A 913,530-nucleotide genomic window follows, 5' to 3' on the forward strand; every position below is an offset into this window, starting at 1 on the left:
AGCTCATTGAGTTTGGTCGAATGCCCTCTTTTCCCATGTAAAATGGTAGGCAATGGAGGATGTATGTGACTGGAGTAAGTTGAGAAGCTGTTTGTCTAGCAGTTGGCTGATAAAACTGCCCAAAGGCAGAGAAGTGGATGTAGGAGCCTTAAAAGAAGGCATAAACTTTTGAGGTAAAAGCCGATTTACTAACTAACTTGCTGCTTCTTCCTGTACCTGAGGCATACATAACTAGAGAAACAGGAGAAAGTAACGCCATTGTTGCAAGTAGGGTTAAAAAAAAAAAAAAGGTTGTCTATAGTTCCAACTATTTCTTAAATTCCATTTTTCTCTCATTAATTTTTTGTTATTTCTTTAATGACATTTTTGTAGAGGGTAGTATTTGAGAGTGGGTATATCCTCAACAAGGAGTCAGAAGCTTCTGCATATATTATTTGATATAATAGGCAAATTTAAAACTCTGAGGAATTAAAAATCTTTACAAGGATCATCCTCTTAAAAGGTGAATATAGGTATTTCACCATGTTAGTTAACCATGTTCCTTGTTGGAAACAATGAGGTGGGTGATGATTGTTTCGTTAGTGAATACTGCAAGTAGAATTTTGTTTGACAAGTTAAAGGATGGCAAAGTTGGGTTCTTCTAAATCTTGAAAGTTAGGGTTAGGATTGAGCCCTAACAACAGCTGTGTTAACGTCACCATCATCACTAATTTTCAAGAGGAAATGGAAACTAAAAGTATGAACATGATTTAAGTTACTACACCAAATCTTATTCAGTCATTTTAGTCTTTTTTTCTCCAACGCACAAATTTAGTATGCTATGCCAAATGATGTCAAGTAATTTGGATAATGGAAAATTTATTAACAGATAGTGTCATTACTATTGGATATGCGTATTCTCCTGAGGGGTAGAAGACAAAGGCTGGGGATTTTCTATTTTTCCAAAGTAATAATGAGCATTTTATATTCTAGTAAAAATATTTCATTTTTTTTTCACTTGAGAGATATTAGAATAATGCTTTTTTCCTTTAGTTTTATACACCCAAACCAAATTTAAAAAAAAAGTATTTTTTTTTATATATATACTATAGCTAATGTTAAGGTTTTCAAAATCATTTTGATTACTCAGTGGGACAGTTCAGTCATGTTCTAAAATGTACAAATGAAATTTTCCTGTTTTCAGGCAAACTACTTATTTTCAAGAGTTGTTATAAATTGCAGTCTTATAATTATCATGTGTAATGCATTAATTAATAGTATGGATTTATTTTGTATGATGTCAGATATGTCAGTAAGTTTGCATAGCATGAATATTTAGTAGTGTCCTATGGCTCTTGCTCCTGCAAAAATGGCAAGTTAGGAACACTGTGGGAACAACCAACCCCTTACTGCCTCCTGACACTGGCTGCCGTTAAAGTGAGGTAGGTAGTCGCTACAGAAAATCAAAGCCTCCTTACAAAACTGTATTTAAAAACTGTAGCTTTTGTTGCAGGTGTAACTTACCTAACCAGACCCCAATCTTAGAAGTTGTACAGGACAATTTGGTAAAACTGACATAATTGTGATTTATTAACATGAATTAAAATGCCCAACCAGTGCTTCAGTGTGACAGTATATTTAAAATAAAAAAGAAACTAAAGGTCATATACTGTACTACTTTCACAAAGATCACACAGTTTTGCAAAAGACTTGTCATATGTACAATGCTATATATCAAATGAGAAAAGCTGTAAGCAGTTATATACGCAAAAGAAGTGCAGTATTTACAGTTTATCGGGAGGCATTAGAAATCATCTATACATTAAATTACATTTTGCTTGCAAATAACCGATAAAACGAGCCATGTCCACACCAAACTATAAAAATCTGTATTGCATTTTTAATCTAAGATGCACCCACAGAACTGCTGACAGGGAAAAAAAAAAATCCTCATAGTGCCATTACTTAGTTGTGTACTTACTGCATATGTATAAAATATAGAAAACATTCACTAAATGAATTTAACGGCAACAATAAGATTTAAAGATCATGTAGCATCAAATCTGCTGCCGGAAAAACAGCTGGAATGTTCACTTACAAAATAAAGATACCTAAACACTGGCTTAACAGCACATTTTCAAAGGAATTTTAAAAAGCAAAAATGGGAAAAATACAATGAAAGAGCACTGGTGTTTTTTTTGTTTTTTTTATACAAAGTTTCATGTACAAGCTTTAAAAAGTACCTTAATAGGTACATATGAAATATACAGTTTATCTTACAGAACATTTAAAAAAATGTTTTTGGAGTCCATTAATGCCACCCTGAACCATGGTAATTGTTCTGAAATGTTGGTGGCACCTGTGCTCTGTGAATTGGAATCTGTCCAGGCACTGGAGATGCCTGCTGAGGTCCTTGAACCCCATGTGGCAGAGCCACAGAGCCCGGATGTGGACAGAACCCTGAAGCAGTAGGTGTTGGAATACTGTTTGGTCCTTGGGGCTGGAGGTGAGGACCTGCGACTGGTAATGGACAATGTGGCCCTGTTCCAGAAGGCTGGTGTTGGGGTCCCGGTCCCAAAGTGGTGTGATGGGTAGCTTGTGAGGGATAGGGTGGTACAGCTGGATGAGCACTTGAAGGAAACAGTGGAGGTCCTTGATGAGGTGGGTGGTGTAAGGCTTGAGCTGATGCAGTATGATGCCCAGAAGCCAGAACACTGGAAGGTGGAGGAGGGGGTGGGGGTGGGGGTACTGAATTGACAACATGCTGGTGTTGTGCTTGTAGACCTGGGAGTCCTGCGGAGGGATGCGGGGGTGGGTGGTGGTGAGGGGCAGGACCAGGAGGTGGAGGAGGTGGCGGTAAATGATGTCCAGCAGTTTGAGAATGAATGTGTGACCCAGGGGCCACAGCATGAACGGGCCCCACTACATGTGCTACAGAGTGCTGCTGATGGGCGTTTGGCTGTTGTACAAGGTGTGGTCCTGGAGCAGGTGGTGGTGGAGGAGGGGGCGGGACAACAGCAGCAGCAGTTTGGTGGTGAAGAGTAGGGTTCTGAGAGGGCAAAAAATGCCCTGGAGTAACGTGGTGTCCTGGAACTGTTTGCTGGCTTGTGGTGCCAGGAAGTGCTTGATTTGGTCCTGATGTAAACACAGTTGGTTGGGAAAGACTACCTTTGAGCTGACTATAATTCTGGAAGTTTGCAGAGGGCTGCTGGTTTTGATAGTAAGATGAAGAAGAAGGAGGTGGAGGGGGTGGAGGGGGTGGTGCCGTGCTGTTCAGACTTTGTTGGTTAAACTGACTGTATGTTGCTGAAGATTGTCCTGAGGGTGTCTGTGTAAATAATGCTCCAGAAGTTGCCTGCTGAGTATTGGCTTGAAGGTTCTGTGCTGCTGGATAAAAATTTCTCTGAGGCTCTCGCTGAGGTGTTCCAACTTGAGGTGACTGTGAGTGATGAGGCCTGTAGGGAGATCCTAACTGTTGAGAAGGAGGCTTTGGTGAAAGATAACCATGCTGTACAGATGTGTGAGGCGTAGAGGACTTTGGAGGATTCTCTGTGTGAGGTGATGGAGGACAGTGCAGCTTCACTGGTGCAGAAGGCAGCTTTTGGGACAGCTGCTCAGATGAACTGCGAAGGTGTGGCTGAGGAGGATGATTCTTTGAAAGTGCTTGGGTGTTATTTGATAGCTGTTTTTGTTGGAGCTCTGTTTTTAGGTGGACACCATTCTCAGCTTCTGGTACAGCAACTGTTGTCTCCCAATGGGAATCTGCCTTTGTGAGTATTTTCCCATGTGGCTGAGCAGGAACTATAGGTCCAGGTGAACCCGGCTATAAAAAGAAAGAAAATCATATTAACCTTATATACTTACACAAATTTAACATTTTGTATACCTTAAGGTTTATCCTGATGGGTATTTAATGTTATTTAAATATTGATTTTAAAATGGGACAGAGAATAGGACAGGTATTTTTTTCCAGTAGTTCAAAAAGTTCTTGTAGTGAGCTTAAACTGAATTCCCTGAATTATTTTTTACTGAAGACAAGGAAATAATGGTCTTTGAAACTGAATCTGCCTTTTTCCTTAAGAAACCCTATTTTTTGAGCTTAAAGAACCCTAAAAACCATAAACAGCAAGTTTCAATGCCATAAATGAATTTCTACACCAAACCTAACTATGAATTTGCTTAGTTAACTAAACTTGCTCCCCCCAAACATTCAGTTTTTAATAGCTTTTTACTTTCCTTATACCCTATTCAAATATACATAATCCAGTATAGACCACTGAAATAAATGTATATGATGCTCTTTTTCTTTAAAAAAAAAAAACCAGGTTCTCATCCGTAGTTGCCAAAGCTACATCTGTCACATTAGGTTGTCAGATCTTCATGGCCCAGGATGGAGCTATCATTATTCCTTATAAATGAGTGTCACTCGACCTTAATTGGCTGGTCAAATGTGTCATGAACATGAAAAAGCCACTAGATTAGAGGTGGAACTTTTAGAGGAAATGTAAGCCATTAATGACACATAGTAAGTAGTTAACACAACTGAGTATGTTTCACAGAGAAAAAGCATCTAGAAATCACAAACTGGTACTGGGGTATGGTAAAAAAAGAAAAAAAAAACTGCATTTCAACATCAATTTTTCTAAATCGCCACTTTCAAAGGTGCAGTGTTATTACCTTGCTCATTTTTGAAGGACTTTTACAAGTTTTTTGAGAAGTATCTGGGGATGGACATTCATTAGTAATTGTGGGTTCTGGGTTTTCTGGATCTGGGTCTGTAAAACAGAAGAAACCTAAGTAAATGGAAAATTACACGATACATTTTGTCTTTATTAACACCACAAAGCAATTTACATTGTACTATTCAAATCAACTTTTATAAAGGCTTTCTTCTTTCAAATTTAAAAAGGTGTTTAAAATTATAACCATGATAGGTCATCTGCTTACTGACCTTCCATAAGTTCACTGAAACAAGGGACTGGGCCCTTAGGTTGCAACTGGGGAATGTGATTTGAATGAGATGAAGGTGAAGACTGAACATGACTCGGTGAACATGACATACATGGTGATTCTCCCCCTAGAGATGAAGCAGAAGCAGACCCAAAGAGAACATTAGAACTGCAAAAAACAAGGATATACATTGATTAGCTGACTCCACTGTTTGGTAAAGGAACAAACTCACTTACCACTATCTTTATCTTTTCGGTGGTCACTGAGAAGTAAAGCTCTCTGATAACTCCTTTCTCTCACTTGTTCCACTGAAGTTGAGGCAGTCCTTTAAAATAAAATTGTTACTGTTAACTGCAAGAAGCTCTTGCTTGGTGGTCAGCATGTCCTCTCGGAGCAAGACTTTTGCTCAACTGGGAAAATATTTTGGTGTTAAGCTTTTAAACTAGGTAATTTTTTTTTTTTTGCTAACAGCTCTCAACTCTGAGGTTCTTATCCCCATTTATTTGAAGAACTCAAACTCAATTCCTTTGTCTTCAGCAATTTCTTCATGAAAAGACGGGGAAGTTGAAGGATAGTGTATTAATATTCAGAATATCACTTCAGTTTACCAAAGGTACCAAAAAAATATACCCCTAACAAATTACTTGTGTTGGGGCTGTAAGGCTACTGGGAAACTCTAAGGGGGGACAAGGTGAAAGTGGCCTCCTGCCCTCTGCCAAGACCCTTCCTATATCTAGCTTTTTTTATTCCTACTGAAGAAACACTAAAATTGGTTGTTCTTTGAAGGTAACTGGAAGGGGCTGTAAAAAAAGGCAAGATACTGTGATAACAGTTTTCTGGAGAGGAATACATATGTGTGTGAATAAAATGAATAAATTACCAAGGAGTGAACACAGTGGACCTTAACAACACTGACAAAATTTAGCTGGTTTGAAATACTACCAGCAAGGAGGATCTTTCAAAATTATGACCACAAAGCGCTATCTGCTTAGTCTTGGAAGAACAACAACAAAAGCAGTTCATTAACAGAAGCTTGGTTCCTTCCAGGGTAGCATACAACTCCATTCAAAATCAGCTATATAAAAGTTAATTTAAGATCCTGACTAGATGATAAAGAAAATACAGTCCACTTTAATTATAAGCTATAGCTCTTGTAGCTCTAAAGCCACCAATGAGGTTTTAATAACAGCCTTACCATTGAACTTCTGGTTCATTCTTCTCACTGGCAGAAGCTTCCTTAGCAGGACAGTTATTGCTGATTTCTTCAGAAGTAGTTGTATAAGCAGCAGCTGGTGTTGGTAAAGGTAGGCTAGCAGTGTTTTCTCCCTGCTCCCCATTTTCACTACTGTTGGCACACCCATCACCATTGCTGTTCAAGTTTCCACTTGCATGAGGCGATACGCTAACCAGTGGAAAGTTTTCTGCCTTAGAGCCACTTTTCCTAGCTTCACGTTGTCTCTTACGGTATTCTAATAGAGAAACCTTAAGCAAGAAAAAGAAGGAAAAGCAAATCTTTTATTCTTGTTATATATGTCAGAGTTGATCACTTTTATATATATTAAAAAAAACTATTTACGTTAGGAAAATTATGTAAAATAGCTGGATTCTGAACAAATAATTAACAATTATCAAATGTCTACTATATGCCAGGTATTGTACCAAATGATTTACATACATTATCTCATTTAATCCTCACAACAACCCTATGAAATAGGTATCATCCCCATTTTACAGATGAGGAAATTGAGTAACTCACTCACTCAAGGTCACACAGCTGGTGAGTGTTGGAGCCGGGATTCGAACCTAGGTCTTACTTGAAAGCCCGTGCTCTTTCCACTATACTACATTGCTTCCCACAAAGTTGCCAACTGGACTCTGTTATAAAAATTAAAAGCACACATCACTAAAATTCTTTGACTTGCAAAGCAATAAGCGTATTAGCAAAATAAGTATTGTAGTTTTTCTCCTTCCTCTGAAATAAGGCATCTGCCAACCAAATACTGGTGCTAAATCAAGGGACTTAAAAGTACCACTTATTTATTTTTTAAATAATACCTATCTATTTTTTTTATTAGTACAACAGATTTCAAAATACTCTGCCATCCATGCTCTACGTACTATAGATATTATGAATGAGGAAAGAGGCATTTCTTCTATACAAGGCTGCCTGTTCTATGTCAAGTAAAGGTGAAAAGAGCACAAATCATATTCAACTCTATTTAGTTGGCAGCAGTTATTTTTTAAAGTTACTCATTTGGTGAAATAAATCATTACATCTTGGAATTTTGGTCTCTGAAACCATGCTCCTTTCAAGGATTTTCTAAATCACTAGAATTTTTTACTTTTTCTGTAAACATTTTCTAATTGAGCATTTACAAAAGGCTTTAAAATGACATATCAAAAATTTAAATGAAGAATGCCTTACATAATACACATTATAGCTACTCATTACCCTCAGAAGTATTTAAAAAACATTATTAAAAAGAGTATAAATTGTTAGATTTGTAACCTTTTTCTTTTGTGGTGGGTTCTGGGGTGTGCAACTTCCGTCGATCAAATTGTCATTAACAGTCCGTCCAAAACCAGATACAAGCCCCTCTTCTGAAGTGCAAAACACAGTGGTTTCCATAAACATGCCTCTAGTATCATCCTGCATCAGGCACTTGGACTCACTTATTCGGAAGCCTCCTCCAACCTCCAACTGATGTGAGGGTGTCAGATCCCTCAAGTTAGAGTTTACTGAGAAATTAACCCCTGTTCTGTCAGGACTCTTTACCCAGGAGGAATATATCGTGGCCCGTCCAGAATGAGTAGATTCCAGTTGGCTGGCAGACTCAGTCCTGTCATGTGTAGGCGTTTCCATGGTTTTATGTAAGGCAGTTTGCTCGACCACATCGAGTCCCAGTTGGAGGTCTGATACTGGTTCCTTTTCTCCAGGGCACTGCCTACTGACCTCGGTCCTACTCCTTGGGCTGGTATAACCGATAGTCTTTATTTCTTGCAGACCCGTTTCAGTTAAGTTAGAATTCCTAAAAGGCCCCAACGTTAACAGGGTTGAAGATCTGTCATATCCCTGTTTATAGAGTTAAAAAAAAAAAAAAAAATACAGAAATCATCACACCTTGACATTGCTTGTTTAAAGTCTACCAATAATGTAAGCAAAATAATGATACTAGGAGAAATTCCCCCCTTTTTTTAATAACTCCTTACCTCTTGACTGTAAGTGCGTCTCTTAATTTCAGGAGAACTTTCTGGGGAAGAAATATTCTATATAAAAAAATATTAGAAGTGAAAATTAAAATATATTGCCAAATCCATGATTATTTATAGAAATGAAAACTTAAAATGAGAAAGTACTGCAGACTTTGGTTTTAGACTTTATTTCCATTCCCCAAATAATGCTTTAAGGTATATTTGATACATGTAGTCACTTAGTCTGACTATGTATCAATAACAAGGAAGTTAGGCTCATTTTAATGAAAAACTTCCAATTAAGTGTCTGTTCCCAGTTTTCTCTTTCACTTCCTGAAAACCTTTTTTCTACTCAATGTACTAGTTCATTTACATTTCTTACCTCAAAGTGCATGGTATTTCCTGGTGTACCAGGAGTTACTGGGGTAACTGGTGAATATATAGGTTTATAACCATTTCTACACATTTCATCATCTGATTTCATCCGTGGAGGAGTGGCAAATGATGGGTCTAGAGGAGTAATATCGGTGTGAGTTGGTGTAGCATACGGTGAAGGAGTAGGTGTGGAGGTTTCGGAGTAAGCGGGATCTAGTAACTGATAAAGTCTTCGTTTTTTTAGTGGTGTAGTTAAATCTGTTGGTGAAAATAATTTATAAGACATTATATACTGTTGGTATCTGCTACAATCTATATGTGTACTACATTCTAAAAAATAACAAAACATCGACGATACTAATTATGATGACTTTCCCCCAAGTCTAATTTCATGGTTTTTAAAGATAGTATTAACATGAAGCAATCTCTTCCAAATTAGTTAACTTCACTATTAGCAAGCATTATCTTTGCTGAAGGCTTTCAGGCCTAGGGGTTTCAGAGAAATCTTGCAAGTATTGATGTTAACTTCTTAGAGTCCATAAATCCCAGCAAACATGGTATTGCAAATTAACGTTTTTATGTCTATATTCATCAGAAAGTCTGAAGGACAGAAAAGAAAGTAATATGTGACAATGTGAATCATTTCTGAAATAGCACAGCAGTAACTAGAATATGCCTGTTAAGAAGCTATATATAACCTTGCCACATTGCTCACACTAAAACAATACTCAAAAAAAATTCTACCTGACAGGGAACAGCTATCATTTAATAGTAGTGGACTTTTACTTTCACCATTGACTGTAGGACTTCTGGATCTTTCTTGACAGGGTGAATTAAATCTATGTAAAATTGCAGAATTTTCTTCCTCCAAAGCTTGTTTCAACCATCGCTGGAATACATAAAATAATAAATGGATAGAAATCAATTTTTAGCTGTTTACATACCCTATAAATGTACAACAGATTCCAAAAGCATTTCACTACTAGGGAATGAGACTGGCATTTGGCTTATCCTAGTTTTTTATATCCCAAGAAAAGTTTACCTTCTTGCATGAGCCAGAAATGTTTTCAGGAGGTTCTTTTCTTCTCCTTTTTTCTGAAAGGAATGGTGAAGTAAATCGAATGTAATGCTTAGGAGTAGAGTATACATGGGGACTGTAAGTGAGACCTGGTAAAGAATTGAGCTGTGTAGCCAGCACTTCAGGATCCGTAGTTATGCGCAGAGGCCTTTCTGAAAGACTGTCTGAAGGTTTTCCTGGCTTTTCATTCTTCTCACTTAACCATTCATTGACCAAGTGCTGAAGAAAAGAAAAATTTGGATCACTATACATGTAATTACAGAGATCCTCCAATATAGAATATTCCAATTTGAAATTTGTATTTTAAATAATAATTATATATTATTTATATATATTATTCATATATATGATGTCCAAATAAATGACTCAACATTTCCTTGATTATCTATTATTCCTAAAATTGTTTATACAATACTATTTTGTAGGAACAAAACACATGATGACTATTGGAAATTTATATACATAAAAACACTCATGCTTTTTAATATAGTAAAATCTTAGGAGACTTCAGTGCCAATTAATAAAAACAAACACTAAATTTAGGTTTGTAACTGCTTCTATTATAGGTAAAAAATGTCCAGTTTAAACTGATTTTAAGCAGTGCTTTTCAGATGAGGGCAGTGCACATACTTTTTAAAGAAAGCTTTGAGCACTGAGAATCAATGATTGAGAAAGTTTGACTATCTCTTATATTTCTCTTTTGAAAATTCACTTAACCATTTTCTTAATTCTGCTGATTCTTTGATAGACAGTATACATAATTCAGTCTTTAGTGGCTATCCTCTAAATTACTACTGATTAATGATTACTCAACTTTAAGATTACATTTGTCAGCACAAGCACTTTGTTTTTTTGCTGTCTGTGCATTCGTATCTTTTCTATCTAGATATCAAATAATATTCCTTTTATTATAAATTTATAGATACTTAGGAAAGTATTATGTATGTGTGTATATATACACATTTACACATACAGAAACACACATTAGAAAAATAGCCTACTCATTTTATCTTCCAGAAGTAACCACTATGAATATTTTGGCCTCTTTCTAGCCTTTTTTTCTACACGTACAGAACTACCTTTCTAAGACAAGCAATATGATGAAATGGAGAAGCACATGGGAGTCTGGAACCAGAATGCCTGGTGTGATACTTTCACACCTTGAGCAAATTATGTAACCTTTCTATACCTCAGTAACCTTATCTGTAAAATAAGTCTTAACAGAATTTAGCACTACAAATGGGATTGTGAGGATTAAAACAGTTAACATATGTAAGGCTCTTAGAAAAAGGCTGTCTTAGGAAAAAAAGCTGTCAGCATTGAGAGTCAGTGATTAAGGGATTTAGTCTCTCTTATGTTCCTATGCTTTAAAATTCACTCAAGAACCGTTTTAACTTACCCTGCAATTCTTTGATATACAATATACACAGTTCAGTTTTTGCCAGCTATACGCCAGCAACGTACACCAGAGCAATATCTGGCAGAGAATAAATTTTATGTATTATTAAAGTGAATGTAGCCTTTATTTTAGAGGAAATCATGACAATTTTGATTCCCCTACACTGTCAAACAGTATGTGGTTTAAATTAACAGTAGAATACCATACGCAGAACCTTTGGACAAAAGAGGCTTTTTTTTTTTTTTTTTTTGAGAGACTCAATATAGATAGCAGCCCACATCTCAGACCAGGGAGATGCAGGAGCTCATATCAAACTAGGAATTTAAATCAACTTTAGTACCACAGTAATAGTCATTTAATTGAACAGGGATCATGTCGATAGATATTTGCTGTTGAGAAAGCAGCTTCCTACATTCTTTTAACCTGAGTTTTTTCCTTTTTACTGATTCAAATTACAGAGAAAAGCTGGAATTGTTTCATTTCCTTCCAAGTGGCCAAAAATAATGGTTTGTTTTTAAAGTACTGGCTTGCTTGCTTAAGCTATGTGGTGCAGTAGAAAGAGCATGTGTTGGAGAACAGGGACAGAGCTGTGTTTAGATCCTAGCTCTCAGTAGCCCAGTTGTGACATTATAGCAGGTAAGTTACTGAGTGTGTTACTTCTCATGGTTTAGCGAAGCACCTACAGACTATGCTGATTATGTAAGAACAAACACAAAATAAATGACATTTCAAAGTATTTTGTCACAGAAGTGTGTAAAAGGAATGCTTATGATCCACCTCCCTCCCCAAATCGCCTAAGGGTGACTGCTTTGGTGTTTTTGCTCCTATCTGCTGCACTCTACTCCAGTCAGGGTAGACGAAAAATAAAAGCTTCATAAGGCTCTTCTGTTATTCCTGAGCTGTGAAGCTCAGGCTGGTTTCACTCTATGGATCGTTTCCCATGATGAGTTCATTAAATCTGACAGTAGTTTTTGTGAGAGACTTTTATTAATGAATTCATCTATAACTACTCTTCCTTATAAGTTTTCACATTCTTAGTACATTCTGTTGAAATTTACATTTTTTTTCACATTTAATTCTTATAATCTACCTCTACAATTTATAAAAAATACTAAGAAGGATAACACATCTAAAACCACTTGTTTCAGAGAAATATAAATTTTCTATATAACAGGCAAAATTATTCGAAGAATGATTAGCTGTAATATTAAAAGGAAATCTTGACATACTGAATATTACTTCATAACAACGGAAACATTTATGTAGATAAAATGCAACTGATTTCAGTCTCAGTAAAACAGGAAGTCTCATTCTAAGTTTAAAATTCTGCAAGTATAAAAATCATGTCTATCTTCATACATAAGGAGATGTTATAAACTGAATTTCTGAGTTCTTACTACATTAAGAATCATACCTTCTTTGTTTTGGGGTACTTTGTAGGACATTTATTAAGCGCTGGAACTTCAGTTTCCGTCATTATTTCGGCTAGTGCAGTTTCCGTTTCAGGTTCTATTGCAAGTACAGCATTTTCAATGTCATTTTGTTGTGCAGCAACTTCTATGTCAGGAGAAGATGGCTGGATATCTGAACACATGCTGACAGTTCTGTGTCTCCGACGCTGTTGTCCAATGTGAGTCCTACTCCGAGAAAAACTTTTTCTCTGTTTAGTTCTATTCACTTTCGCAGGGGTTGGCTTGCTGGCAGTTTCTTCTTTTGCTTGTTCCTAATTAAAAAACAAGAGAATAGAAATTTAGATACTATGTTTATATAAGAAAAAAAGCTGAAATCTAAAACATTAATTTCCTTCAGAAACTACTTCTCAAATTTCTTTATGATTTCTGGCACATACTGAGTTCACATAATTAAAAATTTTCTTACTCTTAAAAATATACTCTTACATCTCAGCCCTAGATTCTCACAGGATTTGAAAATGCTATTGAAAGGGTAATATGTGACTTTAATAAAAATTCCTTGTAGATATAATTAAATCCTGTGCAGAAATTTCACTGGAAGGTGCTTCGTGAGAACAGACTAGAGCTGAATAGTAGTACCTGAATAACCTCAGCATCGCTGACGATCTGTGCGTCTTTACATTCAGTTTTAACTTCAGTTTTGGCTGTGCTGATTCTTTCCAAAGCTTGTTCTCTTCTTTTCTCTCTTTTTTCAAGTCTAGCGAAAGCTTGCAGAATTGCTTCCATTTTCCTTTCTTCTCTTGTCTGGGAAATTTAAAGTGACATAATAAATAATGTTTGGAAATTAAAAAATCCAAATGTTCATGGTAAATTTTTAAAAAATAACATTGTTAGTAACAATACTTCTGTGATATGAAGAAAAAGATATTCATTAAACAACTTTTAGAATTTGAAACAGTATTTCAGTAAGCATTGCAGTTACAGATACATTTCATGAAAAGAGTTCTCGGATGACTAAGTGTTAATGATGAGTAAAACAGAAGCCTCAAAAACTACGGTGCTTTACCAAACTGAAAATCATTTTTCTTAAAAATAGAGAAGCCAGCCTTTTGTAAAGTTAATATGTTGAAAAGCTAATTCATACACACTTAGGGAGCAAATATAGAAATGTAGCAGCATATAGTGGAGTTGAACCCATGACTCTTGTCATTTACTATCTCCGTCACTCTAGGTAACCTTTCTGACACTACAAAATGTGGGTAATAATACTTATACTTCGCTGGATGGTTACTGAGCTCAAATAGAAAGTGTCTTTAGTTTTCAAACAGTACTTGGAAAAATGGTAGGCATTCCGTAAGTGTTAATTATTATTTCTACTTTAGCCCATTTGCCCTCCATTATAATTCTTATAAGGCATTCCTCTACCTTCTGCTCTTCCTGTCTTATACTGACAGTTCAAGGCAGGGACTGAGGAACAGCAAGAGTTCCTTTGAACATCAGTTCTCCTTGGATGGAGAACATTAAAAGCAAGACCCAGAGCCTTGACCAGTGGGCCTGGCAAATGCTTCAGCTCTCAACCAGAAACAGGAAGCACGTCCATCAACTGTCCAGTTCTCCAAATGAAAAGAACCAGGTCCTGAGGCTCAGATCCATTTGTCTTTCCTCCTTTATTGTCATCGATGTGGGGAAGAAAGAAAGAAAGATCAGAAACTCAAGGTCTGGCTGCCACGGTCTTGTCAACATTGGAGCTTTAGTTCCAGTAATTATCAGCAGAGATTCAAGCATCAAGACACCTACACTCTGGAAACTGCTTACTCTTTCTTGTATTTTTTCTTTGTTACACCTTAAGGGAGCAAAGCAGTATGCCAACAAAACTCTGAGAATACTTACAAATTTCTAAACTGTTACACAGTAAATTCCCACACTACAAATGTGCTACTCTTTTAAAAATGTGTTATCCTCACCCAGGGAACTAAGGTCCAAAGAGGGAAGATACTTGTTCGTACATACACATCTGCATTTTAGCTCTCTCCTAGTCTGGCGTGGGTAATCAGACACTAAATTAAGTAGCATCTGCAAAATACGCTCTTAACTGCAAACTGGAGGTTTTAAAGCTGAATTCTTTAGACCATTCTATGTCTCAAGTCTTTCAAATTTCTTATTACTCTCCCTTGACCCGTTTTGCCTTATGCCTCTCTCTCTCTCTCTCTCAAAAAACTCGTTTCTGTATATTAAAAAAAAAAAACCAGTTGCTGTGGAATTGATTCTGACTCATGGCAACCACGTGTTTCAGCGTAGAACTGCACTCCATAGGATTTTCAGTGGCTGTGGAAACTACCCTTTTGGAAGTAGATCATCAGGCCTTTCTTCTGAGGTGCCTGTAGGTAGACTTGAACCACCAACCTTTCAGTTAGTAGCTGAGCACTTAACCGTCTGCACCATCCAGGGACTCCTGTTCCTGTATATTAGGGCTTTTCTAAAACCCTAAATTTGGAAATCTGGAGTAACAAAGATCATTTTTTAAATTGCTTTGCCTGATGAACCACGTTGGGGGGGATACTTACCTCTTAAAAAAAAAGCAAAGTAGATGTGGGAAAAGTATATTGTTCTGGAAAAAAACTTGTCTAAAAGGAGGAGGTATCATTTTATATACAGAAGAAAAAAAAATTACCCATAAGCCAGGCATCTAGAAAGAAACTTTCTATAATTATCCAGGGTGTTTCTAAGATAAATATGAGTTTATGCCAAAAGATGTTTCTTTAACATAGTTTAGTATTCACTTACTTTGGATGGTGGGAGTGAGAGAATAAAATTCTATGATGTAAACACTCAAAATCATTCAATTAAAAATTGAACTCCCTTGTAAATAGAAGTAATGGGTAGTCAAAGCAAAACCTTAGGGATGATCTGAAATGTTTTAGAGCTGGTCAGGATCTTAAAAAATAATCTCATTTTATTCTAATAAAGTCCATGTACATTAAATGACCCACCAAAAGCAGAGAAATAATTGTCCAAGTTTCCTTGCTCCCAATTTACTCTTCTTTCTAATAACCACTGACATACTACACATAAGGCAATTACCAGAGCTGTTAACTGAGTAAGAATACAGCTGAAAGCACTGAACAGATTTCCTAATAGTTGTAACCTAGCTTCACCTTAAAGCACACAAACCTTGTATGGGCATGTAAACACATCTTGCTGCATCTACCTACTTTAAATTCCTTAAAGTTTGTGTCATTCAGCTCTATACTCACTGCTGCATCTGATACATTCTTTGACATATACCTAAATATACAGTATCTAATAACTGAAAGCTTACCATTCATTTTATAAATCTAACTGAAAAACAACAGCTGTATAGGTAGCTTGAAGGAGTTGCAGCTGACTGTAGGTGATCAATTTGGAGACCTTTTTAATCTCCCAGCAGATTGTCCATAGAACCTAACACCTGTGCCTGATGTAATTTAGGTCACATTTCTTACATAGAGCGACTACTGTGACCTGTGTATTCCATGAGCTGGACAATAGAACGAACCTGATACACAATGAGAATCAGATATGGCTGCGTTTCAGGAAGACTGCATTCGTTTTTGACACACCATTAATGCTTTAGTGTTGATTGAGATCTATCTGCAGGTTGCTTTTATGACATAGTTTAAGGCTTTACAACAGCAAATATAGAGTATTGTAATTTCCTATAAGAAAAAATCTGCTTAATAATAGCCCTTTATAGGATTTTATCACTTGAGGGGTAGGTATTTTGAGAATTTTTATTCTAACATGGTGCTTCAAAGTAGAAATATACTTACACAGAAATTCAACTTGAAATCATAACTTTATAGTTGGAAAAAATTATAGAGCTCTTGTCTAAGCCTCCTGTTCAACAGATACAGAAAACTCAGGTCTATATAGTCCGAGGGTTACATAACAGAGAATGATATTTCCACTTAGGCTCAATGTGATTTGGAAACTGCATTTATATATACACTTGTATATTTATGTAACATTGCAACTGACGAACTTTAATGAGTAAATTGTTAATATTTATCCCAATTAGAGAAACATAGCTGATAACTTGAAAATGAGTAAAAGTTTATGAATTTATGGATGCTGTAATAGCTTTAGAGGGAAATTTGCTAGTAGTGGGGTCTATGAATTGAGAAGGAAACAAAATGAATGAGGGCATCGATGGACTCCTGATTTACTCTTCTGCCTTGCTGCTGACTAGGAGTAATTTGCTAGTAGTGGGGTCTATGAATTGAGAAGGAAACAAAATGAATGAGGGCATCGATGGACTCCTGATTTACTTTTCTGCCTTGCTGCTGACTAGGAGTAGCTTTTCTTAAATGTGAAAAAGATACTGCCCAAAATATTAAAGGGAAGGGAAATGCCAGAGCCCACCTGCCCAACTGGTCTACACTAAAGTCTTGAAATTGTACAGAAGCTAAAACGTTCCTTGTGCAAAAGTACCTCCCTTACCCTTTTTATCAATTAGAGATTAATTTACCAGTCTTTAAAAAATAAGATAATCGGTTACCAATGAAAATCATTCCTGTGTAGCTTGTGTGGTATCCCTAGTTCCTCTTCATCATACGATGATTTATTTTATCTTCATAGATGTTCATTATTCCCTGCATCTCGTCCTCTATGAAAGATTGTCCAGGGCGAGGACCTTGCCTTGCTTGCTCACCAGTGTATCGATGCCCAGTACCTCAAATGGTGTTCAGCATGTAGCGAACAAACTTTTGTTCAGTGAGTAAGAGTTGAACACATACAAAACATGCATCACTGTTACTTGAAGTCATATAAACTGGAAGCATTTAAAACAAGATTTTGGAAATCTTGAATTTATTACAAGGCAGCTAAAGCTTAATATCCTAATTTTATTTGAACCAGAATACCTATAAAAACAAGCGGGTCCCTTTTGCTATTCAATACCATAATGTTGTTACTCATCTTTAAAAATTCAATTCCTAAACAATGATGAGAGAAAGCCAGCCCTTAGAAAAATAAATGATTATTAGTCAACATCATGATCTCTCAAGGGTTTTTAAACACACCATGTGTCCTGAGAATCTCAAATGTGGGGAATATGGTATATAGTGTTTACTAAACTGAAATGGCCACAGCACTGTCTTTTTCATAGAACATCTCAGAGTTTTGTGGAATACTTTGATATGAATGACGAGGACTGGGTATATTGTGGCAAGAAAATTCCGCATCCTGGCAAGGCCTCCAGCACACTACATGGACTATGATGTTTTCGTGAACTGTCCAGCTGATTCCTGAAGTACAGTGGAATTGCCCCATAGGGTTTGTAATCTTTATGGGAGTAGATCGTCGGGGTTTTTTCTTTCATGTATTGGCTGGCGGATTTTTGAACTGCTAACCTCCTGATTACTAGCCGAGTGCTTTAACCATTGTGCCACGAGGGCTCCTTACCTGGGCTATAGGAAGCTTCATTTAGTTCGCACTTAAGGGTGTATCTTTTTTCTCAAATGGCTGCCATGAATATTTATTGAGCATCTACTTTTATAAAAGCCAACCATTTTTCTCCCCTAGGAACTGGGGCTGTGACCCAAAAAAAAAAAAAAAAACCTAACAAATTTTTGCTCTCATGGAACTTATATTCTAGTGAGATTTTATACAGACTATCTTAGCTGCCTGCTAATTTTAGGAATCTCATATATAGGTAACTACTACTTAATCTCCTTCTTGTTGTTTCTCATGTTTCTACCCTTCTAAATGTGAATACCTACTAAACAACCTTCATGGACTTCAGTTAAGCGATCTGACTATAATAGGCCATCAAATACTACACCAAGAGTGTATTCCCAGGGCAGTTACTTTAATGAGGTTATAGAAAACTTTTGAAAACACAGTATTTTAAAAATACTATATAGGTTTTTTTCATGCCATTATAAATGGGGGAGGAGGAGAAAGGAAGCCACCTTCTTATCTTTCAAAAGTATTATATTTTTAAACAATCACTTGTTCAGTAACTAAGGTGCTCTTCACAGTATCTAACCCCCTTCCCCTGTGGCAAGGCTACAACCACCTAATGAATCCCACCTTAACTAACGTGTACGTGGGGGATAAGTGGCGCCCTGGTTTGGAATTAGGTGAGTGTGTACAGCCTACAGTATTTGTAATGCCATAGCTTAACTGCGCTTACTGTAAGATTCTCTCAACCCAGTTTTAACCTACTGCTTAAGAATTAACTCTTACTCGCTGAAGTAGAAATATACCGTAGCTTTCCATTCAGTCCCATGCAGTTCAGCTACAAGTTGGCTTCTGTAAGCAGATTAAGAACTTCCTAAACCCACTGCCATTGAGTTCGTTCCAAGTCACAGCGACCCCTCAGGGTTTCCAAGGCTGTAACTCTAAGGAAGCAGACTGCCGCATCCTTCTCCCACCGAGTCACTGGTGGTTTCAAATCACCGACCTTTTGGTTAGCAGTCAATTGCTTTAACGTCCTAAGAACTAAGGGGCGGGGGGTAGGGGGAAGGAACCAAAAAACAGAAAACGTAGGGAAAAGGAAATGTTAATAAAACAAATCCAAGAAACTTCACCAAAGACAACATTCAGGCAGCTCACACATGAGGAAATGCTATCGATCACTAGCCATTACAGAAATGCAAATCAAAACTAAAATGAGATACTATCACACCCCAACATTACTGGCATGAATCAAAAAAAAAACAATTGTTGGAGAGGCTGTGGGGAGACTGGAACCCTTATACACTGCTGGTCAGAATGCAAAATGGTAGAACCATTTTGGAAAACGATATGGTGCTTCCTTAAAAAGCTGGAAACAGAAATACCATGTGATCCAGCAATCCTACTCCTAGGAATATATCCTAGAGAAATAAGAGCCATCATACAAAAACATATGCACACCCATGTTCACTGCAACATTTACAATAGCAAAAAGATGGAAACAACCTAGATACCCACCAACAGATGAATGGGTAAACTATGGTACATACAAACAATGAAATACTATGCAACAATGAGGAATCTGAACTATCTCAACATGCATTAATCTGGAGGGCATTATGCTGAGTGAAATATGTCACAAAAGGACAAATACTGTATGAGACCACTACTATAAAAACTCATGAAAAGGTTTACACACAATCTTTGATGATTACAAAGGAGGAGAGGGGTGGGGTGGGGTGAGGAGAGAAAAACACTAACTAGACAATAGGTAAGTGGGTAATACACAATACTGGGGAAGCCAGCACAACTTTTCCAAGGCAAGGTGACGGTAGCTCCACAGACACATCCCAAAAACTGGAAGGACTGAATTACTAGGCTGAAGGCTGTGGGGACCAGGGTCTCGAAGAACATCTAGCTCAACTGGCATAACATGGTTTACAAAGAAAATGTTCTACATTCTACTTTGGTAAGTAGCATATGGGGTCTTAAAAGCTTGTGAGTGGCCATCTAAGATTCTCCACTGGTCTCACCCCATCTGGAGCAAGGGAGAATGAAGAAAACCAAAGACACAAGGGAAAGATTAGTCCAAAAGACTAATGGACCACAACTACCACAGCCTCCACCAGACTGAGTCCAGCACAACTAGGTGCTGCCCAGCTACCACCACCCACTGTTCTCTGACAGGGATCACAACAGGATCATGGACAGAGCAGGAGAAAAATGTAGAACAAAACAAATCCAAAAAAGACCAGAAACTGGAGAAACCCCAAGAGTATGGCCCCTGTACACCCTTTTTCACTCAGTACTGAAGTCACTCCTGAGGTTCACCCTTCAGCCAAAAATTAGACAAGCCCATAAATGGAGACTAAATGGGCACACCAGCCCAGGGGGGCAAGCATGAGAAGGCAGGAGGGGACAGGAAAGCTGGTAGGGGGGAACCCAAGACCAAGAAGGGGGGAGTGTTGACATGTTGTGGGGCTGGCACCAGTGTTACAAAACACGTTAAATTTAATGATAAACTGATTTGCTCTGTAAACCATCTAAAGCACGCACGCACACACAAATGATTTGATGTTTTTTCATAAAATCATTTCACATTTTTGTGGTCTGTAACCAACCTTATCTCCCTATACCCTCCCCGCACCCAACCAGCTATAATCCTAGCCAAAAAGGATTAATCACACTTCTCTTACCTCTAGCCTATCTCCCCTGCAGAAATAAGCAACCATTCAATTCCATACGAGGTAGCCACCAGTTTGCTTCTATATACAGGTTAAATCTTTACTTCTTAAAAGCCTGCTCATAAGGTGTATCACAAATACTACCCTCGTTCATGAAACAGTCTCAGATCCTCCCAGCAATAAGTGATCCACCATATTTATATCTCCTTTACTAATGGACCACAACTACCACAGCCTCCACCTTGGCTGATAACCAAAAGGTTGGCAGTCTGAATCCACCAGCTGCTCCCTGGAAACCCTACGGGGTAGTTCTACTACGTCCTATAGGGTCGCTATGACTCAGAACTGACTCAACAGCAATGGGTGTCGTTTTTGATTTTTTACCACTTCTAGGAGTGCTGGTGAAGCACTTGGCAGCCAACTGAAAGGTAGGTAGGTCTACCAGCTGCTGCGTGGGAGAAAAATGTGGCAGTCTGCTTCTGTAGAAATTTACAGCCTTGAAAACCCTATGTGGCAGTTCTACTCTGTCCTATAGGGTAATCCAAGGGACAGCAATGGGTTTGGTTACCTCCTCCTGCTACAATGTAGTTGTTTTTGTAAATGCCCCTGAAGGCAGAGGCATTGTCTAGCCTTCCAGTCTCATCAAAAAGAAGCAAAGTCAGCAACCAAAATACATAAATCCACTGGTACAATTTTTAGAGACTGAGCAAGATGCTAAATATTAGGTTTTGTGTGAAACTGCCATTTGTGTAGGTAAAATTAGTCAAGTATCCACAAATTCATATAGTTCAAGCTACACTACAAAAAAATGACTTGAAGTACTTTTAAGTTTGTAGACTACATGGTGGTTTTTTCACACTTTCTTTAACGGGAATTTATTTACCAGGAGGGTATGACTAACTCCTTTTATCACAATCTGGTAAGTATATATGCTAGCTACCATCTCCATTATGGATCAAAAGTCAGTTCTGTCACAGGAGAAAATTTAAATCAGTCTAACAAATTTCTCTGGAGTAGTATTAATACTGTTTTCACTTTGTCCTGTTTTTTGTTTGTTTTTAGTTGAGTTGCCACTTTTTGATTTGACCTTATCTTCCCAACTACTGATGTTTATCTAACCAATACCGCAAACACGAGAAAAATAGTGATTTATTTTTCAGCTTTTCAAAACCAAGTATTTTGGCCCTCAAAGTTAGGGGGAAAAAAACGCTAATTGCTCAGGCATCCCAGGATGTGTGTTCTCGTGTTCTGCTGACTGACTGTGTATATCTAAAAATTCAGTAATTCAAACATCAACACAAATGTACCAATTAAAAATAATAGAACTGCAATGACTTTGAGGGGTTACTGGTCAAGGAGCCAAAAGAAGATTTTTAAATTTTTATTTCACATCCTTTCACAATACCAGACATAACACACTTTTCAAGTTTTCCACATTTTAGTCCCATAAAAATATCCAGGCTTCACAGCCACATTAGTAGCAGATCTTAGAATGAATATGCTAAGATGGATATAAACACTTTGAAGTGTTCTTCTACATTAATCTAGCATATTTATAAGCAAAATCAACAGGACCAAAAATGGATTCCCAAGTAAGCCATTCCATATATATCTTTTTAAGTTCCACCAAGTTCAGCATCAAAAAGGGCATCCATTTTCTTCTGGGAACTGGAAATCAGAATGTTCTAAGTTTCTCAGCACTGACAGGAGGATATAGTGTAAAAGTAGCTCCGTACCCGTATGAACTTTTAAACAGAAAGCAATCTAAATAAAATATTTTGCAGGTATAGAACCTCCAGATTTTTTGTTTTGTTTTTTTGCATTTCATACATTTTTTTCAAGTGGTTCTTAATAGCCTCCTCCTCCAACCAGACACATGCCTCATACAGTAACCAATGATACTCTTAAAGTTATTTTCCCAAAAGTTTCTGCAGGATTAATACAAATACAAGACTGTGGGCAACTGCAAGGAACGGGACGTTACTACTAAAAATCTACAGTCAAGAGAAAGAGGCAGCGGAATCTGGATAGGTATAGTAATTCACATGTAGCTGAATCTTGAAAAAGGTTTAAGTTAATTAGGTATAGGAACTCCTTTATAACCAACGTCCTCCAGTATATTCTCCGTAATTTGCCTGTCTCCTATCTCTAACCCTACCCTCTCCCAAAAGAACAGTTTCTAAAATCCTGAGGCTGTGAGACAGTTCTGCATTGTTTTTCACAACTGTGAATAGCATCAATAAATCGATAATTATAGTAGGCCTACAATGACCGCTTTTAGAGATCACACCCCTAAGTGTATGACGCTTGGGATTCCATGGAATATAGCATGCGAACCACTAAAGCACGGAAGAAGGGAATGGTGAAACTTAACACGAAGATCATTAGTTTGTGAGCTCATTTTCAAATCCTGGGGCACTCGAAGTATGATTAATAATTTCTTAACTATAGTACTTTCTTAACATTATATTGAACACTAAATTACCATCAATTTGTGAGAAAGTATCTTATCCTAGTTTTTATATTGGTATTTGCAAATAAATAGTACAAGGAATATGAACCCAAAACTTTATTTTAATAAAAACCTTATTTTATGATAGTATGAGAATACAGAAGGACGTAGCTACCGAACTGAGGGGGGGGGGGTGTTTTTGTTTTTTTCATAAGCCACTTATTTGGTGCTGTTATGAGCTTTAAAGTTCAGTTCTTGGTTTATACTAAATCCTGGAGAGAGAAAATAAAATTTAGCTAATGAAAGACATTTTAAACAGTAATGTGGCATTAAAATTTATTAATAGTTCTCAGCTTCAAAAATGTTTAAAATATTTAAATGTCATACATTCTTAAATGTCTAACACAAAGTAAAAATATACAAGATTAGTGGAAATTACTTGAATGATAATGATAAAGCCAATTAGAATTTCTAATGGCACATCAAGGATTCAAAGTTGCTAACTTCAGACAAAGGACAGTCAAAGTCCAGGTAACGGCAGCAACAATTCCTACGGGAAGAGCAGCTGTCACTACGCAGAAGCAACAGCATTAGGCAGCTACTGACTTCCCAACTTACCATCTTCCTTTTCCTTTCTGCAATCTGCTCCTCTGATTCCATTTCAACTTCATTGCTAATAGTTTTTTCTTCTATATCATCAATAAAATCTGGTTCCTGAAAGATGGAAATGACTGCTTTATAGAAAGTGCTATTTCATCAATAAACTAAATAAAAATGTCTTTCAACCACTACTTTACAAGCAAACAACATATGAAAATTACAAGCCTACCTATTAAGAAATTTAAAACTGGTCTCCTAATTCAAGAAACATTTCAAAATCGAGCAATCAAATATTTTTGGTTTTTAAAGTTCTAATCAATAGAGTTCTTATCAATAAAGAACCCAGAAGGTCATACATAGTAGCATGGCCTTATGTTTATATTCTTCCCAAAACATAAATGTAATTATTTCACAAAACCCAGTGCCTACAGAGTCCTCAATAAATGTTCACTTTAAAACATATTCTTAGTAAAAATAATGTAGTGGAAGCGAACAAGCCTTTACTTTATTTTCACATGCTTCTATTTATTTAGGGGGCATATAATATGTATCCTTACTGATTTTCTTCTCAAAAATCTTACTTGCTATTTTGTAGCACCCTTATAAGATTGATATGCAGTATTTTTATGCAAATAACTCACGCCTTCTACCTTTGTTTACCAAACATGCCCTCCCCTTCCTAGGTATTTTCCTAAGTGCCACTATGCCAATTTTTCACAATTAGCGTGCTTACAAAAATACCTCGTGGGGGGAGGGTGCAGTTGGCAAACAAACATAGAAGGAGCATGTTATTTATGTAGAAATATGGTAATTACTGTGTTTCAAATTTTTAAGGAAGAAAATTTTATGGCTTAAGATTTTAAGTAAAAACACTGATTATGAACATAAAATGGCCACCCAGAAGATTTTTTAAAATCACCAGTCTTAGAAAAATCTTATATTCAATTCCTTAAGGATTTAATGGCTAAATTATTTCTTAGTAATAAATATACAAATTCTAGCAGAACTTGTATTTTACACCTACAAATACTTCATAAAATAACAGAATAGACTTAAAAATATTTTAAACAAGCAATTTTACATGAAACAAAAAGGTTTAAAAATGACAAAATTGTTTTCCCTTGTTAACTCGATTTCTTTCATCAAGAATCACTAAAGCATGTATATCAGTACCTGATTATTTGATACTGATAATCTCAGTGGAGAAAGCTTTCTCTGTTTACTTTCTGGGCTCTTCATTTTGTTGGTTCCTTCACAGTCCAAAGCATTATTCTGATTTTGTGTATCTCTTTCTTTTGCAATATCCTTGTCTTTTTTTCCTTTTTTCCTTCTGGTCTCATAACCACTATTGATGTTTTCCGTGGATTCCGAACTACGTTTTATAACAGGGCACTCTGGATTTTCTTTGAGGCATGCGCAATCCACCTTGTACTTACTAGAAAGATAATCAGTGAAATATTCAAGATACAAAGCAAAGCTGTAAGATCTTCCAATCTATTTTCAGCTCCGATTCCACAAAATTGTATACTAATTATACGCAATCCTTACTTTTTACTACTTTGCATTCCTGGTTACTATTTCAAATGAAATTTTATTTTCTCATAAAAACAATGTTATTATTGGAAGTTAGTTTCTGACCAGAGATTGAATCTTCAACCAAAAAACTCAAAGCTTTAAGTTTTTTAGGTAAAATGATAATGTAGCTAACACAAAATAACACTAAGGCAAAAAGTATAATTATTTCAGTGGTCCCAGATATGATAAAGTATATGTTCTGAAAACAAAAAACTACTGACCTGAAGTTTGACATACATAAAAAATGTTAGGTGTAATAAATACCAAACCTTAACTAGGTTTATCTTATAATTTAAGGAATGATTTGAATAACCAGACTTCTTTAAAAAGCTACTTTAAAAAATTTAAAGTTACATTTCCTTTGCCCCTCTTAAGTATTCCTCTTTTAAGAGGAAGCTTGAAAAATAATTGCACTGTCTCACATTTTCACAGTGATGATAAATATTACACTCCCATTTTACAGATGAAATAACAGTTCAGAGAGGGTCGTATCTCATCCAAAGTCACAGTTAATAACTGGTAGGGATGGCATTCAGATATAGCTCTGTATGACTCCAATGCCCACACACGTTTCATCTCTTCAGTATTTCTCAACTCTCTGCCCTCTTTATGTCTACAGTAGTACTACCAACATTTAGTTCATCTCTAGGATACAAGCTAAATGCCGAAATCTCAGTTAACAGAAGTCTCCAACTTTGCATGTTTTAAGTAGTTTGTTTACAATAAAAACAATTTACTTTTCCAATTTTCTAATATTCCTACTCATTCACTTTCAACACTGCTAGACAGGTGTTAAGTCAAACTGCTTAATCCTGTGAACCAGGGGTAGAACTCAAACATTTTATGGTCCTACTCCCCACCCTGCAAAATCAGGTATTGACAAACTAGCTTGAATCTCTTCCTAGGTATTTTCCTTAATTTTAGGATAACAGACTGCAAATAATGATGATGACAACAGGTAATGTTTATGAAGCATGTACTCTGAGACTGGAACTGTTTTAAACGCCACTTTCTATGGGTTAACTCACTGAATCTTCAGCATGTCCCTGTTAGCTGAATATTGTTGTTATTCTCATCCTATACTTGAGGTAATGAGACACAAAGTGAAGAAGATGGTCCAAGGTTACACAGCTAGTACAAAACCAAGCTAGGACTTGAAACCAGGCAGATAATAAAAAGCTTTTATTCTTGACCACCAAGGGATACACAGTCTCTCAAATCAATGAGTAAAGAGGCATTATGCTAAACTGCCTACTTTCTAAGGGAGAAATGGCTCAAAAAGAATAGCTGAAGTTATCAGTGATAAATTAGGCTCCAAAAATCAGGCAGAGGTGCAAGCTGAAGAGAAATTTAGTTTAGAGAAAATGTGGACATTAAAGACTTCTGTATTTAAAAAGGATAACAAACAAAGTTTAAAAAATAAAATACACAATAGGATAGCTCAAAAGACTACAGAATATATATATTCTGGATATAAAGAACTCCAAAAAATTTTCAGGAAGAAAAAGACTACCCAGCAGGAAAAGGGACAGATAACATAATTAGGCAATTCACAAGAGAGGAACTCCAAATGACAAATGAATATATAACGAGATCATTGGTAAAAACAATCAAATTTTGGGTGGAAGATATCAGGCCATGAGATTGTGTCCTATATTCATTTATGAATAGCCTTACAGATTTTATTATGTATGATCTTCAAAGGGAGGCAAAACTGCATACATGTGTTTTATTTACAAAACTATAGTATGAAAAAACAGATTCAGGAAAATTGTTTTACTGCCTTAAGATTTTTGTGAGAAATGTCTCTTTAGTTTTATCTGTGAACTGTTTCTTCATGGGCAAAATAAAATGGAGATTGGAAATAGATACACATTTAGTTGTTTAAAAAATACTGGCTTTGATTCTGTTTAAATTATATTTATTTTGTTGTAGTAGCTGTTTACTCTCTCAACTTTAGACACTTTGTCCAAGGAAATAAGTATCTGCATGGTACTTGATTTAAATAAATAGATCCTTGGATTCATTAATAATCAAGGAAAATGACAATTTCTAAAATATAAAAAGACACCATTTCACGGAGATTAGGATCAATTTTAAGTCTTAAAGAAATGGAGCAGGGAACTAAATTACTGTGGGAAAGTGAATTGGTACAAGATTCTTTGGAGAGTAATTTACCAGTGTCTAGTAAATCTAAGACTGTATACATTCTGTAACTCAGCAATTCCACTCCTAGGTAACTAACATGGAAAGAACATGTATACAGCAGATATGTGCAGAAGGTCAAAGGAACACTTTTTGTTAAAGAGTCATCAATAATGAAACGGACAGATAAATGTCATCAGCAGGGAAAACAAATGAACCAGAGCTACATACATATAATAATACGGTTAAATGTCACAAAAGTAATGAATGAGAAAAGCTGAATACAGAGGAATACAATATGTAACAATTTATATAAAGTTTAAAAATACACAAAATACTAGGTATTATACGAAAACAGTAAAACGTTAAAGAAATGTACCAAAGTAAGGCCAGTGGTTGGTCATCTCTGGAGAAGGAGGGAAAAGGGAAGATGAGATGCAATCTGGCTGTTAAACATAAGGGGTTGTCAATGGACAATGTTTTGTTTCTTGATTTGAGAATTCCATACACACGTTTGTATTACTGTTTATACCTTTTGTGTATTAACTTTTTAAAAACAAATGGACATTTCTAGACTCAGAATTAACATTTTCCCCCCTAGTGTTTGAAAATCCTTTCAATTCACACTGCAAAGAAAATTTGGTACAACTTGTTTTGAAGGGCAAAAAAATTTACTCGTTCATACTGATTAACCAAACTAACTGTATAACTAAGAACCGTATCCCCTAAAATACAAGAATAAAAGGAAATACAAAATCTCATATAAACCAGGTCAGTGTTGTATGGCTGAATTAGGATTATTAATTATAGTTACTAGGAACATTTAAATCACAGTAACAGGGGAAGTTAAGAAAACTAAAAAACCAAACCTGCTGCCGTCAAGTTGATTCCAACTCATAGAGACCCTATAGGACAGAGGAGAACTGCCCCATAGGGTTTCCAAGGAATGGCTGGTGGATTCAAACTGCCGACCTTTTGGTCAGCAGCCGAGCTCGTAATAACTGCGCCACCAGAGCTCCACTAAACAATGATGTAATGGAAGATGATACAAAAATGCTTATTTTCAAGTACTTTTAACTTTCTCATGGTGAATAAATATAAAAAGCTAAGAAAGTAATGACAATGTCTAGGTAATAATAAGGACATTAAGAAACTATTTTGAAGCAACAGGTACAATATTTATAGACTTGAACTTACCAATTCCCATAGTCAAAATCAAAGGCAATAGTAATTTCAGTTCCCTTTGGAATATTCTGTATTGAATAAATGTAAAGATGTATGGTTCCATCTTCAATTTCATGTCTCACCTGTTACAAAAATAATTTTATATATCTGTAAATTATTTTCTACCTTAGAAACATCCTACCATTTTGAAAACTATTCGAAGTATTTTACAAATACAACTTGGAAAATAAACCATTAATTAAAAAACTTGTAATGACCAATCTGCAGTTACCAACAGGGAAGGAGATAAATCAGTTTTTGTAACCGAACATCCCTGCCGACTGCCAACCCCTACTCCTACTCCTACAGCATACCACGTGGCATAAAAAAAATAGTGTATTTCATCAATTCTAAGATTCACCTGCTCCCATATTTTAGCATCTCTGAAATTAATGAGTCTTAAGTTATTATTGCAACTTAGTTTTGATGAAATGCAGTAATGTTACAGCAAACAGCTGAGTACTTCTCTAAGCCAGACATTGTTCTAGGTGGTTTACATGTATTAACTCCTTCAGTTCTCATACCACTGTTTTACAGATAAAACTGAGGCATAGATAGGTTAAGTAATTTTCCTAAAGTTACAAAGCTAGTAAGTCAGAAGAGACATAGGAATCTACTAAGTCTGGCTCCGAATTCCACACTCTTAACTGCAACATTGTATTATTATATAATTAAGAATGCTTATTTTGGCATGTAGAAAAACAAAGCCAAAAACATTACTTTATACTCCACACTAAAATACAATTTTATAAAAAAATTTTTATAGTGGCACATACAAAATCTGCTTTAGTTTTCAGCTTTGTCATCTAACTTGATCAAATCATAGCATACACTTAACCCCTGTGCTGGTGGTGTTATGTACTGCCGAACTGGTTCCAACTCATAGCGACCCTATAGGACAGAGTAGAACTGCCTCATGGGGTTTCCAAGGAGCAGCTGGTGGATTTGAACTGCCGAATTTTGGTTAGCAGCCAAGTTCTAGGATAAACAGAAAGGAGTCCAGTATTTTCTCTTACAAGGAACATCACAATTTCTTTAATGTGCAGAGTAACTTTTAATGCCTCACAGTTAGTATCAACTAAAATTTTCTAAGATGCTGGATGACATAAAAAGTATCAGTAGTTACAGTGTCTCAGGCTACCAGATTTTATACTTACTGCTCAGATATCTGCCCCGGCCCCACGAAAGACTTCTGTAAGCTTACCTCTGCATTGGGTGTACAAGAACGCCTGATGAACCGAGCCTCATTCCCAAAAGTCCTTGCATCAACACACATCTCTAGCCCGTGAAACTTAGAATAGAATAAAACAAAAGGGTATGGTCTACAAAGAAAGAAACACATTTTAAGCTATTAACATTTTAAAATAGCAATCTCCTGTTATTGTTATTCTTAACAGGTAAACTGACGAGAAAACTTAGGCACAGAGAGTTTAACTTGTAAAAGGCTCACAATTAGTAAAGCCAAGATTTGAATACAAGCAGTCTGACTCTAAAACCCACTCTTAGTCACTATGCTAATAAGATTTTTACCTGTGCCTATAAAAAAAAAAAAATTTTTTTTTATATAGCCTTACATTAATCAAAGATAACTCACTGAAGGTGGAAATCCAAGTTTACCAAAAAAAGAGATAAAAAGGGAGTGACTACTACATTTACAGAATGGTTCATAATCGGATGCCTTTTAAAGTACATATTTCCTGGTGCATTTAAAAGTGTTTGATTTATATCCATTTCAGATCAAATCTGGTATATAAAAGAATTCTTGTGTATCTTTCATATCTTTAGTAAAAAGTTCAAGTTACAAACAACAAGAAATGTATTTAATAATTGGAGGACACAGACTGGGAATATTACCCCCTAGAGACAGAAGCATACTGCTAGACCTTAAGGAAGCAATGGCTACCAGGATCCTATTGCCCACAAAAGTCCCATGCCATGGAAGAGGCCTCCAATGTCATTCCAATACCAAGAAAGTAGAAGCTCAAAGTAGTGGCAATAATGCAGAAGAAACCCAGTACTGTCTAATAAAGGCGAAGTAGTTCTGCCTGCAGTCACTCACCACAGGTCTTTCTGGGTTCTAGCAATTATGGTAGGAGGAGTTAACACAGGTCCTAGTGAGACAAGGTTCCTTGTAATCTCAGGTAGTAATCAGAGTTCATGATTAACATTCACTTATATTGGTCTCAGAAACCCTGGTTGCATAGTGGTTAAGTGCCGCGCTGCTAACCAAAAGGTCTGCAGCTGGAAACCACCATGCGCTCCTTGGCACTCCTATGGGGCCGTTCTACTCTATCTTATAGGGCTGCTATAAGTTGGCATCGACTCAAAGGCAACGGATTTGGTTTTATGGTATATCGGCGTCAGGTCCCTAGGTGGTAGAAATGCTTTGTGCACAACTCTAACCTAAACGTTGGCGGTTCTAACCCACCTAAGGGTGCCACAAAAGAAAGGCCTCGCTATCTGCTTCTGCAAAGATTATAGCCAAGAAAATGCTATCGAGTACAGTTCTACTCTGTTAACACACGGGGTCGTCATGAGTCACAATCGACTCAAAAGCAAAGGGTTTGGTTTATTTGTTTTTTTACATTGCTGTCAGTTTATATTAGAAGTAGACTGATTTGAGGATTTTTAGCTAAACATGATAGGCAAGAGACAGAGAACACGTCTCTGCCAATTTCTCTAGTCATTTTTATGTTATATTTTATTATAGTTCAAAAGTTATCATTAGTGACTGTTCAACCACCCTACAGTTTAAAATACAGAAATCATCACATAGGAAAAAAATACATATAATCACAATAGTTTGGTGAAATAGCCAAAAATTTAATACTTAACTACAGAAAACTAGAAGAAAAATGAAGGAATGTACCTCTTGAAGAAATATCCATTTGCTTCGAACTGTTCTCTCAGCATAAACTTCCCTCTGTACTCAATAATAAGTGCATCAGGAGGCAAATCTTTTGCAGATTTCAGAATTTTCTTATTCTTTTGTATATGGCTCTAAAATCAGAATAATATTGAGATGAATTAAACCTGGCTGCTTTTAAGGCTAGCTACTTAAGATATACAGTACAAAAAGATATTCATTTTTAACTTTTTGACAAACTATATTTACCTCTACAGGAGGTTTGAAAAGTAAATTATTGGTATTCAAATCTGATTTATTCATCTCTTTTTTGTCGTTTCCATTGCCTAATCTCAGGGCTATTCTCTGTGCCTCCCTCTGAACACCCTCACTATACTGGTTATTATTTGCCTCTTCGTATCGGTCCATCCATGCTTTGATTTTTGTCTCCCATCCAAAATTTGAACCATCAGATGAAGGATCAATCTCTGGAGCTGAACCCTAAAATAATAGCAAGCAAAGCATTAATCTATGAAGTACTTATGCAAAATCACATAAAACATAAATGACCTATATAAAAGAATATAAAGTAGAAATAAAATTTGGCTTTCTACGTTGTTCCTGGTGGAAAAAAAGACCTCCCACAGTTTTATATTCCATGCCAGGCAAATCAGTTGGAAAACTGCAAGAAGCTGAGTTAAGTCAGAAGAGCAGAAATTCAAGCTTCACTATCACTACTGTAGCCAAGTGGAACATTCAGTGTACTTGGAAATACCTGAAACTTTGGTGAACTAGACAATAATTATTATGTGAGCAACATATGCTTCATATTAAGAATAAATCTCCTGACATGTTTTATAACAAAAATATACTTTGATATCTTAATTTAGTGCTATTATATGCATGATAAATTTGACACGACTCACACAATGTGAAGTGAGCTAAAATGATCCATGACCTAAATTCATGGGCTATTATAATGAGGGCAAGAACCTTCTAGCTTAAAGTACTTGCTCCTCCTCGATCCAGAAAACCAAACCCATTGCCATCCATTCAATTCCAACTCACAGTGGCCCTAAAACTTGGAGGATATGAATGCTAAGGTTACTACCACTTCTTAATATGCTACAAAATAAAAAGAACCCTCTAATTGGAAAACAATTTACTGAAAGGCACAATTACCAACCATTTTAAAATGCATTAAACCCTGGACTACCACAATTATATTCAGGTAATTCTTATTTGCAATCTTAAGATGAGAACCAACTACTGCAGATAACAAGACACATTGTATCTTATGGTTAACTTCATTCAAAATTACAATGGATAGGATGCGTAAAATTTCAATTTAGTTATAAATGCTGTTTGTCAATTTCTTTTTATAATACTGAAAACCTTGATGAAAAAAACAGATTAATTGTATAATATGCACAACATAACTGTGAAATTAAAAAATCTGATTTCATGAGATCCTTACATATCCTTTTAGACATGCATAGTAACACATTCCTAAAATTTTCCATCAGCCCACTCTTCATATGACTGACCAATTTTTATTTAAAAAGTATCATTCTTTTCTACAATGAAATATAAACTATATTAAGCTGCTCAACTATTTGATGGGGGTAGGCTTAGTTTACCAACTGATATTTTATGTATACACCTAGTCTACATTACAGTGATCATTTGATAAAGAAGAGATTTTTTTTAAATATGAGATACTACTTATATTTAGGCTTTCCTCTGCTTTATTAAAGAAATCTATTCAGTTTTGTTCCCACCTCAGCAATTTTAGCATCTATAAAATTGAGGATGCATTCTAATTAAAAAACGAGGTACAAATGACTAATACACCTTATGCTTCTAAGGTGGCTCTACAGTGATTTTACTATATATTATGACAACTCATTTAACTAAATCACTAGAATCCCAATTATGGTAAAGAATAAACTATCAAATTCCAAATGTGGTTTTGTATTCTTATTCCTAATGTAGTGGTTTAGAGACATGGAATGTAGTGATAACTGAAATTCAGATGAACCAAAGTTTTAATACTAGAAATTGTTTATATACCTCCTCTTTTGATTAACGTTTTAACAGTGCTAAACAAACTACAAGACTGGTTTAATAACCCGATTAGAATTTTCTATGATCCCACTTCTGATAAAGATACTAACAAGCAGTGAAATGACACACAATGAAGAGAGCATAAAGTAAAGATTATAGATAAGCAACCACTTAATAAGCTCCTGAAAAACTCACAACTGATAATAACGGCCTGAAATTTACTGCATTTACCTTAACTCTTGATGATTTCCTAGATCCTTCACGAAAGGCCTAAAATAAATATGGAATTCTGGGTCAGTATTTTTAAAACTGAATATAATTAACACTTATGAATCAATCTAATCACTGAAGCCATTTAATAAAGTTTCATAGCAACAAAAAAATGTGGTAATAACCATTGAATTCAGAATGAGCAGAATAATGAAGATGCTTACTGGAATATATTCTACTACTGAAAATGCACACTATGTAAAAACATGAAAACATGTACATGATATGATGCTAAGACAAAAGCATACAAATTTTCTGTGTGCACCGATATTACAACTATAGGAAAGTCATTATGATAGAAATTTAAAAGTCAAATTTAATAGTAATTTTGCTGAGGTGGTAAGTCTGGGGGGCATAAAATAATGTCATTTTCATTCTGTATGTCAAATGGCAAATAATATTCGAGCACTTAATGGAGCTTCAATAATAAACACTGCAGTAAACAGGGCTGCATTTTTTTATTCAATAAATATTTACTGAGAGCCCACTTATCTGCCAGGATACAAAAGAGATAATTAGACTTAATTCCTATCTTTCTCAGCCCCTTCCCCCAACAAAAAGCATAAACTATTTAGAGAAACTAACAAACACAAACTTACAGCAAGCAACATAGATCCAAATACATTTAAGTATTCAGTTACTGCACAGACTATCTGTCAGAAAAGTGTGAGATTTTAAAAAATTTAAAAAGCACAAAAATCCTTCACATTAAAGGTAGAACAAGAGCTAGGTAGACCATAGAGAATGGATATATTTAGACAGATGGACAAGTGAAAGGAATATGATCCTGGTATTAGGAAAAACCATGATAAAAGGCATGGATTAGGCAGAAATATGTCACATTCAAGGAAAAACAAATATACCATACTTTTATCTACTTAGAAGTAGTGACACATAAGACTGGCTAGAAAATGTAAAATTAGAGAATGGAAACCTCATCTAAAAGTCAAATTTTATGATTCCAACTTAAATGCTGTATATTATTTACTATGAAAGAGAAATCTGAGCAGAAGAGGGATATAAAAATGGTATTTACAGAAACTTTGATAATCAAATGCAAAATGGGCTGAATACGAAAGAGGATGAAGCTAGAGAAATCAGATAAGAAGGTATTACGGCACTACCATGTGGTATGAGGGCTTAGACTGGATTTGTAGCAACAAGAAGAACTGTGTATCTGAGAGACATTTCAAAGAAAAAATTGATAGAGCTTTTGAAAATAAATCTGGATGTCAAAGACTAAAGATAACGATTTTTAAGCCCTGGCAATAACTGTGCTGCTGGGGAGGGGGGAAAAAAAAACAGAATTTAAAGGATGGTCAAGGAAGATACAAGTTTGGTTTAGAAAGAAAATACTGCAAGAAAAACAGTAATAGAACATTTATAAAATATTTGCTGATAATGATTTTATGAACTAAAATAATCAAGTTAAAAAAATTCTTTTCATGTTAAAATTAGAAAACATGACTTAAAAAAATCCTAATTCATATATGGGCCGTGCCACACAATCCATGCCTTTTAATATTTTATTCTGTATTATTAATAATGTTAATACTTTGTCAAAATCCTGAATTGCTAAAATGGCAACAATTCCAAAATGGGGTTTTATGAATATTTTTAGACTACCATCTGCTTATTTATTGCTAACTCCATTCACATTTTTAATTACCGACCATAACATAACAGTAGGCTGAAAAGAGAAAACTATATATCCTTTTGCTAATTTATTTTTATTATGTGTTGCTCCCAATGATAAAAACTTAAGAGCAAACTAGGTATCTTTTATACCTAGTTTCCTGAATTCCTTTTTTTAAAATCACTGTATTATAACACCAGAAAACTTTTTCTTTTAAATACACAGCAATATTCTAAAATAAATATGACACAATCCAAGACCAAGTTATTTTAAATACTCGGAAGTCATTCCAATCAGAGAAAATGCAAAATCTATGTTTTACTCAAAAAAATAGATTTCAATTAAATAAAACGACCTCAAAACAAAAATACACAAGTATAAAATTTCCAAGTAATTTTATGTAACAGACAAACAGGGAAACATAATTTGAAAGCAGTAGACAAAAAGGTGAGTCAATACCTATATGTGAGTTCCTAAATTGTAAAAAGAACCTAACAATCTCTGTTTAAGTTACAATCTATCAAAGACAAAGAAAATAACAATGAAACACGACAAAATGGTTTTAAGTGTTATAATAAAAGGTTCAAATGCCATGGCATGATACAAAAAAAGATAATTGGTAGAAGAAAAGCAAATTTCAAGGAGGAAGTAGCACCTAAGATGGTGAATTCCGGTCAAAGTGTGGTAAAAGCTAAAAAGACAGAGATGAGAACATTCCAACTGGTGAAGGGAACAGCATAAGCAAATACAACATGACCAGAAAGTGAAAGAAGAATCTGGTAACAGTAAATTGTCTGGATTGGATAAAACACAGGCAGAAGAGCAGCAGAAAAGGAGAGAGACATATACATGAAGACTGCTTGGAAATCAAGGCATATTTCAAGCAGGGAGGTAAAATTAGAACACAAAGATGTATATACTACCTATTAAGTAACCAAACATATCATGAAGAATACTTAGGAAAATATACTTCTATGGGTTGGAATCAACTCCACCATAAAGGGCTTGGGTTTTTTTTATTTTTTATTTTTAATACCAATCTGCTGTTAGGTGCTGTCATGTCGTTTCCGACTCATGGTGATCTTATGTACAACAGAATAAAACTCTGCCCAGTCCTGTGCCACCCTCACAATCATTGTGAAAAGGATTTTTTATCTGGTATGACAAAAATCTGCTTTATAGATTAAAAAAAAAAAAAAAGCTTTATAGATTACAACACATTTAATGAAACAGTGGTCTGTAAATAGTTTTCTGCCACTGGGGATACAGGGATAATTTATCACATAAAATTTATGTGAAAAAAAAAAATTACACAGTAAAAAATTCAACAAGGAGGAGCCTTGATTAGATATTCAAATAAACCAAACCAAACTCATTGCCGTAATGTCAATTCCAACTCATAGCAACCCTATAGGACAGAGTACAACTGCCCCACAGGGTTTCCCAGGCTGTAAATCTTTACGGAAGCAGACTGCCTCATCTTTCTCCCATGGAGCTTCTGGTAGGTTTGAACCGCCGACCTTTTGGTTAGCAGTCGAGCACTTAACCACTGTACCACCAGGACTCTAAGATATTCACATAGTTAGAAAAAAATCATTTGTAATCATTGTATGTAAATATGTTTCTTTACCTGTTCATAAGTTACTAAAAATTTAGGACTGTTACTTGTTTTCTAAAACAGCAGTTTTTTTCTATTTTCTTTTGCATTTCTGTAACTAGCCTCATTACAGTGATGATTTCAAAGCAGTTTTCAAAAGTTTCTTCTCTATTCCACTTTCATCTTTAAAACACATTAAAATTTTAAATAATTGTTTAAAATTAAAAACAAAAAAGCTTTTACTAGGCCCTACCACCAACCTTTTCTAGTTACTCTCCTGCTTCTATTATTCATTCTTTCCCGTAAAACATCTGCCTTTACTGTAAAACTGCTGCCTTTACTTCCTACTTGTTTTTTAAAAAGCAAAAACTTACTTTTTTACATTTTGAAATATTTTGTTCTTTCTCCCCACTTTTTTTCCTTCTTTTATCATTAACCTTGGAAACTCTTGCGGCAGTTAAAGTGATCGATGTTGGAGTATGCTGAAATGCAGTATATAGTTCCACGGGAACCTCATCACCACTCTCAGTTGCACTGGTATCACCATCTTCAAAGGCAAAAGAAAAATTACTACATATGCAGTATTCTATTTCAAACAGTATAATAAAATAGCATTCCACATGATTGGACTGGATCTCAATCTTTCTGAATAAACAACACACCTTTTCCCTTCTTTACTCACCTCACTCACAATATTAAGACAAATTTAAATGAGAACTACAAATACTACCCATCACCCATTAAGCCAGAAAGGATTCAAGGGTCTGACAACATACTCTGGTAGTGAGGCTGTGGAAATTCAACATTCTCTAGGAAGGGACGAAACCCTGGTGGTGTAGTGGTCAAGTGCTACGGCCGCTAACCAAAGGGTCAGCAGTTCAAATCCGTCAGGCGCTCCTTGGAAACTCTATGGGGCAGTTCTTCTCTGCTCTATAGGGTCGCTATGAGTCAGAATCAACTCGACGGCACTGGGTTTGGTTTGGTTTGCTATGAAGGGAAATTTAGCAGTATCAAGCAAAATTATATACGCACTTACTGTTTGACCCAGCAAGCCATTTCTAGGCATTCACCCAAAGATAAATAGGCAAAAGTACACTAAGGTTTTGTTGAAGGTACTGTTTATAATAGCAAAAACAACAAAAATACCAGAAATAACCCAAATGTCCATCAAGGAGGAATGGTTGATTAAACTATGATTGTTCAAAATCAGCTGTATTAGTGAAGTTTTAAGCCAAAATGAAAATTATGGCATATGTTATACTTCTAAATTCTGTTTCTAAAAAATGAAAGAAACCCTATTCCCCATTATGAACTAATAGAGCACTATCATTCTGAAGAACAAATATATCTTATATTTTTTTTAACCCATGGGTAATTATTGATGATTTTAAATGTTTATTTTCCACTTTCCCTATTTCCTAAGATAAGTATGCACTGATTATATAATCTGAAAAAGAATAATATTTAAATGCTATACCTGAAACTGTAAATTATATATACTATCAACATTAATCAGTAAAGAATCTGCCATCTAAAAATCCATAGACCACTTATTCTCTCAATCTCGGTAATTTTAATTGAGCATAGATTCTTTTAACCCACCTGACATATTTTCCCTTTTCCGACGTTGTAGTAGCACCGCCCTCTCTTTATCCAAACTCCTACAATAAAATATTAACATAATTATTTATTAAGCTTACATTAATTTAGATATGAAGATCTGTTTTAAATGTGATAAACTTCACAATTTATTTTTTAGTGAAAAACCAAGAGTATAATATAGATGAAATATCCTTTGCCCTACAGTTTAGATATGATCTAGTATCATTAACAGTGGACTCCTTTGTACTGTTAAGTATTTTTTTTTTTTTTAACTAAGGAACCTAGCATAAAAGTCTAAAAACAAATCATAATAATTTTAATAATTAAATGAAATTTCTTAAAGTAAATGTATATTGAATTAGAATCTATGACATTATTACCATTAGCCTCAAATTATTTCCACTTTTGAAATAATACAAAATATTCAGCAATTAAGTAAAATGTTCCATTAATCTCCCCCAACACCCTCATGAACGATATCAGCCGTAATAATTGTTTTACTTTCTTTTTCCAACTTTTCATTGTATAAACTTATTAGTCTAGAGGCCAAATAACAGTAAATATTATTCTCAGAAGAATTAAAAAAGAGCTCTAGACTAAAATGTATAAAACTGAATAAAAGACTTGCCTTAATGTCTACTAGGACACCTAACTATCTTAGCAACATAGATAACTATCCCAGTTACCATGGAATGAACACAGTATTTCTCGACTGAATGTCCTACTAATGGTCAGTAATGAATTAATCAACAGATATTTATCCCATCAAAAACTATCTGGCAAGAAGCTAATCACTATCATAAAGTGAAACAAAACTACACGGAAAAACATCATAATAAAAGAAATGCGAAGTATAACTACACTGAGATTACCAATTTTCGCCTAATTAGACTGGCAAAAATCCCAGTGTGTCACACATTCTATTGTGAAGCTTGAGAAAATAGGCAGGCTCATTCATTACTGGTGTGAATTCATAATTGCATAGCTCCTACTGGAGGTGAATTTGGCAATATCTGGCAAAATTATATATACATTTACTCTTTTATAGAACAATCCCACTTCCATATGCAAGAACAAAAGACCAGAAACTCAAATGTCCACCCAAAGTGGAATGGTTCAATAAACTATAGTATATCATAAACATACAGAGTACCCTGAAGCTATAAAATGAAATGTTATGTCTCTATATAATACTATGAAGTGATCTTTAGCATATATTTTTAAGAAAAAAAATACGGTTAAAAACTATTATAGTTACAGAAAGGAAGGAAATACAAATATATAGGTACATAACTTCTCATAATGGAAAACTAGCAATGGAAGGAAAAATCAATTTTTAAGATAGTTACTTCTAGGGAGATATGATCGAAGGGAAAGGGAAAGAAGTTAGACCTATTTGAATATACCTTGTTTTACATATTTGACTTCTGAATGATGGGAAACCCTGGTGGTGTAGTGGTTAAGAGCTATGGCTACTAAGCAAAATGTCAGCAGTTCAAATCTACCAGGCATTCCTTGGAAACCCTATGCAGCAGTTCTACTGTCCTATAGGGTCTCTATGAGTCGGAATCGACACGAGAGCAACAGGTTTGGTTTGAATGATGAAAGTACTTCTTACATAGTTATAAAAGTAAAATTTAAAAAGCGATCCTTAAAAAATAGTCATACATTGTTGGTGGGAATGTAAAATGGTGTAGCCATTTGAATGATGAAAGTACTTCTTACATAGTTATAAAAGTAAAATTTAAAAAGCAATCCTTAAAAAATCAGTCATTCATTGTTGATGGGAATGTAAAATGGTGTAGCCACTCTGAAAAAGTTTGGCAATTTCTCATAAAACTAAATATGGATACAACCAAGCAATTGCACTCTTGAGTATTTATTCCCAGAGAAATGAACACTTAATATTCACACAAACCTGTACATGAATGTTTATAGCAGTTTTATTTGTAACGGATAAAAAATAAAAACAACTCAAATGTCCCTCAAAGGTGAATGATTAAACAAACTGTAGTACATATATACCATGGGTTGTTGATAACTGTTGAACCAGAGAAATGTGTGGATTCATTATACTATTTTACTTTTACATAGATTTGAAATGTTCATAATCAAAAGAGAAATGAGGAGAAAAACATATAGCAAGATACTGCAAAAAGGAGAGAACTTCTGCAGCTAACAGAGCATGGTTCTAATAAACTCTTTAACACAGTGTATTCCAGTGGGGGAAAATGCTATAAATAAATAAATTCCCTACCAAGTAAACCATGACACACTATCAATGAGAGTCTTCCTGATTTTAGAGATGTCAGAATACAAAAATGATAATGCAAAATGAAAAGGTGTATCTTAGAATATTGAATCGATGAAATACAGCACTTCAATTATTTAATCTCCAGAACTCATGAGTAAATCTCTGCTAACTAAAGGTTACCTCAGTAAAATCTGCAATATCAGCTGTGTGCAACTCACCTAGGCTGACAACGTTCACAGAGATAGGCATCAGGAATATGTGCAACTCACCTAGGCTGACAACGTTCACAGAGATAGGTATCAGGAATATGCTGCCTGTCGATCCCCATGCAGTCAATATGTTGCCAAACACTTAAAAGAAAAAAAGAAGCAGAACATATAAAATAGTTTTTATCCTCAAATTAAGATTTAGTATTTCAACTAGTACTTAGTAAGTGCCAACTCTGCACTTAGCACTCTAAAAGGTACTGTGAGGAATTCATACAAATATGACCTTGGGATAAAACTCTGAGATACAAAAACATGAGAACAAATACAGGATATATACACACATATATGTATGTCCATGTTTATATAGATAAATGTCTAAAGCAAATATAATTTTAAAACATAAAAGATAAAGGTTACAAATATTAGAAATCACAAAGTTTAAGAGATGTTTACCCTATCAAAAACTCTCTGGCAAGAGGCTAATAACTATCAAAAAGTGAAATTATATAACCCCAATCGATGCTTGCAGTTAATGAAAAAAGCACCCTGGAGAACACTGGACTTGAACAGAATCTCGTATGGGAAATTAAAAGGAAAAGACATCACTGTCGCAATGTTTTCTCAATTAGACAGATAAGATTAGCAACAGCCAGAAGAACAACAACATATAGGAAGTGAAACGTTCATTTTGAGAGATCAAGAGGAGGAAGACAGGATTAGTAAACTACACTATGATTATGTAAGATTTTGAATGTCAGGATGTGTCTAGATTTCCTCCAACCTGCAACACGTAACAACTAGATGTGCTCTGGTGGCACACATATTACTTCAAAGGAGTTAAGAAACTAGAGGCAGTCAGACCAACTAGAGGCTTTTCCAACATGCTACTGTTGTCAGGTGCCATCACAGTAGAGCTGCCCCCATAGAGTTTTCCAGAGTATAATCTTTACAAGAGCAGATTGCCAGATCTTTCTCCCATGCAGCCCCTTGGTGAGTTTGAACTGCCAACTTTCGGTTAGTAGCTGAGTGCTTTAACTGTTGCACCACCAGGGCTCCTTCTCCAACATTCTAGACTTGAGTTAATGAAGGACAGAACTAGAATAATGGCAGACAAAATGAAGTTAAAGAATACAAGAGGCATTCCATGAGGACAGAGATTAAACCTCTTCTGTCCTCTAACTTTTTTAAATGTAATATATGGACCAGGTCAAGGCAGACTTCTTTATTTACTGTTGTTATTATTTACTGCCAAGACTTGCCTTTGTCTAAAGTTGATATATATGCCTGTTTCCAAAAATAGTCTTAGCTATTTTCTACATTACTTAGTCTCTTTTAATATATAACTATTTTTTTTTTTTTTTTATTAAGCTAACTGCTATTGTGTTGCTCTTCATTTCTTAACTAAAAACTTTGCAGCTAAGAATCTACTGGAGTAATCCAGGCAATTCACCATAGAAAATAAAATGATAACATTAAGGCAGCTAAAAAAGTGGAGAGGAAGAGGTAAATGGGAGAATGGTGGGGCAAGAACTAGTAGGATGTGGAGGGTAACAGAATATATATTAAAGAAGTGAAAATGAAAACCAGGGCAGCTGACAGAGTGTTAGAGTAACAAATTAAGTTAAATTTGTGGGGTAATGATGTCATACAGACATTGGAAGAAACAAAGCTGGAAAATGAATAAATAATCAGAGATGTAGATGTGAGACTTGAGACAGATGAGAATGGGCAGCAGGAACATGAAACTATGTAAAAAGACAATGTAAAATAAGAATAGAGAAAAAAAAGATTAAGACTTGCAGTATGCTACAGGTTAAGCAACAGAAAAATAGAGAGTTAAGATTCATACCAAAGACAGCAGTTGCTGAAGAGCAAACACCTTGAATAATCCACAAACTGAACCAGTCCTTTAAAAATCCGTAGTGGTTATAAAATCCTATGGACTATTTCATTATTCTTTAATAGAAATAATTCTATATTATGTACAGATCGTAACTAAATAAAAAAACACCGTTTAGGTTATTAAAACAAAAACATTGCCAAATTTATCAGATTCTCAAGATCAACTAAGAGAAAGTTATTTTATACAAAATTGGCTATAATATGAATTCATATTTTGTAGTAAGTAGCTAATTAAAAAATAGTGAGGGAAGCAGGGTATAACTAAAGTGTTTTTTTTTTTTTTTTTTTTTTTAGTTTTAAATTTACCTTCTGAGTAAATTTATTCAGGTCATGGTAATTTACAGGTAATGAGAATTTAATTCTAAATGTGAAAATGTGCCACAGTATATTTTTATTATTAAAATAAACTCAAAGGATTAATATTACAACTTTCTATAAAGATAACATTCTACTTAACACTTAAATTTTCTTTTTGGCAAAGGTAAATCAACTTTTTAAAATATAACTCTAACTATGTTTGTATCAATAATATCCAACTCCTAATAGCCTAATTGAATAGACAGGAACAATACTACAAATAATATAAAATAATTTATATTTGGCTTTGGGATGCACTTTTATACTCACATTCAAACATGGGTACACACCATGCTACTTCAAATCAAATAATGAAGTTATGCCATAAGGACCAAACCCGGGAAATTCTGTACAGCTTTCACACTTTCTTCCCCTCTATAATGCACTGGTTAAATGCTCTCTGCTCCTCACCCTATGCAGGGAATGGACTCAATATTTCAGGCTGAAATCCTACTATTCCCTCTCCATCCTCCCCAACACCCTCCCACCAAACTAAAAAAAAAAAGGAAAGAAAGAAAACAAAGCAAAGCCCACTCTCTGTCCCAATCACACCTTCTCTAGGGGAAGAAGCCTTTCTTGGCGGTTGAACCAGGGTTGGGGGAGGGGAGACTGGTTCTGGTTCAAGGAGACTCCAGAGTGCTGCAAGGTTCAAGTCAAAAGGAGGTGAGAGAGTCAGGTCAAACAAACATCAATCAAAGTGTATAATTCCCCCAAACTGGAAAATCATACTTCACTACACAGCACAATTTCTCAAGAAAATACACAGGGCTCAATTCTTCTCTCATTTCTTTCTTGTCTACTACTACATACACTAGTATTACTACTGAACTGAGTGAAAAGAGAGACGTGGTTGTACATAAATCAAGTTCAGAACTGATTTCCTATTACTCAATTAACAATGGGGATTTCTAATAAGCTTTAAGATTGCTTTTTTCCCATAGGGGCTTTTTCTAGGCGCAAAATAGATTGCATCAACGGTAGTAGATGTCCCACTTTAAAAAATGCATTTTCTTCAAAAGCGATTTTAATTATCTTTTCCAACATTAACAATCAAAGGTTAGCAGCATCCAAGAAAAATAAACTAATGATGTGAAATATTTTACCTGCATTTGTCACAACAAATCATGTATCCATCATCATGTGTAAAACCACATATGCACCTGGTTACATCAGTACCATAGCTTCCATCCTCAGATGTGCTGATAGTAGTAGCACTAGAAGTTTCATCAAAATTAGGAGTGGTAAATATGCCTACTTCGTTTTTGCTAATAAGAACTGATGGAGGAGGGGAAGCTGGAGGTGTTGGAGGAGGACGAGCACCATAATTATGGTCCTGGATAATTGAACACAAATACAGAATAATATTATTTAATTTGAATGATATGAACTCAGCAACTTAAATAAAATTCGATCCATGTTGAATACTCAAAGACATGAAATTGATCCATTTCTTCCTTAACTCCTTTAAAATAACGATTGGTGAAGCCAGATATTAAACCATAGTATTAACTGAATACGTCTACCTACAACCTTGGTCACCTTCACACCCAAACTCCATTCCCAAAAAACAAAAGACATCTTCACAGTCCTATGGTCAGATAGCTCCACCTTCAAGATGAAAGCAGGCACAACATGACTTAACCTTGAAAACATTATGCTGAGTGAAGTCAGTCAGTCACAAAACAACAAATGTTGTTATGACCTCACTTAAATGAAAATATGCAAATATAGAGAAACCAAAGCTTATTAGCGGTTATCAAGGGGTGAGTGGAAGGGAGGAAGCGGGAATTTTTGCTTGGGGAGCACTGAGTTTATGTTAATGATGGCAGAACAATTAGGAAAACAATAGGGGATAAAGGTTGCTCAACATGAACAGTGTCATCAATGTCACTGAATTGTGCATGTAGAAACTGTTAAATAGGAGGATGTATTGTTGAGGATATTTGCACAAAAAAAAAAAAAAGATGAAAGCAGGTGCAAGATGAGAGAATTGAGATAAAAAAACCTTAAGGAATGTGGAAGCTAAAGAATAACAGAAACAACAGTTAAAGGCATACTACTATTATAAAGTAAAACACTATCTTATGTATAAAATGAAAACTTTATTAATTTTTATCCTGGTCCAAGTAGTAAAAATCTCTTGTAATTGTACCTCTGTAATATCAATTGAAAAGACTTTTTTTTTGTTTGAAGATCTGTTTGAGTCTAAGTTCTGCTTCTTACTAGCTATGCAACATTAAGTTAATCAAGATAAGCCTTCCCTTTTCTCAGTTAAAAATGGAGATAACTACATCTATCTCATGAGGTTGTTTTTTGAGGAACACATGAGATAACATACATAAAAAGGCTTACAGAGTCTGGCACATAAGGGCTCAATAAATAGTAACAATATAATTCAGAGTTAATGATAGATAATACAGTACAACTCTACGATAACACCACACATATCTATTTTCAATCTCTAGATTTAAAAAACAAAACCCTTCCAGGGAAACGTTTTACACTTACCGCATAGGGCAAACCAATGTAACTGTGTGAATGATGCGAGCTGCTGGTATATAACTGGTGGGGATAACTGTTGGATTTCTCAACTACCACAGGGCTAGCTTCTACGGATTCGGGTCTGGAGAAAAAAAAAGTTGCATCAAAGAATTCCATTCATTTTTTTCTCTTAATTTACTTAAAATCTTAAGTACTAAAATACGTGACTATACAAATACAATGTCTTTTTATAGGAGGTGGACCCCTCATGGATAGGATATATTCTATCTAGAGTGCATTATCATAACAAAACTTTCATTTAATTAAGTAAAATAAATGCCCTACCCCAGCTTTAAATATATAGCGGTTCCTTAGTGAACTAGTGGAGGCCAGTTCACATGGAAATGAATCTCTCCCTTGCACATATACGATGTGATTTGTTTCTGTGCCTTTATTCTTACCATACCCACTACTTGAAATGATTTTTTCATGAAAGCCCTAATCCTACCTCTTACTCAAAAAATTTCCCTTAAATTTAGCATGATTTGCACTATTGATAGTTTAAGACTTAACGCACTTTTACACTCTATAGTTACCTTTCCATAGTCAACTGCTTCTTGATATTCCATGCCCCCCCCCGCCCACCCTCTCTTCACACCTGCACAAAGTCTCAATTTAGCTCTCGTGGCTGCTGCGGCACCCACTGTGCCAAAATCAGCAGAGAAATGAAGCACAAAGTGAGGTTATTAAATGGTTCTAGAGGAGATTACAAAAGAAGGGTCTCCAAAATGTTCTGAATACTCTGAAAACCAACATTCACCTAATGTCTGTGCTGTTACAGTAATAACTCACTCCTTAAAAGGCATCTATCTGTTTCTTAATTTGAAAATTAATGCATGTTCATTGTATAAAATTTAAGTACAGAAGAAAGTGAAAGATTATGTTTCCATCCAAGCCCCAAACTTACTCGTTGTATACCAATTCATACTAAGGCTTGTGTAGATTAACATGAAATTTGACACAATGCATTAGACTCACTCACTGTTCATGAAATCTCATATCCAATATCTTGAACCAAGAAGCAATATGTGAGCTCCTCGGAGAGAAGTGACTGTCTTATTCAAAACCTTTGCAAAGGAATACCTGTCTTTTATAATCCTCTTTAAAACTCTAAAGGTACTCACTAGTTTTCATGTTTCAATGTGAAATTAATATCTAAGAACCTACCCATATACAGATGGGTTCACTCATACCTCCACTGAATTATCACATTTCCAAATCTTACCAGACCATCTTAATAGGACAGCCCCTTAAGCCATCATAAGAATTTATTTTTCTTCAGATTTATTTATTTCTTCACTAAGATGTGGCAGAAAGGCAGGGTACTCCAGCATGAATATATCATACTTCTGTACAAAGTGATGGTTATCTCATGATGATCATCATTTTGGTAGATTCTCTTGACACAGCAGATTACTATACCACAGTCAAAAAATAAACTTAGTATTTCTGACTCTGCCCATAGTGAAAGATTTGCCATTTTCTGACTCATAATCTGTATTTTATCACCACTAAAATAAGTTTTCAGTGCATGAAGAATGAACCTGGAGATGTCATTACACAATCCCCATTCCAAAGAAGTCACACAGGCATTAAAACAAGAGCAATCCTTGTTAGATCCCAGACAGGATATAAAAAGATACAAAAAAATACACTCATATCCCTCCAAGAGTTTCTGATCTTTGGTGAAGGGGCAACAAGAACAAAAGGGTACATAAAAACTGGCAAACAAGGCAATAATAAGAGTAAATGCCGTAGAAAGGTATGGGTAAATGCTTAACAAAACCTCTTCCCCTTTGGCAAGAGAAAGTGATCTTTAGTTAACTTTTTAACTCTGTTCCCTTAAAAACCTGATAAGCTAATCTGTCAACTATACTGCTAGGTACATTAACAAATATGGTGATTGACTGGCACATCCCTTAAAGCTCTGACTATACAACTGTAACAAGAAATACTGGCTTCTGATGGGCTTCTAAATTAGGGAGACTGTCACATCCACCCAATGTGGATCTTGTCACCCTTAAACATGAGCTCTCATCTGAGAAGTGAAAGAAATAGTTCCCGGATTGCTGACTATACTCCTGCATGGTCTCTCACAGAAGAGGAACACCTGATGCTAACCTATGGCAAGCCACACACTATGGCTCCTCTCCTATATACCATGAAGACTAATGCTGACTAGTAGCTCCTGTCCTACATACCATGTAGGCTGGAGCCAACTACGGTAGTCTTTTGTGTCTAAATATTTAGTTAAATCCAGAAATCTCCTTACAACAGTTGTAAAAGGTCAAATTTCTAGGCTCTAGACTGTAGGGGGTTCAAAGGAACATATCTACTTGAGTGACAGGAAGCATAAGAATAGACATCGTAAGGTTTCACTGAAGATGAGAAGGACTCTGAAAGATATGAAGGACTTCTAAACATCTGAATTTTTTATCACGTGTATCTTCTATTCGAAAAAATGTAATTAAAAAAGAAGCAGTAATGATAAAGGCAATACTCTATGCATATGCAAAGAGATAGGACAACGCAGCATGGGAAGTCTTCAGGAAGTACAAAGGTCAGTTAGACTTCCAGAAAGTATTTATTAATTTTAATAATGTCTCAAAATCAAATAATAAACAAACTCCCTTTAAAAGAGGGAGGGGGGGTTTTCTTACAGATTTAGAGAAACATTAAACTATGTCTTTAGGTCCCCCACAGATCTGTGTTTGTTGTACTGTGGGGGCTTGCGTGTTGCTGTGACACTGGAAGCTATGCCACCAGTATTCGAATACCAGCAGGGCCACCAATGGCAGACAGGCTTCAGCTGAGCTTCCAGGCTGAGAGACTAGGTAGAAGGACCTGGCAGTCTACTTCTGAAAAGATTTAGCCAGTGAAAAACTTATGAATAGCAGCAGAACATTGGTTGATACAATGCCAGAAGATGAGCCCCTCAGGTTGGAAGGCACTCAAAGAACAATTGGGGAAGAGATGCCTTCTCAAAGTAGAGTCAACCTTAATGATGTGGATGGAGTCAAGCTTTCAGGACCTAAATTTGCTGATATAGCACGACTCAAAATGAGAAGAAACAGCTGCAAACATCCATTACTAATGGGAACATGGAACGTATGAAGTATGAATCTAGGAAAATTAGAAGTCGTCAAAAATGAAAGGAGCACATAGACATTGATATCCTAGGCATTAGTGAGCTGAAAAGGACTGGTATTGGCCATTTTGAATCGGACAATCGTATGGTCTACTATGTCACGAATGACAACCTGAAGAGGAATGTCGTTGCGCTCATAGTTAAAAAGAACATATCAAGATCCATCCTGAAGTACAATGCTGTCAGTGATAGGATAACGTCCATACGCCTACAAGGAAGACCAGTTAATACGACTATTACTCAAATTTACACACCAATCAATCACTAAGGCCAAAGATGACAAAACTGAAGAGTTTTACCAACTTTTGCAGTCTGAAATTGACTGAACATGCAATCAGGATGCACTGATTATTACTGGAGATTGGAATGCAAACGTTGAAAACAAAGAAGGATCGGTAGTTGGAAAATATGGCCTTGGTGACAGAAATAATGCCGGAGATCGAATAACAGAATTTCGCAAGACCGATGACTTCTTCAATGAAAATACCTTTTTTCATCAACATGAACAGCGACTACACACGTGGACCTCGTGAGATGAAATACACAGGAATCAAACTGACTACCTCTGTGGGAAGAGACGATGGAAAAGCTTAATATCATCAGTCAGAACAAGGCCAGGGGCCGACTGCAGAAGAGACCATCAACTGCTCGTATGCAAGTTCAAGTTGAAACAAGAAAATTAGAACAAGTCCCAGAGAGCCAAAGTACAACCCTGAGTATATCTCACCTGAATTTAGACACCATCTCAGGAATAATTTCATGCCTTGAACACTTTTGACCAAAGACCAGATGAGATGTGGAAGGACATCATACATGAAGAAAGCAAGAGGTCATTAAAAAGACAGGAAAGAAAGAAAAGACCAAAATGGATGTGAGAAGACACTCTGAAACTTGCTTTTGAATGTCGAGTAGCTAAAGCGAAAGAAAGAAATGATGAAGTAAAAGAACCGAACAGAAGATTTCGAAGGGTGGCGTAAGAACACAAAGTATTATAGTGTCACGTGCAAAGACCTGGAGATGGAAAACACGTTCTGCATTTCTCAAGCTGAAAGAACTGAAGAAAAAATTCAAGCCTTGAGTTGCAATACTGAAGGACTCTATGGGGAAAATATTAAACGACTCAGGAAGCATCAAAAGAAGATGGAAGGAATACATAGAGTCACTATACCTAGAACAATTGGTCGACGTTCAACCATTTCAGGAGGTACCATATGAGTTGGAACCAATGGTGCTGAAGCAGGAAGTCCAAGCTGCACTGAAGGAACTGGAGAAAAGCAAGGCTCCAGGAATTGACGGGATACCAATTAGGATGTTTTGACAAACAGATGCAGTGCTGGAAGCACCCACTCGTCTATGCCAAGAAATTTGGAAGACAGATACCCGGCCAACCAACTGTAAGAGATCTATACTTACGCCTATTCCCAAGAAAGATGATGCCGCTGAATGTAGAAATTATCACACAATATCATTAATACCACATGCAAATAAAATTTTGCTGAAGGCCATTCAAAAGCGGCTATAGCAGTATACTGACGGAACTGCCAGAAATTCAAGCAGGATTCAGAAGAGGATGTGGAACCAGGGATATCATGGCTGATGTCAGATGGATCCTGGCTGAAAGCAGAGAATACCAGAAGGATGTTTACCTGTGTTTTATTGACTATGCTAAGGCATTTGACTGTGTGGATCATAACAAATTACGGATCACGTTGGGAAGAATGGGAATTCCAGAACACTTAATTGTGCTTCTGAGGAAACTGTTCATAGATCAAGAGGCAGTTGTTTGAACCGAACAGGGACATACTGTGTGATTTAAAGTCAGGAAAGGTGTGTCAGGGTCATATCCTTTCACTGTACCTATTCAAGCTGTATGCTGAAAAAGAATCCAAGAAGCTGGACTATATGAAGAACAGGGCAAAGGGATTGAAGGAAGACTCGTTAACAACTTGTATTACGCAATGACACAACCTTGCTTGCTGAAAGGGAAGAGGACTTGAAGCACTTACTGATGAAGATCAAAGACCACAGCCTCCAGTATGGATTACACCTCAACGTAAAGAAAGCAAAAATCTTCACAAGTGGACCAATAAGCGACATCATGATAAATGGGGAAAAGACTGAAGTTGTGAAGGATTTCATATTACTTGGACCCACAATCAACACCCATGGAAGAAGCAGTCAAGAAATCAAAAGATGCATTACACTGGACAAATCTGCTACAAAAAGACTTCTTTAAAGTGTTGAAAAGCAAAGATGTCACCTTGAAGATTAAGGTGCACCTGACCCAAACCATGGTGTTTTCAGTCGCTTCCTATGCATGTGAAAGCTGGACGATGAATAAAGAAGACTGAAGAAGAACTGGCACCTTTGAATTGTGATGTTGGAGAATACTGAATATACTATGCTGCCAAAAGAATGAACAAATCCATCCTGTAAGAAGTACAATCAGAATGCTCCTTAGAAGCAAGGATGGCGAGAGTACGTCTCACATACTTTGGACCTCTTGTCAGAAGGAATCAGTCCCTGGAGAAGGACATCATACTTGGTAAATTAGAGGGTCAGAGAAAAAGAGGAAGACCCTCAATGAGATGGACTGACACAGTGGCTGCAACAATGGGCTTAAGCATAACAATGATTGTGAGGATGGTGCAGGACCGAGCAGTGTTTCTTTCTGTTGTACACAGCATCTCCATGTGTCAGAACTGACTCAGTGGTGCCTAACAACAACAACAACATATGTTTAGGTGATCTATGCAGCAATACCATCAAACTTAAATTCATGAAATTTCATGGCATTATTAGATATATAATGGCAGTTATCCAGGATGATTCCAAATATGCTCAGTTTATTTTTCTAGCTCAAAATAAAAATTGCAAACCTCAAAATCTTCAGAATCCTCACAAAGCCTCCTAGGGGCTACATCCGTAGATCCCAGTTCGACTAACATTAATTAAACAAGTATTGAGAGCCTAATGGTTGCCAAGGTCTGTGAGAGAAACAAAGATAAGATACTATCTGTCTTCAAGGAATTCATAATAATATAGTTTCCACTCATTCAATAAACTTTTAAGCATACATTAATTTCAAGACATTGAGACACTGTACCAGATGCTGGAAATAAAAGTGGCCCTTCTCAAGAAACTGAGTATAGCAGTGTCATCAGAGATATGCACAGAAGGCTTCATAAAAGTAGCCGCATTAAACAAGTTTTAAAGAATGGTAAAATTAAGAAGACCAAGAAACACAGCAATGGAAGAGGTGAGAGAAGGTATTCCAGGCAGAAGGCACATAACACATCAGAGATATCAACAGGATGACACATTTAAACATGAGTCCCTAAGGGTGACCTACAGCCCACCAGTACCATAATCACCTGTAGTGTACAATTTTTTTACAGTGCCACTTAACGAATCTAAAGATCAGGCTCCAAATATACAGTTTAACAAGCACCTTCAATCTTATATTCACTGACGGTTAAGAAGCACACAATTATAAAGAATTGCTAAATTTCAGAGCAGGCGGAGTTAAAGGTATGGAGAGGCCAGAAATGAGGGCAGATAGGTAAGAACGAATTCTAGAAGCATCTTGAGTACCTATCTATTGTCAGGCGCTGTCAAGTTGACTTTCAACTCATAGCAACCCAATGTGACAGAGCAGAACTGCCCCATAGGGTTTTCTACGGTGTAATCATTATGGGAGCAGATTGCTAGGTTTTTCTCCTGAGGAACCACTGGATGGGTTCAAACCACTAACCTTTCAGTTAGCAGCCAAGTGCTTAACCTTTGTGCCACTAGGGCTCCTGGGTACCTATCCTGGAAAAAAAAAAACAATCAGAGCCACTAAAGGTTTGTTTTTCCTCCCAAAAAAAGTAATGATGTGATCATAATAGTAGCATGGTGCAATAAAGCTAAGGGCTTCAAACGTCAGTCTGAGAAAATCTGCAAATAATTCTAGATTCAGCAGGTTCAGTAGAAGCCCTGACCCGATTAGAGCTATGTAAAAATTTCTACCTCTCCAAGACTCCTTCCCCCGCCCGCCACTTACAAGGAAGTTTCCTCAATCCAACCCTTCACTGAAAAGCACTTAATACCCTGTATAGTTTCAGAGTGATCCTAAGGAGTACGTGGTTCCCAGAGTCCAATATAAGTACCTTTTTTTATTTAAGGGAGGGATATTAAAACATAGCTTGCTAATTTTGTTGTTGTTAGCTGCCACTGAGTCACCCTGACTCATGGCCACCTCAGGCACTACTGAAGGAAGCCCTGCCCGGTTCTGTATCGTCCCCATAATCCTTTGCAGATGGACACCTGTGATCCATAGGGTTTTCACTGATTTTCAGGACTAGATCACCAGGCCTTTCTTCCTAGTCTGTCCTAGAGTGGACACTCCACTGAAACTTGTTGAGCAACAAACTAACAGGCAACCCTCCACTGACAGATGGGTGGTGGCCGTGCATGAGGTGTACTGGGTGGGAATTGAACCCATATCTTCCATACGGAAGGCAAGAATTCTACCACTGAACCACAACTTTCTGTTACAACTCATAATTCTAGAATTTTACCCACGAAATCCTTCAACTCTCAAGTGCAGGATCAACCAGCCTTGGTGGTCACCTACATTAATTGTTATTAGGAATAAAACATAAGGAACATTAATCACTATTCTTTTCATCTGATACTTAACTGCTTTCGGTGACAATGTGGAAATAAAAGCCTCTCAAATGTTGTTACTAAAAAGGAGATTAAACTCTTGGTAATCTCTGGGTCTACCGATTACACTGCCAATAAGAAGTTCCTGTAAATTCTCTTGCAGCCTTCTTCTATTTTTAAAACTGTACAACACTTGGTATCTTTTGCAGATAAACTTCAAACTGTCCTTTCACCCACTTAATTTCTAGTTATTGCCTGACATGCCAAACTTGAGTCTCCTTTCCCCCTTAATAGGCTGTTCTGAATTCTGAAAGAAATCTTCTCTAAGAGAGTACCACTTATTTTGCTGTTTAGCCACACAAAACTTGAATCACCTTCAAAGGCTTATTTTTTATCTATAGCACACTGCTGTAGAGCTCCCAAAAAGGGATTGTTACATATTCTAAGTCACTGGGTTGTGCAATGGTTAAATGCTCAACTACTAGCCAAAAGTTAGGTGGTTCAAACCCACCCAAGAGGCTCCTCAGAAGACAGGCCTGGCAATTAGCTTCCAAAAGGGCACCGCCTTGAAAACCCTATGGAGCAGTTCTACTCTGCACACATGGGGTTGCCATGAATCAGAAATGACTTGAGGGTAACTGGTTTGATTTACAGTTGAGAAAAGAAAATTATATTTTTTCAAGCTCTTAGTTTTAACTACATGATCTGAGAAATTTCATCATTTAATCTTTCATCAGTTAAAAAGAAATGATTAAAAATTTTCTAGTCAAAATACCATTATTTGTTAAAATTCTTATACTGGAGAGCTTTAAACCCCTCATGCTTTTGCATTCAGTCTTAATGTATTCTGTGACGGTCAGTCTACAGTCACTCAGATAAAGTATGTGAATAAATTTCAATTTATCTCTAGTAGTTATTTTAATCCTTCTGCTTTCCTAATGCCTTTTAATATTTCCTAGCATCCTGAAATAGGTACTAACTAGAACTGCAACTTCAAAAAACTGCAGCATTTAACTCACTGAAATCACACCAATTTGGTTAAGATTTTTTTATATACAAGGAAAGTTTTGTTTAATTCTATAGCCTCTTAATTTCTAGAAGAGACTGTAAAATATTTCTAGCTTTAGTTCTGTGCGTTCTTAACAGCTGAAATAGAGTTAGCTAGGATATGAGCATTTAACAATCAATCCTATATAGTAGTAACCTTCAGGATCAACCCTAAGACCTTCAAGCAATACAATTCATAATTCAATACTTGCTATATGCCAGGCCCTGTGTTAGGTGCTATAGATAATGATATATAATAAAACTGACAAGGTGTCTGCTGTCATGAAGCTTTATTTTAGTAAAAAGATAAACAGAAAGCAATTAAATAAAACAAGATAATTGTAGAGTTATTTTTGATAGAATAGAGAGGGAAGGCCTCAGGGGAAGGTGATATTTGAGTTAAGATTATGCTGAGAACAAAAGAATGCTCCAGTTGGAAGGATCAGCAAGTACAAAGTCCCCAAGGCAGCAAAGTGGTTAAAATGCTCAAATAAACGGGGGGGAGGGGAGGGGGGAGGCGGGGGACCACTATGGGAGTAATCATAAGTCAAGTGGAGAACACCAAAAAATCAGAGAAGTAAGGCCTCATAGGCCATAAGAAATTAGGATTTTATTTTAAGCAAAACAGGAAGGTTTTGAGTGGGGAATTATATGATCTGGTTTATGCTTCAGAAGCATCACTTTAGCTTCTATAAGAAGAATGAATTGTAGAAAGCAAAAGAGAAACACAGAGACTACTTTATTGCAGTGGCCCAGTCAAGAGATGACAAGGGCTTGGACTAGGACAGCAGTAAAGATGGAAAGAAGTCTACTAAAATTCAAAATATAGTTTGGAAGGGGCACACACAGACCAATGAATTAGATGTGAGGGATGAGGGAAAGGGGGCAATCGAGAACGACAGTTTTGGCTGAATCAACTGGATAGAGATGGTGTTACTGAGCCTGGAAGAAAAAGAGATTTAAGGACAGAAGATCAGGAATTCTAAAAGAAGATGTTAATTTGGGTATACAAAGTCTGGAGCTTAGGAAAATTATGACTAAAGATAGAAATTTAGGAGTATTCAGCAGAGATGGTGTTTAAAGCCAGGTAGAACCTAAAAAACAAGTATTTAAAAAAAGGAGGAAGGGCCTGAAATTGAGCCCTGTCTTTCTCCCATTTATGGCGGGGGCGGGGGGGGAGGTAACTCTAAAGGACCTCTAGCCCTCAAATCCATTCGACTAGGAAAGTGTGATATATTATGTTCTTTCTACATAACATTAGTGCTACCTATAAAAGATGGGACTACATTTTAGGCAGTGCCCAAGAACTGTAGGAGTGAGTGGCACAGATAAAACTGATAGAGGGTTCAAGATTTAATCAAGCCACTTCCACACCCTACCTCTGACTCCTTGAGGTGATATTGGGGGCATGGGGAAAGCAAAATGTTGCTGCTGAGTGTTGATGAAACAGAGTGAAGTAGGGCTGGTTGCGTCTAGGCCCAAGGGAGTGTCGCGGTGTGATTTCCTGAACCTCAGGGGTACTGGAGACTAAAAGTAGTATAGTCCTAGCCTACAACTATGTAGTAGTAGATCTGCTCCTGCTGAATCCAGGTAAGTATAGTGTAGAGGGGTGATCCTAGACCCTCAGAATCCTGCTTCGTGTTGGATCGAGTACAGTAGGACAGGAACTATTCCTGGATATAGGGTCTCTATTGCTCCAAAGTGATGTTCAGGTACTTTCACAGGCGGTATTTTTAAGATCACATAGTCCAGCCTCCAGTTTTATAGACTAGTAGATGACTGGTCAAAGCGTCACAAACTCTAGACTGAAGCCCCAACTCTTACTAAGTCACTGTGTATCCCTGAGGCATGCCACATAATCATTCTGGGTCTCAGTCTTCATATTGTAAAATAAGCTCTTAATTTTAAGTCACACGATGTTATGACAGCAAAGTAAATACTAAAAACCAGATTTCTTAAGTTAGTCTAGCAGTTTTTTTCACCAAACTGCATTGTACCACCATGCCAGTGAAATTTACTAGAGGGAGTGCTACTTGTGCCTATGAATTAGTGACTTAATGAGGTAAGTGGCTTGAATTACAAAAGGGTATACTATGTGTCTCACTTTAGAGTTACATACAGTCTGAGTTCAGATAACCTTGAATCTGTACAACTTTAATGTTAATTATTTTACTAATTTTATATATATGGAGAATATTTTTGGTTATGAAAATTAGATTTCTTTATGTGATTTTTCTATTCTTAAAAACAGGCTATTTTCAAATGTCTTACAGTTCAAATTATTGTCAAAAACTTAGAAGGCAGATTGTTTGCAGTAATCTGCCTGATCTTGTCACATTTTTCTAAAATCACTTTAGAAATTTAAAATACTGAATATACCAAAATGTCCTTATTCTTTAAAAAGTCATCATAAAGCTTCCAAGCTGTATCATGTATTCTCAATGCAGATACTTAAATAAGTGAGGTCAACTAAACTTAAGATTTAAGATCTAAAATGAGAACACCATTAAACTAAGTTAAAAAGGCATTTAGAGAAAAAGAAAACAATTTAGAATGATCAAATAAATTAGTTTTGATTTCTCAGAAACTGAACTTTTATGATTTACTGGACTATTATGATTTCCTTCTTCCTCATCAAGAATTTAATCTCACTGTATACAAACCCTTAAAATATAGGTGGGTTTTAATGAGTTCATACCTGTGTTTTAGATGAAACCTCTTTCATTTCAATTTTAAAAACATTCAGTAATATACTCTGGACAAGAGTAACATGACACGAATGGGTTGCCTCGCTATTTTTGTACTAATAGATATAAAAGATCTCCATGAGTTCTCAAAACTTCTCCATTTGTTTCATCCCTCTTACAGCCTGCTATTATCTTAAAAAGACATATATAAAATTACATACTTCAACACAAGAAATTAAAAACTGAGAGCAGATTGCGTGTGACAAATAAGGTCCTCAGTTTATCACATGTGGCATTTAACTTCATTTAACAAAACCCAGCTCTGTGACCTATGTGGCATCATGGATCTAGGGCCAAGAAACCCTAGGTTCAAATCCAACTCCACTTTTTACTAATTATGTGGTTCTAACTAAATCTGTGAATCTCCTTCAGCTGCATTTCTTTTTAAAATAGGATAATAATATTTGAGTTTTTGCTGGGGTGATTAAGAGGTACTTTTTTTTTTTTCCTACACAAAATGGAAACCCTGGTGGTATAGTGGTTAAGAGCTACGGCTGCTAACCAAAAGGTTGGCAGTTTGAATTCATCGGTGCTCCTTGGAAACCTTATGGGACACTTCTTCTCTAAAAAGTTACAAAAAAATTTCATTATATACAAAACATTTAGCATCTTCAATTACACAAATTGAAATTCAACTAATTTAATTAATCCTGTCAGCAGGAGGCTCTAGTGACGCTGAAATAACAGCAAATACTATAGCAAAATATAGATGGTAAAATTTTATTGAATCTCAGATATTTGGAGTCAATATTTCAATCTAAGTCTCCCTTTTCAAATGAAGATACTGAAGTCTAGAAAAATTAAGTGACTTGCTTAATGGCTCATTAGAGCGTTAGTCCACCATCTGTCTGTCAGTTTGTCATGCTGTAGCAGCTTGCATGTTGCTATGAAGCTGGAAGCTATGCCACTGGTATGTCAAATACCAGCAGGGTCGCCCATGCTTAACAGGTTTCAGCAGAGCTTCCAGACTAAGGAAGAGAAGGAAGAAAAGCCTGGCAATCTACTTTTAAAAATTAGCCAATAAGTTTTATGGACCACAACAGAATATCGTCCAACATAGTTCTGAAAGATGAGCCTCTTAGATTGAGGTTGGAAGGCACTCAAAATATACACTGGCCACAACAGACTCAAGCAAACCAACGACTGTGAAGATGGCACAGAATCAGGCAACGTTCTGTCCTGTTGTGCATGGGGTGGCCATAAGTCAGAGCTGACTCAATGGCAATTAAAACACAGTGTCAGTGGGAGACAAAATGAAAGAACCCAAATATCTATCTTTGGTACTCTTGGTCAACAAGCATTTATTCAGCATTTACCATGTGCCAGGCACAGGAGCCCCTCTGCACAATGATTCACCTCTCACAGATGTCACCTCATCCAAAAACACACGTAACTATATAAAAGCTCATTATAATGATTTCTAATGGTACTGAGGAGTATTTGGTGATAATGATTAACATGAAAAGAAATATTTTCTTAGGAATCATATTCCTAGTCTTTACTAAAGAAAAGTAGCTTGGCTTTTCTTAAAAAGAAAAGCTAAGGAAAGAAGATACTGAACACTCCCCATTTATATATCTTCCCAATTACTAGGTCTGGACGGATTTCCTTTTTTTTTTTTTTGCTCATGGGGCCAGTTTAGGAATTCAGATGGTTAAGTGTCAGAAGTACAAAAAACAAGGAATAGAAGAGGTAAGAGTTATTAGGATAAAAACATATAATCCTAAACACAAACTCTGGCTCAACTTTTCTGTTGACTGAAAACAGAGTTTTTCTCATCCTTCAGCAAGGGCCTAAGAATGCCTTTGTTACATACTTTTTTTTCCTAGATGCCACGGAGTCAATTCCAACTCATGGCAACCCCATGTGTTGGAGAGTAGAAATGTGTTCCATAGAGCTTCCTGAAGCAGATCGCCACACCCTTTTTCTGAGGTGCCTCTGGGTTGGTTCCAACGGTCAACCCTTTGGTTGGTAGCCAGGAGCGTAACCATTTACTACACCCAAGGATTTTGTTGTATCATTATTTATTATACGGGATTTACTACTGCTAGAACTGAATCTAGGAAACCCTGGTGGCTGCTAACCAAAAGGTTGGCAGTTCAAAGCCACCAGGCGCTCCTTGGAAACTCTACGGAGCAGTTCTACTCTGTCCTATAGGGTTGCTATGAGTCAGAACCAACTCGATGGCAATGGGTTTGGTTTTCTGGTTTTTAGAACTGAAGTTACTAGTTACACGAACCATATATCAAAACGAAGTAGTTATGTTATTTAAGTCATCTCTGTAATGACATTATAAAGGTGCTGTGATTGAAAAGGCCTAAGATCAACATGTCATTACATTCTGCCTCTGTTACTTATCCACTCTGTGACTTTAGTTTTCTCACCTATAAATTAAATATGACAATATCTACCTCATACCTATAACCTTATCTTTCTTCCTCAGAAAGTGATAGCTTTTTATGATTTCACTTTTACACCTTTCATAACTGTTCTTTTCTTCTCTCAGATCCAACCACCTTGTTATCCAGTCTAGAGGAGCCCCGTCCAATACAACAGCCAAGAGCCACATGTGGTACTCAGCACTTAAAGTATGGCTAGTCTGTGCGGAAATATGCTGGAAATGCAAAATACATACCAGCTTTCAAACTTATTAGTATTAAAAAAGGAACATAAAATATCTCATTAATAATTTTTAATTTTTAAATTATCCGTTAAAATAATATTTTAGGTATTCAGTTAAGTAAATTATGTAACAAAAACTAATTTCACCTTTTTTAACCTTTTTAATGTGGCTACTAAAAAATTTAAAATTATATACATGGCTCACATTTTATTTCTATTGGACAGTGCTGATTTAGAGTTTTGACTTTCCAATGGATTATAATTTCCTTAAGAGTAGGGATAAAAAAAATTTTTTTTTTTTACGTTTTATTGTGCTTTAAGGGAAAGCTTACAAATCAAGTCAGTCTCTCATACAAAAATTTATATACACCTTGCTATATACTCCCGGGTTTTTGGGTATATACTCCAGTTGCTCTCCCCCTAATGAGACAGCACACTCCTCTCCACCATCTATTTCCATGTCCACTCAGCCAGCTTTTGTCCCCCTCTGCCTCGTCATCTCCCCTCCAGACAGGAGCTGCCCACATAGTCTCATGTGTCTAAGAGTAGGGATAAAATTTTATACTTCACTTTTGTAACCCTAACCTCTGGCAAAACATTCTCCTCACAGTCAGTGCTTAGAAATGATGATCCAAAAGGTGCTTCATCTCAAAAGCTAAGAATTTTCCTGGACACATCCAAACACTTTGAGGGATAGAGTAACTGGGGCTGGGGCCCATAGTTTCCGGGGACATCTAGGTCAACTGGCATAACAAAGTTTATTAAAGAAAACGTCCTGCATCCCACTTTGGTGAGTGGTGTCTGAGATCATAAAAGCTTGCGAGCGGCCATCTAAGATGCATCAATCGGTCCCATCCTACCTGGAGCAAAGGAGAATGAAGAAAACCAAAGACACAAGGGAAATATTTGCCCAAGAGACTAAAGATCACATGAACCAGAGACTCCACCAGCCTGAGACCCGAAGAACTAGATGGTGCCCAGCTACCACCAACGACCACCCTGATAGGGAACACAACAGATAGTCCTGGACGGAGCGGGAGAAAAGCGTGGAACAGAATTCAAATTCACACAAAAAGACCAGACTTAATGGTCTGAGACTGGAGGAACCTCCGAAACTACGGCCCCCGGACACTCTGTTAAACGAGAACCGAAACCATTCCCAAAGCCCACTCTTCAGACAAAGATTAGACAGGACTATAAAACAAAAAATAATACACGTGAGGAATGTGCTCCTTTTAGTTCAATCAGACACACAAGACCAAATGGGCGGCTCCTGTCCAGAGGCAGGATGAGAGGGCAGGAAGGGACAGGAACTGGTCAAATGGACACAGGGAACCCAAGGTGGAAAAGGGGAGTGTGCTGTCACATTGTGGGGACTGCAATTAATGTCACAAAACAATATGTGTATAAATTTTTGTATGAGAAATTAGCCTGAGCTGTAAACTTTCAGCTAAAACGCAATTTAAAAAAAAAAAAAAAAAAGGTACTTCATCTTGGATTGTCAGTCTTGTCATAAAAAATTAAGCTAAGCAAGAGGTCTACTAGTAGCACCCAACATTTATGGACATGCGGTTAATCAAAAAACTACGGATACAGCATCCTGGTAAAAATTTGTTGTCTCCCAATTACTTCCAAAACCCATTGCCGTGGAGTCGATTCCAACCGTTAGTGACCCTACAGGGTAGAGTAGACCTGCCCCATAGGGTTTCCAAGGCTCATGGATTCAAAGTGCTGACTTTTTGGTTAGCAGCCCAGCTCTTAACCACTGCACCACCAGGGCTCCTCTGATTATTATGGTGATGGTCATTTTGCTAATCAGGTTTAAAAAAATCGTTATTTATATCTAGCTCAATTTTCCCTTAAAATATATTTTTACTTTTCCACATTTTTTTATTGTACCAAGGATTATGCCAGGTGCTTGTGAGAAAATCGGTCAGTCACTATGTTAACCTGTGTATTGTGATCAATATTTTTCAGATCTAGGGACAAACACTATGCAAATAAATTCTTACTGCTAAGATTCAGGAGTGGCTAATACACAATTCTTAGAGTACCCTGGAGAGTCCCCACTATAGCAGTTGGCTCCAACAGTTTCTATTTATCAACGCCTACATTTTTACATATAGTTTAAAAGTTATTTTTAAATAAGACATCTTTCATTAAATCTGACTGTAGAATGCACACAACTGCTTTAAGAAACTGAGGCTAATGAAACAAAATTTTATTCTTCTTACTAAATCAGGTATCTCTAACTTATAGTTATTTCTGAAGTACTTTAAAACTATTCTTTTTAGTTCAAACATTTAGGGAGTGTCAACTCTAGGCAAGGTAATGGGAGAAAGGGAAGAAATGAAACACAAGATGACCCCTACCCTGAAGGAAAGGCAAATCAAATCCAAGATGAGCAAAAGTTAGTGATAAAAAGAAAAAAAAAAAAAAGGTAACAAAAATGAGCTGGACTTGGTGGGAATGAGTTTTATTTTAGAAATACAGTAATCTAAAAGCAAATGTTGCTGGGAATGGAAATACTGGACTAGAGTTTATCAAATCGTTTCCTCATAGATCCTGAACTAGATCTTCAATTTCTTATCTATAAAATGCTATGGTTAGACTAGATAAACTCTAAATGATCTAAAAAGTTGTCTTTTATAGCTTTTTTTTAAATAGCTAAACTAATGCATAACTAACAACATTATATATTCACATAAAAAACCAAACCAAACCTACTGCCATCGAGTTGATTCCAACTCACAGCAACCTTATGGGACACAGTAGAACTGTCCCACAGGGTTTCCAAGGCTGTAAATCTTTACAGAAGCAGACCACAGAGCAGCTGGTGGGTTCCAACCCGCAAACCTTTCGGTTAGCAGTCAAGTGGTTCAGCCACTGCTCCACCAGGGCTTCTTCATATTAGCCACATAAGTACAATAAAATGCAATTCTCTTTTTTTTTTTAACTTTGCATACTGAAATAATTATAGATTTACAGGAGGGTAAAACCTGCATCTTATACAACTATGCATTTAAAAAAAAAAAAAGCAACATGTTAATCATAAATACTAAAGTTTTTAATTCCAAAAGCTTTATGTTTCTGTGGGGAGCAGAAAAAGTGTGACTTAAGGGTCTTTCTAAGCTTTTAGGTTTTATATTAAAAAAGATCATTTAAAAGTTTGAAAATTAAACCACAGAAATTCTGACTGTCATACCATAATAAAATCAACACCAGCTATATTTTCTGCATCCACTTAATGGGAGAAAACTATGCCTAAGGGACATACACCTGTATGTGGAAAAGAAAAAAATCATATCCTGAACCAGGAGTGTTTTCCTAAAAGATAATTATTCTGTTAACTGCCTAAAACCGAATCATTTTCCCCTAATAAAAATGACGGTATTTGTACCAGAAAAAGATTTGGCTTCATAATATAAATCAGACATACTCTATAAATGCATTTAATAAAAAAAATAGGCAGGTATGCTACCCCTCTACTGCCCTTTTTCAATATATTATTTGTTCCCTTTAACTGTATAATTAATATGTGGTTTCAGTTCTGTTTGTGAATTGCCTTAGGGTACACGTACTATACATACAAACAAGGCACAGGTGTAACTTACTGTGTATACCAGAAAAATTCCTATCTAGTATACAAATAACATTTTCATAAATTACATTCTGTATTAATTACTTAAAAAAGCTACTGAAATTAAAAAAAAAAGACTCAACGCTTAAGAGAATACTGAGCTGCTTTTAAGGGTGACAGAAAAATATGAGAACAGAGAAAAGTGAGTTGAACAACATGACAAACAACGTTAGTGTCACTGAACTGTACATGTGAAGAATGTCAAAATGATAAATGTTCTGTTACATATTTACCACACACACACACACACAAAAAAGACTGCTAGGGTAAATATTTTTAGCAAGCAAAGAACCTTTGATTACTACCAACAAATGCCTAGCACTATTGTCAGATTTGAATTTTCATCTATCAGATGCTTCATATTAAGAACAGTGGGCTAGGAAGAAGGGGAATGTAATCAGGACAGAAATGGGGAACTAATGCTTAACTGCTACAGAGTTTCTGTTTGGGGTAATAGAAAGTTTTGGAAACCAACGGTGATGGCTGTACAATATTACGAATATAATTAATGCCACTGAATTGTACACTTACGAACAGTTAACATTGCAAATTTTATGTTAAATATATTTTAACACAATAGAAAAAATGTTCAACAGATGAATAATTAAAAAAAAAAAAGTGGTATACACATGCCAAAAACCAAACTCACTGCCACTGAGTCCATTCCTACTCATAGTGACCCTATAGGACAGGGTAGAACTGCCCCACAGGACTTCCAAGGCAGAAATCTTTATGGAAGCAGGTTGCCACATCTTTCTCCTACAGAAAAACTGGTGTATCTGAACCACCACCTTTTGGTTAGCAGCTGAGTGCTTTAACCACTGCATCATAGCCACAAAAAGAAATGAAGTTCTGATACATGCCATCACATGGATGAACCCTGAAACATGCTGAGTGAAATGAGTCAGACATAAAAATACAAATATTGTATTGTCTCACTTATAAGATATGTCTAGAATAGGTGAATTCATCCAGATAAGATATTAGTGGTTATCCAGGGCTGAGGGGGAGTGGGAAACGTGGAGTTAGAAAAAAGCAAATAACACTGTGAAGAGCACGTTTATTGTTCATTTGCTTACCCTTGTAGCCATTTTTTTCTCTTTGACTTTCATGAAGCTAAAAATAAACAGAGGCTAGAACTTTAGACTTGGAACCCCTCTGCCTCTCAAATCCTGCTTCCAGGCTTCTTTCTTTCCTTAGCAGTACCCCTACTTGATCCTTTCACCATACCTATTCAATCTGTATGCTGAGCAAATAATCCAAGAAGCTGGGCTATATAAGAAGAAAGGGACATCAGGATTGGAGGAGGATCCATTAACAACCTGAGTTATGCAGATGACACAACCTTGCTTGCTGAGTGAAGAGGACTTGAAGCACTTACTAATGAAGATCAAAGACCACTGCCTTCTGTATGGATTACACCTCAACATAAAACAAAAATCCTCACAAATGGACCAATAAGTAACATCATGATAAAGAGAAAAAAGACTGAAGTTGCCAAGGATTTCATTTTACCTGGATCCATAATCAACACCCACACAAGCAGCAGTCAGGAAATCAAGACACATTGCATTGGGGAAATCTGCTGCAAAGGACCTCTTTAAAGTGCTGAAAAGCAAAGATGTCACCTTGAGGACTAAGGTGCACCTGACCTAAGCCATGGTATTTTCAATCGCATCATATGCATGCGAAAGCTGGACAATCAATAAGGAAGACCGAAGAAGAGCTGATGCCTTTGCATTGTGGTGTTGGCAAAGAATACTGAATATACCATGGACTGCCAAAAGAAGGAACAAATCTGTCTTGGACAAAATACAACCAGAATGCTCCTTAGAAGCAAGGATGGCGAGACTGAGTTTTACATACTTTGGACATGTCAGGAGGGAACAGTCCCTGGAGAAGGACATCATGCTTGGTAAAGTACAGCGTTAGTGGAAAAGAGGAAGACCCTCAGCGAAATGGACTGACACAGTGGCTGCAAAAATGGGCTCAAGCATAACAACGATGGTGAGCGTGGCACAGGACCGGGCGGAGTTTTGTTCTGTGATACACAGGGTCGCTATGAGTCCGAACCAGCTCGAGGGCACCTAACAACAACCTCTATTTGATAAGGGCAAGATGAATGGCAGTCAACTGTCAGAAGAGTACCTTGGGAATCTATTATTTCACAACAAAAATTACTTATACATACTGCAAAAAAAGTACTAGTTTTTTAAAATGATATTACAATACTCATACAGTTAAACAGGCTGTAGGATATTAGTATATAGAGTATTACAGAGCATCTCTGGGTCTTGGCTGATGGCAGAAGCAGGACTGGTGAAAGCACTTCCAGACCCCTCGAAATAGCAACAGGAGGAGGAACAATAATAGCATTTTACTGCTTTCTACCTAGCAGAGAGTCAGGAATCCTTAAATGAATCAATTAAAAAAAAATAGATTCCATTAAGCTCTGCTTTCTGGCTGATACAGAATCCCATTAAGCACAATACACCAATATACTGAACCAGAGAACATGCGAATCTTTCCATCCTCATCTGCCAGCACTGTCAACTCAACCTCTTGCAATTTCCAAAAACAAACAAGCAAACTATCTCCACAGCAATAACTTAGTGTTAAGTGCCTGGTTATACAAAAACAAAGAATAATGAAATCTATCCAGATAATTAGAAACCCTGGTGGCATAGTGGTTAAGTGCTATGGCTGCCAACCAAAAGGTTGGCAGTTCGAATCCACCAGGCACTCCTTGGAAACTCTATGGGGCAGTTCTACTCTGTCCTATAGAGTCACTATGAGTCGGAATCGACTCAATGGCAACGGGTTTGGTTTTGGTTATCCAAATAATCATTTGGACCAAATAGTCTGGACCAAAGGAAAGAACCTTTCACGAAGTCCATCAGAAATAAGTCCCATAAAAGCAAGTTATCACAACAGTCACCCCCAAGAGGAAATACTCCTTTTCTCTCATTTAAAAATGGCTTGAATTGTTTTCAACTCAACTCTATTTTAAAAAAATCAAACCCCATGTTTAAATCAGTTTTACAATTTTTTCAAAAGTTAGTCAAGATTTAAATTTAAAACCAAATTACTTTTCCAACATAAACATGACATTATCTTAAGAAAAAAAAAAAAAAAAGGCAAACGAGACCTACTATCTTGATTTGTGATGCCAACAACTAGCAAACGGCAAAAACAAAATGAATTTTTAAAACATAAGGCATTTTGGCTCAAAACAGTTATTTATAAAAGTAGTTTTAGTTAAAGAAATTCTAAATCTCTGACATTTCAGCCAGAGTTTAAAATGAGGAAAAATATAAACATAAATTAAGCACTACTTGGTTATGCTAAAATAATTGTTTAAAATACTCTGACTTTCCCTATCCAAAATACTTTTAAATACTTACTCTGAGCCTGCAGCCATTTCCAAGTATGACGTTTCTGCTGTATCAACTCCCAATGGGATGACTATGCTCATGACGTTCGCCTCTGGTAAATTCGATTACTATGGAGTCCTATGCATTGGTATCCAAAACACTGGGGCATGCCAGCCACAGTGCTCATTGCAAACATCTAAGTGCATCCACAAACCCTGTTTAAAAGAAAAAGGGAACAAAACAGTTAAGAAACACCTTCATATTTCTTGCAACAGCCACACTATAAGAATAAAAAATAAAATACATAAGAAAGCTTTCTTTATTAAAATCTCAATATAAGTCAGAATTGTCTCAGGTGGCTTCTCTTTTTTCTAGAATTAAGTTATGTGACTATGATCAGAAGAAAAGTTTCTGAAGTTCCTGAATCATAATCTTAAGGAATGAATTTAGTATGCCACATGAAGGACTATTAAGAGATACTGCTTAGTGAAGAACCAACAATTACTATTTTGAAAGATAAATAGAATGTCACTACAGTAGTATCCAAAAACAAGCCTTCTTGGTTCAGTGATCTACCAACATAACCATTGCCAACAACTTGATTCCAACTCGTAGCGACCCTATAGGACAGAGCAAAGCTGCCCCACAGTTTCCAAGGAGCGCCTGGTAGATTCAAACTACTGACCTTTTGGTTAGCAGCTGTAGCACTTAACCAACCACTACACCCCCAGGGTTTCCAATATACCATCTAATAAATGTTGAATACTTACTGTAGACTAAGCATCATACAAAGCTTTTTACATTGATGATCTACTTACTGTATTTTTATGCAAATAACATGGCACCTTCTATGGTGGTTTGCCAATGGTGCCCCCCACAACGAGGTATTTCCATAAATGCCACCATGCCATTCATCTTCTACATGTTGCTGTAAAAAAAAAAAATCAGCATAGCATGCTTATGAAAATACCTCACAGGGTGAGGGTGCAGTTGGCAAACAAACATAGAAGGTGCGCTTTATATGCATAAAAATACTGTTGTAAGCAACTCTGTGGTAGGTATCTCCATTTTACCTTGAGGAATACAAAACCAAGAAAGGATAAATAACAAAGTTTCCTCAGCTTAAGATATGAAATCAAGATTTGAACCAAAGTCCACTCTACTGCTTATACATGTAATGAAAAAAATAAACTATTTGTAATAAGTCAATTATTTTACAGTGGTTGTCATTTTTCATACTACATAAATAAATTATATTGGAGGGGTTTTTTATTTCTTCAGTTAGTATTAACTCACTAAGGCTAACACTCCCTAATACAGACAATTAGTTAGTAGGGAAAACTAGTAAGCCTAAAGAGTTTTTTAGATAAACTTACTATAGAAACTAAAATATATTCAGCTCCAGCATCAATTTTTCTAATTTAAACTCACTGTATTCTTGTTGTTTTTAGTTGTCATCAAGCCAATTTTGATTCACGGCAACCCCATGTGTGCAGAATGGAACCGCTCAGTCCGGTTTTCAAGACTGCGGACTTTCAGCAGCATATCACCAGGCCTGTCTTCTGAGGCACCTCTGGATGGGTTTCAGCTAGTAGTTGAGCGCTTAACCATTTGCGCCACCCAGGGATTCCAAACTCACTAAATAACACTTGCTATATGTATTGGTTGTGAAATAATCAACTTGAAGCCTTTTCAACAACGATAAAGAATCAATCAGGAAGAAAACAGATACAGATAATCTTATAAAATGGGCTAGAGTCAACAGTCAAAATTGTCCCCTGTCCCTATAATGTTTTACTCAAAATACTTCAATAGCAGTATTTCTTCAAATAGTAGCTCTTGTATTTATCTTTAATTTTTTAAAGTAAGCTTGAAATTACCTACTCAGGTTAATTTTTATCTATTTCACAAATGACACAGATTATGAAATCATACCTTATAAGGGAAAAAATACTAAATGGGGGCAATAATGGCTTAAGCACTCAAAAAACACTAGCCTTTACTTTTAAAACATGTGTAACTGAAGAGAGCTATTAAATTACAAGTTACCGTTATTGTATTCTTACTGTATTAAATTACAACAGTAGGCAACTGCACCTAAAGGTTAAAGCATAAGCTTTGGATCTTGCCTCCACCACTTACTAGATCTGGGAGGTAGGCAAGTTATTTTAACCTCTCTAAGCATTTTTAAGCATTAGTCTCATTGTTTATAAAAAAGGGATTTTCATAGGACTCCTGAGGAAAAAAATGAAATCATGAACATAAAGCATTTCATACACTGCTATACACAATTAGCAATCAATAAGTGGTAGCTACATATCAAAAGTTGCTCTTATTTCATCACAGAAAATACACGGACAGAAAAAAAACTCTAGCTCTCAAAGAGAGTCCTCTAATAGCTTTTAAAAAGAAAGCAATTATGGTTCTTTACTTGCCATGTTTTTACACTGCTCCACTAAATTAAAATACTCCCCCAAAGACAACTAGAGCAAGGCGAAAAACAGGAAAAGTTGCCCTACCTTTTCTATCTATACCTGTAACCACATTAGAGTTACTTCATAAAAGCCTTATTAAGCCTGCAAAGCACTATAAAATTTCCAAATGGCAAAATGCAAGCAACGTACAAAAACTGCAAGTCTGTTCTATTCAAATGTTATATCATTCCGTATTTCCTTAAAATGCTGAAGACCTGGACCTAACAACAAGTTAACGATTGCAGTATTTTTAAAAAGATTCTCTTCCTTTTGGTAGCATCTAAACAGAAGTTTTCTTCAGCTCAGTTTATCTTTAGGGAAAGCTTATTTGAAGTTTTATACGTAGGGAAGGCTCATTTGAAGTTTTATATGTTAGGTATGTGTTCTTAGATATTTAATTGTACACTTGTTTACTTGAGGCAGAAACTGGAAAACAAAGTTATCCTGTATTCTTTTAGGTAAATGCAGTAATATTTCCAATCTAAGAGAATCTGTGTGGGTATACATTTAATAATGTGTCCTTTTCATAAAATTTACAATTATCAGTAAACACTGAGCTGTTTCTAAATAGCTGTGAAGTGCTTGCCCATCTTGGACAATGGTTGAATTTGGGCAATTACTGTCCAAACCATGTAGTGTCTGGAATGTAACAAGCACTCTACAAATGACTAGGGAATGTATTGGAGCACCTGGGATGAAACTGTAGCCCTGGCCTCATCAACCAAATGAGTTGCCAACCTATACAATTAAGTGCCTTAAAAACAACTAATGGCATTTTCTCCAGAAAGGCATTGCTCTAAAAACACAAAATCTTAATCACCAGGATGAAGATACATCATGACATCTAAAACAGAGCTAAACTCCAAATTTGATTCAATAGGGAAGATCCCAGAATTTACTCACAAGAGGTCAGATGATAAGAGATTGTATCTATTTAGACTATAAGATGGCAAATATTTCACTATATTCATTAATACCAAAAAGCTCTATGGCCAGAAAGCTCACCCTGCTTAAAAATCCAGTCAGGACTTAATAAAACCATAAATTCATTAGGGTCAAATCATTGTCTTAAAAAAGCCAGGGCAGGGGAAGCCAACATAGTAAGCAGAAAAGATGTGAGCTTATAATCCAGGTATATATAAAGGGGGAAAAATAAATTCAACACAATCCAAACAATTACTACAAAGCTTTCACATCTTATATGTGAATCACAAAACTGGTCATCCAACTAGCAAGTAAAATAATACACAAAATACATTGAGAATGTCAGCCATTAAAGAAATAATATAAAAGGAAATACCATGAGATGTCTGGTAAATCTGAGGTCCAAGAAAGAAAAAATGTCTTCACAAAACCTGCTATCCACAACAGACCTAGAAACCAAGTGAACATAGGAGTATTGAGCTATTTTTCAAGTGACATAAAGTTACAGGTATTTCTGACTAATACAGTACCTAAAACCAAAGGAATTCCCACAAAGACAACAGCTAATTCTTACAAGGAGAAAATTATTCCTCGCTTTTTACACAAATGAATGTAGGCACATGTAAAGGCAACAATCAAGGGTAAATACCAAATCAAACTGAAAAGAAACTGGGAAACCATGATATTAAAAGCAAATTTGGTAAAGCAAAGACAACAGTATCAGATACACACAAAAGTCCAAAAATCAAACCAAAGAACCCTAAAGAAGGAAAAATGAGATAAAAGACAAGGAAAAGCAGCTAAAGTAGAAACGTCTATCAGAAAAAGTGGTAGAGGCTGCTTTTAAAACCATGTTAAAAAGTAAACAAAAATACCACTGAAAAGACGAATATGACATACAAAAGGATGAAAATATGAAAAAAATTTTTCTGAAACTACAAATAAAAGGCGCTGATCACATATAACCTCTGAGGAAAGAGCCATTTATTGTTATCCATCTGTCATTTATAAGCACCTTACATAGTGCTCAATAAACATTTAAAATTAAATTAATGGTTGTATTTTGTATGATATATCACTTAAAGAATAAGCAAGTGAATTTTTGGCTGAATTCCTAATGGAAATGAAATAAACTTGAAATTGTGAAAGACCACGCACCCAAGATTCCCTTATAAAGTAGAAATTAAACTACCCTCATTATAATTTAAGATTTCCAATTTACAGCAGTTGACTAAGCTGTAACAAAAAGAATACTGCTTGATCAAGATCCACTCTTAAGCTGTTGTTGTTGGGTGCCACTGAGTCGATCTGGACTCACAGCGACCTCGTTTTACTGAGAACTGCCTCATAGGGTTTCTGAGGCTGTAATCTTTACAGAAGCAGAATGCCAGATTTTTCTCCCGCTGAGCGTCCATTTCATTGCTCCAGGCTCAACTGTAAATGGAGGTTGGTCTGACTGATGATCTTACAGTTTACATCTTATAATCACAAGTCTATTAACAGATTTTTCCTGATAATGAAAACAACAGAATATCTGACTCTTAAAACCTAAAAAAAAAAAATCTGACAACAGAATAAGTTATATAGTTCTCCAATAAGGTTAGTATTAATATCAGACAGTGTTCCATGAACACTTACCTGACTGATACGCAAACCTCTCCAACCAGTGGCTATAATAAGAATGACAGCATATATTACTGAGTGCTTCCAATGTTTAATCCTCACAACGAGACTATAAGCTAGGTACAATTATCATCTTCATTTTACAGATGGTTTAAACTTGCCAAAGTTCCATAGCTATAAATAGCAGTCAGGATTTCAACTCTAACAGCGTTGATTCCAGAGCCAACATATTTATTTGTCTGAAATTAAATTTGCCAGGTGACTGGTAAAGTAATTAATCTAGAATTTACAGTTAAGGATAAATAACTGACAACCATCCCTCTCAAAAGGGGACATTTTATGGTTCTGTTAGAGGGTTTTAATAGCTTCACTGTAACATTTTTAGTACAATACCAACCAATTGTTACTATTAAATTCGGTATCAAAATAGCAATGCTTCAGCAGTCACACACTACCACTTACTACAAGCAGCTATTAATAATAGCTACTTATTCTTTTTTTTTATTCTCTAGGAGGCTTAGTTTCCTCATCTGTAAATAGGAGTAATCATTCAGAATATATTTCTGAATTGTTTCAAAGATTGTGTGTAGCACTTAGTTAAGTGTTAGCTATGATTACCAGGTAAAATTCTTAGGAATTAAATACTTGGGAAAAGTTCTTAAAAGATGGATATTGGGGAACAATTCCCACCAATTATATTTGTCAAAGTCTAACAATTAAAAGTTTCTGCTTTACTCCCAAGTCCACTCTTGTCAGTAAAGAAAGGATGCATCTGTGCTGTACTGCAAGTTCAGAGAATATGTTAAGTGCAATTTCATTTAAAAATTCAATGGCCAAATCAATTTATTACAAACTCCAAACACACTGATTATTCAATTATTTTCTTCAGATGAAATTCTGTGTACAGAGTAATGGTAAAATAAATACGCAACCTGGACCCTGTAAGATCCCTGAGTGACATAAACAATTTGCACTCGACTACTAACATGAAGGTTGGCAGTTCGAACACAGGAAGAATGAATGGCCTGACAGTCTGTTTCTGTAAAGATTACAGCCAAGAAACCCTATGACGCAGTTTCCTATAACACATGGAGTCACCGTGAGTTGGAATCAACTCGATGGCAATGCATTTGGTTTCTGACCCTGAAATCAATTTTATGGAATTTTGGTCAAAACAGGATTTGCTCTGATAAGATTAGACTATTTAAAGAATAAACTAATGGCAAGGTTCATGATCTGATCACCCAGTAAACATCAAACCATCCTTATCTAATGAAGGATAAGGCACTTTCCCAAATAAGTCAGTATTTTTTGGAACGCCATACTGGCTTAACTTCCACTCCAGTTTACCTTATCTTTAGCTTATTAGAGATTTGATATTGGAATCAAAGTACCAAGAAGAGCAACCTTGTAAAAGTTTTAAAACCTATGTTTTAAAAAAATGCATGTATAAATCTGATACAGCAAACAAGAACTGTTATCCTATACCTTGACTGTAGTGATGGATACAGGAACCTACACGTGATAAAACTGCATAGAACTACACATAAACACACACTGACACACATAAATGAGTACAAGTAAAGCAGTAAATGTGAATAAGATGGGTAGACTTTATCAGTGTCAATATCCTGGTCGTAATATTGTACTACAATTTTGCAAGATGTTACCATTGAGGGACATAAAAATACACAGACACTCTGTATTATTTCTAAAACTGCATGTGAACTTAAAATTGTGTCAAAATAAAAAGAATTAACTTTAAAAAATGACATTAAAATTATGGCCTTCAAGCTTTTGTTTTTTAAGCCTTGGCAGTACATTTCCTATGTGAAATCTTACACAGAAATCGAAGCGTCTATCCTGGCTCTATGAAAATAAGTAGTTTAAATCTCCTATACTTTTTCAATGATTGCTATTGTCAACTTGAAGTGCTCTGTTAAGGAGGCCACACCCAGATATAATAGGAAAATGCCACAACTGATTAGTGATGTCTGCCAAGGGGTGCAGTAGGTTATTTGTACCTTGTATTTGCTGTCTGTGGTTAAAGAGGATGGTGGGGGAATGTACCTGCCTACACATTCTCCCACCTAACAGTTATTATTACATGGAAAGTCTAAGGCTTCCTGAAGAATATTTTGAAATTCAATGGCTAAAATAAAATCTTACCCACTCAAAATGTGACATGAAAAACTTGTTTCATTGATAAATCCTATTTGTTCAAAGGGCAGAAAAGAATGCCCTTTTCCAAAAAGTAGCATTAGAGTGTGTTTTAATTAAAAAAAAAAAAAAAAACCTGTAAGTATTAACCACTGCACCAGGGCTCCTTTAAATATCCCACCAAAAACCAAACCCACTGCTGTCGAGTCTGTTCCAACTCATAGTGACCCTACAGAACAAAGTAGAACTGCCCAATAGGGTCAGCGAGGCCGTTAATCTTTATGGAAGCAGACTGCCACATCTTTTTCCCCGCAGCTGGTGGGTTCCAACTGTGACCTTCTCATTAGCAGCCAAGTGCTTTAACCACTGTGCCACCAGGGCTCCTTTGCAATAAATATAGTTATCTTTCATTCACTCAACCTAGACACTATTAGGCTCGTTCATTATTACCTTCTTAGGCTTTAAATAACTATGCCACCAGTTAAGGGCAGTAGGAAACATTTTATTCTCTCATTCTTTAACCTCAAATAAAATAATATCCTCCCTCTCCAGGATTAACTAAGCATTCATCTACCACTAGTTTGAATTTCTTTCACAATAGAGAAATTGAGTCCTTCCCTTCTTTCCTTCTCTAAAAACAATGTGCATCCACATCTATAGGATTGAAATTTTTTTTTCCTAATCCTATGGTCTACATCTCAGACCTCAGTAACCAGAATTTTTTAAGTAGTTTCCCTCCCTATTTTAACTTGACCTTTCAAACCAGTGGTTCCCAAACACAGATCCACAAATTGCTATTATTTTTTTTTACAACCAGGATAGAGGTGGGTGTTAAATGACAGAACCCTAGGCCACACCTCAGAGATTCTGATTCAGTAGGTCTAGGATGTAGCCTGGATATCTTATTTAAAAAGGTATTCTCTCCCTTGCTCTATTTTAGAACTACTGTTTACAACGTTACAGAATATATTTCAAGAGTCACTAGTTTCATCAGGACTTTGTTCTATTCAAAAAAAGCATAGGAGTTCACAGTAATCCTAATTGTGACATTATCTCAGGTTACTATGTTCCATACTAATTATTTCAATATATAAATTATTTTAATATTCCTTTTACTATTGTTGGCATACTCTTGCTCATTCCCCTTCAACTTTTCTTTCCCTTTTATATACATCTCACTTAATAAAAATACTGTCTTAACTGTGCTTCAGATGAAGGTTTACAGAGCAAATTAGTTTCTCATTACACAATTAATATATTGTTTAGCGCAAACTAGTTTCTCATTAAACAATTAATATACATAGTGTTTAGTGACACTGGCTGCCAAACCCTCAGTAAAAATCTTATTAAAACTGCAAGGATCATTTAAGTACCATCGCTTCCTTGAAGCCTTCCCAACTCTCTGCCACAAAACTAGCTTTGAAATCTCTAGTAGATCAACCACCAGAAGACTATTTCATCTGTTTAAAAAAAAAACTGACTAGATTATCTCAAAAGGCTGTTCCAGCTATAAACGTGTTCCACACTAATCTCTTCCCTTCCTAACTTTCCAAAGAATGCATTTCATATATGTGTATCTCACTGTTTCTATTTTGACAAATGCTATTTTGGGACAGCTGGTAGTTATTTATCTTCCACAACTAGATCATCCACTTCACCCTATAGCAAGAACTGAGATCTTTATACATTATCTCTCAATGCCTGGCTCTGTGGTGGCTCCTAAGATATGACCTATATTATTCTTGATTAAACCACATTTTCCCTCTCTCTCAACACATTCATGATCTCCCACCTTCAGATGAATATTAATCTTAAAAAAAAAAAAAAAACCACCACTGAAAAATGTTAGTGATTGATCTCCTTCTGCAACTTGTTTTTTCTAATTGTTTCTCTTTCATTTATTATCCAAAAATGCAGTTGTTCCCCAAGACTCAGTCTTCCCCATTATGTCTCCCATCAATCTCAGATTTAACCGTTCTTTCCTGTCTGATTTTCTATTCCCAGGTATCTACACGATATATATCTGTCATGGATTGAACTGTGTTCCCCCAAAATATCTGGCAACTTAGCTAGGTCACGATTCCCTTATATGATTGCATGATTGTCTACCATCTTATCTTCTGATGTGATTTCCCTATGTGTTGAACATCCTATCGCTATGATGTAACAAGATGGGTTAGTGGCAGTTATACTGATGAGGTCTACTAGATAGTGTCTTAAGCCAATCTCTTTAGAGATATAGTAAGAAAGAAGCGAGCAGAGAGACGGGGGACCTGATACCACCAAGAATGCAGCACTGGGAGCAGAGAGTGTCCTTTGGACCTGAGGTTCCTGTGCTGAAATGCTCCCAGACCAAGGAAGACTGACGCATCACAAGGACCTTCCTCCAGAGCCAACTGAGAGAGAGATCCTTCCCCTGGAGCTGGCACCCTGAATTCGAACTTCTAGCCTACTGGACTGTGAGAGAAGAAACTTCTCTTTGTTAAAGCCATCCACTCACTTGGGGTATTTGTTATAGCAGCACTGGATGACCAATACAATATCTATTCAAATATCTGCCATCACTTCAAAAATCAAACAAACCTTCAAAATGATTCATTACCACCCAACCTCTTCCATTCCATTTCCTATTTAGTACTTTTATTTTTCCAGCTCGCCTTTTAATCATTCTTTCCTTCATACTCCTATCATATTCAGTCTCTTGTACCTCCCCAGTGTTTCAGAGTCATTCTTCCTCAGTCTCCATGACTTCCACCCAAATCCTGATGAGCATCATCATCTGAAAAATTTCCAACAATCAACAACCCTTCTAGCTTGTCACCAAAGGAAATAAAATTTCTGAGTAACTTATCTCTGAATGGAAACCCTGGTGGCATAGTGGTTAAGTGCTACAGCTGCTAACCAAGAGGTCAGCAGTTCAAATCCACCAGGCGCTCCTTGGAAACTCTATGGGGCAGTTCTACTCTGTCCTATAGGGTCGCTATGAGTCGGAATTGACTCGACAGCAGTGGGTTTGGTTTTTTTTTTTGTTTTATCTCTGAATAAAGGAAGAAATCTCTGGTGTTGTTTAAGCATTTTCCTCCAGATTATGCCAACTATTCTATTACTTCAAAAGATAACAAAATCAACTCAAATTCATTCAGCGTATTTGCTGAGCATATACTATGTTCTCAATAACAGGAGTTGGGGAATCAGCAGTGGACAAAATTAAGCTGCTCTTAAGGCACTTGAAATGAGCTAGGGCAATCCAATATATTCAAGGATACCTTAGAATAGTTTTCTTAAGTAACTGTCTTTGATTAATGATTTGTGTGTTCTCATTACCGTGCCCAAGGATCAATGGAAAGCTATGTATATTTTTTTAAATGGCTTACTTTACAAGGTATACTTAAAAAAAAAAAAACAGTATTTTGGAGCCAAAAACTGGAATTCAAATTCTTGCTCAGCTACTCTTCAGCTATATGACCCTAACAAATACCCGTCTCTCTAGACCTCTCCTGAAAAATGGGTAAAGTATCTACCTTGCAGAGTTGCTGTGCAAAGTAAATAAACAGGTAAATACACTTACATATTCATTTATTAACGTTTACTCTCTTGCCTCTTAGAAGTAATGATATGAAGATTATTCAATCCAACTATAACCAATTCCAATCCCTATACTATTGACCACTGAGCACACTCAAATAAAGAACAGCAGCTCTATCATTTTATCTGATAAGTATTCTTAATATCTCACACGCTTTTAAAATATTTGCTACAAAATCCTAAATCTAAAGGGTAACCAGTATGTTAGAGCAGCTTAACTTCTATGTATTTAACAACCTATAACATTTTTTTTTTTAACATCAGCAAGGGGCCAAAATGAATAAAAAAAGAAAAAACTACATGTAAAGACGTTCCATGTTCAAACCATTTACTTTTACAGCATTTCTCATGTCCTTTAACTCCAAGACTTAGGGTATTCAAAGGCCGATTTTTTCCTCTTATTAATATAAATGGAAAAACAAAACCTGGAAAAGGACTAGTGTATTGCAACTAGAGAGGTGAAGCTTGGAAAAAAAGGTCTATGCACCTTACCTTCAAAAATGAATCATGGCTACCACTTTACACACAGTTGGAAGGTTTTTATCAGAAAAACGGAAAATGGCAAGCGTTGGTGAGGACATGGAGAAACTGGAAACCTCATCCATTGTTGGTGGGAATGTAAAATGGTACCGCTGCCGTTGAAAACATTTTGGCAGTTCCTCAAAAAGTTAAACGTAGAATTCCCATACAGTCCAGCAACTGTACTCCTAGGTATATATATACCCAAAAGAATGGAAAGCAGGGACTCAAACAGATAACTTGCACACCCATGTTTACGCAGTATTTTTCACAATAGCCAAAAGGTGGAGACAACATGTATCCATCAACAGATAAATGGATAAACAAAACGTGGTATATCCATACCCACCAAACCCATTGCCTTCCAGTCTATTCTGACTTATAGCAACCCTACAGGACAGAATAGAACTACCCCCATGGGGTTTTCAAGGGTATAAATCTTTAAAGGAAGCAAAACACCACACCTTTCTCCCGTACAGCAGCTGGTGAATTCGAACCGCTGACCTTTCCATTAGGAGCCAAGCATTTAACTGCTGTGCAACCAGGGCTCAACGGAGTATTATTTCACCATAAAGAGAAATAAAGCTGAGACGTCTACAGCATAGACGAACCATGAAAACATTATGCTGAGTGAAATTAGTCAGAAACAAAAGGACAAACATTGTATGGTTGCACTTTTACGAAATACCAAGAATAGGTAAAGTCATAGAATAAAAATTTATTAGTGGTGGATGACCAAGGGCTGGAGGGAAGGGAAATGGAGAATTATTTCTTACTTCAAGGGTGCCTTGTTTGAGGTGATAAAAAACATTTGGAAATGGATAGTGGTGACGGTTGCTCAACATGGTGAATATGATTAATGCCACTGAACTGTACACTTAAAAATGGTGAAAACGGCAAATGTTATATATTTTACCACAATAAAAATAAATGAATTATGGAATTAATAGATCTAAGTATTAAGAAAAATACTCATATATGCAAACTTCATTAACTTATTTTATTTCTTGTTCAACATGAATTTTTAAAGTAGCCTGTCTTGAACAAAGCATATAATCACTAAGAAACTTTATAATAAAGGGAAAAAGGATAAGAAAAATAAAATGATGTCAGGAATGAGGTTTGGAGATACAATGAGTGCTATAAGGGACCAGTACCTTTGCTAAGAGATAGGCTACACTCATTTTCACTTTCAAACTTTAAAGACTTTTCCATTAAAGAGATTATATTAATGAAAAAGAACCCATATGTGCTGAGCTAATCAACCACTCTTTAAAAAAAAAAAAAAAAATTTAGACCTGCAAGAAAAAAATGATTCATGAAGTTGGAGATTAAGCTAGAAATACTCTTCCCAGAATCCTTAATGAACCATTTACTTTTGGAGGTAAGAGGCATAAATTGTACACTCCATAGGGTTGCTATGAGTCAAAATCAAGTCAACAGCACCTAACAACAACAAGTGATATTTTAGACTACATCAGCAGAATCTCTTTTTAGGTACAACTTTCACCATCACTTTGGGTCAAAATTAAATGATTAAGTATTATACTTTCCCATTTATTCTTAAAGTAATATCACAATAAAAGAGATTTTGTCTTTTGGTTACAACCATACCATTTTCATAAGATTTTGGAATGCAAAGATCAAGTAGTTATTAATGTATCATTAATACACAGCAACTAATATAGCTAATAGCTAATGTATTAACAGCTAGATTATAACAAGCCAAACAATTACAAGCTAAAATCTGAAATACCACACAAACTGATCCCAATGATATTAGTCAATACAATAACTAGTATTTTCATATAGGAAGGATGTGAAAGATGCCTTCACACAGAGAGCACTCAACTGCTTGATATTCAATGAGTCTAGATTAGAATATTATCACAGTTAAAAAAGTCCTTATAAGAGTACAATTTAAACCTCACAAGGTAATCTTTTTTCATGGTTACTGGCTCTTGAAATCATTCTACCTGTTAAATTCCTGAAGCATTAGAAATCTGTTGTCTTATTAGGTAGGGTCCTGTAAACCCCACTGAACTAACCAGAGTCAGGCTATGAAACAATTTTTGGACATCCAAGATACTGAACGAAAAAAGAAAGTTACAGAATACAGCAGGATCCACCAACTTTTAGACAAAAAAAGAAATCTGGATTTACATATACACATTAGGAACCAGAAGTTTATGGGTTCATCACAGTCAGTTAACATGAAAAATCAGAAAAAATAGTATCTTAAACATTGTATTTTTAATTTAAAATATCAACCAGCAATCTTTTGATGTTGAGCCAGCGTTTTGAGTACATTCCCCTGACTGAAATTCTGGGTTCTCTTCCTTGCATAAACCATATCCATAATGGGGGTTTTAGTTTCTTTCAAGGTAAATTACTTGAAGCTTGTAGAGCAAGCTGAATGTAATTTTCTTCTAGATTTTTATTATTTTTCCCATAATTTTTTAGTTATCTTACCCATACCTAACTTGACAACAGTGTCCTTTAGTAACTAACTTCTTTTTATCAAAATTTCCAAAGCATTTAAGTTAGTTTTCATTTAATCAATTCTCTCTTCACATTCATATTTATCAATTGTTTATATAATATTTAAGTAATATAAGCATGCACAATTTGGGAACAAACATATGGCTCTATAGCGTATTCAACTAAACTGGTGGAAACGACAAAAAGTAGGTATCATTCAACATGCAGTAGACATCAGTATTTTCTTTAAAGAAGGAATGGACGGCTTCTGTTAACCCTACAGATTGGTTAAATGAAGGTTAAAGAAATGGTTATAGTATCTACATAAAACACTTTAGGAAAAATACATAAACTTCATTATAAACAGCGATCACCTCGGCATCTCAGAGACCCTAAGGACAACAGTCAGACTCACTTTTTTCCAGAAACAATTACAGCAGAAAACAGCTATAAAACTTACTAAGAATTTTACACGTTAACTCAATGAATTCTCAAAACAATCGTTTGAGATAGGCACTATTATCCCTATTTCGCAGATCAAGAAAACAAGGTACAAAAAGGTTACGTAACTTACCCAAGCTACTATGACCAGGCTTGAATGCGGTCAAACCAAAGCTATCTGGTTCGTGTCTCTATTCTTAACCTATGCAATACTGCCTCAAAGAAGTACTGTTTTGAGTTCTTCTAAACTTTTAATAAACATGTATCGCCTTCATAATCTTAAGAATTGAAGGGGAAAAAAATCAGCACGTTCCATTATGTCACTACCCAAGCAAACTTTTCAGTAGCTCTCCCATAAAGTCCATACTCTTTAATCCTGGCATTCAAGGCTCGCCACAAATTGATCCATTCTAGTACTGCTATAATTCTAATCCAAAACCCTTTGCAAATAACACATGGGTTTTGGAAACCAACAGATCATCTTCAATTGGGATGTAGAGATGCAGTGAATATGAAGAATGACTCACTGCTCAAAGATTAGTTTTCCCTCATCCAGAGACTCCAAAAATAGTGGCCTCGTTTCTCAAGAGAAGAATCAGCAACGTATCTTAGAAAAGTATCAAGAACCAAGCACCTAACTTTTAGTCCCTGATCAATCATTATCCAACTGTATGACTTTGGGAAAGGTATTTAACCTCTCTGGGTGCTGTCTCCTTGTAAAATAAAAGGAAATGGCTAGAACAGTGTAAAAACTGGTACTAAAGTGCAGATTCAAGGCCCTACCCAAAAGATGTGATTCCACAGGTCTGGGATAGGGCTCAGGAATGCTCTTTTTAGTAAGTACTCCATACAACTGATATAGGTGGTCCCCGAGCCACGATATGAAATATGTAACTAAAATATCTCATCAGTCAATTCTAACTCTAGTGTCTTGATTCTCTTCAATCGACAGTGTCCTACTTTACATGCCCACACTCGAATGGGGGCTCTGGTCTGAGAGAAAATCCTCTAGCTAATTGTGAGGCTTTATTTTGTACCTTTGGCCTATAATTTTTTTTAAACAATAGGATCAGATTTGGTAGTGCTACAAACTGAACCTTCATTCACCTCTTAAAGCACAGCTGGATACAATACAAAGGAATCAATACAAAGGAGTTTTTTTTTCTCCATCCAATCAATTAAGAGTTTACAAAATGCTTAGTAAGACAATCCGCAGATTACTAAGGTGCCAATTACATACAACCAACCCCTCCTCCCCCCGTAAAGCCTATTATGTTAAAAATTTGAGATAAATACAGTGGTTCATAATAACAGGCACTACTTTGCAACACCCATCAATACATTATTATTACTGTATTATTATGTTAAAGATGTTTTAGTGTATCTGGAAACGTTTCTTTAATGTTTTTCATGCATAGAAAGGTATACTATATACTAAAACAAACATGTGACTAACTGATGTTAGATATGAACCATACTCCAACATAAGTACAAATTCCATTTAAAGACAAATTTAGGAACTGAACTCATTTGTAATCCGGAGATTGCCTATATCCACTTTTTTCCAATATCCATTAATCCTCACTGTTTCAAAGTATGATTATGCTCATGTTTTTCAGAAGGAAATGTTGAGTTTTAGACAACACAATCTGTACTGTATATTCACAAGTCTCAAAATTTCCTTCTCCCACTCCTGAAAATTTCCAAAGAAATTAGTCATTTTTATTCAGTAAGTTACCCATCCTCAGTGTAACATTCAAACTGTCACTGAAATTCGCTATCAACATCTTGCTTTCACTGAAAGGAAATATACCAAAATTATATGAGTGGTACCTGTGTAGTGAAAGCCTGAGTAGGTATTTCCCCCTCTTTGTTGTCCTTTCTAAACCTCTCTACATGCATCTGTTCTTTTTATTACAAGGTTTCAAAAACATACATTGCTTTGTTCTAAAAGTTACAGCTATGTGATGCTCTGCTGTATTATACGTACCACCTCACCAATCCCTTTTTAAAAAATATTAACTTAAACATATGTAAAAAAAAATTGCCTCAGTGATTTCACAAAAAATTTTTTTACTTCAAAAAACATGGCTTGAAGGGATTTTTTTTAATGCAGGGAGGAGATTCTCACCACAACTGAAACAGATATTTTTAGCCTTGTCTTAGAAAACAAACTGCTAGCGTTAGTAGGAAATCATAAACGTAAACACAAATGTAATCAAGACTCACTTAGCAATAATTCTAAAAACTAAATGAGGATTTGGAACCACACTTAATTTCTGTGTTCTGGATTTCAAATTAGACTGATATCCGAGAAACTATTCCAAATCCCATTTGTGTGGAAAACTGTGCAGGAATACCAATAAAACTTATCTACACTTTTTTTCCCTTAAAACTTGCTTCATTTGAGGTTGTGGAGTAACTTGAACCCTCATGCACTGCTGGTAGGAGTATGAAATGTTACAGCCGCTACTGAAAACTGCGTGGCAGTTCATCAAAATATTGAACACAGAACTACCGTAAGACCCAGTAATCCCAATCCTAGGTATATATTCATAAAAAGTGAAGGCAGACCAAAAGGGCAGCATTTGCCAAAAATCAGAAGGCTGGAAGGGGCAGGAAAGCTGGGCTAATGCAAACGGGAAACCCAGGGAGGAAGGGGAGAGAGTGCTGACACACTGAGGGGATTGCAACCAATGTCACAAAACAAGTTGTTATAACTGTTGAATGGGAAACTAATTTGCTCCGTAACCTTTCACCTAAACCACAATAAAATTTAAAAAAAAAAAAAAGGGAAGGAAGAACACAAACAGAAACCTTACACCGATGTTTACTGCAGCACTGTTCACAATAGCCAAAAGATGCAAACAAACAAAATGTCCATCAACATATGAATGGATAAACAAAATGTCCTATACACACACAATGGAATACTATTCAGCCATAAAGAGAAACAAGGTTCTGATACAGGCCACTACATGGATGAGCCTTGAAAATATCATGCTGAATGGAGTAAGTCTGTCGCCAAATGACAAATATTGTAATAATCTTACTTATGATGAAATAAGCAAATATATAGAAACCACAGACTCTTAGTGGTTTCCAGGGGTGGGGGAGAGGGAAAGAAGGAGTTTTTGCTTAGGGGGCACTGAGTTTATGTTAATGGTGGTAGAATGACTTGGAAAGGATACCAAGAATGTTGCACAACTAGAATATAATTAAAGTCACTAATTCTTACATGTAGAAACTGTTGAGATGTCGTGTTTTATGCATATTTTCACCACTACAAAAAAAATTGCTTTAATATGTTTTGATTACAAAAGCGATTCATATACATTAAGGAAAAATCAGAAGAGAAAACCAAGAAAACCAAACTCCCAAAATTCCAAGTACCTAGAAACAAACACTGTTAAAAACTTTGTTGTATTTGCAATCGTTATAGAAAAACTTATTCAGGCAAGAATCAAGCTAAATCTAGAAGAAAGTTTAATGGTAAACAGAATATTTGCACAATCCCAAAGTATCTCCACACAATTTAATAACCACAAAAGTAAAGATAGTAACAATATAGTAGAGAAACCATTCAGTACTTTAACCAAGTATTACATCCAAATTGCATAATCTGAATCTAATATGATGAAGAAATCTTGTGCAAACCCAAATTGAGGGGCATTGTATAAATAATTGGCCTACCATTTATAAAAGATAAAGATTAAGCAACCGTTCTTGATTAAGGAACACTAAAGAGACATGAGAACTAAATGCATTATGCGATGCTGGTTGGTTGCTGTACCAGACAAAAAAAGTTATAAAGGACATACTGAGACAAGTGATAAAATTGGAATATGAATTATACACTAGCTAAAATTAACACATCAATGCTAAATTTTCTGTACTTGATAACTACTGTGGTTATGTAAGAAAATGTCCCTGTTCTTAGGAAATGCATACTTAAATATTAAGGGTTGTAAAGGGTCATGACGTATGCAATCTTCTCTGAGATGGTTTAGGAAAAAATTCATTTGTATGGAAAACAGCAAATGTGACAAAAATGTTAAAAACTAGGTAATCTGGGTGAACGGTATAAAAGAATCCTTTGTACTACTCATGTAACTGTCCTGTAAGTTTGAAATTATTTCAAAATAAAAAGTTAAAACAAAAAACCTTGGTACGTATATATAGTATTCAACTCATGCACATGTATTTGTATTTTTTAAATAAAAAGTAGGATCATCTGTTTGATAACCAAGTAATTCTGGAAGCCCTCCAAAGTACAGCTGAACATCTATGGATTCCCTGAAAAAGGCTATTGCTTCGAGGCAGCAAATCAAAGGTGTCCTTCTTCTCTTGTTCTCCATCCCAGGAAACCCCCCCTACACATCATAAATACCCATCCCACTACCATGTCCTTAACCAAAAAACAATCAAACCCATTGCAGTGGAGTCAATTCCAACTCAAAGCTACCCTATAGGACAGAGTAGAACTGCCCCACAAGGTTTCCAAGGAGTGGCTGATGGAGTCCAACCGCTGACCGGATCTATTAATCACTGCTGAATAGAGAGATCAAGATGGAGAAAATTGGCTATCTGACAAATCTCCAATTCCTGTGAGGGCCATCTATACTTTCTTTTAAAAAGTTCTGAAATATCCCTATAGCCTTATAATATATTCTTAAGCAAGCTGGAGCTGGTTTCTGCTTTTTGCAATCAAACAAATGCTAAAACAAAACAGAAGGCTTTTGAGAGGTAGAACTAAACTATGAACTCCCTGAAGACAGGGACATTTCTTTCTCTACAGGTACCCTTGGAACCAGGGAAATAGTAGCTACTCAAGTTTATCTTTTGTCTGTGCTTCAAAAATATTGTTTTGGTGGGGGCTTTAAGATTTAAGGCATAATAAGCTGTCAATTCAACCAATTAAGCAACCCTTTTTTAAAGAAAGGAAACCCTGGTGGTGTAGTGGTTAAAGACTTGGGCTGCTAGCTAAAGGGTCAGCAGTTCAAATCCGCCAGGCGCTCCTTGGAAATTCTGTGTGGCAGTTCTGCTCTATCCTATAGGGTCACTATGAGTCAGAATCAACTCCATGGCACTGGGTTTTTCGGCTTATTTAAATAAAAGCAGCAGACAAGCAAACAATTCCAAAAGGAACAATCTTATTTTCTGGAGAAGAGCTACTATGTATCAGATCAATCTCAACATTTTATTTATGGCTATTAGAACCCAAATCTAACCATTCAAATCAGTCACATCAACAATCTCCATCTTCTACCACATCATTAGAGAGGAAATGGGTTTTCAAAATCCTGAAACTTGTATTTCTTTCAATGATAAAGCAAGATGATAAAAAGAATTCAAGAGGTCTCCCTGTAAACTCAAAAACAGAAACTATTACATCTCACTACTAGTTTATGAAATAAGAAAATAAAAGTATTAGAAGAGTGCATCTTTTTCAAATATATTTTCCTGATATGTGAACCTCTGAAAACCAAAACTGTGTTTTCCTGACAATATCTTCAGTGGTGATGGTTAATTCTTTTCACTGTCTTCCTCAGTCTCTGCTAAAAACAATTGGCACTAGGCTTGACCTTATTATTACATCAAAAAGTGAGCAAAACTGGAAAACATGTAACCTTTAAATTTATTTAACTCAAATAAGGTTAAAATAACTTACAGGGTAAATTTTGGTTAAATCTTTAAATAGAACCTGTATTTCTAATACCCTTTGAAAACAATTAACATAAATTTAAAAAATGTTAATTTTTCAGGTCTCAGATAAAATGTTAGGTAACATGAGCATGTGAACTTTGAAATCATTTTACAAATATGGCAAACCAAAATTAATTCAATCCCACTACTAAATCTTGGCTTTCTGCTACAGGCTGAGACTTTCAATGCTACAACTAAATTGGCTTTAACACAGGTGTGGTTACTCAATATTATCTTTCTCAATAATAAACTTCAGGACCAAGAATGTTTCTTCCTTTGGATTAACACTAAACTAAACAATCATCTAAGAGCTGTTAGGAAATTCTTCTTCAATTGCTGTATAAATAGAATAAAGAAAGCTGAACAAATTATTTTTTTCTCATACTGACTTGAATACAAGGCCTTTCTTAAACCTAGATTTCACATTTGAGATAGTTTTAAAACGCAAAAATTAATATTTTTATTTAAAATGTTGAGGGATAAGTAGTAGAACATTCATTCATTAAAAGACATGTCTGTTTTGATGGTGTATTAACACATCAAAAAAGAATTCTCTGGTTAATCTGTTGCATTGAAATGCCCAACATTCCAAAAAGTTAGCTAATAGTTTTGGTAAATAACCAAATCAGATTTCCGACAAAGCTCTAAAATTCACCTAACAATACAAAATGACTTTCTTAAACTTTCTTCAAATAGAATTTATGAGATCTCTGTGAGGAAAAAAAATGGATTAATTTCATATCTAAGTAAAAATGTATATTAAGAGAAATATAAGACCAACTGTTTTCTTGACTATGATTAAAATAAAAGGTATCCTCGATAGCTAATGAAAATTTCTCACACTTTAAAAGATACAAATAAGGTCTGATCAACTTAGCCTGGGTCACCACCATCTGATTTTTGTATAGCACTTAGCACAGGTGCTCACAATAACAAAAATCAATTTACTTGCATCATGATTAATTCTCACCTCTTTATAAAATACTCGTTGTTTAATCAGACTAGCAAGATTGTTACAGTTAAAACATTGTCCACAAATTTAGTGTAGTAAACCATTTTGAACCAAAAACACTGCTTTTCCATGTTAATTAAATTTTAGGCAATAAAAAAAATTATCCTTCCAATACTAGGAAAAAATAAGGCTCCCCCCAACATTTATACATTAACCCCCCCAAAAAAGCAAATTTGAGCCACTCCAATTCAAAACCCTGCCTAAAATCTAGCTAACATTCATATAGCAATATTTCAAATAGTATTCCTATTTTTGTCGGTCAAGACAAAAAATATTTTAATATAGAAATACAATAAATATATCTCTACACTCAATATTAAAAAATAAGTCTCACAGATACAAGTATTTTAAGATTTAGTCTAATAAATGACAAAGAACTTGTCACTGTGATCACCCTGAATATTTGAGATGTCAATGTGTACTCTTAAATGAAGGCATTAAATTAAAAAACTGAGCCCCTACCATCTGCTACGAATAAAATCTTCAGAGATAAAAGCTATTACACATTATGAAAATATTTTTTAAAAATAATAAACACCATGCTAATATTTTCTAAGCCTTTTTTGATAGCTTTTCAAAATTCTATTTGTTTTATGCATTTTAAACACAGTGTAGTACACATTTAAGTCCCAGCAGTAACTTACAGAAAAGTAGAGCTGTTAGGATTTACATAACACATCTTTAAAAATAAAACCACAGGCTTCTTTAAGACACTGATACATGAAAATGTGTATATTCATCTTCGAAATTAGGAAGTCAACTTAAGAAGTTTATAATTTCTCTACGACCACCACAGTCTCACTAAGATATGTATTGAGGCAAGAATTTCTCCTAATTTATTAACTGACTTTTCTCCCTACTTCCTCATTTTTAGATCAAAAAAGTCCTAGCTTACTGTGAAATATATGGCAAAGGTTCTCTGGCTAAAAGCTGTGAAAAAAGACAAACTGAAATCGTAGGAGTTATCAAAATGCTATAGGTTTGAAGGGAAATGGAGAAGAACATGTAAAGGTTCTAAACTTAAAATAGGATCAAAGGAGTTCAATTTACACTGACAACAAAAGGGGAGTTTGATCAAAATGTAGTCTCTAAAAATAAAATTTGCTCTCCAATTACACTACAGCTTTCTAAAAACCCATTTAAGCAAGTAAACAATTTATCCACCCCCACCTTCAAACTCAGCTATCCTAAGAACAAAGACCATTTGACCAGTTTTTCCCCAAGGGATCAAATGTTTCAAAACTCTCTGGGAACAAAAATTATGCCTAACCTATTCATAAATTTGCCTCCAGAATCCTAATTTAAAACATACATAGTCAATTCGGGTATACACTGATGAAAAACAAGTATTTACAATGACGTTATTTATAAAGTATCATTTTAAATAAGGTACAATATAGTAACATGGGCAATTTCATTTTACAGAAAACCAAAACACATTGAAACAAACAGCAAACAAAGGAACTAAAAAACCCAAAGCCAGCCAGTATGAAGAAGGCAAGTAGACTGAAGGAAGCTTTGCTAACTCCTTGTAATTTCTAACTTGGTATTTTTTTGTACAAAGTCAAATAAGGCCACTAGCTTTATGTGTCTAGATCTGACCAACGTCACTATCAAGAAAAACATGGGCATAGAGTATATTCACTCTTGTGGATACACAAATTTCCATTAGATTATACTGATTTCATACCTTAGATAGTAAATTTAAAGTACCACACAAATTTTAACCACTTACCCTATAAAATAAGTGTACACCTGTACGCAGCAGTGAAGGATTTGTATTTACATGCTCACTAAGAACCTAAAAATAAGTATTGACCCAAATCCTTACACACTCTGCTACTACCCACCTTCAATTTATAATCAAATATTTCAAAGCTTCTAAGCAAGGCTGTGTGCACAGCCTGAGTACTTCCATGATGAAACTAACTCATATATACAAAATCCCTAAACCACTTATCTGTATAATTATTTTTGTAGAGTGGAACCTTACCATCTAACTACCTCATATATTCACCATATTAAGTAAATTATGCTCTAAAATATTTACAACAAAATAAGAGAATATACTCTCAAACCTTTTTAAGTACTACTGTACTGAAAGGTACTCATCCTTAGTTGCTCCATAATCAAAATGGTCATTAAATGCCATTAATGGCCCACTCATATCTCACTTCTTAGTTCATGCCAAAAAGACTCAACCTCCCACTACAGAAATAAATTCTAATCATTCACACTTTTAAAAATAGTTAAATGACACCATTTAATTTTCTGCCTGAACCTATAAGATTCTGAAATGAGCATAAAATGGATTCAAGACCCTATATGGCATGGCTTTTATGGAAGGCCTATTAAAACAGACTAAATTCCACAACTCCGTAATAAACGAATGGGCATGTGGCGGGTGGGAGATCATGAACTAAAAAGTCTTACTTTTTTACTTACATAATTGTTGTAGTATTCTGTAAGAATTAAAAAAGGGAGCAAAGCATGGAACTTCACTTTATGAAATACACAGTTAATAACACGGGAAAAATGGGTGCAAAAATAATAGTTGGAAAAATAGCATCTCTACACCTGACGAAGTAACAGGTTTAGGCTTGTTTGTACAGCTCCCTAAAAATATATCTGAAAGTACAAAAGCCAAATTCACAAAACTGCCCAAGAGTTGGATAGGAAACGTTTTTCTCGAGATTAAAATGTCTAATGATATACAACAGGCCACACTTACACACTGACTAAACATTTTACTTTTGCATGGCGAATAAAACATACTTGGATTAAACGGAACAAAAACTATTATTTGTCCTCAGATCAATGTTTAAGAGCACCTATCCCTGCCACTGAAATTTCCAAAGATACCTAAGTGCTGTTTTTTTTTTTTTTTTTTTGCCTCCAAGGGAAAAAAAAAAAAAAATTAATCAGCTAAAGCACAGCATTGCAATTTGCAGTAAAATCAACACATTTCTATAAACGGCTTGGGAAAGAAAAAAAGCCCAGTCTTTTCATGTAAACATAATAAGCCTGTAATATGCTGCAGACAAACGCACTGCATGGGGTGTGGAGGACCCGAGCTGATTAGATTACCACAACATCAGCCTGGGGCCGCCATTTTTAGAATCTGTAAAGGACAAAAGAGGGAAATTTCAGTTTTTACTCCCCATCTCGGAAATTCAAGAAATAAGCCGGAATGTTCTCTAATTAGGTATTGATATCTTCAACCTAGAGTTGAACGCACCTCACTTAATTCTCTCCAAGGTCTCCAAAACTCCAAACACCTTACATTATTCACATCTCTAAAAAAGGGATAGGCAAAATGGGGTTTCTTCTAGAGCTAACTCTGAAGATTTCTCTTTGACTTTAAATTGTATCAGAGTCCAGCAGGAACGGCCCTATACGGAACTAAGGCCAGTGGAAGAGAGCACCCGGATTGTTTTTTCTCTCCCCCTCCCCCATTTAGCACAGTGAACCGTTTGTTTCTCATCTGTGTCTGCTGCCACAGTGTTTGTGCCAACCCCTTGGTCAAAATAAGCTTTTCTGAAATGTGCCATACTGTGGATTAAGAGCCTCCGGTACGGTAAAGGACGGCGATAATGCTAGGGGAGTGGGGAGGAGACTGAGAAGGCTGGGTAGGGGGGTGACCACCTCAGGGGCGGGTTTACCCTCTCCAAGAGAGGATGAGGAGCTGTCTCCTTCTCCCACAAAGAGAGATACCCCGGCGTTCTTTTTCCTCCTTCGTATTTACGAGGAAATTATATCAGAGACTGCCAGTCAAGTAATGGAAGGAGAAAATGGGGCCTACACGGGTTTCCAGCACCTGAACAAGATGCGGCTGAGAAAAGAGCTGGCAGCTCCTGGGACCATTCCGACAATCCAAACCCTACCAACAGTCACAAGCCTTCCTTCTCACCCAAGCGGCCTTAAACTGCTGCCGACGAGGAATATGCCCCTTCCCCAACTCCCACTCTCAAGGGGGTTTAACTGCCAGTTTCCCCTTCCCCAACCCTAAAACCCGCCATAATGTTCCCTTTCTAGGAGCACGGAAGAGAGGATAAATTCAACTGAACAAGCAACGTCTTGTTCCAGTAAAAACACCTGAGAGTCAACGTCGACTCCCTCCCGGAAGGATAAAGATGAGAAATCCCCCTCCCGCTTGAAACCCAAGTCCCCCCACCCCGCAAACCCATGAACTCCCACGGAGGCGACAGGAACTGACCTGTGATGTTCACACACCAGACACCCGAACCCCGTTATTTGCTCGACCCCCCAAGGAGTCTCTCCACACCTCCACGATCAGGCGACCCCCCGATAACAGTCACTGCAGACTCAGGACCCGGGTCCACACACCCCCTCCCCAAACAGCAGCGCGTAGCCTCTTCACCAGCAACTGAAGAGCAGGGGAGGGGGCACCCGGACAGTCAGCAGGAACGCAGAGGCGACGGCGAGGCTGCTCAAAGTGTCTATGCCGCTCCCGAACTCACGCACGGTCTCCGACTCGGCCCCTTGCGCCCGCTCAGTGTCACTGCCTCTCGCTCTGGGAAAATGGCGGCTACGGCGGCGGCGGCGGCGGCCGCGGCGGCGGCGGCGGCGGCGGCCGCGGCGGCAAGTGCACGGGGCCCGCCCGCCCCGCTCCGCAGGGGCAGAGGGGGAGGGGACGAAGCTGCCCGCCGCCATTTTGCTTGTGGGCGGCCTCTCGCCTTTGCCTCTCCACAGAGACTTGAAGATAATGAGGCTGGAGGCAGTGAGGTGGGGAGAACCTCCGTCTTCTTACAACCGATGCGTTCAACAATTGACAGAAGGTTTGGGTAAATTTCGGTATCAGGTGGGATTGGTTCTTTACTCCTTTTCCCTGAGTAGCCCTCAAGTTTGGATATAGGTGAGCTTGGGCATGCCACGACTGGGAGGAAGGATAACTGTGGGCCCAGCGAGTGCTCCCCTCCCATCACCTTTCTAAAGCGGTGCACTTTTTCCCACTCTCTGAACAACCTCAGTCCTGTCTCCCCTCCTCCCAGAGTCCGGCCTCAAGCTCAGGGTGAACCCGCCTGGGGTGTCATTCGACGCCCACTAGGGGCTGAGGAGGCTCCAGTGCGCAGGCTCCGGGCACCGGATAAAAGGGGACCTGGCGAGCCCAGCGCTGTCTCCATGGAGGAGCAAGAAACGGAGGAGGTCGGGGGGAGAAACTGGAAAAATACAGCCAGCGTCAACGCCGCCTCCCTGCCACCCTGTATCGCGGTAAAAAGCTGCCGTTGCTGTCGGTGCAGTTGCAGTCGCTGCCTCCTACTTATCTTGGCCCTGGGGGAAAATTTCCCCGCCGGCAGGACAATGCAGGAAGTGGGAATTCCTTTATTTGGCGGTGATTAAACTGGGGAGGGAGAGAGAGGGTTATCTCGAAGAAAAATGGGGAGGCCAAAGAATAAAACGGGTTTCCCCACTCAAATGACATGGTGATTGCGGTTCTTCTTTTCGGGGTCTTTCCCCGAAATGGCGGTTTCCGTCTTGTCCTAGCCTCACACCGACCCGGAGCGCTTGGTAAGCCGAGTGGGGAGAGGGAGAGGCAGTCTATGCAGCCAATCAAGGCTGGATGGTTTTTGTCCGGCGCGTCGCGATTGGCTAGCGATGACCTCATGCTGCAGCAGCGGGTGGGGCCACGGCGGTCGGGGGAGTCTGTTGGAAAGGCAGAGAGGGAGAAGTGGCGTTGGTGATCGTTGCTGCAGCGGCCGATATGGAACCCAAGCAGTGCCGAAGGGAATCTCAAGGCTCTTCCCTGGCCATTTTCTCCTGTCCCTGCGCGAGGTGAGGGCCCTGGCTCGGCCTCTGCGAAACTTTGGGGAGCTGGCGCGGACGAGGAGACACAATTTCTCCCTTGACTTTTGTTAACTGCGTCAGGGCAAGATGGCGCTGGGTCTCCGTGGGGCGCGGGGGGAGAGGCACGTCCACCGCCGCCGCAGCGCATGTGACCGGGCTGCATTCCTGTGGGGTTTGGCTCAGACCCAGGCAGGGGCGGGGGAGGGGAAAGGGCTGGGCGTAGGAGACTGTGGTGCAGTCGGCGTTGGCGGCCTGAAGAGGAAGAGTTGACTGTTCGAAAGACCTTCCCCTCCCCCAGACAGCATAACAGCTGCGGTTCCTGGGGGAAAACCCCCGGAGGGACACTCCTTATGGGGTGTGACCGCTGTTGGAGGAGGAGGAGGAGGAGGTTTAACGCCCTGATTTCTTATCTGCCTTTCTCCTTGCAAAGTATACTTACGTAAGGTAGCAGCAGATCCTTGGAGTGAGAATCGGAATCAACGTTGGGTCCCTAAGGACCACTGGCATACTCAGCAAGGAGAGAGTAGCTCTTTAAGCCACAGAGTCGGGGAATATCAGTTATTTTCTGAGGAGGTTTCTCAGATGAGATTAGAAAAATATTCCCTAAGTTTGGAGGCAAGTGTAAATAACACCCAGGAACTCTTTAACTTTTTGAAAGTTCCAGGAATCCGAGGACAATACAACTGGGTTTAAGGGCCGTTTTCAAACTTTCTGTGCCTTTTTTTCTGTACTTTATATTTCTTCCTGTGTCTTCTCAATGTGTATGTCCTACAAGAACATGTAATTCTACCAGTGGGATTTGCTTTTCTTTTTGAATAAAGGCATAATTACCAAACCAGTTGCCGTCGAGTCGATTCCGACTCATCGTGACCCTATAGTACAGAGTAGAACTGTCCCAGATTCCAAGGAGCACCTGGTGGATTCGAACTGCAGACCCTTTGGTTAACAGCCATCGCACTTATCCACTATGCCACCAGGATTTCCATAGGCATAAACAGTATTAATAAAATCTGCTAGTGCTTTAACTCATACGAAGTTGTAAGGCTTCTTATTTTTAATACTTCAGGTGGTCTTTTGCCCTCTTTTTTAAAATAAACTTGATAGAATTGTAATCACTGCTGGTAAATGTTATTAAGATTCCTGCACCCTTATGAAATGTTAAAATCTACCTTTTAAAATAACAGTAGTATGAATGATAATTTTAGTTTTTTGAAGCCTTAATAGGTGGAGATCTCCAGCAGTTCAAAAGGCTATTTTGACACATTCAGTAAGGTACACAAATTTGGGGTTTGGTTATTCCCAATTGGTCAAACTAGTTACAGTGGTCAGCAAGTAAATCGCGTTAATATAACGCTAGTTAGCATTTATTACTGTTAAAGAGGATATTAAAAACGTGTTTATTGTTATACAATTAAGAAAGCTTAATTAGTATTGTTCTGTACTAACACTCCTTATAGTTTTCAATACTTGTCTAATACCTAGCTGTGCTAATACTTCCCTCTTTCAAATTAAGTGCTTGAGTTTATAGCAAATGACTGCTCATCTAGTGAAGATTTAAAAGGTCTATCCTTGGGTGGTGTTGAATGTGAGAGGGGAGTTAGTGAACAGAGATAGTGGCAGCTAAAATCTGGATTATTTTTTGATGACACGTATATTTGGTGCTAGGAGAAAATGCTTGCTTGACCTGAAAAGATGATGAGTTTAACTTGGGGCCAAGGTTGTGGTGGTTTGCTGACTCTTAGTTGTAGATTCTTGGTAGTTTGAAAACAAGATTGGGTTTTTAGTTTATTTTTGTGTATTCTTAAATTCTTTAGTATTGAGAATTTAAAGTTCAAAGTTTGTTGTTTTGTCCACTGCGAAAATAAAATGGGCCTTTTATCTGTATGAGGACTCCAGTAACTTCAAGAGTTACTTTGTTGTACAAAAGTTCAGTGATGCCTTTCTTTCTCTCATAGCAACAGTTATTCCTGTTGGAAAAGAGGGACAAAAAATGAAGTCAGTAGTTTTTAAGGTAATTTTCAAAATGGCCCTGTGCCTTAATAAGGAAACCAGGCCATCTTCCAAACTAGTAAAAACAATCTCCCCCCACTCCCCACCCCCATCTGGTACCTCTTGAGTTCCAAGTTTTCTTGACTTCACTATGGTATTTTAAATATTACTTGAAATTATTTCTTCACCTCCTTGCATGTTTTCCCTGAGTAATTTCATTCGTGCCTACTATTTGGCCACAGGCTTCCTGAACTCAGAGTTCCTAAGAACTTACTTCACTTAGCCTCTCAAAAAAAAAATTTGCTACTCATCCTACATTTTATGAGTTGGATAAGTTATACCCTAAACTTCCTTTTTGTTTTTGTTGAAGTCATCGCTTATTTACACCCTTTCACTAGTCTAACTAGCTTTGCATAGCCTTTTGTGTCTACACGCATATTGAATCATATTAGTCCAGTACTTAAAACTAGTGTCCTTCCTCCCACATTTACTATGAAAGAGTCCAAATTTATTGCTATAGTCTTGCCTTGATCTGGCTCTTGTCTGCCTCATCTACCTTTATTTTTATAACACCCAGTGATGTGCTTAAAATGCACTTCATCCCAAGAGTGTTGTGCTATTTCGTATCTTTGTCCACACTAATTGAAGTGCCCCCCTTTCCCTCTTGAGTAACAACTTGAGCTCCCCTTTTTTTTTGCCTCTGAAATTTTTCCAGATTCTGACTATCCCTAAGTAATACGAACCATTGTTTATATTGATGACCAGGCCCAGTGCTTGATACTTGATAGGCATTCAGAATGCACATGCTTCTTTAGAGATTGGTAAGAGGAAACATTTTACTAATAGATGTCACAGTCTGAAGTGTAAAATATAGGCTTTGAACTTTTTCAGGAGTTCTTTTGACCACCAGAGTTTGGAGATGAGATGGAGGGTTAGGAAGACCCAGAGGCAGGATTTCCTCCTCCCTTTTTTTTTTCACATAGTGGTTCTCATTAAATTCATTATGTAAGATGGGGGGCAGGAAAGGGGGTGCAGCCAGTGGGATAGAGATTAGTCTGCCCCACAAAAAAGGTGGGAAGCGAAAATAACTAGGCTGAATATTTTTGAACATACATATTTCTCAAATCTAGAGGACATTTTCACCTACAAATTTAAACAGTATATAAAAACCAGTGATTATAGAAGTTTATAATTCCTTGATGTATTTGGGGCCCATCAATATATGCAGCACTGCTTGCTCAGATATTAGAGGACACAATTTGCAGCACCCTTGAGTTTAATTAGTTTTTGTCCCTTTTCTTGACTGTCATTTACAGATGTCAGTGTTCCAGCCTCTAGTAGCTATGTATTTTTTACGTGCCATGAAATTTAACATTCCAGTAACAGAACTTAGAATTGTATATAATACGAAGCTTATGAAATAAGGCTCTTGCAAGTCAAGTCTGAGCTTAATGTGTAAATATTGATGACCCTTTCAGCTGCTTTTAAGCTTTTTGGTGTATTTCCAGATAGTCATTGTCTAAGACTATGTCATTTGCCGTATTTGATAAAATTCAAGCTCAGAGTCAGAAAATATTCTGAATTACATGTGATGTTCACCAGATTGTTTTTATATGACTTTTTTTTTTCGCTCTCTACTCCAACTCCTTGACATTTAGTGTCCTCATTGAAGCCTTTAGGAATATATATACAGCCTGATTCGTTTAGTTTCTTGTAAAATAAATGTTATCTCTATTTATTCCTGGGTAAGATGTTATTTATGGTAACACTAATCCTGAAATGCATATTTGCAGATACCAGCCAACAAAATAAGTAAACTTTTATGGGTTGTAAATACCTTGAGTCAACTTTATAATTTTTTGTTAATGCAAGGAGAGTGGTCATAAGTTTATTCCCAAGTGTCTGGAGAAACATTCTATGAAACCTAACTGCATTTTGCTATCCAAAAAGATGAGGCCCATAATCTGCTTCCTCCTAGCTGTTAAGTTCAAGTCTGAAGCTTCTTTACAGTATGAAATTTCATCTAGAAACCAGAGAAACTATGTGCCAGTACAGTGTTGCCACCTAAATGAAGCATATAGGAAGGTACCAAAAACTTACAGGGCCCCACAGTTTTCTGGAGTGATGTTAGGGAGCTGAACTAATGCCTTGCTATTCTGGTTCTAAAATTTAATGTCTCTAAGTGACATTAATTTAACAGTACATCTATTAAAAAGGATTCTTTAATGTGCAGTGTTAACCGAAGAACTATAAAATCTTTAAGAGGCTCTTTATGTAAAGAAATGAGTCAGGCAGTTTAAACAGAAAAAATTTTCTGAAGGTACCTAGTTTGTCAACTCTGCTTTTCCTGTTTAGAGCTTCTGATGGTGTTAATTCGTTGCTTCATAAGGAAAAGTACTGTATGGTGTTTTTCTTGCAGTGCTTATGTTTCCCATAATTCAGTATGCAGAATTTGTCTTGCATTTCTGTCTCTTAGAAAATTGAGCTTGGGGTTGTTGGCGTCTTTGTTTTAAGCACACCACAAACAAATCAGCCTTGTCAGCATTGTCTTTTTCAGATACAGAATATATCTTCAGTCAACAACTATTTTGTTTATATAGTACCAGTCCTAATAAACTAAACTGGTTATTTACCTAGGATAAATGGTATTTCATTTAACAACTGAAATCGGGTTAGGTTATATACAAATTTATTCCTAGAAATTATCTTTAATATTCCTTGTCCTCAAAAAGTGCACTATTTTTAAAAGTGCCCATCCCAAGTATATTGATGTTTGTGTCTCAAATTTAAAACTGTATCCCAATTTATGCCCTCTGGTTGCTTTGTTCCTGGGCCAGGTCATAACTCTAGCTCTAATTTCAATGAACAAATAAATTGCATTCCTACCATATTTTGGCTTTGGGGGAAAAAAAAAAAACCTAACTCATTGCCACGAAGTCGGTTCTGACTCATAAAATAGAACTCTGCCCCATAGGGTTTCTAAGACTGTGGTCTGTAAGGAAACAGACTGCCACATCTTTCTCCCATTGAGTGGCTTGGTAAGTTCAGACTGCCAACCTTCTGGTTAGCCACTGAGCACTTAAACCGCTGTGCCACAAGGGCTCCTGTATTTTAGGCATATAAGACTGAATTTCTGGCCCCGATGAACTAACTTGGTAATTAGACCTTTAGAAGCATTTATATCTAAATGTTTACTTGCTGTTTTCTCCCAACCTGTATTTCTGCCTGTTTAAATGTAGCTGAATTTTAATGTCACTTCTTCTTTGGGAGTGCTGGTGGCACAGTGGTGAAGCGCTAGGCTGCTAACCAAAATGTCAGTGGTTGGAATCCACCAGCCGCGTCACAGGAGAAAGATGTGACAGTCAGCTTCCATAAAAATTTACAGCCTTGTAAACCCTATAGGACAGTCCTACTCTGTCCTGTAGGGTCACTATGAGTTGGAATCGACTCAGCAGCAGTGAGTTTTTCTTTTTTTTTTTTTCACTTCTTTGTGTATACCTTGGTGTGTTGCTGACATGTAACGTTAAAGAAAGGAAAGATCACTGGTTTGCAAGTGAGGGTAAACAGTTGGAAGGATGGACTTAGGAACAACAAGATTACAAGACCAAAAAAAAAAAAAGGCAAGGTGTACCACCCCCACGTAATTGATGTTTAGTGAGGGTGGAATGGTCTTAAATTTAATGCTAGACCAGAAATCCTTAACTGCTAGTGTGACTCTTACCCCCACCCCCAAAATGAATGTTTTCTGATGTCCAGGACCATGTTTGATGCTTCTGTATATACTTTGTCAGTTAAATGATAATCTTACCCAAGGTGACAGAGCAGAGATTTTAACACGTTTCTCTGACCTGGCCAAAGTTCATATTTTTTGCCCTGTTGACATTGTCTGAATGAAGACTTCCTTTTGAGCTCAGCCATGAGACAATGAAATTTTATCTACCTTCAACCCAGGGGAAGGGCTGGCTTAATAATGTAATATTTTTAAAATAATAATGTAGATGTAAGAAGGGCCTGGACGAGGGTGGGAGTAATAGAATAAAGAAGGTACATAAGACATTTCAGAAACATCCGTGCTGTTGTTTGGGTAATAAGAGAAGAAAGAACTTGCTTTTCAAAAAAATCATTGGAATTCAGTAGTCTTCAGATATAAAAGTCAAAGCTGGATAGATTTGATGTTAGTAAGAGACAAATATAGCAAGAAAGCTGACATCTTAGATCCACATTACAGACCTAGGAGAAGGAACCAATTTTTTTTTTTTTTTCAAGATAGCTAAATTATTTGCTAGTATGTAAACCAAACCCATTGCTGTCGAGTCAATTCAAACTCATAATGACCGTATACAACAGAGTAGAACTGCCCTAGGGTTTCCAAGGAGCAGCTGGTGAATTAGCAGCCTGAGCCCTTAACCACTGCGCCACCAGGGCTTTTTGCTACTACATACTTACCTTAATCTATAGCTAAAGTAATAATAAAATACGATTTTATTCATAACTATCCTAAACAGTGCTGTTTACTTTTAAATCATGATGCACAAAAATGATGCATAGCATTTTCTTTCCCTTTTTTGGTCAGGGGTTCCACTCTTCTAACCCCCTTTATATAATCATACATCTTTCTAAAGCAATTTTTTTTGCTTTAAAACAATTAGTTCACCAGAGATTGCAGGATCAAGTCCAAACTCTTTATGACATGTAAGGTGCTTCATCCGCCCCTGCTTCACCCCTCAAAGTTTTATGAGCATGTGGACATCACTGAAGTTAGAATGACTTGAATTTGAATACCTGCTCTTCTATTTCCAGTGCCCCTTTAGTTACTTTACTTTCTGGGCCTCCGTTTCATAATCCATAGAATAGGTACTTACTACTTTATGTTAGTGGTATTGGAGATTAAATGAGATATAGGAGCTTCAGGAGCAATTGTTGATTTGTAGTAAATGCAAATTTTACTTCTTTTTTTCCAGAAGTTGCTGTCATAGTCATGTTCCTCTTTTCTATTAGTTTGTGAGCCCATGATATTCACAGTGTCTTGCCTTTTGTAGCTAAAGTGCACAGTTCCTGGCATATAATAGGCATTCAGCCTTGTTGCAGAATTACAGTTAATAGATAAACTGCTTTGGTGCCAAGTGTCTGAAAATTCTGCCTTAATGTATGTTTTAGAGAACGGCAAGTCCATTGAATATAGGATACAGTACCAAAATTCACTAGTTGGTTCTGTATTATAGTGTGATAAAATTTTATTTAAATTTGTTTATTTTGGCCCCTACTTTTTTTCTTAACATGTATTTTACCAGTGTTACCATCTCTCAAACCTTGTTTCTGTCCATTGTGTTCCTCTTCACTCAAATAGTTAAACCTGCCAATGTGTAAACTAGAAGGACTAATCTATTTGTTTACAGTCTGGTTTGGGGTTAAACCATGTGGGGATGTAATCAAGGTACTGTAAGCATTCAGCCAGGAACCCCGGTTCATGGATAACATGTTACAGACTAAATAAAATTATTGTGCTAGGAGGCAAAGTGTTTGGATTTTAATAGGGAAAGGGTGAGAGGGGAGCACAGCTGATTGACAGTCAACATGGCTTTATGTGCAAAAGCGTAGAACAGAAATAGAGAAAATGTGTTTTATGGCTAAGAAACTAATTTGCCTAAGCTTGTGTGAACTATATTGAGAGATGAGACTGGAAAAGAGGGTGAATTGGGACCGGATCATTTTTTGTTTTTGTTTTTAATTTAACGTCGTTTGAGGCGTAGCTCAGGCCATTTCTCCACCACCACTCCCTGTTGTATTTGAGGAAGCATCCCCAAAAAGGGAAATGACTGATTATGATCTCATAGTAATGAGTAACAGAGCTCAGACTAGAAAACTAAGCATTGATGTCCTAACTCTAAATTGAAAATTGGTCATGGTACTAGGTTATAAATCTCATTCGCAATCTTCTTATCTCGGTTTTAGATGGAATTAGGCCAACAACTGTATTTTCTGTTTGTTTGTTTGTTTTTTTTTTCTTGTTGTACACAGAGAGGGGGAGTGATAAAGTGAGCCTGAGCTTCAGTATCAGGCTCTTCCTTTCCCAGTTATGCTTGCCATTTATAGGCTATGTGATCTTGATTGATTTACTTTGCTTCTGTTTCCTGATCTGTAAGTTGTTTTGTTGTGTGACGTCGAGTCAATTCTGACCTGTAGTGACCCATCGGAACAGAATAGAACTGCCCACAGGGTTTCTTAGGCTGTAATCTTTACAGGAGCAAATTGCCAGGTCTTTTCTCCTGAGGAGCAGTTGGTGGATTTGAACTGCCAACCTTTCGGTTAGTGCGGAGCACTTAACCATTGCACCATCAGGGGTCCTTGTAAATTGTTTTAACACCTGCAAATGTGTGGCTTAGTGTCTTATTGCATTAGATGTTGGATGATTGATAGCTGTTGTTATTAATAAACATGTACTTAGACTTCTGGTAACTTGTTTTATGCTGAGAATCTGTGTAGTACAATCTACATCTATACCTATGTCTGTGGCAAAAGCTAGAAATTGTTTTAAAAAAAAATCGCTGCTACATCAGGAAGTATATCTTAACAACTGATTTCCTTTTTAAAATTGTAGGCCCCAAAAGAGATCTTATTCAAATGCTTCCATTTTCAGGCTAGTGTTTTTGTTCATGTTTGAGCATCTTAAATTCGATGTGCTCATGCAAAATACTTATGTCTTTAAGGCAACGTATGCATATTTGGCAACCAGCAGAAATCATAGCAATCAAATTTTTGTAATAAGTGTATACTTTTCTACCATTCTGTGACCAAGACTTTAGTGTCAGACTGAATACTGTTTGGCCACAGGTATAACTACTGCTGTTGTTAACTGTGATTTGTAAACAGTCATTATAGAGACAGTTCTGATAATTCCCAGGTAGCTTTCTTTTTTTTAGTGTTTTGGCAGAAATTAACTGTGTAAAAAGTATCCCTTTAGTTATAACAAAAAAATTTTTTCATAAGCCCAGATTACATGTATCAATATACCTTCAAGGCAAAAAATCTGTGCTAATTTACTTTTGAACCTTCTTATGCACCCTGGTCAGAGCTGTCATTATTACCCAGTTACAGTGACGTTTCAGCCAGGTAGCTTTCATATTCTCACCATTTCACAGTGTGCGTTTTAGAATTATTTTTCTGGTTATTCGTGTCCCATCCATTTATAAGTCATAAAGCATGCGTATTACAAAGCTTGAAGAAACTTAGTCTTATGTAACCTCCAAATAAGCTGTGACATTGAATTTTAAGCATGTGTTAACATAGGTATTTTTCCTTTTTTTTTTTTTTTTTTGTGGGTTTTTGTTTGTGTAGTTGGTTTTTATGTAGAATTCTGTGTATGATTAGTTTGGGGGGGAGTTTTTGAGGATTAACATTTCTTGCCTGGGCAAATTTTAGACTATATGTTCTGATCACTTTATGTCTGTAACTTTGTTGTTATGTACTGTCAGCTCATAGCGACACTATAAGACAGGGTAGAGCTGCCTATAGGATTTCCTAGGGTGAAATCTTTATGGGAGCAGGTCACCAGTTCTTCCCCACAGAGCCACTGGTAGGTTCAAACTGCCGACCTTTCTGTTAGCAGCCAAACCTGTAACCATTTACTCCCAGGGCTCCTTTTGTCAACTTTAAGGAATAACAAAAATAAATGTTTAGTGTATTTAAATTACAAAATCTTTATCCCTATCTCTTACCTATGAGCCTATGAACTTTGTTGGTACTTCATATGGTAGTTTCTCTAGTTTACAAAAGAACCCTCTGTCACTGAATTATAACTCCTGTATGCAACTAAATTACAGATTTCAGGGTTTTGTTTGTTTGAAGATCTATACTTTTAAAAATAAAAGGTGTCTAACTTGTTTGATAGGATCACTGTGAGGTGGAATTGACTGGATGGCAACAGGTATAAACCGTTTCAGCATGTAAAAAAAAAAAATTTAGAAAACAAAGCTTGAATATAACAAGTGTTTAGTTTGGTGTATGCTTTATATTTGTACTGTTTTTATGCTTAAAACTGGTTTGTATAATATTTTGGTGGCATAGTGGTTAAGTGCTGTGGCTGCTAACTGAAAGATTGGCAGTTCAAATCTACCAGGTGCTCTTTGGAAACTCTGTGGAGCAGTCCTGCTCTGTTCTATAGGGTCGCTATGAGTTGAAATCAACTTGATGGCAGTGGGGTTGGTTTTTTACAATATTTTAGATATCTGAATTCGTAACACTTAAGTATTTATGTATAGCTGAAGGGGAGAACAAGGAGCCCCAGTGGTGCAGTTGTTAAGTGCTTGGCCGCTAACCAAAAGGTCAGCGGTTCAAACCCACCAGCTGCTCTGCGGAAGAAAGGTGTGGCAGTCTGTTTCCGTAAAGATTTACAGCCTTGGAAACCCAGTGGGGCAGTTTTACTGTTCTGTAGGGTCGCTGTTAGTCAGAATCTACTCAGTGGCAGTGGGTATGTCAGTTGGACACTTGCATTGTATTTGCCTTTATACTCTTATAGAAGCTTAGTTTTATGTGATAGAAAGGCCTTCTGATTTAGTCCTTCATTTACAAATGAGGGAGTTGAAGTTTAAGAAGATAACTCAGATTTAAATGAAGTACCTACTATATTTTCCTAAGTGTGATCAAATTTCATCTTTTTTCGTTCATTTTTGTATGAATCCAGTCACTCAGGCAATGCTTGTATTAAATGTTCTATATTTTTGTTTTCAGTACTTTATGTATCCCGTGTATTGCTTTCCTGAGCAACCCTTAACACTGTCCATACCTGACTTAGAGTAGGTACCTAATTTTTAGTTCCCATTCTTACCCCTTGCCTTCTTTCCACCCCATTAATCTTTTTACGAATTTTTTTCCTGATCAGCAACTTCGGATCTTCTATACATAACTGTGTAACAGCACTTTTGCAAATACGTGTTCTAAGTAGATTTGTGATCCCTATCCCTGGACACAAGAAAAAGTTTGTTTATAACTAATAAATTAAACTTTAGTACTGAAGCCCTCAGCCTCTGTAAAGAGGAAGTAAACAGGCCTCAATTTGCACTTGGGTAGTAGACTACTTTCAAATTCATAGCTTTAAGTCCATATAACCTTATCTGAAATTAAAAACAAAATAGAAAATATATCGAAGAAAGTCGGGTTTTTGCCATGAAAATCATAATGGTCGTGAGATCTTACAGCTGTTTCTGTGTATCTTTCTTCCTTTTTTCTTTGATAACCAAATGCCAAATAGAAATATTTTTCATCAGTTAAGTGGGAATTATCAAATTATATTCAAGGATAAGGATTAAACTCTGAATGTAGTTTAATTAGAGGCCTAGATCAAAGTGTAACAGTTCTGTGTTGTTTTTAAAAGGTTAAACTCTTTAAATGCGTGATGAAATTGTCTGCACAAGTGCTTATTAAAATCTGTTATTTGTAGAAGAAAAGCAGATCCTTGGTTTTTTATGCATAAACTTAAGATGAAAGTCTTCCGTTTTTCTTCCCGTCAACCCATGTCATAAGGTATTCCAAAAAAAAAAAAAATAGAATTTAGGTTATATAGTCCATTTCTAAAACAATGAAACAAGTCGAGTATTCCCTGGATACATTTTACCTGCATAAAAAAATGGAAAGCTTTTCCTTGCCATGCCTTTTTATGAGATGTCTTTTAAATGCCTTCCCATCAGTTCCTACTCATGGCAACCCCATGGTCTGGCAGGGTAATGGTTTGATTTGTGTGAAAATTAAAATATTTCCAATAAATGTAATCATTCTAAAATACTTTCAAAGTAAAATGAAGGGACAAGATTACAAAATCAGCTCATGAGATGGAGTTTGGTGATGGAAAAGTAAGTTAAGCATTCAGACGTGGTGTTTTTAATTTAGTTCTTCAGAAAAGGGTTTTTTTGTGTGTGTGGTTTAGGTAAAAGTTTACAGCTTATGTTAATTTCTCATTCAAAAATTTATACACGTTTTGTGACATTGGTTACAATCCCCATGTTGTGACACCACACTCCTCCTGTCCTCCCTGTGTCCATTCCTCTTGTTAGAAAAGAAATTCTTAATGAAAAGGATAAGCTATCTTCATAACATTTGGTATTTTAGAACTCGATTATAGCCAGACCAGCTGACTTTTTTAAAAATTTGGTGCTCTAGAATGTTCAGATGAAAGTAAATGTAGGGTGTCAGTCTCGGCCCTCATTAAATTGAGAGAGTAGGACTTTTTAACATCACAGACTATTTGGACTTGCGACTTTCAAAGTAGTTGAATTATTCAGAGCTTGATTATCATACCCTCTTTGCAGTCCCTCCCTCTCAAGTGGTAGAACTTACTCAGGTGTTCACTCCATTGTGGTTATTACTATCAAGGAGACATTGTGTACCAGATGGCTTCGAGTTGCTTGGAAGAAAGGTGCTTATAAGAACAGGATAATTAATATTCATAATACACAGTCTTTCTCAAGGCACATGGGTAACTTCCTTAAATATTAATAGCAGGCAGTGCCTACATGGGTCTCAGCAAGCAGGTTAGATTTGTTTGTTCTAAATCAAGGACCTTTGTTTTTCGCAGGAACCTTTAGAATAAATGGTTACAATGAGAAAGGCTTACGTTCTGCGCTCTTGTAATACAGGCACATTGCTTGAAGATAACTTCCTCAAGGATTTAGGACAAATCAAGCAATTTGTGTCCATATGGATCTAAGATACGAATCATCAAAGCACAGTAACTGGAAACTCTCCTCCCTTTTTTGGTAGACTTGTGTAGATATTCAATGCATATGAGAGGCAGGCTGCTTTTAAGAACTGAAAAGACGGAGTTGGCAGGACTTTAGAGCTGATCAGACTCATTGGTTCCCAGACTTTGAGATTTCTTGAATGAATCAAATAACAAAAAATATGGAAATCAATATAGTTGCCAATTTTATTTCCCTAAATGGGAACACACTAGTTCCAACTCTTTGTTTTAAAACATGCATTTTAGCAGTAAATAAGGACATAGTCTCATGATTTTAAAAGTTAGTCTTTTTTAAAAATTTTTTCCAAGATATAAAAATGAGATTTAATAGTGATCAGCATTTCATTAAATTGTTTTTAGTTGTGACAAGTTAGTCTTAGACAAACACTGTAAAAGGCTTATGAATTTCTAACAGTATTTAAATTAGGGTATGTGCATAAGTAGAGCCCTTAAAATTAAGTAGTAACCTCCTAGCTTCCAAAAAACAAAAACCAAACCTGTTGGCGTTGATTCGATTCTGACTCATAGCCACCCTATAGGACACAGTAAAACTGCCCCATTGGGTTCCAAGTAACAGCTGGTGGATTTGAACTGCCAACCTTTTGGTCAGCAGCCAGTCTCTTAACTACTTCACCACCAGGGCTCTGCCTTTAATCTTGCCCTTCACTAATCTATCTGTCACTTCAAAGAGATTTTACTCAAATGTGAATCTGATGGTATTACTTGAAATTCTTTAATGATACAGGTTGCCTGTTGAGTTATGATTCTTAGAACGGCATGCAAGGCCCTCTGTGATCTGGTGCCTACCTTTTTTATCCAATCAAAGATTAAGCTGCTCCTCCTCTTAATTCCACCCATATTATTACTGCTTTCTGTTCCCCAAACTCACCTATTCTCTCGTACCTCCTTTCCTTTCTTTTGCATATACTATTTTTTCTTCATGGAATAACCCTTCTTTCCCTTGTCACCTTGGTGAATGCATCCTTCAGTTCAGCCACTTCTCTATGAAGCTTTCTCTGATCCCTTCCCCAAGAAGGGTTTATTGTTCTTTATAATACTATGTAGCTTTTGCCCGGCTCTTATTGCAGTTTGTTATAATCTACTTAGAATCTACTTACCCTGATAGAATGTGAGCCTCTGAAGGACCAAGAATGTCTAATTGCCATCCTCAGATAAAAGGTTTCAATTATGTTGGATGCCTAGTACCTGAGTTACTACCTAGGACCAAGTAAATACGCAAATATTTGAATTAGGCCTCTTCTGTCCTTGGTGTAAGTATGTATCAGCAAAATAGCTCCTAAACTTAGCTTGTAAAGAGAGGGAAAGAGGGTTAGAGATGTTTTGATAGTTAAAGGTGGTGGTGGTGGTGGTTATCTGCCACTGAGTTGGCCCCCAACTCAGTTCATCTCATGGCCACCTTTTGCACAGTCGAACTAAATGCAGGCCCATCCTGCACCATCACCGTAATCAGTTGTAGATCAGACCATCGTGGTCCATAGGGTTTTCCTTGGCTGATTTTTAGAGGCAGATCACCAGGCCTTTCCCCCACTTCAAAGTTAAAAAACAAAACCAAACCCATTGCCATCAAGTCAGTTCTGATTCATAGTGACACCATGTGACAGAATAGAACCACCCTGTAGGTTTCTAAGGCTGTAAATCTGTACAGAAACAAGCTCCCACATCTTTCTCCCCCGGAGTGGCTGGTGGGTTCCAACCACTGGCCTTTTCAGTTAGCAGCTGGACACTTAACCACTGTACCACCAGGGCTCCTACTTAAAGGTTAGAAAACTTGGTGTATTGTTCATGATTTGTGCCCAAGAACATAGCCATCCTTACTCTAGGAAAAAATAAGACCAAGAAAAAAATTGGATATCTCTTTCTCTTAGGTTACATCAGGCACAATTATCTTGAAAGACTGAAGCAATCCTGGGTGAAGCACTCTTCTCTGTCCATTGCAGATAAAAGCCTCCTCTCCCCAAAAAAGTGTTAAATTGTGTTAGGCAACTTGAAGAAGTCTATCCGCCCTCCATTGTTCAGTTATAAATTCTTATTTTTCAGATCGAACCTGCACGTCCAGTGCATCGTTTTAAAAAGAAGTGTAAATGTACGTAATTCCCACACATTCCTACATTTAACTTTTCTGACTACTTCAACAACCATAGTAACACAACAAGATTGGGGTTAGATTCTGCCGTCTTTCAAAAGAATAGATAAGGTCCCATAAGTATGGATGGAGAGCCAAAAGTGCTTACCAATATGCAGCAACAATCTTAGGGGCTAAACAAGTGTGCATCCCAAATGGCATATGGCATTGGTAAAAATAGGTGATTTTTGGCATGGAGTAAAGAAAGTTGGGAATGGGGGCAGGGGTGATTGTCTGCACAGAAATATATTTAGCTTCAGTTCTGAATGATTTACAATCAACAGTACCCATTTTTTAAAAGTTGAGTCTATTAATGTGCTGTTCGCTCCCACACCAGTAGTTTTATATCCTTTGGGGAAGTCTGACACTTAAGTTCAAAATCACCTCCAGGGTTTGCAACAGTTAATAAGTTGATTTATTCTGTTGTACAGACAAGAACAAGTTTCTTTTCCAAAGTGTTAGGTGCAGGTATTACATAAAAAACTGGTAGGATAGCATAATGCATTTAATTCTCAAGGCATAATTTGGTTGGTCATCCATTTGTAACAGCTCAGTCTGTCATTAAAAGCAAAATTCTTATACCCAGATTTGTAAATCATAGCTACCAAGCTTTCAAACACCAAACAAATTTTAAAATTATTTTCCCTACTAGGGCATATTAAAATGATCCAAATTAGTGGTTACCGAGCCAGTCTGATCACTGTGATCATCTGGAAAGCTTATTAAAATACAGATTCCTGGGCCCCACCTGCAGAGGTTCTAAAAACAAGATGTAAGGTATCATCATTCACTGTTTTCTTAGAATGTAGCAATTCCCGAAGAGCCATATACTGAACTACTTAGTGTGGCCCAGGAAGCTACATTTTTAACAAGCCCTCTCATCTCTGGGTGCTTTTTGTGCAAATGCCACTTTGGGAAAAACATTGAGATAAGGAATGAAGGGCTTCACTAAAACTGTGTAAAGCTACAGCGCAAGGGCTTTTTTCATTTCTTTTTTAGGAGTGTTACTGTGCTATTAGTCTTATTCATTCTGACATATTGAAGGGCACTGTTGCAATGAACTATTTCCTACATAATTCAGTTGTCAATTTGGTCACTTTAAAAGCTGCCTGATAATATCTGGGAATGAGAAACCTCATTTCTGAGACAGAGGCTTAGGGCAAATGAATATATGTGCTCCAGGTTGCCATGAGAATGTTAAATTCCACTTAACTTGCCCCTCAGTCTTTAGGACTCCTAACATGTATAATGTGAAATTTAAGATTAGCTTTAGGAATCTGTGGAAATTTTTCTCAGTGAAACTTATTTAAAGCTTTAATACTTAAGTTTCCAATCTTGTATCATGATTTCATTTCACAGCTTTTAAAAACAAGTGTCCTGGATCTGTTGCCTTGTGTGGAAATTCCAAGCATAAATTTAAAATCTCTTATTCTAGTATGATAAGGTGGTGTTTACATAATTCTGGGAATATTGTATGGTGGAAACGTTGACCTAGAAGGATCACCAAAAGATTTAAAAATCCAGCTCCTTTGCTCCTTTATTTTATAAATAAGGACCAGGCATGCAATGTAACTTGCCAAGTCACTCACCTAAAAGTCAGGCAGTTGGTAAGCTATCTGCAAGTAAACTTAGTTATGCTAATATCCATTTAGCTTTTTGGTTTCCTGCATAACCTTTTAGGACATTTTTTGGTCTTCTAAGAAGTCAAAAACAAAACCTGTCCAGCAGGCTCAAGGAATTTCTCTTTAAGGGCTAAGTTAAACCCTGAACCAACAAAATAGTAACTAAATCATAGACCTAGAGATTCATCCTGGTTGCATAACCACCTGAACAACAAGGATCTTTTGCCTGTTGGAGATTTCATCAGAATAGGATCATAAGTTGTTCCCCCCTCCGCCGCCCCCAAGAAATTTTGAATATCGTGTTGGACTGATTTTTTTTTTTTTTAGTGATAGGTAAGGGTAGGTCTTGTTAGTCGGGGAACCAGTCTGTCTTTTTGCCAGGCTGTTGAGGTTTGTTGTTTCGTCTTGTGAAGGAGATTTCATCCTGCTACTTTTACAGCTACTCATTATATTTAGAAAATATGATATTTTAATTAAGATTGCTGTTTTCCCTTAAAGATCAAATATTAACTTTAAATTCAATTCAGAGCAGAAGCACCATTTCGTGTAATATTAGTAATTAAAAGTAGTCAATCTTAGAAATTTAGATGTTACGATCTGGGACTTTTAAGGATCCACTTCTTAATGTTGACATTAAAAGTTAAGTCCTAATGCTATTAAAATATTCTGGTCATTATGAATCTACAGTTTTGGCATCATGTTCAACAAGCAACGTTTTATAAGTAGACTTCCTGTATAGTTCATCTCCTTGGAGAAAACGTGCTGGCCAAAGAGATAGACATCTTTTCTTCATAAATTGATAAATTGAATGATTTTTTCTTATACACCTGTCTTTTTGCTTGGCTAATGTGCCTCCAGCCTGAGCGATAATCTGCTTGCTTATTACAAAGTCAAGTTTCTTAATCCTCTGTGTTTGAAGTCTCCACCTTATATTGATAAACAGTTAATTTTTAAGAATTACAAATTATTTCAGAAAGTAATACAGCCAAGGCAAATGGATATTTATGAACCAATATAGTAAATACTTTGTGCCAAAAAAACTCATTGTTCCATCAAGCTGGTGATAAACATTGATTTTTATGATCATTTCTGAGAATAGTGACAGGTGTCTTTTAGTCTTGAATGACTCTTGCCATGGTTACTACATTACCTAGGAGTTTAACCAGGAACAGAAAATACACAATTTTATTTCTCCTAGATCAGCATTAAGCTTAACAGGGTCTTTACTCCATTGATTTTGTCAAGCCCATTGCCCTGACAGTGGTTTCACTGGATAGTAGGTAGGGACAGTGAGAATCTTTCATCCGTTCATGGGCATCACTAATAAGAAGATAAGGTATTTGGCTACCTAAAGAGAGTCTTAGATATTCCCATCAGTTACCTGCACTTCTTTCAGTGTCTTTACTTTGACGATCAGAGTACTAGACAGAAATCAAACACTAGTTTTGGGGACTTCCAGTGAAAGTACAGAGACAGTTACCCCAAGTTGAAAACCAAAGTAACATATATCATTACCTCTGTGATCCTTTAACCTGAAAGGCAAAAGAACATGCAGTTACATTTAAGTGTATATGGATTAAATAAAGCGTTGTGTGGGGTAAGAGGTGGAGGAAACTTTTTAAAGGTGACTGTATTTTTAAAACTCTTTCCTAATAAATTCATGACTGACGGGACAAATGAGGTGTGGACTTTAGTCCTTCCAGCATTCCGTTGTGGTAATAATTCTTCGTGTTTAAAGAGGAAATAAGGGGGATAATTTATGGGTGACTGGAGTTATAAATAATGTACATACTACATAAGCACTGAAGGGAGGAGATAAATGTGGAGTCAAGGGTGTTGAAGAGAACATGACCTTCATTATTGTTTACCATTTGATGATTTTTATTGCCCCTAGAGACGCATTCAAAGCGTCAACTATTCCTGGGACCAGAGTTTACACCAGTGCCAAATACATGAACAAGAACACCCTGTTGAAATTATTTTCAAACATTATCGCATATCTTAAGAGAACAAGTGTTGCCTGTGGGCTGTCAAAATGGTCGGGCTTTCTACATCAGCGTAAGTTTAACAAATAACTAGGGTAGACAAATAATACTTCGGATAATAGTCCTAAGGCCCTCTGAGGTATGCATTGTTAGCTAACTCCTCTCTGTGATTATTCATGCATGAGTTTACCCTACAGTGATTGATCTCCATTTAAATAACCACAGTGATATTGAGGCAGTTTATATTGCATCTGTGGACAGTTCTTAGGAAGCTGCTTTTCCTTCAGGCCCCTAGAACTGAATATGATATCCTAACTTAATTGTGTCCCACAAAAGAGTGAGTAAAAAGAGGACTGGGTAGGCAAGTGGCCGACAGCATAGATGATTTGGGTTGTGACAGCAGTAGCTTGCACCATCAATGAACTCTAACCCAGTAAAGAAGAAGCTGTTGCTGAAACTTAAGTTTTTTTCAAATGTTATTTTTGATTGTATGGAAGAATTTTAATAAAATAACAGTAATTTTCATTATGTTTAACTACTAGAATTACATTGACAAGTTTTAGGAGCTATTTGAAATGTAAGATGTGACTGTGTAAAACTATAAATACTTAAGTATATAGTTGTGTCCATGTAGCACTTTAAATTGTTCATAACCATTAAATTTCTCTTTCCCCAGGATATAGTATGAGTATATTTTAATACTTGCTATACCAATTGGCCAGACGAAAGCAGTCTTTGATAATTTGAGATCCCACAGAGCATGTTGGTGAAGCATGTATGTGTGCATAAAGTTGCACTTAACCTGATTCCACTTCAGGTCTATTGTTTTGTTTTTTAACTCTCTTTGCAGTTATCCTTATACGATAAAAGTTGCGAAGGCCGGAACCTGTGTAAGGCAGAAACCTGTCAGAGAAGGAAAACTAAAATATATTCCCCTAAAACAATTACTTCAGCCTAATATTCTTTGAAAGCTGGGGCCTGGGGGATGCGGAGTCAGATAATCATTAGTATTGCAACCCAAATAGAAAGAAGTGCAGATGCAAAAGCCGGAGATAGTTCTAAGGAGTACAGGAGTCAGCGATGAAGGTTCAGTCTTGCAGTTCCTTTTGCATTGTTACTGTGTGTGAGTGCATACTGTGCATCGCTACTGTTCTCTGAATACACCTATTCTTTACATTTTACCTATAAATTTTTTCCAGCAAAGAACAACATCGATAAGCTTGGAAGAAGGTAAGATAAAAAAAAGATAGTAATAAATTCCTTTATTTTCATTAAAATCTAGCAAAGCACACTTTTTTCCTTTGTCTTGAAGTTTTACTCTCTTTAATTTTTAGTTTCACTTTAGCTATTTATAATTTTGATACACATTATTACAAACTTTAAAATCTCCTTTATTTCCTTGAAGTTTTTTCCTTCAAAATTTCTTGTTTTGCCCAAAAAAAGAGAAACATGTCCTCACTTAACACACTCAATGTGTGTACCAAAGTAAAAACATTCTTTTAGTTTTTCTCTTATTTTACTGAAATGTGCTAATAACTTTATCATGTAACGGTGTTGATAGTTTTCATTTTGAGATAATTCACGTTTTCGAGAAGATCATAAATTCCTTATTTCTATAAGAATTTATTTCCCTTTTTTAAAAAAAGCTTACTCCTTTACATCCATGAATAAGTGGGTAAGAAATTTATCTCTGAAAGAAAAATTTGATGTCGTCAAAATGATAACTGAAGAGAAAAACACTGTCAAGGAAGCTGTAATTAAGTTCAAGTGTGGCAAAACACAAATTTACTCAATTATGAAAGAAAGGGATAAAATAATAGAAAAATAGATGAACAGTACCAACGTAAACGTCAGGAAAGGAAGGGATGGAAATTATGCAGAAATCAACAAATCTGTTTCTGAGTGGTTTCTTCAAGCCTCTGCCAATAACATTCCCATTTCAGGACCTATCTATCCTGCAAGCAAAGGCAAAAGAAACTGCAAAACTTTTAAAAGTTAGTGAATTCTCAGCATCTAATGGATGGCTTCAGAGCTTCAAAAAAAAAAAAAAAAACATGGCATCGCAGTGTAGCTTGTGGGGAATCAAACAAGGTGGGCATGCAGGTTTAGGCCGCAATAAATGACATTTATAGTGGTGTTTCAGAAAATAGGGTCACCACTGCATCTTGATACTGACAAAGAAGTTGCCAGAGAAACGGATGATATAAACCTGCAAAAATTGTGGACTCACAATCTAAAAATAGTGACAATGAATTTGATGAAGATCTTCCATTAGAAGAGCCTGAGCCCTTAAGTCAAACACAAGTTTTCAGCTATATAAAGGCTTTAAAGGAATTTGGAAAAATTAAAGGAGACCAGGAGTTTTTTGATAAGGCTATGGACTTAGAAATTTGTTGCAATAATTTCATCAAAAACCCAAAATAAACAGTTAACATTAGATGTTTTTATAAAAAAGTGAATTTTACCCATGTCTTTGGTATATGCACATACCTGTACAAAATTTGAATAAACATGCACATCTAAAAGAGAGGGTTTAGTTTTTTTCCAACCCCCCAAAAACCAAACCCCCAGTGCTGTCGAGTCGATTCTGACTCATAGTGACCCTATAGGACAGAGTAGAACTGCCCCATCAAGTTTCCAAGGAGCTCCTGACAGATTCAAACTGCCGACCCTTTGGTTAGCAGCTGTAGCACTTAACCACTACACCACTAGGGTGTCCAGCTTTTTGTTTTTTGTTTTTCCCAGTCCTATAAAATCGAAAAGAAATGCTTCCTGGTGCTTATGAGGTGTGATTGTTAGTGGAGAGTGATAGACCCCACCCTATCAAAGGCAGAAAACTTGCAAGACTGGGAGAACAAGGCAGTTTGTCAGGTTATGCGCTCACAGGTTTCACTGTACCATTTGCTGCAACACTTACAGCCTTTAAGAATGAATTGTAATTAACAAAATGAACCATCTTTCTCATTAAGAACTAGAACAAGAGTAGGCAAAATACAGCACCCACGGCTTGTTTTTGTGTAGTGTGGGCATTTAAAATATTTTTTTAAAGGTCGGTAAAAAAGGGGGGAGATGAGAGGCATATGTGAGACTGTATATGGCCTACAAAGGCTAAAATACTTCCTGTGTGGCCAATCTACAGGATCTGTGGAACAGAGCAACTGAAGAAAAAACATAATACTGAAAGGGCAACCAGTAAGCCAGAGATCCTGCTGGCCATTAAAGGAACTAGTAAAACCAAACAATAGCTTAACTGGTAAAAAGTCTGCCTTGAGCATTATTATGCTTTTTTAAGGACTATATGGGATCCTAGTGACAACAGCTACTCAAAAGATTAGATAGAAACTTGAGGGGAGCAACAACTCAGAAAGGGAGGGTGAGAATGATTACACAACTCAAAGAATGGTAATCTGTCACTGAATTGTACATGTAGAAATAGTTGATTGGTGTATGTTTTGCTGTATATATTCTCAACAAAATAAAAAAATGAAGATGCTGAGACCCCAGGAAATACAGATGGGGCACTCACCACATCAGCCACAGCAGATTAGTGGTGGTGGTATTAGTTATTCTTTTAAAAACAAACCCCGTGTAATAATAGGAAAAAATACATATAACCAGTGTCACTTAACAGCATATGTAAACATTGAATGGAAACATCTTTGCCTGTGTACACTTTCACTAAAAATGTAATTTAAAAAAAAATTTTTAAGGAACCTTATCAGGTACACAGGAAACACAGGAAAGAGGCAAGACAGTTTAGCTTGGAGTCAGAATACAAATATTAAGAACAGGAAACACAGGAAAGAGGCAAGACAGTTTAGCTTGGAGTCAGAATACAAATATTAAGAACTGGTTAATGAATAGACAATTATATATACCATGTGAAAGCCAATAATGGCATAATATGCCATCTTTTAAGTTTCTAATACCAGGTAAAAAGGTTTTTTTTTATATTCAGTTAAAACTATTAGTATAGGTAGTTATACCCATATCTTAGTGAAATATAAGACTAAAATGTAAATAAAGACAGGAAATACAGATATATTAACTCTGATTTAGTATATCCACTGGATGTTTTAAATCTCTTAACCTTCTGAGTGCTAGATACTTGGTTGTGTAATAATTTTCTGTAGTATCACGTTGACAATATTCTTAAAAATGGAGCTAATAGGTTAAGTAAGTTAAATCCTGGCCCATATCATGCTCACTATTCAAAGAAAAACTAATGGAAAGAGATTATTTGCTTCTTCATAATTTGGCAGACTGCTAATGGAGTTAATCCAATAATAAACATAGTAGAAATTTTCTTCTAAAATGGACTCTCCAGTGAGATATAAGCATTTTATAAAGTAATAATTATCAAAGCTATATTGGATTTAAAATGTCATGAAACAGGAAAGAACTGTGAATATATGTATTTCCTCTGTGTAGCTTCCCTTCCTGGGCCGCCTTTGACTATATAAACAGCACTAGTACTTAAATATATTCCCCAAAGGGAGAATTTGCTTCATGAGGCATTAATGAGGAATGTATATTTTACTGCCAGTCTCACAGGAGAGACTGAGGAAGGTTTAATTTCAGAAATGCCCCATTTTGTTCTCAAAATCACTTGTAGTTATCTCCTAAGGTTTTTTCAGTTGCTCAGTCTTCCTAAAATTTTCCTCCTTTAAGTCTTTCTTAGGCAGATCCATTTAGCAGTGTGGGGCAGTATACAAGCTTAGCAAGTATTAGGAAGTAGCAAATAGGAACACATTCTGTGTTGATCAGCTTTTACCACGTGGCCGTGATCTTGGAGCATGGGCCCACTGGGTATAGCACTGATAGTAACAAGAGCCCTGTAGCTTCATGGCACAGAGGGGTGCAGCTATAGATGAAACAGCACCTGTCTTAACATCTTTCAGGGGAGCATCTCACTCAATGTAGACAATTTTAATAGGTTATTTGGCAGGATGTGACTACAAATAGAGTCTTTGACCTGAAAAGGTTTCGTTTGCTAACCTTTTTCCCCCAAACTAAGCCCTTAAAAAAAAAAAAAAAAAAAAAAACTATTGCCATCAAGTCGACTCTGACTCATAGTGACCCTACAGGACAGACTAGAACTGCCCCATAGGGTTTCCTAAGGAGCACCTGATGGATTTGAACTGCCAACCTTTTGGTTAGCAGCTGTAGCTCTTAACCACTACACCACCAGAGTTTCCATCTAAAGCCGTTAGTCAACATTAACAAAAGTAATGAGGAATTTTAAGTTTTAATCATAAATATGTAGAGAACTTGTTCAGTAAATTTGGAATACATTATCTCAGAGACTGAACATGAATTAACAGATTTTGTGAAAGAGGTTTGTTTATAGAAAGGCCAGCTTCCACCCAACACATTTAATTTGGCTATTTTTTTAATAATAGAACTTCAGAATTCCAAAGAAAATTTGTATGGAATTATGTCTACTTTGGCGGCTATCATGCCTCTTATATCTTCCATCTATCCAACTCATTCTACAAAACCTACAGATTGCTGAGAACCTGGACCAGCCAAAGAAACTTAAAAAAGCTGGATGTGATTACCTCTAAACCAGTGGTTCTTAAAATGGATCCTGATTAACTGCATTTGAATTACCTGCAGTGCTTGTTTAACCTGCAGATTTCTGACAAACTTACCAAGTCAAATCAGTCATACATGCTGAAAAGGTAACTGATAAATTCTTTTGAGATATTGAAACTGCAATGAAGAGATTGTCTTCACTTTTAAAATAAGATTAGGAGAAATGGTATGTCACAGATTGTGTTCTGTCCCCCCTCCCTCTTATAAATTTTAAGTCCTGCCTCTATGATGTTAATGAGGGAGGGTGGGTGGCAGTTGTGCTACTGAGGCCAGGACTCAACCTATAAGATTGGACTGTGTCTTGAGGCACTCTCAATATATAAAAGAAGGAAGCAGAGAGACAAGTTCCTCATACCACCAAGCAAGCAATGCCAGGAGCAAAATGTGTCCTTTGGACCAGGGGTTCCTGTGCAAGAAGCTCCTCGTCCTGGGGAAGATTAATGAGAAAGCCAACAAAGAGAGCCTTTCCCCTGCAGCTGACACCCTGAATTTGGACTTTAGCCTACTTTACCGTGAGGAAATAAATTTCTCTTTTTAAAAGCTGTTCACTTGTGGTTATTTCTGTTACAGCAGCACTGGATAACGTGGTACCATACCATAATGGGTCCTAACTTAAGGGATGTGTTATGAAACTAGATCAGTATTTTAACAGCCCTTTTAGGAATTACAGATATTACAGGGCATAGCATGAATAATTGTAAAGAGCATACCTGAGCAGTCATTACTTTTAGAAAGCTATGAATTTATGGTGCAATTCTACAGGGAAAGAAGGGGGAAGAAAAGAACAGTGCTGTTTTGAGCTATACACGGAAGAACTGCATCATAGCTGGGATTTGATAATCCTGCCCTATTTTGCTGAACAGGAAGACTAAAGGAAACTTGATATTAAAAAAGAATAATACCACTTGCAAAGATGTAAATTAGGGAGAAAAATTTACCTGGTCGAATGAGTTAAGATATAACCTGGGTTAACAATCACCAAAATTTCTGTCTAAAGAAGTTGCTGTGTAAATTGTCACTAAAAAACAAAAATCTGATAATCCTACACAAATGGACCATTCTGTTCGTTTCATGGAACCAAATTATTTGCAGTGAAGAATAAAAATAGGACATAATGTCAGCATGATTTCAGGAGTAGTCACTGGTTTGGGTACAGCTGCTGGTGACATGAGTTGTACCTTCTTCCAAAATACTCTTTGCTGACCAGAAAATAAGCTTAAATGACCTGGACATCATTTAAAGAGATAGTTCACTCGTCCCCAAACGAGGTATTCTTAACCACTTCTGCCATGTCCGTTTTGACAGCTTGGCAAACCCCTTCTCGGTGTTTTAAATGTGTCGCACACGGTGCACACATCCTAAATTCTACCCAGGGACTCCTGATTTAGGAATCTCTGCAAGGAAGGTTCAGAAGACTGGTATTTCAGCACCCAGTTCAGGAACGAGGCCGGATGTACATTATTCTAGCTCCTTGGAAACTATGGGGCAGTTATACTCTGTCCTGTAGGGTCGCTATGAGTTGGAATCGATGGGATGGCACTGGGTTTGGTTTTTGTTTTGTTGTATTCTAGCTTCCAGCTAGAATGATTCCCTTCAAATGACTTTGGAGAAAATAGCTCACAAACTGAGGGATCCTAGGGATGCAGCAGTTAAAGCGCTCCACTGCTAAAAGGTCGACGGTTTGAATCCAAGCACCAGCTCCTCCACAGGAAAAAGATGTGGTCAGTAGCTTTGGTAAATATACCAAACCCATTGCAGTCGAGTCAATTTTGATTCATAGCGACCCTGTAGGGCAGAACAGAACTGCCCCGTAGGGTTTCCAAGAAGCGCCTGGTGGATTCGAACTGGTGACCTTTTGATTAGCAGCCGCAGTACTTAACCACTACACCACCATTACAGCCCTGGAAACTTTATGGGATGGTTCTATTTTGTCATATAGGGATGCTGTGAGTTGTTTACTCCATGGCAGCGGGTTTGGTTTTTAACGTGAGACACCACAGTACAGAAGTTTTTTTTTTTTTTAAGTAAACACTAAAGAACAGTACTTTTTCAGCCCTTTTGAAACCAGTCTGACCAAGAGGGGGAGAGGTTTCTTCTCCCAGTTTTGATCTTACGTGGTTATAACTTCTTACCATGTATGATATATAATTGGTGTATCATAACTGGACACACCTGAGATCCCCTTTAGGGTCTGCCAACCACCTTACACCTCAGGAGAAGCCTCTTCATTGAGACAGCTCTGTCTCTGATGGGGTGGTATTTTGCCCTCGTGAACTTTATGGAGCAGTCCAGACTTCCGCTTCCCCTCTAGAAGAGCAAGCTGTGGGTGGCTGCGCAGCAGATACAAACCCCTGGCTTGGCCGCTGGCCCTAGCGAGTTGAGGCCCGACTTTCGAGTCGGGGCAGCCGGGCCGGCCTGCACGATGACGGGCGTGGCCCCGACCGCTTCCTGCGTCACAAGGGGCGCCGCCCTTCACGCTTGTCTAGGCCGCGGCGGGGAGGGCGAGGTGGGTGAAGTCCCCAGGGACCCAAATCTTGTGGGCGTCGCCCGACAGCGGGGCCACGGGAGAGTACTGTTAGCCCCAGAGCCGCAGCTCTCTCGGCTCCAGACTCCGGAAGCCTCCGGAGCCGGACATGTCGGCGGCCAAAAATGTAATCCGATCCCGTCCTCGGGGTCAGATGGGGATATAGACCGGCAGAGACGGGAGGCTCCACTCCCGGCCGACACAGGCAGCTTTGCCTCAGAGGCTGGCGCTCTTCACCCCACCTCCTGCGTCATCTTCGAGGAGCCTTAGAAACGCACTTCCTCCGCGCGGGCCTCGCTCCGCAGCCTAGCGGCGCAGGACGCGCCCCCTGTCCGGTCCACTTCCGCCCCGGTCTTCTGACGCCCCAGAGGCCCAGGGCTTTGGCTTTTTCGGTGTCCAAGTTCCTGTTCTCCATTTTATCGTTTAATCTTTCCCGCTTCTCGGCCTCTCGAAAGAAGCCGTGAAATGCCACTTCCAACTACTCGGCCGTGACGCAGCCCGTTTTAGACCCCTAGCCCGGCACGGACGCCATCTCCCGGAAATGCTGGTAGCGATCAGTTAGTCCATTTTCCTGGGCGGAGAGGAAATGACCGTTTATTATTCTTGATGCTCAGCCAGGGAGGCGAGAGCAATAACGGTGCTGCTGTGGGACAAATTCTGACTTCACCTCTCGTCCCCCAACCAGTCTGCGTCCGGGTGACAGTTACTAACCTTTCTCAGCCTCTTCTCATTTGTGGATTGTTAATGGATCAAGAGCTAAAGCCCTTAGAACAGTATCTAGCATGAACGTTAAGTAAAAGGAAAAACTAGGGAATTACGCAGCGCTCGTTCAATGCCGTATTAAGTATCTGTTAGTTTGGGGAAGTGTTTTTGAGTCTCCAGGTCCCTGGGAAAAGGCATGGCAATGGCCTTTGTCCCCTCACCTGAGGTGAAAGAGCAGGTGTTTGACAGTTCTTCGGCATGTGTGCCATCTCCCAGGAAGCCTTTCAGTCTCCTAATTCTTACGAAAGTTTCAGCTTTTATTCAACTTGACTCGCCCCTTCGTAAGTAATTTCTAGGGGTGGTGGACAAACCAAGGTTTGGTGTGATTGTAGCATCATCATGCTTTTAATTTAACAGGGAATATAGAGATGAAGATGGAGACAAGCCTCTTTCTGGACACACCTGTGAGCTACTGTCTGACCGCAGATCTTAATACTTCCCAACTGTTGCCCCTGTACCTCCAACACGATTTTTTGTCATTGCCTCATAGACAGCTGGGTTCGATAACCAGGCTCAAATCGGGAGGGTCTAAAAAAGAGAGCGAGAGAGATGCTTGATTTCTTTTTTCTTTTTCTTTTAGTTGTGCTAATTAACTGTAGTAGCTGTCTTGCTTCTTGTGATAATTTATAAGGGAATGGTAAAGAATTAAACATACAAAAGAAGGGATTATTATCTTCCGGAGAAAATGGACAAACTCCAAACTTGTGACTCATGATCCACCCAGACTTGAGATGTTGAGGGATAATTATAACTTTTCCTGTCCAAGCTGAGTTGTCAAGTTTCACTTGCTTTCTGTAGTCCCTGAAGGGGTCTAAACTCTTGGCCCTTCAAGCACTTCAATGGCCCATACCTGAGACTGAATGATAAAGTCAGTCCACAGTGAAATTACCTGATCCCAACATCAGCTGAAGAGAGAGAGGTTCTGTATGCTTTGGGACACTTAACTCTCATTTTTCAACATTGAATTGGAAAATTTTATATGAAGTTTAAAAATTAATCTATGGTGATAAAGATTAGAAGAGCAGTTAGCTTTGAGGCAGCATTGACTGGGAGGTAGCACGGTGACCTTCTGGGATTTGGTTCTACATTTCCATATAATGCAAAAATTCATCCAGTATAGACTGAAGGTTTATACACTTTATGTCAGGTATACCACAATAAAACAGTAAAAAGTGAAATCTAAAAAATGTTAATGACATGGAAAGATGTTTGTTATAGTTTAATGAAATAACATGTGCAAGGTAATCCCATTAAAAAAAATTATGTGAGAAAAAGAATATGCCCCAAAATGTTAACAATAATTGTTCCGCAATGATGATGTATTGCTTTTTTAATAATGAAAACCTAAAGTTATTTTGTAAATCCTCTTGTGACTTATAAGAGATGGGTGTTAACTACACAATTTTCATAGAGGAAAATTCATGTCAGTTTCATGAATTAAGAAATAGAGACATCAGGATATTATTTAGAGATTTAGAGTTACTTCTAAAAGATGTTGCCGCTGGAGGCAGATGGGGTCTTGCTACTTTTCATTTTAAGCTCTTGGGTATAGGTTCTTTCTCTTTTATAATATGTGTGTCTTACTATGCTAAATAAAAAGTAGAAAATCTATCTCAGTGCAATTTTTAAAAATTTGTTTTCATCCCGGTTACCCCACCCTTTGCCTTCCCCACTTAGCAGGCAGAAAAAGCAAAGAAAAATATTAACTTTGTAGCTGAAAGGCACTTGGAACAGCATTCAGTATCAAGAAGAAAGAATTTATGAATTGCTCAATGTAAACCGTTTTTTTTTTTGTTGTTTGTTTTTTGTTTTTTTGAGGCACTAGAAACACAGCTCTTCAACTATCATAAACCTCGTCAAACTCTGTTTCTGGGAGGGCCCTTTTTGGCTTGAATCCAGTACTGATTATATGTCTTGCAGCACTGTGGGAACTGCATTAGCAAAAGTTTTAAAGTCACAACTTGTGTTTAGCGCCCTCTAGTGCATAATGTAAAAATTTTTTTTTTTTATTTTTTAGTGCATAATGTTTAAATGACAAAGCGTAGTTTATCCTTGCTGGACTGTTTAAAAAAAAAAAGGTAAATTTCAGCCCATCTTCCCAGTGTGATCCTTCTTTTCCTGACATCCAAAGAGACTTACCCTTCTCTGCACCTATACGTTCTTATTTTCTAGCTCTTACAGTCACCAGGCTGTGACTTTGCACTTAATCTCTCTAGGGTTCAACTTACTCAACTCTATGAGGATGATAACCATAAATACTGTAGGGTTCTTGTGAGGACTAAATGAGCTAATTAAAACATGTGACATGGATGGCCAGCACACAGTAGGAGCTCAAAAACTGATAGCTATTTTTTACATTGGGACAGTGGTGGTTCAGTGGTAGAATTCTCACCTTCCATGCAGGAAACCCAGATTTGGTTCCTGTCCAATGCACCTCATGCGCAGTCACCATCCATCAGTAGAGGCGTGTTGTTACGATGCAGATAGGTTTCAGACTAAGACAGACTAGGAAAAAAAGCCTGATGATCTACTTGAAAATCAGCCAGTGAAAACCCTAAGGTCACAATGGTCTGATCCACAGGACCGGGTGGCATTTTGTTCTTTTGTGCATTGGGTCACATTAAGTCAGGGGCCAACTTGACAGCAGCTAACAATAGTTTTTATATATAACTACATCCAGCTAATGCTAAACATGGCTGAAGACAGTAATCAGTCTTGACTTATTCTGATAGTTGGAGATGTGAAGACTATTAAGAGTAACAAAAAAGTAAAAGCGTAGGTAGGATCCTAATCTTTTATGCCATCTTACTGAGTCAATCCATGCCAATTCTGAAGTCTGGGAGCATGTTAAATTTCTTTGCACTTTTCATAGTGCTTATAATTGCACACTCTCAAGAAATACTACTTTTGTTTTAATGTTGCAACTAAATGGTTATATGGTACATCTTAGAAAACATAGAAGAAGATGTAGAATGATTGAAAGATAATAATTAGCATAAAAAGTTGGAGATTTGGATTCAACCTTCAGCTCTTTAAGCCAGAGGCTCCAAATGCCATTTTCTGGATTAGTGTATTTTCTGAAAGGGTTCTTGGGCAGTGGACAGGGTTTGTACTGTTATCAATAAACACATGGAAAAGCAGTATGGTTGACTCTATAGAACCCACATGAATTTTGATTTACAAATTAATGAGAATAGTTGTGTGGTACAGTGAATTACTTAATATGGCCCCTCTAACCATTTTAACCATGCATGGTCTTGTGACTTTTACAAAATGGTTGGGTGAGACTATGCAAATGAGGTTCTTGTGGCCCACCAAGGGGACTGGGCAGCCTGCTAATAATACAAATAAGGTGTATGGAACCCTAGCAGGGGTAGAACCATGCAAATAAGGTATATGGAACCCTAATGAGGGGATTGGTCAGTTTTGCCAACCTGCTAGGCTTAAAATAAACCATCACAGAGGTGGGAAGGGGAGACCTTACTGCCATCAAGAAAGAAGAGACAAGTGGAGTGCATCCTTTTGGACCTGAGGTCCCTGCACCAAGAACTTCCTAGACCCAGGAGACAGGGAGAGCTATAACACCAAAGATGGCATGAGACAGCAAGAAGTGGTGGCAGAGAAACAGTGGCAGCAGAACCAGGAGACCAGCACAAAACTCTGCAGTAAGCTTCCCAGCCCACGGAATGAGATGGCTACAGTGGATGTGCTGACCCACAGAGCAAGAGAGCTGGGAGCCTTCAAGCAGGAGGTTTGCTGGCAGAGTGGGATGCCTCTGGGCACTTATAGCTAGGCTCACTAACCCATGGACAGAGAGAGCTGAGTGCCTTTGGGCCGAGGCTTATTGGCAGAGCTGAAGAGCTTGATAACACTTGACTGAGCAGGGTAGAGGTCAGATGGAGGGCTGAGAGAGGAAGCCTGTCCTCAGGGGGCCAAGAGAGAATGAGGCTTGTCCTGGGGCGGGGGCGGGGAGTGGCAGAGAGGAGCTCAGAGAGCTATCCTGCCCTGAAGAAGGGGGTCTTTGCCTACATGCTTCCTGATCCTGATCCTGAGTTATAGTCTGTTGATCCTGATCCAGAATTGTAACCTGTTACTTCCTAATAAACCCTGTAACTGTGAGTATGGTCTGTGAGTTCTGTGGCCATTGCAACAAGTTATCAAACCCAGCAGATAAGCAGAGAGTGCCATGGGAGGGATGGCTGGTGTCAGAATTGGTAAAATGGTTGGAGGGTGGAGGTATGTTTGAACTCCACCTCATAGGGATCAGCCTTAGGCTGATGTTGATTCTCTCTCCTCCCCCTTGTGAAGTTAGATTAGGAAGTCTGATGCTTCCGCCATGCCATTTTTTTACAAGTAGTTTCCAGAATCCTGCATTCATCCATTCTCACTCATTTCCAGTATCACTCAGGCTATACAGCTAAAATTTATTTCCTCTGTCTCAATTTAGGAGTTACCTTCTCTCTCCACATATTCCAGATCATCCTTCAGTGACAGACAAGGACTTTAGTGACTATCACCACTACCTCATGGGCTCCCAAAGAACCCAGTTACCTGAAGAAAGCATTGGGTGCTTCTGACCCCTGAGTCGGTGGAGCCTTTGGTTGGTCCTGTATATAATAAATGCCCCATGCTTATTTTTCCTCTGTGCCATTGAAAACCCCAATCAACACTCCTTCTCCCTCCCCATTTTTTTTGTCTTGCTAACCACAGGCTTGTTTTGAGAACATTTTTCAGGAAATCGCAGCAGGTAGTGGCTCCATCCACTGAACTAGCCCAAGCTACACCTCGAAGCATGTGCAGATTGAAGAGATCATGTCCTTCAACCCACTCCGGACCCGATTGTCACCAGAAAGAATGATATTTCCCAGCCCATGATTTCACCCGATTCCATTTTAGAAGCGAAGGGTCACACTACATGCACATCCAACAGAAGATGATTTAATATCCGGACCTCCACGTATGGGCATGGGAGGGCTAAAGGTGGAGAGTTCTGGCACCAAACCCAACCCCTGATGCCACTGCAAACAAAAAGCTCCCCAGCCCCCTTAGACGGGGAGCACGTGGCCATATGGTCACTAGACCCCACATTGTTCCTTGTCTGCGCAGACAATAAATTTGCAGTTTCTGTTTCCCTTGCAACTGGTGGTGTGGCGTCTGTCTTATTTTGATCTGCTAATAGGACAGGACAAGACCCTTGTTCGGTTACACCTTATATTGAACATTTCACAGTGTTGTCTCTCCTTTTCTCTCCATTACCTCAGTGCTAACCCAGATTAGTTTTCTGATGAACAACTACCAGTTAAGCATTTATTGAGCCCCTATTGCATGCTTGGACAGTATGCTAAGCATTTTACATACCTTATTTCTAACTTTTACAACCACACTCCAGTAAGATAAAAAAAAAAAAAAGAGTATTATTTCCATTTTCCACTGGAGGAAATTCTACTGGGTAACACCAATAATAAGTGGCAAAGCCAGACTTCCAAACTGAGCCTGCTTCCAGAGCCTATGGCCTCAAGGCTGCGCCAGGCAGACTTTCCAAAGAGAGAATTTTGAATTATGCAGTCTTCAGAACTGCAAGAATCTGGCAGCTTGTTTCAGACACTAAGCCATCACTTCTGAGGGTTCCTCCTATTCAATAAAGCCCACCTATCTCTCTATCTAGCCCTGCCCTGCCTTAATGATAGTCATTAGAACTGTGATGGCTCACATCGTCTCGGCACCTCGCAGTTTTCCAGAGCTTGGCCCATGGAATATCTCATTTTCTCTTCCCAAAAACCTTTTACATTCGTCATCAACCAAGCTTCCAAGCTGGGGAAGCGAGTTCTTTTCTGGCAGAAGGTTTCAGCTGCTTTTATTTACCCCTCAGGGGATAAGCTACAAATCCCAAGACTTACTGCTGAGAACACAGAGACCTGGCTGTACAAGCACAAAAAAGAAATCTTGACAGGGTGGGGGGAGGGGACTCACACACTGGGCATCCTGGTCACAATACATGGGGCCATGAGCACGCCCCCCAAAGCTGTGCCTTCGGCAAAACCACTTTAGCAGTCCTTCCTTTAGTCAGCCCAGCTTTCCCAACCCATGTGCTCCATTCACTTATGCCAAGCACGTGGTGTTTTTTCATTGCCTTGCCTCTCTTTAACTCTTCCTTCCTCTCCCCACACCCACTCCAACTTGCTCCTGTCCTTAAAACCTTCCTCCTGGTTTATACCTTAAACTTTTTGTAGAATCCCAGTGAATGCCAAGGTTTGTGTGAGTAGAAGATTATAAATCAAAGCCTCAGGCACAAGGGTGAGGTGCCACCTTCAGGGTAGAATGCCCACAGCTTGAAAACAAATGAGCCTCTTTCGTTCCAGTGGGATTTTTGTTGTTTTTAAAGGGCTGCTGTTCCAGCAGGGAACTTCACCTGGAGCTAAGATTTCTAAGACTTTTAGAAAGAACAAGCACTAACAAGAGAGTTGCCTGTGTGTGCGTCCTCCGCAAAAGATTTACCAAAACTTGGAAGCCTGGAGAAATTCTATTATTTGAACAAGCTTCAGTTTCTCCTTTAGCAAAATAGGTGTCATATTTGAAAAGCAGCTTAAAGCACAACATCCACCATTGTTATTTTCTCCATAATTGAGAAATTTTACAAAATGACAGAAGGGGTGAGATTTGAGAGCTCTAAATATCATTTAAGAAAAATTAAATCTTGTCAGTTCTCAATTATCTGTTCTAATGGAGGGGGTTCAGAGACAGAATTCCATTGGGACTTCAATTCACTGTCCATTTACATTTGACTTTATGAGGCGTTTTAGTAATTAACAGGGAGCCCTATACGGTTGCTACGAGTCGGAATCGACTCAATGGCACTGGGTTTGGTTTTTTGGTCTGGTGGTACAGTGATTAAGCCACTCACTGCTAATCAAAAGGTTAGCAGTTCAAACCCACTAGGTGCTCTGAGGGAGCAAGATGTGGCAGTCTGCTTCCATAAAGATTACAGCCTTAGAAACCCTATGAGGTAGTTCTACTCTGTCCTGTAGGGTCACTATAGGGACTGGAAGGCAGTGGGTTTGCTTTTTTTGTTTGTTTTTTTAGTAATTAACATTTTAATGTGAGTGTGTCTGTGGTTCTGAGAATTTACAACCCTTTATAGCAAATACCAAAGCTGCTCATTGAGGATGCTGACAGGGCTGGAACACTGTCAAATTACTTTTCCAGGCTCTTGGACCAACTTGCAAACCCTGGTGGCATAGTAGTTAAGTGCTACAGCTGCTAACCAAGAGGTCGGCAGTTCAAATCCACCAGGCACTCCTTGGAAACTCTATGGGGCAGTTCTACTCTGTCCTTTAGGGTCGCTATGAGTCAGAATTGACTCGAGGGCAGTGGGAGTGGACCAACTTTGCTTAGGGAGGGCTGGAAACGAAATGGGCTTTCAGACAGAGGAAGGTTTAAATTCTGATGCTGCTGTGTGACTCTTTAGATTCCTCATTTGGAAAATGGAGAAAATGAAATAATGTAAAGTAACTTGACCATGGCATCAGAGAATGACCTTGGAAGTTGTGAGGGAACTGACAGACAAAACCATGAAATACCTTCAGAATTCAATCAGGTATTATCTTACTCTTTTAAGTAGCCTGGGTGGGTTGCAAACTTCCTAGACCAGAGCTGCTGATTACTTGGATTAGAAGGGCTTCTAACTGTTTAAATTGTGACTTTCTGGTTATAGGTTATGAAGGGGGATTAGCGTGACCCAGGAAGGTTACAGACTACAAACCCTGGCTGAATTTCTGGCCAGTCAGCAGCCCATAAGTGTATTTTGCTTTCCTAAGAGCCATCCAGAAACCCTGGTGGTGTAGTGGTTAAGTGCTAGGGCTGCTAACCAAAAGGTCAGCAGTTCAAATCTACCAGGTGCTCCCTTGGAAACTCTATGGGACAGTTCTATTCTGACCTATAGGGTTGCTATGAGCCAGAATTGACTCGATGCCAACGCGTTTTAAGAGCCATTCAGAAAGTTCAAAATTACTGCTCTACGGTTTATCCTAAGCCATCTTAAGTTACCCTGTGCATTAATACATAAACAATTTTAATTAGTAATTCATTAGAACCTGTACTAAGTGTGAATAGGAGTGGCAAACGTGGCCTAGAGGCAAGATGGCAAGAAGTTTCATTTAGGCAGCCCTACTACGCACAACCCTTAGCACTACAAGGACAAATTCTGAATTGTGTCTGTAGGAGAAGGAGGATGGTCTGAATCAGGCAGCCGCCTCTCTGAAAGTAAGAGAGGATAAGAGAGCTGGAAACCAAGCATACATGACCTGCCGAAAATACCAAATGAATTTCTGCAATTTTCTTACCATCCCTAATATATAACACATCCTGGATGACATACTCACTCTTGATCACACTGAAATAGAATTTGGTCCTTGTGCCCATAAACAAAAGAAAGCTTGACTAACTAAATTGTATGTTCTTTCCAAAGAACACATTTATTTTCAGGGTCAGGAAGTTGGAGCCCTGTTCTGTTAAATGTTTATATCTGGCACTACTTAGGATAGAGGTTCAACAACTGTAACAGAAACCTCACAATACAATGGCAGTTCAGCAGTGTCAGGGACCCAATTTCCTTCTGTCCTTGTACTGACACCCTCAATATATGGCTTCCATTTCATAGTTCAAGGCAGCTGCTGCAGCTCCCACATTCCCACCTAAATTCCAGCAGAAAGGGGGACAGTGAAGACACTCCTCCACTTTAAGGCAATAATCTGGTTGTCGCATGCATCACTTGTACTCCCGTTCTATGACCACACTGCTGCAAGGGAGGCTGGGAAGCTGGGTGACCATGTGTCCAGCTAAAAATTTTATTACTATACAAGAAGAGTTTGGAGGATAACTAGCAGTTTCTGCCACAATTCCCTCCCTGGTTCACCAACCCAAACCTAACCAATTAGTAATTCAAAGTGCTAGAAGCCCATTGAATTTCTCTATTATATAAAAGAAATGTTGAAAATTAGAGGCAGTTTTACCCCCTTTATTATCCTTGGATAGCTTAAGTAATATATATTCATTTTGGGGGGAGAAGGCATAGAAAATACAAATCAGTACAAACTCTAGAATTTTTTGTTGTTGTTAGGCATTGTCAAGTTGGTTCCAACTCGTAGCAACCTTATGTACAATAGAACAAAACGTTGCCCGGTCCTGCATCATCCTCACAATCCTTGCTATGTTAGAGCCCATTGCAACCACTGTGTCAATCCATCTCATTGAGGGTCTGCCTCTCTTTCACTGACCCTCTACTTTACCATGCATGATTTCCTTCTCCAGAGGCTGATCCCTCCCAATAACAAAGTCTTGCCATCCTCACTTCAAAGGAGGGAGCATTCTGGCTGTACGTCTTCCAAGACAGATTTGTTTGTTGTTCTTCTGGCAGTCCATGGTATATTCAATATTCTTTGCCATGGCTCAGGTCAGGAGCCACTTAGCCCTCAAAGTGACATCTTTGCTTTTTAACACTTTGAAGAGGTCTTTTCCAGCAGATTTGCCCAATGCAATACATCGTTTCATTTCTTGACTGCTGTTTCCATGAGCGTTAATTGTGGATCCAAGTAAAAACGAAATCCTTGACATCAATATTTTCTCTATTTATCATGATGTTGCTTATTGGTCCAGTTGTGAGGATTTTTGTTTTATCTTGAAGAGTAATCCAAACTGATCTTCATCAATAAGTGCTCTGAAGTCCTCTTCACTTTCAGCAAGGAAGGTTGTGTCATCTGCATATTGCAGATTGTTAATGAGTCTTCCTCCAATCCTGATATCCCATTCTTCTTCATATAACCCCTCTAGACCTCCAAGTCCAGCCAGCCCTAACACTAACCAAAACCAAAAATCAAACCAGTTGCTGTCAAGTCAATTCCAACTCATATCAACCCTATAGGACAGAGTTGAACCGCTCCATAGGGTTTCAAAGGAGGGCCTGGTGGATTCAAACAGAGGCATTTTGGTTAACAGCTTGGCTTTGTCTAGTCTCTTCTATTTGCCGCACCCTCTGACAGGGAAGTAAGGAAATAGAGATTTGCAGAAGTTGGTAAAAACTAATATCAGAAAACAGAGTTCCATTTCTAGATCCAAGAAAAACTTCCTGTTTTGTTAAGGCCCTTCTTAGGAGCGGAAACTAGCTCACTCAAATGAAAACCACAATGAATAATTTCACTGATTTGTACCTTATGTTTAGCAAGCCTGAAATCCCTAGAGGAGGTTGGTGAATAAGAAGAGAAACCATCAGAAGGGAACTGTTGGATATCAACCCCTAACTGACCAGGGGCCTTCCTCTCTTCCTCCTTCACCACTCCCTGAAGGAACAGTGACAACTGGTGGAGGAGAATAACATGGAGGGCAAAGTCTCAGTAGCTCATTCAAGGACTAGGTAACTTGGATTGCTCACCCTTTCTCCAGATGGTTTTTTTCTCTAAACAAAAAAGACCTAGAAAACCAGCTGTATTAGTGAGACTATGCTAAATTAAATTAAACGCAGAATCTCAGCTTAATATAACAAAAGCTTATTTCTTGCTTTCATTACATGACCAGTCCAGGTGGGTGGGAGGGTGGGACAAGGGAATTTTGCTCAAGAACCCTGGTTAAAAGAGACACTGACATTTTGGCCTGTCTCAATGAAGCACCGGAAACCCTAGTGGCATAGTGGTTAAGTGCTATGGCTGCTAACTAAAAGGTTGGCCATATGAACCCACCAGCCACTGCTTGGAAACTCTATGGGGCAGTTCTACTCTGTCATATTAGGGTCTCTATGAGTCTGACTTGACGGCAACGGGTTTCGTTGTTTTTGGTCACTGAAGCACTAGGTCTTCACCATCCTGGCAGTAGAAGAGAGTGAGTGGAGAATTTACACCTGCTCTTCTATGCTTTTATGCTTCAGCCTGGATGTGGCATGTGTCACTCCATCTCAGTGATTGGACAGGACATGGTCTCACGTAACTACTATATGGGGAAACATGAATATTTGGTCAGCAATAAATGCCATTGCCATAGCAGCACTTTGATGCTACCTGCCTGCTACAGCACATAGCGGCAGCTCAGAATTCCAGACAGGCCATGAAAGATCATTTGAATGTGAATCTGCTGAGATGTCTCATTCTCATCTAAGCTTCTTTCTTTTATGTATGTTGTTGTCAGTTGCCACTGAGTTGATTCTGACTCATGGCAACCCCATGTATAAAGGGCAGAACAGCTCCACAGGATTTTCAAGGCTATGACCTTTTGGAAGCAGATCTCTAGGTGCCTCGAGGAGGTTTGAACCACCAACCTTCTGCTAGTAGTTGAGGGCTTAACCATTTGCATCCCCAGGTATTCCTTATTTATTTCCTTAGTGTCTAACAGGTGGCCCTCAGGTCAAAAGAGGCCCACCCCCACCTTAGAGTTTTTAATTCATTCATTTATTCAATTAGCTAATCCACAGGAACTAGCAGCTCAGCATGGCCTCAAATTATGCTGTTGGGGGACTAACATAGCTTAGTGTCCCTGGAAGTGTGGATCAATCATTCTTTGGAGTCAAAGCTGAGTTTTTAAAAATCATGTCATTTTTAAGCTGTCCACATTTAATTCCACTAAAATGACACCATAAAACTAAAGGATTGTTCTCTGAAGGATTGTTGACCAAAATTGTTCAAAATGTATTATGATTCAAGCCTCCTCTTGCACTTGACTCATGTTTGACTCTTGCCCAATGTTTTAATGCCAAGGGAGGGTACTGTATATTCATCAACATTGTCAATTAAAACACATGCTGCCCATACATGTATGATGGAGTCCTCTTGAATGAACTTGTACACCCTTGCCAGGGGGTGAAGGGGTTACTTCCTAAGTGATACTTTATCCAGGCCTGTGCTTCCATGCCTTCCTGTCTTGCTCCTAGCTTTGGGGACATTTTGCCAGCCACCAAAAAGGCAGGAGAGAGCAAGGGAAATACAAATCAGTTACCAGCAGACTCATTCACAGGGTGGTTCTCAGTCATTTGTTTTACTTGGCTTGCTTTAGAACTGTTTTGGGACATACGAGGTTCTCCAACCAGGAGGCCTTTACAGACCTGATTTCCCCTCGGAATGACACATTATCCACCCTTCAAATGCGGCAATTCTAAATTCCGGCCTGGGGAGCAGCAATTGCTTTGAATTACACACTATTTGAATAAACCAGTATGGGATTAACAAAGCCTTATTGTTCTGCAATCCTTTACTGAAACTTACTGTAGTAATTTCTGGTGACATTATATTCCCCTGCCTACCGTTTGACTATGCAAACGAACACTTTTCCCACATTTTAATTGGTCCTTTTTAGTTGTATGTAATAAAAACCTCTTTTTACCATTTTACCCACACTGAACAGGAAGAAATACCATGCTCTCTTTTTTTTTTAGTTTATTTTTTTCTCTCCCCTTCCCCCTCTTCAGCATCTTTACTATGATTGCACATCTTAAAACTTTCTTAGATTTTTGATGAACAAAATATCACTTTGTGACTGCTATACACAAATACAAATGCACACACTATACACACAACTTGGGATTTTCTCCCTTACAATGCATGTATATGCTTTTTAAAAAATAGATCTTGGCACACAGAGTTCAATCCCTGGTTCCTGACACACCTTCCTTGGTCTGGATGTGCTCTCTTAAACATATTTTTATGACAACTCAAAGCAATTTACATTTACTCTTCAGTTTTTTTCTTTCTCTTTTAGTCTTTCTTAATATCTAGAATAGGCAAATGCATAGATACAAAAGTTTATTGGTGGTTGCCAGGGGCGGGAGAGGGGAGGGAATGGAAGTTATTGCTGAAGGGGTACTTAGTTTCTGTTTGAGGTGATGTAAAACATTTGGAAATGGATAGTGGTGACGGTTGCACAGCATGGTGAATGTAATTAATGTCACTGAACTGTACACTTAAAAATAGCACAAGTCCATAAATCTTTACAGAAGCAGACTGCCACATCTTTCTCCGTCAGAATGGCTGGCGAGTTCGAACCACCGACCTTTCAGTTAGCAGCTGAGCACTTAACCACTGCACCACCAGGGTTCCTCACTTATAGAGTGAGCCTTTATAAAAGCTTCCGATTCAGAGAATGTGAAACTCATAAATGGGAGCTACAATGGAGTTTTTTTTTCCAGCTGGTTTTCGGCCAGTTAAATCTAATCAAGATCAGGAAGACAGAAAGTAAAGGCAACTTGAAGCCAAAATAACTACCAAGAACATACTGTATTTCATTAGTAGGTAATGAAATTAAATCTATGCACTGCTGAATGGAAATATAAATTCTAATTACTTATTTATATAAAACTGTAGGCCCGTGTAACTATCACTCCTCCAAAAATAACAGCCTAATAGCATGTTTTTAAAACAGGCTTTGACAAAATCTTTACCCATTTGTCCCCAAACCTTCTTCTCAGATCTTGTGCCTAAATTGCAATTTTTGTGCCAGAAGGGAGTTAGAAGATATTTCAGATATAGTTATACTATAAGAAGTATGAGAAATTCTTTTTTTTAATTCATTGTGTGATGCTCACAAACTCTAAAAAAAAAAAGCCAGTTTTACAATCTATACTGAAATAATTTTGATCTATAAAGATGTGAGCCAGCTCCCCTCTTTTTCAAACTGGAGACTTCTTTGAAGCATTTCTAATTACAGATAATAAAAAGAAAAGGTCATTGCTGCTGTTAACAGTAATTTCACTAGCAAGAAGATAGAGGTGGAACATTTAGGGAACATGTTTCAAAGATGAGGTATGGGCAAAATCCCTTTGGCACATACTTGAAGTTGAATGAGCCTTATACAGACAATTGGCTCATAGGCATCGTAAACAAGAAAGCTCAAAAAGATCAAAGTTGAGGCCTAAATTGTGTAGTGATTTATAGGGAAGCAATAAATATTTTGAACTATACTGTGAGCAGATATTAAAGTAAATCAAAATTTTATGAGCAGGTAAAAAAACATGAGATTTAGAAAAACTGCCATCTATCTCAGATATCTATTGTTATATGGGTAGTGCATGACTATAAACAAATGAGTAGAAAAAAACCAGGAAATTTAATATATAAACTTCCAGACTTCTGGTAACACAATTTACAAGAGGATCCAAGTAGTCAGGGTTGCTTCTAAATTAAAAGGAAAAAGAATAAAAAAATTGAGCCCCAAACATTTCATATTTGGTAAACTATCTGGGGAAATTCCACAAAATGTGCAGGCCAAGAAATTTATTTACTCTTACACTCCAACCTTTCCATTTGGTTTTGCTTCAGCAGTTGTTATAAAACTGAGTCAACAGCTGGGATAAACTCAGGAGCTCTCTTTTCCAAGAACAAAGTACATGTCCATCCTAGGCAGATAAGAAAAGCCATTTTCTTCCAAGTACAGGCCCTTGTCACTGTTGAGGAATGTTCTCCACACTGCTGTCTCCCTCAGGTTCTACTTCCCTGGATACAAGATTATCATACTGCTAGAAGCTGTGCTCTAACGCTGGAAGGCTTGTACCCTCAGTGCTGGAGTCACTGGTGGCAGCGACTGCTCAAGAACTTCAGGACACTCAGCCCTACCAGGTGGTCAGGCTGGTAATTACCTCCTGGGCTACAGCAGAGCTCTGAGAGCCTATGATGCTTCCCACATCACAGCATTTCCTCCCCTTCCTTCCTCTAATCAACATTCCACATTGCAGTGACCTACTTCATAGAACTGCTCTCGTGCCTTAGTTTCCCTACTTAGGACTGGAGCACTGCCTGTATCTGGGGTTCTGTTACCCTTTCCAGTTCTTTGCCAGCTATACACTTTCCCCCCTTCCTATCCACCCTTCCACAGCCCACCACTGACTGGGGGTATACTGGAAACAAGTCAATTGCCAAGAGCCATGACTCCTTCCTGACTTTGGTCCACCACCTAGACTGTCCCACAGTCATTCTCCTGCTTAATCTGCCCCTGAAGATACTAATAATCTCCCTGAACCAGATCCTAGTTTGACTTATCTATGCAGCACACCTGGCCAGCCTAGCAGGCCAGGTTACCGCTGTGTCTACTGACTACCTGATCCTAGGTTCCTCCCTCTTCCCATCAGCTGCTGCTATAAATTATTGATGAGGACCATAGTAATTAGTGGTTGTTAAGCGCTTATTCTGTCTCAGGTACTATCTTAGGTGTTTAATGTACTTAAATTCACTTAATTATGAAAACAACACTTGGACAAGTTGAGGCTATTAAGTGACTTACTTGAGGTCACCCAGAGAGTAACTGGCACAGCTAGAATTTGAACTCAGATCTTTCTGATGCCAGGTAAATACTCTAAATCACTGGGTCAAAGGTTCTCAACATTCATTTTGCTTCCACATCATTCTCACGCACAGCATGTTTGCCGAAGGGCTATCCCTCTAGGGCAATACAGAACCTCAGCTATGCTGCCTCCCCTGGATCTGAGCATAAGGCCTCCACACCATCCGTTAGAAAACTGCTCGTTGTCTCTGCCTCTCCTGTTTATGCTCCTCCTGCTTCAACTGGCTTCACTGCTGGCAGAAATGCTTGTTAGCAACGATTAAGTCTTTACACCTTAGTGTGGTCACCAGTCATCTCGCTGAGAGGAAGCCCAAAATGCAGGGTTCTGGCCTACATCTTTTATTTTACTATTGAGAACAGAAGCTCAGAGTAGTGCAATGACTTGTCCCATATCACACGGTGCTAGTTAATGGCAGGGCCAGAACTGCGGTTTTGTGGCCTCTGGATCAACTTGAGTAGACTAGAAACATAGAAGGCCACATTTTGTATCTAGGGCTTTTGATGGCAAACTAGGTTGCTTTGACCTCTGACTTTTTTCCTCTGTGTTTTAATCTCTGAAATGCAGCAGCAAAGAGCCTGACTAAAAGGGATGACAAATCCTGATTATTAGGAGCAAATTGTTCTAGAGGAGTTACTGCCACCACCCATCTTTGGCAAGAACTGGGACTTTCCGAGTTCATTACCAATCTGAGGGTAAGAAACACGTTTACAGATTTATTCGTGTTGTTGTGATCTGATTTACACCACAAGACAAAAGCAATTTCATTATAAGAATAGCAACTTCTACTGAGCATTTACTGCACACTAGGGAGTGCTCTAAGTAAGCACTTTATATTTTTTAATTTATTCGATCCACTTGACAACCCTTTGAAGTAGGTGTTTTATCACCCCCATTTTACAGATAAAGAAACTGAGCCCTACTCAGGTTAAGTAACTTGCCCAAGGTCACACAGCTAGGAAAAGGAAGAACCAGGATCTGGACAAAACTGTTCACCTCTAGGGTCCATACCCCTAACTTCTGTACTAGACTGCCTTTCATGAAAAATGGGGAACAGGAGTTTTTGAATAAACCCAGGAAGATGAGGATCTGAGACTTTTTGTTCAGGAAGAGGAGCAAAGTACCAGTCATTATGGGCACCCACACTTCTAGGTTCAAGGTTTTCCAAACTGCTGACAGGAGGCCATGTATGGCTGTGATGGTCTGCAATTAGCTTGTCAGAGCTTTTCACTTTGCCCTAGGAAACAGTTATCCGGCCCCATGTGGTACCTGGGCCACTCTTGGAGTCTTTATAGGCACTTCAACTCCTGAGTTTAAAGTTTAAAGCAGATAAGCTGCACAGAAACATAGCAAATGAACCAAATAAAACTACCAGTAAGATAAAAGTTTGGTGATTTTCAATTCATGTTACATAACTCCTTACTTGGGAAGAAATGCTCAAAAATCAACAAAAGAAGGAAAAAACAGGATGTTAAATAGCACTTCCGTTATTATGTTTTTAGAAATTTACTGCCAGATTTTTTCTGCCAAAAATAACATTCCTCTTCCTACATCCTACATAATTTGGGTTTGCTGGGAATTTGGCAGGGGTTTTTGGGTGAAACCATCGTTCCACCAAGTTCACTTTCACAAAGGTCTCAGACATGAACATACACATAGATGGGAGCCCCTGAGTGGAAACAACAGTTTTGCAGCTCCTGTTGTGAATAATGCACCCACAAAGCTTTGGCCAGAGACTGGCTTCTGGTCTGGAGCCTCTTTAGCACTCCGACATTTATCGTGTGTCTCCATTGGAAGGCCTCTGTCCCAGGCGCTAGGCAGGCAAAATGGCACAAGATCACTAACGTGTGGGAAGGGTCTGGATTCAGGCACAAACCAAACCAGGTTCAAATCCTAGATTCATCAGTCCCTAGCCATGTGATCTCTCTGAGCTTCTGGTTCTTCACCTGTGAAATAAGAAAATACTGTCCTGCAGGACTCTCCCGAGGATTAAATGAGGTATCATATGTAAACTGCTCAAAACTGTGTCTGGAAGTAGTAGCTCAACCTCCTGCACCTGGGAGAAGACTGGCTAGAACCAGGAGCAGAGAGCAGGAAGAAGCACGACTGAGGGGTAAACAAACTGAAAAGAAGCAACTGAGGGTTAGCTGAGAGACCAAAGGTCCACGTGGGAGAAGGAGAGGAGAGAGGTAAAGCAGGGAGGAGGAACTAACCCCCTTTTGTCCTCCAGGATGGACTTGGTAAGAATAGACAGAAGATTCAAGGAGAAATATTTTCCAAGTACATAATCTCCCGTCTTCTGAACATTAAAGGCATAGTAATGGGTTCCATTATTATTAGTGAGTGGGAGTCAATTCTACGGTGTTCGGGTAGTCATGCCAGGAGGACCAGCCCAGGTGCCTCTTCCTTCGGTGCTTGCACTATTTCATAAGCATCAAGTTCCCAGTATTAATTCCTTTTGTGCTTAAAAACCTAGTCTGGTTCCTGTTTCTGTCACTTGTTGTACTTATTGTGTACCGTCGAGTCTATTTTGTCTCATACTGTGCCATAGGGTTTCCTATGGGAGCAGATTGCCAAGTCTTTTCTCCCAAGGAGTGGCTGGTGAGTTAGAACAACCAACCTTTCAGTTAGCTGCCTAGTGCTTAACCATTGTGCCAGGGCTCCCTGTTTCCTGCATGGAAGATATGCTATTGCTAAAATTGAAGCACATTAAACTGGAGAGTCAGGACAGGTGCACAGAAATATTTATGATACTAAAACCATACCATGAGCTAAAGGAGCAGTATGGACAGTGATGCTCCAAGGCTTTGGTTAGGATTTGGGGCAAGGTGGGATTTGAAGGAAATGTCTTGAGGGACAAATAATGTGCTTCCTGGCTGGCTTTCCCATTCCAGCTGGCCTTGGCCTTCACCTTGCTCCCTTCTTCCTCATCTCCACTTCTATACATTCTGTTGTGTAGCTTCATTCACAGGGTGCTACCATCCCTTGTTAAGTGCACCGAGTACTGAGCCCCTTTCTCCTTTCATCTGTTATGAGCACTGAGTCTTCTTTCAAGGCATACATGTCTCCATGTTTCAAAGTAGGTTATAGTTTGCAGTAAGTAGGACCGTGTGAATGCTATTTATTTCAGAATGAGAGCGTTATCCCATGTGCATGAGGACTTGTAAGAGCTGCCATTTGTTATCTCTTAGGGGAGCTTCAGGAGTCCCTGAGTGGCACAAATGGTTGAGCACTCAACTACTAGCTGAAAGGTTAGCAGTTGGCACACACCTAGAAGCACTTTGGAAGACAGGCCTGGAGATCTGCTTCCAAAAAGGTCACAGCCTTAAAAACCCTATGGAGCAGATTTACTCTGCATACATGGGGAGTAAATCTGCTCCATAGGGTTTTTTTTCTTTTTTTAATTAATTTTTATTAAGCTTCAAGTGAACATTTACCATTCCAGTCTGTCACATGTAGGTTTACATACATCTTACTCCCTTCTCCCACTTGCTCTCCCCCTATTGAGTCAGCCCTTTCAGTCTCTCGTTTCGTGCCAATTTTGCCATCTTCCCTCTCTATCTTCCCATCCCCCCTCCAGTCAAGAGTTGCCAACACTGTCTCCAGTGTCCACCTAATTTAATTGGCTCACTCTTCATCAGCATCTCTCTCCCCCCCGCTGACCAGTCCTTTTCATGCCTGATGAGTTGTCTTCGGGGATGGTTCCTGTCCTGTGCCATCAGAAGTTCTGGGGAGCATTGTCTTGCTCCTTAGGGTTTTTAAGTAGGAAATGGCTTGAGGGCAACTAACAATGAAAACAGCAGAGGTTCAAGGGCCAGCTTCCTCCTCTGAAGGTGGCTATAGAAGCTGGATGTGGAGATACCTGGGGCTGCCACTGCCTACAAAAGTGTTTCATTAGGTTTGTCCACAAGGAGCAGAAATTTGAAATGACTTCTTCGGAGTGTGGAGAGCCATCCCGGGACTGACTGACTCTGTAAGAAGCACTTTCTACATCAAACCTCGGACTTGACAGGCAGGACATACTTTGGGATTTTTAGTGAGCCCACATTTCTCCAGGCTACACCAGCTGTGGGTGTAACTTACAATTGTGGGTCCTTCAGTGCCTGCCCTCTAGTTCAAGGCATTGTAGGTGTTTCTTATGTGACTCTGCCACTGGCTGTACTTACTTAGTTGCTGCACTGGGGCCTCAGCTCCTGCCCAGGAAGGTCCTGTCCATGGATTGCTGCCTTCTGCTCTTCTGATGGTGAGGTCAGAGCTGCACTTCCCTTCTGCTCCAACAGTCACCTCTGAAGAGGGAGAGATACCAGCCCTTACTGTTAAGTGAAAGCCCAGGAGTACCTCATGGACTTGTGCTCTTGGCTTCAACCTGCCTTCGGTACAGCTGCTTCATTACGCCTCCCCCTGCCCACCCCCCACCAATTTAGGGACCTGGTATGGGTTCTCTATGACTTCACAGCAATGGATCGGGGTTTTAAATGGGCTCTCTTGGGGAGTAGGCCTGGGAGAGCGAGGGTGAAAGAAATATGCTGGGCTAGAAGTTAATTAGAGGAATGTTGTTGTTTGGCGCCATTGAGTTGATTCCTACTCATACCAACCCAATAGGGCAGAGTAGAACTGTCCCATAGAGTTTCCAAGGCTGTCGTCTTTATGGAAGTGGATTGCCACATCTTTCTCCTGCAAAGCAGGTTAGAACTGCCAATGTTTCTGTTAGCAGCTGACCTCTTAACCATTGTGCCACACACACAAAAAAAAAAACCATCATTGCCCTGGAGTCAATTCCAACTCATGGCAACCCTATAGGACAAAGTAGAACTGCCACATAGGGTTTCCAAGGAGAAGCTGGTGGATTCAAACTGCTGACCTCTTGGTTAGCAGCCATGGCTCTTAACCACTGTGCCAGCAGGGCTCCCTGATAAGAGGAATGCTGAGCTCAAAATTGGCTCTTCGCCTGAATTCCTAGTCTGTGCATCCAGGCTAAACCCAGGGAACTCTTTTCCCTCGAGGTTACTTTCGCAGCCATCAGGTGGGTCTGCAGCCTCCTCCCCCAGGTCAGAAGACATTATTCCAGCCTCTGTCAACATCTGAGCCCTGGAGCCCAAATTTAGACAACCACCCTCTGTCCAAGGAGCCCAATTCCCAGCTGGTCAGCCCCACTGGCCACCAGCACATGTCCAGAACTTCCTGAATCCACATGCCTGGCTGACTTGAGCCATGGTGACATTAGTTATGTTCATTGTTGACTGGAAACAAAGGTAAGCTATAACCAAGGCCTCACTGTGGTTTAGACTTAACCTCTGCTCATATAGCCTATAACAAGTCTATAAAAAGGCCCCAAATAGAAACTGTATATAAGGAGGGTAGATAGGAGGCCAGACTTCTCCCTTAGTGATAGAGGGAGTTGGTCTCCTTCACTGGAATGAAGCCACATATACACCCTCCACAATGTCACTGGTATATTTCCTACCTTTTTTTTTTTTATAACAGCTTTATTGAGATAAAATTCACATATTATACAATTCACTCATTTAAAGTACAATTCAATGGTTTTTAGTATACTCATGGAGTTGAATCACCATAGCCACAAACAATTTTAGAACATTTTCATCACCCCAAAAAGAAATGACATAAAAGTTACTCCCCATTTCCTCTCATACCCCCAGCCCAGGCAACCACGAATCTACTCTCTGTCCCCACAGCCTGGCCTATTCTGGGCATTTCATATAAATGAATCATACAATATGTGTTGCTGACAATTTTTTATAAAGGCAAAATAAATTTGGGTCTTGTCATGACAGCAAGGTAATCAGACCTAGCATGACCTGGTCTTGTTGCTCATCTTAATGGAACAGGCAAAAGGGCATCTTTTCAGTAAGCAGTTAGAAATTCTGGATTCTTTACAAATTTGACTTACAATCAAAAGAAGCCCCAAGAGGAGTTTATTAGCCTAGAAATTTGAAATCACATGGCAAGCATGTTGAATAGTCCAGTCGTGGCAAGTCCTGTGGCAAATTTCCTGGAGTCTACCTGCATCCTTTAAGAAGTGTTTCTTGGGAAATTAACTCCCATACCACTTGCAATTCTCTTCCCAAGGGGGATTCGGTAAGTATAAAATAAAACGGGCATTTTATTTTATTTCCATGTCTTGATCAAATAAGAAAAGAGCACAGGGGTTATAAAATAAAATTCATGCCCCTTTTGTGCCTACCAGGGGAATCAGAGCATCAGAGCCTGACCCCAATACCCAGAATCCAGATCTTGCTATCCTATAATGTTGTGTATTTGGTAGGGAATGAGGAAAAAAAATACTGAGAATTAAAGTGAGTGTTTTCAAATGGTGAGACAAGCTAACTATTTAAAATGAACAAAAAAATTAAGTAGCCAGCTTTCAAATTGCCTCTCTCTGGGCCCTGGGGTATGTTTTTGCTTTCTCAGGGTGTGAGTATTATAAAAATGTTACTAAGAAATGTTAACATAAGACTTTCAGAATACCTTTGTGACAAAGCTTACTGTAGATTCTCTGGTGTAGAGGTCACAGGAGAGTGGCCCACTGGAAAAAGTACTGACCAGATAAACAAAAGGAAAGAGTGGAGAATTTTCCTTAACAGCAATTGACTTAGAGAGAAAGGGCAGGAGGGTTGTTTCTGCTGTCCTAAAAAGAAGTGGAGAATGTCCCTGAGGATGGCTTGTTCTAAACACTACTTGGAAGCAAAATTCTCTTTCAACAAAGTATTCAAACAATGAAGTTTCAGTGATAGAAGACCATGGCTACTGCCTTCTTTTTCCTGGAAATGTATACAACGTTCAGGTTGCTTCATAGCCCCCAAGAAAATGCCAGATTGCCTTCTCCAATAATCCAATGCTTCGTAAAAGGAATGAAGACGACAATTCACTCAGTTTATCTACTCAGTTAAGCTAGTAGACGAATATTAAAAAACAAAAACCATTCCCATTGAGTCAATTTCGACTCATAGAGACCCTATATGACTTAGTAGAACTGCTCCATAGGGTTTCCAAGGAGTGGCTGGTGGATTTGAACTGCTGACCTTTTGGTTAGCAGCCAAGCTCTTAATTACTGTAGACTAATATAGATGCTAATAAACGAAAAATTGGAATATGGTAATGACTGTATGTATTGTCTTATATCATTTTACAATCTCTCACATGAGATTGTCTTATTCACATAAATTTTAATCTCTTGAAGGTAGGGAATGTGTATTTTCCTTTTCTGCTGCCATTCGTTGCACCTGGCACACCTGGGACAGAGGAAACTCAGTTATTGCTGGCTGGTGGCTTGAAGCAGGAAAGCCACACACAGACAGGCAAAGGACAGACAAGGGGAAAGAGCCACATTTTCCAACACATTGAAAAATCAGCTTGCGACTGATGAGTAGTTCATTGTAGCACCTTAAAACTTGATTTAAGACCTGAAAGTGTTCGAGAAATTAATCCCATGAAATTTGTCTCACATCTTAGTGAGATAAAGCAAAGTCACTCTTTTATAAGGAATTTATATTCTAATACGATGTCTATAATTCCTTGAAACAGTCTAGAATTTTTTTCCCCTTTGGATGGGTACAAATGTGCTGAATGAGGTTAAATATACTGACCAGGAAAAAAAACACTAAAGTCCTATGTTGAAGAGTTTTCCCACACGGAGGAGAAAAAAGTCCCAAAACCTCATGCTGCTTTCTAAATAAAGTGCACCAGCCAAAGGTCATGATGCAGTTATCAAGTGGGATTAACTCAGACGACTAGAAAACAGTGCATATGTTCAGATGTGGGAGATTCTGATAACTGGAGGAATTAGTATCTGCCCAGAAGAGGAGGTTGGGTGCCAGGAACCAGACTGAGGAGGTTTGCTGGTAGTCAGACCTTAAACTACAAAAACAAAAGAAAGACAAGATACATCCAAAATTAAAAAAAAGTGAAAATTGGGAAAGGAAATATTGACCCTATGAAACTCTTCTATATTTAATTTGCCACCTCAGGCATGCTATCCCTATGTACTGGCCACTTCTCACTCACTGGTTCTCACCTGGGAATGCCCAAAGGAATTACCAGGAAGCCATGGAAAAAAGTCAGATGCCAGAATCTAGCTCAGGACTACTGAATCTGGGGCAAGGTTTCTAGCATAAGTATTTTTCTTCTTTAATACATTTCATTATTATTTTTAGGGCAGCTTTAGGCTTACAGAAAAATTGCATAGAAAGCTCAGAGAGTTCTCATATATCCTTCTCTTCCCTGCACACACATGAGGAATTTTCAAAAGCTCAACAGGAGATTCGGATGCAGTTGGGTTGGTGGACTATGAAGATACACTGAGTAGATCATAAAGTCATGTAGACCCCTCTTTTTAATATTGGGAAGGTTTCAGCCAACACAACACAGAGTTTTTCAAAGTAGTCAGTGGTCATATTTTCTACACACATTCAAATCTACATCATGTTAGCCTCTGGGATGCGTGGATGTGGATTCTAAGTAAAGTTTCTAAGTTATTTTTGGGTGAGAATGGATTCTGGGAAGATAAACTCACACTGAAACTTTGTACTAGACAGCCTATTCCTTTTTGTGGCACTTAGCATTTTTTAATTTTTCTTATAATTCAGCTGCGTACATGCTTTCTTCACCACTAGACCATGAGCTTCAAGGAGGAAAGTACCATGACTGATTCACTTTTTTTTTTTTTTTTTTTTTTTTTTTTTATAATAACTTTTATTAAGCTTCAAGTGAACGTTTACAAATCCAATCAGTCTGTCACATATAAGTTTACATACATCTCACTCCCTACTCCCACTTACTCTCCCCGTCTTGAGTCAGCCCTTTCAGTCTCTCCTTTCTTGACAATTTTGCCGGCTTCCCTCTCTCTCTATCCTCCCATCCCCCCTCCAGACAAGAGTTGCCAACACAATCTCAAGTGTACACCTGATATAATTAGCTCACTCTTCATCAGCGTCTCTCTCCCACCCGCTGACCAGTCCCTTTCATGTCTGATGAGTTGTCTTCAGGGATGGTTCCTGTCCTGTGTCAACAGGAGGTCTGGAGAGCATGACCGCCGGGATTCCTCCAGTCTCAGTCAGACCATTAAGTTTGGTCTTCTTATGAGAATTTGGGGTCTGCATCCCACTGCTCTCCTGCTCCCTCAGGGGTCCTCTGCTGAGCTCCCTGTCAGGGCAGTCATCGATTGTGGCCGGGCACCAACTAGTTCTTCTGGTCTCAGGATGATGTAGGTCTCTGGTTCATGTGGCCCTTTCTGTCTCTTGGGCTCTTAGTTGTCATGTGGACTTGGTGTTCTTCATTTTCCTTTGCTCCAGGTGGGTTGAGACCAATTGCTGCATCTTAGATGGCTGCTTGTTAGCATTTAAGACCCCAGACGCCACATTTCAAAGTGGGATGCAGAATGATTTCATAATAGAATTATTTTGCCAATTGACTTAGAAGTCCCCGCAAACCATGTTCCCCAGACCCCCGCGCTTGCTCCGCTGAGCTTTGAAGCATTCATTTTATCCCGGAAACTTCTTTGCTTTTGGTCCAGTCCAATTGAGCTGACCTTCCATGTATTGAGTGTTGTCTTTCCCTTCACCTAAAGCAGTTCTTATCTACTGATTAATCAATAAAAAACCCTCTCCCACCCTCCCTCCCTCCCCCCCTCGTAACCACAAAAGTATGTGTTCTTCTCAGGTTTACTATTTCTCAAGATCTTATAATAGTGGTCTTATACAGTATTTGTCCTTTTGCCTCTGACTCATTTCACTCAGCATAATGCCTTCCAGGTTCCTCCATGTTATGAAATGTTTCAGAGATTCGTCACTGTTCTTTATCGATGCGTAGTATTCCATTGTGTGAATATACCACAATTTATTTACCCATTCATCCGTTGATGGACACCTTGGTTGCTTCCAACTTTTTGCTATTGTAAACAGAGCTGCAATAAACATGGGTGTGCATATATCTGTTTGTATGAAGGCTCTTGTATCTCTAGGGTATATTCCGAGGAGTGGGATTTCTGGGTTGTATGGTAGTTCTATTTCTAACTGTTTAAGATAACGCCAGATAGATTTCCAAAGTGGTTGTACCATTTTACATTCCCACCAGCAGTGTATGAGAGTTCCAATCTCTCCGCAGCCTCTCCAACATTTATTATTTTGTGTTTTTTGGATTAATGCCAGCCTTGCTGGTGTGAGATGGAATCTCATCGTAGTTTTAATTTGCATTTCTCTAATGGCTAATGATCGAGAGCATTTTCTCATGTATCTGTTGGCTGCCTGAATATCTTCTTTAGAGAAATGTGTGTTCATATCCTTTGCCCACTTCTTGATTGGGTTGTTTGTCTTTTTGTGGTTGAGTTTTGACAGAATCATGTAGATTTTAGAGATCAGGCGCTGGTCGGAGATGTCATAGCTGAAAATTCTTTCCCAATCTGTAGGTGGTCTTTTTACTCTTTTGGTGAAGTCTTTAGATGAGCATAGGTGTTTGATTTTTAGGAGCTCCCAGTTATCGGGTTTCTCTTCATCATTTTTGGTAATGTTTTGTATTCTGTTTATACCTTGTATTAGGGCTCCTAGGGTTGTCCCAATTTTTTCTTCCATGATCTTTATCGTTTTAGTCTTTATGTTTAGGTCTTTGATCCACTTGGAGTTAGTTTTTGTGCATGGTGTGAGGTATGGGTCCTGTTTCATTTTTTTGCAAATGGATATCCAGTTATGCCAGCACCATTTGTTAAAAAGGCTGTCTTTTCCCCAGTTAATTGACACTGGTCCTTTGTCAAATATCAGCTGCTCATACGTGGATGGATCTATGTCTGGGTTCTCAATTCTGTTCCATTGGTCTATGTGTCTGTTGTTGTACCAATACCAGGCTGTTTTGACTACTGTGGCTGTATAATAGGTTCTGAAGTCAGGTAAGGTGAGGCCTCCCACTTTCTTCTTCTTTTTCAGTAGTGCTTTGCTTATCCGGGGCTTTTTTCCCTTCCATATGAAATTGGTGATTTGTTTCTCTATCCCCTTAAAATATGACATTGGAATTTGGATCGGAAGTGCGTTAAATGTATAGATGGCTTTTGGTAGTATAGACATTTTTACTATGTTAAGTCTTCCTATCCATGAGCAAGGTATGTTTTTCCACTTAAGTATGTCCTTTTGAATTTCTTGTAGTAGAGCTTTGTAGTTTTCTTTGTATAGGTCTTTTACATCCTTGGTAAGATTTATTCCTAAGTATCTTATCTTCTTGGGGGCTACCGTGAATGGTATTGATTTGGTTATTTCCTCTTCGGTGTTCTTTTTGTTGATGTAGAGGAATCCAAGTGATTTTTGTATGTTTATTTTATAACCTGAGACTCTGCCAAACTCTTCTATTAGTTTCAGTAGTTTTCTGGAGGATTCCTTAGGGTTTTCTGTGTATATAATCATGTCATCTGCAAATAGTGATAACTTTACTTCTTCCTTGCCAATCCGGATACCTTTTATTTCTTTGTCTAGCCTGATTGCCCTGGCTAAGACTTCCAACACGATGTTGAATAAGAGCGGTGATAAAGGGCATCCTTGTCTGGTTCCGGTTCTCAAGGGAAATGCTTTCAGGTTCTCTCCATTTAGAGTGATATTGGCTGTTGGCTTTGCATAGATGCCCTTTATTATGTTGAGGAATTTTCCTTCAATTCCTATTTTGGTAAGAGTTTTTATCATAAATGGGTGTTGGACTTTGTCAAATGCCTTTTCTGCATCAATTGATAAGATCATGTGGTTTTTGTCTTTTGTTTTATTTATGTGATGGATTACATTAATGGTTTTTCTGATATTAAACCAGCCTTGCATACCTGGTATAAATCCCACTTGATCAGGGTGAATTATTTTTTTGATGTGTTGTTGGATTCTATTGGCTAGAATTTTGTTGAGGATTTTTGCATCAATGTTCATGAGGGATATAGGTCTATAATTTTCTTTTTTTGTAATGTCTTTACCTGGTTTTGGTATCAGGGAGATGGTGGCTTCATAGAATGAGTTGGGTAGTATTCCGTCATTTTCTATGCTTTGGAATACCTTTAGTAGTAGTGGTGTTAACTCTTCTCTGAAAATTTGGTAGAACTCTGCAGTGAAGCCGTCCGGGCCAGGACTTTTTTTTGTTGGGAGTTTTTTGATTACCGTTTCAATCTCTTTTTTTGTTATGGGTCTATTTAGTTGTTCTGCTTCTGAATGTGTTAGTTTAGGTAGGTAGTGTTTTTCAAGGAATTCATCCATTTCTTCTAGGTTTTCAAATTTGTTAGAGTACAATTTTTCATAATAATCTGAAATGATTCTTTTAATTTCATTTGGTTCTGTTGTGATGTGGTCCTTCTCATTTCTTATTCGGGTTATTTGTTTCCTTTCCTGTATTTCTTTAGTCAGTCTAGCCAATGGTTTATCAATTTTGTTAATTTTTTCAAAGAACCAGCTTTTGGCTTTGTTAATTCTTTCAATTGTTTTTCTGTTCTCTAATTCATTTAGTTCAGCTCTAATTTTTATTATTTGTTTTCTTCTGGTGCCTGATGGATTCTTTTGTTGCTCACTTTCTATTTGTTCAAGTTGTAGGGACAGTTCTCTGATTTTGGCTCTTTCTTCTTTTTGTATGTGTGCATTTATTGATATAAATTGACCTCTGAGCACTGCTTTTGCTGTGTCCCAGAGGTTTTGATAGGAAGTATTTTCATTCTCGTTGCTGTCTATGAATTTCCTTATTCCCTCCTTGATGTCTTCTATAACCCAGTCTTTTTTCAGGAGGGTATTGTTCATTTTCCAAGTATTTGATTTCTTTTCCCTCGTTCTTCTGTTATTGATCTCTAGTTTTATTGCCTTGTGGTCTGAGAAGATGCTTTGTAATATTTCGATGTTTTGGACTCTGCAAAGGTTTGTTTTATGACCTAATATGTGGTCTATTCTAGAGAATGTTCCATGTGCGCTAGAAAAAAAAGTATATTTTGCAGCAGTTGGGTGGAGAGTTCTGTATAAGTCAATGAGGTCAAGTTGGTTGATTGTTGTAATTAGATCTTCCGTGTCTCTGTTGAGCTTCTTACTGGATGTCCTGTCCTTCTCCGAAAGGGGTGTGTTGAAGTCTCCTACTATAATTGTGGAGGTATCTATCTCGCTTTTCAGTTCTGTTAAAATTTGATTTATATATCTTGCAGCCCTGTCATTGGGTGCGTAAATATTTAATATGGTTATGTCTTCCTGATCAATTGTCCCTTTTATCATTATATAGTGTCCTTCTTTATCCTTTGTGGTGGATTTAAGTCTAAAGTCTATTTTGTCAGAAATTAATATTGCTACTCCTCTTCTTTTTTGCTTATTGTTTGCTTGATATACTTTTTTCCATCCTTTGAGTTTTAGTTTGTTTGTGTCTCTAAGTCTAAGGTGTGTCTCTTGTAGGCAGCATATAGATGGATCGTGTTTCTTTATCCAGTCTGTGACTCTCTGTCTCTTTATTGGTGCATTTAGTCCATTTACATTCAGGGTAATTATAGATAAATAAGTTTTTAGTGCTGTCATTTTGATGCCTTTTTATGTGTGTTGTTGACAATTTCATTTTTCCACATACTTTTTTGTGCTGAGGCGTTTTTCTTAGTAAATTGTGAGATCCTCACTTTCATAGTGTTTGACTTTATGTTAGTTGAGTCGTTACGTTTTTCTTGTTTTTTGTCTTGAGTTATAGAGTTGTTATACCTTTTTGTGGTTACCTCATTATATACCCCTATTTTTCTAAGTAAAAACCTAACTTGTATTGTTCTATATCGCCTTGTATCACTCTCCATATGGCAGTTCAATGCCTCCTGTATTTAGTCCCTCTTTTTGATTATTGTGATCTTTTACCTATTGACTTCCATGATTCCCTGTTATGTGTATTTTTTTTTAATTAATCTTAATTTGTTTGTTTTTGTGATTTCCCTATTTGAGTTGATATCAGGACGTTCTGTTTTGTGACCTTGTGTTGTGCTGATATCTGATATTATTGGTTCCCTGACCAAACAATATCCTTTAGTATTTCTTGTAGCTTTGGTTTGGTTTTTGCAAATTCTCTAAACTTGTGTTTGTCTGTAAATATCTTAATTTCGCCTTCATATTTCAGAGAGAGTTTTGCTGGATATATGATCCTTGGTTGGCAGTTCTTCTCCTTCAGTGTTCTGTATATGTCGTCCCATTCCCTTCTTGCCTGCATGGTTTCTGCTGAGTAGTCAGAACATATTCTTATTGATTCTCCCTTGAAGGAAACCTTTCTTTTCTCCCTGGCTGCTTTTAAAATTTTCTGTTTATCTTTGGTTTTGGTGAGTTTGATGATAATATGTCTTGGTGTTTTTCTTTTTGGATCAATCTTAAATGGGGTTCGATGAGCATCTTGGATAGATATCCTTTCGTCTTTCATGATGTCAGGGAAGTTTTCTGTCAGGAGTTCTTCAACTATTTTCTCTGTGTTTTCTGTCCCCCCTCCCTGTTCTGGGACTCCAATCACCCGCAGGTTATCCTTCTTGATAGAGTCCCACATAATTCTTAGGGTTTCTTCATTTTTTTTAATTCTTTTATCTGATTTTTTTTCAGCTATGTTGGTGTTGATTCCCTGGTCCTCCAGATGTCCCAGTCTGCATTCTAATTGCTCGAGTCTGCTCCTCTGACTTCCTAGTGTGTTGTCTAATTCTGTTATTTTATTGTTAATCTTTTGGATTTCTACATGTTGTCTCTCTATGGATTCTTGCAACTTATTAATTTTTCCAGTATGTTCTTGAATAATCTTTTTGAGTTCTTCAACAGTTTTATCAGTGTGTTCCTTGGCTTTTTCTGCAGATATCCTAATTTCATTTGTGATATCATTAAGCATTCTGTAAATTAGTTTTTTATATTCTGTATCTGATAATTCCAAAATTGTATCTTCATTTGGGAAAGATTTTGATTCTTTTGTTTGGGGAGTTGGAGAAGCTGTCACGGTCTGCTTCTTTAAGTGGTTTGATATGGATTGTTGTCTCCGAGCCATCACTGGGAAACTAGTTTTTCCAGAAAATCCGCTAAAAAAAAAACTGCAGTCAGATCCCTATCAGAGTTCTCCCTCTGGCTCAGGCTATTCAGATGTTAATGAAGCCGCCTGGGGAGGGTGGGGGAGGGAACAGAGAGATAGGAGAGTAGCACTTCAGAATATAGCCAGAGTTGCTTGTCTTGCTTGGAAAGACTATTATATCTGAGATTCCCGCGGGCGTGTCGCCTATGTGTGCTGTCTGTGTGGAGATTGCCCCCGGGGGGTCTGGCCCGCTGGAGTCACGGTCAGATCCTCCGCTTCCAGCCCCACGCCCAGCGTCAAGGCTCCCCTACTGGGACGGTGCACTCTCGACTCCAAAATCAGTCGCTGCCTCCCGGGGACTTCTCGTCCCTCCAGCCGCGTGGCCGTGCCGTCCCCGTGAACCAGGTGGGCCCCCTCCCGGGGTTAGTTCAGATGGGTGGAGTAGCTCCCCGTGCTTGTGCCGCGACCGAGTGTCCCGGCTGGAACGCTGTTCTCCCCGCTCCAATACCAGTCGCTGCCTCCCGGGGACTTCTCCTACCGGCTGCGTCCCACGCCGCCCGCGCGACCCGGATGGTCACCTTCCCGGGGTTAGTTCAGGGGGTGGAGCAACTCTCCGTGTTTATGGCGTACCTGCGTGCAGTCCAAATCCCTGTGGGACGGTTCCCCGGCTCGGGTGCTGCTCTTTCTGCTCCAAGATCAGTCACTGCCTCCCGGGGACTTCTCCTAACGGCTGCGTCCCACGCCGCCCGTGGAACCGGCTAGTCCCCCTCCCGGGGTTAGTTCAGGGGGGTGGAGCAGGTCTCTGTGCTTGTGCCGTACCTGACTGGTATGCTGGCTCCAGGCTCTGGAAACAATCGCTGCTTCCCCGTATTAGTTCGTTCTCCGTCTCTAAATCTGTGTTTGTTGTTCAGGGTTCGTAGATTGTTATGTATGTGATCGATTCACTTGTTTTTCCGTGTCTTTGTTGTAAGAGGGATCCGAGGTAGCGTCTGCCTAGTCCGCCATCTTGGCTCCGCCTCCCTGATTCACTTTTGTAGCCTTGGAGTTTACCTTAGTGTCTAGAAGATAATAAGTGCTCCGTAAGTGTTAAATGGAAATGCTAGTGGCATAGCGGTGAAGAGCTACAGCTGTTAACCAAAAGGCTGGCTGTTCGAAGCCACCAGGCGCTCCTTGGAAACCCCATGGGGCAGTCCTACTCTGTCCTAGAGGGTCACTATGAGTCAGAATTGACTCGACGGCAATGGGTTTAAGTGTTGAATGAAATGCTTATTAATTATACTTCAAATCTATCTTGAAGTTTGCAGCTAAAAAAAATCCAAAGCACACCTGTATATGGATATTTTCAAACACAGAAAATTAGAGAGAATAGTAAAATAAATTCCCAAGTACCCTTCACCCTGCTTAAAAAATTATCAACATTGGCCAATCTAGTTTCACCTATATCCCTCCACTCCCGCCCTCCACAAACCCCTGTAACACACATGGATTAAAATTCAGGCGTCACATCATTCCATCCATATTCTTTAGCATGTATATCTTTAAGGATTCTTTCTTTTTAACATGACCACAAGAACATTATCAAACCTAAACAGATTAACCATAATTTTAATAACAAATGTCCAGTCATGCACAAATGTCTGTATGCAAATTTTCCCGATTGTATCATAATATTTTTATAGTTGGTTTGTTTGAATTAGGATCCAAACAAAACCCACATGTGCTTGCATTTGGTTGCTACCTCTCTCAAATCTCTTCTAATCCACAGGTTTCCATTTTTTTTTTTTTTTCCCCTGCAACCTTTTAGTTGAACAAACCAGATCATTTGTCCTGAAGAGATTTCCACATTCTGGACTTTTCTGATTGTATTCCTGTGGTGGCATATTTCCCAAACATGTTCCCCTAATCCTGCAAACTGGTAGTTAGAATATATTCACAGGCTTGATAAGATTCAGGTCCATTTTTTGGGGGGGGGTTGGGGGGGGACAAAGACACTTCTGTTCTGGTTACTGTTGTTGCATAACAAATTATTCCCAAACTCAGCTGCTTAAAACAAGCTTTTTATTTTGTTCATGATTTTATGGGTCAGAAATTTGGAAAGGGAAAAGGAGGGATGTCTTATCTCTGCTTCATGATGTCTGAGGCCTCAGGGTAACTCAGATACACACACACACCCCCAATACCGATATCACTACCACAATATAAAATATAATTTTACATTTCTTCACAGTTCCTTTTTATCTTTAGAATCAATTTACTGTATTTTAAAGTTACTTGAACTAATTCTTCTCTGTAGTTACGTCACTAATTCAAGGCATAATTAGATTCGTTTTATTTCCTTCTAATTTACAGGAATTGATTTTGTTTACCCATTTTTATTTAATTTTGATTTATAGTTATGTAGAACATGTACCTGGTTCCAAAGCATTTGGAAGCAGTTGCTCTAATTCTGGTGGATAAGTAGCCAGCCTTTACTCTACATGCCTTTTCTAAATCAATCATGTCTTAATCTTCATTTTGTATTTAGTTTGCTGTGGATTCTAAATTTTCTTTTCTTTTTTTCTACATTTCTTTTAAAATAACAATAGTCACCACTCATTAAATATTCCTATGTTCTGGGCATAGCGCTTAAATCATGCAAAACCAAAAACCAAACCTGTTGCTGTTGAGTCAATTCTGGACTCTGACTCATAGTGACCCTACAGTCTTCCCAATTATAGGACATGTGTTATTATTATCCCCATTTTACAGATGAGGACGCTTGAGGCTTAGACAGATTAAGAACATGCTTGCAGCCTGACATGTAAATAAGGGCAAGCCCAATTAGAATAGCCACAGCGATGAAGGTGAATAGTCTCTGGTATGCTTAACAGGCTATAGCCAGAATAATGAGAGTAACAGCTAACACTGAGCATTTACTATCGTGCCCTGGGTTGTGCAAATGGTTTGCACTTGACTACTAACCTAAAGCCTGGCAATTAGAACCCACTCAGTGGTGCCACAGAAGAAAGGCCTGGTGATCTGCTTCCTAAAAAAATACCAAGAAAACCCTATGGAGCAGTTCTACTCTGTAGGGCATAGGGTCACCCTGAGTAGGAATCGACTTGACAGAAACTTTTTTTTTTTTAATCTATTGTGCTAAGTACTAAATACATGTATTTATTAGGGTGAGAAAAGATTCTTCCTTACTCCTGATGTCTCCTGTATAAAGTTTCTGATCTCTTCCCTACTCTTCCATCCATTTCCCTCCAGGAGGAGGAGGAGGGACTTCTCAGTGGGGAGCACTGATGAGGAACTGGGAATGGAGAGCTCAGCCCCTCTCTGCTTCCCCTTGGCAGCCAGCCTCTGTGGAGAACACATTCAGACTCTATTCCACTCCGTGTAGTCTGTAGGGACCATTCCCAATTGGGAGGCCTCCGCATGCCCGGGTGGGTATCCTGACTAATTTTGGGGTTCACTTACCCACAGATATAAACCACCGACTCCAATATCAAATTTATCAGTATGAAAGTTAATATTTTGATCTCACTTGTTTTATTTTTCCTTGTCCATCTCTTAATCAATCACTCAGCACTTGGGAAGGAAAAGCAGTGCCCTTCATTATATGTCCTCTTGAATCCCAAAAATATTAACTCATTTAATCCTAACAACCCCTCATTTAAAATGCTTTCTTATCCTCTCATATGGGGAAGCTGAGCAGTCCTCAATTTGAAATTTACATGGAAGGAAGGATAAATATTTGCTCCTACTCCAGGGTCCCGTTATCATTGAGTAGGGCTCATGGTAACCCTATGAGACCGAGTAGAGCTGCCCCACAGAGCTTTCAAAGGGCCCCTAGTAGATTCAAACTGCTGACCTTCCTGTACAGCAACTGTAGCTCTGTAACCATTAGGCCACCAGGGTTTCCTATTCCGGGGTCGGATGAATTAAAGTACAAGAGTGTTTGCAGACTGTTAACCCTGTACAAAGTAGGTCTGGCTTTGACGTGCCAGGCGGTAGGACCCTGACCAAGCAGTTTCCTGACTTCCACTTCCTTTGTCAGTAAACCGGAGGATTGGACTGGATGATCTTTGCAGATATTTCCTGCTAACGTCTGTTACTGCGAGTCAGTGATGACTAGCCATTGACTGCTTCCTCTGCGTCATTGAAGAGTTTTGGATGGTGATGTTCCCCCTGACTGAGCTAAGCCCAGTCCCTGGGGGACACAGGCCGCTTGGAAAGCCCTCTTGTTTAATCCGTTCTGCCTTTTGTGGTTTGCTCGCTCCTCTGCTGCCTTGGTTGCCACAGCAACATAACACACACCCACACTTCCGTCTCTGACAGTGTGATGAAGCTGACCTGCCTTCAGTCTGCGGTGGATGCAGAGGCTCTCCCAGGCCTACCAGCTCTGCAGCACGTCCTGGCTTCCTTGCAGCTGCTAGCCCTAGGAAAGGAAACCCACAGTGATTCTTAGGGAGTTTGGGGGCTAAAGTGCAAATCATGCAAATACTTACTAGAAAAAAATGCAAATCTCCATCAGGTCAGCATCGGGGGACAGTATTTCAAGAGATTCAAGCTCAGTGTTAAGAGTCTGATTTAGAACAGTGAGCTCAGAGTCTTTGTGAGTAGGAATTTTTGCTTGTTAATGCCATTGAGAAAGCCTGTTGGCATCATGAAATCTAGTTTTCAGGATATGGGGTTGATGAAGACCTTGTGGCAGGCCTTTTATGGGCGTAACTGACTGTTATAAGCTTCATTCGATTCTGTAACTCGGTGGTTTGACACCGGAAGACGCCAAAATAGCAAAGAACAGGAAGTGGAAAAAACATTTTGTCCAGTGGAAACTACCTTTTGCTCACCTGCATTCCTTCAAAACAGCAGTCAAATTACTTACCCATCTAGGGAGTATCCCCCAGGTGGTGTATCTCCCAAAAGGACTTTGTCAATGAACTTGATACCCCAGTTACTCAGAAGTCTGAAGGCATTAGGGGAACTTGGGTTGTGTCTCCTCTGCCTCCATAACAAAATAGCTTGCTCCCTTTTGCATGCTTGAAAAAAAAGAAACTGCATTGGGGTCAAGAAATAGGGCAGAGCCAGGCCCAGGGCAAAGTTCTGAACCAGTGCGGGGGAAACCTTGAAGTGCAATTGCTAGGATGGCTCCACTGTAGGGAGGGACAGAGATCTGTTTGCTTTGGCCAAGGGGAACAAGAGGGATAAGACAATTGCAGGTTTGGACAATACCAAAGAGTGAGGTCCTCAGTGTGTACCAAAGAGAATGGGCAAGCAGCCAGAATAAGGACTCCTTTGTCCTGACCCTTGCCCCTGCAGGCCCTGTCCCCACCCCCAGCCAGCAGTCACTTCCTCACTTACATGGGGGGAGGGTAACTGTGGTTTTTGATGGCTTTGTTCCCAGAACGGAAAATGTAGGTGTTGGCAACCATATCAAAGGCTTCTGATTGTTCAGAAACCTTTACACCTCTGATCACCAGACCACGGAGCCCAAGAGCCTTTCAAGGCTGTGGAAACTGGAATAATAGACTTGGCCCCCTGCCTATCTGTTTGCATGGCTCTCAGAAAGAACGCTCTAGCAATGGCCCAAGACCAATTACCAACTTAACATGCTCCTTCAAGTTGATTCTCACAGGTAAATGTCGTTGCTAAAGCCAGCACCAGTTAGATCCAGAGCTGAGATCCTTACACTGAATTCCTTGGAGACTGAGTCTAAAATGAGGTAAATGAAGCACTCGCCTCTGGTGCAAAATTTAAGGGGGAGCCAACAAACACAGTAATCAAGATAAAAAATGTTTTCATAAGTAATTTTACAAATCAAAATTAATGCAAAATAATCCATGATGAACAAAATATTCAAACATTTTTAAAGATTGTATTAAGATATTACTTATCTTGATAACAGAGTTTTGGGGTGCCCCCTTAAATTCTGCAAGTGCTTCACTCGCCTCACCCTAGTCCAGGCCCTCCCATGGGATGGTACTGTTCTCAGACACTCAGAAATATGAAACGGAAAAGGCCTGTGATGATGAATCAGAAAGTGAAGGTTCTCCAAAAGGTGTGGAAATTAGAGCCCAGATAAGTCAGGCCATGTTTCTTAAGGCCTAGCTGTTGAAGCTTGGGTGGAGATGTGAGAAAAGTCAGCCTTGTCACAGGCTCCAGATAGCTAACAATTCTGCCAGCAGATACAACTGGAAAACCATCTCCAAGTACCTCAGTCCCAGAAATCTTTCACAGGGAGGCCGGGACAAGTGTTAGAAGTAGGTGGTTGCCTACTTGGCATTATCTTATAAGGACTTGAAGGGCTCCCTCCTTTTCCTTAAGGCTCATGGCCTTATACAACCAGTGGAGCATTAATCCTTTGGCTCCTGAAGTCTACTTGGTTTCAAGAACCTTTGATTAAAATACAGCCATCTCTGGGGTAAACCACTGTCAGCAGAAGTCTTAGTAAAAACCAAAACCAAACCCAGTGCCGTCGAGTCGATTCCGATTCACAGCAACCCTATAGGACAGAGTGGAACTGCCCCATAGAGTTTCCAAGGAGTGCCTGGCGGATTCGAACTGCCAACCCTTTGGTTAGCAGCCATAGCACTTAACCACTACACCACCAGGGTTTCCAAAGTCTTAGTAGAGATGTGTTTATTCATTCCTTTAACAAACATTTACTGAGCACTTCTTTGAACCAGGCTCTAAGAATACAGAGAAAGTAATATCTACCTGCCTAGTCTGATGGGAATGACAGAAATGTCAATTTACTATACTAAAGTCAAGATAGAGGCCAGGGCAGATTCCCCTTGCAAATTGGACTGGAAGTGAGGGAAGAAAGGATTCAGATTTGCCTGGGGCTAGGGCTGTGAGTCAGCATCCACTCAACAGCAAAGGGTTTGGTTTTTGATTTCAGGGCTAGAGGAAGGAGCCCCAGGGGGGCAGTGGTTAAGCACTCAGCTGTTAACTGAAAGGTCAGTGGTTCAAATTCACCAGTTTCTTTGTGGTAGAAAGATGTGATAGTAGAAGATTATAGCCTTGGAAACCCTATGGGACAGTTCTACCCTATCCTATAGGGTTGCTGTGAGTTGGAATTGACTTGACAGCAACAGTTTGGCTTAGGGCTAGAGGTCGCTATGAACTGACTCCATGACAACCAACAACAGCAACAGGGCAAAAGGGGAGTTTCTGTGTGGTACAAACTGCTAACCAGCTTGTCTGCTAACCAAAAGATTGGATGTTTGGGTCCACCTAAAGGCACCTCAGAAGAAAGGCCTGGCAATCTACCTCTGAAAAATTAGCTACTGAAAACCCTAAGGAGCACAGTTTTATTTTGACACACATGGGGTGGCCAGGAGTTGACTTGACGGCAACTAGTTAACTGGTTATACTAGTAAAGCAACTGTAGGAATAGAGGAGGCAGCTAGCAATTGGCTTTGATTCAGGGAGGCCTTGTTGCACACCTCCACAGGCACTGTTCTCATAGAATACAACGTGCAGCTCAGCACATTTGACAGGACTGGGTGGGTTCTGTCCTGGCACAGTGAAGACAGTCTCTGAGAGGGTAGAAGGTAAGTCAGCCTCTGAGGGCATGCAGTTCTGCATGTGCAGCCCTGTAGCCGGGGTCCTAACCACCTGTTGGATCTCTGTCCAGGACAGAATTGACATTATGGGAGTTTGTTCCGCTTTGTGGCCCTAACCTAGCTCCACACTTTCCAGTGAGAAAGGGACTGTGAACCTAGTCAGGCAGCCTCCCTGGGAGAGAGAAGCCATTCCACTCCTCTCTTTGATGTGCTTCCCAGGGCCGGGGGCCTGAGAGCTAATCATTGATTTATAAGCCTGGGAACTAATGAGAGAGGGGAGGACAGGAATCTTTCTTGATCCTGAAATCTCTTTCTCCTTTTAAACAGTTAACAAGCAAACAAACATTTGTCACATTTTTATGTATTAAACACAGAACAAAACAATTGCCGTCCAGTCAATTCTGACTCATGGCAACCCCTGTGTGTCAGAGTAGAACTGTGCTCCATAGGGTTTTCAATGGTTGATTTTTTGGAAGTATGTCACGAGGCCTTTCTTCCGAGACACCGCTTGGTGGACTAGACCCTCCAACGTTTCCGTTAGCAGCTGACTACATTAACCATTTGTACCACCCAGGGACTCCCTTTTATATATACATTTTCCTTATTTCTTTTTCACTACAAGGGAGATTCTATTACTCCCATTTTCTAGATGAGGAAATTCCGTCCAGAGAGGTGGCATGACTTCCTGGATAAGACAGGCAGTAAACCGGAAAAGTTAGCATTTGAATATTACATCTTTGCCTTTTCCCCTGTGCTGTTCAGGTCCTGTGACCCCAAATCCTTCTGTGCCTCAAGCCAGGTGCCTGGAGTCATCTTTTCTTCCTCCTTCTCACTCCTCCTCACATACAACCTACTAGCTGGTACTCCTACCTACAAAATGTATCTCGAATCTGCTCATTTGCCCCTATCCCACTGCCACCATCCAAGTCCAAACCATCCTTGCTCACCTCCTTATGATCTCTCCACTGCCACTTTTGCATCCCCCTTTGGTCTTTCTCTTTTTTACCAGCTGTGTGACTTTGGGGAAGTTTCTTAACCTCTCAGAACCTGAATGATAGCTCTGTAAGAAGGAAATGACACTAGTGCCACCCCATTGAGGATCAGGCATGATGGTGTGTTTAGAGCAGTGCCGTCCATTAAAGGTATTATGAGAGACACTTGCATAATGTTTAATTTCCTAGTGGCCACATTAAAAAAGGTTTGAGAGAAATAGGTGAAATTAACTTTAATGATACAGTATATTTAATCCAATATGTAAAAAACTAGTCATTTCTATTTAACATGAAATCAATATTTTAAAAATACTGAGATAGTCAACTTTTTTTCCTGTACTAAGTCTTTGATGCCTGGTGTGTATTTTACTACACATCTCAGTTTGGACTAGCCACATCCCAAGTGTCTAATAGGCACATGTGGCCAGTGGCTACCTATTGGACAGCACAGCTTTAGAGCACTGGTAGCAAGGGCCAGGTTCCTAAGTGTTAGTGATTACAGCTGTGGTGGTGGTTGTCACACAAACTCTCTGCCCCAGGCAGGTGGTTCCTCTGGAGCCCATTTCTAATTCACAACCCCCATGCTTTTTTCTCTTGCTTTTCCTCTGCCTACTGCCTTCATCACAGGAGGTCATGGGACTGACATAACCTCTGCCTTCTGTTTCCTGCTAGCAGCCTGTCTTAACGGGGAACCCTGTCTCCTAATGGGGAACTCTTACACTTAGCTAACCTAATTATATTAAATCAGCCTCAATATAATTAACATGTCTGTTGGGGCTCCCCACTGGTAGGAGGATATATTTTGGCTAAGGAGGGCTTAGAAAATGCCCCTTTGAAGCAGGAGGAGAAGCATTTTCCACATCACTGGGTTCCCTGCTGAGGAGGTGGGAGGCACCAGAAGTAGCAGTGGAGGGTGGTAATTAGGGGCTTCCACAGCGGTTTTTTTTTTTTTTTTTAGGGCGGTGTGTTCCAGGGTTCTGCAAGTGGTTAATACACTAGGCTGCTAGCTGAAAGGTTGGAAGTTTAAGTCCACTCAAAGGCATCTTGGCCATCTATTTCTGAAAAATCAGCCATTGAATACCCTATGGAAGGTGCATTAAGGTAATGTTAATGATGATGGAATGATCTGGAGAAGGATAGCGAGAATGGTTGCACAACTTGAAGAATGTAATCAATGTCACTGAATTGTACATGTAGAACTTGCTGAGATGGTGTATATTTTGTTATATGTATGTTCATAACCACAATAAAATAAAAAGAAAGAAATCCCTGTGGAGCACTGTTGTATTCTGACACATGGGGTCATCATGAGTTGCCATGAATTGCAGTGGACTTGACAGTAATTGGGCAGAGCCTGGAGTCTCTGCAGAGCCTGATGACCTGTCCTTCCATTTCTTTCATTTTAAGATTATGACTGAAAGCACCTAGGCCCTGGAAGGAGGGTCTGTCCTTCAGTGGAGTTTCCTACCCTGGCTCCACTGCCACCCTCCCCTGCCCAAATGCAGAAAATTCTTCAGGCAGCTGTGTCACACCAGCCAACTGATGGGCCCACTCCCTTGGAGGCCAACCAGCCAATTCCGCCCAGCTGCTGTCAAGGGCTATTTGGGGCCTGGGGTATGGCTGCTCTCCTCCTGCCCAGGGGTCTCAGAGCCTTTGCCCTTGCCCTGAGACAGGCCCCACTTTGTAAACCTTCATGTTTCTCGGGACTCATCCAGACTCAGCTGTTTCAGCAAATGTAGGACTGAGAACCCAGGAAGTGGGCAAGCCGCTGAGCCTTCCAGGGCCACTGACCACCTCTTCAGTGTGTATCAGATAGAGCTGCTTGGGTAATTACCGGGTAATTACCGAGCCAGTTCACAAGCATAAACTCAGAAGTTCCTGAAGCTGTGGGCAGTACTGTGACCAAAAAAGCCAGCCTCTGCCCTTGAGGAACTATAATCCAATAGGAGAAATAAAACATGAACCAGGTAATAAAATACAGGGCAGTGAAAGGTACAAGTAATAAAGCCATAGAAGAGGGAGATAAGAATCATGGAGATTTGCTTTGAACAATCATTTTGATTTTCAAAGGTAAAATGACATAAAGGCTGGGCGCCCCGGGGGGCAAAGACTGCATTGTGTGGCATGCTTGGAAGAGGAATGGAAGCAGCTAGGGTGAGAAAAGGGAGGTAGAATAGGCTAAAGCTTAGTTGTGATGGGCTTTTCCTTTCAGGGCAAAAAATTTGGACTTTATTCTCTTGGCAGTGGGGATCCATTGAGAGTTTTCTAGCAGGAAAGCAACAGAATGCCCATCATCCATTAGGGACATTAATCTGATAGTTGGAAGGGGCTTGGTGAAATAAAGGAGGAGGTAGGGGCAGGGAAAGCGAGGCCAAATAGGAGGCTGGCGCAATGGTCTAAAAATGAGGAGGAAAGGCCCAAATTAGGGTAGTTGCTATGGAAATGAAAAGGAAGGGATAGGAGTGGAAAAGAGTTTAGGGAAGAAAGAGGCTACAGAACAACTGTGGTGACCCTATGCATAAGGTGATCTGACCACTGTGATTTTCATGGCTGATTTTCAGAAGTAGATTGTCAGGCCTTCCTTCCTAGTCTGTCTTAGTCTGGAAGCTCCACTGCTACCTGTTTAGCATCATAGCGACGCAAAAGCCTCCCCTGACAGACAGGTGTTGCCTGCACATGAGGTGCACTGGCTGGGAATCGAACCTGGTTTTCCACATGGAAGACAAGGATTCCATCACTGAACCACCACTGCCCTCAGTGGATGGTTAGGAGTGAAAACAAAAGGAGAAAAGGAAGTCAAAGATGACTTCAGGTTTTCAAGTGTGGGCGATTTGGAAGGGAAAAAAAAAAATTTTTTTTTTTTTTTTGAAGGGAGGTACCCTTAAAAGACTGAAACAGGGAAGTCAGAGGTGTGGCTGTTTGGGGTACTCCCTGCTGGATCCTTCCCTTCCTGCTGCCTTCCTTTAAGTGCTAAAATCAGGCTGGCCTTCCCCACTCCCTACCTCATTTCCTTTTTTTGCTCAGAAGTTGTATCTTAATCATTTGATTAGAGGCATACTGTCTCAAGGGGGTTCTTGAAGTTCTGGTGAGGAAATGAGAAAGGGGGAGGACTCTAAAGCAGTATCACTGAGACTAGGAAAACAAGGAGAGCGGAAAGGTGCAAAAATATGTATCAGACATCTTAATTTTTTCAGCTGAAAGCTGGCTGAACACCCACAGGATGCCTCTGACGCTGGCATCATTCCGTGGGGCAAAACAGATCATTGTACTTGTCCTTAACCAACGTGTTGCCATGGAGTCATTCCAAATCATGGCAGCTCCATGGGTGCCAGAGTAGAACTGTGCTCCACAGGGGTTTCTTTTTTCCCTATAACACTTTAAAAATCTTTTTATTTATTTTGTTGTTGTTTTTGAGAATATACACAGCAAAAACATATGCCAATTCAACAGTTTCTACAGGTACAATTCGGTTACATTGATTACATTTTTCGAGTTGTGTAATTTGAGTTCTGTATATTTTTGGTGAAAGTATGCACAACAAAACAGGTTCCCGTTCAGCAATTTCTATACATATTGTTCAGCGATGTTGGTTACATTCTTTTTTTCTTCTTCTATTATTGCACAGGGTTGATTTGTTTGTTTTTGCAAAAATAGAATAACTATAACAACAGAACACTAACCTACCGTGGCTGATATCCTGATGTCGTCAGTGTCCTATCGTATTTCCTAGGATCTCGTTATCACTTTTTAAAAAAATTTTATTTTGTTTTCAAGTTATTGAGAATATATACAGCAAAACATACACCAATCAACTGTTTCTACATGTACAATTCAGTGACGTTAATTACATTCTTCAAGTCGTGTAACCATTCTCACCCTCCTTTTCTGAGTTGTTTCACCACTAAGGTTCCTATCTAATCTTTCGAGTTGCTGTTGTCACTTTGATCCTATAAAGCTCAAGGCAAACATTTTTTTACTATCTAAGCTAAACTACTGTTTGGTTGGAAGAAGACTTCAGGGAATATTTTTGGTTTAAGATTCAAAGATAGTTTCAGGGTTCATCCAAACTTATGGCTCCGGGAAGTCTAGCGTCCACGAGAATTTGAAATTCTGTTCTGCATTTTCCCCCTGTTTCCAGAATTCTTCTATAGAAACTTTGGTCAAAATGTTCAGTAATGGTAGTCAGGCTCCATCCTGTTCTTGTGGACTTACAGCAAAGGAGACAGTTGTTTATGGAGGTGATTAGCCACGCATTTCATCCTAACTCTTCTTTTTCCTCTGTTGGTCCAGGTGAGTAGAGATCAATTGTTATGCCTTGAATGGCTGCTTGCAAGTTTTTAAGACCCCAGGCACTATATAAAAAACTAGGAGGTAGAACAAAAGCATTAACATGTTTTAGGCCAATTAACTGGGACAGCCCATGAAACCATGACCCTAAACTTCCAAATCAAGGAATTAAATCCTGTGAGGTTTTTTGTTGTACATAAGCAGCAATTTTTTTTTTTTTTTGGTAAATATGTCTATCACACAACTCTTGCCAATTCAACTTTTTACAGTTATACAACTTCTTGATAGCAATTACAACAATCAGCTGTGCAACCCTACCCTTAATCAATGAGATATGATATTTCCATCACCATTAAATCCCCCTTTCCTCTCCCTCCCACCTCCGGTGACCACTAATAAACTTTGTCCTCTATACATGTGTCTTTTCTTGTTTTTTTAATATAAGTGACACCATACAATATTTGACTTTTTGGGATTGACTTACTTCACTCAGCATAAAGTCTTCCAACTCCATCTGTATTGTAGCATGTATCAAGACTTCACTCCTCCTACTGGCTGAGTAGTATTCTATTGTATGTATGTACCACGTTTTGTTTATCCATTCACAGGATTTTCAGTGGCTGATTTTTCAGAAGCAGATTGCCAAGCCTTTCTTCTGTGGTGCCTCTGAGTGGACTCCAACCTTTCCAAATGCACAATAGTAGGAGACTGGCTCTTCTCCGTATGGTGAAATACACTGCAACCATTAAAAAGGCTGTGGTAGAAGTGGATTTATTGACATGGGAAGATGTTCATGAGAATATGTACCGTATCATCTTTTTTTGTGTGTACGTGAAAAGCATGTTTACTAAATGTTGGATGTGGTTATGTCTTAGTTGTATTATGAATGACAGTTCTATTTTTCTTTTGTTCCTTTCTTCAATGAAAATATATTACTTGTGAAATTTAAAAATAAATAAAATTATTTTACAATAACAGATGCTCTCAGAAATATTTTGTTGGTGTCTGATTGGAGAGCGGAGTTACAGGAAGAACTTCTCTTGACTGCCTGTGGGCCTTGGCCCTCCCTACCCCCTCTCCTTCCTGCTTTCCATCTCAAAGCTCCTGTCAGCGGGATTGCTCTTCTGAGCCCTGCTGGGAAGGATGTGGGCATATGATAAGCATGGCTGCCTTCATTAGGAGAGGGGCAGAGGGGTCTTAGGCATGTTGAGTGACTCGCTCTGAAATCCCCAGCTAATCGGGCCCTTTAGGAGGTAGAGATTGGCCTTCCTTTCTCACTCCTTCTGTTTTCCAGCTGCCACCTGCTCCTCTCATGAATAGGTTTTCTTCTGGTTTCTGTCCCATGACTTTGCTTCCTATGTGCTATTGTACCCAGGCCAGCTGGTTAGCAGGACTGATTTTTAGGGTTATAGAATCTTCAGGTCACGAGGGGCCTAAGTGCCATGGGAAAGGCAAAAGCAAAGTTAGAAGGTGACCAGGAAATCAGGGGGAAGGGCAAGGGTGAAAGGAGGTAGGCCGCCCTTCATTGCAGGGTCTGAAGGAGGGGCCAGGAAGCCTCAGGGGATTCTTAGAGACCTGTGTTTCAGGTTCCTGCAGCCAAACTCTCAGAGCCTGGGTAGTAGACAGGGAAGTGTCCAGTTACTCAGAGAGCTCTGCCAAATTTTTCTTCTGCTTTGAAAGGTTAAAGAGGATCATAGCCACCTGCTCAGCCCTGCTGTGCCCTCCACAGGTAGTGCAGGTAGTGCAAGTACAGCAGATAGTGCAGGTACTGCAGGTGAACCGTTCCCTTGAGCAGGGGCAGTTTAACCAGTAAGCAAGGTGCACACAGGCTTAGTCGCGCTTACTTACTAATCTGTAGTGCACAATGTGAAATTTCACTACAGATTAGTAAGTAAACACAAGTATGCCCGTGCATGCCTTGCTTATTGGGTGATCTGTCTCTGCACTTGAGTTTCCATAGTGAGAGCCCAGAGCCATTGTGGAGCTTTAGAACGCTCTTTGGTGGAGAGGCTGCTTGTTCCTTGTGGGTTTTTACTATGATCTAGGACCTCCATCCATATCTTTATATGAGGAGATGTAACCTGGAGAAAGAGGAGCCCGGAGAAACTCCCCTGAACCCTAGAGTTGCAACCTCTGAACTTTTGTTGGCTGTTTCTTTTCCCTCTTTTTAAGATAAAGGAATTCTGACAGATCAATTCCAGGCATAAATGTAGAAAATAGAGAGCAGTGATTTGGAGCTCTGCCCTTTCTAGCTATGTGGCTTTGGACTAATTACTAAATTTCTCTGAGTCTCAGTTTCTTCAGACATAAAAGGAAACACTAATAGAATATGCTTTGGGGTTGTTGTGAGATAATGTATCCCAAAGAATTTACAGTGCAGTACTGGGCGCATACTAAGCAAGGATGAACTGGAAAAACATGTAAGGACTAGTAAGGGCAGAAACAGTGTCCCTCCTATCAGAGCAGAGGTCAAAATTGTGCTGGAGCAGCAGTTATATACTCCTAGGAATATATCCTAGAGAAACAAGAGCTGTCACACCAATAGACATATGCACATCCATGTTCATTGCAGCATTATTGACAATAGCAAAAAGATGGAAACAACCCAAGGGCTCATCAACAATGAATGGGTAAACAAACTATGATACATACTAACAATGGAGTACTATGCAACTATAAACAATGATGATGACTCTGTGAAACATCACACAACATGGATGAATCTGGAGAGCATTATGCAGAGTGAAATAAGTCAATCACAAAAGGACAAATACTGTATGAGACGATTATTATAAAAACTCATGAAAAGGTTTACTGGGGGGAGGTGTGGGATGGGAAAAACACTAACTAGACAATAGATAAGTGGTAACTTTGGTGACGGGTAAGACAGTACACAATACTGGGGAATTCAGCACAACTTGACCAAGGCAAGGTCATGGAAGCTTCATAGACAAATCCAAACTCCCTGAGGGAGTGGATTACTGGGCTGAAGCCTGGGTACCATGGTCCCGGGGGACTTCTAGCTCAATTGGTATAACATATTTTCTAAAGAAAATATTCTAATCCTGCTTTGGTGAGTAGTGTCTGGAGTATTAAAAGTTTGTGAGTGACCATCTATTTCACTGGTCTCATCCCATCTGGAGCAAGGGAGAATGAAGAACACTAAAGAGACACGAGGGAAAGATTAGTCCAAGGGACTAATGGACCACAACTACCACAGCCGCCACCAGACTGAGTCCAGCACAACTAGGGGGTGCCCAGCTATCACCACTTACTGCTCTGACAGGGATCAGAGTAGAGGGTCCCAGACAGAGCTGGAAAAAAATATAGAACAAAATTCTAACTCACACAAAAGAGACCAGACCTACTGGTCTGACAGAGGCTGGAGAAACCCCGAGAGTATGGCTCCCGGACACCCTTTTAACTCAGTGTTGAAGTCACTCCTGAGGTTCACCTTTCAGCCAAAGATTAGACAGCCCCATTAGGAAAAAAAAAAAAAAAAAACAAGGCTAAATGAGCACACCAGCCCAGGGGCAAGGACTAGAAGGCAGGAGGGAACTGAAGAGCTGGTAATGGGGAACCCAAGGTCGAGAAGGGGAGAGTGTTGATATGTTATGGGGTTGGCAACCAATATCACAAAACAATATGTGTATTAATTGTTTAATAAGAAGCTAATATGCTCTGTAAACCTTCATCTGAAGTACAATTAAAAAAAAAAAGATTGTGCTGGAGGACCCTTTAGAGCTAGGCACTCACCCTTTAGATGCTGGATTTTGGGAAAGTTCCAGGGAGGAGCTGCAATGATGATGAGAGGGAATGCTATTTATCAACAAGTATTTAAATATGTAAACAATTGGGTATAGTTGATTATCAATAATAATTCTAAGTATTACCAAAAAACCAAACCTGTTACTGTTGAGTTGATCCCAACTCATAGCGACCCTATAGGACAGAGTAGAACTGCCCTATAGGGTTTCCAAGGAGTGACTGGTGGATTCGAACTGCCAACCTTTGGTTAGCAGCTGAGTTCTTAACTACTGCACCACCAGGACTTCATTCTGAATATTAATAAATATTATCCTTGAAATAGTATTAATAAATACTAGGGCCCTGGGTAGTGCAAATGGTTAACATGCTTGATTGCTAACCTAAAGGTTGGAGGTTTGAGTCCACCCAGAGGCACCTCAGAAGAAAGGTCTGTGACCTTCCAAAAAACCAGCCACTGAAAACCCTGTGGAGATCAGTTCTACTCTGGCACACGCGGGATCACCATGAGTCAGAGATGACTTGATGGCAACTGTTTTTTTAAAATAAATATCAGTTACATGGGTTTTATAGCCAGATTCCCTCCTCTTCTATCACACATACACAAGTGTACACACACACACTTCTTAACTTTTAAGACCAAAAAACCAGAAACCACATAGGAGAGGAAAAGGACCAGCATGTGTCAGACTTGGTTTCCAGCAGTTCAAGTGTGCAGAGCTGTAGAACTGGGGGGCATCTGTGTACCACCAGCCGGCTCAGGACAACTGCTTTCTAATGAGCCAAACCTCTGTTTTCCTTGTGCTGAGTGGGCCTAGCTGTCCTGCTCTGCACAGTGTGGGTTCTGCCGTTAACAGACTGCAGTTTCGGGGGGAGGTGGTAGGGATAGAGGACAGGAAAGGGCACCTGGGCTTTGGTGGCAAATCAAAAATCTCCTTCCCCCCGACCTGGTGTGGCTAGGGCAGTTTCCAGGTGTTCTTTTCTCTCCGGCAAATTCATGTTCCTCTGTGTTTTTTCCCAGTGTTCTCTTTTTCTAATTTCTTGTTGTGAAAACATATACTGGAATATATATCCACCCACATGCCCCTCACCTAAAGTTGATACTGATAAACAGTTTGTCAAATATTATTATATGTGTATGTATTTTTGGAAACATTTCAAAGTTTCATCTAAATAGTTAAGGGCGCATCTCCAAAAATAAATAAGGAAATAAAAGGACATTCTTTCATGCAGCCACAATATCATTATCACACCTAACAATAACTTCCTAAACTGTCTAATAAGTATTCAGTCCACATTCAGATTTTTTAGATTATCATCAAAATATCTTGTAAAGGAAAATCAAACAAATGTCTTATAATGTTTTTTTTCATACCAGGAGCCAATCAACAGTATGCATTGCAGTCCATCTAGGATACTCCATTGGTCTCACTCCTTCGGGAGCAAGGGAGAATGAAGAAAACTAAATATACAAGAGAAAGATTAGTCCAAAGAACTAACGGACCACATCTACCACGGCCTCCACCAGACTGAGTTCAGTACTACTAGATGGTGCCTGGCTACCAGCACCGACTGCTCTGACAGGGATCTCAATAGAGGGTCCCAACAGAGCTAGAGAAAAATGTGGAACAAAATTCTAACTCAAAAAGAAAGACCAGACTTGCTGGCCTGACAGAGACTGGAGAAACCCTCAGAGTATGGCCCCAGGGTACCCTTTCAGCTCAGTACTGAAAGTACTGAAGTCACTCTTGATGTTCACCCTTCAGCCAAAGATTGGACAGGCCCATAAAACAAAGCAAGACTAGAGGGGCACACCAGTCCAGGGGCAAGGACTAGAAGGCAGGAGGGAATAGGAAAGCTGGTAATAGGGGACCCAAGTTTGAGAAGGGAGAGTGTTGACATGTTGTGGGGGTGGTTAACCAATGTTATAAAACAATATGTGTACTAACTGTTTAATGAGAAACTAGTTTGTTCAGTAAACCTTCATCTAAAGTACAATTCAAAAAAAAAAAAAGTATGCCTTGCAAATGGTTATGCTCCTTCAGTATCTTAATATCTTTTTGGTGATGCAGACACTGTGCTCAGATAAAGTTTGGCAATTCAAACCCACCCAGCAGTGCTGCAGAAGAAAGACCTGGCAATCTGCTTCTGTAAAGATTATACCCAAGAAAACCCTATGAAGCAGTTCTACTCTGTAACACATGGGGTCACCGTGAGTCAGAATTGATTCCATGGCAACTCACAACAACAATCTCAGATACTTTCCCCCCACCTTTTATTTTCATAATATTGACTTTTGGAAGACACAAGCCACATTAGCATGTCCTACAGTTCGGTGTTGTCTGATTGTTTCCCTTGGTGTTTTATTTCATGTCATTATAACAAATAACCACATGAAAACAATTTATTTGCTATAATGAATTCGTTAAGGACAGTACCCGGCCTGACTCCAGTTCTTTACATACATTCCATGTGAGAAATTTTCACCAGAATTTAATGCCAAGAAAGAATTTTCTTCCCTTACAAATTGGTGTTTTTTTTTTTTTTCTGATGAAAGTATGAAACGTATTGTACAGCCAAGAAGCACAGAACAAAATTTATATACAACTGTGGTACACTTTAGGGTTATCATATCTGCTTCTCTATTTTTTTCAATCTTGAGTTCTGTTTTGTTAAATCTATTGCACGTCTTTTATTGAAAGCCTCTTCAAATCCTTTTTGTTTATTTTAAAGATACAGAGTATAAATAAATCCAGGTGAATTCCTCAAGGTTTTCCTTACCTCCAAGCTAAGAGATGAAGAGCCTTCCCAAAGTGCTTTAGAGACAACTCCTTTCAGGGAACCAATGTATTGCAGAAAACTTTGAAGACCAAGCCTCTTACCCTACCGAGTATCCCTCAAGATAGTCATGATTTAACACCAACTCTGTGCTTTGGCAGTGAACAGGAATCGTGCTCCACTTGTTCATTTCTTAAGGCAATTCTTACTCTCCCAGAGTCCTTTGGGTTTTTAAAAATTTTTTATTTTAAATAATTTTGTTGTTGAGAATAAACACAGCAAAACAAACACCAATTCAACAGCTTCTACATGTACAATTCAGTGACATTGATTACATTCTTTGAGTTGTGCAACCATTCTTACCCTCCTTTTCTGAGTTGTTCCTCCCCTATTAACATAAACTCACTGCCCCCAAGGTTCCTGTCTAATCTGTCCAGTTGCTGTTGTCGCTTTGTTTGATCTTATATAGACAGTTCTTTAAGGAGCATAATGCTCAAGGCATTTTTTTGCTAGTTAAGCTAAACTATTGTTTGGGTTTAAGAAGATGTCAGTGGATATTTTTGGCTTAAGGTTTGAAGACAGTAGTTTCAACCTTTGGGTTTTTGACTATCTGCCAACATTCACCAATCATTCACCAATGAAGCAGTTATGGCTTCTAACCCATAGGGTTTAGGATTTATGGATTTCTGGTGGCATAATGATTAAGAGCTTGGCTGCCATCCAAATGGCCAGCAGTTCAATCTACCAGCCACTCCTCAGAAACTGTATATAGCAATTCTACCCTGTCCTATAGGGTCACTATGAGTCAGAAGCCTTGAAGGCAATGGGTTTGGTTTGGTTTCTGAAGTCTCAATAGCTCTTGATATTCAAGGACTTAAACACATCCCTCTAAATGAGTTATTAATCTCAGTAGAAATTTGATAGTGAGCCAGAAACACTATGAGGTATGGTTTTAGCAATTGTTTATTGAGTACTTATTATGGTCCAGGAACATACATGTATTATCTTAGTTAATCCTCATAACAATTCTGCAATAGAAGCATTAGAGTCCAAATTTTCTAGAATAGCAAACAAAGGTTCAGTGATGTTAAGTAACTTGCCCAAGTGGTAGAGCTAGGATTTGAACGGACGTCTATCTGTCCCCTCAGTTGGAATCTAATTGACAGCAGTGAGTTTGGTTTTTTTGGTTTGTCTCCTAAACTCATTCCTTCCCTATTATGCCACACTGTCTGTGTGTTTTGAGCCTTTCGTAGAAGAAAATTAGAGAGGAGAGAACACTGACATTAAACTCAGAATGGGGGGATGTGGGTAACCATTAATTATGTTTTTGACTTCCTCCAGTACATATGGTGCAGGACTGTTCCGGGATGGGACCTGGGCTGGGTTAATTGTGGTTTCTTGGCCTCTAGGCTGGAAGCAGCTTCTCATTGCCCACAGCCGGTGAAACCAGGCAGTATGTGGCGCAGCAGCAACACCATCTGGTCAAAGGGGCTTCCTCTAGAAGGCTCCCCGCTCAGACCTGTTCCTACTCCGTGCTGGCAGAATGGACACTTCAGCATTTCCAGACCCCGGAGCTCACCAAGAACTCAATTGCTTCTTAAAAAAATGTACTCTGTTGACTAGAAAGTTTGTGATCTGAATATGCATGTAGGCAGAGCAGCTTCCTGCCCAAGCATTGGTGATTATCTGTGCTCTTGGGAGGACATTGAGACCCAGCAGTGATCCCCAGACCATTTGTACTTGGAGGGGATTTATCTGGTTCTGAAAGTTGTAGGGTGGGAGGGTGATAACTTACAGTTTCCTCCCTGACTTTCAGGGGATCCCTGAAATTCTGTGCACACTCTTACGTTTATGTGTATATGTATGAAGCTGACAGCCTCCGGGCACCACTACTAACCCTGGACTTCCTTGTAAGTAGAGTAGCATGGACTTCCTTTTAAGTAGAGTAGCATGAGCCACCTCCCCTTTAGCTGGTTTTTAGGCAATCAGCCAACTTCCTGCACAAGATAAGAAAAACAAGAGGCTGGGGTCGCTGACCACAGAACAATTTAAGACCAAATCTGGCCCACTTGACATGCACAGAACCACCAACCCACTGTCCTCTGGGTGACCCTGAACTGTTGTCCAGCTGGACAGAACCGAAGTTTAGTGGCCCAAGATTGGGGAAGACTAAGAAGTGAAGGGTCAGAGCCTAAGATCCTGTTCGAGCCCCCCACCCCCTCTTTGGATTGGGCAAGCACAAACAATGCAATCACCCTGAGAACACCTTTTTGGGCCAGACCAATCAACAGCCTTGCTCCTTTCCGCCAAGACCTTTCCTCAGTTTTTGACCCTAATAAAAGCTGTTTCAGCTATTGTTCATGGAGCCATCTTGGTGACACAAGTCCCTGTGTGCTCCTTTGCTTGGTCAACCAAATAAGTCTTCTTTTGCTTTCATCCGTTTCATGTCTCAATAGTAGTGAGACCTGAGACCCCTGGTAACATGTACATCTTTCTGGGGAAAAAAAAAAAAAGAAGTCTTAATTGTTGTCGGATTTTCAGAGGAGACTCTAAAGCCCTAAAAATTAAGAATCACTGCTTTGGGGGCTAATTCAGATAATGTTCGGTAGATTTAGTATTAACTTCAGCTAATATTAAAATTAGTTTACCTTTCCTAAGAGATTCTTAGTCAGCTTGGGATTTGGCTAGGTGGAGGAAAAAATCTTAAACAGAGTGAAAAACATGTCAATGATTAACCACTGAGGGTTTAATACAGCAGTTAAGAGCCCAGCCAGATTGCTAGGGTTCAAGGTCCAGCTTTAGTCTTCACTAACTGCATGATTTTGGGTTAGGTATTTAAGTTCTCCGAGCTTCAGTTTCCTCCTTTGTAGAATGGGAATGATAACTATAGTACTACCTCATATGGTTGTTGAGAGGATTCAACGAGCTAATAAATACAAAGCCTTCAGCCCTACGTAAAAAAGTGTTGTCCTCGGGTCGATTCCGACACATGGCAACCCTATAGAACAGAGTAGAACTGCCCCAGAGGGTTTCTAAGGTTGTGATCTTTTCAGAAGCAGACTGCCACATCTTTCTCCTGCAGAGTGGCTGGTGGGTTCAAACCTCCGACCTTTCGATTAGCAGCCAAGCGCTTAACCACTGCATCACCAGGGCTTCTCGTACTATGTAAAATTTGCCATTATTATTTGTTCTATTATTTCTTATGTAACAAGGTGAAATTGTTATTGGCGGCTGTGCTTTTGTGGCAGGAAGATGTCAAAACTGTCTTTCCAATTCTTCCACATGCTCAGAGTAGTCTGGGTCCTCGTATCTCAGCCCCTGACAGACCATCTAAGGCCAGCTTGGTCTTAAGTCCAACTCAAGAACCACTTTCTCAGTATCTCCCACATTCCATATTTCATCTTGGTTTATCTCCTTCTTCTCAATAGCCTGTAACCCCAACATAAACACGTGCACATGCTATGTATATTAGAAATGGAGTGCTCTTCCTAAGTTAGGCTATTTATATCTTTGGTATGTTTCCTCATTTGGTTCTTTCAAATGAGGTGTATCTTATCAGTCCAATTTCACAGATGAGGAAATGGAGGCATAGCCTAAATCTACACAGCTAGTAAATAGCATATCTGAAATTAAGATCCAGATATGTGCACCTTCAAAGTCAATCTCGCTTCCTATGTTACTTAGTCATTTAATTCCTTGCAATTCCACTTACAGTGTTATAGTATTTAGATTTTCGCATTATTTTAACTTATCACTAACAAGTCTGTAAGTTCCCTGAAGAAAGAGATGATTCCTCAGACTATTTTTCACACCTGATAGAACCTAGAACAACATCTGAGGCATAGTGGGTGACCAGTATTTGTCTATGGATTATTGACTGAATTATTTGTATATATGAAGCAGTTGAAATATGCTCAGTGTGTTTTACTTAAAGATACCTGGTGGCACAGCACTTGACTGCTAACCAAAAGGTTGGCAGTTCGAACTCGGCAGCCACTTCAAGGGAGAAAGATGTGGCAGCCTGCTTCCATAAAGATTACAGCTTGAAAACTCTCTAGGGCAGCTCTACTCTGTCCTGTTGGGTTGCTGTGAGTCAGAATCAACTCGACAGCAATGGGTTTCATCCCTAGTTTTACACAGAGAAATGTATATAATATTTCAACACAACCTGCCCCTGAGGTTCTAGTTCTGAGTATTGAATACAAGTAGAAGCAAATCACAGGGAACAATGCCCCTGTAACAGGAATTATGTTTTTTCACTAAGAATTTGTACATCATCAGAAACAGAGCTGAAAAGTGAACTTCCAGCATTTACTTATAGGTGGGGCGATATAACCTGTAGCAGGAAGGGCAGTTTGGGGTGTAAGGATTTGGACATTGGAGCCAGAGTCCCTACTAGGTCAGTTCCTTGGGGACTTTGTAAAATTACTTAACTGCTCTGAGCCATAGTTTCCTGTACTGTAAAATAAAAAACCTGTTGCTGTCGAGTTGATTCTGACTCATAGTGACCCTATAGGACAGAGGAGAACTGCTCCATAGGGTTTCTAAGGAGCGGCTGGTAGATTTGAACTGCCCACGTTTTGGTTAGCAGCCAAGCTCTTAGCCACTGTGCCACCAAGGCTCCAGTGGCCAATCGTATCTACTTGATAAGGGTTTTTTGGAGGGTGAAGATTAAGAGAGCTAAAACACAAAGCAGTAAATTGTATTTTTTAAAAGTGGCTGTACCGATATATATCACATCATAGATGCTTTTCTTACCATGTGCCATGGGAGTGGGGTCTATGTTCCCTCCCTTTGAAAGGAATCTAGGCAGATCTTTGTAATAGTGTCAACCCATGGAATGTGGCTGACGTGATGACGCTGCATGATTTCCAGGGCAAGGACATAAAGGGCAATAAGGTTTTCACTGGATCTCTGTCCTGGGTTGCTTGCCCTTTGATCCTAGACACCACGTTGTGAGGAAGCCCAGGCCACATAGTGAGGCCATGTGTGGGTGTTTCAGGGGCCCTCGGTCAACAGCCAGCATCAATCATCAGACGTGAGTGAGTAGGCTTTCAGTTGATTTAAGCCTCCAGCCTTCAAGTTGAGGTCCCAGATATCCTGGAACAGAAAAAAAGCTGTCCCCACTGTGCCCTGTCTGAATTCCTGGCCCATGGAAACCATGAAATAAGAAATTATTGTTGTTAAGCCACAAAGTTTGGGAATAATTTGTTACGCAGTAATAGATAACTAACCAGTAAAAAAACCCCATTGTTGTCGAGTTTATTCCAACCCACAGCTACCTACAGGACAGGGTTGAACTGCCCCATAGGGTTTCCAAGGACTGCCCGGTGGATTCAAACTGCCAACCTTTTGGTTAGCAGCTGTAGCTCTTAACCACTATGCCACCAGGGTTTCTAATAGATAACTAATACACATATTAATTCCCCATGTACTGTATCTGAAAACAGGTGATCAATATGTTCTGGGTTATAAATTAAAAAAAAAAAAATGTGTGTCTCATTATAAAATATCTTCAAAAAACTGGGCCAAAACTTTGGTTCTTTCCAAGCTGACCTCTGATTGAGTTTTGGGAAAGGGACTTTTTGATTTTCCCTGTCTCCTTTCACAGAAGATTACTTACTCAGAGTATAAAACATGTAAGAGCTGACTTTTAGTTCTCTATTTACTGAGCTGTCTCATGGACTTCTAGTTAATCCGTGGGCGTTAGAGTCACAATTGTTTCTGGATCCGACTTCTCTTTTGGCTTATTGGTTCATTTAAGCCATTTCTCAGCATTAATCAAGCGTAACAACAACTGTGAACATGGCGCAGGACCGGGCAGTGTTTTGTTCTGTGGTACTATGAACTGATTCAACAGCATCTAACGACAACCATCAGTAGGCATTGAGGCTGTTCCTGTTCACTCCTACACACAAGTGTAAATGAGAATCATGTGCCCATTTCTAATACTTTCCTCCCTTTAAAAGCATAACCTTGATTTACTAGGCCAAGACAGCCATAGGAAAAAAGAAGGGCCCAAGTTGCAGTCAGAGGAATTGCTGCACAAGCTCTGAGAGTTTTACAGGATTTTAAGGTGTGACTTCTCTCTTTCCCTCTAAACAAGTCAGAAAGAAGATAATACAAAAAGCTGTGCGTTGCTCAGAAGACTTTTGAGTGCCTGATGCACTCTGGTTATATCCCTGAGCCTATAAGGATAATGTGAGGTTTTAAACTACATTGCTGAGCCTCAGGTGCCCCCTGCAGGTGCCCCAAGGTTGCTCAACCTGTACATGTGTATGGGTGAAGGTAAAGGGAGTGGGGAAGAAGAATGTATAGACAGGGCTCTGGCCCTGCTTGTTTTTATCTTTTCAAAACTCCAGGCTTCCACGTGACACTTTTTTTTTTAATAATATTGTCCGGTACTTTAAAAAATGTGTAAATCACTCTTTTAGGAAAATTTGATTTCTGAGTGCTTTCAGGCTTCCCAAGCTACCTTGAGCTCCTTTAGGGTTACAGCTCTCCCCATGGCGTTGGTGTAGGATGGCAAGTAGGGTATTGACCCAGATCTCTGGTCTGGACCCCAAGGTATTTTGTGGAGCTCTGCTCTCTGTGGCCTATTTGACATCACTCACCAACTTTGGTACAGCATCTGAAAGCCAATTTTTGTGGAAGAATTCTCACTCTAGTATCCAGAGACCTAATCTGGGGGCCCCATTGTGGCTAAGGATCCATTTGTCAATGGAATGGTGAAGGGAGCAGCCCTGCTAGCCCAGCTCCCTGGGAGTCTATGCAGAGTAGCCTCACTATGATCTGCCAATGTAACCAATGGTTCCTTGTGTTTCTATTGAGCATTTACTTAGTGCGAGTCTCTGTGCTGGAGTCCCTGGGTGGTGTAAATGGTTAATGTGCTCTGCTGCTAACTGAAAGGTTGGAGATTCAAGTCCACCCAGAAGCACCTTGGAAGAAAGGCCTGGAAATCTACTTCTGAAAAATCAGCCATGGAAAGCCCTGTGGAGCACAGTTCTACTGTAATACAAGTAGGGTTGCCATGGGTGGGAGTCAACTCATGACAACTGGCTTAGTCTCTGTGCTAAATACAGTTTCTTTTAAACTATGGTATGAGGTAGGTTTGATTATTATTCCTGTTTTACAGATGAGGAAACTGAGGCATGGAGATGCCTAAGGGTACACAGATGGCTAGTTCTGAGTTAGTATTTGAACCCAAGCAGCATCTTCCTTTTGGGTTTAAACTTTGCACAATTGTGTGTTTAAACTTTACACAATTCTTCCATTCCAAACAAAATGTCCATTAGATTACTTGGCAAGGATTGGATTTATCTATCTAGGAGAAATAAACTATTTATGTGGGGGTAATGATGGTGAAAACCAATGATCTAGGTAAAAGGGCTAATATAAGAAGCTCAACAATTTGTGTGGCTTTAGAGGAGCTCAGCCTTCCATATTTATGCTTTAAAAAATCTCATATGTATGGTTAATTTTTCTTCTTTATCTGTATGAGGCATATGAGGGTACCTTGTACATTGTGTAGAAGAACTAGTTCTCTCTATATATTTGCAGATATAAATCCTCAATTCAAAATACGGGACTACATTGCTCTTGAGGGCAAATAACTCAGTAAAATCAAACTAAACCAAACTCCTTGCAGTCCAGTCTATTCCAACTCATAGTGACCTTATAGGACAGAATAGAACTGCCCAATAGGGTTTCCAAGGAGTGGCTGGTGGATTCAAACTGCCTCCCTTTTAGTTAGCAACAGAGCTCTTAACCACTACACCAAAAGTCCAAACCAAAACTCATTGCCATCAAGTCAATTCTGACTCATAGCGACCCTATAGGACAGAGTAGAACTGCCCCATAGACTTTCCAAGGAGCACCTGGTAGATCTGAACCAACTGATCTTTTGGTTAGCAGCCATAACTTTTAACCATTACGCCACCGGGATCTCCTACCAGAAGTAGACCTACAGAAATGTACTCAGGGGTTTTGAAATTTGCAACGAATTTACCACTAGATGGCAGTACAAATCAATTTTAAAAAATTCAGCTATTGAGTCTGTCTAGTAAGGAAAGCACCTTCATCATTTTTGACATGATCAGGGCGACTGTGTTTAATTCCGAGTGGATTTTAATAACCTGAAAGAGGATTCACAAGCTTTGTTAAAGCAGAGGAACTGGAAAATGTAAAAGCTTTTGTTCAATAAAGGAAAAACGCTTCCAAAATTTTAGAAATTCCTGTTTTGTTGGAAAATTTGTATCAGCAAGATAACTTTGCATCCACATACTACCAGTATTCTTTCAGTTCTCCAACTTGGTTTGGTTAAGAATTAGTCTTTAGTTCATAATTGCAAATCTAGCTGCCAATTTAGTCTTTGGGAATGTTCTCTTCAGCTAATGCTTAAATAATTCGGGAAGCTAGGTCTGACCCACAGGTTGGTTTGACATCTGAGCCCCTGGGCCTACTGACCTGTGGTTCAGATAGTGGAATAGATCTCATCCATTAGGAGGGAATTGCCAGCCTTTTGTTTGAGAGCATGGGCATCAGGCAGCCTGAGGTGAGGCAAATGCATTTATTTATCTCAGTTCTCCAAAGTTTGGCTCTCATTGTATGAATTTTAGTGATCTACCTGGCATCTTGCCTAGATGACAGAGTTAGTGTTTTTTTTCAGAGAAGGCTGTATACTTGCCCCTGGATCCTAGATGTTCTCAAAACAGCAAGTGGACTTAGAAATTGATTCTTTTTTTCTCTAGCTGTCATATGTTATTATTAATCTCTTCTTGAAGGATCACAGGGAACCAGCATCAAAGAAATGGAATCCAGCTAATCTCTCCAAAAACCAAAGTTTGAGAACATGACTTTTGAAAAGCAAACATAAGCTGAATTCTTTGTATAGATTTGAGGCTACTTTTCCACACTGAACACCTGGTGAACATAGCGCCATCAAGAGCCAAAATGTATCTGAAAGCCATTGTCAAAGCAAGGAGTCAGACATCTGGGATCAAGACCTTACCCTGTCACCTTACGGGCAAATCAATTAGTCTCGCTGAGCCTCAGAGTCCTCATTTGTAAAATGGGCATATTAATATTTCATAGCAGTATTGTGAGATTCAAATGAGATAATGGACATGAAAGTACTTGTAAGCTATATGGTACTGTAAGTACTTGTAAGTTATATAGCCAATAGCTATATTGGCTATTATTACTTTTATGGTGTCAGTCTATTCAACCCCATTGTCCACACATGCACACCAATAAATGATTGCCATCCCTCCCAGCCCAAATCTTCTAGTAATGAAGACTGGAAACTCAAGCATCATTTTTCTTCTCTCCCTGTCCCTCATCCCCCATATCCAGTCAGTATTCACCTCTTAGTCTCCATTCCCACTACTGGAAAAATTTCCTAATTGTACTTTCTACTTCTAATCTAGTCTTTCTTGGCTCTATCCTGCTCACTGTTGAAGCATTAATCCTCTTAAAAATCACACTTTGATTATACCTTTCCCTTACTAAAAAGAACTTTTCATAGTTTCCCATTGCTTGAAGAATAAAAACCAAACTTCAAATAGTTGGAATTAAAGCTCCTCTACCTAAATAATAATACCCACTGACACAAAAGTCACACATATGGAAATCAAAACAGGTTATGTAGCCAAAGGACTTACTAACAATTTACATTTCCCACTCTCCCAGTCTAGACTTTGGGACAGTACATCTGAGACTTGCCTTTCTCTCTGTGGTCATTTAAGTTGACCCTACCCATCTGTCTACCCCTCCCAGCCTCCATGATGGCTCTTGCAGCACTTAGTATCCGTCTCCCCCATTCCTTAGCATCTTCTGCCGTGAATATTTAATTCACTTTTTGAGACTACATCCTTTCAATAGAAGTCAGAAACTTACAACCCACTGGCTGAACCTGACCCCTAGATTTTTTTGTGGACCTCACAATGTTGTCTTGCACTGTGTTTAAAAAATTCTTACCTGACAATCAATATATAAAGAAATTTTGTACTGTCCTGAGAAACTGGAAAAGTTGGCAGCACTGGGTTCTTGGGTTCACATAGTAACAACTGAGTTCTTGAAAAAAGTTGTTTATATTGCTATCTCCACCTCCTTACTTCCAATTTCCCCCCCTACCCACTGCTTGTATTTCTATTATTTCATGAAGACTGCTTTTGTCAACATTGCCAAAAACTCCATAATTGCCAAATCCAGTGGTCTCTGCTCTCAAGAAGACCAGGAGGGACTGGGGTAGGGGGAAAAAAATGAAACATGGTGTTATGGGAGCCAAGGAGGAGAAATGTACCATGTGACCCTTGATCATCCCCTATTTCTTGAATTTTTTTTTCCTCCTTGGCTTCCATGACACCATATTTCATTCCCTCCCCAACCCCCCAGTCCCTTTTGGTCTTCTTTACTGGCTCCTGCCCTCTGCTCTACTTCTCAGGTCAGAGTGCCCAAGGCTTCGGGTGCTCCTTTCTATTTGTATAGTCTTCCTAAATGATCATATCCAGTCCCAAAGCTTTAAACGTCATCTATTTGCCATGACCACTAAATCTGGGTTTTTAGCCTAGACTCCTAGAACTCCACACTTCTACATGTGACTGTCTACTTGACATCTCCACTTGAATTTCTAATAAGCATTTTGAACTTAAACTACACAAAAAAGGATTTTTGGATTTCCATCACCCAAACCTGCCCCTACTCCTCTTCTTCCTATCTCAGTAAATGGCACCACCATCCACCTTCAGAGCATAAAATAGGAGCCATTTTTTTATTCCTTTCTTTCCCTCATCTTCCACATTCAATCCATCCACGAGTCTCATATTCCAACAGAACACATCTATAATAGATGCTATGATGTGCCACCTACACCCGCTTAAGGACTAGAGGACTGATTCCTGCAGCTGCTGGAAGTGCTGCCACCTGACAGTCCTCTGCCACTGCTGGAAATTGCCCTTGGCTGAAGAAAGCCACCTCACCCAAGGTCACACTCCCTTACTGTGGGCAAGCATCCACATACAGTGACTGAGTGGTGTTTGACAAAAAGGCCCAACCCCCTCATGTAACACAGAACAACTTCGAAAGGTCATCCAGCATCAGCCCTGCCTGTTGGGTCAGCTGAGACCTTTACTGAGATGGTGTCACAGCTCATCTTCTCCTTCTGCCCAAACCTGCTTCCTCCCCTTCCCTTTCACCTATGTAATAAACTTTCTGCATACTGATTTTTCTCAGAGTCTGCTTTCCAGGAAACCTGATGTGCAACACTATTCAAATCTATCCATTCCTATCCATCTTCACTATTACTCTTCTAGTACAAGCCACCATCTTCTCTCTCCTTGACTATTGCAAAGCCTTCCCATTTTGAGATTTATAAAAATGGCATCATAGTGTATTTTATGCAGGTTTTTAAAAAATGAAACAATATAGTCCTAATATAATTATTGATTTGATGCTTTTAACACAGGTTTGTTTATTTATCCATTACTGTTGAGTAGATTCTGGCTCATAGTGACCCTATAGAACTGAGTAGAACCGCCCTATAGGGTTTCCAAGGCCGTAATCTTTAAGGAAGCAGACAGCCACATCTTTCTCGAGTGGAGCGGCTAGTGGGTTTCAAAATGGTTAGTTTCTGTTGGAACCTTTGTTGAGAATTTGCTTTTCTAACAAGTTCCCAAGAAGTTATACATAAGAATCACCTGGGGGATTTTTTTAAACTATAGATTCTGATTTAGCACATCTGGGGTAGAAATTGGAATCGACTGGACGGCACTGGGTGGGTTTGTTGGGGGGGCGGAATACAACTTCTCAGCAGGGGTTTGAACCACTGACCTTTTGGTTAGCAGCCGAGTGCTTAACCACCGTGCCAACAAGGCTCCTTTCGTGAGGTCTGGTAGTATTAACAAATAAATTAATTAAAACATAAATTATGAGTAACTTACAATTTGTTTTCTATTCCCCACTGATGAACATTTGGGTTTTACACATAAGTTCTTATTTTTTGGTGCTTATGTGCAAGAATTTCTCTAGTTTAAATACTTAGGAATAGAAATTGTTGGAGTTTGGTGTATGCAAATGTTCAATTTTACAAGATAACGCCAAATTGTTTTTTAAAGTGTTTGTACCAATTTTTACTTGAATTCCATTGCTCTACAACCTAACCAATGCTTAGTATCACCAGACTTTTAATTTATGCCAACCAAATGGGTAATATTATCATTGTGCACTTAATTTGCATTTCCTTGATTACTAATCAAGTTGAGTATCTTTTCATATGTTTGTCATTTGTGTTTCCTCTTCTATTGAATTCCTGTACATATTTTTTCTCCTTTTTCTATTGTATGGTTTTTTCAGTTTGGCTTTTAAAAGTTTTGACTTTAAGAATCATACACACACACACACACACAAAGAGAGTTAAGTCGCTAATTCATCTGGAGTAGACTTTTATGTATGATGGGAGTCGGAGAACTAACTTCTTTTTTTTCCATATGGCTAACTATGAAAAAGTATGAAGGATCTGAGATTTTACTCTACCTGTAAACTAACAAATTAGCCTGCCACAGTTTCATGGATGCTGGTTCAGGACAAAGGACTTTATTACACATGACACAGCAAGTAGCATGACCATCATGCTGGCACGGGTTCATCTCATCCTAATTCCCAGAGGCCTATTTGAAGAGGGCCAGATGATTCCTGCCCTGAAGCAGGTGGCAGTACAAGAGAGGAACCCTGAACTTAGGAAACCTAAATCTTTATAATGGGCAATAAGCCTGATTTACCTTTGTCCCAGAGGGAGATATAAAGATTATACTGATCAGTAAACAAACCTGGAAAAATTTCAGCCATTTTCTATTTAAATATTGCTTCACTCTTGTGATGGTTAAAGTTGTGTGTCAGCTTGGCTGGGCCATGATCCTCAGTGGTTTGGCAGTTATGGTGTGTAGTTTGGCAGTTGCCTTTGTTATCTAGTGCTGCTATAACAGAAATACCACAAGTGGATGACTTTAACAAAGAGAAATTTATTGTCTCATAGTTTGGGAGGATAGAAGTCCAAATTCAGGGTGCTAGCTCCAGGAGAATGCTTTCTGTCTATGTCAGTTCTGGTGGAAGGTTGTTATCGGTCTTCCCCTGGTCTAGGAGGTTCTCAGCACAGGGACCTTGGGTCCAAAGGACGTGCTCTCTGCCAGCTCTTGTTTCTTGGTGATATGAGGTCCTTCTGTCTCTCTGCTCACTTCTTTCTTTTATATCTCAAAAGAGATTGATTTAAGATACAACCTAATCTTGCAGATTGAGTCCTCCTTCATTAACATAACTGCCTCTAATTCTGCCTCATTCATATCACAGAGGTAGGATTTACAACACATAGGAAAATCGCATCAGATGACAACATGGTGGACAATGACACAATACTGGCAATCATGGCCTAGCCAATTTGATACACATTTTTGGGGGATACAATTCATTCTGTAACAGCAGCTTTTTAATGACGTAATTACCTCCATAATGAGATCTGATATAATGTCATCACCTCCATGATAAGATCTGTTGTGAGCAGCCAATCAGTTGAAAGGGAATTTCCTTAAGGGTGTGGCCTGCATCCAGTGTAGGTGGACTTTCTGACAAGGCTTGCTGGCTTTTGCTCCCTCTGGATCCTGCAGCTGGCTCCTGTTCATGTGATTCCCAGTTCTTGGGACTTGAGCTAGCAGTGCCATCTTACCTGTCAATCTTGGGATTTGTTGGGCTCTACAGCCTGTGACCCAGAGGCCTCCTATCTGACCCTTGGATCTTGGATTCACCAGCACCTGTGGCTACGTGAGTTAGGAGAAGCCTCTAGCCTGACCCACAAACTTAGGACTTTTCCAGAATCTATAGCTGAGTGAGCCATTTCTTTTATATAAATCTTGATGTATAGTTATATGCTGTACTGGTTTTGCTTCTCTAGAGAACCCAACTCCTATTCTCTTTATTTCTTTTACTGGCACTCTGAGTAGACATATATATCTTCTTTGTTGCTTAATCTCTGTCATTTTTCAGTCCCTTGGCTTTCTGTGTTTCATTCTAGGTAGCTTCTTTAGACCTGTCTTCCAGTTCATAAATTCTCTTTTCAGCTATACCTAACTTATATTTAATTTGTACATTGTATTTTAAATTTCGATGATCATATTTTTCATTTCTAAGAATATTTTTGTTTTTCTTCAAATCTCTTTAGTTATATCTGATGGATTCTTTATCCTGTTCATTATTTTAGATACCATATTTTATCTCCTTTCCACATAAAACATGATTATTTTATATTTTGCAACCAATTCCTATGGTTTACTTGTGTTTAGTAGTTTTTTATTGTGAGTGCATACTTTGTTGAACTTTATTGGTGCGGTCTATGTTAGGGATGCTTTCCTCCAGAGAAGAAGTGTGTTTGAACATGCCAGGTATCAGAGGTCCTATTGAACTCTAATTTCTTGGTTTGGAGTTTCCTTGACCTTATGCACAGTGTAAATTTGATTTCCTGACTTGAGGGGCCAGGCCTGTGGCTACAAACTTTAGGAGGTGGCTATTATTATTCTAATTTTTCTCTACCTAAACCAGTGTGGAGATAATTTTCTTGATAGGCTTCCTTTGTTAGCATTTTTTCTGGGCCACCCTTGCCTAAAATTCCAACTATTTTCATATGTTCTGGCTTAAGGTGGGAATATCAAATTTAAGGTCACCCAAATCCAATGGCCTAAGGCTTAGTTTCCTATTCCCTATAGGTAACCCCAGTTTTTACAATTGCTTACACTTAATACTCAGTTTTCAATTCACTCTTCTTTTTTAAATGCCTTTAGGATTTTACTTTCTTGCAAGTTAAACTGTGTATTAAAAAGTTTATTGTAATTTGTCCAGAATGTAGTAGTATTGTATAAGGAGAGCTTTTTAGAGTATCCAGTTCATGCTGCTAGAATCAGAAGCCAAGATCTTTTAAGAATGTAAAATAGATTATGCCACTTCCTGATTAAAACCCTGTAATGGCTTTTTCTCGCACTTAATAAATGTACAAACCATCTTGGCCTACAAAGCCAGAGCTCATTCCTGGCTCAGCTCACACCACGCCCCCTGTAGCCTTATTGTTCCTCATACCAAGCTTATTCCTGCCTCAGAGACTTTACATTAGTGACTCCCCTGTCTGGCACATTCTTCCCTCTCCCCATGGGAGACTTCTTCTTATCATTCAGTCTTACTGTAAATGCTACTTCTTCAGAGACTTTTCCCGACTAGCTACCCCATTTCTCTATCATATCAGTCTGTTTTAATTCTCTCTGGCAAATGGCACCTATTAAGACCCTGGGAGGCACAAATGCTTAAACTCTTGGCTGCTGACTGAAAGGTTGGCAGTACAAGTCCACCCAGAGGTGCTTCAGAAGGAAGGCCTGGCAATCTACTTCTGAAAAACTGTCATCAAAACCCTATGAAGCACAGTTCTCCTCTGACACACATGGGTCACTATGAGTCCGAATTCACTCTATGGCAACTGGTATGGCACCTATTATTTATTATCTAATATTTTTCTGTTTATCATCTATATTCCCCTGCTGGAACATAAGACCTACAAGATCAGGAACCTTATCTGTCTGGTTTACGACCACCTTCTCAGGGTTTGGAACAGTTCCTGGCACATAGTAGAGACTCAATACATATTCGTTGAATGGCTAGGGCTGAGTATTGGCTTTTTATTCTCTGTAGGCAGGACCTAGGCTCTCTAGCTCTCCATAGTTGCCATTACTTTCTATTATCCCTCCAACTCAACTTGGTTTGTTAATTTACTCATCTACCTGGCCTTTGTAGGCGTTTGAGTTTTCAATCCCTGATCACAAATGTCACTCTAATTATAGCTTCGGCATTTGAGAGCAGAAGCTATGCTTTATATTTCTTTTTTTCCTTCAATGCCTTTCATACAATATGAGGAAACTATTATTCATTAAATATCTTCTACCTGTCAAGCACAACACTATAATTTATATCCTCATGACAATGCTGTGAGGTGGGTATTACATGTCCATTTTACAGAAGACACACTGAGGATTAGAGTTGCTCAGGGCCATACAGTAAGCAAACTTTCTGGGATTGGAAACTACCTAGGCCTACATTGCCCAGTCTACCGAACCATTGCGAAAGGGTTGATCATGTCTGAGGGAGAGGTGGTTGTTTTCAATCTGCAAAGTGGAGATTGAGCAATTCATTGGATATTTCAGGTCAAATTTACTTGGCCTGGCTATATACTTCCCACACACCCAGTGCCGTTGAGTCGATTCTGACTCATAGCGACCCTATAGGACAGAGTATAACCGCCCCACAGAGTCTCCAAGGAGCGCCTGGTGGATTCAAACTGCCGACCTTTTGGTTAGCAGCCGTAGCGCTTGACTTAGTTATCAATTTTGCTCCACTGAGCATATGAAGATTTATCTAAATTTGGCTATAAGAGGCTTTGGCGCTTTTAATCATGTCTTCTATATGAGGGTCCTGCGTCTCTAATGTATGTTTGCTGTTGGCAAATATTATGGAATCCAGCAGAAGAAGATTTTCTGAAGATAGTTGTTTCAGTCACACCATCCACCTATCCCTGAATTACAGGACAAAGAGACACTGAATGTGCTGAATGCATGCCACACCACCAGCATTCTTTTCAGTAACAAAATCTTATTTTTATTATTATTTTTTTTACAGAAATTCTGATATTCCAACAAATTTCTTTACATTTCCTGGACCTTAAAAAAATTACACACAACTTTTGGACACAATACAACAGAACAGAATGAGAAGGGGAGTCACTTGTTTCTTAAAAAAGATAAAAACATACTTCTTATACTGAACGTTCAGTGATTTACATGTGTATTACCTACGTACAAACGGTACATCGTCAATGATCCATCTTCAGAGCATGGTGGTTGCTAAATTACACTTAGGTTGTATGGCAAAAAATTTGGGGGACATTTGCATGTGGAGAGGAAGTACTTTTTCATTTTTTCTAACACTGCTATTAGTGATGTATGACTCCCTATTGAACCTGTAATTTACTTGGATTAGAGAAAGACAATACCTTCTGTTTTTATTGTAGATAAAGTAGAGAAGTACCTGTCTTTAAACAAAAGGTGAATTCTTGAAAAGTTGTGTGTAATTAAATTTAGTTAAGTAGGTTGTTTTGACTGCTATAGGAGAGCTAATACTTAAAGCAACAAATAACCCCCAGAATGGCTAATACTTTAGTTACAGATGATAACTAATTTCTTCCTTTGAGTCTTTAGAAAATCCATACTTTGTGTATTGGGTTTTACTCATTTGGGCCACATGTGTAATATACTTTTAGCCACCTGAAACATAATCCAGTTTATATTGAAATGGTGGCTAGTACCAGACACATTTGACTGAAATAGGAGCAAGGGTAAAAGAAATCAACCATGATCTGTATCACCTCCTGTGGTAGCCTCTGTCTTATGTTTTAGTGATAGATGCTAATTTGATCTTCATCTTGAGTCTATGAATGAAGCCGTTCTATGTGTTCATGTCTTCTGCTCAGGTATAGAACATGGTTGGTTTTACACTGATTAATTCTGCTTGTACATTTTTAGCTTGTGTTCTGTGGGGTTTTTTTGGTTCTGCTTTAGGCTATTGGCTATTGCAATATTAAATATCTTTCTGTTGTTGGATTTTGGCAGGATATGTGCTGAGGGTGATGGTGGGGGAAGCCTGGGAGCAAAACATTGTTGAAGGCAGCTGGTTAGTTGTAAGTACTTCCAAATGCCAAAAAACCAAAAAAAAAATTTGAGTGTTTTTGAAGCCAACATTAGTAGACAAAAAGGCAACTCACTCCTACCAAGTTTCTTTGACCTGTGTAAGTATATATTTCATTTATTTCTAAGGCTATTAAATTATCATTTATTTTTAGTACCACTTACTATCATTTAGAAATAGATTTGATGGCATGATTTTTTTTTTTTTTTTTTAACAAAAATGAGTGCATGTCAGTAAGGAAAATAAAGGATATGGATTTCTGATGACACGTATGGCAAAGACATAGAAAAAATCAGATATTTTAGATGCCTATTTATAAAGTATATTAAATTCCTATGCATATACTAGGGAGTATTAGAAAAAACCGTTTATTTGATAGCAGCCTATATATTACATGTGAGCATCCAAGGTGAAAATGAGCTTTCTATACTTTTCAGAGTTCCTTGTTGCTGTTTCCTGAAACACAGGGAAATCTATATTGCTTGGGAACCTATGATGTAAAGATGTCCTTCCTGTAATATACAGCTTGATGGAATAATACTATATGTCAGAAACACTTTCTTAGTAATAACTTGCACAAACAGATTAAACCAAACACAGACTCAGTGAAAAGTTAGAAGCTTTCCATCTCCTAGTAACTGAGACGTTTTAACTAATGACGCAGTGAAATAAATGAACGGCAGAGATGGAGAATCAAAAGTCATGTCCCTTATAAAAACATTCAAAGGCATTTCCTAAGACGCTTCCTTAATAAACAATATTTGATCAGCCTCTTGGCTATTGAGATAGGAATAATTTAGAACTGACTGCCTTTTTTAAGTGTTGAAAGGTTAAAGCTTTTTGTTTCAGTTTAATTAAAAAAGGACAGTTTACAAACTTCAGTACATATGTATTTTACATGTTAATTCTAGCACATTTGTATTTCTCTTCCTTAAAATATTTCCTGAATGTGATTTCTCATGAATGTTATCTGATCTCATTCAATGACAGTTTCCAATGAGCTGGTGTTTAAGTCACAATTGCGTCTCTTTCCAGAAAAATCACTCTCATCTCTGCCAATCTAGATTTAGGAGGTTCTTTGACAAGTGGATGTTCACTCTTGTCCATTTTCATCTCTGTATTCTGACTTCTTCCAAGTGTCTTCCTTCTTGATGTTGATGTACGAAAGCTATTATTCGATTCGTTTAGCTGTTGTTCGATTCGTTTTGTGCTCATTCTAGAGAATATTGGCTTAGCAGAACTGCAGAAAGGGTGGGGCAGGGGTATGGTAGGAGAAAGAGAGAGAGAGAGATGAAATGCGTCACTTTCTGTTAGCAAGATTTTGGGGCACAATATTTATCACAGAAAAAACCACACCAACAAATGGTTAAAATGTATTTGAGATTTGTTACCGAAGTAGATCAAAAAGTCTGAGGTTTCTGTTCCATTAAAACATACATTACAGTCTATCCCAGGAAGGGGGCCACCCTATAATCCAAATATGTGCATTCGCTCCATCAGGGTCAAGATTATAGGCTGCTCTGAAGAATGAAAAAATGATCCCAAGCATTGCTGATTTTTCTGCTTGGCATGGAATTTTCTCACTTGAGAATTTTCCTTTTCTTTCAAATTTTTATTCAGTTATTATATAATCATCCTTGCAGCAGCTACAAAAGAAATGATTATAAAGATGAAGCACCTGCAATCCATTCATCTCGACATACCATTTTCTTCCCGTCTTTCCAGTCTTTGTCTAAAGGCACTTATGTAGTTGTATCATAGCATAGATAACATTACAAAATTTTAACATTATATTAAAAACAAATTGTCACATAATCAGCAGCAATTTCTAATGGCTGCATAATATTCCATTTTATTCTTATTCCATTCTCAAACATTTCAATATTGTCAGATACGTAGGTAGGTTTCTGATCTTTTTAAATCATAAATAATGAACATCTTTGCATATAAAGTTCTATTTGTTCTTTTTAATCCTTTCTTTAGGACCAATTCTCAGGGGATGGCTGCTTTTCCTTTCCTCCAGCAGACCAGTGACTATGCCTGTATCAACATAACTAGATCACAAAGAGTAGGGTCAACTCTATTCTTTGGATTTTCATAGACTTCAGTACTGTTAACCAGGGCTTAAACCCAAACCCATTGCCGTTGAGTAGACGCCAACTCATAGTGACCCCGTAGGACAATAGAACAGCCCCATAGGGTTTTCAAGGCTGTAATTTTTTTTTAATCTTTATGGAACCAGACTGCCACATCTTTCTCCCATGGAGCGTCTGGTGGGCTTGAACCACTGATCTTCAGGTTAGCAGCCCACTGTGCCATTGTGAGGTTGGGTAAGTGCACCTTGCTGGCCACGGTGTGGCAGATTTGGGCTGAAAGGAGCCCATCTATTTGGTTTTGCATCACAGAGCACTTTGAAACATAAACTGTAATAGAACAAATGGTCCATTATTCAGCTATAATCCTCCTTCCACTTCACAAAATGAGATTAGGATTTTTGAATGTGTGCTGGAGAAGCCTCTGAAAAATGCTGCTGTTTCTAATAATTGTCCCCTTGTTGTTCCAATACACTTGAAAAAATCTTATGCACATTATGATTTTAACAAACTTCTCTCAGCAAGAGAACTCACAGTTACTTTAATGTACCCAGACTGCACAGGGGATAATTGAAATATTATCATGTCATAATGATGATTAGGCTATAATGATTCTCTGAGATTGAACCACACTGGCAGGAACTCTATGGAAGGGAATGCTTTCTTAAGATGTTTTTAAAAGGAACATAAACAATGGGATGTTACCCAGCGCTATAGGTGGTTCTGAACCCTGGGTGCTCTCTGCTCTGCTGTGGAGGAGGTGCTCCTGCTAGCTGGAATCCAAAGTTGAGTTTGTAGGTTCACGATTCCACTATTCTAGCATTCTTCACTCTGAAATTTTTCTGTTTAAAACCCACAAGGCTGAATGTCTGTGTTTTCCAGTAAGACGGTGAAAAGTGCTAGCTGGAAGTGGAGGGAGAGGGGAGTGGGTGGAGTTGTAAACATATGAACCAAACCCATTGCCATTGGGTCGACTCTGACTCATAGCGACCCTATAGGACACAGTAGCACTGCCCCATAGAGTGTCCAAGGAGCATCTGGTGGATTTGAACTGCCAACCATTTGGTTAGCTGCCATAGCACTTAACCATTATGCCACCAGGGTTTCCAAACATGTGAAAGAAGAACGGCAAAATGGGTGTTGACAAGTAACTAGGCATGTGGAGGAGTGGGGAGCACCTGAAAGTGCCCAGAACTATATGCCTGTGATGGAGGGGAAGGGAGAGGGAAGAGGCTAGTACCTGTTCTCCTGATGTTCTGAAATAATAAAAAAATCTAGTTGCCACTGAGTTGATTCTGAGTCACAGGAACCCCATGTGTGTCAGAGTAGAACTGTGCTCCATAGGGTTTTCAATGACTGATTTTTCTGGAAGTAGATCACCAGGCCTTTCTTCCAGGGCACCTATGGGTGGACTCGAACCACCAATCTTTCAGTTAACAGCCATGTACATTAACTGTTGCACCACCCCCGGACTCCAAGACACTGCTACCACCCCATAGTTTTTCCTTCCAGAGCATAGTTCCACCTTGTAACAGGAACCCTCGGGCATGCCAGAGTTCTGCAGACAGTGCTATGCTGAAAATAACCGCGATATTTGTTCCAGTGATGATCAGAACACAAACGCTCCCCACACAATATCAGGAAATACTTTGCTAGGACAGTAAAATTAGAATGCTGTTATAATTACTTAGAAGGCATGCACAGTGAAGAGTTTTCCATTCGAAGGCTTGGCAAGGGTTGACCTTTCAAAAAGATTTGTAAAGCCGTATGTGGAAGGGTTAAAAGGTAGGATTTTCCTCTCTGGATATCTCCATCACTCATTCAGTCTTTATGACTGTGAGACATACAAGGATGGTTTGCAGGATTCTGTGGATGCATCAGTGTGGCTATGCTGTGATCATCGCTTTTATGAAACATTCTGCTTTTTTCAAAACTTTTGCTAACATTCCTATGCACCATGGATGTTGCATAGCTCAGGGGAAGCAATTTAGAAGGTGTCACATTCTTCCAAGTTTGTACGGAGCAGGATGTGAATAAATAAGTCATTCAATGTTGCCTTAGATCTTTATTCAGTTGAGCTTGTCGTAACACTTCATGGTTCCAAGTTGCCCATGTTCTATTTCCAAGGGGCTCTTTGCAAATCTTTTTCAAAGCTGTCAGCTGAATCACTGTCATGAAAGCAGTATTTATAATGGGTGCAATTGCTCAGACTACCTGAATACTGAGTTGTTGAATTTTCTATGTGTTAGGGACTTTGAAAAGTCTCCTGCAGTAGGATTCTGCTGATTGTTCCTATTGACCTATTCAGTTACGGCCTGGAGTTCCCTGGGTCTGGGTACCTGGGGCCAGGGATGTCTGCAGGAGTAAAGTGCTCAGTGAGAGTGGTCAGGCTCTTAGTAGAATCACTTGCTGAACTTTTGTTGTGAAAATGAATAAGGGAGGGCTTCCCTGGCCACTTTTTCTCAGAGGTGTATACAAGGTTTGTCATTTTCTCCTATTCTGTCGTTTCACGGATGAAGACAAATGAGTTTTACCACCTCCAACATGGCCTTCAACACCCTTCACCTCTGGGAGGGTGAATATACTGCCCTGGAAATAAGGCCTCAACTATCTATGTCTTGGGTGCTCGAGACATTATGTACCCCACAGTGGGTGAAGCAGATTAAAGATGGCTGCAGATTCTTTGACACTTCTCCCACTGAGAGGTGGGCTCTCTGACCCCTTCCCTTTTCAATCTGGCCTTTAAGAGTTCTGGCACTTCTGGTTCCCCTGCTGGAGTGGTCACATGGAGAGGCTTTGGTATGACATGAAGAGAGAGAGGGCCCAGCTGAGCTTGGCCTTCCAGCCACCCCTGCCAAGGTACCTGCATGGGGAGAAGCCATCTTGGACCTTCCAGATCACCCAGCCACCTGCTGAATGCCACCAAATGACCTCAGCTGGTGATACTTGGAGCCGAAGGATTACCCAGCTGAATTCTCCCCAAATTCCTGACCCTCACAGATGTGAGATATAATAAAAATGGTTGTTTTAAACCACTAAGTTTTAGGATAGTTTGGTATGTAGCAACAGATAACTGGAACAGTGAGCCAATGCCCTTTTCTTTGACTGTGGCTTAGATATGCTGCATTAAATATACTATAATGACAGGTGTCAGCTGGTGCAAGGCTCACAGGTCAGAAAGGGTACCATCATCTTGGACCCATTTTTTCTCCCTGACACACAACTTTTAGAGTAGCAATATCTGAACCCCAACCTTTACTTACTGCCTTATCCATATTCTTTCTTTGGGGGATCATTGGTTTGTCTTTCAAGTCGGTCTAATTGCAGGGGCTTTGGATCCGTGTTGAATATAAGTGCATGCTTAAAACATTCTTTTAGGCTGAATTAAGGTCTAATCCTGGTTTTGATTGTAGGTTGATTACCATTAGCTTTATTGATCATTAGAGGGCTTAAGTTTGTTATAGTTGTTCCTTTGTTGTGTCATTGGCCAGTGGGTTGGTGAAGAAAGTGACTTGGGTATATTCCCATTGTCAAGTCTTTATTTGTATGCCACCCTTCCACTCATTCAACCCCATCATACTCCCTCTTGCCCCTGACTGTAATGATATGATGTAAGAGGACAGACAGCTGGATAGGAAGTTACACCTGACTTACCAGCACTTCTATATTCTCTAATGCCTTCTTCCCACCATCAAGAAGGGAAGCACCAGTGCTTCTTTCTGGGAGTTATAATTTATTTCCATCCAAATACTTAGCTGCGGGAGCAGACTAACCAGTAAGCAAGGTACCCACGGGTTTATAGTAAGCAAAATGAGCATGGGCTTAATTGAGTTTACTTAATCATCTGTAGTGCCTGATTTCATATGGAGCCCTGGTGGTGCAGTGGTTAAGAGCTCAGCTGCTAACCAAAAGGTCAGCAGTTCGAATCCACCAGCTGTTCCTTGGAAACACTTTGGGGCAGTTATACTCTGTCTTTTAGGGTCGCTATGAGTTTTTATGAGTTGGAATAGACTCGACGGTAGTGGGCTTAATGGGTTTTTCACCAGATTAACCTGTGAAATTGTGTACTACAGGTTAGTAAGTAAGTACAAGTAAGCCTGTGTGCACCTTGCTTATTGGCTAATCAGTCCCTGCTTGGTTGCTCATGGCCCAAGTTTCTCAATGGGTTTGGGCTAGTGCATGTGATTATGTCTGCTTGGTGGCATCTGTAGTTTCATTGCCTAGGTGCTGAGCAGAGGGATTAGGAAAGGGGGGAGAAAAGAAACAAGTATGGGATATTGTAGTCTTTGGCTCTGCTCAGGTAGAACCAGTGACTACTTTCACTTTTAGAGTAGAAAGCAAGATAAAAAAAAAAAAAACGGTGCTAGAAAGCAAGATATGAAATAGAAATAACTTACTCCCAAAGAGTGAGACCAACCACTCTTCTGTCATAGGCTCATCTGGTTTCTATTAAATTATCATTCACTTGCTTCATAGCACTACTTGCATAATGATCTCATGTATGTTCTTGTTTTCTGTTCCTCTTCCCCAGCAGAATATGAGCTCTAGGGGATCAGGACCTCCTCAGTCTCTTATCCTTGTAACCTCAGCTCCTCATTCTGTGCCTGACACACTATCCAAAAACCAAACCCACTGCCATCGAGTGGATTCTGACTCATAGCAACCCTATAGGACAGAGTAAAACTGCCCCATAGAGTTTCCAAGGAGCGCCTGGAGGATTCAAACTGCAGACCCCTTGGTTAGCAGAGGTAGCACTTAACCATTATGCCACCAGGGTTTCCTGATACACTATAAGAAAAAAACACTATAGGGGATCATTAAATACTTGTCACAAACGAAGGTGTTAATAGGAAAGTATTCCCCTTGCCTCCCAATAACCCACTCAGTCAGTGCTTCTCAAACTGCAATATACATAAGAATCAATTCAGGATCTTGTTCAAATGTAGATTCTAATTCAGTAGGTCTGGGGTGAGGCCAAAGATTTTGCATTTCTAACAATCTCCCAAGGAGTCCCTGGGTGGCACAAAGGGTTAAGCTCTCAGCTACTAGTCCTGGAAAGACTGGCTGTCTGAATCTACCCAGATGCACCTGGGAAGACAGGCCTGGTGATCTGCTTCTGAAAGGTCACACAGCCTTAAAAACCCTAATGGAGCAGTTCTACTTTGCACACATTGGGGTTGCCATGAATCAAAATCAACTCGACTGCAACCAACAACAGCCATCTCCCAGTTGATGCTGAACTGCTGGGCCACACTTTGAGAAGCAAGGCATGGTACTGAGAGCTGCATGAGGCAATGACTGCATCCTCTTCATCTCTGTATTCCCAGCTTAACCAAGGTGCTTGGTATGCAGCCAAAACCAAACCAAACCGATTGCTGTGTGTCAGAGGCAAATCTTATGGAAGCAGACTGCCATGTCTTTCTTCTGGAGCCGCTGGTGGGTTCAAACCATCCACCTTTTGGTTAGAAGCGGGTGCTAAAAAACTGTCGAATGAATGAATGAAATCAAAACCAGGCACCCTCAATTGGCTGGTAGAGATACCCTGATCTGCATCCACACCATGGAGCTTTTGGGGCTTTCAATTCTTTTGTCTCTGTTATTGAGTTGGGCAGAGGGAGCAGGGGGCTTATCATCCTGAGCCCACAGATGGAGATTTATCACTTGGTTCCAGGGTGTGTTTTTAGTGTGAATATTCGTTCTTGTGAAACCATCTAGGAAATGGGTGAAAAAGTCACCACCTAAGAGTTCCATACCTTTTCTTTCTTCTATTCTTCACCCAGATATTTTTTTAAACCTTCATATTCTCTGCCTTTCTCCCCATCTCTTTTTTTCCCCTCTCTCTCTGTCTCCTCCTACCTCCCTTTGGATTTGACATACTGATTTTAACACACAATGGATGGAGGAAAATTGCTAAAACTGTTTTCCTGGCCACTCATTTGGATCTTCTTTGCTTAAAATGGGCAGAAAATGGCTTAAGAATCAGACCTGATGATTTTGCTCTGTTCCCGCTTGCATGAACAGGCACAACACTTTCTCATGTGACCTCTTCTCAGAAAGTAATTCATGAGAAGGAATTTTGATTGTTAATTCATGAACATGTATTTTTCCCTCCCTCCTCCCTCCCCCCAGTTAAGGAGTACTTCAGAATTCATTAAAAGCAACAACACAGGCAGAATTACTTGGTAGGCCTTAACCAGGTGTATTGAGAATAGAATGTTGAAGGCTGATTTTTAACAAGTTAATTTTTAACATGAAGCCCTTCCATGTTTCATGCAGGTTGAAAGACTTTCACTACTGAAGCCCAAAAGATGGGTCCATGGGCAAGGTTAGAGTGTGGCACTCTCAGCTCTTGGAGCATCTCACAAGAACGAATAAATTGTGTGGAGGTCTTCATGTGTCATCCCTGCTTTCGTGACTTCTGTCAAAGAGAGATTGATGGCAGATATCTTGCTTTGATTTGGGGGCTTTCTTACCCATGAAATCAAATACTCACTCTAAAAAGAAATTCCTGACCCAAATTAATCCTGCCAGTGGTTTTTCTCTTGTCAAAGTTGCAAATCCTTTCTTTCCTGTTTGAAACTCCATTACTGAATTTGAATTTCAAAAGATATGGCTTGGTGGAGGGCCCCAGACCATCTTGTGACCTGATTCCAGTTGATCTCAGTAAAAGGGGGAGGGCAGAGTTCAATCAATCATGTTAAGACTAGCCAATGGCTGATCTTCTATATTTCTCCCTCTTCTTCTCTTTTTAAGCCTCATTGTACCTAGATTCATTGGAAAAAACAAAAAACCTGTTGCCCTGGAGTCAATTCTGACTCATAGTGACCCTATAAGACAGAGTAGAACTGCCCCACACAGTTTCCAAGGAGTGCCTGGTGGATTTGAACTGCCAGCCTTTTGATTAGCAGCCACAGCTCTTAACCACTACGCCTTCGAATTAATTGCTTTTTCTGGAATCAAAATGGCCTCCCTATATGCTTATAGAATAACTGCTTAGAATAAACCTTATGTTCAAATTTAATTGAGTTTTGATTATTTTTAACACTTCTACGAACTCTTCTGAACTTTTTTGGTTAAGTGTTTTGCTTTTCCATTTCACGAACTCACTCATGCACTAAAAGCTCGCCATGTGGTAATGACAATCCTTTTAAAACATAAATAAAAGCAAAAACAAATGGACTGTTACTACACATGAAATTGTAGATCCTGAAATCGAAATATTTACTGGCTTCTCAATATAGTACATTCATCTGTCTGTTGCCATTGAATATTTAGCCTCACAAATTTCCTCTCCTTTCTTCATAGTAAAGACTATCAACTTTGTATCATGTCCCTCTTCCCTGCTTCTGTTTTGACTTCTCTTCCTGCCAGAGGCTCTCTCCCTATCAACAAGGTCTGCTCACAGGGTTTCTCCTCTTCTCCAAACACTGTCTTGAGAGTCAGTTGGCCCTCCTTGATAATATACATTTCTTGACTTTCCTAGAGACTGATAGTTTAGTGGTTAAATGTGCATGTGCTCTGAATCCATTCTCTCTGTCTTTAAATCCTAATTCTGCCATTTACTGGCTGGATAACTCTAGAGAAGTTCCTTAATGTATTTGTGCTTCAATTTCCCCATGTGAAGAGTGGAGGTACCTCTTCTCAAGGCTGTCCTAAAGACTGAGATGATGCTTAGAAGGTATTTAAGACTTAATAGGCAAACCTGTTCACAGGAAGAGCTCGACCAATGTTGGCTGTTATTTTATTATTATTTTATTGTGATCCCTGTCAGAGCAGTCAGTGGTGATAGCCAGGCATCATTTAGGTTACTGGACTCAGTCTGGTGGAGGTCGTGGTAGTTGTGGTCCATTAGTCCTTTGGACTAATCTTTCCCTTGTGTCTTTCATTTTCTTCATTCTCCCTTGCTCCTGAAGGGCTGAGACCAGTGGAATATCTTAGATGGCTACTCACAGGCTTTTAAGACCCCAGACACTACTCATCAAAGTGGAATGTAGAATATTGTCTTTATAAACTATGTTATGCCAATTGAGCTAGATGTTCCCTGAGACCATGGTCCCCACAGCCCTTAGCCCAGTAATTCGGTCCCTCAGGGAGTTTGCGTGTGTCTATGGAGCTTCCATGACCTTGCTTTGTACAAGTTGTGCTGGCTTCCTTAGGATGGTGTACAGTCTTACTGTTTATCAGAGTTTCCACTTATCTGTTGTCTATTTAGTGTTTTTCCATCCCCACCCCTCCTCTTCCTCGTAACCATCAAAGATTGTTTCTTTTTGTGTGTAAACCTTTTCATGAGCTTTTATAGTAGTGGTCTTATACAATATTTGTCCTTTTGTGATTGACTTATTTCACTCAGCATAATGCCCTCCAGATTCATCCATGTTGTGAGATGCTTCCCATATTCATCATTGTTCTTTACCGTTAGGTAGTACTCCATAGTGTGTATGTACCATAGTTTGTTTATCCATTCATCTGTTGATGGGCATCTAGGTTGTTTCCATCTTTTTGCTATTGTGAACAATGCTGCAATGAACATGGGTGTGCATATGTCTACTCGTGTGATGACTCTTATTTCTCTAGAATATATTCCTAGGAGTGGGATTGCTGGATCATATGGTATTTCTATTTCTAGCTTTCTAAGGAAGCGCCATATCATTTTCAAAAATGGTTGTACTATTTTGCATTCTCACGAGCAGTGCATAAGAGTTCCAATCTCTGAGCAGCCTTTCCAACATTTGTTATTTTCTGTGTTTTGATTTGTGCCACTAAATGCAGGGGTGAGATGGTATCTCATTGTGGTTTTGATTTGCATTTCTCAAATGGCTAGTGATTGGGAGTATTTCCTCATGTATCTGTTACCACCTGAATGTCTTCTTTGGTGAAGTGTCTGTTTCCTTTACCCATTTCTTAATAGGATCATTTGTCTTTTGGTTGTAGAGGTGTTGGATTTTCCTGTAGATTTTACAGATTAGACCTTTGTCAAATTTGTAGTAGTCCCAAATTTTTTCCCAGTCCGTAGGTTCTCCATTAATTTTTTTGGTGAAGTCTTTTGATGAGCACAGAAGATCACAGTCATCCTGCTTATCTTCTGGAGTTTGTGTGTTGTTAGTTATTGTTTCTATCCTGTTAATGCCATGTATTAGGGCCTCTAGCATTGATCCAATTTTTTCTTCTATGATCTTTATAGTTTTTGATTTTATTTAGGTCTTTGATCCATTTTGAATTAGTTCTGGTGTATGGTATGAAGAATGGGTCCTGTTTCGTTTTTTTGCAGATGGACATCCAGTTTTGCCAGCCCCATTTGTTAAAAAGATGGCCTTTTCCCCATTTGATGGACTTTGGGCCCTTGTTGAAGATCAGGTGACCATAGGTGGATGGATTTATATCTGGGTCCTCAATTCTGTTCCATTGGTCAATGTATTTGTCATTGTACCAGTGCTAGTCTGTTTTGACTACTGTAGCTATATAATAAGTTCTGAGAACAGATAGTGTGAATCCTCCTACTTCATTCTTCTTCCTCAGTAGTGCTTTACTTATCTAGGGCCTCCTCCCTTTCCATATAAAGTTAATGATTAGTTTTTACATCTCTTTAAAGAATGCTGTTAGTATTTGGATTGGAATTGCATTGTACTTTTAGATTGCTTTGGGTAGAATTGTCATTTTCACAATGTTGAGCTTACTTATCCATGAGCATGGTATGTTTTTCCATTTATGTAGATCTCTTTTGGTTTCTTGCAGTAGTGTTTTGTAGTTTCTTTGTATTGGTCTTTTACATCCCTGGTTAGATTTATTCCTAAGTATTTTTTTTCGGGGCTATTATAAAGGGTTGCTATGAGTCAGAATCGACTTGATGGCAATGGGCTTTTTTAAAAAATTATTATTATAAATGGTATTGTTTTCCTGATTTCTTTTTCATCATTCTCTTTATTGGTATACAGGTGGCTGTTAATTGTTTAAATGCAAAATAGTGTAAGTAGCAACATTTCATTCCTGAAAAACCAGGTATATACACTAACCAACACTAACATAAGCAAATCATGTAAACATTTACGTTTCCCTGAGATAAGATGACTCAATGGTTCAGAGCATGGACACTGGAAACCAGACTGTCTGGGAGTGAACTGCAACTTTGGCCACTTACTAGCTCCGTGTACCTCGGCATGTTACCTGGCCTAGTTTCCTGATGTGCAAAGTGTGGATCAGAGTAGCCTCTCTTATAGGGCTGTTGTGGGCATTAGATAAGTTAATGCATATAACAAGCCAAAATAATATGTTAACCACTCCTGTTATTAGTATGATTCTTATTGTTTGGAGTTGAATTTTTACCTTGATATATATCCCTGGATGGTGCAAATGGTTAATATGCTTGACTGCTAACTGAAAAGTTAAAGGTTAAAGTCCACACAGAGGCTCCTCAGAAGAAAGATCTGGAAATCTACTTCTGAAAAATCAGCTACTGAAAACCATATGGAGCACAGTTATGACACACATGGGGTCATCATGAGTTGGAGTCAATTCGATGGCAACTGGCTTTTTTTGTGCTTTGGCATATTGATATATCTGTATTTGTGCATCTAATTGCTGTATTTAATGCTTGCCCTCATTTAGCACAGAATTTATAATAGGGAAGGGAGCATATTTAAGAAAATTTCTCAGAGAACACTAGAATCAGTGTTATTAACAAGATTACTTATAATTACCTTTAAAAACCCAATGGATGTCCCTCTTTCTTCCTTCCAACTACTTTACGAATGTTCGTGAAACCCTGGTAAGTCACAGCTCTTAAAGCCATAGCTTGTTCTCTCCTCCAGGAAGCTATGAGGCTTTCTGTCTCTTAGTACGTGGACTGATGGTCTTGAGTGAGTCTCCAGCAGACAGAGTCTATCATCAGGCTTTACATGACTTTATTACCACAAATTTAATAGTCTTGGTCCTAATTACCCATACAGGTGTTTGTTGTAATGAAATAAGACAGCCAAGTATGATGTATGCTTCCTCTCTCTACCAAAGGAAAGTAGACTGCAGAACCCAGAAGGCAATTTATAATACAGATCTCATCAACACACACATTCCCAGCCCCCACTAGAGAAGTAATAACCAAGCATTAAAGCATTTAGAGGATGTGCCATCCATCACTGAATGGCTGACATCGGTTAGCCACAAATGACAGAGCAGTAAGGGAGAGCCAGAGACGGGCTGAATCATGGGATTTTAGGGCTTTCTAAACTGCAGAAGTGAGTGAACAGATTATTCTTCAGCTTAAAACTTTTTACAGTTGACTCTGCCACTGGAAAAAGTCCTGTTGCATAGCATGAGCTATGAGACCCTGAGGCCTTCTGTGGCCTGTCTCCCCTCATCTCTCCGCCTCCAGAGTGTGATTTGTGGGTCTTGGAATGAATCTGACTGTCCTACTTCCTGGCCTCTGACAGAAATGCCTTTTCTCCAGTTTTCCAACTGGTAAACACCTTCTCATGTTTCAAATCTCATTGCAAGTTGCTCCTCTGGGAAGCATTTCTTGAATGGCTCCTGTCTCTCTTGGGTCTCCATTTTGCCCTAATTGTCCTATCAGGGCCTGCCTTCTCCTTACAAACAGTGAAGGGCCACCTCTGGTAAGCCCCTGTGTCCACAGTACCCAGAGCAGGGCCTGGCACATAGAAGGTGCTCAATAAACTTCTGGCGTTTATTGAAAGGAACAGTCAAATCAAACCAAACTCATTGCCATTGAGTTGATTCCAACTCATCGTAAGACCATGTGTTATAGAGTAGAATTAACCCATAGGGTTTCATGGCTCTAATCTTTATGGAAGCAGATTGCCAGGACTTTCTTCCATAGTGCTGCTGGGTGGGTTTGAGCTGCAACCTTTAGGTTAGTAGTCAAGTACAAACAGCTTGTGCCACCCAGGAAGCTGAAAGGAAACTTACCAAAAAACAAACCAAACCGTTGCATGGAATCAATTCCGACTCCTAGGGACCCTGTAGGACAGGGTAGAACTGTCCCATAGGGTTCCCAAGGGTATAAATCTTTTTTTTTTAAGGTTGTAAATCTTTATGGGAGCATACTGCCACACCTTTCTCTCACAGAGTGGCTGATAGGTTTGCATCTCTGACCTTTCAGTTAGCAGCTAAGCACTTAACCACTGTGCCGTTGGTTGCTAACCGAAGATTGGTGGTTTGAACCCACCAGCCACTCCGTGGGAGAAAGATGTGGCAGTCTGCTGCCATAAAGATTTACAGCCTTGGGAACCCTATGGGGGCAGTTCTACCCTGTCCTATAGGGCCACTAGGAGTTGGAATCAACTTAATGGCAATGGGAAAGGAAACTTAGACATCGACTATTGATCAAGAGGCAGTCCTTTGAACAGCACAAGGGGATACTGCATGGTTTAAAGTCAGGAAAGGTGTATGTCAGGGTTGTATCCTTTCACAATACTTATTCAATCTGTATGCTGTGCAAATAATCTGAGAAGTTGGACTGTATAAGGAAGAATGTGGCATTAGGATTCGAGGAAGGCTCTTTAACAACCTACATTATGCAGATGACAACCCTGCTTCCTGAAAGTGAAGAGGACTTGAAGCACTTACTGATGAAGATCAAAGACTACAATCTTCAGTATGGATTACACCTCAACATAAAGAAGACAAAATCCTCACAACTGGACCAAAAAGCAACATCACGATAAATGGAGAAAAGACTGAAGTTATCAAGGATTTCATTTTACTGGGATCCACAAACAACAGCCATGGAAGCAGCAGTCAAGAAATCAAAAGACGTATCGCACTGGGCAAATCTGCTGCAAAAGACCTCTTTGGAGTGTTGAAAAGCAAAGATGTCACTTTAAGGACTAAGGTGCGCCTGATCCAAGCCATGGTGTTTTCAATTGCCTCATATGCATGTGAAAACTGAATGATGAATAAGGAAGACTGAAGAAGAATTGATGCCTTTGAATTATGGTATTGGGGAAGAATATTGAATATACCATAGTCTGCCAAAAGAACAAACAAATCTGTCTTGGAAGAAGCACAGCCAGAATGCTCCTTAAAAGTGAGGATGGTAAGACTTGGTGTCACATACTTTGGACATGTTATCAGGAGGGACTGGTCCCTGGAGAAGGACATCAGACTTGCTAAAATAGAGGGTCAGAGAAAGAAAGGAAGACCCTCAACGAGATGGATTGCCACAGTGGCTGTAACAATAGGCTTGAGCATAACAAGAATTTTGATAATGGCACAGGATCTGGCAGTGTTTCATTCTCTTTTACATAGGGTCCCTATGAGTCTGAATTGAGGCTCCAGTGCACCTAACAACAACCCATTTGTTTTGCAGATGAAGACCCTGAAGTCCAGAAAGGTGAAGTGATTTCCTCAAAGTCACCCAGCTAGCTGGCTGAATAAAAAAAACAAAAAACAAAAAAACCCAGTGCTGTCGAGTGGATTCCGACTCATAGAGACCCTATAGGACAGAGTAGAAATGCCCCCATAGAGTTTCCAAAGAGCACCTGGCAGATTCAAACTGCTATCCCTTTGGTTAGCAGCCATAGCATTTAACCACTACGCCACCAGGGTTTCAGCTGGCCGAACAAAACAGCTGGGATAAAATCCAACCCTTCTGACCTAGATTGGTGTTCTCTCTCCACTAGTTTTTTTTTCCAGTGAAAACATTTTCTTCTTTTTTTAAATTTTATTGAGCTTTAGGTGAAACTTTACAGCTCAAGTTAGTTTTTCATTGAAAAATCTATGCACGCACTGAAAACCTTTTTTCAAAGTGAGTCTTTTAGGAATCCCAGTTCTGTATATGAAAAAGCACTGAGCGCCAATGACCCAATCGAAGGCTCAGAACCCTGCCCCGACCCGTTTTCCTTGCCCCTCCTCCATGTTGTTCCTCAGCAGCAGTAACTCTAAGGATTCCTGGAGTCTAACTTGAAAACTAGCCCACTACTCCATGACACCCCCTCAATAAGATAAAACCTTTCCAACTTAACCAAGTTCTCCTGCCAGGAAGTAAGCACCAGAAGCCTGTTGTGAAAAAGTAGGAAGCTAACTAGGTTAGTAGAGGATCAGATAAACTGGCCTGGGGAATGAAAGGATTAGGATTTCAAGGAGGAAAGGTCATCACAATTGATTTGACTCTAACCTGGGGTGATGACAAGACTTCAACAGATACAGAATTATCCAGAAACCAGGTGTGTCTCAGTCCTGGTCTGGGCCCATTCAGTAAGTTAGAAATATTCAAAATATGCACATGACTCCATTCCAAGGTAAAATGAAGTTTTAGTCAAGCTACTTTGGTAATGACCAGGACAAGAAAACCCTATGGCCTTAGAGAACATTGCCTCAGAAACCAGGCTTTGTAAATGCTGTATGGCCATGGACAATGTTTCTCCAGTTGTGGCCCTGGGCCTCCCTGGACCACAATCACTCGGGTATTTGCGGAAATGCAGATTCCAAGGAGCCACTTGGACTTACTGAATCACCATCAAGCTCTCCAGGTGATTCTTACTCATATTAAAGTTTAAGATTATTAGTGCTTATTTATGAGCACCAGGGCTTTGGAATCTGGCAGATGAAAGCTTAAATCCTGGGCTGCCGCTTCCTAGAAGTGGCCAAGTCATTTTACTTGCTGTAGCTTTGGTTTTCTCACCTGTATAATGGATGGAATGCCAATTTTACAGGGTTATTTTTGAGGAATGAAGGTCAAACACTTAGCTCAGTGCCTGGAACGTAGTAGGTGTTTTATAGCAGCACCTGTTATTACTGTTGATTCAATGGCATGCTCCCCATTGACAATCTCTGTTCTCTCGGCAGCTGGTTGGGGGTGATTTGCCTGTGAGCAGAGGCCAGGCCACCCAAGGTAGCTGCAGGTGGCCCTTGGAATCAGGTGCTATAAATGGGGTCACCCAACCATGTGCTCTGCTTTATTTCTCCTTTCTCCCTCCTCTCCTCACACTCTCATTTCCTTTTCCCTCTTTTCTTTCTTCTTTTCCTGTTTTGGAGAGTCTCCTGACTCCAGGGGTGTGGCTGAGCCCAGAGGGTGGTCTAAGCTTAAATAAGGAGGCTGGGTGGGGGTAAGAGTAGGATGGAGCCTCTGGTCCTGTAGTCCTAAATCCTTGCTGGTTGGAGAGATGGAAAGTCCTAGGCATTTGACAGAGTTTATTCCTCAGAGGGAGAAAAGGGTGTCAGAAAACCCATACCATAAAGCTTTAAGTTGGAGAGAAGAAGAAGGAAAAAGTTCACTTAGAAAACCTCAAAATTAACAAACATCATCAAAGAGCAAGAGAGAAAGACGGACATGAAATCTGTGATGGAGAGGCTTGAAATTCTTCAGGGTTGCATGCGGTTGCTTAGAGCCTCCAGGAGTATGCTTTAGTCCATGGAGGCCCCATAAGATTTCTTCCCTGTATCCTCCTGGGCAAGGAGCCCTGGTGGTGCAGTGGTTAAGTGCTTGTCTGCCAAAAGGTGGGCAGTTCGAAGAAGAAGGATGTGGCAGTCTGCTTTTGTAAAGATTACAGCCTTGGCAACACTATGACAGACCCTTTGTCCTATAGGGTCACTATGAGTCAGAATTGACTCAACGGCAAGAGGTTTTTTTTTTTTTTTTTTTTATCCTCCAGGGCATGTTTATGCTCTTTCTGGCCAAGAGCAAGGAGAGAGTTGGCAAGGGAGATTCCGGTGCCAGTGGAGGCCCAGACACAGCTGGAGGGAAAAGCTTGGGCTGTGGAGTGCTAGCCAGGAGGCCAGCATTTAACACTCATGCCCCCCTGGTGAGAGATGAGAGGAAATAAAATATGGAGGGATTGAGAAAAGTAGTTTCTAATGCCTCCCTGTGAATTTTTTTCCTACTTTGAGAAATAATAAAATACACAATTCACATAGTTTCTTAGTGCTTATTTGGATTTGTTGTTGTTGTTGTCAGGTGCTGTGGAGTCTCAGTTCGGACTCATAGAGACCCTGTGTACAATAGAATGAAACACTGCCCTATCCTGGGCCATCTTCACAGTCGTTGTTATGCTTAAGCCCATTGTTGCAGCCACTGTGTCAATCCATCTTGTTGAGGGTCTTCCTCTTTTTCAATGACCCTCTACTTTACCAAGCATGATGTCCTTCTCCAGGGACTGATTCCCTCATGGTAAAGTGTCCAAAGTATGTGAGATGTAGTCTTGCTATCCTTGCTTCTAAGGAACATTCTGGCTGTACTTCTTCTAAGACAGGTTTGTTCATTCTTTTGGCAGTCCATGGTATATTCAATATTCTCCAGCGCCACAATTCAAAGTTGTCAATTCTTCAGTCTTCCTTATTCGTCATTTAGTTTTCACAGGCATATGAGGCGATTAAAAGCATCATGGCTTGGATCAGGTGAACCTTAATCCTTAAAGTGACATCTTTGCTTTTCAACACTTTAAAGAGGTCTTTTGCAGCAGATTTGCCCAGTGCAATACGTCTTTTGATTTCTTGACTGCTGCTTCCATGGCTGTTGATTGTAGATCCAAGTAAAATGAAATCCTTGACAACTTTAGTCTTTTCTCCATTTATCGTGATGTTGCTTATTGGTCCAGTTGTGAGGATTTTTGTTTTCTTTATGTTGAGGTGTAATCCATACTGAAGATTGTAGTCTTTGGTCTTCATCAGTAAGTACTTCAAGTCCTCTTCACTTTCAGCAAGGAAGTTTGTATCGTCTGCATAATGCAGATCGTTAACGAGTCTTCTTCCAATCCCAGTGCCCCATTCTTCTTCATATAGTGCTGCTTCTTAGATTATTTGCTCAGTATACAGATTAAATAAGTATGGTGAACGGATAAAAGAAAACCAAAAAGAAAACCAAAAGGGAAGAAGAACACGCTTGGCATTTCTCAAGCTGAAAGAACTGAAGAAAAAATTCAAGCATTGAGTTGCAATATTGAAGGATTCTATGGGGAAAACATTAAATGTTGCAGGAAGCATCAAAAGAAGATGGAAGGAATACACAGAGTCACTATACCAAAAAGAATTGGTTGACGTTCAACCACTTCAGGAGGTAGCATATGATCAGGAACCAATGGTACTGAAGGAAGAAGTCCAAGTTGCACTGAAGGCATTGGCGAAAAACAAGGCTCCAGGAATTGATGGAATACCAATTGAGATCTTTCAAGGAACTGATGCATCACTGGAAGTGCCCACTCATCCGTGCCAAGACATTTGAAAGACAGCTAGCTGGCCAGCCAACTGGAAAAGATCCATATTTATGCCTATTCCCAAAAAAGGTGACCCGACCAAATGCAAAAATTATGGAACAATATCATTAATATCACATGCAAGTAAAATTTTGCTGAAGATCATTCAAAAGCGGCTGCAGAAGTATATCAACAGGCAGCTGCCAGAAATTCAAGCTGGATTCAGAAGAGGATCCAGGGATATTATTACTGATGTCAGATGGATCCTGGCTGAAAGACAGTACTAGAAAAATGTTTACCTGTGTTTTATTAACTATGCAAAGGCATTTGTCTGTGTGGATAATAACAAATTATGGATAACATTATGAAGAATGGGAATTCCAGAACACTTAATTGTGCTCATGAGGAACATGTACGTAGATCAAGAGGCAGTTGTTTGGATTGAACAAGGGGATATTGTGTGGTTTAAAGTCAGGATAGGTGTGCATCCGGGTTGCATCATTTCACCATACCTATTCAATCTGTATGCTGGGCAAATAATCTGAGAAGCTGGATTATATCAAGAAGAATGTGTTCTTCCTTGTAGGAGTATGGATATTATCCTATCACTGACAACATTGTACTTCAGGGTAGTTCTCAAAATGTTCTTTTTGACAGTGAAAATGATGCCATTCCTCTTCAATTTGTCATTCTTGGGATAATAGGCCATATGATTGATTCAAAATGGCCAATACCGGTCTATTTTAGCTCATTAATGCCTAGGATATCTATGTTTACGCGTTCCGTTTCATTTCCGATGATTTCTAATTTTCTTAGATTCATACTTTGTGCATTCCGTGTTTCTATTATTAATGGATGTTTGCAGCTGTTTCTTCTTATTTTGAGTCATGCCACATCAGCAGATGAATGTCCTGAAAGCTTTACTGCATCCATGTCATTAAGGTTGCCTCTACTTTGAGGACAGAGTCCTGGTGGCATAGTGGTTAAGAGCGCGGTTGCTAACCAAAAGGGCAGTTCAAATCCACCAGCTGCTCCTTGCAAACCCTGTGGGGCATTTCTACTCTGTCCTGTAGGTTCGAGTTGATGGTATCCAACAACTACTTTGAGGAGGCAGCTCTTCCCCAGTTGTATTTTGAGTGCCTTCCAACCTGAGGGGCTCATCTTCTGGCACTATACCAGACAATGTTCCACTGCTATTCATAAGGTTTTCACTGGTCAATTTTTTTCAGAAGTAGACTGCCGGGTCCTTCTTCCTGGTCTGTCTTTGGAAACTCCACTGAATCCTGTCCACCAAGGGTAACCCTGCTGGTGTCTGAAATACTGGTGGGAAAGCTTCCAGTATCATAGCAACACATAAGCCACCACAGTACAACAAACTGACAGACATGTGGTGGTATTTGGATCTAAGCAATTTTTTTTTAGTGTAGGCTCCAATATTTTCCCAACCTTTTATTTTGAAAAATTTTAAGCCTACAAAAAAGTATAGTACAACAAAGTCCTGTTGCCCTTCACCTAGATTCACCAGTTGACATTTTGGCATGTGTTTGCCATGCTCTCTGTTGTTGTAGTTGTTAGTTGCTGTCTTAGTCATCTAGTGCTGCTATAACAGAAATACCATAGGTAGACGGCTTTAACAAAAAGAAATTTATTTCTTCATAGTAAAGTAGGCTAAAAGTCCAAATTCAGGGTGTTACCTCCAGGGGAAGGCTTTTTTCCTCTGTTAGCCTTCTTGTCAATCTTCCCCCGGACTAGGAGCTTCTCTGTACAGGGACCCCGTGTCCAAGGGATGCACTCTGCTCCTGGTACTGCTTTCTTGGTGGTATGAGGTCCCCCTGTCTACTCACTTCCCTTACTTTTTTATCTCTTGAGAAATAAAAGGTGGTACAGGCTATACCCCAGGGAAACTCCGTTTACATTGGATCAGGGATGTGACCTTACGGGTGTTACAATTTCACCCTAATCCTCTTTAACATAAAATTACAATCACAAAATGGAGAACAACCACACAATATTGGAAATCATGGCCTAACCAAGTTGACACATATTTTGAGGGGAATACAATTCAATCCACGAAAGTTGCCATCAAGTCAACTCTGATTTGTGGTGACCTAAAAAAAAAAAACAAAAACTTTTTTTTTCTTTAATGTCCAAGAGAAAGAAACGTTTCCTGGGTCCTGATCCATCTTCATGATTGTTGATATGTTTGAGCCCATTATTGTGGTTACTGTGTCAATCCATCTCAGTAAGGGTTTCCCTTTTTCTGCAAACCTGCTTTACCGATCATGTCTTTTCTATCGACTGGTTTTTCCTGAAACCCAGTGTCCAAAGTAAGTAAGACAAAGTCTCACCATCCTGGCTTCTAAGGAGCATTCTGGTTATATTTATTAAATTTGATTGTTTTTGTTGAGAATATATACAGCAAAACATATACCATTTTCAACAGTTTCTGCATGTACAATCCAGTGACATTGATTACATCCTTTGATTTAAGCAGTTCAAAATAACTCTTGAGGGCTTTATAGGCATGAAGGAAGACATCCAAGTGCTGGAAATACAACTCCATTTGGCATAATTCTTTGGCTGGAAGGCGAGGGAAGGTGCCAACAGCAGCCTTCACAGGTTAGAACCCAGGAGATGATTATTTTTTGTTTTATGGGTGTGTTCATACCCTGAGTCAAATCACATCCCCAGGAAGGACATCTCACTAAAAATGGGGTATTTTACCAAAAAGCTTATAAGTCAGCTGTAATTCTTGTTCCCTGTAAGATCTTTGGCTGCAGTTTTAAGGTTTCTCTATAATGATAATAGCTACCGTTACTGAGTACTAACTGTATGCCAGGTGTTACGCTGTCCAACCACCATAGATAGCCCTAAGTGACAAGTAATATCATTAACTCCATTTACCAATGAGAAAATGAATTCAATGATTATCACTCTGAGTAGTAGCCATATTATGGAGTCTCTGGGTGGCACAAACAGTTAAGGGCTTGGCCATGAACTGAAAGACTGGCAGTTTGAACCCATCCAAGTTACCTTAGAAGAGAGGCCTGGCAATCTGCTTCCAAAAGCGCACAGCCATGAAAACCCTGTGGGGAGCAGTTCTACTCTGCAACACATGAGGTGGCCATGAGTTGGAATCAACTGGATGGCAACTAGTTTGGTTTTTTAGTAGCCACGCTACTGTAAGGACAACAAAGAAAAAAACCAGTTGCCTTTGAGTAGATTCCAACTCAGGGTAACCCCATACCTGTCAGAGTAGAATTGAGCTCCATAGGGTTTCCAGTGGCTATGATCTTTTGGATGTTGATCACCAGACTTTCTGAGTGGGTGGACTCAAATTGCCAACATTTCAGTTAATACCTGAGTGCTTACTGTTAGTGGCATCTAACAAAGAGCAAATGCAAAAGAGATCTGGCTTTGTTGTTTTCTTGAGCGTTCTACTTTGATATTACTTTCCCAGATAACCCTGAGGCTTGCCTATCAGTTCACTTCTTTCTCTGCTCTGAACTGATGGAGACTCAATTAATACAAAATTATTAGCTTGAAGCCTAATGAATGGCATCTAAAAATGTTTATAAAAAATGCCCTGAAAGAGTTTGTACTTTAATAATTATAGGACAAAGTTGTACATAGAAGATTTTATATCACAGCAAAAAATTGAAATTGATTTTAATGTCTTAAATAAGAGATTGGTTAAATACATTATGGTACTTTCATATAGCCACTTAAAATGAGTATATGGCTCTATATTAAGTGAGTGATATCCATGACATATTAAATGAAAAAGCAGGTTATAAAATAGCAGGAATAGTATGATGTCATTTTTTACAATAAAATATATTTACTCTACTCCAGTGGCACTGTGGAAGAAAGGGCCTGCTGACTTATTTCTGTTAAGGTTGTTGTTAGGTGTCATCGAGTCGATTCTGACTGAGCCAAGAAAACCCTACAGAGCAGTTATATTCTGTAACACGTGGGGTTGCCTCGAGTTAGAATCAATTCAAGGGCAATTAACAACAACAACAACAATATACATAGGAAAAAATGTGGAGGAATCCATTCCTAAAATATAATACTACTTAAGTGCTGAATTAATAGATTTGGATGTTTTTCACTTTTTGTATTGTCTTTTAATTTTTTTCTTTGGGCTTTCACATTATCATTACTTTTTTTTCTTAATTTTATTGTTGTTGAGGATATACCCAGCAAAACAAACACCAATTCAACCATTTCTACATGTACAATTAGTGATGTTGATTACATTCTTTGAGTTATGGGACCATTCTCACCCCCCTGTTCTGAGTTGTTCCTCCCCCATTAACATAAATTTATTGCCCTTTAAGGTTCCTATCCAATCTTTTGAGTTGCTGTTGTCAGTATAATCCCATATAGATAGTTCTTAAATGAGCATAATGTTCAAGGCAGACATTCTTTACTAGTCAAGCTAAACTATTGTTTGGTTTTAAGAAGACTTCAGGGGATATTTTTGATTTAAGGTTTACAGATGATCTTAGGACAATAGTTTCAGTGGTTTACCCAGCCCCCATGGCTCCAGAAAGTCTGGAGTCCATGAGAATTTGAAATTCTGTTCTGCATTTTCTCCCTTTTGATCAAAGATTCTTCTGTAGAATCTTCCATCAGAATGTTCAATAATGGTAGCCAGGTACCATCCAGTTTTTCTGGTTTCATGGCAAAGGAGGCAGTTGTTCATGGAGGAAATTAGCCACACATTTCCTCCAATTCCTGATTTTCCTTCCTCTGTTGCTCCAGTTGAATAGAGACTAATTGTTGTGCCTTGGATGGTTGCTTGCAAGTTTTTAAGTCCTCAGGCATTACTGAACAAACTAGGAGATAGAACAGAAGTACTAAATGCCTTATTAGGTTAATTGACTGGGATGTCCCATGAAACCATGACTCTAAACCTCCAAACCAAAGAGCCAAGTCCCATGATGCATTTGGTTATACATGAGCAGCTTCAGCAGTTACTCTTCTTTTTGTCATTGTAGATATATCACACAACTTTTTCAATTCAACTTTTTACAGGTATACAGCTTATTGTCAGCACTTAACATAATCAGCTGTGCAACGCTACCCTTAATCGATGCGGTTTTTCCATCAACGTACACCAAAACTCAGTACTCCATAAACAATAATTCTCTCTTTCCCCCTCCATCCTGCTCCTGTAACTACTACTACTACTAATGCCCTGATAGGGTTTCCAAGGAGCAGCTGGTAGATTTGAACTGCCAACCTTTTGGTTAGCAGCCAATCACTTGATCACTGTGCCACCAGGGCTCCTTATATAAGTGAGGTCATACAATATTTGTGCTTTTGTGATTGACTTATTTCACTTAGCAAGTCTTCAAGCTTCATCCATATTGTAGCATGTATCAAGACTTCATTTCTCCTAATGGCTGAGTAGTATTTCATTGTATGTATGTATCACATTTTGTTTATCCATTCATCTGTTGATGGCCATTTAGGTTGTTTCCACCTTTTGGCTATTGTGAATAATGCTACAATGAACATTGGTATACAAATCTCTGAGTCTCTGCTTTCAAATATTTTGGATATATGCCTAGGAGTGGAATTGCTGGGTCATATTTTTTATGGTAGCTCTATTTTTAGTTTTTTGTGGAACCACCACACTGTTTTCCACAATGGCTATACTATTTTGTATACCCACCAACAATGGATAAGGGTTTCAATTTCCCCATATCCTCACCAATATTTGTCATTTTCTTTTTAAAAAATCTTAGCCATCCTAGTGGGAGTGAAATGGTGTCTCGTTGTGGTTTTGATTTGCATCTCTCTGATGGCTAATGATGTTGAGCATCTTTTTGTATTGTCTAAGTTTTTTTTAAACTATGATCTGAGCATACATTATTTTATAATCGGTAAAAAAAAGTGCTATTATCATTTTGAAAGTTAAATGCCTTAAAAAGAGAAGAAAATTAAATATTCCACCATCCTCAATGTCTCCATGGATATTTCTTTCTCTAGGAGAGTGATTAGGAGAAAATCTGAAGACTGTGAGCCCACCAAACGGATGGCCATGATTGTATTTCTATGTGTCCCTTTTAGCACCTCCACATACACTCAATACATTCCTCAATGCAGCATACAATACATTCTTACTGTGTGAATAAATAAACACTGAAAAGGAAACTTGTGCTCAATATGCAAAATATTGCAAAAGAAGAGCACTTTCATGAGGACTGCAAGAAGCCATAAGAATGGAAAAGAAAAACTTCCAATTTCTTTTTTTTAGATTCCTGATAGCAGGATTAACTTGTGTTCAAAGTGACTCAATGAGTCCTCTGAGATCCTAGAATCAAGGCAGGTAGGGGAGGAGCTGCTTTACAGTCACTGTAAGAACTACCCCCCTCCCCCATTTCCCATCAACCTGTCTACACAGTATCTTTTTTCTTCATTATTGTTGATTTGGGGCTGTCACAGATGGGAGGGCTGAATAATGCTCCCAACAGCATGCGCCATTTCTCCCCCGTCCATCCCTTCACTGTAACAAGTCATTCTTTTTCCATTGGTAGGAAAGAGATTTCTTGTTCTTGGGCAGACCTCTCAACCTCCAGCAAGGCCTGATGATTTTATTTATAATTCAGGAGAAGGAATGTCTCTTAGCCAACACAACCCCCCAAAAACCGAGTGCCGTTGAGTCGATTCTGACTCATAGTGACCCTATAGGAAGGAGTAGAACTGTCCCATAGAGTTTCCAAGGATTGCCTGGTGGATTCAAACTGCTGACCATTTGGTTAGCAGCCATAGCACAAGAGAATGCCAATTCAGTGACCATTCAAAACACCCTTAGTTTTGTAATTGGATGTCTCTGATATGAGAGGAAAGTTGGAATGTAAGTAGGCAGGGCATCAGATTGACAAAAAGGTTCAACAAAGCTGCAATAGGTGCTTCAGTAGCTATGCTAGAAAATAGAAATCATCTACTACAGGACATTAAGACAAAAATTTCTACAAACATTCAGTGACCACCTGTTCTGTGGCAGGCACACTATGAAGGTGGCGGTCATAGCTGAGGGGCTGCCTGGTGCCATGTTCTCATCTATTCTCAATCAGCCTATGGGGCAGAGAAGTACAAACAGTGCCTCCACAAGCCTTGCCTCCTTGGGAGCCACATTCAATCTCTATTTTGAGTAAAAATCAACCAAACAAATAAAGCCCAAAGGTGGTCCTCACTGCTAACCTAAATCTGGTGGCAGCTCAGCCTCGTGGGCCTGTGTCTGCTGAAGACCATTTTGGAAGAGCCTGGCTTCCCCACAGTTTCTCCACCAGCCCGTGGCCCAAGACTGTTTCTCTCCGGATAGCAGTTTTACCTCAGCTCTGCCAGTGAGGTTTACAGCAGGCAGGTGTTCAGAACCTGCTGAGGGGGAGCATACTGACTGTCAGATTTAAAGGGACAAGGGAGCAGCCAATTTAGCAGTTCAGCTTCAGACCCTCCATGTTAATATTAGGCCAGGAGCTCTGGGGCCTGGCTACTGCTCAAGGCAGTGACTGTGCATTTTTTTCTGAACTCCACAGGAAGTCTGGAGGGAGCATCTGGAGAGCAGATTCAGATGAACAGGCCTAATGGCCTGATGGCTACTTAGAGCCTTTTGTCAGGGCCTACAATTATGCTCTGCAGGGGTGGGGTGGGGCAGACGGAATGCTTTCAGTATCTTTCTGCTGAACTGTGAAATATTCTTCTTAGATTTTTTTTAATCCCAAGGAATGATTGAGAGAGAAGAGAGAAGAAAAAAACACTCCCAAGAAATATAACTAGAATTGTTCTTTTATAAGAAAAACTGATTGTACTTAAATTATTTTGAAAAGGGTGCAGCATACCTGGTAGAGTGCACTGGCTTGAATTCTTTTTAAAAAAATTCTACTCTATCAAGGCAATATGTGCACACAGTTAAAAAAATCAAATCATATAAATGATATTGTGATGAAAAGAGCCAGCCTCCCACCCCACTTCATCCGTACTCCCTGGAGATAATCTCTTCTAATAGTTTCTAGCTTTATTACAGTAATTACTACAATAATCTAAATAATATGCCTATGTTCCCCTCTTGGACCCCTGGTGGCACAGTGGTTGAGAGCTATGGCTGCTAATCGAAAGGTCAGCAGTTCAAATCCACTAGCCACTCTTTGGAAAACCCATGGAACAGTTCTACTCTGTCCTGTAGGGTTGCTATGAGTTGGGATTGACTTGATGGCAATGAATTTTTTTTTTATTCCTCTATTTATAAATTTATCGATTTTAAACAATATCTTCTGAGTCCCCTTTATAAAAGTGAAATTTACCTCCATTACAGCTCACCTTCTTTCTCTCCCAGTTTTCAATTGGTTGCCTTTATGAGTTTTTCCCTTGTTACATCAACATTAGTCAGAGTATCAACTTGCTTCTTGTGATGGTTAAGATTATGTGTCAACTTGGCTGGCCCGTGATTCTCAGTGTTTTGGCAATTGTGTGATGTTACGTTACTTCCCCGTTCAGATTGACATGATGGGATATGCTGTGAGTATCCAGTTGGTTGAAGGCAAGTTTCCTTGTGTGTGTGGTCTGCATTGAGTATGGGTGGACATTCTGGCAGGGCTCAGAGGCTTTTGCTCATTCTGAATCCCACAGCTGGCTCCTGTTCATCTGACCTCTGGTTCTTGGAACTTGAGCTAGCAGCTTACCTATCGTCTTGCCTGCCCGTCTTAGGATTCGTCAATCTTCACAGCCTGTGAGCAAGAGCCCTGCCCTCCAACTTGCCAGTCTTGGGTTTGCCAGCCCCAGCAGCTACGTGAATCAGGAGAAACCTCTATCCTGACTCATGGAATTGGAACATTCCAGCCTCTTCAACCCTGTGAGCCATTTCCTTGATATAAATTTCTCTCTCTATATATACTTTTATATGCTTTCCTGATTTTTTTTTTTTAGAGAACTCAGCCTAAGATGTCTCTGTTTGAGGTGAAGCTATCATGTGCCTTCTCCTTTTACTTCCACCTTGTCACTTCTGACTTTCTGACATAAATCTGACTTTTCAAAAGTCAGTATGTGGATTTTCAGCAGATAAATTAATGAAAACAATTTAGAGAGGGGCCTCCTGTCTTCCTTCTCTTGGAAAACTCAGACTCGTCTTAAATATTACATTCTTTGAGAATGCTTTCTTAACATTTATCTTCTATATGCCTATATATGATTACTTATGCATCATTTGTACATATGACAATGACTCTATTGTAGTGTGATATATCTATTTATAAGGGTATCTTCCTTACCAACATTCTGGGTGCCACAAAGACAAGAACCAGGCATCTCATCTCTGCATTCCCATGACCTAGCAGAGTGCCTGGCACACAGTATGGCCTCAATGTCTATTTGCTGTGGAATGTATGTATGTAATATATGTATGTACTTCTCTATCCTACATTTTTATATAATTACGCTGTTTACTGTTTGAGGGGGTGAAATGTTTTAAAATATGCCTGAACATGAAAAAAAAAAAAATTAACCAATGCTGTGTCTCTAATATCATGTCTGAAAGTGAGCTTGTATGTGTGTATAACTGAGGCTTTAGATCTTGGTAAGAGTGGTCAGAAGGGCTTTATGAGGGAGGATCAGCAGATGGCTGTCCTTCTGATGGCCACCCCAGAGGAAGTTTCAGCTTACAGAATGAAAGGCTTAGGGCCCCTTTCCCCAGTCAGGTATGCCAGATCTGCTTTTCTTTGTAACTTGTTCTGACTATTGGGCTGTTGAGAGTTGGCTCAAACAAAACCCAAACCCAATCCAGAAACCACCACTAATAGATCAGTCTGCTCAACCTGAACCAAGATGGCCTGTTTCCAAATTTATCTCCAAAATTTTAGTTGTCATTGAAAGCTTTCCAGAGTTCTCCTGCTAAACTCTGTTCATATACAAAATGACTTTCCATTTTTAGGAGATGCCTTTTGGAAGTCATTAACAGTAGCAGAAGTTGTTGGTTTTCTGCCACTTTCCCCTGGGCTTTCCCACTTCGGTGCCCACTGGGGCAAAGTTCTACTTCCAACCCCTGTATCTCTTTGCCACAGGGCTTGCTCTGGTTACCATGGAAGTGCCAGGGAATTAACAGTCCCTAACTTTTTTTTTTTTTAAAACTTAACACCTAGCAAAAAAAGTGCTACGGCTGCTAACCAAAGGGTTGACAGTTCAAATCCACCAGGTGTTCCTTGGAAACTTTATGAGGCATTTCTACTCTGTCTGATAGGGTTGCTATGAGTCGGAATCGACTCGACGGCACTGGGTTTGGTTTTGGTTTTAACACCTAGCAGTCCTCAACCACTGACTGATGGGAATTGGTGTACAAATATTACACCTCTCTTGTCCTGGGCTTCCAGAGTTCCCCGGTGGGATTAAGCCCCAGTTACCCACAGTGGTGACTTTATTGTCTGACCTCCCTTTCTGGTCTCATTTTCTTATCCACTACCAGTGTTTCCTGGGCTCTTTTCCTGACCAAACAATACTTGTCTTAGGCTGGGTTCTCTAGAGAAGCAAAATCTGTAAAGTATATGTATATACACATATAAAAAAATAAACATATGTATTCGTATATTTATATATGTATATGTTTATCTCAAGGAAATGGCTGATGCGGTTGTAGAGGCTGGCAAGTTCGTGGGGGTCAGGTATCAGGCTTGAGGCTTCTCCTGACTCGTGTAGCTGCAGGGGCTGATGAACCCAAGATTGGCAGGTCAGGTGGCAGGCCACTGGCTCACAGACTGTGGAGGCTGATGAATCCAAGTTTGGCAGATAGAATGGCAGGCTGCTGGCTCACAGGCAGCAGAGGCTGATGGATCCCAAGATTGACAGGCATTACTACAGGCTACTGGCTCAAGTCCTAAGAAATGAAGGTCAGATGATGATGAGCCAGAGGCAGAATCCAGAGCAAGCAAACGAGCTTTGCCAGAACGTCCATATATATATTGGATGCAGGCTACACCCATAAAGAAACTCCTTTTACAACTGACTGGCTGATCCCATCAGATCACATCATGGAGAAAAACCACATCATTACATAACTGCCAAACTACATCATTACATAACTGCCAAACCACTGAGAATCATGGCTTAGCCAAGTTGACACACAACTTTAGCCATCATATAACCTAAGACAATATTCTTATATAATAAGTTAGATGGTCACCTTCCCTTTACTTCATTTATTTCCTATAAAGAAACCATTTTTGCTTACTTTGGGCATGTCATCAGGAAAGGCCAATCACTAGAAAAGGACATCATATGTGACCCAAAGTAGAGGGTCACTGAAAATGAGGAAAACCCTCAATAAGATTGATTGGCAAAATAGCCACAACAATAGACTCAAATATACCACGGATCATGAATATGGCAAGGATTGGGCTATAGTCTGTTCTGTTATACATTGGGTTGCTCCATGAGTCAGAACTGACTCAATGGCAACTAACAACAACAACATGCTCTATGGAGCTAATTCCAATATTGTTGTTAGGTGCCATCGAGTCGATTTTGACTCATAGCGACCCCATGTGACAGAGTAGAATTGCCCCTAGGGTTTTCCAGGCTGTAATCTTTATGGAAGCAGACACCAGGTCTTTCTCCCATGAAGCTACTAAGTGGGTTCAAATTGTCAACGTTATGGTTAGCAGCCAAGTGCTTAACTGTTGTGTCACCAGGGTTCCTTTAATTCCAATGTACCACCAATGAACGTCAGCACCCATTGCTGTGGGTACCATTTATGGGGGATGGTTGACAGCATAACAACTTTGGCATGAAATGAAAAAATACAATGGATTTCTTTACTTTAAGTCATAGGAAGAAAGTCACCAAGAAGATTCTCCTAAATCCACAGTTAAACGTTGAAAGTAAATGAGCTCCTTTGTGAAACTACATCAGACTCTCCTTCCCTTGACCCCAAAGACCCAGGGAGGCCTGAAAGAGTTTGAATATCATTTCTGGAATGTGCTTAACTTTCAGAGAGGGAGCAGCTTAGCTCCTGGGAGAATGCCATTAATGTAATTTTGTAACAGAAAAGCTTCCTATTGCCTAATCTTATTAGCTCTGTTTTATGTACATTCAATGGGTAAAAGCTGAGTTTGTGATTTGGTAACTGTGAATGCATAATTTTTGAGTGCTTAGAACATGGAATAAAGAAGAGGTTTTCTGTGTGTGCGAAGAGGAGGTCCAGAACTGAAATGACCATTATTGGAATGAAATAGGGACATGCCTTATCTTTGAGCAGCCACCATAAAACAATACAAGGTAGAGGAAAGGACTGGAGTCAGTGGCTTCATTCCTTCCTCCAACTCTCCTAATAAATCAGACCTTACATGTAACCTTAAAACCATCGGTCATTAGCCATCCTTACTTGCACTCATTCTTTTTCTTAGTTTTGCTTCACTCATTCATTCAACAAGTATTTTTTGAGCATATATGATGTGTCAGGCACTGTTCTAGGCACTGAGGATTCAGTGGTGGACAAAGGAGAGTAAGCCCCAGCTCTCATAAAGCTGACATCATAATGGGGAGACAGACAACAAACAAATAAGCACATACTGTAACATGCTGGGTACTTTTTAAAATTTTTATTGTGCTTTAAGTGAAAGTTTACAAATCAAGTCAGTCTCTCATACAAAAATTTATATTATTTTTTTATATACTCCTAGTTGCTCTCTCCCTAATTAGACAGTATACTCCTTCTCTCCACCCTCTATTTCCATGTCCATTCAGCCAGCTTCTGTACCCCTCTGCCTTCTCATCTCCCCTCCAGACAGAAGCTGCCCACATAGTCTCATGTGTCTACTTGATCCAAGAAGCTCACTCCTCACCAGTATCATTTTCTGTCTTGTAGTCCAGTACAATCCCTGTCCGAACAGTTGACTTTGGGAATGGTTCCTGTCTTGGGCTAACAGAAGGTCTGGGGACCATGACCTCCGGGGTCCTTCTAGTGTCAGTTAGACCATTAAGTCTGGTCTTTTTACGAGAATTTGAGGTCTGCATCCCACTGCTCTCCTGCTCCCTCAGGGCTCTCTGTTGTGTTCCCTGTCAGGGCAGTCATCGGTCGTAGCTGGGTACCATCTAGTTCTTCTGGTCTCAGGCTGATGAAGTCTCTGATTTATGTGGCCCTTTCTGTCTCTTGGCCTCATAATTACCTGGTATCTTTGGTATTCTTCATTCTCCTTTGCTCCAGGTGGGTTGAGACCAACTGATGCATCTCAGATGGCTGCTTGCTAGCGTTTAAGACCCCAGACGCCACTCTCCAAAGTGGGATGAAGAATGTTTTCTTAATAGATTTTATTATGCCAATTGACTTAGATGTCCCCTGAAACCATGGTCCCCAAGCCCCCACCCCTGCTACACTGGCCTTTGAAGAGTTTGGTTTATTCAGGAGACTTCTTTGCTTTTGGTTTAGTCTAGTTGTGCTGACCTCTTCTGTATTGTGTTTTGTCTTTCCCTTCATCTAAAATAGCCCTTGCCTACTACCTAATTAGTGAATATCCTCTCCCTCCCTCCCTCCACACTCTCATAACCATCAAAGAATATTTTTTTCTGTGTTTAAACTACTTCTTGAGTTCTTATAATAGTGGGCTCATAAAATATTTGTCCTTTTGCAACTGACTGATTTCACTCAGCATAATGCCTTCCAGATTCCTCCATGTTATGAAATGTTTCACAGATTCATCATTGTTCTTTATTGATGCGTAGTATTCCATTGTATGAATATACCATAATTTATCCATTCATCTGTTGATGGGTACCTTGTGTGCTTCCATCTTTTCGCTATTGTAAACAGTGCTGCAATGAACATGGGTGTGTATATATCTGTTCGTGTAAAGGCTCTTATATCTCTAGGATATATTCCAAGGAGTGGGATTGCTGGATCGTATGGTAGTTCTAGTTCTAGCTTTTTAAGGGAATGCCAAATTGATTTCCAAAGTGTTTGTACCATTTTACATTCCTACCAGCAGTGTAGAAGTGTTCCAGTCTCTCCACAACCTCTCTGACATTGATTATTTTGTGTTTTTTGGATTAATGTCAGTCTTGTTGGAGTGAGATGGAATCTCACTGTAGTTTTGATTTTATGCTGGGTAGTTTTAAGTGCTGTCAGCGGAAAAGAGGAAGATCCTCAACAAGGTGGATGGACACAGTGGCTGCAACAATGAGCTCAAGCATAACAACGATTGTAAGGATGGCGAAGGACTGGGCAGTGTTTCGTTCTGTTGTGCATAGGGTCACTATGAGTCGGAACTGACTCGATGGCATCTAACAACAACAACAACAGTTTTAAGAAGAAGAATAAATTAGGGTAAGAGGATAGTGATGAGCTGCTATTTCAGAGTGGGTGATGTCTTAGGCTCGATTCTCTAGAGAAGCAAAACAAGTAAAGCATATATGTACATCTCAAACCCATTGCCATAGAGTTGATTCTGACTCATAGAGATTTTTATCAAGGAAATGGCTCACAGAGTTGTAGAGGATGGAACGTCCCAAGTCTGTGGGTCAGGATAGACGCTTCTCCTGATTCACGTAGCCGAAGGGGTTGGCGAACCCAAGATTGGCAGATCAGACAACAGGGCTCTTGCTTGCAAGTTTTGAAGATCTAAGAATCCCAAGATCGACAGGCAAGATGCCAGGTAAGCTGCTGGCTCAAGTCCCAAGATGAACAGGAGCCAGCTGCAGGATCCAGAGGGAGCAAAAGCCCACAAGCCTTGCCAGAATGTCTGCTTATATTCGATGCAGGCCACATCCCCAAGGAAACTCTCTTTCAACTGACTGGCTACTCACAGCAGATCCCATCATGTAGGTGATCACATTATATCAAATCTCATCATGGGAGTGATCACATTATCATACGATTACTAAACTACATCATAGTTGCCAAACCAGTGAGAATCATGGCCCAGCCATGTTGACACAAAACCTTAACAATCACAGGTAGTCAGGGAAGATTTCTTGGAATGAAATAAGGGAGTAAGATATCTGGGGGAAGACAATTCCAGATGGAGGCATCAGCAAAGGCTAAGGTACAGGAAAAAGTAAGGAAACCAGGGTAGCTGGATAGGATATGGATCAATAATATGGATGGGGCAAGTCCTGTAGGACCCTTGGGCCATGGTAAGGTATTTTAATTTTATTCTTAATATGATAGAGGTAGGGAAAGGGGAGGGGGGTGATGAGATTTGTGTTGTGAAAAGTTCACTGTGGCTGTGTGTGGCAACCAGACTACAGGGGGTTAAAGTGGAAGCAGGGAGGACAGCTAAAAGGTAATGAGGTGGTCTGGTGAGGGATGATGCTGGCTTGGACCAGGCTAGTAGTGGTGGAGGTGGTGAAATGGGGTTGGTTTCAAGGTGAGGTTTTTCAGTTTTAAGGCAGAGCCAGCATGATTTACTGATGGGTTAGATGAGGAGTGTGTGTGTGTGTGTGTGTGTGTGTGTGTGAGAGAGAGAAAGAGATTGAGAACTCATGGATGACTCCAAATTTTTAGGTGAGTGGGATGTTATTTACTGGGATGGGGAATACTGGGGGAGAAACAGACATTAGGAGAAAAATCAGAAGTTTGCTTTTGGTCATGTTAAAGTTTGAGCTGCCTATGAGACATCCAGATGGAGATACAGAATGGGCAGTTAGACCTAAGGATCTTGAATTCAAGGGAGAGGTTGGGACTGGGGATATGTATTTGGCAGCCATCAGTTGTACAGATGGTATTTAAAACCACAAGATTGGAATAAATCACTTAGGGACTACAGCTAGAGAAGCAGGGAAGCTCAAGGACTAGGCCCTCTGCCACAACTACCTTAAGAGGGAGGAGAAATGGCCTGGGTGTAGCACTGGGTGTAGTGTAGCACTGGATGTGGTGTACACTCTGTCCTATAGGGTCACCATAATCAGAATCAACTCGATGGTGATGGGTTTGGTTTGGTTTCTCAGAGGGAGGAGGTAAGAATTAAATGGATAGGGCCTGGTCCATAACAAGTGCTCAATTCCTTAGTACACCCCAGAAATTGCAAGGTGGATTATGTGCTGACACCACAGAGAGGGCATTAGCTACTGGATGTAGCACTGGGTGTAGCACCCCTCAGCCATCAACAGGGTAGTATCATATTAACAAACTAGTTGCAAATAAAATAGAAGACTCCATTGTAATCTTCTCTGGAATGGAGTGAAAGGACAACGGCTGGGTTCTTTTTTCATCAGTTCATTCTGCCCTGGTGGTGCAATGGTTAAGCGCTTGGCTGCTAACCGAAAGTTTCGTGGTTCGAACCCACCTAGTGGCTCCTTGGGAGAAAAATCTGACAATCTGCTTTCATGATGATCACACCCTAGGAAACACCATGGGGCAGTTCTACTCTGTCAAATGGGGTTGCTAGGAGTTGAAATCAACTAGACAGTACGTAACAACAACATTCTGCACTTACATAAAAAGCCTGGAGCACTGAATGCTGTGGAGGTGGGAATGCTTGAGAGGGTTTTCTTTCCTGTTCCCCTTCTCCTTGCCCCGCCCCTCTTCTACCTCTTCTACCCTTTCCTCATTTTCCCATTTCTGCTCACTCCTCTTTTTCCTGCTCACCACCAGTCAGCATCCTTGGGGCTGGAATGCGGGTGATTTTAGGTAGAAGGAAGGGCTGCTAAGTTATAGATCCTTTCCTTTTGATGTGCGTATAAAGGCTTCTCCTGAGGCGGTGGGGTGGGTCTGCAGGGAAGGTTGTTTGGCTTTAAGTATCCATTCCACACATTTCAGTAATTGGAAATTTATTAAGGTTTGCAAAATGTCAGAATGCAAATTCTCCTGAAAACGGAGTTTATTTGTTCTTCACAGTTCAATGTGAATGAATTACTTTAATCACACAATCAGCTAATTTCAGTCTTAATAGCTGGTTGAGATGAGGCTGCACTATATTCTTTTTAAAATTTCACTAGGAATTTGTCAGACATTCTCAAGTTTTATCATGTATAATATTCACTTACGGTATGCAGTAAATTCATTAAAATGCAGATTCCAAGGCCCCATCCCCAGAAATTCCAACCTGGTAGATACAAATGATTCTGATACAGGTGGCTCCTGAACCACACTGGGAAATACTGGATAGGGAGGATTGAACAAAACTTTGGGAGTCATAGGTTATTCCAGTGGAGGACATGCTTGACAAGCTGCCAAAATGAAGAGTTTTGATCTGTCAGAGAAGTAGGTTTCAGGGTGTTTATGAAGAAGGACAGAGGAAGGTGGAAGAGAGCCCATAATAGAAGGGAACAGAAGCTAATGCCCTCTCTGTGATGTCAGCACATAATCCACCTTACAATTTCTGGGGGGTACTAAGGAACTGAGCACTTGTTATGAACCAGGCCCTATCCATTTAATTCTTACCTCCTCCCTCTGAGAAACCAAACCAAACCCATCACCATCGAGTTGATTCCGACTATGGCGACCCTATAGGACAGAGTAGAACTGCCCCATAGGGTTTCCAAGGAAAGGCAGTGGATTAGAGCTGCCAATCTTTTGGTTAGCAGTCAAGCTTTTAACCACTGCACCACCAGAGCTTCTCCTCCTTCTGAGAACCTACTGATTGCCTTTAAGTCCATTCAGACTCATAGCAACTCTGTAGGACAGAGTAGAGCTGCTCCACAGGGTTTCCGAGGAGCAGCTGGTGAATTCGAGCTGCTGACCTTTTTGGTTAGCAGCCTAGCTCACAGTCGCCCTTAACTGCTGCGCCACAAGGGTTCCTCTGAAGGAGGTACCTAATTATTCCTGTTTGCAGATTAAAGAGGTCACGTGTGTTTTAGGTGGCTGAGCCAGACCTGGAGCCCTTGTCTTGGTGACTCCCAACCCACACACAACCACCGTTTTACACTGATGAAACAGCAAGGCCAGGGTATGGAAGTTATAGGGAAGGCTGTGATTGATCACCCACCCGCTCAGAAGTGAATTTCAATGACTAACTGAGGTGCGCGTTCTCCTCTGGAGATGGGCTGTTTGGTGCCCCCTGGTGGCCGCTTAGTGTCCTGAGACGTCATGGAGTGATCAACAAAAAACTCTTAAAACTCAACAAATAAAAAGACTAATAACCCAATTAAAAAAATGAACAAAGGATTTGAATAGACATTTCTCCAAAGAAGATGAAGAAATGGCTAATAGCACATGAAAGCACGCTCAACATCATTACTCATTAGGGAAATGTACATCAAAACCAGAAGTGAGATACTATTTCACCTAGGTCGTTAATGGAAAGGTTAGCAGTTTGAACCCATTTAGTGGGGAGAAAGGCCTCACAACCTGCTTCTGTGAAGATTACAGCCAAGAAAATCCTACGGGGGGTTCTAGTCTGTTACATGGAGTCTCTGTGAGTTGAAAATGGACCCGCCGGCACCTAACAACAACAGGGTACTATAATAAAGGACACCGACAAATTTGATAAGGATGTGGAGAAATTGGAACCCCTACTCACTGCTGGTCAAAATGTAAAATGGTGTACCCTTTGGAACACAGACTGGCAGTTCCTGAAAAGGTTAAACATTGTTGCATATGACACAGCGATTCCACTCCTAGGTATATACCTGAGAGACCTGAAAGCACATGTCCAACGAGGGAAATACGAAAGGTTCTTAAAACACCATGCTTCCACCTGATCAAACATGCAAATCTTTACTCTCAGTGTGTGGGTGATTCCAGGAAACTCACAGTAGAGCTATGTCTTTCTGCCTCAGTGACACATTACACACTTCTTCCCAAATTATAAGTCACAGCCTTGAAACCTGATCACAGCTTCAAACACTTTCCCTTCAACCGCCTGGGCTCAGAGAATTGGCTTCATTTTCATTAATCAGTAAGGAAAAGCCCCGGTTTCTACACTCTACTAGGCCTGCTTCTACTTTTAATAGCCCCTCTGACTAAAAAAATAGACTTACTTATAACACAATCCATCATGTACTCAGTTGCCAGGAGGAAGCTTAATTTAAGCTTCATCCAAGATGAAATACCTTTATGAAATACATAATTCTATGTATTCATTAATATTTATTAATTGATCAAACATGCAATCAAGATGCATTGATAATTACTGGTGACTGGAACGCGAAAGTTGGAAACAAAGAAGAAGGATCAGTAGTTGAAAAATATGGCCTTGGTGATAGAAGCAATGCCAGACATCGAATGATAAAATTTTGCAAGATCAACGACTTCTTCATTGCAAATACCTTCTTTCACCAACATAAACGGCAACGATACACATGGACTTCGCCAGATGGAACACACAGAAATCAAATCGACTACATCTGTGGAAAGAGATGATGGAAAAGCTCAATACCATCAGCCAGAACAAGGCCAGGGGTCAACTGTGGAACAGGCCATCAATTGCTCATGTGCAAGTTCAAGCTGAAACTGAAGAAAATCAGAGCAAGTCCACGAGAGCCAAAATATGACCTTGAGTATATCCTACCTGAATTTAGAGGCCATCTCAAGAATAGATTTGACGCATTGAATGCTAGTGACCAAAGACCAGACGAGTTGTGGAATGACATCAAGGATATCATCCATGAAGAAAGCAAGAGGTCACTGAGAAGACAGGAAAGAAAGAAAAAACCAAGATGGATGTCAGGGGGGACTCTGAAACTTGCTCTCGAACGTTGAGGAGCTAAAGCAAAAAGGAAGAATTGATGAAGTAAAAGAACTGAACAGAAGATTTCAAAGGGCATCTCGAGAAGACAAAGTAAAGTATTATAATGACATGTGCAAAAGAACTGGAGATAGAAAACCAAAAGGGAAGAACATGGTTGGTGTTTCTCAAGCTGAAAGAACTGAAGAAAAAATTCAAGCCTGGAGTTCCAATAGTGAAGGATTCCATGGGGAAAATATTAAACGACACAGGGAGCATCAAAAAAAAAAAAAAAAAAAAAAAAAGACGGAAGAAATACACACAGTCATTATACCAAAAAGAATTAGTCGATGTTCAACCACTTCAAGAGGTGGTGTATGATCAGGAACCGATGGTACTGAAGGAAGAAGTCCAAGCTGCTCCGAAGGCATTGGCAAAAAACAAGGCTGCAGAAATTGGTGGAATATCAATTGAGATGTTCCAACAAACAGATGGATCGCTGGAGGTGCTCACTCATCTGTGCCAAGAAATATGGAAGAGAGCTTACTGGCCAACTGACTGGAAGAGATCCATATTTATGCCTATTCCCAAGAAAGGTGATCCAACTGAATGTGGAAATTATAGAACAATATCATATGCAAGCAAAATTTTGCTGAAGATCATTCAAAAACGGCTGCAGCAGTATATCGACAGGGAACTGCCAGAAATTCGGGCCGGTTTCAGAAAAGGGGTCGTGGAACCAGGGATATCATTGCTGATTGTCAGATGGATCCTGGCTGAAAGCAGAGAATACCAGAAAGATGTTTACCTGAGTTTTATTGACTATGCAAAGGCATTCGACTGTGTGGATCGTAACAAACTATGGATAACATTGCGAAGAATGGGAATTCCAGAACACTTAATTGTGCTCCTGAGGAACCTTTACATAGATCAAGAGGCAGTTGTTTGGACAGAACAAGGGGATACTGATTGGTTTAAAGTCAGGAAAGGTGTGCATCAGGGTTGTATTCTTTCATCATACCTATTTCATCTGTATGCTGAGCAAGTAATATGAGAAGCTGGACTATATGAAGAAGAATGGGGCATCAGGATTGGAGGAAGACTTATTAGCAACTTGCGTTATGCCGATGACACAACCTTGTTTGCTGAAAGTGAAGAGGACTTGAAGCACTTACTAATGAAGATCAAAGACCACAGCCTTCAGTATGGATTATACCTCAACATAAAGAAAACAAAAATCCTCACAACTGGACCAATGAGCAACATCATGATAACCGGAGAAAAGACTGAAGTTGTCAAGGATTTCATTTTACTTGGATCCACAATCAACAAGCATGGAAGCAGCAGTTAAGAAATCAAAAGACGCATTGCATTGGGTAAATCTGCTGCAAAGGACCTCTTCAATGTGTCGAAGAGCAAAGCAAAGATGTCACCCTGAAGACTAAGGTGCGCTTAACTCATGGCATGGTATTTTCAATCGCATCATATGCATGTGAAAGCTGGACAATGAATAAGGAAGTCCGAAGAAGAGCTGACGCCTTTGAATTGTGGTGTTGGCGAAGAATATTGAATACACCATGGACTGCGAAAAGAATGAACAAATCTGTCTTGGAAGAAGTGCGGCCAGAATGCTCCTTAGAGGCAAGGATGGTGAGTCTGCATCTTACATACCTTGGACATGTTGTCAAGAGGGACCAGTCCCTGGAGAAGGGTATCATGCTTGGCAGAGCACAGGGTCAGTGGAAAAGAGGAAGGCCCTCAACGAGGTGGATGGACACGGTGGCTGCAACAATGAGCTCAAGCATAACAACGATTGTAAGGATGGTGCAGGACTGGGCAGTGATTCGTTCTGTTGTGCATAGGGTCGCTATGGTTTGGATCTGACTCGACCACACCTAACAACAACAACAACAGCATTTATTAATATCAATTTTTTAAAGACTCCTCCAATATGAACTCGTTGCCCCACCTCAGGGCTGAGAGAACTTTATTCAGAATGTTGTGAGAAAAGGTCTTGGCAAAAGTATTTGGTCATATCCTTGAATCAAGTTTGGAAAATGCTTTGGGGGTTCTTTTCTTTAACTTCAAACTCCTTAGGTCCCCCACTACCAACCGTTTCCAACCAGGGACCCAGTAGATGGTCCTGGATAGAATGAGAAAAAAATGTAGAACAAAACTCAAATTCTTAAAAAAAGGCCAGACTTACTGGAGCCATAGAGACTAGGTACACCCCTGAGACTATCACCCTGAGTTACTTGTTAAGCTTGGAACTCCAACCACCCCTAGAAGTCGTCTTTCAGCCAAACGGCAGATTGGTCCATAAAATAAACAGTATCACCCGTGAGTACTGTGCTCCTCAAAATAATCATCTAAATGAAACCAAATGATTAATATTTACCCTAGACCAGAGATGAAAAGGCTGGGGGGATGGGGGGCAGGCAAGCTAGATTAATAGAAACAGAACAACCAAAATAGAAGTAATGAGAATGCTGATAAATTGTGATGAAGGTAACCAATGTCACTGAACAATATGTATAATATGTATAGAAATTGTTAAATGAGAACCTAATTTCCTGTGTAAACTTCCACCAAAAACACAATAAAATATTAAAACAAAACAAATTAAAAAGAACAAAAAAGTTCCTTTGGTCCCTGTTTGCTTTTTATCTTACTTGTAGTTCTCTGCTTCCTTGATCAATTTGACCCGAGGAACTGGATCATCTTGTAAAACTAGGGTAGTCACATTTAGCAAATAAAAACACAAGATGCATAGCTAAATTTGAATTTGAGATAAACACTGAACAATTTTTTAGTATAAATACACCCCAAATATTGTTTGGTTTTCCTGGGATTTTCCTGTTTTAGGATTAAAAGTTTCATGTTTCAGGAACCCCTAAGTCCCAGGCAAACTAGGACTGTTAGTCCCCCTAAATACCACATAAAAAAAAAAACAAAAAAAAAAAAACTAGTGCCAATAAGCTATGCCTTTATTGTGAGGATTTCCTACCCACTGAGAATTCCCACTGGAAAGAAACCTCTGTTTTAAAAATTTGTTATAACAGCTTTATTGGACACAATTCACATACCGTAAAATTCACCCTTTCAAAGTATACAATTTAATGGTTTTTAGTATATTCACAGAGCTGCGCAAACATCACCACTATCTCATTTTAGAAGATTTTCATCAGCAGCCAAAGAAGTCCTCTACCCATAAGCAGTCACTCTCTATTCCTACCTCCCCCACGTTCCTGGCAATCACTTGTCTGCATTCTGTCTCTGTGGGTTTCCCTATTCTGAACATCTCATGTCATTGAAGTCATACAGTATGTGGCCTATTGTGTCCGGCTTCTTTCATTTAGCATAATGTTTTCAAGGCTCATCCATGTTGTAGCACAAATCAGTACTTTTTATTGCCAAATAATGTTCCATAGTATGGATATACCACTTTTGTTTATCCATTCGGTAGTTGATAGATTTTTGGGTGTTTCCTCTTTTTGACTACTATGAATATTCATGTACAAGTTTTTGGGTAGATACGTGCTTTCAATTCTCCTGAGTATATACCTAGGAGTGGAACTGTGCTCGGCTGCTAACAGAAAGGTCGGTGGTTCAAACCTACCAGCTATTCTGCAGGAGAAAGCTGTGGCAGTCTGCTTCTGTAAAGAATACAGCCTTGGAAACCCTACAGGGCAGTTCTACTCTGTCTTACAGGGTTGCTATGAGTCTGACATTCTCACTGGCTGTGTGCGTGGGTTCCAGTTTCTCCACATCCTCACCAAACTTGTTACTATTAGCCTCTTTGATTATAGGTGTCCAAGGCGGTAATCTTTACGGAATCATGCTGCCATATCTTTCTCCTGCAGAGCAGCTGGTGGGTTTGAACTGCAACTTTTTGGTTAGCAGCCAAATGCATAACCACTGCACCACCAGGGCGCCTTCAGTAAAGACTGAAGCCTAAGAAACCCTATGGGGCAGTTCTACTTTGTCCTATAGGATTGCTGTGACTGGAATCGACTCCATGGCACACGATGACAATGAGTAATGACACTGAGCACTGGTTTATCTAAGAAAGCTCCTTCTAACTCAGTATTCCCCAAACATTAAATTACTCCATGCGGTTCTTCATTCAATCATCTGTTTTATATTCAGTTTATACTGTGTGCGAGGCTTTGGGATTCCCAGTATAAAGAGGATCTACCAGGCGGAGCTCACTGTCTGGTGGGGAATAGAAAGGAGTGAAAAACCAATTCAAGGAGAGTGAGGAGAGAAGTTTTATAGGGAGTGTCTTAATCTCTCTTACAGTAGCATTTGGCACAGGTAGCATTTGGCACAGTGGTGGATCAACAAATATTTGAAATAAAGGCTGACTCGGTAGCTGCCTAAACTGGGATTCCTCCTGCCTTTATAATGTAATTTAAAGAATTTGAGAAGATGTGTGAGGTTTGAAAAATCTCTTTCATTGCTGCAGCTGACACTTCTCTCACCATTAAATATGTTAAAGGCTTTAAAGGTCTTGGTTAAGATGCAGCTTTATTATCTGGGAAGAAGCTAACAAACTGTTATCTGTCAGGTAACATTTTACCATGAATTAATTCACACAAATGGCTCTGGTGACCTGCCTGGACTCATGATTAGTACATTTTGAAGGACTCAGGCTGAGCCTGAGCCTGGAGCCCTGAGAGAGTGCAAGGCTGGTTTAGACCTGTCCACTGTGGGATGGGAAACCCTGGTGGTGTAGTGGTTGAGAGCTAAGGCTGCTAACCAAAAGGTCTGCAGTTGGAATCCACCAGGCGCTCCTTGGAAACACTACGGGGCAGTTCTACTCTGTCCTATAGGGTCACTGTGGGTCAGAATCAACTAAGGGCAGTGGATTCACTGTGGGATGGAGGGAGGGTTCCAGAGGGTGTGAGGATCTGGGATGGAGGCTGGGTGCTGGGTGGCATTAAAAACAAGGTCAAAGAAGGGAACACAGAAGAGCATCTAAGACAAATTTTGACTTACAGTTGTGCCTAGTCCCTTTCCTGTTTGTGGGAAATGAGCAGTTCACATTATAAGCAGAGGGGATAATTCGTGTAAGATTATTCACTGCAAGAACCATCAAACTGCAGATTTTGAATGTCCTGGGATTAGGGGCGGTGAATGGGCCTCAATTAACATGTGTATGTTAAGACTCTTAAAACTCAACTCATTTTAACATAAGAAAGAATTACCTTAGTTCTTCCTTTTAGGCACTAAAACACTATCAGCAGAAAGACACTTGAAAAATCTTTTGTGTCTTTTTTTATATAAGTCAAATATTAATTAAAGCAAATAAATTAGATTGCAATTATGTGTCATTGTGAATTGCAGTCCTAAGGGGGAATGGCACCAATTGTGATTTGTCCAAAGTAATTTAACATCCAGAGTGAGGTTAATATTTTGAACATTCTAATAATAAAGAGAATTAGAGAATTGAGATCAGAGCAGCTGCTAGCTATCTATGGATGACATTTCTTGGGAGTCCCACCACATTTCTGGTCTTACCTCCTGATCACTCCAACAGTGTTCACATCAGTGAAGGCAAGTTTTCATCAGGGATCTCCAAGTGCCTGCTTAATGACCCTGTCTCCCCCATGACACTGCCATTTTCCCCACAAAAGCATTGTCAGACATTGTTATAACATCCTGGGCACAACAAAGACTAGCTTCCTAAAATGGGTGCAACTTAACATTTTTCAAGACTCCTTGCCACCCATTCAGAGATTTCCCACTCTGTGAAAGCAAACAGCATGAGAAGAAAGTTGGTATCTGAAATCCTTTTAAAAATGTACCAAAAAATAAACTGTCTGTGAGGGAGGGTATAACCACATTCACATATAGTGAAAAAATCAGAATAAAAATTTAACATATTGGTTTCAGGGTTTTTTTTTTTTCTTAATAGGATATTCTGCAGCTGATATTTCCATGAGCTGAGGAAGGTTCTTCTTTCAAAGCATTTAAAAGAAGCATTCTTCTTTTTAAAATAATCTTACTAACAACATATTTACTTGCCACATATTCTTCTTAGGAGGATGAATTGAAGACCAAATGGACCTGACAGAAATATTCATATGCACACACACCTACTTTGTCTTCTTTGGAAAAGCTTAAGCAGCTCAATGCTTCAACCTGCACTGACTATTCAAAGCATTAAAATAATCTTGTCAAGTATTTAGTGGCCAAGGGGAACCATAAGAATCACCTGGGGATCTTGTTAAAATGTGGATTCTGATTCAGCATATCTGGGGGTAGAAAGGCAAATTCTCAGCAGGGGGTTGAACCAAAACAAACTGGTTTCAACCCCTGAGGGAAACTGAGGCTATTAGGTTGACTCTCAGTCAGTTGTCCCTGGGTGGCATAAATGGTTAAGCTCTTCACTACTATTTGAAGGGTTGGTAGTTCAAACCCACCCAGAGGTGCCTTGGAAGACAGACCTGGCGACCTGCTTCTGAAAGGTCACAGTCTTGAAAACATCACGGAGCAGTTCTACTTTGCACACATGGTGTTACCATGAGTCAAAATTGACTTGACAGCAACAAAACAACAACTCAGTCAAGTGCTGTTATTTGTTCCAATCCCAAGCTGAACTAAAGAACTCTCATGACTGTTGGGTATATTTATACTGTCTACTATGGTATCTCTCCATAGTCCCCTTTGAGAATAAGAGGTCACAGTTGGGTCCCCTTGGATGTTGTACATCTTCTATCCTGGTAGATTTTGGGATGGCTGAGTCAGACCCTGCATTCCAGCTTGTTTGGATTTGTCCCAGGGTGACTATCCTCGATGTCACAGAGGAAGTCAGAGTCCACAGGAAACTCATCCAGGGCTCCTTTCTTTGTTATATAAACTGGGCCTTCTTTGGTGAAGTGACTGCTGTCACAGGCAACCTTGCTTGAGGGGTGGTAGAGTTTTTGAATTGATTTCCTCATCTGGCTGAAAGCTCCACTAAGCCAGTTTCTTGTACTTGGGACAGTGCCCATGATGACACTGTTGTTGTTAGGTGTTGTTGAGTCACTTCCAACTCATAGAGACCGTATGTACAGCAGAATGAAATGCTGCCCGGTCCTGCGCCATCCTCAAATTGTTGGGTATGTTTGAGCCCATTGTTGCAGGCACTGTGTCAATCCATCTTGTTGAGGGTCTTCCTCTCTTTCTCTGACCCTCTATTTTACCAAGTCTGATGTCCTTTTCCAGGAACTGGTCCGTCCTGATAATATGTTCAAAGTATGTGAGATGAAGTTTTGCCATCCTCACTTCTAAGGAGCATTCTGGCTGTACTTCTTCCAAGACAGATTTGTTTGTTCTTCTGGCAGTCCATGGTATATTCAATATTCTTTGCCAACACCATAATTCAAAGGCATCAATTCTTCTTCTGTCTTCCTTATTCATTGTCCAGAATTTGCACGCATATGAGGCAATTGAAAATACCAAAGCTTGGGTCAGGTGCACCCTAGTACTCAAAGTGATATCTTTGCTTTTTAACACTTTAAAGGGGTCTTTTGCAGCAGATTTTCCCAGTGCAATATGTCACTTGATTTCTTGACTGTTGCTTTCAAGGGGGTTGATTGTGGATCCAAGTAAAATGAAATCCTTGACAACTTTGATTTTTTCTCAGTCTATCATGATGTTGCTTATTGGTCCTGTTGTCAGGATTTTTGTATTCTTTATGGTGAGATGTGACATTAAATTATTATGCCCTTGTCACACATAAGGCAGACTCTGTGCTAAGAGCTTTTGTACATTTTTATCTGTAATCCTTGCTCTATAAGACAGATATTACTATTCCCATGCTAGTCAGCAGTGCTCTTTGAAAATGGAGGCAAGAGACTTGATTGTGTTTGGCCAGAATGAAATTCATCACATCCATAAGTCTAAATATTTCCACCAGAAAATCAACCCCTTGCCCATCATTTCTGCATTATTCACTTTATAGGATTTTGAGACGAAGACAGCTAAAAGTCAAATAGAGGTCAAGGAAAATAACAAAAATTATGATCTCGAATCAATAACAGAAAACTATTTCTATTCTTAATTTCTTTTCAAGGGGTGGGGGCTCTATTGCTGATTAAAAAACCCCTCTAAGCTAAATATGCAGGGTGATTAATTCAGAACATCACTCCATGGCATCTGGGGTCTTAAAAGCTAGCGAGCTTTTAAACTGATGCATCTTAAAAGGTAAGATGCATCAATTGGTCCCAACCCAACAAAGCAAAGGAGAGTGAAGAACACCAAAGACACAAGGGTAATATTAGCCCAAGAGTCAGAAAGGGCCACATAAACCAGAGATTCCATCAGCCTGAGACCAGAAGAACTAGATGGTGCCTGGCTGCCACCAATGACCACCCTGACAGGAAACAGAAGAGAGGGTCCCTGACAGAGGAGGAGAAAAGTAGGGTGCAGAACTCAAATTCTAGTAAAAAGACCAGACTTAATGTTCTGACTGAGACTGGAGGGATCCTGGAAGACCTGGCTCCTGGACTGTCTGTTAGCCCTCAACTGAAACCATTCCTGAAGCCAACTCTTCAGACAAAGATAGACTGGACTATAAGACATAAAATGATACTTGTGAAGAGTCCTTCTTAGCTCAAGTAGATACATGAGACTAAATGGGCAGCTCCTGTCCGGAGGCGAGATGAGAAGGCAAAAAGGGACTGGAGCTGGTTGAATGGACACAGGAAATCCGGAGTGGAAAGGAGGAGTGTATTGTCACATTATAGGGAGAGCAACTAAGGTCACATAACTATGTGTGCATAAATTTTTGTATGAGAGACTAACTTGAACTGTAAACTTTCACTTAAAAAAGCACCAAAAAAAAAAAAAAAAAATCACTCCAATTCTGTGTAATCAGGATGTGCTGACCACATCCACATGAGACAGCATAAGGTTGTTTAGAGACACTCTGTTTCTCAGCTGTACAACATCTTCGCACACACTCCTGGAACCAAAAGTCTGAGCAGTCCAAGCAGCTGAGTTCTCCCGGCTCTGAAACAGGCAGCTGGGGTTCAAACATTTACCTCCTGTGCTCTCCTGAAAAATGAGTGTTATCTCTCTGGCTCTACCTACTTCCCAGGTTGTTGTGAGGAACAATGGGAGAGCGTGGTGAAAGCATTTTGAAATTCCAAGGCACAGCAGGTCAAGATGTGTGTCCAGCTTTGAGCTTTGCAGCGGTGAGGGGCAGCTGGATCCGATACCAGTCAAGGACCTGTGGGTGAGTAAGACCTGCAGCTCCTACACCTGCACCCTGGGAGGCCAGACCTGTGCTTCTCTAAATCACAGAGGCTAAGCAGCAAACCTGCTTGGTCCACTCCTTGAGGGGTGTGGAAGCATGGGACAGGCTTGAGGTCAGAGAAAGCTGGGTTCCAACTCAGCTCTACCAGTGTGTGACCCTGGGCAATTGCTTCTCATCTCAGAGCTTCACTTTCTTATCTGAAAAACAAATGGAGATAATACCGCCTACCTGGAAGAGTAGCAGTGAAGATTAGAGGTAGTGTTTTAAAAATGCTTGGTGCCTGGAGGTGGTAGGAAATACATGGTGGCTCCTAGGATAAGTTCCTTTGAGGACCACTCCTGAAGTTGATTTTCATCACATTTCATTGGCATAAAAATTCAGGGGGTGAGAGAATCTAACTAGCCCTGGTCTATAACTCCCAGCAAGAGGTGACGGACTGATTTTTCTAGTTGGCAGACTGTATGACATTTTTGGAAAGTTGTATTTGAGGATCAAACTCAAGGAAGGTGCAATTTGGAGAGCATATTCTCTCTCCAAGTTAGTTTGTCTCCTTTTACTCCTCGGTGGTTAAAACAAATCACTGGAAGATGGTGGCATGGGGTCGGTGGGCAGCATCACACCTGAGGGAGTCCTGACTTGGTGTCTGTCAGGACCAAACATCTCCATGAATGAGAAACCACAGAGCCTTTATGATATGCAGATTGCCAGCCATAGCACTGCCAGGCTGTTCCCCAAAGCTGGTGAACTACCCTCAGTCAGCAGCATCAGACACCAGCCCTCAGTCCCGGTCTTGATGGAGAGGATAACTGCCAGACATTTGCGCCAATAAAAGCCTGCCTGACAAGATTTAAAAACAAGGACACAAACAGACACTTGTACACCAATGTTCACTGCAGTGTTATTGACAGTAGCCAAAAGGTGGAAACAACCCAAGTGTCCATCAACACAAGAATGGATAAACAAAATGTGGTATATACATACAACGGAATATTATCCAGCCGTAAAGATTTCTTGATGAGTTTATAAAACATGCTACACCATGGATGAACCTTGAAAACATTGTGAGTGAAATAAGTCAGACACAAAAGTACAAATATTGTATGATCTTACTTACATAAAATAACACGAATAGGCAAATACACTGAGACTAGTGTTTATTGGTGGTTGCCAGGGGCTGGAGGGAGGGGAAATGGGGAGTTGTTGCTTTAGGGGTGCTGAGTTTCTGTTTGGGGTGATGGGAGAGTTTTGGATATGGATAGTGATGATGGTTGCACAACATGGTGAATGTCACTGAATTTACACTTAAAAATGATTAAAATGGCAAATTTTTTAACGCATATTTTACCACACACACACACACACACAAAGCCTGCCTGACAGAAACGCTATTTAGGGAACATCATCTAAAAGGGAAGGGCCATCTCTCACCTTCCCTAGGTTATTGAAGGACCAGCTCTCAGAAAGCTATATGCGTAGACCATTAGCTTAGCTTTTCCCAGAATCACCTTCGCTGAGATGTACTTTAACGTTATGCCCTGATTTCACGAAGCAGTCTTGGAAAAACTTTTTTTTTTTTTTAATTGTACTTTAGCTGAAGGTTTACAGAGCAAACTAGTTTCTCATTAAGCAATTAATACATACATTGTTTTGTGACATTGGTTTTCAGCCCCATGATGACATGCCAACACTCACCCCTTCTCAACCTTGTGCTCTGCATTGCTAGCTTTCCTGCCCCCTTCTGCCTTCTCGTCCTTGCCCCTGGCTAGTGTGCCCATTTAGTCTCATTTTGTTTTATGGGCTTGTCTAATCCTTGGCTGCAGGGTGAACCTCAGGACTGACTTCACTACTGAGCTGTAAGGGTGTCAGAGGGCCATACTCCTGAGGCTTCTCCAGTCTCTGTCAGCCGGTGAGTCTGGTCTTTTTTTTTTTTTTTTTGTCAGTTAGAATTTTGTTCTATATTTTTCTCCAGCTCTGTCTGGGACCCTCTATCGTCATCCCTGTCAGAGCAGTCAGTGGTGGTAACCGGGCACCATCTAGCTCTGGTGGAGGCTGTGGTAGTTGTGGTCCATTAGTTCTTTGGACTAATCTTTCCCTTATGTCTTCTTGGCTACAGATGGGGCGAGACCAGTGAAGTATCTTAGATGGCTGCTCACAAGCTTTTTTTTTTTTTTTCCTTATATGCCTCTTCATTTTGACCCTTTTTTTTAATTAACTTTTATTGAGCTTCAAGTGAACGTTTACAAATCAAGTCAGTCTGTCACATATAAGTTTACATACATCTTACTCCGTACTCCCACTTGCTCTCCCCCTAATGAGTCAGCCCTTCCAGTCTCTCCTTTCGTGGCAATTTTGCCAGCTTCCCACTCTCTCTATCCTCCCATCCCCCCTCCAGACAGGAGATGCCAACACAATCTCAAGTGTCCACCTGATATAATTAGCTCACTCTTCATCAGCATCTCTCTCCCACCCACTGTCCAGTCCCTTTCATGTCTGATGAGTTGTCTTCGGGGATGGTTCCTGTCCTGTGCCAACAGAAGGTCTGGGGACCATGGCCGCCGGGATTCCTCTAGTCTCAGTCAGACCATTAAGTATGGTCTTTTTATGAGAATTTGGGGTCTGCATCCCACTGATCTCCTGCTCCCTCAGGGGTTCTCTGTTGTGCTCCCCGTCAGGGCAGTCATCGATTGTGGCCAGGCACGAACTAGTTCTTCTGGTCTCAGGATGATGTAGGTCTCTGGTTCATGTGGCCCTTTCTGTCTCTTGGGCTCTTAGTTGTCGTGTGACCTTGGTGTTCTTCATTCTCCTTTGATCCAGGTGAGTTGAGACCAATTGATGCATCTTAGATGGCTGCTTGTTAGCATTTAAGACCCCAGAAGCCACATTTCAAAGTGGGATGCAGAATGTTTTCATAATAGAATTATTTTCGCAAGCTTTTAAGACCCCAGATGCTACTCACCAAAGTAAAACGTAGAACATTTCCTTTACAAACCATGTTATGCCAATTGAGCTAGATGTCCCCCGAGACCATGGTTCCCAGCTCTCAGTCCAGTAACATTGGTCCCTTAGGGAGTTTGGATGTGTCTATGGAACTTCCATGACCTTGCCTTGGACAAGTTGTGCTGGCTTCCTCAGTATTGTGTACTGTCTTACCCTTGACCAAAGTTACCACTTTGGTCTATTTAGTGTTGGAAAAATATTCTTTTTATTAGTTATAAACTGTTGTCAAGGACACTATTAAGTTACTCAGCCTCTTAAATAAAAGAAAGTTTCCTTCATAAGAAATTTATTTTAGAGTTTATTTCTAGGAACACTTCCCATTTTTTTCCCCTGAGAAAATAGTATGTTATTTGTTTTCTGATAATGAGACCTGTGTAACTTCCTGATGCTAAGAAGCTCAGAATCAAACTTGATGCTCAATCAGAGCAACTAGAGTAACCTTTATGATTAGCATGAAATCCTATTTGGAGATGATTTCCTCTTTTATTAACCTCATACACATCTTTTGTTTTATATATATATATGTATGTGTGTGTATATATATAAATATATATGTAACCCAAAACCCACTGCCGTCGAGTCGATTCCGACTCATAGCAACCCTACAAGGCAGAGTACAACTGCCCCACAGAGTTTCCAAGGAGCGTCTGGCAGATTTGAACTGCTGACCCTTTGGTTAGCAGCCGTAGCACTTACCCACTATGCCACCAGGGTTTCCAAATATATATACACATACACACATATATATCCTTTATTATAAATAATATATGTTGTTGTTGTTAGTTGCCATTGAATCAATCTGACTCATGGCGACCCCATGTGTGCAGAGTAGAACTGCTCCACCGGGTTGTCAAGGCTGTGACCTCTTGGAAGCAGATCGCCAGGCCTGTCTTCTAAAGTGCCTCTGGGTGGGTTCGAACTGCCAAGGTTTCAGCTAGTGGTTGAGTGCTTAACTGTTTCCACCATCCAGGACTCCAAATAATATATAGATAAATGTACATGCATATGTGCTATATAAAAAAAAAATGTGCTATACACACACATATATATTCTAAGTGGAGTCAAATCCTATTTGGAGATATAATTTTCTACCCAATGGAAATACCTGGATGATGATGATGTTTAAAATTCATTAGTTTATGCGAAAGGTTCATCTTCAAATAACCTTTTTCAACATCTGTATCTCTAGGACAGCTTACAAATCTCATAGTTCTGGGTTATAGCCCTGGACCCTGTATAGTCTTTGAAAAGTCATGTAATCTCTTAAACCTCAGTATGATACCAGCTGCCCTGTTTACCTAATAAAATGCTATGAGGATCAAATAAAATAATAAATGTTCTTTGAACTGAGTCTTTTTGAAAAGGTGTAAATTGGCTAAAAAATTTCTAATTTACAGATCAGCATTGCTTGATGAAGGAGCCCTGGTGGTGCAATGGTTTAGTGCTCAGCTGCTAACTGAAAGTTCGGTGGTTGAAACCGTCCCAGCAGCCCTGATGGAAGAAAGACCTGGCAATCTTCCCCCATAAAGATTACAGCCTAGGAAACCCTATAGGGAAATTCTACTGTGTCCTATACAGTCGCTAGGAGTTGGAATCAGCTCTAAGGCAATGGGTTTGATTAGGATGGGCCTTTATTCCTCCCTCTTTGGATTGGGTGATCTGAAAAACCTTGATGCCTTTGGGAAGAGACACAAGATGGGGGTGTCATGGAAAGGATGGGGTAGATCTGTCAGGTCATTCTCAGGGCAAACTTTAGGGTACCATCTTGGAAAACCTAGTTTCTTTTCACCTCTTGGCACACGTAGTGAACCCCAGGAGGTCATGAACTTCCTTCATTAGTGGTAAAATGCTTGATCAGCCTTGGATAAACAGAAACATAAATCATCAACTGGTACTCTGAGCTAAAAAAAATATATTGCTCTGACTAACCAAGACCCTCAAAGAGGTAGATTGACACAGTGCCTGCAACAATGGGCTCAAGCATAATGATTGTGAGGATGGCGGTAGTGTTTTGTTCTGTTATACATAGGGTCGCTGTGAGTTGGAACAAACTCTACCACCACACCTAACAACAACCACCAGAATCTATTATTAAACAATGGACTATTTAATGATCAACCCTTTTTATATTAGTCAAGAGCCTCAGGTACCCTGAAAGCCCCTAGTTTGAGTAACTTTACTGGCGATCAGATCTCCTCTTCTATGAATTTATTGGAAATTTTTTGAGTTTTAAAGTATAAATTCTGAATTTAATCCTTAGTTGATGAAATGTTTTGAAAATATCTTCTCCAAGGCTGTGGACTATCTTTTAAGTTGGTTTATGGTATCTTTGATTATATAAAAATTAAAATTTTCAATGTGGTTCAATCTATCATCTATTTCCTTTATTAAGAAATACACACACGAAGACTATATATTTATGTAGCAAGGACATAATAGTCTACATTTTCTCTTAGGTTTAAAGTTTTGCTGTTTTACATGTGTCTTTAATTCATATAGAATTTATTTTGCGTGTGTATATGAAATAGCATTTAACTGAACTTTTATTAGCCATTTGAATAGCATTGTTCACTATCATTAATTATAAAGTTTACTCTTTTTGTAATGGATTTGTAATGCCACTTATGTCATATGCCAGGTATTTCTAAATATGTCTGCTTCTTTGTTCTAGTCTATTGGTCTATTTGTCTATACAGGTACAAAAACGTTTCGGCTATTCTTTGTCCTTCATCCCTCCTTATCAATTTTAGGATCAGCTTGTAAGGTTCTAAAAAAATCATATAGAGATTTTGATTGGGATAAAATTACATTTATAGATTCATAATTTAGGGAGAATTGACATATTTAAGATTCTGAATATTTCTATTCATGAATATTTACTTAGACTTTTTATGTCCTTCAAAAAAGTTTTGTATTTTTTTCTAAAAAATCCAGAACATACTAGCTACTTCGTGGTTTTTGTTGTTACTGTGAATAGGACCTTTAAAAATTTTACATTTTTGATGGATGCTTATGGGTGTACAGGCGCACTATTGATTTTTGCATTTTGATCTTATGTTCAGTAGACATTGCTAAATGATTTTATTAATTCTAGTAGTTTGCCAGTAGGTCGTCTTGAATTTTATATAAAGACAATCCTCTGCAAGTAATACAAGTTTATTACTTCTAGTCCAAACCTTACACCTCTTACTTATTTTCTTACCTTACTGCTCTGGCTCGGATCTCTGGTATAATGCCTAATGGCAGTGGTGGTGGAGGCTTCCTTCTCTTGCTCCAGACTTCAGAGGGGGTACCTCTAATGTTTTGCCTTTAAGAATAATGTTTGCCTTTTTTTTTTTTTTTAGTGGACACCCATTATTGAGTCAAGGAAGTTCTCCTGTATTCTCAGTTTGCTTAGTTTCTTTCTTTTATTTTTAATAATTGAATGTATTTTTTTTTTTTTATGTGGCTATAAGAATGAACATTGAGTTTTCACCTTTAATGTGTTCTATAGTTCAGTTCTAGGCATGTACACATAATCAAGGGATCTCAGTGATGGAAGAGATTTGAAGAAAGGAAGCTGGAATTTCCATCTCCATATCCACCGAACTTGGAAACCTGTCCTTGTCATCCACAACTTTCTAAAAAAAGTTCTTTCCCTCTCCTCCAGCTCAGAGAGTTGGAGAGTTCCTTACTGGCTTGTGCTGAATCTATCTCCTGTCATGCCTCCTACTGGTGCTGCTGGTTGTATCACATGGAACCAGAAAGAACCTAATCTCTTTACTTCTGGACGCCCTCAGAACATGGTAATAGGACCTGTTTTAGGTACCTTCATGGTCCCAGTTATTTCCCTCTGAATGCACACTGTCTTAGGGTTCTCTAAGAAACAGAACCAGTAAGATATATACAGATATAGTTGTGTGTGTGTGTGTGTATATATATATATGTATAGTATATACACATGCATATTGGAATTGACTCACGCGCTTGTGGGGATCTGTAGGGCAGGTGACGGCCTGGAAATTCCAGCAGTCTTGTTCTGCAAAATTGGTAGGTCAGTTGATGAGGGAGAAAGACACTTAGCAAGATGCCTATTTGTAGTTTGGGTACAGAATCATCCCTCGGAAAACATCCCTATTTCCTCTTAAGGCCATCAGTTGACTGGATTAGACCCATCCACTTTATGGAGGATAATCTGCTTTAGTTAAGGCCAACTGATTTAAATGCTAATCACATGTAAATATTTCAGAACAACATCTAGACTAGTGTTTGACCAAACAACTGGGCACCAGAGCCTAGCCAAGTTGACACACAAAATGAACCATCCCACACACCAAGTTTTCTATAGCCTTTCTTTAACGTGGTATCCAAAGTGGAAATCAGCACTGTAGGCTTGATCAAATATTGCGAAACTAAGGACACTTGCTTCCTGGCTCTATTTATCTTTTACAGACTAAGATTCTATTAGCTTTTTAACAGTGTTGGTGCCCAGTGACCTTGCCATTTAACTAAAACTCTTGAGTCCTTTCCTCTATACAGCTCCTGACACATGACCTGTCTGATAGTATGGTTGGGTATTTAGAACCACAGCCAGGTCCTCACATTGACCTTGGCCAAATTCCATTCTGTTACAGTCAACCTGTCAAGATCTTTTAGATCCATATTCTGTTATCCAGCCATGCAATATCTCACCTGGCTTTGAGTCCTTCACAAATTCAGTAAGCTCCTATCTCCATCTGGGTTGTTTTTGAGAACATCAAGTGGAATGGCACTGAGGATAAAGCCCTGAGGCACGCCAATTTGAGGTGCTAGCAGGATAGCCTAGTCATGTCTATTATGCAAATAGAAATTTGGAAATTGAGCTTGGGTAGAAAATATAGACTGGAGACTTAGATTTGGGAGTCATTCTGATAACAGGTAAAACAATGGAAGTGGATAATACAGAGAAGAGGAATGAGGGAGCAAGAGAGAGTGAGAGAAAGAGTGAGCTTAGACAGAGCGAGAGTGAGAGAGAAAGAGCGAGAGTGAGAGAGAAAGAGCAAGAGTGAGAGAGAAAGAGAGAGAGAAGCAGAAGACAAAGGTTAGAAACTTGGGAGGGGAAGAGGAGCTAGAGAAGGCAGAAGAGAGGTAGCTAAATATGTAGAATGGGAACCAGGAGAGTCCAGGGTCAGAGTAGCCAAAAGAGGAGACAGTCCTAAGAAGAGGAGTCAACTGTATGAATTTGCAGAGATATGTATGTGTGTGTGTGTTTGGGTGTGTATGTCTGGGTGGAAGGGTTAGAAGCAAGATTAAATCCCAGTTTATTGTGAATGGGGTACTGGTAATGCTTTATTCTTAAGTCAAGTGGCAAGCAAACAAGTGTTCATCATGTCATTATTTATCCTTTTTTGAATGAGGGAAATACTCGTAATAAAATATTAAAAAAAAAAGAGTGAATAGGAAGTATAGCAGTAGGCATGTAGAGAATAGATTATTTTTAAAAACGAAATTTTGGTAGTAAACACGAACAAGAGTAAAAGCTCAAAATATGGAGAGTGGGGTAATAGTCTTGAGCACATTTGTAGGACCAGGGGAAGATGCTGATGGATAGCAAGAGTTTCAGTACACGGAAAAAACCAACCAAACAAAAAAAACTAATTGATGGAATCTTAATATACTGGAGGGGTGAAAGGGAAGGGGATTAAGAATTTAGGAAGAAAAGTAGGCCCTGGGGAAGATAAAAGATAGAAACAGAGATGAAGGAATAAAAGGGTAAAAATTAAAAAAAAAAAAAGATTTGAGCTAGAAAGGAAGGGATTTAGAGAAGTTGTCACTGGGTGACCTTCATCTTAGCGGTGGAGCTGTTGGCGCCCACAGAGGCATGTTGCAGGCTCAAGAAGAGAGGAGAGTTTTGGAGTCATCACTGGAACGGATGTGTGAGGGGCCAACAAGGAATGAATGAAGGAGATGCCAAGTGCAGGGAGTGCCCAGTTGAAGTTAGAGGTACAAAGGTGAAATAGATGCATCACTATGTTTGGGGGCTTTCTCCAGCTATGATCAGCAGCTTAGGAACAGAGGTGGAGAAAGGAGACAGGGTGAGGGTGGTGACTGGGGACTGAGGGTTGTCAAGGGGCAAGGTGCTAACACAGAGTAGAGAAGGGCAAGACACACTTCCTATCTTTACGGTTGAGGGGTACTTCTTTTTTTTTTGTATAAATTTTTTTTTTTTTTTAAATTCTTATTGTGCTTTAAGTGAAAGTTTACAAATCAAGTCAGTCTCTCATACAAAAATTTATACACAGCTTGCTATATACTACTAATTGCTTTCCCCCAATGAAACAGTAAACTCATTCCCTCCACTCTTCTTTTCTAGTCCATTCGGCCAGCTTCCAACCCCCTCTGCCCTCCCGTCTCCCCACCAGACAGGAGATGCCAACACAGTCTCTTGTGTCCACTTGATCCAAGAAGCTCACTCTGTACCTTTATCAATTTCTATCCCATTGTCCAGTCCAATCCCTGTCTGAAGAGTTGGCTTTGGGAATGGTTCCTGTCTTGGGCTAACACAAGGTCTGGGGACCATGACCGCCGGGGTCCTTCTAGTCTCAGCTAGACCATTAAGTCTGGTCTTTTTATGAGAATTTGGGGTCTGCATCCCACTGCTCTCCTGCTCCCTCAGGGGTTCTCTGTTGTGTTCCCTGTCAGAGCAGTCATCAGTTGTAGCCAGGCACCATCTAGTTCTTCTGGTCTCAGGCTGATGTAGTCTCTGGTTTATGTGGCCCTTTCTGTCTCTTGGGCTCGTAAGTACCTTGTGTTTTTGGTGTTCTTCATTTTTCTTTGATCCAGGTGGGTTGAGACCAATTGATGCAACTTAGATGGCTGCTTGCTAGTGGTTAAGACCCCAGATGCCACTCTCTGAAGTGGGATGCAGAATGTTATCTTAATAGATTTTATTATGCCAATTGACTCAGATGTCCCCTGAAACCATGGTCCCCAAACCTCTGCCCCTGCTATGCTGGCCTTCAAAGTGTTCAGTTTATTCAGGAGACTTCTTTGCTTTTGGTTTAGTCTAGTTGTGCTGACCTCTTCTGTATTGTGTGTTATCTTTCCCTTCACCTAAAATAGCTCTTGTCTACTACCTAATAAGTGAATACCCTCTCCCTCCCTCCCTCTGCACTCTCATAACCATCAAAGAATATTTTCTTCTGTGTTTAAACTATTTCTTGAGTTCTTATAATAGCGGTCTCATAAAATATTTGTCCTTTTGCAACTGACTGATTTCACTCAGCATAATGCCTTCCAGATTCCTCCATGTTATGAAATGTTTCATGGACTCATCATTGTTCTTCACTGATGCGTAGTATTCCATTGTGTGAATATACCATAATTTATTTATCCATTCATCCGTGGATGGGCATCTTGGTTGCTTCTATCTTTTTGCTATTGTAAACAGTGAACATGGGTGTGCATGTATCTGTTCATGTGAAGGCTCATTTCTCTAGGATATATTCCAAGGAGTGGGATTGCTTGATCGTATGGTAGTTCTATTTCTAGCTTTTTAAGGAAGCACCAAATCAATTTCCAAAGTGGTTGTACCGTTTTACATTCCCACCAACAGTGTATAAGTGTTCCAGTCTCCCCACAGCCTCTCCAACATTGATTATTTTGTGTTTTTTGGATTAATGTCAGTCTTGTCAGAGTGAGATGGAATCTCATTGTAGTTTTGATTTGCATTTCTCTAATGGCTAATGATTGTGAGCATTTCCTCATGTATCTGTTCACCACCTGAATGTCTTCTTTAGTGAACTGGCTGTTCATATCCTTTGCCCACTTTTTAATTGGGTCATTTGTCTTTTTGTAGTTTTTTTACAGTATCATGTAGATTTCAGCGATCAGGCACCAATCAGAAATGTCATAGCTAAAAACTTTTCCCCAGTCTGTAGGTAATCTTTTTACTCTTTTGGTGAAGTCTGGATGAGCATAGGTGTTTGATTTTTAGGAGTGCCCAGTTATCAAGTTTCTCTTTTGTATCGGTAGTAATGTTTTGTATACTGTTTATGCCATGTATTAGGGCTCCTAGCATTGTCCCTATTTTTTCTTCCATGATCTTTATCATTTTAGATTTTATATTTAGGACTTTGATCCATTTTGAGTTGGTTTTTGTTCATGGTGTGAGGTATAGGTCTTGTTTCTTTTTTTTGCAGGTGGATATCCAGTTATGCCAGCACATTTGTTAAAGAGACTGTCTTTTCCCCATTTAACTGACTTCAGGCCTTTGTCAAATATCAGCTGCTCATATGTGGATGGATTTATGTCTGGATTCTCAATTCTGTTCCATTGGTCTATGTATCTGTTGTTGTACCAGTACCAGGCTGTTTTGACTACTGTGGCAGTATAATAGGTTCTAAAATCAGGTAGAGTGAGGCCTCCCACTTTGTTCTTCTTTTTCAGTAAAGCTTTACTTATCCAGGCCTCTTTCCCTTCCATATAAAGTTGGTGATTTTTTTCTCCATCTCATTAAAAAATGTCGTTGGAATTTGGATGGGAATTGCATTGTATCTATAGATGGCTTTTGGTAGAATAGACATTTTTACAATGTTAAGTCTTCCTATCCATGAGCAAGGTATATTTTTCCACTTACATAAGTCTCTTTTTGTTTCTTGCAGTAGTGTCTTGTAGTTTTCTTTGTATATGTCTTTCACATCTCGGGTAAGATTTATTCCTAGGTATTTTATCTTCTTGGGGGCCACTGTGAATGGCATTGATTTGGAGATTTCCTCTTCAATGTTCCTTTTGTTGGTGTAGAGGAATCCAACTGATTTTTGTATGTTTATCTTGTATCCTGATAGTTTTCTTGAGGATTCTTTAGGGTTTTCCGTGTATAAGATCATGTCATCTGCAAATAGAGATACTTTTACTTGTTCCTTACCAATCTGGATGCCTTTTATTTCTTTATCTAGCTTAATTGCTCTGGCTAGGACCTCCAGCACAACGTTGAATAAGAGTGGTGATAAAGGGCATCCTTGTCTAGTTCCTGATCTCAAGGGAATACTTTCAGACTCTCTCCATTTAGGGCCGAGGGGTTCTTGGGGGTAGACCTGCTCTTGGGGACCAATGACTGGGGGGTGAGGAGGCCTGTGAGTTGTAGTCTGCTGAAAGATCTAGGCCTGCCCCTGGCGCCACAGCCAGTAACTGATTCCCTAGGGCTGCTTTGCCCCCAGGAATCACCTATTGGTGTTGAGACACCTGTAGTATAAAAGGGGAGGAGGAAAATTCTTATGGATTTGTTGGTTTGGGGTGGAAGAACTCTGCAGTGCTAGCTTTCAGGGTAAGTCTAATAAAAATATTTTTTATACGGTTTTCACTTTGACAGTGAGATATTCTGGTTTCTATTCAGCCTTCACAGCAGGAAGTAGCCTGGGACACAGCTGGACTTTACCAACTTATTTCAACTTGATTTTACCTGTCACAGAAGCTGTTCTGTGGTAATGATTCCAAACCCCAGGCCCTATTTCTCATCTGCAGAACCTTTTGCTGGAAACTGCCCTGCTGCTTTTGTGCATAATTTTGCTTTTCATTTATTAGGAATTATGTTGAGGGGGTCAGTTTTAGGAGCTCAGTAAACTTTACCAGCATCAGGGAGGAAAAAGACTGTCTTTAACACAATGGTGTTAAAAAATTATAATTCTCCAGATCGGATGACAAAGAGGATTCAGTTCCAAATTTCCCGCCCCCAGAAGTGGCTTTGCTTGAGTAGGAACAGTCAAACCAGCAGAGTTATTCTCACATCACAATAATGCAAAATATTTCTCCTGGGAGAATTTGAGAAAAGCAGGCAAGGGAGCTGAATGGCCTCAAGATTGATCAAGAAATTTGGGGATTCTGAGGTCTAAATTCTGGGCTTTCTTGGTGGCTGGCGGTCTTCATTGAATGTATAGTAATTAAGAGCTTCTTAAGGCACATATTTATTTACTGTGTATCCCAGAGCGTGGCACAAGGCCTGGAATACAGTAGGTGCTTTGTGGGTTTAATAAAGAATGCAACGCCACTGGAATAGAAAGTAGGTAGCCACGTGTTATTGGAAAGTTTTCCCATTTGATAGCATCATTTCCTGGTTCTGACTTATGAGGGGGGAAGCAAAACCACCATGACAGCTGGAATAGTGCTGAATAAGAGCTTGGGTTCTGGAAGCAAACCGCTGGGAGTGAATCCGCCTCCACTGCTTACAAGTAGAACAGCCTCACTGAGCCCTGGTGTCTTCATCTATAAAACGGGGACCATATACCTGCACGTACATCATAGGTTATTGTGAGAGGGAGATGAGCCAATATATGCAAAACCCTGGCATACAGCAAAATCTCCAAAAACGTTTAACAGTTATTATTTCCTTTTTTCCCTGACCCCGTCCATCTTCTCATTACCCACACCTGAGTAGCCTCCTGACTCCTACTCATGCTCCACACCTGGGCCTTCTCCTGGCCCCACCCAGCCCCTCACTCCCTAAACCCTCTTTGTTCTCCACATCTGATGGCCCCACCCACCTTCTCACTGGCCATAGTTGTGCTTTCTCCTGACCCCTCAGACCTCTTTACTCCCCACATTGGGGCATTTTCCTGTTTCTCCCACCTTCTCAATTCCCATACTTGGGCAGACTCTTGGCCCTTCCTACCTCCTAACTGGTCACTCCTGTGCCTTCTCCTGACCCCTCCCACCTCCACATTATCCACACCTATTACCTTTTCTTTTAATCTTCTCAAAGATTCACTTCTCATTTCCCTCTTGTAGCCTGAGGTTTTCTGAAGTATACCTTTGTATATTTCCTAATGTATTTCTTAAAGTATCACTGTTCATGTAGAAGCTCTGAAGATAATTTACAGGACTGACCTTACCATGGAAACCCTGGTCGTGTAGTGATTAAGAGCTGCGGCTGCTAACCCAAAGGTCAGCAGTTCGAATCCACCAAGCACTCCTTGGAAACCCTACAGGGCAGTTCTACTCCGTCCTATTGGGTCACTATGAGGTGGAATGGACTCAATGGCAATGGGTATAGGTATAGCTTAGCACAGTGCCATTTCATAGTATATACTCAGAACATGCTTATGGAAGGAGTGAATGTTGAAAGAGATTTGTTCTCAACTTCTGGGAATTACAAAACACACAGGTTAGTCTTAATAAGCATGTGATTTGGAGATTCACACTTATGCAATGGAATTTTTGGCCCTCAGTTTTGAAAAGGAGCCCCGACGGTACAGTGGTTAAAGCACTGGGCTGCTAACCGAAGGTCAACTGTTTGAACCCATTAACTACTCCTTGGGAGAAGGATGTGCAGTCTGCTTCAGTAAAGATTACAGCCTTGGAAACCCTATGGGGCAGCACTATTCCGTCCTGTAGGGTCATGATGAGTTGGAATCAACTTGATGGCAACGGGCAGGTTTTGAAAATACAGTAATTCACTGAAATTAATGAAAGTTTCTGGAGGTCAGTAGTTCTGAAATTTTAATAAATAATTCATTGGAATTGGTAGATCTAGCCAGAGTCTGGGGTCAGCATTTTAAACCAACCTCCCAGGTAATTCTGATACCACACTTTAGTGTAGCCTAAAATCTTCCTTTGAGAAATTCTGGGGATCACCTAAAAAATATGATGGTCACTCATCTAAATACAAGAGTCTTTTTAGTCTTTTAGGTGTCCTCCTTTTTTCTCCTGTGGATAAAAAGATAATAGAATTGAAATAGCCTTCTGTCATAGAATGGGCCAGAAGAATCTGGGCCCAGGCAAGTTCTGGTGTTGTACAAGCACGAACACACTTAAAGGATTTGCCGTAAATACCTGGAGTTATTTGGGCATCTGTATGCCTGAAAGGGAACCTGGTGGCACAATAGTTAACTGTCAGCTGCTAGCTGAAGGATTGGTGGTTCAAACACACCCAGCAGCTCTGAGGAATAAAGACCTGGTGATCTGCTTCTGTAAAAATCACAGCAGGGCAGTTCTACTCTGTCACATGGGGTCACTATGAGTCAGAATCAACTCAACAGCACTCAACAACAACAATATGCCTGACAAACCTCCAGAAGGGCTGTTTTTTTCAGATTGTTAAGCTAAGAGCCCATCACTTGCTCAGTCTGACATTTCAAGGGGACTATATTTCCTCCTTCAGGATTAAAGAAAGAAATATTCTGTAATGCCATTATAAATAATTCAAAACACAAGAGAGCTTAATATGAATCATAAGAATGTGACCTACAATCACACTCTAAGTCCAAGAAGAATGCGTCTAAACCAGCCTTACAAGTATATTACTAGGAAATACATGCTGGGCCCATCAGTCTACAGGGGAGAGGTTCCTGTGTATTTCTAGAGTGGATTTTTCTAAGGAATGAAATTCACCAAGTCTGAACTCTGGACATTTAACCTCCAGTTGAGGTCATCAATCTGTTCTATCATGACCTGGAGGTGCATGGCATCACCACTCACTAATCTCTTGTTGTAAATGTTGCCTTGAAAGGGTCTTAAGATTCAATTATTAATCAGAGCCAATTTAACAGACTGTTGGTGCCAGGAATGAATTTTTTTTTTTTTTCAATTTGCAAAGCTGGGATAAGCTGATCAAGGAGAATGCTATGATTTCACAGAAGTACGTTAAGCTTCCCACGCCTGCCTAAAGAGCTTACTGAGGTGGCAGGAGCAGAGAAACGTGTGTTTGGGTGGATATGTTACTATTCAAGGGGGAGTCATTATGAGAAATTTACAAACTGTAGTGGACTCAAATATAGCAATGATTGTGAGGATGGCACAGGATCTGGCAATGTTTTGTTCTGTTACACATAGGGTTGTTATAAGTCAGAATCAACTCAACGGCATCTAACAACAACAGCAATAACAACAACAACAAGTGGGCCTCAGTGTAGATAAAGTTTTCTTGACTTGGAAGGAAAGGCCAAATTTCTATATTCTCTTTTTTAAATTCTCGTTTAAAATGTAGCCTCACAATTTTTACTTAGACAAATGGTGTTGAGAGAATGATATTTTCTACATTTAATTCTGCTTCATCCCCTTTTTTCATACCAAATCTATGAGAAGCTGTTGTTGTTGGATGTCATCAAGTCGATTTTTTCTACTGATAGTGACCCATGTGACAGGGTAGAACCTCTCCATTGGGTTTTCTAGGCTGTAACCTTTAAAGGAGCAGACCACCCGGTCTTTCTTCCGTAGAGCTGCTGGATGGGTTCAAACTGTCAACCTTTCACTTAGCAGCTAAGTGCTTAACCATTGTGCCAGCAGGGCTCATTTATAAGAATCTACAAGCTTTATTAATGATATTTTTTTCTAGGCCAGGCTTTAGACAGAAAGGTGATAAATGACCGAAATCATTTGCGATATGCTGGAACTATAGACAATCTGTGATGAGTGTAAGAAGTTAGATTCTTGAAGAGGGCCTCTCATAAGTAATGAGATGACCTCAGCAAGGACTCTCACGCTGCTCTGTGCAGAGACAGGGTCAACTAAAAATGTGGTGGGAGCTCAGCTAGATGCAAGGGCCTCTTTGTTCTTTTTCTTTTAGATTTTCTTCTGTGGGTGAAAGGATAATAAGATTGAAATCACCTCCAGTCATAGACTGGGACTCCCTCACCCCAGCTTAGACTTTCACCTCTAACATTGTGCCATCGTCTCCCAGTCTGGGGGAGGTCTTTGAGGTGCAGTCAGGGCTGGTTACATTGTTTGTGGGGCCCAGTGCAAGATGAAGATGTAGGGCTCCGTATTAAAAAAGCTGGAAGAAATGATGTTACAGATGCAAAAATACAAAGCTTTTCCCTTTCTTCTGTAGTTGCTCTCTCAACTTGTCATGATATTTTTAATTTGCTATTTGATGTCATTCTAAGTCAATAAAAATTAAAATTATTAGCATAAATTTTACCATATACATTACTCACTGCAGATGGGCGACCTCAAGGGTATTGCAACCTCTGTACTAGGTAACGGAACTGGGGTGGGTGATAGGATTATCCCTTTCCAGTTGTGGCCTCCTGTCCACTGCCCAACAGATTGGCTGCAGTGCTGCAAGTCCAGGGTGGGGAAAGCTACTAATATGCCCTGAGATGCTGCAGAATGGGTCACTTGACCCTGAACCTCCCCATCCTCAGCCTGGGACAGAGGGTGGCAGTGGTTACTGGGGTCCTGGGGGGCTGGAGGCTGAGAACCTGTCTCAGGGAGGCAGGAAGGTGAGAGGAGGGAGGGGGCAGTGGGAAGCAGGGCACCACGGGCAGAGTCTCCAAGCCCCTGGTCCATGTCCATTGTCCTGCCAGATTTCACTTACAAAACACAACTTCAAAGAGAAACTTATCAACAATTTCAAGTCAGGATCTGCAGAGAATTAAACCCCAGTCAGGGGGCCCTTCTGAGCCTAGGACCCCGTGCGACTGCACTGATAACAAGCCCTTGGAGTAGGCCCTGGGCATGGGAGCAAAGGACAAGTAAGCAAGACTCAAGTCAGGGCTTCCTGCCAGCATGGCTGCCCATTCCCTACTCCAAACAGGGGCCTTGTTAACCCAGGGACATCTCTGCCTGAATTGCAGATTTGCCTCTGAACAAAAACTTTTTTGCCTCTTTGCTATTTACTTTACTTTTTACTATTCAGCATCACCCTCCTGCCCTCCCTGCTGCCTCACGATTTCAGGCATAGTGCCCCGATCCCTGATGCTGGGGCAGAGGCATCAACTATCAACTATGCTCTTGGGTTCTGTTGGGAAAACACCATCAAATCTCTAACTGTTTGAGAATAGAGAAGAAAGGACAACTTGCCACCTAATGGACTCAAAGGCTAGTGTGACACAGCTCCTTTCTGGAGCCTGCCCCAGAGAGCCAGACTCATGGAAGACCCCCTCCCCATGCTCAGGAAACAGCCAGTCGGGGGCTTCCTGGTCTTTTTGTTCTCCCAGTAATTAATTTCTCCTTCCAGGAAAGATTTCATTTTTGGAATATGATACAGGCTTCATTGAGATATCCCTCACAGCAGCAGCAAGAGCTAATTTGTCAACGGGACGATGCGACCCTGTGGAATACTCTGATATACTTACTGAGATCTTTTTCACAACCAGCAATATAAAACAAACAACGAACAAAACACAGTTGCCATTGAGTAGATTTCAACTCATGATGACTCCATGAATGTCAGAGTAGAACTGTGTCCCACAGGGTTTTCAATAGCTGACTTTTCAGAAGTAGATCACCAAGCCTTTCTTCTGAGATGCCTCCAGGTGGACTCCAACTTCCAACCTTTTAGTTAGGAGTAGAGCATGCCAACTATTTGCACCACGCAGGGACTCCATGAGAACAATGTGTGCTGTCGAGTTGGTTCCAACTCATAGTGACCCTATATGACAAAGCAGAACTGCCCCATAGGATTTCCTAGGTTGTAATTTTTTTTTTAATGTTTACAGGAGCAGATGGCCAGGTCTTTTCTCCTGCAGAGCAGCTGGTGGGTTTGAACTGCTGACCTTTCTGACAGCAGCAGAGCACTTAGCTATTGCACCACCAGGGCTCCTTATGAGAACAATATTTAATTCAAGAAAGGAAGCTAAACTGTGCTAGAGAAGATGGCCTTGCCCTTTCTAGAGCAGAATTTCTCAAAAGGGTGGTCTGTGGCCCTCCCGTGTCAGAATTACATGGAATGATTGTTAAAAAGGCAAATTTCTGTGTACCCCTCTTTCCCTCCCCACAGAACCACTGCATCTCTGTGGAGAGGTGTCAATCTATATTTGAAATAGGCTGAGAGTTTGTAATCTCATGCATACGGACATTTGAGAATCAACACTTTGAGCAAAAACCAAAAAAAAAAAAAAAAAGCCAAACCCATTGCCAGTGAGTCGACTCCGACTCCTAGCAACCCTATAGGATAGAGGAGAGCTGTCCCATATGGTTTCCGAGGAACACCTGGTAGATTCAAACTGCCAAGCTTTTGGTTAGCAGCTGTGGCTTTTAACCACTACACCACCAAGGTTTCCATGTTTTGAACTATAGTTCTTAAATCCAAGTACTCAGAATCACCCAAGGGCTTGTAAAACGGAGTGCTGGGCTCCTCCCTCAGAGTTTCAGGCTCAGTAAGGCTCAGTAAAATAATAAACCAAACCTGTTGCTGTGGAGACAATTCTGAGTCATAGTGACCTATAGAACAGAGTAGAACTGCCCCATACAGTCTCCAAGGAGCGGTCAGTGGATTCGAACTGTTGACCTTTTGGTTAGCAGCCAAACACTTAACCACTGTGCCATCAGGGCGCCAATGGGGCCTGAGAATCTGCATTTCTAACAAGTTCCCAGGTGATATTGATACTGCTGGTTTAGGGACCACACTTAGAGAACCACTGGTTTAGAGTGACCAAAAAAATTTAGTCTTGGGACATCAGGTGTAACCTGTTTACGTACTGGAAATGACTCAATGGTAACTGTATTTTTTTTTTTTTTAGGGCTTCTCTAGGGCAAGACATAAAGAATTGGCCAAATCTAGTTTCTAGTTGATGCCAGACATAAGCTGGAATAGCCTGAAGTGTAAAAGAAGGCAAAGCCCCACTAGCGTGGCTAACCAGGGAGAAACCATCTCTAGAAAGCCAGTTGGGCTTATTCATGTGGCGACAGGCCTCCAGGCTGATGCTTCAGAGGTCCCAGGCCACGGATGCTCCCTTTCCTCCACCTAGAAAGTATTACAGGCTGAGGCCTCCACGTGCCGCTGTGGACTCGTGTGGCTGTGGTTCAAGAGCAGCCTGCAGGGCTTTGGTTTCAACTCACCTTCCTCAGGCACCTGCAGTTACCAATTTGGTCACTAGAGGTCTCAGCAGGACAATGATTGTCTTTGGAAAAAGCAGAAAAGGACCTGGGAAAAGTCTGAAAAATTTCCTTGTTGGTTGGCCTGTTGTTCTGGGAACTCTTCCGCAAGGGGAGAAGTAAGGTGAGAAGCTCCGTGACCTCTGCCTGCCTGCCCAGCATCCTCAGTGGGACAATTGGCCTAGAGTGGCTGCCTAAGGATGCCATTTTCCTTCTTAAACAGTGTGATAGCTGTTGCTGGAGAAGGAATGGTAATGCCAGGGCAATGACAGTTGCCAAGAAGGGTTGCGAAGAAGAGGCCTGTAGGGTACCCCCACCCTATAATTTCCAATAGCCACTCCCTCTGATTGTCAAGGTCAACTGACATTTTTCAATCTTACTTGAAGTGCCACGCAAATGTAGCTTCAAGAGTCCCCTAGCACAACCCTTCCAGCCAGATTTGCTGACTCTAAGCCCCTTTTCATGCGGCCCTGATGGTGCAGTGGTTAAAATGCTTGGCTGCGAACCAAAAGGTTGGTGGTTGGAATCTACCAGCTGCTTCACAAAAGAAAGCTGTGGCATTCTGCTTCCATAAAGGTTTACAGCCTTGGAAACCCTTTGAGGCAGTTCTGTTCTGTCCTATAGGGTTGCTATGAGTCAGAATCTACTCCATGGCAGTGGGTAAGCCCCCTCTCTGCCAAAATTCTGGAGCAGAAATTCTGCCCTAGTAATACTTTATGAGGCCACAGTTATTTGCAAAGATATATTTTTATCCAGCAGCAACAGAACCTAAGAAGTGCACTAGAAATTCTCCACCTCTGTGATTATCCCGACCCCACCATTGCTCCCAGCCCTCCATATCCTGTCCTGCTCCTCCCACCCAACTTTGAATCAGTGTCACCTCCAGGGAAGGGTACTACAGACCAGATAGGCCACTCTGGAAAAAGTTGCATTAAAAAAAAAAAAAGTCTATGTTTTAAATCAAACTTGATATGGGGAAACCATAGTTGGCCAAAACGTTAAATCAAATGATGGGTCTTTAAAGAGATTCATCATAAAAATGCCATGGATTTACCACGGAAAAAGAAAGCTCTGGTAAAAGGACATTGTGGAGTTGGTTAATATCTGTATTTCCATAATTTTATGCAAACAAGGGATGTATCTAAAAACTATGTTGTAAGGTGGCATGTGTGGGTCTCTATTCTTGCCTCATTGGCTTTCAAGTTATTCTAACTGCCTCAGAGACTTTCTTGGCACTATTAACCCAGTAAGCAATATACTGAAAAAGGGAACATGTAACCTTATTCACCTATGGGTCTCTTTAATTAAGTTCCAGAGCTCTAATCAGTGGTGTCTTGAGAAGAAGAGAAGCAGACACCAGCCAGATAACCTCGAAATGTATAACCCCAGAATCGGCATATTTGAGAGGACCCTGGGCAGTGCAAACTGTTAACACGCTTGACTGGAAACCAGAAGGTTGACGGTCCACCTAGAGGCACTTTGGAAGAAAGGCGTGGCAATCTCCTTTCAAAAAATCAGCCATTGAAAACTCTATGGAGCACAGTTCTACTATGATACACATGGAATCACAATAAGAATGGACCCTACGGCAAATTTTTTTTTCACCTCAGATTGATAGGTCCATATAAGGGGGGGCAGGTTACTTGCTTCTCATTTGCATCTTCTCCTTCCTGCCCTTGTTCTTCAGTTAGTAACTGAGACTCCTATGGTTCTTGATCCTGTGGGCTGTCCCCATTTGTACAGCCTGACTGTAATGCTTTCCACAATCCTACATTTTTTTTACAGTAGGAAATAAACACTGCTGGAAGGAAACTGCATGAAAAACAGTCTGAGGTTAACCAACAAACTTAGTATCATGTACTTTTTGAAATCAGCTGTTCTTAAACTCATTTTATAGACGACGAGCCTGAGGTCCAGAGAGGCCCAGTAACTTTCCCAACCTCATTCTTTTACTTAGTGGCAGAGCAGGACTGGGGCCCAGTGTCATTTCCTGGGCTGTAGGCGCCTTCACTTTCTTTCACTGTTTTTTAGGGCTCTCTGCAAGAGAGGAATGAGCTGGGACACTGTGCCAATCAAATGTTTTGATGGAAAGAGGAAAAATGAGTTTTAATCCAGTCGCTGCCCCATCTGGGGCAAGTTACTTCCCTCTTGAGGCTTCAGTCATCTTCTATGAATTCGGGGGCATGGAGCAAATGATCTATCTAGAAGGTTCCTCCAGCTCCAGAATTATGCTTGTTTCTGAATGATGGGTTGTGGCGGGGGGGGGGGGGGCCTTAACCCTGCAGGGCCTTGGGTAGTCCTCAGTCACATGTTATGAGAGCCCTTTCAACTTTAAATTACTGTCATTTCTGAGAACTACCTTGAAAGTTTCCTTTATTGTCATTCAACACATAATCAAGACTCCAGGAGACTGAGAACAAGAGGCAGTCCTTCCCTGGAAACCACGGACAGGTTGGGGAAGGCTGTACAGAAAGATAGGAGATTATTTTAAATGTGCCAAATACAGTCGTAGGCACAAATACTTCACCCCCCATTTTATTTATTTTGTAAGTCAGGTTTATCACATATTGAAATTAAAATGGAAATACAGTTTATGTAGAATTAGGAAGACCAGAAATAATTACATGTGTGCATGTGTGTATGTATGCCATAAAAGGCCAATCTAGGCAATGTCTGGCTTAAAAGCCATTATTCTTTTCCTACATAATCACGTTCCATTCAGCATATGTATGTGTGTCCCTCATATACATATGTACATACAGAAAATAGTACATAAATGAGAAGATCACCACTTCTCTCCACAGCTCATTTAGTGTGGCTCCTTGGCACAGTGATATTTATTTTCACATAGCATCCACTCCTACAAAGACTCACAGAACATTAGTCCATTTAAAGCTGGGGGCCCCAGAAAGAGAACACCACAAATCAAAGGCATGCTGTGGGTGACCATGGCCTGCATGGAGAAGCCCACACGTCCTGTTTCCACACTTAGGAGTAGCAGGTTGCAGCAAGAACGTGGACGCATGCCTAGAATTCTAAAAGCTGACAGCCTGGGAACTCATCGTCAGAGGACAATAACCAAATGCGATTCCCCAGGATCCCTGTCTCCTTCCTGGGGAGGTGCCAGGCTAACAGCAGCAAGGGCTTTGGCTCTGTGCTGGGGATTGTGTAAGAGGGAAGCACAAATAAAAAACCAGCAACAAAGACATAAAATCCATGGCTTAAAAGTGATGGTGCATGCGATCCAAGCACCAAGCGCTGAAAGCGGGTATCAGAGAATAGCAGAGAAAACATGCGGGGCGATAGGCAGAAGCTCACAAAACACAGCTGAACGCACAAGGAGCCATGCTCAGACTTACATGGTTTAGTCTCACACTACCTTAGTTTGCTTTAAGCATTTCCATCGTCTGAGAGTTTGGGAGGGAAAAACAGAATGGTTAAAGGTAAAATAAATTAAGAGCTCACACTTTATTTTTAAAGATTAAAAAGACAAAGTTACTCTTGGGCATTCCATTCATTGTGTGCGGAGAGACAAACATGGTGACACAGCGATTAAGAACACAAACTTGAGAGCCTGACTGTCTGGGTTCAAATCTTGGTTCTACCCCTTATTAGCTGTGTGACCCTGGCAAGTGTCATATCTTTCTGAGTCTCAGTTTCTTCATCTGTAAAGTGGGTCTAATACTAGCACTTACCTCATAAGATCACGCTGAGGATAGAACGAATACATGTGGAGCATCTTAAACACTCCTAATTAATATTAAGCGTTATCTAAGTGTTAGAAATCATTGTTGCTAGTGTTTTTATCTTTGGCTTCCTCGGGTAACACCACACAGACAGGAGTCACGAGAGTTTACAGAAAGTCAAGGGCTCAGAGAGTTTTGTTTTTTTTTTAAGTGTTCAGTGAGAAAAGCAATAGGAAAAACCACAACATTCAGGAGAAGGAGACACAGTTAGGAAGGCACAGGTGGAGCAATAGCCTGGTGTGTTGTTGTAACTCTTTTCAAACGAGGGCATCATTTCAAATTCTGGATTGGCCCAAAGGAATTCAGAGTAGCTTTCTAAGAAAGATAAATAAAATCAACTGTGCATACACAGATCAATGAGAACCCTAAAGCCTGGTTTATGTTGCACGCTTCAGGGCTATGTACACCTTGTCAGGTGTTGCCGGCTGGATTGATGTCACCTTGCACTTTCTAAATTGCTTCTACCCAGTGCCTCACACAGAGGATTGCTGAAAGGTGCCAGTGCAAGGACTGGGGTGGGGGTGAGTACCAACTGCTGAGTTATGCAGGAGGACAAGCTTCATTCCCCCATTTTATTCCCAGAACTGTTTCATTAGTTTTGACCTCACCTGGTGGGATAACGCAGTCAAGCAGGACAGAATGGGACATTTAGTGGGGGCGATACCTTAGCTTAAAAGGAATCTGCAAGTAAAATGCCCTGCGGATGACCTGGAGGTGAGTCTGCCTTTGCTGACCACATTCCCAACCCCTAGTTAGCCAGTATCAGTGTCCACTGAGTTCTTCATTTCTCTTTAAAGTGAATACTGCTGTCCTCACCTCCCAGTGGTGCATTTGTACATGTAAACGGGACTATTGAGATGGGTCTTATTTAAAGATATATGGCTTCCATGAAATGCAAATTAAGTGGGCTGCCCTCTATTTCTGCCCCATGAACACCGAATTCCTCCCCCTCCAATGCTTCTTATCTGATCTTATAACCCCCCATGTCCTGCTTCCGTTTTGACCCTCTTCTTACTTCTCTCTTTTTGTTGTTGCCGATGCCGCTTCTTATTCATCACCGGCCCAAGAAAGTTTTCAGGATGGAAGGCCAAGTCCTCTCCTCTGTGGCTCTGGTCTCCTCCTGCTCTGCCTCACTTTTTCAAGGATTGTGTGGGGCCCCTTTAGGATGTGAGCATTTGGACAGAGCAACTTAATTATTTAAAGTTGGAAAGCTGGATGCCAGAAACATTCTTTTGAATGAAAAATAAAAAGCAGCATTAGAAGTTTCTTGTTGGTAGAATATATGGAATCCGCCAGGCGCTTTTTTTTTTTTTTTTTTTTGGTTTTAGAATGTATTGTTGTTAGCTGCTGTTGCTTTGACCCCCACTCAAGGCAACCCCATGTGCAACGGGATTGGACTGTTATGATCTATAGGATTTTCACTGGCTAATTTTTGGAAGTAGGTCCCAGGCCTTTCTTCCTAGTCTGTCTTAGCCTGGAAGCTCCCCTGAAACTTCTGCAGCATCACAGCAAAATGCAAGTGTCCACTGACAGACGGGTGGTAGCTGCACTTGAGGCACGTTGTCCAGAATTTGAACCCAGGTTTTACACATGAAAGGGGAGAATTCTACCACTGAACCATCACTGCCCTCCTGGTACAAATAGAAGGGAAGACTAAGAAGAAACATATCATAGTCTGCTTGGTAAAAGGTAGCCTAGCCTAATTGAGGAGCCCTGGTTGCATAGTGGAAACCCTGGTGGCGTAGTGGTTAAGTGCTACGGCTGCTAACCAAAAGGTCGGCAGTTTGAATACGTCAGGCGCTCCTTGGAAACCCTATGGGGCAGTTCTACTCTGTCCTACAGGGTCGCTATGAGTTGGAATCGACTCGACGGCACTGGGTTCTGGTTGGTTGCATAGTGGTTAAGAACTCAGCTGCTAACCAAAGAGTCCGCAGTTCAAATCCACCAGCGGCTTCTTGGAAACCCTATGGGGCAGTTTTATTCTGTCCTGTAAGGTTGCTATGAGTTGGAATAGACTAGATGGCAACAGGGTATAGCCTAATTGACCTTTGCCAGAAAGGGAGAGTCACAGGCTACTTCTCCAGGTAACATAGACACAACAATGATGCTCAGCTTTGAGTGAGTGTGAGTGTGTACATATACCTGAGGTACCCACGACGTCATGCTCTGAGATAACATCTGCTATGAGCAAGTTTTTTTTTTTCAATAGATTTTGTTTTTTAGAGCAGTTTTTGGCTTACAGAAAAATTGTGCAGAAAGTACAGAGTTCCTATATACTCCCTCCCCTTGCACACTCTTTCTCCTATTGCTAACATCTCACATTCATATGGTACATCTGTTACAACTGATGAATCAATACTGACACACTATTATTAACTGAAGACCATAGTTTTCATTAGGGTTCACAGTGTATATTGTACAATCCTATGTGTTTTAACAAATACATAACATCGGATGCCCACCATTTCAGTATCATGCAGAATAGTAGTTTCAATGCCCTAAAAATGCCCTGTGTTCCACCTATTTATCCCTCCCTCCACCCCCTGGGCCCCTGACAACCGCTGATCTTTTTTTGGAGCAGGGTTTTAATCTGGATAATATTTGCACATGCAAATGTACCCTGGAGTTGAATTATCCTCAAGCCGAGTAGCTCCAGGTTGGGCTGGAGGCGCCTAGAGGCTGCGCCCGGGCTTTCCTTCCCACTATGCCCAAGCAGCAGCCCCCGCTGCGGGAGCTGGTCAGGACTGCCAAGGATCACAGCTTCATTTATCTGGCAGGGAAACTGGCTTTTTAAAGACTTAGTTTTAGATCTTTGCCAATCACAGAGACTGTTTCAAGGGCATAGATTACATTGCTCAGGCTTTGGAACACAGATAGAGACACCTTGATCTGTTCAACACGTTTTTGAAGGGATGCTATTTATGTTATCAGGATATTGCTCAGGCAAAAGTGCAAACGGGAGAAAGAGGTAGAGGCTACTTAGAGAAGCAAAGGGATTTTCAATCAGAAAAAGTAGGTCTCATGAATTGATGTTTGCAGAAATGGAAACATTTAAACAGAATTATTAAGCAATTGGCCAAATTATAACTAGGATGGGAAATACAAGGTGATTTCAAAGGGAATAATTTCTAATAAGTCATCATTATCTTGCTCTGGAGGGCTTTGGTTTCACGCCTTCCAGAAGCAGATCATTATTTTGATAGAGGAGACAGGGGCAGTCATGTTTTCCTTGTTGATGGGACAAGCAATGCCATGTCTCTTGGAGGGACAATGAGCCAACCAGGCCTGCAGGAGCACATCGGAAAGACTGGAGCCCTCAATGCAGTGAAAACAGCTACAGATCATCTGTCTAGTGTGTTACTCAAGAGTTCAACGGTGGCAGTTTCTAAGCTCTGTTCCGGGTCCCAGGACCCTATCACCTCCTCAAGCAGGTCAGCTATATCCCGAGGGTGTAACCTATCAGGCTAAGATTCAGTGGTTAGCACATGTAGGAAAAGGGCCAAAAGAACAGGTCCTGCCACTAGATGTGCGACTAATGCCGGAATAGCCTTTAGAGTATTTTGGTATTCTATGCTCAGTGCATCATGTTGTTGTGTGCCGGTGAGTCAATTCCCATTCATAGAGACCTTATAGGACAGAGTAGAACTGTCCCACAGTGTTTCCAGCGCTATACTCTTGACACAGTGGCTACAACAATGGGCTCAAACATAGCAGTGATTGTGAGGATGACACAGGACTGGGCAGCATTTTGTTCTTTGGTGCATGAGACCGCTATGGGTTGAAGCCTACTTGACAGCCTAACAACAACAATCTTCACAGATTCTCCAGTGGAGCAGCTGATGGGTTTGAACCTCTGACATTTTGGTTAGCAGTCAAGTGCTTAACTGTTGTACCACCAGGGCTCCTTCACTGCACTGCACTGCAACCATTGATTTTTTTTTTTTAAAGGATTTTGTGTATGTGGGGGTGCTAGAATGGGTACTGCGTAGTCATAGTAGTTGGGAAATGTTAAGGAACAGATTTTGTTTTTTTAAATTTTTATTGTGCTTTAAGTGAGAGTTTACAAATCAAGTCAGTCTCTCACACAAAAACCCATATATGCCTTGCTACACACTCCCAATTACTCTCCCCCAATGAGACAGCCTGCTCCCTCCCTTCACTTTCTCTTTTCTTGTCCATTTCGCCAGCTTCTAGCCCCCTTTACCCTCTCATCTCCCCTCCAGGCAGGAGATGCCAACATAGTCTCAAGTGTCCACCTGATCCAAGAAGCTCACTCCTCACCAGCATCCCTCTCCAACCCACTGTCCAGTCTAATCCCTGTCTGAAGAGTTGGCTTTGGGAATATTGCTCATCCTGGGTCAACAGAAGGTCTGGGGCCCATGACCACCAGGGTCCTTCTAGTCTCAGTCAGACCATTAAGTCTGGTCTTTTTATGAGAATTTGGGGTCTGCATCCCACCGGTCTCCTGCTCCCTCAGGGGTTCTCTGTTGTGTAAGGAACAGATTTTAATCTCTATAAAAGTACACTCTAAACTCGTTGCTGTCATGTCAATTCCAACTCATAGCGACCCTATAGGACAGAACAGAACTGCCCTATAGGGCTTCCATGGAGCGCATGGTAGATTCGAACTGCTGAGGTTTTGGTTAGCAGCCAAGCTCCAGAAGGTTCTGTCTTAGCTACACAGTGAAATCCCCGGACAAACCTCTTCTGAGTTCCTCTAACCCCTGAGACCATAGCTATCATTTTCCAGTTAAGGGTGAGGCAATGGGGGCATACTTTATATGTATCTTTCCATAAGATTAGGAAAGAATTCATTAGAGAAAAGGTATAGCATTACTCCTATGAAAATGCAGCTGTGGCTTGGTGGTTCCAACTGATTTGTTTGCAGCAGGCTTTCCTTTTTGCTATGAGTCTACGAATAGGCCTTTTTACCATTAGTTCTTGTACTGGAGACCTTTGAGTGTTCAGAGGGCTTACTACAAGAGTCATTCTTATCATGGCAGACCTAGTAACAGGCTGTGATTTTGTTCATTAAATATATTTGCAACACTCAAAACATAAAAACGACAGTCTTTATGCTTCTATTTGATTTACTCAAACGTGAGTGAACAAATGTCTCATTCATTTGAAACTTTAGAAAAACCACCAAAATGTCCCTCTGAGTAACCATTTCCTTTATATCTGGGTGATTTACACTGAGCTCTAGGAGTTTGGGGTTCTGTAGCTTAATTTCCCACTTTCTGGGTGGTAGTAGATAATGGCGCAATGCTGAGTGTTGACTGATTTTCCTTCAAATGCATCCCCTCCTGCGCCTTCAGTGCTCAGTGGTAGAGGGTAGCAATGAAAAGAGCAGAAATATATAGAGCCCTAGTGAAAATGATTTTTAGTTGAGAAGCCTTTCAGGGAATAAATACAATGCGGCACCATACTTTATTGTTAGAATCCAAGAAATCTAGAGCTGAAGTAACACTGGTCATTAATTATCTAGTCCACCTGTCTCGTTTCATAGAAAAGTGACACAGCCTGTTGGGGTTAGAGGTTGACTTCCCGACTCGTGATCCAGGACTATCCCACCATGCTGCTTCCCATTTCCAATAGGAGAACAAAGCTATCTAAGCAATGACACCACCCGTTAGGTAAAAAAAAAAACAAAAAAACAAAAAATGATATTACTAATAATTACCCATTTTTTTTTTTTTTTTTTTTTACCCATTAGGTAATTATTAGTAATATGCTTAGCCTGCGCTCTGAGTTTAGAAAGGTTTAATCTCTTCATAGTGCAACTAGGGGCAAAGTTAGGTAACTGCTTGACTCTTCCAATAAAATAAAAACGAAATGGTGTGTGCAGTCTGCCGCTTAGGTCACTGATCCCAAACTTGGATAAACTATATAACCCATTGCTGTCGAGTCAATTCCTACTCATAGCAATCCTACAGGATAGAATAGAACTGTTCTGTAGGATTTCCAAGAAGCAGCTGGTGGATTTGAACTGCCAACCTTTTTGGTTAGCAGCTAAGCTCTTAATCACCGCACCACCAGAACTCCTGGATAAACTATGGACTCCTTTAACGTAAAACAATCCTCTAAGACCTCTGATAAATTTTCTTAACCAGCATTTGAAACATTTACTTAAGAAAACTAAAATTTCATTTTTGAACATGTCTTTCAATTGAGAATTCTCATTGAAAAAAAGACATTTTATCTTTATAATTGGAAAAATGGAAGCACAGAACATAAACATTTTTGTTGAACCCAAACACCCCCCAAGAATATGTTGTTCAACCCCAAAATAAGAAACATTGTCCTAGCTCAGAATTCATCTCCAGAGAAGGCAAAAAGGGACAGGAGCTTGTTGAATGGACACGGGAAATCTGGGGTGGAAAAGAGGAGTGTGCTGTGACATTACAAGGAGAGCAACTAGGGTCACATAACAATGTGTGTAGAAATTTTTGTATGAGAAACTAACTTGAACTGTAAGCTTTCACTTAAAGCACAATTAAAAAAAAAAATTCATCTCCACCCTCTTCTCTGAAGGTTGCTGAGTGGCACAAATGGTTTGTGTTCGACTCCTAACCTAAAGGAGCCCTAGCTGTGCAGTGGTTAAGTGTTTGGTTGCTAACCAAAAGGTTGGCAGTTTGAATACACCAGCTGCTCCTTGGAAACCCTATGCGGCAGCTCTACTCTCTCCTATAGGGTTGCTATAAGTCAGAATCAACTCAATGACAACGGGTTTGGTTTTTTTGGTAATAACCTAAAGATTGGTGGTTAAAACTCACCCAGTGGCCCCGTGGAAGAAAGGCCTGGTGATCTGCTTCCATAAAGATTACAGCCAAGAAAACCCTGTGGAACAGTTTTAATACATGGGGTCGCCATGAGTCAGAATCAACTCGACAGCAATGGGTTTGGTTTTGGTTCTCATCTGAGTCTGTTAAAGAACTTCGTCCTCAGTTTATATCTCTTTTCACCTTCACTCTATCAGTAGCTACTTTTCTTGTGACAAAAAGATTTTTAGTTCACATTTTTGCAGTTGAGTACTGTGTCCTATACTCTGTCACTTCACCACCTTTCTCTGTCTTTGACTCCTGGGTCTCTTGTGCGATTTTCATAACATTTGCTTTAAAGACAAGTCAGCACAATCCTGCTTTTGTAGAATGGTATTTTTAATGAAAATGCTACTTTTATAACATGAAAGATTCAGGCTTCATATCTGCCATCTAGGCTGCATCAGCCACCCTCCAGATTTCAGGAATGATGTTCCATCAGTTAAAATGTACTCTGAACACCTCCGCTGGCCTTGTACATTAGCTAAGTTCCCTGTTTTACAATCTCACCAATTTAACACTGCCATCCTGTCCACCCTCTGGGGTGACAGGTAGCTAAAAACACATTTAGATTTTCTTTCCTCTGAGGGGGAATTTCTCTCCTTGACAGCCTCTCTCTCCTTGGCTCTCACAGACTACTAGGAGTTTGCTGGGGAGCTCCCCTGGGGAGTGTCTCCTCCCCGCCTATCTGCTTTCATCCACTCCTGGGTCAGACTTTCCTTTTTGTTAAGAATTAATTCCCCAGTGGAAATGTAAGCATTCTGGAATTTCTTCTCAGCACTTAAAGTGTTGTTTTGGATTTTACAAAAAGTAATTTTTGAAAAATACAATGGGTACTCGTTCTATATCATTTTGGTTAAAAAAATGAAAGGATGTTTGTCTATATGTGCACGGTCCAGTATGGTGACCATTAGACACATGTAGGTACTTAAATTTAAATTGATTAAAATTAAAAACAACTAAAAATGTAGTTCCTCAGTCTCATTAGCCACATTTCAAGGGCTCAAAAACCACCCGTGTCTAGTGGCTACTGTATTGGACAGAGTAGGTAGAGAACATTTCCATCATGGCAGAAAATTCTGCTGGACAGCGCTGCTCTATAACATTTATTATGCTTTAATAAAATTTGAATGCAAACTGTGTACTATGCTGCTGAAGTTGAGTTCTGAAAAGGATACAATGAAGCATAAATATGTAAGCCATCTTCAGTCAAAACCCATCTGCAAAATGCAGAAGATAATTATTTAATAAATAATACCACTGGATTCTGGTGTCTTCTATGCTCAAGTCAGCCACACAAAGCTTCATCATTTAGTTTAGACTCTAAGATCAGCTGTGATTTAAATGAAAAGAAAGCTGACTTACTCTAAAATGGTGGCTCTTCTCAATGGAGCTGTGTATGCGGGGTTGGGGTGGTGGGAATGCATGAGATGACTCGGCAGATGAGCCAGTAAGCAAGGTAAGCACAGGCTTACTTGTGCTTACTTACTAATCTGAAGTGAACAATTTCGCATCTTTGATGTGATGAAATCCATGTGAAATCGTTCACTACAGATTAGTAAGTAAGCACAAGTAAGCCCACGTTTACCTTGCTTACTAGGGAATCCATCCCTGTCAGGGATTGTAAATCTGAAAAGAGGTTTTGCTTCCGTAGGAAAGGGCTGCGGAGCTGGGAGAGAGACAGATCTCAGCCAGACCTAGAAGCATAATCTTTGATATGGTGAGAAAATGTGAAATTGTTCACCACAGAGGATCTGGTAAGCAAGGTAAGCACCAGGCTTACCTTGCCTATTGGATAATCTCCCCCCCGGGAGATATATTCAAAGCACCTGGGAACTTGTGCTGAGCTAGACATTTCCTCTCCTACCCAGATATGACCAGAATTTGTTGAAACGAGGAGGTGCTGCAGGTGGAACTTCTGTAGTTTGAAAAAACACCTCAGGTGGTTCACATGTGTCTTCACTGCCTCATACCCTCAGTTGAGATCGACTGCTCTAAAGAGATGGCTAAACTGGTTGGGAGAATGTGCCTAACTGCAAAATGGCAAAGACCATCTATACAGGTTAAGTATATAAGTCCTTATATAGGTTAAGTTCTGATTATTGGGGCTGGCCCCATAGGTGACTCTGTACAAAGTCCGAGTGGGCAAGCTTGCTAGTTAGTAAAGTTGGATTGCTTCTTCAAGGCTGCATGGGTAAATACTTAGGGCAGAGCAATAAACATTTGTTCATTAATTCGAGAATCACTTCGTGAACTTCTAACAATATCTGCCAAACACTGATACATATTGTAGAATACGGCCCTAAGTTTTTCTCTGTACACCGCCTATTCATGCAAGCATTTGTTTCTTTTATTTGACAGTGGCACCTGTCACACCTTATTGAGCAGCTGGACTTGCCACCTTGGTCCTTTCTGCTTCGACAGACCCCACCGATACCTAGGCCCAAACAGGTGATTTCAGGAAGCAAATGACGCTACAGAATATTTGAGGTCAGGAGGCAAAAGTTTGGGTGATGTCCAAGGGCATCCAGGAGACACAGGAGAGCGAGTGACGAGGATTCAGAAGGAGTGTGAGGCTGGGCCCTGGTGAAATCCCGAGACACGGGAAAACCCTCCTCAAGATTCAGTTATTCTAATCATCTTGTCTGACCTTCAGCCAGGTAGAAATACTGAACAGAAAGATCCTAAGACAAGATGGTGAGCCGTGGCAGGTACAGGGCTTTCTGAGGTGGATGAAAGAGTGCTCTCAATGAGAAATAACAGAGTAGAAGCAAGGCTGTAGGACTCCATTTGCTAGGCTAAATATACTTTAAGGAATGCTATACTGTAACACATTTGCACAGAGTGAACACTGGCTATGAAGAAAATTCCCGCCTCAGACGTATGAACTCAAGCCCTAGGAATTAAAGTCGCTGAATGGGTAGTGGGGAGCAAAATTTGGTCCCTCATTGGCACCCACTTTTTATATGTTCAACTGGGAATGTAATGCTACAGGTATTCATATTGCCTGATAGAATGATGGACGATACAGCCAGCTTCAGCTTTTCTACCACAAAAGGCCAATGGGAATTATCTGACCTTGTGTAGTTGAGTAGATTCTGACTCACAGAGACCCTATAGGACAGAGTGGAACTACCCTGTGCTTCAAAGGCTGTAATCTTTATGGAAGCAGACTGCTACATCTTTCTCCTGCAGAGCAGCTTTTGATTAGCAGCCGAGCGCTTTAACCACTGTGCCACTGGGGTTCCTTCTGATGCATCTACAACCCCGAATATTCCAAATATTCAAGTCTATCTTCTGCACCTAGCCCTTTTACTGGAGCTGAAAATGACAAAGAACAACGCTGATTTCCGAGAGTTTCATTCCATTTCAAAGTTTTCTCACTGTTCCGGCTTGGCTTTCACCAATACACAGTGAAATGGCAAAAAGACAGGAAACTAGGAGAAGCAAGGGGCTGAGAAGGTCTACACAGCACATATATCATTAGTCCCCAGATAACCGCAGGGCTGGTCAGGGAAAGGCACTGGAGAGTGTCTATGGCAGGCATTTTACTTATGTCACCTTATTCCATTTTCATGACATCCTTAAAGGCAGGTGTTATTAATCCTCATTTTACAGAAGAGGACAGTGAGTCTACAAGGTTTCAGCCACTTGCCCAAAGTCACATAACTAATAAGTGATAGTGCAGGGACGGCGAGGATTCACATTCAGGTCTAGCTGTTCCACAGACAATACTCTATCTAGTGTCCCTCATGCATCTTTTTCTGCTGTATTTAAGGTGTTCTATGAGACGTTTTTATGAGACGTTACCTCATTAATCTTCACAATCTTTTTGTGAAGCAGGAAAATCCCTGCTGCGTCTTTATTTTTCAAATGAGCAAACTGTGCTGCAGGGAAGCTCTTGGAGAATCCTGAAACTTTAACTGGGGTGTCTAGTGGTTTTGTGTATCTAGGGTAGGCTTGGGAGCTGGGAGTGAGAAATGGGTGGAGTGAGGGCACTCTGGAAGAGAGGGGGCTGCAAGTCACTCTCCCACTGTGGAAGGGCATTACCCTCTATTTTCTCTCCTGATACAGGATGTGGTTACACATAATTTGACATATAGCTCCAGGCTCTAAATGTTGCTTCTTGCTTGGCCTTTAAAACATTTTTATTTCTCTTTCAAAAGAAACAAACTCAGTTTTTCTTAAGGAAAAAGTGCCTTCAAGTACAGGAGTGTTTTGAGAGCTCCCTTTATATAAGTTGGAACTGCCAGAGTTGAATTTTCCAGCAATCAAGCAAATGAAGAACTGCCCCCAAACCCTCCCTGGTTAATGTCAGCATCACCGTTATGCATGGGTGATTTAAAAAATATTTTTTATTAAGAATAAAAGTGCAGCTTGATGTTATGCTATTTTGATGAAGACAGCTTGGATAAGAATTTAACTTTTAATTTGTAAAGATGAGAAGGAATGCAAAATGGTCTATTTCTAGCTATAAATATGCATTATAGAAGTTATTTAAAGATGAATTTTTTAAAAATAATTTTTATTGTGCTTTAAGTGAAAGTTTACAAATCAAGTCAGTCTCTCACATGTAAATTTACATACACCTTCTATATACTTCCATTTACTCTCCCCCAATAAGTCAGCCCACTCCCTCCTTCCAGTCTCTCCTTTCGTGACCGTGTTGCCAGTTTCTAACCCATTTCGCCAGCTTCTAACCCCCTCTACCCTCCCATCTCCCCTCCAGACAGGAGATGACAACATCGTCTCAAGGGTCCACCTGATGCAAGTAGCTCACTCCTCATCAGCATCTCTCTCCAACCCACTGTCCAGTCCAATCCATGTCTGATGAGTTGTCTTCTGGAATGGTTCCTGTCCTGGGCCAACAGAAGCTTTGGGGACCATGACCGCCGGGATTCTTCTAGTCTTAGTCAGACCATTAAGTCTGGTCTTTTTATGAGAATTTGGGGTCTGCATCCCACTGTTCTCCTGTTCCCTGAGGGGTTCTCAGTTGTGTTCCCTGTCAGGGCAGTTATCGGTTGTGGCTGGGTACCATCTAGTTCTTCTGGTCTCAGGATGATGTAATCTCTAGTTCATGTGGCCCTTTCTGTCTCTTGGGCTCAGAATTGTGTTCTTCGTTCTCCTTTGATCCAGGTGGGTTGAGAGCAATTGATGCATCTTAGATGGCTGCTTGTTAGCATTTAAGACCCAGATGCCACACTTCAAAGTGGGATGCAGAATGTTTTCTTAATAGAATTTATTTTGCCAATTGACTTAGATGTCCCCTGAAGCTATAGTCCCCAAACCCCCGCCCTTGCTCCACTGACCTTTGAAACATTCAGTTTATTCAGGAAACTACTTTGCTTTTGGTCCAGTCCAGTTGAGCTGACCTTTCCTGTATTGAGTGTTGTCCTTACCTTCCCCTAAAGTAGTTCGTATCTACTATCTAATCAGTAAATAACCCTCTCCCACCCTCCCTCCCTCCCCCCTTTCGTAACCACAAAAGAATGTGTTCTTCTCAGTTTAAACTATTTCTCAAGATCTTATAATAGTGGTCTTATACAATATTCGTCCTTTTGCATCTGACTGATTTCACTCAGCATAATGCCTTCCGAGTTCCAGAAGGAGAATTTTTGATTCCTTCTAGTCCCCTCTCCACATGGGAGTCATCATGTCATTTATTGTCCAATCAGGTCACTTTTGAGAGTGAAAGTGGGTGCTATTAATAAGTATGTCAGATCAGGTGTAAATGGGGCTGCCCCAGGTAAATCAGGATGAATACCCATCCTGTCCAAAGGAAAACCACTTTTTTTTTCTATACAGTCTACAAAAGGTCCCTGGGTGGCTCAGATGGTTTGCACTCGAACCTAGCAGTGCCATGGAAAAAAGGCCTGGTGATTTGCTTCCATCAAAATTATAGCCAAGAAAACCCTATGGAACCATTCTACTCTGTCACATGTGGGAGCCCTGAACTACTACCATTAGATTTTGTATCATATGAAAGAAAATCAACCTCTATCTTGTTTTATTGTTGTTATTGTTGGGTGCCATTGAGTCAGTTCTGACTCATAGTGACCCCATGTGATAGAACTGCCTCATAGTGTTTTCTTGGCTGTAATCCGTATGGAAGCAGATCCCCAGGTGTTTAAGGGGTCTGTATTTGGGTTTTCTGTTATATGCAGCTGAACCTTATCCTGAAACACGCACACTATTTCATTTAATCCTCACAGCAATTCTGAATGATGGGTCTTATTACACCCATTTTATAGATAAGGAAATAGAGGCTCTAAAAGGTTAAAAACTTGCCCATGGTCACACAACTAGAAAGCAACAGAGCTAAGATCTGATCCCAGGTGAGTCTGACCCCAAGCCCATGATCTTTCCATGTTGTCTCTCTCTTCACAGAGCAGCTAATGCGTGATGGAAAATTCTGCACGAATCCATTGCATGGACTATTTTCACTTCCCAAATATGCTGGGTTACCTTCAGTCCATCAGGCTCACTGTGTCTATGCTTGACCCATGCCATCCTGAGTGGAGAATTGAAGAGATTATCCTTCTAACTTCAGTCCTGGGCCCTGGTGGCACAATGGGTTAAGATCTTGGCCGCTAATCAAAAGGTCAGCAGTTCGAATCCACCAGCCACTCCTTGGAAGCCCTATGGGGAAGTTCTACTCTGTTCTATAGGGTTGCTAACAGTTTGAATTGACTCCATGGCAATGGGGGATGGGGACCTCAGTCCTGGTTCCTTTATCACTCTCCCAGCTTAATACACACACATACTCATATGTGCTTGTTTAAAATTAATAATTAAGGCTAAATGCTGTTTATTCTTGAGTTACTGGACCCACCACTTCTAATAGCCACTCTGTGTGTGCATCTAGGTACTACATGAGTCACACGAATATGAGTGATTCAAAGCAGACAAGTCACAAGCTGGGGCCCTGTGCTCTCCAAGCTCCTAAATCTTGTTTGAATAGTTATTAGCCACCTCTCTCTCTTTTTTTGTTCGGCTTAGTGGCCATATCAGCAAATGAGAAGGTTGATTTACAGTTTGTACTTGGTGCATTCTCTGAAGTGGAGCAAAAAATTGACAGGCTTGTGTCAAGCACATTTATTCACAGACACATTCAAGATCAAATTAATTTTAAAGCACTTATGGGACATTTAATGTTTCTGAGTTTTGCTTTACAAGTCTATAGTGATCTTTATGGCATAATATCTATTTCAAGCTAAAGCTGTCATAGAATTGGAAATACAATTTTTGCTATTAAAAAATTCTGGGATGGAGTATGCCATACGAATGGAAATTGAGATCAGAAGGAAGAAACCCCAAATTACTTAATACAATAAATGCAATCACTCAGAGACAATTCACCAAAGAGCTCAGGGTCATAGAATGTTGTGGCCAGAGGGGCCTTAGAGAGCACAAGTCTAGCTCTCTCATTTTAGGGATGGGAAAACTGAGGCCTAGAGCAGCTGTGTGATTGTCCTAGGTCACAAAGCAGTTAGGGGGCAGGACTGGGCCTAGAACTGAGCCTTCCAAACTCTTCATTCTGATGAAAGATACATGTAAAAAAAAATTGGTAACGGAAAATTTTTGGAGTGAACCCATTTCTTCTTTATGGGATGTTATTTATTAATCTGGGGAGATCTGATAACACTCTCTAGGGACTGTGCTGCATAACTTCCCAAGTCCTACAGCATATACTATAGTGTATCATTACATCCCATGTTGCTGTGGATTATGATTCCACTGACATGTCTGTGCTCATCTCAGCATTCAGACTGTAAGCTTCTGGAAGCCTGGGACGCCATATGACTGGTTTCCTATCCTTCACGGGGTGTAGCCCTGAGCTAGTTCACAGTAAGCACTCAACAAGCATTTGTTGGCTGGATAAACAATGAAAATGAGGCAATCTTTGGGAACCAGCCCACTCTCCTTTTACCTGATCACTGACTTTTACGTTTATCCTCTAACCCATCTCCTTTTTTTCTCTTAGTCCTTTGCTGAAGAAAACAGTTATTTTGAACTTCTGAGCCATCTAGGATTCCCCCAAGCTGATATGGCTCACTTGGTCTTAGGGGCAGACACTAAGAAGTATACTGCCAAGCCACTGCCAGCACATAGGTTGCCTTTGTGTCAATTAGAAAGTCATTCCTTTCTTTAGTCCAGGGGTTTTCAACCAAGGTGTGATTTTCGCAATGACTGAAGACATGTTTTGGTTGTCACAACTGATGGTGTGGGGAGAAGAGGATGCCACTGACGTCTAGTGGGTAGAGGCTAGGGACGCTGCCAAACATCGTACAATGCACAGGACGTCCCCCCACAAAGAATCTGCTGGTCTAAAATGTCAAGAGTGGCAAGGTTGAGAAACCCTGTAGCAGAAGGGAAACATTGAGATTTAGACTAGGATTAAATTTCACCTGATAGCGGTGTTGTAATAAGAAGTTAGCATTTGTTGCATCAAGTATTTACTTCGGCCAAGACTGAATACTTCTGGATGCTTGTGTTTAGAAACACCATAAATCACTAAAGTTGTCAGCAGCTTTTCACCATTGAGAAAGACCCTTCAGACACTTCTGAAATACCACGTGAGCCCTGGGCTACTGAAGTCCTGGTCCCATCATTTAGTTACAGAACTTTGGGTGACTCATTAAAAGACCCCTTCCCCCTTCCTTCTCCAGGTGATACTGTCACCAGACTCTGAGTTATAGCCTCTCATGCTTCACTAAAGAGCCCCTTTTTCTCTCTGGTGTTAATGCCTTCTTAATACATGCAGGCTGTTATCCTCTCCACCCTACAATTTGGGGGAGCTAAGTAGCTCTCTAAACTCTAGGTAAATTTACCAGCCTTTGATTATACTGCTTAATCTGAGTTTGCAAACTGCTTCACCTATATTCTTATTTGTGCAGTTTCTTGTGTCTAAATGAGGCTTCACTTGGAGTTGGGAGAAGCGGTTGTTTTATCTATTTCTTGTGAACTCCTTTTGCTTCCCCACTCTAGAAACTCTGGCTCTGCTACTCTAGGCCTTTCAAGATTGCAAAACACGGTTATAAAAGTAGATCAGTGAGAGAATCACCAAAACCAAAACCAAACCCAAAGCCATCGAATTGATTCTGGCTCATAGTGACCCTATAGGACAGAGTAGAACTGCCCCATAGGGTTTCCAAGCCTATAAATCTTTATGGGAGCAGACTGCCACATCTTTCGCCCTGGGAGCTGCTGGGTGGGTTCAAACAGCCAATCTTTTGATTAGCAGCTGAGCGCTTAGTCACTGCGTCACCAGGGCTCCTGAGAGAATCACAATGCAGATTAAATCATATATCCCGAATTCAATGTCCCAACTCATTCACATTTCATGGGATGCCTTTAGAAGCATCCAGTCTTTGTCCTCTAGAACCTTTGCACCCACACAGTTCTAGAGCCTGGGGCTAGAAGTGTTGGCTCTCTTTGAGGAGAAGGGACAGGCAAATGTACTTGAGGGATACTTTAGGATTTCATTTCATAATCAAGAGAATATTTCTCTACCTCAGTCCTCACCTCAGAAAGAATCTACATTAAGCTGCCTCTCGTCCACAGCTGCAAGTGCTTCTGAATCAGAACTACTCCCTTCCCGCCCCTCCTTGTCCATGGGAGGATGCTCTGAGGCAGGGAGCTCTATGGATCAGGAGTGATGGCAGAGCCTGGGAGGAGAAGCTCGGAGTGGGAGCAGATGCCCAGCCTCACTTCCCACATCCTCACCACCTCAAAGGATACTTGCTAAGCCTGCTGGGTGGATTTTCTCCGGCAGGCACTCCCTGTCACGTTTATTAAATTAAATTCAACACCACGTAATGGTATCTTTTAAAAACACAAAAATCAGGCAATAAAGGTTAATCTAATTGTGGTGATGCTTGGAAGTCCTCAATTTGTAAATCAGCTGTGGGAGGCGGTTAACACTAGAAGGCAGGCACCTGGAAGGTGTTTAAAGTTCCCAGGGTTTTAAGGTGGGAGGTTTGTGTGTGTGTGTGTGTGTGTAGAACACAGGACGCTGAGGTGCCTGAGGGACTGCTCTTAGGTCTCTCTAGGCTCCTGTCTGGGACCAAATCCTAAAAATGCTTAAAATCGGTGTCAGGACAACCTGGTTGAGGAGTTAACTGTGTCTTGTTCCTTGGCTCATTCCAAAGGAATGGGAGGCATCTCTCCCCTCCTTTGGAAAGGGGGCAGCCAGGACCTGTGGCCTACATGGCTGCTTTGCTAGCCTGAGGGAGAGTTAAGGTGTCTCCTCAAGTCTGTGTTCCTTGAAACTGTGAGGGTCAGTCTGACAGAGAGTGAGGGTGCTGCCTGACCAGAGGAAGAAATGGGTTGCATAATTATGAGAGGCCTCTGCACCCCACTCATAAGCTGAAAAAAGCTTGGGATGAGGTGGGTTGCTTGTGAGCCTCATCAAAAACCTCTGGAAACACCAATTGCATAATTTTGCCAAGGGCTTCCCTGAGCCTTGCCTGCAACCCCTGCCAACATAATCTCTGGTGCTAGTTTGGCAGGGTGTGGTTGGCTTATGAAAATGCATCCTGGGCATGCAGGTCGCATCTCTTTGGACATCTTTCTTTTCCTAATCAAAACCCAGAGAAGCATTTCACCAGCTCAGAAGCTCAGCGGAGGCACTGACACTTTAATCTGGAGCCATGGTATGTTATTAGCACTCTGCTCACCCTTTCATTCATTTGCTTTTCCTGCAGGAGAAGCCGCCTGTACGATTTTTTCACTGAGAATGATAAACGGGCTTGGCGTTTCCCACTCTCATTTCTGCATGGTCTGTGAATGCACTTGCATCTTCCAATTTTCAGATATAACATGTCCAGATGTGTATGAGCAAGAAGGTGCAAATGTACTGATGAGCCCAATTTTCCTAGGGAGAAGTCTGCAATAATATAAATACGAAGCCCAAATTGTGAAACACACAATAGAACAGAGACAAAGCTTTCTGTCTCATTAAAAAAAAAAAAAAAAAAGCCACAACCATTTCATATCGTGCATTGCTTTAGTCCTAGTTTCCCTTCCATCAGAGACCTGGTGACAGTGGGGACCATTGCGTCAGCTAAAGCTTCTCTGCAGCCATGCTAGTATTTTCTTGTCTGTCCTTTTTGAAACTGCTTGTTCTTTAGCAAACTGTCCTCGTGCCTTCAAAAATGCAGGTTGCAGCAGTGGATTTGTAAACATGGAATGGAATCCCTAATACAGTACGCAAATATTGGCAGGCTCCGATATAAAACGACTGGAATCCCGAACAGTCATGATTGCTTTAGAGCCAAGGGCTTCCCTGTGAACAGCGTTTAAAGGGATTAATTTGGCTGCTGCAACTCGGGGTATCAGTGCCAAAGCACATATACTTTACACAGGAGTAATATAACTGCTGTTTTTTTAATGAGAGGAGAAGAAGAAAGGCACAGGCGTCCTACTGCAAAGATTTTTCCACTGGGATATTGAGAAATCAGCCAGAAGCAAGGGTCAGAGTTGTTTGTGTGTAATCACGTAGGAGGTACCCACAGAGGGCTGAAAGCAAGTAGTCCAGAGAGCAGAGTTTTCTTCAGACCTAAATGGGCAGGAGGAATAAACCCCTCTGGAGACAGAAAAAGGGAGGCAGAGGGTATTTGACTAAAACTGAACTGTGGTGAGACTTTGTGGATTCCTAGTGGTGAAAGACTAATTGTGATGGTTGTAAATCAGGACCATCTGTTTTAGAATTATTATTTGAAATGAAAGACATTCCCTATCATTCCCATGATTACTACCTTCTTAGCAGGATCAAGATGAAAAAATTTCAGCTGCATTTATGGGGATCAAATTAAGCTGGTATTAAATCCATTTAGTAACACTGGGAATGGTCTGGGGCTTTGCCTTAGTGTTTGAAGGCATGCAAAATAAACATGAATACCAACAGGGGGCATGATATATTCCCTTCTTCAAGTTCTACGTAGCTGTAAATTGTACTGGCAGTTTCTGCTGTGTAGCAGATACATGATGAGGGAAAAGACTCTTAATGTTGATGAGGCATTACCAGGGAGGAAAAAAGAAGAAGTCTAAAAATGAAATGTTAGAGATGAAATCTCAAAGATCCTGAGGTTGTATAGGAACCCCTTTCTCTTTTTACCATTTGTGTGTGTGTGTGTGTGTGTGTGTGTGAGAAAGAGAGAGAGAGAGAAAGAGAAAGGAAGGACTTAAGAGGAAGGACTTACTAAAATAAACAAGCTAACAAATCCTCAGACTCAACCCACACAAATAAACACGTTAAAGGAAAAGTGAAATATCTTCTCTCTCCTGTTTTTACATTTTCTTTGTTCTAGTTTTTTCTCTCCTCATACTTGTGAACATCTAAAATTTACGTTCTTGATTATTTTACTTATAAACCTGAGTCCACAATGATATGCTCATCCCTGGGTCAAATACAAAAGAATTCAGTGGAAAAGAACATAAAGCTGAAACTGCAATGCTTGACATTAAAGAAATCAAGAAGATAGTATTTAAAGATACACATGTGTTGGGATGCCCAACTCAGCTGCCTTAGGCAGGCAAGGAATGCCACAAACAAGGTTAGACCTCAGATACAACTTCCTGCCTGGGTGAGTTGTGACAGGTTGGATAGGTTACTCAGAGGGTGGTGAAAAGATTCTCCTTGAAATTGATTAAAAAAAAAACAAAACAGAATAGGAAAATGAACAACTATATTCCTTTGGGGAATTGAGGCACACTCATTCCTGAGAGCTGTGAAATGAAGTAGATGATTGCTGCTCAATACATCTTTCCTTTTCCTGTTTTCTCCTGACTTCTCTCCCTTGCTCTGTGCTGGCCAATATAACTTCCTGTGACGATGAAAATGTCCTATATTTGTGCTGTCCAATACAGTTGCCACTAGCTACATGTGGCTATGGAGCACTTGAAATGTGTGTTCCTCAGCTAGTGTGGCTGAGGAATTGAATTTTTAATTAAATTTAACTTTAATTAATTAAATGTAAATAGCACAGGTCAGAATAGTGTTTCAACTAAAGGCTTTCTGATGTCAGTAATGGGAGGATTTCAAAGTACAACTGATAATTTGTGAGGGAGGGACTATGTGAAGAAGGGTATCATGGTGTGGCCAATGGGGTTCATATGGGATTCAGATGAGTGAAATGGTACTGTGTAGGGGAGGAGGCTTCTGTGATTCTGTACCTAAAGCTGCCCATCAGTTGATCAGTAAAGGCCTCTGAGTTCCCACTGGATGTGAGACCCTCAGGGATACATAATAAAGCACTGATATTTTTCTTGTCCTTAGGGATCTTCCAGTCTAACGGAGAGAGATGAACAAGATAGGGAAGAATATACCATTGACCCAAACACAAGCAAGTATAGTGGAAAAAGGATGGGTTCGAGAAATTATGTTGGAAGGTAGGGTTGTTAAAAAGGTGGTATTTACATGAAAAAAACTTCCCTGGTGAATAAGAAAGTCAAGTCCTAAGGCTGCCCTGGATCCAGACAGTGGTTAAAAAAAATTCACCCATTGCCATGGAGTCGATTCAGACTCATCGCAACCCTACAGGACAGAGCAGAACTGCCCCACAGGTTTCCAAGGCTGTAAATCTTTATGGAAGCAGACTTCGACATCCTTCTCTGGCAGAAAGGTTGGTGACCTTTTGGTTGGCAGCATAACCACTGCACCACCAGGGCTCCTTAGACAGTGGTTTGGAAAGATGAATCAGGTGAGGAAGAAAAGGGGAGGTCCTTGAGCTGAATGAAGTTTATGGGGTGAGGTTAAAAAATAGGAGTCTTTATTAAACACAAAGACTAAACACAAGGAAACCCTGGTGGCTTAGTGGTTAAGTGCTATGGCTGCTAACCAAAGGGTCGGCAGTTCGAATCCTGCAGGCACTCCTCAGAAACTCTATGGGGCAGTTTTACTCTGACCTATAGGGTCGCTGTGAGTCAGAATCAACTCGACGGCACTAGGTTTAGGTTTTTACTAAACACATGTTCATTGACTGTCCAGCACTGTATAGGCATCGTTTGTGGGTACAAAATATGAAACAGAGTTCTGCCCTCAGGGAAATTATAACAAAGACTGGCAAACCAGCTCTACCTAAGAAAAGGTAAATAGTAATATGAGGCAATATTCCCTTCCAGTGCCTAGTGATGGAGACACAGGGAGATACTGCTGTGGGCCTGGGTGGCCAGAGCACAAATGAGCTTGAGCTGGGCCTTGAAAGGTTTGAGTGGGTAGAAAGTAGAAGACAGGGAAAGAAAAGATTTGCATTGGAACTGAAGAATGATGGGAGGAGCTATCTGTTGGGAAGTTAAGGTTGTCATGGTTAGAAGTCTGCGCTTGATCCAGAGATCTGTGGGAAGCCAGAAGAGACAACGCTAATAGAGCAGTCTTGGAAAATGCATTTTCTTGACAAATGAAGCAGTATTAAAGCAGCCTGAGGCTGGGAGGCCAGAGGAGAGGTGGAAACTGTCGTGAGGGTGATATGTTTCCACACCTGGGCAAAGGCTGTTTTGGGGTGAACTCTTCACCAAGTTAAGTGCCCTGAAAATGAAACTGCTCACCTCTGACAGCCACTGCGTGCCTTTGAAAGCAGGGTCTGAAGTTCATTTTATAAGTAAGTTGCCACCCAGGCCAGTGCAGAATTTAAGATGGGGTTTAAGAGATTAAACCCAGCATCTCCTTTATACAACTGCTCATAGTAATCGAAAGAAGGATTCTGAAACCATGGTTACCATAAACCCAAAAACCGTTACAATAGAGGACTAAAATTAAGATCAAAGGTGATGATTTCAAATCCAAGGAAACAGAATGGGTTTAAGCTTGAGCTCACATTTAAACTTTGTATTGGCTATCTGATTATCCCTGGCAAATGCATCCTTTTATGAAGCAATCTCAGGAGACAGGGAAGTGGTTCACACAGTCTAAAGCTTAGTGCAGATCCCCAAATCCTGGGTATCAGGATGGAATTCTGCTAGGCTGAAAGGAAAATAGTTTTGTAAGAGATGTGACATTTTTAGATGTGATTCTCACTCAGACTGCTGATTTTTGTTGTCCCAGTGGGTCTAACTGGGGACAGGGTTGGAATCTATTAGCAAAGGTGGTCAGTGTAAAAAAAAACCATCTTTTCAGGATTGAAAAGAATGAAGATTTCCTAGAGGGCTTTGTTCTTCAAGTTGTTCTTTCATGCAGGGATCTCCACCTTGAACTCATAATGGGGTCAAGACTATTGTGGATTGTCTCAGAACAGGTGACAGGAAGCACACAATGGGGCTACTTCTCATTGAGAAAGGGGGTGCTGGCCTGTACAGAATGTTGTGGTCTGCTGAGGGGTTTGGTTTCTCAATTCTGAATGAGCAAAGCAGTTCCATGTATGACTTGCTCATTCCGCAAGGTGGGAGGAGGGATACATTGCGATGAAGAACAAAGACCAGAGCCTTCAGTATGGATTACACCTCAACATAAAGAAAACAAAAATCCTCACAACTGGACGAGTAAGCAACACCATGATAAACGGAGAAAAGATAGAAGTTGTCAAGGATTTCATTCTACTTTTATTCACAATCAGTGCCCACAGGAGCAGCAGTTAAGAAATCAAAAGACAAGAGGGTCATTGAAAAAGAGGAAGACCCTCAATAAGATGGATTGACACAATGGCTGCAACAATGGGATCAAATGATAGTGAAGATGGTACAGGACCAGGCAGTGTTTCGGTCTGTTATACACAGGGTTGCGGTGAGTCAGAATCAACTTGACGGCACCTAACAACATAACAAAAAATATTACTGCTGAAGTGGTCTACCTATCTTTCTTTTTTTAAAATAGAGCATATATTTAGAAAAGTACATAAAATAAAAAGCACAGCTTAATGAAAAATGATAAGGTGAATACCCATGTAACTATCACCCTGGTCAAGAAATAGAGCCTGGTCAGCAGCCTGGAACCCCTGTGTGTCCCTCTGCATTCTTAAACCCTTCTCCTCCCTCCCTGGGGGTTACTGCTTTATGACAATTATTTCCTTGCTTTTCTTTACTAAGTTACTAGCTATGTACGCACCCCAACAAGATGGTTTTGTTTTGCCCATTTTTGAACTTAGAATAATACTGTATGTATTCTTTTACATTTTCCTTCTTTCACTCAACATTGTGAGTTGTAAGATTCATCTGTGTTGGTGAGGGCAGTTGAGTTTCTTTTATTTCCATTGCTGTATGGTATTTCACTGTGTGAATATACCACAATTTATTCATCCATTTTACTATGGGTGGCCATATGAATTGTTTCCCTTTCTTTGTTGAGAGTGTCATCTTCAGAGCAGTGGCCATGCCTCAAAATTAATTAGCTGAAGATCAGACAGAGACTTTCTAGATTGCAGTGAATACCACTCACTGAGAAAGCATTATGGATCATGTTCCAAGTAAGACAGCAGATATAACGAACGAGAGCTCGTGGTGGCTTGGACATTGAGAGAAGCCTGAATCTCCATACCATGAATTCTTGAGTTTTCACTTGCTGCAATTTTGTCAGCCTTTTGAGAAATAATTCTCTGCATCATTGCATTCGGGTTAACAAATTATTGAGTAAATAGTTTAAACCTTTATTGTTCGTGGGCCATATTAAATCTGCAGTTTTACTATACAAATCCTTCATTGTTGTCTGCATTCTCTAAAATAGCTCTCTCTCTCATGATGATATAATCAGCCAGTAGGTGACAGGAATAAATGTCTTCATGTTATTTCAAGTTTAGCCTTCAAAATGAGAATGAACTAAAAGTGGAAAGAGCTTTAATATATGCGTTCATTCAAGCTAGCGTTGACAAAGAGAATGCTCAGATCAGCGTGGCATCTGTCATAATAATAACGATAATTGCTAATGATTATAACAACCATGGCAATAACGTGCTGTCATCTGGATATAAAATGATGCCGCTAATCCACAGTCAGTGAGGTATCCTTTTTCTCTCCAGGATTGGGGAGATATGTGTGCTCATTCATCCTTTCTCTCTTGACTGACCGTTACAAGCAGTCTGACCTTAGGCAGGCTGTTTTTGATTAGATTTCATCCTGACTCTAACTTCAAGCTGGAGACAGTTCTGGGCACACCTGATATGAGATATACTATAAGGGAAGGACGGGGTCCCCGGGTGGTGCAAACGGTTAATACACTTATCTGTTAATAAAGAAGTTGGAGGTTTGAGTCCACCCTGAGGTGCCTAAGAAGAAAGGCATGGTGATCTACTTTCAAAAAATCAGCCACTGAAAACCCTAGGAGCACGGTTCTACTGACACATATTGAGTCACCAGGAGTTGGAGACGACTCAACGGCAATTGGCTTCTATAAAGGAAGGACAGAACAACAATCCTTAGCTGCCGGTTTATTTTGGCATCTATAGTGACAAAGCCATAAAATGTGTCTTAATTAAACACCATGGAGAAGCTTGAAAGAAACAATTTCCTTAAACGTTTAACCGGTGGAAAATAGTTTGGTGAAGAATTTCCTCTCAAGCTCAGACCCATATATGCATTGTCTACTTGCCATCTTCATTTGAATGTCTTACAGGTACCTCCAACTTCAATATGTCCCCAAATTATGTCTGACGTGGTGGGCAGAATAATGTTCTTCCAAAGATATTCACACCCTGACCCCTGGACCTAGTGAGTACGGTACCATACATAGCAGAAAGCATTTTGTAGATGTGATTAATTAAGGAGGTTATCCTGGATTAGCTGGTTGGGCTCAATGTAATGACTAGGTTCCTCATAAGTCAAAGGGGGAGGAAGGAGGGTGATTGAGAGAGACATTGGACTTGCTATGCTACTGGCTTTGAAGGTTGAGGAAGGGGCCGTGAGCCAAGAAGTGCAGGAAACTTCTAGAAGCTGGAAAAAGCAAGGGAACAGATTCTACTCTAGAACCTCTGGAAGGAATGCAGCCCTGCTGACATGTGATTTTAGCCCAGTAAAACCTGTGTTGGACTTCTGGCCCCCAGACCTGTAAGATAACAAATTTGTGTTGTTTTCAGCCACTACAGTTTGTAATGGTTTTTTACAGCAGCGACAGGAAACGAATACATCCGGTTTGCCAGGTATAGGCTGAGTTTATGTCATCTCAACAGCACTAATAGCTCCTCCTTTTACTTTCAAAGGTGTGCTGATTGGACAATAGGTTATATGGTCATCCTACCCAAAGGGAACTCATCCTCTTCTTCCTCCAACCTTTCTTCATGTCCCCAAACTTATTACTCCACTAATGTTTCCTTTCTCAGCTACTGGCACCATCATCCTTCCTGTGGCTCAAAACAGAGCAGAGAAGAGACCCTTTCTCTCTTTCTCAAGACTTAGAGATTCTATCTCTGAAACCTCTTTCCAACCCAAGCACTTCTCTCCAGCTCTCTGCCACTACATACCATTGCCTCCTGCCTCTACCCTTGCTCCTTTGCAACTTGATTTCCACCTTCTCAGATCCAGAAATCTGATCAAGAAACCCCTCTTGAAACCCTGCAATGCCTTCTCACTGCCTGTGAATGAGGTTCATGGTTCACAGGACCCATTATGGCTAGCCCTCCAGCTATTCCTTTTGGCACTCCTCACATTATCCTTTACACTCCCAGCATTCTGAACCTCAGTAAATACTTTGTCCTTAAATGAGTGAAGGCAAAAGGACTTCCTTGAACTAACGAATACTTAATCTTCATTCTACAAGTATCAACGGAATTTAGATTAATCAATTTGCCTATTATTTTTCCATGTCGAGGACATTCAGATGATATTCAGATCAAAGAACATAATGGACATACATCCTAAAAAGATCCTAAGTGCTCTTCATTTTAGTAGACACTCAAGAGAAAATGTTCACAGTCACCAAGAGAGTATGTGTCATTCCCAGAAAGAGAATTTTCACACTTTGATTCCTAGAATCCAGAACTTGTGTTTGAATCAAAAACAACTTTGGGGTCAATCCAATCCTTTTATTGGTCTAGGAATTTGAGGAGATCAAGAACCATTTGAAAACTCTAGGGATAAACTTTTATAGAAAAATATTCCTTAACACAGGAATTTTATCTTGAATTAATAATTCAAAAGATGTAATACATCTCTCCCCCCACGTGTCTGTCAGTTTGTCGTACTGTGGGTGCTTGTGTGTTGCTGTGATGCTGGAAGCTATGCCACCTGTATTTGGATACCAGCAGGGTCACCCACAGAGGACAGGTTTCAACTGAGCTTCCAGACTAAGACAGACTAGGAAGAAGGACCTGGCAGTCTACTTCTGAAAAGCATTAGCCAGTGAAAACCTTATGAATAGCAGTGGAACACTGTCTGATACAGTGTTGGAAGATGAGCCCCCCAGGTTGGAAGGCACTCAGAAGATGACTGGGGAAGAGCTGCCTCCTCAAAGTAGAGTCGACCTTCATGACATGGATGGAGTAAAGCTTTCGGGACCTTCATTTGCGGATGTGGCACAACTCAAAATGAGAAGAAACAGCTGCAAACATCCACTATTAATCGGAACTTGGAATGTACGAAGTATGAATCTAGGAAAATTGGAAATCGTCAAAAATGAAATGGAACGCATAAGCATCGATATCCTAGGCATTACGGAGCTGAAATGGACTGGTATTGGCCATTTTGAATCGGACAATCATATAGTCTACTATGTTGGGAATGACAAGTTGAAGAGGAATGGTGTTGCATTCATTGTCAAAAAGATCGTTTCAAGATCTATCCTGAAGTACAATGCTGTCAGTGATAGGATAATATCCATACACCTACAAGGAAGACCAGTTAATACAACTATTAGTCGAATTTATGCAACAACCACAAGGGCCAAAGATGAAGAAATAGAAGATTTTTATCAGCTGCTACACTCTGAAATTGATTGAACCTGCAGTCAAGATGCATTGATAATTACTGGTGAATGGAATGCGAGAGTTGGAAACAAAGAAGAAGGATCAGTAGTTGGAAAATATGGCCTTGGTGATAGAAACAATGACGGAGATCGAATGATAGAATTTTGCAAGACCAATGACTTCTTCATTGCAAATACCTTCTTTCACCAACATAAACGGCGACAATACACATGGACCTCGCCAGATGGAACACACAGAAATCAAATTGACTACATCTGTGGAAAGAGACGATGGAAAAGCTCAATGTCATCAGTCAGAACAAGGCCAGGGGCTGACTGTGGAAAAGACCATCAATTGCTCATATGCAAGTTCAAGCTGAAACTGAAGAAAATCAGAGCAAGTCCACAAGAGCCAAAATATGACCTTGAGTATATCCCACCTGAATTTAAAGACCATCTGAAGAATAGATTTGACCCATTGAACACTAGTGACCGAAGACCAGATGAGTTGTGGAATGACATCAAGGACATTATCCATGAAGAAAGCAAGAAGTCACGGAAAAGACAGGAAAGAAACAAAAGACCAAGATGGATGTCAGAGGAGACTCTGAAACTTGCTCTTGAGCGTCGAGCAGCTAAAGCAAAAGGAAGAACTGATGAAGTAAAAGAACTGAAGATTTCAAAGGGCCTCTCGAGGAGACAAAGTAAAGTATTATAATGACATGTGCAAAGAGCTGGATATGGAAAACTAAAAGGGAAGACCACGCTCGGCGTTTCTCAAGCTGAAAGAACTGAAGAAAAAATTCAAGCCTCCAGTTGCAATAGTGAAGGATTCCATGGGGACAATATTAAACAACGCAGGGAGCATCAAAAGAAGATGGAAGGAATACACAGAGTCATTATACCAAAAAGAATTAGTCGATATTCAACCATTTCAAGAGGTGGCATATGATCAGGAGTCGATGGTACTGAAGGAAGAAGTCCAAGCTGCTCTGAAGGCGTTGGCGAAAAACAAGGCTCCAGGAATTGATGGAATATCAATTGAGATGTTTCAACAAACAGATGTAGTGCTGGAGGTGCTGACTCGTCTATGCCAAGAAATATGGAAGACAGCTTCCTGGCCAACTGACTGGAAGAGATCCATATTTATGCCTATTCCCAAGAAAGGTGATCCAACCGAATGTGGAAATTATAGAACAATATCATTAATATCACATGCAAGCAAAATTCTGCTGAAGATCATTCAAAAGCAGCTGCAGCAGTATGTCGACAGGGAGCTGCCAGAAATTCAGGCCGGTTTCAGAAGAGGACATGGAACCAGGGATATCATTGCTGATGTCAGATGGATTCTGGCTGAAAGCAGAGAATACCAGAAGGATGTTTACCTGTGTTTTATTGATTATGCAAAGGCATTCAACTGTGTGGATCATAACAAACTATGGATAGCATTGTGAAGAATGGGAATTCCAGAACACTTAATTGTGCTCATGAGGAACTTTTACATAGGTCAAGAGGCAGTTGTTCGGTCAGAACAGGGGATACTGATTGGTTTAAAATCAGGAAAGGTGTGCATCAGGGTTGTATTCTTTCACCATACCTATTTAATCTGTATGCTGAACAAATAATCCGAGAAGCTGGACTATATGAAGAAGAATGGCGCATCAGGATTGGAGGAAGACTCATTAATAACCTGCGTTATGCAGATGACACAACCTTGCTTGCTGAAAGTGAAGAGGACTTGAAGCACTTACTAATGAAGATCAAAGACCACAGCCTTCAGTATGGATTATGCCTCAACATGAAGAAAACAAAAATCTTCACAACTGGTCCAATGAGCAACATCATGACAAACGGAGAAAAGATTGAAGTTGTCAAGGATTTCATTTTACTTGGATCCATAATCAACAGCCATGGAAGCAGCAGTCAAGAAATCAAAAGACGCATTGCATTGGGCAAATCTGCTGTAGAGGACCTCTTCAAAGTGTTGAAGAGCAAAGATGTCACCCTGAAGACTAAGGTGCACCTGACCCAAGCCATGGTATTTTCAATCACATCATATGCATGTGAAAGCTGGACAATGAATAAGGAAGACTGAAGAAGAGTTGACGCCTTTGAATTGTGGTGTTGGCGAAGAATATTGAATATGCTATGGACTGCCAAAAGAAGAAACAAATCTGTCTTGGAAGAAGTGCAGCCAGAATGCTCCTTAGAGGCAAGGATGACAAGACTGCGTTTTACCTACTTTGGACATGTTGTCAGGAGGGATCAGTCCCTGGAGAAGGACATCATGCTTGGCAGGGTACAGGGTCAGCGGAAAAGAGGAAGACCCTCAATGAGGTGGATTGACACAGTGGCTGCAACAGTGAGCTCAAGCATAACGATTATAAGGATGGTGCAGGACCGGGCAGTGTTTTGTTCTGTTGTGCATAGGGTCGCTATGAGTTGGAACCGACTCGATGGCACCTTACAACAACAAGAATACATCTCTAAACAGTCTACGAATAACTCAGCCCTGAGCTAATTTAAACGTACATATGAACCCTGGTGGTGCAGTGGTTAAGGTGCTTGGCTGCTAACCGAAAGGTCGGTGCCTTGAATCCACCAGCTGCTCCAAGGGAGAAGGATGTGACAGTCTGCTTCCTTAGAGATCTACAGCCTTGGAAACCCTATGGGGCAGTTCTGCTCTGTCCTATTGGGTTGCTATCAGTCAGAATCAACTTGATGGCAGTAGTTTTTTTCTTTTTTTAATTGAGTGAGATCATTATGCTTTGTAGCATATAGCGTCGGAACTCTGAAAAACAAAACAAATACCCAGAACCTCCAAATGGTTACCACCTAAAAAACCTGAATTTCAATTAGAAAAAAATCTAGTGGCTCTTTCTCTCCCTCCCCTCGATCCTGTTCTTTGTCTGAAAACAGAGCTGTTTCTTCACGAGGGCCGGCTGTAATTCCTGCACTGTCAGTCTTATGCATTGTAACATGGCCTGCAGCCGGCTTTAATTACCCGTAAATGCACCACCTGTTGTCTTTTCATTGCTTAATCACGAAACGTATCATGGTTTACTGTGCAATATGATTGAAATACTGCAATGAGTTGCAGAGTCACAGAATCTACAGATGAATTAAAGCCAGGTTTCAGATAAAGCAATGTGGGTAGGGTAAGCCTGGCAAATCCTATGCCCCCAGGGTTATGTTAGAGAGATCCGGTCTAGGAAATGTGAATGGGGCCAGAGAGGAGATGGTGTAAACAGAGAGGAGGTGGGGTCAGCCTAAAAAGCCCCATATGAAAGAGGAACTATGATTCTTATGTAGCACTATGGTTCTCCTAAATGCTCGGGGATCCTGGAGCCTGACTGAAGGAAAGTCTTTGTGCCTTGGTGGCTGGAAGCTTTGTGCAGCCCTGTGAATCCCCCTTCAGTGCAATTGCAGTCTTGGCTTCATGGGGCTGCAGCTGTGCATCCCTGGAAGGAGTGAAAGGGGCAGGGTAAGGGAGAGGAAGGAGCTTAAAAAGGCTGGTGTGGAACCATGATAACTGCCAGAGTTAGGAGAGGACTTCAAAAACAGCAACAAGTGACGACCTTATCACAGAGCCATGACCTGCCATTAACAAGGTCTACATTTTCATTTGAGCCATTTCTCTTTCAAGGAGCAGTTATTTTGTAGTCCAAATACCTCCATAGCTTCAGCTCTGCATCCTCACATTATAGGCAGAGCTGGCATCCTCTTCTATAGGTGAACTTAAGAGACGTCAGAAAGGCTCCAGATGTCATCACTGAGACAATATCAATAAAGGTCCTTTCCTTTGGGTGAAGACATGAAGGATCTGCAATAATTGGCTTAGTTGGGTGCTTTCTCTGAACAGTAAACCAAGCTCAGTACACAGAGGAGTGTAGTGGGGGACTGAATATGCAAACTGAAGATCATGATACAATATAATAAATGATGATAACGATGTTGGGACATATGATCAGAATCTTGGAACCCTAAGTTGATGAACATGGCCCAGAAACATTTTTCCTTCTAGTTCGTGAATAGAACAAAATATTTGAAACTGGTACTTGTGTCTTTATGGTTGCCATAGGTTTGTATATGGCATAAAGGGAACAAAGGAATTGGTGATTAATTTGACTTGGCAGAATGAAATGAGTCAGAGAAGATTTCAAAGAAGTGGTGACATTTGATCTGGGTCTTGAAGGATGAACTGGAAATTGGTAAGAGAAGAAAAGGCAACCTAAGCAGGGGAGCAAGGAGTGCTAGGCTTTCCAGGGTGTATAAGCCTACTTGGAACCCTACAGAGGGCCCTCTGGCTGCTCAAGACAGGCACTGGGCATTGGGTGGAGAAAGCAAACAGACATGGGAGAGGTTCTGAGAGGAATGTGGGAGGGGAAAAGGGAGTAAATTAGTTATCTACATCTATGTAACAATATTATCACAAACCTAGTGGCTTAAAATATGACATATTTATTATCTCACAGTTTCTGTGGGTCAAGAGTCTGGGCATGGCTTAGTTGGGTCCTCTGTTTTAGGGTCTCTCAAAGGCTGAAATCAAGGTGTTGGTCAGGGGTGAAGCCTCATTGGAAGGCTAGACTGGGAAAGGATCTGCTTCTAATCTCATATGGTTGTTCGTAAAATTTAGTACCTTGAGGGCCATTGGACTGAGGGCCTCAGTTCCTAGCCAAAGGCCACCTTCAGTTCCTTGCCATGTGGGCCTCTCCAACACAGCAGCTTGCTTGATCAAAGCATGTAAGCCAAGAAGACAATAAAGAAAGTCTGTTAGCAAGATGGAAGCCAAAATTTTATGTAACATAATCATGGAAGTGATATTCCATCACCTTTGCCACATTCTATTAGTTAGAAGTTAAGTCTCAGGTCCCACTCACACTACAGAGGAGGGAATTACAAAAAGGCAGGGATAATATGAGGTGGGGATCTAATCTGTGAATATAGTTCACTTATTTTCAGAGACAAGTAAGGATAATAGTTATATTGTAACTACTAAAGGAATTGCAGTATACTTTCAAATACTGTCAGTTTTATTTAATATGAATGCATTGAGTACCTGTGCTGAGCACTCTACAAAATGCTTACAAATAATTTAAAATTTTCAATGATGCTGCAAATACCATAATATAGTAACTTTTTGTGAGTAAGCTTGACCTTAATTTATCAATGACACACTGAAAAATACTGAATTATTGGATATAGTGAGATACCAAAACTATGTAAATGAAAGGCATTTTCAGTCCATGTAATTTAAAAGAGGTAAAGTTGGGAATGCTTCCTAGACAAGTTCATTCATCAAAAAAAATTAATTTTTCCCTTATTATGTGTTGGATCCCAGGGCTGTTGCCTACAGCTAAGCAGTCTGTGTGCTGCACAAAGACACCTAGCCAAGAGGGTAAATGGGAACTGAAAACAAGTCCTCCTTCTGTTTGCTAAACCTTTGTCTTGGTATGGGACTGTATCCATCTGTGGGGTGGTGAGGAGTTTAAAAAAAAGTTACTAATAGGCCAGCTGTCCCCTGCTAAGATGAGTAGGGTGGAAGGAGTGAGCATGGCAGAGAGATATGGCTATAAAGATGAATACGCACATGGTTCCTACCCATGAAGAGTTTAACTCTAGTGTGGGGTTGGTATGCAAACTAAAGATCATGATACAATGTAATAAAGGATAATAATGATGTTGGGATGTATGATCATAATCTTGGAATCCTAAATTGAGGAACATGGTCCAGAAACATTTTTCCTTGTAGTTCATGAAAGGAACAGAATCTTTGAAACTGGTACTTGTGCCTTTATGGTTGCCATAGGTTTGTATATGGTATAAAGGGAACAAAGGAGTTGGTGATTAATTTGACTTGGGAGAATGAAATGAGTCAGAGAAGATTTCAAAGAAGTGGTGACATTTGATCTGGGTCTTGAAGGATGAACTGGAAATTGGTAAGAGAAGAAAAGGCACCCTAAGTAGGGGATATAGCCAGCGCAAAGACAAGTAGAGCAAAAGCACGCGGTTCTAGGAAGGGTTGCCATGACTTGAACTTGGAATGTGTGAGAGAGGGCAGAGGAATAGTGGGACTGAAGCTATAGTGGGGCTAGATTAGGAAGCAATTTCTAGGACAAGCTATGGAGTTTGAGCATTACCTTATGTTCATGGGAAGCCATCCCAGATTTTAAAGCTGGGGAGTAACATGTTTTAGAACAATCTTCTGGCAGCAGTGTGGATGAAGATGGTTTAGAAAGAGGAGGGCTGGAAGACAAGATACCACTTAGGGTCACATCATCCGGGTAACAGATGACCAGGATCTGAATCTTGTCTTTCCCTTTGGGAATGGAAAAGATGGAACAAATATGTGAGACAGTTCAGGAAATGTAGTGTAGTCTATAGTCTACTGCTAGATGAGGGGAGAGAGGTGAGCAATTTTTTTTTTAAATGGCAGTGTCAAAAATTTACTACCAAAACTCAGATTGTGAAAAAAAAAAATGTGGCTTTTTTATTGTCTATTTTTTAGTAGAAAATCCTGGTGACATCGTGGTTAAGTGCTACGGCTGCTAACCAAAAGGCTGGCAGTTTGAATCCACCAGGCACTTCTTGGAAACTCTATGGGACAGTTCTACTCTTACCTATGGGGTCACTATGAGTCGGAATTGACTCAACAGCAATGAGTTTGGTTTTTTGTTTGTATTTCTTAGTAAATCATCTTTGATGGTTTTCAACTCAATGGCAAAAGTGAAAAAACATAAACCTGTGAACAGATATCTCTGTTAGAATTTCTTCAGTTTAACTCTTGGGTCTTGGCTGGTCCCTTTTGAGAGAACCCTGGCTGGGCTGGGCTGGTCCCTGAGCACTTTACAGTGTGTCTCTGCAGTATGCCTGGTCACATTTGGCCCTTGGGGTCACTTGCTGCTGATGTTCATCATTTCAGCCATATCTTTCCAGCTCAAAGTCCTCACACTCTGCAACCACTTCATTCACATCCCGAGGCTCAGCTAGACCAAGGTGTTCTCAAAAACTCTCTGGTCACCTCTGGGGCAAGCAGAAACTTCTGCGACCCCTGCCTGCCTCAGGCAGGCCTTGGAAAACTGGGAACATATTCTCAGGCCCATCTTCCTGGTCACCTCTCTCAGCTATTTCTAATCAGTGGCTCAGGTGTCAGAGGGATACAGATTTCTTTTTGAGGCTGGCAGTATCATAAAGAGAAGCTAGGTGGAGGTCTCCTCTGCTCTAGGGCTTCCAGAATTTATTTACAGCTTTTATTAGACTCTGCTCCCTCCCTGGTTTTGGTGCCAGAGCTGGCGGTGTGTGTAGGAATCCCAGCATCTCTACTTCATGCCCTTTCTCCAGATCTTCCTTCCTGCAGAGTCTGCAGAGGGCTAGCAAGGAAAGGAGCTACATCACTGAGAAGTATTAAAAAAGGTGTTTGCGTAGCTGGGTAGATGGTGATAGGAGGAAGCAAAGGTTTGGGTGGGGAGCAAAGGGACAATTAGTTCAGTTCAGGACAGGTTGACTTTGTTGTGTCTAACAGATTCCAGATGTACTGCATTTGGCGGTTGGAAATCAGAAGCAGTTGCGACCAGCATTGCTGGTTATATGAGTGGTGGTTAAAACAATGGGAATGGATGAGTTTAAGGAGGGCATGTAGGATAATATTGTGAAGAAGAGAATTCCAGAAGACTTAATTGTGCTCATGCGGAACCTGTACAAAGACCAAGAGTCAGTCACTCAAGCAAAACAAGGGGATACTGCGTGGTTTAGAATCAGGAAAGGTGTGTGTCAGGGTCATATCCTTTCACCATACTTATTCAATCTGTATGCTGAGCAAATAATCCAAGAAACTGGACTATGTGAAGAACATGGCTTTAGGACTGGAGGAAGACTCATCAACAACTTGTCATAGGTAGATGGCACAACGTTGCTTGCTGAAAGTGAACAGGACTTGGAGAAGTTATACTGATGAAGATCAAAGACTACAGCCATCAGTATGGATTACCTCTCAACATAAACAAAACAAAAATCCTTACAACTGGACTAATAAGCAACATTATGATAAATGGAAAAAAGATTGAAGTTGTCAAGGATTTCATTTTACTAAATCCACAATCAATACCCATGGAAGCAGCAGTCAAGAAATCAAATGACAAATCTGCTACAAAAGACCTGTTTTATAGTGTTAAAAAGCAAGGATGTCCCTTTGAGGATGAAGGTGTGCCTGACCCAAGCCATGATATTTTCAATCACCTCATATGCATGCAAAAGCTAGATAATGAATAAAGAAGACAGAAGAATCGATGCCTTTGAATTATAGTGTTGGCGAAGAATATTGAATATACCATGGACTGCCAGAAGAACAAACAAATCTGTCTTGGAAGAAGTACACCCAGAACGCTCCTTAGAAGCGAGGATGGCGAGACTTTGTCTCACATACTTTGGACATGTTATCAGGAGGGACCAGTCCCTAGAGAAGGACATCATGCTCGGTAAAGTAGAGGGTCAGCAAAAAAGAGGAAGACCTTCAAGGAGATGGACTGACAACGGTGGCTGCAACAATGGGCTCAAACATAGAAACAATTGTGAAGATGGAGCAGAACTGGGCAGTGTTTTCGTTCTGTTGCACATAGGGCCACTAAGAGTCTGAACCAACTCAAAGGCACCCTACAACAACAACAATGTAGGAAAAGGGGAGAGAGGAAGGAGGCTAAGGAAGTGATGCTGGGAGGAGCCTGAGAAGAAGTGGTTGAAGAAGTAGGAGGAGAACCTGGAGATCCTGTCTTTCAGGAATGAAGCCTGAGCCACAAGCACATACAGATCCCAGAGAGCTACAAGGCCTCCTGGAAAACTCACAAAACTTCCTTTAAACAATGATACTTAAAATTCATTTTACCTTTCAGAAAAGAGAGAAGTATATTAGGCAGCTCAGAGGTAAACTCAGTTATGGATGAAGTGGATTTTCAAAGGGAGGGCAAGATCAGCATTAGGTTTAAGAACATTGAACCCTCCATAATCTGCCTTTTGTAACTATTTTGAATTTCAACTCACTTGGAGAGAAGCAACACAGGACAAAGCCTAGACCCCACATCTTGTACTTGTGGAAAGGAAGGACATCTGGTAAACCAGGACAAGCGACTCCAACACCAAAAGGCCTTGGGTCAGGAGGAAGAAGGCTACTGACATAATTGACGAGAAGGAAGTCGGAAAACATAACTCCCCAGGATCACTATAGCTGAGTTTATGCCTGGGCAATGCCCGCAAGGTGAAGTTGTAGGAAGGCAAACTTATGAAGGCCATTAATCAAGGTAAAAACAACAGGAAAATGAGGTGCTTCAAGGCACAGTGTGTGGGAAGCAACAGCGTGATGGAAATCATTAGGAGAGATGCCTGCGACTCCCTCACCCAGCAGGCTATTTTGTCTGAGTGTCTGCTGCAGCTCATGAGGTGGGGGCAGAGAGTCCAGAAAACAGGATTATCAGTGCCCAAGGGTGACCTTGGAAGCTTCTGCCCTTCCCCTACTGTACCATGATATAGAAGGAGTCCAGAGCCTGAGGGCCTTTGGAGGCTTTTCTCCCTGTACTGATGGCTAGGGGAGAATTGGCCAGTGCTGGTGCTTTGCCTTCCCATGTAGACCAGACAGGCCCACACGAGTCGTTTGTCAAAGAAAAGGAAATCTCATCACAGGTTCTGGTGTGGCTGCCTGGATGTAACTGTGCTGTACGCCTTATTCATTCGTACAGTGTCTGAGACTTCTACTCCCATCCAGATTTTGTGGCCAGAGCACTGGACAGCCAGGACCAGCACCCAGAGGCCATGTCTTCCGGCTTCTAGGGCAATGCCCTTTTCAACAAGACCAGTAGAAAACCTAATAACAATTTCTATGCCTTTGTATTTTTTTTTTTTAATCCTGCTTTAAGTGAAAGTTTATAAATAAAGTCAGTCTCTCATACAAAAACTTATATACACCTTGCTATGTACTCCTAGTTGCTCTCCGCCTAATGAGACAGCACACTCCTCCTCTCTACCCTGTATTCCCTGTGCCCATTCAGCCAGCTCCTTTCCCCCTGTGCCTTCTCATCTCTCCTCTGGACAGGAGCTGCCCACATAGTCTCATGTGTCTACTTGAGCCAAGAAGCTCACACCTCACCAATATCCTTTTCCGTCTCATAGTCCAGTCCAATCCCTGCCTGAAGAGTTGGCTTTGGGAATGGTTCCAGTCTTGGGCTAACAGAAGGTCTGGGGACCATGACCTCTGGGGTCCTTTGAGTCTCAGTCAGACCATTAAGTCTGGTCTTTTTATGAGAATTAAAGGTCTGCATCCCTCTGTTCTGCTCCATCCAGGATTCTCTGTTGTGTTCCCTGTTACGGCAGTCATTGGTTGTAGCTGGGCACCATCTAGTTCTTCTGGTCTCAGGCTGATGTAGTCTCTGATTTATGTGGCTCTTTCTGTCTCTTGGGTTCATATTTACCTTGTGTCTTTGGTGTTCTTCATTCTCCTTTGCTCCAGGTGGGTTGAGTCCAGACGATGCACCTTAGATGGCTGCTTGCTAGCGTTTAAGACCCCAGGTGCTACTCACCAGAGTGGGATGAAGAATGTTTTCTTAATACATTACTTTATGCCAATTGACCTAGATGTCCCCTGAAACCATGGTCCCCAGACCTTTGCCCCTGCTACTCTGGACTTCGAAGTGTTTGGCTATATTCAGGAAACTACTTTGCTCTTGGTTTAGTCCAGTTGTGCTGATGTCTCCTGTGTTGTGTGTTCTCTTTCCCTTCACCTAAAATAGTTCTTGTCTATTATCTAATTAATGAATACCACTTTCCCTCCCTCCCCACCCTCATAACCACCAATGAATATTTTCTTCTGTGTTTAAACTGTTTATTGAGTTCTTATAATAGTGGTCTCATACAATATTTGTCCTTTTGCAACCGATTAATTTCACTCAGCATAATACCTTCCAGGTTCCTCCATGTTATTAGATGTTTCATGGATTCATCATTGTTCTTTATTGTGTGAATATACCATAATTTATCTATCTGTTCATCTGTTGATGGGCACCTTGGTTGCTTCTATCTTTTTGCTATTGTAAACAGTGCTGCAATGAACATGAGTGTGCATATATATCTGTTTGTGTGAAGGCTCTTATTTCTCTAGGATATACTCCAAGGATTGGGATTGCTGGATCGTATGGTAGTTTTATTTCTAGCTTTTTAATGAAGCACCAAATCGATTTCCAAAGTAGCTGTACCATTTTACATTCCCGCCAGCAGTGTATAAGTGTTCTAGTCTCTCCACAACTTCTCCAACATTTATTATTATGTGTTTGTGCCTTTGTATTTTTATCTCTAAAAGGAGAATAGTAAAAATACCTCATGTTATGAATTGAATTGTGTCCCCCCCAAAAAAAATACATATTGAATACCTGGCTCTTGTACCTGTGCCCATCCTTCCTGTTTGGAAATTGAGCTTATCTTTATGTTATGTTAATTAGGTCATACCAGTGTAGGGTAGATCCTAAACCTAATCACTTTTGAGTTCTAAAAGGACCAGAACACAGGGGAAGACAGACACCAAGTGAGGATCACCGAGAAACCAAGGAATGCTCACAGTTATGAAGAAGGATGGAATTGACAAGGCTAAGACCCTGATTTGGATTTTTTACCTCCAGAATTATGAAAAAAAATTTCTGTTCTTTAAAGCCACCCCACCTACTTGTAGTATTTGTGTTACAATACTAGGAAACTAAGACACTGCTCAAATAGAAAATTATGATCATTTCAAAATTATGATCATTTCAAAGAGTTTTTCTTTTTTTTAAATTGTGATTTAGGTGAAAGTTTACAGAGGAAATTAGCTTCTCATTAAACAGTTAATACACAAATTGTTTTGTGACATTGGCTGCCAACCCAGTGATCTGAAAATTGAGCATTTTGTCACTATGCAATCTTAACATGTTTTGAGGACAATGACATAATCAAAATCATCCAACTATTCTGCTCTGGAAATTCTCAAAAACCAGACAGAATGTTTTAGAATGTAGTAATAAAAATTATCTATAGGAGAAAAAATCCCACTGAATCTTAAACATTACCCTCAGGGGGTAAAGAAAATTTTATACACAGGGCTTTGAATTGGTTTGTTCCAGTGCAAACATCTGCTGAGAATTTGCATTTCTAACAAGTTCCCTGCTGAGAATTTGCATTTCCACCTGGATATACTGAGTCAGAATCTATGTTTTAATTAGATCCCCAGGTGATTCTTATGTATAACTTCCTCGGAACTTTCCATGTCCAAGGTATGTAAGACGCAGTCTCGCCATCCTTGCCTCTAAGGAGCATCTGTACGTCTTCGAAGACAGATTTGTTTGTTCTTTTGGCAGTCCATGGTATATTCAATATTCTTTGCCAACACCACAATTCAAAGGCGTCAGTTCTTCTTCGGTCTTCCTTATTCATTGTCCAGCTTTCACATGCATATGATGCGATTGAAAATACCATGGCTTGGGTCAGGCTCACCTTAGTCAAGGTGACATCTTTGCTTTTCAACACTTTAAAGAGGCCCTTTACAGCAGATTTACCCAATGCAATGTGTCGTTTGATTACATGGCTGCTGCTTCCATGGCTGTTGATTGTGGATCCAAGTAAAATGAAATCCTTGACAACTTCAGTCTTCTCTCTGTTTATCGTGATGTTGCTCATTGGTCCAGTTGTGAGGATTTTTGTTTATATTGAGGTGCAATCTATACTGAATGCTGTGGTCTTTGATCTTCATTAGTATGTGCTTCAGCTCCTCTTCACTTTAAGCAAGCAAGATTGTGTCATCTGCATGTTTTCTAAAGTGATTGGACCATTTGGCATTCCCACTAGCAGTGTTTAAGAGTTCCAATCTCCCTGCAACCTCTTCAAAATTTGTTATTTTCTGTTTTTTTTGATTCGTGCCAGTAATGTTGGAGTGAGATGGTGTTTCATTGTAGTTTTGATTTGCATTTCTATAATGGCTAGTGATCGAGAGCATTTCTTCATGCATCTGTCAGCCACCCTGGTGTCTTCTTTGATGAAGTGTCTGTTCATATCCTTTGCCCATTTTTTAATCTTTTTATTGTAGAGGTACTGAGTTTTCCTGTAGATTTTAGAGATTAGGCCTTTGTCGGATACATCATAGCCAAAATTTTTTTCCCAGCCTGTAGGTTCTCTTTTACTCTTGTGGTGAAGTCTTTTGATGAGCATAAGTGTTTAATTTTTAGAAGATCCCATTTATCTAGCTTATCTTCTGGTGTTTGTATATTGTTAATTATGGTTTGTATGTTGTTTATGCCATATATTAGAGGCCCAAGTGTTGATCCTATTTTTTCTTCCATGATCTTTATAGTTTTGGGTTTTATATTTAGGTCTCTGATCCTTTTTGAATTAGTTTTTGTGTATGGTGTGAGGTATGGGTCCTGTTTCTTTTTTTTTTTTTTTTTTACAGATAGACATCCAGTTTTGCCAGCACCATTTATTAAAAAGACTGTCTTTTCCGCACTTAATGGACTTTGGGCCTTTGTCAAAGATCAGGTGGCTATAAGTAGATGGATTTATATCTGTGATCCCAACTCTGTTCCATTGGTCCATGTGTCTGTCATTGTACCAGTACCAGGCTGTTCTGACTACTATAGCTGTATAGTAGGTTCTGAGGTCAGGTAGCAGGAGGCCTCTTCCTTTGTTCTTTTTCCACAATAATGCTTTACTTCTCTGGGGCTTCTTTCCTTCCCATGTAAAGTTAGCGATTAGTTTTTCTACTTTGTTAAAGAATGCTGTTGGTATTCGGATCAGGATTGTATTGTATTTGTAGATTGCTTTGGGTAGAATTGAAAACCCTGGTGGCTTAGTAGTTAAAAGCTATGGATGCTAAACAAAAGGTTGGCAGTTCGAATGCACTAGGTGCTCCTTGGAAACATTATGGGACAGTTCTATTTTGTCCTTTAGGGTCACTATGAGTTGGAATTGACTCGATGGCAATGTTTTTTTTGGGTAGAATTGACATTTTCACAATGCTGAGTCCATGATATTTAAAATTTTTGTTTTCCACTTAGTATTTTTTTTTTTTTATCCATGAACACATTTCTGATCTGAAATACTTGCTTACATAATATTTAGATTTTCTTGATCGGGTAAATCTTTTTTCCAAATCTTCTGAATAATTTATTAAATTTAAAAGTTTGAAGGACAGTGGATCCCTTTTTATTCCTTATATTTGCCGGCCACGTGCTGATATTAGCTGCTACCACAGATGTTGTTAGTAGCTGTACTAGTCAGTATAGTCTAGGGTATATTATGTTAAAAAAAAATTAGTGTATTTAATAACAAAGATTTATTTCTTGCTCATCTCTATCATGGATTGGCTGGAGATTCTGCTCACTACTCACTGACAGCAAATTTCAGGGCCTGACCCAACACTAGTAGCCAGAAAGTACCATGTGCCAGGAAGGTGGAAGCTAGAAGGGCTTGGTGAACAGCATTGATTATCACAGTTACCCATCCAGTGTACATCTCCTCTTCCTCCTTCCTAGGAGATTGCTGACTTTGATCAGTTATCATGCTACCTATTAATTTAGACAAAGATGATCCTATTTCCTGTTCTACGGGTGGACTTAGAAGCATTTAAGTCAATTTATCCTGCTTGTTGTGATTGGTTCATAAAAGAACATGAGATACAATTCAGATCAGTGAGATGCTATGAAGTTTGTAAGAGTTTTGGGAGAGTTTCTTCTCATTCTTTTAGGACAGCTTCTAGGAGTAATTCCCTTGCTCTTGCTGGATGTGTTTGAGAAAGCGTGGAGACGCAGCTGGTACAGGCAGCCATCCTATGACCAAGAGGAGAACTAGCTTCAGGATGAAGCTGACAAAATGGATGGTAGAGCAAAGAGACACAAAAAACCTGGGTCCTTAGTGAAATGACTAGTTACTGGATCATCCAAACCTACTGCCTGCCCTACCTTTGGACTTCCAGTTAGCCTAGTAAAAAAATCTCCTTATTGTTTAAGCCATTTTGAGTTGGATTTTCTGTTACTTGTAGCCAAATGCATCCTTTCATGGTATGCCTGCTTAACTAGATTTCCTGTCAGGTCCTTCTTACTTGATCTGGAAGCCCTGACTCCAACTAAGCATCGTTATTCATACATTACTGGCTGCCTTTTTCCTCTTGTCACAGTTCACTATGATATAGAATGTGGACTTGCCTCAAACTCCCAGGATATGAATTCCTCCCTTGGGTTACTGACTTCATGGCCTTCAAATAGGATCTGCTTATGTTTTACTCTCTGCCAGGTTCCTCTAACTATTCAGACCACTTCTGGCCCACCCACCTTGCAAAGCAGGCTTCCACATCAATGCCAACAAGGAGGAGGGCTTCTCAAGGACATTTTTGCCTTTTGAAACATGTCCTTTGTATTGCTAAATTGTATTTTACCTACATACAGGTTGAAACTAAAGCAGTCCACATGGTCAAATGCTATGAAATAAAGGGTCAGAGGAACAGTCCCTCCACCGTCAGTGGCATGCACCATCACAGAGCTGTGAGCTTTGTGATTTATTTGCTTGAGTCCTAAATTGAGGCTGCATTATTCAGGCGTGCAAGCTGTTTTAAAGCTGCCACTGAAATGTCCCATCACATCTCATACATGAGCTGAAGGTTGACAGTAGAGCCATTTTCTATGACACTAGTCACAGCAAAAGACAGAAGCCCTGGCACTAATGTGGGCAGGGGTTGCTCTTTCGATTCAGATTTTAACGGACATATTTTAGGTGAATTCTAATAGGGGTGAAGTTAACACATTTGTAGGTTTCCCAGCCTGGCTCATTTACTATCACAAATGCAAGAAGCCATGCCAAGTTAACTTACCTCAAGTAGTTTGGGGGAAGTCAGAGAGAAGTCAAACCTATGGGTAATCTAGGAAAAAAATATTCTAGGAGCTAGGGTGGGAGGAGTGGTGTTACTCATGTGACTGGATATGTAGAGTTTGAACTGGCCCTTTTCTGAATTATTAATACTCTCTAAATCAGGGAAGACCTGGATCTTTTGGATTTACTGTCCTTGTATCCAACAGAGATGATTCCAGAGAGATTTCTAGATTCTAAGAAAATATTCTGAGGCTGACAGTTGCTTCGGGGAATAAAGAGACAGCATGTGTCTGCTTTTTTTTTTCCTCCCCTTTTCCTTTCCCTTAGCTCATATTATCAGGTCATGCAAATCTCTCACTAATACAATTGAGGCTTACAAACTGTTAGAAGAATCACAGTCTTAATGAACGTCATTTGAGAAGAGAGGAAGAAAAGAAAGGAGGTGAGGAATAGGGAGAGAGAACAGTAGACTGTTATCTAGCTGGTTTGGCTCTCTCACCCAGAAGGCCGACTTTCCGGCAATAGGAAGGAGGATGGGTCAAATTATGGTAATTAGGATCTGATGTGGCAGCTCATGATTTGCATTTCCTTCATTTCATTGTTTCCCCTCATGCTCGCTGGAAGACTAAATAATACACTTCTATGTTTGAACCAAAGGATGATTCTTGGCATTCAGAAGAGGAACGGCCACTAGAGTACATGTTTGGACTGGCCTTCCAGAATGGTTTTCAGTGGGATGAAGGCAGGTGGCCTAGTAGAATCAGCTGATCTGTCTCTAGGGGACTTTAGAGAAAGGATCATAAGATTTTAAGAACTTCCCTGTGGATCTATTATCAAGTGCTGACTACCTAGTTTGTGCAGTGGATTATCAAAATCATTATTTTCCCTTCTCCCTCCTACTGAACATGTTTTGCTTTCCAAGAGACTGGAGTTGGAGGAAAAGCACACAGGGAGATGGGTATTGCTTATTTTCTTATCAAATGGAGGTGACGGTGCTTTCTCCTATCAGCCCAGCAAATCTCCTCTAGCCCAAGCCCTGGTCTTTTCCCATCCATTGTGAGATGTGATTGGCAACTGCTCACTGATGATAAAGACACTGAATGATTCTCCCAAGCTGCCAATCAGCCACTGTGCAGGTCACCTTTAAATTCACTTTATATTAAACAAGAAAGGAAGTGAACTGTTGAAATACCGAATGCAGGGTTGGTTGAAGGTTTCTGGTAGCATATTTTAACAGAACCATAATTTCCACCAGTTATTTTTGAGAAGAAACTATTAGAGAAACATAGACTTTTGAATCCAATGTGATCACACACATCACTAGGTTTGTGAAAAACATCTGTGTTTAAAGTAGGGGTGTCGATGCTGACAGCCGCCCTAATTCTACTTCCTTGCTATCAACATGAGCCCTGTAGTTCCAATTATTCTACACTATTCCCCACATGGCAAATTTACACAACCTTCAGTTCATTGCCTCTTCAGGAAGGCCTGTGTTGACTTTGCCCATGTTCTGATTATTATTCGAGTCACTACTAGCAGGAACACCAATGTAAACCATTCATTACTTGCCAATGATGACGGCACTGGGAAGCTTTAGGGCTGGGATCATCTGGTCCACTTTCTCATTTTGTAGATAAAACTTGGGCTCAAGTGACCTCCCCAAAGTCTGTTCGCTATTTAGAGCAGATTTGGCAAAAGAATGCATGGATTTTTAATGTTAATGTTTCATTGATTTATAATGTGCATTATACTTCTGTAGTGTATACAGAAAAAATGGGCAGATCATATGTGTAAGCTCAATGAATCCACAAAGTGGACACACCAGTGTAACCAGCACCCAACCTAAGAAACAACATTACCAGTACCTTTATCCCCTTCCCATCTTTACCACGCCCCTCTAAGGGTGGCGCCACTTGATTTCTAACACTTTACACTACTTTTTTTTTTGCCTGGTTTTGGACTTTTTATGAATAGATCCAAAAGCCTTTAAATAAGTGATCTTTCCATCATCACAGTGTCTTTGGACACCCAGTTCGCCTAAGGAAGATAACACAACAGAGCTTAGCAGTTTCACAAATGGGAAGGAGAACCAAACTCTATTATGAAGTCAGATTTACATATTCAAGTGGGCAGCTCTATAATCTTCACCAGTTAGGGAAAACATTTCATTGGATTTAAATTGCTCAAACACAAAAACCAACAAAACCCAGCTCCTGTTCCATCAAGGGTGAGCACAGGTCCACCTTGTTGCTGCTCGCTCACTCTGATGACAGTTATAATTCTATAAATGTGAGTTCACACCATTCTTCAGAAAAATTTATTGCCTTTTTGTGGCTGCTATTGATTTTCACCCTGACATAGTACTATCCTTGACAATCTTGCATTTTCATCACTGACATCTTAATAGATTCAGAGACAGAAATATCATTGGATCGCTTTCTAAATTTCTTCACAGCAAATAACCAAATTTCTGTCTCATTTCCTATAATGCAATGCTAGCCTTTCTCTGTGTGTGTGTTTTTCTTTAAACACTTAGTTTTCTATTAAAAACATTTTCCATTTCTCCTCTGGTATTTTTCTCCAGGAAGTAAAGGAAATCCACATGCTTTATTTACCGTCCAGTTGTGTAGTAAAGTTCTGACTGCATCTTATAAATGCCAGCAAATACAGTATAAGATGCAGACCAGTGGTCAGCTCACAACATATCTGTAAGATTTGCATGTTTTGGTCACATATCTCTTTTCGCACACCCAGTACTTTCCAGTATAGTTTTTTATGTACTGAAAGATAAGCAGCTGCAGGATTGGGTCCACCACCAGCTATCCAAAACAAACTCTTGGCATATCTGTGGATCATCTCATCTCATGCTCTGTAAATTACTGAATATGGGAAAAACAGAATAAATCCTCCTAGTCTAGTAAGTGAAGGTGTAAAGTGACAGTAGTAAAAACAGGGTACAGGAACAAAGTTCTTTGGGGGGGGTTCCCAGAAGGCATTTTATACAGTCATGTGCCTTCTTCCTCAGAGGCAGTAGAATTCTTTTGGCATTTGAGTCTTAAGGAACTGTAACAGCCAATGGTGAAAAAGCTATTTAGTAATGGATAGAACCATGTCAAAGTGAACCAAAATAAATAGCCATGACGGAGGTGATTAATTCATCTGTAATAAAGTTTGGACTCTCAGAGAATTCTAGCAGTTTTTGGATTCAAATGGGAGAGAAGCGTTTGGCTTCCAGGCAGCAGCTGTACAGGTAAGGATCTTTGCTCAGAAAGAAAAAAAAAAAATTTTTTTTTAATAGGCTGTCACGTGCCGTGAGGGAAAGGGAAGAATTGAAGTGGGAAGGAATAATACTGATGGGAAAACTCTGTACCTTTGACTTTGAACAGGAATATGATGCTTCCCTTCCATTAGCAGTATTGAAACCTTGCTATTTTGAAATCCTTAAAGGCCCAGTATCTCTCCACCATCCATGGAAAGACTGAGAGTAGGCAGGCTGTTCCCGAGAGCATAATATCTCAAGGCAGGAAAGCCTGAGATCATCCTGAAGCCACAACGAGCGCACTCTTAAGAGCTGTCAGATAATGTTTTCCTAATTTGATAGGCCAGGTCAATCAAGACATAAACCAAAACAAGCAAGCAAGCAAACAAACAAAAAAAACCCAACCCAAAAAGAGCATGAGTGGAAATATTAATTTCTGACAAAATAGACTTTAAAGTTAAATCCACCGAAAGGATAAGGAAGGACACTATGTAATGATTAAAGGGACAATACACCAGGAGGATATAACCATATTAAATATTTATGGACCCAATGACAGGGCTTCAAGATACATAAAACAAACTCTAACAGCATTGAAAAGTGAGATAGATAGCTCCACAGTAATAGTAGGAGACTTCAACACACCACTTTCAGTGAAGGACAGAACATCCAGAAAGAAGCTCAATAAAGACACAGAAGATCTAAATGCCACAATCAACCAACTTGACCTCATAGACATATACAGAACACTCCACCCAGGAGTAGCCAAATATACTTTCTTTTCCCATGCACATGGAATATTCTCTAGAATAGACCACATATTAGGTCATAAAGCAAGCCTTAATAGAACCCAAAACATCAAAATATTACAAAGCATCTCTATGAACATAAGGCCATAAAAGTAGAAATCAATAACAGAAAAAGCAGGGAAAAGAAATCAAATACTTGGAAACTGAAAAATACCCTGCTCAAAAATGACTGGTTTATAGAAGAAATTAAAGATGGAATATAGGATTCAATGAGAATGAAAACACTTACTATCAGAACCTTTGGGACACAGCTAAAGCAGTGCTCAGAGGTCAATTTATATCAAAAGTGTACACATACAAAAAGGAGAATGGGCCCAATTCAAAGAATTATCCCTACAACTTGAACAAATAGAAAGAGAGGAACAAAGGAAACCCTCAGGCACCAGAAGAAAGCAAATAATAAAAATTAAAGTAGAATTAAATGAAATAGAGAACAGAAAAACAATTGAAAGCGTTAACAAGACCAAAAGCTGGTTCTTTGAAAAAATTAACGAAACTGGTAAGCCATTGGCCAAACTAACAAAAGAAAAACAGGAGAGGAAGCAAATAACCCGAATAAGAAATGAGATGGGCGATATCACAATGGACCCAAGTGAAATTAAAAGAATCATATCAGATTACTATGAAAAATTGTACTCTAACAAATTTGAAAACCTAGAAGAAATGGATGAATTCCTAGAAACACACTACCTACGTAAACTAACATAAACAGAGGTAGAACAACTAAATAGACCCATAACAAAAGGTGAGATTGAAAAGGTAATCAAAAAACTCCCGACAACAAAAAAGCCCTGGCCCATACGGCTTCACTGCAGAATTCTACCAAACTTTCAGAGAAGAGTTAACACCACTATTACTAAAGGTATTTCAAAGCATGGAAGAGGATGGAATACTCCCAAACTTAATCCACGAAGCCAGCATATTCCTGATACCAAAACCAGGTAAAGACACCACAAAAAAAGAAAATTACAGATTTACATTCCTCATGAACTTAGATGCAAAAATCCTCAACAAAATTCTAGCCAATAGAATTCAACAAGATATCAAAAAAATAATTCACCATGACCAAGTGGGATTCATACCAGGTATGCAGGGATGGTTCAACATTAGAAAAACAATCAATGTAATCCATCAAATAAACAAAACAAAAGAATCACATGATCTTATCAATTGATGCAGAAAAGGTATTTGACAAAGTCCAACATCCATTCATGATAAAAACTCTCAGCAAAATAGGAATAGAAGGAAAATTCCCCAATGTAACAAAGGGTGTTTATACAAAGCCAACAGCTAACATCATCCTAAATGGAGAGAGTCTGAAAGCATTCCCCCTGGGAACGGGAACCAGACAAGGATGCCTTTATCACCACTCTTATTCACACTGTGCTGGAGGTCCTAGCCAGAGCAATTAGGCTAGATCATGAAATAAAGGGCTTCTAGATTGGTAAGAAAAAAAAAAAATTTTTTTTTTTTTTAGATTGGTAAGGAAGAAGTAAAAGTATCTCTATTTGCAGATGACATGATCTTATACACAGAAAACCCTAAAGAATCCTCAAGAAAACTACTGAAACCAACAGAAGAGTTCAGCAGAGTTTAAGGATAGAAGATAAACATACAAAAATCACTTGGATTCCTCTACAACAACGAGAACATCAAAGAGGAAATCACCAAATCAATACCATTTACAGTAGCCCCCAAGAAATTAAAATACTTAGGAATAAATCTAACCAGAGACGTAAGACCTATACAAAGAAAACTACAAGACACTACTATAAGAAATCAAAAGAGACCTACGTAAGTGGAAAAACATACCTTGCTCATGGATAGGAAGACTCAACATTGTAAAAATATCTATTCTACCAAAAGTGATCTACAGATACAATGCAATTCTCATCCAAATTCCAATGACATTTTTTAATGAGATGGAGAAACAAATCACCAACTTTATATGGAAGGAAAAGAGGCCCCGGATAAGTAAAGCATTACTGAAAAAGAAGAACAAAGTGGGAGGCCTCACTCTACCTGATTTTAGAACCTGTTATATTAGCACAGTAGTCAAAATAGCCTGGTACTGTTACAACAACAGATACATAGACCAATGGAACAGAACTGAGAATCCAGACATAAATCTATCCATATATGAGCAGTTGATATTTGGTCTTAAAGGCCCAAAGTCAGTTAAACAGGGAAAAGACAGTCTCTTTTGGTGCTAGCATAACTGGATATCAATCTGCAAAAAAAAAAAAAAAAATGAAACAAGATCCATACCTCACACCATTCACAAAAACTAATTAAAAATGGATCAAAGACCTAAATATAAAATCTAAAATGATAAAGATCATGGAAGAAAATATAGGGACAACACTAGGAGCCCTAATACATGGCATAAACAGTATACAAAACATTACTAACAATACAGAAAAGAAATTTGATAACTGGGAGCTCCTAAAAATCAAGCACCTATGCTCATCCAAAGGCTTCACCAAAAGAGTAAAAAGATTACCTACAGACGGGGAAAAAGTTTTTAGCTATGACATTTCTGATCAGCACCTGATCTCTAAAATCTACATGATACTGTAAAAACTCAACAACAAAAAGACAAATAACCCAATTAAAAAATGGGCACAGTGTATGAACAAGCACTTCACTAAAGAAGACATTCAGGTAGCTAACAAATACATGAGGAAATGCCCACGATCATTATCCATTAAAAAAAAAAAAATGCAAATCAAAGCTACGATGAGATTCCATCTCACTCCAACAAGGCTGCCATTAATCCGAAAAACACAGCATAATAAACGTTGGAGAGGCTGTGGAGAGGCTGGAACACTTATACACTGTTGGTGGCAATGTAAAATGGTACAACCACTTTGGAAATTGATTTGGCACTTTTTTAAAGAGCTAGAAATAGAACTACCATACGATCCAGCAATCCCACTCTTTGGAATATATCCTAGAGAAATAAGAACCTTTACACAAACAGATATATGCACACCCATGTTCATTGCAGCACTGTTTACAATAGCAAAAAGATGGAAGCAACCAAGGTGCCTGTCAACAGATGAATAGACTAATTATGGTATATTCACACAATGGAATACTAGGCAACAATAAAGAACAATGATGAATTCGTGAAACATTTCATAACATGGAGGAATCTGGAAGGCATGCTGAGTGAAATTAGTCAGTTGCAAAAGGACAAATATTGTGTGAGACCACTATTATAAGAACTGGAGAAATAGTTTAAACAGAAAAGAAAATATTCTTTGATGGTTATGAGAGTGGGGAGGGAGGGAGGGAGAAGAGTATTCACTAATTAGGTAGTAGACAAGAACTATTTTAGGTGAAGGGAGAGACAATACACAATACACGAGAGGTCAGCACAACTGAACTAAACCAAAAGCAAAGAAGTTTCCTGAATAAACTAAACACTTCTAAGTCCAGAGTAGCAGGGTGGGGGTTTGGGGACCATGGTTTCAGGGGACATCTAGGTCAATTGGCATAATTAAATCTATTAAGAAAACATTCTGCATCCACTTTGGTGAGTGGCGTCTGGGGTCTTAAATGCTAGCAAGTGGCCATCTAAAAAAAAAAAAAGATGCATCAATTGGTCTCAACCTACCTGGAGCAAAGGAAAATGAAGAACACCAAAGACAAAGGTAATTATGAGGCCAAGAGACAGAAAGGGCCACATAAATCAGAGACTGCATCAGCCCGAGACCAGGAGAGATAGCTGGTGCCTGGCTACAACTTTTGACACCCCTGACAGGGAACACAACAGAGAATCCCTGTGGAGCAGGAGAGCAGTTGGGATGAGGACTTCAAATTCTCTTAAAAAGACCAGACTTAATGGTCTGACTGAGACTAGAAGGACCTCGGAGGTCGTGGTCCCCAGATCCTCTGTTAGCCCAAAACAGGAACCATTCCCAAAGCCAACTCTTCAGACAGGGATTGGACTGGACTATAAGACAGAAAAGGATACTAGTGAGGTGTGAGCTTCTTGGCTCAAGTAGACACATGAGAGTATGTCTTGGGGGAGATGAGAAGGCAGAGGGGGACAGAAGCTGGCTGAATGGACACAGGAATACAGGGTGGAGAGAAGGAGTATGCTGTCTCATTAGGGGGAGAGCAACTAGGAGCAAGGTGTATATAAATTTTATATGAGAGACAGACTTGATTTGTAAACTTTCACTGAAAGCACAATAAAAGAAAAGAAAAAAAAAAAACCCATGCCACTGCCATCGAGTCAATTCCAACTCATAGAGACCCTATAGCGACCACATAGTACAGAGCAGAACTGCCCCATAGAGTTTCCAAGGCCGTAAATCTTTACGGAAGCAAGCTGCCACATCTTTCTCTGGCAGAGAGGCTGGTGGGTTTGAATAGCTGACCTTTTGGTTAGCAGTTGAGCACTTTAAGCACTGTGCTACCAGGGCTCCTTAATCATGACATTGTTGCCTTGAAATCAAAGAATACAAAGGCCCTGCATTCCTGGGAAAATATGATTTGCAATCAGGCAGGATATATATCTTTTGTGGACTCCTGGTAATTAGAATCTATCTCCATTTTCCTCTATTGGTGACACTGGCAGGAGCCCAAAGAAGTTGAGATTCCCACTGATGGTGAGCCAACCACACAGTCCCAACCATGTTTCCAAAGATCCAGTGAAGCAGACAGGGTGGGCAGACCACTGAACTGCAGAGATCACGTGGTTGGAGGCTAAAAATATCAAAGAGCCTGTGAAGCTAAAGGAGAATGGGCCTCTGGCAAGGGACTAATAACCTCACCCCAAGAAGGTAGGCTGCCAGGAACCCTTTCTCTATACTTAACTCCATGATTAATTAAACTCTTTTTAATTATGCTAGAATTAGCCCTGTCAATAGAAATGTAGCCCACAGGCTCGGTTCCCAGATTTTTGAATTTTCCTTTGTACTTTTGTATTTGTTTTGTGAGCAATCATAAAGTTTCCCTGAAGCCAAGGAAGTCTGAGCCAATGACATTCTCTGCACCTCCTGCCCGCCTCATCACTCAGACCTGAGTGCACAATGGTGGAGAGGAATATTGGAGAGGAACCAGCTCAGGAAGACAGTTCCAATAATACCAATGAGAAGCATGAAGAGAAAGGGCAGGTTATGGAAATGATTTTCTATAGTATTAACCACAGAAAAACAATGATAAAGACTGAAATTTGTGGAACATCTTCCAGGATGTTCAGGATTCTCTATACATGCTATTTCATTTATGTCGAGACTGTGGAGAACGACCAAATGACTTAATTATAAAACTATACATTTGAATGGCATTTGATAGCTACAAATTGCTTTTTCTTGTCTTGTTTGACCCTTATTTGAACCCAGGAAATACAAAGGTGTATGTTCATTTTGCATACAAGGAAAATGAAGCTTAAAAAGGTTGTGTGACTTGTCCAAATTCATAAATCACTAGGAGCCTGGTCTAGGAACTAGTCAGGTATGAACTTCAATGTCCACCACCACTGGCCTGTCAGTTTGTCATACTGTGGCCGCTTGCATGTTGCTGTGCTGTTGGAAGCTATGCCACTGGTGATTCAAATACCACCAAGGTCACACATGACGGACAGGTTTCAGTGGAGCTTCCAAACTAAGATAGACCAGGAAGAAAAGCCTGCAGTTCTAATTTCTAAAATTAACCAATGAAAACTTTATGGATCACGAAGAGAATACTGTCTGACACAGTGCTGGAAGATAAGCCCCCAGGTTGGAAGGCACTACACAATAGCCACAACAATGGACTCAAACACAATAATGATCGTGAAGATGGTGCAGGCAACATTTCATTCTGTTATACATAAGATTGCCATGAATAACAGCTGACTCAATGGCAACTAACTACAACAGAATGTCCACGTCTTCCCTGTTTAACATATTCCAGGAGGTGGGTTCTAGGTGATGGCCTTGGCACCCTGACATGAATAAAACATAACTAATACATACTGTGCCCACTTCAGGCACCAATGGCTTCAAAGAGAACATAGGATGTGACACTGCTCACGGGTGGTTTACAGTTTGGTTGGGTAGAATGGCCCTAAAGCCAAGCATAAACAAGACATTGCAACACTAGATGGTACAAAAAAAAAGAGCACACAAATTTCAGAGAGGTCAGGCAATACTGGGGAAGATTTTCAGACAGGAGGCAGGACTTACATGAGCCGGATGTTGTAGAGAAGCAGGCTGTGACCATGGGAAAGGAGTAGGATGAATGATCCCGTCCTAGGGAGCAAAAAGGTAACTCTGGGAACATCTTGATTTTAGTTATCTACGAGGAGATTTAGGAATTTGTGGGGATGATTTCCTTGGGTGGTGAACAGAAGAGCAGGCTATGAGGGCCCAAATCATTTAAATCTTCAGAATGAATTTCAACACATGAAATTGCATTTGGCAGCAACCAGGCAGCTAGGTTGGAGTGCAAAGCCCTGGTAAATACACAGTGTGTATGGTTTACACCACACAGCAATGTGCCATTGCCAGCTTTCTGCTTGTCCTGCAAGGCAGTTTTGAATATAGAAAACTAGCAGGGTGAATCAGGAAATTCAGAAACCCAGAGACAGATTTGCTTGGATGGAAAAATTTACTATATATAATGTTAATTTAGTGCCTTTGTGTAACAGAGAGGGAAAAAAGCTCTTAGAAAAAGTTAGGAGCCATAATTTATCTTAATGTTGACAAAGAGTTTTCATAAATGCTTCACCCCTTTATTGAGTAAGATATGTATGGAGAGGAATTTTCATGAAGAACATCTAAGTCAGCCAGAGCCACCTGAGCCCAGGGCTGGACTGTATGTTTGTAATGATCAATACCAAAGCCTAACAATGGAAGGTAAAACAGTTTATGAATGGATGGCTATGTTAGGTAATTTTTCTACTACTCTTTAAAAAATTCAAGCTCATTTTAAGGTGTATATGGATTTAGTGGAAACCCTGGTGGTGTAGTGGTTAAGAGCTACAGCTGCTAACCAAAAGGTCAGCACTTTGAATCCACCAGGCGCTCCTTGGAAACCCTATGGGGCAGTTCTACTCTGTCCTATCGGGTCACTATGAGTCAGAATCGACTCGACGGCAACGGCTTTGGTTTTTTGGTTTATGAATTTAGTCGGAAATGGGAGGTGGCAATCAATGCCTAAAACAGGGGCCAACATTTCTTACTTCTAGTAGGCTGGGTAGTAGGACAGGAAGTCAGGCTTTATGTCATTACATTAATTTTGTTTCCTTCATTCTCCCCATTCCTTCCTCCCGTTCAGATGGTTTAAGGTTGGTTGGAACATAGAAAACTCCAGTAACCCAACCCAGTCAAACATGGCTCCCTAGCTAGCATTTCTCTCAGCTACAGGAGCCTGTTAAATAGTCCTAAAAAACAAAACAAAAAAAACCCCATTACCGTTGAGTTGATTCCACCTCATAGAGACCCTACAGGACAGAGTAGAACTGCCCCATAGGGTTTCTAGGAACAGCTGGTGGACTTGAACTGGTGGCCTTTTGGTTAGCAGCCATGCTGTTAACCACTGAGCCACCGGGGCTGAACTCACCTATTTCCTGACCTCTGTCCCCAAGACTGAATTAGGTTCTATGCTTACCTGGAGCACCATGTACTTATCAAGCTGTAGTGAGTGTGTGTGTGTGTGTGTGTGTGTGTGTGTATGAAGAAAGAGGTAGATGGAGACCAGTTAAATAGTGTAGGCTGTTGGTCTTCCCTTCTACTCACTGAAGGTAAGCCTTCATGAGCATATGACTGGGCCTGTGAATTCCACTCTGCTCAGTCTTCTTAGTTCCCCAGTGCTTTCCATGATGTAAAGCATCTTACTGTGTTTTTAAGAGTTTAAAACAATTATTTAAAAAAAAAAATCACAGACCATAATGCAAGAATGGTGCTCAATCAAGAAGCAGCAATTGCTTCTAACACTGGAGGGAGAGATTGCCTGCTATGTTGGACTTTAGAGAAATGGTGGCATCTTTGTAAAGGAATTTTCATGGATGCATAATTTTTGTCTTGCCCACTGACTTTAGACCACAACTCCTGTGTAAATGCAGTCTCATTGAGGAGTGAGAGGGAAGGAATGAAGGAAAAAAGAAAGACTGATGCAATGACCAGCTTGATTTAGATGACTCTCTTCCCAATACCTCAGGGAAATGTATCCTTATTTATGAATGATCACACGTTCCAGTTGTTTATGTAGTATATTTTTCTCAGCCATTAGCAATTCTCACAGTTTTCACATGAGGAAGGCACGGAGAAGTCAGCTTTATCCTCATCTAAAACCAAGAAAGTCATGGTCCTGACAGGTCCTGAGCAGTGAGAAAGCATTAGACCTTGAATTCTAGACTCAGTTCATTTTCTCCCACGTATAATTTAAGCACACAACAGACCATTGTATGCTTTCTCAACAATGCGAGAGCAAAAATAACAGGAAAAGGTTTTTATAGTTCTATTGGAAGAAGCCCTACAATAGTCTGAAAAGATAAAGTGTGAAATGGTGTGTGAAGAGAATTAGCTAAGGAAATGGAGGAGTCAGTCCGAGGAGCTATAGCTGGAAAATTTGAATGGAAAGTCTCGCTGATGCCTTCTGGAGAACACGATCCCTTGATAACATGTGCTGAGCTCCCTCATGGTTAGGCGGTAGGTGATTCTGCTCCGCTTACTAAAAAGGAAAAAGAAAAACCAAACCCACTGCTGCTGATTCCGACTCATAGTGACCCTATAGGACAAAGTAAAACTGCCCCATAGGGTTTCTGAGGAGAGGCTGGTGGATTCGAACTGCCAACCTTTCAGTTAGCAGCTGTAGCTTTTAGCCACAGCACCACCAGGGTTCTGTTCTGCTTATAAGACTACAAATTAGTCAACCTACATCATGTGTTAGAGATTATAAGAACAGAATCAGGAAATCTGCTGAGAATACTTTTCATGAAGTAATTATGTTTTTCTCCATGTGTGAATAAAAAGAAATGGTTTCTACACTTTCTATGGTACTGCAATTTATAAAAACATCACTAGGGATAGGTTGTATTGCACAGGTTTTAAAAATTCAACGAGAAAGAATGCAAGAAAGTAACCACCCTGATCTATTGTTTTGATGCTTTTTACAGTTTTAGGACACATGACTGTACTGGGAATGAGCTAACATTAATTTTCAGCCTCAGCGGCTGTGTTTCAACAAGCCACCCAAGTTATACTGAAAGCAATTGCAAGACTTTCCTATACTTGAAGGGCAGAGAGCATAAGCTGAATAACATGGGGCTTCAGTGATGATGCTAAGAGTGTTTCTGAGTGGTTCCCAATGCAACTGTGAGAATGAGCCCAGTTTAGAAGTGGAAAACTATCTGCCACAAATGCCAGCGATGAAAACATTTAAAAGACAAACAAAACCCAAAAGGCAAGTGCCTTGCAATGGCAAAGATATACCATTGCAATTACAGATTGTAACTAGGTTTAGTCATTCACAGAGCAGAATAAGATAATTTTCCAGACCTATTTTGCTGGTTCTGAACAATGGTGAGTTTTTAGTAAATATACCACTGTTTCTTTAAAAGTTTTTTTTTTTTTTTAAATAACACAAATAATCCATATGCTTTGGGTAATCAAGCTTATTGTGTAATTAGAACAAAGGAGTGGAATTAGATTACACTAACCACATGTAACAACATTATTAGGTATATAAATCTTCAAGTTTTGTATGGAACACACACAGGAGTCTTAGAGGACAATAAGCCTTTGTATTACAGTGTCTAGGATGGAACCTATTATTTCAACTACTCTTATTCCTCTGCCTACAAGGAATTGTATAGTGGCAATAGACATATTAACGACCTTTGTTAGTGAGAATGCATGCCTAAGTATCAGATTGAGAAAGCTGATTCTGTGGTAATAGTAATAGTTTCTATTTATTGGTGTAGTGGTTAAGAGCTACGGCTGCTAACCGAAAGGCTGGCATTTCCAGTACACCAGCTGCTCCTTGGAAACCCTATGGGGCAGTTCTAATCTGTCCTACAGGGTCGCTGTGAGTTGAAATCGACTCGACTGCAATGGGTTTGGCTTGGGTTTTGGTTCCATTTTTAGCATTTACATTATGCCAGGTATTAGGCTAATCACTTTATACATCACCTCATTGAAAATTTAACAACTCTATGAAGTAGGTATTACTCTTATCGGAAACTGAGGAAATAGCAACCTGGCTATCGATTTTGACTCCAGATCCTGACTATTAAGCTGCTCTGATAAAACTGACTCTTATAATTCTAAGCACTGCCAGTGAAAACCTCCACCCTCCTTCCATATCTTCCCTTGTGAATGGCGGAGTTTTGTATAAACATTCTAGTATGTAATTGGTATCTAAGCTAGTTGGACCACTGTGTTGAGGAGGGGTAATTTTCAAGGTGAAATTCTTTCCATTACAGCTGTATTAAAAAAAAAAATGGTAAAAGTTCACGCGATAACCGCAAAACATGAATTGTTTCCAGGAAGAGAAGACTGGGGGTGGTAAAGAGTCTGTCCATGCAGAAGCTCGTGCATGGACACAGACATGGCATTACAGAAGGGCCTGTTGCATGAAGCAAAGGGTGTGTGCAATTTGGGGGACTTGGGGTTGGGGAAGAAGGGCTGGCAGAACAGGTGAGGGCCAGAATACAGGGGCTTTGTAGGCCCAATCAATGCTCTCAGAATTAACACTGTAGGCAGATGGGAGCCTACAAAGATGGTGGTGGTAGAGGGGTTAAGGCTTAAGTGGTTTTGCTACAAGTTAAGATTTGCCCTTTAGAAAGAGAAATCTAGTGTGGAGAATGGATTTCTTGGAAGGGCAAATGGAGGTGGGAAAAAGGCTACTGCATAGTCCAGATGAGAAAAAATGAAGCCCTGGGGAAGGAGAGAAGTGGCCAGGTTTTCAAATATTTCTAGATTAAAATCAACAGAGTTTGGATATTCAGTGAAAGGAGGCTGGAAGAATTAACTAACAAGGATCAAGAGGAGTAGCTTTTATATTTCTCGTGTTGTTGTTGTTGGTTGCCATCAGTTCTGACTCATAGCAAACCTATGTATGCAGAGTAGAACAGCTCCACAGGGTTGTCAAGGCTGTAACCTTTTGGAAGCAGACCGCCATGCCTGTCTCCCGAGATGCCTCTGTGTGGGTTTGAGCTGCCAACCTTCTAGCTAGTAGTTGAGTGCTTAACTGTTTGTGCCACCCAGGGATCATATTTCCCCTAGGGATGCTTAAATAAATTAAACTTTGGATATATTAAATTTGAAAGACTACAGCCTTCAGTATGGATTACACCTGAATGTAAAGAAAATGAAAATTCCACAAGTGGAACAGTAAACAGCCTCATGATAAATGGGGGAAAAAATCAAAATTCTCAACAATTTCATTCTACTTGGATCAACAATGTCTATGGAAGCAACAGTTAAGAAATCAAATAACATATTGCATTAGGTAAATCTGCTACAAGAGACCTCTTTAAAGGTTTAAAAAGCAAAGATGTCACTTTGATGTCTAAGGTGTGCCTGACCCAAGCCATGGTCTCTTCAATCACCTTATATGCATGCAAAAGCTGGTCAATGAAAAAGGGAGACAGAAGAAGAATTGACGCATTTGAATTGTGGTGTTGGCGAAGCATACTGAATATACCATGAATTGCCAGAAGAATGATCAAATAAGTCTTAGAAGAAATACAACCGGGATGCTCCTTTGAAGTGAGGCTGGAAAGACTTTGGCTGGCCTACTTTGGATACATCATCAGGCAAGACCAATTGCTAGAAAAGGACATCATGTTTAATTGAGGGTCAGTGAAAACGAGGGAAACCCTTGATGAGATAGATTGACACGATAGCCACTACAATGGACTCAAACATGCCAGTGATCATGAAGATGGCACAGGACTGGGCAACATTTTGTTCTGTTATACATAGGGTCACCGTGAGTCAGAGCTAACTTAATAGCAACTAACAATAACAACATGGAACGGTCAGCTGGAGGTGTTCATGAAGTACTTGAAGGATGGTTCTAGATCTTAGAATAGGTAGGGGCTAGAGATCTACTACTTAATGGGTATTTACTGAGTGTCTCCTAAGCTCCAGGCCTTATTTTAGGAACCGGGGTTATAGCAGTGAACAAAGTTCATCAGCATGTAAGTGGCTGGTGAAGCCAGGGGAGTGGATGATATCTTTGGGAGTGTGAGAGCAAGAAAAGATGGTCAAGATGGAGCCCTGAGGAACTTCAAGAACCAAAGCCAGGTGGGAGATGAGGAGGATGGTATGAAGAGGGATGAGAAGGAGTGGTGACAGAGGTGACAGAGGCAGGACACAGTATTAGAGGGAACAAAGGGAGGGAATCAAGCCCACCTGGTTTTCGATACCACTGCTCAAGAGGAATAGAAATGATAGTTACTGTGATTTAGCTGTGTGCTGAACACAGTATGCACATTATTTTATTTAGTCCTCCAAATGGCTTTCTGAAGAGGTATTATAACCACATTTTTTAGATGAGGTTCAGAAACATTAATTTGTCTACACAAATAGTTAGGATCTGGGAGTTAAATTCAGTCCTCTCCTGATTTTTAGACGTCATCATTTTGAGGTTTTATTTCTACTAAGAAGGGCTCATTTTCTCAAGTTCCCAAGTGATTCATGAAATATTTTTCATAATTTGGAGAGTGTTTTGTGAATCACGGGTTACATTTAAAAGGATTGAGAGTTAGTAATTATATTGCCACTCTTTGAAAATTCTGGCCCCAAATTTGTAAATAATCATGCCTTTCTATGCAGAAAATAGAAGCAGTTCATTCCTACATATCACCAACAGCACTCCAGGTTAGCACTACACTACACTGAGCCTGTTATCTTCAGCTTGGTATCTGCATTGTACCCAGTTGCTGTTATTGTGCAGAATTAATGAATAGTTTGCAAACTATCATCACGTCTGTGAAATCTGATGGACATGTTAATTATACTTTATTTAGATTTCACAGTTTCATGACCCAGATTTTTCTTTTCTGCCAAGATTTCAAAGAGTCAGTGGCATTTTAAAAAATCCAGTAAATATAGATAGTATATTAAGATGCAAGCAATGGAGGAACTGGCCATACAGAAACAGGAAGATGATTAGCTTAGTTTATTTGACTTTGTGGCTAGAGTCAGGTGGTCCATTTTCAGGGTTTTAGGCAGATTCAACAGTGTATATCTTTCCCATTTGGGGTTTTATTAAAATCTTTTGTAGTCAGGTATTCTGTACCTACTCTGTGGCTCCTTCCTATTATTCAAGGATGAAAGCGTTTACTCGAAGCCTGATTATATCACCTGATTACAAGTATCCTCAGTGCATGAAAATCTCTTGTTTTTGGTGTTTGTAGCCTACCTTTCCAGTGAATTCGGACGCACACTTGGGTTTGAATATTGGCTTTACCACTTACTACTGAGTGGTGACAGGCATTTGATAGATAGTGGGGATACAACAATAAACAAGATGTAGTCTCTAACTCTGGGAGCTCAGAGAGAGCCCACTGGGGTTAAACAAGTGATAGGCAATTATACTCCACAGTGATAGGGCTATGATCAGAAAAACTGTCTTAGGTACCTGGTGCTGCTATAACAGAAATACCACAAGTGGGTGACTTTAATTAACAGAAATTTATTTTCTCAGAGTTCTGGAGGCTAAAAGTCCAAATCAGGCTTCAGCAGTGTTGACTCCTTCTGTGAGCCTCTCTCCTGGTTTCTGGTATCTGAGGTAATTCTTGGTGTTCCTTTGCTTGTAGATGGGTTCTCACATGTCGTCTGTCTTCCCTCTTGTGTGTTTCTGTGTCTAATCTGCTCTTTTTATAACTCAGTAGTGATTAGATTAAGAACTCACCCTATTTGGGTGTGACCTAATTAACATAATAAAACTCTATTTCCTAACAGGATCATACTTACATGTGTAAGTGGGCAGGATTTCAATACGTATTTTTAGGAGACACAATTCAATCCATAACAGTAAGGGCGAGGGTCTGTGGAAACACACAGGAGAGATATCTATCCTTGTAGCTGGGTAGAGTTAAGTTAGGGAAGCTTCCTGGGGGAAGTGTTATCTAAGCCAGTCATTCTCAGACTTTAGCAGGTACCAGATTCACCTGTGGGGCATGTTAAAATACAGATTTCTGGGCCCCACCTCTAGAGCTTCTGCTTCAGTAGGTCTGGGGTAGAGGGTGAGAATTCTCATTTTTGACAAGTGCCCTGGTAACCCTGAAGCTGCTAGTCCAGGGACCACACTTTGAGAAGCACTGGTCTAAGCCAAGATCTGAAAGAGGGTGAAAGAGAACAACGTGTGTGTGTGTGCATGTGCACACATGTGTGTTCATGCATGGGAAGTAGTAAATAAGGGGGCCGAGCGGAAAAGTATTGCAAAAGGAAAAGAATGTACAAAGGCTTAGAGAGAAAAGAAAGCCTGGCATGCCTGGAAAAATAAAAATCGTAGAATATAAGGAGAAGTCATGAGAGGTGAAGGTGTCAGCAGCGACAAATCACAAAGGGCCTAGTTGGTTATGCTAAGGAGTTTGGACTTCTCCTTAATGGCAGTAGAAATCCATTAAAGTTAGTCAAGAGAGTGATGTGGTATCACATGCATTATAGAAGGGTTGCTCTGGCTTCATTGTAGATAATGGGAGCAGGGAGGCCAGTGAGGAAGGCAATGCAATAATCAGGAGAAAGATGGTGGTGGCTGTGGCAGAGACTATTGTTGTCAAGAAAAAGAAGGCTGTGGTGGATTGAAGATGGACACAAATTCTTTGGCTTCTCTTCCCATTGAGAGTTGGGGCCCATTCTCCCTGAATCTGGATAGGTTAGTGATTAATTTCACCAATAAGGCAGAAGTAATGCTGTGCCAGATTCCAGACTCAGGACCTAAGATACTGGCTGGCAGCTTTCTCTTTCTATCTCTTGGATCACTTGTTCTTAGATTTCTGAACTGCCTTGTGAGAAGACTGACTACCTTGTTGGAGAGATTATGTGAAGTCCTGAAACTACATTGAAAGGGAGAGGAGAGGGGCCTACCTTCCCCATGATCCCTGCCAAGGTGGTAGGCATGTAAAGTGAAGTCATCTTGGGATCTTCAGCCCAGCCTAGCCACTAATTGAATGCCATTGAGTGACTCCAGTTGAAGCCATGTGGAACAGAAGAATTTCCCTGCAGAGCCCTGCCTGATTCCTGATCGACAATATTATGAGCATAATAGAATGATCACTGCTTTAAGCCACTAAGCTTTGGGGTAATTCATAATGGATAAGTGGAGTCAGCTTTAAGAACTGAATGACATAGAACATCAATGATTAAGGGGAAGGCAGAGGAGGAAGAGAAACCTTCAAGGAAAAATAAGTGATAAGGCTGGAGGAAAATAAGGAGAGTGTGGTGTCATGGAAGCCAAGAGAAGAGAGTACTCCAAGCAGGAAGGAGTGGTCATCAGTGTCAAATGGTGCAGAGAAGTAGAGAAAGATAAGGACTGAACAATGTCCTTTAAATTTAACCACACAGAGCTCACTGGTGACATTGGTGAAAGTCTGGTAAGTCCAGAAGACAGTTTGTGATACAAAAGTGAAGGTGGAAGGTGAAAATAACTCATAGAGAAGTTTCATGATGAAGAAAGACGGTATTCATGGGGAGTTACGAGGTTGAGAAAAAACTATTGTTTTTTAAGTTTTCAAACTGCACAGAGTTCAGTGCTGATGGGAAGAATACAAAATGGAGGAAGAGGGTAAACAGAGGAGCTGGGGACAAAATGGGTACGCTAAGGATCCTGTGGAGGCTAGAGGAGACATGCTTCCAAGTACAAATGGAGGGGTTTACTTGAGGCAGATGAACGGACCTGTCTTAGTCATCTAGTGCTGCCATAACAGAAACACCACAAGTGGATGGCTTTAACAAAGAGAAATTTGTCTTTTCACAGTCTAGTAGGTTACAAGTCCAGATTCAAGGTGTCAGCTACAGAGGAAAACTTCCTCTCTCTGTCAGCTCTGGAGGAAGATTCCTTGTCCTCAAATTTCCCCTGGTCGAGGAGCTTCTTAGGCTCTTGGACTCCGTGTCTAAAGGATGCGCTCTGCTCCTGGTGCTGCTTTCTTGGTGGTATGAAGTTCCCAACGCTCTGCTTGCTTCCCTTTACTTTTATCTCTTGAGAGATGAAAGGTGATACAGGTCATACCCCAGGGAAAATCCTTTTACATTGGATCAGGAATGTGGCCTGAACAAGGGTGTTACATCCCACCCTAATCCTCTTTAACCAGAGGCAGAGATTATGATTTATAATACATAGGAAAATCATAAAATGAAGGAGAACCGCAAACAGCCTAACCAAGTTGACACATATGTTTCGGGGGACACAATTCAATCCATGACAGGACCCCTCTTCCATGTGACAGGAGAGAATGGCGAAATGATGATGTAGAGGAAGATAAATGTGTAGATGTGTAGTGGCTATAATTTGAGAGGTTATTTATCTAATGGTACCTATTTCTCCTGTGAGGTAGGAGACAAGGTTATATGCTGAGACTGATGAGGGAGTTGGTGGGATAGGTAGGACTTTTAGGAGAATGGAGAAGGCCTGAAATGGCCACTGTGGGAAATGGGAGGGACAAGTAGAGAAACACAGAAGGATCACATCCTTGGTAATGGCACCTATTTCTGTGGTTATGTGATTTTATTACTTTGGTATCACCTAACAGTCCAGGCATGGTGAGTAATGGTGGCAGGGGTGGGAGGGCCTTAGGGCAGAGGGGTATATACCCACCAAGGTAGGAGGAGGTGCGTGTGGGAAATGCAGTGGGTATTCACAGGCTTAGGAAGTTTCTGCAGGGGCATACAATTGCTGGAAAACCGAAGAAACACAAGAGTAAAAAAAAAAGAGTAAGGGGTTTTAATTCCACGTTGGAATCAGGGTAACTATTCCTCTTGGGTTAACCTGCAGAGTGGTCAAGGCTGTCATTGGTGTGCTCCTGTCTCTCTCTCCCTGCATCAGGCGTACATCCCACACCCTATACCGCTCAGCCATTCCAGTAGCCAATTGATTCTTGCTTTGTGAGGCAACAGCAAATCAAGGCACTTGAGACTGAGGTGGATATTGTCACCACCTCCGCACAAGGTTGTGGGTGAATGAGCTGCTTTACAGTAGAGCTGGTTTTACCTGAGTCAAGGTGGTGGGGACCATGAAGAACCCACAACAATAACCATCAGTCAATCTTTTTGTTCCCAAAACATATGAAGGATATTATGAGAAGTATCCCAGGCTCTGTAAAATGAGGGAAACTCTCAGTGAGATGGATTGACACAATAGCTACAACAATGGGCTCAAATATATCAAAGATCACGAAGATGGCACAGGACTGGGCAAGGTTTATTCCATTATACGTAACACTACCACGAGTCAGAGTGGACTCGATGACAACAACAATCTGTCTGGTCACAGATCTTATGGGTCCTGGGTCTGCTTCTTTCAAGGAAGCAGGGCTTTGTCTAAAGCATGGCTCTAGTTCCTGGAAACTGAGCCCAAACTGTCATGGAGGGAGCTTGTGTTAGCACTGTTAAGGAAAGAGAACAGATTACATACATGCCAGATGTCTCTCCTAGACATCAAACCTGCAAAGGCCAAGAAACAGCTGGTGAAGGAAGGCTGCAGAAATGATTTACTTAAATCACAATGGATCCTCACCCTCTCCTTTCACTTCACTTCTTCACTTCCAAGGAATGTCTCAAAAGGTCATGATTTCTGCTGTGATTTCATTCCAACCCTGTCTTCAGACAGCCACTCAGACAGGGAAGGAGAGAAAACAAATGGTTAATCTATGGCAGTTGCACAGAATAATGGACAGCTAGAGAGCATGGTGACATGGTCTCCCCGGTTTTCTCCAGGTTAATTAAATAATACAAGTAATTTTCTCTGAAGTGCCAGCAATCAGGCACTAGGGATTTCTGGGAAGGTTGCCGTTGGGGTTTTGGATCAAGTCAAGGGAATAATTAGCTGCAAAGGCAAGTGAGGAACTGCAGATGTAGCAACCAGAAGGTATCCTCAGGAAAACCTTGTGGCTCCTTATTCCCAACAGGCTCCGTGCCCAGCGGCTTTACCTGCCTCTGTAGCAGCATCCAGATCAGGACTGATTGGGCCGCAGAGGGGAGTCTGTCAAGGGGCTTCAGGGCTTGTTAAAGTGCCATGCCCTGCTTACCTCTTACGCCCTGTTTTCTAGGAGCCCTGGGAAGGAAAACAACCAGGCATCCTCAGCGATTATCTCCAAACATACTAAAGAATGTGCCTGTTGTTGTGTGCTATCGAGTCAATTCGGACTCACAGCAAAGAACTGCCCCATAGGGTTTTCAGGGCTGTAATCTTTACAAGGCAGATCTCCAGGTCTTTTCTCCTGTGGAGCGGATGGTGGGTTAGCAGTGAAGCCTTAACCACTGTGCAACCAGGCTCCTTAAATAAAGTACAAAACCAAAATTCATTGCTGTGGAGTCGATTCTGACTCATAGTGACGCTATGGGACAGAGCAGAACTGCCCCCATAGGGTTTCCAAGGAGTGGCTGGTGTATTCCAACTGTTGACCTTTTTGTTAGCAGCTGAGATCTTAACCACTGCCCCACCAGAGCTCAGGAACCCTATAAAAAGCCATTTGCAGAACATTGTCCTTTCAGAAAATGTTGTAATGCAAGATTCCAATATTTGCATATTTTAAGGAAGAAAATGTATAAAAGAGAGGTGACTTCTTTCTCCCAAGGCCACACAATGATCTGTAGGGCCATATTTTAGCTTGTCATGTCTCTTTCCTCTGGCTCTGAAACCTGACACTTCCAGAGGTCACGACATTCCCAACTAGATAGGACTGTGCCCTCTGAATGATGGACCTGGAATATTCCGTTCCGTTCGAGTGAGACAGTCTCAGGGGAGAGCTCACTACATTAAGCATCATTTTATTTCTCAAGTGGGGCTTTTTGAGGTTGAATTAGAGGTGAGAGACATTTAGCTATGAGTAGTATGTTTGTTCCCTTTGTAGTAAAAACCTGTTACAGTGTTTTATAAACATGGGTTTAGTTACCTACCAGTATAGCAATGCAGCCATTCAATCTGAGTCCTTACAGTCTTTTCAGGGTGTAAAATAGGAAAGCAAATACATACTGAAAATAAAACATTTAAATGTCAATGTAAATATTGTGGGCATTAAAATGGTCCTTCCTTGTTAATTACTTAGACCAGTGATTCTCAGAGTGTGGTCTGGGATCGGTATAGTCTCATAGCCCGCTGTCTTAGTTGCCTAGTGTTGCTATAACAAAAAAACACCACAAGCGGGTGGCTTTAAAGAACAGAAGTTTTTGTTTCACAAGTTTGGAGGCTAGAAGTCCATGTCAGGGCATTGGCTCTAAGGGATGGACCTTCCTTGTCCGTAGCCCCAAGCATTCCTTGGTGTGTAGATGGTTTCTCACTATATCTCGTCTCCCATGTGTGTCTGTGTCTACTCTGCTCTTTTAGAAGCCACTACTCAGAAGGGATTAGGTTTGTTGTTGTTGTTAGGTGCCATCAAGTCGCTTCCAACTCATAGCGACCGTATGCACGATAGAACAAAACACTGCCTGGTCCTGTGCCATCCTTACAATCCTTGTTATGCTTGAGCTCACTGTTGCAGCCACTGTGTCAATCCACCTCGTTGAGGGTCTTCCTCTTTTCCCCTGACCCTGTCCTCTGCCAAGCATGATGTCCTTCTCCAGGGACTGATCCCTCCTGACAACATGTCCAAGATGCAGTCTCGCCATCCTTGCTTCTAAGGACCATTCTGGTTGTACTTCTTCCAAAACAGATTTGTTCGTTCTTTTGGCAGGCGTGGTATATTCAATATTCTTTGCCAACACTACAATTCAAAGAAGTCAATTCTTCGGTTTTCCTTATTCATTGTCCAGCTTTCACATGCATATGATGTGATTGAAAATAACATGGCTTGGTTCAGCATACCTCAGTCTTCAAGGTGACATCTTTGCTTTGCAACACTTCAAAGAGGTCCTTTGCAGCAGATTTGCCCAATGCAATGCGTCATTTGATTTCCTGACTGCTGCTTCCATTGCTGTTGATTGTGGATCCAAGTAAAATGAAATCCTTGACAACTTCAGTCTTTTCTCCATTTATCATGATGTTGCTCATTGGTCCAGTTGTGAGGGATTAGGTTTAGGACCACTCTAACCCAGCACGACTTCACTTACATAACAAAATAGGAAAACCCCTATTTCCTAACAGGATTATATTTACAGGTACAGGAGTTAGGACCTCAATATGACATTTGGGGGATGTATTCAATCTGTAACACCTTGGGATTGTTAGAGGTGCATATTCTTGGGCCCCACCTAAGATGTGCTGAAACAGAAACTCTGGGGGTGGGGCCCAGCAGAGGTATGCAAGCCTCCAGGTGATTCCAATGCACACTGATAGGTGAGGACCACTGGCTTAGATGAGTCTGTATAAAAGAAGGAACAGTCCTTCTTTTGTGCCTGGACTGGGATTTCAGGGTGTTTCTGCTACAGGATGTCTTCACTAGAACTTGAGAGGAAGGCCTGAGGAATAGGGTTATACTAGGTGTGGCGTAGGAGAGACATGGGTACTTTGGTAGCACCTGGATTTGGGATGTGATTTTTTAAAAAATTCCACCACCTGTCTGTCAGTTTGTCCTACTGTGGTGGCTTGCATTATGTGGGATGCTATGCCACTGGTATCTCAAATACCAGTAGGGTCATTCATGGTGGACGGGTTTCAGTGAAGCCTCCAGACTGGGATAGACTAGGAAGAAAGGCCTTGTGATCTACTTCTAAAAATAGCCAATGAAAATCTTATGGATCCCAATAGGACCTTGTCTGACTTGCTATCTTTGGACATGTTGTCAGGAGGAATCAATCACTGGAGAAGCACATCTTGCATGGTGAAGTAGAGGGCCAGTGAGGACGAGGGAGACCCTTGGTGAGAAGGCCTGGCACAATAGTTGCAACGATGGACTCGAACATGCTGGTAATTGTGAGGATGACAATGAATCAGTAAAGAAAAGTGATTTATAAGGAAAAAAGATAGAGCACATTCCAGCTCATGGCAACCTTCATTGTTTTCTTGTACATAAACATTGTATATTGTTTTGTGTACTCCTCGGCATCTATCTTTTTTCTTTATGAATCAATTTTTATTTTTTATTGTAAGGCATATTGCAAACAACTATTCAAAAGATATAGCAATTGTTTAGTCTGAGCATTTCTTAATGACTATCTTTTTTTAATTGCTCCAGTTGGCATTATAATCACAGCAGTAGGCGAGAGTATATTTCAAAACACATTTTTCTTACTTAGTGTGGGCATACAATTTCAGTTGTAGCCTAGATGACTTTGGACTTGAAGAGCTGACTTGCGTCCTAGGCTTTAGTATTTATGATGCTTTGAAGTTCTCAGGAATACATTTAGACGACAACCCTCTGGGTTTATACCTCTCTTTGGCTTTGGCCTGCTATCAACCAGTTTATACCTTAAACCCAAACTGGAAAATACGGATATAGGCTATTCTTAGAATTATATTTTTCTTCCCTAAACAATGCATTCCAGGATTCTGATAGAAGTTGGATGCATTTTACAGTGCACATGGAAAGTCAAGATTTAAGAAGAATGTTACTATGCATTTTTATGTTCTGATAAGCTGAGAAAAAAAGGCAGAACAGAAAGGTCAGAGAATCTAGAAGAAGAAACCTAAGAATAAGGCTTTTAGGCAGGAAGAAAGACTATTAGTTGTTGGCTATCTTCAGAAGACCTGCATGTTTAAAGTTAGTGACTAACGTAATAAAAGGTTCCAGTTAAATTATTACAGTGGCTGTTTGCTTCAGGGCTTAGACAGGGACCTCTGAGGTTTTAAATCACGTTCTTCAGCCTGGCATGAGAGGGTACTTTAAGCTCCTGCAAACTATTTCTCTAATCTCTGTAATTTTTCTCTACCTGGCTCTAATTCTCACACATCTGGCAGAAAAAAAATTGTTGGTATTCAGGTACAAATGGATAATATTAAAAGAGCTAAGGCTTCCTTGGAAATATCTTTTTGGTTAGTAAGCTATAAAAAATTAGCCACCGCTTTTAATTGCCTGAAATGCACCATATTATGGTTATCCTATTTTTGAGCCTTGGTGTGATTCAAACTTTGACAAGTGCATTGACAATGGGACAGGACCCTTGAAATCAAAGCTGCCCCAGAAAAGCCAGCAATTGGCTGTAACGGTAACACCAGCGCTGGTGGCTCAGCATTTGCCTTGCATCAAGGAGGCAGGGCAAGTGGAAATTTTACGGTACGGTTCTGCTCTAATGTATAAAGATGCTAAGACTCATGTATTTTGCCCACTGAATAAGGCCTTTAATCCAACATGCTTCTTGTACAGCAAACAGGGATCCTCAGAGCAAAACTCCATTCGGGAACATCATCAGAGAGAACTGAGGACATGAAAGTACTTAAATAAAATGGCCCATATTCTGATGTAATAGCTGGCATGCCCAGAATAGAAATAGTCAATGTACTCTTTTTCTAAAAAGCTGAAGTTCCGGAAAAACACTGGGACACAGTGATAGGCATTTGTTTAGCAGGATTTACTGGGGTTCAACTACTGGAAAAGCAAAAGGCTTTGTTTGGCCTCATGTTGCAAAGACCCTTCCTCTCTACATTACCTGAGTGAAGGCCTAGAAGTGTACGGCACGTTGTTTAGAACTTGGGTTCTGGAGCCCATCTGCCTGGGGCCAGATCCTGGCTTCTCTCTTATTAGCTAGCTGAATGACATTGGGCAAGGTATCTCTTGCTTTATTTTCTTCATCTATACAACGGCAATAATAACAGTACCCAACTCATTGTTAAAAAATCAGTTGCTGTCAATTCTGACTCATGGCGACCCCATGTGGGTCAGAGTAGAACTGTGCTCCACAGGGCTTTCAATGGCTGATTTTTTTTGGGTAGTAGATTGCCAGGCCTTTCTTCTGAGGCACCTCTGGGTGGACACAAACCTCCAATTAGCAGCAGAGCATGTTAACTGTGCCACCCAGGGATGGGTCAAGTAATACATATAAGACGTTTAAAATCATGCCCAGCACGTAGCAAGTGCTCAACAAATTTAGTTAATATTTTTAATATGATTTAAATTTTTGTGAATGAGGGCCCTGAAAGAAAAGGAAGGCAACAGAAAGTATCACTTTCTTCCTGTCCTTCTACCTTTTCCTTTCCTTCCGCCACATTTCTCATTTCTCATCTCTCTTTCTTGACCATACCGCAAAAGGGACTTGAAGCAGAGGCATTAAAGCTGAGCATGTTTAGTGTTATGTGGTGGACAGTATTGTACTGAAGGCCATTAACTAGCTATGTGACTACAGGCAAGTTGTCTTACTTTTCTGATCTGAAATTTTCTCACAACGCTGGCAGACTGGGTGATCTCAAGAAGGGTAAAGAATTATTTCTGGGAGAGTGAGTGCTACATACCAGCTGATCTTAAACAAGATCACGTGGGAAAGGACAATCAAATCTGGATCCCCTGTGAGTAGATTACCCACGTGGTGGATGATTCTCAGACATTTCAATTCCAGATCTCAGTGCTGTGGTAGGTGGCTTTCAAACTCAAGGCAGCCTCATTCAAAAGGACAAAAGAACTCACATCTACCTTCCTGCCAAAAGTGCACGAGGGTGCCTGGAAACATGTCTGACCTTTAACATGTGGTTATTTTCTCTGGTCATCAGAGGGGCTCTGGTCATTGTCTGGGGTGGGAAGTTACACAAGGCAATGTCTACCTCATTCAGCTCTGCCCCCCATTACTTTGCTTCCTTCTGATTATATTTTTGTCAAACTAGCATCATCCCTCTGTCCCATCTTCTGCCTACAAATGCCATCCAAGCCAACATGGTTAGCAGAATCAATGGGAGGCCACAATGACAGGACTTTTTTTTTAAATCGGGAAAGTAATCAACATTACAATAAAGAACCCAATGAACACTAAGCGCAATATTATGTTTCATTTACTTCCTATATACATTTCAATGTATTGATATCATCCTGATGCTTATTTCTAATAACACTAATAATAATGTTATTAAATGAATAAGTAAGACCAAAGAAGAATTGATGCCTTTGAATTATGGTGTTGGCAAAGAATATTGAATATACCATGAACCGCCAAAAGAATGAACAAATCTGTCTTGGAAGAAGTACAACCAGAATGCTCCTTAGAAGCAAGGATGGCAAGACTTTGTCTCATATACTTTGGACATGTTGTCAGGAGAGACCAGTTGCTGGAGAAGGACATTTTGCTTGGTAAAGTAGAGGGTCTGAGAAAAAGAGGAAGACCCTCCATAAGATGGATTGACACAGTGATTGCCAACAATGGACTCATGATAACAACGATTGTGAGGGTGGTGTAGGACTGGGCAGTGTTTTGTTCTGTTGTACATAGGGTCACTATGAGTCAGAACTGACTCGATGGCACCTAACAACAATAATAATAAACATTTATTAAGCATATGATCACTTTTAAAACTCACAACAGTCCTGTGAAATAAGTACTATTATTGTCCCCTTTTCACAGATGATGAAACTGAGGCTCATAGAAGTACCGTGCCCAAGGTTACACAACTAGACAGTGATGGAGCTGGTTGGAAATGAACTCTTTAGGAATAGGGTGGTGTAGTCCTATGGAGAATGTAGGTTAGTTTTCCCACAGCATATGTTCAGAAAACATTGGTTTTTAAACATATTAATAGCTATTATATAACAAGTTTCCATGGCCAAATAAGGTTGGGAAACATTGTGTTGAATAAAGTCCATAAAGGTTTCTTTACCAGGGGACAGTCATCTGGTAAAGAATGTTGCTATGCTCTGCAATTCTCCGTAAGGGACATAAAGTATGCGTGGCATTTCTCAAACTTAACTAACTGGAGAGAACATTTATTCTGCTGTGGAGAATCATGAGGGCCTAATGCTAAGACTATGGCCTTCTGGGGAATGCTAATGGGGCAGTTACTTCCCCATCATGAATATGAACAATCAGGGCTGATGAGAGCCAGGTAAGGGAAGTCCCTCCCTCCACTTCAGGAAGAGCTCACCCTCTCAGTCCTTGGTTAGCTTGCTGGGATGGTGGTGGGTGAAGTCAAGCCATTGACTATTCACTACCCTGTCAATTCTTGGGTGGGCAAGAAGACCCCGAGGTGATCTCTCTGGCTCATAGGTAGCTGGTGTGGATGACAGAGAGGTCGGGCCACCACATTTATATTCAAGCCACTGTAATCCCACACAAATTACAAGGGAAAGCCCACAAGGGAGAAAATGACTTACTCATAAAATTTTAGTAAATAGGCTAAAAAAGAAAAAAAAAAAAAATGTGCTCCAGCTTCTCTCTGCATTGCTGTCAGCAAGCACATCTCTTGTAGCAGGCTGACATTCTTGTCGAAGGTGCTGTTAACAGCATTCCGAATGAAGTAATTACCCAATAAAGTTAATGTTAACCAAATTGCACAGAACTTGAATTAAAAACATATCTGATTGCAGGACTGAAGCCCGAGTCATGCATCTTACTCATTGAATTGCAGTTTGCCTGCCTCAAGGGTGGAAAATGTCAAGGGAGGCAGGCTGCCATTTATATTCTGAAGGTGAACCACTCTTAGAAGGAAGAGCCCCAGGATGCTTTCTTTTCTACCTTGAGGCAGCAGGGGAATGAGATTTCTGCTCTCTACTTTATCTCTTCGTGATGTTTCCATTTGCTTTGCAGAGTAGCAGCACAGTTTAGCACAGCCTGCCCTTTCCCGGTGAAGAGAGTGTGCCGAGGTGGTATCAGATGGGGAAAGGACACTGCTGCGTGGGCTCCAATGTCCTTGTAGGGTTGCTGCAAGGAGGTAGTCTGAGCTCCACGTCTGAGCTCGCCTTCTGCAGAATCTGGGGAGCCCGGCTGCAAGACAGCTCACAAAAAGGCTATTAGATTTGAGCAGAAAGAGTACAGGACCTGGTGTCCAAGGAATGAGGTTCTAATTTCACTTGTCATTAACTAATGGAATGATTTTTGGCAAGTCGATTCCATTCTTTGAGCCTCATTTTTCTCACCTGTCGAATGGAGGTAAGAAAATTTACTCTATCTTCCAGGATGAAGAGAATAAAAGGAATACTAGATGTGGAAGTACTGTGAACCTGTTGTTATTGGTGCCATGGAGTCAGCCTTCTGCCCACGTACAACAGAATGAAATGTTGCCCGGTCTTGCACCATCCCCGTGATGAGTTGTGGATTGGATTGTTACGATCCATAGCATTTTCATGGGCTGATTTTCGGAAGTAGATGACCAGGCTTTTTTTCCTAGTTTGTCTTAGTGTGGAAGCTCCCCTGAAAGCAGTTCAGCATCATAATAACAGATGGGTTGTGGCTGTACTTAAGGTGCACTGGCAGGGAATTGAACCCAGGTCTCCCATGTGGAAGGTGAGAATTCTACCACTGCATCATCACTACCCCCATGGTGAAGTAGCAATTATTAGCCTTAAAAGGCTAGCAGGGAAGTTGTCATTTTAGGATACTAAAAAACCAAGACAAAACAAAAACTAGTAAGAACAAAATAAAACTGAGAGTGAATTCTGGGCCGAAGGGAATGGAGCAACCCAAAGTCTATTATATTCTTCAGAGACGGTGGTAGAGTAAGCAAATCACTCAGGAATGTGTTATCAGTGGTATATATATATATAAAAACCCATTGCCATTGAGTTGGCTCCGACTCATAGTGACCCTATAAACAGTATTAATTACTAGTTAAATAGCTACAAAATAAAGCCAGAATATCAATATTCACTGGGCTAAAAAAATTAAAGTTTTTTTTTTAAAACATCTAGTGAGGTATTTAAAATATGATTTATAACTACAACTATGTAAAAGAAGCCCTCGTAGGGCAGTTTGCAAGAAACTTTCTTAGCCCTTGATATGTCAAATAAACATAGAAAATCCTTTCTCTGTTGAGAATACACTGCTTTTATATCATTGTCTTGATGCAAAATTAAATTTTGTGTGTCAAAAGTAAAATGCTATTTTTTTCTATTACTCGAACCATATGAAATTAACATTTCTTAGGGCAAAAAGGTTGAATGTTGACAATTTCATATGGTTTAATTTAATATTTGCATACCTTCTTTAAGGAAGATTAAGGCTGTTTAGGGAGAAGGTCTTGTACTTGGACACAAAAGAGAAATGAGCATGACTACTTTGTTTAAACATGTCTTTCTGCCTTCAAAGCCCATTCTTCCTGTTTCCTCCTCAACCAAAATAAGAAAAGCTGCTCACAGGCCTCTGTTCCCAAACTTGGAGACCACCCCTCGACACCCTTCAATTTGGCTTTTATAGATGACATAAAGCCAGAAGGCAGCTTGTCCCCTTATTTGGTTCATTGGTTGAATGGAAAAGGAATTATTCAATGAGATACTCCTAGGATGCTTGAGACAGTATTTCTCTATTTGTTTTCCAAACTGAGGGCAACCTGGTGTCTGGATAAACTATTGAACAGCATGGGTATTTAATAGCTGATGGACCCTTGCAGGAAGACCAGGCTGGCATTCAAAGAACTTCTGTCCAAGCATCCTATTTTACTCCACTCATGTAATGGAAAGGCTGTGTGTGTACAGGGGTAGGGAAGAACCCAAACGTTTTGATTAACATTTGTATAAAAGACTGCAGTGCAACTAAAGAGTGCAACAGAGTAGGCCAGTTGGAGGAGAAAGGACTGTTTCGGTTTGATGGAAGGGTGGCAAGGAACCTTTCTTCTAAAAGGAAGATGCTGGGAGTCCTTTCTCTTCCTGGAAACTAAAGTCAACTAATCTTTTTTGTGCTGGGGCTTTGCTTTCTGAACCTATTTCTCATTGTCTGAAAACTCAGTCATAGAAATAAAGCAACCAGCTTGTTAATTAGCAGGGATTCTGCTGCTGGGAAGGGGAGCATTTATGGATGGAAAGAAGACACTGAGGGACCTTAGGAGTTCCCTGCATTGTCAACTCATGACATTTAGTCACACAGCACCTCTAGCTGTGTGGGAGAAGTAGTCTCAAGCCTAACTTTGCTGAGTGGTTTTTATTCCCCAGAGACAGGAGTGTGAAGTCAGTTTACAAAAGGCCAGCAAGATGTTATCCTCTGGTGTCAACTTTTTCCCTCTGAGCCAAAAAAATGTTTCCAGCAAGTTCTCAGACTCCCTTAGCTGACTGACCAGGTCACTGAACTTAAAAACAATATAGAACATGAAGATCAAAACTAGAAATTTGAGATATTTCCAGTAAGGACAAAAGAGGCAACAATCGCACCTTTTCTTTTCACTAGAAGAATCACAACGTGTTTGGACATCTGCTTCAGTCTTTCAGGAGTATCTTCCTTGAAGGCTCATGTGGAAAAAGGCAGTGATCTTTTTTCCTTTGCTGAAAGAGTCATCATTTCAGAGATTTAGGGATTAGAAAACTGGGGATGCCATGTGGTGGAGATGAGAGGATAGAAAGCAGAATCTGAGAGTATTTGCTTTTGGGCAAAGATAAAATAACTCTTATTTTTTCCCTTTATTCTACTATTTCCCTAAAGGTCGTGTTGTATGAAAATAACGGAAATACAAATTATCTCATGTGCGGGTGGGTTGGGGGGAGGGGGCGGGGATGAAGAAAAAGAAAGTTTGGAGGTGTGATTGTTAGGAGAGGGAGTTGGAAGCCATTGAGTATTTTATTCTCAACCCACTAGTGGCTTTGTGAATATACTTTGGTCAAGCCCTTTAATTTCCATATCTTTTCAACAAAATAACTCCCCATGTGGAAGCTGCGAAGTTGGTTTAATTAAGAGTGTACTTTAAGAGGCTGAATGGAAGGTATTTAGAAATACAAAGTGGTGTAACAAAGTAAGCTGAGAACACTTTATAAAAGAGATGAAAAAATATACACAGGGTACCTAAAACTCATTGCGGAGGAGCTGAAATGAAAACTTTACCCAGAGATTACACAAATAGCAACTGGAGTTAATCAGATCTACTTCCCTGGATATTATAATACCAGAGATCTGATAATTCTGTTAATCCTGTCCCTCAGGGTGTTACCTGAATTTTCAAACATTCTCTCTTGGCCCTTTCCAAGGTGAAAGGAATTTGCCAGAGGCACTTCTGGGTTTATAGATCCACAAGCATCCACACTACATCTTTTGGCGCTCACTTCCAATTGTAGGTCCAGTTGTCCAAATGACCTCTCCCAGCTCCATCTAACCACCAGCTACTACAGTCCTGACAGTTTCTATTCAAACACTGCTAGACTGCAGAGTCTGTCCCTGATGTGGCCCTGACAAATATCATCTTCAGAAAGTCCCAGCTCATCCCATTTGATCAGAACTTTATTTTATTTATTGGTTTGTGATTAAAAACATGTGGTTTAAAATTAGGAAAGGTGTGCATCAGGGCTGTATCTTTTTACCATACTTATTCAATCCATATAATAAGAAAATAATCAGAGAAGCTGGACTTATGAAAAAGAATGCGGCATCAGGACTGGTGGAAAACTCATTAGCAACCTGTGATATGCAGATGGCACAACCTTGCCTGCAGACTGCAAAGAGGACTTGAAGCATTTACTGAAGAAAATCAAAGGCTACAGCCTTCAGTATGGATTACACCTCAGCATAAAGAAAACAAAAATCCTTACAACTGGACCAATAAGCAACATCACGATAAATGGAGAAAAGATTGAAGTTGTCAAGAATTTCATTTTACTTGGATCCACAATCAATGCCCATGGAAGCAGCAGTCAAGAAATCAAATGCATTGTACAAATCTGCTACAAAAGACCTCTTCAAAGTGTTGAAAAGCAAAGATGTCACTTTGAGGACTAAAATGTGCCTGACTCAAGCCACGATGTTTTCAATCACCTCATATGCATGTGAAAGCTGGGCAATGAATAAGGAAGACCAAAGAATTGATGCCTTTGAATTATGGTGTTGGTGAAGAATATTGAATATATCATGCACCGCCAGAAGAATAAACAAGTCTGTCTTAGAAGAAGTATAGTCAGAGAGCTCCTTGGAAACGAGGATAACAAGACTTCGTCTCACATACTACGGACATGTTATCAGTACAGACTGGTCCCTGGAGAAGGACATCATGCTTGGTAAGGTAGACAAAAAATAAAAACCAAACTCATTGCCATTGAGTTGATGTTGACTCATAGCAACCTTTTAGGACAGAGTAGAACTGCCCCAAAGCTAACTTATTTTGGACTTGGTTCCAATCAGAGATACAGACTAAAAATCTTTAAAGTGGGGTTTCTTTCCAAAAATGTTATTTTCTGTGTTTGGAGTATTGCTTTTCTGGGACCCTTGATATGATTCACCAAACCTACAGCTGGAACGTCACCATAAATTGGTAAATAGAGTGAGAGAGGAAAATACTTGTGGAGAGAAGGAAAGTAGAAGAAAAATCATGGGAGTGGGAGGTGGGGGAGACAATGCAATCAGAAAGAGATGTTTACCCTCTTTCTTATCTCTGATGCCAAACTTCATCCACTCATCTGAAAGTCCCAGAACCTGAGGGTCATGTACAAGCTAGAAGTATGGCAGGGTGGTTTTCATACTGTGTGCCAAGGAATCCCTAAGGTTCTTTTCAGGGGCTACCTCTTAGTTGGGGAGAAGAAAAAGGCACTAATCTCTTCTGCCCAGAGCTTTCAAGGGCTTGGCTGCAAAAAGGAATCCTAATGAGAAAGCCAATGTAGTTTTACAGGGTAAATTTAACCCATTTAGTATTATAGTTGTAAAGTTAAAAATCATCATGAAATGAACAAGGCGAGGGAAATCAGCAGCTATCAGAAATGATCCAAGTAAAGGATTTCCTCTTTGTCACTTTTCATGCCCCTAGCAGCTGGACTTTCTAAGCTTGGGGCCTTGTCAAAGGAGGATGCTCCTCACACTGGCCTCTGCAAAAACCTTGGTGCTGTGGCATTCGGGCTTCTAAGTAAATATAGTTTAGCTTTTTGCTCTTTCCATGCTTTATGCTCAAGATGGTCTCCCATGTCTCCTAAATTTCTTTTGTTCTCTTTGTAAGCCAAGATACTAACAAAGATCAGCTTTATCGTTCATGGAAATTACTTTAGGGTCATTCTAGATCATTATTACGAATTTCTGTGCCAATTCGGGAACAAATAATTTTCTTATGCAACGATGGCACAGCAGAAAAGATATTGGAACAAGCCATACAGCAGTGTTTGGCAAATTACGAGAGCTGACTACGTAGTAGGGAAGAGCATGCTGGAGTTTTAATAGTGTCCTCAGAGTGGTCAGAATTGCGGCAGGTTGAATTGGGCCTGATGTTGATAATGAAGGGGTAGCCAGAGCTTGTCAAGAGGAAATGCAGGGCTACTGCACAAGAGGGTGGAGCCTGGACTTCCATCCTTGTGCCACAGAGTAATCAGGCATCTGCATTGCACATGAACGGTGGGGAGTAGAAAAGCCTGCTGAAAGCCCTGCTGCTAGAGAATTATAATAATCTTGCTTTCTATCATGGGGCTCTGCCCTGCCGTCACAGGGCTCTGCCCTGCTGTCACAAGGTCATCACTGAAGACATAATGGAGCAGCTTGAAAAACTTAGAAGCATTTGGTCCTTTAAATGCATGCTCTGTATTGCACTTTGTACACTATAGCAGCTCAATAATCATTGAAGATGATGCAGAAAATGCCTTTGTAATTTCTCTTGATTCATGTCTTTCTTTGCAGAAAAGTTGAAAGGAAAGCATAAGTACTTCTGAAAGTGATGACAAGAAGCAAGGATGAGCCCTTCATGCTAATGCTCTCCCTGCCCAACAGAAAGAATTTCCAAGGTGTATTGAAATTGGGAAGTCACCTAGGTCCCTCTTTGAAGTGTAGATTAACAAGACACTATAGGAATAAAAAACAAACAAAAAATCCAAACCTGGTGCCATCAAGTCAATCCCAACTCATAGCGACCCTATAGGACAGGGTAGAACTGCTCCCATAGGATTTCCAAGGCTGCAAATCTTCACAGAAGCAGATTGCCACATCTTCCTCCCGTGGAGCAACTGGTGGCTTCGAACCACCAACCTTTCCTCTGGCCAAACAATGATCCCAACAGTATTCTGCAGTCCCATGCTGATCTTTAACCTCCGAAGAATGTCATCAAATTCCTATTTCAAATGTGTTTTATCAACTCCTTAGTAACCTGTTAGTGTCATAATCTTTCCTATTATGTTGAGGAGAGAGTGGAGGAAAATCTCCCTTATAGCTAGGCTTCAGTGCTTTCCCATGTAATTGCCACTCATTTAAATTTATCAGAATTTTAGGGTCCAACAGAATTTTCCTCAACCCCTTTATCAAAAACAAACAAACAAAAAAAACAAAAGCGCCATCTTCTGGTTGCTTCTTTTAGAATCTGTTATAAGAAATGGCATTGGAGTATGATATCCCATGAGATTTAATTCCATTTACATTTTGGCTGTTTTTTCCCCTAACTCTAGTTCCTCTAAGAACCAGAAGATGGAGGTTTGAACCTTAGTACCAGCACTCATGAAATGTAGGACCTTGGACATACTGGTGAACATCGGATTTCTTATCTGTAAAGATGAGGATAACAATAATAGTGGGACTGTTGAAGGGATCAAATGAGATAGAGAACACATTCCATTGCAAATTGGAAAGCACTCCATAGATACAATAACAAGTACTAAAGAGGCAGTGCTGGTGTAGTAGAACAAGCACCAAACTTGAGGACAGGCACATGGGTGGAAATTCTGAATCTTCTGCTTAACCATTGTGTGTTTTGGGGCAAGTCATGTAAATTGTCTGAGTTCCACTTTCCTTAATTTTAAATGTGGCCTATTAAACTACTGAAATAAGTTCAAAGGTGCCCTAGTGGCACAATGTTTAAGCGCTGGGCTGCTAACCAAAAGTTCAGTGGTTCGAACCTACTAGCTGCTCTGTAGGAGAAAAGACCTGGCAATATGCTCCCATAAAGATTACAGCCCAGGAAACCCTATAGGCCAGTTCTACTCTATCCTACAGGGTCTGGAATCAACCAGATGATGGCACACAACAACAACAACAAAACAAGTTCACAAAGGTTTGTAATGGAAATAATAGCTGATTGAACCAGGGGTAGACACCTAGCCCAAACTATGCCAATAGGAACTTACCCTGTGGGAATTTGGGATTGGGCACAAAGTGCACTGTATGAAGGACTGATTAGTGGAGAAAGCAAGTTTGCTGAGAAAGAATGAAGTGGATTAGAGAGAGAAATACACACACATACACAAACAGTGAGAGCAAAAGAGTAGTCCCTGGTTTCTTGACTCTCCCATTTCTAGGTGACAGCCCCCCTGTATCCTTAGTGTAAATTCTTTCTGGATTAGTCAAGGTCCAGTGGCAGATAAGAGAATCCACTCCAGCTAGTTTAAGCCGAAGAGATTCAGTGAAGGAATTAGGACCTTAAAAATTGTTGGTAAAGAGAGAAGCAGGCTCTAGGCCAAGCTTCCAGGGCGAATCCCCGAACAACCTCACAGAACTGGCCCACCAAGGGATCAAGAAGCTGCTCCCTCAGCACTGGCTTTAGAACCACACTGCTTTTGTCAGGTTCCATACCAGGAAGATTACTGATACCTGTAAAGCTTGGGACTGGCTAGTGAGATATGTGTTACCACTGCCACCTGCCCCCACACCTATCCTCATCAAATCCTAAGGCATGACCTCCACTTCATTAGGTAACAACTGCTTGGTGGAAGCTAAGTAGTGTGCAGAGTGGTGTCGTAAGGAGTCAGAGCAACGCAATCTCTTTGGTTCTAGCTTGCAGCCAGCATGCAGTAAGTAAACCAGGCATGGGGATGTAAAGGAGTTCAGTGACCCAATCTTTGTATTTACTTTAACTTCTTTCTCCTCAAACTAAGTGTAGACTCTTTGTGTTATGTGCAACTGAAGAGTCTTCCTCAGCACAAGCATGTGACTAACAGGCTCTTGAATATGCTTCGATGGAGCCATTAGATTCTTTGTACTGTAACGAGATGTTCAGGAACGCTTATCTCAGAGACGGACATAGACACATAAGGGCAAGGTATGGTTAAGGTTGGAACTTCGTGACATTTACAGTGTCTTCTTTCGACACTTTTTGTGCTCAATTACTCAATTACAGTGCTTCCCATGATTATAAGCTCTCCTAAATGCAAATAATAATAGCAATAAATACATGAACTTGGTATGAAAACCAAAGCTAAGTTACTTTGGATTTGGCTCCAGTCAGGGATATTGACTAAAAATTTTTGTAGTGAGGTTTCTTTCCCAAAATGTTACTTTTGGTGTTTGGAGTGTGCCTTTTCTGGGACCCCTGATATGATTCTCCAAACCCACAGCTGGAACTTCACCAAAAATTGGTAATTAGATTGAGAGAGAAGAACAACTGTGGAGAGAGGGAAAGTAGAAGAGAAATCATGGGAGTGGGAGGTGAGGCGGGGGAGAGAATGCGATCAGAAAGGGTTGCTTACTGTCTTTCTCATCCTCTGAGAAAGCCCGTGGTTTTAAGATATGGGTACTTCCTATGTGAAGTGAGATAACTGTAGAACAGTCAACAAAGAGACTGGATTATATCTGGCACAATCACAATTCTGAATTCTAGTCTTATTAAACAGAAGGTCCTTCCTATGTCGTGCTATGCCTGGTACTCTGTCCTTTCCTCCCTCTTCCGTCTTCAGTTGAGGCTGCTTTTCCTGCTGAAGGCTCACTTTCTTCCTTGGCTCTGGAGGCAGACTGCAGGAAGCCTGGGCTTAGCATCTAGATTACTCCATCAATGTGCTGCTAGGCCTGCATGGGGTCAGGGAAAGAGTGAATTGTTCGCTTTGCACTTATTAGTGAGGGACCTTTGGTAAGGTGTGGAATCTCTGAACCTCAGATACTTTATCTCCAACATGGAATAATAATGCCTAGCATAAAAATTTGTGAGAATTCTGTGAGACAATGGATACAAAGCCTTTTGCAACAGGGCCTGTATAGGGACTGTGCATATTAAATACTAGCTTCTTTAGGGCTGAGTTTTCATATCTGTGGGCTCAACCACGTTTCTGAAGCTTTTCATAAATTTTGGTAATTTAGCAGTTTTGGTAAATGAGTCCTTGTCTTGTTGCCCCTGATTTGAATCTGTGTCTCAGTTCCCCTCCACCCTCTTGTCCTTGCTAGGACTCACATCTCCCTTCCCTTTCTCTCCCTCTGCGCTAGGTCCTCTGTTATGCAATCAGTTCTATGGCTAGATATCTGCCTGCCTGCACAGATATCAAGTCTTGGTGGTGCAGTGGTTAAAGTGCTTGCTTGGCTGCTAACCAAAGGGTCAGCAGTTCGAGCCCACCAGCTGCTCCAGGGGAGAAAGATGTGGTAGTCTGCTTCCATAAAGATTCACAGCCTTGGAAATCCTATGGGGCAGTTCTAGTCTGTAGGGTTGCTATGAGATGGCAATGGGTTTATTTGGGGACAAGTATTTGATATGTTTGAGATTTGTCATTGTGTACACCACCCTTTCAATGATCATGACATCCTAGAATGCTAATGCTTGCCTGGCTGCCAGCTGTTATTTGCCACGTTATTCTCTGGCCAGGTTCACTTGTCTTTCTCTTGTTATGATGGCCGGGTCTTTATTTTTCCTTCTTGCTATCTGCATTCCCCCCATTGTCCCTTCTTATTCCTATGAGGGTATCTAGTTATAAAAAATAGGGCCTGGATATTAACCCTTTCATGCCAGGCAGTGTTTCCAGATAGGAAACACTAGTCCTTTTGCTACTCAGTGTGATGTGCCCACACTACCTGGAAGCTTGTTAGGCATGCAGAATCTACCGAATCAAAATCTGCATTTTTACAAGATCTCTAGGTGATTCACAAGCACATGAAAGCCTGAGAAGCACTGCCCTACACCAAGGAAATGTGGCTAGGTTGGGAAACGTTTTGGTGGTGTCTAGCAAAATATTACCCTTTCTCCTTGTGATGTTCTAGAGACAACTGGTTCCTAACGTGGCTTGCTGGTACTTCCATCAGAAGGACTACCTTATGGCCTTCTGTGTCTTTTCATCCAGGGCATAGGCTTTTTGTTCTAAGGATGAAGCCCAGGCTTGTGTTAAGGCTCAGTTAAATGAAATTCTTGTGGGTCATGCATCTGAGGAAATGTACTCTAAGGCTGTTGTACTTGCTCCTGAATCAAATCAAATGAACAGATTCTGCATTAATGAACTGCACTATAAAGAGAAAGAACTTTTGAAGTTCACTTTTTATCTTACACTTTTCCTTCCTCATCCCCTAAAACAAAAAAAAAAAAGAAACCCGATGCTGTTGAGTCAATTCTGACTCATAGCAACCCTATAGGATAGAGTAGAACTGCCCCCATAGAGTTTCCAAGGAGCGCCTGGCAGATTCGAACTGCCAATCCTTTGGTTAGCAGCCATAGCACTTAACCACTATGCCACCAGAGTTTCCCCTTATCCCCTGTTGTTGTTGTTAGGTGCTGTCGAGTTGATTCTGACCCATAGCGACCCTACACACAACAGAACAAAACACTGCCCGGTCCTGAGCCATCCTTACAATCGTTGTTATGCTTGAGCTCATTGTTGCAGCCATTGTGTCAATCCACCTCGTTGAGGGTCTTCCTCTTTTCCCCTGACCCTGTACTCTGCCAAGCATGATGTCCTTCTCCAGGGACTGATCCCTCCCGACAACATGTCCTAAGTATGTCAAAGACACTGTCTCGCCATTCTTGTCTCTAAGGAGCATTCTGGCTGTACATCTTCTAAGACAGATTTGTTCGTTCTTTTGGCAGTCCATGGTATATCCAATATTCTTTGCCAACACCACAATTCAAAGGTACCAACTCCTCTTCAGTCTTCCTTATTCATTGTCCAGCTTTCACATGCGTATGATGTGATTGAAAATACCATGGTTTGGGTCAAGCGCACCTTAGTCTTCAGGTTGACATCTTTGCTCTTCAACACGTTGAAGAGGTCCTCTGTAGCAGATTTATCCAATGCAATGCGTCTTTTGATTTCTTGACTGCTGCTTCCATGGCTGTTGATTATGGATCCAAGTAAAATGAAATCCTTGACAACTTCAATCTTTTCTCCGTTTATCATGATGTTGCTCATTGGCCCAGTTGTAAGGATTTTTGTTTTCTTTATGTTGAGGTATAATCCATACTGAAGGCTGTGGTCTTTGATCTTCATTAGCAAGTGCTTCAAGTCCTCCTCACTTTCAGCAAGCAAGGTTGTGTCATCTGTATAATGCATGTTGTTAGTAAGTCTTCCTTCAATCCTGATGCCCTGTTCTTCATATAGTCCAGTTTCTTGTATTATTTGCTCAGCATACAGATTGAGTAGGTATGGTGAAAGAATACAACCCTGATGCACACCTTTCCTGACTTTAAACCCATCAGTATCCCCTTGTTCTGTCCGAACAACTGCCTCTTCATCTGTGTAAAGGCTCCTCATGAGCACAATTAAGTGTTCTGGAATTCCCATTCTTCGCAATGCTATCCATAGTTTGTTATGATCCACACAGTCGAATGCCTTTGCATAGTCAATAAAACACAGGTAAACATCTTTCTGGTATTCTCTGCTTTCAGCCAGGATCCATCTGACATCAGCAATGATATCCCTGGTTCAACAGCATTGTACTTCAGGATAGATCTTGAAATGTTCTTTTTGAGAATGAATGCAACACCATTCCTCTTCAAGTTGCCATTCCCAGCATAGTAGACTATGTGATTGTCTGATTCAAAATGGCCAATACCAGTCTATTTCAGCTCACTAATGCCTAGGATATTGATGTTTATGAGTTCCATTTCATTTTTGATGATTTCCAATTTTCCTAGATTCATACTTCGTACATTCCAGGTTCCAATTATTAATGGATGTTTGCAGCTGTTTCTTCTCATTTTGAGTCGTGCCAGATCAGCAAATGAAGGTCCCGAAGGCTTTACTCCAGCCACGTTATTAAGTTCAACTCTACTTTGAGGAGGCAGCTCTTCCCCAGTCATCTTTTGAGTGCCTTCCAGCCTGGGAGGCTCAGCTTCCAGCATTATATCAGGCAATGTTCTGCTGCCATTCATTAGGTTTTCACTGGCTAATGCTTTTCGGAAGTAGACTGCCAGGTCCTTCTTCCTAGTCTGTCTTTGTCTGGAAGCTCAGCTGAAACCTTTCCTCCATGGGTGACCCTGCTGGTATCTGAATACTGGTGGCATAGCTTCCAGCATCACAGCAACACACAAGCACCCACAGTACGACAAACTGACAGACACATGGGGGCCTCATCCCTTAGCCTTCCCCAAACCTACATCTCACCAGCTTCTCTGGAACCAGAGTATACAGCAGAGCACAGTGGTTGTGGGGGAAGGCTTTGAGAAATGGCAGCTATTTTTGGTGACATGACTGAATTGGTGGTCTTTCTTCCTAATGTTTTAGTTTAAAAAATGTCTTTGTGATATTGGGATATTTTAATTTTTGTTCTTTTTCATCTTTTTAAAAAACACCAAAACCTTGGCCTTTCCCACCCTAAAGCTTTGTGTATTACACACTTTAATTATTCTAAACCAAACAAATCAATGAATCAATTTTCAGATGAGGAAACGGGCTTAAAGCATCTGTTACAAAAGGTAGGTGTAGGCGCTGAGGGATGCTGAGAGACTGAGTTGACCTCTGCAGGCCAGTTGCCCAAGTCCCCTCACTTTCACAGAGATTGTCATTAGACCATCAAGGGAAAAAAAGGCAGCTGCCTCTCTTTTTTGTTTAGAACACACAGTTGTTTCCCGTATTTCTGATGAAGCATCTAATGAATATGATTCTCCCATTCTCTGTGCTGATATCAGTTTGACCTGGTCTGGGCAGTCAGCACACTGGGTCTGCTGTCATCTTGTGGAAATGATGGGTGCTATGATATATGTAGGAAACCCTGGTGGCGTAGTGGTTAAGTGCTATGGCTGCTAACCAAAAGGTCGGCATTGCGAATCTGCCAGGCGCTCCTTGGAAACTCTATGGGGGCAGTTCTACTCTGTCCGATAGGGTCGCTATGAGTCGGAATTGACTTGACGGCACTGGGTTCACGATATACATAGGTAACCTGCTGTTCTTGAATTCTGACAGTGTTTGGGTAGTGAGATAGAAGAAAGCGCAAAAAAAAAAAAAGGCATTAAAAATAAATAAGAGGAATGGAAAGGGCCCTTCCTTGCAAGAATGGAAAGGGCTAGAGGTCAATGGCTAGGAAGATTGAAAGTGACCCTAAGCTACTTAATAAATCAAGAGGTGGTAGAACTTGCAGTTAGGTGGAAAGGTAAATAATATCTTGCTTCTTGAGCACAGCAGTGGTGGTTAAAATACATTAAGTTAAACTTCAGACTAAAATAGGGCTTTTCTAAGCTGTGGTAAACGGACAGTGACTATCAACTTGGTTTTAAAAAGTGCCACCAAAAAGAATTTGATGATGTGGCTGCATCTTAAATTAAAGATGCTATATACGGTTGCTATGAGTCAGAATCGACTCGCCGGCACTGGGTCACTGGGTTTATATGAATTTTTCAAAAGTAAGTAGTAATAACTTGAAAGTGTGTGTGCTTTGGAAAAGACTGCCCAATCTTTACATGATACAAGACATCCACGTACACCATTTCCTTGTCCCTGTGCAAACTGAGTGAAGACATGAATATTTCTCTACTTGCATTAAACTACTTATTTTCAATGACTAATGAAAAACGGATAAGAAGGCTCATAACGAGCAGCCCTATCCCAGTCCATGCTATGTGGTAGCCAACTTTAGCTGACTAAGGGGACAACAGGCAGATTTATGAATCAAAGTTCAGTTTCCGACAGCATAGGGAAGCTTCACGTTAGCTTAAGACAGACAGACCTCTACTAAAAGTATCAAATCCAGTCTATAGAACAGACATTCTCAGACTGTGGTCTCTGGAGCAGCATCAGCAGTTTCTTCTGGGAAATTGTTAGAAATACAAATTCTCTGGCCCCATTCCACTGCTGAGTCAGCAACTCTGGGGGTGGAACCCAACAACCAGTGTTTTATTTGATTTTTTATTGTACTTTAGATGAAGGTTTACAGAACAAACTAGTTTCTCATTAAACAGTTAGTACACATATTACTTTATGTCACTGGTTAACAACCCCATGACATGTCAACGCTCTCCTTTCTCGACCTTGGGTTCCTTATTACCAGCTTTTCTGTCCCCTCCTGCCTTCTTGTCCTTGCCCCTGGGCTGCTGTGCCCCTTTAGTCTCATTTGTTTTATGGGCCTGTCTAATCTTTGGCTGAAGAGTGAACCTCAGGAGTGACTTCATTACTGAGCTAAAAGGGAGTCTGGGGGCCATATTCTCCAGGTTTCTCCAGTCTCTGTCAGGCTGGTAAGTCTGGTCTTTTTTGGATTGAGTGTTTTAACAAGTCCAGCAGGTGATTCAGAGGCACACCAGTTTGAGAACCACTGCTACCTCGAAATGTCTGAAGGAACATGACACAGTGGAAAGCGCTTGGGCTCTGGAGCCAGGTCTGACTTTCTGCCCAGCTTTGCCAATACTACCTATGTGACCTTGGCAAGTGCTTGGTGTCCCTGATCCTTGATCTTCTCCTCCACATACTAAAGGCTTTACTCCTTGTCATGGACTAAATTGCGTCCTCAAAAACATGTGTGTCAATTTAGCTAGGCCATGATTCCCAGTATTGTGTGATTGTCTACCATTTTGTCTTATGATACGATTTTCCTATGTGTTGTAAATCCCACCTCTATGATGTTAATGAACTGAGATTAGCGGCAGTTATGTTAATGAGGCAGGACTCAATCTAGAAGATTAGGTTGTGTTTAAGCCAATCTCACAAAAATGAGAAGTGATCAAAGATACATGGGGACCACGTACCACCGAGAAATAAGAGCCAGGAGAATAGCGTGTGGTTTGGACCAAGGGTCCCTGCACTGAGAAGCTCCTCAACCAGGGAAGATTGATGACAAGGATCTTTCCCAGTGCCAACAGAGAGATAAAGCCTCCCTTCGGAACTGGCACCCCGAATTTTGACTTCTAGCCTCCTAGACTGTAAGAAAATAAATTTATCTTTGTTAATGCTATCTGCTTGTGGTATTTCTGTTACAGCAGCATCAGATGACTAAGCAGTCCTCACAGATCTGCTGGGGTAAGACAATGTAAGTCCCTCTCATGCACAGTAGGCACTCAGAAAATGTCAGTGCTTTTCCTCTTTCCTTCCCTGAACCTGGGCTCCAGCTGGGAAATCCAGGCATCAAGGCTCAATGATATTTGTGGAAAATGAACAGCATTTTCACACACTCATGGACATTAAGCTGCTCAATGAAAGTCAGGCATTTTCAGTGGGCTGGCTGGATGCTGTCTAGGCCTGTGCTGTCCAGTACAGTGCCCACTGGCCACATGTGCTATCGAGCACTTGAAATGTGGCCAATCCACATGGAGACGTGTTGCATGTATAAAATACACCTGATTTTAAAGACTCAATAAGAAAAAAAAAAAATCTAATTTAAATTTTTGTTGGTTGCTAGGATATTTTGGATATTGGGTTAAATAAAATACGTATTATTAAAAGTAATTTCACTTTGAAAAAATGAGGCTACAAGGAAATGTAAAAGTACACCTGTGGCTCATATGATATTTCTATTGGGTAGCACTGGTCTAGGCACTCCTGGGTCACTGCACTGTCCTAATGCTAACAAAGGGGAACAAAGGAAAAGGTTTCTGGAAAAAATTGCTTATTAGCACCTTTGCTACAAAAATTTATGATCTCTGTGAAATTGTTCCTCATTATCATCTTCACATTATTTTGTAGCTGCAAAGATTTCCACACTCATTTCATCAGTTATTCTCACAATATACCCTGTGAGGCTGGTCACTGCTAAATTATGAGACTCATTAAAATCTTCATCGTTCAAAGGCCAGTGGGTGCCTCCACAAACATACACCCTTACACGGTGGAGAAATTAGACTATACCCAGTGGCTAAAAAGGAATAAAAGGAAAAAGGAATAAAAACATCTCTGAAAAGAAAGACAAACCAGTCTGCAGCAAATGTAAATACTGAGCTAACTCTGAGTAACTCGGTCTTGTTAGCAATGTCCACTCCTAAATGAAGTTCATTGAGTGATTCCCTCCATCCTGTTGCATCACCCTCCCTGCTCTGCCTCCCCACAATGTTTTCTGAAAGCTGAATCTACAGACTTGATTAACCCCTCAGACATTTTTAAAAAAGTCGGTTTTTAGAAAATGAGAGTTCTTTAAGCATCAGCCCACTCTTTCTTCTCTTGCTTAACAAAAGGCAGTGAAAGGCAGTTTCCTCAGATGCCTATTTGTTCTTGGCTCAATTTAAAAATCAGCTCATGAAATAATCTGTCTGTCAAGTGTATCACAGAGAGAAACATTTATAAAATTATCGGAGTTGAGATGTTTCAAATGACTGACAGACAATTTCTTATGTGCACCTCTTAAATTATTCAAGACAACACAAACCTGCTCTAACCTTTGAAAAGACTTTGGGATTAAGGGAATTTGGTGCTCTATGTTTTAAATATTTAGTCTTATTTTAAGAACCCAACTCTTACAGGAAACTCTGAGAGCATTCTACTAACAACAGAAAGCAGTTTCTAGGTGTTAGTATCAAGGATGACTGTGTGCATCAATCTTATGGCTTGTTTGAGCGATGTTTCCCTTGAAAAGTGACCAGTAGCATGAGGAATGGGCCAGGTGGTAAAGACAGATGACACTTTATGACTGGAACATTGTAAGTGTAATATCTTATTCTCTTGTTTCATGGTGTGTGTGTGTGTGTGTGTGTGTGTATGCAGTGTCTTACAGAAAGTTACCAGAGTTAAGTTCAAATACATATTGGGTACCTGCTTGATGCCAGGCACTGTGCCAGCCCCTGTGGGTGCAGGACTGAAAGAGACGTGGTTCTAGTTCCGCCTTGCACTAAAATAGAAATAAACGACAATCCCTTCCATGTACTAATGATTATTATTTTACTACTTTTAAAGTATAGGGCTCGTTGCTTTCTTTTTATCTTGCTTGCAGGGTACCATTATAGGAACCAGGTTCTTGGTATGACAACATCATTTTTTAAAAATATAAAAGGCATATTTAATTTTAGTAGCATAGAAGGTATATTTTACACACAGTCATAAAAAAATCTTCAGAATCTGTACTTGGTATAGAAACCAAGAATGCTTTTTTTTAAATAAATGAACACTTCATTGAAAGGTAAAACTGTTGTGCTTATGATATGAGTACACCTTCCAGATTGTTTAAGCAGGTCTTCCTCTACCCTGGACCAAAGGGTTTATGTTCTTAAAAGAGACTTGTGGATACTCATCCATTTCATTAAAACTATCTGAATGTCAGAGGACACAAAAAATGGGTCCAAGCAAGTCTCTTTCACACACCCCCCTCAATACTCACATTATCGCTGAAGCCTCCAAATGACTAATGTAGTATTAGCTTTAATAAGCCAGTTGGTAGCTAAGGATAGATAAGTATTGCTATGGGGGTGGGGGCGAAGGGGCAGATCTATCCCTAGGGAAATACCTGTTGTTGTTGTTGGGTGCTGTTGAGTTGATTCAATTGGGTGACCCCATCTGACAGAGTACAACTGCCCCACAGGGCTTTCTAGGCTATAATTTTAGAGAAGCAGATCGCTAGGTCTTTCTCCTGTCGAGAAAATGTGTGGGTTCGAACCACCAACCTTTATGTTAGCAGTCAAGCGCTGAAGCACTGAGTAGACAACTGGATAAACAGCGCTGTTTTGGGAGATTAAAAGAAAAAAAAGAAAACCTTTCTTGAATCCAGAGCAAATGTGGAGAAGTCAACTAAGGACTGAGATGAGGTTGCAAATTTTTTAGAAGTTTGTTCCTAACCTTAAATCCAACCATGCCTTGCCCTAAACCTTTCATAGTCTTACTATCATAGCCCAATGTCAACAGTTTTCCGTGTTACCTCCTTGCTGAGGGGGGGACCAGTTCTGAGTGCATCATGAGAGACAGCCAGAGAGAAACGGGTTTTTGAGTAATGGGGTGACAGTCTCCCAGGATTTATTTAAACTTTTAATAAAATTTTTATTACTTATGTTTGACACATGGGTTTTATCGGCTTTATTTATAGTGAGGGAAATAAAGATGTGTTCTGACCAAAACACAGGGACTTCCTATCCTAGTGGTACTAAATTTTTATCACCTTGTGAAAGAACTCAAGTGATTGGACTCTCCTACATGCAGAGATTCCTTCCCTTATTTTTTCTGCCTGGGCAGAGTCCCTTCCCTCCATCACTTCAGAAGGACAGGTCTCACAGACATTTTTAAGGCTCTGATTTATTCTTTATCTACCTAGCAATGCACGCACTTGAAAGTGCATGGAATGAATGCTTAAAAAGCAAACAAACAGACAACCCAAACCCATTGCCTTTGGGTCAATTTTAACTCACAGTGACTCTATAGGACAGAGTTGAACTGCCCCATAGGGTTTCCTAGGATGTAATCTTTACAGAAGCAGACTGCCACATCTTTCTCCCACAGAACTGCTTGTAGGTTCAAACCGCTGATCTTTTAGTTAGTAGCTGAGTGCTTAACCACTGTACGACCAGGGCACCAATAAATGTTTAGCTGGGTGTAAACTGGGTGAACTGGAAATGAAGGTCCCAGATACCAGACAGTTGTATTTTCCCTACCTGGGCAGTCAGAGAATGTCTGGTTCATTTTGAATTTGTATGTTGGCCTCTGATGAGAAACTGTCAGGCCAGCAGATGGAGTTTACTCATGTGCCTTCTTTAGGCTTGTTCCTTCTCTGGGGTAAGGGGCAGTTATTTTAGGCTTTATTTTGTTAATTTATTTTTTTCCTTTTTTTAGGTGAAAATTTAAAGAGCAAATTAGTTTCTCATTCAACAGTTAATACACAAATTGTTTTGTGACACTGGTTGCCAACCCAGTAATGTGTCAACTTTCTCCCCTTTTCCACACCAGTTTCCCTGTTTCCATCTGTCCAGTTTTCCCATCCCTTCCTGCCTTCTCGTCTTTGCTTTTGGGCTGACGTGCCCATTAGTCCCAGATACATGACTGAACTATGAAGCATGTCCCTTATGTGTGTTATCGTTGGCCCTATACACCTGACTAATCTTTGGCTGAAGGGGAACCTCAGGAGTGACTCAGCACTGAGCTAAAAGGGTGCCCAGGAGCCATACTTTCGGGGTTTAGGCTTTATTTTGGAGAAGCTGCCCCCTCATGAGGCGTCTGAGTCAGGGCCTTCCTTACAGCAAGTGCCACAGGAACTACCTGGCTGTTCCTGCCTGGGCCTCTCTTCAGTGACTTGCCTGTCTCAGGGCTCTTTCAGACATATGTGGAGTGGCTGACACTAACACCACAGCTGCTCTTCTGCCAGCTTGAATTCTGCCCGCCAGATCTCTTGACAACGTCGTCACTCTCGCTCTCATGGGCTTTGACAGCACATCTGTTCATATGACTTGTGGACAGTCCTGTATGGTAGTTGCCTCCTGATTATTCCAGGCACACCATCAGAGGTGACATAGTTAAGTTACGGTAGGAGGATGATATCTGCAGGCCAAACTGACTGTTCTCCCCGCCAGATAAAGGTCCAGATTATGTGTGCAGTAAAGGAGGCAGAAAAAGTCAGTGAGATGCATAAATACAGCATTTGCTGAGGATCAGCTGGCTGACCATCCATAAACAGAGTCCAGGGGCGATAATGTTGACAGCGACAGTGACTTTTCTCCAAAGCAGTTTCTGGAGTTTAGGTTTTATCTTGTTGTTGTTGTTAATCACTGTCAGGGTGGCTCTAACTCATGGCGACCCCATATACAACAGAATGAAACATTGTCCAGTCTTGAGTTGTCCTCAAAATCACCAGCATGTTTGAGTTCGTCATTATGGCTACCGTGCAAATTCATCTCACCGAGGGTCTCCCGTGTCCTTGTTGGCCCTCTACTTCACCAAACATGATATCTTCCTCTAGCAACTGACCCCTCTTGATAACGTTCCCAAAGCAAGTGAGTTGGACAGTATTCTGCTGTGACTGACAATGTTTTCATTGGCTAACTAGGTTGCTCTTATCTGCTTTAAGCGATAAGACAAAATCCCCCACCTCTTGCATTGTTTTTGCCCGTACTCCAAAATACATCGGTAGTATTTTTCTTTTCTTCAGACTTGTGTTCTCTTTTGCTTTATTTAATACTAATAGACTCACTGATGTTTTTCCACAAGCTGATTTTGTAAAGGCTTCCAGCAGATAAACCTTATATGTCAAATTGTCCTTGGGAAGCAGTCTCTGCTTATTATATCATCATCTTTCACTAGCGCAGGAATAAGTCAGCTGTCAGGGAAGAGCATTTGCTCATTTTACAGATGTGGCACCAACAAAATGCCCTTCATGAAGCCATGGATGTCAGAGTAGGATTGCATCTTAAAACTATAACCTAGTACCTATAACACTAAATGTACTTCCCCAAGAGAGGGCAAACCCTGTCCCACTCATATTTGAACCCCCAGGGCCTATACATGGCATGTGTTAAACATGCAAGAAATGTTTGAAGAGTTGAATTGAATGCCATTGTTTTATCCATTGCTTGTGGCACAGTAAGTGCTTAGTACATTTTAGTGGCTGTTATTAATATGAAATAAAGCCTAAAGAGGTGCAGTGATTTTTCCCAAAGTGGCAGCTCTGCAGTATATTGTTCTAACATACCATGCTTTGATTCTTTAAAAATATATAACTATGCCAGGTAATGTGCTGGCAAATTTATATCCTTTTCAATCAATGAAGTAAGGGACAGACTGCTTCACGTACAGAAGAAATATTAAGTATGAATTTTAATTAAATATTTACAGTTTTTTTCTATTAAATTTCTTCAGTAAGAATAACAATAACAAGTGTTAAATTTATTGATCACTTTCATATCCCAGGAACTGTATTAAACACTAGAGATAACACATAAATTAGGTATCGTCCTTGTTCTCAAGAAACTCAGGGGAAAAAGAAATTTGCAGGGATTTTGGGGGTTGTATTTTGCGACAAATTACCAGAGACTACAAATATTTCTGCAAACAACCTCAGCATTTATTTATCTCAGTGGTATTTTGTGTGGCACTGGGGCTTTCTTTTTTTTCATTGTACTTTAGGTGAAGGTTCATAGAGCAAACTAGCTTCTCATTAAACAGTTAATACCCATATTGTTTTGTAACCTCAGTTGCCCACCCCATGACATGTTAACATTCTCCCCTACTTGACCTCAGGTTCCCCATTACCAACTTTCCTGTCGCCTCCTGCCTTCTGGTACTTGCCCCTGGGCTGCTGTGCCCATTTAGTCTTCTTTTGTTTTATGGGCCTGTCTAATCTTTGGCTGAAGGGTGAACCTGAGGAGTGACTTCATTACTGAGCTAAAGGGGTGCCCAGGGGACATATTCCTAGTATTTCTCCAGGCTCTGTCAGACCAATAAATCTGGTCTTTTTTTTTTTTTTTAGTTAGAATTTTGTTCTACTTTTTTCTCCAGCTCTGTCCAGGACCCTGTATTGTGAGCCCTGTCAGAGCATTCAGTGGTGGCAGCTGGGTACCATCTAGTTGTGCTGAATTCAGTCTGGTGGAGGCTATGGTAGTTGTGGCCCATTAGTCCTTTCGACTAATCTTTCCCTTATGTCTTTGATTTTCTTCCTTCTCCCTTGCTCCAGATGGGGCAATACCAGTGGAGTATATTAGATGGCCGTTTACAAGCTTTTAAGACCCCAGACACTACTCACAACAAAGTAGAACTTCGGACATTTTCTTTATAAACTATGTTATGCCAATTGAGCTAGATGTTCCCCAAGACCATGGCCCCCACAGTCTGAAACTGGGTTGTTATGGATTGAATTGTGTCCCCCCAAAATATGTGTCAACTTGGCTAGGCCATGATTTCTAATATTGTGTGATTGTCCACAATTTTGTCATCTGATGTGATTTTCCTTTGTGTTGTAAATCCTGCCTGTATGATGTTAATGAGGCAGGATTAGATGCAGTTACGTTAATGAGGCAGGATACAACCTACAAGATTAAGTTCTGTCTTAAGTCAGTCTCTTTTGAGATATAACAGACAGAAGCAAGCAGAGAGACAGGGGGACATCACTACCACCAAGCAAGAGAGCCAGGAGCACGCATCCTTTGGACCTGCAGTCCCTGAGCTGAAAAGCTCCTAGCCCAGGGGAAGATTGATGACAAGGACCTTCCTCCAGAGACACAGAAAAAGAAAGCCTTCCCCTGGAGCCGACGCCCTGAATTTGGACTTCTAACCTTACTAGACTGTGAGGGAATAAACTTCTGTTTGCCGAAGCCATCCACTTGTGGTATTTCTGTTACAGCAGCACTAGATGACTAAGACACCTGCCCTGCTAGATGTTAAGAACAACTGTGATTTTCCTGTGTGAGGGGCAAGTGAAGTGACAGGTTACATTTCCATTGTGTTCTCTGACAGCACGGTAGAATCATCAAACATACAGCAATAATCTAAGCATCTGCTCTGTCAAAGAAGTTACATGTGTACATTAAAAAAAGAATCAGACTAGGGAAGCTGAGGCCCAAGGAAATTCAACTAGAATTAAAGTCAAGAACACTAGAGTTTTGCTTAGTACATGTCTGTTCTCTTTACAGGGCACATGGAAAAGAATCAGACATCCTAGGAGGATAAAAGAAAAGCTAGATCAAAACAGAAAGAAAAATAAAATACTTTTGGTACATTTGATGGGGGAAGAAAAAACTTTAAGGGGTATAATTGTGGTCTGAAAGTTTAAGAATATAGTCATTAAATGATTGCACAGATGAAAAGACTAGAAATAATAGATTTGTCCTGAAATAAAAGCAGTTTAATGAGTGAGTCTGTATTACATGTTAAAAACAGCAGAATTAGAAAGAGACAATTGATCACTAATTAACCTTTATATACCTACCAAAGCTATCCAGACTGCATAGATCTGAAATTAGATACAGTCTTACAAAAGAAAAAGAATTGGCCACAGATCAGATTAGAAATAAAAAAAACATGATTCATAAACCTGGGGCTGTGTCTCATGCAGGTCAGTGGTAACTGTGTTCAGCTCACATGATGATACTGTGAAAAAGGGAAAAGGGACGGGGAGGAGTAAAGCTGGTAAATTTTTTTTTTTAATTTTTATCGTGCTTTAAGTGAAAGTTTACAAGTCAGTCTCATACAAAAATTTATACACACGTTGCTATATACTCCTAATTGCTCTCCCCCTAGTGAGACAGCACACTCCTTCTTTCCACCGTCTATTTCGTGTCCATTCAGCCAGCTTCTGACCCCCTCTGCCTTCTCATCTTCCCTCCAGACATAAGCTGCCCACATACTCTCATGTGTCTACTTGATCCAAGAAGCTCACTCCTCACCAGTATCATTTATTATCTTATAGTCCAGTCCAATCCCTGTCGGAATGAAACAGGCTGCTCAGCTATATTGAAAACCCCAATCAACACCCCTTCCCCCCGTCTTTGTCTTGCTAACCACAAGCTTGTTTTAAGCAGGAAGTTGCAGCAGGTAGTGGCTCCGTCCACTGACTAGCCCTAGTTACACCTTGAAGCATGCACAGATTGAAATCACATCTTTCAACTGACCCCCCCCACCACCAAATATAGGCACCGGAGGGCTAAAGGCAGAAAATTCTGGGTACGAAACCCAACCCCCTGATGCCCTTGGAAACAAAAAGCTCCCCAGCCCCCTTAGTCAGCGAGCATGTGGCCTTAAGGTCACTAGACCCCACGTGCTCCTTGTATGCACAGACAATAAACTTGCCACTTTCTGTTTCTGTTGCAGTCAGTGACTGTCTTATTTCAATCGGCTAATAAGACAGAACAAGAACCCGAGTGATGTTCGGTTACAGGAAGAGCTGGTTTTGGGAATGGTTCCTATCTTGGGCTAACAGAAGGTCTGGGGACCATGACCTCTAGGGTCCTTCCAGTGTCAGTCAGACCATTAAGTCTGGTCTTTTTACGAGAATTTGAGGTCTGCATCCCACTGCTCTCCTGCTCCCTCAGGGTTCTCTGTTGTGTTCCCTGTCAGGGCAGTCATGGGTTGTAGCCAGGCACTATCTAATTCTTCTGGTCTCAGGCTGATGTAGACTCTGGTTTATGTGGCTCTTTCTGTCTCTTGGGCTCATAATTACCTTGTGTCTTTGGTGTTCTTCATTCTCCTTTGATCCAGGTGGGTTGAGACCAATTGATGCATCTTAGATGGCCGCTTGCTAGCGTTTAAGACCCCAGACGCCACTCTCCAAAGTGGGATGCAGAATGTTTTCTAATAGGTTTTATTATGCCAATTGACCTAGATATCCCCTGAAACCATGGTCCCCAAACCTCTGCTCCTGCTATGCTAGGCTTCAAAGCATTCAGTTCATTTAGGAAATGTCTTTGTAAAGCTGGTAAGTTTAAACCTAAATGCAAGGCTTCATTTAAAGCTATGATGGGAAGTTTATTGAAAATCTATTGCTAAGGCTACATCTTGGACATCATGACATTGTTATGTAAGGTTGCTTTCTTTGTTTCTTCCCTCTTCCTTCCTTTCTTCCAGCTGGCCTGATATTTACCCAGGCATCCTTGACTCTGCAGTTTTTATCTCAGGGACTGCAGATCTTGGAATTCATAGATCTTCACAGCATGAGAGTGGGAGCTCAGCTCTGACATGCCTATCTTGGGTTTGCCAGTCCCTGCGGCTACGTGAATTGAGAGAAACCTCTATCCTGATACACGGACTTGGGACATTTCAGCCTCTACAATTGCATGAGCCTTTTCCTTGATATAAATCTCTCTCTCTATATATTTACACACTTTACTGGTTTTCCTTCTCTAGAGAACCCAGACTAAGGCAACTAGGAAGTGAGCATAGATAGAACGGGCACTTCGGTTAGAGAGTGGAGAGTTGAAGAAGAATTGGGAAAAGAGACTCAGAAGGAAAAATCTGCAAGAGGTAGAAGGAAAACTAGGCAGGTGTCAGATATTGGAAGCCAAATGAAGAGAGTTTCAAGATGGAACCAGTGGTCAACTGTAAAAAGGCTGCTGATAGGTCAATATAAGAACTGAAAATTGACCATGAGATTAGGAAGTTAAGGGTGACCTTGAAAAGACATTGTCTATGGAGTGATGGGAGTGAAACCTGAATGGAGTGGATTCATTAGAGAGTGAGAGGAAAGGAACTGGACACAGAAGTACATAAGACAACTCTATGAGGACCTTTAATGTCTGCTCCAACTTTCAGATTAATTTGAGCCCTTCTGAAAACTGCCAAGATATATGCATTTTTTAGAGGCATATTCTGAGATGCATTAATGATCATGAGGGCTTTTTTCAACACAAATTCCATTGGGAAACAGACAATTCACTACCCCTTTATTTAAAAAAAAAAAATTTTTTTTTTTATTAAAGTTTTAATCTGAAGCACTTGAAGATAATTTTCTTCTTGGCTTCCTAATAGTACCTCACTATGGTTTTTATTAAATTACACAGTGAAGCAAGAGTATGAGTTTTAAAGGTCATTCCCCATTGTCAATGGATTAAATGGATTAAACAACATTGTCCAAAATCTATCACATGAAAATAAGACGAAACTGTTTACTTGTACAGAACTGACTAGTCAAGTTGAAATCAACAGAAGCAGCATCTGATAAGCATTGATTACATCATGTCGTGTAACAGAAAGAGCTTGACATTTGGAGTAAAAAGGTTTATGTTTGAGTCTTGGATCCATTACTTCCTAGCTGTGAAAACTTAGCCAAAATATTTAACTTTCCTGAGCCTTAATTTTTGATGTGTAAAGCCAGGATGATGCTTATAACTATCTCTTAGGGTTATTTCAAAGATTAAATAAAATATTACATAGGGAAATGCTTAGTAATAAGCAAAGCCCATCTTCACAAAAGCACATCGTATTTGGTAAAGTATAGGGGCAGACAAAGCTAGGTAAACCCTCAATGAGACAAATTGACACAATGGTCACAAGAATGCACTCAGACATACCAAAAATCATGAAGATGGCACAGGACTGGGCAACAAATGTTCTGTTATACATAAGGTCACCGTGAGTTGGAGCTGACTTAAGGCAACCAACAACAAAAAATATAAGCATTATTGATTATAAATTATTTCCACACTCATACTTTTGTTAGACTCTCCCAACCCTATGCAGGAGGCAGGTATTATTCCCATTTTAAAGAAGGTGAAGCTGAGGCTCTGAGACGTTAAGGAACTTGCCCAAAGTCACTTAACCAATTAAGTGCTGAAACTGAGACCAGAAACAAAGTTTTCTGTCTCTAATCTGGTCTGGGGCTTTATCCACTATCATGGTGTCCACATGGATATACAAAACATTATATGGGAAACTGGTGAGGTAAGCAGATTTGTCTGTTGTAGGCCAGTCTCTAAATCTGACTCAGTTCTTCCTTGCTGATGTGGATGAATGGGCTGTGACACCAGAGTTCAGTAAGCAGGAGTATGGCTGAGTGCGAAAACACCCTAGGCATCCAAGACTGCCTTCCTCTTTGACTGTATCTTTCCCTTCTCTTAGTAACTCCAGTGTTGTTAACAATCTCCTGAAACAATTTTTAGTGTGTTTACTGCTCTGAGGACAGGAGCTCCTACCATTCTCAGATCCTCTTTTTTAAAATTCTTTAATTTTTTTTTTTTTGGTGAAAGTTAACACCGAAGATATACCATTTCAACAACGTCTACATGTACAATTCCGTGACACTGATTACATTCTTTAAGTCATCCTACCATTCTTGCTATTATTTTCCAAATTATTCCACCACTATTATCTTAAACTCACTGTCCCCTAAGCTTCCCATTCAACCTTTTTCAGTTGTGGTCGTCGATTTGATCTTACATAGACAATTCTTTAAAAGAGCACAATGCTCAAAGCAGATGTACTTTACTAAGTTAAGTTATTTTTTGGTTCAAAGAAGACTTCAGGAGATTGTATTGGGTTAAGGTTTAAAGTTTAAAGATTATCTCAGGGCAGTAGTTTTGGGGGTTTATCCAGCCTCAATGGCTCCAGAAAGTCTGGATTCTATGGAGGATTTGAAATTCTGTTCCACACCAACCCTCCCCCCGCTTTTGATCAGGATTTTTCTATAGAATCTTTAATCAGATCTACTTTTTACAGGATGCCTCTAAAGGTGTTCATAGACATGGAATATTATAACTAAAAGAAAACTCATATAAGCCTGCATTTTAGGGATGAGAAAGCTTAATTCTGGAACTATTAAGATATTAGTCCAAGGCTCAGCAACTAGTGTCCGGGACAGCACTAGCACAGGGCAGCTAGAATCCCACTGAATACAGTGCTCTTTCCACTATTCCATGCTGCCACTCACAATGTGGCTATGACATGGCATAAGATCTAAAACCAAAATCATGAAGGGTTTCCCAATTAGTTATTTAAGTCAAATGAATTTATCCCAACTCCTCTTATAATAGTATCAGAAAGAGCTTAAACCACTTAAATAAATGGTAGCTGGATGATGGATCATCGTGTGTTCTCATTTGCAGTTTAAGTGCTAGAAGACAAAGTGACTTTAAAACTGCTTATGAGAGGACCCAATTATCTGATAAGTGATTCCAAAGACCATATACACAAATGCAGAGACAGACCTCTTGATGAGTGGTGTCTGACAAGGAAAGAGATATTTGTGGCGTAGAAGCTCTGGAAAATGTAATTATTTATCCTTTCACAATTAATGAAAAAAATTGAAAATGAAGCTTTCATTTCAAATCCTTTTTATCTGGATGAAACTTTAATTTTACATAATTAAAGTGACTTCACAGTTCAGTGTGTTAAAATATGCAGTTAGGCAGCATATCAAGGCTAAATGCATACTGTTGTTGGCTCATTTAGAAATCATGGTGCTGAACTCCCAGACAAGAAGGAACACCTGCCCGTCTGCTATTATCCTCAGAGCCAGAGGCAGCACACTGCCTGCAGGGCTGGCTCAGGCAGTTGAGTTTTCTTGCATGAGTCAACTGCAGTATACAGTTCATAGGAGATCTGAAGAGTTTTCACATCTCTCTGTTTTGCAGTGGGGCTTTATTTATTTATTTGGCATAAAAAGTATTCTGGCACTTTGATGGCCTTTCGTGGATAAATAAATTGATTTCTTATAGAAGCTTCCACTAAGACAAGACTTGCCTCTTCAAAGTTGTTTCCTTCTGTTTGCTGACAGTATGTTAAAACACCTTTCTTTCAATTCAGCTATTTCACAATTTATGGTAAATTCCGGCCCAGACCTTTGACATATTATCTTTTCACTCCTGAAACAGGAGAGGCTTACAAAGTGTTTTGGAGGCTTTGAAGGGGGAAACTGAAATGGGATTGGGGTGGATTCACTAGGAATTTACCTTAAGAGGCAATGGTCTGTAGAGATGGAGACTTCTGCCTGTGTACCTCTCTCTTGTTTTCCTCTTGAATAGTGCCTTTGTAAGGAGCCCTCGTGGAGAAATGGTTAAGTGCTTAGCTGCTAACCGAAAGGCTGGTGGAACCCAACAGCCACTCAGTGGGAGGAAAGACCTGGCACTCTGCTTCCATAAAGGTTACAACCTAGGAACCTTATGGGGGAGTTCTACTCTGTCCTATAGTGTTGCTATGGATCAGAATCGGCTCCATAGCACCTGACAACAACAGTGCCTTTGTGATGGTTAATTTATGACTCAACATCCTATATAGAGGAGCACTGGTGGCATAGTGGTTAAGTGAAATGGCTGCTAACCAAAAGGCTGGCAGTTCAAATCCACCAGTCATTTCTTGGAAACCCTGTGGGGCAGTTCTACTCTGTTCTCTAGGGTCGCTATGGGTCCGAATTGACTTGATGGCAACGGGTTTGTTTTTTTTCAGGTTTTATCCTATATGGAAGGAGCCCTGGTGGTACAGTGGTCAAGAACTTGGGTGTTAACCAAAAGATTGGCAGTTGGAACTCATCAGCCACTCCGTGGGAGAAAGATGTGCCCCTCTGGGGCAGTTCTACTCTATCCTATAGGGTCACTATGAGTTGAAATGGGTTATATTCCTATATGCTCTTTCATTTTAAAACTCTTGTGAGTGGAGTATAGTTCCACAATTAGAGCCAAAATCCCTTCCCTTTCCTGATATATCCTACAATTCATTTAACAGTGAATCTTGTTTTATCCATTGAGCTAGTTGTTGGAACTCACGGATCTAAGCAATATCCTTGCTGCGATATGTGGAAAATTTAGACCCATCTGGTGAATTTTCCAGATAAATGGGTCAGTGTGTTACAAGATTGATTACAATAGTCATGCAAAAAAAGATATGATCATGACATGAGGCTGCTCAGGATAAACCTTTTCGAATTGGGAGCATATGCTACATTTGTAGGCTTATTCTCTCTATAACATCACTGCTACTTAATCTAGAACATAAATTGTTATGGTGACAGATGGGCCATTAAAGCAGAATAAGATTATAAAGAATATTACAATGTGTATAGTAATACAATCTATATTAAAATTTGTCCACTTTTTACTCTTTTGAGCCAAAGCTTGAGATATGGCATTGCTTCTTCCATAACACCAGGAGGCATTATGGGGTTAATAAACTTAAATTTGGTGAGTTATATTTGCTTACCACCACCCATCTGTCAGTTTGCCATACTGTGATGGCTTGTGTGTTGCCATAATGCTAGAAGCTATACCACTGGCACTTTAAATAACAGCAGGGCACCCATGGTGGACAGGTTTCAGTGGAGTTTCCAGACTAGGACAGACTACAAAGAAATGCCTGGTGATCTACTTCTGAAAATTGGCCAGTGAAAACTCCATGGAGCACAACAGAATATAGTGCTGGAAGATGAGCCCCCTAGGTTGGAAGGCACTCACATATACAGTGGCTACAGTGATGGACTTAAGCATACCAACAATCATGAAGATACTGCAGGATCAGACAAAATTTCATTCTGTTGTACACGGGGTCGCTATGACTCCAGCTAGCTTGAAGGCAACTAACAATAACCGATCTGCCTGGCTGTCTCATTGAATTGCCCTGAGACCCAAATGAGGCCTTGGCTACCAAGGGACATCTTGGTATAGGCATTCTTTATTTTATTGCACATTGCAGATGTTGCTGTTTTTACAAATCAAAGGTTTGTGGCAACCCTGTGTCAACCAAGTCTATCGGTGCCATTTTTCCAACAGCATGTGCTCACTTTGTGTCTCTGTATCACATTTTGGTAATTCTCACAATATTTCAAACTTTTTCATTATTATTATATCTGTTATGGTGATCTGTGATCAGTGATCTTTGAAGTTACTATTGTAATTGTTTTGGAGCACCATGAATTGTGCCCAAAAGAGACAGCGAACTTAATTGATAAATGTTGCATGTTCTGACTGCTCCACCAACTGGCCATTCTGCTCTCTCTTTCCCTCTCCTCAGACCTTCCTATTCCCTGAGACGTGACAATATTGAAATTAGGCCAACTAGTAACCCTACAATGGCCTCTAAGTGTTCAAGTGAAAGGAAGAGTTATACGTCTCTCCCTTTAAATCAAAAGCTAGAAATGATCAAGCTCAGTGAAGAGGACATGTTGAAATAGAGACAGGCTGAAAGCTAGACCTCTTACGCCAAACAGCCAAGTTGTGAATGCAAAGGAAAAGTTCTGGAAGTAAATTAGAAGTGCTACTCCAGTGAAGGAAACCCTGGTGGCGTAGTGGTTAAGTGCTACAGCTGCTAACCCAAGAGTCAGCAGTTCAAATCCACCAGGCACTCCTTGGAAACTCTATGGGGCAGTTCTACTCTGTCCTATAGGGTCGCTATGAGTTGGAATCGACTCGAGAGCACTGAGTTTGGTTTTAGTTTTACTCCAGTGAACATACAAATGATAAGAAGGTGAAACAACCTTATCACTGATATGGAGGAAGGTTTAGTGGTCTGGATAGAAGATCAAACCAGCCACAATATCCCCTTAAACCAAAGCCTAATCCAGAGCAAGGGCCTAACTCTCTACAATTCTATGAAGGCTGAGAGAGGTGAGGAAGCTACAGAAGAAAAGTTTGAGGCTAGTAGAGGTAGGTTCATGAGGTTTAAGGGAAGAAGCTGTCTCTGTAACAAAAACGTGCAAGCTGATGCAGCAGTGCTGATATAGAAGCTGCAGCAAGTTATTCAGAAGATCTAGTGAAGGTAATTGATGAAGGTGGCTATACTAAACAACAGACTTTCAATGTAGATGAAACAGTCTTATATTGGAAGAAGATGTCATCTAGGACTTTCATAGCTAGAGAGAAGTCAATGCCTGGCTTCAAAGCTTCCAAGGACAGGCTGACTCTCTTGTTAGAGGCTAATACAGCTGGTGACTTTAAGTTGAAGCCAGTGCTCATTTACCATTCTGAAAATCTCAGGGTCCTTAAGAATTATGCTAAATCTACTCTGCCTGTGCTCTGTAAATGGAACAACAAAGCCTGGATGACAGCACATCTGTGTACAACACGGTTTACTGAATATTTTAAGCCCACTGTTGAGAGCTACTGCTCAGAAAAAAAGATTCCTTTCAAAATATTGACAAAATATTAACTGCTCATTGACAATGCACCTGATCACCCAGAGCTCTGATAGAGATGTACAAGGAGATTAATATTGTTTTCATGCCTGCTAACACATTCTTTCTGCAGCCCATGGACCTAGGAGTAATTTCAACTTTCACATCTTATTATTTAAGAAATACATTTTGTAAGGCTATAGCTGCCATAGATAGTGATTCCTTGACGGATCTGGGTAAAGTATATTGAAAACCTTCTGGAAAGGATTCAACAATACCATTAAGAACTTTTGTGAGTCATGGGAGGAGGTAAAAATATCAACATTAACAGGAGTTTGGAAGTTGATTCTGACCCTCATTGATGGCTTTGAGGGGTTCAAGACTTCAGTGGAGGAAGTAACTGAATATGTGGTAGAAACAGCAAGAGACCTAGAATTAAAAGTGGAGCCTGAAGATGTGACTGAATTGCTGCAATCTCATGATAAAACGTTAACAGATGAGGAGTTGCTTTTTATGGATGAATAAAGAATGTGGTTTCTTGAGATGGAATCTATTCCTGGTGAAGATGCTGTGAACATTATTGAAATGACAACAAAGGATTTAGAATATTTAATAAACTTAGTTGATAAAGCAGCAGCAAAGTTTTTGAGGATTGACTCTAATTCTGAAAGAAGGTCTACTGCGGGTAAAATGCTATCAACAGCATCACACGCTACCGAGAAATCTTTTGTGAAAGAGTCAATCAATGCAGCAAACCTCATTGTTATCTTATCCTAAGAAATTGCCACAGCCATCCCAACATTCAGCAACCACCAGGTTCATCGTCAGCAGCCACCAACACCGAGGCAAGGCCCTGAAGGCTCAGATGATGTTTAGTATTTTTTAGCAACAAGGCATTTTCTAATTAAGGCATTGTACATTGTTTTTTAGACATAATGCTATTACACAGTTAGTATACTACAGTATAGTGTAAACATAAGTTTTATATGCCCTGGGAAACCAAAAAATTCCTGTGACTCGCTTTAGTGTGATATTTGCTTTATTGCCGTGGTCTGGAACCAAACCTACAATATCTCCAAGGTATGCCTATGCTTTTATCAGGAGAAAAAATTAATAGTGAAAAAGAATGTTTTAATAAGTGAAAAGTTATATAAATTCATCCAGGCAAATTGTGAAAGTACCCATTCATATATGATCAATTAATTTCATAATATAAAGTATTCTTATCTTGTTATTAAAGCAGGTCTCAGGATCTATAGAAATAACATGGATGTGATTTAGTTTGGTTATTACATGTACTTGAAAGCCACTAAACTACTGTTTAGTGAAAATCTACTCATACACAGTGAGTATTCACTGATCAGTCTTCCCTCAAAGAATGTAACTTTGGAAGTTTCGATGGTAAAATGTTTAAATGATATGAAACAACCAAGGCTACTTTGTACAACAACTGTATATCTAGTACCATTTCTTGGAAACATAAAGCTTTGATTAGATTTTACACGAGGCTTAGACATCCTGGTATGATTTTATAGACCTATGGCATGAGTGTCTGAAATACCTGAATAGTAGACCCTGTTGACACTTCTTCAGAGTCACAGATTAAGAAATTTCAATTGTGAAATAAAAACGCGGTAGGATTGAAATGCTTCATCAACATGACCTGATGCTCTGCTACTTCGTTGGATCTGTCTGATTTGATGCTGATGAACTACCTCTCATTTTTGTTTTTCAGAACAAGATAGAAGAAACTATGGTGACACATTCAAGTGGAAAAGATGATGAACACAGAAAAATCATATACCGATTGTCTCTAAACCTTATATTGGGCTCTTTTTACCTTCTGTTTTGTCAAGCCTTTTTTTTTTTTTTTTTCCATATGTCACTGAGTGGAGAATGATGCTTTCTTTAATGAAGAACTTGACAGAAAGGATCAGACACCAACATTTAACTGAATCAACCAGGAGAAAAGAACCATTTTGAAAACTGGTGAGCTTTCTTCTATAATCTTGGCTGTTCCTTTTTGAAGCGTGAATTTAGGAGAATTGTTGTCACTTACATATGGGTACGTGTTAGAATTTTCAATTGCCCAAGTAAAAATCTTCCTGATTTTGTTATTTTTTTTTCTTTTCCTGAATTTTCTTCTTATTTGCGGCCAAATGATGCTTGGAAAGTCAAGGTTCTCAATGTAACTCTGTATAGTGAATAAATAGCACCTGGTCTGTTATTAGGGTGGTCATTGGAATCAAGCCAATTAGGCATTCAATTGACTAATTGGTGGTCATGGAGCAAAGGAATTGGTGGTCATGGAGCAAAGGAGTACTTTCTTTAATTAGGAAAAGGCAACTTCTGATATCAAGCTATCCTTACCATTAAATTTGAAGTGCAGTTAACTGGGCAGAGAGACCTGTGTACGTTCAACAAGCTACAAAGACAACAGACCAGGGCATCAAAGTAATTAGTGCAAATTAATAAGCACTTTAAATCTGTAACATGCTTTATAAATTAAGTTGTAATTATTATCTTCATATCATTCTTATTATCTAGAAAGGGCACTCCAGAAAGGAGGTGGTTTTGTTTTTGAGGAATTTTCTGCACAATTCCCTCTGGAAAAAGTTCTTTTGGCGTTTAGGGTATTTTTTTTTTTTTTTTTAATAATTTTTATTGTGCTTTAAGTGAAAGTTTACAAATCAAGTCAGTCTGTCACATATAAGCTTATATACACCTTACTACATACTCCCATTTACTCTCCCCGCAATGAGTCAGCCCGTTCCCTCCCTCCAGTCTCTCCCTTCGTGACGATTTTGCCAGCTTCTAACCCTCTCTACCCTCCCATCTCCCCTCCAGACAGGAGATGCCAACACAGTCTCAAGTGTCCACCTGATACAAGTAGCTCACTCTTCATCAGCATCTCTCTCCCACCCATTGTCCAGTCCCTTCCATGTCTGATGAGTTGTCTTTGGGAATGGTTCCTGTCCTGGGCCAACAGAAGGTTTGGGGACCATGACTGCTGGGATTCTTCTAGTCTCAGTCAGACCATTAAGTCTGGTCTTTTTATGAGAATTTGGGGTCTGCATCCCACTGTTCTCCTGCTCCCTCAGGAGTTCTCTGTTGTGCTCCCTGTCAGGGCAGTCATTGGTTGTGGCTGGGTACCATCTAGTTCTTCTGGTCTCAGGATGATGTAAGTCTCTGGTTCATGTGGCCCTTTCTGTCTCTTGGGCTCATAGTTATCGTGTGACCTTGGCATTCTTCATTCTCCTTTGATCCAGGTGGGTTGAGACCAACTGATGCATCTTAGATGGCCGCTTGTTAGCATTTAAGACCCCAGACGCCACAGTTCAAAGTGGGATGCAGAATGTTTTCATAATAGAATTATTTTGCCAATTGACTTAGAAGCCCCTTTAAGCCATAGTTGTTCAGGGTATTTTTGATAGGACCAAGTAAACTTAAATCTTCCCTGCCTATAAATCAGGAAGATAATGGGCTCATGCATGGCTGTTGCTTTCCTGGACTTCTCAATTTTACCTCTTTATACTTCATAGTTTCTAAGCATAACAGTGATGTTCTAAATAAAAAGCTTGCTATGCCATCATTACATGAGATATTCATGTAGACACTAACATATGCTTATGTGTGAGGCCTGCTGAAGCAGTAATGAGTTTTTGAAATTAGCAACTACTTGAAACAATAAGTTAAATTTCAGAATTCAAGGATGGATTTAGTTCCCAATTAGGAATAAAAGCTGGAAGAAGGAGCCACTTAGTTGAAATTGCCGATGTAAGTCTGAAGTATTAAAGTTAACCTAAAGATAAAACAGTTAAATGAATTTAAAATAGAGATATTAAAATTGTATCCCAAGACATTGGTTTAGAAATCTGCAGAGAAAATTAAGAAGTTCATCTGGGATAACAACTTCTTACCTTATTGCCTCACTCGGATAATTAAGTCCTATTTTCTCTCCCAGTTTCTTTGTGTTTCGGAAGGCAATTTCTTCTTGAAAAGAAATCTCAGGACTTTTGATTACCCAGATAACACATTTAAAACTCAGCCAAGTAGGTAACTAGAGAAATCTCTAATGGGGGCTATTTGGGGCCAGTATCACTACTTCTCTGAAAGAATAAGTCTAAATTCAAATAAAATGATTGTGAGCAGTTTAAGAATGACATTTATAGATGATTCTATGAGATTTCCCAGGTGTTTATTTCAACCTGGAAAATAGCTGAATACATGAAAAGGAAGCACTCTCTGTTCAACCAAATAGATAAAAAATGTATTACAGCCATTAACTTTTTTTTTTTTTTTTTTTTTTGGTATGTGCTATTTTGCCATTAACTCTTGATAGCAAACTGAAATCATAAAGCGAAGAAAGAAGAAACTGGAAACATGAAATGAAACAATCATAATGGACTCAGGAAGCCTCAGAAAGATAATTGTAAAAATACTGTATTTTAAATGTGTAAACTTCTTGAGTTAAGGGAAGCAAATCTGAACCACAGGGTAAGTACTAGCACTTGATGGGAAAGAACAGAGAGTGTCATTAAGCTTTGGGCTTGAGGCATCCAGGTAAGAGTTCCCCAAAGCAATCTTACCTTTGTTTTCTGCCTTCAGTTCCTCTGCCATCAAGCTGTCTTGTCGGTTACCAAGCACGAATGCCAGGAATGAGAGGATCAGGGCATCCAAGATTCCAATAATTGCCAGGATGTACGCCCAGCGGACTGAACAAGCCCCAAGAGTGTACTTGTCTGTCTTTTCTCCACACATTCGTTTTACTTCATCTGAATCCCAGCCATCAGGGAAAATCATACAGCCAAGCACAAGGCAGGCAGCTTAGAGATAACAGAAAAAAAAAAAAAGAGAGTTAATATAAATTTTATTTTAGCAGATATTATTGTTCACGGAATCATTGTTTGGAATTCCTGATTTAAAGCGCAGCAGTTCTCACCACTGTCCTACTCTGGGTGCTTGGTTTTGTTTTTCTGGTTAATTTAAAAGCTGCCCAGCACTCTGCAGAGAAAACTCTGGAAATTCCATTGCAAATAGGCTTTAAGGAACCATAACGTTGCAGAACGACAATCCATCACTGGCTTTGAAAAGCTCTGACAGCAGCCAGATGAGGGATTAGGGTAACGTGGAAAATATCAGAGTGTATTTTGACTTTGAATCACAGTAAAAAGTAATTTTACATTGTGGCTACACACACACATACACACAAAAAATTTATTTAAACTATACTTACCCTTCTTACATGCAATGCACTGATCTATTTTCTATTCTATATTCCATTTTGTTTTTTTAAAGGGCTGAAAAACATTGTTACACAGTTTGGTACCACAGAGCTTATATGAAAATTAAGGAATTCAAGGAATATCCACATTCTGTTTCCCAAATATCACTGTTAGAAGAGTATGAATACTTTTCGTACGAATGTTACTCTGAAGATTAAAGAAAATAAGTGGCTATTCTTACCACATTCATTATATTCAAATTAATTATTTAGGGGTAACTGATCCTATTTTTAGGCCATATAAAGGCTTCTGAACAGTGGGTTCATTCATTCATTCAACAACTATTTATTGAGCAACTGCTATGGAGTGCCAGGCAGTGTTGTTGGTGCAAGGGGTACAGAGATTAAGAAAACAGACACAGTTAATGCAATGTGGTGTTTATGTTTTATCAGGAAAAAAGCCCAAAGAGGGGAAAAAAAGAGTAAGAATTCAAATAAAATAGTTGTATAAGTTGTAATAAGAACTATGAAGGAAAGAAACAGAGGGCTCAGAGTAAAAGGCCGGATGTTCTGTATATGAAGCAGTCAGGTAAGTCCTTGGGGGTGGCATTTAACTGAGGCCAAAAATAGACAAGGAAACTATCCATGTGAAAATTGCTAGGGAGGTTGTTCCAGGGAACAGCGTGTGCAAAGGTCCTGAGGCTTGAGAGAGGCTTGGCATGTTTGAAGAGCTAAAAGGAGACCAGTGGCTGGGATGGAGAAAGTGATGCATGTTGAGGTTTTGAGGCAGGTAGGGCTATGAATCATGGGAGATTGTTTCCAGGGCATGCAATTTAGGAAGAATATGATGCCACAACCAAATAGGAGTTAGGTGACTATCAGGGCCAAACAATTCCTGAAGCAGGCAAGAGGTACTGTCATCTAATTCTTGCCTGTTACTTCCTGAGCAAGTCTGAAGCAGGTGCCTGCTTTCCTGTTTTGTAATAGATACTTGGCTCTGCAGGGTAGGTCTGGAGGAGGCAGAGACCAAGGGTGGGGGGGAGGTGGGGGGGTGGGGTAGGATGGGTGACAAGTAAGAAGACTGCCTGGGAGAACTCTGCTGTAGGGTTCTCTGTTATTTTACAGAATGATAGTTAGAAACTTTGGATCATACTTGATTCCTCTCTTTTCTTTGCCCCATATCTCAAATGTTGCCATGCTTCTCTCAGCTACCTATGCAATATTTCTGTTGTCATCCCTACTTTCAGCCTTCATTATCTTACAAAAGGAACCCCAACTTCCCTCTGCCCTCAGTTGGCCCTCACTCTAATCCAGATTACATGTTATTGCTTAGATCATAGTGCTCAAAACCTTTTCCTGGCTCTCCATTGGCTATCGAAGAACCCCTAGATATCTTAGTCAGGAGTTCAAAGCTCTGTGATCTACCCAGTTACCTTCTTACCCTCTTCCCCTTGACACTCCTCACTGCACTTGGACTGAGCAATACACGACTCCCTGTTCATGCATCAAAGTCTTAGATTCTCTGTTTTCTTTTTTGCCTGGAGTGTTTGCCCCTCTTAAATATCATCTAACATCTAAATCAAATGTAACAGCTTCCACAAAGCAAGCCATCTCAAATATTCCTTGACCTAGAATTCTGCCCTTACCTGAACTCTCGTAGCTGTTGTCTATTTTAGGATCCTTGTTGCTGTCTACAGGCAATCACCAGGTTATCAACGAGATCAGTTCCTAAGAGTGTCTTTAAGTTGGATTCGTCGGTAAGTCGGTAGAGGTGCGTACAGTTCTTATCTGGCCTTACCTGTACGTGAGTGCAAGAAAAGCCTCGAAGCCTCTTCAATAGTTTAAAAGCTGCATGTGCAGCAAGTGAAGGTGATTGTGATGAAGAATTTGTTGAGATTAGGGGTTGGTTCAGTTGTTTCAAAGTGAGGGTGAATTTATGTAACCTTTAAGGGAAAGTCAGGGTTTGTAACCTGGAAACTGCCTGTAGTTATTTATTTAGAAGTATTATCTCAATTAACAGACTATAAGCTGTCTGAAGAGTCTTTGGCCAGCCATCATACTCATAGCACGTAATACCGTGCCTTGTACATGGTAGGAGCCCTGGTGGACCAGTGGTTAAGCGTTTAGCTGCTAACCAAAAGATGGGCAGTTCATATCCACCAACTGCTCCTTGGAAACCCTATGGGGCAGTTCTGCTTTGTCCTATAGGGTCACTATGAGTTGGAATTGACTCAAAGGCAATGGGTTTGGTTTTGATTTTGTATATGGTCCCCAAAAACCAAACCCAGTGCCGTCGAGTCGATTCCGACTCATAGCGATCCTATAGGACAGGTTAGGTCTGCCCCATAGAGTTTCCAAGGAGTGCCTGGAGGATTCGAACTGCCAACCCTTTGGTTCGCAGCTGTAGCACTTAACCACTACGCCACTGGGGTTTCCTTGTACATGGTAGGCACTCAAATATTTAAAAATGGGAAAATGAATGAACAAATTCATTATGATATCTAGACAAGCATCTCTAAAGTATAGCTCATGGAGATCAATATCACAGTTACCCAAGGTCATGAGCCTAATTAAAGATGGACTCATATTTAGATGTCATTTAACAGAGACAATTTTGTTGTGACTAGAGAACAGGTAAAAAATATTCGGAAAAATAATTAGAGAAAAAGCAAAGTTGTTATTTAAAAATATTTTCAAATTTCCATTCCTTCTGAATCTTCCAGCACCCAGTACCCAACATGCTCGCTAAGGTACGACTAGCAATAACGATCTGAGCTTTTTGAAAACATGTATCTTCCATGAGCAAAAATTCATTTTATCTGGGAGGACAAAGATCTTTGTATCCAAGCCATGTTCAGAAGATCGCCTCTAAGGATGCTTACTTTTACTTGCAATATGCAAGAAATATTCTAATTTTTTTTTTTTACATATTAAAGAATTTTTATCTATGAGAAAACTTTCTTACAAAAAAGAAGTAAAATAAATTCTTTTACAAATAGGAATCACTTAAAGAATGATAACAAATTACAGTCTCAGCTAAATTTAGCAGAAATCACCAAGTAACACAGGCTCAGGCAGGTTATTGGCCATTATAGGACAACTTCACTAGAGCAGGATCTTTGTGCGGTAGTGTCATCTACCAAGACATCTTTTCTCAAACTCTTTTTGTCTTGAGGATAGATGGACTGTCTTAAAAGTTTACATTTCTGGGAACTCTCAGAAATTGGGGTAAAAAGAGCAGATGTAGAATTAACACTCCGAAACTAAAACCACAGGAATATGAATTATAACCCATTGTTCTCTATCCTTAAAGTGTCACTACCTTTTTAATCAAATTTTAAGTGAAGAATCTGGGAGGACAGATGAGATAATATACAACTCTTGGCTTTATAACTTCACTTTATGCCATGAGTATTTTGCTGAATGTTACAAAAACGGAAGTTTTGAAACACAATTCCTATTTTCAATAGTCTGAGGGAGTTGGCTGTTTAGAGAAATATGTGCTTGACTGCTAGCTGAAAGGTTGGAAGTTCTAAGTCCAGCCAGAGGTCCCTGGAAGAAAGGCTTGATGATCTCCTTCTCCAAAACAAGCCACTGAAAACTGTGGAGCACAATTCTACTCTGACAGACATGGGGTGTCTATGAGTTGGGATCAACTTGATGGTAACTGGTTTTAATAAGAACAGAGTTCTGGGCTTCTGTGGAAAAATGTTTAGGCCCCCTAACAAGGGTACTTCAGTCCCCTTCAGATCACAGGACCCCGTAATCTGTATCAGATTCTCCACCCTCTTCTTGTTGGCCTTCTCTTAAAGTGAAAGGTCTGATGCCTTCTAATGTACCCGTTTTAAGAAACTGAGTGGTTATACAGCAGGATTAAAAAAAATGAAACTTATTTGCATTTAAAAACTTTAAACTTTGTAAAGGAAAGCTGTGATTAAAATCTCGTTTTTAAAAATCAAATAAATGCTATCCTTTTGAAGGTTGTCCTTCTAGAAGGCCATTGCCTAACAAAATTTTTATTTTCTGACAATATATTATTAAAAAAATACACATTTTCTTCTCCTATCCAAACTTCTCCTACTTGGCTATTTTGTTTTTGAAAGGCAGGCCTCTGAAAGTTATAGTGTATTTAACTGAAAATTAATTTAAGTCATTAAAATAGTTTAGGCTCTGTTGGTTTCTTTGGAAAGGCATGATGATTCTATTCTGCATTGATGCTCCAGCGCCATAATAAATTCTGTTTTCCAGCATTCTATTAACCATAACCTTATGAACCTGGACTATTTGTGGGCGGGGGGGGGGGGGGGGCACTGAAAACTAACAGCTGTTCCTAATCCTGCCTAAGAAGTACTTGCAACATTCAGACAGGGCTTTGAACCGGTTTGTTCTGCTGAGAATTTGCATTTCTAACAAGTTCCCAGGTGATGCTAATGCTGCTGGCTTGGGACCAATTCTGAACCACCAGTAGAGTAATGGTTCTCAAAATTTATTGTACATAAGAATCACCTGGGAATCTTGTTAAACTGTAGATTCTTATTCAGTATATTTGGGGGTGGAAATGCAAATTCTCAGCAGGAATTGGTTTGAAGCCCTGCATTCTAGGCAAATGTCTCAGTCAAAGAAAGATTAAATAATATTCCTCTTGGTTTTACAGCTAATGGTTTCTAATTCTTTACAAAGTAATCACCCTTTAAGATATAGGATCATCACCTACAATAAACATTTGATTAATTTGAACATGCCATTTCTTGACCAGGAGGGATAGTAGAGAATTAGTTCCAAATGGGCTATTATCCAAAAATGAGTTTCTTATTAGAATGTCACCTAGAATATGACCAGCTTCCTTGTAGCTATATATTCCTTCATTTAAGCAGCAAGTTTTCTGGAAGTATACAAGAGAATATTCTTGAATGCTAACTAGAAATGAGAGCTCACAAGCTGGAAGTGAGCAGGGAAGAATGATGAAAAGAAACCCATGTCCTTGTTGTATGTCGCATGACATAGTCTCATCTAGAATATTTAACACAGGTGTCCTTGTGAGGGCACGACTGTAGGTTTCAATTTCAAACATGTTCCAAACAGTAAAGAAGCGAAAGCTTCTTTTCACATTCTGAAAGGAACCTCTGTGTGGAGGCTATTGATATTCACAGTGGGTTCTTCTGAAATAGTACATAAACGGCTAGTGGTTCCCCAGAGCCACTAATTGCTCTGGCATTTTTCTTGCCAAAAAGCTGAATGTAACCTCTGTGAAGGAAACATCCTCAGAAAAATCTACAAACATTTGTAATTGGGTCTTTTTCCAAAGGTAAATGAATCAAACTACCAAACCTACTGCTGTTGAGTTGATTCCGACTTATACTGACTATAGGACAGAGCAGAACTGACCCATAGGGTTTCCAAGGCTGTAAATCTTTACAGAAACAGACTGCCACATCTTACTCCTGCATAGCAGCTGGTGGTTTTGAACCGCTGACCTTTTGTTTAGCATCCAAGCACTTTAACCACCAGGGCTCCTACAATTTTACTATATATCTCTAAAAGATATGGCCTTATTTTTTTATTGTTGGAAAAGTACAGATAACACATTTGCCAATTTGACATTTTTCACATACGATTCAGTACAATCACATCAATCATGTGCAACCATCAATATCTTCTGCCAGATTTTCCATCACCATCAACAGAAATTCAATATAAGTGATTGAATATCCTCATCTGCCGCGGCTGCTAAACCACTCTCTCTTCCCTCACCTTCCCATTTGCTCTACAATCAGTTCCAATCTAGCTTCTACCTCAAACATTCCACAAGAACAGCTTTCACTAAAGGCACCAATGACTCCCAGGTTCTTACTTAATCCTTCTGTACCCTTCTCTCTTCCCTTAGACTCTAAAATCACATTTTTTGTTTTCCTCCTACATAAATGAAAATGCCTTTCTATCATTTTTGGGCTGGATCCTACCCAACCTCTAAAGACTGGCATTCTTTAAGGGTCTGTCCTAGGCCCTCAATACTTCTTATTCTATTTCCTATGCCCTAGGCAACCTCATTGGAGCCCTGGTGGTGTAGTGGTTAAGAGCTTGGCTGCTAACCAAAAGCATGGCAGCTCAAATCCATCAGCTCTTCCTTGGAAGCCTTATGGGGCAGTTCTACTCTGTTCTATAGGGTCACTATGAGTTGGAAATGACTCTACGGCATCTAACAACAACAACAACAACAGGCAACCTCATCAGTTTATCATCTATATGTCAATGGATCCCAAGCTTCTCTCCTCTAAGCTCCAATCCCATAAGCCCAGACATCCGCTTGACATCACCACTTGAATGTCTCAAAGACACTCACACTCAACGTATCCAAAACTTACTGCATGATTCATTTATGTAACAAGCATTTTTTTTTTTTTTTTTTACTATGTGCTAGCCACTGTTCTGGAGGTGAGGGTTAATAAGCACTGTGCCCCTGGCAGAATAAATAAGATCATGCCCCTGACGTTATAGTGCATAACAACACTCTCTACTACACCACCCACAATTTGATCCTTTCTCAGTGTTCTCCATCTTCCTGAATGGCACAGCCATCCAACCAGGTGCAAAACCCAAGTGTACTGGAATCATCTTTAACATCTCTCTCCCTTACCAACTCCAGGCATATCTATTCCCCATTTTACCTCTTAAATATATTTTGTCTGTCCACATCTCTGTTACCTCCCTAGTCCAAGCTTCTACCATCACTCATGAAGTGCTTCAATAGCCTCTTCACTGATCTTTCAGCATCCACTCTAGTGTGCCTCTCCACACAGCAGCCAGAGTGATCTTTTCAAAAGGTAGGTCTGATCATGGGACCCTCCTTCCTCAGAGCCACCTTCAGTTTAAAACTCCTCATTATCTGTTTTTCTAAGTATGCCATAAGCATAATCCATTAAATAAATATGTTAAAATGTCTGGTAGAAGTGGGTACTCAACTGATATTTAATTAATCAATTAACTCAAAGCCAGAAAACTTGGTCTTTATTTCCAGCAAACATAACTTTACTAGGGACAGCAATTTATTTTTAAAACAAGAGGATTAGACTAAATCAGAGATTGCAAATTGGAGGCTTGCCATCCAAAGATGGCCCACAGACATGTTTTGTTAGGACAGCTCAGTGTTTGAATAAACTTGAGCTTGGTGCCTTTAAGTGGGTTTACACTCTAGTTTGTGTGGTCACTATCACTTCCTATTCTCTTACCTTTGGTAACTTTACACAGGTACTGCTGCTCTGGAAGGAGTTTGGGTTTGAGGATCTATTCGACTATATGGGCTGTAAGGTCCCTTCCAAATGTAAAAATCATTGATGCTCTTATTATATGAAAAATATTTATGAAATAACAGGGGAAAATTGTATTTAGTTGATATCAACATGTAGAGCAAAGAATAAACAACAGAGAAAGTTCAAAGTTAACATCCAGGTACTAAGAGATGCAGAGACTATTCTGGAAAATTTACTTCCAAAAGAGGAAATAATGGCTTAATGCTTATAACGTCTGTAGATGAGTCACACATGTAGAAACGGTTTCACCCAATAGGCTCAGAACTGCAGTTTATTTGCCCCTATTACATAAAACCCAGCACAATCTTTCAGCCCAGCAGCCTCTGCTCAGAAACAGGCCCAGGATAGAACCAGAGGCAAATGGGGACACATTTGGCAAGGATAAGAGAAACAGACCTCCCACCTCAACCCTACTGACCCTCACTTTTGTTAATGAAGTCTCTCATTTTAAGTTCCATTGTCTTCATGCTAAGAAAGAACCCAATTCCTGAAATTATTAAAACTTGTCATTTTAGATCTAAACGATATATTTTTAAATATCAAGTGTGTTTTTGATGCCTGAAAAACCTTAGTTATCATAGCTTTTCCATGTAGTAAACGGACAAATGTCAAGCCTTTGAAATGTATAATTTTAATTCTAATTTTATTTCTGATCCCCCTTGATCTTCACATTTGTATTTCTCCAAATGGAAAAAAAATTATCCAAGCCCTGGTGGAATCCATGGTGCAGGACTGGACAGTGTGTTGTTCTGCGGTAGGTACGTAGGGTCGCTAGGAGTTGGAGATGACAGCACCAAACGACAGCAATGACGGTCCAATCTTATTCTACAAACAGGAAATACTATCAATAAACCAAACCAAAACCAAATCCATTGCGGTGGAGTTGATTCCGACTCACAGTGACCCTACAGGACAGGTTAGATCTGCCCTGTAGAGTTTCCAAGGGGCATTTGGTGGATTCGAACTGCCGACCCTTTGGTTAGCAGCCGTAGCACTTAACCATTACGCCACCAGGGTTTCCAGCACCCACTGCCCTCCAGTCAATTCTGACTTGTAGAGACCCGATAGGGTTTCCAAGGCTGTAAATCTCTGTGGAAGTAGACTGCCACATCTTTCTCCCAGGGAGCTGCTAGGGATGTGCAAATTTCTAACCATAATTGAATTATCTGAATATGTTGTATTTTACTTACTCAGATATTGTCTTCTAACATAAAACTACTTTAAACTTATTGCCATTAGTTGATTTTGACCCAGCATGACTCTGTAGGACAGAGTAAAACTGCCTCATAGGGTTTCCGAGGCGGTAATCTTTACCGAAGCAGACTGCCACATCTGTCTTCCATGGAGGGCCTGGTGGTTTGAACTGCCGACATTTCGGTTAGCAGCCGAGTGATTTAACCACTGCGCCACCAGGGCTCCTAAGGAAAACGAATCAGGATGAAAAATGAAATAGGGGTCTACAACTGGGGTTACTTGGGCCTGCTGATACTGCCAGTCCAATTATCCTAATCAGGGCTTTTAACGTTGCGAACCTGAGAACTGCTTATTTTTTAAGTAGGAAGGGAAAGTCTAAATTCATTTTTTAAAGTTTATGCGCTGCTGCACAAAAAGCATGATAAATTGCCTTGTGTTGCTGAAGCACTCAAGGGAAACTTGGTGAAAAAAAGGAATCTGCACTCACTTAACTCTATCAATTATTCAGGCATACAGTAATTGAAGGAATTGATGCCAATGGAGGCTGCCCGGCTGTGAAGGGGGAGCTTTCGTAGGAGGATTGCCACTCTAAACACCTGGGAAAAGAGATATGAGAAGCATCCCTACAGCTTCTTCATCAGCACATGGCCAGCAAACTCAAGCTATAATACTTATGACTGCTGGGAAACTGACTCTCCAGACAATCAGGACGTGATATACTGTGGTTTAGAGTCTGGTGAGAAAAAAACAAGTCATCTCCAGGTTAATTCTGGTCGTATACCCTGAATAGTTTTATGAGCGTTTAAGTCAAGGTCATAATATGAAAGATAACATCCCTTAGGAAGAGGAGATAAGAGAAAGTATGAACAAATGCTGGGCTCTCAAAAGAGAAGAGTTAGAAAGTTGTGAGTAATGGTGAGAAAAACTACTCTGTTGAGAAGCTCTATCCTAATTTACCTGGGTAAAAGGATCTGAACATTTAGTACTCTGGGCTGAATCTGCTCCGATGCTCCCCCTTTCCCCCTGTGGCTATAGGGGGTAACCAGTAATCCACACCTGCATTTGTGAGCTAAATAGTCAGTGGAGAAATATCTTTGTAGACTACGATACCATGTAAGAGATAAAACACTTAATTGTACAATGTTGTCATTGTTGGGTGTCGTCGATTCTGACTCACAGCGACCCCATGTGACAAGCTTAGAATTGCCCCATAAGGTTTTCTTGGCTGTAATCTTTATGGAAGCAGATTGCTGGGTCTTTCTCCTGCAGAGCTGCTGGGTGGGTTTGAATCATCAACATCTCGGTTTGCAACTGAGCACTTAACAATTGTGCCACTAGGGATCCTTTTTAATTGTACATTAAAACTTGCTAATTTGCCCAAATTCTGAGGGTTAATAGTCTAATACAATAAAATTCAGAGTTTAGAGCTAAAAAATTAAATGCATTTCTGATCTCTAGACTCCCACTGTATGGATTTTGATATATGTCATGGATTGAATCAACTCACAGTATTATTCTGATAATGACATACCAAAATCCAAAACCAAACCCACTGCCATCAAGTCAATTCTGAGTCATAATGAACCTATAGGACAGAGAAGAACTGCCCCATAGGGTTTCCAAGAAGCTGCTGGTGGATTCAAACTGCTGACTTTTTGGTTAGCTGCTGTAGCTCTTAACCACTGCACCACCAGGGCTCTGATAATGGCATAATTAATAATAATAATACAAATCATAATAATAGTGAATATTTACTGAACACTGTGCTATTATTCTTTCCTTATCGACAATAATGATGCAAGTGAATACTGGTCTTAAAATACTGGTTTTAATACCAAGATTGCTTATAGAATCTTGGTCGTGCTTAATGTGTTATTTACCATTAGACATTTATTCTTTGAGTACAAAACTACTACTAAAATGTTGCATAAAAACTGTTAGCTTTTACATGTATAAATATTTCTTTTGTTTATACTAGTATTTCACCTAATCAGAATTTCATCTTATATGTAGTGCTAAGAACATTAATTATAAATTCTAAATGTGTGGAATAGGAATTAATGAGGTTTGATTGTATATTTAGCTTTAGATACATTTCACAAGTAAACCCATCCCCCCCCTTTATTTTTTTTGGCTTCATTTTTTGGCTGGATATTTTAAATTGGCTATGTTTCCCAAACATTTTTATGTGTTCCTAAAAAGTATATATTCTTCTTAAGAAATATGTATATACATATACATACACACACACACAGGACTATGAGTATTTACATACATATGCCTTATAATTTATATATATGGTTATTTATATGTGGAATAATTTCTGCTTCAGATAAAAATAAAGATGTGAGTCATTAGGTTCTATTTAAGCTTTTGTGAAGCTTTATATTTTTTAACTAACTTCTCTGGATTTCAATAAACATACTGTTTTAATAGACATTTCAATAAACACAAAACCAAAACTGCTTGAAGGTCACAAACATGTCTGAAATTTCCAGGAAAGACCTAGACCAATATTTTCATGTGCTAAAATCTATACTGCCTTCTAGACACAGGATCTCAAGGGAAGAAAAGGTCTTCTTTCTCCTCGGCCATATGAACAGGTGCCTGTGTGCTGTACCCATCACCGTGCTCGGCCAAATCCGCCTCAGCCAAGGTAAAACCTAACGCAAAGCAGTGTAGACAGTTATTACTTTCCCAGCAATTTTCCATGTGGTTTTAGGCTACCTGTTTGTGCTGTGGTTACTTTGTAATCAGAAAGCCCAGGACCAGAGTGCTTACCTACTACTATTTGCAGTCCCTGGGTGGTGCAAAGGGTTAATGCAGTTAGCTGCTAACCAAAAGGTTGACAGTTCAAGTCCACCCAGAGGTGCCTCAGAAGGAAGGCCTGGCCATCTACTTTCAAAAAATCATCCACTGAAAACCATATGGAGCACAGTTCTACTCTGATCCATGTGGGTTTGCCAATTGTTGGAGTTGACTCAATGGCAACTGGTTTTACCTACTATTTACCTTATCTTTCGTATTTAGTAATAAATTTACATTCACTTGGTGCTCCACATACAAACATATAATGAGAAATAATCATGCTTATAAAAATAATTCATGAGCTGACTAAATATGTTCCTGCAGAGCGGGTAGAGAGACAGTGGGACACTCCCTTCCTGCTCTGACTCACCAGGAGACACAGGGGAAGTCACTGGAGGCTGGGGTTAGACAAAGTCAGGGATCGCATGCCAATCTGGCTGCCAGCATTTCATTTCTCATCACCAGGGGTGGCCTTGGGAGCAATTTAATTCCTTCTCAGTGAGGATGAACTCTTTGAAGCCCATAAGACTTCCTGAAACAGAGTGCCTGTGCCCATTCTTAGACAATTACCTAAAACAGAATTTGGCTCCAATGCAGCTTTCTGGTAATGAGATTTTCTTTTACATAGATTGCTCACTTTTAAAAAATTCTCTTGAAGTAATATTTTTGATCACCATTCATCTGTTAATTTGTTGTACTGTGGTGGCTTTCATATTGCTGTGATGCTGGAAGCTATACAACTGGTATTTCAAATACCGAAATGGGCCACCAGTGGTGGAGAGGTTTCAGCTGAGCTTCCAGACTAAGACAGACCGGGAAGAAGGACCTGGCAGTCTACTTTCAAAAAAATTGGCCAGTGAAAACCTCATGAAGAGCAGTGGAACATTGTCTGGTATTGTGCCGAAAGATGAGCCCCTCAGCTTGGAAGGCACTCAAAAGACAACTGGGGAAAAGCTGCCTCCTTAAAGTAGAGTAGACCTTAATGACATGGATGGAGGCAAGCTTTCAGGATCTTCATTTGCTGATGTGACATGATTCAAAATGAGGAGAAACGGCTGCAAACATCCATTAGTAATTGGAATGTGGACTGTATGTATGAAAGTATGAATCTAGGAAAATTGGAAGTCATCAAAAATGAAATGGAAAGCATAAAGATCAATATCCTAGGCATTAGTGACCTGAAATGGATTGGTATTAGCCATTTTGAATCAATCGTATGGGCTACTATGCTGGGAATGACAAATTGAAGAGGAATGGTGTCAAATTCATCATAGAAAAGGACATTTCAAGATCTATCCTGAAATACAACACTGTCAGTGATAGGATAATATCCATACATATTAACTGGAAGACCAGTTAATACGACTATTATTCAAATTTATGTACCAACCACTAAAGCCAAAGATGAACATTTTTACCAACTTCTATAGTTGGAAGTTGATCAAACATGCAATCCAGAAGCATTGATGATTACTGCTGATTGGAATGCGAAGGTTGGAAACAAAGAATAAGGACTAGTAGTTGGAAAATACAGTCTTGGTGATAGAAACAACACTGGAGATCACATGATAGATTTTTGTAAGACCAACAACTTCTTCACTGCAAATACCTTTTTTTCACCAACATAAATGGTGACTATACACAGGGACCTTGCTGGATGAAATACACAGGAATCAAATTGACTATATCTGTGGAAAGAGATGATGGAGAACCTCAATATCATCAGTCAGAACAAGGCCAGGACCTGACTGCAGAAAAGACCATTAATTGCTCATATGCAAGTTCAAGGTGAAGCTGAAGAAAATCCATGAGAGCCAAAGTTCAACCTTGAGCATATCCCACATGAATTTAGAAACCATCTCAAGAATAGATTTGACATACTGAACAGTAATGACCAAAGACCAGACTAGTTGTGGAATAACATCAAAGACATCATACATGAAGCCAGCGTAGCAGGGGCAGGGGCCTGGTGACCATGATTTCAGGGGACATCTAAGTCATTTGGCATAATAAAATCTATTAAGAAAACATTCTGCTTCCCACTTTGAAGAGTGGCACCTGGGGTCTTAAACGCTAGCAAGCAGCCATCTAAGGTGCATCAATTGGTCTCAACCCTCCTGGATCAAAGGAGAATGAAGAACACCAAGGACATAAGGAGATTATGAGCCCAAGAGACAGAAAGGGCCACATGAACCAGGGACTACATCATCCTGAGACCAGAAGAACTAGATGGTGCCTGGCTACAACCAATGACTCTCATAAGACCAGACTTAATGGTCTGACTGAGATTGGAAGGGCCCCGGTGATCATGGCGACCAGACCTTCTGTTGACCCAGGACAGGAACCATTCCTGAAGCCAACTCTTCAGACATGGATTGGACTGGACAATGGGTTGGAGAGGGATGCTAGTGAAGAGTGAGCTTCTAGGATCAGGTGGACACTTGAGGCTATGTTGGCATCTCCTGCCTGGAGGGGAGGTGAGAGGGTGGAGGGGGTTAGAAGCTGGCGAAATGGACACGAAAAGAGAGAATGGAGGGAGAGAGTGGGCTGTCTCATTAGGGGGAGAGTAATTGGGAGTGTGGAGCAAGGTGTATATGGGTTTTTGTGTGAGACTGACTTGTAAACTTTCACTTAAAGCACAATAAAAATTATTAAAAAGACATCATACATGAAGAAAACAAAAGGCCATTAAAAGATAGGAAAGAAAGAAAGGAACAAAATGGATGTCAGAAGAGATTCTGAAACTTGCTGTTGAACACAGAGTAGCTAAAGCAAATGGAAGAAATGATAAAGTAAAAGAATGGAACAGAAGATTTCAAAGGGGGGCTCGAGAAGATAACGTACAGTAGTATTGTGAAATGTGCAAAGACCTGGAGTTAGAAAACCAAAGGGAAGAACATGCTCAGCATTTCCAAGCTGAAAGAACTGCAGAAAAAATTTGAGCCTCAAGTTGCAATATTGAAGGATTCTATGGGCAAAATATTGAATGACGGAGGAAGCATTAAATGAAGATGGAAGGAATACACAGTCACTGTACCAAAAAGAATTGGTTGACATTCAGCCATTTCAGGAGGTAGCATATGATCAAGAACTGATGGTATTGAAGGAGGAAGTCCAAGCTGCACTGAAGGCACTGGTGAAAAACAAGGCTCCAGGAATTGATGGAATACCAATTGAGATGTTTCAACAAACGAACGCAATGCTGGAAGCACTCACTCTTCTATGCCAAGAAATTTAGAAGACAGCTACCTGGCCAGCCGACTGGAAGTGATCCATATTTGTGCCCATTCTAAGGAAAGATGATCCAACAGAATGTAGAAATTATTGAACAATATCATTAATATCACATGCAAGTAAAATTTTGTTGATCACTCAAAAACTGTAAAATGTGTGGAGCCAAGCTCAAGAGAGATGAGTGCTTCTCCACACACCTCTTGTCCGGAAGGACCTTACTCAAGGGAGTGCTGGACACACATTTTTAAAAAAACCAGACGGCCAAGTTATACTTCTTCTCATGTTAGCTGATTATATATCCCTCTGCCCCCAGTCCTGCTCCTTATACAACTTAGAAGCATACAATTGATTACATAAGCTCTGGAGGGAATGAGAGTCTTTTTGCAGAGCGGGCTTGTAGTATCATTCAGTACAGACATGATCTAGATTAGGCACTGACTTATCTTCCACCACATTGAAAAGGGCAGAACAGCACCATGGGATTCTGGATAATAAAATCTTCAGCTGACTATTCCTTATGTCTAATCTCTTCTTTCGTGCTATTGTTTCCCCCTGTGGATGCTTAAGATCAAGGCCTATATGAATTTAATCTAAGGGACTGATGATTACATCAAAAAGAAAGAACTGCTGAAGAAAAAGACAAATACGGTAAATTGTTTTTCTTTATTTCTTGCTCCCTTTCCTCATCAGATTTTCCTTAAAAAAATTTTTTTAAGGCCTCCACTCTCTTTGCTGCTCCTTCAAAACTATTTATTCAGATTTCAGAAAAACAAATTATTTAAGATGTTAGGCTATAACCACTCTATAGTAATCTCCTCCAGTAATTTATATGTTTATTGAGGATGCTGCTGATTTAGAACAAGAAACTATCCCCAGAAAAACTAAAATGGAAAAAGCAGTGGGTACCAAAAAAAGTGAGGATAAAAGCCAGATCAAGAGAGAGTGAAAGAAGCCCTTGTGTTAAATACTCTGTCAAAAGATTTTCCCACATCTTTCAATTTCAGATTCTAACAGCAGTAGCCAAAAGTTTATAGATAAAACCTGGAATAATATGACATTTGAAGAACAATGCCTGAGTAGAACAATACTTTCCCTTGACTAATATGAAATTTAACCTCGTCTTAACATGCCAGTGAAATACTCAGAAGGTGGCTTTGAACACTAGTGCTAGAATGACAGCAGACACGGCTGAGGGGAAGTGTTGGAAGCTGAACAGGGAGTTTCGGATTTTGCTCTCTGCCCTGGTGACCTTTCCTTCCCTTGGGGCTCTGCACTTCTACCTTTTGACCATGGCCTCAGGTTCCTTCTTGGCATTTGAAAAACCTATTGTGATTAATTTTCCACTCTCAAAGCTGAGGCTGGGGTATGCCGATAGAATTATAGGATTGTGATGATTTAAAGCATTTTAAATTCTGGGATGATGATCATATGAGTTAGTGATAAACTCTGCTAGTTAGAAACATTTAATAAAGTGGTAGAGCAATATTAAAAACAAAACAAAACAACAATCCACTGCTGGAGCTCTGGTGGCATAGTGGTTAAGAGCTCAGCTGCTAACCTAAAAGGCTGGCAGTTCAAATCCACCAGCCACTCATTGGAAACCCTACGGGGGCAGTTCTACTCTGTCCTATAGGGTCGCTATGAGTTGTAATCCACTCGACGGCACCTAAAAATGACAAACCCATTGCCATCAAGTGGATTCCAACTCATAGTGACCCTATAGGACAGAGTAGAACTGCCCCAAAGGGTTTCCAAGAAATGGCTGATGAATTCAAACTGCTGACCTTTTTGTCAGCAGCTGAGCTCTTAACCACTGCGCCGCCAGGGCCCCGGGGTGGTATACTTGTTCCAATACATTTCACCAAGGAATTCCTTTGTTCTTCTCTATTTCTTGGCCATTATCTGAATCCAGAATGCCAATTACCTGGTAGCTCAGATTAGGGATATTAATTCTTGTTGGAGACCAATATATGACCATGAGCAGAGCTTGAAATTTTTGAATGAAAATTAAAAACTGTCTAGAGCAGCTATGATTTTGGTTTTGATCCTGGTCCTTGGCTTTACTTGACCAAGCTATAGGGAATAGAAAGAAGGTAAACACACATTCTCTACCCCACAACACTGCCCACTCCCTCTCCTCAAAGTATTGTCTGCATTTTTCAAAGAAAAGTTGATTTTTATATTTCAAAGAAATATTCAAGGAAGATTGTGTTTTTGTTGATTTCAAGTAGGCAAACAATCTGGATTAGGTAGGGGACGGCACTGGGTTTAATTGTAATGTGCATTAGTTTTCTGTTTCTGCTTTAACAAATCACTACAAATTTAGCGGTTTAACATAATATAGATTTATTATCTTACAAGTCTGTAGGTCAGAACTCTGATATGGGTCTCACTGGGCTAAATCCAAGGTGTAGACAGGGCTGTGTTCCTTTCTATAGACTCTAGGGGAAAATCTTTTTCCTTGCCTTCTGCAGCTTTTAGAGGCTACCCATATTCCTTGGCTCACGGACTCCCTTCCATCTTCAAATCAGCAATGAAAGGTTGAGTTTTTTTCACTGACTCTTTTTTCTGACCGTATCTTCTGCCTTTTCTTTTAAGGATTCATATGATTAGATTAGGCCCACCTGGATAATCCAGGGTTATCTTCCTATCTTGAGGTCAGCTGATTAGCAATCTTAGTTGTATCTGCAAATTTAATTCCCCTTTGCTATGTAAATGTAATATATAGTCACAGGTTCCAGAAATTAGGGTGTGGACATCTTTGGAAGAGAGCATTATTCTGCCTACCACATAATGTTACCACGCAGTAGTGTGTTATCATGATCTTGATACTTATGGGTTTTTGTCTTCTAACTTGTAATTACTGATGAATTTAATTTGTAGGCTCACCTTCACGGTTCCTAAGGTCACACTGATGAAGGTAGGCAACATATTAGGGGTACAGATTGAGGGGCAGTTGTAGAGGATCTACTGTATCACACAATCCCTGAACAACTGTGTGCCTACCAAATATAGACTTCTATGGATCTCTGCTTGTTTTTTTTTTTTTCAGCTGTGGCCTGGTTCTGTCTTGGTTTCCTGATTAGCTTTATGGTTTCCTGTTGGGACCAAGATTTAAGCTTATTTTGAGCCTGTTTATCTAGGGCCCTGATATTTACCTGGTTTTGACTGTGAATTCTTCTTAAACCCTTATAGGCATGCTTGAGCCATGTTCCAAGAAGACAGATCACCTTGACCAAAGCAAGTGATATTCAGAAAGGCCATGACCTGGGGCCATCTTGCTACAGGATCCAATCTACAGCTTGGTCACCTTTCTGTCTTGGGTTTTGCCTCTGGCTTGAATCAAGCCTAATTTTGGAATCCTTTAGGCTCCTGGCTATTCCCATCAGGGACTCTGTGTAAGCCCACTCCTGCTAGTCTCAAATTCTCTCTTTCAGCATTGGCTCCCAGTTGGGGTTACAGTGTGCTATTTAGCTGAACCCATCTAAATTGCAGCAAGCAAGACCACCTCAACAGCTCTAGTCCTGTAGAGGCTGTCACCAAAGATTACATTGTCTTTGTTCTTAAAATGTAGCTGACCAACATGAATGATTCTCACTCTTGCAGAATGACAGTGCTAAATAAAAGGTTCCTGAAACTTTTGCCATTTGACACATTTGGAAGTTTGAACAAAAGAGTGCCTATGTGTTCTTTTCCCCTTACCTCTAGGTACTAATGCATTCCATCTGTGGGTTCAACCTTCACACCCTTAAATCTGTTTTGATGAAGACAACATAACAGTTGCATGGAGTTAGTTATGGGTGTAGTGTGTAGGATGAGCTCAATACCACAATTCATACCCACAGTTTCCATGTTTCAGTGCTGATCCCTGGACACTAGTGGTATTATCACTTTTTACATTAAGTCAGGTCATCATTCAGGTGTCTGTGTGGGAGTCCAGTATCCTAAGTGGGATTGGTATTTTGAACAAATGCTGACTAAAATTAAAAAAAAAAAAAAAAAAATGGCAGGGAAATTAGAGAACTACTAGTTCCTTAATTTTTCTTAATGATTTTGACAATGTAATAATAATAGCATCTACTGAGCACTTACTATGTGCCAAGCATTCTTGTAAGTGTATTACATAAACCAACTCATTTAAACCTCATTACAACCCTATGAAGTAGGTACTATTATTACTCCCATTTGATAAAAGATGAAACAAGAGCAGAGACTTAAGTAACTTGTAAAAATCACAGGTAAAAAGTGAGGTACCAGGATTGAAACATTGGGTAGTCTGACTGTCATTCCATTTCTTAACTATTATAAAATTATACGTTTTAATTTTACTGTTTCAGGAAAATGTGGCTTTCTTCTGACAATGAAATTACAATACTAAACAAGGAGTTGATTCACCTAAGAACTGATGATACTGAGGAAGATAATCAGAGACAAAAGAATGGTCTATGACTTAATGAATTACGGTCAACAATTATGGTCAAAGCAGGTTAGGAAATGCAAAAATTAGGCTTATCAATAAGGCTTATCAACAAGTATTTATATCGCAGTACATGGCTAGAAACCCATTGCTGAGAAATGGTCTTGTGGTAGAACAAAATTAGAGTTCCCATGAACTTTAAGAAACAGACCAACTTATCTCAAGGTATTGGCATTCTGAGTTGTCAAAATGACATCCTTAGAAACAACTGGCAGCAAAATTCCAGTAAACTAAAATGAGGCAACTGCTTTGATTTTTGTTGTTCTTGTTGTTGAACTTTAGAGCAATATATTCCCAGTTAAGGGAATTCTTGTCAGCCGCTGATGAGAGTCTTAAGAGGTGCCATTTTTTGTATGGCCAGGCATAAAGTGACTTTATATATCCTTGGTAAATGGCCTCTTCTTCAGTCAGGCAACTGTTATTTATGTTCCAGGTCTGGACAACACTGGTGATGAAGACAAATCTAATTCCTCCTCTCATAGGACTTGTAATCTGAAAGTCCCAGTAACTAGTTTAACTGGTATAATGAATAGCAAAGTGATGGAAAAAGAGACATAGGAATACTTAGTGACCCCAAGAAGGCTAAGGTGTGCCTGACCCAAGCCATGGTATTTTCAATTGCCTCACATGCACACAAAAGCTGGACTAAGAATAAGGAAGACCAAAGAATTGATGCCTTTGAATTATGGTATTGGAGAACAACATTGAATATACCATGGACTGCCAGAAGAACAAATCTGCTTGAAAGAAGTATAGCCAGAATGCTCCTTAGAAGCAAGGATAATGAGGCTTCATCTCACATACTTGGGACATGTTATCAGAAGGGACCATTCCCTGGAGAAGGAAAACATGCTTGGTAAAGTAGAGGGTCAGTGAGATGGATTGACCAGTGGGTGCAACAATGGGCTCAAGCATAGCAATGATTGTGAGGATGGCACAGGACCAGTTAGTGTTTCATTCTGTTGTACATAGATAGGGTTGCTATGAGTCAGAACTGACGTGATGGCACCTAACAACAGTAACAGTGACCCCATAATGATCCGATAATCTTAAACTTCCAACCACTGTTTGGGAATTCCAAAAGTTACTGAAAGGAAAAATTTATGATTTTTAGTCCCAGACCATTATTCTTTCAACCAGATCCAAGGAGCTGGAAAAGGACTAAGCCACAGTGACCCCGGCAGTTGGAGGAGGGAAGTAAAATAGTACTTGTGTATTGTGTGTGTATGGGGGGGGGGCATGTTCATTTATTTATGGCAAATAAACATTAAAACATAGGTTAAAACATAGCTTCTAAGAATAGAAAGATAACCAACATCAAAATAGAAATACGTAGGAAAACATACAATTACCTGGATTAACAAAATGGATTAAAAAAAAAAAAACTTGATAAATCTAGCAATAGAAATGAGAACTTGGCTTATAGTCTCAAGATAAGGAGATCTGGGGATGCCTCTGTTATATTACTATAAGATTCAAACTCATGCTCTCCATCTCATCAGTAGTGTGTTATGTTTATTCATCTTTTCTCCTGGACATACAGTAAATAGTAGGACTGGATGTTTCCAGTCAGCTTGAAAGATATGTTTCCTTTGAAAGGGTCCTCCAAGTATCAGGCAAAAATGACAGTGCCAGATCCTAGAATGTTGCCTAGAAACCTGAAGTGATCTATGGATCACAAAACCTGACAGGGATCTGGCTCTTGGGCCTTTCTATATGGTGATGGGTGTTTGGTTGTTTCCATGAGCCCTCCAAGCTGGCCTTTAAAAACAAGGGGAAAGAGTTCTAGGCACTCAGCCTCCTGCTCTCCCCTCAAAAAAGACTTTTCTAGGTATTTAATCTCTCTACTGTCACTCCAGACTTCCCTCTTAGCATTTTTGAAAGTAACCTCTGTTTCATGGTTTTAGGCTACTCTTGCTTCTCAGCCTTGGCATTCTCCGTCATCACGACTTACTGGGTGTCTTAGTTGTCTAGTGCTGCTGTAACAAATACCACAAGTGGATGGCTTCAACAAACAGGAGTTCATTCTTTCACAGTTTAGTAGGCTAGAAGTCCAAATTCAGGTGTCAGCTCCAGGGCAAGACTTTCTCTGTTGGCTCTGGGGTAGGTCCTTGTCATCAATCTTCCCCTGAACTAGGAGCTTCTCTGCACAGAAACCCCCGGTCCAAAGGATGCACTCTGTTCCAGCACTGTTTTCTTGATGGGTATGAGGTGCCCCTGTCTCTCTGCTCACTTTTCTCTTTTGTATCTCTAAAGAGATTGACTCAAAATACAATCTAATCTTGTAGACTGAGTCTTGCCTCATTAACATAACTGCCGCCTATCCCACTTCATTAATATCATAGAGGCGGGATTTACAACACATTGGAAAATCATGTCAGATGACAAAATGGTGGACAATCACACAATACTAGGAATCACGGCCTAGCCAACTTGATACACATATTTTTGGGGGACACAATTCAATCCATGACAGTGGGGAAGCTCTGCTGAAACCTGTTCAGCATCATACAGAGTAGAAGACCTATGCCAGCTCTACAAAAGCTTACCTCTTCTCCATCCCCATTCCTACACTGGGTAGAGGATCATATTGGTTCCTTCAATTCTGCAGGAAGTGTTTCAGTCATTCAGATGTAGCCATTGGAGAACTTGGCATGATCTTTTATATTGAGACCTAAAATGTTAAGTGCTACATTGACATCTTTGAGCTTCACAGGACCCCAAAGGCCTAACCATGAGTTCCCCTGCATTTGTCATATATGCCCCCTACCCAGTGAGAAAGGCTCCCCTCCTGTCTAGTTTCCTTATCAGCCCTACCGCCTCATTCCACCTGGTCCTCAACCTATTGGGTTTCACTTCCCTGCCAGCTCACAGAATAATTCAAACAAGCCAATCACATCTTCCTGTGGGGACCAGGGAAAACCCCATCCTCCTGTCACTACAAAGCCTGCCTCCCAATCGCATCCCCCCATGGGAACCAAGGGGCATCTCACCCTCTTGTTACTACAAAGTCTACCTCCCAAAGCCCCTTCTGGTTCATTCTGCTCCTAAGTGCAAACCCTATGTGGCTCTACATGGCATGCAGTATCCTCTTCCTCTGGGCTGTGAGTGTATGTGACTAATGAATTTCTATCAATCTCAGCTGTCCAGTGTTGGATGTTGTATGTTTGGCTATCTCCTATTACTTAGGGTGGTGATCTCTCCTTCACCAATGGGGTGAATAAGAACTGGTCAGAACACCTTTATAATCTAGAATAGAGCTAGTATAAAAATCTTAAAAAGTATTAGAGAAAACCAAAAAGCACAGCTCTATACACAAAACTCCTCATGTATCAGAGGAAGAGAAGGAACATCCTTCTTGTGGTCCCAGCAGGGCCTCTATCAGAGATGGTCTAATTCCTTGGGGTAATTGCTTTTAGTTTGTTTCACGTGAAACGTGACTATTATAGACTGAACTTCCCAGGATATATATTGCTGCATTAAATTATTTTCATCTGCTTGGTGGCCAGTGCATCCTTGTGGTTCCTATAGGGGTCCTGGTTTTGCTGTTCAAGCTTGACAAGGAAGTCTCCATACCCCATAAAATGGAGGTATTTTATTCATCTCAGGCTGATATAGCCCTATGTTTGACAAAATTTATTTTCTCAGTCAACTGGCTGGTTAAAAAAAACTCCTAAGCTTCTGGCCCTTCCCTGACTGAACACTACATACCCTGGGAAATGGTGAGCTCTGGAGTGAATTAAGCCTAATGGAGCATGAGCCTGGGTCTCTATCCATCTGCCATCAAGCACATTTATATATTGGGTTTGACTCGAGGTGGTGCTTTGGATGTGGCTGAGTGGAGATGCAACTGCTCCTCTGGCACACCCAGGATGTTGAATGTTTGGTGTCAAATTTAGAATGAAGATCTAAAGCTGCTTTTCATCCTTTCATCATCATACACTGAGGGACTGGGGAATCGGTCAGATCATACTCTGGTCTAGCTGGACATCAGATCTTGTAGACACCACCCCCACCTTTCGCCCCTGAAATATCAGATTTGCAGCTATTCCTGTTTACCAGTTTTCTTTCTTTCTTTAAGATGTTGCCAAGGATGGGAATTGTGGCTGGGCCACTTAACCTGAAATGATATTAACGTCAGTGCTGACTGTGAAAGTGCCATCACTGAGGCAAATATTTTACCCATGGAAATGACCAATGAAGGCACTTTCTCACATCTGAAGGTAATAAAAGAGGAGGCTCTCATGGGGTCTTTTGTAAGCTATGTCCCACCATCCTGAAAACTGACTTTCAGTGAATAGTTGTTGTTGTTAGCTGCTATCGAGTAGGCCCCCAACTCATAGTGACCCCATACACAATGGAAGAAATGCTGCATGGTCCTGTGCCATCTCCACGATCGGTTGCAGATTGGACCATTGCAATGAGTTTTCATTGGCTGATTTTGGAAGCAGATCACCAGGCCTTTATACCTAGTCTGTCCTAGTGTGAAGCTCTGCTGAAACCTGTTCAGCATCATAGCAACACACAAACCTCCACTGACAGACAGGTGTATTGATGTATTGGCCAGAAATTCAACCCAGGCCTCCTGCATGGAAGGCGAGAATTCTACCACTGAAACACCACTGCCCTCAGGGAATAATTAATGCCTACAATTTTTACCAGCCTAATGATACTTGGCTGGTAAGTTCTGAAACTTGGGCAGGGGAAGTGTTTGGCCATATATTTTTGTACAATGTGATTCTATGATGCAATCTATAATGAACTTAAACTTTTGGCTCTGCCTCATACTGGAGTAAGAGCTACCCTGAGAATAATGGCTATTCTGAATGTGAAATCTTGATGGTCAGGAAACAGAATGCTGCCCACCTGGCCTGACTTGCCCAACTCTGACAATATGTGGAGATACTGGTGATTTTCATAGCCAGTGGTCTCTTGGGACACTGAGCCACTGGCCAGAGATAGACACTATGTAGCCAGTGTCCTTGTCAAAGACCTGTCTGTGAGTAATATCCCTCTCTGGCTCACCTGCCGGTGGTATTAGTGGCTGGCAGTGGCTGATGTCTGAAATTTTTGAGGTAATAACAAGTATCATGCTTGTCATTGGTTTGGCCTGATGATAAGTAGCCACTATAACCATGAAATAGTTTCATACTGTGGGTCAATAACATAGTCAATTGCTTTGTCACCAGAAAAATGTATTGGAAGATGGAGACCTGAGAGCACATGCCTAACTCATTCCTCCAAATTCTTCCACCGAAAAAACCATGAACAAAATGAGGCTGCTGGCAGAGCCTGGAGGGTGTGTGCCATCCTGAGTGTTTAAGTCTTTATGCTCTTAACCCCAGCCATCTTCTTCTGTTGTTTTTGTTTTTATTTGGTGCCTATGTTTAGCTCCAGGAGGTCTTGTGTATTCTATTTGTACCTCCTCGAGGAGCCTAAATGGTGTTGGGAGTAAATGGAGAGGACTGTGTGGTAAAGACTCCAAATTTCCTGCTCCTTGACAAAAAAAAAAATTTTTTTTTTGAGAGGGGCCTTCAAGCACAGATCTGTTTTTATGTGCTGCATATGCTCCTGGGAGGGGCTGCCAGACCTAGCTGATGTGGAGGAGAGATGCCCTGGTAGGCTGAGCTGCTTCCAGTTCCTGCAGTGGAAAAAGACTGTCACTTGCTCCCAGAGGCTCTCTTCCTGCTCATCATAGGGACTTCCAGCTCAAATGATTATCAGCTGACACAAGCAGAAATTTTCACACCCTAATATCATAGCCTAAGGGACCCCAACATCCTGACTCAATCAGTGATGAAGGTAACTAAACCATGAGGAGACTGAGTAGTGCAAACAGTTAAATGCTTGACTACTAGCTGAAAGGATGGCAGTTTGAATTCACCCAGAGACACCTCGGAAGACAGGCCTGGTGATCTGCTTCTGTAAAGATTACAGCCTTGAAAATCCTATGGAGCAGTTTTACTCTGCACAAGTGGGGTCGCCATGAGTTGGAATCAACTCGATGGCAATTAACAATAATAAAGGGGAATCAGAGACCGGAAGGAGGAAGCCAAAGCTGAACTGGACATGGGGATCCTATTGCCAGAGAACTGGTGAAAGAAGTGGAAGAGAACTCTAATCAAGTAATGAGGTTCCTTGAAGAGATGCAGATATAACACACAAGACTTTCTAGGGCTAAACATCAACTCCAACTAAAAACAAAAACATATCTGGCCACGGGCAGGCCCGGGGAGCACTGTATGATCTTCCCTATCTAGTCTGGGCCAGTCACAACAGCTAAAGAGAACAATTTTCGGAAGGCCATCTCCATGGCTGGCCAGGGCCAGTGCAGCCCCTCTGGATGGGAGGTAGAAATATTTTCGGGATGCATGTGGATGACTGAGCCATGCCAGATTGTGGCTGTGTTTGGGTCATCTCCTCAGACTTCCCGGCTCAGCTATTACGGATTGAATTGTGTCCTCCCCAAAATAGGTAGTATAAATCCCAACCCCTAGGGTTGCTGTGAGTCAGAATCAGTTTGGTTTTGGTTTATACCTATGGTTAATCCCATTTGGGAATAGGCTTTCTTTTTTATGTTAATGAGGCAGTATTAGTGTAGGGTATGTCTTAAATCAATCTCTTTTGAAATATAAAAAAAAGCAGATCAGGCACATAAAAGCAAATAGAGATGGGAGAAGATAGATGCCATACCACATGAATATCACCAAAGAACCAAGGAACAGAGCTGAAAGGAGACAAGGACCTTTCCCAGAGCCAACAGAGAGAAAGCTTTCCCTTAGAGTTGCTGCCCTAAATTCAGACTTCTAGCCTCCTAAACTGTGAGAAAATAAATTTCTGTTTGTTAAAGCCAAAACAAACAAACAAATAAACAAACCCAAAAACAACTGATGAAGAACGAAAATAGTGATTTACATCACCAGGTAGAACAAATCATGCAACACAGAAAAACACCAAAGACAGGAGGGAAAGGACAAGAGATGTGGAAGTTAGAGACCTAAAATGGAAATATTGAGCTGCAGCAGGAAAAAATGGAATATATAGAGAAATTAAAAAAAAAAAAAAAGAAGAAAATTTATCTGGAATTTTTACATTTTTAGATTAATAGTGGCTATAAGACCCAGATAGGATTAATGAAAAAAAGGTACATACCTAGCTATATCTTTGTGACATTTATAAATCCCTTTGATTAAAAAAATTTTTTTAAGTCACTACATAGAAAATGATGACAACAACAAAAAACAGGTTACTTAAAGGAAAAAAAATCTGATCAACATCAGTCCATTTATTGTGATGCTGGAAAGGAGAAGAAACAATGTTGTCTACAGACTCTTGAGAGAAGATTTTAAGAATCCTGGCTAAGATACCATTCACCTGCAAGGGCAAGGATGATCCCTTTTGGACATGAAAGTATCATATTCCATGTGAGGAAAATAATAAAAAGTACTTGATCCAAATGGAAATGAAATGAGAAGAGATCTTGAGATATAAAAGAACAATCACATAATTCATCAGTCATGAGCAATACATTTCTTAAAACTTCTAGTTAAATAGGAATGAATAGTAATGTGACTAGAACAGACAATATGTGTTATAGAGTTTTAAACTCCATATCGATGCTACAGTGAAAAATAATATCCCTGAACCAATATTTTGAAACAATCTCAGTAAACTCCAGAAATTTTAGCGGAAGTAGAAAGGCAGTTGTATGCTGGTAAATGTTTAACAAGTGGCTTTACGGAAAAACAGTACAAGAAACAATGTCCTACTTTGTACTGTTTGCTGATTTCAGTGGTGAAATACTCTCACCAAAGTCAGTTTTGAACTATCAAGGTGGTGTCATCAAACAGAGTTGGGCAGAGGTGTGAGTGAGTATGAGACAGCTCCAGTACACCACTGCAAAGAGGGGGCAATGTAGACAGGAGAAGTTATAATAGCTTAAAATTTTCATCTTGGTAGAATGGGAGATGAATAGACAAATAAAACAGCTTGGTGGGAGGATACCATCAATTTTAATATATTAATAGAGCTGTGATTACAACTGTTGAGGTGAGAAGGTAAGCCCTAGAGGAACTGAAAACAATTAATTAGCACTTCGAAATTAAAAGAGCAAAAATGCAACAATGAGAGAGCTGACCAAGCCAAAAAAGTAAGGAGACAAAGAAAAAATGATGTATGTTCAATATAACATAAAGAATATTACTTATCACAATAAATGAAAAAAGCCTGAAATTCCTTATCAAAAGACATAGTCATATTCAGTTAAACAAAACCCAACTATATGTTAACAAGAATCACAGTTAAAATCAAGTGGCTAAGAAAGATGAAAAGTAATGGGATGGACAAATATAAACCTGATAAATGCAAACAAAAGAAGCCGGAATGGGAGAATTCAAAGTCAAAAACATTAAATGAGACAGAGGTTTATATACTGATAAAAGATCCTATCCATGAGAAAAATAAGCCATAAATTTTATGCTCTATGTTATGCACAAATACAGCAGGCCAACATATAAGGCAAAGTTTGCTTGAACTTTGAGTTGAAAGTGATAAAATTACAGTGGGAGATTTTAATAAACTTCTTTCAGAACTTGAAAAAATAATCTAAAAAAGGCTAAAAGGTTTGAATGATATGATCAACTAAGTGAAAAAAAAAATAGGTCAAGTTAATTGACATTTATAGAATCTGTACCCTACAGATAATCTTAGTCCATAGAATAATTACAAACACCTATTTGGTGATGAAGAGCCTAAATAAATTCATCAAAGTTAGGATTTTAAAAGCTACATCTTGATTTGAAAAGACTAGAAATCAACAATAAAAAGATGACTCAAAAAACTACCCGGAGAACTAAGTAGACACAAGAGGTTAGAAAGAAAAATGATCTGGAAGAAATGGAAAGCAGAGGTCTTTATATCCAAACCTATAGGACAAAGTGTTTCCTTCCAAGATAGCAAATTGATCACATACATTTATTTCATTGTTATCCAAAGACCCCAGTTAAATTGACCACACACACAAAAAAAGATATAACCCCACAACAAATAGGGCAATAGATGAGAGGGGAAGGTTGTTACTGGTAGCTGAGACCTAGACTTTTGTTAAAGCATGGAAACAGTTGGAGGAAAGGCCACAGCTTAGGATATAAGATGAAGGCGCCAGGGCTGAGGAAAGACTATCTCAGGACACCAGAGAGCCACATATAGTTGAGGATGAGAAATGAAATAGAAAAGAAAGGTTAATTGAAGGTGTCTGTGTGGACACATGGTCCTATGCCCTTTCCATGTGTGCAATGCTCACCAGGCATGAGTTTATGTCCCAGGCAACAAAATTGGAGATCTTCCTCTAAAGAATTGAACAAGTTGTCTGGGATGAACTAAGGCATTCGACTATGTGAGTCATAACAAATAAAAATAACACTGCAAAGAATAGGAATTCCAGAACTCTTAGTTGTGCTCATGAGAAACCGGTACATAGGTCAAGAGGCAGTCGTTTGAACAGAACAAGGGGCTACTGCGTGGTTTAAAGTCAGGAAAGGTGTGCATCAGGGTTGTATCCTTTCACCATACCATTCAATCTGTATGCTGAGCAAATAATCTAAGAAGCTGGACTATATGAAGAAGAATGGGGCATCAGGATTGGAGGAAGACTCATTAACAACCTGAGTTATGCAGAAGAGATAACCTTGCTTGCTGAAAGTGAAGAGAACTTGAAGCACTTACTGATGAAGACCAAAGACCACAGCCTTCAGTATGGCTTGCACCTCAACATAAAGAAAACAAAAATCCTCACAACTGAACCAATAAGCAACATCATGGTAAACAGAGAAAAAATTGAAGTTGTCAAGGATTTCATTTTACTTGGATCCATAATCAACACCCATGGAAGTAGCAGTCAAGAAATCAAAGGAGGCATAGCATTGGGCAAATCTGATGCAAAAGACATCTTCAAAGTGTTGAAAAACAAAGATGTCACCTTGAAGATTAAGGTGTGCCTGATATGCCTCATATGCATGTGAAAGCTGGACAATGAATAAGGAAGACCAAAGAACTGATGCCTTTGAATTATGGTGTTGGTGATGAATATTAAATATACCACTGACTGCCAAAAGAATGAACAAATCTGTCTTGGAAGAAGTATAACCAGAATGCTCCTTAGAAGCGAGGATGATGAGGCTTTCTCTCACATACTTTGGACATGTTATCAGGAGGGACGAATCCTTTGAGAAGGACATCATGCTTGGTAAAGTAGAGGGTCAGCGAAACAGAGGAAGACCCTCAATGAGGTGGACTGACACAGTGGCTGCAACAATGGGCTCCAGATAACAATGATTGTGAGGATGGTGCTGGACCGGGCAATGCTTCGTTCTGTTGTGCATAGGGTTGCTATGAGTTGTAATCAACTCGACGGTCCTAACAACAACAACAACAGCATGGGCATTGGGCTTGAAAAGAAAAGACCTCCAGTTTTGTTATTTTTGTTTCCCAGTCTGAAGGCCAGCTTACTGTCTCCTCATCCTAAAGTAAAGTCCATCAGTTAATAAGCCCTATTCAGATATGCAGCATTCACAATGATCTTATTTTTGACTCATTGTGATTATGAATGGAAAATTAAGCATTAGAAGATATTTGAGGAAAGCCTGTGACATGAGAGAGAACAACAACAAAAATAACACTGAAGGAATGGAATGTAGGAAGAGAACATAATTAGAAAACAAAACAAAATCAACCCCTGTTCCTGATAAACACAGAAATTTCTGATTAACATCTCCTAAGAGTCAAGATGTGAGTCAAGAACACGATGCCATGAAAAAAACGGGTCAGAATTAAAAGGAGTTTTTAGAAATATAGAATTTCCCAAAGCTGAAAGATGCAAACTTTTGGGCTGAGAGAACTCACTAAGTGCTGAACAGGATGACTGAAAACTGACAATACCTAGACAAAAAGAAAACCAAACCCAGTGCTGTCGAGTCGATTCCGACTCATAGCAACCCTATAGGACAGAGTAGAACTGCCCCATAGAGTTTCCAAGGAGTGCCTGGCGGATTTGAACTGATGACCCTTTGGTTAGCAGCTGTAGCACCTAACCACTATGCCACCAGGGTTTCCAATACCTAGACATGTCATGTTAAAATTGTATTACCCCAAAGATAAGGAAAAAGAAGACTTGGTGACTCAGTGGTAAAGTGTTCAGCTGCTAACCAAAAGGCCAGTGGTTTAAAGCAACCAGCTGCTCCATGGGACAGAGATGTGGTTGTCTGCTTTCATAAAAATTTACACCCTTGTAAACCCTATGGAGCAGTTCTACTCTGTCATATAGGGCCACTATGAGTATAGGGTTGCTATGAGTTGGAATCGACTTCATGGCAACTTTCTTTTAAGGTAAGTAAATAATACTAATGGCTTTTAGAGAGAAAAAAGGCCACCTACAAAAGACAAGACTCAGACTGATGCTTGGAAACAATAGAGCAATTCCTTCCAAATTCAAACAAAAAATGATTTTCATCCTAGAATTCTATACCTGACAAATTATTCATCGAGTAGGAGTAGAGAGTAAAGGCACTTGCAGACATACAAAGACTCGAAGTTTACCACCCACCCATCTATTCATAGGAGTTACTTGAGGACATATTCTAGCAAAAGGAGACTGTAAATAAAGAAAGAGGAAGAAAGACATACGATCCAGAAGCAGTAGATCTAAACCAGGAGAACAGTAAGGGGAGGTCCCTGGTTACTGAATGTGCAGCAGTCCTGGAGAAAACTGGTACAGATTGAAGAAGAAGGATGAAAGGCTCTAGAACAAAGGGGATTTTTTTTTTTTAATAATTTTTATTGAGCTTTAAGTGAAGGTTTACAAATCAAGTCAGTCTGTCACATATAAGCTTATATACACCTTACTCCATACTCCCACTTATTCTCCCCCTAATGAGTCAGCCCTTCCAGTCTCTCCTTTCGTGACAATTTTGCCAGTGTCTAACCCTCTCTACCCTCCTATCTCCCCTCCAGACAGGAGATGCCAACACAGTCTCAAGTGTCCACCTGATACAAGTAGCTCATTCTTCATCAGCATCTCTCTCCTACCCATTGTCCAGTCCCTTCCATGTCTGATGAGTTGTCTTCAGGAACGGTTCCTGTCCTGGGCCAACAGAAGGTTTGGGGACCATGACTGCCGGGATTCCTCTAGTCTCAGTCAGACCATTAAGTCTGGTCTTTTTATGAGAATTTGGGGTCTGCATCCTACTGATCTCCTGCTCCCTCAGGGGTTCTCTGTTGTGCTCTCCCTGTCAGGGCAGTCATTGGTTATGGCTGGGCACCATCTAGTTCTTCTGGTCTCAGGATGATATAAGTCTCTGGTTCATGTGGCCCTTTCTGTCTCTTGGGCTCATAGTTATCGTGTGACCTTGGTGTTCTTCATTCTCCTAACAAAGAGGATTTGACAGAAGAGAAATACCATGGATGCTTGGAAAAAATGGAGGACATAATAAAGTAAAATAAGGCAAGGGAAAAAGCAATTAAAACTAGAAACATCAAAACCACAAACTAAAATATAATACAAATTTAGACAACTGATGGAATGTAAGAAAAGTGACTCCATTAATGCCAAGGTTAAAAATGGTCTCATCTGAGTCATTCATAGAGAAGGAAATATCATCAGACACAACATGTGGTCCAACACAAAAGCACATCTGCAAGTCATACTAATATTAAGGCTGTTCAGACATTTTCAACTTTTACAGTCAACCAATGGACAAGCACAGATGATGTGACTGTGCCTGCAAGAGGTACCATATAGGAAGTCACCTTTACTTTCCACTCCCAGGAGAGGAGTGGGGACCCTTTCATGCTGGTGGAAGCAGGAGAGTGAGAGATCCACGGACAATGAGTGAAGACCCTGAGTCCCTCATGAACCCAGTGGTTCTACCAGTTAGGGTCTTGGTCTTGGAGAGGGGGTGGGTAGAGAGATTGTAGAAACCTCAGAGAGGATGAGAGGGAAGCCAAAAGCAGAGGGGGCCAGTCCTCTGCTTGCTGGTCATCTTTGTGCCAGTATTGGGAAGGGACAGTAGAAAGCAGAAATGGTGGCATGTTGAGGCCAAGAGAGGGCTCAAGATAGCTGTCATTGGTTCCCCATGGCCTGTAGGTCCTGCATGTTCCTCACAGGTAGAGGGTAGAGAAGATGCCTAAAGATGCTGACTGGTGGACTTCCCATGGGTGTCACTGCAGCAAGGGGTGAAGTGACATTCTAGTCAAGGACTGAAGGACAGACTCCTGAACTGGGAATTGTAGCTGACCCCAGGGGATCTGCAGAGCCTGATAACTGAGCTGGGGACCTACTCATCAAAGGAAGATGACAAGTTCCCTGGGAGCAACCCTCTGAGAGAAGAAACTACAGATATTATAAAGCTGGAGGCAGGAAAGGCAGACCTTCCTGCTAGAGGTGGGTGGGTCAAGACACCTCAACTGATCTCAGCTTACAAACCAAGGGCTTTGTACCAATGCCAAGAGGATATTTCAGTCTCTCCTGCAACAGGATGCGGGAGCGAGGAAGCAGCCAAAAGAAGCCTGGTAAGTGGGGAAAACTGCCCTTAAAGGTTTTGTTTTTAATATTTTATAGTGATAAAAGATATATAGCATAAAATTTGCCATTTTAGTCATTGTATATGTATAACCCAGTAGCATTAATTCACAATGTTGTACAACCATCACCACTATCTATTCCCAAATGTGTCCATCACCCCAAACAGAAACTCTGCGCCCACACTTACAGAGTTTTAAATTTTGAATTGACTGAGTACAAAAAAGAGTCTAAGCTAACCCTACAAAAACCTCATCAACAGGAGACATGGTTAACTTTAATTGCTGTTTTTTTGTTTGTTTGTTTTTGCTTTTTTGTTACTAGGTGGGGATGGGGGCTGTAGTGCCAAAGCTGATCTATTACAGAAAATAAAATTGTTCTTCTTTCATATTGAATTTTAGTGTATATATTTTTGGCCCTTATGCAAAAGGATAGCAAAAACTTCAGGAGCAAGAGGTAACAAAAGCCCCATGAGAACTTTCATGGAACACTGCTCCACACTGAATACCTGCCTGGAATGAGACCTGGCTTGCGTGCACATTGTTGCGGGTATTACACAGAGAGTTATACCCCCCAAAAAAAAAAAATTTTTTTTTTTTTTTTTTTTATACACAAAGGCCCTGCAATATTGGATGAGCATTTGGGACTTATTTAGGTTAGTCTGTTTTCCCGTCTCAAGAACACGAAAACCATCACCTAGAGAACAAGAAACCCATAATACAACCATGTTAAAGATGGGAATTTAAATTGAAAGTCATAAAAGGCAAAACAGAATTTCGTAAAGAATCAATGTGCTGTCGCATCCACTGCCTTCCCAGCGGATCCCTTGGATGCAATTCATTAGCTGGGTCTTCTCTCTGTTGCTGATGTTCCGTGAACCTCTGCTTTTTCCACTTTATATTTAAGACCATAAATACTGCATCAGCACTGGGGTAAAACTCAATCATATAGACAAGTTAGATGAAAAGCTCAAAATAAGAACTTTGCTCTATGGGTTTGTTGTACTGCTGAAATCAGATAGGGAGAAACTGTTCCAATCTCCAAAGTATATGTTATCTTCGAAAAACATGAATGAATTACTATACCTATGTTCTTTGACGTAGTCTACAGCAACTCTGATTTCTGCTCTGTGGCTGCTTCTAAGAAGGCTATAAGCCTCCTTTTGGCAGGAAACATCACTGTGTATTTTATTTATTTTTTAATCACATGGTGTTAATACTCTTGGGCAGTATATTTTCTCAATCCTTGTTTATGGATGCTTGTGACATAAATTATGTGACACTTCTTATATATCTGCCAATTTAAAATAAATTACAGGTTGTCACCTGGATTCTCAAAGCACTAACATTGTTTTAAGTCTTTGCTCAGAGGTTACCTTTTATTAGTTGTTATGTTTGTCTTTATTTTTGGAGAAGGTATTTCCTGTTACATCATTGCCCACTTCTTCCTGACCCTACCAAGTATTTCCTTGTTATCAAAGGTCTCCTCGAAGTGGAAGGGAGAAATTCTACCCTGAGTGACTTATTCCCTTCTCGCCCATGGCTTGTTGACGGAAAAGAGTTTCTAACAGAGGGACAAATGATGAGTGATTCCATTTCTAACTTCAGCTGACTTGGCCACATTTATCTTTCCTGAGGGTTCCTACTCACCTGTTCCTAATTAGTGGCATTTTGCCAGTTCATCCTGTGATATGAAACTCCTCTGTAACAGGTCTGTCTGCTGCCCTCGCTTGTGCCCCAACACTTTGCATTTGTTTTCTGTAAAGCAGCTCAAGCATCAACTCGCAAAACAAGTTCCTGGTTTAGAACTCTCCAGGGACACTCGTTTTAGCAAGGCTGAAAAATCCTCAGAGCCACCAATTCCTCTTTTCTTTTCTGGAGTGACCTTGTATTTTTTACCATTGCTGGGATTGGTCTTCTTCTTTAGTGTTGTTGAAGCCAGGACTTATACTTGTTTACGTCTTCCTTTTTACCCAAGACTTTTCCTTTCCTCCCCCTTAGCTAATTTAGCCTGTTTTTTTTTTTCTCAATATCCTTTGTATCAGTTTCCTAAGGCTGCAGTAACAAATTACCACAGACTAGGTGCCTTGAAGGAAACCCTGGTGGGGTAGTGGTTAAGAGCTACAGCTGTTAACCAAAAGGTTGGCAGTTTGAATCTAGCAGGCGCTCCTTGGAAACCCTATGGGGCAGTTCTCCTCTGTCCTATAAGGTCACTATGAGTTGGAATTGACTCAATGGCAACAGGTTTAGGTGTCTTGAAACAACAGAAATTTATTCTCTCACTGTTCTGGAGCCTAGACATCCAAAATCAAGGTGTGGGTAGGGCCAGGCTCTCTCTGAAGGTTCTAAAGGAAGTTCCTTCCTTGCCTTATCCACACAGACCTGGAGATTCCTGGTAATCCTTGAAGTTCTGTGCCAATCTCTGCCTCTGTCTCCACGTGGACATCCTCCCTCTGTGTCTATCTCGTCTCATTTTTTGTAAGGATACCACTCATGTTGGATTTGGCCCAACCTTATTCCGATACGATCTCATGTTAACTGACAACATCTTCAAAGACCGTATTTCCAAACAAAGTCACATTCACAGACAGGTACTACAGGTTTAGGACTTCAAGATACCTTTTTGGGGGGCATAAATCAATCCATAACACCCTTATTGAGGTGAGCTTTGATAAAATTTACAAGGTAAACACACACACTTAGTGTCACTTTATCTTTCTCAGTTTCATCCTTTTAAACTTTCACCCACCTCATTATTTAAACACCCTCCCATCTGCTGAGCTCACATATTAGGTACTAGTGCTCTGCAGTTCAGGTATTCTTATTTCACCCTCAAAACAATCTTGCAAGTAGGGATTGATTACACTTTACAAACAAAAAGTTTAAAGCTCAGAATTCATATTGTCAAAGGACACACATTTAGAAAGTCGGGGAGCAAGGATTTGAATCCAAGTCTATTTTCTCTTTCTACTGGAGCCTATTGTTCTTGTTTCTAAGTCTTCTGCTTATTGCCTTTTGCCCTTGTTTATCCAAGCTAGATACATGCTATATTTAGTAAATTTATTGCTATTGCTTGTAGGTCCCTTGGGTAGATGGTAATTTTCCTCGGGTCACTTTCCATCCCGCCTGTCATCCTAGTTCATCTGCACGGACCTCACCCAGCAGAAACGATGCGTAAATCTTCCAGATCTGAAAGCCCAGGTGCACAGCCCTTGATTTTCTTAGCCTCAGCAGCTTCTTTGGCCTTGTTTACAAACGCGGATGTTTGTTCCTGCTCATCTGGCATTTCTCACCAGTTAATTGTTCTCATCAGAATATCGAGGATTCAGAAAATTAGGAGACCCGACAGATGCTTCGTATCTCTTATTGTATTATCTTAAAAAAAAATAGCTCTGGTTAAATAGGGATGGCTCATCTATCGCAATTATAATAAATTAGCATAGTTAATTCACTTACTCAATTAAAAACTTGACAAGCTTTTTTTCTTTTTGGGATGGTAGTAGTTGATATCCATACAATTTTTGATTTTTTTTTATTCTGTTTTGATATCATGTACACAAAGCCTTGTATAGATTTCTTCCATCACTACTTCGTTTCCAGAAAAAGAAAAAGGTTTGTTGGGTTTTTAATTAAATAAGTGAATTAACTATGCTAATTCAATGGAATTGTCATAGATAGAGCTTTTTAGTACTTAACCTTTTCTTGGATGTGCTTAGGTTAAGACTGTCGAATCTGGTTTTCGAGTCTTCCTCATTGCAATGCACTGGTGTTTCTCAACCTTTGTTTTTTCATTATTGCCCCTCTAATGAGCATTTTGGGCAGCGTGAACAGTTAAGCAATTGACCACTAGCTGAAAGGTTGGAAGACAGGCCTGATGATTTGCTTCTGGAAGGCCACAGCCTTGAAAACCCTATGGAGCATTTCTATTCTACCCACATGCCATGAGTGAGTATCAACTCAATGGCAACTAACAACAATAAGGTGCAATTTAATATTTTTCTCCCTAAGGAACTTTAATACCAAAATATATTCTATATCTGTTTATGTATTATGGTTCTTTGTAGGACCACAAACCATTGTAAATTAATATCACATTGAGAACGCATGTATAGACTACCAACATAGATTATATGATATTTCTTAGATGTTAAAAAAATTCTAGAGCAGTTTTTTTGTCCTTGCTCTTTCTGAACAGAAATGGAAAGGTGAACACTCCTTTTTTGTCCTTCCATTTCAAGACCCTATCAGAAAACACAGCTTGGAGAACATAAATTTATTCTGAATTATTTGTGTAGTTATTAGAAATTTCACATCACAAATTCAGGTGTGCAAGAAACTCAATGTTCTGTGTTTTTCTATAATGAAACTTAATTTCTATTTCTACCTTCCATTATGTTGTATAGTAGAAAATTAATAGTAAGCAATTTAAGGTTCCAGGTTCTCATCCTCCCATTCTCTGGGTTTTGTTTAGACACCAGACAGGCTTACAGAGCTTCAAAGATATTGAGGGGAAGGGGCCTGGAGGGTCCTCTGATTTTCCCTTTGATCTGAGCGGCCCTGATTTCCAGATGTTGACCCAGAACCCCCCCCCCAAAAAAAAGCCCATTTCCCTTGAGTTGATTCCAACTTACAGAGACCCTATAGGGCAGAGTAGAACTGCCCCATAGGGTTTCCAAGGGAGCCCTGGCGGCACAGTGGTTAAGAGTTATGGCTGCTAACCAAAAGGTCAGCAGTTCGAATCTACCAGTCACTCCTTGGAAACACTATGGGGAAGTTCTACTCTGCCCTACAGGGTCACTAGGAGTCAGAATCAACTTGACAGTGAGTTTGTTTGTTTTTTGTAATCTTTACAGAAGCAGACTGCCAGATCTTTCTCCTGTGAAATAGCTGGTGGGTTTGAACCGCTGACCTTTCAGTTAGCAGCCGAGTTCTTAACCACTGCCCTACCAGGGCTCCTTGACCCAGGAAAGGTACTGTTATAGTCTCCTTGTGCCCAGCCACAAAGCTCTCCAGGTCTGCCATCTTTCTATTCATGGCTGTGCTACTCTTAGCGCATGGAATCATGCAGCAGCTCCCAAACTAGTCTGTGTTGTAATGAATTTCATTTCTCTATGGGGACAGTGGTAGTTCAGCGGTGGAACTCTTGCCTTTCATGTAGGAGACCTAGATTCGATTCCCAGCCAACGTACCTCATGTGCAGCTACCGCTTGTCTGTCGATGGAGGCTTGCATGTTGTTATGATCCTGAACAGGTTTCAGTGGAGCTTCCAGACTAAGATGGACTAGGAAGACAGGCTGGATGATCTAGTTCTGAAAACCAGCCAATGAAAACCCAATGGATCACAATGGTCCAATCCTGCAGAACCTCATTTAAGTACAATAGAAATCCTTAACATGAATTAAATTTAGTGCTACAATTATTCACTACCCGTCTGCCAGTTCATTGGACTGTGGTGGCTTGCATATTCCTCTGATGCTGGAAGCTATGTCACTGATATTTCAAATACCAGCAGGGTCATCCATGGTGGACAGGTTTCAGTGGACCTTTTAGACAGAGACAGACTAAGAAGAAAGTCCTTGTGATTTACTTCTGAAAATTAGCCAATGAAAATCATATGGATCACAACAGAATATTGTCCAATATAGTGCTGGAAGATGAGCCCCCTAGGTTGGAAAAAAATTGGAAGGCACTCAAAATACACAGTGGTCTCAACATTTGACTTGACCATACCAACGATCGTGAAGATGGGACGGAACTGGGCAATGTTTCATCCTGTTGTACATGGGGTTTCCATGAGTTGGAGCCAAGTTGATGGCAATGAATAAGAACACAACTACAAATATAGAGGAAATGCAAGGAAATAGAAAGCAAAACTTAAATCCAGAGCCCTGAATTAACAAGCTTGGCACTAAAGTATGTTATAGACACTGAACTTTGAAAAGCAGTCCTGGCATTTTCTTTATTCTACGTCAAAGAGGTTTAAATTCTATTCCTAAATGCAGATATGCTTTTTCACAAACATTAGAGAATCGGTTTCCAATCAATAATAGCAACATATACCAAAGCCAATTGAAAAATTTTGATGAAGTGTTTAATTTGAATAGAGAAGAATACCAAGTTCTTAGATAAGACTAAATATTGTATAAACATCAATTTTTATCAGACTGAATTATAGGGATGTGTGATTTTGATCGTTGTTTTTCTGTTTCTGTAACTTGGTGGTAATATTAGAGTTTATCTTGAAGAAAAAACTGGTGAGAATAGCTGCAATTTAGAAAAAGAAATGAGAGGAGCTTTTTCCTATTATACTCCACGGTGATTGTAGAAGAATTTATAGTATTTGTATAGCATATTTAAAAAGAAATATCATAAATCATTGAGGGTGGCAGAGATTACTCAAGAGTGGGTGCTGGGAAAATGGGCTCTTGTTAGCAGAAGTCACTCCTTAAACCACGCACTAAAGGCAGTTCTGCACTGAGCCAATCTGTTGCTATTTTAATGGGTCTGGTAATCTACAGAGGTTACTATTTTAATGGATCTTAAGTAAGGCAAGGATTTCTAAGCCTATCAGCAATGGAAAAAACTATTCAAGAAGTAGCATTTTACCATGTAAAATGTAAACATCTTTAACTAAAAAATTAAACAAATTAAGAGGCAAACAACAATTTAGAGAATAATTGTAATTATAGACTGATAACTATAAATGGCCCTTATAACTCTTCAAAATAATCCACAAAGAAAACAAAGAGATATGAAACGGCAATACACAGAAGAAAAGCAATGTGCAATAAATGTATGAGAAAATGTTTACTAGGAATCAAAGAATGCAAATTAAAATAAGTAGCTATGTGGTCTGTCAATCAGTAGAAACTGTAAAAAACACACACACTAAACCCAAAGCAAATGGTCTGTATTTAGGCTGGTACTTGGACTGCTTTCAGGATCATGACTGGCACAATCTTTCTGGAAGCTGACAGTCTGTATCAGAAAAAAAAAAGTATAAAATATCCTTTGGCTCAGTAATTCCTTTTTTGGGGAACCAATACTAAGAACTAGCCAACCATGGACAAAGATTTATAAAGAAGAACGTTCATCACAAAATGATTTAAATAGTAAACTGAATACCTTTTCAGTTACCCATTGCTGTTCAGCCGATTCCGAATCATAGTGACCCTACAGGACAGAGGAGAACTGCCCCATAGGCTTTCCAAGGTGCGCCTGGTAGATTTGAACTGCCAACGTTTTGGTTAGCAGCTGAGCTCTTAACCATTGAGCCACTTTTTTTTTTTTTTAGGGGTGGTTAAATTTTTACATAGTTATAAAATAGAATAATAAAGAGCCATTTAATGATCTTCAAATTATATAATGTAGGAAAGTATTAATGACAAGTAAAAAAATCATGTTATGAGATTCACCAATATAATCCTACCTTCTGTGACAATTGCTCACATTTGCTTGACATAAGACTACGTACACAAATGCTAGCAGTGCTTCATGTTTTCTAACTCCCTTACATTAAGCACATATTGTTTGTATAATCAGATAAAAATAAGCACTATAAAAAGAAAAAAAAATTCCATCTGGACTAAATACCAGCTTGAAATCAAACTGTTGCATATTAAAATTAATGTCAAAGCACATGACACAATCAAGTCCTGACACCAGCTCTGCAGTCGAGAGGATAAAAATAAACTTGCAAATACACATCAGAGCAGGGAAAGGGGATATATTTATCTAAAAAAAAAAATTTTTTTTTTTTCATTTGGTACAGTCCCATTTCAGGACCCTCTTCAGCAAGACCCTCACCTCAGCCCAGGTAGAGCCAGAGCACTTCGGTCTTCCAAAGGAATTTCACGGTTACCGAGATTGTGGTGGTGGGAAGGTGTAAGGAACAAGATCGTATTGAGCACTGTCAGACACCATGCTGGGCACTTCAATTCTCACATTTTACACAGATGAGGTAAGAGACACTTAGACCTGGCTTCTCAAAATGTCATGTGCCTATGAATCACCTGAGGATCTTAAAATGCAGATTCTGATTCAGTGGGCCTGGAAGGGGCCTGAGATTCCGCGTGTCTAACAAGCTCCCAGGTGATGCCTGCGCTGCTGCTGGTCCGCGAGTGACACTTTGAGGAGCAAGGACTTACGGAGGAAAGTTTCTTGTCCAAAGCCACACAGCTAGTAAAAAATGTGCGTGGGAGCAGCTTTCTACTTTTTTGGCTGTTGTTAAAGTGAAATGAGCTTGAAAAAGGAAGATGAAAAAAAAAGTTCTCCTAGGATACCTCCGTGAAGTATTTTCCATAACTAGACAGGCTGCTAACAATGTTTAGCAATTATGTAGTTCATTATATTTTCAAGGCTTTTTGTAACTATTAATTTGCTAATCCACAAATCTCCCTTGAAGAGAAGTAACTATTATCCTCTGTGCACTATGGCCTAGTTAATTGTATAAATTATCTCCAGAATCTTTACAATAGGCTGATGGCAGAATTTGGATTTAACTCAAGATAGTAATGTAATTGTTATGTACAACTCACACAGACATGTATGAAAATCTAAACTAGGATGGTGCGTCTGGGATCTGGCCTACATGTGCCCTAGCATCGTATTTTTAAGGGCAGGCGAATGATATTTGTTGGATGAATATATGGTAGAATAAATTCCTTTGTCAGCGGTGTGATTCAGGCAAGTTACTTAACCTTTCTGAGCCTTGGTATCTTTATTTCTAAAATGGGGATAATAAGGTCCTGTGGGGATTCCTTCCTCCCTTCTTCCCTTCCACACATCTGTTCACCCATACATAATTTTTGAAAACCTAGCAAATACCAGGTACTATTTTAGGTGCTGCCTGAGATACAGTAGTAAATAAGACAGACAAAATCCCTGTCCTCATGAGACTTACATTCTAGCAGGGAGACAGACAATAAACAGGGAGACAAAAAGAAAAACAAATAAACAACAGAGAAAAAAATGAAAACAAAACCAGTAAGGTATGTGAAGCATGTAGAACAATGCATTGCACATAATAACTGGATAATAAATTAAAATATTGTTATGAACACAACTGAAAAAGAGGCTATATGTCACATAACACAATCTGTTCAAATATATATTTACTTTTCTATGTGAAATAATGACATTTTATAAGCTTAAGCTTGGTAATCTTAACTTCAGTCAGTAACTCATTCACTCAATAAACATTTAAAATCAGATTAATTTTTCTTCCTTTAGCTGTTTCCCCTCCTGTGTCTTGGCCCTCAACTACGGTTCACCCTGTGTAGGCAGCTCACAAACCTCCCTTCTTTTTTCTTTCTTCACCCTCATCAACTTCATGTGTTTTTTGTCTTGGTTCTTTGAAGTAATGGTCTGTTAGAAATGACAGTGAGCATCTCATACCAAATTGTCCTTGCTGATGTGTAACTTGGTAAGGTAATTATGCTTTCCTGTTGACAGAACACAATCATCCAACAAAACCTCCAAAAGGTCTTTGGTACTGACTTCTCTGGAAGGACTTGAGAATGTTAGCTCCTGAAAAGGGAGTTATTTTTAAAGCCCTTGAGGCATGGCTAATATGGTGAGAACCAGGAAATGGTAGGGCTTGACAGGAGATATTTTTCCAGGTAAAAGGACTTCAAGTACCCTTGAATCACACCATCAGAACACTTGCTCATGTCGCCCACATAATCCTGAGCATAAAAGATTAATTAGTAGTGCCCCTGCACTAGAGGAGCCCTGGTGGTGCAGTGGTTAAAGCACTTGGTTGCTAACAAAAAGTCAGCAGTTCGAACCTACCAAGCCGCTCTGTGGGAGAAAGATGTGGCAGTCTGCTTCCATAAAGATTCACAGCCTTGGAAACCCTATGGGGGTAGTTCTGCTTTGTCCTATAGGGTTGCTGTGAGTTGGATTAGATGGCATTGGGTTTTGGGTTTGGCCCCTACACCGGCAAATAGTTCTGTAGTCACGAGGGATGATGAATGCTATTACACAGCAAATGTCATGGCATCCAAATAGGGTAAATCTGTTTTCAACTTGGATTCCAATCAGGAAATTACTCTCGCTGCCAAAAGGACTGGAACACAACTTCTCCCAGGCCCTCAGCATAAGGAATAGCACCTCCAATGAGGGGAGGAAGGCTAAGTAACTACATGACCACAGACAGAAACAGAGGCGTTTTCAGGGTGAGCAACTGGCACTAAATGTTCTACATACTTATCTCACTGCCTTTTTTCTTCCCCGTAACTCTGACAGAAATACTCTGTTTTGGACACGTTAGGTTTGAGAAGCCAATTAATCATCCCAGCAGAGACATTGAGTGGGTAGCTGGATATACAAATCTGAAGATCAGGGATAGGTCTGGGCTGGAGACAGAAATGTGAATATTGTGAAATTGCATGAGATCACTCACCCAGGGGAAGGAGGCAGATAGGGAAGAGCAGAGGGGCCAGGAGTGATTTCAAATAGAGAGCCTCCCTCTGTTAAAGCAAAGCTGCAAGGCACCACTGTTATACATTTCTGCCCCTTTGCTCTGGAGTTGAGAGACCACCTGCAGTTGCTTTGAGCTCTTTCCTCATAAGGAGCTTAGTAGAAATCTTGGGAAATAGAGGGTAGTATACATTTTTTGACTTTTGATCTCACAAAGGTGCATTCTTAGTGGGGAGAAAAAAATGTAAGGCACAAAGTTTCAGTTGTGGTCTAGCAAAATCCCATGAAGTCAGCTGGAAAAAGTCCATCGTAAAGCTGAGATTTGGCCACTAATCTCAGAATGTAAATTCTATTCAGGTTCTAAGTATAGCTTTGCCTTCTCCCATTTGACTATAAAACCTGTTGCCATTGAGTTGATTCCAACTCATAGCGACCCTACATAGTACAATAAAATAAACAAAGACCAACCAAGCCACTTAACAGCCTGAAGTATTCCATGTATGTGTTGGTTTAAAACACGTGTACTAATTCGTCATCCGTTGGATCCAGGCTGGACTTAATGACTTCCTTCTAATGAACAGACTAAGGCATAAGTATCTGTGTGTGACTTCAAGGAGGGGCCATAAAAGACAATGAGACTTCAGACTCTCTCTTTTGCGTTACCAACTCTGGGGGAAGTCAACTGCCATGTAGTGAGGGCACTCAAGCAACTCTGTGGATAGGTACATGTGTTGAGGCCTCTGTTTTAGCCAAAAATCAGTGAAGAACTGAAGCCTCTTGCCAACAGCCATATTGGAAGTGGATCAGCCCCAGCCATGCCTTCAGATGACTGCAGCCCTTGATGATAACTTGACTCTAATCCCATGAGAGACCCTGACCCAGAACCACCAAGCTTAGCTGCACCACTGCTGCTGATCTTCATAAGTTATATGACATGATCAATTTTTTAAGCTACTAGGTTTGGGATTAATTTGCCATACTGTAATAGATAACCAATACAGTGCACAATTATGAATGATAATAATTTCAAGTATATTTTTTAATTTTGCTCATGTTTTAGAAAACATATTCAGATTTTAATTTTTTTTCCTAAGAGCCTTCTCAGACTAATGTGAGCAAAATAGAAAAAAAAAATTTCATAGGTTGTTTTTAAAAGCCAAGAAACGAGTAAAACCTATGGCCATACTAATGCTAGTGTTCAAATATAGAGTTAATTGCAATGTAATGAAAGCCTAATTGAGATTTTTATTATGGCTGTATAATTATATCTAAATGCTTCTGCCATAATTTCATTATTTTTAAAACATTATTCTCCCATCAGAGTATAATAGTTACATTACCTTAAGTGCTATAAAATTTAATAATCCTGGACAAGAAGAATTAGGAATTGAGCCTTTTCTTCTCAGTTAAAAAAAAAGTAGATATTTTAGAAGCTTCTAAACATATTAAGTTTGACCAGAAGAAAATAACTCTCCAAGCACCAACTGTAAAACAAGGAATCCGAAAAAGAGTGGGTGTTTTCCTCCTCCTTTTAAGAGATCATTGCAGGGTAACTGTTCCTGTGTAACTCTAACACGCAGCACATGCAGCCAGAAATCAACCTATTTAAGGGGTGCTGTTTACCTACTCTGGGCACCAGAATCTTCCCCGTCATATCAGGATAGGATTCTATTACCAGTCTCTTTGAGTGCTCAGCTGCTTGAAGTGCTAGCACTCTCCTGCCTCTTAGCCAATCCTGGAAAACCTCAATGTGACCAAGATGGTTGTACTAAAGAACTGAGCATGTTCAGTTGGTCCCGTCTCACCAGAGATCAGAATCGTCCTGCAGAAGTCCTCTTCAGCATCCTAATTTCTTCCCTTCTTAATGGGGTCAAGCAGTATTGTTTAATGGAATATACAGATGGGCAACAAGAATCACAGGTACTCTATACAGTTCCAACATGGAGTGGTTAAATATGCTTGCTTTCATTGGCCTCCCAGTTCTAACTGAGGATCTACCTTCAAAAGAAAGCAACATCTGTCTTTATTTTTCTCTCTCAGTTCTGAACTCTTGCCTCTGATCCAGGATGCTGGCTTCAATCCATCAGACCACAGATCACTATGGGCAACATCTCTAAACTCACGCAGTACTCACAGTCTCTAGCAGCAATATCACCTTGCATCAGACCTTCTTCCGTTTTGCTGTCTCACTCTTCCACATGTGCATGTCTTATTTCCCCAAAGAGAAGCAAAGCTTTTTTTTTTTCAATCTAATGCATGCTGCTTTTGGAAAACATCAGAAAGCATCACATCTGGCTCGGTTTGAGCTAAGATTTCATGCCGTGCATCTGGCAAAGGTGCAAAGATGGAGAGTAACTACCAGCCAGAAGGTCCCTGCATGTCTCCTTTGATTACAAAGATCTCTGATCAGGCATCAGCCATTTTAATCATAAGATTACATAAAATCGGTGACTCACCAGAAAGTGTCAGGTGAGAACACACAGCGTAGATAAAAGCAAATGATCTTATACTGACTATTCTATTTTTAGAATTTCTTAAAGCAAGTCAACAAAATAATAATTTAGTGTTTCTCAAGAACTTCATATAATATGTGGGCAAGGGCCTCTATACAAACCCTTTTTATATTGTGCTCAAGGGTTTAAAAAAAATTAAATTCTGATTTATCGTGGATTTCAAGTCATTCTTAGCCCTTTATAAATGTAGAGCCAATGTAGAAGGCAGGCTGTGAACTTGCAGGGGGTCTGCTGGATATAATAATGGGATTTGTACATAAATGTAAATTAATCAGTAAGTGAGCTATACTTGCAAAGGATAAACATCTAAGGTTAAGTAGAAGGGGGGACATTATTTTATTCAGATTAGAAATAAAGAAGAGTCTTGGGAGAGTCATGCTGAGAAATGACCATATTTTTTCTGTGACTGACCGGGAAGAGCTAAGATGGAGGAACTTTAAGTACTCAGCTGCTCTACAGCGCAGGACAGCAATATGAAGCCATTCCTGAGATCAACCAAAAAGGCATGGAGATCCTCCCTAGCAGGAAAGCTGCAAGTGAAAAAAACTGTAGGGATTCCACACGGGCTCAGGGTGAACTGGAAAGTTGTGTTCCTCTTGTCTGATGTATACCAAGGCTAAATTAAGTTGTGATTTGAAAATGAAGGTTCACAACTAAGATACTTAACTGTACTTTAGTAGAGAAGGAGAGGAAACAAATATTTGAGTCTCTCCTGGGTGCTGGTTGCAGCCATTATTTTGTGATGCTGATTCCCTCATCAACCATATCAGTTGCAGGGAGGAGAATCAGAGCTGCCTTTGCTACTTTCTAGCAGTTGACCTTGAAGAGATTATTCACCTCTCCGAACCTTGGTTTCATGTCACAGAGTCTTTCCATTACTCATTCATTCATTCAAACATTTATTGAACAAATTCACTGTGCCAAACACTGTACTTGGAACTGAGAATACAAAGATGAATTACAGTATGGACCCTGGTCTTAAGAAGTTGCCAATCTAGGAAGGGGAAACACACATCTAGCAGACAGATTACGAAAGAAGACAGTGAACGCTATTAGGAGAGAAGGGATGTGTGACTCCAGATCATTTACTCAGGGGTAATATTAAAAATACCTAATATCTGTTTCAGCATGGCACTGGTGAATCATAAGAGATGCAGCCATAAAAAGCCCATACAACAGGCCTATAAAACAAACAATAACACAAGTGAGGAACGTGCTTCTCAGTTCAACCAAGTATTCGAGATCAAATGGGCAACATCTGCCCAAAAGCAAAGCTGAGAAGCCAGGAAGGGGCAGAAACCTGAACAAATGAACACGGGAACCCCAGGGTGGAAAGGGGGAGAGTACTGACACATTGCGGGGATTGCAACTAATGTCACAAAACAATTTGTGCATAAATTTTTGAATGAGAAACTAATTTGCACTGAAAACTGTCACCAAAACACAATAAAAAAAAAAAAAGCCAACCTATTGCCCAACAAGTTTGGCCCTACTTGTGCCTACTAGCTAAATGTCAGCCCTGTAGATATTCTACCACATAAAAAGTTTTCATGGGTAATTACTGCAGGCAAGCAAAACAAAACAAAAGACACTTAGAAATTAAAATGAAATTTCTAAGAAGGGAAGAAAAAAAGATATTTGAAAAAATTTTTAAACATTCTCCCACTTGCTTGCACCAACAGCCTAGAAGTTTCTGAATAAATGGAGGATACTAATATCTTTTTTTTACAGATGAGGAAACTGACACTGAAAGAGGTTAAGTAATTTGTTCAAGTTCACACAACTAGTTAGTGTTAGAACCAGAATTTGATATCACTACGACTCCAATGAGGAAGTCCAGGCTGTACTGAAGGCATTGGCGAAAACCAAGGTTCCAGGAATTGCCAGAATACCAACTGAGATGTTTCAGCAAATGGATGCAATGCTCAAAGCACTCACTTGTCTGCGCTAAGAAATTTGGGAGACAGCTACCTGGCCAGCTGACTGGAAGAGATCCATATTTTTGCCCATTCCAAAGAAAGGTGATCCAACAGGATGTCGAAATCATTGAACTATATCATTAAAATCACACACAAGTAAAACTTTGCTGAAGACAATTCAAAAACAGTTGTAGTAGTACATCGACAGGGAACTACCAGAAATTCAAGCTAGATTAAAAAATGGATGTGGAATGAAGGATATCATTGGTGATGTCAGATAGATCTTGGCTGAAAGCAGAGGATACCAGAAAGATGTTTACCTGTGTTTTACTGACTGTGCAAAGGCATTCAGCGGTGTGGATCATAACAAATCGTGGATAACATCGCAAAGAACTGGAATTCCGGAACACTTAATTGTGCTTATGAGGAACCTCTGTATAGATGAATAGGCAGTCATTTGAACAGAACAAGTGGATATTGCATGATTTAAAATCAGGAAAAGTGTGCGCCAGGGTTGTATCCTTTCGCCATATTTATTCAATTTGTATGTTAAGCAAATAATCCACAAAGCTGGACTATATGAAGGAGAAAAAGACATCATCCTTGGAGGAAGACTCATTAACAACCTGCATTATGCAGATGACGCAACCTTGCTTGCTGAAAGTGAAGAGAACTTGAAGTATTTACTGGTGAAGATCAAAGACTACAGCCTTGAGTATGGATTACATCTCAACAGAAAGAAAACAAAAATCCTCACAACTGGACCAATAACCAACATCATGATAAATGGAGGAAGCATTAAAGTTGTCAAGGATTTCATTTTACTTGGACCCACAACCAATGCCCATGGAAGCAGCAGTCAAGAAATCAGCAAAGATGTCATTTTGAGAACTAAGGTGTGCCTGATCCAAGCCATGATATTTTCAGTTGCCTCATATGCACACAAAATAAGGAAGATCGATTTGAATTATGTTGTTGGCAAAGAATACTGAAGATAACCATGGACTTTCAGAAGAACAAACAAATTTATCTTGGAAAAAGTACAGCCAGAATGCTCCTTAGAAGCAAGGATGGTAAGACTTTGTCTCATGTACTTTGGGCATGTTATTAGGAAGGACTAGTCCTGTAAGAAGGACATCTTGCTTAGCAGAGAGTCAGCAAAAAAGAGGAAGACCCTCAACGAGAAGGACTGACACAGTGGCTGCAGCAATGGGCTCAAGCATAGCAGTGATTGTGAGGATGGCACAGGACTAGGCAGTGTTTTGTTCTGTTGTACATAGGGTCACTATGAGTTGGAACCTACTCGATGGCACCTAACAACAACAACAATGACTCCAAAGTCCGTATTTTTCCTTGTATTTCTTTAAGTGCTGTTCTAAGTTGCAAATATAATGGCATGTTAACCTTGGTTGCTGTTTACCTTCTACTGTTTTGACAAGTTTAATGCTGTACATAAATGAAAATATAATCTTAGTTATGCTGATATTTAATCCAATTATGAGGCTTTATAGGAAGATAGGTTAATCTGGCCACAAGTTCTTCACCCAGACAACACTGAACCTGCAGGGGCGACTAATCTAAATAACAGGCATAAGCACCCAGGAGTAAGGAAGGAGCCTCTGGGATGTCAGTCTTGAAAGGTCAAATCTATAAAGTGACAGCAATGGCCCATATCATATGATGTTTAATACAGGCAGAGAACATGAAAGTGATTTGTGATTACAAAAATGTGGGCAGATCCACCAAAAAACACCTTTATGCACTCATCTGTACCAGATACCATACAAGCCAATTACAGACTTTTTTCCACAAAAATGGATAATTGTAGGAGGGGATATTTGCACTGGGAATTTGCCCCTTTAAAAAGATTTCAACAAACGTCATTTAAAAGCTGTGATGGAGCATTTAAATAGGATTTGTAAAGGTAAAGCAGATACATTTGCAATGTGTTGAGGCATAAAGTGAGGGGGATAACTTGGAAAAGGAGGCAGAAGAGATGAGGAGCAGGAGAACTGAACACCTCACACCATCTGAGTCAGGCAGTCTTCTCTGACAGGAGGTCATTAAGACATCTGTCAATCTAGGCACTGGAAAAAGTCAGAAACAATGCAGAAGATCAATTCCTTCCTCATCCACAAGTCCCATTAGATATAGGCCATTCCTTCCTCTTACATCTGACATAACTCATCTTTCAGCAGAGAGAAAACGTATGTAAAGCTTCACTAAAAAAAAAAAAAAAAATCACAATTTCTTTCAGACAAGTTATGAACAAGGGATACATGTGAATTAGGATATTCAACATCATAGTTCTTGCTGCTTGGACACAAACTCAGGTCTTGAGATAATTGCTTTGAGGCTATGCAAAGCAGGATTTATGCACACAAAAGAGTCAGTTACCACAGAAACCATAGCTTAGAAATTCTTGGAATTTTTTTTAATTAAAAAAAAATCTCTAATGATTATTTTTTTTAATTGAATGATTATTATAATTAAAACCTGGCTTTTTAATCTCTGAACGATATTCTCCTTATCTCCTGAAGAAAGAACTTCAACCATGGAAACAATTCAATGCATGATCTTCATGGATGGGCCCTCCTGCTGAGTGTACTGATGGAAACCATACAGAAAAGCCAACAATTGTAGATACATAATACACCACTTTCTGTTAGACGCTACTTTCTATATAACAACAGTGTATCAATAAAAATATGACATACAATGAATTACCTCTTTTGAGAACTAGTTTTATAATATCAGTCTTATACATCTGGGACTAAAAATTCATAACCAGAAAATTAGTGACTAAGCGCTAAAACCCATTCCCATGAATGTAGGATTGCTTTTAAGAAATCTGAAATTCAATATGGATTCCTTTCATAAATTTAAGACCAGCAAAATAGCTGCTATGTGTGGAGTGTGCCTGTGTCTAAGATGGCTCTCTATCCAGGATTCATATCTCTGCTCCATGATTTAGAGTTGTTGTCAGGAAGTGGCTTTCCATACAGGGACTACATTTCCCAGCCAATCTGGCATCTAGGTGTAGCCATGTGACTAGTTCTCACCAATGGAAGTGATGCGAGACAATTTTAGGGCAAGGTGGTTCAGACAAGAACATGTGTTCTCTACCCTTCTCGTGTCAGGCAGAATAGTCTAAGACCCGAAGGCAGCAGTCAGCAAAATTTAGCCTGTGGGCCAAATACAGCCCACCACCTGTTTTTGTTAAATAAAGCTTTATTGGAACATAGTCATGCTCATTCATTTATATATTGTTTGGCTGCTTTTTATGCTACAGTTACAAAGTTGAGTAAATGCAAGAGACCACGCCGGAAAAGCCTAAAATATTTGCTATTTAGCCTTTTAAAGAAAAAGTTTATCAATCCCTACCTTAGAGGATAGTGAAGACACAGTATGGAAGGAGACTAGCTTCCTCATCATTATGATGAGGAAAGGTGCCTGACCAGGAAGATCCAGTTAGGATTTGAAGTGAGTGAGCAATAAATTTTTACTGTTTGATTTTTATTATTATTTTTTTAATATATGTTCAAAGAGAATTGGAAGGGCAAAGTATTTACAGTGTCAGTGCACTGCATCTTTAGTTAAGCCTGATACCAGTGTTTATACCATCTCAATCCTGAGGTGTCCATCAGGAACATTAGATGGTACATGCTGTATGTACTAATAGAAATGTGACGTCTCCATGACTACGTTGCCAGCCAGCAACAGCACCTGTTTTAAGATGTAAGCCTGCTCAAGCTTATGTTCTTAAGTATAATATAAAGATGTGTGTCTTCGAGTTTTAGGGGAAGTGGTCTAGTGTAATGGAAAGAGGACCAGGAAAATAGTGTGCAATGGAACATGTGACCTTGGGAAAAACCAGATGTCATGCAAAATGAGATGAATATTGATGGCTGAAGGGCTGTTGTGAGGCCAAATGTGGAAGCTTTCTGCAAAAAGCAAAGAGCTATGCAAATATGCTATGTAAATGTGGCTATATAACCTTCAAGGCAAAGATGAACGTTTTCAAGGATGATTTAATTGACATTGACTAGAAAGTAAGCTATTTCCTTCTGCCTCCACATACAACAGAAGGTGAATAGGAAGTTCACATTGGGTTGTTTATATAGCAACTTTCTAACCTACTTCCACATGCAAACCATCTACCTTCTGCTAAATTTACGTACAATTGATGGAAACAGACAACTTGGCACAGCGAAACAGGCAGCACTGCACAACTAACACTCTCTGCCATACTGACTGTGGGAAAAAAATCCATTATATGTCCAAGCCAATATTAATTGGGAAGAGTTCCCAGCCTGGAATTGGAGCTGGGCAAAGCAGGGCTAGCTGTGCTGACAAAGCAGGTGGTGAACTATCACTTGCTGTATATCAGGTTCGATTAAACAAAAAGGGTGGCTAGAAAGAAGTCAATTTGAAGCACCTCATAATGACCATAAGAAAGTGACAATGAGACCCTTCTCTGGGGGCAGTGGGCTAGCGGCGCACTCCAGGGGACCACTTCTAACCCCTTCTCTCTCATATTAGTGGTAGTTGGCTCAGAAATAGGGTCTGTGGCTAAACCAGCCCAAAGCAAGACAGCTTTTTTTTTGGCAGCAGCAGCCCATCTACTTCCCTGACTTCACTATCCGATGTTTTGAGACGTTGCAAATGTCTTCCACAGTTGCTTATTTAGAGCATAGCACTAGACTGCCCAGGGTAATGGCTTTAATCCTTGTGTTGAAAAGCAATCTTTTCAGTTTGTTTTGGGGCTTCAGGTCACTCCCCTAATCCTAGGAATTCTCCTCCCACTGTGGATTCAGGTTACCAGAAGCATCCAGAATGAGCATGTTGCTATACTGCATATGTGGAGCACTCCTGGACAGCATCTAAAAGTTCATGCCCTCTTGGGGCAGTCTGAGATTTCCTGGTGTGAAGGATAGAGCACTGAATGGCAGACAGAAGACAGTGGTCCTGGCCATGGATCTATAACCTGGGTGTCATGTTTAGGGGGCACCTCCTAAATTCCAGCCGTGGGTGGAGGATCTGGGTATATGAGATGAAGCCAACTGTAGAGAAGCCAACAGTCTGTGGGGGTAGAGACAGGTGTTGAACTAGCCATCTTTGACATGGTACATACCAGACCAGCAGAACAAGCCAAGGGCACCACCAGCAAGAAGAGGGTGATGCACCTCTCAGGTCCCTGGGGTGAGGTTCTGAATGATGAATGGGGTTTCATCAGGCCAAGAGGAGGAGAAGGGAGTTCCAGACACTGGAAGGTCTAGCAAAGATGGCAAGGCACATAACTCTGCAAGTGCATGGGGCTAAGGGAATCAAGATTGTGCAGGGACAAGGTAATTACGAGCCCAAGAGACAGAAAGGGCCATATAAATGAGAGACTACATCCGCCTGAGACCAGAAGAGCCAGATGGTGCCTGGCCACAACCGATGATTGCCCTGACAGGGAACACAAGAGAGAGCCCTTGAGGGAGCAGGAGAGCAGTGGGATGCAGACCCCAAATTCTCATAAGACCAGACTTAACAGTCCGACTGAGACTACAAGGACCCTGGTTGTCATGGCCCCCAGACCTTCTGTTGGCCCAGGCAGGAAGCATTCCCAAAGCCAACTCTTCAGACAGGGATTGGACTGGACAATGGGATGGAGAGGGATGCTGGTGAGGAGTGAGCTTCTTGGATCAGGTGGACACTTGAGACTATGTTGGCATCTCCTCCCTGGAGGGAAGGTGAGAGGGTAGAGGGGGTTAGAAGCTGGCAAAATGGACAAGAAAAGAGAGTGGAGGGAGGGAGCAGGAGTAGGCTGTCTCATTAGGGGGACAGCAATTGGGAGTGTGTAGCAAGGTGTATATAAATTTTTGTGTGAGAGACTGGCTTCATTTGCAAACTTTCACTTGAAGTACAATTAAAAAAAAAAAAAAAAAAGATTGTGCAGGGAGCAGGACTGCCCGGACCCTCAGACTTTTCACTGGTAAATTCCTACTTCGCAGGCCTGATTACAGGATTCAGGGAGGTAACGTTTGTTATGCTACGACCTTCTTCTATTCCAGCTTTTCTCCAAGTGGGCTCTAGGTCAGAATCATCTGGTACTTTTTAAAAATCCAGATTCCTAGACCCAAACCATACCTCCTGAATCTGAATCTGAAGCCCAAGAAGATGACTTTTTAATAAGAACTTCCAGGTACTGAAGTGGAGGGCCACTGATGTCATCTGTAGGGATCCTGAGTAAGTCAGAGATGAACTACATTGATTTCACAGACTTACTGTACAGCTAAAGCATGTTTTCAAAGTTGGACTGCTAAAAATAAGTATGTATGGGTACTCATATTGGAAAAAGGTATTTCCCTTGAGCCTTTCTTCTTGATCTATCAAAAAATACACTTGTTACTTAAAATAAGTCAAAATTGAGAACCTGCAAATTGCCAAAACCAAACCATTGCCATCAAGTCGATTCCAACTCATAGAGAACCTACAGGACAGATTAGAACTGCCCCACAGGGTTTCCAAGGCTGTAATCTTTATGGAAGAACCCACGTGGCATAGTGGTTAAGAGCTTGGCTGCTAACCAAAAGGTCAGCAGTTAGAATCCACCAGCCGCTCCTTTGGAAACCCTATGGGGCAGTTCTACTCTGTCCTACAGGGTTGCTATGAGTCCGAACCAACTCGACGGCACCTAACAACACCAACAACAATCTTTACGGGAGCAGATTGCCATATCTTTCTCCCACATACATATATTACATATATATTTAATGGTGCATAAAGTACTATATGAGAATTATTTGAACAAGTTAGCAGTATATTGCAAATTATTCTAACTGCAAGGCAGCAAGAAATTTGAAAGCTCTCCATAATTTTACTAGAAATCATGTACTATTTTCTTCCAATGAGTACTTTACAATATTATGGCCCCCCCCCCTTTTTTTTTTTGGCCAAAGTGTTAGCATTGAAAATAATTGTACTAGTATCTATGGAAGGAGTCCTGGTGGCACGGTGGTTAAAGTGCTTAGCTGCTAACTGAAAGGTCTGCATTTCAAACCCACCAGGCATTCTGCAGGAGAAAGGTATGTCAATCTGCTTCCATAAAAATTACAGCCTTGGAAGTCCTATGGGGCAGTTTCCTACAGGGTCGCGGAATTGACTCGATGACAGTGGGTTTGGTGCTTGATTAATGTCTATGGAAAAGTACTTGATTAAGTAGGCTCATATATCACCATAATTGTTTCATATGGCACGTTAGTAGTCAAATAAAATGGGATACTATTCAATTGTCAAAACTGAGGGTTTACTATCCTTAGAGCAGTTCAAGTTGAAAGTGATTGCGGAAGTTTTTAGTACGGTGAAGAAGGGTTTAGAACCGTGACTTCTGAGATGAGGAAGGGGAAAGTCTATAGTAGGCCAGGAAGAAAGCTCCAGAGAAGGAAGATGGCGGGAGAGAAGGGTGGTGGGAACGAATCGCCCACTGTACTGGGAAGGGTGTGGAATTTGGAACAAGATCTTCACTTATTTGGCAAAGTAATTAGCTATATAATCTTCCATTTCTTCAATCTTTGCACATATTAGACATTAAATAAATGGTAGCTATTAAAACGAGACACTTGTATATCCAACAGACTTAAATAAACAAACAAAAAAACCAACCTAGATTTTATTTTTAATCCTCAGAATGAATTCAACCAGCGACTTGCTGCCTGAAGAATCAAACGTAAACTTTGGCTTTCCGATGTCATTAGCTACACATGGCTTAGAAGAAGTTGAAACTATTGATAGGCGGGCTCACCAGGGCATGCCTTTGGGAAGCAGGGTTGCTTCCAGCAGCATTTCATTTAGTCTGAATTCTTCAAAGACAAAGTTGTACAAATTGCTACTGGTTTTAAAACATACAGAGTTGGAAAAATGCTAGTGATGGAATATTTTGATACAAAAGAATCACTTGGAGGAATTCATTCTAGCAATTAGCATGCACCTAAAACTGCTCAGCATGTATTCTGTTATTTTATGCATGATTGGAAATAAATAAGAAGGGGTACATGGAGAAATTGATCCATCACTATCAGCCAGGCTCTGATCTCACCCTTCAGAAAGGTACATTTGAGGCCAGGGCTTTGTTTCCAGCCCAGGCATGTTGTTTTCATGTTAGACTAAGTGACATTACCTCCCAAGTGGAGTGGTAGGCACCCATGACCTTTCCTTAAAAGGTCAGTAGAAAATTAACATGACCACATGGGGAAATAGGCTGTCCAATTTGATGTCTTGAAAGAAAAACAAAATGTGATGGCAAATGGTCTGACAATCAGCAGAGATTCACCCAGACAGGTCCGCACCCCCTCGGGCCAGCAAGTCCCAGGGAAGTCTTGGGAGGTGGGAGGAGAATGCTGTGAGAACAGTGATCACAAGTAATCAGATAACCAGTAAACAGGCTGTGGATTTCCTCTGTGCAGGCCCTTCTCTGCATTAAGCCATGTCCAAAGGGTCACAATGTCCAAAGGATGACAATGTCCAAGGAGATGTTCATGGGTGTCACCCTGCCCACCCAGGATCATAAAACAGCCTCTGACTTGAGAGCTGGTCAACCAGGTTCCGGGAAGCATCAAGGGAAACCAAAAAGCAGGGCCTGTGAGCAAGGAGTCAGCAATGTCACACCCCTGGAAGCAGCCCCCAGTTTGCTCACAGACATTTATTTCCCAGCAAGTTCCACTCCTGCTTATGTTTTCTTCCTCTATGGCCTATACTAGGCCTCACCAGGCTAAAGAATTCACTTGGGTTAAGCTCATTTGAACTCACTGTTGCGTAAAACAGTACTTAGCAATCATGCAAAAATAAATACCTCTATGGAACAGGCTTTTCACCTGTACTCCCTGATTCCCATCTCAACTACTTTCCCCTGGAATCATATAAAGCATCTTTGGCCAATTTAGAGATGTTGGAGGGAATAAAAAAAAAAAAAAAAAAATTGCAGCAATAATCTTGTTTATTTAGGTAGAGATGCTAGAATTATTTTTTTTTGTATAACCAGGTTGATTATATAGAGTTTTAAAATCAAATGTCAAAGTCCTGAAATCTGTGACAAAAGAAATGACACGGCTCCAGTATAGAAAACTCCTATGAGTCGTATTCTGTCTTTTTTGTTACCATAGTAATTTTATTGAAAAAACAAAATGTAATGCTTTTCTGGAGACAAAAGCACCATCACTAGCTCTAACCTTTGTCAGTGCAGCACAAAGACAGACATATTTTGTTTAACACCAGAAACCCACAATTGAAAAACTGAAATTTATTGGTAACCAAGGAAACTAGCAGTGAACGGCTGGGTGTCTCTGGAACTCATTCAAAGGAAGATAAGAAGGGGCAGGAGAAAGATAATGCAACATAGGTAAAATCCTACCACAAGAAAAGGTTCACCTTGTCAAAGTGTTCTGGAAGCAGCATCTGCAATTACAGTTTGCTGATGTCTTGTTACAAAATTTCCTGCTACAAACAATTTAACCCAAGTGATGCTTATTTTTAGCCTTAGAGTTGTTTTATAATAAAACCTATTTAATGTTTTATTTTATGACTCTTTAGGGATACCCAGTTTTACTGTCACCCCAAAGTACATACCAAACACTATATCCTGCCAAAATATTTCTTTGTTTTTGTGATGGCAAAGTTATTATTCTGGAATATAACATTGTCAATTGTACTTATTTGTGATGCAAACCCAAATATCTGTCTACACAATCATCTTTCTCAATATTTAATTACCAGTCAAAAGCATTTATAGGATGTCAGGAAAGATAGAGGAAATTATATGCAGAGCCCTAGGCCAAGGAACAAACAATCTAAGAGAACAAAGAGTGAAAAAATGAAAGACGTTTAACTGGAAAAAACAACAAGAGAAAACATAGGAAGCTGCTCTGTGAGAGAAAAATGTGGCAGTCTGCTTCCTTAAAAATGTACAGCCTTGGAAACCCTTGGGCACTTCTATTCTGTCCTACAGGGTCAATATCAGTCGGAATCCACTCGACGGCACTGGTTGGGTACTTTGCCAAGCCTAGCTACACAGCACTGTACCCAAGTGTGGGATAGATGGGGTGAGTGGAACAAGAGTTCCACTGAAGGAAGTGGGGGAAGGAGGCAGAGATGGAAATATCTGTAGGAAGCTCTTAAGTAGGTAATAAGTCAGGTGTGAATGTTTGGAGGTAGGAGAGGAAAATTTGTACTTGCTGTGAGTGTGTGAGTATATGTGTGTGCATGCACATGTGTTGCTTAGCTTGTACATGGAGTATAACTTGCACTATAAGAAGGGGAAGAGTCCCTGGGTAGAACAAATGGTCAAATGCTCGGCTGCTAACCAAAGATTGGAGGTTAGAGTCTACCTAGAGATGCCTTGGAAGAAAGGCCAGGTGATGGATACACTTCTGAAAATCAGCCATTGGAAACCCTAGGGAGTACAGTTCTGCTTTGACACACATGGGGTTGCCGTGAGTCTGAATTGTCTTGGTGGCAACTGGTATAAGGGTATAAGGGGCTAGTGGGATAAAAAAGCATGTGATCAGGAATTTGGGGTTCAGAGAATTAGAACTGAAAGAGACCTTGAAAAAAAAATCGTACTGCTCAGCCCTTCGTCTAATCCAAATAGTTGCACATATACAGCAGCTAGTCTTCTAAATTTTCAGCAGTGAGATTCCAGGACCTTACAAACATCATTATTACAACTACTTACTGTGTGCCTTCTGAGTTCCAGACACTTCACCAGGAAAAATTTTGAGTGTTATGTCTAACCCTGATGATAATCCTGCAAGGTATATACAATTATCCTCATTTTACTGATGTGAAGCCTGTGGTTCAGAGAAGTTAAGTAACTTGTTCAAGGTCACACAGCTATTTGAATCTGAGATTCAAACCCAAGTCTCATTCCCAAATTGGCACCTTCCCAGTATACCAGGATGCTTTTCTCAGAGGCACACTTCAGAGGGTCTGAGATTTAGGCACTTACCCCTGGAAGCATGTATAAAACCCTCTGGGCCTTAAAACATGCCCAAATATGTAAAACAAACAAAAACTCAGATGGTAGCATCATCTGAAAGGAGCAAGTGCCTCTGGTCAGTCCTTGGTAATCAGGGCAGACTACCAGCATGATGCCGTGGGCAGACAGCACAACTGCTTTCCTGCCTGTTCTTAGATAATGCAGCTGACTGAGAAACCTATTAATTAAATAGCCTGTGGAGATGCAATCCAGGGGCACTTGGAACTGCCTACTTGTGGTTTCTCTTTGGAAGCAAGTCAGGAATTCCTTGGCACAGAGTGAATGGGCAGACCTAAGGTGCCATCCTAAGATATTTTTAATGTGAGGGTTGTCATGCAGGAAGTTGCTCCCAATTAAGTTTAAGTAGTGGGCAAAAAAGTGCTGTCTCCAGGGAGGCAACAGGCTCTGAATGGAGGCTGCTGGCACGCAGCTTGACGGAATGAATCAGGCATGCAGATTTGGGGGGATGCCAGGCAACAAATTAGTTCTGCCTCTAGTAGACGAGGGTGTAATTTCTTTCTCTTGGCCAGAACCAAAAACCAAACCAAACCCAGTGCCGTGGAGTCGACTCTGACTCATAGCGACCCTAGAGGACAGGGTAGAACTGCCCCATAGAGTTTCCAAGAAGCGCCTGGCGGATTTGAACTGCGGACCCTTTGGTTAGCAGCTGTAGCACTTAACCACTACGCCTCCAGGGTTTCCCTTGGCCAGATGAGGGGGTGGAATTTCACAGGTGAACGTTCCAAGAAAGTCCCCGTAGGCAGGCGCAACGTCAAAGCATTCTGTGTAAACTTGAGGGATGAAAAGGGCAACCTGCAAATATACATGGAATCAAACCGAAGTTTAGTACAGGGGCTGGCAAGCTATGGCTGGCTAGATCTGGCCTGCAGCCTGTTTTTGTATGGCCCGTAAGGTAAGAATGCCATCTTTAAAAGTCTGTTGTTGTTGTTGTTAGGTGTCTTCGAGTTGACTCCAACTCATCAGCCCCAAGTGACAGAGGAGAACTGTGCCACAGGGTTTTCTAGGCTGTAATCTTACGGGAGGAGATAGCCAGGTCCTTCTCCCATGAAGTCACTGGGTGAATTTGAACCATCAACGCTTTGGTTGGTAGTCAAGCGCTTAACTGTTGTACCACCAGAGCTCCTTTTTGAAGGTTTAAAGAAAAAAAAAAGTATGCAACAGAGACCAACATGTGGCCTGCAAAGCCTAAAATATTTACTATCTGGCCTTTGAAGGAAAGAAGTTTTTGACCCCTGGTTTAGAACACTGCTCCTATGGGGCTTTAGAGCCCCTTCTTGCCTCACAATTCCACCCTGCGTATTTGATGACTTGAACTTTTTACCCTGTCCTCTTTCTGGGTCCTTCTACTTTGCTTAAAAATATTGTGGTTTTTCCATGACTCTGCCTCCTCCCTGAACTTTGATCTCTTGTTCGAATGGCCCTCATTAACTACCTCTTACCTCTCACCCGCTTCTCAATCACCAGCAAGCGGGTACTGTCTCCATAAAATCCCCACTGCCCTCCTCATAGCCTGTTTTCAGTCCATTTCCTCCCAAGCATTTGCAGCATTTGACCCTATGGCTAACACCTTCTTTCTGAAATCTCTCAAATATCCATGACACTGCTCTCACCTGGTTCTACCCCAACTTGTCTAAGATGGCTCTTTTCTCCAACCTTCTGTTCAGAGTTGGTACTCCCTGAAGCTTCTCCTTGGCCCTGTCTGTGCACTCTATACAACTTCTTCAATGGCTTCAGCCACCTACTGTCTTCAGTTATCAATTCATCTTTTCAAATGTCTCTGGACAGCTCCTCCTCTCAAACTTAGCATATGCCAAACTAAACATGTCATCCCCAAGCCTCCTCCTCTTCCTGTATTGCTTTCTCAGTTAAAAGCTCTCTCTTAACCTAGTTGTCAAACTTAGAAACTTAGACACCTCTCTCTCCTCCTCACCCACATCTTGTCATGAACACCTCTGCATTATATGGGGGACAAAGATAAGGTTACTAACATTTATTGAGCATCTATTATGGGTCAGAAAACCAAGCTAGATGCTCCAATATGTGATCTCATTTTATCCTCACAACAACCTGTGAGTCTGGAATTCTTATTGCCATTTTACAGATCAGGAAATTGAGGCTCATAGAGGTTACTGCCACCACCCATCTGTCAGTTTGTCATGCTGTGGTGGCTTGTCTGTTGCTATGATGCTGGCAACTATGCCACTGGTATTTCAAATACCAGCAAGGTCACCTACAGGGGACAGGTTTCAGTGATGCTTCCAGTCTAAGACAGACTAGGAAGAAAGACCCGGCAATCTACTTCTGAAAATTAGCCAATGAAAACCTTATGGATCGCAACAGAACGTTGTCTGATATAGAGCTGGAAGATGAGCCCAAACATAGCAACAGTCGTGAAGATGGTTCAGGATCATGAGTTGGAGCCGATTCGAGGGCAGCTAACAACAACAGAGGTTACTGACTTTCCAAAGGTCCTGCTGCTAGTGAGAGAGGCAGAGATGCTTCCAGAGCCCATGCTCTGATGTGCTTCATGGGCAAGATGAAAGTGTGATGTAAGCTGCAGGTACATACGGGGATTCCACAAGGTATCTGTGTAACACAGGCTTGGAGACAAAAGTAATTTTCAGAAGTAGATCTGCAGGCCTTTCTTCCTAGTCTATGAGAATACCTATCTGAATCGCTTTTACTTCTTTTGTGCCTGTCTATGAAAAGTTCATGATGCTGAACGTCTTGTACTCAACTCTCCCTGCCTGCCTGAACAGCAGAGCGAGGCACTCTGCCTCCCTTCTCTTCACAAACGGCAACGCTGAGGACACGTGCCAGGTGAGCATCTGATCCGCTGCCAGGCGTAGAGGCTCCACGGAGCAGGTGCCAAGGCCTCAGGCTCGGGGTGGCACATAGATGTGTTCCCCAGGGATTGTTCGTCCTGGGAGCACTTGGGCTCATGTGACTCACAGTGCATTCTAGCCAACATCCTATGGTTTAGAAGTTTTATTTTGTAAGTCCTGGCAATAAGTAGCCCGGACAATCAAAGCCTTTGTCCCAATTCCTACCAGTTTTAGGTGAGGAGATTTGGGCTTTTTAGCTCATGGAAGACAAACTGCATCACCAGGGAAAGCACTTCTCAGTGTGGCCCATTAAACTGCAGCCAGTTTCCTATTTATTCAAAGATCTTCTGATAAATTTCCCTCAGGGCTTGGCTCAAATTCACCCTCACTCCATCCCTCACACGGCGCTCTGCGGCGCTCTGCAGTCTGTCTCAGTCAAACGGTGGCTGCTTTCTCACCTCACCATTGCATTCCGAGGTGAACCTGTTACATGTACAGGGTTAGTCAGATTCTTAAAAGTCCTTTGAGATGAAGACAGACTCTTACCGAAGCCAACTCACTATTGAGGCTGATTTTTCACCAGAATCCTCTTTGACAACATGGATCTTTTTTTTTTGAAGTTATATTGTGATGCCCCACACATGGAAATTTTGAATCACGTCAAGTGATTGTCCATGTTGCTTTTGCAACCTTGTCCTTTCTCCTGCCAGCCACTTCTTTTGCATCTGCACAAGTGCCTGGGGCAGCATTTGCTCCATGCTGTGGAGTGAGCTACCCCCCAATATGCTTTTTTCAACACAAGCAAAGGTCAACCAGCAGCTTGTGGCGTTATAGTGCGTACTCTCTTTGGGCTGGAAAATCTTTCTGAAGGTTACAAACTCTAGGAGCACTCGGGTACAATGAAAACAATGTCTTCAGCAAGGAATTTACTAGCCTGGATGCAATAATTTAATTTTGCTAATGTATCACCATGCATTCTCATTATTAGCTTTCTATGAAGTGTTTCCCTAATATTCCAGATTCCATATGTCTTGAATCCATTTAACTAGCTAACTCTCGCTAGAAGGCAGTGTTTGCTAAGGAGGAGGGCGCTGTGAGTTAAAATAATTTTTACTCTCACCCTCATTATCTGGGAGTTGTCTGCTGAAGTACCTCCTCCTTGCTAGACACTGCGGATTCTTCAACATCTTCTGAGGCTGCTGGGGATGTGTGTGCTCACCCCAGGGGATAGCTCAGGAAGTGCCTGGAGAAGCCACATCCTCACGTCATGGTGGCTAAACAGCACTCTCCTACCGCACACAGCTTCTATGGTTCATTGCACCAGAGCAAGTGGCATCTGACTTTGGCCTTTAAGACTTCCTTTTTGCTCTTCCTTGGGCAAGTGGAGATAATTACTCTTGGTTGCCACCTTCCCTCAATATCCTTTTGTTGGGACACATTGCTGGAATGGGATTTAAAACAGGTCCCTCTAACAAGTTTTCTCTCTGGCCCCTGTGTACTTGAACCATGCTTCTCAAACTTCAATGGACATGTGAATTGCTTGGAGGTCTTTAAAAAAAAATGCAGATTCTGGTTCTTTAGCTTTTAGGTAGGGCCTAAGATTCTGCATTTCTAACAAGCTCCCAGGTAATGTTAGTGTGGACCATGAAGTACATTTCTGAGTACAAGATACCAGACTCAATGATACTGTGACAGCCTCTTAATAGGATCCTTCCAAAAAGCCCATGTTCTAATTTGGGACATAAAGGTGTGTTCCCTGCTCTTGCCAGTCCCCCACCACTCAACATCTCTGCACTAGTCACACACAAAGCCATTCTACCTGCTGGATCGACCCTTTGACAGTCTTGTGCCCTCCCAACAGGAGGATGTATTTGGTTTGTCAAAATCCCAAATCCAGCAAAAGTCATGTATGGGCCTGTGGTTACCTTTCTGGGCTGATCTCCTGCCCCCTCTCTCATCCTATAACCTTCCTAGTAACTAGTACTAGCTGAGAGGTTGCTGTGTGCCAGGTCCTGCCCTGATACTCCTCCAAACTCCCTGCATTTTGTTCAGGGACACTGCACACACTGCCCCTTCACCAGGCATCCCCTCTCCCTCCTCTACTGTTGAGTGCTGAGGCCCATGCCACCTCTTCTGGGAAGCACTCCTGGATTTCCCAGATGGGATTGCTTGTGTTCCTACCACACCCTGCACAGAACTCTTTCATCACATTTAGTACATGAATCTGCTCATTTACCTGTCTCTATTTCCCAAATGGAAACCCTGGTGGTGTAGTGGTTAAGAATTTGGGTGCTAACCAAAAGATTGGCAGCTCGAATCCACCAGGCGGAAACCCTATGGAGCATTTCTACTCTGTCCTATAGAGCCACTATGAGTCGGATTCGACTTGATGGCAACGGAACCACAACATTCCCCAAATGCACCCTCCAGACTATGAGTTCTTTAGGGGTCTGGAAAATGTCTCAACATCCTTAGCATCTTTTCCTGCTCTTTGAATGCAATAAAGTGAATTCCCTCCATTATTTGCTCTTCAGAACTGTCAAACCCTCTTTCAACTGCTAGATCATGAGGTTAGGTAAGCAGCACCTAACAGGCTGTCCATCTACCTGCTGCACTGAAATACAAGGAGGGAAGAAAAATTGGATGGGGAAGGAGATTAAAATGCCTAAAAGTCTGGGTTATTCACAGAACTCTCAATGGGTTATGGTGGATGGGCCACAAGATATGCTGAACACAGCAAAGTGAAATATTCCCATATGATACTCTGAGAGGCAGTACCACATTGTGCTTAAGAGCAGGGTGTCTGGGGTCATCAACCTGGGTTTAATTCAAGCAAGCCAACTTTACTTTTAGAGCCTTTTTTCTAGATTGGACTAGTAACCACTGCATGGGCAACTGTTGTGAGACAAACCAGGCTTATCTATGGCCACTGCTTAGCTCAGTGCCTGGCACAAAGTAAGTGTTCGATACATGATAGTTATTATATTACATATTACCACAGTAATCTGGGGGAGAACATAAGAAAATGGTGCAGAGCTAGAATTGACCAAGCTTGCTCTCCAGCTGGGTGATGCTGGATGAGTTTCCAAACCTCACCTTACCTTTGCAAGGTTTTATGTCCCCAGTTGTAAAATGGGAATACCATATTTCCTTGATTCTGTGATGCCACCAATGGAAAGTTATTTCACTGATTTTATGACAGCTTTCTCGTTTGTAGGGGAGCTGGGGAAGAAACACTCTATGATTGGTATGCATCATCTGAGAGCTTCGTTTGAGAATGGAGGAAACTGGGAAGCTCCCGAGCACAGTTCCCGGCAGCGGGAAGCACTCAGCACACATGGCAGCTATCACTGTTACGAACAGAAGCAACACCTGGATTGGAACGCACCTGCTTCAACACTTGCCTCTCTGCCTCTGGCTTCTTACATAGAAGAGGCCCTTCAGGCACGATTGTATCCATGTTTTGATCTGTGAGATGGAAATAGCCCAGCCTCCTCAGTAAAGAAGCTGAGAGCACAATCTAAATATCTAATAGAAACCATTCTCTAATCAGCTCATGATAAGCCTTCATCAGATATCACTGCTGATACAAGTCAACCTACTTTAATTAGCAGGCATGTGAGGCCAATTACCCATTTACTGAAATATAATCCACTGTATACATTTCCATAAAAGTGGTATGCAGCAGACACTGGTGACTGGCTGACTCTTCCCCTTCGCAACTGCCTTTGCTGTTATATTTTCCATTTCTGGCTGATGAATTGTCAGCAGAGGTCTGCTGTAGGATTCTTGGTAAACTTTTGCTTTCCTGAAACAAACGCTGCCCCCTCCTCCTCCTACATGTTCCTAAAACACAGAAACATTGATAAGATTGGAACTGCAACAGCCACTCAATGACTGTGAGAAAAAGGGCAAGAGAATCAAGGAGCTTTTTGCACTGGCATTGTAGAGCTTTGAACCAAATTCCAGCAATTTTATGTGAGGAAAATAAAACTCTCTTTGTTTAAGCCACTGTAGCTGAGTGCATTGCTATCTGCAGCTGAAAACATTCCTAACTAATACAGCATGGCATTTTAAAATTGAATATTTGCTGTGGAAAAACCCTGCAAATGTGTTCTAAAAACTAATGCAACAACAGGGAGTCTTGACAAGTTATTCAAGACTCTTCCTAGAATACATAGAACTCAAGTTCATAATCCCACCCCCATTCATTCTATTTCCTTGGAGGCTGGATGAATATTTTCCTCTGGTAAGAATGACTAAAACCTGTTGCTCTCAAGTCAATTCTGACCAGGAATCACTAAAAAAACGTTCATGCTAAATTCAGCCACCAAAGACAGGCTCAGTGCCACCCTCAGGTGGAAACATGTAGGCCTGATTTAGTTCAGAGCATTTACTTGGGGTACTGGGAAGAGGCTTTCTAGATTTGTTCTAGACAGAATTCCTTTCTCTAGAAAAATTCAGGTTTGGAACTCATATGTTTCATCAGCTATGACAGACAGATAGGGAGATAGATGATAGATAGATGATGTTGTTGTGTAGTATTGATTCTGACGCATAGTGACCCTATAGGACAGAGTAGCCAACTACCCCATAGGGTTTCTAATACTGTAAGCTTTACAGAAGCACAGTGCCACATCTTTCTCCCATGGAGTGGATGGTGGGTTTGAATTGCTGACCTTTCAGATAGCAGCTGAGCACTTAACCACTGTGTCACCAGGGCTTCTTAGATAGATAGACAGCTGCTGTTAAGTTGACCCCGACTCATGGAGACCTTATGTACAACAGGATGAGACGTTGCTGGGTTCTGTGTCATCCTCACAATTGCTGGCATGTTTAAGTCCATTGTTTCAGCTATCGTGTCAATCTAACCAAGCGTCTCCTACACCCTTGTTGGCCCTCTACTTCACCAAATATGATGCCCCCTCCACTGGTTGATCCTTCATGATGACGTGTCTGGAGCAAATGAGTAGGACAATGTTCTGTTGTGATCCATAAGGTTTTCATTAGTTAATTTTCAGAAGCAGATCACCAGGCCTTTCTTCCTAGTCTGCCTCAGTCTGGAAGCTCCTCTGAAACCTATCCACCATGGTGACCCTACTGGCATTTGAAATACAGTGGGATAGCTTCCAGCATCATAGCAACATGCAAGCCACCACACTATGACAAACTGACAGACATGTGGTGAAGCAAAAACAAAACAGGAAGACTTGTGCTTTCACTTGGCTGAATGAAAACAAGTAACTAATTAAAACTAACCCCAGCATTTCCAGACTGTCTAGTAGTATCCCAAAGGTATTTCTGATGCTCTGCATTGGAGACAGGATGGGATCTGTGACTGGGCACTCTGAACTGAGACAATCATTTCAGGGCTCCTTGAACACCTGGGGGACAGGCATCATTCTTATTCATCTTTGTATTCCCAGCACTTTCCACAGAATCTGGTACTCAATTGACTTTTGCTAAATACTAAATACATGAAACACTCTCTACTGACCATGAGTTGGTCATTCAGGTCTCACCACTGTACACCAAACATACTACCCAAAAAACCCAAACCAAACCCCTTGCTGTCACTTTGATTCCAACTCACAGCAACCCTATAGGACAGAGTAGAACTGCCCCATAGAGTTTCCAAGGAGTGGCTGGTGGATTCAAACTGCCAACTTTTTGGTTAGCAGCCGAGCTCTTAATCACTGAGCTACCAGGGTTCCAAACATACTATACTTAGAGAAAATCAACTTAATGCCTGATGATTTAGATTATATAAACATTCAATAGCACCAAACCAAACCAAATCTGTTGCCATTGAGTTGATTCCAATTCATAGCGACCCTATAGGACAGGTTAGAACTGCCCCACAGGGTTTCCAAGGTTGTAACCTTCATGGAAGCAGTTCAATAGCACAGTCCCCTATAATTATGTCTATGTCGGATTATCACAATTATAATTTGTGCCGGCCCATTTAATTTGTTTTAGTACAATATGAATTAGAAGTAAACTTGGAGGGTCTTCTCAGTTAAACCAATTTCCTTACTGAGTTTTAGAATCTATTTTCCCAGTGGAAACCAGATAATGCAGCCAAAAAAGCCTCAGATCTCTTTTCTCCCTGTTTGCCAATTTTTATATTCTATTTCACAGAAATAAAACTCTGAATCACAATTCCTCATTGTAGACACATACAGAACTATTTTTCTTCACTTTTACGATAATGTCGATGATAATTTAAAGAATGTTAATAGCCCATAGGGTGTTCTATATAAAATAAAACTTGGAGTCCTTGGTGAGCAACTAGTGATCCAAAATGAAGTGAAAGAATTCTTTACAATATACTTTTGTAGACTGAAGCCTAATTTATCACCCACTCACAATATATCTAGCATTGGGGTCACTGCAGTACATAATTTACTTAAGTCTCATATTAGATATTATGCCTTTTTTTTATGGAACCAGGGAAAATGAGGTTCAGAGAGTTACTGGGTTAGTTAAGAGGTGAGGCTTTGAGTCAAACCCAGGCCCATCTGAGGGAAAAGCTTCTGTGCTCCCACAATGCTACACTGCCTGGAGGGCTATGGGGGAGCCTCTCTTGGGGGCATCACTCTGCTTTCGGAGGATTAAATCCTGATCCCAAAGAGCACTAGTATGGGCATATTCTACTTTAAGACCAATTCTCACAGAGCAGATAAGTGAGGAAAGCGCCTTCATGTCACAAGAGGATTTAGACAAGGTTTCTTTAGAAACATAGTTGCTGTATTTATAATTTTTTTTTTTTTTTACAGAATCACTTCATATTCTGTTTTTGTCAGGAACACATTATCATGAGATATTTTGCAACTAAACAATTGTGACATATTTAACAATTTTTTTTTCCATTGTGTGATTACATTTCATGTGATAAGGCCAGATGTCATTAGTCTAATTTCTTATTTCTAAATATGAATAAGTGAAGGATGAACTCATTTGAGGTTTTAGTCAGGACCGGGGTGAGGGGAGAGTTTAGACTGCCTAAAGGGGTTAAGGCAACCACTAAAAAACAAAAACGAAACTCTTGTTTTATCTTTAAAACTCAAATTTTGTATTTTATGCCAAAATGTTTTTTAAAAAAGGTTTATTTGTTGAAAGTTTTGACTAGATTATAATGCATTCACAAGGCTCAGAAACAAAATTTTCTATCCCCTACCACTCTCATTATCTATTTGCTATCCTACTAAATAGGTAAAAGCAATAGTCACTTTTCTATCCTTTCAGAGATGTTTAAAACATAACTAAGTACAAATATGTATATACACATATATTATTTATCCCCCTTTAAAAGATACATGAGCATACAGTGCACTTTATTCTGCACTTGGCTTTTTTCCCAGTTGCACTGTATTCCATTATACCATATAAAAAAAAATTTTTTTTTTTTTAACGTATACTGCGGTTTATTTAACTGGCCCCCCATTTGGTGGACATTTATATTGATTCTAGTTTTTTGCTACAATGAATATTCTTGTACATACATTATTTTGTACACTTCTAAGCAACCTATAGGTAAATTCCTAGAACGTCAGTCTTCTGTATTTTCATAGATTATTTTTTGTATAACTTGCCTGCTCACAGTTTGAGAAAAGACAAGATTCAGACCCAGAGCCTGAGGTATCACCCGTGAGCTACACTGCCTCAAAACACCAACCACGTCCACCTCACAAGAAGCAGTTGGAAAGATTAAGCAAACTCACTTCTGAAACTGCCCTCCGCTGTCCTGGAATGGGGCTCCTGGGATCACTGATCTCATTTCTCTGATGAAAGTGTTGGAGCAGAAGAGTGGTCTGAGTAGAGCTACCACGTGCTTCCAGAAGGTGCAGCAGGAGGCAGAGTGTCTACTCCTTCCCTTGGGTCAGATGAGAAGGGCCCCAGGGTAGAAATGAGCCTTGATCCTGGACACTAGGTAACATTTTCTGCCAGAGAATTGCTTATTAGGATTTGGTTTAAGTCTTGAGAACAAAGTCAAACAAGAGAGAAAATGATTTCCAACTTGTTGTTAGGTACATCGAGTTGGTTCCAACTCATAGCAACCCCCCTGGGTATAGCTGTTTGATATTATTATGAGAGCTTTTGGGATGATTCTCCATTCAAATAAATATCTGTTTCTAGTTTTCAGGTGTGTATACAGTATTTGGAAACCCTGGTGGCGTAGTGGTTAAGTGCTACTATAGCTGCTAACCAAAGGGTCGGCAGTTCGAATCCGCCAGGCACTCCTTGGAAACTTTATGGGGCAGTTCTACTCTGTCCTATAGGGTCGCTATGAGTCGGAATCGACTTGATGGCACTGAGTTTGGTTTGGTTTGGTTATACAGTATTTAGCTTGAAATAAAATGTAGTTAATTCAGTATAAAACACTTGTGAAAATTACATTTTTTAAAGCTAAGCATTTTGGAAAAGAAGCCTTTGCCCGATCTCTGGGACTGTGCAGTGGAAGAGTTCTTTGGCTGCTTTGCTTCTGCCGAGCACCCTTAGGTTGGGGGGCGTTTCTGTGCCAAGGCTGCTTTTAGTTCACACGCTAATTCCATCCACTAAGGTCTGAATTATACACGCACCATCCAACCTCATCCCCGTTTTGTTCATCATTCATTTTTGTTCCCAGGTTTCCTTTTTGAAAAGAACAATAGGAGGAACAGTAAGCTAACCAAGAGCTTGATTGCTGGGCAGAATCAATCTTTGTGGATCAAATTAAAGCATAGTCACAGTTAAAAGAAAAAAAAAGGGGCTGGACAAATGCATCCTGATAGCTGTTTCTGCTGCCAGCCTCATTAGCAGAGACCCAAGCACACCCGGTGAAGAGTGACTGGGTTTGCTCTGCAGACGTAGAATAAGCAAAGAACAGGCTGTATCTACGTGGACAAAGCAATAAAATTCAACTGTGAAACCTGGACAGTTGCCTCTTTGCAATGATGAGAAAATTTTTTATAGAGAGAGACAAGATCTGGGAACTGTAGAGGTGCGGTGGGGTGGGTTAAGGAGGAGTGACGGACAAAGATCCAGGTAGGAGAGGTCTGGGTCAGTTCTCAACACTTATTATACAGGTAATTCCTGACTCGCAATGTATATGAGTTAGGATGAACCCCATTTATGACCATCTTTTTTTTTTTGGTACATCTTTTTTATTGTTAGGAAGATATACTACATCCAATGTTGCAGTGTGTAATTTGCTGATGCTATCATTCTCATGTTCACTTGCAGATATTTAATGTTATGATTTACACTTAAAACACTGCCATATAGCAGGCTATGAAAACAAAACAACAACAAAAAAAGGTAGCCGACTTACATCAGAACTGACTTAAGATGGAGTTCTTGGAATGGGACCCTGTCATAAATCAAGGACTACCTGTATAAAACTAAAAACAAATCAAACCCATTGCTGTCAGGTCGATTCTGACTTATAGTGACCCTATAGGACAGAGCAGAAGCGTCCCTGAGGGTTTGCAAGGAGTGGCTGGTGAATTTGAACTGCCGACCTTTTGGTTATCAGCCATGCTTTTAACCACTACACCATATTAGGAGTTTTAGATTTATCTGATCTGGGGTGAAGCCCAGTCCTCTTATAATTTAAAAGCTCCTCCAGGTGATCCTTATGTTCAGCTAGGGCTGGGAAAACACTGGAATAGATGATAGACATATGAGAGATAGTGAAGGGGGAGAGGAAGTGTCCCAAGGGGAAGTAGCAGGCACTGAAAGGGGAAAGAGTCAACTTGAGGCCACCACTGTCGCTCTGATCAGGGTCCCAAAGGCTAAGGATAGAAGCTGTTTGTTCCTGCTGGATGCCACACATGGTTGGATATCAAGGAGTCTTTCTAACAAGAAAACTCAGTCTTGGCCATCATAAAGTGCTCAGCTTGGCAATGAAGAAACTGCTATTAACCCAGCATCATCAGAATAGGTTCTAACTATTGCTTTCCCAACAGTGGGCATGGATGCTGCCAATCCATCCATGCTTTGTGTGTCAGCTTTCTTCTGATCACTCCAGGCTACTTCTGTGGCTGTGTCACAGGTAGCAAGGAATTCCCGGGTGGCATAAATGGTTAAGCACTCAACTACTAACCAAAAGGTTGGCAATTTGAACCCACCAAGAGGTGTCTCAGAAGAAAGGTCTGGTGATCTGCTTCTGAAGGGTCACAGCCTTGAAAACCCCATGGAGCAGTTCTAGTTACAGCACCTGGGGTTGCCATAAGTCAGGACTGATTCGATGGCAACTGTTTTTTGTATTTTTTTTTAAGTTACAGGCAGTATGGGACAAAGGGTTTTCTTGGGATCTACTGAGTTAAACAAAGTAAAGAACTCTCTGAGCGTTGGCAAGTTGCACTTGGGTTAGGGCTTGAACAAGAGCTCTTGGTGACAGGATGTGAAGGAGGCGTGAAGGTTGCATCCAGAGTGAAGGGATCGGTCACTGCAGGTGCAGGGCCTCAGAGTCTGTTAGGAAGGCTCAGGAACTGCAACTGGAATTTATGACTGCATCAATGAAATATTTGTCTGGTGATGAATGAGAAACTTGGTAATTAGTATTTTGACTAATCTGTGAAATCAGTGACAAGTTATTTTGACTACTGTCAATTCAGCACTGGGAAATGTTTTATCAGTGGCTACAGTCTCCTAGTACAGGTAACACTCAGCAAAGAACTAGCAGTTGGCATCTTTAATGATGCTTGGATTTGAATTATGTCAGTTTATCAGAGTTCATCAATAGACTTCCCATGGATAATATCATGGTTCAACAATCACCCAAGAAAATCCTTTAATTCTTACCACAAAGCATGGGGAGTTAGTTCCCTTTGTGAACTGGCCGTGCCCTGGCATTTTTAGAAGCTGTGCGCTAAAGAGGCTAGTCCCTGGCTGGATTTTGCTCAAGTGGCCTGAATCTAATCTTAAACAAAAACAGTAGGTCTCAGCCTTGCTTGCTCACTGGAATCATCTGGGAACTTTCGAAAGGCCCTGGCTACATCCCAGACCAAATAATTCAGTGCCTCTGGGGGTGGGGTCCTGGCATCAACAGTTTGTAAAACTCCCCTGGTGATTCTAATGTGCAGCCAGGGTTAAGCACTACTGACCCAGAGTCCTCAAGGGGGCACTCAGTTTCTCCTACCGTTGTAGCTTTCCTCCGGAGATTGCAAGATAAATCTGGAACTTTTCAAGAAAACCTATAGGAAGCAATCATAATGTAGACATCTATGTATAACACAGGCCCATGGTTGGTGCCAACGCTTAAGCGCTTGGCTACTAACCAAATTGGTTGTGAGGAGTAGAAGTAGTATGACTAACAACAAAAACAATAACCGACATTATGGATTATTCCACTCAATCCTAAGAAAAACCATGTGAAGTAGGTACTATTACTATTACCTCCATTAAAAAAATGAGAAAGCAGGCTTACAGAGGCTACAAGAATCTACGGAAGGCTCAGAGGACTTTTGATTCACCATGACTCTTTTTTTTTAATGTCCTGTGTGGGAACTGGAAAGAGAAGGGGTCAGAAGGAAATGGAGGTAGGAGGGCCTCCCTCCTGCAGGTAGAACCAGATGAGCAAATCAAGTCTCCACCAACAGGAGAGATTTGGTAGGTAAACGCCTCCCTGATGAACCAATGTTACCTCAGTTTAGACTTCAGATTCTTGCAGGCATTCCTGACCCGCCTCTGCTGAATAAGACAAAGCGAGTCTTTTGAAAAATATCTAAAATAAAAGAGCTAAAAAATAAACTAAAAAAAAAAAAAACCTTTGGCTAAATACCACTGAGTTAGACTATAAAAAAAAAAAAACCAATAAAGGAGGTAAATCTTTAAATTCATAAAACTAAAGAAAATTAAGAAGAAAATTCACTGTGTATTACAAGATTTAAAAAAAGAAAAAACAAGAAACAGGTGCTGGGTTATAGTTGGATAATCTTAGCATTCAGAATGCCAGGCGGTAAAGGGGAAGCCTTCAGGAGCTGAAACTTCCACCAGATGTCTTATAATCTGATCTGGCAGCAGGTGGAAGCCTGATGTTCTCTGATCCTCTCTTATGACTGCCTGGGTAGGAGAGTAGGAGCCGGGTTACGGGAATGGCAGAGGAAGTAAGAAGTGGCTTTTATTTCCACGTGGCGGGGGGTGGTGGGAAACTCTTCCTAGGACTAACAAGGAGGAGAAAGAAGAGAGAAAACTCAGAAGTGAGAGGCTTCATTTTGTAAATGCGAGACACACTGGGCTCTGAAAATTGAAGGGGGAGTAAAACAAAAATTTCCAGTTGGAAACATTTTTACTTATGTTTGTTTTCTACCATATTTCTTCCAGAACAACCAGATTACTCTAGGGAAAGAACACAAAATAAACTAATCGGTGAAACTTAGAAGTTGTGCGCCAGCAGAAAATTTCTGTGTGAAGCAATTTAAATATTACTCCCAAGGAATTTTTAAGAGCAGTAACCAAAAGATGTGTTTTTCTTAGAGTCTATTTTGTTATGTCTGGTATAAAAGTTGGGCTACTTTTTGTCATTTATGTATTACTTCAACACTGGCTGATATAATAAGGTGTAGAGAACAGATACCCACTGGATTCCTGAGGAAGTCTTTTTCTATGACTGTAAACAATAAAAGGTAGTTCTGATAGAACCTAATCTTCCAAGGATGTGACGGAGTAGTCTTGTAAACATTTTAACCTGGGATTTTAAAATCTCTCCAATTTACTTCTCCTTTCATGTAAAGCTTTCCCCACTCAGTTTAAGAAAGAATTTTTCACAGAAACCATAGCCTAGAGAACATCAGCAAAAACATGCTTAGCCACCAGAGAAACCCTCTCATTTTTCCAATGAAGGAAAGCTTCCAAAAACAAGTATCTACTGACATTACCCTTTCTCCAGAAAAAATCAGTTCTGATTCTAAAGTTTAGCTCAAATGAAAATGGAAGAAACAAAGGCTACGTTGTTGTTGTTTTTAGGTGCCGTCGAGTTGGTTCCGACTCATAGCGACCCTATGCACAACAGAATGAAACAGTGCCCGGTCCTGCACCAACCTTACAATCGTTATGTTTGAGCTCATTGTTGCAACCACTGTGTCAATCCACCTCGTTGAGGGTCTTCCTCTTTTCCGCTGACCCTGTACTCTGCCAAGCATGATGACCTTCTCCAGGGACTGATCCCTCCTGACAACACGTCCAAAGTATGTAAGACTCAGTCTCACCATCCTTGCCCCTAAGGAGCATTTTGGCCGTACTTCTTCCAAGACAAATTTGACCATTCTTTTGGCAGTCCATAGTTGTTTTTTTTCTCCAACACCACAATTCAAAGGCATTAACTCTTCTTCGGTCTTCCTTATTCATTGTCCAGCTTTCACGTGCATATGATGCGATTGAAAATACCATGGCTTGGGTCAGGCGCACTTTAGTCTTCAGGATGACATCTTTGCTCTTCAACACTTTGAGGAGGTCCTTTGCAGCAGATTTGCCCAATGCAACCCATCTTTTGATTTCTTGACTGCTGCTTCCATGGCTGTTGATTGTGGATCCAAGTAAAATGAAATCCTTCACAACTCCAATCTTTTCTCCATTTATCATGATGTTGCTCATTGGTCCAGTTGTGAGGATTTTTCTTTTCTTTATGTTGAGGTGTAATCCATACTGAAGGCTGTGGTCTTTGATCTTCATTAGTAAGTGCTTCAAGTCCTCTTCACTTTCAGCAAGCAAGGTTGTGTCATCTGCATAACACAGGTTGTTAATGAGTCTTCCTCCAATCCTAATGCCCCGTTCTTCTTCATATAGTCCAGCTTCTCGGATTATTTGTTCGGCATATAGATTAAATTAGAAAAAAAAAGGTATGGTGAAAGAATACAACCCTGATGCACACCTTTCCTGACTTTAAACCAATCAGTATCCCCTTGTTCTGTCTGAACAACTGCCTGTTGATCTATGTAGTTTCCTCATGAGCACAATTAAGAGTCCTGGAATTCCCATTCTTCTCAGTGTTATCCATAGTTTGTTATGATCCACACAGTCGAATGCCTTTGCATAGTCCATAAAACACAGGTAAACATCTTTCTGGTATTCTCTGCTTTCAGCCAGGATCTATCTGACATCAGCAATGATATCCCTGGTTCCACGTCCTCTTCTGAAACCGGCCTGAATTTCTGGCAGCTCCCTGTCAATATACTGCTGCAGCTGTTTTTGAATGATCTTCAGCAAAATTTTGCTTGTGTGTGATACTAATGATATTGTTCTATAATTTCCACATTCGGTTGGATCACCTTTCTTGGGAATAGGCATAAATATGGATCCCTTCCAGTCAGTTGGCCAGGAAGCTGTCTTCCATATTTCTTGGCATAGACGAGTGAGCACCTCCAGCGCTGCATCTGTTTGTTGAAACATCTCAATTGATATTCCATCAATTCCTGGAGCCTTGTTTTTTGCCAATGCCTTCAGAGCAGCTTGGACTTCTTCCTTCAGTACCAACGGTTCCTGATCATATGCCACCTCTTGAAATGGTTGAATATCGACTAATTCTTTTTGGTATAATGACTCTGTGTATTCCTTCCATCTTCTTTTGATGCTTCCTGCGTCATTTAATACTTTCCCCATGGAATTCTTCACTATTGCAACTGGAGGCTTGAGTTTTTTCTTCAGTTCTTCCAGCTTGAGAAACGCCGAGCGTGGTCTTCCCTTTTGGTTTTCCATTTCCAACTCTTTGCACATGTCATTATAATACTTTACTTTGTCTTCTTGAGAGGCCCTTTGAAATCTTCTGTTCAGTTCTTTTACTTCATCAATTCTTCCTTTTGCTTTGGCTGCTCGATGCTCAAGAGCAAGTTTCAGAGTCTCCTCTGACATCCATCTTGGTCTTTTCTTTCTTTCCTGTCTTTTCAGTGACCTCTTGCTTTCTTCATGGATGATGTCCTTGATGTCATTCCACAACTCGTTTGGTCTTCCATCACTAGTGTTCAATACGTCAAATCTATTCTTGAGATGGTCTCTAAATTCAGGTAGGATATACTCAAGGTCATATTTTGGCTCTCGTGGACTTGCTCTGATTTTCTTCAGTTTCAGCTTGAACTTGCATATGGCCTGTTCCACAGTTGGCCCCTGGCCTTGTTCTGGCTGATGGTATTGAGCTTTTCCATCGTCTCTTTCCACAGATGTAGTCAATTTGATTTCTGTGTGTTCCATCTGGCGCGGTCCCTGTGTATTGTCACCGTTTATGTTGGTGAAAGAAGGTATTTGCAATGAAGAAGTCGTTGGTCTTGCAAAATTCTATCATTCAATCTCCAGCATTGTTTCTATCACCAAGGGCGTATTTTCCAACTACTGATCCTTCTTCTTTGTTTCCAAATTTTGCGTTCCAATGGCCAGTAATTATCAATGCATCTTGATTGCATGTTCGATCTGTTTCAGACTGTAGCAGCTGATAAAAATCTTCTATTTCTTCATCTTTGGCCCTAGTGGTTGGTGCGTAACTTTGAATAATAGTTGTATTAACTGGTCTTCCTTGTAGGCATATGGATATTATCCTATCACTGACAGCATTGTACTTCAGGATAGATCTTGAAATGTTCTTTTTGACAATGAATGCAACACCATTCCTCTTTGAGCTGTCATTCCCAGCATAGTAGACTATATGATTGTCTGATTCAAAATGGCCTATACCAGTCCATTTAAGCTCACTAATGCCTAGGATATGGATCTTTATGTGTTCCATTTCATTTTTGACGATTTCCAATTTTCCTAGATTTATACTTCGTACATTCCAGGTTCCAATTATTAATGGATGTTTGCAGCTGTTTCTTCTCATTTTGAGTCGTGCCACATCAGCAAATGAAGGTCTTGAAAGCTTTACTCCATCCATGTCATTAAGGTCGACTCTACTTTGAGGAGGCAGCTCTTCCCCAGTCATCTTCTGAGTGCCTTCCAACCTGGGGGGCTCATCTTCCAGCACTGTATCAGACAGTGTTCCACTGCTATTCATAAGGTTTTCACTGGCTAATGCTTTTCAGAAGTAGACTGCCGGGTCCTTCTTCCTAGTCTGTCTTAGTCTGGAAGCTCAGTTGAAACCTGTCCTCTGTGGGTGACCCTGCTGGTATCCAAATACAGGTGGCATAGCTTCCAGCATCACAGCAACACACAAGCCCCCACAGTACCACAAACTGACAGACATGTGGGGGAAAGGCTACTTACTGAGAGATAATTATTTCTAAGCAGTGGGTCAGATCCCCCTTCATGACAAAATTAACTCATTCACGTAACCCCTCTACATAACTTACTGAGCGTGTTATGTTCCCTATGGTGCATCAAGCTAAGAGCAGGAACTGTCTGGTTCAGTTTAAGTGAGAAGCTATTTGTGATTTACTTGAACTCACTGGTTGATGATCTAAAGTCTGACATTGCCAGCTTTCTCTATCAAGTGCATTGCTGGTGATACAAAATTAACTCCTTATTTATTTTGGCATTCAAACTTTTATTACTTTTGCTCCTTCTCAAGTTACTTGGCATCCTACTTGGAAACAGGATAGACTGTCTAGGGAATGCTGTTACCAATATGCAGTCCACACACACTTATTTATCCCCTGTCATACTTTCAACAGAGCCTGCTTTATTCTTGCTCCCCAACCCACAGGATGTATTCACTTCATAAATGGAAACCTGCTTTTAACATAAGCCAACCTAGCAAAGCACCATTTATGGGGTAAATATGCTTCTACAATCATGTAATATGGTTCAAAACCAAATGCAAATATTTTTCATTCAATATTTTAGATTATCTGTGCAATTCCCTCCACCAAGAGTTAACTGTCAAGTGCCCAAGAAAACTGCATAATTTTTCTCTTATTTAGAAAATGAGAACGCACTTTTTCTGGAAGTGGTGTAAACTGGCCCTAAAAAGTACACAGCATAATGTGAGTCAATTCTCAAGAGCTCTGGTTCTATAGAAAGCCCTGTGTCATTTATGAAGGGCAGGTTTTCCAGCTACGCTGCAGAGAGAGACGGGAAACCGCATGACAGATGCTGAAACTGGGTCCCCTGAATGACAGTCATTTTGCCATTGGTCTGTTTATCACCTAAAATATCTTCCCCAGCATCTTAAAACTGCAAAAAGCTGATAGAACAATGAAGGAGTTCTGACATATGGAAATTCAAGTATGTTTCCAAATGTACAGTAATTATTTGAAGTCAATGGTTTTATATATGTTAATGAAAACGATCAACCCACACGAATCTGGCACAGAGATAAGTAAATAGTAATCACTGACATGCATGGCTTTTGGTTTCTTTCCTTCTAAGGCCCAAATAACAAAATGCATTGCATTGCTTTTAAAACACTCCCTCCCACCCCTAAAATACCGGCCATATATGAAATGAGCAATCGGCCACATCCTCTTTTATTTTCTTCTTTTCATTTTATTTAAAAAAATCCAAATGTTACTTTAACAAAAATGATAAACATACAAATATTTTAAAGAGCCAAACAGTGCTAGAAATATTATTAAAAATAAAGTAGCAGTCTCTTGTATCCTGCCTCGTCTTCCTCCCATCCTCTAGAGGCTACTCCTTTCAGCTCTTTGAGCTGAAAGAGTTGAAAATTATTTTCTCGAGAAAATTAAACTCTATTTTGGTAAAGCCCATACATATTTCTAAACAATATACATATATGGCTACCTATTAATGCATCCCACCACTCGTCTCTCAATTTGTCATACTGTGGTGGCTTGTGTGTTGCTGTGATGCTGAAAGCTGTGCCACCAGGATTTCAAATACCAGCAGGGTCACTCATGGTGGACAGGTTTCAGCTGAGCTTCCAGACTAAGATAGACTTAGGAAGAAGGACCTGGCAGTCTACTTCTGAAAAAACTCGCCAGTGAACACCTTATGAATAGCAGCGGAACACTGTCTGATACAGTGCTGGAAGATGAGCCCCTCAGGTTGGAAGGCACTCAAAATACAACTGGGGAAGACTATTACAGTAGGGAATCAGTGAAAGAGAGGAAGAGCCTCAACAAGATGGATTGACACAGTGGCTGCAACAACGGGCTCAAGCATAGCAATAATCGTGAGAGTGGCACAGTGTTTCTTTCTGTTGTACGCGTAGTCGCTATGAGTCTGAAGCGACTTGATGGCACCTAACAATATTAATGTAAAGCTCTTATTTTCATTTATGGTAGGCAACTCTTCTTCCCCTCCTCCTAAAATAATCATACTTCAACTTTTGGTTAAGTTCATGCATATTCATTTTAACGACTACGTAAAGATTGTTCACTGCTGAACCAGAAAGTTAATATAATTACATTTCCTTTCTTGAATTACATTTTATTGTTCCTAGAGTTAATAATGCCTTTTTTATTTACTTAGGCTTTTTTTTTTTTTTTTTGAACATCCAATTAAGCCTATCCTATAATCTCCAACAGCTCTATAAAATGCCTCTCAGTATGATTTTTCTACATGGTCAAATCTGTCATTTGATTTATTGGTCCATCTTCCTGGTTGGAGACACCCCTTCTAGAGTCCTCTACTTTTCTCCTCTAATTTTGACTGGTTATGCTCTGACCTGGGCAGAGCTGCCCCGCTGGGATATTCCTTCACTCTCAGGAGTGAACTTTTTCCTGTGTTGGATCCCCACTTGCATTCTTTCTTGATTTACTCCCTTTAGTTTTGTAGGACATATTCCTCAGTAGCTTTTTGAGAAATGGTGTGGGAAGGTAAATATCTTGAGGACTTGCGAGTCTGAAAATTTTTTTTCTGCCTCCACATTTGCTTGGTAGTCTGGCTGGAGACAGAATTCTATGTTAAAGGTAATTTCCTCTCAGTATTTTGAAGGCATTGCTCTATTGTCTTCCAGTTTCTAACGTTTCTGTTGAGAAGTCCAACACTCTTCTCATTCCTCTTTATGTTTTCCCCCATTTGTTCTCTCTGGAAGCTTTTATGATCCTTTCTTTATCCCTGATGTTCTGAAATTCAGTTATGATGTGCCTTGTTGTAGACTTTTATCTCATTCATTGTGCTAAGTACTTGGTAGCTTTTTCAAAATAAAAATTTTTGTCATCCTGTCCAAGGAAAATGTGTTTCATTTCTTTAAACATTTCCTCTTTAGCGTCCTTTAAATTCTCTCTTTCTGTGATTTCTATTAGTTGGATGTTGGGCATTCTGGATTGATACTCTAATTTATTACCTACCCCTACCCATCGTTCTATGCTTTGAGAGATCTTTCTACCAAAAAAAAAAAAAACTTTTTGTCTATATCGTTTTAAATTTCCAAGTGCTCTTTCTTGTTCTTTAGTTGTTGTTGTTGTTTTTTAATATAGCACCTTATTCATTTTTCTTCTTTTAGCTTTGTTGGCATTTTAATTACAGTTTCTTTGCCATTTGATTCTGTTCTATGTACCATTTCTATTTCCCCTAGGCTCTGTTTATTTGTTTTAGTTTCTGTATTTTATATTACAGCTTTTCTTCAAATTATTATATGATCCTCTCTGTTCATTCATATTTAAGAGTGAGGTACCAGAAAGCTGATTAGAAGTTCTCTGGGTATGGATGGGGCTCGTATAGTCAAGGGCTACTGTGTAGGACAACTGGATGGCTAGCTGGTGTTTTGTTGAGGAACATCCAAATTTCAGTATCTGTAGTTCTTTGATGTGGTTCAATTTCTTCAGAGCAAGATCCTATACTCTTTAACTTAGGAGATATGTTGCTGGATGATAGCATACTAGAGCTGGGGGAGGAAAAAAGACTAGAAAAGTCTTCATATTTACTCTGCAGACTTTGACTTGATTCCCCCCAATTTAAATCTAATACCTCATCTCTTTCTTCTTGGTGCCTGATGTCCTCAAGCCAGAGTCTCTGATGCATAGTCTTGAGAAAATTAACCTCTATTTTCTGTGGAGGTAGCGGAAGTTCTATTCTTATGTAGACTTTCAGTCACTCCTCCTACTTTTCAGCCCCTCCTCCTACTTTTCAGCCCCAGTGCTCTCCACTCTTGCGCTCAATGTTTCCAGTTTCTAAGGCTTCTTGAGAGTCCCACACTCTACACTGATTGTCATCTCTCTCCCCTACCCCTGCACATAGTACATAGGATCAACTTTACTCTTCTTGGAAAAGTCATTTACCATTCTTGCATCTGCTTTCTTACTTCATATATTGTGATTTGGGGTAGCATGTATCTTCTGGTTTCATTGAAGATGCAGTTTGCATTTTTGGTATTGTTCTCTCTGTTGTCCTGGAGTGTTTTTTGAGAAGGGTGAAATATCTTTATTCAGCCATCTTTAAATCAGAAGTATTCTCTGATTTTTAAAAATGTATTTTTAGTATAGCTTAATAATAAGTTACAGGATAAAAAGACAAGAGCATAGAATTTCTTATACAATATATAGCTGCATGTCAAAGTAGCTGTTTAACTCACTGAAAAAAATGTTAGTCTAACAAGTTGTTTGCTCACAATCTGTGGACTGACAAAGTAATATTTTTCAAGGCAATATGGTGTAATGAAAAAACACAAGCTCTGGGGTTGGAAGGATTGGGCTCGAATCTGGGCTCTGTGTTTTCTAAGCTCTCTTACTTTGGGCAAGTTACTTAACCTCTCTGACCTTAAATTTTCTATATTATTACTAACTTCAGAGTTGTAGTAAAGATCAAGTAAATATGTGTAAAGTTTTTAGCATAGGTCTGGAACTCTATAAATTTAGAAATCATTAATACATAGTAACCTTATATGGAGCCCTGGTGGTGCAGTGGTTACGAGCTACAGCTGCTAACCAAAAGGTTGGCAGTTTGAATCCACCAGCAGCTCCTTGGAAACCCTATGGGGAAGTTCTACTCTGTCCTATAGGGTTGTTAAGAGTCAGAACTGACTCAATGGCACCTAACAACAACAGCTGTCTATTCTATTTGACTTTACTAAAGAAGTGGACAGTTCGGAATAAAGATATAGATACTTTTATAAAAGTTTAGGATAATAGTGGAAGTTAGCCACTGCTGTATTAGTATCACTGAACTATATAGGTGAAGAGATAGGAGTGGTTGACACTACCAAAGCAGTCTTCATATTCAACACCAGCTGTTGGTTGTCACAAGTGGGCTTTAGTCATAAAACTGGCACCAGAGAAACGGGTGAAGGATGGGTAGGGAGAAAAAATGGATACTCCATATTGAAAGAAACCAGCTTAACAGTGGCAACTGTAGTACCACATTTTTACACAAATAACGTGCACCTTCTACTTTTGTTTGCCAACTGCACCCCTGTGAGCTATCTTCATAAGCACCACTATGCCAATTTTTTTTAACATGTTGCTATAAAAAATTAGCATATTGTGCTTACAAAATATCGTAGTTACTTTAATAGAGATGAAAAGGTATAGATTCAAAATTCTTTCCAAGTGAAGACTTTCATATCTAGGAGAGATAAAAAGATAAGTTATTTAACATAACAACAAAGCCTACATGTTGCAAAAATGATCCTTCACTGTCATACTCTAAGGAACAAATGGGCATTTCATATAAGATTTAGGAACGGAGCTCTAAAAGATGTGAACGTTAGGTGGTTTCTATCTTCATAGAAACAAATTTGTTCCTGGCTCACTATGACTGTAACAGTCAGCCAAACTGATTGGGATAGAGGAACTTCAGGTCACTGATAGTTATCACCCCATGGGAAGGCCATGAGCATACTTGCTTAGTCTTAAGTTATGGTTGCATGTAGTTTACCAGTGTTTTTTCCAGCCACTGAAGTAGAAAGAGTTGAGCAAAATGCTTATCATACAGTAGGTGCTCAGTTATTGTTTACAAACTGGATTAAATGCTCTTTCCCTAGAAAGTTGTATTTATTCACTATAACCCAGGAACTCATTATGGAAGACAAATCACTAAATTATTCTTTAAAGTACTTAACTGGGATTCAGGAATGATTGATATTTTCCAGAGGGTTGCTGACTTTGAGAAACTGAAAAACTTGCAGACAACCGAAATAGAGGCCTTAGCCAGTGTTGGAAAGGTTCCAGAAGTCTCTCATTGCATGAGAAATTGTTTCGAGACTTTATTATCATCATTGTCATCATCATCCTTTGTACTTATTGAAAAACATTTATTCTGAGGTGTTCGAAGCATTATTGAGACTATCCAATTACTTGCACAGTAAAATGCATAATGAATCCCTTAGGACAGTACTTAATCTTAGAGGAGTTTCCATACCTATACCCCTATCATTTAACATCTATCTGGTGCCCTAAACTATATGTACCTGTATGGAAAGTTAGAGAGATAAAAAAACTCAAGTTTCTTAAAAAACATTCATAAAATAGTCATCACTCACCTTATAAAATGTAATCAGGTTATTTCATAATAGTTTTATACCAGAAATTGCCTCACGTTATAAGACTGTAATAGCCTGTAGGCTAAGAATTCACATAATAGCTTAAAATGAACCATCAAAGCTTTCCTTTTATTATAATAATAATGTCTACACCCTGAAGGGCATATTCAAATAGTGGTATTAGTGATGGTCCCGTGCAACTTAATTATATGCTGGAATTTAATTATTTGGGTCTCTCGGATTGGGATGATTGCAAGTCTTTTAAATATGCAAAGCTGATTTTAGAGGTCTTTTCATTGTTTTCTTCCTAGAAGAGTTGTAACCTCACCAGGCACAAATAATTTGGAGGATGTATTAAATATGAGGCTTAAACCTTGTCTGTTTGAAAGCATATTGGGATAAGCAGGGACCCCTTGGCTTGCACGCAGAGTCTCATAGGGAACCAGAGCAAGAAGGAAACCCATATAAAGTTGCCACACCCTTTATCAGATGCTAGACTCCTTCAGCTCCATCCCCAACATGTTCCTTATTAAAAGAGAGGTGACCCACTGCCTCTTAAATCAGCTTCTGACATTTACCAGCACTTCTGATGTTGAGGAAGCCCTTCTTATATTGAATCACAATTTGCCTTCCCATAACTTTTTCCTGATGGTTCCTCTTCTGCCCTCTGAGATAATAAAGAATAAAACTATTTTCCATATGAGAGCCCTTCTAAAGGTTGTTACCATGTGTGCCTATGCTTTCTTTTTCTTAGGCTAATATCCCAGGTCCTTTCACCATTCTCAGACTCTTCTTCATTCTGTTGTGGAAATGTAGTTCTTCACTGTCTTTCTTTAAAAGGAGGTGAGCAGAATTGAATGCAATATTTAGGACATAGCAGAAGCTCTATAGAGAAAAACTAGGCCACCATTTCCCTTGTTCTGCATTTTACTGATGCAGCCTAAGATGGAATTTGCTTTTTAGGGGTCATATCAAAATGGGGGGTCACCCAAGAGACAGAAAGGGCCACATGAGCCAGTGATTACATCATCCTGAGACCAGAAGAACTAGATGGTGCCCAGCTACAACCAATGATTGCCCTGACAGGGAACACAACAGAGAACCCCTGAGGGAGCAGGAGAGCAGTGGGATGCAGACCCCAAATTCTCATAAGACCAGACTTGATGGTTTGACTGAGACTAGAAGGACCCCGGTGGTCATGGCCCCCAGAACTTCTGTTGCCCCAGGACAGGAACCATTCCCAAAGCCAACTCTTCAGACATGGATTGGACTGGACAATGGGTTGGAGAGGGATGCTGGTGAGGAGCGAGCTTCTTGGATCAGGTGGATACTTGAGACTATGTTGGCATCTCCTGCCTGGAGGGGAAATGAGAGGCTGGAGGGGGTTAGAAGCTGGTGAAATGGACACGAAAAGAGAGAGTAGAGGGAGAGAGCCGGCTGTCTCATTAGGGGGAGAGTAATTGGGAGTGTGTAGCAGGGTGTATATGGGTTTTTGTGTGAGAGGCTGACTTGATTTGTAGACTTTCACTTAAAGCACAATAAAAATTATTGTAAAAAATGTGGGGTCACATCAAAATAGTGTATGTCATGGGTTGAATTGTATCCCCGCAAAATATCTGTCAATTTGGCTAGGTCATGATTCCTAGTATTGTATGACTGCCTACCATTTTGTCATCTGATGTGATTTCTCTATGTGTTGTAAATCCTATCACTATGATGTAATGAGATAGATTAGTGGCAGTTACATTCATGAGATCTACCAGATTAGATAGTGTCTTAACCCAATCTCTTTTGAGATATAAAAGAGAGAAGTAAGCAGAGAGACATGGGGATCTCATACCACCAAAAAAGCAGCACCAGGAGCAGACTGCATCCTTTGGACCTGAGGTTCCTGTGCCGAGATGCTCCCAGGCCAAGGGAAGACTGACAACGAGGACTTTCCTTCAGAGCCGACAGAGAGAGAAAGCCTTCCCCTGGAGCCAGTGCCCTGAATTCGGACTTCTAGTCTCTGGACTGTGAGAGAATAAACTTCTATTATAGCAGCCCTAGATGACTAAGACAGTGTACTTGCAGCAAACTGAAACTCCTAAGTCTTTTTCACAAAAATGGATAAACCGATTCTTCCTCCATCTTGTGCATGTAGAGCTGATCAATAGCTCTACTGAATATAATCAAGGTTAGTTTAGACTACTGATTCTCAGTCATGGGTCATGTTCCCATCCAAGGACTAATCAGGATCTCTGGAGGGGGTCCAGTTGGATGGGCAGGACACAACTGAGTATAGGTAGTCCCTGACTTATGAAGTACTCCAGTTATGATGAATTGCACTTATGATTGTCAGTGTATCTGAAATATTGCATCTTCCTTACAGGAAGTTATGGGAAAATGCATGCAAAGGATATAGAAAAAATTGCTGAGTTATCTGACTAAAGTGCCATCCCCATTCACAGGGATAGTCCAGATGATCCAGAATCTTCCACAAGCAAAGTTACTACCGAAACTGACAAAATGCCAACGTTGTCCAATTCTTATTTATCATCAGAGTAACTTTTTATGATTTGTGTATTTCTTTAGGTATGTATGTATGTTTAGAATATATCTGTAAGTTTATATGTAATGTTTCCAACCTCCAAAGACAAATAAAGATCAGATTTATAAAGATACTAATAATAAAAAGCAATAGTAACGAAAACTAAAAAAAATGAGGTTTTTGACCTACATCAGAACCAACTTACCACAGAGTTGTTGGAACGAACCCTGTTGTAAGTACGGGACTACCTGTAGTTTAAAAAGCATATTCGATATGATTTTATATTTGAAAAATAACAGAGGCCATTGGTAAACTCTTAGGAAAAGAGAATTCAAGGTATGCCAGCCAGCTATTAATGTTATTACCTCTCAGCAGTAAATTCATACTTTATTGCCTGTCCTGCAAAAATTCAGCTGGGCCTCTGAAATATTTTTTCCTTTGTTAGCTGGTATGATGTTAAGCTTTGTCACTAGAGGGTGTTGGACAGACATTGAGGGAGGAAAGAAGTGTTCCTTCTTGATTTGGGAGTGCACTCAGAAGGCTCCTGTAGCACACACTGGTTGTCCAGCACCCAACTCCTACTGTGCATGTGGCTTCTCCAGTACTTAGGTTCTGAAGCATTGGTGGCTTCTCCATCACCAGGCTCCTGTAGGGCTCACAGCTTCTCCAGAACCTGGCTCCTACAGTGTACTGTGACCAGCAGCACCCAGTGGCCAGCAGCCTTCCCTGACACTTCCTCTAGCAGCTTTGAAATGAATAAGGTTGCCTGATTTAGCAGGTGAAAATACAGAATGACCAGCTAAATTTGAATTTCAGGTAAGCAACAAATAAATTTTTGGTATAATATTTTTAGTATACTTTTTTTTTTATTTGCATGGAGGAGCCTGGTGGCACAGTGGTTAAGAGCTTCAGCAGCTAACCAAAAGGTCAGCAGTTCGAATCCACCAGCTGCTCCCTGGAAGCCCTATGGGGCAGTTCTACTCTGTTCCATAGAGTTGCTATGAGTTGGAATTGACTCGATGGCAAAGGGTTTGTTTTTTATTTGCATGAGGCACACATATACTAAGAAAATTATTCACTGCTTATCTGAAATTCAAATTTAACTAGGCAAACTGTATTTTATATGGCAACCCTAGAAATTGAGTTTGTAGTGGATTCCTATTGCCGTTGTAACAAATTAGTGGCTTAAAACAATGGAAATTTATTATCTTACGGTTTTGGAGGTCAGAAGTCCAAAAGCAGTTCACTGTGCTAAAGTCAAGGTGTCGGCACAGGGCTGGTTCCTTCTGAAGGCTTTAGGAGAAAATCTATTTTCGTTGCCTTATAGAGGCCACCAGTATTCCTTGGTTTGTAGCCCCTTCTTCCATCTTCGAAGTCAACAGCACAGCATCTTCAAGTCTCTCTATGACTCTCTGACCTCTGCTTCCATTGTCACATCACCTTCTCTGACTCTCTTGATTCACTCTTTTCTTTATAAGGTCCCTTGTGATTACATCCTGCTCACCCAGATAATCCATGACAATCTCCCCATCTCAAGCTCTTTAACTTAATCACATCTGCAAAGGCCCTTTTACTATGTAAGCAATCTATTCGCAGGTTCCAAGGATTAGAACGAGGACATCTTCGGCGGGGATGGGGGAGGAGAGGATCAGTTTGTCTACCAGTGTGCCTACAGTGAGACACTTTCTTATGAACAGCTTTTCCTGGCACCCTAGAAGGCACATTTTCAGCAAGTCCCACCAGCGTGGCACCACAGTGCTTTCTCTGCTATTCAGTGAGTCACAGCGCTTCCCTCTCCGACAAGGCCTGGATTTCACTCCTGGGGGCCTCTTCCTTTAGTGAGCTATCACAACCCTCAGCTTAGTGGCTGTCCCTTATATCTGATATGCTATTTAGAGTTCTCTTTATTTTATTTTATTTTATTTTTTTACCAGCCAGTCTCTTATTGCTCCAATCTCCTGTTGTAAATAATAATTCTTTATTTTCAACTTTTCCTCTTCTGTTACGATGAGGTTTCTCTCTTGACTGATACACAAGGGCCATGAGAAAGAACTGGAGAAATAACTGAGGCCAGCTTGTAAAGACGAGGTAAGTAAATGTCTGCACAATACCCAGCAAATGCAAAACAATAAAGCGCTCCCCTGCCCTGGATCATCGGTACTGAGTTATTACTCTCAACTCCTGAGCATGGCGTCCCAGGCCTGCCGTCAATGGCCTCTATCTTCTGATGCCTCTTTTCATTCTCTTCTCCAGCCAGATCTGTTTGCTGCCCTCCACAAAGAGACCTATATTCTCAGATCCGTGCATGCTTCCTTGTCTGAGATTACTTCCTTCTTAAATTCTTGTTTTCTTCCTCTGAACCAGTACTATTTCCTTCCAAACCTGGCTTAGCATTCAGCTTCACTAAAAAAATCTTTCTAGATGAACCTTATCACACATGATTTGCTCATTTGTCCTGCATTTGCCCTCAGCACTTCTGTGCCCTTGGGATTCAGGTGTAATATAAAATACGCATTTTGAATGTTTGAAATCTCTTTTATAAGCCTACTGAGAATTTGCAAGTAAATCATAAACTCCTCCAAAGCAAGGACTTTGTCTTTTATTTCTTCTGTACATCTTTCTTCCTGAGGGACTTGGTACTATGCTTACTGGAGGTGTCTTGCTTAGTCAGTACTAACTGAATGACTAGGGACAACTGATGTTCTTCAACAAATGATGTGCAGACAACAGCCATAGGAGGAGAAAATGCACAAAGAAGGTATCCATGCCCTTGAGGCAAATAACACTAAAAATGCACGTGCTCCAGTTTGTTGATTTCCTGCCTGAGCGTTGTGGTCAGAGTTGGGCCCATCTACCCCAGGTGGCACTAATGCTGGGCCAAGCTGAGGAGCCAGCTAAACGTTACAGACTAGGAGCCATGTTCAAGGACCAATATAGCTGGGAAATGGACTGCAAATTCCTTCTTAATAGTTTTCTCAACACCTTTTATGCATCGATTGGCAAAACTAAGTCACGTACAGTGAGCTGTAGCACAGCCACTCCAACAGCACTGAAGCCAGGCTTGGAGCATCAACTCTGCGGGATTGGAAATGTACAACTGACAGATAACAGCAGGACTGCTAACCAGCTGCCATGTGGGGCTGGGAAGGGCAGGCGAGAAATGCTGTGAAGACTTCTTGGGGAAGACCTAAGGTGTTGCTACCTACCCTATAGATATTGAGGAAGCAGCAAGCTGATCAGCCCTGGCTTGTGGCCCTCAGAGACTAAATAAATCATTTTGACTTGTGGAATCACACATTCTGGAGAGTAAGAAGCAGAATTATGAACAGTGACCAAGCCAGCAACTAACTGTCCAGCCATTGATCCCTTATCAGTCTTTACTGTTATGCTAGAGCACATGAGCAGAGGTAATGTCCTTCTAGGAATTCAGGGCAGCGAGTGAGAGAGGTGTAATATGTCAGAAGAAATAAATGACAACATCAATATTGTAAGAAGACAAAGGTTTTTTCGGCCATCACATACAAGATCTTTTTGGTTGCTCACATGGAAGTAATACAATTATACAAAATGAATCAAACTCTAACAAAACGTATTCAATAAAAGACAAGATGGTATTTTTTAGCAATAGTCTCAGACATGTAAGCAAAGAATGTTTCCATGGTATCTTAATTTAATGTTATGTTTGATATGATCAATGCTGAGGACGGTCATTGATGCCTTGGATTTGAGAAGCCTGCTTCGTGTCTGATATTAGGAAACATTCTCATTTAAGGTGTAGCCTTTCAAAGTTATTGCCTAAAAGTCCAAAGGCACCGTGATTAATCAATGAGAATAGAATTGGTGTCAGTTCTTAATTTCTTTAAAAAGAATTACCCTTTAGTTAAAATTACATAGAAAAATCCTATAAAAATGGTACATGTAATTTTAACTGCAAAAGTCTAAATTTAACTCTAGAGAATCTTCCTTCTTTTCTTTCTCCCTCTCTATCTCTCTATCATCTATCTATCTACCTACCTACCTGAATATCTCAGATCACTTATTTCCAATGATCCGAAAGCACTGCTACAGGTTGTAAACAACCTAGCAAATCTACACACGCAATGAGCTTCTTCACACTTTTCACCTAATGGGATCACAAGGGAAGACTGATTAACCACGTTTAGTATTCCAACAACACGGGCTCAAAGTAATATTATTTATGTTAGCATTGATATCTCCCTAAGAGATGTTTGGTAAATATTAAAAAAAGATTCTTGGTATATCATCAGATACAAAAATTCACTGAGCTTTGGATTTTGTTGTTTGTCAATTCTACAACTTGATTTGCCAGTGCCTGAGGATTATGTATGCAAAGACAGTGCTGTGTTTTGTGTCCTGGTGCTTTATCTTAGCTGAATGTGGCACTGATTTAGGGAAGGTTTAGCCTAGGGTAGTAGCTGCAGCAGTACCGCACTGTTCTAATTAGGGCTTGCTTGGTAATGTATCTAACACAATATTACCTCCAATGAGATTCCGTATCCATGCACATTATCAGCATTGGTATACGGTAAGAATAATGGGGTATGTGTATCTGATTTTCAGTGGACAGGAGAACAGCTTTCACTGTCATTTACCTCTACATACTCTTCAAGCCCTTCCACTCAAAGCATTCAGGAGTTATCCATGGACACAGCTTCCCTGACCTCAGAGGAATGCTAGCAGCCCCGTCCACACTGATGCTTCAGGATGAAAAAGGTCATAAATTTACTAATACCTTTAATGGGTTACATGCATCTGGTTTAGCTAATTTATAGTTATTTCCTGACCTCCTTTATTACAAGAGCAGCAGTCAACTATAGAGCGAGAATGTTGGATTTTCAATAACTCTTTCCTTACGACACCATATATTGAGGCAGAAATGCTTCTTTGGACTTTACCCTGGAGGCAGTATAGCCTGGCGGTCTGATCACAGATCAAGTTTTCAAAATTCAGAGTTCTACAGGTAGCCCCCAACTTACAACGTATTCAAGTTATGATGAACTGCACTTATAACCATCCAATTTTTGTTTTCCATCTTATCATTAGTAACATATACTACATACAATGTTGCAGTGTGTAATTTGCTGTTATCATATCTGTAAGTTCAAATGTAATGTTTAAAAGCCACAAAGATAAATAAAGACTGGGTTTACAAAGATACTGATAATAAAAGGCAACAACGAAAACTAAAAACAAAAAAAAAAAAAAATGAGGTATTCGACTTATGTCAGAACAGACTTACAGTGGAGTCGCTGGAAAGAAAACCTGTCATAAGCTGGGGACTACATCTCAAATTCCTAACACAGAGCAGCCATAATGTGCAAGGTACTATCCTAGGTGCTCAACTTTCCCTAGCTTCTTACTCAGAGGAATTATTCAGTATAAATAATGAAAAAAACAAAAACCAAACCCGTTGCAGTCAAGTCGATTCTGACTCATAGTGACCCTATAGGACAGAGTAGAACTGCCCCATAGGGTCTCCAAGGAGCAGCTGGTGGATTCAAACTGCCGACCTTTTGGTTAAGAAGTTCTTAACCACTGTGGACCTGGTAAAGAAAGCAAGGAAGATTTATGCATTGGAAAAACAACTAGTAGGAGACTTAACTTTAACTTCTTACTGAGAGTTGTTTTGAATGGTCGTGAACACAGAGATCTGTTGAAACTAATAATCAATTAGAAACTGCATACACTTCCTGGGACAAGACTCTCCCCCTTAACTGTGAAAACTTCTTCCCTATTACTTTCCGAGGTAACACAGAAAAACGAAAGATCAGCCTGTTTCAGAGAGTAATAGGTGGTGTTGTTGACTTTAATATGCACAGCAGCAGAATATGGGAATAAGATAGGTCTTTCCTAAACCTAAGCCCTTGTGGTGCAGTGGTTAAAGTGCTTATCTGCTAACCAAAAGGTTGGCAGTTCAAACCCACCAGCGGTTCTGTGGAAAAAAGATGTGGCATAAAGATTCCATAAAGATTTGCAGCCTTGGAAACCCTATGGGGCAGTTGTACTCTGTCCTATAGGGTTGCTATGAGTCAGAATCAACTCAATGGCAATGGGTTGGCTTGGGTTCCTAAACCCAATTAAAAGAACAAAACTTCCACAAAAATTTTGTGGATAAGCATCCTCACCCCAACTCTTTTCAATATTAAATCTTCTAGTTCCTCCTAAAGATGTCCCTTCCATCACCGTAATGACCCACACCCCATAATTGGACAATAAAAGCAACAGAATGGGATACTCGTTACTAATGAAATAATTTGGTTTTGGATGTTCCCAACATAATGCATCTCAATACTTCAATATTTAAAACCCTTTGTGTCTTTACAATGTCTAGCATCCGTATGTCAAAAAGCTCTAAACAACACAGATTCGTATATTAGGATTAGGTCACTATGAAGAGGGACATAAAAGTGAAGAATGGAGGTGAGATAAATATTCCAAAGACCTTAAATGAGAGAACAAAGAAAGGATACTATGCAAATCAGAGAAATTCAGCTTAGTGTAGACTCCTGTTCTGGAAACAAACCAAAAAAAAAAAAAAAGTAGAGTGCAAGTTTAAAATCTCCTGCCTCTTATAATAACACCTATAACTGTGAACAGCTGGACTCTAGAGGCAGGAAGTCTGATGCTTAGAGCCCTGCCACTAGGGGTCCTAGGGGTTGATAAGAAGTCACACAGCACATTCTCTGGAAAGCAATTACATAAGGAAGCAGGCACTCATGTCTAAAATGTTAGGCCCTGGAGCTAGTACATATTTTGATTAAAGTGAAAAATTACATGGAATCTGAGGATGCTTTCCCCATAATATTACTGTCTTGTTTATATGAACATGCTCCGCATTTCTCAAGCAGAAAGAAATGAAGAAAAAATTAAAGCCTTGAGCTCTAATAGTGAAGGATTCTATGGGCAAAATATTGAATGAGTCAGGAGGCATCAAAGAAGGATTGAAGGAATATGCAGAGTCACTGTATCAAGAAGAACTGGTCGATACTCAACTCTTTCAGGAGGTAGAATATGATCGAGAACTAGTGGTACTGACGGAAGAAGTCCAAGCTGAAATGAAGGCATTGGCAAAAACAAGGTTCCAGGAATCAACAGAATAACAACTGAGATGTTTCAACAAACAGACATAGTGCTGGAAGTGCTCACTCATCTATACCAAGAAATTTGGGAGACAGCTACCTGGCCAACCAATTGGAAGAGATCCACATTTGTACCCATGCCAAAGAAAGGTGATCTAACAGAACGCGGAAATTATCAAACAATATCATTAACATCACACACACATGTAAAATTTAGCTGAAGATCATTCAAAAGCAGTTGCAGTGATACATCAACAGGGAACTGTCAGAAATTCAAGTTGGATTCAGAAGAGGACGTGGAATAAGGGATATCATTGCCGATGTCAGATTAGATCTTGGCTGAAGGCTGAGAATACCAGAAAGATGTTTACCTGTGTTTTATTGACTATGTGGATCGTAATAAATTATGGATAACAATGCGAAGATTGAGAATTTCAGAACGCTTAATTGTGCTTATGTGGAACCTGTACACAGACCAAGAGACAGCCGTTCAAACAAAACGTGGGGCCGCTGCGTGGTTTAAAATCAGGAAAGGTGTGTATGAGGGTTGTATCCTTTCACCATACTTATTCAATCTGCATGCTGAGCAAATAATCCAAAAAGCTGGACTACATGAAGAAGAACACAGCATTAGGATTGGAGGAAGACTCATTAACAACCTACGATACTGCTTGCCGAAAGTGAAGGGGACTTGAAGCACTTACTGATGAAGATCAAAGACTACAGCCTTCAATATGGATCATTTCTCAACATAAAAAGAAAACAAATTCCTGACAACTGGCCCAATAAGCAACATCATGATACATGGAGAAAATATTGAAGTGGTCAAGGATTTCATTTTGCTTGAATCCACAGTCAAAGCCCATGAAAGCAGCAGTCAAGAAATCAAATGACGTATTGGGGAAATCTGCTGCAAAAGACATCTTTAAAGTGTTTAAAGGGAAAATGTTACTTTGAGGACTTAAGTGCACCTGACCCAAGCCATGGTATTTTCAATCACTTCATATACAAAAGTTGGACAATGAATAAGGTGATATAAGATGAATGAGAAGAACTGACACCTTTGAATTATGGTGTTGGCAAACAATATTGAATGTATCATGGACTGCCAGCAGAATGAACAAATCTGTCTTGGAAGAAGACAGCCAGAATGCTCCTTAGAAGGGAGGACGGCAAGACTTTGTCTCATGCACTTTAGACACGTTATCAGGAGGGATCAGACACTGGAGAAGGACATCATGCTTGGTAAAGTAGAGGGTCAGCGAAAAAGATGGACTGACACAGTGACTGCAGCAATAGTCTCAAACATAGCAACAATTGTGAGGATGGTGCAGGAACAGGAAGAGTTTCGTTGTGTTGTACATAGGGTCACTATGAATTGGAACCGAGTTGACGGCACCTAACAACAACGACATATCTTAGCCACAATACAATAAAGTCATATTACCGTTTTTTTTTTTAATCATTGTTCTTTCTGTTGAGACTATCAGCAGTCATTTGTGATGCAAATACCAACCTCTCTTTCTCATTAGCTGTCCTTCACCTCCAAATTACAAACAATTTGCAGTCTAATTGGTCAGTGCCCTACTTAAACCTAGAACTTTAAGAGGGAAATTTTTTACCAATTTGTGAAATCTTCCCTGGATCCTTTCCTGCACTGAATGTGACCTTACTAACCAAATACGTTCAAGGTTACTCACACAAATATGGTAGTGTTTAAAATGTTCACAGGGAGCACATACCATGAAATGTTTTCAAAGTTTCCAAAACAACACACTGGCCAGCTTCCATCTTCCCTCCTATGGTCTAGAGCCAATTTGCCTAATAGGCTCCATTCTCACACTTGGCATACACTCCCTGAGAATAAAAAACACAGTGCCCTGTAGTCATTCCTTTTGTATAAGTGTTGTTAGGTGCTGTCGATAATTACTGGTGATTGGAATGCTAAAGTTGGAAACAAAGAAGGATCAGTGGTTGGAAAATACAGCCTTGGTGTTAGAAACAACACTGGAGATCACACGATAGAATTTTGCAAGACCAACAACTTAATCATTGCAAACACCCTTTTTCAAAAACATAAATGGTGACTACACACGTGGACCTCACTGGATGGAAAACACAGGAATCAAATCAACTACATCTGCAGAAAGAGAAGATAGAAAAGTTCACGTTCATAAGTCAGAACAAGGCTAGGGGCCGACTGCAGAACAGATGATCAATTGCTCATATACAAGTTCAAGTGGAAGCTAAAGAAAGTTAAAACAAGTCCACAAGAGCCAAAATAAAACCTTGAGCATATCCCATCTGAATTTCAAGACCATCTCAAGAACAGATTTGATGCATTGAACACTAATGACCAAAGACCAGACAATTTGTGGGATGACATAAAGGACATTATACATGAAGAAAGGAAAAGGTCATTAGAAAGACAGGTAAGAAAGAAAAGACCAAAATGGATGTCAGAAGAGACTCGGAAACTTGCTCTTAAACATAAACTAGCTAAAGTCAATAGAAAAAATGATAAAGTAAAAGAGCTGAACAGAAGATTTCAAAGGGCAGCTCTAGAAGGCAAAGTAAATCATTATAAGGCAATCTGCAAAGAACTGGAGTTAGAAAGCCAAAAGGGAAGAACATGACCAGCATTTCTCAAGCTGAAAGAACTGAAGAAAAAAATTCAAGCCTCAAGTTGCAATTTTGAAGGATTCTATAGGGTCGCTATGAGTCGGAATCGACTTGATGGCACTGGGTTTGGTTTTTGGTTTTTTTATGGGCAAAATATTTGAACAACGCAGGAAGCATCAAAAGAAAATGGAAGGCATACACAGAGTTGGTGTACCAAAGTGAATTGGTCGATGTTCAAGCATCTCAGGAGGTAGCATATGACCAAGAACCGACAGTAAAGACGGATAAAGTCCAAGCTGCACTGAAGGCACTGGTGAAAAATAAGCCTCCAGGAATTGGTAGAATATCAACTGAGATGTTTCAACAAATGGAAGCAGTGCTGGAGGTGCTCAATCTTCTATACCAAGAAATTTGGAAGACAGCTACTTGGCAAAATGATTGGAAGAGATCCATATTTATGCCCATTCCAAAGAAAGGTGATCCAACAGAATATAGAAATTATCAAACAATATCATTAATATCACACGCAATAAAATTTTGCTGAAAATAATTAAAAAATGATTGCAGCAGTACATCAACAGGAAAATGTTAGAAACTCGAACCAGATTCAGAAGAGGACACGGATTGAAGGATACTATTGCTGATGTCAGATGGATCTTGGCAGAAAGCACAGAATACTAGAAAAGATGTTTACCTGTGTTTTATTGACTATGCAAAGGCATTTGACTGTGTGGATCATAATAAATTATGCACATTATGAAGAATGGGAATTTCACAACACTTAATTGTGCTCATGCAGAACCTGTACACATACCAAGAGGCAATCATTTGAACAGAACAAGGGGACACGGTGTGGTTTAAATCCAGGAAAGGTATGCATCAGGGCTGTATTCTTTCACCATACTTATTCAATCTGTATGCTGAACAAATAATCCAAAAAGCTGCACTATGTGAAGAGGAACTCGGTATTAAGGATTGGAAGTAGACTCATTAACAACCTGAGGCGATATGCAGATGACACAAACTTGCTTGCTGAAAGTGAAGACCTGAAGCACTTACTGATACAGATTAAAGACTATATAGCCTTTGGAATGGATTATACCTCAACACAAGGAAAACAAAAATCCTCACAACTTGATCAATAAGCAACATCGTGATACATGTAGAAAATATTGAAGCTGTCAAGGATTTCATTTTACTTGTATCCACAATCAGTGCCCATGGAAGCAGCAGTCAAGAAATCAAATGACATATCGCACTGGGCAAATCTGTTGCAAAAGACCTCTTTAATGTATTGAAAAGCAAAGATGTCACTTTGAGACTAAGGTGTACATGACTCAAGTCATGGTGTTTTCAGTTGCCTCACATGCATGTGAAAACTTGACAATGAATAAGGAATACTGAAGAAGAATTGATGTCCTTGAATTAAGGTGTTGGTGAAGGATATTGAATATACCATGGTCTGTCAGAAGAACGAACAAATCTGTCTTAAAAGAAGTATAGCCAGAGTGCTCCTTGGAAGCAGCATGGCGAGACTTAGTCTCATGTGCTTTGGACATATTATCAGGAGGGATCAGTCCCTGGAGAAGGACATCATGCTTGGTAACGTAGAAGGTCAGTGAAAAAGAGGAAGACCTTCAGTGACATGGATTGACACAGTAGCAACAACAATGGGCTTAAACGTAACAACGATTGTGAGGATGGTGCAAGAGCAGGCAGTGTGTCATTCTGTTGTACATAGGGTCGCTATGAGTTGGAACTGACTTGATAGCACCTAACAGAAACAACTCTGACGCACATCTTTCCTGATTTTAAACCAGGTGGTATGCTCTTGTTCACTACCTCTCTCTCTGCTGGTGTGTATACTATTACTACTGCTGAGCTTATCCTCATGAATGGGGGGATCTTTGTTTCCAGGACTGTAGAAGTGAGATGTGCTGCATTTTGCTCATAGAACAAAAAGGCAAAATTGCAAGTTTTGTTGTTTAAGCTAGCTGTTCTCTTTGATAGGCTCAAAAATGCCAAATGTAATTAGTCATTACTTTCAAGTAAATGTCATAATTAATTCAGAATGAAGGGGCACTTTCTTTTCACAGCTTTTTCTTGGTGAGGAAGGACAATGTAGTCAATGTAATTAGTATCTTTTAAAGAAATGCATGATACTTAAAAATATTTGGGTGGAGGCTTAATGCAAGGACATTCTTAATGAAGAGTTCATACATAATTTGCAGAGATGTTTTAATAAATTATAACTGGGAAGGGCCTTCTACTGATAACCTACAGGAAAGTGTCACCTAAACCATTGTGGAAAGGTACATACTTATTTAATCATTCATGATCTTTAAGGAGGTGACAATACAGTACATAAACTAGCTCAATGATTAACATCCAACATTGCCAGAAAGTTCTTCATTATGCCTGAATCCAGATTTATTCTTCTTTACTCTTTAATGAATTCTCTCGAGATAAATATCTCTCATATAATAAATCAAAGACCCATCCAGTTTTTCCACTAGGGAAAGAAAGAAGCAAAGCACACCCTTCATAAATCTCACCCTTTCTGTAGCCCTTCAATTTCTCTGAGTTGGAAGGATGCTACAAATGATCCCTCAAAGAATATTTTTCTTCTTCCTTCCTTCCATCCATCCATCCATCCATCCATCCATCCATCCATCCATCCATCCATCCATCCATCCATCCATCCATCCATCCATCCATCCATCCATCCATCCATCCATCCATCCATCCATCCATCCATCCATCCATCCATCCATCCATCCATCCATCCATCCATCCATCCATCCATCCATCCATCCATCCATCCATCCTCCCATCCATCCATCCATCCATCTACCCATCCATCCATCCTTCTTTTTCTTCAAAATAATGACCCTTTTCTTTATTCCAGGAGCCCCAGTGGCACAGTGGTGCAGTGGCTAAGCACTTGGCTGCTAACTGAAAGGTCAGTGGTTCAAACTTACCAGCTGCTCTGTGGGAGAAAGATGTGGCAGTCTGCTTCCGTAAAGATCTATAGCCTTGAAACGCTATGGGGGCAGTTCTACTCTGTCCTATAGGGTTGCTATGAGTCAGAATTGACTCAATGGCAGTGGGGTTGGATTTCTTTATTCCAGTATATAAATCAGAAGAAAGAACTGAACTGCTAAAGGGATGTTAATGAGGTAATGGGCGGGGGGCTCACCCACTGGCCTCTTGCTCACTGGGGCTGCAGGTAAAGCAACTCCACAGACCTTATGGATTGTGGAAATCAGGAGAAAATGAGTTCTAAGGAGCTGAAGTGACTTGTCCCTGAGTGACTAATTAGCAGAAGAACTGAAATTCCACAGGACCCGAGCCTCCTGATTCTTGGCAGTTTCTCCTTTATCTATAAACCATAAGAGTTAATTAGAGGAAGCCTCTGATTCTCTATATTGGCTACTTAGCTGGTAGCTGGGTTGCTGGGCATAGCTACAGGTAGACAAATTGTTCCCTGATATTTTTTGGAGAGGTGTATTCCTGGTTTAGATGTGTGTGAAAACCCCATGATAGTTGGCTTAAATTTGAAGTGATCCTGCAGCTGAGAGATACTACTGCCTGAATTCCTGAAGTACCTTCTAATGTCCACAATATTTAAGACGTAGGATCCTAATAATAATAACACCAAGGAATATCATCTTCTTCTAGATTAAATATCTCTAGTAAACAAAACGTTTTATCTCTGAACTAGACACAAATAGTCACTTGCTCAATGTTTGGCTAATCTATGTGAAAAAACTACTTCAAAATTTAGTGACTTAAAACAACAGCCATTTTATTTGCTCAAAGTTCTGTGAGTCAGAAATTTGGACAGGGCTCATCTGGGTGGTTCTTCTGTTTGACATGGCATTGCCTGGGGTGGTGGAATAGTGGAAAGGTCTAAAATGGCCTCACTCACATGGTTAACAGGTTGTGCTGGCTTTGGCTGGGAGCTCACTTATAGCTGTTAGCCAGGGGCCTTGGTTCACCTTCATGTAGACCTCTTCACATGGCTGCTTGGGCTTTCTCACAACATAGAGAAATAAAGATAGAGTGTTAGAAATTTTGAAGGCAGAGTCTGCAGATCCCTTAAGATATGGATTGAGAAGTTGCCTGGAGTCATGCCATATTTTCTTGGTCAACTAGTCAAAGAGTCAGCCCAGATTCAAGGAAGAAAGCCAATGTCTCATTACAAGAAAGTGTGTGTTTTGGAAAAATATTTTCAAATCATATATCTGAAAAGAGACTTACATCTAGAATATATAAAGAACCATTATTGTTGTTATTGTTAGGTACCATCTAGTCAGTTCTGACTGGTAGTGACTGTATGTACAACAGAATAAAACACTGCTTAGCCCTGTGCCATACTCATAATCGTTGTTATGCTTGAGCCCATTGTTGCAGCCACTATGTCAATTCATGTCATTGAGAATCTTCCTCTTTTTCATTGACGCTCTACTTTACCAAGCAGGATGTCCTCCTCCAGGGACTGGTCCCTCCTGATAACATGTCCAAAGTATGTGAGATGAAGTCTTGCCATCCTTGCCTCTAAAGAGCATTTTGGTTGTACTTCTTCCAAGACATATTTGTTTGTTCTGGCAGTTCATGACATGGTCGATATTGTTTGCCAACATTGTAATTCAAAGGTGTCAATTCTTCTTCGGTCTTCCTTATTCATTGTCCAGCTTTTGCATGCATAAGAGGTGACTGAAAACACCATGGCTTGGGTCAGGTGCACTTCAGTCCACAAAGCGACATCTTTGCTTTTCAAAACTTTAAAGAGGTCTTTTGCAGCAAAGAACTCTTACAACTCAATAATAACAGCATAAATCACCCATTTAAAAATAGGCAAATGTTCCAAACAGACATTTCTTTAAAGGCGACAGTCAAATACCCAATAAGTACTTGAAAAGCTGCTCAATATTATTAGCTATCAGAAAATGAAAATTAAAACTACAATGAAACACCACTTCACTCCTAGTGTGATGGCTATAATCAGAAAGATAATAACAAGTGTTGACAAAGGTGTTGAGAAACTGGGACCCTCATATGCTGCTGGTGGGAATGTAAAATGGTGTAGACTATTGGAAAATAGTCTGTTAGTTCCTCAAAAGGTTAAATATAGAGTTGACCTGGTATATAGGTCACATGACCCAGCAATTCCACTCTAAGGCATATATCCAGGAGAAATGAAAATATCTCTGTACAAAAACCTGTGCACAAATGGTCATGGCTGCATTATTCATAATAGCCTCAAAGTGGAAAAAATCCAAATGTTCATTAACTAATAAATGAATAAATAAAATATGGGTATATCTGTACAATGAAACACTACTCAGCAATAAAAGTAATCGAAGTACTGATGCATGCTACAACATGATGACCCTTGAAAACATTAAACGAAGTGAAAGAAGCCAAACACAAAGGACTACATATTGTATGGTTCCATTTATATATAACTTTCAGAACAGGCAAATCTACAGAAACAGAAAGTAGATTAGTAGCTGCTTAGGGCCTCAGGGTGGAAAGGATGGGGCAAATGGGGAGTGAATGCTAATGTGTACAGGGTTTCTTTCTGGGGTGATAAAAATGTTCCAAAAATCAATTGTGGTGATAGTTGCACAGCTCTGTAAGTACACTAAGAAACATTGAATTGTACACTTTAAATAGGTGAATTTTGTGGCTTGTGAATTATATTTCAATATAACTGTTACTTATTTTTTTTAAAAGAGCAATATAATGGGGGATATTGTTGCAGGCATCTTTGGAAATACAATCGACCATACTCAGAGGGATTCACTATTTATGCCGGGATAAGTAGAAATCAAGGGAATTTAATTAACCATATACACATACACATACACTGTCTGCTGGAATGGCACGAGTATTTCTGGTGGTTGAAAATTATGCTTTTTTGTGTGTGTCAGTGTAGGGTATTAAAAGACCAGAAGACTGGGCATGAGAGGCCTATTGTTTACATCTATGGGGATCTAGAGACCAACGTTGCTATAAAGTTAGGGTTTTGTAACCTCTATTATCAGTGGAGCTCTTCTTGGTTTTCCTGCTCTTCTTTCTTTTAAGAAGGACATAATAAAAGGGAAGGACTGAAGTTAGAGCCTACATGTTGCCAGTTCTTTTCTTAGACACAGATGCAACAAAAAAGCCAGTAAGAACCTCCTTGTGAGAGAGAGAACAATTCCCTATATGCCATTATCTTCACAGATAGAAGTAAGATTAAGTGGTTGGCCACCTCCATGGAGGGCCTCCCTCCTGCCTAGCTCACTCTTCCATGGTCCCTATCAGTCATTCCAGTAGCAGCTGCTTCTTTCAGTAAGAATGAGGTGGTCCCCCCCCTCCATAAAAAAAAACAAACTTACTGCCGTCAAGTCAATTCTGACTCATGGAGACCCTATAGTGACCCTATAGGACAGAGTAGAACTGCCCTATAGAGTGAGGTGGAGTCGACAGTAATTCAGTTTTCTAATGTGTTGACTCTGGTAAAGCACAAATTAGCATTGTGCTTTCACGAAGGACACACTGAAAACAACCCAATCCTGTGTGTTTCTAGAGTACCAAAGTCTTTCGGTGAAACCCTTCTCACAAAATATTAGGAATTTTGTCTTAGTTATTGTCATGGATTGAATTGTGTCCCCCTGAAGTATCTGTCAACTTGGCTAGGTCATGATTCCCAGTATTGTATGATTGTCTACCATTTTGTCATCTGATGTGATTTCCCTATGTGTTGTAAATCCCATCACTATGATGTAATGAGATGGATTAGTGGCAGTTATACTGATGAGATATACAAGATTAGATAGTGTCTTAAGCCAATCACTTTTGAAATATAAAACAGAGAAGCAAGCAGAGAGACATGGGGACCTCATACCATCAAGAAAGAGGCACTGGGAGCAAAGCACGTCCTTTGGACATGAAGTTCCTGTGCTGAGATGCTCCCAGACCAAGAGAAGACTGATGACAAGGACCTTCCTCCATAGCTGACAGAGACAGAAAGCTTTCCCCTCAAGCTGGCGCCCTGAATTTGGACTTCTAGCCTATGGACTGAGAGAATGAATTTCTCTTTGTTAAAGCCATTCACTTGTGGTACTTCTGTTACAGCAGCATTAGATGACCAGTGCCGCTATAACAGAAGTACCACAAGTTGATGGCTTTAACAAATAGGAGTTTATTCTCTCACGGTCTAGTATGCTAGAAGTCCGAATTCAGGGCACCAGCACCAGGGGAGCGTTTTCTCTCTCTGTCAGCTCTGGGGGAAGGTCTTTCTCATCAATCTTCCCCTGGTCTAGGAGCTTCTCAACACAGGGATCCCTGATTCAAAGGACACATTCTGGTCCTAACACTACTTTCTTGGTGGTATGAGGTCCCCATGTCTTTCTGCTAGCTTCACTCTTTTATGTCTCAAAAGGGACTGATTTAAGACACATCCTAATCTTGTACATTAAGTCCTTCCTCATTAACATAACTGCCGCTAATCCCACCTCATTAACATCATAGAGGCAGGAGTTACAACACAAAGGAAAATCACATCAGACCACAAAATGGTGGACAATCACAATATGGGGAATCATGACCTAGCCACACTGACACATATTTTGGGGGGACACAATTTAATCCATAACAGTTTTCTACCAACCCATAAAGGGCGGGGGGCGGGGGGAGGGGAGCAACAACAATTCAACCAAACCTCAGGAGCCACAAAACCAATTTATAGGACTAGATCTCATACAACTTGGATTGGCAGCAGAGTGCCATGAGATTATGGGTGGGGGTTGGAGATTGAAAATTTAGGGATTTGAGAACGGGTCCACAGTGTTAGAAGGTAAATAAACTCTTAAAACCTGAGTCCTTTTGTGGACAGCAATTTATTTGCCGGCACTTTGCATTTTAAGAATCTCAGGACTTCCTATGAGGTGTTTGTAAAAGGCAACTCCTGTCACAAACATATCTACCCCTTCTCTATGAATAAGCCAACAAAAGCAGTTCACCTAGTGAACCCATCACCAAGTTGCCTTGGTTCCCAGGTGTATTCGTCAGGGTCCTCTAGAGAAACAGAAGCCAACAAGATACACATGCATATACAATCCTTCATCCTCAGAAAACCTCAGTTTTTGCTTTTAAAGCCTTCAACTGACAGGATGTGGTCTACCCACATTATGGAGGGTAATCTGCTTTACTTAAGGTCAACTGATTTGATTTGAACATTAACCACATGCAAATACCTTCACAGCAACATCTAGACTAGTGTTTGATGAAATAACTGGGGACCATAGCCTGGCCAACACGACACATAAAATAAACCAACATACCAGGCCTCATGGCACTGAAGGCCAGCCTCAGTCACGAGCTCATTACATCAGATCTATCTGCATTAGCACTTTGACCAACAATAGAACTGCCCAAAAAGTAGCTGGGTACTTAATTTAGCTTTTATTCATCATAAACCACCAAACTGGGGCCTTCCCAGTCACAGGAGTTCTTGCCAGTTCAAGATCCTCAGTGATGAGTTAGAAAGCACTGTGGGCCATTATGAGCCTAGAATAGAAAACCACTGGGAAAAAAGAAGTGCTGCATTAAAGATAAAAAGTATTTCTATTTAGTTAGAGGCTCTGTGTATAACAAAGGACCAAGTTGGAGACTAGACAAAGCTAAAAAAAATGGTTAAAATTGATAAAGAGTACTTGTAAAAATGAAATGAATGTTGATTTATGAAAGTGTTGAAAAGAATCACAAATTTGAAGGAAGAAACCAGGCGCTGTCATGCAGTGATAAATGGTCAAAAGGGAAGCAAAATTATACAGTTTGACAATGACGCAAAAGATGAGGTAGAAGCAAAAAAATATATGATAACACATTCTACACAGACAAAAGGGTTTATTCATCATCATTCCACCTAAAACTCTCAACAAGCACATTTATAAATCTATAGCAGAGTGAAAGGAGCTCCAGTGGTGCAGTGGCTAAGTGCTTGGCTGCTAACTGAAAGGTGGGTGGTTCAACCCCCCTAGCCACTCCTTGGGAGAAAGATGTGGCATCTGCTTCTGTAAAGATTACAGCCTTGGACACCCTATGGGGCGGTTCTATCCTGTCCTATAGGGTCACTACGAGTTGGAAGCAACTTGATGGCCGTAGGTTTGGTTTTGGTTTGTAGTAGAGTGATAACTGTTCCTAATGACAAGTCTACCATATTTTTAAGCAAATAACACGTGTTACATACTTTTTTTTTTTTTTTGCCAACCATGCCCCACCGCCCAAGAGGTAACAGCAACATGTTAAAAAATAAATAAATAGCATAGCATACTTACAAAAATACTTGGGGGTGGGGGAGAGGACGCGGTTGACAAAGAGAAAAAAAGTATAACACGTGCATTATTTGCACAGAAATATGTATCGAACTCTGAAGTATCCTCTGAATTGCCCTAGATAAATTAATATGATTTGCTTGCTTCTCTGTCTTTCACAGACTTGTCTAAAAGATTCTTAAGTCCTGTGTTCTTATGCTTATCACGTAACACTTATTGTATGATACTCACCTAGCTCCCCAAATAGACCATAAACTCCTGGAGGACCAAAATTATGTGGCAGTCTGTGTTATTCTCCCAGCATCTAGCACACCGCCTGGGCCAGCTAATTAATGATTTCTGATTAAAGGAATAAACAAATAAGCATTAGGTGTTTAAGGATATTTAACTTATTTGAAGTATTTACAAATTGATACCTTAGTATATTGGTTTGATAAAGATGTACTAACTAGAAGACAAAGGTCTACTAACTAGAATAAACATGTCATTACTCTACTAACCAGAATATTTCACATCCCAATCATTCTGGCTAATAAAAACTTTAACTAAATTATATAAAAGAAATATGATGAATGCTGGCAAGAAAATTCTAAAACAAGAAAATGAGAATATAATTGTAAGCTGACATGTAACATTTTAAGTACCGCTGGCACTATTTTAGAAGTTTACAAAAAGTCACAGTAAAAGGAAATTGTGAAAAATAACAGAAGTGCAGAGAAGGGAATAAAGAAAAGCAATGGAACTAATGATAGGATATTTTTCACACTGTGGCCTAAAGATAGTATCAGAAGTAAACATTATTAGTGACAAATAGAGGAGATTAACTCTAAGTTGTGACTATAGAACTATAATATGTGAATATGTGAAACTTCATATTACTCTTACTAAAGTCATTTATATTAAAAAAAATCAATTTGTACAGTCTTAAAAGGCACCTGTAGTTCCCCACACTGCATAGTATGCATGACATGCTGTCTCATTTCTCACAGAGTCTAAAGGGAAAGTGTGAAGACTGAGCAGCGCCCCTGATAAAATCACTATGAATGCTTTTATTTGATCACTGAGTGAAAAATTGCTAGGTGGGGGTTAAATTGAGAAGTTATCTAGGGACCTGCTCTTCAGCTCTCTTGCATCCTAGTGTTCTCCATCAGTGCAGAGGGTGAGCATTTCACATCATTTTGAATTTAAGATGTCATCCTCAAACTCAGCTAAGTAGCTGACAGGTTATGTGGATCCTATCCAGCTCTAACAGGTCTCTGGGCAGTGTAAATCGATAAGCGCTGGACTACTAATCAAAAGGTTGGCAGTTTAAACCCACTCACTGACACCTTGGAAGTAAGGCCTGGTGATCCATTTCCAAAAGCTCACAGCGACAGTTCTACTCTGTACGCATAGGGTTACCATGAATCAGAATCGATTCCAGGGCAACTAGCAACAATAACAAGTATCAGCTGTGGGACCTTGGCCAAATTATGTGTCTTTCCTGGGTCTTAGTTTCCTCATTTAGATTAAATAATCTGAGTCTAGTGGATTTTTGCATTACCTTTCAGAATCCAAGTAATAAAAGGTTTCTTTCTTTGAAGACAAAAACCATTTTTCAAAGAACCTAAGTATCTTTGAATTATTTAGGTCTATGACATAGTTGAAACTGAAGAAATTAGAAAAAGCCCATGAGAGCCAAAGTACGACCTTGAGTATATCCCACCTGAATTTAGAGAACATCTCAAGAATAGATTTGACACTTTTAACACTAATGACCACAGACCAGACAAGTTGTGGAAGGACATCAAGGACATCATATATGAAAAAAGCAAGAGGTCATTAAAAAGATAGGAGAGAAAGAAAAGACCTAAAGGGTGTCAGAAGAAGCTCCGAAACTTGCTCTTGAACATCGAGTAGCTCAAAGGAAAAAAGAGATGAATAGATTTCAAAAGGCAGCTTGGGAAGACAAAGTATTACGATGACATGTGCAAAGACCTGGAGATAGAAAATCAAAAGGAAAGAACACGTTCAGCATTTCTCAAGCTGAAATAACTGAAGAAAAAATTCAAGCCTTGAGTAGCAATAGTGAAGGATTCTATGGGGAAAATATTAAACAACGCAGGAAGCATCAAAAGAAGATGAAAGGAATACACAGAGTCTCTATACCAAAAACAATTGGTTGATGTTCAACCATTTCAGGAGGTAACACATGATCAGGAACTGATGGTACTGAAGGAAGAAGTCCAACCTATGCTGAAGGCATTAGCAAAAAATGATGCTCTGGGATGGACGGAATATCAATTGAGATGTTTCAACAGATGCAGTACTGAAGTATTCACTTGTCTATGCCAAGAAATTTGGAAGACAGCTACCCGGGCAACTGACTGGAAGAGATCCGTATTTATGCCTATTCCCAAGAAAGGCGATCCAACTGAATGCAGAAATTATGGAACAATATCATTAATATCACACACAAGCAAAATTTTGCTGAAGATCATTCAAAAGCAGTTGCAGCAGTATACCAACAGGGAGCTGCCAGAAATTCAAGCTGGATTTAGAAGAGGATGTGGAACCAGAGATATCAATGCTGCTGTCAGATGGATCCTGGCTGAAAGCAGAGAATACCAGAAAGACGTTTACCTGTGTTTTATTGACTATGCTAAGGCATTCGACTGTGTGGATCATAACAAATTACGGATAATATTGTGGAGAATGGGAATTCCAGAACAATTAATTGTGCCCATGAAGAATCTCTACATGGATCAAGAGGCAGCTGTTGGAACAGAACAAGTGGATATTGCATGGTTTAAAGACAGGAAATGTGCGTGTCAGGGTTATAACCTTTCACTGTGCCTATTCAATCTGTATGCTGAGCAAATTATCCCAGAAGCTTGACTGTATGAAGAAGAATGGGGCATCAGGATTGGAAGAAGACTCGTTAAAACCTGTGTTATGCAGATGACACAACCTTGCTTGCTGAAAGTGAAGAAGCACTGAAGCACTTACTGAGGAAGATCAAAGACCGCAGCCTTCAGTATGGATTACACCTCAACAAAACTGGACCAATAAGCAACACCATGATAAATGGAGAAAAGATTGAGGTTGTCAAGAATTTCATTTTACTTGGATCTACAATCAACACCCATGGAAACAGCAGTCGAGGAATCAAAAGATGGGTTGCATTGGGCAAATCTGCTGCAAAAGACCTCTTTAAAGTGCTAAAAAGCAAAGATGTCACCTTGAGGACTAAGGTGTGCCTGACCCAAGCCATGGTGTTTCCAATCCCGTCATATGCATGTGAAAGCTGGACAATGAATAAGGAAGACTGAAGAAGTATTGACGCCCCTGAATTGTGGTGTTGGAGAAGAATATTGAATATACCACGGACTGCCAAAAGAAAGAACAAATCTGTCTTGGAAGAGGTACAACCAGAATGCTCCTTAAAAGCAAGGATGGAGAGACTACGTCTCACATACTTTGGACATGTTATCAGGAGGGATCAGTCCCTGGAGAAGGACATCATGCTTGGTAAAGTGGAGGGCCAGTGAAAAAGAAGAAGATCATCAGTGAGATGATTGACACAGTGGCTGCAACAAAGGGCTCAAGCATAGCAACAACTGTGAGGATGATGCAGGACCAGGCAATGTTTCATTCTGTTGTGCCTAGGGTCGCTATGACAGCACCTAACAACAACAACAATAATGTGACATAGCCCAAGTAAGTTTTTCATTAAGAAATGGAGAAAAATGTATAGCTAATATGATCAAACAATATACAACGAGTTGGACGAGGTAGGGACGTCATGAGTTGAAATCAACTTGATGCCTCCTAAGAACAACAATAGCAAGTACTTTAAATATTGGGTAGTTAGAGGCAGCAGAGTATGGTGTTTAAGAATGTGGACTCCAGAGTTTGACTGTCAGAATCTTTAGCCTCGTGAAACTAAAGAAAGAGCAGGTAGGCATTTGGAACTTTCTCCTCATTCTCAAATACTAAATGAGTGGCTACTATGTGTCAAGTACTCTGTGTATACTCTGTACTAAGGTTACAATGGTTAACAAAATAGAGACATCGTCCCTGCTGAAACTGACAGATATGAAACAAATCAGTTACACTGAGCACAGGTACCTTTGGAGCTTTCATCATGAGCTCTAAAGTTTTTAAATTAAAAGTCATACTTTTAGAAACCCAAACAGATAATTACAATTGGTTCAACTATTATGAAAGTACCATGGAAGTATAGCTAGAAGGTCTCCAATATGAGTGGGGCAAGAGAAGGGGCAGGGTGGTTGGGAACATTTCATAGAGGAAGTAATGATTAAGCCAAGGTCTGAATGTTGGAGTTATCCAGGCAAAGACTGATTGAGGATGAGTGGAGGGTGGGGTGGGGACACTAGCCAAGATAAACCACCTGTTAGATACTTTTAACCTTCCTGATGGTTCTGAGGAGGCAATTTCAAAAAAAAAAAAAATCATTATTTTCTAAGCCCTAGGTCTCTTTTTTTCACAGCAGCAGTTGAAAGGCATTGAGGACAATTTGCAATTACATAGAAAGGGACTTCAGGGATTGGAGGCAATAATGTTCTTCTTTAAAATTCTGAAATAGCTCAAGTTGCTTTTAAACCAGATCTGCCTTAAGCTAGCCTCTGGAGTTTTCATCTTGGAACTGAACTTTAAAAAGTTCTGGGGCTGTGGTGTTATTTAGCTCTGACTCCTTTTAAATGGTCAGGATGCTGTCTTTGAAAATGCCACCAAAGGGCAGGGCACTGCTTTGGCAGTGGATGTCTTTGCTGATCAGAGGCTTAGAGGAGTTTTTGCTTCCTGAGAATAAGTACAGACATCCTTTTGAAGACACTCAAAACATATGCAGTACAAAAAGTTATTGATAACTTCTCCAGTCCCTAATTGCATTCAGGAGGGTCTTTCATTACCCGTGCTGTGATTGTTAAATACAGTTATTTGTATATTTGTTTCTGAATGAATTACTGCAATTCCACCTCTCAACCATAAACATGAGAGCTGAGCATAGCATGGGAAAATACTCATATGAAAAATTCTAGAACAAGGAAGCTATGATTAATGCCACAGGTTAGTTCACAATATTTGGATTCTCAAAGATAGTCTATGGAGGAGGAGGAAGAGAATCATTTGGCAAGGCAGTTAGGAAAATGAAGTGTCAGTCCCTCTAAGCAAAGTGGTGTCACTGTACTTCACAGCACTCCACCTCCCTGCATTGGCCCACAACTATCTGACTGATCAGTGGAGAGGCAGGAAGGTTTAGATCTCAGCACAGGTACCTACTGGACTTCTGTCAAGAGCTCTTTTTAAGTGTCCTAATTCATAGTCAGATATCAGAAGCCCAAATAAATCATGTGGACATTCAAAACTTAAAAGACTATTAGTAGGCATTAGAGAAGTGGTAGTACTCTCTACGAATTCATGGGACTTGTCTTTATTCCAAACTTTGAGCGTTTCTAAGTCTACTAATTTTTTTTTGAGGTGTTCACTATTTTGTTTTGTGTTGAACATCCATCCATCCATCCATCCATCCATCCATCCATCCATCCATCCATCCATCCATCCATCCATCCATCCATCCATCCACCCTCCCACACAACCACCATCATCACCATTTGGTGAGGCATCAGGCTGAATACTTGGCTCATTTTATTTCATCCTCACCACCAACCTCAGGGATGGCTATAATCAGCACCAATTTACAAATGTGGAATCTGAGGTACAGAGAGGTTGAACAACATGTTCAAAGTCACAAATAGATGAGCTGGATTAAACACCAGGTTTGACTACAAATCTGTACTCTTAACCTCTGGTCTTGAATATCCAAACATAACTAAGCCATTAAGTCCCTTAATTTTCACACACCACATAACTTCAAAAGAATAAAAACAGACTCTTGCCTAATAATGAAAAAGTAATCATTGTGATAATCATCCACATTGGAGAATGACAATATTTTACTGGGCACTTAATGTAGGTAAAGTGCAGTGTCAGAAGTTCTATGGACTATACAGAAGTGGATGACATGCTTCCAAAGAACCTACACACTAACTTGAAGTGGACAAGACAGCAGAGGATTGCATTTGCCATTACTTAAAGCACCAAAAGGAAAAAAAAAAAAAAAAAATCCAGGGCTTTCAAGTTGATTCCAACTCATGGTGACCCCATGTATTGAGGAGAAGAACTGCTCCATAGGGTTGTCTTGGCTGTAACCTTTACGGAAGCAGATCACCTGGCTTTTCTTTCACAGCGCTGCTAGTAGGTTTGAACTGCCAACAATTAGTTGTGCACAAAAAATTTGCACCACTGAGGGGCCTTACTCAAAGCACAACACCTCTGTATTATCTCCTCTCTTTCAAATGATTTAAATTTGGGTTTAATTCATATACTTGTATCTCACTTAGCTTATTATTATTGTCATTGTTGTGTGCCGTCAAGTTAATTTTGTCTCATAGCAACAGTATATGACAGAGTAGAACTGCCCCATAAGAATTCCTAGGTTGTAATCTTTACCGGAGCAGATCGCCAGTGGGTTCAAACCACCAATCTTTCATTTAGCAGCCAAGTGCTTAACCACTGTGGCACCAGGGATCCTTCTATTACCATTACTCACATCAAAACCCATCTACATTTCTTTTCTGTTAGTATTGTCTGCATTTTAATCAACTGCCTTATTTTTGTTCCTGTTTCCTTCTTCTCTATAATTAATTTCAACCTTCAGAGTAAGGAGATGAGCAAAGATGATTTCTCTTTTTTCTCTTTCCCATTTTCTTCATTTGCTGCATCAACTATACTTGCAGCCAACTTCTTTGGGTTGAGCTAAACATCAGGGACAAGTCTCCCTTGCTTGCCCTTTGGTTGTGACACTTTCAAGTGTTCAAATAAACACACCCTTCCTCTAACTGGCTAAGGCAAAGCTGTGCCGCACATGATGTGTGCATGGTGTCTTCCTGCCTGGATCCCAACCAGCTTGTATTATTTAGCGCTGATATTCTCCTTTCAGCTGTATCACATAACCCCAAAAACCTGTGGCCATCTAGTTGACTCTGGCTCATAGTGACCCTATAGGACAGAGTACAACTGCCCCCATAGGGTTTCCAAGGAGCTGCTGATGGATTCTAACTGCTGACCTTTTGGTTTGCAGCCTGAGCTCTTAACCACTGTGTCACCAGGGTTCCTGTATCACATACCAAAAACCCATTGCTGTCCAGTCGATTCTGACTAATAGCAACCCTATAGGACAGAGTTGAACTTCCCCCATAGGGTTTCCAAGGAGCCCCTGGTAGATTCAAACTGCCAACCTTTCAGTTAGCAGCTTATCTCTTAACCACTACGCCACCAAGGCTCCCCTGTAGGTTGGAATTTCAGCTTTGTCACTTGCCAATACCATATGATCTTAGATCTAACCTCTAGAGGTCTCATTTTTCCTATTTGTAAACTGGAGGTAATAATAGTACCTGCCTTCTGCTCATATGGTTGCTCTGATAATTAAATAAGGTCAATGTTATCACGGAAACTTTATGGAACAGTTCTACGCTATAACACATGGGGCTGCCATAAATTGGAATCGACTTGACAGCAACTAACAACAACAACATTATCACAGGACATTATGCTTGGTAAAAGACATTATGCTGGTAAGGTAGAGAGGACTCACGAAAATGAGGGAAACCCTCAATGAGATGGACTGACACAACAGCTGCGACAACGGCCTCAAACATACCAAGGATCATGAAGATCACGCAGGACCAGGCAACGTTTTGTTCTGCTATACATAAGGCTGTCATGAGTCTAAGCCAAATCAATGGCAACTAACAACGTTATCACAGTGCCTGACTCATTACAATCATTTAATAAATTTTATCTGCTATCATCATCACCGTCATCACTACCAGCACCACTACCACCAATTAGCACTTTTCACCATTCTACGATAGAAGTCCCTTATCAGCCCAGGCTTACCTTCCCTGGTCCAGCATCTTGGAGTTGCTTTGCTTTCTCACCTTTTCCATGTCATTGCATTTTAAAATGACCAGTTCAGCATCTCATTTCTTCATAGGACTCAACTGATTAATGCTACTGTGCAAATGCAAGGATGTCTAGAAGACTGTTCCAAAAAACCAGAAGCTGGATATTTAAACTGAGTGTGTGGGGGATTTGTGTGTGCGTGTTTGAGAGAGTGACTCTACTTTTGTCATTCACCTCCAAAGGACTGAGTTGTGATTAGAATTCCAGTTGGCCAGCAGGGAAGTTGGCAAGTGGATCGGGAAGTTGTTATTATTAAGTAGAATCTCTAAGATGCTTTGAATCATATCAGCTAACATAGAGGATTGGCCCTACTTTAATCAATTCAAAAACTGCCTATTTCAACCAAGGATCCCTAGATATTTAGTGAGTCTCTCAGAAGATTCAGAATACTGAGGGGATTTTCTATTTACAATTCAGAATCCCCATTTACTTCCAAGCTTTATTGTACTGGATCTCTAGTCACAAAATATGGTTATACAGCCAACTGAAATCAATACTAGAATGGGGACTGGTTAACACAACAATTGAATATAATTTTGGTTTTATCTGTAACTCTATGAAGGAACTAAAGCAAAATGTTTACATCTATTTAAACATTATTTTAAAAAGTTATCTTGGAGTTGATTCTGACTCACTGACTCTTGGTGACCCCATGTGTGTCAGAGTAGAACTGTGCTCCATAGGGCTTTCAATGGCTGGTTTTAGGAAGGAGATTGCCAGGCCTTTATTTTGAGGCACTTCTGGGTGAACTTGAACCATAAACCTTTTGATGAGTAGCAGTTGAGCACATTAACTGTTTACACCCATTTAAATCTTAGTGGTGGAGAAAAATGGTGTTATATTATTTTGGGTACTTCTATAGTTTGAATGGAAACCATGGGGGCGTAGTGGCTAAGTGCTACAGCTGCTAAGCAAAGGGTCGGGAGTTTGAATCTACCAGGTGCTCCTTGAAAACTCTATGGGGCAGTTCTACTCTGTCCTAAGGTAGTTGGAATCGATTCTATGGCAACAGGTTTTGTTTTTGGTTTTTATAGTTTGAATAGTTTCATAATAAAAATTAAGAAAGAAATAATTATGCTTTCCCTCACAAGTCTCTAATGTCTCCACTGGCAATGTCTGAGAAGGCAACACTGTGTCTTCCCAGAATAGTGTCTTCCTTTTATCCCCTCAGAATTGCATTACTTAATTACTGTACCTTTTTACCAAAATATTTTAAAACTAATTAGACACTGTTTTGTTTTAACTATTTTTCCAGATGTCTTCCTTGCTCACCAGCCAAATTTAGGAAGTGATGGCAAACAAGCTTGGCAGAAACTGCATGTTTAACTGTTTTATGGGCACTGTGTAATACCAATAATGTCATTTTAAATGTACTTTACTGTTCCCCTGGGTTTTTATATTCTCTGCACCATATTCATTACTGGTGATGCTTTGCCTCTTCCTACTTATTTCAGCTGAGATCCCTTACTGTGTCCAACCTCTTACACCATAAATAGTGTTTATTTTGAACATTATTTACTTCAAAATAAAAAATATTTACTTATGTCTCTCAAGAAATGTCTCAGGTACTAGAAAAAATTCCTATACTTTCAGGAGATGGGCAGTTGCTTACACTTATCGATATACAAATAGAGGTATAGCAGTTTAAAGCCTGATTAAGATAATAAAACATAAAACTAATTGGAACTAACATTTATTGCACACTTACTGTATTGCCAGTACTGTTCTGCTTTATTATCTTATTTAATCCCCTAAAAATACCCATGAGGTCTTAAACACTAGCAAACAGCCATCTAAGATGCATCAATTGATCTCAACCCACCTAGATCAAAGGAGAATGAAGAGCACCAAGGACACAAGGTGATTACGAGCCCAAGAGACAGAAAGGGCCATGTGAACCAGAGACTACATCATCCTGAGACCAGAAGAACTAGATGGTGCCCGGCTACAACCAATGACTGCCCTGACAGGGAGCACAACAGAGAACCCCTGAGGGAGCAGAAGAGCAGTGGGATGCAGACCCCAAATTCTTATAAGACCAGACTTAATGGTCTGACTGAGACTGGAAGGACCCCGGTGGTCATGGCCCGCAGACCTTCTGTTGGCCCAGGACAGGAACCATTCCCGAAGCCAACTCTTCAGACAGGGATTGGACTGGACAATGGGTTGGAGAGGGATGCTGGTGAGGAGTGAGCTTTTTGGATCAGGTGGACACTTGGGACTATGTTGGCATCTCCTGCCTGGAGGGGAAATGAGAGGGTGGAGGGGGTTAGAAACTGGAGAAAAGGACATGAAAAGAGAGAGTGGAGGGAAAGAACAGACTGTCTCATTAGGGGGAGAGTAATTGGGAGTGTTTTTTTTTTTTAGCAAGGTATATATGGATTTTTGTGTGTGAGACTGACTTGATTTGTAAACTTTCACTTAAAGCACAATAAAAATTATTTAAAAAATAATGAAAAAAAATACCCACGAGATGTGCATTATTACTATTCCATCTTACAGATGATAAAACTGAAGCACAGAGTGGTTATCTAACTTGTTACCATAGTTAGATAGACCAGGCAGAGTCCAGTCTTCAAACTCTGCCAGTAACCAGTTGACACTGAGTTGATTTCCACTTGTGGTGACCTATCTGAGTCAGAATAGAACTGTGCTCCACAGGGTTTTCATTGGCTGAGTTTTCGGAAGCAGATCATCAGGGCTTTCTTCAGAGGTGCCTCTGGGCAGACTCACACCTCTAACCTTTCTGTTTGCAGGCGAGGGCATTAACCACCTGTACCGCCCAGGAACTACAAACTCAGTACAGCACTGTCTTCATCATCATGCCTAGATTTAAATGCATTTACATAAAAGGCTAGATTTCTGCCATAGTCATTGAAACTCTGCCTATGGGACTGATGCAATGCCTAGAAGCAGTGTCAGTACCTTTTACTCCTCATTTTCATCTCAAGGAAATGAGAATGTGCTCCTAACTGCCAGGCCTGGTGCCTTTGGTCTCAGGCTTAGCACCCTGGGTGCAGACCTTCTACAAGGAGCCCTGAATAGTCAGTCTTTCTGGACTTAGCCATAGAGATGGTTTATAGAGGGAACATCATACAGGGAGTTTTGTAAAGACTTTGGCAGACATGCAGGTGTCTGTGATCTGAACACATAGTTCTGCATGTAGTTAAAGTTTCACAATTGCTTGATGCATTTTCATAGACAAGTCTTCGGAGACCACCAGAAGGAAACCATACGTTTGTGCAGAGGTTTGTGGTTTTCAAAGCCCCTTATCACATAGGATCTCACTTGACCTTCCTCACAACCTTGGGAGGCAGGCAGGAGCAGCATTATCATTATCTCCACTTTTTACATTTTTATAGAAACCTGAAGGTCTAACAAGATAAGTGATTTGCCAAGCTCACAAAGATGGAGCATTTGAGATACAGAGTTAAAAGAAGTCAGCCCCAAACACCTGTCAGATTATTCAAAACAACAAAGCTAGGTTTTGTCTGTAGATACAGCCAAGTGATTAATTTGCAAAAAAAGATGACAAAAGCTATAGTGCCTTCAGATATCTCCCTGTATGTTTCTATTTGCAAATCTCAGCCACTACCGTCCAGTAAAGAGCTAAATGCTCTAAAGTGATCCAAACAATAAAAGGAGAATACCAATGATGAGGGGTGTGGCTGATATTACAAAACCCCTGTCTCCATCAGCTCCCTAGTTCCCTTACCTAAGTGTGTCTTCTTGTTCGGCTCTAATATCTTTATATTTTTAAAATAAGAGCTGGTCAAACTATGCAGCAGCTTTTCAATTTTCCTTAAGATGTTTCTTTTTCATTCAGTACCTGTCATTTTAACTGTGACCAGCTTCAGAAAGGACTTGAGTTTTCTGCCCTCTTAATATGAGAGTGAATTTGTTTTTTTTTTTTTTTTCTTTTCTGTAGTTGCATCAATGTTGGTAAAGGCTGCTTTATGTAATGGTTGCAAGGTTATTTGTAAACTGAATCAACGAAATTGTGCTTTGAGGTTCTTGAAGTGAAGGATGCTTTTATAATAGACACTACTCACTGATGTTCATGAGTTTATAATTTCACAGTCAGCTTTATCAAGTCAGGGTACACCTTGGAATTTGTCCGTATATGTGAGTGCATGTAATTTTTAAGTATATACTGATAAGATATTTTCCAGTTATTACTCCGTGGCCAGCATTCTCAGGTTATAAGTTTGTACCACTGCAGCAGTTTTCAGTATGGTTTTGAAAGACTTAACCAAAAACACCTAAGATAACCATTAAGAAAATTAACATACATGCCCATCACTGTCAAGGGAAGTCAGAGGAAATAACCATTTTCCTCACTCACTTTCAGGGCAGAAACATTTCATTTCTTTCTATTCCACTGGTAAATAAGAGGGGAATTCTTTGGGAAGTCAGATTATTAGAAGAGGAAAGTGAAAGGACTGTCCTTATGGAACAAAGTGAAAGCCATTATTCTTGACTGAGGCCTGACAGTCAAAGATTCAAGACTCTTATTTGACAGTGTAGAATTTATTCGATGGATTTAAAAAGGATATTTTCTGTGTTTACACCGACAAAACTTAGGTGTTAAAGAATTTAGTCATAAATACCTTGTATAAACCAAAACACACACACACACACACACACACAAACTCGTTGCTGTCAAGTCAATTTTTACTAATAGCTACCCTAGAAGACAGAGTAGAATTGCCCCATAGGGTTTCCAAAGAGCAGCTGGTAGATTTGAACTGCCAATCTTTTGGTTAGCAGCTAAGCTCTTAACCACTGTGTCATATAAGCAGCTAAAAATAACAGAACTGTGTTTATTGAGAGTCATTTCAAGACTCTGAAGGATGAAAGACACGGCAGGTAAGTCCCAACAGGAAAATGACTTATTCCTCCCCAATAAATTACATTTAGTTCTGATGGTCCTTTGGGATCACAACTTCTAGGCTCTCTGGAGACTGACAATCTTGATAGCTTCATCTGGCAGTGGAGTAGTCTTGAAGCCAGTTCTGCATGGTCCAGCAGCTTCGACAACTAAATAATTGAGTGGAAAAATCCATTATTGGAGGAATTTGATCTTCTTGCTATTTGCTTTTCCCAAAAGTTAAAAAAAAAAAAAAAAATCACACCACAGTGAAAGACACAGTTTATTCTGTTATTGTAGGGGAGCTTATTTCAGAGTTTCTGCCACATTGGGTAGACTAAAATTAGATATTTGTCATGGATTGAATTATGTCCCCCCAAAAATGTGTGTATCAAATTGGTTAGACCATGATTCCCAGTATTGTATGGTTGTCCTCCATTTCGTGATTGTAATTTTATGTTGAAAGGATTAGGGTGGGGTGGTAATACCACGCTTACTCAGGTCACCTCCCTGATCCAAGGTAAAGGGAGTTTCCCTGGGATGTAGCCTGCACCACCTTTTATATCTCAAGAGACAAAAGGAAAAGGAAGCAAGCAGAGAGTTGGGGACCTCATACCACCAAGAAAGCAGTACTGGGAGCAGAAGGTGTCCTTTGGACCCAGGGTCCCTGCGCCTGAGAAGCTGCTTGACCAGGGGAAGATTGAGGGCAAAGACCTTTCTCCAGAGCCAACAGAGAGAAGAAGCCTTCCCCTGGAGCTGACACCCTGAATTTGGACTCTTAGCCTACTTTACCATGAGGAAATAAATTTTTCTTCGTTAAAGCCATCCACTTGTGGCATTTCTATTATAGCATTGTTAGATGACTAAGACAGTTTTTAAGCACTTTAAGTCATATAAAACTCAAAATTAAGTCATTAGGACTTATACAGATTTCAAAAGTGGTAATTACTATTTTTTAAGTATGCATTTTAAAATCTATGAGAGGTAAGCTGATCAATACAGTATACACTAATGAATATTTGTTGAAGGGATGAATAAATTGATTTACAATCCAAGTCCTACCTGGGAAGCTTACCTTAGAAATTCAGAATTTTGTCAATGTGCATCAACGCAAAAAATTAGGAAGTGTCTACGGGCAAATTTTATTCAATAAGCCTTCAGCATCTATGCACAAGGTACCTGGGGACTATGAAAGTGAAAGACACCTATGCATTTACAATGACACAGGGGGGACAAACATATTACAGGTAAGGGCAAAACAATATGGAAGTGCCATTATCGACACACCAAGTATTTTGGGAGGGTAGGTTAAATGCTCGAATGCTAACTGAAAGATTGGCGGTTTGAACCCATCCAACGACTCCGTGAGAGAAAAGCCCTGACAATCTGCTTCTGTAAAGACTACAGCCTAGAAAAGCCTATGGGGTGGTTCTACTCTGTCACATGGGGTTGCTATGAGTTGAAAATGACTTGATGGCTCCTAACAACAGGAGTGGGTTAATTCCAACTTGGGTTCATTGGCAAAGGCTATCCAAATCTTGACCGCATGTAGATAGTGTCCACAAGTTCTAATTTTATTTAAAGGTTGGCTTTGTGAAAAACTAGTTACAGGCTCAGAAATTCCCTTCCAGTGGGTCCCAGAATTTTGTTTCTGCCCCAACGCAGACCAGGAGTAGCAGAGCTGAGGACAGTAACTATTGTCAAAGGGGTCTATCTCCAGGGTGCGTTCCATAAGTTTTTAAAGTGGGAAAAAAGAATGTTCACTTGAAAAATCTCCCCAGGGGTCATATGCCTCCTTTTCCCCTATCGCTGTTCTTTTAGGGTAAAGTTTAAAGTTTATTTTCCACTTTTATACAAAAATAAACTTGGCTTCCATTACTGTTAAGTCCTACACTGACTTATTTCAGTGACTGGTTTAATAAAACACCTCTCCTGACATAATACCGAAGGTACCATTGATTCTATGTTCGTGAGGTTTAATCATGGGGAGCTTCACTGCTTGGCCTCCTCTGTAATCAATACAGAAGAGAAACCTAGTTTCTAGTTAGCTTATATGTAACAGTTACATGGCATGGGACATAGCTACGCCAAGCAAGGAACCTGAACCAAGCTGCTTTCCAGAATCTTCTGGTTTCCATCTCCTCCACTAGTTTCCTTGTCTCCTGATTATATGTTAAGTTTCACCTTGAAAGGGCAGGGAAAGAAAGGAGCCTGGGTCCTTAACAAAAACGGATTGCTCCTAAAAAAACAAACTGCTGACATAAATATTTATTTTTCACTTCTTAATTTTTATTTTTGTTGTGCTTTAAGTGAAAGTTTACAAATCAAGTCAGTCTCACACAAAAATTTATATACACCTTGCTGTATACTCCTAGTTGTTCTCCCCCTAATGAGACAGCACACTCCTTCCCTCCACCCTGTATTCTCGTGTGTTTATCTGTTTTGAAGAAACTGACATTTTCAAAGCCCATGACCAGTATGAGTCAGGCGCTCTCACTGCGCAGGTCCTCAACCCTTGCAGAAGATGGGGTGAGTGCTCCTACGAACTTGGGGGCACCACCCCTGAGAAGCTTAGGGACTTGGGGATTGATAGGGAGCTGTGGAACAAAGTGCAGGACCATTCTGTGATTCCAGGCTGTGTTACCAGGGCCTGATCCAGGCTTTGGCATAGAGAAAGGCTGGCAAATACCAAGCCTGGCTGGGACTCTGGGCATTCTGACTGGGGCTGGCCATGAGCAGCCTGAGTTTGTGCTGGTGCCTTTGTAGAATGTGGGAGAGTAGTACGAGTGCCAGCTGTTGGCAAGGAAATGCCCAAGACCTGCTTGCAGCTCTTTGCATGCTAGCTTCTTCTTGTCATTCAGGTCTCAGCAGGAATGTCACTTCGCAGAGAGAGCTTTCCTGTCCACCCGAACTAGCAGCTACTCTTCCCTCTCTCATCCTTCTTAATTTCCTTCAGAGTACTGTCATTCTCTTTAATATAAACTTCATGAGGGCAGGGGCCTCAGATTTTGTTTACTGCTGTATCTCAAGCACCTAGAACAAGCTGGGCACATGCAGGTGCTCAATACATTTTTGTTGAAAGAATAAAATAGAGATAAGATTTTTAAAAGATTATTTTAAGAGTTACGAGACATAGTTTAGTTACTAATCAGGAAAGAGAAGAGAACTTATTTAAACTCCCTCTCTCCTGCATATCCCTCCCCACCCTTCCTCCACTCCCAGCAGATTTTGAGATAGCTCCTAAGGGACAAACCTTTTATGCAAAATCTCTGTGGTGTGAGGACAGATATTAACAATGAGCACTGTGCTGTGCTTTTAAATGGATTGGAGATGGGAAAAAGGATGAGAACTTTTGGCTTAATGGAAAGAATATTAGAAAAGAGTTTAAGAACTGGCTCCACTGCCAGTAAATGGAGACCTTGAGCATTTCATTGATTTTCCCTTCCCTCAAATGTGGATAACAGTACATACCTCACAGACTTCTATGAGATTAGATGAGACAATACATATGCACATACTTAGCACAGTGCCTGGTTCAAAGTAGCTGCCTAATACCTCTTACTGGACATGAACATGAATGAACTTAGGTTGCTACATCCCCTCTATGCACCTCAGTTTCTTTATCTGTAAAAGGGAGATAACTGTAAAGAATGAATGAAAAATCACATAGTACACTCGCTTATGAGCTACAGAGTGCCATTCAAGTGTGAAGTTCTCTATTCCTGGCTTTGCCATGAGTTAAGTGATCAAGTAATGGTCTCTGATGGTGCAGTGGTTAAAGCACTTGGGAAAGGTCAGAGGTTCAAACTCACCAGCAGCTCAATGGAAGAAAGATGGGGCAGTCTGCTTCTGTAAAGACGTACAGCTTTGAAAACCCAATGGAGCAGTTCTACTTTGTCCTGTAGGATCACTATCAGTTGGAATCAACTCAAAAACGGGTTTAGTTTTAGGTGACCAGGTCACTATTATGCCTCTAAATCTTTACAGTAATGAAAGGATTTTATCTGTATTACCTGCTTTTTCAATGTGAGAATAAAATGAGATAATAGCTTGGAAAATGTTTTCTAACAGTGAAAAGCATTATGAAATACCAGACTTTTTATCATCATCAGCAGCAGCAATGAAATGATGGCCCCAATGACTGGTGACAGCTCAATCTAATAATACAGGTCCTGTTTAAACCTGCATGACAGTAATCTTTCAGTCATAGAGATTAACTTGGTGATATGGAAAGTATACAGAATTAATACCAGTTCCTGAAGCTCCTGAGGATTTATATCCTCCACAGAGTAAACCTCAATATCTCAACAAATGCTTGTTGAACGGAAAGGATGAGAGATTAATTCTCAAAAATTAACCAGCTCAGAAAGTATTCAATAGTGAAGCAATGTTGTGACGACAAAACATATTTAACAATTCAGCTAATATGAATTCAGGTACCTTCCCTGTCCCTCACCCCTCCAACACTGCCTCTGAGTCAGTGGGTCAGAGGTACCCTAGGTTATAGTTCCAGGGGTTAAACACAAAATAAAAGAATGACAAGGAAGACAGAGTGAGCTACCATAGACAGACACAAGGCCAAGGGCAAAGATTCATATTCTTCATCTGAGGCTTCTGGACCTGAAGTTTTAGTTAGGAAGCCCTCAGCTGTGGGATAAGGTGCAGAGCTTGTATCAATTTTTAAGCTAGAATAGCTCAGGGCTGCTGCTTTGCCAGACCTTGGTTATCAAGTGGTCTCCCATCAGCCATTGCTTATGCTTGACTGGTAGTGAGTAGTGCTTGGGTTGACTGAATGGAAAAAGGAGGAAGACCTGGTCCTTGGCCTCCACCTCACCACTGCCTCCATGAAGAGAAGCTTGTTTTAGATTCCTTTGTGATGTTTCCCTAACACCTGGTGTATATACCTGTATCACAAACCTTCCTCGCTATAGTTAAGTGTTAAATTTCTCATGTCCCCTCTTTTGGACACTCAAGGCTATCATGGCAGGATATAAGCCTGATTTATCCTCGTATCCCCAGTGCTGCACACAGTCCCTGGCATACACAAGGTGCTCAGTAAATACTGGCTGAATGAATGAAGAAGTGGATGGACAAGCTGTGAGATGGGTTCTTCCACCCTCAAAGCCTAATGCCACTCTAACTATAAGGAGAGGAGCGGTGATTAGCTGACCAATCAGGGGCAAATAAACACCATTACTCTGTCCTATTACTTCTACCTCAATTATGCTTACAACAAAAATTTATTTCCAAAATGGGACCTGAAATCCAAATTAATTCTAATGAAAATGAAAAGAAAGTCAATATAAAACACTAACGTGATAGAAAACATACCATCAATGGTGATAACAGTCCTTCTGCATCTATTGTTTAAAAATCACACAACCTAGTAGAAATCTACAGGAATAACCCTCATTTACCAGGTTACTAATTCTTAACTTGTGATCATTGAGATGGGAGCCAGAGTAAAGTCTTCTATAATCTGTAAAAGAAGTGACTTCCTTAGCAAGTGAGTAAGTGGACACAGTCAGGAGAATATTTATTTACCTACTGAAGGAAACCACAGCTTTCAGTTCTTTCAGAAGCATCCATATGCACACAAAGGGGACAATTACAACGCCAGCAGAAACCAGGACCTTTACTAAATAAAGCAATTTTACATATTGATTAAAACACAGATAATTCTAGTCCGAATTTTGGCAAGATGATTATAGTTCCTTAAAAACAGAGTCTATTTCAGACTTAAATTACAATTATATTTTCTTTGAATTAATGCAAGTTAAGTAACTATTTTTTTTTTTAAACCATGCAATCTCAATATAGGAGTCTCTACTTGTCTGTTTATACAGTGGAATAAAGTAGAGTTGAATAATCTAATGAGAATAATAAGCATTTAATTCCTTCTGATATGACTGTATGTATTATCAGAAGTGTGCAAACTAGCTTTAATCAAGGGGGATCAATTTAAAGATGCATCTGCAAGTCTTAACTAAAGCACTTAATGGTTCAGTTGTATCGAAGCTTGAAATGTAGAGCGAAACGGAAACTTTATTTTGTAATTAACTCTAAAGGCAGCTTTAATGATATTCACAGAAGAATAACTGAAATGAATTAATATGCAAATGACAGAAAAAATTATTGCAAAATGAACTTTAAATAGAAAGAAATGCTTTAACATGCTATGTATGCAAACTAATAAAATAATATTACTCCCGTTAAGCAAAGTATAATTATTGTGATATACGTCCATTTATCATGCCATAGCTACGTGACTGACAGACAGACACAGCATTAATGTACCTGGAGGGCAAGTAACTACAGCTGCTTTCAGTAGGAAAGAACAGAAGAGATAGTGTTCATGAGTTCTAGTAGTATAACAAACATTTATTCAGCGTTCAGGTATGGGTCAGACATTGGAACTGATGCTGGGGTTGAAATGGATGAACAAGACAGGGTCAGTCATTCCCTCAATGAGCTCATGGTCACTTGGGAGAATGAACATATAAACAGACAATGATTTGGAGCTCATTAGTCACTCAAATAAAGAGCGCAAAGACCTAGCCACACATCCCTGGCAATGAAGGCTGGATGCTATTAAAAAAAGCTGGCCAAGCCTAGGACTATAAATCTTAAGTTGTATTATTAGGTATTTGAATGCAACCTCCACCCTACACAATAGATCCGATGATTACAAAGGCAGGTAAACAGACTGAAGAGTTTTCCATCACTAGCTACATTCTAGACCTGAACAGAATGGTTTTGGTTTCCTATATATTGATGGGATCCAAAAAGATGCGGCAATAATATTGTTCTCTCTACTTCATGTTTGACAAAGAGAGCTAAAGAGTGCTTATTTAGATTTGTAACCATGCATAAATCAGGTTAAGAGATTTAAATCACAAATAGAGGAAACTGCTTCATGAAGATGTTACTGCTTCTGAGGAGGACTTGTTTGATTTGTCTTAATTAACAAATTAATTATACATATTTAGACATATCATGGGGTCACCCTGAAACTGCAGTTCACAGTGAAGCTCTTAATTGGCACTTCTTGACCAAACACACTTTCATAGGCCATGAAAAGGTACTAGGCAGGGAAACTGCACCCTGTGTGATAAAAATTAAAGAGCGGTTTGAATTTGAAGTAGGGACACTACCATCAAGTCTGGGTAGAGAATTCTTGCCTGCAGCAACAGTGAAGCTCAGGAAATTTTGCCCCAGACCATCTGCTGAACCATCAGATAAACAACCCGCATCATGTGGCAAGTTATCTTTACGTGTGCTTAAGGACATTTGCAAGATGAAGGGCACTTAGAGGGAGTATTCCACTAAAAAAACAATTAGAAAATGTCCAGGTACTACAACAGCAGTTCACATCACCTGGCATCTAATGATCGTGATTGTTCACAAGATAGCGAGTCAAATGATGTGCCCTTGACATTCTGGCACTTATGACAATATTCCTAGTTGGAATGCTGTAAGAATAATATTGTAAATACAATATGTTCATTACAAAATAAAGCTTCTGTCTCCACTCTTTAGATTGTGTTATCACTGCTTATGCTCCTTAGAAGCAAGGATGATGAGACTTCGGCTCTTACTTTGGACAAGTCATCAGGAAAAACCAATTGCTAGAAAAGGACATGGTGTTTGATAAAGTAGAGGGTCAGCTAAAATAAGGGAAACCCTCAGTGAGATGAACTGACACAGTGGCACAACAATGGACTCAAACATACCAATGATCATGAAGATGGTGCAGGATTAAGCAACATTTCATTCTATGACTCACTACTAGTCAGAGCTGACTTGATGACAACTAAAAACAACAATACTTATGCCCTACCAGTCCCCGCACTAAAAAAAAAAAAAAAAACCCACTGCTAACTAGTAAAAAGATAGAAAGGATACCCATCAACACAGAACTGAAAGTCTGGGGAAGACAGGTTTGTTTTTTATTTTTTTTATTACAAAAATAATTACTCAATTTTAATTGTGATGTTTTTAAGGAAGGGGACAGACAGTTATCAGGACACCTATCAGAGAATCCTAACCTGGTTCCAAGAGACTGAGGGAAGTCTTCCTTAATGTTTAGGCGGAGACCTGAAGAATAATGAGGTGAGGGAAGCAGGGTTGGGGGTGTGTGTAGGGTCCAGGCACGGAAATAGCTTGTAGAACAGTGCCTGTCACACAGTTGGCTCTGAATAAACATTTGTTTAATTAATGATGGAACCACATGTGCTAAGGCCCTTTGTCAAAGTTTGTAAGGTTGCAAGGCAGCCTTCAAGGCTATAATTACACAGTTGATGTTGTGGAAGCTATGGTATCTTCAAAGAGAAGTTTTCATTTATCATAAGGGGCAGCATGAAGCCTTTTGGGTATTTCCAAGGAATTCACTCAACTATAGGAAGTTGGCAAGAGATTTCTGAAGATGTTCTCCAGGAATTGAGAGCTTACAGGGAGATGCTGTGGCACCCTGTGGCACTGAGTGTCACTATTAGTAAAAAATTGACTCCATGGCACCTAACAACAACAGCAATGCAAATAACAGGACCAACAGCAGGCTAAGGCTGTGGCAAGTGATCCATATTCACTGTAGGCCAAAATATAAGAACCCATACCCCTCCACATACATATGCTACATCTTTCTTTCTAGTTTAATTTACCAAAGCAATTATGAAAGATTTGTCAGGAAATCAAAGGCATGGTCTTACCCAAGCAGGCGTCTACATTAGCTTGTTATAACACATATTCAAAAAACCAAACCAAACCCAGTGTTGTCGAGTCCATTCTGACTCATAGCAACCCTATGAGCTATAACACATATTACAAGGCTAAAAAAAACAGGAAAACATTATAAAATATTTCTTCGGGTTAATGACTCCTCTTACCTTTACCCTACATTTTAGCTGTTTTATTCTTCCTGAATACTAAATGAGATGGTGGCTTGTGTAATAAAGCCTGTGCTCTGAGAAATGCTTGAGGAAGTGGTTTCTCTAGCTTTCAAAACAATAATTAATCTGTTAAACTAAAAGTCCATCCTTGCTATCTGAAGTTTTCGGTTCCTTAAGAACGACAGAGTAATATATAGAACTTTTGGAAATTCATATGCAGCAACCTCAGCAAAGCAGAGTCACATTTTTAACTTTTTAAACTGGTGTTTGAGGCTCTGGCTCACTAAAAAAAAAAAAAAGGAGACCACATTTATATTCTTACAGTCCTCTTCTTCAACCCTTCCGGCCCTCCCTTTGTGGTCAGTCCCAAAGTGGAAGTGGTCACTGTTGCCGTTACTAGTGCATCTTCTTGCCTGTCAATCACACGTGAGTCGGAGCTTGAGTGAGTTTGGCTTAGAGAAGATGGTGGGAAGGGTCAGATGTGCCTGCACAAGTGGGAATGAGATTATGACTATTCAAGGGTCATGTCTGGCTCCAGAGAGAGATTTGGGATGGCTCAGTGAACTCCTTGAGGGCAGGGACCAGAGGTTATTTTTGTCTCACTATCCCAAGGGCCCATCTCAGGTCTTGGCACATCATAAGCACTCTCTGAATAAATGGATAAATTGGTTGGACAGGCAGGTGGAGAAGCAATAGGAGGTGACGTAGCCTAAGAGCTTCCAGGGGAAGGCGACTGGAGCAGCAGAAAGAGCAGCTTCTGCAGTCTGGTGTTGTTATGAGCCACCCTCTACGTCACCCAGATGACTTTCTTCATGATGATCAGTGAGTGTTTAACTTCCAGTAAAAACAAAATCTTTAAAGAAAACATTTTCCCTTATGCTTTTAAGTACTGCTTCCTACCACCAGAGTAATCTTCATAACTGTCAAACCTAATTTTATTGATCCTCTGCTCAGAACCTTCAGAATTCCCAACTACCTCTTGGATAAAGTCCAAACCCTTTGACAGAGTTTAGAAAGGCTTTTGTGATCTGGAACTTACCTATTTCTCCAACTTTCCATCTCCCCAGTGACCTCGACCCTTTAGCTAAACTGAACCACTTGTAGTTTCCAGAACTGGGCCATTTCACGGTGCCCTGGGCTGCTTTTGTACCTGTCTCGTTTGCCTTCTTCCCTTTGCCTAGCATGTGAATACAACTCATCTTGCAAAACACAACTTGGAAAGTGTTCCTGACCTCGTTTTTCCCTATGCCCTTGTACATCCTTCTATCGTGGCACCCATAATACGTCATTACATTTGCTGGTTTACATAGATATCTCTGCATTCCAGATAGGGACCTCTTTGATGGCAAGGACCATGCCTTCATATTCATTTCTGTATCCCAAGCATACATCACAGTCCCTGGAATATGGTAAGTGCTCAATAAAAACAGACTGAATGAATAACTCAGTGAGCATTTCCCTCTTTATTTTTTTTGGTATTCATATCAGGAACAATTTTCTCTCTCTTTGTTTCACACTCAAACATGATAACCTCCCAATTTTATGTGTCTAAATGGAGAATAGCATGGTATATAATCTTCAGTGGGGTACATTTGGAAGAATGGGCCTTTCGACATTTCACACCCTCTTAGAAATGTCTAATAATTTCTCCAGTAGGTGCCTCATTGGGACCTACAGATTGGCATATCACACACATATTTATTGAGCCAATCTCTTTTTAAATACTTACTACATCATCTGTTGTGACTGCCTTCTCTAAGAATGCCATGGGTAAATTCAGAAGATATTTTCCTCCATTGGCAATATTAAAGAATATGTAAAGTAAATTCTTTCTAAAAAACAAATAAAAAACAACATGTCCCTCCAACTTCTAAGAAAGGGGATCTGGGTGGGTGAGGTGTAACAGAAAGAATAAATCACCTCAACTCTCTGCTTTAGTGCTTTTTATAATCAATTATTTTTTGGTGAGGAAGAATAATTTATAAAGCATGTTATCTCTTCTTTTAAAAATATGGAGGAGAAATAAGATGTGTAAATACAGGTAACATCAGGGAGAAGAAGCTTGTGGGTAAAAGTGGTAGGTGAATTATCATAGCTTTTTTCAGCGTCCTAAAATGATAGCAGCAGAAGTAAATAGAAGAAATAATGCTCAATCTTCTCTAACTTGCTTTCCCAATCATCTCTACACCCTCTTTCTCTTTCTCCACTAGAACTGTCCAATCCTTCATTTTTCCCTGGGTTCAAATTCTAGCACACCTTTTTTTCCTCCTTCCAAGTGAACACGACTGAATTTTATTTTCAAGGTTCAGTTTCCCCACAATTTATGCATGTGCTGATATCCTCATTCAGATTTTCATTCTCTTCACTTTTCACGTAATTCTCAACTGACTGACCTTCCTTATCTGTAATTATTACCATGAAGGTTTTGAATGCCATTAAACTCTCCTCACTGAATGCATGAACTTTAAGGTAATTCATTTGATTAATTCAGCAAGCTACTGGTACATGCAGATTTAATGCCTCATAATATGTGTGCATTATCAGTATTTTTGGAGCAACTAGATCTAAATGATAAATGAAATCCTTGGGGACCAGATAAAAAAGTCTGGTTGTTTCCCTGTAAGATATTAAGTAATTTTGGTAAGCTTTAAAAAGTGCATTCTAAATTGTTTTCCTCACAATAACAGAGCATTCCTTTGCATTCCACTCCAGTCCTGGTTTAATAACTTTTTATTTCTGTAGAGCATGTATATTTCCAGGGCTCAGCCTAAGATTCTTCACTTGGGAAAACACAATGACTTGGAGGCAGCAAAACTTATCAAGTGATAAACTGTAGAACAATATAGCCTGCCAAAGCTTCACCATGCAAAGGCTTTTGTTCTCTTCAACACTTATCAGGTTCAAAGCTATGTTAGTTTTTTTATTTTTATTTTTTTCAGTAGCTGATTCTACTTCTACCATTGGCTGCATCAAATTAAAATCATATGGCTGTGGATAAAAAAGATGAAGAGGATGGTGGGGAATACTGAAGAGCCCTGTGTAGATCCTGACAAAAGTAATACTTGCTCATGGTAAATGTCAACATTTTCCTTTACAGGATCAAGGAGTTGGTTGAAAGAAGGTTTAATCCTTTTAGTCTTAGGTATCCCACCAAGCAAAGTGGCCCCCATGGGAGTCAACGGGAGTCACAAGAAGCTGTGACAGGCCCATGGCACAGGGAAAATAGAGGGCAGATAACAAAAGGAAGAGAGAACATGTAGAAGACCACACAAGAGTACTGGGAGTAGGGAGAACGAAAGAACTTGAAAGAACAGAAAAACTTCGTCAGGATTGACAAACACAAGAAGAACCATGGATGCCACTAAGTGACTACAGTGTGATCCAATAGCTACCCTTCATGTATGTGCATGAGACTTTAGTATAAACATAAACCAAATCAGAAACTCAAACCCATTGCCACTGAATTGATTCTGATTCATAGTAACCCTACAGGACAGAGTAAGCTGCCCCACAAGGTTTCCAAGGAGCAGCTGGTAGATTTGAACCGCTGATTTGAACTTTTGGTTAGAAGCCAAGCTCTTAACCACTGCCTATGTAAACATAAAACCTAAAAATCCTGCATATGCTGCCTGTCTTGGTAAACCTACTCAACACTTCTTAGTTGAATTAAGTTAGTTGATTTACTGAACTACAGTGCTAACTTCTGTTTATTCTGTGACCACTGCAGTCAGTGAGTTCTTTCCCTTTTTGACTACTGCGTAGTGATTCCTTTCTTATTTTGATAGTTTCTGAGTTTTACTATTTCTTTGAAGTGGTAATATGAACATTTTTCCTTGAGGAAATGTATCCTTTCTAGCTACCTACTGCTAAACTTATTTAGAAAAAAATATTTTTCTCATTTATCATGTTCAAGAGTCTATACTAGAACTCAGTTAGACTTTCTTCACTTGGTTAGTCTTCCAACTTGATATATAACAACCAAACTCTCTTCCTGGAGAATGGCCTATCACTTGGTGTACATTTAAATGATATTTTAGTAAACTGCCAGGTGATGGAATGAAATACTGTCAAAACTTTACTAATAAAGATAAAATGATCTCTAGTCTCTATTTAACTGCTTGACTGAAAGAGAAAAATGGATGTTTGCAGTGGTTTGGCTTAAATAAGCTTATTTTGGCAGTACTTTAAGATCTCAGCTTTCAACAATGTGGATGAATCTCAACATTATGCCAAGTGAAAGAAGCCTTACATAAAAGAGTATATACTGTACTATCCAATTTATATGAAGTTTTAGAACAGGCAAAACTAATCTGTGGTGAGAAAAATCAGAAGAGTAGTTGCCTCTGAGGGTAGGGTGAGGACTGCCTGGGAAGGGTATGAGGATACCTTCTGGAGTGATGGAAATGTTCTGTATTTTCATAGTGTTTGAGTTACGGGAATATGTGGTATGAATTTGTTAGAACTATATGAAACACTTAAGATTTGCACATTATACTATCATTAAATATTGATCTTTAGTTAATGATATGCATGCTGAAGTGCTTAGGAGTGAAGGTCACTGATGTCTGCAACTCACTTTGGAATGCGTAAAAAACAAGATGGATTGATGGATGGATAAATGGAAAGATATGTGATAAAGCAAAAGCATGTCAACAATTTTAAAATCTAGGTGGTGGATACATGAGTGATCATTATGCAATTCTTTCAACTTTTTTATGTTTGAAGCCTTTTATAATAAAATATCTGGAAAATGAAATAAATAACATGTACTGCCATTTGTCATCGTTGATATACCATACTCCTGGGCCTTCACACACACACACAAAAAATACATAGTCACCAATAATTTGTATACATCAGCACTCCAGAGGGATTCTGACTGGTCAGCTGAACAGAGTTTATTAAGCATAACAACAAGCTCAGAACTTACTTGGACTAAAGATGAGTGAGTATTTTAATTTCTATATGTCTACTGAGGGTCTTTACCAATACATTGTTGGATATCTCACCTTTCCAACTTAGGAATAAACATCAAAAGATCTTACGTTTATAGCACAGGATAGTCAACAATTTTAGTAAGTACTTGATTACAATCAGTCCCTGGAGAAGGACATCATGCTTGGCAGAGTACAGGGTCAGCGGAAAAGAGGAAGACCCTCAACGAGGTGGATTGATACAGTGCCTGCAACAATGAACTCAAGCATAACAACGATTGTAAGGATGGCACAGGACCAGGCACTGTTTCGTTCTGTTGCGCATAGGGTCGCTATGAGTCGGAACCGACTCGACGGCACCTAACAACACCACCACCACCACCTGATTACAAAGAGCTGACTTTTCAATTGCAAGTCTTGCAATCAGCTAGTAAGGAGACTTAACTCTCAACCTCTAAGAACTGTAACATGCCATGGGAGCAAGTTCTAGCTGGCTAGGTAGTCAGCTCCCGGAGGGTGGGAACTGTGTCTTATTCACTACTGTGTCCCCAGTGCTAGCTTAGTTCCATGGAATAGTAGGTACTCAGTGAATATTTATTGTATTGCTTTATGTAGGCCTTTAGAAAATGGGGAGGAAATAAACACTATGGCTTCAACCATAAGCTAAGGTCAGGACAATGTAGTTCAGCCGCAAGAGTTCTACGTGCTTCTAAAATGCATTATTACACATTCTCAGCCACTTGGTCAAATAATGAGGATGCTCCAGGAAGCTGGTGGTCAGGACCTTAACATCAAATTAACAAAACAAAACAAACCCTGTTGCTGTCGGGTTGATTCAGACTCATAGCGACCCTATAGGACAGAGTAGAACTACCCCACAGAGTTTCCAGGGAATGGCTGGTGGATTTGAATTGTCAGCCTTTTGGTTAGCAGCCAAGCTCTTAACCACTGTACCACCACGGCTCCTAACGTCAAATTAGGAGACTTAAATTTAATTCTACTTTTAGTTCTGAAGTTGCCAAGTATGGTCTTAGACTGACCACTCAGCTGTATTTCAGTTCACTCTGACTTTACCTGCTGATCTGTCCATATAAATTCCATCTCTCTTCAGAAACACACCTAGGACACAGAGTGAGAAGGATAAGATGTACAGTGGTCCCTACTACTGGGTGGGTACTGTCCGGTAGCATATATCATGCCTTGAGTGGGGCTTGAGGTGGGTAGTGGTTCAAGGATATATGCTGAGGACTGGACACCAGGAAAGCTAAAGTATGGGTAGGCGTACAAAATAGGAGATTCTAATATAATATGATTTGATATAATATAATATGAGATATAACACTAGATAATATCAATTTTTTTAAGGCTTTAAAATATTTTCAGCTCCTTTATTTGATCCCCAGAACAATCTTGCCTGCCTGCCTTGTGGCTTAGAATCCATAGGCAAGGGCAGAGGGTTCCCCTGGTTGGAGACGGTAAGTATGGATGTAGCAGCCAAAGGCAGAATCTTTCCATCATGAGTGGGAAGTCCCAGTGTTCAAGGTCTCATGAAGTAGGATGGAAAGTGACAGGGATTATAACTGAAGCAGGGCCTATCCCAGGGCAGCTGCATGGAGGCTTCTCAGCAAGGGGCTCAGTGGGAATGATCTGTGCTTGGAGGAAGCCTTTTCAGAACAAGTCCATGATATTGTGAATCCTAAAAAATAAATCACAGTGACTCTGAAACCTCTCCCCCTAGAACAGTTAACTGCCTGTAACTTTTTCTTGACATATGTGACACAAAGAACCAGTATAACTGACTCAGAATTATTCCTTAAATAATTGTCCTCTCCTGCATTTCTTTATCTGAGACACCATTGTCCCTGACATCCTATCTATGCCACAATTAAAGATGATAAACTGACAGCATCCATGCAGAATTTCTTTTTGTTTTTCCAGAGAGAAACAGACTCGAATGTATTCTCCTCCTTTTCCCATTGTTGAGGAGAAAAAGAGAGTCTGTATTACTGTGGAAATACTTTAAGCATTTACTAAAGATGTCAATAAGCATTAGGAGTCTTTGGGCAAGATGGGCACAGAGATGATTTTCTAGAAAATATAAGGAAATGACCACTCACAGAAACCACAACTCAATATGCCTCATATTATGGAGAATATACTCAACCTTCTGCTTAGCCATTAGCATTTATAGAAGGTATAGTTTATGGAACCAGAAAAAAACTTCTGGTAAAATGGTGAATTTGTAAAATATCACCAGAGGGACACTAGGGGAAACCATCGGTAAGTTTAAAAACCTGAATATGAAATCTGAATTTATTTTGGGCAAGGGGAGGAAAAAATATCCCCCCCCACATATATATAAACTATATATATATATATATATATATATATATATATATATATATATATATATATATATATATATAGTTTTTCCCATGATACTTTCAATTGCTTCATATGCATGTGAAAGCTGGTCAATGAATAAGGAAGACCAAAGAAGAATTGAGGCCTTTGAATTATGGTGTTGGTGAAGAATATTGAATACACCATGGAGTGCCAGAATGAACAAATCTGTTTAGGAAGCAGTACAGCCAGAATGTTCCTTAGAAGCAAGGATGGGAGACTTCAATTCATCTCATTTACTTTGGACATGGTATCAGGAGGACCGGTCCCTGGAGAAGGACATTATGTTTGCTAGAGGGTCAGAGAAAAAGAGGAAAACCCTCAGCAAGATGGATTGACACAGCGGCTGCAACAATGGGCTCAAACACAACAATGATTGTGAGGATGGCGCAGGACCAGACAGCGTTTCCTTCTGTTGTGCACTGGGTCGCTATGAGTCAGAACCAACTTGATGGCACCTAACTACAACAATATATTTTCATACTTATATTTATATACAGTTGCATTTTAATCTTCTTAGCCCTTCCTTCCAAGAGTGGAACATTATATGTTTTCAAACAGAGTAAAACTGACTAGGTTTTCAAAAATTTCCAAACTTAAATAAAATCTAGAACAAGTTTTAAAAGCTATATTTAAAGGTAAGATGGCAAAAATCAGATTTACATTGGATTGAAGCCTATTTGAGTGCTAACCCAAGACATTCGTTGGAAAAAACAGCACCAGGAGGCATGCCAGCTACTTTTTTTTTTTTTTTGCCTGTATCCACCCCCACTTATCTAGCAGGAACTGACCTGAGAATTTTTCCCACTTCATTCAGGGATGACCTAAGGGATTCATTCCTTAGAGACCCTCTAAGTACTTAAGAAAACTCTACCTACATAGGCCATATAATTTTAGATACCCCTAGAAATACCATAAAATGCATTAAAGTACATTTTAATATCATGCTTCTGTTATTATTATAGGTTGTTATAAGAATCAACCATATGAAGGTCATTTCTACATCTTTAATAAAAGTGTTATGAAAGCACTGTTGTATTGAAATTCTTACATAAAGATCCATGTGACAAATTCTTCTTATTCAAGATTAGGAAATTTCTCTCTTCTGGGAAAAAAAAAAATGTTTTCTTTTATTAGAAAATCATGTGTATTCCCCTTGCATTAGCATTTATTTTAGGTTAAAACATCATTTTTTCTTTTTCCTTTCTAATTAATTTTATTTTTATTAAGTTATATATACCCATGACAAAAACATTCAAATAGGCTTAATGAAAAACAGCGGTCCCCTGTCCCACCCTTCCACATTCTTCAAAGTCTATCCTACTTGATCCATTCTTTCTTTCTGAGCTCCAAGTATTTGGATGTTCTACCTTCCGAATTTAATCCTAAAATTTTCTTATATTTTTCCTCTTCTATTAACCACATATTTTCTGAGTCTTTTAACTGTTCTGAATTTTCTATTTTCATTGTCATGACTGTAATTTCCAAAGATTCTTTCTTGTTCTCTGACCGATTCCTTTTGCCTAGCAGGCTCTTTTTTTTTTCATGGATGCGCCATCTTTTCATCTCTCTGAGAAAATTAATTACAATTTTATTTGAAATTGTCTTCTATTCCTGGTATTTTCTCTATTTCCTCAGAATTCCATATTTTTCCACATTTGTTTTGTTGCCTCTTTTTCATATAGAAGGGTTTCTTCAAATGGGGGCTTGATCTAGGCTGTCTATTTATAGTTAAAAAGAAGGCACTGAAAAACTGACTGGAAGCTCAGTTTGTGGTAGGGTAGGGCTTGTCAACTAATGCAATTGATTGTAGCAGAATAAACAGGCAAACCAGGATTTTTGTTATAGGGAATCCCAAGTATCATAATTAGTAATTATTTCCCTCTGGCTATCCAATTTTCTAAGAGAATAATACTCCATATCCTGGCTTTGGCGACAGGGTACAAATATCTGGCTGCTGTCTTTCTGCGAACAAGGTGGAAAAACAGTGGTGGGGGGAAGGGAGATTGCATTATTTTCAATGAAAACTTTTCAATATCTAAGTCCTCTTGTTTTTTAGCTCCACGGTCAGTCCTTGAATTAGCTGGTGCCTTCATGTCCTGAGTTTCTGTAAATGACCTGTCATTAGTGTCCCTTCTAGAGGCACTGAGGTTATTGCCATCTTGGCTCTGCCATGTCTTGTTATCTATCTTCTTGAAAATACCTGAATGCTGAAATCTCATCTACTGAGGTAGTCTACCCATGTTTTTAGGGGTGGGAGGTAGGAGTTATACTACGTTATTCCTGCATTACTATTTTATTGGAATTATAGGAGGGAGAAGAGTTGAATATGTGAGTTTGTACTGTCATGCTTAGCTGGTTTCTCTGTAAGTTTTTAGAAAACCTAGAGTTAAGTTTGTAGTTCCTCTGCAATAGCTATCCTTGGTCTAGGTTTTTTCACTTTTAATTACTTTGCACCTATTTGTTAAAATTCTTATTATAATTATCCTAATGCACTATGTTTTATCAAATTTAAGATTATAAGACAACATTATTCTATGAACCACAAAGGAAAAAACAAAACAAAACAAAACCACTGCCATTTAATCTGTGAAACAATGATAAGATGTCACTGATTTTAAGACGGATACCAATTTCAGAGAGTTAAAAATGAGGGAGAAAATACGCATTTCTTAGAATTGATAAAATATAGTATCTGTCTTCTATTATTTGCTCTTCAAATCCTGTTTGGAAGCAGATGGAATACGTATAATAAATGAATGAATGAACCTCCCCAATGACAGTAATTCCTATTGGGTGAGCTGTTGCCAAAAAAGGGCAGGCTGATTGCACCTCTGGCACAGGCACTGGTGTCCTGTACACACTCACAGACTGCTGATCCTCTGAGATGCAGAGAGTAAAACATTTCCTCCTTAAGACATCTGTATTAGGTGGTGCAAATGGTTCAGCACTGGTCTACTAACTGAAAGGTCCCTTGGAAGAAAGGCCTGGTGATCTGCTTTGTCACGCACCCTTGAAAACCTTACAGAGTGAAGTTCTACTCTGCAATACATGGCGTCACCATGAGTCACAATGGTAAGTGGGGTTTGATCTAACTATACACACATATATACTAAGACATCTACATCTTTACCTCCCACAGCAATTACAGACCGTGCAGATGGTATGCACACAATAAAAATTTGTGAATTTAATCTCTAAGTAGTTTAAATGATAAACTTAGAGAAGAAAGTTGGTGCAAAATTTTATTGGCTATTTTTTTTTTCTTTTTAATAAGATGCCAAGTAAAACCATCAATCAAAATTATGGTATATTTTGATATTATTTAATGAGAGTAAATAAGGCACTGAATACAATGCCTTACACAGAGTAGGTCTTCAGTGAAACAAACCCAAACCAAACCCATTGCCATCAAGTCAATTCCAACTCACAGCGACCCTATAGGACAGAGTAGAACTGCCCCATAGGGTTTCCAAGGAATGGCTGGTGGATTTGAACTGCCGACCTTTTGGTTAGCAGCGAAACACTTAACTATTGCGCCACCACATTTGTTAAACAAGTTAACAAAATTAACGACATCTTTTACAGTTATCATGAAACAGAAATTTGAAATGTCAAGTTGTGCAATTGAAATAGATAAAATACCTCAGTTCATTTAGATACTCTTACAGCCTTGATTCGTATACTCTCTCATGGGGTATCACAGTGCTACATGATTGGTGTTGGGTAAGATTAACTGACATAATACAGAATTCAGGACTAGGTTCTGGTCTGGGCTGGAAGCTAGCCAGCCTTGTGACCTGAGGTGAGAGCTGCATCTCAGGCTCCTCATGTATAAAAGCAAGGACTTAAACTAAGTGATCTCTTTGGCCTCTTCTAGTTCCTAATGTTGTTTCTTTAAAATTAACATGATTCTACATAAAGTCCTGAGTCCTAACAGGAGTGCAGGATTAACTCAGATGAGATCCATTACTGAGTTTCCATACAATCTGGTGTCCTCCACCTTCAGTCCAAAGATGGAGCTTCACATCCTGCAAGGGTACCCTTTCCCAGTAACGTTCATTGGAAAGCCACTTATTAAATACTCTGCCTTTGATAATAATCATCTTTTCCATGAAAATGACCCTAACAAATAAAAAATCAACAGTAATGATTTTAGGCAATTAAATGCTATTTAGCTAATACAAAGGGCTGGGTTTCAACCAGACGAATATAATTTAATTGGTGCTATTACATAGCCACACCTCTGACCACAGAATCTCACCCTAACAGGCCCTTGAGCAGTTTTCAGATCAGGAAATCTGTTGTTTCTCTGATATGACAACCTATTTTCCACTCTTTTAAACACTTCATAAGGACACATTCATGTGGAAAATACCTTAATTGCCTATTATTAGTCACAATCTATTAAGAGTGGAGAACAGATTTTTTTTTTTTAATTTTATTGTGCTTTAAGCGAAAGTTTACAAACCAAGTCAGTCTGTCATACAAAAACTTATATACACCTTGCTATATATTCCTAGTTGCTCTCCCTCTAATCAGACAGCACACTCCTTCCCTCCATTCTCTATTTTTGTGTCCATTCGGCCAGCTTCTGGCCCCCTCTGCCCTCTCATCTCTTCTCCATACAGTAGCTGCCCACATAGTCTCATATGTTTACTTGATCCAAGAAGCTTACTCTTCACTAGTATCATTTTCTATCCCATAGTCCAGTCCAATCCCTGTCTGAAGAGTTGGCTTTGGGAATAGTTCCAATCTTGGGCTAACACAAGGTCTGGGGACCATGACCTCTGGGGTCTTTCCAGTCTCAGTTGGACCATTAAGTCTGGCCTTTTTACGAGAATTTGGGGTCTTCATCCCACTGCACTCCTGCTCCCTCAGGGGTTCTCTGCTGTGTTCCCTGTCAGGGCAGTCATCAGTTGTAGCTGGGCACCATCTTGTTCTCCTGGTCTCAGGCTGATGTAGTCTCTAGTTTATGTGGCCCTTTCTGTGTCTTGGGCTCATAATTACCTTGTGTCTTTGATATTCTTCATTTTCCTTTGTTCCAGGTAGGTTGAGACCAATTGATGCATCTTAGATGGCCGCTTGCTAGTGTTTAAGACCCCAGACACCACTCTCCAAAGTGGGATGCAGAATGTTTTCTTAATAGATTTTATCATGCCAATTGACTTAGATGTCTCCTGAAGCCATGGTCCCCAAACCCTCGGAGAACAGATTTTTACTAATAAAACAATACAGTTCAGGAATGCAAAAACAAATTTCTATGACACAGTCAAAAGGGAACAAATAAAAAAAAACCAAACCCATTGTCAATCAAGTTGATTCTGACTCATGGCGACCCTTTACAACAGCATAGAACTGTCCCCTCGGGGTTCTAAGGCTGTGATCTTTATGGAAGCAGACTGCCACATCTTCCTCCTACACAGCGGCTGATGGGTTCAAGCCACTGACCTCTTGGTTAGCAATGAGGGCTTAACCACTGTGCCACGAGGGCTCCTTCAAAAGGGATAAAACCCCTTAATTTGAATTTTTGATAGTTTACCATTCAACAGGAACTTAATGACACCCTTGGAAGTACTAACTTATAAGGCAGGAGGGACCAGATAGTTCAATTTGCGGACACTGAATAGAAAGAAAATTCTTAGAAAGGGCATATATTTGAGAGCATTGATAGAAAATAAATTACATGTGGTCTTATGATGAAATGTGGTGGCTAAAGGTTTAAGGCTCCGTAAACACAAAGGTTAAAATACACAGGAGAAGGAGATGATTATTTTCCTCATATACATTGGGATAACTCTAAGTAGAACATGGGGCTTTCAATGTCAAAAGGAGGGTTAAAAAAAAAACCCCAAAACTTGGCATGAATTCAAAGAATGGCAGCAGAAGATCATTAACACAAGGTGACAGAATTATAAGACAAGATTAAGGGAATTTAGCATGTGTCAGCTGGCCCAGTGTAAGCCAATGCTGTGGAGGAGAAAGATGGAAACAGGATGTTATGTGGGATTTGTGAGTGTTAGTTCCACTGCTACTTTATATTTACATGATAGAGAAACTAAGGCACAGAGGGAGATTATATGATTGACCTAAGAACCCTAATTTCCAGCTCTGTGGGTATCCCTTCAATTGAGATAATCAGAGAAAATTTAGTTGTATAGCCACTCACTAAAGCACTAGGAGATCTTAGAATCTCAAGTTTGTTCTCATTGCTCTGTTTCTAAATTGAAGATTGTTCCTGGATAACATTACGCCAGAGCTTTTGAATCTTGGCCTTGGACCATTTAAATCCCCAAGCAAGAATGAGCTTTCTAGAACAGAAATTTGATAGTGGCACTGTCACCTCCTTTCCTTACTGCCTGGTCTGCTTTAGATGCCCTGAAAGCACGCTGTCCGTTACCTATCTGTCTGTTTATCATACTGTGATGGTTTGTGTGTAGCTATGACACTGGAAGGTATACTGCAAGTATTTACATACCCACAGGGTCACTCATGGTGGACAGCTTTCAGCGGAGCTTTCAGACTAAGACAGATTAGGAAAAAAAGGCCTGATGATCTACTCCTGAAAATGAGCCAGTGAAAACCTATGGCTCACAACAGGATTATTATTCCATACAGTGCTGGAAGATGAGCCCCCTAGGTTAGAGGGCATTCAAAATACACAGTGGCCACGACAATAGACTTGAGCACACCCAGGATTATAAAGATGGTGCAGGATAGGGCAAAATTTTGTTCTGTTGTACATGGGGACACCATGAATCAGGGCTGACTCAAGGGCAACTAACAACACTATTAGCAACAAAACATCCTGCTATCACAACTGTCTTCACACTGAACTACAATGATGGGGCACACCTATGCCTCCTTGAGGGCATGCTCCATGTCTTGCACGGTTTTGAGTCCCTTGCACCCAGCTGCAGCCTGGCACTTGGTAGGTGTCATAAGTGTTTGTTGAATGATAGAACTGATAGATTTTTCAAAGCTATGTGTCAAAGAGGAGTTTAATTAATTACCTAAAGAAAGTACAGTCTAAATGTGTGGGAGAGTTTCCAGAACATGTGTTCTTAAGGCGAAATTCTCTTCCAAGGACTCTGGAGGAACTCCCATTCTTTTATCTTCAGGGGATTTTAACAGTGAGAAATCCTGGATTGAGTCAAGATGGCTAATAAAATAGTTTAACTGACTTGAACGAACCTTCTCTATGGTGGTGGTTATTCTTGATTCTATGATCCTGACTGATCAACTACAGAACCAACAGGACTGGTGATTCTATTCTCAGAAGGGAGAACTATTCAAAACAAAGTCTCACTTGTTCCTTCTATGGTGGAACCTGATCCATTAAGTAAATGGTGTTTTATTTCTGTTTGTTTGTTTGTTTTTTATTCAGTCTCTGGCATACTAGGTATTCCACCATGAAGGAAAGGCCAGTTCGTAGATGAGGCAAAAATCATGTGCTGCTGCCCCAAGTCAGTAGCCATCTGAAGACTGATGCCTAAATTTTAACTGTTAGAGCTCAAGTGCTTTCTTTAAAGTCTTTGACATCAGATGAAATGCAGTTGAACAAAAAAGGTTTAAACTCTTATTTTCACATCAATGGGAATAATGAATCGCAGAACAAATTTAGATGCAGGAGAACAGGGAAATCAGGAGAAGCGAGGGAAAGAAGGAGAAGATGTCAGAATAAAGAGAGAAGAACAAGAGGGCTAGGGCATTAAATTCAACTATTGGCTCTTCATCAGCACACACATAGACAAACACACATACCACTGAAATGTTGGTTCTTCATTAATGCACACATACACACACACCACTGACAGCAGTTCTTCTAAGACATTATCATAAAAATAAGTCTAATTTGCCCACTGCCAGCTTCAACCAAATTCTCTGCTTCAGGGACATTAGCACTTTCAGATAAAAGGGCAGAGTGATGGTCTCCTTCCTTCCTCATCTCAGAACCCCACATCCTACCCCATAATAGCTGCTCTGCTATCACCACTTACTGGGATGGGTACATAACTAGGACAACCATTCTGCCTTTATTTGCTGAGACTGTGATGTCACTGAGAACATAGCCAGCCAGTAGAGTTCTTGAAATTCTATAGAAAGTCATTCTTTTGGGTAAGTTACCTAAGGAAAGGCAGACACATGAGCCATCTTTAGCCAAAGTGTGCTGTCTGTTACCACAAGGGATGTAAGCAATGTTGATGGCTGCTGAGCACGTGGCAGGGATGACAAAAGCAGGCAAAAGGAGGAAATGGGAAGGCTTTAACTAATCAATCAATCAATATTAGTTGGGTATTATTCTGCAATGACAAATTTTATCCACCCCACAATTTTCAATGGTTGGTGGAAGAGTCTAGCTTTCATAACACAGAGACAGTCTAACTTAATTCAAGCCAGCACTTTAAAATGTGTAAAAGTGAAGGTATTTTGGAGAAATGAGCATTTTCATATATGACTCTAGTGCTTAAAACAGTCAATGAGTCATGTCTTTGTCATAGCACATGTTTATTACTCTCATGGACTTGTTTTAAGATTATCTTTGAAGATAATCAGGAAAATTAGGTGGGGGCAGCAAAGAATAGTGGTTGAGAAAAAGGTCTCTGGTGTTGGCCAGTATTGGGTTTGAATCTTATTTCCACTATACGCAGGCTATGTGACCTGGGGCCAGTTACATCACTTTACTTAGCCCCGGTTTTGTATTGTGTCCACAGGGGAAACAGTAGCATCAGAACGAGGCTCCAGGATCATGTAGCAGCTCTTCCCACATCCTTCAGTTTTAATAACATGATCAATCTTTGGCTGTTGCTTGAAAACCTATCATTTTTGCTCCTTAATAAAGAAACCCTGAAAGCCCTTGTATAATATTTTTCACAACTCAATTTCTAAACATAAATAAAATTACTTCCAGGATAAGTCAGGGTATTTTTATTTCCACTTCTTCTCCAGATGTAGAAGCTGAGGGTTAGTATTAAGTGTAGGGAGAAGGTGGTTTTTGAATCACTAAACCTATCAGAGCTTTTTTTCCCATTCCTGCCTCCAGTTGGCTTTTCTAGTGGAAAAGACTCTTTCCCTCTGGTGAAGGGATGGCTGTGAGCTTTAGCAATGCATCACACTGTTGGCCCTGTCACACAGAGTCACAGTCATCACTAAACAGTAGTTGTTCCAAGATGGGAGCCCAGAAGTACCTGTTGACTGGTAGTATAAAGACTACTAAAAAGGAAGAGCTTTAAAGTCTTCTGTGCCTGCATAGATGCAATTTCTATATAAAAGCCACTTATTATTATATTTTCTGATGAATCAGATGCAACATGAGGCATACCTGTGGCTACACTTGCCCCAGGATTGATCCTTTGGAGTGTCAAATCATTTATGGCAAGACTGTTGGGGATTACATGTAGATATTAAAGAAGATAAAGTGTGGTGCCATTAGCAGGTACAGAGAAACCTGAGAAATAAAAGGAGTACAACTGGTATCCAATCAGATCAAGAACATGCATTTGCAGAATGGCTTTCATTAAAGTGCCAGGCAATAAGTAATCTGTATTTTAATTTAGTATTATCACAGGACTTAAACATTCAGAAAGTTTTCATTTTTCACTCCCCCATTTTTTGTCAATTCCTTCTCTTCCCTATAACACAATTTCCCCTCATACCTACTGGACAAGCCTATTTTGGACAAGTTGCACCAATTTAACAAAAGGGCTAATGTAGTCTTGATTCTTAAATGTAGCTTCTTAGAGAGCTCAAGTAAATAGCAGCATTTCATCTTATCCATTATTCTCTTAAGTGTATTATTTAGAGCACAGAATTTTCTTAACAGGAGGTTGACCAAAATCTATGATTTTTTGGAGGGCTTAGAGCCACAGCACTAAATAAATTTATCTCCACAGGACTTAAGTTATTTCCATAAATCTGTCATATACTTAAATCTTTAGATGATTTCAAAGACTTATTTGTATTTTTCTGAAGTCTACTGGTCAACTATAATTTTAACTAATTAACAGTATTTTCTATGGATGATCAATTATGCCATTTGCAGAATGATTTTCCAGACCAAATGCAGGCCATACATAGATATTTAATTTTGCAGGCTCACAAGATTCTGTCACCGACTTCCTTCAGCTTATATTTCTTTAGCACTGGTGGAGGGTCATTGCTAACGGGAAGAGTGAGGATTGATAATTCACATTCACACAGTCAACACCCAGAGTGTCTCTTCTATTCCCCTACTTCACCACCGACAGGAAGATGGTGCTCTCCTTTTCAAGTCTTCATAGTATAGCAATCCTGGCACATGTTTCTCCTACATAGAGCCAAAGCAGGTGTCATGGGGTGGCCCTCCCAGACTTCAAAGCCAAATAGTCCAGTAGTTGGTCTGTTATTTCAAGCCCAGCCTTCCCAACTTCAGTCCCGCTGACTCACATCTCATTGCCTTGGTCATAAGACATTATCAGCCAACAGAGCCTGCAGAAAGGCGTTCAAGAGAACATATTTCTCTATGTCCAAAGCTGCTTGTTTTGTTTCTTTCTCACAGAAAAACTTAATTTTTATTTAGATGACCAGATTTTATGAGGTATTAAGATGAATTCATTACATTATTCAAATAACTTTGTATTCTTTGCAATAACTAGCTTTATATCTTACACACCACAGGCCCTCAATAAATATTTGTTGAATTGAATGAAACAGAATTGAATGTCATCAGTTCCTACTGCTTGCTGTTTTATCTATCTTAATGCCATATTTTATAATGCAGAGAAGGATTTTCTAAGAATTACTGAGTATGAGATGTGACAAGTAAGGCTGCGATCCTAACTCAGTCCTCCAAACATCAATCAATAAAAGTAGAGGTAGAAGTGCCCATAACATAGGGGTCTTAAGTACAGGTTTTAAGTCAAACAGATGTAGGTGTCAATTCTGATTCTATCACGTGTATGACCTTGAACAGGTTACTTTATCTTCTATGCTTCAGTTTTCACTTTTATAAAATAATAATAGCTACATCGTAAAATTGTTGAGAGGATCAAATGAGATGTTGCATATAAAGTGTTCAGCATGATGCCTGGTACGTAACAAGCAAACAATAAATATTGGCCATTACTATTGGTATTAGGTATTTTCCAATTCAGGGCAATCAGGTATAGCAACTCCATTTGTCTAACACTCAATCATTTAGTTCTAGACTGAATGCCAATTTTACTATTTCTGCTTAGCCAGCTGATTTATTAATTCACAATTACTGAGTTTTATATATAGAAAGCTATATTTGAAAGGGATTAAATATATTCCAATCAAGTTATTAGTTTGCAATCCAGTTAGCTGTCTTGTAAGATGTGGAATTTGCTGGCAGATAAGTTTTGTAAATCATTCAGAATGCATAAGAAAAATATAATATTGATGAAAAGGATTATATTATTGTAATAAGTTTCATACATAAAGAAATGAATGTGGAATCAACTGAGATTGGTAAGAAATTATCAGACAACAACAACAAAAAACAAAAACAGTCCTGCCTCCAAAAATACAGAGCTCTTTGTCAAAATGAAAGAGCCAAAGATGACCTGTTGTAGGATTGATAAAAAGCCGTATGCATTATCAGTGAATTGTCCCCAACCAGAAAAAATCACATCATAAGGAAACTTGAGTGTCATATGGAATCATGGGATCACAGGACCTAGGGAAAAAGACATTCTAGATGAACACTAGGAGAGAGAATAAAACACAATGAATCTACAGCCCATGATAATTCACATTCATAGAGCCAACACCTGAGCTTCAAGTCCAGTCAGATGTTAGTTACTGGGAAAAGAAGATTCCACCAGGCCTGGACTCATTAAGTTCTGGTGTTTATTTCTCAGCAAGAAATGTCAATACAGTTAGGATGCTAGTATGGCAACAGAGAGGACTTGCTTATTTGTAGGGTATGAAGTGATTTCAGTTTTCTATGGTTTTAATTGTAAATTGCCCTAAGGCTCCTGAGAAGCGTGATGTAAATCAGCAAGGCACAGCAAAAGAAATGTTAAACTGGAAAGATAAATGGGAGCAAGATGACTTCCAACTACTTGCATTAGATTCATATTCCCAAATTCACTGAGCCTAGAAAAAAAAAAATTTTTTTTTTTTTTTTTTTAGGAGGCAGTTTCACACCCAGTCGGGAGAGTTAAAAAATTTCTGGGAGGTGCTCAGAGATTAGGGAGGGAAGTGGCAAGTGGTCTCAGGTCATTCCTTCCTCCCTAGGTTAGGCTGAAAAGAAGGACTCAACTCTGCCTAGGGTGAGGATGCTGGATCCTTTAGAACTTACTATGAAAACAGAAAGGAGGCAGAGCAGCAGAGGATGGCATATTTTCTGTCTTAAGAGCATAGTTTCTGTGGGCTGCCTTCTGCCCTGAGTTATTAATCTGAAGGCCAAACTGTGGCTTCTATTCAAAAGGTGTGAACTCTAAGAATGTGAAATGTTGTTTCTCTTGGGCAAGGATACTGCAGCAAAAAAATCTATAAAACAAGATCTGAACTCTTATTTTAGATGCAGAATTGAAATAACATGGTAGAAAGCTACAGTGTATTGAGCTGGTGGTATGGGGCTGTGCCTTACAAAAAGGAGCCCAGTATATGAATATCATAATACCAATTAATGTTCAATGAGTCAGCAGTCAAGTGTTTAATGGATATTAACTCATTCAATCTTCAAATTAACCCTTCAAGGTATGTACCATTTATATCCTCATTTAGAGGAGAAAATAATTTTATAGCTTCTTGGCTTTAATTTGGGGTACTAAAATTAAGTCTTTTGAAGAGATCTCTATTCTTCAAACACTGTGAATATTTATAATGTCATTCAACAATTTTATATAGCTGAATGTCACAGAAGAATTACTTTTTCCATCACTTTTTTAAACAATGTGATCTGTGTTGTCTAACTTCTTGATAACTCTGCAAAGGGGCAAAAAAGTTTTCATATAACTCTACTAATTAAAAAAAAATTAGTTACCTTATAATAGAACATATTTCCTAATAGTCCTCTGTTTATAAGGGTTAATCTTGTATAAGGACTAAAGAAGATCAATGTTTTCCTAAATATGAACTTTCACCACTAATACTATAACACATGATTTCAGATATTTCAGAGGCCATATTAAATAACACTGAATCCCATAGTGAGAAAGGTATTTCCTCTTCAACTACGTTTCAGTTCTGTTGTTTTAATTATCTAGTGCCGCTAGAACAGAAATACCCAAGTGGATGGCTTCAAAAAAGAGAAATTTAATCTCTCACAGTCTAGAAGCTGCAAGTCCAAATTCAGGGCATCAGCTCCAGAGGAAGCCTTTCTCTCTCTGTCACTCTGGAGGAAGGTCCTTGTCATCAATCTTCCCCTGGTCTAGGAGCTTCTCCTTGCAGGAACCCTGGGTCCAAAAGATATGCTCTGCTCCTGGTGCTACATTCTTGGTGGTATCAAGTCCCCCACTCTCTGCTCGCTTCCCTTTCCTTTTATGTCTTGTAAGATAAATGAGGGGTGCAGGCCACACCCCAGGGGAACTCCATTTACACTGGATCAGGGCTGTGACCTTAGTAAAGGTGTTACAATCCCACCCTAATCCTCTTTAACATAATCTAATCTTGCCTCATTAACTACAGGCAGAGATTAAGTTTTACAACACATAGGAAAATTACAATCACAAAATGGAGGACAACCACACAATACTGGGAATCATGGCCTAACCATCTTGACTCATGTTTTTGGGGGACACAATTCAATCCATGACACCTGTTAATTAAAAGAAGAAAGTCTAATTTTGGTGCTTGTACATTGTAGACACCTCTCTAGCATTAGCCAGTTTTCCTTCTAAACAGAGAGAACACAGCTTTTGGAAAGCTGCAAGATTTATCTAGAATTAAATAGGAGTGGCTGGTGGATTCAAACTGCCGACGTTTTGGTTAGCAGCCAAATGCTTAACCATTGCACCAGCAGGGCTCCTCATTGTATTTAAATTAACAATTACTTTATATTTATGGCAATTAATATCGGTTTTCCATTAAAGGTAGTACTGAAAGTTTCCATCTTAAAAAAATTCACTTAGGGAAGAAAAAGGAGTTGATTTAAATAAAAATATTAAATAAATAATATGCGGGTGGTGAGTGGCTAGTAAGTAGATACATGGATGAATTTAGGAAATTGAGCCATAAATGAAATATCAACTAGTATGCCATCATTTTTCCATGTAAATGTCTTTGGAAATTTTTTTTTTTTTCACTCATTCATGCCTACGTTCACACCTACATTGTAGTCAATGAATTGTCCTTTCCTCCTAACAGTAAGAATCCTGGGAATGGGCAGAGAGAAGCCTGTTACTGTTCTGGTCAGTGGTCATTGCTGATGAGAAGGCAATTAGTGGGTGATGTTCTACTCCTCCCTGAATACCATCCTGTATGCTGGTCACAGTGCTTTGTAACGCACAACTACATGAAGCATATCACTATTCCTTTTTCCTTTATGAATGGCCCATCTAAGCTTTCTCATTTGTCTTTTGTTAAAAAAGAGTAATAGTCCACTGTAATTTTGGTGTTAGTGAGGGTGACATCCATCCACAAAGGAAAGAACTGGAAGAGCCAGAAAGTAGAATGATTGACATTTGGAATAAAAGATCATTGTATCATAGCTTTAAAATATTTGCTGTTAAATAAGATCTCTTGACTGTGTCCAAACCAATGTAAGTGCACTCAAGAAATAGATAACTATGAAAAATCCTGTGATAACTATGACAAAATTAAGAAATTGAAGAAATTCCCAATAAATAAAATTTGAGTGTCATAGCAAGAGAGTTTTCTGATTATATTCACCACTCATGATTGTCAACCAAAGAAAGTCCAACTAAGAGAGGTAGTTTGATTGTCTAATACCTCCATTACACAAAATATCACTGGTTCAACTCTAGCTGAAAAGAAACATACATCAACATACATCTTCACGCACCATTAAGAGGCAGGGACAGGGACATGAACAGGCTGTGCTGAATAAGGAACATAATAGTATTACAATATCATCAGCAGATTAATTTTTAAAAAATTAGTGCAGAGTAAAAAAACACTTAACATAAAATTATACTGAAAATATATTATCTTTTTACTCAGAAAGCCCCTTAATGGATTTACATTTACATCTTACATTTTTTAAGAGTTTTGACAAATGTTAGATCAATGAAAGACGGCTCAAAGCAAAGAACAGTTCCCAGAGTTCCTACTTCTTTTGGAGGTACCACAGAAAGAATCCAATTTATCCTGTTTAGCATATCAGGAAACTGAAGCCCAAAGAGATTATGCCAGGCCCAAATAACCACCTAACCAGATTATCTTTTTCAGAGAAACCCTCAGGTCTTACTCTTAAGGCCTTCTAACTGATTAGATGAGTCCTACCCACTTTATTGAGGTAACCTCCTTGACTTAAAGTCAATGGTTGTAGATGTTAACCACATCTACAAAATACCTTCACAACACTCAGTGTTTGATTGAACTATCTGGTACTATTGCTAGCCAGCGGAAACCCTGGTGGTATAGCGGTTAAGAGCTACGGCTGTTAACAAAAAGGTCAGCAGTTTGAATGCACCAGGTGTTCCTTGAAAATCCTATAGGGCAGTTCTACTCTGTCCTTTAGGGTCACTATGAGTCGGAATCAACTCAACAGCAATGGGTTTGGTTTTTTGGTTATTGCTAACCAGGTTGACACATAAAACTAACCATCACATGTCCCTAATTACTTTGAAAAGAACGTACCCTGAAAAGAAATTTGGAGATGAGTTTATTTGAAGAATATGGTAATAGAAATTGGGTATGACCAGCCAGATGATTCTTACCATAAAATTCACTGAAAGTGTTATGTGTAATTTTTATATATTTTTGACAAATACACCTATTTTTAATGTGTAGAAAGTGGGTGAAAAAACAGAGGGCAGTCCCAAAAGAGCTCTAAAAATCTGAGGCTAACAACCTACCCAGAAAGTCCTGATGTGGGCTTCTTCATATTACCCTTTAAATAGGAAATGAAAACCTACTTTCTCCTCTTCCTTCCAATTGGTATTTTTGATGGCAGTGTCTCCAGAATTTCCATATAGAAGGTCTTAAGTGAGACAATCTTTTTGGAAAGGGTGGCTAAGGAATTTGTCTTGGAATTAAGATTGCAAAACACAGTTTATACTTTGATTGCATGTTCATTTTGGGTGGTTTGAGGGAGGGAACTGGTGGCGATTACAGGTGAGTAAGTACCCCCAACATGTCCCCAAGCCACTCCTTGGCATTGTTATTAGTTCTTAGCCTTCAGACATCCTTCCTGTCTAAACAAAAGATAGATATGCCTACCATATACTGAATAGAGGCCATCCTTCCAGGACAGACCTGCTGACCCTCTGTCCATTTGGAGAGGGTTGCTGTCCTTTTTGCCTGACTGACTCTGTTTCATGAGCTATCTCCCCACTGCCCCCTGGCCCAGTGCCCTTCAGTCAGTAATCTTGTACCTGACTTCCAGGTCCCTTGAGAAACAAACTGGCTATGGCTTCAGCCACATAGTGGCTAATGATTAAAAATGAGTGTGATTAGTGCCTAAGTTCAAAAGCCATCAGTCTCACCTGCTGTCACTTTCTGAGGACCTTTAGTCTATGCATGTAATAATCTCCCTGGAAAATAGTCTCTCACTGAGTACTTGTCCTCAATGACCAGGTCCCCAAAGTTTCTCTTCTACCCTTCCTTAATCTCTAGGCTTTGGCTCAATTCCTCCCTTTAACCAGTTGCCTTCTGATGACGCTGCAACGGAATCCACACTGCCTCAGCTTTCCTGTATTCCATGAAAATGATCCAAAATTTCATTGATTTATTCATTCAGTACACATTTACTGAACATCAAACGTGGATCAGTATACTGTGATTCAAAGTATATAGACTTGGTTCCTGTCTTCAAGAGAGGAACATATGAAGGAGATGGGAGAGAGAGACACATTACACATTACAAATCACAAGATAACGTGCTTAACAAGGGGCACGATACTTGGCTATGGGACGTGGGAGAAGCAGGTGGGAGTATGGAGATGCCAGGCTGAAACTTTCTCTTTCTCCTGGAGAAAGTTGCTCCTAATCTGAATGTTAAAGGATGGGTAGACATGAAATACATAATTAGAGAGAGGAAGGTTTTCAGTTATAGGGAACAGCATGAACAAAGACCTGGACGTAAGATTCACACAGTATATATGAAGAATTTCAAACAGTTCAGCATTTGGGAGCATAAAATGTTAAAGGAAGTAGCTGGGCAGTGACTGAGAGATTTAAACAGGGGAGTAATTCAACAATTTATTGTCTAGAAAGATCACTCTAAAGAATTGTGAATGGATATAAAATATGCAAAGCTCAAAGTGGGGAGATACCTGAGGCAAAGCTCAAAGTGGGGAGATACCTGAGGAGGCTCGGCTATAATCTAAAGGAAAAAAGATTATAAGGGCCTGAACTACACCAGGGCAAAGACAAATTTGATAGATACGTGGGAATCAAAATAAGCAAGACTTTAGGGTTAATTGGCCATGGAACATAAGAGAAAGAGGAAAGTGTCAAGTTAGGACTACTAGGCTTCTAGCTTGAGGACTGGGCAGATACTGACACCTCCAACCAGGGCAAACAATAAAGGAGGGAAACCTGGTTTAGAGGTGGGATAATGAGTTTGGTTTTGACTGTGTGAGTTTGAAGAACCCATGGGACATTCAAATACAAAAGTATAGCACAGAATTAGAAATACAGGGAAGTTAAGTACTAGTTAAAAACATTTGAGTGGATGAGATCACCCAGGGAGATTTTACATAATGATAAAAAGAATAGGGTAGAAGGAAACCCTAGGAAAAAAGATGCATCTGAAGGGCAAGCAGAGAAGAAACATCTAGACAAAAGGCATAGAAAAAGAATAGACAGTGTGAGAAGAACCAGGAGATCATGGAGTCACGAAAGCCAAGGAAATGGAGGGCTTCAGGAAGGAAAATATCACCAGTTTGAAGTTCAATAGAGAGGTCCAGTATTTTAAGAACTGGAGAATGCTATTAGATTTTGCAAGCCAATGCTAATTAGCATGCTTCAGGCCACACAGCCAATAAAAGGTATACCAGGATTTGAACCCAGGAGCTTAATTTCCACTTTATATTTCTAGGTGATAAAAATTCAGATTACAAAAAGAGAAAAATTAGGATACAGCAATTTTCTTCTCCTTTTATGGATTCATTATATTACAACCAGAAAGCTTAAAAACCTGCTTAAAGACTTAAAAGTATTTCAATTATAAAAATCTGCATAATAGAAATTCCATGATATTGTTGTTATTTTTGTTAAATGTCATTAAGTTGGCTCTGACTCACAGCGACCTTATGCATAACAGAATGAAATGTTGCCTGGTGCTGCACTTCCTTAGAAATGGCCAAGAACCGAATTTGTTTCATTTAAGATCCAATCTGATTCAGACCCCATTGCTTCATTCAAAAAAGATGATGAGTCCCAGAGATGATTATTCTGGGGGGAGAATGAGATGCCTTCACATTTCTACCCTATCTCCAGGAAACCTAGATCCTCAACACAGGACCCTCAGCAAAATTCTAGTCATGCCAGAATATCCCAAAAGGCCAAACCACTGACAGAGTGACACTCTGGCCTCCTTTAAAACCCATAGAGCCCTAATCCGGAAGAAATTGCTACAAAAGTAAGTTAGACAGTAAACCTTTCCTTATTTGAAAGACCACTGTTGGCTCACATTGAGCTCTCCATGGTTCTGACCTATGTCTGACCACAACAACTTGGCCCTAGTCTTGCTACCAGTATTCATTGCTACACAACCAACTAGTTCACGTCTTACTGCTGCTTCTTTGCTGCTTTTGTGGACTAACCCTTGTGGCCCTTATGACCTATGGTTATGGTCTAGGCAGAGTTTTACAGGTTAGGAAATTGAGGCACAGAGAGGTTACGTTAATTGCCCAAGGCATATACCTAATCAGTAGTGGAACTGGAATTCAGACCCAGTCAGGCTAGTGGAGGAGTCTCTGCCCTTAACCTCCACGTATATCCACCTTCTTGAACAAAAAATTGCTCTGGTATTCAAGGGTCAACAAGGCTTAAGGTGATACTCTCCAGAAACAGGGAGGAGGCACCAGGCTATGAAACTGAGAGTTCTGGAGAGAAGAAGGTGGCTGATAAGCAGAGCACATCCACAAAGTGAGCAAATGACCTACTGGAGACTGATGTGTTTCAAAAGCAGTCTGTCTTCTTGTTCTCACACTCCTATTCACCTTCCTCCCCACCCCCTCCCTTATCACCAGTACCTTTGATTTAAATAGAATTGATTAATATTTTTGGTTAATCTTTTTCAGTGTTTCTGTTGCCAAGGGCCAGGATAGCATGCCTAGTTTTCTATTTTGTCCCGCTGTAAACAGTACAACTATTAATGTTACAACAAATAACAAAGTGGTGGCATCTGTGAACAAACTTGATTCTGCATTGAAAGTGCCTTGACACATGACAGAGGTCTTGCTGAGCAAAATGAATCCATAGGACCAGGAGCAGAAGCGGGGGGGACAAAAAAGAGGAGAGGGCCCCCGTTTCTCAGAAGAGCACTCCCCTTCTGCAGTCCGATCTTTCCATACAGATTCTGCCTGCAAACACAAGTCATACCTGGAAATAGAACCTTAAGGAAAGCTCTTCAAGGTGAAATTTACAGCAACTGGAAACATGCCAACATCATTCAAACAGAAAGAAAAAATTCCTAAGAAAGGACGAAATGCAAATCCATGCTTTCTCTAAGCTCAAAGAAATAAAGCCACTTAAAACCTATTTTGTTAGCAAAAGTAGAAAATATTTGTCTTATTCTGGACCAACATAATGGCTGTTTTCCAAATTATACCCAAACATGAATAAGTGTGTGTGTGTGTGTGTGTGTGTGTGTGTGGTCAAGGCCAGGTTTGGGACCACGAACCTCTTTCAAGTCTATTAAGAAACGCTCCGATTAGTGCATCGTGTTGTGCAGTCTATTGAAAAGGTCAAGGTCTAAAGCTGAGCTAAATATAACTGGGTGAGAGAACTAGGAGAGCTCTGGAAAATTTTGAGAGGCTTTCATACTGTTTGGCAGATAAGAACACTTTTTGAGGGGATTTCATTCTTCTTTATGAAGGGTGTGATCAGAAAAATAATAAAAAAAAAAAAGAGGTATCAAGGACAACTATGACTGCTTATAAGAATAGCTTAAAAAAGAAATCTAGAATAATTTTCCAAGGTTTAAAAAAATCATAAAAATAATGCTATGTTCCTTTATTCTATCTTTAAGAATCTTAAATCATTTTCACAGGTCTAAATAGAACTGGTAGTCTTATGTTGCCCATGTGAGAGCAGAGGTCAGTGTGACCTTCCTAGTATACACAGCTGACCAGGATACTTAAAGCCCCAATGAATCCTCATGGCCTATGGGAGAAAGTCCAAAAACCCTCTGCCATGCAATCAAGGCTCTTCAAGTTCTGACCAGTGATTCTGTTTTCCAGCTTCCTTTTCCACTATCTTCCTGCCACATATTCTGTTGCCCTTCAAATGACTAGTGATGTACCTGTGTGACTTTGGAAAGAATGTCCTTTCCCACACTGCCTGACCTTGAGAAGGCTCTTCCTCACCCTTGAGCTGTTATCTCCCCAACCACACCACCACCTGCAGGCCCTTCCACCTTCTATTCCTCTCCCCAGGGCAAAAATAATTAAATAATTGCCCCTCCCTTTGGCCTCCACTGTACCTTTTACAGATGTATGATACAGCACTTAGCATATTTATCATAATTGTTGGTTAACACCTCTGTCCTCCCCTCTAGGCTGTAAGCTCCAGGAGGGCAAGGGCCCTGCCACTCATCAATGTATCCCCAGTGCCTACCCAGCACACTGCCTTGGGCATAATAAGATAAATTAAAAATAATCAAGGTCCCCAGATAGATATAGGAATACAGAAGCTAAGCAAAAACTTTCCCAATGTGTAACAGACATCCAGGAAAGAGTACTCAAATCTGTTACAAGTTTTCTCTTCTCTAACCTCATGTCTTTCTCCTTGCTTATCTATCAATTATAAAAGCAAAACCTGGACAGCAATGTCCCTTGTTAATTACCACCACCCCAACACATATTTAGGTAGAGGAAGTACATACTAAATATGTATGTATGTATGCATATACACACATACATGGGTGCGTGTTGGGGGGGGTGCCGAAAAGTGAATACCCTGAAAAAATATTAGGCTAGTGATTCCTCTAACTCTATTTTAATCAATTCTGATTATTTGTGCCAACAGTTACCATATGCCTAGCACAGCAGAGTATTAAAATCATTTCTAGCTATATTTTTTACCATTTTACATGACAGGAAACTGAGACCTCACTTGCATAAGGTCATTCTTATCAAGACTCCTTATGTTTCCTAGATCAAAGTTCCTCCTCAGTCCCTTACATTAAGCTGAGCTCAAAGACAATAAATCACACTCAGTATTCCTTCCAGCATTTTGCTTCAAGAGCAGCATAATATAGTGGCTGAAAGAACTCTCTGCAGCAGACAGCCTGGGTTCAAGTCCCAACTCCACCACATGCTAGTGGGGATCAGAATCCTCTTCACAGGGTTGTAAAAATAGTGAGGATTAAATGAGTTAATATGTACGAAGTGTGTGGAAGAGTGCCTACACATAGTAAGCATGAGAAAGCATTTGCTATCATCGTCTTTTCTGATTCAGAATCTGCAGGAGCCCACCTTGATTACTATGTCAAGTTTGGACTTCCACATTACTTTTTAAATCTTATTTGTCATTTACTTCTTTTTTTCCACCGATTTGGCAAGTTCCCCCATTATTCCTTGTCTAGATCTTATCAATTGCCATCTCAGTGTATAAAACCAACCAGTTGATTCCAGTGCACGGTGACCCCATGTGTGTCAGAGTAAACTGTGCTCCACACGGTTTCCAATGGCTGATTTTTTTGAAGTAGATTGCCAGACTTTTCTTTCCAGGCACCTGTGGATGAACTCGAACCTCCAACCTTATTGTTAGCAGCCAAGCCTGTTAACCATATGTACCACCCAGCGACTCCACCTAAAACCCATTGCCCCATTACCATCGAGTCAACTCCAATTCATAGCGGCCCTATGGGACAGAGTAGAACTGCCCCGTAGAGTTTCCAAGGAGCAGCTGGTGGATTCGAACTGCTGACCTTCTGGATAGCTGCTGAGCTCTTAACCACTGTGCCCTTTTCTCCACCAATCCAACTATTGGATTCTTCAAAGATTCTGCTCTCAGAATCTCTTAAGGACTATCCGGCTCTATTGTCTAGCTGTTTTGTGTAGGCAGCCAGACTGTAGTGTCCTTTAAAGCAAGAACAATAGTGGCTGCCTCACTTCCTCATAGGGTTGGTTCAGTCTGTGGTTAGTACTTGTGTGCTAATCTGCCCAGAACTATTGCTTTGTGTTTCTCTCACAGAAGACACAGAATAGGCCTGTGGCTCATTCCACCTACTACTTACCTGGGCAGGCTAACCAGTTAAAGTGTGGCCAAGCCATACCTTGGCTCTGGGATTCCTACTGCAGCGCTTAAAGCAGGTGTTTTTTTCTTCAGCAAATACTTACAGATGGAATGCCTAATTTAAAAAAAAATCACACTTGAAAAACTGTTTTGAGGATGTGTGTAGATTATACACATTTATATTTGCTTGAGCTCTCTATTCACTGCTTTGCCCCTCATTTTATTTAACACAGAACTATCTGTATGCTCTCACACACACCTGCAACTGGAGAACAAATGTTTAAAATAAAACAAGAAATCAAGACACACTGAGAGGAAAGCTGCATTAATGATTTGGAAGAAAACGTTACAGCTAAAAGAATATTGGTTTCTGACATTTTGGTTCACATTTAGTTTAAATATTGGATGAAAATGCCACTCAGACTATAATAACATGTTTAAAATGTACTGAGCTTTAATCTTCAAGTATTAATTAATTGTGCACGTATCATATTTGCCTAGGTGCATAGTCCCTGAAAAGTCATATTATATTATACTCACTTTTATCCTGACTTGGAATAGCTGGGGTTTAACTTGTGCTTGCTGATATTTACAATAAAAAAAATATAAAGAATTTAAAATTCTTTTTAAAATTTTACCTGGCTGTCTTATTACTTTTCATTAGACACATCTGATAAAAATGAAAACTGAAGAGGTTATGTCCAAAAACATTCCTTCCACAAGCTTCTCTGGACCCTGGAACATGGAAGGGTATCGATCTCTATCACATTCTGCTATTTTCCTCCTGTCTTATGCTACGAGAAAGGCCCGTGAAAGGGGAGGTCAATGATGCTGTATGGAAGTTTTCTAAAATTGGGGATGGTATGCAAACACCTGGCTCCTCTGGACAACTGGAGCAGTGTGTATACTCTCGCCAGCATCAGGAACCATGACTTTCTTATACAGGGTACACGAACTGCTCTGTATTCTTTATATGTTTAAAATAAAACATATATTGTTTGTATATGTAATATAACTGTATATGTAATGTAACTGTCTATATGCAAACAAACTATTTTATATTCAAGAGGCAATCTTGAAGGATCTCACAGAAACTGTGTCCCCACGGAGTGTTCATATTCTTTACCTTAGTGCTCATGCTCCTAAGCCTAGATGCCTACCCTTGGGATACACTATTGAAAAAGAACTGCACTATATTCCTGGAGTATATGGAAGTGTCAGATGTGACCATTTACATTGATAGGTGAATAAATTAGCTCCACCTGGAAGCAGGGGTGTTAACTGGCATAGATTATATACATTAAAACTTCCATATATCAGTCAGGGTTCTCCACAGAAACCGAAACTTCTGGTGACCTTCTGGTTAACAGTCAAGTGCCCCATTGTGCCACCAGGGCTACTTGTGTGTGTGTGTGTGTATATTATATATATATATATATACACACACATACACATATACACACATACATATATACATATATGTATGTATACCTGGGTGGTGCAAACGGCTAAGCACTTGACTACTAACTGAAAGGCTGGTGGTTTTAATCCACCCAAAGTGATCTCAGAAGAAAGGCCTAGTGATCTGCCTACCAAATGGCACAGCCTTCAAAACCCTGTGGAGCAGATCTATTCTGCCACACGTCGGTCACCATGAGTCAGAATAGACTCAATGCCAACTGTGCTTTTTTTTTTTTTTAATATATGTATGTATAAAAACCAGAAAAGTAAAAATAAAAAACCACTGCCATCGAATCGATTCTGACTCATAGCGACCATATAGGACAGAGTAGAACTGCTTCACAGGGTTTCCAAGGAGCGGTGGATTCGAACTGCCGAACTTTTTGTTAGCAGTAGTAGCTCTGACCATTGTGCCACCAGGGCTCCTATGTATGCATGTGTGTGTGTGCATGTGTGTGTATGTGTGTGTACATACACACTCAATAATTGTGGGAGATGGCAGGTCTGAAATTTGTAAAGCGGATCAGCAGGCTGGAAACTCAGGCAAGAGTTGATGTTGTAACCTTGAGTCTGAAATCTGTAGGGTGGTTGGCAGGCTGGAACTCAGGCAGGATATCTATGTTACAGTCTTGAGGCAGAATTCCATCTTCTCTGGGAAATCGCAAATTTTGCCCTTAAGGCCTTCAGAGGATTGGATGAGGCCCAATCATATTATTGAGAGTAGCCTCCTCTAGTTGAAGTCAGCTGATTGTACATCTTAGTCGCATATACAAAATACCATCACAGCTATGTCTAAGACTAGTATTTGACTAAACAACTGGCTACCACAGCCTAGTCAAGTTGATATAAAATTTTAACCATCACACATCCTTTGTTGACTTCTTGTTACACATGTGCCAAGAACTTTATATTTTCATTTAAACCTCTCAAAAACTCCATGAGATAGGTACAAATTATTACCCTCATTTTAGAGAAAACTGAGTCTCCAAATAATCACCAAGGTCACATAGCTTTCTGAGAGCAGATCAGGGAGCTAGGATTCGAACCCACATCTCTAATGACAAAGCCATTACCCTCATAATTCAGCCACGCAACTGCAGAAAAAACTGCAGAGGGTCCAAAAATTTACTGTAGGTGAATCTTCAATTTAATTTAGTGTGTTATTAAGAATATTAATAGTAACAATCTATGCTACAATGAAAGGAATCCACATTGTCACTTACATAAGAGTGCGGGATTCATTCACTGAGAGTATAGTCTTCATATCAATGACTAGTTTCATTACTTGACTTTCTTTTGAATGCCTTTTTTTTCTTTCCCCCCTGCAAAGTTATATTTGTTATCTAGTGCTTTATGAACCTTCACTATACAGTGTGTAGTTAGTAGGAGACTGGCAGAGAGTCTTGCATACAGATCAAGGGAATTTCAAAGATAAATGAGTTCACTGATCCAAAGGTCCTAGATTAAGTACTTTGTTATGGATTTATGTATTTTCACTAGAAATATACAATTAGATACAAACTACAAATGAGGCATTACATAAAATTGTATGGTTCTTGCCCCGAGATATTTCTTTCAAAGTCAGGCTGCAAACAGAGTGCATTCACTAACAACTCATTAAATACATTCTGGTTCATAAAGTTAGTTAAAACATTTATGTCATGATATCACATGGCGAAGCAGCTCAGAATGAGACTCTGGAACAAAAAGTTAGTTTGCTAACACCAGGCTAAATTTTCCTCTTTTATGTGTATGGTTTTTTTTTTTTTTTTTGGTCAACTTGCAAGATTTTTAGCTCACAGTGGGCTTATAGGCAGCCAACAATGCTTTAAAGTTTGGTGTCAGAAGATTTTCACACCAGATGAGAAAGAAAGTATTATGGATTGAATTGTGTGCCCTCAAAATGTATGTTGGTATCCTGACCCTTATACCTGTAATTTCGTTTGGGGATAGGTTTTCTTTGTCATGTTAATGAGGCCAAATCAGCTGTAGGATATGTCCTAAACCTAATCTTCTCTGAGCTATATAAGGAGCAGAACAGACACAGAGACAAGTGACCACAAACTGGGGAAGACACACGCACATGTGGGGATCTCCAAGGATCCAAGGAAACCTGGGGTTACAGAAGCTAGAACAAGGATCTTCCCTAGAGACAACACAGAGAGCCTTCCGCTAGAGCCAGGGCCCTGAATTTGGATTCTAGCCTTCTAAACTGTGAGGAAATAAATGTTCTTTAAAGCCATCTATTATAAAACTTCTGCTACAGCAGTCCTGCATTTTCCATTTGCAATGCCCCGTATGGAAAGCAGACCTGGGGTAGGCAGGAAACTGATCCAGGAAGACTGACAAAGCAGTCTCCTTGTTCATCAACTTTTCAAATAGATATGCTGAAGCAGCAAGTTCTAATTATGGGAACCTTTTAGAGGAAACCCTGGTGGCGTAGCAGTTAAGTGCTCAGCAGTTTGAATCCACCAGGTGCTCCTTGGAACTCTGTAGGGCAGTTCTACTCTGTTCAACAGGGTCACTATGAGTCAAAGTCGACTTGATGACAAGCGGTCTGGTTTTTTGTTTTTTTTTTGGAGGGTAGGAGAAAGGAGTTGCTGGTCAGAGGATGCAAATGGTTAGACTAACCCCTCTCCCAACATCTCAAGGGGCTGAACATAACAGTTGGAAGGTAGGTGTTGGATCACAGAGCACTCTACTTTAGAAGCACATGCTCTTCATACTGTTCTCAGAGTAAGCAGGCCAGGAGGCAGGCTTGCTGACTGGTAACAAGATTGGGATATTCCCTGGAGGCTAGTAGTAGATGCAGCAGCAAGAATATCCAGTGATTCTGCAAGATGGGAACTGGCAGGGTTGGACATTAGAAAGGAGGAAGCAAATGAACAGCCCATTCAGAGGTTAAAACCCAGGAAGCCAAGCTGGGCTGATGATACTTGGAGGGGCTTATTTGGTATTCAGTTTTTCTCTTCACTGAAAAGGTAACAAAGCCAGAGAAAGATGAGGATAAAAAGGTAATGATTGGCAGAGAAGCATGTATTTTTACAATAATGGTATAAATGGGAATGATTTTTCATATTATTCAATTGGCTGTAATCAAGCCAGAGGAGGAATTGGACAACTTTCAAAGGCAGAAATGATTTGAGAGCTTATTAGGGGGGTTAAAGGCACAGAGGCTTGAATTTTAGGATGAGATGAGACAGTATCTATTTTGGTGTAAAGCCCAACAACAATCTATCAGGTTTTACCTAATGCACCAAATCCTGAAATCCTAAATTTGAGACTTAAATGACATTGTCCTCAATTAAGCTAGAAGGATATCTTTTCAAAACACTAAAAGATACTTCTTTGCCCCTCCAGAGTCTGGTTTATAACAGCTCCACATCTGGTAAGATTCAGAGAGAGGACCTGTAATTCTAAAGAATTCCACAATTCACAGTTCTCTCTCCTTTTCCGCAATTGCCTTCCGCTTACCATATAATATAAAAGCTCACCCCTCTTCTTCTGAAGTAATTTTGGCAGGTATATGGAGGTGCAGGATGAAGCACTGACTGGAGGGGAGCTGACCTATAAGAAGGACTAGTTCTGTCTTTGTCATGAGATTCCATCACCGACTCTGGGCTCCTCTCCCCCATCATTTCTCAGCTAAAAGTCCTGCTTCTTATTAAATCTATTAAGAAAACATTCTGCATCCTACTTTTAAGAGTGGTGTCTGGGGTCTTGAATGCTAGCAAGTGGCCATCTAAGATGTATCAATTGGTCTCAACCCACCTGGAGCAAAGGAGAATGAAGAACACCAAAGACACAAGGTAATTATGAGCCCAAGAGCCAGAAAGGGCCACATAAATCAGAGACTCCATCAGCCTGAGACCAGAAGAACTAGATGGTGCCTGGCTACAACTGATGACTGCCCTGACAGGGAATACAACAGAGAACCTCTGAGGGAGCAGGAGAACAGTGGGATGCAGATCCCAAATTCTCATAAAAAGACCAAACTTAATGGTCTGACTGACACTAGAAGGACCCCAGAGGTCACAGTCCCTAGACCTTCTGTTAGCCTAAGACAGGAACCATTCCCAAAGCCAACTCTTCAGGCAGGGATTGGACTGGACTATGGGATAGAAAATTATACTGAGGAAGAATGAGCTTCTTGGCTCATGTAGACACAAGAGACTATGTTGGCATTTCCTGTCTGAAGCGGAGAAGAGAGGGTAGAGGGGGTCAGACGCTGACTGAATGGAAACGAAAAGAGAGAGCAGAGGGAAGGAGTGTGCTGTCTCATTAGGAGGAGAGCAGTTAGGAGTATATAGCAAGGCTTTTTTGTATTCGAGTCCGATTTGATTTGTAAACTTTCACTTAAAGCACAATAAAAAAAAAAAAAAATGTCCTGCTTCTCCTACAAAGAACTGAGAGAAATGACCCCAGGTCTTGGGGTTAATGGAAAAAGAAAATGTTAAATTTCTGAGGGAGATGACAACAGATGTCCCATCAAATTGCATCTGACCCTATAATGTTCCAAATTTTTGTCTTTGTGAAGGCAAATTATAACCTTGTGGCTGCTTGCCTAATTACCACTTGTTACACAAAATGACTCGTGCTACATGGTTAGCTTATATCGTGAGATGATCATGGGGCTATGAAAATTCCCCCAAAGCATATAAATATGGTTTTGCTACTCTAGTTACTTTTATTCCCTAAAACATAGGGTCTTAAAAGTCACTGAAATAATTACTGAAAGGGATTAAAATTCCAGTTACTAGTGATGCCTTACGGCCATCAGCATTTACATAATATTACACTGATGTCAATTTCCTCTGAATGGAACCTGGCTTAGCTAGAAGAATTAAAACCAGGAAATTTCTGTTCTTCCTAGCCCACTTTTGTGGGTTGAAAGAACTGAAAACTCCCAATACCAGTTATTTTCAAAAAGTCCTCGCATTGGGCAAAACAGACAAAAAAGGAAGCAGCATCAATTATTCCCACATCCCCCCATGCCTGTTCCAGTAGCCTGTCTCATTGGATGGATATGTCTGGGGAGGAGGCAAGGGTAAATCCTCTTGAGGACCATGACTTGTCTAAGAGTCCCTTGACAAGATTCCATTTTGGGGAAGGGGAATCAGTAGAACTGGGTATGAGGGCATGTTCTATACAGAACAAATTTGGGAAATCTCAAAGAACAATCCTGGTTTGTGGCCAGGGCTCAGGTTTTTTATAGCAGTCCCCACACCTGCATCTGTCCATCAGAGGATGATGTTACTCATTGGCTCCTTAAAACCACTCAAACAAGAAGAAGCCTTAATCTTCATTAGTTGAATTGCCTTATCTTGCTTAGGGTAAAAAGTCGAAGTGATACAAGCAATGAAAGCATTTGTAAGGCCAGGTCTCCACGACCATAAGATTCTAAACAAACCTGAGTTCAACATATTAACCTAAACTTAATCAGTTCTGAATCACAGTTTATTTTTTTCTAAGGTAAGGTAATGATTATATTTTTTTTAGGAAATTCATCCAAACACAGGCTGATCCTGATTTCCCAAGGCACACTAGCTGATCCTGATTTCCCAAGGCACACTAGCTGATCCTGATTTCCCAAGGCACACTAATCATATTGTGGTTGTTAGGTGCTATCAAGTTGGTTCTGACTCATAGTGACCCTATGTACAAAATGAAACACTGCCTGGTCCTGTGCCCACCATCCTATGATTATTGTTATGCTTGAGCCCACTGTTGCAGCCACTGTGTCAATCCATCTGGTTGAGGGTCTTCCTCTTTTTTGTGGACCCTCTACTTTTTTTTTTCTACTTTACCAAGGATGATGGCCTTCTCCAGGAATTGATCCCTCTTGACAACATACACAAAGTATGTAAGATGAAGTTGTACCACCCTTGCTTCTGAGGAGCATTCTGGCTGTACATCATATGGTAAACTTTAAAATTTCTCCCAGTCAAAGATAAGAAATTTCAGGATTAAAAGAAGGTAGAGCAGAGGACTATTTGTGGTCTTTCAGTTGTATAAGGAAGATACAGGCACTCCTGGTAAGAAAGCAGGTATTCAAGACAAAGGCAGAGCAGAGTTTAAGATAAGTCTACTCTCTATAACAGAGAAAAGAGAAAGAGGAAAGGTGACTCTTTCCAGGAAGAAAATATATGAAAGTGCTTCTCCACCAAAATTTAGTATACGATTTCAAGTGAGTTGGGAAAGGACACACTGGGATTGGAGGCACGGAGGGTAAGTGATTTTTAAAAAAGGGCTTTAACATTTTCTGTATTATGTATATAGGTTGAAAATTGTTTTGATAAATATTGTTGTACCCCTTCTCACACCATACATGAAAAAATTCTGATGAAGTTGTTTTATGAAAAGAACTACAAAGTAGTACAAACATGAGAATATGTTTACAATCTTGGTGTAGGGACAGTACTCATAAGCAAAATGCAAAAGACATCAAGGAAAAGATTGATTGGTTTGATAGCATGATAATATGAAGTTTCTGTATAGTGAAAAGCACAGTAAAGGAAGTTAAAAATGATAGACCAGGGTAGACTATGTTTCAGTAAATAATAGACAAAGAGGAAATATCAAGAATATAGAGAGAGCTCCTATTATTTAACAAGGAAAAAAAAAAAAAAGGCAGCCTAATTACATAAATGGGCAATGAACATGAAGAAGAAATCCACAGGAGATAAAAAATAGCCAATAAGCTCAACTTATTAATAACCAGGAGAATACCAAAGAAAACAACATTACAATAGCATTTTTTTCAGCCCATTGAGATTGAAATTAAAATTTAAAAAAGACTGGTAATAAAATTTAAAAAAGAATGGTTTGTGAGGTTACAGCAAAATGAACCCTCTCGTACGCTGTTGTAAGAATAAACTAGTAAAGCCTCTCAGTAGGGCACTTCAGTAGGGTTGACTACAATTTTAATACATTTGACAGGACAATTCAACTTCTAGAAATTTATCCTTTGGAAATATTATATATTTGCCAAAAGATTTATGTACGAAAATATTCAGGGGAAAATTATATGTAACCATAAAAATTTCCAAGCAACTAAAATGAATATCAATTGATGAAAAGTTCAATAAATTATAGTACATAATATATTTGTATTATGCTAAATATAGCTGCCAAAAACAAAGAAGATGGCCTACAGAAATGTAAACTCTGAGACACACAGCTAATAAATATACAGCTAGCATTATTTATCCTAAGCCAAACCTTGTTATAGGCTCTTTACAGATACTCATTTTATTTTATGAAATTTGTTAAGTAAAAAGAGAAGTTGCAAAAAGACATGAATAGTTATAACCTCAGTTGTGTAAAATAGATATGTTGTTGGTAGGTGCCGTTGAGTTGGTTCCAACTCATAGCAACCCTATGTACAACGATGAAAAATAGATATAAGTATGTATATATTTATCGCACATAAGTGCACTGAGAAGGAACTGAAAGAAAACCTCTGCCATTGCCTCTGAGGAGAAGGCTGGCAGTGGGAGTGTGAAGGGTGAAAGCCAGGTTTTACTATAAACATTCGGCCATGTTTGTATTGCAACAATTAGAATTCAGAAGTATTACTTGATAGTTATAAAGACATGTACTTTTAAAATTCACAAAGGGGACTTTATTGGGTGGACACAGGTGGCAGGTGTGTCCCACAGAATCATAGTGCGTGAATGTTGCTGGTTTTCAGCAAGTCTTGGAACTGGGGCCACAAAAAACCAAGGCGCTTCCCTCTTTAGCTATCTTCTGTGCTCCTCTCAGATCTGGTAGCACTCCTGGTGTTTCTGTGGAATGCTCATTTCTCTTCCCTTATCTTAATCGGTCTCTCAGCAGCACTGCACTTCCCTAAACGCTCTCCTCCTTCCTTCCTGAAACACTCTCCTCTCCTGGCTATCCAGGATGCTCTTCTTCTGTTTGTTCTCTTACCTGTTGGTATTTGCTTTTTAGTCCCATTCCTAGGCTCCTTCTCCTTTAATAACCGATAATTGTTGGTGTTCCCCAGGGCTTGAGCCTGGGCTCTTTCTCTTGGTCTTGCTAGGCTTTCTCCCTAGGAGGTCCCATTTATTCCTATGGTTTTAAATACCGTCTGTACTTTATTTATACAACTCTCAAATTTAAGGAAAAAAAATTCGAGTTTATTAATCCAACATTTACTGAGCATCTAGAGTACAGGAGCCTGCTTCTGTATTACTATTTACAACAATCTGAATAACATGAACATACACAAATCCATTTAAAAATCCTTCCAGTAATTTCTCCCCATTCTCCTACATCTTCAGTCTGTCAACAAGTCCTATGTATTTGTTTCTGCAGTGTATTTTGGATCTTCCCTTTCCTTACCCATGGTCAAAACCTTAGTCAAAGTCCTCATCGCCTAGGCCTTGGGGAAAAAAATAGCCTTTTATTTGGACCTCCTGGGTCTGGAGCATACAGAATCCAACTCGTTGTACAGACAGGGTGATGGTAGTTGTCATTTACTTAAAACATATCATCATTTGGTGCCCACTATCTGCCTGGTGCTAGGGATAAAGACTGGAATCACGCTATCCTTGCTGTGGCGCAGTGGATTACTTAATATGGCCCTTCTAGCCATAGTCTTTGTGGTTCCCACACAATAATTGGGTGGGACTATGAAAATAAGGTGCTTGTGGCCCATCAAGTGGATTGGACAGCTTGCTAATAATGCAAATAAGGTGCATGAAACACTTGCAGGGATGGGACCATGCAAATACAGTGTATGAAAACCTAACAAGGGGATTGGTCAGTTTTGCCATTCCACTAGGCTTAAAATAAGCCATCCCAGAGGTGAGAAACAGGGCCCTCACTACTGTCAAGAAAGAAGAGCTGGAAGTGGAGTGCATTCTTTGGACTCAGAGTCCTTGTGCTGAGAACCTCCTAGACCCAGGAGACTGAGAGAGAGCTGTAATACCGGAGATGGTGTGAAGCAGCGGCAGAGAAACAGTGGCAGCAGAACCAGGGGACTGGAGCGAGATGGTGCAATGGGTTTCCCAGCCACGGAGCAAAGCAGCTACAGTGTATATGCTGACCCATGGTGCGAAAGAGCTGAGCACCTTCAGGGAGGAGGTCTGCTGGTGGAGTGGGGTGCCTCCAGGTACTTGGCAGAGCTAAGCTTGCCAACCCATGGAGTGAGAGAGGTGAGCGCCTTCAGGCTGAGGCTTACTGGCAGAGTGGGGTGCCTCCAGGCACTTACTGGTAGAGCTAAAGAGCTTTGTAACACTTGCCCAAGCAGGGCAGAGGCCAGGGCCAAGAAGCTCAGGGGCCAAGGTCCAGGGAGAGGTCTTTATATGGGCGCAGCTGAGAAGAAGCTGTTCTGATTGAAGAACTGTATCCTGAGTCAATTCTGATCCTGAATTGTAACTTGTTACTTCCCTAATAAACCCCAGAACTGAGTATAGTCTGTGAGTCCTGTGTGGCCACTGCAGTGACTTACCGAACCCATCAAAGAAGCGGAGAATGCTATGGCAGGGATGGCTGGTGTCAGAATTGGTAAAAAGGTTGGAAGGTAGAGGTATGTGTGACCTCCATCTCATAGGAATCAGCTTTAGGCTGATGTTCGTCTTGATTGTGTCTCCTCCCCCTTGTGAAGTTAGACAAGGAGGTATTTTTACACTTGCCTTCAAGGTGCTTAAATTTTAGTGGGAGAGATAGATAAATAAGTTACTAATACGCTGTCTGGTAAAGGCCATAATGGAATATGCACAGGTGCCATGGGGACACATGGGAAGTACACCTAATCCAGCCTCCAATTCAGAGAAACTTTCCCCTGAAGCTGAGTTCTGGAGGAACAAGGCCAGGAGTTAGCCGGTGTGTGTGTGTGTGTGTGTGTGTGTGTGTAAGAAGAGGCAAAGATCACTGTTGAGCCATCCTTAACACAATGGAGAAACCCTTTGTGAGAGCCTGAGAGATAAGTTTCAGACATCTGTGGGCTGGCTATCTCCTATTCTCACTCCTCTGAGTGAGTTCCTAGCCAGCTGTCAGAAAACCTAGTCAAAGAATAAAAAGTAAAATGGGAAACAATGAGAAGAGGAAAAGGAGGAGCAAACATTATTTTAAAATAATTTAAGATGTTTTAGAACAGGCTTGCTGTTAGATGCCCTTGAGTGGGTTCCGACTCATGGTGACCCTAGGCAGGCTCAGACATGGAAAAAATGAAATGAGATCTCTAAAAAACTGAAATGATATTCCTGTGAAAAGCTAAAAACAAAAGGAGAAAACAGAATGAAGGCATAACCTCAAATTAAATCCAAGAAAATAATATCAAGTTAAAATATACAACAAGAATGAAATTTCAAGTTAAGTAAAAAATTGAAAGCTAAATAAGATATATGAAAAATATAACATTTAGGCACAAAAATCCATAACACTTTAACATTTTAAAGAACAAGGTAACTAATACTATTTGCTTATGAGCAGTAACTAAATGAAGATATGTAGGCCATGTTTTTTTCATATAGCATCCCATTCAATCCTTATAATAATCCTCATGTGGTAGGTGTTATTATGTCCATTGTAAGTAGGGAAAAAAAAAAGATTCTGAAACTTGCTCAAGACCACAAAAATAATAAATGACAGGATCAGAATTTGAGTCCATGCCAATGTGGGCACAAAGCTCCTTCCAATACACCTTTGTGTTAAAGAAAATGATGGCAAAACATCCGCCCTGTGCAGTGGACAACCACCATGCGAAGTGTATGATGAGGCAGTGAAACATTTTATTCTTAGACACCTTTTAGATGGCATTTGAAAACACACTGATGCTTTCTGCCAACATCCAGGGTGGGTATGACAATGCATTCAAAGTCAAACGTTCATGGCCACCCAAGACATCTGAAAGGCAGGACTTTCCAAATTGAACTCCAGTTTTTGTAACTCAGTTCTGCAAGGCCAGGCGACACTCTTCCCTGGGTATCAGATTATTTTAAGCACCTTGGGATGTTACAGAGTTAGGCTTCCTAGGCTTTGATCTAAGAACACATTTCTCACACATTCTTCTTTAGCTGTCACAGCATTCAGATTTGTAAAGCCTGGTGTGGAGTAAAAAGGGCTATTTTTGTTTAAAATGTTAGCATTGATTATGCAGTGGTGATTCATGGCTTGGGCACTTCAAGACTTAATTAATAGTGCATGGTAAGTAAGGTCTTTGTGACAGAATTCATCACTAATTACCACTTAACTGAAACCTGAAGCTCAGAGTTTTATCCTCTCTGGCAGGGCTCAGGAGAAAATATTTCTTGTAGATGAAACCTTGCCTTGACTTCCACTCACAACGATCTACCGTATCTTGAGATGGTCAGACAATGCCTAGTACTGTACCTGGTTTCAGAATAACCTTTACCTAGAAAGGAAGAAGAAGCTCTGGTGGCACAGTGGTTAAAGTGCTCACCTGCTAACCCAACGGTTGGCGGTTCAAGCCCCTCCATGGGAGAAAGATGTGACAGTCTGCTTCCATAAAGATTTACAGCCTTGGAAACCCTACGGGGCAGTTCTACACTGTCCTATAGGGTTGCAATGAGTCACAATTGGCTAGATGGCAGTGAGTTTGGTTTGGTTTGGTTTATCGAAGGAGGGTCTTAGTGACAAGGAATTTAATGCATTTTCTGTTTGCAGGACTGTATATAAGTTATCCTTGGGTCAAGCTCACCTTAATCCTCAAAGTGACATCTTTACTTTCTACACTATAAAGAGGTCTTTTGCAACAGATTTGCCCAGTGCAATATGTTGTGTGATTTCTTGACTGCTGCTTCTCGGGGTGTTGATTGTGGATCCAAGTAAAACGAAATCCTTGACAACTTCAATACTTTCTCCGTTTATCATGATGTTGCTTAATGGTCCGGTCGTGAGGATTTTTGCCTGACGCAAGCCCTGGTGTTTTCAATCATCCCGTATGCATTTGAAAGTTGGACAATAAACAAAGAAGACAGAAAAAGAATTGATGTATTTGAATCATGATGTTGGTGAAGAATACTGAATACCATGGGCTGTCAGAAGAATGAACAAATCTGTCTTGGAAGAAGTACAACTGGAATGCTCCTTAGAAGCGAGGATGATGAGACTTCATCTTGCCTACTTTGGACAAGTTATCAGGAGGAACCAGTCCCTGGAGGACATCATGTTTGATGAAGTAAAGGGTCAGAGAAGAAGAGATGACTTTACACAGTGGCTGCAACAATGGGCTTAGACATAGCAATGATTGTGAGGATGGCACAGAATTTCATTCTGTTGTGCATGGGGTCCCTATGGGTTGGAGCCAAATGGACAACAGCTAACAACAACAACATGTAAGTTATCCTAGGCAAATTTCTTCAACTTCTTTGTATTAGAGGCCATTAAGGAAAGGATACTGGGGACATTAGTGGTTCAGTAGTAGAATTATCACTTTCCTTGTTGTACACTCATGTCTGATTCCCAGTTAATGTACCTCACGCACATCTGCCAACCACCTGTCAAGAGAGACTTGTGTATTATATGATGCTGATTAGGTGTCGGGTGCTTCCAGACTAAGACAGACAAGGAGGAAAGGTCTGGTGAGGTACTTCTGAAAATTAGCCAATGAAAATCCTATGGATCACAAGAGTCTGATCTGCAGGACCGAGCGTTGTTTCATTGTCCATGGGTTTGCCATGAGTCAGGGGCCAACTTGACAGCTGCTAAAACAGAAGGGAAAAAATTCTCTCCTGATTTAGGTTGGTACAAAGGAGTGTCATTGATGATAAACATCTATCTACACATAACTGTCTGAGCTTCAAAATGTTCACACACATCAAGAAGTGAATCCAACCATTTTATCCATGTTAATCAAAGCTGACAGATGCATCATGGATTTGCCTGCACTAACCTTTGTTAATCATCAGGGGAGACAAAGCATCTAGAGAGGCTGAGTGATGGGTCCGATGCAGGCTTAGGGAGCACTCTGTTTTACCACGTGTATTTCATATATGGGCAATGTACTAGAAAAGTAAAGCAACTGGGGCCGGAATCCACAACATTAGAGTAAGAGGGTGAAAAAACCCCACAAGGTTGCCTAACTGAGCAACTTTTGCAAGAGAACATCTTCCTTATAAATAGTCTAAAGATTCCACTGAAAACCTCATTTTCTAAAAGTCCTCTGAGGGAAATGGAAGTGTCAGAAGGAGGAGAAAACATGAAAAGAAGCTGAAAGCTTTTGGAAATAATTACTCTTAACTGGAAATATCACTCTCCCCCACATCCCCAAGTCTCTTTTTAGATTAGCGAGTGGCAGTGACCAGATGGAGGCTGTGTATTGAAATGCCTTCTGTGACAAGAGCAACCATTTGCAGGAATCGATCTCCTCTTGAACAGATGGACCATCAACTTCTTGGGTTAAGGATCAGCCAGGCTCATTAAAGAAGCTGCAAGGGTTCAACAGTTAAAATTCCTTTTTATCTTCATTTGCTAAAGGACAGAAGCATCATCTACAGCCTGAAAAAAGACTAGCCCTGGGGTAGGGGATTGAAAAGTCCAAGATATAGACATACAAGGACTACGGGAAAGGATATAGAAGCAGAAGGACAAAATCAGTGGTCATTTAAGCCTAGTGGTATTGCCCATTATCGACACTTTTTGGTGCTTTTTGATGTATTCCATTATAAATGTATTGGCTCCAAAGGAATTAGTAGAAGAGTTTTTACGTAAATAGGAAATGCAAGCTTAATTTGTTACCATTATGAAATAAACACTAAGGCTATATAAGGGAAGTAAATAGTAGGGGCATCTTATCATCAGTGTAAATGGATTAAATTAAAATAGAAAATTTGAGTCTGGCTGTCAAGGGGAAATGTGAGGATCCAAAGGTCAAAAACTATGCTTCATCTTTCCTAAGAAAGATCAGATCATAGAAGACTGTATCAATAACTTTCTCTGACAGAATTAAAACTTTAACTGATGTTGGGAAACAGCCAATTATTTATGACTACTTTAGGGGAAGACTTGATTTAATGGTGTAAGAAATTGTACTTGGGAAAAAAATTTCAAACTGGCTTGTAGATGAAATCATAGGTATTAAAGTAGAGGCAGGAGTATCTGGGTGGTACAAATGGTTAAGTGTCAACTACTAGCCAAAAGGAACTCATCCAGAGGTGCCTCAGAAGACAGGCCTGGCAATCTGCTTCCCAAAGGTCACAGCCTTGAACACCTTATGGAGTAGTTCTATTCTGATACACATGGAGTTGCCATGAGTCAGAATTGACTCGATGGCAACTAAGAACAAAAACAAAGTAGAGGCAACATACTCCAGGCACATGTGCTGGGTCAACCATTAAAAAATATGTGAATTCGTCAAAATTTGACTTCATTGTCCTCTCACATCCACCTGCTTTCTATCTTCATTTATTGCAGCTTGAAGTTACTGATGTCTCCCAGTTTCATCAAAGACTATGTGCATCTCTCTTTTATTTTCCTTGTTTGGGGGTTGTCATGGATTAAACTGTGTCCCCCAAAAACATGTGTATCAATTTGGCTAGGCCATGATTCCCAGTATTGTGTGATTGTCCACCATTTTGTCATCTGATGTGATTTTTCTGTGTTATAAATCCTACCTGCATGATGTTAATGAGGTAGGATTAGCGGCAGTTATGTTAATGAGGCAGGACTCAATCTACATGATTGAATTGTTTATTAAGTCAATCTCTTTTGAGATATAAAAAAGAAGAAAAGCAAGCAGAGAGACACGGGGACCTCATACTACCAAAAAAGAAGTACCACGAGCATAGAGTCCTTTGGACCTGGGGTCCCCATGCAGAGAAGCTCCTCGACAGAGGAAGATTTATGACAAGGACCTTCCTCCAGAGCCGAGAGAGAGGGAGAGCATTTCCCTGGAGCTGACACCCTGAATTCAGACTTTTGGCCTCCTAGGCTGTGAGAAAATAAATTTGTTTGTTAAAGCCATCCACTTGTGGTATTTCTGTTATAGCAGCACTAGATAACTAAGACAGGTGTTTATATTAAATATATTAAAATTAGAAATCTTTCAAAACTATCTATATACTTCATGTCTTGTTAAACAGAGAAAACTAAATGTTATTTTACCTTACATCAGTTTGGGTCTTCCATATGATTATGGGTTATTTACTGTGCCCGCCAAGCAGCTAGGTTGCAGTCATTGATATAGACAGTGTGAGAAGATACGTAGCTTGTTACTACAGTACTGTATGCATATCGATGCCCCAGCAGATAGCAGAGTTGCACTGTAGTTTGCTCCAGGGATCACCAAGGTGTATGCTGATGCTACTTGCCTCCTGCTCTCCCATGGCATGACTATTCTGTCTTCTGTCATTGTGTAACTTCCATCCCAACATTTATGACAAGCTTAGGATGTCTACTCCATGGTATTCCTGCTGTTGCTAATATTAGCCACTCTTTACTTTCCTCCTTTCTTATCCTCTTTGAATATCCATGCTTTTTCCATGCTCCTTAGCTCTCAAAGCCTAGCCTGGTCTTTATACACATCCTCCACTGGTACAAGGCTGTTTCCTTTCTATTATGCGCAACAAAAAATCCCAGTGTTTTGTGTCTGAAATTTAGGTGTTCTGTGGCTCTCACTGTTGCTGGGCTCAAGGGTTACTATTCTACTGGTAAAGGCACCTTTTCATCTACACCTCGGTTTAGAGCAGAATTGGATGCTTGAGTGGGCTACCAGTAGGATCTACGAATTACCAAGGATTTATTGAAGTGGATCCTGAGTTATTTCACTTGGTAACAGAAACTTAATATTTTCCAGCTACTACATGAGCATGCACAGAATCAAATGAAGGGTACAGTTCTGAATGCCTTGGAAATCGCACATCAGTAAATTTCACTGGATTGTAGCCAAATATGACTTCTTGTGATACAGATCCAGAATGACAATTTACACTGCTTAATAGAAGTATCATTTGGATTGCTGGCAAATTCTCATCAAGTTATATGATGTGAGTAAAATAATACAAAGTACTCCACTTTCTCCTAGGTTTTCTTATCATAATGCATCTTGAATAAGCTTATTTGCGGCTCAGTCAGGAGAGATATTGCCTAAAACACCCAGTGGTAGCAGTAAAAAGCATATTAAACAAGAGTTAACCAGGGGGAAAATGACAGGAAGAAGAGTCAGAACTTACTGTCCCTTCATATTATCAGGAAATTCATTTTTTTCTTCTCTCCCCATGTACATGTTTTATGCCCATGATCATGTTAAGTATGGAAGAGGAAACAATGAAGCCAAAGTCATAATTGTAAGTCATTAACTGCTATCCTCAACAAGCTTACAATCTAGTCATTCAAGGCCCAAAAAACAGTTTAGTAACTATATAAAAGAATGGAATATAGTTCAGGGAAATATTTCACCTTATAGAGAAATGGATTTCTAAAGAAATAGTGTAGAAGCAGAATGCATACTGCTTAGCTGAATGATGACTAAGTGGGATATAAAAACAATCTATAAATACTTTAAAGGTGTAAATATCAGGCAGGGTGTGGAATTACTTTGTATAGTACTCTACAGAAATAGCACTGACACAGAATTAAGAAAAGGAATACATTTAATTACAGTGAGAATCATCACAATGGGATTCTTTAAAACGTAGCTCTAGGGTCTTTGATGACCTCAAAAACATCTCTGGCTCTTTGAAATACTTGCTGTCATGCCTCAGTTGTCCAGGTAATGCCATTGACCATCAAGCACTGTAACAGACCCTCAGATCCAAAGAGGTAAAAATACCCCTGTCTTTGTCATCTAGTGCTGCCATAACAGAGATACCCACAAGTGGATGGCTTTAACAAAGAGAAATTTATTTTCTCACAGTCTAGTAGGTTACAAGTCCAAATTCAGGGTGTCAGCTCCAGGGGAAGGCTTTCTCTCTCTGTCAGCTCTGGAGGAAAGTTCTTGTCCTCAATCTTCCCCTGGTTGAGGAACTTCTCAGGCCAGGGACCCTGTGTCCAAAGGACACGCTCTGCTCCTGGTGCTGCTTTCTCGGTGGCATGAGGTCCCCAACTCTCTGATTGCTTGCCTTCCTTTTATCTCCTGAGAGATAAAAGGTGATGCAGGCCATACCCCAGGGAAACTCCCTTTACCTTCAATCAGGGAGGTGACCTGAGTGAGGGTGGAGTTACAATCCCTAATCCTCTTTAACATAAAATTACAATCACAAAATGGAAGACAACCACAGAATACTGGGCATCATCGCCTAACCAAATTAATACACACATTTTTGGGGGGGCATAATTCAATCTATGACAACCCCCCAGTCCTCCTGGGGCAGGAGAGGAGATGGAGAAGAGGGTAAAGGCAGGCAGTGGTGGAACCGGGGGCCTTAGAAGGAGGCTGCACACAGTCACCAGAGGGGCTCTTCCAGCACTCTGTTACCTTAACTTTACCTCAGGCCTGCCCCATTATCTGCTTAGGCTGTGATGCCAAAATTTGTATTTTTTAAAACTTTCATGGATTTTTCTGATATCAGGTTGTAAATATTTTCTGGTAAGTTTTAAGCAAAGGAATGATCAGCACTGTGTTTTAAAACAAGCATTCTGGCCACCAGATGGGGAACAAAATAGGAGACTGGAGACGATTTGGAAGCTGTTTGTGATGGTGTAAATATCAGGCAGGGTGTGGAATTATTTTGTATAGTACTCTACAGAAATAGCACTGACAAGGAATTAAGAAAAGGAATACATTTAATTACAGTGAGAACCATCACAATGGGAAGAGTAGATGTCTGCTTTAATTAAGGCAGAGTCAGCAGGGGTGTAAAGGAGAGCACAGGGCAGGTTCAGTCACTGCTGAGTGACTGACTAGATGTCAGGAGTGAAGAAAAGTGAGGAGGAGAGCTAAGCTGAAAGCTGGGAGTCCCGTCTCGTCCTTCATCAGTGGAGGGCAGCCAAGTCAGCCTGGTTGGTAGGGGGAATTTTCTTCTTTCATGGGATGCTATAATTAGACAGAAGAGAGTCAAGTATTGAAAGGGAACATGAAGTCCAAGACCTAAAAACGAAGTCCAAAGGTCACCAAAGGTCACCAAACTAGTAGAGTCAAAAGCAAACCGTACAGTCAAACATGAAGTCCCAGAGCCAGCTGAAGGAAAGAGCAACATGGAGGCTAGGAGTAAATCTGGAGTGGGTTACCAACCATTTACAACTACTTAGAATAGGTACTAGTTTTGTGTGCTGGGTGGGTTGGTCAAGATTAAGAAGCAGGGGTGGAAATTACAAATGTGTGGGTGATAAAAGGGACCATAAAAAGGAGTGCAGGTTAGTGAGATCGAAGTTGAGGCATTATGTTTTGGTCCTGTTGAATTTGAGGTCGCTATGAGTCGGACTCGACTCGACGGCACTGGGGTACTGGGTATGGGACGTTCAGGTAGAGGTGTCCAGTAGGCATTTGGATATAAGGGTCCAAAGTGTAGAGGGTTAGAGTCATTAGTATGCTCTTGGTGGTTAAAACTCTGAGAGTAGATGAGATCATCCTGTGAGAGGAGCAGAGGGCAAGGATGGAAGCCTGGGGACTGTATGTGGGTAAGTACATGCAGATAATTATTCAGATACACATAAAGAGAAAGCCTTGAAAAGGATTTTAAAGAGGAAAGATCAGAAAGGTAGGACAAGAACCATGAGAGTGTGCTGCTATGGAATCCAAGGGAGAAGAGAGTTTCAAAAGGGAGTTGTCATTAGTGTCCAGTGCAGATACAGGTCAAGATAAAGTCCATTAGTCCTATTTAGAAATATGGATCTCTATAGAAAGCATCGGAAACCCTGGTGGCGTAGTGGCTAAGTGTTACGGCTGCTAGCCAACGGGGCAGCAGTTCAAATCCGCCAGGCGCTCCTTGGAAGCTCTATGGGGCAGTTCTACTCTGTCCTGTAGGGTCGCTATGAGTCAGAATCGACTCGATGGCACTGGGTTTGGGTTTTTTGTTTTACAGAAAGCATTATAATGCAGAAAAATTGACTAACGCAAATCAATAAAAGATGACTACAAAAATCACTGAATTATATGTAATCATATGGGTAAATATGGTATAATTTGGATGTGGAAGCATGACAATTAAAAGTTCTTTGGAATATTTCTGGCAAGCTGACCCTCTCTTCATTCCTTCCTCCTTGAGACATTAAACTCGACTTAATGCAGTTCCTCTTTTACCTTGGACACTGCATAAATTCATAAATTAATCAATGCACAAGATTTGCTGGTCCCTTTGTCCAGTGTTTTTTGCGCTATCTTTGAGAACATATGTGTATGCCTGTGCTAAGGTAACTTTTTTATGATAGTAATTTGTGTTTTTGCTCTATATTTTCTACTTTCTTTTCCCCCTTAGGGGAGATTGGTCACAAGGTAAGAAACAGAGATCGCCTACAAAAACTTGCCCTCTTGGTTTTTGTTTTCAGAAACAAAAGCCCCTTAAGGGAAATGGGGTATAAAGAGATGGGGATATTTGTGAAGAAAATACAGAGAGAGAGGAGGATTTTCCCAAGATAAAAACAGGTTCCCCGGATCACAGAGAAAGGAGAAAGAAAAGTCTGTGAGTATGCCTCTTATGAAAACAGGAAGAAATGGAAAGATTTTCCAAGGCTAAAAATAGATCCTCTAGTCTGAGAGGAGGAGAGAGGTGTGTGGTTCCTTGAGCATCGGGATATATGAGTTAGTCCCTGGCAGCACCAGGAGGGAGTGGCAAAACCTAGGAGTAATCAAGTCCCATGATTCTTAACTTTGACAAAGTTTTTTGTGCGGCCAGTGTTAAACCAGAGGCACCAACCAGTTAACTAAATGACAAGGACAGGGATGGCGTAGAGGCAGATGCTTGTTGGCCAGAGGTGCCTCCCTGACTCCTAGAAACTCTGCAAAACCACCATGGGAGGAGCCCAAAGTTAGCTAAGGTTATAACCCAGCAAAATATAGTGTACCACACAGTCAGAATTAAATTGTTAACTTAAAAATGTTTTTGTTGTTGCTGTTGCTGGGTGCCATCAAGTCGATTCTGACTCATAGTGAGCCTATAGAACAGAGTAGAACTGCCCCATAGGGTTTTCTAGGCTGTAATCTTTATGGGAGAAGATCACCGGGTTTATTCCCACAAGCTGCTGGTAGGTTTGAACTCCCAACCTTTTGGTTAGCAGTTGAGCGCTTACCCATGGAAGGATATCTAATATTTCCTGTATTCCTGAGTTTGTGGCCCTCTATTCATCATCCCCACATAAATGATTTTCCATATAAGTCCCTTTGTAATACATCTAAATATGATCCTTGGGAAAATCCTAAAAGTCGTGGTTGCAGACAACAGGTAGGCCAGGCTGTCTTTGTGGGGTCTCAGGCTCCAGAAAAAAAAGTAAAACAATTGCCTTTCAAAGCATCTCTGAAAGTAAGATTCTCATTTCGAGGCAGGCCAATGACATAATTATGTAAACACCATGCCGGAAAGTTAATCAGGCTCCCGAGTGTGTTAATCAGTACAAGTTTAACCCTCCCACTAGGAAAATAATCAGTTCAGACCCAATGGCCCTTGCCAACTCTTATTTTATCTAGTGGTTAACAGATGTTGCGGTTGTTAGCTTCTGTAGCTGCTTGTATCTCCCCTGGAGCCCTACTGCCTCCTGAAGTTCCTATCTGACAAAGTGAGCTGATCTGTCTGGACACCTCTTGGGAGAGGAAAAGGGCTGTTCAGCAAAAGAAAAGAATACTCATTACCAACAGAAATCAAATCAAACGAAAAGATGCAATAATTGTCACAAAAATGTACATCAGTGCAATGAGCGTAAGAAGCCAACGTTGAGCGAGCCTTTTCTGAAGCTAACTGTGTAATGCAGATGTGTTTCAGGCCCTGCTCCAACTTTCAGAACTTTATATTTTAAATACAGGCAATATTTTTATTTCAGACATTAGATAATTGCAAAGCACTTTCCACTAGAACAACCAAAGAGCATTAAGCCCCTGCCATGGAGAGAAAATATAAATGTAAATCGATATCACCTATCATAAATTACTGTTTATTACCAGACAAGTAAATGACTGCCACTGAAAGTGGACCTGCTTGCAAAGCTAAGGATTAAAAGAATGTTTATTGTTGCCATCTAAATCTTTAACATAAACCCCTTGGAGGTAGAAAGACAGATTTTAGTGCTTCTATTTCTTTTTTTTTATCACTACTCCACAATATGCTGTTAAGTCAGTCCCGTGACTTAAAGCAGCTGGTAATTTATTGCCCAAAATATGTTGCACTTGTCATCTGTGAATTCAGAATCACACAATTGTTAAATTTAACGGACTATGGTTAAGAAATGAGTGAATAGTTATAAGCTTCGCAAATCAAATTCTCAAATCTGCACTTGGCTTTTCTTGAATTCTAAATGTGTTTACAACGGCACAGCTCCACCCCTCATTGGTTTGTCACGCTCAATTTTACAAGGACAAGCAAACAACCAGCCGTACTTGCTGTCTGCCAATTACAGCTGTGGCTGAGCTGGGCCCTGGGTGTGCTGGAAAATAACTGCTGGGGAGGAAAGCACTCTCTACGCCATATGATTGCTGTTCGAGGCCATAAAGAGCTGCTTGGCCTCCAGTGCAAAGTGATTTGGGCTATATTTGAGTCACTGGAAAATAGAACCAATATCTCATCTTCTGAAGGTCCATGAAAATTACCTTGTCTTCATTTCTTCAGGGTATACAATAACTTAGATTTGGAATTAAGGACCCAAGTCTCAAACTGTAAGTTGCAATCATAATGATGATTATCCAATTATATTATCTTTTACTTCCAAACATCTCAAAGCCCCCGTCAGATATTATAATACTTTGCACATCCAAACAGAAGCTGTACCAAGGACTTTTTTTTTAAACTGTAGTAAACAGGTATGTAACAAAATATTTGCCATTCCAATGACTTTTTTGACCAAGAGGATGAAAACACACCACAGGTGCATTCTTAGATGAAAGGCAACTGAAGCGATACTCTCTCCTTGCCCAGTTTGGTCTGGGCCTCAGTATCTGCATGCCCTGACTCCTCTTGCCCTGTGTATACTCCCTTCAGAACCTGGCTCATTTTACCAGAGTCTCAGTCTCAGATTTGCTCTTGGTGGCTCATCCCAGGTCGACTTGTTGGACTTTTTAGGCTCTCAACCAGTGCTTCCATCCTTCTGGGCTGATTCAGCCTTTTTTGGCTCAGCCTGTGGAAGGGCCCCACACAGGGACTGCCCACCTCTGTTCTGATGAGCCACTCCAATTTCTAGGCCCCTGAGGAACCTCTCTGTCTCCTCTCATGCCCCCTCCCAAATGATTCTGGCTCTCAAACCATGCCATTTATCCAACACGGTTTTCTGCCTTCTGTAGAGAAAAATGACGACCACCCACAGACAGGAGCTGGGAATCATCACTGCAGTGATGGAACCACCTGACTACTTTTTTCACTGAAGATGTCATAGCCAATACCCGATATGTTTTTTGTAATACATTTTAGAGGGCCCTTCATCAGCTTAGGTTAGGCAGAAGTCACATTGAAGTTAGGTGTTTTGAAGGATGAGAATGAGATTTTCTGAAGAGAGGAAATGGCACTGCAGGCAGTGGGAACTGCAGTCAGAAGCTCATAATCCTGAGAAGGGCTTGGTGTTCTCAGGGTACAGTAAATAATTCCACACGATTGGAACATTGAGAGCAGAAAAATGAGGAGCAAGAGATGAAGCTGGGCATACAGGGCCTAACTGATGAGTGTTGTGTTTACAGTATCTGTTGTTTTATTGTCCTGAAGACAAGTCACGTGATCACGGCCTGGTCACATCAGAGCTTCGCATTCTTCTGTCTACCGTGATTGGTTTAGGGATGGTCATGTGATCCAATCAGAGACTTCTGCTGGAGCTCTTGGGAAAGAGGCATATGCTCATTCTCCCCTGGGATTGTGGGCTTGAAGCTGCCAGAAGCTGCCGTCTAGAGCCTGAGACTGAAGGCAATGCAGGAGAAGGCTTCGCTGATTGCTGGGGAGAAACTGAGCTCCTAGGTTAAGCCATGCATGAAAACAGACTGACTCCTGGGCTTTCTGGTTATATGAGCTAATAAATTTCTTGTTTTACTCAAGGCAGTTTGAATTGGGTTTCCTATTCCTTATAATCCTCCACGTGTCTGTCAGTTTGTCATACTGTGGGGGCTTCCGTCTTGTTGTGATGCTTGAAGCTATGCCACAGGTATTCAGATACCAGCAGGGTCACCCATGGAGGACAGGTTTCAGCTGAGGTTCCAGACTAAGACAAACTAGGAAGAAGGACCCAGCAGTCTACTTCTGAAGAGAATTAGCCAGTGAAAATCTTATGAATAGCAGTAGAGCATTGTCTGATATAATGCGGGAAGATGAGCCCCCCAGGTTGGAAGGCACTCAAAAGACGACTGGGGAAGAGTTGGCTCCTCAAAGTAGAGTCGACCTTAATGACATGGATAGAATAAAGCTTTCAGGACCTTCATTTACTGATGTGGCACAACTCAAGGAGAAGAAACAGCTGCAAACGTCCATTAATAATTGGAACCTAGAATGTACAAAGTACGAATCTAAGAAAATTGGAAATCGTCAAAAATGAAATACAATACATAAAGATTGATATCCTAGGCGTTAGTGAGCTTAAATGGACTGGTATTGGCCATTTTGAACTGGACAATCATATAGTCTACTATGCTGGGAATGACAGCTCAAAGAGGAATGGTGTTGTATTCATCGTCAAAAAGAACATTTCGAGATCTATCCTGAAGTACAATGCTGTCAGTGACAGGAAAATATCCATATGCTTACAAGGAAGACCAGTTAATACAACTATTATTCAAATTTACCCACCAACCACTGAGGCCAAAGATGAAGAAATAGAAGATTTTTATCAGCTGCTGCAGTCTGAAATTGATCAAACATGCAATCAGGGTGCATTGATAATTACTAGTGATTGGAATGCGAAAATTGGAGACAAAGAAGAAGGATCAGTAGTTGGAAAAAAATGGCTTTGGTGATAGAAACAGTGCCAGAGATTGAATGATAGAATTTTGCAAGACCAACAACTTCTTCATTACAAATACCTTCTTTCACCAACATAAACAGCGACTATATACGTGGACCTCGCCAGATGGAACACACAGGAATCAAAGCAACTACATCTGTGGAAAGAGATGATGGAAAGGCTCAATATCATCAGTCAGAACAAGGCCAGGGGCCGACAGTGGAACAGACCATCAATTGCTCATGTGCAAGTTCAAGCTGAAACTGAAGAAAATCAGAGCAAATCCACGAGAGCCAAAATAGGACCTTGAGTATACACCACCTGAATTTAGAGAATAGATTTGACACATTGAACATTAGTGACCAAAGACCAGACGAGTTGTGGAATGACATCAAGGACATCATAAATGAAGAAAGCAAGAGGTCATTGAAAAGACAGGAAAGAAAGAAAAAGACCAAGATGGATGTCAGAGGATACTCTGAAAACTGCTCATGAACATCAAGCAGCTAAAGCAAAAGGAAAAAATGATGAAGTAAAAGAACTGAACAGAAGATTTCAAAGGGCGGCTAGAGAAGACATTATATGTATTATATGTAATATAATGTAATGACATCATAATGACGTGCAAAAGCTGGAGATAGAAAACCAAAAGGGAAGAACATGCTTGGCATTTCTCAAGCTGAAAGAACTGAAGAAAAAATTCAAGCCATCAGTTGCAATAGTGAAAGATTCTATGGGGAAAATATTAAACGATGCAGGAAGCATCAAAAGAAGGTGGACAGAATACACAGAGTCATTATACCAAAAAGAATTAGTCGATGTTCAACAATTTCAAGAGGTAGCATATGATCAGAAACCGATGGTACTAAAAGAAGTCCAAGCTGCTCTGAAGGCATTGGCAGAAAACAAGGTTCCAAAAATTGACAGAATGTCGACTGAGAAGTTTCAACAAACGGATGAAGTGCTGGAGATATTCACTCCTTTATGACAAGAAATATGGAAGACAACTTCCTGGCCAACTGACTGGAAAAGATCCATATTTATGCCTATTCCCAAGAAGGGTAATCCGACCAAATGCGGAAATTATAGAACAGTATCATTAACATCACAAGCAAGCAAAATTTTGCTGATGAGCATTCAAAAACGGCTGCAGCAGTATATTGACAGGGAACTGCCAGAAATTCAGGCCGGTTTCAGAAGAGGACATGGATCCAGGGATATGATTGCTGATGTCAGATGGATTCTGGCTTAAAGCAGAGAATACCAGAAGGATGTTTACCTGCATTTTATTGACTATGCAAAGGCATTCGACTGTGTGGATCATAACAACTTATGAATAACATTGTGAAGAATGGGAATTCCAGGACACTTAACTGTGCTCATGAGGAACCTTTAGATAGGTCAAGAGGCAGTTGTTCGGACAGAACAAGGGGATACTGATTGGTTTAAAGTCAGGAAAGGTGTGCCTCAGGGTTGTATTCTTTCACCATACCTATTCAATCTGTATGGTGAGCTAATAATCCCAGAAGCTGGACTATATGAAGAAGAATGGGGCATCAGGATTGGAGGAAGACTCATTGACAACTTGCCTTATGCAGATGACACAACCTTGCTTGCTGAAAGTGAAGAGGACTTGAAGCACTTACCAATGAAGATCAAAGACCACAGCTTTCAGTATGGATTATACCTCAACATAAAGAAAACAAAAATCCTCACAACTGGACCAATAAGCAACACCATGATAATCGGAGAAAAGATTGAAGTTGTCAAGGATTTCATTTTACTTGGATCCACAATCAACAGCCATAGAAACAGCAGTCAAGAAATCAAATGAAGCATTGCATTGGGTAAATCTGCTGCAAAGGACCTCTTTAAAGTGTTGAAAAGCAAAGATGTCACCTCGAAGACTAAGGTGTGCCTGACCCAAGCCATGGTATTTTCAATCGCATCACATGCATGTGAAAGCTGGTCAATGAATAAGGAAGGCTGAAGAAGAGCTGACGCCTTTGAATTGTGGTGTTGGAGAAGAGTATTGAATATACCATAGACTGTCAAAAGAACAAACAAATCTGTCTCAGAAGAAGTACAACCAGAATGCTCCTTGGAACCAAGGATGGTGAGACTGCATCTTGCATACTTTGGACATGTTGTCAGGAGGGATCAGTCCCTGGAGAAGGACATCATGCTTGGCAAAGTACAGGGTCAGTGGAAAAGAGGAAGACCCTCAACAAGGTGGATTGACACAGTGGCTGCAGCAATGAGCTCAAGCATAACAACGATTTTAAGTATGGCTCAGGACCGGGCAGTGTTTCATTCTGTTGTGCATAGGGTCGCGATGAGTCAGAACCAACTCGACGGCACCTAACAACAACGACAACAAAATCCTTATAAAGGGTTCCCTGGGTGGCACAAACGGTGAAGTGCTTGACAACTAGCTGAAAGGCTGGAGGTTGGAATCTACCCAGAGGTGCCTTCAGAAGACAGATCTGGCAGTCTGCTTCCAAAAAGGGGCAGCCTTGAAAACCCTATGGAGCAGTTCTACTCTGACACGCATGCGTTAGCCATGAGTCAGAACTGACTCAACAGCAACTAACAGCAACATTCCTTATAATAAGGCATTGGTGGTTCAGTGGTAGAATTCTCACCTTCCATGCACTAACGCGCCCAGTGCATCTCGTGCACAGCCACCGCCCATCCGTCAGTGGCAGCTTACGTAGTGCTATGATGCCGAACAGGTTTCATCAGAACTTCTCCAGTAAGATGAAGTAGGGAAGAAAGGCTTGGAGATACACTTCTAAAAATCAGCCACTGAAAACCTGTGGATTACAACAGCCCAATCTGTAATCAATCATGGAGATGGTACAGGATGGGGCAACATGTAGCTCCATTGTGCATGGGGTTGCCATGAGTCAGGGGTCAGCTCTACAGCAGCCAACAGAAACAACAACAACAACATCCCTTTTAACTAAAGGAATCAAGGAATCTTAAGTCATATATCTTGCATGTCATGCTAAGGTGTTTGGGCTTAATCCCCCAGAAAATAAAAAGGTGGGGTGGATGGTAGACTCTCCATGCTCTTGTAATTACCACTGAAATCATAATTTACATCTTATAATACTGAAAAGGGTCTAATGTTGTCAGGGAACTATAAAAAATTCCACGTGATTGGAGCATTTTTTAAAAAAATATTCTGTTGCCCTTAATTATATGTTACCTTAGATTGTTTATCATTGATTCTTAGGTGATTGTCTTGTTTACTGAAGTAGCTCTTCCCTTGTTGATGCCAGAGACCACGATTCTGTATGCACTGCACAGTCCTGAGCACAGTAGGTGCTCTTTAATTGCTTATCTCCCAGGGTAAAAGGAAAAGATGAGTGAAAGTGATCTTTTAACGGAGCCTGTGAATCCTTCTCACCAAATTTGCCTTCAATGTCCTTAGTGCAACATTGCCTATAGCCTGTATTTGAATAACTGTAAAGCCTTTTTGCTCCTGTGTATGTTTTTGCCAATCACAGCAACTCAACCCAATTCTTTTCGAATATGTCGATGAAGTCTCTGGTGGCTGCTGTACCCAAAAAGAGAACACCAAATGCTTTGATATGATCAAACCAGTAGAATTCCTGGTGTAAAAGAAAATTATTTCTGTTTACTTTGTGAAAAACGTATCATAAGGTCTAAGAAGCTATTAATTTAATTATCAGCCTCCTACACGAATCCTCTGCTCTCTTTGGAGAGATTAATTAATTTGGAACAGCCATTTCCAAGAGATGGAGGATAGAGATCAATGTCCCCAAAGATACCCATGCATGAACGTCAATTTGTGATTTACGTTTAAATAAATGTAGTCAGTCTGTTTGAATATTAAAAGTACAGTTGCTGAAACATTATTGCTCATTAATATTTTTTGAGTTCTGAGAATAATTCTACCTCTATTGGGTGAGAAGACAATATAAATGGATACTTCTTAAAGAGAGTAAAAAAAGGAGAAGTGAATTTCCCTTTATATTCAGACCCATCCTATAACTCAGGGCAAAGTGGGCCACATAGTCTTAATAAAACCAGGACTTTTGAAGGGTTCATCTTGGGTCTGTTGCCTGACTTTCCTCATCCCCACCCCCCATTCCCTCCTTCATTCTGCAGATTCCTCCCCAACACTCAACCTACACCTCTCTCAAAGATCACTACTGACAATCTTCCTTATATTTGAAATAATAGTTGACCTAGTACCCTGTTCAAGAGCTTTTTCTCAGTCCTCACTCTTCCAGTTGTGGGAAAATTTTTTTTTTTTTTTGCTTTAGGTGAAAGTTTATAGCTCAAGTTAATTTCTCATACAAAAATTTATACACATATTGTTATGTGATATTAGTTGCAATCCCTATAATGTGACAGCACACTCCCCCTTTCCACCCGGAGTTTCCCATGTCCATTCAACCAGCTCCTGTCCCTTCCTGCCTCCAAACAGGAGCCGCCCATTTGGTCTCGTGTATCTGCTTGAACTAAGCAGCACGTTCTTCACAAGTATTATTTTCTGATTTATAGTCCAGTCTAATCTTTGTCTGAAGAGTGAGCTTTGGGAATGGTTTCAGTTCTGGGTTAACAGAGCATCTGGGGGCCATGGCTGCAGGGGTTCCTCCAGTCTCAGTCAAACCATCGAGTCTGGTCTTTTGACGTGAATTTGAGTTCTGCTCCACACTTTTCTCCTGCTCCATCAGGGACTCTCTGTTGCGTTCTTATTTGGGGAGATTTTTAACATTAGTTCCTATGCAATTACAATATCAACAACATCTGAAAAACATTTCAAGCAGGTCGATAGGAGTTTTCATCAGTGTTTTCAAGAAACGCCAACTATCGTTAAGGGGTATGTCACACCAATTCAGATTGTTGTGGCCTTTAAAAAACTCATTTTCAAGATGATCCTAGACATTATTTACTTATATAGACAAGGCATAAGGCACTTTAGCCTTGATGAATTTGTAATTTGTAACAAGAGAGCTGGGGACTGCTGCTATGCTTCATACAAAAGGCTCCATCTTTTCTATCCACCTCTCCATTTTTAAGGCATCACTGTTGTGCCACACAGATGCTGGTGGCCGTTTTTATTTTTATCACAAATCCTAAATGAGGCTGTTTTACAGATGCATGTATTTTTTGTTTGGCTAGCGTCCTTTGTTTTGGAAAACCACCTCTTCCCCATTTCATGTGGTTTTCCTTACTATTGAATTAAAATTTCTGTTCGTGGTACCTGAGAATCTGAATTTTTTCAAATGCACTAGAGATAATTCTTATGTACAGTAAAGGCTGAGAAACTCTGATCAAAGGAGTGGAAATAGGGCTCATGTGGGGTCAAGTTGAATCTTTTCTTCAATTGATAAATGCACTCTGAAAGATGCTCTCTTTCTACTGGAGTTACCAACCTGGAAAGGTGTGAATTTGGGTCTTCCAGCAGCTATCTTATCCACCACATGGAGCAGGCCTGCCTACATGCAGGATAAAGCCAAGAAGAGACAAGCAGAGTCAAGAGAAGATAGAGACAGGAACCTGGAGGCAATTCCTCTGGTTCTAGCTCCTGAGATCTGGTATCTTAGGCTCTTCTTCCAATTGTGTGAATTGCCTCAGTGGTCTTCTCTGTTACATGAGTCAACACATTCTCCTTTTGCTTATACTTACTGAGTTGGGTTTCTGCTACTTGCAATCAAAAGCATCCTCACTATCTTGCTGTTGTTGTTAGGTGCCACTGAGCTGATTCCAACTCATAGCGACCCTATATACAACAGAACAAAACACTTCCCGGTCCTGCGCCATCTTCACAATTGTTGCTGTGTCTGAGCCCACTGTTGCAGCCACTGTGTCAATCCATCTTTTTGAGGGTCTTCCTCTTTTATGCTGGCCCTCTACTTTACCAAGCACAATGTCCTTCTCCAGGTACTAATCCCTCCTGATAACATGTCCAAAGTACGTGAGATGAAGTCTTGCCATTCTCACTTCTAATGACTATTCTGGCTGTACTTCTTCCAAGACAGATTGTTTGTTCTTCTGCCAGTCCATGGTATATTCAATATTTTTCACCAATATAATAATTCAAAGGCATCAATTCTTTGGTCTACCACCACTCGTCTCTCAGTTTGTCATACTATGGTGGCTTCCGTGTTGCTGTGATGCTGGAAGCTACGCCACTTGTATTTGGAATACCAGCAGGGCCACCTATGGTGGACAGGTTTCAGCGGAGCATCCACAGTAAGACAGACTAGGAAGAAGGACCTGGCAATTACTACCCTAGAGCAAAATAATGTCCATAAAAATTACAAAATTCAGGAGCCTGTAGATTAAAATAAATAACCTCCTTGAATATTTTATTATATTCATTTTATACTGATGCTCTTGGTCTTCAGGCTTCTAGTGACTGATGTCGTTATGATCCATTATGAACAGAATAAGTACATATAGAAGTTGTGATATGAGCAATTTGAGAAGAAGAATTGTTTTTCTTGGGACGGTTTGAATTTGGTGGTTTTGGGAGCTAAAATAGTGAGAAGCATATTGAGATTTAAGACGTGTGATACACATTAAGGAGCTCAACTCTTGAGCGGAAACAAACACACCCACTACTACTTTAAGGAACTGTTACTCCAACACTGAAGGAGCTGTTAAGTCATCATCACCTTCTCATTTTCATCCCGTGCATATGGTCACAGCACATTCTGCCGCTGCTAGAAAGCCAACATTACAGAAATACTTAGCATACATCATTTTTCAGTGGTTTCAAGCACTGTGGAAGCCAAACCAAGAAAAATGAAATAAAACCTTTTTTTTTTTTTTTTTTTAAAGAAAACTGCTGAGAGTAAAAAAGAACGAATAGGTTGAGATTAACAGAGCTGAAAGAATATTTTAGGGAAGATGTTGTTGTTACTACTGTTGAGTCGATTCCGACTCATAGCAACCCTATATACAACAGAATGAAAACATGGCCAGGTCCTGCGCCATCAGGGGAGGTATAGAATCTACAGATTTTGCTAGAAGTCTCAAGGACTATCAGTCAACTACAACTCAGCATTAAAATGGTCCTATTAATCTTTTTTTTTTTATTAATCTCAGTCTTTACTTTCTCGTGGATAAGATTTTATGACTCTTGATAAACACTGTCAGCCAGAGTCTATCAGGAGTATATATGGTGAGAGAGACAGAGACTGATTTATCTCAAGTAAATGGTTCATGTGGTTGTAGAGGCTGGCAAGTCCCAAGTCCATGGGTCAGGTGTCAGGCTGGAGGCTTCTACTGACTCAAGTAGCTGCAGGGGCTGACAAACTCAAGATTGGCAGGTCAGACAGTAGTTGCTGGCTCATACTACAGAGACTGACAAATTCCAAGATTGGCAGGCAATACTGCAGGCCACTGGCTCAAGCCCCAAGAACCAGAGGTCAGATGATGACAATCCAGATGCAGGATCCAGAGCAAGCAAAAGCCAAAGAGCCTTACCAGAATGTCCATATATATATTGGATGCAAGCCACAGCCCTGAGGAAACTTCCCATACAACTGATTGGCTGATCACATCAGATCGCATCATGGAGGTGATTACATTATATCACAAAATGGAGGATAATTACATCATTACAAAACTGCTAAACCACTGAGAATTATTGCCCAGACAAACTGACATGCAACCATAACCATCACAGCTGGAGATGATGCGATGGACACAGGGACTGCACTCCAGGAACCCCAAACTGGATGGAAGACAGAGATCCATAATCAGGCCATTTCACTGATATTAGGACCAGAAGGGCTGCTTGTTAAACCCCATAAAATTAGGAAGGGAAGTGGCTTCTTATCAGGTACAAGGTACAAACATCAGCTTCTTAGGATTAAGATCTGTAACTCTAGGGTCTTTGCCTAGCATTCCTTGACTGTTTTCCTATGAACTTGACTGTGGCTGTGTGGGCCTTGCCATAAATCAGGATTCTTGGTCTACTATCCTCCTTGCCTTTTCCAACTCCTGTCCTCACCCCACCACTTGCCTCTGTGCTGTATTCTGTAACTAGATTCTACAAATGCATACCATATTTTTATGCAAATAACACGTTATACTTTTTTTAACTACACCTTCCCCCCTGCAATATATTTTTGTAAGTGCACTATGCTATTTTTTTTACAGGAATATGTAAAAATGTTTAGCATAACGCATGCAAGGGGAGGGTGCAGTTGGCAAAAAAATGTATAACACGTGCATTATTTGTGTAAAAATATGGTGTTCATATTTTTTTTAAATAATATTTTATCGTGTTTTTAGTGAAAGTTTACATAGCAGTTTAGGTTCTCATTCAACAAATTCTACATAAATTGTTTAGCGACATTGGTTGTATTCCTCACAATGCATGAACATTCTCATTATTTTCATTCTGGTTGTTCCATTTTTATTAATCCAGTTTCTCTGCCCCCTTACCTTCTCATCTTTGTTTTAAAGTAATTGTTGACTGTTTGGGCTCATACAGATGATTTTTTTAAGGAGTACAGTACTCATGGGTAATATTCTTTATTTTGTGAACCAATCTGTTATTTAGCTAAAGGTGCCCTCAGGGTTTAAGGTTTAATGAATATCTCAGGGCAACAGTCTCAGGGAATCCTCCTGTCTCAACCGATCCAGTAAATCTGGATTTTTTTTTTTTTTTTAAGAGTGTGAGGCTCTATTCCACAATTTTCTCCCATTGTATCAAACCCAAAAAACCCATTGCCATCGAGTCAATTCTGCCTCATAGCAACCCTATAGGACAGGGTAGAACTGCCCCATAGAGTTTCCAACTGTGGATTCGAACTGCCGACTTTTTGGTTAGCAGCTGTAGCATTTAACCAGTACGCCACCAGGGTTTCCCTGTTGTATCAGAATCCATATATTTTGGTCCTGATCAGAACAGTCAGTAGTGGTTGCAGTATACCTTCTAGTTCTTCTGGTCTCAGGGCAGATGAGGCCATGGTTCATGTAGACTACTAGTCCTATAGACTAGTTTTCATCTTTCAGTCTTTGTTTTCCTTCTTTCTCTTTTGCTCCAGATGACTAGAGATCAATAGTTATATCTTAGACGGCCACTCACAAGCTTTTAAGGCCCCAGATACTACTCACCAAACTAGATGTAGAACATAAACTTTATGAACTATATTATGCCAACTGGCCAAGTTGCCCCATAAGACACTGGACATAATTGTTATCTAACTCAACAGAAATATGATACTGCCGGAATCTGTGGCAAAGGACAGAACCAGTCCTCTTAAATTAGTCAAGATTCTTTAAATCCATTGACGTAATTGGTTCCAAAACATCCATCTGTGGATTGACTACATCAGAATTATTTGGAGAAAAATTTTAAATCATTGATCCCTGGAATGAATATGAGAGACTCTTCCATAAGTCTGGGATGAGTACCATGAATCTGAATGAGTTAAACTCTTCTTGGGAGTGTAGCTAAGTTGGACAATTACCACTTCAGAGGCTCTGTTACTCTATTACCAAATCAGAATCAAGGCAGCAAGGTTCTGAATTTTCTTGGACTTTTTGTTGTTCTTACAGTTCTTCACTGAAGGGTGATAATCTAGTTCTGTGTGGGAGGGTGGACTGATGGTGGCTGCTGAAGCATGTGCATGGATGCCCTATACATATATGTGTATATGTAAGTGGTTATGGGTTTATTAAGCATTTATTTTAAAGGATTTTTATGGGGAAGATAGTAAGGATGTCTCGACTACAGACTAGAATGATAGTAAGAGGAAGTTATGGGAGACAATGTCTAGGTGTCTCCAACCAGTTTTGGTTAATAAATCATGGATGAAGTTGTATTTCACTTGAATATTTTTGATACTAACACACGCGATATAAATGTAAAGAGAAAGCCAGCTTTTCTTAAACTAGTTCTTTCTCCCTAGCCTTAGGTAATGTCTTATTTCATTACAAAAAAGGCTGTGAAACAGTCTTTTTAGGTTCTCCAGTGTATTATGGTTTCTTGAGGCCAGGGACCATATCTTACGTCACCTAAAACTTAGTACATTTGGCATATACCAGGTACTCACTTTTTTTTTTTTTTTTTAAGTGAGGGTGAAGGTAGGTGCTATCTTAGCACTGTCAGCAAGACCTTGACAATTGCAGAAGTCCACAGAAATAGGGAGGAAAATTTCCACTAGTGCCAAGAACAACCACACGTATAGTATACAGGAAACCCTGGTAGTGTAGTGGTTAAGTGCTACGGCTGCTAACCAAAGGGTCAGCAGTTTGAATCCACCAGGCGCTCCTTGGAAACTCTATGGGGCAGTTCTACTCTTAATTCTTTATTTATAAAAATGATACTCCTGGCTATTGCCTAATATGGCATCTACAGTTGTTTTCCCAAGAGAACCTGGACGTATCTGTGCACAGCTGGCTTGTCTCCCCTGCACCAATTATTGTCTATGGCTCCCAGGCAACACAGAACTAATAGTCAACACAGTCTTCAAACCCATGACCTTGGCCTGCTTAGTAGATTCTTTTTTTTAATGGAAAAAAAATCAAAGGTCTTTTCTTCACACAGAGACCAGTCAGAGGAGGACTGAGTCAGTGCAATGTAAACAAACAACCAAAAACAGATCTAAGAATGCAAATGCTCAGCTGCTTTTTTAAGGTAGTGGTTTTTCCTCTGTCTCTACTCCTAAACTGCATTCAATCTTAATTTGGGTTATGCATCCACACTTACCAAAATATTGGAGCTGATACTGTCAGAAATATCATCACTAAAATATGAAAAGTAGCACATATCTAGTGAGTTTACTTTCTTCAATCACGAGTTTAGCTGAAATTCTATTTGACCTACAAAGTTACCAATGCCCCCCGCCTTCTCTTGAGTTGGGCTGTCCTAATAGTTTAGTATCACCTACAGTTGGAAAAGGCCAAGCAAATTCAACGCATCAGATGTGATTGGAGAGTCCTGGGAACATCCTCCCTGCCCTCAGACGCCTTTGTCCTTGGATGAACATTCTCACAGCTAACATCATTCCTTTACATTACATTATTATTTCCAGGGAATCATGGTACAGCACACAAGTCTTTGGGTTGAATAAGGGACCAACAATCACCCCACCAAAATGAGCTTTAATATATCATCATGGGAGGGAACAGGAGAACCCTGGGGGAACAGAAGGAGGAGAGATGTTGGAAAAGAAGAGAAAGCTCTAAGGCAAGGTCTCTAAAATATTTTGCTCACTTATCTCCTCCAAATTTTTGAAAAATTATGTGTCCCTTGAAACCCTGGTGGCGAAGTGGTTAAGTGCTATGGCTGCTAACGAAAAGGTCAGCAGTTTGAATCCACCAGGCACTCCTTGGAAACTCTAAGGGGCAGTTCTACTCTGTCCTGCAGGGTTGCTATGAGTTGGAACCAACTCAACGGCAATGGGTTTGGTTTTTTTTTTTTTTTTGGTTTTATGTATCCCTTTGCACATTTTTCAAGTTAACATCTTTTATTTTAAATTTAAAAATTTACAAAGGAGGTATATCAATATTCCAAAATAAAACTCTTAAATCACTCTTTTAAATGAATCTAATTGGACTTTACATACCATAGATATTTGATTCCTATTGTCACAGCCATTGAAAACTCTGTGGAGTACAGTTCTACTCTGACACACATGGTGTTGTCCTGAACCAGAATTGGCAACTGGTTTGGTTTTTGGTTTAGTATCATCCATTACAAAAAAACATGCCCAAGCTCTTCTTGGTTGGAATTTTAATACCATTCTCTTTTCTCCTTTAACTTGGATTTGATTCCACTCCCCCCACTAATTATTATTCAAATATGATTTATTTTAATCCTTGAAAACCTTTTGTTCATTACCCTATTATGTGTCTCTGGAACAAAATATTTAAATTGTAATTTTTTCAAATGTCTTGTTACCATAGGTTCCAAAATTTTTTAAATTTTCTTCTGAATGAAGAAATTACAATTATTATTAGCAATAGTACATAGTGATCAAAACAATATACATAGACTGTAAGTTTAAATAAATTATCAGATGTGAGTAAAATGTTACTGGCAATGCAGTTAATGATTTTTTATTTTTACCGTTGAGCTAGTTCATATATGCCTAGATTAGTATTACTTACTACCAGAAAGAGATAGGGTTCATCATCAATTTGATTCCTATCTTTCATTTTTATAGAAATACACTGAGAAACATTGCTCACATAAATAAACCCACCCACTGCCATCAAGCAGATGGGATTTTGTCATGGTAACATCAATCATTTGAACAATCTTTGGGTTATGTGTCAAAAATCACATACTGAACTATTATTAAAATTACTTAATAATTTAATATAATTTAATGTTCATTGAAATTTATTTTAGCAAAATAAATTTAATTAATTCATTTAACATTAATAAGTATTAAAATTAATTTTAATAATAAGATATTTTAATTCCTTTTGAAAACAGAAATCTGATTAGAAAAATCACTTGATGCCCATTTATCAGAGTAATTAAGCTTATGAGGTTCTGTGAAGTGTACGAAAAAAGTTTTACGAAGACTTTTCAGTGACTATTATACCTGTATTTCTTTCAGGTAAAGACATCTTATTTAACTTGGTATACTCAGAAATGGTTGGGAAAATAAAATTATTGTTAATCTCAATATTCATTTGCCAATACAATATTTTTTGTAAAATGACTTAAATACATTTCTGTCAAAACATTAGAAATGCAGTTCATTCAAGTTATGAATGATGTCCTTGATATAATGTAACTGGCAAAACAGTCATCATTGTCAAAAGATTGGTTTGACAGACATACTTTTTATTAGAAACAGTTTGGCCTCATGTTTCAGCTCTAATAAATGTGTTAATGCAGATTTCCATGACAGCCACCTCACTTAGATTACTAATTCTCAGATGGATAGATAGATGAGGCATGGAGCTCTGCCAAGAATTTGTTGCAAGCATGAGATAAAGTGCCACCACCTTCAATATTTCTTTTTATGCTTTGTTTGCTTTGCTTTCAAGGAACTCTCTCTCAGCAGTGACACATTCTTTGATAACAGTTGGGGGATGGAAAAAATGAGGTCATTAAATAAAAATTGCCATCACTCTAAGAATCCAGATCATTGTAACAAGGACCAACATGCTTGCTTTCTAACACCATCCTTGGCCTATATCAGAAATGTCTTTAAGACAGGGAAGACACATGTCCTCAGTGCCTTGATTAAGGAAGGCTTTCCTGACTCCAGTGTTTCCAGTTGTCTCTTTGATGCTCTGGAGGTTACCATAGTGAGATTTTGGATGGGTGAGAGAGGGCTTTCTTCTGTAAAGTAGAAGAATAACTGTGGAAGGGGACATGAAAAAGAATCATCTGCTTAACACCTCAACATCTTTACTGTAAGACCCACTCTGATAGATGACTTTTAGGAAAGAATAGAAATAGACATTGAGGATCTAGAAATTGGTTCTCTCAGGCTATTTGTGTTGTCTACCACACGGAGACTCTCTGTGAACCTGGCAGTCCTTGATCCCTGGTCTGAAGCCCTATGGCCTTAAGGGAACCAAGGAGAGGGTGGAAGTGAGTGCTGAAATCAGTGTTTGAGACTCCAGATGGAGAGACTGTGAGAGCAGTTGGTCAGACACTGGTCAACTGTACAAGCGTCTCGCAGGCCAGTCATGTTTCCTAATTTTTAGGTTAAGAGAACAAAATCATTTATTTGCCTACAGCAATATACACATCCAATGTAGCAGCAGGACCTGTATTTTCCACTGCCATGTGGTTCAATGGCTATTCTCAATATTTAGGCAAATGTGCAAAGTAGATAAAGCTTATTTTAAGTGGACTTGAGTCTGCCCCTGTCTATTACCCCCTCCCAGTCTCTCACTTCCCCAGCTTCTGCACTTCACTCATACCCAGGCATGAGGAACTCTCAGACTGCTTCCAGCTCTTCTCCATCTTCCACGCTGGGCCCCCCGTCCGAACTTTTTTATACTGTGAAATTAACCTCATTCCTCATCCCCCTCCCAATCCAGACTCTCAATCTCTCTTTATGTCTGACTTTCCTGAGAAGAAAAGTGGCCTGATTTTCTAATTTACATAATCCATACCAAAGCGTGAATGATCAAAATGTTTCATTCTCCCTGAGGTTGCCTTCGTACCAAGAGTTATTGGCAGATTATATCCAGGGCTATTTTGTTTGAGGGTTGGACGTGGGGAATGGAAAACTCCCTTTTTTCCCTATCCCTCCTCCAAAACAGAAGAATAGAAAGGCCTGCTGCCTTCAGTCCCCCAAACAAAAGGTTTTCATGCCTAGCCCACTGCAAGTACTGTCAGGCCTCTATCCTTTAGTAATAAGTTAAGCACTCGGGGTGGCATCATATAAGTAACTGAACCACTATAGTATGGGCTCAAAGAGTACCCCACTGGCTCTAAGAGGCAAGCAGATTTCCCAGGTACTTATCTGACTACGGAAACCCTGGTGGTATAGCGGTTAAGTGCTATGGCTGCTAACTGAAAAGGCAGCAGTTTGAATCCAGCAGGCGCTCCTTGGAAACTCTATGGGGCAGTTCTACTCTGTCCTATAGGGTCACTATGAGTCAGGATCAACTCAACAGCAATGGGTTTTTTTTTTTTAACCTGCCTACAAGGGTACCAGAGAGTGACTCAGGCAATGAGAAGGCCCATTAATATTTATTTACCTTGCTCAAGAATGAAGAAGGCAACTCTTCCTGATTGCCATCCAACAACTTAAATTGTCCTGGTGTTTCCACACACACAGCTCTCACCCATCCTGCCATCAGACTTACATGGAAGTGAGCCTACTCTCACGGGCTGCTAAAAAGTATTAAAAAACTCTTCCTCCTTATATTGCTTTTGTTTCTTATGCCAAAAAACATTCCTAATTAGAATGAAATTATACTACCTCAAAGCACGATTCTTTTAAAATTCCAGTCATTCTACCAATCAGCTGAAGTGTATGTCACAACCCAAGTAAACAGCAAAAAACAGTACAACTTGGGAGGGCTGGAGGATGCAGCTCTGGCCTTTTACTCCTGGAGCAGCCTCCTAGATGCCTGGGTAACAAGCTCTCTCCTTATTTGCATGTTGTGATCCAAGTTCTTTGAACTGGAGCACTACTATGTTACAACCAAAAGGTGTGGAATCCAATGAGTTCTTTTAGATCTTAGAGTCAATTACAGCTAAAAAGTGACAACGAATGAAATTTGGCAACAGGCTTTATTTTTAGTCTCATGTATTAAAAACCAAAGCAGGAGACTATTACAGAGTGAAATATTTCAGAGAATTAATCTTTCATGCAGATTAGTCCCTCTGGGCATTTTGATAGAGCAATGTGTTTTTAAACTGTTATGCTGAAAATCAGAAAGTTAACAATCAAAAGAGCAAATTTTTGTTTGCTCTGTTTTTATGTCAATAATTAATTCTCGATTTATCTACACCGCATATAGCAGCATCCCACACCCTCCTTTCACAGGGTGCCAGTAGGACAAGTCTGGAGAAATGGCAGTACCAACAACAACAGCGTTGAAAGTTAAAGAAGAAGGAAAAAATTAAGTGGTGGGTTACAAATATCTTTGACTTGTATCTATCCCTGAGTTATCATGGGCTTGGTTTTCTGTGCATCCATGTTATCCTTAACAGAAAAGGACAGCAGTTTTAAAAGTTTCATAAGACCCTAAAATTTTATAATTGTGTCAGATCTTAGAAGTCATCAAGGCTGGTGGTTCTTAACTTTACTGCACATTGAATCACCCTGGAGTTAAAATTCCTGATGGAAGTTTCCTGATGGAGCATTTAAAAATTCTCGATTTAACCCAAACCAGTCAGGTCAGGATGTCTATGTTGAGTCCCAGACATCAGTATTTTTAAAAGCTTCCTGGGTGGTTCTCATGTGCAAACAAGTTGGAGAACCCTCCCCATTTCATAGCTGTTCACACTAAGCCCCAGGGGGCCCTAGTCCCCTGTTTAAGGTCACATTAACTAGTTCTCAGCAGAACCATTCGTAGGCACCTGCTCCTAGGATATCCTCTTATCTCTGCTGAATACTTCCCAAGTTTCTACGTAAAGGCTGGTTGGTTCATTCAGGCAATAAGTATTTATTAAGCACTTACAGTATGTCACACACTGAGCTGGTGTCTGGGGATAAAACAGAGAGCAAAAACAGATGCAATTTCTGCCCTCATAGAGTTTACAGTCTACTGGGAAAGACAGACATTAACGGAACAACTATAAAACAACCATGAAATTACAACTGTGATGAGTGCTGGGAAAGAGGGGTTCATGGTACCATGAAAGTCTGACTTCTCTGAGGAAGTGAAGACCGAAATGAGATCTGAAAGAGAAGTGGAAGATTAATTAGGCAAAGAAGGGAGGAAGGAATAAAGGAAGAAGGAACAGAGAAAAACACACACAGAGAAAGAGACACTCTTCTTCTTGATCCATGGAAAGGGTATAATATATGAAAAAGCGTTCTGTGGTGGGAGAAAACATGGGATGTTCTAGGAGCTGAAGGAAGGCCAGTGAGGCAGGCAAGTCTTGGGAGAGCTAACAACCAAAAGCGTTAATCAAACCTGTTGCTGTTGAGTGGATTCCAACTCATAGCAGCCCTACAGGACAGAGTAGAACTACCTCACAGGGTTCTGAAGGAGTGCCTTCTGGATTCGAACTGCTGACCTTTTGGTTAGCAGCTGAGCCCTTAACCACCGTGCCACCAGGGCTCCAAAATATTCATAGATTTTATTTATAAATATAACCTCTGCTTTAAAACCATTATGTACTGGGGGAGGGAGGGATGGTGGGAGAGGGGTATTCACTAAATAGTAGATAAGAACTACTTCAGATGAAAGGAAAGACAACATACAATACAGGCGAGGTCAGCACAACCGGACTAAACCAAAAGCAAAGAAGTTTCCTGAATAAACTGAACACTTCAAAGGCCAGCATAGCAGGGCGGGGGCTTGGGGACCATGGTTTCAGGGGACATCTAAGTCAATTGGCGTAAAAAAATCTATTAAGACAACATTCTGCATCCCACTTTGGAGAGTGGCATCTGGGGTCTTAAACGTTAGCAAGTGGCCATCTAAGATGCATCAATGAGTCTCAACCCACCTGGATCAAAGGAGAATGAAGAACACCAAGGACACACGGTAATTACGAGCCCAAGAGACAGAAAGGGCCACATAAACCAGAGACTACATCATCCTGAGACCAGAAGAAATAGATGGTGCTCGGCTACAACCGATGACTACCCTGACAGGGAACACAACAGAGAGCCCCTGAGGGAGCAGGAGAGCAGTGAGATGCAGACCCCAAGTTCTCGTAAAAAGACCAGACTTAATGGTCTGACTGAGACTACAAGGACCCAGGTGGTCATGGCCCCCAGACCTTCTGTTGGCCCAGGACATGAATCATTCCCAAAGCCAACTCTTCAGACAGGGATTGGACTGGACAATGGGATGGAGAGGGATGCTGGTGAGGAATGAGTTCTTGGATCAGGTGGACACTTGAGACTATGTTGGCATCTCCTGTCTGCAGGGGAGATGAGAAGGTAGAGGGGGTTAGATGCTGGCAGAATGGACACAAAAAGAGAGAGTGGAGGGAGGGAGCGGGCTGTCTCATTAGTGGGAGAACAATTGGGAGTATATAGCAAGGTGTATATAAGTTTTTGTGTGAGAGATTGACTTGATTTGTAAACTTTCGCTTAAAGCACAATAAAAATTAAAAAAGAAAACCATTATGTACTTCGAGACCTCTTTACTATAAAAGCAAAAAAACACCTGTTGCCATCTAGTTGATTTCAACACACAGTGACCCTATAGGACAGAGTAGAACTGCCCCATATGGTTTCCAAGGAATGGTTGGTGGATTCAAACTACTAACCTTTTGGTTAACCACTGAGCACTTAACCACTGTTCCACCAGGGCTCATTACTATAGGTACAGTGAAACAATATCTTACCCTTATCCCTTAACTGTTCTATTTGAAACAAACACTTGATGTATAGATTCAAATAAGATTCAAGCGGGCTGTGGACCTTCACTTGCCCAGTGGTTCTCAGTCCTGGCTGCACTTCACAATCATCTGGAGACCTTTTAAAAATGCTGATGCCCAAGAGATACCCCAGGATCTCGGCAGGTGGGATCCAGGCATTAGTATTTTTGAAAGCTCCCCTGTGCAATATGCAGCAATATTGAGCATCGCTGCACTAGGTTGAGGATTTGATGAGGGAGAATACAAGGAGGGAAGAGATCAATGTGTTTGTATTTGCCATGCTCCATCTTTAATTATTACCTCTACTTGCTGCATTAGGACTCGCCATGTAATGGGGATCTCCTCTGCGTTATAACTTCTTAAGAAGCAGCTGGATTGGAATTAAAACTGCAGGAACACTAGTGAGAGCTCCTAAATGAAAAGTAAAATTCCTTGTTCCTTTTTCTCTTTCACATTCTCTTTTCTCATCATCAGCCTTTTCCTTTCTACTGGTTCTGTGCCTTATTTTTAAAGCTTTTTACTTTGAGATAATTGTAGATTCACCTACAATTGTAAGAAATGATACAGATTCCCCTATTCCTTTCACTTATTTTCAGCCAAGGTAGCCTCTTACAAAACTACAGTACAACATTAAACGCGTTGCCATCTAGCCAATTCCAACTCATAGCGACCTACAGGACACAGTAGAACTGTCCCATAGGGTTTCCAAGGCTGTAATCTTTACAGAAGCAGAATGACACATGTCTCCTGCAGGGCGGCTGGTGGGTTTGAACCAACAACATTTTGGTTAGCAGTTGAGCACTTAACCATTGTGCAACCAAGGTTCCTCTAGTACAATATTCCAACCACGATATTGACATTGATACATTCGAGATACAGAATATTTCCATCACTACAAGGATCCCTCAAGTTGTCTTTTAATAGCCAAACTCCCTTCTCCTCCATCCTCATCCTCTCCTTAGCCCCTGGCAACCACTACTCTGTTCTCTACTTCTGTAATTTTATTATTTAAACAATATGGCATATAACCTTCTGGGATTGGCGGTTTTCACTCATCATAATTCTCTGGCAATTCATCTAGGATGCTGCAAGTATCAATAGTTCATTCCTTTTCACTATTGAATAGTAGTCCATGGTATGGATGTACCACAGTGTTTTTTTTTTCACCATTTTTAACCATTCACCTGTTGAAGGACATATGGGTTGTTTCCAAATATTGGCTATTACAAATAAAGCTTCTATGAATATTTGTGTACAGGTTTTTGGTGAACATAAGTGGTCATTTCTCTATGATCAATGTCCAAGGGATGGAAGTACTGGATCATATGGAAATAGAATAATGGGTATAACACAGCCTCAAGAATTTGACCACAGTCTAGTAGTGGAGATAGATAAGTGCACAGGCTGATGGATAAGTGGTAGGGAATGTGATATGCACAGTAATTGTCATGGGATCACAAGAGCTTTCTGGGCTCAGAGGCGAGACTTCCCAGAGGAGGTGCCCCTAAGCTGAGTCTCGGGGAATGAGGAGTTCAGTGGGGGGATAAGGCATGTAAATGTGCTCTGCATACTATGCAGTATTGGGAGGAAAAAAATTTTTTGTTATAAAGTCAGTTTTTATGCTGCTCCAGTGAGTTGATATTTTATAGTTGATATTACTTTTAAAGAAACGCATATATATTATGTGTAATCGTGTCCATTTTAGGAATAGTCTCCTTAGAAGAAGAAATGTGTACAAGGTGTCATTTCAACACATAAGTTCTGATCTATAATTATGATCTTTGAAAACGGAGAAGAGTAACTCTTTAAAGACTTTTCATTAATCTACTTGAGAGAGATTAGCTTTTATACTACAATGAAACGCTTTGGAAATTGTGACAGTGACCAATTTCATTAATTGCATTAATTCATATTTGCACACTTGATTGAATTCTACTACAATCATTCACTCATCACCTTGTGCTTATCCTTTTTGGGTAGATAAATATATTTTATGTATATGATAATTAACTGATTGCAATATTCCTAAAGAGTTTTAATTTTTTCTCTCAAACAAAGCAACTTAGTCAACCATGCTCAGACGATTTTCCCTATGAAACCCCACACATGGGTGGTGGTATTATGTTTCATCATGTGGAATTCACTGACAGTTTGCCATTCCCCATCTTTACCAGCTCCACATTTTTACTCAGTGCTTTCTCATTACGTTTAGGCATATCCAGGAGAACACAAGGTTGTGCTTTGTAATTATCATCATTTGCTTCTAATTTGCTCTTCAGCATCAGCAATGTGAAAGCTTTCCATTTCCATAGCTCATTGAAATGTGATGGCTTTAAAAATAAATGCAGCCCAAGTAAAATGTTTTCCCCTGTTCATGGTTGAAGGTAATCACAAAGTCAGAAGACAAAAATTGCACTGGTTGTATGATTTATGTCCCACAGGACAGAAAAATAGTATATATTTTCCAATGCTTATCTTTGTGAATATTAACTTGGGGGCACCAGTGCCACTCTGACATAACTATAAATGTTAAAGAGTTTTGCTTTAATGTGCTACCCACTACATACAAGCAGCATGACTTTTCAACTTTTGGAGACTAGAAAAATTTCCTCAGACCAGCTGTTCCACTGAGGATTAGCCAGCTAAATACTGCCACAATAACTCTATGAAGAACAAAGCACACTGAAGGAATTGTATTTCTTTTTATGATATTGTCTCACAACAAAAACAAAGGCGGTAGTGATCCAAATAATTTATCTTGAAATCCAGTAAGGATTTCCATGCTATTACACACTACCATCTCATCAACAAGTAGGAAGTAAGGTCTTTATCAGTCTGTTGCAATGTGGGCAGGCAGCTGAATCCAAGGTCCAGTCTAGAGGAAGAGGTGATACTGTGTGTACTGGAATCAGCCCTGTGGCCACTGCTTTTGTACTCAACATTCAGGACCTAGTATGAGGAAGGCACATACCAGATCCGCAGAGAATTCTCATTGTAGAAGGATTGCTGTTGCTTTTAAATACTATTGCCTGAATTCAAAATAACCCTGACATTTTGGAGAAATTTTCCTATCAAAGGAATGCAATTTAATGTCATAAGTGTAAACACATAAACAGAAAAAATTTAGGACAAAAAAATCTAACACTGAAAATTGAGGCAAAGAATAAGATGAAAATGTAGCAAAAAAAAAAAAAAAAAAGGAAAGAAAACCCTGGGAAACAGTAACTGTTTATAAACTAAAGGTGAAGACACAATTGATAAGCACTGTATATATTTTAAAAATTATATTGTGTTATCGAATAGCTGAAGGTTAAGAACAATACCTTCCAGCGTAGTCTATGAAATAGAATACTTGAGAAAATTTTAGAAATAAAAAATGTTTTGAAAACAAAAATGCTTCTTTCTGATAAAATGAGCAAACATTCACTATAAAAATGTAGGTGATCAGAGAGAAGAATATAAAAAGCACCCATAATTCCACAAACCAAAGATAGCTGCATCCTTCCAGTCTTTTCTTCATATGACTGTATATACACATGCATGCGTATGTTTGTTTTTACCAAAAAAGGATATATTTTTCTGTGACTAACCTAAGAATAATATTTGAAATTCAAAAGGATATACCAAAACCATTCCATTTGTTCCTTCCTTTAGTCTATCCTTCCAGACACTGTGATTAAACCTTAAAGCAAAAAACCCAAACCCGTTGTTGTTGAGTCTATTCCAAATAATAGCAACCCTATAGGGCAGAGTAGAAGTGCCCCATAGGGTTTAGAAGGCTGTTTAAATCTTTAGGGAAGCAGATTGCCACATCCTTCCCCTGCAGAATGGCTGGTGTGTTGGAACCGCCAACCGTTTGGTTAGCAGCTGAGTGCTGAACCACTGTGGCACTAGGGGTCCTTGATTATTAAATCATGGCAATATATTAAGGACAAAGATGTGGAGGCAAGAGGTAAATACAAAGTTGCAATATAAAATAACAAATGTACATAACTATCTACAGGGTAAGCTGGAAGGTGAAATTGAATGGCAGGATAGAGAGAGAGGGCAGGTGTGAGAGGGCATCTCAGACACACTTAACACCTGAAGGATGACAAAGTGATTACAGTAGTCCAGATGAGAGGATGAAAGCCTGAAATAGCCCCATATAATGAGGAAAGGGAGAAGGTGGGTGGATTTAAGAGACAGCCCAAAAACCACATGGACCTCATTCCTTGTAAAAACACAAAATGCTCAGTACCAAAGTTGTAGTTTAGTTACTGTATCTGTACATCTATATCCTTTTCCACTAATTATCTTTTTGTTACCTTCACAAAAATGAAATATTTACATATCTTCAACTTTATAGAGCCAAATTTGGCAAGCAATATGTTATAAAATTACAAAGTGAGCTATAGAAAATTCACACTTTGTTTTTCAAAATATATAGTATTGTTCTTCAACTGATAAGAAGGAATCAAAAAGATATTGGTCAAATCACCAGGCTGTTGAAATAGATTCCCAGAAGCTGTCTAGTTTCCTCAACTGTCTCTGAGGTCAAACCTCAAAAGAATAATATAACTATTAAAACAAAAAGCTTATTGTTACACCTGGGACCTCTGAGGCTCCAGTATCTATCCTCATTACCATTTCTTCTTGGACTGAATCAGTTGTGGAAGCAACCATGGAATCAGTAAGTGGTAATGTGAGGTCTATGCAAACATTTACCTATCTACATATGCTGTGTTCATCTTTATGACTCAATCCTCTGTTTAAGAACAATACATATAGTGCATTTGAAAAAAAGAAATCCTGTAAAACATTTTTCTAATCTGCTGGTTCATTTTGCTACTTTATTTCCAGAGGTATTGTCTTTCTTCTTCTCTTGTTAAGAATGTGTTATTGAAATATAATAGAATCGATTAAGGTAATTTACCAAGTTCCGTATGGTTCGGGGGTTAAATGTGAACACGACCACATGTGTTTTATCATCTTGCTTTGAAATATGGATAAGATCATTAGTTTAATGATTTAAACCTCCCAATAAAAAGATATTAACGTAACTTCATCTTATTTCCAGTCACTAGGCTTCTTGGAAGAGGTAAAACACTGTAATTAACCATAGGATATTGGTGCACTAAAACCTAACACAAACACAAAGAATTCCCTCGATCTCTTGAAGGCCCTTCGAGGCCTGGGAGGGGACTGTCACTGAGGGACTGGCTGGTGGTAGAACTTTCCAACAGGGCCTACCTAGGGCGACACTCAGGGAGTGATCTTGAAGGATAATAGCTGAGTCATGCTTCACTGCAATCTTAAGGGTTTCTTCCTTTAAGGGCAAATGGCAATAAAAATGTAAGCCGTGCAGTTTTGGGATGGCATTAAAAAAATTTTTTTTTCAAAGCACATTCAGATTAATTGTTTAGTCATAGCAAGAACTACAGTAAGGTGAATAGGAAACAGGTAAATAAGGGTTAAGTGCTTTCACTAAGGTCACTCATCAAGCTGATATCAAAGTGGGAACCAGACTCCAGTTATCCTCTTACCTCTCCATCCTTTTTGTTATAAAATAGTTAAGATGACACTATTTCCCTCATGAATAAGATTAAGGCAATAAAAAGCCTTGCTAGCTAAGTTCTGTGTCATCACTTTTGGAGTATGATTGCCTTTCAATCATGCTTCCCTATTATTAATTTGGGCTTAAATGAGTTACTGTAGCTGGAAATGCCCTGTTATCCACACTCGGCCCTTAGATCCATTGTACTCCTAGAAAGAAATTCTCTGAACATTTTTGGAATTGGTCCCCAAAGAAGGGATAGATGAATATGTCTTTCTAGTTTAAAATTTACTTAAATGTTACATTTTTAGCTTAGATTGATTGTGTGCCCATGTGCGTCCTGAGCACCAGCAATTCTAAGCAGTCTTATTGCCCAGTAAAAAGAAATTTTTATTAAAAACTGTTTCCACGAGCAGAGAATAAAGAAATAAGTGAATGTAACAAACAGGGATTAAAATTCACTTGAGATTAAAAATTCTTGGCCCAATTCTCTTCTACTGCAAAGCTAAGAAGTCTAAAATGAGGGATGGAAATTGGTGACCCTTGAAGCCTCAGTGCTCGACAGTATAACAGAGCTCTATTTTTTCCCCCTGGCAGTCAGTCATGGTAGTAGTGGTTGACTTTGTGATCATAGTAATCATCATAACCACAATGATTAAAAATCACATTCTACAGTACCGTAGGGTCACTATGAGTCAGAATCGACTCGACGGCACTGGGTTTGGTTTGGTTTTACAGTGTTATCAGTTCACAAAACATATTTATAGTGACTTAGGGGTCCTGGTGGCACAGTGATTGTGTTTGGCCACTAACCAAAAGGTTGCCAGTTCAAATCCACCAGCCACTCCTTTGAAACCCTGTGGGGTAGTTCTACTGTCTTATAGGGTCTTTATGAGTCAGAATCATTCAACGGCAACGGGTTTGGTTTGTTTTTTTGTTATTCTATTTAATTCTTAAAATAATCCTGTGAGGCAGATATTACTTTATGCTCCTGATAGAGATTAGAAAGCTGAGGATCAAAGACAAGTCTGCTTTAAAAAAGAAACTTGGCAAAAATCATCCAGGCCTTGGGCACCCATGCCTATCCTACCCTGATGCCTAGTTTTTCTGACCTCCCTAAAACCCAGACTTTGGAGGCTGGCCTCTCACATGTCACCTGTGTGGGTCTATGACAGGCCAGTGCTCTGTGACTCAGGTGTGCAGGATCTGTGATCACAGCTAGCCACGCAGAGTTCTGCCTCTTTACCCTCTCCAGGTGGCTGCTGCCCTCCACAGAAGTGTCAGAGACGGGTTAATGGGCAACTCTGGCACATTAGTGCCAAGAGATTCCAGGCTCCATGCAGGTCCCCAGCAGCAGGCCCCCCTGGAGGCCTCTGCACTACCCAGTCAGCCTCCAGGCTGGTACTTTCCACACCCAGTGTAACTTCTATGCCATTTTACACACTTGAGGGGAGGGGGCTAATATTAAAATTTATGTGTGTGCTCTTTTCTTTCCTCCTTTTTTACTGGTGCATGCAGAGATTCTGTAGAATAGTAACCATAGTAACAGAAGAACAAGAGAAATGAGATTTGATCCCAAAAATGCATATCATTGGCTGTTTACTAAAAGTGGCAGATCTGCCAATTTGTGCCGATGAAGAGAAAAAAGGCTTCTACTGTGTCTCCCAGTTGGCTTTATTATTGTTCTACCTTTAAAATATACATATATATATATATATTTTTTTTTTTAAATTAATAATGTTCAAAAGGAAATTTTACTTTCAGGGGTTGAAATCTAAGAATGTTTTTTTCAGTAAATTAGCAATGCTTTGTTACAACACATGAGTAAACCTTGTAAATGGGTAAAATGTGCCCTGGGAAGAATGCTTCTGTTCTGTGTTTTGTCAGTCATACCTGATGACCATAATAATGGTCATCAGATGATCCACTCTTCCATTGTAGCGTCCCCAATGCCTCAGCTACCCAGCAAATAGCCAGTAACAACTAGTGGCTCTAAACAACCAACAGGGCTGATTTCCCCTGCTACTAAGGAGATGGAGAGGGGGGTGTTTAGGGCAGGAATGATGGAGTGAGCAAAAGGGACTACTGTGTTTCTTCACTTAGACCTTTAATTTTGTATCATGAAGATACAGAGATAACACCTAAAAAATAATTTGGGACACTGGAAAATTTGTAAGAGCTTAGATTAAAATTTTTGTAAGGTTTCCCTCCCTCCCTTTCTCCAAATAGTTTTCAGCCACGTTCTATACACACCGGTCTGTGCTGGGCATAGAGAATGAGCACTGCTTCTGCCCACAGTGGGTTTAATGTCTAGTATTATCAATGAGATACATAATCAGGGACATTAATTCAATGACATTAAAGCCGAAGTAATACAGGTTAATGGCTAAATGCAGACTTTGGAAGCAGAAAGTTTAAAATTCTGGTTTCCCTATTTACTAGCTGCACAATCTGAGTCAATTACTTCATCTCTCTAAAAGTGAGGATTAAATGAGATAATGTCCACAGAGTGTGTGGTGTGTACTGAGAACAAAACAAAATGAAAAGAGGCCATGAAAGCCCAAAGAAGGAGTGGCTGTCTGTCTAGAGGGGTTGGAAGGGAAGAAGTTGAGCCTTCCCAAAGGTCACATTTGAACTGTAAAAATGCTTTAGAGAGAGAGAAGTACAGAGGAAACAGGGAGACATATTGGGAAACTAACTGTAATCTTGTTTCCTGTCCCTTGCTATGGACTTCCAAAGAGGAAGGGAATTAAGTTGGGGAGGGGTTTGGAAACAGAGGCTGGTGTTTTGTGTTCCAGGGGAGGAATGGTCAGACCAGAAAAATGGAGTTCCAGGCGAGTAGGAGTACAGAGTCCCCAGGGGCCCAAAACTTGCACCCTGCCTGGAGGTTGCGGGAAGGTCCTGTGCCAGACTTTGCATGCAGGGCATAAAGGCTGCCTGGGATGTTGCTACAACATGTGGGTGAGAAGCTGCCAAAACTCTCTGAAACCCGGTCCCTCCTTATTTTCCCCAAGACCGTGTAAGCCTCAGGGTTGTTGTCCTAGCACATAGAGGATCTAAACAAGATAGGGAGAGGAAACTTCCTACCAAGCCTCATGGGAGAGAGTTGAGCCAAGTTTGGTTAAATTTAAATAAGCATATAAATAAATAAACATACATACAAACAAGCAAGCAAGCAAGGTATGATCTTCCCGAGGGTTATGGAGCAATCTGTCCATATTACACAGAGTTTTAAAGGAATCTTGGGGGTTGGGGAGTATTTCTGGCATGGAAAAAGCACAGAAAGCTTCTTCGAAGATACTAAAGGATATTAGGATAGGGCTATAAGAAATGAGAAGAGAGTTATAAACAGAGAACACTACAAAGAAAGAGAAGTAGGAGTGCAAGAGTATAAAGGGGTAATATGTGGCAGATAATCCCTGGGTGACACCACTGATTAACTAATTGATTACTAGCTGAGAAGTTGTTGGTTCAAGCCCACCCAGGACACCACAGACAATAGGCCTGGCAATCTGTATCTGAAAGTTTACAGCCTTGAAAACCCTCTGGAGTGCAATTCTACTCTGCATACATGGGGTCACCATGAGTCAGAATCAATCTGACAGCAACTAACAAAAACAACATGTGGCAGACAAGATTTTGAAGCATGTAGGGTGTAAGCGGAAAGAGCAGAGCCAACACGTGATCCTAGTGACTCCAAGGGTAGGAAGGTGGGTGTCACCAGCAGGATTAAGAACATAGCAGAAGCAGCTGGGAGAGGGCTGCTGGGTTCAGTTTTGAAGGTGTTTGGAGGACATCTAGATGAAAAATCCAGCAGGCTCTTAAGCTAAAGGAGCTCTAGGGAGAGAAGAGGTACTGAAGTTTAGATCAGGAGGTCATCACACAGGAGACACTGAAACTCTGACACTGGAGGACATTTCAGAGGCAGGAAGCTTCGAGAGGACGGAAAATTAGCCAAGGATCAAAATCCCCACCTACACTTGAGGGTGGGGCTGAGGGAAGGAGAGATGGAGAAGAAGCAATCAAGGAAGTAAAAGGAGAATTGGGAAAGTCCTGTTCCCAGGAAGCCAAGGTGGAGTACTTTTCAAGAAAGTAGGGAGATCAGATTCCTTAGAGGATGAAAAGGATGAGCACCAAGATCTGAGAGCGGTTTTAAAAAGGTATTGGTAGCCTTTGAGATTCCAGTAGCTAGATGGGAAGAATAGCTAAATCGTCATTGTTGTTAGGTGCCATCAAGTCTGTTCTGACTCATAGTGACCCCCCCATACAAGGTTAATGAAAATATCATGGCTTGGCTAAGGTGCACCTTAGTTCTCAAGGTGGCATCTTTGCTTTTTAACACTTTTAAGAAGTATTTTGAAGATGTGCCCAATGTAATACGTCATTTGATTTCCTGACTGCTGCTTCCACGGGCATTGATTGTGGGTTTAAGTAAAATGAAGTCCTTGACAACTTTAATATTTTCTCTGTTTATCATGATGTTGCTTATTGGTCCACTTGTGAGGATTTCTGTTTTCTTTATGTTGAGGTGTAATCCATACTAAAGGCTGTGGTCTTTGATTTTCATCAGTAAATGCTTCAAGTCCTCTTCACTTTCAGCAAGCAAGGTTGTGTCATCTGCATAGGGCAAGTTCCTCCAAGCCTGATCCTGTGCTCTTTTTCATATAGTCCAGCTTCTTGGATTATTTTCTCAGTATACAGATTAAATAAATATGGTGAAAGGATACAACCCTGATGCACATCTTTCCTGATTTTAAGCCACACAGTATCCCCTTGTTCTATTTGAACGACTGCCTCTTATTCTATGTACAGGTTCTGCGTGAGCATAATTAAGTGTTCTGGAATTCTCATTCTTTGTAATATTATTGATAATTTGTTATGATCCACATAGTCAAACGCCTTTGTGTAGTCAATAAACACAGGTAAACATCTTTCTGGTATTCTCTGCTTTCAGTTAAGATCCATCTGATATGAGCAATGATATCCCTTGTTACACATCCTCTTTTGAATTTGGCTTTAATTTCTGTCAGTTTCCTGTCAACGTACTGCTGCCATCACTTTTGAATTATCTTCAGCAAAATTTTACTTGCGTGTGATAGTAATGATATTGTTCAATAATTTCTGCATTCTGTTGGATTACGTTTCTTTGGAACGGGCACAAATATGAATCTCTTCCAGTTGGCTGGACAGGTAGCTGTCTTCCAAATTTCTTGGCGTAGATAAGGGAGTGTTTCTAGCATTACATCCATTTGTTGAAACATCTCAATAGGAATTCCATCCATTCCTGGAGCCTTGCTTTTTGCCAATGCCTTCAGTGCAGCTTGGACTTCTTCCTTCAATACCACTGGTTCTTGATCATATGCTACCTTCTGAATTGGTTGAACGCTGACTATTTCTTTTGGTACTGTGACTCTGCATATTCCTTTCATCTTCTTCTTCTTTTTTTTTTAAATTGTGCCTAAGTGAAAGTTTACACTTCAAGTTAGTTTCTCATACAGAAAATGTATACACACATTGTTAAGTGACACTAATTGCTCTCCCTATAATGTGACAGCATATTCCTCCTTCCATCCCGAATATCCTGTGTCCATTCAACCAGCTCCTGTCCGTTTTTGCCTTCTTATCTCGCCTCTGGACAGGAGCTGCCCATTTAGTCTCATATATCTACTTAAGCTAAGAAGCACTCTCTTCACAAGTATCCTTTTATGTGTTATAGTCCAGTCTAATCTTTGAAAAGTTGGCTTTGAGAATGGTTTCAGTTGTGGTCTAACAGAGTCTGGGGGCCAGGTCTTCTGGGGTCCTTCCATCTTCTTTTGATGATTCCTGCGGCGTTCAATATTTTGCCCATAGAATCCTTAAAAATCCAACGTGAGGCTTGAATTTTTTCTTCAGTTCTTTCAGCTTGAGAAATGCCAAGTGAGTTTTTGGTTTTCTAACTCCAGGTCTTCACACATTTCATAATACTTTACTTTGTCTTCTCAAGCTGTCCTTTGAAATCTTCTGTTCAGCTCTTTTACTTCATTATTTCTTCTACTCCATCTTTAAAAGCAAGTTTCAGAGTCTCTTCTATAAGAGACTATACATTTTGGCCTTTTCTTTCTTTTTAATGACCTTTTGCTTTCCTCAAGTATGATGTTCTTGATGTCCTCCCACAACTCATATGGTCTTCGGTCATTAAAGTTCAATGTGTTGAATCTATTCTTGAAATGGTCTCTAATTCAGGTGGGATATACTCAAGTTGTACTTTGGCTCTCGTGGACTTGTTTTGATCTTCTTCAGCTTCAACTTGAACTTGGATATGAGTGACTGATGGTCTGTCCCACAGTTGGTCCCTCCCCTTGTTCTGACTGATGATATCGAGGTTCTCCATTATCTCTTTCCACAGATATAGTCAATTTGATTCTTGTGTATTCCATCTGGCGAAGTCCACGTGTATAGTTGCCATTTCTGTTCTTAAAAAAAGGTATTTCCAATGAATAGGTCATTGGTCTTGCAAATTTCTCTCACACAACCTCAGGTATCGTTTCTATCACTAAGGCCATATTTTCCAACTACCAATCCTTCTTTGTTTCTATCTTTTGTATTCCAATCATCAGTAATTATCAATGCATTTTGATTGCATGTTTGATCAATTCCAGACTGCAGAGGTTGGTTAAAATCTCCAATTCATTTTGTAAATTTGTAATAGCTAAATTAAATAGGGTTAATGAGCATATAGAGCACAGCACAGTGGTTAAAAGAGCTCAGCTGTTAACTGAAACCTCAGCATTTCAAACTCACCAGATGCTCTGCAAGAGAAAGATGTGGCAGTCTGCTTCTTTAAAAATTTACAACTTTGGACCTCTATGTGCAGCTCTACTCTGTCCTATAGTGTTGCTATGAATTGGAATCAGCTCTTGAGCAGTGGGTTGATAAAGAGCACATGGTAAATGAAGTGCAACAGGGCACATTTATTATGTTTTCAGAAATTTGAAGGTTAAATAAAGTATAAAGGAGAACTGATGGATGGAGAAAATGAAGATTTTTATGCTTTGTCTTTTAGAATCAGGGAGACTTCATATTTACAGACTCAGAAGAAGAATCTGGTAGAAAAGAAGAGATGAAAGTGGGCAGAGGTGATCTGTGGATGAAGGCTCTCAAAGAAGCAAGAGCGAATGGGATCAAAGATGCAAATGAAGGGAACGAAGTGAGCATCTGCATCCTCCTCTAAAACAGAAAGAAAAGGAGAAAGGGTAGGTTAAAATACAGGCATTTTGAATTGGAAAGTAAGGAATTTGAGGGCTCTCTTGAGTTGAATATCTTTTAAATTAGTGCACATGGTAGTATAAGTGAATGTAAAAGCTGAATAGATTTTCATAGAATTTACATAAAAATCCCAAACCATATGTCTTAAATATTTATTATTATACAATATTTATGAAGCTCTTCTGTAATAAATGTACAAGGTTGCAAACAGAAAACAGAGTCGATCAAACAGTATGATGTGCCAGGAGAAGGCCGTAGGCAGGGCTATCTCCCAACAGGCCTCACAAAGTACCACACCCTTGGTGACTTCAAGGCAGTCCAAAGTCTGACCTGAGGCCCAAGCAGGCTCTGAATGTATCCATTACAAAGATAGCCAGTTTGAAACCCAACCGTTTTCCCTAAAACTTCTCAGTAAACAATTAGGGGCAAGTCAGTCTCCTCTTTGCACTGATGGTCCAGAGCTTCAAGAGTGTCAAGGGGGTTTTTGGTAAATAAGTGCTAGTATCCTGTTTCTGGAAACCCTGGTGGCATAGTGGTTAAGAGATATGGCTGCTAACCAAAAGACTGGCAGTTTGAATCCACCAGGTGCTCTTTGAAAACCTATGGGGCAGTTCTACTCTGTCCTTTAGGGTCACTGTGAGTCTAAATCAAATCGACGGCAACGGGTATCTTGTTTCCATTCCTAAGGTCAGTGTGAGTTGGAGCTGACTGGACAGCAACGAACAACAACAATTCTGTTTCTATTACAGAAACTTTTATTTATGCTGTTTCCTGTTAATTACTTATAAATGAGAAAATGGGAACAATCATTTAATGGAACATTAAATACAAAATAAACATTTAAAAATAAATTTCAATTCATAACAGTATTGTTATGTAAATTATCCTATAGTTCTTATCTATTGGTTGAGAATTTATGCTAGACTAGAAAGACCTTTCATAGTTTTAAATAAATTAACTCCTCTTGAACCAGCACATACTAAAGAATCATTCAAATTAATTTTTTTCTACACAAACATTCCAATACTGATATGTGTGTGTGCTTGCATGTGCACACTAACACGCACACACACACACACACATAAGCACACAAACATTTCCTTGTAAAATTAATCTTTGAATGAGAATATCTGTGCTAAAAATGTGATGGGAATGAAATTGAGGATTGCAAATTAGGTAATATAAAAATAATTTTAATTGGAAATGTTGTATATTGTGTTCTGTGTTGGTCATTTTAATTTGGATGGAAAAATTTTTCATTGATTATTTTGGGTATATTAGAATGTTTAATTTGAATGATGTAAACACAGGCTACAAGAGAAATCACTTTTAAATGTAAAAGGGTTAGAATTCTATACTTCTTTGTTTGTTTCATCCCTCTGTCCTCCCACTCCCAAGCTGCTTATTGCTCACAGTATGAAGTGGGATGTGAGAGAGCCCTGAGTGGCTAGCCAATCAGCCTTCGCCTTCTGTGATCTGATGGACTCTCCATTAGGTAGCTGCAGGAAATCTGGTGCGTAGTGGTTAAGTGCTATGGCTGCTAAGGAAAAAGGCAGCAGTTGGAATCCACCAGGCACTCCTTGGAAACCCTAGGGGGCAGTTCTACTCTGTCCTATAGGGTCACTATGCATTGGAATTGACTGGACACCAACAGGTTTGGGCTTAGGTATCTGCTACTGCCCTGTTATTCCCCTGTCCATCCTGAAGCCATGCAAAGCTGCTGTTTTTATGTCTCTCCTCAACCTTTCACCTCCCCCACCCCATCTGTAATTTGTTTTTTTACTTGGAAAAAGTCTTGATATTTTGCCAAGGGTGACAGGACCATTTCTTTACTTGTACTGCTAAAGCAAGATACCTAGACAGGAATATGAATGTGGAACTTCAGTTGGAAACCATCATGGTTTATAAGGGAGGGTTCACAACCAGTAAAAGATGTGGGGGTGGTGGGGGGAGAAGTCATGCTCCTAAGGTGAAGAGAAATGGCCCAGCAACCCAAACTCAAGTGGATAAGATGAAAAGCAGTGTGACTGCCTTCTCGGCCCTTTTCTGCCAAAGATCTTACCACTTTCTAAGGGAAGCGTGCTTTGAGTGTGGACTGGGGCATGTCACTAGTACCTGTCTGCCCCAGTCCAGCTGCCCTTGGTCTCGCACAGTCAGAAGTAGCACAACATGAAACATTGGAAATCTGAGCGAGAAAGAAGTCAGAGCAGAGATAAACAGGGTTTTTCTTAATGGAGTAAGGACGTAATAAACTTAAAACAAAGAGCACAAATCATTGAAGGGGGTAGGGGAAGGAATTAAAAATTCTAGTCCCAGGCCTATGATGATTAATAAGACTTGAAAATCTCAAGGATAATGTATAAAAGATATATCAATAAAGTGGCCACATAAGCCAACTCTGCTCATTGACTTGAATCAATGTATTATATAAAATGACTGGGTGTCTAAAATTCACTTTATAATAAATACAAGTTTAAGAATTTTTACTAAGTGACTGGGAAGAAATAAATATTTCAAAATGTGTCAAGAGTCTCTCACCCACATATTTATTTTTACATCTCCTTTACATGATATACCTTTTCTTTCTTGAGATAACAAGTAAAAATAACTATGTAGTTTCAAAAGTCTGTAGATTCTCAATTTAAAAACCTTGCTCTTTGACCAAAAAAATTAAGAAAAATAAATTACAACCAAACATAAAATTTATAAAATGGTGAATTAGCAGTCACAGTGGTTTATGCCTTTGCTATTTAATCTCAGCATTCAAAAACCACTTATCAACAATTAATTATGCATTACCACTTGCTGGACATTTTCTCACCCTACTTTAGGATGAACAAGGCATCTAAGGGGACAGAATCAATTCCACAAAACAAATCAGGAGTAAGAATGAGAACAAGTGGCTCGCTCTTGCCCTTTGATCAGTTGGCAAAGTAGTTCCCAAACTTTTGTTTTTATCACATTTAGCACATTTTCCACTTCAAATTCTCTGCAAAACCAAGGTTGAGAGTCTCCATGTGGACCCACATGTGTCTACATCATTCAGGGCACCAAGCACACATAACACACTTGCTGTAATCATGTGTGCATTTCCATATGGGCAGATGATAAATACTGTCTTACACACTAAAACCCAGATAGAGACTTGTCTTTGTGAAGAATTATGCTGAGCGTCTCTTCCCAGCTCTTCTTCTTTTCTTAGACTGGACCACAGCCAGCCTGTGAGCTGCCAGTCAAGAGAGAGAACACCTGGAGTGGGAAAAGGTGGCATATGGCACATTGGGCAACTTGCCAGCTGCCTTTTGGGTTCTAAATCTGTTCAATGTTCATGAGATGCAAGCAACTGCTGCTTTGAGGTTCAAGGGGGTGGAAGGGAGAAGGAACAACAAGAAAACCAAATCTCAGAAAGGCAGTATCTTCTTTTAGCCCTATTTGTGACAAATGGCTGACTCACTCTGTCTACTACATACATTTAGGTAGGGAGAGAATCACTTAAGGGGCTAAAAGGACAGACTCAAAGAAGAGCCTTGCTAATCTACACCACTGGTGGGACACCTATTCAGGGTGAGAATGGTGGCTTGAAAGAGGCTCCCTCTGGAAATGTATGACTGGCAGCCACACTCCCAAAGCCTTGATTCAGGGAAGGTTCTGACTCAACAAGAGGGCTTCCGGACCACCACTGTGTCTCAGGTTGGGTTCCTAGAAGCAGAGTCTGAACTAGGTGATTTTTGCAAGTGATTTACTGAGGGAGTGTTCTCCGAAGACAAACTATAAGGAGGCAAGAGGCAGCAGGGAAAGAGCTAAGCAAGAATGTGCTTCAGCTGAAGTCTAAGCTCAGCATGATAGTGAATAGCAACCACCAGAGAATTACTTTACCCCAAGGAAAAGTAGATGGGTTTTTGTGCCCCCGAATTAATCCGTTGTCAGCTGTAGGGCGCCCCTCAAGGGGGGAACTTCATAACCTCTCAGGCAAGGCAATTCCCCTCCAACGAGGGCAATTCTCCAGTGAGATGTACAACTGTGAGCCATCTGCAGCCAACACTCATGGGTGGGTGGGTGTTTGTGGGTCAGGTGCGCTGATGCAGATACAGGCAGGGCCCAACAGCAGCTACCACACAGTGCCATATCTTAGACTACAAGATCAAACACTTAGTCCTTGTACCTATATCCTTCGTAAAAGAGCTATCTCCATAAGCACTGGCATTCAGAAATGCTTTGGGCAGGGGTGGCTCAAACATCTTGTACTCAGCATACATTTTAAAATTTCAGCCTCCCATATGCTCAAAAATAATCTCCTTCAAAATATTTTCATGACCCCACTGGATTCCTTACCAGCTCCCATGCCCTCAGCCTCTTTCTTGATTCCCAGTCTCCAACCAAATTTCCTTTTACTTCTCCTAACGTAGCCATGAGACTTCTCGTGTCCAGTCCCCATTGCTCCTCAACACTGGCATCTACTGCTTTATAAAAGAAGTACGAGTTACCAGAGCCCAGAACTTCTCTTTTAGAGAACAAGAACTCTGCCTGGGAACCACCTTTCTGCACCAGTGATCTCCATAAAATTAATGAGTTTGGCCTTCGCATACCAAATTGCCATTTATACTACAGGCAGGACTGATTTTTTTTTTTGTGAGCAGGCTATGGGCTATAATTTAAAGAGCACTAAAAATAAAATACCCTCTTGACTGTCTAGTCTGAAATCTGATCCATCAACATTCATTCATTCTTCCTTTCACTAGAAGATTAAGTCTTGCTAGGTGTCAAGCACAGCAACATGCACTGCAGACAGATGAATTAGAGAGTCCCTGTCCTATAGAGATTTACCGTTTGTTACCGGGAGACAAATTCAACAGGGAGAGCGCTCCAGACGAGAAAGCAGCATAAGCAAATGTATAGAGGCAAGAAACATCCAGGTACGTTGGAGACCTGCAAGTAATTTCATGTGGCCAGAGCCTGTTGTTGTTATCAGGTGCCATTAAGCTGATTTCAACTCATAGCAAAGCCACTTGACCGAATAGAATGGCCCCATAGGGTTTCTGAGGCTGTAATCTTTATAGGAGCAGATTGCCAGATCCTTTTCCTAGGGTGAGGGAAATGAGATGTGGCTGGAAAATATGGGTCAAGGCCTGTCTTAGGCTGGGTTCTCTAGAGAAGCAAAATGAGTGAAGAGTGTGTGTGTGTATGCATATATATACATATATATACAGAGAGGGAGAGATTTATCTCAAGGAACTGGCTCACATGGTTCTAGAGGCTGGCAAGTCCCAAGTCCATGGGTCATGCATCAGGCTGCAGGCTTTTCCTGACTCATGTAGCTGCAGGGGCTGAAGAACCCACGGTCCAAGGTCAGATGGGAGGCTGCTGAATCACAGGCTGTGAAGGCTGACGAATCCAAGATTGGCAGGTAAGATGGCAGGCTGCTGGTTCAAGTCCCAAGAACTGGAGGTCAGATATTGACGATCTGAATGCAGACTCCAGGGCAGAGCAGAAGCCAGCGAGCTTTGCCAAAAAGTCCACATATATTAGATGCAGGCCACATCCCCAAGGAAACTCCCTTTCAACTGATTGGCTACTCATAGCAGATCTCATCATGGAAGTGATCACCTCATTACACAACTGTCAAACTACATCATAACTGCCAAACCACTGAGAATCATGGCCCAGCCAAGTTGACACACAACGTTAACCATCAAAGGGCCTGTCATGGAGGGATTTGTATGCCATATAAATGGTTTATCCCGAGACCAGTGAGAGGAAACTTGAAAGTGGGAAGTGGCTTGATGAGCTTGATATTTTAGAAAGATAGTTTTTTCTAAAGCAATATGGTAGACGGACTTGAGGGAGTGAGAAAGGAGGCAAGGAACCCAGTCAAGACTACTGTAATAATCTGGAAGAGAAAGATAAAACCATGAACTAAGGGGGAACAGTGGAAGGGAAAGCGAGCTGCAGAAGGCTTTTTAGGTTAAGGAGCATCCTTATTCAAGGGCCTCAAAGAAATGTAGAATGTCTGTGCTAAACTAGCGAGGCATTTAATAAAAGAGGACCATGTCTCCCAGCAATGCTAAGTGATATAATTGACCAGTGGCAGCAGTAAGACTGGAATGCAGGTCTCCTTGCTCCATCCTGGTGCCCCTCATAAGTGGTTCCCTAAAAATCCAGAACCAGCACTTTATCATGAATGGGTGAGTCTCACACTTCTCCAAATAAATCACTATTCCCCCCACCCCACCCTCACTCTAGTTTGAATGCAAGCACGAAGGATCTACTGATATAAATTCCTGATTTTGCCCATGGGTTATTCAAGACTTTGTCACTGTTAATTTATTTGCATAGTGAATGCCTGTTTTATGCATGGCCCTGTTCTGGCCATAATTCCAGCTCTGGGACATTCTGTGTGTAAAACAATAGTGGGATATGTTTCATAATTTGTTATTTTCTTTCAGACACAACTTTCTAATGAAGTGATTCAAAACAGCTTACAATAGAGAGCCGTACAAAGAGGCAACCCTCGACTCAGCAACTGGGCATAAACAACTAATGTTCAAGATGTACAATTACATGTTCTTGAAATGTTCTTAGAATAGTCCACGCTGATTGTCCAAGTAAAGTTGTTGTTTGTTCTCTTTTTTTATCTCATGGAAGGGCATTCCTCCATGATTTTTCATCTGCCATTGGGCAGGGCTATCTGCAACTGGCTACTCATGATTGGGTGTTAATTTGAGTATCAGTCCACTTATGCCTTTTGGAAATCAAGGGGTATCATCATGTATTGAGTGCCTACTATGCATCAGGCACAGAGCTAAATAATTTTCATACGTAATCTCATTTAGTCTACACAACAATTCTATGCAATAGAATCATTATTCCTAATTTTCAGTTAAGGAATGAGGTTCAGAGAGGTTAAATGATTAACCATAGGTCAGAGACCACCAGGATTCACACTGGGGTCTGTCTTCCTCTAAGGCCCTTATCTACTTATTATGTAACACTTTCTGCTCTCCATACTTGTATCCATGTTGGAATGTTTCAAAATGTTTGATCTGGTATAACATTGTGATGAGTAAATGCCATTTAAACATTATAATCTTCATCCTAAAATTTCAATTTTCTGTTCCACATATGAAGGTAATGAAATCTGTTTCCACCATCCCCACAGATCAATTGTGAGCTACAAAATAGATGATATATGACAAAGTCTGGAAAAGAATAAGCTGCTACACAAATATGAACTATCAATCTGCTTGTGTATACAGTTGGCACAACCATGAGGGTGGGGGACAGAAAACAGGTACTAGAGCTGGAAGGGCTCAGAAACTTTGCAGAGCTGCTAGAAATGGGAACTGAATCCATTTCCCCCTTTGAGGGAAATCTCCCACTACAGCACAAATGTGTGGTTTCCCCAGAGTGGTTTTGCACAGAGCTCTCAAAAGGCTATTTTAACCAGACTATTATACCCCAAATTGCGTTCTGGGACAATGTCCTTCTGGGACGTCCCCATCCTCAGTCAATGCTCACTATCACCACAGGACATTCCTGTTACACCCAGGAGGTGATTTATTTGTGCATTAGAGTTGAGACCTAACAGTTGAGAGCTAACTGCACAGCAGCATACCAATAAGTGCCTGCAACTTGGTAAGACTCTTTTAATAGTGGACTTTAAGTATTTATCTGAATTTCCTAAGAGAGAGATTTAAGACCCAAAGACACAGATTGTGTGAAGCACGCTTGTAAGTAGCACTCAGACAGGGGACTCCAAATTCATACTCCACACATCCTCACAACAGGGACATGGGTAGTTTAAGAACACGTAAAAGGGTAAAGCACTGGCCAGTGATGGATCAAAATGAGCTGAATTGCCTCTGTTGTTTCCCACCTCCACCCAGCTGCCATATTTCCTCTAGAAGTTTCCATGATCTAATGAAGACTTTCAGTGTACAAGTGAATGTTTGGACCAGTGGAGAGGCAAAAGGACCTAAGAAGCAGACACCAAAACTGTCCCCAAGAGCTCCCAAGGTCCATGATCTTGGCTTTTGCTCATTTAGGAGCTACAGCTTCTATAAATCCCCAGCACTGAAGTCCCAGAAACCAGCAGGCCAAATGTCTTCCACTATCAGGTAATTTTGTGGAAAATAAAATAATTTCTCAACCAATCAGGAGTTTTATTAAGATAATAAAGTCTTATAAAAGGGTTTGTATAAAACTATCAATCTAGTAAAATTCCTTTTTGGCTTTTTGTAAGTTTTTAAGTTTAAAACTATTACATGTTCAACATAAAAATAAAAACAAGGAAAAAACAGAAAGTAGAAAAAAAAGCACTTTTACTGTTAACATTTTTATGTTTATTCTTCCAACCTTTTCTCCATGCAGAATACAGAGAGAGCTATCACACTTTAGAGATACCAGTGGTTATTCTCCATAGGATGGGGTTCAACTGGATCAGCTTCTAGTCCTTTTCATAAGCTGTTCATATATCCAAAAGCTTTTCCCTCACCCTCTCATCTGGTAAATGACTGCTCATCCTTAAGATTTACATAAGTGTTAACTTCCTTAGTGGAGCCCTCCTTGACACATCAGGTTCCTTTGTTAATGCTCTTGTAGAACAGTCTTCTTTTCCTTAAAACGTGTAACTAAGTTCATAATCAACCACTCACTGGTATGATTATTTGATTAGTGTTTATCTTCCGCTCTTAAATGTAGGCTGCATGATATTTGCCACGTTATATTTGGCCCACTCTAACCCCATTGCCTAGCACATGGCCTGCCACATAGCAAGTAGTTGATAAGTATTTAGCGAATGAGCGAATTAATGAAAGAATTTACATAATAGAAGAAATTATGTTCTTTAGAGTCCAATGAAGATTTCCAACACAGATCAACCTGATTTATTAAATGGTGCCTTTACTGGCTTAAAGTAGTTAATATTGCTCCAGATATGTGCTCCTCCCCCACGTGTCTATGGGGGCTTGCACATTGCTGTGATGCTTGAAGCTATGCCACAGGTGTTCAGATACCAGCTGGGTCACCCATGGAGGACAGGTTTCAGCTGAGCTTCCAGACTAAGACAGACTACGAAGAAGGACCTGGCAGTCTACTTCTGAAAAGCATTAGCCAGTGAAAACCTTATGAATAGCAGCAGAACATTGTCTGATATAGTGCTGGAAGATGAGCCCCCAGGTTGGAAGGCACTCAAGACGCCTGGGGAAGAGCTGCCTCCTGAAAGTAGAGTCAACCTTAATGACATGGATGGAGTAAAGCCTTCGGGACCTTCATTTGCTGATGTGGCGTGACTCAAAATGAGAAGAAACAGCTGCAAACATCCATTAATAATCGGAACCTGGAATGTACAAAGTATGAATCTAGGGAAATTGGAAAACATCAATAATGAAATGGAACACAAAAAGATTGATATCCTAGGCATCAAAAAAAAAAAGGCATTAGTTAGCTTAAATAAACTGGTATAGGCCATTTTGAATCAGACAATCATATAGTCTACTATGCTGGGAATAACAACTTGAAGAGGAATGGTGTTGCATTCATCGTCAAAAAGAACACTTCAAAATCTATCCTGAAGTACAATGCTGTGAGTGATAGGATAATGTCCATACGCATACAAGGAAGACCAGTTAATACAACTATTAGTCAAATTTACCCACCAACCACTAAGGCCAAAGAAGAAGAAATAGAAGATTTTTATCAGCTGCTGCAGTCTGAGATTGATCAAACATGCAATGAAGATGCACTGGTAATTACTAGTGATTGGAATGCGAAAGTCGGAAACAAAGAAGAAGGATCAATAGTTGGAAAACATGGCCTTGGTGATAGAAACAACGCCGGAGATCGAATGATAGAATTGTGCGAGACCAACGACTTCTTCATTGTAAATACATTCTTTCACCAACATAAACAGCAACTATACATTTTTTTTATACAGATGGACCTCACCAGGTGGAACAAACAGGAATCAAATTGACTACATCTGTGGAAAGAAAGGATGGAAAAGCTCAATATCATCAGTTAGAACAGGGCCAGGGGCCGACTGTGGAACAGACCATCAATTGCTCATATGCAAGTTCAAGCTGAACCTGAAGAAAATCAGAGCGAGTCCACGAAAGCCAAAATATGACCCTGAATATATTCCTCTTGAATTTAGAGACCATCTCAAGAACAGATATGACGCATTGAACACTAGTGACCAGACGAGTTATGGAATGACATCAAGGACATCACACATGAAGAAAGCAAGAGGTCATTGAAAAGACAGGAAAGAAAGAAAAAGACCAAGATGGATGTCAGAGGGGACGCTGAAACGTGCTTATGAACGTTGAACAGCTAAAGCAAAAGGAAGAATTGATGAAGTAAAAGAACTGAACAGAAGATTTCAAAGGGCAGTTCGAGAAGACAAAGTATTATAATGAAGTGCAAAGAGCTAGAGATAGAAAGCCAAAAGGGAAGAACATTCTCAGCGTTTCTCAAGCTGAAAGAACTGAAGGAAAAATTTAAGCCTCGAGTTGCAAGAGTGAAGGATTCTGTGGTGAAAATATTAAACGATGCAGGAAGCACCAAAAAGAATTAGTTGATGCTCAACAATTTCAGCAGGTAGCATACAATCAGGAACTGATGGTACTGAAGGAAGGACTCCAAGCTGCTCTGAAGGCACTGGCAAAAAACAAGGCTCCAGGAATTGACGGAATATTAATTGAGATGTTTCAAGAAACAGGTGCAGCGCTGGAAGTGCTCAGTCATCTATGCCAAGAAATATGGAAGATAGCTTCCTGGCCAACTGACTGGAAGAGATCCATATTTATGCCTATTCCCAAGAAAGGTGATCCAATTGAATGAGGAAATTACAGAACAGTATCATTAATATCACACGTAAGCAAAATTTTGCTGAAGATCATTCAAAAATGGCTGCAGCAGTATATCGACAGGGAACTGCCAGAAATTCAGGCCGGTTTCAGAAGACGACATGGAACCAGGGATATCATTGCTGATGTCAGATGGATCCTGGCTGAAAGCAAAGAATACAAGGATGTTTACCTCTGTTTTATTGACTATGCAAAGGCATTCGACTGTGTGGATTGTAACAAATTATGGATAACATTGTGAAGAATCTGAATTCCAGAACCCTTAATCGTGTTCATGAGGAACATTTACACAGATCAAGAGGCAGTTGTTTGGAAAGAACAAGAGGATACTGATTGGCTTAAAGTCAGGAAAGGTGTGCATCAGGGTTGTATTCTTTCACCATACCTATTCAATCTGTATGCTGAGCAAATAATCCGAGAAGCTGGACTATATGAAGAAGAATGGGGCATCAGGATTAGAGGAAGACTCATTAACAACCTGCGTTAATGCAGATGACACAACCTTGCTTGCTGAAAGTGAAGAGGACTTGAAGCACTTACTAATGAAGATCAAAGACCACAGCCTTCAGGATGGATTGCACCTCAACATAAAGAAAACAAAAATCCTCACAGCTGTGTCATCATGATAACTGGAGAAAAGATTGGAGTTGTCAAGGATTTCATTTTACTTGGATCCACAATCAACAGCCATGGAAGCAGCAGTCAAGAAACAAATGATGCACTGCATTGGGTAAATCTGCTGCAAAGGACCTCTTCCAAGTGTTGAAGAGCAAAGATGTCACCTTGAAGACTAAGGTGCACCTGACCCAAGCCGTGGTATTTTTGATCGCATCATATGCATGTGAAAGCTGGACAATGAATAAGGAAGACCAAAGAATAAACAATGCCTTCGAATTATGAGGTTAGCAAAGACTATTGAATATACCATGGACTGCCAGAAGAACAAACAAATCTGTCTTGGAAGAGTACAGCCAGAATGCTCATTAGAAGCAAGGATGGCGAGACTTCATCTCACATACTTTGGACATGTTATCAGGAGGGACCAGTCCCTGGAGAAAGACATCAGGCTTGGTAAAGTACAGGGTCAGCGAAAAAGAGAAAGATCCTTAATAAGATGGATTGACACAGTGGCTGCGGCAATGGGTTTAAGCATAACAACGATTGTGAGGATGGTGCAGGATTGGACAGTGTTTTGTTCTTTTGCACATAGGGTCACTCTGAGTCAGATTGGACTCAATGGTACCTAGCAACAACAACAACAATATGCTAAGGAATTCTGGTTTAGCTAAAAGATTAAAAGCACGTGACAGAGACAGGAGATGGTTAACAAAAAATATTCAGCTCTTTCATTGATGATAATGGGTCACATCTTTTTGAATTTTCCTCTGCACCATTACTCCCACTAGTGCCTACTGATCAGAGAACAAACACTGGGAAATAATGTTTATGTATCATTAGAACAAGGGTTTTCCCACATGTACTAAGAACTTAATGAGAATAAATTTCCTGTCTACAGGGGTTTTTTATGTGTAAGGAAGTATTCCTAGAGAAGAATATTGTTAAACTGATTGTATTATGTCTCTTCTCATTTCAGTAACCTGCAATGGCTCCCATGGCCTGAAAACTTTAGTTGAAGTTTCTTCACAAGAATTCCATGCCTGCCACAATTTGGCCCCAGTCTGTATTTTTTGTCTTTTTTTTTCAATGCTCAGTGCTCAGCCACTCCAGTCTGTTCACTACTCCCTAGCACACTGTATAATATTTTTATACCTTGTGCCTATTTCTTCTAACAATTTTATCTTGGAATGTACTTTCTCCATTTTCTTTACTAACAAGAACCAAAATAAAACTTCAGAAAATAAAGCTTCTCTATATTACTTTACTTATGTATTTCAGCATATATTTCATTCTACCATCTATATTCTCTATTCAGGAGCCATAGGCTCTTTGAGGTCATAATTTCATAATCTTTTTATTCACCCTAAGCCTGTTGCTGTCGAGTCAATTCCAACTCATAGCGATCCTATAGGACAGAGTAGAACTGCCCCATAGGGCTTCCAAGGAGCAGCTGGTGGATTTGAACTGTCAACCCTTTGTTTAAGCAGCCATAGCTCTCAACCATTGTGCCACCAGGCCTAGCATAATGCCTTTCATAATAAATGTGCAAACTGAATTGAATTTAGTCTCAAAACAGATCTCTTTAAAGGTGTTTGGAAGTAGATCAAAATCTAATTCTGATTTAAATCTGGACCTTCCAGACGTTAATGTCTTACTTTTCACTTTCATTGCTTCTCTTATTAAGAAACATTTTTCAGAGCAGTGCAGTTTGTCAAACTCAACTTTTTTTCAAAATTTATCATAAGATTTATTTAGTGTTTGCTATAAAAAAAAATTTTTTTTTTTTTATGTATTGGACACTATGCTAAATGTTTTACTTGGATATCTCACACAATCCCTACAACAACCCTATCAAACAGTAACAGTTTTATTCCCATTTTACAGCCAAGAAAATGAGGCACAGAGTGGTTATACAACTTGGCCAAGGTCACAGAGCTGAGGAGGGATTTTAAGCCAGATCTGCCTCACTCCAGAGCCCAAGATTTTCACCATAATGCATGCTGCCTCCTGCATAAATAGGCACAAGGTTAGCATTGAATGAATACCTATTTTCTTTACAAGTAATGGAGGCAACTGATGAGATAGAAAGAGGATTATAAGAACCAGGCATACTTATATCAAAGCTTTTATGATGTTAGCTGATTTGCCTGCAATTTGCTATTCATTCTGCAGTAGATAAAGTAAAAAATTACAGGATACATAGGTGTTCCAACTAGGACAAATTTGTGTAAAAAAAATCTTGATTGTCATTAAAAGAAAACTTTAGAGAGGCCAACTACAAATTGCACAGAAAAACATTCCAATAGGTTCTGAAACTTAGAGTTGAAAGAATCACTTATTCCCTAAGGTGTTCTGGTAGTTCTCATCATTGACAATATGTTGGTAGAATTTATAATTCATAGAATATGTCAGTTTAATTCTGAGCCATTTGTTTGAAAACAATTCTCAATTTCACTGCCGCTGGTTCCAAAGGAATAAAATCGTCACACTTTCATTAAGTTTGGGACTATTTTAAATTGGGAATCTCTTTTGTTAGTATCATTAATATTTGTTATCAGTCTTCTGGAGGGTCTGTGAAGGAGCTTTCTGTAATGCCACATCAAATTTTATTCCAATCATGATCGAAATCCTCAATCAAGGATTGGATTATTACATTTTAAAATGAAATGACGCTTTTTAACAAGCTAATGCCATAAAAAAGGGGGACTGTGTTAAATCAAATGAGACTTAAGAGATAATAACCAGATGCAATTATACAGGTTTGAACAAAGCAACAGTACAGAAAAATACTGTATCAAGTGGGGAAATATGGACTTGGCTTTAAATAAGATGAAACTTTACTTAAATGGAAAAGAAATCATTGTTTTTAAAAAATCAACCAAAAAAACCACTGTTGTCGAGTCGATTCCGACTCATAGTGACCCTATAGGACAGAGCAGAACTGCCCCATAGAGTTTCCAAGGAGTGCCTGGAGGATGCAAACTGCTGACCTCTTGGTTAGCAGCCATAGCACTTAACCACTACACTACCAGGGTTTCCTAAAAAAAAAAAAAAGCTTAAAAAATGATTATGTAATCAATAGTTATATAATTACGGGTATAATATGATAACATTTTTGATTAATTAAAAATGAGTATTTTCAAATGCACACATGATGCATGCAAAGGGGTCTGGCATGATATGTAGGATAGTATAGTGGTGATCTCTGGGATGGTGGGAATGTGATATTTTTATTTTATTTTTAAATTTTTCCTTGCCTAAATTTTCTTATTTTCTATAAAGCGTGTGTAGTATATGTCTAAGGATTATTAAAAAGAGAATGAAGTAGCCTTTGAGGAAAGTAGTTCATATCATTTGATGGAAAATGAAGCTGGATTCCTAAAAAGACAGCTTCACTCCACCTCTCATCCTTAATTCCTAAAAGCATATACAATCATCAGCATCACAAGCCTGATCTGTATAGTTTTGCTCAATCATGAAAACTAAAATATTGCCTATTTACCAATCTTGGGTAATAAGAATTTTATTTTAAGTTAAAATATTTAATCAATGCATTAATATTCCAACTCTAATATAAGATTCCTCATAGAATCTATAAAAATCTGTTAATATAATTCATTTTCAAGGTATAAATCCAAATGGAAAATATTAAATGTGAAATTGCATTGCACAGCTTTCTAGTTTTATTATTAAAATAAAATGCAGGCAGAAAAAATGAGGCACAAAAGGTTACGTAACTTGCCCAAGATCACACAGTGGAGTAGAGAACCATTTACCTGAGGCTTGCCAAGGATTCTGTAAGCCATCAATATTTACAGTAGCCATCAAGACCACTAATTTTGAAGTCATTGTCATGTGTTTGAACCTTGACTTTGCTATATATGAGCTATTTTAATATCTGTTTCCTCACATTGTTGGATATTATTCCCATAAGCAGAGAATACTAGAAAGATGTTTACCTGTGTTTTATTGACTATGCAAAGGCATTTGTCTATGTGGATCACAACAAATTATGGATAACATTGAGAAGTATAGGAATCCCAGAACACTTAACTGTGCTCACGAGGAACTTTTACACAGATCAATTGGCAGTCGTTCAAACAGAATGACGGGTACTGCATGGTTTAAAGTCAGGGAAGGTGTGTGTCAGATTTGTATCTTTTCACCACACTTATTCAATCCATATGCTGAGCTAATAATCTGAGGAGCTGGACTATATGAAGAAGAATGGGGCATCAGGATTAGTGGAAGCCTCATTAACAACCTGCATTATGCAGATGACACAACCCTGCTTGCTGAAAGTGAACAGGACTTGAAATACTTACTGATAAAGATCAAAGACCACAGCCTTCAGTATGGATTACATCTCAACATAAAAAAAACAAAAATCCTCACAACTGGACATCATGATAAACAGAGAAAACACTGAATTTGTCAAGGATTTCATTTTACTTGGATCCACAATCAACTCTCGTGGAAGCAGCAGTCGAAAAATCAAAAGACACATTGCATTGTGCAGATCTGCTACAAAACATCTCTTTAAAGTGTTAGAAAGCAAAGATGTCATCTGAAGACTAAAGTTCCCCTGACCCAAGCCATGGTGTTTTTAATAGCCTCATATGCATATAAAAGCTAGACAATGAATAAGAAAGACCAAAGAACTGACGCCTTTGAATTAACCATGTTGGTAAAGAATACTGAATATACCGTGGACAGCCAGAAGAACAAACAAATCGGTTCTGGAAGGAGTACAGCCAGAATGCTCCTTAGAAGCAAGGATGGCGATACTACATCTCACATACTTTGGACATATTATCAGGAGGGATCTCTCCCTGGAGAAGGGCATTACGCTTGGTAAAAGGGAGGGTCAGCAAAAAAGAGGAAGACCCTCAAAGAGATGGAATGACACAGTGGCTGCAACAATGGGCTCAAGCATAACAATGATTGTGAGGATGGATCAGGACCAGGCAGTGTTTTGTTCCATTGTACGTAGGGTTGCGGAGTTGAAACTGTCTGGACAGCACCTAACAACAACAACAATGAATTGGTGGTGAGAATTAAGTGAAATAATGCCTTGAACTCTATGAGCGTTATGAACACATGTTTACAATGATGGAGAAGGGGGAAAAGGAGAAGAAGACAACAACCAGTAAGTCATCTTCCTTTATTTCACCAGGGACGGCAAAACATCACCTTCCCATAACACAACTGAGTATTGCCTGAAAAAAACACCCTTTGCCATCGAGTGGATTCGGACTCATAGCAACCCTATAGGACAGAGTAGAACTGCCCCATAAAGTTTCCAAGGAGCATCTGGTGGATTCGAACTGCCAACCTTTTGGTTAGCAGCTGTAGCACTTAACCGTTACACCATCAAAAAACCCAACACCACCAGGGTTTAATGCCATACTACAACTGAGTATTATCATTGTTAATAACTAATATCACTACCATCAAAGATATCTATTAACAACATTCCATGAGGTGCTTAGAAACGAACTACAAATATTAACATAAACAAATAGAAAATACAGTAAAAGTAAATGAGCACATTCTCTAAAATGAAATGTTTGTCTTGGGTCTAGCACAATTATCATGCATCAGAATGGGGAAATCATGGGATTTCCATGCTTACAGGAAGGAATTGTCTTCTTATTGGTAAAGATCTGGAATTTCTTGGATTCATTGAAAACCGAGAAAGCTTCAACAAGGCTGTGATGGGGAGGCAATGTCCTGCATGGGAAGTGTAGGTTGCATAGAAAAGTCATACCAGAAACTAGATTAGGGAAATGAGAGTCAGAATGAAAAGGAAAACAAAGAAACACCAGGGAATTGTTGGGAAGAGAGAGCCAAGACTATTACAAGCATTTGTGCCGGTAGTGGCGTTGGAGAGGGGGGCAGTCAAGAGAATGGACTCCAGGGCTAGTGTGCCTGGGTTCATTGGCACTCACTACCTGTGTGAGCTGGGTCAAGCTCCTATCCTTTTTGTCTCAGTTTCCTCTTTTGTACGTAGAGAATACAGTGCCTTATGAGGTTTCTATGAGTTAATATCTGGTGCCTGCATGGAGTGAACGCTAGAAGTATCCCTGGGCCAGCCATGGAGACATTCTTGAAAATGAACAGCTCTATCTTAGCCCATTTGAGTTTGAGTTGATATATTACAAATGTTTTAAAACCCTGCCTTATATATAGAACATTATATAGATGGGATCACATGGGAAACAGAGGCTCACAAAGAATCAGTAGTTCTTAAGACTAACAGGATAAATATGGACTAACCTCTAATTGCGAAGTGTCTCATTTCCTCAAATTTAGGAGTATCCCACAAGTTGTTGCTGTTATTAGGTGTCGCGGAGTCAGTTTCAATTCATAGCGACCCTACGTACAACATTTTCCTGTAACTGTGCTATAATTGTGTTCAGAGGGAATGTTAAATTAGGGATAGAGATTCAAATATAATTTGTTTCACATTTAGGGTAGTAATTGTTCTTCATTCAAGCTCTGGAAGTTAAGAAATGTCACCTTTCCCTAACCAACAGAAAGAAATGTATATATATTGATTCAAATTGATTCAAGTTTCTCTGATAACTGTTTCCCAAGGACTTCTAGAAAACTAGGAACAAAAAATTAATGTTTGTCATTAGGCAACAGAGGTCTACTATTGTTAAAGGTAATTTAGAAGGGGAAATCACCACGAATCCTGGAGATGTCCAAGAGCTATATCTGAGTGGAATAAGCAGCAAAACTGATTAGAAACGCAAAATTTCAGTTAGCTACTTCGGTTACATGGCCACCCTTTAGATAAGATTCATACCAAGTCTTATGAGTTACCTAAAACTAGTAACTAATATTAAGAATAGTTTAAGAGACTATTTATTTTGGTGGGAAACATCACTAAGAGAAAAGACACACAAAAACAAAAGTCCAGTTTGACCCTACTCTCAATTAATGTCTGTTATTGTAGTTAGGCGCAGTGCCATCAAGTTGATTTTGACCAATTGTGATCCCATGTGACAGAGTAAAACTAGTTCGTAATATTTACAGGAGCAGAGCCAGGTCCTTCTCCCATGGAGCCACTGAATGGGTTGAAGCCATCAAGCTTGGAAGTTGGCACCTGAGTGCTTAACCATTGCACCACCAGGGCTCCCTCAATTAATACCTACAGGACATATTTGGAGCCCTGGTAGGGCAGTGATTAAGAGCTACGCCAAGCTACAGTTGTTAACCAAAAGGTCAGCAGTCCAAATCCACCACCCATTCCTTGGAAGCCCTATGGAGCAGTTCACTCTGTCCTATAGATGGGTACCACTGCACAGTGCTTGAAAGCTAACCATTAGATATGCTGATTTCACAGGTCATTTACACACAAGGTGGTTGTTGCTGTTGTGTGCTGTTGAAATGGTTCCGATCTATAGCAGCCATGTAAGACAGAACAGAACTGCCCTATGGGGTTTCCTGGGCTGAAATCTTTATGGGAGCAGACCACCAGGTCTTTTCTCCCACAGAGTGGCTGGTGGGTTCAAATCGCAGACCTTTCAGTCAGAAGCTGAGCACTTAACCACTGCACCACCAGGGTTCCTTACAAAAGGTGGTAAGGGGCTAAAAAGACCCTGTCCTTTTGCAACTTATACAAAATTCATCTGTCAAAGAACTAGGAATAGAACAAAGAGCTACTCTCAGCCCCCCTGCATGACAATCCTTGTTTCTAAATAGCACTTGTAATCTGCAGCAGCCATTTCGGAATCAGTCAGTCAGCTCTGAAGCTGTCAGCTTTCACTTTTATTATTTACTCCAGTGACAAGAGGCTCGATCAAACCATCCAGATGTCCACAGGGTAAAGGTTTGATGTGAGCTTGTTAAACTGGGATCTCCTATGGAATGAAAGACACCAGACTTGAGTGAAACAAAGTTCCCTACCCCAGGAAGCATCTCAGTGGTTAAAGGAGGAAATGTTTTCACAAGCCCTTCCCGCTTTGGGGAATTTGTCCTCCATGGAAACTGCTCCATGCAAAACATTCTATTTCACTCTCAGTCTGAGAGCAGATCTTCAGGCCATTGCTGCCACTCTCAAGGTCATAAATGATACGTCCATTTTAACAGTTTTCTATAAGTCAAGGCCATTATTTTCCCCGTTTATTTTTTAAAATTTCAGGATGAGCTGGTAATATCAAACATCCAGCTTCCGAAGCTGAAGCTACAGGCTACAGGCACTAGTTCCCATTTTCACCCATTCTTATAGAAGACAGAAAGTTAGGAACTGCATTTCTAGACTCTCTAGCAACTAGAGTTCTAGTCACAATATATATTCTGCCAATGAGACGCCCTTGTCTGAGTTTTGGCTGGTATATTCCCATCCCCAGTCAATTTGCCAGTTTATTCATGAACAGAAGTAAGCCTGTATAACCTACATTTTATAGCACTTTACAGCACACAAACTACATTCAAATACCATATCTCATTTGCTCCTCAACACACTCTTGTGAAATAGATGGGTAGCAATTATTATTATTCCTGTTTTACAGTTCAAGGGATGGACATTTATGAGATCCCAAGTAATTGAGTTGCAGTGATAGGAGATAAGGATTTCTAACCCTCCTCCAATCACAGAGCCTTTCCACTACCCCATAATATTTCCCATTTCCTCATGCCAACCAGGAGGAGAAAGGTAGGGAAGGAAACCCAACTGCTCCTATTTTTCCAATTAATCTTATTGACGCCAGAGAACATAAGGGACACCGGAGAATAATAAACTCAAAGTCACTTTCCTCGCCTCACCTAATGACTAACTTTAGACACTTCTGGACTTCATAGATGCAAGTAAAACAATAAAAAGCATTTTGTTCGAGAGAGAATGTGAGGAAAGAGAATATCAATGTGAACCTAAAGAGGAAAAAAGGTCTTTGACATTAAGGAAGAAAATTGACGTCAATGGTGGCACATCAGAGAACTGTTAGGATGAGTTTATTCCTAGGATGAGTGCTTTGGAAGGAAGTGGAGAGTTATGGCAGAAAGACAAATTAAAGGGAAGGCTCAAGAAGTTAGTATGAAGAAGAAAAAAATGGAAAAACAGAATCAAAACTCTTGCTGCAGATGATGACTGTGGGCAAATGCCACGTTGTTGGAACGTGGCTCCAACATGGTTTTATTTGATTCCCGTCAGAAGATTTCAATTCCAACGAAAATCCCTTTTAATCCATAGTCAGGGATTATAGCTAGGTCAAACATTCAGTTCTGCTTACCCATAAAGCTTTGGCCCAGCAAAATACAACAACATAAAAGCCAGTTAGCTTTAGTCAGTGAGAGCTGGTACAAAACTAGCAGAGCTGTGGGTGAACAAGGCCTGACAACAAGGGAATTGAACTGGAGGCTGTAGAATTCAAAAATAAAATGACCACTTTATAGCAAGGAAAGAGCGGATTATTCCCAAACCATCTAGGTATTTTTAGTAGCAGCATTAGCATATGCAGTTGTCTGAAGCATGGTAACACTCTACTTATTTCCCTTGTTTCCAATGTCTACATGTCCTGCTTCCTTGGGAAAAGACAAACCATTGTCTAAAACACATTTACATGATAAGCTTCTGTAGTTCATCTCATAAATTCAAACATACCCCTAGTCTCTATGTGGTCTTCAAATACTATATCTCGGCAAATCTGAAATCAGAAAACATATCTACCTGTCCCAATGATATTAGCGTTGTTTGTTTTCCACACTCTCAATAACAATAGTTAAAAAGGTGTACATTTAAAAATACATAAATTTTTGCTGGGTAAAGGTGTTATCAATGAGTTTGTTTGTTTGTTTGTTTGTTTTTGTAAGCTGTTTAAACAATAAAGATGGATTCTTCCTTAAAAATAAGATTAACATTTTGTACTGGAAAATCAGATGCAAAAAGGAGGTTATCTTGCTCAAATCTTAGATCCCATTATTAATCCAGTAATAAACAAACAAAAAAACAAGTGGAAAGCCCTCTACTTATTTCCTGTCAAGTATCTGTCACAAATGAGACCCTTCATGCTCTGCTAGTTTTCAAGGATATAGCTTAGAGGGTGCACAAAGCAGCTAAAAACAAGATGAGATAGAGCCAGCCGTCAAAGTACTTGGGTCCCTATAAATTCCCGGGATGCCTTCCACATCCTCCATAGCAGAACATGACATAAACCAAACTTTGGATGGTCAGTGGCAGTTACACTGTTACTTTTTATCTTGGTCCAATATTTTTGTCCACTCCACCTCATTAAATTAGTTCCTCTGAAGAAGGCTCAGGATGAAGCCTAATGCCCTAACTACAATTTCAAGTTTAAAATCTGTTACTAGAGGTAAAATTCAGAGTACATTAAAATACTAGGATTTGGACATGTTCACAGGTAACAAATAGCATACTTAAATGTAGAGTTGAACAGAGTTCATTAACACCTCATTAGAAATAGGAACCACTCTATGTATTTCAAAAAGAAGAAATGTAGCAGAAAAACTGGTTACACAGTAGTAGAAGGTCTTGAGGAGCCAAATGGACATGGTAAAGTTACTCAAAGATTATTAACTGTAGAAAACCACTACTGATCCTGAGCTAAACCCACTGCCGTAGAGTCAGTTCCGACACATAGTGACCCTAAAGGACAGAGTAGAACTGCCCCATAGGATTTCCAAGGCTGTAAATCGTGATGGAAGTAGACTGTGACATCTTTCTCCCATGGAGTGACTGGTGAGTTCAAACCACTGACCTTTTGGTTAGCAGCCAAATGCTTAACTACTGTGCCACCAGGGCTCATCTGCCCCTGGGCTAGAAGAGCCTAAACATTACCCAGAGGCAGGTGCTGTGCTACAAGTTTTAGCCTTTGGAGCTGTTTGAGCAGGAATCCAGGAGCTCGCTGCTGAAAGCTCCGTTGCCCAGGCCTTTCCCCACTGCCATGGCCAAGGCTGACGATGCTGCTACCATCATCCCACTGTTGGAAATCCTCCAGAAACTGAAGACCTCCGAATCTCTACCCTACTAATCTCCCAACGGTGCACCTCATTAGCAGAACATAATGGAAAGCCAGCTGACAAGGGGGTGTGAGACATATAGTTTGAGGATGACAGAACACAACAGACCACAGAACGGCTAAGAGGAAATAGGCAAACAGAGTTAAAAAAATAAATGACAAGAGGAGAAAGAAATGTCCCTTAAAAGTGAGTTGGAAATAAAAGTCGAAAACAATCTAAAAGCATTTAAAGCTAAAGTGTAAAGCCACTATACCTTTTTTACCAGGTCTCTGGCAACATCTCCTAGCTGAATTAGTTTTTACCTATTGGAATATATTTGGAAACCATTGGTTTGACTCCTGCCTTTCACTTGTGTAATAGAGCTCTCTATTGTTTCGATTTTTAAATATCTTTTTTTTTTTTTAAATATTGCAAGTTGATTCTAAGAAAATGTATTTAATTTTGAGCTGTCAGTGGCCCCTCCTAGACTGCTGCTGTTCAGGGTAGCTATCACTCACCCACTCTCTTTTAGCCCACATGTCAGATAACAAAGAGATGAAACCGTGAAAATGTTTTTATTACTCATCCCAAAGCTGATAGCGCACCTTCAGCCCTTTGAAGAACCCCTGGTGTGCTGGATTCTGTTGTGAAAATAAGCATCATATTTACTGACTTGAATTTTTTTTTTTTTTTTTTTTTTTTTTATTGTGCTTTAGGTGAAAATTTGCAGAGCAAATTAGTTTCTCATTAAACAATTAATACGCCTATTTTGTGACGTCGGTTGCCAACAACGCAATGTGTCAATACTCTCCCCTTCTTGACCTTGGATTTCCTTTTTCTGTTCATCCAGCTTTCCTGTCCCTGCCTTCCTTTTCATCCTTGTCCCTGGGCTGGTCTGCTCATTTGGTCTTATGTACATGATTGAACTCTGTGTATTATTGTCTGTTTTTTTTTTTTTTTTTTTTTATTAACTTTTATTAAGCTTCAAGTGAACGTTTACAAATCCAATCAGTCTGTCACATATAAGTTTACATACATCTTACTCCGTACTCCCACTTGCTCTCCCCCTCTTGAGTCAGCCCTTTCAGTCTCTCCTTTCCTGAGAATTTTGCCGGCTTCCCTCTCTCTCTATCCTCCCATCCCCCCTCCAGACAAGAGTTGCCAACACAATCTCAAGTGTCCACCTGATATAATTAGCTCACTCTTCATCAGTGTCTCTCTCCCACCCGCTGACCAGTCCCTTTCATGTCTGATGAGTTGTCTTCGGGGATGGTTCTTGTCCTGTGCCAACAGAAGGTCTGGGGACCATGGCTGCCGGGATTCCTCTAGTCTCAGTCAGACCATTAAGTTTGGTCTGTTTATGAGAATTTGGGGTCTGCATCCCACTGATCTCCTGCTCCCTCAGGGGTCCTCTGCTGTGCTCCCTGTCAGGGCAGTCATCGATTGTGGCCGGGCACCAACTAGTTTTCCTGGTCTCAGGGTGATGTAGGTCTCTGGTTCATGTGGCCCTTTCTGTCTCTTGGGCTCTTAGTTGTCGTGTGGCCTTGGTGTTCTTCATTTTCCTTTGCTCCAGGTGGGTTGAGACCAACTGATGCATCTTAGATGGCCGCTTGTTAGCATTTAAGACCCCAGACACCACATTTCAAAGTGGGATGCAGAATGATTTCATAATAGAATTATTTTGCCAATTGACTTAGAAGTCCCCTCAAACCATGTTCCCCAGACCCCCGCCCCTGCTCCGCTGACCTTTGCAGCATTCATTTTATCCCAGAAACTTCTTTGCTTTTGGTCCAGTCCAATTGAGCTGACCTTCCATGTATTGAGTGTTGTCTTTCCCTTCACCTAAAGCAGTTCTTTTTTTTTTTTTTTATAATAACTTTTATTAAGCTTCAAGTGAACGTTTACAAATCCAATCAGTCTGTCACATATAAGTTTACATACATCTCACTCCCTACTCCCACTTACTCTCCCCGTCTTGAGTCAGCCCTTTCAGTCTCTCCTTTCTTGACAATTTTGCCGGCTTCCCTCTCTCTCTATCCTCCCATCCCCCCTCCAGACAAGAGTTGCCAACACAATCTCAAGTGTACACCTGATATAATTAGCTCACTCTTCATCAGCGTCTCTCTCCCACCCGCTGACCAGTCCCTTTCATGTCTGATGAGTTGTCTTCAGGGATGGTTCCTGTCCTGTGTCAACAGAAGGTCTGGAGAGCATGACCGCCGGTCTTTTTTTTTTTTTTTATAAAAAGCATATACCAGTAGTCCTCTATCTCTGCATTTCCCCATTCTACTCCTTAATCTTATAGGTAAACCTTAAGTTCTTCTGAAGGAGAGCAGTATAACTCTATCTTGAATTAGCGCTCATAATTTTCAAGCTTTCAAAAATATAAAGCATCATAATACATAAATACAACTTTATAAATTAACTGTATATGCATATTTGTATTATTCTTTCATTAGGCATAGAGTGCACAAAATTGCAAAAGACATATTTCATTTAAATACACCAAAAACCAAAACCATACCATACCTGTTGCCACCAAGTGGATTCCGACTCATAGTAACCACATAGGACAGAATAGAACTGCCCCATAGGGTCTCCAAGTAGTGGCTGGTAGATTGAAACTGCCAACCTTTCGGTTAGCAGCCGTAGCCCTTAACCACTGTGCCACCAGGGCACCATTTATGTACACAGGGCTGTAATATTCAACTCACTGAAGACGGGTTCTACAGACACAGTAACACATACAGAGCTTACCAGAGCAGATAAGAGTATTTCCAGCACTTAGATGCTCTGTTGGATAATTTATAATACATAAAAAAAAGCACATCATTAATTAATTAAACTCCTGTTGTGAACATTTAAAATGTAAGGATAATTACCACTGAATGCAATGTTTTATGAGGAGATTGTTCTTACTTTTCAAATACTTTTTCTTACAAGTAATATTTGTACAATCTCATAAGGACTATACTCTCATTTTCTTGAGCTACTAATTCTTAGCAGTTTGAGAGCAATCGTCATTAAATATATAGAATTCAAAGTCTAAGTTCCTCTTTTTTTTTACTGACCTGCATTTTATATCCTCTCTAGCTTTTCAAGTACTTGCCATACATTGTCAAAATTTTAACTTTTCAATTAGTTGTGAATCAGCTAATTTGTGCATTATAGACCTGAGATAAGCATTTTGTGACTCAGTTAATTTGGCTCATCACCAATAACTTATTAAAAGCAAAATGCTAATTAGTGTGCATTTTAAAATCACAAGATCCATTTTTGGCAAACAGTGCTGCCTGCAAGTCAATGTTGGTATTGGTGATGAAGTGAAAAGTTGCAATCCACACCTCATTTGTGCATCAGGATTAAATGAAACTATAAAGGAAAAAAATGGAGGTGGCTCTGAAGTAAAATGACAGAGGCATAGTGAGGATGTTGGCTCATTGATCACAGCTAATAAGACAAGATGGAAGAAGCAAGTTACACACCTTGCTTCCATTCTGTTTAGCATTGCAGGCTGTGGGGTACATTTATGGGTTATGAAGGCAAGGTGGTAGAGAAGAAAACAAACATTAATTAGACTCATTCCACATGAGGAACTTGGGCTAGGCACTCTGCATACACTACCTCAGTAATTACCCCACTAATTTCGAATAGTGTTATTATCCCCATTTTACAGGTGAAGACACTGAGTCTAAGGATGCTAATAAATAGTACTGGGACTAGAACCTGAGACTGAGTGTCTCAATGCCGTTGCTCTTACTTATATTATGGTTATTACCTCTAGATACCCTTGGTAGCTTCAGTCTGTAGCAGGTAAAGGTGTAGTAACTCAATCAGGAACTAGAAGAATCCTGGTTCTGAGTGACCAACAGCAATTATTCTTATTTTTCAAAGGTGACAGGTCATCAATGATGGCCAATCTTACCATGTAGATTTTGGCTGCCGGTTTTATTTACCACAACTCTACCTTCGCTCTCCAGAGAAGAGGGTTTTAGTAATGGATCTAACTATGGTCTCACTGATGTCCTCCTCCCCTAGCATTCCTTTCACTTCAACAACCATTTGTACACAGATGACACCAATTCCGCCTAGTCCTTGCTTACCAAGTGCATCAACCTGAAAATGGAAAAGCCAGAGCTTATCTCTCTGCAAATCTCTTTGCTTAGTTTCCCTCTTTCTGAGTATATTACCATTCCCCAAGCAAGTCTCAGTTCAAGAACCAGTCAACTGTAAAAGCACTACTAAATAAGATTTTTAGGCAAAGTACAAACTGGAAAAGTACTTTAAATAGATAGGACAGACACAGAGTTAATATCTTTATAAAAACTTTTATAAATCAAAAAGAAAAGATATAAAAAGAAAGAGATACAAATAAAAGAAATATCAATAAAATATCCATATAAAAGAGAGACAGAAATGGCTAATTAACATACGAAAATGTTAAAGTCTACCTAGTAACAACGAACAACAAATCAGTTTGTTTTAAACCAGTTTGTAACTATGTATAAAATGGGCATGCCTATTGACCCAGAAACTCCAGTTCAGGGAGGTATCCTGAGGAAATAATTTGAATATGGGCACAAAGATGTACATGCAAGGATAGTTACTACACCATCATGTGAAACCTGTAAACAACTTAAATGTTCATCAATAAAGCAATGGCAAAACAAAATTCATCGAGAGATTGAGATATAGTACAGCCATAAATTTGATGTCTGATAGGGGAAGTATCCACGATACACTTTGAGTAAATAAGTGAAAATTATATAAAGCAATCTATACTTGTGCATGCATACAGAGATGACTCTAAGAACACCAAAATGTTAGCAAAATATTATTTGAAAATTTTAAGTAATGCACACTGGTTCTATCGGCACAGTAACAAACACAGGCCTTACAACTTACCTAGAGCAGATAACAGGAGTATTTCTGGCAGTTAGGTAGGTGTTCTGCTATATGTACGGTCGCCATGAGTTGGAGCCCACTTCATGGTAACTAACAGCAACAATCCATCATGAGGGGTTCCCTTTTAGCCCTTTTTCTTAAATATTTCAATTCATTGACAGATGAAAATGTGAAAATAAAACCAGAAAGTTGAATGAGTTGAGGCAGGAAGCAGCTGAGGTATGAAGGAATTGTCTCCTCATATGTCACCAGGCAAGAGAACCCAGACAGTCACCTATAATTATCAAACAGGTGTCATCCATGGTGGAAAACTTTACTAACATTTCAACATTCTTAGAGAAGACAGCCCGGAGGTACTATCTGGAGAGCGAAGACACCATACTGAAATGCCCTATATTGTCCAGCTTGGTTTTCTGCCCCAAATGTATCACACACGGATTAGCAAAATGGACTGAAGGAATTTTCTCAGAGACCTACATGGATTACAGTAAACCATCTCACTAAGGCCTAAAAAGGCACATTGTGGTATGAAGCACTGTGAATTCCTATGTGAGGAACAATTTTGGTTTTATTCTCTACCCTGTCCTGACAGAGTTACTGAATGCAGCAAGGCTCTGACATGGTTTGTGGGATTGCATTATGAAGTCCTTACGTGATTTCATTCTAATGTCCCACTTCTGTGCCCCTCAGAGATTTTCTAAATATACTTAAATTGTCACACCTGTACTCAGTGTAGGTCCCTGGGCGGTGCAAATGGTTTGCATTCAACTACTAATTGAAAGCTCTGAACCCACCCAGTTACACCATGGAAGAAAGGCCTGGCGATCTGCTTCCATAAAGATCACAGCCGAGAAAACCCTATGGAGCTCAGCTCTACTCTGTAATACATGCAGTCACCATGAGTCAGAATCGACTCGATGGCAACTGGTGTTTGTTTGTTTGTTTTGGGGGGGTTACTCAATGTATGTATCATGCCATCAGGGGAAGAAGCAAGAAAGCTCTATCAAGGCCCAGCAGCGCAGTGTGGCAAGGCAGCTGTTTTTGTCTTTCAGAGAAAAAAAAAAATCTTCACAGTGAGTAGGAGCTATGTCTACACCCTAATGCATTTTGCTTTATTAGAAATCCTTCCATGATGCATCACTACCCCTCACTACTGTCTCCACGGAAATTCTACCTTTGAGTTCTGAGGTCTACTTCTTGGCATTTGACCCTCAGGATGATATACCACAAACCCCATACCGTAATCTTCTCCTGAAGGAAATGAATCCTTTTGAGAGATAAGAGACGATGTCACCTTAATTTTAATCTGAAAGGTGTCTTTGTGAGACTTAGCTCCATTAGTGTTGAAGCAGCTGCCTCACCCATGCACCTGCTTTGGGAGACGGAGCCAACAGACACTTCAATATATCTTCTTAAACAGGTTTCATAATTCTGTCAAATTATTCCAGAGCCACGTGATCAGATAAAAATGTTGCCAGGGCTTAAAACATTATAAAATCATTCCTTTCCATTCTTCAAAGGCAATCAAGCCATTTTCATTTCTATCACAGCGATTCAAACTAATAGCCTGGGCACTGTCTCATGTTATCTTTAACACTGAGCAACTGTTCATAATGGAAAATCTATAAAAACAATCACACTAAGTGATTTTTACATCAGAATATAGGACTGTACAGGTTTCTTACAGTACAGTAATGGTTTTCAGAAAGAGGGTCCAAAATCCTCATAAAGGGTGATAAGGAATTAGCTGAACCCTGTGGATTGACAGGTTATCAACAAAATAACACACATTTTTTCATGAAAATGGCTAAATCACTATTTACTTGACAAACTGCAATGTAATGGCTCTGAAGGAGCCATTTTGCTGTATTGGCTAAATAATGCGTGTTTACCAAAACTGGGTAATTATAGAGTCATCATATAAAGCACCGTCTGTGCCTGCCAAGGAACGAGATGAACCTGCTACAGGGTGAGACCTTGAAATTTGGCTACGGTTATTTCTAATTCTGGCACTGCAGCCAGGAATGAATAAACTACTTACTGAAGAAAAGCAAAAGAAGGAAAAAAATCTTCCCAAATTTCTCACTATTCAATACTCCACAGGAGAAGATAAAAATGCCTGACAGCTAAATCTGTGACTCCAATAAGCTATTTCACTGAAAAGCGCCTGAGGAGACCATCTTCTTTTGTAATACTTGTATCATATTAATGATAATAGGAGTCACACACATGACTCGTGGAAGTAAACATAGCATCAAAATAAATCAGCTTAGATGGAAATAAGAATGTTTTCACTGTAATTGATTGAGAAAGCTAAAGGAAAAAAAAAAAGCATACCTCAATTTCTACAGCAAAGGACAGATTTCCTCCATAGGAACAGAGAAAGCAAATAGAAGTATGAGAAAAAAAAAAGAGGGAACTGACAATAGCTAACCATTTTTGACCTATAAAAATTACAATTTTACACGGTCCAAATTAATACAAAACATGTGCCCTGAGCATTTATTTCAGATAAATGAAGTATTCAAAGATGTAAAATACAAAGATGTAAAAAGTATAAACTAACATTTTTAAAGCATTTTGATAAAAACAAAATGTTTCAGAGAAAATAGAAAATACTAAGTTATGAACCTTGGTGAAGTCCCTATTTAGGGAACACAGGGAGTCAATAAAGTAAGAGGAATCTCAGCCTAGGTTCACAGAGTGAGGGACATTCATTGGTGCTAAATATTACTGAGAGCTAAAGAAAACAAAACCAAGAAAATGCCACTGGATTTGAAGATTGAGAGACCATTAGTGGCCTTGATTTATAAAGAATCTGACTGGCTTTTTGACTAGTATCATCAATTGGATGAGAAATTTCTTAAAGGCAAGAAACATGTCTTTCAATCACCCACCCAGTTCAATAGTTTGCATCCATAAATATTTTGATTACTTAATTAGGAAAAAGTACTTTAAAAAGTTCAGTATTCAGAAAGCAAATTCCAAAGACCACTAGAGAGAAATACTTTATTTTACTGCAGCTTAAAGCAAGTTATCATCAGAAGTTTTGGAGAAGAGCCCAGCTGCTTTCTAGTATTTACCCCAACAATATAGCCAAATCCCCACACTCTGCATGCAGTTTGAGACCAACTCTGAAGACAATTTGATATCCAATTATATCAGCTAGAAAAGGAGTTGAATAAAGAGGGCAAAAGATGTTAGAAAGGAGGACTCAAGACCCAGGTGCAAAATAACAAGTATAGATTTCAGTACTGCCCCCAATGTGACATAGTTTTCCTATCTGTGTTTCTGAAAATTCTCTTAAAGTTAAAAATTTCCGTATCTATTAGTATGAGTTAATCAGAGGAAGCACATTATATCAACTGCTGATAGCTAAGAAAAAAATAAGTTGATAAAATCTAGCTAAGACCTAGATGAGATGAGTGCCAAATAAAACTGCTTTCTACAAAAAGCTTTGATGAAGACTCATACCCGAAGGATTTACAGATACAGAAAGAATATGGACATCTCTGCATGATCTTTTGATGAACAAATCTTCAATGGTTATATTTTTAATCTTTGTTTTTCCACCTCTCCTTCCCTGTGTAATACAAGAGACCATTCCAAAAGATCAGACAGCAGAAAACACAAACAGAACTGACTTCCCTTAAGTCAATTTCTACTGAAAATTACTTCCCAAGTCCAAAGAATTTTTCTTATTCATTTTTGGGATAATCTCCAGGCCTCTTGAGGAAAAATTCATAGAAACTGACCTACAGGTATTTCATCAAATAAATGTCCTGCTTTGTTCAATTACCCAGGGCCCCTCCGAGAAGCCACTGGCTAATACACCTTCCTGGCAATAAGAACAATGTCTTGTAACGCTTGACTTTCATTAGCTGCTGCAGAAGATGAAACATCCTGCTTTTCAGGTCAGGGTCAAGAGGCTCAGATTAAATCAAAGGATAGAAAAATGGTCTTGGCTCTCTCCTTGCTTTGCTAATAGGAACCTGCAGGAAGGATATTAAGAGAGGTGGAATTCAGAAAGTTGGTGGAGTATTACAGTGTGTGAAACCTCTTTTAAAAGACATATAAAAGAATGAAATTAACTGTTTCTAAGTCTTGTATTTTTTTTTAAGTCTTGCATCTTCAGCTTTGCCTGGATACAAGTTTGATTGTTATAAGTGAAGAAAGTATTTTAAAGAGGAAGTACCTGGCTAAGTCTGGCCATTTGGTCTCTAGCTTCCTTACACTTCCTTAAAACAAATGCAGTAACTAGACAAGGACGAATTAACTCTAGAGGCAGGGATCACTTCTCAAACCTGTGAGAACGTTAATAGATGAGATGATAAAAGTTGATTGAACATTTACGGTGTGTCAGACCCTGTGTTAAATGAACTACGTCATTTAATCCTCACAACAACCCTTTAAGGTAAAAAAAAAACCCTTAATATCCCCCATTTAACAATGAGGAAACGGAAGATTAGAAAGATAATAACTTGCTCAAGGATACACCCAGTAAGAAAGGAAGCTGAGGTTGGACCCAGGAACTCTGACTCCAGAAATGATGCTCTCACCTATTACATCATTTTCCTACACACTGGAATTGTGAAATTGATTTTTCAGTTCCATAAAACACTGACCTGTGCTTTAATAACACAAAGCACTTAAGTGCTGTTAGTAGCAAATACACACACAAAACCACCACATACATACATCTTGGCCAAATGACCAACACATCATTAAGAGCAAAAACAACCAACACAAACAGCAAATGAGCAAACAAAAAACTGCCTAAGCAATGTACAACCTCAGGTCAACTATAGAGCACATACAAAATTAACAAGTATCAGAAACATTCCCACTTCTATGATAAATATACATATTTTTAAAATACGAAGCGACCCCAGATCAGTTTCCAAGCAAAAGGTATCCTACAGTTAGATCCTGCCAGTCCATATTTATGATTCCATAAACATAATGATTGCAATTTAGAACTCACAGTGAAGAATTTTTGGAAAAGAACAATTCTAGGTTGATAAAAAAAAAAAAAGGTTGATAGAAGCTTTGAAACCAACAGAGTGGAGGTACTCAACACCTTCCAAATTCCTTTAAACATAATCCAGATGCAACATTCTCTAAAAATACCGAGGAATGGCTTCTAGAACTTACACAAAGTAGGTGTCAGATAACACTCAATTCAAGGGATTTCAGAGCAACCACAGCCTAGCCGACACATATATTGCCATCCTGACAACATAAAACCCAACTGTTCTTTCTCTTCTATGACCACGTGTACCTGCCCAGAGTCATTATGTATGGGTTTCCTCGAATGAATGGTGAAGTCACTCTGTAGGCACCTTACAGCTGATCTGCTGGCTACGAATGGCCTCTGGCTGGTTTCTGTCTCTCTACTACTGTACTGAACCACACCTGAGAAGAAAAACTTCCTAAAGGAATCCAGTTTCAGGGTAAGGAAGTACTTAACTGCATATTGAATGATGGCTTTCCTACCCTCTGTAAAATGCCGAAAGGTTGTGTTAATTTGCAAACAATCCATATTACATGGTGATGATCAGTGACTTTCGGGGGATGATTACTGCATTAATCTACATCTCAGTTCAATAAATCCATCAAGCTGCTAGATTTTGAGAAATCGTCTTTGTATCGCTGTAATTTCTGCTGTGCTCACTGAAGAACAGCTCCATGCTCAGTTTCACAACCTACCAGCAGGAAGTGCAGGAACTGCAAGCGATCAGCATCTGAAGGATATTGTTTAAAGAAACCAGCTGTCGTCAAGTCATGTGTGTCAGATGCTCCATCAATTTTTCAGTGGCTGATTTTTTGGAAGTAGACTGCCAGGACTTTCTTTTGAGGTGCCTCTGGGTACCCTAATCATGCTTTCTGAAAATGAAATGCTAAAATGGTTTCCAGCAGTTAGGTATAAATTACAACAAGTACTCTCCCAAAACAATCCAAGCCAGTGGGGTGGCGGGGGGGTGGGGTGGGGATCCAGGGTACAATCCCTAATGACTATCACTCCAAAAGACTCCTCCAAATATTGCAAAAATTAAGGATCAGGATTGAAAATCAGAAGCAGCTATGGTAGGAGTTCAGTGAGGTCCAAAGCTAAAGAAGCTCTGTTCTTTGGCATTTTAGAACACAGACGAGTAAGAAGTGTTCTCTGGCAGCCCCAGTGATGTATTAAAACAACAATCACCACCCCAGACTCAGCAGTTTGCCAAGGAGACACTTTAAAAAGGCATGATGTGTTGCCAGAAAGAGCAAGCTTTAATAAACACACAATCAAATAATCTAACAAAACACTGCCTGGTCAGATGGCACCCAGCCTGCAGAACCATCTGGCTGAAGAAATGTTCAGAGAATCATCAACCTAAAAACCCAGATTCTACCCAGTAGGCTACCAATCTAGGCTACAAACATAAATTGCTTCATGAAAGGAAAATGGCTGACAAAACTTTAACAATATACTCTTCTAGATATTTTCTTCTAGATTTTGTATACATTTTCCCCTCAGCCTCTATTAATTTCCCATTCAGTTCAATTAAACATTTAACGTGTTATTCCCTTCATCTTTGAAAAAGTAAGAATCTCTTTCTTAAAACTCAAGTCAATGTCTATACATACTGGCTGAAATGGAGAAGAATTCCAGCAAGGCAAAGTTTTTCTTAGGAGAACTGAAACAAATCATTCACCTTTGGTAATAAATTAGACACTAGTGTATATAAATATCCTACAAATAGATAGACCCAATCTTCCTTAAGATTGGTGGTTAATCTGTGTAATCTCACGATTCCTTAGAAATAAGGTCCCATAGTCCATATACTTTAAAACAGCCAGAAAAGTCTCTGCGGTGATGACTCCTTCCGAGTTCTGTACCAAGCACTCTAATTCAGTCAACATGCAATCACAGTTTATGCAACTAAAAACGAGGAGCTTCTCTTCCTCTTTCCTTACTCTTCTTGTCCTTCAACCATCTCTGTGTTAATACGTACTACTCTGAGAGAAGCTGAAACACAGAGAAAAAAGTCAATTAATTGTTCTCTTTAATCTGATGAAATTAGTAATGAGTTTCCAACAGCAGGAAGTGTAAACTGTTGGCTAATTATCATTTGCTGATATATATATATATATATATATATATATATGTACGTACATATGTATGTATGTGTGTATTAGCTATACGGAAATTTAACTTACTCAAATTTTCCTTGCCCTTATTATTAGCTAGGACCTCTACTACTTTGTTGAATAAAAATGGTGACAATGGATATCTTTGCCTTGTTCCTTACCTGAGGGGAAATGCATTAAGTTTTTCATCGTTGAGTATTATTTTAGCTCTAGGTGTTTTTATAAATGTCTTTTACCAGATTGAGGAAATTCACTTCTATTTCTAATTTTTATCATGAATTGACATTGAATTTCGCCAAATGCCCCTTCTGTATCAATTGAAATAATCATTATGATATTTAATTTTTAGCCCACTAATATGGTGAGATATATTGCTTGGGTTTTGAATGTTAAATCAACTTTTCATTCCTAGGATGAACCCTACTTGGTTATAATGTATTATCTTTTTAAAATACTGCTGGATTTGATTTTCTAATTTTTAAAGAATGTTATACCTATGTTTTTCTGAGGGATATCCATCCCCCATCCGTAGTTTTCTTTCCATGTAATGTCTGTTTGATTTTGGTGTCAGGATTATTTTGGCCTCATGTAATTAGGCAGGAAGCGTTCCTTCTTCCTCTGTTTTCCAAAAATAATTTGTACTATTACAATTATTGTATAGTATTATTTTTTTCCCTTAAATCTTTGATAGAATTCACCAGTAAAACTACCTAGATCTGAAGTTTACATTATAGGAGGATTTATATCAAATTTCATATCTTAGATAGATATAAGTCTACTCATTTTCTACTTCATCTTGTCTTAGTTTTGGTAAATCATATTTTTCAAGAAATTGTTCACGTCATCTAAGTTGTTGAATTTATCGGCATAAACTTTTTCATAGTACGCCTTTAATTGTCCTTTTTAGTTTGCAGAAACTAGAGTGGTATTGCCTTACCTTCTTCATGTTGGTAATTTGCATTTCCTCTCTTTTTTCTTGAAGAGCCTTGCTAGAGAGTTATAATTTCATTGATATTTCCAAAAACTAACTTTTGGCTTTGTTAATTTTCTCTACTCTTTGTATTCTGTTTCAATGATTTTTGCTCTTAAGTTATTATTTCCTGTCTTCTACTTTATTTTTTGGTTTAGTTTACTCATCTTTTTCTGTGTTGTTAAGAAGAATGCATTGATTTTTAAGCCTTTCTTCCTTTATAATATAAACATTTAAGACTTTAAATTTCCCTCTAAGTACTGCTTTAACTGCACCCCCAAATTTTGAAATGATGTATTTGCTTTATCATTCAGGTTAAAATATTTTCTAATTTCCCTTATATACAAATTATACCTCAATAATGAAATACATGCAAAATTATTTTTGTAAGCCTGTAAAGAAAAGTTCTACCAGAGAATCTATATGTTCACAGTACATTAATTATTTGCTGAGAACAATGCTTTATGGAAGAGCTGTGCGAATATAAACAGTGGTGGAGCAACTTCTTTTATTAGTATTTTTTAAAAAGTTATTCTAAGGCAAAGTTATAGGGCAAGCACCACAGGTGAAAGTCATTCACTGTGTGGTCAAGCTGAGGCAGCAAACAAGAGAAGCCATAGTATACAGGGTAACACAGGGTCGTCAGTGCAGTTAATTTTGTAATTTTTTTTTTTAAGTAGCATCTGGTAAAATCTTTATAGTACTTTAAAATAAGATTAGTGCTAACTATAAACATTGTTTTATCTCTGATATCTTATGGCACAACACGTAATTTAAGAAAGCAGTCAAAGCTAAAAATGTTGCATGCTTTTTGACAAAAGACAAGTGTTCTAAATTTGATAAACTTCTTAGTGATGACAAGTGGTTGACAGTAGAACGCTACATAGCAGATTATTTTCAAAAAATACGTATAATCACACATAATATGTCCTTTCAAAGTAAAGGTGTCATTTTTAATAATAAGCGTAGAAAGCATTTTAAAGATAAACATATGGGCATGTTTCCATTTTCTGTTAATGAAAATTATGTGTCACCTCTAAAAAAACTCACACTGTTTTATACCTTTCTAAAACTTTTCAAACAAAGAATTTTAGTGGAAACCATTTGATAAAATATAAAAAAGCAACTTCTTCCACGTGGTTTGCAAGAACAATTTAATGACTTCAGAAGAGATAGAAATCTAGCTGAATTTCAATAACAGCCTTTTCATAATTAATTAGTGGGATTAAAAAATGAGCATCATGATTTACTAAGTGCAATCAGTGATGCCCCTCCTCATATGGACATAGATCTTTGTGAGGTATTTATTTTGGCATTGAGAGCCATTAAATGGACACCTTTAAAAATGAATGGGATCTTAAAATGGCTGTATCACAAAGTAAGAAACTAAGATTTTCAAAAATAAGATGCATATTCCATCACATTGTTGTCATTGCTGGTAAAAAGAAGTGATGGGGTATGCTATCAAAAAAGTCTGGTGACCACGGGTTAAGAGCATAAACTGGGCTTGAGTACGGCCTCTGCAACGGATAACCCTGGGACAGTTAATTGCTCTCCCTGATTATCACTTTCTGTCTATGAAAAATAAGGACACTGCTGATACATGCCTCATAGGGTTACTGTAAGAATTAAATGAGACGAAAATGCATGTAAACTGTGCTGTCCTATAGAAATGTAAAACAAGCCACTTAGGTAACTTTAAAATAGTGTACTGCCACATTGGAAAAGTAAAAAACAGGTGAAAATAATTTTTAAAAAATTTTTATTGGGTTTGAAGCAAAAGTTTACAAAGCAAGTCAGTCTCTCATACAAAAATTTATATACACCTTGCTATATACTCTAATTGCTCTCCCCCTAATGAGATAGCCCAATCCTTCCCTCCACTCTCTCTTTTCGTGTCCATTCCACCAGCTTCTGACCCCCTCTGCCCTCTCATTTCCCCTCCAGATAGGAGATGCCAACATAGTCTCTTGTGTCCACTTGAACCAAGCTCATTCTTTTTTTATATAATTTTTATTGTGCTTTAAGTGAAAGTTTACAAATCAAGTCAGTCTCTCACACAAAAACCCATATACACCTTGCTACACACTCCCAATTACTCTCCCCCTAATGAGAGAGCCCGCTCTCTCCCTCCCATCTCTCTTTTCCTGTCCATTTCGCCAGTTTCTAACCCCCTCCACGCTCTCTTCTCCCCTCCAGGCAGGAGATGCCAACATAGTCTCAAGTGTCCACCTGATCCAAGAAGCTCACTCCTCCCCAGTATGCCTCTCCAACCCACTGTCCAGTCCAATCCATGTCCGAAGAGTTGGCTTCAGGAATGGTTCCTGTCCTGGGCCAACAGAAGGTCTGGGGGCCATGACCACCGGGGTCTTTCTAGTCTCAGTCAGACCATTAAGTCTGGTCTTTTTATGAGAATTTGGGGTCTGCATCCCACTGGGCTCCTGCTCCCTCAGGGGTTCTCTGTTGTGTTCCCTGTCACAGCAGTCATCGGTTGTAGCCGGGTACCATCTAGTTCTCCTGGTCTCAGGATGATGTAGTCTCTGGTTCACATGGCCCTTTCTGTCTCTTGGGCTCATAATCGCCTTGTGTCCTTGGTGTTCAAGAAGCTCATTCTTGACCAGCATCTTTTTCTATCCCATTGTCCAGTCCAATCCCTGTCTGAACAGTTGGCTTTGGGAATGGTTCCTGTCTTGGGCTAACAGAAGGTCTGGGGCCCATGACCTCAGGGGTCCTTCTAGTCTCAGTCAGACCACTAAGTCTGGTCTTTTTATAAGAATTTGGTTCTGTATCCGACTCTCTCCTGCTCCCTCAGGGGTTCTCTCTTGTGTTCCCTGTCAGGGCAGTCATTGGTTGTAGCTGGGCACCATCTAGTTCTTCTGGCCTCAGGATGATGTAGTCTCTGGTTTATGTGGCCCTTTCTGTCTCGTGGGCTTGTAATTACATTCTGTTCTTGGTGTTCTTCATGCTCCTTTGAGCCAGGTGGGTTGAGACCAGTTGATGCATCTTAGGTGGCTGCTTGCTAGCGTTTAAGACCCCGGAGGCCACTCTCCAAAGTAGGAGGCAGAATGTTTTCTTAATAGATTTTATTATGCCAATTGGCCTAGATGTCCCCTGAAGCCATGGTCCCCAAACCCCCACCCCTGCTACACTGACCTCCGAAGCATTCAGTTTATTCAGGAAACTTCTTTGCTTTTGCTTTAGTCCAATCGTGCTGACCTCTCCTGTATTGCGTGTTGTCTTTTCCTTAACCTAAGGTAGTTCTTATCTATTATCTAATTAGTGAATAACCCTCTCCCTCCTTTCCTCCCTTCCCCCCATAACCATCAAAGAATATTTCCTTCTCTGTTTAAACTATTTCTCGAGGTCTCATAATAGTGGTCTTATACAATATTTGTCCTTTTGCAACTGACTAATTTCACTCAGCATGATGCCATCCAGATTCCTCCATGTTATGAAATCTTTCACAGATTCATCACTGTTCTTTATCGATGCATAGTATTCCATTGTGTGAATACACCATAATTTATTTATCCATTCATCCATTGATGGGCACCTCGGTTGCTTCCATCTTTTTGCTATTGTAAACAGTGCTGCAATGAACATGGGTGTGCACATATCTGTTCATATAAAGGCTCTTATTTCTCTAGGATATATTCCAAGGAGTGGGATTGCTGGATCGTATGGTAGTTCTATTTCTAGTTTTTAAGGAAGCGCCAAATCGATTTCCAAAGTGGTTGTACCATTTTACTTTCCCACCAGCAGTGTCCAAGTGTTCCAGTCTCTCCACACCCTCTCCAACATTTATTAGTTCCTCTTTTTTGGATTACTGCCAGCCTTGTTGGAGTAAGATGGAATCTCGTTGTAGTTTTGATTTGCACTTCTAATGGCTAATGATGGTGGGCATTTCCGCATGTATCTGTTAGCTACCTGAATGTCTTCTTTAGTTAAGTGCCTGTTCATATCTTTTGCCCATTTTTTAATTGGGTTGTCTTTTTGTAGCTGAGTTTTTGCAGTATCATGTAGATTTTAGAGATCAGGCGCTGATCAGAAATGTCATAGTTAAAAACTTTTTCCCAGTCTGTAGGTAGTCTTTTTACTCTTTTGGTGAAGTCTTTGGATGAGCATAGGTGTTTGATTTTTAGGAGCTCCCAGTTATCTAGTTTTTCTTCTGCATTGTTAGTAATGTTTTGTATACTGTTTATGCCATGTATTATGGGTTCTAACGTTGTCCTTGCTTTTTCTTCCATGGCCTTTATCGTTTTAGATTTTATATTTAGGTCTTTGATCCATTTTGAGTTTCTTTTTGTGCATGGTGTGAGGTATGGGTCTTGTTTCACTTTTTTGCAGATTGATATCCAGTTGTGCCAGCACCATTTGTTAAAAAGACTGTCTTTTCCCCATTTAACTGCTTTGGGGCCTTTGTCAAATATCGGCTGCTCATACGTGGATGGATTTATGTCTGGATTCTCAATTCTGTTCCATTGGTCTATGTATCTGTTGTTGTACCAGTACCAGGCTGGTTTGACTACTGTGATGGTTTAATAGGTTCTAAAATCAGGTAGACTGAGGCCTCCCACTTTTTTCTTCTTTTTCAGTAATGCTTTAGTTATCCAGGGCCTCTTTCCCTTCCATGCGAAGTTGGTGATTTGTTTCTCCATCTCATTAAAGAATGTCATTGGAATTTGGGTCAGAATTGCATTAAATCTATAGATCGTTTCTGGTAGGATAGACATTCTTACAATGTTAAGTCTTCCTATTCATGAGCAGGGTATGTTTTCCCACTTTGTAGCTCTCCTTTGGTTTCTTGCAGAAGCATTTCATAGTTTTCTTTGTATAAGTCTTTTACATCTCTGGAAGATTTATTCCTAAGTATTTTATCTTCTTGGGTACTAATGTAAATGGTATTGATTTGGTGATTCCTCTTCGATGTTCTGTTTGTTGGTGTAGAGGAATTCAACTGATTTTTGTATGCTTATCTTCTAACCCAATACTCTGCTGAACTCTTCTATTAGTTTCAGTAGTTTTCTTGAGGGTTCCTTAGGGTTTTCTGTGTATAAGATCATGTCATCTGCAAATAGAAATACTTTTACTTCTTCCTTACCAATCTGGATGCCCCTTATTTCTTTATCTAGCCTAATTGCTCTGGCTAGGACCTCCAGCACAATGTTGAATAAGAGTGGTGATAAAGGGCATCCTTGTCTGGTTCTCAACCCCAAGGGGAATGATTTCAGACTCTCTCCATTTAGGATGATATTGGTTGTTGGCTTTGTATAAATGTCTTTTATACACTGAGGAATTTTCCTTCTATTCCTATTTTGCTGAGAGTTTTTATCATGAATGGGTGTTGAACTTTGTCAAATGCCTTTTCTGCATGAATTGATAAAATCATGTGATTCTTGTCTTTTGTTTTATTTATATGATGGATTATATTAATTGTTTTTCTAATGTTGAACCATCCCTACATACCTGGCATAAATCCCACTTGGTCACGTGTGAATTATTTTTTTGATCTGTTGTTGAATTCTATTGGCTAGAGTTTCATTGAGGATTTTTGCATCTAAGTTCATGAGGGATACAGGTCTGTAATTTTCTTTTCTTGTAGTGTCTTTACCTGGTTTTGGTATCAGGGATATGCTGGCTTCATAGAATGAGTTTGGGAGTATTCTTTCCTTTTCTGTGCTCTGAAATACCTTTAGTAATAATGGTGTTAACTCTTCTCTGAAAGTTTGGTAGGACTCTGCAGTGAAGCCGTCATGGACAGGGCTTCGTTTTGTTGGGAGTTTTTTGATTACCTTTTCAATCTCTTCTTTTGTTATACATCTATTTAGTTCTTCTATCTTTGTTTGTGTTAGTTTAGGTAGGTAGTGTGTTTCTAAGGATTCACCCATTCTAGGTTTCCAAATTTGTTACAGTACAATTTTTTATAGTAATCTGATATGATTCTTTTAATTTCAGTTGGGTCTGTTGTAATACCGCCCATCTCATTTCTTATTCAGGTTATTTGCTTCCTCTCTTGTTTTTCTTTTGTCAGTTTGGCCAGTGGTTTATCAATTTTGTTAATTTTTTCAAAGAACCAGCTTTTGGTCTTGTTAATTCTAACAGGTGAAAATAATTTTAATAATATATTTTATTTAACCTAATATAGCCAAAATATTATCATTTCAACATGTGGCACTGGTCAAATTTCAAGTGCTTAGTAGCTACATGTGGCTAGGAGCTACCATACTGGCCCGCACAGGCCTAGAATATAACGAACATGTATAATAGCTATTACTTTTAATATTTTTTATTATCATTACTACTATAATTCCCAGAACGTCAGACATTCTCACATGCAAATGCAAATCTAAAACATATTCCCAGGTAAAATATAATTATATTACCTTTGTCATTTCCCTTCTTGAGTCTTGGAAATGGCCTTATTTTTACTGTTTGAAAATTAAAAGGAACCAAGACAGCCTTATTAGATTGAAACAAAGCCCATGGAGCTAGTCAATAAACAATCAGGCACCATATAGTTATCCAAAAAATGAAACAAAGGCAGGAAGAAAGGTACATTTTGACAGGAGTTAAACAAGAAACAACTTTCTTGAGATGAACTTTGAAAATGGAGCTAAAAGCAAACAGATATTCAATAATCCAAGCAAGGGACCATTGATTGAGCATTTTTATGCTCTAGTAAATCCAGAAAACATCCAACCATACAGAGCACCAGTGTATGTATATTGGGCAGAGAGAGATTGGAAAAATTAAAAAATTTTAATCCAGAAGGAAAGATATCAAAGTCTAATGGATTTTAATAAATATTAAAAAGAGTATTCCATTTAGTCCCATTTTTATTCACGAATTTCCATTTTTAAATGTTGGCTTTCCCCTTATTTTTATGTTGCAAATATATCCCAGATGCAAAATCACAACAAAAAAAACAATAAACACTTAATAAATAATTGGTAATGTACCAATAAATAAATTAAAGATTAATTAAACAAATAAAATGTATCATATTGTTCATGGCTGTCTAAATGAAAAATATTGCCATTAATATTGATATGAGTTTTCTCCCTCTGGGCTAATATAACTCCTTTTTTTAATTTTTAAAAAATTTTATTGTAGTAAAATATGTATTACAAAAAGTTTGTCATTTTAACCATTTTTAAGTGTACAATTCATTGACATTAATTACATTCATCAGGTTATACTACCGTCACCAATACCCATTTCCAGAAGCTTGTCATCACCATAAACACACACTCAGTACTCCTTCAGCATAACTCCTGCTTCTCTCCTCCCCCCAATATTGACATGTTTTAAAACGTATTTATGTATAGAATTGATCAGAAATTAAAACGTGATCTTACAATATACCTTTCTGATATAACCCTTTGCTGTCAAGTCAATTCTGACTCATAGCGACCCTACAGGACAGAGCAGAAGTGCTCCACAGAGTTTCCAAGGAGCACCTGGTAGATTCAAACTACCGACCCTTTTGGTTAACAGCTGTAGCACTTAACCGCTACACCACTTAGGGTTTCCAATCTGATCATAAAAAAAAATTTTTTTTTTATAAGGCTATCTTAAATGTGATTTATTAGAGGTAGCCTGGAATTTTTGTTCTAAATTTACCTATAATCACTTTCCAAATCTATTTGCATAGTAGCCTTCTGATTTAGAAAGATTCACATCCTCAGAAGGTTACATTACATGCAGAAGAGAACTCTACAAATTCAGTGAAGAACTCCCATGGAGTTACAGTTCATTGTAAAATGGACCTGGGATACTGGCTGATCTTGCACCTAAGTTCACTCATCTTCATAAAAACTAAAATAGCCCATTATACACTGAAACCAAGTCATTAATGATGATGTGGTTCTTCCACTTTTCTGAATCATAGATCCTTTTCAAAGATGAAAGCTATGAATACCCTCCCCAGAAAAATTCACATGTGCAAAAGCTTTTGCATATAATTTCCAGAGTTCCTGTTGCCTCTTGTCCTTGAATCCTTGGTTAATCTATTTCTGACATAGAAAGGTAGCCCACAAATATTCCGTAGGTCAAGGTGGGCAAGAAATTAGCCAGACACGTATACAACTGCCTTCCCTTTTCACACCCTGGCCCCATCGTACCTATTTTCTGGTTGGTATGGTTCCCTGGGTGGTGCAAAAAATTAATGTGGTTGGCTGCTAATCAATAGATTGGAGGTTCTAGTCCACCCAGAGGTACCTCAGAAGAAAGGCTTGGTAATCTACTTCCAAAAAATCAGCCACTGAAAACCTTATGAAGCACAATTCTACTCTGACATACATGGGGTTGCCATGAGTCAGAATCAACTTGACAGTTACTGGTTTTTGGTATAGGCAAACCCTAAATCAGGAGCAGTTAGTCATCCATAACCATCAAATAAATTGGTCTGTAATATACACCTTCCAATACAATTAATATCTTACTATGTTCTTAAATTGAAATTTTATAACAGAAGGAGTGAATTAGTACACCCGTTATGGAAAACCAGTACCCCAATTTAATAAGTATTTAAAGTAAAAATACATAAGTCAGTTATAAATTACGAATATTACTACATTTTTTCATCCATTGATTCAGCAATGCTACCGAACATTTACTACGTGCCTGGCACTGTGCTAGGAAACCATGATGATCAAGAACCAGGAAGCTTACAGTCCAGTGAGGAAGACACAAGAATACAACCATTACAAAGGAAGAGAATAAAGGCTTAAATAGGTTATGTTCAAGGAAACTGGAGCAGGCACCCCAGGGGTTTTCAAGGAAGGCTTTGGACAAGTTAAAAACAAAGCTGAGTTCAGAAGGATAAGTAGAGGCAAAGAGATCCCAGGCTAAGAGAAAAGCAGGGTCAAAGGTCAGGAGAAGAGAGGAAAAGGCAAATGCTGGACCTCAAGTGCTTTAGCATGGCCAACGCAGAGTTCAGAGCAGAGGGTATCACAGGAAATAAGTCAGTCTGGAGACATAAGCAGAGGTCAGGTCATGAAGGGTCTTGTATACCTTGCTGGAGTATTTGGACTTCATTCTGAGAGAACACGGTAAGGCATTAAGGTGATTTAAACTAGGAAACAATGGCATCAGATGTATGAATTAAAGAAATGGCTCTTAAAGTGTGGTCCACAGAGCCTGGAGGGGGGCTGGGGGGAGGACTTCTGAGCAGTCCGTGAGGTCAACACTATTTTCATAATAATAGTAAGACACCATTAACCTTTTTTACTCTCTTTCTCTTAGAAGAGTACAGTGGAGTTTTTCAGTGACTACATAATGAGTGATGATATCCTTGCTGATGACTAAGAGAATATGTGCTTGTGTTGTTCTCGTGTTTTTAAAATTTTCTCAATTTACATTTCTAATAAAAAATAAAGTAAATCTTAATATATATATAACCCACATAAACAGAAGTTTTTTGGGGCCCCTCAATAAATTTTATGAGTGCAAAGGTTGCCTGAAACCAAAAAGTTTGAGAGTTGCTAAATTAAAGGTTTCACTCCAGATGCACTGAAGAGCAAGGGATGGAACAGGGAGTGAAGGAAAGGGTAGTGCTGGAACAGTTAGGAGGATCATCACCATGGCAGGCAAGTAATGACAGCATCTTGGATTAAGGGTAAAAGTAGGGATACAAAAAAGGGAATGAGTCTAAGAGCGTTGAGGAGGTCAGATAAACAGAATGTGGTAATTAATTAAATATGGGCTTTGAAGGAGAAGTAAAAAAGGACATTCAGATTCTGGCTTTGAAAGTTAAGTGGGTGCTTCATGGATAAAAGCAACCTAAGAGGATAATATATAACAGGGCTGTGTGGAAGCTTAAATGATCCAGGAAAGAAGGAAAAAAAAAAAGTGATTGGGGTGGACGTATGGTTTATGAAAAGCAACATGCCTGCCTATGCTTGAGCTGTTCTTAAAAGACAAGTACCTTGTTGTACTTGAGATACTGAAGGGCAAACTCAAGAAAAAACGGTTCCACGGCTTTGGGATTTCTGTCGCCATTGCTCCTGGTGGAGCTTCGACATCAAGTAAACGCAATGGTGATAACCAAAAACCAAACCCACTGCCATCAAGCTGATTCTGACTCATAGCAACCCTGTAGGCCAGAGTAGAACTGCCCCATAGAGTTTCCAAGGAACACCTGGCAGATTTGAACTGCTGACCTCTTGGTTAGCAACCATAGCACTTAACCACTACGCCACCAGGGTTTACGATGGTGACAGTCATTTAAAAAAGTGAAAGAATTTTTTTTAAAAAGACAATGCAAAAAAATTAAAAAAAAAGTTTAAGACATCCTTTTCAAAATCTGGTTTGCAGATTATGATATTATATATATATAAATTATTATCTCTCCATAAGTTGAGGAAAACTTGGCATTATGAAACCAACACTACCAAGTCATACAGCCAATCAGTAATCGGTTGCCAGCAAGTCAACTCTGACTTATGGTGACCCCATGTGTGTCAGAGTAGTACTGTGCTCCACAGAGTTTTCATTGGCTGATTTTTTGGAAGTAGATTGCCAGACCTTTCTTCTAAGACATCTCTGGATGGACTCAAACTGCCATCCTTTAGGTTAGCTGTCATGTGTGTTAACCATTTGCACCACCCAGGGGATCAACAAGTTGTATATGTAGACTGCAACATAATTGCGGATAGACATCTACAAAATGGCTGTGATTTAGGACGCTATTAGGCAAAGGCTGCACAGTAAGGCTGTTGTTCTAAGTGGCTAAATTACCATTTAAAAACTAAGTGAGCAAAGGTGAAATGTTACCATTGCCTACCTGATGCACTGTGACACTGAGGTATTACCTGATTTATTGGAATAGCATTTCCCATTCATTTAAATTAGACCATCTCTATCCTGGCGTATGTTATATAATCTCAGCTTTCATATTTTGAAGAAGCAGTTGGGACTGCTGGTAATATTTATCATTCTTGATGCTCACCACCAGCAAAAACTGATGCAAAAGGTGTTTTGAGTTGTGATTGCTTGAACTGAACAATTCAAGCTATTTTGTCCATGACCCTGCGTATAAAAATGTTAAGTACTGGAAGAACTAGATGACTTGAATTTGAAATAGGCTTCAGAGCTTCTGATCCTACAGGAATCACTGGTCTGCTTATAACCTCAGGTGGAAAGATAGCAAACGCTTTCTACTTATAGCAAAGAAAAGACCTGATACAGACCGAATCAACCAGGGAGCTGACCAGGCTGCCTCTGTGCAAAGCCTAATCATAGAATGTGTTTTTAAGATAATGTGAAATTCTTCTATCAAAGTCACACAGTAATTCAAACCACATGTTGACCAGATATTTTCAAGTAAAGACCCTGTCAGACCTGTTTTAAAGAATTATCTGACACTTTGCTGTTGTTGTGTGCCGTCAAGTCAATTCCTATCATTGTGACCCTATAGGATAGAGTAGAACCGCCCCATAGGGTTTCCTAGGCTGTAATCTTTACGGGAGCAGATCATCAGGTCTTTTCTCCCATGGAGCAGCTGGTGGTTTTAAACTGTCGACCTTTTAGTTAGCAGCCGAGCACTTAACCATTGCCCTACCGGGGCTCCTGATCTAATATTAGCACCATCTACATTTATACAAGAAACTAATGGATTAGAAAGAACAGTTTGCTTCCTTAAGGGAGAAGGGAAGCTCTATGATTGCTTCACCTTTAATTTGTTATCAGACCCTTCTACTTAGGTAGTTTAGGGTAGGCTGGATTATCATAAATGACATTTTACTAAGCCACAAAGCCAGCTTTACGACTTTCACACAGATTTCAATTGAAAGTTGGGCTTGTTTCCTCGAAGATATTGTTTCCTCTTTCCATCACGTTGTCACTCTGCCTTCCGTTCCTCCATAAACATTCTCTGAGTGCTGACGATGGGCCAGTCTGTCTGGACTAGACTGTGAACACTCTGAGATACTGTGTCTTTGAATCCCTAGGACTTAGCCCAGTACCTAGAACATAGCAAGTATTCTATAAATGTTTACTGTTGTTAGCTGCCATCAGTTTTGACTCATGGCGACCCCATGTGTGCAGAATAGAACTGCTCTGCAAGGTTTTCAAGGCTGTGACCTTTTGGAAGCAGATCACCAGACCTGTCTTCCAAGGTGCCTCTGGGTAAGTTCAAACTGCCAACGTTTTCTCTAGTAGTGAGCACTTAACCATTTCCAATATTATTCAATAAACATTGAGTGATTATATGTGCCACACATTGTGCCAGGGGAGGGGGTAGGCAGTTCCTCTCTCAAGGAACTGTTTCTAGAAAAGGAGAAGAACCATAGCTGACAATTATAAAGCAATGTGGAACTCAATGCTAAGATAAACATCATACAAGCATTTTGTTTGTCATATTGTTCATTATGTTGTTCAAACAACATGAATAACATATTTAACGTCTTTGAACTGTACATGTGAAGACCGTTAAAACGGCAAATGTTTTGTTACCTGTATATTTTCCACAATTAAAAAATCCGAGTACACTCTTTTGTGGTTACAAGAGGGGGGAGGGAGGGAGGGTGGGAAAAGGGGATTCACTAATTAGATAGTAGATAAGAGCTACTTTAGGTTAAGGGAAAGACAACACACAATACAGGGGAGGTCAGCACAACTGGACTAAAGCAAAAGCGAAGAAGTTTCCTGAATAAACTGAATGTTTCGAGGCCAGCGTAGCAGGGGCAGGAGTTTGGGGGCCATGGTTTCAGGGGACATATCTAAGTCAATTGGCATAATAAAATCTATTAAGAAAACATTCTGCATCCCACTTTGAAGAGTGGCGTCTGGAGTCTTAAATGCTAGCAAGCAGCCATCTAAGATGCATCAATGAGTCTCAACCCACCTGGATCAAAGGAGAATGAAGAACACCAAGGACACAAGGTGATTACGAGCCCAAGAGACAGAAAGGGCCACATGAACCATCGCCTACATCATCCTGAGACCAGAAGAACTAGATGGTGCCCAGCTACAACCGATGACTGCTGTGACAGGGAACACAACAGAGAACCCCTGAGGGAGCAGGAGCCCAGTGGGATGCAGACCCCAAATTCTCATAAAAAGACCAGACTTAATGGTCTGACTGAGACTAGAAAGACCCCGGTGGTCATGGCCCCCAGACCTTCTGTTGGCCCAGGACAGGAACCATTCCTGAAGCCAACTCTTCGGACATGGATTGGACTGGACAATGGGTTGGAGAGGCATACTGGGGAGGAGTGAGCTTCTTGGATCAGGTGGACACTTGAGACTATGTTGGCATCTCCTGCCTGGAGGGGAGAAGAGAGCGTGGAGGGGGTTAGAAACTGGCGAAATGGACAGGAAAAGAGAGATGGGAGGGAGAGAGCGGGCTCTCTCATTAGGGGGAGGGTAATTAGAAGTGTATAGCAAGGTGTATATGGGTTTTTGTGTGAGAGACTGACTTGATTTGTAAACTTTCACTTAAAGCACAATAAAAATTATTAAAAAAAAAAAAAAGAATGAGCTTGGTTCAAGTGGACACAAGAGACTATGTTGGCATCTCCTATCTGGAGGGGAAATGAGAGGGCAGAGGGGGTCAGAAGCTGGTGGAGTGGACACGAAAAGAGACAGTAGAGGGAGGGAGTGGGCTGTCTCATTAAAAAAAAAAAAAATTTTTTTTTTTTTGTCTCATTAGGGGGAGAGTAATTGGGAGTATGTAGCAAGGTGTATGGAAACACTGGTGGCGTAGTGGTTAAGTGCTACGGCTGTTAACCAAAAGGTTGGCAGTTCGAATCCGCCAGGCATTCCTTGGAAACTCTATGGGGCAGTTCTACTCTGTCCTATAGGGTTGCTATGAGTCGGAATCGACTCAACAGCAGTGGGTTTGGTTTGGTTTGGGGTTAGCAAGGTGTATATAAGTTTTTGTGTGAGAGACTGCCTTGATTTGTGAACTTTCACATAAAGCACAATAAAAATTATAAAAAAGAAAAATTTTGAGTACAAAAAAGGTGTTTTGCAACCCACTAATGGAAATGAAAGCATGAGGCTGGTCAAAAAAAAACAAAGTATATCTTGAGGAAAGAGGCTACTTAACAAAACGTATGTAAGGAAGAGAACTGTCAGGCCAAAGTTATCCCTGGCACACACCTGTTTTTTAATTCTCTGATCTGCTCTGAATGTGGCCCTTTTTGCACACACTGACTCGATATTTGAAAGAGTTTCACTATGTTTCAGAACACAGTATAGAACCTGAGAATAAAAACATTTCACACGCGAGCCAACCCCAGGAATCTCAATCCTTAACAAGCAAGAAAAATTAAAAACCCATCATAGATCAGAATAAAATGCTTAACTGGACAGTAAAAAAAAAAAAAAAAAAGCTAGTCATACCCCAATGCCTCACTGCATCAGTTAGGGAATGGTAACATTTTACATTACTCGGCGGGTGGGTGTTAAGTTACAATTTTGCCACAGTGAACAGTAGTAATCTTGTAGTATGATGGAACAATAGTTCAAATGACACAGACGCTTCTCTGAAATTTGTGTTCTCTGTATAGTTTAAGAGTATTCAGCTCTTCACAAGGGAAAAACGGGAAAGGATAAGAACCTACCTATTTTGTAAGCAGAAGGTTAAAAATGGGAAGATGAAAGAAATACCCCAATTAGTAAATCTTCTCTCTCTCTCTCTCTCTCTCTCTCTCTCTCTCTATATATATATATATAACTTCAGGAAAATCTTCTAGGAAATAATTTCACCAAATCATCTCCTCCCAGAGTTACGAGATTGCCTCAGACATTCCCAACTGCAAAAATATAAATACAATTTCATCACCAAAAATAGAAATTAGCATGTACTTAATCACCTACAGATGTGATATTAGAGCTAAGAAGATGAGCCTTCAAGAAAAAAGATTTTGCCAAACTTTTTTCCCTTTTTCTCTCATTTCTTCGCCCTCCTTTTTCTGTTAGTAAATGACAACAGTTGATTTCTGATCAGCATCGTAACAGTGATAATATCTAACATGCAGTGAGCACCTAACATGTGCTAAGCAACAAGTGCTTACACAGACTATCTCATTGAATTTGTTAACAGGAAAATGAGTAAAATATTTATTTTTTTTGCAGATAAGAAAACAGCTTCAGAGAGTTAACAAAATCTCAGAGCTACTACATGGTGAAGTAAATGCTTATGTTCAAATCTATGAGTATGTGACATTTAAACATCCTTTGTCAATAGTAGAAACCCTGGTGACGCAGTGGTTAAGACCTACAGCTGCTAACCAAAAGGTCAGCAGTTCAAATCCACCAGGTGCTCCTTGGAAACCCTATGGGGCAGCTCTACTCCGTCCTATAGGGTTGCTATGAGTCGGAATCGACTCAGTGGCAGTGGGTTTGGTTTTTGTCAACAGCAATAACTGGAATGTCCCACCTCCAAAATCACAGTTCTGAGCATCCCCATTCTCCAATCCTATATCTGCTTTCCACTTCATCTCCTCCATTACCCTGACTCCAGCAGTCCTTTCCCCTTCCTGGGCCCTACCATCTATTGATCTTACCACTTTTTCACTGTCCCTCACCAACCTCATGTCTTTACGCCCCCTTTCCCAGCTTACATTCATGCTCTATCCCAGGGTTTCTCAGCTTCAGTATAACTGATATTTGCGGCAGGATAATTCTTTGTGAGAAAGGCTGTCCTGTGCACTGTAGGATATTTAGCAGCTTCCCTGACCTCTACCTACCAGATGTCAGTAGCTTCCCGCCACCAGCTGTGGCAACCAAAAATGTCTCCAAACCTGGTTAGTTGACCTTTTAGATTAATCAATACTTGAATTCATTGTCTGGGGGGCTACAATGTATTTATTCAGTTAGTCTACACTCATATTTTCTGTGCTTCTTTGGTCATACATAACCTCCTCTGTAATGGAAAGCTGTGAGCATTTTGGGATGAATCGAAAGACTGTCTAGTTCGATGCAGATCCTCTAAGAGCGCCTCTGTGCCTTGGTGGAAGGGCTTCTTTCTGTAACTTCCTACAGCAGCACTTCTGTGAATTTTAACAGTCAGTCCTCTGATTCCCCAGCAAAAGTACCCCGAGCCAAGTGGGGCCCTGCCACCTCCTGCACAGCAAGTGCCTATCAGGAGACAGTTAAATCAGAAAACCAATTTCTCTCTACTAATACCAGTAAATCACACACTCGGTGAATGAGCCATAGTTTTAAGAAACAGTATGAAAAGCATTGTAAACCACAGTCCTTTTTTCTTTTTCTAAGGGAGAGAAGTGCTTATAGGATAATTTCTTACCTAAAGCACTAGTTGAATTTTCTTTTTTTTTACCTTCTTATTTTTATTAAGTTGTTTTAGGAGGGCACATTAGAGTAAATCATATTGCCTCCTTTCAAAACAAAGCTAAGAACCCTGCCCAGGCTGTTTCCACACGTCCATTGTCCGCAGGCCTTTCTGATTCTCACTAGCCTTTTCTCATTCAAACATCCTGTGGTCTGGAAAGCCTTTCCTGCATGAGCCTGTCTCCTCTAGCCTGGCCAGGACAAGTTGGATGACCTACCTCAACATCCATAGCATTGCATTTAATGACTTCATTATAAATGTCCGAAGCACCTTGCTCAATGAGGTCTACCCCAACCACTCTATTTTAACTTGCATCCCCACTGCCTCTCCCCACCCTGATTTCCGTTACCCTTAGTTTGTTCTTCTTTCCACTCATAACACATACCACCTCCTAACAGATAGTACCTATTTCCCCTATCATTTATTTTCTGTCTCCTCTCTCTAGAATGCAAGCTCCATGAGGGCAGGGATCTTGGTATGTTCCATTCACTGATGTATTCCCAGCACCTGGAACAGCGCCTGGCACATTGTTGGTGCTCAATAACGATTTGTTGAATGAATCAATTAATTTGATTATAATTGTTGGTTTGTGTAAAAGTATTAATAACTCTCCAAATAGCCTCTGAGTTCCTTAAGGACAGGAATTCTATCTTACTCATCTCTAAATCCCCAATGTATTTTACATCATCACCATTGTCATAGTAATAGGTGATATTTAATGAATACATATTAGTTGCCAGCTCTGTGATCCCTTTTGTCGCAATATCACATTTTATCCTCGCCATTTATGAGATATGTATTATTATTATACCCTTTGCACAGATGAGGAAACTGAGGCTTAGAGAGATCAAGTAACTTGCTCAAGTCACATGGATAGTACATGGGGGACTTAGGGTTCCAACTCAGGCAGTTTAACTCCACAGCTGATGCTTAAGTATTTTTGCAATAAAACGTAGCTGAAGAGAAGTGAATCTCTTTAAGTTCATACCCCTGAGCCTTATTTATTTGCAGGCAGGAGAAAATGAGAGGGACTATCATTACGGGGCTATGGCGACCGTTTCTTTTCAAGTCTGAACAATTTCCAAATTCATTTCTTTCTCCTTTATATCTTGGCAACTTTCCTTATTCTTCTCCCCCCCACCCACCCTTTTTTTTTTTCTGTAGAGCTTTTTCTCTTCCAGTGCTTTAAGTAATCTCCGCCTTGGACAGCCGTAATCTTCTCTCTGACTGAGCCTCTCCAACACTCAGTGAAGACTTCATTTCCTTTAGTTCAAAACACCACAGAAAAAAATCATCTTCATGGCCTCTTTCCAAGAAGCCTTTTCAGTGACTTGCTCACATTGTATTTGATGATCGTCCACCTCATCTCACATTTTCAATCCATTTCCTTCTCCTGAATGTGCTCACCTGGGTCTTTCTTTTTGACCTCTAATTTTATGATACCATCCCATGAAAACCAGCTGCCGAAATGTGGCCACCTACAACGTGTCCGCTCTTCCCTTGCCACAACGCCTTTCATTATGGTAAGGACTCACTCCCACCTTTTCTCTTCTCTGCTCTCATCTTCAAATCTGCCTACATCTTGTCTTACTTCCTTAAATCTACAAAAGCAGCGTTATCCTTGCTCACTAGTCTTTACAGATTATAATTACCTTTATAATTATATTTAAAATTCTTAGAGAGTTTCCCTGATATAACCTTTTTCAATTCCATCCTTTCTCGTGATATTCAGGATCTTACTGCATTAACTTTGTGTTATTTTGCATAGTTAATCTTACTACCTTTGGTATTCCTTCTGCCTTTCTCCCTCATCTTTCAGACAATAAACAACAACAACTACCATCTCCTCAGTCTGGCTAAGCCCTTGAGTGGCTGACCCATCTCTCTTTCACCCCAGATTATCCCGAAGCATAACCAGTTGGTGCTGAGTCGCCACCAACTCATGATGACCCCACGTGTGTCAGAGTAGAGTCGCCACCAACTCATGGTGACCCCACGTGTGTCAGAGTAGAGTCGCCACCAACTCACAGTGACCCCACGTGTGTCAGAGTAGAGTTGCCACCAACTCATGGTGACCCCACGTGTGTCAGAGTAGACTGTGCTCCACAGGGTTTCCCACGGCCGACATTTTGGAAGGAGAGCATCAGGACGTTCTTCCGAGGTGCCTCCGGGTGGACTCATACCTCCGACCTTTCAGTTAGCAGCCAAGCACATCAACGTTTATAAAAAAAAAAAACCACATTAATTCTTTTCTCTCTGCTTCTCTACTTGCTCAAACTTCAATTCTGTCCACTTGGTTTAATTATACTACTCTGCTAAACCCATAAAAGCTTAAATCCTATCACCTTTCTTCAACTTTCACCTTCCTCCATCCTCCTGCAGAATTTAACACTTATAACCAACTCTCTTATCTCTAAGCTCCTCTTTTCTTCTTTGACAAGTCTCTTTCTGGTTCTCTTCCTACCTATCTCTTTGTTAAATATAGGGCAGGGGATAGTCATGGCTGTTCTATGTCCTGGTCTCCTCACTCCACCCATAAGAGGAGGAAAGGCTGCTCTGCACACTTTATTGGCCATTATGCCAGTAGGTAGGGCCCACCATGAGTGTGGCCCAATGTTTCTCTCCCTTCTGCGTAACAAAACTGCTAAGAAGGCCTGGATGCTACTTCTAGAGGAAGAACCAGCCATGTGTCTTCCACCTGGCTTGGTTCTGGGTTACTAAGGCTTATTAAGCCTAGGTAGATAGTGTCCCCCACATGGCTGAGTCTGGTCCCTGGAATTCTTCATGGTGTTAGAGCCAAAATTCTCTAGTGGTAAAGAGCTCTTCTCCCATTTTTTGCCTCCTGTGGTTTTTTTTTTTTTTTTTTTACATTTACAGCCTCTGAGGAAAGGAGTAAACTTGCCAAGAATAAGGCTGAGGTATATCTGCTGCCCTAGTCTACTTCTATCATATTTGCATCCTATCATAACAGAGAACACTGTTACTTCTTTGTGTCCCTTTTTCCCTCCTCTCTACCCTTCAGTGTAATGCTGTTGAGCTTCCGGCCTCCATCTTATCATCTTCAGTCTTTTCTTCAACCATCCATACAGCCAATGACTTCAACTATAATCTCTACTCAGAGAAGCCCCAAACCTACCACTTTAGCTTCATCCTTCTCCCAAGTTCTAGTTCTAAATTCTTGAACATTTTGATGAAGATTTCTACCTCATTTTGCCTAAAATCAAGTTAGTAATCATCCCCCTTAAACCCACTCCCCTCCTAATATCTATATATGTTCTTAATGGTGTCATAATCTTCTGCTATTCAGATCTGAAAACATGGATACATCTTTGACTTCTACCTTTTCTTGTTCCCATGTTCCATGGGACACTAAATTCTATTCACGCATTTTGGAAATATCTCACAAATTCCTCACATCTGCTCTAGTCTCTCAACTATACTTCAGGCCCTTGTTACCTCACCGATAGTAATTTAACTCCTTAACGCCAGTCTCTCTTCCAATAAATCCTATACGATGCCACCAGACTACCTCTCCAAAGTAATATTTTGAACCTATCACTCTACTGCTCAGAACATCAATGGCATTCTAGACACTACTAAATGAAATCCAAACTCCTTCGCCTGGCATTTAAACACCCTCCATAGTTTTTCATCAATATATCTCTTTTGACTTATCTTTCATCAATACCTAAGTTGTATTGTAAACTGCCACCAAATTGCATGTGCTAGTTTTACTGCATGAGACAATTTATTCACATGAGGTTATAAGTTTAGGCTTTAGAGTCAGACATACTAAAGATGCAAGCTATACAGTGCAACACTTTTAGCTGTGTAACCTTGGGTAAATTACATAACCTCTCTGAGTTACAGTTTTCTCACTGAAAACCATAATGATATTTATCTTGTAGGATTGATCTTAGGATTTAATTAGATAATGTATGCAGAGTGCAGAGTTACAGTGCCTGATGCAGCAAGACTCAATATAGTTTAGCTTGAATAATAATACGATTACTTCTCATTGTTTGAACATGATTTATGCTTTCCCATGCCATTCTGGCTGTCTGGAATGTCTCTATCTCTGGTTTTTGATATCATACCATCCTTAAAGACTGAAGTAAACTTTCCTTCTCTGAAGTCTTCTGGATTCACTATACTCTGAAGTGACTTCCTTCTCCAAAATTCTAGAGAACTCTGTATCACTTTTTGGAGGCTTACTCACTATATTTTAGTTCTTTGTAAGCTTTCTCGTTTCTTCCACTGGATTTAAAGTTACTTGACCCATGTTCACTATTGAATCATTTACTGTGTCTGGTACAATCTCTCGCCCTTAGAAAATACTTGCTGAAACAATGAGTAAATAAAATTTCAATTTTACTTTCCTTAAGAACAATAGAAAATACCAACAACATAAAAATAGAGTGAAAGTTAGCACTTATTGACATTTTATTGAGCGTATCAGTGTGCTTACCATGGTCGGACACTACTAAGCATTTTACAGAATATTAGATGTGTCAAAGGCTAAGATTTCCTCATATATTTGATTACTGAATATAACTTGGAAAGTATTCCAAAAAACAAGGACTCTTTTCTTAGATATTTTACATAAGGTTTGGTTGATCCTCAGCAAAAAAAAATGGCAGTGACTTAATGTTTCTAAAAACTAAATCTAAAATGTGCTTGTTTAAATACATCTTTTAAGAAATAGTAAAGCCTAATAAAAAGACAAGAAATGCAAAGTGTAAACTACATGTGGAAAAATATTTATTCTTTAAAACAGATCAAATAAATGCAAAGCAAACCAACTTCAAGGTACTTATTTTACCAATTAAATTACAAGGAAATTTCAAAAAAAAAAAAAAAAACCTAACACTGAGATTATGATGAAACAGGTATACTTGCATGCTGTCTGTGATGTCCCAAACTGTGAAAATATGTTTGAAGTGAAATTTGTCAAAATATAGTTGGAGTCATGAAGGCTGTAATATTCCACTGCAGACATGGCTTGACAAAAGCAAAACTTAGAGTCACACATATGTTCACCTTGTAAAATAATAGCAATAAGGAAATTACTCTAAATGTCCAATAAAAATAGAATAAGATTTTTAGTAATGGCATAGCAACATAATAGAATATTAATAAATAAGTAAATAAATAAAGCAGCCCTTAAAACTCACAGTCATAAAGTCTACTCTACTGGACTTTTGACACTATTTTTGGTTGCCCCAGCTGGGAACATTCTATACCTTATGAGTCCAGGCAGAGGCTACAGAAGCAGGAAATGCCGGATTCTCATTCTCCCAGTCTTCCTTGTAGCTAGGACATGGGCATGTGCCTTAGGCTTCACTGATGGGATACTTCTGTCCCTCTTTAAATGTGGAGCTGGTGACCCAGAAAGTGGGGCCAGGGAAAGTTTCTCTCTGGTGATAGTGCGAGTAACATCAAGTAGGTGAGATGGTGGTGGTTGGTACCTACTGACCCGTGCCAGTCTGTCTCCAGTAAGCTGCAATGTCTGGTGTGTGGTGGCAGTGATGGGGTGTCCTTACTGTTCAAGCTCCATAACATGATCGGGACCTTGTTCTGGCCTCCATAGCCGGATATTTTACATAAGATTTGGTTGATCCTCAGCAAAAGCAATGGCAGTGACTTAATGTCTCTAAAAACTAAATCTAAAATTCCCTCCTGGAAATTCTAGAAGATATCTCATGTCCTTTAATAATTATTTTTCTATTTAAATTGGTTAGTTTTCTGCTGCTTGCAACCAAGAATGCTATGGAACTACTTAGAAGTATAAAAACATTCAGATATAATAAGGAAAAAATAGACTAAAAAATGGAATGTGTTTTATAATTGCAGGCATGTGAAAATAGGTACTTATGTAGCCAATATCTGGAAAGTAACATTAGAAAAATATTTGATTGTGGTTGGGAGAAAGGAATAGCTGTCATTTATTAATTTTTCACAATTATCTTTCATATTACTATATAATTTTCAAAAATTCTGGAAGGCATGGGTGGGAAAGCAAAGCAATGACCCAAAATCTGCCTCCAATCTGATACTATAATTTATTATTTTCTTAGAAGGAATTTTGAAGTTAGTGTTTGGGGGAGGAGGTTACATGTAAAATTTTGATATGAAGGGAAAAAATACCAAAAATATCAACCATCATTTACAGACTAGCTAAATGTTACAAGCACTTAACCAAACTTTCATATCAGAAATTGTCTTAAATATTTTGTTGTTATATCTAGCACAGGGCACCACAAACGGAACGTGTTTAACAAATATTGTTGAATGGTTAAATTATTAATAATTGTTTGAGTAAGCAGGTACCCTTGATGTAGAATTAAGAATTCATTCTCCTGCTTTTCTGTTTCCAATTCCTTGGCTCTGCTCAGACCTACATCAGTTGATGATAAAAAGTCATGCTCTTCAATCAATTTCTGTACTCATTATTCTTCAGTATGATGTCAATTATATGCTAACTAGAGTTAACATTTACTGGTAGTATAACTATATGGGGCAATTTGTTTTCTTCTCAGGCTGACCCATGAATGAATGCTAATTACCATTAAATCCAAATACTTCGTAAGCAATGTCATTATTAAATATTGGAAGCACACTCATTTGGAATGGTGGCTAAAATTTTTAGGCAGCAACATTATCCATATTTGTCAAAGTTGTTTCTAAATCAGTAAGAGAATTCAGCCCTCAAAACTGAAATGTTAAGGCTGCTGGTTGGCAGCATGACATTGAATGCAATGAGCCTGTTTTGGTTCGCTGCTTAGCTGCTAAGGTCAGTAAGACCTTGTTTGTGCCATCTACAGTTTATGCATAAATCTAACAGCATAAACAGATACTCCAGGGAATCTACATTCTCAACAGCAACTCTGCATTTACAAATTGTTTCTGTCTTCTGAAAGGGGGGGGAGGAAGAACAGTCTAATTGATTGCACATAGTGTCTCCCTTACAATTTTCTTAAAAATATCAGGACAGCTGTGTTCATTTCAGAGTTCCCTGCCCTCGGATTTGGCACAAATATGTGCTGCTCAGAATATACAGAATCCTAAGAAACTCTCTGAAGAGCCTAACAATGTTCTCCTTCTGTAGGATGTTTTTAAAAAATCCACACAGAAATTGCTCTGCTAGGGATCCTGAAAAGCTCATGAGCTGCAATTTCCTCCACTTCTTCCTGAAGCTCTGTGTGTTTCTTAAAAAGCAAAGGGAAATTCTAATTAACAGCATATTTTTTACAGGGATAAAATATGAAAGCCGTGACTGATGGCTAATCATTTTCAGCATAACTTTGATTCTTCATCTACTACTCATACTAAATGCCAACTAACAAGTTTCGAAGAAAAGAAAAACTTTTATGTGGTATAGTTCTTTTTGACTGAAATAATGCAGAAATACAGAACCACGGTTAGAAAAGATGAAGGGGTTGAAATTAAATATTCCATCTCTACTTTTTGACAATCTGCTTTTTCTATGAATGAGAGCTGCCTGTGTTTTAAATCACCTTTTCTACTGAAAAGAAATTAATCTGGCTAGTGGTTTAAATGGAACATGGAAACAGGATTCCTGACCAAAAAAAAAAAAAAAAACCCAGATGATCCTAGCTATTGAAAGTTTTGCTTGGTGTTTGACTGTAATAGGAATAGATAAGGGTCATAAACAATGACCTTGGAATGCTAAAAACAGTATGAGATGGTGTCATGGATTGAATTATGTCCACTCAAAAACGTGTGTATCAATTTGGCTGGGTCATGATTTGCAGTATTGTGTGGTTGTCCTTCATTTTGTGATTTTAATTTATGTTAAAGATGATTAAACCAAAAGTCCACTGCCGTCAATTCCAACTCATAGCGACCCTATAGGACAGAGTAGAACTGCCCCATAGAGTTTCCAAGGAGCGCCTGGCAGATTCGAGAGCTGACCTTTTGGTTAGCAGCCCTAGCACTTAACCACTACACCACCAGGGTTTCCAAAGATGATTAGGGTGGGATTATAACAACCTTACCCAGGTCATATTCTGGATCCAATGTAAAGGGAGTTTCCCTTGGGTGTGGCCTGCACCACCTTTTATCACCCAAGAGATAAAAAGGAAAGGGAAGGAAGCAGAGAGTTGGGAACCTCCTACCACCAAGAAAGCAGTGCCAAGAGCAGAGCAGGTCCTTTGGATCTGAGGTTCCTGAGCTGAGATGCTTCCAGACCAAGGGAAGACTGATGACAAGGACTTTCCTCCAGAGCCAACAGAGACAGAAAGCCTTCCCCTGGAGCTGGCGCCTGAATTCAGACTTAATAGCCTGCTAAATAAACTTCTCTTTGTTAAAGCCATCCACTTGTGGTATTTCTGTTATAGCAGCACTGGGTGACTAAGAAAGATGGTATATCTATGAGTAAACATTAAAGTTTGTAGTGCAGAACACACTACAGTTTGGAGCAGTCCAGAAAGGTTTCACAGGATGTGAGGGGTACATAGCTAAGTTCTCTTAAAGACAGCAGGAGCATGGTAGTCAAGGGCCTGGACTGTGGAGCCAGACCACCTGGGTTCCAATTTCCACTCTACCTCTGATAGGCTATGCAAGTTATCTAATGGCTCTCTCATAAAATGGGTATGATAATAATATCTCTCCTATAGGATTACTGTGAAGAAGCTAATACAAAAAGTTCTTGGCAGAGTACCTGACAAGTAATAAGTGCTGTGTAAGTCTTAGCCAGTATAAGTTTAGGATTCAGAGAAGCAGAGCCAAGAGTGAAGGCCTTTTAGGGAGGAAGCACATCCTGGGCAAAGAAAAACAAGGAGGGAATGTGACACCTACATCATGGCCCTGATGTCAATGTTGGTTCAACAACATCAAATTCACTTAAAAGCAAAGAAGTAGGTCAGCACCACCTAAGGTCTCACTCTGCAGGCTGATGCTTGCCACCATCCTGACTCTGGAATTTTTGCCTATTTTGGTCTAATGGGGAAGGAATCCGCATGTGGCAAAAAGCCAGAGTTTGTCCCTTTTCCTTCCCTTTGCCTGACGTGTTTCCAACCCAGCAGTTAATTCTGAAAAGATGCAGCTACCATATCATCCTGGAAGGTTGCAAGAAGTAAATTGTTAAGAAGCAGGTTTGCAATCCATTCTCTCCTTTTATTGTGTGTGTGTGCGTGGGGGATGGGAAGGGTGGAGGGGAATAAAGCACTTTGGAAAGAAAGGAGGCAGGTGATTGGTTCAAATCATCCTAATGGCAAATCTGGCAAACAAATTAATGGTGTTTGCTAGTAGAAAAGTCCTTACCTATAGCATGCTTTTAGGAGGATGTATCTGGTCTGTCTAGGGTTGCTTATGGTAAACAAACATGGGATCTATAGATTTATGGGCCATAAAGTGGAAAAGTGGAAAATGTCACATAAGCTATTTAACTCTAGTATAAAATGGAGATTCCATCACTGTGGAAGTGATGGAAACACTCATTAAATCATAGCTCTTGTTATAATATTAAGGAGCGGTCTTAGTAAATCTTAGATCAGTAGCTTTTTTTGGCATATAAGAGAGGGAAGAGAGTAAGATGAGAAGGAACTTGTTACTTTCCCCTTGTTCTCTTCTTTTAAAACTTGGTTACAAAGAACACACAATCACAGAAAGATCTGCATATAGAACTGTAGCCACACTTTCTGAAACAATTTTTTTTTAAATGCTTTTAAAATATCTCTACTTGCTTTGTATGTTTTTGGGAGCTAGCAAATCAAGTTCTACATATTCCCACCAATTTAAATAAATATTTTATTAATAACTGAATTGCACTATCACTCTAAAAGGAAAATATTTCTGTAACTTATTTTCAATATCGCCCTTGTTTCAACTGTGTGTGTGTGTGCTTGCATGTCCTGCTGATACGCTGATAGCCTCCAATTGAAATTAGAACAAGTCCATAACCATCAAGGAATTGAAAAGAGCAATTTTTCCCCCTGAGGACGTCTTCTGGGGAGCCAATTTCCATTGTTTGAAACTGTTCTAAGCCTCAATTAGATCTATGATGGGCAATTTTAGGGGGAAATGTTACCTTTATGTTTCAGAATTAAGACTACTGAACTTCAAAATAGTACAAAAACTCTATATACTATCTTTACCCTCCTACCATCTCTTGTCAATATCCAGTCAACATAATCTGCCATTTTAAGGAATGACTTCAAGATGTTTGTTTACAATACAGCTAATCGTACCACAGCTATCTATCATCTTGTTCATTGTTTCACATATAAAGATAAGTAATCAAATTATCATCAGTAGAAAACTACTATAATCTAGAACTGCGCTTTTTTTTTAGCCATAAATTAAGAGGTTAATGCTCTCAAAACCAAATTATCACCAGCAAGCATGAAAACAGAATTATTACATGTTTCACACAACTAAGCCCATAAAAAGCCCATATTACCTTTTAATTAAAATATCCTCAGTGAAATTAATCCAGTTAGAAAGAACTGACTTTTATGAGGTCATAGTCAATGTGCTTTCTCTATTCTGCAGTATTTACATCACAGGAGGAGGTGTTTTCCATTAAAATAACTTCTGGTTGGGTCCTACAATACTCCTGCTTTCCTGCCTGGTTTGAAACTTGGATTTCTGAAAATCACTTGAAGTTGCACTGAGCTATTCGAGATATGTCAGCCAGGCATTTTGCTTTGCCAATCCATCCTTCAAATGCTGTAAGATCCTTGTTAATATCCTTAGCTTCTTCCTTGCTGAGTTATTAAGATTGGTGATTATCTTTGTAGGATCTATATTAATCAAACACTATTAAGCACATCGTTGCACCTATTTTCTTCACTAATGCAAAATAATTATAATGCACTAGTTATGTCCTTTTGTGACCTTGCTTGAATCTTTAATTAGATGTGCTTTAATTTACAAATATTTGAGCAGGCCAGCTGGTGGTGAAAGTATTTCAATTTGCAGATTATTATTCCTTTTCATCACTAACAGACCTATATTTATGTTAACTTTTAACTTGTTTTCACATCCATTATTTTACATTATCCAATGGACTGTCGTAGCAACACTGTGGCCAGGTAAGACAGGTTCTTCAGTGGATAATACAGACAAACAGGGAAGTTAAATAATTTGTCTAAGTCACATGGCTGGTTACAGAAGAAATCTGAATCAACTCTCCTGGGTTTTGTTCAAGTGCTCTTTCTAACACATCAGGCCAATTCTAATTTCAGACAAAGACCAAATTACTCATTAGAGAAAAAAGTTACCAAAAATTCTGTTTGAAACAGTATCTGGTTAATAGTCTCTGACTCAACCTCTTTCAAAGCTCCTCTAAGATAACTAGCAAGACACTCATAAAAAAAAAAAAAGAAAAGAAAAGCTAACTTTTGACTCAAATACTGGGCTCTACCATGGAATATGAAGGGAAACCCCATTGATTCCAAGGCCAGTGCAACTGAACTGAAAATCTGAACTAGAGGCTGCCATATACTTTTCCATCTGTAATACCAACAACTTTCAGAAGACAGAAAGATGAGCATCCCCCAATACCACCAACCAGGCCCTGGCTTCAATAATCCAGGACCTGAACTAAGTCAAAACCTTTGCACCATCTCTCTGCTGTATATTTGCTGTGTGTTGTCATTAAGTATTGGCTCCACCCTCCGTCTTTGGGTACCTCCTCTCTACACCCAGAAAAGTACAGGAACCAGGAAGGGTGCAAAAAAGAGGTATACTAGTGGTACACCTGAGAGATGTATGTCCTAACAAAACTGGCTGGAAAGCCAATTGATAGACCTTTTATAAAGGGAAATCTGTTGATCTGTAATGAGAACCTGTTCATGCATAGTAGAACCCAATTAATTCCATTTTTATGAATCAAGAAAAACCATCAGACCTACCCATTACTCATTGCCTTCAAGTCGATTTCAACTCATAGCGACCCTATAGGCAAAGATTATGTTCAAAGATATTTGTCACATTATTTGTGAAGGAAAACATTGAAAATAATGTAGACATCCAAAAAGGGGGGAATAGTTAAATCTATTTCAACCATTTAAATACAACGAAACAATATGCATTCTTTTGCTTTGAAGACTACTGTTTAGGCTATGGAAGCCCAGACATGAAGTAAGTAATCCAAGCCTAATATAACACCCAAGGCTGCTGCTTGCTCCTTTAGCTACATACATCTTTTACTGCTATCCCCTCAAACTGTGCTACTTGCAGTTCTCTGAAATAACTATGACCTCTCTCAACCTTAGGCCTTCTTTACACATTCTCTAAGTCCAGAAGGATAAACAAATCAATCTGAGAAGAAATACAACCAGAATGTTTCTTAGAAGTGAGAATGGTGAGAGGTGGCTCACTTTCTTTGGAAACATCGTCAGGAAAGACCAATTGCTAGAAAAGAACATCATGTTTGGTAAAGAAGAGGGTCAGTGAAAATGAGGATAATCTTCAGTGAGATGGACCGACATAGTAGCCACAACCATGAGCTCAAACATACCAAAGATTATGAAGATGGCACAGGACAAGGTAAGGTTTCGTTTTGTTATACATAAGGTTGCCATGAGTTGGAGCCAACTCGATGACAACTAACAACAACAATGTGTGGAAAGCCCTACTGCTCTCTGCCTCCACTGAAGGGCTCTCCTCCCACATGTATCTCCCCTTTAAATTTTTACTCAGTTTAGATGCCAACTCTTCTAGGAAACTTATATGCACCTCTTATGTGCACCTACAGTTCATTCTATCATAACATGCATTTCCTTTTATTTTAAATGTACACCAACTTCTCAGATTCCCAGACTGAGAGTTCTTTGAGACAAGGACAGTGCCATATTTATCAATGTATCTCCAGGGACCATCATAGTGCCTAATACATAATAGATGTTCAATAATATTTATTGGATGAATAAATCTATGGTAGAACTCTATGCATCCTAAAGTCATATTAAATTATGAAAGTAATCCAGAGTAATGTAAGAAGTACATCAGCATGTACTTCTTACAATGAAGAGCTCTGCATAATTTCAACTACTAAAGTAAATTTTTCCATGATGGTATAAAGAAAAGGCTATGCTTCAACAGAAATGAGTCTTTTGAGAATCACAGCAATACCAAGGATTCTCACCGAAGACACTTGGCATATTTGTAAGACTTGATAACTTTCACACACACAGTTTCTGACAGACTTCACCAAATCAAGAATTAGGAAGGTCTGGGCAAGAGCAGGGACTGAGAGCTATTCAACCCCCCTCCAAAAAGGGTCAGAAATTATGACACTAGTGCTGTCGCTCTTTATCCCTCTCCCAATCCCAGCACAAAAGGTAGATATTGCTAGTCTATCAGAGCACTAATTCCAAAGAGTGAGAACATAACCTCAGCCTCCTTCTACCTAGAGGGGGCTGTCATTGATTGAATTATGTTCCCCCAAAAATGTGTGTATTAACTTGATTAGGCCATGTGTGGCTGCCCTCCATTATGTAATTTTCCTACGTGTTATAAATCATATTCTCTGCCTGTGGTTAAAAAGGATTAGAGTGGGGTGTAACACCCTTGCTCAGGCCACATCCCTGATCCAGTGTAAAGAGAGTTTCCCTGGGGTGTGGCCTCCACCACCTTTTATCTCTCAAGAGTGTAAAAGGAAAGGGAAGCAAGAAAAGAGTTGAGGACCTCATACCACCAAGAAAGCAATGCCAGGAAAAGGGCAGGTCCTTTGGACCTGAGATTCCTGTGCTGAGATGCTCCCAGACCAAGGGAAGACTCACGACAAGGACCTTCCTCCAGAGCCAACAGAGAAAGAAGGCCTCCCCCTGGAGCTGGCACCCTTAATTCAGACTTCTAGCCTACTGGACCATGAGAGAATAAACTTCTCTTTGTCAAAGCCATACACCTGTGGTATTTCTGTAACAGCAAGACTAGATGACTAAGACAAGGGCCCATGTAGCCATTACCAGTTGCTCATAATTGGCATGAGGAGTGTAACCTATTTGTTATTTTTGACATAAACCCTACCAGACAACATTATAAAGTTATGGTGATAAAATGAATTTGGCCAGACAACATTCTCTTTGATTCAAGGATTTATATCCAAAGATATGGTCCATAAAAATGATGTACTCAATTCACATGAAGCCAAAGTTTCACCGGAATTGTATCATCTCGTCTAGAGTTGTATCAAATTGGTCAATATTTTAGGATGCAGAAGACTATCATATTTATTCCAGATATCTGAAGATCTTATGAACAAATTACTAGCTGGTATGTTCTTTTTTTTTTTTTTTATGTTTAAAGTACCACAAATTCACACAGGAAAATTGGATCCAGTCTGGAAAAAACTGTTCCCAGGACAGCCAGGTAGCTCAAAATTTAAGCCTTACTATTGGCTGAAATTGAATAACAAAGGAATAATAAAAATAAGTAACAGAAATGAGAAAAACATATTTCAAAAGTAAATTTCTTCTATAGATTAGAAATACTTTGAAAGTCAGAAAATGTTCAAGATCAGAATTATTGCTTTAATCACTGAAAAAAAGAGTGAAATTAGATGAAAGCCAGCGCATTGAAGGAAAAAATCATTGCATTTAGAATTATAATTCATGGGTTCAAATCCAGACTATGCCACTTACTAGTTGTTCTGCTTTTACTTAAACTTTCTAGAGGGCTGCTATGAAAGAGAATCTGATAACCTAAATAAAATTATTTTACCCAAATGGGGAATTTGGCAGAAAAGATTTAGTTGACTTTACTGATTGTGTTACCACTATCTCCTTTCCATGCCTTAAATCCCAGGTCATACCTCAGTGACACCAAGGTTTTCCGCATTTTCAATCTTTTTTGCTTCATAAGACCCACACAGCATTTTGTGCCTTTCTTATAGAATTTATTCTAACTATTATCAAAACCATTTTTGTTCTCGACTGACCCTTCCAAACTATAAAATACTTAAGGGCAGGGGCTATGTTTTATAATCCAACCACAAACCACAGAACCTAACAGAGTGACATGGTTTGTAGAGTACAACCTCTGACCTTTGAGAATTAGCGCCTAAGTGAGAATAATCCTAAAGTTAAGGAGGAATAATTCTCGTATCCAACAGGGGTCAGATGTGTTTACTTAATCCTCATGTCAACCCTATAAGATAAGTACTCTAATCTCCATTTTATGGACAGAATAACTGTGGCACAAAGGAGCTCCTAGGAGTGCCCAAGATCACACAACTAGTAAGTGGTTAAGTAGAAATCCAACCATATCTTGGGCTCCAAAGTCCAAGCTCTTTCTACCTGATGACCAAGGAGACATAAGTTATCAAGCCTAGGCTTCCAGAAAGATCAACCACGCAGGTACCCTGGAATGTTCCCTAAGTTATAAATCCCCTGAAAGCAGGTATGTGTCTTATACCCTTTAAAAAAAAAAAATTATTGTGGTAAAATATGTAACAAAGAAATTAACATTTTAACCATTTTTAAGTGTATAATTCAGTGATATTATTTACATTTACATGTTATACAACCATCCCCACAATCTATTTCCAAAAGTTTTCATCACTTTTAGCAGCAATTCGGTATCCCTTAAGCGATAACTCCCATTGTCCCAGCCCCCAGCTCCTGGTAATCACTAATAAACTTTTTCTTCTATGCATTTGCCTATTCTAGGCATAAAAGTGGGATCATATAATATTTGTCTTTTTGTGTCTACTTATTTCACTGAGCATGTTTTCAAGGTTCATCCATGTTGTAGCATGTACCAGAACTTCATTTTTCTTTATGGCTAAATAATATTCTATTGTATGGATATACCACATTTTGTTCATCCATTCATCTGTTGATAGACACTTGGATTGTTTCACCTTTTGGCTATTGTGAATAATGCTGCTATGAACATGTATCTATTTTAGAGTCCTTGCTTTCAAGTCTTTGGGGATATATATCAAGGAGTGGAACTGAAGGGTTCTTATGCCCTTTTGGATTCCACTAGTGTTTAGCACAGTGCCTTGTCCACAGGAAGAGATCAGGGAATACCTATTGCAGCCATTGCATTTCCCTGTCATTCACCAGAATACCTGATAGGAGCTGACTATTGTGCAGCGACAATGACATGCACATTTTCTGCCTGCACACTTATCCACGTCTTTCTCTGAAAAGAAAGCATTGGATTCAGTGGAAAGGCTCTGGAGTCTGAGGACCAGGGTTTGAATTCTGAGTACACAACTATGGGTACATTATTCATTCTCTTTGGATTTCACCTACATATCAATAAAGTACAGATAGATACAATAACATCGCAGGGCTATTATGAGCAATAAATGATAGAAAGAATATGCATTTCCTGGCATCTAGTAGGTAGGCTATAAATGTTAGTTTTCTCTTTATCCTTTCTTGGACATCTGCTGCTAGCATCAGCTTTGAAATGGTCCTCTTAACATTTCCAACTCCACCAGCATTTTACTGGTAAAATGCTCCCTCTACCTCCTGCCCATAAGGATACTTTGCACGTCAAATCCATGATTTTTGGACTCACAGTCATGAATATACCTGCAGCCCAATTATACATACTCCATTCACTGGGATTCCAACCCAGCAGAAAGCTCTTAATCGGCAAGGATCTAGGTAAAGAGTGGCTGGGTTATTAATGGAAAGCTTTAGAGTGAATGACTATGGCTTGATAGCACACTCGTGAAAAGTTATGAATCCTTGTCAAGAGGATGATAAAGAAAAAGGAAACTCGCAGCCAGCTACATTCAGAAATGAGTCACTCTGAGTTTGAATTCTAGCTGTCACTTATTACCTGTTTAACTGGAGGAAGGTTGTAACTGCTTTAAGCTTCCGCTTTCTGTTTTATAAACCAGGAATAATAAATCCTACATCTCAATGCTCTTGTGAGGATTAAAAACAATTACAGGACGTGAATGTCCCTGGCCTAGGGTCTAAACACATAATAAGCACTCAGTTAATATCTGCTGAATCTAAATCATCTCAAACCAACCCAATGGATAGTCTTTAAATGTTCTGTTTTGCATCAAGGTTCCAGAAACAAAATTTATAGTTAAACAAATTGACAGGAAGATAACGATTGGGAGACAGGATAGTGTAGTGGTTAGAAGACTGGACTTTTGATTTAAACAGTCTGAATTCTGGCTCCAATGTCACTGCAACTGTGGACAACTTACATCTCCTTGCCTCAGTTTATTAAATGAGGATAATCATAGAACCTACCTCATAAGATTGCTGTCAAGATGAAAAGAGAAAATTTATGGAAGTGCTTAGGAGCATGTCAGGCACATAATAATCACCTAGTAAACGTTAGCTACCATTATCTCAGGAACATCTTGATTTTATTTATACTTTGCCAGTCATCTGATAAATTAAGTATTAAATGCACTACTGAAGCCAGCAATGGGAAACATTTTCTTTCTGGTCAATTCTACATTATTAATGAGCAAAAGTACAGGAAGGAGAGACATAGTTTTTATGCCATAAAATATTAATTGTGAGAAAATAATATCTCAAATATTATTTTTTACTTCATGCTATAGTTCTGTAGTACTGAAATTATTTTGCTAGGCTTAAAAATCTAATCACTAGAAAAACAAACTGGCAAATTTTATTATGATTTTATCTTAAGTAAAAAGTAATATCTCATGAATATAATCAACACTATGTTTTGTATTTATTAGAAACAAAACAAACCAACAAAAATATATATATATATCACACACACACTCGGGTGACTAAAGTAGATGTAACAATTTGTTGTTTTATGGACCTGATTTGTTAACTGCCAAATATCAACAATAGGCCAAGGTGAAAATAAATTTGAGAACAACCTAATTTTCACCCCCTTTATGTAGGTAAAGGAGCCCTGGTGACACAGTAGTTAAGGCGCTCCACCGCTAACCAAAGGGTCAGTGGTTTGAAACCACCAGTGGCTCCATGGTAGAAAGATGTGGCAGTCTGCTTCTGTAGAGATTCATAGCCTTCGAAACCCGATGGGGTCACTAAGAGTCAGAATCGACTCAACAGCAGTGGGTTTTGGGGTTTATATGGGTAATTCTATAGAAGTTTATTTGTTTTTGCTGGAACTACATGATAAAAATTATTAAATCAAGGCATTTTTAATTCCTATAAGGTAGCATAAGAAAAGAATACAAAATGGTTTAACAAATATTTAGCAGATGGCTAGTTACCAAGAAAGGTACCATCTACTCACCTGAGTTTTTCAGGTCAGAATCACGGAGCTTAGCTACTCTGCCTCCTAAAAAAGGCTTCACCCTCACATAGTGAAATGCAGAAAACCAAGGTGACAAACTACTAGTTTGAACTAGTGCAGTTGGTGCTATACACTTGTCATGGGCTGAATTGTGTCCCCAAAAAATATGTGTATCAATTTGGCTAGGCCATGATACCCAGTATTGTGTGATTGTCCACCATTTTGTCACCTGATATGATTTTCCTATGTGTTGTAAATCCTATCTCTGTGATGGTAATGAGATGGGATTAGTGGTAGTTATGTTAATGAGACAAGACTCAATCTACAAGATTAGGTTGTATCTTAAATCCATCTCGTTTTGAGATGTAAAAGAGAGAACCCAGCAGAGACTGGGGGACTTCACACCATCAAGAAAGTAGTGCCCGGAGAACAGTGCGTCCTTTGGGTCCGGAGGCCCTGCACCTAAGAAGCTCCTAGAGCTGGAGAAGAAGATTGATGACAAGTACCTTCCCCCATAGCTGACAGAAAGAGAAAGCCTTCCCCTGGAGCTGGCACCCTGAATTTGTTCTTCCAGTTTCCTAGGCTGTGAGAGAATAAATTTCACTTGTGATGTTTCTGTTATAGCAGCACTAGATAACTAAGACAACATTTATGGCTCAATTCTTATTCCTTTTATCACTGGAGAAGTGATCACTGTGACTTAGTGCTACTAACCAGAATGAAAAGTCAGTGACTTTGGTTCCCAAACCGGACTTTACATTTCTAAGTAGGAGTTTGCCAGATAAATACTGATCTAGAACAGCATAAACAAAGTCAACCAGCAAAAGCTCTTGGTTAAGCAAGCTAAACACTATTTTCTAATTTAAACTTTCCTATTATATTTACTTTAATTAGGTTGTGGGATCTTTCCCACCCCCTAGTATTTGAATCTGAAAATTTTGGGCAGATTAAGTAAGGGGACTAAAAGTAATAACAAAAAGGATCTTTCATGTTTTGTTTGGAAAACCTGCAGCACTTCCAGTGGGAGTAAATATTCAGTCATCCAAAAGTACTTGCTGGTGGGAAGCTTTTTTTTGATAACCTTTTTGGTTTATCCTGTTATTTCTGATTATACCCACACACCATTGTGCTAAATAATTCCTTATTATTCACGGTGTTTTACACCTTTTAAATGTTTGTATGCTGTTTTTATGACTCCCCTAAGTCACTTCTGTGCAAAGCTAGACTTTTTTGCTGCTTTCATCCTTCCTCGTAAATTAATTCTATTGTTCCCTTAGTAATTTGTATTATTTGTTTTCTCTTCACTGGATTCTTTCATTAATTTTCTAAGTCTTTTCCTTAATGAGAGGTTCACAGCTAAACCACTCAAATATCAACAGCAAAAACAGAGAACGAGTAGGCTGTTTTTAATATAAATCTACTTTGTCTTGATTGATATTTTCTAAATATTATTTTTCCTAAATGGAATTTCTGAAAATTATCTGGCCACTGGTTGTCTTTTTTTTCCCCCTTAAATAAAATTCATTTGAGTTTAGGGCTTCTGGTTTGTTTTTCAAATTCTAAGTCATCCACAAAAAGTTACACTCATTTTTTTCTTCTCTATTGGTCTCTGTCCTTTCCTATTTGGTAAATAAAAATTATTTTCTGGTCTTCTGAACACTGGTGAAATTGATTTGGCTGCCTTTATTTAATGAAAATGTTAGCTTAACTGTGACGCCAAATACATTTTTTAAAATTCCATCCATTGCTAATGGGACTAATGTTAGGTACAGCCTTTGAAAAATGCACAAAAATAATATTTTCTCTCATATTTTCTTTTCCTCCAAGAATTTCAAGGCTCTCTATACACTGATTTGAGATAAATACTAGAATTTGGGGAAGAACTATGATCTATTGTATTTAAAGGAGTCCCTGTGTGGCGCAACCAGTTAAGCACTTCACTGTTAGTCAAAAGGCTGGTGGTCTGAACTCACCCAGAGACACCTCAGAAGACAAGCCTGGTGATCTGCTTCTGAAAGGTCACAGCCTTGAAAACCCTACGGAGCAGTTCTGTTCTGCAACACATGGGTTCACCATGAGTAGGAATCAACTCGATGGTAAACAACAACAACACTGTGTTTAAGAGTCCGTGACAGAGAATCTTTTCTTCACACATAATTCATTACTTGTGCTATTTCCAATCACTAATTAAGGGAAAGGTGAAGTGACTCAACAGACAAGCCCAGGACTTGGGCCCATCCCCAAGATAGAACTGGTCTTGGGGCTTCCTCTCTGTTCAACAAATGATAAAATTATATACACTTTCTTACTGCTATTGGACTCCAGGGTGGATACCAATTAAAAAAAGCTCTACTCTAAATTACTTAAAACAACGTAATGAGAAACTCACTGGCAAGTTCAGTAAAACTTTACCAATGACAGCCGATGCTGACAGTCCACTATCCACTGACCTTACCAATGGAGATTATTTATAAAAATAATTCCAAATGATGTATACTGAAAAACTCATAAGCAGTTCTCTCATAAAAAGTTTGGAGGAGGAGGAGGTTGAAAATATCGAGGTTCTTAAAATGCCTTCAGCTGTCACAGAAATTATAGAGGCTAAGCCAATTTAGATAGTGTCAACAGTTGTTTGAGCTTGTTAGTTTGGCTGAATGGAAGACTTTGCTGTCAAACTTCCTAAATTTTTTCATTTATCACTTGTGCAACCTGGTAAAAATCAGATGATGGATAATAGAAAACTGGAAATGTTGGGCAAGAATTACCAATAAACTAAAAAACCTCAGTTTGCCCTATGTACAATATCTGATTTTTTGTTTGTTTTTTAGTAGAAAGGCGACCAGATGGAATCATCATGATGAAATACCTTAAGAACATGCCTCTAGGTAGTTGAAAGAATTGACCTACCAGGTAAGGTTAATGATATTCTTGCATTAAAAATGTTAGGCCAAGTCTACCAAATACAACTTTAGTTATAGTATCGTTTATTCTACACTGTTCTTTCTAAAAATGGTTAACCAGCAGGTTCAGACACATCTTATGTTCATCATCAAAGAAAAGAATGTATGTCTTTTTCTCTGAAATTCACTAAGTAACTCAACTCTGGGTAACTGCTCAAAGATATTAATTTGTAAAGTATGTGAAAAATCAAGTTCCAATTCTCTCATAGTCTTTATCCAGGCTTCTCAATATGACTCTTTGGAGTCTCTCCAAAACCAAAACCACTGTCAATCCTGATTCACAGCAACCCTATAGGACAGAGTAGAACTGCCCCATAGGGTTTCCAATGCTGTAAATCTTTATGGAAGCAGATTGCTAGGGTAACATAATTGCCTTAAGAACAGAAGAACACAATGAATTTCTCAAAAAAACTACCCAATCTCTCCAGTGATAGGATAGGTGACAAAAAATCATTAGAGCTATAATAAATGATAAATCGGAATATTAAATTACAGATAAAAATTAAAAGTTTCACCAAATACCAACATTTGCTGTAATTTCAAACAATGTAGTACCTAGATGCTTATTCTAGCACCCTAGAGTTGCACAGGGACCTTACCCACCTGTGAATTCAAGATGTCCAGGGAAGTGAGAGAACATCAGGAGTAGCAGGTTCTGGGCCAGCTCATGGAAACTCCATCTCCCAGAAAACACCACAGGGAGAGACATCTTCCCTTAGTATCCTGCCATCTTCCAGTTACTTACTAAATTTCACTGAAGTTCCTAGAAATCAGTCCACTTATGACTATAAAAATCTAGTCATTATCAAGGAGATTAACAATTTTTAGTCAAACAATTTTTGATCAATTACTATATGTTAGACTCTGTGGTAGGCACTAGGGATGTCAAAATAAATAAGGCCTAATCTTTGTCCTCAAGATGCTAAGTCCAGCATGGGAAAAAAAAAAGGTAAACATCATAGTAAAGCAGTGTGATAGGGGTTGTGATAAAGGGACATGTACCTGCTAGGAGAGTACCCAGGGGACAGGTGAGGTGTCAGGGAAAGTTTCCTAAAGAAGATGACAATACGAGTTTGCCAGTGAAGAACAGAATAGCAAGAGTGAGCAATGGGATATGGCAGCTGCCCAGACAGCTCAGAATTGCTACACTTTAATAATGTGTGTAAGGCAGGAAGGCTGGGCTTGAGCTCCTTGCTAATGGCTAGGAGAGGTCAGGAAGTTACCTTATCTCCCTGTGTCTCACTTTTCTATAAAATGAGGATAATAAAAACAGGGTGAATGTGAGAATTAAGTGAGGCAATACATGTGGAAAAAATAACCATTAGCATTACAAATGTAAGTGATTGCTTTTACTTGGACAATTTTTCATCTTCTTCCTCACCTTGTCCTAATTTCACCACAGACAAAAAAGGAAATCCACAATACAAAGAAAATGATCCAGATAGAAGTGCAATAGATTATTAACTCTGACTAGGATTACCTTTGGATATGTGATATCCATGTTCCCTCTGTTCAGGAAATGGTCTTTGAGAGCATGGATTGAGCCCTCAAGCCCTGCCTTTCCTCATACTTTCCACATGGAAGGCAATTCCGCTGGGAAGGGACCTAACACTCTACAAGCGGAAAGAGTACTGTGTACTTTTTACAAGCTGATGACTCATTTACTTCTGCAGTTCACTCCAAACTCTAAAACTGATAAAACCTTCGTAGGACTATGACACGATCCTTATACTAATGATTCTTATACATGATCTTTATACTACAAGAAAAGTGAGGTGAAGGTGGAAAGACTTACGAAAAAGTAGTAAGTGAAAAGAAAATAATGGTCACGTGGATGCTATTTCGTGCCATCTCCATTTCCCTCCATTTAATCCCCTCCAGTTTACCTACAGCAGTGAGTCTTTAGCAGCAATTTTGTACAATGTGACTCTAACATAGGTGGGCAGCTGAACAAAATTGGGCCAATTCCCTTCCCTGGGAATCTGGAATAGGTCCAAGAAAGTTGGTTCTTTTTTATGTGGCTGAACCTGTAACATACAAACTCTTAAGTGATGGAGTAGCTACGTTCTCCATCTAGTAGACCAAAAGCAAGGAAAGCTGCTTTACAGAGAGAGAATGAAGGAGAACAAAAAGGAGTCCTGGTGTCCTTCCCTCAGGTGCACCTGGCCTTCTTGTCCTTGAGGCTAGTGACATAACCCTGGATTTCCCCTTTTGGGCTTGGGTTTACTTAACCTAAAGAGTTTTAAAATGAAAAGAGCCTTTACTCATAAATGCACATTCATAAAAAGGAAAGTTTTATTTTTAAAGGTGTCAAAATCTAAAGCTAGCTGAACACCATAAAATTAGGAAATAAAAAGTAAATGTCATTGTGCCTTAAACTATTATGTGAAATCACCTGGTGCCTTAGAAAAATCCAGGCTGAGGAAGCTGATTCTCATAAAGTATTGAATGTTTGGGACAGAGCAGAAATTGAGACAGAAGAATGCAGAAGAATGTCAGTATCTCAGTAGCGGACAAGTTATTTCTTCCACCTGTTGCACAATTACTCTCACCTCTCCTTACTACCGCTTCTCCTGTCAGAGTGTCCTTTTGATAACCAAGCAGACAAAAACTATGGGGAGAGTCTCTGTTGTAGGAGTGGAGAAAAAAGTTGAGAGTAGGTGGAAATGAAACTGGCTGCCAATTTCAGAAAAAAAAAAAAATTATTGCCTGTAATGATACAAGTGACACTAAGTACAGACTTGCTGGAGCATTCAGGTAAGTCACTGGATGTACTAAAAGAATGTAGAAAATGTGTGAGCATACACAAGCGTCCAGCTATTGCAATAACAACCAAACTACTCTAAAGTGAATAACCCCAGGTCAGCTTTTCTAACTGACTATGGACACAAGTATTCAGAAAAATGTTACACCTATTTTTCAAATTTCTTTGTTAATTATGTTAAAATGAGCCTTGTTACTTAGTAAGCTATCCAATGCTTAATAAAATAACTGTAAATGTCTTATAAATGGGATCTTCAGAATCCTCTCCTCCTCTGTGTCTTTCATGGCACTGAGGCATATACTAAAACTCAGTGCCATCGAGTCGATTCTGACTCATAGCAACCCTATAGGACAGAGTAGAACTGCTAGAGGTTAGGTAATTGTGGTATTAAAATAGCTCACTGGGCAAGAACCAGTTATACCATATGGCAGTACTGATCCTTAGAAAATAATGATTGGTAATTGAAACTAATTAATCTCAATTGCCTTATTAATGCTAATAAGATTTTTAAAGGAAATATAAAGTCAATAATAATATGAATGTATATATTTATATTTTCATCCATAATTTCTTTACAAAAATTGATTTTCCTAACTGAAATTTAGGATAGAAAACACTAACTTAAAACAAGTAAATGTTTGCAGAGGATTTTTCCTTATTTTTTTTAGAAATGGACATTTACTTCTTTCTGATTACTAAAAAAATGAAAAAAGTGAACTGCAAAAAAAAATCAGAAAACCTAGAGCATATAAAAGAGAAAATTTAAATTACCCAAATTAAACCACCAAGCCCATTAATTGATAGTATTTTAAGAATTCAGCTGCTAACCAAAAGGTTGGCAGTTCGAATCCACCAGCTGCTGCTTGGAAAGCCTATGGGGCAGTTCTAATCTGTCCTGTAGGGTTGCTATGAGTCAGAATCGACTCAATAGCAATGGGAGCATCTAAAGATAGCCTTCCAGGCTCTTCTTTACTTTCTTTCTTTCTGAAAGGTGATTAGTTTGAAGAATATTCCTGGAAGCTCTTTAGAAATGCAGAATACCAAGCCACAACCCAACTCTACTAAATCAGAATATGCATCTTAATAAGATTTTCCAGGTGATTTGATGTACTTTAAAGTTGAGAACTACTGTACTAGGTAGCCTTTTAGTGTGTCTGCCAAAATGTTTAGCCAGAATTTTTATAATAGCTTTATTGAGATACAATTTACATACCATACAATTCACCCTTTTAAAATATACAAATCAGTGGTATTACTATATTCAGAGAATTGTTTAACCATAGAAAGTAATAGCCAATGAAGCTATTACCTTCATTCTTTTGACTTTTTGTTCCTCAGACTGGATAATCTAAATTGACCTATCTTAAAGTTCATTGACTTTTTCTTCGGCCAGCTAGAATTTGCTTTTTTGCACACCTCTAGGTGGGTAGTAAAATTTGCGTTTCTGTTATTGTATTTTTCAATTCCAGAATTTTTATATGGGTTTTTTTTTAATAATTTATCTATTGATATGAAACATTTTCTTATATTTTCCTTTAACTCTTTAGACATGGTTTCCTTTAGTTCTTTGAACATATTTACAATAGTTGGTTTTAAGCAGGTGATTTAAAGCCTATCTGGTAAGCCAACATCTTGGCTTCCTCAGAGAAAATTTGTATTGACTGCTTTTTTCCCTGTGTGTCCGGGCCATGCTTTCCTGCTTCTCTGTGAGTCTTACAATTTTTCGTTGAAAGGTGGACATTTTAAGAAATATAAAATGGCAATTGTGGAAATCAGATTCTGCTCACCCTGGGGTTTGTTGTTCTTGTTCTTTTTGTTTTTGTTGTCACCTTGCATTTTAGGTTGGTGGAGCCACTGAAGCATCTCCTCATTTAGCTCAGTGATCAGCTAATGATTGGAGATTCCCCTAATTGCCTTGAACCAACAGTCTCAGATCCTTAGCCTCGGGGCTCTGTGTGTGTATTGGACACACCTTCAGTGCTCTGGCAATTTACAACTCTGCCTTGGTCTTCACTTCCTTCTTGTGCAGAGACTCAAGATCAGCCAGAGGTGAGAGGTTAGGACCTTCCCCAGTCTTTCCTGGGCATCCTTAGAGCCCTGCACATGTGTGTAGACTTCTAGATCCCCTGGAATACACTGGAGCTCTTCAAAACCATCTATGAACATCTTGCTTTTCACATTGTCCTTTTAAATGTTTGGCCAAGCTCCTGTTACCCTAATTGGTATTGTGGCCTCGGGCAGCTGTGAAATTATTACCAACTATTGTTTTTGACAAACTCTCTGGAAAGGATAGTGGTTTTTCCTCAGAGTGAGCTCCAAGTCTGGTCAAATAATGACAATGCTTTGAGAATAGGGCTTTCCCAGGGAACTGTGAGACAGGTCAAATAGTGACAAGGCTCTGGGGATAGAACTTTTTGAAGAATTCTAAACCTGTTAGGTCCACTTCAGTAACTGCTAGGCTGTGGGTTTTCACAATTAATATGGTTGCAGGGTTGCTAGTAGTCAAGACTATTGCAGAGCTACGGAGAGGGAGATGGGAACAGGACAAGTGAAACTGCCATAAAGCTCACTGTTCTTACTGAGATCAAAACATTTTTTCTTGAATAAATGTTTCTCAGATTTCTGCAATCCTTTAATTAATTTCCAGAGTTCTGAAAAGTTGATTTAAACAATTTTTGCCAGTGTTTTTGTTGTTTTTATGGAGGAGAAAAATTTTGGAAGTTCTTTCTCTGCCATTCTGGAAGTGTTTCCTCCTTCCAGACTTTTAAAAAACAAGTATTTTAAAAATTACTTCTATACTAAAGAACAAAATGTGACATTTGATGCATTCACCTTCTATTTAAAAACCCACTGCCGTCGAGTTGATTCTGACTCATACCGACCCTATATTTAGATCCACTTATAATTCACAGTATTAAAATGTAGGTTAAAATGTTCAGTTACCTTAGTTCATTCTAGCATTAAAGTAAAAGTCACTATTTCTTGAATGAGTGAATAAGTACATGAATAGATGAATGAATGAGTGAGTGAATGCATGCATGCATAAATGATGAATACCCATCCTCCCAGGGAGGTCAGGCATCACCACGAGAGGCAAGCTGGCTGTCTACCAAGATACTTCATAGAAAGGCAATCATTATCATGGTGATTTTACCCTAGTGCCAAGTCTGGCCTTCAGCTTCACAGACACAGCTTAAAGCTAGTCTGTCAGCACATGAGTAGGGCCATATCTCTTAGACAGCTTCTTATTCACCCAACTCATGGAGATCAGAATGCCAACTTATTAATTTACAATCCCCACCCCAAACCCCCCAAAACTATAAATGCCATAAGGACCACAATAATTGTATCAGCAGGTCTAGTGCATTTTCTCTATATAGGTAAATCTACATGAGAAGACAAATCCTTTGGAGATATTTACAAGGCAAGCACAGAATTAGGAAAAGAATTGTTATGAAATTTATATGTTTAGTGACTTTGGGCTACTGAGGGTTGATAATCTATTAATATTTTTCTTTGTTCCTATTGCTTTAAAAAAAAAAAAGACTGGAAATAATGAAAAGGCTATCTTACCGTGTAAGATCTATGGCTCTTCTTACCTGGTGGAGGTGAGAGAAAGAGATGGGGAAGAGGGAGGGAATAAGCACTTTCTTTATGTTTTTTGTGCCATCTCTAGTCTTCATTTAGAAGGTTGAACCCAGCAAGAAGTTTAGCTGGCATGGCCCCAAATGGTGAGGAGAGGTAGGCTAATACTTAAAGAATAGAAGTGGCCCAGCCTGGGCAAATACAGTTCTCATGAGATTGAGAAGGGTGAGAAGGGGACACGGTTTGGAAGAATGGTTCCACAAAAACAGAAGCCTACAGTCTCACTCTAGGGACCCTGGACATTCAGCACCTATCTGCTCAGAAGCCCCAAGTTTTCAATGCCATTCTAGCTATGAGAGTAAATGTCGTGGAAGACTGAAAACCAGAGGTCCAATTTCTCTGGACTAGGGAAGCCTAGGATTTTTCACCCCTAACATGACTCAACTTAATTCCCTGACTGCCTCTTATTCTTTTGGTGCCAAAACCTCACCTCCAGTGGAAGGGTTTTGTCTTTGCCAAGGTCCTCCTTGCTGACTTCCCTTTTACTATGTACTATTTCTCAACAACCCATCTTTTGATGTACTCATTCATCAATCTTACTTTGGCTCATTCAAGCCCCCCAAATCAACTTTACAGGTAGCTTCTCTGACTGAAGTTCTTAGAGGCATCTCAGTTTTGCCTCCATTACCTAGTTTTGGAGTACTCCACTACTACAGGGTCGCTATGAGTCGGAAGCAGCTCAACAGCAACAGACGACAACCTAGTTTTGTATTTATCGCATCTGCATTGAGTACATTATTGTGGCATTTTGTGTCTAAATAAATGTCTAAAAAGACTTCTGATTCTTCTCTTTTTTTCCCTTTACTCTCTGCCTACCTCCCTTTTATTCTTAAATTTTTTAATCTCCTTCAATTTCTGGAATTAGTAACACTTTCTGACATGCTCATTCACTAGCTCTTCTCAGCACTCCTGTTGGTTGGTTTCATTTCATTTCCCTTGTGGCCATTATTGTCTACTGTTTAACTCAATCACCCCACCGACTCTGTTCCACAATTATTCAAAACTTCTCTAATTTCCATTTCTCCCACTTGTACCAGATTGCGTGAGAATAACACTCAAGTACCAAGCAACCAGGATTCACAAGATATTCTCTTGAGAGCTGAAAGAAGTCAACTGCTAGAGGTCAGACAACTGATGGCATGTTTTGAAATAATTCCATAAGGCACACAAGAAGCAAGCACTATTGACATTCGACGTTCAAAAATAACCTTTAATGAGGGTCCATAATACCTTACCCACTTACCCTAACAAGACAAAGAAAAAAAGAGCTCTACTGCTTTCTTGCTTCTTTGTATCCTTCCACGCTTTAAACATGACAAGCAATTGCTGTAGTCCTACCTTTAGACTTAAATACTATCAAAAAGTGCAGCAAACTAGAAGCAAGGTTCAGGCTTCCCATGAGTAGCATTTTTCCATCTAGAATCCAAATGAATTAAAACTGTTGCTCCTTAGGAGAACTGACTACCTCCTACATAGCAACACCTTGAAAGAGAAGCCAGGTATTGTACACTCAATAAAAAACAAAAAATAGGCATATGCAAATACAATGCCAATGTTTCAGGACAAAAACTGATAAACTAAAGATCACACAATGCTGGCCCATCTGAATATCTGGTTAAAGGAAGCACACTTACGGGGCCAATTAGCATGTATATTTTTAAAAGTTAAGCTTAATGATGATTAACAAGGTCAGCCTATGTCTAGGCAGAGGAGGAAGCTGCCAATCTGTGAGGGGCACTGATAGTCCTTGTGGCCCAAGACCCCATCCCTAGTTTGCCTGAAACCTCCACATCAGAGTCCCTGGGGGAGACAGGAGCCTCCATAAGAGCAGAGATTAAAACATGCATAATTCATAGGCGGGAGGAAAGGTGCATATATTAAACTATTACTAGGGATCTTCCACACTTGTGACTACATAGAATCCTCACAAAATTCTCACAATGTCTAATTGTTATTATCATTATGAGGAAGTGTTACGGTATAGTGGTCAGGAGCATGGGCTGTAGAAGAATACATGGACTTGAAGTGTGCCCCAGTTTTCTCATCCGTGAAAGGGGGCAGATAGTGTATGTATCTCACAGGACTACGGTGAACAATTGTTTTTTTTAATAGTGCCTGGCACATAGTAAAAATGCAACAGGTATTCCAGTTATTATCTTACAGACAAGGAAACTGAGTTTTAAGGTTAAGTAACTGCTGATATCACACAGCAGGTAAGTGCCAGAGCCTGGTGGTAATCAGAACCATCTGGCTCCAGAGCATTAGCACAACTTCTCAGCACAATAAAATCATTAATGAATCTGCTGTTTTGAGAATTCTTTGTTGAAATGGGACACACACACACAAACATACACACAAAACACTGTCGTCAAGTCAAATTCCATCTCATAGCGACCCTATAGGACAAAGTAGAACTGCCCCGCAGAGTTTCCAAGGCTGTAAATCTTTACAGAAGCAGGCTGCCATATCTTTCTCAGAGCAGCTGGTGAGTTTGCACCACCGACCTACTGGTTAGCAGCCAAGTGCTTAACCACTGTGCTGCCAAACCAAACCCAGTGCCGTCGAGTCGATTCCGACTCATAGCGACCCTATAGGAGAGTGTAGAACTGCCCCATAGAATTTCCAAGGAGCGCCTGGCGGATTCGAACTGCCAACCCTTTGGTTAGCAGCCGTAGCACTTAACCACTACTTCACCAGGGTTTCCTCACTGTGCCCCACATCTGGGTGGAGCTTACATATCCTATGTCCCATTTCAAGGAGCCCTGGTGCTGCAGGGCTCCTTGAAATGGGACATAAACCTGGGCTCCTTGAAATGGGACATAGGATACGTAAATTCCACCCAGGTGTGGGGCATAAAGGGAATGGCATTCTGTAAAGATCTAGGCCAGTGATACTCAACCTCCGCTGCACAAGCTCAAAGCTCCTGATGGTCAGGCCACATCCAAAAACAATTCAATCCAACCTCTTTGGGGGTGGAGTCCAGGCTTGCTTCAGTATTTGTCAAACCTCTCCAGGTGATTCCAACATGTAGCTAAGTTTGAGACTAGAGCTTCAAACTGGTTAATTCCGGTTTGAACTCCTGCAGAGAATCTCAATTACTAACAAGTTCCCAGGCAATGCTAATACTGCTGGTGGGGGACCAATTCTGAAAAACACCAGTAGAGCAATGGTTCTCAAAATTTATTCTATGTAAGAATCACCTGGGGGACCTTGTTAAGAGGTAGATTCTGATTCACCGTATCTGGGGTGGAAATGCAAATTCTCAGCAGGGGTTGAAACAGGAATGAACCAGTTCCAGGCCCTGCTTGAGGACCACCAGGCCAGGGGTTCTGAAACTTGAGGGCTTCAGGGTCATCTGGAGGATTTGTTAAGTACAGGTTGCTGGGTCCTACTCCCAGAGCTCCTGGCTCAGTATATCTTGGGCAGGGCCAACAATATGCATTTCTAACAAAGTTCACTGGTGATGTCAGTGCTGCTGGTTCAGGGAACACACTTTGAAAACCACTGCACTAAACAATCAAGTGTTCCCTCTGCATCTGCATGCCAGAATGAGTCTGAGGAACCAAACTGTAGTAGAAAAGTGATTGTAAGGTGAGATAAAGCGGAGCCAGGTGTACCAGAATGGAATCTGGAGAGACACAGAGGGAGCAGGGAACATACTTCTGTCCACCTCACAATTTTTTTCCTAAAGCTAATTCAAATGATGAACAAGAGTTTGCATTTCTATGCTAATCTTTGGTAGTCTTAATCGAATTAATGTCTCTCATCATTCCAGTATATCTGTTCCAGTGGATGCAGTGATATTTCACCCAAGACTAAGCTTTCAATGAAAGAGATTGGATTTTTTAAGTCAAAATCAACTTTCCATTATTTGTTTACAAAAATGTTTTACAGTAAATGGATGGGCAGAGATTCATCAGGCAAATAAAAGCAGGTGTCACAATCTTAATTTTTCATTAGATTTTTAAGTTCCATGAGAGCAAGGACCGTATCTGTTTTACTTACCCCTTTACACTCAGAATAAGTGCAGTGCCTGATGCATAGTAAACATTCAGGATTGTGTGAGGAAGGAAGGGAGGGAGGGAGGAATCAAGAGTAGAATGCAGGGCAAAAACCAATAAATGGAGCAAATAGGACTATTTATATTGATAAAGGGTATAGTCCACAATGAAAAGATAACAGTCAGGGATCTTTATGCACTGAATATCATAGCATGAAAATATGGAAAAGAAAAATGTTTAAATATATAAGGAAAAAATGCTAGAAGCACCACAGTAATAGGAGACATTTTAGAGTCACTCTATTTCTTATGGATTGAACTGTGTCCCCCCAAAATATCTGTCAACTTGGCTAGGCCATGATTCTCAGTATTGTGTGATTGTCCACCATTTTGTCATCTGATGTGATTTGCCTGTGTGTTATAAATTTTATCTCTGTAATGTTAATGAGGAAACCCTGGTGGCGTAGTGGTTAAGTGCTAGCGCTGCTAACCAAGAGGTCGGCAGTTACATCTGCCAGGCGCTCCTTGGAAACTATGGGGCAGTTCTACTCTGTCCTATATGGTCGCTATGAGTCAAAATCCACTCAACGGCAGTGGGTTTGGTTTTTTTGTTTGTTTGTTTTGGATGTTAATGAGGTGGGATTAGTGCCAGTTATGTTAATGAGGCAGGACTCAATCTACAGGATTAGATCGTGTCTTTAGTCAGTATCTTTTGAAATGTAAAATAGAGAAGTGAGCAGAGAGAGAGAGAAAGCCTTCCCCTGGAGCTGACACCCTGAATTTCGACTAGTCTATTGGACTGTTAAAAAATAAATTTCTCTTTGTTAAAGCCATTCGCTTATGGTACTTCTGTTGTAACAGCACTAGATAAACAGCGAAGACATTATTTAAGGCCTGTTCTTATATACAGCCTTCTCCTGAACTCATTAACTGACTCAATCTGCAAATCTTGGTCAGTACATAGAGGACTAGAACCCACTTTAATTTACAGTATGAATGATGGGTGTTAATCTTTTTGTCATGCTTTATGCTCTTTATATAGTACCTTGATTTTTCCTTGCAGTCTGCCTTTTGCAACATGGACTATATTTTTTTCTATACTTGAGAAAAATACATTAAGATATAATTTACACACCTTAAAATCATCCATTTTACATGTCCATTTGTAGTCTTTATGCTTTTGGAAAGGTATCATTTTAGTTCTAATTCTACTTATAAGTACCTTACACCACTCAGCTGATAGGATAATGAAGTCTTGATACATGCTACCGTATGGGTGGAGCTTGAAGACATGCTGAGCGAAATAAGCCAGTCACAAAAGGATAAATATTATATGACCTCACTTATATAAAAAGATAAGGAAAGGCAAATGTACGGAGAACAAAGTTTATTAGTGTTTACCAGGGGTGTGAGGGAGGTGGAAAAGGTAGGTTAACAGTGAGGGCAAAATCACTGTTAAAATGGAAAAACTGATTAAGGGTAGGGTTGCACTGCCATTTATTGCAATTGCTGTCAATAAGCTGTACACCTATAAAAAGTTGACTTGGCAGAAGTTGTGTGATAGATACATTTACATAACAATAATAACAATAACAGCCTGTTGAGAATCCTTATGTACAACAAAACAAGGGTCAAGTTTTCATGGGATATTCCAGCTAATTGGTCTAACAACATGTTTAGTGCTTCTGTTCTACCTCCTCAGTAGGGTCACTTGGAGGATACGTGGGGTGCAGACCATACCGGTGACACTGCCAGAAAGGATGACACCAAAATGACTGTCTATGAAATTGTTGTGCAGTGGTTCAGCAGAAATTTATTATTTTTTATAAAAATCTTCCTGTAGTTATAACAACAAAAACACTTTTCATAAGCCCAGCTTACATGTATCAACATACCTACAAGTCTAAAACCCAATGCTAATTTACTTTTGAACCTTCTAATGTGCTCTGGTCAGAGCTATCATTATTACCCAATTACAACAATGCTTCGGATCACATGGTTTTGTCTGCACACGCTATAAGCATGCACTGTTGTTTTCGTTGCTGCTGGTGTTTTCATAGTCTCTGATTTTGTCAGTTTTTCTCTTGTTTTAGCTACAATACTGTGGTAATTAGTATTTTGGAACCTATATCAATAACTTTTTTGATAATGAAGTAGTAATACATGGGAATTCTGGAAGAAAAGGAGTGATATATGGGAATTATGATTTACGAGTAGATTTAAACCCTGTAAAACCGGTTGCTGTTGAGTCGATTTTAACTCATAGTGACCCTACAGGACAGAGTAGAACTGCTGCGTAGGGTTTCTAAGGAGTGCCTGGTGGATTCAAACTGCCGACCTCTTAGTTAGCAGCCGTATCACTTAACCACTACGCCACCAGGGTTTCCATAAGTAACTTTAGTACAAAAAAAAAAAAAAAAAAAACATTGCTAAGGATTCTGTATGGTCTGGTACAGGAGGAGGTCCATGGGTGGGTGACACCATGAATTACCACATTGGGTGACACCAATCATAATGACATCACTGTACCTCCTAGTTTGTTGCGTAGTGCCTTGTGTCTTAAAAGCTTGCAAGTGGGCATCTAAGGTACAACAACGGAAGAAGGAGAGTCGAGAAGATAAGGAAGATACGGAATGTTTGGCTAATTGCCTCCATGAACAACTGCCTCCTTTGCCATGAGACCAGAAGAACTGGATGGTGCCCAGCTACCATTACTGAATATTTTGATCAAAGATTTCATAGAATTCTGATCAAAAGGGGGAAAATGCTGAACAGAATTTCAAATTCTCATGAATTCTAGACTTTCTGGAACCATGGAGGGTAGATGAGCCCCTGAAACTATTGCCCTGAGATAATCTTTAAACCTTAAAAAAATATCCCCTGAAGTCGTCTTAAAACCAAACAGTAAAGTTTAGCTTAACTAGTAAAAATGGTCTGCCTTGAGCATTATGCTCATTTAAGAACTATCTATATGGAATCAAATTGACAACAGCAACACAAAAGATTAGACAGTAAGTTTATGTTAATAAGGGAGGAGCAACTCAGAAAAAGAGGGTGAGAATGGTTGCACAACTTGAAGAATGTAATCAGTGTCATTGAATTGGACATGTAGAAACTGTTGAATTGGTGTATGTTTTGCTTTGTATATTCTCAATAACAAGATAAATAAAACTTATGAAAAAAACAAATTTGCGTCTATGGCATTAATTATCAGCAGGAGTGTGAAATAATACTTATTAGCTCTCCCTTGTGAAGTTAAAAAAAATTAATATATTTACTATTTTTTCATCCTAGCCTTCTCATACTTGCTATTTAAAAAAAAAAAATCCAGGATTTTGCCCCAAGTTTACAAATATTAAATTAGTATTTATTTTCTCACTTAAGGATTATTTATTACAATTACATTCTACTTGGTAAACAAATTTTCCACAGTTATTAACACTCAAATCTACACAACTGATTTTGATGCTCACGATTCCTTTACTACAATGAAACCCCCTTTCTTGTTTTCTTTGTTTTTATTCATTTCTTTATTGGATAAAGAATGTCTGTAATTAAATTTTTCAGAATTTATGTAAATGACATGTTTCCTAAGCCATTCCAAATTTGAGAATGTCTTTGATTCCTTCAGGGGTATATAGTTTAGAATTTTTAAATCACAAATGTCTGTTAAAATTCTGTTGATTCATGGTCTTCATCTTATAAAGACGGCTAAGACTAACTTGGTTTTTCCTCCTTTGTAGGACACTTTTTTTATTTCCCCACTACTAATGGAAAGGTTGGCAGTTCATATTCACCCAGAGGCTCCTCAGAAGAAAAGACTAGCAATCTACTGAAAGATCATAGCAGCCACTGAAAACCCTATGGAGTGCAGTTCTACCCTGAAACACATGGGGTTGTCATGAGTTGGAGTCAATTCTACGGCAACAGGCTTTTTGTTTTGTTACTGGATACTAGCCAGAATTTTTCTTTCCTCTTGAAATTCAAAAAAATCACACAGATATGTTTAGATCATTGCTACTTTCATTAATTTTTCCCTGAAATGCTGTAAACCCTTTTAATCTGCAGATTCAGGTCTTTCTTGAGCCCTGGAAAGTTTTTTCTATTTATATCTATGAGTACTGCATATGTTCTACTTGTTCTTGAATCTTCAGAAACACCATTTACCATGTGCTGGATTATTATTTTCCTTTCTCTACAGCTAATATTTTTTCATTTTCATCTCTTAAGGCATATACAGACACAAAATTATCTCCCTAGAAATATGCTATTTTAAATAAAAATATTAATATTTACTAAAGACTCGCCATGTGCCAGGCACATGGATTATTTTATTTAATCTTCACAAGATAACTTTATGAGATGGGCTCTATTATATCTCGTTTTACAGGTAAGAAACTTGAAGCTCAGAGAAGAAACAATTACTTTGCTCAAGGGCAAACAGCTGGTAAGTGGTAGAGTTGTGATGGGAAGACAAGCAGTCTGACTTCAGATCCCATGCTCTTAGCCACTATGCTTACTAATAAGAATATGACTTGTATCATACTGAAACAGATCATGTTCTATAATACATGCAAACAGAAAGTACATTTTCCCCATTATACCTTTGCAATGAGGAGAATTCAGTATTTCTGCCCTCTAGTTAGAGAATTTTCATTTAACCAGTAATTACTCAAATGTAGTGTTTCCCATCATAATAAGCACAAGATTTGGCAAAACCTGGGACAGTACTGTTACTGAGGGTCCCAGACTATGACTCCACCCATATTCATAAATTCCTCTAGGTAACTGAACAGTGAATGTGCTGAGAAGTGCTTTTCCCCTATCTGTTTTTACCCTAAAGGTCAAATTGAATCTTTGTATTTACATGAAACTTTTTGACTTACCCCCAGATAGTTTGGTGGCTTAGTAGTTCACTAGGTCATGCCCAAAAGCATTACCTGATATGCCTACAGGAAAGTCCATTATCCATTGTGTCTATTATACCATCGACTTCCTCAGGTGCCCTGGCTCCTTATTGCTGGCTTAGAACAATTAAAATGGTTGACTGCTTCAAGACAAAAAGGAAGCACCTTACTATTTCAGATATGTTATTTCTTTCTGATCTATCATTATCCTTAAGAGTCCCCTGTACTAGCTGTCATGAATTGAATTGTGTCCCCCAAAAATATGTGTATCAATTTGGCTAGGCCATGATTCCCAGTATTGTGTGATTTCCACCATTTTGTTATCTGATGTGATTTTCCTATGTGTTGTAAATCCTATCACTGTGATGTTAATGAGATGGATTAGAGGCAGTTACATTTATGAGATCTATAAGATCAGATTGTGTCGTAAGCCAATCTCTTTTGAGATATAAAGGAGAGATATGGAAACCTCATACCACGAAGAAAGCAGTGCCGGGAGCAGAACGCGTCCTTTGGACCAGAGGTTCCTGTGTGGAGAAGCTCCTTAACCAGGAGAAGATTGATGACACAGACCTTCCTCCATAGCCAACAGAGAGAGAAATCCTTCCCCTGGAGTTGGTGCCCTGCATTCGGACTTCTAGCCTACTAGTCTGTGAGAGAATAAACTTCTCCTCGTTAAAACCATCCACTAGTGGTATTTCTGTTATAGCAGCACTAGATGACCAAGACACCAGCTTCTTGGAATGAAGGAAGGTCTCCATTTTCATACTCGAGAAAGCACCAAAAACACAGAGGCAAACTTACAAACCTGTGAACAAAACTTCTCAATATCAGTGGTTAGTTTTGTCTGGTTCGTGCTGGTCTGCACTGAGGAAGGCTCAGTAATTGTGGACTGTTCCCTAAATTATATCTAATTCTCTGGAAAACCAATTTGGAGACCAGACTCTGCCCTAGAGTGGCACCAGGGATCTGACAAACAATCTAGATTTTGAAGTCTGCTAAGAAGTAGACCTTGTTGAACTGAAGTTGGCATGAAACAGCAAAGTCTTTCAAACCTCTGTGCTAAGATTTAAAAAAAAAAAAGCACCCTCACCTTAATTAACTGATTCCTGGATTAAGAATTTAGGAGCAATACATTGGATAAAGTGTTTGGAGACTTAAGAATAGCTTGAACCCGAAGCATAGGAAAAAAAAAAAGGAAAAACTGATAAACCAGGCTCTTTTTTTTTTTTTTTTTTGAAAGACTCTGTTAAGAAAAATCAAGAAGCAAATTACAGGAGAAAAAAACATATTTACGGCAAAGGACTGCTATTAATGTTGTATAAAGAACTCTTACAAAAGATTTGAAAAGACATTTTACAGAAGAAGATATACTAGTGGGCAATAAACACATAAAAAGATGATCAAAAGCATCACTAATCATCAGGGAAATGCAAATTAAAACAATGGGATGCTACTCTATGCCCATTACATTGGCTATAATCAAAAGGACAGACAACACCAATTGTTGACAAGGATGTGGAGGAACTGGAACTCTCACACATTGCTGGTGGGAATGTAAAGCAGTATATTCGCTTTGGAAAATATTTTGGCAATTTCTTTAAAAGTTACATGGGCACTTACTACATGTCCAAAGAATTATACTCCCTGGGATTTACCCAAAAGCGATAAAAACATATGTCAAAACAAAGACTTGTACAAGAATGCTTACAGCAGCTTTAATCATAATAACTAAAAACTAGAAACAACATAAATGCCCATCAACAAGTGAACAAATGTGGTACATCAATATAATAGAATACTATTCAGCAAAGAAAAGAAACCAACTACTGATAAACACACAACTTGGATGAATCGCAATAACAATATTCTCTGCAAAAAAAGTGTAAGACTACACACTGCAGATTCCATTTCTATGAAATTCTGTAAAAGACAAAACCAAAAAAAAAATCAAGCCTATTTCCACTGAGTTGGTTCTGACTCATAGAACTGCCCCATAGGGTTTCCAAGGTTATATTCTTTATGGAAGCAGGCTGCCATATCTTTCTCCCATGGAGCAGATGGTGGGTTCAAACACTGGTCTTCCAGTTAGCGACTGAGCACTTAACCACTGTGCCTCCAGGGCTCCTTAGAAAAGACAAAGCTAATCCATAAAGACAAAAAGTACATCAGTGGTTGCCTGAGGTCTAGGATGAGGTTATTGACTACAAAGGTTTAGGAGGGAAGTTTTGAGGATGATAAAAATGTTCTATATCTTGATTGATTGTAGTGGTGTTTACTCAGGTGTATATATTAGTCAAAACTCAGTGAACTGTATCCTTGAAATGGTTGCATTTTATTTTATGTAAATTATACCTCAATAAAGTTGATTTTGAAAAATGGGCTTAAAGGAAATTTGATTTGGGAGCTCAGAATTCTAAAGCAATACTGCATCCCGTTTATTTTCACAAGAGGGAATTTTTACAAAAATTGAAAAGGCCACCAGAAAGTAAACTCTGTTTACAAATTAAGGGCAAATAAAATTTTGGCTATTATTATTGAGAATAAATAGGGAGATTTAGGAAGCATTATTAGCTTTGTTAAAAAAGATACGAAGATTTGTCCTTCCCAGGGGTTATGTAATGTTGAGAAGACACTGATAATCCAGGCTGGGGGTGGGGTAAAAAGTGAAGCAGTCACTTTTGTCAACTGTCACAAAAAATGGTGAGTCAACTTATGTTAATTGACCCAGTTCCTCACAGGTGCAAGTTGGTATTTCAGAAAAGCCAATATAGTCATCTGCTGTAGATGGTTTTAAGTATTCCAAGCAACAAATCTCCATCATTTCTTTAAAAATTGATTCCAAAGAATAAAAAGGTATTATAATGAAGATGATTTTCCCAGCATTCAGTCTGAAATGTTCCTATCTTTAAACGCTTGCCTTTCCTCCTACTTATGTGTGACTCTGTGGCACACTGAAATGTGATTTCTCTCCTTTTCCTGTAAAGTATGGGGTATACCCCCACCAAGTACCAAACAAGCAGGGAGCTAAAAATAAATTTTAACAATTAAGTGTGTGTTGCATAAGAGACTCAGCATTTTACAGAACCCTGATGATCCCTTTGTCAGGCACTTTATGCAGAGATGGTTTAAACCAGATACCTGAAAGGATGGCAAGTGAGTCAGCAAGTTATTTCCTTCTGTCCTGTGATTAAACAAGGCATGGAACATTACAAGATGTCAGAATGTATCCAGTCCCCTGCCACCCACAACAACGGGGATATTTTCAACCTTCCCGCAGTCCTAATGGAGTTAGTTGGGAACTGGAAACCATCCAGATACTTGGGAAAATGTAGCCAATTTGTGATGTTATCTTTTGTCCTTACAGAGTAAAATTTACAAATGAAAATTAAGCTTCACACTGTATTATATATCAAAATTTAAAATTTAACCCAGATATATATATTTTTTTATACTACATACCAATAACGATGCTAACTTGCTTTGCAGGGCTTCTAGAACTTTCAAGGAAAGGGCTTTCAGTGTGGTGAATTACTTAATAATGGCCCTTTTATCCAGTTTTTGTAATTCCCACCAAATAACTGGGTAGGACTATGCAAACAAAGTGTTTGTGGTCCACCAAAGGGATTGGATAGCTTCCTAATAATGTAAATGAGGAGCATGGCATGCTTGGGGGGGGTGGGACCATGCAAATAAGGTATACAGAACTCTAACAAGTGGATGAGTTAGTTTTGCCATCCTGCTAAGCTTAAAGGGAGACATGGAGAGAAAGAAGGAGTTGCTGTAACACAGAAGACAGCAAGAGAGGGCAGCGGGAGCAAGAGCAATAGCAGCATAACACAGCAGGAACGAGGAGACCTGCAGGAGACAGTGCAGTGAGCTTCCTAGCCCAGGAAGCAAGGCAGTTACAGTGGGTGTGCCCACCCACGGAGCAATAGAGTTGAGCATCTTCAGGCAGTGTCTTACTGGTGGAATGGGATGCCTCTGGGCACTTATTGGCAGAACTAAAAGAGCTTTGTAACACTTGCCAGAGCAGGGCAGAGGTTGGGCTGAGGGGCTGAAGGGCTCACGGGCCAAGAGCCAGAGAGAGGCCAGCCTGTGGCCATGGCTGAAAAGAGGATATCCTGACTGAAGAACTGTATCCTGAGTCTGTCTTGATCCTGAATTGCAACCTGTTACTTCCCTAATAAATCCTGTAACTGTGTAGCCATTGCAACGAATTATCAAACCCAGCAGAAAAGTAGAGAGTGCCATGGGAGGGACAGTTGGTGTGAGAATTGGTGAAAAAAAAAAAAAAAGTTGAAGAGAGGAAACATGTCTGACCTACGCCTCCTAGGAATCAGCTTTGGGCTGTTGAAGTTAATCTTGATTATCCTTCCCCTCATGAAATTACAGGAGGTCAGACATACCCGCCATGTCATTTTTACAAGGCTATATATTCTGAATTTTAGATGTATAAAATTATTATTGGTAAAGTGACGAAAATAATAATGTGGTTCACCAATCCATGCTGGGAAGGATGAGGAGGAGTGCAGCCAAGGCCTCCCTGACAGCCCAGTGTAATAGAGACTGACTGGCAGATATTTAAACAACTCCATTGGCTTCTTGATGTCCACTCAAGGAGTATGTTTTCACAAAAACTCCTTCTTACGATGCAGCTTTTCACAACCCCCTGCCAGTTTAGCCCCATCTTATCTCCATAACAACCTATATCCCATGAAAAGTTGAAGGGACATTATCAAGAGAATAAAAGGGAGAACATTTGCAATGTTACCTTTGCCATATTTGGGAAATTGCTTCCTCAGAGATTTCATCTAGCATTTCTGTGGGCTCTTGGAATTTTATGATGCACTGAAAAGTTCTACAGGTAGTCCCCGACTTATGACATATTTGAATTATGACAAACCACACTTACAACCGTCCTTTTTTATGGTTTGTGCATTTTTTTTAATGCATGTATTGGAAACCCTGGTGGCATAGTGGTTAAGTGCTACAGCTGCTAACCAAAGGGTCGGCATTTTAAATCTGCCAGGCGCTCCTTGGAAACTCTATGGGGCAGTTCTACTCCGTCCTATAGGGTTGCTATGAGTCAGCATCGACTCGACGGCACTGGGTTTTTTGTTTTGTTTTGTTTTATGTATGTATTAAAATATATCTGTAAGTTTATACATAATGTTTCCAACCCTCAAAGATAAATAAAGACTGGATTTATAAAGATATTGATAATAAAACACAGTAATAGTGAAAGCTAAAAAAAAAAGAAGTGTTCAACTTATAACAGAATTGACTGTGGAGTTGTTGGAACGGAACCCAGGGATTACCTCTATATGAAAACTTCCTTACACGTCACTTTATTCATTACAATTATCACTACCTGAAAATATATTACTTGTTCACAGTCTTTCACACTAAAATGTAAGCCTAATGAGGATACAAGGCCTTGGTCTTGTTGAGCACTATACCCCCCAGAGCCTAGAATAGAGCCTGGCACATAATAAAAACCAAAACCAAATCAGCTGCCATCAAGTCAATTTTGACTCCTTGCAACCCTGTGTGTTGCAGAGTAGGACTGCTCCATATGGTTTTCAAGGCTGTGACTTTCAGAAGCAGATTGGCAGGCCTTTCTTCTGAGACATCACTGGATGAGTTCAAATTGCCAACCTTTCAGTTGTGCTTAATCATTTGCACCATGCAGGGACTCTCTGGCACATAATAGGTGCCCACAAACTGTGTGTTGAATGATTCAGTAAATTAATGAATGGATGACTTTGTGCCATCCTGATATCCTGCTGGAAACCCTGGTGATGTAGTGGTTAAGTGCTATGGCTGCTAACCAAAAGGTTGACAGTTCAAATCCACCAGGCACTCCTTGGAAACCCTATGGGGCAATTCTACTCCGTCCTATAGAGTAGCTATGAGTCGGAATCGATTTGACGGCAGCGGGTTTGGTTTTTTTTTTTTTTTGATATCCTGTCACCAGTATTGTTCATCTCCTTCTCCACACCCAATATCAGTAGATAATACCAAAAAGTATGCATCTTACATATTAATCAGTAGTTCCCAAACCTTAATCTGTGTAAAGGTCACCTGATACGCCTTATAGATACAGGTTCCCAGGCCAATCCCTAGAGATTTAAATTCAGTAGTTTAGGGATAGCATCCAAGTGTCTGGATTTTAGCAAGTATTCTAAAGCGAGCTAGTGAAAAGATGAAGGCAATACAGTTGAATATAGAAGAGAAAGGCAGGTAGCTATGATTAACAGGTAAGACAATACAGGATGCTAAAGAACTGTCATGATGTCTTTCCTGGAAAATAAAGTGAGAAAAATACTAGCTCATGCAGGTTTGCCTCCAGAAGCCCATTATATTTAAGTAGAGGATCCAAGATAGTGTCTGTGAGGTTTCTTTGCAGCCCCTGTTTCTACCAAGTTCACTTCTTTTTTTCTGGGGTCAAATTTTGCAAATCCAAATGTTGTCAAGATTTCATTCTTCTGTGAACTTTTAACCAATGCAAAATTTAATCACACACAATTTCGAGTCCTGGTAGTTGTCTTAGTTATCTAGTGCTGCTAAAGCAGAAATACTACAAGTGGATGGCTTTAACAAAGAGAAATTCATTCTCTCACAGTTTAGGAGGCTAGAAGTCCAAATTCAAGATGCCAGCTCTAGGGGAAGGCTTTCTCTCTCTGTTGGCTCTGGGGGAAGGTCCTTGTCATCAATCTTCCCATGGTCCAGGAACTTCTCAGTGCAGGAACCCCGGGTCCAAAAGACACTCTCTGCTCCCAGCACAACCTTCTTGGTGGCAAGAGGTCTCCCTGTCTCTCTACTTCCTTCTGTCTTTTATATCTCAAAAGACTCAAGATACAATCTAATCTTATAGATTGAGTCCTGCCTCATTAATATAACTGCCTCTAATTCTGCCTCCTTAACATCATAGAGGTAAGATTTACCACACATAGGAAAATCACATCAGATGACAAAATGGTGGACAATCACTCAATGCCAGGAATCATGGCTTAGCCAAGTCGACACACATTTTGGGGGGACACAATTCAATTCATAACAGTAGTTTTATATTGTCTTGATTTATTTTCATCCAATCCAAATTTTCCCAGGTCAATTTTTCAAAGTTCAAATTTACCAAATAGATTTGGTTTTACTAGTTTGCTGAACATACCAAATTTTACCATGTGCAATGTTTGTCATTTTCATTTTTAATTTGCATTATTTCGACAGATGGCATTCACTATGAATTGAATTTAAAATAAATTAATAAACTCATTGCCATCGAGTCAATTGTGACTCATAGTTGGTATCTACTGCTTAAAATAAAGCAATGATCTAAATGAGAGGTGGTTCAAAACTTTGTGATTCCAATTCTACTACTAGATCATTGAATATTCAAAAAGTCTGCCCCAAGAAGCTCACAGTCTGGTAGAGGAGCCCACATTTCTAGTAGGTTCCAAAATTATTCACATAGCATTAGTCTCTTCGATGCCATCCACAGGGAGCTTGTTACCGAAACGATCCTATTAGATCAAGGCAGGACCCTGTATGTTTCTAATACCCCTGGGCAATCCCCACATAGTACTTATAGTGCTGTCTTAATTTCCATTTTTCATATACATCTCCCACCCCTTACTCCCCCGTCTGCAAAGAAACTTTAATATCCATTCATGTATAACAGAATTATCCATGTTTATTCCTGGCTTGGGAGTTGAAGGGATGACAGGTTATAACAACTGACCATCAGTAAGCAGAAAACAAAAATAGCTTCATAAATATTAAAAACATATATAATACTTTTGAACCTTTCCCCTAGGATAATTCAACTAAAATTTCATTTCCTTCACATTCTTCCCAAGCTGTAATTGCTGTTGTGGAAATAGGTAAAGAAAGACTATTATAGCTTCTTCGATGTTTTCTCCAAATAAAATTTAAGTACTTTCTTGTCCTAAAATTTTTTCTTAAGGCAGGATATACCTAATGGATAGGTATACACTTTTGGATGAATGGAGACGCTATGCTATTGAATGTTACATATGGGGAAAAGATCTTAACGGTCAAATAAGTAGAAAATGTTGGATAAACAAAGTTTACCAAATTACTTATTGTGGGACTTTTTGGAACATTTAATATGTTAACGTGCTTTGTGAATCTCTACAAGAGAAATAGAACATGCACAGTTCACAAACTTATCTGCCCATGGAACCCATTTTTAAAGGAGTATCTTTTGGGGAAAGCTTTGGGAAATGCACGTTTAAGCCATAAATACTTTCCTTAGAATTATGATCGATGACAGAGTGTTTTATTTGGATTAATTCATTATTCGACCATCCACTGGACAATAGATAATAAAATCACTAAAGCACATTTCCAAAAACAAACCAACAAAGAACACAGCAACCTGTATATTGCCCTTGGCCCTAACATCTGTAAATCGCCATTCAAGGACATTTATAGCTACATTTTCCGTAGTACTTGAAAATTTACAAACTACGATAACAACATTATCTCATTTGGGTCTCACAGTGCTGTAAGTATTGTCATTTCTGTTTTACAAATGAGAAATCTGAGACTCCATCACATAAAGTCGCTTGCCCAAGGCCTCACCGCTAATCAGTGGTAGAGCTGAGATTTTAATCACCTGACATTCTGCGTGAAGGCCAGAACTTTCTCCTCCACAGCCCATTGCCTCCTCAGTGTATGTATTTAAAAGAATTCCGAGCTTTTAGACCCACAACTGCCCCAATATTTATCACAACCCGCTGATCATAGAAATAATAGGATGTGAAGAGCGCTCTGGAAACAGAAGTCACAGATGAATCAAGAACTATGCTAATAACTTAGATGCAAGTATCAGATTTACCGCTCCTATTGGTTCTACATCAATAGCTTATATTCAGAACTGCAGCTCTGAATTTCCATTTCACAGGCTCCCCAACCAGAAAAGGACAAGAGCCTTAAAGTCAATGTATACATGAGAAAGTAGCCTCCTCACCACCATCCAGGCTGTGAGAGGCTGAATTTTTATGTTGTGTGTAGACACCTGAGCAACTCCAAATATAAGACCAAAGTCATGTTTGGTCCTGGCCACACTGGCTGAATGCACACTGTTTTTATGGGCTGTTTGGAGTAGTCACAAATTATCACCAAAGAGTCAATGGTTTTAAAACGACTAGGTTATTCTTAAATGGACCATAATTTTCACTGAAAAATGCTAATTAATCGGCCACTCACCAAAAAAAAAAAAAAGTTACCTTCTTTGATGTTCTCAACTTACAGCGAGATAATTCTGGCCCAGCCTATTGGTGTGGGTAAATATCTCAGGGAAAATATATATTTCCTCCATATGTATTAGCAAATGCGGGAACATTCATGTTATCTGCATATCCCAGACAGCTCACTTTATTTGCGGCACTATTTCCCTAGTCAAATTATGCACCTATATTGTTATCAGTAAAGTATGCTAAAATGTCACTTCCAAATCCTAAACATAACTCATAAATACCATATAGCCTACTGAACTGATTATGCATGTGTAACACCTACATTGTGACTCATTTGGGAAAAATTTTTTTTTGCCTAATTTCTCAGTTGGGGAATATCATGGTAATACGACTCCACAATCTGCAAGTTAAGTAATGAAAGCATCAAGTTCAAGTCCAAAGTGAGAACTATAAAGCAACAAGGGAAAGAAAGACATAATCAACTGGAAAACACAGAATCCTGGCCTTGCATATAAATTACCCTCTTGCCTTAAAGAGAATCATACCCAAATGATTCTGCTTTAATGCCAACTACCCCCACTCCCCATGAGGAACACTGCGTGAGAAAAATGTAGTATACACACACAGTGAATTCTTTTCAGCAATGAAAAGGAACTTCCTATACATGCAACGACATGGATGAAGCACCAAAGCCTTACACTGACAGAAGTCAGACTTTGCCCTACTACAAATTAAATATTGTGTATAAAGTGCTTGGCACAATGTTTGGCACATAGTACGTGTTGAACAAATATTACAAGCAGCACAGAACAAGTTAGCCAAAAGCAGGTACCAATATGGAAACCATAGAATTTTTGGCATGTGGGGATGCTCTGCAAAGAAAAAACAAAACATAATACATACATGTGCACGGACGCATGCAAAAGCACACAACGTCTGGATGCTGGAAAGAGATGCTAGGACTGGAAGTCAAGGGCAGACAAGAAGAAGAAGGACTTAGGCAGACGCAGGAACAAAGAAATGAATGAGACTCCAGAAGTGCTGCTGAGCATAGAGGGCCAGGTCCAGAGAAGTGGGTCCCTGCATCACCCACCCCACTCAGGTAGTAGGTGTCTGTCTACAAGTACCTAACTCTTAACAAGGTCCTAGAGCTCCTTCCTAAGCCAAAACCAAAAAAACCAAACCTGTTGCTGTCAAGTCGATTCTAACTCATAGCGACCCTAAAAAAAGGCCAGTCTTAAAAGTCCCAAACTAAACCATTCAGGCCCCTTCCTTCCTTTCTCCCTCATACCTCCTTTCAAAAGAGGCTGGACGGAGGTTTTAACCACAAGAAGATTGTTACTCAAACTGAAACAGTCTTGCTGGGGAAAACAAAACACAGGATCCGCAGCAAAGGCTGCCTGGCAAGGGCTCCTGATTCAGCCCTCCCCAGTTCCACAGTGCACCTATCAAGTCTAATCACATGCTCCACTATTAATGAGCTGACAGTTTCACTTAATACAGCTCTCTTTGGATAAAAAACCTAGCAAGAGCAGTGAATTCCCAATGAGAGGAAAACCAGCTCACAGGCAAAAAATGATAGGAAAAGAATTAGAATGACAAATTTCTAAGTGCTTCTGGGCTAAAGGCTTAAAGTTCAGAAGGACAAGGGTGAAGTAAGCCTTGGGGAAATAGCTGGTTCTAGTAAATGAACCATTACAGGGATGTAATTTTCTCCCTGTATCTGCAGACTAAATAATAAATTCTAAAAGTTCTTTTTTCTCCTAAGTCCCAGCAATTCCTCAGTAAAAGCCACTTTTATCTGCAAGTCATGACAGCTCCAGATTTATTTGCCTGGGTAGTCAAAACCAAAAACAAACAAAGCAAAACCCATACACATGTTTTTTGTTTTGTTTATTTTGCTAATACTATGTGCATAGCTCCAGAATTTCCAAGTTGGAAAACATGCATTCATTATGTTGATATTTCCAAACCCACTATTTCCAGCTGTTGTCATCCATAAAGCAGCAGTCTCCATAGGGTATAATCTATACCCTAAAGACATAAACAGCCCATTTCATCTGTCCCAATAAATACCAGGTAAGGGTTAAAGTTGAATCCTATCTTAATATACAGATGCTTAAGTATAACAAAATACCAGTTCTCTAATTAGGAACTGTTATTGTTGTACCCTATTGAGTGAATTTCAACTCATAGTGACCCTATACGTCAGAATGGAATTGCCCTGTAGTGTTTCCTAGACTGTAATCTTTATGGGAGCAGGTTGCCAGGTCTTTTCTCCCACGGAGCTGCTGGTGGGTTTGAACCAAGGACCTTTCAGTTAGCTGCCCTTTCTGTTTAGCAGTTGAGAGTCTAACCATCATGCCACCAAGGCTCCTTAATTAGAACCAGCCTTTTAGAAATAGGAAATTAAGATATTCACCTAGGTTACCACTTAAACACAGGGTATCTGACTTCTAAATTGGAAATAAAAGGGCTGCCCTGATATTCATAACCCGTAAGGCCCTCAGAACTTAACCCCTAAATAGTTCTATCTGATGATCAAATACATAATTCATATGCAGTAAGGCAGAAACTTTACAGAATTCTCAAAATATTACGAATGTCTCTTTGGTACTTTAATGTGATCATTAGAACCTGCTAAATCTCACCCCAATATAATTAATCAACAAACTCTATAAAAACTTAAACCACTTCTTAGCTAAAATTTAATAGCAGAATAATGTACCAAGAGGGCCCCATGCAGCCCAGACTTCATTATGTTTAGAAAATATGCTTCAGGACATTCACAAGTAAGCCATGAAGTATTATCATAAATATGTAATTAACAACTATACACACTTGGCAAAATAAATGAAGAGGAAAAAAAACCTACATTCAGCAGTGCTGGCTATATGATTTATTTGTTTTCCCTTTCCTGGACATTTTTTTCAAAATTCAGCAATCCACAAATGGACTCACCCATTTCTAATATAAATTAGCTAGGCTATCACTTCTGTTTTATTTTCTCTGCAATATATTTACTGAATCTCCAGGAGCAGCACTTTATTAAGAATGTAGTCAAAGCTATAAACATGAATATACCCATACAGGCACCAGGAGGATACGGTTTTGGATTAGGATGATACCAGAAAATTTTCTCATAGATGTCGGAGGCATAGCTGGCTATACTTAGGGAAATTACCCCTTCTGTGTGGAGCCATTCATGAAAAGAGAAAGGGAAAACCTTTGATGGGGTGCTTGGCAAGAGAAACTAGGTCACCTCCTCTGAATTGGATGAGGCCTGAGCATGCCAATCTTGTCTACACTCTGGTCATTGTAGGGTTTTCTTCCTGACTCGACCTTCTAGCATCATCCTTAGTCACAGTCAACATAGGTTACTTCAATAAAGATGTACTAAGCATCCACTATATGCCTGACAACATGCTAAGGGCTGGGATACCAAAATAAAGGAGACCTTCAGCCCTATCTTTATTGAGCTCACAGTCTATAAAACTGCTCCCCTTTTCCTCAACCTTCTTGAAAAGAGAATGTAACTCCCACACCATTTCAATCACTCATCAGTCTTAGTACATCTTGGGCCCCATCTTCACTGAATATTTTTCTATCTCCATTGTTCTCTTGGTGTCAAAAACTTCCTTTCCTTCCATTTTTTCCACACTCTTGTGTCTACTGAACTTTCCCTACTCCCTCATGAAGACTACAGGGAATCTCAAACTCTTCTGTTATCTTCTCAACACAAGTTGCCAAGGGGAAACATTTCAAGACGGCCCTGTCTTACATTCAGACTCCCCTACTCTGGTGTTTCAAATGTTAAAAAAATATTCCAGAAGGATCCACCACAACTGCTGCTGTTCATTTGAGTCCTCCATGTGCTCTAAGTAACTTTTTGCATCATTCTCCAAACAGTTTTTCCTTAATATGTGCCATGCCATCTCCCCTTTCTGCCCACACATGCTAGGCAGATGACTAAGATGGTACGAGGCTTTTCATCTTCTTGATTCTACCTCATTCTCCTCACTACCTTAAAAGATCACTATATCTCTACCCATTCTCTCCTGATTCCAGCCTGTCTTAGAGGGAAAAACATCCCCACCTTTCAGGACTGAGTCTTCCCCCCAGTCTTCTGATGTCACCTCTCCTGCCTCTTTCATTGCCTGGTTACAGCAGAAACCCTCTTTCTCCTACATCTTCAGCATCTCTCTCAGCTAACTGACTTCTCTCAGTCTAAATACAAAAATTTTTAATTTTCTTCTAGAATAAATAAAATTTTCTTCAGAACTTTCTAATTTCTCTAAACTGACAATCTCTTCCTTTATTTTCACAGACGAATTTCTCAGGAGAGTAGTCCACTACATGCTTTACTTGTCCTTTCTTATGACAGCACAAGTCTCATTCCTTATCCTTTGGGATGGCACTGCTGCCCTGGACTCCATCAACTGAAACAAAACCATTCTCTCAAAAGTACCAGTGACTGTTCAGACACCACATGAAATGGCCTCAGCCTGCCTGTTTCAGCCATTACCCCTCACTGGCATTCCTGATAACACCACCTCCCTTATTCTCAAAGTTCTCTGGCTACTCCTTTTTGTCCTCTGAGGTAGAAATTATTTGAGGTTAGGTTCTTTGTCCTCTTCTCTTCTCTCTCCACACTTCCTTCCTTAGTTTCTTCCAGGCTCCATGAGTCCATGTACAGCTTTTACACAGGTAGCTCTCAGAGCCTGATGTCTGGCTGTTCAGCCATGAGTTCACTTGTGAGAGACCTTTCCATCCCAACAGCCACCAACATCTAAACTTGCCAAACTCACATCTAACATCTCAACCAAACCAATTCTTTCCTAAATTTCCTTTTTCTGTCAATGTTGACCCCAATTTCCATTACCCATGCTCAAAACCATGGACAGGGCATATTCTAATCACACAGTTTCACACATGAGTTTATGCAGTGGCTGACATACTATCGTTGCTCAACATATGTTTGTGAAACACAATGTGTTTGAAGAAGCAGAGAGTTTGAGAAGTCAGGTAACTCGTCAAAGGCCTTACATCTAGTCAGAAGTTAGAGCACCAGTGTCTCTCAAAGTCTTCCTTTCTGGTATTCGTGGCCACTTCTCTCATTCTAGCCCTCATCATTTCATGTCCAGGTTGTTATTACAGTCTCCTAAATAGTCTCTCTTGATGGAATAACAAATGCATAAGGAGACAAGTTATATCTCTTTATACAAACACTACAATCTAGCCACTCTTTGAACCATCACCAGTCACCCCATATTTGCTTGGAATTCCTCTCTTTTAGGACATTCTCAACTTTCTCCCTTATCTATTCATCTCTCTTCCAGGTCTCCTTGCAATGCCAGCTCCTCTGCTTCCCTCCATAAGTTTCTCCCAGTTACTTCTGAAGATCCCTGAGCATTCTCACATGCTCTCACAAACACTTCTCTCATGATCTTCCACTCTGTTGTCTAAGAGGCCATTTGAGAGGGACATTGCCTCCTTGCCCTATGTTAGAATGCTGGCCCTCTGTCCAGAGCCCTCCTAACGCTACAAGTGAACAGCTTTCCCTTTAGTAGTAGCTATACCAGAATCCCAGTAAATTCTGAACAGAAGAAAGAAGCATGAAGCTCTTCTCTACGCTATGTCCCATTTTGCCTCCTAGGACAAAAAAAAAAAAATGTGTGTGCATTCTGTAATTTCACAGTGTCTATTGTGAAGACCCACCACCTGTCTGTCAGTTTGTCATACTGTAGTGGCTTGCACATTGCTATAATAGTGGAAGCTATGCCACTGATGTTTCAAATATCAGCATAGTCACCTATGGTGGACAAGTTTCAGCAGAGCTTCCCGACTAAACAGACTAGGAAGAAAGGCTAACTATCAAACTCCCAAGTTATTCTACTCTGGCCTTTCCCCTATCACCTAAATGCTAATCCTGACTGTACCACACTGTATTGCTCCCAAGACAGGAGCAGAATTTTGGCAGAAGAACTAGGTTTTTTGTACCAGCAGAAAAAATGCAAACCACAACAAAGACACATGCTAAACCTACATGCCAAAAAGAACAACTATCATATTTTTATACAAATAATGCGTGCCTTCTCTGTTTGCCCTTGCAAGGTATTTTCCTAAGTGCCACTATGCCAATTTTTTTTACATGTTGCTGTAAAAAAATTAGCATATCATGCTTACGAAGATAACTCTGAGAGGGGCTTGGTTGGCAAACAGAGAAGGCATGCATTATTTGCATAAAAATATGGTACTCATAAAAAAGTCCCTACTGTCACCATCACATTGCAATATTATCAAACTGTGCCTACTGCCAGAGGCTCTTATTACACATTCAAGATGAAACCATTGGGTAATAATTGACCATCTGTCTCCTCTGTCACTCAGGTCATCTAGGAAATGACGAAGTCCTAAGATTAGCTTTGGATGGCTGATGTGGGTGTGGGAATTGTACAGAGCAGCCTCCTTATTACTCTACTTCTAATACTCAAATATACAAGCCTTCAGTTGCAGCACTTGGTTACTCTGAATTTTCATGAAACCACATAGAAAAATCAACATTTGAATTAAATATACTCTAAGCCATGAAGATCTGCTTAATAGCTTAAACTTGTTAACCTATTAACAAGAAGAGGAGGAGGCTTGTAAAAAGGAATTAAATCAAACTTACTGTGGGAGACTATATTACTGTTCACCAATATCCTGTGTCCTTCCTTGCATTCCCAATGAAATGTGAGCAGAAATAGTATGTAACTACTAGGTGACAGCTTTAAGAGGCAGCACATACTTCACCATGACCTTTTCCCTCTGCCTCTTGGACTGAAGATGCTCCAGCCAGCAGGGCCTGGACTAGGGTGAGGCCAACAAGATGCTCACGGTGCAAAATTTAAGGAGTCATTCAGCCTCAGGATCATGCAAATGCAGGGTCAGCACTTGCATGACCTTGAGAATGAGTGTCACGTTTGCCTCACTTGCCTCACCCTAGAACCACCCCTGCCAGGTAGTGGCTGCCTATCAGCCAGGATCCTCAAGTGAGGATGTAACCAACATGGAGCCACTGAGCCACCTGCATTGGCATGCAGTGAGAAAAATAAACTATGGTTAAGCCACTGAGATTTGGGGGGTTGTTTGTTACTATAGCATAACCTCTAACCACACACCCATCCTCCCAACATTACAAATTAAAAACAGTTTAAAGTTTTAAAAGCCATTGAATAGGAGGCAACTACTTTCTTACACAGCATATAGAAAAGAACAAGAGCTTTGCTGTTAGGCAGACCTGAATCTACTTAACAGCTTCAGCAAAACAGATGAAGTAACAGAGCTGAACAGAAGATTCCAAAGGGGCGCTCAAGAAGACAAAGTAAGGTATTTTAATGAAACGTGTAACGACCTGGAGTTAGAAAACCAAAAGAGAAGAACATTCTCAACATTTCAGCATTTCTCAAGATGAAAGAGCTGAATAAAAAAATTCAAGCTTCAAGTTGCAATTTTAAAGGATTCTATGGACAAAGTATTGAACAACTCAGGAGGCACCAAAAGAAGATGGAAGGAATACATACAGTCACTGTACCAAAAAGAATTGGTTGATGTTCAACCATTTCAGGAGGTATCATATGTTCAAGAATCGATGTACTGAAGGAAGAAGTCCAAGTTGTACTGAAGGCACTGGCAAAAAAACAAGGCTCCAGGAACTGGTGGAATACCATTAGAGATGTTTCAACAAAGAAAGCAACACTTGGAGTGCTCACTTGTCTATGCCAAGAAATTTGGAAGACAACTACCTGGCCAATTTACTGGAAGAGGTACATATTTGTGCCCATTCCAAAGAAAGGTGATCCAACCAAATGAGGAAATTATCAAATAATATCATTAATATCACACAAAATTAAAATTTTGCTGAAGATAATTCAAAAACGATCGCAGCAGTGCTTTGACAGGGAACTACCAGAAAGTCAAGGTGGATTCAGAAGAGGTCGTGGATTGAGGGATATCATTGCTGATATCAGATGGATCTTGGCTAAAAGCAGAGAATACCAGATGTTTACCTGTGTTGTATTGACTATGCAAAGGCATTCAACTGAGTGGATCATAATAAATTATGGATAACATTGGGAAGAATGGGAATTCCAGAACACTTAATTGTCCTCATGGGGAACTGTACTTAGTCTAAGAGGCAGTCGTTCCAACAGAAGAAGGGAATACTGTGTGGTTTAAAATCAGGAAAGGTATACATTAGGGTTGTATCCTTTCACCATACTTATTCAATCTGTATGCTCAGCGAATAATCCAAGCAACTGGACTGTATGAAGAAGAACACTGCGTCAGAACTGGAGGAAGATTCGTTAACAGCCTGCAAGATGCAGATGACACAACCTTGCTTCCTGAAAGTGAAGAGGACTTGGAGCACTTACTGATGAAGATCAAAGACTACAGCCTTCAGTATGGATTATACCTCAACATAAAGAAACAAAAATCCTCATAACTGGACCAATAAGCAACATCATGACAGAGAAAAGACTGAAATTGTCAAGGATTTCATTTTATTTAGATCCACAAACAACAGCAATGGAAGTAGCAGTCAAGAAATCAAATGACATATTGCATTAGGCAAATCTGTTGCAAAAGATCGCTTTGAAGTGTTGAAAAGCAAAGCTGTCATTTTAAGGACTAAGGTGCGCCTGACCCAAGCCATGGTATTTTTAATCGCATCATTTGCATGCAAAAGCTGGACAGTGAATAAGGAAGACCGAAGAAGAATTGATGCCTTTGAATTATGGTGTTGGCAAAGAATATTGAATACGCCATGGACTGTGAGAAGAATGAACAAATACGTCTTGGAAGAAGTACAATCAGAATGCTCCTTGGAAGCAAGAATGATGAGGCTTCATCTCATGTACTTTAGACATACTATCAGGGGGAACTAGTCCCTAGAGAAGATCCTCATGCTTGGTAGACAGCGAAAAAGAGGAAGACCCTCACAATGAGATGGACTGACACAGTGGCTGCAACAATGGGCTCAAACATAGCAATAATTGTGAGGATGATGCAGGACAGGGCAGTGTTTCGTTCTGTTGTGAACAGGGTGTCTATGAGTCAGAAGTGACTCAACAGAACCTAACAACAATACTTTCTTACATAGCCTAAAGGAAAGAGAAAGAACTTTGCTGTTAGGCAGACTTGAATCAGGATCCTAGACCCAAGACTCAGTAGCTAAGTGACTTTATATAATTTATGCTAAAATCCTTAGTTTCCTGTCTATGAAATGTGACTAACCATACCTTTTGAGATTGTTTTCAGAGTTAAACCAAACCGCTGAGGCAAAGCTCTTGGTAATTTGTGTGACCTTAAAACCTAGCAATGGTTATCTATTATGTAATGAGCTTACTTATTCCTACCTTCTTAGGGAGGACAATCTGAGGCTTATTCTGCACTGCCCTCAGAGGGTCCCCAACAGATGGGACCCAACTGCCCACACTATAATCAGCTCAGTAATTCAAGCTCTTTTCCTCATTCCCTCTCCTGGCCTCCTTACAACCTCACTTCTTTGAGAATCACCTCCCAAATAAACTACCTGCACCCAAGTCCTTGTCTTAGCCTGTGCTCTGCAGAAAACCCAGCAATGGCACAGAAGCAGCTCTGAGAAGAAGAAAATTTGGCAGTGTCAGAGAGCAAAGCCCAGGACCACTTCTGCATCACACATATTCACCTCCCCTAACTCCTGGAGAGCCTATGTATAGACGAGGCAGTATGCTGTTAGGCCAGCCCCTTAATTAAAGGGGATCCCAAAGTGATTTTGGCTCGATGATCAGCTTTTTCACAGCATCAAATCCTACTTCATGTCAGGAAAAGTGCAAGGTTTTTTTTTTCCTTTTTTTTTAATTGACGTATGGGAAATCATAATGGCCTCTCTCATTGCTCCAAGATTTGCTTGCTCCTAAGTCTTTGCTAAGGAGCCTTGGTAGCACAAATGGTAAAGCGCTCAGAGGCAGCCACTCCGGAGGAGAAAGACCTGTCAATTTGCTTCCGTAAAGATTACAGCTAAGAAAACCCTATGGGGCAGTTCTGCTCTGTCACAGGGATCGCTATAGTATAAATCAACTCGATGGCACCTAGCAATGACAACTCCTTGTTACTCTGTCCTCATTACAAATAGGCATTTAATTTTTAAACCTGACTTGTTTGAGTAGAAACCTATTATTTTACAAATCAGAGATCAAAATCTACCTCAAGGCCTCTGTGTGTTATCAAGAAGCATATCGTATATTTACGTAGCGCCTTTCATGAAGAAGCACACAATGCTGTCCCTATGCTATCTTCTTAATCTGCACGGCAGCCCGTGAGGTAGTGCGGGGCACCAAGGGGTGCTGTTACCTGCTCCTCCTACCTTTCCCCCTCAGCTCCACTCCCAGTTGGAAAAGCTCAAAAGCAATCTAAAAATTAAAGCTTCTTTACCAAAATCAATCATGAGAGATTTTCCAGATGCCGTTTAAAATGTACCTTCCCAGTCTGCTGCAATTATTCCAGGCCCTTCACACCAACACAGATTAAAGAAACACCCAAAATCGATAGGAATCTATGCATAAAATCAATATGCTCTGCTAAAGGCTTCTGAAACCTGGAAACAATGTTATTCTTTTGCCATCTGTGAGGGCCATGAACAATACAAGATGGGTTCTGCCTACATAGGACCCTGAGAGAGAACCAGAGTACCTAACTGGGCATTGACCTGAAACAGTAAAAAAACATACCAAACACCTGACTTCACGGTAACATCAATTGGTGCCCCTTAACTAGTACAAAAACAACCTCAACTATCATACATTAGGCATGTTTTTACTGGTTCCCCTGCATGTATCTTTGCAAGTAAGCACTAAGTATATAAACCCACATCCCACTCCACCCTGCACGATCTTCTACCCAGGTTATTAGGCGCATTGCTGTCAATCGCAGGAATCTGTCTGTAAATTCCCTAATAAAAGCTAGATCTGATTGATCAGCCTAGCTTTTTGTGTCTCTTTTTAGGAATCTGACCTGTGACCCTTGGAGCCACTCCTGCTACTGGTCTGGTGGGGTATGACACCCATCACCCGTAAAGGAAGATGACACTCTGCTACAGCCGTGATGGTCAGTTTTATGTGTCAAGTTGGCTAGGCTGTGGTGCCCAGCTGTTTGGCCAAACATTAGATGTTGCTATGAAGGTATTTACTTAGGATTAACATTTAAATCAATTGATCTTAAGTAAAGCAGGTTACCCTCCATAATGTGGGTTGGCCTTATCCAATCAGTTGAAGGCTTTACTAGCAAAAACTGAGGTTTCTCGAGGGAAGAGAGCTCTGACTCAACACTGTAACACAGACACCCTGCTGGAGTTTCCAGCTTGCCACCTGGCCTACAGATTTTGGATTTGTCAGCCCCCACAATCACATAAGCCAATTCCTTAATATAAATCTGTGTGTGTGTCTCTCTATATGCATATACATGGTATGTCTATTTGTCTCCATATATGCATATATATATATATATGTATATCCTGTCTTCCAAGGCACCTGTGGGTGGGTTCAAACAGCTAATCTTTCAGCTATTACTCCAGTGGTTAACTGTTTTGCCACCCAGGGTGTGTGTGTCTGTGTGTCTGTGTCTGTGTCTGTGTCTGTGTCTGTGTGTCTATATTCGGTTATATCATAATATGTATCGATATACCAGGGAGCCCTGGTGGTGAAGTGGTTAAGAGCTCGGGCTGCTAACCAAAAGGTCTGACACTGTATACATAACAAATATGTGTGCACCATATATATATATATGGTATAGAGACATAGTATAGATATGGCATATAAGGAGCCTTTGTGGTACAATGGTTAAAAGCTTGGCTACAAACTGAAAGGTTGGCAGTTCAAACCCACAAGCAGCTTCATGGGAGAAAAAACCTGGCAATCTGCTCCCATAAGGATTACAGCCTAGGAAACCTTATGTGACAGTTCTACTCTGTCCTATAGGGTCACTGGGTCGCTATGAGTTGGAATTGGCTCGACAGCACACAATATATGGTATACATATATGTGTGTTTGTTGTGTGTGTGTGTATCTTACTGGTTTTGTTTCTTTGAAGAATCCTGATTAATACATATGGCTTACAGTAGGAATTGGCAAACTTTTTCTGCAAAGAGCCAGATATTTTTGGCTTTGTGTGGCATTGTCTCTGCCATTCTAGAAGGAAAGCGTTCACAGACGTTACATAAATGAATAGAAACGACTAGGTTCCAATAAAACTTCCTTACGGATACAAATTTGAATTTCATCTTATTTTCACATGCCCTGAAATACTATTGTTCTTTGACTTTTTTAATCATTAAAAACTATTTTTAGCTCAGTTTTTGTAAGACTACAAATACAGACAGTAAGATAGATTTGGACACTAGGCTGTAGCTTGTTGACCCCTGGCTTGAAGGCCAAGATACGGCTTTTTAAGTCTTCAGAGCAGATGATCTCATTTTCCCCTACAGTCTCTCCAAATTCTTTCTTCATTTTTATCTTGGGCAAGAATCTATGTAAATGTATAAACTCAATGTAAATATATAAACACATACACACACACAACAGAAAGCACTGCCTTTAAAAAAACAAAGAAAACCCACTCTGGAAATCGACCTTCCTAAAGCTAAAAAACGACCATGAATAGAAAGCATGGACATTATCATCTACAAGTCTGTCATTCCATTTATATTTCAGGTGCCAGCTGCTCTACCCTAGGGCAAACACAGAAATAGGTGGCTTCAGGTCCAGTTAGTTCCTCCTACCTCACACGCTCAGTCTCCCTTTGGTTCTCCCTCTCACTGAGATGTACCCTGGGTGCTATAACCTGATTAATTCAATAAACACTCATTAAGTTTTCACTCTATGCCAGGCTCTGTGCCAGGCACAACAAACCATGACAAGTGCAACTACCAACATATGGGCAGGTGCACAGCAAATGCAGGGAGGGCGCAGTTAGCTGTGGGACATGATATGTGGGAATGCAAGGCTCCAAAGAAGAGGTTTCGATTAAGTGGTGTTACTTAAGAGAACAGAAGCTCTTCAGATGAATTACTTGCAGTTGCCCAGTCTTCCTACCAGGAAGCTTCTCTGGATCACTCCGTCTCCTTTAAAAATGTAGATGTCCTATTCCCATTTCTGAGTGACTAGCTCTGTGGATAACCACCCTGGGTATTCTTGCTAGTGTTTTAGTAGGTATAGTGTGGTGTGATGGGAAGAGACAGGGCTTGAGAATCAGGTAGTCCTGAGTTTGAAGCCGACTCTGCCACTTACCATCTAAGTGACTTTGAGCAAGTTACTTACCTTCTGAGTGTCAGTTTTATATGACATGTACTGCAAAAATTGTTGGGAAAAATAAAACCATGTGTATGGAACACCTAGCACATACTATTCATCCAACAGATTACATCACACTCATAAATAATTTTCTTTCAACAGGTGTGCCCTAGAGATAGGCCATAGGTCCCTGGGTGGCACAAATGTTGTAGAAGTGGCTACTAACCTAAAGGTTGTTGGTTTAAACCCAGCCAGTGAAGCCAAGGAAGAAAGACATGGCGATGTGCTTTGGTAAAGATCCAAGAAGACCCTATAGAGCAGTTCTACTCTGTAACACGTGGGGTTGCCATGAGTCAGAATCAACTCAATAGCAATGGATTTGGTTTAGAGATAAGCCAGCCTTAAGGGAAGACTCTAACAATAGCCAGCTGAACTCTGTGCTACACTATTAATGGATATAATTGGGCGGAATTCTTTGTCCCATAAATATTAATGCTCTCCTGGGTCCCCATGTCTTAAATGGACCTAAATAAGTCAAAGGATGACTGAGATTTATAAGTTGGCTGGTTCAGTTTTGTGGAAAGGTCCACATTAAATTGTATTTAGCTTTTTCACATATTTATTGAGTCATTAATAAAGGGAAAACCTACATAAAAATTTAATTTTGTCCAAAATACGTTTTCTGAAGGTTAAAAATGGCATACAGAATGATGTCTTAGTCATCTAGGGCTGCTATAACAGAAATACCAAAAGTGGGTACCTTTAACAAGCAGAAATTTATTTTCTCATAGTTTAGGAGGGTAGAAAGCAGAATTCGGGGAAGGCTTTCTCTCTGTCAGCATTGCAGGAAGGTCCTTGTCTCTTCTGAACTTCTGTTCCTGGGTGATCTTCATGTCGCCTGGCATCTACCTGCCCCCGTCTCTGCTTTTATTCCTGCTAGCGTAATCTACTTTTATATCTCAAAAAAGACAGACTTAAGACATACCCTACACTAATACTGCCTCATTAACATAACAAAGAAAACCCATTCCCAAATGGGATTATAACCACAGGTAAACCAAAAACCAAACCCATTTCCATTGAGTGAATTCCGACTCATAGTGACCCTATAAGACAGAGTAGAGCTGCACCATAGGGTTTCCAAGTAGTGGCTGGTGGATTCGAACTGCCAACTTTTTGGTTAGCCGCTGAGCTCTTAACCACTGCGCCACCAGGGCTCCAACCACAAATAAAGGGGTTAGGATTTACAACACACATTTTTGGGGAATACAATTCAATCCACAACAAATGGTTAATAATATTTTTTAAATGTCATTTTTAATTTGATCAATCTGATTTTTTAAATGACATAAGTAAAGCCCAATTTAGGAACTTCTAAAGGTTCTTTCAGTCTTCTGAAGTCCTTATGCCAACAGGTTGCTTCTTAGTGGCTTCAAAAATTTAATGTTGCTCCCTAAAGAGCTGAAAACATTTTCAAGGAGAAACCTCCATACTGAGGGCATTAAACACACAATGTGTTGGCTCTAGGTGAAAACGGAGAAGCACGGACATAAACAGAGGACATACTGAGGCTAGCCCCTCCATGCCGCTCTCATATCTGCTCCTAACAAGGGCCCCATGGAGTCTCACCCAGAGGAAGGTCCATTTCACTCTTATCGAAGCCCATCTCTATGGTGAGCTAAAGCTCCAGTTGGGAATTTGAAAAACGTTTCTCTGAACGATGACCACTTCAAAAGGGTCATTATACGGACAACCACTGAACACTGAGCGAGCACTCATGCTATACACAGAGGAAAGGATCCACACATCACAGTTCTCAATAAAGGGTAAGTCTGAAAAGCATTTATCGAGCAGAAAAGAACCACGGCAGCAAAATATTCCCAGGAAATCAAACCAGCTAACTCTCGGTTTTCTTCCTGACAGGCCAGAGATTCATGAACATCTTCCCAATCGGCACGTGCTAAAGCTCCCTGTATCTGAGAATCTCAGTCACTGTCTCTGTGAAAGCCACCCAGTTCTGTATTATCTTTATTACTCAATACACTTTCATTTTCTGAGAGTAAAGTCTTCCTGTGCTACACTTTATAAGCTGGGGATTCAGAACAATAGGCTTGAACAATGTCCATCCAACTTGTCAAGAAGGGAGCTAAATCCCTTGCTAAAGCAAAGGTAAACATACTCAACCGGCACTTTTAAATTACACCCTACTGCCTTGGTGGCGCTGGTGGCACGGTAGTTAAGAGCTCGGCTGCTAACCAAAAATTCAGCAGGTCAAATCCACTGGCTGCTTCTTGGAAACCCTGTAGGGTAGTTCTACCTTGTCCTATAGGGTTGCTATGAGTCAGAATTGACTCGACAGCAATGAGTTTGGCCTTGCAATGAGAGGTGTGTTCCAGTTTTGGGCCCCCTACAGTCAGTTGTTGTTATTAGGTGTGGTTGAGTCAGTTCCGACTCATAGCAACCTTATGTACAACAGAATGAAACATTGCCTGGTGCTGCCTTGTCCTCAAAATTGTTTCTATATTTGATCCCATTGTTGCAGCCACTGTGTCAATCCATCTCTTCAAAGGTCTTCCTCTTTTTCACTGACCCTCTACTTTACCAAGTATGATGTCATTCTCAAGGAACTGGTCCCTTCTAACAACATGTCTAAAGTATGTGAGATGAAATCATGCCATCCTTGCTTCTAAGGAGCATTCTGGCTGTATTTTTTGTATATGTGCTTTAAGTGAAAGATTACAATTCAAGTCAGTTTCTCATAAAAAACTTATACACACATTGTTATACGACCCTAGTTGCTCTCCCTATACTGTGACAGCACACTCCTCCTCTCCACCCTGTATTTCCTGTGTCCATTCAACCAGCTCCTGTCCCCCTCTACCTTCTCATCTTGTCTCCACACAGGAGCTGCCCACATAGTCTCATGTGTCTATTTGAGCTGAGAAGCACACTCCTCATCAGTGTCATTTTATGTCTTATAGTCCAGTCTAATCTTTGTCTGAAGAGTTGGCTTTGGGAATGGTTTTACTTTTGGGCTAACAGAGAGTCCAGTGGCCATGTCCTCTGGGGTCCCTTCAGTCTCAGTCAGACCATTAAGCCTGGTCTTTTTACTAGAATTTGAGTTCTGCATCCCACTTTTCTCCTGCTCCATCAGGGACTCTCTGTTGTGTTCCTTGTTGGGGCACGCATTGGTGGTAGCTGGGCACCACCTAATTCTTCCGGTCTCAGGCTGATGGAGTCTCTGGTTTATGTGGTCCTTTCTGGCTCTTGGGTTCATATTTCCCTTGCGTCTTTGGTGTTCTTCATTCTCCTTTGCTCTAGGTGGGTTGAGACCAATTGATGCATCTTAGATGGCCACTTGCTAGCTTTTAAGACTCCAGACCTGGCTGTAATTCTTCCAAGACAGATTTGTTCGTTCTTCTGGCAGGCCATGATGTATTCAATATTCTTGACCAACACTATAACTCAAAGGCATCAATTCTTCTTTGGTCTTTGTCCAGCTTTCACATACGTAGGAGATAACTGAAAACACCACGGCTTGGGTCAGGCGCACCTTAGTCCTCAAAGTAACATCCTTGCTTCCTAACACTTTAAAGAGGCCTTTTGCAGCAGATTTGCCCAATGCAATATATCATTTGATTTCTTGACTTTGTTAGTAGCTAAGAACTTAGCCATTTGCAATACCCAAAAGTTAGAACTCACAGAGCTTAAAAGATATCCTATCTTTTATTTGCCCAGATACCTCAAGTTGGTAAGTATGAATTGTCATTTAGAGGAGAAAAAAGCCTGACTGTGTCTGTATCCTGGGTTCAGACTCATAATTACTCACCTGGTAGCTGGCCACCAATATTGTACATGACTTACCAAAGAAGCAAAGTTCACTGCACAATTCTGAGACTACTCTGGGTTGTCTTCACGATGCTATGACCCCTACATAGCATGGACATGGATATCTTCACTACTTAGCCCTTTAGGTAAAGTAGGCAAGGAATTCTACCTGCATACTACTATCCGGAGCCTCCCTCTGAAGGAACAGCCTAACATTGTGCTTGTTTGTTTTTTTCCTTCTCCCCTCTGCCTATGAAAGTCCTACTCATCCTTTACAGTTCACATCAGTGACCCAATAGTTTGCCCCAAGTTCCCAATTCAAATATGAAGGCTTCCCTTTGAGCTCCTAGAGTGTACAGTATCTCTCTTAGACCACTTAGCACACTCCACCCTTGATTTTAGTTATCTGTGTTTTGATGCTATCTCTTCCCCATCAGATGGTGTGAGTGATCTCATCTTTGGGATCCTATAATGACCAGCACTGTGTCTGTTGGAAGGCTCTTTGCTAAAGTGAATTAAATCTTAGGAGTCAAGAAGAAATGGGAGCCATAGAGTCCATCTTTAATCCTTTTTAATAAGAACTTGGTTTTTCTTAGCTCCATTCTTTGTCTGCTCCACACCCTTCACCCTGAGCCTCCTGCCCACTCAGATCTATTAAAGCTAAAAGAAAACACTTGAGCTCTGTCAATGCCATGGTCCAAATAAAACTCTTCCTGGAGATGACAGGAAATGGAGGGATTTGGACAGGTCAGGTAAGGATAATGCCAGGCACACACAACTTTCCATTCTCCTTGATTATTCCTTTCCATCAGGTATTTCCCAAACTGTTGCTCTGACCAAATTCAGGGATTAAAGTTGTCACTCCTTTGCCTGGATATATGGTCCGGGGCAGCCTGTAGCCAAGGAGTAAACAAAGAAGTTTCTTTTTTCTGCTCTACTTCCTGCCTCAAGTCTGGCTTCTGTTCCATTTTCATCACCTCCCCTGAGCTGAGCAGTGGCCAAGTCTGGAAATATGACTGTAAGTGGCAAGCAACCACATTTTTCATGCCTTGGTTACAGCATGTCTCCTTCTGTCATGAAAGTTACATCCTAATAACATCATTTTACTGACACTACATTTGTCCTACAATCTTAAACATGAACTCTGTTATTAATGCCTACCATATTGCATATCATTAGCTCTTAATTTGGTACATCTGTGTAATGTATTACATCAATAATATCAAGATGAAAATTAATCTTTTTAAATCATACAACATTTCTTATTAAGATGAGAGTGTCTGTTGGCATTGCCTTTGCTGTAAAATACATTAACTAATCCTTATGTCAAATTCAGAACAGTTTCACAGGTTTTTCTACTAATTCATCCTGGATAAATGCTGAGGAGAAGAGGCTTTGCCACTAGTTTCAGGTCCAAGAAATCTCTCCAGTCAATTAAGACATGCTACAGGTATTTCTGGGGATGAGTCTGTAGAAGATTTTTGGGGGGAGTTAGTGGTGCAGTGGTTAAGAGTTTGGCTGCTAACCAAAAGGTCCACAGTTTGAATCCACCAGCTGCTCCCTGGAAACCCTACGGGGCAGTTCTACTTTGTCCTATAGGGTCGCTATGAGTCAGAGTCAACTCAATGACAACCAGTATGGTTTTGGTTTTATGGTGGTTACTACTTTATTAAAAAGGATTGTTTTTTAAGTTCAATTCTCCTTGCTTAGAAGTTGTTGAGAATGGGACATCACATCTGATCTATATTTTTATACACAAATTAAACTGTTGACCTTTTGGTTAGCAGCATAGCTCTTACCCATTACGCCATCAGGGTTTCCTACTAAACATATAGTGGATGTCTGAAAAACATCAACAGATGAGTAACCATACATAAAGCAATTGTTAACCAATTGCTAAATGTGATTGCTGAAAAGCTAACTTAGTTTAAAGTTGGAGCCCAGGTGGCATAGTGGTTAAGAGCTCAGCTGCTAACCAAAAGGTTGGCAGTTCAAATCCACCAGCAACTCATTAGAAACCCTATGGGGAAGTTCTACTCTGTCCTGTAGGGTTGCTATGAGTCAGAACCAACTCTATGGCACCTAACAACAACAACCGTTTCAAGTTACTATAGTGGTGGCACAGTGTCTGAGTCAGAGGAGGCTAGGATTCTTCTGGGCACTGCCTCATTTACAGACCATCTAAGAACTATGCTGGCTCTAATTTCCCATCTTGTGAGAGATATGAATAATCTGGAACGCAATCAACCCTAGGGCCCAGTGTGGCAAACTGAAGGAACTATGTCATGTGAGGAACAAAAGGGAAATGGGGATGTTGAGGACTGAGAAGAGAAGACATCATGGGGAAAGAGACACTGTAGCGCAATAATCCAAGGCTTACTGGGTTGTCTTGCCAAAGGCAGTTTACACATTTTACGTGTGGCTGTGGAAAGGAGAACTATGAGGTATGAGTACAAGTTGGAGAGAGGCAGATTTTGGCTCAATGTAAGAAGTGCTTTCTAATAATTAGTCATACCCAAAATTTTAAAGACAGTGTAAAATATATTCCATTAAACACAACTTTATTGTTTTGGTAGGACTATGGAAAATTTTTCACCCACATCAAGATATGCTGTAATTGTAAAATACATACTGGATTTTGAAGACTTAGTATGGAAAAATGTAAAATTCTCATTAATAATTTTATATAGATTACATTGGGAAGTGACAATACTTTAGCTATATTGAGTTCAATAGGACATACAATTGTAATTAATTTCAGCTGTCTCTTTTTTACCTTTTTTTAATGTGGCTACTAGAATATTTGAAATTACACAGAAATTACACATGTAGTTTACATTACATTTCTATTGGACAGTGCTGGTCTAGGGAGATAGGCAGGGGCCCAACCATGACCTTCCTTCCCTGAACTTGAGCATAGTGCAGCAGTAAAAAAAAGTTCAGCTAATAAGCACATGAAGAGATGATAAAAAAAAAAAAAAAAAGATAGTAATTTAGAGAAATGTAAATTAAGACCATGAGATATTACTTTACACAATTAGACTGGCCAAGATGAGAAAACTGGAAGTACCAAAGAGCTGGCAGGGATGTGGGGACCCGAGGGCATTCCTGCACTGCTGACAGACGAGTGGACTGGAGCAGGCATGCTGGATGGCAAACTGGCCCAATGTGATCAGTTGGTATATGTGTATTCCATGAACCAGTAATTCCCAAACAATCCTACACAGGTTCCTTAAGGCATGTATGCAAGGTGCTCACTAGAAGGTTATTCAGCGTGGTGGAGATCTGGAAGCAAACTGCCTGGCTGGGTAGATGAAACATGGAGATGTGACCCTGGAATACTGTGCAGCTGTCAGGAACAAGAGACCACAAGTACATGCAGCCACACGGATTGATCTTAAAGACCTAGTGCCACATGAAAAAGTTTTAAATAAATAAATAACAAAAACAGAATACCATTAAACAGAAAAGAGAAAGATATTTTTACGAGAATCCATACAAGCAAAAGGATACACACCAGACATGTTATAATGGTTGGTCAATGGGTGAGGAAGGCAATGAGGGTGGAAAACGAGGATAAAAGGGACTAACTAGAAAAAAAAGAGAAGTGAGAGACATGAAATCAAACCCTACTTTTCCACTAACTAGGTACAAGACTCTGGATAAGTGGTGTAACCTCTCTGAGCTTCAGTTATATCACCAGCAAAAAAGAAAACCTACACTGAGGGAGCGTTAGGAAAATTAAAGGTGTTGTATATAAAGCACCCAGCACAGCATTGTTATTATCTCAGAGCTCCTTACAGAAACTGCTATTATCACTTGGAGTTTATGCAGGTTCTGCTCACCCTTTGAAGCTCTATTAGACATTGATGTTTATAGCTTATTTAACTCCATGCTAATAGGGCATCAATGAAGAAAATTAATGGCCACAATTCAGATTTCAGGTGGCTGTTAAGGACCACCCTTTACTGTACAGGAATTATTCTCGCTGTGCAAATACTTCCTCTATCCCGAATCCGCTATCTTTATTTACATATGAATAATTTATCAGTGTATCAGGAACACAGACCCAGGCCAAGGCCTGAGGAAACATAACTAAAAAGAACTAATGCAATTCAATGACAGAATATTAAGAAGTTCTGAGAAAATGGTGATCTCTCGCATACATTACCTGCTTCATTTAGTCCCATGTGACACAGCACTACAGCAGCAGGGCACGCCCTGGCTGACTCCTGGTCAGAGCAGCCACCTATATAATAACATTCGAAAGCACAGGTAGTTTTAAAATGTGAATTTCTCCAACATCAGCTACTGATAAATATCTTACACTACCTCCACAAGTAACGCATAGTGTGCTGGCTTTTTTTGTTTTTTTTTTAGTATAAAATGGACTAAATGCCTGGTTTCATGAACACATCAGGGCTTTTTGTGCTTCCTTACAAATACACTGCAAATTCAAGTCACCGCATTACACCAACCATTCACAGTGCTGCACCACTTTGGAGCCTGTGTGAGCTATGGAGAACTGCAGAAGGAAAACGGCCTTCCCATGTAGCCCTCACAGGCTCCCCACTAAAATTAGGCACCTACCCAGTGCAGCTGAAGACTCACTTATCCTCAGCTGCCAACTTTTCAGCTTTTCTAGACTTTTTTTAAGTGGAGTTGTGGAGCCCAGTGTTACTGGAAAAGCAGCCTGTGGCTGGTTCTACCTGAATCCTGCCTACGCCCACTGGACTCACAACTATTGGCTGAAGACTTAGTTAGGGTGAGTCCATACCATCTGCCATATACTGAGGGAAAAGGATAGAGAAATTTCCATCCAGTGAAGAAGCAGGCTTACTGCCTTCAGATCTTTCCTTTAGATTATTAAATGGCCCTCTGCTTGTGGTGAACAGGTGAATTCTCAACACTGCTAAATAAAGGATCTTAAAGAGTTTTGGGGGATGCAGGGACTCAGATTTGCAGGATGGATCAGGAAGTGAAGCAGTGCTCAGCAAAGAAGACATGCACTGTATATGGGCTATTCAGGGACTGGAAGATACAGGTGGACAACTAGAAGGTAGGGTAGGATTCACTGAGGCAAATCTGTTTAAATAAAGCAGAGAAAGGGATTAGAGCTCCCGGAATAATAACAATAAGAGCTAACATTTACGGAGTTCCTACCATGTACTCGATACTATTCTAAGAACATCACATATAAAGTACTTGGAATATAAATAAAAATGTGTGTATTAATTCATTTCCCCCTCACAATAAGAGAAAAGTGGAGATCTAGTTGTACTAGATCTTGAACAGAAAAAAGAATGGACTTGTACTTAACAGGCTGTAGAGACTGAGGGAGAAATACTACAATAGTCAGGAAGGGAGGGTACAGTGGAAATTCCTAAGTATTTCCACAAGAATAAAATTTTGCCTAATCTCAGGCAAATGAGAGGTTGAATTCATTCCTGGGGGGTGTCAACGTAGTTGCCATCTAGAAAAAGTTAAATTTACTCACAGACTTGGGATTCATTTTCTATGACTGTCCAATTAAAAATTAAATTCATAAGACTGTTGCTTGAGTCTATAAGTAAAATTTTAGATGGTGATTCATTTTTTGTTTTCATTTTAATTTTCTTCTAAAGACAATTTTACCATCCTGATTTTGTACTTAATACCTTCTGATCTGATAGGCCAGTCTCTGTTTATTAGGGATAGGGGGATGTGAAAAGCAGGAAGACTTTTCAAAGAAATATGATCCTATAATCTCCTTCAAAGGAGCCCTGGTGGCACAGTGGTTAAGCACTCAGTTGCTAACCAAAAGGTCAGCTGTTCCAACCCACCAGCCAATCGATCCTTGGGAGAAAGATGTGGTAATCTGCTTCCTTAAAGATTTATAGCCTTAGAAACCCTACGGGGCAGTTCCACTCTGACCTATAGGGTCACTATGAGCCAGAACTGACTCGATGGCAATGGGTTTAGAGACGCCTCAGAAGAAAGGCTTGGCAATCTACTTCCAAAAAATCAGCCATTGAAAACCCTACGGAGCATAGTTCTACTCAGATATACATGGGGTCACCATGAGTCAGGGCTGACTCGAAGGCAAGTAGTTTTAAACATGTTAGCTGAACTTACTGAACTCTGTTTTGGCGTTCCTGCACTTGTTGTTTCCACTGCCTGGAGTGCTCTTCTCTCACTTGGCTGTATGTCTTCCTCCTCTTAAGTCTCAACTTCTCAAACGGTGTCTTAGAAAGACCTTTTCATCAGCATGCCGTATTGTCCTTACCCTGCTTTGCTTCCTCCATAACATCTATCACCGCCTGACGTATTATGCATTTAAATATTTGTTTATGCCTTTCTGTCCCCAGCTGAAGGCAAGCTCTGCAACGGTGGGGAATCTATCTGGTTTCCTGCTGTATAAACAGCATCCGAACGGTATCTATGGTTTTGCAGAAGCTCAATAAATACCTGTGGAGTGAATGAACGAATCTTCAATTTGGTCTTTATTCAACAGTTTTGACCTTTATCCTCAGGTTAACATCAACTCATAGACTCTCGGTATCAGTCCTTTTATTGTTAATGAAAGGGATAAAATAAGACAGTTCCGTGTAGTAGTTACAAATGCGGACCCTGGAACCACCCGCCTGGGTTCTAACCTGTCTTTATCACTTTATAAACAGAGCCTCCAATTAAACTTTCTGCATTTAGAGAGATGTTCTAGTCTAGACTGTGCAATATGGTAGCCACTAACTATGTGTACGTATTGAGTCTTGAAGTGTGGCTTGTGTGACTAAGGAACTGAATTTTTACTTTAATTTTAATTTTATTTAAGGAGGCACATGTGGCTAAAAAAAAAAACAAACTCGTTGCCATGGAGTTGATTCCAACTTACAGAGAACTTATAAGACAGAGTAGAACTGCCCCATAGGGTTTCCAAGAAGCGGCTGGTGGATTTGAACTGCCACCCTTTTGGTTAGCAGCCAAGCTCTCAATCACTGTACCTAGAGGCTACTATATTAGACACAGCAGTTCTAGTTGTATGAGCCTGGGCAATGTTTCTGTATCTCCCTGTGCCTCCACTTCCTCATTAGTGAAGTGGGATAACAATAATACCACCTCACAGGATTGTTGTGAGGATTAAATGCGAGAATATGTAGAGCACTAGAAGAGTACCAGGTACATAGTGAGCTCTCAGTAAATGGCAGCACTGTAAGCAAAGGGAGCTAGCTCTGCAATAACACTAAATCCTTACAACAGTATCAATCTAACATGTAAAGAAAAATAGGGGTCAGAGAATACAGGCGCTTCCAATCAATGAGATTGTATCAAATATATGATAAGTTGAAAACTAGGGTAAAGGAATTTTAAAATGTAAAGAAATGTTAAAGGAAATCTAGAAGAGAATGCCAACAAGTTGGCAATTTTAGTTGACTCTAAATGTTACTCTTTAATAAAATAGCAGTTACCATAGCAACCAGACATCACAAAGTCATTTCAAAATCAAAGAGAATGAACATCTTCTTAAAGAAACCTTGTGAACAATATAACTGAGCAGTATCATGAAAGCGCTCCCGTGTGTGTCTGAGGTTTATCATAGAGAATAATTCATTTCCCAGCCCCTTCCTCCAGCTTTCATTACCTACTTTACAACTGTACCCAAAATTTTACAGGTTTCTTATTTCTGAAGGTTTATTTTTGTACTTTATAAAAACTCACAACAGTGAAAAATGTAAAATAATTATTTTTGTAAGAGAAAAAAATGATTATGAAGTATCTCTGCTGACACCACTTTATTATTGCCCCAAGAAGCAGCAAACGGATGTTGCTGTATTTTGAAGGAGGCTTAAATTAATTTTTGTATTATTCTGTATTGTCTTTTTATAAGCTTCCAAATAAAATGTTCTTTCCCTATAGATACAGGTCTTTTCACTTATCAAATGCATGGGTTTTTTTTCTGTCCCAGAGAATATGAACATCAAGCCCAATTTACTATTAAAAAAATAGAATGAAAAAAAAATCATTTGCCTCCCTGATTAGACTGGAGTTTACCCAATCAGCTCTTCTCTTGCAACTATTATATAAATGTCTGTAAATGGAGCAGGGCTGGTGGGAACAGCACAAAGATCACAGTGCTTCTGTCACATGCCAGGCCCATCTGTTTAGCTCCTTGAACTATACTGCTCTCTGTGTCTTCTTCCTTTTTCCTCCTGGCTCAGTTCTTCGGTTTTATGGGTCTTACCTTGGAGGCTGAAAACTAAAAGCAGTTCCTTTGGATAATAATCTGTTTAAAAACAATATTTATACTCTCAAATATGTTAGTGCTTACTTGGTTCTACAATGTTTCTATTCTTTGTGTTAAGGTCAAAATTACAAATCATAGGATCCACGTAGTCTGATTTTCACAAAACCTGCATTTTTCAGTGCTAGATTTCTCTAGTTAAGGTTAAGATCCATTTAGAATGTGTCATTCCATATTCACATACACAAGACGTTAAAGCATAATCAAGTTTGGTTCATAGTTCATCATTTTGAAACTTGGGAGAAAAGTTAAGAAAGACCTGCTTTCCTAAATGGCACTTAAATCATACAGAAATGATACAATCTCAAGTTCCGTTGACTATGTGGGGGAAATGAAATCATTATGTTGACTTCTTACTTCTCTGAAATGAGCTGAGAAATTGCCTTTATAGCCCTTCCTAGGATAGAGCTTTGACGTGTGGCATTAGTTTAGTGCACTGGAAGGTAAGGTAACTTTACCAAACAGTAAGCATCCCAGGCACTAAATGTACAACAATGAATCAAACAGCCATATTCCCGCCCTCAAGAAGTCTCCATTAAGAAGGCCACAAGAAGCCAACTGCTATACTGCACCAACTGCTATACTGCCTTCCTAAGCCCTAATTATATCATTCTATAGGCCCCCAACACCAAAAGGAGGGTCAAAAGGAAAACCACCCTAGGGAAGTTCCAGAACTTCCTCTGTTCTCCCCTCATCATTCCCAAATCCCCACAAAGGTCTACAATGGAAAGGCTGATCTCACTCAACAAAAATGGAGTAGCAATGGATTGACAGTGCATAAAATGTACATGATTTCTTTTATAGATTAAAAGAGAAATAAAATATTGAGGTCTCTGGGACTTTTATAGGGTAGCAGCCTACCAGGTCCTTTATACCACTTCTTATTCTTTCTGGACTAACTCTTTGAAGTGATGTTGATGACAATGACGACAATGGTGATGATGGTGTTGCTAATAGCTAACATGGGAACTGAGGCACAGGTAGGCTAATGAGCTGCTCCAAGATCATGCAAACCAAAAAAACCCAAACCCACTACCATCAATTCTGACTCAAAGTGACCTTATAGGACAGAGTTAAACTGCCCTATAGGGTTTTCAAGGCTGTAAATCTTAACAAAAGCAGACCGCCACATCTTTCTCTTGTAGAGCAGCTGGTGGATTCGAACTGCCAACTTTTTCAGTTAACAGCTGAACACCTAACCACTGCTCCACCAGGGCTCCTTAAGATCATGCAAAGGACTTGTAAATGAAGCAGCCACCACACAAACCCAGATGTTCTGGCTGCAGAGCTCATGCACTTATCTAGTATAGTATAGCTGCCTCCACATTATTTTTCTTAGTAACACAAAATTCTTTCCAATTCTAGGACGAAAATCAACCACAAAGGGCTTCTCATCATTAGGAAGTATTTTGTTCTTTATATCTTCTTCAGTACACTTAATAGGCATACAACAGAGAAGGATGAGTGCGCGAATGAAAGAACAAGAGGATTGAGAACTTAATTACAGTACTTATGTGATTTCATTTGGTATTTTTCTATTAAAACTAAGAAATCTACTTCATCACATGCACATGTCATTGGAAGTAGAGACATCTGCCCGTCACATCTTTGTTCCTAATATATGGTTTATCATAGAAAAAAGATGACACTAAGTCACTGTGGGAGGCTCAAGAGTTTTGAGTAGTTTGTTCAGAGATTAAAATTAATTTGTATACATCAATTCACAACTCTCCAACCGTTTACCCTTTAACAATGACACTAACTGTTGACTTAAGACTTTGGAGGTCATGTTGCTACAGAACTAAGTGAAGTCAACTGAATATCATCCACTGGGCTTACATTTTGGGAAACAAGGCAGATCATGTGGCCTAAGAAAACCTCCCCAGCAGAACATCTAAAAATGCTGGGTAAACATTCAAAACATCTTTTTAACATGCCTGACTGAACTGATGAGAAAGTAAGAGAAATCCTTGCCAAGCCCAAGCCAAGCCAGTTGCCACTGAGTTGATTCTGATTCACAGCGACACTATAGGACAGAGTAGAACTGCTCCCATAGGGTTTCCAAGGGAGTGGCTGATGGATTTGAACTGCTGACCTCTTGGTTAGCAGCCATAGCATTTAACCACTGCACCACCAGGGCCCCAAGAGGTAAGGAAAAAGGTAAAGCAAAAATTCAGAGAAATAATTGAGCACCAAAGCTGACATTTACCTGAGGGCATCAGCTGATCCCTAGTGGCCAAGAGCAGTTTTCCCCGTCTTTTTCACATCATGCTACACACAGAAAATAAGATCATTATAAAGCAATTGCTGTAATAAATGGGAGGGTATTTGGGAGCATCTATATGGAACTTCAAGGAGCCCTGGTGGCACAGTGGTTAATCACTTGGCTGCTAACTGAAGGGTCTGTGGTTCCAACTCACCAGCCATTCCAAGGGAGAAAGATGTGGCAATATGCTTCCATAAAGATTGTTCTTGTTGTTGTTAGTGACATCAAGTCAGTTCCGACTCACAGACAACACTATGCATACAACGGAACAAAGCACTTCCCAGTCCTGCGCTATCCTAACAATCATTGTTATGTTTGAGCCCACTGTTGCAGCCTTTGTGTCATTCCATCTCCTTTAGGGTCTTCCTCTTTTTTTTGCTGACTATCTACTTTACCAAACATGATGTCCTTTTCCAGGGACTGGCCCCTCCTGATAACATGTCCAAAGTATGTGAGAAGAAGTCTTGCCATTCTCGCTTCTAAGGAGCATTCTGGCTGTACTTCTTTAATCTTCATAAAGATTGCTGCCTTGGAAACCCTATGAGGCAGTTTTCCTCTGTCCTATAGGGTTGCTATGAGTTGGAATCAACTTGCCAGCAAAAGGGTTATGAACTTAGTAAAAATGTTTATATATTTACTTCATATAATAAAAACAACAGAATATAAGTTATTTAATATTAAATATGTTTTAATATATATTCGATATATTGAATTCATATAAACCATTCCATTAAAATATTCATAAATATTTTAATGAGAAATTGAAGCTTTGTTCCATAATATTAAAAAAATACATTTTTTTAATTTCATGCTATGTTTGAAATAGTCACATATAATTCCTTTTAATGATGACCTCTTTAAAAATCTCTCCATAGGAAATGCTCACAAGCATTAGCCATTAGAGAAATGCAGATCAAAACTACAATGAGATACCATCTCACCCCAACAAGGCTAGTATTAATCGAAAAAACACAAAATAATAAATGTTGGAGAAGTTGTGGAGAGACTGCAACACTTATACACTGCTGGTGGGAATGTAAAACGGTACAACCACTTTGGAAATCGATATGGTGCTTCCTTAAAAAGCTAGAAATAGAACTACCATACGATCCAGCAATCCCACTCCTTGGAATATATCCTAGAGAAACAAGAGTCCTCACATGAATAGATATATGCACACCTATGTTCACTGCAGCACTGTGTACAACAGCAAAAAGATGGAAAAAACCAACGTGCCCATCAATGGATGAATGGATAATCAAATTATGGTGTATTCACACAATGGAATGCTACGTAACAATAAAGGACAACAATGAATCAGATGAAACAACTCGTAACATGGATGAATCTGGAAGTCATTATGCTCAGTGAAATTAGTCAGTCACAAAAGGACAAATATTATATGAGACCACTCTTATAAGAACTCAAGAAAAGGTTTAAACACAGATGAAAACATTCTTTGATGGTTAAGAAGGTGGGGAGGGAGGGAGAGGAGTATTCACTAATTATATAGTAGATAACTATTTTACGTGAAGAGAAGGTCAACACACAATACAGGGGAAGTCAGCACAACTGGGCTAAACCAAAGCAAAGAAGTTTCCTGAATACAACCAAACACTTCAAGGGACAGAGTAGCAGGGGCAGGGGTCTGGGGACCATGGTTTCAGGGGACATCTAGGTCAATTGGCATAACAAAGTATATTAATGTTCTGCATCCCACTTTGGTGAGTGGCGCCCGGGGTCTTAAAAGCTAGCAAGCGCCCATCTAAAATGCATCAGTTGGTCTCAACCCACCTAGAGCAAAGGAATATGAAGAGCACCAAAGACACAAGGAAAATAAGAGCCCAAGAGACAGAAAGGGCCACATAAACCAGAGACTCCATCAGCCTGAGACCGGAAGAACTAGATGGTGCCTGGCTACCACCAATGACTGCCCTGACAGGGAACGCAACAGAGAATCCCTGATGGAGCAGAAGAAAAGTGGGATGCAGAGCTCAAATTCTAGTAAAAAAGACCAGGCTTAATGGTCTGACTGAGACTGAAGGGACCCCAGAGGACATGGCCACTGGACTCTCTGTTAGCCCAAAACTAAGACCATTTTCAAAGCCAATCCTTCAGACAAAGATTAGACCAATCCATAAGACATAAAACGATACTGGTGAGGAATGTGCTTCTTACCTCAAGTAGACACATGAGCCTATGTGGGCAGCTCCTGTCCAGAGGCGAGATGAGAAGGCAGAGGTGGACAAGAGCTGGTTGAATGGACACAGGAAATACAGGGTGGAGAGGAGGAGTGTGCTGTCACATTATAGAGAGAGCAACTAGGGTTACATAACAATGTATGTATACGTTTTTGGATCAGAAACTGACTTGAATTGTAAACCTTCACTTAAAGCACAATTTAAAAAAGACAAAAAAAACTTACCATAGATAAGCAATTTTTTCATGAAAGTTTGTAATAGCTAAAAATTAATAAGCTTGGTAACAAAATTAAGAAGTTAGAAAAAGAACAAGAGAATAAACTGAAAGAAAGTGGGAGAAAGAAAATAAAAATAAATGTAATAGAACAGAAAAATGTAAATATAAACAAAGATAAAGTTGGTATTTTAAAAAGACTAAAACTTTGCCAAACTTTTGGCAAAACGGATCTAAAGAAATGAGAGAAGATACAAACGACATTAGGACATAACTATTACAAGAGTATACATAAATAGATTTAGGTCAATATATTAAAAAATGTAGATAAAATGGATAAATCCTTAAAAAAAACTAAACATTTACAAACTGACTAAAGATGAAATAAAAAAACCTGAATGATGCCATAACAACTGAAGAAATGTAATCAGAAAGGTAAAGAATTGGAAAACCTTCCTAGAAAGAAATATCAGGCTTAGGCTGTCATAAAGAAAAATTCTATTAAACACTCAAACCAAAAAAAAAAAAAACCTCTTTGCCGTTGAGTTGACTCTGACTCATACTGATCCTACAGAACAGAGCAGAACTGCCCCATAGGATTTCCAAGGAGCACTTGGCGGATTCGAATTGCCAACCTTTTGGTTAACAGCTATAGCTCTTAACCACTGTACTACCAGGGTTTCCTTTCAAGGAACACATAATTCCGATAATACACAAATTCTTTCAAAGAGCAGAAAAAGAATCTTACATAATCTTGATATGAAATCCAGATTAAGGCAAAATGACAAAGGAAAAAAAAGGCCAATCTTACTCATGTAAATAGTTTCAAAAATAATAGACATGCAGCACTTTTCACAATAGCCAAATGGTAGAAACAACCAAAACATCCATCAAAATATGATATATACAAAGAATGGAATACTACTCAGCAGTAAAGAGAAATGAAGTCCCGATGCATGCCACGACATGAATGAACCTTGAAAACATTATGCTGGGTGAAATCAGTCAGCTGAAATATTGTATGATCCCACTTACATGAAATAAGCAAATATATAGAAACCATAAGATTATTAGTAGTTCCCAGGGGCGGAGGGAAGGGGGAAGGGGGAGTTTTTGCTTAGGGGCATTAATTTTTATGTTAATGGTGGTAGAATGATTTGGAAGAGAATAGCAAGAATACGTCCGTACAACTTGAAGAATGTAATCAATGTCATTGAATTGTACACATAGAAATTGTTGAGATGGCATATGTTTTGTTATATATATTTTCACCACAATAAAAATAATAATGAACAGAACATTAGAAACTGGGAGTCTAGCAATGTATGGAAAAGATCAAACATGAGAAAGTTAGCTTTATTTTTAAAATGCATGATTATTTCAACATTAGAATTTCTATTATAATTTATGTCATGTACATTAATTTAGAAGAGTCATTTGATCATCTCAATAGATGCAGAAAACGCATTAAATAAAATTCAACATATACTCAAAACCTAAAATGTTTTAATCAAAGTAGGTATATAAGGGAACTCCCTTAACCTAAAAAATATTACTTGCAAAAAAATCTATAGCATCAAACCACCAAACCAAACCCTCTGCCGTCAAGTCAATTCCTACTCACAGCAACCCTACAGAACAGAGAAGAACTGCCCCGTAGAGTTTCCAAGGAGCAAAGAAGCACCTGGCGGATTTGAACTGCCGACCTTCTGGTTAGCAGCCGTAGCACTTAACCACTACGCCACCATCTATAGCATACATTATATCAAATGGTGAAATATTAAAAGCATTTACTTTAAAAACAGAAACAAGATGGAGGTGCACATTATTAACATTTCCATTCAACATGATCTACTAGCCAAAAAAAAAAAAAATTTTTAAAGCAAGGAAAGGTAATGAATAGTATAAGAATTTGATAGGAATTAAAATGTAATTATTTGTAGATAATGTGATTATCCAAGTAGAAAACCCCAAGACTCTATGCACAAATAATTAGAATAAATGTTGAAATTTAACAAGGTTTATAGTCATAAAATCAGTGCATTTTTGTTGAGATATAAGATCAGTGACAGACATGAGAATCAAAATCTACTGTAGTTCTACATACCTACAAAAGAAACTAATTAAAACTACCATTTACCAAAGCAAAAATATTATAAGATGCTTAGGAATAAACTCTTAACAAGCGATATCCAAGAATGTTATTTGGAAAATTACAAAGCTGTTGTAAAAAACACTAAAGGAGACCTAAATAAAAGGAAAAATACCATATTTATGGATAAGGAAATTCAATATTATAAACATCTCACTTCTCCCTAAATTGATCTATACATTCAACGCAACTTCAGTGAAAACCCCAACTGGGTTTTTCATGGATCTGATTCTAAAATGCATGTTTGTTGTTGTTGTTAGGTGCCATCGAGTCAGTTCTGACTCAAAGCGGCCCTACGTACAACAGAATGAAATACTGCTCAGTGCTGCACCATCCTCACAATTGTTGCTATGTTTGATCCCATTGTTGCAACCACTGTGTCAATCCATCTCTTTGAAGGTCTTCCTCTTTTTTACTGACCCTCTACTTTTTACCAAGCATGATGTCCTTCTCCAGGGACGGGTCCCTCCTGACAACACGTCCAAAGTACTTGAGACGAAGTCTCGCCATCTTTGCTTCTAAAGAGCATTCTGACTGTACTTCTTTCAAGACAGATTCGTTCATTCTTCCAGCAGTCCATGGTATATTCAATATTCTTCACTAATACCATAATTCAAAGGCATCAATTCTTCTTTAGTCTTCCTTATTCATTGCCCAGCTTTCCCATGTATATGAGGCCACAGGAAATACCATGGCTCAGGTCAGGCTCACCTTACTCCTCAAAATAACATCTTTGCTTTTTAAAACTTTCAAGAAATCTTTTGTAGCAGATTTGCCCAGTGCAATACGTTGTTTGATTTCTTGACTGCTGGTTCCATAAGCAATGATTGGGATCCAAGTAAAACGAAATCCTTGACAGCTTCAATATTTCCTCCATTTATCATGATGTTGCTTATTGGTCCAGTTGTGAGGATTTTTGTTGTCCTTAAATTTAGGCATAATCTGTACTGAAGCCTGTAGTCTTTGATCTTCATCAGTAAGTGCTTCAAGTCCTCTTCACTTGGAGCAAGCAAGGTTGTGTTTTCTGCTCATCACAGATTGTTAATAAGTCTTCCTCCAATCTTGATATCCCATTCTTCTTTAGATAGTCCAGCTTCTCGGATTATTTGCTTAGCATACAGATTAAATACAGATTAAATAAGTATGGTGAAAGAATATAATCTTGACACACACTTTTCCTGATTGTAAACCACTGCAGTATCCCTTTGTTCTGTTCAAACAACTGCCGCTTGGTCTATGTACAGGTTCCTCATGAGCACAATTAAGTGTTCCGGAATTCCCATTCTTCACAATGTTAACCATAATTTGTCATCATCCACACAGCTGAATGCTTTTGCATAGTCAATAAAACACAGGTAAACATCTTTCTGGTATTCTCTGTTTTCAGCCAAGATCCATCTGATGCACTGGCATCACTAGGGAGATATGGGGGTGTGAACCTCAATCAGTGACACTATCAGAGCAGGTGACAACAAAATGACTGTCTATAAAGTTTTTGTGATGTGTTTCAGCAGAAATTTATTATTTTTTATAAAAATATCCCTGTAGTTAATAATAACAACAACAAAAAATTCTCTTAAGCCCAGCTTACATGTATCGATGGAGTACATGGCTAAAACTCTATGCTAATTTACTTTCTGAACCTTCTACTGCACTCTTAGAAACCCTGGTAGCATAGTGGTTAAGTGCTATGGCTGCTAACCGAAAGGTAAGCAGTTTGAATCCACCAGGTACTCCTTGAAAACTCTATGGGGCAGTTCTGCTCTGTCCGATAGGGTTGCTACAACTCGGAATTGACTCTACGGCAATGGATTTTTTTTTTTTTTTTAATGCGTGCTGGTGCCCTGGTATGGAAACCCTGGTGGCATAGTAGTTAAGCGCTACCGCTGCTAACCAAGAGGCCAGCAGTTCGAATCCGCCAGGCGCTCCTTGGAAACTACGGGGCAGTTCTACTCTGTCCTATAGGGTTGCTATGAGTCGGAATCGACTCGATGGCAGTAGGTTTGGTTTTTGGTTTGGTGCCCCAGTGGCATAGCGGTTAAAAGCTTGGCTGCTAACCAAAAGGTTGGTAGTTCAAATCCACCAGGCACTCCTCGAAAACCCTAAGGGACAGTTCTACTCTGTCCTATATGCTCACTATGAGTTGGAATCAATTCAAAGGCAATGGGGGTAATGTGCTCCATTCAGAGCTCCCATTATTACCCAATTACAATGACACTTCAAATCATGTGATTTTGTCTGCACACCTTGGAAGCACACACTGCTTTCATTGCTGCTGGTGTTTTATTTACAATATTGTCATAATTCTCATGAGAGAGTGACATCAGGAGTTACCACACTGACTGATACCAACCCTAGTGATGTCATTGATCTAACATCTGTGATAATATCCCTCATTCCACATCTTGTTCTGAATCTGGCTTGACTTTCTGGCAGTTCCCTGTCAACATACTCCTGTAACTGACTTTGAATTATCTTCAGCAAAATTTTACTTGTGAGTGATATTGATATTGTTCAATAATTTCTGCATTCTGTTGGATCACCTTTCTTTAGTATGGGTATAAATATGGATTTCTTCTAGTGGGTTGGTATATGAACCAAAAATAATTTTTAAAAATCCTAAAGAGGAAGAAGACAGGGATACCTACCCTACCACATACCAAGATTTATTTTAAAATTAAAGCAATTAAGATAAAAAATGTCCAGTGAACAGTCCACAAATGAAAATTTTGCTGGCCTTGAAGATTACTGAGGAAAGAATGTATTTTTCAGTAAATCATGTTGAAACAATTAGTAATCCAAATAGAAAATTAATTTAGATTCCTTCCTCACCCCATATGCAAAAAATCTATCCTGGTGGATCAAGAAAATAAATATGCTAGTTAACATTTTTAGAAGAAAATATAGGAGAGTATGTTTATGAATTTGAAGGGCAATTTTCTAAAACAAGACAAAAAATACACTAATTAAAATGGAAAACACTGATAAATTTAACCACTTTTAAGAACTTTTGCTCAATTCACCATAGGGCTCACTATTAGAAGAGTTTAAAAGTAAGTTACAAAGCAGAACAAAATATTTGCCACACATAAAACAGACAAATAATTAGTATCCACAGTATATAAGGATCTCCTATAAATCAATAAGTAACAAAAAAACATAAAGAAATGGACAAAAGACTTATATAGACACTTTACACAAGAAGTAACTCAAATAGACCACAAACATGAAAAATGCTTAACCACATTAATGATTAAGGAAATACAAATTAAAAACACAATGGGATACCATTTCACACACAGTAGATGGGCAAAAAGGTTTTAATTGCGTGTATTAAAGTGTTGAATAGGCTGTGGAACAAGTGGAATATCTCACACTTTGCTGGTAGAAGTGTAAATTGGTATAAGAAACTTGGAAAATTGCCATTATCTAGAAAGTTGAACATATACATACCCTACAATCTAGCAATTCATACCTAGGTATGCACTTTAGAAAATTCTTGCACAAATGCATTCGAAGATATGTATAAGATTACTATTGCTTCTACTATTGCTTTTCCATAGCAAAAAAACCCACCTATTTTATACATTACAGTAAAAGCTAAGCTATAATAATCAAGAAACTTCAAACTATAGTAACTCAAATAGAATTGAAGTTTATTTCTATCATATAACACTCTGGTTGAGTTAGGTGGTAGTGCAACTCTGTTCCATGAGGTCATTCTGGAACCCATGTTCCTTCCGTCTTATTGTTCCACCATCCCCTAGGGTGTTGCCCACACCTGCTGGTTGAAGCTAGATCACTGCCATACAAAATTTCCAGTTGTTGATAAGTATCTAAAAGCCAAACTTCAGGGAAAATATCCTGTATCAGTTGTAGATGACCTAGAAGTGAAACCCATTACTTCCATTCACATCCCACTGACCTAAACTTCATTACATGGCTACACTTAGCTACAAGAGAAGCTAAGAAATGTAGTTTCTAGCTGGGCCACCATATGCCTAAAAAGAGAGAATGTCTTAGAAAGTGAGGAAACTTGCGGTCAGTCAAAAAAATGAAAATAATCTAAATGTCCACCATCAGTAGAATGAATAAAGAAAATGTGGTGAAAACTCTAGTATAAAAGACAGGACTATAAACCAAACCAAGGACTATACAGCGACAAAGATGAATTACAGTCATACACATCAACACGGATGAACTTCAAAAGCAAAATATTAAAGGGGAGCAAAGCAAGTCACAGAATAATCCATGTAGAATGACACACAATATAGTATACATGCATAAAGTAAAACACAAGCAAAACAAAACAGTACTTCGTTTAGGAATAGGTGCACAGTGATAAAAATATAAAGACATGTAGGGTAATTACTAACACAAAATTCAGGAGTAGCTATCTGTCTTAGTTACCTAGTGCTGCTATAACAGAAACACCACAAGTGGATGGCTTCAAAAAAAACAAATTTATTTTCTCAGTTTTGAAGGCTGTGAGTCCAAATTTAGGGTGCCGGCTCTAGGGGAAGACTTTCCTCTCTCTGTCAGCTCTGGAGAAAGGTCCTTGTCTCTTCAGCTTCTGCTTCCTCATTCCTTGGAGATCTCCATTTGTCTTGGCATCTATCTTACCCCATCTCACTGGCTTGTTTAATCTCTTTTATATTTCAAAAAGATTGACTCAAGACTAACCCTGTCTCGTTAATGTAACAAAGACAACCCATTCCCAAATAGGATTATAACCATAGGCATAGAGGTTAAGATTTACAACACATATTTTCTGGGGACACAATTCAATCCCTAACACTACCTCTGGGTGGGAAGAGGATAAAATCAGGAAGGTAGGTAGCAGGGCACACAAAAGGTGATTTTATTATCATCCTTTAAAACACACACATACACATACATAAATTATCTGTAACATGTTTGCAGATTAGCTGAAACAATTGATGCCTTTTGCATATATTAAGCAAAACCAAAATGATAACTAGGCTAAATAGCATTGTAACTACAACAGAAATTGTAGTGAACTTCTGTTGTACAAGTTCAAGCTTGTCTTCTTATAAGCCCTATTTCTACATGAAACTTGCATACTACTTTAATACATTTGGGGGAAAATTTCTAAGTAAACTGTACATGCCACCATAAGACTGGAAGGGGAAGAATTACATATGAACTCAGTCTGTTTTCTGAATAAATCCGTCACAAAACTTTAGTCTTTACAGACCACCTCTTACAGTCATTAGGTCGGGTTTTTAGAAGTCTTTCTTTTAAAAAAATCAATTCTTTAATAGTACACAAAAGGCTGTTTCTTTCCTTTCAACTAAACTCACATCGATCGCAGAGCTTTTTCCCTTTGTTCTGTGCACACTGAATTCAGTCAAAAAACTCAAAGAGGTCCCACAGCAATGCTAGTGTACTGTACTAAACTGCAGTATCAGTAGTTTCGGATTTTCTGCTTAGCCTGTTTGGGCACAGGACACTTTAGTGGGCACTGGGACCGGAGTGGGCATTGGGGTTAATGAGGGGGAATTCTGGAGAAGATTAAAAAGAATGTTCTGTAAGTATGAGATGGAAAAAAAGCCTTGATGCTGATCAGGGAAGTGTGTTTTTAAAGTTTTCTCTGAAGAACTTTCTGTACTTCAGGTTTTCAAAGAGATAAATTAGAAACCAGGTTGAGTTCAGATCCCATTGAAAAAAAAAAAAGAAGTTTTTCATTCTGACCATGTGACGTATTATTTGCCTATGGCTGAGGTCTATATTCTGAGTTGTCTTAAGCATTATTTTCACATTCTGAAGTCCTTAAAGTTTCCCAATAAATGGGATTTCCAACTGTTTTTTTTTTTTTTTTTAACTTTCAGAACATGTTGAAACCACTGCATAAATGCAACCATAATGCATAATTTATGACCAAACGGCTGTTTGCAGCCTTACAGTTCTGAATTCCTCTTCTTTTGAATTCTCCAATGGCCTGCCCATGTTATTCCAAAGTGTCCACCCCCAGGTAAAGAACCAGTGGTCAAATATTCTGATGGGAAATACTATGCCAATGAGTCCTCTAAAAAAGTAGACTCCTGGAAAGGGTCAGTTAAGTTATAGAGAGTAATTTTAAAGAATTTTAAATAAAGGCAAGGGGCCATAGAATTGTCAAGGGGAGTTGGCTTTTTCTTTTAGATAAAGGAGCTGTCCCATCTACTGTCTGTATTCTGGCTCAATCCCTTTCCCTATTCTTTTTCAGTCTTCATACTTTATCCTCCATCCTCCATCCTCTAAAATGTTATCCTACAAGTAGTCGAAGCGGGGAAACAACTCTGGACCTGACTCTGTAAAAGGCAAAGTTCTGAGAAGCACAAGATGGCAGGGCTGGAGCTCCCTCTAGAGCCGGTCCCGCAGCTAATGGAGGGTCTTGTGGAAAGTGAGCTACCGCCCTGGATCCTGGCCCATCTCCCCATCCTAGTTCATCTTGCTAGAGAGGCTTTTCCTCGGAGAAGCATGAGATATTCACTATGACCTACAGGACAGCTGGGAGACTGCCCAGCGAATCTCACCAGCATCTCCGGAGGGAAAGAGTCTGATGGAGCATGCTTATTTTGCAAATTTTCTTGTCAACATTAGCCTTAGATATTCATCCTTAAAAAAGGATTTGCTAATATGTACAGCAGAGAATATTCCTTTGTTCATTGTTCAATCCAGTGGTTTGGGCCACAGTCACAGACGCTGTCATAGTGAACTGATATTCTGATTTTACAATGTGCTGATGACTTCAAATCTGAAATGAAAACATTAATAAGAAGTAGTGTTTGTTTTTTTATTTTCTTTAGAAAAGCAAAAGAAATATAAAGAATTACCATGTTAGCAAAAAACAGAGCAAAATAATCTTTATTACAGCATAAATTCAAAAATGTTAAATCACTACTTTCTTTTCTTAGGGAGCAAAAATGAAAATTAACAGATACAATATTGAGGAACCTAATATTCAAGATATTATAGCTGCCTTTTAAAAAGTACAGATAAAATGCTACTTTTAATTTGTTCCTGTTACATGATGTTATTAGAGATTGAGAATATTCAGTTTTGCTTTTGAAACACCTGATAGTACTTCTCTATCATTTGGAAAACTTAATAAGAATGCCTAAATGCTAAGGCCTTGACACAATCAAAAGACTGTCTAGTCCACACAGTCATCAAAATATGGCTTCTTTTTTCGAGTTTGTTCAGGTGAAGTTATAAAACACAAATTTATCTCTAAAATACATTCTTGTTTCTTAAAGTTATTACTCTAGGCAAATAAAATGGAAGGGCTGGACCCTATTAACACAAAATTAAACTCATAATCGAATATGGTGTTTTGTTAGTAATGTACAAAATCCATCACAGGAATCACAATGGCATTTATATAACACTGTGCAGTTTATAAAAGACTTTCACAATCATCATCTTTCTTGATCCTCAGAACAATCCTATTAGGCAGGTCTGGCATGTATGGGTTGTGATGATAAAACTACAAATTGTCCTTCACTGTGAGTTCAATTATTCTATCTACTAAATTTGCTGACTACTAACCAGTCCTCCAGCCCTGCTCTTGTTAGTAATAACAACAGTAATCATAGCTAGCATTTGTTGAGTGCTTACTATGTATTTGGTCCATTTTGGAGTTTTGTATGTATAAATTCATTTAATCATCAGAACAAAAACATAGGTATTGTTATTTGAAGTCTCATTAGATTGAGGAACTCTACTACAGAAATCTAACTCTAAGTATCTATCAGTCTGTCTAGGATTATTCCCTATTTGCTTTCTGCTTTAATTTCACCCTATCTTTGATGATTTTCCTAACATGTACTTTCTCAGTAAATGCAAGCAAAACTTGGTTAGCAGATGATACATTTTTAATGTCCATAACTTACCATCACTTTTTATGTACCTGAAATAAAATTTCATAAGCCTCAGCAAAATAAAGTCATAGTAGTTAGATGACTTCTCCAAAGTCATCAGGCAATTAGTTGTCAAGTCGAGATGCAAATCTTCTGACCACACACACAGTTCCCCTTCCTTACCCTGGTGCCTCTAGTAGCTACCTAGGTCTGTTATTACCTTCTCTGGAATTGTGTCTGTGGTTTAATGATTCTGTCTAACATCATCACCTTCACTACTGCCATCATAAGTAAGCAAACCTATTGAAGAAGTTTCTGCATTTGAGGTAGGACAGAAATGGATGACACGGAACCAATAATACTGACATTGTACTTGTCCTATAGAACTCACAGTCTAAGATTATTGACAATGAGATCAGAGGTATAACCAATGAGACACTGTTGGAAAAGAACCACCCTGGGCTCTAGGCTGGGGAAACAAAAAGGATGGAATGAGGAGTGCCTGTCTCACCGCACCTAAGCATGCTGGAAGTTGGAAGACTGGTAAGTGAGATCCTTTCTTCCTTGAGAATAACAGCTCCTTCCCTTCATGCTGACCAAAAAAAAAACACCAAACCCCTTGCCACCCAGTCAATTTCGACTCACAGCGACCCTATAGGACACAGCAGAACTGCCCCATACAGTTTCCAAGGAGTACCTAGTCGTTCGAACTGCCAACCTTTTGGTTAGCAGCCATAGCTCTTAACCACTATGCCACCAGGGTTTCCTTCATGCTGACACAGAATAGTTAAAAAAAAAAAGTCTATTGAAGATTTATACTAACTAAATGCACTTTAAGATGGAAAGCAAGAGAAAGTGGTAGAAATAGCACTTACGTTAGTCCCAATTCTGCTAAAGTGCAATTTTTGGCAAGACTCTTAATCTCTCAAAGACTTAGAGGCAATATGGTGTAGGGCTAGGGGTGAGTCTGATTTTGGTTCAAACCACTTACTAACTGTATGACCTTGAACAATTTTCTAAGCTTTCATTTCTTCATTTGCCAAATGGGTATAACAATACTAACCTTGCAAGATTGCTGGGAAGGTTAAAGATCTTAAAGTTTTGGAAAATGGTAGTTGCTCAATAATTAGTATTTGTACTACTATTATTTCTTTATCTAGAAAATGAAGAGACTGTTATCAGATAATTTTTAATATATTTCCAACTTCCAAAAGCTTATGAGTCTATATCCATTTGATACTGGGTTAAGTACATTTGTTTAAATGTCTAGCTAGAGTGTTGCACAGACATCGAACATGTTGTTTTTCATAGTATGGATGGTCAAAGAAATCACATCTGGAAAAAATAATTCTAATTCTCAATCAATCCACAATCTAATTAGGGTCCTTTAGCGATAAAAGCTGTAAATGGAGGTGAGATAAGAGAGCCAAAGAAAAATGTCCAAAATTTCTCAGGTTAAGTATATTTTACCTAATCTACCTTCTAATACGAAATTATCCATTAGTTGGTACAAGTCTTTCACAATTTTCCAAAGAAGAGACAACTATTTTTGTAAATAATTTATCTTTCCTGTGGAATAGTGGCTGTTTTTTTGACTGCCAAAAAAAGCCCCATTGCCATCAAGTTGATTCTGATTCATAGCGACCCTATGAGACAGAGTAGAACTGCCCCATACGGTTTCCAAGGAGTGCCTGGTGGATTTGAACTGCCTACCTTTTAGCTGGAAACCCTGGTGGCATAGTCTTAAGTGCTATGGTACTAACCAAAAGGCTGGCAGTTCAGATTACCAGGCACTCCTTGGAAACTCTCCGGAGCAGTTCTACTCTGTCCTATAGGGTCGCTATGAGTTGGAATCGACTCGACAGCAGTGGGTTTGGGTTTTTGTTTTTCCTACGGTTAGCAGCCGTAGCTCTTAACCACTGTGCCACCAGGGTTTCCTTTTTGACTATAGCACACAGTAATACATTTTTCATTGCAGCCTAGCACCCCCATATATATACTAAGCATGTAAATATTTTAAGAAATGTAAGTTTCATAAAACCGTTACTATTTATATTGCATTCTTATTTTCCATTCTATGTTAACCCATGTTTTAATGTGGATTATTATCTACTAAAATGATATGATACCATTAAAGGGTCACCAACCTGGTTGGAAAAACCCTGTAGAATAGCATGCCTTTCTCTATGAAGGTTGTATGACATGCCAACTTGTCAGTACTATTCCTTGTCCAATCAACTAGTAAAAGCATGGATGTTCAGCTAACTAATATTTGGTATCACACAGATCCATCTAGTTTGTAGCTATAAATGTTCTTAAAATGGTCTATGAATATATTTACACTAAATACTCACTGTAACTTCCCCTTCTCCATTCAAGTTATTATAGAAATCAATTCAGCCTTACAATCTATAACTAGATTTTTAAGGAGAAACTACAGGAACACTTTTTATTGAATTTCATAATGACCTTTTCTTTCTTAGGTTGACTTATTTCAATCCTTCTCCATATTTTCCTGAGTCATATAAAAAATTCAATACTCTTTCCCTTTGAACAGCTTGGGGGACTGTACAGCCATAATTTTTCTTTCTCCGTAATGAATTTGCACACAGCCTTCCACGCAGTAACGCACATTTGGCTTTCTGCTTGCCCTGCACCAACATGTGTTTAAGCCATTGCCTATATCAAATTCAACAGGTTTTTTGATGTTATTAAATTCCATAGGCTTTTCAACCTTGAATTTCATTATGTCTTTTCAATTTATACTTCATTTGTTTTTAGTGTCACTCTTCTATGGCCCTGTCATTCTTCACAGCTCGATCTCTTTGCCTGTTTTTCAAATATGCCATCTTCGGTCAGACGATGGTACAAATTTCCCATTTCTATTTTGCAGCTCACTCTTGATCTTCTGTGAAACCAACTAAGACCCATGCAGAGCACTCCAAAAGGAGTCCAGACGCTTAAGTAAATGGCTCTATGATGCATTGAGTACTAAAGTTAAGGCTGAGTTCCCTTCAAACTCCTGTCTTCCACTGTTTTTTAATAAGGCAAAGAATGTAGAGAACTCTCTTGATGTGTTAAGTTCTAAGCATCTGCTTCTGAGTTAAGGCCTCTCTTCTGATCCATGACGATTCATCTTCATTTCCACTACCTTTCACAACTCTTCCCCTAGCCCTTTCACTGATGAGTCATAATCTCACAATTTCACGTAATTAGAAGACTAACTCCATTCAACCTGTCATTTAGGATCTTTCTCCTGTGCAGCACACCTAGACAGTCCCCATCCTGCTGCAGAATTGTTTTCATTAGGCTGGGGAAGATGGTAGAAGCCAGGTATGCAAGGCCAATTCTGGCAATTCCATGCTGGCAACTTCTATTGCAGAAAGGTTTGCTTGCTTTCATTCTGCCTAATGGTAGTCAGATACGGTACATGCCTATATTGATCAAGAAACTACCTTCCTCTTACGAGCTCTCGTTTTTCTGTTTTGCTTTAGCAGAAGACATGAGAGATGCATTCAACATTACTGTTAGGACAATTTAAACTATGATTTATATCATGACCCTGTGTTAAGTGTCATAGAAGAGTAGTCACCATTCTGAGAGGTGCATGATATTAATCGTGTGAACATTCGGGATGCTGAGGGAGGTGGTTTTTGTTTTGTTTCAGAATGCTCCAATACTTTCCATAACAGCATTACATTTAAGGCACCAAATAAATTATCTACCATTTGGTATAATGAAGTCTCTTACTTTTTGTCGTTATTAATATCTTCTTGTTATTAAGAATAAGGGTCAGCTCTATGGTCTTTCCTCATTTCAAATAAAAATCCCAGTTTATTTATTATAAGGAAAGATCCACATTAATTAAAGCTGGTGTGACCCCCAAAGTTCAAATATAAAATTTTATGAAAATCACACTTTAAAACTCTCCCACTTATATGTTATTAAGCCCCCAAATTAGAATTTTCCCCAGAGTGTTCCTTGCTTCATACCAGTGTGATCTGAAGTTCTCTCCACTCCTCTCCCCATAGTTTATCTCCTCACACCATACACAGAAGTGCACTGAGCCACAGCCTGCAACTATAGCTCTATGCTCCGCTGTTTCTTTTTTCATTTAAAACTCTGCTCACTTGGAAAGATTCTAAGGCATGTGGGTAAAATGTAATATATTGGCCAGACCATCTGGACTCTCCTTATCAGGTCACAGCATCATGCCAAATACAAACAAAAACAAAAAAAACACTGCCATTGAGACAATCCGACTCATAGTGACCCTATAGGACAGAGTAGAACTGCCCACAGGGTTTCCAAGGCTATATATAATCTTTACAGAAGCACACTGCCACCGACCCTTTGATTAGCATCTGAGAGCTTTAACCACTGTGCCACCAGGGCTCCCAAACAAAAACAGCTATGACTGAATAACTGTTTCCCTGTTAAGCATCTGATACCACATTCTGGTTAGGCTTTTATTTATTAATAATTTATTTATAGAAATATGTAAACACTGCTAAAATTTGTTAACATTTTTTAACAATAGAAAAAAAGCTGTTGAGTGTGCAGCTTTGCACCAAGAGGACAAAAAAAAGCCTAACAACTTGTAATACGCCTAATATGCTGTATGGGTTGTATGGGCCTGCTATTTTTCACAGATGTTCACTTAAAATCTCACTGCAATAAAAATATTTTGTTTTGACATTTATATTCATATATTTTCCAACAGCTCTTCAATTGTCACATTCCTTGTCATACTACATAAAAGCAAAAAGAAAAAGTTTCTAAATTCTCAGTTCAAATCGCTTTCTTATAAGTTTGGGTTAGAAATAAAAAATTCTTAAAGTGGAATATGTTGTTAGAAAATTGAAAACTGCCCCCACTAGCCATGTCCATTCTTCCTGCAGCACCTGGGGCAGAGTTTGAAATGACTGTTTTGGGGTTTTCCCGTAACTCTGAATTTAGGATAGCTTACCAGCTTTTTTTTTTTTACCAGCTACTGGATAGGAGCCCTAGTGGGGCAGTGGTTAAGCGCTTGGCTGCTAACCGAAAGGTCGGTGGCTCTAACCCACCAGCTGCTCCGCTGGAGAAAAATGTGCCAGTCTGCTCCCATGAAGATTACAGCCTTGGAAACTCTATGGGCACCTCTACTCTGTCCTTCAGGGCCGCTATGAGTTTGAATCACTATGAGTGGGTTTCGGTTTTGCTTTTTACCAGCTATTGGAGGCAAGAGATCTCCTTCTGTTACTGCTCATCACTAGAGAAATGGTAAGGACAAGTGACTGTCTCAAACACTGAGCCTGCTCTAGAGTAAATCACAGCCTGGGCCCTCTTCAGGGCACCCCCATCTGAGCTTTGCACACCCAGGCTGTCACGGTCCCAGGGAGTTCCAAGAAAAGCCCATCTGCACTGATGCCCAGGAAGCCTGGAAAACGTATCCTCCTCCTCTCCTGGTCTTACCACTCCTGAACGTGCATAGGAAACCCAACCTGGATCATGTCACCCCTCTGCATGGGGGCAGGCCTGACCTCATGATTCCTATATGTATAAAACCTTCATTCTGAATGATGAATTCTTTTATGAGAAGCCAAATGCTAAGGAAAAGTCAGTGAATCCTAAGATATAATTGATTAACCCCCAGTGTTGTAATAAAGATCATTACCTGTGCATTGGAAAAAGCCTCCATTTGGGAAAAAAGCTCCTCACAAATTAGGCTGTCAAGTCACAACCACTACCAGCAAAGAATCCGAAAGAGTTCTTTTAGTACGGTTACTGCCAAGGCCACAAACCACTAAGAATAATACATACCATGTCTTTCAAAGTCTGAGCTGTCCCTTTCACCATGGCATGTAGGAAATTTAAAATAACTCCTTTCATCCTTCTTCTCCTAATTATTTATTCTTTTCTTTTTTCATTCATTCACACTACAAAAACTTATCTAATGCCTACTATGTGCCAGACACACACATACTACTGTGTGCCAGGATACATCTGTAACGACAACATAAGAACAGCAACCACAGCTAACACTCATACAGTACTTGCTTACTATGCACCAGACACTGCTCTAAATATATACATTTGTTCACTTAATCCTTTCACCAATCTCTTAAGGTAGGTACAATTTCTCAAATGAGCAACTGAAATACAGACAGATTGATACCCCAGGTCCCACGGTCTGTGAATGTCAGAACCAGGCTTCAAATCTGCATCTTTTGGGGGCAGTGTCTATGCTCTTGACCTCTGTGTGATATGGACAAAAACAGACCTGGCTTTACAGAACTCCCGGTGTACTAGAGAAGACAGGCATTAAACAAATACATTTCTAAGTTCAAACGCTGATGAGTACTACAAGAAAAGAACAGAGCACCATGAAGGGGTGGTACAACATTGCAAAGGCTCTTCTCACAGGCTAGAAAATGCTATACTTACCTCTGGTGAAATTCTTATCTCACCTAAATGATGAAGTTGTAAAATTTAAGAAAGCACTGCTGGCTAAAACGAACTGGTGAGAACTAAGGCTAGGAGGCTGGGGAAAGTGACTAGGCAATTCAGCCCTAACCCTTGCCATAGAGCTTTGCCATCTTGGTGGCTCTTCTTTGTGGTACTCTCAGAATTACAAGAAAAGAATGAGAAAATCTGACGAACGCAAATCCCCCCTTCTCCTTCCCTTAACCAATAACCAAACCCATGCTGTCAAGTCGATTCTGACTCATAGCAACCCCACAGGACACAGTAGAACTGTCCCATAGGGTTTCCAAGGCTCTACATCTTTAGTGAAGCAGACTGACACATCTTTCTCCCACTGTGCAGCTGGTGGGTTCAAACTGTGGACCTTCTGGTTAGCAGCTAAGAGCTTTAACAACTGTGCCACCAGAGCTCCTTCTCCTGCCTTTATCCCTGATTTAGGAAAATCAACCCGGATCAGGTGCCCCTCTTCACAGATAAAGGCCAAATGCTTCCTCATATGCTGCCCTCTACCAAGAAATCTGTGGTGGGTGTTTAACGGAAAAAAAGCCCAAACCCTTTGTCAGTGAATTCCAGCCCATAGCAACCCTACAGGACAGAGTAAAACTGCCTCGTAGGGTTTCCAAGGTAGCGGTTGGTGGATCTGAACTGCCAACATTCTGGTTGGCAGCTGTAGCTCTTAACTACTACAAACCTTTAAATTCCACATAAATAATTTAGCTTATTAAAAAAAGAAAAGGTTTCTTTGGTCTATAATGGTTTAATGATATGCATTTAGTGACAGTTCAAAGTTCAGTTTATAGTCAGAAAAACAAATAAAAAAACAAAATTTGGCCATCGGTAGACTTGGAAACAGAAAGAAATACCGATTTAAAATACAAGAACAAAGAAGCAGAGAATCAAGCTCCCAGAAGGGCAAAATTTCCTTTCCATTGGGATTTTTTTTTTTTAAGTCTGGATTTTATCAGCCTGCTTGACCAATTACAGGTATCCCTCTTTCGATGTATTGTTAGAGAAATCACACAGGAAGAAAAAAATCAAGTTGTTTCTCTGTAGATTTGGGAATTTTTGCATCTCTGATTGCTATTATTTACGTGTTTTTTTTGTCTTCAGTCTTTGGTCCATGGTTCAGCCATGGTCCCTAAGTAGAGGATTACATCTAGAAGTAGTGTGACATATTAGCTTCTAACTCTGTGTTTCCTGGTTTCACCCTACTGAGACTGTAAATGATTTAGAGGGGAGAGGGAGAGGGCAAGGTGTACATAATAGCGCCATTAATTATATGTTCTCCGCATGTCTAGATGGAAGAGCAACATCATTTTCAAGTCCAAGAAGTATTTTTTCTGGTTCATTGTTCAGAATCACAAAAAGAATATCACCACAAAAAAATTTCCTCTTTCGTCTTAGTGTATCATTTCATATCAAATTTTATATTCTACCTGGCTATGATTTATGTTACTATATTAAAATGCTTAGATAACCAAAGGCACACGTTAATCATTTGACTCCCAAGGAAGGCTAAACAATCTCTAATAAGCAAATGATTTATTAAGTCTCATCGGAGTCGACTCGACGGCAGTTGGTTCTTAGGTTATCTTTCATATTTAGTAAGTTACACTTGAGTGAGCCTACATACAGTTAAACTGCAAGTATGAAAAAGCTACTTAACATCAAAGAGAAATAGTCTAAAACTTAGAAGCTAAACTTTCAAAGCAACTTACAGTACACTATGTTAAAGTTCTTATAAGTGTCACAGACTTAAAAAAAATTAGAAAACCATGTTAAATGTGGACATTCTTCAGAAATATCCTCTATATGTCATTCCTTAAAAAAATCTGTAAATATAATCAACTTTGATTCTGACCTGTCATTAATTCTTCTTAACATAGTTTATTGATAAATAAAATTATATGTTTCCATGGTTTATCTAAAAATGAAATGCCAAATAAATTGCATATTAAAGGTTTAAAAAGTGTCTGTACAACTTAAGAATATGGGATTTCTCCTAAATTTAAATAAATGTCATTAAATCTTCTTTAGTACAAAGGCTATCATCACGTTTTATACTGGCATATGGAAAACAGGATAATATGTTTATGTCAAATTCTGAAACATGACACTATATTCAACTAACCCAGTACAAATGTATATATTTTTTAGTTTAGGGCTTTTGTGTTCTATTCCAAGAAGAGGAAAAGATAACTATTGTAATAATTGCAGTTTGTATTAACTTTGAAGCCAATAATTCCTTCCCAAAGATAGTTTTCCCTCTCTCTTTTTTAACTTAGGTTTAGAGTACAAAGCCTCATAAAAAGTGAAATATTTAAGAATGTATTGTTGAGAAATCACCTGCAAATTACCTTCAGACCTTTGAAAAACAATCTAATTTGAATCACCAGTCAAAATAGGTCATTTAACTTAGAAAAATTACAATTAGTTGTGCAGGGTCAATTTTTCCACAACATTTGCATCCTGCATGTCCTGTTCTCTTCAAAGTCAAACCAGGGCTAAGTGTCAAGAACAACCATGATATGGGAATTTATTTCAAACTTCAAAGTTATTCAGCTTTTGAAACGGACACAAAAGTTAACATTACATATAAAAACATAGCGGGAGGCAGTGGAAGTTGGCGATGGAATACCTACATATCAGGAGGATAATGGGCTGTGTGAGGTGGGTAGGTGTCTACTCACATTCACTCCTTATTTTTTAACATACACACTTTCACAGTGTATGCATATCAAAATCAGCCAAGATACCCTTAATTTGAGCAATGACTTCCATACAAGTTTAGTCTCCCACAGGCGTCTCAGATCAAAATAGCCAGGCAAGATGATGAATCTTAAAGCTGTCCTCCCAACACCTTTAAGAATTTAATCATCCTGTAACACTCCAGTAAACACAAAGATTAAATCTGAACCCCCCAGAAAACCTTCCCAGGCACAGGATAAACTACAAAGTCATGAAGCTAAAGTCTTTTAAAAATCAGAACAATAAAATAAAGCACAAATGAGAAAGTCTGGCTGTCCGAGACATTCTATACCCCTTCTTCCACACCCAGGCCATCCATAAAATCAAACGAACCCAACAATTTGAAGGCTCCAAGGACATGAGCTGCCTTTAGAATGGAGGGCATCCAAGGGGGCTGGCAGAGAGGGAACCAGCGCGGGAGAAGGTAGAGAAAGGAGTCAGTTTTATTTCCCAACTCTTCCAAGCCACCAGGAAATGCACCCCCATCCCCTTTTTCTGGGTTAAAGTAACTCTGATGCTCAGAAAGAGTACTTTCATCTATCTGTTTTCTCCAGTTATCCACAATCTATCGTCCACAGGCAAAGAGTGATCAGGGTCGCTGATGAAAAAGGGTTTCCTCTCTGCCCACCTCCCTAAAGCCACTTCCCAAAAATTAGACCTTGAGAAATTTTGATTCCGTAAGTCCGCTCTCTGTTTAAAGAAGGATGAAATGGAAGGACTTTGCTCTGACAAGGAAGCAAACTGAAGACACTGGGGAAATGCTAGGGAACATTCTAGGATTTATTCGTCCCAGATGAATGATAAAATATTTATAACTGCCCGGGACTGGGAGAAACAATTCCACTCTAGACCCTCCACCAAACCACTCTCCTTAAGCAATGACTGAAAGAGTCCCGTCAAGGGGCAGAGCAAGCTGACTACTCCTTCCAGTACGACCTCTGCAAATCCGCTTTCGCCTCGCTGTGCCTTCCTTAGTCCCTCAATAGCCCCACTCCCGACCCGGGTATCTCTCCAGGCGGCCGCTTCCCCCGCCCTATCTTTAGTTCTGAGCGGACTCGGCCCACGACCGCCCTGCCTCCTGCGCGTTCCCCTGGGTGGCGTTCCCCGCACTTGGGAGGTTCACGGACGACCCGGGACGAGGCACCAGTTCTCGGACCTGGGGAACCCCGGGGGTTCCGGCTGCCGGGGGTTCCGGCTGCCCAGGATTCCCGCCCTCTACACCCCCACGCCTGAGCGGATTAAGTTGCCCGACACCCGGCTTAGCGCGCAGCCCGTCCCTCCCACTCCGGCCCCTCCTGGGCTCGGGCGCCCGGGTCCCCCACCTCCGCGAAGGTGAGCGCGCACTCACCGGAGGTGAGCTGCATCCAGGCACAGATCTTGTACACGGTGGCCGTGTTGCAGAAGAAGAAGAGGATAAAGCAGATGATGCAGGCGATGATGAGCATCATGGAGAGGCCGATGAAGAAGGAGGCGGCTTTGAAGGCGCCCGAGGGCAGCGTGGAGAAGTCCGTGAAGCTGCCCCTGCAGGTCAGCTCCCGGGAGAAGCCGTTGCCGATGCAGTAGTGGAAGAGCCCGAAATAGCCGGCTTGCGGGGTGTCCACGCCGTCGCCGATCCAGTAGGGCTGGATGAAGCACACCACGTTGACGATGGCAAAGCAGATGGTGAAGATGGCCCACAGCACGCCGATGGCCCGCGAGTTCCGGACATAGTTGGTGTGGTACAGCTTAGCAGCCTCCTGAGCCGGGAGCATCGCGGCGGCGGCGGCGGCAGCGGCGGCTGCTCCGGGCATTCTCCCCCTCCTCCTCCTCCTCCTCGCCCTCCTCCCCCCGCCTCGCGGCGCACGGGAGACACACTCGCGGAGCCGCGCGCGCTGCGAGTCCCCTACCTCCGCCTCAGCCCAGCAGCGCCAGTTTCACAGCCTGCATCCTCGCTCCCGGGAGGAGGGCGGGGGAGCGCGGTGCACCCCTCCGGCTCGCCTGGCCCAGCCTCCCGGTCCCCCTCCCTCCCTCCCTCCTGGTCCCGGCTCCAGCCCTCCGCACCACCCTCCACCCCTCTTGCCGCCGCCGCCGCTGCAGCTGAAGGCGGCAAATCTGGAGCCAAGCAGCGCAGCGCGCGAGCCCAGAGCGCCCCCAACTCGGTTTCCCGCCTCCCGCCCTCCGGCCCCGCCCGGCCCGCGCGGCTGCTGCCCCGGGACAAGGAGGACCGCGGCTACCCTGGGAAGCCCCTCTAGTGGCAGGCGCTGGCCAGAGAATCGGGCCTGGAGTTGGGGAGAGAGGACCTAAGAAGGCAGTAGGGAACACCTACAGGAATTCTACAGGCCACCCCAGGAGCCTGGTTGGTGTTAGGGGGCTGGCGCGCAAAGCTGATTTTGGGAGCCTTTCAGCACTGCACAGCAACGTGCTTCGACCTCTGCTGCTTTGCCGAGGCGCGAGGGGCAGAGGCAGGTGCAGACAAGAAACGCAAAGGGAAATGAGACGTACTGCCCCAAGGGACTTTCTTGTCACTACCACAGAACTGGTAACTCCTTGGTGGCCTCGTGTCCACGACCAGGAAACAGAAGTTGGGCAGGTACAGGGTTTCAACCGGTGTGTTCGGGTTCAAACCCCTGCTGAGAATGTGCGTTTGCACCCGCAGATATATGAATCAGAATCTACATTTTAACAAGATACCCAGGTGATTTTTGTGTTTCCTGTAAAAAATTTTAAGAATCACTGCTCTGCTAGTGTTCTCAGAATTGGTTGCTACCCATGGTCTCTGTGGTCATCTAGCTCAATTGGCATAACATAGTTAATAAAGAAAATGTTCGACATCCTACTTTGGTGAATAGCGTCTGGGGCAATAAAAGCTTGTGAGCAGCCGTCGGAGATACTCCAGGGGTCCCGCCTCCTTTGGAGCAAGGAGAATTAAGAAAACCAAAGACGCAAGGACTAATGGACCACAACTACCACAGACTCCACCAGACTGAGTCCAGCGCAGCTAGATGGTGCCTGGCTACCACCACCAACTGCTCTGACAAGGATCAAAATAAAGGGTCCCTGACAGAGCTAGAGAAAAACATAAAACAAAATTCTAACTCACAGAAAAAGACCAGACTTACTGGTCTGACAGAGACTGGAGAAACCCTGAAAGTATGGCCCCCAGACAATCTTTTAAGTCAGTACTGAAGTCACCCTTGAAGGTGCTTCAGCCAAAGAATCGTCGGGCCCAGAAAACAAACGATAATATACATAGCTCAAGCACGTATAGGAGACTAAATGGGCACACCAGCCCAGGGGCAAGCATGAGAAGACAGAAGGGGACAGAAAAGGTGGACAAATGGAAATGGGGAACCCAAAGTTAAGAAGGGGAGACTGTTCACATATCTCAGGGTTGGCAACCAATGTCAAAAAAACAGTATGTATTAATTGTTTAATGAGAAACTAATTTGCTCTGTAAGCCATCTAAAGCACAATTAAAAAAAAAAAAAAAGAATTGGTCCCTAAACCAGTAATATTAGCATCACCTGGGAACTTGTTAGAAGTGTACTTTCTCAGCAGGAGTTCAAACCAGAATGAACAGGTTCAAAGTCCTGGGAAGCCTGGCAGGCAGTTATGTAAAAGACAAACTTCAAGGGTGATCTCCTATCTGCTCAACTGAGCTTGTATCTCTTGGCGTTTGTATGTGTATGTTTTTTTTGTTTTGTTTCCTATGCAGCCAAATGAACTGTAGCCAATCCATGCCACACACTTTAAGATAGGTCATTTTCCCCACAAATTTTGCCATAGGGCCTGTGTGTGCATGAAAGTGACTGTGTCACAAAATGTATAGTTTGTTTAGAAACATAGTATATTTAGATCAGTGTTATGTTTATTATATTTGTTATGTTCTATATTTATATGATATATAAATTATTATATTTATTTATTATTACACAAATATTCATTGACAGCTGTGTACCCAGGCACTGTGCTGGGTGCTAAGGTTACAAAGAGGACAATAACCAATGACTGTTTTAATTATTCAGCTCCGGAGAGTTTGAGTAAGGGTAATTTTCCCTGAATTATCCATATATAACTCCTTTATATTTTCATGTGGCATTGTTGCTTACCTGAACTTTCTGTTGTTTATTTAGCTTAATTTTTCCATTTTCCAATCTTTCTATTGCTCTTTTAGCAGTCCCTATGCTTCAAACTCCATTTCTCTATTCCATTGCTTCCTTTTTTGTTCCTTCTGACTCTGATGTACAGAAACATACAATCCCCCCTTGAAGCACTGAAATCAGAATGCTTAATAGCTTGAGTAACAAACCACTCTGAACCACAGGACCATTTGGATTCTCTGGGCTACACTTAATTGCATACTTCATTATAATGCAAAAAACAGATATTACTCCTTGAGTTTATTTTGGCAATATATCCAATCTGCCCACTCTCTTGCTAGAGTATCGAGATAAGTGAGATTCTAGGTAAAATATCAAACTCAGAGTTTAGAATGGTTCTGTTTGGGGCAGGGGGAGACATCCGATAGATATTTGAGTACCTAAATGGCTAATTTTGTGAAAGAGGAGTCATCCCCTAAGTGAATAAAACCAACCATGCTCTTCATCTAATAGCTTTCAGATTTGAGGCTCCTGGAGAGGGAGAAAAAGGCAGTAGGAATAAGCATGAGACACACAGAACAAAGAAAGGGCTGCGGCTGAAGCTGAGAAAAGATTAAAAAAGGTGTAAGGATCTTACATTCAGTGCATCCTGTAGGCATGAAATTCAGGCATTACTTTTCAAGGTCCATTTGGCAGGATTTTGAAAATCAACAGAGACAGAATGAAACAGTAGCATGAGACATGCAAATTTAGGTAGTAAGAATTTCTAGTAAGTGTGATTGTAGGCTCTTAGAAGGCCCTCCAAAAGTCAGAGGGATTTGGCGGAGGTGGGGAGAAAGACCTAAATATGAAGCAGCCCAATATAACACCTGCAAGTTCTCTAAAAATATAATTCGTGATGATGCATCATGAGTGCATTGGTGGCAGTGGAGGGTCAGAATTTCTGTTGGGTTTCATTTGTCTTAACTCCCCTGAAGTTGCTGGCAAATCAGAAGAGTTTCAATATGGAAGGAAGAGGAAAGGTGAGGGCAGGGGTGGATTAACCAGTAAGCACAGTATGCACCGGTTTACAGTAAGCAAGGCACACGGGCTTCAATTGTGTTTACTTTCTAGCATGTAGTATGAAACTTCACATGAGTTTCACCACATCTTTGAACCAGGTGAAATTGTGTACTACAGATTAGTAAGTGAGCACAATTAAGCCCGTGTTACCTTGCTTATTGGGTAATCCATCCTTGGGTGAGGGTAATCAGATTTATGGGGCCATCTGCCAGGCCATGTGCCCTGGAGGCAGAGATAGCTTTACAGAATGAAATGATGATGATTTCCAGTGACTCTCCCAGCTCTCAAAACCCCCCAAACTGGCTTGTAAGAAGGGGTCTTTCTTAAAATCAGTGCCTCAAAGAGATCTTACTGTTCTCTTGGAGGCTCAAGATGGAAAGTTGCCGAGAGGGGTAGGATGAGATTCAAAAAGCCTGGTTTAGACCTCTGTGCTTAAATTGTCTTTACAAGACAAAGAAAAGACTGGTGAGTGACTCAGATTCAAATGTTGTGATTCAAAGTAGCTTTTCTATTTGAGTCATCCCCCAGGAGAGCCTTATTCTTATTCCAGGTTTGGAATCGCCTCTGGGTTTGTGCTCAGAGTCACTCTGCCAAGAGCACACCCCAAGTGTCCACTCTTGACAACAGCAACTAGGTGAGTTCCTCATCCAAAATGTCCCCATAGATTCTCCCACTCCCCCCGGAAATTTGATTTTTTGCTCCTTGAAGTTAGGAGCCAGTCAGGGATAAACTGGACCCTTCCATGTCCCTTCTTCCCACCCTCACGCTGTGCTGCACCACAGAAGATTTCCAGGATGCAGCAAAGTCTCCCAAGACTCTTGCAACTAGGCATGAGCTAAGATACCTGTAAACTCTTCACAGACCATCAATGAGTGCAAATAGTCCTTCTACCCATTCCCAAATCTATCACCCACACACAACCTTGCCCTTGGCAACTAGGAACCTCAGAGGTAAGACTGTTTTTACCCTTTAATCCAAAGCTTTTGGCTGGCAGCATGCAGACTTCAGGAGTTCAGACAGCTAAACATCTGGACAACTCATTGCATTCAGCTATATGAGACCAGGAATTCTGCTTTTGGGAGGAGGCAAAAATAAAATTAGCCTGATTCACGATAAGAAGTTGCTATTGATAGAAAAGTATTTTGAAACTATAACATGATTCATATGTGCTAAATAACTAGTAGAAGGCAGTGTCATCGACAGCATGGAATTAGAAACACTGAACACTCAAATCTCAAACTTCACTATTAAAAATGATTTTCTCCTGCTGCCACAGAGTCAGTAATAAGACCCACTCTTTCCCCAAACTATGTCTCAATGAATTTTAGGGCTATAAAAGAGAAACAACAGAAGAAGGGTAGTTGGGCCATACACACTGCTAAAAAGATCCTGAGTGCAAATGCAGGGGAGAGTGCAAAAGACCTGGAAGGCAAGAGACTGGGGATCTGGCCCCGGGATTCTCTGCCTGACTGCGAGAGCCCACAGGGGCTCATTTTTCTCCAAGATGTGTTTTCTCATCTCTAATGATGGTGAGGGAGAAGGGACATCAGATGAATTCTAAGGTTCCTTTCAGCAACAAAATTCTGTTCTAAAATGACTTTACAAAAAAGATACAACCCAGTACCTGGGAAAAAAAAAAAAAAATGGGTGGGACCTAAGAAGATTTTTTTCTAAGAAGATATATCAGGCTGGGGTGAGACAGACAGTTTATTTAAAATTGAAAACACCCTCTGAAATCCCATTGTTACTATTTTCAGGCAGTAGATGCTTAGAGTTTTCAGGTGAGTCATTCCCCTGACCTTGGAAAATGGAGAAATAGATGATTTCTAAAAATCCTCACTTAATCACTCGAGGGTTATTAGCAACGTCAGTATTAGATCCCATTCCATAATATAAAGATTCTAACAACGAAGCTGTTTTTACTCATGAAGTGTTTCCTTCGCTTTCTTTTAGGGCTTTCAGAAATTGGGAGCTACCTCTTATTTAATCAATCACTAGGTTAGCTGTGGCAATGAGATGGATTGTGTTTCAACGCTCCCTGCAAATCAAGGTCAAATTGATCACAGGACTCTAATTTTATTGCACCTTGGTCCATACCACTTTGCAATGAGATATAGAGCTCCAAACAGGGAGAAAAATGTATACAGGAATATCAGAGTTAATCTCTTTTTCCATTTTGCCTCTAATTTGAATCAAACTCTGTGTAAGAGTCACCCCTTTTATAATTTTTTTTTCCATTTTTCCAGAACCCAGGTAATAGCTTAAGTTGTTTCTCATAAGGCTGAACACCCTCACAGCATATGCTAAAAGGACCATTTCCTTGCTAACCTTTTTAAGCCCTTGATGATTTGAGAACAATTCTCTCTGAAGGTAGTTACTGACCTCTATTGAATAAAACACTAGAGAAACGTGGCCATCACCTGAGGTGTGATTTTTTTGTTCAAGTTTGTCATGGAGTGATACTATATTAAACCTTAACGTTCAGTGCGCAGGTTCTGTTCTTTTAATCTTGTACTTGTCTGTCTTCCTGATATTTAAAAACATAAATTCTTTCTGCTACTCATTCCAGAAAGAAGTTATGGAGTGTCTTGTTCAAGGTGCTGCTTGGTTGAAAATCAGCGCTTTCACTTTGGAACATCTGCCCTAGTACCTTCAATTTTGGGCTCATGTTTGAACTACTGGATTCTCAACTAAAGGCATTTTTATCCAAAAAGCTCATCTCTTCTATCCAGAAATCATTTGGGTTCCTCAGACATCAGGGTTAGATTTTTCAAGAATCTCCCCAAAGTCATGTAAACTATATTTTAAGTCTTATCTCAATTAGCTCCTCTAAACGTAAAGAAAGGCCACACCCCCCTCCCCCAAGATGCTTTACTAACTTTTTTCACTGCTATACTAACTCACACATTTTAACCTTGGTAATTCAGTGCTTTCGTTGTTGTTGTTAGTCACCACTGAGTCGATTCTGACTCATGGCAACCCCATGTGTGCAGAACGGAACTGTTCCATAGGGTTTTCAAGGCTATGTTGGAAGCGGATTGCCAGATGCCTCTGGGTGGATTACAATGCCAATTTTTAGGTTTTTAGGCTAGTAGTAGAGAACGAAAATGTTTACTTTTATTGTAGAGGCAGACTTTTCTGCCTGTGTTAGTCAGCTTTTGCTTCAGAAACCAACAGCCCAAACTCTCAGTGGTTTATAACCACAGACGTGTGCTCCTCACCTGTACCACATAATGGTTGCTCCTCCGATACAGCTCTGTTCCAGGCAGTGAGTTACTGCAGGTCTGCTCGTTTTCTCACGAAGCCCAGGTTGAAGGAGCAGCTCTCTCTGAGACATGTTGTTTTATGGCAGAGGACAGAAGTGTGAGAGGCTGAGACGAGCTATAAAACCACGTCTACACCTTCTCAAATACAGCATGCAGCATGTCATATGAAGAAGTCAAAAGTCAATGTGTGGGAGGTATAATCCTCTTAGGGTAAAGGAGGGAGTGAAAAATTGAGAACTTCAATAAACTCTACCACATTCACCCTCTGATAAAACTTTAACACCAACTTAGTTTTCAAACATTTCTAGAAAGACTATATGTATATATTCTTTTTGTTTAAAGTCTATATATTTCAAATACACATCACATCCACACCCCACTTAACCTGTCATTGAAGAATCTGCCTCTACTTGCCTTCCCCCCCCTCACAGAAAGTCATAAACTGGAAAAAAAGGCCCACAAGAGGCTGAATTCATAACGAATTTTACAGTATTCAGACCTGATATATAATTCTGCCTGTTAAGATGTATGTTATCTGAAATGGAGTTTCAGTTCAAATTGGTGAAAAAACATGTTACCTTGTGGAGTCTCAGAACTAGCCTACAGTGTTTTCAAACCTGAGTATGAATTCCTTTAATGAAAAAAAAAATTCTAGTGTCTCCAAAGCAACGACTTAAAGAATAGTTTTGCAATGTGTTATCACAGGAGGAAACCGGATCAAGGTACGTGGGAGTCTCTCTGTCTTATTTCTTACAACTGCGTGTGAATCTACAATTATCTTAAGACAAAGAGTTTAAATTTAAAAATTATATGTAAAAATAAATATATACATACTTAAAACTTTAAAGGAAAAAAGCAAATGGGGTAAAATACTCCAATCAAAAAACAGAGATTGTTAGACTGGCTAAAAAAAAAATTCAAATGTCCATCAAATGGTGATAGACAAACAAAAAAGTGTTTTATCTATACAATGGAATATTATTCCACCATAAAAAGGAGAAAACTACTGATACTTGCTACAAAATAGATGAACCTCAAAAGCACTATGCTAAGTGAAAGAAACCAGACACAAAAGACTATATACATTGTTATGCTTATACCTCGTATAAAACCTATTCATGCAACTATCAACCCAAAAGTAATTTATAAATTAAACATAAATCAAGCCAACAAATAAAATTCAAATTGACATTTATGGAATACTACTGAAAAATCCAAAGATAGCACTTAACAAGCATCTTTTTTCTTGTATATTATTCATTCACTTATACTAATGGCACAAACTGATATGCATAAAGACAAGATCACCCCTATAAATCCTTGCTTACTGTAAACTTGGCCATGGTTGACGTGGCACAGTTTCTTTAAAGATTCTCATGTCTATAGTACAGTGTGCCATGTAGCAACTAAATTTTCTGACCACTTTTCTCCCTCCAAACTCTTGCAAAACTTTTCTGCACAAAATGTTGGACCAAAATGTGCTCTGGCTTTTCTTGGTGCCTAGAACGTAAGCTCCACAGGAACAGGAACTTTGTCTGATTCATTGCTGTGTCCCCAAATGCATAGAACAGTACATGCAAGTCCTGAAAGAATGAATGAAATTACATGTAATAACCACTTCTATTATGTGTTATTCATCACTCATCAATAACACATAATAGAAGTGGTTATTACATATAATTTCATTCATTCATTCTTTCAAGACTTGCATGTACTGTTATGGGGTCGCTATGAGTTGGAATCGACTCGACGGCAGTGGGTCGGGTTTGGTATTATGTGTTATTACTTCGAAACATTGCTCTGATGCACTGTATCCTTTCAAATGATAGCGTCATTGTCATTAAATAAGAAATTAACATCTTATTCTATGAAAATGATTTCCACTTGTAAATTAGCACTGCAAAAAAAAATTTTTTTTTTTTGGTCTTTATAACTGATAAATTAACTTAGCATGTATACAGTAGCAGTTGTGGGATGAGTGTTATCATTTTGACATAGGATGTGTAGGGGAGCCAGACATACCATAAAGTCTTGGGTGAGTCACTCCGCATCAACCTGATCATAAATATAGAGCCTTCCACTGCTTTAAAACTGTCAGCACCATTTTTCCAGCTGTTTTTTCCCCACAGACAGTAAGTGTATGAGATAGTCTGAAATATCTTTATATTGATTTGAGATGAGCATTTAATTAAAAATGAAAATGAAAAAATGTTCTGGAGAATTCACAAATGCTGAAGAATATGTCCTGTGGCTCTCAGTTTAAGGAGCATTGGCCTGATCAGTGTGCATGTTACCTGGTAATGTTTCTTAGTTTTATGAGTAATTATTTTTCATTAGTGTCCTCACTAAAAGCATGAAATATTACTTCAACTAATTCTTTATTCTATTGGGAGGAGTATTCTATTTATTAATTTTTTTATTGGAAACATCTGCTCTTAAATATTTTTAGGCAAATTACTGTATTTTATGGTGGAGAACTCTGAAATCTCAGCGGAGTACTTCATCAATGCTAAAGCAGATTCTTGGGGAATGGGGCGGGGGATGCACCCTGGGAAGTGAGAGGGAGAAGAAGGCTGCTCACCAGCAACCTTCTGGCCCACCTCCAGGCAAAGGGGATGGCAGCCCTTTGGTGAAGGAAGATAAGTTGCACTTCTAAATTTCCTTATAAAATGCCACCTCTGGCGCATTTGCATTTGGGAGTCTAATACATATAGAATTCTGGTTAATCAACAACATGGACAATTGTTCCATTGTCACATGAAAGAATTTCAGAGAATTCCACAAAGATTTGATTCCCAAAAGTTCTGATATTTTAGAGAAAGTTGAAAGGACAGGCTAATTATTCACACTTACCAAGTTTTAGCAAAGTCATTCCCTTCATTTGTTGATATAAACTAACACTAGTGACTACAATAGGCCATATACTGTGCTAGCTGCTGAGGTTACAGACATAAGTAAGACACACTCCCTGCCTGAAGGAGCTCACATGATCCAGTGAAAGAACCAGAAAAATCAACTACTGTTACAATACAGTGTCGTAAGTTGTCTGATAGAAGCGCCTTCAGAGGACTCAGAAGTGAAGCATCTAACTAGCCTGAGACCCAAGAAGCCTTTCTTGATGAGGGGAGAATTGATGAGGCGATGGACAGAGGTAAGAACGGTGCTCCAAGCAGAGGGACTAATACAAGCAGGAGAGAACTAGGGAACTTGGAATTGAGGAGGAGAGGTGTGTCTAGTCTATTCTCTTATTCATTCATTCACTCATTCATTCAACAGGCATTCATTAATCATCTCTTAAATCCCAATGCTGGGCTAGGTACACTGTATTGAAAGGTTAAGATTTGACCCCTAATACTTTAGAGGAGCCCAGAATCCAGTAGCTCAGGAAAGCTAAAACAATTTGGGACCTCCTGTCTATTTCTCTACTCAGCTCACTCCTCTCCATCTGTACCACCAGCCTAGTCTAAGTTATCAATCACCTCTTGCCTGAACTGCTGCAATAGCTACGTCATTGTTCTTGCTTTCACCTTCTTCTATTTATCCTTCATGCTGAGGACAATGTACTTTTTGAAATGCAAATCTGATTATGCCATTGCCCCTTCTTACAACACATCCATAGCTTCTCCGTGCTCTAAGATTAATGGCAAAATGCCTCAGCATGCCCCTGCCTGGTCTGGACACCTCTACCGGTCTCTCCAGCCTCAACTTATCGTACTCACTCTTTCCCACCTACTTCTCCAGCCACACAGGCCTTCTCTGTATCCTTGTTTTCACTATATTTCTTCCTCCTGCCACAGGGCCTTGGTACATGCTGTTCCCTGTGAATTGAATGCTCTTTGAGGAATTAACCTTTGTTCATTCTTCATATCTACAAATCAATCTTATTTGATTTTTTGCTAAGAAGCCTTCCCTGATCTCTTAGACCTCCTCATAACCCCCCATGGCACCATAGATCTCTCATTTGCACCATTTATCGCCACCACAGTTATATATCTATTTGTAGGACAGTTTGATTAATGTCTGTTTCCCCTACCAGAAAGTGAGTACGTACTTTTTCTTACCATTGAAACCTTACCTCCTATTTCAGTGCTCGGTAAATATTTGTTGAATGAATGAATGAACACGTATAGAGTGGCAGATTGCCTTTTCTAAAAGCAGCCACAATGACACCTCCCATCCCACATGCTCTTCTTAATATATGATTTTGACAATTCTCCCATTGAAAGGTGGGGCCTATATTCCCTCCTCTTGAATCTGGGTGGGTTGTGACTATGAGAGAAATAATGCTATGTGACTTCTGAGGCAAGGCCACAGAAGGAAACAGCTTATGCCTGGTTCTTTTGAGACACTTGCTCTTATAACTCACCACCATGTTGTGATGAAGTCCAAACAGCCTGTGGAGAAACCCACGAGATGAGAGACTGAGACCCTCATGCCACAGCTCTGGTCAACTCCCACCTGACAGCACCAAATTGGAGCAGTGTGTGCGAGCCATCTCAAAAGTGGATCCTGCAGCCTCCAGTTGAGTCACACCAGCTAACACTGTGGAGCAGTGATGAGCTATCTCTGTGAAGTCCTGCCCCCCAGTAAATGATTGGTGTTGTTTTAAGTCACAAAGTTTTGGGGGTGGTTTGCTACATAGCAAGAAATAAAGGGAACATACAGTAAAAGAAATTCATATTGACAAAATATGCAGATTAGGTCATCAAGATTAGTAGATCAGATTGAATATTTGGTCACTTACAAATTGCTTTTCAATCAGCAATTTCAATAATTGAATAAACTGTAAACAACCATCAAGATAGTACATCAAAGAGTCACAAAGAAATCATACTAATATAAAAGATGTATGCCTTTTCACCCATTCTAGAACCCAACTCTGCTTTATTTCTTCCTGCTCTCTAATTCTTGTTCAGCCTCTCCTTCCCTATCTTCATTTCCTATTCTAAAGCCATTTAAATCTAATAAATTGCCTCATTCTGATCCTTATTAATAAAGAATTCAAACCAATGATAATTTTGTGATTGGTTCAGAAGCAGCTTAAAAGACTATTACAAAGATAATAGAAATGCCCGATCAAAGGAGTTTTCTGTGACATCTCTTCTGAACAGAAGTGTCAGGAATGGTTTAGGCTCTTGATTTTACTTTTGCACGATCTCTGGCATGTACCTTCCTGGATATGTACAAATTGAGGGACTTGTGAATTCACTGTAACATGCCTGCTAATTAAGCTGGTGAGGTTTTCTTGACTGAGAGTGGGCGATGTACAACTAGCCTCTCTCTGGAGTACACCTTGAGAACTACTGCTCCAGTCTCTCCATAAAAGTTAAGTGTCTGCTAACAGGATGCAAATAGAATATAATATAGATAAAGGAGGCCAGATCTGGGTTTGAATCCTGGCTTATCATTTACTGGTTGTGTCACTGTGGTTAAGTTACCTATTCTTTCCAAGGCTTGGTCTCTTTATCTGTACCCAAACCAAAAACCAAACCCACTGCCATCAAGTCAATTCTGACTTATAGCGGCCCTATAGGACAGAGTAGAACTGCTCCATAGGGTTTCCAAGGCTGTAAATCTTTACAGAAGCAGACTGCCAAATCTGTCTCCCATGGAGCAGCTGGTGGGTTCGAATTGCTGACCTTTTGGTTAACAGTCGAGCACTTTAACCACTGCACCACCAGGGCTCCTTGTTTAGCTGTATAACGAGTGCAAAATAGTAACCCCATATTGAGGGTTATAAGAAGCCCTGGTGGCACAACAGTTTAGAACTCAACTGCTAACCAAGAGTTGGCAGTTCGAACTACCCAGCCACTCCCTGGGAGAAACACTTGGCAATCTGCTTCAAGAAAGCAAATTGCTTCATTGTTGTTGTTAGGTGCTATCAAGTCAATTTTGACTCATAAAGATCTCATGTGACAGAGTAGAACTGTCCCATAGGGTTTTCTAGGCTGCTGCTAAGCAAAAGGTTGGCAGTTCAAACCCACACAGGGGCTTCGAAGGAGAAAGACCAGGTAATCTACTCCTGTAAAGATTACAGCCTAGAAAACGCTATGGGGCAGCTCAACTCTGTCACATGGGGTTGCTGTGAGTTAAAAATCCACTCAACGGCACCTGTCAACAACAATTTAAGGTTGTTGTGAAGAGTAAGAGAGATCATCCACAGGAAGCATTGAGAAGCTGTTTGGCCATAGAAAGCGCTTGGTAAATGTCCACTCTTACATTCCAGCTGCATCTTAGATGGCCAATCTGCATGACCTCTATAGAAAGATGGTGTTTGCAAACAGCCTTGAAAGAAATGTCAGTTTACAATTTTTAAGATTACCTCTCGCCGTATAAGATCATTCCTCTTTCCACTTGTGGTGTTGTTTTTAAAAAAAATTTTTTTTTTTTTTATATTTGTTGCAGTTTTATTACAAGTTCACCAGGCAAGATATAACTCTAACTCAGTTTGTTGCAGCAAGTTGGGGAACCAGACTATCTTTAAAAAAATCAAGGCCACAGTGCACTGAACGGCACCATAGTGTTTCTAACAAATTCCCAGAAACGCCTAACTTACTTCCAGGGAGTTGTTTAAAAAGGCTCCAGGTGAAACTAAGTGAACAAGTGTTTAAATGTGATCATAAGAATACCTTCCCTGTGAAGTCAAAAGGAATATGTTTCCTTTCTCAAAGACTTTGTCTATGTGCTGCAGTGGAATTTCACCATACGAAGGCACAACCGATCTGGTGAAATATAAAAGTGAATTAAGATAAATGAAGACTCAAAATTAACTGTGCTGAGAGTTCCAATACTTTCCAGTGATATAGACAATGAGAAAATTCTCTTCAGCTCCAAAAAGCGTCATGTTTCTGTATTGAAGTTAATATAAACAAATTAATTATTTTTACCACATGATGTGAACCTATTACAATCATAGTTTTATTACATGTGTATTTTAATATGGGAATGAAATGATAAGAATTTCATTGATAATGTGCGGTGGATTAATTACTTTTGGGTGTGTCCTTTCTAGCTCTGGGCTTGTAACTCCTACCCAGGTGATTGTGTGATAGGGTAATTGTGGCCTACCAATGGGATTGGTCAGTTTTGCCTTAAAAGAGAGTCAGTTGCAGAGTAGAGAGGAGGAACCCACTACCAAGGAAGGAGAGGCCAATAAGAGAGGCCAGCAGCAGAGACCTGGCAGCAGGAGACAGTGTGGTGGGTTTCCTGGCTCACAGATAGAGAAAGCTGAGTGCCTTTGGGCCAGGGAGAGGTGTGCCTGCAAGCACGGCTGAAGAGAGGCTATCCCTAGGGAAGAACTGTATTCTTAGTGTTCTTGAGCCTGAATTGTAACTGTTACTTCCCTAATAAACACTGTCATTGTTAATATGGTCTGTGAGTTCTGTGTGGCCATTGCAATGAATTATCAAACCTAACAGAGAGTGCTGTGGTAGGGATAGTTGGTGTCAGAATTAGTAAAGATGGCAGAGAGAGGAGGCAAGCCTGACCTCCGCCTCATGAGAATCAGCCTTGGGCTGTTGATCTTGATTCTCCTTTCGCCTTGTAAAGTAAGAGGTCAGACATTGCCCTCAGGTCATTTTTAAACAATGATAGGGAGTATAATAACATTTAGCATTGTTCCAAGTGTTTCACACAAATGGTCCTATTTAATCTTCACAGTAGTACCACGAAAAGGAGGTGAGATTACTATTCCCATTTTACAGATGATGAAACTGAAGTTTAGAGAGGTTAAGGAACTTGCCCAAGTTACACAGGCACAGTAAGAGGCAGAATTGGGATTTTAACATAAGTTTCACCCTTTAACTACTATGCTGTTCTGCCTTCTGTGTGATAAAAATGTGTAATAGACAAATATCATATAGATTTATACATTGAGTAGTATAAAAAAAAAAAAAGTGTCAGAAGGCCCAGTGTCAGTTAATTGGGGAAAAGAGAGTCTTTTTAACAAATGATACTGGCATAACTGGATAAAATAAATAAATAAATAACTGGCTATCCATCTGCAAAAAGATGAAACAGGACCCGTACCTCACAGCATGCACAAAAACTAACTCCAAATGGATCAAAGACCTAAACATAAAGACTAAAACGATAAAGATCATGAAAGAAAAAATAGGGACAACCCTAGGATCCCTAATACAAGGCATAAACAGAATACAAAACATTACTAAAAATGATGAAGAGAAACCAGATAACTGGGAGCTCCTAAAAATCAAACACCTATGCTCATCTAAAGACTTCACCAAAAAAGTAAAAAGACCACCTACAGACAGGGAAAATTTTTTCAGCTATGACATCTCTGACCAGCACCTGATCTCTAAAATCTATATGATTCTGTTAAAACTCAACCACAAAAAGACAAACAATCCTATTAAAAATTGGGCAAAGGATATGAACATGCACTTCACTAAAGAAGATATTCAGCCTGCTAACAGATACATGAGGAAATATTCTCGATCATTAGCCATTAGAGAAATGCAAAATTAAGATGAGATTCCATCTCACTCCAACAAGGCTGGCATTAATCCAAAAAACACAAACTAATAAATGTTGGAGAGGCTGCAGAGAGATTGGAACACTTATACACTGCTGGTGGGAATGTCAAATGGTACAACCACTTTGGAAATCGATCTGGCGTTTCCTTAAAAAGCTAGAAATAGAACTACCATATGACCCAGAAATCCCACTCCTCAGAATATATCCTAGAGAAATAAGAGCCTTTACACAAACAGATACATGCACACCCATGTTTATTGCAGCACTGTTTACAATAGCAAAAAGCTGGAAGCAACCAAGGTGTCCATCAACAGACGAATGGATAAATAAATTATGGTATATTCACACAATGGAATACTACACATCGATAAAGAACAATGATGAATCTGTGAAACATTTCATAACATGGAGGAACCTGGAAGGCATTATGTTGAGTGAAATTAGTTAGAGGCAAAAGGACAAATATTGTATAAGACCAATATTATAAGATCTTGAGAAACAGTTTAAACTGAGAAGAACACAGTCTTTTGTGGTTATTGGGAGGGAGGGAGGGAGGGTGGGAGAGAGTTATTTATTGATTAGATAGTAGATAAGAACTACTTTAGGTGAAGGTAAGGACAACACTCAATACAGGGGAGGTCACCATAACTGGACTGGACCAAAAGCAAAGAAGTTTCCTGAATAAACTGAATGCTTTGAAGGTCAGTGGAGCAAGGAAAGCAGTTTGGGGACTATGGCTTCAGGGGACATCTAAGTTAATTGGCAAAATAAATTCTATTAAGAAAACATTCTGCATCCAACTTTGAAGTGTGGCGTCTGGAGTTTTTAAACGCTAACAAGCGGCCATCTAAGTTGCATCAATTGGTCTCAACCCACCTGGATCAAAGGAGAATGAAGAACACCAAGGTCACAAGGTAATTATGAGCCCAAGAGACAGAAAGGGCCACATGAACTAGAGATTACATCATCCTGAGACCAGAAGAACTAGATGGTGCCTAGCTACAACCAATGACTGCCCTGACAGGGAGCACAACAGAGAACTCCTGAGGGAGCAGGAGAACAGTGGGATGCAGACACCAAATTCTCGTAAAAAGACCACACTTAATGGTCTGACTAAGACTAGAAGAATCCCGGTATTCATGGTCTCCAAATCTTCTGTTGGCTCAGGACAGGAACCATTCCGGAAGCCAGCTCATCAGACATGGAAGGGACTGGACAATGGGTTGGAGAGAGATGCTGATGAGGAGTGAGCTACTTGCATCAGGTGGACCCTTGAGACGATGTTGTCATCTCCTGTCTGGAGGGGAGATGGGAGGGTAGAGGGGGTTAGAAACTGGCAAAATGGTCACGAATGAAGAGACTGGAAGGAGGGAGCGGGCTGACTCATTAGGGGGAGAGTAAGTGGAAGTATGTAGTAAGGTGTCTGTAAGTTTATATATGACAGACTGACTTGATTTGTAAACTTTCACTTAAAGCACAATAAAAATTATTAAAAAAAAAAAGAAGAAGAAAAAAGTCAGGAGCGCGACTGGGGTCTTAAAAACCTGCAAGGTCCCATCCTGGCAGGAGCAAAGGAGAACGAAGAAGATCAGAGACACAAGGGAAAGATTAGTCCAGGGAACTAATGGACCACAACTACCACAACCTCCACCAGACTGAGCCCAGAACAACTAGATGGTGCCCAGTTACCACTATCGACTGTTCTGGCAGGGATCACAATAGAAGGTCCCCGGACACAGCAGGGGAGAAATGTAGAATAAAATTCAAATTCACACACAAAAAACAGGCTTGCTGGCCTGACAGAGACTGAAGAAACCCTGACAGTATGGCCCTCAGACACCCTTTGGACTCAGTTCTGAAGTCACTCCTGAAGTTCACCCTTCAGCCAAAGATTAGACAGGTCTCTAGGGCCAATGATTACACACATAAGGGATGTGCTTCATAGTTCGATCATGTATACGATACTGTTGGGCACCCCAGCCCAAAAGCAAAGAAGAGAAGGCAGGAAGGGACAGAAAAACTGGACGAATGGAAACAGGGAACCTGGGGTAGAGAAGGGGAGAGTGTTGACACATCACAGGGTTGGCAACCAATGTCACAAAACAATCTGTGTATTAACTGTTCAACAAGAAACTAATTCGCTCTGTAAACTTTCACCTAAATCGCAATAAGAAAGAAAAAAGAAAAGGGTCAGGAGTAAGGTGGCCTGGATTTAAATTTTGACCCTTTTACTTACAAACTGGGTGATCTTGGGCAAATGACTATACCTCTTTAGACTTTAACTTTTCTCATCTTTGAAAAGGGGAAAGTGATATAAAGAACAGAGAGATCAGAGATGGCACAGACAAAGTAGACTTTGCCAATTCGCTTAGGTCTCTGTTCCCGGAGATCCTCCTCTGGACAATTTTACCTCCTGTCCCATTTCTACACAAAGGTTGTTCCTCCTACCAAATTCCCTTTTGTTTTCTGTTTTTTAAAAAAGTCTTTAATTACTTGTAATTTCCTCTCTTAGTGATAAATCTTATTTATTTTCAAGAAAATGACGGAATCCAACCCATCTTTTGAGAATATGAAAAATTCAGAAGTAAGTGTAAGTTTTAAAATAATCAGCCATGTTATACTCTTGAGAAGTCAATCATAATGACTTTACTAGATTATTTAGCTTTCATCTGGATTTCAAATGGCATAAAAACCTAGTTTCAGTGTTTTCTGGTATATCTTATCTCCTTTAAGCAAATATTTTCCCAATTCAAACTCAAATGAAAGTCTGGAGGACTTCTACTACTGGATATAATGAAGTAACTTATTTCAGACCCATGCTTCCACTGAGAACCTAGGAAAGCAGAATAAAAAAATTTTTTTAAATAATATTTTTGAAAGCTCTGGAGAGCTGCTGGAATAGATAGTATTTGATAAGTTTTGGGCTGCCAAAGTTGTCAATATTTGAAGAGGCAAAATCTCGGCCAAAAAAGATAAAAAGAAATCTGAGTCTGGCTTTACACCATGATGCTTTTCAATTTAAAAAAAAAAAAACAAACAAACAGATGAGGAGGATAAAGGGCTAAAAAGCCAAGTAAGAAGAGACTGAAATATTAAGCAGAGTTTTCAGTATTCTCACAGTGTTGGGGAGGCAAAAATTGAAGTTTAGGATTTGCTAAAGATGAGAAACCCTAGGCAACTCCTCAGGCTCTCCCTAGGCATCCCTAAGAACCGTAGAAAGACAAAAATTTACAAGGATTGCAAACTTCCCTTGAGTTATCTTGGCCTCTTATATGTTTAAGATGCTCTGGCTCTCTGTGACTGCCAAAGGATGAGATAAAATCATCTTTGGAGGAAGATAATATAATCCAGAGCCTCTAACAATTTTCTAATATGATATCTGGCATTCAATCAAAAATTACCAGACATACAAAAAATAGAGCCAATAGGGGAAAAAAGAGACAGAAATAGAATAATAGGTGATCCAGTTATTAGAATTATCAAAAACAAACTGTAAATGTTGTTGTTGTTTTGTGCTGTCATGTCAATTCCAACTTACAAGAACCCTGTATGACAGAATAGAACTGCCCCATAGGGTTTCTTGGGCTGAAATCTTTACAGGAGCAGATACACTGGTCTTTCTCCGGTGGAGCCACCAGGTGAGTTTCAACCAGCAACCTTTTTGTTAGTAGTCATGCGCTTAGCCTTTGCACTACTCTATGCTCCTAACCCATACCTTCTAGCTTATGGTGAATCACCCTTCGTTCTTCCAAATCCCTCTCTGTTTTACTCCCAAAAGCCTAGGGATCAAGTGAGTTCCCAGCTGGCTGGTTATGACCTTTCTGTGCATTCTTGAGTGAGTGGAAACCATACACCTTGCTATAACCCTACCCCTACTCATTAGACCTTATTTTTATTTTTTTATTTTTTACTCATTAGACCTTACCGGGCCTTTTTTGCACATTTTTAGCTAATTCTTACTGTGGAATTTTCATCTTATATTATTGTCACTGGGTTTGGGTTTTATTATTGTCATTGGTTTAAGCTTTTTGTCAGCTGTTGCCCAATCCCCCCTCCTTTTTTTTAAATACTCATAGACATAGATTACTTATATCCTTTATTTATCTCACTTGGTCAGAATGGAAATTACACTGAGTCTTGTCTCTTAGAACTTGCTACTCTTCATTATGATTGAGAATGGGTCCCAGGAAGAAACATTAAAGCAGTAAAAATCACAGGGAGAGACTGACAGAGTGGTTTTTTGACAGCGGTTCCAAGTATCAACTGAGACAATTCAAGTGTCATGAAGTAAAATACACCAAACAGGGAACAGGAACAGAAGAAGAATAAAGTGGTTGAGAATGACATAGGATAGAAATAATTCTAATTTTTTCTAGTTTCAGAAATAGCTTGAAATATCTATGACCATAGGCTATAGACAGTATTTTATCTATAATAATAATAATAAACCAGCATTCTGTGGTGCTTAATATGTGCTAGTTACTATGTTAAGTGCTTTTGCATAAATTATTTTGACTCAAATGATCCTATAATTATAGTTATCTCCATTTTACAGATAAGAAAATGGAGGTTGGCAGAAATACTGAGTAACTCACCCAAGATGGCCCAGCAAATGTCTAACAGTATGGGAATTTGAACTTGGCTCTATCTGCTCCCAAAGTCCACTATCTTAACCGGTGTATTTTATTACCCATTTAGTAGATACTACATAAGTGTATTCTGATTGACTGTTTGGAGATTGGGGGTGAAAATCTACATACATCAGGTGAACTGAGATGTATTAAAGATGGAAGAAAAATGAGAAATTGAATCTAAATATGATGCTAATCAAGTTTCAGAAAGAAAGATTATCAGTAAACTCAACCATATGCCATATTGTTTTATTTTTTAAGACCTGAATGCACTGTACATTTATCAAAAATGTCTCTACCCTCTTAATCATCAGTATGTTATTTGTTTAGAAACTCAAGGTTGTTGTATGTGTTAACTGAGACTAATTTATAAACATTATGGGTTTTACACACCATCTGGGACCATTCTTTACTATTTAGTGCCAAGATCAGGAAAGAGAAAAAAAGGAGACTGGGAGACTAGAGGCTCACTTTCCAGTATTACTGTTTCCATGACAACTCCCAGGCTCTTCTCTGTTGAGCTGTTGCTATCATTCAAAAAAAGATGGGAAAAAAAATGTAAGTTTTGCATTTATATTTTCTCTTATTGACTGTTTAAGGTGTGTTTTGTTTCTCATACCAATGACCAGACAAATTATAAGGCTTTAATAATTGTTTTGGGATTATGTTCATTGGTTTGTACAGTTCAGATTTTTTTTTAGAAACACCTGAAAATAATTACTTTGCTTTTGTTTTAAATTTATAATGTGTTATGGATGGCCAAATGACAATGTTGGCTGATTCTGAAAAATGATAGCAAAATCAATTGGCCACTGCGTAAGTGACCAGGACAAGACTTTCCAGTCTGGTGATGTAGATTGTGGAAAACAAGGTAGCCTGTCTGAGTAGCAGAGTAAGTACTTGTGTGCGCTGTGTGGCTGAAGGGACTATGTCTCTGGCCACCTGACCCTAAATTATCTGTCCTGCTGCTTGCCAGACATGGTGTCTGAAATGCCACCATTAGAGTTTTATTTCTATGGGTCTTGGAAAATTTTTTTTCTTTTTCCTTTTTAAAATATTTTTTGGAATGAAACGTAAGAGATGTATTTAGAAGCACAGAAACCTAAATAAAGTTTACCTACAGTAATTATTCAGTGAACACCTGAGTTGTGTTGTTGTTAGTTACTGTTGAGTGAATTCCGACCTATGGCGCCCCCATAAGTGAAAAATAGAACTGCTTCACAGGGTTTTTAAGGCCATGGCCTTTTGGAAACAGAGTGCCAGGCCTGTCTTCTTAGATGCCTCTGTATGGGTTCGAACCATCAACCTTTCCACTAGTAGTTGAACACTTAACCATTTGTGCCACCCAGGGACTCCTGAACTTCTGAATAACCCCTACCCAAATCAGGAAATAAAACATTGACAGCATTTTCAAAAACCTTCTCTCTTTCCCAGAACAATAATTTCCTTTCTTTTCTTTATAGTTTTACCAGCTATTTATGCATTCTGAAACAATATAATTACAATTTTGCCAGTTTTTAAAATTTTATATAAGTTGAATCCTGCTATAGGTATTCTTTTAAGTACTGCTTCTTTTGCTCAACATTATATTTGTAAGATTCATTCATGAGGAGGCCTTTATTGTTAGTTCACTATCATTGGTGTATAGTACTTTATTGTACTCTATTTTTTATGAGCATTTGGACTGTATTTTCTTCATCTGTTAGGTTGATCATATGACTTTTCTACTTTAATTTGTTGTTACAATGTATACATTGGTTTTTAATTTTAACCCTGTCTCACTTTCCTGGGATAAACCCAACTTGATCATGATGTATTTTTAATCCTTTTTATTATTTTTGGATTCAGTTTGCTAATTTTTTTCTTTTTGGATTTCTGCTACTTTGTTCATATGTTGAGATTAGCCTTTATTTTATATTTCTCATGCATCCTTATTGAGTTTTAGAAATCAAGGATATACTACCCTTATCAAAGGAGTTGGAAATATTCTCTCTTTCTCTTCCCTGGGAAGGTTTGCATATGATTGAAATTATTTCATCTTTGAATGTTTGGTAGAACTTTCTGGTACGGGACTTAGTTTCTGTCCCTCTCACATCGGAAGCTGCTGAATCAAAGCTCAAAATTCCTAGTATTTTTCCTACTATGGGCAAATGCTCTCGGGGTATCCTTGGTGCTCAGCAACTTTCCTTACCTCTGTGGAGTCAAGCTTTCTCTCAGAATTCGGCCTACCTGGCACTTTGCCACTATTTTACCAACTCTTTAATGTTTAAAGGTAAAATGCCTTAACAATTTTAACAACATTTCTATATGTTTTCAAGTTTGAGGAAGGTAGCTATGAATAAGTGTGTAGGCTATCCAAATTCTTCAAAAGTCCTCTACAGAACGCAAATATGCATAGAAGGATAAACATTTTGAATGCTTAACTAATTTATTTGATTCATTATGCTCCTGGTATGTTTCAGGACTAAGCTAGGTAGGCCTGAGGGGACAAAGGTAAAACAGATAAGTATGTAGCCCCAGTAGGTTAGACAGACCTGCACAGATGTAACTCTTACTTTCCATGCCACGCCAACTTCCGCTGGACAGGTATTGCTGGTGTCCCATGATCCACCTGCATCAACATCAGTCTGACTACAACATAACTTTAGTCCTTGATGCCACCTACTGATCCCACTTTTAGCTCCACTTCAACTCTGGCCCCAGTACCACCAACCAGATCTTCTCCATGCTCTGCTATCCCTTCAGTCTCTTGCATTGTAGTTTATCAGTCTCTGGAAACCATGAGCCTACCCAGCTCTTGAAGCTCATAGCTTTCATTTCCAGAGAACCAGATCCTTGATATGGCACAGCATGAAGGTTCATTACATGGGGCTGTGGCTATAGCAAGTAGATCACCAGTTTTTTTTTTTTTTTTTTTTGAAGAAGAAGAGTACAGGCTGCCTGGCTCCAATGAATTTCCTGCATTATTAAGGCTCCTCCCTCCCTTAGAAGTTTCCTTATAGATCCATCACTTTTTCTTTTTGAGGGTGTTTTACTCTGAAAGTGAGGAACTTAACCATTAGCCTCAAATCCTTTCTGGATACCCTTTAGATGAGTTTTAAAGGTGAGTAGTTAATACAGATGCAAAGAAGGACCCAAGATGTCTGAGAGCAAGCTCTTTTGCAAATGGACCTTGATTATAGTGGGAAAGGGAGCTAAGACGAATTTCTGTCCTCACAATAAATCACAAGGCAACTGGGGACAACTCAAAAGGGCCATCCCAACTTCAGTGCTCCCTGTGGTATCAACCAAGGCCTCTGTTGCAGCTGCATCTGAAATCAACTTCTCTGTCTAATCCTGCTTCCTTAACTACCTTAAAGGTCTTGTTTCATTTCATAGCACACTCTCAGGTAAACCTGCATACAAATAGCCTGCTGAGTCTGTTTCATGGGGACCTTAATCTAAGATAAAGCCAATACATAATGAGGCAGAGTCAGTAAGTGATATCAGCTAGAAGAGTTAGTGGGTGACAGAGTCTGATGACATAAGACTCTAAGCTGGCACTTTCAGGGAGGAAGGAAAAGGAATGGTCTAAAAGTGGCAATAAGAAAAAACACCTCATCCAGTACCAGTTGTACTGGAGTGTGGAAGACAAAACAGCCTCCATCTGAAAAGGGGAAAGAGACCTCAAGGAAGCGCCAGGTTTTAACAAGGGCAAAAAGGTGAAGGAAATGTTGAGAGAAAATTGAAGAGATTTCTTGGCGTGGAATGCAAGTTTCAGAGAACTGGTGAAAAGGGAAGGAGTGAGATAAGATCCAAAAGGTGACTATATAGAACTGCTTAGGGTTTGGAGTCCCTGGGTCATACAAACGGTTAACGTGCTTGGCTGCTAATGGAAAGACTGGAGGTTCGAATTCACCCCGAGATGCCTCAGAAGAAAGGCCTGGCAACCTACTTCCTAAAAATCAGCCATTGAAAACCCTATGGTGAGCAGTTCTACTCTGACACACATGTCATCACTATAATTTGGACCTGACACCACGACAACTGGTGATGGTGGTCCTGCTTGGGGATTAGAGTGGGTGGGAGGAGCAGGGACAACCTGGCACCTTAAGCTTTGTTACGGATTGAACTTCGTTCTCCAAAAATGTGTGTAAAATTGGCTAGGTCATGATTCCCAGTATTGTGTGGTTGTCCACCATTTTGTGATCTGATGTGATTATCCTATGTGCTGTAAATCCTAACCTCTATAATGGGACACCCTGGTGGCATAGTGGTTAAGAGTTTCCAGTGCTAACCAAAAAAAGACAGCAGTTCGAATCCACCAGATACTCCTCAGAAACCCTACTGGGCAGTTCTACTCTGTCTTATGGGGTCGTTATGAGTCCAAATCAACTCAATGGCAATGGGTTGGGTTATGATGTTAATGAGGCAGGATTAGAGGCAGTTGTATAAAGGAGGCCAGACTCAATCTACAGGATTAGGTTGCATCTTGAGTTAGTCTCTTTTGAGATATAAAAGAGAGAATCAAGCAGAGAGGAGAGGGACCTCATACCACCAAGAAAGAAGTATCGGCAGTGGAGCATGTCCTTTGGAGCCAGGGTCCCTGCACTGAGGATCACCTTGACCAGGGAAAGGTTGATGACAAGGACCTTCTCCAGAACCAACAGAGAGAAAAAGCCTTCTCCTGGAGCTGGCACCCTAAATTCCGACTTCTAGTCTCCTGGACTGTGAGAGAATAAACTTCTGTTTGTTAAAGCCATCTACTTTTTTGTAGTGTTGTAGCAGGACTAGTTAACTAAGGCAAATGTGATGGTTAAGACTGTGTGTCAACTTGGCTGGGCCACTATTCTCAGTGTTTTGGCAGTTGTATAACGTTGTGATCACTTTCCTGTTGAAATTTGATTTTTGATTACCCCTATGATGGAATATGCTGAGTGGTGCCGGTGGAGGTGGGGCCTGTGGCAGCTTACTGCCCCCTCAGCCTTTATCTCTCTGCCTTCCACCATCGATTTCCTTTTTCTGCTTGCCTTGCAAAGGTTGTTGACTTGTTCTGGATCCAGCAGCTCTCTCTTGTCTTACCTCTGGTTCTTGGGACTCGAGCTAGCGGCTTACCTGTCCATATTGGGATTCACCGATCTTCACAGCCTGCGAGCAAGAGGTCTGCTCCCCGACCTACCTATCTTGGGTTCACCAGACCCTGGAGCTGACTCAGGAGAAACCTTGCAGTCTTGCCTGTTGACCTTGGGGATCCCTCGACCGAGACACCCTGTGAGCGGGATCCCTGCTCTCCAACCTGCTCATCTTGGGTTCACCAGCTTCTGCGGCTCCGTGAATTGGGAAAGGACTCTATCCTGATCCAAGGGCTTGGGACATTCCAACCTCTGCGATCGCGTGAGCTGTTTTCTTAATATAAATCTCTCTATACATGTTTATACACCTTACTGGTTTTACTTCTCTAGAGAATCCAGCCTAAGACAACAAGCTTCTAGTGGTGACTGAAGTAAGTAAAAAATAAACCATAGTGAAATCAGTCCTGGGAGTGTCAAAGGAGAGCAGCCCAGAGAGGCTGTACATGTGGATGGGGGAGGGCAGGCAGGGTGTTGGCAGGAACATCCAGAAAGTCGGCCATTTCCTCCTGCCAAAATTCATGTGGAGGCGAGGATGGAGTGGTCTCATGGAGCATGGGAAACTCTCAGGCTCCCTCTTGACTCCTGCATGGGAGAGGGGTACTCTTTGTTCAACTTAAAAATTCTAGTTTATGAAGCGATCAGGAAAATTACTTTATTCTGTTTCTCTCAACCACAATACCCAGTAACAACAACCAGCTACACAGCATATCATAAAATTTTTCCCATCCTAATCACTGATATAGCATCAAATTAAAGATGTTTTGTTATAATAAGAAGTTTCAGGAATTGAAGTTGTCGAGTAAAAATATCCATGTTAATCTCAGCTCCGTTAAACATACACACATAAAGAAAAAAATGATTATCTGCCAAGCGGAAAGAATAAAATCATTAAGAAATTAAAATACTATATGTTCATGTTTATAAGAAGCTGAGATGAGGAATAGACGTGGGAAATAATAATGAGTGAATTTAAAATATAATCCCAGTGATTTTTCCTATAATGACAGTACTTAATGTTTGGTATTTGGAAACACATTTCTTCTGGCAACTTCAGTGATTGCTGAACAAAGCCTTTTCATTTTGTCCAAAGATTTGATCAAATGTCTAGAGAGGAAAGAGCTTAGTTCCAAGTCCATCTTTACCCTAAGTAACCTAAGACAAATCACTGATTTATTAATTAATTCACAAAACAAATATTTATTTTTCACCTACTACGTACCAAGCAAGGAGCCCTGGTGGTGCAATGGTTAACTGCTCGGCCACTAACCAAAATGCTGGCAGTTGGAACCCACGAAGCAGCTCCACAGGAAAAAGACCTGGCTACTGTTTTTTTTTTTTTACTGTAAAGATTACAGCCTAGAAAACCCTATGGCGCAATTCTACTCTGTCACATGGAGTTGCTATGAGTTGAAAACAACTAAATGGCGCCCAACAACATGTGCCAAGCACTGAACATAGTCTTGATAATAAAGTTATGTTCCTTCCCAGGGACGGATTACTCAATAAGCAAGGTAGACACCAGCTTAATTTGTGCTTACTCACTAATCTAGAGCACACAGTTTCACCTGGGAAGTCAGACTTTGATATTGCAGGTTTGGTAGCTGGAAGTATTGCAGTTCTTGTCTGAAATTGCTATTAATGACAGTTTAAGAAAACCAGTAATTTCTAGGCAGCATGGCAGTTGAAACGAACAAAGTCCTCATCTTTGTGATTCTCAGATAAGAAAGGTCTCTGAAAGTTGAGAGCCATTAGCATACTAAGATAACAATTCATAAAAACCATCTATACATTTTAACTCTGCAGCAACCTTTCTAGCTAATTCCATAGTTTTAAGTTCTTACTTGTGAGTTCTGTTTGGGGGATCTGATCTAAACTGAAAATGTCTCTTATTTTTTTTAATTCTGTGGTAAAACATGACTCAAAATCCTAAGAGTTTTTTTTCTTTCTTTCTTTCTTTCTTCATTTTTGGCCTGTCTTTCTCTCTCTCTCACTCTTCTCTCTCCCATCATTTTATCCCACCAAAAGGAGCAAAGCATTAGGGGTTTGCCAACACCAGCACACAGGTATCATCACACCACGCTACACTGTATCTAATTTAAGACACTTCACACTTCCCTTTTTGGCCTGCTAAAATTCTGTCCTATATATTCTGTATTTCTGGGAGTCCAGTTATTTTTCACTGATTAAGTTAATAAATTGATTTTAATTTACCTTTTTTGATACAGCCCTTAACAAATGGTTACTTGGGGAGAAACTTCTTTAAAAATTCAGCCATTTATTTGTTTGAAAACATTTGATTAAGTGCCTACTGAAAACATTCAATTAAATGTCTACTCCTATATATCACAATGTCTTAGGCTTTGAGGATACAAATAGATATAAAGCCATTTTTTCCGTCAAAGACTTTGTGATCCAGTGAAAGGGACGTGAGAGTGCTACCAAACCAAAACCCGTTGCTGTGGAGTCAATTCCGACTGATAGCAACCCTATAGGACAGAATAGAACTGCCCCAGAGGGTTTCCAAGGAGCAACTGATGGATTCAAACTGCTGACCTTTTGGTTAACAGATGTAGCTCTTAACCACTGTGCCACCAGGGCTCCGAGAGTGCTACAGTGAAGGTAAATACAGGATGCAAGAAGAGAAAGGAGCAGAGCTGGGGCTTTACTTTTCAATTACTGTATTAGTTTCCTATTGCTGCTGTAACAAAAAAAACACAAACTTAGTGGCTTAAAGCAATTCAAATTTATTACCTTATATTTCCGAAGGTCAGAACTCTAAAACAGGTCTCACCGGGCTAAAATCGAGGTGTCCGCAGGGCTACATTTCTTCTGGAGGCTCTAGAGGAGAATCCATTTCCTTGTCTTTTCCAGCCTTTGGAGACTCTCTACATTCCTTTGTTCATGGCCCCCTTCCATCTTCAAAGTTAGCAGTCATATCATTCTGACCTCTGCTCTGCCTTCACATCTCCTTCTTTGGCTTTGCCTCTCCTGCCTCCCTCTTTCACTTATAAGTGCTCTTGTGTTTGCATTGGGCCCCACTGTGTAATCCAGGATATTTTCCTCATTTCAGGATTCTTAATTTAATCACATCTGCAAAGTCCCTTTTGCTTTGTCAGGTAACACATTTACAGGTTCTGAAGATTTGGACGTGGACATCTTTGAAGGGTATTACCTTCCTAACACAGGTACTAAGATGAGTATGGCTTCTCAGAAGACTTTCCTTTTCCTACCACCTTGTTCTGTGGTAAGAGCCTATTTTGTTCAGCAGGTAGGTGGGGTCCCTTGGTTTTAAGGGGGTAGGTCCCTCTCCTAGCCCAGGTGGAAGAGTAACTGGTCCAAATCAGTCATATAATCTTATTCCTAAGGGTAGGTATGTGGCACAGATCTGGCCAGCTAGATAAAACAGCAATAACAATAACAGCAAGACTTATTAAGTACATACAAGAGCTGTTTAAAGAGTTTTATATGTGTTAAATCATTTAAGCCTCACAATAATCCTGTGAAATATGTACAGTTACTATTCTCATTTTATGGGTGAGGAAAATAAAACACAGATGAATTAAGCAACATAGTCAAAGTCACACAACTTGGAAATGGCTGAGATGGGATTTGAAATTAATGAGTTTCCCCCACCAGAAAAAGAAAAAAAGGTCCAGTGCCCCTAATCTTCTCTTCTTAAAAGAAGACAGGATGTCTGGAGGTGCAGCAGCCATCATGAAGCTATGAGGCAAAAAGCAAGAATTGAAGATCAAGAGAATTGCAATTATCTTGACTCTATTGCTGAGGGTACTGAACCAACCACAGTAATAATCTACCTCTAGATTTCATATTATGTGCGAAAATCAAACTCCTGAAAGTTTAAGCCACTGTAATTGGATTTGTTATAACTTTTAGCAAGCACCTTCCTAATCAATGGTTTTGGGTACAACTCTATAACATCACTTTTCAAATTTCTATAACTACTTGTACCCTTATCTCTCTCCCTGGGTGATCCTTAATGACAGGAACCTAGTTTGTACTTAATGCCTGTGATAGATTGCTCCCAGTGATGCCCATGCCTTATATTCACCCCTTTAAGTAATACCTTCCCCTTGAGTGTGGGCTTGAATTAATGACTTGCTTCTTATGAATAGTTTAAGGCAAGAGTGATGGAGTATCACTTCTGAGGTCAGGCTATAAAAGATATAACCTCCATCTTCCTGGTTCACTCTCCTCTCTCTCTCCTCACTTGCTTTCTCAGTTGATGTAGGCTGCCATATTGTGAGCTAACCTATGGGAAGGTCCATATGTCCAGAAATTGAGGGAAGCCAGTAGCCAACAGCAAGCAAGAAACCGAGACCCTCAGTCCAATAGCCCACAAGGAACTTAATCCTCCCAACAACCAGGTAAGTGAGTCTGGAAGCAAATCCTTTCCCAGCAGAGTTTCAAGAAGATTGGAGCATTTCACAACACCATTATTAAAGCCTTATGAGAGACCCTGAACCAGAGAAGCCAGCTAAGCTGCACACAGATTCCTAACTCACGGGAGCTATTAGATGATAAATGTTATTTTAAGCCACTGAATTTTGGGTAATTTTTATGTAGTGCTAGATAACCAATAAATTGCCCAATAAATGTTTGTCGAGTGAAGAAATAAATATTTGTTGAATAAAAAACTGTGTAAAGGGTAGAAGTAGGGTAGTGATGAGGGGAAATATTAGGGAAGGCCTCATAGACAGCTGAGGCCTAAAGGACCAGCAAAAAGGGATACACTATGCCAAACAGTGGAATTAGCATATAAAAAGCAGAGAGAAATGTGGTGTCTAGGAGACAGTGTTCAGCATACAGATTAAACAGGTATGGTGAAACAATACAACCCTGATGCACACCTTTCCTGACTTTAAACCAATCAGTATACCTTTGTTCTGTCCGAACAACTGCCTCTTGATCTATGTAAAGGTTCCTCATGAGCACAATTAAGTGTTCTGGAATTCACATTCTTCGCAGTGTTATCCATAATTTGTTATGATCCATACAGCCAAATGCCTTTGCACAGTCAATAAAACACAGGTAAACATCCTTCTGGTATTCTCTGCTTTCAGCCAGGATCCATATGAAGAAGAACGGGGCATCAGGATTGGAGGGAGACTCATTAACAACCTGCGTTATGCAGACAACACAACCTTGCTTGATGAAAGTGAACAGGACTTGAAGCACTTACTAATGAAGATCAAAGACCACGGTCTTCAGTACGGATTACACCTCAACAAAAAGAAAACAAGGTGGGGCCAAACTGGCTGACTAGGTAGAAGCTACCGCAGATCCCTCTTGCAATAAAGACTCGGAAAAACAAGTGAATCGATCACATACATGACAATCTACGAACCCTGACCATCAAACACAGATCTAAAGAGTTGGCCTAAGTGACAGGGGAGTGAAAAGCCTCTCCCTGAAGCAGCAACCGCTTCTGGAGCCAGCGTCCTGCCCCACAGTCTTGAGCCCTCGCGGTTCCCTGGTGCCGAGTGGTGGGGCTGATTGCGGCTTGCTGAGGCAGGGCAGGCACGGGACACAGCCCTAACCCCTAGACCCCTGGGGTAACCTCTGTAGAGACTCAGCCAACACAAGCAGGCTGCACAGTGGCACAGCTAACAAGAGAACGAGCAACCATGGGGGAGCAGCGACTGTTTTCGGAGCCTGGAGCCAGCATCCCAGTCAAAAAACCTTGGCACCGGGATTTGGATTGGGCACAGGGGAGCTGAGCACAACTTCCTGAGACGGCACAAACACGGGATGCAGCCCTAGCCCCCTGAAGTGACCTCGGGGGAAGCCCAGCCAGTGCAGGCAGCCAGCGCAGGCAGGCAGTGCAATGACGCGGCTGACAGGAGGAGAAGTCACTGGGAGGCAGCAACTGGTTTTGGAGCCTGGAGTGCGGCATCCCAGCCAGGGAATGATGGCACTGGGCTTTGGACTGGGACCAGAGGAGCTGACCACTGCTTCTGAGACAGCACAAGCACGGACGGATGTGGGCCTGACCCTCAGGGGCAATCTCGACCCAACCAGCTCACACAGGCTACATGCCACTCGGAAATCTCAGATAAAACAGTCATCACCAAGACAGATAAGTAACTTTGTCTATATTGCTGGATGCTACTCTCTCCTACCTATCTGATCCCTCCCCTCCCTGCCCCAGGCAGCTTTATTAACACTGTAATTTCCTGGGCCAGGGATTGAAGTGCTCTGCAGTTTTTTGTTGTTGTTGTTGTTGTTCTTTCTTCTTCTAACCAATTCTCCTGGCTGAGAGAAGCAGCTACTAAAAACGCAGGGAAGAAAAACACATCCCTGACTTCCCTAAACTGGAATAAAAATACAGAACCAGCTCCAGCCAAGCATATGAGATCCACAATCTTTGGCTTTCATCCCTACGGGGAACAAGGTGGCTATTATAATGAAAAGGCAATTCTGATAGAGATCTGACCGTAATTGTTTTAGCGGATCACTGGAAAGACAAGTTTTCCAAGTCTGATATCCCTACCTATTAAACAAAGCCCTTACTGATCCACAAGGGGGAACTGAGGGCTGAAGCTCCACCCAAACCACCTAGCTACCTGCCAAAGGGGTCTGAGGATACTGATGCCTACCAGTCTTTAGAGGTAAAAGCATTGGGTGCCTAAGGTACAGCTGCAGAGCCCACCCACCAAAGTGCTTTAGGAATAGAGACACACCTACCTCACTGGCACGTGGGGGAAGGCTGTCAGCATCCTGCCCCCCTGGAGTGTGACCCCCTGCCACTACTAGAATCTGGTGCACACAACTATCACCACTACTCCTCTAAGTTAATAGGTGACAGTCTATGCCACACACTTGGTGACCCAAAATCAGAAAACCTAAGCTGATTCTATTCAAGAATAGTGAATGGACTCTTAGGCTTATATATCTGGTAACAGCCCAAACCAGCTGGTAATAGCACATAAGTGATTCAAAGGCTACAACAATCAAGACAGAGCAATCTAGTAGCCCGTCTGGGTTTATTGAAAGAAAACAAAACAAGATAAAACTCAGTGAGCAAACATAAAATAAATCATTACAATATCTTATAGATAGCTCAGAGATAGCAGTCAATATCAAACCACAAAAAGAAGCAGACCATGATTGCTTCTACAGCTCCCCAAATTAAAGAATCAAAATCTTTCCCAAATGAAGATACAATCTTGGAATTGCCAGATGCAGAATATAAAAAACTAATATACAGAATGCTTCAAGACATCAGGGATGACCTCAGAAATGAAATAAGGCAATCTACAGAAAAAGCCAAGGAACACACTGATAAAGCAGTTGAAGAAATAAAAAAGATTATTTAAGAACATAGTGGAAAAATTAATAAGCTGCAAGAAACCATAGAGAGACAGCATTCAGAAATCCAAAAGATTAACAGTAAAATGACAGAATTAGACAACTCAATAGGAATTCAGAGGAGCAGAATCAAGCAATTGGAATGCAGAGTGGGGGAGATGGAGGATAAGGCAATTGACACCAATATAGTTGAAGAAAAATCAGATAAAAGTATTAAAAAAAATGAAGAAACCCTAAGAATCATGTAGGACTCTGTCGAGAAAAAAACTTGCATGTGATTGGAGTTCCAGAACAGGGAAGGATAACAGAAAGTACAGAGAGAATAGTTGAAGATCTTTTGGCAGAAAACTTCCCTGGCATCATCAAAGATGAAAAGATATCTATCCAAGATGTTCATCGAACCCCATATAAGATTGATCCAAAAAGAAAATCACCAAGGCATATTATCATCAAATTTGCCAAAACCAAAGATAAAGAGAAAATTTTAAAAGCAGCCAGGGGTAAAAGAAAAGTCACCTACAAAGGAGAATAAATAAGAATAAGCTCAGACTACTCAGCAGAAACTATGTAGGCAAGAAGGCAATGGGATGACATATATGAGCACTGAAGGAAAAAAACTCCCAGCCAAGGATCATATATCCAGCAACACTCTCTCTCAAATATGAAGGTGAAATTAAAACGTTTACAGATAAACACTAGCTTAAAGAGAATTTGCAAAAACCAAACCAAAGCTACAAGAATTACTAACGGAAATTGGTCAGAAAATCAATAATATCAGACACCAACACAACACAAGGTCACAGAACAGAACATCCTGCTATCAACTCAAATAGGGAAATCACAAAAACAAATTAAGATTAATTTTAAAAAGAAAAAAATGCTCAAAACAGGGAATCATTGAAGTCATTATGTAAAAGATCACAATAATCAAAAAGAGGGACTAAATATAGGAGGCATAGATCTTCCATATGGAGAGGAAAACAAGGCAATATAGGAAGATACAAATTAGGTTTTTACATAGAAAAATAGGGGTAAATGTTAAGGTAACCACAAACAGGTCTAAAAATTCCATACTTCAAAATAAAAACCAATATAAACATAACGACTCAGCAAACATAAATTCAACTACTATGGAAATGAGGAACATACAATTTACAAAGAAAAATGTCTCAGCACAAAAAAGTAACTGGAAAATTGAAATTGTCAACAACACACACAAAAAGGCATCAAAATGACAGCACTAAACTCATACTTATCTATAATTACACTGAATGTAAATGGACAAAATGCACCAATAAAGAGACAGAGAGTCTCAGACTGGATAAAGAAACATGATCCATCTATATGCTACCCACAAGAGACACACCTTAGACTTAGACACAAACAAACTAAAACTCAAAGGATGGAAAAATATATATCAAGCAAACAACAATCAAAAAAGAACAGGAGTAGCAATATTAATTTCTGACAAAACAGACTTTAACGTTAAATCCACCACAAAGGATAAAGAAGGACACTACATAATGATTAAAGGGATAATTTACTAGGAAGATATAACCATATTAAATATTTATGCACCCAATGACAGGGCTGCAAGATACATAAAACAAACTTTAACGGAACTGAAAAGCGAGATAGACACCTCCACACTTATAGTAGGAGACTTCAACACACCACTTTCGGAGAAGGATAGGACTTCCAGTAAGAAGCTCAATAGAGACACAGAACATCTAACTGCTACAATCAACCAACTTGACCTCACAGACTTATACAGAACACTCCACCCAACAGCTGCAAAGTATACTTTTTTTTTCTAGCGCACATGGAACATTCTCTAGACTAGATCACATATTAGGTCATAAAACAAACCTTTCCAGAATCCGAAACATCGAAATATTACAAAGCATCTTCTCAGACCACAAGGCCATAAAAGTAGAAATCAATAACAGAAAAATCAGGGAAAAGAAATCAAATACTTGGAAACTGAATAATACTCTGCTCAAAAAAGACTGGGTTATAGAAGACATTAAGGAGGGAATAAAGAAATTCATAGAATGCAAAGAGGATGAAAACACTTCCTATCAAAACCTCTGGGACACAGCAAAAGCAGTGCTCAGAGGTCAATTTATATCAATAAATGCACACATACATAAAGAAGAAAGAGCCAAAATCAGAGAATTGTCCCTACAACTTGAACAAAGAGAAAGCGAGCAACAAAAGAATCCATCAGGCACCAGAAGAAAACAAATAATAAAAATTAGAGCTGAACTAAATGAATTAGAGAACAGAAAAACAATTGAAAGAATTAACAAAGCCAAAAGCTGGTTCTTTCAAAAAATTAACAAAATTGATAAACCATTGGCCAGACTGACTAAAGAAATGCAGGAAAGGAAACAAATAACCTGAATAAGAAACGAGATGGGCCTTATCACAACAGACCCAACAGAAATGAAAAGAATCATATCAGATTATTACAAAAAATTGTACTCTAACAAATTTGAAAACCTAGAAGAAATGGATGAATTCCTAGAAAAACACTACCTACCTAAACTAACACAATCAGAAGTAGAACAACTAAATAGACCCATAACAAAAAAAGAGATTGAAAAGGTAATCAAAAAACTTCCAACAAAAAAAAGTCCTGGCCCAGATGGCTTCACTGCGGAGTTCTACCAAACTTTCAGAGAAGAGTTAACACCACTACTACTAAAAGTATTTCAAAGCATAGAAAATGATGGAATACTACCTAACTCATTCTGTGAAGCCGGCATATCCCCGATACCAAAACCAGGTAAAGACACCACAAAAAAAGAAAGTTACAGACCTATATCCCTCATGAACATAGATGCAAAAATCCTCAACAAAATTCTAGCCAATAGAATGCAACAACATATCAAAAAAATAATCCACCACGACCAAGTGGGATTTATACCAGGTATGCAAGGTTGGTTCAATATTAGAAAAACCATTAATGTAATCCACCATGTAAATAAAACAAAAGACAAAAACCATGTGATCTTATCAATTGATGCAGAAAAGCATTTGACAAAGTCCAACACCCATTTATGATAAAAACTCTCAGCAAAATAGGAACAGACAGAAAATTCCTCAACATAATAAAGGGCATCTATACAAAGCCAACAGCCAACATCATTCTAAATGGACAGAGCCTGAAGCATTTCCCTTGAGAATGGGAACCAGACAAGGATGCCCTTTATCGCTGCTCTTCTTCAACATTGTGCTAGAGGTCCTAGCCAGAGCAATTAGGCTAGACAAAGAAATAAAGGGCATCTGGATTGGCAAGGAAGAAGTAAAATTATCTCTATTTGCAGATGACATGATCTCATACACGGAAAACCCTAAGGAATCCTCCAGAAAACTACTGAAACTAATAGAAGAGTTCGGCAGAGTTTCAGGCTACAAGATAAACATACAAAAATCACTTGGATTCCTCTACGTCAACAAAAAGAACATCGAAGAGGAAATCACCAAATCAATACTATTCACAGTAGCCCCCAAGAAGATAAAATACTTAGGAATAAATCTCACCAAAGATGTAAAAGACCTATACACAGAAAACTACAAAGTACTAGTGCAAGAAACGAAAAGGTACATACATAAGTTGAAAAACATACCTTGCTCATGGATAGGAAGATTTAACATAGTGAAAATGTCTATTCTACCACCAAAAGCCATCTATACACACAATCCACTTCCAATCCAAACTCCAATGACACTTTTTAATGTGATGGAGAAACAAATCACCAACTTCATATGGAAGGAAAAGAAGGCCCGGATAAGTAAAGCATTACTGAAAAAAAAGAACAAAGTGTGAGGCCTCACTCTACCTGATTTTAGAACATATTATACAGCCACAGTAGTCAAAAGAGCCTGGTACTGGTACAACACCAGGCACATAACCAATGGAACAGAATTGAGAACCCAGATATAAATCCATCCACATATGAGCAGCTGATATTTGACAAAGGCCCAGTATCAGTTAATTGGGGGGAAAGGTAGTCTTTTTAACAAGTGGTGCTGGCATAACCGGATATCCACTTGCAAAACAATGAAACAGGACCCATACCTCACACCATGCACAAAAACTAACTCCAAGTGGATCAAAGACCTAAACATAAAGACTAAAACGATAAAGATCATGGGAAAAAAAATAGGGACAACGTTAGGAGCCCTAATACAAGGCATAAACAGAATACAAAACATTACTAAAAATGACAGAGAATCCAGATAACTGGGAGCTCCTAAAAATCAAACACCTATGCTCATCTAAAGACTTCACCAAAAGAGTAAAAAGACCACCTACAGATTGGGAAAAAAATTTCAGCTATGACATCTCTGACCAGTGCCTGATGTCTAAAATCTATATGATTCTGTTAAAACTCAACCACAACAAGACAAACAACCCAATCAAGAAGTGGGCAAAGGATTATGAACACGCACTTCACTAAAGAAGATATTCAGGCAGCTAACAGATACATGAGAAAATGCTCTCGATCATTAGCCATTAGAGAAATGCAAATGAAAACTACGATGAGATTCCATCTCACTCCAACAAGGCTGGCATCAATCCCCAAAACACAGAATAATAAATGTTGGAGAGGCTGCGGAGAGATTGGAACTCTTATACACTGCTGGTGGGAATGTAAAATGGTACAACCACTTTGGAAATCTATCTGGTGTTATCTTAAACAGTTAGAAATAGAACTACCATACAACCCAGAAATCCCACTCCTTGGAATATACCCTAGAGAAATAAGAGCCTTCACACAAACAGATATATGCACACCCATGTTTACTGCAGCTCTGTTTACAATAGCAAAAAGCTGGAAGCAACCAAGGTGTCCATCAACGGATGAATGGTTAAATAAATGGTGGTATATTCACACAATGGAATACTACGCATCGATAAAGAACAGTGACGAATCTCTGAAACATTTCATAACATGGAGGAACCTGGAAGGCATTATGCTGAGTGAAATTAGTCAGAGGCAAAAGGACAAATATTGTATAAGACCACTATTATAAGATCTTGAGAAACAGTATAAACTGAGAAGAACACATACTTTTGTGGTTATGAGAGGGGGAGGGAGGGAGGGTGGGAGAGGGTTTTTTACTGATTAGCTAGTAGATAAGAATTGCTTTAGGTGAAGGGAAGGACAATACTCAATACATGGAAGGTCAGCTCAACTGGACTGGACCAAAAGCAAAGAAGTTTCCGGGATAAACTGAATGCTTCAAAGGTCAGTGGAGCAAGGGCGGGGGTTTGGGGACCATGGTTTAAGGGGACTTCTAAGTCAATTGGCAAAATAATTCTATTATGAAAACATTCTGCATCCCACTTTGAAACGTGGTGTCTGGGGTCTTAAATGCTAACGAGCGGCCATCTAAGATGCATCAGCTGGTCTCAACCCACCTGGATCAAAGGAAAATGAAGAACACCAAGGTCACACGATAACTAAGAGCCCAAGAGACAGAAAGAGCCACATGAACCAGAGACCTACATCATCCTGAGACCAGAAGAACTAGTTGGTGCCCGGCCACAACCGATGACTGCCCTGACAGGGAGCACAACACAGAACCCCTGAGGGAGCAGGAGATCAGTGGGATGCAGACCCCAAATTCTCACAAAAAGACCAGACTTAATGGTCTGACTGAGACTAGAGGAATCCCGGCGGTCATGGTCCCCAAACCTTCTGTTGGCCCAAGACAGGAACCATCCCCAAAGACAACTCATCAGACATGAAAGGGACTGGACAGTGGGTAGGAGAGAGATGCTGATGAAGAGTGAGCTATTTGTATCAGGTGGACACTTGAGATTGTGTTGGCATCTCCTGTCTGGAGGGGGGATGGGAGGATAGAGAGAGTTGGAAGCTAGCAAAATTGTCACGAAAGGAGAGACTGGAAGGGCTGACTCATTAGGGGGACAGCAAGTGGGAGTACGGAGTAAGGTGTATATGAACTTGTGTGTGACAGTTTGACTTGATTTGTAAACATTCACTTGAAGCTCAATAAAAGTTAATATAAAAAAAAAACTACAATGAGATTCCATCTCACTCCAACAAGGCTGGCATTAATCCAAAAAACACAAACTAATAAATGTTGGAGAGGCTGCAGAGAGATTGGAACACTTATACACTGCTGGTGGGAATGTCAAATGGTACAACCACTTTGGAAATTGATCTGGCGTTTCCTTAAAAAGTTAGAAATAGAACTACTATAGAACTCAGAATATATGTTCCACTCCTTGGAATATATCCTAGAGAAATAAGAGCCTTTACACAAACAGATATATGCACACCCATGTTTATTGCAGCACTGTTTACAATAGCAAAAAGCTGGAAGCATCCAAGGTGTCCATCAGCATACGAATGGATAAATAAATTATGGTATATTCACACAATGGAATACTACACATGGATAAAGAACAGTGATGAATCTGTGAAGTATTTCATAACATGGAGGAACCTGGAAGGCATCATGCTGAGTGAAATTAGTCAGATGCAAAAGGACAAATATTGTACAAGACCACTATTATAAGATCTTGAGAAATAGTTTAAACTGAGAAGAACACATTCTTTTGTGGTTACGAAAGGGGGGAGGGAGGGAGGGTGGGAGAGGGATATTTACTGATTAGATAGTAGATAAGAACTACTTTAGGTGATGGGAAGGACAACACTCAGTACAGGGACGTTCAGCTCAAGTGGACTGGACAAAAAGCAAAGAAGTTTCCTGAATAAACTGAATGCTTCGAAGGTCAGCGGAGCAAGGGCAAGGGTTTGGGGACTATGGCTTCAGGGGACATCTAAGTCAATTGGCAAAATAAATTCTATTAAGAAAACATTCCGCATCCCACTTTGATGTGTGGCATCTGGGGTCTTAAATGCTAACAAGCAGCCATCTAAGATACATCAATTGGTCTCAAACCACCTGGATCAAAGGAGAATGAAGAACGCCAAGGTCACAAGATAATTATGAACCCAAGAGACAGAAAGGGCCACATGAACTAGAGATTACATCATCCTGAGACCAGAAGAACTAGATGGTGCCTGGCCACAACCAATGACTGCCCTGACAGGGAGCTCAACAGAGAACTCCTGAGGGAGCAGGAGAACAGTGGAATGCAGACCCCAAATTCTCATAAAAAGACCAGACTTAATGGTCTGACTGAGACTAGAAGAATCCCGGCGGTCATGGTCCCCAAACCTTGTGTTGGCCCAGGACAGGAACCATTCTTGAAGACAACTCATCAGACATGGGTTGGACTGGACAATGGGTTGGAGAGAGATGCTGATGAAGAGTGAGCTACTTGTATCAGGTGGACACTTGAGACTGTGTTGGCATCTCCTGTCTAGAGGGGAGATGGGAGGGTAGAGAGGGTTAGAAACTGGCAAAACGGTCAAGAAAGGAAAGACTGGAAGGAGGGAGCGGGCTGACTCATTAGGGGAATAGTAAATGGGAGTATGTAGTAAGGTGTATATAAGTTTATATATGAGAGAATGACTTGATTTGTAAACTTTCACTTAAAGCACAATAAAAATTTTAAACAAAAACAAAAATCCTCCCTACTGGACCAATGAGCAATATCATGATAAACAGAGAAAAGATTGAAGTTGTCAAGGATTTCATTTTACTTGGATCCACAATCAACAGCCATGGAAGCAGCAGTCAAGAATTCAAAAGACGCGTTGCATTGGGCAAATCAGCTGCAAAGGACCTCTTCAAAGTAATGAAGGGCAAAGATGTCACCCTGAAGACTAAGGTGTGCCTGACCCAAGCCATGGTATTTTCAATCATATCATATGCATGTGAAAGCTGGACAATGAATAAGGAAGACCGAAGAAGAGTTGACACCTTTGAATTGTGGTGTTGGCGAAGAATATTGAATATACCATGGACTGCCAAAAGATTGAACAAATCCGTCTTGGAAGAAGTGCAGCCAGGATGCTCCTTAGAGGCAAGGATAGTAAGACTGCGTCTTACATACTTTGGACGTGTTGTCAGGAGGGATCAGTCCCTGGAGAAGGACATCATGCTTGGCAGAGTACAGGGTCAGCGGAAAAGAGGAAGGCCCTCATCAAGGTGGATTGACACAGTGGCTGTAACAGTGAGCTCAAGCATAACAACGATTGTAAGGATGGCACAGGACCGGGCAGTGTTTCGTTCTGTTGTGCATAGGGTCGCTATGAGTCGGAACCTACTCGATGGCGCCTAACAATAACATCAGGAGACAGTGGTAAGGGAGAGCCTCAAGATGGAGGGAACCATCAACAGGGTCATTGCTGCAATGAGATGAGTGACAGAAAAGTAGTTGTTAGTGATTTTTGCAATGCTTAAGCACTCAGCTGCTAACCGAAAGGTTGGTGGTTCTAACCCAGCCTATCCACAGGAGAAAAGACCCAGCAATCTGCTCTAGTAAAAATTACAGCCTAGGAAACCCTATGGGGCAATTCCACTTTGTCTATAGGGTCGCTATGAGTCTGAATCGACTCCATGGCACACAACAACAACAACAGTGATTTTAGGAGACCATTTTCAATAGTTTGGTGTCAATTGCTATTGCCTAAGGCAAGACCTAGATAAATAAGCAGAGGCAATGAATGCAGACAATTCCTTCTAGGATTCCAGCTGTGAAAGGAAGGACAAAGATTAGGAGATATGTAGAGGGGGCTCAGGGTTCAGGTAAGATTTTGCTAATTTATATGCTGTGAAGAACTCAGTGATCAGGGAGAGCCTGGCAGATACAGAAGAGGGAGATTATTGATGGAATATAGTTTGTCAGGTGACAAGCAGGAATTTGAATCTGGAGTGGGATGACAGCATTTACCTCATTTTCCAAATTTAGTATCTCCTCTGTGTGACCAGGAATGATTCTTCCTTTGCTGTCTTGAAGGTGACCTATATGGTTCCATTACCCTTTATGTTTGCTCTTGAAAACAGAATTTGAGGTCTTGAGAGCCCAATTCAAAGCTCTGCTTCTGAGAGGCAGCACCAAACTCCAAAGAGAAGTTCTAAAAATCATTATTTCCGGCCCTACTGTAAATGCACACTGTGACATCTGTGCCTTAGTTTTTGCACCTTCTTCTCTTCTTAGATTCCCTGAGATATTATAAGGACTCAAGAGATCATTGTATTCATCCTTCTATTCTCTCAAGTCAGGACAGTTTTGTTCACTTTGTGCGTGTGTAATAAATGTGGTGATTTACATCAGCTTGATTCTGAGAAAAACAGGTTAATGTAAAGCTTTTGAAGTCTTCCATTTTTCTTACACAAGGGGGGCAAATCTATCTTAAGATTTAATCCCTGCCATCCATAGGCTAGAGGTGAGGTCATACAATAATATTTAAGAAACTACTTAAACAGCCTGTGTTATAATACCTTTTAGGAAAAATTGTAGCAACCTGAACAAATTGTGATTTAGAGGTTAACAGTGCCTCTACCAGAAAATGTTGGCTCCCCTCTCTTTTCCTCATCATTCAGGAGCAGAAGGTAATTGTGAATTCCATATGTATCAGTAAGTTGTTTGCAAATGGTCATTACCAGAATGAATAAATTAAATAATAGAATTATGATAGCTAGTTGGATGAAGAAATTTGACCTAGAGACAAATCCATTAACACGTTTCTAATTTTAGCATTCTATCAGATTGAGGCAAAAGTAAGTCAAAACATTGTTCAGTTCAACATAAACTGCAGTCAAGAAGCTTTTCTTTTTCCTTTCTTTCTGAAAACCTTTCCTGTTCAACATTTGAATCAAATACAGTAGTCCTACGGTCAGTATGGAACCCTGGTGGTGCAGTGGTTAAGAGTTAAGGCTGTTGCCCAAAAGGTTGGCAGTTCAAATTAGCCAGCTGCTTCTTGAAAACCTTACGGGGCAGTTCTATTCTGTCCCATAGGGTTGCTATGAATCAGAATTGACTTGACCGCAATGGGTTTGTTTTGGGTTTGGTTTATGGTCAGTAAATAAGGGATGATGGAGCTAGCCTGTGGATGCAGAGCAAGCTCACATTTGGAAGAAAGAGGGGCATACTTAGTTCTCCACCCAGGCATTTTCAGTATCATGGTTAATTTTTTTTCACTCTGTCAAACTGCTTTGCTATTGTGTGGTCGCTTTCTTCAAATTACATCTCTACGAGTAGGAGAAACCCCAACTGACCTCAGAACCCCTTAGCCTTCAGTAGCAAAGAGTGTGAAAACAGCAGAGTGAAATGATTAGAAGGTTTTCCACTCCATCCAGACTCAGGATCAAGTTAAATACCAGTAAAAGCACCACTGCACTAGGCAAAAAGACTGGCTGCGTGGTTTACATTATATTCCACTGTGTCACTAAGTAGGCAGTCTGGGGGCCTTTTTTGTGAGCCCAGAGGCAGGAGAATAAGGAGTGAGAAACTGCCTCTTTGAAGTTGTGAAGAGCGTTGCTGTCTTCATTGTGAATTCTCATCACTGGAGTATTCGGAGGCCGTGCCTGAGGGGGCTGTCCATCAGCAGAGCATAAAAGCAGTATTCTTGGGTGCATGTGATCAATAAACATCCCTTGGCCCTTTTGTGAAAAGCAGAGATGGTGACCTTGGTGTCACAGAAAATTTCTAATTTGGGTAATTACATTTTGCTTCTCTCTGTTGCTCCTGAAGCTTAAATAGGAAGTAGAATTCTACATTTTTGTTCAACTGCTGCTTAAGTTGCATTGCTGTGAGGTGTCACTGTCAGCTGTTAAACATCTGCTGCGCCCTACTTCAGAGGTGGTTGTATTTTAATTGAATTTTACTTTAATTGACTTGAACATACTATGTAGGTAGCAAATCTGTTTGCAAATGTTTTGGAGTCTATTTAGATAAAAAGATACATAGAAAAATTAAAACATGATAATTAACCCTATGAAAGATACTTTGGGGAAATATTTTTCTTGAAAGATATTTTGTGAAACAAAGTCTACTAAGAGTGTTTTTCAAGAGTGTACAATAAAATGTACATTGTCTTTTCTTTATAAAGCTAAGAATTTTCCATTAACAAATCAGTCAACCAATGTGTATGTTCTTAACACCTGGTTAGCACAGGGCTGGGCTCTGGCTCTTGTAAAGAGGTGCTAAGCAGATCTAAAAACAAGTAGTTTGCGCTAGAAATCAGGCCTATTACCACTGAGGTAAGCCTTGGGGGATACCAAATACTGGGGATGGGAGCGGGTAAGATGTCCAAAGTTCTTCCTGCCCCAAAGCACCCCTTCCTTCAGTTTCATACAAATACCAAACATCCCACTATAAAGTTCTGTGGAAGATCCCTTGAAATGCAAATTTACATCTTGAAAGGTCTACCAAATTACTGAATACTCTCGCAAGTTTTTCTTTCAACATTTACTAGAAACTTTCCCTATAGTATCATCAGCACTATTTAGGCAGGTGAAGAAATTCTGTGAAGTATACTACATTGTCTAAGTTGCATAGCTAATTAATACCAGAAATGAGATTAAATTCTTGGCAAATTGTCGCTGTTTCTGCCCCCCCACCTGGCCTCCTTTCTGATGAATTAGATGTAGCCCTTGTCTCGCAGGCTAAGGGGAAGGCAGATACATTGATCATTATAATATAGTGTGAATAGAACTATCACAGAGCTGTGTACGATGTGATACTGGAACTCAGAGGATGGAATGACTAACTCTGCCTTGGGGAGTCAGAGAAAGTTTTCCCGAGGAGGTGGCATTTAGACTGGACCTTGAAGGACAGAGAGGTGATGAGTTCCTGCATGCAGCCCGATTTGGTGGAAGGGGCTTGGCTTCAGAATCAAGAAGACTGGAATTTGAATCCAGGTTCTAGCATTTAATCATTCTGTGAATTTGAGCAAGTTTTTTACATTTCTCTAAGCATAAATTTTATCATTTTCAAAATGGGAAAAATAACTAATTTCTAGGTGTATTGCTGGAGGAATGGATAGCATAATGCCTGAAGCATAGTAGACACTCAGTGATTATTGGTCACTTTCTCCTTGCCCAGAGAGAGTAACACATGCCAAGGCTGATTGGTGTGAGAGCAGAAATTTGGTTTGGCTTGAGTAGAAGAAGGATGGCATGCCCTGGTGGGAGACAAACAAGGTTTACACAGATTCTGAAAGGCCTTAGGTGTCATGTAAGGAGTTTGCACTTTACCCTATAGAAATCAGAAGCCATTACTCATTTTTAAGCAGAAGAATGCCATGATAAGATTTGCATGAGAAAATACCTCTGGTGTCAATGCAAAAGATGATATTAGAGTGGTAGGGAGATCAGATAGGAGGCTGTTCCAAAGAAAAGAGCTGACAAGTTTTAAAATGCAAAACCTAGTTTGTGAATGTGGACATGGAGAGGAGACACCCAGTAAATGAAATTGATGGAAACTTTTGTCTGATATAAATTAAAGGTAACTTGAAGTTTCTGGTGAAGTTTTTAATTAATGAGTCTGTATAGATGTTGCTGGTACTAACGAGTTTAGGGGGAGTGAAATGTTCTGGGAAGAAAGGCTATTAATCTTATTTTAGACAATAGAATTTAAGGAGCTTGTGTGACAACCCAGTAAAACTTGTGGCAGTAGTTAGAAGTTTGGTGTGATGCACAGGATAGAGATATTTACGTGAAGTTAAAGTCATGAGATTTGTCAAAATTGCCCTGGGAGAGCACATAAAGCACTAAGAAAGGAGGTCTATGGGAGAATCTCTAGGAGAGCAACATTTAAAGAGCAGGCAGGAAATGAAGGACTGGAAAAAAAAAAAAAGTCTGAGGAACTATCAGAGGACTTGGAGGGGACTTACGAGAGAGCAATCCATGGAAGCCAAGGGAACCCAGAAATTCCCCCCAGCTAAGATGAAAGTTTCATGAAGGCAGAGATTTTTATTATTACTATGTTTTACTGATATATAACCCAGCTTCTGGACCAGTACATGACATATCATAGGTGCTCAATAAATATCTTGAATGAATAAATGGTAATTAACATGGTAGGGAAGGAAGCTTCAGTAAAGAAAGTAGTTAATAGCATCAAATGCTGTATGGAGATTACGTAGAATAAGAACTGGAAAAGATCAGCCTTTGAAAAGGCATTTGAGACCTTTTAGTATCTGGTGTGTATAGAGGCCGTATTTCCGTGGGTTACATTCTAAGTTGAGGAGGAACAGGTGAAGAAGAATGTATACAATGTAGAATACCAAGAAATCTGGGAGTGGAGAAAAGACAGGATAGTTGTAAAGGACAATTTTCTAGGAGAATCACTATTGGCATGTCTGCACGCAGGGAAAGAAGTGACTAGAGAGGAAGAAAGGGAGAATACAAAGAAAAATGGTGTCAGGATGTTTAAAATCCAGGTAGGGGCGCTGCTGTTATGGGGAAGAGGGACAGAAGGAACAAGAAATTCCTTGGATATTTCAATGTTTTGAGGTGGAAGGAAGGGATCTTGGTGAGGTAAGAGGCAAAGTTGTCTGGTGAATTTAGGGGGGTTGAGGGCTAGGTAAAGATTAGTCAAAGGGAAGAAGAGCTAAGGTGAATCAACAGAGCAAGAAAACTAAGGACAGTATGGCATAGATTAGCTTCTCACATTGCCTAATGGTGCCTTTTGACATCAGAGAACAAGACTCAGAGGAAGAGGGACATAGAAAAATTTTCTTGAAGAGGAAAGCCCAAAGAGAGCAGTAGATGGGGCATTGGCTAAAGAAAGATACCATAAAACAAACAGTAAAAAGGAGCTGGGGCCTTGGAAAGGTGGGAGGGTTATAGGTTTGGGAAATTCAAAGAGGAAATGGTACAAGACATCTTAGAATAATAGAACTTTGAGTTGGACAGGAATTTTATTTATATGGTGGATTAAGTTGATTGTTTTCTAATGTTGAACCATCCTTACATACCTGGTATGATGTTTAATTCTATTGGCTAATTTTGTTTAGAATTTTTGCATCTATATTCATGAGAGATATTGGTCTGTAGTTTTCTTTCTTTTTTTTTTTTTTTTTGGTGTCTTTGCATGGTTTTGGTATCAGGGTTATGCGGGTTTCATAGAATGAATTGGAGGTATCCCTTCCTTTTCTCTGTTCTGAAATAGTTTGAGCAATACTGGTGTAAGCTTTTCTCTGAATATTTGGTAGAATTCTCCAGTGAAGCTATCTGAGCCAGGGCTTTTTTTTGTTGTTGTTGTTACTTTTTCAATTTCTTTTCTTGTTATGAGTCTGTTCAGATTTTCGGGTACATAGTGTGTTCCTAGAAATTTGTCCCATTTCCTCCAGGTTTTCAAATTTGTGGGAGTATAGTTTTTCATAGTAATCTGTTATGATCCTTTTTATTTCAGTTGGGTCTGTTGTAATGTCCCTCATTTCATTTCTTATTGGGTTATTTGTGTCCTCTCCTTTTTTTTTTTTTTGTGTCAGTTTGGCCAGTGGTTTGTTGACCCTTTCAAAGAAATAACTTTTGGTTTTGTTGATTCTTTCTATTGTTTTTCTATTCTCTATTTCATTTATTTCTGCTCTGATTTTATTATTTCTTTTCTTCTGGTGGCTGTGGACGTCTTTTGCTGTTTTTTTCTATTTATTTGAGTTGTATGGCTAATGTTTTGATTTTGTTCCTTTCTTCTTTTTTGATGTGTGCATCTATTGCTACAAATTGACCTCTGAGGACTGCCTTTGCTGTGTCCCAAAGGTTTTGGTATGATGTGTTTTCATTTTCATTTGATTCTAAGAATTTTTAAATTCCATCTGTGATTTCTTCTATTACCCAGTGGTTTTTAAGCAGCGTATTATTACTTGGTTTCCATGTATTTGATTTTTTTTCCTTGTTCTCCCTGTTATTAATTTCTGCTTTGATGACATTGTGATCAGAGAATATACTTTGTATTATCTCAATATTTTGGATTTTGTTTAGAGTTGCTTTGTGGCCTAAGATGTGGTCTATTCTGGAGAACGTTCCATGTAAGTTGGAAAAGTATGTGTACTTTCAGCTATTGGGTGGAGTGTTCTATATATGTCTACGAGGTCAAGTTGGTTGATTGTGGTCTTTAGATCTTTGGTATCTTTGTTGAGTTTTTTTCTAGATGTTCTGTCCTTTACTGAGAATGGTATGTTGAAGTCTCCTACTATTACTGTGGAACTCGCGATTTCTCTTTTTAGTGCTGTTAGAGTTTGTTTTATGTATTTTGGAGCCCTGTCATTGGGTGCATAGATATTTATTATGATTATGTCTTCATGATGGATTAATCATTATATAATGCCTTTCTTTGTCTTTTATGGTAGATTTTGTTTTAAAGTCTATTTTATCTGAGGTTAGTATTGCCACTCCTGTTCTTTTTTGGTAGCTGTTTGCTTGATATATTTTTTTCCATCCTCTGACTTTTAATAAATTTATGTCTTTGTTTCTAAGGTGTGTCTCTGTGTCTCTTGTAGACAGCATATTGATGAGACCTGTTTTTTTTTTTTTATCACCCTGTCTCTTTATGGGTGTGTTTAGTCCATTTAAGTTCACTGTAATTATTGATAGGTGTGGGTTTATTGCTGTCATTTTGTAGTGCTTTTTCTTTTTTTGTGGTGCTGACATCTTCTTTGTTCCTCTTACCCTCCTGTGCTGAATTCCTTTTGTTTGTGGATTTTTTTTTTTCATTTCTTTTGTTTTTGTAGAGTTTGTGTTTGCTGAGATTTTATGTTTTTCTTCTTTATTTTGATGAGTAGGTTTGTTAACTTTCTTTGTGATTACCTTGAAATTTACCCTTATCTTCCTAAATTTGAACCAGTCTTTTATTACTTGGTATTGCCATGCCTTCCTCTCCATGTGAAAGTTCTATACCTACAGTATTTATTCCCTTTTTTACTGTTCTGCCATTGTTGTTATTTACAGACTAACCTCTCTGGTTCCCTGTTGTAAATCTTATAGTTTTGATTAATCCTTGTGAGTTCATTACCTAGGTTGGTATCTGGCTAATGCAGTCTTGCATCCTAGATTCAGGCTGTTGTCTAATGTTGTTTGTTCTCTAACCAAAGGACTCCCTTTAATAATTCTTGTAAGTTTGGTTTGGTTTTTACATATTCCCTTAATTTCTCTTTATCCGGAAATGTCCCAACTTTACCATCATATTTGAGTGAGAGTTTTGCAGGGTATAGTATTCTTGGGTGGCAATTTTTTTTTTCCTTTCAAGGTTTTATATATGTCATTCCATTGCCTTCTTGCCTGCAGGGTTTCTGCTGAGTAATCAGACCTTAGGCTTATTGTTTTCCCTCTGTATGTGACGTTTCGTTTTTCTGAAGCTACTCTGAGGAGTCTTTCTTTGGTTTTAGCAAGTGTGATTATAATATGCCTTGTTGATATACTTTTGGGGACTATACTATACGGGGTTTGTTGAGCTTCTTGGATGGTCAGCTCTTCATCTTTCATGATATTAGGGAAATTTTCTGTCAGCAATTCTTCAATGATCCTCTCTGTGTTTTCCATTTTCTCCCCCTGTTCTGGAACTCCGATCACTCGCAAATTTTTCCTTTTGACTGTATCCCACATCATTCTCAGGGTTTCTTCATTTTTCTTCATTCTTTTCTCTGATTTTTCCTCAAAGTAGTATCCAAGTATTTGTCTTCAGTTTCACGGATCCTGTCTTCCATTGTTTCAAACTTGCATCTCAAATCTTCTATGACGCTGTCCATTTCTGAAACCTTGTTGTTTATCTTTGGGTTTCTAATTGCTGTTTTTGTATGATTTTGAGTTGTGAATTTTGATATTTTATTCCTGTATTATTTTCCTGAATTCTTCCACTGTTTTCTCTGTCTTCTCCATAATTTTGTCTACTTTTTTTCCTCATTTATGTCTGCTTTTTTCTTCAACTCTTGGATACTTCTGAATATTAGAGATTTGGATTCTCCATCAGGTAGGTCCGTGCCTTTTCTTCTACTAGAAGGTCACCTGGTGTTTTATTTTGGACACCTACTGGAATCATCCTGTCCTATATATATATATATATATATATATATATATGTTTTGATGTTGCCTGCTGTTTTGGGGACATTCAGTAGTTATTGTATTCATTTACTGATTGTAGATTTGTTTGTTTTGTCCTGCTTTTTTGTTTTATTTGGTTATATCTGAGCAGGTGGCCTGGGTGTTCTTTGTTGTTTGCTCGTTTGTGGGCACTATACATCTCATCACCTTGTCCAATGGGCAGGGCCAGTTGCTCAGCTATGGTGCAGTAGAGCAGGTGTAGCAGAAGTGGAGGGGCTGTGATGGATAATTTGTGGCAATACTGGGGCCAATAGGGTGGAGCCAGGGGCAGTGCAGGGCAGGTTCTGGTAGATTCTGCTTGTGCTGCTCAGGGGTGTGATGTTCAACACAAGGTCAGATAGGCAGGAGTGGGGGTGGTTGTGATGTGCGGAGCTAAGTAGGTGTTGGAAAGAAGAGAAAGAGGAGAGAGAAGCAGGAGCCAAAAAAAAAGTACTGAGGGAGCCTGCCATTGGAGTGGCACAGACCCAGGGAAGCCATATGTTGGTGGTTTTCTAGCTAGGTGGTGAGGCACAGCCCATCAAGACAGGACAGATACAGCACATGCAGCTAGGTGGGCAGGAGAAAGGAAAGAAAGGAAGGGAGAGAGAGATAAGAAGTTAGATTTTTAAAAAAAGTAGAGAGAAAGGCACTTGCAGATAGGTGGTTGGGAGAAAGGAATGTAAAGAGAGACAAGAAACTGAGGGAAAAAAAATGCCAGGTGTTTGGAAGGAAGGAAGGGACGGGAGGTACGGAGACACAAGAAACCAAGAAAAGACAGAAGAAAGAAAAAAAAATGCCCCAAGGGAGCACACTGGAAGCAGGTTCCCAGCCGAGCGGTGCTGCACAGCCTGTCCAGAAGAAGTAGAGATGGCACATGGTGCCAGGTGTTCAGGAGAAGGGTAAGGAAGGAAGGTAGAGAGAGAGAGACAAGAAATCAAGGAAAGAAAAAATAAATTCCCTGAGGGAGCCCACTGGTGTGGTGGCGTGGACTGGGGAAGTCACTCCCCAGCAGTGCAGCACTGCACAGTCCATCTAGAAGGAGCAGAGATGGCACATGTGCCAAGTGTTCAGGAGAAAAGAAAGGAAGGAAAATAGAGAGAGACAAGAAACCGAGGGGGAAAAAAAAGAAAAGAAAAATACCCCAAAGGATCCCACCAGAAGTGGGTCTCTAGCCAAGTGGCACTGCACAAACAGTCAAGAAAGAGCAAAGAGGGTACGTGGCACCAGGTGTTCAAGAGAAGGGTAAGTGAGGAAGGTAAAGAGAGACAAGAAATCGAGAAAAGAGAAAGAAAAAAATAAATGCCCTGAGGGAGCCCATTGGTGTGGTGGCGTGGACCGGGGAAGTGAGTTTCCAGCCACATGGCACTGCACAGCCCATCTAGAAGGAGCAGAGATGGCACATGGTGCCAGGGGTTCAGGAGAAAAGACAGGAAGGATGATAGAGAGAGATAAGAAATTGAGAAAAAAAAAATGCCCAAGGAAGCCCACGGGCTTGGCGGTGCAGGCTGGGGAACTGGCTCCCAAGTTGTGCAGCACTGCACAGCCTGTCTAGAAGGACCGGAGATGGCACACAGTGCCAGATATTCAGGAGACAGGAAAAGAAGGAAAGTAGAGAGAGACGAGAAACAAGAAATGAAGAAAAACGAAAGCAAAAAAAATGCCCCAGGGATCCCGCCAGCATGATGGTACGGACAGGGGAATGTGGTTTGCTGGCCTAGTGGTGCTTCATAGCCTGTCAAGAAGGAGCAGAGATTGCACATGGAGCCAGGTGTTTGAGAGAAAGGAAGGAAAGGAGGTGAGAGAAAGAGAAGAAACTGAAAGCAACAATAACAACAACAAAAATGGCACGGGAGGAGCCAGCTGGTGTTGCCAGGGCAAATCCAAGCAGCAAGGAACAGGCATCTCCCCAGCCAAGCAACTGAGGCCTGCTGGGAAGTGGTAAAGGCCAAGCAGGGAGAAGAAGGGTGAGGGGTTGGAAAGCGTATTTTGCTGTTTACTGGGTGCTCTGTCTCCTGCTGGGAGATCCCTGCAGCTGTCTTCCCGTACTCCCTGTCTGCCATTCTCAATGGCTGAGGAGTCTAAGATGGGAAATCTGTGCTGCGTTAGCTGATATGGGAACTTCACTCTGTATCTGTCCTCCTTCTCTGTTCTCTGTCAGTTTCTTTATTCCATTCAGTGCTTGGTTGAGTTCTTTATCTCTTCATTTGACACTTACAGTTCCAGGACTGAAGTTAGTCTCTATTTTCTTTAGTTTTTTGGGTCTTTGCTATGGAGGGACCACGTGGTGCTTCTGTCTATAGTGCCATGTCGGCTGTCCCCCAAGTTGGACAGGAATTTAGAGGCCATCAAGTTAAAACCCTCATTCAAAGAAGCAAAGTAATGGTTATTACGAGTTTCGTATTGTGTGAAGCATTTAAATGTTTCAACTTATAACAGTTCTTAAATTAATGTGTTTTCTCTTTTACCTTCCTGATTACTTAACCTTCACTTCGTTGAGCTTGGGCATCCAAATGTGGGTGACTATATCCAAATGTGGTATATCTGAGAGATTAAGAACATTACAGAAGGAATGCAGGGTAAGGATGGGTAACATTATGAGATTCAGCTTCTGGCGTGCAAAATAGGATTAGGCAACAAGACAATAGACAATAGCTAGACTACTGTTTTGAGAGAGGATTCCCTAAATCCTCCCATCCCGCACACTGGAAAATTAACTGCTGAGTCTGGAGGACTTAGCTCAGTGTTGTACCAAAGTAGAAATGATATACAGCATCCTCCAAAAAGACCAAAAGGCTGGAAGGGAAATGTGGCAGAGGTTCTCAATCAGTGAAAGATAAAGTGACAGTGGGTTAGTGTGGCATCCCAATTGGGCCTTGACCTAGTTCAATGAGACCGGCCTATGAATTAATTAAACATCACGGAAACAAAACTTGTCAGATAAACAAAACAAAACAAAACCTTTATTACGAGTGAGGTACTGGTATTTTTTATTCAGTTCCACTCCACTATTTTTTTTACAAATGACATTCTTTGTTCTTAACATGATGGGGGAGTTTTTTTCTTTTCTTTTCTTTTTAATGTTTTAGCACCACCAGGAAACATATTGGTTGAGCCTTAAAAGCTTGAGAGCAGTCATCTAAGACACATCTCTTGGTCCCATCCCATCCGGCACAAAGAAAAATGAAGAAAGCCAAAGACACAAGGAAAATATTAGCACAAAGGACGAAAGGACCATATAAGCCACAGCCTCCACTAGCCTGAGCCCAGATAAACTAGATGATGCCCGGCTACCACCATTGACTGCTCTGACAGGGATCACCATAGAGAGTTCCAAACAGAGTGGAAGAAAAATGTAGAACAAAATTCAAATTCACAAAAAAAGACCAGACTTACTGGGCTGAGGAGACTGGAGGAACCCCCAAGACTATGGCCCCTAGACAGCCTGCTAACTCAGAACTGAAGCCATTTCCCTAACCAGCTTTTCAGATGAAGATTAGATAGGCCTATAAGACAAACAATAACACATGTGAGGAACATACGTCTTAGTTTGATCAAATATGTGAGACCAAATTGGCAACTCCTGCCCAAAAGCAAGATGAGAAGGCAGGAAGGGATAGGAAAACTGGACAAATGGACATGGGGAACTCGGGGTGGAAAAGGTGCTGACATATTGCAGAGATTGGAACCAATGTCACAAAACAATTTGTGTATAAGTTGTTGAATGAGAAACCAATCTGCATTGTAAACTTTCACCTAAAGCATAAAAAAAAAAAGGAGAAAAAAAAATTGGAATGGCAAATATGCAGATGAAGAAGAGGAAGGAAAACTAGTGAAAAGTTAATGAAAAACAATGTCTCTGGATGAAGAGCCTCATAGCAGCTTTCTGTGCCCCATACCAGGAGTCTAGAAGATGAGAAAACATGGGGTTGGGAGCTGGGGGACTTTGAAGGGCAAGGAAGTATAATAGAATAGAAGGGAAAAGCCAAAGCTTTGAAGGGACATATCTTGGCACTCACCAGCGTGGGCTCAGGACATCTCTAATAGGAAATCTCCCATCTAAGCCTGACCCATTGTTATGGGTTCAATTGTGTCCCCCCAAAAAGTATATGTTAACTTGGCTAGTCCATGATTTCCAATATCGTGTGATTGTCCACCATTTTATTATCTGATGTGACTTTCCTAAATATTGTAAGTCCTACCTCTATGATGTTAATGAGGTGGGATTATCAGAAGTTATGTTAATGAGGAAGGATTCAATCTACAAGATTAGGCTGTGTTTTAAGTCAATCTCTTTTGAGATATAAAAGAGAGAAGCCAGAAGAGAGACATGGGGGACCTCATACCACCAAGAAACAAGAGCCAAGAGAATGGTGCATCCTTTGGACCCAGGGTCCCTGTGCTGAGAAGCTCCTTGACCAGGGAAGGTTGATGACAAGTACCTTCCCCCAGAACTGATGGAGAGAGAAAGCCTTCCCCTAGAGCTGGTGCCCTGAATTTAGACTTCTGGCCTCCTAGACTGTGACAGAATAAGTTCTTCTTTGTTAAAGCCATCCACTCATGGTATTTCTGTTATAGTAGCACTAGATAACTAAGATACCTGTGCACAGTTAACTGAAGAGAAATAAGCAAGAACCATTTCTGAGAACAGCACAGACCTGCAGAAGGCTCTGGCAATATGCCAGGTGCTTATTTGAATTGCTGATAGCCAATAATGAACACATTTATTTGAATTGTAGATGAGGTCGGATTCAATTTTGGTATATCGGGGTGCACACGTATAAGGAAGTAATTTCAACTCTAGGAAAAGGGAATCTAAAAGCTAAAACATTAAATATTAGTTACTAAAACCCTTGTTCTTCCCTTTTTCTGCCCATACTATATTTTCCTGAAAAGTCTCTACTAAGAAGTCGACCAGACCATTCACCAAGTGTCACTTAGGGTTTGTGAGGAGAGTGGAGCAAATGGAGAATGTTGGCCCAGGAGCCAGGTATTCCAGAGAAAAAAGTTTTTAAGGCTGAGAGGCATAGCTCAGTGTATTAGGGCTTTTTGTTGGCAAACAAGAGAAATAAACTAATTTTTTAAAAATAATTTTTATTGAGCTTGAAGTGAACGTTTACAAATCAAGTCAGTCTGTCACATATAAGCTTATATACACCTTACTACATACTCCCACTTACTCTCCCCCTAATGAGTCAGCCCTTCCAGTCTCTCCTTTCGTGACAATTTTGCCAGTTTCTAACTCTCTCTACCCTCCTATCTCCTCTCCAGACAGGAGATGCCAACACAGTCTCAAGTGTCCACCTGATACAAGTAGCTCACTTCATCAGCATCTCTCTCCTATCCATTGTCCAGTCCCTTCCATGTCTGATGAGTTGTCTTTGGGAATGGTTCCTGTCCTGTGCCAACAGAAGGTTTGGGGACCATGACCACCGGGATTCCTCTAGTCTCAGTCAGACCATTAAGTCTAGTCTTTTTATGAGAATTTGGTGTCTGCATCCCACTGATCTCCTGCTCCCTCAGGGGTTCTGTGTTGTGCACCCTGTCAGGACAGTCATCAGTTGTGGCCGGGCACCATCTAGTTCTTCTGGTCTCAGGATGATGTAAGTCTCTGGTTCATGTGGCCCTTTCTGTCTCTTGGGCTCATAGTTATCATTTGACCTTGGTGTTCTTCATTCTCCTTAGATCCAGGTGGGTTGAGACCAATTGATGCATCTTAGATGGCCACTTGTTGGCATTTGAGACCCCAGACGCCACAAGAAATAAACTAATTTAAGCAGAAAAAAAAATCCCGATGTTGTTGGGGTAGCTTGCAAATTCAAATAAGCAAGGCAGCGGAAAGAACGAGGCCCAGAGCAGTCTGAGGATCTCAGTCACAGGTGCTAATAGATGATCCCTTCAAAGAACCATCATTGGAATGGACTAGTATTGAATACACCATGGACTGCCAGAAGAACAAACAAGTCTGTCTTAGAAGAACAGCCAGAGTGTTCCTTGGAAGCAAGGATGGTGAGACTTCGTCTCGTGTACTTTGGACATGTTTCAGGAGGGACCAGTCCAAGGAGAAGGACATCATGCTTGGTAAATGTCTTAGTCATCTAGTGCTGCTATCACAGAAATACCACAAGTGGATGGCTTTAACAAAGAGAAATTCATTTCTTTACAGTAAAGAAGGCTGAAAGTCCAAAGTCAGGGCATCAGCTCCAGGGGAAGGCTTTCTCCTCTGTCATCAATCTTCCCCTGGACTAGGAGGTTCTCTGCACAGGAACCCCAGGTCCAAAGGATGCACTCTGCTCCTGGTACTGCTTTCTTGGTGGTATGAGGTCCCACTCTTTGCTTACTTCCCTTTTTATCTCTTGGGAGATAAAAGGTGGTGCAGGCCACACCACGGGGAAACTCCATTTACATTGAATCGGAGATGTGACCTGGGTAAGGGTATTACAGTCCCACCCTAATCCTCTTTAACATAAAATTACAATCACAAAATGGAGGACAACCACACAATACTGGGAATCATGGCCTAACCAAGTTGACACATATTTTGGGGGGACACAATTCAATCTCTGACAGTAAGGTAGAGGGTCAGTGAAAAAGAGGAAGACTTTCAATGAGATGGATTGACACGGTGGCTGCGACAATGGGCTTAAACATAACAATGATTGTGAGGATGGTGCAGGACTGGGCAGTTTTGTGCTATTGTACATAGGGTCACCATGAGTCAGAAATGAGTTGAAGGTACCTAACAACAATAACAATAACATCCTCTTAATGTACGAGTCAAATTACCAAAAGAGAGTCTCTAGTGGCCTAGCTTGGGTTATGTTCCTAGTCCTTGGCCAGGGGATGACAGGACATCTTGATCCATATGCCCATCAAACCTGTATCCAGTGAGGGTGGGAAGGATAATTCTTCAGGGCACTGTTAATAGGCAGAAGAAGAGGGCCTGGATGCTGGGCAGGGGAAAACCATAGTGCCCACCTGTTGCCTTCAGGGTACCATACTGACAAAGGAAAGCAGGCTCAGGAAGCCTTACCAGGCCTAGAAGGGTAAGAGCAGCTCACGTGAGTTCTGAGAGGCCTGGATCCTCACAGGGCTCCTGTCCAAGGCAAATCCACTTGACTGTCCGTGTTTCTTTCTATGACTGAATTTGAAATTCAAATCAAATGTTATCTGGATGGAAGAGATATGTCTTGACTGGGCTGTTTCAAAGAGCACATCAAAGGAGCTCTTGGTAAATAAATAATAACTGCTCTAAGTGTTCCATAAATCTTGAAGGACCGTAACTGCTCTTCATTATGCAACTGGGGTAAGTTACAATTAACGGCAAATGCCAGGACATTGCGGAATCTATTATTTTTTCCTTTTACCCTTTTAAGAGGTGAAAATGTTGATTTCCGTGCCTTTAGGTGTTAGATATCAACTCAGCCTATTCTTCTGCCCACCACCTGGCACTCTATTCCATATTTTAACACTTCTCCCATGCAGTTTTGGCTTTTTCTCGAACAAATACAGGTCCTTATAGAGAACACTAGAATATTTTAAAATCAGAGAACACAGATTATTGAAAGATAAAATACTCCTAAAATGTCACTTTTTTAAGTGAGTAAACTTCATACACAATCAATATACATCTCTTCAATAAGAATAAGTAACATAACACGCAGGCACCGGCATACAAACCAACACATTCATGTTACTGCTGCCGCTGCTGCTATTGCTACTCCTGAATGCGTGAGCCCAGGTGAGGCTGAAAAGACCCATTTGTGGTCAGCTGCTCTTTGCCCACAGCACAGAGGGGTACCTAGAGAAAACTGCTGTTTGCAGAACTTGAATCGTATCAAATATGTGCTTTTTGTCTTGTGGTCTGTCTTTACTAAAAATTTTCAGCAATATTCTGATTGCCAACCACCTGGTGGTCCCTGCTGTAGCTATTTCCCAACAAGCCACAGCTTTTGTGCAATGACAATGTGAATTTTTAAGCAAGATCAACAGTATCTGATCTCAATGCTATGTTGGAATTGCCAAAGTATGGAGTTACTTACCCAGAGGTTTCCAAGAGGCTTAGCGCTAAAGAACTTCGAGTTTTCAACTCCCAGGGCACTTGTTTTCACTGGCACAGAGTTGTTTAATGTTGCATAAGACACTTGTGACTCTATTTCAGTTAAGTCCTGTTTACCTTTATAGGAATAGATATCCCTTTGCTGAAGGCTGATTTCTGAATGGTTTCTGTGAACCACATGAAAAAAGAGAAAAAGTCCATGCCGAAGCTAATACCATAGCAACAGAAATAGTTTAAGAAGGCCACCATCTTTTTCTATGTATGGATGTTAGTCCTAGTTGGGGAGGAGGAGGATGGCTGAAGGATAGGAAGGGATCTGAGAAGGCCATCTGCTTTATATAAGTGGAATTAGCTACATCAGCAAGTCATTCAGTCATTTATATTTGGTGAGTAGACAATCTCCTACCTTCTGATGGAATACCAATTTAACTGAAGACTGCACTTGGGTATTTACATAATGGATTTCAAACCTTTTTTCAGATTTCAATTTCCTTGAAAAACATGCCAATATAATTGAATGAAGATAAATATATCTATGTATGCCGCTCCTTCCTACCATTCTAGAGAAGGCTATATTTCGAAAGATATTTGCTCAAAATGTCTAAGCAGAAGAATTTTGTGACGTCCCCAGAAATTCCAGCCATCTAAGTTTTATTTCATTACCAAAATGAATCCATCAAACAAACATAAACTTCCCAGGTATCCCTGTCTCACAAAAGGGTGTACTGTACTTTAAGTTACTAGTCTTCCTCATACATTGTACTTAATACACATGAATCAGCAGCTATGCCTGTAAAAATATTTTATATGCCTTTCTTCCTTTTGGTTTCACATCTGAGAAACCAAGAAAGATATTCTGCTTCCTCTAATGTCAGCCTTACTTATATACCGCCTCTTCAACATGTTGAATGTTGAATGTTCAAATTTGAATTTTCCAGATGAGATACTGCATTTTGCATGACTTGAATCAATTATTGGAGTAGATTCATTTTTATAAAAGAAAAATTACTTTCCTACTTCTCGGGCTTTCACTTTCCTGAGTAAGATTGGTCTTGTACAGGGAATCCTCTGTGGTTAGTCACTATGTAGGGTGCTATAGTAGAACTGTAATTTGGGGTTGGAAGGATCATCTCTTGATCTCCCACATGCCTACATGCCAGGGGAACCAATATTTTCCTGTCTCAGCCAATCTTGCTAAGTGCCATGATTTGATCATTTTTATCAGAAATTACAATTGACCTCATGTGGGACTTGTTCTTCCATCAATCTTATAGAATCTACGTCAGTCAAGCACTGCTCACCATGCTATTCAATAACTCACTATAGCCCGAGAGGGTTGTGAAACAAAAATAAAACTTCTATACAGTTCTTAAGAAACAAAAGAAACTAAACCCATTGTCATTGAGTCGATTCTGACTCATAGCTACCCTATACGACAGAGTAGAACTGCTTCACAGGGTTTCCAAGAAGCAGCTAGTGGATTTGAACTACTGGCCTTTTGGTTAGAAGTAGAACGCTCAACCACAATGCCACCAGGGCTCCTCTTAAGGAATTGTTGTTGTTGTGTGCCGTCCAGTCAATTCTGACTCATAGCAACCCAATAGGACGGAGTAGAACTGCCCCATAGGGTTTCCAAGTAGCAGCTGGTGGATTTTTTTTGATTAGCAGCAAAGCTCTTAGCCACTACACAACCAAGGCTCCTCTTAAGGATCAGGGAGTCCTCAGATTATGAAGGTGCTGTCTGTTGTTTGATTTCTTTTTTTGGCTATTCTAAATGTTGACTGGTAACTGCAGTTCTCACTCTATCCTGCTGTTGTTATTAGTTACCATGGAGCAGGCTTTGACTCATGGTGACCTTACCTATAAGAGAATAAAACTTTGCCTGGTCCTGTGCCACCTTTGTGATCATTGGTATGTTTGAGTCCATTGTGGTGGTGATTCACTCTTTTGGAGATCTTTCATGATTCCTTGTGTTGGACCTCTCTATAGAGGAAGGTAGCTGCCAATCCAAGAATTACATAATTGGTCAAATTAATTGCTAAACAAGACCAATAGCCCTTGAGTCGATTCTGGCTCACAGTGGCCCCATGTATGCAGAGTAGAACTGCTCCATAGGGTTTTCAAGGCTGTAACCTTTTGGAAGTAAATCACCAGGCCTTTCTTCTGAGGTGCCTCTGAGTGGACTCAAACTGCCAACTTTTTGGTTAGCAGCTAAGCATGTTAACCATTTTCACCACCCAGGGGCTCATACGACTAAATTAGGGAGGGAGGGAGGATTTTTATTTTTCTTCCTGAAACTTTGCCCTGTGGTTTTCTTGAAGCAGTTGTCCTAATGGGTTGTCTCAGACAATCCACTGCCTATCCTGACCAAATTCCCTGTTATCTCAGGCATCCTAAACAAAAGACTAAAGGAGCTTTACCTTCAGGGCCAACCTTAGGCATAATCTAATTCAGGAGCAAGGAGAAAATAACTCTCCCACAAAAGGCAAAAATTTCTCCTACCCTCTGACTATGACCTGAAATCTTTTTGATGGGAATCAAAGCATCTCATTTCACAGTTAGAAATGAAGGGCAAACACCTGGAAGTTTTAAACCTTAGTGTGGATGAGATTCAATCTAACTGCAAATGCTGCTTGTTCATGGGGGTTGTTTATGTAGGCTTGGGAAGATGAATGCTGACCAGCACAGCGAGGATGGGAAGCTGTCAGTGATGGCAAAAGACAATAGAAGACGAGTTCTGAGGGAGATGTAGCCTGAGAGCCAGTGGACAGAAAGGCAAGATTGTCTGATGAATGTAGAGGGATTGAGGTTTTGGTAAGGGTTAGGTACAGGGAGCGAAGAATAGCTAAAGTAGATCAACAAAGTGAGAAAACTAAGCAGAGTTTAGCATAGATTAGTTTTTCCCAGTACTTAGTGGGACCTTTTGACAGCAGAGAACAAGGCTCAGAGGAAGAGTGACAGAAAATTTTTCTTGGAGAAGGGGTTAAGTACCCAGGAAGGCAAAAGAAGAAGACACATTAAGAACTATTATTACCATATTTTTACACAAATAATGGGCACTTTCTACCTTTGTTCACCAACTGTGCCCTCCTTCCACAAGATATCTTCATAAGTGCAGCTATGCCAATTTTTCCTACGTGTTGCTGTAAAAAAAAAAAAAAATTAGAATACCACACTTATGAAAATAGCTGGCAGGGTAAGAGTGTGCAGTTGGCAAACAAACATAGAAGCTGCATGTTATTTGCATAAAATATGTCAGTTTACACATTTAAATATTTCACACAATACCAAGCTCATAATAAGCATTATCATACTTCTGTGAACGCAGGTTTTGACTTGATGGTCTCTAAATTCCTGCCCAACTTAAATTTCTATCATTCTAACATGTCTGTACCATTTCCTCTTCGAATTTCCTGATCCTATGACCCTCCCCAACAAGGGGATACTGGATGGTTTAAAATCAGAAAAGGTGTGCATCAGCGTTATTATATTCTTTCACCATACTTATCCAATCTGTATGCTGAGCAAATAATCCAAGAAGCTGGATTATATGAAGAAGAACAGGGCATCAGGATTGGAGGAAGACTCATTAACAACTTGCGATACGTAGATGACAGAACCTTGCTCACTGAAAGTGAAGAGGACTTGACATACTAACTGATGAAGATCAAAGACCACAGCTTTCAGTATGGATTACACCTCAACATAAAGGAAACAAAAACCCCTACAACTGGACCAAGAAACAACATCATGATAGATGGAGAAAAGATTGAAGTTGTCAAGGATTTCATTTTACTTGGATCCACAATTAACACCACGGAAGCAGCACTCAAGAAATCAAACGACACATTGCATCGGGCAAATCTGCTGCAAAAGACCTCTTTAAGGAATTAAAAAGAAAAGAAGTCAATTTGAGGACTAATGTGCCCCTGACTCAAGTCATGGTGTTTTCAATCACCTCACATGTATGCAAAAGCTGAATAATGAATAACGAAGACTGAAAAAGAATTGATGCCTTTGAATTATGATGTTGGCAAAGAATTTTGAACACAGCATGGACTGCCAGAAGAATGAACAAATCTGTCTTGGAAGAAGTACAACCAGAATGCGTTTTAGAAGTGAGGATGGTGACACTTCATCTCACATACTTTGAACATGTTATCAGGAGGGACCAGTCCCTGGATATCATACTTAGTAAAGTTGAGGGTAGACCCTCAGTGACATGGATTGACACAGTGGCTGGAATAATGGGCTCAAGCATAACAGTGATTGCGAGGATGGTGAGGATGGTGCAGGACCAGGCAGTGTTTCATTCTGTTGCACATAGGGTTGCTATGAGTCATAACCAACTCAACGGCACCTAAAAACAACATAACCCTCCCACCTTTCCAAGGGCCAGTTTATTTTTACTATTTGTTTTGTGGTGTCTTTCTTTGGCCAATGGAAACCCTGGTTGCATAGTGGTTAAGAGCTCCATCTGCTAACCAAAAAATGTTGGCAGTTCAAACCCTCCAAGTGCTCCTTAGAAACCATATGGGGCATTTTCTACTCTATCTGTTGGGTCACTATGAGTCAGAATCAACTTGATGACAATGGGTTTGGTTTGGTTTTGGTTTTCTTTGGCCAACACTCCATCTACTGCTGTTTTTGTACTTTCCTCCTCTCCAAGCCACTAGAGTTGTTTTGCCCTACTGAGTCCTAATGACAAATAGATAAGGGAGAAGTCAAGAAGAGGCAAGACTAAAAGGCAGTGGCATTTATATATGTGTGACTGAGATGTTTCTAAAAGAATGTAAAAACTAGGAGGAAAGGATCCACAGCTATCAATTTTGGGGCAATATTTTGGAATGTTGGAGAATATTGAGACTAAGCATTTATACTCTAATCAAAGTGTTTGGAGTGTTTGTAACAGTGTGATATAAATCCATAATATAACTAATCAGAGTTTCCTGAAATGTGCTTATGTTCATGTGTCTGGGATTAAAATACTGAATGGAAATTGTGCTTAGAACCTCACTATCATACTTGGAGAACTCTGCTATGCAAGGGACAATAAAAGCATAGTTTTCTAAGTCTTAGGGAATCAACTCGATGGCACACAACAACAACTTATGTGATACAGTGGCAGGGATTACTCAAGAAGAATTCATATTACTCAGGTTATGAGGAGTTCCTCACCACTGTAGTAAACCATGTTGCTAATTGTGTCAGCAAAACACCCTAGAGCAATGAAGCAATTCTTAATGAAGGAATTCTCTCTGACCAGTGACCTGGCCTCACTATTCAAGGTAAGTATACAAATGAGAGAGTAAAGGGAAAAGCAGATTATAATTTGTCTGAAAATTAAAATAAAATCAAGATAAAGTAAGACATTTTTGACATATGATTAAACACATTATTTAATGGAAAATGTAGTGCTCATTGGCACCCAAAATGAGGTCAGTGCGAACAATCATATTAAATTAGTCTTTTCCTTTTTTTGGTTAAGACTTATATTATGGTTTGGTGGAACATGGAAATGCCATAAAAACTTGAAATATCTTGATTTTTATTAAATATTTGATGACAATTTTCACAGTATCTTTACAGTTTGGTCATAGATATGTCAGCATCATTGGTGAATCACAGTGGCTTGAACAACAACACTCATTGCTTATGAATGACATTGTGTGGGTCAGCCACTTCCTGGGCAAATCCTGAGTAAAGCACACAGCACCATCAGTAGGGCAGCATCTTCAATAAAGTGTTAGGGGCTCTTCCTTGGTTTCATTCTATCCAACAATATGAAAAGTCCTAGGAAGCAAGATTACTCACATTTTAGAAGCCTAAATTAGGAATAATGATGTATGCAATAGAAAGAAATTATATAATAGATTACAATTATAAGTACATAATTACAATTCAATATCTCTATGAGCTAGAATACTGGACTCCAATCTGTAGGTTGAAATTGAATAGAAATAAATGTTAGTTCCTGCATTTGTCATTAAAATAAAATAACTAAGTGTGCCAATACAGGCTGCATTAGATTCCTAGGGCAACCGTAATGAAGTATCACAAATTGGGTGGTTTAAAACTACAGAAATTTATACTCTCACAGTTCCAGAGGATAGAAGTCCAAATTCAAGATGTTGGCAGGGCCACACTGTCTCTGAAGGCTCTCGGGAGAGATCTTTCCCTGCCTCTTCCAAAGGCTTCCTTAGTTTGTGGCAGCGTAACTCCAATCTCTGGCTTCCATCTTCACGTGACTGTCTTCCTCTGTGTCTGTGATTCAGTCCATGTCTTTTGTCCTCTTTTAATAAGGACACCAGTCATATTGAATTAGGGCCAACCCTATTGCAATATGACCTCACATTAACTTAACTAATTACATCTGCAAAGACTTTATTTCCAAATAAGGTAACAGTCACAAGTACTGGGAGTTAGAATTTGAACATATATTTTTGGGGGGGCACAAATTAACCCATAAAACAAGTCATTGGGAGACTGGCTGCCCAAATACATCTCATACCACATCAGCCTGACTAAAAAATAGCGTCAAGATCATGAGACTTTCTTCTAGGCTGAGAAGACCACATTTGGAGTATTGTGTTTGATATTTTAGTGGCATATTTTTTCAAAAAACGGAGCCGTAACCAAAAGATTATCAGTTCAAATCCACCAACCATTCCTTGGAAACCCTATGGGGCAGTTCTACTCTGTCCTATAGGGTCTCTATGAGTCAGAATTGACTCACTGGCAAAGGGATTTTTTTTTTTTTTAAGAAAAACATTGACAAATGAGTGAAATATCCAGAGGTAGGTAGAGCAGCCTAGAGACGATGCTCACTGAAGAACAATAGAAGGTAAAGTGGGTGCTTGGTGTAGAGGAAAGAAAACTAAGAAATCCCATCATAACAATTAAAAAATATATATTTGAAGTATTCTCCTGGAGAAGTGAGAGTAAATTTGTTTTGCATTGCCACAAAGGATAAAACCAGAATCAACAAGGGGGCAGCGTGAGAAGATACTTATTTAAATAACTAGGACAGTAATCCAGGATGCTGGGCAAGGCAAGAAGCTTCCTCTGCATCACGGACAAAGAGGTCCATGGGAGGTCTACATCCGCATGTAGGCAATAATTAAAACATGGGAGTGATTAGAAGGCTTAAGGAGAATACAAATTTAGAAGATAAGAGGACGGAACCCTGGAGAACCCTGATGTTGGGATTGCTGAGGAAGACAATGCAAAAGTGTTTAAGAAGGAGAAACTCTAGAAAATGGCATTGTTTCTTAGAAGCCAGAGGAGGAAGCCAAGAAGCAATAAAATGGTCAAAAGCATTGAATGCTAAGGAGAGGTCAAGTAAGACAAGAACTGAAAAGCAGCCTTTGGACCTGACAAACATAAGATCCCTGGTGATCTTACTGGTTTCAGTCATATTACAAGGACAGAAGCCAAATTATGGAGAGTTGTCAAAAAATAAGAGATGAGAAAGAAGAGCAAGGAGTGAAGATTTTTCTTTTTAAAATGTTATCTGCAAGTTTTCAAAAGAAGAGAGATGGGTCAAAAACCAAAATGAAACTCAGGATCAAGAGAAAATTTTTTAAAAATTTCAGAAGGAGGAAGTCAATCCAAAAGAAGAGATTAAGAAGACAGGAGATAGGAGGGATAATTAATGGAGCAAAACCCCCCAGGAAGCAGTAAAAGTGGGCCAAGAGCAATCTGGGTTGCTGTTAATTAGGAAAAACCCATACTAGTTATATGAAGCAGAGTTTCTAGAATCATCCTTCATGATTGGTTGTTGAGTGTCTGGTATTCTGCATTCAAGCATTGTTGGAGGAAAATAAAGACCTTGCTGGGGTAGGACGGGTTCCACAAAATGCTTAGTCAGTCAGGTGCTATGGTGCTTTACTACCACCCTCCAGAAATTATTTTCTTCCAGGTAGAAGAATCTCCACCTGTTTTCAGGGATGAAGGAGAAAATTTTATTTGCATTGCAGCTGTATAGTAGAAAGACACAGTGGTGGTGGTTGAGGGGGAGCTTAAATAACTGCCTCTGGGTAGCAAAAGCTAGGGACATATATGTTCACAATAGTCAATGAAAATAAGTTACGTATTTCGGTATTGGGTTCTCCTTTAAACCACACTGAATGCTTTCTGGGCTTTTTAAGTCTCTGTTGACAACCATTATTAGCACAATTTAACCTGAATTTTCCTGCTACCGTGGCTCAGGGAAACCCATGTACTCCCCAGGCAGCATCTGGCAACTCTCAATTGCACAGATAATGTTTGTTAATCCCTGTCTCCTTGACTTTTAGCATTTTCCCAGGAAGTAATAAATGCAAGAGTCAAAACATGACTGTTTTATATAGAGTCATCTGTACATAATATAAATAGGCTGATTACAGGTAATCATCCTGATTTGCAAACGGAGGAAGTTTTAAAACACTGCTGTCTACTGCAACAGCTACAAGTTACACAGGCATTTTACTAACTGTGAAAGTAGACACAAGGGAAATATCTTACTAAGTCATACCCAGCTATTTCACTAAACCGCTGAAGATGATTTGAAATAATAATTGAGTAACTGTTCTCCTTAAGAGTTACACTGTGTAAGGTATTTAATATATATATACTTCCCCAAGACAATTTCTAGAATGGTCAGTCTTGTTCAAAGGCAGAATTAAGGAGTATTTGTGGATTCTGACATGGGATACCTAATGTGAAGCTCCTGTGTTGAGCATACTACTTCTTTTAGAGGCCAAGAACCTCTTGTTGTGAATCGCTAGGTAATAATCACCTTGAGCACTGAATCCAAGCTTGGTTTAGAGGGGAGACTTATAAAGCCTTCAGTGAAACTCAATGGTTTTTTGTCTGACTTTCAGGGTCCTTGAAATTCTCAGTTCAAGAGAGGTCAAATAATTATATGCATAAAGTTAATTTACCTTTTTTTGCAGATTTTTATTTTAAAAAGTCACTTTCAATGGAATAATTTAATTCACTGATTCTTTTCATATCTCATTTGGGTGTATATATTTGGAAGAGAAATTTTTATGAGAGTATTATCTGTAGGGCCTCTATCACTCAACATCATGAAAAAGTAACCTTGACTGAATTAAATAAAAAAGAATATGCTTTCATTGTTAAATCTCCATTTGTCTAGGGAAAGAATGCTCTGCAAATCTCAATCATTTTTATCTGTTTGCCTCTCACCAAAGTGTATGATCTATTCTTTGATTTTGCAGTTATTGTCTAGTAATACATATTAAGATGACATACCTTAGGATTGCCATTGGCAAGACAAATATAAACAAGCAAGATCAATAGTCTGATGACCCCATGGGTCAGAGCTTTGGAGTCTTAATGTTTACCCATTATCTTTTCACAGTCTTTGCTTTAGATGCGTGCAGTGAATAGCAAGCTTGCCTGCTTGGAATCTCTAAATAAAGCATATTGACTGAGACAGAAAGAATTGAGAGTCAGCATGATAGACTGGTGCCCTCCTATTCTAACTGTTAATCATTAGAATAAGCAATTTAAAAAGTATATAGTAAAGAATTCTGTAACATTTTAATTCAGCATTTTAAAATGGACTCAAAAGCCACATAATCTTATTCATTCACATCCGGGCTAGTAACAAAAAGACTGAAAATAATCTACAGAAATTATTTTTGGTTTATAGGGCATACCTCAGTATTCTCTTGAAGAAGAGCTGTGTTTACATGACATGTAATTTCTTAAAATAAAGATATATAATTTATCAGAGTCCTCATTTTCAAACAATAGAATCTGAGTCTTGCTGACGTCACTACATTTTTCATGAGTCTATTGAACAAACCCTAGACTAACAGAGAAAGGGAGCTGACTGACAGCCTCAGGGTGGGTCATCTTGTCTACCTGCTGTTGCCAGGGATCATCAGAAGGGCTTTTTGGTCACCACTCACAGCAGCCACTGCAGAGTCCAGGTTTCAGTCAACTGACCAAGCGAACAATACCAATCTAATTTCCTCTGATATTAAGCTAGAAACTTGTCAGTGCACTCATTTAGATAAATTTAACCCAATCTAAAAGTATTGCCCCCTCCTTGCTCTAACACTTTTAGAATCTGTTATTACATATATTCTTCTTTCTTTCTCTCGTCAATACAAATTAGAAAACTCATGCAATTCTTTTGGTGTGTGAGTCTTTGATTCTTGTGTTTGACGTTATGTTTGCCTATCTTGGCCTTGATGGGATATGATTCCAGGTAAAGTTCTGGAGACAATTTAAGATGGTGGAAGTGTGGCAGATTGCCTTCCCCTTGCAAGATAACTTAAGGTGAGATAATCACAGGCTTTCTATATACTCAGCCAGAGGGCAGGTGGTGCATCTTCTGAGGGAGGCTCAGGGCAGTGTGTGGGTTTGTAGTACTCCGAGTCACTCAAATCCTTCCGGAAGCTCCCATTCCAATTCTCGGGGTCCTATTCTTTCCCCAGATTTCTTACAAGAGACCAAGCATGGCTGTGATTCAACTGATGTAATTAAGCAACCCAGGGATTCAGTTTTTGAGTTTGGTTTCCTGGGATATTATCCTGCAACTACTTTTGATGTAACATATTCATACATGTTCTGTCAATTTCTCTTTTCTGTGAGCTGAGAATTTAGAAGGTTCAGGTTTTCATTATCTCTTTTTTAAGTTATCCAGTGTAGTTAAAAGCAGCCAGTTTAGCCTACAGTCCTTAAATTCCTCACAACTTTCATATTTTTCCTGTGGTAGCGGCCACTTGGACACTCAAAGCCTTGTCTTCAGTGGGCACGATATTCCATGTGGCTATAGGTATTAATTTTATTGGCTGATTTAATTAGGTCTTTTGTCACCATTTGCCATGTGATGCCAAAATACACGTCTTAGTATTAGTTGGACTTTAAGAGCCTTCACTCCCAACTAGGCCAGATAATCAATTCTAAAATTTCTCCATTTCTCTGAGGTTCTATTGCTTATAACCAGTTCAGTAATCGATCCCTGTATCAAGAACTCATAGTTGTGAATTCTCGTGCTTTAAAAATTTCTCAATACTAATTTCTAACATGGAGAATGTCAATAGACATAATCTATATAAACAAAAGCTCTCTGGGGTCCTCAGTAATTTTTAGAGTACAAAGAGACCCTGAGTCCAAAAAGTTTTAGAATCACTGACTTGGTAATTCACTTCCACTCTAAATCTATCGTTTGGGGTTTTCACCTCACTTTAATCTCTTGTAATCTTCCCCTGACCATAAGAAATTTGTACTTCACAAAGCTCCAGGCATCTTAGAACCAATACCTCTCTGTTCCCAGGTGACCAATCACTCCATGTAGTGTTTTCCTGGCACTCTGAAACTTTCTAGGGCTTTGATGGATGGTACTTGTCTAGAAAATCCTTTCCAGAAATCAGGCAGGTGTTCAAGCCAATCTTCTCCTTAATAACAGAGTGAAGAAACATGTGGCTTCTAGACCAACCTGCATGAAGGCAAGTGGTTCTCAATTGTATTTGTAAGTTACAGGACTTTTTGAGCAATCAGGTAATTTACACACCATAAAACTAAACATTGATATCTAAATGCTCTTTATTCTCTGGTTTACTAATTTTAACATGATGGAAAGTTAAAGCTTTCCAGTGCTGGTTGTTGTTGTTGGGTCCTTTTGAGTGGATTTTCACTCATGGCGGTCCCATGTGACAGAGTAGAACTGTCCCATAGGGTTTTTTGGTTCTAACCTTTACAGAAGCAGATTGGCAGTTCTTCCTCCTGCAAAGCCACTGGGCGGGTTCAAATTGCCAACCTTTTGGTTAGTACCTGAGCTCTTAACCATTGGTGCCACCAGGGCTCCTTTTTCAAATGCAGGTAGTAACCTGGTAATAATATTAATAATAATGATGATAATAGTACCTCATATAATTAAACAGCAAAAATAATGTAAAGTACTTGACGTGGTTGATTGAGGGGGGGCATACTGTTCTACTTTAGGCAGCAAATTTCCGATTTAAGAAATCAAATTACTCTCAATTTTATGAAACCTTCTTTAACTGCACATTTTATCCAATAATCATAGAGAACACTTCTGTGGTGCTTACTATGCACCTACCAAGCATATTTCTAAGTGTTCTAATGTGTTTACTAATTTAATGTTTACATTAACTCTATGAGGTAGTGCTATTATTTCCACCATTTTATACAGGAAGAAACTGAAATAGAGAGATTAAGCGATTTGTTGAAGGCCACAAGACCAAAAGGAGCTGGAGGTGAGATCTGAACCAGGCAGTCTGCTATTTCCTTCCCTCCTTCCTTCTGCACAGCCTTCACATTCTCCTTTCTCCCCTTCTTCTTCCTTCCCTCCTATTTTCTTTCCCTCCTTTCCTCCCTCCTTTTATCCACAATGACTAAATGCACGTTGTGTGCCACAATTGGCTGAGACATGATTCCTTACCTCACAAATCTACCCGGCTGCCTGGAGGGGCAGTAACAGTGTGGTACATTGTATAGGGAATATAATGGGGCACATTGCAGATAAGTGAGTTGTTTTTAGTGAAATACAGCTTTGGCTCCCATTTTCTCAGCTTTGTCATCTATTTTCTACCACTGAATTAAAAAAAAGATTGGACATAAGATTGAAAATACAAAAGATATGATATCATTATCTCTGTGTTACCATTCCCTTCATTTTTGTTCATTTTCATGCTCCTACTTCTGGTTTCACTATTTTTCATCTGGACTCCTGAACTGGCTTTTTCACTGTTCTCCCAGCTCAGGCCTCCTCTTTAGTCTCTTTGATGGCCTACTACCAGGTTTTCTGCTTAAAGCACTGTTCCTTTAGTGCCACTCCCTGGTTGAGAAACCTCAATAGTTTTCTGCCTTCAAAATAAACACCCAAATCCATTTATCTAGAGATACTCACATGATCCATTCTTACCATCTCACTATCATTATTTCTTACCTCATGGGCCCGCTTCACTCCAGCCATACTGAACTATTCGGTATACTCTGAACACATCTGAAGCTTCTGTGCTTCCAGCCTTTGGGCATAAAGTTTCTTCTGTCTGGAAATCTTTTACCCACATTTTTCCACCTCTAAACTGTATGAATTCTTAAAATTATAGCCTAAATGTGACCTCCTCCACAAAGTCATCTTTGGGGTTAGTATTCTCTTCTTCCTGTACTCCCATAGACCATAATCTCTACCTTACTCTCATGCATCTTTTAAAAATAAATTTATTAGTTACTACTGAAAGGGGTAATGCATATTTCTGATTTTTTAAAGGCAATAATACAAAAGTAATTTTGTAATTAAAAAAAAAGTGTTGTAATCTGAAATTTACAGTGAAAACTGAAAAATGGCATTTCTTTCATTACCTAATGAAATAGTCTTCTAGATCTTTAAAAACGCAAATTTATGATGTAGATTTTTTGTTAACAGTTTCAAGGAAATAAACAATTCTCACATGCCTAGCACATGACTGGACCTGAACTAGAGGAAGAAGAAGAAAAAGAAAAAGAAGTCACATTTCCTGCCCTTGGAATCTCTGGATCCAAAGGGGAGATGGATGGAGAAAGAGATTAAGTACAAATGTGATACTGTATGTTTCAGGAATTTTGCACAGATGGAAACAGAGGTCTCAGAGCAGCAACGCATGAGCCTTGATTCTTCAATAGAGGCAGCCCATGAACTCCTTCATAAATTCAGCTCTTGTTGGTGGAAGAGGGCAGCAAGATGGGGAATTTTTTCTATTCAGTTTTTGGATCTAAAAGAGAAACTTGAAAAACCTCATGCCAACTGCTAACCTTTTCACTGAGCTACATTTTCTATGAGGGAAAGACCACGTGGATCTATGGTTTCCTACAGGACGAGAGTGATGGGGTGGCTTAGTTTATGTTCTCACTTCTGGAACACTTGAAGCAATTATACTGACAGGTAGATGAAGAGGTGGCTAATAAGCATCCAAGGGGAATACATCTGTACATAAATAGAGTGATTCAGCACCTGAATGAAGATGTGTGTTTTCAAAATGCAGACTTGAAAAATGTAAGACTTATGAATTTTTGGTGATAACATTTAGAACAGAAAGTTGACAAAATGAGAATTAAATAGGGTAATTGAAGACCTAAAGTATGAGTGTCTTGATGAAAAATAAATGTGGTGGTAACAAACTAAAAGTATTATTAAAAGGAAGAGACAAAAAAATACCAAAAAGAAAAACAGGCAAGAGGTAGACTCAGAGTGTTTAGACCATTGCAAAGCTCTTGAGGTACAGCCAGGATTCTTTATCTCAGAGTTTTCTCTCCTAGCTGTGGCCGACCACCAAAGCGGGAGAGAGCCATGGGCTGCTCTCCATCCTCTCACTTTGTTCCACTTCTCTGGAAGGCCACCCCTTGTAATGATTGGCAGAGTGACTTCTCGATATAAACAACTTGGCATTCCAGTGGCACGAGCAGTCTCACTTTTACAAATCTCCCAGGCAGCAGGTATATAATTCAGAAAGAACTAACGAACACACGATGACTATGGTGAAAAGACCATACTTTTAGCTACGAAAGCGTAGTTCTCATACTCTGAAGTGAAGAATTCACTGCAAAATGGATTGGTTGATAAAATTAAGAATAAAAAAAAATCATATCCTTTGACACTTGATACTATTGGACCTCTTGAATCTCCTGGTTGAATTTGCTTTTATGTATCTCTCATATAGGGTTTTTTTTTGCATGACTGTTAATTAAAACTCGATTGATCATGGTTATCTTGGTGCACAATTTTATTTAAGACTCAGGAAGAAACTTTTCTGCAAGTTGTGTGTGTGTATTTATATTAAAAAACAAACTTCTGCAAAGTACTTTTTCAGTGATAGGGATGCTGAGATCATTTTCTCTTCCAAAGTGAAGAGTGTTGTCAGGTGCTGGAGCTGTCCCTTGCTTCTGACTCTTTGAATGCCAAGACATACACCAGTAATGCCAGACCCAAGGACTTTACAACCCAGAAGTGCATGATTGCTGATTCTTCTGAGACTTTGATCCACTGAGGGCGGAAAAGTTATGCAAGGTTTTGGAAAGTTATATGGGCATCAAGAGTTACTATCTGTAACTATATGTATATATACAGTTATGTGCATGTGTGTGTATATGTATCACTTGAGATACAAACTATTTAAGAAGGGTTTCTTCGAGAAATATATATATAAAACTTATGTTTTTTTCAGATCGATTAATAACATTTTATTTTAAAGCATTATTGAATTTGTAGTTATAGATTTAGATTAATATATTATTAAACAAAATTATTTAGATTGGTAGATTATATTTATAGTTATAGGTTAATAACATTTATTTTAAGGTATTACTAAATTCGTAGTTATTGTTTGCTGTTAGGCATCTTCTAATTTAACAAAATTATATCAGATGAGATCTGAAAAAATTTGATCAGCTCTGATTCTAACATTTTACAGATGAGGAAACTAAAATTCGGAGAAGTTATCCAAGATTATCTAACTAGTAAATGCCAGTTGGGACTTGAGCCCAAATTTCTGAGCTCTTTTTTTTGAGGGTCTTCATTTCATAAAAATGTCCTCTGGACAAGTAAAACATGGCACTGTGTTTTGTTTTTCCATTGGATTTGGTGTACAGAAAACTATAAAATAGCATACAAATGAGAATGGAAGCTCATTACTCAAAATATGCCGTTTATTCCATACCAAAAAAAACCCAAAAAACCAAACTCAGTGCCGTCGAGTCAATTCCGACTCATAGCGACCCTATAGGACAGAGTGGAACTGCCCCATAGAGTTTCCAAGGAGCGCCTGGCAGATTTGAACTGCTGACTCGTTGGTTAACCACTACGCCACCAGGGTTTCCTTATTCCATACAGTCAACTCAAAATGGCCGTTAACTAGCTTCTTTGATGCTGTATTTTCCTTTGCCATTTGAGACTTTGCTTTCTAACTTAAAGGTTTACTTCTTGTTAAGCAGATATTCCCACATTCCTAACCTTTGCATTTTCTGTGAAACCCTAGTATGACACATCGGTTGGTACTTTCATTTTCTATTAAGTTTGTACAATTCTGATAGGACTATGTGATACAGAATTAGATAGGACACATTTTAGTCAAGTCAAATGCAAAATGTAAGTAAATGGGTTAATATTTTTCCGGTACAAATTCTCTTTTTATTTATGCCAGCATGATTATAGTTTTACAACATAATTTCAGGCTATAGTGCCATTACTATGCTAACCTTGAGGAAGTAGATTGGGTTTTATATACTAGCTATAGCAATCAGTAATATTTTATAACTATATGATAGTTGTTATGAATATTAATTGTCACTATCAACTGTTCCTGTACTGCCACCATTTATTCTCTAGTTCTTTGACTTTACAATGAAGGCTCTATAGTGAAATCTGCTTTTATTATCTGTGCAAAGCAATTATAAAAGTGCATTTTGCATCTTTTTTATTTACTTTGTTATAGATTGAATTACATCTTCCAAAAATGTATGTCAACTTGGCTAGGCCATGATTCCTAGTATTGTGTGATTGTCCACCACTTTGTCATCTGTTGTGATTTTCCAAAGTGTTGTAAATCCACCCTCTATGATGTTAATGAGGCAGGATTAGAGGCAGTTATGTTAATGAGGCAGAACTCAATCTACAAGGTTAGGTTGTATCTTGACTTAATCTCTTTTGAGATATAAAGGAGAGAAGCGAACAGAGAGACAGGGGGACCTCATTACCACCCAGCAAGAAGAGCCAGGAGTGCGTGTCCTTCGGACCTGGGGTTCCTGAACTGAGAAGCTCCTAGGCCAGGGGAAGATTGATGACAACGACCTTCCTCCAGAGACGACAGAGAGAGAAAACCTCTCCTAGAGCTGGCACCCTGAATTCTAGCCTCCTAGACTGTGAGAAAATAAATTTTTCTTTGTTGAAGCATCCACTCGTATTTCTGTTATAGCAGCACTAGATAACTAAGACATACTCTAATTCTATCTTTCTATTTTTAATGAGTGAACATTTAATGAATTAAAAGTAGATTATTTTGAAGTTGTAGGCCCGATTTTACCTTCAGAATCCACTTGATGGCAATGGGTTTGGTTTTTATTACTCATAAAACAGTTATGTTTTATGTCTAAAACAAGACAAAATAAATGAATCAGGAAACTGGTTATAAGGTAAATTTTAGAATAAAATTATTGTGTTTAAAATCAATAGCTATGTATGATCAGTTAAGAGCTCAGGCTGCTAACCAAAAGATTGGCAGTTGGAATCCACCAGCCACTCCTTGGAAGCCCTATGGGGAAGTTCTACTCTGTCCTGTAGGGTCGATATGAGTCAGAATTGACTTGATGGCAACAAGTTCTTTTCTTTTTTTAAATTTTATTGTACTTTAAGTGAAAGTTATAAACCAAGTCAGTCTTTCACATAAAACCTTATATACACCTTGCTATATACTCCTAAGGAAACCCTGGTGGCATAGTGGTTAAGTCTACGGCTGCTAACCAAAGGGTCGGCAGTTCAAATCTGCCAGGCACACCTTGGAAACTCTATGGGGCAGTTCTACTCTGTCCTATAGAGTCTCTATGAGTCAGAATTGACTCGACAGCACTGGGCACTGGGCACTGGGCATATACTCCTAGTTGCTTTCCCCCTAATGAGACAGCACACTCCTTCTCTCCACCTTGTATTTCCATGTCCATTCAGCCAGCTTCTGCCCCTTCGGCCTTCACATCTTGCCTCCAGACAGGTGCTACCCACAGAGTCTCATGTGTCTACTTGATCATTTTTTAAATGTATGATCTACTTGAATAAGAGCTAGTAATCAACATTTGGTGAGTGCTTTTTACAGTATTACTGCATATGAAAAGAATATATTCTGAAGATACTCTTTTTGTCAAAAATTTTATCCCTAGGAGTAGAAATAATAGAAAAAAAAATTTTTTTTAATAATAGAAGAGGTAAATATATATATATTTCAGAATGTGAGATAAATGGAATACTCTAAATTAAATCTGTTTTAAAATATTAACCAAAGTAATAAATATATGAGAAACTTTGAACATAGGACAGAGTGGGAGGACACATAGATTTAAATTAGAGAATATGGGATAACGGTCTAAACTATGTTCAGTCTGAAATAATAGGAGACAGGAAATTGGGGGAGGCTACTGAGAAAAAGACCATATAGGAGACATGATTTAGGATGGGCAAGAGGTATTAAAAATAATTAGCTGGAGGGACTTCCAGTTTTAGCTCTGACATATAGAAAGCCTGGAAATCATCACTGCCATCCTCACAACAAGAAAAAGCTGAACAAACTAAATCAATGGCTTTTCTTAGATGTACGAAAGAATTAAGGTCACAGGGCAAACCACCACCCCAAAATCTGGAGAGGCAGGCAAATACAGAGATCCACAGCCAAGATCATCTTACTTAGAGCAGATTTGCTGGAGCCATAGCTGGTAGGAACACTTAAGGTAATTTTAATAAATTTCTAGAGGTTGAGTGTGGAGTAGCTTGAGAATGAAAACCCCACAAGGGCTCAGTACTAGAGGGGATCCCACGCTTTTATGGTTCTTACCTCCAGAAACCCCATGAGGTTCTTAAGGTGAAGATTTGAGAAACATAACCTCCCACATTGGACAGATGGAAGGGGAAAATCAACCTTTTTGAAATTATCTCAGAGTATCCTCTCTCAAAGGCTTGCTCTCCAAGGGAAACAACCTCACCAGAACCTTATCTATCTGGAAGGGTAATAGATTAGCTCTAGCCCCCTCTAGACTTCATGTATCACCTCATGGGAAAGAAAAAAAAAGGCTAAGAAACACTTCTGACTATAATAGCTCAGGAACTCAGGTACACTAAAAGACTGAGATTTAATACTAAGATTATAGAATGTTTCCCTCTCCCACACTTTACCACCAAAGCAACAGGGCTGCAGTATAACTGTGGATTAAAACTGAAAGACCTAGAAAATACAACTCTTTTTTAGAAGGAGTTCATGGGCAAACTAGCTACAGCAAACATTTAACAAAACCAGTTCCTAACCAGATTAGCATAAAACCTCACACTAAAGGCCTATTATCTCATTTTTGGAGCCCTGGTGGTGCAGTGGTTAAGCATTCAGCTGCTAACCAAAAAGGTCAGCAGTTTGAATCTACCAGTCACTCCTTGGAAACCCTATGGGGCAATTCTACTCTGTCCTATAGGGTAGCTATGTGTTGGAATCAACTCAACAGCAATGGGTTTTGTATTACCCAATACATCCTGTCTGGCTTTTAATTAAAAAAAAATTACAAAGCATGCTAAAAAGTGAGAAAAAATTTTTTTCTGAAGAGACAAAGCAAGCATCAGAATTAGACTCAGATATAGCACAGATTTTGGACTTATCAGATAGGAAATTTAAAATAACAATTATTAATGTGTTTATAGCTCTAATGATGAATGTACATGACATGAAAGAACAGATAAGTAATGCAAACAGGAAGATAAAAGCTCTAAGAAAGAATCAAAGGAAATGCTAGAAATCAAAAGCACTGTAACAGAAATGAAGAATGCCTTTGAATGACTTATAGATATGGCAATAGAAACTTCCCAAACTGAAATACAAACAAAGGAAAAAACAGAACAGACTCTCTAAGAACTGTGGGGTAATTACGAAAAGTATAACATATGTGTAATTAGAATACCGTAAGGAGAAAAAAGAGAAACAGAAGAAACTTTTGAGGTAATAATGACCAAGAATTTTCCGAAATTAATGGCAGACACCAAACCACAGATCCAGGAAGTTCAGAGAGCACCAATAAGCTAAACACCAAAAAAAAAAAAAATCTACCCCTAGATTTCTGGTCAATGCATCTCATGTATAGCCACCATGCAATGCAGAATATACTACTTGTCCTTTGTAAAGGCATGGCGAGCCCCTTCTTTTTTGTCTCAGGTCTGATGTACAGGCCAAGTAGAAATTTATCCTAGCCATTGTGATTGAGTATGACTATGTTAGGGGCCCTGGTGGCGCAGTGGTTAAGAGCTCAGCTGCTAACCAAAAGGTCAGCAGCTGAATCCATCAGTCACTCCTTCGAAACCCTATGGGGCAGCTCTCCTCTGCGCTATAGGGTTGCTATGAGTCAGAATCTACTGGACAGCAATGGGTTTGGTTTCGTTTATGGCTATATATTTATGTTATGGTGTGGTGTGGTGTGGTGTGGTGTGGTGTGGTGTGGTGTGGTGTGGTGTGGTGTGGTGTGGTGTGGTGTGGTGTGGTGTGGTGTGGTGTGGTGTGGTGTGTTGTGTTATGTTGTGAAGATATGTTGAAGTCCTAACCCCTGCACTGGTAAATGTGACCTTGTTTGGCAAAATAGGGTTTTTCTTTACAGACGTTAATGAAGTTATACTGGAGTCCTAATCCCAAACCCCTCTAAATGGTGTCTTACAAAGAGAAGGACAGACACAGAAATAGAGTCACAACAGGGGGAAGACAGCATGTAAGGGTCCATCTACAAGTCAAGGAATGCTAAGGATTTCCGGTAGCCACCAGAAACTTGGAGAGAGGCAGGGAAGAGTACCTCTCTAAAAGCCATCAAGAGGAATTGACATGACTGAGATGCTAACTTGGACTCTAGCCTCCAGAAATATGAGAAAATGAATTTCTGTTCTTTAAACTTCCCACTCTTTGTGGTGTTTGTTATGGAAGCCTTAGGAAACTAAGACACCAGGTACACAGGCCTATGAGAAGCATGACTCAGGCGTGGTCACATGGAAAATAGGTGAGTTCATCTTCATTGTCTTTTCAGTTTCCTAGGCACAGACTTTAGAAAGTTGGTTGAATTGAAGTGGTAAGTGGGTGAAGAGTCCCAGAGACTTAAAGACTCCAGTGGTGTAAATTTGCAATTAGCTTTAGTTCTCAGCAGAACATTTTTGTGACCTTTATAGGAGGCAGAATTCTGGACATCTTTATCACTGAGAGTCCCAGAAAACCTCCAATTTCAACTCGCTATTCCTTGAAAGTATCGGTTTCTTTACGTTCAGCATAAAATATGTCTAAATACTGGGCTGTGGGGACCATGGTCTCAGGGAACAACTAGCTCAATTGGCATAACAGAGTTCATAAAGAAAATGTTCTACATTTTACTTTGGTGAGTAGTGTCTGGGGTCTTAAAAGCCTGTGAACAGCCATCTAGGATACTCCACTGTCCTTTGGGAGCAAGGAAGAATGAAGAAAACTAAACACACAAGGGAAAGATTAGTCCAAAGGACTAATGGACCACATCTACCACAGCCTCCACCAGACTGAGACCGGTACAACGAGATGGTGCCTAGCTACCACCACTGACTGCTCTGACAGAGATCACAGTGGATGGTCCCAGACAGAGCTGGAGAAAAATGTAGAACAAAATTCTAACTCAGAAAGAAAGACCAGACTTGCTGGCCTGACAGAGACTGGAGAAACCCTGACAGTAGGGCCCCCGGACACCCTTTCTCCTCAGTAATGAGGCCACTCCTCAGGTTCACCCTTCAGCCAAAGATTGAACAGGCCCATGGAACAAAACGAGACTAAAGTGGTACACCAGCCCTGGAACAGGGACTGGAAGGCAAGAAAGAACAGGAAGAGCTGGCAATATGGAACCCAGGGTTGAGAAGGGAGAGTGTTGATATGTCGTGGGGTTGTTAACCAATGTCATACAACAATGTATGTACTAACTGTTTGATGAGAAACTAGTTTGTTTTGTAAACCTTCATCTAAATTTCAATTAAAAAAAAAACAAACTCTAGAAGAACTGGAAAGGAGATATTTGTAATATTTCCGGAAGGAGAAAGAACACTAAATTTTAAAATTGAATGGAAAAATTGGATTGGCTACAATGAAATCAAATTATTTTGGCTATAAAAATACACACTCTTCTAAAAGATAAACCAAATGCGGAGATAAACCAAAAGCGGAGATAAACATCTTATTAAAGAAGACTAAAAGCTAGTTCTTTACTATGTAAATATACCATGCAGAAATGGCTGAGAAAAACATTAAGACCATATTAGGTAAATGAACAAAGCATTTGAACAATTCACAAAAGAACTAAAGCCAATCAATCAATACCTAGGAAAAAATATCTCTTATCACTAACAGTGGCAATTAGAAATAAAAATGACAATAAGATAATTTTTTTCTATCCAACTAATAGAAAAAAATTTAATGGCATTATTTGCTGCTGAGGAAACATTGTGAAGTAGGACTTCTCATACATTGTTGGCAGTGGCGAGGTGGTGCAGCAATTTTAGAAACCAATTTGGCGACATATATCAAATCCTTAAAATATGAACATACTTTTACCTAGTACTTTTCACTCCTGGGACTGTATCCTAAGAAAACAAACCTAAATATAAAACTATATACATCCTTCTTCCCCTCCTTAGAAAAAATATAGACCAAACCTAAATGCACACTGTGAAGTAATGGCCAAGTGAAAGATGGTACCGCCACTCAATGGCATATTATACTACTGTTAAAGTTATACGTACCGAGAGTTATAATAATAATAAACCACAATAATAATGTAGATGCCAGATGTTTTATCCCCACAACATCGTTATCCCAATTTTATAGACAAACCGAGGCATGAGAGTACCAAAACAGCTAATAATTATTGATACTAACCACATACCAGAAACTGTATTTAATCTGGAAACAACAACCATATGAAATAGGCACTATACTATTCTCGCCTTAAAAGTTAAGATGGGGCAGATTAACCAGTAAGCAAGGTATGCACAGGCTTAATTGTGTTTACTTACTATTCTATAGTGCACAATTTCACATGGGTTTAAAACAGGTGAAATTGTGCATTGCAGATTAGTGAGTAGGCACAAGTAAGCCTGTTCACGCCTTACTTATTGGGTAATACATCCCTCCTTAAGAAACAAAGGAGCAGCGTTCACACAGCTACTAGAAGTGGCATGCATGCTTAGAACAGAATGCTTTTCTCCTACATCTCTTCTATTTTTCCTTAGTTTCTAAAATTTCTTTAGTGAGAATGTACTTTTTTTTCCAAAAAGTAATATTTTGTTGTACTTGGGTGAAAGTATACACAGCAAGTTGGGTTCCCATTTGACAGTTTCCACACTACTTGTTCAGTGATGTTAGTTACATTTTTCACAATGTGTCAGCATCCTCTTTGATTCTATTCTGGTTGTTTTGTTTTCAGTACTCTAGTTTCCCTGCCCCCTTATCTTCTCATCTTTGCTTTAGAGTAAATGTTGACCTTTTGGTTTAATACAGGTGGTTTGTTTAGTAGAGAACCATTCTTATGGGTCATATCCTTTATTTTGTGTGCCATGCTTCTATTTTGCCAAAGGTGATCTCAGGGAATTGCTTGGGTTCAAGATTTAAAAAGTGTCTCAGGGCAATAGTTTCAGGGGGTCCTCTGGTTTCAGCTGGTCCAGTTAGTCCGGCCTTTTTTTTAAGAATCTGAGTTTTGTTCTACATTTTTCTCTCATTCTATCTGAGACAGTCTAAATGACCCTGATCAGAACGGTCAGTGGTGGTAGTCGGACACCATCCTTTTGTTCTGCTCTCGGGGTTGATGAGGTCGTGGCCCAAGTAGTCTATCAGTCCTGTTTCTTCTCTGAGATTTTGTTTACCTTTTTTACTTTTTTGCTCTTGATGAGTAGAGACCAATAGTTGTATCTTAGAGGGCCACTTGCAAGCTTTTAAGATCCCAGACACTACTCACTTGACTAGGATGCAGAACTTGAAATTTGTGAACTATGTTATGCCAATTGACTGAGTTGTTTCATGAGACTATGGTCCTAAGCCTTTAAACCGAGAAAACCAATCTCGGAGGATATTTGGTTATGTCTGAGGAATATCTGAGGTTGTGTCTTCAAACAATATGTGTGCTTGCACACAAGTTTCTATATTTACATATACATATTAAAAAAAAAAAAACCACACCCTTTGCTGTCCAGTCAATTTCTACTCTTAACGACCCTATAAGACGGAGTAGAACTGCCCCATAGAGTTTCCAAAATGTGCCTGGTGTACTCAAACTGCTGACCTTTTGGTTAGCAGCTGTAGCTCTTAACCACTACGCCACCAGGGCTTCCCCATCCGTATGTGATCTTACACTTGTGTTTTAGTCTTTGTTGGGGTTGTTGCCATCTTATATATGTCAAATTCTTTAGTACCTGCATCCTTTTCTTTTGAACATTTCTCATTGATATCATTTACTTTGGTCATGCCGTGCTCACTACACCCATTTTGGTGCCATTTTTTCCCAGCACCAAAAATACCATCCAAAGTGTGTTATGATCTATATCCTGCTTCTCTCTCCCTCTCTGTCTGGTAGCTACCAATGAACATTAGTCTCTTTATATATATATATATATTCTTATAAAAGGACCATACAAGATTTGACCTTATTTTACTGGACTTATTTCACTTAGCATTATGCCCTCTGGGGCCATCCATGTTATTATGCTTTTTGCAGACTCATCATTGTTCTTTGTGGTTGCATAGTACTCCATTGTATGTATATATCACATTTTGCTTATTCATTCACCCATTGCTGGGCACTTCAGTGTTTCCATTTTTTTACTACTGTGAATAAAGCTGCAATGAACATTAAAAAAAAAAAAAAAAAACATTGCCATCGAGTTGATTCCGACTCATAGCAGCCCTATAGGACATAGTAGAACTGCTCCATAGGGTTTTCAAGAGTGGCTGGTGGATTCGAACTGCTGACCCTTTGGTTAGCAGGCAAGCTCTTAACCGCTTCACCACCAGGCCTCCACAATGGACACAGGTGTGTATGTATCTGTTTGTGTCACTACTTTTAGGTCTCTAGGATATATACCTAGGAGTGGAGTGGGGTTGCTGGATGTTAAGACAGTTCAATTTCTAATTTTTTCTTGTGAAAATTGACTTTTATAAGGAAAAATTATGTTTTTAAAAATTCCTGTAGAGGAAATAGTCAATGCTTTTCATCCCCCGTTCTTCCCTTCCCTCTCTGCCACTAAGAGGACTCAGGTGCCTGTAGAGAAGACAATCAGAACTTGACCTTTTTGAGAATCTAAGAGCTCAGAGGCAGAGCCAACATGGGGCTATAAAAAGAAGCACCATGCCGTTGCTCTGCAGCAAAGACCCAGAAAACTAAGTAAAATAGATACAAACATCAATCCTGGAACCCTAAATACCAAATGAAGAAATAAAGAACTCAATCAACCACCAAATGGAATAAGAAACTGACAGAGAGTAGAGTAGTGAAGGTCCCATATCAGCTAACGTGGCTGGATTTGACATCTTGGGCTACGGCTACCAAAGAACTCAGACAGGGAGTATGGGAAGGCAGCTTCACAGAGCTCCCAACAGGAGACAGAGTACCCAGTAACCAGGAATACATGCCTTCCCACCCCACACCATTTTTCCATGTATGAGGACTTCGCCACTTGCCAGTAGGCCATGGTTGCTCAACCAGAGATACCAGCTTGTTGTCACCTGGATTCACCATCTTGGACTACAGTTGCCAAAGAATTTGGGACAGGTAGTGCTGGAAGGCAACTTCATGGAGCTCAAAGCAGGAGACAGAGCACCCAGTAAGCAGAGATATGCACCTTCCTGTTCCCCTGCCCCCTAGCCTTCTTACCTCTAAGAGGCCTCCGCTGCTTGCCAATGGGCCACGTCTGCTTGGCTGGAGAGATGCTAGCTCACTGCCACTGGGGTCTGCCCCACCCCCACCAGTGGGCCCCTTCAGCCCCACTTTTTTTTTTTTTTCCAGTGTCCACCTGATTTAATTAGCTCACTCTTCATCAGCATCTCTCTCCCCCCCACTGACCAGTCCTTTTCATGCCCGATGAGTTGTCTTCGGGGATGGTTCCTGTCCTGTGCCATCAGAAGTTCTGGGGAGCATTGTCTCTGGGATTCCTCTAGTTGCAGTCATACCATTAGGTATGGTCCTTTTATGAGAATTTGGGGTCTGTATCCCATTGGTCTCCTGCTCCCTCAGGAGTTGTCTGTTGTGCTCCCTGACAGGGCAGACATCGATTGTGGCCGGGCACCAACTAGTTTTTCTGGTCTCAGGATAATGTAGGTCTCTGGTTCATGTGGCCCTTTCTGTCTCTTGGGTTCTTAGTTGTCGTGTGACCTTGGTGTTCTTCCTTTGCCTTTGCTCCAGGTGGGTTGAGACCAACTGATGTATCTTAGATGGCCGCTTGTTGGCATTTAGGACCCCAGGCGCCACAATTCAAAGTGGGATGCAGAATGTTTTCATAATAGAATTATTTTGCCAATTGACTTAGAAGTCCCCTCAAACCAAGTTCCCCAGACCCCAGCCCCTGCTCCACTGACCTTTGAAGCTTTCATTTTATCCCGGAAACCTCTTTGCTTTTAGTCCAGTCCAATTAGGCTGACCTTCCTTGTATTGAGTGTTGTCTTTCCCTTCACCCAAAGCAGTTCTTATCTACTGATTGATCAATAAAAAGCCCTCTCCCTCCCTCCCCCCTTTGTAACCACAAAAGTATGTGTTCTTCACCGTTTTTTCTATTTCTCAAGATCTTGTAATAGTGGTCTTATACAATATTTGTCCTTTTGCCTCTGACTCATTTCGCTCAGCATAATGCCTTCCAGATTCCTCCATGTTATGAAATGTTTCAGAGATTCGTCACTGTTCTTTATCGATGCGTAGTATTCCATTGTGTGAATATACCACAATTCATTTACCCATTCATCTGTTGACGGACATCTTGGTTGCTTCCAGCTTTTTGCTATTGTAAACAGAGCTGCAATAAACATGGGTGTGCATATATCTGTTTGTGTGAAGGCTCTTGTATCTCTAGGGTATATTTCGAGGAGTGGGATTTCTGGGTTGTATGGTAGTTCTATTTCTAACTGTTTAAGATAACGCCAGATGGATTTCCAAAGTGGTTGTACCATTTTACAATCCCACCAGCAGTGTATGAGAGAGTTCCAATCTCTCTGCAGCCTCTCCAACATTTATTATTTTGTGTTTTTTGGATTAATGCCAGTCTAGTTGGTGTGAGATGGAATCTCATCGTAGTTTTAATTTGCATTTCTCTAATGGCTAATGATCGGGAGCATTTTCTCATGTATCTGTTGGCTGCCTGAATATCTTCTTTAGTGAAATATGTGTTCATATCCTTTGCCCACTTCTTGATTGGGTTGTTTGTCTTTTTGTGGTTGAGTTTTGACAGGATCATGTAGATTTTAGAGATCAGGCGCTGGTCTGAGATGTCATAGCTGAAAATTCTTTCCCAGTCTGTAGGTGGTCTTTTTACTCTTTTGGTGAAGTCTATAGATGAGCATAGGTGTTTGATTTTTAGGAGCTCCCAGTTACCGGGTTTCTCATCATCATTTTTGGTAATGTTTTGTATTCTGTTTATGCCCTGTATTAGGGCTCCTAGGGTTGTCCCTATTTTTTCTTCCATGATCTTTATCGTTTTAGTCTTTATGTTTAGGTCTTTGATCCACTTGGAGTTAGTTTTTGTGCATGGTGTGAGGTATGGGTCCTGTTTCATTGTTTTGCAAATGGATATCCAGTTATGCCAGCACCATTTGTTAAAAAGACTATCTTTTCCCCAATTGACTGACACTGGTCCTTTGTCAAATATCAGCTGCTCATACATGGATGGATTTATATCTGGGTTCTCAATTCTGTTCCATTGGTCTATGTGCCTGTTGTTGTACCAGTACCAGACTGTTTTGACTACTGTAGCTGTATAATAGGTTCTGAAATCTGGTAGAGTGAGGCCTCCCACTTTCTTCTTCTTTTTCAGTAATGCTTTACTTATCCGGGGGTTCTTTCCCTTCCATATGAAATTAGTGATTTGTTTCTCTATCCCCTTAAAATATGACATTGGTATTTGGATTGGAAGTGCGTTATATGTATAGATGGCTTTTGGTAGAATAGACATTTTTACTATGTTAAGTCTTCCTATCCATGAGCAGGGTATGTTTTTCCACTTAAGTATGTCCTTTTGAATTTCTTGTAGCAGAGTTTTATAGTTTTCTTTGTATAGGTCTTTTACATTCTTGGTAAGATTTATTCCTAAGTATTTTATCTTCTTGGGGGCTACTGTGAATGGTATTGATTTGGTTATTTCCTCTTCGGTGTTCTTTTTGTTGATGTAGAGGAATCCAAGTGATTTTTGTATGTTTATTTTATAACCTGAGACTCTTCCAAACTCTTCTATTAGTTTCAGTAGTTTTCTGGAGGATTCCTTAGGGTTTTCCATGTATACGATCATGTCATCTGCAAATAGTGATAACTTTACTTCCTCCTTGCCAATCCGGATACACTTTATTTCTTTGTCTAGCCTAATGGCCCTGGCTAGGACTTCAAGTACGATGTTGAATAAGAGCGGTGATAAAGGGCATCCTTGTCTGGTTCCCGTTCTCAAGGGAAATGCTTTCAGGTTCTCTCCATTTAGAGTGATATTGGCTGTTGGCTTTGCATAGATGCCCTTTATTATGTTGAGGAATTTTCCTTCAATTCCTATTTTGGTAAGAGTTTTTATCATAAATGGGTGTTGAACTTTGTCAAATGCCTTTTCTGCATCAATTGATAAGATCATGTGGTTTTTATCTTTTATTTATGTGATGGATTACATTAATGGTTTTTCTGATATTAAACCAGCCTTGCATACCTGGTATAAATCCCACTTGATCATGGTGAATTATTTTTTTGATGTGTTGTTGGATTCTATTGGCTAGAATTTTGTTGAGGATTTTTGCATCTATGTTCATGAGGGATATAGGTCTAAAATTTTCTTTTTTTGTAATGTCTTTACGTGGTTTTGGTATCAGGGAGATGGTGGCTTCATAGAATGAGTTGGGTAGTATTCCGTCTTTTTCTATGCTTTGAAATACCTTCAGTAGTAATGGTGTTAAGTCTTCTCTGAAAGTTTGGTAGAACTCTGCAGTGAAGCCGTCTGGGCCAGGACTTTTTTTTGTTGGGAGTTTTTTGATTACCGTTTCAATCTCTTTTTTTGTTATGGGTCTATTTAGTTGTTCTACTTCTGAATGTGTTAGTTTAGGTAGGTAGTATTTTTCCAAGAATTTATCCATTTCTTCTAGGTTTTCAAATTTGTTAGAGTACGGTTTTACGTAGTAATCTGAAGTGATTCTTTTAATTTCATTTGGCTCTGTTGTGATGTGGTCCTTCTCGTTTCTTATTCGGGTTATTTGTTTCCTTTCCTGTATTTCTTTAGTCAGTCTAGCCAATGGTTTATCAATTTTGTTAATTTTTTCAAAGAACCAGCTTTTGGCTTTGTTTTTAATTCATTTAGTTCAGCTCTAATTTTTATTATTTGTTTTCTTCTGGTGCCTGATGGGTTCTTTTGTTGCTCACTTTCTATTTGTTCAAGTTGTAGGGACAGTTCTCTGATTTTGGCTCTTTCTTCTTTTTGTATGTGTGCATTTATCGATATAAATTGGCCTCTGAGCACTGCTTTTGCTGTGTCCCAGAGGTTTTGATAGGAAGTATTTTCGTTCTCATTGCTTTCTAAGAATTTCCTTATTCCTCCTTGATGTCTTCTATAACCCAGTCTTTTTTCAGGAGGGTATTGTTCATTTTCCAAGTATTTGATTTCTTTTCCCTAGTTTTTCTGTTATTGATTTCTAGTTTCATTGCCTTGTGGTCTGAGAAGATGCTTTGTGATATTTCGATGTTTTGGATTCTGCAAAGATTTGTTTTATGACCTAATATGTGGTCTATTCTAGAGAATGTTCCATGTGTGCTAGAAAAGAAAGTATACTTTGCAGCAGTTGGGTGGAGAGTTCTGTAAAAGTCAATGAGGTCAAGTTGGTTGATTGTTGTAAGTAGGTCTTCCGTGTCTCTATTGAGCTTCTTTCTGGATGTCCTGTCCTTCTCCGAAAGTGGTGTGTTGAAGTCTCCTACTATAATTGTGGAGGTGTCTATCTCACTTTTCAATTCTGTTAAAATTTGATTTATGTATCTTGCAGCCCTGTCATTGGGTGCATAAATATTTAATATGGTTATGTCTTCCTGATCAATTGTCCCTTTTATCATTATATAGTGTCCTTCTTTATCCTTTGTGGTGGATTTAAGTCTAAAGTCTATTTTGTCAGAAATTAATATTGCTACTCCTCTTCTTTTTTGCTTATTATTTGCTTGATATATTTTTTTCCATCCTTTGAGTTTTAGTTTGTTTGTGTCTCTAAGTCTAAGGTGTGTCTCTTGTAGGCAGCATATAGATGGCTCGTGTTTCTTTATCCAGTCCGTGACTCTCTGTCTCTTTATTGGTGCATTTAGTCCATTTACATTCAGCGTAATTATAGATAAATAAGTTTTTAGTGCTGTCATTTTGATGCCTTTTCATGTGTGTTGTTGGCCATTTCATTTTTCCACATGCTTTTTTGTGCTGAGACGTTTTTCTTAGCAGCTTGTGAGATCCTCATTTTCATAATGGTTAACTTTATGTTTGTTGAGTCGTTACATTTTTCCTGGCTTTTTTCTTGAGTTGTGGAATTGATATTCCTTTTTGTGGTTGCCTTATTATTTACCCCTATTTTTCTAGGTAAAAACCTAACTTGTATCGTTCTATATCGCCTTGTATCACTCTCCATCTGGCAGTTCAATGCCTCCTATATTTAGTCCCTCTTTTTGATTATTGTGATCGTTTATCTATTGATTTCCATGATTTCCTGTTATGTGTATTATTTTGTTTATTTATTTTTTAGAATTAATCTTAATTTGTTTGTTTTTGTGCTTTCTCTATTTGAGTTGCGTTGATATCAGGACGTTCTGTTTTGTGACCTTGTATTGTGCTGGTACCTGATACTATTGGTCATCAGGCCAAACAATCTCCTTAAGCATTTCTTGCAGTCTTGGTTTAGTTTTTGCAAATTCTCTAAACTTGTGTTTATCTGTAAATATCTTAATTTTGCCTTCATATTTCAGAGAGAGTTTTGCTGGATATATGATCCTTGGCTGGCAGTTTTTCTCCTTCAGTGCTCTGTATACGTCATCCCATTCCCTTCTTGCCTGCATGGTTTCTGCTGAGTAGTCTGAACTTATTCGTATTGATTCTCCCTTGAAGGAAATCTTTCTTTTCTCCCTGGCTGCTTTTAAAATTTTCTGTTTGTCTTTGGTTTTGGCAAATTTGATGATAATATGTCTTGGTGTTTTTCTTTTTGGATCAATCTTAAATGGGGTTTGATGAGCATCTTGGATAGATATCCTTTCGTCTTTCATGATGTCAGGGAAGTTTTGTGTCAAGAGTTCTTCAACTATTTTCTCTGTGTTTTCTGTCCCCCCTCCCTGTTCTGGGACTCCAATCATTCACAAGTTATCCTTCTTGATAGAGTCCCACATGATTCTTAGGGTTTCTTCATTTTTTTAAATTCTTTTATCTGATTTTTTTTCAGCTATGTTGGAGTTGATTCCCTGGTCCTCCAGAAGTCCCAGTCTACATTCTAATTGCTCGAGTCTGCTTCTCTGACTTTCTATTGCGTTGTCTAATTCTGTAATTTTATTGTTAATCTTTTGGATTTCTACATGCTGTCTCTCTATGGATTCTTGCAACTTATTAATTTTTCCACTATGTTCTTGAATAATCTTTTTGAGTTCTTCAACAGTTTTATCAGTGTGTTCCTTGGCTTTTTCTGCAGTTTGTCTTATTTCGTTTGTGATGTCTTGAAGCATTCTGTAAATTAGTTTTTTATATTCTGTATCTGATAATTCCAGGATTGTATCTTCATTTGGGAAAGATTTTGATTCTTTTGTTTGGGGGGTTGTAGAAGCTGTCATGGTCTGTTTCTTTATGTGGTTTGATATGAACTGCTGTCTCTGAGCCATCACTGGGAAACTAGATTTTCCAGGTAATCAGCTATAAAAAAATGCAGTCAGATCCCTATCTGAATTCTCCTTCTGGCTCAGGGTATTCGGATGTTAATGGAGCCGCCTGGGGAGGGTGGGGGAGGGATCAGAGAGTTAGGCGTGTAGCACCACAGAATATAGAGCTGATCCCCGCGTTCACGCTCTGCCCCCGTCCGCCAGAATCCCGGCAGGACGGCTCCCCGGCTGGGACACTACTCTCCCCGCTCTGAGACCAGTCACTTCCTCCTGGGGACTTCTCCCTCCGGTGCGCCGCACCGCTTGCGGGAACTGGGTGGGCGTCTCCCGGAGGAACAGGTGGGCCTGCCCCCAGGGTCTATTCAGGGGAATATAATTGGACCCCACGCTCACGCCCCGCCCGCTTTCGCCAAAATCCCAGCAGGACGTCAGCCCCACTTTTTGTTGTTGGTTTGTATTTTTTTGTTGTTGTTATTGTTGTTCCTCTAGCCCCATGTGGTATCCCTTCCCCTTCTTGACAGGCTGCGATTTTTTTGCTGTGGTAGCTTTGTTCTGTTTTTTTTTTTTTTTTTTCCTTCTTTTTACGTAGTTTTGTTTTCGTTTCTTGAGTTTTTTTTTTTTTTTTTTTTTTTGGCCTTTTGTTGTGTTGTTGTTGCTTTTCTCTTTCTCCTTTCCTTCCTACTTTTTCTCCCACCCAGCTAGCCCCATGTGCCATCCCCTCCCCTTCTTGACAGGTTGTGATTTTTTGTGTTTGTTTGCTTTGTTATTTTGTTTTGTTTTTGTGGCTGGTTTTGTTTGTTTACTGGCTTTTGATATTTCTTTTTTTGTTGCTTTCATCTCTCTCCCTTCTTTCCTTCTCTTTCTTCTGCTCGGCTAGCCCATGTGCCATCCCCTCCCCTTCTTTGTTTGCCTTTTTTTCTTCCTCTTCTTTTTCTTGTCTTTCTCTCCTTTCCTTTCTCATGCCCACTGGGCCTTGTTCACCACCCCTGCCCCTTCTGGAGGGGCCATGGTGCACAGCTCGGTTGGAGAGTCACTGCGCTCGGCCTCCCCGGGTCTGCACCACCATCACCGACCAGCTCCCTCAGTGCCATTTTATTTATTGTTTGTTCAGTCTTTTTTGTTGTTGTTGCTATTGTTTCTCATCTCTCTCCCTTCCTTCCTTTCCTCTCTTCCACCCACCCAGCCCTGTGTGCCACCCCCAACTTCTTGTTGGGCTGTGCTGTACCACTCAGCTGCAGAGTCTCTGGCACACGACCTCCCCAGGTCTGTGGTGCCCCCACAGGGCAGCTCCCTCAGCACTTATATTTTACATTTTTATCTTTCCCTTCTCCCTCCCACCTAGGCCCTTCACTGCTTCCCCCTCTTCCTTCCGGGCCATGCCATGCCACTCTGAGAGAGCAACATCAGCTTGCCGCCACCCCAGTTCCACCCTGCCCCCAGTGGCTGGTGTACCTGCCACCATATTTTGTTGTTGTTTTTTTAATTTGTTTGTTTGATTGTTGGTTTCTTCTCTTTCTTTCCTCTCTTTCCTTTTCTTTGTCCTGCTTACTTTGTCCTGTTCATCATGTGCCACCCATGCTGCTTCTCAACAGGGTGAGCCATGCCACTTGGCTAGAAAGTCACCAGCACACAGCCTCCCTGGATCTGCCCCACCCCACCTGCTGAATCCTACCACACTAGCCATTTAATTTTCTTTTTTTACCTCATTTTTTTGCCTTTTTTCCTTTTTTGCCTTTGTTTCTCCATCTTCTTTCACCTACCCACTCAGTTCTGTGCATCACATCCTCTCCTTTCCCTCCTGCTTATCTGCACTGTGCACCAAGTGCCACAACCCCAACTGATACCAACACAGTTCCCCAGGCCCTGCCTGCACTGTCCCCCAGCCCTGCCTTCACTGTCCCCCAGCCCTGCCCCATTGCCCCCAGTTTGTACTGCAAACTACCAATACCTGCCCCTTTACCCCCACTGGACCCACCCTGCTGCACCATAGCTGAGTGCCTGGCCCTACCCACTTGGACAAGGTGGTGAGAAGAATCATGCCTATAGGAGAGCAACCAATGAAACACACCAAGCCCACCTGCCCAGGCATAACCAAATAAAACAAAAAAAACAGGCTGAAACAATCAAATCTGTAATTAATAAATGAAAAAAATAATTCCTGAATGTCCTGGAGACAGCAAACAATGTCAAAATGTATGAAAAAACACGAGAGGATGGCTGCAGAAAGTGACCAAAATAAAACACCAGGTGAACTTCTGCTAGAAGAAAAGGCACTGGAACTACCTGACACAAAATTTAGAACTCTAAATAATCTTACAAGGGATGGCTGGATTCGATAGTCCAAAGCAGGGTTTTGTTTGGAGGAACAGATCTGCCAATCCTGGCTGATTCGAGTTCTCTGACAGATGAAGGAAAATGCAAAGGTAAGGTAAAAACAGAAAAATCATGGAAAAGACAGACAAAATCCTGGAAAAGACAGACAAAACAATGGAAGAAATCAGGAAAACAGTACAGGAACAAAATGTCCAAATGAATAAACCACTAGAAATCAAACAAAAACAGCAATTAGAAATCTAAAAGAGAAACAAGATTTCAGAAATGGACAGTGCAATAGAAGATTTTAGGAGCAAATTTGAAACAATGGAAGACAGGATCAGTGAAATTGAAGACAAGTCCTTGGATTCCACTTTGAGAAAAAAATCAGAGAAAAGAATGAAGACAAATGAAGAAACCTTGAGAACAACGTGGGATACAGTCAAAAGCAAAAATTTGCCTGTGATTGGAGTTCCAGAACAGGGAGAAAAAAATGGAAAACACAGAGAGAGTCATTGAAGATTTGCTGACAGAAAACTTCCCTAATATCCTGAAACACAAAAAGCCTACTATCCAGGAAGCTCAATGAACCCCATACAGGAGAATCTAAGAGCTCAGAACTACAGGCAGGGAAGAAGCTATGAAATCAGGCTCAGTTTAGAGCTTAAGCTTCTTAACCATTCTGGACTCGTGGAGTATTTATCACTTACAGGATCTGATAAAAAATGAAGACACTCTCCCCGGGAAAACGCACCTAAGTTTATACATGATTTTAAGGAGTTTCCAGATCCCTTTATCCAAGAAACTCAGGCTTAAAAGGATTGACCCCAGAAGTAGCCTTCCAGACAGGACTAGCCTGCCAACAAGATGAAAAGCGCAGAGTCCTTTTCAAGAGGGAAATGGAACGGCACTTCCTCTCCTCTACCTGTCTGTTAATTTGACTGCTGGAGATTTCCTTTGAGTGATCTGGTAGTCCTTTTTGAAAATGAAACAGCTTTAGAGAAATAAAGGGATAGTGAGTCATTAACACTTTAGTGTAAGTAAATTCAGTCAAATTGCCTTCCTTCCAAAATCTAGACAAGATCAGATGTGTTGGAGAAATGATATAGACTTGGAAAAGGATTTAAATCACTGAACTCTGGGAGTGAGTGGTACTAAGGTGAAAGAGGAGTGTAGGAAGGAAAGAGGGGTTTCAAATATAAATTTCACCAATGTCTAGGAAAACAGAAACTAAGTTTTTTTTTTTTTAACATCTAGTATGAGTTGAAATCGACTCAATGGCAATGGTTTCTGTTTTTGGGTTTTTTGGATATGTGCCAGGAATTGTGAAAGCTAATTCATATATTCTATCACTTTTAGTTTTCCCAATAACTTTGGTGTTACTTATCCCTATTTTTCAGATTAAAACACAAAAACAAAATAGAGGCTTAGCAGTACAGACCAAATCAGCCAGGATTGGCAGATCTGTTTTCCTCCAAACAAAGCCTTGCTTTGAACTATCGAATCCAGCCACCCCTCGTAAGATTGTTCCTGTAAGGAATGTAGGTCAAAGTCTTGACTTGCAATTAAAATTCTTAAACACAACCTGTTTTTTAACGAAGACTGCCTATGTTCATTTTGATTATAATGTTGTTTGCTTGGGGGAGGAGGGGTTCTAACTGGGTGCAGGGGACAGGGTGGCCGGAGTTACTTCACAATGTCCAGAATTGGCCTGATGGGCCAATTATATCAGTGCTTTCCTTGCAGAGTATCTCCTTGTAAATCTGCTGGCACTCTCCAAACAAACATATGCCTGGGTGTTATTTAATTAACCATGGAGCTAGGAACATTGTGAAATTCAAGTTTACATATGTTTTCAAACAACATATTTTAAATAAAATTATTTGCAACCAGAAGAGGAAGCTCATTTATTCATCATTCATTCAACTAGTATCTGTCGAGCACCTCTTCTGTGCCAAGCACTGTACTAGGACTAGGTGGCAGCTGTGAGCCAGATAGTCCCTGTCCTTACAGAGGCTGTGTCTCCTTAAAACCTTTTCCAAAAAAGTTTGAGATGTTTTTATTATAGTGTCTCTGTGGAATAAAACTAAAAAAAAAAAAAAATTCAATGCATTGAGAAGAAAAGGCACGGAAATAGCCTTTTCATGACATAAAATATAAATCATCTCTAGATTTTGCTGCTCATCTGGTGCACTTAAAAATGTTTCTTGGATGAATGCCTGTCATTCAACTTTTTATCGTATGGAGTACATTACAAGAAGCAGTGGGAGAAATATCATGGGTCTATTCTTAAGCAGGCGCCAGTATAATGGAGGAGATCAGATAGGCTAAAATAAACAAGAAAACTCTAGGCTATGTGTCAGCAAACTTTTCTGGTAAAGGACTAGATTAAAAAAAAATTTTTTTTAAATTTTAGGCTTTCAGGACCATTTGGTCTCTGTTGCAAGCACTCAACTTTACCCTTGTAGCAAGAAAGCAATCGTAAAGATGTAAGTGAACAAGCATGGCTGAGTTCCAATAAAACTTCATTTACAAAAACAGGTGGCAGGCAGGCTGTATTTGACCAACAGTCCAGGTTCTAGGTGAAGGTAATTTTGCTAAAACATCTACTCTCCTATTGATGGTCAACATGGTGGTAGAGCTAGGCATTCCCTTCCTTCCTCAACACAATGTATGTGTCCTTCCCAAAGTGATAGGGCCATCTTCCCAGACAGACAAGCTATTCTGGAATCAATGATTTTTTTCTGAGTCACTGCATTCCTGTGTGGCTTACTACTGATGGAAGTCAAAGGCCCTGGTGAATTGTGGGTTTGAAACTGAAGGAAATAGAGAAATTGGAGGCTTACAAACTCTGTTACCTAGTTAGTGGATACCATAGCAGGCCAGACTGGGCAACATAGTTCCAATGTGGGCACTTAACATACAGAGCAGAGGTGAGCTGAACACCATAATCTTGAAACAAGCCTCTCAGCAGCAGAGGCAACCGAATATTGTAACCCTACACCAGGCACCCCACGCGTGTAGCAGACCACCTCCAGTCAGTCAGTGCTTACCCAGCATTAGTCCAGATATTACCCTCTGTTGAGGATTGAATTGTGTCTCCCCCCAAAATAATGTGTGTCAATGTGGCTAGTCCATGATTCCCAGTATTGTGTGATTGTCCACCATTTTGTCATCTGATGTGATATTCCCATGTGTTGTAAATCCTACCTCTATGATGTTAATGAGGTGAGATTAGTGGCTGTTATGTTAATGAGGCAGGACTCAATCTACATGATTATGTTGTGTTTTAAGCCAATCTCTTTTGAGATATAAAAGCAGAGAGACAGGGGGACCACATACCACCAAAAAACAAGAGCCAGGAGAATAGCACATCCTTTGGACCAGGGGTCCCTGTGCTGAGAAGCTCCTCAACCAGGGAAAGATTGATAACAAGGACCTTCCCCCAGAACTGACAGAGAGAGAGCCTTCCCCTGGAGCTAGCACCCTGAATTTGGACTTGTAGCCTACTAGACTGTGAGAGAATAAGTTTCTCTTTATTAAAGCCATCTGCTTGTGGTATGTCTATTATAGCAGCACTAACCCAACTAGATAACTAAAATACCCACTAATCAATAAAACTCGGAGGCTTTGCTTTCCTAACACTCAGAGGCTTTGCTTTCCTAATATGGGACAGAGACAGTTCAGTGTTTTGGTCTTCTCCACTTCTCCTTCGCTAAACCTCATCTCCTGGAGCCTAGACTCTGCCTTGGATCTGTGTCCCTGTGTCCATTTGATGTTCAGTCTTTGGTCTTTAGGTATTTTTCTTTTTTCTTTGATGGGGTGAAGTCCAATTTCTACCTGATCTTTTATTTATTTGTTTATTTTTTTTTTCATTTCCATGTCTTGCCCCTTAATGTCCACACTATTATAATGACCATTTTCCCCATCAACTGAATTAAATTGGTTTAATTTAGACCAATGATTTACTGAGCATTTGCAATGTCCCAGATACTGCCCTAGGCTTTGGAGATAATAATGAATAAGATACTGTATTTGCCTAAGTGAGTTCACAGTCAAATGGGGTATATTCATCCTTGATATACATTTAATCTACGTTTATTAGACGTTGTTAATGATGCACAAACTACTGTAATAATGGGAATCTTTTTTTAAAAGCATTGGTAATAATACTATCTTACATTTGCATAGGAGTCCCTGGGTGGTGCAAATGGTTAACATGCTTGTCAGAGGTTTGAGTGTACCCAGAGCTATCCTGGAAGAAAAGCCTGGTGATTGACTTCCAAAAAATCATCCATTGAAAACACTATACAGCACAGCTCTACTCTGACACACATGGGGTTGCCATGAGTCAGCAAGTGGTATTAGTACATTTGCATAAACAGGATTACAAATTTAAAGACCTTCAGGGTCAAGCAGTTTATGTAAATTAATGAAATCCTGTCAGGTGTTAAACCTGTTGGGGACCGTCATTCATGCAAAGATACCCAAATTTAAAAACATTAAAAACATAAATCTATCAAAACCAAACATGCCTCTGGGCTGAGACCATTGATTTAATATTGTACTTTTATGAAGTGAACTCTCTTTTTTCTTCTTTCATTTGATCAATATAAGAAACTGGGAGGCAGGCTAGGCCAGCATTATTATCCTCATTTTACACACAAGGAAACAGAGGTTTTAATCTCCTCCTAAAAAAAAAAAAAATTTTTTTTTTTTTTTTATCTACCTGGGTGAAGTTGTAATTATTATTCCAGTAAAATAATCTAAGATGTTTGTTAGAACAGCAACTGGTCTCTGAGGAAGACTCCCTGCGGAGTTGGGCTTTTTGGAATAAGATATGTGTGATAGCAAACAATGCTGAATGTGACCTTGCTTATCTAGAACCAGGATTCTCAGCCCTGACCTCCTTAATTACTGTGGTTAAATATGGGCTGGTGTAAAACAGCCTCCCAGAGCCTCCCACCCTTAAGGAATTACTTAGCCTGCAGAATAGGGCTCAGTAACGGGTACGTGTTCATGAGTACCCTAGTTGATATTATTCTTATCCTCTACCCAAATGAGAATAAACCAGGAGACAATTCATCATGGTGTTTATTCCGTTCCTGAACTCAGGTATGAAATAATGCTTTGGAGAATTCAGTGCAGTTCAACAAACACTTAATAAGCACCTCTGAGAAAGAAACCTCTAGATGCCCAATTCTGTGGCTGGGAAGTTGGAAGAGTATACAAGCTAGGATATATTCGATCACTTTTTCTGAATGTTACTTTGAAGTGCAGGACAGAAGCTGGGTCCAGAAGAAGCATGTAATGTGCAAAAAACGAAAAGACTCTGATGCTCCCATGTTAACCTCCAAAGGAGAAAATTACTAGTCTAGTACATTTTTGTAAATTCTTTGAGGGAAGGACTTAATTCATCTGTGTGAACTCCCAGAAGGTAGCTTTGTGTCTCTGCTGCAGTGCGTGCTCTGTAGACATTAGCTGAATTGGCTTTCCTTTTCTGTGTGCCTTCCTGAAACAGGCGTAACCCCTGGCCAGAATAGTAGGGTGTTCCAAGGTTTCGCTTCCTAACAACAGTAATACCAGGTAAAGTATGGATTATTGAGATATGCTGAGAGAAGACACCAGTTCAAATGGTCCTCCACCCAGCAGAGGACTCCAGGGGCAGAGGACCTAATGAGTGTAAACTAAGGGCTTGAGAGCCCTAAAGAAAATGCTGACCCCAACTCTGAAGAAATGACCACTGATGATGAACAGTAGTGTGTGGAGAATGCTCATCGAAGAATTGTATGTGATTAATCACTGGGGAAGTGTCACAGATTGGGTTTCCTGGGGAGCAGAATCTGAGTTTAGTATGCACGGTGTTTATTAACAAGTGTCCTTGGGATCAATGCCTGTGGAAGTGTGACCCCAATACGCCCCAGCACATTTTCTCCTTTTTCAAAATGGGCAACTGAGAGCTTAACATAACTAAGGCCATGATAAACCTATAAGTGTTCTTCCTCTGCCTGCCTCCTTTACATACCTCTATTAATGATTTTGTTTTGACCAAATGTTAATGACTTTGTGCTCTGTTTTAAAACTGATGCAAATAATCTTTTGCTCTGTCTGGACTACCTGTGGCATACAACCCCCACAGGAAAGTTGGAGCCCAGGTATCAGATATGTATGTTTTTAGCCTAATAAAGAAATGTCTGGCAGGGGACTACAAAGACACTTGTAACCCTTGTAAGATTCTATATAAACCCTAATGTAAAACTGCTTTTTGGGACTCCACAGAGACAGCCTGTGTTGCTGCCGGGTTCCTGGTGATGTATGCATCTTCTTAATAAACTTTCTCACTCTTTCTGACTTGGAGTATGTTTCATTGACTCGACTGTTCCAGGGCACGGACCCCAATTGGGTAACAAATTTTTGGCGCCCAACTTGGGGCTCGAATTACTCAGGCCCTAGTTCTGTCTCCCTAAGGACCAAGCCCCTGGGAAGGACCCGGGAAGAGAGAAGGTGCACCCCTCCTTGAATTGTGGAGGCCTCTCAACCTGTGGTGGCCCAGAGGTCTGGCAACAGGGGAGGACTCCACAGCAGCGAGCTCCAGACAGAGGGAGAAAGTTTCTGTTGGCCATAGTAGGTAGCTGGTCATCGGGTGGTAAATCCTCTGTAAAAGCCACAGGGGCATTGGTTCTCATAGACTCCCTCCAAGAACGGGTGACTAGGTCCCCTGAGGTTGGACAAGAGACCGGTGAGGTTCCCCATTGCAAGTGGGTACCCAGGAGGTAAGGTCCCGGCCGAGAGTCCACTAAGAACTGGACTTATTTAGGATGGGATTCCCTAACTAGGAGACATCTTAATATTTTGCGTGATTAAGTGTGGTCTGTAAATAGTTTTGGAGATTTTGGTACTATGAGGAAGCTTCATCTGTCCTGTACTGGAACTAACAAGTGAGATGAAAAGCTGTATGTAAAATGTTTTATGACTTTTTGGCATGGAAAGAGGATAAAGCCTCTGTTTTAGCCCCTCTTGTGCAGATGAATGATGCTGACTAAGTACGAGACGAAGAACCTGAGGATTTTCTTATTCACCCACCTGGAAAAACCCCATTTGTGACCCCTCCCAGGAGGTATCAAAAGATGAGAATGGGAAGGCACTGAAAGGGGGGCAGAGGAGGTGGGACAGATATGGTCTCCCCACCCCATACTAGCAGTGGGGTAGAATTCGGCCTAGTTCCCCCAGAAGGGCTTTACCCACTCCAGGAGGTGCCAGGCCCCGCTGTAGAAGGGGCACCTCAGATAATCTGAGTCCATAATCCGTCCCTGGCATCTGAACACATTTAAGGCCTTTACCAAAAGAGATCAGGTAAAAGAAGTCGAGAAAAAGAAAAGACCAGGACGAAGAAACAGGCCATTCTACTGGCCGCTGTTCTAAGATCATCTGGGGGAAGACAATGAGACCAAGGTAAGGACCGGCCCTGACTAAAACAAAAACCAAAGTGCATTTTGCAAACAGGAGGGACACTGGAAAAATGAGTGCCCCTCCAAAATGGAAAAGGGCCAGGCAAGATTGAAAGGTGGAGAAGCTGTTTCAAAGAATTATGAAAGAGCAGGAGGAGGACAGCCAGTAGACTTTTTGGTTGATACCGGAGCAGCCTTTTCGGTATTCACCCAGAAGCCTAAAGGGACTGCCTCAACCAGCAGTACTCAAGTTGTTGGGATGACTGGAAAAGAGGTGACTAGATCATTTTTATAGCCAATAGACTGAAATAAGAGAAACTAAGCTATCCTGCCAGTTTCTATACAAGCCCAAATGCTCAGTTCCACTTTTTGTGCCGGGATTTCCTAAGTAAAGTATGTGCTGAAATCTCTCCTGATGAAAAAGGCCTGTCTCTGCCAGCAAACACCTAGAAAGTGCAAGCAGCTCTCTTAGCACTCATCCAACCAGCGCTATCCCCGGCGACCATCTCACCCATGGTTCAAAGAGTGGTTGACTCTGTGACCTGGCGGGTTTGGGTCAGTGGCCAGCCAGAACGAGCTCAGACTGTCCTCCCTGTGACTGTGGAGCTGTTACCCAATGTCATACCTCCTCGGACTAAACAAATTGAGGCTCTACTCGCCTGGGGCTGCAGGGACTGACCACTGGATACCTAGAGTGAGGACTGTTGCTGGAGCGCAAATCCCCATTCAACACTCCTGTTCTCCCAGTGAAGAAGACATTCACTGGTGAGTACCGTTTTGTTCAAGATTTGCGGGCTATGAACAAAGTTGTGAAGATCTTATAACTGGTAGTCCTGAACCTATATGCCCTACTATCAGCCCTTCTACCTTCCAGTAGTCATTTTACTATTTTAAAGACTCTTTTGTATCCTGCTGACTGTGGACAGCCAGCTAATCTTTGCTTTCAAATGGGAAGGGGACAAAAGAGAAGAAACAATTCTGTTAGACTGCACTACTTCGAGGGTTTAAGAACTCTCTCACTATTTCTGGAACAGTGCTGGGCCAAGGTCTAGAGCGAGTACCTCCCTTCAGCTGAGGAATATTCATTCCTGCAATATATGGACCTCCTGATAGGGAATAAGTCTGAGAAAGACTCTTACAAACACTGTGACCGTCTTAAACTTTTTGGATTCAGTGTCTTTAAAAAAGTTACAAGCTAACCTCAGTCAGGCTACTCAGGGGCAGAGAGAGATCCTTTCAAATGGACTCCTGAGTGTTAACGAGCCTTTTGTGATTTAAAGTCCGGGTTAATGAAAGCCCCAGCCCTGGGGCTGACAGGTTATCAAAAATCTTTTGAATTATATAAATAAAAGAAGAGGAGTAACTGTTGGTGTATTAACTCAGTTCTTGGGACCATAGAGACACCCTGTCACCCACCTATTTCTCTAAAAATCTGGACACTGTCTCAAAAGGCTGGCCAGCCTGCCTCCGAGCAGTTGCTGCCACTAACATGGTCAAAGGTGGTTGAGTTAATTTCTTTGGGACATGATACTATCCTGTTTGTCCCTCAAGCAGTGACTGCAATATCGGAACAAAAAAGGACATTTGTGGCTCACCTCCAGTTGGCTAACAGTATATCAAACCCAGCTTTTGAGAAAAATCAAATTTAACTTTTGTGACGTGTTCAAAACTAAACATCGGATGAAATATTTACTGGTGTGTGTAGATTCTTTTTCAGGATGGGCAGAGACTTTTCTCTGCTGGACCAAGACAGCTAGAGAGAGTTACAACAGGTTTCAGCTGCTTTAAGAATAAAGCGGAAACTGCACACAACATGGAGACCTCAATCTATCAGAAAAGGGTGAAAGAATGAATCAGACCATAAAACGTCATCTTAGTAAACTGTGCCTTATGCAGACAGGTGTTCTGCCACTGGCCCTCCTCTGAGTCTGTATTGCACCCCAGGGGAAACTTAAAATCAGTCCTTTTGAGGTACTTTATGGGAAATCATATTGTCTCAACCAGCTCTCCCTGCAATCCTCCACCCAGCCCCTAATGTGATGGATGATGTCTAAATATTTGCTTTCTCTAACCAAAATTCTTTCCCAGTTATATCAGACAGAGGTTCCTTCTTTAGATAGCTGTGACCAGGTGCTCCTCCGAAAGCAGAAGGGCCTCCTACCCATTACAGCCTGAGTGGACTGGACCTTTCTCTATACCACGCAGCATTGACAGTCTGTAAATCTTGCAGGAGTCAAACCGTGGATCCATCATTCCCAAGTCAAGCCTTGCCTGGTCTACAGTGACAAAAAGACTTTCTAGGGTTAAAAGGTAAAAATGTTTTTAATGCTAGCTTATCTTAAAAAAAAAAAAAAAACTATTAGGGGCCAGAGAGATTTTGCCCAGGGAGTCGTTGTCCCTGAGATAAACGTACCCCAACCCCTTTTTAAAAGATAAAAATTTTTAGATCTATATTGCTAGAGAAGTGTTAAAAGTTACTGATTTCTGTCTGCTCTGTCTGGACAGAGGGTTACATGCCTAACTCGGCCCTCAAGTCCTGTCTCATCAGGGTTTGTACTCTCGTACATGGAGTTAATATTCTGATATTTATAGCTGGGATCTGTTATAAGATTCATGAAAGATTTGATTTTTCTTGACTGCCAGATTTTACCTGGCTAAAAACCTTTTTTTTTTTATTTATTAGTAAAATTAGATTGGTTGTTATAGGCCTATTAATCTGTTATTGTCTCCAATTTATGCTTGTATGTGGGATGACATTCTCTGTCAGAGCCCAATCCTTTCACCTGAAACACTCTGATCTATAAAGAATAAGTTGAAATTTGGTATAGATATATGTGGTCATCCAAGTTTCAAAGGGAGGAAAAGGAAGCAGGATTGTGTAGGCGGAAGAAGTGGAGCTGCTATTCAGTCCCAATGATAGTTTTGGTTGACCCTAAAGGGAGCTCTGGAGCTAGAATGGACTTTTCCAGGCAGATTTAGACTCTCCTAGCATTTGTACATATTTCCATGTCTAAAATGAACACATAAAAAATATATATATATGTATATGTAAATGTCTTTCTTTTGGGCTAAATTTTCGGCTTCGTGACTCTAGAGACCATATTTCCTTCATTTCCTCAGCATCTCTACCTTAATGTCTGGAGACTTAGTATTTAACTTGATAAATACTTGAGAAATGAAGAATGTTCCTTTTGATACTTATGGATAACATGTTTTCAGGTGGAGGAGTCTTGCAACTATACTGAACTATCTTTTTTTTTTTAATCTATAGAGATGATTTCCTAGCTTCTAGGTGAGAAGTCAATTCAGCAGAAAGGGAACATACCTGAAGGTCCTTTGTGCCAAGGGCCTCTCAGATACAAGATTGTAATTATAAAGAGCTCCATTTTCACTTCACTTCTTTACAAGTAATTAACATTTCTATTTGAACCAGAAATGTTGAATTTTTAATTAAGTCATTAGGCTGTAACAATTTAAACTATATTTACTTCCTGTTTAAAACCACAATCATAACCTATCCTTTACCATCAGTAATGTCCAAATGGAAACTCTGGTGGTACGGTGGTTAAAAGCTACAGTTGCTAACCAAAAGGTCGGCAGTTCAAATCCACCAGGTGCTTCTTGGAAACTATGGGGCAGTTCTTCTCTGTCCTATAGGGTCTCTATGAGCCAGAATCGACTTGATGGCAGTGGGTTTGGTTTGGTGGGTTAATGTCCAACTAGCTCCCCCTCGACCTACCAGCAGGTAACACTATCCTTGAGAGAGTTTAGTGCTGGCTGTGATATCATTGGCTCAAGCACAAAATGAAAACTGGACTTCATTACAGTGAACAGTAAACGGGAAGGAAAAAGTTATATATGTGGGCAAATGCCTTTACTCTAGTTGACTGAAATCTTAATACTTTGCTTTCTTTTTTAAACATGACTTTAAAATTTTTCTTACATCCAGACTAAAATGTGGTGTTAGTATTCAAAGATCACATCTATTTGTGGCTGATGAATAAAGCTTTCTTAAGCAAAAATCCATTTTAGCCTAATTTTCACATAGTTCTCACATTTGCTGGGAGAGATTTCATACCTAAATATAAAATGCAAAGGAAAGGAGAGAGAGGGAAAGAAAGGGGAAGGAAGAAGAGAGACTGTGTTACCCAGTTTTATAGGAAACTTAAAAGCCCTTGGACCTTTCCTACATTCTGAAAATCATTTTAAACCTGTGATTACAACAAAAGCCAAAGATTTGCTTCTCTATTAAGCTCCTACTTTTGGTGTGGTACAGACAAGAGAGATATTTCTAGATTAAAATGAAACAAAACAAAACCACATATAAAGAGACTGTGCAATCAGTTATTCTGACCATGTGCCTTTATTAGAATTCAGGGTGTCTGTTTGGGTACCTACACATCTGAGCCAGATGCCTGAAGGTAGCTGTATACAGAGGCTTCTCCTATTTATGAAATAAATGGTGACGATTATGTCTCTCCAACTAGCACCTTCATTCTTACATAGTTGCTTCCTACATGCTTTCATCGGTGAAAGATTCCTCATTTTTCCAAATCATGAGGTAGTTAAGATGTGAACTCCATGCTTATTAAACACTCACCGCTTAGACTGTCCATTGCCTTGCTTAAATCATTTCATTAGATTTGTACATGAACCAAAATGGATCACAGCTATATTGAGTCTGAACAAAAAATCTTGCTTCCCCCATCCCCCCCACCCCCATATTTTTCTTAACTTAAGAAAGCAAAAAGGATTTTAAAAAATCTGACTAATCCATAGGGATTTGGTTAGGCTTTTCCTCTCTCCCCTCCTTTGATTGTACTGCTGACCCCGACTTATTTCTCCTTCCAGATTTGCTTTCAAGCAAAGTTCGTGCTTTTAGGGTGGCAGAAAGTGCTCCCCAGTCATGGACATTGCTGTAGTCTTCCGCCTCAGCACCATCGCCTGACTGTTTTGACTTTGTTAACCTTTTCTAACCGATGGCTGCCCCAGTGGCTGTATTTGAGGTGCCTGTAAATGAGACATATGTTGTGTTTCTCTAATTACAGAACTATCTTGACAATGACAGTCACTACCTGTAATTACGCACCCCGATTTCCTCAGAATCTGAAAAAAAAAAGAAAAAAACATCAAGGCTGACAGGCTACTCTAACATTTCAAAAATAGTTCTTTCCTTAGCTGCAAAATTGTCTCCTATTTTGCCTCCTCCATTCTGCCTATTTGGTTGTCCCTATGCAGCCTCCTCACCTTTCCCAAAGGTCTTCACCAATCTTTCAAGAACAAATACTACACCTGTTTCTCGCTGTGGCCGAGGCCAGCCTGGAGTCCCCAGAACACTGAACTGAATATGAGCATTTGAAAGGCCCCTGTGCATCTCTGCAGCTATCTCATAACTCATACTACATTTTCCACCACAGGGTAGGAGTGGGAGCAGCATACTGAAAAAAAAAAAATTTCCAAGACATCAGTCTCCTAGACAAAGGATTTCAAGTCTGCTAGACTTGTTAGTGTTCCTGTGGAAACTAATAGACTAATGAATTAGCTGTGAAGCATGCTAAATGGGGAAGGAGACACAAATCTGTAGGGAGAATGAGATTTATCTCTGTGGGTGTTTTTTTAATGAGAAATTTATACCTTCTCTATACAGATAGAATCTGTGGGCAAGAAGAAATTACTTACAAAAGATCACTGAGACCATTGATCTTGTGTGACATCCCTGATTTACATTTATGCTCTGACAGAGGAAAGAACTGAAATGAGACACATATTTGTAATGACACAAAGCAAATGTGATCATTTTTTTTTTTAACTTACACACTACTTCTTTCAACCCCTACTTCTTAGGAAAAATGAGAGTTTGTTATAATTGTAGACCACCTTGTGGGTGTCTGCCTTAGGAAAATGTGATCGATGCATTGGTGAGTATTACTTTTCTGTAAGCCCATTTATTAATAGCATATCTTTATCAGTCATTATTACCACTGGCACAGCATCAGTCATCTTAGGCCAATCAACTGAAACACTGTGAGTCCAGATTCTACATTTGTCACTAGGTCGGCTACTGAAAATTCAATCTGTGATCTCTGAGGAATCACTGAGTATGAGAGATAGAAAACCTCTTAAAGATGACCTTGTCCAAAGATGTACCTACCTTGGCTGCACATCAGAATCACCTACAGTATTTTAAAAAGTACAAGTGCCTGCCTGGGCCCTATCCCTGTAGATTTTTACTCAGAAAATCTAGGATGGAGCTCGGACCTCTGTATTATTTGAAGCTCTTTCAGGGGACTATGATAACCAATAAGGTTTGGGAGTTACTGATTTAATTTACTTCTCTTATTTCACAGAATGAGCAAAACTGAGCTTTTGATACTTTTTTCAAAAGTCAGACATCTTGTTTCTAACACTTGTTATTAAGTGCCACGGAGTCAGTTTCAACTCATAGCAACCCCATGTATAATAGAACGAAACATTGCCTAGTCCTGTGCCATCCTCACAATAGTAGGTATGTTTGAGCCCATTGTTGTAGCCACTGTATCAATCTGTCTCTTTGAAAAGCGTCCTCTTTTTTGCTGACCCTCCGCGTTATCAAGCATGATGTCCTTCTCCAGGGACTGGTCCTTCCTGATGACATGTCCAAAGTAAGTGAGACAAAGTCTCACCATCCTCGCTTCTAAGGAGCATTCTGGCTGTGCTTTTTCCAAGACAGATTTGTTTGTTCTTTTGGCAGTCCATGGTATATTAAATTATTCCATGATCTTTTATACCGGCCAGGTTTCTTTCAGTTACAAAAGGCAAACATCCAAACTACGTTAAACCAAGAAAGCAATGCTTTGGCTCATGTAATAAGAAAGTTCAGGGTAAGACTGTAACCAACACTGCTTTTCCTTCTCCGAATCCTTCCAAAATGTCCACCAGCAAATTCTAGCAATTTAACAACCCCAGTAGAAAGAAGCATTTTTCTTCACAGCCCTGGCAAAAAAAAAAAAAAAAAAAAAAAAAATCCCAGCAAGAACTCTGATTAGACTCACATGCCTCTTCCTCAGACAATCACTATAACCAGAGGATGGAGTTCTCTAAGGACAAGGCCTGAGTTGGTGGAGTCAGCCTTGTCCAAGAAGCATGGAATAGAGTGGTTCTGTTCCCAGAAACAATGGCTGGAGAAGGTGTTAGAAGAAAACCGCAAATGTTTAGTCCATCGATCTACCTCACTCTGCACCCTTAATACATGGCTTTCAAACTTTTAAACTATGACATAAAGTAACGAAAATAAGTTTTTCCTATGGTTCCTGACACAAAGCTCTGTTCTGAGATGCACTCTGACAGTTTCCATTCTATCAAATTCTACTTCATCTCATAGAAATTCCTGGTCCTGACTCACTATTTTCAGGACCATAACTGATTGTGTCTAGTTTAAAAACTAGTCTAACTGATATTCAGTTCAACAAATATTATTAACGGGCAGTTAATAATGTCCAGCAATATGCGCGGGCATTACAGAGAATTTAAAAGATGTGTATGGCAGTCTCTGGTCTCTAAATGTGTAAATAACCCAAGAGAGGCTGCATAGGATAGCGTGGCATAGAAAGAGGAGGCTAAGCAGAGAGAAAAAGAATACAGCATCTCTCAGGAAGAGGTATGAGGGGATGGAGGATGCTGAGCTAGCCAGAGATGATCTTAGATGAGAACCAAACAAGCAAGTAAAGCTGGATGACATTCCAAAGCCAGGAAGTAAAAAACAAACCAAGGGTGAACAGAAGATAGTCCTGGTTGGCAGCCAAGAAAAGGTGAGACACAGTCAGAAGCTGAGAGTAAAGACAATTAGCAAGAAGCTGGAGGAAATGTCAGATGAGAACCCAGCAGCAAGTGAAAGTAGGTCAGGGGCCCCTTCAACAGCTTGTGCTGGAAAAATGTGAGTGGACCTCCAGGGTGATAGAGGAGATAGAAGCCCCACCCTGCCGCCGCATCTTCCAGAGAGGAAAACGAGAATCTTGCCTAAATATTGCCATGATGTGTTGAGTAAATCAGCCTGTGATCGTTACACGTCCTCCTCAGCCTACTTCATCAGACTGTGCACTATGGAGCAAACATTACTGTACTATACACTGTTGCCAAAAATCTACAGGACTGTTGTGGATGAATTGTGTCTCCTCAGAAGATATGTTGAAGTCCTAACCCTTGCGAATGTGACTTTGTTTGGCAACAGGTTCTTTCTTTGAAGATGATATCAGTTAAGATCATAACAGAGTAGGGTGGGTCCTAATCTCTTTTGAGTGGTGTTTTTTAGACAGAGAGAACAGACACAGAGACAGGGTCACAAAGAGGGAAGACACCATATGAAGATTCATCTGTAAGCCAAGGAATGGCAAGAGACACATGGGGCTACCAGAAGCTGGAAGAGACATTGGAGGATCTTCCCCTAGAGCCAATAGAGAGAGTATAGCCCTGCCCCCAAAAAACCCAGTGCCATTGAGTCGATTCCAACTCATAGCGACCCTATAGCTCTGCTGACACCCTGAATTCAGACTTCTAGCCTCCAGAACTGTAAGAAAACAAATTTCTGTACTTTAAATCCACCCACTTTGTGGTATTTTGTTATGGCAGCCCTAGGAAACTAAGTGTTAAAAAGCAAAGATGTCACCTTGAAGACTAAGGTGCACCTGACCCAAGCCATGGTGTTTTCATTTGCCTCATATGCATGTGAAAGCTGGACAATGAATAAGGAAGACTGAAGAATTGATGCCTTTGAATTATGGCATTGTCAAAGAATATTGAATACACCACTAACAAAAGAATGAACAAATCTGTCTTGGAAGAAGTACAGCCAGAATGCTCCTTAGAAGCAAGTATGGCGAAACTTCATCTCATGTACTTCAAACATGTTATCAGGAGGGACCAGTCCCTGAAGAAGGACATCATGCTTAGTAAGGCAGAGAGGTTCAGTGAAAAAGAGGAAGACTCTCAAAGAGATGGATTGACACAGTGGCTGCAACCAAGGGCTCAAACATAGCAACAATTGTGAGGATGGCGCAGGACCGGTCAGCGTTTTGTTCTGTTGTGCGTAGGGTCACTATGAGTCAGAACTGACTCGATGGCACCTAACAACAACAACAGGAAACTAAGGCCAGGGCAAATAGATTTCAATTCTCAAATGGTGATGAAAGATTCTAAGCCAGTTAAATCCTGTGGTGAGTTCCTTAAAATTCACAGCATCAATGTTACATAAAAAACACACCAAACACCTCTAAGATATGTTTGTTTCGTATATGTTGTGGTACCCATTACTTGTTGCCATCTAGTCGATTCCAAGTCATAATGACCCTACAGGGCAGAGTACAACTGCCCCATAGGGTTTCCAAGGATGTAATCTTTATGGAAGCAGACCGGCACATCCATCTCCCGTGGAGCAGCTGCTGGATTTGAACCACAGACCTTTCGGTTACTTTCATGACTATAATTGATTGTGGCAGAGTGCTTAACCACTGCACCACTGTGTCACAAAGGCTCCTTTACGTTGTGGTGGGTAACTTTAAATTACACACACACACACACACACACACACACACACCAGTTGCCATTGAATACATCTTGAGTCCTGGTGACCCCGTGTGTATCAGAGTAGAACTGTGCTCCACAGAGTTTCCAAAAGCTGATTTTTTGAACATAGATCACCAGGCCTTTCTTCTGGGCACCTCTGGGTGGACTCAAATCTCCAACATTTAGGTCAGCAGCCAAGCACATTAACCATTCGCACTACCCAGGTACTCCAACTTCAGATTATGCTTGTTTATTCACTTATTTACACCTCCTTGTTTATCAAAGTGTTTGAACCAGATCATATTAGCGTCTTCTTATATAATGAAATCCTCACGTCATGGCTGTTTCCTCAAACCTTGAAAATAGCCCTGAGATGTCTTATACTGTGAAATAACTGTAAGGAGTCCACATGTGCCAGCACCTTGACTCTTGATTTTCTTGGATTATCGTCTGCATCTTTAGATGCATTTTCCCTTAAAGGATTCCCTTTTGTGAGTTAGCTCTGGTCTTCTCATACAAAGAAACAAACTATTTCGTGTTGAAGTTCCTTACTATTTCATTTTCTCCACTGCTTTCTTTTTCTCCACTACATCTTCTTTTTCACATAAAACTAAATTCTAATTACTATGTGGTCCCTACCCGACAAAAAACCTTGGTAGGTTATAAGACCTGGATTTATGCTCCCCAAAAGATCGTTTTCTCTTAACAAGCTGTGGACCGGCTGACAGTGACTGCATACTCCCCACTTTCCCTATCCTCACCTCCACCTCAAGGACACAGAACATATCCTCGCCTTCCCTTTTAGTTCCTAATGTGTGAACAAAGCCCAGCCCCAAAAAAGGGGTTACTGCTATCCTAGATTGCTTCCTTGGTCAGCAGCCTTAGGTACCACAGAGAGAGCCAGAGGGCCTCACCACCTGCTACATCTCCTCCTGGTTCATGGCTCCCTGTCTGCCCTCAGGACAGACCAGGCCTTAGGGTTAATCAACCTCAATAGCAATTACCCTGCATGTCTGCTCTGATGTTATATTTCCCTGTGGTTGGGAATAGGTGACTTGGGTCTGTCTGCAGCAGTTCTGTGCATGAGCCAGTAAGCTTGAAGCACAGTTCTGTAATCATTTTCCAAAGCCTTGTGGTTAAATCTTTCGGAATTAAAAATTTTATAGATTTTACAAAGGCAATATGGTACATACACTGTATATTATTTCATACCTCCAGCAGGTATAACAGTCCATAATCAAACACATTAATATTTCTGTAGCAAAACGTGACTACTCACATGAAATAAGACAAAAACTATAGTTTTCAGCTAGATCAGGCCAGATATTACTACCAAAAGATTACCCAAAAACTTACATTTTTCAGAGCTTTTCAGATTTTTGAATTGTGGACTTTCATTATAGACAGTAGGAGACTTGGTGGTGCAGTGGTTAAGTGCTCAGCTGCCTACAAAATGTCGGCGGTTCAAACCTACCAGCAGCTCCATGGGACAAAGATGTGGCTGTCTGATTCTATAAAGATTACATCCTTGGAAACCCTGTGGGGCAGTTCTACCCTGTCCTATAGGGTCTCTATGAGTCAGAATCAACTCTACGGCAATGGGTATTATGTTGTTAGGTGCCATCAAGTTGGTTCCAACTCATAGCGACCCTATGTACCACAGAACGAAACACTGCCTGGTCTTGCACCATGCTCATAATCGTTGCTATGCTTGAGCCCACTTGTTGCAGCCACTGTGTCAATCCATCGTGTTGAGGGTCTTCCTCTTTTCTGCATGATGTTCTTCTCCAGGGACTGATCCCTTCTGACAACAGGTCCAAAGTATGTAAAATGTAGTCTCACCATCCTTGCTTCTAAGGTGCATTCTGGCCGTACTTCTTCCAAGACAGATTTGCTCATTCTTTTGGCAGCCAGTGGTATATTCGATACTCTTTGCCAACACCACAATTCAAAGGCGTCAATTTTTCTTTGGTCTTCCTTATTCTTTGTTCAGCTTTTGCATGCATATGACGCCATTGGAAATATCATGGCTTGGATCAGGTGCACCTTAGTCTTCAAGGTGACATCTCTGCTTTGCAATACTTTAAAGAGGTCTCTCGCAGTCAATTTGCCCAATGCAATGCATCTTTTGATTTCTTGACTGCTGCTTCCATGGGTGCTGATTGTGGATCCAAGTAAAATGAAATCCTTGACAACTTCAATCTTTTCTGTGTTTATCATGATGTGGCTTATTGGTCCAGTTGTAAGGATTTTTGTTTTCTTTATGTTGAGATGTAATCCCTACTGAAGGCTGTAGTCTTTGATCTTCATCAGTAAGTGCTTCAAATCCTCTTCACTTTCAGCAAGCGAGGTTGTGTTATCTGCATAAAGCAGGTTTTAATTTTTTTTTTTATGAGTTGGAATCAACTCTATGGCAATGGGTATTATAGATAATAGCTAATCATGGGTTGTTGGTTATTTATCCAATCACCTGCTCAACTTGTTGTGAATCGGGGGTCTTTGATCAGGGGTCCTCACTCATTCTGCTCTGTTCTTGACTCCTAGAAGTGTGAAACCCATTCGTCTGTGATCCGTTTGTGGGCTCTTAAGGTACTGAGCCTGGCTAAGGTTATGCAAGCTTTCTTTGACTTTAATATGAAAGGATAATTTGTTGAGATATCTATTTGTATTTTTTTCCAGTATTGTCCTTCAATCCCCCAGGTCCTCCCTCTCTGGCATTTGTTTTCCAAAAGCCTGACATCCTTGATGGAATTTTTTTAGAAAGGGAGAAACGTGAATGACTTTGAAGAATGACAGACAGTGCAAAACGAGAGAAGTGGGGTCTTGTGAAGATTTGGAAGACGTTGGAGGTCGGCAGTTTTCACAGGCAGTGGGGCCTTGAGGTTGGATTACAGAAGGTGGCAGAACCTGGGTGGGAAGTTGGCCGAGTGTTAATCTAGATTTGGCAAAAATTCACTTGCCAAAGAAGTAGAAAAACCGTTCAAAAGTCCAGCAAGGACAGTGGGCATATTGGTGGTATCCAGGGTGGACTGAAGATGGGAAGAACCACCCGTAATGTTTGTTCTGGGTAAGTTCCTTGGAGCATATTTCATGGGATAGGATGAAGGGGACACAGATTTCCTATACAACTGAGATTGGACTTTTTTTCAACCTGATCATGGGACCTGAGACTGAAGTCATATTCAATTTGATTTTAAAAAATAAAGTGAGGTGATGAATTTGTACACCTGAGTGTGTACATTCATAGTCACCTTTACTAATTTTCCAACTACTCTTTCTTACCTTTCTTATCTCTTGGTTGCTTTTTAAGATCTATTTCCATCCTACACCTGATACTTACAGTTTGCTTTATATTTTCCATTCCTTATATTTTATATTTTTTGGAGGTCACATTTCTTCCTTACCACTCCATTTTATTCTCTTCTTTTCTTGATGAGGAAGACTCTCTTCTCAGAAAATTTTGGGAACCAGTAAGACAAGAATAGAGGCAGACCATTTGAGATCCTAAGTGTGGCTTCACATAACACCAATCACCAAAACAAACTTAACAATTAAATTGTTTATTCCTGTCTGGGACCCTTGGCCCATCTGCGTCCCCTCCTAGGTAAAGCTCTGTCTTGGGCTGGGATCTGGGAGCAGGAGCTGGGTATGGGAGTGGGAATATTCTAAGCACTTAGATCTGGACTCTTTGATGCTGGGCTGAAAGCAAATAGCAGTGGGAAAATACAAATATACCTGAGGTGCCTTGAACAAAGTCCTCCGTAACTGCAACATATCTGCCACTACCGTATCTGCAGGTAGTGTTATGTCATTGAGAAAAGAGAAGGTTAAGGATGAACCTTAGTAACTGTATATCAAGTGTGTTCAGGGACTAGGAAGAGCTTCCATAATGTTATAAGGTGTTGCACTAGCAGACTCTTCAGATATCATTCCACGTCATGAATGAGCCATAGTCATCTGGCTGGGAGGTATTGTGAAAGAGAAACAGGACAAATATTCAGCTTCATATTAGGCCTTCTCAGCCTCCTACCTCCCATCCCCAAGGGTCTTCCTGCAAGTGACCTTGAGAAAGAACTTCACAGGTTCTTCTCTCTAGTAACTGCAGGTGGAGAGATTATATACTGCATGATTCCATTTCTATAAAATTTTAGAAAATGTAAACTACTCTACAATGATAGAAAGCAGGTGAATGGTATCCTAGGGTTGCAGGTGTGCAGGTGGGAGCAATTAAGAAGAGGCATAAGGAAGTTTTTGGGAGTGATGGATATGTTCATTATCTTGATTGTGGTGATGGTTTCATAGGTGTATAAACCCCCCCAAAAAAAACAAAAAACCTTGCTGTTGAGTCAATTCTGACAGAGCAACCCTATAGAACACAGGAGAACTGTCTCATAGGATTTCCAAGGAGCGGCTGGTGGATTCAAACTGCCAACCTTTTGGTTCACAGCCGTAGCTCTTAACCACTGCACCACCAGGGCTCCTCATAGATGTATTACTATGTCAGATTTTATCATATTGTATGCTTCAAATATATGCAATTTTTTTGTACCTCAAAAAAGTTTAAAAAAGCCAACTCAAACAAGACTAAAACCAATAAAAACAAGTAAAGGATAAAAAAAATTCACAAAAGAAGAAATCAAATGGCCAATAAAATTATAAGAATATATCTTCATTAACAACTCAGGCAAAGCAATTTGAAACAATACATTAAGATATCACTTTTGGTCCATCAGATTGGAAAAAAATTCAAAATATTTATGATATTCAGTGTTGAAAAGAATGTGGAGGAGCAAAATTCCCTACATTGTTGTGAGTCTGTGAGTTGGAGGGTAATTTGATGGTATCTTTGGAAACACTGGTGGTGTAGTGGTTAAGTGCTACGGCTGCTAAGCAAAGGGTTGGCAGTTCGAACCCTCCAGGTGCTCCTTGGAAACTCTATGGGGCAGTTCTACTCTGTCCTATAGGGTCGCTATGAGTCAGAATCAACTGGACAGCACTGGGTTTGGTTTGGTTTGTATCAATATTTAAATTGCACCCATCTGGAGCAAAGGAGAAAGAAGAATACCAAAGATACCAGGAAAATATGAGCCCAAGAGATAGAACGGGCCACATAAACCAGAGACTCCAACAGGCTGAGCCTGGAAAAACTAGAAGGTGCCTGGCTACCGCTAATGGCTGCCCTGACAGGGGAAAAAGCAGAGCCCTTGAGGGAGCAGGAGAAAAGTGGGGTACAGAACTCAAATTCTAGTAAAAAGACCAAACTTAAGGGTCTGACTGAGACTGGAGGGACCCCAAAGGACATGACCCCTGGACTCTCTGTTAGCCCAAAACTAAAACCATTCCTGAAGCCAACTCTCAGGCAAAGATTAGGCTGGACTGTAACACATAAAATTTTACTGGTGAGGAGTGTGCTTCTTAGCTCAAGCAGACACATAAGACTATGTGGGCAGCTCCTGTCCAGAAGCGAGATGAGAAGGCAGACGGGGACAGGAGCTCACTGAATGGACACGAAGTACAGGGTGGAGAGGAGGAGTATGCTGTCACATTATAGGGAGAGCAACTAGGGTCGCATAACAATGTGTGTGTGTAAGTTTTTGTATGAGAAACTGACTTGAATTGTAAACTTTTACTTAAAGCACAATAAAAAAAAATGGGGGAAAAAAATTAAGTTGCATGTACTTTTGATCCACTTCTAGGAATCTACCCTATAGAAATAATCACACAAACTGGCAGAGATACGTATAAGAATGTCTGTTGAAACCTTGAAATAACTATAACAACAAAACCACCTAACTATTCATCACTGGAATTAAAAATAATACAGTACGTCAGACAATAAAATATTATGCAGCTGTTAAATAGACTGAGGTAATCTTTTATTAAAATTTTTTGATTATGCTTTTGTGAGTATGTGTGTAAACAAAATATTTCACCCAAGGAGTATACGTGGCAGAATATAGGAGAGATACTCACTTTTTACTTGATATAGATTATATTACAAGTTTTGAGGTTTAGATTATCTTTTGAAGGAAATTCATGTAAGATTTGACTTATGTAAAGCAATATATGTTTTAAAAAAGTATGCCAAAGCCTAAAGTTAAGTCTTAGCTGTACTCCCCTCCAGAACAATGTCTTTGGGACACTTACATCCCTATCAACTCCCTCCCACCTTGCTTGGCATTAATTCTTATCTTGGGTTTTAGCTTTGTCTTTTTTCAATGCCCCCAAATTAGACATTATCATCATCATCAATTTTTTTTTTACACTGAATTAAATTTACCTACATGTTTACCTCTTTTTTTAGTCACCATTGCTTCTTGCATTTTAGACCTTCCTTCTGATTTCATTTCCCTTTTTGGAATACAACTTTTACGTGCTTCTTAGTATAGATCTGTTGGTGATAAACTCTCTAACTTTCTGTTTATCCAAATGTCTTTACGGTACTTTCATTCTTGAGAGAAATTTTCTGGGTACACTATTTGAGACGAATATTTCCTTTCAGCACTTTGTAGATATACTTCCTCTCTCTTCCGGCCTCCATTGTCGGGTTAGGTTTATCAGTCTACTTGTGGTTTCTTGTCAGGAATCTGACTTTTCTCTTGGGCTGTTTTTATGATCTTTTGTTTGCCTTTTGGTATTCCGCGTGGTGAAGTGGATAAAGGTGAATTCTACAATATCACACGGATGGGTAAGAAGTAGTCTTTATTGGGGGAAGCTCACAAGCCAAAGGCACCAAGCAAGGATCTGAATATCCCAATTCTTCCTTCGTCCATAGAGAGATATGCCACTGTAAGACAAACTGCAGAGTTGCAGTGAAAAGACTGCTTTTTGCCTCCCCTCTCCTTTCTTACTGGGCAAGCATAAGAATAATCTCTTCGGAGGGGCAGCCACAGGTTACTTGTTCTGTAAGAAATGGTGATTTAGATGTCTACTGTTAACATGAGTTGTCTGGGAAAGCCAGCTGCCCAGCACCTTGGAGGTCTTGTGGCCAGAAAGAAGCTGCAGCCCCTCCCTCTTGGGGATGGGGGTAGCTCCTGGGCCCATCTAGTTTATTGTCCAGGAAACAAAGACTCTTGGAGTGACTGTTTTGTGATTCAATTACTGTACCACAATTCCACCCTCCAACCTCCAGACTCCTCACATATCTGAAATAGTAGAACTTAAGAAATCCATTGCCGTCAAGTCCAATACATAGGACAGAGTAGAACTGCCCCATTAGGTTTCCAAGGAGTGCTTACTGGATTTCAACTGCCAACATCTTGGTTAGCAGCCCTTGCTCTTAACCACTACGCCACCACGGTTTCCAAACGAAATGGGAGAGCGAACAGTTATTTTTACCGCTCCGCCCCCCATTCCACGCTGCCGTTCTGTTTGGGGGTCGGATACTTCTACATTCAACCAATTAGTGTTTGTCATTACCTCCTGAGGGGCAGGGCAGGGCAGATTCTGCATCCTTTTCTCAGAGTGAAGAGCTTTCAAGGGACCCCGGAGTTGTTATTTTGATTCCAAGGGCGACATCTAGAGGCAGAGAAGAGTGGCTGCAGAGCTACCTGAGACCACATTGCCCTATCTGAATCGTCCTTCCATCCATCCGCCAAGGTCCTTATTCCCAGGTAACCAGAACTCCTACCAGAGTAGAGTGGCGGAGGGCTGTGATTGCTCCCTCAATGTCTGACCCCCTTCTGCCCATTTCGGACTGCATTCCGGTTTGACTTGCCCCTCTATGCTAAAAACCATCAGCAGGGAGACTTGATAAGCTGTCTCAAACCCCTTAAATTCAGTTAAGTGGGGACCTCCCTTCTTTGAGCATCAGCAATCCCAGGGGGAAAGGATCGAGTGCAGACTACCTCGCCCCAGCCCCTCGACCTTCTCCGGTGCGAACAGACCAGAACCGGGCTGCTATCCTTTGAGGGCTTTCAACTGGCGTGGGTATGCAGGGAGGAAGCCGAGCTGGATGGGTTGGGCCGAGGGCGTTATCTTTGAGAGTTTTGAGAGGTGTGGGTGGGTTACCCACACTTTATGGGACTGGGAAGCTGTAGGTTTCCAGGGCAAGGACCACTGGCCCAGATCTCTAAAGGGAACTGAATTTCCCCACCCCCAGAGCCTCCTTACCCTCTGTCTTCCTCAAGGCTTTCTTCCCTCTTCACTGACCTTCCAAGAGGCTTCTTTCCCAAAGAACTGCTCTAGCTTTTCTCTTCCCCATTTACCCATCCCCAGGAACTTTTTTTTTTTTTTTAATCCCCAGTTTTTATTTTTATTTATTTTTTAAAAATAATTTTTATTGTGCCTTAAGTGAAAGTTTACAAATCAAGTCAGTCTGTCACATATAAGCTTATATACACCTTACTACATACTCCCATTTACTCTCCCCCTAATGAGTCAGCCTGTTCCCTTCTTCCAGTCTCTCCTTTTGTGACCGTTTTGCCAGTTTCTAACCCTCTCTACCCTCCCATCTCCCCTCCAGACAGGAGATGCCAACACAGTCTCAAGTGCCCACCTGATACAAGTAGCTCACTCTTCAGCAGCATCTCTCTCCCACCCATTGTCCAGTCCCTTCCATGTCTGATGAGTAGTCTTCGGGAATGGTTCCTGTCCTGGGCCAATAGAAGGTTTGGGGACCATGACCACCGGGATTCTTCTAGTCTCAGTCAGACCATTAAGTCTGGTCTTTTTATGAGAATTTGGGGTCTGCATCCCACTGTTCTCCTGCTCCCTCAGGAGTTCTCTGTTGTGCTCCCTGTCAGGGCAGTCATCGGTTGTGGCCGGGCACCATCTAGTTCTTCTGGTCTCAGGATGATGTAGTCTCTAGTTTGTGTGGCCCTTTCTGTCTCTTGGGCTCATAGTTATCGTGTGACCTTGGTGTTCTTCATTCTCCTTTGATCCAGGTGAGTTGAGACCAATTGATGCATCTTAGATGGCCGCTTGTTAGCATTTAAGACCCCAGACGCCACACTTCAAAGTGGGATGCAGAACGTTTTTATAATAGAGTTTATTATGCCAATTGACTTAGAAGTCCCCCGAAGCCATGGTCCCCAAACCCCCGCCCTTGCTCCGCTGACCTTTGGAGCATTCAGTTTATCCAGGAAACTTCTTTGATTTTGGTCCAGTCCAGTTGCGCTGACCTTCCCTGTACTGAGTATTGTCCTTCCCTTCACCTAAAGTAGTTCTTATCTACTAACTAATCATTAAATAACCCTCTTCCACCCTCTCTCCCTCCCCCCTCTTGTAACCACAAAAGAATGTGTTCTTCTCAGTTTATACTATTTCTCAAGAACTTATAATAGTGGTCTTATACAGTATTTGTCCTTTTGCATCTGACGAATTTCACTCAGCATAATGCCTTCCAGGTTCTTCCATGTTATGAAATGTTTCACAGATTCGTCACCGTTCTTTATCGATGCGTAGTATTCCATTGTGTGAATGTACCATAATTTATTTAACCATTCATCTATTGATGGACACCCTGGGTGCTTCCAGCTTTTAGCCATTGTAAACAGTGCTGCAATAAACATGGGTGTGCATATATCTGTTCGTGTAAAGGTTCTTATTTCTCTCGGGTATATTCCAAGGAGTGGGATTTCTGGGTTGTATGGTAGTTCTATTTCTAACTTTTTAAGAAAACACCAGATAGATTTTCAAAGTGGTTGTACCATTTTTCATTCCCACCAGCAGTGTATAAGAGTTCCAATCTCTCCGCAGCCCCTCCAACATTTACTAGTTTGTGTTTTTTGGATTAATGCCAGCCTTATTGGAGTGAGATGGAATCTCATCGTAGTTTTAATTTGCATTTCTCTAACGGCTAATGATGGAGAGCATTTTCTCATGTGTCTGTTAGCTGCCTGAGTATCTTCTTTAGTGAAGTGTGTGTTCATATCCTTTGCCCACTTCTTGATTGGGTTGTTTGTCTTTTTGTGGTTGAGTTTTAACAGAATTATATAGATTTTAGAGATCAGGCGCTGGTCAGAGATGTCATAGCTGAAAATTTTTTCCAACCTGTAGGTGGTCTTTTTACTCTTTTGGTGAAGTCTTTAGATGAGCATAGGTGTTTGATTTTTAGGAGCTCCCAGTTATCTGGTTTCTTTGTCATTTTTGGTAATGTTTTGTATTCTGTTTATGCCTTGCATTAGGGCTCCTAAAGTTGTCCCTATTTTTTCTTCCATGCTCTTTATCGTTTTAGTCTTTATGTTTAGGTCTTTGATCCATTTGGAGTTAGTTTTTGTGCATGGTGTGAGGTATGGGTCCTGTTTCATTTTTTTGCAGATAGATATCCGGTTATGCCAGCACCATTTGTTAAAAAGACTATCTTTTCCCCAATTAACTGACACTGGTCCTTTGTCAAATATCAGCTGCTCATATGTGGATGGATTTATATCTGGGTTCTCAATTCTGTTCCATTGGTCTATGTGCCTGCTGTCCCCAGGAACTTTTATGGGTCCAGTCAGGGTTTTTCTAGCAGTCCTCTGGCTTTCTTTTTCTCTAACCTATAGCTGCAGCTCCTTGCAAACACCCAAGTAATTCCACCTGCCCGGAGCCAGAAACTCATCACTCTCCTTGACAACCCCTCTGTTCAATTGAGGGATTTTCCTAACTTGGCATGCTGTCTCCAGATGGTGCAGCCTCAGGCTCAGAGAAAGCTGCTCCGCTCCTGTCCAAGTTGTTCAGGCGTGGGGAAGTATGCCTACTCCCTCTTGTTTGGTCACTCCAGCAATTTATCTTGCAGTAGCAGGCCCTGCTATTGGTTAATCTTAATCTATGGAGACTCTGTCCATAGATGCTTTTCCATAGAGGATGTCCATTTCCTTCTGTCCAGAATCAGGTGGTATTACTGACTTGTGACCACCCACAATTTGGTAAGTATATCAAAAGTCTTCAAAATCTGTAGATATTTTGACCTAATAATTTCAATTCTAGGATTTTAGCCTAAGGAAATAATTGAACGTGTCAAAGATCTATATACAAAGATATTCATAGGAATTTTTATAAAAGCCAAAATTGATAATACTTTTTAATGGCCAGTTGGCAATTGGTTAAATAAATTATGGTGCACCCATACAATTAAATTCTATGTAGCAGCTCCTCTGTAACTATTTTAAATTACAATGCAGATGTATAGTTACTGAAATAAAAAAAAAGTTCACAATATCTTGAGAGAAGAAAAGCCATCTATAGAACAGCATATATATGAACCCAATATGTAGTCCCATTTCACCCTTTGCAGCATTTGACACTGTTGACAATTTCCTTTTTCTTGAAGCTCCCTTACTTTCCATGGCACCACTTGCCTCATTCCTAGTTTTCCTGCCATCTTTCTGGCTGTCTAAGCTTTTCAATCCCCCTGCTTTTTTTTTTTTTTTTTAAGGCGCTTTAGGTTAAAGTTTATAGCTCAAGTTAATTTCTCATTCAAAAATTTATACATGTATTGTTTTGTGACATTAGTTGCAATCCCCACAATATGATAGCATACTCCCTCTTTCCATTCCAGTTTCCCTGTGTCCATTCGACCAGTTCCTGTCCCTTCCTGCCTTCTCATCCTGCTTTGGACAGGAGCTGCGCATTTGGTCTCGTATATTTGATTGAACTAAGAAACACGTTCCTCGCTGTATTATTTTTTTGTTTTATATTCCTGTCTAATCTTTGTCAGAAGAGTGGGCTTTGGGAATGGTTTCAGTTTCTTTGCTCCCCCTTCCCTGAGGAAGCAGTGACCAAATCATGTCCACAAACTTCAACTGTAGATAGACATCACGTGACAGGAGAAGTATTCACTTTTAGAATTATGAAACAGTTCCAAGAAAGAAAGTTCTGAGAAACCAGCGTGTGGATAGTATCTTATTATTTAATAATTATGTTAAAAAGAAAGGAAGAGTGTTTTATTAAAAGCCTTTGGACTGATGATGTCTGTCGCTTAAAGTTCTGAGTCTTTAAAGCAAGTAAATTAATTTATACCCTGGGAAGAAGGAAAAAGTCTCCTGTGATCTTTCATCAATAATTTCTCTAAAACACCAGGACTCAAGAGAGAAAAGAAAAATGGAAAAGAATTTAATATTTGATGTAGTAAAAAAAAAAAAAAAAAGGTCATTGTCAACATAAGAGAAAAATCAACATAATTGAATTTCCTTACAAATATTTTTATGGTTTAATGTATTTTTTATTTGAAATGCAAATGTGGTGGTTGAATACATCTTAATCTTGGCAAGATTTGAGTCCTTACTCTGATTCTGCTTTGCCATTCTCTATTTGAATTTCTTATAAGCTCTAAATCAGTTTACTGAATCAGAGATTTAAATGGTCTCTGTGCTTCCAGTCTTGCCTCTTTCAATGTTCTAAATATTGATGACTGTGCTCTTTCTAAGATATAAATATCCAAGCTTAAAATCCTTCAGTGACTCCCCATAATCTTCAAGTTCATGTCTAAACTCTTTATCATGGCATACGTGACCTTTAATGCCCAGGCCACTCTTCCTTCTCCAACTTTATCTTTTGACATTCTTCCCCAACCTTCTTCCTTCATTTCTTTCCACATTGTACCCAACACTCTGAACCTAATGAAATATTTGCAGTTTTTCTAATGTTTTCATTCTTTTCTTATTCACCTGGCAAACTCCTACTTATAGATTAGTGTTCATATCAGACAACATTTTCTCTAGGAAGTTTCTATGGCATTTATTTGATTCTACGTTCCAGTATCAGCATTTTTATGCCAGTTCTCCAAGCCCCAGTTACTACAGAGCAACACAAAGAAGACCAGGTGACACGTGTATACAAAGTGGGTTTTGTTAAAGCAGAGGAAACCCTGGACTGTGCATACATCAAAAGACTGAAGACCCTCCCCTCATTGTCCATGCATATATATGTCACTCTCTATAAAAGGAGCAAATCTGCCCTGGTTCGGGGGGCTGGCAGCCTTAGGTCATGAGATATTGCCTGTCTCCCAGTTTGCAAACTGTGAATAAAGCTTTCTGTTCTTCCAACCTTGTGTCTGGCTGACTTCAATTTGCTAGTCTGCTTGAAAAGAACCTATTAGGCTGACAAGAAGCCTATTAGGCTTCAGAAAGATGAAGTTCCAATTTACTGAGATAGGAAGACTCACCCCTGTCCTGTGGCCAAGTTAATTTTTTTTTTTTTAATAATTTTTATTGTGCTTTAAGTGAAAGTTTACAAATCAAGTCAGGCTGTCACATATAAACTTACATACCCCTTACTACGTACTCCCATTTACTCTCCCCCTAATGAGTCAGCCCACTCCCTCCTTCCAGTCTCTCCTTTTGTGACCATTTTGCCAGTTTCTAACCCTCTCTACCCTCCCATCTCCCCTCCAGACAGGAGATGCCAACACAGTCTCAAGTGCCCACCTGATACAAGTAGCTCACTCTTCAGCAGCATCTCTCTCCCACCCATTGTCCAGTCCCTTCCATGTCTGATGAGTAGTCTTCGGGAATGGTTCCTGTCCTGGGCCAATAGAAGGTTTGGGGACCATGACCACCGGGATTCTTCTAGTCTCAGTCAGACCATTAAGTCTGGTCTTTTTATGAGAATTTGGGGTCTGCATCCCACTGTTCTCCTGCTCCCTCAGGAGTTCTCTGTTGTGCTCCCTGTCAGGGCAGTCATCGGTTGTGGCTGGGCACCATCTAGTTCTTCTGGTCTTAGGATGATGTAGTCTCTAGTTCACGTGGCCCTTTCTGTCTCTTGTGGCCAGGTTAATTTATTGATAAAATCATAACAATAGTAATAATATTTTTTGAGAATTTAACATATGCTGGGCACTGCATTAAGCACATTTTCATTCATTAATTCATTGAGAAATATTTACTGAGCACCTTACATGTGCTGGTCACTGTACTAGCAGCTAGAGCTACAGCAGTGAACAAGTTGACAAAAATCCTTGACTCCCATTGGGGTGCTTGCATTCTAAAGAAGGACAGTCAGGCTGCTGAGGAGGTTCAGTGTGGATGGAGGTATGGAGGTAATCTCTTCCCGGAGATACAGAGATGTCAGCCTTATGAGGCAGCCATTTTTTTATTTCCCCCGTCCCCATTTACAGATGAGGAAATGAAGGCAAAGAAAAGTAACATGCCTAAGGTCATAGTTTACAAGTGTTGGAGCCAAGATTTTAACTCAGGCCTGTTCTAGAGTCTGCGCTTTATTATTTATCTCTTGAATAAGAATATATTCATGAATATTCACTAATAAAGTAAATGTAGTATCTTTTAAAGTGTTAGTCTGTCCAATAAATTTTCTTCAGCAATACAATATTAACAGTTTAAAAAGAAGTAATATAAAAATAATTGATCTGGCTGTTATAGTGGAAAATTTAATTGAATTGCCTTTTCAACTTAATATTGATTTAATTTCACTCTGGTATTGGATTTTTAAAATATTTTATTACATAAATCACTTTTGGATATAGTTCCATTACATTTATTACTTTCTTTTTCTTTTGTGATATAACTTAAAAAATCTGTTTAATAAACACAAATTTGAGGTGAATTTCAAAATAATTGTCCTATTTAATGTAATATATATGATTTCAAATGTATGTTAGTAGCTCTCAGGGAGTATGAAACACTATAAACTAACATTCTGTAATAAAAACCCAACATTTAGAAAGAGCTACTGTCTGGTCATTTATCAAAGAAAAAGTTTTTTGAAAAATACTTCCTGTGGCTATATACAATGGAAATTCTAAAATCATGTGATAAGGATCATAAGAAACACTGTATTTCAAGGTAAATATATATAAGAGAGGAAAATAATTATGAAGAAAAAATTATTACCCACATATTCATTTAATTCAACCACTCATTTTATTCATTCTATAAGTACGTATATTAACCGTTAATAGTTACTGAAGCTTGGCATTTGTAGACAATTAGCTTCTAATTACATGTTAATCTTCACAGTCTGTCTTCCCCAGAGATTAAAAGTTTCGTGAGGGCAGACATGCTATTTCTCTTGTTCACATTCCATCCCTGGCACTCCAGTATGACAGGTCTTCAATAAATTCTTGGTTAAGGAATGGAGGGATTAATAAATAAACCTAGATGTTAAACTCAGTTGATGCCAAAACCAAAAACAAACAAAAAACTCCCATAGAATAAATAGCCATAATACAATGTTGAGTTTTTTTGAGTTTTAGGTGCTATAAGAAATGTAAACAATAAATCTCACGGGACTATAGGGTTACTATGAATTGGAATCAACTGGGTGGTAACAGCTTCTTTTTTTTCCTGATGGGACTTCAGAGATTTGAAAATTTTGAGAAAACTGGAGGCGTTTCATAGCATTGGAGCTTGGATTTAAAAGACAGGTAGATGTCAGGCTTGATTCCCTATAAAATATAGCCTGAGTTATTGATGAAAATGCTAATGCATTCAGACAGAAAGTTCAAACCAGGGGCAGAAAGGGCAAGGAAAAAGAGAAATGAGACAAGAAGAGATATGTGAGCTTCGATTTAAAAAATAACTAGTTGAGTTCCACTACTGCTGAGATTGTAAAAATCTGAAAGAGCATTAGCCCCACCCTAACAACAAGAAAAAGGTGGATAAACTTAAAAATTATAACTGGTTTTTAACCCATCAGAGAGCTAATACCACAGGGTAACCAAGTGACCTGAAATCTAAGGAAAGACAGGGTTCTTCAAGCAGAGATGGGATGTGAGCAGTGACTCACCTGCAGCAAAATGGGGGAGGAAAAGAAGCTAGGTGCCATACAAGCAAGTAAAAATATTCAGCTAAGTTTTAATGATTTGGTAATGGTCAATTGTTTCTAGCACAGAGCTTCAGATACAAGGGGAGTTCACGCTCACTCACAGGCTCATCTCCATGGGCCTCCAATGGATGCTCACAAGAAAGATTGGAGGCCGAGCAAGACAAAGCCTCTTTCAAAGGTGCAGGCCTAGAGAAAGTGGAGTGGCCACCACTTGGGGAAAGGAACAAAGCCTTGCCTGGACTCTTCTTCTGTACAAAAGTCTTAAGCCATTGGCAAATAGGTAGCACACCCTGTCACCAACTCTAGCAGGTATCTGTAGTAGGTGAGAAGTGAACCACATGAATAAGGTTGAGTAAAGGATTCCAGAAGCATGAGTGATTACTACACGGCCACATGAAGCTGGAGTATACCTACTAAGTTCCAGAGAAAACAATGAGGCCAGCGTGGTTGAAGGAGCTAAAGAAAGAGAAGTACATAAGGTGATTGAAGTAAGAGTGTCTGGTAGGGAGGAGATTTTAGAGGGTCTTGTAGGCCATTGTGAGGATCTGGGGGTGAGGGTGGGAGAGAGGAGAAAGGTTTGAGCAGGGGATTACTTTTATAAAATTGATAATGGGATTACTTTTATAAAATTAGATCATTAACCTGCTAAGATAAAATTCTTAAGTTTTCCAACTTCAGGTTATCTCCAGTTTTTCTGATGCCATGACAACATTATTTGAATTTAACATTTTCCTTCTGCCTGATTCCTTACTAAGCAATTAAGTTATGTTTTCTTAGTCCTGGGATGCTAGCACATCACAATGTATACCAGTCTTTCAAAATGGCATTTAAAAACAATTAACCCGCAAGCACATTTTATCATCCAACATTTTGACCAAAGTGTCTCCTTGTTAAGTAAACAAATCATTAATTTAAAAATCAGAGGGTAACCAAGGATTAAAATAGCATAGGGCTATTGTTGATAGAAATAAAAATAAAGAGTAAAATTAGCTCTATTTATTTATTTATTTTTTTAAGTGTCCACCTGATTTAATTAGCTCACTCTTCATGAGCATCTCTCTCCCCCCCGCTGAACAGTCCCTTTCATGTCTGATGAGTTGTCTTCGGGGATGGTTTCTGTCCTGTGCCAACAGAAGGTCTGGGGAGCATTGCCGCCGGGATTCCTCTAGTCTCAGTCAGACCATTAAGTATGGTCTTTTTATGAGAATTTGGGGTCTGCATCCCACTGATCTCCTGCTCCCTCAGGAGTTCTCTGTTGTGCTCCCTGTCAGGGCAGTCATCGATTGTGGCCGGGCACCAACTAGTTCTTCTGGTCTCAGGATGATGTAGGTCTCTGGTTCATGTGGCCCTTTCTGTCTCTTGGGCTCATAGTTATCGTTTGACCTTGGTGTTCTTCATTTTCCTTTGCTCCAGGTGGGTTGAGACCAATTGATGCATCCTAGATGGCCGCTTGTTAGCATTTAAGGCCCCAGACGCCACATTTCAAGGTGGGATGCAGAATATTTTCATAATAGAATTATTTTGCCAATTGACTTAGAAGTCCCCTCAAACCATGTTCCCCAGACCCCCGCCCCTGCTCCGCTGACCTTTGAAGCATTCATTTTATCCCAGAAACTTCTTTGCTTTTGGTCCAGTCCAATTGAGCTGACCTTCCCTGTATTGAGTGGTCTTTCCCTTCACCCAAAGCAGTTCTTATCTACTGATTAATCCATAAAAAACCCTCTCCCTCCCCCCTCCCTCCCCCCTTCGTAACCACAAAAGTATGTGTTCTTCTCAGTTTTAACTATTTCTCAAGATCTTATAATAGTCGTCTTATGCAATATTTGTCCTTTTGCCTCTGACTAATTTCGCTCAGCATAATGCCTTCCAGGGTTCTCCATGTTATGAAATGTTTCAGAGATTCGTCACTGTTGTTTATCGATGCGTAGTATTCCATTGTGTGAATATACCATAATTTATTTAACCATTCATCCGTTGATGGACACCTTGGTTGCTTCCAGCTTTTTGCTATTGTAAACAGAGCTGCAATAAACATGGGTGTGCATATATCTGTTTGTGTGAAGGCTCTTGTATCTCTAGGGTATATTCCGAGGAGTGGGATTTCTGGGTTGTATGGTAGTTCTATTTCTAACTGTTTAAGATAACGCCAGATAGATTTCCAAAGTGGTTGTACCATTTGACATTCCCACCAGCAGTGTATAAGAGTTCCAATCTCTCCGCAGCCTCTCCAACATTTATTATTTTGTGTTTTTTGGATTAATGCCAGCCTTGTTGGAGTGAGATGGAATCTCATCGTAGTTTTCATTTGCATTTCTCTAATGGCTAATGATCGAGAGCATTTTCTCCTGTATCTGTTAGCTGGCTGAGTATCTTCTTTAGTGAAATGTGTGTTCATATCCTTTGCCCACTTCTTGATTGGGTTGTTTGTCTTTTTGTGGTTGAGTTTTGACAGGATCATGTAGATTTTAGAGATCAGGCACTGGTCTGAGATGTCATAGCTGAAAATTCTTTCCCAGTCTGTAGGTGGTCTTTTTACTCTTTTGGTGAAGTCTTTAGATGAGCATAGGTGTTTGATTTTTAGGAGCTCCCAGTTATCGGGTTTCTCTTCGTCATTTTTGGTAATGTTTTGTATTCTGTTTATGCCTTGTATTAGGGCTCCTAGGGTTGTCCCTATTTTTTCTTCCATGATCTTTATCATTTTAGTCTTTATGTTTAGGTCTTTGATCCACTTGGAGTTAGTTTTTGTGCATGGTGTGAGGTATGGGTCCTGTTTCATTCTTTTGCAAATGGATATCCAGTTATGCCAGCATCATTTGTTAAAAAGACTATCTTTTCCCCAATTAACTGACACTGGGCCTTTGTCAAATATCAGCTGCTCATACGTGGATGGATTTATATCTGGGTTCTCAATTCTATTCCATTGGTCTACGTGCCTGTTGTTGTACCAGTACCAGACTGTTTTGACTACTGTGGCTGTATAATAGGTTCTGAAATCAGGTAGAGTGAGGCCTCCCACTTTCTTCTTCTTTTTCAGTAATGCTTTACTTATCCGGGGCTTCTTTCCCTTCCATATGAAATTGGTGATTTGTTTCTCTATCCCCTTAAAATATGACATTGGAATTTGGATTGGAAGTGCGTTATATGTATAGATGGCTTTTGGTAGAATAGACATTTTTACTATGTTAAGTCTTCCTATCCATGGGCAAGGTATGTTTTTCCACTTAAGTATGTCCTTTTGAATTTCTTGTAGTAGAGCTTTGTAGTTTTCTTTGTATAGGTCTTTTACATCCTTGGTAAGATTTATTCCTAAGTATTTTATCTTCTTGGGGGCTACTGTGAATGGTATTGATTTGGTTATTTCCTCTTCGATGTTCTTTTTGTTGATGTAGAGGAATCCAAGTGATTTTTGTATGTTTATTTTATAACCTGAGACTCTACCAAACTCTTCTATTAGTTTGAGTAGTTTTCTGGAGGATTCCTTAGGGTTTTCTGTGTATAAGATCATGTCATCTGCAAATAGCGATAACTTTACTTCCTCTTTGCCAATCCGGATACCCTTTATTTCTTTGTCTAGCCTAATTGCCCTGGCTAGGACTTCAAGTACGATGTTGAATAAGAGCGGTGATAAAGGGCATCCTTGTCTGGTTCCCGTTCTCAAGGGAAATGCTTTCAGGTTCTCTCCATTTAGAGTGATATTGGCTGTTGGCTTTGCATAGATGCCCTTTATTATGTTGAGGAATTTTCCTTCAATTCCTATTTTGGTAAGAGTTTTTATCATAAATGGATGTTGGACTTTGTCAAATGCCTTTTCTGCATCAATTGATAAGATCAAGTGGTTTTTATCTTTTGTTTTATTTATGTGATGGACTACATTAATGGTTTTTCTGATATTAAACCAGCCTTGCATACCTGATATAAATCCCACTTGATCATGGTGAATTATTTTTTTGATGTGTTGTTGGATTCTGTTGGCTAGAATTTTGTTGAGGATTTTTGCATCTATATTCATGAGGGATATAGGTCTATAATTTTCTTTTTTTGTAATGTCTTTACCTGGTTTTGGTATCAGGGAGATGGTGGCTTCACAGAATGAATTGGGTAGTATTCCGTCATTTTTTTGCTTTGAAATACCTTCAGTAGTAGTGGTGTTAACTCTTCTCTGAAAGTTTGGTAGAACTCTGCAGTGAAGCCGTCCGGGCCAGGGCTTTTTTTTGTTGGGAGTTTTTTGATTACCGTTTCAATCTCTTTTTTTGTTATAGGTCTATTTAGTTGTTCTACTTCTGAATGTGTTAGTTTAGGTAGGTAGTGTTTTTCCAAGAATTCATCCATTTCTTCTAGGTTTTCAAATTTGTTAGAGTACAATTTTTCATAGTAATCTGAAATGATTCTTTTAATTTCATTTGGCTCTGTTGTGATGTGGTCCTTCTCGTTTCTTATTCGGGTTATTTGTTTCCTTTCCTGTATTTCTTTAGTCAGTCTAGCCAATGGTTTATCAATTTTGTTAATTTTTTCAAAGAACCAGCTTTTGGCTTCGTTAATTCTTTCAATTGTTTTTCTGTTCTCTAATTCATTTAGTTCAGCTCTAATTTTTATTATTTGTTTTCTTCTGGTGCCTGATGGGTTCTTTTGTTGCTCACTTTCTATTTGTTCAAGTTGTAGGGACAGTTCTCTGATTTTGGCTCTTTCTTCTTTTTGTATGTGTGCATTTATCAATATAAATTGACCCCTGAGCACTGCTTTTGCTGTGTCCCAGAGGTTTTGATAGGAAGTATTTTCTTTCTCGTTGCTTTCTAAGAATTTCCTTATTCCCTCCTTAATGTCTTCTATAACCCAGTCTTTTTTCAGGAGGGTATTGTTCATTTTCCAAGTATTTGATTTCTTTTCCCTAGTTTTTCTGTTATTGATTTCTAGTTTTATTGCCTTGTGGTCTGAGAAGATGCTTTGTGATATTTCGATGTTTTGGATTCTACCAAGATTTGTTTTATGACCTAATATGTGGTCTATTCTAGAGAATGTTCCATGTGCGCTAGAAAAAAAAAGTATACTTTGCAGCAGTTGGGTGGAGAGTTCTGTAAAAGTCAATGAGGTCAAGTTGGTTGATTGTTGTAAGTAGGTCTTCCGTGTCTCTATTGAGCTTCTTACTGGGTGTCCTGTCCTTCTCTGAAAGTGGTGTGTTGAAGTCTCCTACTATAATTGTGGAGGTGTCTATCTCACTTTTCAGTTCTGTTAAAATTTGATTTATGTATCTTGCAGCCCTGTCATTGGGTGCATAAATATTTAATATGGTTATGTCTTCCTGATCAATTGTCCCTTTTATCATTATATAGTGTCCTTCTTTATCCTTTGTGGTGGATTTAAGTCTAAAGTCTATTTTGTCAGAAATTAATATTGCTACTCCTCTTCTTTTTTGCTTATTGTTTGCTTGATATATTTTTTCCATCCTTTGAGTTTTAGTTTGTTTGTGTCTCTAAGTCTAAGGTGTGTCTCTTGTAGGAAGCATATAGATGGATCGTGTTTCTTTATCCAGTCCGTGACTCTCTGTCTCTTTATTGGTGCATTTAGTCCATTTACATTCAGCGTAATTATAGATAAACAAATTTTTAGTGCTGTCATTTTGATGCCTTTTCATGTGTGTTGTTGGCCATTTCATTTTTCCACATACTTTTTTGTGCTGAGACGTTGTTCTTAGTAAATTGTGAGATCCTCATTTTCATAGTGTTTGACTTTATGTTAGTTGAGTTGTTACTTTTTTCTTGGCTTTTATCTTGAGTTATGGAGTCGTTATGCCTTTTTGTGGTTACCTTATTATTTACCCTTATTTTTCTAAGTAAAAACCTAACTTGTAACGTTCTATATCGCCTTGTATCACTCTCCTTCTGGCAGTTCAATGCCTCCTGTATTTAGTCCCTCTTTTTGATTATTGTGATCTTTACCTATTGACTTCCATGATTCCCTGTTCTGTGTATTATTTTATTTATTTATTTATTAAATTAATCTTAATTTGTTTGTTTTTGTGATTTCCCTATTTGAGTTGATATCAGGATGTTCTGTTTTGTGACCTTGTATTGTGCTGGTACCTGATATTATTGGTTTTCAGACCAAACAATATCTTTTAGTATTTCTTGTAGCTTTGGTTTGGTTTTTGCAAATTCTCTAAACTTGTGTTTATCTGTAAATATCTTAATTTCGCCTTCATATTTCAGAGAGAGTTTTGCTGGATATATGATCCTTGGCTGGCAGTTTTTCTCCTTCAGTGCTATGTATACATCATCCCATTCCCTTCTTGCCTGCATGGTTTCTGCTGAGTAGTCTGAACTTATTCTTATTGATTCTCCCTTGAAGGAAACCTTTCTTTTCTCCCTGGCTGCTTTTAAAATTTTCTGTTTGTCTTTGGTTTTGGTGAGTTTGATGATAATATGTCTTGGTGTTTTTCTTTTTGGATCAATCTTAAATGGGGTTCGATAAGTATCTTGGATAGATATCCTTTCGTCTTTCATGATGTCAGGGAAGTTTTGTGTCAAGAGTTCTTCACCTATTTTCTCTGAGTTTTTTGTCCCCCTTCCCCGTTCTGGGACTCCAATAACTCGCAAGTTATCCTTCTTGATAGCGTCCCACATGATTCTTAGGGTTTCTTCATTTTTTTTTTTTTAATTCTTTTATCTGATTTTTTTTCAGCTATGTTGGTGTTGATTCCATGGTCCTCCAGATGTCCCATTCTGCATTGTAATTGCTCGAGTCTGCTCCTCTGACTTCCTATTGCGTTGTCTAGTTCTGTAATTTTATTGTCAATCTTTTGGATTTCTACATGCTGTCTCTCTATGGATTCTTGCAACTTATTAGTTTTTCCACTATGTTCTTGAATAATCTTTTTGAGTTCTTCAACAGTTTTATCAGTGTGTTCCTTGGCTTTTTCTGCAGTTTGTCTTATTTCGTTTGTGATGTCTTTAAGCATTCTGTAAATTAGTTTTTTATATTCTGTATCTGATAATTCCAGGATTGTATCTTCATTTGGGAAAGATTTTGATTCTTTTGTTTGGGGGGTTGGAGAAGCTGTCATGGTCTGCTTCTTTACGTGGCTTGATATGGACTGCTGTCTCCGAGCCATCACTGGGAAACTAGTTTTTCCAGAAAATCCGCTAAAAAAAAATGCAGTCAGATCCCTATCAGAGTTCTCCCTCTGGCTCAGGCTATTCGGATGTTAATGAAGCTGCCTGGGGAGGGTGAGGGAGGGATCAGAGAGATAGGAGAGTAGCACCTCAGAATATAGCCAGAGTTGCTTGTCTTGCTTGGAATGACTATTATATCTGAGATTTCTGCGGGGCGCGTCGCCTATGTGTGCTGGCTGTGTGGAGATTGCCCCCGGGGGGTCTGGCCTGCTGGAGTCACAGTCAGATCCTCCGCTGTCAGCCCCACGCCCAAGGTTAAGGCTCCCCTACTGGGGCGGCGCACTCCCGACTCCAAAATCAGTCGCTGCCTCCCGGGGACTCCCCGTCCCACCAGCCGCGTCGCCGCGCCGCCCCCGAGAACCAGCTGGGCCCCCCCCAGGGTCGGCTCAGGAGAGTGGAGCAGCTCCCCGAGCCTGCGCAGCGACCGCCCGTCCCGGCTGGGATGCCGCTCTCCCCACTCCAAGGCCAGTCACTGCCTCCCAGGGACTTCTCCCACTGGCTGCGCTACCACGCGGCCATCGCGAACCGGCTGGACCCCCCCCCCGGGGTCAGTTCAGGGGGATGGAGCTGCTCCCCGCGCTTTTGCCATGCCCACGCTGCCAAAATCCCAGCGGAACGGCTCCCCGGCTGGGACGCTGCTCTCCCCGCTCCAAGACCAGTCACTGCCTCCCGGGGACTTCTCCCACCGGCTGCGCCGCCACGCCGCCCATGCGAACTGGCTGGGCCCCCTCCCGGAATGAGTTCGGGGGCTAGGGCTGGGCCCCTTGTTTGTGTCATCTGCCCCCCCTGGGCTCTGCCCCAAATCGGGCGCCGAAGGTCACCTGACTGGTACGCTGGCTGCAGGCTCTGAAAACAATCCCTGCCTCCCCGTATTTGTTCGTTCTCCGTCTCTAAATCTGTGTTTGTTGTTCAGAGTTCGTAGATTGTTATGTATGTGATTGATTCACTTGTTTTTCCGAGTCTTTGTTGCAAGAGGGATCCGTGGTAGCGTCCACCTAGTCCGCCATCTTGGCCCCTCAATTTATTTTTAAACACTATCATTCATGTAGTGTTTTGGCTCTTAAACACTATCATACATAAATTATTTGGGTTTTGTTTTGGGAAATAAATTTTCCTTTTAGCTAGCTTAAAAGATAAAAATCATGGTTAAAGAACCTTTTAACAGACACGTACTATATTTAGTTTGCTCCTTCTGTTTAGATATTGACAGACTTGCAATTTTCAGGATTGTTTAAACATTCTCAGTGTATAATTATTGGTAACCCATGGCTTCTGATGTGTTCACTTTTTCTTTTCTTAGGAAACCACTTTCACATTATTGTACTTCTTTAAACTAGTACCACATGTATTACTAAAATTTTTGATGTAGAAAACTAATTCTGATAAGAAAATCTAGTAAAGTAATTTACTTGTGACTGTAGGTACTCCTGACTTTTTCTTCAACTAAAACTTGAATTTTAATATAGTAGGCAAGAACTGTATTTAATACAGTATGCAAGAACTAAAGGAGCCCTCATCTAAAGCAGCCCTGGTAGCTCAATGGTTAAGTGCTCAGCTGCTAACCCAAAGGTCAACAGTTCCAACCTACCCACCTGCTCTAGCTCTGCAAGAGAAAATACCTGGTGATCTGCTCCTGCAAAGATTACAGCCTAGGAGACTCTATGGAGCAGTTCTACTCTGTCATATAGGGTCACTATGAGTCCAAATCAACTCAAGGACACTCAGAAATAGCAACAGGCAAGAACTATAGCTATTAAATATGCCGTATAGGAATCTAGTGAGCTTCTTACTTTTGGGATATTTCTTAAAAACACACTCTTCCTTGGAAAAAGAATTTTAACAGTACTTAAGCACCAAAAAAAAAAAAAACCCGTTGCTGTCGAGTCAATTTCAACTCATAGCGACCTCATAGGACAGAGTAGAACTGCCTGGTAGGGTTTCCAAGGTGCAGCTAGTGGATTTGAACCACTGACCTTTTGGTTAGCAGCTGAGCTCTTAACTATTGCACCAAGTACCACATGCAACTTCAAATAACATTTTTTTTTTTTTTATTACTTGTAGGCTTCCTGTTTAACAAACATAAGGTATATACTCCCTGGGTAATCTTTACCCAGCCCCACATGTCTGTCAGTTTGTCACACTGTGGTGGCTTACATGTTGCTGTGATGCTGGAAGATAAGCCAGAAGAGGACGTGGAACAAGGGATATCATTGCTGATGTCAGATGGATCTTTGCTGAAAGCAGAGAATACCAGGAAGATGTTTACCTTTGATTATGCAAAGGCATTCAACTGTGTGGATCATGACAAATTATGGATAACATTGCAAAGAATGGGAATTCCAGAACACTTAATTGTGCTCATGAGGAACCTGTACAAAGATCAAGAGGCAGTCATTTGGACAGAACAACAGGGTACTTCATGGTTTAATGTCAGGAAAGTCGTGGTTTTAACGTCAGGGTTGTATCCTTTCACCATACCTATTCAATCTTTATGCTGAGTAAATAATTGGAGAGGCTGCATTATATGAAGAAGAACGTGGCATCAGGTTTGGAGGAAGACTCATGAACAACCTGCTTATGCAAATGATACAACCTTGCTAGCTGAAAGTGAAGAGGTCTTGAAGCACTTACTGATGAAGATCAAAGACTACAGCTTTCAGTATGGATTACACCTCAAAATAAAGAAAAGAAAAATTCTCACAAGTGGACCAATAAGCAACATAATGGTAAATGGAGTTAAAGACTGAAGTTGTCAAGGATTTCATGTTACTTGCATCTTACTTGGATCCACAATCAGTGCCCATGGGAGCAGCAGTGAGGAGACCAAACAATGCATTGCACTGGCAAATTTGCTGCAAAAGACCTCTTTGAAGTGTTGAAATGCAAAGATGTCACTTTGAGGACTAAGGTGCATCTGCCCCAAGTCATATTTGCAATCACCTCATATGCCCGCGAAAACTGAACAATGCATAAGGAAGACCGAAAAACTGATGCCTTCGAATTATGATTGTTTGCAAAGAATACTGAATATACCATGGGCTGCTAGAAGAACCAACAAATCTGTCTTGGAAGAATAAGTATAGCCAGAATGCTCCTTAGAAGCGAGAATAGTGAAACTTCGTCTCATTACTTCGGACATGTTATCAGGAAGAACAAGTCCCTGGAGAAAGACATCATGGTTGGTGGAGGGTCAGCAAAAAAGAGGAAGACTCTCAACAAGATGGATTGACAGTGGTTGCAACAATGGGTTCAGGCATAACAACGATCGTGAGGATGGCAAAGGACCAGGCCGTGTTTTGTTCTGTTGTACACAGGGCCACTATGAATTGGAACCAACTCCCCAGCACCTAACAACAATCATTATCCAGAGGACAGACTTAACTACCTATACGCTGATACCTTCCGTATCTTCTCCTCCAGCTAACTCTTTTAAGCTCCAGATCCTATTTTTACAGGACTTTTACACCTGGTTATCCTACCAAACCAAACCCTTTATACTTGAGTTGATTTAGACTCATAGCGACCCTATAGGACAGAGTAGAACTGCCCCATAAGGTTTCCAAGGAGCAGATGGTGGATTCGAACTGCCATCCTTTGGTTAGCAGCCAAGCTCTTAATTACTGCACCACCAGGGCTCCGGTCATCCTATCCTACAGATACCTAAGATTTAATATGACAAGCTCATTCCAAAAGATAAAACTAAATCAATTAACCTGCTCGTTCTTTTTTAAATTTCATTATTTAAAATCACCTAAGTAAAAAATCTACAAGCTATTCTTTATGACTTCCCTTTTCCGCTCTTCTGTTTGGTCCAGGGAGTTGTGCTTCTAAATCTCTGTCATATTTAGCCCCTTCCCAGTATGGCGTTGTGGAAAAATTACGGGTTTTCCAAAAGCTTTTGAAAGCTCCCGGGGTTTCTAAATTTGGGACCTCCAAGCTGGAAAAATGAATCCCTTCTGGCCTAGTGGTTAAGTGCTACAGCTGCTAACCAAAATGTCGGCAGTTCGAACCCACCAGGTGCTCCTTGGGAAACTATGGGGCAGTTCTACTCAGTCCTATAAGGTCGCTGTGAGTCGAAATCAACTCGACCGCAACGGGTTTGTTTTTTTAAGTGGTTACACCGAAGCCACAGATTCGCAGATAACTGGGAGCCCACAGGGTTCCTCTGCTCTTTCCATCCTCTTCTATGTTGGCCCACCCCCGCGACATGATCTCGGCCTCTAAGTGGTAAGGTCTCAACTCGATATGTCCGCCGCCAACAACATCTCCCCCGCCCAAGCCCCACAGCAGAAGACAGGAAGAGAGGAGCTTAGAGCAGCGGTCCGCGGAGTCTAGAGCGGTCGCGGCGCGCCACATACGCGCTGACGTCACCCCGACGCACAGCCGCGCCCGCCCCTCCCCCGACTCCGCGAGTCGGGTTTCCCGCGGGAGAAGCCGACCGCCAGGCGGGGAGGAGGCTGTTGCTTATGACTCGGGCCCGGGTCGGGAGCGCGCTGCCATCTCCGCAGTACCCGCCAGAATGCTTCACTTGGAAAACGTGGTGCTTTGTCGCGAGTCCCAGGTGTCCACCTTGCAGTCCCTGTTTGGAGAGGTATTGTGGTCAAACCGTCTTTTCTCTTCCAAATCCGGAGGCAGACGTTTCCGTGGTCGTGCTACATGTTCCATTTTTCTTTTTGTGTTGGCTTGAGGGGCAGTAGACCGTCTTTTGCATTGAGATAGCGGGTGTTGAAGGTCGACCACACACCTTCACCCAAGTAACTTCTGATTCAAAAACCCGGACTCACTGCAGCCTAGTCAATTCCGACTTAAAGCCACCCTATAGGACAAAGTAGAACTGCTTTATAGGGTTTCCAAGGCCGTGAATCCTTGTGGAAGCAGAGACTGCGGTATCTTTCTCGTTCAAATCACCGACTTTTAGGTTAGCCGAGCGCTTTAACCACTGCGCCATCAGGGCTCCAAACTTCTCATTAGTCCCTTTCAAAGAAAACTGCAAAGGAAGGATCAGCCTACAGTATAGGACATTGCCTGGGATGTATTCTACACATCCTTCACTTTTGAGATGGAGTTAGCTCAAAATAGCTAGTAGAGATTGCTTGTTATACCAGCTGAACAGAATTTTATGTAACAGGTGTGTTTGCAAAAACACGTTGCCTTCGAGTGGATTCCCTCTCATAGCAACCCTATAGGATAGAGTAGAACTGCCCCATAGGGTTTCCATGGAGCCGCTGGTGAATTCGAACTGCAGACCTTTTGGTTAGCAGCCAAACACCTAAAGCACCGCACCATAAATATCCAGTCATCATAATTCATTCCCCTAATGATGAGACTACTCTTAACATGACTTATTTTGATATTACAGGTTAATATTTACAATCTGGATTTTTTTAAAGGTTAACACAATAATTGTTTTTGCCTTCTGTGAATGCTCTCTCATAGCTGTAAGGAATCAGATCAAAGAAATAATTCCATGAACCATGAATTTTTGAAAAAAGGTAAACCGCGTTAAAATATCTGTATTAAAAACAAACAAAAAACCCATCTGTTGGCCATCAAATCAGTTCCGACTCATAGGGATCCTATAGGACAGGATAGAACTGCCCCATAGGATTTCCAAGGAGGGGCTGGTGGATTTAAACTGCTGACCTTTTAAAGGTTAGCAGCCAAGCTCTTAACCACTGTGCTAACAGGGCTCCTGTGTTCCCAAGGTGTTATTTATTCAAATGTAAGTTCACACATTTCAGTGAGGTAGTTGGTTTAAGTCAAGTGTAGAGAGGTGGTTTTTGTAAGAACGGTGAGGGCCAAAACAGTGTTTCAGATTTAAAAATTCAGCAGCTTTTCCAGAATTTGAAATAACCCTAAAGAGATCTGGCCTGTACTTCTTTGCTTGATTAATAGTTCACATGAGGCCAAATGAGGTTAAGTGTCTTATTTGAATAAACCAGGGGTTCCAAAAGGTTTGGGATGGTTCAGTAATTGCCAAGTAGTTGCTGATGCCACTTAAATGAGGGCAGCTTAGGCGTTGCATAGCAACCAAATCTATTGCCCTAGGATTTTGACCCAAACAAACAGTGGTGCCCCTCTCAAAGATAGTGGCCTACCGCCCTCCTTTGAATGTGTGTCACTCTCCACAGTCTTTTCAATAATCCAGTGTCCAGCATGGATCCCAAAAGTTTCAGGAGCCTGATGCTGGGGATTGGATTATTGGCTGGACAGTGGTCAGCGTGGTCAGCTGCCATCTTTGAGTGGGACATCGCTGTTTGTTTCCTACTTGGGTCAAAACTCCTCGGGGTGACAGATTTGTTTTATGTCAGCAGTTACTGAACTGTTGCGAACCAGTCGGAAGCCAGGAATGAACATGACTAGGGGGCCCTTTCCTGGCTATGGCTATTCACCAGTTCGATGCATAATCTATTTATCTTAATCTCTTGGCCCTTGGTCATCCTTTTGCTTCAGACTTGGAATGGGCCTAAGATCTGATCTGTAAGGAGAGTAGATAAGAGTTTTGGGGCGTGCTCATTACCCCTCCATACTCCCTCCCCAGTATCTCCCCCCATCTTCCAGTTTGCTTTATTAAGTACTTCTATCATCTGGCTAGAAGTGGTGGATGGCAGTCTGAGGTAGCCCGTGAGAGTGTTACTGGAAAATACCACTCCACTAATAGCTAATAAAGGGGGCACATTAGGGAAGTAAGAGGTCAACGACTACATCCTCATCCTAAGCCAATTTTGTACCTATAATGTGTTCAATTATAGTTACCCATAGTATCACTGAAACATTTTCTTGGTTCGGTACTATGCATTCCTTCCCTGGAACTGATAAACCAGGTCACTCCACCAGAAGTGCTCTTCCTGAAAAATAATATTGGCAAATAGCAATAAGTAGTATTTATATAAGGTTCCCTGGGTGAGACACGCGGTTAAGGGCTCGACTGCTAGCTGAAAGGTTGGTGGTTCCAACCCACCCAGGGGCACGGCCTTGTCAGTTGGCTTCTGAAAGGTCACAGCCTTGAAAACCCAATGGAGTAGTTCTGCTCTGCACACATGGGATCACCAAGAGTTGGAAACGATTCAACCACAACTAAAAACAACAGTATTGATTTGGTGGTAGAACACAGAAAGGGTTTTGGTTCTACAGAAAATCACGTTAAACATTATTAATATCACCCCGTGTTTGTCAGAGTAGACCCATGCTCCATAGGGTTTTTAATGGCTGACTTTTCAGAAGTAAATAGCCATGCTTTTCTTCTAGGTAACCTCTGGGTAGACTCTAACCTCCATCCTTTAGGTTAGCAGCCAAACTTGTTAAACCTTTGCACCAGTCAGGGACACCAGGTTGTCAAATTTATCCTGAAAAATCCTTTTAATTTCTCATAAAGTTGAAAGTACAAGACATCGTACATGTAAATCTGTACGATAATACCAAACTCACTGTCAAGTTGATTCCTACTTGTAGCGACCTTGCAGGACAGAGTAGTACTGCCCCTTAAGGTTTCCAATGCTGTAATCTTTATGGAAGCAATCTGCCACATCTTCCGTGGAGTGGCTGATCAATTCAAACACCCACCTTTTGGTTAGCAGCCAAGTGCTTAACCACTGTGCCACCAGGTCTCATTGTACAATAATAAAAAGTATGTTGTTGTTAGGTGCCATCGAGTCAGATCCGACTCATAGTGACCCCACGTACAACAGAATGAAACACTGCGCGGTCCTGCACCATGCCGACAGTTGTTATGCTTGAGCCCCTTGTTGCAGCCACTGTGTCAGTCTGTCTCATTGAGGGTCTTCCTCTTTTTTGTTGACCCTGTATTTTACTGGGCGTGGTGTCGTTCTTCAGGGACTAATGCCTTCTGACAACATGCCCAAATTATGTTAAGATGTAGTCTCGCCATCCTTCTAAGGAGCATTCTGGTTGTTGTACTTCTTCCGAGACAGATTTGTTTGTTCTTTTGGCTGTCTGTGGTATACTCAGTATTCTTTGCCAATACCACAATTCAAGGGTGTCCATTCTTTTTCTGTCTTCCTTATTCTGGACAATGAATCATGCATGCAAAAGCTGGACAATGAATAAGGAAGACAATAAAAATATAAATGTATGATATATAGTAATGTATACCAAAAGAAAAGAAAAAAAAAAACCCGTTGTTGGGTTGTTGAGTCAATTCTGACTCAGCAACCTTATAAAAAAAAAAACCAAACCTACTGCCGTCAAGTCGATTCCGACTCATAGCGACCCTGTAGGACAGAGTAGAACTGCCCCATAGTTTCCAAGGAGCGCCTGGCGGATTCACACTGCCGACCTTTTGGTTAGCAGCCATAGCACTTAACCTCTATGCCACCAGGGTTTCCAGCAACCTTACAGGAGAGGGTAAAACTGTGCCATAGGGTTTCGAAGGCTGTAATCTTTTTTTTTTTTGGCTTAAAAATCTATTTATTCGGGCTGTTTTTTAAAATAATTTTTATTGTGCTTTAAGTGAAAGTTTACAAATCAAGTCAGTCTGTCACATATAAGCTTATATACAGCTTACTCCATACTCCCACTTACTCTCCCCCTGAGTCAGCCCGCTCCCTCCTTCCAGTCTCTCCTTTTGTTACCGTTTTGCCAGTTCCTAACCCTCTCTACTCTCCCATCTCCCCTCCAGACAGGAGATGCCATCGCAGTCTCAAGTGTCCACCTGATAAAAGTAGTTCACTCTTCATCAGCGTCTCTCTCCCACCCATTGTCAAGTCCCTTCCATGTCTGATGAGTTGTCTTCGGGAATGGTTCCTGTCCTGGGCCAACACAAGGTTTGGGGACCGTGACCGCCGGGATTCTTCTAGTCTCAGTCAAACCATTAAGTCTGGTCTTTTTATGAGAATTTGGTGTCTGCATCCCACTGTTCTCCTGCTCCCTCAGGAGTTCTCTGTTGTGCTCCCTGTCAGGGCAGTCATTGGTTGTGGCCAGGCACCATCTAGTTCTTCTGGTCTCAGGATGATGTAAGTCTCTGGTTCATGTGGCCCTTTCTGTCTCTTGGGCTCATAGTTATTGTGTGGCCTTGGTGTTCTTCATTCTCCTTTGATCCAGGTGGGTTGAGACCAATTGATGCATCTTAGATGGCCGCTTGTTAGCATTTAAGACCCCAGACGCCACACTTCAAAGTGGGATGCAGAACGTTTTTATAATAGAGTTTATTATGCCAATTGACTTAGAAGTCCCCTTAAGCCATAGTCCCCAAACCCCCGCCCTTGCTCCGCTGACCTTCGAAGCGTTCAGTTTATTCAGGGAACTTCTTTGCTTTTTGTCCAGTCCAGTTGAGCTGACCTTCTGTGTATTGAGTATTGTTCTTCCTTCACCTAAAGTAGTTCTTATCTACTAACTAATCAGTAAATAATCCTCTCCCACCCACCCTCCCTCCCTCCCCCCTCTTGTAACCACAAAAGTATGTGTTCTTCTCAGTTTATACTGTTTCTGAAGATCTTATAATAGTGCTCTTATACAATATTTGTCCTTTTGCATCTGACTAATTTCGCTCAGCATAATGGCTTCCAGGTTCCTCCATGTTATGAAATGTTTCACAGATTCGTCACCGTTCTTTATCAACGCGTAGTATTCCATTGTGTGAATATACCATAATTTATTTAACCATTCATCTATTGATGGACACCTTGGTTGCTTCCAGTTTTTTGCTGTCGTAAACAGAGCTGCAGTAAACATGGGTGTGCATATATCCGTTCATGTAAAGGTTCTTATTTCTCTAGGGTATATTCTGAGGAGTGGGATTTCTGGATGGTATGGTAGTTCTATTTCTAACGTTTTAAGAAAACGCCAGATTGATTTCCAAAGTGGTTGTATCATTTGACATTCCCACCAGCAGTGGATAAGTGTTCCAATCTCTCTGCAGCCTCTCCAACATTTATTATTTTGTGTTTTTTGGATTAATGCCAGCCTTGTTGGAGTGAGATGGAATCTCATCGTAGTTTTAATTTGCATTTTTCTAAAGGCTAATGATCAAGAGCATTTTCTCATGTATCTGTTAGCTGTCGGGCTGTTTTTAAAATAACAGAATGTGTACAAACTTGAATTTGGGACGAGTGGATTTTTTTTTTTTTAAATAATTTTTATTGTGCTTTAAGTGAAAGTTTACAAGTCAGTCTCTCACATATAAACTTATATACAGCTTACTACATACTCCCTACTTACTCTCCCCTAATGAGTCAGCCCGCTCCCTCCTTCCAGTCTCTCCTTTCGTGACTGTTTGCCAGTTTCTAACCCCCTTTACCCTCCCATCTCCCCTCCAGACAGGAGTTGCCAACATAGTCTCAAGTGTCCACCTGATGCAAGTAGCTCACTCTTTATCAGCATCTCTCTCCAACTCATTGTCCAGTCCAGTCCATGTCTGATGGGTTGGCTTTGGGAATGGTTCCTGTCCTCGGCTAACAGGAGTTTTGGGGACCATGACCGCTGGGATTCTTCTAGTCTCAGTCTGGTCTTTTTATGAGAATTTGGGGTCTGCATCCCACTGTTCTCCTGCTCCCTCAGAGGTTCTCTGTTGTGCTCAGGGCAGTCATCGGTTGTGGCTGGGCACCATCTAGTTCTTCTGGTCTCAGGATGATGTAGTTTCTAGTTCATGTGGCCCTTTCTGTCTCTTGGGCTCATGATTACCTTGTGACCTTGGTGTCCTTCATTTACCTTTGGTCCAGGTTGGTTGACACTAATTGATGCATCTTAGATGGCCGCTTGTTCATGTTTAAGACTTGAGACACCACACTTCAAAGTGGGATGCAGAATGTTATCTTAATAGAATTTATTTTGCCAATTGACTTAAATGTCCCCTGAAGCCATAGTCCCCAAACCCCCGCCCTTGCTTCGCTGACCTTCTAAGCATTTGGTTTATTCAGGAAAGTTCTTTGCTTTTGGTCCAGTCCAGTTGAGCTGACCTCCCCTGTATTGAGTGTTGTCCTTGCCTTCACCTAAAGTAGTTCTTATCTGCTATCTAATCAGTAAATAACCGTCTCCCTCCCTCCCTCCCTCCCTCCCTTCTCTCGTAACCACAAAAGAATGTGTTCTCAGTTTATACTATTTCTCAAGATCTTATAATAGTGGTCTTATACAATATTTGTCCTTTTGCCTGTGACTAATTTCACTCAGCATAATGGCTTCCAGGTTCCTCCATGTTATGAAATGTTTCACAGAGTCATCGTTGTTCTTTATCGATGTGTAGTATTCCATTGTGTGAATGTACCATAATTTATCCATTCGTCCATGGATGGGCACCTTGGTTGCTTCTTGCTTTTTGCTGTTGTAAACAGTGCTGCAGTAAACATGGGTGTGCATATATCTGTTCATGTAAAGGCTCTTGTTTCTCTAGGATATATTCCGAGGAGTGGGATTTCTGGGTTATATGGTAGTTCTATTTCTAGCTTTTTAAGGAAACGCCAGATGGATTTCCAAAGTGGTTGTACCATTTGACATTCCCACCAGCAGTGTATAAGTGTTCCAATCTTTCCACAGCCTCTCCAACATTTATTAGTTAGTGTTTTTTGGATTAATGCCAGCCTTGTTGGAGTGAGATGGAATCTCATCGTAGTTTTAATTTGCATTTCTCTAATGGCTAATGATCGAGAGCATTTTCTTATGTATCTGTTAGCCACCTGAATATCTTCTTTAGTAAAGTGTATGTTCATATCCTTTGCCCAATTTTTAATTGGGTTGTTTGTCTTTTTGTGGTTGAGTTTTAACAGAATCATATGGATTTTAGAGATCAGGCGCTTTTTGGAGATGTCATAGCTGAAAATTTTTTCCCAGTCTGTAGGTGGTGTTTTTACTCTTTTGGTGAAGTCTTTAGATGAGCATAGGTGGTTGATTTTTAGGAGCTCCCAGTTATCTGGTTTCTCTTCGTCATTTTTAGTAATGTTTTGTATTCTGTTTATGCCTTGTATTAGGGCTCCTAACGTTGTCCCTATTTTTTTTTTCCATGCTCTTTATCGTTTTAGTCTTTATGTTTAGGTCTTTGATCCATTTGGAGTTAGTTTTTGTGCATGGTGTGAGGTATGGGTCCTGTTTAATTTTTTTGCAGATGGATATCCGGTTATGCCAGCACCATTTGTTAAAAAGACTACCTTTTCTCCAATTAACTGACACTGGGCCTTTGTCAAATATCAGCTGCTCATATGTGGATGGATTTATATCTGGGTTCTCAATTCTGTTCCATTGGTCTATGTGCCTGTTGTCGTACCAGTACCAGGCTGTTTTGACTACTGTGGCTGTATAATATGTTGTAAAATCAGGTAGAGTGAGGCCTCCCACTTTGTTCTTCTTTTTCAGTAATGCTTTACTTATCCGGGGCTTCTTTCCCTTCCATATGAAGTTGGTGATTTGTTTCTCCATCACGTTAAAAAATGTCATTGGAATTTGGATTGGAAGTGCATTGTATATATAGATGGCTTTTGGTGGAATAGATATTTTTACTATGTTAAATCTTCCTAGCCATGAGCAAGGTATGTTTTTCCGTTTATGTAGGTCCCTTTTAGTTTCTTGCACTAGTACTTTGTAGTTTTCTTTGTATAGGTCTTTTACATCCTTGGTAAGATTTATTCCTAAGTATTTTATCTTCTTGGGGGCTACTGTGAATGGTATTGATTTGGTGATTTCCTCTTCGATGTTCTTTTTGTTGACGTAGAGGAATCCAAGTGATTTTTGTGTGTTTATCTTGTAACCTGAAACTCTGCCGAACTCTTCTATTAGTTTGAGTAGTTTTCTGGAGGATTCCTTAGGGTTTTCTGTGTATAAGATCATGTCATCTGCAAATAGCGATAATTTTACTTCTTCCTTGCCAATCCAGATGCCCTTTATTTCTTTGTCTAGCCTAATTGCTCTCGCTAGGACCTCCAGCACAATGTCGAATAAGAGTGGTGATAAAGGGCATCCTTGTCTGGTTCCCGTTCTCAAGGTAAATGCTTTCAGACTCTCCCCATTTAGGATGATGTTGGCTGTTGGCTTTGTATAAATGCCCTTTATTATGTTGAGGAATTTTCCTTCTGTTCCTATTTTGCTGAGAGTTTTTATCATGAATGGGTGTTGGGCTTTGTCAAATGTCAAAGCCGTAATCTTTACGGAAGCAGACGGCCACATCTTTCTCCCGTGGAGTGGCTGCTGGGTTTGAACCACTGACCTTTCAGTTAGCAGCTGAGCACTTAACTACTACACCACCAGGGCTCCTTTTAATCATGTATGTAGTATGTAATATGTAAACTAAAACTTTACAGAAATTTTAAGTACGTAACAGAGAAATCACTTAGAGTTTAATTCAGTTAAGTTCAGAGTACAATGATGAATCCACTGTATGCTCACTGTTGAAATAAATTTGATTGAGTATTTTGTTTAAGTACATAAAGCTTTCTGATGTGAATTGGTAAGTTTCTTTTCTGTTTTATACGTGCCGACTGATGCTTGGCTTTTCTACCCTAGAGACACCATTTCAGCTTTCCATCCATTTTTATTTATGGACATACAGCCAGTGGAAAGACCTATGTCACACAAACTTTGTTGAAAACCTTAGAGGTAAGAATAACCCCCAAACGATGTTAGGTGATTTTTACTCATAGATTCCTAGAAGTCGAAGGGACCTGGGAGATTATCTAGTCTAGTTTACTTTCTTCTAAAGGAGTATCTTCTACATAGAACATGCCTGGTCAACTTTTATTTGAATAACTCCAGAGACTGTAACCCTCAAAGGGCATTATTAGATAACTTGAGCCTAAATGTTAGAAAGTCATTGGTTTAAGTTGAGCCAAATTTCTTTCTAATTTTCACTGCCTAGTAATAATCCTAAACCCTGAATGTGCATGTTTAGTATGGCATACTGAACTATTTACAGTTCCTACTGCTATATCCTAGCCTTGGCACATACTGCCCCTTCTGCTTGGAATGGCTTTTCTTTACTTGTTTCTCCTCTACTACCCCATTTCTTGGCAAATGCCCATTAATGTTACCAGATTTTCTTTTACCTACACTCTGGGAAGCTTTTCCTGAGTCCACAATGTTGTGTTAGTTGCTCTTCTGCTCTACAGCCTCAGTACCCTGTGCTTAATTCTGTGAGCTCTGATTTTGTGTTTGTCTTTTCCTGGCTCTGGATTGTCAAGTTTTTTGAGAGTATCCCCAGTACCAAGCACAGTGCTTGTGGATTTCAGCCTTTGATCCTCAAGATCAGCTATGCATTTTAAAAAAACACAGATGCCTAGACTTCAGGATCATAGTGTCCAAGAGTCTGGCCCAGGCATTTGCACTGGAGGACCTCCCTATATGAAGTTTCCAAAAATATATGTTGAATAAAGAATGCAAACCCAGTAAGGAAGTTCTATATTTAGTGCCTGTATTCCGTTTTTGAACACCTTACAATTTTTGCTTCTGCTTAATCAGTGTAATAAGTGATAATTATCACTACTTGTACAGGTACACAAAAATTATGCCCCTGACACTTAGAATATGCTTGCATTAAAGGTCATAGATAGCATGAATACAGTAAGCAAGGCACTTATTCACGACTGAGATGCTGTAACCTTTCGTTCGTAAAGGAATGGGATGGGGAGGGCAGGGGTAGTCAGTAAATGCTGGTGAAACTGCCTAGGTAAGTGTAATGTAGTCTTATTACACTGTAACTCTGCAAGAGAAAAATGTCTCCTATTGGGCAAGATTTATAGAATATCACTAAAAATAGCTATTAAAAAAAAAAAAACCCATTGCCATTGAGTTGATTCCAACTCATAGCAACCCTAAAGGACAGAGTAGAACTGCCCCACAGAGTTTTCAAGGAGCGCCTGGTGAATTCAAACTACCCACCTTTTGGTTAGCAGCCATAGCTGTTAACCACTACAGCACCATGGTTTCCAGAAAAGAGACATATCTATAGATGCTATTAATTGTGTCAAATGCCACAAGTTTTCTTTCTCTGAAAGATTATTACTGCTTTTGTAATCTCATTTTGAGGAAAATAGACTTTGTTCTTGAGTAAATCTTTAATTCCTTATTACTTTTTGGATTTTCTCCGTTTTGATAGTTCTCTAAGTGAAGAACTAGTTCCTATGATAGAAGGGTTACTATAGTTTCTGGTTCTTACAATTCCTTTCTTGATCTAGGTTTATTCATCTATTAAGGATATCATCTTAAAATTATAAACATGAAATTCTCACTAAGAATTTTAACATTCAAATGTACTTGGATTTTTTTTTTCTTGTTTTGTAAAAATGTAAGTAACAGCCTTTGCCATTTGAACATTTTTCACGTGTGCAGTTCAGTTAGAGGAAAACACAAGTTTGACTTTGAGTCCCTGCAGGAAACAAATGGCAAACTCAAAAGAATAATTGATGTAAGTTTAGTGAAGGAGCTATTTTACAAAGGTTGAGGATGCATTAAGGGAACCAGTAAAAATGGTGAGGCATCGAGGGACTGGTAACAGTGGGAAGACTTTACCATTTCTAGACCTGAAAGAGCCATGAGGAGGAGTTGTTACTAGGACCTATCAAGAGTTCTAGTCTTAGAAGAGCTGCTGCCTAAGAGCTGTGATCTCTGGTGGAAGAATATTGCCACTGTTAAACTGTGGAACACCAGGTGGGGAGTCCAGAGAATAAATATCCAACTTTTCTCTCCTACCACTCTCCTTTAGTTTCTTGCTGGTTTCTCCCATTTGCTGAATCCAACCACAGCAGGAAGTAAGAGAGTCTGGGTGATGCAGTTTGTAAAGTTCAGCTTCTGGTGGCACAGAGTGGGCTGGAGAATGGTGGGATGTAAAAATTTAGAAGGACAAGTGGAGAATATCCACCATAGCTGTTATTGTTTATGTATCTTTTCTGTTTATACTTTTTTTTCAGCTCCCACATGTCTTTGTGAATTGCGTTGAATGTTTTACCTTAAGGCTGCTTCTGGAACAAATTTTAAACAAGCTGAGTCATCTTAATTCTGCAGAGGAAGGATGCACTACTCAAATAACCTGTGATACATTTAATGATTTTGTTCGCTTGTTTAAACAAGTAACCAAAGCTGAAGGTCTGAGGGATCAGACAGTGTATATTGTAAGTAATTTAATTCAATTATGTTGTCTCTTATTTGAAAACATTTGTTCATTAGCTCAAGTTCCATACGTTTGTTTTTAGTCCCACTGTGCAAGGTGTTGTTGGGATGCAAAGATGTATTCCTTATCCAAAGGGAGCATCAGGAGGGTTTATGACACACACTCTCATGTTATTACATGCAGAGCGTGATGTGTGACAGCCCTGAGATGCAAAGTATTGACTGAAGCACATCTGGAATAACTTCATGAGGTGATAGCGTTTGAGATAGACCTTAAAGAATGGTGAGGGTTTTTTAGGAAGAAACTGGAGAAGAATTTCAGACGGAAGGGATTGTGTAAATAAAGGTATGAAGGTAGGGATGGAAGCCAGAAATGCCACATAGCCTAGTTTTAGTGGATTATGAAGTATGAGAGGAGAAAAAAACCGGAAAGGTAGGTTGCGGCCAGTTCATGGAGCTCTGGAAGACTATGCTAAAGCATTTTATTTAATTCCTTAGGCAGTGAGAGGAGATGTTGGAGATTCTGGAACAACATATGTGCTTTAGGAAGATAACTCTGAAGGCATGGTGGATAGACAGATTAGAATGGGGTGAAAGACTGAAGGCTGGAAGAATGGTTAGGAAGCTGTTGTGACTGCATGAAGGGAAATTGCGGCTTAGAGTAGAGTTGGGGCAGAAGGTGCAAATAGGGATAAATGGAAGAGACAGCAAAGGTCAGACTTGTCATTTGTGTATGCGGGTTTGTGGGAAAAGATGAATAGTTCAATTTTACGTTGGCTAAGTTTGAACTGGGAACCTTCCATGTAGGCAACCTGGGCTCATTTACTGGCCAGTGCACCTCATGTCCAGCCACCACCCATCTGTTGATGGAGGCTTGCATGTTGATGTGATGCCTGAACAGGTTTCAGGGGAGCTTCCAGACTAAGAGTAGGAAGAAAGGCCTGGTGATCTACATCCAAAAAATCAGCCAATGAAAATCACAACGGTTTGATCTACAGCTGATCATGGGAATGACACAGGACCAGAAGTGTTTTGTTTTCTTTTTCGTGGGGCTGCCATGAATTGGAGACCAACTTGGTGGCAGCTAACAGCAACAAGTTTGAATTATAGTTGTAAAGTCAGTGTAGAAATGACTACCAGACAGTTGAAAATACAGGCAGTCCTCATTATTTGTAGATTCTGTATTTGCTAATTTGCCTGCCCACTGATTTATTTGTAACTCCAAAATCCAGATTTACAGCACTTTTGTAGTCATCTGCACACGTGCACAAAGTAGTGGAAAATTTGAGTTGCCTGGCGTGCACGTTTGCAGCTCTGGTTGAACAAGGTGACACTCTGCCTTGTTTCAGCTCTCGTACTGTAGACAAGTGTCCTTCTTGCGGTCTATTTAGTACCATGTTTTTCTCATTTTGTGCATCTTGTTGGTGATTTTGGTGGTTAAAATGGCCCTCAAGTGTAGTGTTGAAGTACTGTCTAGTGTTCCTAAGTGCAAGAAGACTCCGAAGTGCCTTATGGAGAAAATGCGTTAGACAAGCCTTATTCAGGCGTGAGTCATAGTGCTGTTGGTCATGAGCAGAATCACAAATAAAAGGAAGTTATATTGTGACCAGAGGCTTGTAGGAACCTAGCCCTGCATTTCCCGTAGGAGCCTTTCCGTGGGTTGCTTAACTGTTTTTAGAATTCCGTTTTGATTTATCTGTAGTGCTTTTGAGTTTCCCTCTTTGTATAGCTTTTATGGTAGTTGCTCTAGGTATTAACATTATCAGCCTATGTTATCATAGTCTATTGGTGGTGTTATTTTACCAGATCATATGAATTACAGAAACCTGTTTTAATTGTTGGGTGCTTTTGAGTCGATTACGACTCCTAGTGACCCCATGTGACAGTAGAATTGCCTCATAAGGTTTTCTAGGCTGTGATCTATTTGGGAGAAGATTGTTACGCCTTTCTGCTGAGGATCTGCTGGGTGGATTGGAATCGCCAGTCTTTCATTTAGCAGTCTAGTGTGTAACCGTTCTGCACCAGGGCTCCTGTAGAAACTGTACCTCCTGTTATATCCCTTTTCTCTCCCCATTTATAATTGTCTTAAATATTTCTTCTGCATACATTTAGAATTCCACAGAGACTGTTGTAATTTTTGCTTCAACTCAGGAGGAGAAAGAAGCTTATTGTATTTTCCCATATTTTTGCTCATCGTGTTTTTTCTTTCTTCCTCATATTCCAAGGTTCCTTCTTTTATTGTTTCCTTTCTATTTAGAGTACTTCCTTCAGCTATTCTTTAGGGTTGATCTGCTGGTGACAAATTCTTTTAGTTTTTTTATCTGAGAATATCTTGATTTCCCCTTTATTCCTGAAGGATGTTTTTGCTGTGTATAGAATTTTAGATTGAGAGTTCTTCAGCATTTAGAAAACGCTGTGCCATACTTCTGGCATCAGTGGTTTTTGGTAAGAAATACTGTCATTCTTATGTTTTTCTCCTGTAGGTAAGATGTCACTTTTCTCTGGTTACTTTTAAGATTTTTTTCTTTGCCTTTAGAGGTCAGAAAGAAGTTTGATTATGATGTGTCTTGGTGTGGGTTTCTCTGTGTTTATCCTGATTGGGGTTCACTTCACTTCTCAAATCTTTAGGACTTGTCTTTCGGCAGATTTGGGCAGTTTTCAACCATTACTTTTTTTGAGTACTATTTCAGTTCATCCCTCTTTCTCCTCTTATTGTGGGACTTTGATGACATGAATATTAGATATTTTGTGATAGTTCCATATCAGCTTAGGCTCTGTTCATATGTGTATGACTCCAAAAAGAAGAGCTTCAAAGCCAAGTATCTTTAGGAAGGATGGAGGATAAATATTCTGGAAACAGCCACTAAAAAACTAGAGTCTCCTCATTTTTCAGCAGCAGCAGTTCAGAGTAGGTGTTCAGTAAGTATGTTAGTTAACTAAACATTAAGTATTGGAAAGTTTGCAGGTGCTTACTATAGAAAAATTTTTAAAGTATATCTGTAGAATGAATCCAGCTATCTAAAATATAAATTAAGATTAAATACTTATAAAATAATACAGAAAAGTGGCCAAGAATGTTCTCTGGCCAGTAAACTAGCTTGTGTATGCAGAGTCTATTAGGATGCCATAGTATAAATGATTAAGAAAAATATTTGGGTCTGAATTAAAATTTCTACTTCTCTGAATATTAGTTATCTGATAATTGCTTTTGAAGAAGAATCATTCATTAGAATACCATAAAATCATTAATTACAGTGGATTAACTATATCAAATCAGAAAAATGAACTGTTAACTTACTACTTCAGCCTTGTGTTGCACGTAAGTAAAATATGGACCAATTTATTTGAATTAATCCGTTTCCTGGATTAGAATAATTTAAATGGAGATTGATGGGAAAACTGCGTAATGGGAATGCATAGTGAAGAAACTAATTTATACCTTTTTAGCAGTAAATAATTTTAGCTTAATTTTGTCTAAACTAATTAGGTATGAAATATCTTAAGTATGATTACCCTCCTACGTTGCTTCAAGCTATGAATTATAAAACAGGTACACAACAATTTAGGTTATTCAAGGAAACAATCTATTCCCCAAATTTTAAGTTTATTGCTACTTTAAATGATTATAATTTGCAGTAAGATTTATTAGTAAAGTATGTTTTATTAAAATAACCCATAGTTCTTTGGAGCAATGGTGACTTCAGTTCTGGGCAGAAAATGTTCAAGAGAAACCTAGAACATCTTGTCATACTAGAAAGCCTAGGAAGCTATTGAAGACTACTGGGGTCCTTTCAAAAGGACACAGAAGCCAATTTGAAGAGGCTCCCATTGGCCAAAGTTGAGACAATTTTATCATCGGAAAGTATAATGAATTCAGTGAATGGAAGCACATTGGATTTGTTAAGCTCCATCGATTTATAATGGTATAAACATGCATATGAACTACTGAGTTGTAGTCTCAAGGTTCAGAGTTTACTTAACTAGGGCACTGCAGTAGGTTGGATAATAGCCCCTGAAGATAACAGGTGCTACTCCCTAGAACCTGTAAATTTATCTTATTTGGGAAAAGGGTCTTTGCAGATGTGATGAAGTTAAGAATTTTAAGATGGGGAGATTTACTTGTATTATCCAGTAGGACCTAAATGCGATCACAGGTGTCTTTATTAGAGAGATGCAGAGGGAGCTTTCACAACACTGTGCACACATGCAAAGGAGAAGGCCATGTGATAGAACCAGAGGGACGAGAGAAGTTTGAAAATGCTGGCCTTGAAGATTGGAGTGATGTGGCCACAGCCAGGGAATGTGGGCCACCAGAAACTGGAAGAGACAAGGAATGGGTTCTTCCTTAGAGCCTCCAGAGGGTGTGTGGCCCTGCTGACAGCTTGATAGTATCCTAGTGAAACTGATTTTGGACCATGGCCTTCAAAACTGTGAGAGAATAAATTTATGTTGTTTAAAGCCACCAACTTTGTGGTAATTTGTTACAGCAGCTACAGGAAACTCAACAGGCACCAACACGTTATTTTAAAAAACTAGTAAAGGGAAAGAATCATGCATTTATCCCTTCTGTTCTTTGTGAACTCTTTGGCATAAACAGTTAAGCCATCGACTACTAGCCAAAAGATTGGTGGTTCAGACTCACCCAGAGGCTCTTCAGGAGACAGGCTTGGCAATCTGCTTCTGGAAAGCCACAGGCTTGAAAACCCTGTGGGGCAGCTTTACTCTGCACACATGGGGTCACCATGAATAGGAGTTGACTTGACGGCAACTAACAACAACAAGTGAAATAATGGATTGAGAAAATGATCATCAGTTGATACTTAAATCCGCAGAGCCTGCTGGGGCACTTTATGATGAATGGATCAATCTAACAACACCTGAGTCTATACATCGATTTTTAACATGAAAAAAGAACTAGGCATTGTGTACCTGCTGATGAATGCAGTAAGAGACGTACAGCAGTACTTGTGAAGTATTCCTGTTCCAAACTTAAACCTGAGTCTGGTCAAATCTCTAGCTCTAATGACCATTTTATAGGAAATACAGGGGCATAGGAACGTGTTAAATGAAACTACAGAGATGCAGTCAGCCAAATCTAGAATGTGGAAAATTCTGCATGACAGATGACCTGGTTTCTTTAGGAAATAAATAAGAACAGAAAAAAAAGGAGGGGAAACGCTTATATAAAAGAAACTTAGGAGGTAAATTTACCAAATGTAATAAAAAATGCAAGGTATGGACTTTTTTGGATATGAATTAGAGAAACCAACTATAAAAAGACATGAACACTGATTATTAGATGATAGTGTTAAATATTTTTAGGTATGAAAATGGTATCACGGTTATGTTTAAAAAATAAAAGGAGTCCTCATCTCTTAGAGCTGTATGTGGGCATATTAACAGATAAAACATGATACCTGGGATTTGCTTTAAAATAGTCCAGCAAGAAGCTAGAAGGGAAAAGTGGGGGATGTTACAGAAGAAACAAAATTGGCCATATGTTGATGTTTTTTTGGGTTGGATGAGGTATAAATGGGGGTTCATGGTACTAATCTTTCTACTTTTGTGTATATTTTAAAATTTCCATAATAAAAAGTAAAAAAAAAAGTTAGACTAAATGTTTTAAATAGCCCTTTTTACTTGTAAGACCCTGATTTCTTATAGAATGATGATCATTTGAAACGTTTTTTTTGTTTTTACATTTTTTGATGGAAATTTAAAACATATGTAAAATAATGTAATATACCCCCTTGCATCTATACCCAGCTTCAGGAATTATTACCATGTGGTCAGACTTGTACCATCTGCATCCTGTTCACTGTCTTCCCCACCATATCATGTCATCCATAAATATTTAAGTATGTATCTCTGAAAGATTAGAATCTTTGACAACAACAACAACAAAACCCAAGGCCACAATTATAATACCACAAAACAAAACAAAACAAAAACCAAACCCCTTGCCATCGAGTTGATTCCAACTCATAGTGACCCTGTAGGGCATAGTAGAACTACCCCATAGGGTTTCCAAGGAGTGGCTGGTGGATTCGAACTGCTGACCTTTTGGTTAGCAGTCATAGTTCTTAACTCTTGTACCACTAGGGCTCTAATATTATAATACCGAACAAAAATGTATTTCTCCTAGGCATGATCAGTTACCCAGTTAGTTAAGTAGGGTGTACTGTTCAGCTATAGTGTTGAAGCAAGAAATTTTTCATCATAAAATTCAGAATTTTATTCTTCCTCTCTTCCTTAGGTCAGCCCGTATTTTTAGTACATGGTGGACATTTATTTTTTATCAAATGGAATAAAAAATGATTGTTCTTCTTTTATACTTAAGGACAGTTGATAATAGGGCATCTTGAGCCATAATCACCTTGGTAGTATGTCTGTAAATGTAGTATGCCTTTTAATGTGTAGCTGTGACTCATTTGGAAACCCTGGTGGTGTAGTGGCTAAGTGCCACAGCTGCTATCCAAGAGGTTAGCAGTTCGAATCCACCAGGCACTCCTTGGAAACTCTGTGGGGCAGTTCTACTCAGTCTTACAGGGTCACTGTGAGTCGGAATCGACTCGACGGCAGTGGGTTTGGTTTTTTTGGGTGACTCATTTGCTGTTTAGAAATTTGGGTTGAGAGATGCTGCAAGTAGAAGTTTTTTTTTTTTTAACTTATTTACTTGACTGTTCTAAGTATTTTTCTACAAATGTAAAAACAGTTCACAAATTGCAGGTTTTCTTTCTAATATGGAGAGTTAAAGTTTTGCATTATGCAGTATATTATGTAAACGTTTTGTAAAGAGTTGTAAATTTTGACACTGCTTTTATTTGTTCTAAGGTTCTGGATAAAGCAGAGTATCTAAGAGATATGGAAGCAAATCTTTTGCCTGGATTTCTTAGGTTACAAGAACTGGTGAGTAATCCAGTTGAGAATAGAAGTAAGGCAGCTTACTTTTTGTTTTATCTTTAGAGTGTTCTACCTTCTTAGTGAAAATAGTAAATGATTTCATCTTTGTATCAATTGTTTTTTAGGACTTCGTAGAAGTTTTCACTGATTCAACCAAAGTACCTTAACATTAATAGTTTTAAAACTTCTCCTTGTTATTAGGGTTTTGTTAACCCTAATAAGTTGATGAAATTTTGTGGCTACTATTTTTGAGATTAAGCTCTCATTAGTGAGACTCTTCTGTAGAAACCATTTTTCTCTACTTATTTTCTCTCCTTATTCATATACCACTTGTATTTACCCAGTTTCCTACAAAAAAGAAATCAACATGTACAAAAAAGATAATGGTAGGAATGTAGGTGGCTTCTCAAGGAACCCAATGGTGGGAATGCAGGCAGACCTTAAGGCAGAGCAGGGACTAGGAACAGAAGGTTTAGGCTCTCCGCCTGTCGTTGGTATTTCTGTGAATTAGCTCTGCCTTCTCTCTTTGCTTCTTTAGTTCCTCTGGCAAAATTTGTAGCCCCACAGCTTCCAGGTTTAAGACTACTGTAATTGTCATGGCCGAATAAGAAAAGAGCAAGCTACTTTGCGAATGGGTGAAAGCCAAAAAACATCATGGCAAAAAGAGGTTTTGCAGTAGTTTGGCTAAAGAAAATTGATGAGAGAATTCAGGCTTCACTGATACCCTACCTTGGTAGGATAGGAATACCGAACTCAAAAGAGCTGTGGTTCTTTCCTGTTACTACAGTAGTCACAAAGTGAGCAAAGATTTAGTTTGAGCAAAACGGTATCGTTCATCACGTTCAGTTAATGTTAATTTAAATGTTTCTGGTTTTGTGTTTAATTTATAAATTTATTTCGGTTTTATAATTTTTATAAGTATTTTGAGCATAAATAGTTTTTGTCAATATGCGGAGTGCTTGGGTGGTACAAATGGTTAAGCGTTCGACTACTGGCAGTTTGAATCTATCCAGCGGTGCCTGGAAAGAAAGGCCTGGTGATCTACTTCTTAAAGGTCACAGCCATTGAAAACCTTTTGGAGCACAAATTGACTCTGAAACACAGAGCGTTGTCATGAGTCAGAATCAACCTGAGGGCAACTTTTTTTTTTTTTAATGTATGTATTTAAGTATTGAGTAGCATTATAATAAACATTAACTAAGTAAATACCTGGGGACACAGTGCTGACAGCATTTCCCTCTTTAAAAAGTTAAATACATTGCTCAAATTTGGGAAATGATAGAGGTCAGAGAGAGAGACCTTCCAGGAAAAAAAAAAAAAAAAGAGCCACTGAAATTGTGTGCCTGGGACTGAAACCTAAAGTCCACTTTTAGTAATAGTCTGGGGCGGGGAGGCAGAGTGGAGGAGAGGACAGGACAGCAGTAAGTTACTTCACACAGTTTGACCTTTCCCAGTTTCCTTAACTCTTGGCATTTTATTACTGAGACCAGGGATCCTCCTCTTTGAGTAGATTTTATTTATTTTTTTTTATTGTTGTTGTTGTTCTTGTTGTATGCCCTCATCCACTATTTCCCATTGCTTGCTCTAGACTTCCTGTCTGGTACCCAGAGTGCATTCTTGAGGTCTTCTTGCCCTCCCAGTGCAGGTGACCTCATACTTTTCTCCTCATGTGTAGAAAAATTGTGTTCACTCACCCCTTCACAATAGTCAGGTCTTCTGCTTTTTTAGTTTTAATTATGGAAACTGTTTTAAGAAAATTAAAAGATTTACAGTAATCTTGACTCTGCCAGAAAAAAGAATTACTGTTTTGACATTTCTGAAAACATGCTTGATTTTTAAAAATGTTTTTAACTTAAGAGAAATCTAGCAAAAGCGTTTTTCTATTTTTTAATATTAAGTATTTATCTGAGTAAAAGGAAATTTAAATTATGATAGATACCCTTGTGTATTGAAAGTACTTTCAGATGAGGAGATGAGAATATTACCAATTTAAAATCCTTTCAGACTGATAAATACCCTCAATTTCTTTTTTCTTACCTTTGGATAATTGTATTTTAAAGCAAAACCAATTCAGTGCTTTGCAGTCAGGATTGTGGCTAAAGCACACATTTTTTTTATCCCCATAGAAATAAATTCAAGAATTCTTAAAAATCGATGAGTTTATAAGCCAGACATATAAAAGCATTCAAAAATAAAATTTTTTTCCTCTCTTTCATTCAGTAGCTAGATTTTCTGTGGAATTATTAATTTATTGAACTCAACAGCCTTTGTTAGAAAAATGCTTTTCTAAATAATGAAAATTTGTAAGATACTGGACACAAGTTAGTGATCAATAAATTGTAAATCACCATAGAAGTATGGTGTAATTTATGTATGAGATTGTGTCCTAAGGATGTTTGTAGATCAAAACAGCTACGATGTCTGCTTTGTTAGCTTGGGAGATTTTAGAAAGAATATGAGAAAAATGAAAATTTGTGTGGAGAGTACAGAGGAGGCTACAGGTAAATTCTAATCAGCATGGATAGGGCATTTTTGGCCATTTTTTTTTTTTTTTTTTTAAATTTTTATTTGGCTTTCAGTGAAAGTTTACAAACCAAGTCAGTCTCTCATACAAAAGCTTATGTATACCTTGCTATATACTCCTAGTTGCTCTCCCTCTAGTGAGATAGCACACTCCTTCCTTCCACTATTTTCATGTCCATTTGGTCAGCTTCTGACCCCCTCTGCCCTCTCATCTCTCCAGACAGGAGCTGCCCACATAGTCTCACGTGTCTACTTGATCCAAGAAGCTCACTCTTCACCAGTATCATTTTCTATCCAATAGTCTAGTCCAATCCCTGTTTGAACAGTTGGCTTTGAGAATGGTTCCTGTCTTGGGCTAACAGAAGGTCTGGGGACCATGACCTCAGGGGTCCTTCTAGTCTCAGTCAGACCCTTACGTCTGGTCTTTTTACAAGAATTTGAAGTCTGCATTCTACTGCTTTCCTGCTCCCTCGGGGGTTCTCTGTTGTGTTCCCTCTCAGGGTAGTCATCGGTTATAGCTGGGCACCATCTAATTCATCAGCCTGGTCTCAGGCTGATGTGGTCTCTGGTTTATGTGGCCCTTTCTGTCTCTTGGGCTTATAATTACCTTGTGTCTTTGGTGTTGTTCACGCTTCTTTGCTCCAGGTGGGTTGAGACCAATTGATGCATCTTAGATGGCTGCTTGCTAGCATTTAAGACTCCAGATGCAACTTTCCAAAGTGGGATGCAGAATATTTTCTTAATAGATTTTATTATGCCAGTTGACTTAGATGTCGTCTGAAACCATGGTCCCTAAAACCCTGCCCCTGCTACACTGGCCTTCAAAACATTCAGTTTATTTAGGAAACTTCTTTGCTTTTGGTTTAGTCCAGTTGTGCTTACCTCTCCTATATTGTGTGTTGTCTTTCCTTTCACCTAAAATAGTTATTATCTACTATCTAATTATTGAAAATCCCTCTCCCTCCTTCCCTCCCTCCCCACTCTCATAACCATCAGAGAATATTTTCTTCTCTGTTTCAACTATTTTTCAAGTTCTTATGAAAGTGGTCTCATACAATATTTGTCGTTTTGCAACTGGCTAATTTCACTCAGCGTAATACCTTCCAGATTCCTCCATGTTATGAAATGTTTCACGGATTCATCGTTGTTCTTTATAGATGTGTAGTATTCCATTGTGTGAATGTACCATAATTTATCCATTCATCTGTTGATGGGCACCTTGGTTGCGTCCATCTTTTTGCTATTGTAAACACTGCTGCAATGAACGTGAGTGTGCATGTTGAGTTTGCTTTCTTAATGTTCTTTTTGGTATACTAATTTTAATTTCCAAACATATTCCAAAAGATATTCTGTCTGGGAATGTCTGTTTTACTTATGTTGATATTTTAGATATTAATACTCATAGTTGTTTGTATTTTTATTGTCTATTCAGCACAAGTTTTACTTATTAATATGTGTAAAATTACTGCATGTCTGTCTTCAACTTGTATTTCCTGTTCTCTGGTTGCTCTAGCCATTCTAACGATGAGAGATGGTGAGTTTTGCTTTTTTTGTTTATTGATTGATCGAAAGCTTATGCTTCATTTGAAAATTTTCATAAAAGGTCTGAATTATTCAAGTAAATGTGTTTCTTAATTTTTTTAAGTCCTTGTGTGACTGTTCTAACATTTATTGATAGCTGAAGTGTTGATTAACCTGCAAGCCGTATGGAAATCCCCAGTAATTACGTACAAAGATTTGCAAATGGATAAGTTCCTTGATTAGGTTTTCTAAGTCTGGCTTATTAACATGCAAATAGTTTTTTTTATATGTTGGATCTTTGCTGTATTTCTTTGAAAGAAAAATCTGAATAGTTCTGATTAAGATTTTTAAATGCAAAGTTACTTTTATTTTTCTTTCTTTTACAGACTGACAGAAATGTGACTGTTATCTTTCTCAGTGAAATTATTTGGGAAAAGTTTCGTCCGAATACTGGATGCTTTGAGCCATTTGTTTTGTATTTCCCTGATTATAGCATAGGTAAACTGTAAAACATTGTTTTGGCAAATGATAGTAAAATAGTTTTTGTAATTTGAAAGATTAAATTATTTTGTTCATATTGGGATACTTTGATGTCTTAATCTATTAAGGTTTGCTGCCAGTCTCAAATAAAATGTTAGTTATGTTTCTGTACTTGTAGAGTTTTCGTTTTGGACGTGTGAGGTGTTATTCTCTGTTTATAATTACTGAACTCTTTCAATTGAGAAGTTTTTACATAGTTGCGTTAATAGTGTGTATTTATATTTTTTGGTCAGTACAATAAGATCTACATAAAAAAAGAAAAAAAATATTTTTTGATCAGTACAGTAAGCTCTACATAGTGTAGGGAAAGCATCCATACAAATTAGATTTAGGTCAGGCTGGCAAAGTGTGTTAAAATTGTACTGGAATCTTTATCAGGTACTTGATTTAAGTACCATGTAGAAAGTATCTTTGTATTTTGTAAATTTTATTTTTCATTACTGTAATTCTTACAGTGCCAACTGCAAGCCCTTGTGTTTCTTATTTCTTCTGGGTTGTATTTAATCTCAAAATTTAAAGATCCTGGTGATTTTTGCTTTTAGAAGAACACAATGGCTTTTTGTGCTGCTGAATAGCATTGTAGATTAATAATTGGCTGTCACTATAGAAAGATGATTCTTCTGGTCCACAGATTCTGATTGTAAAGCATCAGATGGTTAGCAGGCTATAAAAAATTTGCATTCCCTGACCTTGGCCTCATTAACACTATCCCTCAGAACTAATCAGCTCTAAACATTCTTTGTTAAGACTAACACATTTTTGCCTGTTTTTATAAGAACAGCAGTTGAATAACACTTTCTACCTTAGCTAATTAGCTGAGATAGAAAAATATAACCCAAAATAGAGGAAGGGTGCCCTCATTTTCAATAGCTTCTCTTCCATGATAATCACAAAATAAGGAGAAGAGAAAAAGACAGTTTAAAATAAAAAGGGTAAATCAATTTCATTTCATAAAACAACAAAAAAAAATCACATTTATTTATACTTATGTCATCCCTGTTCATAACTAAACTTTTTCATGACTACTTTTTGGGTCTACATACTGAAAAATTATTTTGAATTTAAGAAAAATTTTAATGTTGGCATTGTATATCTTAGTGTAGTGAGTTAAAGGATGGTATAATGACTTAGAGAATTTGATTAAGAATTTAAAAAGTAAGGATACAAAGCAGCACAGGTGGAGAGACATAAATAAAGTGAACTTGCTAATTTTAGAAAGTATAGGTTAATAGATGTTGAAAAGTATATAGTGAGCCAAGTTTAATTTTACTAAATTTTAGGGGTCTTTTCTGTATCTTCCTTATTTTCTGTATCTTCCTTTTTTTAAACAAAAAATACCATAATCAGACAAAAAACATTCAAAAAGGGAACATTATTTTATGTGATAAACTTATAGTCAGAGGAATAATGGAACCAGCGCAAAAGGATGATCTTAGTGGCTAATATCAGACATCCATGATAACTTGATACACATTATCTATAGGAATATGGTATCTGTTGTGCAGTATGCCCTCTCAGCACTGATGGCTAGGGGCCTGGTTTGGAATTTTCATTTTCTGGCTTCTACCACATGGAGATTGCTCCTTTTTTTTTTGTTAATATTTTTCTTTTTCTTCTTCAGATGGGTTATAATGCACTTAATTTGTCTTGGCTTAGCTATTGTGTCAGGATAGTCAGCTATTGTATCAATATAGGTTGAGTTATGCTGTGATAGCAATCTGAAAACCTCAGTTGCTTGTAATTCCCTACCTCCCAGCCTTTGTGTTATTGTTGTCTTATATCTTACTTATCCGTTTATTATAAATCCCATAATACATTATTAATTGTTTTCACTTTAAACAGTTGTTTTTTAAGTAAATACAAAGGTGAGAAAGAAAATGTCTTATAGTTTATCCTGCTTGAAATTTTTTGAGCTTCATGTATTTGTGAATGTATAGTTTTCATCAATTTTGATACTGATTTCGGCAGTAATAAGGTTCTCGAGATTTTCTTTAGATGTCATTGTTCTACTAGTCTTGACCAATATATATATATTTTTACATTAGATTCGATTCGTGATTGTTTTCTTTTACCTCTGTTTCAAAATTTATATTACTTTTCTAATCTCATAACAATTTTATTATTCCTTAATTATTGATAGCCCTGGGTACATTGTTTAAACCTTTGTTATAAAATATTAGAAGACATGATTGGGGTGCTGTGCAACTCATTATAAAATAACTTGTGTCCTCTGAACAGGGAACCTTCAAAAGATCCTATGCAATGACCATCCTCCGGAATATTCTGCTGATTTCTATGCTGCCTACATTAACATTCTTCTTGGAGTTTTCTACACCGTCTGCCGGGATTTGAAAGAGCTCAGACATCTGGTGAGTTATCATCTTGCTTTAAAAATTATATGTCTTTGATCTTATACACAGAAAACCCTAAGGAATCCTCCAGAAAACTACTCAAACTAATAGAAGAGCTTGGCAGAGTCTCAGGTTATAAGATAAACATACAAAAAACACTTGGATTCCTCTACATCAACAAAAAGAACATCGAAGAGGAAATAACCAAATCAATACCATTCACAGTAGCCCCCAAGAAGATAAAATACTTAGGAATAAATCTTACCAAGGATGTAAAAGACCTATACAAAGAAAACTACAAAGCTCTACTACAAGAAATTCAAAAGGACATACTTAAGTGGAAAAACATACCTTGCTCATGGATAGGAAGACTTAACATAGTAAAAATGTCTATTCTACCAAAAGCCATCTATACATACAGTGCACTTCCAACCCAAATTCCAATGTCATTTTTTGAGGTGATAGAGAAACAAATCACCAACTTCATATGGAAGGGAAAGAAACCTTGGATAAGTAAAGCGTTACTGAAAAAGAAGAAGAAAGTGGGAGGCCTCACTCTACCTGATTTCAGAACCTTATTATACAGCCACAGTAGTCAAAACAGCCTGGTACTGGTAAAACAATAGACACATAGACCAATGGAACAGAATTGAGAACCCAGATATAAATCCATCCACATATGAGCAGCTGATATTTGACAAAGGCCCAGTGTCAGTTAATTGGGGAAAAGATAGTCTTTTTAACAAATGGTGCTGGCATAACTGGATATCCATTTGCAAAAAAATGAAACAGGACCTATACCTCACACCATGCACAAAAACTAACTCCAAGTGGATCAAAGACCTAAACATAAAGACTAAAACGATAAAGATCATGGAAGAAAAAATAGGGACAACGTTAGGAGCCCTAATACAAGGCATAAACAGAATACAAAACATTACTAAAAATGACGAAGAGAAACCAGATAACTGGGAGCTCCTAAAAATCAAACACCCATGCTCATCTAAAGACTTCATCAAAAGAGTAAAAAGAGCACCTACAGACTGGGAGAGAATTTTCAGCTATGACATCTCCAACCAGCCCCTGATCTCTAAAATCTATAGGATTCTGTCAAAACTCAACCACAAAAAGACAAACAACCCAATCAAGAAGTGGGCAAAGGATGTGAACACCCACTTCCCTAAAGAAGATATTCAGGCAGCTAACAGATACATGAGAAAATGCTCTCGATCATTAGCCATTAGAGAAATGCAAACTAAAACTACGATGAGATTCCATCTAACTCCAACAAGGCTGGCATTAATCCAAAAAACACAAAATAATAAATGTTGGAGAGGCTGCAGAGAGATTGGAACTCTTATACACTGCTGGTGGGAATGTCAAATGGTACAACCACTTTGGAAATCTATCTGGCGTTATCTTAAACAGTTAGAACTACCATACAATCCAGAAATCCCACTCTTTGGAATATACCCTAGAGAAATAAGAGCCTTCACACAAACAGATATATGCACACCCATGTTTATTGCAGCTCTGTTTACAATAGCAAAAAGCTGGAAGCAAGCAAGGTGTCCCTCAACGGATGAGTGGATAAATAAATGGTGGTATACTCACACAATGGAATACTACGCATCGATAAACAACAGTGACGAATCTCTGAAACATTTCATAACATGGAGGAACCTGGAAGGCATTATGCTGAGCGAAATTAGTCAGATGCAAAAGGACAAATATTGTATAAGACCACTATTATAAGATCTTGAGAAATAGTATAAACTGAGAAGAACACATACTTTTGTGGTTACGAGGAGGGGAGGGAAGAAGGGTAGGAGAGGGTTTTTTACTGATTAGTAGATAAGAACTGCTTTAGGTGAAGGGAAGGACAATACTCAATACATGGAAGGTCAGCTCAACTGGACTGGACCAAAAGCAAAGCAGTTTCCGGGATAAACTGAATGCTTCAAAGGTCAGCGGAGCAAGGGTGGGGGTTTGGGGACCATGGTTTAAGGGGACTTCTAAGTCAATTGGCAAAATAATTCTATTATGAAAACATTCTGCATCCCACTTTGAAACGTGGCGTTTGGGGTCTTAAATGCTAACAAGCGGCCATCTAAGATGCATCAATTGGTCTCAACCCACCTGGATCAAAGGAGAATGAAGAACACCAAGGTCACACGATAACTAAGAGCCCAAGAGACAGAAAGGGCCACATGAACCAGAGACTTACATCATCCTGAGACCAGAAGAACTAGTTGGTGCCCGGTCACAACCGGTGACTGCCTGGACAGGGAGCACAACAGAGAACCCCTGAGGGAGCAGGAGATCAGTGGGATGCAGACCCCAAATTCTCACAAAAAGACCATACTTAATGGTCTGACTGAGACTAGAGGAATCCCGGCGGTCATGGTCCCCAAACCTTCTGTAGGCCCAGGACAGGAATCATCCCCGAAGACAACTCATCAGACATGAAAGGGACTGGACGATGGGTAGGAGAGAGATGCTGATAAAGAGTGAGCTAATTATATCAGGTGGACACTTGAGACTGTGTTGGCATCTCCTGTCTGGAGGGGGGATGGGAGGATAGAGAGAGTTGGAAGCTGGCAAAATTGTCCCGAAAGGAGAGACTGGAAGGGCTGACTCATTAGGGGGAGAGCAAGTGGGAGTACGGAGTAAGGTGTATATAAACTTATATGTGACAGTCTGACTTGATTTGTAAACGTTCACTTGAAGCTCAATAAAAGTTAATAAAAAAAAAATGTCTTATTATTGTAGAAATACAGTATAGAAATAGTGTGAAATAGGCTGGAAGCTGAAAATTTATTCTGGAAGTTTGGTTATCACTGCCAGAAGAAGGTAGTTAGTACAAATCTGACCTGATCGGAAAACTTTCATTCATCTTTAGTTATGTCTTTTTACTCCTCCGTGAGAATGTTTTCTTTTTCTTCTCTCTTGTCTAATTGCAGAGAATGCAGAACTCTATCTAAAATCAAAATGAAGAGCAACAAAAAAGAGGTGTAAAAACTTAAAAAGCAATTTTACATCTCTTGGTTTTTTCTCCTAACGGACTTCTTTCTGCGTGTGGTGATTGTGGTCTAGGATCTAGGTGTACCTGAGTATGGGCAGAAGCTTTAATTACATATCTTATATTGGCCACTGACCTTGAACTGATAATCTTTGTATAAAATGTTCTTTTTATTTAAAAAAATTAGAATAGCTGTTTATATTCCACAGCCAGTTTGGAAAATGATCATATTTACTTGTATTTTTCTTTTACCTTTTTGCTTTAGTTGTGGGGCTGTGGAAAGGAAGGAGGCAAGAATATATTTTAGAATATTACAATATCTTTTTGAATATTTACTAAAATAATATCTTTTAGAAATCATCAATTAATATTTAAGATCCTGTTGCTCACGTGCAGCCCTGGTGGCACAGTGGTTAAGAGCTATAGCTGCCGACCAAAAAGGTTGGCAGTTCGAATCCACCAGCTGCTCCTTGGAAACCCTGTGGGGCAGTTCTACTCTGTCCTGTAGGGTTGCTAGGAGTTGGAATCGACTCAACAGCAACAGGTTTGGTTTTCTGGTTTATCATTTATGTAAAGGAAAATAGTACTATGTGTAAGGCTAGAAAACAGTTACTTTCAAAGGTAAACAGAATCTTTATCTTTTAGCACATTTTCTTTGCTTTTCCCTTTTCTTTGCTCTGGGAAGTATTAAACTTAGAAGAATTCAGTGTATTTGAATGTGTGTTTGAGGCAGGGAGCATAAAAAAGATACCCATTTAAAATTGTATTCACATTTAGTACATTTTTGGAATTTTAGACTTCAGGCCTCTTCTGATTTACATGTAGATTTCAAACATCTGAGTAGAGAAAAAAACAAAAGGTAAGCTGTTTTAGTTTTGGCTTTTCTTCTCTGACAGTCCTTATGATATTCCCCCAAAATAATAATTCTAATTCTTAAAAAGGTCAATTGAATAAGTTATTTTTACACTGATAAAAATACCACAGAATAGTTCATTCTCTAAAATAAGCTTTAGGTAGTCTCATTGATAGCATGATCATTTATTAAAAACATTTGGCACACAGTCAGTTTTTTTTTTTATTAACTTTTATTGAGCTTCAAGTGAACATTTACAAATCAAGTCAGACTGTCACATATAAGTTTATATACACCTTAATCCGTTCTCCCACTTGCTCTCCCCCTAATGAGTCAGCCCTTCCAGTCTCTCCTTTCGTGACAATTTTGCCAGCTTCCAACTCTCTCTATCCTCCCATCCCCCCTCCAGACAGGAGATGCCAACACAGTCTCAAGTGTCCACCTGATATCATTAGCTCACTCTTTATCAGCATCTCTCTCCTACCCACTGTCTAGTCCCTTTTATGTCTGATGAGTTGTCTTCGGGAATGGTTCCTGTCCTGGGCCAACAGAAGGTTTGGGGACCATGACCGCCGGGATTCCTCTAGTCTCAGTCAGACCATTAAGTATGGTCTTCTTGAGAGAATTTGGGGTCTGCATCCCACTGATCTCCTGCTCCCTCAGGGGTTCTCTGTTGTGTACCCTGTCAGGGCAGTCATCGGTTGTAGCTGGGTACCATCTAGTTCTTCTGGTCTCAGGATGATGTAAGTCTCTGGTTCATGTGGCCCTTTCTGTCTCTTGGGCTCTTAGTTATCGTGTGACCTTGGTGTTCTTCATTCTCCTTTGATCCAGGTGGGTTGAGACCAATTGATGCATCTTAGATGGCCGCTTGTTAGCATTTAAGACCCCAAACGCCACGTTTCAAAGTGGGATGCAGAATGTTTTCATAATAGAATTATTTTGCCAATTGAACACAGTCAGTTTTTTATAGTTCAACTCATTTTCCCCTGAATATCATAGTTTTCTTAGAAATGTTGTTTTTTCTAGAAGTTACTCAGAGAAAAGCTTAGCCAGAGCTTTACAGTCTTCGAGAATGCAGTGCCAAGTTATGGATGGTTGTTTATTTTTTGGTCTCAGTGGCTAGTGGCAGTGATTAGAGGCTTACTGACTGAGAAGGAGGTGCCAAAATAATTGAGGTATGTATGAGAGAAGGAGCACAGGATTTAGTATTAAAATACCTCAGTTCTGCTACTTACCAGCTGTGTCGTGTTGAGTATGACGCTTAATTTTGTCTGTATGTCAGTTTCCTCATTTCTAAAGTGAGCTGAAGAGTACATACCTCAGGTGACTTTTATAAGCATAAAATGAGATAATCTGCATTAAGGTGCTTGTAAATAGTAAATATGATGTTAGGTGATGTTACTGATAACACTAATGGTAATTCATTGGAATAAACTTCTTTTAAAATACTGGTAATTTGTGGTATGATCATTTTATGCTAGTGATTTTAATTAAATAATATAGTTGCTTTTCATATAGCTAGGACCCAGCAACTCCAAGGAAATAGAAGTTTTGAGGATGGGGCTGGGTAGGTGGCCAGTGGGTGTTTGGAGAGCAGGAGGAGTGAGTCCTGGCAGCAGGGTGGTGAGAGGAGCTGGTGCAGTGAATCTGCTCCAAATCCAGGTAGACTTCTGCTGCCTCACACAGAGCTCAGCCATCTCACAGTGACATTCTCAAATCTCAAATGCTTTAAAGTATTTTTAAAAGATTTTTTCTTTCCTTTTTGATGATGGAGAGATTGTGATAGTTCTAAAATGGTTGTACACTTGTCCTCTAGCTATCAGTGGACTCATAAAGACAGTATACACTAATATGTCTGTACATATTGGTTATTTCAGCTTATTTTCCATATTGCTGTATGCAAGGGACAAATGGCCTCCAAGAACTGGAATTCATTAGATTGAATGCATAAGGTCTCCAGGAACTGGAATGTAAAATTTTGTGAGTAAAGCATCATGTAGTCCAGCTCCAGAGCATAAGCTCATAACCACTATATGACACTATCTCTTAAGAATAGCTGGCCTTTATTGAGTACTTACTGTGTGCTTGGCACCATTCTAAGCCTTTTACTGATATTAATTCATTTAATTCTGAAAACAACGCTATGAAAGAAGGCGCTGTTATAAATCCCCATTTTGCACATGAAAAAACATAAGTTCTGTTATTTACCAGGTGTTATTATCCTTTTTGAACTTTAGTTTTCTTATCTGTTAAATAAGTATAATACCTACCTGAGAGGAATTTTGCCATGATAAAAAGAAAGAACATATGTGAAATGCCTGATACCTATTGGGAATCGATCAATTTTAGTTCCCTTCCTTCCTTTACTGAGCAAAAGTTCATGGGCTTGGCATCGCCTCTGCGGATGAGGGGCTGCACTGCACCTAGGACTTGCTGCTCTCAGCCAAATGGCCAGACGCTGACGTTCACAGAGATTGGCGGGAAGTTTGATAGCCGTAGGACTGAGTGTTACAGCTTTTGCATTTGCAGGTCGCTGTACATTTCAGATCTGGAAACCTAGAATAAGTAATCACAGAAACGGCAATCCTACTATAAAGGAGGGTTTGAACAGAAAATGAGTAGGCGAGGAGCTAGTCTTATTTTAGGTGTAAGCCCTTTTGCTGGCAAGGCCAAGATTAGAACAGTTGATAGGAGAATTATGATTTTGAACCACCTGTATAAAGGTGGATCTCTACTTAGCAACCAAAATAAATGAAACAAAAGACTTGCTAGAATCGAGCACCAAATATTGATTGATGCTGAAGAACCACTCTGAAGGGAAAAAAAAGGGGTGTGTGGGGAGTTTAAAAAAAAAAAAAAAGTCCTGCAGATTAATCTGTACCACAGCCTTCATAATCTTCATACATGTATCAACAATCATTTCTTCCAACATTAGGCTGTTTAACAAAGATCAATTGACAAAAAATAGTTTATGGACTTAGAAATATCTACTGAAAATCTTACTGTGTGCAGGAACATCAACTGGAGCCCAGGTGTAGAGGCTGCTGCTAATACATGCTGCAGCCTTGTTTGAGGAGACACCAGATAAGGTCTTACATTAAAGAAAGGTGAGGTTTGAGAGGTGAACTGGCAGAAGAGCTTTCATTCCATTGATTGCCAGATTATACTTGACAGATAGCTGGTTGAATGGGCATTGTTTGCCATTCTTTTATATCTGTCACGGATTGAATTGTGTCCCCGCAAAATATCTGTCAACTTGGCTAGGTCATGTTTCCCTTGTATGATTGTCTACCATTTTATCTTCTGATGTGATTTCCCTAAATGTTGTGAATCCTATCACTAGGATATAATAGATGGATTAGCAGCAGTTATATTGATGAGGTCTACAAGATTAGGTAGTGTCTTAAGCCAATCTCTTTTGAGATATAAAAGAGAGAAGCAAGCAGAGAGACATAGAAACGTCATATCACCAAGAACGCAGTAAGGACGTTTGAATGTACAAAACTATTCATCACTTTTGAATAATTTAATGTGCATTTCCTACAAAGATATTCTTCTGTATAACCACAATTCAAACCAAACCCCATTGCCGTCTAATTGATTCCGAGTCATAATGACCCTAGAATACGGAGTAGAACTGTCCCCTAGAGTTTCCAAGGCTGTAGTCTTTATGGAAGCAGACTGCCATGTCTTTCTTCTACAGAGCGGCTGGTGGTTTCAAACCACTGACTTTTTGGTTGGCAGCCGAGTGCTTTAATCACTGTGCCACCAGGGCTCCTTATAACCATTGTACTACCTTCAAAATCAGGGAGTTGATTCATTTCTATAATCTGATCTCAGCTAATATTCAGGATTTGTCAGTTGTCCCAATAATATCCTTCAGGGCAAAAGAATCCAGTTAGAATCACACATAGCATTTAATTATCATGTCTCTTGAACTTTCCATTTGGGAAGTTCTTCAGTCTTTGACTTTCATGACCTTGAGATCTTTGAAGATTACAGAGCGGTTGTTTTATAGAATCTCCCTGTTTGGATTTGTCTGCTGTTTCCCTATGATTAGATTCAGGTTACGCATCTGACAGGAGTATCGCAGCCATGATGCTGTGCTGTTCTCTCTGCTTCCTATCAGATGGCACCCTATTTCAGTTTATCCCATTACTGATGATGTTCACTCTGAGCACTTGATTAAGGTGGTGTCTTTTTCTCTTTGTAATTAATATGTATTTTATGGGAAGGTATTTTGAAACTTTGTAAATATCTTGTGCCTCATCAGAATTGCAGTTTACTCATTTCTGTTTTCCTATCAGTTTGGAATGTTATCCTATTTTAAGCTAAGGAGATTATCTGATTGGGTCTGACCTAAACACATGAGTGCTTTAAAAGCACAAAGTTTTCTCTGACTGGTCATGAAAGGGGAAGTCAGAGACTTGAAGCCGTCTGTAAAATGAGGATAATAATAATGCCTACCTCATAGAATTGCTTGGAGAATTAAATGAGTTAAGCACTTAGAGTAATAAGACAGTACATAGTAAGGCTTCAGTGCATGGTGTCAATGCCTGTAAATTAGTGTTAATACAAGTGCTCTAAGTTCTGAATTTTGTTTCTCCAAAGTTTAAAAAATGTAGATATTCTAAAAGACAAAACAATTCGGAAGTGTTTTCTACATGGCTTTGGAATATGTTTTTATATTTATATTTCAATATGTGTGTTACTTTTCTGTTCCTGCATAACAAATTGCCACAGATTTAGTGGCTTAAAACAACACATGTTTATCAGCTCACAGTTCTGTAGGTTAGAAATCCAGGCATTATATTTCTGGATTCTCTGCTCAGGATATTTCAAGGCTGAAATTAATGTTTTGGCTGGACTGAATTCCATCTGGAGGCTCTAGGGAAAAATTTCCTTCTAAGCTCTTTCAGATTGTTAATAGAGTTCAGTTCCTTGTAGTTGTAGGAATGAAGTTGCATTGTCCCAGTCAGCTGGGACCCACATTCTTGCTCTTTGGCCCTCTCTGTCTTCAAAACAGCAATGACACATAGACTCCTCTCGTGTCAAATCTCTGACTTTCATGAGCAGCCAGAGAAGACCCTGCTTCTAATGGGCTCATGTGAGTAGGTCAGGTCCACTGGGATAATCTCCCTATCTTCTGACTCATAGCAACACTAAAGAACAAAGTAGAGCTGCTGCATTGGGTTTCCTAGGCTGACATCTCTATGGGAGCAGATTGCCAGGTTTTTCTCCCATGGAGAGGCTGGTGGGTTTGAACCACCAGTCTTTCAGTTAGCAGTCAAGCACTTAACCATTGTGCTACCAGGGCTCCTTATCTTTAATCTCCTTTATTGTGTAATCTTGGAACCTCTATTGGGCAGTTCTACTCTGTCCTATAGGGTCGCTATGAGTCGGAATCGACTCGAAAGCACTGGCTTTTTCTGGGTTTGGGGATTGGGGATCTTAATTGTATCTGCAGAATCCCTTCACAGCGGCACCTGGATTAGTGTTTGCTTGAATAATAGGATAAAGTATGTATATACCAAGGGCCAGGAGTCTTGGGGACTGTCTTAGGATTCTGCTTACCCAGTATACTTGTGCTTGATTATATTCTAAAACATCATTTCAAATAGAATAATGAAGCCTCACTGAAAGTATCACAGAGGAAAAGTTGGAAAAGCTTTCTAAATTGCCTGGATATCTTTTGACAATTTGTTCATAATAGGTTGTTTTGCCTCGTAGAATAATACAAATTTTCTTTTCAGTGTGAGTGAAATAACAGTCTCTCTGTTTTACCTAAACAAGTTTTGATAGCATGGTATCCGTATTGGCATGTGTGGGGTTTACATTAACTTTATGCAAAGAATTTAGTCTTTGTCCTAGGTTCCTGAGAGATAAACTCAAAAAAAAAAAAAAACAAACCTTAGAATTTAAGTGTCTTTGATAAGGACCTAATTAACAGGTTAGTTGAGGCGATGAGGTGACTTGGACTGGGGCTGGCCAGACCAGAAAGACCCTCAGCTTAATATCACCTCATGATATTAACCTTAGGAGAGAGGGGCTAGAGTTTGCATTACTTAATAGGACCCCTGAGTAAAAGCTCTGGACACTGAAGCTCCGTGTGCTTCCTGGTTGATGAAAGACATTGATGAACGTGGGAGGGTGGTGCGTCCTTTGAAACGTGGAAGCTTCATGCTGGGAACCCTGCCAGGTCTTGTCCTGTGTACCTCTCCATTTGTATCATTTTTTTCCAACATTAAAACTGTAATAATAAGTATTGCACTTTCCATGAGTTCTGAGTCAGTCTAGTGAATTTTGGAACCCAAAGGAGTAGTGGGAGTCAGCAGGTCAGAAGTAAGGGAGTAAAAAAAAAAAAAAGATACTCATACAAGTTGATTTGGTAAACAAAACAAAAAAGAAGTGAGGGATCCCAGGTAGGACTCCTGAGCTTGGGCTGGGCATCCTGAAGAGGTGGAAGGAAACCAGCAGGTTTATATAACTAGCAGGTCAAAAATGAGGGTGTCATATGAACTCCGCAGCTTGTGTGGTGCCTGCCTGTTTAGCTGTCTGAAGGATGGCACCCCTTTCATTTGTAACATCTGACCTAGCTCTGGGTGGCTAGGGTCACAGAAGTGCTGCATAGGCAGCTGGTGTCAGAATTGAACAGAGAGGTGAAAAGTGGGAATTTTATGTATGTTGATTAATATCCTTGCATATGGAAGTAAATGGACATAATATTGCAGAGCATGTTTGAATGTTGATAAAGTTGTGAAAAATATTTGGACATATTTTCTGTGCATATAATATTCTGCTTTTTAGTAAGGACTAGGCTTTATAACCTAAGATAGAGATTGTGTTTGAACTATTAAATGTACTCATTACAACCATATAAATTTTAATTTTTTTAAATTGTGGTGAAAATATACACACCAAAACGTCCACATTTACAAACAATTGTATAGTTTTCTATACTTACTAAGTTCTCATGGAAACACATGTGGAAAATATTACTTTTCCTCTTAAAATAATTTATTAAAGTAAAACTGGAAGATAATCTAAAATTGTCTTTATTGCCCTTTTACTGCTATTTGTAAATTATTAAACATATTTTAAATGTTTCAACCAAGAAGCCAGTATGTTTTTAGCCATGTTGTTTACCAGTTATTGCTAACACTATGTCATCTTAGTGTCCTTAACCAGTGCGCACACCTGAAAATCTGAAACTGAAGTAAGAAAGTTGGCTAAAGTGAAAATTTCTTCTTTTCATCCTTCCCTCCCTACACTTAGTAAAATTTAGAAGATTTTCCTGCCATAAGCAGATGCTTCTTATGAAATAGCATATGAAGAAATGTCTGAAGAATCTGGTTTTTTAGTTTGCTGTTATTCTCTTAATTTGAGGTTGTACAGTTACACATTTATGTACATCTTTCCTCTAGGCCTCATTATTGAATCATTTCACTATGAAATACTTGGGAACAAATTAATATTGACAAATAGCAGTGGTACATCTTTACCAGTTTAAATTATTTTTCAGTAGAACTCCAGGGTTGATTTATTAGAAACTACCAAGTAGTTACGATTACTTACTTAGTGCTTCTCAAACTGTAGAATACATAGAATTTCTAGAGAGCTTGTTAAAAAACGGATTACTAGGTCTCATGCCCAGATATTCTAATTTAATATGTCTGGTGCCGAGAGCGTGCATTTATAATAATCTCAGGTTCTGCTGCCAATCCAAATACTTTGAGTCATGCTGAACTAGATAATGTTCCATTTGTGAGAATGGTCAGACCCTTGGAAAATAAAAAAGGTTAATTCTTTGGGCTTAAGGACCTTTTATGGGATGTTTTGTGGTCCCATGTGACATAATTATCACCTAAAAGTATAAATTATGCTTTATTATATTACTTTATATCTAGAGGCTAATATGTTGGGCAGACTTCAGCCAATTTAGGAATACTTAAGTATTTTACTATCATTATTGATATATTTGCTGTTTTATTATTATAATAAGTTTTAATTACATTTTATTTGAACAATTGTATTAAAATTGCTTGAATTATAGTAAAATTTTTACTTGAAAAATAAATTTTGAATTGTGTTAGATCAGTGCTTTTTTTTTTTATTTGCAGGCAGTACTTAATTTTCCTAAATATTGTGAACCTGTGGTTAAAGGAGAAGGTAACTATGCAGTTTTACCTTTTATTTCTTTTGAAGAAACCCATTATTAGTTCTAAATTAATGAATTTTTCTTCCTTTTGGGGTAGCAAGTGAACGTGACACTCGTAAACTTTGGAGAAATATTGAGCCTCATTTGAAGAAAGCCATGCAGACTGTTTATCTCAGGGAAATATCGAGGTAATTTTCCTCTCTTTTTTATTTAGTATGTGTGTTATTTCTATTTTTCTTCGGGATATTTCTCCTACAAAAGTGTACATATTTTCTTTTACCTTCTTCATATTGGGGAAAAATGTTATGTAACTTTTGCGGGTTTGAATCTTATACTTATTGTTTTGGAAAGGGCAAACAGTTGTTAACCAATGTTAACACTGTTTGAAACCAGGCATATAGCTAACAATTGCCTATTTTTTAATCTGAAAAGCTACCGGAAAATCAGTATTAGCTTTATTTTTCATAGCTATGCTAGATATTTAATGATATAATGAAAATTTATTTGATTATTAAAGACATGTATAAGTCAGATCATAAATTGGTATTTGTCTCTTATGAGAATTTTATAGTAATGAAACTACTTGGGAGACAAAATGGCAACATAGTGCAGTGGGAAGAACATGGTTTTGATTTTCAAATCAGCCAATTTTGGTTTATGTGGTCTTGGCAAGTCATCCAAAACTTTTAGGCCTCAGCTTCCTCCTCTAACAATAATGAAGAGCCTTATAGATTTTAATTTAAACCTGGTTACAAACCAATAGACAAAAATTAAAAGTATCAACATTATCTGCTTTTCTTGATTGCTAGTTAATTTTATTAATATTTCTCTCCCATAAGTATCTTATTCTGTAGCTACTTTTTTTCTTTGGTTTTGATTTAATTAGTGGATTAGACTGTAATTCAGGTAAAAGTTTAATAGTTTCTGAATAAGTAGAAACATTACAAATAATCTATTGTTCCTTTTCCCTTTTCAATGATAATTTATTTGATGAAAGTTTTTGGAAGTCAGTTTTTTGGAAAAGCTGTGAGCTGCTCTTCTACAGGTAGAAAAAATTAGATGCTTGTTAAAATGATGTTTATGTAATAATGAAAGGACATCTAGTATCCCATAGGAAAATGGTGGCCACCTATATCCAGATCTCTCTGCAAGATCAACACGGAGAGCAAATAAAACCACTCACAACCCTTGCCTGCAGTATAACTAGGATTCAGAGACGACTACAAATTTTACCTATATGTAAATAGTGAAATAAACAACTGAAACCAGCAGAGCAACTCTGGAATTCCTGTGGAAGTGAAAAATCATGGGAAGACTGCAAGGAGAAGAGGAGAGGATAGTAGGGACATGGTTGACGAATAGTGGTAAAACACAAATGAAATCACCTCCAGAAGGGGAGTTTCACCCTGAGTGGAAAATATCAAGAACAAGTCTGAGACCCAAGGAGTCAGAGCACTGGTTACTGGAGAATCAAGAGGAAGTGTTTTTTAAGAGGACCAGAGTTAGCCTCGCAGTCTTGGGAAAGTAGTGTTTCTGAGGGGGGATAGGGAGATGATTTGGAAGGGCATGGCACCCCTTGGAGGCTTGGTAGTGAAGGGAGAAAAAAGAAACTAGGTGTGGAAATTAAGGATCTGCCCTCTCTGCTCCCCCCCCACCCCCCCAAGAAAAGAGAACAACAAAAATCAAGATAAGTGAATATCTCCCCTTCAAAATGGTACTATATATTAAAGAAACTATTATTTTTATACAAGAAAGCACTTCAGAATAAAGAAATCTAAACTACCCTAAGTCATCTCTCCTGCCTTCATAGAATCATCTGTTATTGCTGATCCAGGCAGTTGTTAGGTATTTCAGAATGAAGAGAAAACAACATAGAAAAGCCATACAAAGGTATTATAAGAGGAAATAGAAAATGTGAATGTTGTGGGTTGAATTGTGTCCTCTAAAAGATATGCTGAAGTCCTAGCTCCTTATACCTGTGAATGTGACCTTATTTAGAAATAGAGTCTTAGTAGATGTAATCAAGTTAAGATGTGATCATACTGGGTTAGGGTGAGCTCTAAACCCAGTGACTGGCATCCTTAGAAGAAGGCCACGTGAAGACACAGATACACAGAGGGAAGAAAACCAGGCAAAGATGGAGGCAGAGACTGGAGTGATGTGTCTGCAAGCCAAGGAACACCGAGGATTGCGACAGTCATCAGACTCTAGGAGAGAGGGCTGGAACATACTCTCCCTCAGAGCCCAAATCACTTCTGGAAATTGGTAGTTGAAACTCTGGCTCTACCACTTAGAGGCTTTGCAACCTTGGTCAAATTAGTTAACCCCTTTGAGGCTCAGTTTTGTTATTTATAGAAGGAAGAAATGATACTGTCTCATAAATTTATGAGGATTAAATATGGTATGTTAAGAGCTCATTTTATAATAGATGTTTAGTCTTCTCCCTCCTCATTAAAGATGTTCAGTTTTCCCCTGGTATCCTTTGAGAGTTTTGATAATAACATTAAATGGGCAATTGTTATATAAGAAATCTTATCAATTTAAACTGTTTTAGAAGTCTGGGTTATAATATTAAAGCTGTTAAAAGTTTGTTTACACTTACAGAGAGTGGTGCTTCTTGATAACTTTTAAATTATCAGAGGAAAAGGATATTATTTAAAAATTAGCATCGCGTATTGATATATTAAGCTTATATTGTTATATGCACAACATGATTTTGTAGAGGTACGCACATGTGTATTGCATGTGTATATTACTCTCCTTGTTTATAAGGAAAATGAATCTATTCAATAAATTAAAACCTTTTCTAGGGTTCTTTTCTAAGTACAGTATATTCATTTCATGTATTTTCAGCCCATTTTTGCTCTTCTCTTTTCTTTCAGTTCACAGTGGGAAAAGCTACAGCAAGATGACACAGATCCAGGACAACTGAAAGGTTACCAGAAGTACTTCTTTAATTGATTGTAAATTGTAAAGATACTAAAGATAATACTAAAGGTGGCATCCAGTCAGTGAACAGTATTGTAAAAGAGAATTTACTTTTTAAGCTATAATGATTTTTTTTTTTTACCTACCCCATGGCATGTTAATACTTTCCTTCTTGACCTTGAGTTCCCTACTACCAGCTTTCCTGTCCTCTCCTGCCTTCTAGTCCTTGCCCCAGGGCTGTTGTGCCCCTTTAGTCTTGTTTTGTTTTATGGGCCTGCGCAATCTTTGGCTTAAGGGTGAACCCCAGGAGTGGCTTCATTACTGAGCTAAAAGGGTATCTGGGTACCATATTCTCAGGATTTCTCCAGTCTCTGTCAGGCCAGTAAGTTTGGTCTTTATTTGTGAGTTAGAATTTTATTCTACATTTTTCTCCCGCTCTGTCTGGGATCCTCTATTATGATCACTGTCAGAGAAGTCAGTGGTGGTAGCCAGGCACCATCTAGTTGCACTGGACTCAGTCTCGTGGAGGCTGTGGTAGTGGTAGTCCATTAGTCCTTTGGACCAGTCCTTCCCTCGTGTCTTCAGTTTTCTGCATTCTCCCTTGCTCCTGACAGGGTGAGACCAGTGGAGTATCATAGATGCCCGCTCACAAGCTTTTAAGACCCCAGACGCTACTCAGAATGTTGTTGTTGTTAGGTGCCGTTGAGTTGGTTCCAACTCATAGCGACCCTATGCACAACAGAATGAAACACTCTCCAGTCCTGCGCCATCCTTACAATCGTTGTTGTGCTTGAGTTCATTGTTGCAGCCGCTGTGTCGATCCACCTTGTTGAGGGTCTTCCTCTTTTCCACTGACCCTGTACTCTGCCAAGCATGATGTCCTTCTCCAGGGACTGATCCCTCCTGACGACATGTCCAAAGTATGTAAGATGCAGTCTCGCCATCCTTGCCTCTAAGGAGCATTCTGGCCGCACTTCTTCCAAGACAGATTTGTTCGTTCTTTTGGCAGTCCATGGTATATTCAATATTCAATACTCAATATTGAATATACCACTCAGAATGTAGAACATTATAAACTATGTTATGCCAATTGAGCTAGGTGTTCCCTGCGACCATGGTCCCTACAGCTTTCAACCTAGCAATTCGGTCCCTCAGGAAGTTTGGATGTGTCTGTGGAGCTTCCATGACCCTGCCTTGTACAGCTTGTGCTGGCTTCCCCAGTATTGTGCACTGTCTTACCCTTCACCAGAGTTACCACTTATTATAATGATATTTTGATTAATGGTTTTCCTTTAAGCGAAGCTCCAGCTTAATGGGGAGGAAATAAAGTTCAAATACTAATGTTCTGTTTTCCAAATGTTAGATTATATCATGTGAAAATCAAACAGTTTTTACTTTTTTAAATGCTTTTTATGGAATGAAATCCAATTTTATGTTAACTTAATATCTGACACATAGTAGATCTTCAGTAAGTATCAGATTCCTTTTTTCCATCCTTTGAGAATCAGTGCTGTTTGACCAGCTCCGTTGTTTTATCTATCAGCATATCAGATGTGGCTCCATCAGTGAACCGTATAGCTTAGTAGGAGATACCTTTATGTATGTTAACTGTTATATTAGGTAGAAAGTTATGTGGTCCATAAGTGAAACACATCAAGTAGAAATTCAAAGAAGAGACAAAATTTTCTCTTTTGCTGTGGTAGAGGATCATCAGGGAAGGATTCATGAAGATAGTGACCTTGATGAGAAGGATAGGTAGGATTTAGACTTGAGAATGGGAGGAGCCTAACAAAAGTAATAGAATGAGCAAAGCATGTTCTTAATAATAATGTTTATAGTGTTTATAATCACTCATCATCATCATCATCATGGTACTCTTAACTCAGGGAGTAGGCCATTTTGACTAGAAAACACTGAGAAAGTCAGAAGATCAGTGAGGAGATACTTAAATGCTAACGGTAGTCAAATAAATGCTTTTGTAACTGTTTTGTTTTGTAGGTCTCTCAGCGTATACTCATGTGGAACTTCCATATTACTCTAAATTTATTCTCATTGCTGCCTACCTTGCTTCATACAATCCAGCAAGAACTGATAAGAGGTTCTTCCTTAAGGTAATAGTAACATACTTCTTTTCACTTTATTTTTGAAAATCCCAGGAACATTTTGAAATTTCTCAATACCTGTACATTTTTAAGAGATTTTTTTGCAGAGATTAGAATAAGATTGCCAAATATGTATATAGGACTCATTCCCTGAAGGCTTTCGATTAAGAATACAACCTGAAATTTGGGTAGCTTGATGGAGCCCCAGTGATGCAGTGGTTAAGAGCTCTTCTGCTAACCAAAAGGTTGGCAGTTCAAATCCACCAGCCACTCCTTGGGAACCCTATGGGGCGGTTTACTCTGTCCTGTAGGGTTGTTATGAGCGGAATCAGCCTGATGGCAACACATTTGGTTTGGTTTTGGTTTTAGGTAGCTTGCTAAAAGTGAGGAAATCAGGTATACCATAGGTACTAATTTTAGATTTAAAAAACACATAAATGAAGTTTTGTTTGAAGTATAGAGGATGAAAATACTTTCAAGGGCGGTCCCTCATTTATTGTTCTGAAGCGCCTGCTGTAGTGCAGCCCACTTGATGGGCCGCTCTCCAGAGCACTCAGGAGCTGCTTCTGCATGTGCATTACTTGGAGAGATCCCATTTTGAAATTGTCTTCCTTTTGAAAAATAAAATACAGTTTTACTTATTATTAAGTTTATTTTTATGTAAGAATATTCAGTTGAAAATTTAGGATTTTTATGAAACCTAGAAAATCTTTTCTCTGGGAAGTAATTAAAATAACTATTTTTTGTTCTCGTAATAAATCCTTACCTGTTGCCGTTGGTTCTATTCTGACTCATAGCCACCTTATAGGACAGAGTAGAACCGCCCCATAGTTTCCAAGGAACAGCTGGTGGATTCAAACGGACGACCTTTTGGTTAGTAGTTGAGCTCTGTGGTCAGCATTGTGCCACTAGATGAAACTAAATTGTAACTTAAGAAAAAGTAGTGTCATTAAAGAGTTATAGTCTTTTGTTATTTAGTAATAACTAACAAGTTTTAATATATACCAAAAAAATAAAATTTTTTTTTTGTGTTATGGGGAAAGTAAACAATGTCCTTTCTGTCTAGTGTGGAATTTTAAACTAGTTTTACTGGAAATATCAGTGATCGAACTTGCAGTACATAAACCTAAGCTATTTTGTATTAACTAAGTGATGTTAGATTGTTGTCAGCATGATTTCCCCTTTGTGTTTGTAATGGTGACCTTTCTTTAATTTTTTTCATTTATGTTTTAGAGGCTCCAAAATTGATCTCTTTTAGAGGTTTCTCAGAGAAACATTGGTCTGTAGTTAGATGATCTTAATTATGGCTGACACTGAAAAATTACCTGGTTTCAGGTATTTTCAACTCAAATTATATTTAGATGGGTTATTTTTTCTTCTCTAGTTTTTGTTATCCTCCTTATTTTGTCTTCCCCGGTTGTTAATAATAGGTTTGGCAGAGAATTAGCTTGGGTCTAAGGCACTGAGAGAATTTTGGTATATGCATCAGGGCAAGTAACTTTGGATTTCTTAATATATGTTATATCCATTCCTTCGTTTTTATAGAAATTCAAAATTTAATAGTATTAGACATGCTTACGGTAGGATTTTTCGTTAGTTTTTTGTATTTGGGACTAGCTGCTGTTTCTTAGGAGCCCTGATGGGTGGTTAAGAGCTTAGCTGCTAACCGAAAAGTCGACAGTTCAAATCCACCAGCCGCTCCTTGGAAACCCTATGGGGCAGTTCTGGTCTGTCCTAGAGGGTCACTATGAGCCTTCCATATGGTGTCTCTCTTTCAGACTTTGAACAACACTTTTAAGTGATAAATAATGTCTTTTTGTGAATATATAACCAAGCCAAAACTAAATATTTTCCCGCAGAATATGTTTTAATCATGCTAGAGCAATTAATATTTTAATATTTGATTGAAAATAAGTGGAAAGCCATAAATATGTCTGAAATGAAAGTCACCTGAAATGTTAAACACTTTATTATAGTACTTTCTGTTTATATTAGTTTAGATTAAATTATAGTTGCTGGTCTAAAAGAAGAAAAAGTATTCCTAATTTATCTTACTTTTGTTTAATGTATAATCTCTGAAAGTGTCATTTAACTTGGAAATGGAGTGGTTCTTGGCAAGAGGGCACAGATGGGGGGAGCAATTTAGGTATTCAAATAGAAAAATTAGAGTACAGTGGAAAAACAGATATGATTAGCAGTGTATTAATATATTTTGAGTTGATGATAATTTAGTAAAGGTTTTGTGTGTGTAGAGTGATGAGTAAAAGGTGATTTGTACCTTTTTCTTCCCTCTTAGGAATTCTGACATTGTGTCTTGGGGCTCTATACTCCTAATCAATAGAAAATTTAAAAAGGAAACAAAAGAGAAAATCTATAATTCGTTAAAATATGAATTGGTGGGATGTAGTTTTTAATGTTTTGTGAGAACCAGATCCTATCTCATTATATATATACTGTAATTCCTGGTATCTTATGTACTTCATCATTCTTGTTATAGAAGAGTTTTATGTTCCTTCTAATTAAAAAATTAAACCTCTTTAATTCTGGATAATTCTATTGTGAATTGTAGAATAATTTGAAGAAAACCAGTTTTATTGCTTCAAGTAGTAGTAGTTGAAACAACTAACACTTAAATATTAAAATAGGCACTGTTGTAAGTGCCTTACATACATTATCTCATTTAATCCTCACAAATTATTGCTGTTACCTTCATTTTACTGACAAGGAAACTGAAGCTTGAAGAGATGGCTACTTGGCCAGTGTCCGCAAGACCTGGTAATTGCTGTTGCATAGTTCATATTGAATCTGCTGCTGCTGCCATCATACTCATCCAGGTTGCCTTTTTCTCTTGCTTAGTATATGCAGCATGGGTTGGGGTTTTTTTAGTATATGCAGCAGCCTTTTATCTGGTTTGCCTCTCTCTATTCTCCAGACAGCAACAGGAACTATTTCACCGTGTCAGTGAGATCATGCCCATCTTAAAGCCCTTCTGGGGCTTCCCATGCCCCTGAGAAAACCTTATACTTGCCATCCTTCCCAGGGCGGCCTACATGGCTTTGCCCCATCTGACCCTTGGCTTTCTCTCCAGCTGCAGTGTGGGCTACTTTCTTCCTCGCTCCCTGTGTTCTGTTCACATTGGCCTTTCACATCCTCAAAATGCTTCAGTCTCTTTCCTACTTTAAAGTCTTTGTACATGTTCCATCTTTCTGGAAAGTTCCTTCCTTTTCAACCTTCAGGCTTTAGATTAAATGTTATGTTTTAAGAGAGATCTTCCCCAAACGCTCTATTTATAGGCCCTCTTTATTGTTTCCTATTTCACAGGTCATGTCGTGCTTATTTCCTCCTTTGGGCTTAAAACAATTTGTAATACATTTTTATTTATTTGTTGTCTGTCTCTCCTACTACTTTTTAGCTTCATGAGGGCAGGGACCACATCTCCCCGCCACCCCCCGCACTATTGAATCCTGAGTGCCTAACTAAATACCTTTCAATCAGTGTTTATTGTATGAATTACCAACTTACTTTAAGGGATGAATGAAACCCATTTTTCTTTGGAAGTTCTCCCTGTCCCTTTTTCATTGTGCTTTAGGTAAAAGTTTACAGAGCAAATTAGTTTCTCATTAAACAGTTAATACACAAATTGTTTTGTGACATTGGTGGCCAACGCTGGAATGTGGCTACACTTCCCCTTCTCTACCCTAGGTTCCCTGTTTCCATTGTCTGGTTCCTGTCCCTTCCTGCCTTCTTGTCTTTGCATTTGGGCTGGTGTGCCCATTAGTTTTTGTATAATGATTGAACTATGAAGCACATTCCTGATACATGTTATTGTTGGCTCTACCCACCTGTCTGATCTTTCATGGAAGGATGAACCTTAGGAGTGACTTCAGTACTGAGCGAAAAGGGTTCTCTTTTTTACAGCAATAAATTTGCTGTAATAAATATAATTTAGGAAGTATTACTATTTTAAAATCTCTTTATATGCAGAAGTAATCTCATATCCAATTAAAACCTAAGTCAAATCAGCCTAACATGTTGACATCTAATATACACAGAGTAAGAAGAATAAAATAAAAAACCTAACACAAAAATTAGTATTACACTTGCCACGTTTTAAATAGTTTTCTGTTTTTATGTAGTATTATCTTTTTTTATCTTAAAAATTATTTTTCCTTTCTTGTAGCATCATGGGAAAATCAAGAAAACCAACTTTCTAAAGAAACATGAGAAGGTATTTACGTTTTAACTTCTCTAATGGGAAAAACAAATGAA

General features: G+C 39.8%; 3 protein-coding genes and 1 pseudogene across 13 annotated transcripts in view; 2 read left to right on the plus strand and 2 right to left on the minus strand.

Moving 5' to 3' along the window:
* Positions 1-1,100: 1,100 nt before the first annotated feature.
* KMT2E (lysine methyltransferase 2E (inactive)) lies at positions 1,101-92,521 on the minus strand. Of its 6 annotated transcripts, XM_049894450.1 has the most exons (28): positions 92,154-92,521; positions 70,787-70,859; positions 67,831-67,940; positions 67,043-67,227; positions 45,752-45,866; positions 44,347-44,576; positions 41,045-41,125; positions 38,522-38,580; positions 37,294-37,466; positions 33,648-33,686; positions 31,620-31,850; positions 31,374-31,504; positions 29,709-29,826; positions 28,478-28,587; positions 24,734-24,995; positions 23,579-23,674; positions 13,025-13,189; positions 12,388-12,696; positions 9,539-9,793; positions 9,241-9,385; positions 8,504-8,754; positions 8,140-8,196; positions 7,439-8,002; positions 6,125-6,411; positions 5,166-5,254; positions 4,931-5,056; positions 4,657-4,754; positions 1,106-3,802 (listed from the first exon to the last, which is right to left on the minus strand). In XM_049894450.1, exons 4-28 carry the CDS (start codon positions 67,111-67,113, stop codon positions 2,291-2,293), a joined length of 5,574 nt encoding a protein of 1,857 aa, XP_049750407.1. In that variant the 5' UTR covers positions 67,114-67,227; positions 67,831-67,940; positions 70,787-70,859; positions 92,154-92,521; the 3' UTR covers positions 1,106-2,290. The 6 variants fall into 6 exon arrangements, with proteins under 6 accessions (XP_049750410.1, XP_049750409.1, XP_049750407.1 ...); XM_049894451.1 differs by lacking the exon at positions 70,787-70,859; XM_049894449.1 differs by lacking the exon at positions 67,831-67,940.
* Positions 92,522-189,416: 96,895 nt separating this feature from the next.
* On the minus strand, positions 189,417-731,279 carry LHFPL3 (LHFPL tetraspan subfamily member 3). 3 transcript variants are annotated; one of them, XM_049893124.1, is made up of 4 exons: positions 730,695-731,279; positions 368,889-369,125; positions 243,587-243,642; positions 189,417-189,788 (listed from the first exon to the last, which is right to left on the minus strand). In XM_049893124.1, exons 1-4 carry the CDS (start codon positions 731,134-731,136, stop codon positions 189,780-189,782), a joined length of 744 nt encoding a protein of 247 aa, XP_049749081.1. In that variant the 5' UTR covers positions 731,137-731,279; the 3' UTR covers positions 189,417-189,779. The 3 variants fall into 3 exon arrangements, with proteins under 3 accessions (XP_049749081.1, XP_049749082.1, XP_049749079.1); XM_049893125.1 differs by lacking the exon at positions 243,587-243,642; XM_049893122.1 differs by lacking the exons at positions 189,417-189,788; positions 243,587-243,642 and having other exon boundaries at positions 368,670-369,125.
* Positions 731,280-866,715: 135,436 nt separating this feature from the next.
* Positions 866,716-913,530, plus strand: part of ORC5 (origin recognition complex subunit 5) — a 123,524-nt gene continuing 76,709 nt past the window's right edge. For 2 of the 4 annotated variants that reach the window (XM_049893101.1, XM_049893098.1), the window contains exons 1-11: positions 874,904-875,244; positions 875,763-875,855; positions 878,162-878,362; positions 885,195-885,269; positions 889,694-889,805; positions 892,086-892,216; positions 904,194-904,242; positions 904,329-904,419; positions 907,114-907,166; positions 909,158-909,270; positions 913,442-913,489. In XM_049893101.1, the coding sequence (XP_049749058.1) occupies positions 875,089-875,244; positions 875,763-875,855; positions 878,162-878,362; positions 885,195-885,269; positions 889,694-889,805; positions 892,086-892,216; positions 904,194-904,242; positions 904,329-904,419; positions 907,114-907,166; positions 909,158-909,270; positions 913,442-913,489 (1,122 nt within the window). In that variant the 5' untranslated portion in view covers positions 874,904-875,088. Of the gene's footprint in view, positions 866,911-874,902; positions 875,245-875,762; positions 875,856-878,161; positions 878,363-885,194; positions 885,270-889,693; positions 889,806-892,085; positions 892,217-904,193; positions 904,243-904,328; positions 904,420-907,113; positions 907,167-909,157; positions 909,271-913,441; positions 913,490-913,530 lie in introns of those variants that run through there. The other 2 variants (XM_049893102.1, XM_049893099.1) reach the window with 2 other exon arrangements.
* On the plus strand, positions 897,631-901,750 carry LOC126082081 (dnaJ homolog subfamily C member 15-like; annotated as a pseudogene).

This window comes from Elephas maximus, chromosome 8, assembly GCF_024166365.1.
Source record: "Elephas maximus indicus isolate mEleMax1 chromosome 8, mEleMax1 primary haplotype, whole genome shotgun sequence".
Taxonomy (NCBI): domain Eukaryota; kingdom Metazoa; phylum Chordata; class Mammalia; order Proboscidea; family Elephantidae; genus Elephas; species Elephas maximus.

Coding starts and splice junctions, on each gene's coding strand:
- KMT2E (XM_049894451.1), bottom strand. CDS start 67,113: ATGAGCATAGTCATCCCATTGGGAGTTGATACAGCAGAAACGTCATAC. Junction 41,126..44,346: donor ATTTGTTGTGACAAATGCAG/GTAAAATATTTC, acceptor TTTTCTTTTAAG/TGTTTGGCAACATATTGACT. Junction 31,851..33,647: donor GGAAATCATCAAGAGTTAAG/GTAAATGCAGTA, acceptor CTATTATTTTAG/GGTTCAGCTCCAGAGATTGA.
- LHFPL3 (XM_049893122.1), bottom strand. CDS start 731,136: ATGCCCGGAGCAGCCGCCGCTGCCGCCGCCGCCGCCGCGATGCTCCCG. Junction 369,126..730,694: donor CTGGATGCAGCTCACCTCCG/GTGAGTGCGCGC, acceptor GTTATCTCTAAG/CTGCCTGCCTTGTGCTTGGC.